This window comes from Aphelocoma coerulescens (assembly GCF_041296385.1).
Source record: "Aphelocoma coerulescens isolate FSJ_1873_10779 chromosome Z unlocalized genomic scaffold, UR_Acoe_1.0 ChrZ, whole genome shotgun sequence".
Taxonomy (NCBI): Eukaryota; Metazoa; Chordata; class Aves; order Passeriformes; family Corvidae; genus Aphelocoma; species Aphelocoma coerulescens.
In genome coordinates, this window is record NW_027184085.1 from 33,095,911 (window position 1) to 34,193,548 (window position 1,097,638).

The 1,097,638-nt window shown below is 39.7% G+C and overlaps 9 protein-coding genes, 1 long non-coding RNA gene and 1 other non-coding gene across 22 annotated transcripts; 5 read left to right on the plus strand and 6 right to left on the minus strand.

The window, feature by feature from the left end:
• Positions 1-11,009: 11,009 nt before the first annotated feature.
• SH3GL2 (SH3 domain containing GRB2 like 2, endophilin A1) lies at positions 11,010-104,885 on the plus strand. Of its 2 annotated transcripts, XM_069002083.1 has the most exons (9): positions 11,010-11,185; positions 86,406-86,474; positions 88,677-88,749; positions 92,875-93,018; positions 94,867-95,000; positions 96,054-96,212; positions 97,565-97,668; positions 100,859-100,989; positions 103,415-104,885. In XM_069002083.1, the coding sequence occupies exons 1-9, from the start codon at positions 11,141-11,143 to the stop codon at positions 103,612-103,614; spliced, it is 1,059 nt and encodes a 352-aa protein (XP_068858184.1). In that variant the 5' UTR covers positions 11,010-11,140; the 3' UTR covers positions 103,615-104,885. The 2 variants fall into 2 exon arrangements, with proteins under 2 accessions (XP_068858184.1, XP_068858185.1); XM_069002084.1 differs by lacking the exons at positions 11,010-11,185; positions 88,677-88,749 and having other exon boundaries at positions 86,402-86,474.
• A 38,352-nt stretch (positions 104,886-143,237) lies between these two features.
• On the plus strand, positions 143,238-151,818 carry LOC138102970 (uncharacterized). The gene is made up of 3 exons (XR_011147629.1): positions 143,238-143,338; positions 150,456-150,613; positions 151,613-151,818. It is a non-coding gene; the product is annotated as an uncharacterized lncRNA (long non-coding RNA).
• Positions 151,819-157,695: 5,877 nt separating this feature from the next.
• On the plus strand, positions 157,696-595,249 carry ADAMTSL1 (ADAMTS like 1). 2 transcript variants are annotated; one of them, XM_069002429.1, is made up of 30 exons: positions 157,696-157,785; positions 260,574-260,693; positions 427,220-427,347; positions 439,316-439,361; positions 451,324-451,560; positions 466,734-466,860; positions 472,824-472,898; positions 475,807-475,964; positions 489,689-489,800; positions 490,373-490,511; positions 499,608-499,658; positions 504,191-504,395; positions 505,672-505,819; positions 509,730-509,814; positions 519,389-519,690; positions 524,234-524,363; positions 542,646-542,856; positions 548,379-548,558; positions 550,199-550,352; positions 551,599-552,739; positions 558,385-558,512; positions 561,952-562,080; positions 566,924-567,103; positions 568,959-569,093; positions 581,853-582,053; positions 583,061-583,241; positions 586,301-586,508; positions 589,283-589,392; positions 590,276-590,496; positions 591,792-595,249. In XM_069002429.1, exons 1-30 carry the CDS (start codon positions 157,711-157,713, stop codon positions 591,896-591,898), a joined length of 5,424 nt encoding a protein of 1,807 aa, XP_068858530.1. In that variant the 5' UTR covers positions 157,696-157,710; the 3' UTR covers positions 591,899-595,249. The 2 variants fall into 2 exon arrangements, with proteins under 2 accessions (XP_068858530.1, XP_068858529.1); XM_069002428.1 differs by lacking the exons at positions 157,696-157,785; positions 260,574-260,693 and adding an exon at positions 412,463-412,767.
• Positions 595,250-604,360: 9,111 nt separating this feature from the next.
• Positions 604,361-612,607, minus strand: SAXO1 (stabilizer of axonemal microtubules 1). Its single transcript, XM_069002459.1, is given in 8 exon segments — positions 604,361-604,431; positions 604,434-604,576; positions 604,578-604,623; positions 604,626-604,792; positions 604,794-605,208; positions 610,032-610,103; positions 610,106-610,236; positions 612,546-612,607. Coding segments are annotated over 8 exon segments (1,107 nt in total).
• HAUS6 (HAUS augmin like complex subunit 6) lies at positions 609,304-652,265 on the minus strand. 2 transcript variants are annotated; one of them, XM_069002431.1, is made up of 18 exons: positions 652,073-652,265; positions 650,876-650,971; positions 650,053-650,125; positions 648,928-649,060; positions 648,212-648,359; positions 644,908-644,973; positions 644,733-644,784; positions 644,357-644,530; positions 643,590-643,771; positions 642,862-642,991; positions 642,212-642,287; positions 640,359-640,449; positions 639,683-639,715; positions 639,048-639,132; positions 638,201-638,386; positions 637,217-637,352; positions 635,920-636,896; positions 609,304-610,236 (listed from the first exon to the last, which is right to left on the minus strand). In XM_069002431.1, the coding sequence occupies exons 1-17, from the start codon at positions 652,204-652,206 to the stop codon at positions 635,944-635,946; spliced, it is 2,748 nt and encodes a 915-aa protein (XP_068858532.1). In that variant the 5' UTR covers positions 652,207-652,265; the 3' UTR covers positions 609,304-610,236; positions 635,920-635,943. The 2 variants fall into 2 exon arrangements, with proteins under 2 accessions (XP_068858532.1, XP_068858531.1); XM_069002430.1 differs by lacking the exon at positions 609,304-610,236 and adding an exon at positions 630,379-631,202 and having other exon boundaries at positions 652,073-652,264.
• On the minus strand, positions 639,207-639,337 carry LOC138103927 (small Cajal body-specific RNA 8). The gene has a single exon (XR_011147894.1). It is a non-coding gene; the product is annotated as a small Cajal body-specific RNA 8 (non-coding RNA).
• Positions 652,266-652,465: 200 nt separating the features above from the next.
• On the minus strand, positions 652,466-666,467 carry PLIN2 (perilipin 2). Its single transcript, XM_069002523.1, has 9 exons — positions 666,368-666,467; positions 664,219-664,275; positions 663,943-664,138; positions 663,204-663,286; positions 662,413-662,698; positions 661,908-662,092; positions 661,033-661,167; positions 660,071-660,361; positions 652,466-653,759 (listed from the first exon to the last, which is right to left on the minus strand). Exons 2-9 carry the CDS (start codon positions 664,246-664,248, stop codon positions 653,625-653,627), a joined length of 1,341 nt encoding a protein of 446 aa, XP_068858624.1. The 5' UTR covers positions 664,249-664,275; positions 666,368-666,467; the 3' UTR covers positions 652,466-653,624.
• Positions 666,468-690,463: 23,996 nt separating this feature from the next.
• Positions 690,464-771,785, plus strand: DENND4C (DENN domain containing 4C). Of its 7 annotated transcripts, none has more exons than XM_069002386.1 (34): positions 690,464-690,572; positions 691,084-691,196; positions 717,624-717,951; positions 723,767-724,019; positions 724,993-725,062; positions 726,277-726,446; positions 727,922-728,163; positions 728,983-729,049; positions 729,695-729,753; positions 731,069-731,213; positions 731,548-731,723; positions 735,273-735,373; positions 738,426-738,644; positions 739,620-739,765; positions 740,864-740,899; positions 741,134-741,264; positions 742,092-742,224; positions 742,686-742,892; positions 743,567-743,695; positions 744,427-744,571; positions 744,904-745,050; positions 747,234-747,362; positions 748,168-748,308; positions 749,604-750,751; positions 752,302-752,482; positions 754,074-754,183; positions 756,926-757,101; positions 758,431-758,613; positions 760,128-760,317; positions 761,278-761,523; positions 762,868-762,985; positions 764,608-764,761; positions 765,851-765,915; positions 766,607-771,785. In XM_069002386.1, exons 3-34 carry the CDS (start codon positions 717,641-717,643, stop codon positions 766,741-766,743), a joined length of 5,865 nt encoding a protein of 1,954 aa, XP_068858487.1. In that variant the 5' UTR covers positions 690,464-690,572; positions 691,084-691,196; positions 717,624-717,640; the 3' UTR covers positions 766,744-771,785. The 7 variants fall into 7 exon arrangements, with proteins under 7 accessions (XP_068858487.1, XP_068858490.1, XP_068858491.1 ...); XM_069002389.1 differs by having other exon boundaries at positions 747,237-747,362; XM_069002390.1 differs by lacking the exon at positions 744,904-745,050.
• Positions 771,786-776,948: 5,163 nt separating this feature from the next.
• RPS6 (ribosomal protein S6) lies at positions 776,949-781,764 on the minus strand. Its single transcript, XM_069001594.1, has 6 exons — positions 781,681-781,764; positions 780,788-780,919; positions 779,677-779,887; positions 779,165-779,311; positions 777,882-778,039; positions 776,949-777,117 (listed from the first exon to the last, which is right to left on the minus strand). The coding sequence occupies exons 1-6, from the start codon at positions 781,684-781,686 to the stop codon at positions 777,022-777,024; spliced, it is 750 nt and encodes a 249-aa protein (XP_068857695.1). The 5' UTR covers positions 781,687-781,764; the 3' UTR covers positions 776,949-777,021.
• Positions 781,765-782,035: 271 nt separating this feature from the next.
• ACER2 (alkaline ceramidase 2) lies at positions 782,036-801,552 on the plus strand. 3 transcript variants are annotated; one of them, XM_069001927.1, is made up of 6 exons: positions 782,036-782,369; positions 789,368-789,482; positions 790,356-790,497; positions 795,437-795,574; positions 797,571-797,708; positions 798,418-801,552. In XM_069001927.1, exons 1-6 carry the CDS (start codon positions 782,112-782,114, stop codon positions 798,602-798,604), a joined length of 978 nt encoding a protein of 325 aa, XP_068858028.1. In that variant the 5' UTR covers positions 782,036-782,111; the 3' UTR covers positions 798,605-801,552. The 3 variants fall into 3 exon arrangements, with proteins under 3 accessions (XP_068858028.1, XP_068858030.1, XP_068858029.1); XM_069001928.1 differs by lacking the exon at positions 782,036-782,369 and adding an exon at positions 782,954-783,082; XM_069001929.1 differs by lacking the exon at positions 798,418-801,552 and having other exon boundaries at positions 797,612-797,691.
• A 42,607-nt stretch (positions 801,553-844,159) lies between these two features.
• On the minus strand, positions 844,160-952,228 carry SLC24A2 (solute carrier family 24 member 2). The gene is made up of 11 exons (XM_069001578.1): positions 952,144-952,228; positions 949,154-950,228; positions 895,167-895,205; positions 894,008-894,116; positions 878,013-878,063; positions 870,706-870,801; positions 869,008-869,093; positions 855,332-855,463; positions 847,034-847,123; positions 846,437-846,603; positions 844,160-844,409 (listed from the first exon to the last, which is right to left on the minus strand). Exons 2-11 carry the CDS (start codon positions 950,084-950,086, stop codon positions 844,160-844,162), a joined length of 1,953 nt encoding a protein of 650 aa, XP_068857679.1. The 5' UTR covers positions 950,087-950,228; positions 952,144-952,228.
• Between the last annotated feature and the right edge of the window lie 145,410 nt (positions 952,229-1,097,638).

The following is a 1,097,638-nucleotide window of genomic DNA, read 5'->3' on the forward strand; positions in this document are numbered from 1 at the left end:
AAGTTAAAAAACATCAAACAAGTGAGTTTTTCAACAAGTAGCTGCAGTCTTCAAATGGCAAATTATGAAGAGTATCTGAAATAGATGCAAACTAAAAAAAAAAGAAATAAGTATTAATGAAAAAGGGGGAGGAAATTTCAGATTACAAGGATTCTCCAAGTATTATAAAAAAGGCAATTCAAATTAAAAAACTTCTGCCTCCACCTATTTCTATAATTAGCTCTTCAGTCTCTCTTTTTCCACTCCATCATTTTGAGATTTTCAGGCTATTTTCGTAATGAATTAAATAATCTCTTTATAGCAGTTTTCAGAGTCTCTCTAGGGAAAAAATAGCATTGGGAAAATCCTGTGGACTTATCAGGTAAGCTGTGAAGTCTGTGTCTTGAAAATCTAACATTATCTGCTATGTGAGTGTCAATGACTGGTTTAATTATACAACCTTCAGTAAGTAAGAAGTGAAAATATCTGTCTATATCTGTCCTGTTGTGAAAATCTGTTTTCTGCACATCTTTTGTATTTTTAATACAATAAACAAATGTACTTTCCTCCCCCTACCCATGCAGTCTTCTGTTCTACTCTGTCCCCAGCATCATTATTGTCACCTAATTTTAGGCATTTACTTACTAAAGAGTCCACATCTAAGGTGACAATCTGGTTATCTTTTAGAGAAGGAAAGGCAATCCTATCATCTGAAAACAGACAGATGAGTCAGCTAACTTCTGCTTTAAAAGTAGGTCTATCTTTTAGTTAATTAAATAGAGAGATACAGCAATAGCTTAGATGAACCCTCACGAGTCTGCAGATGACACCAAGCTGAATGATGTAGTCGATACTTTAGAGGGAAGAGATGCCATACAGGTGCACAGTGAGAGGCTTGAGAGGTGGGTCTGTGTGAACCTCATGAAGTTCAACATGGTTTGGGGCAATCGCAAACGTGAATTCAGACTGGGAAATGAGTGGATTGAGAGAAGCCCTGCAGAGAAGGATTTGGGGTATTGATGGACACAAAACTGCGTATGAAGTCTGTCAATGTGCACTCACAGCACAGAAAGCCAGCCGTGTCCAGGGCTGCATCCAAAACAGCATGGCCAACAAGGAGAGGGAGGGGATTCTGCCCCTCTGCTCTGCTCTGGGGAGACCCCACCTGGAGCGGTCTCTTCATTCAGCTCTGGTGCCTCTGGCATGAAATGGACATGGACCTGTTGGAGAGCATAGAGAGGAGAGTCACAAAGCTGACTAGAGGACTGGAATGCCTCTCCTCCTATGAGGAAAGGCTGAGAGAGTTGGGGTTGCTCAGCCCAGAGAACAGAAGGCTCCACGGAGACCTTGTAGCAACTTTCCAGTTCCTGAAGGGGGCTCACAAGAGAGCTGGGGGTGACTTTTGACAAGGGCATGTAGTGATAGGACAAGGGGGAATGGGCAGTGTAGATTAGATGTTATGGAGGAATTCTTTGCTGTGAGAGTTGTGAGGCTCTGAAACTGGTTTCCCAGAGAAGCTGTGGATGCTCACCCCTGGCAGTGTTCAAGGCCAGGCTGGATGGGGCTCTGAGCAGCTTGATCTAGGGAAAAATATCCGTGTATATGGCAGGGAGTTCGGAACGAGATGATCTTTTAAGGTTCTTTCCAACCCATTCGATGATCCTATTTCTCTCCTGGATAAATCTAAAGCTGGGTGAGAAGAGTATTATTACCCAATATTTACTTTTTTTTTTCTTGTTTTCAATGCAAGTTGCTCACAGGAACTGAGAAAGTTAATTTTGTTCAAAGTTGATTTTGTTCCACCTTAGGGATCTCCATAGCCTCCTATACTGCAGCACTTTCATGTAAATCATGAAAGATCATAAATCATAAAGAGCTGTACTAACAATATAATGTGGATTTAGCTTCATGACATCACACTTGAACACAAAACAGAGGAAGGCTACTTCCATTGGAAAAACTGGAAAGATGCTTACAAATTTGCTAAATACTGTGTCTTTGGACTGTATAATGCACCAATGGGTTGTAAAAGACACTTTTTTGCCTAAATTTTTTTTGGGTGCAAGGAGTGGTGGTTCAAATATTGCACACATGACTACAAAAGAACAGAGAAATGTGATTACAGTGTGTGGAAAAAAATGCATGGTTTTCAAACTGCAGGTGGAAGTGATTGTGAATCCCTGAAGTAGTTGGATATTAAAACTCTGGCATAAGCATATCCATGAGAACTAGCTAATTTCTGTTTTGTACTCTAAAGTAGCTCAATTGCTCTCTGGGATAAAGGTGATTGTTGCAGGTATATATGCTGGAGACAGAATAGGAAATAAAACCTCTAACTTTTGGCTAAAATCTGGACAGGAGTGTATGAAATGAGCTATCCAGTGCTTCAAAGAAACCATGTGTCACAGAATCCCAGAGATTATGTAATATTACAAAGTACTGTCTAGGCAATACTGATGGCCCCTTTAGGCTCCTCAGAAAAGGATGGGTTGAGGAGTGTGAACAGTGCTCAAGATTCATTCTTTTCTCATTTACATTCTGCTCTACCTCTTGTGGGGCATTTACATTTATTGCATTTCTAAATGCTAAAAGGCTAAAGACTGGAGCCTTTTTTAAAAAATATGGTGTTCTGATAGGAATCTGCTGCCTGCTTTTATGATGCTCTGCCTTGCCTACAATGCAGTGCAAGCTTAGAAGAAGCACACAGGAACTTTGCCCACTTCACCCTGCTTTGCCTTCTGAGGTGCATTGAGTCCCTCATGCAGGTATAGAAGAGGTTATGGAAAAATAAAGCTTGATAATCCCACAACATTTTTGTGAGTCACTTTGTCACATTTTTGGGGAAAATACCTGAGAGGCCCTGCAGCAAAGAAGCAGAAGCTATGGAGAAGAGGCAAGTAATTGTTGTTTCTGCAGTGGAAGACCAGAACTAGTTTTTGGGTTTTTTATAGTCAGTGGAGCAGGGGGACTTGTTTGTTATCTATTTTGTTTTTGTAGAACCAACGAAAAAATCGTTCTTTTTTCTTTTTCTCTCTAGTTTAAGCCTTGAAGTGAGTCCAAACTGCAATTCCTAATCAATTAAAATAAGCCAATTTCATTAATTGTATGACTTCACTTCAGCCACTGGAAAGGCTGTGGCAGTCAATTCCTCACTTTCTGTACAAACTCTGTTATAACTCAAGCCCAGTCATACAAATGATGGACAAAAATGAGACTCCTACACGGGAATTCTAAAAGCCCTTCTTGTGTAGGGAAGAGATGGAATATGAATCATCTTGATAACTGAGAGAAGCGTACTGGTTATTTAATTAACAGAAAGGAATCTACAAAGTAAAAGCAGTGTGGGTGATGCCAAGTTGTGGCTTGGATGCTCTCCCTGTTTCAGCTTCTCTTACTTGGCAAGGGGATGGAAACGCAGTATTGGGAACCTGGGACTGTAGAACAGTCCACTTAAGGGGGGCATGATGTATGCTGAATAACAAAGACTTCTTTCTTTCCAGCTTGAACGTCAAGGCTAGAGAACTCAAGCCACATGTGCTTGTGATTGAGGTCCCTGGCTCAGTGCTTACCTGGGATCTGGTACATGGTGGAGTACATAGAATTACTAGGTGGTAATTATTGCAAGGTTTTTAGTGAAGCTGTTAATCTTTACATAACTAGTGGAAAGAAAAAAAAAAACAAACAACGTGAACTCAGAATGGAGGGAGAGGGATTTGGATGTTTTATTCACATAAACATCCAAAATAACAGGTCAAAATCAAGATGTTCAAGGATCATCTTATTTCATCTGAAGCATTTGAGTGCACCAGTCACTCTTGCATTATTTCTTTTGTCCATTGTCTGGACTTTTTGACCCATTCAAAACTCTCAGAAATTATCTTTCTGCAATTAGGTCAAACCCATGTTAATTTTCAAGCTTGTGGAGACATGAACTTGGCTTTAGTGTCTTAGCATTATTCTTTCAGTAAGGACCACTGGGAATAGGTCACAACAACTGTGAACTTTGTTGCTAATCTCTGTCAAGGGTGGTAGATAATTCTTCTCAGTATACCAAATAGGCACAAATGGGGTAGCCTCTAAACCATGGACAGCAACATGAACAACTGGGCATAGAATTTACAGTTATTGGATATTCAATAGTACAGAAAGAATAGTTGGTGCCCAAACTTCACACAGATTTGTGGTAATCGAAACACAAGTATCTGGGCAAGAAATTATTATGACAGAGGTTAAGAGTTAATGGTACATCACTGAGCCAGAATTCACTGCTTCAGCAACTGCTGCAAACCTGGGAGATCTGTTTGTTCTTTAAAGCTCATATTCTAATATAATTTGTTATGAAACTTCAGCTGTTTCCTGCTGACTGCACTGGTAATTTGAATCTCTGAATATTATTTGCACTGTAATGAAGTCCCTAAAAAAGGGTACATTGAAGGTTCTGAAGTTTCATCTAGTATTTCCCTCCCAACACATCTCCCAACATAAGTTGTCTGTAATGTTTTGTCCTTACTAAACAACCTATGTTTCCACAAAAGAAAAGAAATTTGAAAAGTGAGCAGAATCAGAGAATCATAGAATGGTTTGGGATGGAAAGGACCTTAAAGATTATCTGGTTCTAAATCCCCTGCCATGGGCAGGGACACGTTCCACTAGACCAGGTTGCTCAGAGCCCCATCCAACCTGGCCTTGAACATCTGCAGGAATGGGGCATCCACAACTTCTCTGGAAAACCTGTGCCAGCGCCTCACCACCCTCACAGTAAAGAATTTCTCCTAATATCTAATCTAAATCTATTCTCAGTTTGAAGCCATTTCCGCTTGTCCTGTCAGTGCATGCTCTTGTGAACAATCTCTCTCCATGTGTCTTATAGGCTCCCTTCAGGTGTTGGAAGGCTGCAATTAGGTCACCCCAAAGCCTTCTCTTCTCTGGGCTGAGCAATGCCAATTCTCTCAGTCTTCCCTCAGAGCAGAGGTGCTCCTTCCCTCTGATCAATTTGGTGGCCTCCTCTGGACTCTGACTCTCTCCAACAGGTCCATATCTTTCCTGTGCCTGGGACTCCACAGCTGGATGCAGCACTGCAGGTGGGGTCTCACCAGAGCAGAGAGGAGGGGCAGAATCCCCTCCCTGGCCCTGCTGCCCACGCTGCTTTGGATGCAGCCCAGGACATGTTTGGCTTTCTGGACTGGGTCAGGTCCAGCCTCTCATCCCAAGGACCCAAGTCTTTCTGGGCAGGGCTGCTCTCCGTCTATTCACCACCAGGTGTTGACACCAGGGGTTGCCCTGACCCGGGTGCAGCACCTAGCACTTGGCCTTGTTAAATCTCATGAGATTCCCTTGGGTCCACTTCTCAAGCTTGCCCAGGTCCCTCTGGATGGCATTTCTAGTGTCCTAAGACTTTTTTCAGCAAGTCAAGAAAAAATGGCCTATCACTGATTCTCAGGCCTAATAGTCACAAGAGCCAGAATTTTCTTTAGAAGGTATGCATTGGTTTGTGTTAGCTGCTTGTGTATCACAATGAGACAAAGACAGTAGGATAAAAATATCTAAAGATTAAAATACTTAAAAACATCTCTACTGGGATTAAAAATAAAAGTAAATATGAAACAGTCACTTAGCTACAACTGGAATTACAGCACAGAACTGAAAACTGAGTAAGAATTTTTCAATGTGTATATATAATTGTGACGCGTTCTTACTCTGTACACTCTCTACCTGCACATATTGTTATACATTTATTTCAGATGACTTAAGGTGAGCATAGTGATATGTTTCATCTGTTTGGTTAATTACAGCTTCATTACATACAGGATTACAGTTGGTGCAGTGCTTTCTTTACGACAATATTGCCGATAGGGTATTGCAGGGAACTGCTTACCAACATTGAGATCAGAAGGAGCACTCATTGATTTAATTAAGAACAAATGATGCTTACTTTTTTGCTGTGCTCTGTTTCCTGGGAGTTGGGGATGTGGCCATGTTGACATCTGTGCATTTAGTATCTCATCATCTGTTTCAAGGAGGCATGGGACAGAATACGAGCAATTTAGCCTAACTGTTCTTCTGATTAAATTTTTTGAATCAAAAATCTAAGTTAGCTGCACATCTAAGGTAGGCTTCTTGTTCTACTGTTTGGACACAAACACATGCATATGTGGGCATGCCTCTTGTCTGCACAAGAAACAGCCTGAAGATGTCCAAAATCCACTTTCAGGATTTCTGGCCTACTAAGACACCAATGCCTAGACATTGCATCACGTATATAAGCAGAGCAACTGTATAAGGTGCTCCAGCACCTCTAAAATTGATCCAGGTTATTCTTTGCTGCTAGGTGCCCTAGTTGAAAACTGGTGCTACATTTATTGACCAAAGACTGTGTCTTGTCTGCAGGTATTTTTCTGATATTTATTAGTTGTTATGATGAAGCGGCTGCTGCTACAGAATGTAGTTAAAAACTGCTACTTAAAGACATGAAGGTGGCTGAAAATTAATTTTAGATGTGATTCTTAAAGATCTATTTATTATCCAGACTAGGCAGTATTCAGTAAATGAGGGATCTAATTACTTATTCAACTTCCGGAAAAACCAAAATAAAAGGAGACTTGAAGCTTCAAAAGAACCAGTCCATGCTCCCTCTTCATAACTAATGGAGCAATTAACAAAAATGTACTAGCTTACTGCTGGTGGTAAACCACAAAGACAAGATTCATTATTGCGTTTTCCTGCATTTTTCAAATATGTAATTATAATGGACAAGGCATGACATTCACACAGAACAGCAGGATTAACAGCACTCCTCGTAGAACATGGACTGGAAGTAAATAAGTATCTTTGGGAACAGACTGGACAGAGCTCAGCAATAATCTTATCAAAAGCATCCTGTCAGGAAAGGCTCTCATCAGCTAAGACAAACAAAAAAATGCTTGTTAGTAAGGTACTATGGGAAGAACACAGACCTTGTTTTCTTTGGAACATGGGGACAAAACCCTGGCATGCTTTAATGAACATGAGGAACTATACTATCAGAGTAATGGCACTGTATCCAATTAAGCTTTGTGTACTTTTATAAAGAAGAACTCTTGGACATTGTAGGAAACCTCATCTGTTGATCATCTATTAAGAAAGAAAACTGAAGTTGTAAATTCATGAGCCTGGGGAGAGTTGATTTGGAAGAGTGAATCTACGAAACATGGATAATCTATGTTATGTTTGAAGCACACAAAAATTTAGCTGTTCAATCTATATCTACCGTGGTTGGAAGAGTAATAATACTTAACTAATAAGAACAATGCTGTTAATACTTCATTTTATTGGTTTGTGTGAAATGAAATTAAATGGTTCCTGTAATTCAGACAAAGAGATATGGCTTATTGATATTTTTTTGTCCTGATTCTTTCCTTGTAAGATGTTTCCATCTTCCCTTGCTTGTAACTTATTGCCTATGTCTTGTGTACATTTTTACCTTCAGAAGCTGACAAAAATATTTCCTAATCAAGGAAAAAATCAGGTTTTTAAGAGATAATACAAGAACAGATTTTTTTGTTTGCTTCCTTTATGTCTTACACTTACATGGCCATCTTGCACTCTTTTTAAAAGTTACCATTGTTTTAATGCCATGCAATTTTTCATTGCCTGCTGATTCCACACAGCTTGGATTTAAATGTCTTCACCAGCTGACCTGTAGTAGTGTAGCCCAGATTAGATTTCAAATGAGGGCTCTGACTTTTAGTTTCTGGCTTAATTTCTGACTGAGCTACACAGTCCCTGATCAGTTGTGGGTGATTAACCAAACCTTCTGTGGAGCCTTTCCTATTCATAAGTATGTTTATATTTTCTGTCTTGCACAAGATAATATCAACAAATATTTCATGTAAAAGTATTGACATGGCACCATAGGGAACTATATAAATACCCAAATTCTTCCCCAGTGAAATATGAATGAATGCTCTAAGAATATTTTGGCATTTCTTTGGTGCTACTTATTTGGAAAAACTTGCATTCATAATGCTGTTTGGTTTCTTTTTTTGTTTGATTATATTCACATTTGGTTTTTCAATGTGATTTTATTACCAAAGTGCTAAACAGAGTGATTTGCTTCCACTGCAATTTCTGCAAGCACCTAGCATCCATGCCATCTTCTCCTGGAATTAGTTTTTTGCATTCTCCAGATCAAACACTTTTTGCTAATGTTTTTATTTTATTTCTAGCATTTTATTTTATTTCAGTAAGCAATTTATCAAGGGGGTTTTATTATGCTTTACATGCCTTTATGCTGTTGAAATATTACCGATTTTTAACAGAAAAAAATCTGAAAAGCTGTATCAACTAAAGTATGAATCAAATTCTTGAAGACCTACTGAAGTGAATATTTCCACTTATTGCACTAAATGACTTTCAGAATGAGATTGCAATTCTAAATGTTCAGTTTCAGCTGTATGTTATGTAAGAACTATAGTGATCTACAACCTAATGTCATAACAGTGCATGAAAGAAAAGGACTAGGATTGCACCTACAAAGGTCTTTTTCCTTCCTGCATTTGATTATTTCTTGCAGCTGCAACAATGGCAACTTCCTTAAGTTATTGTTAGATTTTTTTTTTTCCAAAGTGGAATTAAAAAAAGTGCTTAGCCTATTACATTTATTCATTTTAAAAATGGGGTTTGGACTTATATGTATAGATCTCATAAAGACATAAAAATATTTTAAAATGTGATACATTGTAGGCAAACATAATTTGTTATTGTTTGCTACCATTTATTAAAACCAGAAGTCATCTCACTGAAGCTAATTTCAAAGCATTATTTAGATTCCTCCAGAAAAATGACATGATATACTGAAGAGCAGGCTCTAAATTAATTTCTCTTTGTCCAAGAAGTTGCATCATTTAATTTACACAAAGTCCATTGACACTGGCACACATCAAAGGTGTTTTAATAAAGATAAAATTTTCCACTCCCAGGAATATAGATATTCTAGAAGAAAAAGAAAAAAAAAAGAAAAGAAAAAGAGAAGGAAGGAAGTGTGAGCAAGAGTAAAAGTGTCAGATTCAGCTGTGAGAATACACAGACAGTAATATAGGTGAGTCAGGGCATGCAACTACTATTTGGGCTGATTTGTAGCCAGGCATCATACTATCACTTCAATCAACAGTCAGTGAGAGCGGCAGGGGTATAATATCCTTGAAAAGGAGGGACTTCTTGTATCTCCAGCTCATGACCCAGATACTGAATTTGGTGGACGTTTATATGTCCATTTATTTATTATTTACTATTTATTTATATAATTTTCACATAAAATTTGTAGTAGACAGGAATGTACTCTTTTGAAATAGCCAGCAAATGTTAGATCCTGAAATGTAACCACTGAATTCCAGTTATTTGGTAACATTAAAAAAATATTCTTAATTTTATAAAAATAATTTAAAGTTATGACATTTATAATTTTCATATGTTTACTTTCTAGTTCTCACTGTGTTTCCCAACTGAAATTCCCCTTCCCAAGTACTAGGTACAATGGGAGTTTTCTGTTAAAAGCACAATGGCTGGCACAAGAGACTCCCACTCTCTGCCTAGCATCTCCATATGGTCTCGTTTTTCACCCTTTAAAACAATGTAGTACTAGAGTGGATGGAAGTGTTTCTGTGCAGAGCTGGGACTAGGCCAGAAATCAGTGCTTCCTACTTATGCTCAGGATGAGGCTGTTACCATCTCCCACTCTCCAGTGATGTGAGATATTCTTAACTTGCCATTCTTCACGATGAACAACTTTGCCTCCAAAAGCACTCACAGAACTTGCATTTCACATCCTTTTCTTCACTGCAAGTCAATTCCAAGAACTGCACTGTATCAGTGATCTGGTGTCACGGCTCTGCCTCTGGATGCCCAGAGGTGTGGTATCGTCCCTTTCCCCATACCTGGCAAGGCTGAGATGGTATGTACGCCTGAAGTGCAGCAGTGCAGTTTGGCTTGGAGCAGCAAGCCTGTGTGGAGCACCATGGCAAGCCCTCATAGAGTTTATAAACAGTTTTAGGTGCTTCTGAAAAGCTGTCTAACTAGCTGGAGTGATGAGTGTTTGTTGTGATGGAATTAAACGCCAATGTAGCATGGCTGCTTTCGAACAGCTGACGAGCTTCGAGTGTGCGTCTCCGTCGTGCTAATTTGCAGCACACATATGCAGTGACTGGTTCAGCCTGCAGAGAAGGATCATTGTGTTTGAATCACATTGCTCATGTTGTTTAGGCTTTTGCTGGCAGAGCCTAATAATTGCTAATTACTGTTCTGCTAGTGTTTATAACACTGAACTGCTAAAGTACATGACTTTTATCTGGGTTCTATGCTTTTACTCTCCAGCCAGCCAACAGCCACACCAGCAGGCTGGAACAGACAAGCTTTAGAAGTGCTTTTCTATGCATCACTGACAATCTGACGGGAGAAGAAAACAGCACTTGTTGAGAGAATCACAATTAGCCGGGGTTTCAATACTGACTGTGGTCCAGCGAGGCACGATCAGCCCCAAAGAAGCTGGCGTAGCTAGAAACGTTTTTTTTTCAGAAAACTGGCCCACGCTGATATTCCCTCTGCTATTGCTTTCTCTCTTGCCCCCATTACTGCTCCGCCAATTTTTTCTCGGATTCATTTCTGCGGATGATGTCCGGCGGGGACGGGTATCCCCGTCGCTGCCGGGGAGGCTGCTGAGGCGAGGCCGAGGTCCGCGCACGGCGGAGAGCACGGAGAACCGCACGCCCGTGACCCAGACCGACGCGGCGGGACGCGGGTGCCCATCCCGGGGGTCCGCACCGGAGCAGGGCTCGGTTCACCGTTCGGAGCCGCGGGGGCGGGCGGGGCCGCGGGTGCCCGGGCCGGCGGCTGTGCGGCGGCGGCGCTGCGGCGGCTCCGGGAGCCCCGCGGCGGGCACTGCCGGGGCACCTGCGGGGCGGGGGCGGGCGGGGGCGGCGCGTCCCGCCCTGACGTCACGGCGCTCCCGCACCGCCGCCCCCGTCTGACAGCCCCGGTGCGGTGCGGGCAGGCAGAGAGCCCCGGCTGCGCCGCTCGGCTCGGCTCGGCTCGGCTCGGCTCGGCTCGGCTCCGCTCGCCTCGGCTCCGCTCCGCTCCGCTCCGCTCCGCTCGCCTCGGCTCCGCACGGCTGCAGCGCGCTGCCCTCGCTATGTCGGTGGCCGGGCTGAAGAAGCAGTTCCACAAAGCCACGCAGGTACCGAGCCCTCTCCCGCGGCTGCGGCCGGAGTGTGCGTGGGCATGCACGGGTGTGCGCTGTGCGGGGTCGTGCGCGGGTCTCCATTCGAGGGAGTGCAGCGTGAGTGGGTTTGCGCGGATGATGTGCCGGGTGGTGCCTGATGAGTGAGCGTGCGAGGGGCCCTGTGTCCGCACGGGTGTGCGCGGTGCGCGCAGGGATGTGCGCGGTGCGTGAATGTGCAGGGGGGCGGTGGGTCTACAGGGGTCTCCATCTGCGGAGGGCCAGGACTTGTGGGGCCGCCGCGCCTTCCCGCCCGGCCCCGGCCGCGTTGCGGCAGCGGGCAGGGGCTCCTGGAGTGCGGGAGTAGCTCCTGGGCTGCCCTGTCCTCCCCCCTTGGAGCCCGCGGGGGCAGCTGCTGGAGCAAATACCGCCGTGGGCTCGGACCTTCCCTACCGAGGTGCACCGTGTTTCCATAGGCGTTATTTTAGCCTGACTTTGGGAAAAGAGCAATAAACATGACCTTTTTGTTTGTGGGTCTAGACTACAGCTGAAATCCGAGTAATGAGGTTTGGTTCTGTTGCTTTAGGCATGGTGTGATATTGCAGGAAGGTCAGAGTGAGTGTTTCATCAGTAGTTGAGTTGTTTCATAATACAAAATCTGTGTGTTACAGTCTGCAAGGGTACAATTTCTGACTCAGTGTGCTTTGGGGCTAAATTTAAAATGGTTTCATAGAAGTCAGAGGAATTGCTTTGAATCTAGAGATCTGACACCAAGACCCGTGCAGTGTGCTTTTTTTTTTTTTTTTTAATTTTATTTCTTCTAGTTTGTAACTAAGTAGAAAATCTCCCGTTACTTCCTACTACTTGCCATTGCGGAGATCTTCAAGTAGGAGTCTTGGTCACTGCAAACAGTCTATAGACGCAGACACGCAAGATACATTCAGCTGTTAGACTTTTCAACACCCATGTATTTCCCTTTCTCATGCATCTCATCTCTTGCGCGCTATGGGGAAGTGTTTCCTTAAAGAATGATCCTTAATCCAAGTATTCGTCCAAATTCTGATTTTCCATACCTTGGAGTTTCACCAGTACACATTGTAACTTTGAATGCGATGGGTTATGCCAAGTCCTGCCTGGGCGCATGCAGGCATTGAGTAACACTGTGTCTCACCTTTCCTGCCACGTTGTGCTGCATCATTGATAAAATAAGCCTCACAAGAAAACGGCTGCACTCAAAACAGATGCTGCAAGGAGCAGGTAAGGGTGCCTGAGCCCATCCGGCAGTGCCCATCTGCTGCTGCTACTTTGTTGTTTCTTCCCCTGCTGTCTATGGTGCTATGAGAAGCCCAGGAATCATCATTACTGCAATGAATTCTGGTTCTGGAAATAAGAATTTCAGTGTCTGTGTGATCCATGTTTAAGAAGCAGGCAAACTGAAGTTCACTTTTTAGTACTAGAAGTCTCAGTTCTCCATTATTGTAAGGTAATGAGAATGCATCTGCAGCAGCAGAGGTAAACATCTTTTTTTGAGGGAGCATGGTGTGAAAGGTCTGTGCATGCTGTTTTGTCCTTCAGATGACACACTGATTGTCAGTACTGTCATTTAGAAGGAAGGAAGAGTTTTAGCTGTCTCGAGCCAAAATACTAAGTCTCTGATGCCAGATTTAGCTACCTGACATCTGATGACCCAGGGATTTTTGTCCCCAGCCCTTACTTTCACAGTTTGTTTTCATGCAGGCCATGAAGACACATTCATGTATGATGAGAATGACTCACAAGTACATTGAAGACAGATCTGTTTATTGGCTTGTTTGCATTATGAGTGAGAAATCCGCGATGTAGTTGTGCTGACCTTGCTGTAGGGAGTAATCCTTTAGACTAGTGATTAAACCCCAGGTGAAATACAGATTGACATTGCTGGCATGAATGGAGCTTTCCAGACAGGACCAGAAAAACAGGAAGTTTTAAAAATTCTAAATTATAGATTTGGTTCTTACTCATGTTTATATATATGATGTGCTGTTTTAATAGAGTCCGAAGTCTTATCAAGAACACATCTGGATTGTTTTACACAATGTAAACATTTTATTTAATGTCATTTATTGTTTTCTGACTTGTTAAATGTCAAACTAACCTGCATGAAGTACTGCCAGTTTAGAAGCCACGCTGAAGAACTTCATGCCTGTCAAATTTCATGGACCAACTGCAACAGCAGTGAGTCACTGAAAAGCGAAGGGATACTTTGCACCTTCTGGAATGAGTCAAGTGTTCATCCTTTTGCCTTTCAGCAAAACTAATGGGTTTACCTCTGTGCAGCAGAGAACTAAAGTTTAGAGAAGTCTCCTGAGTTTGTAAAAGCAGGGTGAGTCTGGAAGTTCTGACATTAATACAAAATTGCAAGATATTAGACTGACTGGTGTGGAGCAGGTTAGGTTATTAATTTGCTTCTTATACCCACAAAGCACCTAAGAAGGAGAAATAACTCCATTTGAATGTTAATGTGCTGCTGCAAATCTATCATATGTCCTGAAGCTAGGAAGATTGATCTAAAGAGTGTTTTTCCAGAAATGGGCAACAAAGTGCTATGCCACCAAATTACCCCTTTTTCTTCAGGCATGCACACTCCTTTGCCAGTAGTGCTATGCCAGCGTGACTGAGAGAATATTGCTTCCTACAGGTTTATGTACAGTTTTAAAAGTACCACAATCACTTTGGGTGATACAGATCTGACAGTCTGGAGCATTTAAACAGAGTTTTTTTAAAATAGCATGAGCTTTGTTTCCACATGACTGCATTCATTGCATAATGTGGCTCTTGTGAGGCACAGTCAAAACTAAGCTTTCAGAAAGCAATAATTTCATAGGGAAAGAGATTAACAAAAATTCTGGGAATGGCCACATCTGATGTTCCATTGGAAGCACCTGAATAAATGTGACTGACATTTAAATAGCAGTATGAATGTGGTGATTTGAATCAAAACCCTGTAATACGGTTTATTTTCTACCACTGTATTCTGCTTTTATGATACGTGACTAAATTTGTCTCAACACCAAGACCAAATTAACCAGTTTATACAGTTTTATAGAGAAAAACGTTTGATATTGAAAGAATCAATCTGAAGAAATTACTTCCACTCCACCCATCGTTGTCACTAGATTGTTAGATGCCCTGACTTCAGGTGGGAAGTACTGTGCTTCCGTCTTTAACAAGGTAACCTGTGAATTGCACAGTAGGAGAATGACTGTGGTGCTTAATAAGAAGCAAATGAGACTCCTGCCTTGCTATGCTGTTGTCCAGAAAATTCTGTGTACTTCACAGGGATTCTTGATTCACAGCCTGTCTACACGGGTTCTCTTGCAAAAACAAAGACAGAATATTAGGGTTCATCTGTCTGAATGGTTTTTTAATTCCTTGGTTAGAAGTATGTAAAATGTTTTTCACTGGAATTTATGAAGCAATCCACTTACTAAACAAACTGCAACAAAACAATTTTTACTGTTCTGTGTTGATATCAATATTTTCCTAAATCTCTAGTACACTCTGTATTCATAATGTTCCCGACTGTCCTGCAGTGTTGAGTGGGAGCTGTGTGTGCTTTTCCAGTGATAGGACGTCACCTGTCTTTTCCAGCTGACTGTGGTTGAAGCTGGACTCACACTGGGTCTGCTTTTCTCCTTCCATGTTTCCTCATAGCCTCACCCACTGAATAATGGTCAGTTCCTGTATATGTAAAGGTAGTTATGGGAGTTGGTCTGGGAAGTTGGGCAGTGTTACATTTTTCTTAGTGCAAATGCTGCGCCGTGTGTCTGTCGCTTATGTGGAAATTAATGAGCTCATTTCTCATGTGGTGTGGGAACTTGTGAGCAGTTTGAGGAAAGCAAAAGGAGAGCCATTTGCAGGGTGGTGTGGCTCTGAGGATGGTGCCCAAACAGGCTGCTAGAAACTTCTGTCCAAGAACACGCACCACTGGCAGTCTGTTGGTTTCTCTCAGTGTGGAGCATTACCTTTTGAGATCAAGGAAAGGGAGCAAATTTCTGATCTGGAAATAAAGACTATTTTTAGAAAAAAATACTTACTTAGCTGCAGAGGGGATTATTTCCACAGCAGGTAGGGAAATTCCTTCTGTTTGTGCACTCTATCTTGATTGCCAGATACATTATTCACATTTGGCATCATTCCCATGTGTCCTTTTATTGATATTACATAATTGAAAGGGTGAAAAATTGACTTTGATCTAAATTGCCCTTTAGTTGGATACTGTGTAACCCTTCTGAGTTGTTGATGGCTTAAACAGTCTGCACCAGTTTCAAGCCCTGTTTCTAAATCTGATTAGAGGAACTGCTGCTTTGTGTACTAAAAAGATCATAGCTTTTTTTGAAAAAAGATTTCTCTAACATGTATTACTGTAGTATCTTTCCAACTGATAGATGATACACTTTCCGTTTTTATGTAGGTATATAAAAGCTGGAGCACTGAATGACACTCATCTCTAAATTTTCCCCCAGTGATCTCTGGAGGCAAAGAATACCTGTGGATGCTGTGCTCAAAACACAGCCTGCACCAGATTTTTGTTTGATATCTTGAATTCCATCTTAACTGGAATTATTACATAGCAAGGAAGAACTGTCTGCTCTTGGTCACTCATGCAAAACTGTCATTAAGTTTTAAATGCATCCTCACAACTAGCATACTGATAGACAGCATGTCCATGAAAGTGCTGGAGCAGTATAACCAGTTTTAATTGAAGATTTTGCAGAGGTTACTGTGCAGAAGATTCTGTAGTTTTATGTAGCTGTTACTTGCAAATGTAAGGGAGGTGCTGGGTTGGTCTGAGATAATTCTTGTGAAGGATGGAGGGTTGAGGAGCTTGAACACTGGCTGTCATGACCTAGCTGTGTACCAGTGAAGTCTGGCTTTGAAAAGATCAGCAAGAGGGACAGAGTTGAAAATCTGTTTTGGGGGCCCCAAGGAGCTGCTGCCACTCTGTGTGTACGTCTGAAGAGAAACTGTGTGGAGAGCATTTAGTGGGAAGTGCCCTGATGAAGCAGACTCATGGCCCTCTTATCATTGAAAGTCTGTGGTATGTTCAGGGACAGGCAAAACATCCTCCAAACCTCTTCTCTTAGAACTAAAAGGTCGTCCTTGTGCTGCTTTCCAGAAACTTCTGTGGCTCTGGTTCTCAATTTCTTCTCATGTAGTGGCCACTGATGGACAATGGTGGTGCTTATCCTTTCTTAAATATATGGAGATAATCAGATGAAAGAAAATTGAGTTACAGCATGGTATTATTGTGATGATGTTTGCCACAGCAGAATTACCTCGCTTTCAGTGCTATCTAATCCTGCACTTAATCTTGGAGACAAAATAGTGCTTTTTTATAATCTGAGGTTATAGCACACCACAGGAATCCAACCAATCTGTCATAGAAGTGCTAGGAGTTATTTTTTTTTCTCTCCCGAAGTTGAGAAAAAAGAGAGAAATTGCTATTTACTGCGCTTACATTTTTCATAAGCTTTGCCTTTATAGAGGCTCTACAGACCTGCACGGTAGAAAATGAAAAATTCGAAGTGGTTTTTTGAAATTCAGCATATTTTCAATTTGTCTGTAGATGGAAATCGCTATGATGGACCTGGACAGAATGCTTCATGGGTATGTAGTTGCACCTGATGTAATAGTGATGATGTTCTTGTGTCCATGATGGAGGACATATCTTTATAAATAAACATCTTGCAATTTTTTTTTTTCATTCTGTAGGCTGAAATTGGACTGATGTAATTGTTGCAGCATCATTTGGTTCACACTGAATGCAGCAGTTTACTCTCACCTTCTTTGCCCATCATCATTCCTCCACAGAAAGGGAGTGTTATTTGATCCCAGCAAAGGTGCTGCTGAGGCAGCAGCAGTATAACCTTGTGGTTTGGTGTGATGCCAGAGGACCTTCTGAAAGAACAAGAAATTCAACCACTCATTTGGCTATTGTGCCTCTTACTGGGGGAGGGCTGGAGAATTGAATGCATATCTGTTTCAGAAAAGATAGGTGCCACTAGCTGGGATCATTGTCAGCATTGATGCAGTTTCCTTCAGACTGTGTTTTGGTCCTGTGTTCCTTGGATTTGTTATCACTGTCAAAAGGGAATACTAAACTGAATCCTTTATAAGCTGAAATTCTAAAATAGAGAAAAATATTCGCTTTCTCTGTCTTTTCCCCCTCAATTCTATGGAAGTAGAATGCTTCACAGTGTTAAAATGTTTACATTCTCCTCTGCCTCAGTCATATTTTTTGTGGATTTCAGTTTGGTGGTTTTAATAACTTGTGTTATTAATATATCAATTGTTACTCTTTTAGATTGCCTAAATTCCAGTTTCTTTTGGCTGCAAAAGGTCTTTAAATGTGAAAATAGTTTATCTAAACATTTTGATATAGGGCCTGTTTTTCACCTTTGTGTCATGAAATTTGGTGACTGTTGTGCAGAAACAACAACAATAGTATTTATCTTTCAATTTAAAGTGTCCTTAGGCACTAGACATCACTTCTGTTCTGCTTCTCTGGGAAAGAGTGCAACTGTAGTGAAACAGGGCGGTTGGAGAACATGTTTCATTAGAAATGAAACCTGGGGGTTTTTTCCTCTGGAAAGAAAATTGTCCTGCAAATTATCGTTGATTTCGTCTTTTATGACTTTCAGTAGACTAACAGGACTTGCTCTTTTAAGCATCACTAGACAGTTAGATATTTTTGCTGAGTTCTTTTCCAATCTGTACACTTTTCAGCTTTAAGATATGTGCCAGAAATTCCTTCTCATGCAAAATCAATCTAGATGCAGCAAACCAATTAATAATTCATAAAGTATAAATGTCAAAAATAAATAGTGTTTGCCTTTCCAGATGAGTCACTTAGAGCTTGTCTGTCTTGGAAAGTTATGGCATCATAATCTAAAGGCTGAATTGGAAGTGCTGCAATTTTACAAGTATAACTCTGCAATGGATGGGTTTCTTTCTGCCCGTAGAAGAGCAGCTTTTCAACTTAATTGGCTTTTTTTGAGAAGGGAGTTGAGGGCATCAGACTAAGACCCATCCTTCCACTGCAGAGAAGGTGTTTGCCCAGAACTGGCTAAGGCATTAGAGATGATCAGTTAGTGTATTTTTCTAATTCACCAGCTTGATTTGTTTGCTTCAGAGGAAGTGAAGTGGTTTCACTACTTAGGAGCAGGTCCTAACTGAGTCTTCTGTTGGCTGCTTCCTCCTATTTCTTGCACTGGTCAGGAAAGGATGGAACTTGGTTTTATTTTCTACTGTTATGAAAGGAATTAGTAACTTTTAAAACAGAGCTGAGGCTTGCAGAATGTTCCAACCAAATGCAAACATTTTTAGGAACTAAAATGTTTGAATGTGGAAATGTGCCTTGATGTGCAGAATAACCACATGAGTGCATGTTTACTGTCTAGACTCCATCATCCAAGGAGCCTTTCACTAGTATTAAAAAATGGAAATTTGTCTTTGAGGAAGAATGGTTGAATCTTATGTTTTTATTTACATTCTAAATTTGAGTTTTAAATATGAACATAGTATTCTGAGGCTGGCAGGGAATCTGCCTTTTTCACAAAATTACTGAAAAACATATTGCCAAATACGAGGCAAATTCACCACTGTCAGATGTGGATATGACTATTGCAAGCAGCAAACATAATATGCCTTTCTTCTAGAATGCCATAAGTATAGACAGGTAAAATATGAGTTTTCAAAGCATAGGAAATGTATGAAATGCTGAAAGCTGAGGGAAGTTTAGGTAAATGATATAGATCGTTAGCTTTTTAATGCAGAAAAATTTGTTTTCCTCTATCGGACTTTTTCTGTTTTGTTTTGTTTCCTATGTAAGCTGCTGCAAAAAAGGCATGTAGGAATGGGATTTTCTTACTAGAGAGAGTAAGAGCCAAAATATATAAAATATCAAAACACATAAAATATCAAAAGGTAAGTAACTTTTTTTTTCTTTGTTTTACAATATTGTTATTCAAAAGACATAAGTCAGGGTGATTTGGGTCCTGTTACTTTTCAAAGGTCTGAATTGGCATGTTTTAGGAAGGCTGCATTTTTATGGCCAAAAATCTGTAACACTTGAAATAGAATAACAAAAGCTCTACAGCTTCTGGAATGTACCCTGGTTTTTTATTTAACAGTAGACTTGGGTGGGAATAAAATACTAGAAAGGAAGATGAGTGAGGATGAAAGACTGGAGAGGTCCACAACAGGAATCCTTGAAAACTGAGCAGATGCAAATTCTCTGCTCTGTTATGTATGGGTAGAGGGAGAAGGAATGGCAGATGTTAGTGAATGAAGCTAGCACCTGCTATTTCCTGCTTCACTAGCCTACTATTTCCAGGAGTCCAGCTCCTGATCTGGACACAGTGATAATGCATGTTGCTCTAGCCCAGGACAAAAGATGAATGTTCCCAAAACTCATACAGCTTAAGTAGCACCAATGGGTTAACGAGGTCATCATGAATTTAATGGTGTTGGTATCGGTGGAATTGAATGTGATTCACAAGGGAAAAAGCCAACATTGTTTCTAAAATGACAACCCCAGCTGTTGCAGATTTCCTGTCTCACAGGGAGAAAGAATAAGGCAAAGGCAATACTCCTCTGCTGCTCTGATTTCAGGATAGTCTTTTAGCAAAAATTGCTGGACAGCCACTGAAAAATAAGCTCTCCACGACTTAGTGCTTTTTCCGTTCCCTAGGGAGAGTTTGCTGTTCTGAGTAGACTGACAGAGCCTTTATGTTTTGTGTGTGGAAAGTTTCCCCAGCACTGGCTGCCAAAGGTTCTGCTAGGTTTTGATCAGCAATGTCCCCGCATCAAATCAGTGACTCATTCACACAGCTCGGTGAAGCTCAAAACTCTCCCAGGCAGAAGATGAGCTCTGGGCTCGCGTATTCCTGGGATCTCTGCAGCACTGTGGCGTGCTGGGGCCCAAGGTGCTGTCAGTGACTGAAAGTACCCAGCCAGGCTGCAGAGGCAGAATGCAGTAACAGGTACTGGTTAAGCAGATGTATAGCTTTTTGGGACAAAAGGCAAGATTGTCCCAGTGTGTCTTACTTCTCCATAGCCCCGAAGGAGGGGGAAGACCCTCCTACTTTAACTTGAGAAAGCATTGCTGCAGATTCTTAAGATGCATTTCAGTGTAGCTGTAGAAAAGGAGCTATCCTTCTGCTCTGTGCCTGGAAGTGGCTACCTAAAAACAGAGGCTGGACAAAAATAAGATAATAAAGGAAGGTATTTATTTGAAGGGCCTTCAAAGATACACCCTGGGCAGGCCAAAGGCTACACCCAAGATGGACCCTGGGTCATGGGTTCCTCACACTTTTATAAGTTTGATCCATTTTCATATCAGGGTTAATTCTCCAATTAGAACTTCAGTTAATGATGTAATTACCCCAAGTTTGCCCCTTCTCTTCAAAGGCTTTTAGTTTACATATTTTGGGGCCTGGGACAATCAAGGTGTCCTTGAAGAGCAAACCTAGAGAGGGTTTGTTATGTCTAACCAGCATGAGAGAACAGCAGTTACACACTAGGCAGTACAAGATTTGAAAAATATAAAAGTTAAAACCTATGGCATCATCAGAAGTGACTAAATCATATATATTCTCCTTCCTCAGAACAACATAAGTCTCTAGACATGTGTGCAGTCGTGGTGCTTGAGGCCTAGAGAGCCTTGATGGCAGAAGCTGGGGTTTGGCCTTCTTGTACATCCTGAATGTACTGGCCAAGAAAGGAATCGAGTGTGCTTGGGTTGAGTTTCTGACTGGGGCCTACTGGTTCCACTGTAGAATCTATTCTAATAATAAAGTAAGATCCTCAGATAAAAACAAATTGGAATGTGGATGGACTTCTACTTGAAAATGTCTACCAGACTATAGGAGAAAATTTATATGATGCCCAAGGCCTTACACTCATTTCTTTTGGGCTGATAGGGTAATTGCTGATTTACTCCTCTCATTTTAAGAACAAAACTGCTTCCAAAATCATGTATTAAAAACAGCTATATGGGATTTCCACCAACTTTTATAAAATGCAGGCAGTCTTCCTGAGCAGATTTAAAAGCTTCTCTAGAGACATACAGACATGGTGGTGTTAGATCTTGTTCCTTCTGAAAGACTCTTTCTCTCTTTTCTTGCACAGCACATTGGAGCAAGAGAGATTTGAAAATTTAATGAAGGTGCAATAAAACAGCCTATTCTAGTTCCATCTTTTTCTCATTTCTGTTTGCACATTAACTACATGCGTGCCCAGGGAAACTTCTTGACCTACAAACAGATTGACTGCTGTCGACTTTTTTTCCTGATTTACTCCTGGTATTTCCTTTAAACCTTTGGAAATTGTTGTTACAGTAAATTGTATTTCCTTTAAATGCCATATTAATTTTCTTGCAATAAAATTAAAGTTGGGAAGGTAAATTAAGCAGCTGAGGGAGAAGCCATGGATGTCAAATAAGCTGTTTGTTAAAGAATGAAGACCAGGTCAGGAGTATAAGTAACAGCCTTGTGGATGGCTGAGCCAGAGGGCTCAGGTCTAGAAATTTAGGGCTTTTGAAGCATGTGATGGAGCAGGTAGCAGGGAGCTACAGCAAGAGGGGAGAGTGGGATCAGGTATTGCCTTTGTATGCTGTGTTTTAGCAATTTTATTAGCACTACTCTGAGGACTTAACAGAAGAGCATGTGATGAATATTTATCTTTTCCTATTCTCTATTGTGATGTCATGCATGTAGTCAGGGTATCTCAGCATACCATGGCTGTATTGCTACCAGAAGTCATCTGGTATGTCCATTTCCAGCCCTAAAGTCTCCACTGTTGCCCTTGAGAGTGACTGGGTTTGTAGTTACAGGTTTAAGTTGTGAAATATTGAAGCTTAGCAGCATTAATAAGCAGGGATGAGATAATGACAATTTGCTCCTTAGTATTGCCAGGTGAGAGATGAGAGTGCTTTAAAATGCTCTTGCCCTGTTTTTGCTTTCACGGGCTTGCCTTGGAGGTTACTTTCTATATACTGAAGAAGAAAGCAGTAGTCATTTCCAGTGCCCTGTGCTAAGCTACAGGGAAGACTTGAGGGAAAGGTATAGGAAGTCTGTCCTATCATATCACAGATAAACCTAAGTGTCTGACAAGAAATCTCAGGGAGGAGTGGAAGTGGCAGGGGGAAAAGACAAATTAAAGTATATTTACAGGTACTTGGTTTCCTGCCACAACCCTCCTGAGCCTGTGCCAACAAGGAAAGCTCTGCAGTGCTCTCTTCTGCAACCATTTTTCTTGTCACATCTCTGCTGCAAAGTGACCAGGAGGGCAGAAAAAGTGACTTTTTGCTCTTTTTCTGTGCCATCCTTCAACATCTGAGGAATTTCTGGCAGGGTTTGTGGGCCTAGTTTTCTCTGCAGCAGGTCAGGGTGAGCAGGGAGCTGAGACTTAAGCGATTAATTAATTGTTTCTATGATTGTGACTCCTTGGCTCTACTGAAATATAGTACTTGGTTGGCAGGCTGGAAAGGATAGGTTTTATTCTGATACCTTATTTGTTTTTAAGCGGCAGGAGTCCTGTACTTAACAACTGCTCTAAATTATAAAATAATGTGGTATAGCTCTTAATTCCTCAATGTAATATTTTAAGAGGTGGTTAAATCAGTTAATGAAAGCAGAAAATGTTTATGTATTATCAAAGGTTTTGCAGGAAAGCACTGCATAATCAAGATTTACAAAAATTTTCCCAGTATTTTGTTTCCAAAGGAGACTTGATACAAATGTACAGTGGAGGTGACCTGGCTGTTGATATGAGACATTCACTAATGCATATGCTATCTGCCTTTACTCAGCAGCAAGAAAACATTCTGCATACTAAATTCTGCAGATCTAGGTATTTTTGCTTTTTTATCTTAAACATTCAGAGGTCATCTTTAACTAAGCTTTTTTATTGTTATCATTATTAATAGTGTTTTAGCAGCATATAATTCCAAATGTTAAGGAGATATTACAGAATCCAGATGTTTTAAAATTAGTAATGCAAGAGCAAAACCTGTGGTTTTGTTATAACCACATGTTTATGAGACTTAAGAGTTTTTAGGGGGAAACAACACATAGCAGCAGACAAATGACAGGCCTTGCAAAGAACCATCAGTAATTCCTCTGAGACATTTTGTCTTCTTAAAGTTTACCTCCTTTGAGAGCTGTTCCAGTTTAAAGTGTGTGCCAGATCTTTGACAGTGTGTGATTGTGCCCCTCCCTCTCGCTTTCTTTCAGATAGAGTGATGTAGCAGCTGACCTGAACTTTCTGAGGCAGTGTCTATGTTGGAAAGTCACACAGTGCAAAAGGCTTGTGAAAAGTGCAGGAAATAATCCAGATCCAGATGGACTTTTCTATGTCATGCAAAAATTTAAAGTTTTTTTCAGACAGCTGTGAAGATCTTTCTGTTCAGCTGATGGGTTGACTTAAGTTTTATATTTAGTAAATTGCTTGGCTACTACTAACTTCCTTTGCAAGCAAGGGGGGGGTAGGTAGATGCAAGAAGAAAAGTAACATCATCCACACAGAAAAGAAATCATGTAGATTTACCTGAGAGCTGTATTTTAGGAAATGGTGTAATAGTGAACAGATGTGGCAGAGCAGGTGTCTTTACCTTTCTCTCATTTTAAAGAACTAGATTGCATTTTCTGAGGCACAGGCCTACATGGGACTTTAAAGAGACATGAAATACCAAGAGGCCAGGATGGAACTCCTGAAACACTCCCTGTGATGTCTGGTGGTCTTGGTAGCAAGATGATGTCTTGCCATCTAGGAGTGTCATCTTCAGGAAATCTGAGGTAGTGGGTACCCTGCTACAGCAGGGTTCACATCTCAGACTGTTCACATCTCACAGGTTGGTCACATCTCCAAGGTTTGAATAACCAGAGAGGAGACCAGGAGGCTGGTGAGGAACCACTTCTGCGCTCCATTGTGAGTTTTGATGTCTGCCATACTTGGCCTAGGAACTGAAGGATCCTTAACCATTTTCTTTCTGTGCACCCAGACATAAGCTAGGCAGTAAATAGTTGTAGTAATGAAGGGATCCACACAGGCAGTGTAAGCTCTGCTCAGAATTCCTCTCCCTGCTTTGCATCACTTTTGTCTCACCAGTATGCAAAAGTTGTGGCAGTGGAAAAGCAGCTGCAAACTTGTGAGGAAACTGTGAATTCATGATCTCTGGGTATGCCAAAGAGGGTGGCTATTGTAAATGTGGCCCTGAAGGCAAATATCTATTTATCCTGCTTTTTTTTTTTCTTTGTATTTCTTTGTATTTTGCTGATCTGAGCCATTATTCTCATGCAACCAGAACCCAATGACTAGAGTGGTCTATCATCTTCACTGATGCTGGTCTTGCTGAAGATACATGCTGTGTAATCCTGACTTGCTAATTTACCCAAGTGTCCAGGGCTAGTGTGTAATGGTAGTGCCATACCTGTTTCTTGTCAGTGATTTGAAATACGTTGTTTTAAATCCACACTTTTCAGACAAAGATAGATCTGTGATTTCTCCTTGACTTGACAACTTTGGTTTTACGGCTGATCAAGTAATCAATGGGACTGGAAGATCTGATGAATTTAATCTATACTCAGCAGGTAAAGATCATTGTAGGAACTGAAACATTTTAGGTGAGTATGGGAAGACCCTGGATTGCGCATCCCTCTGAAAAGTCAAGAACAAGATGCCTCCTGGTCTCTGGAGGCTTATCTTCCCAGATACCTCCAGTAAAGCAATGCACTTCATCAGAGCCACATGCCATTAATTTTAATTGCCTTCAAATTCTTTATTTAGAATATATTAGGCACTGCAGCCTATTTTTGTGCGTGGAAGGAGAAAGATGGGGACATCCTGTATATTTATTTTTAAGGCCTTATATTCAATTTCTTTGTAGAATTGAAGATTTAAATGAAGCAAGTGTATTTGGAAAGGTAAATTTTCAGCACTGAAAATGAGTTGATCAAAATTCATTATCTTTTTAAAATTTGGGCTCTTTGGCTATACTTTCCCGAAGTTCACACAAAAGCTTGATACGCTGTAATACCATTTCTCATGAATAATACTTTAATCAATCAGGGAAATTATAGTTTTGGTAATATATGTGGGTGAGAGCCATTCTATATTTAAACTGTTTGGTGTACCCCCTATTTAATCAGAGCTTTGCTCATGTCATTATATGTCTGTCTGGTTCTGTAGAGTCATTGTGATCTCCTCAGTCCTGCATGGTAGGGGTGTGTGCATGGCAAAACTTCCAAGGCTGCATGGACTTTTGAAGTTTTCAGAAAGCACTCTTTGTTACAGAGAGCAGTCATGTAAAGTGGATTTTCCTTCAAATTTTCCTAAAGCAAATGTCATCATTGGTGTACTTTACTGTCATGCTGCAGAAAGGATGCTTATCTGTACTTATGCAAATAGCCTTACTGAGAGCTCTGTTCCTTCTGTTTATTTGTGTTTCTAGGGCTGTTATAACTTTTCTTCCCAAAAGACCTAATGACATCACTGAGCAGCATTACAAGTGATCTTCATCCTTTAACATGAAACTAATCAGTCACACAGAATTGTCCAAGGAGTAGACCAAAACTTGAATAACCCGTGTTGTATTTTTTTCAGTGGAGTGTTCAACAGAGCTGCACGCAGCAGAGGTCCAAGATCTCTATGCTAAATAACAACACAGAGATTGTTTTGCCTTCAGAGTGCTATAGCTGATGCTGCAAATAACTGTAAAGATTGGTGTATCCCAGTGGCATCCTACATATACACCTGACCTTCTGCCTGTGTCCTTGCTGCTGTGAGGACAAAACCAGACAAAACTAGACTGTGACAGACACTTTCTTTATACACTTCCTTCAGACTGAACATATATTGTTATATGTTTATGTTTATGAACATAAACTTGGTATGCACAGTTTTATATCTTGATTTCTTGAGTGACATAATGAAAACTAGCTGTCCCTCTGAGACTAACCCAGCTTTGCCTGTGTTCAGACATCTTAGTAGTTGTCTGCTTCTGGGGTGATGTGTATATGGAAATTACTCTTCCTCTCTTCTGGTCCTCATCCTCTCTCAGGAACTATGAAGCTCTTAGGAGCCATAAAAATACATTTCTTGTACTTGCATTTTTACACTACAAATATATTTGGGTTTATAGCACTTCTTCTGCCCACATAACCTGAATTTTTCCTGCTAATTTCACATACTCATTCTCTGTAGAAAGACCTGTGAGTCAGTCGCTGCTTCTCTGCATTTGGAGATGAATTTGAGATTCTTGAATCCAATTAGACTCTCCCCGTAGACATGCAAGCTTTTTTCATTTCATATTCTTCTGGTTTACTTGTCCTTGTGGAACTAGTGGTGAAATTATTGTGGTGCATCCCTATTCATATATCTGTATATGATTATGTATCAAGCAATCCCAGCCATTATTAGGGATGTGAATGTAATACTCAGACAAAGGAGATACGTAATTTTGTGTACATGTCTATTTTATTTATGTATCAGCATAGGAAATATTTAGATATAGACACACTACCTCTGATACTCTGAAGTTCCTCTTTAGGTGATGAAGTGGTACATCAGAGAAAATGGCTAGCTGTTGTTACCATCTGACCAGTGCAGAATATCTGAAAATGGTGCATCTATTGTATAGATGTGTGCTGCAAACATATACAAAAGAGCAGATTTGAATACTAGCAGAAAGGAGATCAGCAAGCTTTTTGTAGCAAACTTAAGCTTCAGCATTCAAATCCAGGGATGAAAGTGGCTTCTGAAGTGGAAATTAATATTTTATGTTTTATATCCAAGTAGCAAATTATGGTAGTTTAATGAGACAAGCAGTACTATTTTGGTGTACAGTGTAGTCAGCCATGAACATTTAAAAATCATGAGGTGGGCCATTATGATACTCAGAGGCTGAATTAAAAGCATGATTTAAAAAAATATACTGGACAAAGTTTGCATTATTCTTGATTTGAAACTTTGTGTTCATGATTCCAAACCTTTCAAGAAGTGCAGGGCCCAAATGTTTAGTTTAAAACTCTGTGAAGTAGGTGTCTTCAAGTAAATCATTCCCCCCCCCCCCCCCCCCCCAAGTTCTGGAGCTATTATGAAAATAGTAAATAAAATTGCAAGATTTCAAAGTAAAAAAAACACTGACATTTCAAAATCAATAAAGCGAATTCCTCCGTAGACTAAGTGTGATATATGGCCTTTTCTTCCCAGTCTTTGCGTTGCGATAATGACATTCCCAAAAAGTGATGTCAGCTGCTCTTTTTAAGTCTTTCTCTGAAGATCTTTCATCCCCTTGGTCACCCTCCTCTGGACATGCTCTAGTAGTTTGATGTCCTTCTTGAACTGAGCTCCCAAAACGGCACACAGAACCTGATGTGAGGCTGCACCAGCACATAGTAAAGATGGATGATCATTTCTCTTGCCCACAGCTGGCGATGCTGTGCCTGAAGGACCCCAGAACACAGTTGTCCTCCTGGCTGGCAGGGCACTGGTGCCTTATATTCAACTTGCCATCAATCCAAACTCCCTCTTGTCTTTCCATGGGGCTGCTTTCCAGGCTCTTGTCCTCCAACTTGAACATACAACCTGGATTACTGCATCACAGGTAGAAAATCCAGCACTCACTCTTGTTCAATTTCATATAGTTGGTGATTGCTCACCTCTCTAGTTTTATCCATATCTCTCTGTAAGGCCTCTCTACCTCTGAGGAAGTTCACAACTTTTCCTCTTTTCGTAAGATCAGCAAAGTACTTAACATATTTTCAGTTTCTGTGTCCAGGTAATTTATAAAAACATTAAAGAGCACTGGCCCTAAAACTGAGCCCCATGAAGCCCAGTGGTGACTGTCTGCTGGCCTGATGTGACCCAATTTACTGTAAGCCCTACCCGTCAGTCAATTTCTCACCCAACAAGTTATAGACTTTCCTAGCTGTGTGCTGGACATTTTGTCCAGCAGGCTACTGTGAGAGACAGCATATTAATCATGCATAATGAATGCTTTCATTAAGTGCAACACATCACATCCTCTTCATTATATAATATGTTTTAACTATTTATATTCACAACAGAGCATGCAACTTTTTTAACCAGTTCTTAAGACTGTTAAATTTTTCTTGAGTCCTCTATAAAATTTGCATTAAATCTCACCTCTTCTAGTTCTACTCTGTGGATTATTTTCCCATGTCTAAAACTGCAGAGATGACTCATGTGTGCTTGGTGATATCTTGACCTCAGTGAAGTAGTTTTATAAAAACAAAAGTATTGCATTTTTCTCTGCACTGAGAGACAGATGGCCTCAGATACTCTGCCAATAGGATGTTGTTTAGTGACAGAGGGAAAGGGAAGCTCTAGCAAAAGAAGGGTCACTGTACCCATATGGAAATCATAGTATGTGGCACTGATAAATGACTTGATTGATGTATTAAAAACATGCTGGGATTAAAGACATTATGAAGCTCTTACAAGTAAAATGAATTCTAGAAGAAAAAATTGCTTTGCTGCTTCTGTGTGAATGGCTTCTTTTGTCAGAGGTCTGGAGATCAGGAGTCAAGTCAGTCCCCAGATAACACTTAGCTGTGTTAGGGCAAATATGCAGTATAGATTTGCCTGAATGGGTGGCTGTGAAAAAGGAAGGACAGAGGACAGGGATCTGGTCAGGTAGTGTTACACATGCTGGCCAAAGAGCCTGAAGCAATAATGAGTTACGAGTACCTTGGGGGGAAGGTCAGTCTGCTGAGGGGTGTGGTATCTGCCCCTGTCATGGGGATCAGCACAGATATTCAGGTTCTTGGAGGATGCAGGGCCCGGTCTTCAGGTACTGTGCAGTTAACAGAATGTGGGACTTTCTTAAACATTCAGTTATGCTTTCAGATTTTTCATCTAGGTTTTGATTTAAGGCTAGGAAGACAGATGTAACATTGAAGTAAATAGAAGCTTGTGGCATAGATATTTGTACGTAACATATCAAACATTTATGTATAGGTACTTTCTGTAGCTTAATTAATTCCAACTACAGAACACATGCAGGCATCTTAAGCTCTTAGTATCCTAATTTTTATTATTAATTGATTATCATGTATAATAGAACTTCTGTTTTATGTAACTTGGGAAAGAAAATAGATTATTTTTATAACTCAAGTTCTGCACATTGATTTTATTTGAACTTGAATTCTCAAGGAAGTGGTTCTTAAGCTACTTCAGATGTGTTAACGAATATTCCAATCCCAAATACTTTCAAAATTTGGTGAGGACATGAAGTAATATATCCAGTGCTGATGCCAGCTATTGTGATTGTAGTAGGAAGAACCTTCTGTGATTCTGAGGGAAAAGATAAGTCATACTGAAAGGTTTATGACATCTTCTTTCACTATTAAGAGATAATTGAACAACAGTTAAAGCCTTGTTAGTCTTGTGATATATTTAAAGCACAGATATGTACGGGAGATTAAGTATTCTTTGTATGTCTATGTGAAAGACAAGTTAATACAACTGTTAAGTTCCAAATTCAGTGTCCTTTTTGCTGGTGGAACTGATGCCTGAGATGGCCACCTAAAAACAGAGACTAGACAAGAATAAGGGAATAAAGGTAGGTATTTATTTGAAGGGCCTTCAAGATACACCTGGGCAGGCCAAAGGCTACACCCAAGATGGACCCCGAGTCACGACTTCTTCACACTTTTATAAGTTTGGTTCATTTCCATATCAGGGTTAATTCTCCAATTAAAACTTCAGTTAATGATGTAATTTCTCCAAGTTTGCCCCCCTTAAGATGTTGGTTTACACATTTTGGGCCTAGGACAATCTGGGTGTCCTTGGAGAACAAGCTTGGAGAGGCTTTGTTATGTCTACCTAGCATGAGAGAGCAGCAGCTAACAGGCTACAAGAAATGTTAAGAGTTACACAGTAGGCAGTACAGGATTTGAAAAATATAGAAGTTAAAACCTAAGGCATCAGAGCCATTGGCTGATTTGTCCCGTAGAGATGGTTCTTGCTAACATGTAATCACATGATACAGGAGTTATGTTTTAACACTATCTTTAGAACGGAGCAGTTTTGCTAAGAGATACAAACTTCCACAGAATTTTTGGCAATTATTGATAAACTGCAATGTTTATCAATGTGGTGTAGAGGATGTAGAATAAAATCTGTATGAGAATTTGATTGGGGAACAGAAGTGTCAGTTTGTGTTTCAAGCAGTTTGTAAGCCAGTGTTTGACTGATTTTCTGCTCTTCTTTCCTAAGCAACTTCAGTTTCTTAGAGTAGAAGAGGTTTTTTATCAGTGAAAGGCTCTGAAAGCAAGAGTGACCTCCAGTGATAGAGCCTGCTTGTGAGGAAGTAGGGGTGTAGCGTTTTAAGAGCAAAGGAGCTTACCTGCTGAAAAATTCTGTCTCTCCTTTCACAATGGCAGAAAGGACCTTATCAGCCTGAAGTCTTCATGCTGCTGTCATCAGCAAAGCCAGTCTTAGTTCAGATGTCCAAGTGAGTGACCCCCCCACCATCAGGGATGGAAGCGGAAGCAGAATCACTGTTGGGAGAAAAGAAGGAGAAGGCTTCATGGAGTATCACTCTGGAAAACACTATTGTCAGGAGACAAACCAGGTTAAAGATGAGCACAACAGTGAGGATTAGTGGACGAGGCTGGTAAATGAAGCCTCACTGGCATTTTAAACCAAATAAGAGTATTTATTATCCTTCTTCTCAGCATCTCATGTGGAAGCTCTCTAGTTGTGCAAATATGAGAAACGGGGATTTAATTCTACTAAAAAAGAGATATTGAGTAAGTCCTTTCATATAAATAATGGCTTTTTCATAGGAACAGAAAAAAGACCTCTTTAAAATTTGTGTTTCCATTTTAAGCTGACTAAAAGGTCAACACAGACATTCCAAAGACAAGTGCTGGGATTAAAAAATGCATGTTTCTAGAGTTGGTTTGAGGCAGGAAAAATGCTGATGCATTTCCAAATGGGGATGCAGTCTTTATAGGAACTTCTGACACACCACAATAATCCCCTTCAAGTTCACACAAGTAACTTTAGGAAATGGTAGTAAACAATTAGTTAAGAAATGAGTAATGTGTGGTAATAGACAAATACTTTTGACTGTACAGTCCAAATTACACCAATAACAATTGGTCTTTCAGTCTTGTTTTGTGTGATGAGTGTGCCTTTGTGACATGACGATGGCTAAAGTTCTGACACATATCAGGCTTTGAGACAGTCAGTGATGCTCATTATCAGCACAGCTAAGTCACAGTAACTGTTGTACTGCATGTTTTACTCTGCAACAGGTCCAATCCAACTGAATTTGGTAAATTACTTTAAACTTCTTTTGAGTACTCTGCAGAATCAAGCACTGTCAAAGGGGTTGTTCATTGTTCAAGGCTCTACTTTGTGGAGGCCTACAGAGGAAATCTGAAGAAAGTAGGTCTGGATGGCAAATTCAAATACCTATGTTTTGTAAGAATGGCATATCTAATTAAGACAGAAAAGGATACACTTTGCAGGGTGTCTTGGATGTTCAACAGCATCAAAAAAACCCCTAATGGTGTTCTAATTTAACTGTATATAGAAAAGTCCATTTGACATTCCAGTCATATTCAAAATACCTACATCTCAGTGTGCATATTTGAGATTTATGTAGTTCCTATGCCAAGTAGAGGAATTATCATTGAACTAAGGGTTAAATGAGCTCTGATTTATTGCAGTCCAAAGGTGGAGGAACACTAAAAAAGGTTACCACTTTTGTCACAGGAATTTTTCAAATGAGACAGTAAAATGAAGTACTTTGATTTGTTGGCTTTATGGACAAGACTACAAAAATATGAGCTTTTATATTTTGAGCTTTGTCAATTCAGAAATTACAGCAAAAGATATTCAGTAGAAAAGCCAATACTGACCTGAAATTTGCATCATTATGGTAAAGATCCCTGTCTGTGGGACATTTTAAAGTCACATTTCTTCTAGGCTTCCCCAGAACATTGCTGATTTGGAAACCGAGTCTTCCACTGTTCTTTCCTTTCTGCTTGCTTGTGCAGACATCACTGACATTGGAATAGTGATGCCTGTTCTGTCACTCCAGTAAAATCTGTGGTTTCCAGAATAGAGTATGCTATGTGTTGGTGTCCCAGAGAATATTGCTCCCCTGTGACCTCTCCTTCAAAGAAGCTTCACTTACTTTCAGCGCTTGTATTTGTTTATTTCAGTCTAAGGAAACATCCTCTGTGGAGGAGTTGGACTTTAGTCTACTTTTGCCTTTCTTCCAGCAGAACACTATTTATTCCCTTTTCAATTCAGATATATTTAAAATGTCCACTACAAGAGGGACACTGAAGGAACTGCTGTCTTGTATTTCTTTCTCTGTTCCATCTTTCCTTTGAGCTCTCCTGATACTAGTCTTGATGAGGCACTGAAAAAGTACTGATTAGCAGGAAGAAAACATCATATGCCAAGAGAAGAAAAGTCAGACTTTTTGAGAAGTCTGTCTAGACATAATAATGTTGCAATAGACTGGAGCTGACTACAAGAGTGGCTAGAGCTTTGAACAGCTTTGTGAATTGGGGCTCTTGGGAAGAGTGACATTAGCAGTGTGTTATTCAGTATTATTTTCCATTCAAACCTCACACTCTTGCAAAGGCATAGAAAGTTAATAACACTTCGCCGTTCAGACATGGCATTTTCAGGATACAGAGAAAACATCTACAGGTCCTTATGCTTGCTATTCCCTGACCTTCTTGCCATTGATAGATTGGAAGCAGAAGCACTTGGGAATTTGCAGATAACTGGTTCCTGCAAGGATTCACTAAAGAAGGAGTACTGCAATACTTTGCCTCTCTGTGCATTTCTGACTATAAATGATGAACTACACATTCAAGACTATATTTTGAAATGAAAATATCACTTTTTCAGTGTGAAGCGGTCAATTAATTTTATATGCCTATAAACAGGAAGACTTACTACAGTCTCAGACAGAAACCTTGGCTCTGACTCCTGCTTAAATGGTGATTACTGTTGTGGCTGACTGTTGGGTGACTAAATGAGGAACATCCGTGACTAAAGGTGCAAGATGGTTTAGGTTAATCTTGGATCTGTAGGCTCCCTGTCTGGGTTTATTGTCGGTTTACATGATGCAGAGATAGAGGATAGGAAGGAGCCATGATTATTGGATCAGAGCTGATTCATTCTGCTCATCCCTTCAAAAAAAGTTGTACTCATTGTGGCTGGCTCAAGCAGGGATGCTGACAACAGAAAAATGCCATTGTTTTTCTAAGAGGCACAAGTCATTCAATTCCTGATGAGCTGTACTTAAAACACATTTCTGCTGTAGAGAGTTTGACAGCATCCTCATCTCCAGACAGTCAAATATGCTGTTGAGGCTGTGTCAGTAGCACTAATTAACATGTTCTCTCCTGCTAGGAGTTAACAGCAACTATGCTGAAATCTTTTAAACTCATTTCTCGAAGACTCACATTGGTCTATTTTTAGGGTGTTGAGCAGCACAGCAGCATTGTTAGGAAGATTTTAAAGACGGCTTCTTTGTTGCCTGCAATATCTGTGTCTGTATAAAATTTCTTTCTTGTGTCTTGCACTGTGAACACCATTTTGCCTGTGTTTGGCATGAGGTGAGGCAGCAGGAAGCAAGGGCTGATCACTGGGAAGCGACACTGGATTCCCTGGCAGCTGGGAGCTGCTTAGTGACTTCAGCACAGCATTGGTTCAGGCCCCCACTTAACAAATTTCAGTTACCATCAGTTATGAGCATTGAGGAAGAAGGGGGGCATGGGAGACACACTTCACCCCGTGTCTGACCATTTCCAGTTGATTTAGGAGTATTACATCACTTATATAATGCAGTTATTGCAGTGTCCCAGGAGGCATGGGCAGCAAATCGCATAGAGGAGGTTGCCTGATCAGAGAAATTCTGGCTTATGAGCCACTGTAGGGCAGCCTTGTCCCCTACTCTCCTGAACTGATTTATTGTCATCTCACAAAGCAGTACAAGCTCCTTTTATTCTCTTGATTTGTCTGATAGGATGTTAAGATTGTATTTAGTCACAGGGTACGATAAGCTCTATATGGCTTATCTGTAGATTATGTAATGGCCCACAAACACAGGCTGGGGTCTCAGTTGGTCCTGAGCTATCTGTGCAGGGCTTGTGCTGTAGCAATATTGTCATGGCCCATATTTATCCATTTATTTAGAAACAGCTCATCCATCTCATATGGTCTTTATAGAAGATGCTAAGGACAAACCTTAAGAAGCCAAGGCACCTGGAATAAGTCCTTTTTCCTTTTTTTTTTAAGTTATAATACTGCATACATAGAAAGTGAAAGGGTGATACAATAAAATTGTTATCATCAGTGTTTTGCCATTTCTAAACTTACATTTACCTTTGGGAGACCCATTTTTAAATATTTAAGAGCATCATTGTTACCAAAAGCTGATACAGTATTCAGTAATAAAAGCTCTTGAATTCTAGAGCAGTTGACTTAAAGATCATCATTTAACCCTGACAAGATTTTTAAGCTGCTCTCTTTGTGCTTTATGAGCACTGCCCTTTGACATTTAAAAGATCTGTTTCATAAAAGTGAACTTAAAACAGATATTGTTGCAGCTATTTACAACCTTTGTATCCCTTCTGCAGTTCATATATCTTATTTTCTTTATAAAGCACTGTTTTTTAAGCCAACTTCAGTTCAAAGGCTGCTTAAAAGACTTTTGATCTTAATTAGAAGAAAGAGAACAATAGGTATGGAAAGATTCTTACTGAATGGTATTATACTGCTTGAATGCTGTTTAAAGACATTTTTCCTGCAAGAAACTTATATATGGAAATGTTTTTTAATACATATTTTTCTCCAACTTGGTATACACTGCCTTATGGTTGTATACTTTTTTGACAAATCACTGTTTCTCAAATACATTTCTTGCAAACACAGCATCTTATGACATAGCACTACTGTAACGACAATGAGGAAGAGGCTGTGGATGTTGTCTGCCTGGACTTCGTCAATGTCTTTGACACCATCTCTCACAGCACTGTCCTGGAAAAGGACAGGGGCATCCTTCATTGTTTTAAGGTGGCCGGGCTGGATGGCTGGGCCCAGAGAGTGGTGGTGAATGGTGTTGCATCCAGCCAGCATCCAGGCACTGGTGGCATCCCCTGGGGATCAGTGTCCTGTTTAACATCTTCACTGATGATCTGGATGAGGGGAGTGAGTGTGCCCTCAGTAAATTCTTAGATGATACTAAGTTGGGCAGAAATGTTGATCTGCTGGAGGGCTGCAAGGCTCTGCAAGGGGATCTGTTTAGGCTGGAGACCAACGGCGTGATACTCAACAAGGCCGAGTGCGGGGTCCTGCCCTTGGGTCACAACAACCCCAAGAAATGCCACAGGCTGGGGGCAGAGTGGCTGGTAACTGGCCCATCAGAAAAGGATCTAGGGGTGCTGGTGACAGTGGCTGAACATGAGCCAGCTGTGCCCAGGTGGCCAAGAAGGCCAGTGGCATCCTGGCCTGTGTCAGCAGTAGTGTGGCCAGCAGGACCAGAGTCATTATTGTGTCCCTGTACCCAGCACTGGTGAGGCCACCTGTGTTCAAATACTGTGTTCAGTTCTGGGTCCCTCAATTCAGGAAGGACACTGAGATGCAGGAGTATATCCAGAAAAGGGAAATGAAGATGGTTTGGAGCACAAGTTCTGTGAGGAGTGGCTGAGGCAGCTGGGGTTGTTTAGCCTAGAGAAAAGGGGACTCAGGGGTGACCTTATCTCTCTAACTACTACCTGGGTGGGGGTCAGCCTCTTCTTCCAGGAAATTATTGACAGGACAAGAGATCACAGTCCTAAGGTACATCCGGGGAAGTTTAGGTAGGGCATTAGCAAGAAATTCTTCACAGAAAGGGTGATTAGACATTGGACTAGGCTGCCCAGGCAGGTGGTGGAGCCACTGTCCCTGGAGATGTTTAAGGAAAGACTGGACATGGCACTCAGTGCCATCGTCTAGTTGACAAGGTGGTGTTCAATCACAGGCTGGACTCGATGATCTCAGAGGTTTTTTCCAGCCTAATTGATTCTGTGACAATATGAGTATCAACCTTGACAACGTCCTCTTAAATCTGTTGGCTTGTGCCATTCGCGTGAGTCGTCTCTCCTGGTTCCTGATCCACTGGAAAAGTATGCTTCAGCCACAGATCACAATACCAGTGTGACTACTGTGAAAGATAAAAAAATCTGAGAATCTGCTACTGTAACACAACCAGTTAACCAATAGTCAGCAAGTTACCAGTGTACAGCAAACATTTCTTTCTCCCAGGATTATTTCTATTGCAGCCATTAGCAATGACAGAGCAGAGACCCTTCCTGCAGCTACTTATACATGGTAAATAATGTTTAAAAACAGATCTTGTAGAATTCTTTTCATCAGATTTTGACAGATTAATTTTTGATAGCTGTAATGCTAGTGTGCATTGGGAAAGTACAATTCTTAAATGGAAGTTAATTGCTTACCTTCGAAGGCTTCCATGTGAGCTTTCTGTGGCGTGATTTTAAGTGCTTATTAATGTCATGAATATACTACTTTCTGTCCAAAAGAGAATGTTCCTGTGTTGAAAAGATGCTGTTAAAATAATTCTGTTTCCAGGGAAATGCCACTAGAACTTAAAACATTAAAAATAAGAATTTCTGATTAAAAATTATTACCATACTGTAATTTAAATGATTCTTAGATTCAGACACAGAAACCAATTAATACAGGAAAGATTATTTGTTTCCATTTCTGAATATATGGAAACTTTGTAAGGTGCAATTGCACTGAAGAGACATTCTAACTTGTCATGGACTCTGCACTCTGATTCTTAAGGTACTGGCTTATTAATTGATGCTTTGAATACCAGTTATCAGTGTGCAAGCATCAAGATACAAGACTTACAAATAAGGTATTCCAAAAGTAACCATCATGATTGCATGAAAAAGTAAAAGATGAATGAATTAGTGAAGATGTGAAAAGTTAAAGAAGCTCAAGATGTCACAAAGAAGTTCTGTTAATGTAGGAAAAGGTGTCACCACTTAGGCTTTGATCAAGTTACAGGAGCCACATTTTTGTGAGGAACTGTTGCTTTAGCCATGGAATAGTTTTATTCAGTCACTCCAACACTTGTAAATATCTTCTACAAAAAAATCAAACTGCAATAAAGCAGTTGGATAGTCTTGCAGCAGTATTGGTACTTTTTCTTTCTCAGCAATGTCAAAATATTCTGAGGAGTTTCCTTTGCTAGGATGAAGCCTACACACCAAAGTGGATTCTCAATAAATTAAAATGTCTAGTGAAGTTAGATACATGGAAAATACTTGGAGTCAATTACAAGTAATCAATGAACACATTTGACCATAAGCTGTCTTTAACTATTTCAGCAGAATCTGGTGTCTTGTTTTCTGTATTCAGATGGTGAAAAAAACCTCTCGCTAAAATCAGAAATCAGAAGATTATCGTAAAAAGTAGATGGAATCATATCAAACTCTAGGACTTGTACTTTGAATAAAGATTTTTTTTCAAATATCCCACCAAAAATATGGCCGTGAATCTTCAAGTGCTTTTATGCAAATCAGTGCAAGCAACCACTTGAGATTTCTGACAGGAATATATCGCTATTTCAGGCTCTGCAGCTTCTGTGCCGGAGCGCGAGGTGTAGCGATCTCCAAAAGGCATCTCCAAAGCGAAGCCGCTCAGCAGGATCGGCTGTACACACACACGCGTGTGCATGCACAAACGCATGGATAGCTCCAGTAATATGGGTCGGCAGCAAAGAGATGGGAAGGGTCTTTGCACAGATTTCCACACGAGCAGTTTATAGCATCCCCACTGTGAAAGATTCCAGAGGCAAAGACGAGAACAGCGGAAAGCTCAGGTTTAAGTACGAGCGTGGAGCGAGCGCGAGAAACCAATGATCTGAGGGCATGAGGGCAGTACACAGGTGGGACTAGGAAATGGGAACCAATGGGGAAACTCTGGGGGAGTGGTGAGGGGCAAAAGCCAATGGGGGGAGCCTGGAGTGGAGAACTTTCTAGGGCAGGGACATACAAGGTAGCAAGGGGGCTGGGAAAGCAGAACTGGGGTAGATTACCATAACAGAACAAGGCCTTCTGGGAGAGGCTTCTTTCCTCACCCTGACTGGCAGAAGTCTCTGGTACCGGGGACTGTTCTACCAAAAACTCTTTGTACCTTGTACCACAGGCTAACCGGCCACCACAGGAAAGCAGTAGATAGACACTGAAATTGAGAGAGCTGGAAAATGAAAGTACATAGATTTGGATGCTATACCCACTCTCAGGTAAACCTTCTATTTCCTACCAGAATGCATTTTTGAGGTAAATAAGAAAAAAAATTGTACCATTGACTATAACAATAGTTCCTTCACGAAGTCTATCCCTCATGTACAAAGATTTTAGATGCAAAATGGCAAGTCAGTTACAGAGTAAAATATAGACAATGAATACTCTATAAAAAGTTGAAAATGCCAAATTTCTGTGCTCTTCATCTCCTTAATCAATGTTACTTTATATTAATCTGGGGCCTTAAGAATAGTAATTATTTTTGATAAATAATTGTCATTGTTTAGGAAATTAGTGTCTTCCCCCCCTCCCTCCACTGGAAAACAGTAGCCTTTAGAAATATTTCCTTAATGTTCTAAATAGAAAAAAAGCTGGATGTAGCAACGGAGGTCAGTAATGGCAGCAGTTCTGGCTTTCACCAGCCTAACAGTGGTTATCTTTTTGACTGTATGTGTAATCCGCAACCTAAATTGAACCCAGCTGTCTTAGCTTGTTATTTAACTGCTGCAGCTTCTGGAACAAGCATGTGTTCGGCTGAAGCTTCCTGGAGATTATCCATGCCAGTGAAAAGGAAATTGAAAAACTCTGATATGTCTCACAGTACTGGAAAAATTCATTTTCAGTTTAATGATCTGGGCCAAATAGGTAAAGTTGATTCAACTTCCTTCTAATTTTGGTGTGTTATGATTATCCTGAGAGCTTTTCTTTACATGTCATCTGCATAGGTCTTTAATTTTTTTTTTTTTTGAAGAAAATAACCTTTAAAAATCATGCTTATTTGGAAACAAGAAAAAAGAAAAAAGAAAGAAAAGAAGAAAAAAGAAAAGATAAACTTTGAAATCTCTGCAACTAGCCAAAGCAAAGTCCCTGGAAAACTGACATCTTAAAGATGCCATTCCCTTTCTGGTTCTGTGTATCAACTGGTATCAAAAGAGAACATCATCTCCAAATAATTTCTATGATTCTTTTTTAAATTACAGCATAGTTTTTGGGGAAAGTCCACATTTTGGAGAAATTTTGCATGCTTTCTAGACTTAAAAATGTATAAACTTTTTATATTTTTATTTTTGAGTCTGTGAAACCTACCATATGTATAATTAAAACATTTCTCCAACCATCTCATATCCCACCTATAAGAGATACACAATTTGAAACAACATTCCTTTAGAATGGCTTTTTTAGTTTCTGAGCTCCTGTCTGTTAATTTCTTGAAAGGATTTTTCCCTGGTTGGTCTTCATTTTACATTTCTCAATGCAGCTTCAAAATCATGTCTTATATCTGGAACTTTGTATGTCGCATGTCAATCCCTTATCAGATAGTGATGACTTCTAGTTATTGGTAAAGTTTTACTCTTCCACTCTATTAAATTTTTAGCCTGCATATAAATCAGGGCCACAAGAGGATCTTTCTCCTTCTTATTTTCTAGGATTCTGGTTTGTGTTTCATCTTGATTAAAAGCATAGCCAGAGGAGAAGTTAGAAGATGATGATCCATACAGGTTTTCCACTTTACAATAGTACAGTTTGTGTTCTTTTCTTGATAAGAATACATGATGATGATAGAGCTTGGGATGTGTCTCTTACAGACAAAAAACCAACAGTCTTCAAGAAAGATTGGTTGTTTTCAGTTTTTTTTCCCCTCAGCATTCGGATAGAGATTCTATTTTGGATTTTTGGGGGTGGGGTGCGGGGATTCTGGTTTTTTTCACTTAGAGCAGGGTTAGTGATCTTCTCTGGAAATTAGTTCACAGTCCATCTTCAGTCGAGCTGGTAAATGGGATTAAACAAGCAGAGTTGGCATGCTTGCAGTAAAACTCCATTTCTGCTTATGTTTTTTTATTTTTCCTAAAAGTAAAACTATAATGTAAACTTCACTTTTACAAGAACTGTCAGCCTCTTAAGTAAAACTTTAAGTTCTTTTATTAAATATAAAAAAGTACCCCAGGAAAATTTTGGGGAATTTAACTCTGGGGATGTATTTCTGATGTATTTTTCCCTCTATGGGCTAAGCTCTCATGTTGTACTACAGTTGTGTGAAAATGGGTATGGTCTGTTATGCTGTGAGTTAACTTTGCTTAAAGAGCCTTCCAGAGAAGGAGGTGCTGGGTGAGGCTCTTAGATCTTATTTCTTAAGGATGCCATAATACCTTTTTTGAGTTTTCTGCCTAGAAAAGGGTGAAGTATGCGTAAGATAATGTATTTTGACTATATATGATTTGATGCTAATAAGAACATTTTAAGATAATTATTAGACGATAAAACTAGCTTCATTCCTCAAGCCTACTATTCTATTGAATCCAAGACAGAGGAAGATGAAGGTGATACTTTGAAAATTATGTGAATGTTACTTCTTATGAATCCTTTGAATTAAAGTACTAGTAAAACATCTGTTTTTCTCTTTGTAAATTTTTTTGTGTCTTTTTTCAGTCTTTTACAGGAAACAGATCAATTTGCTTCAGTAAAACCTTGCCTGGTTAGTAACTGAGAAAAACTGTGGACACTTTATTCAGCTGAGATCCAGCAGCTCTGAGTTTAAATCATCTGGTGAAGTGGCAGAAACACCACTTTTGTGACATAGTATCTTACTGTATTTTCTTTTCCTTGCTGCGATTTGTTTCTCAATATATGCAGAAAAGTAGTGACTGTGTCATCTCTGCTTTCCTAAAACATAATAGCTGCTGAAATAGTGTGTAATGTAGATGTCTTTCAATGTCTGCCATCCTGTAATTTCTGCACTTATCTTCTGCACACTTACAGAAAAAGAGACATAAAAAGAGATTAGCCCATTTTTTTTTTACACAGTGGTTTTGGGTTTAAGTCACAAAATCAATGTGTATATTTGTCATTTTTACATTCCCATACTCAGATCAAGGATATTCCAGTACTTGGAAACATGTTTGATTGTTGGAATCCAGGTATTTTGAAGGGAAGTAGTGTTATTTTGAGTATAAAATTATTTAAATTGCCTGAATGGAATGATTTGAAATCTGCCATGAGCTACCTGTATCTGTTGGAGACATAGGTAACAAAGAGCCTCAGCAAATGGCAAAACTTCTTTTCTACACTTAATTTCAGAATCTATTAATGGCATGCCTGTGACTGTTATGTCCAAGAGCAAACCAAATCATCCATCTTTTCCCTCACTTTCCCACTTGGAAAATAAGTAGGATGTCAGTCATTCATCTTGAAATACTTATTCACACTGATATGTGCGTGTCATCCACCGTACCTCCAAAATGAGTCTTTCACCACTTTCTGTGAAGAAAAGCATAGGCAGAAGTAATACTAATGAAATTTGTCATTATGAAAGGTAATGTGGTGATACTATGAAAACACTAGTGAGTGCAACAAGGTATATCTGCTAGCTAAGTAATTAAATTGCTTACACAGCTAAATGTACCCATCTTGAGCTTCCTTGAGCTCCCAAGAACTACGGAACAACCTGTTGAGCTTTTTATGCAGAATTTTTAAATTTTGGAGGTTTGGGGTTTTTTTGTTGTTTGTTTGTTTTTTGTTTTTTTCTTTGGTTGATTTGTTTTGGTTTTGTTTCTAAGAGGCAATGAAGACATGGTCTTTTCCTTGGGCTTTTTGTTCAGACATGAATCATAATTGAAAATCAAGGAAGAAATAGACATTTTTAATGCAGTGGTGTCAAGTTTACAAATGCAAAACATCCTAGTGTCATCTGATACAGTCTTTTCTAGGCTCCTTTGAGGTCCAGACTTTCTACAATTTAGAGATTTTGGTAAAGGTTTATTTTGAATTAAGAAAAAGGAAGAAAAAGTTTGAAACATTATGGATACTCCAGAACAAATCTCTATGCTCTACAATAAGAAACTTTTTGCTCTGTTAAGAGGGAACATGGTTTACCATATTTCTATCAGAGGATACATCACTTGTTATGAAGTAATTAATTTTTTTTGACTAAAATAGTGTGGTTTTGAGACTTTTAGAATTTAGAAAATAAAAATGTGTTACAAAGAAAGTGACAGTGATATGGAGTTTATTGCTTGGCTGATTGCAGTATTTCAACAAATACAAAATAAATAAAAATTTTGGAACCCACAGTAAATTTCTCACTACAAACTAGCAAGCTTTGTCTCGCTGAAAGCTATCAAGTTTTTTTGTGAGCTGCTAAATTAAGCAGACAACAGCTGCTAGCTGGGAGGCATTTAGGTCTGTCTTTGCGTTTATAATGAGTCATTCTGATTATACTTAACTTTGGGTTACTTAAAGTAAGTTATCTCACCTAGTCATTCCTGTATCTGACACTCATCTGCATATTATACTATTTCTTTGGTCTGACTTTCTCGATAGAAGATACATTATCATGGCCTCATAGCAATGAATCTTCTTAAATGGTTATACTTTTCATTTCAAGGGTTAAATGTTTGTAATTCTTTCTCAGATGGTAAAAATTCTGCTTTCAAACTGCTTATAGGAGAAAATTGTTCACTTAAGCATCAGGTTTAACTAAAAATTTAGGGTTTCCTAGAAATTTGGTACTACACAATGCTTTATAATATAAATCAAATGGGACCTGAAGTAATAGATACTCTGGATGTTTCTGTATTGAGAAATAAGAACAGAAAAAGCCCTGTCTCAATCACTAGGCTGGTTTCCTGGTCTGCTTGGATGCGATTGGCACTGGTCTTGGACAAAGGTCATCTCTGCTTTTGGGTGAAATTATGTCACTTTTGCTTCCTCCAGTCAGAAGACAAGTCAGCCACAGTTGCCTGATTGTTGATGTTTGGGTACTTCTTAGAGTAAGGTCAGTCTTATTTTCTTTGACTGAAGGGCTTTGTGCTCAGGCATTGATGTAATGAAAGAGCCATCTGTTAATTTCCATTTGGGGCACATCAAGGATAACAGATCATTAACTTATAAGCCATTGTTATTCCTGTGCAGGTTTACCATTCTCTGAGTGTATGGAAGGATCTTGAAATTCTCTATATAATATGCTTTTTGACTAAGTTTTGTGAAGGTGCTGCATGTCAGTGTTAGGACATGCTTACAGTGCAGTTGTAGTTTTACTTTGTAAGGTAGCTAAAATTGTCTTTTATAGTTTGGATTTTTTTGGCATCCTAAATGCGGTGAATTTTTAACTTAAAAATGTCAGGCTTATTTTGATAAATTCAGGGAGATTCTTTTCTTCAGTACATATGGACATGCGGTAATGTTACACTTTTAAAGGCCATTTGCCCTTACGGCTGGATCTGAAACCAGATTTAGCTGAAATCTGTCCCTCAAATTCCAAAATTTAAATGCTGAAAAATCCTATTCTGCTTACTCCTGGGCCAGAATGCCTGCAAAATTTTACTGGCTTTTAAAACCTTGTCTCACCTAGTCTTTAGTTTTGTGACTAGTCTGTTAGTGACTTTGGTTCTGTTTTTATAGACAACCAGCTGAATCCTAGGCTTTAGGCAATTTCGTAGCTGAGCACCTTGCTTATAACTTAGAAGAACAGGGGTTAAAAAACTTGACACTCATCTGTCTGAGTCAGCCAATGCTTCATGCCTTCCATGCAGTGAGAATGTGAGGAATGAGACAACTCTTTGTAGAAATTAAAACAATTTATTAAAACAGAAAAATTGAAAAATTGCAAAAACTAACAAAATATAAAAATTTGGGATCCTAGTGGCTCAAGAGGTATGCCCCAGGAGCGCAGCGATTCAGGAACTTTAGGCTTAAGGCAGCTCTGAACCTCAGGTAGAGGAAAAAAACTTGCAGTCTAGGCTGGTCAAAAAGAAATCTATTTCTAAAAGGCCCCTAGAAAGGGGTAGGTTTCTCCAGCACTGAACTTAGCAAGCTGGAGAGGAAGGGAGAATGAGGAAGGCGTGTCTGTTTTGCTCCCTTTTATAGCTTTTGCTCCGCCCACAGTCCGCCCACAGCCCACCCCCCTGGTTCAAGGTGATTGGTGCTCTCCCTTTGACAGACCATCTCCGTCCACCAATGGCTCCTCCTGGTCAGAGGGGTGATATTAGTTGAGATAAGGGTCAGGTGCCTACAGGGTACGGCCATGGGGGCTGGGCTGTCCGTTGCAACTGGGGTTTTTTTAAAATCTGCCTTGAAACCAAGATACAAGTAAAACATTAAAAAAAATACATCCAACACGTCTTAAAACACTTGTAAAAGTATACAGTAAACACAGGAAGACCATAAAAACTTGATTAGTGTACCTGGGCTGATGGGTTAATTTTAACATTCAATTTAAAAATGTTAAGCTCAAAATTAATTAAAGCACTTAATATGCAAAGACCAAGCACAAATAGGGATTTCATGTATGACAAGAAGATTTGATCTCATATTCACCTTGGGACTGTCATCTCTCTTTTGGTGGTGGATTTATTGTACCACTTCTCTTAGCAAGATCTACAACACTCATTCAGAAAATGGGAGAATTCTTCTTAAGGCTAGCAATGTCCATCTTCCATGCCTCCTGTTTTTCTTAGCAGTCTTTCAGTCACCGAAATGGGAATATTATACCTTATTTCTGAATCGGATCTTACAAATGAACAAGTGATCTTTTGAGTGACTGGGAGCATGGCTGTGAGATGTGATGTTGTCCTACCTGGTTTCTCCAGATTGAATTTGGAAGATTTGTCTAGGGACTGAGGGGAGGACAGCAAGCCAACATTTTTAACATCTCTTGCTCGAGTTATTTTACTGCCATGTAATTACATGCCAAATTTTAATTTAATGCTAACCAAGACTCTCCAAAGGGTCTTAAGGGTTAGTGTTATAATTAAAAACCTAACATAAACCATGGATGTGCATGGTTACTGAAAATGTTGTTCTGTATTCCCTTCCCTTCCGTTAAACATTCTCTGGGGGTTTGAAAAGCTGCAAATGGAACAGAACCCTGGCTGCAGGTGGAAGGTGAAACACAGGAAGAAGAACAAGGCTGAAAATTGAGCTCGCCCTGGTGCATGTGGGTGTTAATGGAGCTTCAAGTGGTTTCCAGATGAGTGAATCAGTACATTTTCCTTTTCAGCAAAACATCATAAACAATTCATTTCACAGGACACTAGGGCCTGCTGGCATCTGTAGGGGTAAAGCAAGCAGGTTTTAGTAGTAAGTGCTGTAAGAAAAGGAGGATTGGAGATGGGGGTAAGGAAATGTCATGTTTTGACTTCCTCACAACAGTATTTCAATGACGACTATGCCCTAGGCCAGCTGGTTACAGTTAACTCTGTGCATTTAGAGCAATCGGGTCAAACATGTTCTGGAGACATCTGCTGCAGTATAGGAGCAGGACAGTGGGACAAGGAGGGAAGTCAGTTTACAGAATATGCATCAGTGTGTCCAGATCCTGTGACCTAAAACGTACTCTAAACAGTCAAGCAAGGAGTTTATGTATCTTTCCTGTGCTCTTTATCATGCTGGTGTAGCAAGGCCTCAAAAGTAGAACTCAACAGCTTTTCCTCTTTCTGAGAGGAAAGTGTGTCTGCTGAGTCTTAACTTCACTCATGTTTTGCTTTACATGAAGGAGCTCCCTGCATTTTCCACTGTTTCTGTGAACATTTGTGGATGCAAAGTTCTAGAAATCATGTGCAATCATTTTTGTAAAAGATGTTTTTAAAAAATGAGGAGAAATATGTAGAGAAGATAGCATTAAAGGAGACTGGGAGATTGTGCCGGTTTGGCCAAATGTAGAAATATATCCTCTGAGAGAAGGCATGTCACCACCCCTCCCCCACCAGGTTTGGGAAAAAATAAATTTTCCTTGAAGGAAAGTGAAGGAGATAAAAACTAATTATTTAACAAACACACAGGAAAAGGAAAATAATGCTAAATGATAAAATCTTTCACTGTGGAGAAAAAACCTGGGAAAGTGTTCGAGTCCTCCCTTCGGTCTCCTTGGAGCTGGGGCTTGGGCCAGGGCCAGGCCCTCTGTGCTCGGTGGAAAGTCCTCCTGATGTGCTCTGATATTGAAGCAGTCCAGCAGAAAAGGGAGAAAATCTGAAATTCCAGGGAAGGAAAAAAAATTCAACTCTCAGTCTCCCTTCGGAGAAAAAGAAACTGGCCAGAAGCTGATGGGGAAGCAGCCAGCCGGGTGCTTCCTTACTCCCCTGTTGCAGCTGGAAAAAACAGTCACTATCTGTGTGTGACCTTGAACAAGCTGCAAACTGCTTTGAAAAAGTTTTGCTCAGTTTTTCCTTCCCCCTCTCAGGCTCAGTTTAGAGGCATAGAAAGGCAAAAGAATTAATTTCTGGGCATAGGCAGCGATATGGGATACACATCATAAAGTCACCCCAAGACAGAGATTTAATTGAACAAATACTCTTTTGTAGAGCAATAGCACTTTTCTCTTATAGTGACTCCTGTGACAGTGTTTCAAAGATTTTTATCTCTTTTCACAGATGAGGAAACTGAGGCAACAGCATAGACAATTTACTTGGCTCTCCTGTGCAAGTATTTATTTGTATGGGATGTGGATTTTAAATGAGTAAAATCAAAAGCTATTTTTTTAATGCTTTTAGTGGGAAAATGGGTAATGCAGAGCTCTCTCAGGATTTTGGACACAGCATTACTCAGATCCATTTCTGTGTTTGTAGAAAATCCTTATATACATGGTTTGCTTAGCAAAGGCATATCATTGCTACTGATGTGCAGGCAGAGAAAATGCTTCTTATGTAGTTACTGCTCTTACAGTTTCATCTGTAGAGTTAAAAAGCAGAATAGGTCAATGACGTAAAGATTACCAGCGTGTTAGTTTTACCCTCCTGGACTTGAGAAGACCTTAACAGGGAATTGATGTTGCTAATAATGTTTCAACCTTCTCTTTAAAGAGATTGTTTGTGGAGAAAGAGAGGGAAGTACTGTTACTAATTTCAGATTTTGCTAAAAAATTGAGGTGTTCCATTCTGATACTAATGTCATAATCACATAGACACCTGCACATTTATCACTGTTTCAGTTAAGCTGCATAAACTTAGCACCAGACAGGATCACTCTAACAGAAGTTTTATTTAAAGACCACTGTGGGCCTGATAAAACCTGTTTTCAGAGGAATGGGACAGACATAAGAATACACGTGGAGGTGTGATTATCTCATAGCTACTTACATCTGTATTAGTCAAAACCCCTGCTAAAATGTCCAAAAGCACTTGTTCCCTTCCAAATAAACAGACGTTGGGTGTAAGTGAACAGCTTGTGTTAAGAACGTCAAGCTGCTAATAAAATTCTGAAATACTTTTCACGTTTATTTAATTTAACCACTCAGTAAATATAATCCTAAGAAGTATCTTGCAAGAAGGAAATGTACTTTGTGAAACTTCATATCCCTGACAGAACCAGAGCAATGGCTGGTTCTTGACATCCAGTTATCTCCCTACCTGCTTTAAAAAAATAAAGTCTGCACATGCCTGACCTTACATTTGATTATTCATGTATCATCCCTAACAAACAGAAGCAATAAAATATCTCCAACTTGGATGATTCTTTATAATACTTGCAACTTAAGAAGTTGGTTCCTACCTTAAAACTTTCTAAAACTAACCATTCAAAAGTAGCAGAAGGACCACTCTCTTTTCTCTGTTTTTTTCCCTTATGATCGTGAACTGGATCTGTGAGTTTGAAATTAACTAATAGGTGGCACTGGGAACTCATTAAGAAATCAGTCTCTTTGAAATTGAACATGAGTTATGTCCACCACCCTTACAGATTGTTTTGTGCCACTTGAGAATAGTAATGACAGACTATGATCATAGGAATTGCCTTATGATGAAGACATAATGCTGTGTAATTAAAGACTGTGTCTAGGTTTCTTCAGATCACTGGACAGTATCAGCACCTGTTAGCAGAAACTAAATTTGTACTTTTAAAGAGACTAAATATTCCAAAACTAGTCAGTTGAGTAATTTTATCACATGGAATATCGCAGGAGAGCATGATATGTAGCTAATATTATTCAGACAGAGAGTCTTGATAAGTATTTGTTTCTTTTGGATCTGTCTTTAGGAGAAAGATTTCATCTGTTTCTTTTCAAGGAAAAATTAAAATACCTATCTTCTGAAGAACATTGAGGATTAGTAAGTGGTGCTTTTTCACATCTTGCCGCTACACCTTGTGTCCTTAGAGTGTTCATTTTTCCTCTATGGCACTGTATTTTGAGTATGTTACTCCAGAATAAAATGAAATTTATGGTGACTGTGAAAAGTGTCATCTTTTAAATGCAACTGAGTAGATATGGAAAGAATATCTTCTGGTGTGGTGTTGTATTATGTTTTGTAAATGAATTACGGTTGTACTTCAAGCACTGGCTTCCATTATGGCTGGCTACTATGATGAATGGCATATTTCTTTATGGAGCCATTAAGAAAGAATAACTATGGAATAGGTGAGTTGATATTTGGTCATTCATCCTTCAGAGAGGAGGTGATGACATCAGATCTCCTTTCAGCAAGACATCCTTGGGAGCTATGTAAGACCAGTGTAAGTACAAGGTCCCTCTGCAGCTGCAAAGCACAATGCCCTTCACCTGCAGGCTGCAGATGACTTACCTAGATGGCCAGGACACATTTTAATATGTATTTCAGATGCTGACTGTGTGAAAACTCAGCAGTCAGCATCCTTGAAGCTGACTCTGGATTTAAATGAGGACAGCAGTTTGCCTGGGCTGCAGGTTGCTAACTTCTGCTCCTGGCCATGAGTTCCAGCTGCTGCACCACTTTGCTTTGTGGTGGGATTTTTCCTCTACTGACCAAGGGGAACATGGCCAAAATAATCTCTTTCTGAGACAGTTTGCCTGAGCTGAATTCTTGGCATTTTAATAGAAAATAATGTAGCTGTGTATAGAGCAAGAAAATGCACATTTCATTAAGTAAGTGCAGACCTGCCCACAGCTTTACTACCAACAATGGCCAGTATGAACTGACACATTTTTGTCCAGATTAGTTACATCTGGAAAGAAAAACTGTTTTGTTGATGGTGCCTCCTCTTCAAGGCATTCACAGCTAATTAAGATGCAAATTCCTCTTATCTGTTACATGGTGGGTGTCTGGGTTAGCTTTTGTGTCCCAACGATGTGGGTTTGGTTTTGAGTGCCTTGTTCATATTTGTTTCTGGTAGTATCCTGAGACTAACCATTTCTCTTTGTTGATATATTTGTAGCAGATTTAAAAAGCAACTAAGATTTTAAGGCTGCAGTAGGACATTTGGGACCAGGTAACTCATTGTACTTTTCAGTAGCACCCAAGCCAGACCATCTAATGGGACATTGTAGTGCAGTAACTCTCACTAGGACCAGACAGAGCTGCACAGTCACACGGCCGTTGCCAAGGCTAACTGCAGTAAAGGCAAATTCTGTATTTGGAGGCCTAAGTTCCCATCTCAGTATTCCCATGCGTGTCTCTGCTGTCCTCTTCCTCCTCTGATGTATCACTCACTTCCTGTGCTCTATATTCTTACAAAGTAATGCTTAAACTCACTGTTATGGTCCTTCAGTAGTATCTAAAGGTATTTTGCACTGATGTGAGTAGCAAACATCAAATGATCATTCAAGATAATGAATGAACTTGGATTGGTGCTGTTGAAGTTGTGAAGAACATTAGAGGTCAAAAATCAGTTTTGCTTTGTACCTTTAGCCTCCGTCCAAAGTCAGGAGTGGCAATTGAAGTTAGGTCTTAGGGTTTTCATTTGCTGTTTGTATGAGGAGCATTTAAAAAGTTAGCTTTTATTAAAGCTGATCAATCTGAAGCTAGATGCATGCTGAACACACTGCCCTCTTGATATAGTCAGTAACTGCAACATCCTGATCAGAAATTAAAATGTGTTAAATATTAAAATTTATTGAGAGATAAGATGCTAAGAGTCTTAAGCCAATAAAGAAATAGAGCTTTGCTGCACCTTTATTTAGTATGTCTCTTTTTCTGTGTTTTAGGGCATTGTTCCTTAAACCAGAAAAAAAACAGAACAAGAAAGGAAACATAGCTTCTGCGTGGAATACTGTCAAGTCCCTCCAGCTTAAAAAAGCAACTAGTACAAGCATTTTTTAAAAAGCATACTGCATTATCAGATTAATCAGTCCGTTAATCATATCATTAATCATATTCAGAAGTGTAACTTGCTTTTCAGCCCTTTAATGCTGAAGTTAGATGGTTCTGGTAGACCTTCCTGTAAAGCCCAACATGCATCTACGGCATTTAACAAAATCTTGACCTCAGGTGATATATTTTCAGCTCAAAATGTCCATCTTCTTTTTTGAGTAGTATCTCTCTGGCTTTCTGCATGTTGATGTTCCGTATCTTTCTAACAAAGATAATGATTTTATTGCAGATGTCTAGTAGCCATAATATCCTAATATATTTCAAGGATTGGTAGTTTTGTGCTGTACATCCATTAAGTAATAATTATTTTTATAAACTTGCTGCAAATTATATATATGTATAGTCACAGATCCACAATGTTTCTGGAACATATTCTCTTTTAAGAAAGGGTTGTTTTGATTTGGTTTAAATAATTATAACTAAGTTAGTTTAAAATTCCATTAAATGTTATAAATACTGTGGCTTCATATGTAGACAGACTCTTCGTACAGCTAGATGATCCTTTTGATGTTGGTTTGGAAAACTCACTGCAGACCAGGAAGAAGAGAAGAAAGGACTTCACCTTTCCTTTAATACTCAAAGGTAGACCCCCAAAATTCACAGAGATGCTTCTGCACAGCTCTTAGTCATTCTGCAGACAACATCTTCGACAGGTGAGGCAAGGGATAGTTTCAGCAAGGACAAGAATAAAATGGCATAAATAGTAACCAGCCTAACCAAAAAAGTGGGTTTAGATTCTCTCCAGCTGAGATTCCATCAGAGTTCAACTGATGCAGAAATAATACAATTTAAATTGATTTCAAGAGAGATATAGTGTCACAGAACTTCAGCTGGGAATTGAACTCTCAGATTCTAAACCCTCTTTTTACTATGTATGCCCTAATAATATCTGTAAGAGGAAGAAATGTGCATTGACAAGAGTTGAAGGTAAATTAGGGTCAAGACCTAGGATAGAGTGATGTACCTCCATGCTGTAGTGAGTAGCAAGCTTTTACGTATTCCATTTAAAGGTAACGAAGGCTCCGAAATCGGCAGTTTCATCAGGGAGACATCCCCATGACTCATCTTGCGTAAGCAGAGCTGAGTCCTCATGCCAAAAATAGAATAAAATACTCCCATTCTATGAAGTGAAAGCAACATAGTTGTGGAAAAAAATATTTTTTTCCCCTTTTTTTCTTTTTTCTGGTTTTTCTTTTTTTCCTTTAACTTTATTTCAGTCGTGATTTTGTGGCTCTTAATTAAGCAAGATTTTCACAAACTCATAAAGTCTCAGCATGTCATTAAAAAAATAATCAATCAGATGAGCTTGTTTGTATAACAAATTGTTACCACAACCAGATCGTTCAGTGACAACTATTTTAATTGTGATAATTCTTCAATTTGAAGGGCATTTTATTAAAAATGGACATTAATTGCCCTGTGTTCCATCATGATTTTAGAAATTGTGTCTTTTTAAGGACATTAAGAAGTGCTTTTGTTAGATGTCTGGAAAAATAATCCAAGTAAGTTTTTTCTTTTATATCATATGACTGTAAACGGCTTAGATTAAAAAAAAAAAGAGCCATGTTTTTACTGCGTTTTCATAGCACCATGCCCAAAGATGTATTTTTTATCTCTTATATTTTGTCATAATACTATTTTTAAGCATAAAATGTTAGTCATAAGAAGTCAAGACTTTTGAAGTAGCAGTAGCCATGACAACCTTCATTCTTGGGGGTGCGGTACAAGGTCTGTCGCTGTGTGGCTGGACGTATGCTGCATGTGACTGAATGATGTGTTACTGTGTATGGTAAAATTACTTATGACTTCATTAAAGACTACTTTTTCTAGGTCACGCATCAAATTAGCTGCAAGCTGCAATTCAGGAAATTAGTTGTCACTGCTATGCTTGTTCCATCAAACAGTGGATAAAGACACTGTTGTGCTAGCAAGGTCTATTAAACAGGGCATGTTTTGTGGATTATTCTTTTTATTTCTTTCTCTTTTCAGTTTTCTTCTCACATTCTGCTTATTTTTCTTTATTTCCTCCTTTTATTTTTCTTCTTTTTCTGTTTTTCTTCTTTTTCTGCTCCTCTGTTTTCTGCTCTTGATCATCCTTTGTACTTAGCACTGGTGAATTTGTAAAACAAGTAAATAGACTTTTTTTTTTTTAACTTACTTGGAAGATACAGGTTTTTTACCCCATCAGAGTTGTACTGATCTTTAACTGCATAATTCTCACTGCAGTCAGTTGGAATAATTGTGATAGCTACCTTTAAGTATTTCAGAATTAAAATACAAGGTGTTTTCTGAAGACATGTTTTCCCTGAAGACATGTGGAGCTCACCCAGGCAATATTTAAAGGAGTGATATTCTCTTGAGCACCTTCTGTATTCAGCAATGCAGTTAGAAATGTCTGAGTGAAACTCTGAAGCCCCCGTTGCTGCTGTACTGCAAAAAAAATTTCTGTGGGCAGGGTTTAAGCTTTGTACATACAGCAAAGGTGTTTATAATCATGTATTCTTGTCAGTCTATAAATACCAGATTAAAAGAATATCAGAACTTATTTAGCAAACATTAAAAAAACAGGGTTTTCTACAGAGTTTTTGTCAAAATAAATTCAAACATGGTTTTGTAGCACTCAGGTATTAATTAATATGATGGGAAAGGACGCTATGAAGAATTTAATCTTTATGCATGTTATGGTTTTGTTGTAAGACAATTCTATACAGATTGCACAGTAGAGCTGAAACAAAGTAAAAGACATGAGGTTTTAAAATTAATACTGCTCATTCTATATAGTGAATAAGAAAATGATAATGAAACTGCAACTAGTGAAAAAATAGTAAAAGTTTACATATTTTAGTGATACATGCAGAGAGCATATTAGGAGCTAAAGTAAAGTTACTAAGTAAGTCTAATTGTGCCATTTCTTGTATTTGTGTCTATAAAGCATTCCTTATCTCTAAAACGATTTTATGCATGTGGTTTAGTTTATCTGCTTTTATATCTCTAAAATACAGTTACATAGTGTTTTAGCAATAAATATAGAGACAGTATTTCAGAAATAATTGTAGATTGTACTCATTAGAAGTACAATTTATTATTAAAGATACATTATTTATGGCTACATACTGTTATAAATTTACATATTAATATAAATTTAAAATATTTAATTTAAAATTTTAGGTACATAAATCAATGAATATGTGTCTTCAAGTTAAAACAACTGCTATATTACTTCTCTGAATGTTAAGGAATTTTTACTTTTCAGTTGGACAACTAGAACAAAGCTAACATAGGTTTTTCTATAAAGTTACTTGGGAATGAAATAAGAAAAAATTGTATCCAGGCAACAGCACTTTAATAATTTTACAGCACCTTAGATCCACTTGCTCAATATTGAAACCATTTTCTGATCAAGAAAGAGCAACTTACATAAACTACTTATTTTGTATGTTGTTTATATGTCTGGATTTCTGGTAAACGTGGGAGTTCCTCCGCATTAATACACAGCTAACAAGAAGTTAACAGTTAGTTCACTTGTACCTGTATTTTTACAGGTGTACACATCAAGCTGCCCTGACAGCAGTGTGATGTTTTGTGTAAACTGTGCTGTTTTGACAGGCAATGACTTTTGTACTTGAACATAAATATTACATTGGCTTTCAAATGGCAGGAGGAGGTTAGTGTGGAAACCATCCTCCCTTTTAAGGATCTGGTGGCCCCTGCTTCTCAGGGAAACCAGTGTGAAGAGGTTCTATTCTTGCTCTGTTGAGGTAGCAGAGACCTGGAGTCTCCTGTCCTTGAGTCTGTGCATGGTGACCCTGACTGCATAGAGGGAGGTTAGTGGGGCATTTGCCCTAGTCCCCAGAAACAGGCTTGGAAGGCAGGGGACAGGGTGATAACGCACTGTGGACTATGACATTTAATGAAGTTATGTGTGCTAAGCAAAACGCCTGGGAAATTCCAGACAGGGAGGCGGGAAGAATTTGGGGAAGGTTCATTGGGGCATTTCAGATTAGGTAGTGCGGGGACAGATTGGGCATGGCAGCTTTTCCCCTAGGGAAGTGAGGAAGAGCCTGGCAATTTAGGGTGCTGCTGTCCAAGAATTGTCAGTACCAGCTTCTCTTTTGGCCTAGTCAAAATGATCTCTATTGCAAAGAATCACAGAGGTGACAATCCTGCTTGTGATCCAGCATCTTCCACTAGAGTTTCCTTTTCATTTTTGTTCATTTGTACAAATTAAGAGAAGAGATAAATCTGGTCCCAGGAGAACTTCTTGTGATCAGCCCAGAACATTCTCATGCACCACATCAACCATGCTGCATGTTTGTATCTCACATAACAGTGTGAGCAAACTGACTAATCAGATTATAACAGTGGTGCAGCTGGCATATTAAATAATGTAGTAACCCTTACTTCTTTGCTGAACTTAGACATAATCATGTCAGTTGTCCTGGTGTGTTTGACTTCACACCTTCAAGACAGATAGTAATTTCTGTATTCAAAGAAAATCTTCTCTAAGGTATACAGCATTTAAGCATGTGGAAGGTGAGCATGGACTACTTTATGTTTACTCTAAAAGGTGATAGTTGGGTTTTGTTTTGAACTGTGGCCGATGTGACTTCTCTGTTTCTTTCTCTTTGGCATTTACACATACCAGAAAGTCAGTGGCAGCCTGTGTCTAAATCTATCTGTGATAGAGGGATTGCTTCCAATACTACATTTTGTCAGGACTACCCACTTTGGGTGTGTCTTTTCTGAAACACTAAGATGTGTTTCATTTTTTCATTTACAAGACTGTCCCTTGGATTTGAAGGTGGTATTTTTTTTTTAACCTATAAACCCAGCTGAACCAGCATAAAAGAAACCTGCCTCATAAGCCAAAAAGAGCATTAATCTGGAAGGCAAAATGTGGAAAAGGATAAGTACAGGAATATATTGAGATCTTATGCTTTGTGGTTGCAAAGAGTTCATTATTCCTTGAAAGGAATAGCATAGGGGTTTTTTATTAGTTGGTTGTTTTTTAGCCTAGATTTTGTTGTTGTTGTTGTTGTTTTCAGCTAATTTATTGAAATAAAATGCTCTGACATTTTCCTGAGTATTTCAGAATGGCTCAGGAAGCTTATTAAACAGCCTAGAACAATGCTGGGATATAACAGTGGAAAAAACTCTGCTCATAAATAAATTACATTTACTGAGAGGAAGTCAGTATAGTTCTCTGGTAGTGATTCTAGCATGATAATGCAAAGTATTCTGCAGTTCTGAAAGGATAGTGGAATTTTATTTTTTTCTTTCTTTTTTTTTTTAATTTATTTTATAACTGCTTGGGAATGCCTTATTTTGGAAGAATTCCTTATTTTGGAAGAATTTATCAGTATTTTAACCCTTGTGTGAAATACTTCTTTCAAATTCTACCTCCTTGAATGCTTACAACAAAGCCATACAGTAAATTTAAAACACAAATGACTTATTAATGATCAGGTAATGACCTCTGTTTAAAGATTGGTAAACCTTTTTCATGGCAAAAGTGATCATGTTGATGTTGCATGTCTATATAGAGATATGTAGTGTGCTGCACAGAGCAATCCCGTGTTATCTTATCTGACTAATTCAGGACAAAAAAAGGCAATGACGCTGGTGAAGGGTCTGTAGCTCAAGCCCTGTGAGGAGCACTGTGGGAGCTAGGAGTGTTTAGCCTGGAGGATAGCCTGGAGAAAAGGAGGCTCAGGGGAAACCTTATTGCTGTCTAGAACTGCGTGAAAAGAGAGTGTGGTGAGGTGAGGGTCGGCCTCTTCTCCCAGGCAAACAGCAACAGGGCAAGAGGAAACAGCCTCGAGTTGCACCAGAATAGGTTTGGATTAAATATTGGGAAAAACTTTGTTACAGAGAGGATGATCAGTCATTGAAAAAGGCTGCCTGGGCTGAATCACCATCCCCAGAAGTGTTCAAAAATCATGTGGATGTGGCACTTAGGGACGTGGTTTAGTGCTGGACTTGGCAGGGCTAGGTTAACTGGTTTGGACTTGATGGAGATATTTGAGGTTTTTTCCGACCTAATTGAGTCTATGATTCTAAGACTACATGTAAAAAAGATGTATTTTTAGTAGTGATTTACCTGAGAGCAGTGGAAAATTGTTGATAAAATAAGGGCACTCAAAACTCAAAATTGACTTCTGGTTATCTGTGTCTGCTTTCTCACTGTTTTGAAGGAATGAAGCATCTGTCCTTGGACAACGTTTGCTTCAAAGACTCCCAATGCCCACCTACTCTCTCTGCTTCGTATCTACATGAGCAGCATTGCACTGCACTGTATACGGATGCATCCCATGAGATACTGGTGGATTTATTTTCAGCCTCAATGGGCCACATTCTGGTTTTGCAATGTGTAGAGCTCTAGACCAAGAGCTGTCACAGCTTACTGGATTCTATTTGTTTTTTCAGATAACCTGTTTCATTGTGACATGTATGACTCCCATGAAACCATGAAAAGTTGTGAGGGAGATGTGGGACCTCCATCACTGACAATATCACAAGACAATGATTTCATCTTAAAGATAGTTCAAAACTTCAGCAGAAGAGAGAGAACAGAGCTGACTTAGTGTTCCTGGTGAGGAGCTGATGAGCTGTATTATGTGTAACTGGAGCTTATGGAAGTCCCTCTGAGCCTTGCAAATACCTGAATTGCAGTAGCAAAGCTGAGAAATAGCCGACTGTCAAATCACTATCTCAGGACAGTGCCAAATAGGCACCAGAGCTTGAAAGCACTCTGCAATTGATTAAAGTGCTCTGCTCAGTGCTATGCTAGAGAGCCTATGAAAAAGCAGATACTTCTTCCAGAAAACAAAGCAGAATTTAAAACCTCTGTAGGGCTGAGAGTTCAGCATCACCATTATCTAAGTCAGAAGATTTTTGAAAGGTGAGAACAAGGACTGAAAGTTCATTGAAGCAAAAATCTATGTGATATAAAGAAAAGATTAATTAAGACTAAAAGTTTATACTATAAGGAAACAAAGACTTGTCTGTCTCAGCTTTTATGTCATCAGCAGTCACAGTGGGTCTCTGTAAACAGAGTACATTCCGTATATAATGTGATCATAGTTACTTCTCTTTTTCAGACAGTGGTAGGAACAAATTTGAGTTATGTTTCTGATTTTGTACATCAGGAAAACACAAAGGTTTTAATTCTTCCATTGCTGTAAAAGCAATACTAATTTACAGAGTGTACAGGAAAAAAATACGGAAAATTGTTCTTATAAGTTGAATTGAAACTTACATGTTTGAAGAAATTGCTTCGGGAAAGCTGTGTTAAGAAGTGATTTTGGGTTCTCTAAAGAGGATGTAAAACAAACCAATTAATGTAACCTAGAATGACATATGATCTGTTATTGAGTTTTTAAGGTAATTAAATTACCGTCTAAAGGTGCTTAAATAACTCAGTACTGGTAATGAGGATAACATAGTTTGATCTGTAAGTCACCAGCTCGTATCAAGATGAATTGTGTAGGTGGAGCTAAAAGTAATGCTCCTGGTCTGCTGCAAAGCAGTCTGATATCCTGCTTTAAAACAAAACTGACCCTGTACAGGGAATTAGTCTTTTAACTCCCAGGAATGTTGCTGTGAACACTGAGTGACATAGCATCTTACAAACAAGCTTCAGCCGTTACCAGTCCAGGAATTTATAGCCCTGGAAAAAAAACAGTTTCTCTGACAATTTATATAAGTTTTCAGTTAAGTAATAACAAAGTGTTATTTCTAATTTGTTTCATTTAATAACATCTCTGGGACTGTGTGTTCTGCTGTGTCAAAAATATTATTATTCAGTGCAGGGTTTTGCCTGTTCTTTGTTAGAAATGGAGTCAGATATTATAGAATAATTTCCAGGCTATTTGTGACATGAATTTGTTTTGCATGATGTATTAATGTACAGTCATATCAATAACCTGATTCAACATTTACAGAATGAGAGCACTGTTTTTCAAGTTATGTTCCCTCTGGGCCAGTTTCATAAATTAAAATTACTTGCTAATGAACTTGACTTTTTGTGGGTTTTTTATTCAGCAATACTGTATATAGATCCAAGGTTTCTCTGCTACGCAAACGGATTGGTATTAGCAGGAAGCATATTCTAATCTTCTGTTTACACTGCAGAATTCAAAATATATTGTTTACTTTTGCATTTTTTCACATAGATCTCCTTATGTTTTTACCTGTTGATAGAACTGCTCCTGGCTGAGTTAACTGGTAAGGAAGCCAGCATTTGCTAGACAACTAGACAATTCATTATCATGAAAGCTAATATGATTTAGGAAAATTAATCCAACTGTAGATTTAGTTGGCGAAATACACAAACAAGTTTTAACCTTAATATTTATAAATGAAATTGAAGCTATTCATCTTTGGGTAATAAAATGCCATTAGGCACTTCAGAATCGGAACAGAATGCTAGCATGAGTAAACTGTGGTGTTTGTAGGTGTGACTTGTGGAGGCACCCATCATTTTGTTACAAAGGTATCTTTTCACTTGTCAGTAGGTGAAGGGAGGGTTTTTTATGGCCTTCACTTTCCTGGTAAATTTTTGTATCAGTGTAGCAAAGTGGAACCACAGTGTTTATTTTCTGAACTGAAACTCTAGGGACTTACAAACGGATGCAGAGTTTGCAGGTGCTTTCTGCAGGACACGTGATGATAAGGCCTGTTGTATAGGTCATGCTTTGGACTTATTTAATGGGTTAGCAGTCAGTTGTTTTGGGACATTTGTATGATGTAAAGTTTCTTGCTAGCATCCTCTGGGATTGAAAATACTCCAAAATCTATAGTAGAGTTGTGAGGTTTCAAGCACGTAACGGAGAAAATTTTGGGGAAGGTTTTATGGCCTATTAACTCTGGGTTGGCATTTTTCAATTCTATTTGCAAGCTGTGTGCTGTGTTTTGTATATTCTAGTGGGCACCTGTTGAACTGGTATCTATTAGCCTACTAGTTAACTGCTCATCACAATAAATGCAAAAACCCACAATGAATAAGGGAAAGATCAGAGGAAAAATGAGAGGCACAGGAACACTTCTAACCTACTGCAAAGTACACTGAATCAGGGACTTGTCATCATAAAATACCAAATAAATACCATCAGAGAGGGAATGTTGGACAATTATACTTAGTGCAAAATCTAAGATGATTTAGAGAAAAAAAAATCTACCACACTAACTAATTGAGGAAGATTCTCCTTGTGGTTTGAACTGACAGCAGAGAAATCCTTTTCTTGGAGAACTCTCGCACAAATTAGTTCATTCCATTCTATCCCTTCAAAAGATAACACTTGTTTCTTTGACCCAGAGACTTCCCATCCACTTCATGCAGGAAGTCTCTGAAATAAAAAAATCAAAATGCGTTGCTAAAACCATTGCTGAGTATTCACATGAAGGTAAGACTGAAGATATTGAAATGCTTTTCCAGTTCATGGTCTTGCAAAATTGTTTTTATTTCCAGAAAGATTTCTTCCACCATGAGAAGAACCACAGCAAAATATTTAAGAGAAGAGCTAGATGAATTTAATTTCATACTCAAAAGGAGAAATGTTTTGTGTAGTGGTTTATTTCAACATCCAGTGCAGCTACAGGAATTACTTTGGTAATTTCTCTGTGCAAAAGTCCTAACATTGGTACTGCAGGAAGACAGAGTTATAATGACAAACATCTTTTCTTGCCTTTATACAGCCAGCTGCTGCACATGGACATTAATCTGAAGCTGAAACAAAGTTGAATCCATTCAAGATATAATATTTCCCTGGGATATAATCCTTGTCCAGTAGCTTTAGATACTGCTCAGAAAAGAAATGGTGTCAGTTAGTGTGAGACTGAGGAAAAGTAAAAATTTGAATCTTGGTTTAAGTGGTTACTAAGAGAGGAAAAGAATTCTATTAAGTGCATTTTAAAGCATTTTAACACAGTATTTATTCCTTTTAGATCCAAGTTTAAAAAATGAAATAATTTCCATTTCTCCAACGAATACTCTGTTGTATGTGACTATTGTAATAGCACAAAAAGATGCTGAGCCTTGTGTTTTGAAGACTCTGATCCTAGAGATCTAAGGATTTTTTTAATAACAAAACCCCTTATTCCTAACTCATATACTCCTATTTACTTTCTACTTAATAGAATTATATTAATTCCACTGGTGCCTCTCTGGAAACCTTAACTTAGTCACAAATGAAAAATGGAGTGTGAAGCATGTGAAAGATCCAGCTCGGCGGCTCTCCCATAGTTTGAAAGTGTTGTGTTTCTCCTGAAAGTATGAGCAACACATCTTTCTGTAGGCAGGTGTGACTGGGTCATGTCCTTGGGGCTGCAGGTCTCAGGTCAGGCTGCTTGGAGCTATTGCTGTCTTTCTCTAGCTGAATTCCAGCCAATCCTTTCTCACTACCCAAGCTATTTTGATGCCTGTTACAAAGGTGGATTTAGCTTCTTACTGAACTGTGAGTTGGAGACCTTCAATTTATAAAGAGGTACAATTCACCCCAAAAAGATACTCTTTCAAATGAAAGTACTAGAAATTTTCCCTCCTGTCCAGTTCAGCTGAGATGCAAATCACAGGGTCTAGATAATTGCACATAATCTCTTAATCTAGCAGAGATTTTTCTTGTATTGCCTCCCTACCTAAAAAACAACAGCTGTCATTTTCTGCACTCTCTGGGACCATCCTTCCTCATGTTCAAACCACCTGGACTGGTATTTTTTATGCTGGTGAATAGGAACTGCACAGCTCCATGCTTACATTCCAGTTTGAGCTATCCTTTTCCATTTTAGATTTGTATACCTGAAAAATGTCTGCATGCACTGGCATTTCTTTTGGTTTTTGTCAGTTGTTTTCTGCACTGTTTTTCTTATTTTGATTGTTCTAATTTTCATCATTCATTTGTTTGATACTAGATGCTTCTCTTTATATGTATCTTCTTTTCTGCAGCTTTGGATATTGTTTTTATTGCCTTTACAGTTGTGTTCTATGTGGTTTTTTTTTGCTTGTACTTTCCACTAAATCTACCTTTCATTTCATAAGTCAGAAAAGGTAAAATTTTAGGCTGTATTTCTAGGAAACAATATTACTGGTAACTTTACTGACAGTTCAAGATTTGTAGAATGACATTACAGGTTTGAAAAGTATTATAGAACTGTCCTTGAACCTAGCTTGAGACACTGCATATGTCTTTAATTGTCTATTACAGAATGACATTTAAGCATCTACTGCTGTTTATAATTTTTATTTTATAGCTGCTCTCTGAAAAGTCTATACATAGGCCTTACAAATTTCTAAAAAACCTTTCTGTTTAGTAGTGTTAGATGTTAGCAGTGTGGTGAACTTGAGATAAATCACTGGCACATCCAAGAGTTAAAATACCCACCACCATCTGTAATGGGGAAAGAGCTGTGTGCTTGTTAGGAAAAAAAGCTCAAAGATTATATTCTCTGAGTCATAGCTACACCAAAGTTTGTGTAGCTGATGTAGTTTAAGCTAAAATGTGTACAGAGATATATCTACAGTTTTTCAAGTGAAGGATTAGCTTTGCTCAGATACAAACACAGCATCTTGCAAAACAAAGTTGGAGCGTGGTTCCTCCTGAACAGTCTTCAGACATAAAAACTTTTAACTCTAGTATCGACATCATACAATAGCAAAGTATGCTCTGTGTCTTTTAAATGATGAATATAGAGCTTCACATAGTGGTGGTATTGTCCAAGAAAATAAGGTCTTCTCTATCATCATCTTGAATATCAAAGTATAAGATCTCCCTGTTATCAGTAGCAGCTGGCAAAATTGACAATAGCGATTGCAGGTTGTACATCCTTACTATGTAATTTAAAGTTCAATAAACACAGAGTTATTCTGAGGAACTGACTGTAATAGAGATTCCTGGTAATGGTACCCCTGTAAAGAGGGAGGAAGGTGTCTTAGGGAGTCAGATACCCTAGTCCTGAAGAATGTGAATCAGGTAAGGAGTAAAGTTAGGCCTCTGAACTTAAGAAAAGCAGACTTCCAGCTTTTCAAGGAGATATTCAATAGGATTCCCTGGGAAACTGCCCTCAAGGACAAGGAGCAGAACAGAGCTGGCAGATCTTTAAGGAAGTCTTCCATTGAGCACAAGAGCTGGCAATCCCCAGGAGCAAGAAATTTGGCAAAGAAGGCAAGAGACTGGCTTGGCTGACTAGGGAATTGCTGGTCAAACTAAAGGAAGAGAAGCAAATGCAGACAGTGGAAACAAGGACTCATAACCTGGGAAGGGTATAGATGAAGTTCAGTTGCGTAGGGATGGGGTAAGGAAGGCCAAGGCAATGCTGACCTGAAATTGGCAAGGGGCATAAAGAATAAAAAGAGCTTCTTCAGGTATGTTAATCAGAAAAAGGTCAAAGAATGTGACCCACCCTCATAAAAAATGCTGGAAAACTGATAACTATGGATAAGGAGAAGGCTGAGGTACTCAACATTTTTTTTTGCCTCAGTCTTCAACAGCAACCTATCTTCCCACACTGCTTGAGGGGATGGACAGCAGGATGGGACTGGGGGGTCTAAGTACTCCCAGCTGTAATTAAATGCCAGCTTCATGATCACCTGAGGAACCTGAGTACATATAAGAGACCCGATGAGCTGCATCCCAGAGTCCTGAGGAAATTTGCTGATGTAGTTGCCAAGCCACTCTCTCTGATATTTGAAAAGTTGTGGCAGTCAGATAAAATCCAGGGGACTGAAAAAAGGGAAGAATGGTATCCATCTTCAAAAAGGGTAGATATGAGGACCCTGGGAACTACCGACCTGTCAGCCTCCCCTCTGTGCCTGGGAAGATCCTGGAACAGATCCCCCTCTAAGGAGCTAAGGCACATGGAAGACAGTGAGGTGATTTGAGACATCCAGCAAGGCTTCACCAAGGGCAAGACCCCACCTGCAGTGCTGTGTCCAGCTCTGGGGTCCCCAGCACAGGAAGGACATGGACCAGTAGAAGGACTGCCACTAAGGTGATGAGAAGGATGGAGCACCTCTCCTAAGAGGGAAGACTAAGAGAATTGGGATTTAGCTGCCTGGAGAAGAGAAGGCTTTGGGGTGACCTAATTGTGGCCTCCCAGTAACTGAAGGGAGCTACAAGAAAGACGGAAAGAGACTGTTTACAAGAGCATGCACTGACAGGACGGGGGGAATGGCTTCAAACTGAAAAAGAATAGATTTATATTAGGAAGGCATCTTTTACTGTGAGGGTGTTAAGACACTGGCACAGATCTGCCAGGGAAGTTGTGCATGCCCCATCCCTAGAAGCATTCAAGGCCAGATTGGATGGGGCTTTGAGAAGCTTTGAGAAGGAAGGTGTCCCTGCTTTTGGACTCTGTTGGGACTGAGAAACTAATATCCACAGCTGAAATAATGTGCCAAAGCAATGAATGCAGCACTGATGATTGGCTGGATTTGAGACAGGTATTAAAATTTTTCACTATCATCTTGCAGTAGGTTTCCTGAATTTCCTCTATGCACACGTTTCATGTGTCAAGCAAACAACTAAAGTGATGTAATATTCATAACTAAGGTTGCTAGTTACAGCATGTTTGATGCCTACTGTACATGTAAAAGTTTCAGATGTACAATTAGTATGTATGTTTTCATGTTAATTTATTATTCTTTCTCTATGAAACCTCTATATTAAGCTCTGATTTGATAAAAAGCATTCTATCACGTGTCTTTGCAACTCTCTATTTGATGTAAATCATGTATAAGTATGATCAAACTGCACAGCCAATCTGAGGATTCCAGTGCATCCTTCAGTGCGTTTCCTTCTGTCTCATCAGAGCAGCGGAATGTGACCTCTGTTTCTCTGGTGTCATTTCTGTTGTACATAGATTGTTCACCAGAACTGTAGTTAGTAAAATATTTCAGTAGGTGGGATCACTGGCAGATAGTTAATTTTTATTTTCTTTCACCCATTTATTTTAGGGAGAGAGACCTCTGAGAGGGTGGGGGAGAAATGTCTGCAGTACAGGGCAGATGGGATTCCAAGAAAGGAAATGTAAGCACGTGGAATGGGTGAAAACATAACAGCTACCGGTGGACAGTAAAAAAACCTGCAGAGGAAGCTCAGGAGGAAAAATAGAGTTCCACAAGCACTGGACATTGGATTGTTATTTTACCATAGGCTAGTGGTACAGTATGGACAGCTAAGGGAGCTGCCTATAGCTGAAAATGTATGGGGCTGAATGTCAAATATTCTTATAGTACCTGCTATCTTGCATCTTCTACAAAGTTACATTTTGAAAACACCCTGTACCTTCTACTTGGAGTAAGAAGAGGTCAGACAACAATTACTTCAGCAGTGGGAAAATTTGTGTACAAAAACCATTTCAGGATCCATTTTGTATCAGGACTGAGACTGTTTCAAGATGCCTCAAAAGTTATCCACAGAGACTGAGCATTTTTGTTCTTTTTTTCTCCTTCATCCTGGTTTGGGTTTGTTTTTTTCTTCCACAGCATTGTATAATATCTCTCTTATGACTCATGGCTTATCTGACATCTTCCCAAACAAAACTGCAACAGTTGAGGCTGACCTGATAATGAATTGGACGAGCCTAGTAAGAAATGCTACTTGTGTGGGAAGTGAGAGCGAGATTGTTTGTATAAGACTGGATTATGATACTTCAGATAATATCCCTCAAATCCAAACATTGGTGAGAAAGCTGTGTAAGAAAGGATGGGTGTACAGCTGACAGCATACCTGCTAATTCTGTGCTCTTTAGCTGCCGTTGAGAGTGCTTGCAGAAAAACAAAACCCAGTTTTGTGGTGTGGATGGTGGATCTAAGCCTTTATACTGCTATATCAGTAGTATATTTCTTCTCTGAGAGAGTAATATTTATAAAGCATAAAACTGTACCAGTGTAAGAAAAAAGTGAAACCAATTTTGAATGAGGACACATTTTACTTCTGAGTTGTTGCAATAAAATTCTATCTGTGCTGAATTCTGTGCCAGTAATGGTTATTAAATACATTGTAAAAATGTCTATATGATGAATACTGTCTCCTGCCTGTGCAATCCTAACTTAGGTCTATCTAGGAGTATTTTGTTGGGGTTTTTTTTTAATATAAATTGGTGAATAAGAGTGTTTGCATGATTTAGGGAGCTTTCTTGGCATGACTTCACCATTTCTTCAAATAACTAGTGCTCTTTTAAGAAAAACTATGAAAAAGTTCACTCTTCGCTCATTTGAGGGACCTGTCTTATCTCCCAGGGTTTACAACAGGCAATAGTAGTGAAAAGGTGGTTGGTTTTGGTTTTTTTCAATGCCCATAATTTTGCACCCTAGAACTCCCTTATTTTGTTGCACCCTCAGTTTACAAATCAGTAAAAATGTACTGTGTTTCTTAAACTTTATATTAACCTATGGTGCTTAATGATTACCAGCCTTAAAGCCAGCAGATTTCATTATCTGCATGCATTTTGAGGTGATTCTTCTGTAGCTCTGCATTGCAGTTGTGGCTTAGTTATACCCTGCTTTCTTAAAATTTCTTCTCCTCTAAATATTTAACTTGATAAAAAGATGGTGAACAGATGGTGAGATTCCAGGGCAGACCCTTGATAAGACGAATTGTTATCAGGCTATAGGTAGAGTATGAACCATTAGCCTGTGTTACTGATTGAGCCATTTTTTCATTCATCTGCTTGATCATGCAGACAATAGAATCTCTGACTAATTACTGGGATAATCTCAAAAAGCATCAGTACCAAGATTAGGAATGCTAGGCATCCTGGCCTTATCCTACCCCTTACAGTAGTTCCCACCCAGTTCAGAAAGGAGCCTCCATTTTTCTCTTTATTCTAATACAATTAAAGAAGCTTTTCCTGCATTTCTTGGTGTTCAATTCTGGCTTCAGCTGAGCTCCAAAGATTTCCAGTGTTGTCCCTGTACATGCAGTCAACAATCTTAACATTATCAAGTTTGTTGCCTCTGTTGGTCAAAGTATTTCCATGAGGTAACTAGGAATATAGAATTGAAAATAAAGCATGGGAGTGGAATGTCTAGACACAAAGGTTTCACTAATTGACTTAGTCCTTAAAAATTTTTACAAATACCACCTGGGATAAAACCCAGCAATCCTTTGCAGTACATTGCTGCAATTGTCTGAAATATCCACAAAGCAGCAAGACATGTCTGAAAACCCTTATTACTATTTTCTCCATTGAGAAGACTGACAGATGTAATATGAAATCACCATTCTTATTTTATCCTTTGTAAAAGCTGGTGATTTAAAAGCAAAACCTTTAATTAGGTACAGCAGGCTACTATGCAGTAATTTTAATGTCTCAGTACAATCAAAATACATAGCCAAAATACAAGTCAAAATAACTCTTGGCTACATACAAAAGAAAGTAAGATTTGCTGCGACTTAGCAGCCGCAAAGTCTGTAATGAGAGCCAGAATGGCTTTACCCAAGTAAGAATGGTTGATCACTTAACTTATCAAGAGCTGTAGATGAATGGATTTTTAGTAGGTAATTAAATTAAGAAACACTATATAATTAAGCTCGTGGATCATGGAGAATGTTCCTTGATATTTTTGCTGTGCAAACAAGTTGTCTCTCTCTTGTGTATCTAATTACTTAACACTTTCTAAGGGCAGCTTTTTAAGTGGAAATCACCAGAAAAAATCTCACTGATGCTACAATAAATCAACCACACTTGATGGTATTGACACATATGGAGGGATTCACACATTCTGCATTTGTAATGTTGTCTTCTGCCTTTCTTACTTTACTTTGTAACCCACACATATTTACTGATGACTTAGTTCTCAGCACTGCCAGTATTGTGGTAGAAAAGGCATTGGTGAATCAACAGGTCACCAACCTCCAGTGCAAGGTGTCTTCCATACGATCTGTTAAAAACACAAGATACCAAGAAATACTGTAAGACATAAATTCATCAAATGAGGAAGAGCATGACTTTTTTGCCCTCTGCAGCCTTTCAAGATTGCAGAAGATTTGCTAACTTGCATGACACTGAAACTAGTTCTGAGGTAGCAGAGAATTTTTGTGGTAGAAGCTGAGAGCAACCTGCTTAAATATGTGTTATCCACATACAAATTTCTCCTGTGCACTAGATGACCTTAATAGTTTCTTTTGGACTGCCTCCACTTTCTGTGAGTTCCTTCTTCCCTTCACTTGTTTCAAAATATTAATTCAAACTGTTTGAGGAATTCTTAAACATACCTAAATCTACTCTATAGTGTACTGGCAGTTACTATTTCTGGGTATTGTTCAGATGCCTTAAACAGTAAAAATCTTTCTGAAGTTATTAATGGTACTGATCTTGTGGGTTCCCAGCTTTACAAAGGGCATCTGAACCAGAAGCTGTTACACAGAAGAGATTGCAGGGAAGAACAAAACATCATCATGCTGTATCATTTGAGTTGTTTGAACAGAGCTCAGATCAGTCATCTCCTTGATTGTATCACATGAGATGGCCAGTGTCATAAAAGCTTCAGTTTTATTGCTTTTGTTTGTAGCTTGCAGGAGGCTTTATAGCTTCATGAGGAATGTGAGAGGCTTTTAGTTTTTAGACATATCCTTTTGCTGCATTTTTTATGTCAAAATTCAGGTGTACATCTCAGCACTGGCAAGCCTGTGTGTACCTCAGCCTCAGCAGTGGCAAGCCTGCAAGTCCTGATAGATTGAACTAGCATGATGATGTATATACTGTGTGTAAAAATAGTCCCAGTGTTACCCAGGCAGACTTACAGCTCCAGGATACAAAAGAGAGAAAAGTTGAGGAAATAGGCACTACTCTTCACGCAAAGAACAGTGACATAGAAGCTTTAGCAGCCTCATTTCAAGAAAAGGCTAGCTCTGTCAGCTTGTAGGTTAGTACATCTGGTCCCAATCTTGCAGTCTTTTAGAGCTAAAATTTCTCAGAATTTTACATAGGAATTTTTTCCTGTGTCAGGAGAACAAAACTGTAACTTGGTATTGTTTTGTGTTGATTTCTTTTTTCAGTTTCAAATTTTATGATAATTGTAAAATTTGTTGTTGATAAAGCTATTGAGGTCATAATGCCCTTATTTTAGGGTGTTTTTTTCATACTGAAAACTTAGGGGTTTTTTTCCTTTTTTTTTTCCTGACACGCCCACAGTATGAGAAGGGAGTACTCATTTGCAATTCTAACTGTTCATTTTGCTCTGTTTGACAGAAGCAACATCATATGTTAAGAAAAAGTGTGTTGGAAAAAGCCCAACTTCACAAAAGAACTTTATACAGCAAATAAGAATTAGAAACTTATCAGTTACTCCTAAAGATAAGTAAAATGTTTGTTATAAGAGCAAATTACATGCTCTTTTCCATTAAGCACAGTAATTCTTTCTTCAATTTCCTCAGTAATTTAAAGTAGCATTATCCTTCAGAGTGGCTATGCCGTGGTAAGATAAGCTTGAGAATGAAATAGAAACTGTAGAGCAGCAAAGCCTTTTCATCTCCCCACTTTCTACTAAATAAAACGGGTCATCAGTCATGAGAGTGGAGAGCACTGCCAGGTTATCTCAGCAAAGGTTGTACTGCTGCTGAAACTGTAAAAATACTAAGTCGGGGTAGCTCGTGGCAGAACTGATGTATGAACAGATTATACTGTGGTATGTAGTGATCAGAAATAAAAGTAAATGGTTGGGTGGCCACCAGGACACAAGAGCAATGATTTTTTCTAACAGTTCCACAAATAGATGCTGCCTCATGTTTGTGAAGTACAGGAGATAGTGTGTAGATGGGGGTATCCTTTCTTCCCTTAGAAAAAAGACTTTGGGTTGTGGCTTTTTATCATCTTTTGACATCTTTAAAAGGAGATGCAGGTGGCTTTAGTTTTCCTAATTCCACCCCCCCCCCCCATCCCCTTTCAGAAGGGTAATGGCAATACCAGTTGTACATTTCTGTGGTGCTGGAAGGGAGTCTTCTCCAAGCTCCTGTTTTTCCACCACTGCTAAGGCCAAAGCTTGATTTCCCATGTATCTCTTTAGTAAAAGTTCTAATACAAGCAGGATTTAATGGCCACCTTGTCATGGTCCACATATTTGTAGTGGAGAACCTAAGGGTTCAAGAGTAAGAAGTGAAAAGAAAGTCTTGAGACCACCAAGAATATATGTATCCCTACAATTTTTTGCCCTGATTTGTCAGATTGTGTTCACCAAGCTAATTCACAGTGTCTTTATAAATGATGTTCTTTTAGCTTTTGAAAAGTCCTGCTAAACTTGTGTGTCAAGAATATCTTCTTTTTTTGTATCTCTTGTTTAGCATTTGTCCATGTTTATATTGGCATAGAGTGTCTGGATATGAGATTCTTGGACCATAATCAGGAGGCACAGTGTGACGGATTTCTAAATCCCGTCACAACTCCTGCATATTTCAAGGAGAAGATAAAAAAATGGTTTATTTTTCTGTATCCTATCAGTCACAGAGTAGCTAAAGAATTGGGTCACAGGGAAAATGTTATTCACCGTTCATCCATATTCACAACATAGCTAATTTATTGTCCACCAGTCTACACAACTTCAGAGTGAGTGGCATATTGAGCATAAATGGAGTATGAAAAAGGAGATATTGCAAAATCCAGTATGATTTGTCTGTCTCCATACTTCCTAGTTTCATTTCTAGATACTTTTCAACCACTAAAATCCTGGGTTTTGAATTGCCATTAGCTAATGGTGAAAGAGAGAAATACTAGCACGTATATATGTACATTTATACATACATTATATATACTATTTATATACAATAATTCTATTTATTATTTTTAAAAGCCCCATTAATCTGTATTGACATGTATTGTAATCCCTAACACAATGTAAACTGATGATGAAAAACTATCCTGCAAGTTTCACACCAAATTATTGTTGCCAGTGTAGTAGCTCAAGACACAAATCATTCTTTATTTTTAAGGAGAGGATACAAAAAAGTTGTCTTTTTTTTTTTTTTTTTTTTTTTTTTGATGATGTAATGCCATTATCCTGTAAAGCTAAGTGTTAAGAAATATGTACCTAGGAAACAGGAGGCATATGCTCATGGTGCTTGCTATCATTGGAATTTGTGTGAATAATATTTGACCTTCCACATTTTCATTTAATCTAGAGGATCAAAGTACTATCATTTGCATATTTGGGATGTGCATACCTAAAGTGTAGCTATACTTTCATTCATTTCTTCTTTCCCAGCTTTCATGAACAACAGTAGCTGTAATTCAGCATGCCACTATGCTACTGCTTCTTACAATTCCATCTTCAGGTCTAAGTTGTCCTTACTATATCTATCTGACAGAATAGCTATAGTGTAAACTACTTGACTTTCACTTTTGCTGACAGCACTGGGAGACCAGGTGTAGGTGAGTCACCTGGTTTTGCATAGTAAAGGTCCCCTCCTAAGTAGTTTGGAAATATTATTGTCCCAAATGGCAGCCTAGCATCTGAAGGACTTCTGAAGCCAGGCTACTTCTAACCGTGAAGGAGGTTGTTTCGCAAAGGACTCCCTAGAGTAGACAAAGCTTTTTTTGTATTCTTGTTAACCACATAAAATCGTGTTTAAAGCAAAAGACTTGTGGCGTTATCTGTGGACTGCTGCCCTATAGTGGTTAAATACTGATTGTATTACATTGTAACAAATAGCAGCTGATAGATACTAATGAAATGTAAAACTGTTGCAAGGTTGGCATTTCTTTAAAAGCTTTTTTCCAAAATGTCTAACATTGCTGTTTACTTTTGGGCTGGTATTTCTGAGATCTGGTTAGAACAATGTTATCAACTCCAGTTACTTTTCTGTTAACATAAGAGACTCAAGAATTCAAGGAAAAAGTATATTAAGGATGAGAAGCTTATGAGGAGAACCTCAACAAGAAAAATTTAAAATTAGATTACTCATAAGCAGAATGCAGCATTTGTTATAGAATTGGTAAAGAATCATAGAATTGTTTAGGTTGGAAAAGACATTTAAAATAATGATCAACTGTTTTCTGAACTGTATAAGTCATATGAACTTATATGAACTTATATGTGTACAATTCTTAACCTGGCACTGCCAAGTCCATCACTTAACCATGCTCCCAAGTGCACCATCATTTACACCATTATCTGTTGATGGTAACTCAACCACTTCTCTGGGCAGCCTGTTCCAATGTTTGGTAATGCTTGAGGGCACAGCAGTGCTGAGTATACTTGGGGCATGATCCCTTCCCTGGTCCTGCTGGCCACTCAATTTCTCATACAGGCCAGGATGCCTTCTTGGCCACCTGGACACAGTTGGCTCATGTTCAGCTTCTGTCACCAGCATCCCCAGGTCCTTTTCCAATGGACAGCTTTACAGTCGTTCTGCCCCCAGCCTGTGGCACTGCCTGGGATTGTGGTAACCCAAATGCAGGACCCGGCACTTGGCCTTGTTGAACCTCACACACACGGCCTTGGCCCATCTCTCCAGCCATTCCAGATCCCTCTGCAAAGCCTCCCTGCCCACCAGCAGACCAACACTTCTACTCCACTTGGTATCATCAGCAAACTCACCGAGGGTGAACTCAATCCCCTCATCTGTCATTAAGATGTTAAAGAGAACTGGCCCCAATTCTGAGCCCTGGGGAACACCCACTGGTGACTGGCTACCAGCTGGATTTAACTCCACCATCATTCTCTGGGCCCAGCCATCTAGCCAGTTTTTCATACAGTGAAAAATGCACCTGTCTGGTTTCTCCTGGAGAATATTGTATGAAATAATGTCAAAGGTTTTACTAAAGTCCAGGTAGGCAACATCCACAGCCCTTTCTCCATCCACTAAGCAGGTCAGATGTTTAACACTACATCACTCCTTAACACCACTGCTTTCCTTGATTCTGTATTTGTAAAATCAGTGGGAATTTTTCTGCTGAGCTCTGAGGTAAAAGGTCAGTTCTGGAAACTACAGCGCATTTGCTAAGAAGCAAGTTTTGCTACTGTTCTGCTGAGAAAATTTGTACTTCACAAACATTCTAACTCAAAGATGTGGTGGAGACTGGGATCCTCATTAATCCATCCTTTTACTGATATGGTGTAGGGAAGAATGTGTATGTGCTGAAATCTGGTCGCAGGTGATTACAGGACTTGGCTTAAGTCATGCTCATTCAGTGAAATACCTGACTGTAAAAACATTTCAAAGCCAGTGGCATAACAGACCCACTCACATATGAGAAGAAGTGATGTCTTAAGATGTCTGTAGGGGTACAGTTTCAGCTGTAATACAGGGTTTCCTTGTTTACTGGCTTTCTGAAGTCTATGAGGATAAATGAGTTTAAAATATTTTTTAAATTATGTGTACGTGTGACACCATCAGAAGCAGATAACAGTGAAAAATCTGTTCTCCTCAGAGACTCAACAGCCTTCAGATGGTACTGTAGAAGATGCAAGGGGCTTCTGCCTGTCACTGAATGCTTTGTGCAGGCTAGTCTAGGATTTTCTCTCGATGGAAGGTGCATTAAGGCAGTTCAAGACCAACAAAGCATATTTATATGTTTAAAGCTGACCACCACTGTGTATGATTTTTGCTTGTGTGTTTCTTTCAGAAATTAATTTGAATAGAGTATTTTAAAGCAAGAAACAACAGTGTAAAAGATTTAGGACTTCCCGGGAATTACTTTTTACCTCAGATTGTGTACACTGCTAAGCAGCTTCCAAGGCAGAGTAAACCAGTGAAGTATTTCTGTGTTTCTTTTACAGCCAACTATAGGTCTGGAGACTTTGTAAGAATACAGAGCCCAACTTATTCTTCCTCTCACGTCCCCAAGATAAAACTGTTTGGGTGAAATGAACATGTTAATTGTCTGCAAAATGGACAGTAGCTCTGAACACATGGATAATTAGGCTAATTAATCTCATTCATTAAGAGGCTACTGCTGTATTTTCATTTGTGGTTGTTATGTTTAAATTTTGACATTTTAAACCTCATCTGGTCTGCATTTTTGTTAATTTTTGCTTTTACATCACCACAGAATAAGTTTCATATTAAAAGTTAAGTGGTAAATTTAATATTGAACATATATGTTGTACTAAATTTAATTAGCAGATTAACATAAAGGATCATACATGCTTTAATATCCCATGCAGACTGCAACGTGTTTTCATCCTAAAATTCAAGACTTATTTTAATACTTGCCAGTATGGAAAACATGGAGAGGATGGAGGGAAGAAAAAGTTCTACTTTTCCCTCTAGTGTAAAGTGAGTGTCTTCTAAAATATTTCTCATTAGGTTATTTCAAATGGAAGAGGAATTCTATGCATTTCAGAGCTTTATTTTGCATGTCCCTTTTATCTCATTCTGGAAAGTACAAAGATACCTTTTGTTGAAATGTAGTACCTTTGGGATAGAACCTGGAACAAAGCAGATCAATGCCTGGCAACACAGTGTATGTGTTTTTAAGAAAACAGATGAAAGAAGAAGAAGAAATGAATCTTGCACTGATAGGGCAGCATAGAGCATCTGTAAGAATTACTTGTGTCATGAAATGGAAGCTGATTCACGTGTGCTACACCAACTGAAGGGCCTGTCTCCTTTATGCTCTGGTTTCCTTGCTTTTTTCACATGCCCTCTCTTCTTCTGCCAGGCAATACTCTTTTGCAGGTAGCAGATGGTAACTTCCGTGTCTTTTACAGAAGCTGTAAAGTCTCCATGCATGTGTCAAGGACTGTATGATGTGTCTTATGTCAGCTGTATACTACAAAATGGAGAAAATAGGTGTCAGGGAGATGGCTGTAGATGTGGAGGCAGAGTCCATGGGCATGGGCTATAAGGACTGCCTTTACAAGTCTGTTAAAGACAGATGTCGTCTTTCTAAATGGGATGAGACAGGATTAAACTATTGCTGTGTAACTTAAATTGACATGAATATGCAGCAGTCTTTCTACAAAGAAAGATGCTTAGGATACCTCTTCCTCTGCATTAACATGCTGAAAGAATCAGGTGGGGTTTTAGCACCAAGTAGTATATATCCACGTCTACATTTCTGTACTCTTAGTTGTGAATATTGCCTTCTTTATGTAGGTATGGTTTTATTCAGAGTGTGCTGTCTAAGAGGTGATTGCCCATTTTTCAGATGAATGTGCCTCTGGTATGGTTTAGGAAGGATGAAATGGCAGCATTTATAAAATCTTACCTTTATTTTTTATGAAGACATCAGTATTTTTCAGACTTATTTTATATCAACTCTGAAAGCAATCTATTTATGCGTGCATGTGCACATTGGAATCTACTTTGCCTGTTTTGTTTCCTGCATGGGCTTATGGAGTTTAAGAACACTTTCAATTAGGGAGTTTAAAAACACTTTTATTATGAATTATGGACTTCCAAACACTGAGGGCAGGGAGTGGACATAAAAATGGATTAACTGTCAGAAGGCAATTCAGGGAAGAATCTGTTGTCACTTCTCATATTTTTGTAAAAGTTAAGAAGTGTAAGCATTTCCACTTTTGCATCTTCTAAATCACTTTTTAAAATTCAAAGTCCTCATTTTTAATGAGCCTGCACAGCCAGGTCTTGAAGACTTCATAAACTGCCATAGTTTATTCTCATATACTGTTAAAGTTACAGGGAAAAGGCAGAAGAAAGCAAGTGAATTTGTACATGAAGAGGAACATTCTTCTTTTCTGTGAAGCTTCAGTATGTATATAAATAGATCCACAATGGCTCAGAAGTTTGACTGCTATGTAAGACTGAAAGACTGATTGTAGAAGACTGCAAATATTTTGAGGTATTCAAAGGTGTAAATTTTACAAGTTTTGAGCTGGCTGCAGGCCCTTTGACCAAGGACCTGTGTCCTCTGTTGTTTGGGGATTTTTCTACGCCGTTCTTTTTTTAAAATCACATTTTTATCTGTATTTCATCAAACAAATTGTGAGCTAACATTAGCAAAAATGCCTTTTTCATTTTATCTCTCAAAAATCTGTATATCCCTTCTAGTAGTAAGACACTGCTTTGTAAATAAAAAACTTACTGAAAGGTTCTCATTTTCCTTTGTCACAGGAGCCTCCTTAGAGCATCAGTATCTTGAATACGAGCTAGAACCATAGACTCATTACTGCAACTAAGGCAGAGTTTGTTGTGTTGATCCATGTTGCATTATGATCAGATGCGACCATAGTCATGAGCCAGTCAGTGAGATCAATCCTGTTGTATCACTTATTTTCAGGGGGATTTTATGGTCATTTTTCTAATTTCTTTGGTACCTCTTAGATAGCAGTACCTATCAGAGAGCAGCAGGCTCAGCTCTGCTTTTGCTTAATGCAAATATGTTTGTGTAGCTGCCTGAATGTCAGAGGTGCTTCTGGCGGGTCTCTTGTTTGTTCATGCAGGTTTTGTTTCCTTACATTTTAAAATGACCTTTATCATTGGTAGCTGATACACACAGTGTTGAAAGGAGGAAAATTATCATCTTCAAATTTAAATATTAATCCCTAAGGCTGTGGCTATGCCTTCATCTTAGTAGGAAGGGACTCTCTTCCTCGATGCCAGGGATTCTGACAGAAACCGTCTGCTCACCTTGCTGCAGCTGCAGAAGAAAAACTGCCTCTGCTCTGTGTAGCGAGCTCATAACACAATACAGTGTCAGGCTAAGTGGTGCCTCCAGTCATTTTCTTCTTATATCTGAGTATGTTTCATCCAGTCATAACTCGTTCAGTCCCCCTTCTCTTCTTTTTCTCTTGCATACCTCTCAGAAGCACAAAAAGGCATGCCAGCATTTCAGTCCATTAAGCAGGTCACCCCAGAAATGCCCAGTGGCTGAGAGAGCATTACTGTTGTATTGCAGTGCTCTTCAGCTCCTGAGAACAGGCTTTGGGATATACTGCTCTTACATGGTGAGTTGAGACACAGGACATCAGTTTAAAGGGAAGGCATTTGGTTTAATTTATATAGTGCTTATGTAAAAGAAGTTAAAGCCTAAGCAGATTTCAACAATTTCTAAATGTGCTGCTATCAAACTGGAAGTGTTGGATGGGTTTGGCTTGCTCTGTACGTAGTTAATAAGCTATCAACACTGCCAACAGCATAAGAAAATAGTTTGGACTGGCACTTTGCTGTGCTGTGTAGACTGCCTTTTAGATGAAGTAGCAGTAGGAAAACCAGAAATAAAACGTATGTCAGTACTAGCAACAGCTTACAGACAGGTTTTTCCTCACAAACTTATTTTAATGTCTTCTCTTAGACAGATAACAATTAATTCAGTGACAGTTTCCAGCAAACACTTTTTCAAATGTAGCAAGAGCAACTTCACAATAGCACAGTTTGTACAGCTGCTAAATTGATGAATCATATTTAAGCCATGGTTTGTTCTCTTATCCTCTAGCAGCTTCTGAATGTTCCTTGCATTCTCACATTTCCAGATGTTAAAGACTAGGCTGACTCTCACCCAGCAGAAGGCATGTAGACTAATATATCTTAGGTAGAGGTGTAAACTATGTCCTAAATGGAATTTAGTTGCTGTAAATTTCTCCTGCTGTTATTTTGCCTTTCTCTTGGGGTTTTTTGTTGGTTTGTTTTTTTTTTTTTTTTTTTTTTGGCCAGATTATGCCCTATTTATTTCTGCTAGACTTTAATTAATTCCTGTATTGAGAGAAAAATTACAACACCCCCAAAGCTTTAATGCTCTGTAAAAATGAGCAGTTGATTTGCCTAACAAAATCATGTGTAGTAGAGTCTGCTTTACCAATCAATATTGTTGCATCACTGCTTACATAATGCTGATCAAATATTTGGGCTCTTTATTGTGGAGATCTTAGCAAGCTGTAGATTGTGCCCTAGCACTCTTTACCTGCTATGACTGTTTTTCACTGCTGTGAAATACTCCAGTGTTTTTCAAAGTTGATGTCTAGCACATGTAAGTCAGTAGCCAAGACTAAACATTATTCATGAGGAGTGAGCATGAGCTCAGCCTCCCAGCTGGCATCTTAAGCCACTGCTGCAGGAAGAACAGTTTTGTGCTGAAATGGAGTAGGTGAGGACAAGCGGTCTGGTGACATAGTTTCAGAAACCATGGGATGGTTTAAACTTCCTGTCACCTGTGCCTGGATTGGATCTGCTACGTGGTAAGGTAGGCATGTGCCAAGTGGAGCAGTGGGATGGAGATCATAGTTTCTGCTGAATTTAGAAGCCGCATGGATGAAGCAAACATGTTAATGTGTGTAGTTGAGCTAAGATGGATCATGATCCATAAACATGCTCTAGATTAGGATGCTAGCTGGATGGATACCTGGTCTGTGTTCTCTTTGTCTCTTTTTCCACTCCATATATTGTCATATTGTACACATGCAATTCATCTGCCTTAAAGTACAGCAACAAAATTCATAGCTACAATTCTACCTACCTAGAGGAAGCAGCTGCCTTTGAAAGCCTCATAAAAATTGCTTTGGAGACATGAGAGAGGTATGGAAGTTTGAATGAATATGTCATTTTATGGTGTACACTCTTTCAAATACAAACCCGATATTTATTCATGATAATAGCATGATAGGTCAGGAGCTGGCAACTGGTAACATTCCAGATGAAAAAGCTGGTGCTGTGCACCTTTCTAGGAAAGAAACCTGAGAAATCCAGAAATTTTTAGTGGTTTTGGATTAGTTTTGCCACTCTCAGAATTTCCTTATCACCACACAGCTGAATGAGCTGCTTACATTAAAGGAACAGGCAGCTACCAAATTTTTTTGGCACTCAGAAACACTGCACAGATGTCTTCTTACTCTGTGGCACTGCAGTATAGGGCAGGGCTCCCACTACTGCTGTGTGGTGAACTTGTAAGAAATGTGGGTCTGAATCCAGATCCCTTTGCACAGAAGTAAATCTTGTGGGCATTTTTTTATCCACAGGCTCACTATAGAGACTGATCGAATCATGGTACTGTTGTCATCAGAAGCAGAGATGCCATATAGGAATAGATTCTCTGCTCCTTTTCTGTACTGCAAAAAAACAGAGATTGGCATGTCTTCCAGCCAGCACAGCCACCTTTTTAATACCAACTTCTTTTTCTCGTACTGGTGTCCTGCTGGGGACAGAGAGCGTTGAAAAAAAGCACACAGTGTTCTGACTGTCTTCAGCTCTCTGTCAGCTTTTGAGCTTCTGCCAGCTTCTCTTTGTCAGCTCCCAAGGCCACTCTAAACTTCAGAGGTGCTGGAGTTGTGACCAGCTTTCTGGCTGAACTTAAACTTTGCAGAGAGCCAGCCTCCTGTAGTGTGTGTTTGGTAAACAGGAGAGACTTCAATAATAAGTTTAAATGCATGAAATTAATTCTGTTATCATGGATACATTGCCATGTCTCAGCTATCAGGCCACTTCTGTGACTAGCATGCATAACATTTATTTCAATTTTTGTCGGCCGGAGGGTAGTGCCTTCCTCATCTGTCATGGTGGGTGCCTCTAGACAGGGACTTCCCTTACGGAGATGCAGCACAGGGCAGTACTACACCAGTGCTTCTTCAGCAGTGCCTTCCCTGCCCTCACCCAGCTTTATTTCACTCACCAGAGGACAGCCTCCGGTGTAATGCAGCAGCATAGCAGCAGAGACTCTGCAGTATCTCCTGTCAGTGCAGAGGCCTGCGGCATACTTTCATATTGTGCGCTAGTGCTGAATGTGAATGACTTTCCCTGTATTGCTGGAGTTGCAGAAATCCTGCAGCATGGGCCTTGGTAGTAGGTACAAAGCAAAAGGCTAGATCAAACTGAAGAACAGATTGTTCCAGCCACCCTCTTCCCTCCCCTTTGACAACTCTAGCTGAAGATAAAAAAAAAAAGGGATTGAATCTAAGTGAAAAGAGTAAGAACATGGGGCAGGTTCACAATGCATATTTCTTACCATGTAATGATGCTGAGGTTGGGATCCTGACCTTTATGTATCCTTCTTGAGGAGAAATCATTCCACTGAGATATTTTGCTTTTGCTCCACACTGGCATTACTGGAGAGCTTATCCCACAAAGAGTTTCATTCATGGTTGACAGGCTTTAGCAATGGCTTGTCTTTCACACTGACAGTTCCTGTGTCTTACGTATGTCACATCTATAGCCAGTTTCCCTGGCTTTGTGACCTGCCTTCAGACTGCTAGTGGAACTAATAAACAGGGCTGTGGGCCCTACTACTAGCAGCTGTGAGGACTAGCAAGGCCAAGCTATTGTATATATATAAAGGGTATTTAGAAGATGCTTTGTGAGAGAAGAAGGCAAGCCTTTTAGAGTCCAGTCGTAGCCTTCCCTGCTTGAGTTTCCAAAATTCAGTTTACTTCCTGGTCTTTGAATAGTGGACTTTATTGTTCACACTCTGAATCCAACAGCAGAGTCAAGGGAACTTTTAAGGGTGAATAAAGCTAGCCAGCCTGTGGCTAGTTTGGTGTTGTGGTGGAACAGGCAAGCAAACAAAGATTTCTAGCTGGAAGAAAGTGATTTCAATGTCATTAGGGGACAGACTATATTATTCCCTGATTAAATATATCTACTGAGTGACAGAAGGGAAAAAGAAAGATAATCTCAGGCTTGTCTGGCAGATGCATACCTAAAATACATCACGAACATTTCTGTTAGATATGCTGCTGATGGCAAGCAGTACCAGGTGCAAATTAATGCTAACCATTTTCCCATGTGCTTTGCAAGAGCATGTCTTCCTTTTGCCAAGGAGAAAGCAAAGCCTCATCAAAGTCTCAATGAAAACAAGAGATAAAAATTAAGTTCTCTGGAGATTCTTAGATCTCTAGGTTTTTTTACTTGAAAGATCACACTGTCTTCATCACCCATTACAGCTTCTGTGATAGGAGTGGTATCAGTGTGCTCCTTACAGAGCAGCAGTTCTGTAAGGCGAGGATCTTCTGCTGCTGAGCTCCAGCTGGCATGGTGGCCTGCCATTGTGGCTGTACAGCTGAAGAAGATGAATTTACTAATGAAATGGACTTTGCTGTAACTTAAATGTATGTAAAATTTGGATCCTATTTTCATTTTACTAGTGAAGTGGCTTTTTTGTATTCTCATGTATTCTGTTGACAGTCTCTATTTTTCACAAATTTCTTACATATTTAAAAGAAAAATACAATAAAATTAAAATAATTTTAAATGCATCATTGAGTGTGATAAGCTTTCCTTGTGAAATCTGTTGTATTTAATGGAAGTGTGGGGTTTGCTCACTTTAACAAATAAAAACAGTGTGAATGTAAGGCTTATCACACACTTCTGGCTCTTGTGAGATTTATCACATATGTTGAGTTTCCTGAAGTTTTCCAAAACTAATGATACTGGATCATTTGGCTTGTAAATGAGGACTACCCTCATCTAGATGGTTATTCTGGAAAAATTGAGCAAGATCACTCTACATCAGCTGAAATCCTTTTCAGTACATGATAAGGTGCTGTGAATCAACACTGATGTTTTCTTCAGCCTCTTAATGTTTCCGAGATAAGGTATCTCCATATTAATCTGGAAAACTCCTTCTTTTATTCTATATTTTGATGCCAATTGAAAAAGAAGAACTCTTAAAATGCAGCTAATTTACACATGCTTTTGTGGTCGGTTTTTCTTATAGTTTCTATTCTAATTTATCTGAATAAGCAGAAGAGCTCCTCTCTTGCTGACTGTTATTGCTGAGAATGTGGTTTGCCACAAGATGTTTCATAAGCTACAGAGAACTAGGGTCATGATCATAAATCTAAATTGCAGATGTCACATGTTTTCCATGGTAATAAATTCTGATACCATAAATGCAAAACAATGCAGGATTATCCAGACACAAAAATTAGCCTGCAAGTGGCAGGTTTTTTCTTACTCTAGTGTGTGAAGCGATAGAATAAAAAAAAGTTTTGGTTCGAGACTGTGGGGGTTTTTTTAAATAAAAATGTTCCTTTTCAAATGTTTTCTTCTGAAAAGCTTGCAATGTTGGCAAATCTTTACCATATATACACAGACCTCTTCCCATTAAAATACTTCCTTTTGAAAGTCAGCTATATCTTCCTTGTGTTTGAAAAGCTCACAAAGCATCACAGCATTTTAGAGCCTTTCTGAAAATCCTTAACAAACCTTAAGATAATGCTGTCACTGTGCTTCCTTATTGTGACAGAAAAAATTCAAAATGGCAAAAATGGCATGGAAGAACTTTAGAAACCTGTGGAAGAAATACTGAGCAATCAGGAATGAGAAATCAACAGGGTGACTTGAATTTAATGAGCATGAACAACGGAAAGCATTATTTTTCTCCATTCTGAATTTGTAACTTCATTCATTACTCCTTCCCATAGCTTTCATATTAATAAAAATTTTCCTTCTACCACCCTGTCCACTGTGTGACAATTTGATAGGACTAAGCCTTCCTTTGAGGAATAGAAGGTATGTGGCATGGATACGTATTTGGAGTTAGGAATGCATGCAATAAGGAGACTGTTACTTTTCGGACTTACTGTGGTATCACCGCCTTGCAAACAGGGCATTCAATTGGCATCATAGGAAAGGGCAGTGTATTGTGTTGGTAATCTATTAAAAGCAGTTTTTCTACTCCTGTATAGAAACAAAGCTGCTATCTATACATGCTGCCAAACTAGTATGTTATTAAATTCATCAAGCTGTAAACTCAGGTGGCAACTAGTGTATTTTAATGCTGATCTTACTGCATTTTCAAATCTGGGTAGTGTCATATCATACTCTGCAGGGATTTCTGATCACAATTGTTTGACCTGTGAATTGTTCAGAACTCTGGTACAATGCAGTGTTCTGGAATAGATGTTTAATGCGTTTGATTTGTATTAACATCTTGTGAGTCGTGAGAGATGACAGCATCAGAGTCACATCTTTAGAGGACTGCAGTATGAGGCATTGTGTAAGTGATCATCAGTGTATTCTCTAAAAGGTAACTGGAATTTTCAAGATATTCATAGTGACTGCACAAGCATTCTTTTGTCCTTTGACATGCTGCATCATAACACGGCAACACACCAACAAAAAAAAAGGGTTATTTGCACAAATATATGAAAAATGGTACAAATGGCTTACAAGTTTTGTTTTTCACATGATATCATCTACCAAACCTTATTCCTCTTACAATGGCTTATGTTCCAGCTCCTGCGAACATTTACTCAAATCTGTGTTTTTAATATTAACTGATGGGGAAAAGAAAAAAAATGTTTTTTTCCTCTAATTGTAGGAAACAGGCCAAATTTTTTTGTTCCTGCTGAAACCATGCTGACCAGCAGATGTCAAATTCATATTCTGCCCGGGTGGGAATAGGATCTTTATAAAACTGGGATTTGCTCTAAGGAACTATATAGCACTGGTTTTCAGTGAAATAAGGTATGAAGATCCCAACAGTAAAACATGACATTTTTAGGGGTAGAAGAAGTCTGTATATTCTTGATTCATAAAAGTATTTTCAGAATATCCACTCCTTCCTTAAAAAGATTAATTTTAAATCTGTTGTAAAGCAAGAACCAAAATGTTGAAACCTTGAAATGATGTAGCGAGGGAGACTTAGTTTCTGGGTAGCTGTAGCTGTTAGCAGACAATGTTCCTGAGAGCTTCTGAAATTTTTGGCACAAGAGCAGATCCTGAGCTGATAGAAGCTGGCATGGTTTCATGACCTACAATAATCAAATCTGACAATCTTAGGTATTGATGGAGTGGTAGCCTTAGTGAAATGCTTTAACAGTTGATTTGGAGGATGAATATAAACAGACTGAAAAATATGTCTAAATTTAGTCAATACTACTAGAATGGCATAGATGTGGGCCCTATTGCAAATGCCTTTTTCAGGCCCAAAGGTTCCACCTGATCTCTTTTGATTATGGCCTTGAAAAGGTGGTGATACCCTCTGTACTGGTTTGGCCAAACTTAGAAATATATCCTCTGAGAGAAGCAGGCCACAAACCACTGCTCCCCCACCAGGTTTGGGAAAAATTGAATTTTCCTCAAAAGAAAGTGAAAGAGAGAAAAACTATTTATTTAACAAACACACAGGAAAACAAAAATAATGCTAAATAATATAATGTCTTGCTGTGGAGAGAAAAACCTGGGAAAATTTCAGAGTCCTTCCGTAGTCTCTCTCTATCCCCCTCCTTGGAGCTGGGATGGGGCGGTGGGCCCACCTCCAGGGCCAAGGCCTTGGTAGAAATTCCTCCCAATGTATTGTGATGTTGAAACAGTCCAGCAGAGAAAAAAAGGAAAAAAAACAAAGTCCCAGGAAAACAAAAGTTCAACTTTTGTTGAAAAGGAGCTGAAAAACTGGCTGAAAGCTGGCTGGAAAGCAAGCAGGCTGCTTCCCCACCCTTGCTCTGCAGAAGCAGACAGGTTTTATCTCTGTGTCCTCGGAACATGAAAACAAACCACTTTGAAAAAGTACACTTTTCTCTCTCCGCTCTCAGGCTCAGTTAAAAGGCACAGAAAGGCATGTATACTAATTTCTGGGCATAGTGCAGAAATAGGGAATACAACATCAAGTCACCCCAAGACACCCTCTTTCGATCAGATCTTACCCTTCTGCCCCAAGGGGCAAGAACAGTTGAGGGTTTCACTTTTTTATCCTTACATTTGAATTCTTAATTTGAGTTCTTCTCTCTGACTGCTTGAGTGACGGTGGTCTTCAAGGAAAAAAAAATCAAAACCAAATGGTATTTCAATTTTTAAGTGTAACTTTGGTTCAGCTGTTTTTTTCCTGATGTCTGTCAGTGTTTTTCCAAACCAGAGGTTTGTCTGGCTAATGGAGGTGAACACAGTTCCTTGAGGGCCTGTGATGTAACTACCCTGAGAGAAGAGACTCCCAGCCCCAGAGGGGCTGAAGGCTTAACAGTTCATCTCTCTCTCTTTTGGCTCACCCTTGTTTGTAACAGTACTTGACATAGAGCTTTATAAATTAATTTTCTGCTTAGTACATCTTAACAACAAGTACACCTTAAACAAATGATTCTTGATAGTAATTGTGAGCCTAATACTGACAAGGTGACCAAAACCTGAAAGCAAGTTTAGAAGAGAGGGATGACCTGTCTTTTTGACTTTGCAGTAACCACTCCAGCAATTGTAGGGTTGTGCTTTTAAGAGTGTCATACATTCCTCAGCTAGAGTAGTGATGAATATGAAAGAAAGGAGCAATTGCTATCATTTATAGATGTGAATTAGGATGTTTAAGGTATCTGTGGGGATAATAAGCCATGTCTTTGCAAATCCTCATCAACTATGAAAATATTTCAAAATGATGAAATGTAGAGCTACAGCCAAAAAGGGCTGGGAGTTTAATTACCTTTGCATCCTTAGAGTTGAACTACAAGTATTAAAATTTATCTTACATATTTAAGTGCTAGCATATTAGCATACTGTTATTCTCAGAGATCTGAAATCTTTATGGTAGGAAGCTCCTTTGTTGATATAGCTGTATTATCTGTGGAAGGATATCCATTTGCAGAAGATTCATTCATGAAACTAAAAATGAATACAAACTTTTAGGACACTGAGACTACCCTTGTCCACTACTCCTAGCAGTACTGTGTTTGATTATTTTGTGGCACTTCAGTCATCTCTGTAAGGCACAATTTAGTAATACAGACCACAAAAATTCATTTGTGTTCAAGTTATTGATAAAAGGGTGTCTATACGGTTTTGCACATCTCTTTTGCACAGGAAAGAAGGGAGAAATACAGTTCCTTGGTTTTTCCATAGTATTGTTGTTTCATTAATGCACCATTTCGCCTACTAATTTGTGAGAAAACAAACAGAGCTGATAGCTATTTCCTATTGCATAGATAATTACAGCCTGCATTAGTAAGTGCTTGGCCATGATGCACTTGCAGTTTTGTTGTAGTGAACTGGAGTGAATTTAAAATTATTCAGATGTCTGGATTTTACTAATTGCATGTGAGCGACTGGTGGTATTCCTCCTCTTTATACTAAAAAATACTATGAAAGACTTATCACAGTGGTTAAAACCAAGAGGGGGAAAGTGCAATTTTTCTTTCTTTTTGTTTATTGCTGGAGTCACTTCACTGAAATCAGTAGTTAATAACTCATATACCTGATTAATTTCTTATGACAAGTTCCACCATCCCAGTGAAAGATTAGTATATTCACTGGATCATGTGCACCTGACTTAGTTGAAGGATTATACCACTAAAGGACTTTGTGACTGACAATGTAATTGCTAAATCCATTTTTAATGTTCCTGCATAGCAAGCAATAACAAGTCTGTTATTGTCAATATTACTGACTGTAAAGGGAAACATAGTTCAATGTATTACATTGTATCAGGGAAACGAAACAGTAGCACAATATAATTTTCCAACTAGTTTTCAAACTGAAATTTTATAAAAAACCCATAGTATTTGCTAAAGTCATACTACCAGAGTTGCCTTTCTTTCTTTCTTTCTTTCTAGATAAGTGAGTTATGTATTTTATATATCATTTACGTAACACTCAAGATCTTTCATGGTGTGAATACAGGGGGTTTTTAAATCAATCTCTCTATCTTTCTCTCTATCAAGTTTATATATAAACTCTTAATTTTTACTACTCCGAGTTGAGTCAGTATCTGAGAGTTCTCAGGCATGGGTGCCTCTTGCGTTCTGGATGGCTAGAGCCTGACCTTGGGAGCTTCTTATTGCTCTGTGCTTAGGTATGATTTCTATCCTTGGTCAAAGACTGGGTCTCTGAGGCTTAAGCAGTAATATATTATTTCTGAGTGTTTAACTTCAGAGTGTTTGAAACAAGTTTTTCAGAAGGAATAAGTGTGATGGTTGTACTGACTTAACAGGAAAAAATCCTAGCATTTCTACAAGGAAATGTTGTAGCTAGATTTTTCAGTTGTTGCTGAATCTGTTTATTGTTCTTATTTTAATTGCAGAAAGTGAGTGAAAAAGTAGGAGGTGCAGAAGGAACCAAGCTAGATGATGATTTCAAAGAAATGGAAAGGGTAAGTCTAAATACAGATGCATATATTCATTATTACCAAGCATTTTTTTCTTTCTAGGAGAGGAATTTCAAAGGTTTTGTCCCTGAGTCACTCAGAGAATTTTGAAATACTTAGCTTTTATTCAGCAGGACTGAGTTTTCCATTTTCTATTTCTTTTTGTTTTCTAACCAAGGGATATGTAATGTATGGCACTCTATAATGCAAATATTACATTCAGAGATTGAGGCTTAAGTCAGCTACAAATTAGCTGTATTTAAACCATTGCAGAGGACCTCTGAAAACTGAGTCTGTTTACAATACGGCCATTTCAGTGGCAAAGGCTGCTTGTAATTCTCAGCTCCTTGATTATCAAGGCACTGGGCATGACAGTGGCACTGGGATATTCATTCACAGGTTCAGAGGTCCTGTTAGGCAGTCTCCACTGGCCAAATGCTTCAGGTGGATGGGGCTAACCCTCCAACAGGCTGCTTGGTGAGGCTGGCAGTGACAACGCTGAGTATCTTAGTGGAGAGGAAAAAAAAAAAGAAAAAAAAGCCACATCTGTGTGTGGCAGTGATAGTATTTCACCTGAAAGGATCAATAGGGGCAGGGTTTTTTCAGGCTTCAACTTTGAAAAGTACTGTCAAATCTTGTAATAAAAACTTGTGCTGTGAGATTTGTAAGGTGTGTATCTGATATATAACTCTGATTAAGAGAAGAAGAAGCTATTTATCTGTACCTTTGTATAATGAGGTGGGGAAAAAAATCTTGGATGGAAAATAAAGGACATATCCTTTGTGCTTCTTACAGAGAAAGTACAGAGTTGGGTTCTCCCCTTCCTCTCAGCTTCCATTTGAATGGGTTGCAAGTACAGGCATTCCCACTGGAAGATGTTAACAAAGATACAGAAAACTAATGTAAAGTTTAGAGTGGAAAACAGGACATCACAACAGCCAGGTGTGAGTCCCATATCATGCTTGGCATGGGTTGGCAGCCCAAGAGATAGGAGCACTGAGAGCTGAGAGAGAAGTGGTGTAAACTTACCAGTTGCCTCCACACTCCCCACCTGGCCCTGTGCCCACTGCCAGCTTTTCTGCAGGCAATGGACACCATCCTTCTGCATGTCCCTGGCCTTCTGTTCCCTTGCCCCCACTATCCTCTGCAGCCTCCTAGCTATTTCTGCATTCCCTGCCAGGCAGTTCAGCTACTTATTCACCCAAGTTTGGCAGACCTCTCCTGCTTCTCTATGTAAAAGATAGAGCAAGACCTGGCAGATGGCAGTGACAACAGGAAACAGGAAAGACATCATGACAGCTTGATGCAACCAACCTATCTCAGGTGTTCTTTTTTAAAATAGGAACTTGCCATTACGGTAAAGGAGTTCACTCTGTGGGACGCAAGCTACCCTGAAGAGAAATGCAATGTGTCCTCATAAATACAGAGTACAGGACATTACAGGGATCCCCAATCTGCCAAAGCAGCATTTTTTCTTTGAGACCTGATTCTGAGAGTGAGAATAGTTGCATACTTTGCAACATTCATCTAGGAAGTGGATAGGAACTGCTTCCTGAGAAAGGAAGACTTCTTAATACAGAAGAAAGTAGAAGAAAGTAATGCTATTCAGTTCTAAGTATTTTAAAATCCTAAATATAGGAATCAGCCAGGGGGAATTGGTCAGTGCATTCATGCTGATAGGTTTCTTGAAACTGGAAACTGAGTGATATTTAGTCTTCCTTACCCCAATTTTACCAACTTTGCTCTGGAAGAGGTAAACAGCCCATTTTATTGTTACTGGTTGATTTTGAGTGACTTCTACTTTCTTTCTGGCAGTTATTAGGGGATCAAAGATAGCCAGCTATCCAAAAAGCTGTGAGCGACTGTTCTATCAAAAAGTTTATACCCAGGGTTATATAAAAAATTAGCACCGTGCAGTGATCAAATGTATCAATAATGCTGTATGATGTATCAAATTCCTAACACATCCTGAGGTACTCTGTATTGATGGCCTTACTTTAGAATGGATCTGCTATAAACTGAAATGGTGGACTCACGCTTTAGTAGTTTTCCAGGTATTATCACCATTCTGGTACCAGGGCTGTTCTGAAGTACATAAAAATAAAATTGCTAGAAGAGTTAAAAAAATTTATAAGACCAAAATGAGAGAAAAACTTCTTCCTTTTGTCTAACTTTTATGTTTCTTTTTTTTAACCCTCTGCCTTTTAGAAAGTGGATGTTACCAGCAGGGCAGTTATGGAAATAATGGCAAAGACAATAGAGTATCTTCAGCCAAATCCAGGTAACCTAATTTCACATTTTTACATTTTTGCAGCACTTTTTGAAAACACTCTTTTTTACCAGTATAAAGTCTGACAGATCTCATCCTCACTGGTGCAATTAAGGCTGACACAAAATTGGTGAAGTTACCATGAAGTAAACAACAGAGATGAGTACAGGCCTCTGTTAGGCTGTCATGGTGAATGGAGACTGGCTTTGGAAGGCTTGTTTTCCTTTTGAGTCTTATTACTTTGGGTAAGTGGGCAGCACATGCCCACCAACCAGGTGCATTTACTTGTGGGAACCTGCGTGTCAGCAATGTGAGCCTGGGGGCCTCCCCTGAAGCTGGCAACAGCTGGGGACTGCCCAGAGCAGCAGGGCAGCGCCCATCCCATGGCTCCAGCCAGGACTGGGAGCCACTGGGGCAGCCCTGACATCAGGCACCACCCTGGGCATGGGGCAGCTGAGGCCCTGCAATCAGCCCACATGTGAGGACCAGGAGAGGCACGGTAGGAGTGTCTGCAGAAGACAGCTCTTTCTTTTACCTTCACAGTCATTCGCCATGTGAAGGAAAAGGACCAGGCAGTCCTTGCAGACCATGGTAAAAAAGGCAAAGTTCCAAAGCAATTTCCTTCATGGCACAAGAAGAGATACAACTTCTCCTTTTCCTCTGGACCTCTGTCAATTTCCCATCCTTCTTACAGAAAAGGGATGGTGCAAAAGAGCTGTTGATGTCATACTGGAGAAAAGGACAGAAAATCAAGTGTTACCAGACATGTCTAAACTGAACCCTCAAAATAGAAACCAATGAGTCTTTTCCATGGGGAGATGGAACAACATGTTCAATTGGGGTCATGGAGAATTACATGTTCCTCTTTTGCCAAAGGTTTCTTGCAAGGAGGGGTGATCTGGACCTGTAATAAACAAGTAAACCATTACATTGAATAATACGGAGACTTCTGTAGTGATCTAGGAACATAAGTGTTTTGATACTAGTGTAAGTCAGTGCCAGCATCACTAATAAGGTCAATGGAGTTAGCTTGTGATAAATCACAAAATCACAGAATATGCGGAATTGGAAGAGAACCTCAAGGATTATTGACTCCTGGCCCTGTGCAGCACCATCCCCAAGAGTCACACCATGTGTCTGAGAGTGTTGTACAAACACTTCTTGAACTCTGTCAGGCCGGTGCTGTGACCCCTTCCCTGAAAATTAGGCCCTCTATCTACGATAAGTATCTTAGAGTTTCATGGAACTACAAACAAAATTCACTCATTCACACTGAGAAATTTTATTCCTAATAGCTAAAATAAATTTGAACTGCTGTGAAATATTTCAACTCCAGTGTGGTATGCTGAAGGACTATTGCTGGTAAAGATTAATTAGAGACATTTTTATGTTATATCACAGAAGAGAAGATAATATTTTGATGATGCTTGAAAAAACTAAAAAGGAGAAGTAGTATTTACAAGTTCAAGAACAGATAGAGAGAAAATAATGATGACTAGAACAGTTTCTATGTCAGCATAGAAAGTCTCTATGATTTGAGTCTACAGCTTCATTGCTCATCATAAGAAAATACTCTGTAGGAAAAGCAACAGGATTGGCAAACATTATGGGGATAGTGATAAAATTGTTATCTGCTGTCAAACTGCTGTTAAGCAACACTGTGTAGACTGAGTTCAGTTCTTCTCTGACTGCCTTCCTGACACAGCTGAGTGGTTATGATTGCTGTGAATCGTGAAACAGGCTCACAGCAAAAGCAGAGAGCAAAATTTCTGCAAGTATCTAAGGGTGTGATTTCAGGCAGGTGTAAATTTGGAGTGCTGCCTGAAAGAACAGTTTTCATAGTCTAGCTACATATCCCTTCATCTGCTTGTGGCACATGCAAGTAGAATCAAAAATTTAAAATCATAATAGGCAGGAGGAAGATTTACTTTCATGCCTATATAATGAGATCATGTTACTCATTCTACAAGTAAGAGGAAAGGAGGACTAAATCTTTTCAGTATTCATCTGATCTTAGATTGTTTTATGTCAGTTGAAAATGGCTCCCTATAGTGAGAAGAATTGTAATTTATTTGTTCAATAAAATAAAAAATTTTCACTTTTAAAATTCTCCCTACAACTATATTACCTTTTACATGGGTCACCAAAAATACCAGTTTTCAGTATTTCCCATTTTCTTTCTCACTTTCATAAAAATTAGGAATATTTCATTGGGAAAATGGAGGGAATTTAATTTAAAAAAAACCAAAACAAAACAAGCCATGGACAGGAAACAAACCATTTAACAGCAGTATTTTAAAGATTAGAAGTTTACCTGGGTTTGGTAGGAAGAAGAGGAGTTGGGATGTAGCACACATTCCTTGATATATAAGATGTGCCTGGAAAACACTTGGATGGCATAATACTGTGATACTACAGATCACTTGGATCTGTGGTGTTTTGAAACATCAGTAAAAGAAGTATGCCTCATTGTCTAACTTTTCCTTTCTACTCTTACCTTGCTGTCCAAAATATAGCCACTTCATTTTTTGTATTCCCTCTTACACTTCTTTCTTTAATTTCTGAAAATACTCTCATTTGTTCCTGATTTAATTCAGCTTGCTGCCTCCGTTCCCCTGACTAATCTTGATTGTGCCTTAGTTTCCTTTGTGCTTCTGTATTTTCTTATTCCCACCATCATTTCAATGACATTTAACTTTGTTAAAATGCAGTTTCTTATACTGAACAGTCAGCAAGTCTGCTGACTGTAGTTTTTTAGTGGGTAGAAACAGAAGGCATCAAGAAATTCAGACGTTGAAAAGCATAATCTGATGGCACTCAAGGGTAATGGGAAAACTAACAAAAACATAATCATGTTAAAAATGTTAAAAATACATTGTCCTTTCATAGCTGCTTCTCAGGCAAAAAAGTACTGTGATACTTGCCTGATTTTCCTGTGTCTGTTTCCATCTCTGTCTCCGTGTGAACAGATACATAAGTCAAACAGTCAACATACTCAAAAGTCAAACATACTCAACAACAAGAATTCTCTCTTGATATGCACTTTTAACAGTAAATATATGAAAAACATTTGTTGACTCCAGTCTGCTAATACTATGTTTTGCTGCAATAATGTGTGCAGGGTTGGATTTTGACCAATGAAATCAGCGCACAACAGTGTGAACTACTAATATTTTGTAAACAGAAATACTAACTTTTAAGAGCACCTTATAAAGTCAAGCATTTGCAAGGGGGAAGGTAGAGCTATTCATAGCTGTCCTCCAGTAGCAAAAACAATAATGTAGTTAGGAAACATGCTCTGAGTCCACATTGCTGACAATAGGAATTAGCTGGCAAAATTTGAAGCCAAATGGCATTAATTAATTCACTCTCTTCAGGCCATTCACATGCTGTTGCAAAAATTCACTAAAGTACATCAGCAAACAAATTAATTCTTTTATGTTTGCTGTCTTTGTTTTCATCAATTATGGTATTTGTGTCCTTTCTTTTGATCTTCAGTTGTGTGTCTGAAGTAAAATGCAAGCTAAAGTACAATTGAAAACCTTATTGAAGTAGGAATTTCCCTAAATCCCCATAAAAAACAAAAAGTGTTGCAAAGGTTACTGCACATCATGTTTGGGGACATAGGCCTTCTTTAATATTCTACAACAGAAAAACTTTCAAACATTTAAAAAATGGGGGATACCACAGTTTAATCTTGAGTGTACCTAGTCTGGACTTTCCCTTGAGGGGAAGGCTGGCTCAATCTGGCATCCATCTGGTACCTAGGGATTTTAAGATAAGAAGAAATTGGAATATGTTAAAGATTTTTTTCTCTGTCACATGTCAAACATGCTATCTTGGGGGTGTTCCTGGGCTTACTTCTGTCCAAGTCATTTCAAGGGAAGCTTTGACTTAGAAGTTCAAGACAGAGACTCCTCTCTAGTCTGCCAACAAAATAAAAATGGTAATGACCAACAACATTTCATTCCTTTGCTCTAAAAAGAGCTAATGAAAAACAGGGCTTTGTCCTAAACCTATGTAGTGTCTTTAAAGTACATTTTAAGTCGCTCAGATAAATGTAAACACAAGAATGCATTTATGCCTGTGTAGGCAAACAATTGCATGTTTGTAACATCTGTCACTTGCCTTCTTCAGCTTCCAGAGCTAAACTCAGCATGATCAACACTATGTCAAAAATTCGAGGCCAGGAAAAGGGACCAGGCTACCCTCAAGCAGAAGCCTTGCTGGCAGATGCGATGCTGAAATTTGGCCGAGAACTTGGTGAAGAATGCAACTTTGGTAACTTGTTTACTTCCTTTTCCATTATAATGTAATAAAAATGGTAGTAAAATTTCATATAGCTTTCACTATTAAAGAGGAAGAACTTCTGCAAGAAGCGTTAGAGTTCTGCTTCATCAGACTTTTCCCTTAAGTTTAGTCTAGGCCTGTTTTGAGTATCTTTTGAAGATTTGGACCAGAGAATTTTTCCTCATAAATGAAAGTCAAATTGTTTCCATTTGTACCAATAACCAGATAGGCTTTAGCTCTCTATCATAAATTGTGATACTGTGACTGTGTTGGGCTGAAATATATCCATGTACAGAAATTGTGTTATTGTCTATGCATATATAGAACAAAGCCTCTTTGCTCTCAGAATCCTTAAACTAACTGTTAATCGTCTTCATTGCAAGCAAGGAATGAAAACTAAGAGATTTTTAAAAGGCTTTGGCCTTTTTTTCTGACCAAATTCCACATTTTAAGGCAATGTGAACACTCCTGTCTTATTTGTTAATTGCTCCTCCCTCCAAGCCCAAATGAGTTTACAGCTGAGTTACAAATGTTAAACTGAGTCTTAAAACTATGTTCAGTAGTAGAGTTCTGGTTTAAAAAAGATGACATTCGCAACAGCATACTTTGTCTTTCCATCTTGTTTGGACTTCTCTGTGGCCATTTCTACATGACAGCACACAGGACCCTCAAATGGGACTGTGAAACTCCTATTCTCTATTTGAACCATCATAAAACTGTTTTCCTGACATTTGGAATGGAAAAAAGTACTTTCTTACTCGTTTTATGTAATTCACTAGTTAGCTTGACAGATGTAGTTTGATTTGTGCTAAATACTACTGATTTTTTTTTAATGGGTTGCCTCTCATTTGCTAAATTTCAAACACATTTTTAAAAGGAAAATGAACTAATATAATCTAGTTCCTGCAAATTGCTGTATATTCTGTGATAGTGCACTAACATGCAGCAGAATAGATACAGCAATTATTTTCACATTCTTAACTAATAGCAGCTATTATGGCTATTTGTCAGTCTTTGTCCAAATCTGGAAGGCTCTCTCATTTCACAGTGCATTGCTGGCATTCACTGCTTGGGAGACAAAGCTCTTTTGGTTTTCAGACCCTTCGTACTACTTCAAAGTGGATTTTTTTTATCCCTAACCTATACCTCAAACCAAGAGGGTATGTTTGAGCTTCTTGCTTTTCTTCTTATGCAGCAGAAGTAAAACAGAATGGTAATTTTTGTGGCCCTCAAGTTAATCCTGGAGGAAATCTCAAAAGGCAGCTGATTAGGGTTATTGAAGTTTATGAGCTTCATGCACCTACACTTGAGTAGTCTATGTAGTAGACGTCCCAAATGTAGTAATACTATGAAGTCTATAGTCTCATCCAAAAAACCTTTCATTAAAAAAAAAAATCTGTGAAATTGTTAAGAATTTTTACATTTGATACTCTCACCAGTCTCACTGATAGAAATGGGGAGACTTAGGCTTGAATTAAAACTATTTTTAAATGCAATGTAGTGATGGTACCACTGAGAAAATACAGTTAAATCTCTTCCAGCATGTCTGTTTCAACAGAGTAAGGAATAAATGGACAACAAGGGATGTGGAGGAAGCTGTCTTGACACAGCATGGAACCACAAATTCAGCTGTATTACAAGCCATGAACTCTGGTGGCTGCAGTGGTGTAAAATCTATATTGCTCTTTCACATAGCGCATCATCCTCTGTTTCTTTCCTAAACTTGAGACTTAAAATGAAATACTAGCTGAAGTTTCCCTGAAGTTTCCATGAGTCAGCTTCATTCTATGGTGATTCAAAACTAGGTTAATTTGAGGTAAACTGCATCTTTTCTTTCAGGACCAGCACTTGTTGATGTGGGAGAAGCTATGAAGGAGCTTTCTGAAGTCAAGGACTCTTTAGACATGGAAGTAAAGCAAAACTTCATTGACCCACTTCAGAATCTCCATGACAAAGATCTGAGAGAAATACAGGTATTTCCATCAATGCAGTATTTTAATAATGCCAAATGTGTGGACTGTCTATATATTCAGAATTGTTGTTAGTTGTGTAGTTTAAAATGGGGCACTCAGGTTTGAAGAGACCTGATTTTTGTCTCTTTTGGCTTGAATTTTACATTTCAATTCTGTGTCTCTTGTTGATGGTTTAGAAAGGGAAAGATCAAAATTTGAACATTTTTTGATGGTAGAATTTTCAGTCTTATGCAGGCATGAACACAGTACTCTAATCTTACCATTTGAAAGCTCATTTCACAAAATAGATGTACCAATGTTTACATTCAATTTTCTAGTGTATGGCAAATGCTTATTGGCCTAAGTAGCTGCTCTTCTCAGCTCAGTAAGGCTTTAATACTATTAAATATATGTGGATGAAAGATATCTTGGACTGTTTGATGTAATTTAGAAAATTGGTAGTTATAAATATCGCAGTGGATGACAAATTGATTCTTCTGGGCGAAAGTAAACACCTCAAGTAACCATGGTCATGCTGGTAGCATTAACTTTTGGCCAGCTGGATAGGGCAGCTGCTAAACAGATGAACATGAATGTTACCTCAGTTAACAATCTAGAAAATCTTCAGTATAAGAAAATCTTAAGATAATTTAGTGGTCTGATAGAAATTATTAAAAATATTTTCTGTTTTGTTTATGAGTGCTGTCATGCAGACAAAAATGTACTAAGTTCTGCTTGTAAAAGAATTTTCTCCTGAGCATCTAGGGAAAACAGTGCTCAGGTAATTTTTCATTAGAGTTAAAGAGCAAGAAACCTGCATATCTTTAACATAGATGGCAATTGAAGTTGTCCATTCTGCATGGCCTTTTAATAGAGTTGGTCTGTCATTTAGATCATTGCTTCTTAAATGATACATAATCCACCTATTTCGTTATTCTGTTTCTCTCCTCTGGGGAAGGGTTCATAGACAATAAACAGTGTATGCTTGCAAGTGTGCAGGACTACCTCCTTACAATGCAGTATCAGGGAAAATCCTTTACACTGTGCTTGCATTTGTGTTTTTTGGTTTTTTAGCATCACCTGAAGAAAATGGAGGGTCGACGCCTGGATTTTGATTACAAGAAGAAAAGACAGGGCAAGCTCCCTGATGAAGAACTTCGCCAAGCTCTGGAGAAATTTGATGAATCAAAAGAAATTGCTGAGTCAAGCATGTTCAACCTTCTGGAGATGGATGTGAGATAACCTTTGTTAATCTTTGACCAGAGTCTTAGAAAGATAGTGGAAGCACTTTCCTCCTTGTTGGACACAGTGAGAGGCTCAGAAGCTATAGTAATGTACAGCATGTTCATTTAGGACCTATTTCTTAGGTATTTTATAGGTAACTGAGCTAAAGAACATAAGTCCTCTGTAGCATTGTTGTGCTTCCTAACTGCAATGCTTTACTTACAAAACTAAAGAATCTTTCTTCTTAGTATCCTGTAAATATAGCTAATTACTCTTACTTGTGGTTATAGGGTTTGTGCCAAGGCTTTTGCTCAAGTGTGTGAGCTGCTGAGAGGATTGTAAATATCAGAAATTATGAGCTCACAACCCCATGGTGTCTGTTGTAATCAGATGCAGTTGTGAATAGAAAACTCAGTTACTGTGACTGTCTCTATCTGACTGCAGAATGTTTTGCTATAGGCTAGCTAGGATTGAGCATTTACTAGGTTTATCTAATGTTCTGTTTATAATTAATGTTGAAATTGTAAAGTTAAGCAATAAAAAACATCTCTATAACATGTCAGCTGAAGTCTGTCTTGTAGAATATGTAGTCAAAGAAAATTAAGGATTTCTGTTGATGTGAATTACTTGATTTAAGTGCACACCTTATCTAACTCCTCATTTTGTTACCAGATTGCTGTAGAGGAGCTATAACAAATTAAATATAGCTGCACTGAAATGAAAGAAATATAACAAGTTTGTAGTTTTAATCCTTGTAGTAACATCCATCCCCATGTGTGCAGACAGTGCTCGGCAACATTACACCATTGAGGCACTGTGCATGATGGAAACTGCTAGCACTTGTGTTGCCCACAAAGTGGGGTTTTGGGTGTTTTTCCCCTCATGAAGTGGAATGCTCTCTGCCTTCATTACAAATATTCTGCATCCCAGAGTACGTAGTATCTTTCTGTTCTGGTCTGCTTCACAAGTCAGAATACAACAGAAGCATGACCATAGTCCCTGTGGTTCTGCGCCCTTCAAAGGCAGGGAGGGAGAAGGTGTACTATACTCTCATTACAGTCTCGTTTTTACTTTCATAGTGTTTGCTGAATGTGGTAGGTCTGTAGGCTGCTGTTCATGCAATCAGCCATGGAGAGATGATCAGCGGAGAAGAGTTGCAGTTACCATTCCAGATCAGGTCATAACCAGACATGGTAATGAATAAAGACTGATATGTAAATATTTACTGCTAACTACAAAGATGAATCAAGTTTTTAGAGAGATAAGTAAAACTGCCTTTGCAGTGGACCATGGTCCTTATTATCTATTGCCTGAGCTGTTAGTATTCATCTAAGATCCAATGTTTTAATGTCAATCCTCAGATTGAACAAGTGAGCCAGCTTTCTGCTCTTGTGCAAGCCCAGCTGGAGTACCACAAGCAGGCCACACAGATCCTACAGCGAGTTACTTCTAAGCTGGAAGATAGGTAATGCACTTTTTGTAAGTTTCTTGAACAGTTTGTTAGTTCAACAGAGGTAGAAAACCTATGAGTAGAATGCAACTCTGTTATCTTTCTCAACTTGGTACTTGTATGTTTATGAAAACAAGGCCCATTTTATTAGACGATTGCAACCTGAGGTTTAAATGTTTTGGAGATGCATCTGCTTCTGAGTATGAGTACAGGAAAGCACATCAGCTCAGTAAAGCTGTTAAATGTGAGTTAACTGAAAGTAAGTGTTTATAAATACTGAATTCAGTGAGACCCGCAGCTTCGGATTCCTTACTGTTTGTGCATGTATTCAAAGTGTGCTTACTCTGAAAGAAGATGTTAAAATTTGATTTTGAAAAAGAGTATCTTGTTGCATTCTTGTCTACCTGAAGATCTTCCTGAGCTAGGTAGTGACACCCTCGTTATCTACCACTTTATTTAATACTCCTCCTATTATCAGATCAAACTTGATACAAGACTTAACTTAGTTTACCTCTTCCATCCCCTTTTGTGTAACTGCATATGCTATCAGAATTCCTACAATATCTTTTTTAATAGAGCTTAATAATTTTTATTTTAGAATATTTGTTTCCATCAAAACAGATTGATCAGCTTCTCACACATACATCCTTCTTCATGGAAATTTAACATACAGGAAAGGTTTCTCTACCCATATGGTTCAGGAAGACTCTTAGTAAAAGCTGGATATAACTCCCAAGAGGGGATAATGTTCATGTACTGTGCAAAGACAGCTGTTTTCTGATGTCATTAGTATAGATCAAGTTGCTAATACTGCTGGGCCTGTCAGTGTTGATTTTCTCAGAGCGTGCATCCTGAAAACCTCATTCAGTTCTAAGTCTTAATTTGTGACTAGCAGCAGCACTTGTTTTGGTAGACAGGCTGTCCAGCTGACTGTTCCTGGATACAGTTTGCAGTACTGTCTAACAGCTAACAAAACAATTTTTAGCACTTGCAAAACAATACTGCAATTCACTTTCTTTACAGAAGCATTAAAAATTCCTCAGGAACAGGTGGTTTATCCTGTAGTCCATAAATTATGCCATTAAGTGAACACAACACTCTCTGCAATAGATTTCTCTTCTTGTATCAATTCAGATGATCCTTTGCCCTTTTAAAATTTCTGCTAACTGGTCACTATTTTTGCTTTAAGTTTCAGCTGTGAATGGTTTTAGCTTTTCAAGGCTCCTTCATCAGAATGCTATGGTAATTCAGTTGAAGTAAATCTTTTGCATGCCTAATTGTAAAGAGGCTGCTGGCTAAATCATCCTTTATCCACACCACTGGACACAGATTGGGCGCTGTGATATGTTCACACCAGAGATGAGTCAGGAATGCAGAGCTGTTACTATCCAAGCTAGTCTTTCCCTGCTGGTGATAGGCAGGTAGCAAGTAATGCATAATCCCTGGGGCTTGGGGGTTGGTTTTTTTTTTACTATATAGACCAGAAAATAAATGATGCTTTACTTTTAAGCTGAGCAAATTTGTTACTGTTCACTGTCAGTGATGTCTACAGCACATACTGCCCATTTTCTAGGTACCTTTTTTAAAAGAGTGAATGGAACCTGTTCATGCTGATTTCTGGCACGGACAATGTCTTATAATTACTAACACTGTCCTGTGTAAAATATTCACAAAAAAATTTTTAAAAATTAGACTGCAAAAACTACGAAAAACTTAAAAATGCACTTGTCTTCTATTTTTTCTGGGCTGTTTAGATTAGACTTCAAGAATTTCTTCAGGAGGTACAAGCTCAAGAATTTCATTCTGCTTCTGCACATTAATGGAAGGCATAAACTTCCTTAAAATACCATGATTCCAGGAACTGGGAAACATTAGGAGGTTGGCGAATGTCAGGAAACTTTCAGTAAAATTAATAAAAACTGGAAGGTCAGCAAAGACTATTTTAAACTCCCTTTTTCACCAAGTGAAATGAGGATGCAGTTTTCCCAACACAGTATCATGACAGAGCAGCTGGGAAGCAGGAATGGCTTCCTTGGAGATATTTCTTTTCTTAAGAAACATAGCTCATGCTGAGCTTTTGGGTAATTTTTAGCAAATCACTAGAACTGTCACCTTGTAGTTCATAATCTGAAAAAAATGATATTTCTTTTGAGAAAGCATTAAGAGAACTAGTTAAAGTATTTCTTAAAAATTTTACTGCCTTGAAAAAGTAACTTTTGTTAATGAGTGAAACACAGCAAAGGCTTTTTATTTATTTTGACAACTTCTATTACTTAAGTTTTTAATTTACTTACCAGGTTTCGTTTTTTTAATGTGGAAGAAAAGCACTCTCTGGGGACTGACTTATAATAGTATTTTGGATGGTGAGGAAAACCTTGTTATCAGGATCAAAAGTCATTAAGTTAGATGCAGATCTTTTCAATAGATAAATCAAAATGTGCAACTAACAGCAAGTCTAGGGCAGATATAGAAAAGGTTAGAGAAACCAACTTGTCTTTTAAACTCATATGAAATGTTCTTTCATATGTGGAATTAGAAATACATGTGGTAGTTGTTCTGCATAAGCTGCTCTGATTCTGTTCATCCCTTCCTTGGATTTTACCCTGGAATCTGTAGATGTACCCTTCTCTAAAAATTCTAGATTTCTCAATTAGAAGAATAAGTTGAAATGACTGATAAGTAAGTGCTTATTTTGAGAGTCAGGAAGACTGGACTTGTGTCCCTTTGTGAAACAAGTATTCCAAATAGCAAATTAACCAATTCTGCAAATGAAGTCAGTACATTCCCACAGAGTCTTCTTACAAAATGACAAGAGTTGGCATCAGTCAACTGAATAGTTAGAAGCAAAAAATCATGCTAAAAATTGGGACAGAGGTGTTTGTAAACCCCTTTTCTAAGCATTGATAGTCACGTAACAAGTTTTCCTTTATTATGAGCTCTTTGTTTTTGTTAGGCAAAAGGAAGATAGACAAAGTGCTAGGTTTCTAAAAGGAATGAAAAATTAACAACTTCATGGCACATTCACATCAGCTGGTTCTCGTAATTTAAACTACTGTTGTAAACAGAAAAACTACCCCAAATGACAGAACTTGTTTACTATGGATGATTGGTGGGTGAGAACTTCAGCCTAGAAATAAAGGTAGTCGGTGCATCTCATCTGCTAACAAGATACTAACTCTTGAGATTTAACTTCATGTTTTGGCAGAATAAAAGAGGCATCATCTCAGCCCAGGCGAGAATACCAGCCCAAACCCCGTATGAGCCTGGATTTCTCGACTGGTGACAATACACAGCACAATGGAGGAATATCCCATGCCACCACACCCAAACCATCAGGTAATGTCAGTAGCAATGTGAGCAGGAAAACCAGCTCTGTCTGACATTTTGTGTCAATGCAGAAGTTGCATGCTTTCTTCTGGTGATTCGTTCTTCCATGAGGGAAAAAGAGAATGGTGGTAGGAGAGAGATGTCTGAACTGTTGTTTCTTTGTAAAGTGTTCATATCCTCAGGCAGGAGAACAGAGAGGGATCCTCCATTGCTTTAAATGGGTCTTTTGGTCAAAAATTTCCTTTATCCTAGAAGCTTACCTTGAAATACAGATCTTTACAAAATAGGCATTTAGAAAATCAAAATAACAATTGAAAGTTTTCCATCAAAATGCAGAAACCTGAGGCCTGCCAGACCACCATAACCATATCCTGCTGTTTCAAACCAGGAACTAGAACACAAAGAGCCTGAAAGTAAAAATAACTGAAAAGAAAAACTAAACTATAGGAACTATTTTCTTTGTCCAAGTAGGAGCAGCACAAGCAAGATTAAGCCTTAGTATGAGTGTGCGTAATTGCTATCTTAAAGAAGTGTTTATTTAATATCAGCACATCCCACGGAAGGCTTATGATTTGTTTCTTACACAAAATGATCTGTTATCCCATGTTATGGTGAGAGCTAGCCTCTGTCCAGATCCCCATCTTAGTTATTCCTTAGTTTACCTCAGTGACAATTGCTATCACATTCCACCTTGCAAGGTTGGATTTTTTTTTCACTAGATCTTTAGTCAGGATTTCTTTTCTTTCCCTCACATCCTGATGTGAATGTTTGATTTTCTCCCACATATAGACAGAAACAGTATCTCCATTTGGCACTGGCAACTGGAAATAAACAATCTTGCGAAATCCTAGCAATCTCCTCACTATGCTAGCAAGGAGAAGGACTTAACAGAGATTCCTTGTGCATGAGTGTGGCTTGAGTCTTGCATGCTAGAGCTCTCTTCACTCCTTTTTTGTAGCATCATGAACACTAGTCTGTGCTAAGGCAGTGCAGACTGATGTTCATGTATCTCTCCAGCATTGATATTTCCCTCTTCAGGGAGCAGTGTTTAGCATTTTCTTCAATAGGGGTTCATTTTTTTGAAGTGTTTATTGGTTTCAGAGGAATGCCTTCTTTGAAAATTCTTGAATGTATGTTTGGGGTGATTAATTCAAACAGTTTATTTCCTAATTCTTCTAAATTTCAGCTGGTAGAAATGAGGATAGCAAACATGCTGTAAGGCTTGTTGATGTCAGCACAGCCGTCCTCATGACAAAGAAACCAAAATACACTGTGAAAGATATGTAAAGAAAAGAAATAAGGTTTCACTATAGAATGTAATAAATCTAGTATTTGAAAAACTTGCTCTATTGAGGTCTATAGAAATGAAAAAATTTGTCCCGAAATAACTCAAGCATGGGCCTTCTATCCAAAGTGTGTGTTCAAAATGAATATGCAAAATGTTTGAATCTGAAACTTACTCATCTTAAAGCCTGTATACATGAAGAAGTAGAATATGTATTCTTAGCACTATCATTATGGTGAAGTGGCATGTGAATGTGGCATCATTCAGACCACTGAAGTGCATAACTTTCACTATGGAAATACAGGTAGAGATATGATTTCTTACAATTTAGTGCTGCTCAAATCCTAAACATTTTGACCAGTAACAATTTTGGATTTGGTAGGCTTGAAGTTATAGAGACTTCAGGGAGAGGGCAGAGGGAGGATGTTTGTTAATTTCATATAATGTATGGAAACACTGTCAAACTAATGACTTATAATAATATCAACTAGCCATCCTAAAGAGTTTATGGTCAGATGTTTGTGAACTAGCATATTAGCGAGCTCTCAATTTCAAACTTTTTCTGAATCTATCCTGACAGCCCTGCACTAAAGTGTTTTGTGGGAATAGGGAATAAAATTCTTTGGGAACGTGATACTAAAATTCGGAGGATTAGGAGCATGTACAGCAGTATAGCTGTACCACTGAAATTTCCAAATAAAGGGCAAACACACAGTTACTTTTTCACTGTTGTTTTAAGCTACCCCTTACACTACTTCCCTGAAGTAAATAGACAAAGCATCTCTTTGCCAGTAAATCTGGAAATATGTTAGGGCTTTTGCTTAATTTTTTGTGTTTTATAAACTGATAAAAATTAGATTCCAAATTGATCACAGTTGTGCTTTCAGGTGTGGGCTTGACAAAAGCTTGGTTCTTTTGGGATTCTCAGACTTTTACCAGCAGGCACTTACAGTAACTGAAGACTGTCAGAAGCTAATGATTGTCTTCTAATGAAGCTTGGCAGTCCAAATATAGATATTATTGTAGAACTGTCATCAGAATATGAGTAATACCAGAAACAGCAAAATCTGTCATAGGTACAGTGGTAAAATGGGTACTCTTAAGTGTTGATATTTTTAAGCATGTTGTTTCTGTGTCTCTTCTTCCCAGGTGTTCACATGGATCAGCCATGCTGCCGAGCTCTGTATGACTTTGAACCAGAGAATGAAGGAGAGCTGGGATTTAAAGAGGGTGATATTATTACCCTCACTAACCAGATTGATGAAAACTGGTATGAGGGAATGCTTCATGGCCAGTCAGGTTTCTTCCCCATCAATTATGTTGATATTCTGGTTCCATTACCCAATTAGGAATGCTGATCCACCACCTCTGACACAGATAGTTGTGTCAGTACCACTGCTTTCAAAATGCTGCTTCTTACACCTTACAAGTGCAAACTGCAGTGGTTAGAGTTATCAATTCCTAATGAGCATCTTCAGTTTACGTGTTGTCATACTATGTGGTGGTGATGCGTTGTATCTTCTGAGCCAGCATAGCGTGGATTAGTTTATTGACTGTGCTGGCCTGGTAGTAAACCAGAGCCATTAGTGAGATGAAATGGGGAAGATGATGGCAAGCAAAGCAGATAGCTCATAGTGAAGTAGCAGGAAGTGAAGGTGGTGTTGGGAAGATAATGCCTATCACCACCGTATTACCTTTTCAGTCTTAGTTCTCTATAAGAAGAGGGAAAAGTTCTTGCCATTCCATCTTTCCCTTCCTAATGATACAGTTCACAAAGGTCTAACATGACTAACCAGAATTGTATCTTCCAACCAAACTGGCTGGCTGTTCTCACAGAGAGAGCGTAAGTGTAGATCCTCTGGTTTCTCAGAAAATGAACCACTGTACTGTGTGTCCTGCTGCTCTCTGCTAAGTTTTATATTCTTAATTATTGTTAAAAGGCCTATTTCCCTCCAGAGGTAAACTGTAAGCTGTCAAATGGGGATTCCTGTAGTAGAAATGTTGGACCACAAACCACCTGAATTTGCCCTTCAGGAACTTTTAGCATGCTCACCAAAATGCCAGTAAATGGGCAAGATGGGGAATAAAACTGGCATTTATTTAATGTTTCTTGTCAAGTCTTGGCACAAAACCTTGCTGCTTAAGCACCAGATATCCTTTGTAAACTCATTCACTGAGGAATACAGTAACCAACCAAACACAGCCCTCATTTCATTTGTTTCTGTCTACCACGTGTTCTTTGAACATCATTTGTGCATACCCTCTCCTCAATGAGGACAAAATAAAACGTCATTTTTTTGTTGAGCAATGAAAGACGTGGCTGTATATGCAAAAACATTTCCCATCTGTTTAGTTGGTTCTCCTGTGTTCCTCCTTCCTGCACTTGGTGTGTACAGTGCTGTGCCTAGCTTCTTGGCATTCTTTTGGTAACTGTTGCAGAAGTTCTGTTAGTTTAGTTATCCAGAGTTCTATTTATCTAAATTGTACAGACTCTATCAGAGGTTTAATGTGCTGCTTCGAATGTGCCACTTCAATACTGGGTGATGTGAAATGAAGACAATTCCCTACTGCTTAATGTATAAACTATATCATGGAAAATATTGTTATTTCAAATAAATGCTGAGAGAATAACTAGAATAATGTTGTGGATTATTTCTTTGTTGCTTTAAAATCTGTTTTGATAACTTCAGCTAACAGGAATTTTATTTTAGAAAGCATATTCCTCATTTCCTGCAAATGTGAAAAATCTTCTTTTTTTGTCATTATAATTTTACCTCAGTCAAATAAATCTCATGCATATAATGGCCCTCATAAGTGGGATGAACTTAAGACTGACCACATTAAATTAATGTCTCAATGACTAGAATGCAGTCTTGTAAGATATAGGTTATTTCATATCAAAGAATGCTGGTGTTCACAAACTCCCTAATGAAGCTTAAAGACTTGGTAACTTTATGGTTCTAAATAAAAACAGGGCTATTGTCACAAGAAAAACAGACTTGACTTAAAGAAAACTAATTTAAACCAATTCAAGTATTTTTGTGCAGTGAGAACAAAAAGACTATCACCTTTCTTGTCCCAGTTCCCAAGCTCAAATTCTCTCCTGACTCCTCCCCACCAGCAGCTCACTGGCATGGGTATTTGTAGGTGTACAGTATGCCCATAAAACCTCCTCTCTGCTGCTTCTCCCTCCTCATTTTTTCCCCCTTTTTCAGTGGTAAGTCCAGCACAGGACTTACTGTGAATATCTGCTGGTATGTCACGGACAGTCTCCACCTCATCGTTCTTCAACCTCAGTGTTCCTTCTGCTAAGAGTGATTCTCACTCTTATTTTTCCCCTCTTCTGCTCTCTGCCCTATGTTCATGTCCCAGTGCATGTTGACAGAGACTGACAGAGTAGAAGAAGAGTCTTTCAGAGATGGTGCCTCATTCAAGGCTCAGTTCAAGGTCAAGCTGGATGGGAGTCTGAGCAACATGGTGTAGTTGAAGATGTTCATTGCAGAGGTCCTGGACTAGGTGACCTTTTACAGTCCCTTCTAACCCAAACTGTAAAGAAAATATAGATACAGGTAAAATTCCTGTAACTTTTTATTACAGTTCTATCCTAAATCCAATGACTGGCCTCTAAGGAAGTTTCTGTCAGTGATTGGGAGAAATCTGTTTCAAACTCAATGGACTTGAAACTTTATACATATGCATTAATGGTGCCATACTACAGTTACTATTAGTCAGAATTACTATAAACAGTTACAGAACAATTAATTACATGAATTATCAAGACCTGGAAGTCACAAGTAGTGGCCTGGCACATCTCTGTTTTGTCAGATTATTATTCTGTAACATTTGTGGAGAACATACAACCACAGGGCAACAACTTCAGAGATAAATTTTCATGATTTAGAGCAAAAGGATCGTTGGCATGCAGTGCTGTCCCACCCTGCTGAGGGGCCCTAGTTTTTAAGGTTTAGGGAATTGTGGTGTCTTTCAACAAATGGGACCAGAAAGATTGCACAGAATAGTCATCATGATGACATGGGCCTGGTCTTGACATGTTGCACAATTCCTGGCACTTCCTTATTGCTCTGTTCTGTGTCTCCTGCAGGTAATACCCAAAGAATGCTTTATTCCTGAGGGGGTAAGATCAAAATCTTACTTGGCCAAGAGAGGGATTACCAGGGCTGACAAAAGTTTGCATCTAAACCTTCAGTACTAAGATAAAGAGGGTGATCCAAAACAAAGCAGGAGGGTGTTTGCTTTTGCACATCAGGTAGTTCAAAACTTTGCCTATGGAGCTCTGTGACTCCTTCATTCTAGAATCACATGAGATATGTTGTTGATGGATATAATCTTTTTTCACTGGGAGACTTACAACTTCTGTCATCCTGCTTCCTAAGGTGTATGTTTTCAGAAATACTTTAAAAATATGACATGGGTTCCTAATTACCAAACTTGGCTGCAGAACTGCTCCTCACAGAGGAAATTAGGAAGTCTGCCAGCCCTGAGTTATCAATTGCCAAATACAGCTAAATGCTTTATGTTTGATGTTGGTTTCTTTTTTTCTGTTGAACTGTAAGGTTTCTTGAAGCTTTTACCTTCTTAGCCTTCTTTATTTATTGCAGAGTGAATCTTTCTGAAAAATATAACAAAGTACTCCAACAGTTCCCTGAACAGTTCTCCATCTAAATAAAGAAGTAATTGAAAATGTGGGGTTTTTCTTCTTTTCAAATATCTTCTTCCTTCCAGAAAGAAGGAAGATGGTAGTGACATCTGGAATTTTGTGTTTGAATCTGGCTTACAGACAATTCTCCCTTTGAAGATAGTCATACTGCTTTTCCCACATGAACTACCTTGACAAGACTTGAAAACTGCTATGAGGACTTCTTTTCTGGTTTCACACTTCCAGGTCTTGCATATCTTTATGGCCACTCCTATGATGAGTAATAGTTCCACTTCAGAATGTATCCTAAGCTTCTCTTATCTCATGAAGGCAGGTGTAGGTCAGTAGAAATGCGTCTTCTTCCCAGCACAGGAGTAGGCTGACTTTGTGATAGGCAAAGGAGGTCATGAATTTGGGCATATACACTTGTTTAAAATCGAGTACATTCTACAGATATGTTTAATTTTCTGTAAAGCACAGTAGATCGTCCTAGACTTAAGCTCAGAATGTCTAGAATGTTCTGTAATTATTATTTTATTATTTTTAAACTTTTAGCACTCCGGTAGTTCAAGCACAGATTGAAATTTCCAGAAGACTTTGCTGTCTTTCCTTGCCATTTGGTCTAATGTGTTGTCAAAGATGGGAACAGCTTTGTCATACATAGTCTTGTTGTGCACTGTAATGTACAGATAATTTCTAAGCTGTTTAATAGTATTTCCTTGGAGATGCAGCACAGTGGAGCAGTCAAAGAAACAGCAACTTCTGCCACGCCTTCCTAGAACTGCTGGCTCTTGAAGGATCTGGCAGCTCTGGGACACACACAAAGAATATCTCCCTTTCAGGTGCCACTAGGGCAAACAATGGACAAGCTGAAGTCCTGAGAGCCCTCTCCTGGCCCACAGCTCATTTGGTGGGGTACTGGCAGCCAGCTTCATGCTTCTTATACTCCCTTGCGCAGTGCTTAGGGCTTGTGTCTTTCACTTTCCCTGCACCTTTTGTGAAACATGGAATTGAAAAGAAGCACTAACAATGCAGGGAAAGATAAAGGGGCTCAAGCTCCTCTGTCTCTCCTCATCTTTGAGCTGAGAGATTCCAGGAGAGGCTGGGCTGCTCTCTGACAAGATCTGCTTTCCCAGCACCTGCAGATACATACTGGTGCTTCTTTGGGTCACTGTCTGAAATTAGAGGATTCAGCAATTTATCCAATCACCATCAACGGTGCTTATTTAGGGACTTTCCTGTCCTTCACCAGTCACTGACCTGTAGCATGTCCAGTGCTCAGAGCCTCCACATGGGCAGCAAGATCCTTCAGTAGGCACTAGCGGTAATGCACATCACCAAGACAGCTGTTTTAGTAGCATTTCTAATGATCCTCATAGTCACTCTATCTCTTCCCACACCAGAGGTTTCCAAGGTCATGCAAGAGGTTTGCTAAGGACATGAGGACTGATGGAGAGAGAGAGAGAGAGGGAGAGAGAGAGAGCCTGGCTTCAAACAGGGACCCTCTGCCGGGGTGTTGTGGTGCTGCACATCCCTGGACGATGGGCATAGTGCCCTGGACTTGGCACTCCACAGCTATTTCCCATTTCATCTCTCTGCTGTGGTGAGCACCAATGCCACCCTCCTTGGGCTGCAAGAGTGACCTCCTATAGCCCCCTGTTAGCTGTGCTGTGCATCCACACCACAAAGACCATCTGCTTTGGTATTTCACTTTGTTGAATTTCATGAAGCCCATTTCTCCAGCCTGTCCAGGTCCCTCCAGATGCCAAAACAACCGTCTGTATCAGCCACTCCTCCCTGTTTTGTATCTGCAAAGTTATAGGGGGTGCCTAATCTTCCAAACTATTAATAATGAAATCACAGTGTCATAGAATGGTTTGGTTTTGAAGGACCCTTTGGAGATTTTCTAGTTCCAAGCCCCACCCTGCCATGGGCTTGGACATCTTCCACTAGATCAAGTTGCTGAGAGCCCTGTCCAACCTGAGTTTGAACATTTTCAATGATAAGGAAACTACTCTGGGCAATCTGCTCCAGTGTCTCACCATCCTCCTTGTGAAACAATTACTTTCTTATGTCCAGTTTGAATTTTCCTCTTTCAGTTTAAACCACTTCCCCCTTGTCACTACAGGCCCTTTTAAAAGGTCTATCTCCATCGTTTCTATAAGTCTTTTATATATTGAAAGGCTGCAATAAGATCTCCCTAGAGCCCTTTCTTCTCCAAGCCAAACAACCCAAACCCTCTCAGCCTTTCCTCATAGAAGATGTGCTCCAGTCCTCTTGCCGTGTTCCTGACCCTCTTCCAGCCCTACTTTAATTAAGATAAACAAGCTGAACAAGATTGGACCCACTATTGACCACTGGTGCACACCATTCATGTCAGGTCATTGTGCCACCTAGCACAACTGTCTGGGCCCAGCCATTCAGCCAGTGTTCCATCTACCTCACTGTCCCCTGGTCTAACATAGTTTGTCAGGTTGGCAATTATGATGTAAAACCTCGGAGAATGTTATACCACAGGACTCTAATAAATTGTATCTATTTCTGTAGCATTTGCCTATATGTAGAGTAGACCATAATATCCTAAAACACTTTGATGCTTAAATGATGGCAAGATTCTTAAATATTGAACACCATAAATCTGTCATCTATTTTCATGTTAGCTGGTGAAACAAATTTTCATAGAACCAAGGAAAAATTAAGATTTGTAGAGTCTGATTCAACCTCCTTCTCAGAGAAGATATGATTTAGATAATGATGCTCAGGGCCGTGTCCGGTTAAGTCTTGAACATATACAAGCTGGAGGTGCAGATTTCCCAATTTTATTTTATATTTTTTTTTTTTTTAAGAGCAGTAGAACATCCTTAGTTTCTGCTGGAAATAGTAAAATCATAGCAGTGTAAAAGTTAGCTGGCATATGCTATGCATAATGACCCTGTGTGGCTGGAACAGCTATAATGGCTGACTGTATGAAGAATTTGAGGGGTACTGAGTAATCTAATGGTGGATGTGACAATACACAACTTGCATAATTGCACTGATTTGATTGCATAACAAGAATTCCACAAATACCTTGGCAAAGTTTCAAACATTTAACATGCATTTGAAGTGCCTATATTTAAAGTTCGGTTGCTTGAAGTGCCCATTGAGTTTTCATTTAGTCCAATTGACATCACAGATTTTGTTTGTAAAGTTCCTCAAGTATTTGTATTTATTACTCAGAAGCAGTGAAAGCCTGGCAAAACTCATCTGTGACCTTTTCCAACTGACAAGCTAGATAATCCTCTGCCAGTACTGCAAGTAGAACTCAGTGCAGCATGCAATTAAATTTTCTTGATTTGTGTTGAGATCTGTTGTTTGATTTGATTGTCAACACATCTAAAATGCTGAGGAAAAATTGTAGCACTTAATCTAGCTGGGCAGTCCCAGTAAAACATTTCATATCCCCATCTGCCTGGATCTTCTACAGATCACAAGAATAGGAAGAAACCCAGAAGATCCTGGGTAGGAATTTAGGAGGTATCATATGCCTGAAGCTTCAGCCCATATATGGGGTTGCAGGATGAACAAGGGCTTCTTAGCTTTAGAAGAGGAAGAAAGGAAGTTCAAACTGCAGGAGGAAGTTTCACCAGAACCATCCTCTCTTATTGCTGAATTTTCAGGTGATACTGGAAAATTACTTTATTTCCTGAATCATAAGGGAACAGCAGAGCAAGAAAAAGAGGGAGGAATTTCATTTCTTTTCTATTCTTCTAGAGATAGGATGTGTATTTCTGAAATTTCTCTGATTTTAGCCTGTTAAGTGAAATATAATCGGAGGTGCTTCTAGAAAAAAACTGCACAAAAAGGAAAACAGTAATAAATGGAAAACCTTGCAAGCATAATTCACTTCTTCAGCGAGATGAATGGTGGCCGCTCACAGTCTTCTTGCAGTAGGCCGTAATGGCTTGTAAGCAGCTCCAGTTACTGTGATGCAAACTTGAACCACAAGGAAAAGATACAGTATGATGATAGACATCAGCACACATCAGTGGTGATGTCTAAAGGAAGCCGCAGATGCATCACCTTCATCACTTCTACAGTGATTTTCTCATCAAATGGTGTACCCAGTTCCTCTGAGATGAGTGGGGTACAGGGAAGAGTAGTGCTAAGGCAGCACATCAGTTTCTGCAACTCCTGTAAGCAGGTGCTTTAGTGTTGTCTTCCAGGAGCAGAAGGAACTACAGATATAAATTAAATAGAAGGCAGCTGGAATGTTTATGCCATCATTTTAACACTTCTGATCAAGAGGATAAAAAGCCTGGTACACCACAGTGTCCAGTACAAAAGAGCAGAACTGCTATCTCGGCTATGTGTAAAGCTGAGATAGCTGTTAAAAATGAGTAAGCTTCCAGAGGTATAGGACATCATAGATCATTTCACCACGACCTCAGCATTCCTTCTCCCAGAAACGGCTCCTTGATTTCACTTTGGAGCACCACAAAGTTACTATTTGCTTTGGCCTGGAAGTCTAGCAGTGTCTCATGGGGTTCCTAAAGTCACAAGGTCACATCACACCTGATCTGTTTTAGGTTCTAGGAAGGAACTCAGAATAGATTTGATTTCACATGCTGACAGAGAATTGTTGCCAGAAACTGGGTGATGCATTTAGTTTTAATTCTCCAACTATACATTAATTCTCCAACTATACATTAGGGGTGATAATAATTCCATATTTGACAGAGCTGTTGAGGATGCATATTAATGTGCATAAAGCTGTCGGAGTTTACACTGTGGACTTGAGAAAAAAATCTATTGTTTTTTTTGTACAGCTATGGTATTAATCCAGCCAAAACAAAATTTCTGCTGTTATTCAAGGCAAGCTTTTTACTTTTGACAGTTTAAGAATATTTACTAAGCATTAATACTCTAAACTTCAGCTTAGAGTCTGAAAACAGAATTAAGCTGAAGATACCTTCCACTGAATACTGGGATGGTGTTTGGCAACAAGAGTAATTAATGCACTGCAATTTCATAGCTATCTGGAGGTCAAAACTTTAGCACTTCACTAGGACTGTGCAGATACACGGTGATGTGCTCTCCGCACGTTCATGTCAGATGGCCTGTCAAGTAATACTGCAACAAGCATCAGTGCTTCTATATCTATTCTGATTCTCAGCTGGCAAAAGTAATAAATAACCCCAGCTTACAAATTTTTCATTTCTTTATGTCTAAAGGAGCTTCATGGAATTCCAAAATTCCCTGTAACCCAAGGAAATCTCTTGCTTCCTGCTTCTCTGCAATATTGAGCAGTATCAAGAAACAAGTCCGCTTATCTGGCTTTATGCACACTTTGAGAGACACTAATACTAACACTAATATTAATACTAGTACTAATACTAAAACCTTGGTAGAAACTGGAAGCACAGACACGTGTTAAATCTTCCTCCCCACATCAGACACTGCATGCTGACAGTCAGCAATCAGATGCTGCCACTTCTGAGCAATTGTTTCCATTTTGCACAAGATGATTTTCACTTGATATCTGTTTTACTTGATGTTTCTCTCCCTCTTGATAGCGTGCAACTGCCAATCTTTTTCTAAGCTTAACAGATGTCAGTAGCCCATTTTTGTCACAGCTCCTGTGGGGAACTACAACAGGGAAAGATTGTGCAGAAGCAGTAATTTCACAATGCTGAACTTGTAGGCTCTCACGAGATGTAGAAAATGTAATAGAATATGCTTTGCTCCCGTTTTCATACCCTGGAAAGCATTTTGTCATTTGATGATGCACAGCCTTGCAGCCTTGTTGATGCATTATGACCACGGTTCATTCTGACATGCACTCAGCAGCCACTGGAGAAGCCACTGTTTCTTCGAGCCGCATACAACCTGTGGTACCACCACCTTTTTAAGACGTGGGAGGGATGTACATCTGTTTTAAACGAGTGCAAGATGTTTCAAATTAAATGCAGCTGTCGATCTTTTAGATTTTGGACCACGGTGCGCTACAAATGCCTCATTTTTGTTAGTGTTTGGTGCTACTACTGTGAGCCAGTAGAGGGCACCCTGATATTTCATTTTAGTGTTACTAACTTAAATAGATACGTTGTCATTCTGAAATTTAAATAATTTAAAAATTATTCAAAGGATACTGTTAACTGACGTAGAGACTCCTATAGATAATGGCTAGTGTACAAAGACAATTTTGAAAGTCTTCTTGTCCAATTTCATCAAAACCTGAACATTAGAATTTTAAAACCCCCAAAACCACAAAAACCCAAGCTGTGGAAGCTCACCCTACTTACTTTCATCTGCCATATTTTTGTAATGTAGGCAATTTTTTTTTTCACATGGACCTTCTGAATTGATTAATAAAACACACACACCTACGGGTTGAAAAGTCCAGTAAAGCAGGTGAATAGCATCCACTTCACCAATCTGTCCTGAATAAACTTATTTTTAGTTGTCACATAGCTATAGATCCTTCCAGCACAAAATTTTTATTTCAATCAGGAATGCACTGATTTAAACTAAGCTTTTTTTCTCCCCTCTGCCCCATATAATAATAGAATTGCAGGTACTCACCTTCAGAAAACATAAAATTAAAAAAGAAAAATCTGAATAGCTTCTGAAATTGTTTATTCAAGCACAAACTACTTTTTCACAAATACATCTGTCAGCCTTTAGCTAGAAAGAGAGTTTCTTACTTTGGGCCAAACTCTCTCAAGGAATATATCAGAATATGAATATTTTTGACAGTTCACAGAATCTCTCATCTGAAGTTCCCTGAATATTTCACATATATTAGTTGAGGTTCCTTAGAGTAGCAGAAATTTTTTATTATAACTGGTTTATATGTGATCCCTTGAGCAATAAGTGATTAAAAACCTCTTTTTACAAAGTATGTTTTTGAAATAGTTGTCACAGTGCTCACTGTGAGCCTAGGGTAATTCCAAATGTGTTTTGTTTTGTTTCTCTAAAAATGCATTAGGAGTAAGAGGAGGTGTGGGAACTAATATTGTCTAAGAATTTAATTAATTTGTAACTTGACTGCCAGAGATAAGTGAGACACTAACGAACAATAAGTGTTTTCAGGAGTAAAGTTGCATTCTCCAGGGACATTCCAGAAGTTATTCCTATTGGTAAACAGCAAAGCTGAAAATACCTCTTAAAAATGCTGAAATAAGTACTCTTCATGTGAAATCCTAAAACCACCCAGAAAACTAGATTGTAATCATATCAACCTTATGCTCATGTGCAGAAGGAGAGAGTGCATGGAGCAAGAGGATAATAAACTAAGGCACTGGGAACTTGCTGTTAGACAAGGCAGAGAGGACTCAGGATGTCAAAGGTACAGGAGCAATGATGGCAAATCATTGCCATGTGTGCCTGCATGACCCCACCTGCGAGATGGCCTGGTGTCATCCTCAATGCCAGTGCTTTGTAAAATGTGTTTTTGTCCAGCATCACGCAGAGACACATTTCCCTTAGACTTTCACTATTCCTGGCTACCATTTTGACCATTTAGAATTAATTAAAAAGAAAACAAAACAGTCTGACAAAGAGAAACTAGGTCTTTTTTTGTCCTTATTGGAATAGAAAAACAAGTGAAGAACACAAGAGTGGGGATAGAGCTCCATGGATACAGGCTTCTGCTTCCACCAGCACACCACTGTCAGAGGGAAGGCTTACAAGCTCAGCTCCAGGCATGACAATGTCAGCACATTCCTTGCAAGTATCGTGAATGTGCAAAGTAGAAATGTTTTGTTGATAAGCTTTGGAAAATCCCTTCTAGCAACCAATCTTTGCTGTCTTTATTCCTTGGTCCTTTCAAAGCATCATTAGTGACAGCAATTGCATCAGCTAGTTCTTTGTTCCGAAAGACCTCAGGGAATTCCTTACAGTTAAACCCATCTGGATTACAAAACACAGGGTTTCCAAGGAATAGGCAGTCTCAATGCCAAATTATTTGGGTATTCTGTGCTGTGATAGATTTTCAAAACCTCTAGACAGTACAGATGGCAAAATATCTTGCAATGGCTGAAAGCAATCCTTTTCAGAGGATGTTTAAATTTTCATTCTTCTCCAAATATTTGATATTTTTGTTTCCACAGTATTTTTTATATGCTGCAGGAGTATTGCAACCATTTCCCTAAGGCACCTAAGCATAATAAGCCATGGCTGACAGGCAGGCAAGCAAGCAAGCACGACCTGAGTGAATGAGCCATGGTATGGACCATGGATCAAAAAGTGCCAGGAGAACAACCCCTGGAACAGCTGGAAAGGCCTAGAGTGGTACCACTGTGTACCCATTTGAGACAGCATGTGGCTATAAACACCTGTAACAGGAGTTTGCGAAAGCTGGTATGTGGACATCTGCACCACACAGAGCATTCCAAATGCAACTGTTAAAGCATTGTCTGCAAAGCCCTCAGGCAGAGCCCATCATGGAGCCACCCAACAGTGTCACTTTTTCTGCATCCTCAGCACTCTGTGCATGTGTGTGTGTGTGCACAATCCTTTATCTAACACAGTCTATCCTGCTGGTTTGATCCACTTAATAAAGAAGTCAACTCAACTATGTCACGTTATCTGGTGTTCCTTTTCCCCAACAAGATCATGTTATCAAAAAATAGAAGTTATCTTGCTTCAAAATAGTTTCTCCCTTTTAGTGAGAGATAACTTTTCCTTACATTTAAATGTAAATCTAAATTTCTTACATGTAAATGTCTCAGCATTGGATAATTTTTCCTTTCTTCGTTAAATTCTTGCTTTTGACCCAAAATGGAGATTGAAAAGGTTTAATGTTCTGCTGTTTTGTTTTCATGTTTTCCACTGAAGCAAAATGGCTGCTGTTTTTTCTTGCTTATACATTCCCTATGCCATATTTTTCCTGGGTTTCAGTAGAAAAAACAAACAAAGAAACAAAACCCTGAAAAAACAAATATTTCTAGCTTTTTAAAAAGTACTTAAAACTTTTACTCTCTTGAGGTGTTTTATTCTAAGTTGTCATTCTAAGAAAAATGCCACTGGAAACAGTTTGTAATTAAAAAGTAACAACATTTTCTGATAAAAATAAGCTTTAGCAAACTATTTTCAATAAGCTCTTGAGTACCTCTGTAATTAAAGATGTGACCTATAGCAAGACTTCCTAGGCCGAGATTAAAATATATAGGGTCTATAGAACCAAATAATCATAAAATGTCTTGGGAAGGGATCTTAAATATCATCTGGTTCCAGCTCTCCTGCCATGGGCAGGAACACCTTTTACTAGATCAGGCTGCTCAGCGCCCTATCCAACCTGGCCTTGAAAACATAGAGGGATGAGTTGTTTTCCTGTTGCACTCTGTCCATACAAAAAGTCCCTCTCCTCTTTTATAAAAGGCCCTTTAGGGTACTGAAAGTGCACAATGAGGTCTGCTTGGAGCCTTTTTGCTCCACACTAAACAGCCCCAGCTGTCTCAGCCTGTCACTATAGGAGAGGTGCTCCAGCCCTCTGATCATCTTCATGACCCTCCTCTGGACATGTTCTAACAGATCCATGTATTTCTTGTATTAAGGACCCCAGAGCTGGACACAGTACTCCAGCTGGGGAATCACAAGGGTAGATTAGAGGGGGAGAATCCCCTCCCTTCACCTGCTGGTCATACCTCTTCAGATACAGGCCAAGGACTGGCCTTCTGGGCTGCAGGCACATACTATTGGCTCATGTCCAGATTTTCATTCCCAAGAACTCTCAGTCCTTCTTGGTAAGATCATTCTCAATGACTTCTTCGCCCACTCTGTATTTAGATCTGGAATTGCCCCAAGACAGCTGCAGGACCTTGGACTTGGACTTGTTGAACTTCTTGCAGTTCTTGTGGGCCTACTTTTGAAGCTTGTCTAGGTCCCTCTGGATGGCAGCTCATCTTTCTGTTGTGTGAACAGCACCTACCAACTTTGGGTCATCTGTAAATCTGCTGAAGGTGCACTCAATCCCACCATCAATGTCATCGGTGAAGACATTGAAGAACACTTGTCCCAAGACAGAGCCCTGAGGGACATCACTTGTCACCATTCTCCATCTGGACAAAGAGCCATTGACTCCAACACTCTGGCTGCATCCGTCCATCCATCCATCCATCCATCCATCCATCCATCCATCCATCCATCCATCCATCCAATTCCTTCTCCATGGAATAGTCCCTCAATGAAACTTGTGTTTGGAGATGAGGATATCATGTGGGAACACACTGAAGGCATTACAAATATCTAGACAGATACCATCTGTCAGTCACCCCTTGCTGACTTTTGCCATCATTCCATAACAGAAGGCCACCAAATTGGTCAGGCAGGATGTGCCCTAAATAAAGGGCTGTGCTGGCTGCTTCAGACCACCTCCTTGTCTTTCATGGGCCTTAAAATGTCTTCTGGGAGGCTCTGCACCATGGTCTTGCCAGGCTGGTGAGCCTCACCAGTCTGTAGTTCACTGTGTCTTCCTTTCTCTGCTTTTTAAACATGGGAGCAATGTTTCTCTTTTTCCAGTCACTGGGAACTTCACTTGACTGCCAGGACTTTTCAATTGTGGTAGGAAATGTCCTGGTTACAACATCAGCCAGTTCCCTCAGGACCCTGTTATGTAAGATGGTGTCCATAGATGCTGTGATATGCAAAATTACTGGACAACTTGCACCATGTTTTTTTCACTCAACTGTTTTCCAGTCCACAAGTTGAAGCAACAGCCTCTTATTTTATATTTTGTTCATGTTTTATGTAGGGTAGGTTATGCTTAGGTAGAGGACACACACCTAGTTGTTAAGAAGCTTGCCCTGAAGGAGAAAATGTTGATAAAATAATACCAATTTCTGAACCTCTGTTATCAAGATTATTCTTGTTACATTCATTTTTTCCTGTCATTGTACCTCTCTTGCATATTCACTGTAACTCATGTTCCAGGGGAGACTAAAAATAGCTACTCCTTTTCACGTCTTCTGGCTATATATTAGAATAGCATCAGCAATTCTTTTGCACTTGGCCTTTGTTCTTATCTGCTTAACATTCTGTAAAACTTTATGTAGCTTTTCTGTTTTTGTTGTGGATGCTCAGACAACAGGGATCTAGAGGAAAAGCACTTTTTAAAATTCCTAAGTTTGGAACTCCTGCCTGCACTTAGCAGTGCCCTGCCACAGGTTGTGTGCATCTCCTTTAACTTTCTACTATTTTGGTCCTGTGACTGGAAAACTGGTTACTTGGCATTATTTCCATACAATTCTCTCAGAAAGAGGAAAAAATTCTCCATATTGTTTTTTTAACAAATAAACATGGTTCAGTTCTACAGTAACTTTGCATATCAATACTTAGCAGATGTAGACATAATCCTACATAATACCCATTATATCTTAAACTTGTCTGGAGTAGGTTTTTCCATATATTTTCTATAATATTATATTATTCAGACCTCCTGTACTAAGATCTGTAATGACAATCTAGAGAGTAAGGACAGCCTTTAGATGCTGCTGCTCAAGTGCACAGAGAAAATGATTAGCAATCAAAGTGTCTTGCATTAGCAGCATTTCCAAACAGCTAATCCTGTGCAGTTGGTATCCTTGGGGTCAGCACTTGGGCAAATTGGAACCAGCTAGTGGGGGTATCTCCACACAGAGGGAGATAGAAGGAATGCTGGAGCCCAGGAGTCCAGTGAGGAAAGGGTAATTAGAGCTTCCTCTCTGGTTATTATCAAGAACAATGCTGTACAAGGTTCCTCCTCAGTTTGACACAAAGGAAATACAAGAAGCAAGAAGCTTCTGACTTAATACCCTTCTCTCACAGTAATAAGAGGAAAAGCATTAGGATATGTTCCTCTCTTCTGATTAGGTCTGAAAACATTTTCTTGTGTGAACATCTCACCCAAGTTTCTGCTTCTATGATTTCCAATTAAGAGCATAAAAGCTAAGCCTTCATACAAAATATATTTCCAAAGTGTTGATTTATCAGTCAAAATATTTTGTATAAGCTTCTGCTTATATTAAATAAATATTAATATATTTCTGACATCTTTAAAAAAAGAATGGCTATGTTTTCTGACCAGCTTCTCTTATGTTAACAGCTGCACAAATCCAGAAATCTTTCCCAGTAATTCTTTGCAGGTGATCTAACATTTAGATGAATTTACATGAGAAATATGTGGTTGATTTTTAAGAAGGGATCAAAACTCAGTTCCTTATATCTGCTTAGGCTATCAGAAAAGTCTTGTGAAGTTTTCAATCCCCCATCTTTTACTGTCTATGTTATTTTTCACCTCTGCAATCTGCTGGTTCATGGACAGAGCTGAGGCGTTTGGCCCACTCAGAACTGGTTTTTATTCTGGGCTGCTATTAAAGGATGATAAACAGAGATGATAAAAACAGAGTGATGTGCATGAGTTTTATACTCTTAGCTGCTTCCAGCAATCCAAAAGAAATCTGCCCTTCCATACTAACAACAATGTATCTAACTTTCTGAAGTATGTCAATAGAGTAGTAATCAGTAGTATAGTTTAGTAGTAAGAATTTGTGCTTGAAATACATGAAGAATGTTTTAAGTTAACTTCATGCAAGGCTTTCTCTCTAAATTCCCCTCTCTTTTCTTGAAAGGATGCTGAATGGGTCATTAACTCTTACTACAAACAAGTGAGACAAACCAAGAGTGTAGCCTCAGTTGAAGGGGTTAATAGAATCTGAAAACCTAACATCTCTCTTGTATGCTGTCAAAATCAGCTAAATATTATAATCTTCCATTATGGTAGCTAGTTGTTAGTGGTGATGAAATCCAGAGAAAATACATGTAGTGGGTTGACCCTGGCTGGGTGCCAGGTACCCACCAAAGCCTCTTGTTCACTCCCCTCCACAGCTGGACAGGGGAGAGAAAATGTACCAGAAGGTTCCTGAGTTAAGATAAGGACAGAAAGAGATCACTCATCCAAGACCATTACAGGTGAAACAGGCTTGAATTAGAGATAGGAATTGAATGTATTACTAATAAATTCAGCGCAGGATAAAAGGAAATAATTTAAGGCCTTAAGAAGCACCTTACCCCCATCCCTCCCTCTTTCCCATCTCAACCTTCTTCCCCCAGCAGTGTGTGGAGACGGGGAATGGGGGTTATGGTCAGTTCATCACATGTTGTTTCTCCCACTGCTCAGGAAGGGGAGTCCTTCCCCTTCTCCAGTGTGGGGTCCCTCCCATGGGAGACAGTTCTCCATGAACATCTCCAATGTGAGCCCATCCCATGGGCATCAGTCCTCCCCAGACTGCTCCAGTGTGGGTCACTCTTCCATGAGGTGCAGTCCTTCAAGGACAGGCTGCTCCAGTGTAGGTCCCCCATGGGGTCACGAGTCCTTCCAGGAAACCTGCTCCAGCATGGGCTCCTCTCTCCACAGGTCTGCAGGTCCCTGCCAGGAGCCTGCTGCAGCACAGACCTCCCATGGGGTCACAGCCTCCTCTCAGGCATCCACCTGCTCCAGTGTGGGGCTCCTCTGTGGGCTGCAGGTGGATCTTTGCATTCCTGGTTTCTCCATCCATGGGCTGCAGGGGCACAGCTGCTTCACCATGGGCTGCACCATGGTCTGCAAGGGAATCCCAGCTCCAGCACCTGGAGCACCTCCTGTCCCTCCTGCTCTGACCTTGGTGTCTGCAGAGTTGTTCCTCTCACATATTCTCACCCTGCTCTTCTCTGGCCACAATTACATCTGCACAACAATTTCTATTTTCTTTCTTAAATGTTATCACAGAGATGTTACCACCATCTCTAATTGGCCCAGCCAATGCAGCTGTGCATCCATCTTGGAGCCACCAGGGACTGGCTCTGCTGGACATGGAGGAAGCTTCTGGCAGCTTCTCACAGAATGCACCCCTGTAGCCCCACCCTGCTACCAAAACCTGGCCATACAAACCCAATAAGGTATGTTAAACAGAAACTCACAGAAATGTGACAATATTTAATGCACTATTGTAAACTGCAATTCTGGGTAAAAAAAAATCAATCAGAAAAAATACTAGTGGGGTTTTTAACTACAAGGTTTCTCAGTATGATTTAGAATCACACAATTGTCTAAGACTGTCAGTTTTCACTCAGGCGCTTCAAACAAGCAAAGAGCTTAGGGGAATGACTTAGATGTTCCTAATGTTTAAACTGCATTTCTTATATCTTTGGTTCACAGTAGTTATGCAACATTCATTATCTGAGGGAACTTTATTGTGTTTGAAATAAATTAAAAAACTAAAAATAAAGGCTAGCTCTCACAAAAAAAAAATTGAAATATTTGAATTTCAGCACTATTCTTCTTTGGAAATTTAGAACTAGTTCCTCCTCACTCACACTTGGCCTTTTCTGGTGTGGAAAGATTCACACTTCACTAGTTCAAAAAGACACTATAGAATAAAGACCTTTCTAACATATTCAGTCTTGTAAAGAATTTCATTTGGTATTACAGAGACAACCAGCATTTCACCTCCACAATTCCTGCACTGAAAATTTACCTTACTACATCCATTTTCTTTGATGACATATGTATGTTTCTATAGGACATGGAGAACAAGGCAGTTCATAATAATGCTAAGTAATTTAAAAGTTTTTAATGGATGCTTTAGCCCCATCTAGACCTGAAGAATGTTCTTCAACTGTTTGTGTACTTGTAACTGCATGCTAAAAGAGCACAGGGCAAAAGAAGTGTTATCACATTGAAAATCTCTGCCTAGCTGGCATACAAGTACTTTTTCTTTTCCATTTTATGTTATAGAAAACATTCCTAATGTCAAGCATTACTAGCACACCTCTGGATTCTCTGCATATTTTCATTTTACAAAAGAAGCTGCATTGTCCTCTCTTTTTTTATATAACTACGGAAAAAATTTAATTCCTTGTACAGTAAGTACCATAAAAATAGTTGAGTAACCTTTGAAATATGTCAAACAGTTTCTTCAGATAGCATATCATGTAAGTCTCATACAGGCATTTAGCTAGAGAGACGCAAGACAAGCTGATAGATGACAATAACAAATCATTTAACAAATTATCTGTGGTCTCTTTTTCATGCACAATTAGGAAGGCTTTGTCTTACTTTCAACTCTTCAACAACTTTGAGTAATTGGCACCAGGCCAAAGTAGGTACCTGCAAGTACATTTAATGCACTGAGAAAGGGTTGCATAGCATTCAGGCAAACTGAGAAGAATCTTGGTGATGGCGAGGGAAATGCTGCTTGCATTTGGAAGTATTCAATATATTGCTTCATTTTCTCACTTGTTCTCCAAAAGCACCTATTACTGGATTTTTGTTTACCTCATTAATATCTTGAACTCAATGCGTCCAGAAGTGGTTTGTGAAAAGGTAATTTTGAGTCATAAAATTTGGAGGTTGAGAGACATCCAGAGATAGGATGAGGAAAATATTGCCCAGAATTTTTGCCTGTTTTAATGGCTGCACCTAATTTTCTGCTACAGCCTATATCACAGTATCAGCTGTCTAATCATTCAAATTTTATTGCCTATCTCTTTGAAAGATTTTTAAGTTTTCCCATGCAAAATCAGAATTCATATTTAACTGCATGCATAGTAAAAAGTGAACTCCCACATTTTGGTACATTGCCAGTTGATGTCCAGATTTTCATCCACCAGCATTCTTAAGTCCTTCTTGGCAGGGCTGTTCTTTATCTGTTCATTCCCCAGCTTGTGTTGATACTGAGGATTGTTTGACCCAGGTGCAGCACCTTGCTCTTGGCCTTGCTAAACCCCATGAGATTCCCATCCCTTAAGCTTGTCCCGGTCCTTCTGGATGGCATCCTGTCCCTCAGGCATGTCAACTATGCCACTGAGCTTGGTGTTGTCTGCAAACTTTCTGAGGGTGCATTCAATCCTGCTGTTTATGCCACTGAGGAAAATATTAAACAGTACTGGACCCAACACAGACCTCTAAAGGACAGCACTTGTCACTGATCTCAGTTTGGGCATTGAGCTGTTGACCACTGCTCTCTGGATACAACCATCCAGAAAATTCCCTACATACCTAATAGTCCACCCATCAAAACCTTCTCAATTGAGAGAGAAGGATGTTGTGGGGGACCATGTCAGAGGCCTGCCTGAAATAATGCTCTCTTAAAATACTTTACTGTCCTCTCTGTATAAACTGTATTTGGAGGCCAGTAGCTAGCAGAGTACCTGAGGGGTGAATACTTGGTCCAGTCCTATTTAACCTTCATAAATAAGCTGGATCATGGGGCAGAGTGTGCCCTCTGCAACTGTACACAAAGCCGGGAAGAGTGGCAAATACACCAGAGGATCATGTTGCCATCCAGATGGATTTTGTCAGGCTGGAGAAATGGGCTGACAGGAACTTAAAAAATTTCAACAATGAGAAATACACAGTCCTACACCTGGGCAGGAGCAGTCCAGCAGTGTCATTGCAGCAAAGAAAATAAATGAGATCTTGGGCTGCATTAAGCAAGGGATTGCCAGCAGGTAGAGGGAGGCAATCCTTCTTCTCTACTCAGCACTAGTGAGGACACATCTGAAGTCTTGTGTCCACTTCTGGGTTCCTCAGTATAAGAGAGACATGGATGTACTGGAGAGAGTAGCAATGGAGCTCTTGGGCAGCATCCCACCAAGACCTCTCCCACCCCAACCTGTAAATTAGGTGGACAACAATGTAACTGGCCACCTGAACATGCCTATTCCCACATTAAATTCAAAGGCAAATGAGGAAAGAAACATGGAAGGTGAGTGAAAGAGCCCAAGCTTTCACCACCAAGTTGCACCCACAGAAGTGAGAAATTACACGGGTTTTCAGGCCTCCTATACTCAGAAGAGTATAGTGTTCACAGTAGAACTTCTGGCTTAGGCTTTGGAGTTTACATCAGTCAGAGATGAATGGCTGTAAGTCCATTCCCTTGAGAATTTGCTGCTGAAGATGTAGAACAGAAGTAAGCAAATCTCCCTGTCACAAAGACAGGTTTCTTTGTGCACAGCATTCAGCTGGAAGCTGTGTTTTGGGTTTCAGGGTGGAGGGATGGTGGCTCCCTTAAAGACAAGCAGAAGGCAGAAGTGGAGGGTTGTGCCTGTCCCCAGATTCAAGGTGCCATCTGAATGGAATGGGCCAGTGCTTTGGGGATTACGATTGTCAAGTGCTGCCAGGCTCTGATGACTCTTTCCTGGGGTGAGATGGAGGGAGCACCTCCCATGCCAAAGGATTTTGCCAAGGAACTCAGGCAAGGAAAGTGAGTGTAAATAGCATGGTCCCATGTGCTTCTACCCTACTAGATGTGCTGCAGGTCAGGAGAGAGGAGAAAGGCTCTTACCATGAAGAGCTCAGGTCAGCTGGAGGCTGCCCCAGCAGCATCTGAAAAGGAAGCACTCTCTATTTGAGTCCCAAAGCCACCAGGGCTTTTCAGAGCTGGTGGCTGGCTCCAGGAAGGCAAGACAGCTGCTGTTGCTGCTTCTTTTGGTCACTGCCTAGAACGGGAAAGACAGGACAGTTTACCCACCCATCTCCAGCAGTGATCCTTTGTGGGAATTTCCTGTCCCATGACAGCAGTCACTGACCTTTAGGACACATCCTTTATCTGCCACATCCCTATCTGCACTAACATGCTGTAGCAGGTACCAGCTGTAATTCACATCACTGCCAGACTTATAAACTCTAATAAAATTAGGCTTTCTAATGATGCCTACACATTCTCCTCCCACACCAAGATGGCAAGAGATTGACTGAGAATATAAGAAGGTGTGCACAGAGAGGTTTTAGCTCCAAGTGGAGACCTTCTCAAAGGGCCATGGGGCTTTGCACAGCCCTGTTTTCTAGGCATGCTTGACATCCCACCATTTGACCTCCTTGCTGCAGTAAGCAGCACGTGTTTCCATGCCTCGGTTGACACAGAGGGGGGACAGCTGGGAGTGGGAGGAAGAGGGCCAGGCAGATCCCTTTGGAGGCAGAGCACTGACAGCATTGCCTGGGGAAGGAGGGTGGCATAAGTCCTGGGGTACCCCACAGATACTGTGGTATCCTGCAAAGACATAGACAAAAGGTAGCGAGCTCCCTTGCAGCAGGATGGTGCTGGTTCTGCAGGGCTGTCGGGCCCAGCCAGACAGGCAGGCTTGGTGCAAACAAGACAGCTGAAGAGCAGCCTGTCTTTGCTCTCCCTTTCTACAGCACTGCAGCATGCACACCCTTTCAGGGTGCTGCCCTGGGACTCCTGAGATCCTGCCAGGCTGCTGTTGGCTCCTCTCCCTGACCAGGCTGTCCCTTGTGCTCTTGGAGAAGCCTTTCTCCTTATGATCATTGTGGGAAATTAGGTTCTCCTGCAAGGTTACATGCTCGCTCTCGGCCACAGGGAGACAGAGCCTGTCTGGGCTGATCTCCAGGAGGTACCCAAGAGAAGAATGTCTGACAGGGCTTCCTCTCTTCCTCTCAAATTTGATGTGATTCACCCTGTGCACCTGTGCAAAATGTGTATTTCCTGCAATACTCAACAGCACTTGTTAACCAAATATCATTAATATTACCCAAGCTGGTAAATACCTACAGTTTATGTGATAGTTTCCACAGCATTTATTAACCTTGATCTCAGTACCAGTTTGATGAATAAAATGGTTTTCCGTGGCTGTAAAACCACAGAAATTGTTTAAGCATGCACCGATTTATTAATTTGGATAAGACACAATTCATTTGCACTATTTAAGGCAAATATGTGTATATTTGTACTGGTATAACCTGAACCGAGTCCTAATGTGGTATTGTAGTTGGTTTAATAGCTGTTGTACCAGAACTGAAATTCTGTAGTGACCAAAACAATGACCGTAGCGGCCGGTTAGCCTGTGGTACAAGGTACAAAGAGCTCTCGGTAGGACAGTCCAGAGACTTCTGCCAGTCAGGGTGAGGAAAGAAGCCTCTCCCAGAAGGCCTTGTTCTGTTATGGTAATCTACCCCAGTTCTGCTTTCCCAGTTGGCTGTTGGCAGCCCAGCCCCCTTGCTACCTTATATGTCCCTGCCCTAGAAAGTTCTCCACTCCAGGCTCCTCCTATTGGCCTCTGCCCCTCACCACTCCCCCAGAGCTTCCCCATTGGCTCCCAGTCCCTAGTCCTGCCTATGTACTGCCCTCATGCCCTCAGATCATTGGTCTCAGGTGCTTGCCCCACTCCCATACTTAAACCTGAGTTCTTCATTGTTCTTGGTCTTTGCCTCTTGGTCCCTTCACGGTGTGGCTGCAATAAACCTCCATCCGTGGAACTCTATACGGAGACCCTTCCTGCCTCTTTGCCATCGACCCATTTTCTGGAGCTATCTCTGTGTGTGTGCGTGCACGTGTATGTAAGTGCTGATCCTGCTGAGCGGCTTCGCTAACGAGACGCTCTTGGAAGATCGCAGCACATCACGCTCTGGCACAAAGCCTGCAGAGCTCAGGATAGTGATAGCTGACCTGTTCTATCTCCAGCAGGTTTAACAGGAAGATTTAAGTACTGACAGTGTAGTACTTGAAACACACTTAAATACACCTGAAAAATAATCTCCCATAATCTTCCAATCAAAATCCTCTTTAATCTGCTTATTATAGTTCATCTTCTGGTTAGGCACAAGAACAAATAAGTGAAGTAAAATGTTACATGCTTCAGCCAACGTAAATGAGGAAAATACTTCCTGTGTTTCTGTTCTGACCTGACAGAGTTTGAAAAGAGCCTGGATTACTGATTGTTTGCAGTTTGGCTTTGCTCTATTAATATGTGCTTTGAGTTTTCTGCTAGTTGCTATGGAGGCTAATTTCTTTGCCAAGGAAAGAAGACTCTCTTCTCCTCCCTCTCTCACTTCCTCCCTCCCTTGCTCCACTCAGTGAACACTTACAAGATCAACTGCTGGGCACTGTCATCTTTCTCTGAAGCACTGCACTGGAAATCAAGTAAATACAGATGAAATGTGATTACCGACAATAATTTTTATCTGGTGTCTGACTGATGAGACCAACTAATATCCTCATAATTTAACCAACTACTGGATTTGGAATAAAGAAATAATTTTTCTTTAGATCAAATTGGAACAAAAATTAAATTCTTTTATTTCTCCTCAGTAATGTAAAACATGGTTTCCTGCTGAGGATCATCTGGGAGGTTCCCCAAAGTGGGGGTGCTGCTAGGAAGCTGTGAGATTTGTGAGACCTTCTGTCCTTCCTGCTCACTTCCCATGTTTCTTTATATTTGTGGATTTTCTTCATTTGGCTTTGACTTTTCTGTAGGTTATTGAGAAGTGTTGTGGGTTCTGTGGTGACACACAGAATAGAAATCCTATAGCTGAACTTTTTTTACAGTTTTTTTTTCATTTCAACAACTGGACTAAAACAGACTTATTGTCTTACTGACTTGCTGCAATCATGGACTCTAGGGCTATACCTAAGAGTGTCATTTAATCCTCAGTTTTTAATCTTAAGTTTCCAGTAAGACTGTTGATTAATTTTGATTGTTATAATTGCTTTGGAAACAGCACTTTTGTTTAGCTGTACAAAGCATTGTATCTTATTACGAGGCCTGTGAGATTTGAGCTTTTTATTTGACATGAATTGAAGAATTTATTCCTGCTGCTTCCTTAAAAGTTTCCTGTGATTCTTTCTTAATAGAATTTATTTCTTTTCAAAATTAAGTGGCTGCAGAAATGAGAGACATTCATTCCCTGACCCTCCTTCTCTTTCCCGTGTCTACTATGAAGCAAGCTAGGTAGATCTGTAGAGTACTTTAATGGCTACTTACTAGGTAACTATCTGTTTTACCTACACCTTCAGTGGGCCAGTAAGAGGAGATCCCTGCCAGTGTAGATGTCTGTTCTCTTGCTTTGATTATAATTAATGATGATCTAGATTTCACTTACCTAAATAAAGCTTCATTGCAATAAGTGTAAGTGATATCCCATTTCCACTTCAGTGTGGATATCATCCAGTCTCTTGAGTTGACTAACTGAAAATCTTTGGAAGCTAAATAGCTGGTTCACTGCTCATTTTCAAGTCTCAGGACTGTGATTGCATTTATTCACCTTGGCTCACACCAAAATTTCAGTCTATATAACAAGTCTATGTTCATATAGAAATCCTTAGCACTGTTTTTAAATTTAATTCATAAATGGGTGATGAAGGATATGTAAAGATGAAGAAGGCAGTAGTGTGTTTAGGATCCAATTTTGCATTGCTGATCAAGACTTGTTCTATAATTACTCTGGCAGAGTAAACATAGAGGAGTGAAACCAGAATTAAATTATGTTCATGGCTTTTTACATGGCATTGTTTCAGGTCTCTTGACCAGTGCAGTCAAAAGGCAAAGTTCACTGTAAGCATTTCTTGCAGTACCTCCAGTTTTTTTTTAAAAGCTCTAATACTTGCATGTGTCTGGGTATATGAGAAATCTATTGAACATATTTCTTGCTCTCATAGAAGCTTAAAACACTTAGAAGATTTCCAAACGCTTTTTGTGGTATCAAAAAAAAGGGGAGGGAGGGGGCACTAAAAAAGAGAATTTCCAACAATAACTTGAGCTTAATTATTTTTAAAAATCTTCTATTTTTGAATGGCAGTTGTGCCTAATCCGCATGGTGTTAGGAGTGCAGTCTGATACATGTCTCTGAAAAGTCATAAAAGACAAGAAAGTATCGTGAATGAAAAGGAAATTCTACATTCCCAAATCCTCCACTGAGAAAAAAATTTATATATTAAAGATGGTTTCCTTATCATGCTGTCCTTTCAACCTTCTGGCTGAAGCTCCCTATAAATAAACACAGGCACTCCGGGTTTTAACTGCAGCTGACTAGTCTTTGTAATGCATCTCTTCAGTGAAGGTGTAATTCAGTCCCCTGCAGAACAGTGGTAAACGTGTAGTTTCACTTCTATTTCTGCTACTTCTGAAACATGCTACTTCTAAAGCACAGATTCTGGATGAGGCGAGGCACATTTACAACGTGTGTGGTACCTAAGGAAAGAGGAGAGGCCCCCTGCAGCCTCGGGGAATACCAGATACCAGAAGCATTTGACAGATCTCTGGATTTTGACAGATGACTTCTTTACAGAAGGAGGGAAACAGGGAATGTTAAGTCAGGCAGGTTCTTTTTTGGGAGAGGCAGGGGAAAAAAGAGGGAGAGGAACAGCAAGTATTATTATAAGCAGACGCTGAGTGTCTGTTTTGTTGCAAAAATGTAATCTTTACTATCAGTCCTTCTCCTGGCCAGACACTTAGGTCAACTGTCTTTACTGTGTGCATCTACAGGTACCACATTTATTATAGTGGGGCTCAGACTTTGTATATTTCTGGCTTGTAATGATTACTGTCTGAAAAACTGCCTAATTTTGTCTAATTATTTTCATCTCATATTATATATATGGCATACTTAAAATGTCTTTAAAAGCAGTGGCATTTGAAGGCAGCAATTTGTTTTTCTGTGGTACAAAATGAACTGACCTGTGTGGCAAACAAGGAAGTGTTGCGTACTCAGATTTCTTTTCAAACAAAAAAAAGCCTCTTAACTTTCAAGAGAAAATATTCTGATGAGTACCAGAGATCTTCAAGATTTCCAAATGACCTAAAAAATGTTAAGAATTCTGAGTGATACGTGAGAAACCATGCTATAAAGAAGTGAGCAGTTCAATAGATGGTACTTCATGCTTACAAAGCAATGCAATACTTATATGTAAACAATATGCAAGCAAAATGGATAAAAAGCATTTTGTTGCCTCTTAAATGTACAGTACTTTGTCATATAAAAGGTGGAACTTATGGGCAAATAATGCATGTACATTTTGAGTGATTAGTAGAGAGTCCATAGTTAAAATTTTACCTAAGTGAATATGCGAATATGTTCTAAATACAAAAATTTTAAATTAGTTGATCCAGTTCCCTAATATGGTAAACCACCTCTTAACATATATTTCAATAATGCTTTGGTTTTTACAAAGCTCAATCATTTTAGTTGCTCTGAAATATGCATGTATTGTAACTTGGCCAGAGCTACAGACTAAGGCCCAAATCCAAACATCTTTAAAACTCAGATATGATCAGATCCAAAGTTTTGGTTCAGCTCTTTATAAGACAGCTGCAAAATCTGGATTCTGATGCAGTAACTTCCTCAGTTTGTAGTGTCCAGATGTTTGGTGGGGAGTGTTGCTTGTTTGGGTCATCCTAGCATATGTTCTTTGTCTTTATTTTTTTAATAGATTCTTATATGTTTATATTCATCTTTTATCTGACATATCTGTTGAGACAGTAAGCTTTATACTGAGTTTGAAACACTGAAATGTCTTTAATCCTGGTTTGCTTTTTTTGGTGTAATAGAAACAGTGGATAAGCATGATACTGTAGAGACTATCTAGCATGAATTTATTGTAAGATTCTGCTACTGGACACTGTCTTGGGTTTAGCTTTGGAGTGAACCAATGTGTCATTTCAGGGGCTGGAAATTCTGAAGACCTTGCTACTGCATTGTAAGACCAACTAAGCTAATCACTGCAAATTTAAAACCATGGAGTAAAAGTATTTTAGAAGTTTTATCTCACTAACACAATGGTGTCATATTCATACTTAGTTAATAATGTCCTTTAGATTAAAAAAATCCAAGACAAGTTGTTTTCAAATACAGGACTGTATAGCTGGTGAAAACCACATCATTTGTAATACACTGGTAGATCAAACAATTACATTTATTATTATGAAGTTTTTGTTCCTCCTTTTGGAATTGCTTTACTCCAACGTGTCAACTCAACTCCCCCATTGTTACTGATTTGTTGCTTCCTTTATATATGATAATCATTCCAATGAGTTGAAAAGTGACATTGTTCTTGAATTATTGTACCTTGTCTGAACTGTTCGTGGAAGTGAACCTGGAGGGGTAATTCTTTGTGATTTAAACTAATGATATCACTGAGGTAAGTACTTTAATCATGCCAGAATACACTTCAAGAGACTGTTTTTGTTTCTGATGAAATTAAGCCTAGAGGCCAAAACCAAGGATGGACTTCCAGGTCAATTTATCTAATGTAGAAAACAAGTACCCTGTGACAGTAAGTAACTTGCACTAAAAATAGTGACAATTCTCCTGACTCCATATTGTAGGCTGTGCAGTGTGCAAACAAAACCTTTCTAGGAGGGGGTGTAGGGAAAAATAATTTGCTCTGTAGCATCTAGACATAAAGAGAAAATTAATTCCCTGCCCCATAAACATACTTCCATTCTGCAACAGTGTACTGCAGGTGGTGACCAACTGGAGGCAAGGCTGGGAGTACCTCTCAGCAGAGAGCTGGAATATGTGACACTTCTGCATTCTCTCCCTGCTAAAGAGCCATGGGCCGTAAAATGGTGTGTGTTGGGGTGGGGAGGGCAGGGCCATTCTTTGCGTGTCTCCCGTGCCCTACGTTCAGTGTTCACTTGGAGTGTGCTGTGTTCAGTCACTATGACTTCATTAACAGGGGACAGTTTCAATATGTGAAGAAAGGAGGAGCACTACCTTCTAAGTCACAGGGATGTTGACAAAACTGAGCTGCACAGGAACAGTGTGCAGACAAATGTTTGGCACCAGAATTCCACTTGGGGTCCAGCAGTTTAGCTTCTCAAGTCCGGTTAGGCTCTGCAGCCAAAATCACAATGCTCTGATTTCCCAATTTATAGAGACTTTTGTGCCTTTATATTAATCTTAAATCTCTGCTCCGTTTAACCTGCTTCATGGTGTATTAGGAAGAACTACTAGCAGTACCCTGAAAAGGTAAAAAATATTTACTTACAAGAACAGCATACAGTGTGCATTTTTCACAGGAAAAAAAAGACAAAATTATTGTACTGGGAGCTGAGCAGGACTTGCAGCTTCTGCAGCTTGGGAAGGTCTGAAAGTATGTATACTGGCTAAACTCCTACTGAGCTGTCTAATAGCAAGAATTATAAAAGGAGGGCTCAGGGACTCCTTTGTGTGTGCCATCTTTACTGGCAATACTGTTTTATTTCATAAGTAGCCTTATTGATCTCTGAGGTAATTCTTGGATGGTAAATTACTGTTTAAAACATGTAAAAAAAGCAAAATTAGATCATAAAGCAGAGTTACCTTTACACTCATGGGGAATTAAAGCAAGTGGTTTTACAGTGGGCCAAGGAATTGCTGACCTTTTTTTAGATCTCTGCTCATCTAATCCATCTCAACAAGCAGGGCTCACTCTCTGGCATTTAGCAACAGTGTCAGGGAGTGTACAGAGTGTACTTCCAGCACCAGAGAAGAACTAGGAGGCTCCTCATTTGCTTTCTTCATGTTCCTCCTTAAAGAGTGTATCTGGCAATCTCCATTCACCTACATGTAGAGACAGAGGCATGTTGTACTTCTTCATGTACTTTTTCCTGGCAATCTGCTCAGTAAGAATTTTTGTATTCCTTCTAGCACATAAACAAGATCAAAGGTGATATTTTCCTTATTTCTTAAATTAACTTTCAACTCTTGTAATAATAGATGTTGAACATTTTGCAGAACAATCATATATGCATGTTAGTGCTATGAAAAAAGGACCCTTCCTTTTCCTGACAGATGATAATTATACAAAAGAAAGGATGGAGAATTGCTTTGGGTGGTACCATGGAGTAGAGCTGCGAGTACTGGAGTCAGATGATAATAAAGAGAAATCAGCATAGGCTGAGCAACCAGAAAAAGTTCTTAGTGAATTAGCATCCCAAGAGGCATAGGGAAAAAACCCTGTCATACAGAATGCTTAACATTTCATTTTTAACGTTAGACTGCAAAATGCATTGAATGAGGGACTAATCCTGCTCTGGCAGGGGAAGGTACTTAGAATGCAACTAATAACTTCAGGACCAAATTCTCTGCTTGCATAAATAAGCCAAACTCTGCTGAAGTCAAAGGAGACCCACCCTTTCATGCCAACAAAGGATATAGTCTTCTCTGCTACTCTGAATGTAGCACAGTTTTGAATGGGGATCATTAATCCCCATGAAGGAAAGGCCTATTAGAGTACTTGGCTTTCCAGAAGAGTTTTGGGTTTTTGGTTTGGTTTTGCTTGGATCCCCACCCCACCCCCCCCACTATTACGAAAGTCTGAAAAAGCAAACTGTGGCATGCTTTCTTTAACCCCCAGTGTGTAGTGTTTGTTGACTCTCATGGAAGTCTTTGTCACAGCTGTGTCTCACAAAGCTGTGTGATTTTTTCAAATCAGGTACTGCAAAAAGAATTGCATTGAACTAAACCTTGAATTTTTTAATGAATATGCTTGATGCAGATAAGGGCATAAACCCAAGGAACCAGCATTCTAACTGCATGCACATTACTAAACTCCCTTTGTTTTGTTTTGTTTTGTTTTGTTTTGTTTTGTTTTGTTTTGTTTTGTTTTTGGGTTTTTTGGGTTTTGGTTTTTGTGAAGGTTTTTTGTTGGTGTTTTTAAATTTTTGTGGTCTTGTTCCCTTAGTGCCTATACTTAGTTTAAACAGCTAAATGTCTCTCTCTTTCTTCCCTCTGCTTCCACCAGCTTCATTCCAACAAATAATAGGCCCAAATGTTGTATTAAGATGTATCCTGGGAGATCATCTAACCTTGCACTTCCAGACTTCCAACTTTCACATGCCTAGCAGCAATTCACAATTTATTTTTTCTTGCTAACTGCTTTTCAGGGCCTGAGAGAATTACCAAGACTTCCTAGCAATTCCAGTGGAGAACTTTTCAGCCCAGAATGAAAGGTGCTCTCATTGGATAAACAAAATCTCATCAGATTTAGTCAGAAACAAAAATTAAGATGGCATGAACCTGCTGGGCTGTGATCCCCATTTATTCAAAACAGCCATAGGCATTTTGTTGAGTAGACCCCATCAGAACATTGCTTGAAACCCCAAAGCAAAAGAGCTAAGTGTGATTCAGTGCATCATGCAGGCAGAGGAAGCACACCATTTTTGCAAGCATGTTAGTATATTTTTAACTCAAGATTTGGAATCAGAATGGGCTTGACTCTTCCTTCTGTTCCCCTTCAGACTGGGCAGGACCACTGCATTTAAGAAATTAAGAGAAATCTTGCCACCAACATCAGCAGAAATAGGCAGAAATGCCCTGCAGACAGACTTGATGGCAACTGCCTATAGTAGCTTTGCTGTGAACAGGAGTTGAAGGGCACTGTTTTGCTGCTCAGGATTTTAGCATACCTGCAAACTTTTTTCAGTGTGTATATCTTTTGGGTGTTAGTGCAATGCCCCTTCAAAAATGGCCTCTATCAGGTCATCAGCAGTAGTATAGAATATTGCTTTCCACTGCCAGAGGAAGGACTGATCAACATGTCAAGGAGGGACAAAGGCAGTGGTATCCTAGTTTGAAGTGTCCACTGATAGCAACACAAGATGTCAGTCCAGGTTCTCTCTATTTACTGTTGAACACCAAGCTTTTTTTTATTTTCAATATGTGAAGAGCTAGCTGCTCTGGCTGGAAAATACCATTTCTTGGTCTGAAAGCTTCTGGGCTAGAAAGCATTTAAATTGGTAAGCAGATACTCATGTGGTACCTATGTAATTTCTTCAAACACTACTCAAAAGAACAGGGCTTTGCAGCATGCATCTGCCTAGGGATGTACCCTGGAGATAGTCTCTGGGGTTCTCAAATAACACCATATATTTTGTTCAGAGTGACTTTTACCCTGGCAAAAAAACCCCCTTCTGGACACTGAGATTCCTGTGATGCACATACTTAGTAAAATCTTCCTCAGTTTCTGCTCTCACAAGCAGAGTTCATCATTGAACGCAACCTTATTTGCTTTATTAGAGGGAAATGGCTGTGCCTGAGACTTTCAGAGGAGAACTGGAAAAATTCGATAAAAGAATATTTACAGAGTGATTCTGCCCAAAACCAGTCAGACCACACATTATTCTCAGGCATTATAGAGAGGTAATGATTTGTGTTCTCTAAAAGACTTTTCACAAAATAAGTTTTCACAGAGAAGCTGGGCCATGTCTAATAACAGAAAAGGGGTCTATTACCGCAGGCCTGGGCCCTAGGGTATATTACCTTGTCCCGCAGCCATAGGGAGGAGGAGGAGAGAAGATCCAGCAGGCAGGAGTTGTGCAGCAAGATTGATTTATTTAATTATTTTACAAACTCCTTTATAGACTTTTTCTTCATAGTCTAATTGGACAAAGGATCAGCCACCCCTTGGGGTGATTGGCTAAAATCCTAAAACATCCATTGTTAAAATATTTTTCTACTATACCATAAACAAGACTTTTCAAGGTTGCAGGTGTCTTGGTTGTTTGCATTCCCTGCTACCTCTTCTGTGAGAGAGAAAAGTCTCTCACGGACTTAGAAAATAACAAGAAAATCCTCGCTAGCAGCATTTTTGTACCTACAATTCCCCCTTTTTGTTTTATAAGATAACAACTCTACTATTAATCCTAAATAGAAATCTACATCAGTTATTAATTCTAAATATGTCCTTACGGCTTTAACTATCTGACTGCATAACAAGAAATTTAAAGTTCAGTCTCTGCTTGTGGAAGGACCATCCCAGTCTCTGCTTGTAGAAGGACCATCCCAGTCTCGGCTTGTGGAAGGACCATCTGCCTGATGGTCAACATCCTGGTCATCATCAGAAGAGTCATTAGGCTGATGCTCTACATTCTGGTCGCCATTTGGAGGATTGGCGTTCTGGCCATCATTTGGAGGTTGCCTGTTCTGCCTCTGGTGCCGTAGGTCAGGGCGAACACATTTTGCAGGTAGCCACCTACCCCAGTATCTGTGGAAACGCAAGCATACCCACGACCCCAAACGATAAGCTCATGTGGGCCTTCCCACTGGTTAGTGAGTAAATTCCGTACCCAGACTTTTGCCCGGGGCAGTTGTGTCTCGCCTGAAGACTGCAATGAGAGAAAATGATTCAGAATAACAGGATTATTTGAATTTTGTGGTACTGTAAGGTACTGTAAGGTTAATTGTATACAAAGGTTTTGCTAGTTGGCTCTGTGGGGTTTCTCCATGCATTCCCCTTTTCTGTTTGTCCAAAACATGCTTCAAAGTACCATGAGCATGTTCGACAATGGCTTGGCCAGTAGGCGAATGTGGGATACCAAAGGTATGGTCTACACCCCATAGGTGCAAGAACTGCCGCATGTTCTCCAAGGTGTAGGCAGGACCATTATCGGTTTTCACAGAAGCTGGCACGCCCAGGACTGAGAAAGCCAATTTCCAATGGGCAATGACATCACAGCCCTTCTCTCCAGTGTGAGCAGAAGCCCACATAGCTGAGGAGAAAGTGTCAATAGACACGTGCACATATTTCAGCCAACCAAATTCAGGGACGTGAGTTACATCCGTTTGCCAAATCTGCAAGGCTTTTAGCCCTCTGGGGTTTACCCCCGCCGGCAAAGGCGCAGCGAGTCCGTGACAGGGGTCCTTCCAGCACGTGTCCATGGTCAAAAACTGAAGGGAAGGCTTTTAAAACATTGGTAAGTACTTTTCGTCATAGACTACCTTCTGCGTCTTCTGAAGGGTTCTGGTTTTTGTTGCTCTCTTCTCTCATTTCTGATGATAGAACACTGCACTATCACACTCTTCTTAAGGTCATCACTGGCTGGATTTATAATACAGGCCATCATGGCATTCCCTCAGTGCCCCAAATTTACATTTTCTCTGTTGCAGTTCGAGTGATATCATTAACCTTTAAAGAATACTTGTATCCAGACTACAAGTAGCCGTTGGATTTGGAGTTCGATGACACAAATTCCATGATGTGCTCATCTGGGGAGACATAATTAGTCCCTGAGCAGTTACATCCAGTGCCCTGGATGCTCACAGTGCTCACAAATGTCACAGTACCATGATAAAGGCAGACGTATTGCAGGGCATGTAAGACATTGTAAAGTTGGAGGCCTGGGTACGCCATGATGACACACATTGAGAAAATGTTAGTGCCATACTTCAGGGTCACACATCCTTTGGCAGTGTCCATGCCCTTATTGGTAAAATTCAGGCAAGGACACATGGCAAGCCAGCAAGGAGATAACCTTACAAGTCTGGTTTTCTTACAATGGTAGTGTTTGTTTGGTTGGATCTCTGACTTAATTTTTTCTATGGGGAATTCAAAACTGGTTTTGAAATTTGGCATTTGGTAGTATTTTTCTTATTATATTCAGGCCACCAAATGACATCTTTCTGCCTTTAATCTGCAACATATTAGCCTTTTTGTCATCATCTGTTTACTAGGCTGGATAGCCTGAAGCTTCCTATTTCTGTTGGAGGTGTAGTTTTAAATAACCTCTGGAAAGACCTCTACCTGCTGTTGCAAATGTCAAACCCCATAAATTTCACAGCCCTTCTCCAGAGACTTCTTCAGTTCCAAGGAATACCAGGTACCCCTAAGGGCCCCTTCTTCATTGCTGTGGATGCAGAGGGTGTGGCAGCTTTCTGCTCAAGTGTGGCATAAGGGAAACAGTAGCCTGTCTTTCACCTTCCTGGGAAGCACAAGGAGAAAGGGCCCATGCGGTAGGTAGACCTTTACTTTGAACATCTGAAAGCAGGCTTTCAGGGTGTCAAGAAGTAACTCCAGAGTATTCTGGATGATAATATTTTGTCTGTTGATGAAGGAGTAGAGGCTACCAAAATCTTACCTGATGCATTTGTCTGTCAGTGTCTGATTTGTAATAATACCAGAATTTTTTCCTGCCACCAAAAATCACTTTTCTTGAGCCTAGCAGTGTGAACAGTTTGTCTGAAAGTCTTCTATGTCTGACTTTTTTTCAGAGTGACTCTCTCATGAACAGGTTTGGATCTGATGTTAAAACCTACCATTTTCAGGTAGTCCATGTTTTGTTATGTTGTGTAATACACATGTCCAAAGCTGGCCCCTGACAGAGCATTCCAGTTATTTTCATGGTAGATTCAATACAGACGTGGATAAACACCCATTAACTTAAAAAGTTGCAGTCACTGTAGGACTGGATGGACCTAAAAAAGTAGGATCCTGCTTGACATTCACCATATTGTAACAGCAGATTTGACTCTTTTTTTGCCACATATATAAGTGGCCAACTAATATTTTGAATGCCTCTTCTTTTTTCTCTGATTACAGTCATCTGGAGGGAGGAGTGTAACTGTGCTATGTTTAAGGAACATAAACTGGTACTGGACTTGCAAATAGAGGTCAGTGTAATGTTGGGGTTACAGCAATAAACTTTCACCTTTTTACTGTCCTTTTTCTCAGAATCTGTGATGGGTCATCACTATACTCTCGTTCTTGCATGATCTGCAGGCATCCCTAAACATTTTTACATCTTGTTTGCAGTAGTAACTGTTCATTTTGCAAGTCAAAAACCCTATTGATTAGAGTAATGCCATGTCAAGAACTGTTCAGATTTTTTTTTTTCTTCAAAAATCATGCTGTTCCCTCCATAATAATCCAGTGGTGGAAGAGTATTACAGCTGGTGATGGGGGTCAGTGGCTCTGACCCCAGGAAGAGGTGACCGGTCCGGGGAGATGGTCCCGAAAGGAATCACCTTCCTGAGGCCCGGTGTCTTCCCTCAGCTGCTGGCAGGAGGGCCCTTGCAGAGACTGTCAGCTCTTTAGTGATTATCAGCTCGTGATTTCAGCTCAGTTCTGCAGGGCAGCCCCCAGGCCAGACCAGGGAGAGAGAGACAAGAGGCCCGTGTGGCTGGTTCCGCACGGAGGCAGCTTTATTGTTGGTTCCCTCCGGCAAAGGGGAAAGCCAGGGACGAGAACCCTCTCTGAGCCACAGGGGCCAGAGGGCTTGCTTTTATAGGGATACAGGGGATGGATGGGGACCAATGGGTTACAGAGGATCTGCATAGCGTCTCCTAAAGGATTGTGGGTCTGTCTTTTCTCGCTGTGACTGAGAAGTGGTTGCCTTTCCAGGGAGTCCTGCTGGGCGATTGCGAAATCTCTTATCTCAGCAGCGCTCCCTCCAGGGCAGGGGCTGGGCATACCCCACAGAAGAGGGCCCACATAAATTTGATTTTCCGCATGTTGGGAAAAAAGGGGCAAATAATAATTTTCCTCACAGCCTGAGGAAGGCTACTTAGCTTCATAGGTAAAATATTTAAAGAGTCTATGAAATGTATACTCATGCTGGGGACTTTTGCACATACAAGTTTACCACCTTGGGTGATTAACTGCCCATGCATTTTTTCATTTAGAAGCTGAGTAACAATGAAGTAGCCCTCACAGCCTTTAGAATTATGTGCTAGTAAAATCTAGCCCTAATATTTTTTGTCCATAAACAGCTGAATCAATTTGCTGCCACACTTGCAGCAAAACAGAGATTATTGTCACTGTTGCTTAGAGCAATTAAATATTGCAGCTTTTTAGTCCATCCCCTAATTTTGGATTAGGGGATAGGTTGCAGGATTCTGCAAACCCTGCCCTGTATGTTTTCCATGATAATGGCAGCCAGAAAGTTAGTTTGATCAAAGCACACTTTGCAAGAGAGTACTCACCCAATCTAAAAAGCTCTGTTGCACTCATTGTGTAAATGAATTGTGGGAGAATATAGAGTCACACATGCTGACAGCTTCAAGATGGAGTTGAGCATAACCAGCAGGTTCAACAATGAACAAATGTTTCATAAGCTTCAAGTACAGATTTTGGACCTAAAGTAACAAATCTATATTGTTCTACGTAGTGTCCCAGCTCTGGGGTTCTGCACTGTCCAGTGCCACAGCCCAACATGCTCCCTTTTGTCACCACCTAACTTCTTGCTGCTGCTTTGTTCTTCAAAATAAATAATCATAGTTTGTGCATGCTAAAATCTTCCTTACTGCCTGTTTCTGCAGCCCCCCAAAACTGGCTTGACTAAACAAACCCCCAAAACTACCCTTTTATCAGCAACATCCTGCTGATGTTCTTTGAGAGCCTTGGGCTGCAGTCTCTGTCCAAAGCTGGGGTCTTCAGACAGCATGCTCAGCCTTCCACCTTATCTGCAAGATCAAACTAAGGATATGAAGAAACATGTCCTTACATGAAGAAGCAACCTCCACCCCATAATGGTAGCTGAAAGATCTGTCACAACTACAGGGAAAGAGAGATTTCCACCACTACCCATCCTTTCTGCATGACATTGATCTTGACATCCAGATTATGGTTCATGGGCTTGTTGGCCACTTTTTCTGGTCCACCTGGTCTTTTTTTGATGGCTTTGTATCTTTTCCTTACTGCCCCCTCCTGCATGTTCTTCTGAAGTTGGCATTTTGCTCTGATTTTCTACTTTTGCAAACAGCCTTGCCTGTGTCTTGTAGCACTGAGCAAAGCCCTAGTCTGCCCTGTTGCCCTGTGTGGCCATCCTGCTGGACTGAACAAGGGCACAAAAGCCTCTTGGTGCATTAATACATATGTATGTCTATAGAAGTAGATGCTGGATATAAATGTATGTATCTTTTTATCTAACTCTTCCTGGCCTAAAAGACAGAGGCAGGGACAGGACAATCACAGGGTTGCCTGAGAACATGTGGGTATGATGGTGTCAAGAAATGGCCATCAGCCAATCCTGGTGCAGCATGAGAACATGTTAAACACACCATGTTTAACTACAGGTGCCATAAAATGTATGAAAACACATGATTTTCCTGTAACTGCTCTGGTACTGTCAGGTCCCTTTACACTATGTGGTGTTCGTATCCCAGCTCCTTGAATTAGGTGTTGACTTTGTGGAACGTGCCAGACACACATATATCTATATACACTCACCTTTTTTTTTTTTTTTTTTGGAACAAGCAGAAAAGAACGGAAGGGTTTGACCCAAAGACGCAAACAACATCTCTCTCAAATGTTCTACAGCCTTAGAAAAAAAAATGGGGTGTAGAAGTTGAAACTGCCTCCAGGCAGTTTGAAGTTTTAGGATTGGCGCTTACATAACTGACCATACTAGGCCTTACTGAATTTGGCAGCCAAGTAGGGGTTGTGTTTTTCACACGGATGAACTGTTCTTGAACAATTTCTCCAATGTATTGAGCACAAACAGGCTTTTCTTCAACATCAAGCATGCTGGTCTCTCCTCTCTCTTTCTCACCCATTCCTCCTCCCTCCCATCCTCCCATCAACAAATGAAGTTATTGTGACCATGGTGGCAGTGGATTCTGTCTAACAAAAAAAATATTTCTGATAGCATAGTGCTGTCAAGAATGGGGAAATGGAAAGAAGTAAATTCACTTTGGGCTGGGTCGCAACCCACACAATTGTGCCAGAGAGGGAACACACAAGGCTGTTGCCCCATGCTCACAAACTTTGCAGATCAGCAATATCCACAATCCCAGTGGACTAGCAATGATCCAGAACCAACAGCTCAAATCCCTGACATACTGTGGGCTGCTCACCTGCTGTGCACTGCACCCTCCAACAGAAAACACAGATACTGCTGTTCCATTCCTGGGAGCAGGGGGGGATGAACTCTGCTCTCCATATGCAGCATTAGGATTCAGGCCCTCAGAGGAGAAAGGCGAATCTTTCTTTTCTTTACATCCCAGGATACAACAGGCACAAGAAAGGAGGGGTAAAATACCTATGATATGCTGAGAGTGGCTCTGTATACTTGACCCACCTTTTGTCTAATTTTTGTGTCATTTTCAAAGTGGTTTCTGCAGTTTTCACCATATGGGCAACACAAGGATGAAAAAGAGCTTTCTGAAGTTCTGAAAAAATGGAAACCATAACTATTGCTACAGTTTTAGAGTGCAATCTTTTCTAAAAATATGCCAAATATCTATTTTAAGAAGAGTAGGAAAACTGGTACATTCAACAATGGTATCAAAAAAATGTTAAAAATTAAATTTCCTTTTTTTTTTCCATTTGAGGTCATATCAGGAATACAGATTGGCAGAACAGTGATGTATAAGTTAGTTATTCTTGCTGAATTAGTCTGTGAAGAAATAAAAGCTAGCAACCTCCATGTATCATATTAGAGTTAACATGAACAGTAAATACATTATAGCTCCACCTCTCAGAATTTCCTTTCAGATTTTTTATACTATTTTTTCACTACCCAGGCATATATGAATGAAATTTTGGATCTATGGATGCTTCATTTTGGTTATAGTAAATGTGATTTTTCTCATGTGTTAAGGTTTTATCTACGGTGCTAGATTTCTTGTGGCTTCCTTTGTTAACCTCATAGTTTAATATAAAATCTGTTTAAATGGGATGATTTTATTCTCTGTATTTGTGTTTTAGCACTTCCAGCAGTGTTTACTTTCAACGCACATGTTGCTTATGTTTTCTGATTCTGGAACATTAAGGCACCAAACTACTTTTTAACATATGGAGAATCTATTTTACCAAATGCTGCAAGCATTTTACATGACTATCTGGTTTCTCAGCTTCTTGACTTCTTTCGGTTTTTAAAAAAAGTAGCATCATTGAAATACTGATTAACTAATTACTCAGTTATCAGAGATGTTAGGCTAACCAAGCTACTTAAAACAAGAGCAGCAAGTGTTTCTGTACTTTTGAAAATCACACTATAAATGGGTGAGAAACAAAGCACAGCACTTTAAAGAACATCTGAAAGCAAAATGAAAGCAGGGAGACACTTCCTAAAAAGCCCCATGCAGTTGTGCTTAAATAAAACTGTTCCTCATTGAACAGTGAATATTCCCCATAGGACATTCTAGCAAGATGATGTAAAGTAGTTTGGGTGTGGGAGGCCATACCATGAAGCACAGGAAATAGCTGAAATCTTTTGATACGTTTATAATACTAAGTAAATGGGAAATGGCTACAGCTGAGGTTGTCAACTACTTCACAGTCTGGCAGATGGTCACATTTCACTGTCAACATTTCTCTGAAATTGCATACAGAAGCAAGGTGTGCGGGCAGTTCTGCAGCCAATACTCAGACTATTCTCTTAAAGCAATTTACTTCCAATTTAAAAGTTTTACTTTGTTATTCCTTGTCTCCTGTGTGAGGCTCCTAAATAGTCCACACACACTTGTAGTGTGTAAACATGGTGGGTTTTTCTTTTCACTAGTAGGGTATGGATGCTCTTTACTGTACTGAACATCCTTTAAAACAGTCTGCAGCACTAGCCAAGACAATCTTGGAAGGCACTTCTGTTCCCTCTTTTTTGGTAATTGTAAAAGTGATTTCCAAACTACTGAAAACAAAGCAGTAGATTTCCTTCCTTTCCTCCCTTTCCTCCCTTTTCTTCCTCCCTCCCTCCCCTCCCTTCCTTCCTTCCGAATTCCTTCCTTCCGAATTCCTTTCTCCCCTCCCCTCCCCTCCCCTCCCCTCCCCTCCCCTCCCCTCCCCTCCCCTCCCCTCCCCTCCCCTCCCCTCCCCTTCCTCTGTCCTTCCTTCCTGCCTGCCTGTCTGCCTCCCTCCTCTTTCTCTCTGCCTTCCTTTCTTCCTGCCTTCTCTTTCTCTAGGCCTCTTTTCCCTTCTTCTTTCTCTCTGCCTCTTGTTTTTTTCCGTAACAAGTCAGCATATCTCCTACAGGATGCTTCAATGAAGGTAGGTTTGTGCCTACATCTCTGTGGAGCCTCTGATACAGAGAGTAATTCAGAATTGTTTAGAAAGTCTCTGGGTGGGGGGACACTACAACAGAAAACTAAAAGCATTGAGACCCTGATCCAGGAGTGTCTTCTTTCAGTGCGCTCTTATCTACTCCTGAAACTAGTAGGCCTGAATCCAAAACTCAGAGTAAGGAGTTTAGAATTTACACTTCAAACTGAAGCAAGTTTGTTTGGTTTTTTTTCCCCAAACATTGTATAATATGACCTCATTTTTGATGGTTATAAAAAGAAGGGAAAAAAAAGGCAAACTAAACCAAAAGAACAAAAAAAAAATGAAGAAATCAAAGCCTGACTGAAAAGGAAGGGCTTTTTATACAGTTATGTTTTCTCAGTTTCACTGATCATGTGCATTTTTTTCATATAGGGGAATGTCAGGTCCTATTCCTATTCCTATTCCTGCATGGGTGATGTACTCCACAGTTGTGTTCCCCTGAGTCTCTGGAAGTACAAAATAGCCCATCTCTGCCTCCCCATGCAGGCTTCTTTGTAAGAGAAAGGAGGGCAAACAGGGGAATGATACACAAGCTGCTCTTGGCAGCAGCTGGAAAGAGACCATAGTACTTATGTGGATCTAGAAACCTTATTCCATGGTTTAGATGCATTTATTGAGTGCTCTTCAATTACTAGTCAGAACCCAAAACAACATCTGTACAAAGAGATCCAATACATAAATGGGTATTAAGGCAACTACATATAAAAATGCAAATACCGGGCAACTATTTTGATTAACAGTAGTTTGACAGATTTTATACAACACACAGTTTAAGATTAAAGATGATGTTGAGTACGTGGGAAGACTTCTCACCCTGAATGACAGACAGCTTTTATATCAAAGAAGTATTATGATATCCCAAATTATCAATACCTATAAAAGTCTTTGCTACTTTAGAGTTTATCAGCTTCCTTGTCCCTTCCTAAATTTAACTTGCAAGCAAGCCGCTCCTTATTGAATCCAATAAATATGATTATTGCAGTTGGGATATCAAAATATGAAGGTTTTGTGAACAAGAAAAAATAGGAGTCTGTTTCATTAATTGTTATGGGGTTGTTTTTGGCTTGAGGGACTAAATTTAGACCTTGTTTCATCCTACAACAGCTACAACACAAAAAGCAGTACTGCAGAGTTCACCACAAGCACATCTGAGCCCTGAACTGGAAGGATTGTCATCTATGTTCCTTTTGTTGTAACTATTACATACAAACTAAGTGGCTTGTTCTTGTTTTGCTGCAGTTTTCATCCCATTAAAATTGAAAATCCATTTATCTTGGAAAAAAATAGTTGGAATGAGTAAGAATATTTTCAGTACAATCAGAGCCTTTGCACTACTCCAATTCTGCCTCAAATTTTTATCTATAATGCAACACTTGCTCATAAGATAGACTGCAGGGAAAGGGACTCAGTACTCTTAAAAATACAGTAAAAAGAGATGGTTATTCAAAAAATTCTTGTAGGAAACTTTATAATGGTATATATACAAATCTCTTAATGGTAAGTCTTTTTCAAGGTAGTAAGGAAATGCCACTTACTGCCCAAAAAAGGTACATTGTCTGGCCTCAAAGCTAGAAAACAACAAAATCTGTTTTTCTTCATTCCCACAGTTTAGTTTACAGGAATTTATAATCTCATAGAACATGAGGTAAATCCCCTATATATAACAGAAAATCCCATGCAGATTCTCTTAAAACAAGAACATCTTTCTTGTTATAGAGCTCATGAAATGTCTGCAAGCTTGCTCATAACACAGAGCAGCCTTTATTAGGAATGCAGCAGACAATCACCTATTTAGACAATGAAATTAATTCTTCATTCTGACCTCTATGGATTGCTTGCTACCAATGACACTATAGAGGGGAGATATAATTCATATCTGGATGTTCAGTAGGTATCATGGGTCTTCATTTGGATTGAGTTTTTGCCTCCTGTATCACACAGATGTACTGAAATCCTAGGTATGCCTTAGATGAAGGTAGTTCCAGTCCCACTTGACTACTCGTTATAGAAGAATTTCTGATGTAAGAAAACATACTTGTATTTTGGAAGTTGTACATCCTGATTGAAATGTACTTATAAAGTGGTTTAAAGGTGATTTTAAAAAATTAATTAGAACTGACTTGCTTAGGCCTGAAACAACACAGTTCTTGAACCAAACCTGATCTGCATGTACCAGCATCCCCATAACCGCACACTGTCACTGCTTAATCTCTTCAAAGACTAACAAAGGAAAATGGTTCATATTAAACATTTCTCATTATAATAGACAGTATTCTCTTAAAAATATCCCTTAATGTCTTTTAAAAAACCTATTGTGAATTGTTAATGTATTCCATACTGGAAAGATGCAGGCACGGTCTCCTGCTGTTTCAGAAGTAGAGTCTGAAGTCAGAGTAGAATGTTAGAATAGTTTAGCTTCCTGGTATTAAGTGGTGAAATATTTCTACATATTTGTTAAACAGTAAGTGACAAAAAACCCAAAAACCGATTATAAGTCTATATATAAACACATCTCTCTATATATACCTTCATATGTATTATTTCTTTTTCCTTCTCCCACAAGCCTAGCTTTGAATGAAAATTAACTAAAACTGACTGTTGCTCTGAAATCTTGTGGGTTTTGTATGAGTGGTATCCAGAAAACAGGTATAAACTAGATTGATGGCATTTTTCCCTTTCTTCCCATTTTTTACTGGAAAAAAAATCTTCTTTCTGTTAGAACCTCAAATTCCTAGAAATTCCAAATGTATATTGGTGAATATTTAATACCCAATACAGCTCAAACATGTAAAATGCTATTTGTTCCCTTACATGTAAAAAGAAATTAATTCTGTCAAATACATTAGCCAAAATTGATAAAGCTCCCAAAAAACCCCAACACAATCGAGGTTTTCCAATTGTTTTTATTTAGACTGATGGGCTCTAGGCCTTTTATGTATTTTGAAGTTAATATTGCCTGGCAATATAATTAAACATGTCTTTCTTGATTCAATCAGTCAAAATACTAATTTTGATTTAGCCCGAAGGGATTAGTTCAGGAAGAAGTTATGCACCTTTTGCAATATTCGTAGCCTATCTTAGGAAAATGCGGAATGCTGCTCAAACAAGTAGAGTCAAAAAGACTCCTTATCTATTTATATTAACCCTCCAAGCAGCCTCTGGTCACATATCCCCACTTGAAGTGTGGGAATTCACTTAAAATGGGTGATATTTCCATTGTAGTGAAGTGTGAAACACTTGTTTCAAGCCTATGCTAGCTTTTGTGAATAAATTTAAATTCCCTGGAGTAAATTTTCTATGAAACAGTTTTAATTTGCAAAGCTAACAGATTTTGCAAATAAAGTTTGGTGTCCTGTTTCTTTTACTTACTAACACAAAGTTTTGGATGTTGTATTTATGCACAGAATTTTACAGAGTAGCTTTTACAGATCCTTTGGCATGTGTCAATAAATTGTCCACAGTTTTTATATATATCTTTGTACATGCAGTTGCAGTTTCCTATATGCATATTTGTGAACAGAAAACTGCAAAGTACTGGCCAAGTCCATCCTTTGAAAGAGTTTGCTTTCCAAATGCAACCTGCATGGATCCTGTTCTCATTAAGTAGTAGCAGTTAGATGGCAGCATTGTAGGTTGGAAGTGATATCCCTAAGTACAGAGGAAAGCAAAAGAGATCAAATCATTCCTTGTCTTACCAGTTTACTGCCTCAAATGCCCTAAATTTAATATATAACATCTCCTGACATCCAAGAGTTTGAACTGGTCTGTGTATAGGGGTCTCTGAGTACAGAGTTATTGAAAGTGGGATTTTTATTTACTGCTTAAAAAAGGCAGAGTTCCTGTTTCCTCCATATAAGCTTCATGTGTACTCTTGCTTCACAAAGGAAGTCTGATGTGGGCATTCTGGAAGTCCATAGATCATTTCTAAAGGCAAAAAGAGGTAATTTATAAATGTGGTTATTTCTTGTTTAAAAGTATTTCTTACATAAAACTGAATACTGGCAGTATCCATGCAGTTTAAATTAGAAAATACTTTAGTGCTATAATAGTAAAACAAAGCCAACAAAAACCTCTTATGTAGGAATCCACATTATGGTATATACAGCCTTCTGTTACTACCTGAAAGAGTGAATGTGATATAGAATGCAAGGATAATGACTCTTCTCTAGTGCAGAACAAATTAAAACTCTCCTTGAAGAAACCGATACCAGTTGCACTGCTATCTGTGCTTCTGTTCTCCAGACAGGCATGAAAAAGGAGCAGATAGCCCAAAGGAAGATGATGTATTGAAATTATCAGATTTCTTAGAAATATAGTATTACTTGAAATTTCAACAGACTTTAAGACAGTTCTAATTATTCTATAAAGCAGTATTCAAAATACACATACAGGTCATTAAAAAAATTGTATAACAAAATCAGGGATTTTCATTTTTACAATTTGATTTTGTGCAGTGTCAGATCTTTGAGCATTTAATTCAGTGAAAATGAGAACATTTCCTCATTTTACTGTTATTTACAGTGTTGTACCTCGCAGGTTTTTTTCATACATTTTTTTCAGTAGGCAAAGTAGTCAGCACAAATTAGACCTATGCTCTTACAAATAGCTTTTTAAATGGTGTTCAGATGTCTGTGTTTGGGGAATGCACTATATCACAAACTGAAAATCAAGAATGGTTGGTCCCAAGATGTCCCACAATGTATTTTCATCTTGGCCTGGAAGGAAATGAGATACTACTAATACAAATACACTACTGCTGCTTAGTGTAATTGTTCCTTGGCATTTTTGCTGAGACTCTTAAGCAGTAGTAGAGACAGCTTCTTTAGTGGGAATCCTATTAGGCTCAAAATGACTCAAAATAGAGCTCTGAAAACTGGCAACAATCTTCTTAGTAATGTGTGAAGACTTTTATAAGTAGTTATTCTTCCTCTCATTTTTAAATTAAAAGTGGGAAAAATTGATAGAATCTGCAAAATGGAGATCCAAAGCCATGTTCTCCCCTAACTTTGTAATTTGGGTTTATATTTTGATAGAGGATAGAGCAGATGCTAGCATCTAAGTCAAGGTCTACTAAAATTAAATGCAAGTCACTAAAATCTGGGAGTTATTGGAAACATGATTTTAGTTTGTAGTCAGCCGTGATTTGCGCCAAGGTAACCAGGATATATTTACCATAAACACTGGAGGTTCTTTTCTTACTTTTCTTTTACTTTTTTCTTTTTCTTTTTCTTTTTCTTTTTCTTTTTCTTTTTCTTTTTCTTTTTCTTTTTCTTTTTCTTTTTCTTTTTCTTTTTCTTTTTCTTTTTCTTTTTCTTTTTCTTTTTCTTTTTCTTTTTCTTTTTTCTTTTTTTTAACAGATGTTTAACTTCTTATATACTTTGGATGCACTGGGTACCCAAAGCTTGAAGGATTTTTTTAAAAGATGCAAAATTTAGTTAAACTTTAATACAAGATAATACATCTATAATCAGATTGGACTGCTAATAGCCCAATAATACTAATAATACTAATTGTATTTCTTAAAAAAATAATTTGATAACATGTAGTAGTCAAAAGTTAGGGTGGAGTGTGTATTCCTTATGTTCTGCCTTTCTCTTTTCTCTCCTTTTTGTTACACATGGGTGAACAAAAATCACCTGCAGAACAATTTTGGAGTAACTGTTGATGTCTCTATTTGCATAACATCAAAAATAGCTTGAGAAATTCTAAGGCAAAAGACAAAATTCAAAATAGTGTATAATTGAAGTGCCTAGAAATGTTTGTTAGGGCAGAGTATAGTTTGTAAAACATAAGCCTGAAAAGGAACATTTGTTCTAGAAACATTTCCCCCGCCATCCCTGGTCAAGAAAGTAAATAAGTAAATAAGGAAGTGTGAAGCCTCTATGCATGCAGCTAGCAGTCTAGTTCTGTAGTGCTTATGAAAGCAGCAGGCTCTGCAGCCTGGAGAGCGACTATGAATCCCTTGGGGAGTCCCCGCTGAGTTACGGAGCAGATTGAAGAGGGCTGGAATCAGTGCCAACTGCTTAGCAGCTGTGCATGGGTATGTTCTACTTTATTTCAGAAAAGGTGTAGGTAGGACTGGAAGGTGAATTCTCACCTTCCTTCATACTGTGAGATCTTATCCTGCCTCCTCCTGTTACAGAGGAGGAGGAAGTCTGGTCCACTATATGCTTTCTCCAGGGCTGGAGATAGTCCCGAGAGTTCCTGCAGTCCCAATCTGTGGGAACACAGGAAAAGTTACTGCTAGGCTCATTGTTCCTGCTCCTTGTTTTGAACTTTTTGGGCACGAGCTGCTCACTAGATGAAACAGCAGCCTGCTTGGCTGAGGGCCTGTCTGTCAGTGTTGGACAGACTGTGGCTATGAGTGCTAGTGCAATATCCAGCTCACTTTGCCTCCTAATGATCTTTTTGCCTCAGTGATATCTTGTGGCTGTAACACGTTCATCTTTGAAATTTCAAGATATGCATTTTTTTATCCCAGAAGACTTCTGCTTTGAAAATTTTGTAAGAGAATATGAAAAGGAAAATCTTAGTGATATGGAGCTATAGACATGTTCCCTGAGTATCAACAAATTGAATGAATGTCTTTAAATAAAAATATTATCTGGGGTTTATAATGAGTTGTATCCTGTGTTAAAATGGAATGAAATGAGGGAAGAGATTTACGTGGATATACACAAAAAAATTAGCACAGTGTAGGACTCTTCACATTTGGGAACTCTTCAGATTTGGGCAAAACTTTCTACATCTCAGATAAGATGTAAATAAGATTTAATGTATGTAAATAAGATACTATCTTTCTTGTCAGGCTTCAATTACTTCTCCACCTTCCAAAGGTTGAACTTCTCTGTCTTCAGAAATGATAATTCAGAACACTGCACCAGATCCACAGAAATTATGTAGAAATTAGCATACAAGCCTTTTATCAATAGGCTTCAAGGACCATAGGATTAACCTGTCAACATTTGTCATTTTCCTTATTTGTTTTCCATCTGCAACATATTTCTATTCAGTTTTACTAGTTGCTGGCTCTTCTCTCCCCATTTATGTCAATGTTGTACAGAAGCTGTTATCTGGCTCATATTTGCTGACTCTTCCTAAGTGGAAGGAACCTTGGGAAGAAGAATGCAATCCAGAAGAAATGGCTGTCCTAAAAGCAAAGGAAGGAGAGCTTTTGAAGTGTGTTATTTTAACTACTTCAGACTTCAATTACTTATTCATGTAAGTAAACACAAATAGATGAGTATTAGCCAGAAAGGGAGGTAGATTCACTTTGTGGCTAAACTTTTGACCACATGCTTGGTTCAGAGCTCATTCTTCACAGAATCAGTGATAGTGCTGTCCAGTCAAATTATTGACTATGGTATGTTTGGTGCCTTGTACCAAGTACTGAATGACATTAGTGCAGGAATATTTTTGGTGTGGAGAGTTGTCTATGAAGTGATGCAGGAGATAGGGCTTAGGGTTGGATTCAAGTAAAACAATTGACACTGTACTAAAATTACAGTAACATAGTGCTTTGAAAAGATAATCAGATGGTAATTTACCAGTATATGAACAGTGAAAATTAAACAATTGTATGAAGTTTCTTATGGAGTATTTTCTTTACTTATGAAGCCTTTGAAATTCAACGGGTTTGGATGTTTACTTCATGCATTTTCACTGTGTATTATTATAAATCTGTAGGATTTTATGTCACAAAAGTCTGAATTTTGCTCTAAAATAGGGCCAAAGGCTCAGGTTAATAAAACTGGCATGTTTGGTAATGTGGAATAGAGTATCGAAGATGAAGGCTGTGGATGCAATTTAATTTAGAGGGGAAAGCCTGTTTTTATTTTGATTACAGTTAATCTCCCAAAAGGTAAGAACAACATGAACAAAAACTTATACTACTGAAAAGTTTCTCAGAAGACAAATAAGATCATTTATTTTTATCATAAGCCTCATAAGAATCATGGAATCATAGAACGGCTTTAGGCCATTAGTTTGTAATGGATCTTAAAGATCATCTTGTTCCAATCCTTCTGCCATGGGCAGGACATCGTCCACTAGATCAAGTTGCTCAAAGCACTATTCAACCTGGCCTTGAGCACTTCCAGGAATAGGGTATCCACAGCTTCTCTAAGCAGTGTGTTCCAGTGCCTGACCATCCTCACAGTAAAGAATTTCCTCCTAATATATAATCTAAACCTACTATTATCCCTTTTCCTGTCACCACAGGCCCCTGTCAGAAGTCCCTCTCCAGCTGTCTTCAAGAGCCCCTTTAGGTACAGGAAGGCTGTATAAGGTCTCCGTGGAGCCTTCTCTTCTCCAGGCTGAACAACCCCAGCTCTTTCAGCCTCTCTTCACAGGAGAGGTGCTCCAGGCCCCTGATCATCTTTACGACCTTCTGTGGACTCACTCCAGCAAGTCCATGTCCATCCTACATTGGGGGCCCTAGAGCTGGATGCAGTTCTCTTTAATAAACTAAATAAAAAGATGTACTGCTAAAAAACTATGACAAAATGTAGAAATTGCCATTATTTGTTTTGGAATAAATACCAGACCTCAGGAAAGAAGTTTTTCAGGTATGCTGTAAGTACACAAAAGCACAAAACAAAAAAGCTGTGGTTCTGTGATAGTATGATGTCTTAATGCCAGGGGGAAAAAAATCCCCAAAATGTGCAAATACTTCAGCCATGTCAGAAAGTGCCATTCTACTGCAACTGAAAATGGCTTGTGGGACTGGAATGTGTAACTGCCTGACAACTCTTGTATCAACAAAGCATTGCCCCTCCATCTTTCAGTAGAGGATAAATACACTGTGCTAGAATACTGAAGTCTGCATTACAAATGGTCATTTACAGGTAAGCGAGAAGGTGGATCTCTGTCTCCACTGCTCCTCATAGTGGATATTCAAATGCTGATGGCTGTGTTCTGCTCCCATCCCCTTTTCTGCATGATTACATTTCTTGAAAAGACTTGAGGAAGAGGAAGGAGGTGACAGAGTTTTGCTACCACCTGTCTCTTCCTCCAGCACCTGAGAGGTGACTAAGCCTGACAGATTCAAGGTGAAGAGCAAGTTTCACCCTAAAAGATAACAGATTTTAAACAGGTATGGGAGAGACTTCCTTCCCTAAGATGTTGCAGAACGTTTCCTGGGATGGATCTACCTTACACTGTGTACAGAATACTAGCGAGTAACTTTGAGACCTGTTGGATTCTGTCTGCCAGCTGGGGATTATACACTCTCTGACATCATGGACTACGTGCACAAGTCAAGGCAGTTGTATGTTTTGTGTGCTTTTGTCATTGATTTTCCCTAAATGACAATGGAGATATGCTAGAGGAGGGAATCATGGAACTGCCCTGAAGGGCTGCACTTCTTACTGTTAGACATGACCACATATTTTGGCAGGACTTTTGACATCCACTTCTGGAGTTTCCTTGTTTGGATAAAAGAAACATCTTTAAAAACTGAAACAAAACAACCAACAACAACAACAAAACCAAAGCAAAACAAAAATCTCCATAGATCCTCTGAAAATCATAGTTCTACTAAATTTAGTCTGAAACTAAATTCAATAGTGACCAAATCATTATATGTGACTGTTGCCTGATTAGATTGGAAGTACAGAGATTTCTAAGCTACAGATGAGGTGTTATGGGAATCAGAAATAATTTATCCATCAGTCTTTCTCTTCCACAAATATTATCAATCTTAGTATTTTAACTATCTCCTGCATATCCTTGGGGAACAGTACATGGTAAGTTCTTTGGGAAGGTCTTTAAACACTATGACAATTTCAAGAGCTTTTTATTGTCATTAATCCTAGATCTTGTATAGCTAGTTAAGCCTCACCCAGAAAGCCTCACCCAAAAGAGTTTATATGTGTTATTACACTTTGGAATGTTAAGTGTTTTAGATGCAGTCTCTGCTGGGAGCTCTTATATAAAGAACAGGTTTTCTTCTATGAAACAAGCAAGTATTCAAAACACACACCCCCTCCCCCCCAAAAAATTCTGAAATTACACTGTATTGCTTAACTTTTTAACAGTTTGTGATACAATTTTTTATAAAAAGAAAAAGAAAAACAAATGCTGTCACACTGAATTTTGAACAAACAGAAATCAAAGGCACTTAAACACTTCATCCAATTAGTTAGTTTCAGTGCACCTTTTCTACCTCTGAACTGCTTCCAGTAAACTTTGAATGCAGAAAGATAAACCAGTTGATAATTTTCTACTGCTGTACAGAATATAATGTTGATTTTTTCTACAAAGTAGTTTTAATGTTTAAATATGCATATGATTTCTTTTTCCTTTTACTATGCTGTATCTTGGGTTCGTTGCAACTTTTTTTTTTTACTAGTTCACTGTATTCTATTAGTCTGACATGGATTCCGAAGACCTTGAAACATCACTTTTGGAAGGATCTGGTGTTTCTGGCTGAATGTCTTGAAAGATCACAATGAAATGCAGTGCAGCTAGAGTTAAAAGGTGGTTGCCTGCTCAGATGCCAGCAGGTGAAATCTGATTGATGCATACACAATAGCCAACAAAATGCTCTCTCTGAGGAAATGGAAAGTGGCGAAGGAGAGGGGAGGGGGCAGAGCAGAGCACAGGCATGTGGTTGTAGTTTTTCTGCTTGCTTCACTGTTCTAGTCATTGATAGTAAGGTACACTTCTAGAGATTGAAGTAGAATTTCCATCTGGGATGGCAATACACTATTAATACTGCATGTTCTAAGGAATATTATTAACTTTTCAGAAATAAGAATTTTTGCTCAGAAACAAATTTAATTTTTCAAACATTGCTGTTTTCTGAATAAACTGCTTCTTCCATTGGTTATTATTTATTTAACTTTGAAGGCTCAAGTCAAAGTCACGCCAGATAATAATTATAAAGAAAAATCATGTTTGCTACTCACTACTGCTTTTGAATAAGATGTAGTTAAAAATGCAAATAAAAAGGAATCTGAAGATACTCCTATGATGTACTTCATCTACCCTGTACCTAAGCTAAATCTGCCTGTGGAATAAAATAAAACACAAACAAACAAAAAAACCAAAACCAAAAACCAAAACAACACCAACAAAGCCACAGAAAAACAACAAACAAATAAACAAACCAAAACCAAAAAACCCACCAAACACCACCAGCAACAACAAAAAACCCCACCCCCCCCCAAAAAAAAAAACCAAAAAACCCCAAAACAAAGCAAAACAAAAATCCAAAGAAACAAACAAAAACCCCCCTAACAACAACAACAAAAACCCAACAAAAAAACCCAAACTGACATACGGGAATGAATGGCCTACCTACCCTGTGAGACACCTGAATGCTCCCACATTCATAATCCCTCAACCATCTAGGCAGGATCAAATTATCACAGTTTTCTACATTTGGGAAAGGACTGTGTACTTACAACACAAGCTACTCCTCACTGATGCAAGTTCTAGTTACGCAAGCACCTAAGTGGGAACTGAATATCTACATGGAAATGTCATCTCCTTTGTAGCTCCTGAGCTGCTGCAAAATCTTAGCCACTGGAATGAATTTTGTAGAGTACTGAGAACAATGGCACATCACTATTGGAGAGGTGAATTTTGGCCAAACATGTTGTGTAATTCTGAGAACAGTGGAGGAAAATGCCTAAAGCCTGAAGTGTTAAATTCAACATTAACGTCCCACGTGTTATGCCTGCTCAGCGGCTCTACCTGAATTTAGAGCTATAAGTCTGTGTTAAAAAATGCATTGCCATTTTAGCAGGAAATAACCAGTTTATATGGAAAAGAGAAGGAGACACAGAACAATCCTATGTTGTAGGTAATACTAAAGCAATGTTGCTGGTAGGAAAAAGTTAGATTTTCTATGGATGTGGCCTGCCTGGGGAGAAAAAATATCCTTTCTAAGCATGTTATCTTCTGGCTAATGCTGAAAATTACTTCAAAGTTGTTAACCTCTTTTTTTTTCTGAACAAGGAGAGTCATTCTCTCCCTACACATGAAGCCTTGGTATTTTCTTACTTCTTAAAAGATCTTACATTTTCCTAAGCCTTCTCAGAGCCCTGGGCTGATGTGATAGTGTGGACTTGCTGCATTGTGCCTAACAATACTGTTGTGAGTCTCACAAAAGAGTAGGAAGCATACTTCTGTAAGTACTGTTTATTTTTTTTCTGTTTAAACATATAATTTTTAAAATATCTTCAAGTCCACTTAGTTAGGAAGGCACTTTCAAAAGCCTCCCTCCCTGCCTTCCCTACTTATTAATTCATGACTCTACTGTTGTAAACACAACTATTACATAGCTATCAGACAGCAATGCTGCACTTCTAACATTGCTTATAGCTATAAATTTGGTGTGAGACTAGAGAAGTCTTACCTTTTGTATGCAAACAACACAGAATTCATAATGTAAGTAGTAGCAATTGTCAATAAAACTTTTCTTGACAATTAACATATAGCTTGGTTTTACCTGGAACCCTCAGGCCCTTCAGAGAGTTGTAAATGCCAGGAAATGTCCTTCTTATTTCTTAAAAGGTAAGCATAATGTGCAACATGAAACTTGTAAACATCTCATTCCTGACAAATTAGATATCATGTTTTGTTCAGCCAAATTGTGTTTCTTGGATCATGTGGCATTTATGGCATATTTTAGTCCACACTACTCTATACATACAGGAGCCTTAACCTCTGTAATTACATGCTGCTAAAACCAAGAACTGCACAATGTTTATGTCTTTTCTTAACCATATGTCTGTAAAAAGAAAACCAGAATTCTAGAAGTTCATCTGTCATGCATATTCATAGAGTATTCCTGGGTGTACTTGAATAATCAAGCACTTTTCAATTTAAGCTACTATGCTTCATGTAGCTGTACTTGAAACAGCATTTCTAAAATCTTAACCATAGAGTTTGTTTGTTGTATAATTAACAAGTTTTAAAGAATTATCAAATGAAAGAGGTTATAAATCTCAGCGTGAAAGAGCTGTTAGGATTTCACATGCAGATCTGAGCCACAAACCCCCAATATGCCTTCTCTTCAAAGGGCAAAGACTTTGTCAACCATGTCTGATGAAACGCATAAAAGATGGAGAGAAATGTGGCACTTAGTCCCTGCACATGCTACTTCATCAACATAGTTTTATTTAGGATTTCCATATGATTAATTTGGCTCATCACTGAGGTGCACATTTTCCAGCGATAATCCAAGTATGTAAATACATGTGCCCAGAATGCTATGGGAGCATTCAGATAGGCCCACGGTGGGAACTTTAGGGACGTGTGTAATAACAATACATTTTCTTGTGGTTTTGTAAGACTTTTATACGAGCTGCCACGGACCTTTCACAAGCATCCAACACAAATTTAGCCAGGTTCTTGTTTGATTGTCACAGCTTGCATTTTGACTGTTGGGTTAGTAGATGCTGGAGTTGCAGGTACTAGCCAAAAACTTTTAAGTGAAGGCTTAAAGGTAACTGAGAGAGCTAGCTGTAGGAAGGGGCTTTGCTCCCCTGGCTAAGCACCTGCAGCCTTTACCTCCAGGCAGATGTGGGCAGGAATAATCACAGCACTACAGCATTTCAACTTAGTATCCTGGAAATTCTCTTAGGCTTAGTAGGCAAGCACGTCAAAGAAAGCATACCAGTACACCACGGCAGGTGGGGGCCCGTCCCTGGATCTGCACACCCTGTGCCTGCATGACTGGCTATGCCTGCCTGCCTTGTGCTTGCCACAGCGTCCCACCTGTGCCAATATACCCTGTTCCTGCTTTAACCATCCAGGCCTGCATGGCCCATACCTACCTGCATACCCTATCCCTGTCTGCGTGCCCCATGGCCCCTTGCGTGCTCCATCCCCATCTGCCTCAACCTGGAACACCCATCCTTGCCTGCACGCTCTGTCTGCGTGTCCCACTGCTGCCCACACGCCCATCGCTTCCCAAACACCGAATCCTCGACCTCTCTCTCTCTGCTCCCCATCGCTGCCTGCACCTCCTGTCGCTGCCCGTGCCCTCCGTCCTCTCCTGGGAGCCCCGTCCCGAGGCCGCCCATCGCTGCCCGAGCCCCCGTGCGCACCGTCCACCCCTGCCCGCTCCCTCCGAGCCCCGGAGGACCCTTCGGGGCGGTGGCGGGCGGGGGCGGACCGTCGTGGACGGCTCCCCGCCTCCGTCCCCGCCGCCCGGCAGCGGGGGGCCGCACCCCCGCGCACCTCCCTGCCCTGCGGGGCCCGGCGGCGCCGCGCACCCCGCGCCGCTCGCAGAGGCGCGCAGGGGCGGCCCGAGGCAGGCGGAGCGGCGGCTCCGCTGGACCACGGCGGAGCGCCGCGGGAGCACGATGGCCGCGGGGCAGTGCCGGGGCACTGCCACCTCCCCGCTCGCCCTGGCCATGGGGCTCCTCGCCGTCGCACAGGTAAGGGGGCCCGCGGGTCGCCCGCCTCTCCGGGACGCGGCTTCCCCGCTCCGCTGGGGCGGCGAGAGGTCCGCACCTGTGGCTGCCGCGGTGCTCCGGGCTGGGGCAGCGCTGCCGCCGTCGGCTCCTCCTCGGCCGGCAGGTAGCTGCCGCGGCTGCCCGCAGCCCGCACGGCGGGCGGGCGGCAGGCTCTGCGGCTGGCTGCTGGGGGGTTTGCCGAGCGGACGTCTCCGTGAGCTCTCTGGAAGGGAGGATGGAAGGGTCGTTATTATAAAAGTTACGATATTGCTGAGTGTCGGGCGTGAGGTTCCCAGCCTGCTTCATTGCGGGGAAATATTCTCCAAGATGCAGAGAAACTTGGGAGAGTCCCCGCCTGCGTTTCTCACACGGGTATGTCTTTCTGGAAGTGGAGAGCCGAGCCGGGGCCGTGTCAGTGCGTTTCCCTTGGGTGTAATTTAAATCCTCTAACATGCTTTACAGGTAGTTGGGTTTGCTTAGTCATCAATTTGCTATTGCCCAGCTTTTATTTCAGACTTTAGCCAAATAAAATAATGATAATAAAAAAAAAATCTCACTGAGGATGCACCAGTCACCCCTCTGGAGACAATATATGAACTCACTTTCCGCTTTGTGCCTTAAAGAAAAGAAGGTGTAAACGTGACTCTCTTAAATTGTTTCCATTTGGTTTTGTACTTAAATTTCAAAGATGAATTTTAAATAAGTAATAGCACAGTTCAGTAATGATGGTATTTTTCTATTTAGGGCAATGTTGTAAATCTCTCAAAAAAACAACAAGCAGCACCTTAATTTAAAAAAACAAAAAAAGTACAGGGTCACTTGAAATAAACTTAGAAACATAATTCTATGTATATGCATTTTTGGTCTCCTCCTGTGCTTCTGACATGTATTTTCTCCTCCCTTGAACCTCTGTAGTAATTGTACATCCATGAGCAGGTTAGCCTACTCATCTGAGTAAAGCTTTTAGTTTTGGTAGAGAAACTTCTGTGCTTTAGATTGCTTTGCTTTCTGTTATTGCACCACTTTGGATCCCATGCAAAGAAGTTACTCAAGAGCACAGTGGAGTGCCATGAGGGATGAAGTGTGATGCCAGCCTGCACCTGAAGGCATGTGGCCAGGACTGGATCAGGACTATGTCACTGGAAAAGTTGTTGAGAAAAGGTTGCAGGTCACTTTGGTATCACTAGTATCCTCAGGACGCCCAGACTGGCCCTTGGAGACCAGTTTCTATTGGGATCTGCTGTCTGTTCTGATAAAGGCCACTAGAATTGTAATAGCTCTGATGCTGCAATGGAAACCTCATCTGCCACATCCTTTAATCCTGCCACCAGGTCTGTTCCCAGGACTGAGATCTAGCTGATCTCCCCTGGCCCTCTGCTCTATCCCTGCTTATCCTGGCCCTCTGCACCTGCTTTCCCTTTTCCTTGCAAGCAGTTCTGCTTTGTGGGGAATGAAAATATTGCTTATTTATTTTTTACATGCAAATACAGACTATTCAGGCCTACATTTGAAAATTGTGGAGTGAGAGATGCAGTACAGTGGCTTGGGAGCTGAAAAAGGCAGTTTAGTTTCCCTTAGCTTTTATGTTAGATACTTAAAAGAATTTCATTTTACAGTTACTGAGGTAGTGTTACTCTTGAAATAGCAGTTTGGCACTGCCTTCTGCCTCTAGTCTCAAATTTACACACAGATAGTGTGAATGAAATCAGTTGTCCTCATGGACAGCATTTCCTAGGGCCAAGAACGTAATCGGCTTGGGAAACCTCCTGTTTTTTTTCTTGCATTTGTAATATGAGATAGTGGAATAAGTGGGGATTAAAGTTACGCTTTACTGAGCAGTAACAGGTTATATGTATGTATCACAACGAAGATATATATATATATAGATAGATAGATAGATATAAATATATGTAAACAAACTGCAATTCTGTAATACTGCATTTATTAACCTAAAATTTAGATTAAATTAAGGTGAAAAATTATTCTTCTCATTTACTAAGTATGACTATATTTTTAGGCTTTGGATGATATTTCTGTGCTGTATTATCATAGAATGGTTTGGATTGGAAGGGACCTTAAATATCATCTGGTTCCAAATTCCCTGACATGGGTGGGGACACCTTCCATCAGGCTAGGTTGCTCAAAGCCCCATCCAGCCTGACTCTGAACATTGCCAGGTATGGGACAAAAGAGCATGCTAAATCCCCCCTTTTTTTTTTAGAATAAATAAACTGAGTCTTCAAATCATGTGTTGTTGTTAATACTATTTTAATTACTATTTTAAATAGTTATTACTATTTTAAACCTAAGCCAAATTGGGTCTTTTCACTAGTGATAAATGGGATCTAATAATAATTGAAGGTCTGAACTATTTTATGAGCTATATTTTGGAATTAAGTACAAATTTTCTTGGGTTGACTTGTAGTCCTACTGCATTTTTAGTTCAGTGTTTCTGTGGAATTTCAATTTCCTCTTAATTTTTTCCATCATTTTTAATGGCTACCACAATTTTATTTTATTTTTTTTATAATTTTGTTCTCCTTTGGGTCTATAAACTAATATATTGGGTTTTAGTGGAACTTCTCTTACTAGAGTGATTCTTCTTGCAGGAATTTTACAAATTCAAAAAATACGAGAGTGATTATAGTGGATACCTCAACAGAAGAATGTAAACCAGCTTCTTAAGTTGCATTATAGATAATAGTTATTGTAGTAGATGCAGTTCTTAGCTCTGCTTAAAACTTCATACATGAGCTTCGTGGATAAGTGCAGGCATTTTCACATGTGTTTTATGGGCTGACGGGACATGAGCAGGTTTAGATCTGGAAGGGATGCAAGCAAATGTTGGCCATTGGTAAACAGATTTTGCATGGTGGTCATTGTATTCTTAGACTGTTTGAGCCTCATATTTGCTATATGCTGTTCCATTTTGTATTTAAATTGTTGTGCTTGCTCCAGTATACCCCTTTTATGTCCACAACACAGGGTGGAAGGAAGTGAAGTGGTGGTGTTTTGTGTATCAGTAGTCATATGGAGAAGAGAGCATCTTTTTAGAATACTTGCATGCAGTGACATAATAATAAATTATGTTAAGCACCTACCTTTATCCATCCCCAGCAAAATACTTACCAAGTGAAAATCCACTGAGTTTTGTTCTGTTGTCCAGAGAAGACTATAACTTCCTCTTCTATGGACTGAAGTTGAAAATAAAGCCAGTCAAAGATACTGAAAATACAAATACATTCCCTACATTTGAAAACTGACCATATTATAGTGAGAAGGTCAGCATGCTTCAATCAGGAGTTATTTCAGATAAGACTGCAGGAAAAATATGGGATAAGAACAAAATATTAGGATATGAGTACTGTTATTTATGTGGTCAATTAGTCAGCCAGTACTGAAATATCATCATGCCCCTACTTGCTTTATGTAGAATTGTCTTGAAAGCAGTTTTACCCATCAAAACAATTTTGTAGTGTGTTTTTTATAAATCTTGAAAGCATTGTGATCAAAATTACATTGATGAACCTAATAATGGCTGGCAATGTTAAGTTTGAGCAAACTCAAAAGCAGTTTCATCTTGTTGTGGAAGGTTTAAATAAACGTCTGCTACTTTAATGACTGGAGCTTTCTTTTGAGCTTTGTAATAGATCAAATGGCTTCTTGGTTATATTGTCCACTCGAGTCAAAACATCACAGGAAAGTATATTTTTTTTACATCATCATTTGACGCATTGAAGTTCCTTTGTTTCACCCTCCTCTTCTAATTATAATCACAGAATCATAGGCTGGATAAGGTTGGCGGAGACCTCTAGACATCATCCTGTCCAATCCCCCCAGTCAAACAGGGTCCCCTAGAGCCTGTTGCCCAGGATCATGTCCAGGCAGCTTTTGACTGTCTTCCAGGAAGGGGACTCCACCACCTCTCTGGGAAACCTGTTCCATGGCTCACCCTCAGAGTGTCCTGATGGCCAGAGGGAACCTCCTGTGTTGCAGTCTGCAACCATTGCCTCTTACTCTGTTGCTGGGCGCCACTGAAAAGAGCCTGTCTGTCTTCTTTGCACCTTCCCTTCAGTTCCTCATATACATTTATGAGAACTCCCCAAGCCTGCTTTTCTCCAGGCTGCACAGTCCCTCTCAGTCTGTCAGTCCAGTCCCCCCATCACTGTTGTGGCCATTTGTTGGACTCCTCTAGTATGTCAATCTCTCTGTTGTGCTGTGTCCCAAGACAGCTGGAGAGCCTAGAACTGGATGCAAGTCTCCAGGCATGGCCTCATCAGTGCTGAGTTGAAGGGAAGGATTGAACTGCTGATAGTCATTTGATCAGTGCAGCCCAGGATAGCATTTGCCTTCTCTACTACAAGGGAACATTGCTGGCTCATGGTCAGTTTTGTGTCTACCAGCTCTGACTCTGTCCAGTCTTTTCCTGCAGAGCTGCTCTTTACTTACAAGTTGGTGAAGAGAGGACTGTGGGCTAGCTTTTTACCATGGTGGGCTAACTTCAACCTGTTGTACACCTGGCTTCAACCAAATGTTTTTAGGAAAGTTTAATGAAAAACTGTAGAACCATTTCTGAGAATTCAGGTGTATGGGAGAAAATTTAATTTAAAGCAGTTCTTATGACCTTTCTTTCATGAAAACGTTAAGTCCCCTTAGTTTCTTTGTGAGGAAGGGTTAAATATATAGCAAGAGAAAGGCCTTGCACTGGCAATGTCGATTGCTAAAATTATGGAAGTGAGAATAAGTTTTCTTAAGTTACAGGTCTCTGAGCATTTGTAGCCTGCAGCTCACTAGAGATTTAAGCCGTCAGCATTTTCACACGTTTTCATAGGCCATATGTGAATATGTGCATATGTCAGGGAAAGAAGCAGTACTTCCTCTTCTCCTGTTGCACCAAAGTCAGATTATTCACACATGCTATTACGTCTGGATCCTACAACAGTCATGTTTTCATCTTGACATGTACAAAGGTAGGGTGAATTAAGGGTTTTTGAATTCTAACTGCAGATTAAAAAGGAGCTACAACAGGTTCCGAGATAAATAGAGGAGATGGGAATATTTTAGCACTGGTTTGATTGTACAGTTTCTGACAAGATCTCTGAAAATATTAGTGGTTGCTTTCATGTATGACCCCAATAAACCCCTCTTCTGTAATTGCTTTTACCTCCTGAAGATGAAGGGAAATGAGGAAATCCAACTATATTTCTGTGGCATCTATCTGATTTGAAATTTTATCTCTTTCCTCATTTAATTATGAATGCTGAATTTCACAGGCTTAAAAATACTGCCCTTTTCATGAATGTTTCCTGCAATGATTGGGTTGATAATGCCATCATACAATTACAAAGTAAAGACAGGGAATATTCTGTGATCATTAATGAGTGATAGCAGAATTGTTTGATTAATATATTCTTCAGAAAGTGGCCGTATAATTTTTGATGATATGGATTAGATTGCTAGTGTCATGTTGTAGTTTCATACCATCATAACTTGCTTCTCTTAGAAGAGAAACATAAAATGCATCTCTGTTCTTGGGGTAGAAGTTCACATTGGGTACACAAAGGGAACACTACTAGAGCTTTATGGGAACAACAGAGGATGTAAATTATTGCTGCTATTTTTTCCCAAGGATTAAGGAATTCTGTGTGGCTATCAGATAGGCCTGTGTTTTGTATCAGGATTTTTGAAAGTCTTGGTTAGAAAATGTATGTTTTCCTTTGGCCTTTCTTAGACTTTCACTTAACATGCAAAGGAAAACAAAGTCATTTTTCATTGCAATCCAGACTTCAGTAATTTTACTTTTCAGTGTCCTTCCTTTTTTTTTTTTTTTTTGTTTGTTTGTTTGGGGTTTTTGGGGGGGGGTGGGGTATTTTTTGTTTCTTTACTCTGTTTTTGTTTTAGTTTTGTTTTTTCATTAAAAAAACACAATAAAATCTGCCTTGCCTGTGATCTAGAAGATCATGAAATGTGATGAAGTCTTCTGTTGGGGTGATGTATGGTGAAGAGACTAGGAAGTCATTAGCTGGATTTTGCACCACAGCGTTCCTTGTATGCTTCTGCTCCTGTATTTTAAATCATCCTGTAATAGCTCAAGTACATGTGTACATGTTGCCATTGTGCATCTTAAGGCACTTTGCACTCTGAAACTGCAGTTCTGTCCCAGCTGCAAGCAAGATGTTTCTGTTACAGTAAGCAATGTAATAGCAATGTAACATGTAGTTTACAAGACTTGGTGAATAATGCCATGTGCATCTGAGTCATGCCCCTATTAAATTTAATTAAACTCTTTACACCCTTTTCAGTCTTAAGGGTATATTTTTTATGCCTTTTGAGAGAAATGTGCAGTCAGCATAATTGTTGAACATGTATGTGCAAGGAAAGCTACCAAGAGAGGGAGAAGTGGAAAGCAAAGAGGCAATTCCAGGCCTTTTGGAAAGACATCTATTGGAGCTGCTGAAGTTATCTTAGAATACATTCTGGGATAGCTAGGTCACTGTTGTTGTTTGACACACAGTTGCATTTCTAGAAGTGGAAAAAGAAAAGAGAAAAGAAGATGCTGTATCACTTGGAATGAACACATAGGTGAAATCATGTTATAACAATGAATTCTGCTAAGCAGAAAGCCTGTTTTTTTCGGCATGTTCTACTGAGTGGACAAAAGCTACATGTTTTATGTGCTGCTTGCATGCCAGTTCAAGACTGGTGTGGGAATGGAGGACTGTCTAGCAGGACTGTCTCATCTTGGCAAATAACATCCATCAGAGGAATTAAACAAAGCCTATTCTTGCATCCATGCTTCAAATTTTTCATAGTTCTATATGGCTAGATGCCATAAATAATGACTGCATTACATCAGTCCCAGATATGGCTTGTGGAGTGGTGTTTGATACTGCTACTTTCCACTCGACCAAGTTTTTCCAGAATTTTCATCTGTGCATATATATATTTTTTTTAAACTGACCCCATATATGTGTATTCTTCCAATAAAGCATTTAATAATGGAAGAGTGGATTTGTACAAAACTGCCTGTAATTGTTTCATTTAGTTTTGTTTTGACTTGCAGATTCAAGAGGCTTATGAATTGCATTAAATAGACAGATCTGCTTGTGGATTTTGACATCGTTATAATAATAATAATAATGCCACAGTCAGTGTAACTCAGGTGGCTGTATAAACCATTTTTTCCTTGCACTGCAAATTTTTGGATTCTGAGAAGAGTTGATATGAAGGGAACACTTTATGTATAAAAGTGACACTACTGAGTAATATAATAGCCAAACACTAGTCCTGTGTAGCTACATTTTTTATTTGATTTTATTTTATTTCTCTCAGTGGTTTTTTTTAGAGGAAATAGAGGGTAGCCATACACATCCTGATCTACACTAACTCCCAAAGAAATGAGTGAGCTGAGATGGTCAACCCTTTCGAAATTCCATGGGCTTGCCTACCTTGGGGTAGAACAGTGGAAATGAAGAAGGAAAGATTTTTTTTTTTTAACAGATGACTTACATTTCAAGAGTAAATGAGCATAGTGAAACACGAACGATATCATTTGGGGTTTTGAGTCAAAGACCAGGAAATGGCCTTACTTTGCATTGTTTTATTTATTCAATTTTCCTGATGTACATCTACTTGAAACAGTGTGGTTGTGGAACATACATACCTTCAATGGCAAATTTTAAACATACCTGCCCTGGGTAAATCATAGTGCATCTGTAGTGTAGAAAGGATTTATTATTTGATGACTGTCTTGTTCAAGGAAGTTGAGCATAGGGGTTACCCGAGTGCCATTAATTTCTGATATAATTTGGAAAGCTAACTTAAACTTCTAACTGCAGTAACAGAGGAATCTGCTGGACACTGAACAGCCATGCAGTGAAGAATGTTTTTGTCTGCTAGAAAAATTACATTAGGGGAAAAAAAACAGGAAAACTTGATGCTTGGTTGCTGTTCAGAGGAAGAAGTACAGCAGAATTCATCAGACAGGAAGTAGTTTCTGCACTTCCCTTGACTGACGGACCTGTGTCAGTCAGGGGACAGCAAGATTAAAAGAGATGTGCTTAATATTTCAGATACATAAAAATAAAATACTCATAAAGTTCAAGGCAAGATGAAAACATGGAACGAGGCTAAGTATAAAGCTGCTCCCTGGGCTTTTTATAAACGTATATTTAGAGAACTGTCAGGCTCCTATAATAACCTAATGGGATTTTCACTATAATAGAATATGTTCTGAAACAGTGACCATAGTTAGGGAAGAAAGTTGACAAATCACAGGGCTACTGTGAACGTATAATACACTAAGCTCAATAGTTTGTCAACCTATTTACAAAACCCCATAGTTAAGTAGATTGTTAGTCTGCAGTACGTATAATCAAAAAGTACTTAATCATGTAATGATTGATTTTGGAGTGTTTAGGCTTGTTTTTTTGTTTGTTTGTTTGTTTTTAAAGAGTTCTTTTGATTTGCATCTGATGAAACTAACCTTAGAATGCATTTCTTATTCCTGTGATCAAATTGTATCCAACATTCAGCAAATTAATTTCAGTTAAAAAAGAAGGCATGGAAAAGTTTATTTTTTCATTTATTTTGTTCTCTTCTACTCTCTGAAAGGATTTAATCTGTCCCACAGGAAAAAAAGAAAGCTTTTTTTTTTCCTGAGCAGAAAAAAATTTGCTGGAATATAATTTTCAATTATACTTAATAGTCAGTTACAAAGATGTCCCTTTGATCATGCAGCTGAAATTTGGGGTTTGTATGTTTCCTTCCTATTGCAAATTTTGCAGTCATGTCCTTCTGTTGACTGCATTTGTAGCAGTGGTGGATAAGGGAAGAGGGACTGGTATCATCTGCTTGGACTTCCGCAAAGCATTTGACACTGTTGTGCACAACATCCTTGTGTCTAAAATGGAGAGACAAGAATTTGATGGATAGACCACTCATTGGGTAACAAGTTGGCTGGATGGTTACATTCGTAGCATCACAGAATCACTGAGTTTGGAAAACACCTCCAAGGACATAAAATCCAGTTTTTGACTGATGACACCTTATTAACTAGTCCCTGGCACTAAATCCACATCCAGTCATTTCTTGAATACCTCCTGGGATGGTTACTCCACCATTGACAACCCTTTCCATGAAGAAATTCTTCCTGGTGTCCAACCTGAACCCTCCTCTGGAGCAGCTTGAGGCCATTTCCTCTTGTCCTATCACTGGCTGTCTGGGAGAAGAGGCTGACCCCCCCCCCCCCCCCCCCACCTGGCTACAGCCTCCTCTTGGGTAGTTGTAGAGAGCAATACAGATTCCCCTCAGTTTCCTTTCTGTCCAGGCTGAACAACCCCTGCTCCCTCTGCTGCTCCTCACAGAACTTACTCTCTAGGCCCATCACCAGCTTTGTTGCCGTGCTCTGGACACTCTCCAGAACTGCCTCAAAGATCAAAGCCTTTGGGTGGACACCGGTAATGTGGCATTCCTTGGGGGTCAGTACCGGGACCACTGTTATTTAACAGCTTTATTGGGGACTTAGATGTTGGTGCTAGTTGGTACTGTGAACAAGTCCACAGATGAAACTAGGCTGTGTGGTGCAGCTGACACGCTGGAGGACGAGGGGGACAGGCCTGAGAGGTGAGTCTGTGCAAACCGCATGAAGTTCAGCACAGCCAAGTACAGGGTCCTGCACCTGGGTTGGAGCGGTCTCATCCCTAGGTACAGGCTTGACAAGAATGGATTAAGAGCAGGCCTGAGAAAAAGGACTTGGCAGTACTGGTGGATGAGAAATTGATTATTACCCAGCAACGTGTTCGGACAGCCCAGAAAGCCAGACATATCCAGGGCTACATCAAAATCAGGGTGACCAGCAGCTCAAGGGAGGGGATTCCTCCCCTCTGCTCTTGTGAGATCCCACCTGTAGTGCCCTCAGCCCAGGCCTTGAACACGGGAAAAACATGGACCTGTTGCAACAGGCCCAGAAAAGGGCCACAAAGATAGGGCTGGAGAATCTCTGCTGTAAAGACAGGCTAAAGGAGTTTGGATTGTTCAGGCTGGAGAAGGGAGGCTCTGTGGAGACTGTAATAGCAGCCTTCCAGTACCTGTAGGATGCTTACAGAAGGCTGGAGAGAGATGTAATGAAAGAATTCTTATGCAGGTAATTACCGGGGGAGGCAGGAATCCCAAACCGTTGATGTAATTTGTGTATTTCTTCTTCTAAGCAATTGTGAGAGAGCAGATGAAATTAAATTCTTATTTTTCCTCCTACAAAAAAAATTGTCGTAGACCACAGAGGTGCCTATTAATTTTTGAAGAAAATTTGTGTTAGCTGTAAAGACAGCAGAGTTTAAATTATTATATACAGTAGCAATGTTGCTGAAATAGAGACAAAATATTTTGAATAATAGTAAGGTAAGTATGTAATAAGTATGGAGGAATAAAATTTTGATAGAGCTGTTGCACTGTCAAGTCACAGCATAAACTTCCTTGTTGCTATACCAGAAACGAAGAAGTCTGTAAGTTTCCAATTTAGGGGAAAATTCCCCTTGTAATGTGTAGCTATACTAGTAACTTTTCTATTTAAAATTGTTCTTGAAGGGCTAGAGTTCAATATTTTGCATGTGTGTGTGTGTTAGATAACCACGATGGAGCAAAGCACATAGTTTCGTATCATATGTGGTAGGGGAAGGCTGAATTTTCTGTTTGCACTGGTTGATTGACCCTTTGCACAGAATGAGAAGGGAGTCACTTGCAGAAAAATCACATCCTTGTTGGTTTTAGGTCACTGGAATAGGAGGAAAAGCTTCACTTCTTTGAGTGCTCTGTCTTGCAACAAGGAGGATAGGGTTGCTACGGACTAGTTAGAAAAGGATGCAGGTACCAAAACAAGTTGAATGTGGCTAAAAAGAGGAAGCAGAGCAGTCTTACAGTCAAAGAAGGAAAGCAGGGAAGATAAATACAGTCATGTATTTAGAACTCAGAGGGAAGAGGCAGAGTTTCTGTTTCATGAAATTAAACTCTGATAACCCATTTAGAATATTATATACCAAACATTTAGTTGCATGTCTGATGGACAAGACAGCATTCTGTATGTCACCCATTTCCATGGGGGAAACACTTTTGACAGCAACACAAGAAAAAAGACTGCTGCTTATCTTTTGCATACCTGTTAAAGACTGGTGAATGGAGAAGTGTGAGAATGCAAGGAGGATGTTGGACCTGCATCTCACTAGTGTTTCCTTTTCCTTTTCCTTTTCCTTTTCCTTTTCCTTTTCCTTTTCCTTTTCCTTTTCCTTTTCCTTTTCCTTTTCCTTTTCCCTTTCCCTTTCCCTTTCCCTTTCCCTTTCCCTTTCCTTTTCCTTTTCCTTTTCCTTTTCCTTTTCCTTTTCCTTTTCCTTTTCCTTTTCCTTTTTCTTTTCCTTTTCTTTTTCCTTTTCCTTGAGCCTCTTAAAAACCTTTTACCTCCAGACTTTTCTTCCTGCCCCCCCATGCAACTCTACTCACAGAAGGTGATATTTTATTCGTAGATCCTGCCACAGGATCAAGCTGAGATCTTGAATTTCTAATGCTTCCGAAGTACACTATCTTTTTCATTCTTTATGTGGCTTTTCTACTCATAAAATAGAGACGAGACTTTATATTTTCTTGTGTCTTTTATATTTCTTGTATGGTTTTGAAGTAGGAACTTGTTCTTTAGGAAGTACACAGCACAACCTAGTTGTCAACAAAGTTATTGAGAAGAAATTGCAATTTAAATAACCATTGTGAAAACCACAGGCTTCAATGGCAGAGTGTCTGCTAGCTGCATTTTTGGTAGCTGAGTGTTTTTGTATTACAGGATTAATACCTGAAAATGATGTTTAAAATAGTTGAAGTTAGATTTTTCCACATGTCAGCTCTGAAATTCAACTTTGCATCTGCTGGGAGCATTTTTCTTACTTGTAATAACAAGATTATATGTCTCCTCCCCCAAGTCTGCGTTATATAAAGACATGAGCACATATTCTTCAAAATCTCTCTCAGTATTCTTGCCATCATTATCCCTGCTTTAGTAATGATATTCAGCTTTTTCCAAGTTTAAAGCTACTGATAAGTTTGTCTGTAATACTGGGTAGAATCATGGTCTGGAAAGCAATTTCTAAAACAAAATTAGGAAGAAACTTTCTCTTTTTTTAATACTGTGGTATAATGCTTTCATCAACCCTTTGGAGCACAGCTGAAACACAAGAGACAGAAACCAAAGAACTGACAGGGTATCTTTTCTTCTGGAGGCACCATTTTAATGAAAAATTCCATCTACAGTTCTTCATATTTGTTTATGTGTCTAGCTGGTTGTCTGTATAATACAGAAACCTTATTGTGACCAAGACTGGAAGTGGGAATATTGAACTTCATAGCTGTACTTCATTTCTCAAATTGAGTTTTTGGCACATTTGCAATTCTTGCAGTAGGAAGTGTTTGTCTGAATAGTAGCTTCTATTATGAAGTTGGAATTGAGAGTGGATTCTTGATTGCATAAAAATGTCAAATATCTTAAGGCCAAAATAAGATTTACAACAATTATTTTTATCTTCTACATCCTATTTTAGCAAAGCAGGAGGATTTTTCTTTGCTTTTGGACTTCCTAGGAGTACATGGGAAACACTTAATGTTGTTCATATTTATGCTGTTTTATAGTGGTTTTTCTTCTGTTTACTTTTTCTAAGTATTCCAAAATATCCAGATGAAAGACTGGATATGTAAACTGCTCTGACTAGAAAGATTCAGATGGTCCTATGAGATTAAGATGCCATGGAATTTAATTCAAACTGATAGAAGTTTTTCCACTTTTTCTGAAATCTAAAGCCTAGGGGTTCAAAGAATCCTAGTTTCGTACAGGCTCTGGGATGTATAGTTGTACCTCTGAGAAGGATGAATAACTCAGAATGGATTTTTAAATTTAATAGAGTTTAAATCATGTCCAATATGTGTTAGAATGACTAAAAGGAGTATATATGTTCATGTGGCAACCAGGATATACTTCCCATGTCATTGGTAAGGCATGGTTTTGTGTGTCTTTAGTCTAAATGTGTGGATTCTGAAATTATCAGAACATTGCCTTTTTAATTTGGTTGTTCATGTTTAACAGTATCTTCTTAACTTGATGCTAAATTCAAAGTTGTGAAAGAGAAAGCAAGAGAGTTTTGAAGAATTCTTTCAAAGCTAGGAACTTAACTAGAGCATTTTTTTAACTGTTTAAGAGGTGAGCCTTTCCCTCCTCCTTTCAGTGCGACTTGTTTCTTAGAAATCGCATATCATTGTGTTGAGAAGTCTAAGAATTCTCCTCTACAGCAATGGTGAGAGAATGAAACTACTGGGGTTATAGCTTCAAATCACTTCAGCTTGTTTCATGTCTCTGAGGAGTGCAGCAAGAGATGTGCTCATGATCGGGTTTTTTGGTTTTTGTTGTTTTTTGTTTTTTTTCAAATAAAGGGAAGCAAATATCCATGGAGCCTCACACAGTGAATGTTTGGAACTGTTCCTTTCCAGTCAGCAACAGGTCTCCTTTAACATTCTCATAGCTGAGCTGAAGAAACATGTCTTTCATATTTGTAACACAATCTGGAGAATAGGAAGTCATTGCAGGACATTGAAAGCTGATGGTTATTGGATACGAAAATAAAAGTAATTCAGTTAAAAATAATGAAATATGAATTTTTAAAGGCAGAATTAAGGCAGAATTAATTTGCAAGTATTTTTATATAATTAAGTACAATGTAGCCAAACTATGACGTTTGAGATTGTGTTTGTCTTCAGTAGCAACAAGTAGTTTGACTTCTTGGGTTATAACAATTCAATATACGAGTGCTGTTTTTAATTATTTGGTCAAAGAGAATAGATCTGCCTTTAGAAACCTTGATTACATAAATCACAATATTAAATGAACATAGGTAACATATGTTTATTATTCTTAACTCCAGTGGTAAATTACTTAACAAAATCAAAGCAGCATTATTCTTCTGTGTTTAAGCAAAACAAAGAAAGCAAACAAAAAGTCATTCTATGCCATTTCCTGAATAGTGTGTAGGTGCTGCTTTGAAACAGTTTCCTTAAATGTGGTATCTATGCCATAAATTTTGCCATATCATTACCCATTACAAATGCTTGCAAAAACAGTGTTTTAGCAGAGCTATCTTCAGACCAGAGTACTTTGAAAAATATGTTTCATTTCCAAAAAAGAGAGAATTTTAAAAAATCTGTAAAGTGATGGTTCAGAGGAAGTTATGAAAACAGAATAGAGGCTAACCCTGGATTTTCATTTAATGAATTCCTTTAGTAACATTCATGAGCAGGAACAGGAATCTCGCTGGAAATGTTTTGAATAGTTTTATTCACTAACAGATTGCCTATTGGAAAAGAGTTTTGAGGCAAGTATGGACAGAAGCAATTAGCTGAGAAGGTAACCAGATCTTTAATATGATAAACACTTAGCTTCTAAGATGTTCCTTAATCTTTTGAGGTAGGTATTTCCTTTTTTTTTTTTTTTCTTTTCTCCCAAGCTTTTAACTAAACATTTATTTATTCTGATGCAGCTTATAGACTTGGACTTGTCTTGGCTACCAATTCATACATTAGATCAAGAAAGAAAGGCAGAAAGAAAGATTAAAGTGATTAGTTTGATGTTGGCAGTCTCTTATTTTCACAGAATTGCTATAACCATTGCACTCTGTTTTCTTATGCTTCTCTCTCTTCTTCACCTCCTATCTCTTCAAGACTACCAGCAAAAATAAACAATTTCTTCTCCAGTAACATAATATGTCTTGCTGAAAGCAAAGTTTAATACAAAGATTTAATGATATTAATTATACAAAACCAGTGAGGACTTTGTTACTTCTTAACCTTGAATAACAGGATGACAGGCTAGTTATCTACAGAATCTTGGAAGAATTATTCACATCCTCTCCTTATTTACTTCTCCCTCCCCTTTTTCCCCCACCCACATTTTTCTGAAGCTCTGGATGTTTGCCATGGCTTGAAGGATGTGGAGGTGCATGTGCAAGTGTTACTGTTTACTTGAATGATTTCCCTGGTTTTTGTGTGTGTCATTTTTCTCGTTCAGAAGCCACTTGCCAGATTTTTCAGTCATCATCCTTGTCCTTTTCTCAAGATCATCTGGCAAGTTCCATTTAACAAATTCTTTGTTGTAGCAGTGCCAATGATGTGTTCAGCTTCTCCTCGTGAAGTGCACAAATTTGCGCCTTTAGGTACTTTGTACAAAGGGTACATGACTGTCATTTCCAGGAGTGTTTGGTTGTATGTGCATGGGTGGTAGGCATGTAATGGAGCTTTCTGAAATTGGTCTCTTATCTGAAATCGGTGACCTATGTGATTTTATCCAGCCCTGTTCTCATAGTCCCACCAAGAAAAAGTACCCCTAAGTGGATCTCTTCTGGATGCCAGGTAATTGGTTTTGGTAAATTACTTTCCAGCTTTTGTATTATCCATTGTCATAGGCTCTTGACACTGGCTGTCTTTATTAGTATGATAATAAAATTTCATACCATAATTAATTATGTTAATCAGTCTTTTGCAGCTTCTTTAGAGTGGTTTGGATAATTAGATCTGTGTTCTCTGTAACTGTATTTTGTTCAATAAAGAGAAGCATGACAGATAATATACTAACAGCAAATAAATCCTTTTTGAATCTTCTATTAATCTTTTGTTTTCTAATCAAAGCAAATTACCAGGGCATGCATTTATATTTAAAAAAATATTTTTGTTGTCTTCATCAGGAACTGTCATAGTCCTGTTCAAGGACTGTTCAGTGTTTTCTTATTTTAGAATCTAGAACATAAAAAATATCTAAAGACAACTGGATTAATAATCATAATCTGAAATAAATTAATGGTCACTGAACAACCACATTTATCATTGATTTATCCGAATATGAATTCTGTGGTATTTAAATCAACAGTGCATGGGAACTGTTTGAAAACCCAAATTCTGCTATGTTGACATTATTTTCTCTGCTGAAGGTTTTCCTGTTCTTGGTATCTCCACTGTCACCCCAAATTCTGGCACAATTTCACAGAAGTTTAGAGGAGGATTTTTCTGTTTGCTTTCTTTTGTTTTTTAATACAGTGTCCTCCCCCAGAGAGCTAAAAAGTAGAAGTTTGTGGCTTGTCTGTTTCTGAAGTCCTGTGATAGAAGAGAAAAGAGGAGCATATTGTGGGTCAAAGTCACCAGCAAGTCAGCAACAGCAGGGGAAACTTAGATACATGCCTATACATGAAAAGAACAGTGATGAGAAAACATGATAGTAGAGGGTAATGGGTACAATAGAATGGCATATAGGTGAGTAATAAACACTGAGAATCTAGAGGGACAGAAAAAAATAGGCAAAAAAATACAAGTAAATTTTTATGATTTGATGAGTGTCTGTTTTATATTTGATTTTGGTCTTTTTTATGTATCTGAGGCAAAATAAGTGAAAATTATATTAGTATTAGTCATAGTCCAACACGCTTTTGTAGACAATTGCTACATATAGTGAAAATGGGACTCTATAGTTGGGAACCAAAATGGGTTTTACTATTTTAATCTCACCTTCTGCTTTATCTCCACAATAGAATATTTCCCAAAGGATCTGTAGCTAGGCAGAGACTTACATTGAAATACAAACATCAGCTGTGCAAGATACCAATATATCGACCCAAGATTACTTACTTTTTATTACATATTGTTGCTCAAAAACAGTACTATCTACCCCTTAAAGAAGGTACCATTTTGGTATGGTACAAGAGATGGGATTTCTTTACAATAAGAATATTTAAACTGGGAGATGGTAGTGGCAGCTTCTCCTTCAGGTTTATATGGTAAGCTCTTCTTGTAGCTGTGAGCAACAAACAGATCCCAGAAACTTTGGTCAGCCTAGCTGAGAGGCAAGGGAGTGTGTGACTCCTCAAGGATCCTGTCCTGGGGTAGCACTGGGACTAGCAGCCTACTAGATCCTGGGGTTTCTTTCACCCTATCTGGAAGCTGAATTATACAGTAGTCCTCATGTTAGTGAAGGTCTGCTGCTGCTCATGTGAATTAGCTGGTAGCACTGCAGGAGACTTGTTCATAAACCACATGTGGCTAAAAACCACATGTTGATTGCCCAGATATTAAGTATGTGATCATATAAGGAATTCTGTATGATGTCTGTATCAGCAGGAGATAAATTTAACCACAAAAGGATAAATCAGATAAAACTAGTGAAGTACACATTCCAGAATGTGGGCAATTAGCCAAAGATGCATATTTCGACCCCATAAGGTATGTGATGCCATTTTAAGTAGGTGGGAAAGCAGAAAAGCAGGTTTACACGTATTAGTTCTTCTTGGGAACCATCCTGCATTGTATAGAGACACTGTTTAGATCAGCCAGTCAAAGAGATAACAGTATTTAGTAAGACCATCACTTCATTCAAGGAAACTGAGACCTCTGATTCCAGTGTTTCACAATTACTTTTCTGTTTTTAGGTATTGTGCTGCATGAAATTAAAAAGCACTGAACAATTTGAAGAGTGGTAGCTAGATCAGACCTGAAGTGAATATAACCACTGTGAGAATATATTATTTGCATTTGTCAGTTTTCCTGTAATTCTTTAAGCATGCTTACTTTCATTTTTCATGGAAAGGTTTTCTATTTATTGGAATGTTAGCTGGGGAAACCACCACTAGCCTTTGCTTTTCTAAGAGTTGACTGAGCCAACATGCCAGAATCACCATGTATGGTATGGTGGGTACGTCTGACTCCTGAGCAGCATGTGCTGCATGTTCTGTGACCTTACTGGTTCAGAATTTAGAACAGAGGCTTTTTTAAAGTAAAGTAAATAAGACAAACTGCACACCCCTCCTAACAACACATTTTAAAGGAATGTGTGTATATATATATATGTAATTTATACTTACTTATGTATGACTGTTTAAAAATTCTGAGAAGGACAGAGTGAGTCTTAGGAATTTTTTCTCTATAAAAGTATATATATATGGTGTGCAAATTTAGGTGGATTTTATGTCTATGAAAAATAGCTTGATACTGAAGGATATGAAGAATGAAGCTTGGTTATCAAAGAAAACAAGCATATTTCTTTAATAAGTTTTGTTTTCCTGCCTCTAGATGGGGAGAAATATAAAAGAAATCAACCATTTAAAAATGTCAAACTAAATTATAATTTCAGTGTCAAAGTTGTTGAGCACTCTGTAAGTACATGCATTTTAGCATTATTTAATAATATGGCAGCCAGAAGTCACTTTTATGGAAGACTTATGGGCTAAGGAAATACATGTTTATTTGAAAACCAGTAAGCAGTGCTTTTAATCAGTCCAGCAGTAACAATGTGTGATTCTGATATTTTCTTCTTTGGTACATTACAGAGGTAATGTAAAGAGGTGTATTGAGGTAATTTAGTTTTCATATATCATATATTCCCAGAGGGATAGGGCTGCTAAAATAATAGTGGATAGGACAGTTCTTGTTATACTGTATTTTCCTGAATTTTATCTGAATGTGCTCTGCATTGCTACTTTTGAAGAACCTGAAAGGCCCTCCTGTTCCACATGTGAAATAAATGCTGTCTAGGGAATGAAGGGATTGAGAACGGCCTTACTGTGTAGGGGGTGCTGGTGGAGAAGAGGTTGGACACAACTCAGCAATGTGCACTCACAGCCCAGAAAGCCAACATGTCCTGAGCTACATCCAAAGCAGCATGGGCAGCAGGGCCAGGGACTGGATTCTGCCCCTCATACTCCACCATTGTGAGACTGCACTTGGAATACTGCATCCAGCTCTGGGGCTCTCAGCCCAAGAACTAATGTGGATCTGTTAGAGAGTTGTCATGAAGATGGCCAGGGTGGTGGAGCACCTCTCCTGTGAAGACAGACTGAGAGAGCTGGGGGTGTTCAGCCCTGGGAAGAGAAGGCTCCATGGAGATGTTACAGCAGCTTTCCAGTACCTAGAAGGATCCTATAAGAAAGATGGGGGAAGATTTTTTAGCAGGGTCTGCTGTGATACGACAAGAGGTAATGGTTTTAATCTGTAAGAGGGTAGATTCAGACTAGATATAAGGAAGGAATTTTTTTTAACAAACATGTTGAGACACAGGTTGCCCAGAGAAGTTGTGGATGTCTCATCTCTTGGAGTGTTCAAGGCTAGGCTGGATGGGGCATTGAGCAGCCTGGTTTAGTTGGAGACGTCCCTTCTCATTGCAGAGGGCCTGGACCAGATGACTTCTAAAGGTCCTTCCAATGCAGACTATCCTACGATTCTGTAATTCTGTGATTCTAATGAAACAGAATTCTTTGAAATAGATTCTATGAAATAGAAAGAAAATAGAATTATTTGTACAATATTATCCTGTGAGTGGAGTGGCAGGAGGAAGGACTACTGGTTAAAGACTGCCAGACATCAGTGGGAAGTAACTATACGGCTAAACATTAGGAGAGGTGAGAGAGGGGTAGTGTTGTCAGTTGACCACATTTGTTTGTGGAGAGTTCAGCCAGCCATAAGATAGCTTGATGAGGAATGTCTTTGGCTTAGATAAAATGGTAAAGAAGAGCTATTTTAATATCTTCAGGTTTGTGTTCAAGTCTGTCTCTTGACAGAGGTGGATGGGAGGCTTTTCAATGTGATCTCCTCCATTGCTTTTCCAATGCAAGCAAATGATAATTCATTTGTAAGGTGCTAAGAAGATTCAGTACCACAGATTTGTTCAAGGACCAGGTGTGGAAGCAGCACCACTGTTTGACTTTTCCCTTTGACAGATGAGTGGAATTGAAGACTTCTCTGGAGCAAACATTACCTCATAACATATTTGGCACCACCACAACTGGAAGGATTAGAAGAAAATAGTAATGTGCTAAAATATGAAAAGGAAAAGAATATTGTTTTCTCCATCCAAAATTCACAATTTGTCCATTAATGCAGCATAGATTGTCTGTCTGGGAGAGTAGCTTATTTCACTGTTCTGTGTATGGGAACAGGTAGTGCTTCCTGGATAAGGTATATCTGGACATCTTGAACTGCTCAAATGAAAAATTTGTTCTTATGTGATGACATGCAGTCTTATTAATGATGGAAGGTTAACATGGTCACACTGTCGCTTTGTGTGCTAGCATACCAAGACAGCACTTTCTTCCTACTTCCTCAGACCACATTATCTGTGAGCTACTAGTGAGCTAGTAGCAAGCTACGTTTATAGTAATTTCTGTAGTAACACCTGGTAGGAGCAGGGCCTACCACCTCCAAGATCCCTGGCAATTGAGTCCACCCCGCAGTCTGCTTCCAATTTTCTCACAAACATTCCTGGTTTTGCTTTGCAGCCTTTGGGAACTTTATGGACCAGTTTTCCTTTTCCTCTCTGAAACAAATGTCAGCAGAGTCAAGATCCATAAACTCACTGTTGAAAAGTGAAAACAAAGTGCTGACTCAGCCAAGGGAGTTGGAACCAGGTTGCTCCCATAACAGGTTTGCGTAGAAATAACTGCTGTGATAGCTGGGAGGGTCTTGTAAGTTTGCTTTTTATTGACATTTCCATATGGGCATCTGGTGTTGTGTTTTGGCACCACTGCTTGAATTACACGGGCTGCACAAACTGTTTTGGAACACCAGAACAGTAACTCTTGTTGAGACCATTCACTTAGTGGAGTGGCTTTGAGTCTGTATTGTCTGGTGCTAGTCACTGTGTCCCTGTGCTCTGGAATGTGGAACTGTACTGATATAAGTACAAACTGGCATGTTCAGGCAAACTGTGCTTTCTGGCTTGTATTTCATTTCTCCTGATTGCATTCTGAAGGTGAAAACAGAGGTATCCCTTGCTTTCTGAGAGTGGTATCTTTGAATTAGGTAGGGTTAGCTCCCTTGAAGACATGCCATGTGCTGCTCTCAGTTTACATCACCTCTGCAGTGAGAAATAAATCCAGCAAAAAATCCTGGTATCATTAGCCTTAACTTTATAAATTTTCCACACTAGGCAGTTATCTAGTTAACATATGAGCCATACAATAGATTATCCCAGTGTGACTATGCTGTAAGCCACTCGAGAGATTTAGCTGCTGTGATAAATCAAAAGAGCATTTGCTCTAGGGCCATGTGTTATTATTTATAATATATACTGTTTATACTTCATAAAATTCTCTTATCACTCCTTATTTCATAAAATCAATTTATTGAAAGAAAGAGCCAAAAGATTTATCATTTTCATAATAAAATGTCTGACTTCACCTGTCAGAAGTAGCCAAATTGATTTTTAACGTCTGTTAATGATTTAACTCTCCCTTTTTACTGACGTCAGTAAAAGGGTGTTACCACTCCCAGTCCTCAGTGAAAGGGGTATTTTCAGTTTGCAGAAAATATACTGCTTGCCTCTGCATTTATACATGTGTGATGTACACTACACTTCAATTTCCTACCAGTAAAATGTCAGAAATTTAGGTAGAGCCTAGATAATAGGATAATGGGATACTCTAAATATGGTGCTGGACTAGAGGGAATAGAAAGGGGTTTTTTTAAAAAAATTATTCTATTCTTATATTTACTCTTTTTTTTTTTATTATGAATACATAACTTAAGACATCACCTGGGTTTGCTTTCTTAATCAACCTTCTGGTTGCAATACAGAGATACTTAGATTGAGTACTGATTAAATTAAGCCCCAAGAATTATGTGCACATGCATTTTTAAAGAGAAAATGCATTTCACAAAGAATTAAAGTCATTGATTATCTTAATAGACGCTCTCATATGCATCATGATGTATAACATAACACAGATACTCTTTTCTTCATTTCACAGTAAAAAAACATTTTCTGAAAGTGATTATTAGTATCTTGTTCTGTGTAAGGCCATTGTGAATTTAGCCTTAAATGTGATTCTGTGATGGGTTTTCTTTGTTCAAATGGATTTTCCACTCTTATTAAAAGGTTGATGTATATGCCTAATCTTCATTATAAGGAGATGAGAGATTGCGTTTTGTGTAAGATCTCAAAATTTAAACAAAACAAAATTCATCTTCATTTACATGTTGTTCATAAAAATGTGGTGGTCAGAGATTCCTATCTAACATATTTTCAGTTGTTAACAAGTGTCTCTCTGTGAAACATTTTATATAAATTTTAAAATTTTAATTTACTGAGACTTCTGTTTTGAGGGTTCTCCACATCCGGGGTGGTTCTCTTGTTTCACAGTAATAAAAAGAGCACCCATTACAGAGTAGCCAGAGGGATAACAAAGATGTGTGAAGCAAGGAGTTTGAATCTTTCTCCTGCGCTTCATTTGTAACCTGTCACTTAAAATTGCTATTGCAAAGTTGTATGGTATGTTTTTCTGTTGCTGAAGAAGGAAGCTATGCTGGAAAGGTCATTAATTTTGGTTAATTCTCAAACAGGAGAAAATTTTTTAGGCCCCCAATTCTGTAAGAGGCATGCAGGTTTATGCACTGTCTGCAGTAGGTGAATTGTTTTCTGAAAGTATTTCTTTCCGTTTCTTCAGTATATGGTAATCCTAGAAATAATGCCTTCTTAATTTAGCACATATAGATTAACTTCTGACATCTTCATGATCAACCACTCTAAGTCTGTTGCATCATGGCAGCTTGGGTGGCTGCACTCTGGTGGAGAGGGCACTGAGCTGCTTTGTAAGTATCACAGGAACCTAAATCTGGCTAGTTATCCAAGTCTCAATTGCTGTGTTTAAATTTCAAAGAAGCATGTTTGATTTGGGTCTTTTTCAGATGGGGAAAAATGTATTCTGAAATTTTTGAAGTAACTTGGCATGAGCTATAATCATCAATACATCTTACCTGTTGTCTTAGTTCCTCAGAAGCGAAAGGTTCTTGACTCACACTCACTTTAAAGTCTCAAATCAGATTCAGTAATTAAAAAAAAAAAAATTGCTATGTCTATATTCTGAATAGTACTCAGTTCTCATGCTTACTTAAAGTCATGTTTTAACCTGTTAAAATTATATTATCAAAAACATTATTCTTAAAGGTCTGTCTGAAGAGCCTAGCCTTTTGACTACTTTGCTCTGGGCAAAAGTGAAGTGTTGCATTCTTCTTCAGATCCACTTGCTATGACTTGAACAGTGGGTAAGCAGTTATTGGTCAAGATAATCCTGATATTTCAAATTCCTTTTATTAAAAAAATACTTATATTAAAATTAAGCACAGGAGGACTTCTTCCTTTTCCTCCCTTTCCTTCCCCTCTCCCCTGTATGAGAAGATCACTCTCCAAGCAGAAGGAATCAGTTTTGATACTATCTTCAGGAGACTGACCACTTCATCAGTCCCTTTACACACCATGGATGCCTGTGTTGATGGTTATATTAATTTTTCAGCTTCAGGAGAAGACTGTTTTTGTTTTCCTGAGGTGTGTCTTACACCAGGTCAGTAATAGAAGAAGTACTTTGTTGCCTACTTTAGCAGTGGTATGGGCAGTTACAGCCTGCATTTCTGCATTTCACTCTGACAGAAACCACATTCCATGGGCTGAGTGTGTGACTGAGCTAGTGTGTGCTGAGATTACTGACCATGGTAGGAACTTATTTATACCAGAGGGAAAGAAATTCCAAGGACAGTAACAGTTCATAAAAACATGGTGTGCAGACCATGCCTAGGAGATTTTTAACCTGGTAGGAAGCACCAAAAGATAATTGGTAGGCTTTAAATGTGGAAATAGGTATGACAGATATATGAATATATTTTTCTCTTCATTAGCAAGTCAGGTAACTCTGGCAGGAAGTAAAGGACAAGAGAAGATTGGCAAAGACAAGTCACAGGCAGTTTAAGTAATTATCAGGCTTTTCCAGCGCTTTGTAGGGCACAATAAATTGCAGCAAGTTCAGCTACTGGGTAGTTCAGTGTTACTGACTGAAGAGCCATTTCTTAATAATATATTGCCTGATATGAATGAAAGTATAGTTCCCTGGGTTTTTTCCCTTGAGTAGGCTAGGTCTGTTAAATCTCTTCTCTGAAAAGCCTGGCTACAGCTGATGACCATGGTTTGGATTTATGTGGAATAGCAACTCCACACTGGCTGGATAAATATCTTTTATGGTGATGAATGTATGTTTCAGTCAAATCAAATGCTAAAATTTCCTTATCCCTTGGGATCCATACAGCTACCTTTCGATTACATAGCTAGCATATACCATTTTTCATCAAGAAGTGAGATTGCCCATATGGTGAGCAAACCCGTTCAATGTAATTAATCCCACTCCAGAAAATTAATTTCAGAGGTGTCAATAGGTGGGAGAAACACTGAAATTATGCCTGGGGGCCAACTGAAGTACCATGGAGAGTCTTGGCTAGCAATGTATCAGCTTCTCCATTTGTTTGCCTAATTGGTATAAATATTCTTTCAGGGCTGTAACAGAACTGACAACAGAAGAATAGCATCATGGAAAAAATGTAGAGAAAAAGGACTTGGTTTAATCATTGACACAGGTTGAAGAGTACATGGCTCACATTAGATCATTGTAAAAAGCATGAACTGAAACAAGTTATGTGGGAAATAGTTGTATTCCATTTACAGTAAGTTATGTATGCAAAATGGCTTTCGTAAAAGGCAAATAAATGTGAGGATGTGAGGAACTTAATAATGTTCTAAAAGAATTTTTTTGGCAAAATAAAATAAAAGAAGGGATTGATAATAAAAGCTGACAATATTAATGATTCTAATCAGCACTGTTTCCTCAGATTTCTGCTAGCAGCTAGGTGTGAGAAAAAGTCTGAATGGACCGTCTGTGTAATCTACTGAACTGGGCCTATAAAATAGACTGACTTGTGTTGCTCTTTGATTTTTCAATTTAGTACTCTATTAAAAGTTTTTAATATATGAAGCACAACTAGTACTTACTGCTGATACTAGAAAAACAGTTCACATGCCCTAGCCTTCTGTGGCATTTAAGGTGTACTGTGTGTTGCACTTCAAATTAACAGGCCATGTAATCTCCATTGGCAAAAGGGAGGCAAGCCAGTACAAGCAGGAGTCAGAAAGTTTAAGAATGCAGCAGAGAAGTAATAACATATATTGTGTTTTCCTACCTCCAGTAATTAACCATTTGTTGCAGTATTTTGACAGAGGTTCCACTTGTCCACTCCTGCATGTGTGTCATTTATTGAAAATGGACACACAAGTTAAATTGAGCACAGATTTTTTTTTCTTTTTGGTAGATCATTTATAACACCCATGTGCACAATAAAACCACAAAATAGCAGTATAAAAGTGTCTTTTACTCAGGGGTTGTATCTGAGCTCTGATGAAGCCTGACTTTTGAAGATTGAATGGAATTTGACATCCAACCTAAGTTCAGTAACAACCTACATTACACACTGCAATTAATATCCCACACAAGCAGTTGAATAAACCAGAATAGGCTTGGGGTACATATATAAGACAAAAAAATTCAAAAATATTAAAAATATTCAAGAGATAAAAATTTTATTTTCATAGGCCAAAATTTTTTACTAAGAATCGGTAAGTTCTGGGAATAAAAGTGAATGTGAGTATTTTCCAAAACAGCTTTTTGGTTAGGTTAGGCACTTTAAAGCAATATGTATAGGACTCTGAATCATTTATATAGTAATAATATTTTTTTCAGGTTAATCCCACTTTTTTATTTTTTCTTCAGAAATTCATCAGTTATTCCATTTAATCATGCCAAAGTCCTTCTCAATCAAACATTTCCTTAACTTTTCCTCATATTACACCTACATTGTCGCATTCAGATTGGTAGTTAATCAGAAGTGGTGTGGCAAAGTGGTTACTGGCAATGGTAAGGTTTGGCTATTTTGCTTTCTCTAGCATAATTTAGCAGAGTCATAAATGACCCATTAATAAAAAAAAAAAGAAAAAAAAAAAGTATTTCCTTTAGGCAGGGATGACCGCATTCTTAATTAAACTTCTTTGCCTTTCAGATGCAAAGGAAAAGTACTTTCATTTGTAAAGGCAGTTTGCTAACTCTGAGCTATTGATAGAGGGGTTCCCAGCACACTGCTGCATTCCACAATTGCCTTAGTTCCTAGTGAGTATTAAAGGTTATGGTGGGGCAGAGGATTTGTCCCAATCACGTTAGAGTACAACTCAAACTCAAGCAGAAATTTTCTCTTAACTCTCTGCATCTTATAGAAGTCTGTTCTCTGTTCTGTGTGATTTGAGTACTCTGCTGCACTTCTTAAGCTCTAAATGTCACCATGGGCTTGTCAAACCCCATCCATAATCGAAATTAAAAATGCTGGAGTTAATTTAGGGCAGTATAGGGGACAAGTCCTAAGATGACATCTTGGTTTTTTTGATATATGTGTTTTCCTTTCCTTGTTGTTTTTATGCACCTTTTAATTTTCATCAAGATCTGTCTCCAGCTATGCAGTGAAAACACTACTAAGTTTATGGCTCAGGAACATTTTTAGGCTTTGAACACTAAAATTTTTGTAGGTAAAACTGCTACCAACTATGCGAAAAATTACTTCTATTTTCTTCTCATTTTTTTGTAGACAAGGATATTTACTGTTTGCAAAATAATTTATGGGTATAGAATAAGCAGGATGAAAAATACTTGGGGACTGGTACAACATTTCTGAAAGCAAGTTATTGAATAGTCAGATGGGAGTGGCTATTTGGCAATATATCCTTTCCTGATCCCTTTGTCCTCCATCCTTTTGGGATACAGATCTGTGGAATGTGCTATCTGTTAAATGCTGTAGGAAAGAGCATACATCCTATGAATTCAGCATTCTTTCAGACCTTGACTTTGATAACATAAACAGAAAACTCTCCAGAATGACATAATTTGGAAAACAGACAGTTTGTGAAAGCATTACAAGCTTGATAAATTAGCTGGTTTGTATTTCTGATTTTTGTGATAAGTAGGGACAGTGACAGGTTGCATGCATGCATACATATGACAAATTTCATGGACTAAGACTTGAGACTTGTTTGAAATATCAGCTGCAAAGGGGCTTTGCTTGATTACCCATGTGGATCCTGAAAATTGCAAAGAGTGACTAATCTAGAAATAAGGGAATGCAGTATGAAACAGATGATGCTGCAAAGATTTTTCTTTAAAAACTAAGTAGTAATAACTGTTATTTTAAAAATGAGAGCTGTGACTTTTTAGGGGTTTTTTTTTGTTTTCTGTTGTTTTGTTTGGTTTTTTTTAAGTCTTGCTTCCTTATTTTTGTGATTTCTTCTTACTCAGTGTTGTGACTGGTAACACTAGTACCAACATCTAATAATGTACTAATAAAGTGATGATATTCACAGCTTAAAATAGCATTGCTCCTTTGTGAAAGAGAACAAAAAGCTGAAACCTGTGGCAAACAGAAAATACATTTTCGTGACAATTAAAAAAAAAAAAAACTGGTCCTGTTTCTTACTCTTCTCCCATTCTTCTGCAATTTTAAACTATATCCCGCACACTGTCTGTTAATTAGATATTCAATATTCATGTGTTTCAAGAGTAATCTTTACCTTTCTATACCACCAGGAGAATCACAAGTGTTAGAGTTTTAGAGAAGTTAACTCTTTTTTCATAACAGTATGCATTGCATATTGAACATCTTTTACTTCCAGGGAAGCTGGTGGGTAGCCAGACAGTAGCCTAATTTTGCCAGTTCTCAACCTGCTTTGTAGCACTGGAGCTTGCAGTATAATTTGTAGCAAGCTATGAAGCTAACATTTGCTCCCAAGATGTAGGAAGGAATTTGGGGATAAGTAAAATGTGTGACCACTTCTCTCTTCTGGTAATGCTCACTAAATCAAGAAGCAGGAGGAGTACATTGTATTTGACATTAAGTTGTTTTGTACCATTTCAGAGCATTACTTTCATGTTCTGTCTTAAAACTGATCTGTACATATTTTAGCAAGATGGATACAAATTACAGAGGAAAAGAATAAAACTGACAAGACCATAGTAGGTAAGGTGGCAGAGAATTGTCATTTATATGTGTTCTGGTTTTATATTCTGCAATAACTAGATTACACTCAAAATGAAAAAAGTAATGTAGGAGATGTTAAAAAGAGGTTAATTTCACTAGTGGAAACAAATACAGTTGATCTCTGAACAAGCATTTAGTTTTAAAGATCTAGCACAGCTCTGATCTGTTTCATAATTAACTGTGTTCAGCTGGTTCTCTGAAACTATTAACAGCAGAGCTTAATAACTAATCATCTGTTAGTAAGAAATGGGTACTCCAGCTTCTAAATCGGTGTCTCCAAAATTTATGCAATTTATTGTGTCTTCAAGTTAGCTAAACATTAATTTGAAATTATAGACAACAATGAGATTTCAGGGGTTTTTTTAGAAGGTTAATGTATAAGTAGATAAGGAGAAAAAAATCTCAACAGATTATTGAAAAAGAAAATCTGCTCATTTTCAAAATTTTTAAGACTAATTTAAAATTTCCTTTTACAATGAGTTTAATAGGTGTCTAAATGAGCTATTTCAGATTTAACCTCCTAGTAGTTTATGGGCTATCTTTAATAAAGGAATGTAGGGGAATGCCAGCTTTAGCACTAGCATTTGAAAAAAAATGTGACTACACATAAGAAATCCTGTCCTTACATTATTTTAAATTACTGTTACATTATTCAGCAGAATGGTTAACACTTCCATCACCTCTGACCAGGTGCTGATGATTCCTGATCTGCAGAGAGATCCTAATGATGCACAGCAAAATGCCTTAATTCAAGAACTGAGATGAAGTCCCCTAATTCATAATCTGTCAATCTCAATTTTGAGATAATTTTTTCCTTCGACCTGAGCATATTTTAGAAATGATCGCTTGTATCTGCATCCTTTAATGGCTTCTGTATCCAAATATAAATAATGTCTACATTATTTTCTTGTATTTATACATTTTACAAAGCGTGAGAGAAAAGTGATGGATTTATATTACATAAAACTGATACTGTAATTTTTTTATAATTTAAATCACCAGTGAAGCAACCATTTATATAAATATAAATATACTGTCTTATATTAAATTATCTGCCTTTTAAACACTACTACTAGAAAAAAAGTAAAAGAAATAACCCTTTGCAATTCATTCCTTTCGCTGCACTTGTCTTAATGTGTCCATTTAAAGCATTCAAAATTGCATGTAATTATTTCATGTATTTGTCTTTGAACTGTGACATACCTGTGCTTGAACAGCCATAGTACTTTGGGAACAAATTGCCATCTTAAAATAACTTTCTTTATTTTCTGATAAGCATTTAAGAAATGCCAGTAGAATATGTGGCATCCATGTTATAACTTATTGTGAGAAAATAATATATTTATAATTTATCATTATAGATACTGAAGTAGTGCTCAGGTGACACCTTATACATGACCTAAGAGAAAAACCTCTCCAAAGCTGAAGAATATAGTAAAGGTTAGTAGTGCCCCCCGCCACTGCCTCCTCCAAGGCCCAGTTTTTGCTTTACTGGACTTTGTGTTCATATTCCACACTTTTGCCTTGAAGTAAATGTGGAGGTCTAAAATTACTAACTGCTTCAGTAAGGTGCCCAACACATCAATATCTCAACGGAAGTTTTGTGAAAGCATTTCCTAGAGAAACAGTCTTTTAACAAGACAAATGGCACCAGGATGAACAAGAGGACTGCATTCAGACATTGCTGTTCTGAGAGGGCTGACCTAGCTCATCACGAAAGCTGGATATCCAGCCTCACTGAAGCAGGAGGAAATTGGCAGTCTTTGAAATAACCTGCGAATATGGCGATGAAACTGTGTTGGAAGTAGCCTAGTACACGCTGTTTAGGAATGAGTCTTACCTTAAAACTACTCAAAGGCTGATGAAGTTACATCTTTGTCTGCAGACCTGCCTGGTGATGAAAACATCTCTCTTGAGTAGGAACTGGCCCCTGGAAGTGCCAGGTCCCTTCTATTCCTGCTGTTGGGAATGGGTGATAGGCTAGGAAGCTCAGACTGTAAGTGACTGTAAGCTAAAGTAATCTGGTAACATTGCTACTGACAAAATTATAGTATTCAGTGGTACAAAGAAACAAACTGTGTCATAAAAATTGCCAACAAAGGCATTTCACAGTAAACACTAGAGTGAGTAGGTATGTTTGTAATCTGTAAAGGTGTCATTAAAGGACAATGCTCAGATGGCAAGATGTAACCTTGATCACTAGGTGGACTTATTAAAAGTGCTCTGCTTGCAATATACAACTAATATCACCACATGAAGCAAGTTGTAGTCTCCTTTTTACTTGTAAGAATTTCTGTATTTGCTTACTGTTCTCATGGCTCTTTCTATCTGGTATGTCAATTATACCTGTAAACATTTATGTTTAAGCCTTTAAACCACAGGAAAATATTTTAAGCCTTTAAACCACAAGGAAATACTCTTAAGTAAAACGTGTTTTCTTTGGTTTTAGATGAGGATTTTTGTATTCTGTTTCTCCAAGTGTCTGTAATAGTAATACTTTGAGACTTTTGAATGACTGTCTTTGGCTTCTCACTTGTTAATTGTAAAGTTTGAGTTTGTTTTTTCAGTGCCATGGCTGGACAAATGAAACTAAGCCAGCTCTGACCACAGCGAAATCAATTGATGTACGAATTTTTCTAGTTTCAGTTTTACCTGTGCTACCACAGCAATGTCGAGAGAGTCTGCTACTGGTGCTGATCAGAAGATGCAGAATTTAATCTTGAAATCTTCTGTAGCTTCAGCAGGGTTTATTTATTTTTTTTTAACTTTTTCATTTGCAAAGATGGGTCTTAAGAAGGTCCTTCCTATATTCTGTAATCTTATAATGAAGAACAAGATTAATCTAAAATATTCTGAATGTCAGTGCTGAAATACGTCTCTCAGACATGCTGTGAGACATCAAAGAAAGGTCACATGTGATACAACATTTGAAACTGAGAATCCCATCAGATCTCCTACCAGAATGCTATTAAAACTTTTATTTTCAAGGATCTGACTACACTGATGCCCAGTCTTCATTCCTTGTGGCCAGCTTTTCAGTTACCTCCTGAAGTGCTGTAATTATAAACCAGTCATAACTGATAAGTTCATGAGGAAGAATAATGGTGAGGATAAATGGATTATGCACAGATGTGAAGCGTTTTTCAAGTCTGCTGATGTTGCTCACCCATGCAGTACAAAGTGAAACATTCAGATACCTCATATTTCTTTTACATGCATAATGACCTCTTTAAGGTAGAGAAATCTTCCTGAGCCCTTATCATTGCTGTCCATGTTAAAGCTTTTGAATTCAGATGGATAAAGAACACAGAGGTCATCTGTGACCATGAAATTCCCTTGTAAAAAGCTTCATGAGCCCATGAAGAATTAAATTTCTTTATTAATATTTTTTTGATGTTCATATACACCTGTCATCCTCTACGTATATTTCAGGAAATAGTTGGCCATAGACTTGCTTCCTGGTCTTCTTGGTTTAGTAATAGCCTCTAAGCATAGTTTTCAAAAGGTTCTATTAATAATAAAACATAGAAATCTTCCTTCTTCAAGCAAAGCTTTTGAAAATCAATTTAAAAATTCTGTATCTAGTTTTATATCTAATTTATATTCTACTTTGCTTAAAATTTGAGGAAAATGTGTGAAATGTGCTTGTGATCAGGGACATTAGCAGATTTGAATCTTTATATTTTAGAAATAATAGTTCTTCTGATAATACCCACAATTTTCTAAGACCACTTCGATATTCTGATTTTGTCTCATAGATGTAGAGGCAAGTTATAGTCAAAATTGCTTTTGCAGTTGTCAGTGTAGTAGATTAGGCAAGGAACCTGTGGTTAAGTATGTAGTCTAACTAACGACTGTATCTTAAGGAATTCTCACAAGGTCACAGGTTAACAATGCATCAATAGTTCCAAGTTTTGTGTGACCAGATTTCTGAATTTGTGAGACCGTGGTCAGATGTAGTCTCTGCTGGGTCTTAGCTTATGACCAGAGACTTCCACAGACTTAAGTACAGAGAGTGGAGTGGCTTTTTGTTTTTGTAAAGTTTTCAAGAGAACATTAGCCAGAAATCTGTCTTACAACTGTAGAAGATGGTTCTATTTTGAAATACTTCATTTTTCCAGTACAGTCCACCACAATTAAAATATCTTGATTTTATTTCTGAATAATTGCCAACAAGGTGGAGGCTTGTGGTCAAACCCAATGTAAATACCAATGTCATCTAAAAATAACATTTATGAGGAGTGCACAAAGGCTGGAAAGAAGTAAGCTGTCATTTTCAAGTGCTAATGCAGAGTTGAGCTAATCCCTTTATGCTGTGATGACACAACAGTAAATAATGTGTGTGACAGCATCTAGCATTAAGTTGATAGCACCTTTAACTAACTTGAACATAATTCTTGTTTCATTACATGTATAGCCATCCCATAGTTGAAGTTCCACTGTGCACACTGTATGTGCACACCATCCCTATATTTCATGTGTTATTAAAGCAAGTGTGGAGAGCTGGGGCTGTTGTTAAGGTGAATAGGTGTCACTTGTGTACTGGTAGATTAAATTGACCGATTGGCTGAAAACCTGTTGAGGTTTACTTGCAGCAGATGCTGATGAACAAAGCAATGGTGTATTAATGGTCACAGTTAGCCTACTAAGCTGTGGACTTCCTTGCTTGCCAGCCAGGAGTCTACAGAAGCATTAGGCAGTTCGGAAGCAGACTTTTTGAGAGCATCAGCAACAGGTTGTCTTGAATCTTAGAGTCTTGCTTTGCATTTTCCTGGGAATAGTTTATGACAAATCCTTAACAATTGAAGAGAAAGTAGTTTTCAGTCAGGTCGCCATCTCACTAGGACAAAAGAATCTAAAGACTAGTGAAAACAGTAATCCATCAAACCCTGAGTTTTGATTTCTGACTTTAGGAAATAATGAAAACCAAGCTATTTATGCATGAATACAAGGCTTTTAGCCCTTTGTACCAGTGGATCTGCATGTCCCTTAGTGGCGAATTATATTATGCATATGATTAATATTCTTTGAATCTGTCTGTGTGTTTGATATTTATAGTACCTCTGTAGTGGTGGTAGCAGCACTTTTAGTCAAGGGTAAAGAAAAAAGAAATACGTGTGTGTGTGTGTATATGTACACACACACATTTTTTTCTTGAGATTAGATGATGGCTGTAGTCTGTCTTCAGTGGAAGCTTTCAGAGTATTTTAGAAGCTCTGGTCTGTAGTCAACCTCCCTGCCTCACACTCCTAAACAACTAGCAAAGGGAGCACCCCCCAAACTTGAACCCACAGAGCAGCTTACATGTGGCTTCCAAAAATACAGGGCCAAACAACCCCACCAAAGGTTCAAATGACCATTTATTGTAAGTAATGTGTTGACAAATTACAGTTTTTCTGCATGAGGTTTTTAAAAAAAAATCAGGGACATTTACAGGAATTAAAGGCTAAGGACTTAAAGTGAGCTATATTCTTCTCCTACACAGCTACAAATAGAAGCAGAGTTTGATCTCACATTCAATTGATTACCTTAGGGCTTCTTTCTTGCTCTGCCTGTAATGCTGGTGTAGGGAATGGTATGTGACAATATTGGCAGAGATGGATGAGGCCTGTAAAATGAGAAAATTGAGAGATGATAAAGCAGTTATCAACCTAAGCCATTAAGAGTTTTTAATAACAGAATCATAGAATGATAGGGCTTGGAAGGGACCTCTGAAGATCATCTAGTCCAACAGCTTTTCTGAAAGAGATTCACAGCAGGTTGCATAGGATCATGACCAGGTGAGTTTTGAATATTGGCAGAGAAGAAGATTCTACAATGTCTCTGGGCAGCCTGTTACAGTGCTCTGTCGCCCTTACAGTGTAAAAGTTTTCCTGATGTTCAGAAGAAGCTTCCTGTATTTCCACTTGTGACCGTTGCCCATTGTCCTGTCACTGGGTACCACTGAAAAGAGTTTGGCCTCCACAGACACTTGATTATATGACAGAGGGGAATTTGAAACTTAAGGTTTTTTTAAATTGCATTTTTTAAAATCTTTAAAAGAGTTCTATGGTTCCTGCTTTATATGTCATTGCTCAGTGCAAAATAAACTTAAAAAAACTGCTGAGAAAAACAGCTTAATTATGAAGATGATTTATCTCCTAGTCTTTGCTTTCCTGGTATTCTCCCTGGACAAGACCATGATTCAGTTCTTATGCTGGGTTGAAAACCAGGCTTGTGGAAATTTTCTGTCACGTGTGAAAAAAGTTAAAGTACAAAAATAAAATTATTTGTTTTGCTTAAATTGCCATGCTAGTGGGGTGGGGCCATGAATTAATTTTACTGACAATGTGATGTCATTTGGATTTAACATAAATTCATTGCAATATGAAAATTCTTCTGTAGTCATGAGTGTCTTTTCAGTTAAAGATGAGTAAAGTTGATTCTAGTCTGCTGTCCTGAAATACTGGACTCTTAATTCAGCTGACAGGATCTTTCTTGTTTGCGTGAAGTAAAAATGTATGGTAGTTGATCTAAGAGAGATACTTAAAAAAAGGAAAACATTATAAAGGAATATGTATAATAAGAAAGCTTTTATCTGCTGGATGAAGTCTGAGCTTTCACCGGATTGTTGAGTAGTGGCTATGTGTAGCTTTCAACCTGTTTGTTGTGTGGTGGCCGAACTCAGCTTTACTCTCTTCATTGTCAGTACATATGCAGTACTTCTCAGTGCAGAGAACACTTTGACCTATAAAATGAGAAATGTTCACAAAGAGCCTTGTGCTGTAAGAATTTGTGATTTTTTGGTATGTAACAGTAGCTAGCCTACAGTTTTGTTTGTGTGAACTGGGAAATATTTGGTCTTATGAGCGTTGTGCATACTGGAGTGAGTTTGTTGTATAATTACCTCTGAGGTGGTGGTAAAAATAATCCCAGGCCATTCAGGTTGAATTGCCCGAGCTTAAGCATGACAGACAGGTGTGTAGCTGTGGAAAAGCTACAGCTTGGCACTGTTGCTTTTTCACCAAACTTGAGTACAAAAATAAAAGGGAACCCAAACCAGGAGATGACTGTCAACCCTCCTTTCCCTCCTAGCCTAAATATGGGATGTCTTTGGCATCACTGAAAACTGTCAGGGAGCTTTTTTGCACAAAGGAAGAATTTGTGCTGCAAGCAAGATTATTTTTACTTCAGTTAGGGAACAGCCAAAGGAAATACAGAGAAGCTGTCAGTGGAAATCAAGGGTTGAACAGGATGCGTGCATAGTGGCTGAATGGTCATTTTATCTTTGGCTCAACTTCCTTTGTGTGTTTACAGAAATTAGTATGTATGATTAAATTTTTAGACTTTTAATATCTTTCTTCAAGCAAATAGATACTTCAGAAGATATCAGCCTTAGTAGTCTAATACATAGGTCTACATGAATATATGAATAATATCCCTAATACTGTTTGTTTATCCTCCATGGTTCAGCTGAAAATCTTCAAGTAGTAACACCTAAACCACCTAGATTGCTGGTCCAGATTTCACAGCCTAACAGCAGAATCCCTGTCAGTACATAATTATGGTGTGTAAGTTCCAAGTGAATAGTGTAGGGATCACAGCTATTGAATGCTATAGGAAATGAGTAATTGGACTTAACTCTTTCACAATGCTTGCAGTCAGCGATAACCTTGGGAGGACTTTCCTGTGCAGGAGACCTGCCTGGTAGGCACCCTGCAGTGAAGTGTGTGCACATGTGTATGTTAAGTATGCTCTGCAAGAACGGCAACTGCTGATTGAAAATGTATTTCTTAGTTCAGCTGTTAGAGGTGGCATTGCAGTGTGTGCCATAAACATTTCAGTTTATCTGAAAGACAACAGTTGGAATTCCACATATCCACTTGGAAAATTGTCCTTGGAGTAGTAAATTTCTTGTACTTTGTTAAAAACCTTATTCTTACATGTTTTTAAAGTTGGTACGGTCATATCTTCAGCAAATTGGATTAATTGTGATGAATAGCTTAGGTGTCATTGGCTAGACAATTCCAGATAATGTATCCTGGATAAATGAAAGAACTGGAGATTGGATTCCTATTTTTTGCAAAAGCAAATTGAAAACTTTTACCTAATAAGGTATGGGTTTGAAACAAACTCAAAGAAATTGTAACATCAATTGTAACATTCAAACAATTTGAAACATCCAAAGAAATTGTAAATATATTCTGAAAAGCTTTGCTCTAAAGCGCTTTTCTTTTTCTTTGAAGTTTCAATAGACTGTTTTTGACCAATCCTACTCGGATATGTTAAGAGCTATTACAGCTTTGCACACAAATATTTTCATGTTTGTACCAGTTCTGTTTCATGAAAAAAACTGAAGCTTTGTACTAAAATCAGTCATCTACTCTGTCTTGGTTTGAAAGACAGGTGTCTGCCAAGGAAGGCAGGGGCCTCCCTTGAAATGAAAAATGCAACCCTCTTCCCTCCAAATTATTGTAATTTTGAAATTAAGGGGCTTTCAGGCAAAGATATGAGGAATAGGAATAACAGTTCTTTACTGTTTTATATATATATATATGTTTAACAAGGCAGACAAACACCAATAACTATGGCAGTAACAGCAAACAATCACAAACCCAGTCCCGGCCTTCTCGGCTGTCAGGCCCTTTCCCCTCGGGTGCAGTTCCGCTCGCAGCCGGCAGGGGCGCTGGCGGCTCCCGGTGAGCAGGGCAGGTGCGATGGTTCCCCCGCGGCTGCAGGGGGCGCTCCGGAGCGAGCTCGGGGAGCACGCGGCACTGGCGCCCTGGGATCCCGGGAAGGGATGGGACAAAGGCTTCACAAACCCCTGGGCAGCCGATCCCGGTGTCCAGCCAGACCCTCGGGAACGGCAGGCTGGAACGGCAGGGACGAGCACAAATCCTGGGTGGCAGATGAGATGTATCCAACTCCGGAGCTGCTGTGGGAACCCCCAGAGGTCTGGGCAGGCAGGGCAAGCAGGGCTACAGAGTAGCGAAGGCTCAAAGCAACAGCAGGGGCAGGGCAGCCATTGCCCGGCTCCCAGCGGGGCAGGGAAAGGCGGGCTTGGGTATCCTGGGGTTTCTCCCTGAAGCACTCGAGCAGATGGTGAAAAGGTCCCTCTTTTAGTAAGGTGGGGTGTTAGGATCCCAGTGCAACAGCCGCTCCAGTGAGCAAGGTCCACTCATGGTAGAAGGAAGGCAGCTGAAAAAGCAGAAGCCTGCAGTGCTGACGAATTCCCTCCACCATGATGGCAGCCTCTCTTTCCGTCCGAACGCCAAAAACAACAGCCCACACCACCAGGTGAAAGAGAGTAGCCAGTTGAACCCCTCCCTCTGTGGCCAGGTCTTTTGTTTCTCCCAAGCAGCCAGCAATTTGTCACCCCAGCAACATATATGGGAAAAGTTCCTCAAGAGAAAAAAGAAAACAGAAGGGGAATTCCCCAAACCCCAACATACTCTTACTTGAATTCTTTCCTATTGTGGAGGAGGGTGAGCTAGGAAGAAAGGAATAAATAATAAAGATATTTAGTGAAATAATTGGAGCAGAATACAAATGATACGGACCGTGTCCATATCTTACTGCTTTCATTTTCATGGCAATTTTGAAGAATTAGATGGTCACCAAAAATATTTAGAAGAAATGAGAAATACCAGTATTATGCCGGCTACAGGAGGATGTCTCAAAGGAGGAAGCTGGAGGAGCTTTCCTTGATCATCTTTCTTACCTCCCCTTCAGGGGAAGGAAATAATTTTTTTCCCATATCCTACCAACCAGTTGAAATATATAATTTCCAACATTATTCTATCTATAGCTCTCCATTATGCATAAGTTGTATGACCAGATATGTGACCGACAGAGAAAGCAATTCGTAGAATCATAGAATGGTTTGGATTGGAGGAGACCTTAAATATCACCTAGCTCCAGTACCCCTGCTGCGGGCAGGGAACTTTCTGCTAGACCAGGTACCCCCATCCAGCTTGGCCTTGAAAACCAGTTAATTAAAGCACAGTGCTAATAATGCCAAGGTTGCAGGTTCAATCCCTATAGGGGGCATTCATTTAAGAGCTGGACTCGATCATTGTGAGTCCCTTCCAACTCAGAATATTCTGTGATCCTAACAAATTACTGCCCAACCTCCAGGGATGGTGAGTCCACACACTCTCTGGAAAACCTGTTCCAGTGCCTCACCACTGTCACAATAAAGAGGTGCTTCCTAATATCTAATCTAAACCTACTCTTCTTAAGTTTGAAGCCATTCACCCTTGTCCTATCACTTTATGCCATTGTGAAAAGTCCCTCTTGAGCTGTATTGTAAGCCCCCTTTAGGTACTGGAATGCTACTCTAAGGTCTCCCCTAAGCCTTCTTTTCTCCAGCTCTCTCAGCCTCTCTTCACAAGAGAGGTGCTCCAGCCCTGTGATCAACTCAGTGGCCCTTCTCTGTTCCAACATGTACACAATCTTTATTGTATAAAAGGACCCAGTGCTGGATGCAGTATCCAGGTGGGATCTAACCAGAGCAGAGTAGAGCATGAGATTCACCTCCCTCAAGCTGCTGGTCATGCTTCTTTTGTTACAGCCCAGGGTGTGGTTGTCTTTCTGAGCTGCCAGCACACATTGCTGGGTTATGTTGAGTTTTACTTCCACAGATACACCCAAGTCCTTCTGCCCAGGGCTGCTCTTAATCCATTCTTCCCCTAGCCTGTACTTGTACTTGGGATTGTGCCAACCCAGGTGCAGGACCTTGCACTCAGCGTTTTTGAACATCATGAGGTTCTCTTGGCTCTATGTCTCAAGCCCATCAAGGTCCCTCTGGATGACGTCTCTGCTCTCCAGCATGTCAACCACATTTCACTTGCTGTTGTCAGGAAACTTGTTCATAGTGCACTCAATCCCACTGTCCAGTGAAGATGTTATAAAGAGGTGGTCCCAATACTGACTGCTGAGGAATGCCACTCGTCACATCTCTCAACTTGGAGAGCAAGTTGTTGACCACAAATCTTTGAGCATGAACATCCAGCCGATTCCTTATCCACTGAATGCTTCATGCATCAAATCCATGCCTCTCTCTTATTTTAGAGACAAGGATGTTGTGTGCAACAGTGTCAAATGCTTTGCACAGGTCCAGGTAGGTGACAACTGTTGCTCTTCCTTTCTTACTGTTGTAGCCCCATTGTTGAAGGCCAATTCCTATGCACTGTTTTATGTTCTCCTGCAAGTGTACGTAGGTCAGGGACTGGATTTATAAAAACTAAAATTAAGTGAAATTTAAACCACATGCCTTTTAGATCAGCAAGCAGAGGATCTATATCTGTTGTGATCGTACTCAGTTTCCAGGCCTGAGTCTTCACATTGATTTACAATATAATCTGAGTAGTTCTATCAGCTGCTCAGTGTAGCTAAGAAAAATTAAATCAATGAGCTGATACTGTTATATCTTAATAAAGAAATTGGTCAAATGCTCTCACGTTCTCCGAGAAAAAAAAAAAATAGTGTGTAAAGGCATTATTTCTAATTTGTCTACAATTAAGATTGACAGTTGAAGCCTTGTCCCTCTTTCTTCTCTAGTTAATCCTGGCAAAACGCCCATTGAGATCTACATTTGTGTGTTCTCAATCTGGGCTATATATGTAAATTAATACAATTTTTCCTAAAGTTTATCAAAAACAGCTCTGTCAATTTGAGGCAGGCCCAAATGTAAGTGGAGGGAAATCCAGAGAATAGCATATTTCTTCTACATACGAGTGGTAGCAAGTAATTTTAAACAAAAAGGTACAGTGCAAAGTGAAAGAATCTTGTTTTAGGAACTGCTGCTTGAAGTGTCTCTAGCACAGAGAAATCAGAGGAATTAAAGTCTCAGAGGGCATATAATTCTTAGTGAACCTAAAGAAGTATTTGTTGGCAAAGTATTTGTCTCACTATGGAAAACAGTATTCGCCCTCCATGGCTGGATGATGAGTGTTCTTCTCCAAATAAGGAAAAGGACGAGATGGCATGTTCAGTCATCAGTTTCAGTTCTTTCTCAAGTTGTCAAATTTTCAGGAATTGGGTAAGTATTCTCATTAGCAATGCTAAGACTATCTAAATTAGAAATGTAAAATACCTGGAAAGAATTTATATTCCATGAGAGAGGAGAAAAATTGCCTTTGCTATGAAAATATATTTCAGATTCAATTAAACAAGAGCAAAGATAGACTACTCTTAAAAGAGATCTTTAACCAGTAATTACTATATTTTCATGGTCTTTCAGGACAATATAAATGGTAAAAATCACCACACAGTTTTGTTCATGCTTAGCTGTAATGTGACTCCTACATAAATGTACGACTAATACACAAATATAGTAAAGGAAAAAGCATACAGCAGCATTTCCTAGTCTATCATTTGCACATTGTTTTGAGTAATTTCTTCTGTTTGGCCATCTTCATATGTCTTCTTTGACATGAAGCATGCAGAAAGAGAAATTTAAAGTGCTGATTTATAGAATTTCTTTTATTTACGAAACCCCACAGTGTTTGAAAAACAAATCACTTCTTTCCATTATAGTTCAAAGAATTTCAGCTGATTCGTCCAGAAGTTGCATTTCTGCATGTTGAAATGTACAATAACTTTAAAAGTAAAAAATAAACAATGCTAATACTTAATCTTCATAAAGAAAAAACAAGTTTATTTTATTTTGCTTAGCTGATCACTTGAATAAGTTTAAAGTACTCACCCTTCCAATGAAGTTCTGCACTTTGTGTCTTGAAAATATGTTCCCTACAGAGCAAAAAACTGCCCTGCGAAGACATTTGATTCTTGATGAAAAGGTATGATCTTTTTACACTTACACATAATAGCTGTAAATTTAACTAAAATTTTGCACAAGTGAAAATTTTTAAGATTATGGGTTAACACCATGTGATTTCCCAGGATAATGAGTTCAACAAATGCTTGATGAGGAAATGAAGATTTAGGTATACGAGCACATAACGGTAACTCTGTTTTCTTGGAACTGGCAGAAGCCACTGGAAATTATCTGTAAGTGCTCCTGGTGTATTCATTATGTTCTTCTTGTGTCCTCCCAATGTAACTATGTTTTTACAAAGTGAGGAACATGCTGTGGTGCAATGTGTAGTCCCAGACTGGAAGCCACCTGTTCTTTCAGCTGGCCAACAGTTGCAAAGCATTCTTGTAGGTGATACCTCTGCATTCTCATTCTGCCTGACCATTCTGCATGTCCAGCCAAACACATAGATTAGCATCTGCTAATACTTGTTGCTATTGCCTTAGCAGTATATGCTCTCAAAATTGTGTACAGCATTTTTACATACTGACCTTTCTCACATCATGCATAAATAGGGGTAGAACAAGCACACAGCCTTGCAGCAATCCCTTGTGGATGTGTGTGCGTGCCTGCTTTTGCAGGTTTTTCTAAGGAATACTCTTTGTATGAAGATATCTGTTAGGTTGCAGTGTCATACTCGGCTGGCGGTTTTGGTTTGGAAGGCACATGGAGTAACAAAAAGAGAAAAGCTCTTGGAGCGATACAGGGTTATCTGAAATACATGACTTTCGTCTTCAATTTTTAGAATAATTAAAAAATACGGATGGCTTAAAATATGTAGCATAATTCTTAATGCAGCTAAAGACGATGTTTCATTTTGTAAATAGATGTTTCTGAAAGCTAAGTAGTAGAAAAGATTTTCCGGCAGCTAGCTCTTTATATTGACTATGATTTGTTTTCCAGATGAGTCAGAAAGCACAATTTGAAAGGAGACTTCTGGGAAAGATGGATGCCTTTATTCGTCATAGTGTTTCCCTTCTTCTGACCTCTTCCTTCTTTTATCCCTAACTGACGGCTTTGTATCCAAAACTGGCAGCTGTGATGTACATAAAGGTGTCCTTCAACAATTCTTCATCTCCTTGTGCTTTAGCAATGTACCCATTCTAGTAGTTTTAAGCTCTCTAGACACATGGGGGGGCATTCCCTGTGTGTTCCCTCTGATGGCTGTCAGGGGAACAAATGGCATGCAGCCAAGTACATGTAGAGAGAAATAGTGGAGAAACTCGGGATAGCTCAACTCCTTTTGTCTTTGCTTCTAACAATAACAAGGAGTAAGGTGGAATGAGTAAAAAAAGAGTGAGAGGGAATAAAAGGTAAGAAGTCCACACATGAGGGATAGAAACATTTCAAATCCTGGGCTTTTGTGGTTTAAATTACATCTCTAGAGGAAAATGCTTGAGGAGAAGGGTACCTTGGGTGGTGGTAAATTGCAGCTATAACTGTAAAATGGGACAAACATGTTGTTTAAGCCACTTTTCTGGGAAGATTTTGAGACAGTATAACTTATGGCTATTTTGTGCACAGGAATTGGTTTGTGATGCTGGCACTTGCTTGAAAGAGGAATTTTAATTTTGTTGTTACAGGTTTTGATTTTATTCTTTGAGGAGGTAAATGTTCTGCAATGTAACTGTCAAACAAGGCATACTGATATAGCAAAATGACCAATGACCACCTATAGCTTGATCAATGAAAGAAAAAGCCATTTAGAACCTCTCAACCACTGAGAAAGGCACTGGCAATGTATTTCAGTAGGCTTGTTTCGTGTGGACATTTTTATTACCTTTTTTTATGAGGAGTTGGTGAGTAGTAGGTTGTACCTCTACTCATTTGTCTGAGAGGCTGATGAAGGTGATGAAATCATGAATGGAGAGTACATAAATAGGAGGAGCTGGTTATTATCTCTTTTAACCCAAGAACTGGAGATTTTGAAATTACAGCAACAGATTTTAAATTAAAAGGGGAAAAAAGTTCACATTTCTTCAAAATGTGGTTAATTAAGCCATAGGAAGACACAGATTCAAAGATCTGAGATCATAGATGAGATGAAATTAGGCTTGTACTTGCACTCTTCCTTTACTGTCTCTTAAGTGGTTGCTTTGGCTGGGGTGGGGCGGCACTGGTAGACATTTTCATTGAAGTCAATGCAAATTCTGTATCTGAAAAAGAAAAATTGTCATTTCTACTGAGAGGGGAAGATTAAAACACAAACCCTGCAGGCAGACATTTCCTCTCCTGATGGAATAATTTTAAATTAGCATAATCATAATCAGAAAGTATTTCCTGTAGAAGTACTGGTCTCAAGAAGTAGTACTGATTGAGCCTTGTGTGAATGTTCTGAAATTGTTATCTTAGATTATGCACAACACTTGTTTTTGAATACAGCCTGTAATCACAAAGGAGAAAACTGATTTAATGGAAACATTACTTACAAAAGTTGGCTATATCTTTACTTCTAATGGAAAAATTGCGTACAGATGCTAATAAGTATGCAAATAAATGTTAAAAAAACAAACACAACCCAAGTAAATGCAAAACAAGTTTGCTTGTATATCCATAGTGTTTGTGGTATTTTGTTTTTATGATTAAGTGAAGGAAGAATGTTTGTATCTCATAATGTTTTGGGGGAAAAAAAAACGCAAACCCTAAAAAACTCCCATCACGAAAAAGCAGAGGGGTAACTGCCAGTTTTAAGTTTCTAACAAACTACTCTGCCAGTCCCATGTGAGCTTTGTAATTGAAGATCTCTGTTGCACAAATATTTAATGATGGTGCCTCTGCTTTAGTTGTTTGGATTATTTGCTTGTTTTGAATCAAAAAGCTTTAAGTTTTATTTTGCATTTCTTTATTTCTTCCTTTCATTTCAAAGATCTCAATTTAAAATATCTCCTTCAGATGGATTTGCCCATGTTCTGCCTTTTTGTTACTCTAAATATAAAGCAGGCATCACTCTTAAATGTCTATATTACTGTCAGATATAATACAATTTATCAAGGAACCTACCTGGAAAGATTTGGTTTGCATGCGCTACACAACATTAACCTGAAGGAAACAGTAGTCTAAAGGTATAAATAAACCAAGTGTTAGAAAAGCGTGTACATTCTTGACAGAAATTGGGGGAGGGGAAAGAAAGATATTTTGCTGCTCTCCAGAATAATCTCAGCTGTCCAAATGTCTTGATACTCTAAATCTCTCTCCTATCCTGCCTGCGCATTCCACTATGGAAATCTTTAGTAGCTAAATACCTAGATTAGGAGTTTGTGCAATGGTTGCAGCCCGGCTTGTAAATCTCTGATGTTTGAGCCCACTTAAAATGCTGTTTCAGTGCTGCCTATTAATTTGCAATTTTATTCATTGCTATTAAAAAAGATAGCATGTGTCTGCTGCTGTTTCTGGAATACATAAGAGTCGAGCAGAAACACTGATCTTCTTGAGTAGTTCTGGCTTCCAGACTCCTCCACATTAATGTAGAGAGAATGCCTCTTCTCACACCTCTGTCAGAAACTGCATGATATGGATCACACAATGTGGATCCTGAGTGGTTTCAGCTGGTGTTAAAGAATTATTAAAAGAGTAACAGTGAAAGATTAATATGGAAGTAAAATTTAGAGGTATCAGTTAAAGCTGATACTTAAAATGTATGTAACTGGAGAGAGACATACCACTGGCATTTTATCTGATCTCTCTGTAGATCTCTCCTTGAAGTTGAAAATAGTTAGTATTACAAGTTCACTAAACAGGAGCTGCTCTTCTGTTACAAAAACGGGTTTCTGGTGTGCCTTTGTGTAGTGAATTACTGAAGTGTCTTTATAACCTGCAATGGTTAGATGTCTGGTTTAAAATATAAAAAATGCCTTTTTTTATTCCATCTCTACAAGGTATTGAGTTTCAAAGTTAATTTTGATGACAGCTAATGGCTGGTAATAATGGTTTTGTATGCTTGGTTATTGCCTTCAGTAACATTCGTACAGTGATATTACTGGGAATGTCATTATTTTTCATCTAAGGAAAGAACAGCAAATGTCAGGATATGAAAGAAGAAAGACGCTATTTTCTTTCTACCTTTCCAAAGCTAATTGAAATAAATGGTAATAAGCAGCCATTTTTGTGTTAGCTCAAAAGAGCTGACAATGTGGGGTATGAACTACAAGTTAATGTAATATTTGCCCAGAGAAGAGACATAATGCACTCTGTTTTATGGTACTGAAATACAGGGTTAATGTCTGATTTGGGGTGAGATACTTTTCGATGCAGGTATTATTGTAGAACCGTTGGGCCAAATTCTTGAAGACTGCTTATTTTTTCCACTGTTTTATGCCACTGCAGAGCCTGGCAGGATGTCACGCCAGTATTGACTAGCTTTAAGGACTTCTGTCAGTATCAGTTGTATTTGAGTACTGCTTTACAAATAATTTTTGTTGTATCTTGGAGAAAGAGAGAACTCCCTGCAGACCATGTGCTGTAATTATCAGTGTCTCTTAACATGGTTTCCTTCTCTTTATACTTGCCTGGTTATTATACCTAGATTGCATATACTTTTACTCTGACACAAACAAATTCACATGGTGAATGACTGTAAATTGTTCAATCTTTTATATACCTAAAATGAAATAAATTTTTATTGAGTAAATGCATGTTAATTTTGTTTTTGATTAAAACTGTTTTAATACCTTTAAAAGTTGTTTAGCCTCTTAGAGAAGATATATGGGAATCCTCTGCAGCATGTGCCCTTGTTTAAAAGACGCTTTGCTGAAAAGTTTGGGTGTCATATAACACAAACTCCTCTTTTACAACATGCCTCTTGGTGTTAAGTGGATTGTTTGACTGTTGTAAACCTCTTTTGTCAAGTGGGTGTTCCGATTATGAGCCAGACTCTACTCTAATTTCCCTCCAGGTTCTGAAAGGCGAGACGAAAGTATTCACATACATCTCTGTTTCATTATCTCCTGGGGTTTGGGTTTTGCTTGTTTGGGATTGTTTTGGTTTGTATTTTAAAATTGGTTTTATTTTCCCTTTTTTTTTTCTTTTTAAAAAATAAAATGAGAAACATATTATTTACATACACCGCGTTCATGGTCAGCATCTGGAAAAATGCCCTTTTTCATTATGTGCTAGGCAAGCCATCAGGAAAAATGTGAAAATAACTATATCAATCTCCATTTTTGGGGGAATGTGCAGCTGGATATAAACCTTTGCTTTCTTAAGAGAAAGTGAACTGGCTGCAACCTTCTTTTCAAGAGGCAGACCTGTGGATCCTCATTTTATTGCAGATAACTTAACTGATCACAAGTCAATTTCAATAGTCTCCATGGGCTTACAACCCCTTTGTGAATTTGTTACTTGTAAGAAATTTCAGATGAGGTTTTGGATGATGTCTGGGTCTCATTTGTTTGGTGATTCTCTTATGCTACCACATAGTATATCATTTTTATTTTCAAAAACCTCAACCCAACCCTTTCCTCAGTGAACATAATTTTGGTGCAATTCTAAAAATCTAAATGAAAGATTTGCAATATTGTTCTTCATCAATCCCTGGTGAAGACTTGCTCATGAATGTTTTTATTCAGCAGAAGAATATCAGGTAAATTAATTCAATGATTCCTGATTTGTGCAAAGACACTAGTATTTGTCTTCTGAGTACAATTGTCATGTATAGTCTACTTCTATCTGTCCTTTTTGTGCATGTGAACAGTTTTACCACTTTCTTTTATTATTTCCTGTACTTTTATCCCTTCTCTCTCTTTAGCAGTTAGAAGAAGCTGTGTGTTGCTCTAGGGAAACGTATGGTAAGGGCTTATGGCCTTTGGCTTAAATTAGTTTCTATGATGTATAAAGGTTACTGCCATTTAATGGGGGGATCATTTGTCTGTGCTGAGCTGGCTTTGACTTTCACACCTGGCTTCATGAGTGAATTATAAACAATTTCTGCAGCAAGCACTGGTGCTCGAAAAAAACATTAAAATATTAAATGTGTTTAGAGTGGCTCGGTACTGTGGAGGTGGAGGGAAAAATATTTTTTAGAAGTTCTTTTCAACAGTTGGAAAAGCAACTACACATAAAACTGACTTCCCAGCTTAAGCCCCAAAAGGGACAGTGCAGAATCACGCAGGCTTCACTCATGCATCCATTTTCCCTATGAGATGACTTTCTCTGCAAAACAGACCAGGATTTTTCTCATTTGTTTTTTGAGGTATTATGGTACTGTATAGAAAATGCACCTTATTATTATTACCTTTGGCATGAAACACATTCAGCTCATCTTGGTTTCCATCATACTCGGTATGATAAACAAAGTGGTCTTTATCCATGAACTTGATGTAATCTGAAAACACCTAAAGCCTGGATTCTTACTGATTTGCATGTGTATGAGATCATCTTTTAATAGCAGTAGCTTGGTGCTTTAATTTATGGAGGTGCAAATCGGATTCTACCCTCTGTGACTTGTGCATTTAAAAAAGAGCAGGTTGAAGGAATAGTTTGTCTTGTCTGCTACATACTCTAGTCAAGTAGACTAGACTTTTGAAGATGGCAGTCAGGGGTGTATTTTCCTCCTCTCTATTTCTCTCATCAATCTGAAGGGAGAGGCAGTGTCCTCAAAGCTAATTTTTATCTGTGAAACGGGAGCTTCAATAGAATGCTGCAGAGAAGTAATTTCCTAGGATGTTGTTGAAACAATAGTTGAACAAGTTAATAGCTCCCCCATTTTAATTATATGACAGGTAAATCCGTTGAGGACAAGTTCTTTTGGAACAAACAAGAATGGCTTAGTTTACTGTAACACAGTATTCTTGATACCAACCAAACAACAAAGAGGAGAGAGCCTAGTACTGACACACTCTAAGGACTGACTGTTGCCATCTTTTGTGTTTTGAGCTTCAAGACTGGAAATTTAACCCAGGTGGTTGAAAACATCCCTTTACCATCCTAGGAATAAGCTGTGAAATTCAAGTATCTCTGCATCCCCATAATCCCATTACAATTTAGAAAAAAAAAATGCTGCAAGGATGTCTGAGACTTATTAATCTTTTGGAATAGCAGAAAAAATTTGGGGTTTTCCTTACCTTATTCCTAGAATACTGTCTATTTGTTGATTGATAAGCACATGAAAACACATGTTGGAACACTGAGTTCAGAGAATTTCAGTCTTTCAGTGCTAACAAGTGGTGATCCTCAAAAGCACACTGCATTTGACCTGAGGTCTTGGGAAAAGCTTCCCAAATTATGTGATAACACTGAGATTGTTGCTGTGTAATTAAAGTTATATCACTGGGTGGAATATGTAGAGATGTAGAAGATTCAGGTTTCTGGGATTTAGTAACAAGATGGAGGATTTTGGGTGTAGGTTAGTTCTTCTTCTTTCTTCTTCCTTCTTCTCCACAAGCCTGGGTGATCTGGTATTGGTTCAAAAAACCCTCAGTGCAGAACATGAATGTTTAGTTACTGGATTATAAATAAAAATAAATTAGCTGGCATTCCATAATTGGATAGATTGGGCCTTAAAAGACCTTGAAAGGTAGAACTCGGGGGCCATTTTCCACCTTGTTAACTTAGAGGCACATTCCATGGAGCTGTACCATAGATAAGAAATAGTAAATGTCTTGAGTCCGAAGAATAACTCTGCATCTCCTGCATCTTAATCCAAACTCTGAGTAAAAGAACTCACAAAACAGAAACAAAGAAGAAAGGAACAGAAACAGAAAATTTAATAATGGGTGCTCCTGTGTGCCAGGCTCAGAGTTTGTACCTCCCTGAAGAAACACAGGAAAAAGGAAAAGGAAAAAGAAGAAAAGGCAGCTCAGAGCTGGAAAAATAATATTTCCCAGGGAAAAAGGATCTCAGACTGGTGAAAGGTGGGTGGCTGGTGACTAGTGGCTGGTGAAAGGAACCAGAACCACCCTGCTGGACGGCTGCAGACTGGAGGATACTGAGGAGAACTTCTAAGGATCTCAGACATCCCTAGTGACTGGTGAAAGGAACCAGAACCGAACTTCTGAACAGTTAAGGAACAGAGGGGGCTAAGGAGATTTTCTGATGGCAACGTCGGGTATGAATTGTGTGCTTCAGGGTTAACTAATCCTTAGTTCATAATGAGAAAGGTTATGTCAAAATCACAAAGAGGTGCACTTTATAAGCTAGCATCTACGGTAAAAGAACACCCTACAGCTGTCCCAAAAGAACAATTAAGAGACTGGTATTTTGGGTCAATGAACAGTTTCCAAATGCTGACCCGAGTTCGCTTTTTATACCATATATCTGGGACTTGGTACATCTAAGACTATATAATGCAGCCACTCTTGGAAATGGTCCCGCTTCTAAGCTTCTTCCCATTTGCAGAGTTGTGTATGAAGTTATAGCAAGCAGATTTCCCACTCAAAATCAAATAGAACAGAAAAGCAAGGTAATACCACCATCTCACAGCGACAAAAGTCTCGCACAGCCTATGCAAATCAAACAGGAGGGGGAGGGGGCCCCACCTCCTTCTCAGATGGCGGGAGCTAAAACTCAAACGGAACAAAAGGGATTTGTAACAGATCGCAAGCCAGCTGAAATGCCAAACATAGATGCCGGCACGGCAGACATGGCACAAGGGAAACAAATAACCTCTGAGGGGGTGCAGGGAAACAGTTCTGCCACTTCTCTGAGAAAATCCTTCACCGCAGCAGCGAGCGCAGGACTTGTGTTCTCACAAAATGGCAGCGCACAGCTTACTTCCGCCGTACAACAAAATGGCGGCATGCAGCCTACCTCCACCACACAGGAAGATGGCAGCACTCAGCATACTTCTGCTGTACAACATGGCGACACCCTAGTCACCTCTGTAAACAATGCCTATGTACTTGTGCTTGCACCATCTTGTGATCAACAAGTTGCTTATCCTCCAGCTGCAATCCCACCTGTGGCCACTTCTGTTATTGCACCCTCAAATACATATAATACACCTAACTTTACCAACTGAGCAGAGATTAGAAGAAAGAAATTAAAGGAAGGAGATTTTGATATGGCAACAACAGGAATGATAGTGATGCCAATAAGATATGGTAAAAAAAATGGAAATCCTAAATCGATACCACTGACACACGGCATCCTCAAAGACTTGAGACAGGCAATTAAAGACAGTGGCTTAGGCTCTCCATATTTGAAACAGCTACTGAAAGGCATCTTCAATAAGTACGATTTGGTGCCTTATGATTGCAGATACATAGCATCTATGGTCGTGACAGACTCACAATATATGTGAGTCAAATGGAGAAGAACTCTCACCAAGCTGATAGAGACTTATGCTGGAGGCATAAATGCCGCTCTTACATTAGCAGAAATAGCAGGTGATGCTCCCCACGATAAACCAGAAGGTCAAGTGGATTTGCCTCAAGAAGTGATTTCAGAGAGAAGCAGCTCGGAAGGCAATTCTGCAAATTCAACCTACTGGAAGCCCAGAGGGCATTTACACAGAGGTAAAACAAGGAGTATCTGAATCATTTACTTCTTTTGTACACCACCTTACTCAAGCAATAGAGAAACAATGCAGTGATGAAGTGGCACATCCCCATCCACTTCGAAGTCTCGCTTTTGTTAATGCCAGTGAAGAATGCAAGCGCTTAATCAGTGCCATACTGGATCCACAGCCAACCTTGCCTCAAATGATAGAGGCCTGCAGCAAGATAGGCACTCCTCGATATATAGCAGTAATATGAGAGAATGTCTTAGGGGAACAATTTGGGAAAATCCTCAAAGCAGCAGACCAAAGGCTTGCAAAAACTCTTGCTGCTCTCCATGTAACTCCTCATCAAGACGATTCTGCAGAAGTAATGGCAGCAGAACTTGCCAAGAGGCTATGTTTCAATGGGATACCTCAAAGAAATATCCTTTGCTGATAATCGAATGGGTCTTCTTACCCTACAGATCTCCAAAAACAATTTTTACAACACTTGAAGTGATAGCTCAGATTGTAATCAGAGCGAGATCAAGGTTGCTGTCAATGGCAGGCAAAGATTTTGCAATAATTTATCTGCCATTGAAGAAAGAATATTTTGACTGGGCATTGCAAAAATCAGTAGACACCTTTTCAGGTGCAGTTTTTGACTCCTTGCACACAGGAGAAACAGTGAAACATGCATGTCAGCATTTTCTGCAAGCATTTGCATCATTAGGTGTGCCTCAAGAAATAAAAACAGATGATGGTCCCGCTTACATGGCAGAAGAGCTACATAAATTCCTAATGAATGGTTGTTGGTGTGCATCACTCCTTTGGTATTCCTCATTCTCCTACAGGGCAAGCAATCATTGAAAGAGCACAGCACACTTTAAAATCCCTTTTGGATAAACAAAAAAGGGGGGAGGCAGAGGCTACGCCTCAAATGCGCTTGAATAAAACACTACATCTTTTAAATGTTTTAAACAGCCCTTTTGCAGAATGAAATCCACCAATAATCAGACATTTTTCCAACACTACACAAGCAAAGTTAAAAGAAAACCCTTTAGTTTTGATCAGAAATCCAGAGACAGGGAAAATTGAAGGTCTATTCCCACTAATAACCTGGGGCAAAGGGTACGCTTGTGTCTCTATAGGTGCTGGTCCAAAGTGGATTCCTTTAAAAAATGTGAAGCCCTACAAACCACAGGAATACATAGACGCGCCTGGAAGCAGAGAAGCAAGCACGCAGATGTGACCTGCAGAAAGACCGCAGCTGATGATAAACATCTTTTATCCCACATGCAGAAGCTGTGAACCTTGGGTTTTGCGCCACTATAATAGTGTGGGAATTGTTGGTATTGTAAAGCCTTGTTGACAAGTGCGTGGTGTGGATCGTGTTACAATTCAGAATTACATACGAAGTGTAAGGCCATTGAAATTTTAATTATATCAGGTCATGAGGAAGGAAATAGTCCTTGTCTCCATAGTAATTGGAGAGAACTTTAGAGAGAATCTAAAGTGTCTAAATTTGCGGAATTGAATGCAAAAGAAGTAACTTTCGTGCCCTACACCTGGCTTGTCCCAGAATGAGATTGAGAAAAGAAACCAAGGAGAAGTATGAAACTAAATCTGATACCATACTTGTGCCTTATTATTTCACTGTTTGCCTTAAGTAACGCAATCCTGCCCATGAGTCAACCAAAAACCAATGTTTGGGTGACCTTAGCCAGTGCCTCAGGCCTGGATACCATTTGTTTGACTTATTCAAGTCCAGAAAAGCCATTCTCAATCTGCTTGGTTGGTTTACCGGTAGACAATTGGCCAGTACAAAAAAATGTCTCTTCAGATCTTTCACAATTCGTCATGAATCCCACAGAGGAATGAGGTGTTTGGACTAAATTTCTCCCTGAGACACCCTGTGAACCTCAAGAATTGGAAATCTTTGGCTCAGTAAAAATGGATTAAAGATCTCGTAAAAATGGGAGGTCTAATTATAATTGTTGTCCTTCTCATTTTCCTCTTTGTGCCATGTTTGTTCACCTTTCTGCAAAGGGCCCTGCAGAGGACCACAAACGCTGCATTTCTGGTTGAAAAATAATCCTCAAAGTTGAAAGAGGATCATGGCTGGATGATCTGTTTGATTGGTTGAGCCTTGCTCCATTGTGGAGAGAGCTTTTGAAAATGGGCATGTATGTTTTGATTGTGATTATAGTCATCATGGTACTTATACCTTGTCTACTTCAGTGTATCCAACAATGGTTTAACAAAGCAGTTAAAGCAGTGTTCATGGTTCAAACAGGAGGGGAAGATGCTGGAACCCTGAGTTCAGAGAATTTCAGTCTTTCAGTGCTGACAAGCAATGATCCTCAAAAGCACACTGCATTTGACCTGAGGCCTTGGGAAAAGCTTCCCAAATTGTTTGGGAATTGTTGCTGTGTAATTAAAGTTATATCACTGGGTGGAATATGTAGAGATGTAAAAGATTTAGGTTTCTGGGATTTAGTAACAAGATGGAGGATTTGGGGTGTAGGTTAGTTCTTCTTCTTTCTTCTTCTTTCTTCTCCACAAGCCTGGGTTCAAAAAACCCTCAGTGCAGAACATGAATGTTTAGTTACTGGATTATAAATAAAAATAAATTAGCTGGCATTCCATAATTGGATAGATTGGGCCTTAAAAGACCTTGAAAGGTAGAACTCGGGGGCCATTTTCCACCTTGTTAACTTAGAGGCACAATCCATGGAGCTGTACCATAGATAAGAAATAGTAAATGTCTGAGTCCTAAGAACAACTCTGTGTCCCCTGCGCCTTAATCCAAACTCTGAGTAAAAGAACTCTGGAGACAGAGGCAAAGAATGAAAGAAACAAAACAAGAAAATTTAATAAACACGCATCTGGACTAACAAAAAAGAGTTTTGGGTATCCAGCACAAGTGTGGAAGTGGTAACACAGCTGTCTGATTATTGCCCATTAAACATTTTATGCTCTTGGGATAAGTTCGAGTCTTTCTTCTGTGAAACCCGTTTTTGGAAATAGAAAGTTATCCCCAGCTGAGTAATAACTCTGTTGATTCTTGATAAGCAGGTTGTCTCTGGATACTTTTGCTCATGTCTAGTTTCACCTGAATGTTGGGGGTAGGGAGAGTGGGAAGGTTTAGTGATTTTTTCTCAAAGATTCAAAATTACTTTTAGAACAACTGTTCTTTTTAAATTTGTTGCAGTGGTTGCTCTTGAAAGGTCATCTTTCATTCCCAGTTAACATTTACAGAGTTTGAAACAGTTTTATCCAGGTTTAGAATGGGAAGATAGATCAGACTTGTATAGCAAATGCTCTAATATAGAAACTCGTAAAAAGATAATTGAAGGGACTTCAGCTGCAAGAAGGGACATCCTTATCTCAGAGAGCAAAGACTAGAGAGATAGAATTGAATATTTCAGAGTAAATCAAGGATTGTATGCTTGTGGGATTTAAAAAAAAAAGAATAAGGGGATTTAGGTGATATTCGGAAATGGAATATTTGTCTAGGATAGTGTGTTGTAAACAGCTGTCTTGCATTACCTAATGCAAGTTGTCACTAAGACTCATTCAGCTTCTCTCTTTACAGAGATTGATTTACTCCAGCTTGCTTTCAAGAACCACAGATGTTTACACCTTGACTAAAACATACAAGTAAGAAATAGAGAACTGAGAATTACAAAGTCCTCTTAATGGTGCAGCCAAACTCCTTCACCTTATTCACATGCGTTTTTTCTTCTCACATGTAATCTCATTAATGGAACTGTTTGGCCTGACTAAATAAGGCAAACCAAATTTTCAGATGCACTTTTTACTAGATGCTTCTCCTCACTAATAGATTTCTGTGCAGCATTGTAATTCTGACCACACTACTGAATTTGTTCAAGTTGTACCAGCCCATGCAAACTACCAGCTTTTTTTAAACTTACATTTCTCAGAGCTTTCTAGTATTGGCTATTTTTGCAACAGTTTGCAGATGTTCAGTTCAGACCTCCTCTAGAGAATTGTTCACTTAGTACTCTGGAACTGATGCAAGGGGAACTTAGATCATTTTAAATCATCCCAAGTTTGTATACATAATGTGTAATAAAAGGAGGAAAGAGGGATGTCAGTTGGCGAAATAAAGTGGTTTGTTTTCTAATCTATAGTTTTAGGAGTGCATAGAGTTTGGTTTTCATTACGATTTTTATTAGGGTATTTTAAAATAAAGGAGCATACTGGTTTGGGTGGGGGGGTTTTATGGGGGAGGGGGTGAATGGGGTAGTTATATCTGTCATGTAACCAATTAACCTGGCTATTTGCAGAGCTTGTGGAATTCCCAAAGGAAGGCATTAATATGTGAAATAGTTCCTTTTCAAAATACATTGTCGTTGCTCTTTTAAGAGAGTTTTCTACAAATCATAGGAACCTTGGGCTCAAAATCATTTTAACAAATCTTTTCTTCATTGTAAAATAGTTTGAGATGAAGAAGCTAATACTGCATCTGAAACCTGTTGGAGATTTTAGCAAGAACTCCACTTCCTATCCAAGCATGTGGATACAGAATGTTTGGTTGCTATCACAGAATGATGTAGTGGCTGAGGTTTGAAGAGACCTCTAGAAATCACCTCCTGCAATGACCCATGTCACCTAGAGCTGGTTGCTCCAGGAATATGCCGAGATGGCTTTTGAATATCTCCATGGCAAGTGACACCACAACTTCTCTGGGCAGTCTGTTCCAGTTCCCAGTCAGCCCCGCAGGAAAAAGTGTCTCCTTACTTTCAGAGGGATCCTCCCAATGTTTCAATTTGTGCCTATTACATTTTGACCTGTAACTGGGCACCACCAAAAAGAGCCTGGCTCCATCCTCTTTGTATTCTTCCTTCAGGTATACACACTGATGAGATCTCCCATAAGTCTTCTCCAAGCTGAATAGTCCACCTCTCTTCTGTATTGGAGAACCCAAAACTAGATATGGGACTCCAGGTGTGGTCTTACCAATGCTGAGTAGAAATAATCCTCTTTCATTTCCAGAAGTCATTTGACAAGATCCCTCACCACTGAGTATTTGACTGTTTAAGAATATAGATCCTTAAAGAGCCAGGTGGTTTGCTGAAAAATAAATAAAACTATGCCAGAATAATTGGCCCATTTTCACAGCATAGCAAGGTCACCCCTCCAGTTTTTCAGGGACTCTGCAACTATGCAGGTTGCAGGCAGCCCTGTAGATTTACCAGTAATTTTGAAAAGAAGTAGTTATTGTTAGGTAAGAAAGTATGTTGGGTATAATATTTGTTTCAGGTGGGAGCAGATATGAAGAATTGGGAAATCACTGTATTAAACTGAAAGACAGGACAATAAAATGGCAAATGAGGTTGAATATGGGTTTAAATGTAAAGCAAACCAAAGACGATTGTTTGTCACTCCGTGTGTAGCAGAGCAATGGAGTTCCTCATTGCAATCTGCTGTGAACAATAAAATTTTGTGTAGATAGTAAGGTAACTCGATATTCTCATGGAAAAGGAGTCCAGTAGAGGGGATCTGAAAAACAAACCCTTTGAAAATGTCATTTTTGTACACGGAGGTTCTTTCATTAAAAAATTGTTGAAATTAGGGACAATATTATTGGAAAAAAACATGTTTTTACATTCTTCTAGGGGCATGCAATGTTGGGCGCAATGTAGGGAGTCAATGGAAGTGGGGTTTTACTGAGTACCATTGCCCTTAAGACTTTGTTACCTTTGTATACTGTATAAGCCAAAGTAACTGTGATATCTCTTCATTACTTTCCTCTGGACTGTTGGGTAAAATGAATACCTGACAGTATTTGAACTTCAAGGAAATTAGCTTTAATCTGATGTCTCCATAGAAGACAGCTCAAACAGCAGGAGTTTTATGGAGGAAGTTTACCCACAGCTGAGGTGTTACACAGTGGAAAAACTGGTCTTCATTGCTTTACCTGGCAAGACCACACTGCCTGCTGCTGAAGTTCTATGGTCACACCTCAAGAGGCTCCTGCAACTACATATGAGCTTTTTTTCAGTTGGTCACAGGAATGTTTGGGATCAGCAGAGTAAAAGTGCAAGGTAAATGCCTAGAGTTGAGAGTGGCGATAAAACTGAAGCAATAATTTTAATGTCTTGGCATCAGCTCTCTGCATTAGGAGTAATTTTCTTCTGTGATTACTTTGCTACCAATTGTTATGACATTAATAATCTTAAATGTGAATGTAAAGAAAAAGTCAAGATCTGGGGAATGTGTGGGGTTTTTTGGGGGGCGGGGTTTTTTGGGAGTTTTGTTCTTTTTTTTGCGCGAAATTTTATAATCAATTATACATAAAACTAGAAGCTGGTAAGTTTTTTTCTGTTACTAAATGACAAAACAAGCTAGTTCACTTCCAGAAAGTACTGGTAAATCCTTGTTGTTGCATTCCCCACCTTTTTATTAATCTTGCTGGATATTTAAAAGTAGAAAAATAACATTTTTTTCTATTTGGCTACTAGTTGCTTAGTAGCAGACTCAAAGCCTATTGAAGTTCTTATAAAGGTTCCCAATGTCTACTGTGAGATTTTGGTATGAGTCTTATATTTCATTTGGTCAAAAGCTCTTTAAATGCCTTTCAACTAATTTAAAAACGTGATCTGTTAGTGTGTTTCGTGCTGCACATTCATAGTTTAGTTTGTGTATGTCAAGGTTTATGTCAGCACTAGCAGTAGCAGAATTTCTGATCTTGCTTACGTGACTCGAAGTATATTCATCCAAATAGCTGATATTTGAACTGAAGGTGTCTAAAATAACCAAGACTGTAAATTTTTAGTCTGGATCACTGTTCTGCTCTGGTTACCAGCTTGAGTGTGAATATAGCACTGGAGTTGCCCTAAGGGTCACAGACCTGAATTTCCTAAGTCATGTTAGGCAGATAAGAAACTTTTGCGTGCTTTTCAGGTTGAAATCTATTAAGGAAATATGTTTAGCCAAGAAGCTTTTGATAGGAAGTCTGAGGGTATGGCACATGTAAAGGCATGGCAGGACTCTTTTTATGAGGAGAAAATCATGTTTCAAGTTGAAGTGGAACTTGAAACATAGTTGTTGGTACTTGAAGATTACAAGCCTGTCAAAACTCAGACTTTTTCACAATTAAACTAGGATGCTTTGTGCATCCTGCTGCTCTACTAAAAGTTTATGCTTTTAGACCAACCCTCTGGAAACACAGTAAGCTGGATGCTTCTCTGAGCTCCTTTGCTATTTCTGAATTGCACTGATAAATTGTCTTAAATTAGACACTTGTTTACATGATTTACAATGTCAGTACCTAGGGGATCTCAGCTTTCAACATGATCAGATGCCTCCTGGAAAACAGACAATGCTCAGGCATTTCCATCATGTTGACTAATCCCCTGATTTCAAAGGGAGCTTTTTTTTCCTGGCGCTGTTCAAGGTGCTAAAGCTCACCCTCTGACCACTTTGGCCTACCTGTTGTTAATCTACCAATTTTAAGTACTGATTATTCCATATTATTATCAACATGGAATTGACTTCAGAAAAATACAGAGAAACAGGATTTCAAAATTAAAAACACCAAACAAACTATGTTTTCTCAGCCATTGCTGAGCAATCTCTCTATAAAATCTGTTCACATGCTGAGCTAAAACCTACTTATTTTGACTACATGTAATTGGTGCTGCTGTCAAAGGTGAACAAATTAGGTCCTACTTAGCACAAACATGTTTCATTTTCTCTTCGGTCTAGAAAGCCAGCTCCATAGAGCAACAGCCTTGTCTTCATGCTTGACTTAGTGCTTAGTCCTGTGGGTTTCTTTCAGTGCCCAACATAATACTGAAATCTACTGAAAAAGGAGCTCCATTAGCAAGGTTGAGGGAGAGATAGGAAGGAGAACTCAGGAAAAGAATAACTATCAAAATGAGGCAAATATTTCTCCTGGATGAGAGTAGTTAATAATTCTAAAAGGAATGACTTTAGGGCTGCTAAAATAAAGGTGTTGGTATCACAACAGAAGTCATAAAATTGAACAGTTACATGCAAACTCAGAAATACGCATATAATTTTTATTACAACTTAGGAAGTGTGTTCTATTTTTGTGTGTGATTTTGCAGTGATATTAGCTCCTAAAATACTAGTGGAAGAGAAAATGCAATGCTTTCTCTAGAATACATAGTGCTGCCAGTGGTGGCAAATATTGGACGTCCATGAAAGGAAATAAAAATATCAACTTCCTGTGAAGAAGGAAAGATGGATAATTACTGTTAAAGGTGGAGTCTGCATTCAGCTGATGTGTTTTTCCACAAGACTCCACAAGAGAAATGGAAGTTCATTATGTGAGAGGATGTGGAGCAAAGGTTGGTGAAAGATGTTGAGCTGAAATGATCACCTTCTGCCTGAACTGGGTGAGGCATTGGAAAAGATATTGAAAAAAGTAGGGGCACACACCTACAAAGCAAACCAGTCTCTTCAAAATGCACAGTAAGATAATACGAACATATGGTGATAATCAGTGGACTGCTAACATTGAAAAAGGCCTCAGAAAAACATCACAGAGAAATAGCACTGCTTTAGAAATTTTCTCTGCTATAGAAGAAGGTAAAAGGTTCTGCATCTGGTGTCTCCAGATGTCTTTATTTTTTTTTTCAGGTGCCTTACCTAGATTTCTCTCTTTCTTTCTTCTTCTTTTTTTTTTTTTTTTCTTTCCGCAAATGTTCCAAATATAGAAAAGGGACATCACACCACAGGCATCACACCAGTTCAGCTATTTATCATCAAGGCATATCTGATAAACCAGGGGAAAAAAACATCTAGCATATTTTTTGACATTTCATTACACTGTGTATATATATAGCATTCTGTATACAGGTTACATGTTTGGTTGAGTTCACTTCCATTGCCTTTATTTTAAATATTTTGTTTCTTTACCTTGTCATCTTCCTTATCTGTTTCTCATATTACTAAAGTTAAATGGGATTTCGCCAACATCACTATTATCTGTCTTCTACTTTAGATTCTGGTTTTATAGTAAATTATTTTTCATCATATATTTGATGGAAATATTTGCATTTATAGAACCTGGAACAAAACTTGCCCTGCCCCCAGACATACTCAGTTGGAGAGTGAAGTTAACTCACTAACACTCAGGTTCTAATGAAGCTTTAGGTTGACTTTAAGTAAACAAGAAACCTGATAAATTAAAAAAGTCATTTAGAGTCCACAGTTAGAAGCACTGGGAGCAAACATAGACATGTTCTCCAGTGATAATGGATTCCTGTGAGTTGAGTGCTGGGAGAATATGTCAGCTCCCTTGCCTGAGAATTGTTCAAATATCTTTGTGAAGATCTGAAATCTGTTTGAAATTTCAGGATAATAAGATTAATAATACTGATATAGAATCTTTACTGTCTAATATATTTTGAATCAAAAGATTGAAAAGCTATGTGGAGTGTTGGGTGACAAATTTTTTTTCTCTTTTTTTTTTTTTGATTCTAAACAAAAAAAAAAAAAAGGTGATTTACAAATGCTAGGATGTAGGCTGAATGAATATGGCCTTGAATGAAGGCAAACTTTTTATGCAATACCGGAATTAACAGCTTGTCACATTTTGACAATAAATTTACTTTGTTGAACTGTTCTAGGTGTAGGACAGGGTAAGTGGATTATCTGATGTAATGTGTCTTCAGGCAAAACTATCACTCCTGCATCATACAGATGAGCAAGAGTTTCAAGGACATAATGGGGAGAAACAAATTAATCATAACTCTGAGGATATAAAAGGCATTTCAGAGATTTAAGCAGATAAGTCAAGATTTTGTCATTGTATTTACAACCACAAAGTATTTCTGCTAAGGTTCTTAATTGAACTTGAACACTATAGACATTAACTTCGTAGAAATTAACATTTTGTTCACTGGTAGTCCAATGAGTTATTGATCCTAAATTCCATACACTGACTGAATTTTCAAGGTGTTACCAGTTTAGTTCAGGAACTACCTGTGTACCTGTGGTCTTTATAAAATGTTGTCTTTAAAGCTTTCATTACAGAAACATACATTATAGTGAATGTTTAAAACACTCCTGGATGCTAGTGGCAGTATATGCATACAGTTAAGCACTGGACTGGATCCATCTTGTCAATACCTGCTGAAAATCATGTCAACATGCTGGTGGCTCTTTGAGGTTTGTTAGACACAAAAATAAAATTACTTTGTTTAACCTGTGCAGGAATAGGGAAGTGGGGTTTTATTGTTTAAAAAAGTGTTCTCACAAGGACTGGCAAAATATCTAGGCTATAAATATCACAGCAGTCTGTATCCCATTAAGATGTTCAGAGTTGTTTGGTGATTTTTATTTTCATTTTTAGAATTTTTTTCTTTGTTTGAGGGAAAAAGTGAGTTAGGCCTGAGCATAATATTTCAGTAAGTCCTTCTCATTGTGCCCACTTGCCTTTTGGTTACTCTCCCTTAATAAAATGCTCTCAAATCTTTAAAAGCATTTAACAAGCCTCCCTCTGACTTTATACATTATGGTGCTCCACAGTCCTATTAAATATTCAACAAGACTTAGAAAAAATTGCACACAGGTGGATTATGGTGAAAGATCTTTAAAATACAGTGTATTTTCTGTTGTGGTGTGTTGCACACCATTCTTTCATGATGACCTCCAGTAACTGTGATGTCCAAGAAGAGGGTGCAAGAAGTTGAGTGTGTCTTTTCTTATCTAATTTTTAGCTCATATTTGAAGATAAGAGAATATGGCAATCCTCAGACATAAACACTTTGAATCATTTTCCATTCATTCAGCTTTGTAAAATCCCTTACAAAGAACACACAGCAGTCTACAGTAAACTGTCACATACGCTTCTCATTGAGAAAAAAAAAATCTAATCTGTAAAACAAAGCCTTATATTTTTTAAATACACAGATCACCTTCTGACTAGAAATGCTATGGCGTTTACCTCCCTGCACTATCAAGTTTAAAAAACAAATTCATTATTCAAGAAAAGTTCTAATGCAGAAGTAACAAGTGCTTATTTCAGACTATTACACTAGTACTGGCAAATCCTTCCAGCTGACTGGGTTTTTTTCTGTGGAGTGCTAACCTGCTATTAGTGTGTTAGCAGTGTTTCCTTCTGGTTTTCTGAATATGCTAATTCTTTCCAGCAGATGATCACCACATTGTGTTTGTAAAACTTGTATTGGATAGATTTTTATTCTGTTTACAGCAGCAGGACAGCTATTCTGATGCAGTGGAAGAAAGAGGGTGTGAACTTTGAAACTGGCTTTAGTTACACCAAGGCTCCAGACAGGCTGAAGCATGGTTACCTCTCTGCTCCCACCCATATATTGGATGACTCATGCTACTAGTTATCTTGGCTTTCTGGGATGCTTCTTCTGGCCTTGGCATCCTAGGTGAATACTGTACCTGTTCATCCATAAAACCATCTCTGAAACATATTTGTGACATGCATTGCATCAATCTGGCAAAGTGATGCATAATGAATATCTGTGCATTGGCAAGTGTGTGTGGTTTTAAGCACTCATGAATTTTCAGGTGTGTCATTCCTCCTCCCTTTTCCTCTGAATATTATCATTTTAAGGAATTTAGGTTTAAAAAGTTTTCTTTTAATTAGAATTGGTTTAATTCCTACAGGGCTTCAGTTGTTAGCTTTATACCAAAGAAGTAAGGGAGGTGTTTTAAAAAACGGTTTGAGTCTCTTTAACGTGCAGGTTTCTGTATGCATTTAGGTGAAATAAGGGATGCTGAGAATGTTCTGCAGTTCCTCTCAGTTCTTGGTTAGATTTGATGCTTCTTCATGAAAAGTAGTCTTGTGTGATCCAGACATCTAAAAATGGAACTACCAGTAGGTAGCAGGAAGATAGTGAGAGTGTTTTGCTTTCTGGTTGAAATTTTTCTGACATAAGCTGAGGGTGACAATACATTAGCTCACTGAAAGAGACAAATGTTTCTTGATTCCTTTAACTCAGTCATTGCTCTCTCCAGCCTTTTCCTGTCAAACTGAAGGAACTTCTCAGCCCTTCAGATCTCTTTTTGTAAGGCAGCCCATTCACATCCTTGATCATAGTTGGGTTTCTTTTTCTCTAATTCTTCTGTCTTCCCTTTGAGATGCAAAGAGTGGAATGAAATACAGCACTCAAGATATGTGTGCATCAATGTTTGTTACAGGAACAAATAGATGACCTTGTCCTCAGTGACCTTGATGAAGCCAAACTTTTTATTGGCTTCTCAAGTACCGTTGCACTCTGAGCTGATGATTTCAGAGAACTTCCAAGGCTGACTCAGAGATTTTGTTCCTGAGTTAAACTGCCAGTTCTCTGTTGTTTCTCCCCAGCACAACATTACACCTACCACATTCCTGAGTCCCTTCTGAAGTTCTTTGCCATGGGCACAGAATTTGACTACCCTTAAAGAGCCTAATCTCAGAGATTTCGGTTGCCTCTCCTTTCCAGGTCTCTGAAAGGGAAGTGATACAAAGCTGTAGCCAGTACAAACTCTTGAAAGAGGGACCCTGCTCTTGCAATTTTTCCATCTTGAAAGTCACCCCTAAGAAATACTATTTTTTCCTCTGCTGTAGCTGTTTCCCTGTTGCTTAAAATTACTTCTTCAACACCACAGCAATGGAATTTCTTTATAACGCTTCATGTGGAACCTTGTCACAGGCCATTTGAAAACCCTGGTCAGGATTTATTCACATGGTAATTGCTATCCTGCTGCAATTCCAAGAGGTTAATAAAGCAGAATTTCCTTTACAAAAGCCACACTGATGACTCCCCAACAAAACTGTGCTCACCTGTGTGTGTGCTAAGTAATCATTTTATTTTACAGGTCATTTTATTTTACAGTTTGCCAGATTTTTTTGTTTAGTCATACATTTGTTTGCCTTTAAATAGAATTCCCCCAAATTCCAAAAATCCCCTTCAAATCATGCTTTTTAAAGATTTTTTTGTGAATGTACGGACTTAACTTGATTTGCAAAACTACTTAAGAAGGGTGGTAAGTAAAAAATTTTCAAAATAAAGACTTAAAACTGAGAACTTTCTTCTTATTATTGATTTTTATTTTCATGTAAACTCACTAGACTCACTAGGCTTACTATATTTCATAGCGTATTTGAATGTTTTGGAAATTTGACAGACATCAACTTCATGTGTGAAATTCACAAATGAGATAAGTATTTATTTTTTTGGATGAAGTGCACAAAAAAATCCCTGGCAGAACAAGTGTCTTGACACCAAACTCTTTGCTTTATTCTTAAAGATTTCATCTTTGGATAAATAGTGATTTTGGAATTCATTGCATTTGTCCAAGAAAAAAAGCCTATTTCCAAGACAGTCGTGCAGGAAGTTCAAGGAGACTAGATTCACATATCTTAAAATTCAATTTTAGGATTAAATGTTCTCAGTTCCATGGAGGTTAAGTCCTCCTTGGAAGAACATGTCTGTGACAAGCTACTGTAGATGCTTTCCTTTTGCAAAACTCAGGCACAGCAGACACTTTTCTGTATGCAGTTGTCCTGTGTTGTACTGCAGGTGGCTCTGGAAACCTTCACAGACGTAGGAATAGTATGAATCTCTAGAAATTTTGAGATGGGAAGTTGAAAGAGGGGAAGATGTTGATGACTGTGAGAAGATCTCCAATGGAAGGACTTCAGGGTTTGCAGTGGGGCTCCAATGCCTTTCTTCCTTTTTTTCATAGAATTAGAGTGCACCATGCGTCCCCTTCCTCACACCCATGCAAACATACATGATCTACCCTAAACACATTTCCTATTTGGGAAAGTCTCTTTGTGCATCAAGTAAACTGACTGTGGCTTATGCCTTGAACATTCCCTTCAGCATTAGAATCACAGATTTTTGTGCACTGTAGGAGGCAGTGTGAATAAAGAAGAATGCTAACTAGGTCTTACAAGTAAATGAAGGATCTTAGGTGACCATGGAACACTTAGATTATGGAGAGGTTGAGGGATCCCTGTTTCTAGTATGTGTATGTGAGCTAACATCTATTCCCACGATTAGCATGAGGAAAAATCATCTCTCCTGTTGGTTTTCTAACACTTTTTCATCCTTGAATAAATAAATACAATTTTTCCATCTTTTACTTTGAGGTAATATGAATTTCTTTCTGACCTTGCAGCTGCTTAGGTACTTTCACACTGCAAATTCATGCTCTAGGGTGATCCTTTTGTTCATTAGCTCATCTGCTACAGTGTCCTCACTGTAGCTGATGCTGCCTCCCACCAGAATAGTCTAGTCAGGATACTTTTGGGCCACCATCAGAATAGGGTGTTGCCAAAATAAATGTTTTCTAGAAAGATTTCACACTCATGTCTAATGAAATAGACATTTTTCTAACTCTTGCTTTAGAGCTTAGCTTTTCTTTGAGGTTTGTAATGAAAATATTTCATGACCTGTTGACATATTCATATGGTGATTTTCAAAAGAGATATTTCATTTACAGAATGGTCTTGGCAACAAGCTGGAATATCTGGGAAGTTGAACAAGACTGTTGACAGGCAAAATTAGGACTGAATCATAACTGATACTAGGTTTGCAGCTGAGCCATTTTTAAAACTGACCAATAGGGATTGCTCTGATGTTTTTAGGAGTTCACGAGTGAGATGGGTAATCAGTGCATACTCACAGTGGTGATTGTGATTCTGGAGATAGTTACATGAATGGCAGGTTTTGACAGAATTGGCTAGCTCTTAACTCCAGTGGATGTACACACTACAAGAATGGCACAAAGAAAATGCTTGGCTTTTAAAAATTACTCAGGATGAGAAAACTTCTGTTTTTCATTACCAGTAAAGCAAAATAAAAACTTCAGGTTCCCTTATTTTGTATGCTTTTCTTTATATTCTGTATTTGTTTTCTTATCACAATGGAGCAATTCCAGGTTTTGTCTTATTGTCCAGGTTCCCAAGTTCATCAGGAGTTGGTGACTCATTTCTGCTGGTTCTAAAGCTTGGAAATACACTAGTAATTCTTCATATTATTCAAGAAATGAGCACAATGGCATATGGTTTATTTTATGGGTTTTTTACTGGTTTACTGTCAGAGGACCATGTTTTTTTCTGTTGCAAAATACCTTAAAAATTCTGAAATTTTAATTATACTTGCAGACATTGAATTTCATATAAATGCAGTCATTATCTTTTAGAGGTACTACAAGAGGTTGAACAGTGTTGAAACAGTAGTTCAGCCTTTTAAGAGTATCACTTTCATGGAAAAAAAATGCATATTCCATGCAAGCGGTTGTAATGTGAAACTTGGGAATCAATTTATGAACATGATATCAATCACTGCAGTGATTACATTTTTATATTAACATATTTCACAAAAGTATGATTAACTTGGAGTTTGCACTGTGATGTAAATTTGAAAATACAGATGACTTTTAGATGACAATTCAGGACAAAAATGTCGATCCAATACTGTATAATTTTGTTTGTTTTAAAATTTAATATAGCTTCTAAAGATTTTATGGAGTCAGTGAAAAACAGAGAGAATAGAGTCATAATTACAGCAAATAGGGCATTTAAAAATTGTCTAACAGAGCAATTGCTAGGCCTAAAATCCAAATATTTCCTTCAGATAATATAATGACATTTTGATACCACTGTCAGGGTAATTGAGGATGGCTGTAAAATAGACTTGATAGAAAGAATAGAGTTGAATTAAATAGAATAGAAACGAATAGCATTTTTGTGTGTTAGACATGTGAAATTCACATGCATTCACATGCATTCAAATTCACAGAAGTTATATGATACCCATGTATTTTAATTTTCTCATGAAGTTTTAGATTTATAAAAATAAATTTTACTGACTGAAAATACAGTACTGTGCTCTGATAAAGCTGATTTTACTTCACTACATGTAGTACCCCTAAAAAACCCCCCAAAGCAAACAAAAAAATGTTGGGGTTTGCATTTAATAAACAGTAAGAATAAAAAATATTTGTCATAGCAAGTGTAAAAGAAATGCATAGAAAAAATGACAGTCATATTTTGCATCATCAATATTTTTCAAAAAACAGGCTATTTGTATGTAAGGTATCACCTCGAATATTTTTTAGCAGCTAAAGAAACTAATATTTAATGTAGAACCTTGATTTTGCACATATGTAGAGCTTCACTGCTTAACGTTTATTGCTGTGCTTTATGGTACTAGCACTTGCCCAAATCTCCTGAATCAAAGGCTATGATGCAAAACTTTGTAATAAGATTTTCTAATAGTGAGGCATGCTATATGTATAATGATTTGCTAAAAAAAGCCAACAAAATCCAAACAACCAGCACACCATCCCATAAAGAAAAAAAAAAAAAAAGCTTGATGAGATGATTTTAAAGAAAACCTCAGCTGTAATATTTGATTTTTCCTTCAAACACTGAGCACTAGTGGTAACAGAACTATGGAAACTCCTGATTATTAGAAGTTTGTTGCTAGTCCTAGGCTGAGCTATCAAAGTTATAGGTGAAATATATTATTACCTTTAAGAACTAAAATATTTTGACAAATTCAGTTCCTGCTTCTTACTGCCTTAGTACATTCACAATGATATCTTGATTCACAGCACACAATTTAAAAGTGTTAATTTCTCACTACATAAAGGAAGGTTTTTCCTGAAAATGAATGCTACATAAAAAGCTGAGTGTAATCTTTTATTTTGTAAGATTTTGATTTTTGCTGAGACATAAAATTTCATAACCTTACAAAACATAGTAGTAAGTCTGTCAAAATGCTTTATATGTAAGTTGAAGTATTCTGTTAATGTTGTATTTTTCTTTTCACAATATAAATGTGAGGAGAAATTTTGTTTTGCATTCTTCCAAACATGTGATTAGGGGAAAGGTCAGTCTGGAGAATCTTTCTGAACTGATTTTTTTTTTTTCAGCTTTGGGTTTAGCAAAGTTTTACAATGTTGAACTTTTCAGTATAAGACTATTTTAAAACAATATATATTTTTGGCTCTAGTCATTACCCAGGGATGTGATTGGGTGACATTGCAGTATGGCTTGTATTACCTTTGAAAAACTGAGTCTCTCGCAGATGTTGCACATAGACTCATGGACTGGTCTGGGTTGGACCGGACCTTAAAGATCATCTAGTTCAAATCCCTTACTGTCATGGTTTAGCATAGTTTGGGTTTTTAGTTAAAGGAGGCTCCATCAGACGTGGAAGTGATTCTTTGCAAAGAAGTGCTTACAGCTTCCTCTGGACCCAATACAACCAATCAACTGGCTAGTCTCAATATTGGCAACTTTTCAAGCCACTTAAGAAGCTTGACACACCTCTGTGATGCACATTTAAGAAAGAACAAAGCCCGGGAAAGCTCTCTTGCTTCCGGCTCTTGGACAGGTAACTGGGGTCCCGCAGCATGGCCCAGCGGGGCCGGGCCGGGCCCTGCTCGGCGCAGCCCGGCCGAGTTGGCCGCGGCTTGGCTTGGCCGAGATCTCAGCCGCTTCTGCTCGCTGGACATCTGGTGCAGCCCCCTCGGTGCGGTGCGGACCGGGCCGGGCCGGCCGGGAGACAGCCACCCCGGAGCCGAGTGGCCCTGTTCCACCCACAGCCCTGCTCCATGCGGGGCAGCCCCCACAGCCCTGCTCCGTGCAGGCGGCCCGGCAGCGCGGCTCGGCCTGGCCAGGCCGGCCCTCACCCAGTGCGGCCGAAATTCATCTGAGGCCGCTGCCCGGCAAAGATCATGTGAGCAACAGCAAAAGGTGAATTCCACCTGCAAGGCCTGGGTGAGACTGACCCTTTTAGTGCTGTCAGATTTGTCCAGAACAGATGAAGCCTGCAGACATCAATCCTCTCCTGAGTCAGAGGAAGAGGAAAGGTGAAGGCACGTGAAGAAAACACCATAAAGACACCAAAGTCAGTGACGAAGGAAGAGCTGAAACCCCGAGAGAGGAGAAAGAGGAGATGTTTCAAACCTAGAAGCTGAAATTCTGTTGTAAAGCTATGGTGGTGATGGACTATGATACATCAGAGTACCCGTTGTAATTTCATGAAAGCATGGGGGGTGGAGTGTTCAAACTGCAACTGTGAGCAAAAGTATCTGTGCTGAAATAAGCAAATGTTGAAGAAGCTGTGATTTGATGAGAAGCTTGAACAGAGAGAGATGAAAGCAATGAAGACCCTTGCTCCCAGGGAAGAAGAAGAAGACCTCTGTTCCTAGAGATGAAGATGCTCCCAGAGCTGGGTGAAGAGAACCTTTTGCTTCTGAACAGCTCATCCTTAAAATGGTACCCCATTAGCTCAAGATTGTCCAATCTCGACAACAGTTGTGGGGAAAGCTGTAAGTCGAGGGAAGGGACTTTGACATACAAGCAGAGAACCAAACTGGGCGGCTGTCTCATTGTGATACTGAAGCCATGAGAGAACTTCTTGTGGAGATGTCTCCATAACATGAGCAAGAGAGACTCCTCTCCCTAAGTGAACTGGCTGAAAAAAATCTCAAGGGTTGTCTTTTTACGTTGTCAGTGGGAGAAGGGAGAAAGGTGGGGGGAGAAGTGTTCTAAGGTTTAGTCTGACTTTTTTCTTTCTTTTAGGTCTGTTAATAAACTTTTTTATATTCTTTTAAGTTTTGTGCCTTCTTTGCTTTCTCCTAATTCTTCTCTCACAGAAGGAAAATAAGTAAGTAATGGATATTTTGAACCAAACCACTGCACTTAACTGGTATTTCTGCCTGGTTTACGAACTGAACTTGCCATGGGGCAGGGACAACTTCCACTAAACCAGGTTGCCCAGAGCTCCATCCAACCTGGTCTTGAACACTGCCAGGGATGAGGCATCCAAAGCTTCTCTGAGCAGCTAGTTCCAGAGTCTCATCACCCTCACACTAGAGAATTTCTTCCTAATATCTAATCTAAACCTTCTTTCTTTCAGTGTGAAGCCATTCCCCCTCCTCTGGTCACTATATGTCATTTTAAAAAGTGTCTTTTTGTCTTTCTTGTAGGCTCCCTTCAGGTAGAGAAAGACCACAATGAGGTCTCCCTGGAGCCTTCTCTTCTCCAGGCTGAACAGTTACAACTCTTTTAAAGAGATCTAATAGCAATAATTTCAAGATCATTTAGTATGATTTATTTAACTTCATCTTAGCATTCTTTGAGCAAGTAGAATGTCTTAATCTCGGGTTATGTACTTCCGCAAAATAATTCAAAATGACAGTACTTATGACCTGCTTTTGCTGAACATGGTAATAGAAACCCAGAGGTAAAAATGGTCTGTTAATGAACAATTTTTTTGACATCTATTAGACTGTGATGCTTCAGACTATGACTTGTCCAAAGCAACAAAGCACCATGCTAAATAAAGAATGTAGTGCAGCAACTAGCCTCCTGAACTGCAGTCTGAATCTTTCTGTTGTTTAAAGTGCAGTAATATTTCTTGCACTCACTTCTGTGTTTTTAGACCAAGAGCACTATGCTTTCGCTTGACTAAAGCCATTCCAGTACACTACAAAATAACTTCAAGGAGATATTTGATCTTCAATTAGTTCAATATTATAATAATGCTATATTCTCCCTTGGCTGAGTTTTCACTATAGTAAGCTGCAGTCTGTCATTCTGGTAGAGGAATTTGATGCATCAGTCAGACAAACACAAATGTGTCAAGAAAGTTCTTTTTCTGTTTTTGAGAAATCCACATAAAAAAAAGAATGAGTTACTCAAACTCAGCCATACTGGATGCAATTATCTTAATTTTAATATGCTTCTAAGTTTCCTAGAAGAAGATCAATCTTTTTGTTGTAATTTGCATGCGACATAATGGTTCAAAGTCACAAAATATTTTCACTGCATATAGTGAACTGATAAAAGTTTGAGGTAGTTAAAATATTTACGTATTTATAAATCACTGACCAGAGAGAAATTCCTGTACTGACTTTTGTATTTGGTGAAGATGTCTCCTAGAGAAAATGACACAGCCATCCCTAACAGTTTTTTGAGCGCTCCAGGAAGAATGATGTGATGTTATCATCAATAATTTTGTTGATATGAAAGTTTAAAACAGTGAGTATTGAATCAATCGGTCTTCTTTAAAAAAAACCCCATACTGTAGGTGTTACCTGGTTTAAAAAAGAAAAGTCCCCTTGTAAACTCTTAAAAGGAATTAAGATTGATACAGTCAGTGACCGTGTGAAGGTTTTTCTTTCACTGATTATTTTTGAAGTTTCAGTTTTTCAGAGAAAAAAAGATAGATTGTGTTCACAAGAAGTAGTTCACCAAAAAATAACTGCTTGGAATTCCTGAAGAGATTTTGCTTTGTTTAAAGACATTAAATCTTTTTTTTTTTTTTTTTCTTTCTTTCCAGTTCTACTGGTGTTTTGGTTATTCATGAAGCTTTATCTGATACATTTTTTTGCATTATTTCTGTGGTATTTTAAACTGATGTTAAGGTGATGAAATATATGCTAAATCTTACTTGGCTGTGTTTTGAAGTCCTGAAAAGAATCCAACTACTTTCCTTTAGGCAGTCTCTTGGCATCAAAGCAATAATATGCTATACTGCTATAATATTAATATAGCATGAACTCAGAGAACACTTATTTTTTCTTGAATTTTATGATCCCAGTGTATTTTCAAAGATTTTTTTTTTTGAAAGCATATCATCAGTAAGGGGTGATGGAAAAATAGGAATTTTGGTTACATGAGATTATCAGGCAGCATATGTAAAACAGGTTTTTGGATTCAACCCATTTCATGACAAACAGGTGGGTCTATTATAAAAACAACCTTCCTACTTCTAATACTAATTGAAACTTACGTTGCTGTGTGTTCAAGAACAAATGCCAAGGATTAAGTTGGCATGAAGCCTAAACTAACCTTTTCCTCTGTAATAGGTACATACAAAAGCTGTTGCAGTTTCATGAAAGAGCTGAAATTATTCTTTATAATAATTCTTGGTGAAGCATTTTATTTATGTGCACACAAAAAGCAAAACAAGAATCCTAATAATTAATTCTCATTCTTTTCTGTAGGTTCAAATGTAGGACAAAAGTCCAATTCAAGCTCAGCAGTGCTTCTCTAAAATTTAAGTGTGTCTTGTTTTGGAAAACAATTTTAATTTCACGTATAGAAAATGAACTTAGCAGCATTAGGTGATCCCAAAGCTTTTGTGTTTGCCCAGGTTTTTAAGACATGTCTGTGTTAGATAATAATTGGAAATACATTTCATCATCTAAAATTCAGTGTAGAGAAAGTATTCTTTGAGGTAATTGAAGCTGTCCTTTTCCCTGATTAAATAATAATAGTAATGATAATAATAATAAAAATCTATTTCTTCAGTAAAACTGAGAAAGAACAGAACTGACAAAGAAACAAATGGCAGCAGTGAGATGTGAATTCTGTGAGAGCTTTGAATGGATGTGCCTAAATTTTCTCTGATAGTGAATTCCCCACAGGCTTTTTAAACTTAAAAATGCAATTAAAAGCATACCAAATACTTTCACCTTTATAAATTAACAAAATTACAACTTTGTACAAAACACTTTGGTAAGAGCAGAAACAGATTTATTTTAGCAGTTTTTCTCAGTTATTTCAGTACTTACAGATCTTAATTTCTTGCACCCAGTTCAGTGGTAACAAACTCATTCTGGTTCCAAGGAAATGCTTCTTCCTACTACCTCACAGACACCATGCCATCTCTCAATATTGCATTACTTCTGGCATGCACAGTCTCTCTCTATGCAAAAGAGAAATAATAATTTTTCCTCTGGTGGATCTTCCTTTCTTTTTTCTTTTCAGAATAATATAAACTTAGAAGGAGCTTCCAGTGGACATCCATAGTACTCAGTGCCGCCTTTGCCTCAGTCTTCTCCAACATGGTCTGCCTGATCCACCTGATTCCCTCTTATGAGGGATAAAAAGGCTGGATTTATGAATAATCTGAGGACACTGGATATTATTAGCATTGTCTGTAGCAAAGCCTTTGCCATTGTCTACCACAATATTCTTGCATCTGTTTTAGGACAATGAAGCTTGGGTTGTGAATGAGTAAACACTGTTTAGATGGCTATGTTGAGACAGTTGTACAGTGCCTGGAGGCAAGTAAGAAGGGGCATTCAACAGGATCTGCCCTGGTACCTCTTCTGCTTTACATCTCTCTCAGTAATTGAGAGGAGGAGCTGGAGGGTGTGTTTGACTGGTTTGCAGATGACTTCAGATTCTGGTGACCACTCCTCCACCAAATACGCATGGCTTCCTAGGCTAGTTCTCCTAATTTTTGAAAGGCTTGTAAATAAAAATACAACATATTAATGTCTGTGAGCTCAAGACAGCACAGCATTAATTTCTTAAATGCTTCTGATTTGGGGTACAGGTTAGAGTACCAAAAGTGAGGATAAGTTGATTATACAAAAGACATTATGTTTAGTTCTATGTGTTTACCTTGGCTTCATCCATTCAGCTTGTGAACTTGTGAGCTATAGCTATGAAAAGTGAAAATTCAGAAAAGCAAGTTGTCTATAACTTTTGTCCTAATAGATTTTATTTATAGGTTTTTTTTCTTTCTCCTCCCCCCCATCCTCCACCCTAACTCCTTTTGTCAGGCTAGTGTGAAACAATGGCCTGATTTTGCTTCACATATTAACTAACTCATTCCTTGTGAAACTTTCTTGCCTGTCCCTGAGCAGTGTTTTGAGTAGAATTTAATATTCATTAATTATAAACATGCTAGGATTAAGTTGATCTTTAAATTAATGGCTGGTAATTTGAGGAATCTCATAAACTTACAAAGTCCTGGAAGTTTCTTTTGGTGTTGTAATGCTTCTATTTGCTGTTCTTGTTGAAGCAGGAATGAAAGAGTAAGAGAAGTTATCAGAGCAGTTAATGTTATTGAGGAGAATAAAGACAGAGCAAAATGATTAAAACACTCTTCGGAGATGTGTGTTGGAAATGTAGAACACAGTGTTAAATATATTTCTATTTTTGCTTAAGAATTTTTTAGCAATAAACAGTCTCTCATGCTAATAACTTTCCAAGGAGCCTTGCCTAACATTAATCGACCTTGTTTTAACATTCAGCTAACAGACACATGGCAATTGGACAGGGTCCCGTTGTTAGGAACACCCCTACATGAAATGCCCCTCATTACTCATGATCCAAGTGGTATGTATAAAAAGGCAAAGCAGCCAACTCTCAATCTGTGATTGCCTTTAATGGGGGTGAAGGGGAATACTCTGGAGTCACAGAAGTTAAAAACAAAGACAAACATAGAAACAGCGTGGTCAGGGGCTGTTTTAGTCACATAATGGGGACATAATAATTTGATCCAGCTACATTCAACACTTAGGAATAGATGGAGCTTCTGAAAACTGAGTGTATTCCAAAGTGTAACAGTTTCAGGTTCAAAGGAGCTGGACTGCTTTGAACTGAATAATCATATATCTTTCTCTTATTCATATGTATTTATTACTCAGATAAAAGAGCTGAACAGCAAATTATCGTGAGCTGCATTCTAACTATAGTAAAAACTGTGCTAACAGGGAGAGCTGTAGAAGTCGGCATTACGATATTTTTGGGGAGAGAATCTGAATCCTCTGCACAGTGATAGATGGCATAGATTTAGCACTAGATGTTCCACAGCCTTGCAAAGATAGAAAGAATAAATAGTCCTTGTCTGCTGCTTAGCTACTGTTTTCAGAAAACAGAAATGAAATGTCTTCCAAAGAGTTGAACTCATTCTGCTCTTCTTTTTGTGGTAACACTAGTGCAGTCATATTTGGAGAGAGTTATTTTTGAAAGAATTTGTTTTTTTAGCAGTGTCTTTTCTGGTGGTGAATGGCTCATAATTCTAATGTGAGCTGATTACAAGCAAGATTCCTACACACTGATACCTGCTGTTATTAAAAGAATTACTAACTTCTATTAATTTTTTAGTTGTTATTAGAGATTCAGATCTGAATTTCTGATGTAATCACCACGAATTTTTTAAATATTAAATCTGTCATGAACATAGGCATACATCTATGCTCTCTATGAAGGGTTGTTAGTAGAGAAAAGGATGCCTATCCTTCTTCTACTCGTCCCTAAGTGGATTCTAATGACCACTGTATAAGATTATCGACTGAACCACATAAAGCTTTGGCCTGATGTAATATAGTTGTTCTTATGTGTAAAGCACTGTAAAGCACTGAACATTTCAGGTTTTATATACTGTATTATTATAGCTTGAATTGCTTTTCTTTGATTCATATACTTTTAGCCAACCTGAAGCTGAAATGAGAGGGTTTGAGGAAAATACCACAGCAGCAGTGAGCCTGGTCCAGACACTTGCAAAATCTCCACTGGGAAGTGGTACTGTTTTTCTGATAATGTAGGTTCTAACCATATACAAATATGAAAAGTCAGGGGAAAATGTGTAGTTTTGCATACTCTGTAAATGTGTCTTTAAATTTCAGATCTCCTTAGTTGGATAATAATCTTCAGGATGTGGAGTCTGTTTAGGCAAGACTGATTGGTTCCACATGAAACCTTAAAAAGCATCATTAGGAACCTGGCAGTTCTCCTAATTTCCTCTGATAAATAAGAAGTTATCTTCTACTAGGTACTATGGTGTTTTGCCATATAATGTTGTTTCCCAAATGATTGTTTTCAGTATGCTGAACACCTAGGCCTGGGGCTGAGGGGAGTGAGTTGAGTTACTTAAGAGAGTATCACCATACTTAAACTAACCATAACCCTAAGGGTGTATGAAGACAGTTTCATATGAAAGTAAAATTTCTTCTTGCACTTGGCATTAATATTTGAATAAACTTTTATTTTCAAGTACAGTTTTACCACTCTCATTCTTGTAAATGTAATTTTTAAAGATGAGGAATATTATATTTTGTACTGGTTTTAATCCCTGCTTTTATTTCAGTACACTAGAGATTCTCAGCTTTGACTCACAGATTTTAAGTGGATGTTTCGGTCTCTTTGTCCATCTTCATAGGAATTACAAGACAGAGGCAGAGACAGCTCTAGTCTTAAATAAATAAGCAAGTACACATAACTGTAGGAAATAAGGAATTATGATCTTTCTAAAAGGTTAGTAAGTGAATATAATAAGTTCCTGTTTGCTGCTCACATATACCTAGTGTTCAGGGGTTTTTTGTTTCTCGTATGCAATGGAACCAGCTATGTGCATAAATCACCGGGTTTGAGGCTTCTTTAGTGTTTACCCGAGATGCAGCTTATTTTTTAGTGTTAAACAGTGGAACTAGTAAAACTTACCTATGGGAGAAGGAGCTTGACAAAATATAGTGCAGCCATTTCAAAATGCTACCATGAGTGCTGAATTACACATACTGAAACTTTGAGCTGAGAACATGTAGCTTCAGTGTACTGATACTTTCTAAGCAGATACTCCCAAGAATTTATTTGATCTACTAAATACATTGGTATTGTGACAGTGAAATACTTTGTATGTTTTTTAACAGTGATTTTCCTGTAAAATCTGCTCCTCTGTAGGATAATTGGAGTGTGCATTAGACTAGAAGCACATCCTCATAGACAGTGGCAGATGTCCTGGCTACACAGCTGTTAGCTGACAGTGCTTGGGCTCAGCTATGTTTCTGCTCAGCCTTTGCCTTAGCTGGCCTGTGATTTTAAGCAACCAAATAACATGCTGGTCTGAAAAACCAACAAGAACTAGAATGAAGGTTTCAGTAAATTTAAACCTTAAATCCCTCTATTTTAACACCATGCTGGTACAAGTGACCTGAAGTAGCAAGGAATAGTCTAAACTCTTGGCAAATAGTGTGTATATAAATGTTTGTCTTATTTGCTTGATTTCAATAACTAACTAGTTAAAACTACATGAGTGGGTGTTGTGCTTTTAATTCACAAGTCTGGATTAGGGTGGGGGAGGAGTAGGGTGGGAGGGGGAACCTGAGACCTTAATGCTTTGGAGTTTATTCCAGCTGTGTTTTGAAAAGATGTTGGGAGTTCCCAAATAAAAATGTTGGTTTTTATTGTTCACTAATACCTCTTTTGCTAGAAAGGGAGACAGGGTTGGTTTCCCAAACTTGTCTGTCATCCTCGTAGAATGTGGGGAGTGGACGCTTGAGGAACACAAAATGAAATTTCATCATGTAACCAGGGACTCATTGTTAACACTGTCAAACATATGGCACAGCTGTGAAATTTTTGTGCCAGGCCTGGTGAGCTTGTGGGAAAGCTTACAAAGCCAAGCAAGCCATTTGGACTGATGGTGTTAGTAGGAAGACACAAATGATAAAACAATTTTATTTAAATGCTTAAAAAAATAGTCCTGTGATTTATTTCCTAAGCCACCAGATGTACTGTACTATACTGTACTACATAATTGAGACAGCATTCTCTGATGTAATAAAGACATAAAATGTGTGTGGGTGTGCAGGGTGAGAAAGGAGTAGTGGAATTGAGGGCAAGTTGAATAAACTGCTGGAGATTTGGATTTGGCTTTTTTTCTTTCATTGCAGAGTGTAAAATGCTAATATGTCCCATAGCCAAAAGGCTCTTAAAAATAACGCTGGGCTCAGAAGGGTTGATTTTTGCTACAGATCAAATCCCTGGCAAGCCATTCCTTGTGTATGTAAAGATGGTTCAGATTTTGTCGTTGTTGTCAGTGCTAGGAAGGTTAATGACCTAGGGATTGGGTGTGGAGAGGGGAGAGGTTCAAGCTCCTTTGCCAGACTTCAGATCATTAGCAGGAAGCAGGAGGAAACGTGCTGTTTCTGGAGCCCTGTTCAGTGCTCCTAGAGCAATGAGAAACATGCAGGGGTTCGGGTAGCACAAATGGCCATGCTGGATACAAAGTTTGTATTTTGCTCCAAAGGTTCCCTCAGACCACAAGGTTTTTGTGTTGCCTCCCAGCCAGAATTTGGGAAGTTCTCTATAGCTGTATATATATGTGAAAAGCATTTCCCAGGTGGTGGGGCTGGCAATTTAGGTCAGCTTTAGAGAAAACAGGAAAGGAAGGGAGGTGGTCAGTGATGGCAGATAGCCACTGTGTCAGAAATATGTTTGAAACCTGCTTGGCATCATAATTGTACAAAAACAAAAGCCTTGAAAGAGCTCTGTCAAAAAGTGATTTAGTTTGTAAAAGTGAATGAAAATCTGTGTGAGATAAGAGTTTTAAAAAAGAAACCGGAACACTTCAGTGCTGTACTAAATACGTTCTTTTTATAGCACATTTCCAGGTAGTAGGGATAAAAGGAAAAGGAAGGGATGAGGAGAGAATCAATGTCTGTACATTTCCTGTGAATCTTAACCCAGACAAGGTTTTTTTAAATATCCATTTCTGGATATCATATGTCTCTTTTAATAACAGAAGTAGCATTATACAGGTGGACAGAATTTTTAATCTTCCAAGAAGATAAACTGAGAGGTTTCAAAAAAGACAGATGCAGGTGATTTATTAAAAAAGCAAAGGGAAAAGGAAGAGAAAAATGGACGATTATATGGATTTTAATCTTCTAGAACAAAAGTTCTAGTTGGCTTTTACTGTTCCTAAACCAGTGCAATTTTGCTGTACTTGCTTGATGCAAAACCAGCAAAAAAGGTGAAGAGCCATTCAGTAAGGAAAGAAGTTAAGCCGCTCAGATCTGACACAAAAAAGTATAAGAAACTGTAAGACATATGTGGGCAAATTTCTCAGAAAATTGTGGTTTTGACAGAAGATAAGCAAAATTTTGCACAGGAGAAATTATTATTTTTCTGGGAATTTTTATTTAAACACAGATGTGGACTTTATAAAAACATGTTACATTCAAATTATTAATTCTGAATAAAGGAATAGTTTGATGCAGCAAAAATTTCTGTTATTTGTTCCAACACATTTATTCCATTATTTGGGGCAAAAGCTTGTAAATGAAAATTGTAGAACTGTCCATGAACTCAGATACTTTCAATTATACTTCAATTATACTTTCAATTATATTTGTGACTGAAAATATCAAAGCATATCAGAATTTTTCTTTTTGTTTCTTTCCCACTACTTTGATTTTATTTTTGTGTGTGTTTTTAATGTGAGACAAAAGGTAATATTGAAATTCCAATTTTCCAGTCAGGCCTTACAGTAATAAAAATCATTATAAAATATGTAGAAGAAATTGGTATCAATATTTTCTGGTATTTGGAAATTCAAAATTCTGTTAAGTTTTATTTTCACTGAGTTTAATTTAGCCCACTGTCATACGTGATGCTTTTTTTAACTTGCAGGAAAAACTACATACCATGAAAGAAGGAGGCTTATGGTACTGACTGATGTAGTAATAACTTTGTTCTATTCATATCACAAAAGAGCTTTGTACAAGAAGTGTTACAGGGTTTACTCAAAAAGATCCTTTCGGAAGACAGATTGTTTTATTTATCCTCGTGGAAGTCTAGAATGGTTTGGGTCAGAAGGGACCTTATGGATCATCTTGTTCCATCCCCCCTGCCATTGACAGGGACACCTTCCACAAGACCAGGTTGCTCAGAGCCCCATCCAACCCTGAACACTTCCAGGGATAGGGCATCCACAGCTTCTCTGGGCAACCTGTTCCAGTTTCCAGGAGATGACAGATAAGGAGAGAAAGACAGAAAAAACTATAGAAAAGAGCAAATACAACTACCACTTCTGGTTTAAACAGTGTTCAGCTGATACAAATCCAAAGAGGAGGTAGAGTCAAGACACAGTTGCCTCATATCTCAGGTTAAATACCCTTTGGCCTTCCTGGGCCCATCCCCCAGGTGGGACTTCAGGCCATTTGGCCACTGCAAGGCCAGACTGGGGCTCCAGGGGTGGGGTGTGGGCAGTGCCTCCAGTGTGCCAGGGACTGGTGGCCGCTGCGGGGCTGGGATACAGGCCCGGGCTGGGCTGTGCGGGGCAGGGCCTCGCCTCACCAGGGCACGGCCCGGCCTGCGCCTTCCCCTCACACACACACCCCAAATGTTCCAGCCAGCACTCCTCACAGTCTCTCATGTTCACATACTGACAATTTTGCAAAAAAACCTGTTCTATCAACTTACTTTTTATCTTTTAATCTTTCTATTTAAATAAATTAACATCTGAGTATATTTTCCATTATTTCATTCCTGCTTACTAAAACTAGTTCTCAAGTAGTTCCTTTTTATTTTGCTGTTGTTGTTGACTAAATGCTTTTCATTCATTTTTCAATGAATATGACAGCTACAAATTACTAAGCCTACCACTGTTAGCAGTCTTTCATTTTCCAAAGTATGTTTGGGGTATTAGTTTTCTGTAAAAAACCCACAATCCTTGCCAGTAATTTGCTCTCCAATAATAAGAATGAGATCTTCGCGTGTATTCAAGTGGGACTATAGTTGTGATTGGCAGACTTATTCTACAGTGTCATTAGAGTATTCTTTTCTATTCTAGTAATTATTTCACAGAATAATTTTTCTCACAGATAATTTTTAAATACATAAAAGCATGCCTGACAGTTCTATTTTCACTCTCCTTGAACAATTCTTTTGTCACATTACCTGCATTCAGAAGTTTTTTGGGTTTTATTTTACAATTAGGTTTATATCTTATGCATATCACTCTAGTCTGTTCAGTGTGCTGATCAGTCTTCTTACATAATAGTACAAAAATCTTGCTATTTCTCATGGACTTCATTAATTTTCTAAGCCAAGTTTGTATCTTTTTCACCCTTTGTAATTCCTACTTTATTTTTGCTCTCCACTTATTGATGTTTTCTGTGATTTCTCCCAACTTTTCAGTGGAATTTTAAAATCTGGTTTTATATTGTATTTTACCAAACTTTCTATCTTCTTTGATTTAGAGTTGCGAAAACAAGCTTTCTTCTCTTTATGTGTAATGCTCTTCGGTTTCCTTCTCGCCCTGAATAAAGAAAGATTTTGCTTTACATTTTTGGCCTACACACATGAAGAGTCCTGTTTCCGTTTCTGCCTTTTGACAGCTAAAGGTGGTCTACAGCAGCAGTTCTTTATTTTTGTCATTATGCAATTCTGTTGTTCTAATAAGCAAAAGAATTGGATTACAAGTCACCTGAATGTCTATGTGTGTGAAACTTCTTACCAAACTTGACAGATCCATAATTTATGTGAAAATATGCTTTTAAAAGGAGAGCTTAGGCTGAAAATTGACGGTCTTCCATCAGTCACCTAGATATTAGGGATTTGGACTAGATTATCATAGTTGATCCCTTCTAACTGAACTCTTCTGTTCTAATTCTTTTTTATTGTTTTGTTACCAATTTGGACGTCAGACTTTTTATATTGCATATGAAATAGATGCGTTTGTGAAATGTGTTTCATGTATCTCTGTTCTCCAGGAGTTTTCTTCTTGTATTGTTTCTGATTGTGGCTACATATGTCAATTGTCTCTTTCTTTAGCTAGTGCTTTGCTATTGCACAGACACTCATATGCAGAACGTTTATTTAATAAAAAGCCCGTCGCATAGGATAGAACTCTTGTTAATTCTTTCAGACTGGATGATTGGTTACTGTCCAAATCATGATATCAAGATTCCTTGTTGTCTTTGGCAGGATCAGGTGAAACTCTTTGAACCACTTTTTACACCTGGGTGGTCCTTTGTGACCACTCCCTCACATGCATGATTCTTCATTATTGGTTGGCTTGGATTACAGACAAACTAGCTTCTAACCATATTAACCATGTACAAAGGACTGTTGTACATGACCCTGGCTGCACTTGCAGAGTTCCTACTGACTATTAGAACTGTCACATTTCTGCACTTTTTATTCAGTTCTGCAAAGGAATCTTTTAGGGGATATCTGAAGGAAGGTTGGGATTCCTCCACCCAGGGTGCTAAACACCATGTTGAAACATACAAACTGGTAAACGCAGTTTTACTACTTTTCAGGAAGCATCTTCAAGACAATCCAGAATTTCCACATGGAACACTTCTGGATGAAGTAGTCAGACATTTTGTTCTGAAAATTGCTAGAATTTAGTAAGTCCCCTCTGTTGTAGTCAACTCAGTGTTCCAAATCAATCCACTTTCTCACCGATGCAGTTAGCAGCCTGGGGAGGTACTGGATTTTGTAGGGATTTCATGACTGAAGTTCACTGGGTGCACACACAGGCACATCCCTGCTACCAGGCTAGACCATATTTATACCTATAGGACAAACTTGAGTTATTTTCCTTTCAAATTTAATTGAATTTTCCTTAGTTTATTTTTGTTCTTGAAAAATTGCTTGGTTTGATCTTCACTAGAATGTCTATCACGAAAATGAGAGACAAGGGGTACACATTGAAATGGGAAATCCAGCACCTTTCCTATGAAATGAAAGGATCTAATCAGCAGTTTCCTAACATGTTTTCATTCTTTTCCACTTCTTTGTGTTACCTTGTTTTTCTGAATTACAAGCCCTTTCTTCTGAATTACTGATATTACCTGTTTCTGCAGACTTTGTGCTTCATTTCACAGCATAGCACTGCTCAGAAGGTGGATTGGTACCTGGGAGGCTGGAGACTTTGAACAGCATTTTCAAACATTTTGCTTGTTTTAGGACTTCTGTTCCTTAAGTCTTCACTTCATGTCTTAATACTTTGTGATTACTTTGTTTAATGGCCCTTGTCTCATTGAGGCTGGATGTCAGCCATACCAGTGACCCACTGCCATTCTCTCTAATTTCCTCCTTTCCTGTGTCTTTCTTTGGGGAAGATAGAAGTAACAGCTACAGAATGCTTTCCAGCATGTGGCCAATCCTCTCCTGAGTAAATGCTGTAGATTGCACAGCTGCAATTCCTTAGTGGAAGCAGATGAACCGTGACCTACTGCCGACAGCCACTTTGGGTTACATCATCCCACTAGTCACCACCCACTGCTATAGACAGCCAGCCAGAGGGACCAGAGAACAGGCGGCCTTTCATTGACACTTCATGAATTAACAGCTAGGGGCTGCTCAGGAGGAGGACAGCTGGCATCTCTTCCTCCTCAGAGACCAAGTGTGTGAGATCCCTGTGGCAGAAATTCAGAGAAAAGAGGATGGATTACTAAAAGCCTCTCCTTGCTGTTTTGGAATATGTTGTCCTTTTGGCAACAGTGATTTTTTTGTTTTTAGTTTTTCCTTCTCTGCTACTAGGTTAGTATATTACCTAAAGAGATACATTCTTCATGCAGAATACTTGAGGAAAAGTTTTGAAGATGAATTCCCATTCTTCTCACATGACATCCTCTTGATTCACATTAAAAGATGACTGCCTGTCTCTGTTTTTTGTCATTTATGTTTTACACTTCAGCTCTTAAGAGGAGTGATGTGCACTGTGGTGAGCAAATGCTTCATCACTGCCTTGTTGGTTTGAGATCTGCTCCGATGATGTGATCTGTCAGGTTTCCCTCAGAATGTGGTTTTCCTTTCTGATTAGAAAATTGGATGATGGATCAAACAAGAAGCAGCTAAACGATGGCTTGCTGTTCAGTGTCAGACCAGCAAACCCTACTTGTTAATTCCCTGCAAGTAAAGTAGTACTCAATATAGTGAGACAAACACTTTTGAAAAGGAAAGCCAATTCTGAGTGGCATCGATCCTCAAATCACAATTAATCTGACGTAATGACCTCTTAATCCAGAAGCAAAGAAATTCTCCAGGGCAAAAGATTTTTCAATGTAGCAGGGTCTCTCAAAATTTTTCAGCATCAATGCACTACTTAGAGTGAAGGGTAAAAAAGTGATGTTGGACAGGCAGTATAATTACATATAATTGGTAGACTGATACTAGCTACTTGGTTTTGCATAAATTACTTTATATAGATGATTTTTCATGTCAGTAAAACTATATATTTTAATCCAGTTTTGCAATTTGCTGTTCCACAGTATTATTGCTGTGAAAATAAGAGAGGCCTTGAAAATTCAAATTGTAAGGCATCAAATCTGACATGTTCTTATTTGAAAGATGGGAACAGCTGCATCCATGTGTGCAAGTATTGAAGAGTATTAAAAAGTGATGCAAGTATTGAAGAGTCTGTGCTGTTTTATTCTGAAATATAGTAAACAAAGATTTATCCACCTAGTTTAATTACAAAATGGACATTTTCAAGTTTTAGCTGGTAGTAACTACTTCCAGGACTCATTTTCATTATTGTTTTGGTAGAATTGTATTTTCAAATTAAATAGGAAAGGGAAATCCATCGATCAGTAAAGTTTTTTTTTTCAAAATTCAAACCTGCTAGAAGTAAAACAAAAAGTGAAATGTGATAGCTTGAAATAAAAAAAGTGGGTTTAGTTTACATTGGCTTCAATTTATTTTTGTGCACATTCAAAGCAGTTTTCTCTATGTCTATTAGACAGAACTAACTAAAGAAGCCTATTTCTAAAAGAAAATTAAAATAGTCCTGAATATGAGGTTAATGCAGAGTCTATCTGTATTTTGTCTAGGAAGGTAATGTTACAAAGAGCTGCATGGTCCTTATTCAATGAACCCTGGCTGGGGATGTTTATTCGGGTAAGGAGAGGATCCTGGAAGATAAGGATTCTAGATATAGTTTGCCTAATTCCCTCAAGGATTTAGAATGTGCACAAGAATCTGCAAAATTTAAGGAGGAATTGCTTGAAATTTTAATGTAAGACTGCTAGTATTTCCTGCTCTTTCTTGATCTGGGATGCCTGTAAGAGCAGTTGGTCTGTCTTAATGGAGTTTTAGCACTTTCCTCTCCTGGGAGAAATGAAAGTGATGGGGAAAAACAAGAAACCAACTATTTGAGCAACTTCAAAACCATTTGTGGTTTTGGTTTTAGAAATACGAAGCTTTTTGTAGGTGGAGTCAGACATTCGTTTTTCTGAAGCAATTTACAGGCCCATAAAAGTGCATCAAACCAATGATCATTACTTGCTCCCTTCTTAGCTGCATAGTGTTATGTTTAGATTATTTAAGTGCTAGTGTAATACAGATAAAAATTATTTGATTAAAACTGCAGTGATCCATTTTCTTGAGAACTAAACTTTAAACAGTTGAAGAACCTTTAAAAGTTTTTCTTCACATGAATAAATATAGCATCTCTGGAACTGGGTCACTGTCAGGCAACAGAGAAGTAGGGGAATCTGTTTAATGGAACAGTACAACTGGGAACTGAGTTCTTATTGGAAAACACCTGTTTCTTGCATTATTTCAATAATATTAATATACTCAAGTGATCACATTTCCCATTTCATAAAATTAAAGTTGTAGTAAGGGAGCCCTCTTTAGTCCTGCTAAATCCTGGAAGAGCACTCACAGATGTCTAAGATTGTGTAATAGCTGAGAAAATACATACTGTAGAGAAGACTTAAAATTGCCTGAGATGAGTCAAGTGATGATTCCCTGGTTCATGATGTCCTATAAATTCCTGCTATGGTTTGGATAAAAATACTTTATAGAAATACGTTTTAGGGATTACAAGGAGGTACCATTAATATTCTAGTGCTGGATAAGATGTCAGAAGTGTGCCAAAATTTTTTGTATAATTATCCTTAAATAATCCTTTTCTAATCCTTGCCAAAATGTTTTCTGAGTTTAGTTCTTCAAGTAAATAATAAAGGAAAGTAATACATCTTAAACTTGTGATTACTTGTATCTGATTAAAACTCTTACTTGAAGAAGAAAAAGTATGTCTGAAGCAAGGCAATTTCAAAGCCTTGGGTCTAGTGAAAGAGTGGTTTGCCCACTTTTTCTCAAATAAGTGTGACTCGCATGCTGAAGTACATTTATCAGAAGGGTATGTGTCCCAGAGCAGATAGAACCAAGAGGAATTTCCAGGACCATTTAGTCCTACCACCAGCATTATGCAAAACCCTAATTTTCTACTTCTTTTTTTCTCTTTAGCTCCACCAGTACTCACATTGAAAAGCTGTTTCAGAATAACCCCACCTGATATTAAAATAGCAGTGTGAAACATGCCTTCATGTGTCAGGACAAGACTTCTATTTTAAATTCCTTGACTTCCTATTGGAATGAAATTAGTTTCTGTCTTTAACAAAACATACACTCAAATGAGACAGAAGTATAAATCAATAGGTTATATATTTTGTTGGACAAAATATGACAAATTTGAGAACTAAAAAATATCCCAATACCTAATGTGTGTAATGGAAGACAATAATACATAGAAATAAGTCAGAATGCAGCACTTGGAATCTATGGTACATGTTAGTTTCAATATCATGTCTGGATTTTCTACTTGGCCTGATGTATTTATGAACTGAATAGATGACTTACTGTGACCACTCTTCTATCTAAACTTATATTGTAGAAGTTTTAGTGTGGATGCAAAATTCGTCATAATTTGACATTCTAATCATAAAAGCAAAGTTGGCTTTATTTTATAATAGTTATAAATGAAAAATAATAGTAACAATAAACATCTCCTTCATCTGTAATTCAGAGAATTATTTAAACACATGGAGTACTGCTCTATCTCTAGTCCCACTTAGCCTTGTCTGACTCACCAGTGACTCAAATTTGAAAGTAATTATTTTGATCACTACCTCTGTTTTTTTACAATGAGACAATTACTTTATTTTCTACAGGCTGCTTAATAATATTTTGGAAACTGTCATTGCTGAGCCAGTTTTTGGGCAGCAAATGATTTGTTCAGTCTGTTTAGTTTTTTGTTTGTGGGTTATCCATAAGCATATATTTTCACAGAATGTCATCCAGTTTTTTGTTGTTCCAAGTGTCACCACAGTCGCATGCTCAGTGATTTTGTCCCTCAACTTACTAATTTAATAAGGTGTTGAGGAACAAGACTTAATTCAAGATTTGACCAATGTGTATTTAGAGGTTGTTAAAGGTTGTTAACAGCTGGTTAAAAATTAGTTGCAGTTACTTGGAAAAAGCAAGCAAAGGCTCATACATGGCCAGTCTAAGACACTTTTTAATTAACTTTAAACAACAACACCATGAATGCTAATAGAGCTTGAATAAACAGGATTGTAAGGATATAAATTCAAATTGGAAAAAATTATTCTAGGGAATGTATTTTAATATATATAAAATATGTGATGTATATTGTATTTTTCTTTTCCAAATCTATTAACTGTAACAATATCCTCTAATAATACTATGTTTACTTACTCTTACTGCCTTCCTGTTCCTCTATTTCCTTATTATCTCAATACAGGGAACCTATGTCATAAATTAAATACAGTGTTTCGAAGTACATAGATTCTGTTTATCCTTGTGTTTGAAAGAATCCTAGAACTGTAGTGGTCATTTCATAGATACTTTTAGTAAATTAATTAATTATGTTTTCTGACTTTCACAAGTTTGTTTGTATTCTGAGACCAGAAGAAGAATAAGCCTCTAAACTACAGTGAGAATTATTTATCTATGTTCTCATCCATCATTTCAACTACCATTGTGTGAGAGTTCATTTTTGCTGCTTTCCTTGCTGTTGTGTGTTACCAGAGTGCCAAGGAGATGGATGATGGTGGCATTAGACTCAGGAAGTAGGGAGAGCTCTTTGGCAGCTATTATGCGTAGTATTGCAATTTGCTACTCTAAGATTTGGAGTATATTAACTCTTAAAAAATTCTTCATTGTCATTCATAAAATTAGCTGCCTTTTTCTAACGTGTAAGTGGAGAAACACAAAACTTTTTATCTCAAAAATTATTTACATGAAATTTGATGCCCTTCATCAAGATGGGCCTGTGAGAGCAATCGCTGCAGGAGGTACTCCTGTGTAGACACAGAAAATGCCCATAATTATTTTCTCCTTAGACTTGAAGACTATGAGAAAGATGTAAAAAACTGTCTTGTGGGAGCCAGAAAACACAGTTCTGTTTCTGTTCTTGAGATGTGAGGCTGTAAAAAAAGTGAGTTCAGCTCAGAGTGTTTGCTTTGCTGCTGAAAGTATCAGGGCAGGTGATACATCATATCAACAGACTCTAAATTTAGTTTTAAATAATTTTAATTTTTGTTAGCAAAAGATATGTTCTTGCATTGCTTCTTAAAGATCACAACTGTCTTCCAGAATCATGATGCCTTGGTGTGATAAAATCTGGTGGTGTAAAGCATGTAATATTCAAAGATTTTTTTCTTTTTAACGTGATGGCTGTTTCACATGTGCTGAAATAGCACCACGTTTTCCTTTCTTGGAATATATTGTGAATGAGTGCACTCTATTAGAGATCTGAGAGAGAGAGTCTTTCCTTCTCTCCTTATAATGGCCTGCATCTTGTCTTCTGAACAAGAAGAAATGTCATGCTTTGTATAATGTTAGTTGTGTCAGATGTTCTACTACAAATTGGCACTGAATGTTGGTATGCACTTGAAACATTTAGGCATTGATAGCTATTTTCAGGAAGTCTACAGCTGAGTGTCAATAAATAAACTTGGACAAAAATGTACTCCATATGTTAAATAGATTACATTCTTCCTGTTTAAAACTCAGGTTTGAAAATCCACGAGCTTTATCCACTTCCACTTAGTGACGGAGTCATACACACCTTCATGATGGTCATGATTTCAGTAATTCATTGTATTCTTCAAAGAAGATTGTGTATATAAAATTCTTAATTCTGAAAAAAGCCAGTCTAGTTTCTGGGGGTTTTTTTAGCTAATGTAACTGTAAAATTTACAGATTAAAGCCACCAAATTTATCTGTTCCATGTCTAGATTTTTTTTTTACACTTTAATTCTTTTTTGTTTTATTTTTTTATTATATTGAGTTTGAAGATTTTTTTATTATATTACTCTTTTGCTCTTTCTGTTTTTGTACTACTGAGATTTTTTTATCTCTGGGATACAAATTAAACCCTGAGCAGACATGAGTTTTCCTGTTTTACATGGATGCCTTACCAATTTCAGTAACTTCATGCTGGGAATCAAATTCAAGTTCCTTGAAGCCAAGCAGGCCCTCAGAGCAGCATCATGGCAGGCATTTGGGAGCATACTGAGAATCTCCTTGGTTCTCTGCTCTGTCTACCTCTGTGCAGACTCTCTTGGCTGCTGAATTCTGCCTCTGTCTATGCCACAGCCTTAAATACAGGCAGTTATCTTCTAGAAGCTGTTACCAGCTGCTGGATGTTACACTTTGCTGGTATTTCTTTCACTTGTATATAAAATTATACAATTGCTTTTTTATTTAAGCAGGACTTTGCTACAGTGGGGATACTGTAACACGCCTATATCAAACCAGGAGTCCCGTGGAAAAGAAATATATATATATATGGACGGATTCTTGATAGATGTTTCAGAGAGATGTTTATTTCTCCACCCGCATGGCCGGGCTCTGCCGAGGAACTGCTACAGTCACGGACCCGAGGGTCCTTGCCCGCGCAGGGAAACACAAAACAACCAATGGGGAACGAGGCTGAGCAGGGGCAGGGAAACCCTGTATCTCCCCCCCAGGGACCCTCTCCCAGGGCTCCATGGCAGGGGGAGGGACCCCGACATTTCAACCGTTTTATTTTAATAAAAGGAGAATGAAGACAACTGGACAAACATAACAAGAACAGTTTCAAAACAAAACAAGCCACCCTCCTGAGTCTTTAAATGTCCAAACAGATTCTGGGGAACATCTTAGGGCTGACAGAAGGGAGACAAAACTCTCTGAACATGCTTTGTGGGGAAACTGAGGCAGGAGAGGGTTTAATTTCTTCCCTCCCCCTTTTTATCCCCCACTCAGCATTGGAAAGGGATTTTTGGGAAAACAATTGGCGAAGGCATGGTTTTGTGAGGGAAACCATGGATGAAAAAATGGATTGGGAATACATTGGGGGTAATCGGCCATAGGATAAAAGGGAAAGGTGGGATTAGGAAAGGGAGACTTTAGGGGGGGCTTACAATGGAGATATTGTCTAACAGGACTACAATTTTTAGCATATACACTGCCTTTTACAGGAACACCATCAGGCCCAGTGACCTCTTGACGCTTGTAACCCTTTTCTACCTTGTATAATTTTGAATTCTACCACCTCTCCATCTCCCAAGCTTGGGATGCATTTTTCAGGGTTATTCTTTTTAATAGCAGTTCTATGCACGAATATGTCTTGCTGGTTATCACATCTTGTTATAAAACTATAATTTTGCTTAACATTATACCATTTTACTATCCCTAAGATCTTAGCTACTATGGTCTTTTCCTTTTTCCGAGTGGCTGCTGTTTTCTGTCTTGCTGCATCTTTGCTCTCTCTTTCGGTCGCTCCCGTGTTGGAATTGTTGGGGCTGCTGGTGCCTGCGCGCTTTTCCCGGGGTCACGTTCGGGGCTGCGTGGGCCGGGCTGGGCCGCGCCGCTCTGTTCTCCATGCGTCGCCTCCTCTGGCCACAGCTTCGCTGCCAGGCGCTGCACCCACATCTCGGCCAGGTCCCTGAGTGATGACCCCTCCGCACTCTGCTCCAGCGTGCGTTTCGGCTGGGCGCGGCTCCGCTCCACCGCTGCCAGCCGCCGCCCGCACGCCGCCCCTCTCAGCCGGTCATTCACAGGGCTCGCTCCACCACGCACTGCGCAGGGCCGGGTGGGCACTGCTGGGTCCTGCTGCTCCTGCTGCGCCTTGCTCTGCCGCCGACACTGCGGCTCGCGTGGCTCCACCCGCGGACGGCAATTGCCTCGCTGCTGCTCGCAGAGTGCTCGGTGCACGTGGCCTGGGTCGCACAGTCCCTGAGCCAGGCTTCCCTTCGCCAGGACACAGCTGACATTGCTCAACAGTCTCGGAAATTAAATAATAGTCATGAAAATATTCTTCCATCGGCATATATTTTGACTCAAAAATTAACTGGGTCCAAACAGTCTTCCAAAAGCCCTTGGTAAGAATTAAATCCCAAGAAACATAGAAAAAGTTCTTAAACAACCATGCCAGGAAGTGTTTCAGTTCTTTTTGAGCTTGAATCAAGCTAAAATTTACAAATCGTTGTTCAAGAATCATTTTAAGTTTAAGATAAATGTCCATATGCAGCTCTGAAAGCCAAGAGTCTTCCCATGGTTCCTCCGTAGTTTAGATATGGAATAGCAAAACAAAACCAAGAAGAGGAATCCAAAGTTTCCAGGGTTTACTCACACAAATCAGTCGCTTAGGGATCGGGGATCGTTCTGCTCACAATTCTCCACCATTTGCTACAGTGGGGATACTGTAACACGCCTATATCAAACCAGGAGTCCCATGGAAAGGAAATATATATGGACGGATTCTTGGTAGATGTTTCAGAGATGTTTATTTCCCCAGCCCCATGGCCGGGGCTCTGCCGAGGAACTGTTACAGTCACGGACCCGAGGGTCCTTGCCCGCGCAGGGGAACACAAACAAACCAATGGGGAACGAGGCTGAGCAGGGGCAGGGAAACCCCATGTCTCCCCCCCAGGGCCCCTCTCCCAGGGCTCCATGGCAGGGGGAGGGACCCCAACAGGACTTAAACACTAAGTTATGTGTTTTAAACAGAAAGATATGACAAACTGCACTGAAAATTATTTTTGGAGAAATTTAGGTGTAATGACTCTAATAAACATATGCTAGTACAGTATTTTACTTTATGCTCCCTAATCATCAAGTAATAAGATGCATTTTGAGATGGGATGCTTCTTCTAAAATATATTTTTTCCTTTATCTAAAAGTTATTTATGAGTAATGTGGAGAACACTGATTGCTTAATGCAGGAATTATGTCTGAAATGTATAGCCTGGTAATGAATGTGGCCTCTGGCCTTCAATACTATGAAACTCTGAAAATGCTGAAAAATCACTCAGTGAAACTAAGAACAGTATCTAACATGAAACGAGTTTCAAGTAAGTCTGCCACAAAAGGCATAAAACTCGTGTTCTAGGAAATTCTCTCATTATTGACTGTATGAACACAGTGTAAAAGGGGTGCTCTGTTTAATGCACAGATAGGGAGACACCCTGTAATACAGAAAGTGAAGGGGATCTTGGTTGTGTTTGGAAGAGGCAGCAGGGTTTAGCATGAGCTGGAAATAGTGTGAGGAAGCTGCTATCTGGCTGGATGCACCATCTGATAGTGTTGGGCAGCTGCTGTGTCAATGGCCACTGCAATCAGACATCGTCTCAAAATATCTTTAAAAGTAAATTAGAAACATAGCAACCTGCTAAGCAGTACAGCCCAAAAAATGTATGGAACGCTGAATAAATAATTAGAAAGTCCTGCTGTGATTACAAAAAAAAAAAACAAACCACCAAGTATTTTTGTTAAAGCAGGTATAATTTTTCAGCTGGTATAAATCAATAGTTTAAATGAAGCTGTTCTAATTTACTACAGCCGGATATCTGGTCTGTTACTTGCTAATTTGTGTCAAATTCCCTGCTACTATCAACTCCAGAAATACTGAGATCCTTATTTAGGGTATAAAGAACTGAGAGGAGTTAGAAATTCTGTTTGCAAGAGTCTGACCCAACCAACTTCATTGATAACACATGTGATAGAAGTATACTAAATATTGAGGGATAAAAGAAGGAAACCTCCAAGGACACATTTAGGAGAAATCCTATAAAGACACATCTTTGTCTTTTTTGATCCCCAAAGGAAAAGAAAACCCACAAAACCCCTCCTATATTCACAAACTATTCAGAATGAAAAGGACTCTAATGTTATTAAAACCAGTCTTACCACTGGCAGAAGCATCACAAATCTCATAAAGAGTATTTTTAAACTAAAATACAATTTGAAGAAATAGGTTCATCAGTCTATGAATTAAGTCTTCTATTACTATGCCAATCACATTGTAAAGACATAAAAAATGTAATGCCATGGAGCTACTTATTTTCATAATTTTCCTACTGGATGATTTAATATTTCACAGACATAAGAAAATCATGGCTTCTATTTCAGTATTTTGCAAGTTGTCACAAAAGCTTATGAATCTGATTACAATTAATAATCTGATTACAAAACCAGTCATTGTATGGATGGAAACAATGTTAGTTTGGCTACCCAGCCAAGAAAAGACATACTTATCCGGAATAAATGGAATATGAAGTGCTTTGTTTTAGAGAAATGAGGTAACTGAAACCTAACTAATTGAATGGCAAGTCATAAAGGTAGCATTACTACTGTTTTCTACTACTGCTTTAGCTATTTGAAGTATCTAGATTGCTGTAAATACTGTAAGATATGATTTGCAGAAAATAGTACCACTCCTGGAATTCTAGTTCTTAATAGAAAAGGTCAGAGGCACTACCGTATGACAAGACAGTAATAAACAAACTGTTGTTTTCGTAAATAATCCCATGTAAAGAATTATGTTGTGACAATTGCCTTATTTTGTAATAATATGATAGAGATAAAAAAATTTATACAGGGCCTTCCATTGTAAGTAGTTGAACTCCATTTGAGACAATGTCCATAATGTCAGCTCAGTGAATTTTCTGCAGAGCGCCTTATTCTCTAAGATAATAACACTTAACATTAAAAAGAAGAAGCCAAATGAGTAGTTTGATTCCTTTGTTTAAAAGTGATGTTCATTAGTCCTGCATCAAAAAGCCCAAAATTCAAGTACTGAAGAAAATGTGAATATTATAATTGTGAAGTTTTATTTTTGTAATGAAAATACTCAATGCCCAGAGTGCCTAGGAAGTTTGATGAAGTGATTCTGGAGAACCTGCCAGTTTCCTCTTCCAAAACTGAAAATTCAAGGAAGCTGAGAGGATTCATAGATGAAATAAAAAACCTGCTGAGCAGTGGGATTCAAAGAGGAAGAAAAATAATGACTTTAAATTATTCAGTTTCTAGATTAAATTAAATTATCAATTTCATTCTTTTCCTGAATGCATATTTGTCATTTTCTCACTATGGGAAAGTTGCATTACCATCGTTTTTTCTAACATGCTCAAAAATAACAGGAGAAATAAATTGTGATAATTTGAGTACAGCTAATTGTGATCTATGTTGCAAAACAATGGCAAATCTTACTTTATGCTTACTTTTGTGCCAATAATAATTTGAAATTAGGTACTGCTGCTTAGATGACATTTGGGAATGTCTGATCTTGCTAATCTCAGATGATTATTTGTTCATGCAATTTGACACAGTTTGTGGTCTAGTCTGGCCCTTAGGAGAATACTGCAGAGCAGTGACAAGATGATAAATGAACATACTGAGGCTTGTAGAACGATTTCTAAAGCTGTTACTCACTCCATTTTCTCACATGGCACATACTAATTCTGACCATTTAAAAACTGATGCAGCTTCTAAATACAGTTGAGTTAAGCATTCCATACCTGTTCATGGTCAGCCAAGTAAGGCAGTGAAAGAAGCATTAGAAAATGAACTCTTCAGATCTTATCTTTTGGTTTTCTTTAATTTTGTGTCATAGAAATTTGTGTGTCTGTTTTCAAGTAGTTTGAATAACTATTTATTTGGCTTGTTTTGGAAAGTAAATCTGTTTAGGCCTGGGATACAATTTTTCCCGAATCACAGTAGTTTTTTTTATTTTTTTTTAAATAGCTTTCATGAAGATAAGATGCCATACCCATCTAAATATCTGCTGTGTATCCAGTAGGTATTAGAAAGTAGGTAACATTCTCAAGTATAATTCCAGCTCTTGTTTGTGAAGCTATTAACCTTCATGCATTTTGTGCTAACTACAGCCAGAAAGAAGGTTCTAATCAGCAGGATTTTAAAGGAATTGTATAGCTTTGATTTGTGTGCTTCTATGTGGGACTTCACCTTTTTTATCCCCACAGTCTGCTTTTTGTTTTCTTGTTCTTTCTCCACTTTCCCTCTCCTTCCTTTGCTTTTTTTTTTTTTTTTTTGGCTATGGTTGCTTGGCAGCAGGATAATTGCTGTGGTTTTGTGCATTCTGCATTTTTCCCTCTCCATTTAATGGGACCATATTGGCTTTCACTCTTGTTGGTACACTGTGGGTCAAGTGTAGGCGTGTGCATGCTTTACAAATTTATCCCCATCATTGCAAATGTCTGTCCAAGATGTTAGTAGCTGGTGGTTTTGTCTGAGGGACACTTCAAGCTGTAATTCTTGAGGGCAAATCACTTTTTGTTTCTTTTGTTCATTTATAATGAGAGACTGAAATGGAGCTTAAATAATTCCTTCAATGAAAACATTAACCAGACTCTGCTATTGTGGTTGTTTAAGAACTGAAAATAATTAGCACAAACCCACATTTCCTTCACAGAATTTTAAAAGAAGTCAGGACATTACCATTAAGATCATAATGAATTCAGTCTCTGTGGAAAGGCAAGGAGGAAAGAAAAAAAGATTAAATATATTTCAAGACTAGCAAAAAGATTTCTGGTGGGAACATTTCACCGTTGAATAAAACATTCCCTTGGGAAATATGTTGCTATTGGGGTTTGTATTTTAAGGCACCGTGTGACTATCTTCAGAGAAGCAAAACAAGAATCTCCTTCTTTCTTTAAAAATTCTAAACCTACAAGCTTACTACAAACAGTAGCCAGTTTCCTAAGAGATTGGCTGTTAATTCAGAAACTATAATTTCATCACTGTTTGGAAAGACTGGAATTGGAAAGCAATATTGTTGATAATCAGGTCTCAGCAAAAATTTGTTTTCCACAGGGGTAAATACTTTCTGTTTGTTTGTTTCTCTTATATAACTTTGCCTGCCCAGTACATGCAATCCTATTTTGAACTATGAGAAATAGTAGTAAAAAATGTTGGCTTAAAATTTATTTAGTTCATAAATCTAGACAACCCTTTCTTCCATTTGAAAGACAATTAGCAAGCTGAGAATCGAAGCCATAAAATCTAAGGGTTGTAAGGCAAGAAAGAGTTATTAACTATCCATGAAAAGAAAAATTGTGAAACTGACCTCTAAAGGCTACCTTAAAAAAAGAAAATTCAGCCTGAACAAAGAGAACTTCCCTTCAAACCTGTCATGGGTTAGCAAGCATAGTCCCGGAAGGGATGTCCTTGCTAAGGGGTGCTTACAGCTTCCTCTGGGACCTGACAGAACCTATCAGCTGGCCAGTTTGAATATGGACAATTCTTTAAGCCACATAAGTTGTGACCGCCTCTGTGATCCACACTTAAGAATAGACAAACTCCCCCCCCAGCTCTCTCTCCTTTCCGGCGCTGGGGGTGGCTGCAGGCCCCGTGCGGGGGCCAGTGGGCCCGGCCAGGCCCTGCTTGGGCCAGGCTGGGCCGGGCCATGGCCATCCTGGAGCCGATGGACCTGTTCCAGCCGTGGAACACCCCCCCACTGCCTTGCCATGGGCAGCTGGAGCGGCTCGGCTCTCCCCCCTCTCCACTGCGATTAGAAAAATTCAACATCCAGCTGCAAAGCTGCAAGGCCGAGGTGAGATTAACCCTTTTAGTGCTGTGAAGAGCTGAAAACCTGAGGGAAGAGAAAGAAGAGATGCTTAAAGCTGAAATTCTGGTGTGAAGCTATGATGTATCAGAGTATCCCATTGTAATTTCATGAAGATATGGGGGTGGAGTGTTCAACTCATAAGCAAAAGCACCTGCGCTGAGATAGGCAGATGCTGACGCAGCCATAATTTCATGAGAAGTTTGGACAGGGAGAGATAAACCAGATGAGGACTTTTACTCCAAATGGGAAAGGAGAAAACCTCAGTTCCTAGAGATGCTCCCAGAGATAGTCCTAACAATGAAGATGAGGAAGACCCTTTGCTCCCAGGGAAGGAGAAGGGCCTCTGTTTTTTGTTTCTGAACGGCTCAACCTTAAAAATTGTACCCCAAAAAACTTCAAGAGTGGACCCTCGAAAGCAGTTGTGGGAAAAGCTGCAAGTTGGGGAAAGGGACTCACATTGCGAGCAGGGAGACTCCTCTTCCTAAATGGACTGAACAATATTTGGAAGTGGGCGGCTGTCTCGTTGTGATAATGTTTTCATAGCACGAGCAAGAAGAGACTTCTCTTTCTAAATGGACTGAACACGGTTATTATGGAAGTGGTAAAGAGACTGAACATCTTAAGGCTTGTCTTTTTCCATTGTCAGTGGGAGAAGGGAGGAAGGTGGGGGAGGAGGAGAGTTCTGAAGGTGGTATATTTTTTTTCCCTTCTTTTAGGTCTGTTAATATATAGAAGAAGTTTCTGTATATTCTTTCAAGTTTGGTGCCTGCTTTGCGTTTCTCCTAATTCTTATCTCACAGAAGATAAACAGTAATGAGTATTTTAGACCAAACCACTACACCTTACTTATAGGAAAGACAGAAAGAAATATGCTGACAGCATTTAGCTTAGCCCTGGGACAGTCTCTTCCACCTTCAGCAGAGATGCTGAACCTTTGCCAAGGGCAGTAAAGAATTGAAGGTGAAGAACTGACCACAGTTAATAGGCTGAGAATATGACTACTTTCTTATGCTCTCTCTATTCAGTGTGTGACTGCATGAGAGTCGTGTGTGCAATCACCTGAATATTCTTCTGCCTTCCCACATGGTAATAAATATTTTCTGTATAGTGACACCACTCCAGCATACCAATAATGGAGAGTGACTGTTCAGCATACCTGTAATGGAGAGGCTCATATGAAACTGTCTACACTCACATGAGCACATTTGTCAAAGGGCTGTGCACTGGGACTGTCACAGGACATTAAGCACTGGGAGCTTAATGCCATCACATGTGTATGATTTATTAAAATAGCCCACAATTTTCTTTAACTTTCTAACAGTGGCCTAGAAATGAAACATATCATCTCATCTAACCTCATAAAAATGAAAGAAAAATAAAAGCTTTGTTGTTTTGTCCTTGTTGCTGTTTTGGCAATAAAACCATTTGCTTGAACTAATACAAAGAAAATTAAATTTCATGGAAGGGAAGGGACTTTCCTTGGGGAGAACAGTCATCATCACAGCTCTAGGGTCCAATCTGGGAGACAGAAATTTTGAAAGAGAAAGAAAAATCTAAGCTAGAGCTCTTCTACCTCTGTCCAAATACCAGATTTTTATTTTGGATTCTACCTTATCTCTCACATGGATTCTTCTAGTCTTTGGTTTAAAGAAAGAGTTGACTCCATGACAGCAAATACTTCAAATTTTAAACCCTATTACAAATGAATTGACACAGTCTCTGTTTACTTGAATCCACATATTTCCCTATGGGGACATAGAAAATTAATTAGGAAAATTCTGAACATTTCTGAAACATATAATAAGGAAACATAGCACTTGGAGAATGATGTCCTTAATTAAATAGGGTAGCACCTCCTTTAGGATGTATTTCTCTTAAAAGCATAGAGTGCTCATATGCAAAAAATTCCCAGAAGGCGACATGCAGAATAGATTTTAAATTGTGCATGGCTTTCTGGGTCTCCATGGAGGAATGAAAAGTGTTCAGAATGATTAACAGTGGCAGAATTGGGCTGTAATGTTTCTGCATATCTTAAATTCTTGCATGGACTTTGGTAAAGACAAACAGCTTTTAGAATTTAAATTTGGAGCCAGACTATAATTGCTTCTGAATTTGTGACATGGTATTGGACTTGCACCACCCTCTACCAACCCCTCTTCTAATTTCATTTTGGAGAATAAAGAAAAAGAAAATTTGGATCAACATTGCAGCAAAAACCATGGCAGAATTTGTAAGGCAATGGTAATAATTTTCTTATTTCAGAATTCCCTATGAGATTTTGCTCAACAATTTCTTGAGGCAAGAGAGGTAGGAATCAAGTTTATTTGGCAGCTAGCCGCTGCTTATACACACTTTGAGTCTTCTGGGATGCCTTTCTTCTTGCATGATTGGCAGGGCTGGAGGATGCAGTAAAGCTCTTGTCACTCATATAAAACTGCGCCACTCTTTCTCTTAAAAGTGTGGGCAGGAAAGTGGAATGTTGGTCTTAAGTTTTATGGAGAGTAATTCAGAGTTGAAATACATGCTCAAGTTGTTATGGTGTTTGGAGTGCAGTTTAGTCTAAAAAAACGCAATGTACAATGACTTGGCTTGTTAAAAGTCTGCATTCCTCATCCCTCACTATAAATGTCACTGCCACCATTTCTAATATTTAATACCTTAAATTCTGTCATGTTTCCTGTTTTAATTTGTTTCTGTCGAGAAAATCAAGAGATTCATACTGCTAGTTAGCAAAGTAATCCTTCTTCTCATTGTCAAAACACTGTAGGTCTCATGGTAAAAAAAAAAGCAAACTTAAAGAATCTGATATTTTAAACAAATTTATCAGAAGTATTTTTAATAAACCAGTACAATTTTTTTGATTCTAGTTTTGACGTTAGTGATAATTTTCTGTGTGATTTAGACTTTGAATATACAAAATAAAAAAAGCTTCAACTGAGCACCTGTCACCTTGAAACTACTCCTGGAATGTGCCTAAATGGTTAATTATAAATATTTGAGGCCACATTTGGTATTTCTGCTTTGTGAGCAACATACTTTGAAATTTCTCATCTGTGTTGAGAAAGGTGATATTAAAGGTACCATGATTATTTGCATCAGATTCCAGGCATGTGTTGTTATTCCTGTGCCTTGTGAATTCAGCAAAATATTACTATTACACCTTGCTAACAATAATTATTAGTAGTTTACTTTATTGCTGGTCATAGTAAAATTAATGAAGCTAGTTCCATGGTGGGACAGTAATAAAGTGCAAGAAAACTTATACAGAGTTAGCTGGGATACATCCTTTCATCCTCTGTTTTTTATTGGGTCTTTTATTTTCTAATTATGTATTTGGAAGTCTGATTCCTCAAAGATTTCTGCTGTGAGTACCTGAATACCCAGATATCTTCCTCATGCTGAGAAACTTAAATGATATTTTGATTTTCATGTGCACTAGTGAAACATTTACAATGTTGTTTGCAAATTCTTGAAGAGACACGTATTGACGCTGATTACTGCTGCTGCTGCTAAAGGTCAGACTTCTGTCAGGCCACTCTTTCTTCGTATGGTTTGCTCACTGCTTAAGAAAGGCTACTTTGGATTATTTTTGGAGATATTTTCTAAGCTTGCCTGATCATAAACGGAATGAAGATAGGTGAGCGATATGGTGGCTGTGTTATGCTGAAAATAGGTTTCCTGAGAGAATGAAATGGTCATATATATGAAGCCAAGACTTCAAGGAAAACTTGAAAAATAGAAAACAGTCTTTCAAGACATTATTCCAATTTACTGACACTTATCTTTAATGGATTGATTTAAACTCTCTCAGTAAGGATGACCATGTTCTACTTGAACTAAGTTTTATCAGATGATGTATAAATTAAAGCGAACCCAGTCTGAACTAATTCTCAAAGCAGAAAAGTATATTATATGCATCAGAGAATAACCTTCTTTAGATGACCACATGTTTTTCAGTCCTCTTCATTTTTTCAAGACTTTATAATTCATATTTGCTAAATTTAAAATAAATCATTCTTTCATTAATGCTCTTCTAGGTTTTTTTATTTCTCATCTTCTTCCTTCATCTTCAGTATCCCAATGTCTTTTTTTTTGACCACTTAGCTCTGTCACTTCTTTCTGAATAGTGCCTCTGACACCTATTTCCCACCTATGTAATTAGAAGTAGTCAGAGCATAAATGTTGATAGGGTAGACAGTTAAGTTTTAAAGATCAGCAATAAGCAATTAGCAATAATTATTGAGATTATTGATATTGCATCTGCATTCTTTATCAAGAAATTTCATTTATTTTGAAAAACAGACTGGAATTTTAATAACAGGAAGCTGACTGCACTTACAAGGAAAAGAATTTTTGGAATCTGAGTATGTTTTTATAGGAGCAAAATAGGAAGGTTAATCATTGGTAAAGAAGTGACTCTTTCCTTTGTAATTTGATTTCTGAAATTAGTAACACAGGGATCTGGACAGGCTAGATTGATGGGACAAGGCCAATGGTATGATATTCAACAAGGCATGGTGTCATGTCCTGGACTTGGGTCACAACAACCCCAAGCAGCACCATGGTCTGGGGGAAGAGTGACTGGAAAGCTGCCCAATAGGTAAAGGACCTGGGGTTGCTGGTGACAGCAGCTGAACATGAGCCAGCTGTGCCCAGGTGGCCAAGAAGGTCAGTGGCATCCTGGCCTTTATCAGCCAGTGTGGCCAGCAGGACCAGGGCAGGGATCGTTCCCCTGTACTCGGCACTGGTGAGGCCACACCTCAAATCCTGTGCTCAGTTTTGGGTCCTTTGTGAAAGGAAGGACATTGAGGTGGTGGAGCATGTCCAGAGAAGGGCAGTGGAGGTGGCAGAGGGTCTGGAGCACAAGGCTCATGAGGAAAGGGGTCAGGGTAGCTGGGAGTATTTAGCTGGAGAAAAGGAGTCTTGGGTGACTTTATTGCTCTTCACTTGACAGAAGGTTGCAGTGAAGTGGGGGTCGGTCTCTTCTCCAGGTAACAAGCAATAAGATACGAGAAAATGGCCTCAAGTTTTGCCAGGGAAGGTTTAGATTAGACATTAGGAAAAATTCATCATGGAAAAAGTTGACAAGCATTGGAACTGGCTGCCCAGGGACATGGTTGAGACACCATCCTCGGAGGTATTTAAAAGACATGTAGATGTGTCAGTTAGAGACTTCATTTAGTGGTGGACTTGGCAGTGCTGGATTAAAAGCTGAACTAGATGATCTTAAAGGTCTTTCCTAACTTAGACAATTCTATAATTTTATAATTTTATCATTAGATTTGCTGATCACAAGTGTTCAAAACCGCAAGGAGATGCTATTATTTCAAAGTAAAAGACCAGATTCCTTTCTTGAAATAAGTTTTACTGTTTGAGCATTTTTTGCCAATCTTGAGTTAAAACATTTTTATGAAGTACGAGCTATTTCAAGAACATTTTTATTTCTAAGATAATGATTTGTCCAAAAAGAATACGTGTCTGTAACAGAGCGTCTTTTTCTTTGGGGAACATGCATGTTTCTTCCTCAGACACGCCTGAGGATGCTTCATTGCTATGACTCAATAATATAAGAATAAAATCAGTGGGTGTATCTCTCAATGTTATCCACAAGATGGGAAGCTAACTATAAATATTAAAATACTACTACTGTAAAGCTATTCCTTTTATGGGATGATTTTTTTTTTCCTTGCCTTCTTTTTTAAAAGAAAACTTAAAATTTACAGCAGAGGATCTCAAAGCAACCAGAAGAACTAGGTGCCCTCTATTTCACTACTAGAGGCAAGAACTTTGCATCAAAGAAAAAGTCTATTATATTTAGGTCATATAGTTTGGATTCAGGGACTCAATTCTTCCCATTACCTACTTCATAGAAAGATATTCCCATCCCCCCTGTAAGTTAATTAGATCATCTTCTTCTAGTCAGCCCTTTATAATTGCTCTAGCTTTATAGAAGGTCTGACCTCAGTTCCTAGCTGGCAGGGAGGACTGCATCCTCCCAAAAAGCAGTACCAACTCACTTGTAAGGAGTGCAAGGCAAATCTGTACTTCATTCTCCCACTGGACACTACAACGTTGTGTTACTCACAGGCCGTTTGAGCTTCTCAGCTAGAGTAAGTAAAGACAGCTTAATTATGGCAATTATATATCTGGCTATAGAAGAAAAAGTCATAATAAAGGCAGCAGACCATGGACTTTTGTCTTAGTAAAATGTAGTAATTGCAGCTGTTGTCAGTAGTAACGGTCCATTTGTAAGTACTGTGCTTATCTGAGTGAGGAAATACTATATCCACTGTTCCTGATTATATTACATTATAGTATCTTATATAGTATCCATCTCTGAGATGGAGAAACAGAAAAAGATACTTTTCTGGAGCATAAACCAGAATCACATACAAATAAATTATTTTTGGTAGTTACATTTGTCTAATTCCCAATAGTGTTGCAGTCACTGTTGTCAAATAGTAAAGTATTCTTACTTAGTCATTTTGATAAAACATACTGTTCTCTCAAATATGTTGTGAAGTGCTGCTAACTGAAAAATCTACTAGATTTCCAGAGATAATATAGCCCCTATTCCTGGTTGTTAACAATTTTTATGGATGTTTCACCTGTAATGGAATTCATTAGAGACAGTCTAATGAAACGACAGTGTTCTGACATGTTCCAAAACCCTCTCTGATATTTCACTGCTTTCCAACGCTTTAAATTTATGTTATAGCTAAAAAAAGTTCTTTGATTTGAACAACCAAAGAAAAAATGGATGTGAGAGCTTGAAGAATGATGTGGATTTGTTTTCATTACTTATTTCTAAAGTATATAAATACAAATCTATGTCATAATTGTACCTAGGGCATTTTGATAGTAATTGGTTAGTCAATCACTGAACAACCAACCTCCTTCTCAGGTGGCTTATATATATTCTTAAAAACAATAGATATAAAATTACTTTAAATTATTTTTAATGCATGTACATATTGGAGTTTGCTTGCCAAAGTATTTATAAAAAATTTTTTTCTGTCCCTTTGAAGTTTTAAGCTCTGTCTTCTTATGATAGAGCAGTCAAAATGCTGGACAAACACAATCTGTTACATAAAGTAAAAATGCAATTTAAATATTAATTCATTTTACAAAAGAGTTTTTAAACGTTATCTGTCTTACAAACCATAGATGTAAATAACAAAATATAAACTTGTTTCACAACAGAATTTCATGTAAATGGAAATTATTTATTAACTTACTGACATTCTTTAAATGCATGTCAATGTTCTCCTTAATGGCAGTGCTGTCTAGTTGGAACAAATGTAGTAGTGGAAGACACAGGACCATTAACTGGCCTTTTAATCTTCCAGTCATATTTTTCTGAATATTAGGATCATGTCTATGACAGTATTAAAATTTTGCATTTCCTAACATCATGTTTTCCTTCTAGGTTTTTGGAGACCAAAATCAAGGAGCAGTTTTCCTACGTGAATTTACATTGATTCGGAGAGAAAGTCTTCACGATGATTTCCTATCTGATTTGCTGAATAACCACAAAACAGAAGACCCGGTAGGAATCTTCCGTTATTCCAAAACATTTTATAAAAAATTGCTGCAGGAATACAGGTTTTTGTGATAGATCTTTCATTCTGCTTCATTAATCTATGGAAAATAACAAAATTAGATTTTTTAAACATAAAAGTATTACACTAAAAATATCGTAAATTGCATGTAAATAAAGACTCATTCATAGGGAGGGTTCATGGGTGTCAGTGCATATGAGGTTTCATTATTTAAAGACAAACTTTTTCAAAAGACACACAGATTGGTCTTTTGCTTCTAATGGTGATTTTTCTTACTCAGAATTTTGGCATTCTAATTTGTTACCATTGTTTGCTTTGTACATACAAAGGGAGATTATCTTTCATTAAATATGAATGAGTAAAGATAACTTTATAGGCTATGTAAAAAAAATAATGCTTTGAAAGGAATAATTTTATTAAATGAACCAAGAAATCTAACTAACAGGGAAAACAGTTTTATGAAAAACATATTTTCACTCTCTTCTGTATATGCCTGGCAAGGTATTTATTTCAGGTCTGAAGGATTTCATGTTGTCTAGCAGCTGATATTTTTGAAGAAAAGAATGTGGAGGTAAATAACTTGGGAGTCATGCTTAATCAGTCTTTAATATGAAATTATACAAGCCAGCTGATTTTAAACTGCAGCAAATTTGCCCTACCAAGTTGATTGAGGGACTAGACCATCTCTCTTACCAGGAAAGGCTAAGGGAGCTGGGCCTGTTCAGTCTTAAGAAGAGAGGACTGAGAGGGGACCTATCAGTATATACAAGTATCTCAAGGGAGGGTGTCCAGAGGATGGATTGGTGGTGCTAAGCAATAGCACAAAAGGCAACAGGCACAAATTGACACACAGGGAAGCTCCACCTGAACATGAGGAAGAACTTCTTTACTGTGCAGTGACCGAGCACTAGAACAGGTTGCCCAGAGAGGCTGTAGAGTCTCCCTGCTTGGAGATACTCAAGAACTGTTTGGACACAAAATCCTGTGCAATACGCTCTGGGATGACCCTGCTTGTGCAGAGAGGTTGGACCAGATGACCCACTTTGACTTCCAGTCTTACCTCTTCTATGATTTCATAAAGTTTTAGGTCTGATATTTTCAAGAGCAGATACATCTTGATGTCTAACAGATTTTGGTTTAACAGAAGCAGTGGCTTATTAGCATCTGTTATTACCATGAATTGTGATGTATTATTTTAGGGATTAAATACTTTACAGGATTATTTACTCTGCAGGGTAGAGTGATCCAAGAAATTTGTGTTGGCACATCCGTGCTCAGCCCCTTTTTGATCAAATTTTTACCTTTCTTAGGTTATCTTTCTTCGTGTGTGGTGGAATGTTATCCAATTATCATTGGTGGGAGTGTGTAGAGCTAGGACTTCAGAAGAATGGGGTGGATGACTTTGGATAACTCTTATTGCTCAGGTCAAAGAAACTAGTTAACAAAAGTAGTGAAGGTATTAAACAATCCACTGTGTTTTTGCTAACCCATCTGCTCTCAGACAAGTTGTCCTTAGTGCTTTACTACTGCTAAAAAAAATTTCAGGTCAGTCAAGATTAACACTTTGTTCTACCATTTTGGGGAATTTTACCGCAGTTCAGGATTTTATCAAGCAACTGTTTTGCTGCCAGAATGCCTGTAACTGTTCTTTAAAACCATTTATTTTCTGTGGTCCAGAGAAGAAAATGGCACTTTATTATAATTCTGTCAGTAGTGGTATCAGTGATTTGTTGTTTTTCTGTGTTGTGCTGGTCGTATGCATATTTATAAGTGTTTTATGTTCACGCAAGTAGAAAGTACTCTGCAAAATATTCCTAGATTTCACTTCAAGACAGTGGTCTTTTTTTTTTTTTAATTACTTTCACAGGGATCCTGTGACATTCCTGTGATCTTCTTTCTGTGCAGTTACAAGTGCTTGAGAACACATCTACACTGAATAGTGCCCAGAAAATATGACTTTGCAATGTTCATTTACATATGACTTAAAGAACTTCTTTACCAGCCTCATCTCTCTGTGATGCTGTCTTTTACTACTGAAGCACGTAATGTTTTATCTGCGAGACTGATTTGGTAGGCAGTAGGTAGTATGGAAGAACTTGAAATAACTTCTCAGTATTTTGCCTAAAACATTTTAAATGTATATGACTTGTTCACTGTGTGCTATGTAGTCTATTTCAAAGACAGATACTAGTTTCAGCCAGGGCTTTTCTTTAGCACTTCTTCCAAATTTTTGCTTCACAAATACTAGTGAATTGGTTTTACAAAATCTCCGTCGCATATACAGGATATTTTTCTCATTTTATGGATGTAGATTCAAAGGTTCATAGACATTAACGTCAAAAGCATCTACTTTTCTTGAGTGCTCTGAGGCAGAAGGATCCATTTTTTTTCAATTTACCTCACAGTGGATACAAAAATGCTTGTAGCAAGAATTTTTCTTGCTACTTTCTAAGTCCGTGGGATACTTTTCTCTCTCACAGAAGATATTCGCAGAGTTTATAAACCATGAACACCTGCAACCTTGCCGAGCTTTGTTTATAGTACAGTAGAAAAATATTTTGACAATGGATGTTTTAGGATTTTAGCCAGTCACCCCCAAGGGGTGGCTGATCCTTTGTCCAATTAGACTATGAAGAAAAAAGTCTATAAAAGAGTTTGTAAAATAATTAAATAAATCAATCTTGCTGCACAGTTCCTGCCTGCTGGATCTTCTCTCCTCCTCCCTGCCACTGCGGGTATGGTAATACCTCATATAACACAGCACTAAGTTGAGAGGAGAACTATTGACCTCAGATGTAATCCTGACCATTAATCATCTTTGTCTATCAACAGGCAAGGTATCTACAAATCAAAGTAAATGATTACTAAGGTATACAAAAAAATGCTGCAAATGCTGTAGTGATACAAAAATTGTTATAGAAGCAGAGATAGAGTATAACTTTCCTGAGAAGAAAGCACAAACTGTTATTTCAGGATCAATCATTCTCAATTCATAGGACCAATCCATTTTTTCCTGTAATTTCCAGTGAGATAATGGTGTATCTAATGAGAAAACCTATGTTAAACTGTTTTTGTAATGAATGAAACACAAACAGCCTCTTTTATAATAGTTCCCCAGAACATCTCCCACTCTGGTCCTTTTTAGAAGTCCTGTGACACACAAGGTAGGCTTTTCTGTTTGCATCTTTTCAAAACTGGTGTGCACACAGAGCCTCAGTGAAAGATAAACAGCTAGTGTTTTAACTATCATTTAAAAAGTCTTTAAACCTTGTATTTCCCTTGACGAAGACATGAACTGACTTGATGCTTTCTGAGAAAATTCAGGCTGGTGATCCATATTTTTAAGTTACTCTCTGAAGTATGTATCTTCACTCCTCTAAAAAAGAGCATGTTACCACTATTTTTGTGGGTTGCTGAGAGCATCCAAAATGGTTGATTCACTTCTGATGTTGAAAAGTAATATCCCCATAACTCACAACTGTTTGGGCAAAGATACGTACTTCAGAGGCACCAGGTAAGTCTTTAATAGTATGAGAGAATGGCCACAATCAGGGAGCAGACTTACATAGCTTCTGAGTGTATGCATTAAAAGCTGTTTGCAGTGATGCTGTAGTAACGCCATGCAATTCTCTGCAAAAGCTGGAGAGATCAAAAGAGCTTTTGTTTTCTAGTAACCAGCTACTTAAGTAAAGATGTTTAGTGAGGAAATACACTACCTGCTTGTAAGGCAGTTTTAAGCAATTGTTTGCAAGATTGTCTTACAAAATGCAGGTTAGCCAAAGTATCTTGGATTGTTATATTCAGTCCAATGAAAAATAGGCTTCCTATGTAAAGGCTTTATGTTGGTCATTGAAATTACTCACAGAAATGCTTTCCTTATCTTTCCATTATATTTCCAACCTTGGAGAAAATGTGATTTACCCTCTTAATACTCTAGCCATTTTTTCTTACTTTCTCTTTCAATATAAGCACTAAGCCCCAAGCTTTTTGGTGTAGCTCCACCGTCATTTTTGTCAGGGAAAAAATTACTAGAAACCAGAGGAGTGTTTATATTTTTATCATTTTCTGTCTTGTTCAAAGTCAATAGCTGAGATTACACTAACAAAATTATTCAAAGGAAGCCACTGAGGAATATGTCACAATTCCTAAGTGATGGTGTTTTTCCTACTTCTTCTGGGAAAAAAAATTGAAAATAATTTAAGAACTTGGGGAAAATAATTTAAAATATAATGGATTTAGACAGAAAACTTAAGGTTTAGGAAATTCCTAGTTTAAAGAATGTCTCAAGGATTATACTCCTACAGTTTTCAAGAGGTTCCTATTTATGTGTTCCTGCAAGTTTTGGGTATTCAGGAATTCTGAGGTAACTCTATAAAAAGTATCTGTTTCACTGAGCAATTGTTTAAAACCTCAGATTAAATCCAAAGTTTTCTGTGCTGAGGTCTTGTTTCTGAGGTAGAGTTACTGACTAGAATTTCTCTACATCATTATGAAGTAAGAAGAAAAGCAAGCCATGTAAAACATGAAGAAAATATAGATGTATATCTAAACTTCTTTCCTAGTTGATTCTGATATTTAGAACTTATTGCTTGTGCATTTTAGATGGAGGGGTTAATTTTCAGAATATAAATATCATGAACATTTTATTTATTCTATTTTTGAGCCATACTTTTTTTTCCTTTGTACTCTGAATTGTTTATGTGTAATAGTACATTGTACTCTAAATATATTATGTATAACAGTAGAGGATCCTCAGCCTGTTGATTAAGGAATTTCCAAAGTTCTCAGCTAGAAATCATGTATCTCTAAATGGTTATAAAATGATGCTGCAGAATCCAGATTTGAGCTCCTCATGGATGGGAAATCACCAGACCACAGGTACTACAGGCCCTGCCCCATGCAGCTGCTGACATGACAGATAAAGAAAACTCCTTGGATGATAGGAGGAGCTCTCCTCTGACAAGCCTTTCCTTGTATTTGCTTTTTGTAGGAAAGAAATCTCTCTGGTGCAAGTTAAGACGGTCCAATGTATGCTGCTGCTGCTGATCCAATTACTTGAAAATCATTCTTTTGTCTGCGCTAAACTATAATATTGACCTAAGTATTTTGGAGTATAATGCAGAGCTGTCTGTATTTTTACTTGCTCCCAGAGACCAGGAATTATTTGAGATTATTTAAGATTATTTGTTATTTCCTCTGGAAAATAATCCGCTCAGAGAGATCTAAATCACAATGTTTTGGAATGTTTCTCAGTTTATACTTATAATAATTGCTACTTTTTTCCTCCAAATGAAATTGCCTTAAGAGAAAAGTTTTTATCTCAAAGGTTTATGTGCTTTTAACAGGGATATTAATCACGTTCAGAGATCTGCGGATCATTTAAAACAAAAGTTAGGATGGACCACTGGCATTTGCCACTTGCCTTAAATCTAAGTGTCTACAGGTACTCATATAACAAAAGATTTGAATATACTCTTGTCCATCTTTCGGACTGCCTTTTAATAATTTCATCCATTTAAAAATAGAAACATGATCATTGAGTTGTTGGATCCCTAACTGTTCCTAAATTGTTTTTTTAGAAAGCCAATCAATGCACCAGCACTCAAAAAAAAAAAAAATTAAAATTACATTCCAAAGCTTTGAATCCAGGTCCCACAGCTAGCAAAACTGTCATATGACCAAACTGAGTGCTGCTGTTGAGACAGGAGAAAAGGAACCCATTTTTAGAAAGATTGAGTTGTAAGCCTTGCCCACATTAGGAAGATGAAAAATTGTAATACAACCAAGGCATTGTTTGTGTAATGATACAGAACACTGTTTGGTCTACCACAGTATTTAAACAGTGTTAAATTTATGCATATCTGTTCCAGATAACTCTCTTCGACAACTGAAAATTTTCCTAGAGTCTATCAGATTAAATAGCTTTTCTGTTTGGCTCACTGAAGTATTGGAAGCTCTTTTTTCATTACACCGTTTCCACTCTATATGAGCATAATTCAAAAAGTTAGTAGCTTTTTTTGTATGAATACAATATGTGCATGTTCTCTATGTGTGGAAGGCTTGCTTCTGTGCATTTTAATAAAAGTCTTTTGAAACACAGTGTAAATTGTTCAAGAAGAAAATTAGTTTAGAATAGTAATTACAATCAAAATATTTCTAAGTCTAGCTTTTCAAAGCATGCACTCAACATCACTGTCTTATAATGTGTCACTTCATTAAAATGAGCAATTCCTCTTTTTTATATAATTGGCAAAATTTATATAATAGGTTCTTTGGAATTTATTAATTAACAACAACAGGTGAAGGGTAAGCATCAAGTAGATGAAAGAGTAATATAAAAGATCTCTAGTGAGAAAGACAGGATACTGACCTGAGATATTCCAAACTTCCTCTTCTACCTGAGATCATGAATTTCACCTTGAATTGTTCTACAGAGGCAAAACATGAGTGTAAAGAGCTGTAATCTTTTAACAGCTGCTGATGATTAAAAGAGTAACTCATTTAAATGTTTTATAGGAAGGTATTCCTTTTTGTTGGACTTAGACTACATCCTTGACTAAGAATACCTTTTTCTACTGCTGTGCAAATGTTTGTGATTTTCTGAGTTATAAATAATAACTGATCATGCTAGTAAAAAGTGTGATTGCATTGCTTTAGCTGTTTGCAAATTTACCATTCCTCATACTTTCATAATTCTGTGTTAGAGCTAGCATATCTTTAACATTCTGTTAGTTTTCCTTCTTTGTGAATACACAATACATATGCCATATATGGCTAATTGCAGATAACGTGGACCCCTTTGTCATGTGTATATGCCTATCTAGATGCCATGTTTGCAATGCAAGTCTCAGAAGTCTGAAATAATGTAGACTTCTTAGCAAATGCTCACTAATCAATTGTTTGAAACAGACTACAGGAACAACTTACAGATTATTCTTTCGGCTTTGCCTTTTCAGTAGTTACAAAAAGTCTTATGAACAATGGCCTGAGATATCTTTAGGATCACAGGCTTTTTAAGAGTGCTTCTCTTGCTTTCAAAGTGTACAGAGCTCTCTTAGCTTCACTGAATACAGGCAGAGTTTGCGATTAACACTGCCTCTTGCAGTTCTACAGACTCTGTCTGCTGTCTTCCACCCCTGGTTAATGCCTGTCAGCATCACTGTAAATGAAAGGACAGTGCTCATTCACTAGGGCCCAGGCTGCCTCCTGAGAATGAGGGTTGGACAATCCAGCCTAAGGAGCTTTAACTGTCTAAGGGAGTTAACACACTGAAGGGATTAGAGAATGTTAGAAGTGCTTAAGCGTCTTCCTTTTTGGGTCACACTAAATTACGCAAGAGAATTATTCCTAGAAAAAGTAAACTACTGAAAAGTCACCGTGTGGGTTCAGACTCTAAATTTAGTTTTCAGACCTAAAATTAAGTCTGTATGCCTGTATATTTTGTGGCTGTCTTGTGGGCCATAGCCTGGCCTGATTTATTAAGTTGCTTCTGGTCTAGGACACTGGCAAAGGGTTTTGGAAACTCCTGCCCCTGAACTGTGCAGTAATTACAGTGTCAGCAAAATGCACTAATGAGTATAGAGATTACACCAGTGATCAGAAGGCTTGGATTCTAACATGTTCATTGTCAGTGCCAGAAAATATGATTCTCTAGGTCTCCTTTCCTTTTCTCTTGTTTGTTTTATTATTTAATTACTTGAGTATTTATTTATTGAGGATGTTAATGTGATTCTGTGATCCTCATCTCATGGTTGCCATAAAGCAACATATCGTTTTAAATAACATATAGTTTTAAAAATGGCTTTGTACAACTATGCCTATAGACAAAGCTTATATATTTCCATGCTTATATAAAAAAATCAACAAGGGGGTTTTTAGACCTGAATAAATCCAGGTCAGAATCGAGTGCTTACTTGCACAACTGTATTGTTACATTTCCGCTTCTAATATCTAAGTCCTTGAATAGCTAAGAATGGATGACCACAGATCAGAATAAATCCTTAGTTGTTCCTCCTCCATTGCAGTATCAAGAAGCACAATGTGATTTCAATAAACAATTGCCACATACAGCAATAGTTATATCATGATGAATGTGTTTAATTTGTTGGTATTTTAAATTAATATTCCATAATTTTCTTATTAAGTTCGTATTTGAAGGTTACATTCAGCTTCATTTTTGTTCTTCTGTGGTTTCCATGGCTCCTCCTCCTTGTGGCTTTCAGATTAGCAGTGCGGGCCTCAATCCAAATAGGTAGGCTGTACTCCACTGGACCTTGAGATGAGATGTTTGTCAGTCTGATCATACCAGATTTTTTGCAGACTTTTGCAGACTTTCGCAGAAGCAAGATTGTTGGTAGAGTCTGAAAAGCAAGTTTACCAGAAGAAATTGTTTACAGGATATAGGACATAAAATATCCAACCTTGAAATGTAATATTTCTTCTGCTACAAGGAGGCTGTTACTAGAGTGTGCTTTCAAAACAAATGAACTTATTTTTTGCCTCATTTTGTACAATTTTTATGCTTACTATAACTTACCCAAAAAGTCTTATTTATTTATCGTTCTACAGAGAGATAACTTTTTGAATGGGAAGCTTATTTCTGTTCTTTGTAGGTTTTCACTGTGTCATCCTTACCTGACCTCTTTCAGTAGCAATGTTTCTTCCTTTTTCTGCTGCTTGATTAGTGTGGGCTCTGAAACAATATTCTTTTCTGAACATGAATGTACTGTGATAGCTATTAATTATAATTCCTATTTATGATGAAGATAGGAATGAATCTGCATGAGATTCAGAAGATAATGAGGTTTGGATGAAAAGGAAGTGTAGGGTATTATCCTTCAAGGAATTAATTTTTTTTTCAGTGTAGTACCTACCCCTAAGAAAATTCTTTTTTGTGCAGAGATGAGTTTTTCCTCATGAAAAGCTGTCATGATTCATGTGCTGTCATGAATCACAGAAATAAATCTGCTGACCATTTTCCATGCAGTGACTTCAGTTTTCAGACGCTCTATACCTTTCCAACTGTGCAGCTTCTGGGCTGGGACCTGGGCCAAGAATTTTATTGAGAATTTATGGGTAGCAAAAGATGGATTTAATGTGTACTCAGAGAAGTTTCCTTCACTTGTTACTGAAAATTCTAGATGCAGTTATCTACATGATGAGAACTTTTACTTCATTCGGATCCTGTGGAAAAAAAAAATCTGTTGCATTTTTGTATTGCAAGAAAGTTCTGCTGTTATTCCTGCATGCATTGCTGACCAGTTGTGTTACCTTAATCAGAAATAAACCGTTTTCTTCAGTTCTCTATGATTTAAACCAGAATTATGACAAAATAGGTTGCAGATTCCATTCTAGATATGAGTCTAAACCAATCTATTATTTTTAAAATATATTAAGAAATGTGCCTAAGGACCTGTGAGGGATATTGGATAATCTATGGTTATTTAGAAATTACGTGGTTGCTGTATAGGTAAGTGGAATTCACAGGGTCTGGAGTAAGTGTGCATGATTTTTTTTCTCCTTTTGGTTTTAACATACAGACAAGAAAATATAGGACTGATTGATACTGGAATCAGTTCTATGTCCTTTTTATTTCTTGATTCTGTCTGCTTCCCCCCCCCAAAAAAAAAACCCCAAAAAAAACAACAAAACAAAGCAAAACAAAAAACCCACAAAACAAAAATAAGTCTATTTTATTTCTATATATTAAGCTGGTGAATTTGTTGGAAACCTGATATCCAAAATAGACCTTTGATGTAGTATTGTCAGTAATAGTGAGTGATTTTTCAATTAGTAATTAAAAATCACTTGCTTGTTGAGGTTAAAAAATACAAGATGAATTAGCTTTAATGAAATTGCTTAAAAAGGAGCAAGGAAGGGAAAGAAAAGTAATTCTAAAGGGAAAATGTTGTGTATTGGGGAGATATTTGTTCTGTTCTCATGTTTCATAAATGGTAGTCTGCTAAACTTAGTGCATATCACAGGCTTTTTTGAACTTCAGAAAACACACCTGCATTTTAATTTAAATTGCTACTTTTAACAAAAAGGAAAAATTTACATTATAGCAACATATTTTCAGTAACTTATGTGCCTATTTTAATTGTGTTAAAAAATGTACTTGCAGATGTATTTTATCACATCCACATTTCAACATACTGCTGAAAATTCTCACTATTATTATATTCAGACATAGCTCAGTCATTTTGTTTCTGTCAATATCTGTGGGTTTAAATGTCCATGACAAACTGTGTAAAATAGTAGCCAAATTATTTTTTATTATATCCTTTTTATCAATCTTGGCATAAGAATGGAAGAAAAATCACTTCAGCATGCCTCACAGCCTCTCCTCACAGGGCAAAGGGTCCATCCCCACTGCCTTCGTGGCTTCCTCTCACGTCCAGCCAGCTTGTGGGTGTCTACCCTGCACGCAGGGTGATACTCACGATGCGATCTGATGTACACAGTGGAGAGGGGCCAATCCCTCCCCAAGCGCTGGGGCTGTCTTGCGCTGCGTGCTCGGACAGTGCTGACCCCGTTGCCGCCCATGTGCATGGCTGGCCGCTTGCTGCCGTCTGGGGTCATCCCCCAGAGCTGCTGCCTGGCCCTGCTTGCGCCAGCCTGCACCCCACTGGCTTCTGCCTTCCTGGGAAAGACATTCCTGCTGGCGAATTTCTGTCATGCTCCCTTTGGATAGCTGGCATGCCCTCAAGTATAAATACTATTCAACAAGAATTGTTTTGAATGTAAATAACAGTATCCAGGATAGTCACGTGAACAAAACTTTCCTGTCCTCAGAAGGTACGTAGGAACACATATGAAAGTACAGGCAGGAATGAGAGATAATTTAGTGGTCTAGTTATAAATTGCTTAAAAACACAAGATTGCATCAGGAATTTATTTGGTCTTGCAGGCTGTCATATCTAGGTGTTCGCTAGTACCTAGAAACTGAAGATTTCAGTATGTTAGTTCTTCAAGAGAGCTGCAATACAAGCAAAAGGAATCACCAGCGGTAATTCTGTAATAATTTATCTGCAATGGAAAATTACTTCACATATCAGATCAACTCTCTCTTAATATTTTTTCCCTCATTAAGCAACTAAAAATCAAGAGATTGCCATTAACAATTTAATTATGGGAAATATTTTTCTTTCCTTTTGATGTAGTTTCTGTAGATGTAGTTAAGTGGCTTGTGGATCTTTGCTATTATTTTAACTAAAAAACACTGCTTATGATAACAAGAAATGCTTTTGACACTGTCTTCAGTGGCTTTGAAGCCTACAGTAACATACATTGCTTGTTGTCTGGTAGTGGTTATGGAGCACCATCCGGTTGACATCATTCCAGTTAAGAGACATGTTTGAGAAGAGCAGTTTGTCCTTGTTACCTGAGTTCTGCAGAAATAAAAAGCTATCTTATTCTATTTTGAAATTCCATATAAATGTATGATTGTGAATATATTGTTTATATTCATTACATGAATAATACTACTAAAATATTGTGAACACACATAGAAATTACCTCCTCTTTCCCTCTATACTTTTTTACACTGATATCAGTTAAACCCTGGTTAAAAATAGCCCCCTCCTTCCATTATTAAAAACCTCTCTAGCAGTCATTTCTTTTTCCTCTTTCCTTCTCCCTCCCCCCGATTCTTAAGTCCTTCTTCAAAATCTCAAAATATTGTGTTCATTTTTTTTTCCTCTGGATATGCTTGACTTGTCTTTGTCTGCTATTTCTTCTCTTTTCCTTCTTAAGAGATCATCTAGTTCTGTGGGATATCAATAAAGTGACATCTGTGTTAACCCAAGTCTTACCTGTTTCCACATCTGCTTTTTTTTCAATTATTTCTGTCTTAAATTTTATTTTCTAAATGCAAATCCTATAGTTAATTTCTGAAAACTCTGTAGAAGGCACAAGTAAAGTTAAGGATATTTGAGTATAATATTCTGTGAGGTATTTACATGTCAAAAGTACCTTCCCCTTTCTTTTGAGCAAACTATCTTCAAATTTAGTGCAAGAAGATAACAAAGAGGAAAGACAAAAAGAAATAAATTAATGGAACATTCCCACTATGGCAGAAGACATCATCCTTTTATTCATATTTTAAACAGCTCAGTATTCATCAGAATTCTATTTACATTGTTTTCTCTGCTGCTTTAAGTGCAAGGTTATTCCAAAGTGTCGTTGCTTTGATAGTTAGAAACATTGCTACCTACTTTGCTTATATTATGTTTTGCATTTATCTTACAAAAGAAATCTGCTAAGACTACCCCACTAGACTTTTTTTTGTTTTAATGTATTTTAAACTTCTGGATGTTGTGGAATGGATGCATAGATTTCTGCCTTCTGACTTGAGTGTAACTTAAACTAGTAGCTATCCTAGATCTGATGGATGGTTTGTCTTGTGATGAGGACTAAAATAGTGACAAACACTATGTAGCAGTCCAGCAAAAAATTTCTTTTTTTTACAGGGGAAATGCTTGACTTAATGTGACGCCTTTTCCTGATCTTAAAATCAAGAATCTCAAATACGGTTAAAAGGAAAAAAGGGATTTTACTTCTGTATTTATTTTAAGGATCCTTAGGTACACCACATCCAGGTGGAATGCACCGAAATGCACACCACAATGCACACACACAATCGATCTGGTATAACACTACAGGTCTTACTAATTAGCATATCTATCAAAGATTCCCCAGTGAGAGGATCGAGTAGCCCCCCTCCCCAAGGAACCTTCCCCTGGATGGTTCTATCTTGGTTTACAGAATGTGTTCTGGAGAGGCCCTTGGGGCCTCTGGAGAGGCCTCCTTGGGGTCTGATCCCTAGCTACGAGGCTTCTAAGATGTTTAGTCTCCTAGCTTAACAAAATAAGTCTAAGAATGTAGGCTAAAACCCACTAAGAATACAAAAAGCAATAAAAAGGTGTATAAAAGAAAAGGCAAAAAATCATAATGGCATCAAATAGAAGGAGCAGAAATCAGAAAGCAGGAAAAAATACTAAAGTCTTATTTCAACCTCTAATGTCATATTACAAGATTATGTTGATGCAGTTCTGAGTAAGTATGGTTGTTTTTCTACATTTGTAATTTCTAGGATAAACAATTCAATAAAATCAACCTGTTTCAGATTGTTCAGTCTTTATTACAATAATTTGTCAATTTTATTACAGTAACTTTTAAGGTGATTTTGTAAAGAAAAGGATAAATACAACATTCACAATTGAAATATCAATTCTAGTGCATAATTTCTTAAACAATAACAATTCAATATGAAATGTTCAACAGATTTTATCAGAATATACAAAACATGTCACAAGATCAAAAAAGAGTTTCTGTTGTCTAAAAGACATTGCTCTAAAACTTTATCAACAGTCAGATTTCTAATGAGAAATGCTATACCTAAAAAGATGGAAGATATTTAACAGTAAGGATTCAAAGGAAGAGCAAGTTGGAAGGTTGCAGAACTACACTTGAAAAGAATTTGCAGGTAATCTTTAAACGAAAAGAATTTTTTTTTCAAGCTTTCAAAGCTGTAAAATGAAAATTCCATTTAGAATCAAGTGTCCTTTAAAAACATTTGTTTTCAAGTGTAATGTTATCATCTTTGTTGGAGTCTTTTTTTCCTTTATATAAAAAAATACACATTTGTGCATACAGTCTGTACAAAGAAGTCTGACTCCCACATGATGGATTTACTGTATGCTGGTTGCTGTTGCATATTCAAAAAGGGATTCAAGTAAAAATCTCACAGCAGGAATCTTTTTCCCTTTCCTTCTCTCTTGAGAAATGCAATGTCATAACTGACTGTGTGAAATGATATATGGTGTGAATTGTCCTCTGAGCTGCAGAGGAGCTGAGTGCTTTAGAGACATATAACCAGATAGTAATGGAGATTAATGAAGATAGATGCGGTAAAAAAAGACTGCTGTTAACAGAAGTATTTTAAAAATGTGCCATCATACTGAGAAATTAATAGCCTAAATGTTAAAAAAAAAATAAAAGAAAGAAAAAAAATCAAGTGATGCTGAGACACAGCTGCCTTATTGAATCATCTTCTTAGAGCTTTAATGATCAAGAAAGTATGGATATTGGGCATGGAGATGCTACATTAGTTTATCTTATTACTCCCACTTCCACAGCAGGAAATTAAATTCTTTAGTACTTTTCTTCAGCATTGTGTCAAATGTTTTACCCAACTAGTTTTAAATGGTCTAAATAATGGCTATGGGAAATTCAGTGATAGTTTTCTGGCTGATTTATGTGGAACTTCAGCACAAATGGTGAAATTCCAAATGGTGGTCAATGACCTGAAGGAATACCTAGAAAAGGAGCAATGAATATGGTGTAAATGTGCCTGGTGGTGAGGCTCATGATTAAGGAGTGAGAACATGCTAATGCATGACCATGCAATAATGGATTTAAAAGCTATTGCATTTGCAATCTGCAGTTGTTATGATCTGATTATAAGATACGTTTTGCCTGAATAAAGGTGCAAATGAGACCATATGGCAAAGCCAACAGTACAGATTTTATTCAACAGTAAATGTGAGGGAGAGACTTAGAGAGAAATAGGAAATGGAGGCAAACTGGGGAAAGACAGAGAGGTTAAGCAAAGATATCACCAGTACGTGGATTCCTGTGGCAACCTCCTGGACTTTCTTCACCTTGGTTTTCTCAGAGGCGGGGCTGCCTGAATCTTTCTTCTGGAGGTACCACTTTTATACAGTCCACGTCCCAGTTATCCATGGGGCCTAGATGCCATTCCCATAATTTGAGATGGCAAGTATATAAGCACTGCTTCCTTGCCCACAGTTTGCTACAGTGGGAACTGTAGCTGCTAGCCAAACCTTAACCTCAATTAGGCCTGGAGTTAGCTCCTTCCTGCTGTGTCATCTGTGTCTATCTCAAGTTCCTGTTGTGTTGGCTTATTTTATGGGAAGTTCCTTCTTTGACAGTGTTTTGAGACAGTTAACTACATTCTTGTAATCCCTTACAGCAGTTCAGAAGGCAGCTCAGCTAAAGGAATATTGGTGGAACTTGAAACCTGTCTTGGGGAGCACACATGCGCTTGTGAGACTGTGCCCTCAGCCTGCAGAATTGGGAGTTATTCCCTGAATGTGTTTTTGTCAAGAAATGCAACAATGCAGAATGAGAACTTCATAAATCCACATGGTTTTATTGATTAGATTAATTGCAGGGTAAGTGAAAAGGTGGTTCTACATATCCAATTGAATTGGGTGGGTGTGGCAAGATTTTGGTAGCAGGGGGCTGCAGGGATTGCTTCTGTAAGAAGCTGCCAGACAACTCCCCTGTGTCTGACACAGTAGGTGCCGGCTGGCTCCCAGACAGACCTGCTGCTGGCCAAAGCTGAGCCTGTCAGTGACACTGGCAGCACCTCTGTGGTAACAGATTTAAGAAGGGGAAAAAAACACCCAACTGGAACACAGCAATTGCAGCCAGATGAGCGAGAGTATGACAGAACCAGCCCCTGCCGACACCAAGGTCAGTGTAGGAGAAGGATGAGGTGCTCCACGCACCAGAACTGAGATTCCCCTGAAGCTTGTGATGAAGACCACAGTGAGGCAGCTGTGCCCCTGCAGCCCACAGAGGAACACAGTGGAGAAGATACCCACCTGCAGACCATAGAGGACCCCACACCAGGTGGACCTGAAGGAGCAGGCGGATGCCTGAAGGAGGCTGGGACCCCTGGAGCAGGACTGTGGCTTCATGGAAAGAGAAGCCCACCTGAAACAGGTTTTCTGGCAGGACTGGTGGCCCCATGGAGCACCAACACTGGTTTCCCCAAAAGACAGCACCCTATGGAAAGGACCCACACTGAAGAGGTGACATGAAGAACTGCAGCCTGTGGAAGGACTCACACTGATACAGTTCATGGAGGACTGCTTCCCATGGAGGGACCTCATGCTGCAGTAGGGGAAGAGTATGAGAAGTCCTCCCCCTGTGGAAGGAGTGGCAGAGAAAATGTGATGAACTGACCAAACTCTCATTCTTCATCCCCCTGAGCCTCTTGGGGAAGATGAGATAATCAGTAGTAAAGCTGAGCCTGGAAAGAAGGCAGGGGTGGAAGAAAAGGTGTTTTAAGATTTAATTTCTCATTACCCTGCTCCGATTTGATTGGTAATTAATTAAATTAATTTTGCCAGTTGCCCATGATGGTAATTACTGGATGATTTCTTCCTGTTCCTTATCGCAAACAAACATTTTTCATTCATTGTATTTTCTGACCCCTGTCCAGTTAAGGAAGGGGTGTGATGGAGTGGCTCCAATGGGGCACCTGGCATCCAGTCAAGATGAAGCACACCAATATATGACCCTGTATGGAATGATCATATCAAAATTGTTAACAGCAGTTTTCTTTGTGCTGTATCTCATTCTTCCTGAAAAGGACAAGAAGAATCTCTCCCACAGTAGCTCCTCACTAGTAGGGAATTTTCCATTTTCTGAGCCTGAGAGAACAGTGGTTTTGTTGGAGCCAGCTGGCAAGATTACCTCTACCATAAATATACTGGCCAACTAACTATACCATGGAACATCATTTAGGGACAGATTTTCCAGAACACTTACTTGTAGATGACATGAGTGGATTAACCGACTTGAGATCTAGAGGTTCCTCTCTTTATCTGACCAAAGTAGCTTGTCCCAGAACCTTTACAATCTGCATCATCTATAATTTTGTAAGTCTTGAAAAACTACAGATATGCACAGAAATTATCTGCTTAACTCTTGTAAAATAATACAGTCCCAGAAAAGTGTTGTAATACTTGGAAAGGGACATGACATTACCTGCAGCAGAGGTATTTTACAGATTTAGACTTTTCCCCCCCTCTTCATTAAAGATAATCAGATACATTTTTTTCCTCCTACATTTGCCTTTTCAGTCTTTGAATGAGTTTTGTTGGACAAGCTGATGTATGTTTAACTTGTACAAGACAATCAAGACAAGGTGCTATGAAATGTCTTAAAGTTTGTTTTTTTTTTTTTTTTTTTGCCTGCACATGCTTGGTAAGTGGGGGATGATCTTTGTGGGTCCCTTCCCACCTGGGATAGTCTATGATTCTCTAACAAATATTAGGTTTAATTGGTATGAACCATTCAAGGATTTCTGCTTTGCAGCACTTGCAAGATACCTGATTTTAAATGGATATCAGAGGAATCGCAGGATCTATTCTTTCAAGGTATCTCTTTCAGTGGAACTTAATGATACAGAAAAACCAAGGAATTCTGCATCTGACTGAAATGAAATAAAATCTCAGGTTGAATGTAGAAAGCATTTCACTCTGTTTTGTTTTTTTGGTTTTTTTTCTTTTAGTGATAAAATGATATTTCTTCCATTAATATTGTAAGATAAATCAATGTTTCTCAAAAGCACTCTCCTTTTTGTTAACTGGAGTTTGATCTGAGTTCCTTCTTTCATCAGTGTGCATTTGCTCAGATTCTTAATCTTGTTTTTCCATGTCAGCTAGTCATTAACCTTCTGGGCATCTGAAGCACAGATTGCTATTCATAAGGAACCCTCAGTTCCTACTTTTATCATTCAGATTAATTTCCCTGAATTTCCCCACATGTAAACATGAGTACCTGGGCTGAGCTCAACTCTAATGTATACTAGGTCAAGAAGCCTGGTAGTTCCTTGAGGACTTTCTATATGCTATGTGAAACAAAACAAATTTTTTTCAATTTTTGTTCCCTAATCTGACATAAATGAAAGAATATTGCATATATTTGTACAGGTATTAAATGCATCCTGCTGATTACTCTGCATATCAAGTGATTCTGAGAAAGACAGCAATTTTTAATGTGGTTTGCCTAAAAAACCTCACAAGTGGCATAATCGTGGGTGATTAGGCTTGTGGTGAATTTATGAGAGTAGGGAGCATTATATAAAAGAAGTATTGTTAATCACCTATGTCATTTGTAACTAGCATAGCTGCTGCTAAGTCATGAAAAACTTTTTCAAGCTAACTTGGTTTTCTTCTGTATCTGAATTTTCTCTTATGAATTTCAAACCATGTCCCATTTCTGGGCTTTTAAGAAAAGTATACTTAGTTTCACAAGCCTCTGCAGTGTGCCTCTGCAGTGAGCCCTCTCTGCCAAGATACTTCAAGACCAAGGCTCCATGAGGTTCTGGATGGCATTTTTTCTTCTTGTTTTCAACCACAGGTAACTACTTCTATGTTTTCTCATAATGTTCTGTTGCTTTGACTTATTCAATAATGCTAATAGCAATACTGCTAGTAGCAAGACTAGTAAAAAATCTTTTAACTGACTTTAGGCCCCTAACCATTTGGTAATGGCATTTGGCATTACACATGCTGATGATACGACAATACTTGGGTAGAAGCCACCTGACCTATGTGGCCAAAAAATGCACCTTTCTCTTTTCTCCTTTTCTGCATTGCTTATTATAATGAGAGAGCTTTCTCATGTTTTTAAAGAGAATTCGTGGAATAGGATTATTGCAACTATTTTTTATAGAAGCCTTTAAGTTTCTCTGAATAGCTGCTTTCCCCCCTCACTGCCCTTGTGAGGGCCCCAGAGGTTCAGGGGAAAGGGAGTTTACTTGCCTCTGCCACTAAATTCAGCTCACAAAACATCCAAACCTGAACTAAGTATGAGAGGAAGGGGGAAAAAGTGCAAAAGCAATAACATGATACTAGTTTCACAGCAGTGCCAAATTAATTAAAAAAAACCCCAAAACTTAATCTTTGAAGGCTTGTCCTTTATACTGTTCATGAAAAACAGCACTCCCACTGCAAGTTAACCTAGTGTTTTGACACTGTGCTTTTATTCCAAAGTCACAGGTGTAGCAACACTGGATCACAGACTGGCAAAGCTCCCTCTCCATATTGCAAGGTCCCTGGCTTCTAAAGTTCCAGTGACAGATTGAGTGATACGTTAATAGCAAAAAAACCTGTGATAATTGTAAGGCCCTCTGTTGTCCTTGCTATTTAAGCCCTTGAAGATCTTTTGCTCTGTTTATGATTAGAAATTACTTAGTATGGTATTTAATTCACATTGTTAATCAAGGATAACTTTAACACAGATACTACCTGAAACAATTTCCAGACATTTCAACATAGTCTGTATGATTTCTATTTGGCATTCCTGCTTAGCCACAATTCTGTAATGTTTACTTGAGACCAGACTTTTGCCTTGACTGCTTTTCTTCCAGACAATGTAGAATTTTTGAGATTTGTATCCAGCTGCAGATAGCATTTGAATTTTTGGAGAAAGAGAGACAGTTATTAAACTGTATATGTTTTCAGGGAGAATGCAAAAATGGAGCTGGCAGTTTGCCTCTTCGAAATTCCTAATCAAGATTTGGGAGTGCACCAACAAAATGGCCGACAAATATTGGAAATTAGGAGGACTTGCCATTCTGTGAAACTAATGAGACCTTATTAGCAATTGAAATAAGTTCTTAGTTACACATACACCCGTGAATACACAGCATAACCCTAAACACCTCAGCTGACCCTGATACTGCTCTGTGCTGTTTACATGCACAGAAGTTACAGACAGTCCTTGCCTTGGGGAACTGACCATCCAAAGTACATAAGGAAGAGAAATGCTGATGCATTGAGTTGAAAGACACTTCTGGGTCAGACAGAACTGGAAGAGAACTTCTGTTTTCCAGCTGCTTTTCTGAGCCTACAAAGGAGCCTGAAGCCTAACATGATCTATATAAGTTGCAATAAATAACATATAAATGTAATTATAAATACTTTAAAAGGCTTGCTATACATTGTGCTTTTCATCATTTAAAGTGCTAACATCCACCTACTGCTACAAGAGAAAATTTCAAGCTTGTGAAAAGAAAACACACATACTTGTTAATTGTAGTGCTCGTCAAATGCTCTCCCCATTACTTCCCCAATTATTACACTATCATCTTTCAAAAAGTACACTTCCTACAGAGTTGTTAGGATTAGTTTGCTCAGATGCTCCTTTATTTGTGTCAAAAATCTTAAGAAAGTCTTTTCTCTCTAGATAGGTCCCCAAGGTCAAGTAGACTGTTTCAGGATAATACGAGATAAAGAAAGTGGTGGTACTCTCACCAGCAGAAATAAGTATGGGTTTTTCCCCTTTCTTTATGGACTTTTTAGCATTTTGTTGAAAAACATATTCATGTTAACAGCTATATTTAATTTTTTTTATTCTGATACAAAACTCCTCAAATTTTCACTTTTAATTCTAAGCATAGATTGACTTTTAATTTTTCAACAAATTAAACTCTTTGTGAATTGCAGTATTCTAGACCAGCCTGATTTCAATTTGTGATTTCTATACCTTGTTTCCTATAAAAGAATAGTGGCTATAACATGAAAACAATTCTTGGTTTCTCCAATACAGTTTAGAATTCCAGTGTGTATTGAACTGAATTTGAGCTACCTGCTGAAAGTAAAATAAAACAATATTCCTCTCCAAATCCCTTCTTAATTTTTTGCTTGGGAAAAAGAATTTTCAGTGCTTCTGTGCCATGTCCTTGTTTTATTCTGTAATTTATTCTCCCTTGGACTTCAAGAAAACACAGCTGAAATTTAACTGTAAAGCAAAACATTGTCTTAAAGGGATAATTAACTAGAAGGATTAACAGAGAACCATTATCCTGGTAGTTAACAGAAGCTAATGGAAGTTATGAAATTATTGTAAGACCATAAAGCATTTCCAAAAGTTAGTGAGAAGAGTTCTAGCCATACTGTAAAGAGTGCATTTGGTAAATCATAGAATCTTGGGTCTAGCAGTGTCCTGTAGGGCTGAGTTATCTACCTTGCCCTGAAAACCTTATCCACATTTGATCCCAGCATTTATGAATACTGTGGATTGTATAGTGAATCATGCTAACTTCTTAATTAGAACATACTCTTGACTTTTATTAGCTGTGGGGCAATGGGTATTTCTGCCTAATCTGTGGTATGCTTTACCTGCAGGGAACAGAAGTCAGATTAAAAATCATAGGACTTGCAAACTAAAAATAACTAAAAGTGATTACAAGTTGAAGGATGTGAAACAATTTTAAATTTATTATTCAGATAAAATAACTTACTTACTACTATCCTAAAAAGTGTTGTACCTTGATTCAGAGCCTGGAACAAGTTGAGACATACTGAAATGGTTCTTGGGCCCTGAAGACTCTCCTTTTCCTTTTTTTAATTTTTTTTTTTCTATTCCTTTTCCCTGTAATTCTAGTGTAAGTACTTTACAAAATATTTTAAAAACAGATGGTTGTAGGAATAGGAAAATGAGATCCTGGATGTGGAAGAATACATGCTTATCTTCTCCTTTTGTTATTTAAAGCTACAGTTATAACTACCTACAAGTGGAAGTCTGGTAGAGAATAATATAAGATCATGTGACTTCTCCTTTACTTGTATATTTCTGTGTCTTGGTCAACCTTTTCATTCCCATGGGAGTAGTGTGCTATTTGGAAATATTTTTGGTTTCAACTCCAGAAAACTGAGAGGCAATACTTTCTGGATTTTTCTTTCTGGATTATCCTCATCTGTCTCAAAAATAATAATTTATAAAAGCTGTTCTGTACCTAAGAGAAGATATTTCTTTTGGTAGGAGAGAGGTACAAAGAGGAAATTAGCACCTCTGTCCTTTGCCTCCAAATATGCCTATAGCTGCTGTTTTCACAGAAAATTTCTGTGTATTAGTTGCTGAAAGAAGACTCAGTCATTCAATATTTGTCTTTCTCCACCTTATTTTTTAAATATGAATACAAAATTTAACATAAAATAAGACATTTTCTGATTAGAAGAGCCTTTAAATTTTAAAATTAGTTTGATGACTGCTTTTTTAAACAGGTATTCCTGATTTCCAGCTGACTTTTAAAAAATTTAAATCATTTTCTACTATTCAGGATTTTGAGCTTCTGTGTTTCTAACTTTACCAAAGTGCATCTTTGTTTTTTTAATCTCTCTCCACAATTACATTTTTTACCCATATAACACAAAAATTCATACAAAGTTTCTTCATCCTGGGCCTTTGGGTAGCAAAATCATGAAGAAAGCTAGCTAATCTCTTTTAGAGGGATAGCACCCCTGTGTCTAGGGAAAGAGTGACTCTTTCTTCAGCTTGAGCCTTTAAAATTTTTTTGAGAATTTGTCTGGACAAAAAGATTTCATACAGTAATAAATAAAGTGTTTTTCTCTTTTTTATCTGAATGTTTTTCCATCTCAAAGGGAGAAAAGAAACTCAGAACACCCCTTGGTCAGTTTGGGTCAGCTGTTCCGGTCATGTTCCCTCCCAGACTTTGACTCTCGCCCAGTTTACTGGCCTTTGGGGATCCAGGTGTTGAGAGGGAAACCCTTGATGCTGCACAAGCATTGCTCAGCCACAGCAAAAACACTGGTGTCTTATCAACACTGCTTCATCCACAAATGCAAAGCACAGCACCATGCAAGCTGCTGTAAGAAAGTTAACTCCACCCCAGCCAGACTCAGTGCAACATGGAATTGCTCAGCCAGTTGGTACATTGACTATTTTAATAAAATGTTGATGGAGATGTTAGAGGTGTACCTGCAGGATGAAAAGAAAAAGACACAAGGGATCACACATTCACAACTGGACTTTAGTGAAATCTGAACTGTTTTCGCTTATTTGGTTGGAGAGTTAGCCAAGTAAGCGTGATTATGTGCTGCTTACCAAAATTTGTTCTCAGCTATGTGAAGCATTTACTTCTGTTTCCTGCCCTAAGCTCTTTCATTAAATTTTTTTTGTATTGTGTGACCATGTATTGTGGAAATGGTTAGTGTAGCAGGAAGTAGCTGTGTGTGGAAAATTAAATGACAGTATTCTGCCTAATTAACAGTTGTTCATCTGAAGGGTATTCTACAGTGCTTCATCTAATTAGACAGTTGCATTAGCCAGAAATGCCCATGCCAGGTATTAGGTTGATGATCACCAATCAGGATTCCCAGCATGTTCTAAATAAATAAACTTTGCCTTTTGCACTGTATGAACATGCTTCCCCAGCTCTTTTGAAATGTATTATATGCCTTTTTTTATGTCCACTGTGTTATAAATTTAGTTGGTAACATGTGAATTTAACTGACTGGATTCTCTTACATGACAGTCCTCCTTCCCTGAAGAAAGGCTTATCAGCACAAAGGCCATCCTTTAGATGTCCCCTTCTTTGCTAAATTTTTCCAGTGTTCAACAATAATAACTGAGACCACTTTGAATAATTTCTGTGCCTATGACAAAAGCCTTTTTGATGAGAACAGAGAAAAATACTTCTGTCCTTAAGAGCAAACACTTTTCAGCTTTTCAGCAAGTTCTGCAAGAATCATCCAGGTTTGGCTACCTGACTGTAACAAAAGTAGTCTGGAACATATTTTACTGCTTCTCTTTACTGCAACCAGAGTGAGCAAAACCCAGAGAGTAGGTGCCAGCAGCGTCTGACAGTTACTTAAGCCAACAAAACCTATGGACACTAAAAAGCAGAGAGGCTAGCACAGACCTTCATGTTTTTCCACAGCTAGACATCTTCTGTGCTGAATGACAGGGCTAAAAGTTTTAAGTATCTCTTTCAAGCCTGCAGGGCAGTCAGTCTCTGAGAGGCCAGAAAAACACTGGACACAAATGGAAAGCTCCTTTCTTTCCCCTGAATCCACCTACCTGAAATATCTGCTTGCTTCTGCATTTCAGAAGACTGACTAATCAGCTGGTTTTACCACATTCCAGACTGAGTTTTCTACCTGTAAAAAAAAGTGTATGGCCACAATAACACAGAAATACTACCTGGCCTTTCCCCATTTTGCGGAGATATTTTAATGCAGAATCAGTTTCCCTTTTCCTGGACAAGGAAATATTTATTTGCCTAATTTACGAGGACTTGGTTGTGTTAAGGACTCGATCATCCCAGAAGTCTTTTCCAACCGAAACAATTCTAGGAGCAACTTCAAAAAGGAAGACGCAGAGAGAGAATTTTCTCAATTAACCTAATGGGCTACTGTGTGTTGTTGGGATATGTCAACTAGAGTTCACATTCTTGCTGTTGACCAGGAAGAATGGAGATTCAATGGGCATCCAAAGTGGCCTTCCCCAAAGCACCCTCTTGCCATGCTTGTTCTCCTCTCACCAAAAAAAAGCCTTCTAGTAGAAACTTTAGCCTTAAGAATGAAACTGGTTTTAGTAGGGAGATCTTGGAATTCCACATTAATTAGATTTACTTAAATTAGTGTATTTTGATAAAGTGTTGTTTTAAAACACTGCTGATATTCTGATAGTGAAAAAACCTGAGAAATGAGGGGAGTGGTGAGCCAGACTATTCATAATTGTCAAGATAGGTGTTAAATACATCAAGGGTCTGCATGTAACAATATGAAAAAACAGTGACTCATCTTGAGCTCAGCATTAGGGTGAAAGGACAACTTTACTCAGCACCTGAGGCAGACAAATACCTTTTAATAACCTTTCGTGTTGTTTCACAGATAGAACAGAGGTTATTAAATTAAACTGAACCACAATTGAACAATTTTTGCTTGTCAAATGTCTACCTTTTCTAGAGTACATTTTATCAGTAGATTGCAAAGAGATAGAAAAGGAGTTGGAGCATATATTTAATTATATGACTTCATTATAATCCATTTGCATTTTAATTTTGGAAAATGCTATTGAGTCCTGGATCCTAAAATCTCCAAAGTCAGCTTCAGCCCCAGCCACTGTGCCTGCACTTTGAAGCTTTTTGAAGTACCTTTGAATTGGACCAAAGCTGACAGATAAGTCAAAACTTGGCTGCAAGCAGAGGATTTTTTTCTCTTTCAAACCACTGGTTCCTCCCTCAAGTTGCTGAGGGCAGTGTAAGTCCAATCTGTAGATACTTCAAAGACTTCAAGCAGCAGACATCGTTGCTAGCTCTGAAGCTGGAACAGATGGTTTGACAGAACCGAAAGATCATGGGGCCTCCCAGTGTTTTTCAGTGCATTTTAAAGTAGACTAGAATTGCTATAAAATGGAAAGAAATGTGTAAAAGTCTTTCTCCCCTTTTCTTTGCAAATGATCTGGACTTTACAAGAACATCTGTCTACTTTCATGTCTAAGTGAAGCTCTTTCCAGTATAAAGCATGAAAAAATCTTCAGACAATCAGCTTTACAAAGCCAAATATCCAGTTCCAGAACTTACTTGGTTTTGCCAGGTTAATTGGTATACTATTCAAGTTTCTTGTGAAGGCAGTGTTCACTTGAAGGATGAAAGATTTTAACATAAAAAGAAACTGAAAAACACTCTTCATGTGGAAGAAAAAATATACAATAAAATAATTATATCTTATATTTCATAACTTTCTCTGACAATAAATTATTGTAAAATTATTTTCAATATTTATTTCTGTTTTCAACTCAGACATGGGAAGAGGTTGATGACAGCTGGAAATTAAACTAGTTCTTGGAAATGTTGCAAATTTTAGTTATTGGAGGTTCTCTTCCAAGGATTTCTTTCAAGGTATTACTCCTTGTTTACATGTTATAGATAAGATACTCTGTTTACTTCCAGCTATTGGATTTGCCTACACTTTACTCATATACTAAAAACTGATTTATATATTAGTGGACAAGTTGCATGTTTATCATAATGTAAAACTTGACTTTAAAATAACTAGGTGGATATAAAAGAAAAATAAGGAAAAGATGAGGCTGATCTCAGTACAAAGAGTCTTCTGATTGAGCAGTTTTCATTAGACACTACAGCATCTTTCAAAGACAGTAGCTTTTCATCTCCATTAAACCAGTCTATTGTTATGTTGTTCAGTTACAGGTGAAAATCTCAGCAAGTCATTATCAATGTCAGAAATTATTAGTTACGTGGTATTAGTGCAGTTAATTTGAAGACAAGGTTAACTTACTGTTTTTTAAACCTGGTTCTGGCCTTTCTTAAAGTTACACCTTCAGGCCAGATTAAGTCATTCATGCAGTGGCTGCAGGGGTGTGCTTTATTCAAGTGCTCTGTTCAAAATAATCCCACTAACACAGGACCTGCTGCAGACATTTACCATTAAGAACCTCTTCTATTTAAAATAAAAGTGTGCAGGATCAAAGTAGGGGAGTTTTTCACCTCAGTCCCTGGGAGTTTTATATCCACATTTTTGGGCAATGACTTTCCGTCCAGGAAGATTGGAAAATGAATCAGGGCATGGAACCCTCCTCTCAGCTGAGCAAGAATCCGGATCTGCCCTCCCTGAGAGGGTAGGTCCAAGAGGAAAACCTTCTATCCAGAAAACAGGTGTTAATGCAACAGTGCCCAGCTCAGAGGTACACCCTCCCAGCCTCTGGCTGGTGCCGACGTGAACTCAATTTTAGTGACAGAGGGTAAGAAAAGAAGCTCGTTGAGGCCACCAAACAACAGCAGCAATGGTAGCCAGATCCCTCCATGTCTCGTAGCAGGAATGGAGCTGAGGGAGCCCTTGGTCACCCCTTGGGCAGCTTTACCTGCTTTACTGCTGTTCCAGTGGTGGTTCCTGCAAGCAGCACCAGCTCATATTGTTAGGCATGGCAAGGTATCATTCTTCACTGATAATCTGGAGTTCTGGAAGTAGCACAGATTTGTGGGAAAAAATGTTAACTAAATCCACTAACTAGATCTTCAGTGCATTGAATTATAGTATTCTGATACCTTGATACTAAGGAAATTAAAAGTATTATTAATTTTGTGTATTTTTGTGCAGGCATGATAATAGGCCAAGTACAGTTGGAAGAATGAAAAGAAAGAATTACATTCAGCATATAAACTTAGATAAGGAATAGTCTGATTCAGACACCTGCAAATGGTAATTTAGGTCTTTTACTGTTTATTTTTTTGTGTGTTTTGTAGCAAATTGTCAGCTCTGCATAGTGACCTGAATGTTACAGTTTTGTTATAGTGATTTCTTTTTGATTCTTGATAGTGAACAGCTTTTTGAAATATCAGCTGAACGTGGCTTAGATGATAATGTAAAATTTGAACACTGAAAAGGTTTCCAGATGTATCTGGATGTCAGATGTACTGGCAAAGACTTTGCACTGGGGAGAAATGCACTGAAAGGTATGACCAGAGGCAAAAATTCCACACTAAAGAGGCTTCCATCTACACACTGTATTCTGTCATTTTTTTCAGCTCCTGGGTTGAATCAGCATTCAAGAAAGAAACATATTTTTTGGTAAGGAGAGGTGTTTTCCTTTTCATCTCAGAACAGATACAGGAAATAATTTCTTGATGTCATGGCATGGATACTGGGTACGCTTCACTGTTTACTAAGATGGTCTTAATGCCAGTCAGTGGACTTGGGCCATAGCAACTAATTGGTGTTGCATACAGGACTGGTCAGAGCTGCTTGATACAAAGTTTGAGGTGAGCTTATTCTGCTTGTATGGCTTCTAAGCTCAATGGACAAACAAAAATGGAGAATGGGAGAGTCCTCAGCATCATTTTACAGTTGAAAAAAGCAGATGTCACTGGTGCAGATATGGTTCCTGTGTACTATGTTTCCTGAGGACAAGATAAATATTTTTTTTCTTTTCTCACTAGTTCTTATTAATATTTTCTATACATAAAGCTATTAAGGGGATTATGAAAATTACATTACTTCAGTAGCTGGTGTGGAGAAATGGTTGCAGTGAGTAGAGAGGGTGGTTCAGAATTCTGCAGTGTAAAGACACAGAAATAAGGACACAGCAGCAATACTGCCACTGTGTGTAATGAGAGGTGAACTCTTCCCCACATACCTATAGCAAAAAATACAAATCTTAAAAAAAGTAAAGAAAAGAAAGCTTGCACTTCTAGTACTCAAACAACTCCAGAGAACAGATGAGGTTTGGTGTCTCTGCTTTGTTCTGCATTCAGGTTTATTTCACAGCAAACCCTTTAGTGAGCAGTGAGAAAAAATTTTAGAAAACAGAAACAAACAAAATAATGACTGTTTAACCCAAGTGTTCTGAGTTTTCCTGTTTCTCGGTTGGTTTTCTGAGAAAAAGCATATGTAGCAGAAAAAGACCCAAATATTGTCCTTACTTAAGGAAATTCTACAGATTGGGCTGAAGTAGTCACCAGAGAAACCAAACAGGAAAGTGGTAGTATGAACTACCACTACTGTGGGAAGAGGGCTCTCATTCCTTTCCAGAGAAACCACAAAGACATGAGAGGATACTATAAACCAAGCTGCATTTAACTACAAATAGAATTAATAGGGTTATCCTTAGTCTGGAATTAAGATGTCTGAATACAAGACCAGCATGTCTTCTGGTAGACTGTATTATTTTAGTAAACTGAAGAAGCAGATGACTATGTTAAAAGGGTTAGAACATATATAAAGTATACAAAGCATTATTTCTGGTGTGGATGTGCACCATGCAGGTATTGGTATGATAACAACTTGAATAAGGACTTAACAAATTAAATAGCATTTAACAGTTCAGCATGGATGAAAGAGCACTGTCTGTATATCTGGTCATCTGTGTCCATCCAAAAACAGGACAAACCTCTTCTTGTCTTGTCCCAGTGCTGCAGGCTGGATGGGAAGCATCAGTCCTCTGCTGACATGGGAGACTGATTTTATCTTTCTCTTCATCAGTGCCTTACTGAGACCAAAGCTCTAAAGAAAGTAAACCATGATGTGGAGTTTTGTTGAAACTAAATTCTCAGCAGAATTAAGGTGAAAGTATAGCTAAACTCTCCACTCACAGACCTCAGTATTTACAGCTATCAGATTAGCAGAGTATTTCATGGAGTGTTATAGATACTATGGGAGAGCTCCATCAATGACAGATGACTTCTGGGGCTAGTAAATAATTACTTCATTTGAACATGAATCTTAAGTAACAGCAGTGAAATATTTGAGTCAATTTGAGTTCCCTTATTTGGCCCTGGGGTTCTTCGCCTTCCTGACCAAACTGTCTGCTAGGCCTAATGCATGAGGTGTCTGTCTTTGCAGCAGATAGTCATACTATGAGCTGCAGTTGTGGCTGATGTTTTATTTCTAGGCAGACATTCAGCTGACTGGCACTTTCTGAATACCAATGAGAGGAATTCTTCCCTTTCCACCACACGTTACTGCTCATGCTGCTCATCCATCCTGCCTTTTGACATCCATCATCATTGCTGCTAACAGTGGTTGCAGAGTGTAATCTTCAAAGTCTGTCCATATTAGTATGGCTGTTGGCAGAGGAGGACAGAGCGCTCCTTTGAAATGAGTACAATACTTCTTAGCCCACTGACTCATATGCATCTGGTGGTGGGAGGAGGGTTGAAATCTATAAGAGAAATTCATTTCCAAGAGAAACTACTGATTACCATCAAGTACATTAGATATTTTCAGGCAACACAATTATCTTGATAAATCTTATACTACATTTTTGCAGTGTGATACTACAGGCCTTCTGAATACTGTTGTCACATCCTGACAACTAAATTACCTGAAGTACAGTATTAATAGCAGTCATGACATTCTGTAAAAGCCACAAGTTGACAATTCTTTCAGTTGTGCCTCAGTAATTTGCTAGGTTAGAAATGAAAAATCTGAGTACGACTGGCTCCAGCCAGTAGCAGATTGCTTAACCCCACTTGTTTTACCTTGATTTAACTTCAGTGCCTGCCACTATTTCTGTGGATTCTTGCACGGAGAAATGAAATGCAGTTAACCCTTTTCTGACTTGAAACAATCCTGTGTTTTCTTTTTTGCCTTTATTTTATTCACAATGATGTAAGTTGTAAAGTCGGTATTGCTTTCTTTTTACTCATTTACTGAGATGTTCCTAATAACAGCATTTGGTTGTGAGTAGAAATAACCTCTTTTGTGAAAAAAATTGTTTTTTCCTGGGTAAAATTTACTCTGTCCTGGCTGACAGCAGTAGGAATACTACCTGACCACTTGGGCATGAACTCTACCATGGAAGCACTGACCTAAGGGTAGGTTGCTGACATTCTACTGTCCATTCTACCCTGGCAGCTGATGACCCATGCTGTCACTGGCCAGCACAGGGCTATCCTGAGTAAAGGGTAAGTTGATTCAGACAGCTGTTCTGGACAGACAGTGGTCTTGTCTGGGGTGTTATTTCAGTGTCACAGAAGTGCCAGCACCAGCAAAGAGGCATGTGCTCATAAAATGTGGTAACTGAAGTTATTTATTCTCCAGGGAAAGTCCACTGGCCATTTCTCTGACAAGTTTGATACGTTGGTGAGACTTTGCAAGTTGTATTACTATGGAGTTATCTTAGATTTGCCTTTAAAGGAAAAAAAAGTTACAGATAGTTCAACCTTAAGAGAAGAGATTAGCTTTCTGCTAAATGAAATTATTCTTTCATATCTGTTAATTGTTTTCCCCATAGGTGACTTTTTGCTGCTTTTTATCACATAGCTCTAGATAAATTTGAATAAAGTGATGGCAAAGATGTAATAAAGAAATACCAGCCTATGGCCCCTTCTATTATTCTGTTCTGGAGACTAATGCAATAGAATTTCTTGTGTGTTCTTCAAGCAGGGAAGAACAGAGTCATCACTTACTTACTGCAATTTATCCGCTAGATTTTGTCAAGTGTAATTGTTTACACTTGCAATGATTTCTTCATGACAAAGGAAGAAGAGCATGAAATGTAAAAGGATTTGGCACAAATATGAGTGCAGCTAATATACATTAGTTTTGACATTAGCTACATCAGCATATGCCTCTGACAAGTCAGGCCCTAGAGCTAGTAGAAAGAAATCCTGAAATTTCTGCAGTTGCAGGTTACCCATTTTATAATTACTCCAGGCATACAACAGCTACAAATTGGCTTCACCTTGCTTTGACACTACAGCATGTAGTGTCAAGGTATTACTTTCGCTAAAATGAAGCCTTTTTCACTTTTCTTTTTCTCCATCTTTCTCCCTTATTTTTCTGTCTTCAGACAGTGAGTTATGTTGAACAACTTCCAAAACATTTTTCCCTCACTCTTCTTCCATTAAATCTTGTCATAGCCAGGAGTGAGATTTTGATTTTCTAATAGACAGATTTTTCTCATGACTGAGATTGTACGTGTGTGCGTGAGAAATGCCTCAATTGCATTCCCCATCTATCAGCAGTTCCCTTGATTTGCGGCTGCATCACCATTTTCAGTAGAGCTGAAAGCACTGGATGTTTGGGCATCCTGTGTCACAGTGATGATATGCTGCAATGGGGAATACAATTCATATGGTGTTGCATCCTGCTTTATTATTAGGTTTCACTCCTAATGTTATGGGAGTTCATTTGAATATTCCCTCATTATTAATCAAGGCTCTAAGCTAGAGTTTGTCATTGGACTTTGTATTTTTCTACTAGATTTTTCACTTTCTGCTGAGAGCAGTATGAATTATTGTTACCCCAAGAACTAAGATTTGCACATAGCATGATTATTTTATTTCAGTGCTACAGTATACACTGTGACTATTGAATGCTAAAGACAATTGTATTTCCTATCACAGGTGATGGGAACTGGAGTACAGTCAGTGTGAGAAGTAACTCCACTCTTCAGTATGTGCATTTCTGTTAAGATTTTTGAACATCTGGAGGCATCCACTACTTTTTGGTTCTAGTTCTCTCTAGGCAGACCTATAAACACTTGCCTGTCTTGACTTTTCCACTTCTTCAATAGCATTTTCAGCACGTGCTGCTATCTATTTGCAGAAGATAGAAAAAGAGAGGGGAACATATGTCAGCTACATTTATTTACTGTTCTTAGTGTTTTAATGAGAAACGTGTATTGAAATGCTACAGATGTCTTCTCTTCTGGTCAGCACATCAGCAGGCTTTTGGCCCCAGCTAGGAGCAGGACTGGCATCAAAATTCCCCACTGAACTTTTGAAAGTTTTCTTTAGTCATCTTAGTAACTCCAGATCTAATGTCAATGAAAGGTGTTTAGACTAGAATCCTTCTGCTGCTGTTAGACAATTGGCAGAATATGGTGTTGTTATAACATGACTCTGCTCCTGTCTTGGCACCTTCCACATGTGATTAGCAGAGTCCCTGCACAATGTCTCAGATATTTCACTGAAAAGTCACACAAATGAGAAGGAATTAACATCTTACTGCTTGCTTCTCCATTCTGTTAGCACACAGCTTTTACCATTTTCCACTTAAACAGTAGCTTGGGAATTTATTTTTCCTTCTTCATTTCTGTCAGGATACCAGCTGGCCATTTGGAAATATCTATGGCTTGAGATACCAGGAACAGAGATAAGACCTTTATTTCCTTACCTACATGATATTTTCAGAAAATCTTTAATACCACAGGGGGAATTCAGCACTTGACAGATATTGCAGGAAACTTCTCAGAATCCCTTCTGACTCCCTGATGGTGGAAATTGGATGATTTGTATTGCCTTTCTGTATAGGAGCAGGGCCTCATTATCACATCTGCAGATCATGTTTGCAGCTGGTCTATACAGGATTGGATTGTTAAGACCTCACTGACACCTGTGTAAGTCACCTGCCAAGCAGTCCTTAATATGAGGTATGGTCCAGCTGCCTACAGCTGTGTTCAAAGAGTGATTAGTTACCACAGTTTTTCTCAGTTGATGGCTGTCTCTCCACATGGTACTCACTCACAGGTTTTTTTGTTACCTGAGTGCTACAGACATCACAGAGCCATTTCATATACTCATGTGTGACCAAGTGCAGAACTGTAGTGTTTCCTTCCCAAGCAGCAGTGAAACTAAGAGTCAGAAAAAATGTTGAAAGGGACTTCTTAAACAATTGGTTTTTGCTGGCAGACAAAATATGAAAAAAGGACTGTGGAAAAGTTACAAAATACTGCAGAGAAAACAGTCTCTCTAAGAGTCTTTTTCTGCTCCCCATAAACTTCCTTTTTTATCTTCTTACCTAATCTTTCCTTATTCTCTGCTGTATCTGTAAAAAAGATGGGAATATATTTTTCTTGACATGAATTCAAGCTTGCCTCTGTCAGTTGACTCTCCTCTTTCACAGTGTATTCTGCACTCACTATAATTATGAAACAAAATGAAATTGTGGTTGGATTCAGACATGCACCAACATTTGTCTGACTCAGTCAGCCATTAGCAACATCATTTTTTCCATGTGAGAAAGTGGATTAATCGTACAGCTCTACATAATTTAATTGAAATGGTAAATTCCTGCCAATATTTTGTTGTAATTGTTGTAAAATCCTGACCAGTTAGTTGTAATTGTGGCAGGAGCTGAATGTGCTGTTTTCTGGGCATGTGGGAAAATAAAAACACTTACACAGAGATCCTTTTCTTGTTAAGAGACTACTGTTTGTCATCTCTCCTGTGTAATACATCTATGTAATACATATCTATCCTTCAGGAGAGTAGAATAAATGGGACATAAGTATTACCCTGAGGATCTGGTAACAGTATTAGGCAGGATGGCTCAGTCATAACAGTTTCAGAAATCCAGTATGGTAGCTGAAATAGCAAATATAGGTAAATGTAAGAAAGCTGAAATTTATTCTTATTTATATTTTCAAAACCAAATGCTTAGTGATAGTAAGCTACTGGGAGTTCTGTGTCTCTATAAAGAGAATTTTAAGTATACCTGAGAAGACAAAATTAATGAAAGAGGGAAACAAAAGTAATACATTAATTATATGCCCTTGCTCTTTTCTATTTCTCAAGTGCTGCACTGAATGAAGGGAATCATACAAATTTAAATGTACTCAATTATTGAGTCAGAGACACATCATCCAACTGCTTGAAGGTGAGCTAAAAAGCCTATTTTCTCTTTCACTTCTGTTCCTTCTCAGACAAGTCTTTCAGTGAGTTTTATGAAAGCTTTGGTTTCAGCAGATGTGCATTATACTGGCTTCCTTTTTCTCCTTATTTCACCAGCACTTCCGCACACATTTTTATTGTCAGAAAGATGAAGAAAAAGTAGTCATGGTGAAACACAGATTTATTGGAATTGAGTATGTTGTTATTACAGCAGGACAGGACAGGACAGTACAGTCAGAATTAAGTAAAGAGATATTACATAGAAGACTTCTGCTCTGTGACTAGAGGAGAGCATCATCCTGAAAACAGGGGCTCTCAGACTGGAGAACATATAAAGAAATTTGTTACTGCCCATCAGTGGAAATAATGTTTGACTGATGCTTACAGTGTCTTTAAGCAAGTCTCAGACTGTGTGCTCCTAAAACATAAAGGGAAGGGTACATGACCTTCAAATTTGTAAGCAACCGCTGTAGAAACAGAGAGAACAGTTTTTACTCTGCGTGCATGAAACAAGAATGAGTGGATTTAAATTAGAGCAACAAAGATACAGGTAACATATCAAGAAAAAAATTAATTCCAGCAAGGACAGTTGATACATCCGTCAAGTCTGTGAAATCTGTATTGTAGAATGTCTCTATGAATATGTTAGATGAATGTTGGAACTTGAGTTCCCTTCCAAGGCAAGCAACTCTATGATTCTGTGAAGGTCAGTCAGAAATTTTAAAATTCTATTTGTCCCAAGTGAGAAAGCTGAAGATTGAAAGACATCTTATAGTCTCTTCAAAATCTGTGATTCCACCATTTGGCTACAGTTTTACAGGGCTTAGTCAACTATTGATGGTTTGACATATAGAAGGACAGAGAAAGACACCAGGATTCATTTTTGTGGCACTTTCTAAACATTCACCAAAAAATTGCAGAGAAAGCTAAGTGAAAGCATACATTTTGGTCACATTATACCTGGAGGCATTTTCTGAAACAGAACTATGAATTTTTGTATTTAAGCACTAAAGTATCAGATTTTTGCTATTAAGTTTATTTATGTTGTAATACAAGTACCATAAAATCTTGAAAGTTTTGTGCAGGTACAGATTTTTTAATTTATTTTTACAGAACTGTAATTTTTGTTTAATATCCCGTATGTTTTCTGTAGTGGTTTTATATCTACTCAAATATTATTATAGTACTCTAGTTTATCAGGGTGTTGGGTTTTTTTACATTGGGTAATGCCTTTACAAAGAGGACTTAAAAGAAAAATGCTCTAGCTTTTCTTACAGTGATGATTTAAGGAACTGATCTTTTAAAACTAGTGAGTAAATGACACTTGTGCATCACTTACTATTAAAAAAAATCTCAGTAGAGTCTGATTCTAGGAAACATATATATTGCTGGTAATTATCTCAAATATGAACAGTCTCTGTTTTCTTTACTGTGCTTTCATTAGTTGAATACTGATAAAATGGAAATAATTTTATGTATTGTTATTTGCTGTCTTTTTGACTTGATGACTGATATGTATCTAGGTTTCTCTGAAAAACTTGAATAACTTAATGAACAGGATAGATTTTTTTTAAAAAAGCCTTAGCAGATTTCTCTATAATGTTTTTATCTTCTCAAAAAATTCATAGAAATATTTTCTTCTCAAATTAATCTTTTTACTTATTTGAAACTTCCAGTGAAGTGGAAGTTTGTAAGTCATGATCTGACTGGGAAAACTGGAGAGGGCTCTTTGCCCCCCATTCACCCCACTGTACAATCACCTGCTGTGCCATCAGCAGCTCTCACTCTTGGCTGGAGCTTAGAGCTCACCATCTTTCAATTCCTCCAAAACTAGCTAACGACCTGTCTCATCCCTCTCCTGCAGCAGCTCTGCAAAGCATGGGATATATGTCTTGCCCTGACGTCCACGTTCTCTGTATGTTAGGCTGCATCTGCCCCTCCTGTATTGCAAAAAGTGCTAAGCCCAGCAGAAACACAGCTAGCTCCAAAATTCACTCATTCCTCACTTCCAAATCAAAAGCTGAATTCATTCTAAAACCCCTGTTAAGCCCACAAGCTTTTGTTAAGACATGAGCACTTCCTGCCTTAAGAGGCACAGCTTTATATAAAAGGCTGAGAAAGAGACAAGACGATTCAAAAAACCTGCCTATAATATTAAGGAAAATTGATAAGCCATTTTCTGGTTGTACACAAATAAGGAGTCATTCTCATTTAGTATAGTGCATAATTCAGATTTAATTTCCTTATAGGTGTGTAGCATTTAAGGAATAACTCAAGAATCACATCCTAAAATGGGACTCTGGCTATCCATTCAGTCCTACCGTGACTGAGAGTTATTTTAATTTTGTTTCATAGTCAAGATACTAAATTTTAATACTATTATCTGCCTTTTTTTCAGCCACTCTCTCAGTCCTGCTCATAGTATCAAACATAAAAAGGTAAAGGTATTTATCCAGAGTTTTAAAATAAATATTCTAGGTATATTTTCATGGAATGAAGATATTACATAAATTCTGATCAAGTTACTGGCAGTCTACCCCAGACAAATGTCACCATAGAGCCATCTGGTGCATTTTTCCTGCAACTTCACTGAAAAACTACTGATGCTACTCAAAAATCAAGATTACATTACAAAATAAAAATAAAAACAAAATAATTCTTCATAGCAGTGAATAGCATAGAAAACAGCTATTTCATGTTGTTGTGGTTAGATAATGAAAACAAAGGAAAAAATTATTTACTGTCTTTTATATTTTAAGAAACAGAGATATTAAGAATCCTTGATCTAAAAGGTCTGTCCTGTGATTCTTCCCAGACATTTCTCAGCTTTTGCACCTTGAGCTACTCTTAACTTCTAATTTGGCTAGTACTACACATTTGTGAGAATTCATGACACAGGAAGTGTAGAATTCAGGTGGTGATGGTTTTGATTTTTGGCTTTGGTTTCTTTTGTAATAGGGCACCTGGTGATGAGTGGGAGGGCTTGTGTATTGGGAAGGCTGGGGAAGACAATATGAGCTTACAGATTAATACTATGTAGTGGCATCAGTGTCAGCAATTCTTATTTCCTATTTGTTTCTCTTCTGTCTGGATTGTAATTAATTGCAAATATGGTCACTGTCCTGGGGAAAAGTGTAATGCACAGAAACAAAACTACAGGGGTGTGAGATTCAGATAACATATAAATCACACAAGTTGTGCAGGTGATCCACACAGTCATTTCAGACACAGTGTCATTGGTGCTATTTCCCTAAATGCACAGAGAGAACAATATCAGAAAAGACAGACAAAAATACATGCTAGAGAAGAAGGTCTGTCAGGGAGAAGCAGAAAGAAAGGTTCTTGTATCATTAACGATGGGGTTTATTTAAGGGTCTGGTTTCAGTGTAAAATCAGGGAGAAAGTGTGTTTCTTCTAATACTCTCAAATATCAGCTCAGGATCATTTTGTTACTGTAACAAAAGGATGTTTCCCTTTGGTCTAATTGGAGTCAGCTGCTGCCATGCTCAGTTTTAGGAAGTTCGTGCCTTTCAGTATGAACCTCTTTTGCCATCTGCTGAAAATACTAAAGATCAGTCATCTGCAGTTTATTTTCAGATAGGTCATGTTAGGCAAATAGGCTGATGCTTCTTGTATGCCCAGGATTGAATGTTATGCAAAAACAGGATGGGGGAATGGGAAGAGCATACAAAAATAATGCAGCGATCATTTTTGGAGCACTGTGCAATGGAAAAGAACCATTTGGGCAATGCTTTCCACTAAGCTACTTCCCTGGCAGCTCTGTGGCAGCTAGTATGATATATCCAGATTTCAAGTTTTTGTACATTTATTCTGACATTGCCTGAAGGATGCATGTGACTTCTCTGGAACAAAAGTGATGTTCCTGTACTTGAACAGCATGGAATGGCAAATGATGTCACTTCATTCACCTTTCCTTTAATTTTTAACAAAGGCTGTAAAGTTAATAATATGCTATTTTTTCCACTTATACTGTACATTCCTAGCCTTTCAAAGGTGAATATAAACTCAATTCAGCTCAGATTATATTTCATAACAATCTCAGGAACAGGTGATGAAATAACAATTTGGCACCTAAAAGAGTGGCTAGCACATTTATGTCTTTAATATTCCTGGATTTTCCAAAATTGAAAACTATTTCTGTGTTAGTTCCTCAAACACTCTCAGTCTCAGACCTTTATGTATCTAAAACCACGATTAAGAAAAGTGAGTGGGAAAATCTACATGCCTACCACAGAAATTTTCAAATGTCCCATTTTCAGAGGAAGACCAATTATCTTTATCAGTCAGGGTTTTTTGCACTGTATTTAAGTTTGAATGCTCAAAATCACTGAATCACTGAATCACTAGGGTGGGAAGGGACCTCTGGACTTCACCCAGACCAACCCTCTTGCCAAAGCAGGGTCACCTAGGGAAGCTGACACAGGAACACACCTGGCTGGGTTTTGAATGCCTCCAGAGAGAGAGAGTCTACAACCTCCCCAGGCACCCTGTTCCAGTGTTCTGCCACCCTCAGTGTGAAGAAATTCTTCCTCTTGTTGAAGTGAAAATTCCTGTGTTTTAGTTTAGGGCCATTGCTCTACATTCTGTCATTGGGCAGCACTGAAAAGAGTCTGGCACTCTCCTCCTGACACCCACCTTTGAGATATTTGTATGTATTCATGAGATCCCCTCTCAGTCTTGTCCAGACTAAACAGGCCCAGCTCCCACAGTCTCTCCTCATAAGAGAGATGCTCCAGACCCCTGATCATCCTTGTGGTCCTCCACTCGACCCTCTCCAGTAACTCCTTGTCTCTTTTGTGCTGAGGAGCCCAGAACTGCACACAGAACTCCAGGTGTGGCCTCACTAGGGCCAAGTAAAGGGGGAGGATCACCTCCCTCGACTCAACCTGCTGGCCACACTCTTCCCCATGCACCCCAGGATGGCATTGGCCCTCCTGGCCACAGGGGCACTGCCAGCTCATGGACAGCTTGTGATCCACCAAGAGTCCCAGGTCCTTCTCCACAGGGCTGCTCTGTAGGAGGTCAACCCCAGCCTGTGCTGGCACTTGGGGCTGCTCCTCCCCAGGTGCAGGACCTGACACTTGCCCTTGTTGAGCCTCATCAGGTTTCTCTCTGCCCAACCCTCCAGCTGATCCAGGTCCCACAGAATGGCAGCAGAGCCTTCAGGTGGGTCAGCCACTCCCCCCAGTTTCCCTTCCTCCTTTCCCTTTTGATAAACAAGTTGAATAAGATTGGTCCCAGTATTGATCCCTGAAGAACACCACTGACTGCAGGCCTCCAGCTGGACTCTGCTCCACTGATGACAACCCTCTGAGCTCTGCCTTCAGCCAGTTCTTAATCCACCTCACTGTCCATTCATCTAACCCACATCTCCTGAGCTTACCTGCAAGGATGTTATGGGAGACAGTGTCGAAAGCCAATGTAGACAACATCCACTGCTCTCCCCTGGTCGACCTATCCTGCCATGCCATCATAGAAGTCTGTGAGATTGGCCCAGGCCTGATTTCCCCTTGGTGAATCCATCCTGACCACTCTTGATGACCTTGTCCTTACACACTTGGTGATGACCTCCAGATTGATCTGTTCATTACCATTCCAGGGATGGAGGTGAGGCTGATTAGCCAGTACTTTCCTGGGTCCTCCATGCTGCTGTTTTTAAAGACAGGAGTGACACTGGCTTTTCTCCAGTCATTAGGCACTTCTCTTGCTCTCTATGATTTTTCAAAGATGATGGAGAGCAGCAGAGCAACAACATCTGCCAGCTCTCTGAAGCACCTGTATATGCATCCCACCAGAGCCCATGGATTTATGGATGTTAAGTCTGCCTAGCCAATCTCTAACCAAACTCTTGACAGCCATGGGGAAGTCTTCCTTTCTCCAGCCTTCCTCTCTTACCTCCAAGGTCTGGGATTCCTGAAGGATGGCCTCAGCAGTAAAGTCTGAGGGAGAGAAGACATTCAGTAATTCCACCTTCTCTCTTCCATCATCAAGATACCGCTCTGATTCAACAGCAGCCCCACATTTTCCCTAATCTTCTTTTTGCTGCTGATACACTTGTCCTTGATATCCCTTGCCAGACTCAATTCCAAGTGGCCTTGGTCTTCCTTATCACTTCCCTGCATACTCTGAGGAGATGTTCCTACAGTCCTCCTGTTTGGCCTGTCCCTTTTGCCACATCTCATAAATTTCTTTCTTCCATTTGAAATTTATTAGCATCTCCCTGTTCACCCATGCAGGTCTCCTGTCCCCTTTCTTGATACACTGCTCTTGAGTTAGGGATACACTGCTCTTGAGTTAGGAGAAAGTGATGCTTGAATATTGACCAGCTCTCTTGGATCCCCTTTTCATCTAGAGCCCTATCCCATGGGATTCCTCTAAGCAGGTCTTTGAAGAGGCTGAGTTTAGCTGTCTGGATGTTCAGGGATCTTAGCCCTGCTTACTGCTTTGCTTCCTCCCTGCAGGACCCTGAGTTCCACCATCTTGTGGTCACAGCACGCAAGGCTGCCCGCAGTATTCATGTTTTCAGTCAGTCTCTCCTGGTTTGATAGGACAAGGTCCAGCAACACACCTTTCCTCATTGGCTCCTATACCACTTGCACCAAAAACTATCATCAGTAATCTGCAGGAACTTCCTGGACTATCTGCCGAGCTGTGTTGTCCCAACAACAACTATCAGGATGATTGAAGTACCCCAGAACCAGGGCCTGTGATCTCAAGGCGCACAGAAAGCCAGGGCCTGTAACCTCTGTGCACAGAAAGCCTCGTCAACTTCCTCCTCCTGGTCTGTAGTAAATGCCCACAACGTTGTCATCCATTTTAGCCTTTCCCTTAATTCTTACCTGTAAGCTCTCAACTCATTGTCTGTCCCTGGGCAGAGCTTGATGCTCTTTCATGTAAAGACCAACTCCACCACCTCACCTTGCTGACCTGACCTTTCTAAAAAGTACACAGGGATCCATGACAAGATTCCAGTGGTGAGCTATCCCACCATGCCTCTATAATTGCAGTGGGATTATGGCTCTGTGACCACACAAGAGATTTCCAGTTCCTGCTTATTCCCCATGCTCTGTCCATTTGTGTACAGGCACTTCAGGGAGGCAGTGGAGCATCCAGGCTCCCTAGGAAGGGGTGTAAGAGGGTTCCCCATAGCCACACACACCCTTGATGTGGTTAGGCCTAGGACTCTCATCTTGAGGCAGCCAACATTGCCCTGGTTGGCATGGCCCACTCCCCAGGAGGAAGCAATGGCATGAGCCTTGCCACTTTGGACCCCACCCACTGAGTCCTTCAGTTTAAAGCCCATCTCACCAAACTGGCCAGTCAATCATTGCTTTTGAAAATACAGTTTTTTGTATAGAAAACTATCTTGAAGCATAGTATCTTGAAATAATCAGAAGGCTCTAAGTAACCTGGGAACTTAACTCTCATTTCAAAATTACTCCAGGCATTTTAGGTAGAAGAATTCACTATTGGAGCTTAAGGTCTGTGTGCAACACTGCTGGAGCTAAAGGTCTATAGCTAAAAGGCTGTAGCTCCTAAATTGCTTTTCAGAGTTGGTAATAGTTAAATAAATTACATAACTATAAAAGTGGAGTTTTTATTACTTCCGGCTTTAAATTACTTTTGTATTTAAGTGCAGTAAGTGTTGTTTCTGTTACTCCTCCTCAGTACCAGAGAGAGAGACATTGACCTCCTGGAGCAAGTTGAGCAGAGGGCTACAAAGATGATTAGGGACTGGAGCATTTCTCAAATGAGGAAATGCTGAGAGTGCTGGGTCCATCTTGCCTGGAGATGGGAACACTGAAAGAGGACCTCATCAATGTCTATCAGTATCTGAAGGGAGGGTGTCAAGAGGGTGTTTCCAGGCTCTCCATGGTGGTGCCCAGGAACGGGACAAGAGGCAACAGGCAGAAACTGATGCACAGGAAGTTCCACCTTAGCATGAGGAAGAACTTCTTTATTATGTGGATGACTGAGCACAGGAACAGATTGCCAAGAGAGTTTAGGAAGTCTCTCTCACTGGAAATATTCAAAAGCCATGTAGACACATTTCTGAGTACCTTGCCCTACAGGACCCTGCTTGAGCAGGGATGTTGGACTAGATGACTGTCACTGGTCCCTTTAAACCTTACTCATTCTGCAATTCTGTGATTATTATTGCTGCAGTTATTATTATTTTCTTGTTTTACCACTTTTCCCCTTTGAAAATTTTCATATAGCTTAAAAGCTCATGAATTAAAAGACATTGAAGAACCCATAATAGACTGCAGAACAGGTTATAGCAACATATGGGTAAGGTTCAGCATGATTTATGTTGGCATTTATTTTTTAAACAAGTTCATTATTTGTGTCAGATTATGGAACATAAAATGTGAAGTAGTCTTATTATCCATGAAACTGATGCAGTGTAAACAGCAGCAGAGAAAGCATCTTCACAGCCACCTGCCAATGCCCCTCAGTGCTGAGCTGGGCCCCTGCCTGGAGGGGAGGACAGGTGACCAGTTAATTTATGATCACTTATGACATGGCTCTTCATGTGAGCTGTAAAATCCCCTGTGGTTGTGCCATCTTACTGGCTAAATAACGTGTGACAGCTGTGGAATGCTAGTCCTCATACCTAGTTCTCTTTGCATTCTGAAAAGGAGCAAGCAGATGAGAAGAGAAAAATCCAGAGAACAAGCATAGTTAGGACACCTGCCCAGCTTCATATAGGCCTACATTTTGCAAAGGCTTTATTCAGTCTGTGCAAAGGACAGGAAGACCAGAGCAATACCAATAAATCATTTTGATATTGAGCACTGAAAATTCTATAATAATTTTGCTCATTGACATGAAATAATTTTTATCACTATCATGCTGGACTAAACTTCAATTATCAACCTCCTGAAGAAAGGCTAACTATTCTTAAGGTGTATGCAAGTAAAGAGATTATTCATGTACATTGCCAGATGGGCTTCCTTTTTTTCCCCCCCTCTTTTAAATGAGCTATTTGAAAGTTAACAGAATTATTACATTCCTTGTTCTCATTGTATTTGTGGAAGCAGAAATGCAAACTAGAGGTATGCTGTAACTTTTTGTAGATTAATCCCTTGAGGAGACAAGTGTAAGTACAGAAAGAAAGTTTAAGAAATGAAATCTTGATGCTCAGCTACTGAACTAGAAAAATTATTCCCACCTTGTTTCAGTAGAGACCTTAACTAATGAATTTGACTATTCTACTTGCCCATCATTATCCAAAATTATTTTAGGGTAAAGGTTCTCCCTTCCCTTCCCTTCCCTTCCCTTCCCTTCCCTTCCCTTCCCTTCCCTTCCCTTCCCTTCCCTTCCCTTCCCTTCCCTTCCCTTCCCTTCCCTTCCCTTCCCTTCCCTTCCCTTCCCTTCCCTTCCCTTCCCTTCCCTTCCCTTCCCTTCCCTTCCCTTCCCTTCCCTTCCCTTCCCTTCCCTTCCCGCACCTGCCCTTCCCTTCCCGCACCTGCCCTTCCCTTCCCTTCCCTTCCCGCACCTGCCCTTCCCGCACCTGCCCTTCCCTTCCCTTCCCGCACCTGCCCTTCCCTTCCCTTCCCGCACCTGCCCTTCCCGCACCTGCCCTTCCCTTCCCTTCCCGCACCTGCCCTTCCCTTCCCTTCCCTTCCCTTCCCTTCCCTTCCCTTCCCTTCCCTTCCCTTCCCTTCCCTTCCCTTCCCTTCCCTTCCCTTCCCTTCCCTTCCCTTCCCTTCCCTTCCCTTCCCTTCCCTTCCCTTCCCTTCCCTTCCCTTCCCTTCCCTTCCCTTCCCTTCCCTTCCCGCACCTGCCCTTCCCTTCCCGCACCTGCCCTTCCCTTCCCTTCCCGCACCTGCCCTTCCCTTCCCTTCCCGCACCTGCCCTTCCCTTCCCTTCCCGCACCTGCCCTTCCCGCACCTGCCCTTCCCGCACCTGCCCTTCCCTTCCCTTCCCTTCCCTTCCCTTCCCTTCCCTTCCCTTCCCTTCCCTTCCCTTCCCTTCCCTTCCCTTCCCTTCCCTTCCCTTCCCTTCCCTTCCCTTCCCTTCCCTTCCCTTCCCTTCCCTTCCCTTCCCTTCCCTTCCCTTCCCTTCCCTTCCCTTCCCTTCCCTTCCCTTCCCTTCCCTTCCCTTCCCTTCCCTTCCCGCACCTGCCCTTCCCTTCCCTTCCCGCACCTGCCCTTCCCTTCCCTTCCCTTCCCGCACCTTCCCTTCCCGCACCTTCCCTTCCCGCACCTTCCCTTCCCGCACCTTCCCTTCCCGCACCTTCCCTTCCCTTCCCTTCCCGCACCTTCCCTTCCCGCACCTTCCCTTCCCGCACCTTCCCTTCCCGCACCTTCCCTTCCCGCACCTTCCCTTCCCTTCCCTTCCCGCACCTTCCCTTCCCGCACCTTCCCTTCCCGCACCTTCCCTTCCCGCACCTTCCCGCACCTTCCCTTCCCGCACCTTCCCTTCCCGCACCTTCCCTTCCCGCACCTTCCCTTCCCGCACCTTCCCGCACCTTCCCTTCCCGCACCTTCCCTTCCCGCACCTTCCCTTCCCGCACCTTCCCTTCCCGCACCTTCCCTTCCCTTCCCTTCCCTTCCCGCACCTTCCCGCACCTTCCCTTCCCTTCCCGCACCTTCCCGCACCTTCCCTTCCCGCACCTTCCCTTCCCGCACCTTCCCTTCCCGCACCTTCCCGCACCTTCCCGCACCTTCCTGCACCTTCCCTTCCCGCACCTTCCTGCACCTTCCCTTCCCGCACCTTCCCTTCCCTTCCCGCACCTTCCCTTCCCGCACCTTCCCGCACCTTCCCTTCCCGCACCTTCCCTTCCCTTCCCGCACCTTCCCTTTTCTCCTTTCTCTCTTTTCTATTGTTTCTCTTCTCTCTTTTTTCTCTTCGTTTTTCTTTTTTCCCTTTTTTCTGAGTTTGGATTAAGTGACTTACTCAGTTTTTGACTGAAAATGTCAGATGAATTCTGTACTGATCTCTTATTTTTCCACTTACCCATTTCCATACTTCACAACTCTTTGGAATTTAATTCTAATCAATTAAATAAAACTCTTCTCTATATGGATTGGTAATGTAGCAGATAAAGTACCAACCTACATGCTTTCAGATGGGATATGAAATACCATACTTGGAGTCACAGCATTGCTAAAGGAAAAAGCAGCATCTTCTTTCAGGAGAAAAAAACCAACCAAACACCATAGGCAAAAGCACTGAAAGTTTTTTATCATGACAGCTCCTTGGCAATCTCAGAGAAACTACAAATTCTTCACTTTTTATTTCTTCATTTTGCTTGATGAAGATTCATGTTGCTAGAAAATATTACTGAAATAATTAATTTTGGAGATTTGAACAGGTTTTTCAACCTATCAAAAACCACATGGAGTAGTAAAGACCTGATGGAAAAAGCAGGGAAGAGAAGGAGACCTTGTAGAAGACAAATGCTACTTGATCTTTTTATCTTATTGAGGAAATTATAAGTGTAGGAGTAGAGGAAAGCTTCATTTTTGTTGCAGGTTTGTCATCCAAATGTATATATTCTGCAACCTGGAGAGGGCCCTGTTTGGTTCTCAGTTATAAAACAGAACCATTTCTGAAGGAAAAATTTCCAGGACATATGAAGAAAAAGCTGTTTCAGATAATGGATACACTGTAAAATCAATGATTATGTGAGACTGTGAAAACATTCAGGCACAAAAAGGCAATTTCACATTTTCCCAATCCATCAAATGTCACTTCCATTTTTTTGACAACTGGTGTCTTTCAAGATGTTTTTAATTTCCATAGTGAGAGCTATTAGCAGAACAATACCTTTTTTTAGGATGTGGAAAACACTTAGTGAAGAATACATTTTAAAAAATTGTTATCTTTTTGTAAAAACCGGAATGTGATCCAAGTTACGCATTCCGTTGTGATGGTTTTCTACACATATTGCAAAAGTGACATGTTTTTTGAAACAATTGTGATAAGAACACATCAATCACTTCTTAGCCTCTCAAAATATGCTCATGCTCATTCTCTTAAACCAATTTAGACCACTATTCCAAAATGCTGAGAGATCCAATAAGCTGAGGCACACAACACATGGTATTGATCCCCCACACTTGAAGGAGGCTTGACGCCAGATACAAATTTGGCATCATCATCCTGTCTCTCAGCAGATCTCAGTTTGGCAAGACCTAAGAATTGTCATGTAGTTATTAAGTGCTTGCTTTCAACTTCAGGTGCTTATTCCCACTAAAAGTTGTGTGAACTTGCTAATGAGTCAGACAGTGGTTTGCTGTAGATGCTTTATCTGCTTCCTCAAGTATTTTCCAGATTTCATTTATCAACATATAAGATTTATATTATAGAAAATCCACCAAAACCAGTACTAAATTTATATTTGCTTTGAAAATATCATTCAATACTTTTTTTAAAGTTCAGCTATTTATGATTTTTTGTCATGAATTTGTTGCTGAGAAATTCTGCCGAAGAATTTTTACTCTGTCAAATTCTTAGCTATAATGCTGCATATCACAAGGTCCTCCATTAGGGGGACCCATAACACTGACTTAAGCAGAGTAAGGTACCATTGGTAAAATTGCTAAAATTACTGTTTAAGTGCAAGTTAAGTATCCGGTATGAACACTGGTATTTCGGTTGTAATTATCTAAGAGCAGAAGTGAAGACACAAACATTAGAAAAGAATGTCATGAAGTGATACAATACAGATCTAATAATCATTAATTATGAAATCTTTCCTTTGTTTTAGAGTAGTTGTTTACTTCCTTCTAGCACAAGTCATTGTTCAGCATGTGTTGGACACTGTTGACTTCTTATCACATCTTGATATTAATGTCATATCTTTATCTTTTCTTTGAGTCTTATAATCTGTTCCACATGTGTTTCAGGCCCTGGAATGCCCTCATTCTCATGTAATAAAATTTTGAAATTTTGGAAACCAGCACTTTTTACACACCAAGCAATCTCTCATTCTTTATAACTGTTTCCTATGAGAATGCTAATGTGGTATTACTATAATTTTTTTCTGCAAGTGACTTAAAACTTGATTCCATTTTAACAAACTAAGCACAGCAGAATTAACATAATGCCAGGTAAATTTATGTGCTATAGGTACATTTTGAATTTGTGCCACAGTTTAACTAAAAAGTAAACAGTTGTCAAGCAATTTGTAGTATTCAAATTAGTTCTTATCTTCTCTGTGTTTGGAAGAATTATGGGATTCATGAGAGATTCAATAAAAAATAATTGTTCTTGTAACTTGTATTGTAACTAAATACTGATTTTACACAGTATTAGTAAAACAAAACACATTTCTAAGAGCTGCATTCTAATGAATGAAATGTCTATGCTTCAGCAGGGAGGATTTCAATCAGGATAAATATTTTATCCATAAGTCTTCTTCAATTAAAAATTTTATCTGGAAGGTGCCTTGAAAATAATCTGAGGATTAGAAAATCATATTTTCTTTTATCTTGATCCAAAGACGACTATGAATAGGATTCTGCTAGCTAACAGCAATAAGCTTTTTTCCAACCCCTGTAATTCTTAAGGTAGCTAGAGCATTACATCACTTTTCCTGTGGAAAGGCAAAATTCCACTTCAGGTACTTCTATGGTTTATAATGAAACTTTAGGACTTATACTTGCTCAATTTTCCATACCTTTTATTATGCCATAGCTGAATATTGATTATAGGAAAAAAGCAACTTTCTGGTTTGCTTTATGAATTTAATTCTTGTGAAGTAAGCATTTATAATTTACTTGCCAAAAGTTCCAGGCACTGGAGTAGGAAAGAGGGTACTGTAAAGTCTGCAAGATTTAGAAACTTAATTTCTTGGGGGAAAAGGAAAGGAGGAAATTATTATCTTTAACTTGAAATTTTGATTGGTCAGTATACAGTACTCCTACTGAAAGACTTTTACTGAAGCTTTTATTGTAGAACTGTCAGAAAAGGGAGAAAGTTTTTCAGAATAAGTAAGAACCCTAACATTTTACACTAAATCTGACTTTCACATGACAAAACCTTAGCAGTAGAACTTCAAAGCCTCAAAGCATCAAATTTGGGGATGTAACTTCTCTCTGCTAAGATGAACTCCATAAACTTTGTCTGCCCAGGAGTATAAACATACTATTAGACATCCTGCAGTCTACATGTGGTAAGGAAAAACTTATATTACCTAATTCCATTTTCAGCATTCTTTCATCACCTTCCTTTGTCTTCAGCTGTCCAATTTCAGACTATGTGTACAACTCTGTTTTCCTGTTATTTTCCAAGTTTTAGAAATAAAAATATGAAATATACAGTTTTTCTTTCCAAAAGCTTCTATAGCATTTGTTGTTTTTTATAGTAGTACTGGCCAGATGTTAATATCTAGAAATACTAGTAACTGAAGCTTCTAAAATTACTATTACACTGTATGTCACACTTTTCAAAAATTAATTAAATAAGATTATGGAGGGCTCAAAGAGTTCCAGATGACAAAGTTTCCCAGCCTGTATATTTTCAGTTTAAAAAAAATGCACAGATGACAGCATACTGTATCTATAAACCTTTATTTTTAGAGTATGTCATTTAACTACTGAAGTATTAAAGGATAAGGTATATTGAGCTGCCTCATTTTAGAAATGTTACCTGCCTGAATTTTGAGGCTGCAAATTATGTCCACCATAATTATTTATGGAATTATAATTCAAATGGAAGTATAACAAATAGGTTGAGAATTTTGTCCATGAAAGGTTCCAGAAAACCCACACATGAGCAAAGTGAAGACAGTGGGGGATAACATAGTCAGCCCTTCAGAAAATTTGGCCACATTATACATATTTACAGGTATAATTTTATAGATTTGTTTTTGAAAACCTTAGTGTACAGGTACAAGTTGGTACTTGAGGACTTTTAGCTATCTGCTGTAACTTGGGCTCCTCCTCATTAGTCTTCATGAAAAATGTGGACAGGTCTTTCAGCTATTTGGTGATCACAGCTTTCATCATATTTGTGTTGTGTTGCTCAGTTTGGTTTAGCAAGCCACAGCCTTCTCGGAAAGCACTGCGAGGCTGCTTAGGATAGAGCGGCAGTTCCGCTCTCCCGTAGCCCTTCCAGACAGCCCTGTGTACCTGCTCCGGCTAGCTGGGCTCCACAACATGGTTACAGTAAAGGAGCCGAGAAGGGTCTCTCCATGAGGGCCTCAGAGGAACTTATATTGCATGGTAACAAGCCACTTCCCAGAGGCAGAGAGACCACGTGGTCTGGGAGCCTGGATCTTGTCTGGGGACGAGGGAGGCGGAGAGAGCACATGGACGAATGATCTCAGGGCGCAGGGGCAGTGCATGGGCGGAGCTGGGGCACTGGAACCAATAGGGAGAACCTGAGGGAGGGGCCAGGGCTAGGGGCAGGGGAAAGTGGGGGGGACAATAGGGGAAAGGTCTGCAATTTAGTAAGAAAAGCAGTGGGGAAATACAATACTACATATTTGCTCAAGGTTTTCTTCATCAAAATGAACTAATTTCTAAGGAAGGAAATAAACTGAATTAAAAAGTTTTAATCTGAAGGTTTAGAACAATTTCTGTTTATCTAATAGTTTGCCAAGTAAGGAGGGAGGATCAAAAAGCCAAAACACATTTCACAAAGTCTAGCATTAGTAAAGTTTGTGAACTCTGTTGCCAGTGAATGCTGTCTTTGATTCTCATTAAATGAATCTTTAAATCTAGGAGAAGGATCTTTCGCTGCCTTGAAATAGGAAAAATAATTCTGTATATTTTTCAAACTGACATCCATTTCTGAGATGCAACATCTAGCCAAATACTTGAAAATAAAAATATTTTTTATAAAACAACTTTATTTTCTGTTATAGCTGGAGGCGTAACACAACCTTTCTCCATGGGAGGTGTAACCATATCACTTTTGAGCTGTAGATTCTGGAGATACAAATCATGTTTGCATGTCTGATTGAATTATTGAGATAATTTGCTGAAGTTGAATTTTAGAGCCTGTATCATATCAATTCGTGTAGTAGTTTGAAAACAAACCAGTGGGAGGCACCAAGTCAGAATAACAATTTAATGGGGAAAATCAAAGAAAAGGGAAAAAGAAAGACTAAAAGAAAACACTGGTTCAAACTGACAGAGTCAAGATACAACCTGAGTCCCTGTTAGGCAGGGTGGTGGTAGCAATCTGGTAGAATGGTGGCTGCAGTCCTCCTGAAGCAGTGATCCTGTAGGAAAAGGGTCTGCTCTTCCTCAGAAGGTCCAGTGGTGGCTGTGTAGCTCCTGTCCTCTGGAAATCCAGTGGGAAGGTTGTCTCTGATGTTCAGTCTCAGATTATATCCACGATGGGATGCTTGGTTCCTCCCTCTGGGTGGAGCATCTCACAATGGGGTAATGAGTCATGAGGCCAAGTGTTGATTAGGCTCATTAACAGAAGATGGTCCGGAGGGAGTTATCTCTGAGTCATGCGGCAGGACAATGATGGGCCATTAGCAGAAAGATGGTCTGGGGGGAGGAGGCAAGGAAACACTGCCCCACCTGATTTCCACAGCTCATGAGGATGGTAATAGAATACACTGCAACCCAGGACAATTAGGTTCAGATCTGATCACAATATATACCTGTATGAGACTGTATAGTAGCTCTCATGATATGTTTTTAATGAGAATTCTTTAACCTGTCTAGAGGCCAGTTACAAGATTATCGATGTTTAGGGTGAAAAAAAATTAGCTAAGTACAGTAGATCATTGTTTTTAAAGCAGAGCTGATATGTACCCACTGCTTGATTGTGTCCTTTGTTTTGCAGTATCTCATTTTGATTTTGAGAGTAAATGATCTGGGTTTTTATCTAGGCCAGGAAAAAAAATCACAGTTCATAGAGTAAACTGAACCTTAATTAGTTCTCATAATTTAGGCAGTCAAGTCCTTCATTTCATATTTTTAGTTGCCAAGTTTAAATTCATAAAGAAATAAAACAAATGTTGATTTGTGTAAGTGCAATATTGATTTTTTGTTTGAGTTTACATTTCAAGACATATGCTGTAGAGATGGGAATGGTCACAGACATGGGAATGGTCACACATACCAGAGTTCCCAGAAATACGAAAGCTTGAACCTGACCCTATTTCTTGTCAGAATTGAAATCTTTTCTGTTCCTTTGTCTGTGTATTTGATTTTGCATCCTGAATCAGATCAATATTCTTAGGAAATAAATCATAACCATTAGGCTTTATTTTACTTTCTTTATTTTATAAAGAAGTACTTCAACCTTTTTCATAAATAAAGCCTTAGAGAATTGGATGAAAAGGATTAGTTCAGTAGTTTAGCAATCTCAGCAATTATATTTTGAGGGATATTAAAATTCTGAATTCTGTACGGTTTTAGGTCACCTGAAATATGGAAAGACTATTCTCAGCATCTTGCAATATACACTGGCTTACCTGTGCTACAAGTTGGTATTGTATTAACTTCCAAAGGCAGTGCATATTGCAGAACTGCATTGTGCTACCTGGGGTTAAGGAAAATGAATGTTTTTAAAAAGTCACGGGTGATCATGTCAAATAGTAGGGAGGAAATGCTAAGTGTAGTAAGAAAATGTAATTTTCCTTGGTCTTGATTTAGTACTTCTGAGAACATTAAATGTAGTATTTTGTGTGAAAAAAACCCCAAACAATAAAACCTAAACAATCACAAGAAATACCAGCCAAGAGGGACTGTTTCTGAGCTTATTATCCATTTTATATGAAATCTACAGTAGAACAAAAGTTAGTTCTTAGAATTGGAAGCTTGTGAAACCATTTTCTACATAGCAAGGCACCAACAATGCCTCCTGAACATCATAGTATGGGAAAGCGTTTAATGGGATGGTGTATTTTCTCCTTAATGTGCTCTTCTAGCCCCGCTGTTGCTCTGCCTAGTTGACACATTTTGTTCAGCTTGGACAAAGAGACGACACTTTCATGCGCATCTGTAGGCTAATGTCATGCTTGGGTTACATCAGCTTGCTGCTCTTCAGACAGGGACCCATCTGAAAGTCATGATGGAAAAATCAGAACTTCTTTCACAATACCTATTCATCCCTTCATTTCCTCCTAGTTCTGTTTCTGTTTTCTGCTGTGTAAATTCTATCTTCAGTGACCTAAAGATGCTGAAGAATTAAGTTTAAAGTTTTATCTTTTTAAGATTTAGATTGACAGTTAGTGTTAGCATATGGTTTGTGTATACATATATATTGATGTTAGCCTAAATTGTAAGAAAAGAACACTCAAAATGATCTCTTTTCAGAATCTTTTAAATGTAGATGCTAAGAGAGGTGGCAGAGAAATTTTCCTATTTTTACAGCCGCCTGTGAAAGTCTCCTTTCTCACGCTAACCAGCTGGGAAAGCAGTCTGAGTTTTTGTAAACTATCTCACAGGTGCACAAGCTGTTTGTGCCTTTGTTTCCACACTGGGAAAAATATTTTGCAAATGGATGTTATGCCATTCAGCCAATCCCTCTGGGAGGTGGATGGTCAAGCATCCAATGGTTTTATGCCACCCTTGAGAATGAAGGTATAAAAGCTGAATTATATAATTAAATAGAGCCATTCTCTGGACTCTGAACCCGATCCCAAATCCGCGTCATTCTTTGCGCCATCTTGGTACAACAGCGACATTTAAATTTATGTTTGATACAATCCAATTATATTTTTTGTAGCATTTTATGGACAATGACATTATTCTTTGTGTGTTACATCAGTCTTGCAGCTATAGTGGCAACTTTTGTGTGTTACAAAACTCTTGTACTTTTCTGGTATTTTTTATATAATTGATTTTAAAGGAAATTTGTTTTCAAAGGCTTTCAATCTGCTAAAATTTAAATGTTTCTGGGTTTTTTAATGACTGTAGCTGATCGTACTGATCACTAAGGGGTGCTGTTTCATATTCTTTGTGTGCATTCTGGTCTGGTCTGTACACACATACATGCATACACATGCTGCTGCTCTTACACTAGCATAGCACTTCTACGAGTTTATTACCAAGTTAAAAAAGACAACATGAAGTACAATCATGCAAGCTTTTTTGGTCTTATACATAACACCTGACTAGCACAGAGTGAGGACATCATTGTTGCCTTCAGCTGTGCTGCAGTCATGGTAGTGATGAAGATATTCAGCATATAAAAAAAAAAGGCAAAATAGAGCTCCCGTATAATATGATGAAGGGGATGGGCTCACACTAGAAATCCAAAAATGCCTGTGTATAACGACAGGGGACATACCTGCAGTGGGAATCACTAATCTAAATTCACATTAAAATAAACAATTAAACAGGCCATGGAAGAACCTGTGCTGAATCAGGTCTGTGAAAATATGTGCCAGCTTCTAGGGGAGCAAGTGACTGGAGTGGTTGTAGCTGTCTTAAAAAAACTTCAGCTAACTGAAAAAGATATTATCCCTCATGTACATTAAGTATTTATGTTAAATTGTGTGAGAAAAATATATAGACAAATATTGTCAGAAGTCATATGATTATAGCTATTACTTGAAAAATAGCAAGGCCAAGTTGTTGTTTTGTTTTGCACATCTCCAAGAGCCACTGAAGTAAATGCATAAACCTATGGCTAACAGGATTAGTCAAGTGAGATAAGCTACATTACAGGAATAGAATATGAAGCTTAGGTGTGGTATACATTTTTGTAGAAACAGCACATATTCTGTGTTTCCTATTTATCTGCTAAACCTCAAAAAGGCACATGTTTTCCCTATTTAGATGTTCTTTACCTTAATCACATTCCGTCACGATACATCCTGGAGTTTTGGATTCATCCAGACTGAGTCAGAATTTCTTCAACAAAACCATTCTTTGTTTTGAACTTAGCACCTGTCTAAAAAGGGAATGATGTTGTACATATATGTAGGAATTATCACTGAGCATTCTTACGGTCTCCTGCATTTCTACCGCTTCAGGAAATCCTGGCCCTTATTCTAAAACTGATGATGAATTACACATTACGTACAGCTTTTTCAGCTTGCATGTGACTTGGAATTCTCTAACTAAAATAAATATGTCTTGCCACTCTGAATCTAAGTAACTATTAATGTGATTAACTCAGAATTTCAAACTGACATCTACATTCTATGCCAGTTTTAGAAAGGAAGAACTGTGTGTTTGCACCAAGGAGTGACTTAGTAAGGTACTGAGGTCCACTCTGATGACCTCACAACTCCAGCCTTATTCTGTTCTTTCATTTTATCTCTCCCACAAAGTTTTGCAGTGATGAGCATGGAACTTTCACCCAAAGGAAACTAAGCTTTTGAAAGCATTCGATGTTGCTGGTATGCTTGTCCAATTGCCACGTATGACAAGCTGAATAGTAAAGAAGAAAGTAGGCCTTATCAGCCAATAACTGTGGCCAGAGGGAAGAGTTCAGAGGTGACTAGTGTCTGACTAGATATTCAGGTTTTGGTTGCTCAGCTTTTTCTCTTAGTCTCATGTTTAGATTTCTCCCCAAGAAGTCTGGATTTACTATCTGAAAATTGAGTTTCTTCAAGGCTTCTTAAGTAGTGACATCAAAAAAATATGTGAAATTAGAAAAACTCTAGCAGAAAAATGTGTATTCCAGTTTTGTTCATCTTTTAAAGCCAAGATCCATCTTTGAATAAGCTAATGGGATATTTGAAAGACAAAAATGCCACTGTGAAACATAAAATGGAAAAATAAGTTAGTAAGTATATAATTTAGGATAAGAGTTGTTCACAAAGATATCACATGGTTAAAGATTTGCCCAGTTAAGTACAAACTGGAAATATATATATAAATACTACTGCTATAGGGCAGAAATAAGTAAATAAACTGTACAGCTTACAGACTTCCTGGAGTTCATTTGCCTACCTATGGGATACACTGTAACTTTCTTTTGCAGCCCTGTTTATACTGATGTTTAAGCTTTCCTTTAGAAAAGATTGGGAATGCTTTATTCTGCAGTCATCATCATGGGGCAACATATCATATTCACTAGAATTTCAAGCTTATTTAGTGAAAGATGAGAGCTACATTGAACCTCTATTAAGAGATCTGTACCTGGATCCATTTAGATCGTGCATGCCATGATGATAAATAGTGGTATCCAGAAAAGTTGGATCTAGTAGCAGATATGCACTGCATAGTTCTACCATTCAGAAAAATTGTCAGCAGTATGTTTGCTGATGGGTTTCCACCATGTTCACACAGTGACAGAGCCACACAGTGGCTGAATCTGGCAGTCACTTCTGGAGGTCACCCTGATTAACCTGCTCAAGCAGCTGGTTTAGTATCTCAAAGGAGAGTTTGCCCACTGCTTCCACAGGCAACTTGTGCCAGTGTTTGAACATTCACTGTAGAAATGTTTCAGGATTTTTCTCCCCTGTGTTTAAAAGGAATTTCCAGTATTTCCTTTTGTGTCCATTTCCCACTGTTCTACAGCTGGTCACCAGCAAGAAGAATCTGCCTTTGTCTTCTTTTCACACACACACCTGCATGGTATTAACAAACACTGGCAAAGTCCCCTGAGCCTGCTCTTCTGGAGGCCAAGATTCCTAGAGGTTTCACCCTCTCCTTTTATGAGAGATGGTCCAGCCCTTTGTCATCTTCATGGCTCTTTGCCTTTTGCCCAGTTGTGCTTCCCATTATGTTCATGTCTCTCCTGCACTGGGGAGCACAGTAGTGAAACAGCAGCCAGATGGGTCTCATCACTCCCAAGTGGAGGGGAAGGATCACTTCACTTGGCTTCCTGGCAATGCACTGCCTAATGCAGCCCAGGAGACTGTTGGCACTCTTGGCCACTGGAGCACTTTGCTTGTTCATGAACAGTTTGAATGCCCACAACATTTTCTGACAAGGAGCTTTCCAGTCAGTCAGTCTCAAGGCTGTGCTGATGCTTGTGCTTATTCCTCAGACAGGAGAATGGCTTGCCATTCAACCTTTTGTTGAACTTCTAAAAGTTCCTGCTGGCTGATCACTCCAGCATCTCAGATCTCTCTGGATTCCAGCAAGTCTGTCTGGTCTATCAACCACTGTATCACCTGCAAAGCTGCTAGAGTGCACTCTAGCCCACCATCCAGGTCATTCAGGAACAGACTGAATACTGTTGGCACCAGTATCCACACCTGGGGTACTACACTGCATACTGGCCTCCAGCTGGACCTGGTGGTGCTGATCACAACTCTATGTGCTCACCAGTTTAGTAGTTTTCAGTTCACCTCATTGTCCATTTATCCAGACCACAGCTCATCAGGCTTTTTAATGAGAACTTTACAGGAAAAACATGTAATTGAATTAAGTGGAAGTTTCTTGTTGCCGGCAGTGATGTGTTTTACTTTAGGCTTGATAAGACTGTGCTATACATCATTTCTTAGAACCATCCTCTGAAACACAGAGATTAGAAACAATTACTTCATTATTTGAACTCAAATCTCCTAATACAGCAATTCATTCCTGTACCATCCAAAATATTGGCATTCCTATCTACTTTGATGTAGAAAATATATAAAAGAAGACCAGTTACGTTTGGATAAATTTGCAGTTTCCAACAAAGTTATGATATGGAAGCTTTTCTTCTTAACTACTTGTTTCATCAGCAGTTGTTAATTTTCTTCTCTTAATTTACTGGATTGAAACAGCAAGCCAACAGACAAGTAAGAAAACTCACACAGAAATAGGGAAAGCAGTATTTTATAAACAGATGCTTATAGAAGCCTCTGTAGGTTCCAGAGATATCTGCAACAAAGAAACGTGGCCTACAATGCAGTTTATCACATGGCACAAGGGAAAATGCTTAAAATATGAGTTGTTTGGCAAACAATGAGATGAAAAGAGGATTCCATGTATGACAAAATAGCTGTCAGGATGCAGACTGAACAGGCATAAAATCCATGATCTGTCTTACATTTCACATGCAACAACGTTTTGCATTGCTGTCTTAGTTTTCAATGAACACTGTAAAAATATTATTTTCAAGATGTGGAAGTACGTGCAAACCCTCTATCATGTTTATTATAGTGGTGCTAGGGGAGGAGGTCATCCATGCTCAAAATGCCTCCCTCTGTTATCTGATGTCGACTTTACTTTATACCATCTGCTGGTCACTGGGCGCATCTCTGCTGTGGACAGATGATCCGTTTCAGATGCCTGCCTTCTCTTTGCCAAAGCCAAGCACTGGCATGGTCTAATTGCCCATCTGGTTGCTTTCTTGTTGCCTTTGGAAGGCTGTGCTCTTGCTGCGGCTTTTGTGGTTGTTTCCATCAGGCAGTGTGGTCCCTCTCAGAGGCACGAGCATGCCAGACGAAACTTTTTGAATCAGTGCCAGTCCTCTTCCTTGGGAAGTGAAGCCAAATATCATATATTTAAAACTGTAATGCTTTACTTGTCCACCTAGCTCCTGTCTCCTGAAGTCATTAGTTGTGGTTTTACTTCACTGTTAAGTACTCTTCAGTTTTCTTCCCTCTCAGCTCTACCTATTTTCAACTCTCTGTTTCACAAACTGTATGTAGGTAAAATGGAGAGATTCTGCTGTTCTATTTAAGACCTCTTATTTTTTATTCTTTTTGTGTCATGAGGAAGTAGAATGTGTTTCTTATTAAATGTGAAATGGTGTTTAAACAATATTTAGGAACTGTCGTAAATCAACTAAAGCCAGGCTACTTAAAATTATCTTTAATATTCTGTGTCTAGCAAGTAACTATACAGTATGGTGGACAATGAAAGCTAAATAGTTCTGCCTAGGATATTTTTTTAAAAATTAAATTAATGGTCCTTTCAAGATTTTGATGCTCATCTACATACAGTGTTCCCTTAATAAGGTACTCATCTCAACAATGATTATTTGGATTTACACAGCTTGCTCTATCAGGAGATACTCTGAGTCACTAATTAAACATTAGTCAGTTAAAGGTCTTATTCTTGCTATTCAAGATTCAGAGTCATTAAAGCTAAGTCATCTTCTCACAACAGATGTAAAATACTCGACATAAGGCAAGAATAGAGTCGGTCAGCTTTCTCTTCAGGTTTTCTGTTTAGCTTGAAATAAACTGTCAGTCAGGCTTCAGTGACATATTCCAGTTAAATTACATCAATCCACAACAGAGATATATTCATCTCATATAGATCACTAGATATCCAGGACAAATAGTCTAATTTAGTTTAACTCCAAATGTGTTTACTAAAGTAATCTTGATTTTCAAGACGGAGATATTCAAACATCTACAGCAGAAAGAATGCCTACAATTACAATCAATCAGCACTCTTTCTTGTAATACTATGAAACTATATTACTTCAGCAAGTCTGGTTGTAGGACAAGAAATGAAATCTTGTTTTAAAATGTTCTTAATTCTTCTGGTTATCTTAGGAATTGAGCAAACAATTCAGGATATTTATATATGAATATATATGAATCAGAATAATTTACTTCTGTTTCTCTTTTGAATGGCTGTTTGTTCGTTGGTTGGATTTGGTTTGTTATTTGGGTTTTGGGGTTTTTTCGCACATATTCATGTGTTGAATAAAAGGGAGTACACTTTTCTCAGGCTATACTAAGTGTGACACAGTTGGGTAATACCAGAGTGTCATGATACACTATCTGACTTCGTTGGTCTTAATGAACTCTGTACAGAAAAATCTGTGCAGGACTCTTGGAAATTTCCTAACATTTGGGCCTAGTTTAATTTATTTTTTATTTCATTATCAATGTCTTTCTTATTCTAACAAGTTGAAAACATTCACTGACAGTATACTGTGTACTCTTATAATACACTACCATGATAAATGAAAACTTACTAAGACACTCAATAGACACAGAAGCAAAGACTATTGAAGGGGTCAAGAAAAAGTTTGCTTGGTGTGTTGATAAAAAACATTATCTGAGAATTATGTTTTAGGATTGAAGGATACACAGAGGTCCAATATCAAGATAGCTAGGTCACCAATCCTGCACTTCTACCAGCACTGAGTACTTTAAAAGAAGATAAATGGATGAAGATCAGTGACTAGGACTGCTGTCAAACTAGCAGTGAATAGAAAAAGAAAAAAGGCAGCAAGAGGAAAGAGAGATGCAAGGCTGGGATGCAGTTTGCCTACCAATAACTCCTTACAACATGGCAAGGAAATGTGGCAATGCATATCCCTACTTCTTAGGAACTTTAGCCCACCTAACCTCTAGAGAGCAACCATTATGAATTGTCTAAGTGAGCTGGAAATTATCATCAAATTAATTTTACATGTATATATAAAAAGTCATTATTCATTTGGCATTTCCTTTTGAGCAAGGCAGTGGCTACTTTGTTCTAAGCTGTCTTGGTTTGAAAGACAGGTGTCGTCTAAGGAAGGCAGGAGCCTCCCTTGGAATGGCAGATGCAACCCCCCCCTTCCCTCCGAGTTACTATAATTTTGAAATCAAGGGGCTTTCACGCAAAGATGTGGGAAATAGGAATAACAGTTCTTTACTATTATATATCTGTATGTGTATAACCAGTCAAACAAACACCAATAACTATGGCAGTAACAGCAAACAATCCCAAACCCAGTCCCAGCCTTCTCGGCTGTCAGGCCCTTTCCCCTCGGGTGCAGTTCCGCTCGCAGCCGGCAGGGGCGCTGGCGGCTCCCGGTTAGCAGGGCAGGTGCGATGGTTCCCCCGCGGCTGCAGGGGGCGCTCCGGAGCGAGCTCGGGGAGCACGCGGCACCGGGGCCCTGGGATCCCGGGAAGGGATGGGACAAAGGCTTCACAAACCCCTGGGCAGCTGATCCCGGTGTCCGGCCGGACCCTCGGGAACAGCAGGCTGGAACGGCAGGGACGAGCACAAATCCTGGGTGGCAGATGAGATGTATCGAACTCCGGAGCTGCTGTGGGAACCCCCCAGAGGTCTGGGCAGGCCTACAACGTAGCGAAGGCTCAAAGCAACGCGGGAGCAAGGCAGCCACGGCCTGGCTCCCAACGGGGCAGGGAAAGGCAGGCTTGGGATCCCAGGGTTTCTCTGGCAGAAGGAAAAGCAGCCAAAGAAAGCAGCCTCCCTGTCTGTCTAAACGTCAGGAACTGACTGTCCACGCACCAGGTGAAACAAAAGAGTAGCCAGATGCACCCCACCTCAGTGGCTAGCTCTTCTGTTTTTCTTAAGTACCCAGGAATTTGTCCCCCTAGCAACACATATGGGGAAAATTCCTTTAATAGAAAAAAAACCCCCAGAACCCCTAAAACCCCAACATAAGCTAAATTCTTCTTCCGTACCTATGACCTAAGCTATGAAGCCTATAAATGACATGGTTTAGGATTCATACTGCTGTTAATGGTAACAGCGCTTTAAAAAATATTAAGATAAAAAGTTAAGAATGTTGAGATCAGAAAAAAGCTAATGATTCTATTGCAGCATAATGCAATTTTAGTGAAGAGTTAAAAATATAAGAGAAAGTTTGCTTTGAACATACACATCTCACTTTGATTCATGGTGTCACATAACATTTGCTTATTCTCAAAGGCGAAAAAGGAGAAAAAAGCACCTTCAAGTGACAGACAATAAGATAAAGGATTTACTGCTATATTCACTTTTATTAAGGAAATTCTATTTCAAAGAGATAAAGGACTTAGTTATATTGGTTGCATTCCTTTTGGAAGAAATTTATAACACTTCTCTAGTCAGTCTTACACAGTATTTGAGAAAATTGTTTGACTTACCAATTTATTCTTATATTTTCCTATTTTCATACAGCTGAATTAGTGTTTTAAAAGAAAAAAAAAATTTCAGTTTTCTGATCTTTAACAGAGCTAACATGAGTTTTCAACTATCAATTTTTGCCTTCCTGACATCTGTCCTGAAGGCTTTACATGCACTGAATATTTATACTGTTGTCCCACTTTTTCTTCTTTCCCTCTTTTTTACTGTTTTTTACTGATGTTGTACATGAGGAAAAAAAGAGAAGATAGGTGCAGAACTGTATTACATAACTTCAAAATTAATTTTTTTTTCTAATAATAGCCCCTGATTATCAAACATCTGCACAGTGTTTATTGCATATTGTTAGTCTGTATTACTTTGTATTAAGCTTTTAATGTTTGCATGGAAAATAAGTGAAAGCTATGATACATCACTGAGCTTTGTTGATCAGGTGTACCTCTTAAAAGGCAAGGACTTTATTCTGAAATTTAATGCAGCCTTGTAACCAGCAGAGTATTTGTGCCCTTTGCAACATTAAGGAGTGCCCTTTGTTGTCTTACACTCTGAGAAACTATTCTGAGCATAGAATGCTCAGTTTAAGGACACTTGCTTATACACAAAAAGTTACATTACTTTCTGTACTTATTATAAGGCAGTTGTACATCTGTCAAACCCATCTGGATGTTAAGTACTTACATTGTGATGCTTAAGAACAAGCTTTACTAAAGATTAGGAAAGTACTTCAAGGCACTGACACTGGGGAGTAATGTTTCAGTACTAATCAGACATATTTGAGATTGTTGGATCATACAGGGTGTGGAAAGCAGATGGAAAACTACCAGAGGATACACATGCTTCCCTGAGGCCAGTGTGTGGATCATAGTGAAGACTGTGTTAAAACCAGAGTAAGAGTTCCAGTCTGTAAAGACAAAAGGATGCTTGAACACACATGCGCTTTATTTATCAGATATCCCTCCATGTTTGCAGTCCACCAGTCTTCAGTGTCTGATAAGAACTTGCTTCATGGTCAGTCGTATTAGAAAGGAACTTCTATAAACGTTCAGATGTTTTATTTGTTAAATACAGGTTTTCTGCTCATTCATGTAGCCAGGGAGAAAGAGGGCAAATACAGCTGTCTGTAATGAAGGCTAGTTTTGTTTGCAAACAAAAAGACTTTTCGATGTCAGTAACCAATATCTTCCAAGCTGCTATAATTTTTTCATGGCAAGCATCATCCTCTGCATGATGGATACATATACCTACATATTTCTCCATTTTTAGAAGCTCCTTAATTTTAGCCATCCTACTAACTCTCTCTTCCTTTGTTTTTAGTTTCCTTCTGTAGTTTGCAGCTTCCTTTAAGTGACTGGAAGCTCTGTCCTCTGCCTTCCAAGACTCATGCTCATATGTTTTCCTGACTTTCAGGTTTTCCATGTTTCTATACAGGGTAGTTTCAAGCACACGGGATAATGGGACTTCTGATGAGTCTTTACCCTTGACATAGGGTTTGTAATTCAATTAGGTGTGTTTGCCTACTTAATCTATAATGAGTGTTAATCAGTCTCCCTGAGTGCCCGAATCATATTAATATTTGTTTTCTTATGAGAATGCTAAAGATGTCAGGTTCCCATGGTCAAAGGTGCTATAATATTTCAAAATGACCGCAGAAATATCTTCTTCTTTTATACTGCCATCTGAGATTTACCCTTGCAATTATAGTAATATGTGAATAACTTAAATTACTCCTAGAATTCCAAAATTTACATATTAAAATATTATTTAAAGGTCTGTTAAGAAAGGCTTGGAATTATTTTATTTCAAGTCTGTTGAGTAACATTAAATTCAATATTAGAAACAAAGCAATATGCAGGATAATCTCACTCCTTATTAGATAAACTCTAAACTATGCCTGAATTATTTTCCTGTATAATATATATTGTTAAAAACAGATGACAGCAGTGCATAAAGGTTTGATTGTTGCTTCTTTCGGATCACCTGCACAACCAGCTCATGATTTGACATTTGGGAGTTCTTGGGGACTTTTCCAAATCATGCTCTGCCATCATGTGTCTCTCTGTAATATTTATTTTTGGTATTTTATCCTCTTGCATAAGGAACCTGCCAAAGAAAATCTGACCCTCTGCTTCATGTGGCTGAGTACCTGCCATGAGTTAGTGTCCGTAGCTTCTCTAGGGAGAGTTATCTAACTCTGATGAACTTGAAACATTAGCTCAGAACGTGCTTCTGTTCTCATCCACTGTGAATTCATGGTATCTGATGTCACAGCTGTTCCTCAGTCTCTTGCATGTTTTTCTCAGGTGAGCTGTAAGAATTTTGAGTGTAGCTCTCATGCAAGCCTTCCATTAGGCATGTTTTCATCACCTCGTGGGTAATTTGAGGTCTGAAGGGTTCCTGCGGGACTTTGTTTATAATGTGCTGTAAACTGAACACATCACTGAACAAAGTTTCAAGTGCATCTTCTGGAAGACAGCTCTTCACTGTCGTTGACCTTTGGAGGCCTCAAATGCTTGGGTTTGTAAAGTGAGTTAATAAAGCTCATACTTCTGTATTGCAGCATCTTACTAGAAATGCACATGCTATCAGTGAAAGCAAGGGAGGTATCGGGGATTTTAAAATCAAGGTTTGTCCATGCTTATGGAAATCACTTGCTAAACCTCAATCTCTTTAATCCCAAAGAGGTTCCTGCTAAAATCCAAATTTGCCCTCCAACCCTAAAAACAAGTGTTCAAGGCTGAAAATACTTTTCTCAAGGCATTGGAGTTCTCTAACCCATCTGAATGAGTGTTTTGTTTAGTTAAACAATGGCAACTATTGCAGGGCATTGGGGAAATAGTATTATATAGACAGCATGTTTCAGTGTAGATGTAATAATCTTTTTTTTTTTTTTTTCAGAAGGCATTTCAGAATTTTGGTGCATTTTTTCAGTCTTCTTTTTTCTGCCTTAAAAGTGAGGAAGACTGAGAGATGGACAATTTTCTTTGAATCATGACAGCTCTCTGTTAGTTCAGTATCTTTTCTTTCACCCTGCCTAAGTAACATGTATCATGTTTGCAGCTTTAGTGCTATGATCCACTCATGCTTGTGGGAAGGCTTCTCAGTTGCTTGACATCTCATGCGTGTTTCACAGAGCTGTTTACCTGGGTAGGAGAGTGTAGGTAGCACAAGCTTGTCTATCCTGGTGCCTTGAGACATGCCCTGGGTCCTTGGGCAGCAGTCTTCTAGGCAGTTCATGTGCAATGTGCCAAGTCAAGTCTCTTGCAATTGCTTGTCAAGAACCAAGCAGGACACAAGGTGACCTGCCTTTCTCTAATATTTTATCCTCTTTCCTTGGTAAAGTCTTTTCTTGCCTAGGAAAGTTCATTCTTGCATCTAGGCCAGGGTCCTGTCATCTGCAGAGTCAGACTACTTGGAACAGGGTCATAGGGGCCTGTCAACAGCAGCTACATGCCAGACAAGATATCATAACCAAAATCCTGTCTTGTAGGTGCAGATGACAGGAGCATAATTGTGTTTGACAACCTACTAAAAGAGGAGGGAGGCAAGCCACAGAACTCTGCTTTCTCTTCTCTCAGTGCTTTATTCACATCCTCACTGCTCCTAACGTGCTCTGTTAACTGATCATTTTAGGTTGCCGACATAATGGGAGCCCTGGGGAATTAGTCTGCATGAGATGTAAGAGACCGCTTCTTGGTAATGTATTAGTCATTTCAAAACACTTTACAGAGGAAGCAGAAAAAAATGACAAGCTAATTCTCTGATATATTTCAGAGGTATTCAGGCCCCTGTGAGAACAATACCTCTATTCATATCTTGGCACCATTGGAAATTCATTTTTCCTTCGTTTGAGTGAGTGGCCTGAGCAGAAACAGAGAGAAAGGCAATGTGGTCTTCCCTAAGACAAGATTTCTGCAGTTATCGGGGTGAATGACTGGCAGTGTTCATTGACTATATTAGGAGAGAGCGCAGGGATGCATTACCTTTACAGAGTATTATGTGTTCAACCTCTTCTCTGAAATTCTTCTTGCCTTGATGTAATACACACAGGTATCAGGCAAATCTGACAAGCTGTGTTCCTCTGAAACCTACACTTTAATTTGTAGGGTAATAAGTTTATGAGGACTGTATAACATCTGATTTATTGTGAAAGTATGTGTAAAACAGGATTGTCTAGCTGCCCATTCTATGTAGGAAATTGTAGTCAAATGAAAGAAGCTAAATAGTATCATAGCATGCTATGGGGATAAGGGTTGGCTGTTCTCCCAGCACTGTGTTAGCTTGTTCAACTCTAATGGGTATAGGTAAAGGCAAACATTCCGTGATGGAATAGGGCATGATAAGTAGAACTGCGAGTACGCTGGCATTAATTAATTAGAGTGGTAGCCAGTTTCAAAATTAGGAGTTGTGATTAAAATTGTGATTACATTATAGTTGCTGACAGAAAATTTCCGGACGTGTTACAATACTTTAAGTGTATATAATTATTGACCAAACCTATTTCAGTGTAGAGCCAACTTGAAGGGGTAGGAAGCTGTATAAACACCATCTCAATGAGTAATGTTACAGACAAGGCTTTGAAAATTTGAGTTGGGCTCCTTTCAAAAGTCAAGCCATTTAAATCTTTCACAGAAATTGAAATAAGCTGAATTTTTACCACAAACCAAATTAGGAAATTTCACTGAGATAATTTCATCTTTTGCTTAGTCTTTCATTGTGCAATCCTACTATGTATTTACCTCATTCTGTTTTCACATGCTCTATGTGACTCAGGGAACCCCTTTGCAAGTGGCAGAGACATTTCTTAGATGTACACCTCTTCTTGATGCTACTTCTTATCTTTGCAAACCAAGGAAGTTAATGGAGCTATTAAAAGCTATAGGTATGTCTTCCCCAGAATTTTGTCAGAGTAATTCAGCAAAGTATTTAAGCAGTTAACACCAAAAATAAGCATTCAAATTGTGAATGTGGAAAAAAAATATGTGCCCCTTCTTGAGCTGAAACTTCTCCATGTAGAGGTCAAGGTATTCAATACCTTATTCAGATCAGTCTTACATCCACATACGTGAATCCCCCAGGCCCCGATAGCCCATGAAATTTCAGAGCAAGGAGTGTTTACACTCACTGGAGGTGGATCAGGTTAGGAAGTATTTAAACAAACTGGACAAAACCAGGTCCATTTGCCCTGATGGGATGCACCCATAAATGCTGAGAAAGCTGGCCCCCATCACTGTGAGGCTACAGTAAACTGTGAGTGGTCACAGCAATTAAGATAGTAAATGTAATTCCTTCTTGAAGAAGGACAAGAAGGATGGTCTAGAAACCTAGTGGCAGGTCAGAGAAGATAATGGAGCAAGTAATCCTGGAACTGATTTCATAAAACATGAAGGGTTAGAAGATGACTGGGAGTAGACACGGATTTACATGGGGGAAGTCAAGCTGGACCATATGATGGCCTTCTACAAGAAACCAGCTGACTCAGTAGATAAAGGGAGAACAAAGATGCCTTTAAGTCAAATCTAGTAAGGTTTTGCACACTGTCCTGATTTACAAGCTAATGAAAAACATCCTAGATAACTGATCAGTGAAGCGCACTGAGAAAAGGATGAGCCACTGAGCTCATAGCGTTGGCATCAGCACCACCAAGTCCAGCTGGAGGCCCGTATGCAGTGTAGTACCCCAGGTGTGGATACTGGTGCTAACAGTATTCAGCGTCTTCTGAATTACCTGGATGGTGGGCCAGAGTGCACTCTAGCAGCTTTGCCAGTGATATAGAATTAGGAGAAGTGGTTGGTGGACTTGCTACCATCCAAAGAATCTTAGGATAGAAAAATGGGCAACAAGAACTTCTAGAAGTTCAGTGAAAGGTACATGGAAAGATTTTCTCCTGCTAAGGAAAAAGCCCATGAACCAGCACAGTCTGGTGCTGGTCAGCTAGAAAGCAATATGCCAGAAAATCCCCCAGGGATCCTGGTGGACACTGTGTTGACCATAAAACGGTCTTGGCAGCCTTGTGGCAAGGAATTCAAACAACTTCCTGGGCTGCATCAGACAAAATTTTTAACCTAGAGGAGGCTCAGAGGGACTTCAACAGTGTTTGTTGATATCATATGAGGGCAGGAGTGTGAAAGTAAGACAAGGGCAGGTTTTTCTCAGTGGTGCCCAGCTTCAGAACAGCAGGCAATGGGCACAAATTAAAAGACTGGAAATTTTGAAAGACTGGAAATTTCATTTAAACATAAGGGGGAAAAATTCAAAACCAAACATTTCTACTGTGAACGTGATCAAACACTGGCACAGGTTGCCCAGAGAGGTGTTGGGAGTCTCCCTCCTTGGCAATACTGAAACCAGCATGGTCATGGCCCTGAGCAACCTGCTGTAACTGACCCTGCTTGAGCAGAGGTGGACGAGATGACCTCTTGAGATGATCAACATTCTCAGCCACTGTCTGGTTCTGATTCCATGATTTTCTGAGAATACTGATATATTCCATTCATTACACCAAAACCTGTGGGATATAAAATGCCTTTGGTGGCTTTTATTTAGACTGATGCTGTATTGCAAAATAGTAAAACCTTCAGTTATTTAACTGTGCAGTAATGGATCTTATGTTTCTGTGTATGCAACATTAGGAATTATTACTGCATAGAAATCATGATAGAGCAAGCATTAAAATGTTACATGATTTTTAAGAACCAAAATACCATACTGGCAAGGTCTGCATGTCCTGAATTAGTTGTATAGATCTAGTTACTCCCCCATTGCTACAAATGGTACAGAGACGAGCACACATCTGTAGTGGCTTTGTTTCTGCAGTTTCAAGGCGTCTACCTGATGATGTGTTGGTGGAAGTTACAGCAGAATGAGAACTGGTGAAATCAACATCTATTTTTATCCCCAGGGCTCAAAAACAAGAGAAGATAAAGGGTTTTTTAACAAACAAATGAAAAAACCCCAGAAGTTCAGAGGAACAAGCATATTTCTATTTCAAATGGCATTCTCATGATGGAAAATCAGAACTATGTTCCTAGTTTCCTCAGCTGTGCTTTCTAAGATGTGAAGCATCCAAGCATCTTTCTAGCGCTGCGCATCAACTTGGTTCTTTCCTAGCAGATGTCTCTTACTATTAGGGTATTGTGCAGGACCCTGAATATTAACACTTAAATTGAACTATATGAATATTTATCACTATGAATTTAAAGTATTTTCACCTCAGCTTATGTGAGATTCTTCTGCAGATACCCAAAAGACAGAAAGACTATAAACCAGGTACGACAAAGGACATGGGATTCTCTTGCCTTTAATAGAACCTTAATTTGCAAAGCTGCACTGGCTTTTCTGTACAAGAAAGATCTGGGATCCAGAATTATGACTTTACCAGGCATCCTCCTAGGCTAAAAGGCTTAAAATGAACATATTTGGAATATCTATTGCTAAGCACATACAGTGACTAAGGGGCATGTCTTCAATCCCACCTTCATGACAGGCTGCTAGGAGAAACTCCAATACAATCAAGACACAGTTTGTATATCCCGTTCTTAAAGACAAGTGCCTGTTGTATACTTCTAAAAAGCTGAGGAAAGCCCAAGGGGTTTTTTCATTCTTTCAAAATTGGGAAATTCAAAGGAATCTGAGTCTCTGTTGCCTGTCACCTGAATCAACATTAAAATATTAAAGTCACTCCATTAAGAGTGGAGACACTTTCAACAATTTCTGTGCTTCATTGCAGAAAATGGGGATAAGACTCTTTGGCACTAACGTAGCACAGAAGACTAGGGTCTTCCTCCAAGGAACTTTTTTTTTTTTTTTAGTAAATACGCTATAGTCTAAAAGTCTGGGTCCTCAGTCTCAAGGTTTTGGTGCTTTTTGTTTTGCTCAGTGCCCATTTTTCCAGCAGGAATTTCTGTCCACACATTAAGTTGATTTCACATCCATTCCTTCTGTCTTGCTGATACCAATATGGTACTCATACCAAGCAAAAAAGCAGATATAATCACACTGGACTTCAGAAAGTCTTCTTACGACTTCACTGGCAGTTGCCATTTAAAAGCAGGAGAAGACACCGAGCACAAACGTAATTTTCATTGCCCCCGTCCCAACTTCAGTGACATTCATACCAGATGCCCTTTTTTTTCAGAAAGGAAAAATGACAGAGTAAGCAAGGTAAGGGGGGAGCAAGAGGGGACAGGAGATAATCTAGGATCACAGGGCAATTTTAATTTAAAGGGAAGAAGAAAAATGTGGCAACCATTTCAATAAAGCATTCCTTTTTAAAAAGCTCCAAGGAGTTTAGTGCCTGTGCCTGAAGAGATAAAATTCAGTTAATTTTGCCAGTTACCTGATCTGTGTGTCAAGATTTCATTTTCAGTCTTGTGTGATGAATTCATTTCCACAGTGGACAAGTGTGTGAAGTACATATATATAAAACCTGGGACATCTTCTCTCCCTCTCAGCGGATATTTTTGTTTAAAATACTGTCATGGAATAGTGAAGAATACTTAAATCCTGAAGTTAATAAGTAGTAATAAAAAAATCTTCTATTTTATTTACGTCACTGAGCAGATCCTTATATGAACAAAAAGATAAAATGCATCTACTCAAAATACATTCTGAAGTAAGAATCAGTGTACAGAAATAAGGTGTGTGACTTTGCTCATGTGGTATCTACTATGAAGTAAACTCAAAAAAGTGATGTAAAATTAGTGCAAGAGAAACCAAGGTCAGATCTTGTCCAGTAGTAAGAGAAGCTAAGTGACTAATTTGATACAGCAGAAATGGGGATTTTGACTATCTGTATTGCTATCCTTTTCACATTAATATCAAGAAACTCTGGAAAATGTATCTTAAAAACGGAAAGTGGATGTTTAATAAGTGGGATATTTTTAAAATAATGCCGCAAGATTAAAAGGAATTTCCAGGGTTTTTGCAGATAACTTCTGCCAACCAGGACAGTTTCTATAACTGATCTGTCCAAACCCCACAAAATATTGGAGGAAGATTTTTCAACAGAGTCATTGTATCATCAGGTGAAGTTATTGAAATAATATTAATTCTTAAATTTCATGTACAGTCAGTTGGTTTTTTTTTTTTTTGAACAGTGAGACTTCTTATATGAAGTTTGCTAATGAAAATAAATGTTGCCCATCCCAAGATCAGCATGTGAAGAACTATACTGATATCTCTGAAATATTGTGCCTTTCTTTTAGACCTGGACCACTGCATATGCTGTACTACTATAGCATCACATTGAAATTGTTACTTTTTCCATTTATGTATAACAAGGAGGAATAACAATTTTTATGATATTACACAGATATATTTTCAGGTACAGGCAAGAAATACTATGTTTGGACTAGAAAGTTAAATTTCTCTCTCTCCAGAGAATAAATAAATGTCTCTGTATCTCACTGTGGTCCTGCAAACTTGTTAAATACTTTAGAAAAACATTAATGTAAATTCTGTGCTATGTATGAGTCAAATGATTGCCCTAAGGCTTTACTGATAGTAGGAAGTTTGCCTTTCACTGCATGGAACTGCATTTGTTTATGGTAAAGAGCATAATTTATCAACACATTTATTCCTTGGCCTTCCATTTTATATTCAATTAAATAAATTAGATTTTATTTTATAACTAAATATAATACACATTTGTATTTATCTGTGTAGGGGCTGCTTTTTGCACATTTCTCGGGGAGTAAAGCAGTCATTACCTACCCATGGGAAGAAAAACTGAAGGTTTATCTTAGTGGAAGATGTTCTCTGAAGAACTCTTAAACAGACCTTTGCAAAACTGAAAATAATGAAAGCACATAAACACTGTTATCCTGAGACTATTACTGTCTTAACATTATTCTAGGGAATAATGTCATCTAGGGATGTTGTCATTTAATGACAGATAAAATACCTATTTCTAAACAATGGAAGAATGTTGAAAGGCAAATTGGCTTAATTAGGCAGATGAATTTTGAAAGACTTTTTAATACTAAAGAAAGAGGTTAATTCCATGTACCATTTCTTAGATAAAGTGATGTGCTACATGAAAATAGCAGTTGCATAATTTTATTTAGTTTTTTATGAGATATTCTGCACTTCATAATCTCAGGAAAGGTGTATTTGCAGACTGGTGATGGCATTTCTCCAAGTGAGAAATGTGAGGGAAAACAGCATTCTGAAGATTTCACAATTCTCTCTATATTCACTTGTTATTAATGCTTCGTAATAGCTGTGCACTTGATGAACCAATCAAGTTTAAATTGCTTGCTTTGACTTTCTTGGAACAACAGCAGGTGCAAAATGCACCGACTGTGGTGAGATCTGTAGCATAAACATTGGGCAGAATTCAGATAGTACATCAGCAAGGCTGTATGCTTTTCTGCCTTTGCCCAAAGACTATTTCAGTGAATTACCAAAAATTATTACCGGAAAGTCAGAAGGAACATCGTTTTATTCCCTTGGTAGTGACAAAGTTAGCTGAGAGACAGGTTAAAAGGTATACAAATATTTTCTTTCCAGTAACTTTGATTACATAGAGCTATGTTACAAGTGCACTTACCCTGTGACCTACCAAACTCAGTTCCTGCTGAACTAGGAATTTAGAAAGCAATAGAAACCTCTAAAAATTTTAAAGCAGAGGATTTGGTGTTTGTTAAGTAGGCAAAATTCTAATTAAAATACTGCTGTTATTTAGGGAAAGTGGTGTCATTTCAAGCACTGCATGCTGCCAGTTTTTATGCAAGGTTCTGCACGTTCATATCATTTCATTTGAAAATATTTATTTCCTGATAATGATTCAATGGCAAAACAAGAAGAAAGTAAATTTAAAAAATAATCATGATAAATTTATCCACAGCATTCTGCCTGAGTTCAGAAATTAACAACAGTAAGTAGTGATATGGCTTAACATTGCTGTAAAGCTAGGATCTTAAATAAATAAATTCATCTCAAAAAACATATTTTTGTTTGTTTTCATTATGGTGTTTATTTATAAAACATGCCTGCAGAGCCATCTATCTCTGTCAACTGCTCTCTATGAGGCCTTCTTCTAAAAACCCCTACATTTGTCAATACCATAGATGTCTGTACTAAATCAGGTTGTATGAGGGATTTGGATTTTCCTTTTGAACCTTCTGGAAGTTAGTTATAAGGGTCTTTTAAAGGAGAACAGAGTGTTCTCATTACAAAAATGCAAATCATAAGTCAAAATAAGCTTCATTTGGGGCTTTGTTTTGTTTTGTTTTATTTGGTTTTAGATGTTGATTATGCAGTCCTTTTATGTGTTTTGAATCAAATAACTGTAATGTCCAGTCAGGTACAGTCCTTCTGGTTCTTTTAAATTAATTCTTTATATTCCTGGTTGTCATGGGTTAGCTAGCATAGTTTTGGAAGTGATGTTCTCACAAAGGAGTGCTTACAGCTTCCCCCATGACCTGACAGAACCTATCAGCTGTCCAGTTTGAATATGGACAATTCTTTAAGCCACTTAAAGTTGTGACCGCCTCTGTGATCCACACTTAAGAATAGACAAACCCCAGGCAGACTCTCTCTCATTTCCGGCGCTGGCACAGGTGGCTGCAGGCCCCGTGCGGGGGCCAGCGGGCCCGGCCAGGCCCTGCTTGGGCCAGGCTGGGCCATGGCCATCCTGGAGCCGATGGGCCCTGTTCCATCCGTGGAACCCCCCCTCCACAGCCCTGCTGTGGGCAGCCAGAGTGGCTCGGCTTCCCCCTCCCTCCCCCCCCCCCCCCCCCCAATGCAATAAGCCACATTTCAGCTGCAAGGCCGAGGTGAGATTAACCCTTTTAGTGCTGTGAAGAGCTGAAAACCTGAGGGAAGAGAAAGAGGAGATGCTTAAAGCTGAAATTCTGGTGTGAAACTATGATATATCAGAGTATCCCGTTGTAATTTCATGAAGATCTGGGGGGTGGAGTGTTCAGCTCGAAAGCAAAAGCACCTGCGCTGAGATAGGCAGATGCTGACGCAGCTGTCATTTCATGAGAAGTTTGGACAGGGAGAGATGGAAGTGATAAAGACTTTTGCTCCAAATGGGAATGGAGAAAACCTCAGTTCCTAGAGATGCTCCCAGAGATAGTCCTAATGATGAAGATGAGGAAGACCCTTTGCTCCCAGGGAAGGAGAAGGGCCTCTGTTCTTAGAGATTAAATGCTCCCAGAGATGGGTGAAGAGAACTTTTGTTTTTGAACGGCTCAACCTTAAAACTGTACCCCAAAAACCTTCAAGAGTGGACCCTCAAAAAACAGTTATGGGAAAAGCTGCAAGTTGGGGGAAGGGACTCACATGTGAGCAGAGAGACTCCTCTTCCTAAATGGACTGAACAAAGTTATTTGGAAGTGGGCAGCTGTTTCGTTGTGATAATGTGTTCATAGCATGAGCAGAGAGACTCCTCTTCCTAAATGGACTGAACAAGGTTATTATGGAAGTGGTAAACAGACTGAACATCTTAAGGGTTGTCTTTTTTTACATTGTCAGTGGGAGAAGGGAGGAAGGTGGGGGAGGAGAAGAGTTCTGAAGGTGGTATAATTTTTTTCTTCTTCTAGGTCTGTTAATAAACTTCTTTATATTCTTTCAAGTTTGGTGCCTGCTTTGCATTTCTCCTAATTCTTATCTCACAGAAAATAAACAGTAATGAGTATTTTGGACCAAACCACTACACTGGTGTAGCAGGTTTGGCCAAATGCTTCCTAAAAGTTTTCTTCACTGACATTTCTATAGTATTGAGTGGCAAAGGGTTTGATACTTTGCAGTGTCCTGTTCAAGAGAGAGTTCTGTGGTACTTTTCTAAAGTGCTGTTGACTTTACATTAAGGTGAATACTGAGACAGAGTGAAATGAGTGATTTCCCAAAGGTAGCATGCATATGAAGAGGGAACAGAATTCCAGTGTGAGGTTTCTCAGCCCTGTGCTTTCAGAGGATGTAGACCCATGCTACTCCTATAAATGATCTGTGCCTAATGTAATAACAAGGAATCTGCTGGTGGTCCTACCAAGCTGAAGGAGAAAAGATGAGAATCTGCTTGAAAACAGAAGCTGGTGGTGTCAAGAATTTGAAAAACGCAGTTCTTTTTTGAGTAGGGTGATGAGAATGATTGGTTCTTTTCTGCATAGGAATATTTTAAATATGGGAAGGATGTCCTCCTGTTTATGCCATCTTTTTAAACCAGATGTTCAAAAAAATATTTTATATGTTGTTCTTCAAAGTTGAATGTGCAATTGGTTATCAACAGTCTTCCCCACCTTAATTTTCATACACTTGTTACTCTACCCTTTGTCATCTTAACTAAGAAACTAAAAGGTGTAGAATAAGTCTTAGATGTTAACAGCCTCAAAGATTTTGGCAATTTACCACAGAATAATATAAATGAGTGTCCTTTTGGAAATTGGGAATCAAGTAACAGCTAAGTGGCAATAGAATATAATTTTGTGGTCTATTCCTTCCATGAAGCAGTCAATGTTGAATTTTGTGTAAATAAATTCAAAGTAGTATCAATATATGGCTTTGTATCTCAAACCGGTTACGGAAGAAGAGATCTAACACTACATACAAAGAACTCTACAAGCCTGTGCATCTTTGTTATTAAAGAATTTCATTTTGGAGTAAGCTATTCTAAAAACCCCGGTAAATTGCAATTCAGCCTAAATTAGTATATATTTGGTTTACTGGTAATTTGTTCATGAGACTTAGAAGCCTAAACTGAGGCTGGAATACTTGAACCTTAAGGCTGACAATAATGGGTTTGTACTCAGCTTGGTGCTTTGTGAAATGGAACTGACACCCGTATCAACTTAGAAATCAAGAAAAAAATTGTAACACATATCAAGACATTGCAGTAAGCTGGAAACTAGGAGTTACTGCGGGGTTAATGATTAAAGGAAACAATTACAAATTAATGCAACTGGGGTTTTTTACAAAAAATATTTTTTGTTAGTTCTAGGCCTAAAGCACTTATCTCTGGCTAGAGATCTATGTTATATTTGTTATGTGAGGGTATTTATTGCATGAGAAGTAATTGCTTGCTCATGCTGTGAGGCACTTCTGGGTAAAGTGAAGTACTATTACAGAAGAGGTGAGATTAATAGAGTATGTGCTTAGTTTTATGCTCAATCACAATGCTATAGCCTGTGCATTTTATTCATGTGACTCATTTTGCCATTAAATTTTATGGCAACTTTAAATTTCCTAACCCCATACTTTAATAGCCAAGTTCAACCCAGCTATACAGTAAAATGTACTAAAAATTTCTCACATCAGTGGAGGAGGGAATCCAGGATGTGTTAACTCAGTTTTTCCTTTTGTGTATTTTTCTCTTATACAGTAGGTTAGGGCAAGACCAATGGCTCGACCATTTGTCTGAGCTCTTGATTTTGCTCACCTTCTTTCCCTTATTTTGTGTTTTACCATTCCCTGGGTAACTGGGAAAAGGGCTAGCTGTAATACTAAAAGCATGAAGAAGAAGAGAGAATGAGAAATTTTTTCTCCTGTAGGTATGTAGTAAATTTAGGGCTACAGTTATTATGAAAATTCAGAAAGGGAATACAATCTGGACAACCTCTTCGGAAAATGTTGCTGTATCTTTGAAGAAAGTCTCTTTTTCCTGAGCCTCCGAAGTTTTGTTTTCTCCCCTCCCCTCCCTTGCCTTCGAATTGTTCCTAATTTCTAACCCTCAGACCCTTCTTGAGAAATCCCCAGAGCAGCCCAGTATGCTCCCTTCACACTTCTGCTATTCTAAACCACTTCCTGCCCATTGTAGTGGTATTTGAATGCCTGACAGAGTCACAGGCTTCATTAATAATTGCCATCATCAAAATAGTTTCCTTTCCACACTCGGTCTGTTCAGTGTTTCCTCATCTTGTACAGCCTACACTCAGGGAAAGACCTGCTTTCCAACAGCTCCTCAGCTGATTCAGCTGGCTGAGCAGGCCTCAAGAACTTTGCAATGAATTTTTAAGAAGTCAAGTAGCATTGAATAGACAGTAAATTAAAAAGGAAACTTTGCAAAACAGTTTATGTCTATCGTTTTCTGTAATTATTTCCATCTTTTCATCTTAAATTTATTATCAGTGCAATTTCTGTGATGAAAATACATCTTTCTTGCTTCCAAATTCATTAAGGTCTTTCACTTCTTCACCATGAAAATCATGAGCTGTCACTTTCACTTATTACCTACAAATTGGAGCTGTCTGCCACTTTGCAAACAAAATTATGACCTTGTGTTTTATCTTAAGTATTATGATTTTGTTCTCTATTGAGCAAATGCCACTGTGCTAAATATACAGCATGGGACTGCATTTTCTGAGGTCAGTCCTGAAGGAAGAACTGTTGTCTAGAAGGAAATAGATTTCTAGCATTTGCTGCCACTGGAGAAAGCAACAGAAATACAGAGAACCACAGCAGAACATGGGAAGTGGAAGAAAATTTACTTCCTCATATGCTCCCTCCTTTCTGCCCCTTCTGTTGCCATACAGGAAAGACAGGTATAAAACCAGATCACACACATATCATGAAGAGATCTATTAATATTTGAATATGAATACTGTGAGCTTGAATTATCATGAAGAGCACAAAAGAGGTTAAAGATGAGAAATTAAGAGTAGAATGTCATTGTTCAACAGGCGTGGCTTGAAGATTCTTGGTAAGCCTCCAGTTTGATTCTTCTTAGAACTTTTTTCCCTGGGTTGAGTTTGGCTTTGAGAGAGAAATTCAGAATGGAGTGCTCATTCTCAGCTGACAGCAACAACACAGGGCTTTCAGGGCAGTGGTGGTATTAGATAAAAAAATGGCACAGTAAAAGCAATTTCTAGTCATGATCAAACTATAAATTATATTTTACTCCCTGCTGCCAAGTTTATTACACAGTTAAATAATTTGGCTTCTGAAACTCAGGAGGGCTTTGTAATTGTGAAACTGAAAAAGTACCCTTTTCATCCATCTAATATGGGTGCTGGAAAGGTAGATGCTTGAGAAGTATTTCAAAATTACCCAAATTTTTCTCATAGTATGTGAGATGTAAACATACTTTTTACAAATTCAACATTTAGAAAAAATATAATAATTGAAGGGAAATTAAGAGAACTGAGCATAATAAATACTGGAACATACATTTCATGCTCTGAATAAAATGCAAGTCACTGAGATGTGTATCAGCGATTTCATGTCAATGTCCCAGTGTCTGCATAAATATAAACAGGATTTTTGTGGATTATGGGGGCATCAGAATCCTAAAATTATATTACAGCTTTGTAATTCAAAGCTGCCTTTTGTTCATTTTCTGGGTATATAGAGCTGCATAATTTACTTTTAATTTTACTTAAACAGTGCTATAAAATATTAAGCAAATGCAGAAATAATTTAGCAGTGTGACTTCTACTACATTGGACACTGAATAATTGTAAACAAACACCACTTAAAAATCTTCTAATGCAAGCATGACTATCACCAGTTGTAGTGGTTTAGTTCAAAATATCCATTACTTACTTATTTTCCTTCTGTGAGATAAGAATTAAGAGAAAGCAAAGCAGGCACAAAACTTAAAAGAATATAAAGAAGTTTATTAACAGACCTAAAAGAAAGAAAAAAGTCAGACTCAACCTTCAGAACACTTCTCCTCCCCCCACCTTTCTCCCTTCTCCCACTGACAATGTAAAAAGACAACCCTTGAAATTTTCAGTCAGTTTACCACCTCTATAATAATTTCTTTTTTCCGTTCACTTAGGGAGAGGAGTCTCTCTTGCTCATGTTATGGAGACATCTCCACAAGAAGTTCTCTCATGGCTTCAGTATCACAGAGAGACAGCCGCCCAGGATGGTTCTCTGCTCACATGTGAAAGTCCCTTCCCTTGACTTACAGCTTTCCCCACAACTGTTGTCGAGGGTCCAATCTTGAGCTACTGGGGTACCATTTTAAGGATGAGCTGTTCAGAAACAAAGGTTCTCTTCACCCATCTCTGGGAGCATCTTCATCTCTAGGAACAGAGGTCTTCTTCTTCTTCCATGGGAGCAAAAGGGTCTTCATTGCTTTCATCTCTCTCTGTTCAAGCTTCTCATCAAATCACAGCTACTTCAACATTTGCTTGTTTCAGCATAGGTACTTTGGCTCACAGTTACAGTTTGAACGCTCCACCCCCCCATGCTTTCATGAAATTACAACGGGTACTCTGATGTATCATAGTCCATCACCATAGCTTTACAACAGAATTTCAGCTTCTAGGTTTGAAACATCTCCTCTTTCTCCTCTCTCGGGGTTTCAGCTCTTCCTTCGTCACTGACTTTGGTGTCTTTATGGTGTTTTCTTCACGTGCCTTCACCTTTCCTCTTCCTCTGACTCAGGAGAGGATTGATGTCTGCAGGCTTCATCTGTTCTGGACAAATCTGACAGCACTAAGAGAGTTAATCTCACCCAGGCCTTGCAGCTGGAATTCACCTTTTGCTGTTGGTCACCTAATTTCTGCTGGGTGGCGGCCGGAGCTCGTTTTGGTGTAGCATTTTATTTTAGCAGCCGCACTGGGAGCGGCTGGCCGAGCCACGGGACTGCCCGCACGGAGCAGCACTGCGGCTAGAACAAGGCTTCGAGGCTCCGGGCTGGCTGTCTCCCAGCTGGCCCGGCCCGCACCGAGGGGGATGCGCCGGGTGTCCAGCGAGCAGAAGCGGCTGAGATCTCGGCCAAGCCAAGCTGCGGCTGACCCAGCCCCACTGGGCCCATGCTGCAGGCCGCCCTCCCAGTTACCTGTCCAAGAGCCGGAAGCAAGAGAGTTTTCCAGGGGTTTGTTTGTTCTTAAATGTGGATCACAGAGGTGTGTCAAGCTTCTTAAGTGGCTTGAAAAGGTTGCCAATATTGAGACTAGCCAGTTGATTGGTTCTCTTGAGTCCAGAGGAAGCTGTAAGCACCTCTTTGCAAAGAATTCACTTCCGCGGCTGATGGAGCCTTCTTTAACTAAAAACCCAAACTATGCTAAACCATGACACCAGTTTTAGATGTGAAGCAAGAAAAGTTGTGTATTTACTTGACTTCAACATGGATGTCTTCTTACATAAGTGAAATAATAGCACAGTAACTGTAATACAGTTGTGAACCAATGTCAGATATACAGGTCTGGCAGGAAGTTAGTGAGGTATCTCAGCCCTAGTAATGGAAATGTAGTGCTATTGAGATCTATTCTCTCTTTATTGTGTTTGAAGAAACATAAAGGGGTGTGTATATTTGCAAGTGTTGAACACTGATACCAGAGAGGGAAACAGGGAAATATACTGGCTCTACACAATATTCCAAGACTAACAGTAATGTAATTTTTTTGACCATCTGCTTCATGCCTGCAAAGAAAGTCTGTGAAAAATACTGTAGGCTTTTTTGACTATTAGAATCAAGATTCTTTATGGTATTTAGCAGCTAAAAGAAAGTAAGTTTTTTCATTTACCTTGGAACAAGATCAATATAAAATATTTTGTAACTAGCCTTGAAGTAGCCATGAGATCTGCTTTCAGTCATACTTCTCTTCTCTATAGTTCTCATTTCATGGCCCCCATGCCCCTTCAGCTGTTAGAATTGGATCTTTATACATGGTTGCACATGAAATAATTTTGCCAATGCTATAGTGGGACAAAAAGCATAGTTAAATCACAGTAGCTGCTGTGTGTTTTCTTAAATTGCAGCTATTAATAGGCGTAGTAAATAAGAGTATTGGGCTATCTGTGTGTCTTGTAGTAAAAGTCAATATGCTCCAGCCACCAAAATATGTCAAGTGCTAATACCCCTTTCCATATGCATAATATAGAAAATATATAATGTAAAGCATGAGGTGCATAATGTATCTCCTCTTGTATGAGGTTCATGCAGTGCTACAGGCTTGTTGGCAGAGTGCCTGGAAAACTGCCTGACAGGAAAGGGCCTGGGGGTGCCAGTTGACAGTGGCTGAACATGAGCCAGTGTGTGCCCAAGTGGCCAAGAAGGCCAGTGGCATCCTGGCCTTTATCAGCAATAGTGTGGCCAGCAGGACCAGGGCAGGATCCCCCTTTGCTCAGCACTGGTGGGCTGCACCTTGAATCCTGTGCTCAGTTCTGGGTCCCTCACTGCAGGGCAGACACTGAGGTGCTGAAGTGTGTCCAGAGAAGGGCAGTGGAGCTGGTGAAGGGTCTGGAGCACAAGACCTTATCTCTCTCTAAAACTATCTGACAGGAGGTGGTAGTGAGATGGAGGTTGGTCTCTTCTCCCACTTAACAAGTGACAGGACAAGAGAAAATGTGTTCAAATTGTGCCAGGGGAGGTTTAGGCTGGATATTAGGGAAAATTTCTTCACTGAGAGGGTTGTGTGAAGCATTGGAACAGGGTGCCCAAGGAAGTGGTTGAGTCACTGTATTGGAGGTATTTGAAAGCCATGTAAATGTGAGACATGGTTTAGTGGTGTATTTGGCAGTGTTACATTAATGGTTGGACTCAATCATCTTAATGGTCTTTTCCAAGCTAAATGATTAGTACGAGGAATGGCTGAGAAAGCAAAGACTGTTCAGCCTGGAGAAACATCAGCTTAAGGGGATCTTGTCAATGTATATAAATACCTGGAATGAGAATACAAAGAGGACAGAGCCATACTCTTTCCAGTGGTGCCAGCTGACAGGACCAGGGGCAGTTGACACAAGCTGAAATAAAGGGGTCTCTGTCTGAGCATCAGGAAATACTTTTTCATTGTGAGAGTGACTGAGCCCTGGCAGAGGTTGCCTAGGGAGGGCGTGACATCTCCATCCTCAGAGGAAGCAGCTCTAGATGACCCTATTTGAATGGGAACATTGAAGAGGATAACTTCAAGAGGTCCCTTACAACATTAACCATGCTGTGAAATTGTTTATTATCAGTTACATATTTCATGGGAAATAGAATTAAAATCTTATTACAGGCACATTTTGAATTGATCAGTACTGGCCCTTGCAACACAAATAGATAGCGGAAGAAGAAATTGCAAAGGCAACATTAACTGCAGAGCCTCTGTACCTTTCCTGAATAACATGTTTGTGACTAAGCCAGCTTCCTTTAAAGGACATTTCAGTTCATTAGCTATATAAAATATGCTGCCGAATAGTAGTAAACCAAACGGCTTTGTACTAAAGCAGTTGAGTATCAGTAGTCCCAAGTATCACCCAGAGCCTTCAGCTCTTCACCAGTAGAACTAAAATGAAAATAATATTAAATATTTCATATCTTATAACACTTTTATTATATTAGTTGCCTAGACAGAAGGAGACTCTATAGTAGCATCAAATTGCAATAGTCTCACCTCTAATTATATTTTTTATAAGACATTGGCAAGCAGCCCAAAAAAATATTGATGTGTAATCTGATTTGCCAGTACTATGGAATTTCTTCTGTGTTGAAATACAGCTGGGAGGTTTGAAAGTGTTAGGCAGCTGTTGTAAATTCAGGAGCTGGGGGCAAGGAACAATTCCTCTAGAGCAACCCAGAAATTAATATGTTATATCCTTATACAGACTGTGCTATCTTTTGCATATGCATGCATGTATGACCAGTATCTATTCCTCACTGATTCAGACAGATAATAATTTAATTTCATCTAAATTCAATAAAATTACTGCCTTACCTAAAAAAAATCACCTTCATTATGTTATTTTTTAAGAGACTTTGCAGTGACACAACTTAATATTCACTTCCAGAGAGGGTGAGTCCACCACCTCTCTAGGCAGCTTACTCCAATGCCTCACCACACTTTAGAAAAAATTCTAATATCTGATCTGAAAAAAAATTCTAATGTCTGATCTGAACCTCTCCTGGTGCAACTTAAGGCCTTTTTCTCTTGTCCTTTCACTTGAAACATGGCAAAAAAGACTGACCTCATTTCAGGTAGTTGTAGAGAGCAATAGGGTCCCTCCTGAGCCTCCTCTGCATTGATTCAAGCATTTGATCTGGAGTGATGACCTGCCTGTTTAGAGTTACAAAATTTATCACAGTGATATTACTCTCAAAGAAACTTGTTCAACAAGTTGGCAAAGTTGGCAAATACAGAAATGTAGAAAAGTTGTCACTGCTGCCATGGCACAAGATTTTCACTGTTTGCTTTCAGCTTTGTGCATGAGTCTAATGTCCAGTATTGAATTGCTCTGCCAGCCCTAAAAAGTCAGTCTGAGATCGAACTACCTTTTACTAAATATGTCGATCAGTCCATAACAACAGCAGCTGTAGAGAAGAAATCTTAATTTGTTTCTAAAAGGAACATTATAGGTCTGTTTATTTTTGTTGCACTGTTGGGATTGATTGATAGTGTCAAACGATTGAAGTCTTATTTTTCAGAAACTTCACCAAGAATTTTTCAGAAAAGCATCCAGCAATGAAACAATTTAAATAAAAATATATCCACAGGCTTTAATCTGACAGCTAAACCCATCAAAAGTACTAATGAATTGAGCCTACTCTTTTTTTGACTAATTTCAAAGCATCAGATAAGAGAAGCTTTTGGCTTTAGCAGGATGACCAAGTAATAAAATTTAAGACTTAACTTTTATTTTAAGAAGTCATTTAATGCTATGTGTAAAAGAATTGTGTGGGTTTTTCTACATTTTTAGTCAAGCTATGCACTCTTGCAGCAGAAAAGACCAAGAGCCCTCTGGTCATCATAAACTGGAATGTTGCCAGCAGGACAATGGAGATGATCCTTGTGTTCTGCTCTGGTGAGACACATCAGTGTGCTGCATCTGTTTCTGGGGTCATCAGTGCAAAAAAGATAAGTAATTACTGGATCCAGTCCAACAAAGGGCAGGATGGTAGCACATGGGAACAAACTGAAAAACATGAAACTCCATCTGAACAGAGAAAAACATTTCTTTCCCATGAGGATGGTTGAACACTGGCACAGTCTGCCCAGACAGTCGGCTGTGAAGTCTCCATCCATGGAGAGTCTCAAATCCAACCAGAGACGATCCTAGTCTACCTGCTATTGACCCTGCTTGCTCAGAGACTGCAAGGCTGCACTAAATCATCTCAGGAAGTCACTCCCAACTTCAGCCATTCTTTAATTCTGATTCTGTTGATATTCCCTTGTGATGAACAGACTAGGAATGTTTTGTTACTGGTTTTTGTTGGGGTCCCTCCCCCGCGCCCTGTAGTCCTGGGAGAGGGGCCCTGGGGGGGAGGCACGGGGTTTCCCTGCCCCTGCTCAGCCTCGTTCCCCATTGGTTGGTTTGTGTTCCCCTGCGCGGGCAAAGCAGCTCGGGTCCTGTGACTGTGGCAGAGTCCCTCAGCAGAGCCCGGCCATGCGGCTGGGGAAATAAACATCTCTGAAACATCTAGCAAGAATCCGTCCGTGTATATTTCTTTTCCACGGGACTCCTGGTTTGATATAGGCGTGTTGCAGTATCCCCACTGCAACATAATGGTGGAGATTTGAGGGCAGAACAATCCCCGATCCCTAAGCGACTTTGTGTGAGTAAACCCTGGAAACTTTGGATTCTTCTTCTTGGTTTTGTTTCGCTATTCCATATCTGGACTATGGAAGAATCGTGGGAAATGGGGCTCTCTGAGCCACAGAAAAAAATGTATCTAGAAGTAAAAGGGATCCTTGAACAACAAAACAAAAAAGTATTGGAACCGGGAGATCTTGAACACTTTTTTATCTGGCTTTTCAAAGAGTTCCCCTATATTTCTCGAGACTTACTTTTTGATATCAAACCTCCTGGATATTCTCAGGAGTGTTTCTGGAACGAGATCTGTGATAAGCTAAGGGATGGACTAGCGATAGAAGCTCTCCGTGGATCCTTTATAATCAGTGACGCTCTTCAGGAGCATCTGTATGATCCCATTACCCCTAAAGCAGAAGATCATACTTCTCCCGTGGCCGAGACCGCGTGGCGGCCACCCCAGGAGTGTATGACTGCAGCCGTGCCAGCGGAGGTGCCTGCGCTGGATGTGCCCAGCCCCCTCGGGAGCGCGCACCTTACTGCGGACCCCATCCCTGTCTCGGAGTCCCCGGCCACGCGGCCGCGAGTAAGGGAGCGACGCCGCAGGCGCCATGGGTGCCATGGGCCACGAGCAGCCAGGAAGCGGAGGTCAGCGTGGAAGCCCGCTCTGTGCATACGGCTCGGAGAGCCCTATGCAGGGAGAAGCGGCGGTTTCCACAGCGACACGAGAAGCCGCGCAGTGCAGCGCCGAGCCGGAACGGGGCCGCTCTCGAAGCAGCGTGGAGTTTGCGGAGTGGAGCCATGCAGAGCCCAGACATGCACCGGAGCGGGGCCATGCAGAGAGCGCAGAGCGGCCGCGGCGCGGGGGCCTGACCGAGACGTCAGAGTCGGCGAGGCGGCGGCCACGCGGGACCGGCACCCACGACAAACACGCAAGCACGTGATAGGAGACGTTCTAGCAACGAAAGTCACAGGAACTGTGAAATGGTACAATGTAAAAAACAACTATGGATTTATAACACGAGATGATACAGGGGAAGATTTATTCATCCACAGAACTGCCATTAAAAGGAATAACCCTAAAAATTACCTGCAAAGTGTAGGAGATGGGGAAGTTGTTCAATTTGATATAGTGCAAGGAAAGAAGGGTTTACAAGCAGCGAATGTTACTGGGCCTGGAGGTATTCCTGTCAAAGGCAGCCGTTATGCACAAAATTATAAACAATATCCATTCCAGCAATTTCCCTACCCACAGCCTAATTTCCCCTTTTATCCTATACCCAATATGAACCCTTTCCTAAGTTTACCCTATCCCCAGTTTATTCCTAATCCGTTTTTCACCCCATGGCTTCCTTATACAGTTCCATTTCCCTACAATTCCTCTCCGATGCCGATGGGGGGATGAAAAGGGGGAGGGAAGGAACCCTCTCCTGCCTCAGTTTCCCCACAGGCATGTCCAGAGAGTTCTGTCTCCCTTCTGTCAGCCCTGAGATGTTCCACAGAATTTATTTGGACATTTAAAGACTCAGGAGGGTGGCTTGTTTTGTTTTGAAGCAGTTCTTGTTATGGTTATCCAGTTGTCTTCATTCTCCTTTTATTAAAATAAAACGGGTGAGATGTTGGGGTCCCTCCCCCGCGCCCTGTAGTCCTGGGAGAGGGACCCTGGGGGGGAGGCACGGGGTTTCCCTGCCCCTGCTCAGCCTCGTTCCCCATGGGTTGGTTTGTGTTCCCCTGCGCGGGCAAAGCAGCTCGGGTCCTGTGACTGTAGCAGAGTCTCTCGGCAGAGCCCGGCCATGCGGCTGGGGAAATAAACATCTCTGAAACATCTCGCAAGAATCCATCCGTGTATATATTTCTTTTCCACGGGACTCCTGGTTTGATATAGGCGTGTTGCAGTATCCCCACTGCAACAGGTTTTAGCTTGGTCAAGCAGCCAAATTCTCGGATGCCTGTCTCTGAAGTGTTATCCAGGCAAGTTGATTAAACAAGTATGTGATGGCAACTATACTTTTCACAGACTTTTACCTGGCACTACATGTAGCACCAGAGCATTTTCAGGAGTCTAGTAGAATTTAAACACATTTCTAGTATCTGTCTGTGGACAGTCTGCAGAGCAGTGCTTCAAGTTCTGTCTCATACATAACATCAGCATATTTTGCTGGGCAGAGGAATGCCACTTTTTCCATAGCTGTTCTGTAATATAAGGGGGGGGGGGGTTGCCACTCACCATAAACAAAACTGGGAACTGCAGAAGAGTGTCAAAGTAATGAAACATGAACTAAGTGTCTAGCATTTTTTAAGAAGTTTGTTTGGCTTGATCTTTGAACAAAACTTTGGGTATTATTTCCCTTTTACCCAAGGTGGTTTGTGAATGGCAAAGCAGGTTTCATAGAAACGCACCAAACCTGTTTATATGTCCAGCATAGCTACTTCTGTAGGAATATTTATTTGTGTGATGTGTAGTTTCTTAAGATAAGCATCTTATAGCTCAACTTTACAATTTCATATACCACAGCCCAAAGCAATTGGGATGACTGCTTAAATATTATTTAGCCTTTATCGTGAATCTGAGTGAGCCAAAAATTTCCATACATCTCTCACTTCAACTACATCTTTTTGTTAACTACATTTAAATCCTGTAGCTGATTTTATTCTGCTTATCATGTAAGGTAACATATACTAATGCATGGAATTATAGGTTCAGTTGTTACTTGCTAGGGGTAAGACCACAGAAACTGTCCATGGTTCACTGTTCCATGGGATAGCCTATGTAGAGGCAATTTAGTCACTCACAGAATGTAAATCTGAGTTTTGCTTTCCTTCTCACATCAAATGGTGCAGGTTTTTTTCTCTTCTGATTAACAACAATTTTAATTGCATTTGTTTACAGAACTTAGAAACATGCATATGGGAAGGGTGTCGACAAAATTAGTGCTACCAATGAGTAAATGTATCAATGATTTTTGAATCTACATATATATTTGAATCTATCTATGTAAACTGAATTTACTTTTTTTACTACTAAGATAAAATTTGCACTGTACATTACAAAAATTTTTAAGTACCCATACAGTTTCATACATAATTGCTATATTGACTTTAATGACATGAATATAACTTCCACTATTGCCTGTATTCAAGTATTTTTGTCTAGGATGTGGTCATAATAGGAATATTTTAAAATCCTTTTCCATTTTATGTTCAGTTTTGATTGTTTTGAAGTATTTCACTGGATTGCTTCTATCATCAAATTTCTCACTGTGTCTGAGAATTGAAGAAAAATTCTTAGAAATATGAAAGAGAACCTGATGTTTTTAATACATGTGCTAATTTTTAATTGTCAAGATTTTCAAACATGGAGTGAAATAAAAGCAAATTTGAACATGATATTTAAAAAAAAAAAAAAGAGAAGAAACAAAAACACCATGAAAAAATCTATTGCTGAATTGAATATCTACAGGAATTTGCACTCCTACTGGAAGCTTTTTGAGCTGGTTAATCAAGATGAGGAAATAGCAATATTAAAGGAATTTGGCTCTTTGTGAGTCAGTGATGATCTCTGAGTTTAGCTATCAAGCTATCTGAATGGATAACTACTGGTGCTACAGAGTACTGTAGAATGTTAAGGGCTGGAAGGGACTTTAAATCATCTAGACCCAATCCCACCCTGCCATGGGCAGGGACACCTCCCACTAGACCAGGTTGCTCAAGGCCTTACCTAGCTGGACTTGAACACTGCTAGGGTGGGTCATCCACAGTCTCCCTTGGCAGCCTGTTTCAGTGCCTATCCACCCTCACATCAAAGATTTTTTTTCTTAATATCTAACCTAGATTTCCCTTCTTTCAATTTGCACCCATTCCCCCTTGTCCTAGTGCTACAGGTCCTCTCCAGCTTCCCTGCAGCTCCTCTCAGATACTGGAAGGTTGCTATGAGGTCTCCACACAACCTTCTCTTCTCCAGGCTGATCAGACCCAAATCTCTCAGCCTGTTTTCATGGGGAAGGTGCTCCAGTCCACCTTATCAACTTCATGGACCACCTCTGGACTTGCTCTAGGAGTATCATTTCCTTCCTGTGCTGGGAACCCCAGAGCTGGATGCAGCACTGCAGGTGGGGTCTCACCAGAGCAGAGCAGAGGGGCAGAATCCCCTCCCTGGCCCTGCTGCCCACCCTGCTTTGGATGCAGCCCAGGACACATTTGGCTTTCTAGGCTGGAAATGCACATGGCTGGCTCATGTCGAGTTCTTCATCAACCATCACCTCAAATCCTTCTCAGCAGGACTGCTCTCAATTACTTCTCCACCCAACCTGTAGGTGTTGAAGAAATTAGGATTTCTTTAATGGAGTATTTCAGGAAATCAAATCCAAATGTATCAAAAAAAGCTCAAAGTAAAGCCTTCATAGAATTTCAGAGGACAGGTTATGAAAAAAGTCTTATGGAAGAATTTCTGAGGAAGCATGACATGACCTGAAGATCTATTAGCTGCTAAATATGAAGCTAAAATGCTAAGTCAAAGACAGAAGTGAATATATTAACATTAAACTCTGAATTTTGGTAGTTTTTAACCTTCATTGTTTCCAGTAGTTCATCTTAACACTAGAAGGGTTAATCTGACACTGAAATAATAAATTTGTTTTATGAAAAAGTAAGTGACAGCCGTGAATAACCTCCTGATGGTTTTCCCCTTATTTAAAAATTATCTTGGTGTTGATGAAGGCAAGTATATAAGCAAGACTATTTTATTTAATTGGGGAGTAAATCATAAGTGATGTAAGACAGAAATAAGCACAGGGACAAGACTAATATTCAAATTAGAGCATACAAAACAAAGACTGTAGTTTGAAGTTCCTCAAACAGTGTTTCAGTTTGGCATACTGAGCAAGCAACAGGTTGGAACTACAAACTGCTCTAGAGGGCTTAGGGTCAGCTTAATACCCAGCATGAATGCATCTTTTCGAGTCTTACTGCATTCCAAATCTCTTTTGTTACACTTTAGAACCATTCTTCTTTTACTATTCTTAATTCCCTCTGTCCCCCACCCCCAATTATATTATGTGAAATGATACTTCCTTTTCCCAGATCCCTGCCTGAGCAGTGATAAATGAAGTGAATATTAATTGAGGGTTGTAGCTCAACAGGAGCCAGTTTGGCTTCAAGTCAACCTCCCCTGGCAAACCAGGGAAATATATAATTCTGACTGATTACTCCCAGAGAATATTTTTGCCATTTTCAGTGCCTATATTTGAATTTCGGCTGTTCATTTTCCCCTAAGGTTTTCTCCCTTAACATTACAAAAGGGAGGGGGAAAATAGGTAGAAATGAGAGCTTGGACTGTAGATGTGCAGCAGTAGGAAAATACCATCCAGGCAGTGGATAGAGATGAGCCTATCTTTTATTTTATGTGGAATAATAGGATGTGATGGATGTTATATGGCAACTCGGCTCAAAGCATTCATGCTTTCTGTGTATCAGTTGTTTTGTTCTTTGGGAAGAACATTTACTAAACAACCAATGAGAAAATGCTTCAGATGTTGACAAAACTAACGTTCGTCAGGGTCACTGTTCTCTCAGCAAAGAAGAGTGAATTCTTATTTTGAAAACCCTTCTATATAAATTCTGTTACTTCATATAATCCTGTGCAGTAATTATATTACTATTTGTACTAGTTTGAAAACAAACCAGGGGGAGGCACCAACTCAGAATAACAATTTAATGGAAATTAAAGAAAAGGAAAAGAAAGTAAAAGAAAACACTGACAGAGTCAAGATACAACCTGAGTCCCTGTTAGGCAGGGTGGTGGTAGCAGTCCTCTGAAGTGGTGATCCTGTAGTAGAAGGGGTCTGCTCTTCCTCAGAAAGTCCAGCGGTGGCTGCGTAGGTCCTGTCCTCTGGAAATCCAGTGGAGCCAGTGTCTTTGGTGCTCAGAGTCCCAGATTATATCCACGATGGGATGCTTGGTTCCTCCCTCTGGGTGGAGCATCTCACAATGGGGTAATGAGTCATGAGGCCAAGTGTTGATTAGGCTCATTAACAGAAGATAGTCCAGAGGGAGTTATCTCTGAGTCATGCAGCAGGACAATGATGGGCCATTAACAGCAAGATAGTCTGGGGGGAGGAGGCAAGGAAACTGCCCCACCTGATTTCAACAGCTCATGAGGATGGTAATAGAATACACCTCAACCCAGGACATTATCCACCCCTTATTCTATTACCATCTACATCATCCCAAATCAATACCTTCTTAAACTCTAAACACACATACATATATATATATATATATACAATGAAACCCTACACACCGTTCTCACCTAAGATTAGGTCTCCCTGTGGTACACAACGGGTTTCCCCATCTTTTTGCATTACCCACCAAGTGCAACCAGGTCCTTGAGCAAAGACAATCCCACGGATGGGTTTGCCGTTGCCTGAGGTGGGATTAATCCAAACAGTCTTTCCTAAAATACCTCTCAGGTGTACCACAGGGACTCTATCTCCATCCACTGTGTGCAAGGGTTCAGACTCGGCAGGACCAGCTCGATTGATGGACCCTCGGGTATTGACCATCCAGGTGGCCTTCGCTAAGTTCACTTCCCAATTTTTGAAGGTCCCCCCACCAAGTGCCTTTAGGGTGGTTTTAAGTAGTCCATTGCAGCGTTCAACTTTTCCGGCAGCTGGTGCATGATAAGGAATGTGATATATCCATTCGATACCGTGTTCTCTGGCCCAGGTGTTGATGAGGCTGTTCTTAAAATGAGTCCCGTTGTCTGACTCGATCCTGTCGGGGGTGCCATGTCTCCACAGGACTTGCTTTTCCAGGCCCAAGATGGTGTTCCGGGCTGTAGCATGAGGCACAGGGTAGGTCTCCAGCCATCCAGTGGTTGCTTCAACCATGGTCAACACGTAGCGCTTGCCTTGGCGAGTTTGGGGAAGGGTGATGTAATCAACTTGCCAGGCTTCCCCATACCTGTACATTGACCATCGTCCACCGTACCACAGAGGCTTCACCCGCTTGGCCTGTTTGATTGCAGCACAGGTCTCACAACTGTGGATGACCTGTGAAATGCTGTCCATGGTAAGGTCCACCCCTCGGTCACGGGCCCATTGGTATGTTGCATCTCTCCCCTGATGACCAGAGGCATCATGGGCCCAACGAGCTAGGAATAATTCTCCCTTGTGCTGCCAGTCCAGATCCACCTGTGATACTTTCACCTTGGCAGCTCGGTCCACCTGCTCATTGTTGCGATGTTCTTCATTAGCCCGACTCTTGGGTACGTGCGCATCCACGTGTCGAACCTTCACGGTCAGCTTCTCTACTCGGGCGGCGATGTCCTGCCAAATCTCAGTGGCCCAGATGGGTTTCCCTCTGCGCTGCCAGTTGGCTTTTCTCCAGCGAACCAGCTATCCCCACAGAGCATTAGCTACCATCCACGAGTTGGTGTAGAGATAGAGCCTCGGCCACTTCTCTCGTTCAGCAATATCCAAAGCCAGCTAGACAGCTTTAAGCTCTGCAACCTGACTCGATCCACCTTGTCCCTCGGTAGCTTGTGCAACTTGCCGTGTGGGGCTCCATACTGCAGCTTTCCACTTCCTGTTAGTGCCTACAATTCGGCAGGAACCATCAGTGAAGAGGGCATAGCGTCTTTCAGTCTCCGGTAGCTCATTATATGGTGGGGCTTCCTCAGCACGAGTCACTTGCTCTTCCTCTTCTTCAGAAGATAATCCAAAAGTCTCACCTTCAGGCCAGTTTGTTATAATTTCCAGAATCCCAGGGCGATTCGGGTTTCCAATATGGGCACGCTGTGTGATGAGAGCAATCCATTTGTTCCATGTGGTGTCGGTGGCGTGATGCGTGGAAGGAACCTTTCCCTTGAACATCCACCCCAGCACTGGTAGTCGGGGGGCCAGGAGGAGTTGTGCCTCTGTGCCGATTACCTCTGAGGCAGCTTGGACTCCTTCATAGGCAGCCAAGATTTCCTTCTCCGTGGGAGTGTAGTTGGCTTCAGATCCTCTGTAGCTTCGGCTCCAGAATCCCAGTGGTCAGCCACGAGTCTCACCAGGCACCTTCTGCCAGAGGCTCCAGGACAGATCATGGCTCCCGGCTGCAGAGTAGAGCACGTTCTTCACCTCTGGTCCTGTCCTGACTGGGCCAAGGGCTACGGCGTGAGCGATTTCCTATTTGATCTGGGCGAAGGCTTGCTGCTGTTTAGGGCCCCAGTGGAAATCGTTCTTCTTTCGGGTAACCAGGTAGAGAAGGCTCACAATCTGGCTGTACTCAGGAATGTGCATTCTCCAAAAACCTATGGCGCCTAGGAAAGCTTGTGTTTCCTTCTTCTGGTCGGCGGAGACATCGCAGTGATCTTGTTGACGACCTCGGTGGGAATCTGACGTCGTCCACCTTGCCACTTTACTCCCAGGAACTGGATCTCTTGGGCAGGTCCCTTGACTTTGCTCCTTTTGATGGCAAAGCCAGCTTCCAGGAGAATCTGGATGATTTTCTCTCCTTTCTCAAATACTTCCTTTGCTGTGTTTCCCCACACGATGATGTCGTCGATGTATTGCAGATGTTCTGGGGCCTCACCCTTTTCCAGTGCGGTCTGGATCAGTCCATGGCAAATGGTGGGACTGTGCTTCCACCCCTGGGGCAGTCGGTTCCAGGTGTATTGCACACCCCTTGTCTCGGTTTGAAAGACAGGTGTCTGCTAAGGAAGGCAGGAGCCTCCCTTGGAGTGGCAGAGATAACCCCTTCCCTCTGAGTTATTATAATTTTGAAATCAAGGGTCTTTAGGCAAAGATGTGGGAAATAGGAATAACAGTTCTTTACTATATATATATAGATATATATATATAACTAGTCAAACAAAATAGCAACAACTATGACAGTAACAGCAAACACAAACCCAGTCCCAGCCCTCTCGGCTGTCAGGCTGCTCCCCCTCGGGTGCAGTTCCGCTCGCAGCCGGCAGGGATCGCTGGCGGCTCCCGGTGAGCAGGGCAGGTGTGATGGCTCCCCCGCGGCTGCAGGGGGCGCTCCGGAGCGAGCTCGGGGAACACGCGGCCGCTCTGATGCCCTGGGATCCCGGGAAAGGATGGAACAAAGGAGCTTCACAAACCGGTGGGCAGCTGGTCCCGGTTCCCGGAGACAGCAGGCTGGACTGGTAGGCTGGAGCGGCAGGCACAAACACAAATCCCGGGTGGCAGACGAGATGTATCCAAAAGGGGAACCCCCCGGGGCTCCAGGCAGGCAGGGTAAGCACGGCTACAGCGTAGCGAAGGCTCGAAGCAGCAGCGGGGCGGGCGGCCACAGCCCAGCCTCCAGCAGGGCAGGGAAAGCAGCTTTGGGATCCCCGGTGTTGTTCCCAGCAGAAAGGAAAGACGCCGAAAACGGGAACCAGCAGCTCTTCTCTCCGCGGCTTCTCTCTCCAGACGCTGAGAGCGAACTGAACTGCCCGCCAGGTGAGAACAAAAGCCTGGACGGGCCCTTTTGTCTTTCTTAAGTATGGCTATCTCCTCTCAAGTATGGCCATTTATCTCCTAGCAACATGCTATGGGAAAAAATTCCTTTAACAGAAAAAAACTAGGACTAAACTGAAACCCCAACATTATCCACCCCGAATTTTTTTCCATACTAACATGTTACATGAAACTTAACTTTTTAACCATATAAATACAAGCATCACCTAAATTATATACATATGTACATGCTGATACTGATACAAGTACAGAGCCATGGGTAGTTCACCCTAAAACAAGGTCCCCTTGCGGTATGCATCGGGTCTCTCCATCCCTTTGCATCACCCACCAGGTACAACCTGGTCCCTGAGCAAAAACAACCCCACGGATGGGTTTGCCTTTGCTCAAGGCAGACTTTACCCAAACAGTTTTTCCAAGCATACCTCTCATGTGCACCACTGGAACCTTATCCCCATCTGTTGTTTGTAGGGGTTCGGATTGGGCAGGGCCGGCTCGGCTGGTGGAGCCTCGGGTGTTAACTAACCAGGTGGCTTTTGCTAAATGCACCTCCCAGTTTTTGAAACTCCCCCCACCCAGCGCCTTCAAGGTGGTTTTAAGCAGTCCATTACACCGCTCAACCTTCCCAGCTGCTGGTGCATGGTAAGGGATGTGGTACACCCACTCAATGCCATGTTCTCTAGCCCAGGTGTTTATAAGGCTGTTCTTGAAGTGAGTCCCATTGTCAGATTCAATCCTCTCAGGGGTACCATGCCTCCAAAGGACTTGCTTTTCAAGGCCCAGGATGGTGTTCCGGGCAGTAGCGTGAGGCACAGGGTAGGTCTCCAGCCATCCTGTGGTGGCTTCTACCATTGTGAGCACATGGCGCTTGCCTTGGCGGGTTTGAGGCAGTGTGATGTAATCAACCTGCCAGGCCTCCCCATACTTGTATTTGGACCACCGCCCACCATACCACAGGGGCTTCACCCGCTTGGCCTGCTTGATCGCAGCGCATGTCTCACAGTCATGGATGACCTGGGAGATACTGTCCATGGTCAGATCCACCCCTCGGTCTCGTGCCCACTTATAGGTGGCATCTCTGCCCTGATGGCCTGAGGCATCATGGGCCCATCGAGCTAGGAACAACTCTCCTTTATGTTGCCAATCCAGGTCTATCTGGGACACCTCTATTTTCGCAGCCTGATCTACCTGCTTGTTATTACGATGTTCTTCATTAGCCCGGCTCTTGGGAATGTGAGCATCTACATGACGGACCTTCACAGATAGCTTCTCTACTCGAGCGGCAATGTCTTTCCACTCCTCAGCAGCCCAGATTGGTTTTCCTCTGTGCTGCCATTTTGCCTTATTCCACCTTTCCAGCCAACCCCACAGAGCATTGGCTACCATCCATGAATCAGTGTAAAGGCAGAGCTTTGGCCACTTCTCTCTTTCAGCAATGTCCAGAGCTAATTGAACAGCTTTGAGTTCAGCAAATTGGCTCGATCCACCTTCTCCTTCCGTAGCCTGTGCAACTTGTCGTGTGGGGCTCCATACAGCGGCTTTCCATTTCCGGCTAGCGCCTACAATTCGGCAGGAACCATCAGTGAAGAGGGCATATTGTTTTTCACTCTCTGGTAGCTCGTTATACGGTGGGGCTTCTTCGGCACGCGTCACCTGCTCCTCTTCTTCTTCAGAAGATAACCCAAAAGTCTCACCTTCTGGCCAGTTCGTAATTATTTCCAAGATCCCAGGGCGACTTGGGTTTCCAATTCGGGCGCGCTGCGTGATGAGGGCGATCCATTTGCTCCAAGTAGCATCGGTGGCGTGATGCGTGGAGGGAACCTTTCCTTTGAACATCCACCCCAGCACCGGTAGTCGGGGTGCCAGGAGGAGTTGTGCCTCAGTTCCAATTACCTCTGAGGCAGCTTGGACTCCTTCATAAGCTGCCAAGATTTCTTTCTCTGTGGGAGTGTAGTTGGCTTCGGACCCTCTGTAGCTTCGGCTCCAGAATCCCAGCGGTCGGCCACGAGTCTCACCAGGCACCTTCTGCCAGAGGCTCCAGGACAGACCATTGTTCCCGGCTGCAGAGTAGAGCACGTTCTTCACCTCTGGTCCTGTCCTGACTGGGCCAAGGGCTACGGCGTGAGCGATTTCCTGCTTGATCTGGGCAAAGGCTTGCTGCTGTTCAGGGCCCCAGTGGAAATCGTTCTTCTTGCGGGTAACCAGGTAGAGAGGGCTCACAATCTGGCTGTACTCAGGAATGTGCATCCTCCAGAAACCTATGGCGCCTAGGAAAGCTTGTGTTTCCTTCTTGTTGGTTGGTGGAGACATCGCAGTGATCTTATTGATGACCTCAGTGGGAATCTGACGCCGTCCATCTTGCCACTTCACTCCCAGGAACTGGATCTCTCGGGCAGGCCCCTTGACTTTGCTCTTCTTGATGGCGAAACCAGCTTTTAGGAGAATTTGGATTATTCTCTCTCCTTTCTCAAACACTTCTGTTGCGGTGTTCCCCCACACAATGATGTCATCAATGTACTGCAGATGTTCTGGGGCCTCACCCTTTTCCAGTGCAGCCTGGATCAGTCCATGGCAGATGGTGGGACTGTGCTTCCACCCCTGGGGCAGTCGGTTCCAGGTGTACTGCACACCCCTCCAGGTGAAAGCAAACTGAGGCCTGCACTCTGCTGCCAGAGGAATGGAGAAAAATGCATTGGCAATGTCAATAGTGGCATACCACTTCGCTGCTTTGGACTCCAGCTCATACTGGAGCTCCAACATGTCCGGCACAGCAGCGCTCAGTGGTGGAGTCACTTCATTCAAGCCACGATAGTCCACAGTCAATCTCCATTCCCCATCAGACTTGCGCACAGGCCAAATGGGGCTGTTGAAGGGTGAGTGGGTCTTGCTGACCACCCCATGGCTCTCCAGCTCACGAATCATCTTGTGGATGGGAATCACAGCATCTCGATTTGTCCGATACTGCCGGCGGTGCACTGTCGAGGTGGCAATTGGCACTCGTTGCTCTTCCACTTTCAGGAGCCCAACTGCAGAAGGATTCTCTGATAGTCCAGACAGGGTATTCAATTGTCTAATGCCCTCTGCCTCCACAGCAGCAATCCCAAATGCCCACCTGAGTCCCTTTGGGTCTTTGTAATAGCCATTCCGGAGGAAGTCTATGCCCAGAATACATGGGGCCTCTGGACCGGTCACAATTGGATGCTTTTGCTACTCCTTCCCAGTCAGGCTCACCTCAGCTTCCAAAAGGGTCAACTGCTGCGATCCCCCAGTCACCCCAGCAATGGATACAGGTTCTGCCCCCACATGTCCCGATGGCATTAAAGTACACTGTGCCCCAGTATCAACCAATGCATCATATTTTTGTGGCTCTGATGTGCCAGGCCATCGGATCCACACCGTCCAGAAAACCCGGTTCTCCCGTGCCTCTTCCTGGCTAGAGGCAGGGCCCCTCTAGCCCTGGTTATCATTCTTTCCCTGGGCATACATACTAGAGGTACCTTCGAGGGGATCTGACATATCATCCTCCTGTCTGTAATACCTGGCAGCTCGGTCACGGGAGGCTGAGGCTACTTTCACCTTAGCGGAACCCCCTCGGTTAGTGCCTCCCTCCTTGAGTTCACGCACCCGCGCTGCCAGGACAGAAGTGGGTTTCCCATCCCACCTTCTCATGTCTTCCCCATGCTCACACAGGAAAAACCACAGCTCAGCTCGTGGGGTGTACCCTCTCTCTCTCGCAGGGGGACGACGGGCTCTGACCTGGGGGCCTGTGACTCGCACTGGTGCCACACTGACCTTCCTCATCTCCTCCATCTCCTCCCTCATTTCCTTCCTCATCTCCTTCATCTCCTCTTTGAGGTCCTGGACCACAGCAGAGACATGAGCTTTCAGTGGACCATTGACCATGCTGTCATAATTCCTGAGCTTGTTGGCAACAGAGCCCACTGTTTCTCGGTTATTGTCAGCATCAATGGTTGCAATGAAGGTGGTGTATTGCGATGGCCCTAGTCTTGCCAGGTTCCACATCATCTGTCCTGTGCACCTGACCTTATCGGGGTCATTACCATGCTGTCCATCCCTCCCAAAAAGTACCTCTAATACTGCCACCTCTCTTAGCTGCTGGATCCCTTCCTCAAGTGTCTTCCACTGCATTCTATGATGGTACTCCTGCATTCTCTCTTTGTGAATGAACCTTTCTCTCACACTCATTAAGAGCCGGTCCCAGAGAGAAAGGGGCCCTGGCTCCCTCACAAATATCTGGTTCACACCTGGGTCCTGGGTCAACGATCCCAGATACCTTGCCTCACCACTATCCAATTGCACACTTGTGCCCATGAGGTCCCAAACCCGAAGCAGCCAGGTGGTATAAGGCTCACGCCCCCTTCGCACAATGTCATCTCGCATACCACGGAGACTGTCGTACGAGAGGGACTCAATGATGATTTCTGGCTCTGGCTCACCTGCTGGTTGTGAGGGCCCTGGTTCCCCATCATCATTAACTGGTCGTACTGATTTGGTCTTACACTTCCTCCTCTGCACAGGGGCGACTGCTGCTGGCTGTACTTGTCCTTGGGGTTCAGCTGAAACCTGGGTGGTTGTAACATCCGTGGGTTCCACTGCTGCACCGTCAGACTCACCCTTTTTGGGGCAGGGAGAGGTTTTTTCACTAGCTGAGGAGGTGTATTCCCTTAGCAATTGACATATCCCCTGGTGCACCTGGCCCATCTCCTGGCGCACCTGGCCCATCTCCTGGCACATCTCCTTGCGCACCTGGCCCATCTCCTGGCATATCTCCTTGCGCACCTGGCCCATCTCCTGGCACATCTCCTGCATCCCTTTCGCCAGTACCCCCACCCATTTCGGGTAGTCCATTTCTGAGGTGGGCTGTTGGGCGGTATCTGGCTGTGGGGGAGGGTCTCTAGTGTCTGGGGCTGTGTCAGGCTCTGGGGCTGAATCAGGCTCTGGGGTAGGATCTCTAGTGTCTGGGGCCGTGTCAGGTTCCGGGGCAGGATCAGGCTCTGGGGTAGGAACTTTACTCTCTGGGGCCATGTCAGGTTTTGGGGCAGGATCTCTAGTCTCTAGGGCTGGTGTCTGGGTAGTTATCCAAGCCAATCTCAACTTATCCTTGAATGCTAAATAGAGTAGGCCTACCAGCAGCAGGTGGTTAGTATTCAGAGGGAATCTAAACCCTTCAAAAATTGATGGGGTGGGTCCAAATAACTGGTTGAGGGGTTGGGGGAAAACTTCCCCTGGTGTCATTTCCTCACAGAAGGTACCATTGTTAACATAACCCCAAAAACATGCGCTCAGTGTGTGATAGCCATTTATCCACGTGCCCACATTCCGGAGGAAGTTAAAAACCCATGAATTCCTCACCTTCTCGACCCATAGCACAAGCTGGATAACAGCAATGGTAGCCTTAGTCAGAGGACCCATATTCAAGTAAGGAGCTGCAAAGGGGAAGAATATAGCCACGGCCACATGCCACCCGAACCAGGGCAAAGTAGACCACATAGTGCTGCCTACCAAGGTTCCTATATCCAACACACCAAATTAAGTTATCCAGGAACTGTTATTCCTTTTTCACCTCTCTCTCTTAATGCCCTCAGGCCCCACGGTTGGGCGCCAAGATCTGTCTCGGTTTGAAAGACAGGTGTCTGCTAAGGAAGGCAGGAGCCTCCCTTGGAGTGGCAGAGATAACCCCTTCCCTCTGAGTTATTATAATTTTGAAATCAAGGGTCTTTAGGCAAAGATGTGGGAAATAGGAATAACAGTTCTTTACTATATATATATAGATATATATATATAACTAGTCAAACAAAATAGCAACAACTATGACAGTAACAGCAAACACAAACCCAGTCCCAGCCCTCTCGGCTGTCAGGCTGCTCCCCCTCGGGTGCAGTTCCGCTCGCAGCCGGCAGGGATCGCTGGCGGCTCCCGGTGAGCAGGGCAGGTGTGATGGCTCCCCCGCGGCTGCAGGGGGCGCTCCGGAGCGAGCTCGGGGAACACGCGGCCGCTCTGATGCCCTGGGATCCCGGGAAAGGATGGAACAAAGGAGCTTCACAAACCGGTGGGCAGCTGGTCCCGGTTCCCGGAGACAGCAGGCTGGACTGGTAGGCTGGAGCGGCAGGCACAAACACAAATCCCGGGTGGCAGACGAGATGTATCCAAAAGGGGAACCCCCCGGGGCTCCAGGCAGGCAGGGTAAGCACGGCTACAGCGTAGCGAAGGCTCGAAGCAGTAGCGGGGCGGGCGGCCACAGCCCAGCCTCCAGCAGGGCAGGGAAAGCAGCTTTGGGATCCCCGGTGTTGTTCCCAGCAGAAAGGAAAGACGCCGAAAACGGGAACCAGCAGCTCTTCTCTCCGCGGCTTCTCTCTCCAGACGCTGAGAGCGAACTGAACTGCCCGCCAGGTGAGAACAAAAGCCTGGACGGGCCCTTTTGTCTTTCTTAAGTATGGCTATCTCCTCTCAAGTATGGCCATTTATCTCCTAGCAACATGCTATGGGAAAAAATTCCTTTAACAGAAAAAAACTAGGACTAAACTGAAACCCCAACACCCCTCCAAGTGAAAGCAAACTGGGGCCTGCATTCTGCTGCCAAAGGAATGGAGAAGAAGGCGTTGGCAATGTCAATAGTGGAGTACCACTTCGCTGCTTTGGACTCCAGCTCGTACTGAAGTTCCAACATGTCCGGCACAGCAGCACTCAATGGTGGTGTGACTTCATTCAGGCCACGGTAATCCACCGTCAGTCTCCACTCTCCGTTGGACTTACGCACTGGCCATATAGGGCTGTTGAAAGGTGAATGGGCCTTGCTGACCACCCCTTGGCTCTCCAGTTTACGAATCATCTCATGGACGGGAACCACAGAGTCTCTGTCTGTGCGGTATTGCCGACGGTGTACTGTTGCTGTGGCGATTGGTACCTGTTGTTCTTCAACTCTTAGCAGTCTCACGGCAGAGGGATCATCTGAGAGGCCAGGCAATGTACTCAGTTGTCTGATATCTTCTGTCTCCACAGCAGCTATCCCAAAAGCCCAACGATGTCCTTTTGGGTCCTTGAAATATCCATTTCTGAGATAGTCTATGCCAAGAATGCACGGGGCCTCCGGGCCAGTCACGATGGGGTGTTTCTGCCACTCGTTCCCAGTTAAACTCACTTCAGCTTCCAGTACAGTCAGCTGCTAGGATCCTCCTGTCACCCCACAAATAGAAATGGGTTCTGCTCCCACATACCTTGATGGCATCAGAGTACATTGAGCGCCTGTGTCAACCAAAGCCGTGTATTTTTGTGGGTCAGCTGTGCCAGGCCATCGGACCCACACAGTCCAAAAGACCCGATTATCCCTTTCCTCTACCTGGCTAGAGGCAGGGCCCCTCTATTCCTGGTTCTGGTGCATGTTGCTCCCTTCCGGTGAATATGTTCCTGAGGTCCCTTCAAGAGGATCAGTCATACTATCATTCTGGTATCGTCTGGAGTTCTGTGTGCGAGAGACCGGAGCAATGTTGACTCTAGATGCGCTTCTTGTGGTAGTTGTCCCTCTTTTTAGTTCATGTACCCTGGCTGCTAAGGAGAAGGTGGGTTTTCCATGCCACTTACTCATGTCTTCTCCATGTTCCTGAAGGAAAAACCAGAGATTACCTCGTGGGGTGTATCCTCTCTCGCTGGTTGGGGGACGCTGGCTCCTAATGGCAGAGACTCTTGTTGGTTCTGGTGAGATCTGGTAAATCTCTTCCTTAAGTTCCTTTTTCAATTTCTGATGGCCTTCTTCAATCAAACTCCGGACTTGCTCAGCTGAAAGACTTGTTTCCACGGATGAGACATGGGTGCGAAACGGGGCTGTGACGGTGTCCTCGTAAATCCTCAGCTTGTTCACCAAGACGCCCACCCTGTCCTCACCTTCCCTCCATTGCAGTGTTGCCAGGTAATGGGAGTATATCTCTGGTCCAAGGCGTGCAAACCTCAACCACATCTGTGACGTGCACTGGACACCATCTGGGCTCTTAGGAAATCTCTCGTCTTCTGAGAAAATGATCTCCAGCACAGCCAATTCCCTCAGGCACCGGATACCTTGTTCCATTGTGCTCCATTTCCCTTGGTGCACCTGGAGGTCTTCTTTACAAAGGTACCTGTCCCTGGCACTTGTGAGCAGTCGCCACCAGAGGCTGAGAGTTTCTTGGGTTCTCCCGATCCCCTGGTCAATGACAACATCCCGGGACAGAGATCCCAGCTGCCTGGCCTCACTTCCGTCCAGAATGGTGTCATTGGCTGCAGCGTCCCAAATGCGGAGCAGCCAGGTCAGGATGGACTCATTCGTCTGGTGGGTGAATTCCCTCCGCAGGTCACGCAGCTCACCCAGGGATAGCGACCGAGTGATGATCTCTGGCTCTGCCCCTTCTGCTGGATGTGAAGGTCCTGCTGCATCCTCGTCAGTCACTATGCGGACTGATTTGCTTTTTGATTTCTTCTTCTGCATGGGAGCAACTGCAATCGGTTTAGGCTGTTCTGGTTCAGTGGTGGTTTGCATGGGGACGCTGACAGTGCTTTTGGTTCCTTTCTCCTCTGAGTCAGTCTGCGTAGTCATGGACGCTGTTGTTTTGTATTTGGTTTCTTTCTCCTCTGTGATAGTCTGTGTAGAGATGGACACTGTTGCTTTGCATTTGGCTCCTTTCTCCTCTGTGTCAGTCTGCGTAGAGATGGATGCTGTTGTTTTGCATTTGGTTTCTTTCTCCTCTGTGTCAGTCTGCGTAGAGATGGACCCTGTTGCTTTGCTTTTGCTTCCTTTCTCCTCTGTGTCAGTCTGCGTAGAGATGGATGCGGTTGCTTTGCGTTTGCTTCCTTTCTCCTTTGTGACAGTCTGCGTAGAGATGGATGCGGTTGCTTTGCTTTTGGTTCCTTTCTGTGTGGCAGTCTGTGTAGACATGGTATTTGCTGCTTTGCTCCTTTTTACCTCCTCCTCAAGCAGACGTTGCACCACACTAAGTAGCGTTCTGTTTCTAAGCATGGTGTACACAATGCAGGCCATAGAGAAAAAAGAGAATAGAACTGACAAGAAGATTATACCATCCTTAACATCCAGAGGGAACTCAATATTTTCAAAAACTGCTGTGCCTGGCCTGAAAGGCTGGAAGAAACCACTCTCTACTCCTCCCACCAGGGGCTGGGTGCGATTGTTGAAGAGATCCCAGACATAGGAGCCCAGACTAGGACAGCCAAACAAAATTGAGTATATATTCCAAATGGTATTCATCGCCTCGCAGGTTATTATGCTATAGACATAATAAACCAATAAAGCAATTCTCATACCAGTCCCTGGTTTTAACAGGAGTAACACAACAGGTAGGTAGTTCCCCATGTGAGGAAAAATATAGAGAGCAAGATACAGAACCCATGCAGACAAGCTGAGCACCATGGTGAATAGGTTTCTGTTAATACAAGATTGTAATTCTGACTTTCTCTCAGGGCAGGCCGCACGTTGGGCGCCAAATTATGTACTAGTTTGAAAACAAACCAGGGGGAGGCACCAACTCAGAATAACAATTTAATGGAAATTAAAGAAAAGGAAAAGAAAGTAAAAGAAAACACTGACAGAGTCAAGATACAACCTGAGTCCCTGTTAGGCAGGGTGGTGGTAGCAGTCCTCTGAAGTGGTGATCCTGTAGTAGAAGGGGTCTGCTCTTCCTCAGAAAGTCCAGCGGTGGCTGCGTAGGTCCTGTCCTCTGGAAATCCAGTGGAGCCAGTGTCTTTGGTGCTCAGAGTCCCAGATTATATCCACGATGGGATGCTTGGTTCCTCCCTCTGGGTGGAGCATCTCACAATGGGGTAATGAGTCATGAGGCCAAGTGTTGATTAGGCTCGTTAACAGAAGATGGTCCGGAGGGAGTTATCTCTGAGTCATGCAGCAGGACAATGATGGGCCATTAACAGCAAGATAGTCTGGGGGGAGGAGGCAAGGAAACACTGCCCCACCTGATTTCAACAGCTCATGAGGATGGTAATAGAATACACCTCAACCCAGGACACTATTATATATAATCCCATATATTAATATAATTCTTTGTGGCTAATAATACAATACAATGAGACGCAATACAATTACATGAGATAATATAATTAATACAATATAATACTATAGCTATTAATTAATATATTTCTATCCAAAAGGCCAACTCTGCCACAGCACAAGTGCATCTCAAGCAACAGTGGTGCCATTAGCCATACAAGACTTTAGCCCTTGAACTTGACACAATGATGCTGAGATCAGATATTTAGGTAAAGGACTGTGCTAAAAGAGTCCTTTGCAGTACTTCAGTTACAGCAAGATCTAAACACATGGACTGAAACCATGCACAGTCTTCCTCAAAACTGAGGACTACACTGCAGAGTTCAAGCGTAGCCAGTTCCTATGCAATTTTGAAGTGTTGTTAATCAGCATTTTTGCTGGTCCCACAATTAAAAGTTAGAAAATACAGAGCATGATGGTAAGCAGAATTGGCCTGTGTCTCTTCATGAAATTGAGAAACCTCTGTGCCTACCTGCTTCCAAATATGGGTGAACAGTAATGCAATTATGCAGAGGAAGGTTAATGCATAACTCTAGAAGTGTTGTTGCTTTTGTATTCTTTTCCTCAAAATCTTACCAATCTGTTTTGTCACTAGAGGACTTGAAGAAATCTTCCAAGATGTGGATATTTTCCCTAAGTAAAAATTGCCTTTTCTTATATATTTTCTTTTTCTTTTACACAGTTCTATGATAAAATGCTTTAGAAAAATAAGTACTACAAAACCAAGAAGAAAGTCAATAAATCAGATTTAAAAATTGAGCAAAAAGATAGAAATATTTATAAATATTGTTGATTTGTGTGGGAAGAAAGAAGCAAAGAATACAGGAAAAGTACTCCAGGATGCCCATTCTTTAAAATGAGAGTCACTTTTTTACCATTGTCCTGTGCAATATGAATCTTATGCAGGAGCCAGGTGGCCATCATCAGCCTGTCCTGAGGTTGATGACATACTTCAGAAGTTTTCCACAGCTCTTGTAAATATGAAAGCATTTGACCTCATATAAGAATGAATCATTCAGGTATTTTGTGAGTTCTACCAAAAAGCCCATAGCACTGACTAGTAAATTAATCATAGTTTGAAAGTTTCTTATGCTGCCACCTGTGTTTAAAAGCCAGAAAAAAAGGTAAAACAAATATTAATTTTTGTTAATTTTTGTCCCTTATTTAGTCATTACGACTGAACATAAATAAGATACTTGACTAATCAATACTTTCTGACATTCTAAGTAAGGATATTTTGGCCATTTGATTCACTGTAGTCTGTCAAGTACTCTTATTTGAGGGGGAAAAAAGTAAAATATGCATTAAAATTTTAGAAAAAATACTTTGTATTTCTGACTGTGAATTGCAGTTTAAACAAGAAAATTATTTTTATTTTTACTGAAAACATACTTTTAGGAGAATGTGTGCTTGAAATCGTACCATGCTATTCTGTTGTCACAGAATGTTTTGAGTATTTTATATGCACCTTTCTTTTATATCTTTGGGGAGTTTTCTGTATGTTTTTTGCTTTCCATGTGTTTCATTGACAACAGACATTTCAGGAATTCTGTTTTTGTTTTGTATTGCTTTGTTTTGTTTTGTTTGTTTACCAAGACTACTCTAGATGGTTTTACTTAGCAGTCCTATTACCCATCCATATAACAGAACATGGGTTCCTCACTGTGCTGATGGGCATGTGAGCTCCAGACTGTCAATTAATTTTCCTTATAGAAAAGGAAAACTGTTCACTGCATTAAAAATTTAATTCCTAGCTCTGTTACTGAAGTAACAGTACTGTTCTCTTTCCGAAGACTGGCAGGTCCTGGGTAAAAGGCTCCCTCTGCTACCACCCTTCTCTAAAAATGGGCAAACAAGTTTAGTGGAGGGCAGCTTATGCCATCTATATTCAAATTATGCTTACTTGCCTAATTAAGTCATCTTGCAGACAAAACCCAGAGCTGCTGGCAGCAGAATGACATATTGTGTGAAAAAGTTGTACATTATCATTGTATCACATGACTGTAGCAAAGTGAAAGCTTTATCTGTCTTCAGTGAAGTAATTGCTTGCCCCAGCTTTTGTTCCCCCCCCTTCTTTTTTTGTATAGAGAAATTACACATTTCATAATACTTTGGAAAAAGAGTCACAAGATGTGCTGACAGCCTCCAAAATGTGTATATTGTTGGAGTTCACAATCCTGCTTTAAAGAGAATGGTGTACATTTCTTAGTGCTTTCAGGATAGCTGTTAATAGAAAATACTTCTATTCAGCTGTGGATGGACTCCCCTGCAAACTCTCACAGGGTTCCACTGGCACTCTCTTCTGTTACATGATGTTACTTGCAGACATTTTCATCTTGGTTTTAACAAGAATTGGAAAATTGAGGAAGTATATAGAGTATAGAGGAACACTTCCTACATTTTCACTGAGCACCAGACTCAGGAGCAAAACTCTGGCCTGCTGAAAGTTGCTGGGAAGAGTCTTACTGATCTCAGCAGGGACAAAATTTATCTTTTAAGACTGCATTGTCACTGTATAGATTTTATCCACTGAAATCTGTGGTAGCTTTGCATGAATGGGCTGATTTTTGCCTTCCCAATTTAGCAGAGCGCTTAGGCAACATTATAAAATGTTTTGTTTCTGCAGATCACAAAGCACTTTCCAAAATGACTTATTATTTAGACATAGACCAGTTAAATGATTACTCCATGTTCACAAATCACGTAACCGAAACAAACAGAAAAAAGGTCTTCCATTAACATTGTTCCATGTGAAGAATCAAACCAAACCAAGTGACATCAAAATACCCCACTCCAAGAAACTCAAACTTCCTGACTGAACATGTGTTTATGGTGACTCATGCCATCATTTTTGATGTTTTACAGTTGCCAAACTTTCTTCATTCTTAGGTACTCTTAATATGTATGCTTGAGAGGATGGAGGGACAAAATGAAAAGACATATTAAGAAAACTGAAATGAAGGACCTAGATCAGCATTGAAATTCTTAATTGGAACATATTTACAGGCTCCCCAGAGACGTGGTCACAGAACCAGTCAGACAGAGTTCAAGAAGCATTTGGACACTGCTCTCAGGCACAGGGTGTGACCCTTGGAGATGGTTCTGTTCAGGGCCAGAAGCTGGTCTTGATGATCCTTGTGGATGGCTTCCAACTCAGCATATTCTGTGCTTCTGTGATATGTAGCATGACCGTAATTTTCTGGATATTGTTACACAATTCACAAGTTACTTTTGACTACAGACAGTTTTGCTGAAGAAAACATAGTCACTGATATATCACTATTAGTATTCATCTCTTATATTCCTTGGACTTCAAGACAGGCCCATTTTAGAAATGAGGTGCTCAATGACACTGTGTTTGGAATCAATACCTGAAGTGACGTAAGATCAAGGTTTGCCAGTCTCTTCTTTAAGGGTTAGCAAGGGCATGGGGGATGGACAGGAGGAAAGCAAAGTTCCCAGACTTTTGCTGTCATCAGGACACTCTCGACTTTCCTGTATAAAAGAATCCTGTATTTTCCCTTCTGTCTTTGCAGTCTTCTGTTGACCATACTTGTAATTTTCAGTTGTTTATCCTTTTGAATAGGCTCGAGGGGAAAGCCCAGGAAGCCAGCACAGAAGTTCATACAACTATGTATTATGAATTGCCTCTATAACAAATACAGAAGAAACTCCACAGTAAATACTGCAAACATAACACTTATTATTCAAAATATTAGCAGGTTACACTGGAATTACATGTATGGTTTCTGAAATTTTTTTTATTTTGTTCTGCTTTTTGTCTCCTTTAATGCTTTTAATTCACAAGAACATAAATATCTTCAGTTTGTCAAAATCTTCTGGTTTGTTTGTTTTTATTTTTTTTTAAATCATAATCTTACTTTGTTTTATTTTGGTTTTGTTTTGTGGTTTTTGGTTTTTCACCAGCCAGGTCCTGATTCATTTACAGGATATTTTCAGGTGATCAGCTGCTGTCATCATCAGTTCTCTGTGTGGCTCAATGTGAGTGCTTGTCAAGACCAGACACTTGTGTACTATTCTCTGCAAAGTAAACTTTGCATTCAGATTTAGTCTTTTCTGCACTGAGAAGTATCAGCTATCTTCTTGTTTTCTTTAAAAATAAGAATTAGAATATGAAGACAGATAGTGTTCAAAGTTCCACTGTTCGTCTTCAGAATGTGGGAAAAAAAGATGTATTAAGAGGAAAGATTAAGAGCATTGCTTCTGATTTAGTATCACTGCTATTACTATCACTAACATGGACAGAGAATAGTACATACCCCAGAGTTTATGCAGCTGAAGGGTCCAGTTTTAGAGTTTGGTTTAAGCATTATAATGAGACGATCTATGAGCAGGGGCTTTGTGCCCCTGCCGAGTGAAGAGAGGCATGGGACTTGTGCAAGAAGTGGGTAGAATGCTGACCAGGCACTCTCTCAGTAAGATTTAAAAAGCACTGCTGTTTTTCTCCCAGGGCGGAGGTACAGCTGCTGAACCTAGTACAAGGTGTTTGCCTGCATTGCACAGAGCCTTGGGCATGTCTCTCATTCCTAAATGGACCTGAGCTCCTTTTTACATGCTTTTGCCATCTGAAGTGCCATGGCCTGCACTATTTTCTGAGGAAAATGGAGGGAAACTGAAACAGCTGGTGCCAGGGCAGAGACGGAGTCTTTTTTCTTGGCTTTGCCATCAGACCACAAGTATCGGATTCTGGCACTGAAACATGAGTCCATAGCAAAGCAGTGCAAATTCTTGCAGTAGCTGGAGTAAGAATCAGGAGATCTGGGGAAATTCTGTGCTAATCTATGTGTTTTACATGTCTGCACCAGTGGTAACCCTCCTCCTACCTTGTCATCGCTGATCAGTCCTTCAGAGTAGAGAATGTGTTAGTCCTTTCTTATACAGATTGGTATTTCCATTAAAGATCTGAGTAACATTTCCTCACCCAGCCATGTACTCCTTGCTGTCTTTTTCACAGCCTCACTGTTTTTGTGATACTGGTCACTTCTTTTGCATGAGCTCAGTAACAGCTATGCACCCCTAGATAATCTGGTTGTTGTATTGAACAGATTCCCAGAAACTTACCAAGACTGCTAGTGCTCCAGATACAAATGTGACAGTGGTATGACACAGAGTCAAAAGCAGTAGCTAACCATGCAGACTTGGGCAGTTACCCCACAAACAAAGGTGATGAAGAGAACCATATCATCAGAAGGCCAAACGGGTAATGGAAAAATAAGATTTTACATTTGAACAACCTTCAACATGAAGCTTTGCTGTTTAGGCTCTTTTTGCTTTTCTGCCAGTAACATAGCTGAATAATCTTGTAGTTCTATTTTCTATTATATAGTTCTCATCATAAGTGAAGCACTATTAAAATGAGAATTAAAAATAAGATTGAATTTTTCTTTACAGGATCCTTTCCTAATTAAGAATTTAGCAATTACCTAAGTAATTGCAGCTGCCATCATGAAGATAAAGGGAACAAGAAACACAGGATTGTAGTTATTATTAAGCAATAGGTTATTTTGGTTTTCCTTCTTCTTCCAAACAATTTTAGAGGCCTGTAACAATAAATGTTAGCTAGAGAGGTGATAGTGTGCTTTCACAGTGTATCACAAAGGCTTCTCCCACTGAATGTCCCAAATGGGAGGGACAAAGCAAGGAGCATAAAAAAAAAAAAGGCTCCAAAGAGTTTGTAGCTTAGTGAGAAAAGTACTGAACACAAGCAAAGGCAAACTTGTGGTCTCAGCTGAATTTCTAGCAAACTCTAGCCTGCACTGCAAATTCATCAGGAAAAATTATATGTAATTTGGTACAATTGTCAGCTTGGAGGCCCTTTATACTGAACTACAGAAGAGACTGTATTACTTCCCATACCTAATGGGTGCATTAATCCTTGCTCAAGGGCATATCATGAATACAGGCAGTGCTGTCAAATCCTCACTGAGCAAATACCAACCCTCATGGTGGACTTTGGGCAGAAAGTCTGTGCTGGTATTCAAGAATCAGAGTAGGTTCCCCACAGCAGGTATATTTTCTTGACTTTGATGTCTGGCTGTAATGCCCAGATGTAGTTCTAAGAGCTTGTGTTTAAGATGTATACATATATGTACATTGTCCTTCAAATCGTTGGCATTTCTAGATTGGAATTTTCAGGGGAATAAAGGGCAATTAGGTGTCTAAAATGTAATGAAAATCCATTAGTCTCTTAGCCTTATTGTATAAAACCACCTATGTAGCAGCCACAATAAAGTGAGACTAAAGTTGGGATTGGTTGGCATTCCCTGGGAAGACCAGGACTTGAATTTTAAGGCTTTGGAAAGACACAAGTATATAATCTATGTGATATTATCTCAGGAACTTGGGTGTACTCAGTAGAAACAGAAATTCAACTTCTTTGAATATTAAGTTTTTATTTTAAGAATAGAGGGTGTCTTATGTACTCTATTCTTTGAGGTCCTTTAATGCTATATAAATGTAACAAGCTTTAAGAGATAACACAATAGACCAAGTTCCTGAGTGAAATAGGTTCACTGAATTTTAAATAAGCCTTTTTGAGAAGCTGGATTACAATTCCATGCAGATTCATTGCATTTTGTTCAATCTTTACATTGTTATTCCTTGAAATCCAGGATGGTCCTCTCTGGTTAGGTTCACAGCTGCAGGTAGCAGCAAGCTTGAAAAACCATAGCCACATTTACAGTTATGCCCCCAAACAGAGAGGATAGTAAACTTGCAATCAGATCTGCAAGCTACTGTGTGTTTAAAGAAGTAACAGTGTGATGTAGATATGCAAAACATGAAAATAAATATTGGCAAGTTCCTTGATAAATAAATAGACAAATTTTGAGTTTATGATATACATGTAGATGTGAGAAAAATATTATGATCCAGGAGTACATTAACTTACAATATCACTAAAAAAATCTTCATACTTTGGGAGGCAGACTGCCTTATTCATCTTGTTTCTACTTTGCTTTTCATTGCAACTTCTCTAAGGATGAAACAGATTTGTACTGAGAAAGACAAAATGCATCTTTAAGGTTCCCTGAGCTGACCATGCTGTAAACCCAAACATAATATCACATCCTGGGTAACAAAGATCTTCTGCAGGGTCCCCAGGTATCTTTCCTTGCACCAACAAAAACTGTCTTCATGTAATGAAACAACAGGCCATATCAATGTACTAAGATTTCCTTGATATCCTGCATATCTCTTTTCTGAGGCTATAATTTATTGTCTGCCTCTTTTTTAAGGGAGTTTGTAGTGTTGTAGTGCCCTATTAGATGTGGTCATGAAAAGAACTTTGAATTCCTATGTCACAAAATGTTCGGATCATAGAGTCAGAATTTAGAATGGCTTGGGTTGGAAGGGACCTTAGAGATCATCTAGTCCCAATTCTTATGCCGTGAGCAGAGACACCTCCCAGTAGATCAGGTTGCTCAGAGCCTAGTCCAACCTGGCAATGTTTAAATGCATTGTGGATTGGGCATCCACAACTTAGCTGGGCAACCTGTTCCAGTGCCTCACCACCCTCACAGTAAGAAGAATTTCTTCCTAATATCTAATCTAAGCTTAGTCTCCTTGAGTTTGAAGCCATTTCCCCTTGTCCTGTCACTATATGCCCTTATAAATAGTGTCTCTCCATCTTTCTTAGAGGTTCCCTTGATGCTGAAAGGCCCCAGTTAGGTCACCCCAAAGCCTTCTCATTTCCAGGCTGAACAATCCCAATTCTATCAACCTCCTCTCACAGCAGAGGTGCTCCATCCCTCTGATCAATTTGGTGGCCTCCTCTGGACTCTCTCCAACAGGTCCATGTCCCCCTGTGCTGGGGACCCCAGAGCTGGATGCAGCACTGCAGGTGGGGTCTCACCAGAGCAGAGCAGAGAGGCAGAATCCCCTCCCTCACCCAGCTGCCCACCCTGCTTTGGATGCAGCCCAGGACACATTTGGCTTTCTGGGCTCCAAGCACACATTGCTGGGTCATGTGCAGCCTCTCCTCCACCAGCATCCATGCATCCTTCTCAGCAAGGCTGCTTTCCATTTCAGTTCATCCTCCAGCCCATGTTGATACTAGGGATTGCCCTGACCCAGGTGCAGCACTTTGCACTTGGTCTTGGTAAACTTCATGAGGTACCCATGCACCCACTTGGGCAACTCCCTCTGGAAGTGTATGTCAGACTTCTTGGTTTTCTGTCCCTGAGCAGGTATTTTGCTTTGGCATTCTTGTGAAATTTCTTTGTTGTCACGCTGTGCTGTTTCTCACTTGACCTGTACTTCTCTGCCTGTGTATGTACAGTCCCATGCATTCCTTTCTTTTGAATACATTAGGTTTGCTTAGTATTTAGAAAGTGCACTGCTCTGCCCTGCAGAATTAGAAGGTCTGAAAGCAGATAAATATAAGACCATCAGAAACACATGATGATAAATCACGGAAAAATAGCCAGACATTTGTAATTAGACCAAAGAAATCTGTAAGGTTTAATGTAGCAGAAAAATTTCCAAGGAAGAGGGAAAAGACTACAAAGTGTCTGCCATAGAAATATACTGGAGACTGTACATTAGGTTACCTTGCTTATTAGATTAACTTACTATATTTTCCAAACAAAACTTAGTTGTAAATGTGTTACAAGGTGCTTATAAATTCTTTTTTTCCATGCTGTGTAATTAACTACACAAGTGTGTTGTGATAAGACATAAATATGCATTGACATTCTCAGAAAGCAGCAAGCAGTGCTGCTTCCATGAGGGAGTCTGAGCTGGGAGCTGATGGTGACTCCAACACAGGCCTTGCTTGCAATGACAGGCACAGTTCTCCAGGGTTGGATCACAGTAGGCAGCTAGATACTGATGACAGGGTCTGTCAACATCCCAGGTATGGCAGGGGGATGAATCAAGGCCCAAGTACCACCAGAGGCTCCTAGATGTAGCACAGCACAAACCTTAAATAGCAGCTTTGATCTTGCTGTACTGCTAACTTCAGCTCCTGACAGGTAGTAAGAATTTGTGATAGCTTGTGATAGGCTTACAAGTCTCGGTAGATGAGGAATTTATCATGTGAATATTTCTGAGGCCTGTAAAGATGGATGTAGCACATCTACACTGTAGTCACTTCTGTGACTGCTTTGCCATTTTGTAGTTGGAGAAACACAAGCAAATTCATTTCATTTCTCCACTCAACGTCCCTAAAGCTTATTGTCATATTAGATGTAGAAGTTGAGCCACCATAACATATGGAGGGAATTTGAGAAAATACTTGTTGGATTAGGACAGCCCATAACATGCCTGATCTAGGAGAAAACAGGTTGCAGAGGCTTCAAACATCAAGCCAACAAAAGGCAAGAAATACTGTACATCAGCTTGTGGTGCAACAAGATTAAATGATCAGTGTGAGGTGACCTCAAAAACAGCTGAAAGAATCAATGGAAACTGTGGCAAAAGGCAGGAGGACTCTGGTGTGTAATCCCATCCCCTAGCACTCCAGCAACTTGCAGAGAAGCTACAAAATTATTATTGGTCATTTGGAAATACCAGGTCAGTACAGGGGTTTGGCAGTATCCTCCTTCAGCTCCATTGCCAGGAAGCATCGGCACTACTTTCCAGTCTGTGACTGATGTGACTGATGTCTGCATGTACATACAAGGTGATTTGTACATGCTTAATGTTAATTTTCCATTGTCATCACAAATTAAAATTTCCCAATAGAAGAAGATTTGTATTCCAACAGTGAATGTGCCCAGTTTTGTGCAGTAAAAGCCAGTAATTGCCGAATAAATATGCCTTGGCCTATGCCTTGCCTCCTCCTCTGAGCCAAAATTGGATATTCAAGCAATGTGGCAATACAAGGTATAAGAGAGACATAAACTAAGCCCCTGTCAATTGTTTTCATGTAACTAATTCTGAAGATCATTGCAAACAATTACCTCTTATCTTGTGGATCCTGTTTAGATTTTATTTTAAATCACAGTGGTAATTATTTAATAAAATACAAATGAAAGAATAAAGTTTAAAAATGTACATTTAATATTCTATCTAAAAAATGCTTTATATCTGCCCATTCAATCACTTTACAGCCTTTTCTTTTCCAGGTTTAATATTCTTTTTCACAGCTTTTAATCTAAACTTAGCAATTAATTGCCCATTACTTGCAAAAGCCAAGTTTAGCAGGCACAGCACATCTGCCTGACAAGGCTTCTGGTAAAATCTCCGAGAAATGTGGTCTGCAACGAGATGATGTATCTCCTTTTAATACAGAAAGAACATTAAAAGCTGGATGAGAACTGACAGGCTATGCACAAGCAGGAAACTTGGGTTGTCCAAAGAAAAACCCTGAAAGCTGACCAATTTCAGTCATCTCAAGAGATAGTACAAAGAGACAGACAAAATTTATGACAATGTCCTTTACTTCAGGTTTTTTTTAAGACAGGGAGTTTCAATAATCATGGGGTAACAGAAATTCGTGCAATAACCAGCAAGATGAATGTGAGCAAACATTTTGTGAGAAGTTTACTTGCTGCTTGTTGTTCCATTGGCTGAGCTGTAAAGACACATTTTGGCCAAGTGTTCAGTTTCTGGATACAGCACTGCACACCAGTGTCCTATTAAAAGAAACCATCTTTTCAGATTTTTTAAAATGTTTTTTTTCTTTTCTTCTAAATTTGAGTGTGCAGCTACTACTGTGCTATGCATAGCTTTTCTCTTTTTTCTTGCTTTCTACTGAAGATTAGACAGAGCCAAGACTGTCAAAAGCTTTGACCAGGTTCCAATGCCCAATGAGACTTTTAAAATACTAAGTCAGATCCTTAGATTCTGTTTTGTTTTTTACTTTGATGTTCATGTTGTATTTATCTTCATGGCTCAGGCTTCTATCACTGGCTAGTAAGGAAAGATGTGAGATCTGGTACTGAAGTATTACTACCCCATATAATCTTGTTATTGGTTATTTATGCAGCCATTATTATTTGAGTTGGTGCTCTTCTGTCAAGTGGAAGGTCTCTTCTGAACTGCTGGAACATGGAACTCTTGGCCCAGTGTCAGGAAAAGTAAGGAGGAATTCCATTATTTTGTGCCTCCTGATTCTGGATCATGTGTGGAGTGATGAAAGCTTTGTTAGCTATGTATATCCTGCAGTCTCTCTCCCAGAATGATCTCTACTAATTTATGTGGCATGCTCTGTGTGAAAAAATTCATGAAAAATAACTAAAAACTTGTCGGTTATTCCTTATGTTTAAGCCAGGAGTAATCTTTCCTGAATAAACAAAGAGCTTTTAGATGCCCTTTATCTGGCTTTATCACTATGTGAAAAAACTGGTAAAAAGGAAGACTTCATGAGTACACATAATATATTATCTTCTAAAACTGTAGTGTAATCAGCACACTGAAAATCATTATTTTCCATTTGGGAATTGCAACCTTCCATAGTAACACTGGCCCTCTGCTTCTTGCATATTTCATGCAGTTGTGGTTTGTGATTGCTTTGCCATCTGATCTCATACTTTTGTGGTATATCCAGCTCAGGAAAAAAGGTAGGGTTTCTGTTTTCTGCTTTAGTATGTTGTTTGTATACTCAAAGCAATTTTAACTTCTTTTTATTATTCAGGCAGGTTTTGATTTGACTGATAAACTTACGTCCTACCTTAATAAAAACATATTAATGTATAAAAATAAGTTCTTTGTTTATGTAGTATGGTTTGTTGTTGACTTAGGCATATTTTAGGAGATGTTTGCATTTTGGGGGTGAGTACTGTTGCTTCTTTCATCCATGACCTGGCCTAGCTTAAGCCATTATGTGAAACTGCTTTGCTTTCTCTCTTTGATGCATTTTAGGGAGAAAGAAAAGAATCTTCTAGTACTTTATTTCCCCCCATATAAATTTTACAGCCAGAGTTAATCTTGGCTTCAGAATTTAAATGAAACCTTTTGCATGTTGTTTCCTTAAGCAGGAGTTGTTTTGGTTTGAAGACACAGCGGTTTGAAAATGAACAGAGAAACACTGCACATCAACTAAGGCCAAGGGGAAAATAAAACCAAAACAAGTTTAACTGCACTTCTGTATGCAATCTATTCTTGAAAGCACAAATTCATTCTGACTACTGTAATTTTCTTCATTATTTATCATTATTCCCCATGATGAGTTAACAGTACTATTCACTAATTCTAAAATCATACCAAACAGCAAGTAAATTAATGGATGCATGAGATCAGAGGCAGAAAAATACTATCCAACTTACAAAGCGTACAACTTTTCCATCCTAGAGCTATCCTAAGGAACATGAGGTTTGGTATAAACCTGTCACCTAACTTGAGATGCTAGGAGTTCATAACAGCTTCTGGTTGACTTATATCTCCTTAACACTGGACATTTTCACTTCCTTTCCATGTGATCTGGTCAGCTGGTGAAAAATGACACCTCTTGGTATACGTCAAGCCCTAAATCAAGCTATGTGTTTGGTACAGAGTAAGCATGGCAATGTGTTTGGGCAGTCAAGGTCAGGCACTGCAGGAAAAGAGTGAAAGTAGATTGCCTGATGCAAAGACAAGGGTTTCTCCAGAAGAATGCTGTGCTGTCAGTCATTGCCTCCTTACTGAGAGGCGCCATGATATGACCATGAAAAGGCTGTGGGCTGTTGGGGAAGAGTTTATCATGTGGCAATATCGAAGAACTTAAGCCTTAAATAAACCTGCGAAGATATCACTGCTTTTTAAAAGAAATCAGACATAATTTCAAGGTATTTGGATGAAAGCATGTTAAATGTACTTGGGCCTGAAAGTAGAAATTCTTTCTGGTTTTGTTAGGGTAGTTGGGAAAACTGAACATTCATTAACTTTTGTCCTGATCTTCAGACACAGTAATAACTCCTAAATAGATTTAGGAGTGATTCCCTGCAAAGATTTTAATGAAAAAAAAAAAAAAATCCATGTCTTTAAAACTTCATTTACATTTTGTATCATATTTGTCTCAGTGAAGGTTCTCTCCTAATGTCCTGGTTACTCAATGGAAAATTCAGTCTGAACAGACAGAGCTTCAGAAACTGCACCAAGGTCTACTGAAATGTCACAAATCACATCTCTGTTAGTGCTCAAATGTCTTTTTTTGCATTAAAAAGTTAAGTATATTTCCCCTAAAATGCACTTTCTATATGCAGGTAGTACACACCATTCTATATCAAAAGTAACTTTCTCCTGAAGGGCTAATGGGTCATCTCAGTTTTATCCTGAGTTTGAAAAGAACTGTGCTTTTTACAGAAGAGAAAAGAATTCCATAATTCATCATTTTTGACCATAGCAGAAAAAGAGTTTTTTAAGGTAGGAAATATGTCAGTCTATAGACTTGCTCAAGATGTCACACAGCTGTGACTTGGTCTCATTTATACTGTTTTCAGCTGTGGATTCTTAGAAATGAGGCAGCTGTTGCAAGTGCCACACTTTTTCTTTATTTGAAAGCTGGATACCAGAGTTGTGTGCCTAAGGGATCAGTGGAACAGACACTGGAGATTACCAGCGGGGATGTGAGGGGAGAGGCAACCAGAAGAGCTGAGAAAGTTCTGGAGAGCAGATGAGTGGTTATCTCTCCTCACCATGCATTTCACTGTCACTAATGCTTAAGGAGTGTGATACCTATGTCTTGTTTTCTCCTGATATTTATTCTCCTATCAGCTTAAGGTGCACTGCACATTTTCCTGGTTTGCTGAGTGGTTGCTGATGCCTTCACATGTAAAGATTTTTAAGAACTACCATGCCTGAACTTACACATGGATAATATATTTTAGAATATTACCTTTGCATTTCATTTTGTACAGGAAATTCCAATTCCACGCATCTAAAGCATTATCTTTTTCATGTGAGTTTAGGCTGAAAAAATTGTAGGGAAAACATCTCAATGCTCAACCAATTTTTCAAGCCAGAAGTATAATGTAGGTTTATTTTAGTCAAAACACATGCAACCTCCTATGCATGGAATCACACTAATTATGGTTGTGTTCCATCAGGGGTTGCACAGCAGAAATTACAATTCTTATTGTATTTATTGTTCAACTGCTACTTTTAGGGTAGGCTTGCTTGAGAAACAAGTTCTACGTCTCTTCCTGTTTTGTCCTTTGCTCCATAGGAGAAGGAAAAGCAAGTGAAACCAAGGATATAACATCAAGTCAGTTATAAGTAGATAGATATAGATATAGAGATAGAGATATAGGTATAGATATAGATATAGATGATATAGATCTACACCAGGGTGTAGTGAGAATTAAATATTATTTCTTAGCCAAGGTCTATGTGTATGTAGTTAAAGACAATCTTCTGCCTGCTGCTGAAAAATGTATAAAAATATCCTATTTTAAGTAGGTTTTAATGCATTGACAAGTTCTGCTGTGTCATCCTTTGTGATTAATAGAAGTTGCCTGATCAGATTTCTACTGGAGTGAGGATTGATCTGTAGAAAATTCTATCTTATAGGATACAGCAGTGAAGACAAAATTGAATATGTACTAATTTTTTCATATCAGTGGATTATTACCTACATTTAGTATTTTCCGTCTATTTTGAAGCTGACTATTTGTTGAAGATCCTATATGATAAACATATAAGCAAAAACCTGCATGGGGCTCTTTCTAGTTTTAAATATCTCTATTTGGGTGATGAATCAGAAAATCCTTCAGAGGTGATAACTCAATCTCTCTCTCTCTCTCTACTTTGGCATTACTGCTTTGCTTTCAAGACACCAGTGGTGTTTATAAACTGATTGTTTCATATTCTTTTTCACTGGCCTTTTGTGGAATACATTGGGCTGGAATCGCACTGTATATGTAGCCTGAGCATTCTTCAGCTGCTTGTGGTTGAGTACCTTCAGCTTGTCAGGTTAACTTCTCCAGAGAAGACTCAGGAAGATGTTTTAATGGGAGTTTGCAATGAGATAGAATGGGTGGAGTCTCAACAGGGGGAGAGAACTGGAGTGATTTTTCACCCCACTTCTATAAATTTGGCAGTGATTGTAATAGAGCAAAGGTTTTGCCTCACTCTAACAGGTGGAAGCGCTCAAATATCATCCATGTATTTTCCATCCTGTGAAGCATTTTTTGGAATAAGATTTCTGGTTGATTTCAATTCATATTTTTCTCTTTGTAGCTGAGATTCTCTCAGCTTTTTGACAACTGTAGGATGCCTTTGAAAATCAGAAAGATGCTGTCATTGTAGGCTCTCTCCCACAGCTGTTAGTTTTCTGCTCTATTGCTGGTGAAGTTTGGCTTGTTATTTTTGGTAGCATATGCACTTCCTTTCTCCACCCTTTTCTTTTAATCCTTATGCGGGTAACTGCAGAAAGTGAGCTTCCAGTTTTCACTGTTGGCAGGTGCCAAAGAGTTAATTTTTCACTACAGGAGCAAGTGGAGATTATTGAAAAGTCCAGAATTCAGCAACTTTGTCTGCTGCCAAGATTCAAGAGCTGATTAGTGCCATTAAAAGCCACAGGATCTGCTGTGGCTATGGGAACATTTTATGGGTTATCATGGGCATAAAGAAGGGACAGCGATCAAAGGCATGTGAGTGCTTAAAGGAGGAATAAAGAAAACTATTGTCTTGATCTGCGAGGTATTAACATTCTGTTTGCCAAACCTGTTGCTACACAGAACATAGAGCACATGTTGACTTCCTTACCCTCTCCCTTCCTGCTCCCAATCCTTTTCAAGACTAGTATCAATTTTTAAATCTAAATTCCAGTGTGAGGTGGGTCTGGAATGAGATCTGTGCCCAAAATTCACACCCAAGATAATTCTGAACGATTCTATTTTCTTTTACCTGTGGACACATACAGCTCCACCGTCCCTTCAACATACGTCTACTTGTGCTTTATTTCATAAAGTCAACACAAACATATTAGTGGGTCTGCATTGGTTTGGTTTTTTTTCCACTGGAGGAGAAATCTCATTTCTGACTGCAAACCTGACTCTTTGTTTCCACTCACACAGAAAAAAAAAAAAATTAATCAGAATATGTATAAAATTCAGAGAGAATCTAGAGCACATGTGGAGCCTTTGCAGTAGTGTAATAAATGACAACAGTTTCACTGATTTCAATGGATGTAAAATTAATTTCCAGGGCAAATGATCCTTCATTTATGTCAGAGGACATAAAAGAGAACTGAGGTTTTTTACCTACATTTTTGTTTTCGTATGGAAAACATAGGATCTCTTAAAACAATCCATGTGTGACTTTGCCTTGGTAGCAGTGATTGGAAAGGAGTATTTAAACCAATACCCAGGAGAAGAGACCTTACAGTGTCACACAGCACAAACTGTTCTGTGGTTCTTATTATGCAAGAACAGCATCATGTTATATCAGGCAAAGGCATAATTTCATTGAGTGAATGGGATTATTTAAAGTGATTTTTTAATAAATACCATAGGAATTTGTTTTCATGTTTGTTTGGATTGCAATATCAATTGGTCTTTTGAAGTGGCCTTTTGAGTAACTTTCATGCTGACCTATATTTGTAAAGCATAGTATTTTTGCATCTATTCTATCTGTTTGTAATCATTATGATTATACCATGTACTTTTGAAGGTCCAAGATTGTTTTCAACTTCAACACAATTTTTTGTGTTTAACCCACGTTTCTCATAATGTATTTCATGCACACTGTACCAGGTTATAAAAATTGCATAAAATAGCAGATGCAATTCTTAGAGGTATTTAAGCTCATTGGAGAGTTTGCCTTTGTATTATGTAAAGAACATGATGTTTCCTCTGCTAAAATTTTAACAGTGTTAAGTCATTCATCTGTCTAACCCCAAAATCAGACTCCTAGTTGTCTTAATGAAACTAATGATGTTGCACAAGCCATATCAAGAAGGCAAGTCTCCTGTGGTGGCAGGAACAGTTTTGCTTGAGTAAAAGCCAGAAAATTATCCCTTACATACTTTGGTCTATTTTTCTTATAACAAGAGAGAAACATAATACCATCCTGTGCATGTAACAGCTTCTTTACTGAAGCACCTCAGGGTGCCTCAGAAACTAAAATTAATTGCTGAGAAATTATTGTAAGGAGAACTGATCTAGGACTGTCACTCCTTTTGAAGAAGTGATAACTTCTTTAATCACTGGCTGCAATTCTTGGAGTAAGCAGAAAACTATTAATTACATTTAAAACAAACAACAAAACCCCTTAGTTCCTAGCTTCTAGGAATGCCATTTTCATTCGTGTTTTGACTTTACCACTAAGCAGAACTTGGCTGACATTCTACTTTTTCTAATGCTTGCCACAATCAGAGCTGCTAACTAGCAACACATGGCATGAGAAGCCCTAAGAAAACAGTGGCAGGGTTTTTGCCGTAGTGATTTGGGAATGTTTGTCACTTTGCGTACTTTTGACTTTAACATTTTCTGTTAGTTGTCCCACATCTGTCTTGTCTCCTACATGCATGCATGCCCCCGTGCTGAAATAAATGCATTTGTATGCTCTGATGAGTTGCCAATAATGTACTTGCATAGAATAACAGAGCACTAATATAGTGCCCAATTCTTAATAAGTTAATCAACTTTCTTCCTAGTCCAGGCGAGAACTGATACCTCTACGAAGCCCAACTTTATATGGACATAGGGAACTTACATGAACCTGACTGCAGTGCAAATAGAATGAACCCAGAATGAAGGACTGTGGTATCAGCCTGAAGATCACTAATCCTATGCTAAAGATTTGGATACATTGTATGTGTCTTTGCTTGGGAAAGGAAGAAAAAGATATCATAATTTCAGTACTTCTGCCACCTCCTTGGTGTTATTTCATTCCCTCCTAAGTTTTGACAGGACATACTGGAATTTATACCATAGAGGTTTTCTTAGATACCATTTTTCTTAGCTGTGCTGGAGGGACAACACAGAGCTTTGGGATGACTAAATGCTAGATGGATGAGTGTGTAATTAGTGTGGTACTTTGACTAAAGAAAGCATTCACCAAGTTCCTGTCCTTTAGATTCCTTTTGAAAAAGTACATATATTTCTGGAGTATGTCAGTCTTTCAGTGTGCATGAAAAAAAAAAAAAAACCACAACACTGCAGTAAACCCTCTAAAAGGGTCTACTATGTGTCTCTTAGAAATGTGTAGTTCTCTTAGAAAACTGCAGTTTTCCTAGAAGTCTTGATAGGGTGATAGTATCAGTTAGGTAAGGAGATCTGACCCTACTGTGTCTGGGTCATAAAATTACATTTTCTTTTTAAGACACTACATGTTTCCTTAGACATGGGCTTAATTCCTCTAGGGTTGGTTGCTACTAAATATTAGTTCCTTCTACTACAATTTGGAACGAAGAAATCACTAGAAGGGATCAAAATATCTAATATATAATGTATAATATATAATATATAATGTATAATATATAATATACATAATATATAATATATAATATGTAATATATAATATATAATATACAGTATATAATATATAAATTATTCCTATTTACTTAATCTACTTTTAAATCACACACTGAGTCAGATACATCACGAAAATGAGGAACACCAACTCACTCTTAAGTTGTGTTCTCAATGGTACTAATGATTCTCAAACATTTTTCCCCCTTGATTTGTTTACATTAAGTTGGTGTTGTTGAAATATAATACAAAATATTATATGGAAAAAGTCTTTAGTTACAAATCCACATTCTCAAAATGAGAATAAATTATTCCCTGTTTTAAAGTTGACATGGTAGAAGTTAAGGGAAAACAGCCCCTGCATACTAATATAACTTTTTGACTTTATAGTCAAACTGATCTTCACTTCTGCCATTCAGAAGTTAATCACTCCATCTATTTTCTTGGATTCCAAAGCCAGTAAAATTCTCTGTAAAAGTTGATTCAGTGAATGTACTGGTTACATGGAAGTAAGAAAACAACGGAGTCTTTCAGGATTTCCAGAGTTTGTTAAATCAAGTAGAAAAGGGGAGGTCAGTAAATGTTACATCACAGAAGATGCTGCAGTGCACTGCATTGTATTGTGTGTTAGGGCAGAATCTATGGTATATTTTGTAGTATAGGATGAAGAAGAGACAAGAAAACCCATGTGTGTGGGAGGGGAGGGGTTGCATGTGTGTACTTGCAATGTGATATGTGCACAGGGTGATAATGAAACAGGGAAACATTTCTGATTTACTTGTGACAGCAATTTACTACGCTATTGTGAATTAATATAAAAAAACTGAAAAAATCATCCTCTCCCCAACTAATTCAAGTTAATGAGAGCTTCTGCTGTCTTATCCTGGAGAAAAGAAGGAGCTGAAGTTAAGTGGGAATATGAGAAGGAAGAATTCCCACAAAAGCCAAAAAAATGGAGGATTTCCAGCCTGAACCAAGTTTCAATTAAATAGTTGTATTCTTTTTACTAGTAAAAGGCGCTGAAATTTGGATAAACCTGAAATCAAGCACCTGCTATTTTTTCTGTTCTACCCTGAGATTCTTTACCTTGAAACTTCATTAACCTTTTCTTCCATAGTCAGTCAAGATACGGGGCATTTTTAAACTGCTATGCTGTTCCCAGAATGTGGAATGGAGAGTTTTGGGTCTGTCTCTTTTCTTCACCATGGTACTGCTGAGCATTCCTGGAGGGAAAAATAGTGGCCTAAGCTCATTGACTTAGCAGTTCTCAATTGCTGGGCTGATGCCAAGATACAGGCTTTTTGTCTTTTTATTCTGTAAATACAGCTACCTTGCTGTGATAAAGCTAAGGCATAAACCCCTTTTACATTGGCTCAGAAATGCCCTCTTGTTTGTCCAGTGTCCAAGTTTGAATGTTGCTGAGCCAGTGTCTCTGTCTGGTTTGTTTGACATCAAGGCACAGACTCTTTACAAGGTTTGGGCTAAGTAAACTGGGATGATGTCACAACCCTTTTCACTCACTGGATCATCAGAGTCTCTGTTTTTAGTAGATTGATGTCCAGGGACATGTGATTTAAATATGGGAACTGTTTTGCCCTGGTAAGCTGCTTTGGTGTCAACAGCCAGACTGCTATACAGATTCCCATCTCAAAAAAAGGAGCTGCTATCAGAGCACTTCTGTATTTTTTTGTGTTACTGGCTCAGCATTTCCCACATGTCACTTTGATTTCTATGGTTAGGCCTCTCCTTGTAGGATTACTGGCTCAGTAACCTAACTTTATTCAGCTGGTGTCAAGATCTAGTGAACAAGAAAACTCAGTTGCCCCCTGTATGACAGAGCTGGTCTCAAGGTAGAGGTTTCACAGTAGATTGTTTGATGTGCTAGGTTAGCACACTTGGACACAGACAATTTCAGCTGTACAGGATAAGAGTTCTTCAACTATCCTATAGTTCACCTGTTACAGAGAGCTTTATCAGATCCTGAGGATGATTTTTGTTTTCTGATTAGACCACTGCTTTTAAGATTTCATACCACCACACAGCCAGCCAACTCTATTGCCACACTCTGACAGACAGCTCTGCATTCAGAATAAATCTAATCTTTTCAGTTTCAATACTAACAGCTGGACCCTGTACCTCGAGTTAGATCCTTCTTCTGTATTTTTATGATTTCACTTTTTTTGCGACTCTGCAACATAAAGTTCAGTGTTCAAATGGATCTACATGCTCTGACACTAGCTGTACCCACGCTGCATCGTATGAGGATGAGTATATGCATCACATATGAACGTTGATCTGTGGAAGAAGACATAGGTTTCAAAAGAAGTCTAATTTAAAACAGAGTGGTTACTGTGGCAGTGGTTTGTGGGAAATAACAGATGACAAAGCTGGAAGAAGACATCAGGTAAGATGCTGGCTCTTACAGCATTAGTGAGCAAAAAGCTTACCTCAGTTTACCAAAATTACATTATTCCCTTTGATTCAGTACAGGTTATACATGTACAAACAAAAGAGCTGACAGAATTCCATTTGGTCAGAAAAGGAACAGGGGCCTTGTTTGAAGAAAGCATTTTTTGCATCGTGTTATTAAATGGAACACTTAATCAGCTTCTTTGCCAAAAGAAAGCTTCCCATTATACTTATTATATATAAACTATATAATAGAAGAAAACCATAGAGGAAAACTGAAGTATTGTGATTTTGAATATACTTTCCATGGTTCATTTATATGCTAGTCTAAGGTACAAAGAGCAGACTGAACCTTAATATTAGAAAATGTAAGTTTAGCTAGGGCTATGTGTTCTGGTAGGTTTGAGTTTCAGCTTTTGTAAACAACTCAAACAATCCCCTGAATGGTTTTGTCAGTCAGCTTTCTCCCTTGCACTTTTTCTGAGCTTTTTCCAGGTTTAGTATTATTTCACCAAAATAAATTACATCATGGAATATAAGAAACACTGTCCTGTGAATATGGTTTCAAAATATAGTTCACATTAAGTTAGTATGAAATTACATAGGATTAATATAAATCTGATTCTGTTTGGATCTTTCCAAGTCTGCTTTGCTCAAAGGAGGCAGAAAGACTGGGAAAATTGTGTATCAGTCTAGTTAGAGCCAACTAAACTCTGGTTTGCCTTCAGAGACACACAAAAAACAAAGTACTGCATGCTATCCTCTGTATTACTTAAAAGCGCTTCTACGGTAGTATTATTTTTGTACACTTATTCTAAGCAGAACATCGACTTGTTTTTCTATGCCAATCAAATGATTGTAAGAGAGATCTTCAGCACTATTAACTGACATCATTTTGGTAAGTTAGTGGAACTTACTACTGATTTACCCCAGCTAAGGATCTGACCTTTTCCACCTTGCTGCACCAAAGAGAAAACATTCAGACTGTGAGAAGTTGAGATCAAGATACCTAAAACCAAATGGCTAACGCTGTGAAGACTAACCTCTTTCTGACTTTCGTGGCATGCATTTCTTTGTGTAGTCTTTCTCTGTCACGTAAATCATTTTTAAGAGGAGAATCATCTCCCTAACAACAAATCTGTGAAGTTTGGTGTAGGCTTGGAGTAGAAATGCACAAGAATTTGGATTGAATTTGCTAAAATAATCAATGTTTTTACATCGATCAGAGAACATACGATCATAATAGGATGGCATGATACAATAGGTGAGAGGAACCATAAATACACACTTTGAAATAGCTAAAGAAATTGTTTTTGCTGAGGCAGTGGTAGCACACTTTTTTGGGTGTAAAGAAAGTATAGCTGTAGTATTTACGTCTAACCTTTCAAATAAATTCATTTTTTTAGTGGACTAAAATTTTCAGATGCTACCTTTTAGTCATTCTGTAAACACAATTTATCAGCCTCTGGCACCAAAGAAAATGGTACAGCAATAGCCTACATGAGTAAAATACAATCTTCCCCTCCTTTTCTCAGAGGAATTAGAGACCAGTGTAATTCCTCACACATGCACGCTATATATCATAGTGTATTTATTCATGCAAGCTGTATATAATATTAGGTGTATTTATGAGTACCCTGTGGGCACACCTTTTCCAGCATAAAATCAATCCCAGAGCTGGCACAATTGGGAGATACAGTTTTTCTGTCTTTTCTGGGGGTGTGTGGCAGGCGTGCTGGAAGTTCACAAGAGTTTGGTGCTTAGCGTATGATAGGATTGTTCAGTTTGACTGTGGAGAAAGGAACAGAGCAAGCAGAGAAAGTAAGCATCTCACATTTAAAAAGAGCAATTACAGTTTATGCCTATGAAGACAGATATTTTGATGGAAAAGGAAAAGGACATTTGCCAAAAAAGCAAAAAATACTTCTCAGCAGTAGCTTGCTCAAAACTGCAAAGTGTGCATAGATTTGCATGTAAAGGCGCTATTAAGGTACCTAAACTCACATACACATGCAGAACCCACCACCCTTCCTGTAGTTTGGAAAGCTCTTAAAGGATCCCAGTCATAATGGGACTTTGTTCACATGTTTCAAATAAATGCAATCGCACTTCAAATCAAACACCCAAGGGCATGTAAAGAACTATTCCTACATTGTTGTTAAAGCAGGTAACAACAAAGGTTTCTTTTATTTCCTGAGTATTCATTTTCCTACAGCAAGTAAGCAACATATGTACATTTTAAATGAGTATACATTAAAAAAAGGAAGTCAGGAATAACTGAAACTTGTAAGCAAGGCAATATCTGCTAGAGATTATCCAATTCAACAGAAATAATCTTTCCAGTTCTTACAGTACATATGTTATGGCTGAATGCTTTCCTTAAGCTCAGGCAGTGTGCATTCTGACTAAAATTTTTTTTCTGACCTTGGATATTCAAAGCATAGACTGAGCACACATTTGGAAGCAGGGTCTAGAAAAATCACTGGATTTGTCAATCTCCTCCCATGTAATTTTTGGCAACATAACAGAAGATATTTAATGAAAAAAGATCAACAGAACAGCCATGTGCTGGAAAACATCAGGCGGAAGCACACAGACACTGTCAGCTTCCTTGCCTCTGCCCCTATTTCTTCTAATCCTAAATAACTACACCTTTAGTTCTTTACATGCCTACCATTTCACCCTGCCTCATGACATTCTTTTGAAAGATTCTTTCTGTTCTGTATAATTCAACTTCCTCTGGTTCTGTTGCTCAGGACTCCTGAATTGGTAGATGAATATTTTAGCTTCTCACAAAAGAAGATGGGCAAATTTATTACTATTTGTAAAAACAAAAACTGAAGAGATTATTTGATGGAGATATTATATGGTTTGATGTAATACATCATTAGAAAAATAAGAAATGCTACCCTATTCTCCAGAATAGAGGCTTAATACCTTTCTCATGCTTATACAATCTGCATGTTATATTTTATGTAATATTAAACTTGGTCTATGTTTCTGTTGATCCTGGTGGAAAAAACCTTTTCATATTTGGAGAAAAGTCAAAGAACAAAACAAAGCAAACAAGACTATTCCTGTCCTCTGTTTCTGAGACTTTTGTGGATAATTATGTGTTCAGGATTGTTTTGTTTGGGATTAAGAAGACAAGAGTTGATCCATTCTCTCTTCAGGCAAAAGCTAAATGGCAGAGTATATCTTTATACTTGTGCCACATTTGGTTTGGATTTTTTTTTTTTTTTTGGTTCCATGTTGTGAGTGTGTTACTGTTCAGTAATACTAAATTATCCTTAAAAATTAGGTCAGACACTCTGTAATACACAGATTTCAAGAGACAAGCAATGACACCTTAAGAGTAGCAAATCTCACTATTGAAAGTATGTTTGCTAATTAACTTTTAATTGAAAAAAAGCCAAGCAGAAGCCCTCCCACCTTCTATCTAGTTTTGAAACTTGCTTCTTCTCATTTTCTAACCGCTCTGTTTCATGCTTGGAAAATGCAATTTGTACTTGAAAATATGAGAATCTCTGCAGCTGCTGCTTGCCCTCTGAATTTTTAAGGTGACTCTCAGTGCTTATTTTTAGCATGTAATTTGGCATTCATATGGACATCTCAAGAGACGAAATCCTCAAGGGTTTCATTGGTAGGTAGGATTCATTGGCCACCTACCGTGTTGAAGCACATTGTCATACAAAAGAAGAAAGAGTTTAGAAAAGGGAGCATGAGGTAGCTGCCACTGTAAATTGAAACAATCCTGCAGCATACCCTAGGCTGCCCAAAAGTCTCAAGTTACTTTGGCATTTAACAGTGTATCCCAGTCAGAGCTGATGGACATCAGTTTTGAAAGGAAGATTTATCTCTTGGGGTAAGGTGGGTTTGATGTTAGTATGGTGTAACTTGGTTAAGCGCTAAACTTCTTGCTTCCACTCCGTAATGCTGTGCTCATATCAGTGTAAGCAAAGACCAGTTAAGAGTCTAGAGTATAGAATCACAGAATCATAGTATATACTGAGTTGGAAGGGACCCACAAAAATCATCAAGTCCAACTCCTGGCCCTGCACAGGATGCCCCAAGAGTCACACCATGTGCCTGAGAGCACAAAAACATGACTAAGAAACAGCAGCTTATAATTTGTAACTGCCAGGTTCATTTCTAAGATACTGTAAGTGGTGTTTTGTTGTTATAGATGAACCAAGGCAAAACTACTCAAAACTCTGTTTGGGTACTTTTTTTTTAATTCAACACAAGGATCTGTTTTGATTTTTGATTTTAAAATTATCTTAAATTAGTCACATTTGAAAGCAATTTTATAACAGTTATTAGTGAGTAACTAAAAGATTACGATAATTTCCTGATATTAAAAAAGGAAAAAAATATTATCCCAAAAACTAATCAGTGTAAAGTAAAGGGCACATCAACTATGAGAAATGTAACATGTACCTATGGCTAGTGGGATACATTTCTGTATATCACACTTCACAAAAAGGAAAAATATGACCAGCAGATAAATAAATATTCTGTAAACTTCTTCCCTTCTCTACTGAAAGGAAATGCCCCTGTGACTTGATCTTTTACCTGGAGTTATTGATTAGCCTGCTCAAATATAGCTTCTAATCTCTTTATTCACTGCATTCTCATATTTCAGTAAGTCGAGTAAGACTATTCCTTACTTAGAATAAACCATTATAGGAAATGGTTTAGGCTACCCTATATATATGATCATATACAATTTTTATGAGTAAAATATACATATAAGCCCCAGTTTGAAATATGTGGCTTATTTTTTTTTAAATCTTTTTTATTTAATTTTTTGTTTACTAATCTTCATGTTTCCTTTGAGAAAAGACAGGATGTATTTAATGGGAAGAAAGCTGTGTTGCAGGATAAGTACCAGCTATCTGTTACTGGTTTCGCCACTGCTTGTATGGTATAAGGGTTAATGAACCAACCAGCATTTGTGCAAGGCTTTAGCATGTCATACCTGTAAGATCCTTATAAGTGAACTCTATCTCTCCTATTTCATGTTGGCTAGCTGTATCAGCTCCCCAGTTCTTCCTGTACCCCACTTTCACCAATTTCTCCAGGATGTTTCACTTACATCCAGAAGGTCCACAGGGGTTTTGTGCTCTAGAAAAATATCTGGCTACATGCCTAGTTCTCATGGTGTTTTTATTCCTTCATAGAGATAAATTACATTCTGCTTAATTTAAGCAAGAATCCACATTTCTGCTTTTATTCTGGAGAAGCAAGATAATATCAAAGAAAAAAAGTTTTTAAATAACAACTGAAGTGAACTCAGTGATATCCTCCTCTGGTCTTCGCCTCCTTTTTAGATTGATCCTGTTCTTTAGCAAGAAAGTCCCCAAGTATGGAGGTGTATTTCCTGTCCTTTGGAGAAGGGCAATCAGGATGTCAAGGCAAGACTATAGGTGATACCAAAAGACAAAAGATTTTCATCTTGTACTGTCTTGACTGTTTTTTGGTAATTTGGTTCATCTTTCTTCACATACTGGTCTGTCATTTGATGAGCTGTGTTGGTGTGACATCAGAAAAATGAAGGGCATTGCTTCCTTTTTCCAGCTCTCTCTCCATCACTCTCTTTCTGTACACCTCTATTATCTGATCTTCTTTTACCTGAATAACCAGTGATTTTTCCAGTAAAATGCAGATTTTAGTCACCCTGTATAACCAGTGTCCTCTTAATGGGTCCGTGTTAGTGTAAAGAGCCCTGCATTTCCACTTCCCCGTATTTGCACTTCCTCCAGCTTAATGACAGTAATAATCCACAACTGAAGAGTTTTCTTATATTAACATTTATTAAAAGCAGAAAGCAGGTACAAAAGGAGTCACAGTCAAAAGACCAAGCACACTAATGGACAAAACACAATAAAAACATAGTGCTATGTTTGCTCGCCTGACTTCCAGGAGAAAGGCAGGCAGCCTGAATATAGCTCCAGAAGGTCTTCAGGCACAGTAAAGGTGACCTGGTGATGGGAATCTGCTATGGACCTCCTGATTGGGGTGAGAAAGTCAGCAAAATCTTTTTTAATTAACATGAAGACTGGTCCCAGACCAGTCTCAGTTCACCCAGGCAAGGCGAACCTGTCAGGGTGACCAGAATTTGATGCCCAGGAAGACAGCTGACAACGTGCAAGGATGTGGATCCTTCACTCAGAGGGAGCAGACTGGGACATACTTTGGAAGCAAGTTGGATTCCCATAAAAAGGAGCTCAGGAAAGCTGGCAGAAACTTAAGGACAGCCTCCTGCAAGCACAAAAACATTCTGCCCCTGTATGCAGATGTATGAAAAGATCAATTTGTCTAAGCAGAAAAGTTGTGACAGAGCCACAACGACAAAATGCAATGTACAGACAGGGTGTGGACATGGCGAAAAGCTACAGAAGAGAGGTAGCAAAGCATTACCTAGGCATGCACCTTACCATTTGGCTTTGGCTTTGGCTTTACTGGGGCAAAAACCAGCTCCATAAGAAAAGCTTCACAGCCTTAAGTGGAAGGACAACATGTGGGATCCCTGAATCCCTGAATTCAATGCACCACTGTATTGTTCTGTGTAACTTCTTTTAGAAGTTTAATACAATTGTTAAAACACAGGGTTTAAGAACATTCTTATAGTATCTTGTTGGGGAAGAGTGTTAGGAAAGATGCCCAACAGTAAAGGACTAGGGGGTGCTGATCAACAGCCGGCTGAACATGAACCAGTGCGTGCCCAGGTGGCCAAGAAGGCCAATGGCAATGCCTGGCCAGAAATGGTGTGGCCAGCAGGACCAGGGCAGCAATTGTCCCTCTGTAATCAGCACTGGTGAGGCCACACCTTGAATGCTGTGTTTCACTCCAAGAAAGACATTGAGGTGTTGGAACATGTCCAGAGAAGGGCAACAGAGCTGGTCTGGAGCACACATCTTTTAAGAAGCGGCTGAGGGAGATGCAGGGATTTAGCCTGGTAAAAAAGAAGCTGAAGGGACTTTATTGCTCTCCACCACTATCTGACAGAAGGCTGTAGTGTGGTGGTGGTTGTTCTTTTCTACCAAGTAAAAAGTGATAGGACAGAGGAAACACCCTCAAGTTGTGCCAGGGGAGGTTTAGATTGAATACTGGGAAAAAGCTTTTCACTGAGATAGGGGTCAGGCATTGAAACAGGTTTTCCATTTAAATGACTCGTAGATGTGACATGGTGTCATGGTTTAATGGTGGACTTGGCACTGCTGGTCTAATGGTTGGATTTAATCTTGATGATCTTAAACATATTTTCCAATCAAAATGATTCTATGATTATACTATTCTCTTCTCTTACAGATAATTGTTTAGTTAAAATTTTGTAATTTTACTAAAACCTGTGGATCCCCTGGCTGACAAGATCTAGTCCTTTTTGCCCTGTATTATTAATTCTCCCTTACACTGCATGTAACACTTGAGTCTCCTCTGAGTACATAATTGTTTTTCCTAGCTTTTTCTTCTAGAATTAGTGAGAAATACAGGGTAACAAGAAGTCTACATCAGCCTAGCTGTTTCAGAAATGTTGGGCACAGTTCAGAAATTTTCAGTAGGATCATGTTTAACTGATGACAAGTGAAGTTCAGAATCACACAATACTTCTCTGTGAGCTGCTTTTTAATATTTGAGGCTGTGGAAACTGTATGCCTTTATAATATGTGAGCACAAACCTACTGTGCTTCTCAGGTATAGTAAGCTCATTTTAAAATTGTTTTTCCTATGCAGCTGAGTTATTTTTAAATACACAGTGAATGAACTTATCTTTTAAAAAAGTGTTTGGGTACATAGCACTGACATTTTAAAACAAACATTATAACTGCTGCAGAATTGGGTAGTATTTATGACTTCAGGGAACACAAAAAAGATGAAAGGAACGCTAAAATTTCAATGCAGAGAAATTATGTGAATTTAATTTACTCAAAAAGAAATGGAAAACAATCTTTTGTCAGGAAAATATTTGCTGCTTTTTCTCGTATAGGTAAATAATTAGATACACTATACCAAGCTCTAATCTGGTTTCTCAATATCCTGCATCTCAATAATTTCTGACATTCTTATCAGTGGAGCTTGATGTCAGATAAGAATCACTAAAGTAGATGGGACTAGTACAGAAGACAGCACATCAAATCTGTTATAGTATTTTTAAGACAAACATGATCTCAAATAATGACTGAACTAACATAAATGGGGAAAAAAATAACCTGAATTAATGAGCATATGTGTGTATATGGTGTTGTTTGTCTTTTCAAATCTGCAAGCTGAATGAGGGGAGCAAACATAAAACACCACCTGCAGAAGAATTATCTGGATTTTTGACACTCCTTAGAGAACTTTAGACCTGTAAATGTGAATGGATTACCTGGAGAAATGGATATAACATTTCCCTATGTGACAGATATAAGTTGGTGATAATATGTCAGAGGAAACCATATTCATTTTCCTCAAAAGACAAACACTTCTATATCTCAACTGATAAAAGGCACTTCAAAACAGACATAAACAAAGAAATATTCACAACATTTAATCTGTCATAATCTTTTAAAGCTGTATGTAGGAGCAGAGAGGGTGCTGGTTTATATGGTTTTTATGATTTTACAGCACCATGTGTGGGCAAAAAATGTAGGATTTTACTTATTCAAAGTCATAGATGAATTTCCCAAATGCTGCAGCATGTCTTGCATGTTACATTCATATTAGAGATGATGTGTCACAATGAAGTAAGTGGCATCCACAAAATAGTAAATCAATGGAGAACAATTTGCCAAAATTATTAGACAGTAGTCTTTTCCCTCAGCACCACGTCTGAGTTCACTGCTGTTCAGAATTACATGTTGAGGTAATTAGAACATGCTCAGGAAAGTCCAAACTGTTTTTACCTATCTTTTTTTGTTACCTTGATCTGCTAGGGCAGCTGTTGCACAGACAGAAACCTGTGGGTCACTCTTGGGCAAGTGAGAAGTCCGCATTTGAGGCCGGTGGCTGTGCTGTGACTGCCTGGAGTCAGGCATTAACAAACCTACAATCATCAATGCTTAGGTCTGGATGGAAGAACTTTCCCTAAGGCAAAATTTTAGCAGTCCAAGCTGCTGAGTGGTCTATGGGATAAGCTACCATAACCAAAGTTTCAGTGGCCATTACTGGAATGACTGCGTACAACATTTCTGATGTAGGTATTTTTAGTTGATATATTCCTGTGGTTTTTTACTGATAAATTTCCAGATATCAGCATATGCATTTCCCCCTACCCCAGCACTGTAGTGTCATTTATAAAAGGATGTTATTTCATGTTGTGTTATGCTGAATTATATTTATATTTGTTTTCTTGGACTTAGTAGCTGCATATAATATGTGAAACCTCATAGTGCCTGCTGTTAGTCCTCCAAACACAACTGAAAACATAGGTAATTTAGTTCAAAGAATTCATAGTTCAGCTACTGATTTTTTCTGTGCTAGCTCTGTAATATGCAATTTTTTGAGGCTTAAAACTCTGTCACAATAAATCAAAAACAGTATATCGAGTTTAGGGGTTTGCCAATATATTTTCCTTGGTATGTGTTGCACATCAAGTTCTAATCTCATAAAATTGCAAACAAGTTTACTGGAAGAAAGTTTCATTTTTCTATAACTAAATAAATTCTGTGTCCATTGCTGCTAGAGTGCCGTAACTATTTTGGGTGGTATTACACAACTGTGCTTTGAATTCACAAGTTTAGACTTTCTAAATATGACTTAATGTCTTTTACAGCTTCCACCACATATTATATTATGTTTTGCAAAAACCTTTGTTTTCCTTGCTTAACAAATGACTACATTGTGGTATAATGGAAATCTCTATCATCTTCAGAAAAGCAGTTTGCATTCTCCCTTTGGAGGAATTTTCATGTGGCAGGGGTAGGAAGAAGGGATGCTGGATGGGGGGGGGGGAGATAGAAGGGGTGATGTGATGAATTTAAATTAAATGACATTTCTGGACTCCTAGTTCTCTGGCTACTATTTTGATTAAAGTTGAATCACACTTACAAAAGCTTTCAGGGTAGCTCTCTCTGTTCCATGAAGTAAGCTAAATGTTTCAGGCTTCACATGAAAAAAAAAATCTACTACTTTTACATGCCCTTTTGGATTTGGTTCTGTGAGCCTTCCATATATTGAACTACAGCTGACGTGGATGGAAATTCCACATATGGAGGACCTGGAGAGTCAAACCTCTTGCTTTTCACATGTTTTTCCCTCTCTTTCAAATATGCAGGAATGCAGGCATTGTACTGGTGTTTTATAAATTTTATGACTATTTCCAGAGCCTAGCTCCAGACTTCACAGCAGCAAGAGCAAAACCCTATCTTCCCAGCCCCCATCTCTCAGGGCTAAAGGAAGAATGACTTTATTCTCAGTCTTAGGTCAGATAAATTTGACTGTCTCATGAGAGATAATCAGCTGAGTGGTTTCTGGAAGAGGCAAGAGAAGGCACAGAACCAGCCTGGGTCACTTAAGGGGCAAGGGGCAGTGAAAGGTCAGTGGGTGCCTTACTGTTTCCCTTTTTTTTTCTCCTCTTCACATTCTCCTCAGCTACCACTCTACTACCTTCTCAAACCCCTTAATTCTACTGTATCTGTAAAAAAATTGTTATGAAATCTCTATAACTGGAAACGCAGTAAAAGTAGTAAGGAAGGTAGCCATAATAAAAGCCGTCTAATGATAAAACATAGATTTTTTTAAGTAAGTTTTTTTTTTCTTTTTTTCTTTTTTTTTTTTTGTTTCTGTTTTTGTTTATAGAAGACCAGTGAGAGAATCTGTGGAACTGAGTCAAAAGGAAAAAATGATACAGAGAGTTTAGTTTTGGACATTTATTTTGTATCATCATAAGAGGGTAAAACCTGAAGGCATTGAGAAAGGATGTTCACCTTAAAATCTGTATTAAAAAAAAAAAAATGAAGTTCTGATTTATAGTGCTGTATGAAGCAGTCATAAATCAATACAATTGATGACTTGCACATCACTGAAAACAGGAACATTCTTCAATTTAAAATTTCTTTTTTCTGGATGATATTTTCACTTTTTCTCATACTGGTCAGTGTCAAATTGTTTAGACAGTCAGTATACATGTCCCGTGTTTGCTTTTATTAAGATAAATGTTTTGCAATAATGCCTTTGTAACTGACATTTTGAGAAATTTCAAACAAAACCTGACCAGCATAATTTTTGTTTGCAGTTAATGCCTGCAATCTGTAAACTTGCAGTCTGTATGCTTGGCAGTTCCAGCAAAGAATAAAAAGTGCTCTGCTCCAGAGAGTATTTGATGTGCAATGTCTCAGCTCTCAAGTGAATTGCAGTACGTGAGCCATCAGAGCTGCCAAAATGTCTGTGAGAAAGGCTTTTCCTGTTACTACAAACATTTTCAGACTCTTAGGTCTTCCACAGAGGAGGGTGTCTAAGCAGGAAAATTGCTTCTCTGATGTGCATGTAGGCCTTGTCCTATTGGGGGACTTCAACCACCCAACATCTGCTGGAAAAGTAGCACAGCAAGCTGTAGGCAATCCAGGAGACTCCTGGAATGCAGGGGGGATAACTTCCTAAGCCAGGTGACAGATAAACCTACCAGAGGAAATGCAATACTAGATACGATAGTCACCAGCATTAGCGAACTAATGAGGGATGTCAATATTGGAGGTAGCCTGGGCTGCAGTGATCACACACTGATGGAGTTTGCAGTCTTGAGGAATATAGGCCAGGTAAGGAGTCAAGGCAGGGCCCTGAACTTTAAGAAGACAGACTTCCAGCTCTTCAGGGAGATTGTCAGTGGAATCCCCTGGGAAACTGCCCTTAGGGACAAGGGAATAGAACAGAGATGGCATTTCTTTAGGGAAGCCTTCCATAGAGTGCAAGAGATGGCAATCCCCAGGAGCAAGAAATTGGGCAGGGAATGCAAGAGACAGCATGGCTGAGTAGGGAACTGCTCGTCAAACTAAAGGGAAAGAAGCAAATACAAACAGTTGAAAAAGGGACAGATAGCCTGAGGAGGGTATAGACATGAAGTACAATTGTGTAGGGAAGGGGAGAGGAAAGCCAAAGCAAAATTAGAACTGAACATGGCAAGGGACACAAAGAATCACAAGGACTTCTACAAGTAGGTCAGTCAGAAAAGGAAGTTCAAAGAAGGTATACTCCCTCTGATAAATAACACCAGTGAACAACAGATCAGGAGAAGGCTGAGGTACTCACAAACGTTTTGCCTGTCTTCAATGGCAGCTCCTTTCTCACACCTCTCCAGGGGATGGACAGCAGGATGAGACTGGGGTGTTGGAACTGCTCCTAATTTTAAGTAAATATCAGGTTCGTGACCACCTGAGGAATTTGACTGTGCTGAAGTCTATGGGACCCGATGAGCTGTATCCCAGAGTCCTGAGGAAATTCACTGATGTAGTTGCCAAGTCACTCTTCATGATATCTGAAAAGTCGTGGCAGTCAGGTGACATCTCAGGAGACTGGAAAAAGGAAAACATTGTACCCATCTTTACAAAGAGCAGAAAAGAGGACCCTGGGAACTACCGACCTGTCAGCCTCCCCTCTGTGCCTGAAAAGATCTCAGAACAGAAGATGCGCTAAGGCACAAGGAGGACAGCGAGGTGATTTGAGACCTCCAGCAAGGCATCATGGCAAATCCTGCCTGACCAGCCCATTGGCTTTCTGTGATGGAGTGATTACATCAGTGGGCAAGGGAAGTGCTACAGATGTCATTTATCTAGACTTCTGTAAAGCCTTTGACACAGTCTCCACAATATCCTTCTCTCTAAATTGGAGAACAGTGGATTCCATGGGTGGACTGGTAGGTGGATTAGGAATTGGTTGGATGATTGCATCCAGAGGGTAGTGATAATGTCTCAAAGTCCCAGTGGGCATCAGTGAGAAGTGGTTTCTCCTGGGGGTCCATATTTAGACCAATTAATATCTTCATTAATGACATAAACAGAGGGATTAAGTTTTAATTTGAGCCCTCAGGATATTTGTGGATGACACCAAGCTGAGTGATCATTTTGCCACACCTGAAGGACAGGATGCCATCCAGAGGAACCTGGACAAGCTCAAGAAGTGGGCAGGTGGAAGCCTCATGATGTTTACCAAGACCAAGTACAAGGTGCTGCACCTGGGTTGGGGCAGCCCCCAGTACCAACACAGGCTGGGGAATGAACAGATCCAGGGCAGCCCTGCTGAGAAGGACTTGTGGGTGCTGGGGGAGGAGAGGCTGAACATGAGTCAGCAATGTGCACTTACAGCCCAGAAAGCCAAACGTGTCCTGGGCTGCATCCAAAGCAGTGCAGGCAGCAGGGCCAAGGAGGGGATTCTGCCCCTCTGCTCTGCTCTGGTGAGACCCCACCTGCAGTGCTGCATCCAGCTCTGGGGTCCCCAGCACAGGGGGACATGGACCTGTTGGAGAGAGTCCAGAGGAGGCCACCAAATTGATCAGAGGGATGGAGCACCTCTCTCTCCTATGAGGGAGGTCATTTTCTCATTATTTGGGCTGATAGAATTGGCAAGACTATTTACAAGAGCACAGAGTGACAGGACAAGGAGGAATGGGTTGAAATTGAAGAAGATTAGGTTTGGGTTATCTATTGGGAAGAAAGTCTTTGCTGTGAAGGTGGTAAAGCACTGGAACAAGTTGACCAGGGAGCAGTTGTGGATGTCCCATCCACAGAGATGTTCAAGGCCAGGTTAGACGAAGCTCCTAGCAACCTCGTCTACTGAGAGGTGTCCCTGCCCATGGCAGGGGGGTTGGAACTAGATGATCTTCAAGGTCCCCTCCCCTCCCAACCCAAACCATTGTATGATTCTATGACTCTATCCATATGGACTCTATTCTATGTTGAGGCCTAATCTCTGTGTTGTGTCCCTTTGCCTACTGACTTCATTTAGGTTCATTTGAAGGCAAAATCTGCCCATTGCATATTACAGCATTGATTAGTGTTATTTTGCTAAATAATGAGATTTTTAATATCTGTCCTGTACATACTTTGAGTAAGTTTAAAGAACATCTAAAGAAGTTCTTTCATTTCTATTGGTACGACTTCCTGTGAGCACCTTGCTCATTTGGTTTTTAAAAGCAAATTGAGTTCAAGTGCCACCCAGTTAAAGACATGTAATAAGTAGTGCTATACTGAGAATCTGACAGTTATTTTTTCCCTGGTTAATGAGTTTTGTGAACAAAAGTGAATAGCCTATGTTGAAAGGTTAGTAAAGTAGCACACAGTACTACTTCTCATTGTTATTCTCAGAAGCAATCTTTTAATTAGAAACACAGCTATTGACCTAACAATGCAATGAGAGACATGTTAATAAACACCAGAGGACCATGTGACATCTGTGTTGCTTAGTGCTGCTTATAAAGCAGCAGCCATGTGAAACACAGGCTACTCTGAGCACTGAAAATCACCATTAAAAATTGCATGCCCACAGTGTTATTTTTGCTGCTCTCTCACAGAAAGGGACATATGTCATTTTCAGGGTACTTCACCACCTCTTCTGGATTCTTGAATTCTTTGAGAAGGGAAAAGGATGAGAGAAGAGGGCTCATTAAGGAACCCATTATAACAGTTTTACTGTCCATTTTGTAACTTGAACACCTTTGCTGTTTTCACCTGGGGAAACAAATGTGCTACCCTCACAGAGAAAGCCACCCAGACTAGCCCAGCAGCTTGCTACTCATTTCTAACAGCTGGGAGTAAATAACCCAGCTGAGTAAAATTAAATTAATATAGCCATTTTCACATTCCTGTGGTGGGGATACTTTCTTCTGCCTGTTGTCTTTCAGCTCTCTAATCTCGAGAAGATCTAATTTTCACTCTGTGATAACCCTGGTCCTTCCTGGGGTGCCAAGGGGACATTTCACAGCCAACATACTTGGGGTGCTCCTTTTTGTAGGGGTGAGTCTTTCTTCCTGTACAGTAGAATTGTGGGGGTTCATTCTTGGTTGGTATGTTATTTTTTCTCCCTTACATCCACTCCAAGTTGTTTCTGACACTGCTGCTATGTCCTGTCTGAATTTAAGGTATATCCTGAAGGGGGCTGCTGCACTACTGGCTTCTCTGCAGTGGTCAGCTGCTAATCTGAGTACTAAACCAGCCTATCAGCATCATGAAATTCTTGCACTTTCCTCTGGCATACACTTCATATGGCTGCACTTATATGCCTGAATGCAGAGGTGCAGGATTAATCCCTGACTTCTTGTGGCCTGTTTTGAGACCATTTCAAATGAGTGAGTGTAAGACAAACTACAGTGACTTCATCATTCAAAATCTGTAAAAATAAACTATTCCTTATAAACCAGTGATCATGCCTAAAAGTGTGAGCAATCTGTATGACAGAGCATGCAATAACATTTCAGGGAACTTAAACAGTATTTTCAACATGCAACAAATACTGCAGAAATTATGAAAGCAATCACCGTAAGGATTGCTTGCCACAACTCTGCCCCATTCTCTGGGCCCCTCACTGTCAATGAGGAATGTGGTTTCTTACAGGCATACATTAAATATTCTGTCTGGGTTTAAACTGTTTTGCCCACAGTGTTTAATATGCAGGCTTGATGGCACTAAAAATACTGATGATTTGGTTTGCAGATTACTAGTTGTTGTGGTTGTAAATCTGTTGTCATGCAAATGCCTAGATTATCCTGTTTATGAAACCAGCTACTTTTTCATTTTCTCTGGGGCTGTATTTCAAAGATGAGACATTCTTTCCAAAGAAGCTTATAACTGGAGATGCTTAGCAGGAGTACAGAAAGCATATAAAGTCTGATCCTAATGCTGTTCAGTGGGTTTTCAGAAGAGCTCAGTATTTCCTATACAGGCTTTTAGGCAGACAGGTCAGGTCAATGTGAAGAACAAACTGTGCGAACACAGGCCACCATCCCTTGACAAATGCACTTTTTGCAAAAGTGCTCCAGTGAAGATATGTATTCGGAAATCCTCTGGGTCAGAAAAAACACATTATTGACTATTATGTGCCTTGTATTTTTGGCTTAGGACCTTTGGGGGGAATATGACTTAGCACCATTTGGGGAAATATGTCTCACTATGTTCCCTGAAATAGTATTAGTTGCTCCAGTCATTATACAGGAAAGAGCAAGACAAATCACAGCCAGCAATGATACACACACATTGAGGGAGCATGTATTCATGTGTTTTCAAAAAAAAAAAAAATCATGAGAAGTTTTTAGTTACACAAGGCACTTCAAAAATCTTGTAATGTAGAAGGCAGTAACTGTGTGTCTAGTGCTGGAAAATCTGGCACTATTTGTTCCGAAATGCATTTTTCTCTGGTTGTCAGCTACATGCAACTGAATCCTCTCTGTATTGCTCTACCTCCTGTGTTGTCTTCATGAGACCAGGGAGATCAAAAACAGGTCAGTCAAAATTACCCAAACTACTGTTTTCAGTTGATTATCCTTGACATAGTCTTATGTCTTGTTCCTACTTAGGATCAAAAAATGATTCTCTGAAATGAAGTCAACCATCCATGTTCCTGAACCACAGATTAATTTAGAGCCACTGCTTGAAAAATTCTCATTGTAATCGAAAAATAATTTTTTAAGAGATGGGAAATAAAAGCATTAAAAATTTGTACAAAATATTTTTAGGAACCTAGATATATACTGTTTACTTAAACATGTAATTATTTCTTGCTAATGACTCTTTGCTTAAATTGCTTCCCCTTCTGCCAATAGCCTTGAACAACATGTAAGATTTTTGGAGGTGGAGTGCAGTAGTATGTAAACTGGAGAAATGGCAAGCTCTCTGCTGTGCAGTGCAGTCCAGTGTTTTGTGAAACAGTGGCAGTACAGTCCACATGTTACATGGTGATGCCATAGCAAAACATTCGTACTCAGTGTTCCCCAGTATAAAAAGTATAAAAGAAAACATACAATGAGCAGAAAAAAAATATAGGTGGAAAAGGATGTCTTTTTTTCTCAAGTACTGAAACTCAGCTGCAGAGGTTGACTCTGACCTAAACAACACCCACTCCATTCTTACTGGAATCACTAGGCTGTTTGTCAGGCCAGAACAAACTGCTACTTTTTATTATGTGGTAAAGAGTTCCTTTTTAACTCTTTTTAAAACATTAAAATGCATAAGGGAGCCTGAATTCAGCCCTGTCTCTCACAATTTAAGTGGTGGAACTACTGCTATATTCATAATTCAGGAGAGGGATATAAAGCCAAGGTTGAGAAAATTCAAACCAGTAATGTAACTAGTGTTTTATAAAATGCTAAAATGCTATCCTTGGATTTCCTAAAGGAAGCTCTGAGTGCTCCTTATAAAGATGGGAGAAAAGGGCTCAAAATTATATCTTCATGTTACACACATATAAAATAAATTAGTTTTATTTTATCCCACCATACCAAATCATTATAGAGGATGGAATAGCAGCTTTTACCTTCTTGAGTATCAAATAATAGGTAATAAAAGTTGTTTAATTAAAGTAGCCCTGAGCAGCATTACTTCAAACACAAAGCCCATGACATGTGGGCATATGCTTAGAAGAATTTTATTTACCATTAAGCCACTTAGGCAGAGAGTGGTTTGGTGATCATTGTCCAGGATTTCAATAAACTAGAAAATTTTCATGTAACTGACCATACAACACATCTCACTTGTCTGTATCTCATATTCTCACATCTGAATGTGGAAAATAAAAGATGCTTTTGAATCACATGGTGGTAACTATGCTAGTGGATAGACATATATACCTATAAATTGCAAAACCTCTGTTTACTGTCACACTGAAGAAACTGGCTAATTTTGTAGTTAGTTAGACACGTGGCACAGTGATCCTAACTCGTGCATTATATTCACCAGGCAAAGCTCATTGATATGTGGCATCTTTGTCACAGAAGTGGATGTCTCTTTGGAAGGGCTGCCCTACTGTGAGCATTACTGGGACAGTAGGATTAATGGCACACAGCTCACTTCCCAACCTGCATTTTAAAGATTACAAGAAAAGACTGCCTGTCAGTCAATGGAAATAAGGCTCTATTGGACAGACAGGCCTTAGGAATGTAAAGCATAATGATTATAGATGGCACTGAAGGAAGTGTATCAAATACATGTAAAACTGCTGGTGTTACTGCCTCTCCTGCTATGTGATACAAGACTACAAATCTCTAACCTTACCCATTGCTGTTGCACAGCATTTCTGAGAAGTTTTCCTCCGCCCACCAGGTAAGAGGTTTTTAATTAGCATATGTATTTTCAGCTACATACAGATTTTAGAAAACTGAGCCTTTGATGTACTTCATACAGATAAAGAAATCTATATTATAATAAACTCTATTAAGCATATACTGCTGTATAGCTGTGCCAGTATGAAAGCCCTTATTTAATTTCTAGCGTCTTCCACCCTACCTGCATTAGTTTTTGAATTGTTCATGACATCACAAGAAGTTATTGACAAGTTGACAGTATTCTATGCTGCAGTGAATGCCATTTTCTCTCTCCATGTAGTGAAGATCTGTGCTCATAAATGTTAAAATATTACAACAAAAGAAACCAAACCCCTGTCACAGTTCACAAAGATACAATGTAGACCTACAATACAAACGTGCTAGTTTTGCTTTGTCTTTTACTCTGAACTTTGACAGAAGAACAGGACAATATACTTGGTCAAAGCCAGGAGAGAAGTGAGGAGAAGGAAGAAGTAATATGTAGCAGGGAAATGTAAATCTTAACAGATAAATGATGATCTAAAACCACAGTAAGCAATTAGGTTTGCTTAGTTAATCTCCTCCATAGTCTCCTCCATAGTCTCCTCATAGATATCTAAATCATTTAATGATTTAGATACAGTTCTTTCTTATTATATCAAAAGCTTTCTTTTTCAGAACAAAGGCTTCCAGACAGTAGCCCTCCTATACTCTTTCACTTCACAAAGACACAGTTCAGCACAAAAATATTTCATATCAACTTCAATGATGTTGTGCAGGCGCATAAAATTACAAACCTAAGTGGTCAGAACAACTGTTAATGTCAAAGATACATAAAAGCAAATTTTATAAATTAGGATTAAAATAAGAGAAAGAAGTTTAACCCAAAACTGCAATAAGGTAGCCCCATGAAAGTCTTTATAAATTAAATATAGGAGAGATTATGTATTGTATCACAAAGAAGTAGCTTTTGAAAATAAGTATGCATGAAGTACAATACCCATTTCAGTGGATAAACTGCTTAAATAAAACAAATGGCACCTGGTTACAGACAAACTATAATGATTGCCCCAAGAGGTTTTTTTAAATGATATATGTGAAGATATCTTTGTTATAGCTATGACTTCAGGCAAGGTAGAAGATGTTGCAAAAATAAAGGCCAGTCTGTCATAGACTGTCAAGTGAGGTAGCTAAAAAGACACTGTAAAAAGATCTCAGAGAATTTGTGACATACAAAGAATATGGGACTTTAAGCTTTTCTCGTACAGATAAAGGAAGTCCTTTTACTGTCTTATATTTCTCATAATTAACATGCATGATGCAATAAGATACCTGAAAAGAGTAGATACTCATGAGAATTCATCTGGTAAATGGCCTTTGAGGTTAAGGCTCTGAATTACAGTAGGATTCAGAACTCAGTCTTATGTGTTTTTCCCATGTAAAAATGTTGGCACAGCAGGCTTTGACACATTGACTGTGTAAATAAGTGACACTTCTAAATAATCTAGTCTGAAATTCAGTTAGAGATCAATTGTTCCCTGATTTGCTGGCAAAGTTATTTTAAATCAGAAGTGCTACAGAACTAGAGCACTTGACTTCTGACTTTCAATAACCCCAGCCACAAAATTCCTGTTTGCTTATCCATGCAGCATTATCTCCTGTCCTCTCAATATGTCCTTTATTACATTTCTATAATAGATATTGATCAGTTTGATGAAAACTGACACATATAAGTTCTTGTATGACTGAAGGGTTTTGCTTTCCTTGATTAAAACTGGTGATGTTTATTTGCAAATACTCCTTCCATTGCTCAGAAATTTGTGTCTCCTGCAGCAATTGATTTGACTGGAAAATCACATCTTTCTCAGAGGGAAGATTTAATTCTCTTAGTCAAGATAGTTTTCTTCAGTTCCTTGGTATTTGCATACTTAGTGCCATGATCATCTTTATCTTCAACTACCACATGAAAGGCTTTTATTTTTGAAATTCAGATTATATGAGTACACATTACATGATAAAGCAAATTATAAAGCAGACTAAATATCATAGAAATTAGGATTTTACTTCAATTTTCACTTGTTTTGGTTTGTAAAAGACCTTACTGAGTTCCTTTCCCTTATACCTGGTTTCTGCCTTGAATGAGAGAAGTATTAAGCTCCTTAAAATTCTATCATCTAATCATATGCCTGGCTCAGTGTAAGCTAGTCAGATAAATTTACCAGCCACAATCACTCTTTAATTTTTTTAGAAGTTTTTCTGTGATGATTCAGTCCACATATGGATTTTAATTTTGAGTTGCCAACTGTCCTGAATTCAAACTAGAAGGTCACTACCAGTTGTAAACCCAAGAAATAAAAATTACTTCATTTTTTCAGCTGTTTCTCTGATAGTGAGAATATTTTCTGCCTAGATTGAAAGGAGAATACTGTTTCCTGTATTTCTGCCATTTTGCAACTGTTTAATCCATCAAGTAGAAACTGCTGCTCTTTGCATAGTGAGCTGCAGTGCTGAGAAATTTAATATGGAACATGATAGCCTCCTAGTTATTAACATTATAATCTCTTCCAGTATTTTACTGGTTGCTTAAAAATAATTTTTTGTTACAACATAATAGTGCATTCATGGTCACAACTGTATACAGGTAGGAGTTCTCTTTTCTCAAATATTTGCAAGAAATGTAAACAAAAAACATATGTTTCAAATATTTCACTGAATACCTTTTTCCACTCCTGTGTGTATGTTGCAGCCATTTGAGCACTCTGCTGTTTCAAAATCCTACCATTTACTTTCATGTTTTATAACATATTCTTTATCTTTCTGTATTTTAAAATGTACTTTGTGCTCTAACCTGAAGATTTTTTTTTCAACACTGACCCTCCTATCTTCTCCATCTCTCTAATTGTCACAAGAACAATTCCAGCTTTCAAATATGTCATTAGGTGGTTTGGTGCTATAATCCTAGCTGTTTGTCTGCATTGCAAATCTTTATCAACTTGACCAACTTCAGTGTAAGTAGTCTGTGCTTTTTGCTTAGAAAAACACATTGTGACTGAGTGGGTGTTCCATCCACGTGGCTTCTTCACTATTGTTTTGATATTCAAAACTCTCTCACTAAGAAAGAAAGGTTTCTCCAATGCTCAAATATCTTGCTGGCTCAACATTTCAAAGTGTGCTTTGTGCTGTCCTGGCATTTTCATTAATTTCTAGCACAAGTGATGGGCCAAAACCCAAAGAGTTTGAATCTAACTCCTCTCCTTCCTCCACACCTCCTCTTCTGGAAACTTTGGAAAGCTGAATCCAGACACAGAGCTGAGTACTGTAAATTGGCCAAACACAAATCCCACCTCCACCTTAGGGGTTTTCCAAATCCTGATCCAAAATGTACTTCCTAGTGTTACTTTTTGTCTCATTTCTTTGTAAGATTCTTAAAACCTGCCTATTCTTTTTTTCATGATATTTTGGCAGTTTCACATGATTTATTTTAGGTTCACTCATGATGGTCTATGCCTGCTTGTAGAATCTCAGTTTTGATAAGAAGAAAATGGAAATGTAATTGAATCCCATTTGCATTACAAAAAGCCACATAAATAATTACATATGCTTTACTTCCATAGAAGGAAAAATGAGGCAAGGCAAAAGCTTTGTAAATTAGAGATCCAAAGAGGTTGAAAACCCTATGAGGGTTTTTGTTTGATTTGGGTTTGTTTTTATCAGTAAAGAAATTTGTAACTCATACATCCTCAACTGACTTCCAGTTACAAAAGTATAAGCTCTGCTTCTTCAGTATTCAAAAGCAATATCATCAGCCCCAAGTGTTTCTGTGCAATCTCTCTAAAATCACAGGCTTCATTGTTTGAACAATGAGACTTCTAATAATTACATGCAACTCATTTCTATCTTCTGTCAGTATCTGAGTCCGTAAAGTTTATATTTTCTGGTTATTTTTTGCGAACAGCAAGCCTAGAAACTTTTACGAAAAGTAAACTTACATATTGACTTGACATCTGAAGCTGGGCCTATGATATGAAAACCCAACAATGACTGTAAAACTGTTCAAGGATTTGCAAGAGTTGTTGACACAGAACAAGTCTCTTACTTGCTTGAAGTACATTGCAAGACCTGGATGTTCTGTAAGGCAATGCAAATGCTCTGCAATTAATGTCAATTTGCCATACCTATCTAAATGAGATTCACTTTCATGTGATTGCTCATGGAACTTAATCACCATATACGTTCATGTAGCTAAGACTGCTAGTTTGCAGCTTCAGAAATGTACAATTCTGTCCTCTGTTAGTGCCTTAATGTAAAATCATGGGTAAGTTATTTAATCTCACTTAATCTTACTGTACCTACAGTGCCCTGTTTGTAAAACAGAAACGGATTATTTTCTGTGTTTTGTGGGTTGCTCAAAGAGCAGGGCAAGTTAAGTTTTAGTGCAAGCTGAGATACAGCACTGGCTGGGAGGCAAAAGGCATGGAAAGAGTGGTGATAAATACGGCTTCTTGAAAAATCTTCTGCAAGTAGACTTCAAAAGGAGCATGCAGCAGAACAACAATACAGGAAACTGTCTTGTGTGAAGAAATAAGATTGGAAAGTATAGGTTCACTTTCCAGAATGAGAATGTTCATGGCCCAGACTCATGTGAGAACTCACTCACAGACAGGAACTGAGATGATTCTAAAAACAGGAATCCAGTTCAGTCGGCCCATAAGGAGCATGTCCAAAAGTTGAGGACGGGTATTAAAGGCATGGAAGTGGCACCCTGGTAAGGATTAAGCCTGAGAGAGAAAAAATGTTGGAAGAATGATAGAGAAGTGGTTTTCTTTCTTACCTGGAATTCTCTGTCAAAACAGGAGGAGGAAGTAATTTTCCATCTCCTGTTGCAGAATTTCCCTATTTTGTTGTTGTAATTCAGGATCTCAAGCATGTCAGTTCAAGATGTTTGGCTCATCCACTAAATTGCCACACCCTTACAATGAAAAAATGTGAACACAGTGTTAAATTGTTGTGCAAAGCCCTGCAGCAGTCTATAATTGTTTTGGCATTTTGGTAAAATTTTAGTTTAGATTTTTCTGCTGCTGAAGGTCAAGGTCTCTTATTGAAATACAACAGGTATCATAATTACTAAGGTAAATGGTGACTAACTAATGTGGAAGGGGGGAGTCCACTATAGCTCATTACTTCAATGAGTTCAGTTAAATTTCAAGAAATAAAGTCCCCATATAGGAATTCCCTCCTACACTTTCCGTAATTCCCATGAAGGAAGCAACTGTTCAGCTTCAATATTGAAAGCTCAAAATGTTTCATGTGGAAGCATCTCATCGGTCTGAATTCTGTTAAGCCAAACAAAATGGATTAAGCAGTGTTACATGTCATCCCTTTCTTGAGACTTTGCCTCACATTAGATGTGGGTGCTGAACACAGAGCGATCACAGAATACCTGTTCCAAAGTAACATCATTTCACTCCAGTGCTCATGGTAACCAGTCTCTCATAAAGAGCAAGGACCTGATGAGTCTGAAGGCTGAATATGTATCTATTTCCCTGCTAGGTGTGAATGAGGAATTTCTTACTGCTCAGAGCTGTATTGTTCCTCCTGTTGTACTTTCAAGTTTTATCTCAAGTTGGAGGTCTAGGTAAAGGTTTGTATGCATCAGCATACCTTTGAGGAAAGTGCTTTCATAATCCCACATCATGTACCTCTGAATGAGTTGTACCTAGATACTCCAGAATATTACACTTCTTATAACTTTAATTCTTGTTTCATCCACATCCTTGGAAGGCACATAGAGACACACATATGTAAATGCAAATCATGTCTATATCTCCTTATAAAGCACTGGCTTCCTCCCACTTCTCACTTTCCATATTTGCACAAGCTTCCAGGTTCCCAGAAATTAATCCAGGCTTACAAGAGAAAAAAATCTAAGAACAACTGGAAATGAAAAAGTAGAAAGAAATAAAAAGTTCTGGTTGCTACAGACTGTATGGCAAAAAAGAGGTCCAGCTACCAGGAAGAGACAGGTGGCTTCTGAGTGAAAATGGTAACATATTCTCCCCAGGGAGATCAGCTCCAAAGCTGAGTTCACTCTTTCCCGCTATAAAGCATATTGATGTTAACAGTTTTCTTCTGCCTTCACGTGTGTTTTTCAAATTAAGTATTGTTAAATCTGTAAACCTTGAAATACTGCTTCAGACACCCGCCTTGGCTTCTACTTCCATTTTATATAACCTGTCATAGGTAGAGTACTGTGTCAATAACCAGTTCTGTTTCTCTCAGATGCAAACTGATTTAATTTAACACCTGTCAGAGGTGAAGGAAAACTGGAACAAATAACCACTTCAGAAAGTGGAAGGAGTAATTTTCAGGACACAGAGTAGCATGTATTAGTGCACTCTCCCTTGAGATGGTGAAGGGCATATATTTGTAAGGTCAGGGTTTGGAGGTGACATATTTGCATATGTATACTCAGTGATGCTGAATGCAATCCTAGATTCGCCAATCTCCAGTACCAATTTTTGAAAATACTTTGAGTGTCTCAGGACCTCATCTGTAGCATTAAGATTTTGCTAAAAACAACCTCTGTCTTACTGGGGAAACAAAAGTGCTGGGCACAATAGGCACCACCCACATTGGCTAATATGTCCCTTAAAGTTTCAGGTATTACTTCTGCTGCAGATAGCAGTCTTTTATTCCTCTGAATTCTTGTATTCACTTGGGGTCCATGACAGAGAAAATCTGGACATGAACAGGGCCTGAGGTTTTGCACTGTTCAGGCAATGTTATTTTGTTTAGAGCATATTTTCCTTTGTAGTAGAGGTTTTATTTTTTTATATATGTGCATCCAAAGAAGAAATACCACACTCCTACTGTTCCATATATAGAATGAGCTTTCAGCAAGACAAATAAATTAACTCCATACAAATTCATATATGGAATACAATAAAGCCCTGGACCCAAAAGGCAGGATATGGAGATGTTCAGCTCCAGATTCTTTCAGGTACTTGATGCCTTAAAGTAATTTTTCAGTAAATCTACACTTCTTTTTAAAGGTTGGGCTTTTTTGTTTTGTTTTGTTGGGTTTTTTTTCAGTTAGGAATAATTCAAATGAGCCTTTAGGTAGATGCAATACTGCTCTGTAGGAATTGGCAGATACTGGGCATGACTGCTCATTAAAGCTACATGCAAGAATTTGAGTAGACCTTTCCCTTGGACTTGATTCATGTGAGTTTCCATTCCCTGAATTTCACTTTGATTTCTAGGTTCAACTATGTGCAGAAAACTGAAAGCCAAACTGTTGGAAGAATTATATTTATGTGGTTTCATGAAGAAATCACAGGGTTTGCAGGAGTTCGTTGTGAAAACAAAATTAAAGCTGCATTTTAGAATCTGGTCTAAATTTTAAATGTGCAACAAAATATCAGTCCTGGTGAATTTAATACATATTGCAATGCTATTATGAATATCATGCTGCTCTGCTAGTGATTAAACACGCATCTTGAATAAACAAAGTTCTTTAAAGCTAAGTCACCTTTTCAACAAGTCTGAACATTGCAGACCACATAATTTTGTGGCATTACTGTAAGATATTCAACTCACTACAAGAAAGAAGTTTAAGTTCTGGAGCACATCCAAAAAAGAGCAAGAGACCTGGTGATGGGTCTGGAGCATAAGTCCTGTGAGGAGCAGCTGAGGGAGCTGGGGGTGCTCATCCTGGAGAAAAGGAGACTGAGGGGAGACCTTATCACTCTCTACAACTCTGAGTTGGTGGTCGGTCACTTCTCCCAAGAAACAAGTGGTAGGAGAAGAAGAAACAACCTCAAACTGAACCAAGAGATGTTTAGATTGGATATTGGGAACTGAGGTGGTTGTCAGGCTGTCCAGGGAAGTGGTTGAGTCACCATTGCTGGAGATATTTAAAAGATGTGTAGATGTGGTGCTTAGGGGCATGGTTTAGTGGTGTACTTAGCAGTGTTAAAGTAACATTTGGACTTGGTGATCTTAAAGGTTTTATCCAACCTAAATGATTCTATGATTCCATTGTATAATAAACTCCTGTCTCCCACCATCATTCTTCATGCAACATTCTCATCAGCTGCAATGGAGTTCCATGATCAGAACAGTGGCAGAATACAAGGAATACAAATGTAATTCCAAAAATATTACTCCATCTTAGATGATAGAGTTGTCTATTGAGCCTTCTGTACTGATAAGAATATCATATACTTCCTTTCAAAAAAGCCACATTTTTGGAAGTTGAACAAGTAATACCCAAAATGAGGCATTCAGAAATGGGTTTATGTAGTGCCAGTGCAACAATAAAGTTAGATTAAAAGAAAAGAAGAAAAATCCCAAACTACACAACAAAAAAACCCAAACACATGGTTATGAAAACGTCTTTGTCAGTTGTTCCATCCATTGTAAGTTTTGTAATCATAATTGCAGCAGTTTTTTTCTTAAAAATAAAGTCGTCATGATTCATCTATTCAATATTACAAATCTTGCTGTTTACATTTAAAAGTTTGTCTTGAGAATTTCATTTACAGGAATTCCAGGAAATACTGTAAGTACCTCTCCAGTGATGTTAGTCTTGTAGAAAAGGAAGAGAGTATGGTAGAAAACATACAACAGTAGTTAGGAGATGTACAGGAAAAATCCTGTGTGTGTGTTGACACTGCTGGTGAAGCAAAAGATATGAAGGCTTTCCTTTGGGGGATGATGGTGTTATTTGTAAAAAGTACACTAGGTTTTTATTAGATTTATATGTTTCGTTTCCTGAGTTTTCAAGGGCAATAGGAGAAGTCATAATTTCTCCCTTGATGTCATCCTATGGTTCCTTCCTCACTTCTGATGGTGCAAAGTAGTTCATCCCCCTGCTCTCCTCCGTGAGGTGGTCACTGAAGTTGCTGTAGAGACACATAGAGATGTAACAGAGGAATCTTAGAACCTGTTTCAAACCTTTTCTCATCCCTGCTATGTTCAGTCCAGCTAGTGCATTTTCCATCATTGCCCCTTCCTACTGAGCCTTTTCAGTCTTCCTGGTCCTGCTTCCTTGCCTGCCAAATCCAAAGGTACCCAACCAAACGACTGCTTGGCAGTAAAGGCTGAAATCTGTTTTTCCCACTGTTCCTAATTACTTTCATTTCTTATTTGAAATTTTTCTTTAGCCTCATTTCCTAAAGCCCATCTTCATCTAGTTTATATCTTTTCTATTTTGGCCTTCAGATGTCTTCAGTGTTTATGTTCCTGTTCCTGTTATACAAAGCCAGACTCTTCTATCCTCCCATCTGACTTGTCAACATCTGTGACTCTTTTTTTTTTTTCCTCCACTCAGTTCCTTTCCTTTTTCAAAGTCTGTATCACTCTCCATCTGTTCATCCAGCTTTTCCTCCAGGCTGGTTTTAATTTCTACTGATGTGCAGTTCTCTTAAATGATCTGTGGTTTACCCTTTCTTCTTTTTCCTTTCTGTCCCCAGTCCTGGCCTTTGGCAGAATTTCCCTTTCCTTCTCTAGCTTCTGACTTCAGTCACTTTTCAGACTTATGGCTAGCATACTATTCTCCTCCACCCCTAACACACAAATACCTTACTTTTCTCCATTGTCTGAGCTTGCTGACGTACCAGAATCATGATTTTAGGGAATACTGGGCTTTCTATATGCCCATCTGTACGTGCTGTGCCCTGAAGCACCAAAATGTTGCCACTGCAAGGCATCCAGCTCAGCCCCATGTGGAAGAATACCTACTGCGTTTAGAAAGTTCTTGGATCCAGTTTGCAATTTCTCCTTCAGAAAATTAAATAAATGGACAGTAAGTAAAAAAAAAATTTTAAAAATGTTGGAGACTTCAGGCAGTGCAGGAGCAGAGGCAGGCAAACAAAATGAATTCTGAAGAGAGTGAGAGCAGTTATTTGAAATTCCTACCTGTCAAATTAATACTTAAAAGGCAGAGTTCTCACCTTTCCTGAGGTGTTTGAGTCTTTGCCTTTCTGTGCAAAATTCTTCCTACAGTAATCTCACTTTCCTCCCAACACAGAATAGGTTAGGTTTTAAATTTCCCCAAAGAAAAATGTAGTGACAGAAAAACCGTCACTCAGTCCTGTTAGAAACATTTTTGGTTTACATTTTTAAAGCACAGTCAGATCCCTTTGTTGCTGAGCAAATGGTGTAAAAGAGAACACATTTCTGTGAAGAATACAATGCTTTAGCAAAATGTGCATTCTCCATGGAGAATGTAAGCATTTTCCGATTGGTGCTTTTTATGGCATACGTTATATATTGACACAGATTAAGTTTCCCTCCTGTCTGGAGCAATGCACGCTCAGGAGAGCTACTGACCTAGCAATAAACGTGAACAGCTCATGGCAAGTGGTGAGCTCCGGGAGCTGCAGGCAGAGCACTCCGTTCATCTGTGCCATTCTGCCTCTCTCCTCCTACTACTCCTCCTCTCCCGCTCTCTTTTTCCTTCCCCTCTGTCTTTAGCTGCTACGTTTTCCCCAGACCTCTTGGCTTTGTTGTGCTGCATGTCTGAATAGCAGGAGGGGGATTGGCTAAACGCCGGCTCAGGAAGCGCTTCCCCGCAGCTCACGCCAACCCACCCACCCACGCCTGGGTCAGGAAATGTGAGCGGGGCTGATGGAGGCGGAGAAGCGGGGCTGAAGGCTTGCACCAGCGCTGGATGTGACAGCAGGCAGCCGAGCGCTTCGCAGCTTGCGCGTGTCCGACCCCAGGTCCGGCACGGACCCGACAATGGAGTGCTGCCGCTGGACAACCGCTGGCACCCTGCTTCTAGCTTCCCTTATCCTGGTAAATGCCATTTCTGTCCTACAAATATGTACCGCCTGTAGCTGATAACTGTATCTGTGTGCATGTATGCGGGTGGCTATGTTTTTAATCTCTTAAAATCGCAGTTAGTTTGTTTTGAACAAGTCATGTAAGTCTTATTCTCGCTAAAATACTGCAGACTTCGAGCCTTGGTATTGTGGGTTGCTGCCGGTAGAATCAAGAAGTTGATGTTGGCATCAGCTTTCTAAACTTGGAGAGCAATGACCTGTGAATAGTGATTTAACTGCTTGGGATTTAGAGAGGAGCTGTTTCTCTGCTCTTTAAATCAAACTGTATCACGCTGTAATGTTCCTGGAATTTTCTTCCTTCTTAAAAAAAAAAAAAAAAAGAAAAGAAAAATGTGTTTCAGTTTTGCACATGCAAAGACAGGTACAGCATGTACTGAACTTTTTCCATAAATCAGCTTAAATGAGCTTTTGTTATTTCTGTAACTCATTACAGAGTCAAGTTTATACCAACCTTTGAAAGATATGTTCTATGATATCTGGTATACTATACTTCAGGGCAGTAAACTTGAGCATTACTGTATTATTTTCTTGCATACTTCCCCTGGTTATCCTGATAGGATGCTTACAGCTGAGAGATGTACCTATGCTGTTTGATGGACATTATATGTTCCTTTTTGACTCGTACTTAATTTTATGAGTGGTATGTTGGAAATCAGAAAATCTGCAGAAAGCATATTAATATGCATACACTTTTGATACCAGAGTCATCTTGGCATACATATGTTGTCCTTTTCTTAGAATCTGATGAAATACAGTAGTTCAAATACCAAAGCATCATTAAGAAATACATGAATTTTATATAGCAGCTTCCATCTTCTTATTTATCTGCATAAACCAGTCTATAGTAAGCATTATAAACTAATCTTTACACATTTTTAGTAGCCACATGGGGACATAAACATCAGGATAACCCTATTTAAAATGATTGTATTATTAAAAAAAAAAAAACACCAACTTTTTGGAGATACAGTCACTAAATACTATTTGAGCACTAGAAATAAGAATGCTATCTGGACTGATCTAGAAGTCTTACTTTGTTTTAAAGTCTATTTGCCATTCATAATACTAAATTCATGCAAACAGCATGTAGTCAGCATAGATTCTCTTTCGTTTGTGAAAATGAGATGTTTATAACCTGATGACCATAATAAGTCAATAACAACTTAGCCAATCCTGCAGGACTAATTTAGGGAAGATCAACAGGAGATGTGACTCAACAAGTATGTGTAAAGACTGTAGGATTTGGCCTCGTTAAGCTCATACTCATAATATTTGTACATCACTCTGCTGCTTGTGAATTAAGGTCTCAGTCCCTGATTCATAAAAATAAATAGTGCATTCTGCTGCCAACTATTATCCATTATATTCCACACTATACTAGTTTTTATTTGTATGACTTACCCTGCCTCAAGAGATTTCCCTGCACCTCCCAGCAAATCTCTTTGTGCCTTAAGAATAGTGATGTGAAGGAAGCTTAACTTTCTTTTTGAATCAGACCATTCTTTTGCTCCTTCCATAGTCAGGAAAATCTCTCACTTGCTTTCAGCAGGAGATTAGGTAAACATTCCAGTATTTGACTTATAGCTTGGCTAGAGATAGGGATAAGTTGTAGGATACCTTGGTATACTCATTCCTAATGTAGTTTAATGCAGCATGAGTTCACCAAAGGCATGGTAGAAAGCTCATAGATGTTTTCTGAAAAAAAACAAGAAGTCATTGAATCAGGCTGTGACCTGGCTGTTAGCATCCTAGATGTTAGCCTTTAGCCAAGCAGACAGACTGAGTTTGAAATCTATGACAATCAACATTTGGATTTATGTTTGTCACCTTGTATCTCTTCAAAAGGCTCTATCTTTCCCACAATAACCAACACCAGCAGCTTCTCGTCATGTAGCACTCTAGTAACATCAGCAAAAGTTTACAGTTGTAAGCACTAAGGTTATGCAATAAATGCTTACAAGGTAGGTCTTAGAAGAATTTATCACACGTTCCTAACTGTTCAGTAAGACACAGTAGAGCAAAGTAGCACCTAAAGTCTTTGTTCAGCATCTTTGCCTCAAGGAAGGATGTTGCACAGCCCAGGCACACACACGGCCTATATACTTGTACCATATTGAGAGAACCAGTTTGTCAGGCATTTATGTGGACTAATTTTCATGGCTCTTTTGAGAATCTGAGCCATAACACTCAGATGCTTGTCTTGAAAAAGCTGTATGAAAAGGTAATTTTTCTTTCCAGAGAAAGACCAGATATTTGGAGAATTTTGCTTATTGCTCCATGAACTTTTGCATGCTAAGGAAATATTACTACATTACTTTTAAGAGCAACAAAAGAAAGCAGGCATTTTGTTCCGGAGATTTTCCTTTCAGTTAGTTTAAAAATAAAAGCCTAACACAAGCAAATCACAGTTGTCTAACTCAAAGGAATGTAGCCAAAACCATAACCAGCCATGAGTTCAGCCGAACTCGAAGTCAAATCACGTCATGTCAGAAGGACATTTAAACACATTTGCATTTGTTATTTGCATCTTTTCAGCAGCTTTTTTAAGCTCTCTTTGTTGCTGTTGTGATTCTTACAGAAGTTACACTAGGGACTGTAATAAAGTACATGTGTTTTTCTGCAGGATTTCTTTATTTTGCTGTGCTAATTTGTACATGGAAAATAGTCAAATACAATAGTCCGTTCCTTCCAGGCTCTTTGGCATTACACTCCCCTATTATCTAACTGGGTCTGTCTTGGATGACCACAAGCACAATTAGCCAGTGAAATGAGTATGTTTCTTGTTTACATCTGAATGTACAAAGCTTGACGGTTTTTCCTTTCATGTGTAGATAGGTCTACCTACTGCTGTATGTCTGTCTCTACAATTGTAGGTATATTAAGGGGGGGGTTTTTTCCAGTATGAGATCCAAAGAACGCAAATGTATTTTTATGCAGGATCATGTATATGTACAGACTAGCATTTGATCACATCAGTTGGGGAAGGATGAACTGAAATGCAGAGTTCAGCTATACAAAGCTGAGATTTACTCATGTTACAAAGTGAAAATGTCTCACCATTGTGGTTTGTGACTCATGCTGCTATACTTCAGATATGCCATGTCTATAAAACAAAACTATTTCTTATGGGAAGGACTAGATGCTACTAAGTATGTATGATCATAATTTCTTCCTGTATTACTCTAGAATTCTGTGTTGGGACATATTTTACTGACCTCTTCCTTCAGATTCTTAAAGTATAAAATTTATTTCTTCTTTTTCTACCAAGTGCAGAGGCTTGCATGAGCTAAATTAAGGTTGTGTCATGAATTTTTTTTGCTTTTGGATTTTAGTGAATTGAACTCCGCACTTAATGTAGGCTGTTGAGCTACTGATCTGCTTCACCAGTGTCACTAAAGTTTAACGTGTTCTTTTAATGAATTTGCTAGATTCACAGGGCTGCAAAAGAATAATGAAAGGAGGTATAACATTGAACGCTGTGGAGAGTCTGAAGATTGGAATGTGGTCACCTGTAGTCATGGATCTGTCAGCTGGACAAACTTCAGTGCTCAGAAGGTTCATGAGTTAATGCAAAGTCTGAGAGGGCCATATGACCAGACAAATAATTCTTTAGAAGAGGACTATCAATCTCTGCATGACTAAATTTTCACTGAAGCAAATATAACCTGAATCCCTTAAAACTGTGTTGTTAGCTGTCCAAGTAAAACCTCATGATTTCTGTTGTATTTTCAAATCTATGGACAGCAGTGTTGCTTCTATTGCTTTTTTGTAGCTATTTTCTTAACCTTGTAAGAAAACTCAGAATTGTAGGGGAAAAAATTACATGGGGGAAAAATGGGAAATTGCAGTCTGAAGAAGGAAAGAAGAGTGGTAAGGCCATCCTTTATGGAAACTATTAAAAAGTTAAAGGTAGTGAAAAAAAACCTGAAACCACACCAACAACCAGGTGGTATAAAATCATGATAGGGAGCAGGAAAAAGAAAAAGAAATTACTTTTTCTCAGCCCAAGTCAAGGACAGTTCTAAAATAAGTCTTCTCATCTGGTGGACAACAATTAATCCAAAAATTGTCATGAAGTGATTATTTCATCAGAATATCGTACTTGGGTATGAGCCACAACTTCTTCCTAACTCCTGTACAGGAATGGCTAGTTTTTGCTGTTGGCTTCTCCATCTTTTTGCAACACCTTACGGGCAGCAGGCTTATCTTAACAGATGGCTGACCAATATTGCATGCTCAAGGTGTTACAACGTGTTCTAACTCTAAGATGTATGTTTAGGCAAAATGGGGGAAGTAAGCAAGGGATATACATTCTGTGGAGTGAGAAGATCTTCTCGAAGGTATTTAAGCCTGTGTAGTGTTGAACACAGACCAATAGCAGTCAAAGCTTAGTAAAATCTGATCACTTAGATGTCCTCCTATCTCAGGGAATGTAAATCATTTCATCATAGGTCTGAGATTTTTTATCATCTACCTTTTAAGTACCCTGTTTAGAATTCCATTCCATGTATGACCATCTTTTTTCATTTTTCTGCAGTAACTGAACTTTTCCAAACTTCTTATAAAAGTAGCTAAAGTTGGGTAAAATTGGAAGGGGAGAGAAAGCAGTGTGTGTATTTGTGAGATTTCGTTTTCTTACAAAGCCAGCATATGTAGAAATCTTAGTAGTTTTGTCAGCTGTGGATTTTTTGGTTGCAGCTTATAGGGGCAGTCATTCTAGCTGTGCAGAGAAATAAGTGGTATGTACATTGATACTACTGTACATTTATTTTCACATTGTTTCCACTTTAATGTTCACTGCCTTTATGGAATCTCTTCCAAAGCTTCAACCTTTAAAATTTCTGCTTTTCAGAGACTTCTCATAGAGGAAGTTCAGCAGAGAGGGTGTCAGGGTAGAGGGAAGGGGGTTGTGTGATAATGTAAGAGATCCTGATAAATTCCAAGAGTGCTCAAGAAATGAGACGGGAAATAATATGCAACTTATAATAAACTCAAACTGTCCCATAAAATAAATATTTGTTTCCATATGAATGGTGGGTGTCGAATTTCCCCTTCTAGCTTTGTTGGATATAATCTCAGTCCCTGTTTGAAGTTTCCTAGTGTGTTGTTCAGGTTCTGTGCTCTATCAACAGAGCCAGATATGAAAGGAAATAAAAGAAGCAATAAGGTCTCCTACTGTTTTGATGCTGGCATCAGATGGGTGAATTATTTATTTACTTACATTTACTTACTTACTTGCTGGTTTACTGAAATCCTGTATTTCTTTCAGTCTGAATTGTTAAAAGCATGAGTTGTTCAGGGCAAACATAATGGCCTTTAACAAGCCCAAGGCTGTCTTCTCTTACTGTAAATATCTTTTGGATCTGGCATTTTCATAGTTCCTGTAACTTTTTTAAAGAGAGAGGATTTTCAAGTTCCCGTGGTGTGTTCAATATTTCCCTTAAAGGTCCAGCCATGTTTTAAAGACAAAAGATCTGAATTAGCTGAAAGGGAGAGGGAAGTACTGTAACACAAATATCTGAAAATAAAAACTTGAGTTTCTATAGGTTTAATTGTAAGATTCTGCCACTCCAAACTTTAGAAGTCTTGCCATTCTCTGATAGGCTCATCAGTGCTGGTAAGCACCAGGTCAAGAGGGAGTGTCTTACCATCTTACCAGAACTGAAGACTGACACAGAGAGAAACGCATATCCTTTCTGTGTAGCAAACTTGTTCAAAGTCTGGGTGTGTCATTTCTGGTTTTTGGGGACAGCAAGGGAAAAAAAATATTTTCTTCACATGGGATTTGAGGGCAGCATGAGAAGAGGAGCAGCAGCTATGTCCTGACAGTGTTTAGCGCCTTCCATCTTGGCAGTTCAATGTAAATTCATGAAAAAAAAGAAAAGTGGTACTGCTAAAAGACTTCCTTCCTTCCTTCCTTCCTTCCTTCCTTCCTTCCTTCCTTCCTTCCTTCCTTCCTTCCTTCCTTCCTTCCTTCCTTCCTTCCTTCCTTCCTTCCTTCCGAATTCCTTCCTTCCTTCCTTCCTTCCTTCCTTCCTTCCTTCCTTCCTTCCGAATTCCTTCCTTCCTTCCTTCCTTCCTTCCTTCCTTCCTTCCTTCCTTCCTTCCTTCCTTCCTTCCTCCCTCCCTCCCTCCCTCCCTCCTTTTTTCTTAAAGCTGATGAGCACAGCACAACCAACACATACATTCATTTCTCACCATTTAGAAAACACTTGGCATGCAATAGCCCTCATCACAGATTACAATTTTAATTTTCTCTCATCTCCCTTCTGTGTGCATTGTGGGCTTTATCCCTGCCCACAGTTCTTACTACGTGGAAGAAAAATCCGAAGTCCTCGAGTGCAAAAGATGCACTTTTGAACCCATGCTGTTGGGTGGGTTCCGAATTCTGAAAAATGATTTCACCTCTCCTGTATCTGAACCAATCCTAGCCTTAAAAACCCTTCTGAGTCAATAAGGCAACAAATCTGAGGCTGAGCCAGCTTGGACTTGCTCTGTATTGGATCACCCATGCCTGGTGTTTACACCAGCCCAGCAGGATTTAAATATGACAAAATGTTGTAACTTCAGTCTGTGAGAGAAAGAAAGAAAACTCTTGTATTCACACTGCTCTCCTGGTGTGTTTTTTCATATGGGTAAAAAGGGTGAGAGATAGGACTCAGCTGAGGTTTATAAGGCACTGTTATAAAATGTTACACAGAGCTAAGTGTGCACCATGTTGAAGTGATACGGTGTCAGCTCCATCCCCTGCCAGCAACCCCTTTCCCCGTCCCTCCAGCTGGCTGCTGCCCTTCTATGAGAAGAAATGAGCTCACATTTGGCACATTTCTCCTGGGATACAGCTTCCAGTCCAGGTTTAGGAATAGCTGTTTAGCTCTTAATGTCCTGAGATGGCTGTTAATCAATCTTTCCTTGTGCTGTGGCACACTACAAGCTTTGTCCTCCCATATACACAGTGCAGCTATATGGCTTGCTTCAGGGCATTAGGAATCCCTTGGGACTATGAGGACAGCACTGGCAATATTCTTGTCCTTCTGAGATGAATTTATGTGTGGAGATAATTATGTAAGAGGGTGCAACTGTGTACAACACTGAGACACTGTTTTTAGGAGTTCAGTGTGACACTTTGTCCTATTACTTGTGCAACAGCCATATCAGGTCATGGTTAGGGAGGGAGGTGAGGTTATTGCCCTCTCAATAAACCTTTGCTTTCCTGTGCAAAAGGAAAACATACTATAATTTATCTTTTTCTGTCCCTTTAGTAATGAGCCTGTCTTGCATGACTGTGCTCTTAAGAATAAGAGAAGACAAAAAGGAACACAGCATTGAAAAGGACTAACACAGCAAATTTTCACTGATGTCCCTGAACTGAGCTAGCTGTATGTGTATCAGGTGTTTTCCTTCAGGGTAAGGAAAAATCCACCTATTGCTCTTTCCCTTTGTTCACAAGAGCAGAATAAGCATTGGAAAACTGCAAGAGTATCTTGGTGAAATTTCCTCATGATGGATAATTTGTGGCAAGAGGAGTAAATGTAAAACTATCCAGAAAGAGATTTGGAATTTTTTTTTTGTTTATTCCTTTTTAAGAGACTGAAATAATAAATCCTGGGCGATTTATCTGCACTAGCAAAATCTGAGCGTAATTACCCAAAGTTCAGAATATATGCTCACATGCCTGTGCTCCTGTGCCAGTGCCTTCCTTGTGGTTTGGAGACATTCAGATCAAGGGTTCCCTGTGCCAGGGATTTTCCGTAGGAAATACTCTCTTGATCCCCTCAGAGGCCTTTTGCTTTGACTTGCAAGTGAAAAGGAGAAAAAAATTCCTAAGTTAATTTCCAAGACTGTAAAGCCTCAGGCAAGTGGGATGGTACTGTTCAGCTCACAGTTGCATCCCCAGTAGGAGGGAGTTGCTAGCCTCCAGGGAACTGAGGAGACAGTGTTCAAGGAATAGCCACTTTGGCCTCAAGATGTCTGATGCTCATTGCAGCTACTTTTCTTTCCAGGTTGTTTGCCAGGGAAAACAGTGCTGTAGAAGTATTTTGAACAGTTCTGTAGGCATCCTTTTGATCTGGCCATATGGAACAGCATGCAGTTATTCATGGCAGCAATGGCACTTGGGGTCACTCAGCATCTCAGGTGCAGTAAACTACTCATGCAGATTGGGTACCAGGGCATTTTCTCTTTTCATCTTTTAACTTCTGTGAGAGCATGTCTTGGGGTGACCTTATGATGTGTATCCCATATCACTGCCCTATGCCCAGAAATTAATTCTTGTGCCTTTCTATGCCTCTAAACTGAGCCTGAGAGGGGGAAGGAAAAACTGAGCAAAACTTTTTCAAAGCAGTTTGCAGCTTGTTCAAGGTCACACAGAGATAGGGACTTTTTTTTTTTTTTTCCAGTTGCGGCAGGGGAGCGAGGAGGCACCCGGCTTGCTGCTCCCGGGTCAGTTTTTGGCCAGTTGTTCAGTTTGTTTTTCTCTGGAGAGAGACTGAGAGTTGAACTTTTTTTCCTTCCCCGGAATTTCAGATTTTGTCCCTTTTCTACTGAGCTGCTTCAATGTCAGAGCATATCAGGAGGACTTTCCACTGAGCACAGAGGGCCTGGCCCCGGGCCAAGCCCCAGCTCCGAGGAGACCAAAGGGAGGACTCTAACACTTTCCCAGGTTTTTTCTCCACAGCAAGAGATTTTATTATTTGGCATTATTATCCTTTCCCCGTGTGTTTGTTAAATAAATAGGTTTTTATAGTTTTTATCTCTTCCACTTTCCTTTGAGGAAAATTTATTTTTCCCGAACCTGGTGGGGGAGGGGTGTGACCTGCCTTCACTCAGAGGATATATTTCTAAATTTGGCCAAAACGGCACAGAGCAGAACTTCCATTACTTTGGTAAGCATGTCAGGTAGGTGGGATTTTCTGGTTTGTGTGGTCCTTCTGGAGGCTGGCTGGTTGGGAGGTCTGGTGGCAAAAGTCGTTTTTTTTGCTTTTACATGGGATACAGACCAGACAATGGGAAGACAAGCTGTTTACCATACCAGCTAAACCATCTATCCTGACCCTGAATCTGACCTTTTGGAAAAGAAAATAGGTTGAAGTCATTGGTTTCCATGGCTGACTTCATGAGGTGCATGAAATGGAAAGATACCTGCTTGGAACTATAGAAGAATATCTATTGTCATGGGAAATCCTAGTGCTTCCAGGGAATCATGCTCCTCAGAAAGATACTGATACATTACTGTTGTCAGCCCTTTCTTCAGTATGGTGCAGTTATTCTGGAAGACTAGATGTGCTTTGGTCATACAGTACCATTTAAAATAATGTGTAAGTCTAGATAGATTAAACATTTTCTTTTCATGAATTGCAAACTGGATGTGTCAGAATATTTTGCTTACGATGTTTCAATATATTCACTTTGAAAAGTTTCAACAGTTAGTCAGAAGTGTCTTGCATGTTATCATACTTTTTGATGGTAATTACCAATATTAATTCAACTGACTGTGAATTTGTTCTGCCTTGCGTTTTTTCAAAAGCCAGAGATTTCCAAACAGTTTTCCATGTGAGCTTTAATCCCGCTGTTAACTTGGATGGAATGCAACTAAGATACATAACATTGTGCCAATGAAATCTTATAAAGCATACATTTACATTGGTTGAAGCTTTGAAATACATGGGTTTTATAAAGAGTTGAGGTCACTGGCCTTGCCTCCTGCTGTTACACACCTAGGGAAGTGCTGAGAGCAGTTTCTTGCTGGTTCACTACAGACTACAGCATTTCAGTACTGTGTGAAGTATATATTTAACCTCAGTGATAAACATCAAAGGATGATCAAGGATTACTCAAAGGAGAATGTGTGGCTTGGCAAGAATTCACATAGGGATGCATTTAAACTTATCTGAAAAGGCTGGGCAGGAAGACCATTATATAGGAAAAATTACTGGTTTTCTGTCCCTAACATAATTTTTGCGGGAGCTAAAGACAAGTTTGGGCAGTGGCCTCAGAGGAGTCTTGCGTATTGTCACTGATGCTTCATCATACCCTGAAACGGTAGGGATATGGTAAGAACCAGATGATATAAATTTCTTAACCAAACTCAGTGGTTCATATTATCTGGGAAATAACTGGCCTAAATGCTGTATCGATGCCATAGTCCAACAAGAGTTTAACTACATTATTTACTATCTGTATTGCTGTTTAATCTAGGGAACACACTGGGTACTTGAAGAAGGGACTCCAGCAGCATTTTACTGAATGAGGAGGAAGACTGGATGCCTCAGAACCAGAGGAGAAATTAATGAGCATAATCTATATTTATATACACACTCTTCTGTGTGACACTGACAAATAGTTGGATTCTGTAAGGATAGCACTGTTCCAAACAAACCTTTAAATTCAATTTCAATGTGCAACTAAGATTGATTTTCTTAAGGTTGAACTTCTTTTATAGACCTCAGGACATGAACAGAGGTCTTGCTGCTATTCATTTTTCTCCCTCTGTGCATCCACACACGTGTACACATACGCTTTTAAAAGATCTGTGATTTAAGGATGTGTGACACTTGTATTCCAGATAGTCTAAATGATTTCTGTATACTGTAAGTGGAAAGGGTAGGAGACACCACGGAATATAACATGGATGCCTGAAAACTCTTTAGTAAATTCAGAAATTACTATTAAACACGAAAGCTGGAATTTTTTTGAAGAATCAGATTGGACGCCTGGCTCTATTAGTTTTACTTGGTTATGTCAGATTGCTTTTGTTTGTATTATGAAAAGTCCTTTGTTTGACTTGTAGTTTAAAGCCTTTTTTCTTTTACTTCTGTAAGCATTTTCACCTGAGTACCCTATCTATTAGTGATTTCATTTTTTACACATTATCCTTTTTGACTTCTGGTCCAATAGCACAACGTGTTCTTCCTATTTCTCATTAAACAATTCTTTGAGAGTCTTCCTGCCCTCTCCCACTGGAGCTGAGGTATGGGGTGGTAGATGCAGGATCACGACCAGATTAAGAAGTGTATGTTAAGATAATAAAGGGGTTAAGGAAGATCTGGTTTTGATTAGTGCTACCAGATTTATTTGTTTACATAGGTCACTGATAAGAAAATTACTTAACACTGACATTTCTGACTGGATAATTTTGATGTCAGGACATCGTGAGTTTTGTCTGGCCAAAGCAATGGGTATTTCCTGGGAAGCTCAGGCTGACAGGCACCTAGAATGGACAGAAAAGTTAAGGAAGGTCTTCTGGTACCAGCAACAGGGCATAATGAGCCTTAATGACTGCATTTAGCTTCTTTGACATACACTGGTATTTTGAGAACCACCAATCTGGAGTATCTCGGGCAGAGGTAAAGGACTTTTTCTATGATGGAACTGTTACTTAAAGGAAGCTTTAAGTGGTGCCAGCTTTGCTCTTTGCAGCTTTAAGGGCATATACTTCCCTCTACTTTTTTTTTTTTTTTCCTATTTTTTGTTCCTTCTCTTTATTCTCTATGACAGGAACTTCAGGACTTTAAAGAAGTACTGTAGGAGCTCTTGCACTGCAGAACTCTTGACTGCTACTTTAATGTAAGATCTTAAGGTTGATTCATTTTGTCGCAAGTGGGTAGAAATTATTAACTACCAGTATAAGCTACTTTTGAAAAATCTATGTTAGACAATGAAATCTAGCTAGTAATTGTATAGATATCCTGTATCTTGGATAGAACCGTAATGGACAGTTGTCTTCTGATTTAAAATGACTTTTTGGGTATTGCTGGAATTTCAAGCTCAGTCTTAACCATGTAGCTCACAGGAAGGAAAACAGTCTACTTTCTTTAACATTAAACATGGATAGAGTTGAAATGAATTATGTTTATTCGACTTGTTAAAAGAAAACTTGGAGCCTGTTCCAGCTTGAGATCACATGTTTTTTGGGAATATATAGGTCTTAAAACAAATTTTGGAATGCAAGTAATAGGCTCACAGATCTCCTCTGGGTGGGATTACAGTTTATGTCAGAAAAACTTGGACCTTTAGAATATCTAGTTGTGCTGATGCTTGTAATTTGTGCTGAGGTAAGAGTACTTGGTTCACGTGAGTTTACCTTGCAACCCTTTTTAATTATGTCTTTGGACTTTCAACTAGGGCTGAATGATCAGGTCATGCACCCATCTGCAGTTTGAAGATATTTGTTTTCCTATAAACTGGAAGCACAGACATGTGTTTTAATTTTAAGAGAATAAAATTACAAATGCTCATTTTCATTTTATAAAAATTACTTTTCAAAAAAGCAGTCAGGTGAAATAACCTCAGTAAATGGTTTTGTCTTCTCCTATCTCAAATGTAAATCTGGATACTGGGTCACATGTAGTCATAGTTAGAGTTTGATCACTTATGAAGCTTTAATTTTTACACTTACCCTTCCAATTATTGTGTTGAATTTTTTTTTTTATATATTTTAATAAAGGTAAGATAAAATGGGTGTGTCAAATAATTATTACACACTCATTAGACAGACCCCATATTATCTCATACAGACTAAATTAAGTTTCTTTTTTACTCATGAATAACAATATTCAAGGCTGGTATATTTCACCATATTTCATTACTAAACTTCTACACAGCTTCACTGAAGGTAAAATTATTTCGGTGTTGAGTTATCTCTGTGTCTCAGATAATTTCTTAGTGTTGCCATCAAACAGGAGGTTCTGATTGATGGCAGAGCATCACCAGCCTGGAAAGGGTGGGGATTGCCCTGCTCTGGTCTGCACTGGGGTGGTCTTACTTCAAGTCCTGGGGGCAGTTTTTGGGTGCCACAATATGAGAAAGACATTAAACTATTAGAGAGCATCCAAAGAAGGGCTGCAAAGACAGTGAAGGACCTTGAGGAGAAGCCGTATGGGGAGTGGCTGAGGTCCCTTGGTCTGTCCAGCCTGGAGTAGAGGAGACTGAGGAGAGACCTCATTGCAGCCTACAATTGCCTTGTAAGGGGAAGAGGAGGGGCAGGCACTGATCTCTTCTCTGTGCTGACCAGTGAAGGGACCCAAGGGAATGGCCTGAAGCTGTGTCAGGAGGAGGTTTGGGTTTGGTGTCAGGAATAGGTTTTCACCGAGAGTGTAGCTGATCACTGGAACCAGGCTCAACAGGAAAGTGGTCACAGCACCAGCCTGACAGAGTTCAAGAAGCATTTGGACACTGCTCTCAGGCACATGGTGTGACACTTAGGGTGTCCTGTGCAGGACCAAGAGTTGGACTCGATGATTCTGATGGTCCTTTTCAACTCACCATATTCTATGGTGCTATGAAAGCTGAGGCTGATTGCTGTAACATGGGCCAGCAGCAATGCTTGCCGATGTTCCTCTGTTCAGGGTGTACCTTCAAAGTCCCCCTCATATTGTTGTTTTGCCTTCTAATGAATATCAAGTGCAGTTAGAACTGCTATTCACCAGGTGCTGGCCCACAGCACAAGTCAAGCTTTGAAGGAGAACACTGCCTGTCTCCATCAGACACAGGCATTTTTGGTGCACCTTTGCAAGGTTGGTCAGTTTTTCCAGCAAAACCACATTTCCCACTGGAACAGTGTCTAAATAGATGGTTAAATCATTTGTGTCCATAAAAATCTATGTTTCTGAGGTGCATTTGCATGAATGAAAATGAAATGCTGAATACAGGTATGACTGCTTTATTTGAGGCAGGTACTACTATCTATTTATGACTTAGTCCTTGAAAAGCTGAGCATTTGTGAGTCTTTCAGTGCTGCTTCTCTATGAAGTTGTTAGAGCACAGCCACTGGCATTAACAATAGCACTGTCTGGGTCTGCGCCTGACACTGGTAACTCCTGCTCTTCAGGGAATGTGCATTTTCTTTTTTAAGCTAGCAAACAGTAAGGATGAAACAATTAGGGAAACTTTGTCCAGCAAGTTTCATAGATCTTTAGACAGAGAAGCAATGATAGTTCAAATTCTTTATGGTGCGCGCATGAAAGTGATTATACTTAATGCCTTTTTAGCACATTTTTCCTTAGGAGCATTTTGGAAGGCACCTTTCAATATGCCTTTTCGTAGTTTCTAACACAGCAGCAAAACTTCAGAGTACAATTTCTAATATCTATAATACTCCAATTCTTAATCAGAAAAAATCCTTTGTCTCACTGTTGTTCAAAGACCTCTCTTAGAGCAGACTTCACTAGCCTCAAACTGAGACAAAGTAGGATATTCAAAAGATGAAAATGACCTCATACACCATTCACTACTAAGGAACTGGTTGTCAACCAGTAGACATGCCAGAGAGGAACATATTTATTCAATTTATTCAGTGCTTTCAATAAGCAGGATGATATCCAGTAAAAAGAAAGGTTAAACTAGCGACAGTATTTTTGACACTTAAATGTTGTTTCCTGATTTTTTTTCCTTCTCCCTCCCCTCAGAGCTCCAGAACAGCTCGCTCGGAGGAAGACCGAGACTCACTGTGGGATGCCTGGGGCTCGTGGAGCGAATGTTCACGCACTTGTGGAGGAGGGGCTTCATATTCACTGAGACGCTGCCTGAGCAGCAAGTAAGTGGCTGAATGTTTTTTACTTCATTGGTGGAAAAATTCAACCTACTCATATGTGTCAGACCATAAGAAGTAACCAGTGGAGATCTTGACCTACATTGAAATTTTCATCTCAGTGTCAAAAAATTATGGTGGTGGTTTTTTTTTAATTCAGGCAGGCAGCCAACATGCTTGATAAGGCAACACTCTCTAAAATATAGCAAGAACCGATGGATATAAAAAGTGGTCTGGACACCTTGCAAGGCTGCCAGCTCCTGAAGTTGAAACTTCCCTCCACTTTCACCATTTAAGCAGTAAGAGTTGTCATGCACTCATACCAGGATACAGATAATTCACTACATTTAGTACCCCCCCAGTCTCAGCCACACTGACTATAAAAGCATCACATTAATCAAATGTGGCATCCTGAGCTACAGAAGAAAAAGTAACAATTCTACAAAGGATATCTTACAAATTAAATTTCAGATAGGAAGTCTTTCATACTGGCAAGGCCCCTCCCAAGAAACAGAAATAAAATGGTCTGGTACAAAGGTGAGTTCTGGGTACCCAGTAAGGCATCTGAGATTTTATTCCTACCCAGTTACTAGCTTGCAATGGAAAATGAACAATTCATTTGACAACTTTTCCACTCTTTACTTCATGTAAGTTTTACCTGCAAAGTATTTCTAGCAAATACTTTTTCTATCTACTTTAGGAAAAAAATTACCTGTAGTCAACATGGTATATGTGATAAATATTAAGAGATCTCTGGTAAAGGATATGAAGGGAAACTCCAGACCCAAACTTCATGGCTTTTTGCCATCTCTGATACCTTATATATTGTAGGATAAAAAATCTAATACAATTTTCCATCCTGCATACTTTCTTTCATATTTTTATTCATGTGCTTATAAAACTGATGTTAATATAACAAACAGTGGCCATACAATCCAAATAATTTCCTCTGGCATTTTAATATGTGATGTTGTTTAGTGAAGACCGGAAGCACCATAAGGCATTGAACCATAACATTAGAATAAGCTATTGTGTATTTTAGCTTTATCTGTGAACAGTCTCCTAGTAGACCCATTTATTGAGTTGACTGTATGCAAAAGTCTGCTGGAAGAAAAGATAGGCAAAGGCATCTGATGAAATAAGTGGAAAACCAGTACTTTGGTAATCCATTCCCATGGATTAAAAAAAAATATTTTGGTTTTAAATGTGGGGCCAGATTCTAATACCTTGTTAATTTCATGGCCAACTGTGGTTCTGCATTCACCTCAAAATCTGAAATTTCAGAGACAGGAACTTAATTTTAATCACAGTATATCATTTTCCATACTTAAAAACGTAAGTGACCCTTCAGTATGTTGCTTTAATGTAAACATGAACCCAGGCGTATCAAGAGATCTGGGGAATCTAAGCAGTAGCAGCTTTCTCTGCTCCCTCAAGAGAACTGTCTCAGTAGGTTCTAGAAGGTAAATCTTTGCTTTCCAAATAGTACTAGTAGTAGTAGTCGTCACGATCTTCTGTAATATGCGAGTGTAAACCATTTCTTCTGGATGCTCTTTGATTCTTGTGCTCTTCACGATGACCCTGAAGCTTCACCAGTGGAACAGGGAATAACCTCATAAATCACATGGAATTTTTTTTTGTACACTACCTTACTACTGTCCCTTCAGGACACAAGCAATGCCTCCTGCCTTAAGAAATCAGCCACAAACTATGAGCCATTCAGACATGGAAACCCCCAATTTCCAGGACAGGAAGCAGGGAGTTAATTAAGTGCATGGCTTTCGGTAGCCAGTAGCAATAAATCGTAAATAGTAACATTTGTCCTGGAATTAACACTCTGTCAAATGTGTGATAGTTTTTCCTTTTTCCTGGTCTACATGCAATTGTTACTTAAGTAAAGGGTTTAAATTATTTCTTTTTCTGCTGAGCATTTTAAGCTGCTAAGTCAGAGAGGGAGCAAGGTAAAGAAACTCATCCAAGGTTTCCAAATAAGCCTGTTCACATGAGTACTTCAAACCTGGCAAGGCATGACTAAAGTGTCCATCTCTGACGGACAATTTCTTCATCAGTACAGTTTATCTCATGTATTTGTTGTGTGTAATTTCACTGCAGCATGAAGGAAGATACTACATTCTTCTGGCAGATGAAAACTGGCAATACATTTAGATGTTTTGGAACAAATTAATCCTAAATATTTCTCATCCTGGAAGGAATATTCATAGTGCCTTGTATCTCTTAGTTCTGTGTGAGGCGACTTTCAGAGCATCACATGAATAGAGAGAGCATAGTGCATCTGCTTTGAAAAAATGCAAAGACTAATTGCCCATTCCTAAACACCACTAATATATATAGCTAAATAAAGGAAACCAGCTTTCTTTCCAGCTTTTGTTTGCCAAACTTATGTTAGTGCTTGTGTTGTTTGTTTTGGGAACATGTTTTGTGTTAGGCCTTCACAGCTGTGATGAAAGAATGGAAAGTGTTAGCGAAAAATTCTGTATTCTTGTGTTTTAAATGGCAAAAATTTCAGGGTAGTGGCTGTTTAACAGTACATTTCATTAGAACAGCTGGTTCTGATTATGCTAAGGACATTATGATAGTGATATAAATACATATACTAGTCACACAAGCAGATGGGTTGTCAGCCCAAGTCAATTGTATGTCCTGGTATCCCATGCTGACAGCAAGCACTGGGTCACTGCAAGGGCAGAATAAGCCCCAGGAAAATAAAGTTTTGCTAATTAGAGTGCTAAGACTCAAAGGATGACACTTTTTCACATTAACTCTTTATAATTTTTGATACTGTTGTTACTTACACAAAAGGACAGACACCCTTTAAATGTTACTGGGTTTTCTCTCCGTGAATCTCCCAGACGAATTATATGTTAGGTGGACGAGTAAGTGGTTTTTATTTTATCATTTTAGAGTGTTTTGCCCTTCCGTTTTCCTATCTTTTTTTTTTTTTTTTTAATGAACTGCCATGCAGCACTACTCATCAAAACTTGTATAGAGGAGAACCACAGACCACTCCTATTTTTCTTGAGGGCCAAACTACCAACAGTGGAGCTTCTACAGGGAACCAAGTTTTATTAGCTGTTGGCTGCTTTGGATACAGAGATTATGGAAATATATAGGCAGAGCAGGTAGAGAAGCACTGCAATACGGATTTTGCCCTCTTACTGAGAATCCAACTCTTATTTGTTGCAGTCTGTCGATTGTGCAGCACTGCTGGCATTTGTCATCTAGCATAGCGATTGATAACAACTCAAATACCTTCTGTCCAGGTTTTAATAACTGTCCATACTGATTCAAGCAAGCTCAAATAGAGCAATAATAAATACCTGAATTAGATATCTGAAATACATGTGCATTTGTTTCATGTACTGGGATACATTCTCAAATTGTAAAAGAAATTATAAATTCTCTTATTCATTTGTTCATCCATCCTGATCTAAAAATATTCTGTATTTTCTGAAATTGTACTTTACATATTTATGAGTTACTACAGTAATAATGATACCATTTTGCTGTGTCTAGGCTTGGCAAGAAGATAATTGTGATTCTTTTTCCTATTATCTTCTAAATTCACCACCACTTTCTTTTAAAGTAAGGCTGCATGTAGCAGAAGATAAGCATGTCCTAGAGTTTTATAAATTATTTTTGCTCTTAGTGGATAAGTAGTCTATTTTTTAAACTGCTTAGAAACCCTTCATGTTACTATTGCTTCTGTTTATGAAAAAAAACATGAATCAAAGAATTGGAGTGTATAGCAGAGTGCTGAGCTAGTTATGGAGTCCCAAGGATCTGAGCTAAAGGGCCAAAATTTGAGATTATCACTCTTACCTTTGGAAAATAATGTGTAAACTTCTGAACAGGGTGGAGGTTTTCCACCATTAAGTGAGAGGTTTATGTGTAGTACCAGAAGAAAGTCAACATTAACATTTTCCTGACAAATTTCCACCAGTGTAAAAGCATCAGAGATTTAAAAAAAAAACAAACACAAAAAAAGAAACATCAATAAAACAAAATAAACAAAGAAAAGCACACATTAAAAAAAAAAAGGTGGAACAAATGTGAGAGAATTAATGCCATTATTGTTCGTATTCTTCATATTGTGTCACTTACTGGAACATATTTTTTTCTCCTTTTCAAATACCTCCCTTCCTTCCTTCAGCTGATGACTGTCTTTTGGTAATGCAAGTGAACCACAAATATGAAATAGCCTTTCTGCTAGCTTGGCTTGCTAAATTAGCTGCAGTGATTCACTATTTTGGTTGTTTGGCCCATTGCCATTGCATTCTGCAGAGTGAAAACTATAGATATGCATAAATGACTCTCAGCTTTACTGTCATTTGACTTGGTTGATAAAATAGCAACCAAGACATACCTTTGACAGTTAGGTTTAGTAAACTAGGTAAATTAGCTAAAATTAGATCAATTTTATGATGTGTGCATTTTTCGTAAGACAGAAAGGGCCTAAGATAAATTGGATTTGTTTTCATTAAGGAGTAATATCTTCTAATTTTGATCACACATATTATTGATTCACAAATGAAGCATCGAATGGTTTCTGTTTGTCAGACAATGGAACAGATGCATGTTATTCATGTTAGTTTAAAGTGAAATAAGAGAATAAGAAACCATTAGCAACATTTCTGACTTGCATTGAAAACAGGATACATTAAATACTGCAAAATATTGTTTTATCTGTATACAGCTTTGATACCAAAGTATTGACTACTATTGCTGCTTCAGAACTGAATGTAGAATGTAGTCCCAGCATGTGGCTGTGACCCTTATTTTCAGGCTACAGTCACAGACTCATCTGTCTCAGAGGCTTTGATTCCCAGAGATTCTGAAGTTTGTTACATCTAGCACTGATAAAAAGTCCTTTCAATTTTCTGAGTGAAAATTACAATGGAGCAGTTATGTAGGTTGGGAGTTTCTTCTTTATCAGATACAAGCTAACATACATTACTGTAATTATTGTGTAATGATATAAATGCAGCCTGCTCTGTCCTGGCACTACTAAATAAGCCAGATTAGGCCATTTTATGAAATGTTCCTATATTGGTCAAAAATGATCAGTTTAAATACTGTGGGGTTTTATGACTTTGAGAATAAGTCCTTTTCTAGTTTAAGGTCTATGGAATAAAGAGAAAAATATTTGTGCACAAATGCTATCAAAGTAGTTGAATGCATCCCTAAAAGTAAATAGCATTCTGATGAAGCATACCACATCACTCATGAAGAGTACAGTTAATGTCATGAAATTCTTAGGTGACCTGCACTATGAAATTATTTAGGAGGATGTTTCTCATTACCTTGTTTAAAACTGTATCTGTATACTAGTGTAGTATATTGCTTCCTTCAAAGACCTTCAGGATACCTGAATTGCTAGGTTTTTTTCTGCTTCAGCTGATATTTCTAGATGGTTTACTCTGTAAAGGACATCCTCCATGATATACTGTATGAGTCCAAATAGTTGGAAGAAATTTTTGGTTTCTTTAGTTTTTAGGTGCTTCTAGTTAAGGCTGTGCCACCTAGCAGCATTTTAAAAAGGAAGTTATTATTCTATTTACTCTGCAATTAGTGAAATCTGTAATTATGAGAATTTTGAAACCATTTTCTACTTTCATTTGATAGAGAAGCTCTTCCAAAATTTTGAGAGAGCTCTAACTCTTTCTAATGGCAGAAGCAGCAAGCAACAATCTTATATCTGAGTCAACATGTCAACATTAAAAGAAGTTGCAAATTTCACACTATGTAAATCAATATTGTAATCTGTGGAGTGACTGCTGGTGGTCTTCAGAAAACCAGTTACACACACTGTGCTGGCTTTCCTAATTTCTGGCTTCAGTGCCTCACTGAAGTATCTAAAATTACAGAAAATGCTTTCCTAGTGTTGTTTTCCTGTGTAATCCCTTGCTAGACCTGACACAGAGATGTTACATATTGGTGTTTTGGGTGAAAAACTGATATGTAGTCGAATGAATAGTACTCAGCATTGTACCTGCAGGTGAGTGATGGATATGGTCTCCATAAATCCGTCTCTCTGCTGAGAAGTAGCCTACCAAATAAAAATGTCTGTCAAGCCCTCATTCAGATGATATACTGTTCATATGTCCAGGTTCACTGGAAGAGCTCTTAGCCATTCATAAGTCTTTCAATAAATCTGTTCTGGGACTTAAATTTAAAAGAATTAAATCAGTCAGGCCTTTGCATGATGTAGAGTTTTTGTAAGCCTTAATTCTGTAAGAAACCTAAGATGTGATTCTCTAAAGATTCTCTAAAGACCAAGAACTAGATTGTACATGAGAAAGCATGCATTTCAGTGGAGGTGGGCTAACACACATGATTTAGATGTAGGCTCAAACTTCCTCTAAGAACGGAGAACTTGCAATCCTGTTCAGCACGTTTGTTTTATAAAGACCAGCTGCAAAACCTGAATCCTGCTCCAATTTCTAGCATGTTCAGATTTGGGGTGTTAGTACTTCTGGGCTTGCAATATGTTCTCTGTGGTTTATTTGTGATACAACAGGACAGGTGAGATTTTATATTGTATTTTTTCCACTTGGGTTGTGAAGAGACCTCTCATCCTTGTTTTGCTGAAAGGCAGGGGTTTTTTTAGATTTTGCTTTTCTGCCTTTCTAGGACAGTGAAAAACATTCACAACTGTAATTGCTTTCTGTATATCTGCAATACAAGTTATGTGTGCAAATCTAAAGAAACTTCTTAAAATATTCTTAAGAAAATAAAAAATACTGTAGTCACAAAAAAATATGTGAGACTAAATGCTGAAAATAGTGTTCTGAAAGCACTCTTGACTTTTTTTCTGTATTTTCCTCTCTTTTTTCTTAAATTAGATCTTTGTTATTTTAAGTGGGCTAGCCAGCCATATTTTTCTGAGTTTAGGCAGTGTTATTTAATGCCAGCTGTTACTTAGAAAACAACAATCAGTGACTTGGAATGAGGCAAAGAAAAACTTGGAAATAAAAATTTACCAGAAGGATACTGTGCAAACTGTATCAAAAGCTTTGCTAAATTCTAATAAAAATACATCTGCTAGTCAATGAGATGACTCACCTTAGTAAGGAAATTAAGTTAGTTAAACAGAACTTTTCCCTTTTGAACCCATCTGCAACCCTCACTTTCCCAGTCTTTCTTCATAGGAGAGGTGTTTCACCCCACTAATTATTTTTGTGACCTGGATCTGCTCCAACAGCTCAGGTTGTGTCTTTTGCTGGGGACCCAGACCTGAGCACAACACTCCATGCGGGGTCTCATGGATGCATAGTAGAGGCAGAGAATCATCTTCCTTTACCTAGTGAACATGCTTCCCTTCCTGCAGCCCAGGATAAAATTAGCTTTCTGGACTGCAAGTGCACATTGTCAGCTCATATTTAATTTTTCATCCAGCAATATCCCCAAGCCCTTCTCCGCTCTTGGTCAATTAATTACTCAGTCTGTATTTATACTGGAGATTGCTGCCATGCAGGATCTTGTGCTTGGCCTTGCTGAGCCTCATGAGGTGCACATGGGGCCATTGATGATAAGTATAATAACATCACTTATGTCAGAATTATTGATTGCCTAATACCAGGATTATGAAAAACATTATTTATGAAAAAATTGGCCTTTCGTGGCCCCAGATCAGTACGCATGTTTTTATTTGCCTTGCTGGTTTTCTGCATGTAGTGACTGAAGTTGGTATTTTGCCTCCTGGTTGTTTATTTTTCAACTGCAGAAGAAAGAATATTTGTATGATCTGTAACTAAATTTGCCAGGGAAATTTGGCTTGTACCTCCATGCCCAATTTTCTTGTCTTAAAGTTAACTACTCATGTAGCTCTTCTGGTATTTCACATTTCAACAACATTAAGGAGCTTGTAGGAGACCATCTTCTAAACAGAGAGAATGAAAGATTTTACAGATGCATGGCAAAATATACCAATGTGTCTCAACCACCCATGGTGGCAGGCAAGGTGCTTGTTAACAAAAGGATATGGAAAAATCTTTAAAAATCTTTGCAACTTATTGTCAACTGAATGATTTAGACATGAGTTTAGCAGACCCAGCCAAATAGTTTCAAAAGGTGAACTTCTTAGAATCAGTGCAGTCCTGATTCATCTTTCTTGTTCACAGAAGTTTGGTGTTCAGGCCCTTCCTTCTCACTTCCTTTACAGGAAAAGGGGTGTGCTGAAGAGTAAAAGAGACTCACTTTTCCTCAGAGAAGGACAAACACAGAAATTGTGTTGAGGATGACAGGGGGTCATAACACTGTGACACATTTTGGAAAGAGGTGAGAGCAACAGGGTGAAGAAAGACAGATGCAAGATGCTGTTATCCCTGTGTGTGTAGCCTGGCTTCATGCCACAGCCTGCCTAAGATCTCATGGGAAATGACAGACCCACAGCATACTTATCTCACAAGTACAGTGCAGAAACCAGAATCTGTCCCAGAGAAGTGGCTATCAAGGGGTGTGAAAATAAAGTAGGGGAGATTATTCAACATTTTATCAACTTCCAAAACCCTGTAGTGAACAACTGCATCAAAATTCACATGCACAAAAATAACCCACCCATGGCTCACAGTTGCTTGTTTATAAGGAGACTTGTTTCTTAAGGAAAGCATTTCAAACTCTGATGACTGCTGAGAGTGGCAGAAGTTGATGAGGTCCTCCTCAGCAAATCTCTTTCATAGTCTTTGGTAATTACAGATAAAGCAACTTTGGCAGGGGGTTGCTATTCTTTCTGGCATAGATTTTTGTGAGGCTTCTAACTCTAGCTGAGCGCAAATACACATCTACTTGAGACCTTTGAGGGGGGGACTTGAACTAAGTCCCTCTACAAACTGGAGCCTGGAGGAATAAATACCAGGGGTTTGGGTTGTTTACATTAAGAGAAGTGAATATTTTAATATATTAAAAGTTGTTAACCTCTTTCCAAAACTTTACTGGAAACAAGTGACTAAGTTTAAGGAATGAAACATGATTCCCAACAGCTTGCTTTTCTTTCATATTCACATGATAATAATTCCCTGTTAACCCAAACCCTCAGCTACCTTTTTCCACTAAAATATCTCCTGCAGTGTAGATAATAGAGAAGGCTAGAAGTACTGCTTACTTCTCCCACTCTTTCTGTGCTCTTCAAGATGAACTTGGCATTTTGGTTGACTTCCGAGTTTTGCTACTGGCTGTGTGTACTCCTTGTTGATAGGAGTTGCCATTTATATCCTGCAGAGATCAGATGAAAAATGATGACTATATCTCACAACATGGGCTCACTAATCTGCCGTGGTCCTTCCTTGAATGTTAAAGGCTCAGTGCTGTGGAATTCTGCAAAGCATCCATGCTGTGATATACATGCAAATCCCATGAGTTTGACTCCAAAAGTAGTTACTTGTGCTTAAGAGAATCTGGAATACTGTCCTGAAGTAGGGTAAATCTGAAACAAAAACTACTATGCAAATCTATTGTGAAAATATATCATCTAAGGCTAAAAAACTGTTTACCTGCTTTCTGGTTGATGGGTGATGACTGGGAAACTAATGAGTTTAAACAACCAAACTCCAAAGTATGGTCTTGCTGAGTAAACAAGGGGAATTTTCTGAGTGTTTCCTAGTGTTCATTAATCATAAGAGCACTAACTGCATCCAGAATTGCACATTGTATCTGAACATCCCTGGCCACTAGCCAAAGGAGGAAAAATGGAAGAAAAAAAATTGAATAGTTGTTTTGTCATATGTTTAAGGAAAGGACCTGTTCTTTTCCCTAATGTAGAGAATAAGTGACATGGTTTTTTCATTTCAAAACAGATAATATGAAGAAACAATGAAAAGAAGAAGAAACCGAGAGGCAGCTGATAGAAAGGAAACTTAAGTTTTCCTGGCAGTTCAGTGATTCTAACATTGATCAGTTACAGTCACTGAAATTGTGCTAATATCAAGTCTGTGTGAAGCAAAGTAATGTCTGACAGGTTGTGTGGCATTTCTGAGAGACACATGGGGCAGGTAGCAAGCTTGATGAACAAGCTGTTCAATGTAGTAAATAAGGCCTTCACTAGGACTGCCTAGTAAAATAGTTTTTTATTTGCTCTCTATCATTAGCAAAGTACCTTTATTGAATGCAATATAAACACTATTTTTTCAAGCTTGCCTGTATTGCTTAGGAATGACTGGAATAGTGTGTGTGGGTGTCACTTGAGTGTTCTGTTGTTGTTACTGGGTTTTTTACTTTTTAGTTCATAGTCTATTATGAATGTAATTTTTATTATTGTACTTCCAAACCCAATTTTTTTCTACTGCTAGATACTCTGTGCACATTTTTCATTTCTTCCAAGCCTTTAAAGATAAAAATTTACTGGAATTAAGTACATAATACTACAAAATCACTGAATTGGTGATAGTGATAGGTGATATTTCTATTATGCTTTTCATAGCATTTTTATATGCCAAATGCTACACAACAGAATATGTTATCTTTCCACTTAGATTTACTCTGAAAATGTGATGAGGTTTATTTACTTGTTTGTCTCCTCTTGCAATCATTTAGACAATTGTGGTACATAAATGACTATTGGATGAATTTCACAATTAAGTCTTGTGGATAATGAAGACAGAGAGGATGACTTCAATAATTTCAAGGAAACTTGTTCTATTTATTTTAGAGTTAACTCAGTAGGGGAAAAGTTTCTCTGCTTTAAAAAAAAAAAAAAGGAAAAAAATCAATTCAGATGCTGCTGTCCTTTCCCTTGGATAGTTAAAAATGCTTTGGATTTTAAAAATCAGGCTTGGCAGGCATTTATTCCTGAAAGAATGTGTGCTTGTTAAGTCCTGGCCAAAAAAAAAGGAACGGGGTGGAGGGAGGGAAAGTTGTGAAATTAAGAAATTAAAAATTTTAGGAATTCTAGTCTCTTGAAGGATACATTTTAAAATCCAAAAAGCCTGCATTCTGATCTGCACTGAGGACCTCCTCAGAGTATACTGTCTGAACTCATAAAATACATGAAACTTCACCTAAGGTCAAATACTCAGAATACATGCTGCTGAGTGCAAAGAAGTTATCTGGCTGTTGACCTTTATTTTGCGAGCCCTGCCAGCATCAGGGCTGATATGGGTCTGCTGTGGGAAAAAAGGAGGAGAGCCATGAAGAGCACACATCAGAGTACATGCTCTCCTTGACCTCACTGGGCTGCTCTTTGAATGCTGTTCTGCAGCAGCGAATTGAGGGGAAGCTTTATGCTCTCCTTCTCCCCTCATATGAAATTGGGGAAAAGCCATGTCATGCTAACCTGAAAGAGGGTAAATCTAAACTGAAATAGAGTAGGTTTAAGTTAAATATTATGAAGAAATTTTTTACTGTGAGAGTGGTGAGGCACTGAAACAAGTGGTCAGGAGAAGCTTTGGATGCCCCATCCCCAGAAGTGTTCAAGGCCAGTTTGAATGGGGTTCTGAGCAATCTGGTCTAGTGGAAGGTGTCCCTGTCAATGGCAGAGGGATTGGAAGTAGATGGTCCCTTCCAACCCAAACTATTGTATGAGTTCATGCTGCTGCAGGCATAGTTCCTCCATCCCAGCACCCAGTTGTTCCCAAGAAGAAGAAAAAGCCTGCCTGCTCAGACTATGTCAGTGCTAGACTGTGTGCCCAGGAAGACACAGAGCTATGCCCTTGTGAAATCCTTATGAATTTCTTGGAGACATGAGACATTATTAATGTGATTCTGATGCTGTTTTTCAGCTAAATTCTGTATTCTCACTTCTAATCTCATTTACAAACTGATGCTACCTTCTAGAAAATAATTTTTAAAAGAAAGGTAGGAAACTAAGGAGCTGTAGCATACCTCAGTAGGAACAGATGATCCTTTACTTTGGGGAAGAGAGTTGGTGGGGGAGTTAGATATGGGAAAGTAAACATTATGTGTTGGCTTTTTATATTCAGCTATTAATGTTTTTGGGTTTGTTTTTAATTTTTGGACACAGGACCTGTGAAGGGCGAAACATCCGGTACAGGACATGCAGCAATGTGGTAAGTGAAGTATAGCTTTGATATGATACAAATCATCACATATGATAATCACTTCCATATTACAGAAAATAATTTGGTAAAGTGATTGTGCGAATATTGTAGCTATCTAAACTACTTTCATACCACAGGACCACAGAACCACACACAAACCTTTGTCAGTTGCTTGAAAAGTAGAGAGATTACGGCATAGCCTGATGCTAAAACTGTCTGGAAGGGATTGCAGTCACAGCCACCACAAAGTCAGTGAAACTTCGGAGTTGGTCTTTACAACCTCCCTGGCAGAATCAAGACATCTTGTGTTCTCAGTAGTACTTTGATAGCCAGATGGTTCACATTGGCTAGTCTGTCGGGCTGGACGATTAAGCTGTTAAGAATTGAAGACAAGTTAGTAGAAGATATGTGATTCTATGATTCTGTATGTTTCTGTTCACTTGTGCCCTCACAGCATTTTAATTCTGTTGTGTGTCTTAGAGAAGCAGTTTTGCATAGCCAGTACCAGTGTTTTGGCAGTTCCAAAGGCTCTTGCTGGTTTTTTTATATGTGGCAAATACAGTTTTCAATACAATAAAGTAAGAAACTTCAACTTCTGTCTCAACAAAGTGAAAGTGTGTTTTCACTGGTGAAAATTGAAATAGAGGCTTTCATATGGAAAGTTTTATTGGGTGCCAAGAATAGTAAACGCTCTCAAGTTACATGGAGAAATGTCAGTTTTACCAGTAAAGATGGAAAATGAAATCAAACGTACACTGGGCCAAGCTTTCTCATGCCTGATAGGGACATATTCAGGAGCTTTTCAATACATGCTGTGTTTTAAAAGTTTAAAAGTTTAACTTTAAAAAAGGAATATGTTAGCTCATATTTAGCTTATCTTTCCTTCAATAGACCACAGTTCATAATGAAAGAAACTGCTTCTATCTGAGTTTTAGTCTCCTATGCAGTAAGATTTCTCTCTTTAGTTCTTTAGGAGTTGGTCTTTGATAATCCCTGTGAGCCCCTTCCAACTCAAGAGTATTCTGTGATTCCTCTGAAATTTGTTCTGATTGTATTGTTTGGGTTCCTGAAAAGTCTCATCAGTCTAGCCTTCACCTTCCCTAGCTGACAGCAACTTATGTAGCTAATAAATAGATTTGCAAGCAGATTAGCAGTCCGGTTTTCCTCTAAGGAATTTTGGCAACCCCCACATCTGTGTGAGGAATGGCAGGTTTGATTTGTGCTAGTCAAGTTGCAGGCCATAGCTCTGCTATATGACACAAAAAGGAAAAAAAAAAAAAGAAACAAAGAGATACTGTTAAAGGCTAATTGGACTACAATTAAGCATTTGGTTTGTTTTGGTTGCGTACTGTATGCACATTGTGACGGTCCCTTTCCGTGTCTGATCTGCCGTTGTGTATGTTAAGAGCAGTGAGACAGTAGCATCCTGCTCTGCTGCCATGAGATGTTCCTGGATCACCCTGATGAAAGACTGGAGCTTTAGCTGGGTTGCAACCCTTATTTTCGAATCACTGAGTTTAACTTTCCAAGATAAGGAGTATTTCTTTAGAAGTTATTTTTAGCTTAGGTTCTGCTTTGCAAATGTGCACCTGAACAGTTTTCTTTCAAAATAAAACCTTGCAGAGTTTTTTCAGGCAATTCCTTTACATATCTTGTATTTGGCAGTAGTGGCTCCAGAATTTCCAGCTATAGCGGGTTCAGTTCATAACCGAGCACAAACACCAATTAAGTGCAGTGGTTTGGTTCAAAATATCCATTACTTACTTATTTTCCTTCTGTGAGATAAGAATTAGGAGAAAGCAAAGCAGGCACAAAACTTAAAAGAATATAAAGAAGTTTATTAACAGACCTAAAAGAAAGGGAAAAAAAGTCAGACTAAATCTTCAGAATACTTCTCTTCCCCCCACCTTTCTACCTTCTCCCACTGTCAGCGTAAAAAGACAACCCTTGAGATTTTCAGTCAGTTTACCACCTCTATAATAATTTCTTTTTTCAGTTCACTTAGGGAGAGGAGTCTCTCTTGCTCATGCTATGGAGACATCTCCCCAAGTTCTCTCATGGCTTCAATGTCACAGCAAGACAGCTACCCAGGATGGTTCTCTGCTTGCATGTGAGAATCCCTTCCCTTGACTTACAGCTTTCCCCACAACTCTTGTTGAGGGTCCAGTCTTGAGCTAATGGGGTACCATTTTAAGGATGAGCTGTTCAGAAGCAAAAGGTTCTCTTCACCCATCTCTGGGTTCATCTTAATCTCTACGAACAGAGATCTTCTTCGTCTTCCATGGGAGCAAGGGTCTTCATCACTTTCATCTCTCTCTGTTCAAGCTTCTCATCAAATCACAGCTACTTCAACATTTGCTTGTTTCAGCACAGATACTTTTGCTCACAGTTGCAGTTTGAACACTCCACCCCCCCATGCTTTCATGAAATTACAACGGGTACTCTGATGTATCATAGTCCATCACCACCATAGCTTTACAACAGAATTTCAGCTTCTAGGTTTGAAACATCTCCCCTTTCTCCTCTCTCGGGGTTTCAGCTCTTCCTTCGTCACTGACTTTGGTGTCTTTATGGTGTTTTCTTCACGTGCCTTCACCTTTCCTCTTCCTCTGACTCAGGAGAGGATTGATGTCTGCAGGCTTCATCTGTTCTGGACAAATCTGACAGCACTAAAAGGGTCAGTCTCACCCAGGCCTTGCAGGTGGAATTCACCTTTTGCTGTTGCTCACATGATCTTTGCCGGGCAGCGGCCTCAGATGAATTTCGGCCGCACTGGGTGAGGGCCGGCCTGGCCAGGCCGAGCCGCGCTGCCGGGCCGCCTGCACGGAGCCGGGCTGTGGGGGCTGCCCCGCATGGAGCAGGGCTGTGGGTGGAACAGGGCCACTCGGCTCCGGGGTGGCTGTCTCCCGGCCGGCCCGGCCCGGTCCGCACCGCACCGAGGGGGCTGCACCAGATGTCCAGCGAGCAGAAGCGGCTGAGATCTCGGCCAAGCCAAGCCGCGGCCAACTCGGCCGGGCTGCGCCGAGCAGGGCCCGGCCCGGCCCCGCTGGGCCATGCTGCGGGACCCCAGTTACCTGTCCAAGAGCCGGAAGCAAGAGAGCTTTCCCGGGCTTTGTTCTTTCTTAAATGTGCATCACAGAGGTGTGTCAAGCTTCTTAAGTGGCTTGAAAAGTTGCCAATATTGAGACTAGCCAGTTGATTGGTTGTATTGGGTCCAGAGGAAGCTGTAAGCACGTCTTTGCAAAGAATTCAGTTCCGCGGCTGATGGAGCCTTCTTTAACTAGAAACCCAAACTATGCTAAACCATGACACCAACCCAGCAATGAGGTTTACAGCTGCAGAACTCACTTAATTATTTCATATCAAATAATCCAAAACAAAGCTTTCAAGCTTTCAGCTTTACTATGCTGAAATCACTGACAATTTTTCTGCTGAAATATGAAGACCCAGGACTGCATTTATGATTTTAAACCATTTTGGTGGGGAGTGTAAAGAATGGCTTGTGCAGTGTAAATCTAAAGCCATTTGGGCCCCAGGCTTACATCTCTGTTCTAAAATCCATTCTATTACTGAATTCTGCAGTTTAACACTGAAATACTCTTTGTCTCTTTCAGAATAGTAAAAAAAAGTTAAATTATGTACTTCGTCTTTAATGAAGTCTACTCTTTTGTCTCCACAATCCAAGGATGCATATACACAAATTGGATCTTCCAAACAACTCATTAAGCCCATAGCTTGTTGTGGAATTCTGCATTAGAAAAGGTCCACAATATTCTGTGTATTTTTGTTAACTCAGATTTTACCTTTAAAGATTTCATCACAAAGACACTGAAAATCCAGAGGATGGAAATTCCAGGCTCATGAGACCTATGTTTTCATCTCTTACATGATGGTCTTTGCTTTGAAGGCAAGAAAGATCAAATCCCCCATTTTAGTCCTGCAAATGAAGCTAGTTATCATGCATCGTGGAAAATTCCTTTTTGATTCTCGTGGAAGTCAGTGTGTCCTGAAATACACTTTTCATTACCATTATCTTGTGCATAGCTTGAGGAATGATGTTCATAAAATAACCAGTGTTTTTGTTTTTTGCAAGCTGTCTTTCCATGAACTTACATGGGGTTTTTTTATGACCATCCTCTTGCAGGAAAGGATGGGTAGTCACATATACTAAAAGCAAATTATTTGAAATGTGAAATTGGAGAATTGGAAGAATACTTCTTGGAGTCTGGCAATGAACACATTTTATAGACACTATCATTTGCAAGATTTTGCTACAGCTGGTTTTAATTCATCCTGAAATTAAATTACAGAGGGGGAAAAAAATGAGATAAAGAAAAAGAAAGGCAAGGGGAAGAGTGGCATGCCTGTTTTTCCACTGACGAGTATTAATTATTCCAGAGGTGCTGAATAATTTTGCGTAATAAAGACTGTAGGAAAGACTGATACTGCTGTCTGTAAAGCTTCTGCACAGTCCTTAAAAGAATAAATCCAATCCAGTATGTTTGCCTGTTGTTGATCAGAAACTGGAAAAATTATGGGTATGAAGCCACATGTGTAAATAGTAAAAGAAGGAATGAGAGGATCTGAAGATGATTTAGGGTTGAATTGCATCTGCTTTTTTTCTTCTTACTATTCACACTGACTTCAAGCATGTTTCCAGCCATTTTAGAATATAATCATGGGAGGGATAGAGGGAGTCATTTATTTTTCTTTAGAAAATTAGTCTGAATGCAATGAAAACATGTTTTTGCAACTATCTGGGTTGCTATACTGAACATTATGCAAAATAAACAAATATATTTTCAAAATCTGAGTAGGATTTTTTTATTTGTTCTCTTTCCTTTTTTTTTTCCAAGCTAGCACACTCTTTTTTCCTTCTTCGACATTCATTCTTAGTTGCCAGGTGTTCTTCAGATTTTGTACCAGACTGTCATGCCACCTCATATGTCCTTTCTCTTTTTCAGTCCTTTTGCCACTCTTCTGTCTTTTCCTTTCTCTTCCCTTCGTTTATATGCAAATCACTATGAAGGTTGTTTGATTATGTACTGTCTTTATGCCTTTCTTCTCAGTTATCAAACTCTTCCTTGTGACTGAAAGCATTTTTATTTTCCGTGATACTTTTCCTTTCATTGCACTGCTTTCTGAATCAGAAAAAAAAAAAAAACAAAAAACAAAAAACCAAACAAAAACAACAGCAACAACAACAACAAAAAAAAAAAAAAAAAAAAAAAAAAAAAAAAACAAATGAGAGGAAAAAAAAAAAAGGATGAGACTGACACTGAAGCTGCACAACAAGGCAGCTCTTTCAACGAGGTTTCTGTTAAGTCTAAGATAAAATTTGTAGGCTGTAGATCGCATTAATCACACAACCAAAGCTTGTAAACACCACCTGCAAATCTTTTTATATATACCTCACTTTCTTCACTTGGCTGAGTACCAGCTGTAATGTCATCCCCCACTTTCTGGCTTGTATTCAGACAAGCTATTTCCATCCCTGTTTCTTATCAGCTCATGCTGCATTTTGTATACACCAGCAATGATGTTGTTCATCTTACTTTCTACAAAATAACACTATCTTCTTTCCATGCTCTAAACCCCAGCCTGGAAAGTGTCAAACCTAAACTTCCATATAAGTACATAATTCTCAGAAGCATTGGCTTATGTGTATGAGAAGTATCATCACCAAGTAGATATTTTCAGACTTACAAGAATGATTAGCAGAGTTTAATTTTTTTACCCAATGGTGATTAGAAATGCCATTTTGCAATCAAAACTCCCAGTTTACATTTTGCAGTAAAACATTAAAAAATTAAATAAATTATAGGCACTACTCATATCTCCTTACAACACACAATTTATATCATGTCAATTTACTTTTTAAGTGGAACTTCTTCCAAACGCAGGTCATTTTTTGTGACTACAGTCTGTTTTTCAAACTGTTGGGTTTTAGTAACTACCATCTTATTCCTGATTGGGTGCACTTTAAAACCTCAGTGTGTCATCTAGAAATTATTTCTTCATACTTGGAAAAAAGTGCTTTTAATATCTAGCAAATGACAGAAGCTTGGACTTCTGGATTTGCAATCTTCTCAGCAAGCAGAACTGTGAACCTGTGTCAATTAAAAGATAGAACAAAAATCCCACATTGTTGCCAGTTACTGTAAATGTATAAAGAAACTTTGTAGACCAAATAATCACTTCCCTTACAGTACTATTTCATGACTTCTCAGGACTCTGGGTAAATCACAGTTTTAAATTCTCTATTTCTGATTATTTTTTTTAATTTGAACAGCTCGTTTTTATCTGATCATATGGCACCCTTGATGCTTTTAGAAAAATATGCTTAAATATTATGTACTTATGTTAGTTTTTGACTGAAGTATTTGGAAGTTTTCATGCTGAAATTAAACTTAGTGTATCTAATTTAAACACTTTGCTTCAATATTTAAAAGGGATGGATGGAAAAAAAGACATTAAAATTACATGGAAGGCTGCATACTGAATTATTTGCCAAAATGGGAACATACTTCCAAAAAAGGTGCTTTTTTGTAAAAAAAAGTAATTTTATAAATATTAAAAATGACAGATATTAATGGAAGTTTGCATTTATAGCTCACTGACAATTCTAGCTCTCATCTCCATTCCATGTTTATTTAACGCAGAGAACATTTGCTGATATTTCCCCATTTTCTTTGTTCCTATTATTTTTCTCAGGCTTCTCTCTGTCAGTTATTGCAATGTCTTGGGGTTGTTAAAGAAAGCTTTAGTGTGAGCCCATCTCAATCTAAGCAACTAAATATGACCTTAAATTATTTCTAAGTTCCTAGAAGTAGGCTATTGAAAAATCTGGCTGCAAGAAATGTAATTCATGCAGGGCACTCAACAAGGCTTCAAGGCTGAGTGGAGCTTCTGTTAAATCCCTAGATCTCCTAAGTCTCTGTGTTTTTAACTAAAGTTCTTACTTGGTCTTAGAAAAGCCCCTGCTTGAGGACCTCAGGTTTTCTTCCTCGGTAGGGAAATTGGTGCAGCTGAAACACTGTGAGTACTTCATGGAACTGATTCAATAAGCTGTTCTGTCAGATGCTGCACAGAGTAGTCCAGTTGTTAGTAATTTTTTGCACAGAGGAAAAGCTCCAGGTATAGTAAATCATTCTTGGCCTCTGCAAATATACAAGCACATATATTGTAAACTGTTTTAAAGTTCCTCAACTGTTTCCACCTATCGCAGCTCAGATAGGATCTTCTACATTTCACCCACTAAGTAAACTTTAAAAAGGCTGACCCTCTTTTGTCCCATGAAATCTGATCTACCTATCACCATCAAGGGACATCTGGGATTCATCTTATCTTTTCCACTGGATTGTTGATTAATAGAAATTGTTTTGAATGGGATTCAAACATGGCAAAACTCCATGGACCTTATGAATTAAAATAGGGTAAAATAAGAGGTCAAGTTAAAAAAAAAAGAAAATGGATGTGAGGAAGAAAATGAAGCCATAATAATATGGGCCACATTACATGCCTAAGAAGTGAGGACGAAACTCCTGTGTATATTTTAAAATGGTTTGCATAGATCAAAGGGGTTTCTGATCACCTTTAAAATTATATACGTTTTCATTGCAGTAGAGGAAATCTTGACCTGATAGGATGAATAAAGATTATAGGTGTCCAGCACAGGCTCAGTGTTTCAGCACTATCTCATGAGCCTTCATGAGCTAAAGGTCATAAAAGACTCACCTGGGACTCACAGTTAAAGGAGGAACGGTTGTTTCCTTGTTTCCTATTCACTGGAATTTTTCATCCCTAAAAAGTCTTAATGAATAGGAAGTTTGAAGATAAATGGACTTAGATGAAACTTTCACGTTTATTAGTTCTTTCTGATTCTTCAAGGAGTGCAATGGCAGCAGTTCCTCATGTCTGCAGGGGCCCATAGATAATTTCCAAAAGAAAACAAAGCTGGTAAGACTTCACTATAGTACCAAAACTGGAATAACCTGAAGCAGGACTGTTGTACTTTTGTGGACAGATACCAGGGCTGCCACATGCTCCAAGACAAACACAGGCCATGCAGATGTGGTTAGCAAAATTCCTCACAGAACTACATAGCCCACACAGAGATGCACTACCTCGGGTTCACTACCACACTGACTTGGTCCATGACTTCTGCCTGTCTCAAAGTGTCTGTCAATCTGTTGTGCAGGTAGACGAGCTGCACACTATTACACAGCTCCCAGAAACAGACTCTTAGCTGGAGGAACATGTAACTTCACTCACGCCAAGGAAGCTGTGCTAGCTGGCAGCCATAGAGGATCCCCTTACTCTAAAACACCATGCACATACCAAAAGCAGGCTGATTTTTTAAAAGACTTTGTGGAGTTAGTCTGTATTTTCTCTTGTCCTGGAGCCAGCAGTGCAGAAATAAGACACAGCAAGACTGCCTCAAAACATCAAGTGGCCTTATCTAAAGGTGTGCAAAGTGTTTAGAACAAAATAGAAATTTACTGCTTGAAAATATATGCAAAAAAACCACTGGTTTTGCCTTATCTTCTATTTCAGCAACGAGAATACTTACTTATAGGCTGAGAACTTAGGATTTATGGTTGCACAAATCTCAGCATGAAGAGGCTCTGATCCCCACTGACATATAATACAAACAAAAAATAGTAAATTTAAGATGAAAGAAAAAATAGATGTGCAAAGTTCTGTACAGTTCCTATGTTTTAGCTCTCATGTGACCTACTTCTAAAAATGGGTAATATTCAGACCACAAATTTTCTTAACACTGTCTATTTTGATAATAAAAAAATATTATACAGCTTGTGAAGGTGTTATGCATGTAGATACAAATACTTGTGCTTTTTTAACCAGAAGGAAATATCCTTCCTGAGGGAAAGAGATCTCCAAGGCCTTCAGGTAAATTTAGGATTCAGGATTTCAGCAGGAGAAAAGTTAGTGTACCAGGCTGTGACCCTTTTTCACATCTGTGTGCCAAGTATGCATATCTATGTTTCTGACTGCTTGCACGTATTCTTAATCGCTTCAAATTTCACATCAAAACTTTTTTTAAACACAAGCTCTGCTATTTAAATTTATCGTTTTATTTTGACCACAGTATCAAAGACTGGAAGAATTTGACATCGGTCCTGGTCACCTGCCGTGTCATGAAGGCTTGTTATGTTGAAGTATGCTTTTTATTTCTTTGATTTAAAAGTAAAATCAAACACAACAAACATAGTATTGAGTTCTGTACAAAGCCGGATTATGAATTCTGTATGTTGTGTGCTTTATTGGGCTTTTTTCTCTTTGTAAAAATAAAGCTGTTACAAGCCAGGAAGTTCTGAAGGTAGAGCCAAGCTTGAACCAAACAAGAGAGTTGGCTTGGATTTCTGCAGCCAAGCCTTGGCTTGGGTATCTGCCAAGCGAATAGACCTGATTGTATTCATTTACAGACAGGAAAATTCAGAGAAGGGTAGGCACCAGAAGATTTTGTGGTAGGAAATACAGCCACTGTGTTCTTCTTCCCTTGTTTGAAAATAGAACTAAACCAGATCTTGGGTCAAGCTGTAGCTATCTTGTTGTTCATCCTTTGTATAAGAGCATAACATAAAGACCACTTTTTCTCTAATTACAGAGCTGTAGAGGAATAATGAATTTCCCACATATTTTTCTGCTTGCTTCAAGTGTCCAGACTTTGTCCTGTATCAAAAGTTTGCCCAGATTATAAAAAGCACCTGATTTCCCCTCAGTTTTTGTTGATATTTGAAATCAAACTGAAATATTTGCAGCTTTTTTTTTTTTTTAATCTTCTGTAATATATTGATAGAAAAACTGTTCTCTGTTTGAGTCCTCCAGCATTAAAATACCAGTTTCAGGCTTGGACTTTCAACCTCCACTTTCAAAAAGGAAGAATGAGCTCTGGGTTACTGCTCTTTGATACATAGTTTTCTAGGGCTAGATTTAACCCACATCATTTTTTCTCTTATGCCTTAATCCATTGAACCTTTTGTAACAGGAAGACTGTTGCCTTGCACTTAGAACACAGAACTTTTGACTGGAGTTTGACCCTTTACTTTTGGGGTGCATCAGGCTCAAATACAAAGGAAATTAATTGAATATTTGCACACATGGTACAAAGAAAATTAGATGACAATCTGTGGCTAAGGCCATGGCTTGTATGTCTGTATAGTTCACAACAAGAAATGTTTGGAGCGTTGCGATCCAAGATTATTCAACGTGGCAAACAAAATGGCCATAACCACGTTCCAACAGTGAATGAGAGGCCAGAATGGCTAACCTGGGTTTAAGCCAAGAGCTTATTCATAGCCAAGACTGTGCCGTGTTCCTTTGAGAGGAGATTTGAAAGTTTCGTTTTTAAGAGAGATTGTATTTTAGATTTTAATAATAAAAAATGATTGATTAATGTCACAAAGTGACATGCAGCCTCCGTGTCTTTCATACCCAAAGCTGTAAGAGTCTGCCCTTTTAAAAAGATGCAGAAAACTGTTAGTGAATGAAGTGGTAAAAAAGATCTGAGAAACATAGGTGATTATTTAAACTAAGAAGACATATTTTCTGTCAACAGCAATAAGACTTTCCTGGCTGGGAGCATAAGAAGTCCATGAATAAGGTTGTCATTAGTGACTCTCTAATAAGATGAAGTAGTTTGAAGGCAACAGAGAATACAAGTATCTTATAAGGATATTATTTAGTTATGTGGTTGTGTGTACATCAAAATCTTTTTCTACCAAGTCTGTAATCAACGTTTAGGATTCTCTGTTAAAAAAAATGTTATAGTCCCCAAGCAGAGGGTGTAACAACTGTTCGTTTCATCTGGTATTTTATCAGATATCATCAAGGAGCAGATTCCCTCACGGCAGTAAGGTGGAGGACTCTGGGATCTTAATAATCTGAGGCAGTCATATTGCCAACATTTGGGTTTTTTTGTCTCAGTTCTCATGATGTTTAATGTTTTCTGTAAATCTTAGCTCCTTATTCCTGTAATTATGCAAGAAATTCAAGTTACTTCTAAAAAAACTCTAGTGAATCCCTAGCCTTTGTGGTTGCTTGCTCAAGAAGACTTGGAATACCGTTCTTCAAGGATCAAAAACTGGAAAGGAAATAAAAAGAACTCATGTTTATTTTGCCTGAAGACTCATGATTTTAAAGCTCTTCTTGCTCTCTTGAGAACCTTTCTAATGTTTTTCAGTGCTAAGTGGTAGCAAGAAAGTATATATGGATAAAAAAAGGCTGACATTCTTACAAATAAGGTACTATATGCAGTATGAGTGGTCTTTGGTTTTTGTATCAGGTGGACTGAGTTCAGAGTTAGATTTATACATCTCACGAATCTCCTGAAGAATTAAAAAAGGAGCTTTTTTAAGGTCTTCTCAGAAAACTGAGACTTTAAAAAGTCCCTAATTATGTGAGTTATGAAATCTTAAGTTAAAGAAATGCAAATATATATCAAATGCTTCTGATTCTTGTTGCCATACCAACTGATTTAGGTCACTGAGGCAAAAAAAATGCTAGTGGCAAGAGCTTAAATAAAGAAACAATTGAACCACATAGTTCTTTTCTCTTTCTCCTCAAACAAAGGGAAAAATCTGTCTGGAAAAGCATGGCTGTGCACACACACTTCTCCACATATGTGCACAAGTAGAATGAGATCCAGAAAGAGCACTGTGACCCCCTTTTGCTTAACCACAAGGCTGTGGTTAAGACTTGTACAGTGCGTTTCTTATTTCCCATTTACATATGGTCTGGGTGTTCTTTCAATACTTCCATGGAAAGAAGAAAGAAAGGTATAATTATCTGTTAAATTATGTGTAGCTGTAGCTATTTCAATCACTCTTTTTTGTCTAAACAGAAACTCTCTACATCTGGCAGCTCTGGAACCCAGTCAGCTGCATGATACTGCAACTGGCTATCCTGAATAGACCTGCTGATCTTGTCCTCTTTTTTTTTTCTGCAGGACTGCCCACCAGAAGCAGGTGATTTTCGTGCCCAGCAGTGCTCTGCTCACAATGATGTCAAGTACCAGGGGCAGTTGTACGAGTGGCTTCCTGTCTCCAACGACCCTGACAACCCATGCTCACTGAAGTGCCAGGCCAGAGGAACGGCACTGGTTGTGGAGCTAGCTCCAAAAGTTCTGGACGGGACACGGTGCTACACTGAATCCCTGGACATGTGCATCAGCGGCTTGTGCCAAGTAAGGAGAGAAGCCCTGCCTTAACCCCTTTCCTCATGACTCCTCACAGGCTCACTCCCTCTCCTCCTCCATACTTTGTGTCATTTTAGGGTCTTTGTTTTAATCATCTGTTTCCATTCACTTAAATTAATTTCTTGGGGGGTTGGGAGGGGGGAGGGCAAGGGGAGGGACATGTATAATTTCAAAGATTACTTTCTCACTTTATGCTGCTTCCTTGGGGTTCTTTTGAAGTATTTTATTATCTGGTTTTGAACTGTTCTGTATAGTTAGCTGCAGTAGCAGATCTGATTTGAAGCAACAGAAGAAAATAATGTTGTAGCTTTTAATTTGGATACGCCAAAGTTTTCCAGGTCTATCAAATTACATTATCTTTGAGGATTATTGCTCCCTGTAAATCAGAAACCCACATGGCAGTAGATGAGGTACTAAAGTGAAAAAACTGCTGTTCCTCCTGTAGGACTAAGCAAGCTGCTGCATCTGCTTGGACCTTCGCATCCTTATTTGTTACCAGTGAGAAATGGAGGCTTTTGGACCCTTCATTTCACAGTGCATGGAGACCTCTTGGTCATTCAACCAATTTATTCTCATCCTGATTTGGTTTTATATTACCTTTGTGCTTTTATGTATACATGGGTGCCTTATCATTGCTCCTGTTAAATAACTTACTCTATCTACATTAGATTTTATTATTCTAAACTACATGTAGATTGCTGGTTGACAAAGGGAAGGACTTCGGCACCATCTCTGTAAAGTTCTGAGCACATCTAAGTCTCAAAAACTTCGAGGGTAGATTCATGTTTCATTGCACGGTCATCTTAAAATCTATGTAGACTTGATGTGTTGTTCGCTTTCTAGTGTATTTTCAACCACTTTATTTTTCTTTGGAAGCTTTCCTCCCTGTTTCTTTTCTCTTTGATTTTCTGTCCTGAGCCAGAAGCAGTCCTGAAGTAAATGAAATAGAGTAGATAGTAGAGATAATAGGGCTAATCTCATTTGTGATCTGAAGAAGGCAATCATCTAGACCTCTTCACCTCAACACAGGGCATGCTTGTCAAAATTCTAGAATGCCTAATGAGACAGACTATTTTTAGTTGTTTTCTGTTTTTAAATCTTTTAAAAACTTGACTGGAAGCACAAAAATCTGGATGGGAAAAAGATTCAAAGTTGTTTGCATATAGTGGCCCAGAATTTAGGAGCAGGCTGATTTCTGGCTTAGTCCAAATATGAAGCATGCTTTTTCTCAGGAAAACTTTGTCTTGGAAACAGAGTTCCTGAGCATATAATACTAAAACAAACTCATTTGCATTCTTGTGACAGTTCTTACTTGGAAAGCTGAAGGTAGCTGCACTGTTAAAACTATAAAGACTGATGTTATTTCTGTGTGGTTTAAGAATAGACAAATACACTAGCACTAGTGTGCCTGAGTAATTTCAGTTAAACTAACCCTTTTCTTATATACCCTAAAATGTTAGAATAATTTTTAATGCATAAATGACTTTATATTTTCCATGTTCTTCAGCATTCAGTTTTTTCAACTATTTTGCCATATATTTAACAATTACTGCATTTTTGAGGATTACAAAAAAAAATTAAAATAAAAATGCTCATGCTGTATTCCTCACAGTGAAAAATGTGTGTGTTAAATTTAAAGCAACTCAAAGTGTTATTATCTCAGTTACCCAGTCATATCTTTGTGACAGTAGAGGTACTGCATTAAAAAAATTGTAATTGATTTTGCCCTACTTATAGGACAGCATTTTCTTTACTATCTATCACAGCAATAGCTAGTACTACATAAGTAGTCCAGAATGGTAAAGAGTATGGAATTTGCCATAATAAGTGGTGAACTTTCTTTAAAAGCAGTGATCTTCCATTGCTTCTATAAAGGTTATTTTAAAAGATTGGGAAACCATAGAGTTATAGAAGAACAAGTGGAGCATTCTTTCTCTGTAAAATTTGTGTGAATAAACTTATTTCTGTAAGTATAGGGAATTCATGTAAACTTCAGAGAAGACAAAATACGATTTTAGAGATTATTTCTATTCAGTTGCAGTAGGAGCTACAGGCTACCACTTACCTAAAATGGTTGACATACTGTAAACATAGTAATCATGGGTCTCAGTAGTTTGTGAGAGTTCATAATGATCCTGACAGAAAAGCAACATTTTCATGACATGTCTCTGGAACTGCATAATTTGGAGCAGTGTAGCAGACAACTGTAGTGATCCAGATATGGTTTGTCACAACTGGAAAAAATGAAGTCTCCTAAGATGTATATTCCATATAAGGTCCTGAAGATTAAAAAGTGAAGTATGTTTCTTATGTAGTTTAACAAGGGCAAGAGCCATTTCACCTGGTAGAGGGCAACCCTGGTTTTGTATGCAGATTGGAGAATGAGATCCTTCAGAGCAGCCCTGCAGAAAGGTACCTGGGGGTCCTGGTCAGTGGCAAGATGAACATGAGTCAGCAGTGCCCTGGCAGCCAGGAGGACCAACCCTGTCCTAGAGGGCATCAGGCACAGCATCACCAGCCTGGCAAGGGAGGGGATTGTCCCACTCTGCTCTGCACTGGGGCAGCCTCACCTCAAGTGCTGGGGGCAGTTCTGGTGCCACAATTTAAGAAAGATATTAAGCTATGAGAGCATATCCAAAGGAGGGCCATGAGGATGATGAAGGGCCTTGAGGGGAAGCTGTATGGGGAGCAGCTGAGGTCACTTTTTCTGTTCAGCCTGGAGGAGACTGAGGGGAGACTTCTCTGTAGCCTTCTACATCCTCATGAGGGGAAGAGGAGGGGCAGGTACCCATCTCTTCACTCTCATGACCAGTCACAGGACTTTAGGAAATGGCATGAAGCTGAGTAGGAGGAGGTTTAGCTTGGATATCAGGAAAGAGGTTTTTCACCCAGAGACTGGTTGGGCACTGGAACAGGCTCCCAGGAAAGTGGTCACAGCACCAACCTGTTTGACTTTAAGAGGCATTTGTACAATGCTCTCGGGCACATAGTGTGATTCTTGGGGTGTCCTGCATAGGACCAGGTGTTGGACTAGATGATCCTGATGGGTCCTTTCGAACTCGGCATATTCTATGATTCCATGACAAAAGGTCCTTTGCAACAATTGCGCTATGTTGAAGGTGAAGAAATATATTTTCTGGATTGCTCAGAGCAAAACTACTGAAAGCAACGAAGTTTACCCTCCTATCGGCTTGCATTGATCCAAGTGTTACAGCAACCAAGAAGGAATTGAATGTTCTCAAGATACAACATTATACATAAAACATATGTCTATTTAATTATAGTCTGTGCAAGAAACTTGAAATAGTAAAAGTGATGTTAATATCGGTGTATGCTTGCATAGATGTAGGGCATTTTTCCCAGTAGATCGAACAAAAGTGTCAATTTTCTTAACTAACCACAGCAATGTATTTCCTTGTATGCAAGGCTTGGGTCAACCCATAGCCTATTGTGGGCTCACAAGCTCTTCTTCAGATCACTAATGGCAGAAATTAAAGGTTAGTTGTACTGCCCTCTATGTGCCTCAGTACTCACTCCTGATTTAAAGGTAATACTTTTCACTCTCATTGACAAGAATGTATTTGTTAAAAATATGCAATATTTGGAAATTATAAGATCCCTCTCTCATATTTATCCTTTATTTTTCATATTCTTTGGAAGTTTAATACTACCAGTACCTCAGTGGCATATTTATGACTCTGTGTTTAATTACAAGATTTTGAGCTGAAGTCTTTGTTTTGCAACTACTAAGGCCATTTAGAAGTTAAAGTCAGAAGAGACGTCTGATTCTATTCAGGGCAAGCTAAGCCAATTTTGTGTGTACAACAAGCTGTATCCCTGAATCTTTAATTCACTAAGGAGTATGGTTAGAGATTCTTAAAAATATGTTTAATTTTTATTTAAGGAGATAGGGTTTTCGAGAAGTTATTCAGTAGCTGATTGAGATATACTTCATGGCATAGGGCAGTATCCATGAGTGATAGTCCAGAAATCATGCAAGCTGCAGACATCTTGCCTCTCTCTGTATTATATAAACATAAATGTTTTTTCCCATGAAAAGATGTATAACTTGCCTTTGTTCTTTGTGTGAAACTCCTAAGAAATTAAGAGAAATTAATAGGAATTAATTTCTGAACACTATTTTTTTTTATCTGTAGTTTTACTCTTGAGTGCATAGTGAGACAGATTAAACAACAGCATTTTCCAACAAAAAAATTTCAGTATGTGATGCATTTTATTTCTTCCTAATCATCTTGTTCCTTCTGAACATTTTAAATTCCTTTCTGTATGGATATCTGTGTAATTTGGGTTTCCTTTTTTGTCTTCTCTTTTTAAAGAAATACAGATTACTTAGATCTTTGGGTCTCATTTTGAGTTTACCTCAGGTTATATCATGGCCCATTGGTGTATTACAGCTGCTTGAAACACAATGCTGAAGTCAATAGAATGTTCTTTTAGGAAATAGTGATTTGAAGTTCAACATTATGAAACCTCTTTATAGGTAGAATTGATGGGTATGCTGAGGAAAACACATTTAAAACTTCCAATTTCTAGTTTAATTTTCCCTGTTTGCAAAATAAATTCCCGCGCTTCAAATCCTTTTTGGGGGTTTTGAGAATATAAGCAATTTCTGCATACAACAGTTGAAACTGCAGAGTTGGGAGTGTGGTGGGTTGATCCTGGCTGGATGCTCTCTGCAGCCAGACAGAGGAGAGAAGTTATAACTGAAGGCTCATGGGTTGAGATAAGGAATGGGAGAGATCGCTCACTGATTACCATCATGGGCAAAAGGGACTTGGGGAAATCAGTTGAATTTATTGCCAATAAAAATCAGAGGAAGAGAAAGAGAAGTAAAACAAATCTCAAAAGCATCTTGCCCCCTACCCCTCCCTCCTTTCCTCTACCTCCTCCCTGTGAGCCGCAAAGGGAGATGGGGAGTAGAGGTTGCAATCAGTTCATCACACATGTTCCTGCCACTGCTCAGAGAGAGGAGTCGTTCCCCTGCTCCAGTGCAGGATCCCTCACAGGGGAGGCAGTTCTCCATGAACTTCTTCAACGTGAGTCCATCTCATGAGCTACAGCTCTTCATGAACTGCTTCAATGTGGGTCCCCTGCCACAGGGTGCAGTCTTTCAGGATCAGCCTGCTCCTGCTTTTATTTGAAATCAGGGTTATTCTTTATCATCACACTTAGCATTATCACAGCAACAAAACCAGGAAATTTGCTGTACTGAGCATGTGCACTAGAATACTGATTTGTCTGCTCTGTTTCATGCAGCTCACACCTAGTGTATAATCTCTCTGAAAAGGATCCAACATGGGTATTTTCTGTCCTTCCTTCCTTCCTTCCTTCCTTCCTTCCTTCCTTCCTTCCTTCCTTTCTTTCTTTTACTAATGTAAACAAAATCTCCTTTGTGTTATCCAGCTTCCCTGTCGCAATCAAAAAATATAATTTCTCTTTCTGTTTCTGCTTCAGGGGGAATATTCCATTTTAATTTTTGGGTTTTTTTCTGTTTTCCTTGTCTCTTTCACTTCTTCCTGTTATCACAGTCTTCATACTTAGTTCTCTCTCAACATAATTTTTGTCTTCTGCATGTGTGAATTCTTCAAATGTTCTTTATTTTAACTCTGGCAAGGAAGAAAAAGAAAGTCAGTCTTTGCTTCCTCAGATGGGTGATCAAGGATTATTCAAGGCTTCTTCTATACCCAGAATGGATGTCAGAGTCTGTGTGTTGCTGTATAACACCAGATCTGGGGTTTTTTGAAAAAAATTGTTATGGTTTTCATTAAATATGTGGCCAAATAGTAAATTGTTGTGCAATTTCCCAGAAGCAGGTCTCATCAATATCATAGCCAAATCCTCACCTGATGTAAATGAGTATTGCTTCCCTGAAGTCACAATCATGGACAAGATGCTTTCAGTCTGGGCAGTCTCTTTTACTTACACAGCTGGAGTGACCCCTGTCTTCTGCTATCCTTTCTGTCTCTCCAGCCCAGGGATCCCAGGGGACCACATGCCATACAAGTTGCTATGAAGTGTGTGATTTGTGGGTTTGCTTTAAACATTTCAGCCATAGCTCAGGACAACAGGAGTCCTTCTCTGTGAAAAATCATGGCAGCTGCATGGGTTTCATGTTGAAAGGCTAGACACTAAATATAACTAAACACGCCCTTTTAGCTATCTGCTGAAAGGATGCAACAGTGTTCGACTTCCCATCAAAGGCAAAAAGTGTAGGCATGATCTGTGAAAGATAGACTCAACTCTAGCAGAAAATTTTGAAAAAAAAATTGTGCCAAATTATGCTAAAAAATTAACGGCGCCATTTGGCTGAAAAGTCAATAAGAGTCTTACTGGTCCAAGAAATTTATGAGAAATGTGTTTGGGAAGAGTTATATACAAACTGGCTTCATGTACATGTAGAAGTGTAATACCTGTTGATTCCTTAAATTTCTCTGAAGAAGCAAGATAAAAGAGTTCTGCTTTTGCCTTCTGCTTTCTACATACAACTTGAAAAGCTATTCTTCTGTTGGTAAACCAAATCTCATCCTAATAGTAAGAATGTTGTCATTATTATTACTATTACTATTACTATTACTATTACTATTATTGGTGTTACTTTTATTAAAGACCATAAAATTACTTCATATATATGATGGAATAGCACAGTGAATCATATTATAGCTCTAATTGCAGGATTAGATCCAATGATTATAAAGCTGAGAATTTTTAAGAAGGCTGTTAACTAAATTTGTTACTACAAAAAAGTTGTTTAGGACCATAAATGTCCTTTTATTTCTTCTCACTCCAACTCTCTCCATTACATTCTCTTAAATTTACAGGTTATTTGTTAAAGAGAGCTGCATCCCAGAAATCCTTATATTAATGCCTACTGTTTACAGATTATTAAATTTTTCTTTACAGATCTACTTCCAAATACTACTAGAGGTAGTTTAAAAAATTTCTGGTTTATTGATTCCTAAGACTTTTTTTTGCTGAGCTGCACAGTGAATTCAAGTCAGCTAACAAACTTAGTCACATTTAGCTCCCTCTAGTTACCTCTGGTTGGTCAGAAGTCAGACTTGGTGATCTTGGAGGCCTTTTTTTGATTGTGTGTCCTGCCCATGGCAGGGGGGTTGACCTAGATGACCATTAGAGGTCCCTTACAACCCAAACTAGTCCACGGTTCTATTTTCTGGTTCTATATATGCCAGTACTTAAATGGCTCTATATGTGTGTGTCTGCATGTATGCTTCTAATTTTTTTCATCAGAGACAGAGGCTATGCAGATTGGTGCATAATTCCAGAAGAATGGGAAAACCTGCTCTACTTTAAGTAGATGACTGTGCTGTATTTCCTGTGTATCACGACTTCAGGATGGAGAGTTTCTCCTTCTCCCTTCCGTGTACCAAGTGTTGCTGCACACATCCTCTCCTGTTTCCAGCTCAGCCCAAAATACAGAGCTAATCAAGATAACAGTGTCACGTGTTTGGAGTTGGTGCATGGATATTGTACTCATTGACATAGTAAACCTGCATGAGACAGGTAAAAATAAGATTAAGTGGTCACCTCAGCAGGCTCCTGAAGCCTTATGAACCTGCCTTGGGCCTTGACTGTCCATGTGGGATACACTTGGGGCATAGCTGTAGGAATTTGCAGCTGGGCCTGTGGCTGCTCCTAGTCGTTCCTTAGCTTGGGATCTGACTTCTTTGCATGCTTTCCTTTCAAGTCAACTCAGGTTCTGAGGAATGAGAACACCAGGAGTTCATCCTGCCCAATGTGAACCCCTGCAAGAAAATGACCTGCATTTTCCACCCTGCAACATTAATTGGTCTAATATTAGAGACTGTACTCACCCTCCTGTAGCACCGGTAACAATGAGGATCGTGTGCTGACCTTGGCAAGTGGTCCAGTTACTGTGAAGACCCAGGACAGGTGTTTTGCAGGAGTTTTAGATAATTTCCTTTGTCTTCCTAAATGTCTTCTCCTAGGGCCTACATGCACTTCTCTCACACCCTGAGCAGCAGGCTGGAATACCACACAGTATAAATAAGCTGTTTCAGCAGTAGCTTGGAGATATGTAGCCTCTCTCAAGTATTTGAACTGTGAGAGATGTCTGTTCCTCAATAACACAGATTATGTGACTGCCCGAAGCACCAGAAAATCTTTGCTGTCACTGTTATAACAAAGCTCTGCAGCTGGATCCCCATTGATCTAGCCGACAGAGAACCAACTCCTGCCAACAAAAGAAGCCTGTACACCCAACAGAAGAGAGCTCTGAGTAGCAGTTTCAAGCATGTCACGAAGTCACAAGAGCTTACAAAGAATCGCAGTCAAATGTAACATGTCACAAGTGCCAGTTAAATGCATTTACAATTAGTGTTTCATGGTCTAGGAGAAAAGAATAGGTCCAGCAGGCAGCATTTACTCTTGATTTCTCAAGCACATTACTACAGGGAAGCTGAGGGAGGGCTGCCTTGATGAATTTTAGATGAAGTCTTAGAATGACCTTTGCAATCACTTTCTGGTGTAGTATTTTAATATTCTTCAAAAACTGACAAATCTTTCCCCTGGAACTGCTAAGATATCCAGATAATAGATGTGATTCTTCTGAAGAAAAGCAAGCATTTCAGCAATGACCTGCTTAAGAGCACTTGCTAAAAAAAAAAGTTAGGGTTTTTTCTTCTCCAGTGAATACACAAGCATGCAAGGATAAAGGAGAAACTAATTTTTACTCTAGCTCAATATGGATATGTGAGCCTAAATGCAGCCAAAACCAAAGAAAAGTGTGAATGAAATATGTAAGTGAATATGAATAATCACAAAAGCTTCTTTTCTTCTTATTGTTATCTGTTTATAAACTGTTGGAAGTTAATTCTGTTTAAATGTGGCCTCTTACACAGCTGCAGCCTCTGGATTTCTGTATCAGCAGAAAATGAACTAGAGAGAGTTTTGTTCACACATGTCCACATTTGTGGACTCTCTTATGGTGGTCCACACAACAAATTGGTTGGTTATAAATCACTGAACCTGAAAAATTCACTCTTTTTTTTTTATTTTGGAAGATTCCTCCTAATTAAATTTGAATGTAAGGAGTTATCTTTTCCCCACATCCCAGATTTTAGTGCATCTATAATCCTGATTTAGAAGTGGCAGCTTTAAAATTTGGTTAATTGCTGCTTTTTAAATCAAGGGTAGTTCCCTGAGAGAAAATTAAAAAATAGAAATTTCTCTTTAGTTCCTTCTGCTTCTGGGTGTTTGCTGCTTGCTTCTAGAGCTTTGGATGAACCATTGATTCTCAATGTATTGTGTCTGCTGTGTTGGCTGAGTGAGGCTACACAAGGGTCTTTGTTTAAATATATTAACAGCAGAGAGCTTTGGCTAGCTGAGAATGATGGGACAGATATCAAGCAGGACCTGCGATTGGTTGCAGTGGACTAGAGGTAGATAAGGCAACCAGCAATAACAAATCAACAAGCTGGCCAGCCATGTTTCATATGTTGGAAGGTGTACCTTAGCCACTTCAGTGGCTGTATTTAACAGTTTGGGTACTCATCAGTAACTGAAGTTTGTTTCACGGTGTCTGAACTGTTGCAAGATGTATTTGACTCGAATGCCAAGCAAGTACGCTGATGGCACATGGTGCTGAGCCTGCTCTTACCAGCACAGTTACAAATTGCTTTGCCATTGTGAAAATTATCTTATGGTCTTCAATTATAATTGGATTGTGGTGTAGCTCCACCTGAATTCCTGGGGACATGGGGGAGTCCTGCCTAGTGCCTGGTGCTGGTCAAGATTGCCTGTCGTGGGATAATGTCATGAGGCTGTGCCAGAAAAATGCTGGGGCTGCAAAATGTCATCTCAGTCAGTGCTCTGAAGAGCAGATACTTCTTCAGCAGGGGCTGCAAGTCCCCGTGTCACAGACACCAGCCCAGATCCAGTTTGCTGTACAGGCTCAAGCCTGTACTCTCCCCAGTAATTTGAAGAGTAGAGCAGCTCTTCATGCTGATTCTCTAAGATTTTGAACCCAGTTGAAATGATGGATCAGGTCCAAATCTTTCTTCAACTGAGCAGTGACAATCCACAGAAGTCCCACATTGAGCCCCACATTATCTATGTGAAGGGCAACTTTGTTTTTCTCAGATTCTCAGAACTTTTTGCATTTGAACTGCAGACATGCCCTTTGAAAAGCAGAGAGATTTCTTTATAATTGGCTAGATTTGAAAGCTTGCTTTATTATATTATTTCCTGCCCAGGATTTCTTAATATTGAATAGAAATTATTATGAAAACTTGTTACTTCAGGGCATTTCCAGACTAGCAGGGCTGGAGCAGAACCTGTCATTGCTGGTCCAGTTTTATTTCTGGAAAAATCTGCTAAACTGAGCCAGAGTTCAAGTCCACAAGGGGAACACGTGCACTTACAGCACTCATGCACGCACTCAGTGAGTTCGTTCCAACTCCTGTTGTGGGACTTTCAGCCTGACGCCTTTAAACTACACAAACCAGTTGATCTGCTAACTTGATAACCATCTTTTTTCTTGCAGTGTCCTGTAAATATGATTTTGTAATGTGTCTCAGAGTCAGGAATATCCCTATTCTTCTGTTTTGTCAACCTATGGGCTGTGAAGTGGAGTAGGGCGGGGGGGGGGAGCATGGGGGGGAAGGGAGGGAAAGTCAAACGCAGCATGAAGTCTGGGACTTCAGCCTAAGTGTAATAAGGAATCTTTACCTCTGAGTAGAAATGTGGTACCTTATGCCAGAAAACAATACAGGCTTGGCCAACTAGGGATTAGCTGTTATTATTCTGGCTTTTTGTTGCTAGACTTTTCTATGCTAAACCCATAAGGAGAATAAAAAATCCGCTCACTTTAGAGGTGGTGAAGAAGGTCTGGGCAGGCAGTTGGTAGTCACTTGTGATTTCCTCACTCTGGTACTACATGGCTGACATCTTCATATACTGAGAGACCTCCAGAGCTCTGCAAAATCTGCCTTTACTGCTTTAGGGGCATTTAACCACAATAGTAATGAGCTTCATAGAAGCACGTTTAGAAACGCACAAGAGCTTCGTCCAAAACTTATCAAACTTATAAGTACATGTTCTTGATTTTAATGGAGTTTGGATTAGATCGTCAGGGAACTTAATGGAGCTGCTTCTGACATTTTGTGTGGTAACAATCTGCAGTTCAAGCCTCTGACTGCACTTCAGCAACTTGAAACTCAAAAGATTCCTGTGTGGAAAGTCTGTGCTTCATTACCCTGCTTTAAGGGGAGGAAACTTAACATGTAATAGAAATGAGTATGAAAACTGCTTACTTCAGAACATTTCCAGGCACAATTTGTTGTAGTAATCCATTTTCATTCCTAGTGGGGGCTTCCTTCCCAGACCTTTATGGATTGAAAAAGACTTCATCTCCCTAAGCCCCCCAGGATATATTAAGATGAGAACTAGAATGCATTGGAAAGGGAAGTTTCTATCCCACAGAAACTTCGGAATTTCAGCATTGGATCCAGCTTCAAACCAAGACAAGGAGTTGACATTTCAAAGCTTTTCAGAGAGTGAAATATTCCCTAGGTCTCTGAATTAAAAATGTCAATGTTTTGTTTCAGACTGTGTCCCCCAAACCATTACTGTGAGCTGTATATTGGAGATAGAATATCCTTATTGTTTCCTTTGCTTACCATGCTGATGAAGCAGTGCCTTCTGTGGTGCCTATTTTCATGACGAGGTCCTCAGCCACCTCTCATCAGATGAGTATGCCCATAGGTCAGGGAATTGGCAGACTTTTCTGGTTCTGCAGACCAAGTGAGTCTACTTTTCTTGATAGATGGCCTCTCCTAGTGTCTTGGATCTTCGACATCTCTGATAACAGCCATTTTAAAACCTTCCCTCTGTGTTTTGATCATGCTATGTGTGAATGCTGAAAGAAACAATTCTGCCTTCCTGTTCCTTGTTAACCCTGTGCAGATTTCTAGGGTAGTGGTGATGTATTTTCACCCATTCCATAATCTTTTTCAATGAGTTCTCTGCTGCCTTGATGGACAGTGAAGATAATGTTATGGAAATGACACTCTCAACTCAGCCGAACTCCTGTTTCTTCTGCTCAGAGACAAAAGATATTGTTCTCATGAACTGTGTCTTTTTTCAGGAGCACTTTAATATTTCCTTGTCTGATCTTTTGCTTTCATAACAGTCCAGCCTGTAATTTCATGTCAGAGCTACTAAAAACTAATATAAGAGATCTGGAGTAGTGCTTTTGATTTTAAAGCACCAGTGACTCCATTGCAAACGCTAGCAACCTTTCTAGTGCATGTAATTGCCTTCAAAAGATGGAAGAATTTCCGTATGTATTGAAAAAAGAAAAGAAAAAAGAAAAAAGGAAAAGGAAGAAAGAAAAGCAAAGTAAGGCAAGGCAAAGCAAAGCAAAGCAAAGCAAAGAAGAAAAGAAAAGAAAAGAGAGCTTGGGAATGTTTTTTATTTCAGGCATTAATCACTCATAAGTTTTTTTAATGAAAATTTCATACATATTCCCAGAGCTCTGCATATCTATTAAAACAGATAATCTAACAGAGTAAAGAAAAAATCTTTTCAGAGACCTTGGGGAGAAATAGGAAATTCATTTAATTTCATCAAAACTTTTAATTGCATAAAATTATCTGAGACACTGCCAAATACAGTAAGGTTAATATACATTTTGTACATACCACAGAAGTCTTAGTATTCACAAAGGTCTCCATACTTCCACTTTGCTCATACTTCCATTTGATACACAGCATTTTAGCAGAAGAAATATTTTTATGATGTACACTGGTAATGGCCGTCCAACTCAGAAAAATAAACAAGCCACATATAATAAGATAACTTCCTTTCACACCTGAGATTTTCCTGGTGGTTTCCTCCACAAGTTGTGACCTAGCTCCAAATTGCTCAGTTTATAAATTAATTTTAATCAGGGTATAGCCCATGGCAACATGTGAGCTGATGATTCATAAAGTTAAAAATGCTTTAAAGTAGTAAATGCTGTTTTTTGAAATTGGTTACCTCATACCTGGATTTAAGATCAAGCCTATTTCATATCCAAGCAGTTCACATATTTGTTTCAAAATCGGCAAAGGCATAAAGATTTGTGTACCACTCTAACCTGAATTATTGATTATAAAATGTGAGCAGATATGAAAGGGAATTCTAACCTTTCTTTTGTTATCTGGGTTCCCCAGCAGGATGCTTCTCACTGTGGGTGCTAGTGATCTCTAATGCACTAGAAGGAAAATCTGATTTGTAGCCATTGTCATACAGTTTTGAGATCATTCAAGTGGTTCTTTTTACCATCTTGTCTACAGAGTGACATTCATGGAAGTTAAAGCATACGAGTCTGCGTATATTGAAGGTGGTTCATCTCCTGTAGGGATATTCTTACTCAGAAAAAAAAAAAATAGATGTAAATCTTACATAGTACCATGGATACAATTTGTGTATCTGTGCTTGGAAGTTCTGTATGGAGTAGTCACAATCAAGATACTCTTATCTTTGCTTCAGCTTTCTATTATTTGTTTTGGTGTTTCTAATGTGTTAAAATGTCTCTTGCAGTCTTGCTATGACTAGGTTTTCAAGAAAATGTATCATTTCTCTACAACTGTTACTTTTTTTAGGCCTCATTAATTCTCTTGGAGGCATCATAATGTGACCTGGAAGCAGAAGGTGAAATCAAAGACATTTGATGGTAGCTTTCTTCTGAAAGCCTGAATCTATAAAGATTTAAATTAAATAAATTATATTGTCAATATGACAAATAATCAAAGAAACAGCAATTGTGCAGCTAGTAAAACAATGGTGTTAAAAATGGGAATCGAATTGCTAAAAGTAACTACTGGTTATTAAAGCCTGCATTTTCATAGGCAAATGAAGAGAAATTGTCAAATCCAGAAGTATATCTCACCCTAGCAGAGATGTGTAATTCTGCACACTGAGATTTGCATGAATGAGAAATACTAGTCTGAATGTTTAAGTGGGCAAGTTACACATACTGCTTTTATGAGTCTTGATGATAAGTGCCCTACTTGCTCTCATCATTTTCTAGGACCTAGTTCTCTGATTTAAGTGAAACTCAGAAATGCAGGGAAATTTAAAGCTAAAACAAACACTTTATTTAAAATTCTCTGTGTTTATCTATATCCTCTCTGTTTGGCTAAGAGCCTTAGCACAAACTCATTAGAAGTTATAGACAAATATTTGTTTGTCGCTTACTCTGCATGCCAGAATGCTAGAAGGCCTTTCATTTTCTACTACTTTCAAAGGTAATTACAACGCTGTAAGGAGTTCCTTAGTTTCTTGGATTTCAATTATTTATATGCAAAATTCATAACTTGGATGCAGAACTTAAAGTTCGAACAAAAGGCTGACATTGACACTGTGATGAATAAATTAATAGTCCATTAATTAACTTTAAATGTACTTAACTATAAATTTCTATTTGATTCTCCTGGGAATTATAGGGGTTTTGCAAACTGAGAGACCTAGTTTATGTATTCAGCTCTTAAAATTTTGAACCAAACAATTTGCATGTAGGAATAAAGCCAATTTCAGAGCAGGTAATTGCATTCATGCAATGACTCTCAATTCTTCTGTTGCAATCATTCCATCCTTTTTTGTCAGATCTTTTACAATGTCTGAACACAGGCATTGACAGTGTGGAATGGGATTATTGTCAAACATAATTAAAACCCCATGGCTTCCCCAGCTGCATAGCAGGTAGAATTTCACTGAGCCATGTTACTATTGATCCATGCTGCTCTTCACTTTTATCTATCTGTCTGCTTCGTATCTGTCTTCTTATCTGTTTCAGGCATTTTTCTTTGTGAAACTCTAAGAGGTGAAATTTCTGATAGGACTCTGACCAAGAAATGTTCACAATGCGCTAAAATAACAACCTCTTCTTTTCTTCCTCTGGACTGCAAAAGCCATTGAGTACTAACCTGTTCACTGTCTCTCGCCTGGCTTCAGTGCACACTCCCAGCCAGATTTGCTCAGCCTCTTTCATTGCTAAGGTACTTTATGGCCCTCTAGAGATGCTAAGAGAGAAATCTAGAGTAATTAGTTGCGGACATGGATTGAGCAGTCAGTTGGTAAGGGCTCACGTTGAACTGCACATCTTTCTTTCTTGCCAGATTGTTGGCTGTGACCACCAGCTGGGAAGTGCTGTCAAGGAAGATAACTGTGGAGTCTGCAATGGAGATGGGTCCACCTGCCGGCTGGTTCGAGGCCAGTATAAGTCCCAGCTCTCAGCAACTAAATGTAAGCTGTTCTTTCTGGTAAAGTGCCACCTTTCCCTTTAAGTGAAGTACTCATTTCTTGCAAGATAGATTTCACCCCACTCTTTCTCAGGTACCTCAATAATCATGGTCTGTCTAGTTGTCCCCACAGGTTAAAGCCTCTTGGGTTAAAGCAGCCTTACTCAGACTGTTGGTCAGGTTGTGGGGCTGGACAGAGGCTTGTGGAAAGGTGTCATCAGCATATTCCCCATCTCAGCTAGCTAGTTGCTTGTGAAGAGCAGGAGAGTAAGTAGAGATGGCGCTTCCAACGCCTCTCTGGCTGTATTAGCTGGCTAGGCATAGGACTTAGTCCACACTGTTCTGAACAGAATGGTTTATGCTGCTCTACAGCAGAGGGGAACCCAGAGGGGCTGATGGTGCCAGCCTGGCAGAGTGCTCTCTCCAAGGCCTGTGTTAGCATCATGTGTGCCTGCATGCTCAGTATGGTCACTCAGTTCTGCAGCGAACTGAGGAGCCCAAGTTGTCAGAAAGTGCCTACACAGCCATGAGAGATGCCTACAAAAAAGCACAGCCTTTCCTGCATGCTGAGCCAGCTTCAACCCAGAGTGGTAAAGTAGCATTAGTGTGCCCCAGTGAGAGGGTTAGTTTATCCTGTACCCCAGACAGGTTTTTCAGCCTGTTTACAGCACCACAGATGGAGCTATAAAACTTTTGGGATGAAGGATTAAAGGATTAAAAGATAGGTGTATTTTCATGCCTATGTAGACACACCTAAGAAATCACATGAGCCAGCTTGCATACCTGCCCCCAGCCTTAGAGTTTAATCAGACCAGCTCTACCATTCTGGTGCAACGTTGCCTGTGCTGAATAGCACCGACTTTAAAGATTCAAATAGCAGTGTAATATCTGCTGAAGACAGTGTGTGTATATGTGCAGATTCTATAACAGCTTTTTGCAAAAGCTTCTCTATGTCAAAGAGTAACTGTGTTGGTATGGAGCACAGCACAGAGAGCAGCTGATAGCACAGTGCAGTTGTGGCTCCGTGTTTTCTGACTGAGAGGGAGAGTAGGAGAAAGAAAAATGCTGCTACCAAGGATTTTCTTGCTATTTTCTAAGCCTGTGAGAGACTTTTCTCTCTCACAGAAGAGGTAGCAGAGTTATGTAAACAACCAAACACCTGCAGCCTTGAAAAGTCTTGTTTATAGTACAGTAGAAAAATATTTTGACAATGGATGTTTTAGGATTTTAGCCAATCACCCCAAGGGGTGGCTGATCCTTTGTCCAATTAGACTATGAAGAAAAAAGTCTATAAAAGAGTTTGTAAAATAATTAAATAGATCAATCTTGCTGCACAACTCCTGCCTGCTGGATCTTCCCTCCTCCTCCCTGCGGCTGCGGGATGCGGTGATATACCTTAGGGCATACTTTCTTTTTATTTTTTTTTTTTAATAGAATTTCACTTCATTGTTAAGTTTTCTGCAACGTGCAGGAAGAGATTTGGAAATCTTCAGGCTACTTGAGACATAATAGTGTTTGTGAACTTTTTTGGCGAGTGTCTTTTCCTGTAGAAGCAATTAATTGTTTTTGTGTTGCTTTGTGGTAAAAAGGTGCTCATCTCTTCTCTACTGAGGATAGAGGCGCTAATGTATTGTGCACAGTGCTAAAATATTAGTAAAATACAGTACCTTCTCCCAATGGTTTCCTATTAAATGCAAAGAATGTCATATAGGTAAGAGAGCAGATAGCACTGAGCACAATCTTAGACTGAGAAAAATGTGGAAAAAAAATGTTAGAGAATGGATTTTTCAGACAAATTTCCCTGTGTATAATTGGTATGCAGAGCTGAGAAAATAGTGGATTTTGTGTGCACTCTGTATAAACCATGTGGCATTTTTCCCTTCCCTGATGTAAACATGCATATTTTTATGCAACACTATGAATTTTGAATCTGTGAAAAGTAAGTCTTTTTTTAAATTGTGGTTTTTTTTAAATTGTAAAAACACAGTTATGGATCCCCTTCACATATGTGAATTAGTATGAATTCTTTTTGAGGTTTGCTTCCAAATGATTTATGTAAATGTTGTGAAAATTTGACATTCTAAATGTTGAAAAGCTTTTAAAAATCTATTGTGTTCATTTTCTTCATTTATCTTCCCCAACACTGTTGGCACTTTGTCTCTGTCAGCATCTTGCTTATTTGTCACTATAAACATAAATACACAAACATATCTGGGATCAGGGCCCGATTCCTTTTATTTATCCAGTCATTTAAATGTCTGGGTTGACTAGTTGATAGCTAAATTTCAAGTCATCTTTATAAAATAATCCTGGTTTTCCAGAATTATGTCTACTTTATCTGTGGTCTGAATAAGGGATGAAAAGCCAGTGTGAGCCAGTCTGCCATGCAGCATTAGAAAAATCAGAGGGGGAATGTGTATCAGTGACTAGATATCAGCAGACGTGTTCTTTGGCCTCGCTTGGGATTTTTATTTCCCTAACAATCTTGAGGACCGTTCTAGGGGAATTTGACAGTTGGCCTTTAATCCAGCGCTTCCCAATAGTTTCTGAAGGTGCTTATATCTCAAAACCACTCAAAACACAGTCTTGAGCTCATCATACTAAATTAATTTTGTCTTGGTGCTCACATCTAGTTCCCTTCTCCATGCTGTTTGTATCATGCAAAGGCACAAGAGAAAGAAATTCATAGAGCTTTTAAACACTTAGCATTTTCTACAGAAATAGCTTCTTCACTATTTATAGGGGTAGTATACATGTTCCAGTGGCCTCAGAAACAGAAACATAGTAGGGCAGGAGGTAGTGTGATGTTGAATTCTCACTTTTTTATTCTTTATTTATTTTTTATTCTCACATTTTTATGAAAAAGAAAACACCTGTGTCTATGGTTTTGTAAGACTAATAATAAAAAAAGCTACAAAAACTTTCATTCATTCCAGAAATATTCTTTTTTCTTAGGTGGCTTGGGTGGTTCTTTTGAAGTCTGCAGAAAATCCATCCTTTTTATTTAGTATCTTCTTTAGGGAAGAGTGTATGTCCTTCCTATGAAGATAAGCTGCATTTAAGCAGGCTTTTTTGGGTTCACCAAGAAGTTACAGAGTTGGTCCCATAAGTTACAAGTGCATTTTGCTGATCACCTAGTGCAAAGATGGTATTTCTCTAAAGGATTGACATCTCCTAGTGAAGTAGATTCGTTTTAAGAGATTTGTAGGAATTATAATGCTGTCTAGATATTCACCTAATTACTCTTGCCATGGCTGTGAAAAATAGATATGGTTCCAGATTTCCACGGAATTTCAGTAGTAACTGGGAGACAGAAAGAACTCCATTTTTCATCATGAGAGCTGACAGACCATTGGGAAAAAATCCAAGTTAAAAATTCAGAACTAGAAGAAACTGGTATCTCATGTGAACCTGATGGATGTACATGACATTTAACTTTTGCCTAAATCCTTCACTTTCTTAACAGCCCTGAGCCACTGTCCTCTCAGTTATCTGGGACTCTCCCTTGCTTCCCTGTGCATGGTCTCTGGAGAAAACCAACCACCTGTTAAAGCATTTTGTATCTTTTCCTCGGAGAGTTCCACACAGCTGCTCAACAATCTGTCTCTCTGCTTATTGTTGGAGAGAGCTGTGACTAAATGTTAGCCTGCTTACTTTTACATCTCTTCACAGGAAATGTCTCCTCCTTATCACTGTTAACCTCAGGAAGTTATCCTTCAGTCCCCACTGCTTCTGCTTTGTGAAAGCAGGAAGCACTGTGATAAGCAAAAATCCCACTGAGCTTTGCATTTCTCATAAAGCGTGCTAGGATTTCAAATGGAGAGCAACTGCAAGATCAGGTGAAATATAGTCCTAGCAATACCCTGGGGCAGAAGATGCATGCTGAGAATAAAAGCTCACATGGTCTTTAAACTGTCCAGTTTTTCTGTGACGTGTCAGTGAGTTGTTAACTCTGCGGCACAGAGCTTGTAACTGAGAGACAGATATAATAATGGCATGTGACTGTCTTTAAGTAAGACTTGTAAAAAGGTCACTGATATTGTTTTTTGAAAATTGAAGTTACTGCTTTTCCAAATTCATTCCAAAAAATGTTATATATATACAGCAAAATGATATGTCATACATATTTTGTTCCCCAAAATGGATAAAATGTGTTTATCCTACTAGGTATCTTGAATCTGAATGCCAGAGTGGTGCCAATAAAGCAGTATTAGAATATCAGTGTTTAATGATTTTTTTAGAAATTGCATATTTGTCTTTCCAAATAGAAAATTTGAATTCTGTATAGAATTCCTAGCTTTACTAATCACTGTGATATCAGAGATGTGTATGAGCAAAACGGGTATTGAGTTTAACCCCAGTGTTACAAAAGACTTAGGAAATTTCTGGATAATTTGACAAAACATACCAAATCAGAACTTGAAAATGGGACACGGTTCAGAAGCACCTGAAAATCTGAGCAGTCTTTATGTCCACACAACTTTTGTGGCACTCAGAGAGACTGCTTACATTTCTGCCTCACTTCTGGGATATTAAGAGGCCACAAAAGTATGAGTATTTCATCCCATAAAGCTCTGAAATATAAGAGTGTTAATAATTTTTATGATGCATTACAGAATTTAAAATTTAAGGGGGTTCTAGTTCACAGTTTTGAGATGTTATAGGTTTGGATGAATTAATGTACTGCTTAAAATTCCTGTTTCTGGAAGTGTTTCCTCTCTCTGTCAACTCTTCACCTTTTGATATAAAATGACAACATTAATAACTATTCTGCTAGTAAGTGAGAATCCTGATTTAGTTGGGTTCCAACAGTGTTCGCAGTTTGGTCTGGCCAGAAACATAAGGCCCCAACTCATATTTGAATGAAAGATAAAATGCTTTCATTGTCTGGGTTAGCCTTACCTGACAAAGCAAAACAGTGCTTTGAGAGCAGAGCTGTAGCTCCTGCTAGAAGGCATTTCATGACATCGATGTGAGCAGTTCTGATGAATAAGTAGTGAAAGAGACTTTGTTTCTCTCATGTCTACCACCTTCTCACTCCCCCAAAAAATCCTGTTAGGCATGCATACTTTTTCCTTCCCACCTTCCAGTTATATGGGAAGGAGGCAGAAAAGGAAAGGTGAATGAAATGTGCTGGTTAGTCCAGGTCAGCATTCTCTGGGCATGCCACTTCATGACCCAGGTGTAGCATTTTATATCATCTTTCCATGCCTTTCCAGTTCCCTTCAGAAAATTACTGAGGTTGCTACCTCTTTAGAAATGCTGACCTAACTAACCTTCACAGCTGCATGTTACCTACATGTTAGTTCACACCTCGGTTTAGATCCAGTTGGCAGAGCTCCCAAGGGCTTCATAGGTGCAAGATCCTGTTTTGATACCTGTTTACATGAAAATCTAATGGGCTTCTGTTTTTCCAGGGGCTTTCTGGTAGCAGTGTAGAAAGGGAAGCAGAATTATAGCACTTGTGGTCATTAAAATAAAAGGTGTGAAAGGGGTGACATACCTGAGGGCAGCAGGAGACCGTCACATAGCATGGGCAGGATCATGGAGAAGCTATGGGGTTTAAGTGGGAAAAAGTCAAGTGAAAAATGAGAAAGCTATTCTGGTTAAACATCAGAATAAGATTATGCTTCTCTACTTTGCCACAAACACCAATTCAAAATACTTGAGAGTTTTAAGTGGAATTGTGGTGAATAGAAAGTTATTAGTTATTCAAGAAAACCATAAATAGTTGTGAAGGAGTTCGGGATAAATAAAATCAGCAGGTTTGGATTCTTCTAAGCAGAAGGTTTTTACCCCATTTAACAAGTTATTTTTTCAGATTTTTAATCATAATTCTTAGAGTTTTTTTAATTGGTCCTAAGGGGTTTTTTTGACAGCCTTGTAAACATGTATTTGACTGCTTATTAGAAAACAGGTGGGAGTTCCTGTGCTTATTTACTCCATGCATTTTTTGCTTTCCCACAGTGGATGATACAGTGGTTGCTATTCCCTATGGAAGCAGACAAGTTCGCCTCGTGCTGAAAGGACCTGATCATTTATGTAAGTAGAAATTGTTGTACACTTGTTTAAGAGAGCCTTGGTAACCTGCAGTGCTGTGTTTATGCTGTGGTGTCTGGTTTCTCGCTGTCAGATCACTGATATCAACACACAGATGAGTCCTACTCTCAGAAGTTTTCCTCAGAGCCAGTTACTTCAGTGGCACACTCTTTTCAAAGCAGACCTTGGCCAACAGTGCAGAATTCTTTGCCCCTCCATAATTTTTCAGTCATTTCTGTTTGCTTATCCTTTGGCTGGCTCACTTGGTGTCAAGTGCTTTTGTTTAAAATTAATAAAATATATACCACTGAGTGAATCAATATCGAGGACAGTAAAGTATAAGCTTCCCTACAGCTCAGCTCAGCCATCAAGCTGCTCATGACTTTAACACGTTTCTGTTACGATAATCTCTCTCCCTTAGATACACACATGCACTCGCACCGTACGTGTGTGCATGCACACACACAAAGTTGCACTCTAAGGATCTGAAACTGCATACACAAGTGAAACCATGTTCCTTAGAAGTGATATTGCTCCAGCTCTTACTCTTAGGACCACTGAGTTCTGCTAGCCCATCACTTGGTGGCTATAATGCTTTCCTGCTTCATTGGTGTATCCCAGCAGCTGTATATCCCTCTTCTCTGGGAGGATTCTCAGGATTTGAGAATACTCTGCTACAGGTGAAGGCAAATCCATTTATTTCATGAACAGAAGCTCCTGGTATCCCTCACTCTCATCTTCCAGTGCAGTAGCTGCTCACAAGCTGCTTCCTTTCTCATCAGCAGCAAATGAATATTAGAGTGTTAGTAAATACAATTTACGGTCAGAAAAAAAACCCCAAACTGTACTGCATGACCTCTCAGTAGCACAAATTATTGTAAGGTAAGTCAGGCTGCCCTTATCCTTTTCCAAAGGAAGTCTTTAGGAATTTTCTGCAGCACAGACAAGTTATGTCTTCTGTTTTTCAGTGTAGGTACAAACATGTGTGTCAGCAAAGATGTGAAACACCAAATCATTTCACTGTCCTTGTATTTTCTTTCACCCAAAGATTTTATACAGGATATCAAAATAAGGGGTGGCTTACCAGTCCTGTACTGTAGCTCCCTAGTTGTGTTGAGAAAGCAGTGGGTTCTGCAAATTTAAAACTGTGGTTAAAGACCAGCAAAAATATAGGTTATAAACCAAAAAAAAGTATATTATGTTTTCATTAAAAGTTCAAATACTGCCTGTACCTCAGTTTTAAGGAATGCCCTTTGGGTATTCCTGAGCTGCTCCAGTATGGTTGATACTACTTTCCCAGTACATGACATGCACTCTTTCTCTCCTGACTTTTTTTCCAGTATAGATGTTCTCTTCCAAGGTAGAAAAATTTTGTACTTTTGTTATTGTTTCAGTGAAATTGAGCTATAAGAAAGCTCAGAGAGAAATGAGATTTTAGCTGGAGAGATGGATCTAAAGCTGCCTTCACTCAGGCTGTATCATATTTCATGACAAAAAGATTTGAATCAGCAAGGTCTGCCAGAGTCACTGGTTAAGATTTAGATTAACTGCACTGTGTAAACATGAATAAGTCCAAATATATCTCTTTCTTGTTTCAGATGTCTCCATGAATCTTTCTGTTCACCCATCAAAGGATTTTATATATGTATGAGCTACAGTCAGTTTCAGGGGGAGGGAGTATTTTGCCCTGTGAACTTTGGTTGTGGGAGAAGTCAACAGGAGGCTGATTATATATACATAAGTCTTAAAACCATCTTTATTCCTGATGCATGCAGCCTTGTCCAAAAACAAATAGATGGCCAAGTGCATCACAAAGGAAGAGACTGGTCTCACTGAAAACCAAGGAATTCATTAATACAGTGCAAATTCTTAGTGTACTGCCTTCACAACTTCCTTCATTAATTAATTCCCTTAATCCATCATGGAAGTCAGTCTAGTTACTGCAATTATCTTCTTTGTTCCCTAATTAGCAACTTAATATATGCAAATAAAAACATTTTTTCTTTTTGTTGTCTTTGAAAACATATCTCCATCATAGATGAATAGGATGCCTTAGCTGCCTCGCTGTATTGGAGGTTTTTGCTTATATTCATAAATTAATGTGAAAGGTTTGCAGCTTTGCAATCTTTCATGATGAAATTCCCTGTCACTTTTAAATAACTACCAGAAACAGTTTACTGGTGAATGTGCTGTAAAGCATAATCTGGAGTTGGTAGGGAGGCTAGCTGGATGATGAAACAGACCTGCTTTCTGACTGTTGGTTTCTATTTAAGAAATTACTGTTATTTTTAATATGATAATCAGAAGTAGCTACTACAAAACAGTATCTGAATTAATGCCCACTTTTGGGGAACTGTGAATACAGAGAGAGCCAGATGGAGAGCTCAGGATGGTTCAGCACCCACCTTCCCCTTCTACTCCACTGGGATGGGTCAGACTGCTTCTGGAGAGGAAATGGGATTGCTGTCATACTGACCTTTCTTTCCTGGATATCCTGCTTTTAGTTAATTGTCTACCACAACAACATGTGGTTAGTGACCCACCTTTGAACTGAAGGAGGGTATGGCAACTTAACAGTGCTCATGGGCCAAGGTCTGAGTCACGTTCCACATAGGAGCGTGACTTACTGACAGTGAGTTAAACAACAGCAAGTGTGCCTAACCAGGAATGGATTAGTATGTCTGGAAGAGAGTAAAAACATGACCTATGGGTGAGGAGGGGAATGTGAGCTAAAAATCTAAAGGTTGAACAAAGACAAAAAGCAGATGGAAGAGAAAAAAGAGAAGTGTGCAAATGTGCATAACGATGGGAAAAAAAGTTGCAGTATTACTAATTCATGTTGGGGTTTTTTTCTGCTCTCATTTCAAATTGCAATGCTTTAGTTTCCTGAAATTTTTTTTCTATTTGTCAGATTTGGAAACCAAGACTCTCCAAGGTGTGAAGAGTGAAAACAGCCTAAGCACCACTGGCTCCTTCATCGTAGAAAATTCTAGCATTGACTTCCAGAAGTTTCCTGACAAGGAGATCTTAAGAATGTCTGGGCCTCTCACTGCAGACTTTACTATCAAGGTGAGGGTCATTGGTCAGTGATGGCTTAGAGCAACATAAAGATCTACTAGGAGGATGAAAGAGATTTTTCTAGATCTTAATTGTCCAGTAGATGTTTATCACAAAGCCTAATCCAGGCTATCTCTTGAATTCTACATGTAATTCTTTATGGTTATATATTTGGTGAAAACCTCACTGGAAACTCCTCAGGAGAGAGAGACTGCATTTATGTCAAGAAAGGCATAGCCAATATGTGCCCTAAAAAGAAACTATGAACTTTTCATTTCAAGAAAGGACAGAATACTTTCTATATGCACTACTGAGGTACATATAAATCAATGACTTGCAGTTTTCTTTGTGATAAGCGAAAAGAAAGTCTGTGTCTTTGGCCCGTAGTTTGTTGGGTGTATATTAGTGTAGTTGCACAGAAGACTGTAAGAGAGTGAAGAGTGAAGTCCTCAAGCTCTAAAATAAATTTGATAACTTTGCTTGAAAAGTCATGGCGTCATTTTGAAGTTCTGTTCTTTGTTGCACTGGCAATAAGAGTAAAATTGTTTCCTCCCATTAGAGTGTTTCCATTCTTCCAGGTAATATAAAACACATTGCTGGAAGCAATGCACACATTCTGTGGGGAAACAAACATATGAAAATGAACATTTGGGAGTTGCAATAAAATAAATCCCTTTCCAGTAGGTCCAAGGAACCTGAAGGATTTCAGCTGTAAAACTGCAAAACCTGTATCATGTCCAGGACTACGTAAATTTTTCACTATGGGCCCCAGAGGTAGATGACATTTGCTTTAACCTTGAGCTGATGGCAGCTAGAGGTTTGAACAGTGAACTGGAAAATGTCCTAAGTGATTGTCCTGGGTTAACTTGGGAAGTAGCACAGTCTTGTAGGCTGTCCCCTGTCCATCGTGGTATGTTAGCAGCTGAAAAAGCAAACTGAAATGTCAGAACTGGTTCACAAGGAGAAGCCTGAACTAAGAAATACGTTCCTTCCTCTTTGAATGTCAGAACAAAAATTCCTTGCTAAAATAGATGCTGTTCAATTCAAAACATCTGAAACACATTTACCTCTTCTATAGATGATACAGAGATGGTGAACATCACTGCAATGTAAACAATATTTCTCACTTTGTTTTATTTCTGCTCTCTGAATTTCTGGCAGCCTAGTTACAGTATATTTGTGGGAAATAGCTGGTCAGGTAGACCAGTTGCCCAGCAGGAGGGTTGTACTTTCTTCCTTATATTTCCACTGTTGTTTTTTATGACAGGGAAAGTACTTTTATGCCTTGCATTTCATCTACCTCTATCAAAGCAAGGTAAGAAGTGCTGGTTAAATCAAAGGAGTACCCTGTTTAAATGTTGACAGTCTGACCAATATGAGTGTACAAGTTGGCTAGGCATGGGCAGAACAGACACTGCTGAATTGAGGTGGAGCTATTTTGAGTTCTGCTGTGTGTTTGCACCTTTGAAAATCAGAGTAACATGATTCAGGTGTTAAATCTGTTGTCTTCTGTGAACATATAAAAATGCACCAAAAAACCCCAACCAACTGTTCATGGTTGTAGGATCTTTTCTAAGGTTAGCATTAAATTTTGCATTGGATTACGCACTAAAAAATTCTCTGCTCTTGAATCACAGTTAGTTTTTTAATCAAAAGCTATAGAAGATACTTCAGCTATTACTTCATGAGACACAGATATTATTCTGTACTATTAAATTATTTTTCTAACAAGTTTTTTTTTTTCTTCTGGGTATTTATTTTGTTAGATTTTGCCAGATATGAGCATGTAGAGATGAATGTACAGATGCATGCAATCCAAGATGCTGCCTCTCAGTTATGTCAGATTTGGAAACTGCTTTTCATACTTACTTTATACATGATTATTTTGCCTTCAGATTTTGAAGTTAAAGTACCTTTCTTTAAAAAAAATCAGATGAAATATTTCTTTGTGGTGTTACTAAGCGTTCCTTACAAAGTGGGATCTCTTTGGGTGTCTTGCCTCCTGGACCAAGGCAGATTTTTATGCAAATAGATCTAAATGAATCTGTACATGTAGCAGAACTCTAGTTTTAGAATTGTAGTCTCCAGAATTATTCCTGTAATCCTTTTCACTTGACCCTGAATGCTCTTATTCGACAGGTCAAGTTAGACACCTGGCTATAATTCAGAAGTAGTAACTCAGTGTGAAAGTTGATATTTAAGTTTCTTTATTGGTAACACAGAGTGCTTTAAATTGCAAGAAACCTCATGCTGTTCCTGGAGGAGCTGAGTTGCATAATTACTGGATTTCTTTACTTTGTAATAGTCAGTGGTACATACCTCACGTGCTAAACTCTTGGCAATCTTTTCACAAGATGTATAAATAGTAAAAATAATTCAGCAAAACAGCTATTAAAAAAAAAAAGGTGTTACCACAAAACTGGAGAAGAAACGAAGTTTTCCATTATCTGGTTTTTTGTATTGATCATTTGAAAATTGTAAGTCTCCATTGCAAACTTCAATTTTTGAAAGGCAAAAGACGAGGAAAACATGCCAGTAAACTTAAATCCCAGTAGAACTACTTTTCCTAAATTCTGAGGGTTTCTCTGTTTTGGCGTTTTCAGTACAAAATCCTGGTTCGCATGACTAGAAATGCCTCTTTTCTATAAGAAAAATGTGTCATGCTAGATATAATCCTGAAGAAATGAAGGTCCATTTTCATGTGGAAATCTGTGTGTTTCTGTGTGTTTGAGATCAGAGTAGTAATATCACACAGGGAGATGTGCCCTTTATGGCTGAGCTGTCCCAGATCTGCTCTGTTGACGGTGTCGTGTTCGTTCACTGGTCTATGCTGAAACATCTCCTCTGTTGATAGTGTGCGTTTCAAACCCTAAACAGAGAATCTTGGAGTACTTAGTTCATGTCATGCATCTGCTCTCCTTTGAGCAGGATGAAGCAGTACTGTCAGATGGGGTCTACAGATGACCATATAATGAGAACAGTCATCACCAGATGACTGTAAATATGAAATCCATAGTTACAGACTTACGGAAACCACCATTGGGGACTGCCAGTGAAGAGTGAGGCTGGCAAAGCACAGTCTGTTAGGGTCTCCTTCACAGGTTGATTGTTGCATTGCTAGGGCCCTAACCCTGTGGCTGAGGTGTGAGCCAGCAAAGACCAGTGGGTTTAAAACCTTTAAAAGATCTAGTAAAGGGTATTATCTAGGCTTGGGTTTGGTTTGGAGGGGAAACCATTGTAGGCCTAGATCTAGGCTAGACTATGTTTATATTGGTTTTAAATCCCTTGTATCATTCATAGTGCCTGCCCAGACCAAGTCCTTTGCATAGGGATGCCTAAAACTGGATTGCACAAATGTTTGTCTGGAGGCTTCTAGAGGTATTTGGATTAGGATTGCATTGTATTGATGATGTCTTTTTGTAGTGCTGGGGCTGACAAGCCTTGGCTAGGGACTGCTGCCAGAAGAGACTGTCTGGCGCTTCTTTTTGTGCTAGTGGCTGGGTGTTCTGCTGGCTGATTTAGAAATTATGTGGACTGGGTTCACTTGGGCAGTTACTGCTGAAATAGAGTTTTGGCCACCAATTGTCCAAAAAGTCATAAAACGATCTCAAAAGTGCATGCTTAATTACACAGAACTCTAGAGCTAGCCAGACAACTGTTGGCTCAGCTGCAGTCTAGGACTGGCAGAAAGTGCTGGTGAGATAAATGTGTTTGATAACAGTCCAGATTAGAGATAGAAAATAAGGCTGGGACTTAGTCTAGACTTCCTGGGACTTGCAAGGGCATGCAAGAGATAATGCATGTACAGGCAGCCAGCTGGCAGAGAGGTTGATGGGCCTTGTCAGGCTAGAGCCAGGATTGGATTAAATGTTACTTTGAACAAGGAGCACATAGTGATTTACTTTGTGGCATAAACTAAATTATTTCAATACTCTCTTTAAGGCAGAGGCCAAATGATGCAAATTTGCTCTAGCAGCAAAGAGCTACTATTTATGGTTCACATATTGTTGGATATTTGAGGTATTATCATATGAGAATTGGAAGTGAAGACAGTAAGAGTCTTCTGTACAATTTAGTTCTGATGCTGGCAAAGGTTTCCAGAAGAGATTATACCTCATATTTGGGAGAAGGCTTGAGATCAGGTGGGAAGTGATGAAGAATCTGGGTAGCACTGACAGCTCGGGGTTAGGATGGTGCTCCTGGAAGTAGATAGAGATAGAATTAAGGCTGAGTGCACAGAAATAGTAATAGTTAAAGTTTAGTGTGACTGATTCAGCTTTTGTGTTAGCAAGGTCAACCCACTGAAACACTTTGCTTCATCTAGAAGAGATCAACAGAATATTGTCAATTCATTGTAAAGCAAAAGTACCTCTTGAGATGTGTCTTCCTGAGGTCATTGTGGTGCTCTGCAAATTGGATTTAGCTGGAAGCATGTCTGTATCAACTTAGGCTTTTATCAACCTATGTTTGCATTCAATACTTCTTTTCCCAGTATTAGTCATAAAAATCACCCAGTCTGATTTCCTGATACCCAAAAAATGTACAATTTTTTAATAATCTCTAGGTCAAAGTCACAAGTAGTGACCAGCACTAATCATTATTTATCTTGACTGGGTCTTGGGACAAGTTCAGGAAAATTCTTTTTTCTCCTATTCTGGCAAATGAGGTGAAATGTATGGAAAACCATTAAATAGACCTTTCAAAAACAATGTACAGTTTTTATTTTATATCAACCTTTTTTATTTTCTGTTCAATATAAAGTATTTCAATTAATAGCACGTAGAACATGATCATTCTCCTAATCAATATATTTGACCTTTAGGTCATGCAATGATTTCCGTAGTGAACAATACACTGTGTAAAATAAGGAATACATCTCATTTTTCAAACCTTAGTGCAATATTTTCACTGATTCCTTCTGGTTTTCCCATTCTGAGAGACAGGAAATTATTACTACTGTTTACCTCCTTTCTCCTTCTGTGTTTGATATCTCTGTCATCATCATTTGCCTCTTTCCTAGTGTCTTCATAGAATCATAGGATGGTTTGGGCTGTAAGAAACCTCAAGGATTCTCTATTTCCAGCTCCACTCGCATGGGCAGGGACAGCTTACTAGATCAACTTGCTCAGAGCTACATCTAGCCTGGTCTTGAACATTTCCAAGGATAAAGCATCCACAATTTCTCTGGGCAACATTTTACAGTGTCTAACCATGCTTACACAAAATAATTTCTTCCTAAGATCTAAGCTAAATCTACCCTCTTCAAGTTTAAAGCCATTATCCTTCATCCTGTCTCTACATGCCCTTGTCAAAAGCCCCTCTTAAGCTCTCTTGTAGCCCTCTTTAGGTACTGGATGGCTGCTGCAAGGTGTTCTCAGAGCAAGTTCTCCAGGCTGGACTATCCCAACTGTCTCAGCCTTTCCTCATAGGAGAGATGCTCCAGCCCTCTGGTCATCTTCATGTACCTCCTTTGGACTCCCAACAGGCCGGTGTCTTTCTTATATCTTATTCTATTTAATATTTACTTTTTTATCAAAGATGATCCATAAGAAGTGTATCCTTTTTTCCGTTCTCTGTCCTTTTCCTGGTTTCACTGTGACAATACAGTCACAATTTTTTAAAATACACATAAACATGTAATTTGTGACTTGTATTTAAATACATAAACGTGTATTTTGAAAGAACCGATTTCTTATAAGTAGACATGTAGTTTAATAAAATGTTATAAAATTATTTAATATCCACTTTATATAAAGAGGTAATTTTACATAAATATATATGTTGAAAAAGAGTGAACTTACACTCTAATATTACTTGAAAGGAAGTTGTAATGAGTTGGGGGTCAGTCTCTTCTCTGAGGTAGCAAATAATAGGACAAAAGGAAATGGTCTGAAGTTGTGCCAGGGGAGCTTTAGATTAAATACTCGAAAAAATTTCATCACTGAAAGGCTGATTAGGCATTGCAATAAGCTGCCCAGAGAAGTGGTGGAATCACTGGAGTGTTCAGAAGATGAGATGTGGTGCTTAGAGACATGTTGTAGTAGTGGACTTGGCAGTGTCAAGATAGTTGTTGGACTGGGTTTGGATCTTAGAGGTCTTTTCCAACCTTAATGGTTTTATGATTCTATACACACAATAATCAGGACACAAATGGATTCTACCTGGCTATGTACTTCTCTCTTCTTCTTTCATCCTTTCTGCAAAATTCTATGGATGTTTGTAACTGAGCTGATATTTTCAGAGGAATACCTAAAACAACCCTACTACTGTTCTGAATAGTAATAGCTAATGTGGACAACAGTTTTGTTTATAATTAGCATATATAATTAATTGGGGTTTCCCATAGGTATTATTTCTTTTTTTTTTACTGAATTTGAATTTAGTCTGTCAAAACTTTGAGGGCTTTCACAGATGGTTTTAATTTTACACACCATTTGTAAGTTTTTTCATTAGCAAACTTGGTAAGCTCATGGTTGACCCTTTATGCTGCTCATCTGGGCATCTGGCTAACAACTCATGCCATAGCACATATCCCTGAGGGATTCCACAGTCCTTCATCCACTGCAAGAGCAGCTTATTGGATCATTCTTTACCCAGTCATCAGTTCATGGTAGAATCTTCTAGGAGTATCTAGGACTCTTTGGTGAGAGACCTAGAAAAAAACCTAGACTAATAAACTAATAAAACTACCTTTATTTTTTTGACAAAGAAAACCACAATGCTCAGAAAAAATTACCTTTCTCAGGGTACTCTTTAAGTTCTATTGTCTTTTTACATTCTATCTACTCAACCAGTAAGTGACATAGAAATTGTTGGGCTGAAGTTTTGTTCATTACTCATGAGATGCCTTCTGAAAACTGTTACAAATTTCTATCTATATTTATGTGGTTTAAACCGTAGTTTATGCATGTAAGTAGACTGAATATCATATGCGATTTGGATTTGTGATTCCTGTGCTCAACCAGTACATCCTTTGAAGCTACTGGGTGGATGCTGTTTGGATCTGAAGATGTGTTACCATTAATTTTACATACTTCTTTAAAGTACTGCTGATCTGAAAGGTACTGGCAGGTTTTAATGATGCCTTTTCCTGGTCTTAAAATCAAGAGTCATACACAGTTAGAAGGGGAAAAGGGATTTTACCTTGGTATTTATTTTAAGGATCTTTAGGTGCACCACATCCAGGTAAAATGCACCGAAATGCACACCGCAATGCACAGCCCCAGAAGATCTGGTATAACATTGTAGGTCTTACTAATTAGCATATCTATCAAAGAGTCCCAAATGAGAGGCTCAAGTGAGCCCCCCTCCCTGAGGAACCTTCCCCTGGATGGTTCTATCTTGGTTTACAGAATGTATTCTGAAGAGGACCTTGGGGTCTGGGGCACACTGATCCCTAGCTACGAAACTTCTAAAATGTTTAGTCTCTTAGCTTGACAAACAAGTCTAAGAGTGTAGGGAAAAAGCACTAGGAATACAGAAGTTGTAAAAAGGTATAACGGGGGTATAAAAGAAAAGGCAAAAAAATCTTCATGACATCATTAAGGCAATAGAGAAAGTTTCTTAGACATGTAATTTTCTATTCCTCTGACAAATTGTTACTTGTATTTTTCCTTTTCTTACTCTGTAACTTTTGTTTGCGTATATCTCTCAAAAATCAGTCACTTTTAAGTGCAATTAAGGCTTGGAGCCGACCCTGTTCATTTTTCATTATTTTAACAATTTGCATGTGTGTGGCAAAAAATGCTCTTTCAGTTTGTTAATTTTATTTTTATACAGTATCTATCACAATAGGATCCTCTTTTTACATTGATTTCCTAGATATTGCCGTTAATAACTTAAGATTAATAAATATTCTGCAGTGACAATTAATGTGGCTTGTTCAAAGGTGAATTCTCTTACCCTGGGATCATGATGATGGTGGTAAAATTGTCTTTCCACAGATGACTGGGATGTTATGGGTGGTATCACAGCAGAGATGCAGCACATCTGGTTTCGGTATTTGGGGTTGCCTTTGGTTCTATGGAGTGGTTTTGGTCTTCTCATTTGAGAAATTTCCACATTTCCACATTAGTAGTGGATTCTGTACAGATGATTAATTGTTATCTGATACCGTAGTTTCCATTACTGCCAGCTATCCTAGCCAATCCACTGTAGTGATTTTCTCTTTTTTTTCTTTTTTTGGGCAGATTAATGGAACTGGTAAAAGATTTGAACCTTCTAGCTTTCTATTTTGGCTTTGTGAGAGAATTAATCTAAAGGCTTTTTAACACTCTCATCACCTAAAGAATACTGATTAAACCAAGATTGGGACAGGGTAAGCAAGTTCAATTCAGAGATACCTTGTAAAGTATGTAAATCAGTGATAATATAATTCCAGAGTGATTTGTCTGGCTGATTTAGAGGCTTAAATTGAGAAGCAACAGGTGGAGCTGACTTTCATTAGAGAGACAACCCTAAAACCAAGCTGATCCAACACAGGACAATCACAATCAGGGGACGTGAATGCAGAAGTGGACAGTAGGCATATTCCCTGGACCTTGAGGACAGAGCTCCTTTCAGCATTCAAGGGAATGACAGGGCAAACTCAGAGGAGTTATGGTGTAGTCTTGTCTTAAAACATATGCTTGAAAGCCTTCAGCATCTCTCATTATTTACATTTTATATTCTTTTTATGTTATTTTAAACAAGCTTGTAAAAGTTATTTTCCCATGACAATGTCTGGCTTCTATTTCCTTCATGAACAAATTATTAACAGCAACAAATCTCTTGTACATCCTTCTTTTTTTCAGTGCAAGATATCAGCACATACAACCAGAAATACTGAAGCACTCTAGGCAGAATATTTTTTCTACTGACTTGAGAAGCACGAAATTACATATGTCAGATTTCTCATTAATTACTTTCATTAGTATCAATCTGATGATTTGGTATTTAGAACTTGCAGAAAGAATTCAGGATCAGAATATGGGAGAATCCATCAGAACTTTTCTAAGAAGCATGGTGGCATGGAGCTAGATCATAGTAGAGCAGATCAAATTGTGTAAGACAGAATTTGCTGAAGCACTTCCAGAGAAGGACCACAGAGCTGGTGAATGGCCTAGAGAGTAAGTCCTATGAGGAGTGGCTGAGGAGGCTGAAGTTGTTTAGCCTGGAGAAGAGGAGGCTTAGGGGAGACCTTATCACTCTCCACGACTGCCTGAAAGGAGACTGTAGCCAGGTGGGGGTCAATCTCTTCTCATAGGCAACCAGTGACAGGACAAGAGGACACAGGCTTAAGCTGCACTAGGGGGGAGGTCCAAGTTGCACGTCAGGAAGAACTTCACTGCAAAGGTTGCAGTGGGCTGCCCAGGGAGCTGGTGGACTCACCGTCCCTGAAAATATTCCAGAAACAGTTGGACGTGGCACTTAGTGCAATGGTTTAGTTGACATGGTGGTGTTTGGTCAAAGGTTGGATTCCATGATCTGGGAAGTCTTTCCAGCCTGAATGATTCTGTGATCCTGAGGTAAGAAATAATAATTTCCTTTCTCTGTCTCCATTTTGGAACACACACACACACAAGAAAGAAATGGTGTCTTTCCTCCTCACCTCCCCCCAACTGCATAAAATGAGAACATTTTGTTGAATACACTTCTCATGGCTTAGCTGTACAAGTAGCATTAATAATTACTTGGTTATGACTGCTGGTTATAAATTGCTGATTAAATTTCAAAACTGTCCAAGTAAACTACAGTAGTTTTGTAGGTCAGGCCATGTGTTCTTCAGTGAACAGAAGCAAATGGTTCGGGCACACACTGCCAAAATCAAGCGAAAAAGGGTTGGGCTTTCAAGAACTTGACTTGTTAGGTTTTATGTGAACTAACCAAATTTTGGAGTAACAGGAAAAACCAACAAAGTGCAAAGGTGAAGTCAGATGCTGCAGTCTCTTGTTCATGGAACAGATCAGAATATCTCAAAAAGCTTACACACCTTTTGTGTTCAAATTTTTATTTTCTTGTTTTCATTCAACTTTTTGTGACATCTCCCAAACCAAATCTACATTTTACCAACTCCAAACTTCACCTGAGCCACACTTTGTGCTTCTCTTGCATCATCCCGGCAGGTATTAATAAAATCAGTATAAAAAACAGTGATTACGAGAGATTATTTTTTCCAAGGTCTTTCAACGGGGAAAAAAGATCTCTCTGTTGATAGTGGCTATAGGCTAGACAGTGGATATTCTGAGGACTCTAGTTTTAACCAGTTCCTTATATGACTGGTGTTATTCTTTTGAGTCAACAGCTGACTGAACATGAGCCAACTGTGCCCAGGTGACCAAAAGGCCAATCATGGCATCCTGGCCTGTATCAGGAATAGTGTGGCCAGCAGGACAAGGGAAGTCATTCTTCCCCTGTACTGGGCCCTGGTGAGGCTGCACTTTGAGTGCTGTGTCCAGTTCTGGGCCCCTCAATTTAGGGAGGATGTTGAGATGCTCAGACACTTCCAGAGAAGGGCAACAAGGCTGATGAGGGGTCTAGAACACAAGCCCTGTGAAGAACGGCTTAGGGAAATGGGGTTGTTTAGCCTGGAAAAAGGAGGCTCAGGGGAGACCTTATCACTCTCCACAACTCCCTGAAAGCATGCTGTGGCTGGGGGGGGGGGGGGGGGGTGGTTGGTCTCTTCTCCCAGGCAGCCAGTGACAGAACAAGAGGACCCAGGCTCAAGCTGCACCAGGGGAAGTTTAGGCTAGACATTAGGAAGAAATTCTTCACTGAAAGAGTTATTGGCCACTGGAATTGTCTGCCCAGGGAGGTGGTGGAGTCACCATCTCTGGATTCGTTTAAAAAAAGACTGGATGTGGCACTCAGTGCCATGGTTTAGTTGATGAGAAGGTGTTAGGTCATAGGTTGGACTTGATGATCTCAAAGGTCTTTTCCAACCTAGTTGATTCTGTGATTCTGTGAGTCTGTGGAAGTGATAAGGGCTGCTCTGATGTTAGGAATGCTCCAAATCCCCTGAAAGCTAAAGGAAGTCAAGGATGATCTCTGGTGAGTTGCAATGCACAAATACAGGGATGAGTGCTCTGCAAGATCTGAGTACTTCTGACTTCAGCTATTAATAAATTCAGATAGGATTTTATTTGCAAATATATTGATCAATTGCCATTTTTTCTAGTTCAGTTACCTAAGTTGTTATTGTTAGTTGGAGGACTAGCTTAAGATTCTCAGGTGACAACCATCTCTACTTGAATCTTTGTCACTTCTCATAGCTATGAGGGTGTTGCAAATACTGCAAAAGTAAAAAATTTCATCATACTACAGAGCTGAGTGTGGGAGAGATTACTACAGAGATTTCAATGTGTGGGAGTTGGCCCTGTGCAGTCAAACCAGGACATTTCTTACCGCATTTAGCTATCAAGTCTCACTCTGAGTTTTTCAGGGCTCAAGCAGCCAGTGATGTTTTTTCCTGGACAAAGAACTTAGCTTTAACAAACAGTCAAACAAAATACAAAAGAAGATTTTGCTATGTGGAATCCCATGTATATATTATATTGTATATTGTTCCTCTTCTGCTTACAATACTCCTTAAAAAAAATACATGTATGCTTCTTTTATTTGCTTGTTTTGTATAATTTGAGCTTATGACTGTGGCTCATTGTAATTCTTTCCCACCTATGCTGTTATCATGGCTGTATGAGTGACTTCCACATTAGGCTCGAAAAGATGTACATCTGTCTTTCCTCTATGTCACAACAGACAGATAACTGCAGACATGCGGGAATAGTCCCCAGAGAGAGAGGAGCTTTTCTTTCTTCCTGATTTTTTTTTATTTTTTAAAATGTAAACTCTTTTTTCCTCCCGTTCTTTTTATAGTAGCCTCTGTGTGAGTTCTTGGTCTGCTCTTTATGATTCACTGCAGACCGTACTGCTGAGTAGATCTGAGTATACCAATCACTGATGATCCTTAAAAAACAAAGAGTAAGAACAGAATTCTCCCCAGAGAATTCCTTTCCTGTACATTTAGATCAGAGACCTCCCCAGATGGCTTCCAGCACAACAGAACATTTTTCCCAGGAGTGCCTGAGGCTTTCATGAGCCTGGAAAGACCCTTCTGCAGTGTGTAATTAATGCATCATCCCCTCACAAGGAATTAGGTATCCTGTTTCTGACACACGGATTCAAAGAATATTGATCTGTGCAAAAGGCCTTCCCTTTGCTGAAGCAGTTGTATTATTGCTACAGCTGGTTTGGGTTTTTTTCCTTTTGGGAATTGACATCACTGCTTAATTAGAAAAGGGCAGCCTTAGTCACAGTGGACCAGATCTCATACACACATCAATATTCTTGCCCTCCTTCTGCTCTTCAAGATATATCTTGATTTGTAGTCATGTTGCTGTCCATGTACAGGAGAAAACAAAACAAACAACCCAAGTTACAAAGTTCATCTAGATTTGTCATATTTTTGCTTCTATTTCACAAACCATTCTTCAACAGTGTCTTTTGGTGTTTGGACAGAGAGAAGAGAAAGGGAAAGGCAGATTTAAAAACAGTGTTTCCAAAATGAGGAGACTCACTTGAAACATGAGAGAAAAAAAAAAAAAAAAAAAGGCAGTGGTTAAACAGTTTAAGCTGTATGGAAAAAAGGGGAGAGGATTGCTCCTGAGAGCAGCAGTACTGTCTTGGAGAAGGATCCATCTTTCGTAGTTGTGATTTAGCAGTTTTCCCTGTTGTGATAGCATTATGCCACCGATGCAGAGATGCTCAGGCAGCACTGAAACACAGTGTCCTTGGACAAATAATCAAATAGGAGAGGATTTTAGCAGCAGACTTTTTTCTTCCCTTGCCAGCTGTTCATGCAGAGGCATAGAGGTAAGGACAAGGGGTAACCTGCTGAGATTTTGAAGTCCTCATAACTGGATTAATCAGAACAGGTGTCAAGTGGGAAGGGTTTTTTACTGGGCCAGGTGTGCAAGTGGTTCTGCTTTACCAGGTTGTAGGTCTCTCATATTGCAGTCCTTGCACTACAAACTCTTGTTTATGTGGGAAATCCATTCACACATAGTACTGAAAGCATGCTAGCTTTTAAGTTCAGATGGCTTGTACGCTCTAAAGACAGTTTTCTAGACATGCACTTAGCCCCAGCCAGGATTCCATGCCTAAGTCTGAAAAAGGCATTTTTACAAGTAAAATAAAGTAAGCAGGAGAACAAACTTATATTAAAGACAGTGCCACAAAGGAGAATGAAATAAAGACCTCACCTCAGGAAAAAAAAATGAAAAGGTGAATTAAAATTTTTAAACTATTTATTATTTTTCACATCGCAGCCTCCCATGTTTTACACTGTACTCTCAGTGTATTATAACTCCTCATAGAATGTTTTTTGGGAAACATTAAACATCTAAAATCTGTGTCCAGGTATCAGGGACAGTAAATAGTAGTAGGTGATTTTCTGACTCATTAAACATTAGTCCCTATCTTCTGTCCCTATAAGATTATTCAGTAGCACTAACCATGCGTTTGCCATGCACTCTTTATTTCAGAATATGGTCTCAAAATGGTCACTGACTATGCCCAGAAATTTATTTGACTGTGTTTTGAACCCAAGATTTTGCCACCAATCTATGCTTTGTTTTTCTATTTAATTTTCCTATTGCAATGTGTATCTGGTATTTCATGAAGCTGCAAGATGCATGTAGTGGAATAATTCTTCCCAGCATTTATAATGGGTTCACTCTTTGATATAACCTCTTTTTCAGATCCATTATGCTGGTGCTGCTGACAGTTCAGTCCAGTTCATATTCTACCAGCCTATCATTCACCGATGGAGGGAAACTGATTTTTTCCCTTGTTCAGCATCCTGTGGTGGAGGTAATGCATTACCACTGTATTTCAGAAACTGTCATCTGCATACCTTACCTGTCCCAACTTCTGCCCTGTTTAAATAGTTTCAACTAAATGAAGAGAGGGATTTAGCAACGTGGCAGTAGCCAGTAAGTTTTTAGCATCATGCCCAACTGTGTAGATAAAGTACATCTTCATGCCTACATGTCTGCATTTAATGCTACAGCAGTCAAACATAAGGGCTGATGGGATTTGGGCCTCTTTTGGAAAAACAAGATGTCTCCATTTGTCCCTATTCCTACCAGCAGGTTTATTTGCTATACTGAAAGAGAGGGCACAATTCTTGATGACTAAGAAACCTCAGCCTTTGTTTTTTTTCTTTGTTTTTTCTAAGCTTCTGAATTTTTGTTTGACTGTACTGGTTATCTTTGTTTCCTACTACCTACTGCTGTTTTCAATCTGGCCTGTAAAACAACAGCTGCTATGTCCAAGCAAGCTGAAATTAGTTTTCTTTTTACCAAATCAGAACTTAGATACATTTCAGAGCCAGACAGGAAGAATACCATGTCTCATGTTATTTATTCCTCTGTGTATTGCAGGTTATCAGCTGACATCTGCTGAGTGCTTTGATCTGAGAAGCAATCGGGTAGTAGCGGATCAGTACTGTCACTATTATCCTGAAAATATCAAGCCAAAACCAAAACTTCAAGAGTGTAATCTGGATCCTTGTCCTGCAAGGTCAGTCAGCTTTAATTTTAGAGACGGCTGAGATCTAAAGGAGTAAAATAAAATAGGAAAATATTCTGTTGATATTTCTCACAGTGTCATTCAACCTCTTTCTCATCCTGAGAAAGCACTGTGTAGAACACCTTTATTTGGCACCTTCACATAGCAAAGACTGATTTGAAATGGTTGTTTCTTCCCCTCAGAATGTATTTTGCCTCATTAATTGTTACAAAGTATGAGAAAACAAATTGTCCATGATACCATCCCCACATTCAGTACATGCCTCTTAAGTGTTAGTGAGATTGAAAAAATTCTTTTGCATGAAAATTATTGTCATCACAATTATTTTTATGGGTTTTTTAAAAATTTTCTCCTTAATAAAAGTCGTGCTTGCATTTATGGCAACTTGTAAAATGTAATGAGTGATTTTGTTCTAGTTAGCAATGTCCTTTGGCCCTGCATGAAAATCTCATGCTTGCTGCCCCACAGAATGGGTCAGGCTGGAAGGGACCACAGTTGGTCATCTGGTCCAACCTCCGTGCTCAAGCAGGGTCATCCAAGAGCACATGGCACAGGATCGTGTCCAGATGATTCTTGAATATCCCCAATGAGAGAGACTCCACAACCTCTCTGGGCAATCTGTGCCAGTGCACTGCCACTGCACAGTAAAAAATTCTTCCTCGTGTTAAGGTGGAACTTCCTGTGCATTCTTCCTCAGAAGATTAATAGAAAAATAGTAGGATCAGATAGTCAGGTTTTTCATGTATAAGAAAAGAAAGAAAACCACAAAAAAGACCAATCCTTTGTTGCACTGATTGCCCTGAACTTCAGTGGGAATCCATCTGCAGCCACTCAATAACAGCAAGCATTTATTTTTGCAGTCTAAACCTTTTGGTCGTCTTAAGTGGCTTTGCTAAAAGGTGGTTAAGCATAGCCCAGCAGGCATGACAAGGATGTCCTAAAGCCATTTTATCACCAGCTCCTTTCCTTCTAGACTAGTTTTGTGCTAAATTTGATAAACTGAGTTCAAGCAAGCGTCACATAAAAAGTTGCTGTGTCACTTCAGATTGCTGGAGATTGTCACAGAAAAAAGATGTCCTGATGAAAAAAAGAATGCTTAAGAAACCTATGGGGCTGTGTATCCACCTGTCGAGGATGGTTGCTGCCCAAACCAGGTATACCAGCTTTAGAGTAGCTAGGCATTATCAGAGCAGAACAAATCACTCCACGGCAAAGACAGTTTTTACTCCTTATAGAAAGTTTTCACTGAAGTTCACTGACTTTTTCTGGAGTTAACACTCAGAGTGCTTTGTCATTGAAGACACATTTACCCAGAGTGTAGAGCAGTTTATATTCTGTTGTTCCTATAAGACCATTTTGTTTGAGACCGAAGTCACTAGAGGCCAGGTATAATCAGGTAGAAGGCTGAAACATGAATGTCTCAGGAAAGGGATTCTTGAAAGGTATGCATCAGTATGGAAACTATCTTTTAGAGTCACCTATCATAGTATCAATGAGAAAGTAATTCTATGTAGTTGCTGTATTTTTTTTTTTTTTTAATTCCAAGATGCTATTTTTTAAACATACAGTTCTGGGTCAAGTATGTAATTTGCCTCTGGAATTTATGCTGTGGATATTTTCCATACTTTTCCCAATGATTTTAAATTATATATTCTCAAATGGTGAGACAGATGACTGCATGGTACATGGGAGGAAAGAGAAAAAAAATAACAGCTGGGCAGATGTCAGGAAGCAATTTTTGTTTTATATAAGACATAACAAGGCAAAGTTGTTGATATAAAGACCCTGAGGGGAAGGAGAGTCATTTAGAAATACAGCAATGCCATCCCAGAGGAACTGGCTTTTTGGAAACATCTTTAAAGTATGCCAAATTTCAAATTGCTGTTTTCAAAAGTGCCTTTGTAAAGAAGTCAAGAATCAACAACCCAGAGGAAAAAAACAGAGGAAATCTGTGGTAACTTCTGGATTCCTGATGATTTCTTACAGTCAGGAAGAGGGTAGGTGAAGCAGAAACATGGGGTCAGGAGCACGGACAAGGAGGGCGTCTTGGCTCTCCAGCGTCTTTTCTGTGTGGGAGCTGCTCTGCTCCACCAGGATAAAAGATAATTTTTCCTGGCAAACCCAGTCCCAGTGAGGCACAGCTGATTAGTGGTTGCTGACTGTTCCTATGGTGTGTCAACGAATGCCGCAGAAAATAATCGTTGAAGACCACAGTTGCACTGAATAAGGCAACTGAAATGGGTTGCTGTAGGAGAGCTTACACTAAAATTTTCAGCAAAGGGCAGGCTGAAAGAAAAGTTTGAGTGAATACCACAAGTATTGTGTGGGCCTGCAATAAGTTGCCTCTTTAGTTTTAGTGCATAGAAATGTTTTACTTTGTTGTGCTTACTATGGCAATAATTAGCAGTGTTGCTGGCATCTTGAATAGCAAAAAAGCTTTGTCTCACGAAGGTGGAAAAGTCTGTGGATGGTTATTTATCAAACATATATAATGTATACATACCTATTTTCCAGGTTAAGTAGAGGTGGCCACCTGTACTGTTCATCCAGGTCAGACCAGTAATTAATGTCTCACAGAATGCATGATACACCATGACACTGAGTGCCTTTTCATCCCTGCTTACCAATGCTCTATCCAGCCTCTCTCATCAACCCTGTTTCAGATCCAGCTCATGCCTAGCAAAGAAAAAAGGAAGGATCTGTTTATTTATAGTCCATTATGATTTTACCGCAGTCTGCCTTTGGCAAAAATAAGCCTATATGTGTAATATCTACTGATGTTAAGCAGCGGCTGGTTCAATCTAGTCCACTTACCTTCTATGTGGCAAAATCCAACATTAGTATTTCACCTATTTAATTAAGTGAAAATCTTTTAACTACCCAAAACTTGACAGACTGGAAGGGATTTTCAGCTTTCATCTCTATCCTCCTTTCTGGTATCTTTTAGTGAAAAAAGAATGGAATTTTTGCCAGCTTAGAGAAAAGGTTTGTTCAGATTTGACTTAACCGGTTGTGCTAATTTAGGACAATTCTAAGGTGCTGTAAGCAGAAGATACATCTCCTTCATAATTCAAAGGCTTCCCTCCGAAAAGCAATTTTTACAAATATGAAAAGTGCTATTTCCTCACTTAACCATTCCCCACTTACTCACCAGGATACTCTCAGTATTATTTCTAGATTTCATCTTCAGCTTTTAAGTGGCATTCCCGGCTGTGTCATTCTGCATTTTTCCCAATCTCCCATATTTTTTGCCTATTGCTCCTACATGTTAATGTGGAAGTTTCTGAGTCACAAAAGCTCTATTCATGCTTTTGCTGGGAGATTTCAATGGTGTATAAAGATTTCTAAAGGCAACCTAAGCAAAGATTCTAAATTCATGAAGCACTTGTCTAAAAACTTTCATATTAGCAAGCCTCTAGAGTAAAGTGTTCTTTTTAACACTTTAATTCCTGGAGTTCAGCTAGAGTTTTATCTGTAAGCCTGCCGCTAGAAATAATGTTGATACCTGTGGAAAGTTTGGGGGAAAATCTCTCATTCAAGCAAGGTTTTCAGCACCCAGAGACCGGAAGAAACTCTTGGATATCCACTAGTTATGGAGTTCTCCAGCAAAATTGCAAACTCCTCTTCCTGTCCAAGTTTTTCTTTTGGCATTCTCATTTAAATATCTATAATGGGTGGTGGCAGAAGTAGGCATCATCAAAAAGAAATATAAAATTAAATTTAAGGTTTAATGAAGTTGTACTTTTTAGCTGTTAAAATTTTCAGCTAATCTAACAAGAGCACTGAAGTACAAGTGAAAGCATACAAAAGACACCAGGATATTATGACCATTCAGAGTGATCCTTAGTGAGAAGTCTATAATATACTTGGTGATGTGAAAGTGGAGTTGTAGATGGAAAAGAAGCTGATAGCAATGGCAGTGTTCTGGTAGTCATAATCAAGGTCACCTGAATTCAAGAGCAGGATAAAGATGAGCAGTATACAATTCTAATGCCTAAAGAGGTACATTTCTTCTCAAGACAAGTAGTTGAAACCTTGAATTTTTGGACAGGATAAAAGTAATTTAAAATCATATAGAAAATAACTTTGTCAGAACAGGCAGGGAGGGTGGGCCAGGAAGCACTTGTCAAGCACTTAAAAGAAGTAAATAGCAAAGCAAATTCAGCTGTAAGGGGACAATAAGTATTAATGAAACACAGAAAGAAAGTCATAAAGGAGCTGCCAGAATGCATCAGATAACAAGCTATAAGGTGGGAAAGTATATCATGTACTGCTGTGAGCATCAAATACAGGTATATGTCTGCCCAATGTGAACTTACAGGAAAATTAGTCTATTTAAGTCCTAGAAGAGACCAAAACTGCAGCAAGTAAATGGTCATTTACAGAGATTTTCACTGGATATTCAGGTATTAACACCTAGTAGTGGAAAATAGCAGCTCATTCCTTCTTTGTATCAATCACTGCTCATCCAAACCACCATAAAATATTGAACTGAATAAAAAAGGGAGATATTTAGAAGCATTATAGTCATGCTGCTGGAAGGAATTACTTTTTCTGCTTTCAGCTGGCAACACCTATTTCAAGCACTGTGAACAGATTAGTTTTTAGCAGTCTATGGCAATGCTAATTAAACCATATGTTGCTTATAATTTGAATACTCTGCACCATATGCAAGACATTTTTTATAAAGGTAAGATATTGTCCTGCCAAACAGACATTCTGTTTAAAGCAAGAGGTTTTTCAGAATCCGGCACAAAAGGGTGGCTTTCTCAGCAGTTTTTTCATATATAAGTTGGTTTTTTAAGTATCCACTGACATTCCATTTTAAAATGTTTAAGCAGAAGACATTGGATTTTGCAAATCTGTGAAGTACTAAGACCATATAAAAGGACATATAAATACAAAGTACGTAGTAGTTCTTCGAGATTCACATTGATAGCATCCAAAAACCAGAAAGGTAACTCATACTGGTAGAATACCTGAGAATTACTGTTTCACTGCCTGTAAAAGTAGGCTTTGAAACCAATGTTGCCTGTACCTGTGGTGTTACTGTGGATGTCATCTACCCCAGCTCTGAAGGGAAACAGTAATAGATTCACAGAGTAACACATGGGAGGCATTAACAGATACCATCTCTTTGAGGGCCTCAATAACTGTTTCTCAACACAGAAGATGTTCCTGTAGCACAAGGAGATAATGTCACAGTGTGGCATTTTCAGAGAGCACTGAAGTGCAGTAACACACACTGCCTTAGTGTCAGGATTCAAAGTGTTAAAGTGCTAGTCTTTTGCACAAGATTGTTGTCTGTCCAGTGATAATCGTGGCTTTCACAGAGATGCTGGCTTGGATGCTAAAGTATTCTCTTTTGTGGTGAGCACTTTTGTGTCATCCAGCGCAGCCAACCCAAGCTACTTTAACATTTCATTATTATTTTTTCATTGCTAATAATATCTTAAACATATTCCATTGCTTAGATGGCACAGTCCCTGCCATGCAGGTCATTTATTCTCAGGTCTGACAGATTTCAGTGAAGGATTAAATCTTCCTTTTCTCTTATATTTGATGTGAGTCCTCATCAGGACAGAGGTGTAATGGGTGCAGCCACCCAGGAGCATGGGCAGCCCTGCAGTTGTGAGTAGGATACCCTCAGCAAAACCGAGCCCTCAGCAAAAGTGAAGGCTGTGAGCCAGCAGCTTTTGAGCATCCTGCAGAGGCTGGGCAGTGGCACAGCAGGGTGCAGGACACCAGCGCAGGAGCTGCAGGTTTTCCCCATGCAGCATCACACCACCCTGAGGCACCTCAGAGGCAGATGTCTTTTCTCTCTGCTGGCTCCTCTCCCAGTTCTAGCACCCATGCCCCTGCTTGGCTCAGCAGGCTCCAACCTAAGACTTGTCAGCACGCAGGAGAGAGAGCTGGGTAGGGCTGGCCTTGTCAGAAAGAGGGAGTCATCAGGGAGGTAGAGGAGAAAGGCATTTGAGCTTGTCATCTGTGCTAAGTCTGTGCTTAAGGGGGAAAAGGAGCAGCTGGGGAGGAGTTCATCAAACATGTCTTCCAAGGAATGCAGCTGCAGACAGTTGTCCTAAGGGAAGGCTGAATGTTTGTAGAGATGGCAGGTCTGGTTGCAGCACTCTCACCTCTGACATGTGCAGCTCCCATTCCAGCCATATATGTGCCTTGGAAGAGCAACTGGATTGAGACTGCCAGCCCTCAGGAGTTAAAAAAACCAATGTGCAGAATATATGACAGGACTTGTTGGTCTGAAAGGCATGGGAGATTGCAGATGTATGAGACAGAACAGCTCTGCAAAATAATTTGCTTTGTGCTCCTTCTCCTGCCAAATCTCTTGATGCTTTGTGAATGAGTCGTGTTAGCTACTCGCACATATTTCAGTGAAGGAATTATTTCCTCTGCTCCTTTAGCACACCATTTCCTTTGCATTTTCTGGGTAATGTACAGTAAATAAAGCCCATAAAGTAGATCTCTTCCATCATATTTATAGAAATATGGTGGACTGATAGATTCATGGAATTTAAACCACTTTGTCCCATCAAAAAGTAAGAATACCCCAAAGTAATCTCTAAGATTTTTTTAAGTGTCAACTTAGTCTTAGGGGGTTTTTTATGGAACACATACAAAAAAACATGCACAAGACTAGCTGGAAAGGTGCAGATGTCATTAATGATACTATGACCATCCGCTCTTCTGTTTTATCTTTAAGACAATTTTTTTAAAGTCATAAATTAAACCATTGTGTATTGTGGGAGTCTTTTTCCTTACGATGATTTTATGGCCGTGATTCATTATCTTGCAGTTACAGAAGGAGAACCTTTGGCAGCCCTTCACGTATGCACAAAGACATTGTCAGTAATTCTGTGGAGCTCAAAACTGTTTACAGAAATGCAATTTTTGTATGCAAAATTTTTTGAGGGTCAAACCTTTCCAATTACAATATTAATCCAGTGCTTTGTAAATGTTACTTAATATTCCTAGGAGTGTTTAGATGTGGTACAGTTATTTCTATCTGAACAGTCTCAGGAATGATGCATTCTAAAGCATGTAGACCTGGTTTATGCATAGAGATCAGGTTTATTAGAAAGAAAATATTTTTCACTGCAATGAATGAGAAATGTTTTGAAATCTGCTTCTTTTTTAGGCAGTAGATGCTTTTATAGTGTAATTATTTCATTTTTTAACTCACTATGTTAACCTTTTTTTCCAACTACTTCTCAGCAAGCTGATGAGCTGGAAAGTGCAAACAGCTTCAGACTGGAACTTCAGCAGCAGTGGTAGAAGAGTCAGGAAAACAGCAAATTCCTAAAAGCATGGGCAAAAAAACCCTCACAAAAAATTTCCTTCCATCTTCTTAAAATACTAGTAGACAATTCCTACAGATTCTCCAGATGTCTACCCATCAAGCTAAGTCCAAAAGGACTTGTTCATTGACCATACCCTAACCAACCCATTTGTATTTTCCAAAGTGTCCCAGTGCCAGAACTACCTCTCCTAAGTTTTTAGATTTTTGTGGGGACAGGCAGCTCTTCAAAGATGCAAATATGGGCACTCATGGAAAGAGTTCCTATGACTTCAGTGGCTCCTGATCTTAGAGGGAGCTGTCTAGTCCCTCTCACATATTTCCAGGGCTCCAGCTGCTTCCCGCACTTTAGCTGGAATATTCCAGCACACTGACCTGGCGCTGACTCCTTGCTGTGGAAACACAATGGGATCTATTCTTCTATCTTGGACAAGTTATGCACATAAAATCCCTGTTGACTGAAAGGAGAATAGACCCCTTTAGGCCTGGCCTGACAAGAGTCCTTTGAATGCTTACAGCATTTTTCAGGGAACTGTGCTGGGGATGGAGAATACTTTCTCCTTTCCCCCTCCTTCGCTCCTTCCCCCTTGCAGAAATCCACAGCAGCATACCTAGCACCTCTCATCTGTAAAAGGTTCCCGAAAACCACCTTTATTCTTGACATTCAGTTTCATCTCTCCATAATTGGATGGAGACACACTTTCTATTTTAATGCAATTGGTATTCACTCTTCAAATTTTCTGTCCACTTGTGCCCTCCAAATACCCAAGTGGCTTTGATGAAAGTGATAAATGATGTGTTCTGACATCATCTGTTTGATGTTATTAGATATGCCTGGTAACTGAGAGACAACATGGTTAAATTTACTCTGAGTCAGAATTATAAAAATGCAGACAAAATATGAAATTTCAGACTAGGAATTCAGTGAGACCCTGTAGTTGCCAACAAGACAAGTGGCATCCATCTCACACATAACTGGCATGATAATGTTTCAGATAATTCCTAATTTTGATCTATGCTATTGCCTTCTATAAGTTTGAGATGTCACGTTGCAGCACCATACCAATAACAGTACAGCAAAGCAAGCCATCCAGTTATGACAAACAAAAATAACCCAACCTGACATGTTAATCTTCTCTCAAACTCCTCCTTTCTTCCAGAAAAAAAAAAAAAATAATAAAGAGGCAGGTCTGGACTCACTTAAGATGAAGAGACAAGAATTGCAAATTTAAATTCTTGCACTGTGATTACTAAAATTTCTAATCCTGGCCCCTGTAAAAGCAGAGGTTTTATCCGATGGGCAGAAACAACCATATAATAGTTTTAAAAGGATTTTATTTAGAGTTCTCTGAAGCAGATAGAAGCTTCCCTATTGTCCTCATTAACTTTTGTTCCAAGCTCCCAAGAAAGTATTACGTATAGAAACATTCTTTTTGATGCTAGATAATAACACCATAAGTTAAAATAATATTTGGGTCACTTGAAGCAATAGATTGGTTATTTGTCAAACAATAATATGTTGATAAGAAAAAGTAGTAACCAGTGATTTATTCTTTAAGTTACTCAGAAACAGTAGGATGGGAGCATATTATTTTTAAAATGGGATGACAACTTAGGTAAAATATCTTGTTTTGCTGGTTTATAATGCTGTAATACAAAAAGTTGTGTAATGTAATACAATATTGTAATACAAAAGTTGTATAATGTAATCATTTAGTGTTTATTTTATTATGTGTACCTTCTACTCAGAGGGTTGGCATTATTGTTCCTAACAGTGATGGATACAAGCAGATCATGCCCTATGACCTCTACCATCCCCTTCCTCGGTATGTAAAACAGTCAACCAGATGCTAGGCTTGATACATTTTCTCATTCTTTTATTCTTCTCGATACTTCTGCTTTGCTCTCAAGCTAATTTAACAGATGCTGATTTTCTCTTGCTCTGGACTCTTTCAGATTAATGTAGAGATGTCCAAGTGCTAACCTGTTATAAATTATGTCAATGCAGAACTGAAATTATAATCTGTCTGAAGGAGAAATGCAGATTTATTAAGTGTGGGGTCCATTTCTTTCTCCCATTCCTCAATTCCACTTTCCCTTTTCTCTCACAATTTTCCTTTTATTGCTCTTTACTCCTCTCTGAGCAGAACTATAATCTGTGGCTTTGTTATGAACCACAAGACTTTCTCTCCCTCATCCCCATCGTGCTGCTGCTTGCATGCCTATAATTTGTTAGATTTTGGATTTTGACAACATTAGTGTTACATTCTGATCCTACAAACCCATGCTAATGCCTTCCTTGGGGGCATTAATTCAATGGCTTTTCTAAGAAATAGGAGATTGGGTCAGGAATAGGATCAAGACCTGATTCTTATTATTAATTATCTTGCAATTAAAATGTCTTTACTGTAAGACCCAAGATTCTCATGGAAATAATGAGTAATTATTCTTAAAGTAGTGAATAAGACTGTTGGTGATAAAAATGTTTGATAGGTGAAGGATAATAACCTCTGGGTCTTGAAATACTGCCTGGACATGCAAAAGTATTGTGCTGTGTTTCCTTCTTCATTAATTTATTGTGTCATGGACTATGAAATCACAGAAAGAACCCTCTAGACAACTTGATAGTCTCATCCAGGTGAGCAAACAACCTCCCTCCAACTATAGTGAGGCCTGATGCAGAGAGCTTTCAGCATCAATGTGCAAATGCAGTGTGTTCACACTCCACAAATCATGGACTGACCTCCGAGTAAGACAAGGAGAAGAACAACTTAACAGCCAAGGATTATGGCTGCCATTCACGTTCAAACCCTTTAACATTTGTGCCTTTAGGACTAGGCTTTTCTCTTCCTAGATAAATGCTTATGTTCATGTGCACATAGTCATTATCACCAAATATTTGTGATATGGCTCTGCATCCAGTTCCTTTTTTCTGGAAAACACTTTTCTCTGTTCTTTATTTAGAAAAAACTCCACACGCATACCTCCTAGCCTCAAAAGTTAAACCTGTTAGTGAGGAATATAGAAGCTAAAATACAAATACAGGGTTTAACACTCTAACTTTTAGAAAAAAACAGATTTTATTTCAATTGTCTACAAAGGGCACTAACATTGAAAGGACAGAGGAAATTTTATATCAGAAGATGATTCAGCAGTACTTAGTAGTGGAGGGACTGTATTTAAGTGAAAAGCATTTTGAGCCATCAGCTAGACAGAGGCTTTTTTACTCCTGAGGAAAATCCAAAGCAAAGAATCAAAACACCCTGAGGTATCTGGTTGTCAGAAAGCATGGGAGAGGGAGAGGGAGAGGGAGAGGGAGAGGGAGAGGGAGAGGGAGAGGGAGCAAAGGAAAAGAAAGGGAAAGGGAAAGGGAAAGGGAAAGGGAAAGGGAAAGGGAAAGAGAAAAGAGAAGAGAAAAGAAAAGGGAGAAGAGAGGAGAGGAGAGGAGAGGAGAGGAGAGGAGAGGAGAGGAGAGGAGAGGAGAGGAGAGGAGAGGAGAGGAGAGGAGAGGAGAGGAGAGGAGAGGAGAGGAGAGGAGAGGAGAGGAGAGGAGAGGAGAGGAGAGGAGAGGAGAGGAGAGGAGAGGAGAGGAGAGGAGAGGAGAGGAGAGGAGAGGAGAGGAGAGGAGAGGAGAGGAGAGGAGAGGAGAGGAGAGGAGAGGAGAGGAGAGGAGAGGAGAGGAGAGGAGAGGAGAGGAGAGGAGAGGAGAGGAGAGGAGAGGAGAGGAGAGGAGAGGAGAGGAGAGGAGAGGAGAGGAGAGGAGAGGAGAGGAGAGGAGAGGAGAGGAGAGGAGAGGAGAGGAGAGGAGAGGAGAGGAGAGGAGAGGAGAGGAGAGGAGAGGAGAGGAGAGGAGAGGAGAGGAGAGGAGGGAAGGGAAAATAAGAGAGAAGAGAGAAAAGGGAAGGGGAGGGGACGTGAGGTCTCTCCTGTTTTGCTGCTACTCCCCCTCTTCTCTCTCTGCCTCACTCCCACATGTGCTCCTGTGAACCATGAACAGGACTCAACTCTTTCTCCATCACCCTGAGAGGGAAGACACAGCTACATGTGCCTTCTCCAAACCCCAGAGGCAGCTGAAACTGAACACACCATGAGGCTGGCATGAGACAGGGCCAAGTCAGTGGGATAAAAATGCCTTTTCTCTGAGCTTGCATAGTTTAGGAAAAGCAAACATACAAAAAACCCCAAAAGCAACAATAAAATAATATTAAAAAACAATAAATTTTTTTAAATAGGATTAGAAAACAAATAAAAAATCCCCAAGCCAAATGAAAAGCACCACCTCTGCCCCAAAATAAAAAAGAACAGCCAAACCAAAGAGGGCCTGGTCTGGTTGCATTGCCTGCCTGAGTCTGGCACCTAATAACAGGGACAGAGGAGAGTGATAAACATTCCAGAAGTACAGCGCAAATCTGTGAAGGCATCTTTGCAAGACTTCCCAACTGCAACTCTGCAGCCTTGTATTTTATCACCAAGATGGAAACGTATCATTTAACTTTTAATGCACCATCAGTTCTTTTCACAAATCCTCAACTAATGTTGCAGCCTTCATACCTTGAAAGGAGATGTGACACCTGCTTTAAGAGCTGTGCAACAGGGAAACTTAATTTTCCTCTCTTACTTCTTACAAAACATGAGAACCAAACTATCTGCTAGATTTAAGCTGTTAGAAATTGTTAACGGTTGCCTAAGGCACCTAGAAACTTGTCACAAAGACTCCAGGAAACTCCCTGGTGCCATCAGTTTTTATGGCTTGGAAAAGATGGCTCAGGCAGGCTTCAGCAAATTTTGCAGTTCATGACTTTCAGTTTGGGGCCTCTTGTTTGTGGGAGTGAGAAACCTTAGCTGTATGTTGGGAAACTTGTTCAGCAGAGCCACAGGGAACATATTTAAGTAGAAGTATTCCTAAAATTACATCTTTGTGAAATACGTGGTTTATGATCAGCACATCATGATGGCTGTGCATGGTGTAAAAATGGTTTCACCACTCCTAGTAGTAAGTCATAGAATTAATCAGTGGCTTTACTACTCATAAAGAGCTATTAATTTAAGCCATTTCACATTTATTTTTATGGTACTTATGGTTTTTATTATTTTTATCAGACAGTAACCAGATGAGGTTATTGCTAGGTGTCCTGGAGCAGATGAGAAGAATATGGGATATGATGGAAAATTAGAGAGAAAGATAAGCATTTTTCATATTGGTCAACAATCTTGGGGATCCTGTTATTGTTACTTAACAAAAATATTTCCTTTGTTTTAAGTGAGAGAATGAAAGTCCTCACCCTTCACTTTTTTTACTTCTTGTCTTAAGGAGGAAACATGTGGGGTGTTTTCCACAAAAACTATTTTTTAAAGTAAAAAAATGTAATCTTCTGACCAAAATCGTTCCTTCAAACAGTATTTGTAAAGTCCTTATGAAAAGGACATTTGCCTTGTGGGGTAGAAAGTTATTTCATGAAATGTTTCCAGGTAGGCAGAAAACATACTTCTGTACCTCAGTCATGCACTGGAATATATAGGAATAGCCACACTGGATCATGAGAATGGTCCCACATCCAATCTGTGACAAGGGCTTGAACATAAGAGAGGCAGTACAGGCTATTTTGTATGGACAGACATGTATACATATAAAGGAATACATATCTTATAGCATATGCATCACTAAAAAGAATTATTATTCTCATAAGTATGCATAGCTTTTCAGAATATGCATTTTTCATTACATTCTCAAATGGCGCTTGTAGAGACAAGATGGTTTCTCATCTTCTTTCACTGCCTTAATTGTAAGGAAACAATGTCCATCTGGCTTACCCATCAGAGGACATGTATCTTAACTAGTATAGTCACATTTTCTTTTTGGTAATCTCATCTTTCTTGCTTTTTTCTCTACTGACTTGCTTGTTTCCTTGGAAAAAGCACTGCTCTTTCCCTTTATGTTCTGCAAAAGGGACATCAGCACTCAGAGCACTTTGAGTTTCCTGTGATTTGTGACAAAGATTCTTCAGAATATTACAAAATTATGAAAATATGTTAATCCCATCAATTAAAAAAGAAAAAAACAAACAAGTTAAAAGTGTTTAGATTTTCTGTGGTAGTAGTAGTTGGATTAGTGGGAGAGAGATTCTAAATTATTAACTGTGATGTAAAAGACACCAGCCATGAGCATGGTTTGCTGCTATGGATACTTATGAAAATAGATACATGATTAATTTTTACTGATGTTAATCAGGTAGGGGGAAAAAAAAAAAAAAAAACAACCAACCAACCAATCTTGCAGATGGCAGTTTATGCATTTTGGGGATATAGGTGGGAGTGGGAACAGCAAGGGTAATGTTTCCTGATGCCTCTGTTTTCCCAGATGGGAAAGTACACCCTGGACTGCCTGTTCTTCATCCTGCGGAGGGGGCATTCAAAGCCGCAGCGTCTCCTGTGTGGAAGAAGACATTCAGGGACACATCAGCCCTGTGGAAGAGTGGAAATGCATGTATACGCCAAAGATGCCTGTTGTCCAGCCCTGCAATATATTTGACTGTCCGAAGTGGCTTGCTCAAGAATGGTCTCCGGTAATCAGCTTAGTTTTGTTGGTTTTGCATTTACCACATAGGGAAAATATCTTAAATTATAGTGTAGTGAGTTTATGGAAGTAGGAATGTTTACTGCTTTCTCTCCTTATTGCCAACACCTCTGTTTTAAATTTATGCTATTTGTCTAACTGCAAAGTAAACACTCAGGAAAAATATATTAATAAGATGAACATGAGCAAGGAGAATGATGGAAAAATAAATCGGCTCTGTAACATTAATTGGTGACCTTCTACTGATAATAGACTGGGAATATAAATGAAATGCACAAAACAAAACCAGTGAGCATGTAATGGTATTTCTGTATTACAATATTTCAGCCATAATGCAAAATTGCTGAGAAATTTCAAGAAGCACATAAATCTGTATATGACTGTGCTCTCTGATACTTGTAGTTGTCTGTTCCTGACTTGCCTTTCCTTCTGTATGAAAGTCAGTGTCCTGGAAATGTCCTTCCACAAAAGTAGTAAAGTATTTTGACTTTGTACATAAAGACTTATCTTGAATATAGTTTCTCACCACCCCAGCTTCTCAACAATTGTGCTTTAGAAGCTAGGCTAGCTTACCTATAGATGAGATGTTGACTTATGGCAAAGTGTTTGCTGATTTCCAGATGAAAGCTGCAATCCAAGAGCAAAGTAATATTGTTAATATTCATAGCGCTTCCAGCTGATTGGTAGTTTTGATCCTCTCCTGTGCAACCAATTTTGAAACATTGTGTACAGGGGGGAAAAGCTGATGAACTATAGCAAAAATAAATTTTAAAAATTAAAAAAAAAAAAAACTACTTAAGAAAGTGTCTGAGGGAAGAAAGCCCAATAGTTTCCCATTCTGTTTGGTGCTTTTTTCCAAAACAGCTGAGTGTAACCCCAGTACTTTGTCCAAGCAAAGCAGAGTGGCTCCAAATGAAACTGACAAGGTGTTACTGAGAATATTCAATATGGGACAGATGGCTACAACCCAAGAAGGCAACATTGCAAGAGTGACACTGCAAGGGAAGTCCAGTGGCCGAATGTCCAAATCAAGTAAATGTTCAGAGCAGAAAGGCAAAAATTTCTGTCAGTTTTATACCTTATCCATAATAACCCATTATTATGAGTACTTTATGTTCAAGGTTGGGTGTTTCTGCATCGTGTTTGGCTCTCTGATGTACACATGCTTCTGTTGCATATTCCCCTTATATTTACCATTCCTATGTGTGAATTTTTTTTCTCTCCTTTTCATTTTCTTTTTCTTCTTTTTTTTTTTTTTAATCCAGTGCACTGTGACCTGTGGACAAGGACTCAGATACCGTGTGGTCCTTTGCATTGACCACAGGGGCATGCATACAGGAGGCTGTAGTCCTAAAACAAAGCCACACATAAAAGAAGAATGTGTTGTACCCACTCCTTGCTACAAACCCAAAGGTAATGAGGCAGAATGCTTCTCACAAATTATTTTTCAGAGCTCTTCCATGTTCAACCATTTTGTTTTGTTGCTGGCATCACTGTTTACAGCTGCATCAAGTTACGATTTTGCATCTATCTGTTCCTGTCTGCCTGCTATCAGCTTGGAATGAGTGCTGACCTCTTTCTTCTTACAAGCTTTGGGCTTTTCATAGTTAGCTTGTGCTCCAACAGACTAAGCAACATAAACATAAATTTGACTGTAGTTTCACTGTTTGCATCCGAGCTAAATTTGCCCTGTGTTTTAAAATAAATTAAAATTAAATATCTAAACGATGCCTTTGGTAAATCAATGTAACTGTAATCACAAAAGTGCCTGTTCATAACTTTAGGCATGAAATAGGTCAGAAGAGAGCATATCTCATCATGAGCTTCTTCTTACTATCTAGGCTGCAAAATTTGTCGGACAAAAACATCTTATAACAAGGAGTATTCACAACTTGTATAGTAATATTTTTCTTGCTTGAGCCTCAAACAGAGAGTAATGCTGGGGTAAAGCCACCATGGTTTGTTGGAAGAAGGAGAACATATTTCTGCATTTGTTTGGAAGTTCTCAAGGGATGGGAGTGTTAGAGACCTGGAGACTGGGTTGGATTAACAGGCAGTGAGCAGATGCAGCAGACACATGTATTTGGCCATTTGCACAGGTGTATGGGCATGCAGGGGACCATGCATGTGTACAGCTCTACGGTTACCACCTCTGTGCCCATATGCTGACTAATTTTTGGGAAGCCCTGGGCTACTGCAGTTCAGGTGGACTTGACTTTTCTAAACTTGCATTCTAGACTTGCACTCTACCATTAGCAGAAAACAATTCCTTTAAAAAAAAGAATTTTTATCTTGAAACTTATTAACAGCACTTTTTATGAAGCCCTATGAAATAAGACTGACCCAGGATCTTGTGCTGTTCCAAGATGAAACAGTAAAATATTAACTTTAATTTCTGTACTTAGAGGCTGAAGATAGGCACACTTGCCAAGTTTCAAGATTCCAGTTTATCATGACCATGAGAATTCACTGTATCTGCCAGGCACCAGAGGGGTGAAGCTCAGGGTCTCTGGGAAGTAATGAGCATGTTTGCACTGTATTTTCCTGGCCACTATGAGCTTACTCTGTCCACCTTCCAAGATGTAAAAAAAAAAAAGGCAAAAAAAATGGCCTATGACTGCGTTAGCATGACTCTGAGCCTCATACAGCTATTCAGTGGGTTTGGGCTCATTCAGTCAGCTGTTTTTATGGGGCACTGTAGGTTTATGGTGTCCAGAGTACAGGTAATGCAAGATCCAGTCTGCCTGCATTGTATGGTGTAAGCAGAATGCAGCAAGACACAGATCTTGTGTTGCAAACCACCCACAACTGACTTCTGCTTAGAAGGATGCAAGACCAGCTAGGAAAGCTTTGCTTACCTCTATCTGTCATGAAGTGCCTTGAAATGGGACTTGTCAGGGAGCAAAGTAAATTACTCTTTGCTGGAAGCCCACCCTTGCAAGAACATGGAATCTTAACCCTGGATAAGATTTTATGCTGCCTTTTGCAGCACACACATGATTAATTTCTGATTATAGGGAGTTAACTTCCTTCTTCCATTTTTTCACATGGAACGAAAAGGGGTATGCAAAGCATGGCTTACTTGGGTTTAGTTTTCCTCTTCAACTTTGTTTTGCAACACTCTCACAGTTCTTCCTTCATAACGCAAGAGGTAATACTTGAATATCCATGTAACCGAAGGCTGAACAGTGCTTTCAGAAGAGTGTTGGACTAGGTGGTATCCAGAAGTGTCATCCAAAACAAATTATTCTATTTATAGATTAGAAACTTGTCCGTTTTATTTCACAGAATTAGAGTTAGAAATTTAGAGCAGTAGGGGTAATGAAGTACTGCTCATCTGTTGAATGTTTTATTCCCAGGTTGGTTTTTTTTCTGCAGCTGGATTAGCACAAATCAGAAAACAGCTTCCTAGCTGACAGAAGCATCAAGGCAAAAAATGTGGAAGTCTCTCTTCTCTTAACACACTGCAAGAAATAGAAGGCAAATTGCTCATGTAATTTATTTCATTTTAGTTTATTCAAGCCCTAAGTCACTTTATGTTGCACCAATAGTGGGAAAAAAAATAGGATATCACTAGATTAAGTAATGATTTTCAGTTTTAATAGAGAAGGTATATTCATGTAATACAACTTTCTGTAATATATAACTGTTTTTACTGGAAGTGTTTTATGAAAGAAACGATTTTACTTTAATCTCCAAGGGTAAAAGTTTCTCCTTAGCTTAGAACTGCTTTTTGTTCATTTTTCTGTCAGAGCATACGTTACAACATCAGCATTTCTAATCCTCTAACAAATTTTACAGTGTAGATGATAATTAACTACACCTGTAAAAAAAGGGAGATTATTTAAAAAGCCACAAAACAGGCTATGTTACACAAGAACTTTGCTTTTTTATAAGCACTTGCACCTAACCAAAAAAATCACAGAAGTAAGATGTGACTTTCCAAAACCCATAAAACAAACTGTAGAACATATAAATAGAACTATTTCCTACATATTTTGGATGATTAGTAAAATACAGACTAAACTAAGAGTTGTGATGGCAAACATTCATCCTTAAATGGCACTAATATGTCAGATTAGCAGCTTGGCAAGCTGTTTCTAAGATAGAGGCATAGTAATTCTATTACTGTCCCTCTTTTCCTCAGCTCCTTGCTCCAAGCAAATTTGCATGACTAAAGTTCCAGTAGCTGTGCAGTCAAATTGTAAGTCATCATTCCTCTGTGATACAACTAAGAGATGGCAAATTTCATGTGCATATGTGAAATGCATTGTGCATTGTTCTGCACAACAGAGTCACTTTCACAGCAGAGTCACAGAAAGTTCCTGACTATTCTGAATGGCATTAACCTGCTCCTGTTGGCGAGTACAAGTCCATCCATACATAAACCTAAAAGGCTTACATGATTTGTGAGTGACAAATAGGTTTGAGCCTGGTTCTCCTCAGTGGTCTGAGTCTCCCTGCCCTTTGGGGTTTTTTCCCCTGATCTTAGCCCAGAACGTTCTGTTGAAATGCAGAGCTCCTTCTCAAATTTTAGTGCCAAATTTGCTCTTGCTTTATATCCCTGTAAAGCCAAAACAGCTCTGCTACCTTCAGCTCAACTACTCTGCTTTGAAAGTGGGGTTTGGCTTGCAAAGCCCTGCACTCCCCAGAGCAGAGTAGCTCATTACACATGTGTGCACATCCTGGAGGGGAAGAAAAGCAGCTCCACTGTTTTCCATCAGAAATGACAGAAAAAGTATCAAGCTCATTTTTTTAAATCCACATAGCTGATGAACTGATAAACAGAGTTGAAAAGCATAGCTGGGCCATTTAATTATAGTTTTTCTGTTGTATCACTCATCAAAGCAGGATTTTCTTTATTTTTGTAATCTACCAAAACCAAGCTCAGCATGTCTTCTGAAATTCTAAGATTTAAAAGTAAATACGGGTGTGTTACACATTTTGCCTTTACAGTGTAATGGAGGGCTGTTACACTTGCAAGTTTCCTTCCAAAAAAATACTTTCCAAAGTGCCTACTTTTACAGTCCGGTTGTATAGTCTGGAAGGTGATGATTTTAGTTTCCATGTCTGGCTTTAGGACACTATAGCCCTTCTACCTGCAACAGTGAAATATCTGGCCATATAACCTTGTAAGTGCTACAGTCCAGGTGACAAAACAGTTTATTTCTCTCCCCTCTGTTCTTATTTCTCTTTTTCTTCTTGGTGCTCAGCCTCCATGTGTATGAAGGCACATGCATGCTTGGTGAGCACAGGGAGGGTGGCACATGTAGCAGCATTACCACATGCTTCCTATTTTCATGTGCTTGTGCTTGCTCCATAGAGAAACTTCCAGTGGAAGCAAAGTTGCCATGGTACAAGCAGGCTCAAGAGCTGGAGGAAGGAACAGCCGTATCTGAAGAACCATCGTAAGTCTCAAAAATTTGCTTACAAAAGGTTCTCATTATGTGATTCTGAGAAGCTGTGGTTACTCCCTCCCTGGAGGTGTTCAAGGCAAGGTTGGATGGGACTCGGAGAAATTTGGTCTAGTGGAAGGTGTCCATGCCCACGGCACAAGGAGTGGGAACTAGAGGATCTCTAAGGTCCTTTCCAATCCAAAGCCCTCTGTGATTCTCTGGTGTTTCCTTATGGTAACCTGGGACTTGCGCAGAACTAGCACAGACTCTTGAATGTATTTGGCTTCCGTAAGAGTGTAAAAGATGTACTCAACCTTGTGGAAATCAATGGACTTAAAGGCTGTGTCATACTTGGGTGTGAAGAGACATTTCCAGAGGGTAAATGGAGATTTAATTTAAGCGAATATACACGCTATATAAGGTCATTGCAAGAACAGTATAATAAAAGTCCATGTACCTATGCATTTATATATTCTCTATTACCACTATATCTTCACAGCAGAGCAGCTTTATTTATTTTCTCAATATCCCTGTGAAGTAAGAGGTAAAACAAGGCAGCTGGTGGTGATTCCCTCTTGCCTTTTTCCCCAAGGAAAAGCATAGTAACAGCAAAAATAAAATAATTAATTGTAGCAGAAAATAAACTAGAATCCTGTGATACATACCACAGAAGCATGGAGCAATGAGGCTGAGAAATTAAAAATACTCTTATGATTATGTTTTAGATGTTTTTGTCTGAAACTGTGATACATGCATGCTATAATTGCAACCTCTGTGCATAGCTTCCATCAATATCCAGTTCCTTGTGTCTAAACACGTGGCATTTTTTATTGCAACTGCAACTATGTATTAGACTAAAAACCATTGTTATGCAATATGATTGCAGTTTTGGTATGATTAATCTGAATTGAAGTCATTTGAAACTGGAGCATTGCAAGAGAGCTGGAGACGTATTAAGTCCTTCAAAATAAAAAAAAATTATCCATCTGCCATATGTATACATATAAATGTATAGGCAAATATATGTGTACAGAAGCATTTATACACACATGTACATAGATGTATACATTCATATGTGCTTATATATATTAGTAGCAGCTATCACATATAGCATAATGAGATCCTTAACTGCTTCCAGAGTTCCATAGATGTTATAGGTTGATTAATTCAGAGTCAAAGCCTAGAAAATTTGACATTTGTAAGTGTACTGATTTTTCATTTGCAAAGTACAGTTTATTTTCTTGTGATTTTTCTCATGCCTATACTAAATTACTTAGCTAAGTGTGCATTTATCAAATAAATCTTGGGAACACACATAAAATAGGAACAATACTGATATGCTGTTATTCAGAATAATTTCTTACACTAAGAAATTTTTTGATCAGTTTTGTGAACAAGGTTGTTTGCACTGTAGAAAAGGAGTATAGTTATATATATGTGTGTGTGTATATATACATATATGGGTATATGTAGCTTTAAACATTAAGAAGGGATTTGCAGAATAGGCATAACCTGTTGTTTATCATGATGTGTATTTTAATAAAATATTTTGGAAAACCTTATGGGTATATTATTTGTGATACTAAAACAGTCCTTGAGAGATCTAAAGGGAAAGGGGTTTAAGAACTTCAAATTGTTTTCAAGTGCAGTTACGACACATCCATACTTTATGTCATTGCTCTGCTGCATCAAAGGCCCTTTTCTGCAAAGACTACTTGCATCTACTGCAAGGCTTCAGTGATGCCAGGGGGATGCTATCATTCCCATACAGTGTGGCACAGTCCAGACTTAGATTCAGTCTGCCATGGCATGACATTTTGTACACTTGTTTTCTCTCTGCAGGGCACAACTCTAGGAGCATTTCTAATCTTTGTTTTAGGCTGATGAGAAATCTACTTAAGATAAGTTCAAGTACAGATTTTTATTAGTTTTGACTAACAGGAAGAATAAAGGGCACGAAGTCAGGGTCTTCACACAAACTTTCCCAAAGCTTGGAGATGCCTTGTGTTTAGTTTGGAATGATTTTTGGTGATAAGACATGAGACAGGAAAACCAAATAAAAACTTAGAAAATTTGTGCTGGAAGAAACATCCATGCAATACCCATTTGTAAACTGTAACATCCATCTGCATATCATTCCAGAGTAGCTAATCTGTTTCAGGAGTCTTAAGCAGTGAACTTCCACCTAAAATTGGTGTCGGTGATGCCATGAAGATTTTTTGCCTTTTCTTTTATAACCCCATTATACCTTTTTTACAACTTCTGTATTCCTAGTGCTTTTTCCCTACATTCTTGGACTTGTTTGTCAAGCTAGGAGACTAAACATTCTAGAAGCTTCGTAGCCAGAGATCAGTGTGCCCCAGACCCCAAGGTCCTCTCCAGAACACATTCTGTAAACTAAGATAGAACCATCCAGGGGAAGGTTCCTTGGGGAGGGGGGCTCACTTGAGCCTCTCATTGGGAATCTTTGATATGCTAATTAGTAAGACCTATAATGTTATACCCGATCTTTGGGGGATACTCAGGCAGGGTGCATCTCAATGCATATGACCTGGACATGTGCACTAAGGATCCTTAAAATAAATACCAAGGTAAAATCCCTTTTCCCCTTCTAACCGTGTATGACTCTTGATTTTAAGACGAGGAAAAGGCATCAAGTGCCTCACTATTAATACTGTTTTTCATTAGTGTCAGGCTTTACACAGTTATTCAGTTTAGGTCCTGGTTATTAGATTGAAAAGCTGTATGTAACAATGTAAAAAGAGACAAAACATTCAGAAGTCACCAAGATACAAGGAACAATCAATTTTGGGGCCAGTTTTATAGCATCATTTCATTCAGCTCTGTAGGGATTTCAAACACACCAAGAGGAAGGTGTATTCCCTGATAACGCCCCTTTTGGCCTGTGCTTCTGCAGCTGTGCAGAGACACAGTGTAATACTCCATGGCCCACCACCCTGACAGATGTCAGGCTACCACCCACGTATTTTGGCTGATGGATGATCAGTCTGGAGTGTAGATACATGGTAATTTGAGGCTTGGAACAGTTGAGAGTTTCTTAATGTTGGATCGAGCTGGTGTAAGACTGTGTGTGATGTGGTCAGCTATTTTGCTGACTGTGGACTAAAATGTGATCAGCTGTGGGGCAGGAGGAAAAGCAGAAGGCCTCCAGTGGCATTGTAAGCCAGGTGCTGAAGAGACAGCATTGTGTTCATAAGTGTGTTTAAGTTGCAGCAATGGAAGTTTCTTCAGACAAGCTATGCTTATATGATTTTCCTATTCACTCTGTGTTGGTGCAGTAATTACCAATTTCAGTACTCCACTTGGGCAGACATCAGCAAGGATTCATTGTTTTCCCCCACTTCATCTGAGGCTCTTGCCAAACTTCGTTATGCCACCAAGTCCCTGACTGCCCCTATTCTCCTCTACAGACTGTTCTTTGTAGCCAATAGACCATTCCTCCCCAACCACTGTGACCCTTTCTCCCTTATCACTCTTTGGGCAGAGAAAACAATCATCTATAAGCAATTCTATTGTCCTTCTCAAAGTTTATGTTTGATTAGAAGTTTAAAAGCCAAAACTGAAAATTTTCAGCATATTTCTTCTATGAATTGAGTCCTCACATTTGTGAATCTCTGTATTGCTGTCTTCTGATTTTTGTAAATTTCTATTGATTAGGATTTTTGTTATGAAACTGCACACTGTGATTCATAAAGCTACAGTATTTCTCATATCCTATCCTTCCACCTGTAATTTGTGATCATTCAGATATGTGCTGCCAGAGTACCAGATGCTGCAATTTTATTCCATCTGTGTATAGTGCTTTCCATTATTTATATCTTCAGGAATTTCTAATGCAAGCAAGCCTTACAGTTGAATTTTGTCTGTATATGTCTATCTGTCAGTTGCCTTCCTCTCCCCTCAGTAATGTCTGAATTTATTACTATTAACTGATTCTGACAGAGGTATGAAATTATCACAGAGAATTTTACTTCTCTGTCAAACTTGGTTGATATTCTTCAGGAAATTCAGTGGAAGTGTTTTCCACATGTGCCACTGAACTAAACAACTGAGTAGAAAACTGACGCCCTAGAATTCCCCAATTGAAGGAAAGGTTTTTAAGGGAGTTCAGACCTTAAAAGAGAGCAGAGAATCCACTTGGGCAGTCAGCCTTCAAATGTAAATCCATGTTAAATACTTCTTCATTGGTTCTGCTGCTCAAAGAATTAATCACAACCAATTCAGCCACTTCAAGTCTAGAGGGAATAGTTATGTTTGTGTTCTCTGACCTGTTGCACCCCTAAATGGGATCAGTTAAACATTAACTGCTGACAGAACTACTATGAAATATTCCATGTAGGTAACAAAGTCTTGTAATCTTTGTCAGGACAAATGTGTAAGGTGAGAAGGCCTTGCTGGCCTGTGTTGAGGTACACGTTGTTCTCCTACTGCTGTCCCTCCCTGAAGTGACCATTCACCCGGCATTAGAAATGTTATCTGAGGAAGGAGCCACATTATCTTTCTGTCTGACCTCTTCTGCTAGAATTCATTACACCAGCACAGTGTGACAGCCAGAGCCAGAAAGAATAGAAGTCATGATTAAAAAAGCATGGGGTTTTCTATGTATAATGAGATTGGGTTTATGAGTGATGGAGGGTTTCTTAAGAGATTTCTGTCTCTTAACTCTTGAAAAATGCTTTTATATGTTAACACCATATCCAGCTTTTAACATACTGCCATAAATAACCCTGGTGCTAGCCATAAAAAAAAAAAAAGAGGGGGAGGAGGGTGCTGGAGTGAGTGGCAGAGTGAGGGGGAGAGGGAAAACAATATCTGGATCCCAGATGGCACCATCCTAGTGATGGGACCAGTTCAGTAAAAAACAAAAGGAAATTCCTGACATGCATTAGCAGGGCTTACAAAACCATCAGGGAATTGGATATGGACAGAGAGGCCAGTGTGGCAGAGGCACCCAATATCTCTTTCTTACATTTCAGTAGGTATTTATGCTTCTGAAGACACATAAGCTATTTTAATTTGATTTTCCTTGCTGAACAGTTTCCATCATGTTCTTTGTACCTGATTCACAGGTTAATAAGTAAGTTTAAAACTTCCTATTACAGCTTTACTTTAAAAACAAAGCATGTTATGATTGTTGGATTGCCAAAAAAAAAAAAAAATTAAGGACATATATAGCTTTATCTGCTGGGCCATTGCTTGTCCACTTTTAGATTCAAGTAGTGAAGAGGAAGAAGAAGGTGTAGGGAAACTTCTTAATATTAAGATCTAATGGAAAAAAATTAAACTGGTCAAAGGGTTGGTCAAAGGGAATGTCAGCAATGCAGCAGGCTCACATTAGGTATTGATTTCTATCTACTCATTCAAGGACCGACTAAATATAGTCACAACCACTTAGGATTTATGTGTAATAACAATACAGGACAGAAGCAGTTTTCTTTCCCAATGGCGAAAGGCAGCAGTGAATGAAGAGCACCAACAACATCAAATGAAGAGACAAACCTGGAGGAAAAATCATATTCAAACTAAACTTAGAGGGACAGAATGTAAACACTCTAATTGGAATTGGATCTATGCAGCTGCCTCCAGTGTTAATACTCTTACAGATGCAGCCCTGATATTTTATTGATAAGTGGTCATGACCACTGTCTCACTTCTGTGAACAATGACACCAGTAGCTATCCAGTGCTGTATGTGACCATCCTGTGGTGTTACTCATGCCTTAAAACCTGTGGAAAGGTGACAGGTTTGCATTTCAGCTCAAGACAAGGAGTCTGGAAGTCTCTGCTCAGTTCTGGATCTATCACAGAAAATTCCTAAGCCTTCAAACAAGCCACTGAACATTTTGTTTCACCAGTAGTATCTCAGTTTAGATACCTTATTAGGTGGGTGTCTCTGCCTTAGAACACTCAGTCTTACTGGTACGTGCATGTCTCAAAACCTCAGACTTTTTCTAAGCCAAGGATTTACCCAGTGATGGATTAAAACAAACAAACAAAAAAAGCAAGAGGAAAAAAAGCAAGAAACCAAAAAAAAAATTAGGCAATAAAAATTAAGGACAATATATAATTATGTCACAGTGAAGAAAATTAGCTATTTTTCTCCATATCTCAAAGCACACCAGTATGTAGAACACTTGTTTTTCTTCATAACACATACTGTAGTAACCCAGGTCCCAGACAAAAAGAGGCTGTTGCTACATACATCAAGAGTTTTGAAAATCTCCAAAACACTCCATGGGTCTCACCCCGAACCCTCTGTGACCTCTTGTGAAAGGTCTCCCACTGCTGAGCATTGACATTGTCTTTTTGTTTCTCTTCTGAGTTCCCCAGTTACGTATATGTTGCTATATGGAGGGGAATATGCACCTTAGCTAAAGGAATGAGTTATTGCCTTTGTCTTGTTGTTGAGGGTTGTTGTTAGAGAGATGATTATTACAGTGGGATTTAATTAAACAATATGAAATGACAACTGAAACACCTCCATCATTTCCCATTTTCGAACAAAACTACTTCTCAGTATACCTATTCCTCTACTTCCATTTTCCAAGTAGCTCAGGGGTTAGCATACAGAAATGCACAATGCTGAGCAGTGGAAGATGAGCTGTATGCAGGACAAATAACTTTAAATCCATGAACTGTCTCCTTTTTGTTCATATAACTTTTGTGGTTTGTGCTCACCATTTGGCAACATTTGTCATTAATGACAGCACAAAGATATTTGAAAGCCTTTATAATTTTCTGGTGTTAGGATGATGGAAAATTCAGAAACATTGTATATTTATGTTATACATTCACATTGCATAAATGTTACATTTCTAATGAAAAGTACTCTATGGAGATTTTTTGCAGAGTTTTCTTGAGTTTCCCTTCTTCTTTCTGCTTTTAACTCTTTTGATTCTGCTAATTTTATCAGCTAACAGTTCTATTAGAATTAAATCATTTCCAAAGTTATCAATTAAAATGTAGAAATTGGACCTAGATAGCTGAAAAAAATACCATTTCCTGAAGGTGTTCCATTATTTTCAGTATGAGTTGCTGACTCAGGTGAAATAATATATGTGGCATTTATAGATCAAGCCTCATTTCAAAAAGGATTCAGTCTTCTTTAGTAATGTTCTTACTTTTCTTTTCTGTCCTCTCCATTTTTTCCCCATTTGTATGTATGATACACATCATGTGTAAATATTCCAAGTATTTGAAGTATCTCTGTTTTTCTAAATGAATAATTTTAATATCTTGCAATATATCCTCCCTTTTGGTTTGGACTGCAGCAGGTCTTCAACAAAGCAGTTACACAACAATTTACAGTGTTCAAAAGTATAAGGAAGGCAGCTTCTGATGAAGACCAGGACTTTTTTTTTTCCCTCCCCCCACAATCTGATTAGGGTTTCTACCTTCCAGTTTGCCAGGTTAAGAAGCTGTACATTTAAACTAGTCAAAATATGTAAGTCACAGTGGCTGATACGAACCGCTTAATCTCTGACAAGAGATTTTCCACATCAAAATAGCATTACAACAGCTGCAGTCCCTGTACTGGCCCACCTGTACTTCTAAAGTGTATAATTCTCTCAAAATGAAAGATACCATCTTGGAAACAAGACAGATATTTTAAGATAAAATGTTTTAAGAGTAGGAAAATTGAATCACTTTTCATCATTAGTTTTCCAAAAGCTTTGCTCCTGAAAGAATTCTCACAGTCTTTGTAGCAGCATGATAAATATTTTCAAATGTTACAATAATATCTGCAATTCGTTTCTTTCCCGTTACTTTTTATGTGTAGTGTTAGCAGTGGGTGTCAGGTTTATAACAAGATGTTATAAAGACCCACAAAAAGTGGGTAAAGAGATGCACACTCTCTGCTCCAGAAGACTGTAATGTTCCAGTCAGGGATCCTGATATACCCATGCTGGGAAAACAGCAAATTCCCTTTTTATGTTTTGATTTTTTTAACTTCAGCATGGAGGGGAAGTCCTTTTGTCAACTAGAGAAAGGCAGTGGATGAAAGGGAGAAGGGTATAAAAATATTTTCAAATATGGTGATCACAAAACTAAATTTCCCTTTTCTTCCTATCAAAACTGTTCATGGGAGTCCCAAAGTGAGAAATGAGTTTGCTAGAGCCACAGGTAGCCCCGACCACAGCAGAAACAGATCAATGTATTGCCTTCAGCCCTGGGCAAAGCTGTCTGATTCTGGTGTGGCCTACCCAAATAAAGACCAAAGGGAGAGAAATACTGTCAGTGAAAGCCAGGTTTCCCTGAAAAATATGTGCCAAAACCTGGGTTTGCAGAAGCAGACAGATTCCAAACACTTACTGTTAATGAGAGAGTGTTATCACCAGGGACTGTTCCTGTGAGCTTCAGTGAGTTATCAGTGCCAGATCCAACTATTCATTCTTTTGTTCTAGTCCTTGAAGCATAACTAACCGCTGCCTTAGAACTTGCCTGTGGCAGAAAGTTTGGAAGGATGGCCCATGGAGAAGGCAAGATAATCAGATAAAGCTATCTAAATTATTCTGTATTCATAACTTTAATGCTCCAATATGATTGACATCAGGTATCAAAACATAAGTATTGCAGGTTATGAATTGCCCTGAAACTATTGTTTTGGATTGATTTAGGAGTCAGCATAGTTCAACATGAGCTCAGCAAAACAAGGCGTGTTACATTACTGCAACAAGGTAGTAGTGATATGGTATAGAGTTGAATGCGAGTCTTAGGCTTGATAACTTTGAATAAAATGCTTGTCCAGTTTCTAGCACTGGCATTGAAAAAGCAGCAACAACACAGAGAAATTGAGAAATTATTCCATTGATGAGGAAAATAATGAGAGATGGAATTCAGTCTGATTATTGTAATGACAGCTGCAAAGTGCTTTTAATAAAATATGCATGGACTTTCAGAAGGAAAAGTTTGGAGCATGTAAGGTTTACTAATCAGTAAGACAAGTGCAACAGGTAAACAAGTCCACAATAGAAACAAAACACTGTTGCTGTTTTTTTAAATGAGGGAAAAGTTAAATGTCCTAGGGAAATAAATTTAAAAAACAAAGAAAACAAAAAAAAAGAACAGCTAGAGAAATTATGAATTCTTTACCTTTTGCTAGCTTCAGATTAAGACTTAAAAACCGTTACTGTGATACAAGAATAAAAATGGAAATTATTTTCCATGTAATGCTGCAATTAGCTGATAACAGCAGCCTGTTCAATACTTAACTAATGAAAAAAAATTAGCAACTAAGGCAAAGATTACATAGGTTGAACACTTGGAAAAGGTAGCTAGTGGGATCATCATGTACATTGGGCACATTGGGAGATTGGCTGGATGCCTTGAACTGAGACATTTTAGGATCGAGGTGGGTGTTACAAGGGTTTGTCTTTCTTGTTGGATATGAGGAGATCCACCACTGAGTTGTCAACAGTACCTCCAATATGTATTTTTTAATAAATGTATGATGAGATTAAGTACTTGTTTTTCATTAAATAAAATTTGGCCTGGACAGGACTATCCAAATTTTGCTTGCCTGGAAATTTGTGGATATAACTTGCCTTGCTCTCTTCCTCTCACAGGTTTATTCCTGAGGCTTGGTCCACCTGTAGTGTCACCTGTGGAGTAGGCAGCCAGGTGCGACTTGTGAAATGTCAAGTGCTCCTCTCTTTCTCTCAGTCTGTGGCTGATCTGCCCATCGATGAATGTGAAGGTCCCAAACCTGTGTCTCAGAGAGCCTGTTACAGTGGTCCCTGCAGTGGGGAGGCAGCTGAATACACCCCAGAGGAGACTCAGCTTTTGTATGGCAGCTTACAGGAGCTGGATGAGCTCTATGACTGGGAATACGAAGGCTTTACAGAGTGCTCAGAGTCCTGCGGAGGAGGTAGGTGCAAAATGTTTCTGTGCTGGATTTGCTTTCCCTCTTTGAGTATGTGTTTGGCAGTTAATACCCATAGACATGCTGCTTTGCTATGGCTAGTTAGAATCATAGAACCATTTAGGAAGGAAAAAAAAGTTGAAGATTGTTTAGTCCAAACGTATTTGAAAAGGCATCGGATAAGAAATGTAAAAAATCCCACCCACGTGCACAACATACTTTAGCCCAGGACTTACGGATCTGTGCTCAGACTGTCACAAAGAGTGCTCAGTGTATTATATATTCCTGTTTCCTTTATCAACTGATTACCCAAAGGCAATCACCAAAACAAGCTAAATGTTAAAGGGGTCTGGTGACATATGCTAACAATCACATATCATTTTTAGTTCTTACCTCTTGGTTTTCTCTGTGCAAGCAAAAACATGTGGAAATAAATTGTCCTCCCACAGCAGATGAAATAAATAATGGATATTTTAAGGGCTCAGTCATTCCCTAACTCCTACCAGTAAGTGACATCAGCTCCAATCCCAGTGTGAGAGAAAACTTACGGCAAAATGGGTCTACTGATGTGGTGGTCTAAAGTGAGCAGGCTTGGCAGTAGTTTCTCAAAGTTAATCAAGTTTCAGGTTGTACATACTACAGACTATTAAGACATATCTCCGATATCCTTTTCCCCCCATCATTTTATCTAACTAGTTCTGAGAAATACATCCACTCCAGTATTTTTTTTAGTTAAAACTAGATTTTTCCAGCACTCATCTTTTTACTTTTTAACTTTCAGGTGATTTAAGAAAGGATTACCATAGATAAATAAAAAATATATACTGTAGAACTGGAAACAATTTAGCATTTTATGAGTTAATAATCTGTACAGATTCACAGGTAATCACTTACAATCTTGAAAACCACAATTAGTAGAAAAGGTTTCCTATGCTAACTTTTAGCTTGCTGATGGTAGTCAATATTTAGAGCTGTTCACAGCTGTCAAACCATTGACACTTTTGCTTTGTTTCCTACAAAAAAAAAAAAGTGACACTAGTGCATGCTAAGTGGTGACAAACAGTGATTTTACAGGAGTATGTGTCATGTGTTGAGGTTACTGGAGAGCAGTAACAATTTATCACACTTTTGCTGTGACTACCAAAACCAGAACAGTTCCTAGAAATATCCTCTTGACGTAATTTCTTAGACTATAGATCTTATGCTTGTGTTTTTCAAATGTAATTCACTGAGACTGATTTGTGGGAGACATTTTTCATTATAAATTTAATCTCTTTCAGTTGTCAGCAAAAAAATTTTAGGCAAGATTTCTTTTTGTCTGACATCAACTCCAATCTTTCCAGATTAGCAGATGCTAAGTCAGATATTTTTGTAGCCATAGGTGCAAGACTGGTCAAACTAGTTTTATTGGTTTTGGAGTCCTGGGAGAGGAAATTGGATAGATGCAGAAGTAACCTTTCACCTCCCAGAAGCAGTAACCAGAAGGAATGAGTTAGTCATTTAGTCTGCTGTTAGTGGCATCATTTCCCGGAGCTGTCATCAAATATCATGTAACAATTATTCTATTCTGGTAGATTTAAACACAGAAGTTCTTATTTGATGGTATTTTGAAAGTGAACTTAAACTGCCTAGTTTCACATCCCACCATTACACACTTTTATACTGTGATTTCCTATTGAGAACTGATTTCTTTTTTTTTCCAGGGAAGACAATTTTAAAGCAGACAGCTTTAAAATACCTTCTGATAATATTGGGCAGTAAATAATGCTTTGAATTCAATTACTTGGCAAATGAACTTCCTGAAGTTAATATACCTTTTTAAATTATCTCTGTGCTGTGGAACTTCTGATTTATGATCAAAAGGTTTTATATTCTCTAAGTGTTCAGTGACCCATCCTGATTTAAAGCTTATAACCATTTGCCACATTGACCAATCAAAAATAGAGGGACAGTCGTTTTCACTGTGCTGAGACACACTCAGTGTGAGATTCAAGAGGAAGCTGAAGAAAGTGATTCTGATCACATTTTTTACTGCTGGAGCAAGCCAGATTTTTTTTACTATTTGTTTTTTTTTTTGCTTCCTGGCACAAGGTATTAAAGCCAAAAACTGTCAATACACATTCTAGCAACCTTTTTCTTTGATATCTATGCTGTCAGGCAAGATTACTGGTCCTACAAGTACCGTTCAAAGATAGAAGGAAACTTTAACAGACAGAGTAGAGTGCTTGTAGTATGGACAAGAATTATTGGAATTGCCATCAAAGATGACTTAGATGACAGAAATAAGCATAAGGAATGAACTCACTGGGAGGTTTAGGGCTGGGTGGATACTGAAAACTGAAGAACAGTAGTATCAGAGCTTGGCTATATGAATTTGAGAAAATAAAACCATCAGCATGAGAAAGGGAGAAAAGGTTGAATTCAAGACCTCATAGTCATCACTTTTCCGTAGTTGACATTGAAACAGTCAGTGGAAAAGTGTTAAATTGATCAAGTAATAATTGATCAAGGGCTCATTAGTGACATCCTTCAGAGAGGAGAAACAAGCTGTGGAAGTACACTCAATTTACAAAATTTTATCTGAGAAGAAGCACATACAGAAGATGCGTGAGCTGTTTACCTAGCAAACAGAAACATGTCAACCAGCACGTGGCAGGAATCAGTGGTTTCTTTCCACTGAGTTTGGAAAAATACTTTCATGCTTTCCGTACCTCTGAATCAGCAGTCCTTTTTTTTCTGGCTTCATCAAATTGGTCTTGTCAGGCCTGCACAGACCTTTCATGCAAAGTAGCGACCAGTAATTTGAACACAGTGCCATTTCCCATCACGTAGAGAACCACCTGTGTTCTTCAGCCAGGAGCATTGCATTCTGGAGAATCCATATGCCTGTGTTTGCTGCACACAATATGATAACATGTTCAACAGAAAAATGACTGAGCTGGAAAAATAATGAACATGACAGGGCAGTGAACGTCTTGTTTCATTACTTTCTTTTCCTAGATATAAATCACTACCATTTGTTCTATCCCTTCAATAAGCTATCCTTTTTACAATTTTTCTTAAGTCTTTTGGCAGATGACTTGAATAGCAAAATAGCTTGAAAATATGGGGCCACTTTGTAAAGAAGGAAGCCCACAACAGTATTGGCTGACTACAGGGACTTTGGTAATTTTGATGTTGGTGTCCATGTCCAAAACTGTCAAATTTCTTTCTTTTCTTCAGTACCTCAGATACAGCAGACACAGGTCTTGTGTCATAGCCATGACCTTAATAGGCTTACACACATAGCAGCCAAAAAATTGGTTAACAAGCCCCTTTTCTGTGGGCTTCAGCTTATACTGAGATTAAGAAGAGTGAATCAGTGAGTAATGTCAGGAATACAGGAGCTATGATCAGCTACAGCACTTTGGTCCTGTTGAATGATATGAAATAATTTTTTGCCTAATGACATGTGCTCTGGCATTAGAAACAGCAAAAGATATTGTTACCTCTGTGACACTGTTTTTGGACATCCTTAAGGTCTTAAAACACTTTCTTTTGGTTTGGGTTTTTTTCCCTTCACATTAGTATCTTAAAAAATTTGTGAGATCTTTTGGAAAACTGTTGTTGTTTTTGAGACTGTGATGTAATTTTTAGGAATTCAGTCAATCTTTTCATAACTCAGGAAGTAGGAATGAATTTAAAAAACATACTTTCACTGTATTTGAGTCACTGTGGATTAGATTCTCGGAAAGTTCAGGCCAATAATTATCGTCAGACCCCTCTCCAACCCCTTTTACCCATAGGGAAATAGATTCTTTCTCACCCAGTCCTCTTCCCTATGGCATGTAATGCTGCAATCCATGATGTTCTAGCTTTCTAACCTTGTGATCCAAAAAACCTGTAGTACCCCTAGTCATAGGAAAAGTGAGAGTAACTGGTATGCCATAGACTACATCAGGAATTTTGATTTAACAAGGAATTTCTAAGTTAAAACATAATAACAAAATCTTCCAGTTTCTTAGTCCCAGCAACTACCTGTTCTTTCCCAGCTGTCTCTAACCCATTCTTTCCCATACACTCTGCAGATACAGATACAATCTGCAGGTTTGCATCTTTAGTTTAGGTGCAGGCCCATGGATGCACAAGAGTAACTGAGATCAGCTGAATTGTCTGACCGTGTTTTACTTTGCTCTTGCATGTGTATCAGTCATACTGTTGGTTAAAATACAGCATATGAAAGCCATGGCCTTCTCCACACGTTAGCCTGCTTGGCCTGAAAAATACAGTGCCTCATTTCACTCACTGGGGAAAAAATGAGAGCAGTGGACAATTTTCTGTCAGGCAGGTGAGCGGTGAATGATCCTAGGGACTATTCACTGCAACTGAGAAACCTTTCAGAGAGACTGAAAGCAATGACATGTCTACAGCTGGGGCTGCAGCCCAGAGCTGCCAGCCTAAGGCTGGGTGTGACCAGGGCAGCCCTGCTGGCCTTCTTGGGCCCAACTCTGATCTTGGCTGCCCCTGCAGGTACGGAGAGCTGTCTGTGACCATTATTTGTTGTGTGCAGGTGTCCAGGAGGCTGTGGTGACCTGTCTGAACAAACAAACCAGGGAGATTGCAGACGAGACACTGTGTGTTAGCAGCCGTCGTCCTCCACAGCTGCTGAAGGCCTGTAGCCTGGACCCCTGCCCCCCAAGGTAGGCATAATTTTAAGTGACCCCAAACTCAATTGCCTTTCAGTCTGGAGACACACACTGCCTCAAGGATGCTTTTCTTAGACTGCAGGGGCTTACAGCCTCTTCCTGCCACAGTCATATTGACCGGGAAGTACAAAGCAGCAGTAAGACCAAAGAGCAAACTTCAGACTACTTGCCTCCTCAAGTCCTTGAAGTAGACAATGTATGGATTGTCTTAACTTTACCCAGAGTTTTGTCAAGTTTAAAGAGACTTCTCCAACCTCTGCTGTTAGGATAAGGTTTTGCAGAACCTGCTCCTCCCTAGGATCAGGGAGTTTCCACAATCATGACCCTAAAAACAGCAGATCTTTCTCTGCAGGGATTCACATCTGCACCCTCGACAACAGAAAATATCTGTTACGACATTCTTGTGGTTTATTTAAATAGGTCCTGTCAAGTCTTTAAGATGTAGTGTATACATACTGTCTTTTTTCCCAGATGTACACAGGTGCATTTACTCCATTGTGACACTGCAGCAGATTTTAAATACATTGTTGTATAACCTTGGACTATTTAAAACACTCAGGGCTGTCCAGGTGGTAGATATACCTTAGAGTGTGTATTGGTAGGTGTATGTATGATTTATAAGACAACAGGCTACGGAGAGGTATGTCATTATGAATAATAGTAGATTTGGGATATGCAGAGAAAGTTCACATTAAAAGTCAAAGACAGCCAGCATGAAATAACAATAAGGACATAAATAATGGTTTGGTTGGTAATCAGGATTTTGAATTTGTGACAAGCAGAGACAAACAGGTTGAAATTTCTTTACCAAAGTATTACAAGTATTGGTTATGAAGATACTGAAACCCTGACTTTGTTATATTGTCTTCATTGTTGGAAATAACGCATAAATATTGTATAAATGTTTGAAAGTAACTTTGTAGGTGGAACTCTTGTGGTAATCAATAGGTAGAAGCATCACTGCAGCTGAGAGTGCATGGTAGAAGATTGATCAACCACCAATTCTGACACGAAAAAATAAGTACTCGGTAGTTAAGAAAAAACAAAACACACTCATATAGGCCAGTATTTATGTGACTTTTGTTACAAAAGTAATGTGAGTAATTGCACGAATGCTTCTTGAATTATTATGTTGTTGTTATCCACAGTGATAGCACTGTGATAACCTTGCTACCAGAGTGGAGCTAGTTTAAAGTAACCATAGGCATGCATTTCCCTCCATGAATTACAAGATGATCATACTGTAGGTGAGAATCAGCCTGTGAAGCAGAGGTGAAAGGGGATTGATGCAGAGGGGGAAGACAAGGCAGCTTTAATCCACCCCTAGGGCTGCAACTGAGAAGAGGGGAAGTGACTCTCTCCCCTGTATATACAACTTCTCTCCTGAAGCCCCTTCAGTCTGGAGGAAATTGCCTGTCTGCAGAGATTTAAGTGGCCCAGGATGAAGAACAGCACGTATTCTGCAGAATGGTTCCTCTGGTCAGAGCAAGTAGGCCTGCAGACTGCAGGCAGCGTGGCTAATGGAAAGAGAGGCAACAAGGCAAGTTGATGTGTCTACCAGGCAGACTGTGATGGTATAATTACCTTATTTCCTTCAAGTTTCTGAAGTGCTACACCTACCATTGTCACTGTATTAAATACAATGGTGTGTTAATGAAACAGATAGTGTATAAAGATTTTTGCTTTATAATCATTATTTACAGCAGCTTTAATACTTTAAATATGGAAAAAAATAAAGGATTATTTATTTAAATTAGATTTACTCCTTGTTTAAATTATAAGATGCTTCAGAATTCTAATTCAAGAAATTTTGACCCAGGAGTCTGATGGAAATTTAGGCTAAAATTGTGTCCTTATGAATGCTGATGAAGGCATTTCTACCCACTGACAAGTCCAAAAATTATAATACACTGTGGCTGTAACTTAGATCTCTTTTACAGGAGTTTCCAAAATCTGTGAACCATTGATACTTCCCAGAGCTCTTGCTGATGACTTATAGAGAGAGCTGGCTGGAGTCGTAGTGTTGGCTCTTCTCTCTTTTTTCCAGCTGCTTAAGCACGTTAACAGAAGCTAAAATTATAAAACCCACTTTCCTAAAATATTCTTGATGTTTAAGTGACTGCTGAAGCATGCAGTTGTTGTGGGTAGAGGAGGCATTCCATTGAAAAGGCAGCTGAGATGGTAATGAATGTCTTGGTAGGCAAGGAAATATTGTCCACAGCATGAAGAAAAGGCTGAGAAGTCTTGCCCAAGAGAATGAAATTATCTCCTAACATATTTAGAGAAATTATTCCAGTGACATTTCTTGAACCTAAACAGCCCAGCATGTTTAATGCTTGTGTCTAAAATTTAGTACAAGAATTTAATACTTGCATCTAAAATTTAGTAAAGATCTTGCTTAGCTCAAGTTGGAGAACATTTAAATGTTAGAACTTCAAAACTTAACGTTGCTTCTGCTACGGGCATTGTTAGTTACATGTGAGGCTACTCTGTAGCCTCTCAAAGGGTTAGTTGTGTAAACAATTGTTTTAGCTGTTTTACTATAGATAAAAAAAGCACTGAACTACAGAATCTCATCAGCCTTTCTGCACGGTCAGAAGGCATGGACCTCAAGAAAGATATTGTAGAAGTAGTAGGTGAAAAGTAATTTCGCTCTGGTTTTGATCCATCTTTTTTCTTTTGGACAATTTAGAAGAATGATACTAAAAGGATCTGCTCTGTTACTGTTCATTTTGCTCCTTACTGAAAATAGATGTGGACAGACTGGAAAACTTCATTACTCACTTGCAATTAATCTATGGTGTCATCAACCTTTTCAATCCCTAACTGCCCTGGTCTGTCTTGGAACAGAATATGGTAAAAGGTAGAATATACTGGCAATATACTTCACATTTAAGAAAACACTGAGAGGTGATGGTGCTTGCACAGCAGCTGAGAATGCTTTGAAATTTTCTTTGAAATTCTGGCTTAATATCTTAGCACATTACTATTCTGAGTACATGGAAGAGAGACAAAAACTAATACACAGAAATCTGTCTTCAGATATACACAGCTGTATGGATTCAGAAAAATCTCATACTTAAAATTCTTACAGAAGAAAGAATAAGAATCAGGAAGAGCTGCGCACAAAAAAAAATTGGAAGATTTCCTCCATATTCAAATCCCAACTGAGTCTCCTGGGGTTTCAGATTTTATTGAGAGCTTTTTGCTTATTGCTTCAAGAACAATAGCAGAAAAAGAGTCCAGACCCTTTTCTCCTGGAAAAACAGTGTAACAAAATTTCCCGGTTTGAACTGAACTAAGAAAATGGGAAACACTGCATAGCTGATTGCTAAGTTGGGAGCTAGTAAGTGACTTTCAGCACAATAGCTGCAGAGTAAAATTTGTTAAGATTAACTTGGTATGCCCTTGTTTAATAGTTCTAGAAAAGGGATGTATCTTGTTTTGATGTACTAGGAGAGCCAGGATGCTTTCCACAGGAAAGAGAGGAACGAAGACTGTGACTATTTTAATTCAGTCATTCAGTTACTTAATTAGTGTCAGTCAAGCTGTATCACTCGAAGAACTACATAGCAATAATTGAGCAGAGCACGGTCTTCCAGAAGTAAACTCAGAATAGCTGTTCAATGTCTAGAAGCTTCTTCTCTAAGTGAAAAAAATAAAAGGGAAGATCACTCAGTTTTTTTTGCTAATTGCTATGTTTGCATTCTAAATTACCAAAAAAACAATTAGAAGAACCCTGTGTCAGTGTTGGCTCTGCTGTTTTCAACAACAAAATTACTCACATCCAAAATGTGTCTTTTCCTCAGCCTCCACAGCCCAAATTACAGAGGCAGTCATCATCTAATCAGATATAATTGCTCTTGTTTATAAGAGCAACAGCATGAGCACCTCATGGTAAGCCAACAAACTCTACCAAAGGGGTGAAAGAGAATGTTGTAACTGTGTCATTAATTATAACTGCTCAATAATTTGGCCAATGCATGTTGAAAAGATTTGGTAAACATGTATGAAGTAGAGAAGAGAGAAGCAAAGCAATGAAAACCAGATGGCTGAAAATGGAGGAAATTACAGGCAATTTCTACAGCTTTATTCATGAATATTTTCAAAACTGAACTTTTATTTCTGTACAACAAAGAACAGCTAAATTCCACAAAAAGAAGGAAAAAAAATAAGAAAAAGCAGATGGTTCTAGGAATAGCACACAATTTCACCCCAGCACTCTACCACTTCAAGCCTCTGTGGTTTGCAAGAAAATACAGGAAACCATCTGAGTGGTTCTGATACCTGACCGAAAAGGTAAACATTGCCTGAGTTAGTCTGGGCTCTACCTCATTGCATAGGTGTTTTTTTCTCTTTCTTTTTCTTTTCTTCTGTGTCAGCTTGATTTGTGTTTGTGTGATGAATCCCCTGTTATTATTTTAATGGTAATTTGGTGAATGTGGTATTGTCATCTGTTTTGCTCTATTTCCCAGCTAAAGTAAAACTACAAAGGATAAAAAAATCAACATGTTTTTCAATGCATTAGATTGGTGATAGGTCAGACTTAGTGTAACACATGCTCCCATCAAGAGTCTGAAATTAATTCAAGATGTGTGAAAGGACCAGAGCTTTCTCTAATCCATTAAAGGTGACCTCTGTGTGGAAGGGTGTCAATGCATATGTGTTTTGCATTGGTGGGGTGAAATATTAGAGCATCTCTATCTAGTTCATGAAGGAGGTTAAAAGATCTGCAGGTCATTATGTCTACAGATACTGGCAGGGGATACCAGTTGTTGTTATGTTGCAGTTTGGGGGTTTTTTTCAGAGTTGTAAGTTAGAATTAGCATTAATGAGGCAAAGATGGTGTTACTGTCCCTTTGTGACACAGACAGGTTTTCAAATCCTCACAAACAACTGACAAATTTTTTTAATGGGATGCATTTAAGTCTATTTTTAGCTGAAGTGCATTGAGAATGTCTTTGAGAGCCTCTTAAGATGTAGCCCACACAGCCTTCTGGGATCACAGACCACAGCTTGAACCAGTGGTGGAAGAGTTTGGAGAATCAGACATTAGAAGGAATATGCTGTAACACAGGGCAGATTCACCCTTATTTGAAACCTTTAGTTTGCGAAATGTCTTAGACAGAAGTTGTGGACTTGGTGAGGGAATCATGAGGTAATTTGTTGCCTAGGTTTACTGTGCTGAAGACAGGCCTGTACAGGGACACGTAGACAAGCTGCCCTCCCTAGGCGGCCTTGTTATGCACTTGCCTGCATTACCTGCATGCCTACCCCCACTACTGTTAATACCACCCCGGCCTTAAAACATATTAATCTGTGACCTAAAAACATTTCTCTTCCCTCCCCTTTTCTATAATATAATCTTGTGCTTTGCACCCTTTCCAGCTTTCAAGAGGTTGTCCAAGATGTGTCTGACATCCCGCCCTTCCCCTTTCTCTCTGGTTGTGTTGCCTGTGATGGGGCAGTAGCCACATGCTCCTCAGTGTCCCTTGCTCAAGTACAGCTACAGTGAAGTCCCCAAGGAGACCCTTTTCAGCCATGTGTGTCACATTGAAATGTGAAGCAAAGCAACTTGCAAGTTTGGAGGGTCAGAGGAGCCGCTCTGGAGCTTCCATCACACCCTACCTCCAGCTCTTCTAGTTTAAAATTTCAGAGGTCTTCCCCAGCCATTTTGCTTTTTTAAATAATAAGATGGTTCCTTCATTAGATATTATTACATTAATAGACATTTTCTTTCACTTCAGCTTATATTATCAGACTGCTATCTTCATAAAATATTAGAGTGCAATTGCAAATTATTTGAGTGGGGGTTGGGTATAATGTGAGTTTAGAGCCTCCCCACTCTGTGTGAGTAGTACCTGCATGTTTGCGTCTCTAAATATCAGTGTGAAAGAAACCATCTTTAAATAGAGTAAGTGAGCTACTAAATATATTATTGGTCAGTTTCAGGATCTCAAAATAGAAAGTAAAAAAGAATAGAATCATCAAATGGCTTGGGAAGGACCTTAAAGATCATCTATTTCCAACACCCCTGCCATGGGCAGGGACATCTTCAACTAGACCAGGTTGCTCAGGGTCTCATCCAACCTGGTCTTGAACACCTCCAGGGATGGGGCATCCACAGCTTCTCTGGGAAACCTGTGCTAGTGTCTCACCACCACCACAGTAAAGAATTTCTTCCTAATATCTAATCTAAATCTACTCTCAGTTTGAAGCCATTTCCCCTTGTCCTGTCAGTGCATGCTCTTGTGAACAATATCTCTCCATCTTTCTTGTAGGCTCCCTTCATGTGCTGGAAGGCTGCAATTAGGTCACCCCAAAGACTTCTCCAGGCTGTACAATCCCAATTCTCTCAGCCTTTCCTCATAGGAGAAGTGCTTCATTCAACTTGGTGGCCTCCTCTGGACTCTCTCCAACAGGTCCATGTCCTTCCTGTGCTGGGGACCCCAGAGCTGGATGCAGCACTGCAGGTGGGGTCTCACCAGAGCAGAGAGGAGGGGCAGAATCCCCTCCCTGGCCCTGCTGCCCGCACTGCTTTGGATGCAGCCCAGAACACATTTGGCTTTCTGAGCTGCAAGTTCTCATTGCTGGGTTGTGTCCAGCCTCTCCCCCACCAGCACCTCCAAGTCCTTCTGGGCAGGGCTGCTCTGACTTATTCATCCCCTAGCCTGTGTTGGTACCAGCGTTGCCCTGACCCATTGTCATGGGTTAGCATAGCTACAGAAGTGGTTCTCTTGCAAAGAGGTGCTTACAGCTTCCTCTGTAACCTGACAGAACATATCAACTGGTTAGTTTGAATATCAACAACTTTTAAGCCACTTAAAGAGCTTGACACACCTCTGTGATCCACATTTAAGAATGAACAAACCCCGGTAAAGCTCTCTCTTGCTTCTGCCTTGGGACAGGTAACGGGTGGGGGGCCCAGCGGGGCCGGGCCGGGCCTTTCTTGGCTTGGCCGGGTCGGCTGTGGCGCAGCCCTGTTCCATCCCTGGCCATCCCCACAGCCCTGCTCTGTGCAGGCACCTCCCCCCTGCTCCATGCAGGCAGCCCCTGGTGCAGCCAGGGTTTGTCTGGGGCCCCTGCCCCACTGTCTGGCAAAGATCATGTGGCCAACAGCGATAAGCAAACTCCAGCTGCAAGGCCCAGGTGAGATTAACCCTTTTAGTGCTGTAAGTTTCTTCCAGAACAGATGAAGCCTGCAGACATTAATCCTCTTCCGAGTCTGAGGAGGAGGGAACGTGAAGAAAACACCATAGAGACACCAAAGTCAGTGAAGAAGGAAGAGCTGAAACCCTGAGGGAGGAGAAAGAGGAGATGCTTAGAAGCTGAAATTCTGTTGTAAAGCTATGGTGGTGATGGACTATGATATATCAGAGTACCCGTTGTAATTTCATGAAAGCATGGGGGGTTGGAGCATTCAAACTGTAATTGTGGGCCAAAGTACCTGTGATGAAACAAGTAAATGACAGTAGCTGTAATTTGATGAGGCCCCTTTGCTCCTGGGGGAGGAGGAGAGCCTCTATTCCTAGAGATGATGATGAGGACCATGAGGACCCTTTTTCTCCCAGGGAAGGGGGAGGGCCTCTATTCCTAGAGATGAAGATGCTCCCAGAGATAGGTGAAGAGAACCTTTGTTTCTGAACATTCTTAAAATGGTACCCCATTAGCTCAAGATTGGACCCTCGACAACAGTTGTGGGGAAAGCTGTAAGTCAAGGGAAGGGACTTTCACATGTGAGCAGAGAACCAACCCGGGCGGCTGTCTCTCTGTGATACTGAAGCCATGAGAGAACTTCTTGTGGAGATGTCTCCATAGCATGAGCAAGAGAGACTCCTCTCCCTAAGTGAACTGAAAAAGGTTACTATAGAAGTGGTAAACTGACTGAAAATCTCAAGGGTTGTCCTTTTACATTGTCAGTGGGAGAAGGGAGAAAGGTGGGGGGAGGAGAAGTGTTCTGAAGGTGTGGTATGATTTTTTTTTCCTTTCTTTTAGGTCTGTTAATAAACTTCTTTATATTCTTTTAAGTTTTGTGCCTGCTTTGCTTTCTCTTAATTCTTACCTCACAGAAGGTAAATAAGTAAGTAATGAGTATTTTGGACCAAACCACTGCACTTAATTGGTGTTTCTGCCCGGTTCATGAACTGAACCCGCTACGCCCATGTGCAGCATCTTGCACTTGGTCTTGGTAAACTGCATGAGGTTCCCATGGACCCACATTATGATCTTTGCCAAGTCCCTCAATATAAATATGCAAGATATAAATATAAATTTCAGTGTAAAATACTGGATCTGGATGCACCCTTGGAACAAAATTCTTGTACTGCCTTTTTTAACAGTATGTTGCAAGAAGGGCACAGAAGGGACCTCAAAGCAGAACATAAGGGAATATAAGCAGCCATTATGAGTTTCCTGAGTTCAATCACAGTACCGTATAGTTATATAGATATATTCTTAACTTCTACTGTTCTGCCTTTCCCCTGCGAAAAAAACTATAGAAACATTTTGTATGCCTGATTTTCAGAGACAGTCTGTTTGTATCTTGTGCCCTGGTGAAATAGTTCAGGAACAGTTCATCCTGTTGAAAATATTATGCCTGTAATGCTGCCAGCCAGGTCAGCAAGAAGCTCATATTATCTGCTGTTTTTGTGGTAGTACTGATCATAAAACTTGGAGTTTTGCTAGAGAATTTCTGAAACCCACTCACTGTTATCTGAACACTCTTTCATTCATGAATATGCTTGCTTTGTCCATTCAATCCAGTGACATCTTCTTTACTTCTTTCCTACCTTTATCATCTCAGCAAAGGCTTCTTCAGATTTAGGGAGAGTCTTGTTACTGTGTGGGACAAAATCACATTGTTCATGAATATTGATCTTACAATTTGTGAAGTCAGGCTTTTTGTATGTTACTTCTGTACCATCTACATCCATTTTCAACTATCTAATTTTTTAAAAGCTTAGTTTTAGAAGGAATTTCAGATTATGTAAGTTGATTGCACATCTTCCTCACCTGCTGAGCTTTTTCTTTCTTTGTCTTCTGGTGTCTGTAAGCTTGTTGATGTCTCCTTCAAGGAATAGCTGTGTTTTTTAATATTTTCCATATGGCATAAAAGTAGGCTGAAGAAAAGTCCTGCATGGAAAGCAGCAGTGTGAAAAGAGCTAGGGAGTCTTCAAAATCAAGCAGCTCTGTCATGGGCAGCAGGGTGTAAAACTGTCTGTTGTGATTTAAGCTCAGGTAGCAGCTAAGCACCACAAAGCTTTTCGCTCACCCCCTCACACCTCAGTAGAATGTGAAGGAGAATCAAAACTAAAACTTGTATGTTGGGAGAAGGAGGGTTTAACAATTGAAACATGAATAACATACAATTATAGTAGATAATAATAATGATCATGATGATAATGAAAATAATAATAAGAGGGAAAGAAAAACAAACAAGGAAGAACAGAGATGCACAATACTATTGCTCACCTTCTGACCAGTGCCAGACCCCCTGTCTACACCCCAATCAGCCGCCTTTCCAGGTAACTTCTTCAGTTTATATACCAGCCATGACATTCTGTGGTGTCCAATATCCTTTTGGCTACTTTGGGTCACCTGTCCTGCTCCTTCAATTTTTTTTTCTAATCTTCCTCACTGGCAGAGCATGAGACATTAAAATAGTCTTTAACTTAGTATAAACACTACTTAGCAACAGACAAAATATCAGTGTGTTATCAACATTATTCTCACGCTGAATCTGACCAGCTACAGAGAAGAAATTAACTCTACCTGAGCAGAAACCAGGATGTGGTTCCTTTGCTTCTTTACAATAGAATGTTGACTGATGTGCAAAATTTATTTCATAAATTAGTGGTTCTTGTGTTTCTGCATTGCTTCAGTGTAGGTTTAGGGCAAGGTACATTAGCTCAAACTCACCCTGCTGTAGTTCCCAAGGTGTGTGTTTGCTCTATGGACTCCTCATTCAGCTTCTGCCATCTCCCATTACAAGTACAACTTGTGCAATTTGTGTTCTATTCCTCAAACCTCCTTGCATTATTTCTTAACCAGCTTTCCACCTTTACTGGTGGAAAACCACTGGTGGAAAACCACTGTTTTAGCCTTTTCCTGTTTCATTCTTGAAAGGCCTACCACAGATCTATTTTCATTGTATCTCACATAATACATTAAACAGCGCCCTTGTAAGAAGTTTCTGCTTTAAGCATAAGCCCAAATCTAAACTGGTATTCATTTATCTTTTCAAACCTAATCTGGTCTGTGTAGTTACATTAAAGACAGCCATTGCTATCAATTATCTCAATGCTGGAGTTATCATCCAAAACAAAGGTCTTGTGTGAGACACTTTTCAGTAGCCAGCATGTCTGCTAGTGCCTCAAACAAATTCTCTGCCAAAGCAGTTCGCTTACCTGAAGCTGCCTTTTCATGTACCTGTGTGGTTCAAGCTGTCTGTGTCTGCAAAATTCCCGTGAAGGACCCACTGCACAACCTCCCACCATTCAAAATGTTGACAGAGGAACACAAACTCTCTTTTCTGTCCTGCCTAAATAGTTGATGTTCTCTGCCTCCAACTCAAGGGACAGCAAGACTTTTTTTAAGTGCAGAACATTATAAATATTGCTTGAAGCCTGTCAGAAGGTTACTCTAGCAATCAGAACTGTTGATTGTAGAGTTGCTGCATATTCCATTTACCCTCTGTACTTCTCAGACTTTGAGTTCCTTCTCTGTGTTCCTCTGTTTGGCTCTGTTATACAAATATTGGCTCCAGGCCACATTCAGCTATAATGAGCTGCAGTGTTAATTGATATCAGTAAGTTTGCAGAATGCAGGCCATTTCTGTCACCTGACAGAGAACTTTCATTGAGCCTTTGATCTGCTTACGTGTGTTGTCTGCGTATCTTTAATGGACTTCCTTCACTTGTGAGGAAGATACTTTTTGAAGAAAGCACCTCATTCTCCCTTGTGCACAACAGCGCCCTGAAACCTTTCCTGCCTGTTCAGCTCCCTTGTCACAGTGGTGATACTGTACAATGGATTTTGTCAGGCTGGCACTAAACAACTCGAAGTTTCAATTGTTTTTCTGGTTTTGCTGGTGACAATTTAAAAGTACTTTGCAATTTCATTTTTTATTTTTTAAGGAGTATTAACTTTTTCAGAGCTTAGTTAAATCTCACTTTCATTCTGAGGTGTGTGTATATTGTATGTGTATTTGTAATGCTCGCTCTACTACAAATTGAACCATAGCAGTAGGGAGATCACTTCCTAGAGAACTCAGATCTGTGCTTAAACACCAGGGTTGAGGTCTTTGCTCTTATACTTCATTTCAAAGGAGCAGTCAGATTTTACTGTGAGTCATTTAACATCTGGATGAAAAAACACTTGTAGTTAAATTCTTGGCTTTTGTGCTGCTTTCTTTGAGACTTCTTTGATTATAAAGAACTGACTTGGGAGGTCTCATCTTAATCCTGTAGCTTCACTGCAAGAGGGTATGCTACTCAAACAGAATGGACAGTATCTTTTCCTGCTGTTCAGAGCTTAAGATCACATTCTGACATGGTATTTAAGATGTGATACTGAGCATATTTACTCAGCCAAAGATACATCTGTTAAATGTGCCTCAAGAAAGCCTTTCACACCTAGGAAACAGGAAACTTTACCACAAACACTGCTCCAGGTTGATAAGGGAAAAGGAAGAGAGGAGATACATGGGCTGTGTGCAGACTTCTCAGTCTTCACAGCCAAATGAAAGATGCACTCGTTGACAGAGGAGAAGAGGAAGCCGGTATTGACATAATATGTGATTTACTCATTCTGTTGTATGCACATATGCACAGCTGCCTCACAGCCCTTGTGCACTGAGGAATGTCTTTATGCAGGCAGGTGTCAGCTGTTAAGTCAGATGCTTCCAGGCAAACCTTTCTCCACACTAATGAATGTTTATCTTAGAAATAAGAAGAGTTCTTTTGTATCACTTTCATATGGTTTAACCACATAAAAATGACAATAATTTCATGTTTTTAGAACTAGTGTGGGAGGTCTTTGTCTAGAAAATTGTTTATTTTTCCTGTGCAATGTTCAATTGTCTTGACAGTGTTGGAAGAGACTCTGTCAGTATTAAACTACATCCCTAGATAATATTCTTATAACACCTAACACCTTAAAATGATTTGGGGTTTACCATTCACTTATGGTATATACAGGTTCCCTGTGCACATGGGAACTAATCCAGAGCTGTCGCCTGCATAGTGCTTTGGCTCAAGACTACAAGTTCTGCCTACATAATTTACTTTTTCCAAACTGATTATGGGGGTTGCAAGAGTGTTTTGTTCTGAAGCCTTGTAGCCCTACTGGGGCAATGACTAATTCTAGCAGCTTGTCTTGCCATGAGTAGCTGCTTACTGGCCAGTGTCACTTTCTGGTCTCTCTAGCTAGCAGAAGTATTGTCTGAGCTCCAGTTCTTATGGCAATGAGAGGGACATTTCAAAACTGAGGCAACAGTGCATTATTGTCCCTGTTGTTATTCATGACAATGCCTTGAAGCTGCTTACAAGCAGAGACTCCCATTGTGCTATCTGATAGAGAAAGACAGAATAAGATAACGTCCCTGCTGTAAGATTCCAACCTAAGCACAGACCAAGCTCAGGAAAAACAAAAAACAAAAAACAAAAAACAAACAAACAAAAAAAAAACAAAAAAAAAACCCAAAACAAAACAAAACAAAAAAAAACCAAAAAAAAAACAAAAAAAAAAAACCAAAAAAAAACCACCACACAAAAGTATTGTTGTGATTTTGTGAATGTGAAGTTGAGACACAGGTGGGAGAACTGTATGATCCAGCTCAGTACTTGAGTCTTCCATTTGGACCCATACTCACAGGCTAGTGCATGTTTCAGCAGTTCTGGTCTCATTCACCTCTGGAGTTCAGCAAAGAGCTAGGAGCAAGATCCTGCTCTCTTGATCCTCTAATTCTTCATCTGAATTGCTGGGGCAAAATTTGATATTGATACCTTTTTTTTCTATTGAAGGAGAAAAGGAAAGTTCATCTCTAATTAAAAATTAGATGTACAGAACTTTACAGATTTACATGTTCACATCATGTGTCAGAACTTTTTTAAACAGCCAGAAGCTGATAACAAATGCCCAACTTTAATTCAAAGACCACAGGAAAGATTTTTGTTAACTATGTGTGCCGGTAATTTCAAGATAATTTCCCTATTACAAATAGCATAGTTAAACTGTTTTTTGAGAGAATCTCTAACATTTTTAGATTTACATTAATAGTATGAAATAGTTGTCCTGTGGCAGCAACTGGGTTTTTCAGATTATTGAGCCTTTTTTGGCCATTGGAGCTTCAAAGTTGTTCTCTTTCTTTTATTCAGCAGAGCTGTGAGTATTTACATTTTAAAACCCACTGACCATGATTAATTGTGGAAACTGCTTGTTTACATGGAATTAAGTATATGCATAAGCATGGCTTAGATTAGCCTAATTTATTTAATGAGAATGTTCTGGAAAATTGCAATTTATTATTGGTCCTTTAGCAGTAGGAGAATGCTATGCCATAAAAGTAATTGTAATTCATAAAAATAATTGTAGATTACAGATTGTTAGTCTAATTCAGAATATGAACTGGCTAATAAATTTCCTAACTAGTGTTTTTCTATTCATAAAATCTATTCATTGCTAATTCACTTTGTTAGTTTCTAGTTCCTGGAAATGTAAGAAATTCAGTGTTTCAGTTCACTGGGTTTTTCATTAAATTTTGTCTGTAGTTTTCAGACTACACCCTTAGCATTGTGTGTAAGAAAACCTAAAGAAAAACATTGCCTTGAGCAGTCAGACCTGGTAATTCTGAAACTACTTCAGAAACTACTGAATCTGCCTATCTTGTGCATTATATGGTTGACCAACTCTAAAAAAATTACTAAGATATCCTTATGGAAGAAGGAAATCATTCATTTGGAAAGTTAAAAGTTTCTGTGGTCAGTTTTGGTTTTGAAATTTTGATGATACTTGAAAGAAGTTGTATTTTTGGACCATCCTCTGCTCCCTATATATTTCCAGTAGGAACTTGTTTTCTTCCATGTTCATTTGAAAAATGTTCATACATGTGTATTTGTCTTGGGCTGACTTTATGATGTTGTATCCCATATCACTGTTCTATGCCCAGAAATTAATTTTGTGCCATCCTATGCCTTTAAACTGAGCCTGAGAGGGGGGAGAGAATTTTTCAAAGCAGTTTGCAGTTTGTTTTCATGTTTTCAAGGACACAGATGAAGCTCTCTTGCTGCTAACAGCAGCGGCGGGAGCGGGAGGAAGCACCCAGCCTGCTTTCTTTCCAGCCAGCTTTCGGCCAGTTTTTCAGCTCCTTTTCCTCCAGAGAGTTGAACTTTTGTTTTCCTGGGACTCCGATTTTTCCCTTCTTCTCTGCTGGACAGTTTCAACATCAGAATACATTGGGAGGACTTTCCACTGAGGCCTTGGCCCTGGAGGTGGGCCCACCATCCTGTCCCAGCTCCAAGGACGGGGAGAGAGATCTGCGGAAGGACGACGAAATTTTCCCAGGTTTCTCTCAGCAGAGTGGGAGGTTTTATTATTTAGCGTTATTATCCTTTTCCTGTGTGTTTGCTAAATAAATAGTTTTTATCTCTTTCACTTTCCTTCGAGGAAAATTCATTTTTTCCCAGACCTGGTGGGGGAGGGCTGGTTGTAACCTGCTTTCTCTCAGAGGATATATTTTCAAATTTGCCCAAACTGACACAGTATTTTAATACATGTATCACATGTATCATTTCAACACATCCAGCCCTGTGAATTGCCTCTTTCCTCTTACGTTCCTCTTTGCTAGCCATCTCTAAATGCCTCAGTGGTTTTGAATTAATATAGTTTCTGTTCAATCAGTTCAAATATTCAATGTATTTTATGTATATCAGCAGAGTTATGTACATATATCCTGCAGAGGATGAAAACATCTTGAAATCTGTTTTATATTGAGTACAGTAGTTGAAATATTTTTAAAGTCTAGTTTGTGCTTACATACATAACCACTGCTTTGATATTTAGGAGATGGAGATGGACAACTGGTGAACTGATAGACCTAGAGCTGGGACAAACCAGAGGTTTAGGAGCATAGATGCACCAAATTCCTACTGTGTAATAAGGCTAAAAGCAGGTTGTTTCTCTGTTACTGCATGTTAATACAGCTTTGGGCAGTAGTGAAGGAGAAAGGAGAAAGGAGAAAATGTATGTTTTGGACCAAAACTATGCAATCCCTTCACCAGGCTCTGGAAAGTAATATGGGAAGTACCAAACAGATGACTTTCATCTATTCTATAAACCAGCAAGTATGCAGATTTTTCCTAAAATCTATACCTTAACAGCAGCCACAGTCAGCTTACAAAGATAGCAATTGCACTTGTGCGAGGTTCCTTTAGCTTGATTCTGTAACTACTGTATTCACCCTTAAAGTGTAAGATTCTTGCCTACTTGAATTTTAATTCTGGTATTGACAGATGCATGTAGGACATTCTCTTTTGTATGCCATGTGCATTGGGAGAGTCAGTAGAAGAAGAAGAAAAAATAGAAGAATGCACAGCCAAGTACTGCATGAAATAAGACAAGACATACTTCAGTTAGCATCCCATTACACTCTACAGTAAGGGCAAAACAGCATTACTACAAAAAAGCAGTATTATATGTTTTTGTAAGATTATTGTCTCCAACAGTACAAGTATTTTAGGAACTAATAGGTAAATATAGTAGGATAATATTAGTTCAAAGTGTTGCAAACATCTTTAGCTGTTTTAAAATAATTCTACAGCCCTGTATTTCTATAAGATTATCACTGGTTTTCTCTGTGCTTCTTAGGACTTTGAAATTCATGTATATCATTTATGGGTTCAGTTATTTGCACATGCCTAGTCCACTTTACATGTTTCTGCTCTATTCTACTTTCTTTACTTTCCATCTATGAAAGCCCATAAAAGTCTCTTGGGACTACGAAAGTACAAGGATAAGAGGTATTTGACCTCACAGTTCGTGTGCTCCTCTAAGGAATCTCCTCTTTAGTGCAGCTGGAAAGAATTGTGAACAAACTGATATTAGTTATGGGTAGGGCAACAGATGCAACCTGCAATATTCAGAAATTTCAAACACTGGAAAAACAAATCCTTTGTCTTTATGGAAACACAGCATTTCTTTCTGGAAGAAGAAACAGACACCCTCTTCTGAAGAAGCCAAGATGTCCAAAGGGTTTATGTGGCTTGCTAGCCACTGAGATGTGAACTGCCAACAGAAACATTTTGCACTTACACCAATAACAAACAAAATGTTGCTGGAGGCAGCAGCTACTGCCAGCACTTGAAAAAAAAATTAAGTCTGGCAGCTAACCATGTATCAAAATAGATTCTGAAGCAAGAAAATGCCTTCTTCTCACCACCTACTCAAATATCTTATTTTAGATTGTGCCAAAACTGAAGGATAGATGATATCCACATTAATTCTGGCTAACAGTTTCATGGGAAAAGCAGGGAAGATCTCTCCCCCCAGATTATTCATATGGAGAACATACTCCATCTTAGTTTAACTGGCTGCCATATGTCACTCCTATTCCACTGATAAATAGCTCCCAGTATATGTATCCAGATCAGTGTGCTTCAGTGTATTATGGTCTGGAAAATGATCCTGGGAGCTCCTAACTCACTGTGCAAGAAGCATTTATTGTTAGAAAGGGTTGAACAGATTGTTGTAATTGCTACTAACAGAACCAACAATATTGTCTAAAAGCAAACTACAGTGTCGTTAGTGCTTACAGTGAGGCTCAGGATTTTTATAAAATCAGAGAATGTCACCAGCAGATGGAGCACAGTAGGGGAGCAATGTGCCTTTGGGAGGAAAAAAAATTCTTATGTGCTAGCAGTTTATATTTGTTAAAGGTGTTACTTGAAAGGGAGGAAACATGCCCACAAAATAACTTTATAAAATGAAAAGATGTTAGAATTGTTCAGTGATAGTAGGGTAGAACAATCTTAAATGGTTATTTATGTAATGTGTTTGCTCACATGATGTGTTTTACATGCACTGAGCTATTTCCATTGACTGCAGATCTTGGAGCATCAGAGTGGTCTTTCTCTGCTTCTTCCATAAAATCTGCTTGATTCTTCTGACATGTTTCATAACTTTCCTTCATTATCTGCCTCCGTCCTGTTTGGAGCCTGAGGGTAACCTCCTTCCTAATCACTCTCTTTAAGTTTCTGCCTGGATTTGTTGTCTTCAATGACAGGTTCTCTGAACCTTCCTTTCCTGAATTTTTAATTTACTCCCTCAGTAATCAGTTTAAATAATGTCATGCTGGAAAGGAGTCTACTCTTCAGATTTAGAAAACATGGCACTATCTGGCTTTCATGTTTTCATTTTGGATGTGGGAGTATATCCAGGTCAGTGTAGAGTTTTGCGTGAATTTGTTGGGGAGGCTATTTTCTTATATTTTCCTTCTGAATGTAGGACTAATTTTTTGTGTATACATTTCTATATATCTCTGAAATGCTTCCTAGTTGAGACATGAGTGGAAGACCTAGTACTTTAAACAATTCTCTGTGTTTAGCTGACAATTCGGGCTTGTGTTCAGTACAGCTCAAATAGCAGAAATCTGGTTTTAAGGTGATGAACACTGAAATTCAGTTATCAACAATCCTATTGATGCAGGAATTACATAGCTAGTTCAGAAAAGATCTAGTTCAGTGACAGGTGTTCATCCGGGGGTTGAAGATGATCCCCTGCTCTCCCGTTGCATCTCTCAAGGCCTTAGTGCCTCCTATCACAACAGCACAGAAGTCAGGAAAACCAAAGCTGAATCTTCTGAAAGAAATTTGTCCTCAGAGTTTCACTTATACATTCCTTTGATTAGATTTTGTCATTATCTTCCTTTATTTTTTGTTTAAGACAGGGGGAGAAAACCAGCTAATTAAATCTACTCTGTCTTGAAATACGTTGTCCATGCTCCAACAGACAAAAGAACTCCTACTGTAAGACACAAAACATTTCCTGTGATATTGCAGGAATCCAGAGACTTGCAGTCCAAGAACTATTGACAAGAGATGAAAATGCAGAACTGCAAATATTCATCTTAGCCTCATCATCCAGCTACAAGAGTGACATTGATCAGAAAAGGAAAATTCCCTTTCATTTACTGTTTTTTCATTCCATCTGTCATTATAATAAGAGAAAAATTAAGGTGAATTTATTCTGTGCTTAAGATTCTCTCTCCTGACCCCTTCACAGATGGGAGATTGGCAAATGGAGCTCTTGCAGTCTTACCTGTGGGGTTGGTTTGCAAACACGAGATGTCTTCTGTTCTCACCTACTATCAAGAGAGACCAATGAGACCGTGATTTTGGCAGACGAGTTGTGCTCTAGACCTAAGCCATCGCTCGTGCAAGCCTGTAATCGCTTTGACTGCCCACCCTCCTGGTATCCTACAGAATGGCAAGAGGTAAGAATTTATGTGTAATCTCATTTTATGACTGCTAAAAGTAGTCATTGCACACATTTCAGGGGTCAGAGGGCTGGAGCACCTCTCCTACAGGCTGGAGAGCTGCAGCAGAGAGGGCTCGAGGGAGACCTCAGAGCAGCCTTACCGTTTATGAAGTGTGCCCGCAAGAAAGATTAAGAGGGGCTTTTGACAAGGGCTTGTAGCAACAGGACAAAGAGTAATGGATTTAAACTGAAAGAGGGTAGATTTAGTTTAGGTATTAGGAAGACATTTTTTTGTGTGAGGGTAGTGAGGCATTGAAACAGGTGGCACAGGGGAGATGTGGATGCCCCATTCCTGGAAGTGTTCAAGGCCCGGTTGGATGTAGCTTTGAGCAACCTGGTCTAATGGAAGCTGTCCCTGGCCAGTGGGGGGCAGAGGGGGGGATGGGGTGGAAGTACAGGAACTGTAAGGTTCCTTCCAACACAAACCATTCTATGATTCTATGATTTTGCTTTAACCCATCAAGAGGAATCATTAATCATTCTGACAAGCCATTAAAAAACTGCAAAGTGTGCAATTTTTGCTCTTAAAAAAATGCATCAATGTTTCCAGAGGTAAATAATGACTATAGCTATTTCTAATGCAAAGTTAGTGGAAAATCTTAACAGCTGGCTATAGATTTCAAACAAAAATATCTGGAATGTGTTGGTCAGCTGCAATGAGTGGACTTGGGTTAGCTATGTCAAGGTTTCTAGGAAAACTAAACAAGAAGGATTAAGGATAAAAGAGTTTTTAAAGCATTTTGAGTATTTTATATATTCTCAAATAGTAATTTAGTTTGGTACAAGAAACATTCCTCATCCTTCAGACTAAGAAATGTGTGTTGAACACTTCCGTTTGGGAGATGGATGCCTTATTACACTAAATATAAAAATTGCTGTCCGCACAATGGGTCTGTACAAGGCTTTCCATCTTTAGAAAGTACCCTGGAATGAGATAATTTGCTGACATGTGGTTGCAAATTAAAATATTTGTGTAATTCAAAAGATTTAAAGATGCTTCTTTAAATGCTTGTAATACTACACAGGAGGAAAGGATCCTGTGCTGCTGTCAAGACTAAAGGAAAAATTTGCTGTGTGGTGTAGGTGTAAGCAAAACACGTGTTTAAATCTTCATTCTTGATGTGTGCTAGTCTTTATTCTATCCTATGTGAAAACTATGATCATTTTTTATAGTGCTTACTTGCACCTATTCAGTGTCTGTATATAAAATCTGGTCTTTACTTAGGAGCCAGGGAGATGTTAGTGTACTCACCTAATGAAGTTAGTAAGTCCATGAAGCTGAGAGAGCTTTGGGTTTGGGAAACCAGCCTGGTAAAAAAAAAATTTATGCCAGTCTGATGGTCTGTCAAAGCTAGGTAATGAGCCTACAGCTTTAGTCCTCTGTTTAAAACAGTTCAGTGATATTTCATGCTTTGTCTACTGATATTTGCACACATGTATATACTTAGCTGTACTTTTGAACATTTCTAGACTATAGTCATAATAAATGTTATATTTGCAAATAGGAAATGGTATTCTCCTAGTTCATAATGTAATAACATAAGTCAAGCATTTCAAAATTAGGATATGGTTGAAGGAGCACCTATGCTTTTTTAAGTCCTTTAACTGGCCACAGTCTTACAGAAAGCAATTTTCTATAAGTTTATGTGAACAGTCAGAAGAGATATATGTTGTAGTGTGAGGAAAAATTTATTTTCTGCTAACAGTGACCATTAGCTGTAGGCCACACTAGAACGGTACCAAATTGTTTCTGCTAGAGCTATCTCCAAACAGATTTTTTCAGGATTGGAACATCTTTCTCAACAGTGTAAACATGTGTACTTCTCCTGTTTGAAGTAATTTTTCCAACTGTTCAAGGGCTCTCAAATGCTACCTCTTTGAAAGGCTTAGCAGGTCTTCAGAAGAGGAAGCCTGATAAAGTATAAAAGCTTTAGCAGCTATGTTAATCAGAAATTGAAACGAAGTGCTCAGTCACACTTGTGGTAACTGGTGTCTTCTCTGGGTGAGAGAGAACCTGTGCTGTAATTCATTGCTACAGTTCAACACAAGTTATGTTGTAGCTCTTCTGCCTTACTTCCACAGACTTTTCAGGCCCTGGCACTGGGTATTTTCCAGTGCTTACCTTTCACTGGAGGAAAACAGCACAAAAAATGTGCTTCTCTACCTATTGTCTTCTGCTTCTGTTCAGATGAGTGCTGTGCCAGAAAAAAAACTCTAATCCATCAAAATCAATTTCCATTCTCTCGTTTTTTAAGGATGTCTGTTTTCCTTCTTTGCAACACCATCATCTTTACAGGTATTTCCACCCTGTAGGAAAACCAGACCTTGCAGCTCAGTCTCACACAGGTTTCCCATCTGAAAACCTGCACCATGGGGCTTGTGCATTACACTTAGGGATTATTACAGCTGTTGGCTTCTGAGATGTGGAAAGAAAAAGAACATTCAGAAAGGATGTGAGTGGCTGAGACAATTTCTGGAGGTGACCTCCAGTCATGCAGCAAAACTGCTATGGGTCCCTCCAGCAGAAGAAAACCTGAAGAAGGATTTCTTTCCTTGCATTAAAGGACCCACAACGCCTCCCCTCTCTCCAGGCTCCTGAGAGGATGCCCCTCATACAGGGAGATGAAGGGCCCTTCAGGAAGGTGCCTTCCTCCCCCTAGGGAAGGTCCTTGAAAGCTTTACCAACATGAAAGGGTAAAATCTGTTTGCTGCACAGCCTGGTTTCAATACATTTCTTTGGCCTAATCAGTGGAGTTTGTGGTGCTTTTCAGAGCACTCATTCACACTGGTTTAATGCAAAAACACAAAAAAAATCCCCAAAAGATTTAAACTGTAATGACCAGTGTTTTCTTTCCTAAGCCTTTTATGCTTGTAAGGAAGGATTGTCTGAATTAAATGCCATTCAAAGCCCCGGTGTTCCTGGTAGATAAACACACAATAATTATCAGTGTTGTAACATTGCAAACAATTTTTAAAACACATCTTTACCTATTCTAGACTATTTATTTTTAAATAGTTCTGTGTCTTTACTAAATACATTAGGATCTTTATCATTTTCTGGAGCAGAGTGTATATATAAGCTTTCATTTTTACAAGGCCCTATACATATCTGTTCTGCATACCTGAAACAAGAGACATCCATTAGTAAATCTTCATCCAACTTTGTTTTATTACTGAATAAGTGCTACAGTCTCAATGCCAACATTCTTTACTTGCTCTTGAGTGCTAACTTTGCTCCGAAGATAATTCGAACAATGACTTGAAAACAAAGTCAGCATGGTAAAACTGGTAATATTTTATTATATTTTCCTAGTTATTTTTAATCCATACCATAAAATGTGTCTTCTAAATCTTCAAGTGTCACACATTAAAAACCAACAGAGACAGCTTCTGAGAAAAAAAAATGTTTACTCCTTTTGCAGGCGCTTTATCTTACTGTGGAGTCATAGCAGAGAAGTCATTTTTGAGAGCAAGGAAAAAACCTGTATTATTGTACACCTTGAGTAGAGAGCAGTGTAAAATTAAATGACATGGGAGACCGTGTTAAGGGACCTGGGCATCCTGGTCAATGGCAAGCTGAACATGACTCATCAGTGCCCTGGCAGCCAGGAGGGCCAGCCCTGTCCTGGGGTGCATCAGGCACAGCATCACCAGCCTGGCAAGGGAGGGCATTGTCCTGCTCTGCTCACCTCGAGTACTGGGGGCAGTTTTGGGCACCACAATATGAGAAAGACATTAAACTGTTAGAGAGTGTCCAAAGAAGGGCCACAAAAATGGTGAAGGGCCTGGAGGGGAAGCTGTGTGAGGAATGGCTGAGGTCACTTGGTCTGTCCAGCCTGGAGAAGAGGAGACTGAGGGGAGCCCTCATTGCAGGCTATATTTGCCTTGTGAAGGGAAGAGGAAGGCAGGCACTGGTCTCATCTCTGTGGTGACCAGTGAAAGGACCCAAGGGAATGGCCTGAAGCTGTGTCATGGGAGGCTGAGGCTGGATATCAGGAAAAGTTTCTTCACCCAGAGGGTGGTTGGGGACTGGAACAGGCTCTCTGGAGAAGTGGCCACAGCACCAGCCTGACAGAGTTCAAGAAGCATTTGGACAATGCTCTCAGGCACATGGTGTGACTCTTGGGGCTGTCCTGTGCAGGGACAGCACTGTGTAAGAGAATGAAGTCCAAGAAGCAAGGAAAGATGTTTTGCCTTTTCTCTGGTAGAGTTGGACTTTCTGAGATTTGACTGACTGACAGAAGGAACATTCTTTATGATATTCACAGTGTGTAACCCATTTTGTATCTTGTATATTAGATAACAGGATAACAGTCCTTAGGCAATGTTGGAATATTACTTTTAATCATATTTTTCTTCCTCCTCAGGAATGAATTGTCCTCAAATGAGAGGCTGATAAACATTTTCTTCTGATGAAAACTAATGTTTTTCTTGCTTAGTTTTTTGGAAGCCTTTGAGCTTCATAACATTCTAAATAAGTAGGACAGAAGCTGATTTTACGCATTAAAAAGCAAGCCAAATATAAAAATGTCTTTCTGCGCTTCCTTTCTGTCTTTCAAGGAAAATGTTTATCCTAAATATTCGGGCTAGCATTAAAGTTCATGCAACTCTTTGTTTAAGAGAGAAGGGCCTTTCAGGACTGCAAGATTTTCTAAAACACTCCCTTTTTAACTGCTTAAGTATACATTTTAATACTTCTTTGTATTATTGTCTACTTCTCCTGAATAATTGCCACATCACAAGCTATAAGCAACTGCTGGTCATGTCAGTGTAATGCAAGCTCCCCCTTTCCTTTGCTAGAAGAAAGGAGAAAAGGAGTTGAGCTGGCTGAACTGAGCAGAACTGGGAGCCTGTTACCAGCCTTAGGAAAGGATCCTCAGGAAAAAGGACTGAGCAACTAAATTTACAAAAAATATTCAGGAAAGCTACTAAATTAGGTTATTCAAAATTTTATGCCCTGGTTGAGTAGAAAAATGGATACAGAGAGGGATATTTACATTAAAACAGAGGGGAGGTGTGTTCTTTGGATATTAATCATCTCAATTTACTTATCTACTGCTGGACAAGACTTTTCCACTCTCTCTGACAGTAGTCACTGTCAGAGCTCAGACAGAGATACTAATATTTAGATTCTCCACATTACATGCTAGAGTCTCATTTTCCAAGTGGAAAGGACAAGTTTTCCACCTCCGTACTGCAATGCTGACTCACTGTTTCCATGTCCTTTGTACCAATACCTTAAAACAGAACATGTCAGAAATACTGAAGCAGTTTGTCTAAATATTAGCAAAATAAGCTGCTTCCATTTTCCAAAATATTTTTGACATTTTTGAAAGCAGCCTACTTTGAGGTCTCTGAAATTTTTGTTTTGTTTGACCAAGACCAAGTGTTGATTTCTACGCAAACTCACAAGTAAATTTTGCAGCAAGTGGGGTGGTGCAGGTGTAACAAAAGTTGTCTGTGTCTCTTTTCTCACAGTGTTCACAGACCTGTGGTGGTGGTGTCCAGAAGCGAGATACACTCTGTAAGCAGCGCCTGGCAGATGGGAGCTTGTTAGAGCTGCCAGAAACCTTCTGCTCCTTGCCAAGGACCATTACACAACAAGCCTGCAAAAATGAGGATTGTCCCAATGAGTGGCTTCTCTCTGACTGGACACAGGTATGCTATTCATATGCATGAGTATTGTACAGGTCTTGGAGATGAAGTTCCTAAGCAAATTGGGGTAGAGGAGCCAAATAAGGTCAGACCCCACAATGCGTGTTATGCCCAGTTTTGTCCTTATCACCCTCGTTGGGGATGTTATCACTAGCTCCTTGTTCCTCTTTGGTGACTGCCTCCACAGATGTGTTTTAGCCATCTGGCCAAACTGTTAAGAGCCTTCTTATGTAAACACAAGTCATGCTCAAAATAATAAATCCCTCTCTGTCCATACCTATGCTTATTATTCCATCCAAGAAATTCATGAAGAGTAATCTGTATTGCCCTAGGCTAACTCTTTGTTCCCAAAATCTAACTGTTCTGATGTCAATAGTCTTTTCCTCTTGGGGCCACTCCAGCCCTTTCCTATGATAAAGAGAAGAGAAAAGAAGAGGAGGGGTGGAAAGAGGAGGGGTGGAAAGAGGAGGAGAGGGGAAAGGGAAGGGGAAGGAAAAGGGGAAGGAGAAGGGGAAGGGGAAGGGGAAGGGGAAGGGGAAGGGGAAGGGGAAGGGGAAGGGGAAGGGGAAGGGGAAGGGGAAGGGGAAGGGGAAGGGGAAGGGAGGAGAGACATTATAAAAATACAATTTGATCTTGTAAGGTCAAAGCAAAGGCAGAGGTTCATTCCAGTAAGCATGAAAATCATTCCACAGCTTGCAGTCTCTGCCGCCACTCTTCTAGTCCTCTTTCATGGAAGGTAGTGGAAATGGCCTTGTGGAAATTGTAAAAGAAATGCCAGTCACCCTATTGAACTGTCCCACCTGCACCCTTCTTATGGTGATCTCTCTGGGCATTTTATTCAAATTAGTGGATGTTTTCATAAAGTCTTCTGCGAGGAGACACAGAGCCATTCTGGCAGTGAAGATTACAGTGCTCTACCCATATTCCAGCTCTTTTTACAGACTGCTGCTTGGGTTCCAGTGCAAAGGCACTGCCTGTATTTCATTTTCGCAATGCTGTATGCATAAATATGGAACTGAATAGTCATGATGAAGTCCATCAAACAATGTCCACCTGTGCAACAAGCAGCATAGTCTGGTATTAGAGGGTTTCTACTCTTCTGTGTAAGCCATGTGTAGTAAGTGCAAGGCTGAGGTAATTAATCAGTAACTAAAATACTCATCCCTTTATTATTCCTAAATAGATTTGCAACAGGAAAGCTTAAAGATTAAGCTTAGGTCAGACCAGAATGCTACTGTGATCTGCACCTTAATGAGGTCTGGTCTTGGGCATGAGCAGGAGTTCTTCCAGCCAGCAGACACAGACACATAGAAACAAAGTGCAAAGGCAGGCTTTGAAATGTAGCACAGTACCATTAAAACAAGGGACACCATCTGACGGAAGAGAAGTGCTAACAGGAGCATGGAAATAATCTAAGCCTTACAGGACAGAAAATAACAGATATTTCATCTCCTTACTGTGCCTGCACTGTTCATAACGCACAGTCAGATACTGCTCTGCTTTATTCCAGTGCAACATTTTGAAAACTGTAACTGTTCTATCCTGTGGTGTATGTATACAGTATGGATATGGGAGGTGAGGAGGGAATGCATGACAAGGAGCAGCTTGTTCATTTTTCCTAATGTTTCTCATCCTGTTCCTAGTGTTCAGTGAGCTGTGGAGAAGGCACACAGAGTCGAAATGCTATTTGCAGAAAGATGCTGAAAACTGGAGGCTTTGTTATCATCAATTCCTCACTCTGCCTCCCTTTGCCATTCTCATCCTTGATCAGGCCCTGTGCACTAGGCCCCTGTGCAAGTAAGTGGAAAAGGTGTTTGAGCAGTGCCTGGGGAAAAGGGACTTGGAAGTCCTTCACTAAGCAATCCATGCTGTTTCCTGCTCCATAGCCTTCTTTTGTGGTAGTGTTACTCAGTCTTGTGGAGTGAGTTTTTCTGTCTGTGAACAAGTCAAGCCAGTGGAGGAGACCTACAGGTTTTACTAATGGAGCTGGATGTAAGCCAATGTGCTGGAAGGGAACTTCTAGTTTCTGGAAGAACTGGCTCAGAATTCTGACCAAAGTCTAGATCTGAATTTCACAGCTGGAATGTAGAGGCTCAGAGACAGCACAGCAGCCTGAGGGCAGGTGCAAATAAACTCTCTGCTAGAACAGCTGCAAGGAAAATGGTTGGTAAGGGATTTTGCTGATGATCATTTAGAAACTTGTTATTTCATTATGTCACCCCAAATCCTCTATGATCTGGGATTTCTAATGAACCATGCAACACATTAGATGTATTTTACATTGGTAGTTCATGCATTTGTTATTGCCCATCACAAGTCCCCCTGTATACTCTTCCCTAGCTTGCAGTAAGTCAGCTGGACATGTAAAAGTCAGCCTAGCTTCAGCTTGACTCCGAAACTGCTGAATGTTGAGTATGTAGGGAGAAAAGAATATCTGATGTTTAGAACTAAAGCTTGGACCAAATGCTGCATGGCATTTACTAATAGTATGCCTGTGCAGCTTAATTTAGTGCTTCATAATAAAGATCTCTGACGCAGAGATCTGGAAACTGGAAGCACACACTGAACTAGTGCACTTTAATAGTATTTACCATGTTTTTAAGCCTAGCCCAGAGAGTTTTGTTCTGTTCAACATTACTCCTTCAGGTAGCAAGACTTTCATTCTTCCTTGCTGTTGTGACCTGCAAGATCATGTTGTCTTTGAAGATTTGGATGGTAAACACTTCTCTACTCAGTGCATTTCTTAAGTAACAGTCTTTGTTTAAGTACTTAAACAACAAGAACTATGTTTCCACTCAAGTTTTCTCTCTCCTGTAAAGCTTTTGTCCCTGGCTATTTGGTTTCCGCATATACTGTGGGCTACTTTCGCAGTCCTGAAGTGTGTCTTGTTATTCCTCTTATTTTGATTTTTTGAATTTAATGTCCAGCAACTGGTGGCCAGTTTCTCCCATTACTGTCTAATGGGTCAAATGCTGCCCACAACAGTGTAAACTACTTGTTTTGTTTAATGGTATCACTTACTAATAATACAATGGTATTTCAGGGCACAGCAGACCAGCTCATAAGCAAAGCCCCCATATTATGGCTGTAAAGCAAGTTTACATCCAGACAAGGAAACAGAAGAAACTGCACTTCATTGTGGGTGGATATGCTTACCTGCTGCCCAAAACTTCTGTTATCCTCCGATGTCCTACCAGGAGGTTCAGGAAATCAATGATCACTTGGGAGAAGGATGACAAGAGGCTTGTCAGTTCAGCTCACATCACCATTGCACCCTATGGGTACATGAAAATCCATCATTTGAAGCCTTCAGACACTGGGACGTACACCTGCACAGCAGGGCCAGCCCGGGAGCATTTCATAATTAAACTGATTGGAAGCAACAAGAAGATCATTGCTGGGCAGCCAGCTAGTATTAGGGAGAAAGAGGGCACGAGGAAGGCTGGCTTAAATGATGCCTTGCGAACAGAGGATAAACATCTCAATGGGATTTTCTTCAATGGCAGCAAGGCTGAAAAGCGAGGACACCTTGCTAACCCCAGCAGATGGTATGACAATATTGTCTCGAGGCTGCTACAGCTCAGGAGCTGGCCAGGGGAAAATTTGGAATCCTGGGAAGCCCGGGAGTCTATGGAGAGAAACGTGTCATCAGAGGAGGACGAGAGCCGGGAGCATAGCCTGCCATTTACTATGGTCACAGAGCAGAAACACTTGGATGATATCATAAGGAATTTGTCACAACAGCCTGAGGAGCTTAGAGATATCTACACTGAGCAGCTTATTGTGCAGCTGGCTCGCGAGGTTTTCAAGAGCCCCTTGGAGCACCAGGAATTTGTCCTCAAAGCATCAAGGCAAAAAGTTGACTCAGCCTCAGTGGAGTATCCTTTCCACAGACGTGTTTCTGGATTTACTAGCTCGCTGAGGATGTCATCTGCTGAAACATTTATTCCCACCTCTGTAGACCTGGGAAATGGCTTGCACAGGCCTCCTCAAAAGCCTGCCATCCTTCGAAAGATTTCAGCAGCACAACAACTTTCTGCTTCAGAGGTCGTCACCCACCTGGGACAGACAGTGGTCCTAGCAAGTGGCACACTGAGTGTGCTACTTCACTGTGAAGCAGTGGGAAACCCAAAGCCCACCATCAGCTGGGCTAAGAATGGAGAGGAAGTGAAATACAATGATAGGTAAAGCATGTTATTTAACTTTAAAGAAAATAATTGGTATTTTGACTCTTCACTTTCCATGTTTTACTGCCTGTCAGTCCCATGGACCAAACCATGTTTTGCTGTAGTCTGATTTCATAACAGAAAGAAGGGCAAGTGCATGTGAAGTGGTAAATGAGGTAAACAGAGCACTGTAACTCTTCAGCAAGGTCTGGATGGTGGGTCAGGCTGGTGTGGCAGACAGGAAGCTTACTTCTGTTTAAGTAAAAAAGAAGGGATTGTAAAGTACTAAAGGACATAAATGCCTGATACAGCCAACAGAGCACTCCGCACAGTTTATTTTCCCATCTGAAGGCGGAGATTTTTGCTATGAAGATTGGTATTGAGAAATGAAAACTGGTCGTTGGTTGTTACTGTTATCTTCTGTTGGTGCTACGAATTGCATTTCTCCCAGTGCTCCAGGAGGGCCTGACAGACATGGCTGTGGTAAGAGAAGATGGAGGAAGTGAGGCTTCAGCCTTCCACATATGTATCCATGCATTAAACTGCCCCAGGATAAACCTCAAGGGGCATTACAATCACCATTTACTGCGTGTGTTCTGATGAAGGCTGTGAACTGTGGAACCACACTTCATGGCTGTGTGCAGCTTTGCTGTCATCTCAACAGACTGATCATTTAGCATTAGTCTTCTCATGTGAATTGGTGAATCCTCATCTGTTTAAACTCTGGAGTGCTGGTCCCAGGTGTAATCTGAGAAGTTCACATAACAAAATGCTTTTATCAGTATACCACAAAAATTATGCTGGTTTTCCTTCAGGTAGCCTTTACTTCCTTTCACTCCACATTATTCATTTGTGTGGAAGAGCACACAGAAAGAGGTTCTTTTCAGTACTAGTTGTATGCATAATTGTGTTGGTAACATACGTTTTTCTCATGCCTGTGCTTGGGATTTTATATTTAGGCTCTGTTCTGTGAGAAATCAATATATAAGAACAGGAAAAGAGTGTAGTAGGCAGTAATAATGACTAATATAGTACAACAAAGTTGTCCAGGGATCTGCTAGGAGCTCCTTCTGCACAAGATACTGACCTCAGCTAAGACATCTACATTTAGTCATAAGGTCAGCCTAGGATATGAGAAAAGATAGGACCAAAACAAAAATTAATTTCCAGTGTGGTGGCCTTGGATCGTCCAGTAAAGTCTTGAGTTAGGTAAAATTGCCCCTTCTGTACAGTTATGAAATTAGTGTATTGGCTTCTTCTTTACTTTGACTGCTGAATCAATGAAAAAATAATTGCTTTGTGTAATGATCCGAGTTTCCTGGTTCTTGCCTCTCTGCCTGAAGGTGAATAAGTATATTAAATTCAACACACAGAAAAATGGTAACTTCTGAAGGGGTAGAGGTCACTAAGAACAAGAATGTATCTCTGGTGGAAATCACATGCAGTCATAATCATGGCTCGGACATACAGAATCCCTTCATTTGGACATATTCTTGTGAAAATTTCTGTATGCCACCCCCAGAAAAGTTTCATATATATAGATTTTCATCCAGTGGCTATATCCCATTAGAATTGGTCCATTAAGGTGTTGTTTTTTTTTTCTCTACTTGAAATGACTGTAACTTCTGTGGTGTCCATGAAAGGGAAGGGACATTACATAAAGTTCACATATGAGGAATGCTAGTCACTACAGTCATGAGAAAATGGCAAGTTTATTTTACATCCTATAAGCTGTCATGAAATCACAACAAGTAGATTAATTTAGCTGAAATAAAAGAGTCATATGATTCCTGAAATTTTAGTTCAGATTTTTTTAGTGTATAATTTTACAGTTCGTTTTCAACCTTTATTTTTCCCATTCAGTTCGGCTGAAATAGCCTTAAACGGTGCATTTTGTTTCTGAATTGTCAGTCAGTTGTGTGTGTGCTCAAAATTTCTATCAGAAAGACTCAGGAAAGTATTACTTGTTTTCCAGTTAGTAGCATAAGTCATTGGCAAGTCTTCTTTAAATGTTGAGGCAGTTTCCACTTTATGAACTTCCTTCTGTACTCATCATTTATAGTTCCTCCAGGTTGGTGTGTGTGTGGGAGGAAACGACCATGCTTTGAGCTTGAGATGTAACTCGACACCTATATCTTTGGAGTTAATGTAAAAGTAGAAATCATGGTGTGTAAAAAAATTGGTTTGTGGATTTTTTTGCTGGGTTCTCTAAGAGCAGTATTCTGGTTTTGACTCAGAATGCTCTTGCTGCATGTCAGCTGTGTCAATAAAAGCTGCAGTTTAAGCAGTCTTAGAGTGTCCTGCTGTAAACTGCAAGGCCATCTACATGTGGTGGTGTCTGGTATGCTTGAGCTGTCCTTCAGCTCTGCAGTTTGTTTTCTTCATGCTTTGCCAGCCATTGAATGGAGAAGAGGGTTTTCCAGCCCACCTCTGTCTTAATGGGAATAAGAAAATAAATACAGGTGGGCTTGCCTATACTAGTATCGAAGAGAAACACTTCTGCTGAGAAAGGCTAGAGAGTAGTGCTGAAGTTCCTCAGGTCACACCCTACTGAATATACTGAGATTTCAGAAGTTCTTGGTTGGTATTGTGATTTTTAGAGTGTAGGCTGCTGGTTTTAGGTTGGGTGACAGCTACCTGTTTTGTTTATACAAGCCACTCAGATAGAGGCATTCACTTTCAGACATTGTGGCCATGGATTTCGTCTGAGCCAGTGATGTCCAGTAATGATGGTTGGTGTATGGCTTTATTCCCATTGCTGCATTGCATGAGCTGTTTCCTCCACCCAAAAGTATGACTCCTGTTGCTTAGCTATCCTTGCAAAAATTAACTTCTTTAGCTTTAGTCTAGGTACGGTCACAAAGAGATAGATCAAAGGCCACAAAAAAAGTCCTGGTTTTCAGTTACTCAGTAGAATGAAAACATATGGCACAAAAAGAAGCAGCAGTTGAAAATATCTGTGGCTCCAGTAAAAGATCCCCGAGTTGTGTCTGCATATTCAGCCTGAGTGTATATTTAACAGAAGAGTCCATACTCTCTCCTAAGGTTAAAGTGTCAAGTTTACACCAGCATGGGTTCTGAGTGCCATTGCAGAGCCTTCTAGTATCTATACCAAAGTCTGCTGAGTGCTGTATATGTTGGAAAATGTTTTATTTTAGAGAAAATTGAGATTAAGTTCCCGAGGAATCAGTTTTAAAAGTGAAAAATCTTTGAGGAATTTATACATTGTTTTATAAGCCATGCAAGGATGCTGCAATTTCTATCACTGAGGATCCACTGGTACTTGATAATTCAACTTCTCTGAAACAGAAATAAATTTTATAAATGGACATGAAGCAGCATGTGAACAGTAAGTGTTTGCGAAGTGCTGTCTGATTTAGTCATTGATATATGTCCTGCAAAGTATGTTTTTGTCTTGGAGGCAATGCAGTGTGGAACAACTGAGATGAAACTGATTAAATATTAAGCTGCATTATTTTCAGACATGCTGGTGACATAAAGAATTGCTACAGCTGGTGTTTTTTTCCACCCCTGACAAGCAACTCAATACCTAACAAAAATAGCAATCTACAAGCAAATAGGGAATTCAGCCAAAATAATTCTGTACAAAGAGGACTAAAAGGATCTGCTTTCAAGAAAAGCAGCTATGCCAAATTGTGATGCACAAATAACAGAATTATTGAAAAGAAAAGGACATTATGTTTGTTTCTGGAGAAGGGTATTAAAACTTTGTTTGAAAAGATAGGAAGATGGAGCTGTGTTGGAGTTTATTTTTTTTGAAGGCAAGTATCTACCTGGACTGTTTCTATTTCTAAAAATACTTGTGCTGGATCTTGAGGTGACTTAAGCTGACAGAGAGGGATTTATGTTAGGAGAGGTGATTAACAACAAACAAAGTATGCATCCTTGTGTTTTATAAGGTGCAATATTAGGCAAGCTCTTTCCTCAGCCTGAAGGTGTCAGAAACATTTATTAAAATTATTTCAGGGGTCTTGTAAGCATTAGTTTGATGTGGACTGGAAGATCTGCCTACATACTATATTTGCACACATGCGGACAGAACACACAGAACTTTTAAATGTTACAGGCTGTTATAATGTGGGACAGCTTCTGAAGATTTAATGAATTCCATGTAACGATTGAAGCAATCAGTGTTAAACTAAAAATTTACGTGTGAGATACAGATGAATGCTAACACTAGTTCTGAGAGTAAAAAGATCTGTCAGTTGCTGTCAGTGTTAGCAGTGGCTATCTAGTCAGCCCTGCTTATGACTAAGACATAAGAAAAACATCACTGACAGCAGAAGTGGGAAGGGAATTATTTCAGCCATTTGTGGTTTTTTGGCTGTGCAAACACAGATGCAGTTTTGAAAGTATTAATGTTTGTTTTGCAAATGTGCATTTTTCTAAGCCTTTACAAAACTTGTTTAACAACAGGCAGCTCTTTTATTGATAATAACTATTTTTGTTATTACTCACAAAAGGGTAAAAGAATATGTTAACTCTGGAGCTTTTTCCTATAATAGATTTTGCTGGGTGGCCCTAATCTGGTTTGTTTTAGAGATCTACCACCCACAGTGTTGTGCAAAATCAAGTATGTGCAGCTTTTTGGTCCATGAGACAACAGCTTTTATTGTGGGGATGGGAGTGTTAAGAAACTCATCGATTCCAGGATCTGTGAGCAGACTTTTATTTCATGTGTTTTACAGGCATATCCCTCCCCCAGTTTCACCCTTGCCACTGTCAATCATAGCCTCAACTAAGAGTTTACAAGCAACAGCTGCTGAAAGTTGCTGATGAGAACAGTATAATTAGATTTTATCAACTGTTCCAGCTAAAAAGAAAATTAAGAGAAAGGAAAAGTAATCATGAAACACACTGTGATGAAAATAAGGGTACATAAGCATTGACAGGAGCCCATGGACTGAATTCTTGTTGAAACAGGTATATGCCAGGACCTGATAAGTCCTGGCAGAACCAGACAGTGGAAAGAGGCAGTTCATAAGAGCACTAAGACCATATTAATTCCATTTAATCATAGGCAGTAGACTGAGCTTGTGATAGGCTCCTCTTACTGGCAGAGGAAAGAAGGAGTTGGTTCAGCCCAAGGAGGAGCTGAGAATTCCTCTCTATCTTCACTGACTGTTAGGGGAGAACCAAGACTGCCAAGTTTGTACAAGCTGCCCATCAGTTAAAGAATCTGAGCCTATTTCAGGCTTTAACACTGAGCCTGTGGTTCACTTCTCTTCTTTCTGCACAGCTTCAGCATGTTTCATGATTTTTCCCTTTCAATAATTCTTTACTATTGCTAGTCCTATGTTGCAGAACTGGAAGACAGCAATGCTAGGGAACTCACTCAACATTATGCAGAAGTGGCACAGCAGAGGAGGAGGTTTCACTTGGTAGATGTTCTAATTACTTGGCAATCTTTCTTTAATACACATGCCAGCAGTAGAGGAACTGGGAATAAGACTAAAATTGAATACAGATAATTAAAATTTACAGTCCCAATGTAAGAATTTAAACTTCTTGATAGATTTTTAAATATTGTCTAAAGGCCTGACCTATAAAAAAATATACCTAAGCCTGAAAATTCCCAGTAAATATGTTCATGTTCACACGGACTAAGAAACTATTACATCTTTCTTTCTGCTTTGTGCCAGGTTGCTCCTTCAGCCTGATGACTCCTTGCAGATTTTAGCACCCGTGGAAGCTGATGTGGGTTTCTATGCTTGCAATGCATCCAATGCCCTGGGATCAGACTCTGTCTCCATTGCCGTCACACTAGCAGGTAATAGTTCAACCTCTGCGATTGCAGGATGGTCCATGTTACTGGTGTGAATCTGGGCAGAAGTTGTTTGTGAGGGAACAGATGGCTGCTAAACTGTGTTACATGGGTCGACAGAGGTACACTGGGGAAAATGCAGGATGTGAGCTCTGCACAAACCTAAGGCATAGTCCAGCTTTCCTAGATAGTTTGTGAGGTTTATGTATCTCTGCAAGACATCAATGCTTTTTCTCACTTGCATCTGACATTCTCTTAAAGCAGTGCTTATCCTGGTTATTTGCAGCCTATAGGGGCAGTGCAGTCCAAGCCTCCCAACTTCTGTACTTCATTTTAAACCTAACACTGATCTCTTCAAGCCTAACAGATGGATTGCAGGATTTACTCAGGTGTAGGTTAGGCAAGCCAGAAAACTTCCAGAGCTGAACAGCTATCCATTACAGATCAAACACTGTTTCATATTTGATCACAAGTATGGCTGATACTGTTTCAGTTGAAGCAAATAGAGGATCTCAAAAAATTATATTCCATGTTTCTGTTCCTCTAGTAACCAGCTCTAAAGCAGACTAAATATCCTGTGCTGGTTTAGAATTCAGTTCTAAAGAAAACTCATCCAGATAAAAACCAATGGCAAAGGGAGTTAGAAGGATGAGTCCAGCTTCTTCCAGGTTCACTGGCAGACATCGTCAGCAGGCTCACAGCCACATCAGGACTAGTGGAAGGGGTGGAGCTGCAAACATGAATGAAGAGCTGTTGAGAAAGATACAGGAACAGAACAGACAATGACAGCTAATGACTGTGGCAGGGCAGAGAGATCTTACAGAAGGAGGATCCTATTTATCACCAAGGCAAAAGGAAACATGCTAGGAATGCTGGAAAACTTACTGATTTTGCAGATTTACCCATTTCACTGCTTCAGCATGTGGAAACTCTTGGAGGCTTCCAATGCATAGGCAGCAACCACCAGCTGCCAGTGTATCCATGTATGACTAGAGGAAGGAATAGCTGTTGATAAGTTTTAATTTTTAAAAATAAGTTTTTTACACCAAAACCAGAAAATGTAAGAAGGCAACAGTGGATAACAGTGAAGCTCAGAAGATCAGTAAATCAACTAGAAAGGAACTTTGTCTTGTCCTTTAGCAGAACAGGTCAATCTTCCAGAGCAAAAAAGAAAGAGCTACAAATTACCTGTAGGCAAAACGGAAGAGACTGATCCTTTTTACACTAGTACTATCAGAAGTGCCTTTGCTGAATCCCAGGCAGCTGCTGTTAGGATAGTGTCATATTTTAGAAGGAGCAACTCACACTAAATCTCTTATGTTGCACCAGCATGAAGCTGAACATGAGGTTAAAAAGTCATCAGTCAAAATTGTTATTCAGTCCACATTGTTCCAGTGAGTGTAAAAGCCATAGTTTTTGTACAGTGTGGTTTGTGGAAACAATTTTGTGTGACACTGTAAAAAATAAACTGAGCATTAGGTATACATGGGGCACAGGAAGGCTATTAGCTTTTTGATTATAATTAATTATCAAAACTATAATTTAAACTTTCAGGTGAATTAACATTCATGCTTCCCAGACTCATGCAGAACTCCTCTTAAGAACTGGTATACTTTTGCATCTCACATCCAAGGCAAAGAGCTGAACAGCCTATAAAATGAGGCCATAAATATCAAAGTGAAATACTGACCAGTTTTTGGAACAAAGTAGCGATCTTTTTCACATAATGGAAGTATTCTCCAAAGAACCTGGAAAGCTGAGATCATCTTTAGAGGAATCAAGAGTGGGGTGAAAGCTTATTTCATTGAAGAATTTTCTGATTCATTCAACACGTGCATGGAAAAAAGAGACAGTGGAATATGCTCCTTTTTGTTTCCTCAATGGTTTCCTACTCATTTATGGGTTGAACAGCTAAAAGATTTTTAATCTTGTGGTGGGATTTTGGGAACCAATCAGGAAAAAAAAGGCTGATGGATAGCTGAAGAATTTTTCTTCCATTTCTTTAGACTTTGCCAAAAAGTATCAAAACTTCTGGAGGTATTTCAACAATAAAATGTAGTACTTTACTTAGCTATTCCTGGGCATTAAAATCACCAAAATAAAAAAATGTAAAGTACAAAATAACCCCAAACTGATATGACAGGAATTTGAGATGGATGGTATCTTTTAAAAGCCCCGTAAATACAGCTGTATGGAGAAATTTATATTTAAGGCTGAATTAAATTTTCAGAACTCTCCATGAGCTCAATGAACAAATTCCTTTTCTCACTTCCATTTTTTCTTCACTGGTCAGTGCCAAATTAACATACGAATAAAGCTAGTGATAGACATTAGCCTAAAACTGCAGCTTTTGGAGGCAAATGATGGTATCTGAACTGGTTTTGTATCTGACCATATATTTAAAATGGAAAAAAAAAGGTATTTATAGATTTTTGGAAAATTATGTGTTTGAAAATGCAACACTGAGTCAGAAACTCCTAAGTCCCATGCCATTTAAAGCAATTGTGTTATGTTCTGCTACTCCTGCAACATCCTGACTGCAGAGCATTTTCTTTGAAACAGGGGAGCACCTTAATTCAGCTCTTGTCAGCTCTGCTGCATTAGTCCTCTCTCTCAAAGATAAGCTTGGGTACCTCTGACCTGTTTTTTAAGCATCCCTTTATAGTAGCCCTACAAAAGGTCTTGCAGAAGGCTTCTTGAGCCATTGATGGTGGATAACCTCGTAAGTAATCCCACAAAGACACACACAACAGCAGGGAAACACCTTGGCTCACTTGCTGTCACCAATGTTGAAAGAACACATTATTGTGGGCAAAGCAGTAGCTCTATTAGAGACATACTCCTTCCCATCAGGTAATCTGTTTTGTTTTGTCTAAAACCTGTAGTAACAGTGTTTTGCATTAATACAGTTTATGTCCCTCATCTTCTTGTGCTAGCCATTATGAGAAAACTTTCTGGTTATTGTCTGATCTTCCCCATCCCAGTGCTTCCCCAGTAGGTTAAGGAAACCATGATTCATGTGTAGAAACAGCTTGCATGTTGCTCTAAACTTCCTCCCCCATTAATGTGCCTGTAGCCATCACTCAGGCTCCTGTGTTTGGTCTTCACCAAAGGGTGGTAGTGCAGTTTCAGTGCCAGGCAAGCATCTTGCTGCAGCTCCAGTTGTGCTGGTGTTTATTGATTCAGCTGGTTCTCCGTTATGTCCATATGGCTTTAATGCTATTCTGCCTCTGCTTCAAGTGTGCTTTTTCTTTTTTCAAGGCAGCTTTACCCATGGAATTTAGTGACACTGAAATATTATAAAAAGTGGGTGGACTCACACTTCAGCATTTTCCCTTATCCACCTGGCTGTGGTGTGTACTTTCACAAGGAGTGTTCCAGCCCATCTGTCCCACAAGAGTCCAATGTGCTTGGTATGATAAACGGTGGTGTTTCTTTTATGCAGGAAAGCCACTGATAAAGGCATCAAGAGCTACCGTGATCAACACAGAATCACCTGCTGTCACTGTTGACATTGGAACTGTGGTGAAAACAATCCAGAAAGCAAATGTCACCATTAACTGCCAGGTTGCAGGTAAAAAATAATTCTCTCCCATGCACGTGTCTTTGGCTATAAATTTCTGTGGGATTCTTTGCTAAATTGGTATCTTCAGTTGCAGCTGAGTGAAATTGCAAGGTTTTCCTAGGTCTCAGGCAAACTTCATTGCTTCCATTAATTCTTGTCATAGAACTTGTCCTCTTTTTATTCATATCAAACAAGGCAAGTGTAGTGGCTTAGGACATTTGGGCTCAAAAAAAAATTGAGTCAATACGACAGGCATTGTTGTTAGAGATACACCATGTGGTATGGATGTGACAAAACTGATGCACATGGCTACCTGTTGGGGATGTTTGGTGAGAATATACAAACATGGGCTGATTAATTTCATCATTGATGGGGTTTTTAAAGATCACTCCAGTTTTTAAAGATCACTGCCAAACTTACTTTACATTAAAGGCATGCTAGCACATGTTATTTTCTGGTTTTTTCCTTTTCTTTTTCATCTTGGGAGTGCAGGAGTTCAGAGGAATTCTACTGAAACAGGATTCTCCCTAAAACTGTTTTCCAGTCAGAGACTGAATGTTCCTCAGTCTAACAGTGACAATTTGCCTCTTTCCAATGGTAACCAAAATAAGTTGACCTTACCTGTGTGTGGCAGTCCTACAGCTGTTGGTGGGAATAATGTTGATATGGGGAGGAGGAGTGGGGGAAGGGAGAGAGCTGGAAAATAGATCTCTAAAGACCTGAGGCCAGACCATGGATTCATTACACTTTTATACATAGTATGAGGAAGCGTAGGAGGGAGGGGAGCAACTTACGAAGTGAACCATGCTGAGTGTTACATCAATATCTGCCCTGGAGTGTGAAGTCCCTTAGACCCTTGCTTTAGTTTCTTATCCCTAGCAGCTACTTCAGATAATTCTAAATAAGCATCTTCACTGCAAATATACAAATGTCCTGGCTTTTTTACACTTTGTGCTCACTTTAAGCACTTAGTGGTTTTAAGTTTTCTTTCTTCAAGTGCTGCCAGCCAAACCCTTGGGCAAATTCTAACCTGAAGAATATTTGTCTAAAGTTTCATTGTTTGTTCATCTGTCCTTTAGCAAAACATACACTATAGCTGTGCATATTATATTTGCAAGAGCAAAACACTAGCCTGGGATCACAATTTATTAATTACTCTCAGTGGGCTGAATGAAGGAAATGTAAGGTATCATTTTTCCTAGGTTCATGAGGGAGAAAGTTCATTTATTCCTTTGGCCTCTCAACATAGGCACTAGACACTCTCTTGCAATCAGACTGATGTCCAGTGACCTTCAAGGAAGAAGATGAAAGTGGTACTCTTGTTTTTATCCTGGGCCTCTCCATGCTCACCTGCACAGTCATTGTGTGAAGGAGACTAAATATCACATGAACACAAAGAATTTTGGATTTCTCTCTCTTAGCTGCCCAGACTCAGAACCCACAGATTCAGATAGTTACTGCTGATCTAAGAAGTGTAGCCATTTCCTTTCAGTATAAAGGCACCATGTAAACAACAGGGTGTGACTAAACAAAGTTGCCACAGTACTTACAACATCAGAAAACTCCAGGAGGGAAGCACAAAATGGTCAGAGGCAGAGATTTAAAGTCTTTTTCTGAGAGGAAAATAATATCTAGCAATTTTGTGAAGCTCTCACACTATGAAAACATCCAAAATAGAAAATTTTAGCAGTGTCTTCTCTTCTAGGGGAAGGCTTTTTGCTGTCTAGCAGTATTATTGTATATTGGAATCTTCTGTGATACAGAAGAAATTTTTGTAAATTCTAATTTTCTGCATGGGTGAAAAAAAATCTTCTGCTACTGCCTCCACAGAAAATGTTATCTGTGTTGACACCAGAGATCAATGCTCTTGAAATTATGATAAAATCATAAACCACAAGCTGTGATGTTACAAAGGAAATAAGAGAGTGAATAATGAGGGCAGATATGTTTTATGGGCACTAGAATCCTAAATTCATAAAAATAGTGTTAATAATTCAACAGCAGTTACAAAAAAGCTACCTTGAGAAATGATCCAAGAACAGCAATTTCTATCAGGTGTCACACCTATACATGGAAAATAAACCATCTCGTAAAACCTGTAACAGAATGTGAGAATAAATGCAATTTTCCTCCTAATGTAAGCATGAATTTTTTGGTTTAGCATCAGCTTTGTGATTGTTCAATCTTTTATATATTTGATCATCCTTAGAACAATCAATTGTAAGAATAAGAGTAACATGCAGTATTTCTTGAGTCAGCAAATGTGTTGTATCCTAGTGACTTCTTTAGAGTAGATGAACTTTACATCTGTATAGGTTGCCAAAGCTCCCCAGGAAACATTAACAATGAAATGGCTACTAAATCATAGTAAGTTAATGTGCAACAGTTAATGCAATAACATCTGGTAATAAAAAAGAGATTAGAATGTGAGCACAAAGTTAACATAATAAGAAAGCAAACTGGCATATCCAGAAATTACGTGGAGACTTGTCTGGATGAAAACAATTCCTCGCACGGTCTTGTAAATCTGTAAGTTTTTTTCCTTCTAGTACTTTCCCTCTAGTCATGTCAGGATGTCCTGAGCCAGCACAACTAATGGGACTTGTTGTAGGTCAGAGGTCAGTGACAGTAAATCCCGTTATTACAAGCTGCGTTTCAATCACTGTGCTGTACAGTCTGTAGCATAGAAGCATGCATGTATTGGATCTGGATGCCTCAGCTCATGTAAGGACACATCTTTACTGAGAGTCAGCAAGACAGCAGAATAGATACTTATAAGAGAAATAGTAAGGATCAGTTGTTATATTTTCTAAAGCTGCGTTTTCTGTCAAGGGACAGAAGTACACACTTGCTGCTGGCAGGTGTTGATAAACCTGGAGAAGGTTTCTTAAAAATAAGAGATAATGGAAGAGTACACTACCAAAGCCTAGGGAGTAATTTTATATTGCTCTTTAACTTCTTAAGAGAGGCATAAGCACTGTCAAAATCTGTGTTCTGAGTTGAAATCTATAGATAATAACTGAAAGACAAGGGAAAACAGAATCATTCTGAATGCAATTAGTTTAATTGGCACCTGATGTGAATTATGTCAAGATAAATATCTATTTCAGTTTTACCACAAAGACAGTGTTGTGGTTTTGATCAAGATTTAAAAAATCAACATTATTTCTCTTGACATAACTTCACTGCTTTGTCTGTAGAGGTGAAGGAATGTTTTTTAACTATTGTTAGGCAATTGTGGTCAATTCCAGACTTCTCCAAAACTAATCCTAGGGGAATTCCCACCCAAAAGTCACTCAGGAGTCTTGCAGATGTCTCTGACTTTCAGCTGGAGGATTTTCTCTGAGCTTCAGAAAGCCAGCAGCATTTCTGGTGTGGGTAACTTGACTACTGTGGGCAATTTCACTTAAAAATAGGATGTGAGAGCAATTTGGATCACATCAGTATCACTAGGGAGCTTTCTGTTGATTTCAGCACTTAAATTGTGCAGATATTCTTTTGAATACCAGAAGCTTCAAGCAAGCTGGCCCAGACTGTTACTGAAAATACAGTTTGACATGAAAGAAGGAACCAATTTTAAAAAGCTAGTTCATAGGGCGTTCTGCAAAATGTCATGTGCAGTTAGTGACTGTTGAGTCAGAACAGGTTTGGAAGGGTGGCTTAAAATATATTACCTTCCTGTCCTTTATCTCCTTGTATCTTTGTTGTTCCAGTTTTCAGTTCTTTCAATTCTCCTAAACATTCCTTTCCTCTGTATTTCACCTACATGCTGAAGGTTTTATTTTCTAGTTCTTGTCTTGCTTTATGGTCCATGTTTATTCATCAGCTGTACCAGATGGTGAAATTCAATTCACTATTCCAAGAATATTGTGGCATTGGAAACTAGTCACCACTGTTAGAACCTTGTATTGCTATGACTCCTTTCTCCCAGAGCTCCTGATTTAGCAAAGTTATCTCAACTGTCTTACACAATTCTTCTTGCTAGCATCCCAGGTAGCCTTTTTGTGCTGGATACATGCACACTGATGGAGTGGAAAGCTGAAGAAGAATAGACTTGGATAATTAGTCATTAGCTCAAGTCTTGCCTGCCCAGCAAAGTGAGTTCTGTTTCCAGCTGGCACTGGAGACTTTCAGTCTCTGTGATATCGCTGCAAAGGAAACACTCAGCCCTCTGTCCTCTGCTATCCACCATTACCCAACAAAACCGACTGAAATGCTCTTGCTACCCCTTGCGGCAGTGATGCGACATGATGTGTTTGTTCGTCCCTGTGCTGTTTGCCTCCTGTTCCCATCTTGCGGCTGTGCGTGTTACTGAAGGGGGGAGCTCAGAAGAAAATGAAACTGCTGCTCATTGACACACACTGCTTATCTTTCCCGAAGCAAACTGTAAGAACAGCTGTACCTGCAAACCTCCTCGTAGCGTGGAAACATTGAAGACAGAGGAAGGACAAACTTGTAGAATACAATTCAGAAAAACGTTTTTGTAGCATTGCTGGACATTTTGTAGGCAGAATGCATCTTTCTTAGACTCAATAGCAATACCTCAACATTAAGGGGATCTCACTTTTAACCCCTTTTTCTTCTGCCAGTAGTGAAGTGCAGACGAATCTACCTTTCTAGACTAGGGCCTGCAAGAAGCATATTGTGTCTGGCTCTGTGTTTATTTTGTTGTTTTATTTGAGTCACTGCTCTAAAAGACTGTGGCCACATGAAATCCTGCTTGTCCCTTCCCCTTTTTCCTTAGCTTTTACTCAGTACTTCTCATCTCTTCTTCTTCTCCCACTATTTGCCTTACAAGAATTTTTTGCCTTGTAATTCTTACTTGTGTTACACTTTATCAATGTTTTTCCAGGTGTTCCTGAAGCAGAAGTTACTTGGTTTAAGAACAAGGTCAAGCTGTCCTCTACTCACCATCTGCATGATGGGTTGCTATTTATATCAAATGTTTCTCTATCAGATCAGGGGTTGTACTCCTGCAAGGCAGCCAATCTTCACGGGGAAGTAACTGAAAGCTCCCAGCTCTTGGTTCTTGGTAAGTCAAGGGCATTTTGGTATTTTTCACTTGCAACAATAGTAATGTGGCTACTGGCACATCCAGATGGCAGAACTAATCAGAGGTTGTGGGAAGAGGAAATGGCATGTAGGCAGCCCCATTCTAAGAAAAGCATCAGTCTCCATTTGTACTCTGGGCAGCATCAGCTGAAGCAAGGTGGTGGTAATAGGAAAGCGGATAAGGAGAAGATGTCTAAGCACAGGGATTGCACCTCCCAGTCCCAAGATACTCAGTTTAACTCTTTCAGATTTGCTAGCTAAGAAAAGCATTTATTAACCACACCTGAAAGTGACTATCTTGAAACAAGAGTGATGCCACCTTTTCCCTGTGAAGTGCTCTTTCTCTGCTGAGCAGTCTTTCCATTCAAGGCTGTGTGATACTGACCCACTTCACAAAAGGTGCATTAATCCAGTGCACTTCTAAAAAGTACATCCCAAGTTCAGTGAATGGTGAATTTTACTTTCCCCTGTGTTTTTAAACACCAGACAGAAAGTCCATCTGGGTGATTTGAAAGAGAGTGGCAGCTGGGAAATATGAGTGGAAGTGGTACCTGGTGGGAACTGGAAGTCTGGGAAAGGCGTTTCCTTTCCTAGTAACTCATGTTCTGTAGTTTCTGTGTGCCTGGCAGGTGAATGATCCATCCTGCCTTTTTAAGTACTTTAGTGCATTTGATGGTGAAGTCTCAAATTTTGAAACATACTCCCCACAACTGGGGCAACACCATTAGAGCATCCACTACAGCTCTCATCTTTCATGACTAGAGTGAGCTTCCAGAGGAAATGTAACAGTGAGATTTCTCAGGTTCACAAACAATACTAAAATGGAGGTTCACATATTTCTCCTGCTAATCCAGACTGGCTCTAGAATCTCAGTCTGAAGAAACAATCTGGAAAAAAAACCAGCTGAGTTTCAGCCTATAAATAAAGACTCCCGCATGATCTGTAAATCCTTTTCTGATCGTTATAAATGGCTTAACTTTTAAAGATGGTAAGTTACTGTGAGTTATGCAAGCTGCTTATGTTTCTAAGCAAATGACATTTTTAGCTCCTTGATGGAACAGAACAGTTCAGGCATCCTTGACCTGTACTCCTGGTGCTGATTGCTATCAGCAGTAGAAAACTTGCATAATGTGAGCCATGATCTAATTGAAAGGGGATGAAGCCACTATTCATTTAAATCAAATATCACATCGTTTTTGTGACAAACAGAATTGGGAATGATAGGCATTACCTCAATTTTTAAAATAACATTATGATCAGTAAACAACTAAATCCTGCAGTGCTCAGCATAGACTGATCTTCTTGAGCTCTGAACTCTTAGTCCTTTGCAGTTCTTCCTAAGTATACCACAGGATCTGGCAGGATGATAACCATATTTAACCAGGGCTTGATCCAGGTTTTAGCAGACACTAAAAGTTTTTCACTAATTGCCATGAATATCTATTTGTTTTCTATGCTGAATACATTTGCTTTTTCTTCCAAGCCGCTGTATCTCCTGGTACCATATAACTCTGTCACATGTGAAGAGAGTCCACCAGAATGCTGTGGTAGCCTTCAGAGATCATCTCTTTTAGTTTGTGCTCATATTGATCCAGATGTTATTTTAGTATTTTCTCCAGCACCTTACATAATATGAGGCAAAGCACTTTCAGTAGTTATCCAAAGTTGCTTAATCTGCCCCTCCAAAATGGTAATGTTGCAGGCACAGCGAAAATTGCAGCAATATCTGACGAGGGAAGATGGGAGGGCAGTGAGGGGGGTGGTGGGGGTCTATGTCCCAAGATGGTTTCTGCTACAGTGTTGCTCATCGCTTCATTCTCCCAATCTGTTACCAGAGCCTCCACGACCTCTTCCTTACCTAGAAGACTTGACAGCAGTGCTCACCAGTGCTGGGCCCAGCACTCATTCAGTGCTGACTTCTCCTTCTGGAACAAAACTGACCGTCAGTCCAGGGAGCTCTGCTCTTATAGGTAAGTCAAGTGCTTTAAGGCTTTTTAGATTTTTAAAATCTTTAAAGTTTGTATTACAGTTATGCATCTGGTTAACCATTACATTAAGGATTTGCTTATCCAGACATGGGCAGTGAGACAAAAAACATCAAACCAACAGTTCATTGTCAGTCATAATCACTGCCAAATACTTTTTAGATCTCAGAAATTCATTTTAAAATAAAAGGTCCTTTAATTAGTCCAAAGCTGCATGCAGAATAAGGGCTCCATGATGCCCTTTATATATATATATGTATGTATCATCCTGTAAGAATCAGTCCCTGCTCTGGGGGACTGGCAATCTTATTCAACTCAAAGACATGGCAGACCAATGTGCCACTTGATTTAAAAGAAGCATTGATGTTTCTGTTTCAGTTTTTCTTCTACATTTGGGTAGTTGCCTTACCATATGTCTGCTACTCATATATCATATATCTACTCATATATCCTTCTTCAGATCCTTTTCCAGAGTCTTGCTTATCCTTCTCTCCATATTGTGATCTTGCAAGCTCTCTGTTTTAATCTGCTCATTTTATTCCTCTTTCTTATTTCACACAAACAATGTTTGCATGAAGCCATATAAGGAAATCATCCCCAATGAATGCTTTTCTTCTTTTCATCTGTTTCTGCCTTCCATACACATTTACCCTCTTTACACAGCAAGTTCTTTTATATCCTGTAAACTTCTTTCAGATCTGTGGCTGTGATTTGTTTGCAAGGAGATTCTAGTTATTTTCTAAATTTCAGGGTACGTTTATTTTATTATTTTATTTCACACACTACTTTGAAACTCTTTCAACTGTCAGGCTCAGATAGGCAAACAGCTTCTCTAATGAACATATTGCTGCATACCATGAAAATTTGTCAAGCCCTACAATTTCAGACCTATCTTTTCTCCTTTTAGAGGTAGGGATCTGAAACTTTTAGCAGGGGTTCTGCAGATATGATGTCCTGAGTGTTAATATGTCTCTGCACCTTCCAAAGCATTCTTTCCTCACATTCAGTAGCAATTTTAAGATTTTTTTTTCACAGTGGAGGTATTCTATTTATGTTTTTAGTTTTGTATGGTTTACTTTTCCCAAGTGCTGACATCTGCATACATTTGCAATGGCTTTTAGCCTGCAGTTCTGGATTACATTTTTGTTTGCACAAAAACTGCACTGAAATAGTCCTCAGTGGGGGAAATATCACAAGTATTTATTAGCATTTAAATAAATCATTCTGGGTATGGTTTTATTATGCTCACAGATGTAAGACTGGGTCATACTCCTGTTTCATCCATTTCCTCTCAGATTTCCAGAAAGAGGTCTTTAGGAGTTTCAGGCAGTTTTAAATGTTTAAAAGCAGTAATTGAATGACAAAGCGTGCTCTCCACTGCCTGTGTACAACTACCTCCAGATCAATTTCATTTGGCCATGCTGCCCTGTACCCTGCTGTGTCACTTCATGGGCAAGAAAATCCCATGAATCGTAATTGCAAAATAGCAAACCAGTTTCATTCTTGAGGCAGTTCCCTCAGCTTCACTGAAGATTTACTGGTTTGAATTTGATCCTTGTTATCATTCAAACCTAGGAAAACTTTCTGAGATATTTTTTCTAACAAAAAATCAGCAGGGAATGGGATATCCAGTCAGTTAGAAAGCTGTCCATTGATTCTTTCCACCCAATCCACCTTAATCCTACTAAGTCTTTCAGCATTTATTATGTTGAGGTGTTGGCTCTGCATTCTCTGGACATCCATATAAGAACTTTAGATATATAAATTGCTATGTATAAGATCCCTTGTCTGTGCTACTGTTAAGCACCATTATCTCTTAGGACTAAAAAGGCATTGAATTAGACATTGAATTCAAATACATTGAATGTATTTGGAAATCTAGTCATATGAGGATTTGTTGAGTAGAAAACAGGATATATGCAAAGGAACAGAGTGAAATGTTAAGAAAAGGAGTGATAAGTAAGCTCTGGGTAAACATTCTGTTTTACAAAAGTTAAAGACAACAATGGTGAAAAATTACATTAGAAACCTGGATAAAGTCATGCAGGGGTTTGCCAGAGTTTTGTTTCTTGCCTTGAGGGTTAAAAAAATGCAAACAGAAAATATTAACACAGCAATGGAAGAATAAAGCTGCAAACGAGAACTTGTTTGGAAGGTAGCAGCTGTATCAAATATAAAACACTTGACAGGCTGAGCTGCAAGGAGAGAAATAGAACTTCCAGATTATCATACATGCTATACACTGTCTTTTACAAAGTGGAATTGTGCAATGCTTCCACCATCATTTCAACCATTTGAAATTATTAACTTGCTCCCTGGAGTCATCTGCTATGGGTTTCTTCTATTTAAATTTCAGGGGGGTTGCGCAAGATAAAGGTTAGTGTCAAAACACAGATAACTGGTTTGGAGGTTTTCCTTCTCATTGCAAGGGTCATTGAGCTGTCATTTATGTGCCTTCACAATAGAAGCAGAGGAAACCCTCTTAAAAGACCCATGCCCTACCCAATGGACTCAGCAACATTTTTATCTTATGTACTTCTTTTGCTGCCAAAGGTTTGAGATTCCAGTTGGCTTTCTAGGCCCAACTCATCATCCAGTTGGAGAGCATGATGTAGATGGTGACTTACACAGATTGATGCTTTACTCTGCTCCTTCACAAATGTTGAAAATATGTGCAGAGTAGTGAAGTCTTCCACAGTCCTCACATTCATTGTCAGGTTGTAGGCACTTGTGTGTTATCCGCAGATCACACTCCTGAAGGACAAGACTATCCCTGAAGCAGAGCTAGAACACCCATGAGTTTGAAAATATTTCTGGGTTTTACAGCAGTGCAAACTGACAATCAGTGACTAGCCACAGACTGTCATGCACATTCTGATGTTCTTGGTTCGTGGCAGACACACAAGACTTTACATTACACATAAGATAAACACAGTTGATCTCTGAAGTGACACAAATTTATATTTCTTTGGAAAGTTTTCACATTAGATCTTAATCTTGTTAAGGTTTCTGTCTTTGGGACTTTTTAAGTTTTCAATACAGTTTTTCTGAATGTTGGTGATGAAAATATTACAAAGAACACCACTCTTTTCATCAGAGAAGAAGTCTTCTATTTGTCACCTGATAAGAATTTTGGGTTTTAAAAATATTCATGACCATTTGACTTCTGTCAATTCTGATTACTTCATGGTGTTATCTTTTGGAATTAACGAAACATCTTAATCTCATGTATTTTCAGTAGCTTATCTATGCTGCAAGTATCACTGAATTTTTTACACAACTCCTTAGACACATTTCCATGAGTCTTCAGCTTTGTAAATGTTAATGTTGGCAGAAACCAGTGTTGTAGGATCCAGTGTTCCTGACTTCTGACACTCCTGCAGAAAAGGCTTTGGGCTTATCAAGAATACTTGTTTTCATTTGGGTTCAAGCTTGTTATTTCCTATATTTGAATATAATTCATTAGGAAACTCTGAGGAGCTTAGAAATCCTCATGGAGATCCACTACAACTGCTCAAATATATTGTGATATTATTGGAGACCAGTTATCAGCAGACTTGGCAAAAGACACAAAATATGATTTTAAAATATCTTCTCATTTTAGCACTGAAGGGTACTGAACGTATTACAATTGTGTTGCACAGTGAAAGATGAAGCTTTAATGACTTTGACATCTATACCTTAGTTTTATTTAAGTGAGGATTTTTGCAGGAACACTGGAAGAAATTTCAGTAATGAATACTCCTAGGAATATGGATACATAGCACTCCCTAGACGTCAGAGTGAAGTAAAGAAGGCAGAAGGAAAATGTTATTTTAGGGAATCTGATAATATGAATAAATGGGGAAAAGCCTAGGCAATTATTTGAAGTCTGGTTCCCATCCCTCCTTACTTGTAGGGGATACTGAAAATTACTGTGAAGTTAGATGATAAAGTGTATTTTTCTATGACCAGAAAAGTACAGTCAAATGTAACAAAAAAAAAAAAAAAAAGGGGAATACTGATGCACCATATTTATTGTGTTCTCCTTGATTACTTCCATATCAAATTTACTCACTTCACAAATCAGAACATTATTTTACTGTCAGCACTGTGAACATAGTCCTAAAAAGAAGGTTTCTTTCTGGTTTTATACATTATCCCCAAAGACCATAGAGCTAGAGCAGCTTTGCTGCCAATTTCACTAGTGCTTCAGAAGATGACCAGCTGCACAGCAAAGTCCTGATCTGCAAACATCAGTATTTGAAATGCAACTGTTTTTAAGACAAACTGATAACAAAAGCTTTTCACTTAAAAGATAGAAAAGGATTTCCCCTTACGAATTTACTGTGCTTCACTCTCACTTTTCTCTTATGGCAGTAGCATATCCCACTCATTTCTTAGTAAAATCACTTAGATTCCCAGAAGATCACCCAGAAAGCATAATTGAAAAATAGTCACCTTGCTTGCAATGGCCAGCCTTTGAATTTGAATAAATTACTTATTTTAAAGGTCCAGCTGCAGTGGAGCCAAAGCCCAAAGTTCAGGGTGGGGTCGGGGTTTTTATATTATTTCAGAGGGGTTCACTTCAAGCCTGTGTCTGGTATTTGCTTGTAGGTTTAAGAGTTATCTAGATGGGACAGCAGACAGAAAAATTAACCTAGAGGTTTTTGCGTGTTCTTGGGTGCATTATAGTGAGTCAAATGTACTTTAGGAGAAGAACCTGATCAGATAGATAGACTAATGTCAGGATCAAACTCTTTCAAGCAGAGCCAGAGAAGTTAATGCTGCAATTGCTTGCTAAGTATGGTGCCATAACATCTGGCTCTCATAGGACTGATACTTGTTCAAAATCAGTGTGAAAAGTAATAAATGATCCCAATGAACACAACTGATCTCACCAGTACAAATTTCTTTCAGTGTTTGGTTATATACTCGAGAGCAAGAATATATCTTCTTGAAACATATGTTTTCTTGTACTCCTTTTTGCCCTTCCCATCACCACCATGAGCCTGTTTTAAATTTTCCTAGATTTGGGAGTTAATGCTGCATTAAAATTTGAAGTAGAAATGCAAAATAATTTGCAATCTGCACAGAGTCTGCAAAAAGAAAAGTCATGAGTAATTACAGCTAAACTGATGCCTGTGCTCCCCTAAAGAAAAAGACAGCTGCAGAAGCTGTGAAGTAGGATTCAAATAAAATCATGACCATCTGAGAAATTATTTTGCACACTGTCATTTTTTTCTTCCTCATTCTCTGTAATAAATTGGCCATCATGTTTGAAAAGTAGTTCTAATGCTAAAGAATATTTTTAGCAGCTTTATTTGATATTAACATTATGTCTAGTGTGATGAGGATAAAGTACCAGGTACATTCATGGGATAATCTGTTCTTTTAACTGTGTTATCCATTCCTTTCAATTTTTGTCTCAGTGAAAAGTCTGCCTTGTCACAATATTTGTGAGAATTCCCAGGTAGATACATGACCTTTCTGTAAAGACTAGAATTAAAATTAAAATCAAGATTATGCCATTATCATTGCAATTAATTGCCTTATCAGACACTATCACATTGATTAGATTCTGGATATTGTATAAAGTTCATAGAGTGTTGCAGCATCTTCCTTCTACATCAGAGTACAGCAGACTATGTCAGACTACACTGTAGCATTCCACTGAAATGTGTGGCTTTTCTTTTGCATATATACATTGTGTACATTTGGGGTCAAAAATTATGTGATGATACCTCTGCTTGGTTGAACGTTTTGACTACCCTAAAACAGTGTTTGTTTTCAAGGCAGCCAGACACTAGTCCAGCCACTGCCAAGCTCTGAACACAGAGACAAGAGAGTGATGTCCTCTAGGCAATCTGCTGCTTTGAGTTTTTTTCCTGCCTGCTGTTTCATGCCATGAATGATCTAATCTGACAACCACTGATCTACAGTAGTGGTCCAAAATACTTCCATATAAAATAATATCACTGGCCTCTGGGGCAACATCTGCTGAATTATGAGTTTTTTGTAAGAGTTGCAGCCCTTGAACTTTTGTCTCTAAGCTTCACCAGAATCACTGACCTAGATTTTGTTCTAAGGTAGATATATGGGATGCAGAGCTCCACTGAGGCAAATCTTGATGGGTAAATAGGTGTATCAGACTTGCTGCGGGTATCCTGATATGGAGACCTCCCATTCTTCCAGCTCCTTCACATAAAAGGTCTTTTAGACTCTTGCAAAACTTAAGATTTATTCTAGAGTAAGTGTTAAGGAAGTATGAAACACTATGGGATTTCTGACGTTGACTAAAGGACTTACGGAAGCGACCTCTCCCTCCATGATAGTCCTCAAATCTCTCCCAAACAGCTACAGCACTTTGTTAATAGGACAGAAGTTACAGCCTCTCTGGAGCAAGCATCACTGCCATTCCCACACCTGTCTGCCCTCTACCTCCTCTGCTCTGCATTTGTTATTTTCCTGGTGACACAGGAAGTTACCTGAGATGCTGTTTCAGAATGTAGCAAGTTTATATTGGGTTAGGAAATGCAGAAAACCTTCTACAGCAGCCCTGACATTTGCAGCTTGGTAATTTTGTTATGTGCCAGCTCTTGCTCTGTCTCTTGTTGAAACTTCTGTGCTGTTCTGTTGTTCAGTGCTTGTTCCATGAGTCTCATTTCAGTGCTGGTTTTCTCCTGTAAGTGTACAGTTAACCTGGAGCTGTAGCAGTGGGAGGGTCGAAGGTCACAGTTTAACTCCTTTTCTGTTTTTGTCATGCACTGAATAAACCTATCAGAGTTAGCTTAGGTGGTTATTTGAGTGTGCTGTATCAATTACTATAGGCTTTGATTTGCCATTGCTGATTGTTTTCAGACCAGTCCTTATTACTACATGATTCTCAGTGTGTAGGATTTCTGCTGTCTAAGTTTTAGAAAACAGTATTAACTACCAGAGCTCGAAAATTCCCTTGCTTTTTAATGTGCCCACCATGTGTCTGTGTTTTTGGGAACATTTTTTACAGCCACTGGGGGGCTGGGAATGAGCCTGACTCAAGTTTTGTGGAATACCATGTATACTTGCAGTGCTATGTAAGTGATATCTAATAACAACAACATGTGTGGCATTGGGTAACCAGTTTAGGTGTTTTGAGAACTGTTAAAAACCATGTTATATGTTTAGTATAGTGAGTTTCAACTGCACCTTTTCAGCCATAAATAGTTGTTTAAAATGTTGTCTTTTTTCTTAAGTGCTACTGTTACCAACTTAATTGGCTTATTTCAAGAATTCCTAAATACATAGTTTTCCTTGTCAAGCATAAATTCATGTTATTTAAAAAATTATAAGTTAAGGTTGTATTTATACAAACATTAATTCTTTCTTTTGGTTTTTTTCAGATTCCATTGCTTTTTATTAATGTTATTTCATTCAGTGTGTGAAATCAATGAGAAACAATTTGTATAATAGCAAATAGTTAAGTGTCTGTTTATATTTGGTGTTTGTAGTGTATTGAAAGGTCTTTCCCCATAAGACAAGCTACAAAGACATATCTCTTAGTTTTACCTCTTCAGCAAAACAGGTGCTACATACATGTGACTTTCAGACATGATCTTACTTGCCTTCATTTGGTTTGATTGCATTTTAAAGGTTGAATACATCCTGTCAATTTTTCATCTTTATGTTAGGTACGGGATGGAATTGAATTTTAACTCCATTCCATTTAATGTATATTTCTCATCTGAGTCAGCCAAGGAGAAAATCAGGTGTGACAGGAAATTGGGGAAGTGTTTCTCCCTACCAGTAATCTCACCTACATAGTGTGAACACAGTAGCACAGTATGAGCCACAACATAGTAGTTCAGCACCAAACTTGCATCTATTCAGATTGATCTGTGGCTTCTCCACATTTTGTTCCAAGCATTTTGTTCTTTACTTCGTCGTTAATCCGCCTTCTATTTTGAAAGCATACTTTATCTCCTTGAATGTAGAGGTTAGAGTGGAAATACTGTTATGTTTCAAGTCCTGTAGGAGCATTACATTTACTGCTTTAACACCATGTATTGTGGTCCACAACTCTCTTCTGTTAGAGTTCACTAAAATAACACAGAAACACAAAATTATTTTCTTTAGCTTGCTTTATTTCAGTCTTAATATAATTAATGATTCTGCTGCCAAAACCCTTTCCACCTTTGCCAGGCATTTCAGACAGTAGTCAGCAATCATCTTCCCTCTCCCATTTTTATGTTTGGATAGGTACATGTCTGTAGCTTGCTGAGGCAGGAGTTTAGACCTTCTGATTTTTAAGTCTAGTTGAAGTTTTCTGTGAAATTTCTGCCCTACATTTACATTGTACTTTGTGATGTTGTGATGCATGCAGTCCCTACCCAATTGGTGTGCTTAATGTTTGTAAAATTCAGCACCTTTTTTTCTTTTTTTTTTTTTTTGGTTGATTCAAAGTATTTTGAAATAATGCAGAACAAACATTTGCCTGTTTTGCAAAGAGTAATCACTGGTGAATAGCAAAGGTGTAAAATTGAACTACAAGCATGTAGTTGAACATTAATACCAGTGGATTCCAGCTGTATACCACAGTGTGCTTTTACAGCCAGCCATGTTACCAAGACCTACCTCTACCTATTTGGGAAATAGTTTCCAAATATGAAAGTGTTGTCCTGAGGCTAAGAAGGCAACATTTTGATGTCCAGATGCACTGCTGGCATATGGTTTGGCCTCAGGTAAGACAGCATACCTTGGTTAGCTGCTGGGAGAGTGGGAAGGGTGAGTTTACTTCCCATGGCACAGTGGTTTGAGGGCTGTAGTTGGAAAGTGAAATAGTTTGTTGCAGTCAGACTGTAGGAACGTTTTGTTTAAAGAAATTTCAAAGAAACTACCTGATCTTGACCTGAAGTCTTCACTCACATTCCATCTTTAATAAATAATAGAAACATTGCCTGGGACTAATCATCGTGTCAACAGTAAATTAGAGAGTTATTTGTTAGATAAATATGAAAACAAACTATATTATAAGAATAGATATCTATTGTATTTTTTTTTAAATTGACATTATCAAATATATTTAGTACTTGCAAAATTCACTTGACATTTTTACCATTGTTTTCCATACAGTATCAGGCTGCTAAGAAGAAAAGGAATCCTAAAATCAACAGCCTTTACATTTGTTTTCTTCAGGTCTGAAAGTGAAGAAGTGGTGCATGCTTTGTATTTTGTTCTCCTAGTATTATTAGCACGTTAGCCCAGAGTCTTTCTGCAGCTACAGTCATTTGGAAACTGTTGCAAAGGTGTAATGGGCAGTTGATTTTGGCCTGCAGTGTGCATTTATTCTTTCCTCTCAAGAAATTGTTAGCATTTTTGTGGAACATCAGTCTTTCCTTTCCAAATACCCCCTTGTTATCCTTGAAATACTAACATTTTCCCAACTGGAAGATGTCTTTTTTATTAGAGTTTTGTTTCTATCTCCAGCTTTTGCACATCGGTGCTCATCCTGGCTTTGAATTAATTCAGAGTCCCACTAATCTTTGGAAGGGAAGTTGAAGGCAATATTTTCCTACCCGAAAGCTCTGCAATAGCTGTGCTGTCTGGAAACAAAGGCAGTTTCTCCTTCTCAGGCATTATGGGGACGAGTGTTGAGCTTCAAAAGGACAAAAGAGTCAATGTCCACAGGGGTTGGGGAAATAGAGAGTAAGTGTTAGTAATCTGCAATAAATGACATGAAAGTTATTCCTGGAAGATGAGAAGGAGATATTAATGGAACATACGGTTTTATTGTACTCTGGTTCTCACTATGCCTAAAATATTATCCCAGAGCCTGTGCATCCATACACGTGGGAAATGTATAAAAATGTCACTTGTGAAATGTGATTGATAGATATTAGTAAAGTTTTACTGTTAAGTAATAATTACTCACTGGTAGTGCATGTCTAGGGAATAGCTTCTGGGGGTTTTCCCCCATATTACTAATTATTGGCTCTTCATTTAGCTAATATTTTATATGCACATTTTGGAAGAAGAAATGTTACATAAGACTACTAAAATAGCACTAAGAAGATGATACTGTTTTTCCTGACAATATTTTTTTAAAAGAAAAACAGCATGAACTAGGACCATCTCCATGCTGAATTCAGGTTCAGTTCCTCTGTGTGTAGCATCAAGCTGACCTTTCTGCTTTCTGCATTTACTGGGCTCACAGTGTGTCTTTTTCAGTTGTCATGGCTATATGCTGACCTTTGGAAATCACTACACTTATCTTAAAAGACAAGTAAACTACAAAAAATTAGAATAATCTAGGCAAAAGCCATAGAGCCATTTATTGTTAAGCTTGCCTATTTCCTGTAAATTCCTTTTTTTTCCATTATTTTTAACTTAGGCAGTCTTAAAACTATAAGGCTAAAACCTTTCGTGTCTCTCATTTACTTGAGAATAAGTATCTTGGAAACTGAATGAGTTATTTTTCAGCACAAGAGTGGGGAAAAAAATGAAACAGGATTAAATAGAGACCTTACAAAATTAGGGACAAAGACTGAGCAAAGAATGCTGTGTCTTTGTTGTCAAGAAGTGAGTGCTGCGTAGAGATAACTGCCAAGGATAAAACTGCATTAGACCTTGACAAAGAAATTTAAACAAATAGCACACTCTTCACCCTTATAAATAAAAGTTTAAAAAGGGAAGAGGTGAAACCACTGGGGATAGTTTGCACTCTGTGATTCTGCCTTTTTTCCCCCTTTTTCCTTATTTTTAAACATTTTATCTGCATTTACTAGTTCTTTTCCAGTGCATCTTTGTCATTGTGGCGGCAGAGTCTACTGTGTGTGTCAGTCTTTTGCCAGGGAGCCCTTGCTCTCTGAAATACCAGTTTCACAGGGTGAGTGAGTCCCAAAGAGCAGCAGTATCCAGCCCACACCCTTCCCCGCTGTGGATACAGGCAGGGTGTGACAGCAACAGGGGACTAGCAAAGACTCGTGTAGCCACTGCACCAGTGAGAGCCCCAGTATTTATCCTCCTGAGTGGCATACGGTTTCTCCCCAGTGCCTGGATCTACCCCTCAGCTTGAAAGTGGCTGGGGCATACCACAGGCCACCACTGGCATTTTCCATCTTGTGTGAGATCTTCTGCTTTACAAGCAAGAGAATTTAATTTTGCTGGGCAAGACAGTATCTTCTGTCATAGGAATAGTGTAGTTGGAGGTATGATTAATGGCAAAAGGCACACAAGTAAAGACTAACAGTAGCCAAGTCCCCTAGTGTTAGTTTAGAGGTATAACCAAATTCAAAAGGGTAGCAAGGGTTCCTAAACAAAGTAACGAGTTCCTTAAGTCTCAAGGATTTGGTCATGGTGGTTGAAAATCAAACTCTTCAACCTTCCTGAGTAGATTAATGACAATGGTATTTCCTTGGAGCTGTACCTGCCCAGTATATGTTAGGGTTCTCCTCAGATGGACAAACAAGAATGGAAGGAAGAGCAGTAACAAAAATGTTACATTGCAGCATCTGTTAATTGTGTACAGAAGACTTCATACTCACATCTTTATTTGTCTCTGTGGATAATAAATAGAAATCAAATTACATGGAGATGGTGATGAAGAAATATCAGCTGATGGATTATTCCCTCATCTTAGAAGAGTCTTCCATTTTTAGTATTTTAAATTTGTACTCTTCCTTTTTTATCCCATTCCTTTTGAACAGTGCTTGTGTGAAAGTTGATGTATATATGTTATGTTTGTTTATATAGGGTAGTTCTTTCAGAAGGGATTTTGTCTACAATATAGTCATTCATGCACATACATACTAATATAAACAAAACAATATAAAGCTTCAGCATAACAAACTAACCATCAGAATAGATTGCATTCATAGAAACTTAGAGACCTTTCATGTCTCAGTGACATGCATAGCAGTCCAGGACAAGCCTAAGCCACAAGCAGTCCTAGTGATATATGCCACCCCTCACATAATGGCATTTCTGGCTCCCCATCCCCGCACTCGGTGTGGATGGATTACACTGTGGAAATCACCTAGTTCTTAATTTTTTTCCTGGGAAATAGGCAAGGCAGCTTAGCTGTCTTTCACAGGTTACACCAGTCTTACAGATTTCCTGCAATTCATCATGAAACTGGTAAAGTGTTCAGGTGATATGAGAACCACAGTAAAAAGTGTCTCGTAGATACACTTCCTTCAGGTCACTGTGCAAAGAACTCACTGAGAACTTAAATCTCATCATCTGTGCTGGTGGTCCATAGACTTCATACAATGCTTTAGAACATCGGGATTTTTTCAGTTGCTGGTTTTGGTTGGTTATTGCTTAGAGAATTGCCCTTTGCTGTGACAAAAAGCAAACAAACAAACAACAACAAAACAAACAAACAAAAAATTCCAACAGCAACAAAACCAACCAAACCTCTAAAGGCTCAATTTTCTCTCTTTGGTTTTTCAACAGGTTTTTTTGTGTAACAAAAATTTCTCCCTATCCCTATCCCAATTTCTTCAATACCAAAATGAGGATGATCAGACACAGTGGGAAACTTAGAAGGTCTGATACAAGTAATTCCAAACTGATCAGAGATTTTCCATATTGCAGATTATCTGTCTTTTAGATTTTATACTTTTTTTCTGGATGATGACGAGGTATTACTTACTACAGAATTATCATTATGAGCAAATGAGGAGAAAATGGGATGGAATTGACTATTTCCCGTAATTTTGATCACATCAAAGCATGTACCAAGTTCAGTACTCAGCAGGTTTTTCTCACGTACCTGTTTTTTAGGTTGTGCTGTCGATGGGCATCCAACCCCAAACATCACCTGGCTTTACTCTGGTGAGCCTCTCAGTCTGCGACATCAACTCCTGGCAGCAGGACGGATTCTTCAAATACTCAATGTCAGTGATTTCACTGATGGTGAATTCAGCTGCCTTGCTCAGAATGAGGCTGGCTCGCTCACACAAATAATGTCCCTGGCTATACAAGGTAACTCTTCAGTTTTAGTCCTTTCACCCTGGAAAGCTCTTGCCACGGACTTCCCTGCACTGCCTTTCTCATCCTGAATTTTTCCCCTCTGAAGCCATCACCATGCATACCAGGAAAAAGATGTCTTAATGATTTATTGCCATGAATATAGATTTGCAGGACTACTGGGTACCTTACAGTGTCTTAGGTTTTACTTTACTAAATGACACCAGATATTTCTGCCCTGCTGAGCATAAAACACACCTTAGTGATTCAAGCTGTACTTATGCTGAGCCTGGACAATTTTCTTGTCCAGAAATTCAGGACAGAGGTGGCAGAGTTTAAAACCCCTTAAAACAGAAGCCCCTCTGTTAATTCACAAAGGTCAGTGTCTCACAGTCTGGTCTTCCTTGAAAACCCTTCACTTGTAAAAGTTCTGGAAATGTTACTGTTAGAGATCTCCCAGAAATAAGACAAAGGCAATAAAACCACAGAACACTGTGGTGCAGCTGGGTTGGAACAGAATATGCAGCTTTCATTGCCCCAACTGTCAGTGATGGAGAGGAGAAGAATTTAACTTTTCCTTCAATTTTGCTCTAAAATTTTGAGTGTGTTGCAACTCCCACATTTATCTTCAGGACAGATGATCTGTGTGAACTGTCTGGTAAGAGACACAGTGTTTCAAGATCATAGAGTCATAGATACTGCTGGGAACTACAGCTAACCACATCTTCATTAAATTACACACCTCTAAAAGTATAGTCCTGCTCACTGGCATCTGGCTTCACTTAACTGCCATACCATGTAACTCACTTTCCATGCCTGATGCTTCTAAGCATCAAAAAACTGGGTTTGTTACACCAAAGGCAGTCAGGGGTTTGAATTGTGTGCCTTGCAGGAGTAGGTAGCTCCTCTTCACTGAATCCCTGTATTTTGTCCTGGAGAACATCTTCAGCTCTCTCCTTTCTAACTGAACTCCTGCTGTCAGTTTTTCAGTGTTAACATGCTTCTCCCACACTTCCTGGCAGAATACCAGTGGTCTGTGGACAAACTGACAGCTTGTTCGGCTTCCTGCGGCCACAGAGGGGTGCAGCTGCCCCAGCTGAGGTGCTTACTGGATGGGGCTGAAGTCAACGCATCCTACTGCAGAGAGACACCCCAGCCATCTCTGCAGCCCATCGCATGCAACAGAAGAGACTGCCCTTCACGGTTCGTCTGTCTCATGTAAAAATAGCTTACATGCATTTAAGATGTGCTGGAAGAGTTCTTTGTACAGGACATCATACTGCTGCAGCCTCTCCAGTGCCTGTTTGGAGAAGTCATGGCTAAAAGGGAATTTACGAGTGCTTAACCCAGACAGCCAGGATTTTGTAGGAATATTTGTGGAAAACTTTGACAGTACAAGGTAGAAAGAGAGTTCACAGCTTTCCCTGTCTTGGGTGATTCCAGCTACACCCTATGTTGGATATAAGTACCATGCCTGTTCTGAGCCCTGCACACATGGAAATTTTGTCACCAAAGAACTGTAGGATCATTTTTTTGTGTTAAACATGGCTTCATAGCAGTTTGCCCCAACAATATAACAGACAAGAAGCTAAGATTAGCAGCTATTTTGTGATTTTATTCTGATTTCCTTTGTTGCCTGAACATCAATATGAGCAGGACTGTAGCTGTATCTGCAGCTACAAGGAATTCCCTTAGCAGGGTGGAAGTATCTTTTGTAAAATGGGCACATCCCATCAGATCTGTGAAGGGGGCATGAAGGGGGTTCAGAGTGAGTTCTGCCTCTTTTTGGAGTTTGCTAGCTTGTGATTGCCTTGGAATTGTAACTCTCTGCCCTTGTAATCCCCTGGTTTTCACTTACTGCTAAACACAAAGGAGCCAGGACAGCTTGAAAGTCTTCTGGCTACACTTAGGTCCTCTGCCACACCTCAAGTACTGTGTTCAATTTTGGGCCCCTCACTACAAGAAAGAAGAAGGACAGAAAAGCTAGTGAAGGATCTGGAGCACAAGTCCCATGAGAAGTGGCCTGAGGGAGGTGAGGTAGTTTACCTTGGAGAAAAGGGAGCTCAGGAGACCTTATCACTCTCTACAGCTGCCTTGAAAGGAGGCTGTAGTTAGGTGGGGGTCAGCCTCTTCTTCCAAGTGACAAGACAAAAGGAATCAACCTCAAGCTGCACCAGGAGAGGTTTATATTGGCTATTAGGGAAAAATTCATCATGGAAAGGGTTGTCAAGCATTGGAACAGTCAGCCCAGGGAAGTGATTGAGTCATCATCCTTGGACATATTTAAAAGATGTGTAGATGTGGTGCTTAGGGGCATGGTTTAATGGTGGACTTGGGCATTGCTGGGTTAATGACTGGACTTGATAATACTAAAGGTCATTTCCAACCTAAACAATTATCTGACTTTCACCCCATACAAAGTCTGTTTTTCTTTGACACCCTTGGGTGCAAAGAAGTGTACATCCTGAGAGCTTATCCAGAGAGTCAGTGTAGTGTTATGCTCCCTCCATATTAAAAATGTCCTGTTTCTGCAATTCAGTATCTCCTTAGCTGAGATGCATAAACATGTTTTTCCATACTTTTCATGGTGTTACTCCCTCCTCTCCCTTATTTCCAATGTAGGTATGGTATGTTTCAGTATACAAGCACTTAAAAGTAGTGAGCATCTCAAGAGAAATTTAGTACAACTTCCCTCATTCAACAGTGATATGGGAGTTGTATTACAAAAAGGCAGTCTAAGCTGAGGCAAGGAGAGGTGCTAAGCAACCTGATGAGGAGTGGCCAGATTCACCACTGTTGCTGTGTCTTGGGCATATTGCAAGTTTCTGTTTAATTACCTTTTAAAATATATTCCTACCCTTCTTTGCAGGCAAATGTTTTCTGAGTTGCCAGCAGAGTCATAAGAAAAAAAACAAAAGAGATTTGATGAAATATGAAACATGTTCATTAGCAGCAGTTTTCCCTGGTGTTGACAGTAAATTCCATGGGAATGGTTTATGTCTTTTTATACCTTCCCTGAATTGTAACACAACCCCAAATCCTCCCTCAACTCCTGAGAAACTGCTGAGATGTAAGCTTGGAAATAAAAGTTGACTGACATACAGACCAGAGCTTTATGAGCAGTGCGGAAATTGCGGGTTCAACCTCACCAAACTGCATGAAAAAGTACCAGTGTTGTTTTCCAGGTTGGGAATATGTTTGTTTATACTTGATTCTGTGACCACTGGAGTTAATCACCTGCAGAAGACAGGAAAATAGAAACGGATGTTTCTCCATGGGACTGGAAAATGCCTATTGCCTATTTTGTAGAGTAGTCATAAACACTGCTGTGAGGGACGTGATAGCCAGTATTTTACTCCCAAAACCACACAGATCCTGCTGGGTATCCAGAAACTTAATGAAGCAAACTGCTGACTTGACCATAAAACTGTTCGGAAAACTAGAAATCCATTGCATTCTTCCTATTCCTACCTAACACTTTCCCAAACCTCACTGTATGAGTGTTTCCACCTAATGATCCTTACAGTGACAAAATGTATTTAGACTATTACTTTCTGTTATTACAGCCTTTTAGCTAGTTAGACTGGATTTTTTAAATGCCAGTACACAGGGGTTCAGAGCCTCAGCCTCAGCTGGTGAATGCATGGTCTGGGCTCAAGAGAAGAGAAGAACAGTGTCCTTCCTTCCCTGGGCTAACAATTCCTGAGTTATGTTCAGGCTTTTCTGGACTATCCCAGCTGTCAGGGATACAACAGAGGAGGCCAGCATCAGCAGGACTCAGCAGGCTTTTGGCTATTTTGCAGCAAGTTTGAAGTGGCCTGTGATCTGCTCAGCAATTACCCAGAGATAGTTTTCCCTACTAAGGGGTGCTACTGGGCTAGTCCTAGCATGGTGACTGTAGCCTGTGACCAAGGCCTCCATGGCACCGTGGTGTGAGAGCAGACTTGCCCAACCCCCATGCCAGGGCTCCAAGTATTTACTAAGCCTCTAAAAACAGCTCTAAGGGCTAGAAAAGTAATTCTGGGCCCAAAGAGCCTTGAGAAAGATAAATTAATGAAAAATGTGCTTTTTTCTCAACTTTTATCCTCTGAGCAGTTTTCAGTGATGACTGTGGGAGGCTGAGACACTCAGCCTTCCAGGATTACACACTAAATGAGCCAAGCCACTGTCTTTGGTCCAACAGATAAAGACCTGTTGATGCCAGGGATCCCACAGACAGTGGCACGCGTCTGCTCCCTGACCTATTCTCCTTTCTCTCACAGATGGATGGTGACATCCTGGTCTCCTTGCACGCAGAGCTGTGGTGGAGGCATACAGATGCGGCGAGTGACATGCCAGCGCCTCACAGCAAAAGGCAGCTCTGTCCCAATGTCAAATGAGGCTTGTGCCCAGGTGTCCAAGCGTCCTGTGGACACACAGAACTGTAACAGGCAGCCGTGTGTTGAGTGGGCAGCTTCCTCCTGGGGCCAGGTAAGGAACAAGGCAGCATTCCAAGGACAGCCCCTCAGTATGGGCTAGAAGAAGGTGACAGAAAATGAGGGGAGTGATTTTTCAACCTAGTATCTTTAGGTTATAGTTTGCAGGCTTTTGAGGAGGCCACTGATTTGCTCAGCTCTTTCTTTCTGTATATGATCCACTGCCTGCTTGGATATCTGTAGCTTCCCACAATCCCTAAAAATGCTGCTTATGAATAGTGCTTTTACTGCAGACCCCTGTGTCCTCCAGTGGAAAGGTCTGCAGTTCCTTGTTACACATCTGGGAAGTAGCCTTCTTCAAGTCTTAGTTCTCCTTGCTAGCCAGTGAGAGTGCTTCAGTCTTGGCTGGCTGGAGTCAGGATTGATGATGGTGATAGGTTCAGGGCAGGGGGATTGTACAATAATTCAGTTTTACAAAGTTGCTGATGAGAATACCAAAAAGTGTGAGCTTTCTTGATTTGCTTCATGGTGAAAGGCAGAGTGGAGGGCTAAAAGCATTTTCAGACTACTTCATGCTGAATTTGCAGATCTTCAAATTCTCTCTTAGCAGATTGCATTGCATCAGGTTTTTTTATAATGTTGGTAGTAAGAAGTGCCTTCAGCTACTATATCTGTTGTTGTTCACTATTTGAAAATGTCTTCATTTAAATCTGGAAAGGTGACTGAGTTATTGTATTACAAGTAAAGCTTGGAATTATCACTTTATATCAAAAAAAAAAATTTCATTCCCTATGGAATTCCAGGAAAGGACTGGATCATCTTCACAAAATCTATTATGGGCTGTATTGTTCCCCATGACATCATGCTCAGCTGAGACAATCAGATAGTTCAGAATTAATTTCTTAGACCTAATCTCTGTGCATTATCATATAATATTTCTTCTACCTAGCTTACAAAAAAAACCCCATCAAGTTCCACCTGGTTGCATACTGCTCAGTCTCCAAGCCAGAAGACTGTTACACAGTTAGTAACGTTTCACTGGCTCAGTGGATCGATGACCTGCTTGGGAGTATCACGGGGTATCAGGTCCGCGTTGCACAGGTGTAGTGATCAACTTTGCCAGTTCACAAAGAGAGAAAGAAAATAAACAGCGCTACCCCCATCTCTAGAATTAGTTCCTTTCCTTCATTTAATGTTTCTGGCATTTTGAGCTCGGCTGTGTAATCCCATGGTGTTTTTAAACTAGTGACTCAGGCTTGCTGATGATGAGGACTGCTAGCCCCTGCAGATACCACAGAAATGCTCCACATACCTGTGCTAGTTTGAAAACAAACCAGGGGGAGGCACCAACTCAGAATAACAATTTAATGGACATTAAAGGAAAGGAAAAGAAAGTAAAAGAAAACACTGACAGAGTTAAGATACAACCTGAGTCCCTGTTAGGCAGGGTAGTGGTAGCAGTCTGGTGGAATGGTGGCTGCAATCCTCTGAAGCGGTGATCCTGTAGTAGAAGGGGTCTGCTCTTCCTCAGAAAGTCCAGTGGTGGCTGTGTAGCTCCTGTCCTCTGGAAATCCAGTGGAAAGAGAGTCTCTGGTGTTCAGAGTCCCAGATTATATCCACGATGGGATGCTTGGTTCCTCCCTCTGGGTGGAGCATCTCACAATAGGGTAATGAGTCATGAGGCCAAGTGTTGATTAGGCTCGTTAACAGAAGATAGTCTGGAGGGAGTTATCTCTGAGTCATGCAGCAGGACAATGATGGGCCATTAACAGCAAGATAGTCTGGGGGGAGGAGGCAAGGAAACACTGCCCCACCTGGTTTCAACAGCTCATGAGGATGGTAATAGAATACACCTCAACCCAGGACAATACCCCAGTGAATGACATTTCCAACAAGACAGTTGACTGGAAGCAGCTGGAAGCCTGGCAGTCACTGCTTCTCTCTCCCAGTTGTCAGGGAGGGAAGAAACAGAAGGAGGAAGGGAGTATTATTTGAGGAGTGTGTGGTAGCATGAAACAGGGCTCCTATTGATGAGGGAGTGGACGTGGCAGAGGGATCGGTCAGCAGCCACCCCCTGGCAAAAATTCCTGCTTCACACTAATGACCCCTTATTCAACCCTCAGTTTGTTCTTGAATATAATTTCCAGATACTTAGAAAAACAGTCTCCTAATAGTTGATACAATTTTAAAAGAGACAAATACATACTTCACACCTATAGCAAGTTATGTTTTAATCAAAGGAGAGAATTGGGAGAGTTAAACTGAAATGTGATTGTTAAGCTTGAATATGTTAGAATAGCCTCAATTTTGGAGCAAGCTTGCATATCTGTTGTGCTTGTCATGCTTGCTGCTTTTGTTTATTGTCCTTCAATGCTTTTAAAGTATTTTAAATTGTATTAAATGGAGTGAAATATGTTCTTGGTTCAATGCATTCTTAGTTATTTGGCCATAAGTTGTGATAGTACAAGCTGCAAAATGCACAGTAAAAGTGATGTATTGAGATTTCCTGTATGGATCACAGGCTCTTGGCTAATGGCATGAGAGCATTTAATTTCCCCTAACAGATGTATTTAAGACTAAATTATTGAAGAGAAGAGGTAATGAATCTACAGAGCAGATACAGAAATGTAGTTTAAATGCTGCTGGAAGAAGAGTGAGGTAGAGAAGATGACTGCACAGTCAGCCTTCAAAGCCTGCAGAGGTGCAGAAAATGGTTGAAATCTCAACAGTCTCTGAATGGCAGTATGTGCTTTGTTTCACTAGCAGTTTTATAAGAATGGAACATGCCCTGTCTTTTACCTCCCCTAAGTGAATCTTCTGTGTTCACAGTGTAATGGGCCTTGCATTGGATCACGACTGGCTGTACAGCACCGACAGATATTTTGCCAGACCAAAGATGGGACTTCTGTGTCATCCGATCAATGCAGTTCCTTACCAAGGTAGGACAGAAATGTCTTATGTCTAAACCCACAACCCTTTCCAGAGATATTGAATGGATTAGTGACTTAACTGAAAATTTAGGAGTTTCCCTTATGTAACAAAGAGGTCATACTGCAACCTGTACAGTTACGTGTAACAAATCTTACCAGGCTTAACCCCAGACTTCCCTATGTGTTCCTAGGAGCTTCAGGCCAGTTGGCCAACAACTGGAAAATCTTCTATGTATGCCAAATCCTGACTGCAAGGTTGTGTTATATCTTCTTAAGGTGCCAGTCTTCTCACTTATTTAAACACAAACTCTGAAAGAAAAAAAAAGGATCTCCACAGGTTTTGTTTTCCTGCAGATAAACTCCACTGTCAACATTGTAAAGACATTTACTTTACATTAGACAGGGTATGTAAATCATGACTGATCAGGACTGAAAATTAATGTAATTGGCTTGTTGGCACCTACTCATTCTTTTTCACTATCTGTGTGACAAATATGAGCTAAGTGTGCCTATACATCTTCTGTGAGAGTGTCTTGAAAGGAAAAGGAGGGTTTCAGAGAATTGGTTCTGTTCTCACTGGCTGTAAAGCCATAAAAAAGTTACGAAGTCCTGCTGGACCACATTGTCATTTCACCTTTCAGCAGATCTCTGGTTTGGCCCTTCATGCAGAGGGCATTTCAGCCAAATCCTCAAATGGTTCAAATGATCATTTAGCCTGGTGTTGGTACACCAGTGTGCACCCCCTGAGGGTCTGGTCCTTGAGAGCAGTTCAAAACTGCTGGCCTCACTTGGCAGCCTTTGAAGATCTGACCCAGACAGTGCTCTGAGTGAATTACCTTTGGGATATGTAATGTTTGCTGTCCTTTCCTCCTTCTCTCCCTCCTGCCCACAGGCCACTGGGTACCCAGAACTGCTGGACTGATGTCTGTGGTGTGCACTGGCGGGTCAGCCTATGGACTGTCTGCACGGCTACATGTGGAAACTACGGCTTCCAGTCCCGGCGCGTGGACTGCGTGCACATCCGCACCAACAAGCCCGTGATGGAGCACCACTGCTCCTGGAGACCACGACCAGCAAACTGGCAGCGCTGCAACATCACACCCTGTGAAAATGGTACTGTGCTGGGAGGGGGGGAGGCAGAACGGTGCAGGAGTAGGAAAGAAGGCGGAGTCGTCTCTCAGAAATGCAGCACTGGACCTTGCAGCTGGGCATCCTGAGGAAACCTCCAGCTCAGACATCTGCAAATTCCAGTGTCTAAAGCTCAGCATCCCAGAGAGGAATGCTGCCCATCGTGGGTTTTTTTGGCAAAGGTGTTAGTGCTAGGATTGTGTCCGCTTTCTAACAGCATGAGAAATAATTCATGCAGTCTTCTGGAACAAGTCCAGAGTAGACCACCAAGTTGATCAGAGGGATGGAGCACCTGTCGTGTGAGGAAAGGCCAAGGGAAATGGGATCGTACAGCCCAGCTTTGGGGTCACCTACTTGTGGCCTTCCAGTACCCGAAGGGAACTTACAAGAGAGATGGAGCAAGACCATTTACAAGTCCATGTAGTGACAGAACAAGGGGGAATGGGTTCAAATTGAAACAGAGTAGTTTTAGATTAGATATTAGGAGGAAATTCTTTACTGTGAGGGTGCTGAGACACTGGCACAGGTTTCCCAGAGAAGCTGTGGATGCCCCATCCCTGGAGGTTTCCAATACCAGGTTGGATAGGACTCTGAGCAACCTGGTCCAGTGAAAGGCATCCCTGTCCACAGCAGGGGGCTTGGAACTAGATGATCTTCAAGGTCCCCTTCCCAAACGATTCCCAGCCCAAACCATTCTATGATTCTATTATTAACTTTCAGCTAATGGTACAGACAGAGAGAAAAACACAAATCAAAACCAGACTTACGAAGGTAGTCCAAATCCAGTCGGTAGGTGGATGATGGGAAATCCCGCAGGAAAGACTGCTTTCTTTCAGATTACAAGCAACAAATTGGGCCTTCCAGGGGACAAGAAAAGTTACTAATTAAAAAAAAAACCAAATTGAATTGACAAAAGAGAACAGATGATGTGCCTGTTTGGAAATTATGCTCTCATCCTCTATCTTGCAAACCAGTTGCTTTGCATTCATTGCAGATGCAGCAGCAGAGCCCACGTGTGCTTGCCTATATTCACACCAGCTCTGATGCTCCCTCTCAGCAGAGACAAAGTGGACTACACAGGTCCAAATTCATGAGTTTGGGGGGCCCTAATGGAAGCTGAAGTGATGAGGGAGATTACAGGTATCAAGCAGGACCTGTGCTGTAAGACCTCCCAACACAAAGGTCCTCCTCTTGGCCACCCAAGGATATATGTTCTCAGGTAAGAAATCCTTTGTTCATAGCTTCATCACCATTTCTTATTCTTGTTTCCCCTTTGGCAGTGGAGTGCAGAGACACCACAAGGTACTGTGAGAAAGTGAAGCAGCTCAAACTCTGCCAGCTCACCCAATTTAAGTCACGTTGCTGTGGGACTTGTGGAAAATCTTGAAGACAGACGAAATGAAAATGGAGGAACAAGGGGATCGCAGCCTTTTCTTCATTGAGGCAAAGGCTTTTGCAGAAAATACAGATGGAATGGAATGATCTTTTTCATTTTATTTATTTATTTCCCTTTTCTTTATAAAAAAAGAACACCTTTTACCAAATAATTGTTGTAAAGGGACTTGACAAGTTTTCCCTTCTATCAGTCTGGGAGACAGAATGCAGAAAAACATGGTCATGAGGGTAGACCACAAAGAGTCAGAGAGACCCATGACAGCAGAAATGGGTATGAGAGGAGTGAGGCTTCCCCTTAATCTGTGTACATGCCTGGGGGATACACCAAGAAATGGGTGAGGAAGAGGACCAGAGTAAAAACCTCGCATCATATTACAGAATCACAGAATCATCAAGGTCAAAAGAGATCTTCAGGGTTATTTAGTCCAACCATTAACAGCACTACCATATCCACCCCTAAAGGATATCTCTGGGTGCCACATCCAGACTCTTCTTGAACACCGTCTTCCAGAGATGGTGATTCCACCATGTCCCTGGGCAACCTAATCCAATGCCTAGCCACTTTTTCAGTGAAGTTTTTTTTTTCTAGTATCTAATCCGAGCCTCCCCTGGCACAACTTGAGGCCATTTTTCTCATCCTTTTGTTTGAAACATGGCAGAAGAGACTCACCCTCACCTCACTACAACCTCCTTTCAGGCAGTTGTAGAGAGCAATGATGTCACCCAAGTCTCCTCTCAGCTAAACAACCCCAGCTGCCCCAGCTGTTCCTTATAGGATGTGTCTTCTAGACCTTTCACCGCTTTTGTAGCCCTTTTCTGGACACGCTCCAGCACCTCAATGTCTTTCCTGTAGCGAGGGGCCCAAAATTGAGCACAGGATTTGAGGTGTGGCCTCACCAGAGCTAACTACAAGTGGAGAATCACCCTCATCGTGCTGACCACACAATTGCTGAGACAGGCCAGGATGCCATTGGCCACCTTGGCCACCTGGGCACAGCTGGCTCATGTTCAGCCAGGTATTGATCAGCACCCTCAAGTCTCTTTCTGCTGAGCAGCTCTCATCTCTCTTAGACTACCTTGAGAACACAAGCACAGGATTTTGCTTTACAAACTTATTTTTTATGTCCCAGACTGGAAACCTTTTTAGTTTCTAAACCACTCTCTCCTTCCCACACCAGGCAAGGAACATCCTTGTGATCTTTGAGGATCTGGCATCTGGCAAAGTTGAACAATGGTCTGTAGCATAAGTGGATCTAAAATACACCTGAAAATGTTTCCAGTTTGAGCTTGTGAGGGAGGATTGAGGATTGAAGGGTTGCCCTCAGCACAGAGGTGAGGTGGAGATGTTAATTATTATCCAGCAAAAGCAGAACAAGTGTGATCTGCTTAACACACTTTAGTACAAACCTGCAAACACTGCTCCCTAGAGACCATAGGCAGAAAAGATAGAAATTGTATGTGGTACACGGGAGACATTTTGCATACTGCATCCTACTAATACTTATTTAGAAAAAAGAGGTATTACTTCCCAAAGTTCTGGTACTTTCAGACCTGGGGTTTTGGAAAAGAACTTGAGGAAGTGGGTTTTTCTATTTTGCTAACACGAAATTCCTCTTTCCTGGCAGCCAAGCCTTTTGGACAAGTAGTAGAAAAGAGCTTTATTCTGTTTTTTCATGATTGTTACTACTCAGTAGAAAAAGAATGGCTTTAAGCATCAGTCCCATAGGACTAATGCAAATAATTTGTAACAAACTTGCTTCTCTCCACAACAAAATAGGTGTTATAGAGCAGCAGATCTTTAAGTCCATGTATAACCCCCCAAAGGTACAGTCTAAAATATGAGACTCAAACATCACACCTACAGCATGATTTTGCATGCAGGCTGTGAGTCTTGCCTCCTGGCCAGCTGCAGTAGATACTGAGCCAGTGAAGCGCTGCATGATTTTGGTTCCTGGGCATTCTCTGCTCTGCTCAGAAAAAAATTAAAATTAGAGGAAATCTGCAAAGAAGAGAGTTTCAGAATTGTGGAGCTTCAAAGGAGAACTACCTGATCTCAGGTTTTGGTTCAAGACCTTTTCTAAATGAAGGGCTTGGTTGTGCCTCTCCTGTAACCCCTGTTGGGGCTAGTGCCTTGTGGTATATTAATGAAATGCTGTTCAAGTTCTGCTATGCTACAGCTTTCATGACATGTGGATTTTTCAGTAAAAATGGGCGTCCACTACTGAGGTTCATGACATTAAACTGTCTCAAACTGGCTTACTTCAAAACACATCTGGCAGTGAATGCTCTTGGTAGAAATGGGTCTTCAAGAAATAAGCATCAGTGTAACTTTTTATTTAAAAAAAAAGAATAATGAGTTTCTGTGTATGTAAATGTATATCTTTTCTGTATATTTATTAGGATTTCTTGTATAAAAAGTGCAATATTAATAATTGTACATTATTTTGTCCAGATAAAACTACTTTGGTTTTTTTTTAATCTCCCCATAATTTTGTTCCTCTAAAATCAACATTAATAGCGTATTTCTTTTAATTTTAATAGCACTTGCATTTAATTGGGGATCTGCTTCACTGTGCACAGAGTGCTTTATAGACTATGACATGAGGGAGGGAGAACATTTTTAACTTGTGAAATGATAGTTATGCATGGAATGAAGGACAATTCCTTAATAACATAATAACAATGATGACGATGACGATGTGATGAATATTTTTGATACATTAGTTAACAAAATTCAGCATGGGGAAGTATTTTCTTTTGTGTGAAAGCAAAATATGTTCAAGCTATCACATGTTTCATTGTGTCTGTGTAACTCTGCAGAGGATGTACACAAAGGATCTGATCTGGGGGGGCCACTGTGTTGTCTCTGCACAGTGTGGATTTAATTTCACATGTCTGTCTTCTGAATTGTGACTTGGCAGCATCTCAGTAAGATAAGGGTTACTGGTTATTTTATGAAATGGTGCTTTCCTTCTCTAAAGAGAAAACAAAACAGCAAACTTGTATATATATAACTTTTTGTACAAGTAATGCAGGTTGCCTATTTAACTACTACTGTCTGACGTGGTTTTTTTTAATCTTAAAAACAAAAGTCAAAGTAGCAAAGCTATTGGAGTTCTCTGTCCTTATTCTGTATCATGATAGCAGCACACACCTGTTACACAAAGTACACATGATGTACCTACCTTGAGGGAAGAGAATGTCTTAATTCCTTTTTAAAAGTCTCCAGCCACTAAGATTTTGCATCCTGTCTTGGAGATATGTTTTAATTCTTCATTTGCCTTGCTTTATTCTTTTTTTCTAATGTCTTGCCCCTATTGCTCTTGCAGAAGTATAAAGCCATCACTGCTGGTCCAAGGACCATGGAAATCAATAAAAGTATACTTCTTTTTTTTCTAAGAAGCAATGCTTCAAGACATAACTTTCCTCAGCAATCTATGGCTTGAAGAAACATCTGTTAATTCAGTCTTTCCTTACAGGTTGTTGCTGCCTTCAGTAATGGAGCTGCCAGCTACCTGAAGCAGCAGGTGTGTATGCAGAAGGAATTGTGGTAATGGTCTGAATTTCGAGAGTAAAGAAGAAAAAAATGAATAAAGCAAAAGCATTTTTTCTTAACAAAGAAAAAAATTGAGTCTTGAAAACTAAGCTGGTTGTTGTTGCTGCCCTTTTCAAACAAAAAATATGTCTCTGCTAAAAGGGAGCAGCAATTTTTCTCAGATTTTTTGACAGTTTCCCTTGTATGATACTCCTGCAGATGTTTTTTAGACACCTCACACAGACAAGCAAGTCAAAGACCAGACTGTTCCAAGCAACAGTACAGAAGGCAATGGGAATTTCGTAATTCATTTTCAGTAAAACAAGTGTAGAAGCTGTTGTGTATGTAAAATGAACAGGTTTGCTTAGGTTCTCAAGAGAATAATTATTCTCTCTTAGGCCTATGGCTTGAGTAACTACTCAAGTCAAAAAGCCTTCTAAACCTTCAAAGCAAGCTTCCAGTTTGGTTCTCCTGACTAATTTTCCTCACAAAGGAAAAACAGTTCTGGAAGAAACATAAGAGTACAGTGCTGAAATGTTCCCCACAAAAGATCTACTCCCAGCCCCTCTTAGGTGACAAAGTAAGCACAAGTGAACTACTCCAGGCATCTGTGTCCATACACATGATCTCAAAAAAACAGAAGCCATAGCCAGAGTTTTCCAAAACAACCTTTAGCTAGAAATCTTTTTCCTGCTCTCTAGCTGCAGTCATATGGACTGCAATTGGAGCTTTTTTTAGTTTTAAGTTAGGATTCTTCTTGCAAACTACCTTATCAAACAAAAGGCTTTACTATCTGTTTGGTGCTCAAACACTGATCATAAATAAATTTGGTTATTCTAGATCAGCATCACCTGATACCTCTATTTGTAGAAGAAGGTGAACCCAAAAGCTTACTCTTTTCCGACTTTTCAGGACCATAAAATTCCTCAGAAGTTTTTAATGGCAGCTTTCAGTGAGTGTCTGATTATTTCAGCTAGTAGTTGAGTAAATAATCTTCATTCATTCAGTTACCTAACTTTTAACAGAGATGCTTGCAAAGTCTTTTTAATGTCAGATTTTCTCCAACCCAGCAGTGTATGCAGATGCTAATGCTACCTATGGCTGTACATATTAGCTACAGACCACAGCTTGGGGATCATCGATTTAACCCTTCCCTTCATCCTCTTCTTTAAAGGTATATATATGTATTTATCAATAGTGTTATGTATTAACTGTCCAGTTTTGTGGAAAGTAAACCAAAAAACCTGTTAAATACTTGAGTCAGCACAAAATTGAAGGAGGGGAAAATGAGATCTCCTTCCTCTACTGATCTTACACATTTCTCACACCAAAAGCATATCAGTTGATCATTATTTCACCTACATTAGTTTTTATCATCTCCAGCCAACATCTCCTCTCCAGTCAGTCAGAATCAAATCTAAACTCTGGCCATATATATAGTCATTTTAATATTTTTTAATATAAATTTTTCACTAAGGCATTTCAGTAATTGCAACCCAAATTATCCTGATTTATAAAGGGAAAAGACCAGCACATCCTTTTCCAACTGAAATACGTATTTCTATTCTCACCTGCTTTTTCACTGAAGTACAATACTTGTTCCCATTCTCAATTTCATGTGTGAAGATATGAGCCCAACAATACATTTTATTCTCCATCTGTCCCTTAGAAAAGTAAATACAGTGCTCGGTCTCATCTTTGCTTCCATTGCCACTGATGAAGACTGAGACTAGAAAGTCCATGACAGCACAGACTCCAGCCCTTCATTTTTGCCAGGACATCCAAAGCCTTGAACATCCTCTACTGACCCATTCAATACCCATTGTGGTGTTTGAGGCAGCGAAGATGAAAGTATGCAAGTGCCTTCACGTACCATCTATCTAGTAGAGGTTTTTTTGGTTTAAAAAAAAAACCAACAAACTGACAAAACAGAGCACAAAGTACCTCATGAAATGTATATAAAACAGATTCAATGGTGTTTCCTCAATGATCTGAATTTGCACACCAGTTCATGTGCATATAGGGAAGGCTTCTTGCAGGGAGATACAAGGTTATCACAGAAAACTAAATTGCTTCTGAACAATAAAAAAAACGATTTAAAAAAATAAGATCAAATAAAATTAATCTGTAAGTACTATTGCTAGTGGGGAAAGCACATACCCTGTCACTGACATGGAAAGCAGCTGACAGCATAAAAGTAGTAAATGAGAGTGTGAAAGTTCAAGTATATGCTGCCAATATCACCATCTGTAACCCCAATCTGATGTGATTCATTCCCACAAAGATCTTGCCTGTGCTTTTTGTTTTGTTTTCAATTGAGGGATTTCACTGGACATGCTTGGCCCTTCATGCATGCCAGCTTCACGCTGGTGCCCACCTCTGGCACTGTGACTTGTGAGTGCTCATTCTTGCACGTGCTTCAAGCACACAGGAACAGGGGACTGCATGGGAGTGCCTTCAGTGCCCCTCTCTGAGCCTGTACCAGTGTGTACCCTGTGCAAGTTACACTGCCTCGGGCTGCTCTGAATCGCACATTCCGATTGTACATAAAGTGTGGCAGCTGGGAAGGACTGATCCAGCACAGCATCACACCCAATTCTCCTTGACACCTCACTGTCCCAGTGATAAAAGGCCAGAACAACTCCTCCCCACCTCTCTTGCCTATATAACTCTACAGATCTCTGCAGATCTTTGACCTTGAGCTAGTTTAATCACTAAATTTAAATACTAAGCTTTTAATTATGTCTTTCCAAGGAGAGGCTTCAGCCTACCATGTTCCTTCCACATTCCCTTCAAAACAGCTCCTCTCTCAGCAAGAGCAGCAGCTCTTGAGCAAGATGAACACCGTGTTTCTAAAGGCCAGATTGCTCTGCACAGGTTGTGGGTGAAGCCACTACAGCATCATCCTTAAGCTCACACAACAAAAGGCAGCCCTGGTACCACAAAATGCTCATCCCTCACCAGAGGCATCATTCTTGTCTCACAGAATGCCTCCACACTTAGCCAGACACAAAAATACCCGGGGTATCAGCCACCAGACCAGGCTAATTTTGGCTAAATTCCTGAGATTTTAGGAGGGCTGCAGCACAGCAGACAGGACTGCATCAGCTGAGGCCTCTGCTGAACAGAGCCTGAGCAGGAGACTCCTCTCTGCAAGCAGAGCAAGTTTGGGCTGCACTTCTCTATCCTTCCTGCTAACACACTGTTTACCTCTCAGGAGAGTAAAAAAAAGGGAAAAACAATGTTTTCTAAGCCTTTAAAGCCTCTGCAAAGAAAGTTTTTATATTTGTGTAGCTGTAAATAAAAGAATGCTGTTTTATGCAGCCAAAAGGGAAAGGGACACCAGAGGATTGCACTCTGGTTGCATATAAATACTCTTTTTTGGCAGGATGTGAACAATTTCATAGTAAGCATGTAGTTATCCATACATGCTTAGGATGACTTGGGCATGAGAAACCACTCACTACTACTACTACTACTACTACTACTACTACTACTACTACTACTACTACTACTACTACTACTACTACTACTACTGGTACACTCTTTAGTATTATAAAGTAGTCTTCTGCTTCAAGATCTTGCATAGCTTGTATACAAACTCCTAGGGGCAGTGGGAAAGCACAATAATGAACCAGAAGGATCACACCAGGCAGGCCATGAACAGCTTGCTCTCCAAGTGAGGAGCCAGGATGGGTTTCTCTTCTCTTAGGGAAGTGCTTAATGGTTGGACTGATGAATAGTTTATTTTGGGCTATATGCAGACTTCTCCCCCCCCCCCCCCCCCCCCCTTTTTTTACATGCTGGTTGGGTTGGGTTTTTTCTAAGCATAAATTATTGGTTTGAATAAATGGCCAATAATGTTGGTGAATGCTTGTTAAAACACTTTGCCTTCCGAAACACTCATGGAGTCAGTTTTCAAGTAATAGCATACAACCTAGTGATTTTATTACCAAAAAAAGAAAAATTTCACTGTTAACCCACAACATACAAACAACAGAAAATCAAATCCAGCTGTGCAGGGAGGATCTCATGGGCTTTTTTTTTTTTTTTTTTTTTTTTTTTTTTTTAAAGCAGAGAGCAAAGCAGAGCTTTGCCTGCTTGCCCAGCAAAGTAGTATGCTTGAGCCTGTGTAATGGTGTTTGGCAGTGCCACATGAGCCCTCTCACCAGTCTGGGGACAGTTCACACCAGCAAGCACAGATCTAGTGAGCTTGTGGAAACAGGGAACAGAGAGATGAACACAGCACTGCCTTTATTAGAGCTACTCTATTCCTTCTCTTGTGAATGCAGCTAAAAACCTCTGTGGGACAGACTGCAGATAAAGTGAAAGTCAGATTGCCACAAAACAGTATTTCCCCAAAACACAAGCAGAGGGGCACAGGTCATCAAACCACTGCTTCCAAAGTGGGAAGAAGTCAGAGAGACACTACTACAGAAGGGAGAAGAGTGGTTTATAGAGGGGTGAGGCAAAAGTAAACTCTGTTCAGAAAATTCATTATGGAAGTTTCCCATCCCAGTGAACTCAGTTCTCTGCCCAAATGCCTCTTTCCAACTGAAATAACACAGATCCCTCAGGGAGATCCTATCTGTGCCTCAGGAAAGACCTTTTTCTGTCTTCCAAAGAAGAGGTTTTCTTTTTCACACATTAAATTCAGCTGCTTTCTGTCTCCTGAATACCATGCCCAGGATCTATATTGCTTCCCTCCATGATATGAACACATTCAGTTTTGCTGAAGCATACCACTTATCTTTCAACGCTTCCTTCATAGTCCTCAAACACTTGAGGTGCTGACAATTTACTCTCCTTAGTAATCTACAGTGTTGGGTGAAGCCCTTTTTAGAATTTGTGATGGTAAAGTTTTCCCTAATTTGCTGCTGGTTCATATTTCTAGGCCATAAGCATATAATTTACCGATTTTTTGACTTCTCCCCTATTGCCAACTGCAAACCTTCTCCAGATGAAATGCCTCCTGCAGATGTAAGGCAGTGGGGTTGGCAGTCCTTGTAGACACAGGTGGTTGAAAGGCTGATATAATACAAGTCAAAACTGAACTGATTAGTTATCTCCCCCATTAGAGGTAACTTTCTTCTGGGGTTGTTTCATTTTGTTTCCCACTGAGAAGAGACAAATTAAGTAATTTTGCTCATCCTTTTTCCCAGTGAGGAACTGCAGTACTGCTGTACCCCTGCTAAGAAAACATTCATAGCCTTCTATTAACCTGCTACCCTTCTAAAATTTAGTTTGCATATGTCCCCTTAATTCAGCTTTTGTGCTTAAGACTTGCTGAACAGATTGTGCTTTGCCTGGAGATCGGTAGTGCTGGTGAGTACACCTCTTGTGTGTTTTCAGGGATGCAGGTAGACGCTATCCCTCCAAACAGCCTCTGCAGTGTACATGCATTAGACTGTTGTGTGCACAGGTGACATTTGTCATTGGCAGTGGTCACAGTGGTCAGTACCAGAGTAGTTACCAGCTTTGACAGTGACTTCTTCATCCATTATTGCTTATCAAAATCCTCCGTGTTCTTTTTTGCATGCTTCACAGTACAACTGCCCTGGATGCCTTTCTCAACTCTGCAAAGGACAAAGTCTCTTTGTTTCATCCTTTCATTTTGGTTTTTGAAACACTTTTTGATAGTAGCCTTTGTACTTCAGCCAATTTTTAGGTATTGATGCCATTATCCATTCTTAAGAAGTTGGATGTTGATTACAGCTATTTCCTTCTTTCCACCCATTTGTTCACTGAGTGAGAGGTGTTGTCTTGTGCTGCATCATGAATGCAAGGTCACAGAATCACAGAATCACAGAATGGGTCAGGTTGGAAGGAACCACAGGGGGTCATCTGGTCCAACCTCCCTGTTCAAGCAGGCTCATCCCAGAGCAGATGGCACAGGATTGTGTCCAGACAGTTCTTGAAGTTCTCCCAGTGAGGGAGGCTCTACAACCTCTCTGTTCCAGTGCTTGGTCAGCTGCACAGTAAAGAATTTCCTCCTCATGTTCAGGTGGAACTTCCTGTGCATCAGTCTGTGCCCGTTGCCTTTCGTGCTATTGCTCGGCACCACCGAGCCGAGCCTGGATCCATCCACTGACACCCTCCCTCCCTTCAGACAATCACAGACACTGATGAGGTCCCCTCTCAGCCATCTCTGCTCAACGCTGAACAGGCCCAGCTCCCCCAGCCTTTTCTCCTAAGAGAGATGCTCCAGCCCCTTCATCATCTTTGTCACTCTCTGCTGGACCTGCTCCAGCAGGTCTGTGTCTCTCTTGTGCTGAGGAGCCCAGAACTGGACACAGCACTGCAGATGTGCCTCACCAGGGCTGAGTACAGGGGCAGCATCACCTCCCTTGTCCTGCTGGGAGGTGATGCTCTGGCAATGCTCTGGCAATGCTCTTCCTAATGCACCCCAGGACACCACTGGCCTTCTTGGCAAACAGGGTCAAGGTTTCAGTCAGACAGCATTAATATTATTACCAAAAAGAGGGACAATGGGAAAACATGCAGCTGTAGGAGGAGAAAATGTGAAACTACAGCAGCCCAAGCTTTCATCAGCCTTAATTCCTGTGGAACTACATCTTTAGTCACAAAAGGGAACTCACTTTGTTCTTTGGTGCTATCATATATTGGTTTTAATAAGTTTTTAACACATAGAGACAGAAAAAAAAAAAAAACAAGCCTGTGTCTCATGCTCTGAGAGTGTTGGATTTAAACCAGTCATGTCTGCTTGATGCTGGTGTGAGCGGGTCCACTGCATAGAAAATCAAGATTCCTGTTGGCAATGTTCAAAACCCAGCAATTATTAGTGCTAACTGGCATACTGCATTGCTATTGAGCTTGATAAGACAAACTTCTACCCAGCAAAACAGATCCACACAAACCTGTGATAAATTTACACAGTAGACTCTCCTTGCTCTGCATTCCCTGCCAGTCTCATATCAAAGAGTTGAAAGAACACTCTTTCTTTAAGCATAAGACAGCTCTTATGCATAAAAGAACAATCTTTTCTGCAGTCACAAGCCTCAGCTGTTTTTTTCAAATAAATTCTATTTCAGAATTGGCAGAATTACAGGTTGATAAATAAAACCAGGAAAACAACTGGATAAAAAGAGATGGGGAAGAAAAAGTATTTTCCTGTAGAAATTCAATATTAAAGAAATGAAGATTCAAGAAGGCTGGCTGATAAAATAGGAGGAGCCGAAAACAAAATTCTAAATATACTCTAGGGTCAATACCTCACCACAGGTGAGGGAATATTTTACAGATTGTTGAATTTCTGAAATCTGTGTGAAGTCATCAATGACTGCACAGTTTGGCCCTTTTGTACAGTGTGATCTGTAGAGATTTGCCTAGTTGTTCCCGCTGCAATGAACATAATTTTTCATTGAACTAGGACAATGTGTTTAGAAAAGGCCTCTAGGACAGATTCAAGGACTTCAAGTGAAGCAGAACCACTGTGCCCCTAGGGTATTGTTCCAGTGGCTTCCCACCCTCAGGGTTAAGCATTCATGTTTTCAGATGGAATGTGTTTGGCTTTAACTTGTAAGCACTTAGGAAAAATTTCTATCCCAACAGGTTTCAAAGCTTTTCCAAAGTTTTAAAATACAAATTTATACAAAAAATTGTCTTCCTCTTTTAATGCTGCTTTGATGGTCAGACACAAGCCTTTCACAGAATAATAGAATTAAATATAATTACAATACCCTGAGTTGGAAGGGACATGCAAGAATCATCAAGCCTGCAACAGCTTTAGCTAGCACTTGAGCTAAATACTCAGGAAACAGCCAGACCTGCCAGGAGTAATGGAGAGGAGGATTTAGGAAAGTAGAATGTGCTTAAGAAGTCAGAAAGTTTCATAGTGCTAACAGAACGCTCATAAGCCTACAGAAAGCACTTCGGACAAAGAAATGCACAGTTCTGGTCAGAAGCTTAACACTGGCCTTATTCAAAAGATGATAAACTCTAGCTGCTGGCTGAACTGTAGCAACATGTGACAATTTCAACTCTTTGATGTTGCTGTTTTGTTAGAGTGGGGATACTGTAACACGCATATATCAAACCAGGAGTTCCGTGGAAAGGAAATATCTATGGACTGATTCTTGGTAGATGTTTCAGAGAGATGTTTATTTCTCCAGCCCCATGGCCGGGGCTCTGCCGAGGAACTGCTACAGTCACGGACCCGAGGGTCCTTGCCCAGGCAGGGGAACACAAAACAACCCATGGGGAACGAGGCTGAGCAGGGGCAGGGAAACCCTGTGCCTCCCCCAGGGCCCCTCTCCCAGGGCTACATGGCGGGGGGGAGACCCCAACACTGGTACCTATCCAGAACCCTGAAGTGAAGATCATTTACTGAAAAACTGCTCTTGCAAGGTGTCAGCCTAGGGTGATATCTTTGGCACAAAAACCTCCCATCTGATAGCCTAGTTCTGGGCAGCGCAGTGACACAATTTACAAAGGTGAAATATTCAATAATATTTATCCAGTAATTGTAGTTTTTGTATGTGTCTTTGATGGGAATACTGGAAAAGGCTGGATCTCAGACTTTGTTATCCAGCAATGACTTTTAAACATGACTTCACATCATATAATTCACCTGTTCTACCTCTGTTTTTACAGACACAGACACGGCTGAACCCCCTTTACACCAATAACAACATTTATTACTAAGAGATCTCTCCATTACTGTCTCAGGAGAAGGAAACTCTCAATTTATAAGCAAGAGTTAGGTGGGAAAAACTAAAAAAAATACAGAGAAACAAAGATCAATATGTCTTTTCCCTGGATTTTATCTTTTTCATTTGTTCAAATTAACCAGAAAAAGTCAGTGCCAGGGAATTTACTTTAAGAGTTCTCCAAATATGAAACCAGCAACTGGTTTAAAAGAAGAGTACAAACAAAATCAACCTGTCAACATCAGTTTTCTCAAAGGTGTAACTGGGGTGGGTCTTTGTAAGGGGCCTGGCATCTAAAAATGCCCTTTGGTGTGTAGCTGCAGTGTAGGTTGTTTTAGCATCCAGGAGAGTGTGATGCTTTGGGCCTGACCAGACAGGTTTATATGTTTTCATAACTGTGAGTGAATGAGGCACATGATGGGTTGGAAACATAGTCAAGAAATCTATTGGTTTTGCTGGGAAAGTCTGGAGCATGAGGTTTTAGTCTATTGCATAGCCAAGGCTTATAGTCTTATAGCTATTAAATGGCTCAGTGATTTTATTAAGAGGGGCCAAAGATTGACACATCTTGGCTGGCTTGCCGTTTGGGTGCTTCCAGTGTGTCCAGGTAGTGGTGTGAAGGTCCATTTTCTCCAGAGGAGGAAGATCTACATCAGGTTTTCTGGTGAATACAGGAGGCTGCTTTGTATTTTTCCTGAAATTCTGTTGTAGTAGAGAAAAGGAAGATGGGGACCAGCTTTGTCTGGTATGGTGTTGCAAGCTTGGTTGGCTGACCAGCCCACCCCTGGTAAGAAAATCTGTGTGTAGTGAGGCCATCAAATGAGACATAATTGACCTTGTATTTCTGAATTTTATGGACATAATGTTCCACCAGAGGAGGTGGCACGTAATTCACTTTGTAATTGGTTATGTACTCAAAGGGAGCCTTGCTTTTCTGGACCAGATTCAGAGGTTTTCAGCTTTGAGTGGCAACCAGTCCCCTGTAGAAAGAGTCATTCTGGACAAAGGTTCTGTGGTAAAATTTTTCTTTTGATGGGTGAAACCTAATGTTTGGTCTGTTCTGCTCTGTCTTTGGTTCATTCTGTAACACACAGTCATATGAAATGAAAAAGGAATCATATTGAAATTCTCAACTGAAATTCTTTGATGAGTTTAGCCATATATCATATTATTACATTCTCTACTTTGATAAATAGTTGTTTATGATTTAATATTTGACAAATCTTATTCGAAGAGCAGCAGTAGAATATACTATAGACTAGTGTGTTAAGCCCTGGAAATGCTCTGCATCTACACAGAAAATTGAATCAAACAGGCCTGCACCTACTCATACCTACAGAGATGGTGAAACACCATGAGGAAAGATTAAATAATATTCTCAGTCTTGCAGAGACATTTTCTGCAGGTAACTGAGCGGGTGCTCAGTCAGCTAGGAATCATGGAAGTGTAGCATCAAGGCAATGACTTTGACCTACTTCAAACACTTTCCTGCTGCTGGGCTGTGGCTGGCTCCAAGCACAGAGTGTGCCTATGTGTGCAGAAGGCTGTTCAGGTGTCTTACACAGCATCTCTAGGAAAAGGAGAACCAGATGTCCGCTATTCCACTCTAAAGGCTAAGCTGCAGAGCTGCCCTTCCTCTTTTTACCTTCTCACTTGGCCTGGTGACTGACCTGATTCCTCAGCCGCACAGCTGTGATGCTGCCTCGGGTTTGCCTCTTTCAGAGGCTTGCAGCTCATCTTGGTGTTAGCAAGCTGTGCTGTGTGGCATCTCCTTGGCCCTTGGCTTTGCTCTCCATGGTACTGCTGTCAGAACAAGCAAAAACTGAGAAAGAACTTGCAACTCTATCCCAATTCTTCCTTACTAGAAAAACTCTGCTGGGATTTGCAGAACAAGTCTGCACTAATGTGAAGCATTGAATTATATTGCAGAAATGGCCGGTATTCCAGAAATCTTGCTATCCAAATCTATGACTAAGAAAACACTTTAGATGGTATTTTAGGGACATTCATATGTTCCTTCCTTGACAGGATATCGGGGAAATAAATGAGGCCCTGTAATCTGAAAAGATTTGTGCTGTCATACTAGGAATTCACTGCAAATCTGCCTAACCCTCTGACCAGTGCTGCAGCCAGATAGACCACAGTTTTTTCCCCTTACTAGTAATTTTGTGCAACTTTCCCTAGACACCATTATGGTTACTGGTAGGCAGTTGAAATGAAACAGTCTTGGAGCTAATCCAAGGGGTGTTTTTTGTTTTCTTTTTTTAATTTTCCCTCCTTCCAAACCACACTAAGAGTCATGAGGCAAATTAGCTTCCAGCTGACTCTGCACAGGAAGAGAGTATAGATGTCAAAGTACTATAGAGTAAATGATGCAATTAGGATATTTGTATTAGGATATTTGAACTCTTCAATCCAATCGGAGTTTGGCACTCCTCTTTCCCTTGGCAAGCAGGAGATGTCCAGGCACCACCTCACTGGTGAGATGCTGACCTTGTGCCCATGCCTAGGGTACATCATTCTCCTTGAAAAACAGTGCAAGAGGGTGAACCATGACCATATACAGGTGTGTTTTTACAGGAAATGCATTAATAAAGTGTTCAAAAGTGAGAAGCTAATGAGATTCAGACCACCTCTAAGAAAAGGTTTGTTCAGAGATATCACATTTCAGCCGCCAACCAAAAGTTACCAAAAAACTTTTCAGGTTCTCCCATCATCTTTGCTGGAGAACAGTCTGTGCATTTTGGATGTAACCATAGCTCTTGTAAAATATTCAAAATATGATAAGCAAGTCCATCTGTCTTCAATTTTTAAAATTTATAAGCTGTACACGTTTGGAGACCTCATAGGCATTATGAATTTATTTTACTTAGTGTAAGCCAGCAGTGCTACTATTCCTTCAAAATATGTTATAGTTCTATTGTAACTCTAATTCTTAACCATAGATATTAATAGTTTCCCCTGTAGCACAATCTTGAAAACATTAGGAGGGAATGCAGGATATGAACCATATGTTGTTGGAGGGTTAGGCACATCTCCCTATAACCAAGCAAAACTGAATTGAAATTAGGTCACATGTCTGGAGATAGACAGAAACAGCTACATGTGTAGCCTGGAGGAGATGAGAATTTTGAAACTTTAAGTTGCAAAGCCATCTGACATGAACTGTGACAAGCAGTAGCATCAATTTAACCCTACAGTGTCATTTGGGATATGGTGTGTTCAGTGGGAAAGAATACAACAATACAGTAGGAAAGGTAACTTAATACCAAGGCAGCACTATTTTATTCCAGTTATGATAATTAATTTAATACAATGTTCCAAAATTTCACACTTGAGTAGGTGTGCTGGTTTTGGTTGAGGTGGAGTTGACCTCCTTCACAGTGGCTGGTGTAGGGCTGTGTATTGGATTTGTCCTGAGCACAGAGCTGATAATACAGATATATTTTTGTTATTGCTGGGAGGGCTTACACAGAGCCAAGGACTTTTCTGCTCTTTGTGCTCCAGTCTGGTGAGGAAGCTGGGAGTGCTTGGCAGGCTGGGGGGCGATGAAGCCAGGACAGGTGACCCAAACTGACCAAAGGAACATTCCAGACCACATGGCGTCATGATCAGTACATAAAGTGAGGGGGAAGGAGGATGTGGACAGGCATTTGGAGTGAGGATGTTTGTCTTCCCAAGTCACCCTTTCCTGTGATGGGACCCTGCTGTCCTGGAGATGGCTGAACACCTGCCTGCCCATGGGAAGAAGTGAATTAATTCCTTGTTTTGCCTAGCTTGTGCACATGGCTTTTGCTTTCCCTGTTAAACTGTCTTTATCTCAACCCATGGATTTTCCAGCTTTTACCCTTCTGATTCTCTCCCTGATCCTGCTGGTGGGGGAGTGAGCGAGCGGCTGCGTGGGGCTTGGCTGCTGGCTGGGGTGAAACCACGACAGTAGGGATCAGTGAAAGTAGCAATGCTTAGAGAATAGTGCAATTAAAAGTTGTATTTTTTGTTGAACCTGGGCCTTTAAGAGAATTCATTCAGTATTCATTCAGCAACTCGATCTTTGAGGTGGCTTGGACAAAGATTTCCATTTGCAGTGTTTGGAAAAATACTGTAAATTATAAACAAATGTGGCTGTGATACTTTTTATTAGAGTTCTGGAGTTACACTTAAGGTGCTGACCTAAAAACTGACAAAAGACAAAAATATACATATGTTCCAGATACAGAGAAGTTAAGGATATCTACACACAGAAGGACAGATCCCCCACTTCCACATAGCAGCCTTTTTTTATTGGTTTTACTGAAGCTATTCCAATGAATACCATCTGGTGACATTTCCTATGCAAAAAAAAAGCGTTCAAAATTGTGTAGATATGGACATTTTACACCTCTGGCTCATAGTCTTCATAACTCAAGTCATTCTAAATGGACAGAATTTCCTGTGTATTTGATGTTAAAACTGCAGTTTATGCTGTTGCAAACATGCACCTGCAAACATGCAGCAGTTAGAATAAAGTATAACTTTCAGTTGTTTCAGCCAGGTAATTTTAATGATGCATTCACATGCCTTTTATTTCCCAATTTCTTTTATCATTTTGACTTCCAAGAAAAAAACTGTGTACATTGGGACAAATCTGTAATAATAAGCAGTAGTCATAAACTGTTACATTTGCACAGCATAATGAAATAAAATACAGAAATACACAAAAACTATCTGTCTATCCATGTTAGCAAGCTGAAAGGTAAGCAAAGGGGAGGTAAAATCCTCTGACTTTCTACTTATGACTTACTACCAAAACTAACAGGGTTGTCTTAACTGTGTAAGGGAAAGTTTCCTCCCAGTTCTCATGGAAGAGAATTTGTGCTGCTGACAAAGAACAAAGCTCCCACAAAGACAAGCCACCAAGTTACTGCAGCTGAGGAACAAGGACACAGATGCACAGTTCACCCATTTCACCAGCAGGAGAGCTGGAGTGCATTGTGTGTCCGTATTTCCTGTACACATCTCTTGTATATTCACGAAATAACTCTGCAGCAAACAGAGATAGAGTCTCTGTTATGGTGGCTAAGTCCACTTTACACCCCCCAAGTTGCCCTAAAAGTGGTCTCTCCTTACAACACTGTGCTAGAAAGTTCTCCCTTTGTCTAGATTCTGCTGGTCACTGGCCCTCTCCCCCTCCCATCCCTTTTCACACTGGTCCCTGTTATGCCCTCAACCTTGCCTCTGCCCCTAGCCCTCAGACTATTGGTTTTGGATGCTCTGCCCGCCCTTGGGAGTTTTTGGGACAAAACAGGTGCGGGCTGTCAGTTTGGTGTTCTTGCCTCTGTTCCCTTGGGGGCGTTGCCATTAAACACCTCGGAATTGCAGGCAGAGAGCCCCTCTCGCCTCTCTGTCTCTGGTTCATGCACAGACTGTGTGTGAGCGGCTGTTCACAACCACCTGCGAAGGTGAGATCGAGCGCACGCGTGGGCGCTGGCAGAGCGCCGCCTGAGCGGGCCACGAGGGACCCTGTAGGGACAAACGCACCATCGATCCACCGAAGCCCTCACTTCTTTGAGTCTCATCGTTCATGAACAGCTCAGACCTAGCAAATTCTATATATTTTAGATGTGTCCCATCCACTGCAGCTATGCAGTATACCAGGAATATGTTCAGTACATCTGCTGTTGCATCAACATACAGGAATTCCCATGGCCCTGCTTCTACCTAGGATTCCTGTTAGATAGGGAAAGGAGGTGAACTCAGGGAAATCCCAATGCTACCATTAATGCAGGGCTGTATTACCAACTACCTATTTCTGTGTCTATGGTTCCCACAGTTTGTTAGCATACATATGCAGAAGGAATAAAAAATGCATGCTGTTTTGATCTGTCTTCTTAAAAAATGAAGTTACCTGTGAAGTCCTGAACAAAGCTGCAAGGGCAGTTTACCTTTGTAAGTGGTTCTTATATCCATCTTGGTGCTGGGAATATGTCTGCTCATCCTCCAGGAGAGGCATGGGATATTTGAGACATAGTGTAGGAGTTATGATCATGTCTGTAAGTGGAGGTCAAATCCATATTCTCACATTTCTTTTTATGCTTTTAAGATGGTTTAGGTTTCTGCGGCAACACTTCATGAGCTATGTAATCTCTCCTGTGAAGAATAATCTCATTACCTTTTTCTTCCAGAAAAAAATATGTTCCTTTTTCTGGACACACAAAGAAATGATACTTTCCCTTATCTCCACAAGCTAAGAAAGCTGGGATATGATACGAGCAGTTAGTGAAACACACAAACCTTTTGCATTTGAAAACATGGGCTCTGCAAAAGGGACAGAGGCAGCTCTTGATAACCCCAGTCAGGCCAGATTTCCCCATCTTTCCACCCAGCAAGGGTAATGGCTTTACATAAATCTATCTCTGTTCTACAGTGGAGTTACACCAGAAGACATAACTCCTTTTAAAGGGCAATAATTACAGCAGTGTGTGTGGGACACATATGAGAGAGGCAACAAGAGACTTCCCAGACAACACGCTGGACACCAGCTCAGCCCAGGCTGGGGAGATAACACTAGAAAAGTTTTACAGCAAAACACCCATTGGCCAAAGAAACATCAGCATGGTGAGACAGTCAGCTTTTTCTCAGCTACTGCTTTAAAAGAGCTACTTAAGATACTGAGGTAGTGTTGCTTAACTCTAGGACAACATTGCAGAACCACAAGAAGATGGAGAAGAAAACAACTTTACTATCCAACATTCAGCAGCCTGAACCTATTTCACTGCCCAAATCCTTTGGTATGGGGCAGAGAGTTTGCTGCCTGGCATGAGCATATCAGTCTCTTACATCAGAAGTACTTCTCCACTGGTGTGCAGATCTGTTTAGGCCATTGGCAGCCAGCCAGGAGAAACAGTCACTACAGGAGTAATTCTAGTATTAATATTGCTCTTTGCTTCTGGAGTGATGCTGAGTGGGCAAGAGCCTGAGCCTCTGAATACACTGTATTAGTTACATATTTTAGCAAAATATACAAGGTTCTCAAAAGTCTGTGTAGAGCAGAAGAAAAGAGAATTCACATTGCAAAGTATTAGGTATAGTGGTAAAAACAGAAATGCAGAAGTAAACAAAAAACATCAAGTGGTGCTTATGTAGATGTCACACACGTTCCACCTCCTTAGCATACTTTTCTCAGCAACTTAAAGCCAATGTATTTTTTCAAGAGGCATCAAGAAAAGATGAGCTGGAACACAACAGAATCTCAGCATCCTAGCAGCAGGGAGAACCCAGTAACAGAGAGGGTGTTTTCTAAGCCAGTCACTGCAGTTCCATGTTTGAAACAGTCAATATGTACCAGAACCAAGTAACAGATCACAGGTAGGCAATACTTTACGAGCATGATCAAGTGTTTTGTGGCAGTGGGAGAACATTTACTGTTCTGACAATTGGAATATGACAGAACGTGCAGCAGAGATTACAGAGGAGAGATTGATCTGCTGATAAATCAGTGGCAACCTGTATCTAGGACACCATTAAAAATGATGCAACGTGCCTGCAAACTCCCAGATTTTATCCAGGGGTCTTGAAGTCACAATATTCAGCAAAATGTTACTTAGCAAAATGTTACTAGAGAAGGTTGGTGACAAATCAGTGTTTGCTGGTCACACAGTCCCTGCATTTATTCTCGTAGAATCCATCAATTAATTCTCTCTGTGTTTAGCCACACAGATCCAGAGTTTTTAGCAGCCTTCTGATAGGTTGAGGGCATTTTTTTTGTTAGGCCTTGGTACTTAACATGCTGGGTGTGTTTTCTTACCAGTGCTACCCAGAGGACAGCAAGACTTTCAATCCTTTCAGTGGCTAAGAGTTCCTGCTCTGTGTTTTTGATTCTTACAATGGTAGACAAGGTTTATGTATTTCACAGTGTTCAAGCTCTGAAGAAACAACTGTAAGTATTTTCTGTGCTTTCTTACTAGTCTGGGGTTTTTTCAGAGGTTGTACAAAATCCAGGGTTAAGAGTTACTGCAGAAATCACTAGCCTTGTCTGAGCAAGAATAGTTTTGTTGATTGAATAGGAAATTCCTAAGGATTCCTTGACAGACCCTGCATGACAACTGCCCCTCCTTGCCTGCCTTAAGAAGACACCAGTGAGTCCACAATTTAGTTCCAGGCAGACACAAAGCTGTCTGGCTGCTTTGGCTCGTGCTGGAAATGGAAGGCGTATGTAGAACTGCAGGCTGATTTTTGATACGCTCAGATCCTTTCATTTCTTTCTGAAAAACTTTCATGAAAACAGAGACATCCAAAATGTGAGTAGGTTGAGCATTTCAGACTTAATCAGCAACATTTGTGATTTAAATCAACAATAAAAAGGTATAAGTAGAGGAAGGAGTTGGTAGAGTTCCATGTCAGGATGGATACTGCAAGAGCTGGAAGAAGTCCTCACTAAGCCACTCTCCATCATTTACCAGCCATCTTGGCTAACGAAGAAGGTCCCAAAAGACTGGAGGTTAGCAAATATGACCCCCATCTACAAGACAGGCTGGAAGGAGGATCCAGGGAAGGCCTATGGGCCTATGGGCCTGCTAGTCTGACTTTGGTGTCAGGGGAGGTCATGAAGCAGATCATCTGGAGTGTCATGATAAGGCAAGTGGGAGACAACCAGGAGATAAAGCCCAGTCAGCATGGCTTTGTGAAAGGCAGGTCCCAGGTACTTGACCAATCTGATTGTTTTCTTTGACAAGGTGACCTGGTTAGTAGATGAAGGAAAGGCTGTGGATGTGTCTACCTGGACTTTAGTAAAGCCTTTGATGCCATCTCCCAAAGCCTTCTCCTGGAGAAACTGGATGGTCCTCACTTGGACAGGTGCACTCTTTCCTGGGTAAAGAACTGCTTGGATGGCTGGGTCCCGAGAGTGTTGGTGAATGGAGTTAGATCCGTCTGGGGGCCAGTCACCAGGGCTCAGTATTGGGGTCAGCCCATTTAGTATCTATCAGTGACCTGAACAAGGGGATTGAGTGCAGTTTGCAGATGACACCAAGCGGGGCAGGAGTGTTGATCTGCCAGAGGGTCAGAAGGCTCTGCAGAGGGGTCTGGACAGGCTGGATCAATGGGCCAAGGCTGATGAGAAGAGGTTCAACAAGCCCAAGTGCCAGGTTCTGCCCTTCAATCATATGAGAGACTGAAAACCCGAAAGAGCTAATGTAAACCTGAAACAGCTAATGTCTCAAACATTTCACAGCAGGGAAAAGGAATGTTGCCATGCCAATTAGATAAGATGTGATTAGAAAAAAGGGTCTTGCAGAGGCAGCATAATGCTTCTCTGGGATCAGCTTCCTTATCTTGGGTAACTTTAGTTTTAAAAACAAGTTTGAATCAATGAGACCCTCCAACACCCTTCTGAAAAGTTCTAGAATAACAAAACACACACGCAAGGACTAGTCTATAAATAGCTCAACAGAAAGGGGGCGAGGGTATGCACCCATCATCCGTGCACCTGCCATCCAAGGAAACAGAGCAGAGGCACTACTGGAGCCATGGGTGGTGACACAGATCTGTTTTCTCTACTTCTGTTTTCCTATCTTGCCTTCTTCCTTTCTTCCTCTGCTTTAAAGTTTGAATCACTGCTGCTACAGGCTGTTCAAAGATCACTGTTGTCATGTGCTGTCCAGAAAAGTTTAAATCATTGCCACCACAGACCTTTCAACCTATCATAAGATTTAAATCGTTCCTACCATAAATAAAGCTTCTCAATTAATCATTTGGCGTTGTTTTGCCGTAATTCAGCCCGTGAGTGTCCCGAACAGTGGCTGCCTCAGAACAGGCGGTGCATGACTGCCCTCTAGGGACCCGACATGTCCCAACAACCCCAGGCAGTGCTGCAGGCTGGGGGCGGAGTGGCTGTGCTCGAGGCAAAGAACCTGAGGATGCTGGCTGACACTAGCTGAACACCAGCTAGCCCAGGTGGCCAAGAAGGCCAGTGGCATCCTAGCCTATACCAGTAACAGTGTGGCCAGCAGGACCAGGGCAGGGATCATCCCCCTGTACTCATTACTTGTGAGGCCACACTGTATTGTTTTGGGGTCCTCACTCACTGCAGGAAACACACTGGGGTGCTGGAGCATGTCCAGAGGAGGATAACTGAGCTGGTGAAAGGTCTGAAGCATGAGTCCTATGAGGAGTGGCTGAGGGAGGTGGGGTTGTTTAGCCCAGAGAAAAGCAGGCTCAGGGGTTACCGTATCACTCTCTACCTGAAGGGAGGCTGTAGCCAGTGGGGGTCAGTCTTTTCTCCCTGATAAGATGACAAGAAATGTCTTCAGGTTGCACCAGTGGAGGTTTAGAATGGATATTAAGAAAAAACTCTTTGTGGAAAGGGTTGTCAAAGATTGGAACATGCTGCCCAGGGACATGGCTGAATCCATGCTCCTGGAGAAGTATTTAAAAGCCATGTAGATATGGCTCTTAGGAACACAGTTGGCTGGTAGATTTGCTAAGTTAATGGCTGGACTTGATGATCCTAGGTTTTTTCCAACCTAAACAATTCTCTGAGGACAAATGGGTGGTGTTAGCTGGTAAGACTTCAATAGCCACTGTCATCTCTTAAGTCTCTTCTTCGATTCAGCAAAGGCAAGAGTTTAAGATAAGATATTATCAAGATTGTGCCTATGATGACAAAGGACATAAACATCAAGACAATGCAACAGCCACCTTTTGAGGAAAGGGGAGCTCTCAGATCCATTTTAAAGGATCAGATTCCTATTTTTCATGAGTTCCTTCTGTGGACAAATACTTGGAACATCAATATCCCAGGAGCAGGGAAATGCCTCAGAAATAAATTCCATCAGGGAAATGGGCCCAGTGAAAGTATGAGGACTTCTTCTAAACATCAAGACTAAGGAATAACATAGCTGAGGGAAATAAACAGCCCAGCAGCCCACAATGACTGCCTTGAGGAAAATAGCCACACCTCCTTTCCAGTCATCAAGATCTACAATACCCAGACTTTCCTGGAAACCAGGCACTAATGTTACAGTATACAAAGTACCATATAAAACACAGAACAAAAGGAAAATACTCCTCCAATATCCTCAATACTTCCCCAGACAACATTCCTTCTGGTTTACCAGAAACCTTCCCAAAAAAGCCAGGACCTTGACTGTGCTTCTATGGCTCCTTTTTCCCTGATTAGATGACATCTCAACCTTCAGGAAGTGCCCCACCCAATAAACAACTCTAGTAAACTGGTAATAATAGATGAAGAAAAAGCTGAGACCTCTTTTTTGCCTCATTCTTCAATGGCAACCTCTTTTCCCACACCTCTCAAGTGGAGGGACAGCTGGATGGAGACTGGGGAAGCAAAGTGCTTCCCATTGTAAGCAAAGATAGGGTTCATAACCATCATGAACGTACATAAGTAATTGATTGGATGGTGACATCCAGAGGGTAGTGGTCAACAGTGACAGGTAGTGTTCCTCAGGGCCCTGTATTGGGAATGGTGTTATTTAATACCATCACTGATGACGTAGTCAAAGGGATCAAGTGCACTCTCAGCAAATTTGCAAGTGACACCAAGCTGAGTGATGTGGCTGACACACCTGAAGGACAGGATGCCATCCAGAGGGACCTGAAGAAGCTCAAGAAGTGGGCAGGTGGGAACCTCATGATTTTTACCAAGAGCAAGTGCAAGGTGCTGCATATGGATCAGGGCAACCCCTGGTGTCAAACCAGGCTGGGGGGTGAACAGATCGACAGCAGCCCTGCCCAGAAGGACTTGGGAGTGCTGGTGGATGAGAGGCTGGACCTGAAAGCCAATTGTACCCTGGGCTGCATCCAAAGCAGTGTCGGCAGCAGGGCAGGGAGGGGATTCTGCCCCTCTGCTCTGCTCTGGTGAAACCCCACCTGCAGTGCTGCATCCAGCTGTGGGGTCCCCAGCACAGGGGGACATGGACCTGTTGGAGAGAGTCCACAGGAGGATCAATAAGATGATCAGAGGGAGGGAGCAGCTCTCCTGTGAGGAAAGGCTGAGAGAAATGGGATTGTACAGCCTGCAGAAGAGAAGTCTTTGGAGTGACCTACTTGTGGCCTTCCAGTACCTGAAGGGAGCCCAGAAGAAAGATGGAAAGAGACTTTTTACAGGAGTATGTACTTTTTTACAGGACATGCAGTAACAGGACAAGGGGGAATGGCTTCAAACTGAAAGAGGGTAGATTTAGGTTAGGTATTAGGAAGAAATTCTTCACTGTGAGAGTGGTGAGCTATTGGCACAAGTTTCCCAAAGAAGGTGTGGATATCCCATCCGCAGGAATGTTCAAGGCCAGGTTGGATGGAGCTCTGAGCAATCTGATCTAGTGAAATGCATCCCTGCCCATGACATTGGAGCTGGAACTAAATGATCCTTAAGTTGCCTTCCAACCCAAGCCATTCTATGATTCTGTGATGTCTCTTTCTGAAAGCAGCTCAGTCTGAGTACTGCAAGACATCTCAATTATATCTGCAAAAATGAGGACAGTGGGAATAAACTGATTTTTTGAGTAATCTCCATACTAACTGAAACTAAAATGCCACCATTGTCTATCATTGGTGACTTCCTTCTTTCCACACTGGGACCGGGCTAGAACAGGATGGGCAATACTCATCCTGTCAAAAAGAGGCTTGGGATCCCAACCTCAGGTTTCTTCCCAGAGCCATAACAGTTTATGTCCCTTTCTACTTTGAGTCAAACACTGAAGTGAATGTGAGTTACTGATTAAGGACTTCAGGAACCAGCCCACAGGAATTACAGTGAGAGGAGGAGGAGACCTATGGTTTTATGTCTCATACATCATTCCTGGCAAAGTCAGTATTCCCTAATGGATATATGTCTTCCAGTGTGATGTTTAGTTAGATATGAATTACTCATTTGAAAGGACTTCTATACTTAACACAGTCCCTATTAAATTCAATGTACAAAAGTAGGCAATTTAGGGTCAGAAGGTGACTGCCTACATTTGTACAGATGATCTGTGGTCTAGATTCAAGGGTACATCTCCATATACTGAATCTTTTTTCCAAAGCAGCACAACAGGGGAAGAAGGGCCCTGAGGGCTCAAATAAACTCGCCATCTTTTTGAGGAGCCAGTTTCTCACTGGCATCAAAGTTCCTTCTGTGAAATCATAAATTAAGAGGAGTCCTGTGGATTCATTTTTGTCTTAAAGGAGTTTTGAGTTAGGACTGGAAAAAGGAAATCCTTACAGAGAACAAGACAGAACATAGATAATCCCTGACAATTAAAATATTAGAAGAAAACACTGCAGAGTGCAAATCTCAGGGGGAAAAAAAAGACCTTAAGAATTTTATAAAATTCCCACTTTCATGTAACTAAAGGAGAGACAAACAGGAAGATGTAAAAACAATTAATGTGCTCACTCTTGCTAGTCCAGGCGCCATTTTTGGAATGGATTTTTTTACAAAAACCTTTCAACACAGCACTGACACTTTCTGGCCACACTTGTGGTCTTCCAGCATTCTTTGGAATTATTCATCATTCTCCAAGGGAAAATGATCTGCCTATTCTTTCCACCCCAAACCTGCTGGCTACACATGACTTTAGTCTCCCTGCTCTCCTAAGGTCCATGATACAGCAGGCCAGTCTTCGGCTTGGCTCTGGAGTGTGTTGACGAGGCCCTTATGTCAGTTTTTATGGTACAGCTGCACTCAGAGCTAAGTGGGGAAAATAGCTGTGCCACCTAGTTTATCACAGACCTGCATGTGGTGCAGTCAGGGGCCAGCAGTAGCATTTTGCAAACAAGAAATGGCTGATGAGGAGCAAATTAATGGCGCTTCACTAATATCTCCATTAGTATGCCATTACAACTTGGCTGCATGCACACAGTTTGGAGGGACTTGGTTGTGACACTGGGTTTCCCAAATGGTCCAAAACAGAGGCCTTGTGCAGCTTCCTGCAGTACCAGACAGGCTCTCCTCTGCTGTGGGAACCCAGAATGCAGAGAATATTTCTCTGCCTGTTTTGAAGGGCTCTACCCCCCTGGACAACACTGTTTTTGACCTTCCTCCATGGAGAAAATTGCCTACCCTCTGGGAAGAATTAGAATCTACACTGATGTGAACTAGGTGATAGAATACTATGTAAGATTGTCACAGGGTGAAAAACTTAAGAGTTTTTGGGTTTATTAATATAGTAAGTAGGTAAAAGCAAAAAACATCAAAATGGAGGATTGTTGTTGTTCTCCAGACCTTCTTCTACTACTACTACTACTCCATATTCTGCAGTAGAAGTAGTTTGGAATGATTGGACAAAGAATTCCTGACTGCGTGACTAGATAATTGGCAGAAAAGTAAAAATAATGTACGTTTTTAGTGACCACTGGTTAGTTTACCTTTTAAAAGCCTTGAGCTTTCCAGCATTTGCCTTTTGTATTTTGCTCTGCTTCACGCTATGCTGTCGGCATGTGAGTTACTGATAAGACATAATAAACAACCTGAAGACTGAGAAAATACAGAAGTCCCGTCCGTCTCTCGGACTCCTGGCAAAGACTCTAAAAAGTCTCCCCCATCAGGGGAGGTACAGTTAAGGCGCTGGCATGCGTCACTCTGCAGACACATTTTCCTGCGTCCTGATGGACGTTTGCAAGGCAGCATCCTGCACCTGCTCATTAGCACTTGGCAATGGGAAGGTGAGGGGTCCTGCAGATCAGCAGGACAAGGGTGTGCCACGCACGTACCTCTCTGAGCACCCCACAGGAGCAGGCAGGGAACAGCTGGCAGAACCTACATTTTTCCCCTTGCAGACGTTCCTGGCATTGTGAATGCTGGGGAGCCTCTCAACAGCCCAGGATGGACAAAAGGCCAGGCCTGCTTGCAGATGGCAGTAGCCCCAGGCTGCCATGCTCATTGCCCAGTGATTAGGTTGTCAGCATGATCTGGCAGCACAATTGGTTTTACACCTCGAGTATTCCCCCCTTCCTCTTGTACATAATTCTGCTTTCGGTGAATTTCAGAGCGAATTTTGTCGAATTTGCCCTAAATTATGATATATGCCTTCAGATTTTACAGCAATACTCACTGTATTTTAGACAACAAGCAGCAGAGGATCATCAGCGATAATTCACCACCAATATATGATAGTATAAAAGATTTATTTCTGCACCCACAGACATTCCTGTAATTATTTCTTACTGGACAATAATGTGAAAAACAGAGCAAGACTCTTAACAACAAGGAGTGGAACAATGCTAGACTTAGAGGTTTGCTACACTTTACTACTCCTTCTGGCACGATAAATATTTATAAAATAACTACATGATTCTTCAGGACTGAAGTCACTGTAGTGTGACTGCAGCAAGTCAGCACATTAATGTCAGCACTAAACAGTTAAAATTTCTGTATAAACATTTTGATATTGTAGTTGTCAAATCGTCCCCTTTTTTCTAAAAACTGATGATACCTAAATTTTGACATCTGCTATGCTTGTCTGCTTAGATATAAGATTGGGATTTTTTTTTTTTGTTAATTCTTCTGATTTTCACTTTCTTCTCATTTTCAAAATTATGCTTTTCTTGACAGAGGTCTATCAAGTTAGCCTGGCCAATACTACTAACAAATAAAACAAGTAAGTACATAAGGATGGGGGGGCTTACTAAGAATTATGGAAGAATAGCAGACCCTTTGAGAGTAAAAAGAATACAGGTGTTCTTCATTTATCGAAACAGAAGCTGAGATGAAATTAATGAATAATTTATCAGCTAACATTAAATACTTGTTTAAACCAAGGAGTACACCCTGGAGTCACAGCTCAGGAGCAGAATTCGAAATATTTGCTATGTGGCTTGCTACTGATAATTACTGTCCACAGAGTTCATGGATGCCATAGTATTACTGCTTTAGAGAAAAAAACTGCAGCCCATAAATGGCTGAACTGTCATTCAGGAGAATTTAGTTCTCCCTTGTCAAAAGGAACCCTCACAGGGAAAAGCAACATCTCCTTAACCACATAATCTACTTCTTGTACCACCTCTAATTTCTGTGAATGGCCAGACTGAAACAACAACACAGAAATCTCTTGTTTAGATGGCATGATGATGCTGTGCAAAACAAGACAGGGATGTAAAAAGACATGGTGAAGAATTGGGGCAGGCTCTAATAACAAGAATTGATTGCCCACAGTAAGGGTGCAAAGAAAATCACTGAAGAGGAGTCTTTATTTTTGTAAATATATTCTCTTCCAAGCCATGGAGATACCGGTAGAGGCCCAGCTACCTGACTGAGTTACAGAAGAAGAGATGACAGATTAGATGCCTGCAAAGGGAAGAAGATCATCCATGTGCAAAGTATCAAAGTAAATCACATACAAATATTGAATATGGTAAAAAGTATCAGGAAGGGGCACATGAGAAGTAAAATGTTCTGCTTTTGGATGGTGAATGTGTTTGAAACAAATAGTAAATGTACAATAAAAGAAAGATCTTCCTTGAGAGAAGTTTGAAGCCCTTGTGATCATAACAGTACAAAAGCATATTAACCTGAAACATTTGGAAGGTTATCGGTAATTCCCACACAACTCAGAAACTTCTTTCTTTGTGTCATATCAGAAGGCTGAAATCTGGATGCCAGACTTCACTTTTTTCACCAACACATACATTCACATTCACCACATGCTAGAATAGATGGTCCAGCAGTCACCTCCAAATTAATAAGTAACTGTTGAGAGCAGGCTTTGACACATTTACATGCATACAGTCTTCACTGCAATTTTGGACAAAAGGTTAGCAAAAGAAAAAGGTATCTGTGGATGTATAGTGCTCATCAGGCCTAAAGAAGGAACTTCATGATTGCTTAATCTTCCAAATTTACTGTCATGGAAAACCACTATGGAAAAGTCCAGTTTGCAACATTGCTATGCAGTCTGACAATATAAACATCAAGGAAAGATTATAAGCTGCTCTATGAATCATGTAGCTTAGAGAATTGAGAGCAAAGTTTGAGCAACTATTAAAAGACTTTATTTTTGAGTACAGTACAGTCACTTTACTTTAGAAGGACAGAAGTTCTTAAGGTATAAAAACCCCTTTTGATAATAAAAAATATCAAATTAAATAAGTTACACATTAGGAAGAATTCATATTTCCTGTTGAACTGTTCCCTGTATCCACATTTATCCTGCATAGTAATGAAGTCCTAGATTTTGTCATTGAGCAATGTGGTTTTGTCCTGGCAGCCAACCTATCCACTTCTTCCATTACAGCTGCCTTTAGCAGAAATTACCAATGTTTTTTATATAAAACTGGTGAGTCAGCTGTATCATGCCTATACAGGTGAAGCCACGCTGCCTGCCCTTTGTGTTAATATGGTCATACAGTTTTGCATACCTTCTTATTCCTATGTGCATCTGTAAAACTTTCCAAATTTCTGGCTTACACTACAGATGGGAATTCTAATTGTTCAATTTTCATTTTCCTTAATCTGTACAACGGCTTTCCATGCAGTCATTTCTAGGCAGAAAAAATCAATTTATTCTGGAAATTTATATTCAGAAAGTCTTACACAGTCACTACTGTTTTAGTGCAGTATACATGCATTTCTGATCAAATCCCTAGGCTGACTCCAGAGTGTAGAATTTTCTCTCTCACTGACACGGTGCTTTATACAAAGTGTTGATATACACTGTGATTAACAAACCACATGGATATTTTCAAAGACATTTCTGGAAACACTAGAAAATATGGCAGGGCTTTTCTCTACGATTTTTCTGCTTTGAAGAAGCAGGCTGTAAGCACTAAAATAATTTGCGAGCCCAGTTAGAACCTCCTCCAGCCCTTTTGACAGACAACTAGGATCTCAGAAACTATACCTTGTTCACTCACTTTCAAAACACAGTTCCCAGAGGTTTCCCATCAGAAAAGTCTCCACAGGAATCAGGTGTGTGGAGGGAAAAAAGCTGCAAGCTGAGAACAGATACTCTCAGATGTATAAAGAGATGTAGGAAAGATGCTGGGAGCTGTAAGCAGGAAAGAGGAACTCCTGAAAGTAGAAGGAGCAAATATGCTTAGAGGGAGGTTGGGGAGAAGACATGCTGAAAGACATTGAAGACAATGTCTGTCCTTACACAAGAGGACAGACAATGTAAAAGGATATGAACAGATTGGAGGGGATTACGGAAAGCCCCCAGAAGTAAACAACCATCCAGCGTAGATGCTAAAAAAGCTGGCAGAGAAATTTTCCCATTTTTACAGCCACTTGTGAAAGTCTCCTTTCTCACACAAGCTAGCTGAAAACAGTGTAGAGGGTTTTGTAAACCCAGACTTCATCTCACAGGTGCAAACTTGTTATGCACAGTCTTGTTTGCCACACTGGGAAAAACGTTTTGAAATGGGTGTCATAGCATTCAGCCAATCACTCTGGGAGGTGGATGGTCACGCACCCAATAATGTTATATCTCTCTTGTGAACAATGCTATATAAACGAGTTTGTAATTAATTAAATAATCCCATTTATCCTAGACTTGGATTCTGTGTCATTTTTCTCGCCGTCCCTGCGGACAGCAGCGACAATCCAGGACTTAAGGAGGAAGGACGAAGTGTGTGAGAAGGGAAAATTGGCATCAAAATACTAGCAAGAATCATCATTTGGGAAACCTGGATTTTGCTTTGAGTGATCAATTTGATTATATAACTAGGCAGCTGGCATTAATTGTAGAAAAATCTGGCAAAATATACACCATGTCTTTGGCCTGTTAAAGCACCCTTATAGTACTGCACTTACTTGCAGGTGCATGAATTCACGATAGCTTACTAGCCAGAGGTACTTGCCCCCTTTAAAAATCAAATATAACCTACTGGAAGTACATCTGTGTGAAGCCTTTTAATGCTTAGTAGTGTGCATGAAAATATTTTTAATAAAAATATACATGAACATTTGAAATCTGACATTCTTCATTCCCGCTTTTCAGGTTACACAAAGTTGGTCATCAGACAGGCCTGAAAGCCTCATCAGGGGCTTTACTGGGAATGCAAGTTCATATCTTAAGCTAACCAGATGTCACAAATGAATGGCATCTTGCATATTCAAAGAACTATTTTGATAATGACATTGTCATTACTTTTTCATAAATCTGTTTGGAAAGGCTGCTCTTACTTAATGAAACTTGAAGTTTTCATATGCAATATTCTTAATAAGTGCTATACATAATACGTAGACCTTATAATATGGAACCAAAGGTGTGAAATGTCAGGTTTAGAAGCAAGAAATACTTAAATTAAGATTGTCTGCAGCACATCAGTCCAGACCCGCTGTCAGTATGGATTATGGTAAAATTTAATTTAAACAACAAACACCAAATTTTCCGCAGATGAAGACTCACTTGAGAGCCCCAGTTTAAAAGCACTTGGATCCTTTACTTTTCTTGGGTTATTATGGAACTGCTACCATGTTTTGCTGTAAATAGGTAATTAAAGACAGCTGCAGGCACATCACTGTTTTGGACGTGGATTAGGAATCAGCATGTAGTAATAAATGGCAACAGCATGCAGCATTTAGACTGCGGCATCTTGGATTCAATCTGTAGTTTGTTAGTGGACAAGTGGGTCTGGGAAAGAGCAAGTTACCTTAGGCTGGTTACCTTTTCTTACATGTCAGCCCATGCTGAACTTGTTAATGTAACTCAGCCTTCAGCACACAGGGAAATACAAAGGTTTGACAGTAAGTATCAACAACCCATGGTGGAATGGATCACACTAGTTGGAGTGGCTGGTTTACTCCTACTCTAAGAAAAAAAACGGCTTTTTCCTCTCTGTACATTCTTTAACAGTATGGGTTTGCCAATGGTGAAGTTATTCTGCAATATCTGAATGCATTGAAAATAGAATATTCATAAGTGTATCTAACGCTGACATTCTGGCTATATTAAACATATACTATGGTGAAGATTAATTTATGGCTAGAGGCTAAAAACCATCTTTGTTTCTCTGGTTAACCTAGCTTATTTTCTGTTAAAGATACCACAAAACATCTGCAAGAGCTGCTGAATTCCACATATATTATCATTATTTACATAGGCTTTTCATTGAAAACAAGACTTCTTTCTGCACCATCCAATATCAGCTCCAGTCCTTTCCCCACTTTTGCTGTTTCTGTCACAGAAAACATGTATTCACATTTAACTGAAGTTTATTGCCAGGAAAATTAATTCTAGGAACAGAATTAAATATTTTCTAGAACTGAAATGCAGTATGGAACAATTCAAACTTATTTAAGCAATAGTTAGTTCTACCTGCTTTGACTTTTCTTCCAAAATGAATGTTTTGGAAAACTGTCAAGTGAAAGGACACACTGAACAATGGCCAGGACTTGCAGAGCACTCACAGGCCAGCAGCCAGCCAGAGTTAGAAACCCCAAAAAAGGCTTGACATGCAACACTTTGCCATGCGGGGTTTCTTGCTGTCAGCTCTGAGAAGCTATTCAGTTCCAAGTATCTAGCACAGTATCTCCACGTGTATCCAACCATAAGCAGTAGTAATGTTTGTGACTCACGTCAGCCTGCTGCCATCTTGTGGTGAAAAGTTCAGGACATTAAACAATGGCAAATAGAATTGTTCCCATTATCTTGGACTTTTATCCCACAGGAAGACAATGTGATACTACTTGTGGAGTAATTACTAGAGAGAAACAAAAAGGTTAGTGATCTCACATGGATTAAGGATCCTTTTCATAAATCCCCTTTAAGTGACCCTTTACTATACATGCAATAACTTGGACTGTCAGAAGGACAAGGTGTCTTCAGCATCCCTTCTTAATATACTTGCATTACAATTCAGTAAGTTTTTCTTTTTCTATTCAGAAAATATTTTCAAAATTTTTATTTTGAAATAACATGTAAAAAATAAAAATTTAGCCCTCCTATTTATGCAATAAGTTAAAAAATTACTGCCAGAGCATTAAACTGTTAAGTCCTTGATAAAGTCAGGATTTTCTAACCACTAGCACTTCCCACTAACTGAAAAACAATGGTTCCAAGAAATATTAACTGAGGACTAATACAAGCTTCCAAATCTAAACCTGCTAAGCAGCAAGGAGGGGCCTTAGAGACAAATGGTGAGTAAAGCTTACCTGCCTGACCAGCATTGATGCACAGATTGTTCCTCCTACTGCAGAAAATCTGCCTAAAATCAAAGCCAGCACAGCTGGTCAACCCCCAAGAAATCATTCTTGGCTATAACACCAATGCTTTTATCATTTTTCAAGATCAACAGCTTTGATTTGCAAGAACTGGCTGTTCATGATCCCTAAGCATCTAAACCTACATTGAAGAGTGAGGGTGTGACCTCTGAATCTCAGTCTGAGCCTTGATCTTTACTGGTATGACTAGCATTCAGCAATCCCATGTCTCTCAGATCAATGGAAAAGTCTGGGTCAAGGAAGAGGAAAAGGTTAGGAAGCACTTAAGCAAATGGCATGCTCAGGTCCATGGAGTACCCATAAGCAGTAGAGGAGTTGGTCCATGTAATTTTGAGGCGATTATCTCTATCATGAAAAGGTCATGACAACCAGGAGAGGTTCCTTATGTCTGGGAGAAAGTTCCTTATGTCTGGGAGAACATCACCCCTGTCTTCAAGAAAGGCAAGAAGGATCTCAACCTCAATCCTTGTGAAGATGGCTGAGTAAATAATCCTGGAAAATCAGTTCCACACACTGGTTGTCAAGTCAGCTGGAAGAGATCATTTGGAGTGGTCAGCATGAAGGGAAAATCATGCTTAAGCCAAATTGAAAACCTTCTGCAAGAAGACCTTCTACAAGATGAAGGACAGCACAGTAGATATTACATATCTTGACTTTGGTAAGGTTTTTGACACTGTCACCCCCAACAACCTCATCAACAAACTGATGGAAATATGGGCCAGGTAAGTGGACCGTGAGGCAAATTAAAATAATGTTCTGAACTGCTGAACTCAAAGGGTTGGGATCAGTGGCACAAAGTCCAGCCAGAAGACCATCACCAGCTATGATCCCGATAACTGAGAAATGGGGTAAAAACCATTACATATCTTTATAAATTACATGTATAATGGGAGAGATGGCACCTTCAGGCAGTTTGCAAATGATACAAAACTGGGAGAAGCCGTTGATACACTCATTGTGTGTGCTGCCATTAAGAGGAATCTCAAGAGGATGAATAAACGCGTCAACAGGATTCTTCACTAGGTTTTAGTCTAAAAGCCTCTTTAGACACACATCCACAGAGAACTGGGCATATCCCACACCTCTTGGCACAATGACTGTTCCTACTTGTGTCATTACTCAACTCCTTTAAAATAAAAAAAAAAGGTGTATAAATAAACTCTTTAAACAATTAATAATGTCCAAACACCAGTGAAATTATTACTGGCTCCTGGAGTACTTTATGATAAACCTGAGAAACTTTCTTGCAGCTTTCTCTGACTGGTATCTCTACACGCAAACTAGTAAAATGCATACAGCCGTAAGAGACAGACTGCCAGAAATACATAAACGATCAACTATGGATTAGATTCACACCTTGGGGTGACTGCCTACCCATAAACAAATCAGAAAGCAGTGTTTGTGCCACAGACAAACACCATTCAATGTTAGATCTTATTTAGAAGTGGTAAAATGCCCAGAACAGAGAAAAAGGTACTCAAACTCTCTGCAGTTGTCACTTTTTTGTCACTTATACACAGAATTCTCCAGCTGAATTATGCCTTAGATTTTAACTTTTAATTCTTCAAATCCTGTACTGCCTACTGTGTAACTCTGACATTTCTTGTAGTCTGTTAACTGCTGTTCTCTCTGCTAGGTAGACATATCAAAGCCTCTCCAAGCTTGTTCTCCAAGGACACCCAGACTGTCCTAGGCCCAAAATGTGTAAACTAACATCTTAAGATGGGGAAATTACATCATTAACTGAAGTTTTAATTGGAGAATTAACCCTGATATGCAAATGAACCAAACTTATAAAAGTGTGAAGAAGTCGTGACTCGGGGTCCATCTTGGGTGTAGCCTTTGGCCTGCCCAGGTGTATCTTGAAGGCCCTTCAAATAAATACCTACCTTTATTCCCTTATTCTTGTCTAGTCTCTGTTTTTAGGTGGCCATCTCAGGCATCAGTAAGCCCATGCACAATCTGTAGACACAACTGAAGAGCTTCACATAGATTGGAGTGCAGGTATGTATCCCCAGGGAGGATGGTCTGAAAGCACTCTCATATAGAAGAGCTACTCCAAATGGTGCCCCACTGCAGTTAGCCCAGCTGAAGTTAAGCACTGCACGGGGTAAGACAGAGCTCTCCTACAGTGTTCTGCCATAGCTACCAGTAGAGTAATTTCTGCCAAAGTTTCTCCAAATGATGCAACACAGAAGACTGAACTAGAACTATCAAGCCATGAATGTAATTCAGGCTTGCTAAAAGACACTCTGGCTGAACTTAAATCTAAATACTGAGATTTTAAGTCCCCATTCATCCCATCTTCCCCCAGTCTGTTCTGGCTGCGGTAGAGTTTATTTTGTTCACGGTGGCTAGTATGGGGCTCAAACCACTAATTTTCTAGTGTTTACCCTTTTGATTCTCTCCCATTACTTGCAAAAATCCGCTGACAGGATTGTACTTGAATTTTTCAATCTCAGTGATTTAGTGACATTCAAATGTTCTTTCAGCTTTACTTTTCAGTAAAAATAGATTGATGTATGCTCTGTACAGACAGAACATACAAAGCACAGACTGCAAAGTTACATGTATCCTGTATACAACTCTAGAGAAATTTATGTTTTGTCACAGCTACAAATTAATTATTGGATATGCTACTACCAGACATTGTAGCACTTGATACTAGCACAGAATGGGTCAGGCTGGAAAGGATGACAGTGGGCCATCTGGTCCAACCTCCCTGCTGAGGCAGGGTCATCCCAGAGCACATTGCACAGGATCACATCTAGATGGGTCTTGACTACTTCCAGTGAGGGAGATTCCACTGCCTCTCTGGGCAATCTTTTCCAGTGCTCTGTCACTGCACATTAAAGCAGTTCCTCCTCATGTTCAGGTGGAACTACCTCTACATCAGCTTCTGCCCATTGACTCTTGTGCTATTGCTCAGCACCACCGAGCAGAGCCTGGATCCATCCACTGACATCCTCCCCTTAGATACAGACACTGATGAGGTCCCTTCTAAGCTGACTCTTCTCCAGACTGAACAGGCCCAACTCTCTGCATATCATGTTGCTCATGATATAATAAATAATACCTGGAGGAAAGATATTCCAGACACTTCATCAAACCTTTGTTGAGCGATGCATACACGCTTTGGCAAGAAAACCTTAGTATAATCTTCCAAAGTCAAAAAAAAATACAAAAGAAAAAAATAGAGACGAAGGAATACAGAAGTTCATAAACGTGTCCTTTTGGAGCTTACCTGGTAATAATAGGTGAATCTTAAGTGTGAAATACTGGCTGCTCTGCAGTGCTGCACAAAATTATGGTATATTCTCCTTTGGAGAGGAAAGCAAGGTACTGTATCTTGCACTATGTATTTCAGCTAATGATAATACAGTGCACCTAATTTCAGAAGTCCAAATTACATACTTTTAGGAAGTTGAACAAAGGAATCTTTTGATTAGGAAGTTCACGAGAAACTTGAATTTCCCCACGCTTAATGGACAAGAACTTCTGAATGGTATATCATGACAGGTATCTTAAGATATTTAACACCGTACGCTAGGAATACTCTTATTCATCTTCAGCAAATACCTAGGTTTAAAGTCACAGAAATACAGAGTTGTATTTCTGGCTGCTCATAATACCCTGCTGTTCTCAACTTCCCCTTACTAATCCGTAAATTACTGCTCTAAATGAGAATTTTGCCTAGAATTTCAAGCCAATTATGATGGTATTCCAATAGAGCCTAACCAAAAATTACCTAAGTATCCATCACAAACCAGTGGACAGGAGAGCTACTACTTATAATACACAAATCATAGTATTACACTTAACTGAAAGGAGTAAAGATTCTGCTTCTATACATAGCTCAAAATATGAGGTCACATCTTCACAGGAAACTAAGAATTCTTAGATGCCACTTTTTAATCCCAAACTGTCAATACAGTAGCAACATAAAATGCAGCTTAATTTTTCTCAAGACAGGCCACAATCTTATTATCCACATCCTTACGTGTAGCTAGCCTACATGCTCATCTAGCTACCTGGGCAACGTTTGTGAAGTCACCAGCGCCAAGCTCAAGAGCCCAGGCCTGGACAGAACACAGCTGGGCCTGCTCCAGGCAGACAGTAGCTAAGGTGGTAACAGGATCACAGAACTTATATTGTTATGGCTGGAAAAGACCTTTAATATCATCAAGTCAAACAACCTAACACCACCACTATGTTCACCATTAAACCATATCAAGCACCATAGCCACACTTTTTTCCAACACTTCCAGGGATGGTGACCTCACCAGTTCCTTGGCCAGCCTGTATCAGTACTTTATAACCCTTTCCATAGAGAAATTTTTCCTAATATGCAAACTTCCTCTGGTAGAACTTGGGGCCATTTCCTCTCTCCTGTCCCTTGTTACATGGGAGACTGATGTGAAAGGGTTAAAATCATTGTATTTGGGCATGCTTGGGTATACTGAGGCTAGAATAAGATATGTCGTAACCAATGCAGAAGCTAGCTGGGTAACTCTGCAAAAGATAGGGAACAAAAGCTTGCTAGATCCAGTGAAGAAAATGCTGAAATAGCTAGCAAGAGACTGCGCATGCCTAGGAAAGAAATGTGGAAAGTGCAAAGCAAGAAAGACGTTCAGCCTTCATCCAAATGACCACCGAGCCTTCCTCAGCGCAACCACCAGCTCCGCATGTGCTAATGATAATAACGAGTTCTAAAAAATAGTTTGGATAACCACACTTTTTCTAGGGAAAATGATGAATATGCATAAACTGCAACCATTACTTGTAAACTGCTGTGTGCATGTTTGGAGGAGCGATCCTCGCACACCCAGCGCACTGAATAGAGCAAATACCTGCTTCTTGGACTTTGTCTTGGAAGTGTCTCTTGGCCCGGTTTAGGGCGAATCAGATACCCACCTGCCAATTTTTAGACCTGTCAGACCAGTCTGACCAACACTGGCTGTTAAGCAGCACTAACACACACAGCCACATTATACATATTACACTTTCCTCAACCACCCACATGCCTTTTCACAGAGCTTGTCAAATTCTGCTTTATAAGGAAGATGTCAAATACAGGTGAAGCTTCTTCTTAAAACCCAAGGCAACTGTTTTGGAAGAAAGGAGAAAGATACTGCAGAACAGAAAAACAACTTTATTTAACAATTCCTCACAACTCTAAACACATTAGGCTAGGAGCCAGTACTTTTATAACAAGTAGTTTACCTCCTGGAATCTCAACTTTTACTTTCTCACCTTATCACAGGCTCTATTACATCACAACGCAGTAAGTGCACGTCAGTTGTTAAAATCAAGTAGCATTAACACTACCACAAGGAATAGATTTTTATAACTTTAGTGTAAAGCATTTACTCGGTAATACAGCTAAAGAAATATGCACTCCAGTGAAGTTTAGAAAAAAGGAACAGCTTCTATCAATAGGTAGAATTGATGGCAATAGACCAGAAGTCTCAGAAAGAGATGAATGCAATGGAATGTAGAGCACCAAGTAAAAATTGAATCTGTTGGATCGAGGGTTGGGGAGGGATATGAGGTGTAGATTAGGAGCAAATTAACAGATTTCACTATTTCTCCTTTGACATTTCATTGTTTGCATTTTCTGGGGTTATGCCATTTACTCAACATATGCTGCTTAAAATATGCTTAAAATATATATATAGTTCTGTATATAAATGATAGGCTGTACATAGAAGGCCACTGTGGATGAGATGAAAACAGCAGCACCAGAGCAGGCAACTGGCATTCTTAGACTCTTTAAGGAGACTGGAATACTGTCTCCACCAAAAGAAGGAGTGCAACTTTTAAATCCAGACAATGCTTGGAGAAGATGCTACACAGTCAAGTGAACCATAAATGTACTGCTATGGTTACGCTGCTGCTCTACAAATTCCATCCTGATGAAAGTTCCTTTGTGCCCAGCTTCTAACTCAACTATTACCTGAAAGAGAAAACATACTAGTTTGCACTCTAAAACATTCAACTATTAGACAGAAATACTGAAGTTGTTTCACGTGTATTAATAAAGTATGTATGAAATGTTACTCTAATTTTGTTAAGTGCTCCAATCAATTGCTAGCAATACAGCTACAGTTTTAAATGAAACCTATATTGCAGCAAGCTTGCACAAAGTATAAATCTCACTACTCTTTGAGACTAGTTTATAATAAATTTGAGACTCGTTAATATTAAATTCCAAGTATTTCATTAAATCACAGAATAGTTAGGATTGGACAGGACCTCTGGAGATCATCCAGTCCAACGTCCCTGCCAAGGCAGGGTCACCTAAAGGAGGTGTCGCGGGTTGGGTTTGTAACCGGGCGGAAACACCAATTTAGTGTAGTGGTTTGGTCTAAAATACTCATTACTGTTTATCTTCTGTGAGATAAGAATTAGGAGAAATGCAAAGCAGGCACCAACTTGAATGAATATAAAGAAGTTTATTAACAGACCTAAAAGAAGAAAAGAAAAAATTATACCACCTTTAGAACTCTCCTCCTCCCCCCACCTTCCTCCCGTCTCCCACTGACAATGTAAAGACAACCCTTAAGATGTTCAGTCTGTTTACCACTTCCATAATAACCTGGTTCAGTCCATTTAGAAAGAGAAGTCTCTTTTTGCTCATGCTATGAAAACAGTATCACACCGAGACAGCCACCCACTTCCAAATATTGTTCAGTCCATTTAGGAAGAGGAGTCTCTCTGCTTGCGATGTGAGTCCCTTCCCCCGACTTGCAGCTTTTCCCGCAACTGCTTTCGAGGGTCCACTCTTGAAAGTTTTCTGGGGTACAATTTTAAGGTTGAGCTGTTCAGAAACAAAAAAAACAGAGGCCCTTCTCCTTCCCTGGGAGCAAAGGGTCATCTTCATCTTTAAAACTATCTCTGGAAGCATCTCTAGGAATTGAGGTTTTTCTCCTTTCCTCTTTGGAGCAAAAAGTCCTCATCTGGTTCATCTGGTTCATCTCTCTCTGTCCAAACTTCTCATGAAATTACAGCTGCGTCAGCATCTGCCTATCTCAGCGCAGGTGCTTCTGCTTATGAGTTGAACACTCCACCCCCCATATCTTCATGAAATTACAACAGGATACTCTGATATATCATAGCTTCACAACAGACTTTCAGCTTTAAGCATCTCCTCTCTCTCTTCCCTCAGGTTTTCAGCTCTTCACAGCAATAAAAGGGTTAATCTCACCTCGGCCTTACAGCTGGAATGTGGCTTATCGCAGTTGGTCACCTGACCTCTGCCAGACAGAGGTGCCGCTTTGCTGAATCTCGGCCGCAGTGGAGGGGGGGGTTCCGAGCCTCTCCGGCTGCCCACGGCAAGGCAGTGGGGGGGGTTCCATGGCTGGAACAGGCCCATGGCTCCAGGCTGGCCGTGGCCGGGCCCGGCCTGGCCCAAGCAGGGCCTGGCCGGGCCCGCTGGCCCCCGCACGGGGCCTGCAGCCACCTGTGCCAGCGCCGGAAACGAGAGAGAGCTTGGGGGGGAGTTTGTCTATTCTTAAGTGTGGATCACAGAGGCGGTCACAACTTTAAGTGGCTTAAAGAATTGTCCATATTCAAACTGGCCAGCTGATAGGTTCTATCAGGTCCCAGAGGAAGCTGTAAGCACCCCTTAGCAAGGATATCCCTTCCGGGACTATGCTTGCTAACCTATGACAGGAGGTAACACAGAAACATGTCCAGGTGGGTTTTGAATGTCTCCAGAAAGCGAAACTCCACAACCTCCCCAAGCACCCTGTCCCAGTGCTCTGCCACCCTCAGTGTGAAGAAGTTCTGCCTCATGTTATGGTGGAACTTCTTGTCCTTTAGTTTATGGCCATGGCTTCTTGTCTCTTCTTTGGGCAGCACTGAAAAGAGTCTGGCACTCTCCTCCTAACACCCACCTTTGAGATATTTGTATGTATTGATGAGATCCCCTCTCAGTCTTGTCCAGACTAAACAGGCCCAGCTCCCATGGTCTCTCCTCATAACAGAGATGCTCCAGACCCCTGATCATCCTTGTGGCCCTCCACTCGACCCTCTCCAGTAACTCCTTGTCTCTTTTGTGCTGAGGAGCCCAGAACTGCACACAGAACTCCAGGTGTGGCCTCACTAGGGCCAAGTAGAGGGGGAGGATCACTTCCCTCGACCTGCTGGCCACACTCTTCCCAATGCACCCCAGGATGACATTGGCCCTCCTGGCCACAGGGGCACTGCCAGCTCATGGACAGCTTGTGATCCACCAAGAGTCCCAGGTCCTTCTCCACAGGGCTGCTCTGTAGGAGGTCAGCCCCAGCCTGTGCTGGCACTTGGGGCTGCTCCTCCCCAGGTGCAGGACCTGACACTTGCCCTTGTTGAGCCTCATCAGGTTTCTCTCTGCCCAGCCTTCCAGCTGATCAAGGTCCCATGGAATAGCAGCAGAGCCTTCAATCAGATCAGCCACTTGCCCCAGTTTCCCTTCCTCCAGGTTTTTGATAACCAAGTTCAGTAAGACTGGTCCCAGTATTGATCCCTGGAGAACACCACTGACTGCAGGCCTCCAGCTGGACTCTGCTCCACTGATGACAACCCTCTGACCTCTGCCTTCAGCCAGTTCTTGATTCACCTCACTGTCCATTCATCTAACCCACATCTCCTGAGCTTACCTGCAAGGATGTTAGGGAAACAGTGCCAAAAGCCTTGCTGAAATTAAGGTAGTGTTGATACCATCTGATCCAGGCAGCTGAACAGGCAAGCTTCAGATTGAGATGTAAACTGAGCTCTGGGTGGGAGCCTGAGACAAGAGGTTGTGAACTGCCAAATTTTAGGATAACAAGGGGCATGAAGATGGATGACAGCAGCCAACTGAATGGACACTGACAGACACATCAGGAGCTGGGAATTGCCAGCCTTTTGGATAACAAAGGAGATGAAGACTGGTGACATCAGCTAGGTGGATGGATACAGAAAGTGGGGACAGAAGCTGAAGACTCAGGAGGAAGGGCAAGACTTGCATGTGGGGAGACTGAGGGTGTAAAAGATCTGGCGTTCCTTTGCTGGGGTCCTGCTCAGAGGCACCAGCTCAAGCTGTTTCTGTGTTACTGTGCCATGAAAAAATGGGTTTATGGGCTGAGACATCTGAGACACTGCTATGGGAAACCTGGGGTCAAACCTGTAAGGAAACCTGGTCTGACTGCAGGTGAGTGTGGGCTGTGTAAGGAGTCAAGCAGGGCACCCATCAGCTCACTGGAGCCACCAACTGTGAAGGGGCTTCACTGCCAACAGTGAAAGTCTCTGACATTGGGAATGTCACAGCCAGAGAGTCTCATGGATGGCCAGACTGGGAAGTTTCTTTTAACAGTAGACAATATCCACTGCTCTCCCCTAGCCAACCCATCCTGCCATGTCATCACAGAAGGCTATTGGTAAAGTATGATTTCCACCTGTCTACTCCCAGTGGCCATCCTGACTACTTGGTGAATCCATCTTGACTACTCCTGATGACCTATATTTCATCTATATGCTTGGTGATGACCTCCAGAACTATCTGTTCCATTGTCTTTCCAGGGCTGAAGGTGAGGCTGACAGGCCAGCAGTTTCCTGGGTCCTCCACGTTGCCCTTTTTTAAAGTGTGTGTAACATTGGCTTTCCTCCACTCATCAGGCACCTCCTGTTCTCCATTTCTCAAGGATGATGGAGAATGGCTTAGCAACAATAACTGCCAGCTCTCTCGGCACCTGTGGATGCATCCTGTTGGAGTCCATGGAATTATGGGTGTTAAGTCTGTCTAGCTGACCTCTAACTCAACCCTCTACAACCAGGGGCAAATCTTCCTTTCTCCAGCCTTACTCTCTTACCTCTGAGGTCTGGGATTCCTGAAGAACGGCCTCGGCAGTAAAGACTACGGCAAAGAAGGCATTCACTAATTCCACCTTCACTGTGTCTTCCATCATCAGGACACCTGTCTGCTCCAACAGTGGCCCCACACTTTCCCTAATCTTCCTTTTCCTACTGATGTACTTATCACTGATATCCCTTGCCAGACTCAATTCCAAGTGGGCCGTGGCCTGCCTCATCACATCCCTGCATACCATCTGTTTTCATGGAAGTCCTCCATTACTAGTTCATTTTTATTAATGCATTTCAGTAGTTTAACCTCACATGTAACTAAACACTGCCCTACTGGTTAAACAATTGACACTTCTGTTGGAAATGGGGTGAGGGGATAGGTAGGCTGGAATGCAGGATAGTTCTATCAACAGCTTAACGAACTCAACAAAAGTTCAAATGACCTATGACACATTTCTAAATAGCCAAATTTGTTCAGAATAAACACAAAACTTCAAACTATCTTTGTGAATTCTCAAAATCTAACATCAGATTATTCAAAATCTAACTGCAGATTGCAGTTAATGCACCTTAAGGCTTTTTTTGTTTTTTAAACAGCTGTAGATTATGGCAGAAAGTCAGATGAACATCTTTTCTCATATTTGAAAGATGCTGATAGAACTATAGAACTAAAGAAAGCACATTTCCTTTTTTTTAATGTCTCATCATCTATGAGGAATAAGCATACAAATAATTTGTTTCCCTTGACTCCCACAGCACAGTTCCAACTCCTCAGAGAAGGTTATTCATCGTAGTATAGCCAGTGACAGAATGGACAAAATCTTGATGCATAAAAAACACAACACACTTACCCCCTCCAATTTATGTAGTAAGTCTCATGGGACTTCATGTACCCAAGATGGCATCTCTTCCATCTGTTGACAGGATACCAGCAAAGATGAGAGAGAGTATTTGCTTTCATTAGGAGAGTTTGGCAATAGCATCTTGGTAAATCCTTCATCCCTGTGAGAATCATCACCATTTTCCTCTTCTTCTTCTGGTATAGGAGATAGTTCAAATGTGTATCTTTCAGATTCGTCTTTGTTATGCGTTTGATGCAGCTCCTCTTCACTTTCAGATGTAGTCTTTTTTAGCACTTCATGTGAGTTGGATAGGGACTGTACATCCACGTCTGATTTTTTAATATCCTCATCATTTTCCAAGAGATCTGTTATATTTGCACTGTCTATTGTATAAGAAATTGAGTTTGAGCTTGAAGATATGCTGAGATTCATGCTGTCAAATTCTGGAAGTGTCTCATCCAGTATCCCCATGTCAGTAGTTTCATGACTGACAGAATTTAATGAAGATACCTCATCCATTAGAAAACTGCGACAGTGCTCTGAAGGTAGTGTATTTGCTCTTCTACCACTTTTCAAACAACTATCTGGAATATTCATGCTCTTCTCTCCATTGTGAAAAGTCTGGCTTAGATCTTCTACAGAACTTCCACTCAAAGCAGAACAACCTAGTTCTTCTGATTCAATTTTCTCGCTTTCTTGAATTCCAGATAGTTTTGAATCTGAAGATTCAAATCTATGACTTACGCTTACCTGCTCATGAGGATGAGATTCTGTAGAACTTAATTGAGACTTCTTTTCTGACATGGGAGGATCAAAGTCAGATACAGGAGACGCAGGTTCAGAGAACACAAAGGTAGAGTTCTGCTGCATACTGGGTGTACCATCCATGGAAGATTCTTCTGTCACCACTTCTGTTGGGGACAGATCTATGTCTAATGAGCCCTCAGTCTGAATAGCTTTTCTCCACGAGCTTCTAATTTCAGTAACTAAATGGAACAAACCAAGGTAAAATTTTAGTACTTTCAATCAGTCTGTTTTTATTCTGTCCCCTCAGTGACATAAGCAATCCAAGCAGGAATATGTATAGCTGGTTTATATTATTTATGTTTCCTCAACACAAAGGGGATTCTACATAAGAAAAAGATCTCACAATATTCACATCTTATTAGGGCTACTGTGTTGTGTTACAGAGTGAGCCATTAAAAAAACATCACTGAAATAATTATCTTTTTCTTCTTGTGTGACATGCCAATGAAGTAACCACATTTTTTATCAATGAGCATTACAAAAACAGTTTCAAACTTACGCAGAACTTCTGGAGTTCGAGGTACTTGGTTCCTTGTTAAAAATGGGTTAAAAGACAGTGAGCTAATGAGACGGTCAAATGACATTCCTTTTTCTTCACCACTTTCAGGTGACTCAGACATCACTGACTTTGCAACCTGTGGGATGTTAGAGAATGGCAAATTCTGAGAAAGCAAAATTATAACCTCTTCATTTCTGTCAGTTATGGTTCAAAATAAATCTCATTCTCCAAATCATGTGGAGAATTTGGAATATCCTAATTTTTCTCTTATTTACTACTTAGGTTCATAATGACCATAGTATCCTACAAACACAAAATGAAGGTAAGGGACTGAAATCAGAATTCAATTCTCAGTTGACTCGTCATCTATGAATCCACCTTTCAAATAAGAAAGTGTCCTCAGATAGAATATATTTAAGATATTAGCCAAGAACTGCATAAGCATGAAGACTAGAGATATATTCATATAAATCAAAAATTTTAGCAGATGAAAAGTAACTATCATTTCAATGAAAAATGCAATTTACTTTCCAAAATAAGATGTGGCACATTTGACAGTAACTCCTGTGAAGGAATTCCTCAGTCAAATCTTAAATAAAATACCTGAAAGAAAAATTACTTACATTCCTGCTTAAAATTCCCAAGTCCCTGTTAAATACTTAACCTGTATAACTTCAGAATTCAACAGTTCTTTTTGTTTCTCAATATATGAGTGTACTTCACAGAGTGAAGTACATGATTCTGCTGAACATACTATTCACTTCACCATGATTTTTTTAAGCATGATACCTGAACAAACTCCACACCTTCAGCGTGTACTTCATGAGTCCACTGTAAAAATCCGTGACTCTGAAAACTATCTAGCAGAAAAAGGTAACTTTCGATGTATGTGGATTACAAGAGACATTTTTTTATATAATTAGTGATTTGTTCTCTGAACTTAGTGATCATTTACTAAAAAACAAAAAAAAATTACATCCTAACCTCTTCTGCAAGTTCATCTCTGGCTTTCTCAAGAAGGTCTTCTTTTTTCGCAGAAAACTTTGGCTGGATAACATCTTCACCTGTGTTCTCCTCCATTTCTGAAGTGGGAAATTCTTCCTTTCCATGTTTTAAGATTTTTGGAGGCACAGGTTTTTTATTTCTCACACAAGTTTCAGTATGCAAGTTCTGCAGGAATACACAGGAATTATTAGTAGTTTTAAAATCAAGCAAGGATATTAGCATGAACTGCTGCAAAAATTCTGAACTGAAACAGCCCCAGTGTTTAGTCAACAAAAATATTTCAGTCTTGAATTCTAACGAAATACAGAATATTTTTACAACTATATTCAAAGAAGGACCTAGGTAGTGACTAAGATAAGTGTTACACACAACATAGACGACTCATTTGCAACTACCTTGATCACAGTACAGAGAACAGCTGTGCAATGGAAAACTGTACATCCAAGCTGCTTTTACACATTTTAACCATTGAATTCCATATACAACTTAAAGAAACAAAATCTGACCACTGCTCACATCAAAGACTGTTACAGCAAGCAGGGAATCAGTCACACACACTGTATGTTATACAGAAGTCAGATACAAGGGCACCAACTTCCTACTGTCCTTTCCCAAAGCTTAACGAAGTCACTGAGAGTTAGCTTTTACAATTTTGCCAGACTAACTCAAATGTGTAAAAATATCGCTCAAAAAACAACAAAAAACCACCCACAAAACCCCACAAAGCAGGCTGAAGCCCCACAACACTCTCCCACGAAGTCTGAGTTTCAACCAATATAAAAAGGACGTGTTTTAAGTTTAATTTATATCAAAGATAGAAAGTTACATTTTCAATTAACAGGTCTCTGCTTTCAAATGCTTCTGACAACTGCAGCACTGATGAGCTTCTAAACGAGGGAGAGAGGACGAGACTAGACAACAAAAAACCCAACAATTTTAGAGACAAATTAAACAATTGAAATGCAAATTTTAGAAGGCTGTTACATATTGTGTGCTCCGTATCTGTCCGTTACGATTTCCCTCAATTCGTCCCGGTCATCAGAAAGCAATTTTACTATAGGGAGAACAATGTGACAATTAGAGCAGATTTAGCCCTAGTTGTGTATCAGCCTCCCAAAAATAATAAATTAATAAACTCTGCCATTGATTACCACACAGGTAAAAAGAAGGGATTTTTCAATACATTTGTAAACAAGTCTTCTGCATTCTGCAATAAAAGATAACTGGAAAGTCTTCTGCAGACTTGACAACATTCTTTTTCCTATGTAGTCTTTGTCTGAATCATTTCTGGCATCCACAGGTCTGTTCCTATATAAACTTGTTGATATTTAACAATCACCTGGCTACCAAAAACTTTAGCCTTATCACTTCTGGTAACTTGAGTGCTAACTGCATAACTCTCAAAAATGCACGGTCCTCACTTGTTAGGAAAAGCACACCTAAAAATGTTTTTGATGTTACCTGTCTGTAGCATCTCCATGGTGCACGAAGTCACTGAAAGAAATCCAGAATTGTTAATTACTTTGACAGCCTCTGAGACTTAACGCAACTGCATCTACTGATGTCTAAGAATGGATACCATTCCTTTGCTAACTGCCTTGACCTCTTAGTAGGCAACTTTCAAGTATCTGTATGAGTCATATTATGAAAGACAGCATTCTTCAAAAGGCCATGAAAAATTCCTGGACTAAGCAAATGACAAAAGGGAAAAAACTTTCTAGAATACCATTGTTCTGTGTTCTGTCCTTTGCTGGTACTGTAGGAAGAGTAGCTACAGTGTGACTGTAACTCTAAAGAAGAGTAATGAAAAAAGTCTTGTAGAGAAGGTTTAGCCTGAGAAACAAAAATTTCTCTCCACCTGTCTCTTGAATCTTAGAATATAGTTAAAAATCAAGGAAAAAACCTTGCAATTTGGCTGATATTTATCCTATTCAGCAGCAACCAGCAGATCAATCTGTCATCAGCTGAAGAAAGCAGCAGTTACTTTAGGACTATCTTGCTAAATCACATAGTTGTGACATAAGGAGTGGGCTACTGAAATATTCCGCCATGACTCAAGAGACGCAAAATATTCAAGTCCAACATGTAAACTTCTAATTTTTCTGCTGCTTCTTTATCAATTTCTCATTAAGCATACCATCTTGAGGGTACTAATTTTGTATCCATGGTGGTTTCCAAAGCCCCATCATCTTTCCCATGGCTTTCTTCATGACAAGAGTCGTAATTATCTGCGAAAGCAACGCCGAAGTTTTATTATTGCTTCCGTTTTCTTCACTTAGGCTTTCCATGTGACACAGTTGACTCATACTACTTCTGTAGACTACTCACTGGATGGACTTTATGAACACTTCAAGAAAAATAAATTAATACATAAACAGGACAGTGTTATCAATCCTTTTGCTCAGGCAGTACCCATTGCACAGATGCCACTAGCAGCCAGCACCCCTTTCTGTTGTTCCTGAACACATGTTCAAGAAGCACAATTCATCTGCTGCCCGGCACATATCAATCGGACTTTCCACCTTCCTCCAAACTACAGTCCCAGCCACAACATCATTATCCCCTCCTCTCCACATACACCAATTGTGTGGCACATTAATTCCACAAAGCACAATTCCACCCACCTCTACCTCAACTGCATTAATCAATAAATATCTCTCTAGATAGACTCATCCCTCTTGCTGCCTCACTCCAAGCAAGGCAAAGCTTTGCATAAGCGTATGTTACAGAAGTAAATGTTTTGAACATTACTAGAGGTACACATACCTCAGTCACGGACTGTCTAGAATATTGTGCTAACTTTGGCACATCTTGAATAAACAGCCATTAACCTCAGTAGTTCTCTACTAATCCTAAATTTCAGCTTCTGCAAGGACAAATGGCATTTCCTGTCCCATTCATCTCAACAACACATCAAAAATCCAGGTTCACTTCCAGTAGTTAGGTGAGGTCAGTATTTTGTTTTTGGAGTTGACCTTATTAACAGGCAGAAGTTAGTTTTCTTAGCGGCTGGATTCTCCGATGTAGAGAATGTCACTATCAATTTGTCTCAAGCTTTCTGATACTACCAGCTCACAGCATCATAGTACAGTGCTTCAGTCTTTTGAATTTTTAAGGCAAACTATGTTCCATTTCCAATTCTGTGTCTTTCCTCTGCAGCTTCTAGCCTTATACCGACATACACTCAGACTGCTGAGTACTTTCATCTTTACAACCAACAGCATCTTCTCACCATTGTTTTGAATCTTGAAATTCCAATACAGCTCTGCTATGCAATTTTTCCTAAAAGGGACTGCAAATGACATGATTGAAGCAGTCTTCCCCCTTGCTTTGTAGCTTTTAACTTAGAACTCTATACTAGTGACAGTCAGCACTCAGTCAATAAGAACTACCAGGTAGAATATCATCAGATCATCAGCCCCTTAGCATGGTACAACAACCATGCCTGGTCAAAGTCAGCTCTGATCAACACTGTTAACCTAATGACTGAATGCAACCAACACAGATCAAGTGAGATCCTGATCAAATGGCACAGTTACTAAGGAATTAAGTGCACCAGAATGCACCAGAGAAAGGTAGCTACCTGGGGGGACACCTTCAATTTCTTTTCCTAGACAGTCAATGGGAAGTTTTACCTTCTTTCTTTTTTACTCCTCCAACCGGAAGTAACCTTTACTGTTAGACTGAATGTATTCTCTACAATCTGTGAATGAACCTCTGTACACAGACATGTCTCAACATCCTTTGTGCAAGAACAACAAAATATCAAACAGCTCAGCACTGGGTTTTTGCCAAGCTTCAGAGAATGTCCGAGATACTACAAAGTTGAAAAATGCAAGGCAGTTTCGGCCAAGAGTCATTCAGAATCAATTGTCACAGACTATCAAAGACCATCTGCAAATGCAAGAAGCGAGCCCTTTGGACTCCACATAACTTTTAACAATTGTGGCTCTGGGGGAGAAGGAAAAGAAGCTTCTCCTGTTCACCCACCTGCAAATGATTGACAACAGAGAGTGTCTTCATCTTCATCTGAAGAACTAAAAGACTCGAGTGGCAAAGCAGGTTCCTTTCAAAAGGACAAAAAAAGTTACACAAGCAGGCAAAAAAAGTCAGTTTATCAACAGCAATTAACAGTTATTTAAAACAGCTTTTCTGCAAACCAGCCATCAGATGCAACAAGAAGTTTCTCCTCTCTCTGCTGGATAGCTACACAATGGGTACAACCTCTGTCAATGTGAGCATCAGAATGGCAATTACTGTTCATTCATCAAGTACATCACTTTAAAAGGGGAAAACAGAAACCAGCAAATGTTCCTAACTCAACAAACCTCAGCTTCCACAGGGGGATGGACAGAGACAAAACAAAAACCAATCTGCTCACCCTTATGCTGATCTACCATCTTTACAAGATTGTTCCATCCCACATCTTCAGTGAATACATCAGGTATCATACAGTCAAATGTATCCTCTTTAAGAAAGACTACTTCTTAAAGCATAATCAGATATACTGCACTATGTGAGTCCCCTACCCTTACAAATAAAGCTGAAGTGTTGCAACAGAACGCACCAGTTTAGATCTAAATCCTCTCTCACCTTTACCCTTCTCTTTCCCAGAATCAGATAAAATGAACATTACTTACTAGATAATCTCTAAAGATTAAATTAGAGGGACACTGGCCAAGAATAGTTTCCCACTTCGATTCCCAGATTTCCTGTTTTCTGGAAATAGACTGACGCTTTTGCTCACAATGCTGGTGCACACTTCTTAGACTGTAACATATGAACATGGAAAATGAAGACAAGAATCTGTCAGCAGAGATAACAATTCGACATAAAGAGGGCAAGTATTATGTTTCCCACATATCCTGACAAACCTTTGACATGTATCAATTTATTCATGCATTTGTGCATACACTACAAACTAACTGAAATTCACAACCAAAAAAGCAGCTGCTAGGTAGTCTTCATGTTTCTTACAGCAGAATTGGAAGAACTACACTAAAACCTATACTCAAATGAGATACACACCTTAAATTTCTCTAAAAAAGTTACAGATAAAAGTTTTTAAAATCTCAGCACTTATTAATGCAACAAGACAAAAAAAAAAAAAAAAAGCAAAATTCAGATCAACTAGCAAATTAGGTACCCCAGAACAAAGACTAAACTATTAATGAAACAAAGACAAAAAGCTGAAGCTACCTAGAGAAGAATCCCAATAAAAAGTTAGATAAGACATTAAAACAAATGCTAATTTTCCCAGAGACACAAGAAAAACACTGAACCAACATGTTTTTTCTAAAGAAGATTCCAGTAGACATGATCCTACCATTTAAGAACAAACAATCAGAGAAAACTTCCCAACAATTACCTCCTTGTGTTGAAGTCCTGTAGTAGTTTCTTGCAGTATGTAACCATGGCTTGAATTCTGTGAAGTTCTTTCAATTCACATGGACAATGTTCATCTCTCAACATTCTCAGGGCTTCATTTAACAACTGAATAACTGTCAGGAAATTCAGTTTTTCATCTTCATATAAATTTCCTGTACAAAACTTGAAGTAGAGCAAGCAAGGAAAAAAAATAAATAGTGAACAGTACCCATATCAGACAGTTATGTCTTCTGTAGTCAGAACCAGGACACGGTATACGTTATACTTAGATTCACTTCATGATTGTTTCATTTTTTTTAAAAATATATTCTAGGTTAAAGCAACATCAACCAATGAAGTATTCTGTTTGACCACTGCCCCAAAAGATACGGCACAAACAACACCAATGTCATAACTGAACACCATATGCAACACAAGGGTAACAAAAGCCAATTACTTGAAGCACTGGTTAAACAAGTCAAAATAGGTTTAATGGCTAAACAACAAAAATGTCAAAGCGTTAATTAGGCAGACTTACCAATGTAATTACTGAACTGAAAAAGTTAATGTCTTAGACATAACAAATACAGAACAGCATTATAATCATAAGAAATACTGTATGTGAATTAGACATATTTTATGCATCCTTTAGCAATCATCTCTAATAATCCATTATGTATTTAATTTTTTAAGGTATTTAATTGCATCCTAATGGGGACTAAATAAAAGCAGCTTACCAACTTAGCAAGAAGGATAAAAACCACTTACTCCATGTATGTCACTTTCAACTCTGTAAGTCAACGACCCTGGAACACGCAAAACTACATCAGTGCCATCTAAAATACATGGATGAGCACAGTCTTCAAGTACAGAATCCACAACTGCCTTTTCCTTTTTCAGGGATGTAAGCATTTCCGCTATAAGTGTCCACATACTGCGGACCTTAATAGAAAAGGACAAAAACACTGTGTTAAAACATTTGCCATAATACCTATAATGACAGAGCATCAAAACAGCATGAAGGCAGATGAAATGCTAGCATAATCACAGGTAGACAAGTGCAAATAACAGTATCTGACTGACAGTAGGTGTTGCAGAAATGTTGGAATTCAACATGTTGCCACAGCAGGAACAAAATGCTCACCTTCTGAATTCTGTCAGTTGTGTCATTTTTGTTTTGGTCATTTTGTTTCATCCTGTATGCATATGCAAAACAAAAGTTCAAGTGGACTACTGTGAAATTACAGTTCATATTTCACAAAACTGAGCATGCAATCTACTTCATATATCCTAACCTAGTTACAAGGAAAAACACTTACCTGCGAGACCGCTTCCGCATGACTGCATATTCAGACTTTGTTCGTTGTATTTCTCTAATTAAAACCCTAGGGAAAAATTTAAAAGCTAGAACAGGCTTATCAGAATTGCTTACAGTCATGAACCGATCATTCTTTCCCAATCTGCATACTGAGGCAGTTGTTTCTTTTACCCAGCAACAATAATTAAGTTACTAGAAATGTCTATTATCAGCATGAACTACGAACATATTCAGCAATTGTACAGTATCCAAATCCTTCACTTTCAAAAGACCAGAGAACAGGAGGAGTACAAGCAGATGGACCACAGAAGTCCTTTTGTCAAAGTGCTTTCATTGACATTTTCAGCATGTAAAAATATAGTAGTCTGATTTTCAGAAACACTACGTGCCTGAATCATGCTGCATTCGAAAGGATCTTCAGAGCTCTGATGTCTTGTCAAGAATGAAAAAAAACCTATAAATAATTACACTTTTGAAGGGTATCCCTCAAATGGTAAACAGCAGTAATATTTCCCAAACAAGGTCATAGGAGACACAGAATTACAGAAATCAGAGAAATTTAGGAGACTTTGACCTTTGGAAATTGTATTTTTGAGCCTTCTGTTGAAAGCAGAGCCTTTAATTACACTACTCATAGTCTTGGTCAAACCAAGTCTTGAATATTTCCAGGAACTGAGATTCCACTTCTGAGGGCAACCTTTTTCAGTTTAATTGTTCTCACAAGAGATTTTTTAAAATCCAGATGGAGTTTTCCCCTAAACATCTTGGACCCACTGCCTTGTCCTGTCACAATACATCCTTGTGAAGAGTACGTCCATGTTCTCCACAACTACTTTTTAGACACTGAAACTGTGATTAAACCCCTAGCATTGCCTTTTTCAGGCTAAGCAAATCAAACTTCTCCAGCTTTTACTCATACATTTCACACTCTGCAACGCTCTAATCCATTGCAGTTCTCTGCTAGTATCTTTCCCATCTTTCACTCTCTCTCTCTTCAAGTGGGCTGATCAAAACTGAACACAGTATTCCACATGTGGCATTAGAACTGCCAGCCCCAGCCAGCAACTAAGTACCACACAGCTGCTCACTCACTCCCCACCTCCCGTAGAACAGGAAGAATCTGAAAAACTGTGAAGTTTATGGGGTAAGAACAGTTTAATAACTGAAATAAAAATATTCTAACACAGATGAAAAGGAGAAAGAGAAAGAGTAAAACTGAAGAAAAATGAGTGATGCATAATACAATTGCCCACCATCTCCTGACCAGTGCTCATTCCATATAGCATGATAGGCTGCAGGTCTTGGTTACCAGGACACACTGCTGACTCATGCTCAACTTGCAGCCCCACACTACTCTCACCTCTGATTCTTCTTAGCAGAGCTAGTCCCCAGCTGATCACCCACGAACCTGTGCTGCTGTTGGAGACTATTCTCTCTCAGGTGTGGGATCTCACACTGGTCTTTGTTAAACCCCATTAAATTTTTGCTGTACAAGTCCCCAGACCCAGCATGGTCTGTCTGCGATATGCTTCCCCATTGCAGTGTATCTTCCTTCCTCACAGTTTGGCACCACCTGCAAGTTTGGTGGGTTTGTACGCAAGCGTGTCATCCATATCCCTTGTGAGGACACAGCATCAACCCCAGAGGAACTCCACTCATAGACCAGTTACGACTTCGAGGCACTATCACTCTTTGGGCTCACCCCTTTAACTAGCCTTCTGTATTTCCAAGGATATCAGTCTGAAATTATGCCAGGTAACTATCTATGTACTCTTGGATGAAAGCACTGAAACTTTTGCTTCTTTCACCATTGCTTCTTGCAACAGAGACTGGTCCAGTGATCTTACCCATGTAGCCTGAGGCAAAGTACAAATTGGGTATTCTAGCCTGTGAGACTTGAAAGTTACCATTTTGTTCAGATGCAGATCTAAATCCTCCATGTACTTCCACTTCCTAACACCACACTATGGGATTCTTTTTTCAAGCTCTTACAGGCTCTTGGAGCTTTAGCTGAACTTTGGCCTTCCTAGCTACATCACTGCACACCTGAGAAATATTTCTGTATTTGTGTCTTGGAGTCAGTTCACTTTTCTGTACTCCGTATCTTGCTACACTGTCCTAATCAGGCTGGTTCTTTCTTGCACCTGTTTCTTTTTTGACTTAAGGAGATGGAACACACATGAGCTTCAGCATGGATCTCTGAAAGTATCCTATCACTCTTGAGCTTTCCTGCTTTCCACAAGATACCTCCTACAGTTGCCTGGGCCACTGGAAATACACTCAAATGAAAGCCACTGGAAATACACTCAAATGAAAAGTTCAGTGTCATTAGTTTTCCTCTTGTCTTCCTCACATTCCTTTGGATTTGAAGTTCTACAGTCTTGGCTGCAGTGACCGTAAGAGCCCTGTAACATCTCCAGAGAAGTTTCTCTTACTTAAACAGTGAGTTCAAAAGAGCACCACTCCTATTCAGCACACTCAGTGACTGCATTGTGAAGTCATTCTCTAGGTACTCCCACTTCCTACACTGCTAATGCACCACTGAACTACATTCCTAGCAAATACTAGGATAAGCTGCAGTCCTCTACAAGAATCAGGGCCAGCAGAAACCCACCATGAAGTCTCCCTGGATGCTAAACCTGCATCCAATGGCGTGAAACATGACCGGTCCTCTTGTATATAGAGCTACATTACATGCACTGACACTGCTTTTACCTACAGTGCAACTCCTCGCCCTTTTCTGCCATCTACTGAACAATTCACAACTGTCCGTGACAGTGCTCCAGTCATGTAAACTATCCCACACAATTCTGCAAATTCTGCTGATACATAGCTCTATGCCTGCAGAGAGTTCCAGCTCTTGATATTTCTCAAGCTGGGAATGTTTGCCATAAACAAGAGCTAAGAATAGCATACTTTTGGTGAAAGAATTAAGGTTTAAGTAAATAAAATGTGTCTCACAGTGACTAAACAAAACCAAGTGTTTCATCCTGAGAATGTTATATTTTAGGATAAGACCCTTCAAAAGAAATCATACTGCTATACATGTAGAATTCCCTGACCATTTTAATGCCCAGGCAACATACAGCATCTTCTAAATGACTAATTTCTTTAGACTACTACACTTCACAGAAGATCTACAAGCAGTACAACTGTCAATGAAAGAAGGTAAAGGGGGAAAATATGGGAGAAATTCAACAGAATGCATGATGTAAAGCATATAGAGACTTCTCAAATCCTTTTAAAAACACATACACATAAGTCAGCTTTTATGAAAAGTCACTTTCTTTTAATGCATTACTTACTGTGCTTTTTTCCCATATTCCTGAATAACGAAGTCTTCCCTTTGAAGAATTTGCAGCAGTTTATTGTATGCAACTCTATGTCTTGCTCTTGCTATGTACATGTCCTTAGGTCTCCGCTTTACAGCTTCAGCAAAAGGTATACCAGTGCCTAAATAGAAGTCAGTGTTTGGACTACATTATTTGCTTTTAACACATGGACAACTTCCTAATCTACCTAGATCAAACTGCAAGAATCACAAATCAAGATGCTCATTTCTACCTGGACTGAAATAGAACATTCAGTGTACTGCCTCTTTTGCCATTTTTTTCTGTTCTATACACCTTCATTCCCTCATTCTCACTCCCTTTCTGTATTCTTTAGGTTACAATAATGCAAGATGCCTGAAATAGACAGATCTGATCCTTCAGAATTCCTCAAGTTCCAAGAAAGAAAATAGTACAGCAGTCCAATACTTTTGGACCAAACCATTGCTTATGTGGGTAATGGTGCAGAGCATTGCCCAGGTGAACCCTGGAACTAGACTCACAACACAAGAGAGAGCAAAACCACCTGCACTGTTCTATCAGCAGTAGCTCTAAGCAAGTGCACAGAACTCTGTAAAAGACTGACCTGAGCAGCCAACTAAGAACTACTTAAAGCTCCTGTCATACATTAAAGACATGATAGATTTACAAACATTACAAATGAAGCATTGGTATTGTCCCATACAGCTTACCTACAGAGAGCTTTTTCATGTCCTCAATCAATACATATCTTGCAAAACAGTATGCCATGTGAACAAATCTAGCACCACCAGGACAAATCAATGTGGAAGGAGTAATTCGTGGAAAACCTCTTTCCTTTCGATTCTAGAAAAGTACAATCATTTTAAACGCAAAACTAACCTAAGAAGTAAAGCATCTACAACAGCTATCAAAGACTTGGCTGCATACCAAAATGCTGCAATTACCCACTAGTGAGCCTGATGCAAAGCTAAATGACTTTGCCACCACAGTTGACACCTACTGTAGTCAGAACAGAATAAAGCTTTTTTCATGTTCCCAACATCCCACCAAATTCTGTACACAAGACAGTTTCAATTCAAAGACTGAAGTCAGTGCTGGATAATTGTTAGAAATTGGTGCCCTCCTCATTCCTAACTCATAATCCCTATCTTTGAAAACACTTTCAAGTTTTCTTTCATATTTTCTACTGAAGTCATGAATCAGAGTACCTTAACCATATCTAAAGATATTGCATCATTGGCTTTCACCTCATCCACTATTACTAAAATCCAGAAGTATTGCAGTACGTAAGGACAAGATTTCTAGAACAAACATTAAAACAAAGGCAGCATAAGAAAGCACCATAATAAGCAATGATACCTGCAGTGATCAGTTTTGCTTCATCTTTAAAAAGCTTGCCTTACATTTTAGTCCCTTTCCCCATATACAAGAAAATACTATTAATAGTTTTTCATGCATGTGAATCAGCTTTCACAGTAAAAAATGCTTTCCCAGGCAACTTAAACAAACAGCCCTCAAGCTGAAGGAAGTTATTCTCACCCAGGGCTAAGGGACTCTCTAGACTTCCGTTTAATCACACAGTTACCCAAAAGCAAGCCACAACAGTTTTAAGACCCACAATTAGGTAGGTCTCTGTCTTCTAAATTCCCCAATGACAACATTTTTTCTTCAAAGAAGTCCAAGATAAACTATATAAAAGAATATACAAGGTAAAACTGAATTCTTTGATTAAAAAAATCCTTATTTAAAACTCTGATATAAAACAGTGCCCTCAAAAAAATAATAAGGTCACATAAACCAGTAGAGCATCAACTTCCACTCTTCATAATACTCACTGCAATTTCTCCAAGCCACAGACAGCACTGCTTCCTAAATCTAGGACTTGCTGGCTTTCTTAATCCAGAGCGCCTTTTCATTTAAAGAGGATGAAGAAGAAGAAGGAAAAAAAAAAAGAAAAAGAAATTTCAAAACATGTTCAAATATTCAGATACCTAATTAACCATTATAAAAACAAGACTAAGACACAGATTTCTTATTGATGCTGAGACAGAAAATGAGGGGCATATACCCTAGACCAAGAACAGATAAAAGTTTGTTAAATGACAATGTTTTCTTTCCGTAAGTTAACTACAGATTATTTCAGAGAGAGATTTGTCTGCAGCTCTTTCTAACTCAGGACAAGGAAAGGAAAAAAAAAAAAAAAAAGAGGCCAGAACCCTGACCATTTTCATATTAGCAGTCTCCCTCCTGCCACATCTTCAAATGTGTAAGCTAAAACAGCTCTGCTATGCAAAGAAAATCATCAAAGAATACAGGGTTTTTGCCATGTTGAAGGTCCTGGCAACAATCCATAAACAGGAAATGTTATTCTCTGTTTGGTCAGCAAGATAAATGGGACAAGTAGGTTATTTATCAGCTATTACAGTTTATATCAAAGTTGCCATGTAACAGATAATATCAGAAACAACTAATTAAGGCAAGGTTTCAGACTGATCAAAATTGATTGACTGAGCTATGACCAAAAGGAAACATATTCTCTGGCCATATGCTCTTCTTCCACAGTACTCCCCAAGAAACCACTTCCTTCCCCTTCAGCAGCAGTTTAAAATGTATTCTTAATTAAAGGCATAGCAATAACCTCAGATGCCAAATACTTACTTGAAAGTTAGTTTTGCGCGGCGCTTATCCAGCTTAGTAAACAAGAACTGGGCAATGACAGTAAAAGCTCTGTTGTTTGGTTTAGCAAACATGTCCCTAATAAACAAATAAACAGCCACATCAGAAGTAGTTATGGTGACATATTAACAGCATTTTTACTGGCTGCTAAAGACTACAAAACAATGTTACATCACAGAGTAATTCATTGAATGCTTTATTTCCTATGTAAAACTATACACCTTTCATCCTATTTAACACAGGTGAAATTCAGGGCTACAACAAAAGCAGTGTGGCCAGCAGGTCAAAGGCCACCGGTGATTCTGCCCCTCTGCTCTGCTCTTGTGAGACCCCCACCTAGAGTGCAGCATCAAGTTCTGGTGTCCCCAACATAACAAGGACATGGAACTGTTGGAGCAAGTCCACAGAAGGGGCACGAAGTTGAAAAAGAGACTGGAGCACCTCCCCTACAAAGACTGAGAAAGTTGGGGCTGTCCAGCCTGCAGAAGAGAAGGTTGCATGGAGACCTCATAGCAACTTTATAGTATCTGAAGGGGGCCTACAGGAAATCTGGAGAGGGACTCTTCATCAGGAATTGTAGCAACAGAACAAGGAGTAATGGGTAGAAGTTGAAAGAGGGAAAATTTAGGTTAGATATTAGGGAAAAAACCTTTACTGTGACAGTAGTGAGGCACTGGAACGGGCTGCCCTGGGAGGCTGTGGATGCTCCGACCGTGGCAGTGTTCGAGGCCAGGCTGGGTAAGGCTTTGAGCAACTTGGTCTAGTGGGAGATGTCCCTGCCCATAGCGGTGGGGGCGGGGATGGGATCTATGGGATGTTTGAAGGCCTATTCCAACCTCCTAACCATCTACGATGCTACTGAACAATTCGGGCAAGAACGTTATCTTTCAAGGCAAGTCTTCAAGACACGCGCTAGGGAAGCCCCTCACCTCGCCTTCCCCACAAGTCTCAGCGGGGGAGCCGGAGCTCTCACCGTATCTGGGTTTCATTTCTTCAGACAGAGATGATGTGGCCTGCGACCGCACTGCGGGCATTTCCCGGGCGCTACATGTCGCCAAGGGCACCGGGCCCCTCGGCGGCCACGGCGAGACGCTCCCGCCTCGCGCTCCCCGGTGAGAGCCGGGGCCCTGCTCGCACCCCCCCCGCCTCCACCCTCCCCCGGCTCTCTCTAGCACTGACCTTCCTAGTCTCACGTCACGGTGGCATTTCGGGTTGAAGCCCAAGGCCAGCAAACACAGCCAGAGGTGACGGCTCTCGCGTTTGGCTTCCGTGACAGCTTTCGGCACCCGCCGGGCAGCGGCCGCCTGCGCCATCTTCCCCAGCCCGCCAAAATCTCCCGCGCGCGGGCCTACGCCAAAATGGACACGCCCCTATTCTCGCGAGACCTCCAGCCCGCTCCCTAAGCCCAAAGACGAGGCTAGTCGGGCGCGCTGCCTCACGGGAAGCGTAGTCCAGGCGCCGGTCTGCTTCCAGCCCTTCTATTTAAGTAGGGTTGTAATCGGATTGCAGAATTTAACACGGGCGGGGGGGGGCGGGATAAACCAAACCAAAAAACAAACCAAACAAGAAAAATTTGCACCGGCAAGCAGGCTGTGCGGTTCAAACTTTTATTCCAAGGCATTTCAGTGACCAGACTTCCAGGCCCTCACAGCGGCAGGTGTCCCAGGATGAGGGCGCAGAGGTGCCCCCGCGGCCGGGGCAGAACGGCGCTGTGCCGCAGCTCCCCGTGACCCCGCTGCAGTCACACCGACGACACGGAGACGTCTCTGCGACAGCAGTTCAGCCTGGCCCTCGGAAAGAAATGTTAACAAACCCGCCTCCAGTTCTGTTCCCACTCTCTCCAACTCCTAGAGAAGTTACTGTGTGCGAGCAAATGCGGACTCAGCAGCCCTTAGCAATGTAACTGATTAAGATTTTATTTAAACTTTTTTTTTTAAAATCACTGTCACCACAACTGTCCTTACATTCAATCCCCTCTTTTTTTATCAAATTTTCTTTTGTCCGAAGTCTTTATACCCTCTATTTTTTCCTTTCTTTTTACAGTCTCTTCCCCTTTCTTTTTAAAATGCTTCCTTATTCCCGGAACACTTTAATATTGAAGCATTTACCTCCTTTTAGTCTCAGGCGCCCCAATTGATAGCATAGTGTCGGCCAAAATATTTGCACACAGAAGGCATGTGGAGAGAAAGGAAGTCCTTTTGTGCATAAAACACTCTTGCCAAAGGAAAGCTCTAAGCGTCTAAGCTCTGTAGGTGCAGAGCCTAACAAAAGAACCTGAGGAAATCTGAGATAGATAAAGTCTCTTACCCCTCCCAGCAGCAAAGAGGTAGATGCAGCACTGCTTTTCACGTAGACTGAAAGGGGAAATTTTGTGGGCAAATCCTCATCAACTCCTTTTGTTGGCAGCCCTTTATGCAAAGCACTGGGGTGTTCTCATGGCTGCTACCCCAGGAGAACAAATAATCGACAAAGATCAGATTAATTGGATACACTGGTTAGGCTATACCTGGCTTGTAGAATGGGAGCTTGATACCCATGCTAACCAATTAACATAGCGTGCATTCCTTACATTGAAAAACCCAGATTTTTGATGCAGCTAAGTGAAACAGTACTCCTTTTTAAAAAAAATATCCCCATAATCCCTAAACTAGGCAGGTTCATTTTAAAAAGGAGAAATCTAAATTAAACATGGCAAAGGAACATTGTATCAAAAAGACATTTTTATGCTTCTCTATTCAGCTCTTTGCCCTGTAGTGTAAGGGCCATTTGTGCGTGAAAAGTCCTGTTGATCCTCTTCATCCAAATCCAAAATGTCTGGAACATCATCTGACTCTGAAGATAGGTCTGTAATAGTGAAATCTGGAACCTGTGTAAGAATGAAATTTCAATCAATTTAAAAGTAAAACTGAACAAATTTGTGCAGTACTCCTTCACTGAGGACACAGAGATGCTCAGCACCTCTAGAAATCAGACCCAGCATCCTGATTACAGAGTGAAATCTGCTCAGACATATAGGAAACACGAAGCATTAAGACAGACCAAATACTACACGTGATGGAAATCACTTGCTTAGAAGGCAGGGTTTTATAGTAGAGGTCGAAAAGAGCTGAACGTAGTAGAAAATTCAGTGAAACTGGTGACTGGACAATAAAGAATGGACGTTTTTAAACTAATTTTGCCTTCCTTCTTTTCACAAAAGCAATGGCCTGTACAAAGTAATCTGTCCTTAGGAGATTGGTATGCATTGCTGTGTTGCTCTGCCTGCCTACAGCATCAAACCTTTCCTGAGGAAACAAATACCTGGAACTATCATTTCACTTTGGCCTTTGTTTTAGCTGCATGTATAGCATTCTGCACTGCTAAGCAGCACATGGCTTCAGGAATTGCCAGAGAGACATCAGTGGATACATGGATGTTACAGACTTCTAAAAATGTTGGCTAAGACACTTACGAGCTTAAGTCCCAACCCTTAAGTCCCCTTAGTAGGACTTAGATTACTTAGGTAGGCAATTCTGAAAAATGGGATATCATTAGGCATTAGGTTATTGCTCATAACCAAAAGTTTTTTGCTACAAGTGAAAAATACTCACATCTGTAGTTTGATTTATGGTTAATGTTGGTGATGTGATATACTTGGAGCCAGACACAGTATCAGCAAATAACTACTGCTGAATTTTGACAGGACTTTGGTTCCACATTTTCAAAGCAACAGCAAATTGTAGGCATTTCTGTAACTTAAGCTCAGCACGGACTAAGCTTAATTTTTTAATCCATTCCCTAACTGCAAAACACCTTATGACTTACTTTAATGAAACAGTAGGCAGGAAAACCTATGCTTTGTCTGCTATGAAGACATGTAAGAAGGGCAGACAATATATCAAATAAACAGACTACTGCTTCAGCTACCAGGTTGTAGACAGCACGGAAGCACTGCATGTTAATTTAGTTTCCTACAGAGTAGGTAGTCATTGGACACTGGGGAACTTTGAGATACTAGTTATTAATTAAAACTGATCTTTAGAAGAACTTAAGCAGCATGTGACTAACTAGGCACTACTGCGAATACCATGAAATGCTTGGACCACTTTGAGAACTTAAGCTTGATCAAACCAAGATCAGTAATTTTTGTTTCCTAAAAAAACAAAAGACACTAGGAATGTGGGAAACACATCTTTCTACCAGCAACTATTATCTTGCATCTTTCTGCTTATGGCAGTTTTCCTAAAACTCTCATTACTGCACTTAGAAACAGCAACAAGTTTTCCCATTATCAGCACATAATCCTGTATTTCATACTGCAGTACAAATACAGGTATTCTAACACGACTAAGTAGTCCATACGCAGTTTTTAAGAATGTGCCCAAATGGATGGTTAAAATTTATTTACACTGACCAGGACACAACCATGTTCAGTAAGTGTGTCTGACCAGAGACAATTTTCTCTATCATATGTTTAGGAGGCTTTTATTAGTTTTATCTGTTTTGTTCTTAGTGACAACAGAGTAATTGCTTGAAATTTAAGCTTCTGCTTTCTTCATCTCCCTAATGCATGCAGTAGAAGAACCTAACTCCTTTAACATAAGATTTTGCTAGCCATGAAAAACTTCAAATTGGAGTGTATCTCAGCATGAGTAAAACAGACTGGATGTCAGAATGAATCACCATGGTAAATTGTATTAGAATCACATATTCTGACATTTGCACCAGTCTAACTAAAACAATGCAAAGCTCTTGGTATTATGGGATTGCTTCTGCACAGGACCTTCGCTTCCACATCACTTTTCACAGTTGACGCACTGCTTTGTTTCAACTTCCTACCAATTCTTGCAATACAAGAGTAGGGCCAGATATAACTCTTCTTCATACAATTTCTCTGTATGATTCAGTAAATCAGTTACAAAGATATAATACTTGCAACATCCGTACATAAAACGGTGAAAAAAAATACTTTGGCACTTTGCTGCCTTCATATACAAATGTTAATGTCAATACCAACAACTTTAATCCATTTTATTCTTGCTAAGTTTTTAGAACTGAGCCCCTAGAATTTTGACACAACATTCTCGTTTTCTGAACTTTCAGAACAAGCACTTATTTCTAGTCATCAGGGACTGTATTATCTAAAAGAAATACAATTGCCATGAATTGGCAATAAATGAAATTAATTTAACAAAACACTGTGCACAATACCTCCAGCAAGATGCTACATGTAAGACTCTCTGATCACGCAAATTACTAACCAATCATGCTTAAAAATAAGTTTGGTTCTGTTTCCTCTTCTTAATTAGATGGTTTAAAAAAATTTTTTTTGGTGGTATTTACTGCTTTTTTTAAATAATGAGAAATAATTCATCAGTTGTTCCCAAATCCTTTCAACTATTTTACTAGCTAAAAAATATTACCCTAAGTTGAATTCTGGAAAAGATTATTGCAAAAATATTAATCTTGAATATTGAATATAATTTTGAATTTCAAAAGCTTTACACCTTTCTTTAGATTGAGGCAAACTAGCTACAACTCCAGTCCTTATACAAATCTTGTAATTTGGCTTTGACCAATGCTATAAATATGTTTGCAAAACTTGCATGCCATATGGAGCTATTTACAAATGCTTATATTGCAAGCTTTTGTAAAAAACGATTATCAGTAATGACACAATAATAGTTCTCTGTTAAATACACCTGGGAAGAGGATGTGTCAATTAGAATGAAAAATTTTTGCATGATCTCTAAACGAGAAAAAGTAATTTTCTGAATTCTAAGTAAACCCTAAATAACCTTACAAGTGATGGTTATGTTAGTATTCTAACCTTTACCATCCTAGGCTTTGTGTGACTATGCAGCCTTTGACATTCTCCCATTTCATTTAGTTTACCTGCCTTGCTGAAAATAGTTGAATCTACTTCCTCTAATTTTCAACACATCTGGTCTTGCCTTTTTTAAAAGGTTCCAGAGAAACCTCACAGCTTTCTAGCCCAAGCTATACCCCTCAAACATGATTTTGGACTAAGGAAACAAGCTTCCGTGCAGTGCAGCTGAGCTCTTTAATGCATGCAATTAAACAGGTAAGATGGCAGTATCTCAGGTTTCCCTTCTTTTTTTGTGAGGAAGCACCTCAGCTTCAGTCAAAAACAAGTGGCAAAAAACCAAGGCTTTGGAAGGCATCATTCTTGCCTCCAGTGGACATTGATAGTCACTCTCTCTAACTGCAGTAGAAAAAAATACCAAGTTCTGTCTGTACAGCTGCAGTTAGACTGGAGTGTGGGAATATGCTATGTTAAATTACCTGCAATAAGATGCTAAATTACCATGCAAGTACAGTTGCAAATCAGTTTAAACATTCAGTGCTCTCCTTATTAGCAGAGTCTAATAATACTAATCAGAGAATTATATTCTATATAATAAATCAGGAACATAACAATTTGCTGTTATTCAGTCCTCTCCTCTACTGGCGAAGGGTTCCTAATTCTGATTGATGGGGGGGTTGTGTGTGTGTGGATAGAAACTTAAAAACACTTGGAGGGTGGGCAGCTCCAACAAAACAAGGATCTATCACAACAGCATGACACAGGAGCCCAATCATTAGGAAGGCATTTAACCAGGCCTTGCTCTGCTTGCAGATGTAGGTCAACTGCCCGAAGTAACTTTTACAACAGAAGCCACCCAACAGTGCATCATGGTAAGGGAGAAGGGCTTTGAAGGTCAAGGCTGGTAACAAGTTTTCTTCGCTTTCTACTTCAGCTGCTTGCTGAGCTTTAGTAAAGCCGGACAGCCATGCAAGGGTAAAACCAGTAACACAAGACAGAACAGACACAATGCACTGCTCCTGCACTAATACCAGATGATGCTGCTTATTTCTCAGTCCTTAAAAGACATTGTAAAGTTCAAATATCTTATTTGATTGATCACCTCAGGATGCAGTCCCAGAGCAGTTAGACTTTAAAACACACCTAGAAAAATGGGAATTCCCTTCTTTGAACAGCCCAGTGCCCCCACACCTAATTAGTTCTATTTGGTTCCTGAGCACATCTACAACAGTGGATGCACTCTTCAAGCATTATTATGAATGGAGATAAAAAGGATATTCTTGCTGGACCTTGCAATAGTTAAATTAAATGTAAAAAGAAATTAATTCCTGGAAGCACTCTGTCTCCCAAAGTCTTAACTCACTCAGGCCCTGGCTGAAAAGGAGTCTCACCACCTCATGTTAATTTCATGTTAAACACCTCCCTTATAGAAAGTGAGTATTTAAAGCTGGGAGTCTCAGAATCTTTATCTGTAATCCTGTTTTGTTATAGTTTTATTTAATACTGCGCTTAAAACAGTCTTCCTCACACTTCTAGGCCAACCCTGACCTAACAGCTAACCCTCTCACATTAGAAGGCTGGACATGTAATTTGCTTTAGTGCCTACATCATGCCAGGTGGAGGTATTGTTCCGTGTAGCAATGTGTCACTATTTGATAAGCTTTCTTAGAACTGCATTTGGTGACCTCTTTGAAAATGGTGGATGGCATTGCTACACTAGATGATTGCAACCCGAAGTATAGGGCATGCATCAGAAAAAAAGATACAACTTACCTGGACAGCTCTAAACCAAGAAAGCTTATTTCTTAGTGACTAATTCTTTTCCAGTGGAGGGGTTCACAGGATTCACTGAGAACAACTCCACCCAAGTAGTTGAGTGTTAATGTACATTTGTCACTCAAGTTCAAGAGGATAAATAAAGTTAAAACTGGTGATGCAGCTGAGAAGTAAATACTGCTTATAGGGAGTCAGAAGACAAAGCAGGTAGATGGCCATGTCATGGACACACAACACCTACTGTGAAAGGAGGAGAGGGTTCTTTTGTCCATATCCGTCTCTTTTCAATATTAGAACATCCAGCAGCTCACAGCTTAGGTCATCTTTAAAGGTGACAACAGCAAGGATCAACAAAAGCAGAAGTAAAGCTAAGACTCAGTGGATGGATACACAGAAATTCAAAAGGAAGGAAATGCTGCAGCAGTATCTTATCTATCTATCAATACATACACAAACATTTTCAGTGCACATCTACTTCATTTGAATGTCAACCTTGCTTTCTGCTGGACCCAGTCTGAGGGAGTCACAGAAGAGCAAGTTAGATTGTTTTAAAACAAAGGAGACAGGCTTTGGCTACTAAAGCATTTATTACTAACATACAAAAATGAGTTACAAAATGATGGCTACAAAAACACACACACACAACAGCAGGCACCTGGGTACAAACAGCATGAATCTTGCCTTTATACTGCATATTAAAAAATCTGTTGATAATTATTTGGTCAGTCACTGGAACAGTGTTCGTGGAGCATCTAGATGATGCTCTTAGTCATATGGTTGAGTTTTTAGGTACTCCTGCAAGCAGCAGGAGTCGAACTTGATGATGCTTATGGGTCCGTTCCAGCTTGAGATACTCTATGATTCTGTGGTCAAGTTACTGTGTTATGCAATAGTTAAGTTTACACAGTTAATGTTAACACTGTCATAGCATTTAACTCCTGCTGACTCATTCAGAAACCCCACTTTCAGCTTTGGCATTCTGCACTCACAGAACCTTTGTCATGAATTGTGTAGCAATAGAATCTGATAGTCAGATTCATAATTATCAAATGTGTGATCTGCAGCAAACATAGCATTTAAGTGTACATAGCTAGACTGTACAGCTTTTTAATGCATTTCATAGTATGTAAGGCCTTTATATCATTCTGGTAAAGATTAAGCAACAAATCAAAGGTGGGTTTCATTTAGACTAGTGGTATTAATACCATTGAAGCACTGTGAGGTGCTTGACAGACAAACAGGGCATCTTGACAACTGTAAGCTGCCAATATTCAGGCACTTGAGTCTAATTTGAATTTTTAAGAGTGGCTTAACTACACAGGACAATACAGCCCATGTGTAACAGTGTCCAGGCCTGTAGATTCCCCTATTCCTGTATTTATGGATTTTTCACAAAAAAATTGTGAAAATGGATATTTTTGAAAGTGGCACTTACTAAGGCCACTTGTTTGGTCAGTCAGCAGAGTACGTGCATGCTATGCAGTTTATTCAGTAGTGTGTTCAGGCTGTTTGTTTTTCTGGCTGGGACTTTCCTCCCCTTCACCTTTGCTTTCAGCATGCTGAATGCCAGGCAGTTGTAGGTAAAAGGGACCTACCAGCCAGTTGAGCGGTGTGTTGTTAACAAGATAATCCATCACATCATCCAGAGACTCCTTCATTTTCTTCAGCTGTCCTTTGCTAGCTGCAATAAAGCTGTCTGAAAATTCTTGGAAGGAGGATGCTGACCGAAAGCTCTGGTAGACATCACCTGCCACTGACCCAACACTGTAAACCTGATCCTGCACATTCTGTGGCAGCCCCTGTAGGCTTGAGACCAGTGTGAGGCAGGTGGTCTGAAGCTGCTGAGTGAGGCTCCGTGCAATAGCTAGAGTTCTTGACTCAATGTGCTAGAATGAAGAAACATAATGTCACATTAGTATCTTTTTATGACTGCAGCAGCTTTATGTTGTTCAAGATACATAAAGACACAAAGTAAGGGGGATGTGAGTGAAACAAAGCTATAGCAGATAATGAACCAAGTTTTAAGTCAAAGTCATAAAAGTACTTGATATTTCTTCAACGCTCAAGTACTTTGTGAAAAGAAACATTGATAGCTTCTACCCAGTAACAGTCAAGCAGATTCTTGTTTCAACTCTGGATAACAAGTCACAGCAGGTAAGTATGTTTAAATCAATTAACCATTCCCAAAAGCTACGTGTAGGATGCAGTGAGTCTTGTGCCTAAGACTGCTGACAAATCATTACTTCTGGTCTGGACACATCAGATAAATGGTTTCTAGCTAATCTACATACAGATATCCCAACACAGGTTCACATGCTAAACAGGATGAGCATTCTCAAGAGACCAGAATGGGTCTTTGAAGAGTGTTTGCAGGAAGTAGGCTCATTTAAGAGTTTGGGTCCCCTACTTTTCAGAAGTCAGCTGCCCTGAGCTTCAGCATCCAGATTCCACATTTGCACATAAGCTTGTCTGTTGCACACTTCAGGGACTGTTAGTTTGCCATTACCTTGATGGGATACAATCCATTTATTTTTGGTGTACATTTACATCTATTTACCTCAGCACTACGCAGATCATCACCATCATTTTGGCCTGTATTTTTCTTCCATTCTACCCAGGACTGATAAAGCTTTTCCTGAGCACCAAGAAGTTTCTTATTGGCACTATTCACGTTCTTTCTGGCATACTCGATCTGAAATACAGCCAAATAAGGAAGTAGAGCCAAGAGTCCCAACAGTTTCTTAGGGCTACTCTACCTTGACTGTTTCATAACCTCCTTTTAACATACTTCATTAATTCAATATAAACAACTTTGGGGAGTATAAGAGTGTGTTTAGTCTCTTCAAAGAATTGAAAACTGGAAGCAGTTTTAAGATGTTATGTAGTGTTCCCCTCTGCCTCAACTATTTCCCCCTCCCCCACTGGCATCCTACAGGAGGAACTGAAAGTGTATAGAAGGCCATGACTCTATGTACAGTCTGTCATGTACATAAAAGTATGTTGCTAGGATAAGACTGTTGAAGTACCAGAAATGCTCAGATAGAAGCAGCAAGAGAGCAAGACCCAAAAGAATTTGAAATTTTACTAATAAAAAGGACTTAAAGGACTGATGTGTTTCTAAATTGCATGACACTTTCTTCACTGAATGCAGTATGTGTCAAAACCAGCACTACAAAACAGGAATAAATATGTCACTTCTATTTCTGAAGTGCTTGCAGTTACAAGCAATTGCTCATTAGTTCAGAGCTTAGCCTGATTTAGAACTCTCCTGAATTGTGATGAAAATCTCTTAATAGCAAATGTTTTGTATTTAAAATATGCATTTAGTCAGAGAGCAATCCCAGTTTTCCTGTGACTCTTCTGGCTGTTTTCTTCACTCTAAAACAATGCCAACACATGCTTTTTATATATCAAGTGAAAGCTTAAACTTACCAGACTAACAGTGCAGTGGAGCTGAGAGATTGTCTCCTGGCTTTTCTGTTTAGCATCTCTAACTTTGTTTAAGGCTTGTTGGTAGGCACGTGTGCGGACCTTTGAAGACAGGGATCCTAGTCTAACATAGTAGCTTGGCTTTTGGACTCCAACTTCAAAACCTTCAACGCTTGCAGCTTCCTTCTCTAAGTATTTAGAAAGGAAGCAAATTGATCACTGCAGGAAAACTTAAGAGGTCTGAGACAATTCTATCTGCCTAGCAACAGCTGAATACTGGGCTTGTTGAGTAGCCCTTTAGCACCATGGGTAGGCTGATAGACCACTTTACAGAGAAATCCTTACTTTCATTCTGCTTCCTTGTGAAGACGCTGCTATTACAACCACCAAAAGGCAGTTTGGAAAGCACATGCCCCCTTTCCCACTATGAGTAAGCAATAAATGGATGATTGCTTGCTTCTCTCCAATATAAGCATTCCAACAAAATCAAACCTTGAATTGGACTTACCTAGTTCTGCTTCTGTAAGTGGGAGATACTGGTCTACAAGGGTCTCGGATTTCGTGAGAGCACTGTCCACTCCACTGCTCACCATCTGCACCACACGACTTCCCAGGACAGTGTTAATGCTGCCATTCACAACTGACTTGGTCATTTCTACGCTGTCTTGCACTGCTTCTTTAGTCTTGCCCACAACTCCAGTGATCGTGTGAGCAACAGTTTCCTTGGCACCGGTCACAGTGGTTGTTACAGCTTCTCTGGCTCCAACAACTGCATCCTTGGCATTGGCAACAACCTGCCATAAGACATACATGGATTTACTAAAAATATTAACTAGTGAGAGCTACATAATCCAGGAAATAATAAATTTCTGCTAAAGTTCATATGAGTATTGGTTATCTAGGAGAAATTTTGCTCTGAAAAAATATGCACAAGAGGAAAAAAAGAATATGACTGCTATGCAGCCTTCAACTCAAAAAACTTCAGTGAATGTAATCCAGGCATTTCACACTGACCAGGAAAGAGACAAAAACTCAGGTTTTAAAAGACACCCACCAGTGAACTGCACTCATAGAAAGATGTTGTCAAGTGGTGGGCAATTTAAAATAATAATTTAAAAAAGCTTAATGGTCTCCCAAAGGCAACAAACAGTTCTACAGATACACCTTTGACTTTATCATTGCTTCCAAGCTATCCTTCAGGCACAGCTTTTTGAAATCTGCCTCTCCGCGGTTTTAGTGATAATAGAAAAGAAGGGTGTATGGCTCTTCTGCTTAGCATACATAAATACATAAACTTACCTTGTCAGTGGGTTGATTCAGTATAGGCAGTCTCTCTTCAATTTTGTCTAGACCTATACAAGCATAGTTGTTGGCAACTACAACTATAAAAGAAATTACAAGAGTTGGTTTTAATTACTTTTTTCCCCTAGTAAAACAACTCATACTGAAATTTCCTCCAGAAAAAGAACTCATGCAACACCCTTAAAGTAGTTTCCTTCTCTTCTCAGTGAGATTTGAGGCAGCAAAGCCAAAGAACAAGGCAGATTTACAGTGCCAGAGAAAAAATCCTCACTTTTAGGCAGAGAAAATTCATTTGATAATTTACAAGCAACCGGTAGAAGAAGCTGAAACACCTGGCCCTCTGCCATTCTTTGAAACCAGGTTTCAGGTTACAACAGCCTTGTGACACAGCTTCCAAATTTAACCAGTTCTCAGTGCAAGAAAATATAACAGTAGCATTTGAAACCAGGTGAAAGGTGAGGAAGATGTTGAGCAAGAGACTGTGTAATCATCTCACATACCAAGTCATCAATCAATTTAGTATTATGAAAGCTGGAATCTGCTTTCACTCTGGATTTTTTTTTTTTTTAAGTCTTATCAATCTGTAATCAGTTACGCAACAAGCCAGGCAACAGGTTCAGTCAGCAACCCAAAACAGCATTCCAGACCAGCATGACCATGTTAAACCACATGTGCATTTGGATACGTAAAACAATCAGTTGAACTAAAGCTATCAACAGCTTCATCTTTGCCTTACTTTGTGGTTCCAGCTTCTGAATGATGGGCATAGCACTTGTCATGGCTACCGATGTAATTGTCTTCACTCCTTTCTCTGCTATCTCACATACTGACTTCAGATAAGGATGGTTATCCTTTGTGGTGATGTAAGCTGTGGATACCATATCATAGGTGGAGCTCACCAAAGGAAGGTTGGCAACTCTCGATACAATGTTCTGTTTAAAAGAGAAAGGCGTTAGTTGACTCCTATTTTTCTGACATAGATAAAGAAATTATGGGATTAACTCAGACATACCTGCTGTGGATCAATTGCTGCCAATGCCATTTTTTCAGGTCTTGAACCTTACACAGCCTGTAAAAGAAGGGTATCTGAGTTATGGCATCATATCTGCTTCATCTAAGCACCAAACTTTGAAACCAACAACCTTCTTGTGATCCACCCCACTTAATGGGATCAGGATATTCACATTCATGCATAAAAGAATTAGATTTTATTTTAACAATTTACAAACTGAAAACTTGGTTTAGGCAATGCAGGTACAGCACATGCACGAGACAGGCTTTACAGTAAAGCAGTTCATTGATGAACAACCATATGCTGGATTCATTTATTTTTCTAGAAGAGTTAAGACATACTTGGACTTACCTGTTGAGCCAGCACAAACAAAAGCCAGCCTGTAAGTCACTAAAAATCTAGTTTAAGATGTCCAACCCAGACAAAGAACCCACCACCAATAGCTTTAATCAGATTAGATCTTCTAGGGAGCCCACCTAAGGCTCACTCTGTTCTGCTTGCTAAAAAGTTAGCATTCCTGTAACACAGAGAACATCGGATTTCCCAACTGCAGAAAATAAATCTCCTTTATGCTAATTTAGACTAAATTATTACACATTCCCCACTGAAACAAGTTGCAAAAACATTGGTCATTCAACAAATGTACAGTACTCAACATGCATTCCAACATGTATTCCCATGGAGAAAATACTAACAGCTCTCCCCACATGAACCCTATAGAAGGAGCAGGGTATTGCAGTACCACATAAGGAGAACACACTGAAGCACACTGTCAGTCCTATGCACTGACTGAACTGACAGACTGAACTAAATCTGCAAGAAGCACTTTTTCCATTAATGGTTTCACATAATGCTTAAGTTCTAGAAGAATCTGCATCAATGAAGGCAACAAAAAGGTAAACTGAGAGTCTGTCATCAAAAGGATGGTGGTTTACAAGGCCTTCTGCTGGGTTTGTCAAAGAGCCAACAGCAGTTTTCTGTCTCATATGTATGACAGCAAAAAAGGAACGTGTTAATATTCCGTCTGAGGTAAAGTAAAACTTTTTCCCATTACATAACAGGGAACAAGAACAAAGGCATCTTGTTAACATTTTGCAGGCATATTTGCACATATTAATATACACATGCCATAAAGTAAGGCCTGTAATGAGATTAACCACTGTACAGGGAGCACACAAGCAAGAAAAGTAACAGACAAGGGTTACAGCAGTAACAAGGAAGTTTTCCTTTCATTTAACAAGAATTTAAATACCCATAGGAACACGCTATGTTTCTCACACAGTGTTACAAGTCAGATCACTTGGAGTACGACTGAATTTCACCGTGAACTGAAAAGCATCCTACAGAACAGGAGAAGAGGCTAACGGCACAGAATCTGGCCGCTGAAGGAAGAAGGGCCATCACTTTAAGGATTATTCAATATTCGTAGTGTGTCTCATAAGATCCATCCACACAGGCCATACATTTGAATTTTAGTCAATAAACCAGCGCAGCTAGCCTGTGAAGCTACTCCTGCTCTTAAGGAAGATAACTAGAATCTTGCACGGTTTCAGAGACCGCTTGAATTGGTTCAGCCCTAGCAAAAGTCTGGAGCAGGTGAGTGAGATGCCTGGAGTCCAAGTCCAAGCATACTTCAGGGACAGCAAGAGATTCTGAAGAAGAAAGCACATAGGCTACGTCACAGACTCTCATTCCTACTCTCCACAGACTCATTCCTACTCTCCCCCTCGCTATGGAAAGAAGTGAAAGAAAGCAGCGCGATGAGCCACGAATAACAGCCGCGGCGCCCGTTCTGCCTCGCCGCGGTACCCAAGGCAGGAAGGTGCCCCGCTTTCCCAAGTGCCTCTACGGGCCGCTTCCGGGATGGGGCATTCTAACGCCGCTCCCGGGGACCGACGAGGCTCTCGGGACTTTCTGGTCCCGGGAGAACCTCGGCCAGCCCACCGAAACACGCCGGGCGGCAGGGCCCGCGGGGGCGGGGGCAGCGGGGGCGGCCCGGCGGTCAGTGCCGCACACCGGGCCGCAGCTCCCGCCCGCTTCGCCGCCAGGCTCCACCATATTGCGGAGTCAGCCCCGCAGGGCAGGCAGGCGCCCGGCCCTTCCGCGGCCGCCGAAGGCCGCGCCGGGGCACTGGGCCGGCCGTACTCACCTGAGAGGAGGAACCGGAGCCGCCGCCGACTGGAGCAGGGGCAGGGTCGCGGGCACGGGAGCCGCCGCCGCCGCTGAGTGGGGAGCGCCGGCCTCGCCCCGCTATTTATGGGGCGTCACCGCCACCGCGCGTCACCGCCGGCGCGGGGCGGGGCCGGACACATACTGACCCCAGCGGCGGTCAGCGGCAGGGCAGAGCCCTGCTCGGGAGCGGCTTTGGGAAGGGAGCTCGTGTGCAACTGATCTTGCGGAAGGCCGGTTCACTAAGGCACAGAATATGCTGAGTTGGGAGGGACGCACAAGGATCATCGAGTCCAACTCCTGGTCCTTCACAGCACCATCCCCAAGAGTCACACCATGTGCTTGAGAGCGATGTCCAAATGCTTCTTGAACTCTTGTCAGGTTGGTGCTGTGATCACTTTCCTGGGGAGCCTGTTTCAATGTCCAACCACCCTCGGGGTGACGAACCTTTGCCTGATATCCAACCTAAGCTTCCCCTGACAGCAGAGCAGAAAAAATGGAACAAACCAGAATTTTTCACTTCTTTGAACATATTTATTACACCTCTGCTAGCATGCATACCAAACGTTTACAGGCACTCCACTCTTCATTACACTGTGGCCATCTGAGAGCTCTTTGTTTCTTTTCCCAGTCATGTGGCTTCTCAAGCGTAAACCACTCAGCGTACCCATGGCTACCACAAAATTAATTAACCCCCTTTGTCAGTGGCGTCTCTGCTGGGAATTCTAGACTGTTGCAGGAATTTATTTACTAGTAAGTAGCACCATTATTTGTAGTACAGAAACACCTGAGACTCACATAGCCCAGTGACATACTCTGCCAGAATGCAGTAACTAGAGACAGTGTCAACCCTTTGACAGTCCTTGGCAGGCTAAGAATGTAGATTATGGTCATGTTTTTCTTCACAACTAGGTGCCCTTCTGTATTTTATAAACTTGGAGAGGCTTATCTGAAGTTTTGAAAATCTAGAAACTCGCCTCTTGAGAACATTGCCTTGGTTACAGGGGCAGTCAGATGAGGAGAGGGCAGGGGGAGGGAGAGGATGACATTGCATCCATTGAATGGACCAAATTCCTCAAATATCATTAAACAGAGAAAGCCGCGGTGTGGTCTCTGTCAAGGCTAAAGAAGAGGAAGGCAGGACAGCATCAAGAAAAGCAGTAGTAACAGTAGTAACTATGGTAGACAGTAGTAACAAAAGCATGACACACCAGCCATTGCTAAAAAAGGTGGGCAATAATAGTATACCCTACCCTTCCCTTCCTCGAGGTAAGGACAAATGTTTAAAGTCATGTAATGCATCTAATGAAAGAAGTTTCATTCTTTCAAGAAGTAGCACAGTAACACATCAGCACATTCATCCATCCAAGTCCATTTAAACATTTTAGCATGTAAGTCCACCTACCTATCCTTAACTGCACAAAAAAAAATAAAGATATGAGATAATGGATCAGACAATAAACATACCTATCTTCTGGTGCATGTCTTTTAAGCTCATTATAATATCCTTCATGCTACAGAACACCTCAGGTTTCAGTCTCCTAGCCCTGTAACACAGCTCTGACAGAGATAGCAGCATTAGATAACATGGGTCCTTCAGCTTTCCTTCCAATCTTAGTACAGCCAAGTGGAGGAGCTGCTGGAACATCAACCCCTGGGCCCTGCAGGGCTCAGGGGAGCCAGAGAGCGACTCTGCTGTGGCATCACTGGGGCAGTGGCTGGCAGCCCTGGCAAGCTGAAATGGCAGGATGTGGGAGACTAGGGAAGGCTGGGCAGGGACAGTAAGCCCTGTCCATGCCATCAAGGCCCTGACCAACCATTTCAGCTGGTGACAGGTACTTCCACTTGTTGTGAGACCAGAATATCAGCTGCTCCCTAACAAGGTGACAGAAAGGGCAAAGGGGAGAGCAGTGCTAAGTCCTAAGGGACCTGAGGAGTCTGCTAATATTCCTTTAGGAACAGGTGTAGTCTAATATTCTGATTTAAGGCTGACTGATAGCTAGAGTGCTAGTGTACTAACCTGATCTGATACAGGGACCTTCACCTGGCCTCACAGCTGGAGGGATATCTTGGGAATTAAAAAAATGGGGGACTGAGAGCCCTTCCAAGAGATTAAGCTACTTTTATTTAAAAGTAGTCATGCTTGCATGTTGAGATAGCTAGCCATAGCCTTTTCTCTGTCTTTAGGATGACTGTTCAAATGCTGAAGTGGGGTCATACTCCTAACCATGTTATGAGAAACTATCCATGCCCTTGTCCTGCAAACAGAGAGCAGACAAGGGTGGCCCTTTGGAGCTGTCAACAAATTATGTCCAGTCACAGCCTTAGGAAGCTGGCAGGCTTTGAAGGACTGCCTCCAGCCACAGTTTGAGGCTCTCAGTAGCGAGCTAGAAGCACGAGAAAACTGACATGCTTTCTCTGTCTCAAGTCCTTGCCAGTAGCACCAGCACTGAAGTATTCCCAGCAGTCAGGATTGCCGTAGCTACACAAAGGAAAAGAAGATGTTTATAACTGTGAAGGGTGGATGGTTCAGGGTCCATAACATAAATAATCAATTCAATTCATTACACAGGTTCATCTGACCTCGTGTCTAATATTCAAAGAACATTTTTCTTTTACATGTGTATAGATGTTGCTTTATCATGTGAGATGCAAGTGATTCTACTGAACTGGGAATCAACATACTTGTGTTCGACACCCTGAGACTGTTAATTGTGAAATAACACATTTGTCAAAGGCTGTTTTCCCTCAGCTTTCTCACTGTTCCCCTTTCTTTCCAGTCTCACAGTAATTCATTTCTAGTCTTTGTAATCCTGTCTTGCACCATTCTGTCTTTGAACTTGCAACTAACTTCTTATTCACTTAAACTGCTTATTTGCCTTACTCTTTGGGCAAATAAACATTAAGCCATTTGTATGTTCCTGTATGAAAAGCTTTCCCCTTGTCTTGATTAATCAGGGCAATAGTCTTCCTGCTGTGACTCACTTAGTTTTCCTGTCTCCAGAAGAGGATATCAGATTTATGAGGCCTGATCCTCCTTTTGTGAGTCCACACTAATTGTACTTAGAAAGAACAGCTGCCTTATTCTGCTCTTCGAAAAGTGAAACGTGCCCACCTTTTGTTTCTGAGTAGTAACATCATCTGCAGGTTTTCTCTGTAACATACTCCCTTTTCTCTGGAATGTACTTATCTTTCAATGTGTCTTATCTTTTGTTAGCTTTCCAAAGATCCTTTGCTCTTACCTCTTCAGCTGTAAGAGTTAACCTGACATCTGATTCAAAAGAGACTAACTGGGTCAAACTTAGTTCTCCTCAGAATACTTGAAAAAAGGCAAAAGCAAGCTACAGTATCATCAAATACAGGCAGACAGGCACGATAAACACACACCACCCCCACAACAGATGTGGCATGTTTAATTAAGACAGAAGAAGAAGGAATGGGACTAACTCATGCTGGCTTGATAGGGACAGGGAGTCAATTATACATATTTACATATTGTACAGGAATTTTTTTTTCATTTGGCTACTGTTTGTCTATAACCCTGCCACATGTCCTCAAAAGGCTAGGCAGCAACTGTTGTGGTGGTAGTGTCATGCTGCACTTTCAGAAAGATAACTGCAGGCCTTCATGTCTCATGTGACATAAAACTTACATCAGCCCATGCGTACCCCTTTAGTTTTCATCCCTTACATAGTCAAACACACTAGATGAAGCCATAACAGAAGTTATCAATAAAGCAGTCTATTTTAAAAGACAAATTACTTCATAATAACTTACCCTCAGAAAATGTCCAAAGTGTTTGGCAGTTATCTACGTACCATCAGTTAAACAGTACACCAAGTATTGTATTTATGCTAACAAGATCCCGTAATTGTTTAATTGTATTTCATTAACAGTCAGGACATGCAGCTATGGGTGAGGATTTTGTTGGTAGATACAAAACACACAGGACAAAAATATCCAGGCCCTGTTCTTGAACCAAGGAACACTTCTAGGACTAATAATATAATTAATAACTAATTAAAATGTAAGTATTAAAATATAGCTATTAAAACTCTAATGGCTCTACTATAAGACCTTCCCACCACAAAACCTGAGATACTTCACGTCATTCTCCACCTAAACAACATTCTTTTTTTATGTTTTAGCAACAAACCACATATTAGCAACTAATTGTTTCTTTTTCATTCGGATCTGAGAGTTTCCTTTTATAAGTTCCAAAAGGTTCCTTACTAGATGTTTGTTTATTCTTATATACTACATAGAAATCTAAGATGAGTGCACTACAAAACATCCAAGCTTTCTCTACTTACGTTTCCCTTTACTTGATACAAAAAGAGAAAAGAGGGCCAGACAGACAGCTGCTGGAAATTATTTTGGCATTACTGACTTCATGGGTTCTATCCTGATTTAGCTGCAAAAGATCTTACTGCAAAAGCCTTTGGAGACAGAATCAAGTCTCAGATTTGACAGTGTGGAAGACATTCTTCTTTTGGAACCCAAAGAGGCTTCCACATTTGTGGAGGATACTCTTGATACTCTAAGTTTTCCACAAGCTCCTCACCTAAGTGGCTTTTTTTCTAGAACAAGGCTAAATGTCTTTCTCTTAGAAACATTTTAGAGTCCCAGGGTAGCACTGGAAATTGTCCTCTTGACAAGCTACTTGCTTTGAATATGTGCTACTGATACACAACTCATGCATGGAAATGTTCACAAACCCTGGTTAAGGTCCACTTGACTGTTTTGCCACAATCAATGGAAATGACTCATCTTTTATTGCAGTTCAGAGTTCACCAGTCTGCTAAATCAAACACTACTGTTAAATCAGGCTATTAGATGCTTGCTTAATTGTACTGCGCAATGCATGCATAAGATGCCAGAATTATTCCATGTGTACACAAGATTATGTATTCTGGTCAGTGATGCAGGGGAATGAAAAGCAGCAGATCAAGGTTCAAAATCTGCTGGTAACATGGTCTCCCCTAGATTCCATACTTGCTAAACACAAAACTGGTGATCCAGAAGTTTTTATTGCTATGTTAGCATGTCATTCTTTCAAATTCAACAGCTCCAGTAAGAAGCAGAGTTTAGGTATCTGATTTTATTAACAGGGGAGCATGGCTTCCAGTCAGACTGGACCATAAGTCTGTGGAAACAGAGCTCATCAGTGTTGACCTACCCTAAGTTACAGTATTTATAACCAGTTACTTTGTTTCTCCATATCATCTCAAAAATTTTTTCACAGGGTTGCTGTTTACTTCTGTTTAGTTGCTTGTTTACTTCTGAATGCTATTCTTATATTCAGAAACAGAGCCACACACCCCCAGTACTCAAAAACAGCAGTAAAGTCAACTTAATAAATCAATAATGTTAATATAACTGGTTGCAGATTCATATCCTACTATCCTTTATAATGTAGTAGTGTTTTCTTTCAAACTGGCAAGCCTGAGCAGGTAACTAACACAGCTTAGCATAAGGGCAAATTTTTCTCAGCTCTAACTGGAGTTTCCAGATACTCAGTGACTCTGAAAGGCATGTCCAACTCAGACATTTAAGATCAGGCTGCCTTAGAAGCTGAGTTCTAGCTCTTTGTGCTTTAATTTTCCCAATTGTAAAATTAAAATGATGAGTTCACTTTGTTATTAACAAATAAACATAAGAAGCTCAGTGACTTTCAGTTTTTGGGAGAGTTTTGATCTATAGTCCTACGTAGGTTTGGAACTAGATGATCTTTAAGGTCCCTTCTAACCCAAACTATCCTATGATTCTGTAATTATATGCTCTGCATCTAAACTAGCACTCTTACAGCTTTAGCTTACAACAGGAGGGGAAAAGTTTTCTTAATCTGAGTAAGATAGTATTCTTCATCTGAACTAACTAACTTAAAGTCCTAATGAAAGAAAAATGTTTGTAGGTTTCATATCAGTAGGAGAGTGTAAGAAGCCTGATAGCTAATCTGTAAATTTGTGTGAAACCTATACCTTCATTGACATTGTACATTCAGTAGGCAAATATAAATTCTTTCCTTTTCTTTTTAAGAGAAGGTGGAAAAGGTTACTTTCCCAAGCTCTTGGTCTTCTTTTCGCTGTATGTCACTTCTTCCTTAGATTTATTGGCAAAGGACTTTCTGGGAGTGTTTCTTAATTTGCTTCCGGCAAGATTAAATCTAGCTAAGCTCGCCTTGACAGGTTCAAGGCAGATAACAAGCAACTTGCATGAGGATGTGGGAGGATGTTTCTCAATGTTCTGTCCTCTGAAGTTCAAGGAAAATTAGTAAAACAGGCAGACGCTGAAGGTTGTTCTTTGCCAGCTTCTGTTTCCAGTTAAAACAACAGAAGTACAGACATCAGCAAGTCCGCAAAGGTCCAAACCTGCAATAGAAACTGAAATGGAGACCAGAAGGAGAAGAAAAGCACTTATAACAGAATAAAAAAATAGTATCTCAATAGACTTAATTGAATTTCTGAAAGTCATAGTAGTTCAGTACTTAGACTTAATTTTGTTAAGTATATTCTGAAGGTTTAAAGAACCTGGTCTTCTTTCCCACGTGCCCACCATGGCAGGATTCCACCAGTCATGAGCCTTCAGAATTACTTTGGATAGCTCATCAACTATCCATCTTAATGTATCCACTTGTATCAAGTTTGTAAATAATTAATGGATAATAATGTCTCATTTATTGGAGAGGACCAACAACATTTGTTTCAGGGTACAATGAAGCCTGTCAAAGTTCACTGAAGAGGAACTGGAAGGCATTTTAGTCAACAAAACCACTAAATTCTAATTTCTCTAAAGCTCTGGCAGGTTAAATGCAAAGACAGAAGGATACAAAGAAATGGAGAAGAAATTGCTGCTTTAACATCTCCCAGGTGTCTCCTGTTCTGTAAATAGAGGAGATGTCAACACCTTCTCAGATCTGCCAAAGGAGTCAATTGTGTAATACTCCCCAGCCCGTGTACATCACATTAAACCTGGTTATTTCAGATAGTTTAAATAATATTTTTAACTCATCTCACATTGCCTCATATGGGTTAATGAATGAATAATTTACACAAGAACCTTAACTTCCAGATCTGAAACTTGTGTAACTTAGTAGAGGATAACAATCTGTTCCATCAGCATTGGTGAACAAAAAGAAGCTGCATCTCCCCTGTACAATACTGTAATCATGCAGTAAAATCGTCACAGAAGAGAACTTGGAAAAATTACATTCTCACCAGAGTATAATTTCATACATGAATAGTCTCCTAGGATTTAATATTGAGACGGTGGGAATGAGGGCTTGGCACAGTACCCTGATACTCTCTTTGTAAAGCCCTGTTCCTGTAACCAAATGAACAACAGATATTGAGCCCACGAAAAACTCTGCAGTAAGACAGTGAAACCGTGATCATAAGATGTTTCAGGACTAAGGTAAAGCCAACTTGAATTTTGTGTACTGAACAATACCATTTGTTGGAACTGCATCTTCCATTCCTACATGGGAACACGTAAAGAGCAGAGAAGGGTGACTACAAAAGGGAAGAACGTCATGGAATGATCAAGGCCATCAGGCTCTTTTGGGGAGTGTATTAATGCCAGGTGAAGCTGCAAATGGATTTTTTGGTAGATTTTTTTGGGTACCTTTTCTTAGATAATCTTGGATATTCCTGGAAGTCATATGTGCCTTTGGTATGAGTTGCAGACTGTTGCAGTTCCCCTCTTTGGTCAACAGTTTTCTATAACTAGACTGAAATCTGTTTCCTTATTTTCTGGGTCTGGACCTTTCATTGTGCTGACTGTTAGACATGTTCACAAGCACAATTTTCTCCCAGGACACCTATCCATATGACTGCTTCAAACACTAAAATAAAGATCAAATTTTTACACATGTATGTATACTAATTATTGTGGTGAACAGATTAAAAAGCAGAAGACTGGAGAGGAGGATTGTAAATTGCTCAAGTGACCTTGCAGCTGGGAATAACTCTTGATAAGTGTATGTGTGAAGAGCAGGCCAGTGATCCTTTAGCATGGACTGAGTTTAAGAGTGCCTGCATGTCCACCTGTATATCTCTGCTCAGGTGTTGCTTTGGGGATACCCCAGTTCACAGGGTAACGGAAATTGGTTCACTCTTTGAGTTCAAGCCACAAGTTTGTGGTTGTTCCATCTGCCTGCCTGAGTCAACTCATGCACTAATGTATGCAAATGTAGCTACTGTAAGTGCATCCTTCCTCACAGAAAGTTGGCTGCCAGGGTTGTGAGTTCAAGAAAGTCTGAGGACACCATGCTGCACAGGCTGGCTACTCCATAATACAGGGAGCTGAAGGAGATGCCAAAAACTTGCCCGAAGTCCAGGACATCAGGCAAGTTCGAGGTTCTGAAACAGGGCTGGGGAAAGCCAGGAATACAAGCCAGCAATTCAGAGTTAGGATCAGGGCCTGTAAGGATAACAAGTGATCACCAGACAGGGCCATAGTGATGAGTAAGGTCCAAGGTCAGGATGGGACATCGTCCTGTGGCCTGGGATTTGGACCCAGATTAGTAGGCTAAAAGCCAGGCACAGACAGGATTGTGGTGTAGTAGCAGCTGCTGCTCAGGTAGGATCCAATCACTGGAGCAGCACCTTGGGTCAGTTCCCACAGGAGGCTAAGGACTTTCTGAAGTGCTGTCTGGAAGGGATGTCTGTTGGACAGATCTTTCCAAGCTTACCAGAGAGAGGAGACAGTCCTCAACAGTACTAAATTGGCCCTGAGGCAGCCAAACCCCCAGGAGGAAGGATGGTCTCAGGGCTTTTTAAACAAGTGTATTTCATAGCTCCAGTAACCAACAACTGCTGACAGGAGAAAAAAAAAAAACTAACTCAAGGCCAGAGAGCTCTTCTTACATCCTGTGAAGCCAACTTCTTGCTCCTTCCAGGCTTCTTTGGCTTTTTTTCTTCTTCTGCCCACATACTTTAGGCTTCTATATTTAAGCTTAAAAGGAGAAGGATGATACAAAGAGAAAACAAAGTAATGCTCTAAGTTACCACATGCCTGCTAAAAAAAAGGTAACAGTAATGTCTCCTCCTTTGAGATGTTAGGAAGACTGGTTTATAAATTCACCCCAGTTTAGCTGCTTAGTAAGTAATTACTGCTAAGGTTGTGACTGATCTTTCAAATAAGAATTATGACAGATAGCCACTAACAAGTATTTCATTAAATTGCTGCTAGCTTCACCTAAGAATGAACAACCAGAGACCTCTACAAGTGATTTTTCACCCAAACCCAGGAAGCAGGCACTGAATCTAAAGGCATGCAAAGAGACTTTTGAATATCCATGCCCTTCCTACTCCAGCAGTGGGAGGGTTCCAGAGGAACTACTTTCTGAAAACCCTTTTTCTGAACTTCAGTAAACATCTCCCTATAAGGGAGGCATCTCCCTTTAGTACCTTAAGCAAATGGAACCCACTTTAAGCTTTACTTATAAAAGTATCCCTAATCTTTCTTCCTGATACCTACCAAAAGTTTGTGTTTCTTCAACGTTCCTTACTTTATCACAACCATGTTTTATTTGCAATAAGCAGGTGCACTTTTAGGTTAGCCAGCATCCTACCTAGGCTGCCTTTTTTAAAAAAAAACATATTGTGCGGAGTTAAAACCTATTCCTTTACACTCAAAACCTTGGTGTTTTTTCCTTGACTTTCCTCAGAACTATTCAGCTAATTGTGAAGTCTTCTCATATGGAACCACTTTTTCTGGATGTGAACAATAGTGAGTCAGCGAATCAGCAGACAACAAGCTTCCTGAGTGAAGTCAGCAGTTCCTATTTCCCCTCTATTCTGTACTGCAGAGGGATGTGTCAGACAAAGATAGCCAGACTGCTATATGTATTTACCAGAATTGCTAAATACTTCATCTTTGACCTTTCCCCTAGTTCCTCTTTCTTTTCCTTTTGTATGTTCATAGTCTTTAGCATCAAAATCAACACCCTTGATTTTAAAAATAAGGAAAGACAATGGATTCAAAAATTAGGGTATCTTCTCCCTGATTATTTTTACTTGCTCATCCCTCTGCTCAGTAACTACATTTACACAAATATTAAGGACAGAACTAGTCAGGTAGCAGAAATACATTAAATTATTCATCTAAATAATTAATGACAGTACCTCACCTTTTGCTAAATCCCTTCAGCGCAGCCTATTTATAAAGCTCTCTTTCTGGTAAAACTGCAAGATTATGGAGCTTCTGACAAAAAACAGACATCATGGCTTCCTTTACAGACATGTAATATTTCTTATAGCAACTGAAACTAAGAAAAAGAAAGCAAAAAAATCCTTCAGTTCTGTGCTATTTTTTCATAAGAACTTTGAAATTTTGTAACCGCTAACAGTGACATCTTAAAAGGTAATTCCAAAGAAAAAATAATAATTTTCCAAAACCACATGATCTTCTCAAATGTATTATACACTATTTAAAGCAAAAAACCCATGGTGCTCCTCATGGAAATTATGCTAATGACACTAAATAATAATGATATTCAGAATTTTTTTGCACCGATAACTAATAACTGTATAAGAACCTAATTAGGAGCAAAAGAGCATTATTATTATTATTATTGTTGTTGTTGTTGTTATTATTATTATTACTATTACTATTATTATTATTAAACAAGCATTCCACTTCTGACAGTCCTAATTCTCAGACTTAAACAATACATAAGAAACTTATTATTATCATCACTAAACTTTGGATTATAATACATGTGATCTGTCTAACATCCCTCAATGAGCAGATAAAGATTCCAACAGGCACTGAATAAGTGTCTCAGGGTTTGGAGGCCACTCTTCTATGTCAGTCCTTTTCCTGACAAAAAAAGTTTCTGTTTTCTTAGGTTATTGGCAGACAGTGATAAAGTTTCCCCTGAACCTCTTTTTCTCCAAGCTTAACAACCCCAGCTTCCTCAGCTGCTCCCCAAAAGATTTGTGCTCCAGACCCTTCCCCAGCTCTGTTGCCCTCCTCTAGACAGACACACTCCAGCACCTCAGTGTCTGTCCCATAGTGAGTGACAGGCCCAAAACTGAGCACAGGATTTGAGGTGTGGCCTCGTAAGTGCAGAGTACAGAGGGACAGTCACTGCCCTGGTCCTGCTGGCCACACTATTGCTGATCCAGGCCAGGATGCCACTGGCCTTCCTGGCCATCTGGGCACAGCTGGCTCATGTTCAGCTGCTGTCACCAGCACCCCCAGGTCCTTTACCACTGGGCAGCTTTCCAGTCCTGCTGCCCCCAGCCTGTAGTGCTACATGGGGTTGTTGTGCCCCAAGGGAGAGACCTGGCACTTGGCTTTGTTTAACCTCATTCAGTTGGCCTCTTAATTCTGCTTACTGTTGTAACTTCACTTGAATTTCCTCCACTAGTAGTTATTTAATGTTCTTGTAAGTAAAATTGCTAGCCAAATTGTTTAAGTAGTGGGTCTATCACAATCTAAGGCTGTTCATAAGTAACCCATTTTAGTTTTATACATATATTTACTAAATTCGTAGTTGGATGTGAGCAAAGCATTCATTTTTTTGATAAAAGATTATTGGTATCTTCTCATAGACAAAAACTTAACTACCATATTCTTGGGTAAATCCCACATTGTTTATGAAAGCATTGTCCTACGCTGAATATTTAAAAAATAAAAATATATTTTGACATTAGATGGCATTCCATGTCTACTTTGAAAAAATAGGAAATTACTGTAAATGTTGGCCATGAATTTTATCTCACCAATTTACTGATGATCTTTTCTGAGTTTAAGTGGAATTTATAGTTTCTTAAACCCTTGTGATGTCTTTGCCAACTGTAATGAGCAGGAATAAAGAAGAAATCTGTACTCGGAGGACTATAGTTTTAAAGCAGACTCTGTATTTTCGGTAACTTTCATCACTGTAACATCCTGTAATTTAAAACTTAACTTTTAATTCTATTACTGGATGCAAACAAATATTCTGAAGACCAGAAAAACAAGTTATTTACAAAAATCCTTGGGAACATCAAGCTCTTCCAATTCCTTAGTATGTTTGATACTGAAATTGGCCAGATAGAAACTTTCTAACACAGTTCTGAGTATTAAAAAGCAGGCCTTTTTTACAGCTTGCTGGTCTCTCGGGGGACCCTTCCTCCATTTGAGTGCCCTGAGCATCGAGTGAACAGTTTTTATCGTACACACTGATTACTTACTCTTTCACTATCCCTGCTTACTTCACTTTATTTGACATAATCACTCCCCTTACCAGAAGTCCTTATGTGATTCTTTGGGGTCTGTCTTCAATGTCCAGTGTCATTTCTATGTGGCTGTTCCTTGACCCCTGCTTTTGAGTAAGTGCAATATCGTTGTTTTGCATAACTTCTACTGTCAGCCTTGCAGAGCTGAGCTGATTTCCTGCTTGTGTTTAGCATGACTTCTGTTTGCCTAAGCTGCATCCTTTATCTATTTCTCCAGAGTTGTGCTGTTGTGTTCTACTGTCCTTGATAAGAGCAAATGCTGTTCTGTTCTACTGTCCTTATCATGTTGACCACAAATTTCACAGACTTCTCTTAATCTTCAGTCATTAAAACGTATGTGGCAGAATGACTGCAAGATGCCTCACCATGGACTGCACCATGGGCTGCAGGGGAATCTCAGGCCTGGAGCACCTCCTCCCCCTCCTTCTCCACTGACTTTGGTGTCTGCAGAGTTTTTCCTCTCACATTTTCTCTCTCTGGTCTTCTCTGGCCACAATTATATCTGGTCAATACCTTTTTTCCTTCTTGGTACGTTATCATAGAGGTGTTACCACTATTGCTGATGGGATCATCCTTGTCCAGTGGCAGGTTCCTCTTAGAGCCATCTGCCATTGGCTCTGCCAGACATCGAGGAAGCTTCTAGCAGCTTATCAGAGAAGACACCCCTGCAGACCCTTGGCTACCAAAACTTTGCCAGGCAAACCCATACCAATGCACAGCATAAAACCTGTCACTATCACAAGTCTGATTGAAGTTTCACATAAAAGTAGGAGATCTGGTGTGCAATTCCACATATATCAACATATAAACTAGCTGTACAAGAGTGAAACAATAATTCAAGAAGAAATTACTCACAAATAAGCATACCATGTTGCGTAAGACATATAAGAAACCCTAACTGCAGTAGCATGACAGAAGTGCTGCCCAGCTCAGCACAAAAATAATCATTGAAGTGAAAACTTAATTCTTGTTACATTTATATGGATCTTCTGAGTAGTAAGATTAACGTGCCATATTAATTCTAAAAAATTGTGTCCTTCTCTAGGTAACTATTTACTCATTTTCATCTAAGAAACACTGTTAATAAATACTAAAGGGTGGCCAGCCCTAGTCATGTGGCTACTGTGAAAATCCATTCTTAGAGGTTAAGCAACATCAACCTAAACCACATAAAATTGCTCCTGACTTTTCAGGACTCCTCAAACACACTACATTTTACTGTGACAAGAGGCAGGAAGATGCTATTTTGTAGATTATAAGAGCCTTCAATGAACTGAGACGATTAACCAGGACAGTTTCACTCAGGAGAAGATATTATCTGAATCAGTCTCCAAAACAAAACAATGACAACCACTAAAGGTTGTAATTATCTTCTCAGTGAAAATAGTATTAGGCCCTATGGCAGCAAGTGAGGGGTTACAATTTCTGTCCCTCAAATACCACAGAAATACCATTTTATATCCCAGAAAAAAGTGTCTTCTCCTCCATAAAACCAGTTATAAGATTTGCTTCTGCCTTGCATGTATCATTTAGCCAATTCAACACTATTTTATGGCTTGCAATTTACAGACTACTAAAAACAAAAACCATGAAACATTAAAAGATTACTGGTTTCTGCATTTTATATCAGATTTGGAAAGAAACGTGTCACAGCAGACATTAAAGTTTAGACAATTAACCACAATTTTAAAAACCTTCCTATGAATACTGCACACATGATTTAAAAAATTGCAAAATCTTTACATAACTCTATATGTAGTATGAAGGACCATGTGAGGGAAGATACAGGAATTCTTCAAATTATCTCAGTGCAATATAAACAAATTAGAATATAAATAGAAGCTTTGTCTATTTATAATAACCACAAATATATTTACAGACTTTCAGAAGGAGCAGCTATAATTTGGAATACTTTTCCTTCTCTTCCTACTAAAATCACACTATTGCTAACATATTTAGAATCTCTTGTGTTTCCTTCCCTTATTACAAGGAAGAATAAATCCTGTAAATCACAAGTTGTCCCCTTCCTCCTTCAGGTCAGGAGAGTTACATGCTCTGTGAATTACAAATAAAATTAAGACATTTGCACTCCAGTTTTAACTGTATCTGTGTGTAACAGCACTCTGCCTAAACAAAGCCAATGCAACACCAGCAGGACACAACATATTCAAACTACACTGAAGTATCAGGACCTCTCAGATCATAAACTTTAGCTGGTTTTAACAATTTTAAAAATCGACATCATAAAGGTAGGTAATTAGGTATTAGGGTCCGTGTGATAAACAGGCTTATCTCACCAGATAATTTAGTGCAGCAATGTGGACGTATAAGGAATGTGTAAGATACAACCCAGTAAAGTGCTTAAACATTCATTTAATTTAAAAGCTCGACAACATCCATAATTAGGGAAGCCTTCATGATGATGATTTTATTGCTGAACTTTTGAAAACATTTTCAGCTTTTTAAGTAACACCAACTCCAGTGTCTGAAATTTCCTGAAAGGAGATTATACAATACTGCCACACTCTGTCAGGGAAAACTTAAAATACAAAAAAGCCAAATAGAGGTGGGGACAACTTGATGGAAAGAAATTAAATAACTTTCCCATACAGGAGATTTTTGCTCCACTTAATGGTCAGAAAGGAAAAGGTTGTTCTGTACTCTTCCTATTTGTTACACAATCAATGTTTGAAGACACATCTGAATAGGATGTGTCAAAGTAATAAACATAATTATATCATAGTAACATTATAAGTAGGACGTATTGCAGCAGTAACTAAGAAACACCAGCAATTTTACCTCATACATTCAACAGCTAATGGATTTTTGCTATCCTTGGAACTACATCAATGGCACCATGGTAGCTTCCAAAGAACTGAGAATGTGCTGAGTGTTGCTGCATTTGTACATTACATAATGGGAAAGGTCCTTAGTGTGTGAAGACTGTCAGCCTGTGAATGAACTACATGAACTTACATTGGTGAAGATCTGGTCCTTATGTTATGCTTTGTTTGCTGAAGCTTTGTTACATACTGTACCAATTACTCATGTAACATGCATTCTCCAGATAAAACCAAAGTCCTTCACACATTCCACTCAAAGATCTATGTACTAATTCATTAGGTACTTGCAGGCATGGATTTGTTCCACTAGGTATGAACCTGCAGCATAGAGCATCAGGCCAAGTCAGTGACATCCTGCGGATCTCTTTTTTTTTTAATGTAGATATGCAAAAATTCTGTATTTACTCAAGTGATATAATGAAAAACACCTTTCTTCTACGTTTTGAGAAAAAAACAATGTGAAGGTACCTACGTCTGGATAAGATGGATTCTTATAGCAAGTAATCCAATTTGAATAATCAATGTAATGTAATCTACAAAAAATTTTCCCAAAGCACCATAAATTACTAAGGAATGTCTGAAATACTTTGTCTTTTTCCAAAAAATAATTCTGTTGTCAGACATAGAATATCCAAATCGTGTATACCTTTACTAAGACATACAGAATATCTTCAACAGTGGTAGTAGACCTGCATGGAACACCTTTTAGTACTACAGTATGTGCCTCTGGTTCTAGATACTAAATCACCAAGTATGGGCAGATTTGGGCTTAGTTACAAATTTTCTCTGAAAGACCAGAATACAGCTGAAATGGAAATTCCTTGGGAATTTATGTAAAAAGAGGAAAAAAACCCCAAACAACAACAAAAAACCCCCAACCACAACCACAAAGATGAGAGGAAAACCGGCATTAGACAAGAGGAATGAGAAGACCCTAAAAAGTAGATTAACATGTCCTAACAGAATTACATTTAATAGGCCATTAAAAATTCTTAGTTTGCTCAGAATTGAGAAGAAATCTTGCTGTACCTAAATCATAGCTACTCCAGCTAAATTTTTATTACATTCTTTAAGAAAACAACATTATTTTTATTGTTATATCAATTTTTTATTTTTTTATAAAATTACTTTAAAAAATGTCTACTCTGCAAAGTGTCATGAAAACCCAGTAAACTCATAATAGAAATACATGAAAGTATGGAATATACAATACTGATTTCTAATTAAGACCCTTGTGATCCAGTGATCCAGATTCTAATCAGAGTCAAGCTTCTTCACTTTTTTTTTTTTTAACAGTGTAAGGAAACCCTTCTGCAAATAGGAAAGCTTATTATTTTGGGAATGTACGTATTTAAGTGTATGAATACTTGATTTTAGACTTTATCCTACAGTACAGAGCTATTCGGAAATCGATTGATATTAATATTACTATAGACATATCAAACTGTCTATATAGACAATAAATATATGTAAAATGTAATATATATGTAATATAAAACACCAGAGGAACGGCTTCTGCTGCTGTAGAGCAGTATCCAGTTATGAGCCTATAAACCTCTATATCAAGTATTGACCACTCTATCATTTTAAATACAGTCAAAATTACAAAAATCATAGAGTAACAGTCCATGTTCTCAGTTACATCGAGTTGTGCATGGGCAACATGTTAGCAAGGCTGAGTACTTTATCAGACAACTATTTAGGAACTAATTCATATAAGTGTTTTTCACCCAGTGCTAACCATACATTTATTCTTGCTGTTACTCATTCTGTTTGTAAAATAACATTTCCTTTCAGACAATTGGCAGAAAATTGTTTGTATGTGTTTGGATTATCTCAGATTGAAACAAAGTTTTCACAAGGTTTTGCAATGTTTCATGTTAAACCTAGGGAACAGTTAATGAAGTCTGAAAACACTGTTCTAGCAGAGAAATATCTTTCTGTTTGAGTACTAAGTTTTCTAGGTAGTCACTAGTAAAAAAAAATTGTAACAATAGTTTTCACGTTTATCCTGATAGTACACAATGTTACAGAAAACATTATTTATGTAATATTATGATTAGCATAGAGAGATTAAGGAATTCATAGAAGTTAAAAATCCCAGGGGATGAAGTAGAAATACAGGAGCTGTGTGTATTACTTGTGCATTTGTGATATGCTCTGGCTACTAGATTTTCCTGTTTCCTGAAAAGATATAAATGAGTAGCATGCATCTGGAACATATCTGCACATTTTACCATTAAATAGAGCTGATTTGATCATACACCTAGGCTTTCAATTTGTTATGTGATATGTAACAAATTTAGGAAAGAACTGGAGAACGGTAACAAAGATTCAGGTAAAAGAAAGTACCATAAGCAGTTACTCTTCTGGAAAGAGTGAAGAGAAATACATGGAGCAAAGAGAACACAAACTTCTAAGGTCATGACTGAAAGCACCACCCATGGTGTGCTGCAGAGAACTCTATTTATTTAGTTTAGAAAGATGAAAGGCTGAGTCACTCCTGAGCCAATGACAAAAACCTTGGGTAGGGAGATACCCTACCTCATTTCTCACTCATCTGATGCCAGAAATATGTTACAAGGTCATTCCCTCCACCTTTCTCAAGCAGGAGATAGAAAAGTTGAACAGAGAGATCTCTGGGAATGCTGCAGTCTTTTGTGTTCAAATGACACCACCATTAGCTCAGGAAAGAAAAGGGCTAGGCAGCATTCATCTAGCTAACTGTTAACCTGCAGAGTCCTGAAAGAAAATCACTTCTATACTCTAGGACTTGCCAACAGGATCAAATATTCTATTTCCATATACAAACCAGCCTCTGTACTTAGTCTATCACTTCCCATCCTTTTCCCTGTAAAGCACCTAATAAATGAAAAAGGAACTGTGAAAGGAAAAAAACAAAACCAAATGCATACACACCCATTTGCTGTATTTACATATGCTCTGGAGCATGGGACCAAACTCCATTAGTCACACTGAGTGATTATTTTTCCCCTTAAGATAGGGTCTCAGATGAATGCTTCCAGGATTAAAATCTTAAGAGTGGACTTTACTAAATCCACTTAGCTTTTAAGTTCACTTATACCAAATGTAAATAGGTTTTTTTATAGAAACCTGAACTGTCTGGATAAGGCAACCCTACCTGCTGTCCGACACCTCAAAGAGTAGTTACCTGCTTCCACTGTGACTATAACTACTATGAGTCTCCAATCACTTTTCAGAGGTACTTTCTGAAACACACTTCAAGCAGACTGAGTGGCTTAGGAAAGGGATCCTCTTGCTGATGTCTTTGTTTTGCTAGGAAGTGCATCTGTGGAGCCACAAGAAAGCTAAACCTGTGCTTCTGAGTTGTTTTCTTAAAATGTCAGTTGCCTGGGTGTAATCATTCCACATGAAATGAACTGTCTTGTCAGAACAAAAGGGTTAAGAAGACAACTAAGAACTATGCACTGGGATATGATGGTGGCCTCCTCCATTGGCTTGAAGTGTTTGTGGAATCATAACCTGAGTTAACAAGTCTCAGATTGCATTAAGACATCTTGCTTATCCTTATATATGAGGGAGTTCTCCCCCTCATATGTATCCTCATGGAGTGGGATGACTGAGGACACAAGGCTGTAACTGAGATTAGAGAACAGGAGGGAGCAGGGAAGAAATTGCTAGAGGAGGGGTAAAGTCAGAGGACAAAGTATTGAGAAAGCTACAGTCAAGCAACAGAGACCTGTGTGGTTAACTCTCAGGAAGAAACACCCCCACATACTCCCAGTGAGGCTAACTGATGCCATGCAGGTCCCAGACACCTGGGTTCATAGCCAAAGGCCCTCACAACAGTAGTCCCCAGCCACATCCCTACTCCCTTCCCAGAAAGCATTTTGCAGTCTCCCATTGTAAGAATTGTTGCTTCCCTAATTCTTAAATGAAAACGGCAATAGAATGATAATGTGTTTGTTTACTTGCCTCCAATTCCTTTTCTCTTGTGTTCAGCTTTCTAGGATCACGCCCATTTCCAGCAGTATCTCTGAGATTTAACAAGGAACATCCTGTTGTCTTGTATATCTAACTTCTACCTTTCTGTTAAGCATGGGTAAAACAAGTTCATTTGGCTCAGCGTTACACATTTCCAGTCAGTCCTCAGAAGACCAATGAAAGACTAGTTGGGTAGGTTCTATTTTTTTAAAATAAATATGCTAAAAGTTGGATTGAATCACAGATGTTGGAGCCAATAAAAATTATTAGCTCAAATTGCCTTCTTTAAACTACACGTAAATAAACAATGGTGCCCAAAAAAAGCATCTAGAAATTAAATATCTAACTTTTTTCAGTGGGTACACAGTAAGAAACTATGTCTTATTTCACATCTGAGTTTCATAGAATCATGGGATATCTTGGGTTGGAAGGGTCCTTAAAGGTCATCTATTTCCAAACCCTTTGCTGTGGCCAGCAACACCTTCCACTAGAACAGGTTGCTCCGAGCTTCATCCAGCCGGGCCATGAACACTCCTATGGATGGGGCATCCACAACTTCTCTGGGAAACCTGGGCCAGTGCCTCACCATTGTCACAGTAAAGAATTTCTTGCTAATATTTAATCTAAATCTAGTCTCAATTTGAAGCTGTTCCCCCTTGTCCTGTCACTACATGCTCTGGTGAACAGTCTCTCTCCATCTTTCTTGTAAGCTCCCTTCAGGTACTGGAAGGCCACAATTAGGTCACCCCAAAGCCTTCTCTTCTCCAGGCTGTACAATCCAAATTCTCTCAGCCTGTTTTCTTAGGAGAGGTGCTCCATCCCTCCCCTAGATTTGCTCCAAGGTCCATGTCCTTCCTGCATCCAGAGCTGGATGCAGCACTGCAGGTGGGGTCTCACCAGAGCAGAGCAGAGGGGCAGAATCCCCTCCCTGGCCCTGCTGCCCACACTGCTTTGGATGTATAGCCCAGGACACAGTTGGCTCTCTGGGCTGCGAGCACACATTGCTGGGTTGTGTCCAGCCTTTCCTTCACCTGCTCTCAATCTATTCATCCTCTAGCCTGTAATTATACCAGGGATTTCCCCAACCCAGGTGCAGTTTGTGTGGCATTACATTCCAGACAATATTTTTTGTTTATTCTCTCTATTTTTTGTTTACTTCTCTCATATTTACTCTTTGTGAAGGTACTTATTTATTTCAATCAAGTCAACCAGATCTTTTGATAAACTGAGCAAGTTTTTGCTCAAGAAAAAGTTTTCTCACTTCCAAGAAGTGAGTTTTCTTGGAAAATAAATGAAAAATGAGGTTATGTTACTAAAACCAGCCGTTAAGACCTAAGTAAGTACCTACAGTTAAGAAGTCAGGTTAGGTAAGTGACGGACAGAGTGGGTCAGCATAAACTGACCTGAATTTTAAAACAGAATTTCTGTTCAGAGACATTCCCACTAGGATAGGATCAATTATCTCAGCAATTACAGGTGGATCAAAAATCCCATAAGTCACAAATCTGAGTGTACTTAAAAAATTACTGTCTTTTGTGCATTTTTGCTCACATGGGCCAACTGGCCAGGTTCAACATGCAAAAGCATACAGAACCTTCTGTGGCGTATAGAGAAGTGACTGTTGTGTAACAGCTAACCCAGGAACCTGCTAAAAAAATCCAGAGCCAAATCTAACAGCAAAAAACAGACAAAAGAGAGTCCTAGCAAAAACAGATTGTAACAATCTTGTGCTAACTGAATCCACCTTTTTCTATGTGCAGCCAAAACCAAGAGGTATCATACTCAATACTTCTTAGCAGGAGTTACCTCTTTTTTCCAACTACTGAGGACTCATGTAAGAAATAATACTTGAGGGACTCATAAGCATTTTAAAAACAATTCTAAGACCTCTTGCCTTCTAAGCTGGACACAGAGAGTCTCTAACTGAAAGCTTTTACAGGGAAAGGAAACATGATATTTTTCAGAAAAATATACTGGCAAAGCCTTTGGAAAATAAACATCTCAAAAAATCCTGCCACATTTTATGTAGAAAAGATCAAGATAACATGATTTTTTAAAATGAATGATTTCAAAGTATTCTTGAATTTAGGCAGTATTTTAAGCAGCATAAATTATTCATTAAAAAATAGTTAATATAAAGAAAGAGATCCGTATTCTCCCCTGCTGGTATTTATGAAGACCTTTCCACCAAGAATACCCTAACTTAGGTTTTGATCTCATAACACAGTGATAACTAGCAAAAATTTATAGTACTGGATTGAAATCCTGAAACTTTCAGACAAAATGGTGGTTTTCCAATAGACAGGTTTGCTGAAATAGTTGCCAATTACAGGATAGATGTTTCAAGCTGAAGCTAAATATGACAATGATTTCATTTTCATGCCATCTCTGTATGTCACTGATTAAAGCCAGAAAGAGCCTGTGAACCTTCCACTCCCACCCATACCATACAGTCTGAGCAAATAAATTGTGAAACCATAACCAGTTGTACAATAAGAAGAAACATACGGATTCAGTGCTTTCTATCTTATATGGAATTGCAGAACACAGCCACAACTACTCAAAAGTAAACAGTGATCAGATCTTCCACAGATTACAGTGAGAGCATCACCTCAAGCAGTTTTTAACAGATTGCAACCAGCAGAACTCCCTGAGGCAGCAGGCAACTATCCCTTTATTCATTTTCACTATCCCCTTTATGGACCCAACTCCTACTTCATCTGTCAATTCCAAAAGACAGAGAAGATGAAGTGGTCTCTGATGTAATTTCCACAATTCATATGACTGGAGGTAACTACAGGATTAAGGAATGAAATCTTCCAGCAGTTATGAAGAAATTTTCAAGTGTTCTGTAAGAAAACTGAAAAGGAAAGGTATTTTTATTCCCAAGGACTCACAATAAACAAATTATTTGCTCCAATGACTTTAAAGGATCAGGCCTTCCTGGAGTGTAAATTTGGCAATTGGTGACTAATCAAAGTCAAGACAATTTTTGAAAACTACCTGAAACTACATTGAACAGAGGGGTGTTTTTTGCTACTCAGATGCAAATGAAACAGAATTATTTGCTATAATATAAAATCCTTAAATTATAGGTTTTCAGGATCAGTAACAAGCTGCCTGACACATGCATGGTACAAAGGATTATTTTTGAACAAAAACATTGATGCTTAGATTATCTGCTTTGGTTAAAAGACAAAAAGAGCAGAAAGGATCAAGAAACTCATGGTATTCCAGGAAAAAAACCCCCACTACCTCTTTAGATGCAAGGATCAGAGCTAACCCCTCTGGGTGAAATCGGTTCAAAACCACATAAATTAGCTGCCTTTCTCTTGGCCTTATTCTTTCCTTTGGGTAGGTGGAATTAAGGATGGCATGAACAATACAGTGACTAAGTGCTACCGAAAGGATAGTCATCTCATTTTTTATAGCAGATCTACTGCTCAGTGAGTTTTTAGGGTACTTCATTCAGTCAAAAATTCAGGGAAAAAAAATGAACACATTAGAACACCCCTTGAACTTCCTAGTCAGTTATTGAATAAAATCAGCATAGTGGAACATCTGATGGATGCCAGAGCTGCTGAGAGGTGATAGAAATCTGCAGCCAGAAAGGAAGACATCTTAGGGTAGAACCAAATAGAATACTTGGTTCTACAATAGATTGTAGGTCCTCTTGGGAGGGAACTTCAATCATTTAGTCCAACTGCTTGACCACTCCCAGGCTGACTAAAACCTAGTCCTTTATTGATGGCACCATCCAAAAGCTTCTTAGACAGTGATAGGCTTAGGGCATTGTCCACTTCTTTAAGGAGTCTGTTCCAGTGCTTGACCACCCTCTTTGTAAAGAAATGCTTCCCAGTGTTCAGCCTAAACCTTCCCCAGAGCAGCTTTGAGCCATTCTCATACATCCTGGTGCTGGGTCCCAGGGAGAAGAGATCACATCCTTATGTACATCCCCTCCTCAGGAAGGTGTACAGGGCAGCAAGGTCATCCCTCAGCCTCCTTTTCTCCAAACTAGACAAACCCAGAGTCCTCAGCTGCTCCTCAAAGGACACTACTTCCAGCTGTTTCACCAGTTTTTCTCCCATCCTCTGGACACATTCAGGGGCCTTCATATCCTTTTTAAATTGTGGAAAAATTGTGGGGCCCAGCACTACACACAGGACTCAGGGTGAGGCTACACCACGGCTGCATCCAGCAGGATGATCCCAATCCCAGCTGGTGCTGCTGTGTCTGATGCAGCCGGGATGGGGTTTGCCCTCCTGGCTGCCCGGGCACACACTGCTAGCTCACACTGAGCTGCTGCCCACCAGCACCCCCAGATCCCTTTCTGAGGGGCTGCTTTCCACACACTCCTCACCCAGTCTGTATTTGTGCCCAGTGTTCCTCCAGCCCAGGTGCTGAATTCAGTATTTGTTCTTGTTAGACATCATGCCACTGATTATTTTCCAATGCTCTGATCTATCCAGATTGCTTTGCATCCAAAGAGCCCCCCTAGAGACTCAACAGCAACCCCCAATTTAGTATCATCAGCAAACATACTAATTGTGCTTTCAACTCCTGCCTTCTGATCACAAAAAAATAAAAGCATTGAATAGGACTGGCCCTAGAATTGAATCCTGATGAACACCGCTGATGACCCACTGCCAGCCAGATATAGCCCCACTCACTGCTACTCTTTGAGCTCTGCCCTTCAGCCAATTCTTCACCCAATGCACTGTGAACCTGCCCCTCTCATAGCTGGACAACTTGTTCAGAAGGATGCTGCCAGTACCAAAGCATCATTAAAATACAGAAAACCTGTATCTACCATCTCCCCTTCACCCAAGGTAAGCTCCTCTAAGCTTGTCCATACCACTACACTTTTATGTCTTTCAGAAAATGTGACAAGCACTATTTGGTTAATGAGAGTCACCTATGAAGTGCATAGCCTCATTGGGGCAGGTGCCTGAAATGATCATGGCCATACGAGAATCAGCTGAGGTCATTAGGTCTGTTCAGCCTGGAGGAGACTGAGGACAGACCTCATCACAGTCCACAGGTTCCTCCCGAGAAGAGGTGGAGGGGCAGGCACTGATCTTTTGTCTCTGGTGAACAGTGACAGGACCGGATGGAATGATATGAAGCTGCATCAAAGGATGTTTAGGTAGGCTATTAAGAAAAGGTTCTTCACCCCGAGAGTGGGTGGGTACTGGAACAGGCTCCCCAGGGAGGAAGCCTGCACCAAGCATGGCAGAGTTCAAGAAGCATTTGGACAATGCTCTCGGTGTGATTCTCGGGGATATCCTGTGTAGGGCTAAGAGCTGAACCTCCTGGTGGGTTTCTTCCAACTCAGAATATTCTATGATTCGCTAAGTGATCCTTCTCACTACATTTTTCCTGGTACAACCCAGTACCTCACAAAAGCCGCAGCGAGGGCACAGGCACCCCCGTAACCCCACCCTGAGAGCACACCGGGCCGGCTCTTCGGGATGCCCGCCGCAGGTGCCCATGCCGCGGGCGAGCCCCGGGCTCCGGCCGCTCCCGCCGGCGCCCCCTGGCCGCCGCAGCGCCGCTCCCCGGCCCCGCCGCCGCCTCCTTTCGGGGCGGGCCCTAGACCCGGCTGTAGGCGTTGGAGGGGGAGAAAGTAACATGGTGGCGGCTTCCTTCCCAAACAGGAGCGGCGGCGGGTGCGGCGGCTCCTGAGGCGGCGGGCGCGGCGCGAAGCGGCGGGGCGGGGGCGGCTGCCGGCGGCGCGCTCGAGGGGCAGGGGCCGGCGGGCCCGCGGCAGGTGAGGGGCCGCGGCAGGAGGCAGGGAGGAGGCGGCCTGACAGGGGGGAGCGGGGGAGCCGTGCAGCCGCGGGTCCGGCCCCGCTCCCGCCTCGGGGCGCGGCGCTCCGTGGGGGAACCCCTCTCCTACCCGCGGCTGCACGGCTCGTTTCTTGCCCTCGAATGAGTCCGGAGGAAACTTCCCTCCGCGCCGGACAGGCAGGGAGGCTCGGAGTGTTCCCCGGCGCCGAGTCGGTCCCTGGGGAGGGGCCCTGCCCTGCCCCGGCAGGGCTTCTGCGCCGGGGCTCGTCCTTAACCCGCACTGAGCGGCCGGGAGGGTGGAGGCGCTTTACAATATTGTAATTATTACCATGATAATAATTCCCCTGCTCCCTTCGGGCGCGGCCGCCCCACGGGAGCGCGGGGCTCTCCGGCGGCGCAGGTGGCAGGCGCTGCAGGTGAGTCTCGGGGCAGCTCCCTCCTTAATTTCTCCATTTTCCTCTCCCATTCCATGTCCCAGCTCCTCCCCTGAGCTCTAGCCTCAGCGGATTTAACCCTTGCGGGGGTCTGTGCCTAGTTGGAGATCGTCACCGGCTGTTGGACAGGTGCTGTTAGAATAATAGGGATCGTCCTGACTAAGTCACGCTGGTATTTTGGAAGCTGGTCGTATCAGTGAGAAACGTAAAGTTCTGAAGATTTGAGAACAAGGAGAAGCTAAATGCATAACTTTTAATCAATCTTTGTTGTCATCTGAGGGTATCTGGCGTGTCTTTGCTGCACAGCCTGATAGCCTATGTAGAGGAAAGGTCTGGTGATGTGCTAGGGCTTTCGTGTGTCAAATAGTGAAAAATTATTCACAGAAGCTGTCAAAAGCTTTAAATATGATGTAAGCTGATTAACTGTGTTGTTAATGCCAAACACAGTCTTCCAAAATGTTGGAGCACAACTTAATTTTTGATTCTGCAGTCTCAGAAAGTATGCAAAAACTGAACAACATTATATTAATTCTAAAGTTAATGCCAGGTCTGTACCAATCTGTTTAATGCTGTTAAGTCCTCTTCTATTGTTAAATCAGACAGGTTGTAGATATGGACCGTTGTGCTGCTGTCAAACAATGCCTGTGGCTAAGCTTTTATATCTGCATGAGGGCAGGACAAACAACAAGCAGGGCATTTCATTTGACTTTTTTTCTTTTTTTTTTTTTCCTGGAAGTTGTGTTAGTGTGACTTCTCTAATATTTTCTTGGGTTGTTCTGAAGTGGTTTAAAGTTTAGGCAAATTTGAACCTCCAAATGGACATGTTAATAAAAAAAGAATTATTTGCTGTTAGTTTTGTTGGCCGTTTCTTTGTGTGGACCAAACATAAAGTTAGTAAAAATTTTTACATCACTTTTTTTAAGGTGGCGTGTTAGAAGTTAAGGCAGTAAATGTTTTGTTCTTGTGGAAAAAAATAATGATGGAATGCAAATAACTTCATATCTGTTTGGAAAATGAAAGGATTTTTATTTGTATTTTTTTTTTGAAAAGTGTCACGACCAGACTTAAGTGTTTAACCAGATTGCTAACCAACCATACTAGCATATGTATTTCAAATCCTTTGCAGAAAGGACATAACTAGAAAACCATAACTGTTAGATAGTTTGTGAATGATTTTCTTATGAATGTGACTGTAAGTGGCTTTTAAGATTTTTTTTTTTTTAAAGGATTGGCTGACAGACTGCTTTTTACTGTTCCAGTGGATATGAAATGCTAATAGTGCCTTTCTGTCTTGAGCAGTGCAAGGAAGTTTAGTAGAAACCAGAAATGTAAATTAGCTTGCCTAAGTGAGTTCTGACTTATGTGTTAAAACAGTTACTAGCACAACTTGACACCAATTACTGCTAAAATCTTAATGTTTTAATCTTTAAAAAAAAAGAAATCCTAGGAGTTAAGATGGGCATTTTCTTAAATACTTACGGAGAAGTATAAGGAGAAGTATAATGTTACATTTGGCTGTTTATTCTTTGGTTAAGATTGGTCTCTCCATAGCCCAAAATAAAGTAATGACATCTTCTTGGACCATGTCTTACATACTTGTTTTCTTATTTGAAGACTATGTGTGTGATTTCTTTCTCATCAACCTTTACGTGGTTTTCATTAAAAACAAAAAAACAACTCAAGCAAAATCGGAATATTACATGCTGGTATGTATAACATCCCTCTGACTCAACATATATTAAATTCTTATTTGGAGTGACAATGCTAGTATTGTTGAAATAGAGTTCTAGAAGTGGTATCTTTTTAAGCTTGGTTCTTTTTTAGGTCTGTGTTTGACCAGTGGAGAATTGATTTTGGAATTCAGTCTCTATATGCTTTAAGGACAAATATGTTCAAGTGTTCATCTTGACACACCATCTGGGTTTGCTTAAAAATACAGTAGGAGAAAAGTCTCAGTAGAATTTGGTAGGAAAGGTACATTGACAAAGTTGTAAGAGGAAGGTAAGGTAGTCTTTTGACTGTTTTGTCTTACTTTAAGCTTTCAGATAAATGTCATTGGCAGCTGTAGGCATAGAGCAGTATACATAAAGGCTGGCATGGTTGATGGTCTTCTTACTGGTTTTGTGGCCTTCTGACTGAAATAACAACAAAAAGCACCTGTAACCTCTAAATCAGGCATCTTTTTGTCTAAGGGTGGCCTGCACTGTAGAAAGTTGTCTTTTTCTTCTTGAGCTTGCTAGTCATCCCCAGGCAAGGATTGCCCACCTTCAGCATGCTGCTTTCCTGGATGATATTCAAGATACTGAAGATCTTGGCATAGCTGAGCTGTAAAATAGTTCTTAGGGATCATGGTCATAGTTACTAAGTTGTTTCCCATGTGACTTGCCAGATACTTGTCCATACTGCTTATTCTGATCTGTAAAATGAAAATCAGTTTGCTGCACATGCGTCATGAGACCTATTTTCCTCTTGCAGTGCTTCAAACAGTAAACTGAATTTTTTAGTTTTTTAAATCTGCTTTGGAATTTCTGGTTTGCTACAAAAAATGATACCTCTGTTACAAAGTTGTTGCCTATGGCTGTACAGAAACATGATGCTACTTCTTTCCCATGTGATAAAATAGTAGTGTTGTTGGAAATGCTACACCTCTGTAATGATAGTGAGAGTGTTTCATTCTGCAAATTTGTGGAGATAAAGGCTCACAGTTCTGATCTCTGTACAAGTGGTGTGCAAGTGGAGCAGAAAGTTTTGTCTTGGTTAGCATCTCACTGTAGCCCTTTTCTTTCTGCTTACAGGCTTTTTGAGGGTATAAATGTGGTCCTGATGTTTATTGTTTGCTTTGGCAGACAGGAAACTTGAAAACAGTTTTCAGAATTACTGAGATTATAATGATTGTCCTTGTTTAATCATGCAACTTTTTTTCTATTTTTTTTTTTTTTGAACAGCATCTCAGGGTTGTTGATAGTGAGAACAGTAAAAATGTACCCACAATTTCTTGTTGAGTGTTGGCTTGCATGTCATTAAACATTCCATTTGTTTTGTTTCAGTTAAATGCAGCGGGCCAGTTCTGCCTTACTCTGCTTTCATCTTTGCATTTAGTGACACCAGTTCCTTTCCTTTATTCTCAAAAAGTCTCTAAAGAGACTTGGTGCTTTTCAAGAAAAAACCAAGAGCTTGTGTTTCTCTGCCTAAAAGATATTAAAAATAGTGTAAATCAACGATTGACTTGCAAATCAAGTTATTCAGTTCTAGCAGCAAAAGCTGAGTTTACAATTACAAGTCTCTGGAGGAGTAGAAGGTTTCTTCATCTTGAAATGAAAGTGTTTACCCTTTGTGAACAAAGGGCAGGTATACCAGAAAATGTAATCATTTTTCACCAAAGAGGCAAAGAACCCAGTGTTTTTACTTTCTCTCTGAACTGGCCCATTTCAGCGATAGCTTTTGTCTTTATAATTAATTTCAGCCTTTGATCAGTGATGAATAAACAGAAGTCTGTTGCATACTGATGCATTCTTCAGTGCTGCTCTTCCCTTTTGCAAGTCTTTGCAATGTAGAGGAGTTGTGTGATTGCTGATAGCAAGACTTTTGGTTTTTTTCTTCCCTGTTGAGCAACCCAGTGCTGCTATTCCTGGTGTCACATAACATGGCTCCAGCCTTCGTTGCTATTCTCTTGGGAAGAAGCTATACTCTCACCCAGATAAGAAACCTGACATAGGTAGAAGTCTTGTGATTAAAATATCCTCCTGCCATGTCTATATAATTGTGTATATTTTTCTGCTTCAGGAAGGGATAAAAGCATGGTTGAAGTTGGGAGAAAGAGAACACAACTAGAGAGCAGCTACCTAGGAGCAGTATAGGAAGAAAAAGGAGTTCAAGGACTTAATTAATGTTTCAGGAAATTCAAGAACTCAAGGCATCTGTAGTTGTATAGTTAAGCCCTGAAGCTTCTGCAGGTTATCCATCTTGGTCAAAGAGAAGATTACAGAGTGGAAAAATAAAGTAACATGCTGAGTCACAGCAATAGATTATTCATTTGGTTACTCTAATCTTCAAATATGGAAACCAGTGTGGCCAGTTCTCAATAGCTGATCAGTCAGCTGTCCTTGGAAATAGCAGCAGTTTGCCTGCACTACAGTCATTTGTACCCGTGCTTTCACTGTTGAGCATGAAATCTCATAATAACATTTTAAGTAATTAATGATCCTAGTGAGAATGTAAAATTCTGGGTATCTAGGTGCAAGTGGCAGGAAATTGTTGTTTTTGAAGGTAATAGGAGTTTAAGTATGCTGAGGTGGATTTTTTTTTCAGGCATAGATAATATCTTTTGGAGGTTTCTTTGAAACAAATCCTAAAAAATAAGCTGTGTCTTCACCAGAGGAAATACTTTCAAGGAGATGGATAACCTGAGAAATATTTAATGTATGTAAAACATATGTGTCTTGTACCTGTTAAGGTGCTGAAACTGCCAAAGATGTGACTGAAGAGCAATACTGATAGAAGTTAATTTTTGCCTAGGGAGACTGTTGCTAGCTTTCTTCTTCCCCTGTTATCCACCACCTTCTTTTTAGGGGGTAATTCCCAATGAAAGCCTAACTTCAGGTGTCCTCAGTTACCAGCTGAAGCGCCTCTTCCAATGCCTGTAGAAGGAATCTGGGAAGGCTAACCCTGTGAGGTTTAGTTTTCTGAACAGGTGCCACATACATTTAAGATTTGGATTTGGCCAGAGGAGGAAGAGTTCAAGTACTTCTATTACAAGGTTTCAAAGTCACAAAACCACTGTGATGTGGTTTGCTAATGCTTTGCACTTTGCCTCTCATTGGTCACATCCAGGATTGTTTTCAGTTCTGAATATTAAAAGCTCAGCAAGACATAAAAGACAAAACTTTGTTAACTGCATAATTTATGTTACTGTTTTCTCAAAGTTTTGCTGAAACCAGAAAAAGAGAGTCTGCATGTTTCTTGTACAATGTTTATTTGACTCAAAGTGAATTCTTGCAGTTGGAATCATCAGTGAAAGAGTTGAATTTTTTCTGTCCTTAAATTCTTGCTTAACCTTGGGGATACATCCTTCCTTAGCTTTTTTCTTTTCACTTTTTGTTATATCTTAGTAGTAAATAAAGTAAGTAGTAATCTTCCCTGTACAAGACTGTTTGTTTTGTTTGTGAATAAAGTATAAACTTACCACTAAAGTTTTCCAGTACTAATCAACAATGTAGGTAGACCTGGAGTTGTACTGGTATAAGAAAATCTCAAGCCGTAAGTAGAACAGATTTTGCAAGCCAAAAATTTGTTTTGCTAGTGGGGGTGTACTTTCACAGAGGCTTATATTTGAATACCTATATGACTCTGAAGAGCAGAATCCTGTTGTGGACTTCTGGTTATGTACAGTTCTAGGAATAAACCAGACATACCTTACACATAATAAAGGAAGGAGTATGTTGTTCAGGATTGGGTAGACAAAGTAGCAAGTTCACCTTTGAAAAAAGGCATGGTACACAAACTTTCTTAAAAGAAACCCTTGCTTTCTTAAAAGACAGTGTCATTTCAAACTCTGATACATATACTTTGCTGCATTTTTTCTTTGAACTTTGTTTTTACAAATCTACCCGTAAGATAATTATACGTGAAAGCCTGAAGTTCTTTTGGGTTATAGTGACTCATTCACTGTGAATGTGATGACTAATGTGACATTTCAGTGTATTTTAAAGAAAACAGAACAAATCCTGTTCAAAGACATTTACAGCTTTTCTTTTTTCTTCTGTGAGATTCAGATGTACAGTGTATGCACTGTACATCTCAAAACCTCTTCTTAGTCTTTTTGATCCAACTGATTCTGCTAGGAATAAAAGATCTTATTTACTCAGTCACTCCTCTAATTTTGTACTGTTTTTCTAGTTATATTAGTGCCAGATGATTCACAGATCTGAGGATAGAAACAACTTTGATCCTCTAATTGTCTGTTGTACCTTTTTAAAAATCTCACCATTAACTAGAATGCTTTCTGGATTGAATGTCTGAGTTGAAATACTTTGCATTTGGGTTGTCCAGGTTGTTAAGTGTAAAAGTAGTATCATTCATATTCCTATTCATATTGTCTATATGGAGCATTGGTACTGCCCTAGACTTGGCAGAGGAAGAAGGAATTTAAAAAAAAACAATGTAAGGGATTAAAACTATCATAGAGGGCAGGGTTATGCCCTCTCTTTTGATCAGGGACTAAAATGATGGGAGCCCACCTCTAAGGTAAGTTCTCTAACTCCACAACCGTCATCCCACCTGTCCCTTCCAAGAGCCAGTAGTATGTTAAAGTTAAAGGAGGAAAATGAGGATGTTCCACTGCTGTATACTGGGGAGCATATTGTGTGGACTGGGATAGGTGTCTGGTTTTTTGGTGGTTTTGGTTGGGTGGTTGGTTTTTGTTTGTTTTTTGTTTGGTGGGGGAGGGCTTGAAGGGTTTGTTTTGGTGGTTTTGTTTTTTTGGGGTTTGGGTTTTTTTTGGTTTGTTTAGGTTTTTTGGTTTGGTTTGGTTTGGTTTTTTTTTTTTTTTTGCAAAGGAGGAAATTGTGAATTCCACTTCACTCTGTGCAGAGAAATGAGTGTAGGGTGTCTCAAACATTTTGTGCATGCCACAGCAAATGAGCATGGGGACTGTGCTGTTTTGTAAGTCATGTGGGATCAGATCTTGGGATGTCAAAAAATTTGGAAAAATCTGAGATCAGTTCTCTGGGTAAATCAAATAAATTCATTCCTAATTGGTTAAATTGGAAATAGGAATGTTAACAATTGTGAATTGTATTCATGATAGTCATAGCCTGCTTTAGGAAACCAGGGTTTTTTATTTTAAACATTACTAAATCAGTTACTAAATCAAGAAATATATTGTGTGTCAAAACAGTAAAAAAACCACAAGAACATGCATGAAGAAGATTTTAAATACAAAGACAAAGGCATGTGTTAAATTATGACAGAAATTAATGATATGCTCTTTGCAATGATTTGATTTCCTTTACTGCCTAAAATCTGTACAGTTTATCCCAGAAAATCAAGTTCCCTGTAACTGTTTTGTCTGAGAACTCCACTGTGTGTTAAGTAATACAGTATAGGTATTTTGAATATCATATGGTGATATTAAAAGCACGCTCAAAAATAGGTATAATGTCAGACCTCACGTTTATCATGTCTGGTGCATGCTAGCACTTCATGACAGAGAATCGCAAGCTTGCCACCTGTCTCGGTTTGAAAGACAGGTGTCTGCTAAGGAAGGCAGAAGCCTCCCTTGGAGTGGCAGATGTAACCCCTTTCCCTCTGAGTTATTATAATTTTGAAATCAAGGGTCTTCAGGCAAAGATGTGGGAAAATAGGAATAACAGTTCTTTACTATATATATATATATATATATATATATATATATATATATAACTAGTCAAACAAAACAACAACAACTATGACAGTAACAGCAAACACAAACCCAGTCCCAGCCTTCTCGGCTGTCAGGCTATTTCCCCTCGGGTGCAGTTCCGCTCGCAGCCGGCAGGGATCGCTGGCGGCTCCCGGTGAGCAGGGCAGGTGCGGTGGTTCCCCCGCGGCTGCAGGGGGCGCTCCGGAGCGAGCTCGGGAAGCACGCGGCTGCTCTGATGCCCTGGGATCCCGGGGAAGGATGGAACAAAGGAGCTTCACAAACCGGTGGGCAGCTGGTCCCGGAGTCTCGGAAACAGCAGGCTGGACTGGTAGGCTGGAGCGGCAGGCACAAACACAAATCCCGGGTGGCAGACGAGATGTATCCAAAAGGGGAACCCCCCGGGGCTCCAGGCAGGCAGGGTAAGCACGGCTACAGCGTAGCGAAGGCTCGAAACAGCAGCGGGGCGGGCGGCCACAGCCCAGCCTCCAGCAGGGCAGGGAAAAGCAGCTTTGGGATCCCCGGTGTTGTTCCCAGCAGAAGGAAAGACGCCGAAAACGGGAACCAGCAGCTCCTTTCTCTGCACCTTCTCTCTCCAGACGCTGAGAGCGAACTGAACTGCCCGCCAGGTGAGAACAAAAGCCTGGCCGGGCCCTTTTGTCTTTCTTAAGTATGGCTATTTATCTCCTAGCAACATGCTATGGGAAAAAATTCCTTTAACAGAAAAAAAACTAGGACTAAACTGAAACCCCAACATTATCCACCCCGAATTTTTTTCCATACTAACATGTTACATGAAACTTAACTTTTTAACCATATAAATACAAGCATCACCTAAATTATATACATATGTACATGCTGATACTGATACAAGTACAGAGCCATGGGTAGTTCACCCTAAAACAAGGTCCCCTTGAGGTATGCATCGGGTCTCTCCATCCCTTTGCATCACCCACCAGGTACAACCTGGTCCCTGAGCAAAAACAACCCCACGGATGGGTTTGTCTTTGCTCAAGGCAGACTTTACCCAAACAGTTTTTCCAAGCATACCTCTCATGTGCACCACTGGAACCTTATCCCCATCTGTTGTTTGTAGGGGTTCGGATTGGGCAGGGCCGGCTCGGCTGGTGGAGCCTCGGGTGTTAACTAACCAGGTGGCTTTTGCTAAATGCACCTCCCAGTTTTTGAAACTCCCCCCACCCAGTGCCTTCAAGGTGGTTTTAAGCAGTCCATTACACCGCTCAACCTTCCCAGCTGCTGGTGCATGGTAAGGGATGTGGTACACCCACTCAATGCCATGTTCTCTAGCCCAGGTGTTTATAAGGCTGTTCTTGAAGTGAGTCCCATTGTCAGATTCAATCCTCTCAGGGGTACCATGCCTCCAAAGGACTTGCTTTTCAAGGCCCAGGATGGTGTTCCGGGCAGTAGCGTGAGGCACAGGGTAGGTCTCCAGCCATCCTGTGGTGGCTTCTACCATTGTGAGCACATGGCGCTTGCCTTGGCGGGTTTGAGGCAGTGTGATGTAATCAACCTGCCAGGCCTCCCCATACTTGTATTTGGACCACCGCCCACCATACCACAGGGGCTTCACCCGCTTGGCCTGCTTGGTCGCAGCGCATGTCTCACAGTCATGGATGACCTGGGAGATACTGTCCATGGTCAGATCCACCCCTCGGTCTCGTGCCCACTTATAGGTGGCATCTCTGCCCTGATGGCCTGAGGCATCATGGGCCCATCGAGCTAAGAACAACTCTCCTTTATGTTGCCAATCCAGGTCTATCTGGGACACCTCTATTTTCGCAGCCTGATCTACCTGCTTGTTATTACGATGTTCTTCATTAGCCCGGCTCTTGGGAATGTGAGCATCTACATGACGGACCTTCACAGATAGCTTCTCTACTCGAGCGGCAATGTCTTTCCACTCCTCAGCAGCCCAGATTGGTTTTCCTCTGCGCTGCCATTTTGCCTTATTCCACCTTTCCAGCCAACCCCACAGAGCATTGGCTACCATCCATGAATCAGTGTAAAGGTAGAGCTTTGGCCACTTCTCTCTTTCAGCAATGTCCAGAGCTAATTGAACGGCTTTGAGTTCAGCAAATTGGCTCGATCCACCTTCTCCTTCCGTAGCCTGTGCAACTTGTCGTGTGGGGCTCCATACAGCGGCTTTCCATTTCCGGCTAGCGCCTACAATTCGGCAGGAACCATCAGTGAAGAGGGCATATTGTCTTTCACTCTCTGGTAGCTCGTTGTATGGTGGGGCTTCTTCGGCACGCGTCACCTGCTCCTCTTCTTCTTCAGAAGATAACCCAAAAGTCTCACCTTCTGGCCAGTTCGTAATTATTTCCAAGATCCCAGGGCGACTTGGGTTTCCAATTCGGGCGCGCTGCGTGATGAGGGCGATCCATTTGCTCCAAGTAGCATCAGTGGCGTGATGCGTGGAGGGAACCTTTCCTTTGAACATCCACCCCAGCACCGGTAGTCGGGGTGCCAGGAGGAGTTGTGCCTCAGTTCCAATTACCTCTGAGGCAGCTTGGACTCCTTCATAGGCTGCCAAGATTTCTTTCTCTGTGGGAGTGTAGTTGGCTTCGGACCCTCTGTAGCTTCGGCTCCAGAATCCCAGCGGTCGGCCACGAGTCTCACCAGGCACCTTCTGCCAGAGGCTCCAGGACAGACCATTGTTCCCGGCTGCAGAGTAGAGCACGTTCTTCACCTCTGGTCCTGTCCTGACTGGGCCAAGGGCTACGGCGTGAGCGATTTCCTGCTTGATCTGGGCAAAGGCTTGCTGCTGTTCAGGGCCCCAGTGGAAATCGTTCTTCTTGCGGGTAACCAGGTAAAGAGGACTCACAATCTGGCTGTACTCGGGAATGTGCATCCTCCAGAAACCTATGGCGCCTAGGAAAGCTTGTGTTTCCTTCTTGTTGGTTGGTGGAGACATCGCAGTGATCTTATTGATGACCTCAGTGGGAATCTGACGCCGTCCATCTTGCCACTTCACTCCCAGGAACTGGATCTCTCGGGCAGGCCCCTTGACTTTGCTCTTCTTGATGGCGAAACCAGCTTTTAGGAGAATTTGGATTATTCTCTCTCCTTTCTCAAACACTTCTGTTGCGGTGTTCCCCCACACAATGATGTCATCAATGTACTGCAGATGTTCTGGGGCCTCACCCTTTTCCAGTGCAGCCTGGATCAGTCCATGGCAGATGGTGGGACTGTGCTTCCACCCCTGGGGCAGTCGGTTCCAGGTGTACTGCACACCCCTCCAGGTGAAAGCAAACTGGGGCCTGCACTCTGCTGCCAGAGGAATGGAGAAAAATGCATTGGCAATGTCAATGGTGGCATACCACTTTGCTGCTTTGGACTCCAGCTCATACTGGAGCTCCAACATGTCGGGCACAGCAGCGCTCAATGGTGGAGTCACTTCATTCAAAGCACGATAGTCCACAGTCAATCTCCATTCCCCATCAGACTTGCGCACAGGCCAAATGGGGCTGTTGAAGGGTGAGTGGGTCTTGCTGACCACCCCTTGGCTCTCCAGCTCACGAATCATCTTGTGGATGGGAATCACAGCATCTCGATTTGTCCGATACTGCCGGCGGTGCACTGTCGAGGTGGCAATTGGCACTCGTTGCTCTTCCACTTTCAGGAGCCCAACTGCAGAAGGATTCTCAGACAGTCCGGACAGGGTGTTCAACTGCCTAATGCCCTCTGCCTCCACAGCAGCAATCCCAAACGCCCACCTGAGTCCCTTTGGGTCTTTGTAATAGCCATTCCGGAGGAAGTCTATGCCCAGAATACACGGGGCCTCTGGGCCGGTCACAATCGGATGCTTTTGCCACTCCTTCCCAGTCAGGCTCACCTCAGCTTCCAAAAGGGTCAACTGCTGTGATCCCCCAGTCACCCCAGCAATGGATACAGGTTCTGCCCCCACATGTCCCGATGGCATTAAAGTACACTGTGCCCCAGTATCAACCAATGCATCATATTTTTGTGGCTCTGATGTGCCAGGCCATCGGATCCACACTGTCCAGAAAACCCGGTTCTCCCGTGCCTCTTCCTGGCTAGAGGCAGGGCCCCTCTAGCCCTGGTTATCATTCTTTCCCTGGGCATACATACTAGAGGTACCTTCGAGGGGATCTGACATATCATCCTCCTGTCTGTAATACCTGGCAGCTCGGTCACGGGAGGCTGAGGCTACTTTCACCTTAGCGGAACCCCCTCGGTTAGTGCCTCCCTCCTTGAGTTCACGCACCCGCGCTGCCAGGACAGAAGTGGGTTTCCCATCCCACCTTCTCATGTCTTCCCCATGCTCACACAGGAAAAACCAGAGCTCAGCTCGTGGGGTGTACCCTCTCTCTCTCGCAGGGGGACGACGGGCTCTGACCTGGGGGCCTGTGACTCGCACTGGTGCCACACTGACCTTCCTCATCTCCTCCATCTCCTCCCTCATTTCCTTCCTCATCTCCTTCATCTCCTCTTTGAGGTCCTGGACCACAGCAGAGACATGAGCTTTCAGTGGACCATTGACCATGCTGTCATAATTCCTGAGCTTGTTGGCAACAGAGCCCACTGTTTCTCGGTTATTGTCAGCATCAATGGTTGCAATGAAGGTGGTGTATTGCGATGGCCCTAGTCTTGCCAGGTTCCACATCATCTGTCCTGTGCACCTGACCTTATCGGGGTCATTACCGTGCTGTCCATCCCTCCCAAAGAGTACCTCTAATACTGCCACCTCTCTTAGCTGTTGGATCCCTTCCTCAAGTGTCTTCCACTGCATTCTATGATGGTACTCCTGCATTCTCTCTTTGTGAATGAACCTTTCTCTCACACTCATTAAGAGCCGGTCCCAGAGAGAAAGGGGTCCTGGCTCCCTCACAAATATCTGGTTCACACCTGGGTCCTGGGTCAACGATCCCAGATACCTTGCCTCACCACTATCCAGTTGCACACTTGTGCCCATGAGGTCCCAAACCCGAAGCAGCCAGGTGGTATAAGGCTCACGCCCCCTTCGCACAATGTCGTCTCGCATACCACGGAGACTGTCGTACGACAGGGACTCAATGATGATTTCTGGCTCTGGCTCCCCTGCTGGTTGTGAGGGCCCTGGTTCCCCATCATCATTAACTGGTCGTACTGATTTGGTCTTACACTTCCTCCTTTGCACAGGGGCGACTGCTGCTGGCTGTACTTGTCCTTGGGGTTCAGCTGAAACCTGGGCGGTTGTAACATCCGTGGGTTCCGCTGCTGCACCGTCGGACTCACCCTCTTTGGGGCAGGGAGAGGTTTTTTCACTAGCTGAGGAGGTGTATTCCCTTAGCAATTGGCATATCTCCTGGCGCACCTGACCCATCTCCTGGCACATCTCCTTGCGCACCTGGCCCATCTCCTGGCACATCTCCTTGCGCACCTGGCCCATCTCCTGGCACATCTCCTGCATCCCTTTCGCCAGTACCCCCACCCATTTCGGGTAGTCCATTTCTGAGGTGGGCTGTTGGGTGGTATCAGGCTGTGGGGCAGGGTCTCTAGTGTCTGGGGCTGTGTCAGGCTCTGGGGCTGAATCAGGCTCTGGGGTAGGATCTCTAGTGTCTGGGGCCGTGTCAGGTTCCGGGGCAGGATCAGGCTCTGGGGTAGGAACTCTACTCTCTGGGGCCATGTCAGGTTCTGGGGCAGGGTCAGGCTCTGGGGCAGGATCTCTAGTCTCTGGGGCTGGTGTCTGGGTAGTTATCCAAGCCAGTCTCAACTTATCCTTGAATGCTAAATAGAGTAGGCCTACCAGCAGCAGGTGGTTAGTATTCAGAAGGAATCTAAACCCTTCAAAAATTGATGGGGTGGGTCCAAAGAACTGGTTGAGGGGTTGGGGGAAAACTTCCCCTGGTGTCATTTCCTCACAGAAGGTACCATTGTTAACATAACCCCAAAAACATGCGCTCAGTGTGTGATAGCCATTTATCCACGTGCCCACATTCCGGAGGAAGTTAAAAACCCATGAATTCCTCACCTTCTCGACCCACAGCACGAGCTGGATAACAGCAATGGTAGCCTTAGTGAGAGGACCCATATTCAAGTAGGGAGCTGCAAAGGGGAAGAATATAGCCACGGCCACATGCCACCCGAACCAGGGCAAAGTAGACCACATAGTGCTGCCTACCAAGGTTCCTATATCCAACACACCAAATTAAGTTATCCAGGAACTGTTATTCCTTTTTCACCTCTCTCTCTTAATGCCCTCAGGCCCCACGGTTGGGCGCCAAGATCTGTCTCGGTTTGAAAGACAGGTGTCTGCTAAGGAAGGCAGAAGCCTCCCTTGGAGTGGCAGATGTAACCCCTTTCCCTCTGAGTTATTATAATTTTGAAATCAAGGGTCTTCAGGCAAAGATGTGGGAAAATAGGAATAACAGTTCTTTACTATATATATATATATATATATATATATATATATATATATAACTAGTCAAACAAAACAACAACAACTATGACAGTAACAGCAAACACAAACCCAGTCCCAGCCTTCTCGGCTGTCAGGCTATTTCCCCTCGGGTGCAGTTCCGCTCGCAGCCGGCAGGGATCGCTGGCGGCTCCCGGTGAGCAGGGCAGGTGCGGTGGTTCCCCCGCGGCTGCAGGGGGCGCTCCGGAGCGAGCTCGGGAAGCACGCGGCTGCTCTGATGCCCTGGGATCCCGGGGAAGGATGGAACAAAGGAGCTTCACAAACCGGTGGGCAGCTGGTCCCGGAGTCTCGGAAACAGCAGGCTGGACTGGTAGGCTGGAGCGGCAGGCACAAACACAAATCCCGGGTGGCAGACGAGATGTATCCAAAAGGGGAACCCCCCGGGGCTCCAGGCAGGCAGGGTAAGCACGGCTACAGCGTAGCGAAGGCTCGAAACAGCAGCGGGGCGGGCGGCCACAGCCCAGCCTCCAGCAGGGCAGGGAAAAGCAGCTTTGGGATCCCCGGTGTTGTTCCCAGCAGAAGGAAAGACGCCGAAAACGGGAACCAGCAGCTCCTTTCTCTGCACCTTCTCTCTCCAGACGCTGAGAGCGAACTGAACTGCCCGCCAGGTGAGAACAAAAGCCTGGCCGGGCCCTTTTGTCTTTCTTAAGTATGGCTATTTATCTCCTAGCAACATGCTATGGGAAAAAAATTCCTTTAACAGAAAAAAAACTAGGACTAAACTGAAACCCCAACACCACCCTTGATAGCTTTTTTTCACGTTTGAGGAAACTATTTATTGATACATACATCTGTATAAGTAGTACACTGCTGCAGCTTAAGACTAAAAGCATGAGTGTTCTAACTGCTGTCAAGTGTGTGGTTTGGACTTAATTTTAAGACATCTTGGCAAATGAGAGTTTCTTAATGAGGAGTTGGCAAGAGGATTAAAAGACAGACTTCTGAAGTGTTAATAAGCTCCCACCAAGCTTGAAAAGCAGCTGAGGAAGAATGAAAATGCTGACATGAAGCCAGGTGGTTTAAGGCTGGTATCATAGGCCAACCAAAAATGGGAATCATCCCCTTGATAGGCACAAAAAGTGTTCAGTGGGATGGGGATAGGCTGCGAGGCTCTGAATGTATCAATGAAGCAGCCTGTGTTTGGGATGGTGGAGCTGTCAGTGAAGAGACCTACAGAGAAGAAAGATGTCTTCCTTCAGTGGTGGTTTTTTACCGAAAGATAAAATGAGGAAAATAGTGTTCTTCAAAACCAGTGAGTGAGTTTTTCACTCTGGTTTTGTAGAGCATTTAGATGATGATTTCAAGTGACATATGGCTGATGGTGTTGTAGATGGTTAGGAGAAATCAATTCAAACCGTGGTTTGGCATATGGTCTGGCATATCTCTGTCTGTGGAGATGCTGGCAAAATAATTTCAATGTTAATACTTAACTATTTCAGTGCCTAGTAGAGCAATAAGAAAAAAAATATCTCTGATTCTTACAGCTTACTCAGAGCAACCCCTTGGGTGAATTTGAAACACCATTCTTTCTTCTCTCCTTTGACATCTCAAAACCAGGTTATAATCCCCACTCACCCCAACCAAAAAACGGCACCAAAATACCTACAGAAAGCAATCTAGGAGATTGGACTCCCAGAAGAAATTTAACCACTGGACTTTTTGTCTCTTGACTTTTTCTTTGCTGTTTTGTTTTTGTTTCAGGCTACTATATTTGGCTTTTTTCCAAAGGAGTTTCCAATTACAGAAAGAGTTCTCTAACAAAGAATGTTTCCAGGGCAGCAGATGTTTCACTCATTACATAATACTGAGCATAGCTAACCTTTAAAGCTTTCAAATGGGGCAGTAAGTGCATTTTATAAAGTACTTTTCTTGCTCTGAGAACTATGTTGTTGTTATTATTACTGTTGTTAAATTTTCTCTTTTGAACTATTTTCTTTGCAGTCTTTGGAGTAGTTGCCATCTTCTATTGTGTGAAAGAACAGTTTGGGTACAACACTGATGAAACAAGATTAAACTGGTTTATTAAATGAGTGTAGCTGGACTGCTTGCTGATTATCATTCTTCCTGTCTTGTATCTTTTCATTTCTGTTTTCTGTCCTTGGCAGTGGAACTTAATTTAGTGGTACCAAATCTGCCTTCATTGATTCCAGCTGCTTCTCGAGACTGTGTAGGTCAGTTGGTCTCACGTATCTAAAACTGCTCCAATTTTTATTCCATTGGACAACTTGAAATTACTGTTCAATAGGAAAACTTAAGCTGTTGATTATTAATATGGTAGAATTAGCCTAGAGAGTCTGGAGTAGGTTGGATATTTCTTAGATCTAGGGTTTTTTTGGTTTGGGTGTTTTTATTTTTTTTCCTCCACTCAGAATTTTTCTGAGGGGCAAATTTTCAGAGTCCTGAGTGTCCTGGATTACAGGGTCCATTAATTTAGAGATATTTTCAGCCATTTTTAATTCATAAGTAGCTATTCAACTTGCTCTCACAAAACTTTACTTCTGAAAGCTTTGTTATTTTTGATACAGGCGTTTATATCATCACGTCATTGCCCCACCGTTTTGTAGCAGTGGTAACTGGTTTTGCTGGCAATCAGAAAAAAATCAGACTAAAAGCACAATTCTGCTTCTTAAGACAGAATCCTAAATTGTTAGTAGATTTCTTCTGTGTCTATTCTAATTTTAATTTATTAAATATAAAGCTGAAAATTTTTGGCTAGTTTCCTCACTTCCTCTGGTAACCTTTGCATACAGGACAGAAAACCATAGCAAATGCAAAGAAAATTCAAGGTAGTGGGTAAGAATAATATATTTTGTTTAAGGCCAAGTGTTCTCCATTTTTTCTAAACCATGTCTGAAAAGCTGTAAGACTTCTCAGTAACAAAATTGATGTGTAAGTGGCAAACTGTATATGATTGAGAAAACTAGAGATTTATTGCTAGGTAACAATCACTTATTACAATACTGGATTTTCAGAGTCAGTTTATTTGATCACCACATCTTCTTCTTGGGATGTACACTTTTGCATCATCTCTGAGCCCATGGTTTGAAACTGGAAAGGAAGTCTGCATTGGAAGAATACAGACACCTGTTTCCCCTTACATGGATGGTGTATTTGTTAGTGGCTCTCATGAAAATGTTAGTAAGAAATTGCCAATTGTTCTAACTATGGTAATGTGATGTTAAGATTTATTTATTTAATCAATTTATAGAATACAGGTTGTTTTTCGGTATTAACTGTACAACTGTGGTTGACATACCAAAAGCTTAATGCACAAGTGATTTTTTTCTCAAATGTTCACAGTCTGCAGAACTCTGCTGCTCTTGGAACTGTTTTTTGTACAGGTGGAAAGGAAAAAAAAAACCCTTGCTGTTTAATCAAATTGTTTCCAGGCTTGGTGCCTTTGCTTCCATGGGAATTGCTTACCTGAGGTCATTTGCTATACTTCTTATTTTGTACTGTAGTGCCCTGATCTGTTTGGAATGCTTTAGACAACTTTACCATCAAGCCTGGTTATATGCATTTAATGCCTGATTTTCATGTTCATACGCAGTCAGAAAACAGTCTGGTACACAAACAGCAACTACAGAGTCAACATTTTTTTTCTTTGCATATGTGCAAATTTGTGACAATTTATCTATCTGATGTAAAAAGCCAGTTTAGATTATTTTCAGTACCAGACCTTGATACAAGTTATATTCCTGGATGAGGTTCAATTAACTCAGTCCTAGGTCATCCTGTAGGAATGCTTCATTAAAATGTAACTGGCTAGCTTTTTATCTTTCACCTTGTTCTTAAGTTTATTTTTCCAATGTTAGAGGCCTCTATAAGATAATCACCATGTAGGTTGTAATATGTTTCAGTTGTGCAACTACAACATTCTCAGATGTTTACTTGAAAATTGCTAGGAAGGAATGGTCCTGTATTTGCATATATGCATGTTCAGACCAAAATGCAGGTGACATCCAGCCATTCCCGTTCCACAGCTGGTTGTGTTAAGACAGGTAGAAGGTGGGCAGTACATCTCTGAAGTTATTTTAGCAATTCTGGTTTTTCTAATGCTCATGTGATTTAGTCAAGTGACTGTAATTGAAACTTTGTTTAATAATTTTTATTATCATCTGATACACAATCTAAAAAAGGAAATCTTTAAAATCATTTCTAATAATTTTTTTCTCTTGCTGTTGACTGACTAGCTAATAGACTGTGGACTATGTTTTTTTTCTATTTTAACCCTGTTCAGTGCTAATGGTATGCTGGAAGTAATGTCGCCTTACCTTGTCTTTTGTTGTTATGGATGCAGTTTATATTCTTACACGTTGTAAAATGTGCTTCAGAGAATGTATATATGTCTGTGTGACTTCCCTGTGTGCTGCAAGTTCCATTTTAAGTGTTTGATAACCTCCTTGCTCATTAACTCCTCCTGAACTCACTTCGTGGAATAGTCTGGTTTATAATGTTCCATTCTGTAGTAGTTTTCAGTTATCTGTAATGTACATGAAAGGTCTGATTTCTGCTGTGAAAGTGAGGTGCATAAGCTGGAGTTGCCCACTTATTTGACTAGAAATGGGTTTGCTTAAAAGGGAGCATGATATGGGCAAGCATATTGATGCAAGCAGTAGCAGGGAAGGTATGCTGAAACACGCAAGTGATTGGAGTGCCAGCTGCAGTATGTTCTAGCTGTTAAATGGTAACAAAGGTTACTGTTTGCACTTGCTGTGTACATTTAAGCCTGTGTGGATACATGAGTGTGTTAGAATCATAACTGTATTTCATGTTTAGCAAAAAAACCCACCAAAAAATCCAGTATATAAAGTTTTGATTGCCAGGTATAGTCTATAGTTGTGTTCCTTACTGCTTTTCAAAGTCATTTCAAGCATCAGCTTCTTGAAATCTGGTTACACAGAGACAAAAACTGAGGCAACTAGAACAAGAACAATCATGCAGATTTATTGAATACAGTTAACAATGAGAACCACCTTCACTGTGTTCTTTTTGTAGCTGTGGAATACAGCTAGGAAATAGTTAAAAAAAAAAAAAAAGCCAAAGGTAGCACTGTTGTTGATGTATTTCACTAACGTGAAGTTTTAAAAAAATCATATTCGTAGTATTAGTACTAACCACTATATCCAGTAATATTTTCAACCCTTTAGCATTGTATTTAGATTTGATTTTTATGAATGATCCTAGAGACAAAAGTTTTTAAGTGTCCAGATCCTCACTGCTGATAAACTTGCTAAGTTCAGGTCTTTGAGTTCTATTTTCTCTTGCCCCACATGATTAAACTTTATTGTTCTGATTTAGGATCATCTGTTTCTGCAAACATTGGTCTTTTTTAATCATCTGTCATCATCTATTTATTCCCACCAGCTTTGTCATGCCATTATCTTTACCACTGTTGTGAAATGCTGGATGCAAATTTTTTTTTAGGCCTGTAGTCACAGCATAAGGTGCAACAATTTTAAACTTAAAAGAGGATGGTTTAGATTGTACATACGACATAGTGAGGGTGTTGAGTCACAGGTTGCCCAGAGAATCAGGGTATTCAGACTGTGGATGCCACATCCCTGGAAGTGTTCAAGGCCATGTTGGGTGGAGCTGCGAGCAGCCTGCTGTAATGGAAGGTGTCCCTGCCCATGTCAAGGAGGTTGGAACCAGAGGATGTGTAAAGCCCCTCTGCTCCCAGCCCAAATCATTTTTTGATTCTGATATTTGAAATGTGTTTAGAAGAAAGAGGGACAAGCTGAAGGCTTAATGCAGCCCAGTTGTATCTCTTTGCTGGGTATGACAGTGATTTAACTTTTTCAAACATGTCTTTAAAGGCAATTACAAATCTTGTTCTCATTTTTTTGTCTTTTCAGCTTTAACAGATAGCTGATACTGTTTATCTCAACAAGCATGCTATCTTGCTTGTTACTTAATGTGCCTATCCAAGGTGTATGTGCATACTATGTAATACTTTTTATGTGTTTTAAGGGACACTTCCAAATTCACTGATTAAAAGGAATTCTTCACTGGTTCTTTTGTTATAAAATATAGATTTAGCTGGCATCAATGAAGATTCTTTTATACAAAGGGAAATCATACTGTTCTTCACTTCCTTCACCAATAGTGCTGTTTAATCTCAGTACAGGATACAATGGTCTGTGTGATTAAAGAATAAGACAACTCCCTTCTTTAGCACTCCAGGGAAAGTTTGTTTCTGTATTTTCATAATCTGTATACCCTTTTTCTCTTCTGATGAATTCACTGGAAATAATAGAGAAATTGCCTCTATAAAGACTTGGTCACGTAGCTGTATTTCTGTATTGAGGAGTGAGGTGCCTCACAGTGTTGTCTATGAAGTTTTGCCTAGGGCAGTGGTTGAGAAACATAATGCTTCTCTCTTACTCAAATTGTAGCCAGTAAGTTTTCCAAGTCTTGCAGATGACCTCCAAATGCACTGTCTTCTGTCTGTTCAGTAATGTCTTTCTCTCTCAAATTAGCATAGCAAATTCCGTTTTTTCAGTGAGCTTTAGGTCAGTTAATTTTAAAAGTAAATGTCAAAGCAGAGTGCATGTACATTTTTTAAACTTCTTTACTGCCAATAGCCAAGTATAATTCACTTGCAAAGTTAAAGATCTGTGGAGAAGCCCTGAGTTAATTTTAACACCTACCTTGCTTAAAGCTTTAACTGTGGAGGCTGTTTACAAAATAGGTGTTTCAACCACAATGAACAAAAAGTGCTGAAGTTATTCTTCAGTCTGGAAATAAAACTTATTTCCTATGCAGTCTGGTTACAGAAATATTTCTAGTTATGAGGGAAAGAACCCATGTAAGTTCTTCAGTCATCTGTGTATGCATGCTACAGGCTTCCACACAGCAAGTACTTTGTAAGTAGTAGTTTCCACACGTTGTAGTTTGTGGGTAACATCAGTATGTGAAAGAAGATGCAAGTTTAGTAAATTGCAGTGTCATGTTAGCCATCAATCACTTGCGGACATTACTGCCTTTTCAGGTAGTAGGGTGCTTAATGAAGTGGAAATACAAGATTTTTTAAAGACCAACTTGATTTTTTCTCAGTAAAGCTATGCTAGTTGGCCTCCTGAGCCCTGTGCTGGGTTTTTTTGAGAACATGTAAAGTTAGCACTCCAGTTAGAAGGGAACCGAAAAAGTACCCCTTGATATCCACACACACTCTAGACATATTTTTACTGGTTTTGTGCATTGAGATACCAGCATTTGTGACATCACTCTCCAGGAGCTGAAAGGAGCAAGCTATTACTCAAGGACTTGCCTGCACATAAGCCTTAAAACCAGCTATTTCTGAATCCAGGTCTTATTTTTACTCTGGAGTGAGTACGTACATACATACATACAGTTTGCCAAGAATGCCTTCTTCTTGTTAGTTTAAGGTGTTAGTATTTGTATGTAAATTGTCAGATTGGTGTTTGTAATAAATGCTTGGTTGCCTTCTGTATGCAGTTTTGCAAAGCTTATGCTTCCTTTTCTTTAGAACACTTGTCAAAAACTGCATTTATCTGTACCATTTTTTTGTAGATTTATGCTGGTTTTCTAGCCTAATTTTAGAGGATAATTTGACACTTTACAGATTTTTAGAATCTAATTGGTGCTTTAGAGACTAGTAAATAACTAAAGCAATTTCTAACATTGTAATTTTTTTCAAAATCTATAAAAATTACAGAAGTCGAATCCTTTTCACCAAGGCAATTTCCTTATGAAATCTCTCCTTAAGAAAGGGCAGTGACCTTTGTGAAGATAATAGCAATTAACTATATTTTGATAGAACTTCATGAAGAATTATAAAATTGCATTTTGATTGTGAGAAAGACTATTGTATTCTTAAAGCAGCCAGCCTTAAATGAACTGTGGGAGAGAACACTTTGTCATATTTCTGGCATTTAGCTTTGAAAAGATGTTATTTTCTTCACTCCTGCATGTTTTTGCTAAACAAATCTTGTCTTAGGCTAGTTGTCCTAGACATGTTAAAGACCACATCTTAAAGTGTGGTATGTGCTGCCTGGTTTTGTTTTTCATCTACAAAACTAATTACTGCCTGTGGGAATTCCTTTTAGAAAAACACGGGGGGTTTAAAAGTGCATCTTTTATTCCTTCATTTAAAAAAATACTTTTGGTCCTAAACTGCTCACAGCAAACTTCCCTTTTGTGAACTATGAATGAATTGGAAAACTAACTTCACTTAAATAAACTTAAATAGTTTTTTCATAACCCTTCTGAGTCCATATCGACACTGGGGTTTGTAATTCCTGAAACAGTATTGCTCATGTTCTTAAAATGGAGTTCCCAATTTTTGTTTTCAGTTTATTTGGCTCAAAATTAAGTACCTTGTAGACTTCAAAACAAGGTCTTTCATGGAACTTTTATGTTGACTTTTTTTTCAATATGTCCTGCATTGTCATCATCCAACATTAAGATAGCAGTGTTTAGTTTTAGAATTTTTTTTTTTATTTAGGTTTTTTCCTGCAAGAAAACACACTATTGTGTGTTACAATAGAAATCCCAATATTTTCTAAATGTGTTTTTCTGTTAGTCTTGTGCTGTGCAGAACTGTGCTCATAGAAAACAGACAGAGGACAGTAGCTTTTGAAGTTATTCTCAGGAAAAGTTGCCCTGATAAAAATTAGGATACATGGTCTCGTAGAAGAATGCTTGTTCCCTTGTCTATTAAGAGGAGCAATGTTCATACTTGTTCTTGTGTGAGTCATCACAAAAATAATGGAAAATAACAGTGGATTCATCTTGTTCCCTACAAATCTTACTTTTTTTTTTTTTTTTTTTCCTGCAGTTCAGAAGGCAGAGTATTCTTGGACCTGATGAATTCTGCTGTTTCTATTTTATTGGTGGCTATCTGCTAATTCTTTGTCTATTTATGTTTCTAAAACTGTTGCATTAGTGAAGATCACTATGGCTTAAATAAGAGCTATTACTTTCAGGTCTCTTTTGAGTGATCCTGTTGCTTTAAATCTTTCTGAAACTGGAGAACAAATTCCTGAAGAGCTGACTTGCAGTGCTTATTTGAAACCTTACTTATCCTTGTGGAAAATGAACTGTTTTGAGAGACTCGGAACATTTTGAAAAAACTCACTAAATGTTGTGCTGACATACAATACTTTTGTGCCAAGTTTCTCAGCTGAATTGTCTGGTGACTCTGACTTTTGCCTGCCACATATTACACAGAGTTTCTATGAAGTAAAACATAGCCATGGCTAAGAGAAAAATGTAGTATCGTAGATACAAGTGTATGCTGCTTAGCAACTAATTGCTACAGTTTTATTGATCCCCACTGAGGAAAACTTAGGAATGGATTTTCTTCATTTGCGTTCTAATCCTCCAAATCTTAGTATTTACTTTTTCAGGTGCTTTTAAATTTTCCTCCCTCTGTTTTCCCAGGAAAACTAAGTTCTCCCTTTAAAGCATATTTGAGGATAACATTAGTGCAATTCCAGGAACTCGAGCTGTGATTAAAATATAAACTCTTGTGGGATTTTTGACGTATGCTGTTATTGTTACTGGTTTTCTTTTTCCTGTTCTGTGTGCTAAAAGTAAATGTAGTCCATGATTTTAATGTTGCATTGAGAAAACACAATGCTGAGCTGTGTGAACGTGACCCAGTTAATAGAAGGCTGGAACATTTAACAAACGTTTTGGGTTTAAAAAACCCAATACTCTAGGATGCCAACCATTTTCCTGTTTTTATCAGCTTTTTCCAGTTATTCGATTTCACTTCAAACAGTATTTTACAGATTGCAAGATACTCTAGCTCAGGACTTTCTTTTAAGAGGAGCAGAGAGTGGTTTGTTTATTTCTTATTTCCTTCTTTATTTTAATAATTCTCTGAACAATTCCAAACATCTGAGAGGCAAAATGAAACATTTTAGACTTTGCAGTTTTATGATTAATCCAGTATAAGTCAGTGCTGCTGCTGAAAGGGTCATACTGCTACTGCTTTTGTGCTGACACAGGCGACGGCTGGAGAACTGCTCTGGTTGAACACTAAGCAGTCTCTGCCAGGTTAGTATTCATCCAGAGCCATTTCTTGTTCTAATTCATTATGTGGTTGCACAGACTGTAGTTCCGGACAGAAGCAAAGGTGGAAATGAGCAGTGGCAGTGTGCGAAGGGATCTCTTAACTGAAGCCCCCGTTTATAGAGATGCAGGCACTTGCCCTGCATTTCTTGCTGATTTGCTTAGCTGTAAGGCACTTTATTGCTGGTTTCATGCTTTTTGTGACAGTAAAGGTAAACTGATGCAAGTTTTGTACCTAAAGGTGATAGGAGCTTCACAGGTAGCTATGGCTCTGGAGTAATTTCCTTGTTCTTCAGGAGACCTAGGCACCTGAAGGATGAGGAAATGACACCCTGACATTTGAATAAACCTTTTATTGTTCCTGTTGATATGGCATCCGTATGTTTTAGGCATAAATCTAGTCACATAAATAACTGTCCCATGGCTTTCTCCTCTGCAGGAGAGCCAAACTCTTCTGTGCCTATGTATGGATTGCCCTACAAAAGTTTTTGAGAGAACGTTGTAGTGACAGTGTGAAAAGCATTGTGGGAAGGTATTTTAAAGGGTGCAGGTACATCTCCTTTCAGGTTTGAAGGGATTTGAAAAGTTGATATTTCAGTGTTAAGAAAATAAAAACTGTAGTTGGAATATAGAGGTACAACAAATTTGCATGAAGTTATTTCCCCTCCATTCCCAACTTTGTTGTCATGCTGCAGTAGCTTTCAATATAGTGTTTGGCACCCGAGTTGCATAATTTTATGCTAAAGTTTTGTAGTAAATATGCAGGATGGATAAGTGACTTTTGCCTCAGATGGTACTTAGTACACTAATTATCAATAGTCTTAGAAATCTTGTGTGCTGTGAATATGGGAAATACTTTTTCAATATAATGTCAGTAAGGAAGAGCAGGATAAGAATAGGAGCGTCAATCAAGTTGCAGGGAACAGCGCTATACTGCCTTCACCAAACCACCTTTCTGTTAGCAGAGGCCAGTGTTTCTGCAGTTCCCAGACTCAGGCATTCTGAGTACAAGAAACTTCTCTGTTTTGGTGGTAATACCCATGAACCACCACTCCTCGGTGGGTAGGACCTTGGAAGCCATGGCAGTCTTGTTTTCAGAGATGGGAACCAGACTTCCATTACTCATTAACTTTTTATATGGGATTCCCAGAAATCTGGTGATGGAAACAAAGGGATCTAGAAGAATGTGGTCCCTAGCTACCTGAAGGTTCATTGCTTGACTGCTACTGTTTAAATATGTCTTACTCATCTTGTAAATATAAAAAATTTAATGAGATTTACGTGCTTGAAATAGTACTTAAGGTACTTGAGCATAGGCTGTCAGCTAGGTTTGTTCTTAATAGAAACTTATGTTTTACTGCTTTAACATCATATGCTTAGTGAACACCAGTGGTGTTGGGTGAACAACTCTTTCCAGATCTGGAATGTGCAGCTGAGCAGTGATGAGTACTGCCTGATCAGCTGATGAAATGTGGGTTTGGATGTGTGATTTTTGTAAATGATTTCCAGATGTTACAGTCGCCAGCTGAATGTCTCAAGACTGCACTGTTAGGTCTAAGTTATAAAACAAAATGGATGCAATGTGCAGAGGATAAAGTGGTGAGCCTGTACTTGCAATTGTTCTCTCTCTGTCAAAAAAAACAAAAAAGACAACATGATTCTGTGGTCAAATTGCTCACAAGTAATGGCATAAAAATAGGGATGCTTTTTGATTGAGATACCTACATTAACTTATAGCCTGTGAAGGGCTTGTACAGTTTAATAGATAACATAAAGCAATTTTCTATGTAGCTGTTGTGTTAAGAGCTTTGGGTGAGATCCTTTATTCTCACTTTACTTTCCTTGTGTTAAAACATGACTGCTATGTTGCTAGAACTGAAATCTGATTACCCTCAGTATCTTTCAGTATCTTTCTTGAGCAGCAAAAGTCAAAGTTTGTTTTGCAGTATCCCTAGAATTTTACTGAACTCTGTATATAAGAATTTTACTATTTGCAGAAATTTTTTCATAAGTTCTAAATCCTGATAGTTGTTGAGAGGGGTTTGAGTTTGAAAGCAGAGTGTTCGATTTCTCTCTCTTTCCTTTCCCTAGGAAGTACTGACATAACCATGATAGAAGACAAAGGTCCGCGAGTGGCTGACTATTTCGTAGTGGCAGGGCTCACTGATACAGACACAGCAACCCTCCTGGACCAAGAAATAAGCCGACATGAAACAAAGTCAACTGGTCCCAAGGCTCCAATTACTGACATTGCTGTGATAATTAAATCAGCTGGTGAAACTGTCCCAGAGGGATACACCTGTGTTGAAGCCACCCCTACAGCCCTCCAAGCCAACTTAAACTATGGAAGTCTAAAGAGTCCTGAACTTTTTCTTTGCTACAGGAGAGGCCGGGACAAACCACCTCTTACTGACATCGGGTGAGATTTCTATTGCTGTTGAGTTCCTCTTTCAATAATGATAAAATCTTACTCTTCATAGAGGATGGTGAAAACAGATGTGAGAAAAATTCATAAAAAGTACTGTCTGTATTGCTTATTGTGTGTTTTCATATCGAATAGGTCAAATGAAGTGTCAGTCTTCTAGTGAACTTGTCTTTTTAAAATCAATGATAATGTTTTAGTTTAAAAGATGGGAGAGAGAGATGAAGCTGATAAAATATGAGAAATTAAGTTCTCTGCTGCAGTTTTATGAAAGATGATAGAATAACACGGAATTAATTTATGTAGTCCAAATCCAGAAACATTAACATGCTTAATCTGAAAATTTATTACTTCAGAAGTCAAAAATTATCACTTTGTGGAATTCACTTTAAGGCTTATGGTAAAAGATACAACTTTAAAAAATGTGTAAGGATGTTGTAGAACTACTGTGGATATAATGAGAAAGATAGAAGAGCATGGTTGTGGGGTGCTGTTACAATTATGGCAAAATAGAGAGTGTGTATTTTTCTCCCTACTTAGTAAATAAATAGTGAAGAGTAAATATCATGCATCTATATATACACTATAAAAATTTCAGTTATTTTCATTTATAAGCTTAAATGCTTGGACATAAAGCCTACATACTCTGGTTTTGACCTACTATTTGAGTGCCTGCTGACAATCAGAGTTCAGTCAGGGGGAGACCGATAGGGAAATCTTAGTAATGAAAGCAGCTCCCTGGTAAGACAGTTCACTCTTAAGGGTTATAGTTCAAGCTGTATAATTAAGCTGGTACATTCTAATTTCTGTTCATCTTGATCATCTAAACTACATTCTAATAGTCTTCTTAGTCTTAGTGAAGCTGTGATTTTTAACATAATCTTTTCTCGTGTGATTGACTGGCACTGCAAGAAGAGACGCTACAGTGTGAAGTTATATTTTGAATGATTTGTTAAACTTCAGTAAGTTCTAGTAGAAGAAAGAATTTCTACAGGGAGTGTTTCCTCAAAGGAATTCCTGAACAATCAGTCTTCAGCATGTGCCTTTAAGGAGGCAACTTGGCTAGCATATGTTTATTTCGTGTCTCCCACAACCTTAGGAGCTTGAATTCTTGGTAAAATTTTGTAAATGAAATAGGCAAGTAGTTGGCTAAGATGGTGGTATTTGGCAAATAGTATTTATTCTGTATTTGTTGTAGACAGATCTAGCTAGGCTGTCACACCTAACACATCATGACCTAACATGTCATGGCAGTCTTTTCTCTCTGAGTAATGATGCGTATTCTCCCCCTGCTGTTCCCCCTGCTTTGCAACTATGTGCAAGAGATGGTTAGAGCAATGTTTTTTTTCTTTGTTTTTTTTCTGTGAATTCCAGAATTCCTGTGTGTTCAAATAAAAGTAGTGTTCAGGCAAGAGATGCATGTACAGTCTGAAGGCTAATTTATGCTGTTTTCTACTATTTTATTCAAGAACCAATGTGAAAGAATATTTTACCTTTCAGCCTGACATGCTGAGTGAACTTAATATGTGGAGGAAGAGTACATCCCTTGAAAGGATGAAATGCATACTCTTATGTCAGAGTTGTTAGTATGTGTATAAAATTGAGTTATGTCATAGATGGAGCATTCAAGTGACTCTTGATAAATGTTTGTGTCTGTCTGTGTATTTCTTTCAGTGTTATTTTTAGGGAAAGTAGTTAAACAAATGCTGTTTGGAAAAGATGGAGATAGGGACATGCTCTACTGTTTGTCTGCCACTGTCCTTGTGTTCAGTATTTCCACTCCCTCCATCCTCGTTGCTTTCTATTTGTCCACTGCTTGTTGAGTCGAAGTGTCTGTAAGTTGCTAGAGTGAATTCCTGCTGCAGTTACCTGCTTGCATATAGTTAGGCCATGTGCCATGCCTCTGGATGTTACATTTCCTAGAATTAAACAGATTAATTAGTTGGAAAAAATATCAGTTGGAAATTAGTTGAGAAAACAAAGGTTTGTTCTTAGGATAAAAGGTCTCTAGGGTCATTTTCCTACATGTAGCTGTAAAATTTAGTATCTTAAGCTTGTATGTTTATGAAATAATTCAATTACTGTCATTCTGTTGCTTTCCTCACCAGTTTTTTTGCTGATGTTCCAGAAATAGATGAGAACCGAGATTTGAAATCTGTCAGTTTAGGTGCAGTGAGACTTTCAAACAAAATCTCACCTCTCTTTGTTTTACACGTGAGTTAGGAACTTGTTAGAACTCCAGCACATCTTTCTTACATGGAAGAAAACCTTGCAGAAAAATGTTTTTTTAAGTACAAGTGGTTTTGCAATTCACAACATTTAGTATAGAAAAGGAAGAATATCAGAATTCTTGTCTGAGGCAGAGGTTCTTGTAATACCAAGTAATGCAAAAGTTAGGTAATTTGCATTGTGTGAGTAAAGAAATTCTGATTTTTTTTTTAAACTTTTTTGGTTTTTTTAACTGGTATGGGAAACTTTAGTTTGCTTAGGGATTCTCTGCTAAGGACCCATGTGATCCTATATGCTTGATTACTGAAAATGTCTGCAGGCATATCAATTGAACAAATGATATTCTTTACTAGAGATGTATTTAAAAAAAAAAATGAACTCAAATTTCAAGAAGGATAATAGAAACTGGAAGATGTTCTTAGCAGTCGGTATCTTCACTGTTCCTTAATTCCACCACTGTGACGACTGCAGCTGGGTGTTTGGAACAGCTTAGGATAATAATGATGAAACTAATAACTTGTTTGTTCAGACAAATAATACTAGAGGTGACAGTAGAAATAAAAGATAAATCAGTCTTTTCCCTTTGCTTGACCCACCACTTTTCTGACCTTCCTAGTGGTTACAATATTTATATAAGTTCCTTTATTATTCAATACTTGCAAAATTAGAGAGGAAGAGGAGTTATAAAGGCTTATTTTGCATAAGAACTGTGAGAGACAGAATTTTGTTTGGATCTAGAGAAGGAGGAGTCAAACTGGACACCCCTAGACAAATGCAATTCACAAAAGTCTGACTGTTTTGACATGGTTTTCCAGAAGCAAAGTTTTCTATGTTTTAAGGTTTTTAGTTCGACAGCCACAAGGTTGTATTTCTTCTTTCTAAACTCTGTTCCCTGATGTATTGAAGTATACTTTTGAATCAGTAAAACTGGGCGTAAGAGAACTTCCACATACAATGTCAAACAGTCTTACAACGAGATGATAAGATTCTTTTGGTCTTTCTTGCAAAGAAAGGACCTAACATGTAGAGGAAACTGATTTAGATTTTGTTTGAAATGAAACTGTATTGATGTTGATAAAATAATGTAGCAAATAATGTGATCCTAAGATCAAGACCAAACTGTAAACGTAAAGAAGCAGGAAACAAGTCTAACCATGATCAGTACTAATTAATCAAAGGCAGACACTTGGAAAGTTGAAACAAGTAGAAGTAAACCTACCCTGTCAGGGAGGACATTGTATATACAGGGTGTCATGTTCAGTATTTCATGCATCACTTCTGAATGTTTTCTCTGAATCATTAAAACCATTGTTTAATTTGAGTGATTCATGGGTGGTGGCATTCTTCTGTTTGCTTGCAGATACAGCATCATACTGTAAGTTCAGAACTATGCATGAGGCTAGGAAATGGAGTGGGTTTAATAATACTTCTCTAGTGTACATGTAGGGGTGCATGTTGCTTTCATTTTCTTTTTTGTTTTGGTGAGAGGTCACCCCACTGATAAAATCTTGAGCATTTAAAGTACATTTCTTAGAATACTTGTAAACTTATTAAACTGAACTGCTGGAACAGTCTGATTAATGCCATGTTCCTTCTCATAAGCTGACAGCTGACAAATGTTTCTGGAATAATTTTATATTTTTTGATTTTATTTCAAATACGTGAAACTGAAATAAAACTGAACTGGAACTTTTATTGGAGATTGCTCTGTTAGTTATTTTCTTCTGATGAATGTAAGACAGTGATGTGAAGAGTTCATGTAAACTCCTTATGCACAATGGATGTCACCTGCCACCATTACAGTTGTTGGGGTTCTTTGTTGTTTGAGGTTTCTTAACTTTATGGAGGAGGTGACCCAATAAAAGGACAAAATACATGTTCTTCCGGAACACTACATAGTTTAGAAGTAGTTCAATTACATGTACTTTCATATCTTGAACCAGTAGTATATTAACACTAATGTTGCACCTTGGAAATGCTGGTATTAGTCTGGTTTTGAACCTGAGACTACATATTGTTTTAAATGTACCAAGTCTGATGATCAGAGTCTTTACAACTGAAACAGTTGTTGAATATTACTGTCCTTCATGATTAGTTGAATAAATTGGCAGCCTGGTAGCTATGTTAATATAGTCCCAACTCATGTGATTTCTTTGCTTTTTTCAAGTGTTCTAGGACTGTAATTCATGTGTGTCATCAATACTATGACAAGATATATGTTTGTTCTGTTGAATCAGAATAAACAGTAATATTTGTGCTTTCCAATTTAATGATGGGAAGAGTATTTAAGTAATTTTGAAAGTTTTATTTTTTTATATTTTAAGTTTATATTTTTTTAAAGTTCTGAGAATTTTTGGATGTGCAAGAAGACTTTTTTAGCTTAGACACATGACTTTTTGAAGTTTTCAAATACATACTTAGTAGTAGTCTGTCAAACATTTAGCCAAAGGTATTTTGGGACAGTAAATATGTATTGTCTGGTTATTTTTTATTTTAAAGTTGTGATGGAATACAAGTGGGAAGCTGCAGATCACAAAGTACAACGGTTTAATGTGTTACCTTTATCCTAAGTTTTGTTATGATAAAAAACTGATTTGAAGGTGACTGGTACTCTGTACATACTGCAGAGAACCAAGCAAATGGAGCCATTGCTTATTTGGGTGTGGAATGGGAGATAAAGCTTTCCCCATAATAGCATCTGTGCATTAAAAGTGTTCAGGTGTATGTTTTGGCTTCCATATTTTGTCTCACAGTGACTTTCTAGTAGCTTTACATTAGGGAAAGAAAAGTTATAGCTTATTTAGCTGCTGTGAAGCTGTAAAGAATCTTTCATTTTTTGCTAAGAATATGATGATCTAAGTTAGTGATCTTGCAAAAAGAAAAAAAATCCATACACCACATGAATGTTGCTGTACAGCCATGTAAGATATATTCTGCTTTCTAGAAGTACAGTCAACTGTACTTACTGTTTCTTCCTTTTCTGTTGAGCAAAGTATTAGTTTGTCTTCCTCCCTCATTGTCTTAAGCACTGTTATTCACACTGAATGTCAAATATTACTGGGCTTAGATTTTTTTTTTTCCCTGTAAAAATTCATCTAGGAAGCAGACTTCTGTCCTCTGTTGTGCTTTCCCAAAAATATTTCTTTAAAAAAATATAAACAAACAACAACAACAAAACCCAAACCCAAAGAACACTTAACATAAAAACCAGAAAAAGACAAGATTGAAATGACTTAGCAAGCATTTTAGTGATTAAATTGTCCAGTGTCCAGTGCAATTTAAACTGTAATTTGTATTTATTTTTCATTGATAGTGCAGCATTCCGACTAGTTCTATAACTAAAATCCTTTTGAATGTAGCATGATTTTATTTTTCTGTGGCTCTGATTTGTTTCCACAGAGAGTTCAGTGTAATTTTAAATATTTCTGAGTAGTTTCTTCAACCTCAAGTGCTGCATGAAAGACAATATAAAGGGTGCCTGGTAAAATGTTGCAATGATGACATAGGTTGCTGTCTCTGAATGCGTTCGAGTAACTTCGTTTCTATTTGAATGCACATAATACTGTTTCCTTCCTGTGTGCAGAGTTCTGTATGAGGGGAAGGAACGCATAATTTCGGGCTGTGAGGTGATTCAAGCTACTCCGTACGGTCGTTGCGCTAATGTTAACAACAGCTCGGCATCTTCGCAACGCATCTTCATCACCTACCGAAGGGCCCCTCCAGTGCAACCTCAGAACTCACTGGCAGTGACAGATATCTGTGTCATTGTTACCAGCAAAGGGGAAACCCCTCCTCACACATTCTGTAAAGTGGATAAGAATTTAAACTGTGGTATGGTGAGTATTTACAAGCTTGCATTCCTTTTTTTTTTTCTTTTTTAACCCAACAGGTATATTTAAAGGAGGAGGTCCTTGAACTCTTCTTAGCACTATTATAATTGTGTTCTATCACTACACCATAATTCCTTCATTCTTTATACCATCTGTGAGATGTCGGTTTTGTAGGTTTTGTTGCTTTGATTTCCTCTTGGGTTAGAAATTACTGTTTCATACTGATTACTCACTACTTCAGTTTGCATATTTATCTATTGGTCTGGGTGCTATTTAGGAGTAGTGCAATGAAATGTTAATTTATTTTTCTTTTAATTATCCCTTCCCTTCCCTTTGGGGATGCTGGCATTTGGTATGAATCAGAAATGCTTTTTTCTTAGTTATTTCTAATGCCTGTGTTACTTAGACATTGTAAGTATGATAATTGCTGCTTACAGTTTCTCAGTTTGCTTTGCTTTAATTGGTTCTCTTTTATTTAGTCTGTTTTGCTTTTAGCTTACTTGGAGTGGATTAAGTGAGGTTTTTTGAGTGGTAGAGTTTATTTAGACAAACTACAAAAACTCTGTGTCAATAGCCATTTTACAGAACTACAAGAAAAGCTTCAAGCTATGAGTTATGATGATTAGAACTTGACTTCCCCTAATGAGGTCCCCAAAAGAGTCTACTCTTAAATAACCAATGAAGCATGAAGGTGGAAATTAAATTGCTTTACTTTTGCCTGTTCTTTTGTTGAAACAGGTCAGAGAGTAGTGTGGTGGTGTGGTTATTTTATGTAAATCCTCTAATCTCTGAAATTGAGAGAAGGGTGAATTCTCATTTTTGTCATTTACATGCACTCAGCAGCCAACTGGTCATTTTATTCTGTAATGCTTTTTGTTAAAATATCTGATTTGTTTGTAAAGGGAGTATATTCAAATGCTTGATTTCTGTTGATTATTGTCATCTTTGCTGGTTCTGAGATGAAACTTGTGTCTTTCAGTGGGGTTCCAGTGTATACCTTTGTTACAAGAAATCTGTGCCAGCTTCTAACTCTTTAGCATATAAAGCTGGTAAGTAGTTTTAGAAGTTGTCTTAACATGTTAACAAAAGGATTCAAATGCCTTGTTGAAATAAAATAATAATTTAAAAAATTTAAGTGCTGTCTGTCGGAATACTGTTCCTGGAGGATGTCCGTTGAAATCAGCTTCTATAATGCCGTCTTTGCTCTCCTCATTTTTTCCCAGGGGGAAAAAAAAAGGGTATAGCATTTTTCTTTATTATTCTAGTTCTTATGACAGGCGTGATGCCTTAGGAGCTTTAGCAAACTTTTGCCATAGCAAACATTTCAGATGTAGGAAAAGACTTCATATTTCTTGTGTTGGTGATAACGGAGAAGGAGTAATTAAAATCCTGTTCAGCCTTACTTGTATTTCTTTCTATGTCTAAACATCTTCTGTTTAATATGAAAGTTAAATGTATTTCTTCCCTTCAGTTCCACAACTGTTTTCTTGTTCCTTATTTGAGGAGAGTGAAAAATATTCTGAACAATAAATGACAAGTCTGGCTTTTAAAGGGTTTTTAATGCATTGCTACAGATTATTTTTTGTTTCTGAAGAAGCCCTTAAAAACTTTCAGAACGTTTCTGCTGAGAACTTAGTGTACCAAATTCCTTTGAAAGGAGTAAATTACCAAACGGAAGTTGAAAGAATAGATAATGAAGTTGGTGTAGCACAGAACAAGCAAGATGAGCAGCAATAGTAAACCCATGCTTGTGTGCCTTTTTTCTAACAGCAAGAGTTTGATATATTTCTGAAAGCTGGATAAACAATTCTTTTAAATTGAACATACAGAGTAGCAGAGAATGCAGACAGTCAGGTAGTTCATCCTATTTTCAATAAGGGATTATTTCTGTTTTTACAGTAAATTATCACTTACTTCATAGGAATTTCTAATAAAATCTAATCCAGTGGCACATTTAAATAGCACAAGTAATTCCCAAGTGGTTTGATGTAAAAATCTTCACTATGTACTGTTTTTGAGCAGTTATTAAAAGCATAATAGCTCAACAAATAACTTCAGTATTCATATACTATTTTCAAGTGATCGTTACTTGGATGGCTTAGTCTTACTGTCAAATGAAAGACTTTCTCTTTTCAGTTATAATCTTCAGTTATAAAGTTTAGGTAACTGTCAGGCGTACCTATATTTTGTGGAAAATATATTGCTTGCATTATTTAGGGCCTACAGAGCAAATGTGCTTACTTTTCTTTTTCCTGTTCTTGAGGCTTAATTTTCAGATATCCTCAAGAGAACTATGAATCATTTCCACTGTCAGACTCTGTACCTCTCTTCTGCCTTCCTATGGGAGCTACTATTGAGTGCTGGGACCCTCAAACCAAATATCCACTACCGGTGTTCTCAACATTTGTACTGACATGCTCTTCTGCAGAAAAGGTATGGCTCCATACTGTGTTTTTGCTTTTATTTCAGGTGGCGGTTATGGAGGGGATTGTTTCTTCTGTGTTTAAGAAATACATTATCTAGTACTTCCTTATAAAATTATATTTCTTAAGCCATCATGTAAGATGAAAGTGAACCAAAACAGGAAGCAGCTGGAAGAGTATATGCTGTTTACTCCTATGTAGGCTGAACCATACACTTAGCAAAACCAAAGCTCACAGCACATGGCTTTCCCTGTTCTTTCATGTAATAGGAATGGAAGTGTAGGCTACATATTAAAGAGGACTTAACACATGTGGCAGCAATGTGTTAGCAAATTGTTACAGTTTTCACATGGTTACCTTAAAAGGCACTTCTGTGTGACTTTATGTAATAGGGCTCTGTATATATCTCTGCACGTGAGTTGATAACTAGCTACCAGAAAACAGGAAGGCAGGGAGAGGAAAAGCATGTGCTGAGAGGGAGGATGTGAAAGGCTTTAATGAGCATCCAAGACTTAGTGATCTTGTTGAATTTGCATGAAGGGATGCATGAATTTTCATGAATTCAAACATCTGAATTCTATCTTCTAACATTTGGATCTGTCTGCTGAATCTGTGGAAGGCCACCAGCACACAAAGGCACCAAAAATGTGCCTTGGCTTACATGTGGGAAGGTAGTAGAGGTACTCCTGATGAAGCAAGGGAGCCTTTGCTTAGGGTTGGTCTCCCAGCTGTTGTTTCATCTTGCCAACTGTCTGTGTGGGTGTGAACTGTATGAGGGAATAAGTGATTTAATGTGTGATTGACTCTCTAATGAACAACAGTTTGGCTCTGTTGGTGATAATAGCTCAACTTCCACTCTGTCTCACTCCCCTAGTAGGGAAATCTACATACTTCTCCATTTCCAAACAGAAAAAAACATTCGTCCAAAATATTAATACTTCTATTGCAAGCAGGGATGCAGTAGCTGCTACTGTTTTTCTTTCCTTATTCTTCCTTTGCTAAGTTCACCAGAATAACTCAGTTATGAAACTCCAACAAATATTAGAAAAGGTTGGTATCTGTTTAGCTTGATAAAATGAGGGAAGTCAAAGCTAAAATAAGTTTATTGTTTAGTTTGGTAGTGATAGGGGAATTTACTAAAGAGAAACATTTAATGAGAGTTTGAGTTTGAGATTTTGGGGGTGTTTTTGACCCAGATGATTAATAAAAGTTTTGTCACAGAATGAAGGTTTGGTTCCTTCCCTTTCAATTTGCTGAGTATGAATACTTTGTTGAGGAAGGTGCAATGAGAATGAGGAAGAGAGTTCAAAGCACTTTGTTTAAAGGTTGCTTTGTGTATATGACATAAATAATGTCATTTCATAAGGTATCAGCAAAAGCACTGTAGTTTGTGCAAACACTGAGGACTTAAAGATGCGCCAAAAGTTCTAGCCCAGTTTCCTGTTAAATACTGGACCTGCTTAGCTGTTTTTCTTTATCTTTTAGGTTTACGGTGCTGCTATCCAGTTTTATGAGCCTTATCCCAGGGAGCTGCTAACAGAAAAACAGCAATCGCAGCTGGGTCTTCTGACAACTGTAGAGAGAAAAGTGATTACTTCCAAGTCCATCAATTCGAACAAATGCATCTGTCTTCTCTCACACTGGCCTTTCTTTGAAGCATTTAGAAAATTTCTTATGTTCATCTACAAACTCTCTGTCTCTGGACCTCATCCTCTTCCCATTGAAAAGTATGTGAAACATTTTTCAAGTTGAGGTGGGAATGTAGTTATAAGCTCAAGAAATCATGTGATTTGTGCATGTCACAGTTGCCTAGTTGCTATAGTTGATCTGCCATCTTGTTTGCACTGTTTAGCTTATTTTGTACTGATAGAAATTGTTGCTGCTTCTGTTTAATGGTACTGGCTCTTGCAGTGCCAGCAAAGCTAACTGGATTTTACTCTGGGTTTTTTTTAGAATATGTCAAGCGTGTTTACCTTTCTCTTAGCTAAATCAAACACAGAACAGACTGAGCTGTGATACATGCTACATTTGCAGTCCTTTATTTTAGCTTAATAAATATAAGCTCAAGAATGCTGTACATTAGCAGCAAATTATCTATGCCTGTTTCCAAGCACTTCAGCTAATTCTGATTGTCTGTGAATGTGTTTGTAAACTCTGTAAAGGATGATTGTCATGATCCTGAAAGTTTGCTTCAAAACTGTTAAGGCATCTGGCAGTGAAGTATATACTTTAGCAGAATCTCCTTTAAAACTCTGTAGAACTAGGCTGCCTGGGGTTTTAAGTGGCTTGCATAAATGTCATTTTGTTCATATATTTTGCTTATATATCTGAAGCTGCCAGTATTAATTTTCGGGCATGAAATGTGAGTGAATTAAGCTTCGTTTCAGTTTGCATAAGTAGGCTCTTACACTTACCAAAACAGTAAAGAAATCTTAACAGTCTTTCTAAAACATGCTAGCATATTAATTCTGAAATGTGGTTAACATTGGTTTGAGCCCTTCTTTGCTCCCTGGTGCTGTTTCTCTAATATCTTGTCTTCTTTGCAGGCATATATCCCATTTTATGCACAATATACCTTTCCCTTCACCACAAAGGCCAAGGATTCTTGTGCAGGTAAGCAAAACATTTTCACTAGTTTAAAATCCGTTTTAAGCCACAGCAATGGCAAACCCTCTCTTGCCTTTGGTTTCTTCCTTTATGTTTTTTACTTGGGTTTGAATACTCACCTGCTGGAAGGGAGAGGGGAGGAGATGGATGGGCTGGCCTTCTCTCTCACTGATATAAACCTGGGACAACTTAGCAAAGGAAACAAACTATTTCAGACTTCAGGTGGTGTGGATGGCAGAAGTGTCCTACTGGCACTTTTGAAATATCTGCCACGTATTATGGTTTTATTTTATAGGGACCATTTGCATTACTTCAGTGGCAGGGTTGTTTTCTGTCTTTCCCTCACTTGTCCACCCACTGCTGTGGGTCAGATGTTAGTCCCCTGGGGCATTGTCTCTTGTGCTTCTCTGTTTAATCACCCAGCAGCAGTTACATACTCAACACTGAGTCACAGATGGTTTCCTGTAATTCTCAGAATTGTTTCAGTGATTAATACATGTTCTGTTCACTTAGGGAACCCGAGTCCCAAAGACACTGTGTCTGTATGCCAGGCAGTTCATGAGACTATGGATATATATTTATATTGGAATATTATACTGTATTAACTTTGAGGTTGTTCATATCAATCACATACTACTTTATGTGTTTCAGCTTTCTGCCCATGATGCATTAATATTGTCACAGCCAGTTTCTACACCGTTGCCATTAAGGTATCATTATTAATGCTTTAAATGTATGCTACTTGAAAAAATCAGAGGCAAGTAGGAGTCAGTCTTAGAAGGAAGTCAAATGTTAGTGCAATCTCATTAGATATTATAAACAGGAAGCTCAATATGCATTTTTAATATTACACAGTCCTTTCTTGACATAGATGTGTCCCTTGTGGAAGTATAATATCACTAATTATCCTGAAATAAAGATGACTTGCCAGATTATTGCAGGAACTCCAAAGCAATAGTAAGGTGTTTGTGAGGAGAAAAAAAATACACATATTTAAAGATCTTGTATTTTCAGAACCAGTGCAGAAAGCAAAATTTTATAGAATAGAGGCTGCTGTCTTGCTTTTTTTTCCCTTTTTGGGTCCAAGAGAGACAGTTAAATCAAGCAGTTAGGTGAAATCTGTGAATGCACAAGTGTGCAAACATTTTGGAAATTCAAAGGTATACCTACAAATTGTTATTTGTGCTTGAAGGTTGTTGCAGTCTCTGTGGATGCTGCCTGCACCTTCTGGGTTAGACCTCCCTCTGATTGTGACATGGGGTTTTGTTTCAACACTTTTGCTGTTCTTTGGATTTAAGTTGAAAACCAAAATCTTCTGCCTTTTTATTCTCTCTGCCCCAAAGCATTATCATATAATATTTTTTATGCAGAAGATTCCCATCTTTAATCACAGTTTTTACACAAGCACTTAGGTGAAAAATTGCAGCCCTCCACCAAATTGCAAAGAGACATGTAAAAACTTTTTTAAGGACCAATTTGACACCCCTGTACTCATAGATGTCATTATAATTCCTAAATGTGTACGGTCCAAACCAATTAAATGGAGGCTAAACTGTAGGAACTAAAGGCATGTTGCTATCAGAATGATGGATTAATTTCATACCGGAATTTGATGCTGTGATTCTAAGATCAAATGGATACTCTAGTTCATGATTCTTGCATGAAGTAACTCATCATATGGAACTGCTGGTGTTGTTTTTGTTTGAATTGGTTAACCAGTTAGATTTGCTTTACTGTTATGAAGACAAGATGCCTGTGCATCTATGAGAGCGAGCAACACAAATTCAGCAGTAGTGTGGTTTAGTGTATGTTTCTTCAGCAATAAAATGCAAATTTAGGTTTCTTTGGCATAGTATAAGCCTTAAAATGACACGACATGTTAGTTAGATAGGTAGCTATTTAGTGTGTGTATTAGCACCATTCAACTAGTTGATCCCAAAGACTTGTCAGAAGTTTGATAGCAGTAATTTTTTTTTAAACCCTGTAACATTTTTCTTTTCTTCCCCTTTCCCATCCACTCCTTAGTGGAGCAAACTTTAGCACTCTGCTCATGAATCTTGGACCAGAAAACTGTGCCACTCTATTACTTTTTGTATTACTAGAAGGCAAGATCCTCCTCCATTCCCTTAGACCAGCTGTGTTGACAGGCGTTGCTGAAGCTGTAGTAGCTGTAAGTACAAAGTGTTCTATACAGTAGTGAGAGAAATCAATTTAAACACCACAGTTGTAACAAGGTTTTAAGTTGAAGTTATTGATGTACTGAATAGTCTTTTTTCCCAGCAATAGCATTTAGTTCAATTGTCCTAGCTAGTAACTCTTAGAAAGATCATAATTTTTGCATAGCTAACTGATTAAAGTAATCAAACTTGGGGACTTTTTTCTGATAGTGTTACAAAGCTTTTAGCAATTTCATTTCAACGTGCTGTATGTAACCTCTTGGTTTTTCTTTTACAGTATCTGTTGTCTTGTGTTAATGCATTTATTTCATTTAATTTTTCCTTCAGATGATATTTCCATTTCAGTGGCAATGTCCATATATCCCCCTCTGTCCTTTGTCTCTGGCCACCGTACTCAGTGCACCTGTTCCATTTATTGTTGGAGTTGATTCACGATACTTTGATCTGTACGATCCACCACAGGATATTGTGTGCATTGACTTAGACACAAACATGGTCTACATGTAAGTTCTATGGAGATTTTATATTTTTCTGTAGATGAAGAGATTGCTGAAGTGCTCAGGAGATAAAATTGTTAAACACTGTTTGATGCAATGTGGTCTGTTTCTTACTGTCCCCTGTTTTTTTCTCATTTCTAATGCTTCAAAGCAAATTAAAACTTAGTAAGTCAAGGATCAACACTTGGCACTTCCCATAAAAATGTGATGCAGATCTTGCATCTATAAATTTAGTGACAATGGTAAGTAACTAAGGAAAGGATTGGTCCCCCTGTACTAGGGTGCTGGAGAGGCTGTATCTCAAATTCTGTGTTCAGTTCTGGGCCCTTCACAACAAGGAAGACATTGAGGTGCTGGAGCATGTCCAGAGAAGGTGGTGAAGAGTGTGAAGCACAAGTGTTGTGAGGAACAGCTGAGGAGCTGGGAATGTGTAATATGTAGCAAAGGACCCTGAGGTCCTTATCACTGTCTACAACTGCTTGAAAGGGGGTTGTAACCAGGTGGAGGTCGATCTCTTCTCCCAAGTAACAAGAAGTAGGGTGAACAGAAATGGCCTCAAGTGGCACCAGGGGAGCTTTAGATTAGATAGTAGGAAAACCTTCTTCACTCATGGTCGGGCTTTGGAACAGACCGCTCAGGGAAGCGGCTGAGTCACCAATCCTAGGGGTACGTGAAAGACATGCAGGTGCAGTGCTTGGTTTAGTGGTGGACATGGGTTTGTGGCAGTCATGGCAGTGTTAAGTAAGTGGTTCAACTTCATGATCTTAAAGGTTTTTGCCAACCTACATGAACATGAATGCTTCAGGATCTTTGATAACAGCTCTTGATGCTGCAAGCACTTGGGCTACTTTGTTAGTGTTACTAAAGAAATTTTTCTGAAGTTTTGTGATTGTGAGCCCAATCAAGCAAAATTTGGTGTCTTCCCTACATTAATTCTAAAATATTTTCACTTAACTATTGTATTTTTAGTACTTTTCTTGAATTGAAGTATTCCTTGAACAGTTTCTTTGCACCTTCTTGAGGAGAGGCTAATTCAGAATAACTCTTGTGTGTTTCTATAATTTGAGTACAAATAATGGAAATTAAAACCTGTTTTTTTCAGGTGTTTAGTAACTTTATTAATTACTTTTCCATTTTTAACTAGATCATAAATAGAAAGATGTATCTTAGGTCAAGATGAGGGTGATCATCACTAAATCAAGTGCGCATCTTTTCTCTGTGAAAATTTAGTTTTATTTATCTCATCATGTCACTTTTTAACTCTTGACTTTCTTTTTTACTCACCTGAGTTAGAGTTAGTAATTTGATTTGTAGATCAGTGAAAGGCTTTCTTGATTTTTACTGTCTCAGAAGGACCCTTCCTCTAGTGACACAAATGTTTCCTTTACATTACTGAAATGCTTTGTTTTGTTAGTAGCATCACAGGAAACAGTAAACAATGGAGCAAATTGTGTTTATTTTTTTATCATGGTTTTTTTTTTTCTCCTTCCCCTAGGTCTCCATAAAAAACACTTTAAAAAGCATTTGCATCAGTTTATTACCAAAGTATTATGCCACCAAGAAAATAATTATAGGTGTTGTGAAAGAAGAAGGTATTGAAGAATGTCATGAAAGATAACTTATTCATTTGAAGATACTTGCAGGGAAAAATACCTCAGTATTTTTGTTTATAAGTAGAATGGAAGTTGAGGACTGCATTGCAGAAAAATAGATATAAAACCAGGAGATTTTGCAGGGAGACGAAGAAGTCGAGATGCTTTTAGGACTGTTACAAAGACCAAGTACCAGCATTACTTGGATTGGTTGTTGAACTAAAAATCTCCTAGTGGCTGACCACTTATGAGGCAGGCAGCTGGAAAGGCTTTCCCACCCTTTTTTTTACTGTCTTATAACCGCTTTTCTCTTTCAATAGTGAAGTGATCTCTTCTGATTTTGCTGCCCATTTTGCATTTATCTCATCTGTACAACCTGTTTGACTTCCAGAGGAGTTTGGCATCTGTAATATTTGACTTGGGTAAATGTGAGGTATTGGTACCTGCCTTATAAAACGTTTCTAACCTGGAAATGAGTATATTTTTCAGTTTTGGAAATGTGTAGGTAAACCCAAATCTCCATACAGCACTTTGTGTTGAAGATAATACAGAACTATGAAAATACTGTGTTATTAGTGAATAAAGATTGTTGAGTTTAATTTTATCCACATTGGTTTCTGCCCCTTTTTATGTCTATGACAGTGTGGTAATGCTGGATTTATTTGTTTGTTTGTTTGTTTAGGTGTAAAAAGCATTTAACAGCACTGTTGCTGTTTGGAAAGACTGCTGACTAGAAAAATAACATCTGAAAAATTAGATATTTTCTCGTACATCAGTCTGTCTAGTGTCTTTCTAGAGCAAGTATGCTGCTATCTTTCTTAAGCTATTCCAAAAAATACTAAAGACCTTTTATTCATTCAGCATCTTCCGTATTGCTTTTTAAATTTTTTTAAACTCTCTCTGTGATACTTAATGAGCTTTCAATGTTAACTAGCCTTTTTAGGGCAAAGATTTGAGAGTTTGTGTTATTTTCGTAGCAGGATTTCTTTCCTGTCACTTTTGGAATGGCACCACTTACAGGGTTTATAGGCATGCCACTGTTCTGGGGGAAGAATGGGCAAAGGCATCCATAAGCATGGAATCTTTCTTTAACTCCAGAAACTTTGGCTTCCTTCCTAAGATATTTCTGTGTTCATGCCAATAAAGCAAATTATAATGGAACAAATATTTCACAGATAGAAAATGCAAAAACAACTAGTGCCAATATCAGCCTGGATAGTAATAACTGGTTAGGTCTCATGGCAACAAGGTTTATTGTAGTCTCTGTAAGAGCAGCTCTCTCCCACCTTCTGTCTTCCAGACAGAGGCATAGAAGTTCTCGGGATTTATTCCCTCCCCTTTGTTTATATCCAACTGCTTAAAGAAGGTCTAGCATTGTAACTGTTGTTCTCCTTAAAGAAGATGAGCATCCTTTTAGGCTATTTACCCCACTGCTTAATCAACCACGTCATTTTCCAGCTGTAAACTGAATTCCCAGTCTTTCTAGTACCTATTGGACTGTGATTGAAGAGGGGACTGGGTTGCCATAAACATATAGCAAAGTACCATATAATCAAGTTCAGAACTGCCTTTCTTTGTATCTGTAGTGGTATGGCAGGTTTATGCTAGAATAGATTTTGCATAATAATCACATACAGAACAGTGTGCTTAAATCATAGTAACAAGGTTGATAAAAAATCTGAAAGGGAAATAATTTAAAAGTCTAAGTCGAATCTGAAGGCAGATCTTCATTTCAGGCTGGAGAAAACTCTACTCATTACTCAATTTATACTGTTCTTATTTGAAAAAATGAAATTCTGAGTTACATCACTTTTTTTTTTTAAACAAAAAGGTACAGTGACAAGATTTCAAAATAATTTGAAGGTACTGTCTTCTGTAAATGAAGCAAATTAAGGTGGTTGACATTATTCTTTTTCTATTGTCTGTATTTTATAAGTCCTCTTTTGTCTCTCCTGTGTTTTAGATCAGATGATAAGAAGAGCACCAACTGGAAGCAGTTTCCTAAAAAGCCATGTAAAAGTCTGCTTAGCACCTTAAGGAAACTGCACCCACAGCTGGCAGCAGGTGAAATAAAGAAAATAAAATTAATTTTAATTAGCATATAAATGTAATTACTTCCTTCTGTTGCATGAAGTGTGGTTAATTTTTTTAGACTTTTTTAATGTGACTTCCTAGAATTTAATCTGTTTTTTCAGCCTTTACTCGTGGTCATGTCCAGCTCTCATCTACCAGCACCCCCCAAGTCCTTCTTTGCAGAGATCTGTTCATCCCCCAGCCTGTGTTGATACTGGGGGTTTCTCCAACTCAGGGTGCAGCACTTTGAAGTTGGTCTTGTTAAATCTCATGAGATTCCATGGGCCCACTTCTTGAGTTTGTTCAAGTCCCTCTGGATGGCATCCCATTCCTCAGGTGTGTCAACAGCAGCACTCAGTTTGGTGCCATCTTCAAACTTGCTGCGGGTGCACTCAATCTCTTTGTACATGTTATTGATGAAGAAATTAAATAACACAGGCCCCAGTATAGACCCCTGAGGGACACCACTTGTCACTGATGTCCATCGTGACTCTAAACCATTCACCACTACCCTCTGGATGGGACTATCCAACCAATTTCTTATCCATCTAACAGTCCACCCATCGCATCCATCTTTTAGAGAGAAGAATGTTAGGGGGGTCTGTGTCAAAGGCTTTACGCAATTCTTCAGATCTGTAGCCCTTCCCTTGTCCACTGATGGAGTCACTCTGTCATAGAAGGCCACTGGGTTGGTCAGGCAGGACTTGCCCTTGGTGAAGCTGTGCTGGTGTCTCGAGTCACCTCCCTGTCCTCCATGTGCCTTAGCACAGCTTCTAGGAGGATCTTTTCCAGGATCTTCCCAAGCACAGAGGGGAGGCTGACAGGTGAGTAGTTCCCAGGGCCCAATTCTAGCGAATATCTCAGATAATGAGTTTTCTTACCACAATCATGGAGTAGCTAAATTTTGACAAAATACTTTGTCAAAAGAAAAATAAAGACTGACCATCTTCAGCCTAATGTCTTAGACAGATAAGAGCAAAGTTCTAACTGACCTAACAGTTTTCAGGTATTGTTTCTGTCTAAATATAGGTAGGTTTTTTCAGGTAAGATGGTTCAGGCTATGTAAGGTTATGTCATTATGGGGAAGGAAATGATGATTGCCTCACAGGTGTAACTAAGATACACAAAATTCATAAGCTGCAAAAGCAAAAAATGGTATTAATTAAGAGGTAAGTGTTCTTGCCTTAGTTTTCTATGACTGATTTTTTGCAAATAGCCTTTACTTCATCTGTTAGAAAATCTCAACTTTTATCAGCAGGGTATGTCATTCATTAGGAACTACTTCCTAATTCTATCTTGAGCACAGCCAGTGGTCTCTCTTAAATAATTTTTCTATTTTGGCAGTATTATAATAGCTATGTTGTAATATTTGTTTATATTTATGTAGAGATATTTTTATTATTATAACTGATATTTTTGTTATAATAATAAGTGTGGAGCTGTCATTTTCAGAAATCCTGCTGCTGTTTTTTTAAGACTGCAAGAGTAAACTCTGAATGTCACTTACTTGTTTCCACCATTTGGTGCACTAAAATATTAGGATTAATGTTGGAAAAGTAGTTTTAGATGTGTATTCTTCCAAACAGGGAAAACATGGTCTAACAAATGTGTGGTTTAGGTCACTTAAAGAATCAGTGGCAAAGGTATCAGCAAAAGCAGGTTTCATATAAATATGCAAATGCACGACAAGGTTCAGTAGCTAGGTTCACTCTGTACTGACTACATGGATGAAGCACAAAAGGAAAATCAGATTAGAATCAAGGTAGAACGATTGTAACAAAGACTGAGGATGCAAAGGAGCAAGAGTATAAAGAGTATGGGGAGGCCCTTCTGTAGAGTCAAGAGTTGCAGATGGACTCACTTGTTTTCTAAATTCCTAATGGCACCTAGGTGCCACTGAATCCAAACTTAGCCTTAGACTAAGGGGCCAAGTCCAAACTAAGCCCAGGTTTATCTAAAGGATTTAGCAGCACTTAATCATTGATTGATTTAACATTTACAAAGTGATTTAATAGGATTTACTGTAAGCACTACAGTAACTTCATTACAGATCTGGGATGAAAATATTCAGACTATACTTGCTGTTGGGTGTTTAAATCCATTCACACATGCATGCACACAGACCCAAAGAATTGTGTACAAAGGTGTACATACTTGTTAAAAATTCACCTTGAGTTCAGTGAGGTACTCCTGTCGGATGATTTGGCAACACTCAGTGGGTGATAAGTTGAGCTTTGAGGATTGGGTGGTACTGGGGGGTACTGGTACTGACAGCCCAGACCCTGTCAGCAGGTTTCAGCAATGGTCCTCAAGAGTATTGCAAACTGGAGGGCTGGTGGGCTCCAAGAGGTCCCACTGAGGAGGAGGTGCTGGTGCAGTCACAGCTGCCCCAGGGAGCTCAGAGGGCCTGGCTTAGGACTAATCTTCATAGTGTCACAAGATGATTATCTCCAGTCGTCTGTCATTCTTCATCCTATAGACTGGAAACTACTGGAATTTTCCTTAAAAGTCGTTACACTCGTTCTGTTCAAGCTGTGATTTAGGCAAATAGTGTTCCAAGGCCATCCATTAGGCAAGAAATGTTCTTTAGACAGCAGCAGTTCCTCAGAACAGCCATTGTTTCTGATAAGCTCAAGGGGATCTTAACTGCTCCGGAGCCATTAATCAAGGCCAAGGCCTAAAGGGAATGCTTGAGGAGACTGGAGGTTGTACAGCAGCCCAAAAGGAGCTGGGTTGGGGCAGGGAGTGGAAGAAACCACCACACGTGATGCTTTGTGTTTGTGTTGATTTATTGTTGAAAGACTATATTCAGTTGAGTATGAAGTAACGTTAAGTGAGCTGACGTCCTTGTTTTATGTCATAGACTGCTGCATGAGTTAGAAAAATATGCTTTTGAGGTAACCTGCCTTTTATATCAGCCAATTCAATTGGAAAATAATCACAAGATTTCTAGTGCTTATCACTTATGCATATGGACAAGTAGAAAAAGATTTTGAATGCACTGAATTTTTATTAAAGAATTGTATGTGTTGCTCATTGATAGTTCACAGGAAAACTCAAGAAGGCTCTGCAGTGGAAATGACTCCTATAGAAGCAGATTTTTCCTGGCAGAAGAAGATGATAGAACTTGAGATGGAGATCCAGGAAGCATTTCTCCGTTTCATGGCATCTATTTTGAAGGGTTACAGAACATTCCTCAAGCCAATCACACAGGCACCTTCAAATAAAGCAACTGCTGCCGATTCCTTGTTTGATCATCAAGGTGAGGGTGGTGCAAACAAGCTACTGACAGCACTGTTACAGCTTTAGAGCTGAAGAGCTGCATGACTTTAAAAGGTCAAAGTTCCCTTTGGTTGTAGAGTTCTTGGCAGTATTTAAAATGGCAATTGTCTAAAGTTCAGCTGTTCAAAGTTGATTGGAACACAGATACATGCACATGGAACTGCAGGTTTGCACTAGCTTTGTATTAGAGAAAGCTTTTTTTTAGTAGCATGATGCCCTCTCATCATGGCATATTCTACAAGGGCATCTCTTGGGAACGAAAAAATATTTCTCAATTTGTATGAAGCAAAAATGCTAAAAGCCCAGTAACAAGGAGTGAAGTAATGGTGTTGATATAAATGGAAACATTGTGGAGAATGGGGCAGAGGTCAGAAAAACAGTAAAGCAATAAACAATAGTCAGCAAATATCACTTCCTTCATCACTGTTAACTATTCAGATCTGTTCATGAGTTGAACACCACATAGAATGTCACAGGGTTTTTTTATGTGGTAGTGTTTTGGGTTTTGTTTCTTTTTGGGGGTTGTTGATTTTTTTTTTTTAATTAGTGGATGAGAGATTTGAGAAGAGATTTTTAGTTTTCAATTTTATCAGGCCCGTCACCTTCTTTTAGAATAATGTAATTTTTATTTTTTATTTTATTTTAGTATTGTTTTAGCTGTTGGATGCTTTTGTACAAAGTCATCTTTTTCTTGCACAATGAATCAACACAGTGAGAAGGGATTACATGGGTGTTATTGATTGCTGAGGATTGTTAGCTATGTTAAAAAAAATAGCTACTAAAAATGCTATTATTTTAATCTTCCAAATGCAAGTAGATATAAGTAGTTGTTGTTACTGATAAAGCAAATACTTTATGTATTAGCACCTTACGTAATTTATGTTGACACTTCATGTGTTCATTTCTTATGGAACTTTTAACTGGTATTTAGTTGTATGTTCCCTTTTATAACCAGGATTTTTAAAAAGCAGAGACCGTGCCTATACAAAGTTCTACACGCATCTCACCAAAACACAGATATTCAGCCGCTTTATTGAAGAGTGCAGTTTCGTGAGTGACAAGGATACTGGCTTGGCATTTTTTGATGACTGCATAGAAAAGGTGAGAAATGTAGTAGTACTACTAAATAATATTTTTCTCTCTATTTTGTGTTACTTTACTGTCATTTAGTTGAGAAGGCACATAACTTCCGTAAGAAGTGTTCAAAGGGATTGGAATTCTTGGTGGTTATTGCTGACTCTTTTTCTTTTCTTCATCTTCTTGCATGGTCATAATTTCTGTGTTGGATGAAATTTTAATTAAAGGCCTCTAGGATTTCAATCTATAAGATAATGTGAGAATTACCAGTAGCTGACACTTCAGCAAAATACTATTTGTGTTTTCTCATTAAATGTTAACTATCCTCCCTCCAATGAGGAATTACTACCAGTGGGCATCTGTGTTGTTGTTTTTCGCAATTTCAACTTAAAATACGCCTAGTGCTTAAGATGGGGTCAGAACTGGTTTATGTGGTTAAGTTCCCCTTTCATTACACGCATGTTATAGGAGAAAGATTGCTGTATCCCATTCTTTTTTTTTTTTTTTAATGAAGTCACATCAGTATGGTTCTGATCTAGATAGGTTATGGAGTTTATAGCTTCATCTTTAAAATTACAGGTTCACAATATAAAAGCTAGGAACTAGAGAACTGTATTTATTTTTTAAGGCATATATATGATTCTTTCTGGGCAGAACATTCTAATAATAGCTTCTTATAGACTGAGTCTTTGATTCAGTATTGATTCTAATCAAATTAACATTTGTAAATGGATAAAAGTTCATTTGCCTTTCCTTTTCCCTGCTAAATGTGGGGTATGCATCTAGAGAATACTTTGTTAATAATTTGTTATTACTGCAGGTTGTCATATTGGAAATACCTGCAAAATACTAGTTTCTCTCAACTAAACTAAATGAAAGCACTTTTCCTTCGATAGATTTAGGATTTTCTATTTAGTAGATAATGTGAGCAGATTGAAAGCATGCTGATTACTGAATTCTTTACTGAAGCATTTGAAAAAGAGCTTAATTGCTTCTACAGTAATATGGAAAATTGCTGTTTCTTCTTTAATATTTCAGGAAGTGACACAGCTTTAATAGAATTATTTAGGATTTTGGTTTTGAGTTGAGAAGAAACTCCTAATTTTTTTTTTCTTTTCCCAGCTCTTTCCCGATAAAGGAACGGAAAAAGGAGAGAAGGTACTTTGCTCTTGAAAATGTTTAAGAATATCTGATCATGAAATAAAAATGGAAAGATAAGGCTGTGGACTTGATATTTGAGTAATTAGAACAAGTATTATTTATATAATATATATCCAATCAAATGCAGCACATATTAAATATATTTTTACATATTCTAACATAATTGAAGTTAAAAAGGACACTTTGTTACAAAACCAAACTCAGTATTTAGTGTACAAACTCTGTTTTCAGGTTGATGTAGATTCTGTCGAAGATGTACGCTTGATTGAGCTTGATGAATCACAAAAAAGTGAACACACAGTGTTCATAATGCCACCAGAACCACCTGCTGATGATGGACAGGACCGAGTGCCGAAATACAGGTACAAGTTAAACAGGCACATGGAGTGAAACATAGAGTGCTTATGGTGTTTAGCAGGGCAGATGTTCCATGCTGGTGCAGGACTTGCCTTAATACAGTGTTCAGACGAACTCACAGAAAGATGTGAACTGCCCAGATTCTGGTAAGTTTCTGAAGCTCTGGAAGTCAGCGGTTTGGGTGTGTATGTGTGAGGGAATTTGGATTATGGTATTAATTTTTCAATAACTTCTTGCCAACTATATGGTAATACTTTTCTGCATGTATTCAGTGTCCTTCTTCCTGTTTGAGCCATTTGTGTGTATTTTGTAGCAAGTGCAGTGCACGTTGTTCCATGTTGGGAATGATGAAGGGGTTATGAATCTACCCAGTACTACTGATCTGCAGGCAATGAACCAAAAGAACAAAACATGCACTCCACTTTTCAGATTTCTTGCATTCAGTCTTTTTCAGCCCTGTGCAGGAAGTGTGGAGTTTCAGACACTCTGGATATGATTTTTTTCTTCCTGTCTCTCTTGGAGATCATGAGGGTTCTATTTTTTGCTGTTGTTCTTGTTAATCATCATCTGTGCTCCCCTGACCTTCATGACATTGTTAGCAGTCTGGTTCTTATTTCCATCGTCTTTGGAGGTTTAATGTCCAAGGCATCTTCTTGTGGTGTCTTTGTGAATAAGACTAAAAGGATCTTGCTGTCTTCTCTTTTTTTCTCCTGGTTCTTTATTCTCCTGTTTGTCATTTTTTTTCCATGCCAGTTGTCTTTGTATGGCTTTCCTGCTATGAGCAGGTATGTGAAAAGCTTTTATTTTCTGTTTTTTTAAATCATCTATATAGCTATAAGAACTTCCCGCGACTAGATTTCAAGCTCTTTGACAGGCCACAGGAGCTCAAGCTCTCCTTCAGTAGACACCCAGCTGGAAGCAGCATTTCAAATAGTCCAGCACTCATGGCAAAGAGGACAAAGCAGGTCAGATGAGTCTCACTGAGTAATCACTGTGTGATCACTGAAAGAAACAAACTTTCTTGATAGAACTGCCACTTCCTGTTTATACTATAAGTTAATGTTGTTAGAGGTTTGGTCTCTGTAATTATTGAGAATGAACACTTACAAGTAAAAGAAACAGAAGAGATTAAAAAATTAGCATCTGAGATTACAGTTTTTTGTCAAATGCATCTTTAAGCTTTAGACTGTAACAAAAAAATAAATTAGAATTAATGCTTTAGTGCGGGGGAAAAAAAGCTTGATCCTGATGCTAGTTTTTGCTTGCAGAGAGTCTTAATAAGAGGGCGGTAAAAAGGGATCTTCAGTTGAATGTGTGTCTATTGTTATTAAATTCTTACTCTTAAGAAGCCAGTATCTGAGTTAGATTTCTAGATTCAAGATATTATATCTTTTATCTGCTTTTATTTTTTGTTTCACCCTTACAGGAGATAAAAACAGCCCATAAATTAGCCAAGAAGTATTATGTCAGCCCTTCCCAGTGGGCTAAGTGTCTCTTCAGTCATAGTTACAGCCTATGGTTTATTTGTCTACCAGCCTATGTCAGGGTTGCACATCCCAAGGACAAAGCACTGCAACAGGCATATGATGTTCTGATTAAAATGAGGAAAACGGATGTGGAACCACTAGATGAGGCAAGTGCAAATCAAAAAAAGTTGCCATGAATGTGAGATAGAAGACAAGGTGCAAGTACAGTGTGTTTCCTGACACCACCAGGTTAAGTGTACTTATGGTTTGACCTGTGTTAAAGCCACCTTAGAATCATCTCAAGTCTGCTTAACTATGGCAACTGGAAATTACCTTTTTCATCCCCAGCATAGCATCTGCTGGGTCAAGTACTCCAACTCAGTGTTGCTAGTCATCTCACAGATGCCTTCCAGAAGGAAGTTCTTGAATATCCCTGGTTTTTAAATGCACTTTTAATTAATGCCTTGGAGCCTTACTGCACTAAAGGGCTAATGGGTTTGTGTGCAGCATACTATTCTTTCAGTAGTATCCACAGGCACGCAACAGCAAATTATGCTGCTTTTCACATGGGGGCCTTATCTCCTTTATTTCTCAAATAGAGGAGCTGAATGGAAAAAGAAAATTGGCATGCTCAACAATGTGACTGCTGATGTTATTTCAGGTTCTGTGATTTCCTGTTTAATTTTTGCTCCCTCTTCTGGCTGTGGCACGTTATGGACTAAGTAGTTGTTCTCATGCGACTTTCCCTTTTACGTGTGTAAAAGTTGGAAATCAGAAAAGAGCTTAAGATGTTTCAAAATTCTTGTCCTTGGTCCATTTATGTGTTTCTGTATCTTGTCAGGTCTGTTACAGAGTAGTAATGCAGCTCTGTGGACTGTGGGGTCAGCCTGTTCAGGCTGTGAGAGTCCTTTTTGAAATGAAAAATGCTGGAATACAGCCAAATGCCATAACCTATGGTTATTACAATAAGGTAAGGCACCAGTGTGTTTTGCAGTTGTCACTCCCAATGTCCAGTAGCATGTTTTTAAGTTGTTTCTTGCAGCTCTTCACTTGGATTTGCTGATTCTCTTGGTCAAGCAATCCTTTTGGGCATGCTTACAGAATGACTGAATCTACATTATATGGTTTTACATTGTTAAATTTACATTCCCGTGCTGTTTGGCTAGCCAAAAATTCTATTGAAATATAGATTTAAACTGTTGCCCTTTGCAAATTTTGGAACCATCTAGGGCTTCCATGTCAAATAAATCTATTCTAAGGTGTATTATTTAAGATAGCAAGATCCAAGATGGATGAAGGCTGGAATTAGGCTAGTTGAAGTAGCCTCTCCCTCTTTTCCTTGCTTCCAAGTTTCTGGAATATCCTGATGAAACTTCATGGTAAACAATAAAAAGGAAAAAGAAAAGAGGTGCTACTATGGTCTTCTGTTGCAATGAAAATATATAAATAAGAACAAAACCCACCTTGTTTAGTTAAAGAAATCTTGATCCATTGTTTGCTTTTACTCAGCTGTTGTGTACTGACCTGTGGAATAAAAGGGAAGGGCTCATAAAATTTCGAGTATTTGTCCTACTTCACATGGTTGACAGTAAATGCTTTTTTTTTTTTGATGAGGGGAGAAAAGAAGCTTCTTGCTGTACTGTGTTTTTTAATGTAACTTCCTTACTGTTTTTGTTATTGCAAAAATGTCTCTTTCTGCAGGCTGTTTTAGAGTCTTCTTGGCCTAGCAGTAACCGCAGTGGCATATTCCTGTGGACAAAGGTACGAAATGTAGTTCGTGGCGCAGCGCAGTTTAGGCAGTGCTTAAAGAAATCAACGCAGAGCCCACGAGTGCCTGTGATACCAGGTAATAAGTTAGTTGAAATTGATTTATTTCTGGTCAACAGGAGCATGACATGCTTTCTGAGGGATTGCAGCTAACACTGTAGCTTTTGAAAGTGGAAAATCTGTCCTTAAATGTATAAAAATTGGCATTTGCCAACTTGATGCTTGTAACAGGATTAGAATGTCTTTTGCATACTGAAGAATTAATTGTCTGATTTCTGTTGCCAGAATTTCATACTCCTATTTTATATGTGCCAGCAGAAGTATTTACTATTGTCTGAAGAGGTTAGATTTGTTAAAAAACCTGAACAATTAAGTCCTCTCTTACTAACCAGCTCTCATTCATGTCTTTAGCTCTGCGGAGTCCCACGGGTGGAAGTGATGGGGACATGGTGAGCCATGGTAGCGTGGATAGTTCTAATGATGCTAACAGTGGGGAGCACACCCTCTTCGTCAGTGACTTAGTCAGGCTTGATTCCGTTGATAATCACTCTAGCACAGGTACTAGATTCTGCTGGGTTTACTACTAACAGTTCCCCATAAGGCTAAATTTTCTAGTCTCCTGTTGGTTTCCCCACCACGACTACTGCTTTCCCTTCTTGAGGCTGTAGAGAAGTGTGGAGTTAAATTGTGTAGAAAAAAAATTACACTATTGTTGAACATTCCTCCTTTACTGCACATCATGCTTTAGTTTAGAATGGACCATAGTAGAAATACTCTTACATTAAAAGAAATGTTTTGCTGTGGTCTCATGTACCCTGCTTTTTGTGTTAACCTTCAGAAAAGGTTTGAAGCCTCTGACATATGAGGCTGTTTAATTTTTGCATGTTGTCATTTATTCATAGAAGTAATAGTCTGTGTCAGTAAAATCTTCCCATGAAAGGAAAGGAGTGATAGTTGGTGAGGTGATTTGAAAGTAACACTTAAAGATGTTTCTCCTTGATGATATCCCAGAAAGGTCTAATTAGCATTCATGGAATTAGTATGTTATGTTAGGTTATAGTAAACCATGCTTTTAAAGGCCATATTCAAGTGTGTTAATAGTAGTTGCTAAAGTTTGAAATAAATACAGGCATTATCAGAACCTTGTCACACAGTTTTTAGGAGACACTGTGGAAATGGAAAGGCAAGTGATAAGCTGGAGAAAAACTTCACGTTAAACATAGTGTGCACTCCTCGAGACAAACTGAAGTAAAAAGAGTGCACAGGAAGTTAATAATTTGAGATAGCAAGACAAAATGCATGGTTCTTTGTATCTGCTTTAGTACTGATCACATCCTACCTGTGCAGTCTCAACTAAACTTCCTTTCTGTGTGTATTTCAAAACTTAATGTACAAAATGATTCTTGCACTCTTCATGTTTTTAATATCTTGAGCCCTTCTGTAAAGAGAACTTTGAGTCTGATTCCTGTGCTTCATCTGATATGTCTGCCTAGATTACTGAACTTCCCTTCTCTCTGCTCTTTGTTGCTCTGCTTTTTGCTCTTTGCTGTCTCTTGGGTGCCGCATTTATCCTTGGCTATCACGGTGTGCGGTGCAGACTTATGGTGTGAAGCCTTGGATGCACGTGTGCATTATTTCTACCCTTGAATGTTACTCCTGCAGGTAATTCACCCATTTATTGATAGGGTATTTTCACTTCTGCTCAAGGCAGGGATTACTAACTTTATTGAAACTATGATAGAGAGAAAATAAGCACCAAAGAATGTCAGAACTTAATTTTCTATATAAAAAGTTTTCAGTACAGTAGCCAAATGTGTTAATTGATGGCCACTAAATTTTTAATTCTTTTTTACATATTTGTTATTTGTTGGTAAAATAAATAGCACTGATATGTACGGTAGATGAATTATGCCTGTCACCCAAGTTTTATGGCATTTCCTAACACCTTTCACACTCAGTAATTTACACTTTGATCTTTTTTGGTACAGTAATGTGTGCTAAAAGGAACTCTGAAGTATATAAACAATTCTGTTTAGCATGTTGCTGAGAAATATGTCCGTATAGTATTTTTGTCTTTTTGCACATACAGCAGCACTTCAGATAAAAATAACAGAGAAAAGAGACTTTCTGGATTGTTTCATACGACAAACTTTTTGGATTACTGTAAACTTTTTTTTTAGCGAGTTACAGCTGGCAAGTTTAACTGGTATAGCAGAGAAACAAACGTTTAAAAAATGTTTACAGTTTTACTTTTTTTTCTATTACAATTTTTACTTTGGCATACAGCACAAAGATACAGCACAGTTTATAGTACAGGGTTTTTTTTTTAGGGCTGAATTCACTGTTAGAAGTTTGCTCAGTTATGGCTGTGCTTGTCTGAATTTCTTTTGTTGATGCATTTGAGAATTTAGCTTACCCAGCAGTTAAATATTTCATGTGATAGGAAAGGAATGAAAGCAGATACAGTGCATTAAAAGTAGTCACCAGAGTGTTTCTAGGGGAATAGCTGGTATTTAATATAATTAGAAAAGTAAATTTGGATTGGAATAGCCTAATTATCTCTGGCATTATCATCACTGAGTAGATCTTTCCACCAATTAGACATTTTCAAGATCTTACTATGAACTTTTTTGGAGAAACAGCATGTGAAACAAATAAATTTCAGATCCTTTATTTTCTTATTGAAGCACAAATTCAGGAAGGAGAAACGAACTTGAAGCATGTGTTTGTATTTCTTCAAGCAGGTGGTCAGTCAGACCAGGGTTACAGATCCAAGGATGAACTTTTGAGAGATGATGTGCATAGTCTTCCTGCAACTGAAACACAAGTAGAGAAAGATATTTCTTCTAACACTGAGGACTTAATAGGAGGTTAAGTATGCATGTTTACATTGGTGAAGGCTTTTGGTAATAAATGTGTTTCATGCATTAGACTACCACAAATGCCCAATGTATTGAATTAATAATGTTGCCAGGCTCAGAATACAACAGATTTCATATAGTTATACTACTTCGGTGCCCTAAATTATAGCAGTGGAATGCATATAGGTAGAAATAGCCTTTTATTACATTAACTTAATATAGAAGGAAAAATTGGACATATGCTGGAGTACACAGTAACTTACATTCCATTTCTCTCATTTATCTGTTTGAAATCTTGACAATTCTTTTAGCTGTACTTGTTGACCTAATAAAAGGCACTACTTTTTCTTACGAACTCTTCCCAGCTGTAGACAGCCTTATGGTCGTCTCCTGTCTTTGTTCAGATTTTGCCCTTAATTTTTCTGTATTTTGTTGTTTTCATTACTGAATTTGTTTCATATCTAGGTTATGAGATCTTTTGTGTGAGTTAGGGCTTCTAAAGCTCTCTGTAAACAAATTGCCCTGCATAAAAATCTGTGAACTACTGTTCCTACTCTGCTTTGGTTAGTTGAAAAAAATACCATGGGGAGAAATTGGCAAACGCTATAACCCTGTGAACAGCTAAGCACTCTCTGCATAATGCTGGCAACTGTAACCTCTCTGGGTATTACTTCCAGGAAATGCTCAGTACCTAGTAGGACTGATCCTTTAGTTTGTTATATGTAAGGGGACAGTTGGAGTTTGTATTTTACATACCAGTGCAAATGAAATTACTAAGGTGAATTTACTAATGTTCACATTCTCTTTCTTGCAGAGGTTTCTACAGAAAAATCTTATGAAAAGCAACAGCTGAATTCAGAAACTCCAAGTCCAGCTGATCCACCTGCTTGGGGTAACAGTATTGTGAAAGTTCCATCTGGCATTTTTGATAGCAGTGGAAGGAAGAGCAGTGGTGGTGAGTCACTGGGTGAAACAGAGCTTGCTGAAGTCCTGATCTTGTGCTGTAGTGTTTTGCCATCCGTTTCATGTTACGAAAAGAAACAGATCTTCTGTTCAAGGTGCAGATGTCTCTCACAATGTTTGCTTTCCACCATTATCCTGTGCAGATGGCATAGAAGGAACTTCTGGATTCTAAGGTTGAAAATCACTGTTCCATAGATTGAAATAAAGATTTTCCTTGCCCTGCACTCAGAGTGTTTCAGTAATATACCAGAAAACATAGAGAAATAGTGTCTCCACTCTTGATTTTGTCATCTAAGTCTTGCTCATCTTGGACAAGTCTCTATTCCTGCAGCTTACATTGCCAATCTATAATGCAGGAATAATGTGTGTTGTCTTTGTGCTGTACAAAATTTATTTGCTTACCTCAAGATTTGTGATGAGGAAGATTTATGGATATATAAAAGCCAAATCGTGGGATGAATTTTTTTTCTGCCTTTGTGTCTGTCCTTTACTAAGACAAAGTAGCCCAACTTCAGTATACCTTAATAGCAAAGAGTTGAGTCTCAGGTAAGAAGTTGCTTGGAACATTTTTGACAATTACGAGAACTGGTGGCTAGCCAACAAGCAGCATTGATGTGAGATTCAAACATTCTCCAGCAGGCGGATATGGTACAACAGATCTTCTCTTGAGGTCCTAATATAGTAGAATTTCCGTAGTTACAGAGATTTTTACCTAGCTAACACAGCTATCTAGGCAGTACATATTTCCAATTACCCTGAGGAAATAGGAATATTTGTAAGATTAGTTTGTATCTTCCACATGCTACACTTAATTAGGATTTTCTAAATATAAGGCTGTGTCATAAGTGAAATAATGCATCTGTATTGGACAGACACACGTGATAGTTTTTTTCAGAACCAGAAAGAGCTATGGAGTTTGATGTTTAAATCTGTGGATATAGCTCTTGGGGGGAAAAAAACCCAAAACCAACCAGAGCAGTTTTTACTTAGAATTGTAGTTCCCTTTAATTCATGGATGTAATACCCACTCTCTGGGTGTTGGCACAGGGAAAGGAGGTAGGAGCCATACACAGCTTTGACTCCAAAGAGTAGATGGCTTTTGATCTGTAGCATGCCTTTGCATCCATTGAAATAATGTGTTAATGCTAGTGTAACTTCTTAATGGATATCTTGGGACTGTGGTACTCTTCTCTATGTAAGGAGATTAAAGTGATTTCACATGATTTCAGGAAATAAACATTTTTGGTGGCTGTGGATACCATATTATTAATGCATTTTCTCTTTTAGAAACAGTTTCTAGTCCACTGTTCATAACTCAGGATTTGGTCGAAGATGTAGTCTTTGGTGATGTTTCTCCTAAGAAAACAAGTGAAAAAAGACAGAAGAGGCAAAAACTGTTTTCAGAGAGAAGCTGCAGTTTCAGCAGTGAAAGCAGAGCTGGAATGCTGCTGAAAAAAGGCAGCTTGGACTTGCATTCTAAAGAAATAGCAATAATGATGGGAGCAGATGCCAAGATCCTAACAGCAGCTTTGTCTGGAGCCAAAACTTCACCCTGTCATATGAATAAATCCCACAGCTTTGAAAATATCCCTGACCATCAGGTTTCTGACATCAGTGGCACTTGGAGTTGTGTGACTGAGAATGATTGGGACCTAGAGCATAGGTCTTTACCAGTGCTGGAAGAACCTGGGGAAGGGCAGGAGCATCTTGAGAATGGAAGAGATGGAAACATGACCACTGTGGAAGACATGAATCATGAACAGTCAGCTGAGTCTGAAAACCTGAAACCAGAAGCCAAAGATGCAACTGCTAAAAGAAATAGCTTTTATGGAGTGGTTAAGCCTATCGAAAGGGAAGATGTTGAAGTAGGCTTGGACCCATTGTCTTTGCTAGCTACTGACAGCACGCAACCAGGTTATCCAGAACCTGGGGAAAAGTTGGTGTCACCAGTTGCAGCACGAAATTTGGCAGATGAAATAGAGAGCTATATGAATTTGAAGAACCCATTGGGTAGTAAGTTTCCCAGCATGGAACTGCACAAGCTGGATAAGGAACCAGAAGCTTCTGGTATACTTAGTCGCTCCCAAGAAAGGAGGTCAAGCCTGCCTTTGAATCCCATCCTGCCATCCCCCAAGTGTTACGAAAATCGGAGAAGTCCTTCTGTCTCCAGATCCAAAACGTTCACTGGACGATCAAAGCAACAAACCCATCCACAAGTTCAAAAGGAGCGGTCTTCATCTTTGACAGGACTGGGTCGTTCTTCTCCACATAGCTCATTGGGAACTGTTGTAACAACTTTATCCAATCTGAAGTTGGACAATATACTGTCTGGACCAAAAATGGATGTTTTCAAATCAGGCATGAAGCAGGCTGCCAATGTGGCCAGTAAGATGTGGGGAGTTGTAACGTCAGCTTATAGTTACTCAGATGATGAGGTAAGTGTTTTTCAATATGAAAAGTTTGGGGCCAGAAAGTTAGAGGGGTAACTTCTAGGTCCAGAACATTGCTTCTCTAGGTGGTGTTTTTTATTAAGTATTGACTTTTATTAGCTAATAAAAATTACACTTTATCTGTGGGTTTTATGCTTACTATTAAAAAAAAATGCTTTTCAAACAAAGCAAATTAGATGGTCTTGATGCAGTAAGTTTTAGCTTTTTGTTCTCAACATTGCCCCCATTTAATTATTTATGTTTTTATTTATATGTAAAGAAACTGAACCAAGAAACCCTAGTAAGTACCAATTTATGTCACCTTAAGTGATGCCATACTTTCTTGTCTTACTACAGAAAACTAGGCTGTGAAAATAAATTACAAACCCAGGAGGTCAGGTTGGTGAGGATTAAAGTTGAAAGTAATAAGGTGCAGCCTGAGCTCTAGTAAATTTACTTGTCAGGAATTTGGAAACTAAACGTTATGGTTCTTCTGTGACTAGCAGAGTCTTTTTCAGAGTAAAACTTCAGACTACAATGACAAGAATGAAAGAGCATATAGAGGGATGAATATTGTAACTTCCTCTTTTCTATGTGTCTTGTTGTTGTGCCTTCAAACACAGTTTTCGCAGTTAGAAACGCCTCTGCTTGACCCAGTTAATCTGTCAATATGGTGTTTGGTTTTAAGGATCTTTTGTCTCTCCTCTTTAGGCTGTTAAGATAGCTTCTTGTTGCTTTTCTCAAATTCTCCTTTCAGTGCCCAGCCTTCATAAAAGGTGGAAAAGGGGAAGATAGCTCTAACTTCATTTCTATGTGAAACAAATTTAACTGATGTTATTAATAGGGTCTCTAATACTAAATAAATAAATAAATAAAAATTCTTTTTTTTTTAAACCAGATGTTACCTGTGACAATGAAATTTCACTACCTTGTTTTCTTTCCTGAGATTTTTTCCTATGATCTGTGTTTCTTCTGTGTGTTTCTATTAGACTGATCTGTTGCATAGAATTTTGCTTAATGGCACATAATTCCAAGGATGTGACTTACTTTACTTTTCTTCAAGCATCCTTTCATTCTCTCCTATTTTATTTATTTAACTTACCTTTTTTTTAATATTGTAATTATTGTACTTTGTTGCCTCTTGTGTTTTGGTGACTGAGTTATTCTGCATCATTTCAGCTGGTATGTTTCCTTCCTGTCTCCAATTCTGAGAATAAGACTTTAACTTGAACCTTTTTTGTGGTAGTTACTTCATTTTGTGTAATGTCTGATGAATCACAGTTCTGCATGATTTTTCATGTTTCTCTTGTAATGAAGAAATTTATATCCCTGTTGTTTTGTCACTCCGTTTGTCAATTTTTCAATATCCTCCTGCTTTGTTCAGTATCTGCACTTTTTGAGGCTACATGGATTTATCTTACAGCTAATAATTTTTTTTACATCAGGATTTATCTTAATCTGGTAGTTTAATTATTTATTCTTTAGGATAAAAATGGAAGCCAAATAATGGATGTGGAAGTACTCAAAAATACTACTTTTTTCTTCTTGCATTAAAGGAAGAAAGCCATAGACCAGACTGTAACTTCCCTGTTGGTTTTGAAGATAATATTTTAGGAGATAATTTGTTGTCAAGAACTGGAGTCTCAGGCCTGCTTACAAATGAGCTTGCACAAAGCACTACTAGTCTTGGCAGTAGCAGCAGCGGTGGAGATGTAGGAAGACTGCATTGCAGTGCAGGTGAGATTAATTGGTTTTGTTTTCCCCTGATAACTGGATTATAATACAACAAACAGGGAAAACTGCTGTATGTGAAATCACTCAAAACAGTGGAAGCTATGATAATGTGAAATTATTTCAAGCCCTTAAGAGAATTACAAGCAAATTTTTATTTCCATTCTATACTCTTCTCTTGCAGTAGCAAGTAGCTAATACTTCTCTCTTCATTGAATGTATAAATATGCAGGAGTTTAACCACAAAAATACTTTCTGTGTATGTGATAGGAAGATTACTAACTAGTTATAGCAAGGAACACCTGCTCATTCATGTAAAGTCATAAGACCCTGAAAATATTAATAGTGAAATATTAATACAGAAAAGCTGAGCAGTTTGAGAACTGCAGATAGTTGCATAACTAACAGAGACAGATCATTTGAGGGAGGAAAGAAGCAAACCAGCCAAAACCAAACCAACAGAACAACCCCTTAGTTCCATGTGCACAAAAAACCTAAAGCAGTACACAATACAGGTTCTTCATCTTTACCATGGAATAGGAGGCGTTGGATACATACTTGGATGTACATGGTAAATAATCGATGACTGTAAACCTATAGCAAAATGTCCGTCCCTCCCCTGCCAGATGTAAAACTGGATTAAATAAATCTAATAATTTTCAGTTCAGATTTGATTCTTATTTTGAGAAAAAATATGTGGTTTTGAGCCAGCTGTGGGTTTGGTTTAGGTCTCTATGCAATGCAGTATTTCAGTGATGCAGATATTGTGAAGCCATCTGCATCAAGAGAGGAGGAACTGTCTTGCATACTGGATGGCCCTGTCTCCCAAAATCTTGACAGGATATCTTAGATATCTTCTAGTTCCAGTTAGTTAGGAGGGTTATAAGAACTAACTGTAAAGAGGGGCAGCCAACAACGCATGTCAAATTTGTTCACAAACATAATCTTGAACTGAAAAAACAGAGGAGCCTTCTTTATGATGAGGGGATACTGGTGGTGATTTTTTTGAATAGAAAACTTTGGGCTTGTAAAAAATAATTCTGATAATTTTTCCTTCTAAGAGTGATTCCAACCATTTTCTTCTGGTGAATATATTCCAACTTCTTTTCCCCTTTCCTGGATGAGACTCATAACCATAAAACCTAGCATTACCAAAGAAAGAATCTTTGGTTCAGTGCAGTGTTAATCAGGGAAAACTAAGCACAGTAATAGCATTTTTGGTATCGTACACCTCACCTGGTGCTGTCCTTATGTTTGCTATTTATATATGGATGTATTTTTCAAGAAGTCATGACTAACCTTTTAGAGTTGGTCAACATACATTGAGCAATCTTACTGCTGTCTGCCAGTCTATTTTTTGTGTTTTTCTTTTACTAATCTGTGATACATTGTGTTAGAAAAATAACCTTGAATGTTAATCACAAATATTATATTTATCTATATTGTAATTATAATGTCAGTGAGTTACAGATACATGTATCTTTGGAGATCTTTTGGTACAATTTTCTTGCCTTGGTTGAACAGCAGTTGTTTTCTTTGGGGATGGATTAATCATTCTTTGTTTGAATACAAAACTCAAATGACTCTTTTTGTGCAGGTGAAGTTTCATTCCCAAAAAGTATGAAAGTTCTAGATTCTGAGAAATCAGAGCACAGCTCTTCGCATAATACTAGTTTATCCAGCATTTTCCAGAACTATGCAATGGAGGTAAGATAATAAACAAATAAATGAAAGCTATAATTAGTCAATATTACTGTATGCATTAATTACCTGTTTAGTTGCATTGTGGCTGGTTTCTTCAAAACAATTTTTTCCTTGTTTCTACTGCAGAGATGCTTAATACTTGTAGGTTAGAGTGCAACAGCAGCTTTAAAAAAAAAGAGTGTCTTAAATACTTTTATGCATCCCTCATATATAGAGAGAAAAAAATATTGAGGGAAGGGTCAAGACTTGAAGGGAAAGAGAAGTTAGAGATGAAACAGGATCTTTTGTGAGGTTTTAGATTTTTTTTCCTTATGAAAATTGTGTTACTAAATAATTATTTATCACTGTTAAATAATGATGATGATAGTGATGAGTTGACCACAGCCAGCAGCAAAGCCCTCACACAGGTATTTGCTTACTCCCCTCTCAATGGGAGAGAGAATTGAAAGCGCAGAAGAAAAAAGCTTGAGGGTTGAGATAAAGACAATTTAATGACTGAGTTGGGGAAAAAAAAATAGAAAAGAGAGAGACACAACCAAAAAATTAGTAATGGAGAGATCAGTCAGAACCCTGACACCTCAAGGAAGAGCTGCCTTGGAAAAACACACAGTTTTGCCTCTGAGCATGATGTTTCATGTATGATTTTGGTCACACAGTATCATTTTGGTCAGCTGTAGTCAGCTGTCCTGGCTGTGTCCTCTCACAGCCTCCTGGCTGGGTTAGACACATAATGAAAAGAAATCCATGATGATGTATAAAGCTCTGTGCAGCAATAACTAAAACACTGGAGTGTTATCAGTTAACATGAAGCTGGTTACCAGTTTGAAACACAGGACTATAAGGAATACTAACAAGAAAATTAACTCTATCCCAGCCAAAACTAGTGAAATAATGTTTTAGTATGCTTCCCAGTTTCAGTTATTACCTGTAGATGTTTTCAGATTTCAGATATGTAGGCAATGGTCACTGTGTTTGCCTTGGTCGCTTTTCTTTCAGCTGCAGTGTTACCTTGCTAGGTCCTATGTCGTTTTCATTTATGTTTGATTTTATGGACATCTAGGCTTGTGAAGCTTCTGCACTGCATTATATAAAGGGCATAGCATCATAAAATAAAAATGTTATTGGGCAAATATCTAAATTATATTAGCTCTCAAATTTATTAGAAGCTGTGTTTGATGCTGTTTTTTTGGGTTTTTCTCCCACGTGAGTGAAACAATGAAGTAAGAGGTGCAAGGTGTATAGTCCATTCTTCAGATAGTAGAGGATTAATTTTGCCATCTTTTCTCCAGTTCCCTATCTAGTTTAGTGGTGAGACTTCTGTTAGGTAAAGACCCAAATTTCTGGTTTTCCACTTATACTGGGTTTGCATGGCAAGGATTTGGTAGCAGAGGGGTTACAGGGGTGGCTTCTCTGAGAAGCTGCCAGAACTATCCCCCATGTCCAACAGAGCCAATGCCAGCCACTTCCAGGATGGAGCCACCACTGGCCAAGGCCAGTCAGTGACAGTGGCAGCAATGCGGGGATAGTGTATTTGAGAAGGGGAAAAGAATGCTGTGCAACAGCAGCTGCAGGAGAGGAGTGAGAACACGTGACAGAAACACCTCTGCAGATACCCAGGTCAGTGCAGAAGGAGGGACAGGAGGTTCTCCAGGTACCACAGCAGAGATTCCCCTGCAGCCTGTGGTGAGGGCCATGGTGAAGCAGCTGTGTGCCAGCAGCCATCTACGCCATGCTAGAGCAGGTGGATGCCCAAAGGAGGCTAACCTGGTAGATGGGAGCCAGTGCTCCTGGCAGGAGCTATGACCCGGTGGGGAGAGGAGCCCAGGCTGGTTTTCTGGCAGGACTGGTGATCCTGCAGGAGACCCATACTAGAGCAGCTAGTGAGGAACTGAAGCCAAAGGGCTTGTGATGGAGAAGTTAGTACAGGACTGTCTCCTGTGGGAGGGACCCCACGCTGAAGCAGGGGAAGAATGTGAGGAGGAAGGAGTGTCAGAAAAACATGGGATGAGTTGACCACAATCCCCATTTCCTATTCCCATGTGCCATTTCAGGGAAGGAAGTGGAGAAGTCAGAAATTAAGGTCAAGCGTGGGAAAAAGGGAGGGGTAGGGGGGAAGGTGTTTTAAAATTTGGGGGTTAATTCTCATTACCCTACTTGAACTTTTACTTGGGAGTAAATTAAATTAATTTCCCCTAGTCGAGTCTGTTTTGCCTGTGACAGTGATTGCTGAGTGATCTCCTTGTCCCTATTGTGTGTGACTCACAAGCCTTTTGTCACATGTTTCTTCCCCTATTTGCTTAAAGAGGGAGATTGACAGAGTGGCTTTGGTGAGCACCTGGCATCCAGCCAGAGTCTACACACCACACTATTATAAAGGTTTCTTTTGTGTTTGATTGGTTTTGTGGGATTTTTTTTTCCTTTTTGGATAAGTAGACATGCATTTACTTATACAATTCAAAACAATTTGTGTATGCTGAAGTTTTCATAGAAGCAAAAAATTGCAAATGCTAAATTGGTAGCCTTTTAGGGGTAATGCTTCTTCCATGTCAAAAATAAATTACTAATATCTTTATTTCATAGGTAAAAGTTAATGTGGATGAGATAATTCTGAGTATGGTGAGAAAGAAGTGGTGAACTCATTTCTCCCCATTGGTCTTCTGATACATGTTAAACTTCTATGGGTACTAAGACTGTAAAAAACAATTGTAAAAGAGTCCTGATAGTATTAGTTCTCTGCTGTTCTAGGTCTTGATGTCAAGCTGCTCACAATGTAGAGCTTGTGATGCTTTGGTTTATGATGAAGAAATTATGGCTGGGTGGACAGCAGATGATTCAAACTTGAACACTACATGCCCTTTCTGTAAAAGTACCTTCCTACCTTTCCTTAATGTTGAATTTAAAGACCTTCGTGGCTCTGCAAGGTCAGTGCATTTTATAGATACTCTGTTTCTGCCTTCGTACCTGTGCATAGTTTTATTTATTCCCAAGAGGATCTTAGATATTGTAGCGATTGGAAAAAACACGGACCATGTTCTAAGTCGACAGAATTGCTTTATTAAGCACACAGCAGTATTTATATGTCTTTTTGGTGCACAAGTTTAGGATCAAACTATGCAGCTGGCGATTAGGAGACTAACCAATCACATGAATAAATGTCAAAGCAGGTGTTTCTTGCTCTTCTATCTCGTACGCTCTCCCACAACCCACACAGTTGTGTTCTGAGCCGCTTTATTGAAGCATTCTTACATAGGTATTTATGGCTGAGGATGATCTTTTGCTATGTACTTTCTCATGGGAAAAGGTGCTTGTTAAGGTTGACAGGAGCAGCCACTTCTACAGATATCTCTCCCTGTCTAGATGTACGCAAGAATGTCGCTGCCTATTCGATGGTCGTGATTGTACTGAAGGAAATTATAAGTCATGTAAACTCTTGAGTTGCATTGTAAAACAGCCAAAACCTGAAGAACCCGTTGCCTTTTTATCACTATTTTGTTTCCTATTTTCTTTGTAAGCATAACTGTACAGAATGTGTAAGTCTGTTTTGTTTTGATGTTAAAACAAAGCCTATGGACCTTAAACTTTATAAAAGCATATGAAGAGGTTTTTAAATCTGTCAGCAAAGAATTTTTCCCAGATCAAATTTGCTAGCAGCTTTTAGTTCCATATGCTCCACCTTATTGTTTCTCCAGTTTAAGCTTCTCTACTTACTGTTTTTAACCTCTATTAGCTGCACTGTGGAAAATGGAAATTAATTTTAAGTTCCAGTTCTCACTGTAGTGGTTATTGCTGTGAAACAGAGATTCCACTAGTGTTCTCTAATGCAGAAATTTAACATCTGTATTAACTGTAGAGTGTGTACTTAAGAGACTTAGCAAAGCAAGACCCATTTGTGTTGTCCTGTGCTTATAGTGGTATATGATTGTGCAGTCTGTAATGTCACATTACAGTAGCAACCATTTTCAGTGATGTCAGCTGTTGCTGATTTGGAACCATGACAAACTAAGGTTGCTTGTAATGATTTATGTCCAGTGTAGGATGTCTTTTTGCAGATCAAATCTTGTTATGTGTTAATTTACTCTGCCTGTGTAAGTTGCAGGGGTGAGAGTAGGATGAAGTTTATGTCCTGTTGTCAAGCTTTTTAATGCTGTCTCCTTTTTTTGCTACTTTTGAAAATTAAATGTAGAAAAGAATAACTTTATGATTCTATATCTTTACCTTTGTATTTTTCTCCCTCCCATTCATGTAACTAGCTTTTTCCTGAAGCAAAGTACCTCAGGAGATAGTTTACAGAGTGGTACTCTTCCATTAACCACGGATCCCCTGGAGCAGAAACTGTTGACCAGTCCAGCTGTTGCTGACTTGATCAGTTTTTCAGATCACCTGCAGTCCAGCCACACCATAGCTGAAGAAACCAGCTCTGCAGCTGAGCAGGGGTAGGTAAAACAGGATTGTTAGTTCTGTCAGAAATGCATCGGTACTTCCACACTTAAAAGGGTAAGGCTGGCTTTTATACCAAATGTGGTGAAATACACTTGTAACTTGAGGATCATCTCTTTCCTCTCACTCTTTTTGCATGTTTTAAGCATGCTTTTATCAGTTTGAAGTAAACTCATTCTACAAGTGAGTAGGTTCTAGAGATACAGCTATAGAAATAAAACTTCATGTCCATCTGCTCTTAATCAATTAGTAAAACCTCTACTCAGTGTGGTTAAAACCCCATCACCTTTTAAACTCGCACAGAAATTCAAGCATTGCTTCTCCTTTCCTTGTATGTATGATTTAAAAAGAAGGACACTGCATTACGGGAAAAAAATTATGTCCATTTGCTGGAACACTTTGAGAGAAAGTTCTGGGAGCACTCAAGACTTGTGCTGAGCTTGTGTTCTATGACAAACAAAACCTGTGTAAAACTCAGAAAAACAATACCACTTTTGAAATACTTTGAGGGAAAAAAGCACTAAGAGGAAGGTGTCATTTTGTACAAGGGAATAATTGAAATAATGCTGCTATGAATTGTGACCTTTTTGCTGGGATTGCTTACATTTTGTTGTAATTGTTTGGGGTTTTTTAAATCATTATTCCATTTGAAGTTCTGAAGTATTAGTGCCTGAGAGTAATGAGCTAATGCCTGTGTCAGACAACTAGAGCTTAAATCAATGCAATAGTAGTTAGTCTTAATACACTAAAAATTAAAGGTGGTATTGCTTATGTTAACATCTTAATTTTGATGACAATATTTTTAACTAAAGAAAAATTTAGGACTGAAAGTCACCTGTAAATAATCTCTTTTCTCTCTGCAGATTATACGGAAGCAGACACTTTCTGTTTCTCTTTGTTCTTCTGTATTCTAGTTGAAGTTGTAGTTTCATCCATTATAATTGTAAGGAGCACAAAATGAATATTCCCAGATCTGCAAATGGCTTGGTTGTGTGTGTTAAATCTGGCAAGCCTGAGTTTACTTAAATTAGCTTGCTGGATGAGTTTGACAGAATTCTTTTATTATTATTTTGGCATGCAATTTTTAAATTGCTTTCTGTTATACTGTTGTTCTGTTCATGACACTTAGAAAATAAAGGGAAGAGGAAGTAAAGATGAGCATAGTGAAAGGAAGATAATTTCATAGATTGGCAAAACTGTAGATTGCTGTTTTTCTAAGCAAGGTAAAGCTGTACCAGAGCAGTGGTATCTGTACAGAACTACAGTGCTTTCAGATTCATATCTTAAGTTACACCCAGCTGCTTTTCTGGAAGGATGTTTTTTGTCTGAGAGGCAATTTGTTCTGTGTTCCCTAAACAATGGAGCTAACTAGGAAAATACCATTTCTTCTTATTAATAGAGAAAATTGGTTTGGAATCTTTACTTGGCAGCCTTTCTCTGCTTCCTTCCTGTTGCCATAGAAATGCTGAATAGTTTTATATCAGCACATTTTCTTCTAAAATTCACACAGCGATGTGGCAGAAGAACAGACTGCAGATCCCACAGCCATGGAGACACATGCCAATAGTCCACCAAAAAGGGGAGTGTCCTTGACTCGGAGCCACAGTGTTGGAGGTCCACTGCAAAACATTGATCTTTCCCAGAGACCGTCTCATGGCATTTCAACAGTTAGTCTTCCAAATAGTTTGCAGGAAGCTGTGGTAAGTCTAGAAGCTGCACATTCAGTTGAGAGAAAAATATTGAAGACTTAATTAATGAACTTAATAATATTCTACTACTAGCTTTCTTGTCCATTTGGGGAATGGGAATGGCCAAGCATATTTTCACCTACTTATAACTGAAAAAGTCTTAGTTCAGTTTATCTAAAATTGCTTTTACAGTACTTTGTATGAACAGATCTGCTTGATTTGAAATATTCTAAGATAATGAAGCTAGTCTTTGTCTTTCTAAAACTGGAAGTTCAGTAGTAAAACAACTCCTACAGCAGACTAAACACAATAGCGCAACATGTTGCAAGAATGAAAGTTTGTTCAATTTCTGTGCACTTCCTTACACTCCTCCTGTATGTTCTGTTAGTCTTACCTGTTGAGTGGATGGGAAAAGGTAAGAGGCAGTATTGAGCCTCTTACCTTATTTGTGAAAATAAGTCCTCTCTCTTGGTGCTTGTTATTTTCCAGAAGCTGCCTTAACATGAGATCTTACGATTCAGTTCCACAGCTGATATAATTACTGACATTTCTCTTCAATTTCCATTGCTGCAGGCTTGGTACTGGCTACCAGCTTAGATAGCTTGAAACTGCACAATCAGGAACAAGTTCTAACAAATGAGCATATTTTTCTTGTTCATATAATAGAAAGCCTAGTGATTGATCTTTAAAATTAAGAAATCCCTAACAGTCAAAACTGCCAATGCTGTTAAAGTTATTGTGTGTTCAGTAGTACCAGAGGCTTCTTCCAAACGTCAAAAGAAACTGCAATGAAGGTTTCCAGGGCAAGTAATCCTGAAAAGTACTTCCGGAAGAAAAACCTTCTTTGATTTAGTAAAAAACAAAAACAACCCAAACAAAACCCACACCAAACAAACAAACAAAAACCAACCAAACAAAAAACCCAAACAAAGAAAACCAAAAAACCAAAACTTTTTTTTTGTGCATTTTTAGGATCCTTTAATAAAACGACCTAACCCTGCCCCTGTATCTGTACCCTATTTGAGCCCTTTGGTACTGCATAAGGAGCTTGAATCACTGTTGGAGAATGAGGGAGAGCAAGTAATTCATACATCCAAATTTATCAATCAACACCCCATAATCTTCTGGAACCTAGTCTGGTATTTCCAACGGTTGGATCTGCCTAGCAACTTACCTGGACTCATTCTGACATCTGAGCACTGCAATGATGGCGTGCAGGTAAGTGGCTTCCTCGTGTTAGAACGGCAGGTATTACCGTGAGTTAAGCTGCAGAGCTTGGTTCAAAAATACTGGGTAGGTAATTCCTGAATAGCTGAATATAAGTTACTGGGTTTTTATAATACAAGTAGGTAGGTTTGTTTTCCACAAGGATTCTTGAAGGGAGATGTGTGAAAACAATCTTCAAATTCTAGTCAAGATGGTCTCTTTTAAAAAGCCAGAGAGTAAGATTCATTGATGAATAGGAAGAAAGGAAAGAGGATGTGTCTGCGAAGAACTCAAATCTGTAATATACTGCAATACACACAGAGTGAGTTACATACTTGAGTTTATAATCTTTAAAGTTAATGAACAGTATTTTTTGTTCTCTTCCAATAATCGGTTTTGCTATTCAGACTCCACTTTGTTTCAGTACTACATGACTAGAACAAAAGAATGTAGAACAGATCTATTTTTTGAGTACTTTGTGTTTCTAATTTAAAGGAGTAGATTGAAAACGATATGATTTTTATGTGTAGGTACAAACACAAAATTAAATACGTATTTGTACCTGATGCATGCAAAAAAAGAGCTATTATTTTTCTATCTACTTATACAAGCTTCAAAATTCTTTCCCTCAATTTTCAAAAAAACACCCACCTAGAACTGAGAAAAATTTTGCAAGAAATGTACTTGAAGACAATACTAATGAAATCTATAGCATCCTGGAAAACCACAATGCATTAAGAGGGAAAACAGCAGGATGGGACATAATACCATGTAATTACTATTTAAATAGGCACACTAAGTGGTAAATTTTTCTTGCCTGGTAATTCTTACTGTATTAGTGATTCTAGGGGCACTTAATTTTATAAAATAACATAACTGTTGTTTTGACTTTCATATATTTTTTATGGAAATAAATAATATTTGCATACATATGAAGATTCTTTGTGCTTTTTGGGAAGGCCGACATATAGACATGCATACCAAAATGTTCATCAGGTCAGAAAATACTGCGGTATGGTATGGTATAAGTAGTACAAATCAAATACAGTATTTGGGGCACAAAAAATATTCCCAGATATATACTCATAAATATTTTCTTCAGATGCCTGTGCAAAATTAAATGGTCTTCATACATTAGGATAGATTTTAAAAGGTAATTAAGTGTTGCAGTACTTGTAACTGCTCTGGTTGAGTGCAGTTTACTGTAGAAGATATCATCTGTTCCTCTTTACTAGATTCAAGTTAAATAGAGTAAACCTTCTTTGTCTGCAAAATTAGTAAAAGAACATGGTTTTTAAATAATGTAACACTGTACTGGTGTTTTTAAAACTTTTTCTCTTTCCTCATGTGTTTTAGCTTCCTTTGACATCTCTTGCTCAAGATAGCAAGCTAGTGTACATCCATCTTCTATGGGACAATATCAATCTCCACCAAGAGCCAGGGGAGCCCCTGTATATATCTTGGAGAAATCTCAGTAAGTGAAACAAATGCTACAGAAAGCAGAGGGAGCAGAGACTATGGAAAGAAACTATTGTTTTATAGTGGCTGATGTGTACACAGCCCATCAATTTGCAGTATTTTTTTAGTGTGTGGAGCATCTGCAATCCCTTAAGTACTTCACATAGTTCACATAGTTAGTTGTGAAAATAAGTTTAATCCATTCATCATATGTCATACACTTTGGGGGGAGGAATTGCTGATTGCTCTAGATGTGGTGCTAAATAAGCCTCACTTGTTTTGAATGTTTTGCTGCATTGTCTGGTAGTAGCTCTGCAGGCATGTACAAGAAGGCTGTATTACAAAAAGGTATCTTGTGCTTCTGTAAATGAACAAAACATCACAAGTCCCATTAATAGGTACATTTGGCACCTCTCTTGACTGTCACAAAGTAAGATCAAAGAAAGCCTTGTCTAGCATAAAAACAGGCAGATTGGTTATAAGAACTTAAGGATTTCCTTACTTCTGATCATCAAAAAACCTTTGTTGACCTAAACTTCTAAGTCCCTGTTTTAACTTTTAAAAACTGCAAAAAACTGTGTAGTGTGCTAGTTTTGGTTCTAAGTAATTAAAAAGGGTTTGTTGAAAAATGTCCTAAAAATAACAACACTGATCAGAAAATTACATTCAAGCGCAACAAACAACGTGGTATTTCCCTCAGATTCTACAAAGCATATTGATGTAACCATAATAGATGGAAAGCATCCCCAAATCATCTAGCCATGCATGAAGATGCATAAATATATATATTTGTGTAACAAAGAAGCAAAAGGCCTGTTTTAGATGTGGAGGAAAAGTAGTAGCTTTGTAGACAGGTCATATAGCAGTGTCAGAAGGTATTTTGAAAACAAGAAATTACATTTGTGAAGCATCATATGTCAATTTTATGAAAACGTCATGTTGGTGTGGTGAAGATTACTAGGCTTGGTCTGCAATTCATTTACACACCATGTACTCACTGCCTAGTCTGTAAACTTACTTCTTTGCCAGTACATGGACTTACTATTCCCTCATGAGTCACTGTTTTCCAGAAAATACTAGTTCGGTGTTATTCTGAATGTGGCATTTTAAGTAACAAATCATGATGGTAAATGTCTTGATCATCTTCTTTCTTGTTTGATTCAGCTGTGCATTATCTATTTCAATATGTATCCCAAAGTTACCAGTTAATTGTAGGTGGCTTTTAAGAAGGGCTTTGATAAGGAAAGTTTCTTTGCTAAGAAAATTGGCACTTCTGTTTTATTTCTTTTCCCTTGTTCAACAATAATCTTCTTGCAGTGAACCTAATTTTTAAGTACAGCAATAAATCTGAGCTAACCAACTATCACAGGCAATCTGATGCTGGGTGCTCTTCAGTCTCTTGTATTTCTGTCATGTGCGACCTCTTACACATGGATACTTGATGCATCCTGCCACTTTTGGGTGAAGTTACTTCTGAGTGAAGACTATAGACAGACAAAGTCCTTCCATTTTAACAAATTTCTGTAGATTGAGTAGAGGTTGTCTATGTGTATCTCACTTTTGGAAATACTTTTCTGCTTATTAAAGTGGGAAAAAACTCTTTACTGCTTTAATAGTCTGTATGGTTGTACTTCCCAGATTCTTCTGAAAAGAAACCCTCCACACTGGCAGAAGATCAGCAGGCAACAAACACTTTGTTAGAGAACATCAAACTAAGTATTCAACACAATGATGTTATTAAGCCGATCAACCTCCTCCTACAGAAAGTTAAGCCAGATATGAAACGACAGAGGTAAAGGGATAATCTCTTCTTAGTTTCTCCCCATTAAAAATTAAATAAGATCAGACTGTGTACATTTCATAGTGATAATATCATAAGGACCTCTGGGGAAGATTCAGTTTCATTTGTGCCCACCAAAAACCATGTGTATTTCTTTATGCCTATGTTTACGAGGAGATGCACTATGTATGCAGATGCATGTTTCATCCAGATCAAATGGATTAATGTGATTCTTTAATGAAAATGGACATTTTTACAGTTAGTAAGAAAAATGAGGTTATCAATTACACAGATTTTGATGGTACTCCAGGTCTAGAAAATTGATAAATACAAATGTACAGCATCCTGTTGCAGTGTGTGGAATATTTTCCCTAGTTATATCTTTTGAAATTTCAGCAGCCTGGAGTATTGGCTATGAAAAGTGGATGCAGCATGATCCACAAAGAGAGGGAGATATGTAAATAATTCCTGTATGGTACATCTTGTAATCTGCACTGCAATTCAAGGAAGGGTTTGTACAAAAGCACAGGCTCTGAAGTAAATTACAGCAGATGTGTTTGACATCTGTCATGCTAAGTCATCTTTGTTTCTGTATTTTGTAGTTACTAAAAAGAAACAGAAACTGATTTGCCTAGAGGACCATCTTTATGACTTCCACAAGGGGGGAAAAAAAGAATATCTGATTATTTAGTGATACCTATTTTTGAGATAGATCATGACATTCTGAAACAAGAAACAAAAAGTATGGGTGACCTGGAAGAAACCCACACAGTGCGTCATGGTCAGGCAGGAACAAATTAATAATAAATAAAAAAGTGGTGGTTAATTTAATATTTCTTGTTTGCTTGGCATTTTGATGGCAGAGGAATTTTTCATAGAAAATGTAACTACTAGGATCTAGCAATAATACGTCTTTCTGCATTAAGTAAAAGTATTCAGGCAATAGAAAACCTTAAGCTGCTTGTCATGTAGATTGGTCACTGTCTTCGCAAGCAAGGTTAACAAAACAGCTGCAGAAACTACATAACAGAAGTCTTCAATATTGACTTAGACAGGATAGTTGGTGCTTTCATTAACTCACCCTTCAAAATATTCCCCTAGGAGTTTTTACAGGGAAATTCTTTTCCTGTCTCTGGTGTCGCTTGGAAGAGAAAACATTGACATTGGTAAGTAAAAAATACTGTGAAATGTATAGTCCCTGTGGATATTTTACATGAAAGTTAGTGTATAAAACTGACTTTTCATCCATGAGTTTCTAAGATTCAATTGTGTTTTAGTGAGAAGTAGTGGGCTGTCAGTCTTTAGGTGTTGGTTTTATGTAAATATCATTTAGATGGAACAAATAACGCTGACTTTGTTTGAAAACAGTAATGAGTTACTTTAAACAAAGGGTATTGAAGAGCTTGAAGTTTTAATTCCTCATGTCTGAAAGCTTGTTTCCAGTCTTGTCCATCTTTCTCTAACCCACATATCAGATCTATGTCATCTAAACACCTGATTTCCGCCCCCCTCTCCTGATATGTTCTGTCCTGTCTTCTATTTGGTACCATGCAGTTGAAGTGAGTCCCTTGTGGGGGAATGTGATAGCCAAATACATTGGGAACAGGCAAACAGAACTGTGAAAGAAGCAATGGGCAGGCACTGTGATGTGTTGTGGTGCCACACCATCTTATGGAGATGCTTTTCAGGTCCTCTGAGAAGGTGCATTTTGAAAAAAAAAAAAAAAAAAAATCAGCATCTAGTGAGTGAAGATAATTTTGTTACTATATAAAAATCACCGAAAGCATTTTATAGGACTAGTATAGTGCACTGTACAGTGTTTGCAAAATAACCTCAACTGTGCTTTTTCTATTTCAGAGGTCTTTGATAGTGAATACAGACTTGCACTTAAAAAACTACCAGAGGAAGTTCTTGAAAAGATGCAGAAAATAGATGCTCCACCAAGCAGCAGGGTCGAGTGTTGCAGGAAGTGCTTTGGAGCACCTTTAATATAAAAACAAGGAAGACGCACACTAAACTTTTTGAGAGACAAAAGCAGAGGTGAACAAACCAGGAGCATGGTGACATATACACTTTTGAATCCCAAAAGGTGTTAATTGAGCAATTTGTCAAACCAGTTTCATTGAGCTGCAACATATATTCTTCTCCTTCATCTCATAGGCACATTGTAAAGTATGTCAAAATGTTTTAAAATTATGTTTCAGTGGTTGGTCTGCTTTCCCCCCATATATATTTTTTTTATTTCCTCAAAATTTTCCTCCACAATATCAAGTTGTTCAAAAAGGTGATGACTAAATAGCAGTCTATAATTGGTGACTTTCTTAAGGGCCACCAATATTTGTGTATTTTAATGAAGTACTTTTCCAGTACTCAGATTCTTCATTGCTTCTTTAAAATTACCCCCTAGAGGGGGATCCTTTTATTAGTGTGTGGTGTGGTTGTATGAATGCAGATATTTCAAACCTTGGACTGGAAGCTGCAATGCAGTTGCTTTCGTCAGATCACAGTACCTAAAACTGGTCCCCTTCTCCTTACTCTTGTCCTAATCAGTATTCTGAATTACCTTTGCTGACCTTTTCACAATGTGTGTCTATTGCTGTGAGAAAACAGAAACTTAAACTCAACTTTCCTGTGTTCTCTATCTGATAAACTATAAGATCCTGTAAACATACTGGCTGCTTCCTCCAAAGAAGGATAGGCTTCTACACAAAGCAGCTCAGAGGTGGATGGCTTTCTAAAAATTAGGTAGGAAGCTCAAATGGCATTAGAATACATACAAGGATTGTCAACAGATACTGCCTGAAAAAAAATTATGCTTTATACTATTTGCATGTGTGCTTAAGAAGTGTCTTCCTTGAATTCTTTATCATCCTCTCCCTTGGTTTCATACTAGCCTGTGGGTTAATTGTCTTGCACTGATAGTCCAGATTCAATATTTCAGTTAAAATGTATTTATAAATGTGGTCTTCAAGGTGTATATTAGCAGAAATGGAGTGATCTGAAAAGATGTATCCATCTTTTGGATTGCATCTAGTAGATAAGACACTTCCTCACCTCGCATATTTAATTGACTACAGTAGTCATAGTCTTGGCAAGGAGAGCCTGGAAACTGGTCAACAGTTTAAAGGTTTCTGTTACTTGAAAAATATTATAAGATTTATTCCAGGCTGAAAGCTAGTGGTGTGGCTTTTACAATGGAATAATTTGTAGAGAAAAAAAGATATCTGTAGCATGTAAAAGGAGCATAGCTTAAAATATTGATTGCATCTGAGTATGAATGTATTTGCTTGATACTACTTTTAAAAACTTTCATTCTTCAAAATGATGAGGGATGAAGATCTGTCTGGAACAATTTTTACATTAAACAATAAAACAGATTTTTTTGTGAGGTGAAAACAAGGGAGTGGCACTATTTGTGACAAAATATATTTGCATCATAGACTGATGCCTTGTATTTTGTCTAAAAGTGCTGATCCTAAGTTAATATGGGGATATTACCTAGACAGATTCTCTCCTGATAGAATTATTGTGCTTTCTCAACAACTAAAAGTGAGAAAGCAAAACTTTTTTTTTATTATTCTTTATTCTTTGGGTTTATGCATAGTTGCTTGCTGATACCTGACCTACATCACAATTAAAAACCAGTCCTTGATTCTTCATCTTTTCCTCTCTTCTCCAGTTACACAATTGGCACGATTCCATCCTTCTGAAGTTAAAGTCTATCTAAAGCATTGATCCAAACAACTTATTATTTCTACAAATCAAAGCCAGCAATTTTTTCTGTGTAACTCTATACATTCTTTTTCAACAGACAGCTTCACAAAGACCATATTTGAGTGTTAAATGGACAAACCATGTGATTATGTGATTATGTGATGGAGCTTGCAAGTAATCAAGTTTTAGTTATCCTTAAATTCTCCCAGCTCATTAAATTGCAAGGAAAATCTGTCTAGTGAGTGCTGTTTTAGATATGTGAAATCCAAACAGTTTTAAAACATAGTAAAATAATATTATTATGAACTAGTTTCCATAAACACATAATCTTCCTTTCCAAACAACTTTCTCATACGTTGCTGAAAATACAGATTAATCAGGTAGTAGTGTTGTAAAGAAGGCAAAGCAGATTGTGTCACAATTCTAGTGTTTAACGTTAAACCTTTCCCAGGTATATACACTAGAACAATAAAACCCAACAAAACTAAAGCCAGAGGAGAAAAGGACGGCTGCAGAATTGAACTTGCTTTGATTTACTCTTGCATATTGGCATTTTTGTACACTACAGATTAACTGCTGTTCCTGGTGTAGGCACCTGGATTTCAGAGTGGTAGAGGTCCTGCATGTAGCTGCTTGAAATCTTTTACCTGCATATTGGAATTGATTCTGTAATAAAGAATAAAAAAAGGAAGACTTTATCCTTTTTATAGAAAGTTTTTAATGCTTAGGCTTTAGTAGCTAACTAATCAGTTGGTTCTTGAATGTAATCCATAACTCAGATGAAAAGGGAGATCTCTGAAAACAATTCGTTTTTATCTCAGAAGATCCTTTTTTATGGGGAAAAAACGTAAGAGTTTAACAAAATCTGGCCAAAAATAAGCAGGGAAAATTTTCAAAAGTTTGTTGTGAGTACATTGCAAACACTTCGTTCTGAAAATTAGGCACTAAAGGCACATTTCTGCAATTTAGTTGACAGGATGAACTTCCTGGGCTATATGGGGATGACTTAGTTAACCTACAAATGCTTCTGACTTGTTTGACACCCAACTCCTAGGAATCCAAATTTATCTGAATCCATAATAGATTAGTGATCTGGGCAAAGTGTTGTGATGCCTTTTCCTGGTCTTAAAATCAAGAGTCATACATGGTTAGAAGGGGAAAAGGGATTTTACCTGGGTATTTATTTTAAGGATCCTTAGGTGTACACGTCCAGGTCATATGCATCGAGATGCACCCTGTAGAGTCTCTCTCTGTCTCTCTCTCTCCCCAACATTGGGTATAACATTATAGGTTTTACTAATTAGGAGATCTATCAAAGATTCCCCAATGAGAGGCTCAAGTGAGCCCCCCTCCCCAAGGAACCTTCCCCTGGATGGTTCTATCTTAGTTTACAGAATGTGTTCTGGAGAGGACCTTGGGGTCTGGGGCACACTGATCTCTGGCTACGAAGCTTCTAGAATGTTTAGTCTCCTAGCTTGACAAACAAGTCCAAGAATGTAGGGAAAAAGCACTAGGAATACAGAAGTTGTAAAAAGGTATAACGGGGGTCTAAAAGAAAAGGCAAAAATCTTCATGGCATCAGTTGTGAAGGAGGGATGTGGATAAGCTTGATTTTGGTTCTGTTGTTCTGTCAGTATAAACAGAAGAAGTAGCATTTTGCTCAGTTATGAAACTCTTGCCTCCACGTACTCTTTCTAGTATTTCAACAGTCAGTGTTCAGAAGGAGATGGTTCTTCTGTATATATTTTGTAATTCCCATGTACAACCTGAAGAAAACATTTGCAGATCAGCATTAACTTCAAAACATGCAATGTGTGCACAAAGTGAGGGTGTAAAGCAACCTGATAACAGATGTAGATGCAAACAATGAATTTCAGGAATGCCCAACTTAGAAAGTTTGTATTGGAAGAACAATTATCAAAGAGAAGCTTCCTTGAATTGTTTCTAAGATACTGTCTTGCACCTTTCACCCAGCTATAAATCAGTTACATATACAGCTTGCGTGCTCATATGAAAATAGCTGGGTTTTTTTGTGGAATTAAACCAACAAATGAGGTCTTAAATATTTAAAAACAGGATTCTTAAGTTACAAAGCTTTTCTTTATGAATTATATTCTGGCACACCACCAAAATCTGACAACTTTGAAAAACCCTTTAGGCCTAGGAGACTGATGTGGCTACAGTGTTGGCACAGTAATTGGTACCAGCTTTTACATGTTACTAGAAGCATCTGTATGTTACTTATAATCGTATCCTGTCTTCACATTTTATATAACTCAAGTTTAGACAATACAGTGATAATACGAAGTATTTTATTTAGTATATGTGTTTCAAACTAAATTAATTTTGCAAGTAACGTAGTTTGTTCCAGGTGGAATTTCACATTGGTTAAGCTCAAGCTACATTGCACTTGTGAATGAGTAATATTATTCTATTTTAACTGTGAATTAATGGCTTTTTGTATTGCTGCAGCTAAAAGAATATACCTTTCATTGAGTTTACTGCTTTCCTTGAATAACTGCAACATAGGGGATATTTTCAAAATGTATATTAAATTAGATGATAGAAATTATATTTTTAAAACAAATTGTTAAAATGTAAGGAACTGAAGAATCCACTCAGTAGTTTTCTCTTTTTAAAATTCTTAATTCAACCATTATTTTAATGCAGATAACTTCTATTTCATTAACGGTAAACAGGTAATTTTATTCACATAATTGTACATTTTAAACAGAAGGGTTCTTTTTTTCTTTCAGCTAATAAAAATCTTAAAATGCATTCTGTATATCAGCTTTTCACTATGGATCTTTTTAAAAACAAACACCCTTGTAACTTTTAAGTGTTGAAACTGAATGGTTGAATTGGACTCTAGTTCTGTACTCTCCTGTGCTGTATATTGTGATGCATACATGAGAGAATCGGATGGCGTTTTTATTTGTTCTTTCAGTCTGCATCAACCAATGGTGCAAATAAAAGGGATTGTTTGCTGTTGTTCAGAAGCACATTAAACTCCTGTTAGGAGCTTAAAATAAACTGTATTGTAAGGAGGATGAAATTATGTAGTGTGAATAAATTATGAATCTATTAAGTGAGCTGGGAAGCTTAATGCAATAAAATTTGCACTGGTTTAGAGACTGTTTTGAACTGTTGAAAAATGGCATCCATTTACTGTGCTTTGATTAACAATTGTTTCTCTGTAATATTTTGTACATTTGACAAAAATTTGAGTTTAAAAGGGCACTCTATATTCTGAATTCTGTATAGATATTCTAGACTAAGAAACAATTTTTAACGTTGTTCCCAAAATAAAATATATATGCATCCTGTGTAAAAATGTCCATTGTTCAGCTTTTTTCGCCACTGGAATTTACATGACTGACAGAATTTAATCTTAAATGCAAATTCAGCCTACAGTTGGGCAAAAGACTTTTGACTGCCTTTTTGGGTAATTATTTCACAGTATCTTGGTGGCTTCTGAATGGTGGGAAAGAGCAGAGGCAGGGCAAGAGGGAAGTAAAAGATGGGATTCACTTGTGGAGATGTGGCTTCTAGACAGGATGGTTCTGTGGCACCTTCAGCAAGCCTGGGCATCAGCAGAGGTAAGAACAGCTGAGAAGCAGGCCGATTGGGACAGAATCCATGAAGCTCTTGTTTATAGGAAAGGCATGGCCCCAGGCTTCGTCAGGGCAGCTGGTGCTCTCTGCAGCATAGTTGTGGCTTGGGAGAACACCTTCCAGAAGTTCTGGTTTCTCAAAGGTTTCATAATGGGGACACAGAGTGATGCTTTCACTTGGTGCATCCTAACTTGCAAAGATACTGGTGGACCTCTTGTCTCATGACATACTTGCAGGTTTACATGTAGTTTCTAGGGGGTTTTTTGAGTTGTTTCTTTTGTTGTTGGTTGGTTGTGGGGTTTTTTTGGTTTTTTGTTTTTTCTAATGGGGCAGGGATAGGAATGAGGGTTAGATGAAATTTAAGTAGTAGAAATTGCCAGTGCCTCAGGCCTTCATCTTCACAACTGAGTATCTTTCAAACCCCCTCATGTGCGGCAGTCAGTTCATTAATCTGACAGTAACAACACTATCAGACCCTAAAGACCTTTCTCACTGATGAGAATGATGTGCATAGCACAGATTGGTATATTGCGGAGAAGATTCATAATAAACCTGTATTTCCAGACCTATTTTAAGATAGGGAGCTGAGGAACAATTAGTCTTTTGGACTTGAATATCTTGTAAGCATCACACTGACTTTCTTGTTTTCCTCTGACTGCTTTTGTCACTGCTGTCTTTTCAATAATGCTGCTTGCTAAGAATGTTACCCTGTCTTTGCATTTCCTACCCTTCATGTGGCCTGTTGAGGGAGGAGACAGAAAGAGGGAGAATGCTGTGCAGGAGCAAAAACTTTCATTTGAGGAACCACCTCAAGCATGAACATGGTATTTGGGTTTGAAGTTATAGAGAGGAGGGAACTGCCACTTCCTGTACCAGAATCTCATAAGAAATTTGAGGGAATGTGATGGTAAAGCAAATAGCAGAAGGTGCTTGCTTAATGAAGCTCTGATCTTTCATGTGTTCAGAGCAACCTTGAGTGGTAGTTCCCTACTAGTTAGTGGTAGTTATCCCCATCTCTGTAGACACAAACTTTTACTATCTAGAAAGAAAAGTAAAGGAAGGGCCAACTAACTTACCAAGGTGGAGAACTGATGGGGTCCACAAGCAATCTGAAAGGTCCTGCCTCCATGTAGGAGTAATCATATGTGCCAGTGCAGGGTGAAGAGCAGCTAAGCAGGAAAGACATCATGTTCCTGGTGGGCACCAACCTGACCCTGAGAGAGCAGAGTGCCCTCACAGCAATGCAAACCAACAGTATCTGGAGGTGTGCTAGGCTGTGCATTGCCAACACGTGGATGGTGATCTTTCATCTCCATGCTGGTGAGACATGTCTGGGTCCTATGTCCAAGTCTCAGCCAACTAGGACAAGAAACACTTTGACATCCTCAAATGACTTCAGCTAAGGGCCACAATGCTGATGAAGGGCTTGGAGCACCTGTCACACAAGTGGAAGGCTAACAAAGCTGGCACAGTTCAGGCTGGAGAAAGCTTAGGGGAGTGTGTCTCTATACCTGATGGGGTAGGTGGGAAGTAGAGAAGACAGAGACAGACTTAGCTCAGTGGTGCCAAAAGAGGGAATGGGCAAAAACTTAAAACACTAAAGTGGATTTTCCTGTAGTTCAACTGTGAGATTGTTGAAACACTGGCACATGTTGCCTGGGAGTTTGTGAAATCTGTCCTTTAAAAAATGTTCAGACTTGACCAGTCACTGCCCTGCTTCAGCAGGTGCTTGCATTAGTTTTCTAGGGTTGCCTGGAGGAGACTCAGTGGTTCTACGGAGATGAGTGGCAGACTGCTGGGAGTAACAGAGGCTCACCTCACTTAGCTATGAGAGTAGTTCAGAGGGATGTTGTGACATTTTTGTTTAGGTTTCCTCAACATGCTTTCATTTGGCATTTTTTCCTCATTTGTTTTCTGTGCCACACTGTCTAAATTCAGACCTGCCAGTTAAAAGTGATTATGTCAATGCTATGTGTATTCTGTTTCCTTTGGTTGTGAAGAGATGAATTGCAACCTGCCAGGTTCTGACCTGGGTCTGTTACTTGCCTTGAAGCTTAAGGTGTCTCTCAGTTTGCAGCCAAGCCTCAGACTTGCAGGAAAACTGTCCTTAAAGAGTAGAAACCCTGCTGAAACGTTCAAGGAAAAGCTGCCGTTCTCAGATAGCACTTGGCATTGTGTTTAGTGTCACAGGTTTTGAACTGCTGTTAAGGTGTTAAGGGACTTCTGCAACTGCTGGCTTTGTGGTTTTATTGCAGTTCCTACTGCAGTAAAATTGGAAGTGCACAGGGGCAGAGAAAACATGCTCCCACTTCATTAGTCTCTTTCAAGTTGGGGATTTGAGTCATCCATGACCTAAAGCCATGGTGAAAGCAAGGAAAACAATATGAATTTATCAAAGGCAAATTGTGCCAGGCTAAATTGGTAACTGCTACAGAAAAATAGCATGTCAAGAGAGAGTATTGCTTAGCTGGACCTTGGCAAAGCAGATGCTATCTCCCACAGCCTCCTCCTAGACAAATGTCAAATACAGACTGGATGGGCAGTCTGTGAGATGGGCAGGAATCATCTCACAGGTGATCAGTGTGTTTTACTGAGGCTGGCAGCCCATCACAAGTGGGGCCCCCGAGGGATCAGTACCGGCCCCTATGTTGTAACATCTCCATGAATGATCTGGATGATGGGATCAAAAGCACCCTCACCACGTTAGCTGTGTCACTGAACTGGGTGTTGAGGTGGACACATCGGCAGGGAGAGCCACCTTTCAGAGACACGAACAGGCTGGACCAATGACCTTTCAAGGTCCCTTCAAGCTAGGACTGTTCTTTGAGTCTGCCAAGTCATGATATGCCTGATTTGCACTTGAAAGCCTAAGACTGCAGAAGGAAGCAGCAGATGAACCACAAAGGCAGCTCCAGGGAAAAGAGTGCAGAAAGGATTTTTTAAATACTGGTCATTTTTTCATTAGGTCATGTATTTCCTGGCTCTGACAAGGCCACGCAGCCTCAAAGCTTGACAAAAATAACCAGCACCCCACTGACTTTTTTCACACATAAATACAACTGGGTATGAGTTGCACTGCTTCAGATAAAGACTTACTAGCAGCCTATACAGCAGGAATAAGCCATACAGAGTGGCCTACACGACTTAGTAGTGGTGTAGAATGTTCAGAACCTTCCTGTTCTTGTCCAGGACAACCACCTCAGTGCTTGGTCACCCTGACCAGAGTAAGTACTTCTAACTGTGTACAGGTACATTTTACTCGGATAAAGAGGCTAGACGGTGTTATTTCCCTTCTGCAGATTGTACAATTCTCAGCATTGTGAATTTAGTGAGTGCTACTCGCATACTTACCTCCATTTTCTCCGTATTAATTTTTGCAGAGACTAATGTGGATTAAAAAGGGGTCTTTATTTAGTGAAGCTCAGGTTTAACAGGGCCTATGGATCTTCACTATTAAACTGTAAGCAATGACCATGGCCTCCATAAAAAAAAAAAAATACACTGTAAAATGGTACCCTCTTAGAATTTTATTGGACTAGCCAGCATTATTTAACTCATGCGTGACCACCATTACTAACCCTCTAAACCTTTTCTGATTAGTTGTCATTCAAAACCAGTCTCAGTTAAGCTGTGAAAGATGGCTTAGAGCTTGGGTAACTGCTTTGGCCAAGTCTCTTGGTCCAAGGTTCCACTGCACACAATGCTTCATGGCAAATTCTGTCCTTGTCCAATGGGCATCCCATCATCCTAATACAAACCTAAGTTTAAGGACAGCAGGTTTGAGCCTTCTGTCCCCATAATGTATTACCAGCAGATCTTGTCTTCTGCAACTTTTTTTTTTCAGTCCCAGTTTTTCATCTGATGCATTATAAAACTCCTGCTAGCCAGGTGGGGCCCCAAACTTAGTCTGTCTTGCCACACACAGGAATAAAAACCTTCCCAACTTCTAAGGTTGTGATGAAGCTTAATGTACTAGGAACAGAGGCACCTATCTCAACAAAAATAAAGTGGATCCCAATTACTATTTTAAGAACTGAGACAATTTGTTTAGCTGCAGACCATTCTAACATTCAACACATGTATTTTTAACTTGGAGGTGAATTCCCGTTACCCTTACCCAGTACAGACTGAATACATTAAGGCAGACCTGTAATTTTTAATCAAGTCAAATTTTCAAGTCAAATCTTTTAGAAGCTGCCTTATTCATGGCCCAGTACCAATTTCAAGAGCAGAACACCGCAATACCTACAGAATCACAAGTATCTGACATTTGCAGTAACCCATACGGATCATCAAAAGCAACACCAGAGCTCCTCACAGAACTACCTGCCACTAAAACGTTTGACTAAGAGTATCGTCCAGACATTCCCTGAACTCTGGCAGACTTGGGTCTGCAGTCACTTCCCTGTGGAGTCTGTTCCAATGAGTGTCTGAACTGCACTTAATTCTGCCAAGAATCAGCTGAAGGTTTCAAGTTTTACCAATGTTATACTCAGTATCAAAAGTGAGTGACACAATCTTCTCATATGTAAACACTATCCTGTACTTTGGATTAAAAAAACCCCATCAAAATACCCACAAACTAACCACTCCACACTGCTAAGTGGGTTACATTCTGCCCACTGCACTGCAGAACCATTGCAGAGAATTTTGATGCTGCAGGTAAACCCTGCTTGTTAGCAACATCCACACACATGCAAAAGTTCATAATAACATGGAACTTCTCAATAAAGACACAGTACTACAAGTTCTCAAAATAGAACTGCATCAAGATCAAGGTTTGTGGCTCCAGTTTGGTCTACATGATGCAGTTAGTCTGAACTCCTGTTTAAGAGATTGGCAGTAACAACATGAACTACAAAGTCTCATACTGGAAGTTCACCACAAAAGGAGTTTATTGGTAATTAAATGTACAATGTCTTTTTAGTATCATGTACAACATCTTTACTTCTGGCTTGATTCAGACTTGGATGTAGAAGCTCTCAAAGAAGAAAGCCGGCGTCTCTTGGCAATCTGCTCCTGGCGTTTCTCCTTGGCTTCCTGAAAGGCATGGAATATGGAGATGTTACATATCATCGTATCAAACAGAACAAACAAGAGAAAATGCAACTTGCAGGAATAGATTCTGTAAGTAAAAAAAGCAAAATTATTTCCCTCCTTCAGAAGAATTCTGCAATCCAAACCAACACAGACCTGTGTCTTTGCCCAGTGTGCACCCAAAACTTTAGTTAAGGAAGTGATGGGGAGTTCACAACAAAACAAAGGTGCATCTCTTTCAGCTTCTATCTGAAGTCATGAAACTCAGGAAGCACTGTGCCAAATATTCCAACTGTACCTGCTTACAGTACTGCTTCAGCAGTCACTGCAGTTTTCGGAGCAAGGGCAAACACATGCGAACAAATACCTTCTTGCCAACTTATCCTTTATCAAGATCAACTGCTGAATCCCATTTCTCTGCACAATCACTCAAATGCTTGGGCATTTTGAGTTAAAACAGAATTAATTTGAACTAAAATTGCTACAGCAAAAAATATCCTCAGAGGCTGTGACTGTTAGTTTCCTTGAAAAAAAGCTGTCAAATTAGTGGGCCTGGTTAATTTCTATTGTTCTAGGACTGGCAGAAACAGACAGAAATATTAAAAAAACCTCAACTGACCAGCTATGTTTATACTCACATTTGGGTGCTTATATTCAAAATGAGCTAGTACAGAGCAGCTGTAAGCATACAGTCCTGTTAACCAAATCCCTTGATTCTGGGAGATGAGCTATTTGCCATACAGCTGAGCTGAAACAGCAAACGTTACCTTCATTCTCTTGGCCAACAGCTTCGCGTACTCTGCAGCCTCCTCCTTGTTCTTCTGAGTGCGCTGCTTCTTCAGGGCAATACGCCTGCGCTTATGCTGCAGCACTCGAGGAGTCACCAGTCGCTGGATCTTGGGAGCCTTCGTTCTGGGTTTCTTACCTAAAAATCACTATGTATCAGCAGAAGTGACAGAGTACCTTCTGAAGAAGCCACAGGCCTCATCTAGCAAACTCCAGAGTGTTTCATTTACTATTAGCATTACTCAGTGTACCATATATTACAGCAACTACAGAGAGTTCAACGTCCTGATTGATCATTTTTCCTGCAAAATCTATTATCACCAGATACAGCACTAACAATATATGGTCTTAATGCTCGTGATTTGTTATTAGAAATTAAGTGTCAAGTTCTAGCATCTTAACAGACCTGTCTCTTGTAACTCCCCCTAGACCTAAAATTTCCAGTAAGGGTATTCATTATCTACCTTCCAGAAGGAGTCATTGTTTCCAGCATTAGAAAGCCATCTACAATTTTACTTAGGTTTGACATTGTTTATCCCAAAAAACAGATCTACAGTCCACTATGAGCAAACAAAACACACTACCACACACACCTGTAAAACAAAATTTTAGTAAGCAATCCTGACAGACTTTAGTAGTCACACAGAACAGTCTGATGTCCAGCAGGATCATATTCTTTAATGGACAAAACCATTCCCCCTAGGATGTGTTCTTCTCCCCAACAAACTTTCACAGTACCAAAGTCTTACCATATTATTCTAAAAACCCACCTTTTTTTTCCCCAGATCAAAAGCAAAAAAACCCCCAAAATTACACCTTACACTGCAGGAAACCAGTATTAAGCAAAGCAGTACCCTTCCAGTACAAGCTCATTTCAGACTGCCGTAAGCAAGGGGAAAAATCTTAGCATCTTCTCTCTACACTGCCTTTTCCCCCATACCATAAAAAAGTTTTAACATTCCACGTTGTATTTAACTCTGCAGCAACTACTTTTGGGTTATTCTTAGAAACACTAGTAAAAATTACTCCAGATTTTATCAAAGATTTAAGAACAAACTGTGAAAAAACAGGGCAGAGAGGGGCGAAGGAAACGAGGCAACCAAGAAACTTAATTTTTTTCTACAGGTTACAGCTGACAAAGCTTAAAATAAAGTGAGTGTCAGCTCCTGGATGTACTATTAATCGTGGTGTTTTCCCTGCAGCAGGATGAACACCTTGGCAGTAATTACAAAAACCTGAAGAGCTGTATGATTGGACTTCTTACCCTCTTTGTTCAGAGGCTTCCTCACAACGTACTGACGAACATCATCCTCCTTGGAGAGGTTGAACAGCTTCCGGATCCTGCTTGCCCTCTTGGGACCAAGACGACGGGGCACAGTTGTGTCAGTCAGCCCAGGAATGTCCTTTTCACCTTTGGGAATGCAAGTTTAAACGTGCCATTTACTACGTCTACTGAGCACCAGCTTCAGCAGCCAAACACTGAGCTTAAAATATGTAAGAATTCAAGGTAAGGCTATGTAATCTTTGGGGTTCACTTGTCAGTAGCACCACCCCAGCTACCCTTGGCTGCTTTAACATGATCAGATTGCTGGCAGCAACAAGAAGTGTTTTAGTGATCAGTTCTAGCAGTACAAGACTGCTGTGCTCAGAGGGACCGTCAAGACACATTCTGAAACTGGGACTGCCATTTCCATTCCATGCAACTTACCAACCACTGCAAGCAGGCTCCTTCCAGGTGCCTACTTCTACCTATTGCTTGTTCATCCAGACTCTTACCCTTCTTCACTATGACTAAGTTCAGGACACTCAAGTTTGCATCAACAATGCAGCCGCGGACAGACTTGCGCTTTCTCTCGCCGGTTCTTCTGGGGCGATAGCAGGAGTGGCCCTTGCTGAGGAGCAGGCGGACACGTCCGTGAGTCAGGACACCCTGCTTCATGGGGAACCCTTGCTTGTCGTTGCCACCGCTTATCCGAACGACATATCCCTAGGAGAGGAGAAATGTTTCTGAGTTACTTGTGTCTTTATTACCTCAAAAAGCAGCAGATACCACAACACACTGCTCGGAACAACAGAGCACTGTGTCCATGATTCTGCAAGAGCCTCTGTTATGGCTAGCGTGAACAACTTTAACCAACACCTTTGGAACAATTTGGCAATTTACTTAAGAAATGTGAAAAATACCTCCATATACCAGAATTTACATTTAGTGTGATTCACATCCCTTTGAATTTTTGTTGGAAAGTAACACAGTGCAAAATCTCGTACCATTATTGACTAGCTTTTCTGAAACTGTAAGCCTAATTAAGCCTGTTTACTTGACAAACTGGAAATGTGCACAGAACACAGGAGTGGCTAGAGTAGTACACAGATGAACAAGGAAAAATACAGGTTTTATCATCTTCCCTGTGAAGATAGCAGAAAAGCAGAAAAGATTATGTTCCTCAAATTCAGCTGCACTGTCTGTATTTACACTAACTATTCCAAGCCCATCCACCATGCCAAACATATTTTTTCCCATGTATTAGCAGCAGTTTAAACACAACAAAGTCAACTTTGAACACATTGCAAGTTTTACACTGCAGATTTAACTTGGGCTGAATACCAAGAGACAGCACTGACATGAAGAGCAATAAGCCATTGCAAAAGGGAGCAAGAAACTCTAAGCAGAAGGCTTTAAAAACCAAAATTCTCCCACTGAGATAAAGTACCAAAACAGGCTAGCCTAATCAGTAAGTTCAGTACATACATAGCAAGAGAAACTTTCAATGTGACTGCCAAACGCACACCATGCAAGCATTACAGCATGAGAAGTGCATACTGGAGACATTTTGCATTTTTCGCTCCTCAAATACAACTCTTGACAACTTTCTTCCGCACTTCCTACCTTCCACTCCTCACCAAGGGAATCAGCCAGCACCTCCGTGGCCATTCGCTTCTCATAAAACGTCCTTAGCTTACGCTCATCGTCCACTTCAATCAGCTTCTGGCAGCCAGTAGCCGGGAAAGAGATGTTGAGCTAGCAAAGAAAAATGCAAACAAGAAAAAAGATCTGGTTGAAACTTCTGAGGAAACACTGTAACAAAAAATCAGTACTTACCTGATGGGTTGAGCTTGGCATTTCAAAGCTGAAATTCCCCAACTGCTTACACAAATGCTCACCAGCAAAGCCTGTCATTACACCACACTTGGGAGAGCCAAGGCACGGACGCCTATGTTCGGCCACACTAGGCTCTACAACTCGTTCAGTCGCACAGAAAACTGACTTTATCGCAGCCAGAGCCCGATCAGACTGCGACCAGCAAAAATCTGTGTTATCCTCTCCCTGCAAACCCCTCACAGCAAACGCCGCATGAGAGAGACGCTCAAGTCACTGCAGGGAAACAGCACCTGCCGTGGGGGATCACTTGTACTTCCTTGGGGCCGCTGCAGAGCGCAGCGCTGCACGGGCGCCTCCCGCCACTGCCTCGGGAACAGCGCACACGGCGCCTCCCTGCCAGGCCCTACTGTCGGCTGCACAGGCCTCTCACTCGCAAAAGCCTTTCCGAGCGGCCCACCCGGAAGCCCGGCGGTCCGCCACCCTGCGGCAGCACAGTCCTGCCCAGGGGAGCGGGGCCCGCCAACAATCCACTCCCATCCGCCCCGCAGGTGCGCTCCAGCCCCGCCGCCAGGGACCATCGGCCACCAGCGGCGGCTCTGCGGGCAGCGCCGGGGCCATTTACGGCGGGGGGAGCTCCAGCCCCCCACCCCCGAGCGCGGCTCAGCCCGGCGCGGCCATACCTTCATCCTGCTCACGTCTCGGCGCCGCGGGAAAAGGCCGCACTTCCGCCCGCACTTCTTACATACACCCAGCAATTCTCGCGAGAGCAGCACCGCCCGCGCCCCGCGTGACCGGGGCTGCCCAATGGCGGGCGAGGCTTCCACGGCCGAGGGGCGTGGCCGGGAGGCGCGGCGGGTGCGGCCTCGCGGCGTGCCCGGGTTCCGGCACTTGTCTCCTGCCTGGGGCAGGCCCGGGCGTGGCTTTGGCTATCTGAGGTGCCGCTCGCCAGCGAGAAAGCGGTCCTTGGGAACGGGCCGTGGAACGGCACGCAGGGACTCACGGGTCGGGCGCGGAGTAACGGCGCGTGTAGAAAGAAGCGCCATCAATACGCGACACGCTGGCTTTCAGGGAAAGGCGCGTTGTTTGCGTGGTACGAGCGGCTCCCGCCGGGATGCGCTTCCCGGTTCCCTGCCTACGCACGGGCACAGGGGTGTGCGGGGAGCGGCCGCTCCTCTCCGTCACACGGCTGGAACTGACCCTGTGTCCTGTGTCCAGTTCTGGCCTCTGCAGCACGAAAGAGACAAGGAGCTACTGTGGAAGGCCACAAGGAGTCTGGAGCATCTCTCTTACGAGGAGAGACTGCAGGAGCTGGGTCTGCTTAGTCTGGAGAAGACTGAGAGGGGATCTCATCAATAGAAGTATCTCAAAGGTGGGTGCCAAGAGGATGGCGCCAGACTAATTTCAGTGGTTCCCAGTGGCACAGCATAGAGTGATGGCCCTAAACTAAAACAAGGGAAGTTTCACCTCTACATGAGGAAGAATTTCTTCACACTGAGGGTGGCAGAGCACTGGAACAGGCTGCCTGGGGAGGTTGTGGAGTCTCCCTCTCTGGAGACATTCAAAACCCACGTGGACGAGTTCCTGTGTCACCTACTTTAGGTGACCCTGCCTTGGCAGGGGGTTGGACAGAACGATCTCCAGAGGTCCATTCCAAACCTAACAATTCTGTGATTCTGTGTAAGATACCTCTAAGAGTACAAGAGAGGCAGGCGTGCTGCCCACGCCTGTGGAGGACCTGGCTGCTCAAAGCCGCCGGGGAACGGGGAACTGGCGGTCCCACCGCCCGGCTGCCCGGCGACCTTCGGGGCAGGCGCAGGAACCCCAAGCGCTGCGAGCCCCCGAACCCTCTGCCCGCGGAGGGCCGGCCTGGGGCTGCCCCGCCTCTTGCGCGGGCCGCGGAGGGAGGGGCGGGGGCGCGGTCACCGCCCCGTAGCGCCCTCGGGCCGAGCCGGAGTGGTGGCTGCGGGGGCAGCGATGGGCGCGCTGCTGTGGTGGGACCCGCTGCGGGCCGGCAGCTCGGAGGTGGACTGGTGCGAGGACAACTACACCATCGTGCCCGCCATCGCCGAGTTCTACAACACGGTGCGTGGCGGCGGCGGTGCCCGGCGGCGCGGGAGCGGCGGCCGCCTCGGAACCGGGGGCGGTGGGCGGGCGAGCGTGCGGCGGGCAGGTCCCGCTGCAGCCGGGGGAGCTCCTGCTGCCTGCCAGCTCCGTCTCCTGCGGGGTTTTCGTGGGATTGTAGCATGTCCTTCTATGGCTGGCAACTTCTTTTCCTTCTCCAGTCGCTGGCATGCCTAAAATTAGAGGATTTTTACCTAGTTTTTGAGGTATGAAATAGGGAGCTTTACTAGTCATATTGCTACCGGTAAGAAGTGTGCAGCAGGCCTTGTCCTCGTCTTTGTCGAGCCTTGTAGTGGCCAAACACCGAATTTTTGGTGCTAGATTGCCCTGGTCTGGTATCCATTTTCACAAACAGGTGTCAGTGCCTTGATGGGAGTGCAAGGCAGTGATGGGCCAAGATAAAAAAAGTACCTTGGTGTCTGGAGGCAAAACTGGGTTTCTCTCAAATGTGTTTGGCTCCAAGAAGGCAAAGTTTTCACGGACAGTTTGCCGGATGTTGCAGCATGAAGCCAAGAGTGTATTTTTGAAAGAGGAAGAGATGTCTGTTTAAGAAAGTAACTGAAGAATGGAAGGAGAGGGAAGACGAATAATGTAATTGTTGCTTCCTTCCAGTTAGTCATGGTTTACCCCTGAGTCTTGTCACACCTTTCTAATACCTTTCAGCTGCTGGAGAGAACTTAAAAAAACACAGCCACAGCAGCAGAGCCAGACTGCACTGTACCACACATCTTGGAAAGGGAGCAATGCTCTTGACATCCTGTTGATGTAAAGAATGGCAGTGACAGATCCCCTAGAGTAAGATAATCCATCAGGCTTTCGGGTAGTTTGCCCTTCCATGAAAAACACGTGTCCAGGAGCAAACCTGCAAATGCTCCGTCTGTTTTCTGTTCTATAGGAGGTGGTGTGTGCACAAATGAGGAGCTGGAGCTTCTGCTTTGTCTCTTTTACACTTTAAAGTGGACAGGTTTTTTCTCCCAAATTCCAGCCTTGTCTGAACTGTCTTTCCCTTTCAAGCTGTGTTGACTGCCAACACAGAGTGGAAGAAAGAAGCAGATATCTGGCTTCCCTCACTGGAGTTTGTATCACGGGAGGTTCTGTACACATAGAACAAATAATTCCATGGTGCACTGTATACATTGCTAACTTGTTTTTTTCTTGTACTTAGCTGCCAAAGTCCTAAAGATGGTGGCCGGTCTGTGACATTGGCGAATTTTGAGGGTGTGTAAGGGAAACTGTCAGCTTTTTTTGTATGTCTGATGTCACTGTGCAAGAACCAAAAACAAAGGGAGGAAAAGGTCAGGATAAACAAGTTATTGAAGACAGCAAATGTGTTCTGTAGCCAGCTATGCAGGGGGATGGGTATGTGTGTGCTGGTTCTGTCTGGGGTAGAGTGAATTTTCCTCCCAGGCACTGGTATAGGGTGATGTTTTGTTCTGGAAAGTGTTGATAACTCAGGCATGTTTTCATTACTACTGAGCAGAGCTTACTCAGGCCTTTTCTGCTCCTCACCTCACCCAAGCAGCGAGTGGGCTGGGGGTACAAAAGGCTTTTGGAGGGAACACAGCTGGGACAGCTGATTCCAACTGACCCAATGGATTTCCCAGGCCATATGGCGTCATGATCAGCATGTAGAGCTGGAGGAAGGAGAAGGAAGCAGTTGGGACATTTAGGATGGTGTCATCTGTCTTCCCAAGTCACTGTTACGTGTGATGGGGCCCTGCTTTCCTGGGCATGGAGAACATCTGCCTGTCCGTGAGGAATGCTGAAAGAATTCCTTATTTCACTTTGCTTGTGTGAACAGCTTTTTTTTCCCTATTGAACTGTTTTTATCTCAAACCTCACAAGTTTTCTCACACTTACCCTTCTGATTTTCTCCCCCATCCTGCTGTGAAGGGAGTGGGCAAGCAGCTGGGCAGTTGTGGGATTAAACCACAACACTGTACTGAGGTGATTAGCAGTGGTATAGAAGCTTGCCAAAATGCTAGAAGCTGCACTTGTGTCCAGATGAATAACTGAGGCTTCAGACAGGTGGACAGACACAGAAAAATGTTTGCCCCAAAGCCTGCTGTGTTGTGGCAGCTTTGTACAAATCAGTGAGCTGTACACTGAAAGGGGAGGAAAAAAGAGGCCATGTTGAGGGTAGTCATGTTTAGGCTCTCTTCAGTAATACCATGTCATTGTTAGGGTTTGATTTCTGTGTTAGCAACTTCTGAAAATTAAAACAGTTAGTTGCAGTGGATTGATGGGGATGTTCACAGGACAGTTAAGAAGTTTTGGCCCTACTCCAAAAAGTACTTTAGGTGGCATCTAAATTTTAATCCTTTTAGGGGGTGTTCATTCTGACTGACTCAAACTCCCTTGAAGTTCCAGGAAGCACTCTTCAGCAGACCTGAATCTGGCATCTGGGTCATTAAGCTTTAGATTAAAACCTTGCTAATCCGCATTTTAAACTGTCATGGCTGAGGTCAGAGTTGTGGTTGAGGTCTCACGCAATATTCATGTAAGCACAAAACTGGAGCAGCTTATATGAAATGTATTTTTTAAAAAATTATTTATTTGTTCTGGTGGGACTTAAACCAAAGCACTCACCAGGATTAAATCGGTAGGAGAAATCTGTTCAGAGGTTTTATATAAATTGATCAGACTAATTTTTTTAAACATACACAGGCTAGACTTAACATGAGTTTTGTCTAACTAAAGTGATTCAGGTCTTACTCTTTTTCAGTAAATAGGCCACAAAACATTCTGTAGCTCAAACTGAAGGAATAGTTATAAGTACCTTTTTTCTGTTTTTTTTTTCCTTCTGAAATGAATGAAGTAATGTGTTCTGATGCAAAAATGATATTGTTTATGTTTTAAATACCTGGAAACTGTTGGGTTTTTTTCCTGTTGGCTGGGAAAGTCAGTACTTATCAGTTCAATATGTTGCATTTAGTTGTGCTTGTCATTTCCATTTAAGAAGGGAATTGCCAGGGTTTTATTCCTCTTCTTTTGTTCCCTAGTGGCATGGAAATCAAAGTTTTAAGAAGTTATGAGGTAGTCTTAAGAGTGTGAGAGAAGGCTTGTACTCTTCCTCCAGCATCTTTTTTTACCCCAGAAGAGTTTTAGTGTATGTAAATGACATGCTCAGGTACCAGGATATGGAGGATACACTCCCTGTGATGTTACAGGGACCTACTTTAGTTATTTGCTTTCTGCTCAGAAAGATCTTGTGCAGTAAGTTTCTCTGTGGTATTTGAATGCTGCTGCTCTCTGGGAGATGTAATAAATAGTGAAGAATACATGAGCTTTGGTAGGACTGCAGGAAACATACTGTGTCAGGACAGTGGCCAGATGTGAGTGAAGTTGCATGATCATGATCTGAGCAAGCCCATTCTCTCTGTCTCATAGGCCTATGTCCTGAATTCCTATAATATAATTAATGAGTTGGAAATTAAAACTAAAGGTCCAGAATTGTATGAAGCCAAAAGAATGGACTGTTATTGAAGGACTACTTGCCTGTTTTCCAGAACTGTAACATTTAATTGTTGCCTTTTGCAGATGCCAAAGGAAATTTTCTGTACTACCGATGTAAATTTTTGCACTTATTGTAACTATGAAAGTATTTGAATTGTACATTACCAAATCATGGAGGCCAGTTGTGTATTAATATAAAAAATGCACATGCAACGTACTTTCTGAAGCCATACTTCAGTATTGAAACTTTCAGTACTAAAACTATTCCAGCTTCTGAGATGTTAGGAAATCCTCCTGATGGCCACTGCGAAGAGTACAAGTCATGCTCAGGCTCCAGTTTGCAAGGGGTTTCTTGCATTTGCAGGCAGGACCTTAGCATGAGTGGGAGTTCAGAGCAGCACAGAACTGCTCCCGTGTTGGCTAATCACTTGTATAACTTTACATTGCTACAGCTGTAGTAAGTAGATCTAGTGTGTCCTTTGTCATCTTGTTCCTAGGCAGAATAAGGACTTTCTAGCCAAATTTTTACAGACTGTGATTGCCTGTTCTGATTTTCTTCATTGGTGTCTTGGGGTGACCTTATGATGTGTATCCTATATCGCTGCCTATGCCCAGAAATTAATTCCTGTGCCTTTCTATGCCTCTAAACTGAGCCTGAGAGGAGGAAGGAAAAAACTGAGCAAAACTTTTTCAAAGCAATTTGCAGCTTGTTCAAAGTCACACACAGATAGCAATTTGTTTCCAGCTGCGGCAGGGGAGGGAGGAAGCACCCGGCTGGCTGTGCCCAGGACAGGTTTTTTTTTGGCCAGTGGTTCAGCTGCTTTGTTTTCCAGAGAGAGACTGAGAGTTGGATTTTTCCTTCCCTGGAATTTCAGATTTTCTCCCTTTTCTACTGGACTGCTTGATTGCTTTAACATCAGAGCACATTGGGAGGACTTTCCACTGGGCACAGAGGGCCTGGCCCTGGGCCAAGCCCCAGCTCCGAGGAGACCAAAGGGAGAACTCTAACGCTTTCCCAGGTTTTTTCTCCACAGCGAGAGATTTTATTATTTAGCATTATTATCCTTTTCCTGTGTGTTTGTTAAATAAATAGCTTTTATCTCTTTCACTTTGAGGAAAATTTATTTTCCCCGAACCTGGTGGGGGAGTGGCGGTGACCTGCCTTCTCTCAGAGGATATATTTCTAAATTGGGCCAAACCAGAACAATTGGTCAGTTTCAGCTGTAGAGATGGAAGAGTTTACTTCCAAACCAGTTGGTTTATGAGCACCTATTTTTGCCCCTTGACACTTCCCTTTGGCCTAACTGTGTCTAAAAGCCTAAGATGCATAGAGCACTCCCGGGCCCCCAGAGGACTTGTTCATATTCCGTCATCCCTGCTGTGTACGCTTCCTACCTCCTTTGGAGTGACAGAAGTCTTCCTGCTCTGTGTATGTATCAGAACATCATACACTGGGATCCTGGTCCATGACTGTATTCCCAACGTTGCTGACAGTCTCTGCTGCATGGAGACCAGTGGGTTTTTTTGTGAATGGAAGTTGCTCAGGTGAACCTGTTTTGTTGAGTGTGTAGGTTGCTTTGCAGGAGTTAAAACAACTTGATCTGCCTCTTAAAATCTATTCTCAGGCTTTGTTGAGAGGTGGACAACAGTAGCTGAACGAAAAAATTTGTATGTTGTTCTTGAATTATTTCTCCACTAGATTTTCATTATTGTCAGTACAAGTTTGTAAATTTTTTTAAGATATGATCTGTTCCAAAGGAATGTTCTTGACCCAGAGCTGTTTTCTACATTAGCTTCAGAAGAGGAACGTTGCTGGGGGTGTTTTTTTCTTGTGCTTGGGCTAAGCAGACAAACATGAGAAAGCTGAGGCTGGAGATTTGTCCTTTGGCCCATTGTGAAGCAGCAATAGAGTCTTTTCATAACTGCTCAGTTACTGTGCCATGGCTGGCCCTCAGCACTGGCAGCTCCTGGGAGAATCAAGTGATCACTACTACAATGACAGTTCCTGCTAATTGCTAGTAAAGTGCTTTCAGTTTTTAGAGAATCATGCTTTAGGCTGTTGGTAAGCAAGAAAAAACAGAAAACATGTCTTCATTCAAATCATACATATTAAATTTAAAAAACCCCGAGCAGTGGTCTGAATTTTCAGCCTTTCCACCTTCCTATAACTAGTTTTCAGTTGTATTCAGTTGTGTCTAGTGGAGAACTGAGGGAAAAAATTGAGTTGTAAAAGGACTTAAAGCTCCAGGCTCTCTTTACCCTGCACAAAAAGGGTTCTAACTCTTTTAGCCTAGCATTGTATTTCAGACCTTCCAGACAATAGCTATTGCTCAATAAATTGACTTCCACAAAGCTTGCCTAGCCCTTCCTAGTGCCAGTACTTCTAGTGCTTTTTCCATGCTAGGCTTGATAGCCATTGAGAGGACAGGTCACTCACTGGTCCTCAGTATCTTGATCTTGCACACTTTCCGAATTACCACAGTCTTGAATATTTGTAGATTCCCAATAAAACTCCTTTGGGAATTGACTTGAATTGTGATTTAAAGATGACTAGTCACATTTTACATTGCCAAAAGTTTTTATGCTGTTACTAATTTAATGATGTTAAACAAAACAAGTTGATGCTTTTGCAAAAATAGCTCAGCATAGGCAGAAACAAAGTGTCATAATTTGTTGAGCTGGGGCTTCACTGAATGACGAAATGTTATTATGGATGTCTTCGAAAGCCTATGGACATTTAAGATTTGTTTATTTTCTGTCTTTGAGAGACTGTTTGTTTTTCTTTCCTAGATAAGCAACGTCCTGTTTTTCATTTTACCGCCCATATGTATGTGCTTGTTCCGTCAATATGCAATCTGCTTCAACAGTGGAATATATTTAATATGGATTCTGCTAGTCTTGGTTGGTAAGTTGGTTAGTCTGTGTTTGCCAACTCGTGTGAACGGAGAGAGGACACTGGTTTTTCCTGCTTGCACTTGACTGTTTTTTAAAATAAAGCAATCCTGACATCTACAGAAGCATTTTCTTGTACATGCTTAAAGCCAAAGCAGCCACAGTTTCTGGAGGTAAAATGAATTTTGCAAACTGAGGTTGGTGGGAAGTTCAGCTATAGTTCTCTTCCCTTCCAATCTTTCCTTGCATGCTTTCTTTTTTTTGTGTTTGGGTTTACTCTACAGCAGTGCTGGCCCTCTTTCCTCTATTGTTGCTTAAATGAGAGCTGAAGTGCCAGTGCAACTGAAGAGAGGAATAGACTGTACTGAGAAGTACAGTTTGAGAAGGCCCAAAGATGTAGATGTGAGATTCTGAAGCTTGTTCATTCCTGGAGGTACTTCAAGGGGGTAATCAGAGCCCTCTGGGGCAGTGACACTTTCCACCTGTAAACCTTTATCATGGAGTAGTCATCAGGTGCTGTTTTTTTATCTTTGTCTTACCCATTCCTGTGCTATTGAGAAAATTTGGAAGCAGCATTTGGCTTTTATTTCTTAGTTGGTTTTGCTTTATAATTTTTCACCTGATGTTTCTTCATGCACATCTTTTCTAGTAGTAGCTGACATTTTTAGCTGCTACTTTTGTAACGTACTTTTGTAACATACTTTTCTTCATGATGAATGAGGGTATGATGAGCTAGATTGCCTGTTAGTAAAGTTGGTGCTTTTTATAACCTTTTCTAGACCAAATGGTAGCTACCGTCTCCTGTGAAGTTCCAAGCAGGAGCAGAGTGTTTCAGTCTGTTACGGTACTGCAGCTGTTCATACTGTCTTTTGATTCATTCTTCCAGGAATTGGATCTGTTTATTTTCATGCCACCCTCAGTTTCTTGGGCCAGATGCTGGATGAGCTGGCTATTCTCTGGGTTCTGATGTGTGCTCTTGCCATGTGGTTCCCTAGGAGATACCTGCCCAGAGTTTTTCGAAATGACAGGTAATCATACAATCATACATGTACGCTTCCATGTTTCTTGAAACTTCTTGTGCTAAACCTGCACATAATGGCATCAAGTTATCAACCTTACCACTATCACTGCTATTTTTGTTACTGGAGTATTTTTTTACTCCATTCTCTTCTGGTTGCTTGTATCTCACTCAGCCCATTTTGTTGAGAATTCCTGAATCTGCAGTTGCTGATGGTGGGGTTTGTGTCCTGTAACTTCAGGTGATTAGATGAGATGACTTTGGTCATTTGTCTTCAGGTGATTCATGAGATGATAGTTCCTCTGGAATTGTCTATTCTTGTTGATTCTAGGGAGACTTTTACAATGAGTAGTTTATATAACTTACAGCTAATGTAGGAGAAGCCATCTTTCACTTTTGTATATCCTGAAGTGTATATATATACAAGTGAGCCCGTGGAAGTCAGCTGAATGTTCATCTGAGTTTTTAAGGCAGTGGTTAAGGATGGTGTTTAGGTATTGAAAGGCTAAGTGTTTCTGTAGAAATCTATTGTTGCAAAGGAATGTTTTTCTTTTTCTTGCATGTTTAAAAAAAAAACATTATAGCCAGTTTAAACCATTTGGTTGTGGTTTGCCCCACCATAAAACCATTGTGCATGTTGTTCTTTTATGCAGTAAAGAAGTTGATGTAATGGAGAGGCTTGAATTGCAGCATCAATGTTGTTCTCTTTGAAGATTGCTGAGACTGCTGCCTTTTGCCCTCTTACACTGTTACTCTCTGCAGGATTTTTTTGAGTTTGTTTGATTGTTGGGGGTTTTGTTTGGTTGGTTTTTTCCTGACATCTGCCAGATTAGAAGTTGCTAATGCATGGAGAGAAGTTTGGTGCCTAGACTGACCATTCCTCAAAATAGCTTGCACTGGGTAGAATGTACCTTTAATAACTGTATACAGCCTCTGTGCATGGCTCAGTTCTCTTCAACATCATCATAAATGACTTGGACTTGGACACAGGACTGGAAGGAACACTAAGTAAGTTTAACAACCACGCTCAATTGGGAAGAGCTGTTAAATCCCTTGAGGGCAGAGAGGCCTCCACAAATGAGAGCAATCACCAACCAGGTGAAGGTCAGCAAGAGAAAGTGCTGGGTTCTGCACCTGGGATGGGGCAATCCTGAATGTATGGACAGACTGGGGAATGAGAGGCTGGAGACCAGTGCTATGGAAAGGGACCTGTGGGTCCCGGTCAATGGCAAGTTGAACATGAATCAGCAGTGCCCTGGCAGCCAGGATGGCCAACCCTGTCCTGGGGTGTTGCGGTGACCCAGCCCACTGTGGGGCTGGGGCAGCGTGATGCCAATCAATCCCAGCCCATCCCCTGGATCGAGTTCCCAAAGAGGCAGACTCAGAGGGTGGGTCGATGGGAAGAAGCCTGAGCTGCACCCCCTGGATGGTGCCCGGGTCCAAGCCGCCTCCCCCAGTTCGGGAAAATTCTCGGTTACTGGGTTGTTCACTGGTTCTCTGTTATAACTCCTGCCTCTGGGTTTCCCCCAGTGGTTCTTGTTAAATTGTATCCTCCCCCTGGCTTGTAACTCATTGGTTGTTTTCCCTTTTCGCCGTGGTTTTCAAATTGCCTGTAAAACAGAGGACAAGCCTCGGGGAAGGATCCCATCGCATTCCATCCCTTCTGAGCTTGTTCGGGTTGCGAAACTTCTAACAATAAACCTGTTAGGAGTCAGACCAGAACAGCCTCTCTCTTCCTTTGTCTCCGAGCTGACGTGAGCCAATACCATCGCCTCCTGCCGTGTTCCCTCTGCAAAGAAGCCAGCAGCTAGCTCAGCCAGCAGCACCTTTCCTGATGCCAAAGTCGCTTCTGCGATGCACAGAAGTAACACAGCTGGACTCTCCGACCTGGAGCACGCCAGAGCTCGTGCTTCGAGCACAACCACTCTGCTCTGGACTGGGGCAGCCTCACCTCGAGTGCTGGGGGCAGTTTTGGGCACTGCAGTATGAGAAAGACATTAAACTGTTAGAGAGTGTCCAAAGGAGGTTAATGAGGATGATGAAGGGCCTGGAGGGGAAGCCATATGAGAAGCAGCTGAGGTCACTTTGTTTGTTCAGTTTGGGGAAGAGGAGACTGAGGGGAGACCTCACTGTGGTCTTCAACACCCTAATGAGGGGAAGAGAAGGGGCAGGAACCAGTCTCTTCTCTGTGGTGACCAGTGACAGGACCTGAGGGAATGGCCTGAAGCTGACTTGGGAAGGTTTAGGTTGGATGTCAGGAAAAGGTTTTTCACCCCAGAGGGTGGATGGGCACTGGAACAGCTTCCCAGGGCTGTGGTCACAGCACCAGCCTGACAGAGTTCAAGAAGCATTTGGACAGTGCTCTCAGGCACATGGTGTGACTCTTGGGGATAGTGCTGTGCAGGGCCAGGAGCTGGAGGTGTTGATCCTGCTGAGTGTCTTTCCAAGGCCGTGTGTTCTAAGATTCTATGTGGTTCAATGGCTTTGTTGCATTGGTGTAAATTTAGTACTTCTGTATATTACAGTATAGTGCTATTACAGAAAACCATCAACAAGCAAACAGGTTTTTACTGGTGTCTTTTGGTTTATGATGTGATATTCAGTTCAAGTGAAGAATTCAGAGTCCTAAATTTATGTGTAATTTTTGTAAACTCTGTAAATGAGCCTCCAGAAATCTAAAGGTTGCATTTCATCAACTACTGTCTTCTGATACTGCAGGGTATGTTCATAGTATGGACCAAGATATTAAACTATTGGGTTTTAAAGGAATAACAACACTTGTGGGGTAGAATACTCTTTCTGTTGAACTTTGTGTTAAAACTGTAAATACTGAGATGAGATAAAAGATCTTATTGTATCCTTCCACTTCTCACAGAATATATCAAGACAGTTACTTTTTTAGGAAGGTCTTTATTCCTTTCTGAAGTATACAGACATTCTGGGCAACAAACCCATCTTGGTTTTGTGAAAAACGGGAATGTACTCTCGGTTCTAAAGTGATTTCAGCTTTTATTATGTGGCCTAAAGCATAGGGGTCTGCGGGTAGAGCGCATGCTGATGGTCCGGGGAAGTAGAGCAGGAGGGCTCCCGGTCAGCGACAAGCATGGATGCTTCAGAGCTGGCGCTGGATCTTCTTCTTCGGAGCCGGGATGTTCCCGATGTTTAAGGTTGAGCGGCACACCTCACTGACCTGGATGCCCCCTTTTTATACTGTTTTTTGGCACTTTGGATTGGTCTCTGTTTCGATCCTTCATTTGCATGAAGGTTAAGGTGCTGATTGGTTCTTAAGGGTTTTCTCCAGGCTGGGTCGTTGCTTGGGGGCGGTGCAGTTTACTTATGTGTAACACAGTACCCTTTTTATAATATAATAACCAAACCTTTTAACAGTACATGCATTATTAACATGACAATTATTAACTATTTAACAATATTACTAGTAACAGTATAAGAGTTTCTAACCTATTTTTGACAGTTTGAAGGCAAACCAGCGAGAGGGATTAACTCCACACAAATATGTTGCCAGAGATTTCAGGTCAGAATTAAAATTTAATAGAAAAAATTCACAATAAAGGCAACAGTACAGAAACACTGGCTTAAACTGACGGAGTCAGAATACGACCCTGTTGGTCAGGGTGGTGGCAGCAGTCCCATTAGAGAGATGGATATGGTCTTGTTGAAGCAGTGATCCTGTAGAAAGGTCTGGTCCTTCTCTGGAGGTCCAGAGACTCCAGAATAGTGGTTATCAAGAGCTCTTGTCATCTAGGAATCCAGTGGTGATATCGTGGTGTTGCAAGCCCCACATTATATACAGGTAGGACTGTTTGGTACCTCCTCCACAGCTGGGCATCTCACAATGGGATGATTCCATCAGTCGTTCTGGGGAGTCCTTGATGGCCCATTAGCCGAGATGGCCGCGCTTTAGGCTGAGTGTGCATTGGGCAGGTGTTGCAAAAGACAACCATTACCAGCCCATCAGAAGGTGCTGTAGGTAGTGATAGAATACATACCTTACATTGTAAGCCAAGACAAAACCCTAACCTAGAACAGGTTTGGTTGATACTTTCAAGGTTTTTGCTTTGCCTGACTAGTCCTCAAGTATTATGTCTACCCTGTGCTCTTCACTTTCTTCATCCTCATCACACTTTGAGTTTTCAATGCTAAAAATGTTATTATCTATCATGACCAGTTTGTGATGTATTTATTCATTAAGACGTTCGTGTCAGATCAGAACTTCCTACTTAAGTAACTTGTTGCTTTACAGCAGAAATAAAAACTTCAAAGCAAAAAGCAAATTGAATGAGCCTAGGTGAAGCTAATGACAGTTGTGGCCATGGAATGGTACTGTACAAATATATTGAGACCCTACTTCATATGTAGAAGAGCCATCCTTGGACAACAAATGTTTTAAAAAGCTATGGGCCAGTAGTTGCAGGGCAGCGTGATGGTCCTCTACCTGCCATAGCCCAGCCACAGACTGGAAGTGAGTTGTTTGAAGTGCAAACCTGAAGTTTAAACAACAGTTAACATATATTTAATTTAGAGGTTGTCAGGCTGTCTACATGGGGTGCAATAGTGATTTCATTTTTGCTAAGACTATACCAAATCTTAGTCTTACAAAAAAGTCTGGGAATTTCTCACCAGCTGTTGAATTTGATTAAGAAAATGTTCTAACTTATGTGAGTTTCAGTATCTTTGAAGGCTTTAAAGAAGTAAAGGAAAGTAAAGCAGACTGTAACATGGCTGTAGAAGTTGCTGCATTAACAATAAGAAAATATCCTAAAAATCCATATTAAAAACTTGAAGAATGAGGAGACAGAACTTTTTTGAGGAAGTACAGTTCTGTGTGCAGAGGTGGACCTAAATTTTGTAACATATTAAAGTAATAGTAAAATTTCTGGGTTTAGTTTTGAATTAAAAGCAGTTTTTCTGCCCATACGAACTCTATTCAGGAGCCGATTTAAAGCTGCTGTGGGTGTCCTGTCTGGTGTTACCACCTGCCTGGCCTTCATTAAGCCTGCCATTAACAACATCTCGCTAATGACTCTGGGTGTTCCCTGCACAGCTTTGCTCATTGCTGAATTGAAGAGGTAAGTACAATTCTTCTGAATGCATTGCCTTCTCAGATCCTTAGGATGCTGTGAGATGATACACTAGATCTATCTTCAGTGCTTGTGACAGCAGATCGGAAATGCTGCTTCCATGTGCAAGAGCATATCTAGTATAAACTTGCTTGGCAGTTGTGCTAGTTTGAAAACAAACCGGGGGGGAGGCACCAAGTCAGAATAACAATTTAATGGAAATTAAAGAAAAGGAAAAGAAAGTAAAAGAAAATACTGACAGAGTCAAGATACAACCTGAGTCCCTATTAGGCAGGGTAGTGGTAGCAGTCTGGTGGAATGGTGGCTGCAGTCCTCTGAAGTGGTGATCCTGTAGTAGAAGGGGTCTGCTCTTCCTCAGAAAGTCCAGCGGTGGCTGCGTAGGTCCTGTCCTCTGGAAATCCAGTGGAGCCAGTGTCTTTGGTGCTCAGAGTCCCAGATTATATCCACGATGGGATGCTTGGTTCCTCCCTCTGGGTGGAGCGTCTCACAATGGGGTAATGAGTCATGAGGCCAAGTGTTGATTAGGCTCGTTAACAGAAGATGGTCCGGAGGGAGTTATCTCTGAGTCATGCAGCAGGCCAATGATGGGCCATTAACAGCAAGATAGTCTGGGGGGAGAAGGCAAGGAAACTGCCCCACCTGATTTCAACAGCTCATGAGGATGGTAATAGAATACACCTCAACCCAGGACACAGTTCAGACATTTTTTGACAAGGATTTTTTTTTCCCTAGGACATTATAGGAGGTCAGATATTTTCTGTGTTCTTGCAACATACCTCTCGCTGCAACCCGATCTAACTCAAATTTGTTTATTTGTTGTGGAATCAGGGCAGGGGTTTCACTTTATGGACAGCATTTTTTCTGTACAGTGTGCGTAAGGGTGAGGTGATGGCATGGTTGCAGTCTGGATGGTAGTGGGAATGTGGAGCAAGGCCCAAGCACATGTGGAAGATGTTCCAGCTCTCAAAATTGCACTGTGAGTCTTTCATGACTTTGTCGTCTGAGGTGAATAGTATGATGGAGTCAGAGTGACAAAGATAAGGTTAATCACTACATTTTGGAGGATAGCTATTGGTCAGGGCTGTAGAAACCATAAAACCAGAATTCAAATAGAGAAGAACCTGAGACTGGTTTCCACATTTTAGAGAGTTCTTCTGTTACAGTGATACCAGCAGCTGTCCAGAGACTTTTTTTCCATCTCTTTACCTACTGCAAAAAAGACCAGAGGAATATTAACTTTTGAACTTTTTCACCTCTTATCCAGTGTCTGAGAAAGATTTTACAACTTACGCGTGCTCTTATATGTTGCATATGTCCATCAAAAAAAGTTGAGTTAGAACAAAATGTCTTCATTCTGACTGCGTCTGTTAGAATAGAGATTTTTCTGTAAGCTACATTACCATGATCTGCCCACTGCTTCAGTATACAGTGGAAGCCTCTCCAAACAATGTTTTGTAAAGGTGTTCATGAACCTTTTCTCATTAGACATCCTTCTGTGTATTTCTGTGGTCAAAGACACTTGGAAACAGCACGCAAGTTAGTTGTGGACAAGGTCAGTAGTGGAACAATATTCATGTGTGTATCTGCTTAGGTACATGGTTCAGTGCTGTTAGCAGCAGTAGTACCTCTCACTGAGGAACGTAAGTGCCTTAGCATTAACGGGAGTCTTCATACAGTAACAAATACAAGCAAATCTGAGCACTTGCTGCATGGCTGGTTGTTAATGAACAGCATGTGTAACTCATCACTAGTTGTCCAGAACACCCCTCCCTAGGTATGAGAATAGTTTGATGTTTGCCCGCCATTGGCACATTGGTATTTAAGGCAATACCCAAAACACAGCTACTGATAAATGATTTGTTTTGTTACCCCACCACTGCCTTGTAAGTGAAGTTCATCTGTTAAGCACATTTATGGTGGAGTCATTTTAATGATATGTGTCTGGCACTGTTTTATAACTATTTATTTATGTTTTTCTCCTTAGGTGTGAAAACCTGCGTGTATACAAACTGGGTCTCTTTTCAGGTCTTTGGTGGATGCTAGCACTTTTCTGCTGGATCAGTGACAAAGCGTTTTGTGAGATCTGGTCCTCATTTAACTTCCCCTATTTGCACTGTGTATGGTAAGTGTTGTGTATAAGGTCCAAAGTTCGATTTAAATGTGATTCATCCTCACCACATTACCCTTCTATGCTGCCTGGTGGGTAGTTCTCATTGGTTCTAGACAGAATTGATGGTAAGATTTTATAAGCCCAGAGCAAGTCTTAGGCTGTTCAAGGTGGCAGATTTAGGAGTCTCTTTGGCCTGATCAGATTCTTAAGCCACTAGGTTCAGTAATTGTAACTGAATTCCTTGCCATACTGGTTACTAAAACAGTAGCTGTGACTATGAAAACTTACACTGCCATTGATAATGACGGAAATCCTCATGATGAATGAGGATCAGTGATTAGTTAATGATGGTGAAGTGGAGGAGCAGTGAAGGACTTTGATGCCTTTTCTCTTTTACTATCCAGCAAATCATAGTTACTTATTTGAGTTGCCGTATCTCAGCATTTCTGCACAAATCTGTCAGGTGCAGAGAAACCAAAAAGCTGGAGCCTGTTTAGACCAGGGATAAACCAGTTTTGTAGTTTTCCTTGTTCTCTATATTCTTTGCCTCCATGCAAAGGACAGACAGCAATCGTATGGGGGGCTTGTGAGAAGATGGTGAAGGACAGACTGATTTTAAAGTATGGTGATGTAGTTGATTGCTTTACTGAATTTATGTTACTGATTCTTTTTTTCTTTCCTTTTTTTTTCCCTTTCTTGGTGTGTGGATGGCTATTCTCAGGCACATTCTGATTTGCCTTGCGGCATATCTGGGATGTGTCTGCTTTGCTTACTTCGATGCTGCCTCTGAGATCCCTGAGCAGGGCCCTGTCATAAAGTTCTGGCCCAGTGAAAGGTGGGCATTCATTGGAGTTCCCTACGTCACTCTCCTCTGTGCACACAAAAAAACATCTGTGAAGATTACATGAAGCTGGAAGCCACAGAATGGGGATGGATTTTCAACTTATGTTCCAGTATGGACAATATTTATATAATGAGAAATGACTAGTGTTGTGTTTTCTCTTTTTCCTAAGATAGGCAGCACTTCAAGTGTCGTAGGAAGAGGAGGGAAGTGTGTTCATTCCTCTCTGAAGAGGAGAGAGGAAGCAGGAACATGGGGGCACTTGAACACTAAAGTAACAAATGGCTCCTCTGTTTTTTGCACTGTGTTTTTGATGTAGCATTTCTCTTGATAAAATCTCTTTTCAAATACCAAGGTCAAAGAAAGATCTTTTTGCAGTAGGTCACCTCTGGTGCTTGATCCACTTCTTTTGTAACTCTGTTTGCAAAAGAAGGCAGTCCAAGATGCCTACATGCCATCCTGTGTCCTTCTTAGCTCTGATTTTGGTGTGCTTGCACATGGCCACAAGAGTGTGCTCATAGCCCATGCTGCTCCCAGCCCCGTGTGGCACCCAGGCTGTGCATTGCTTTGGATCACAGAATACACGGTTGCTTCCCCAAGTACAACAGATCAGTGTTTGCAGCAGGATAACTCTGTAAGTGCAGTTAGGCAGTGTAAATGCGAGGGAGCTGACAGAAGTCCCTAAAACTAGGTAGAAGTTCAAGGATTTTATTGTATTTCCACTGTCCTGTGAATACTTGTATGCCGCATATTTCCTTCTTGCAGAAATGTCACAGAAATCCTTCTCTACCTCTACAGACATGTTTGGTCTTGAATTTGGCATTGAAGCACTCACAGAAGTGTGAACACTAACTTCTGTAAGATCTCAGGTCGGCATGGGTTGACAGTGTGATTAAACTATAAAAACTCATAGGTGCCTAGCTGCACATCTAATTTGAGAGCTGATTTCTCACCAACACATTGCAAAGTGATGTAAAAAATAATCCAGTGCTCCACTGGTTATACTTAGGAAAAAAGTAGATAACTGCTTAAAAACCAAGCTGAAGACCTAGATTTCAGTGAGCAATGAGATGTGATATCTGAGTCTTGCATTCTTGCAAAAGATTCAGATCTTCAGTTTGTTTTCAGTCTGTTTTGTAAAGATAAGGGATGTCTAGGTCCATTTAGTTTTAAGATTATTGGTATTGAGGTTCAGGAATGACTATAGTTCTTGCAAGCAATTAATATTAGGCCTGTTTTAAAAAATGGTGCAAAGTGCAGGCATGTTTTTCAAATATTAGCAATTGTAGCTGCTTATTGCTGCAGTTTTGGAGAAAAAAGGGTCTACTAACATTTCATCAGAACTCTAAGTGGGTTAAGGCTTTGAATGTATACTTTTATTAGTAAGTGTTATTTCCTTTTTTGGTATTAGACCATGAAATATGATTTTCTTGTTTGCCAACACATCTCAAGTTGTACTTGTTTTTTATCAATGCAAAAATGTACTCTATACAGTATCATCTTTATGAGAGTGGCTTTTAGCATGAACTTTGGCGTAAATCAATTTTCAAGAATTTTAAGACCTTTAAAATTCTATATTCAAGTTTATGCTTAGAAAGCAAGAAGTGAGGTGTATGCTGATACTCTTAAAGCAAATTGTTAGTGGGAGATATGACTTCCTCATGAGATCGTTAAGTGGATGAGTAGACTACTGTCAGATGCCTGCCAAATCATAAAAGCAGCAAAATCTTTCCAAGGGAACAGTACGTATTCATGTAGTAATGTTTGTTACTCTTTGAAACAGCTGTTCTGTCCTTTTCCTTCCTCTCTCCCTGATTATGAAATGCTCAGCTTCAAACAGTTCTCAGGTATTAAAATTTGTATTATTTGATCCTTATACAGATGGGATTGCTGGCTGGAACCCAGCTAAATTTTCTGATGCCTAACATGGCCCTACTTTGAGTAAGACTTTGTGATAGTGTTTGCTAAATTATTATGTAATGATAAGTAAGTTATTTTCAGTATTGCTTGGGAACCTAATAACTGCAGACATAATGTACTATTCAAAATGACTGGAGCCTTTCTACTTAATGTTTTGTTTGAAAGTAACCTCTGACTCAAAGGGCTCTAGTTAATCTGCTGTCAGTTGCTGTCTCCTACTCTGCAGAGTCTGACTGCTCACAAAGAAGTAATTTTATAATTTAAAAAATCTCAGTAGGGCATTCAGCTATTGAAGAAGTAAATGAATGCAGATAACCGGCCAAGAATCATCTCCTGTATTTTTATTATCTAATCTTTAGCCTTTTTACTCTTCATAGATTTTGTGAACAAAGATCACTATGTGTTATTCAAAGCTTCACTGTAGAACTGGTTGCAGTATTCCACTGTAGCAGCAGCTCACCACTTTTAGATGTAGCTATTGCACTTTACCTTAAATTTGTATTAACTTACATGTTCTGAAAATAGCTACACTTACTTAAAAAATTTAAAAACATGCATTTTTTTACAAGATTCACAGCTTTACAGATTGCATCTACACAACAATATTAGTACCCAAAGAAGTATGTGATTGGCATACAGAAGGGTTTATGCACTGGATCATACAAATTGATATACTATGCACAACGAACTCTATTGCATTGCAATATAAAGTGATGTATATGCACCTGCAGGTTTTAAAGCCCCAGAATGCTTTCTTTCCCTGCCGGCAGGAAATGAGTTAGTTCCTGGTGTTTAGGTTCAGTTAGTATTTTAGTCTATTTAGTGGGATGCAATGCTGTGTTGAGTGTATTGTAGATATTGACATGTGATATCCATCATTCCTTTAATGTTAACCTTAAGGTTTTTTAAGAAAGGATGGTTAGTTTTCAGTGGTAGCAAACACCTGCCCCATTCACAGTCATTAACAACTCAAGAAGTACTGTGTAAGGAGTGGAGTAGTGTTGGGGTTTCTTTCCATCTCCATTGAAGTCTGTATACTAAATGTTTGTGGAAAACATGTAATACTTTGCAGCATTAAACTGTATTTGGAGTAAATATTGTTTGCTTTTTCATACATCGTGTTTGTGAAGAACACAGCTGCCAGTATAATGCCTTGAAGTATAGTAAAGATAATTTTTCCCTTACGCAGATACCAGCAATTCTGACTCTGAGGAGCATTAGCTAGAAGACCATTAATTAATGAGATAGTGATTACTTTGCATATCAAACTAGTTTTTGCAACTTGAATGAATATTTGAAAACTGCAAGTGCATGAATCAAAAAAGACAAGTAGCAAGAAATGGCTGAAAATGAGTGGCCTGTATTTCCACAAATAGACAAAACTGGGTCAGAAGTACATCTGGGAGAACAAAGTGGGGATCTTCAGTGTATGTTATCTAAGACTGCGCTTCCAACTTAAGGGAGTGAGATTGTGGCTATATAGTAGCCTTGCACCTGCCGCTCCCCTCCTGCTTCCCTTTTACCGTAGTTCCTCTCACTTCATGTAAACGACCATTTTTGAGACATTCGTGGATCCTCATAAGGAATTATAATCAAGCTTGAAATAGCTGTTGTGTGAAAGCATAGCTATAATTCAAGAATGTTACTCACTCATAGTTAATGTCTATAGCTGCTAAAAATTCAAAAACAGCTGGTGGGTTGGCTTATAGATTGTTGTGTCACTCGGTCTGGTCTTATCTGGAATTTATGGGCATGGTTTCCCATGGAAACGAGAGGAGCATCATCATACCACTGCATTTCCCTGATAACTTCAGAGCTGCAGGCTTATTTTGTCCAAATCTGACAGAGGCAAGAGCCTCAAAGGTAATTTTCTACAAGCTGTGCAAAAAATGGTCAGGTAGAAAAGCCAGGCCTCTGAGACAAGCTATTGTTAAAATAATAGAGAACTTACCCAGGAAGGAAGTCAAAGCAGTGCTCAGTTTCAGGATTTGCTTTCACTGTGGTTTGTACGAGCTACAGCATCAGGAGCTACTGACACATGGAAAGAATTTCACATGCTTCTGTTCCAGAGATAGAGGAATTCCTTTCTCGTGTAACACACAGAAATCAATGTTTTTCTCCAAACTTATTTGTCAGAAATTCCCCCAAGAGGTTGGTTGGCAGTGTCTTTATTGCTATACTCCAGGCTGTCAGTTAAACACAGTGCAAGCTGAGAAAGACTACAGTTTGAAAGAAGTGACTTCCATGCCACAAACTCAGGAACCATAAAAACCTGTTGGTAAACTTCCAGCATGTAGTAAGGAGGTGAGTAGGCATTGGTTAAAAACAAATTGTGTCTACCTAATTTAGTTTTCTTCTACAACAGGTTATTTGCTGTCCCTGTGGCTATAGAGGAAACAGTATTATTAGATTTTGACACATAAGAGTTCTAGCACAGTCTGACAAGACATTATTATAAAAGTGCTAGAAAATCTGTTTGATAGAAGTTCTGTCTGTGGATTTGTGTAAAATTGTTTTGATAGCTGTTTCTGAGCTGTCCTAGGTGATCCATTATAAAATCAGAAAAAGGTGTAAAGTGGACCTCAGAGAAAGTCATTCCTGGGTCACCTTCTGTTTAATTGTTCAGTAGTGCCCACATAAAAGTTACTGATAAAGTCTGCAAAGAATACCTTGAGAAAGAAGTCTAAAATCCAAAGGTAGTTGGCTGAATTGTAATAAAAAACAAGAACAGAACTGAGTAAGAACAGTGTATTAAAACTATAAAGTTATTATTGACAATGCTGATTGCAGAATAACTAGGAAAGAAGTTACTAATACTAGAACTAAAGGGTTGATGTGGATCAGGAGCCAAATATAATACAGTAAGACAGCACCTCATTTAAAAGAAAGAAACCCAACATCATACTGAAAAAATTCTGAAAGGAAGAAATCTTTTCCTTCAGAGAGTACCAATGAGGATTACCAGCAGTTGGAAGAAACCAAAAGCCCATATGGAGAAATAGACTTAGCCTTAAAAAAATGTGAGATAGATACGAACATGATGTAAGTATGTACAAGGAAGTGTGCAAAGATTCAGAGCATTAGGAGAGGGGAGGTGCAGGAAGCACAAGAGTAGACTGTGGAGGGTCAGGATCTCTATCTCCTAATGAAGTTATATATTTAAGGAGCAATTGGAGCAGCTGTAGGCATTTGTGTAGGTGATGGACACTGCTGATCCTGCCTTGGGAGAGGAATATGGAGTACTTGGTGGCAGTCTGGAGACTCAGACACTGAATTTTTTTTCCTCTTGTTGCTGGGCTTATGCACATGGTCTGGACATAGAATGAAATGTGGGCAGAGGTAAAGATGAGTACTTGGCCTGATTGCACTGGCAGAGAAATACCAGCTGTACATAAGAGCATAATTGTGGGCATTACTGGAAAGTAATTGTCATTGAAACCTATGTAGACTCTTAGGTTAGGAAGAATCCAGGAACACAAAGGTCGAGCCGTGATCATGCTTATGGGAAATACTCTGTGACACTGATGATTTACAAAGTCCAGTCTGTTGGGAGAGCACAGAACACACAGAATCACAGAATATTCTGACTAGGAAGGAACCCACAAGTATCACTGAGTCCAACTCTTAAGCAAATGGACTGTATGGGGGTCAAACCCTTGACCATGATCAAACCCAGCTGAGGTGCCTTTACATCAATCCTCACAGCATGGGCAATAAGCAGGAGTTGGAAGCCACTGTGCTGCTAGAAAGTTGTGACCTTGTTGCCATTACTGAAACTTGGTGGGATGAATCCCATGACTGGAGTGCAGCTGTAGACAGCTACAGGCTGTTCAAAAGGTACAGGGGAGGAAGGAGTGGTGGAGGGGTTTCCCTCTGCATCAGTAGATTAATTGAGTGTGAAGATTTATCTCTGAAGAAGAGCCATGAGCATGTCAAAAGCCTGTGGTTGAGAAAAGGGCAACAAAGGGAACCTTGTCGGTGGTGTCCACAACAGCCCCCTGATCAAGGACAGCCTATTGGTGAAGCCTTCTGGCTCCAGCTGCAGGAGGCACTGCTCTCACAGGCTCTTGTCCTGCTGGGGCACTTCAACCACCCTGACCTCTGCTGGGAAAATAGCCCAGAGAGTTGTAGGAGATCCAGGAGACTGCTGGAATGCGTGGAGAGTAACTTCCTGACCCAGGTTAACAGACAGCCCTGCCAGAGGGGGTCTGGCAATACTGCATCTGATGGTCACCAATGTAAGCAAACGTATCAGAGACATCAGAATAGTAGGCAGCTTAGGCTTCAGTAATTCTGCGTTGGTGGAGTTTGCACTCCTGAGGGAGATAGGTCAGGAGAAGTGTGAAGTTAAGACCCCGAACTTTAGGAAAGGAAATTTCCAGCTCTTCAGGGAGATAGTCTGTGGGATCCCCTGGGACATTGCTGTCAGGGACAAGGGACTGAAACAGAACTGACAGATCTTTAAGGAAGTCTTCCATTGAGCACAAGAGCTGGCAATCCCCAGGAACGAGATATTCGGCAAGGAAGGCAAAAGACTAGCATGGCTGAGTAGGGAACTGCTGGTCAAACTAAAGGGAAAGAAGCAAATGCAGACAGTGGAAACAAGGACCCACGACCTGGGAAGGGTACAGAGATGAAATTCAGTTGTGTAGGGATGGGGTGAGGAAGGTCAAAGCAAAATGAACTAAACCTGGTATGGGACACAAAGAATCACAAGGGCTTCTACAGGTACATTAACCAAAAAAGGATGGTCAAAGGTGTACTCTCCCTAAAAATAAGACTGGAAAACTGGTAATAAAGGGTGAGGAGAAGTGTAAGTGACCTGATGAGCTGCATCCCAGAGTCCTGAGGAAATTCACTGATGTAGTTGCCAAGTCACTCTTCATGATATCTGAAAAGTCGTGGCAGTCAGGTGACATCTCAGGAGACTGGAAAAAGGAAAACATTGTACCCATCTTTACAAAGAGCAGAAAAGAGGACCCTGGGAACTACCGACCTGTCAGCCTCCCCTCTGTGCCTGAAAAGATCTCAGAACAGAAGATGCGCTAAGGCACAAGGAGGACAGCGAGGTGATTTGAGACCTCCAGCAAGGCATCATGGCAAATCCTGCCTGACCAGCCCATTGGCTTTCTGTGATGGAGTGATTACATCAGTGGGCAAGGGAAGAACAGCCCCAAAACACGATGTCATTTATCTGGACTTCTGTAAAGCCTTTGACATGGTCCTTGACAACATTCGTCTCTCTAAATTGGAGAGCAAGAGGTTCAGTGAGTGGACTGTTATGTGATAAGGAATTTGTTGGATGGCTGCATGCGAAGAGTAGCAGTCAACAACTCAGAGTCCTGATGGGCGTCAGCGACAAGCAGTGTCCCTCAGGGGTCTGTATCGGTACCAGTATTATTTAGTATCTTCATTAATTACAGAGATGAAGGGATCAAGTGCACCCTCAGCAAATCTGCAGACAACAACAATCTGAATGGTGCAGTTGCCACTCCTGAAGGGCAGGATATCATCCAGAGGTACTTGGATAAGATAGAGAACTGAGACCTTGGGAATTCTATGAAATGTACCAAAGCCAAGTGCAAGGTGCTGCACCTGCACTGGACGAACCCCCGGTTCCAACACAGGCTGGGGATGAACAGATGGAGAGCAGCCCTGCCCAGAAGGACTTGGGGGTGCTAATGGAGGAGAGGCTGGACATGATTCAGCCATGTGCACTCACAGCTCAGAAAGGCAATTGTGTCCTGGGCTGCATCCAAAGCAATGTGGCCAGAAGAGCAAGGGAGGGGATTCTGTCCTTCTGCTCCACTCTGGTGAGACCCCACTGTTACAATCCTCTTTAATCATAGAGGAGCAAAGACAACTCTCTGTGAATAAAGCAGAAAGAACCCTGAAGTTCAAAAATTCCCCAAAATGAGATTAAAACCAAACACAGTTAAATGTTTATACAAAAAAATTGATTTATTTAATTTAATGGTAAAAGAGGCAAAGAGAAAGAAAGAGAAAAGAAAGAAATAGAAAAAAGGGGGAGGGGGGCACAGGAAGAGTGACAGAGACAGATTAAGTAGAAACATACCACCACCCTGTGGGTCCCAGTGATGTCTCGTTGCTTCCCTCCATCTGGTCTTCTGGGTGGTGAGGGTCTCCCGCCCAAAGGCATAAAATCCAATGGATTCATATATGTTTGGGACAGTGGGAACACCAAGGTACCTCCCCTGAGGGGAAGCCAGGTTTGACACTGTCCCTTGCAAGACTTTGGATCAGTTGCATCATTTTGCATCACATGCAGTGCTCTGGTGCAGGGTCTGGGGAACCCTTTGGGGGGGAATTTGATGGGCCATGATACCCCCTCAGCTGCCCCTCACGTGAATGTCCCATAGATGTGGCTGTCCTGGGGTGGGGGAGCTAGTCTGAGCTAGTCTGTGCAGCAGAGGATGGTGTTCACTGCCTCTGACCAGAGGTTTTTTGCCATGCCCCTGAAACCCTCCTGCTCCCACCTGGGGGGGGGTGGGTGTCTGTGCAAACCTGGCAACAGAGAAGCCTGGAGCTATGGCCTCCACTTGGAAGCTGCTGGGCTTGGCTCTTCTGTGAATGCTCTCCCAGCCTTACCCGTTACTTCCCCCTTTTTATTGCTTTGAACAACAGTGTCACTTTCGTTGTCTTGAATAGCCTTAGGCAGTTTAACTCACAGTTCAAGGTTTCAGTGGGCTTCAGTGGTGCAGCTTCATTGTACAGTTTTACCATAATGGGCAAAACCCTTTCTGACAATGTTTGAGCCATGAATTATAACATTTCAGTCTCTGACATGCACCTGGCATTCTGTGTCCAACTCTTGGGTCCCCAGCACAGGAGGGACATGAACCTGTTGGAGCATGTCCAGAGGAGGCTCAACAAGTTGATCAGAGGGATGGAGCACTTCTTGTATGAGGAAAGGCTGAGAGAATTGGGATTGTTCGGCCTGGAAAAGAGAAGGCTTTGGGGCAACTTAATTGCGACCTTCCAGTACTTGGAGGGAACTTACAAGAAAGATGGAGAGACTCTTTACAAGAGCATGTAGTGACAGGACAAGGGGTAATGAACTGAAAAAGGACAGACTTAGCATAGATGTTAGGGAGAGATTCTTTACTGTGAGAGTGGTGAGGCACTGGAACTGGTTTCCCAGAGAAGCTGTGGATTCCCCATCCCTGGAAGTGTTCAAGACCAGGCTGGATGGGGCTCTGAGCAACCTGGTCTAGTGACAGGTGTCCTTCTCCAGGGCTGGAGGGCTGGAACTAGAAGATCACCCTACCCATGGGTACACCCTACCCATTCTACGAATTTATGATTCTCTAAAGCTTCTTACAAAACATTTTGAGAAGCAGCGAGGTTCTGTCTCTATTCCCATTATCCCAAGTATCTTTATGTCAGGATTCCTACTGCAATGCCAAAGTAAGTACAGCACCTTATTTTGTTGCAAGGGTTCTCTTAAGTCAGGTAACTCTGTAAAACTTGTTTTTCATGTATCTCATAGACTCTATGAAACATTCTTAGAATTACAAAGTGACCAGCTTAATAAATACTAAAGAATGAAAATATCGACAACCCACAAAACAAAACCAAAAACTTCTAAGGGAGTTGTTTTGATTCTCATATTCTCATATACCCTTGGTATCAATGGGGAACATGGAGAGTTCAAAGAATATAAAAAGTCTAGAAGTTGTCTCTGAATGACTTTCATGGGACTGGATGAAAGGTAAAACATCTTTTGATCAAGAAAAAGCGGTGCAATATGGTCACAGCATGCACAATTCAAGTATTGAAAGACACATCATCAGCAACCACACAGGCAGAAAATGAGAGAAAAAGCACTTGGATAACAAAGTATACATTTAATGTAAAAAGATAGAAGTTATTTGAAAACTCTCCATACACACAATATTTACATAATTTGCTGTGGGACTTCACTCTGTTTGTAATGTATCATTTATGACCACATTTTGTCAGGTGCTCTTTCTCCATGAAAAAGGAAGTTACAGGCCCTTGCAGACACTAGTTTACAGTGACAAGTGAGTGACATGATCTGGAAAAAACTGGTTTTTGAGAGAAAGAAAAAAAAGAGTGCATATTTGAACAATGAACCAGAGGGCAAAATCTGCACAAGGCTGAGTATTGTGTTTGTATAGAAGTGATACCCATTATTGACATTAATGACTACTTGGAGAAATTACTTAACAGCTGGAATGCAAAACTAGACATCTGTGGGGAATAAAGGGCTGTCATGGTGGTGACTGTTCAGGGAAGATGTTCTGCTGACAAGAGGAAACTGCTAAGTTGCCCAAGAGAGAAGTGGGAAGGAAACTGTGAATGATGGCCTTACTGGTAGCTAGGAGGGGAAAAGTCACAAGCAGACAGCTGCCTAGGGAGAGACTATGAAGGGAAAAAACCTCAAACAAAATGTGGGCATTGTAAGAGGACTGCAGAGAAGGGAAGATGACCTACTTTTTTGTAGAAACCCATACAGCCCTGCAACGTGATTCTCCACATAAGCATATTTTGGAGTGATGCATGCCTTGTAAGTCTGTCTACAGGACTGTGGTCTGCTTCTCTGCTTGCAGTGCACCAAGCAAGGATTGCAGTGTCCTAGGCAAACAGATAACTAAGTGTTTCAATACTGTACTCTCACAGCTGCACATAGTATCTCCAGAGATGTGATGTGGTCTGTCTCACTGACCACAGTATCTCAACCACCTTTGTTAATTGCTAAGCTGTTTTGCTAAAAGGAGAGAAGTTGATCAATACAGCAAAACCCATGTTTAAAGTCTGCTGTCATGAAATGATGGCAAAATAGGGCTAGAAATCTTTTCAGGAAGTCATGTAAATCAACAGCGGCTCAAAAGCAGGCTCAACCCTTCAAAAATGCCTCAGGAAGATTTTTGCCTAGCCTGTTGTTCAAAAATTCCAGTGCTGCAGTAGCCACATTCTCTTTTCATTCCAGTCACACAAGCAGAAGGGACCAGTAGACAAATAGACTGCAAGACTTTTACTACCAGCACATGTGTGCAGTATGAGGAAGAAGGCCATCGTAGGGGAAGACTCCCTGCTGGTCCTGCACTCACATGTCTGGCTGAGTCAGGGCTTTGATGGTGCAGAAGCCCCCTGGGTAATGTGCTAGCTAGTTTTCCCCCTTTGTGAACTGCAGTGAAAGGGATGGGTCAGGGAAAAGGTAGGAAGATGTTAACTGCAGCTTGCCTTCTGAATTTAGCCATAAAAGAAACCCCAAAACCAATCAAACAAAAAATACAAACCACAAACAAAAAAAAAAACAACCCAAACCAACCATGGCAGAAGTCACTCAGTATATTAGTGATGCCTGTTGTTTCTTCCTGTAGAAACAGAGAGGTGTAATCACAGTGTGACTTGTACTAGTCCACTTCCATAATCTGAGTAAGTCCTGATCCAGAAGAAGGGAGTACATAATTTGGACTATCTGTCGTATTGTTATTGTATTTGGAAGAAATGAAGAGGTGGTGATGTGAAGAAAAGTTTAATTCGAAAGTTGGACTGAAGCAATCTGGTTCTAGGGCCTGCCTTAGTTTTATAGATTGGATGGCTTATCTTGGTTACTTTAAACTCTTGGCAGTTATTAGGGCCACTGGAAGAATGAAATGTTAAACCTGTGAGCAGAATCATAACCTGTGCTCTTTGCCCCTCATTATATGCACTGGATTTATCACTTCTGACTTTTTCCAGAAATCTTTAGCTTTGTTACTTGTGATGCAATGTCTCAAATTCTCTATCCCCAGATGCCCTAACACCTCATAGAGCATGACATGAGGCATCCACCAAAGGCAAGACTACATCTGCTCTCTGTCTAACAAATACTTCCTTCTTACTTCATGCTCTGTGTTCATTTTGTGTCACTCCCTGAACTGCGATGGACAGCACTATGTCTCACCACTGAGGGAAAGGGATATATAGGCTGGGGACGGAAGAAGCCTAGTGTGCCAGAAAAGAGCTGCAATGTGCATTTCCAATACCAGTTTTAGCTTGACTGCCGAAAGGAAGAAACACTACAAGGAGTAAAATGCAGAGGAAAGGAAAATAACTCATAAATAATGTTGGTGAGCACTTTTGTGGTGTTTTGCAATCGCAGACCATGTTGGAACAGCAGCCTTGTCCTTTGACCTCACTGTTGGTGCTTTTTCTTCAAATCTTTCCTTGCTAGTTACCTATTTGGCTGGTTAACCTGATGTGTGCTCTCACAATTCAGTGTCTTTGTAGTTGTCCTCTTTTCCTCTCTCTCTTATTCCCTGCAGCAAAAAAACTGCTGTGTCCTGGCTTTCAAACTCATACCTCTGCTAGACTGAGTTATTAAATCTTTAATTCTCTGTCTGTGCAACCACTGCCAGTGATTGCAGTGCTGAAAACTAGTAGACAGCAGAGCTGTTAGATACCTTCTAACCTGCTGATACTGGTGGCAGTTTGTGGCTGCAGTGTTCAGCAGCACTGAAATGCCTAAATACATAATATACATTGGACCTGAGTATACAAAATAAATTTTAATGTAAGCCATAATATAAAGACCTTTCCACAAGCGGTGCTCTGCCTAAAGTGAAAGGTGCTACATCACTTGCAAAAGGGGAGATCAGCTGCTGCTTAAAGGCTATGTTATCTTAATGCTGCACATTGCTGTAAATTATATGAAAGGCCAGTCCTCCACTGAACTGTGATGAATGCCTGACCTCAAATATAGCTTTTAACTGTGAATATCAGAATTTAATAGCAAAGTGTGAGAGTTTGTTCCTTTTTACAAGTGCTAAATGTTTTTTTGATTCAATATTTTTATACTTGGAAAACTGAGGAGTAAAAATCTGTCAGTCCTCAGACTGTAGCATGCTGTTTTATAGCTGATAATTATTTGCAATATGAAGAATAATAGACAACTTAAAAATGCATGTTTTATCCTGGACAGCAATTGGATGCAAGCATTAGTGTTTGCTGTAAGGCTCTGTGACTTTTTCTACTAAAGCTGAGCATTTAGATAAGCAAATAATTCTTACTATTTTAATTAACTACAGCTTATTTACAGTAGAGAAGAGTATAATCTGTTATTATTGCTATTTCCTTTTGGGAAGGTTAGATGTGGTGTAAATAATACAAATCACCCTGTGATCTCACTGATTACTGCAGTAATCAAAGTTATAGCATAGGCAGGACATTGAAAAATGTAACATAGAGTGGAAGACAGACCAGGGAAAACCACAGAAGTCTTTTTCCCTGCTGGCATTTGTGGCAGATAAAAGTGCTACATCATAGAAAGGCCCTGTATGCAGTATTACTGATGTTATTTCTTGAACCTAAACAGCATTTAGGAAGTAATTGCAACCTCGGGAATTTCAGCCTATTTAGTATCTCAGCTGGAATCAGAAATGGAAAGAGCAGAACTGCAGTATGAGCTGTCATTTTTTTATATAATTTAACTAGAATGTGTGGGTGATAGCATCTTGATAGCATGAAGAAAATGCATAGAAAAAAATGCCTTGACTGTGGAAACAGCTTTGAAATCACTGACAGGTTTTGCAGCTGAATGACAGCTTAGGTGCTCCGGGAGACCTCATATCAGGCTCTCTCTGTGAGAAACCAGCTCTTTGCTCCTCCATTCATTATGGAATATATGATTGACCCTTAAACTGTTCCTAGCAATAACCACACTGTCAGGAAAAAGTGGACATTCTAACAGAAAAAAACTTTGAAATATTCTGCAGTGATCTCTTTTTTTTCTCTGTTCCCATTGCTCCTCCCTTCTCTGTTCATTTTAGGAAACAGATGACTCATACAATAGAAAACCATAAATGTAAAGCATACACTGTACATATAAAGCACAGGTAAATGTAAGCATATATGGCATTATTTGTGACTGTATAAATGTGCAGCTGAAAAGATTGTATGGTCCTGGACCTTGCTTTTATAAGGTGAAAGCTTTAAGAAAAATGGGTGAAACAGTTGGTACACACCATAGTGTCTGAGTACCAAAGTACATGCTAACTGATAGAGAAGTCTTGTTTGATAGCATGCAGGATAGGTTCTCTGTGAGGCAGGTTATTCGTTCATTCCTTCAAGAAGGAAGGCTTTAAAAGCAAATAAAGCCTCGGTGGGTGAGGACTATGATGCAAACTCATCAGGCCATTGCTAATTGGATGCTAGGAGGAAGGCAGGTTGCAAGCATTTTCAGTCAGCACTGGGGAAAGGCCTTGGGAAACATCTTCTCAGTGTAATTCTGTTGCCACTAGAGATCCGTGACAAAACCAAGACAAGTGGCAGATTACCACACATTTCTGTTGAAGTTTATCACTAGAGAAAGAAAATTAATATATTTTGTCCCTCAAAACATGCTTAGCTGAACTTTAATCAGAAGGGTAGTAGTTAATCCAATAGGACATGGTTCAAGAAAGAAATTGTACAGAAATGCTACCCTCCATCAGTATTAGGTCTGCAATTCAAATACAAAGGTCAGCTGTCTTTCTGTATATTTCTTTTCATATGTCCTCAATAGAAGAAAACATATGTCAAATTTCCTTCTTAATATAATCCTGGAAGCTGTTTTAATAAAGAGTGTGGAAAAACTTTCTAAAATGTAAGGAGTTGCTCAGTCCGTTGACTGTCTGAAGTTGCTTAGTACCCAGATGAAAAACCCTACCATGTTAAGCAAATTAATGTCTCTGACAAATGTAAGCCTTTGATGGTGTTTAAACCATCCCCGCAACATATTCAGCCAGGAGACACCTCAGAGATAGATGTGGTGTAATACACATAGAGGAATGAATCAAATGTTAGAATCATCATAGAATCATAGAATGGTTTGGATTGGAAAGAACCTTATAGATCCTTGAGTTAAAACCCTCCACCTTCCACAAGATCAGGTTGCTCAGAGCCCCATGCAACCTGATCTTGAACAATTTCAGGGATGGGGCATCCACAACTTCTCTGGATAACCCGTTCCAGTGCCTCACAACTTTCACAGTAAAGAATTTCTTCCTAATACCTTATCTAAACCTACACTTCTTCAATTTAAGATCATTCCCCCTTGTCCCATCACCTATCACTACATGTCCTTGTGAAAAGTCTCTCTCCAGCCTTCCTGTATGCCCCTTCTAGTACCTTCTAGGTACTAGAAGGCCACAGTTAGGTCACCCCCCAGTGTTCTCTTTTCCAGGCTGAACCTGTCCAGCTCTCTCAGCCTGTTCTCATAGGAGAGGTGCTCCAGCCCCCTGATCATCTTCACGCCCCTCCTCTGGGCTTGCTACTGTAGGTCCGTGCCCTTTTTATGTATGTGTCCAGCACTCCAGGTGGGGTCTCACAGAGCAGATGGCCAGAATCCCCTCCCTTGCCCTGCTGGCCACGCTGCTTTGGATGCAGCCCAGGATGCAGATGTGTCTCTGGGCTGCAAGTGGACATTGCCAGGTCATAATGAGCTTCTCATCCACCACCTACCCGAAGTCCTTTTCCACCCCACCTGTGTTTGTACTTGCTATTGCACTGACTCAGGTGCAGCACCTTGCACTTTGCTTTGTTGAACTTCATGCGGTTCACACAGGCCCACTTCTCAGGCCTGTCAAGGTCCCTCTGGATGGCATCCCTTCCCTGCAGCATGTCCACAGCACCATGCAGCTTGGTGTTGTCAGCACCCGTTGTTGTTGGGAGTGCACTCAATCCCACTGTCCACAACACAGATAAAGATGTTAAACACAGCTGCTACCATTACTGACACCTGAGGAACACCACTCATCCCTGGTCTCCACTTGGACATCAAACCGTTGACCGCAACTCCAGCGAATTCCTTATCCACTGAGTAGTTCATGTGTCAAATCCATATCTTTCCAACTTAGAGACAAGGATGTAATGCACGACTCTTTACCCTTTAAAAAAGGAGGGGTTGTTTCCCCTTTTCCATTCAGTGGGAACTTCACCAGACTTCTCAAATACGATGGATAGTTGTTGGGGTTTTAGGAGTTCTCCTAGTTTTTTTCTGTTAAAGGAATTTTCCCCATATGTGTTGCTAGGAGGACAAATTGCAGTCAAAACAAAAGGGAATCAACAGAAACAGATTTCCCAATATCTCAGCTGTCCCTCTTTCCTTTAAAAGTCTGATATGATTTCCTTTGAAAACATGACAGGATGCCTGCACTTATGCCTCATCCAGTTATGACATATTCTTGCATTTTACTCATAGGATAGTTTGACTCATATTTGACAGAAAGGTGAAGATCCCAAAGGCAATCTAGTTTCCATGAGCTCCATGGAAGCAGCTACCTTAGTGCAGAGCAAATAGCTGCTATCAAATGCTCCTGTTTAAAAAGAGGAGAATGACCTTCTGCACTTTTAAACATAGAAAATTCACTGGAGGGAGAGCCAGAGACATTAAAAGTACCTTAACAACATGAAGGCTTTCAATTTGTAAGGCAGAGAACTGTTCTAAGTTCAACTTCTTGAGTTGTGGAGCTCCCCATGTTCGCTTTTCCTGGCTGGCTGGCTGGCTGGCTGGCTTTTACAGTAACTAAAGCCTTTTCTGTAGCAGCAGTCATGCAAGTGTTGGTTGGGGTTAGCAAAACCATGGAGCGTTGGAGGGTATGGTTCTGAAAGCACAGATTGCTTGCTACAAGCTCCTGCCCAGAGTCCCCAGGCTGGGGCTGAGGGAGGCACCAGCCCCGGTGGCAGTGCCAGCTATAGGCAGGCAGCAAGGGTTGTTATCCCAGGTGATTGTTTCCCAGAAGGGCTCACAGTTTAGCTCTGCTGCGTATACAGTCACTCTCCTGAATGGAAGAACTATATGAATTTTTGAACAAGAAAAACCCCACCTGCATATCATAGGGTAAGTAGATGCCAGAGCCAGCTAGACATGCCCAGAACCTTTTGAGGATACAGAGGTCAGCAGGTGAGCACCCGAAGGGCAGCTTTAAGGAATTCCAGCCACTCCAGACAGAAAGTCAGCCTCACTGGGGGCCCAATTTAAATGCCTCTATGCTAATGCAGACAACATGGGGAATAAATAGGATGAACCAGAGACGTGTACCCACCTGCAAGACTATGACTTTACTGGCATCACACAAACATAGTGAGATGACTCCTATGATTGGAGTGTCGGAATGGAAGGAACAGGCTCTTTAGGAAGGATAGGCATGGGAGGCCGGGAGGCAGTCTTGCTCTCTATGTCAGTGACCATCTGGAGTGCATGGAGCTCCACCTGGAGCTGGGTGAGGAGCTGTCTTAGAGGGCCAGGATTAAAGGGAGGGCAGAGACAGGGGACTTTATAGTGGAAATCTGCTACAGGCCACCTGACCAGGACTATCTCATCAGGTCCCATGGACTTGTGAACCTTTATGTTCCTTGAATGGTCTCAAACCCAGTCTTCTCCTGGAGCAGGCAGCTCTTCATTCTCCCAGTCTTGGCTTTCACCTTATGCAGCTGGAGGATCTGCTGGTGAAGGTTGAGGCAAAAAAGCTGTTGAGTACCTTGGGCTTCTCCATGTCCTGGGTAATCAGGTCTCCCATATCCTTTGTGAGACATCTCACATTTTCCTTGACCCTTTTTTTATTGCTGATTTTGTTACCCCTGATGTCCTCGGCGAGATTTACATCTGTCAGTGCTTCCTAACCAGATCACTGGCTCTTTTGACAATTTTCTATATTCCTTCCAGGCCACCTTTCCTTGCTTCCACCCTCTGTAAGATATCTGTTTGTGTTTAAATTCATCCAGGAGTTCCTTGTTTATTCATGCAGGCTTATTGGCATTCTTTCTTGATTTCCTGTTAGTAGGGATGCATTGCTCTTGAATCTGGAGGAGATAATCTTTGAATATCATCTAGGTCTCTTTGGCCCCTCTTCCCTACAGGGCTTTATTCCACGTCACTCTACCAAGGAGATCCCTGAAGATACCAAAGCTTGCTCTCCTGATGTCCAGGGTAGTGAGCTTGCTGTGTGCCCTTCTCCCTGCCCCAAGGATCTCAAACTCCACCTTAGTGGAGTTAACACTGTAGTCCAGGCTGCCCCTGAGCTTGACATTCCCCTCCAGCCCCTTCCCATTGGTGAGAATGAAGTTCAGCATGCATGCATCCCTCCTTGTTGTCTCCTCTTCCTTGGAGAAGGAAGTTGTCATCAAAGCATTCCAGAAATCTTATGAGTTGCCTGTGCCCCACTGTGCTCTACCTCCAACAGATGTCAGGGTGTTGAAGTTCCCCATGAGGACCAGGGTTTGTGAATATGAGGCTGCTCCTCTCTTTTTTCAAAGGCCTCATTGGCTAAGTCCTCCTGGTCAGGTGGCCTGTAGCAGATTTCCACTATAAAGTCCCCTGTCTCTGCCCTCCCTTTAATCCTGGCCCTCTAAGACAGCTCCTCACCCAGCTCCAGGTGGAGCTCCATGCACTCCAGATGGTCACTGACATAGAGAGCAAGACTGCCTCCCGGCCTCCCATGCCTATCCTTCCTAAAGAGCCTGTTCCTTCCATTCCGACACTCCAATCATAGGAGTCATCTCACTATGTTTGTGTGATGCCAGTAAAGTCATAGTCTTGCAGGTGGGTACACGTCTCTGGTTCATCCTATTTATTCCCCATGTTGTCTGCATTAGCATAGAGGCATTTAAATTGGGCCCCCAGTGAGGCTGACTTTCTGTCTGGAGTGGCTGGAATTCCTTAAAGCTGCCCTTCGGGTGCTCACCTGCTGACCTCTGTATCCTCAAAAGGTTCTGGGCATGTCTAGCTGGCTCTGGCATCTACTTACCCTATGATATGCAGGTGGGGTTTTTCTTGTTCAAAAATTCATATAGTTCTTCCATTCAGGAGAGTGACTGTATACGCAGCAGAGCTAAACTGTGAGCCCTTCTGGGAAACAATCACCTGGGATAACAACCCTTGCTGCCTGCCTATAGCTGGCACTGCCACCGGGGCTGGTGCCTCCCTCAGCCCCAGCCTGGGGACTCTGGGCAGGAGCTTGTAGCAAGCAATCTGTGCTTTCAGAACCATACCCTCCAACGCTCCATGGTTTTGCTAACCCCAACCAACACTTGCATGACTGCTGCTACAGAAAAGGCTTTAGTTACTGTAAAAGCCAGCCAGCCAGCCAGCCAGCCAGGAAAAGCGAACATGGGGAGCTCCACAACTCAAGAAGTTGAACTTAGAACAGTTCTCTGCCTTACAAATTGAAAGCCTTCATGTTGTTAAGGTACTTTTAATGTCTCTGGCTCTCCCTCCAGTGAATTTTCTATGTTTAAAAGTGCAGAAGGTCATTCTCCTCTTTTTAAACAGGAGCATTTGATAGCAGCTATTTGCTCTGCACTAAGGTAGCTGCTTCCATGGAGCTCATGGAAACTAGATTGCCTTTGGGATCTTCACCTTTCTGTCAAATATGAGTCAAACTATCCTATGAGTAAAATGCAAGAATATGTCATAACTGGATGAGGCATAAGTGCAGGCATCCTGTCATGTTTTCAAAGGAAATCATATCAGACTTTTAAAGGAAAGAGGGACAGCTGAGATATTGGGAAATCTGTTTCTGTTGATTCCCTTTTGTTTTGACTGCAATTTGTCCTCCTAGCAACACATATGGGGAAAATTCCTTTAACAGAAAAAAACTAGGAGAACTCCTAAAACCCCAACAACTATCCATCGTATTTGAGAAGTCTGGTGAAGTTCCCACTGAATGGAAAAGGGGAAACAACCCCTCCTTTTTTAAAGGGTAAAGAGTCGTGCATTACATCCTTGTCTCTAAGTTGGAAAGATATGGATTTGACACATGAACTACTCAGTGGATAAGGAATTCGCTGGAGTTGCGGTCAACGGTTTGATGTCCAAGTGGAGACCAGGGATGAGTGGTGTTCCTCAGGTGTCAGTAATGGTAGCAGCTGTGTTTAACATCTTTATCTGTGTTGTGGACAGTGGGATTGAGTGCACTCCCAACAACAACGGGTGCTGACAACACCAAGCTGCATGGTGCAGGCATCCTGTCATGTTTTCAAAGGAAATCATATCAGACTTTTAAAGGAAAGAGGGACAGCTGAGATATTGGGAAATCTGTTTCTGTTGATTCCCTTTTGTTTTGACTGCAACAGACTTCTTACCTTCTGGATGTTTCTTCATTACACTCTTGAAGACTGAGGTAATTGTCTAAAATCAGCAATTACCATTCCACAGGATGCATTTTATCTTTTTCTTCCTCTACAGCAATGTAATGAATTTGAACTTACATACTGTCTCCCTAGCCCTTTTGTTCATGAAGTACTGCACAAATTGTACCCATACCCACAAGTGTACTTAAGTCAATCTTAAGTCAGCACTAATGGATTTATCTTGCTTTTAGTTGTCTTTATGCAATTTCTGAAAGCAACAGTTCAGCAAGTAAGACACAAAATCATTCTTTTAAGCTCCCTCTTAGTGCATCTACTTCATCTCCCACTGTGAAGCCCACGGAGATTTTGCTATCACTGTGGGCAAGGCCAGTGCTGTAGACACTGTTTAGACTGTGAAATAAGCTAGCTTAGTTGTTAACTCAGGCTGCACTACAAAATTAAGGAAATGCAGACTCCAGTAGGAGTAATGCAAACCAGTTAAAAGCAACAAAGAACTGTAGACCTGACAGAAACAAGACAAGGGACCGTGTCATGCAGAAAACCTTTCCCTTTTGTATTCTCTCCCTGACCTCTTTTATTTGCAACTGCAAGATATGATCACTCAGGCAGCACACCTGTGCTGTCTGTGACTTTGATCTGAGGGCTTTAGAGTGCTCTGTCATTGAAGTCTCCTGCTTGAACTTTTCCCCATTGTCCTCCTGACAAAGGCACTGAAGGTAAAATGAATAGATTGTTCTTCACAGCTACTCAAGGAGCATTTTCCCCTCCTTTCTGTGAATCCTATGATTCTCAGTACTGCCCTTGACCCAAATAACGTCCCACAGTTAGGAGAACTCACAGCAGTTCTTCAGCTTCAAGGACTGAACACTGTTTATTCACAGCAGAAATACCTTCCTTCAGGCAGCCATTTCAAACCATTGGCAATTACTGAAATGTACAATGTATTGCTTCGGGTAGGTGTCTCAGGAAGGGGAGATCATCATTCCTCGTGGGTTCTCGCTCATGCTGCTGTGGACAGAAAGCTGAAATGCATGTTAGAGTTTGTGGTATCAGATTAAAGAAAAGTCAGTAGCAGAAATTATATCAGTCAGGTTGTCACTGAAATTGCAGGAAGAACAGAAAATCTCCAACAGCATCTTTTCAGTGTTAGAGAATTTAGGCATTACTTTATTCTGGACAAGATGTGCAATAGAAATCATTTCATCCACACATGCCCGGCTTGTGCAGTGAAAATCATTCCAACCATACACCACTTTACCAGACTTTTCACATACCTATATAGACAAAACCCAAAGAAATTCTCATACATTGGTCTTAAATGACACAGTTCTTAGTATTCAATCACCTGTTGGTTATTGATCCCTTTGCCTCTGATGCTAATTTGGTCCTCATTCTTTGGTCCTCTTATCAATCTTTTCCCAGACCAGGTGTGTCAGACCTCTCCAGGGGCTGATGTTTGGGGTAATGTTTGTTAATGTTTGTTTATCTCCCATGTATCTTCTGGCTACTCCTGATCTGTAGGTTTTAAACTCATCAGGCTTCTCTCTGTGAACAGTGTCTTTTGATGAGAAACTTCGATTCCCCTTGCCCCTGGGCAAAGGAGAACAAACCCCTGACTAAAGTTACATTAAAAAATATTAAAAGTTGTATCATTTCCAACAAAGTCACCTACTTCAAGGTGACTTGAGGCAGAGGAAGCTCTGCTATTTACCATATGTTGCACAGAAAAATGAAATAAATAGTGGTTTTCAGCAGCATTTGATTTTTATGGTCATAAAACAATATCAGCCTAACAAAAACATGTCTGTTCTGGTAGATATTCATCCTGTGCTTTCACATACCAGATGGTAGGGTGTAAGGGAATAAAGATGTTAACAGGGCCTGTCAATGCAAGGGATCCAAGTGTTCCTCTCCCATAGGTTTCTGTATCACCTCTCTGTCACAGTCCACAGAGATACCTCCAAATTGCTCCAAACCGAGCCTGGAGACACTTTAGAGACAGAGTCAGACAAGTGGGCATTTGCTTTATTCAGCACTGGGTGCGTGGAGGATCGCTCCTCCTAACATGCACACACAACACTGTACACAGCACTGATACAGTTATATTTCATGAATATTCATTACATTCCTTGGGATAGGAGTGGTTATACAAATTACTTCTCAGAAGTCATTAATATCATTAGCATACATGACGCGCAAGCGCAGTGTGCTCTTGCGGTCGCACTGAGGAAGGCCCTGTGTCCTCCTTGGGGGTCATTCTGGTGAAGGCTAGTGGTCTTCCTCACAAAGCAGTTTTCACCTTTCTTTCTGAAGCATGCGCATTCCTTTGTTGGCTGTTTCAGTGGTTTCTGCGCTGGTTTCAACAGGTTCTGTTCCTCTTGTCTTGACAAGGTGCATTCTGTTTCTCTTGACAAATCTAAGGTGCATCCTGCTTCTTAGGCTTGTGATTAATATTTGCTGACTCTTAATAGTTAACTCGTGCTTACATGAGTTAACTATTGATCAACTTCTTTCATACCTTATGCCAGGATAGGGTTTTGTTTAAAACAAATGCTCACAACCACAAAGATAAGAATCTCTGGAAGATGACTTTAATAAGACAAAGCAAGTGATTAACCATTTCATAACCCAGAGGACAGAAGCAGATGAGGAGCTGTAACCTCAGGAACTCACTGTGCTACTGTTCACATGTTAAAAAATGGGCAAGACTAGTTACACCTGGAAAACATTTACTATAGCAGTCTGATGAAGGTAATGCAAAGGAAGCATGCAGAAAATCACACTATGAGAAGCCAGTCCATAAAGGACACAGAGGAGACCTGCATCTTTATTTGCAGGGAGAGAGCCATCCACTGGGCCATAGCCCCATGGAGTTTCCCTCTCTCAAGGTTTCAGAGGGCGCAGTCTCCTTTTATCCTAAACTCCTGGCCACATGTTGTCTCCTTCCTTTCCACATTGGCTGAGGTACTAGGAAGGTACAGCCTTCCCAAACCACCTACCACATATTCCCCCCTTGAACCTGTCATTTTCCTCCCATGTTTCGAAATTCAAGCTATCTGGGTTCTGCAATAGACTTTGTGCAGACCCATTTGTCCATTACCCTAAAGTTCAGGAGTCAAGCTGACTGGGTTATGTAACAAACTTGTGCAGCTTGAGGTTGGTAGAGACATTAAGATCCATTTAAAAGACATTAACACCCATTTCTCCTAAAGACCCTCACCCATCAAATTGTTTGTAAAGACACTAGCACCCATCTTTCCTATCAGAAGCAGGGCATCAACTGAATGCCTGAAAATTGCAGCAGAAGCTATATTCCAGCAGTGTATGTGAAACAAATTGTCAGACATCCTGTGTTGGGGTTTTAGGAGTTCTCCTTCTGTTTTCTTTTTCTCTTAAAGAATTTTCCCCATACATGTTGCCAGGGAGACAAATTACTGGGTGCTTAAGAAAAACAAAAGACCTGGCCACAGGGGGAGGGGTGCATCTCTTTCACCTGAGTTTGTGGGCTGTTAGTTCCCAGCGTTTGGATGGAAAGAGAGGCTGGAAGGAATTGGTCAGCATGGCAGGCTTCTGCTTTTTCAGCTGCCTTTCTCCTACTGGAGAAACCCTGGGATTCCCAAGCCCATCTTTCCCTGCCCTGCTGGGAGCCAGGCTGAAGCCGCCCTGCCCCTGCCATTGCTTGGAGCCTTCGCTACTCTGTAGCCCTGCTTGCCCTGCCTGCCGAGACCTCCGGGGGTTCTGCTGCAGCTCCGGAGTTCAATACATCTCGTCTGCCACCCAGGATTTGTGCTCGTCCCTGCTGTTCCAGCCTCCCGTTCCCGAGGGTCCAGCCGGACACCGGGATCGGCTGCCCAGGGGTTTGTGAAGCCTTTGTCCCATCCCTCCCCGGGATCCCAGGGCCCCGGTGCCGCGTGCTCCCCGAGCTCGCTCTGGAGCGCCCCCTGCAGCCGCGGGGGAACCATCGCACCTGCCCTGCTCACCGGGAGCCGCCAGCGCCCCTGCCGGCTGCGAGCGGAACTGCACCCGAGGGGAAAGGGCCCGACAGCCCAGAAGGCTGGGACTGGGTTTGTGATTGTTTGCTGTTACTGCCAGAGTTATTGCTGTTTGTTTGACTGGTTATACACATACAGATATATAATAGTAAAGAACTGTTATTCTTGTTCCTCATACCTTTGCCTGAAAGCCCCTTAATTTCAAAATTATAATAATTTGGAGGGAAGGGGGTTGCAATTTTTTTCATTCCAAGGGAGATTCTTGCCTTCCTTAGCAGACACCTGTCTTTCAAACCAAGACATCCTGTCAGCATCTTCTGTTTCATGAGTGACAGGGACAGAGGAGGGGATAAGTTAAAGGGACATTATTACGTGAGGACAAGTCTTACTCGAAGTGAAGGACACTAGACACAATAAAGACCAGAAATATTTTTAATAATTATTTTATTTCTGGTGGAAACAAACATACATTTTCACTAGATCAAATATTCTAAATAGCTGAGATACCTGGAACTGTTTTGTTTGCAATTTTGTATTAAAATCTTACCTTATCCCACAGCAGATACTGGTGGAAATGATACAACTTTTAATATTTTTTAATGTAACTTTAGTCAGGGGTTTGTTCTCCTTTGCCCAGGGGCAAGGGGAATCGAAGTTTCTCATCAAAAGACACTGTTCACAGAGAGAAGCCTGATGAGTTTAAAACCTACAGATCAGGAGTAGCCAGAAGATACATGGGAGATAAACAAACATTAACAAACATTACCCCAAACATCAGCCCCTGGAGAGGTCTGACACACCTGGTCTGGGAAAAGATTGATAAGAGAACCAAAGAATGAGGACCAAATTAGCATCAGAGGCAAAGGGATCAATAACCAACAGGTGATTGAATACTAAGAACTGTGTCATTTAAGACCAATGTATGAGAATTTCTTTGGGTTTTGTCTGTATAGGTATGTGAAAAGTCTGGTAAAGTGGTGTGTGGTTGGAATGATTTTCACTGCACAAGCCGGGCATGTGTGGATGAAATGATTTCTATTGCACATCTTGTCCAGAATAAAGTAATGCCTAAATTCTCTAACACTGAAAAGATGCTGTTGGAGATTTTCTGGTTTTCCCACAGTCTCAGTGACAATACCTCCACATTAGCATGCAAATTCCAAGCAACAAATTCATGCCAGGTGTTGTCTCCCAATTCCACAGAAAGGCCAGTTTAAATACACTCACTTGATTTCTCCTAGTTGTGGTTAGAGTGCTTTTCCCAGTGCCAGATAAAGGTATTATCTTTTCAGACTAACTCTGCTCCCAAGAAATGAGAAATTGAGGAAGAAGTACAATTTAGAGTAGAAAACTTACTTTTCCTATATGAATTTGACTTTCCTGATTTTTATTTCTTTCAAATTAGCTGCATATTAACTGAGATTAAAACCAGACACCAATGTAGGAGAAAGAAAGAGGTTCATTGAGCCTCCTTACTTTGCTGTTTCTAGCTCTGTGTAGCTTGACAAGCTTCTCGAAGACATCAAATTTTCGCTCTGCTGCTGACTCATTCGTGGTCCACAGATCAAAATCAGCAAGGCCTTCAGATGCAACCAGTCTGGACAAGTTGTTCCCTGCAGCCTGCTGGCAGGTTGCGTGTTGTGCAGCAAGTTTGTGTAGATCTGAATGCTGAGCAGATGTGTGCCTTCACCCAGAGCCCTCCTGCAGGTGCAGAGACCTTCACCATCCCTTACTCAGGAAATGATGTGATTCGCTGCATTACTTGTCATGGCATCCAGAACACATAGTGAACAGAAGGAAATCTGTTCATCTCAGTCTAGAAGGAAAATACAATCCACAGCTCTTCAGAGGTGTATAGTGGGGCTGAGGAAATTCACCCCACGTGAATCTTAAGTGAGAAGATACTCCCTACATGGGTCATGATGAAAGGCAAAGTTCCATCCAAGCCCAGCTGCTCTTTATTGTACCTTGGGCTGGTGCAGGAACCTAGAGAAACCCAGAGCTTTTAGGCACCTGCTCTGTATTGGCAAATGTAGTTAGTATTTACTGCACTTTTTATGATCCCTATCACTGCCCTTACTCTTTAACATTCAGAATTGAAATCAGCCCAGAAGAGGATGCTTTTGTTGAAATGAAGGCCAGCAGGGGTTTTGACTGGAGAACAGCTGCTGTAATGCTAAGTATATATTTGGAACAAGGACACGATGAGATGTACTGCCCTGCTTAATGTCCTTGCCTGGCTGTGCCTTCCTCTCTCCTGCATTAAGGGTTTTATTATATCTCGTTGTTGTCAGCAGAGGTAATTGCCTGCAAATGTCCGCAAGCACACCTGCTACCAGACACTTTGGTATTAAGGTAATTCCAAGAAAATGAAAGCTTCAGCAACCATGCCAGCACCAGTTATTAATCCAGATAAGCCACCTTCCATGCACTGAGGACATGACCTGTTTGTGTTTCAGTCCACCCACCTGCCTTGACATTCTGGAAGATTAGTGTCTCTCTGGGAGATCACTGTGCCCACCTCTTCCTGATGCAGTTTGTGGCAGACATGGTGACTACGAGACTTTAATTGTTTTGTCCTTTCCCAGATATTTCTGCTGACAAGGCCTGTGTTGGGGTCTGTGACTTTAGCAGGTCTAGACAAGCTGGTACAGGTGCCAAAGTACCTTTATGCCAGTAAACAGTTCCTACTTCCTTCTGTAGGGCAGGAATGGTAGAGCTCACCAGGGTAGGTGAGGCAGTGGGTGCAGCTACATAGTGTCACCTTTCTGTTGGTATCCAGACTTTGCACAAACCCACTGTGAAACAACTGAGGATGCCCTGCTTCTACCAGTTGCTTTCTGCTCCTTCCATGGTGCCTGGTGGTGCCTGCAGAGCTGACCTTGCCACTCTATGTTCAGCTGCCAAGTGATACCACAGACAGCTAAAACTGGTGTCAGCTGTGGTGCCAGCTGGACAAACTGGCCTTGCCTGGAGGACGGCAGTGCTGGCAGTGTACCTGACGGAGCATCATGTGGGCACTAGTCCCTTGCACTGCTTTCTTCTGTAAGCAAAACCCACACTTCTCTCCAGGGTGTGATGGATTACAAAAACACAGATGACTTACTGAGATACTAAGACAAGAAAAAGTGAAAATCCCAGGAATACATAAAACAGAGCCTCAAAGAGAGAACCTGAGTTACATCGTGACTGTTTCATTACAGGGCTGTGGATTTACTTGTAGGTTGGGGTGCTTTCTGCTGCCTGAGCCTTATGAGGGGAAAAAAAGGCCTCAGACCTTCTCACTCTGAGCACTGACTGTCTCCACTTGCTGGGGCACCACTTGTGATGGGAATTATTTTGGATGCTGGGCAGCATGAGGAACAGAGAACAGGAGTGTAGAGGGAGCCAAGGCAGTAAAAACAGGCCTGAGGACAGGGAAGGTTTGGCTCCACCATGCTTGTCCCAGCTCCTCTCAGGCCAACGCCCTGGCATGTTTTAAATAGGTTATTAGCAGGACAGGTGATGGTGGTGGGGAAAAGCTGTCCAGAAAATTTCTTTTTGGAAAAATTGTGTCTTAACAATTATGAACATTTAGCAATTTCCATTTTCAGTCAGTTTGTGGTAAAAGCTTTACTGAAAGTTGTTCTGAGTGGAGAGTAAACTGAATTTTAAGGAATAATTTTTCAAAAATTTGTTACATAATAAAACAGAAAATTATTTTACTGATACTTTTGCCTGAGGCACAAATGCTGCATCATACAGCATATTAGCATGGAGCAAGCTAATGTTTCCAACACTCAAACTGATTTTTCTTCTTTCTTGCATTTTGTGATCTTAAATGAAACTCTTTAGAGCTAGTTTTGGCTAGCAGTATGTCCTAGTTCCTAGTTCCAGACTACAGTGAAAATCTGTGAAAATCGAGATACCAAATCAGCAAGAGTTGGTCATTGCTGTGAGAGGCAAATTCTGACCAGCAATATAGCATGGTATCAAGGCAGGCAGGCAGTACATGATGACAAGAGCAGGTCCAGATCTTCAGAGGGAATTTGACAATTCTAGGAGTAGTTTCCCTTCTCCTTCACCCTAGTTAGTAACAAAGAATAGGAAATAAGTGGGGATGATGAGCGGGCAGTGGGAGCAGTTTTTTCACTGATGCCATCCAGTGCACTAAACTGTACACAGAATCACTGAATTTGTAAGGCACCACTGGTGGGCTCCTCAAGTCCAACCTCCTTGCTTACACAGTGTCCCCTAGACGATGTTACTCAGGGTTTGTATTCCCTCATTTTACAACAAAATTAAAATGGGCTGCAGAGAGACAGGAGGGAAAACCATCTGGTATGCGTCTTTTGAGACGTAAATTGTAACTGGTAATTTTTATGTCAGTTTTTCTCCTACTCTTCCTTCCTGCCCTGCTCTCTGGAACACAGTGTCCAATGAAGTGGTGTGTTTTCCCATGCCAGACAGTGACCACAAACATACCCTCCCACCCACCTCCTCCTCTGCCTCAGACAGCAAGCCCAAGCCAGACCTGCTTATGGATACAATAGTGCTGCTAGCAAGAATTTCTCTTGCTTCTTTCTAAGCGCATGGGATACTTTTCTCTCTCATGAAGAGATTAGCAGAAGTTCTATAAACTATGAACACCTGCAACCTTGTAGAACTGTGTTTACAGTACACTAGAAAAATATTTTGACAATGGATGTTTAGGATTTCTAGCCGATCCACCCAGGGGGTGGCTGATCCTTGTCCAATTAGACTAAGAAGGAAAAAGTTTATAAAAGAATTTGTAAAATAATTAAATAAATCAATCTTGCTGCACAATTCCTGCCCGTTGGATCGTCTCTCCTCTCCTCCCTACAGCTGCAGGAGACGTGATCTGCGTGCTCCGACGTGTCCTGCATGCTGCGAGCCAAGCCGAATTTGTCTAGAGGTACGCTGTTCCCTTTCCCCCTGCTGGACCGGGATGTCCGATGGGACTAAAAAATGGCAAACAGCGGCTTAAAAACCAACGCTGCGTTAATGGTCTGGAAAGGTGTTTTCAGCATAATGTGCACCTCCATTCCTGAAAATTCACTTTGTGAGTTATTAGACTCGGTTGCCCTGCATGGCATTTCCCCAGACAGAGACACTGCCCTGGATTTTGGGCTGTGGCAGGAGATAGGCTGTGCTATACGGCGTGACCTTCCATCTGGGGATCTGGCAGTGTTAGAATTATTAGGCACTTGGCGATTTTTATTTAACCTGCTGATGGACTTGACTGTGGCAGCAGAGCTGGCTTGCCTGTTTCGGTGGCGAGTGATGGAGAGATATCCGGAGGAGAGAGACGTGAAAAATCTGCCCCGGCTCCATGGGCAGAGAATGCCCCGGAGCCTGCACCGGGTCACCCTGTGCTGCCGCAGGACCCCATGCCACCCGAGGACCCCACGCTGGCAGAGCAATTGGTGGGGGTGTCAGGGCAGCGGGAGAGCGCACAGCCCGCCTTGCCATTCGGCTCAGCGGTGGCCACTGCTTTTCCGGGGCCAAGGCTGGGGGGTCTCACGTCCTGGACCTCCATGGCGGCTCCTAGCTGGGCTGCGCAGGTGCCTGCCACGTCAAGGATGCCAGGATGGACCTTTTTGGCTGGTGTAGCTCTGGACAGTGCTGCACATGCACCTGCCGCACGGAGAATGCCCGGATGCTGCTTGCCCCTCTCCACAGTGGCGGATGGTGCTGTGGAAAAGCAGAACTGAGCAACTGACCTTCTAATACAGCATCTGCCTTTGTTGACAGAGCTGCCGAACATATCACAGCAGTTATCGGAGCTGTTCAGCTTGCAAAAGCAGCTGTTGCAGCTGCTGAAGGTGTCCCGCTGCACGGGGCCCACAGGGCCCGCGCCTTCTGCACCTGTGCCATTTGCGCCACCCGCACCCCCTGCGACAGAAGCAGAGAACCAGGAAGTGGCGCGACCAGCAGCTCCAAACCCGGAACCCGGCACTGGTCCCGGTGTTATCCGCTGGCACAGCGCCAGTGCTCAAGCCACCAGCGAAGCTGAGACCAGCGACAGAAGCGGCGGATGAGGCAGCCACACCCCGTCCAGCAGCAGCTCCGAGCGCTGCCGCGGCACAGGAGACAGCGGCTCTGTGCGCAGCTGCAGCACCGCAGACAGCGGCAGTAGCTTCAGCGCCAGATCGGTTGAACCCGGCCAAGGTCGCGTCCCGCAAAGAGGCTGCAGTTCAAACCACAGCTCAGCCAACTGCAGCCTGTGCTGCCAGTTTCTCTTCTGGTCAGTCCAACCCTCCCTGCCCACCTTTGTTTGTTCACGGCACCTCAAAGTTGCCTTTAACCGACGATTCATTGTCGGGCAGCGAGGCAGAGGAGGCTTTGGCCCTGGGGCGTAAAGCTGCCATAGCCGGGCGGCGAAAGAAAAGGCTGCTTCGATCTCGCCCCTGGACCTTTCCACGCTTCACTGTGACAGTGCACTACAGAGACACTACAACCGTTTCTGGGAGTCACTTAAGATGCGGGCTCTGGAAGAGGGAGATTGGAATTTATTGGAAACACTGGGGATGCGAAGTAGAGTTGAGGATCCTGAGAGTAATCAGGAAGCTGTTACACTGCATCCACAGGCTGTGCCTGTAGTTCAGGATGGTAGTGACACCCCAAAAGGGGAGATCCAAGCTTTCCCCTGTAAAAGGCTCTCCCAAATTCAGGCCAGAATGATAAGCATGAGGTAATTGCTTGGAAGGTTGCACGGGATCTACAATCCAAGGTTGCACAACATGGGCTTGGTTCTGCTGAGGTTATGCAAATAGTAAGGATGATACAGATTTGCTTGCTCCATTTGATATTAGACACTTAGGTCAAATCCTATTTCAACCTGTACAATATGCAGTTTTTGAAAATACTTGGAAAAAGCTGGCTGACAAGGCTGCATTAGGGAATATGCAGTTCCCTGCTGATGATCCTTGACAGACAGTGGGAATGGATGCTTTGATGGGGACTGGTCCCTCCTCTGATCCCAGCCTACAGGGTACATTTCCCTCTAGTGTCCTGCAGCAAACTCAACAAGCTGGCATGGCTGCCCTTTTGAAAACCATAGAGCTGTCTGCTCCTAGAAAGCGATATACTGAAATAGTTCAAGGGAGATCAGTCATACCTCTCTTTCGTAGAGAAAGTCGCTGCTTCTCTCGAGAAGCAGGTTGACGATGACGGGTTAAGACAGATGTTGTTAAGGCAGTTAGTGAGAGATAACGCAAACCAGGAGTGCAGGAATGTCATAGATGCCTTACCAGGAGAGCCTGAGCTAACAGACATGGTCGAGGCCTGCTCTAAGGTAGAATCTGGGAACCAGAAAAGATCTGCTTTGGCTGTGTTCCTGCAGCCTGTTCACGCATCTTCTGATTGTAAACCAAAGCAACCCAAACGCGCAAAAAACCAGAAGCGGCCTAAGCCAAGCCAAAAAGAAAACACACCGATCCCCCAGTGCAAGAGGTGTGGCAGGCCAGGGCATTGCTCAGACTATTGTAGATCCCAGACTCATGCTGACAGTCAGCCATTGTTGGGAAACTTCTGCCAAGGTGCAAGGAGGGGGAATTGCTCTCCGATGCAGTCGCTCCCCCAGAGAGTGGCACAGGTACAGGCACAGGCCTACCCAGCCACCCTAGAGACGGCACCCAGGGATCAGACGGCACCCAGGGATCAGACGGGTTTGACGTCCACACCACAGCTGCAGTCGTCTTAGACTCTAGCGGTATTTATAAGGTTCCCTTGGATGCATATGGACCCCTAGCCCAGGGATCCAGTGTGATGCTGGTGGAAAAACCTGACGTTACCCATCAAGGAATCTTAGTGCCCTCAGGAGTTGTTGATGCTGACTTTGAAGGTCAGATTTGTGCTATGGTCTCCATGCAAAAACCCCCTGCACTATTCCTGAAAAGACCTGCCTTGCTAAATTAGTGCCTTTTAAGTCTTGCGTCCCCAGGATAGAACAACAAACTCACAAAGATTACGGCAGTGGATCTACGGGACTTCCGCAGGCCTTCTGGACTGCAGACATCTCTGACCAAAGGCCACAGATGACATGTACCCTGGTCCTGCCGAACGCCCGTCCACCCCGGATTCAGCTTCGAGGTTTGATTGATACGGGTGCTGATGTAACTATCATCTCCTTCTCTGCATGGCCTCCCTCATGGCATTTAGCCCCGTGGGATCGGCTATCGCAGGATTAGGAAGAACTATTTAAGTGAACGGCCTGTGGTGGTGAGGGACCCAGAGGGGCACCCAGCTACAATTAGGCCTTATGTTACTACCACTTCCCTTAACCTTTGGGGAGGGGATGTGTTGGCAGCTTGGGGAGTACAGATTGGGACAAATTTTTAGTGGGGGTCACTGTGCGTGAGGGCGCACAGTATCCTACTGTCGCGGGTTGGGTTTGTAACCGGGCAGAAACACCAATTTAGTGTAGTGGTTTGGTCTAAAATACTCATTACTGTTTATCTTCTGTGAGATAAGAATTAGGAGAAATGCAAAGCAGGCACCAACTTGAATGAATATAAAGAAGTTTATTAACAGACCTAAAAGAAGAAAAAAAAAAAAAAAAAAATTATACCACCTTTAGAACTCTCCTCCTCCCCCCACCTTCCTCCCTTCTCCCACTGACAATGTAAAGACAACCCTTAAGATGTTCAGTCTGTTTATCACTTCCATAATAACCTTGTTCAGTCCATTTAGAAAGAGAAGTCTCTTTTTGCTTGTGCTATGAAAACAGTATCACACCGAGACAGCCGCCCACTTCCAAATATTGTTCAGTCCATTTAGGAAGAGGAGTCTCTCTGCTTACGATGTGAGTCCCTTCCCCCGACTTGCAGCTTTTCCCGCAACTGCTTTCGAGGGTCCACTCTTGAAAGTTTTCTGGGGTACAATTTTAAGGTTGAGCTGTTCAGAAACAAAAAAACCAGAGGCCCTTCTCCTTCCCTGGGAGCAAAGGGTCATCTTCATCTTTAAGACTATCTCTGGAAGCATCTCTAGGAATTGAGGTTTTTCTCCTTTCCTCTTTGGAGCAAAAGTCCTCATCTGGTTCATCTGGTTCATCTCTCTCTGTCCAAACTTCTCATGAAATTACAGCTGCGGCAGCATCTGCCTATTGCTTATGACTTGAACACTCCACCCCCCATATCTTCATGAAATTACAACGGGATACTCTGATATATCATAGCTTCACAACAGACTTTCAGCTTTAAGCATCTCCTCTCTCTCTTCCCTCAGGTTTTCAGCTCTTCACAGCAATAAAAGGGTTAATCTCACCTCGGCCTTGCAGCTGGAATGTGGCTTATCGCAGTTGGTCACCTGACCTCTGCCGGACAGAGGTGCCGCTTTGCTGAATCTCGGCCGCAGTGGAGAGGGGGGGTTCCGAGCCTCTCCGGCTGCCCACGGCAAGGCAGTGGGGGGGGGTTCCACAGCTGGAACAGGCCCATGGCTCCAGGATGGCCGTGGCCCGGCCCGGCCTGGCTCAAGCAGGGCCTGGCCGGGCCTGCTGGCCCCCGCACGGGGCCTGCAGCCACCTGTGCCAGCGCCGGAAACGAGAGAGAGCTTGGGGGGGAGTTTGTCTATTCTTAAGTGTGGATCACAGAGGCGGTCACAACTTTAAGTGGCTTAAAGAATTGTCCATATTCAAACTGGCCAGCTGATAGGTTCTATCAGGTCCCAGAGGAAGCTGTAAGCACCCCTTAGCAAGGATATCCCTTCCGGGACTATGCTTGCTAACCTATGACACCTACACTGCCTTTGTGGTGGTTGACTAACACACCAATTTTTGAGCCGCAGTGGCCCCTACCAAAGGAGAAGTTAAGACGCCCTTCATCAGCTGGTTCAGGAACAGTTACAACAGGGGCACATTGGGCCTTCTACTAGTCCCTGGAATACTCCTGTTTTTGTAATTAAGAAGAAATCAGGGAAATGGAGACTGCTGCAGGATCTCCAAAAAGTTAATGCAGTAATGGAAGGTATGGGGGCATTGCAGCCTGGCATGCCCTCTCCCACCATGATTCCTATGGGGTGGGACATCCTGATCATTGATTTGAAGGACTGCTTTTTCACAATTCCTTTGCATTCTAATGACAAACCCAAATTTACCTTTACTGTGCCTGCCATTAACAATGCTGAACCTGCTAAGAGATACCAATGGAAGGTCCTCCCTCAAGGGATGAGGAACAGCCCAATTATCTGTCAGTGGTATGTCACTCAAGCTTTGTCCGGAGTTCGCAAATGGTTTCCTGATGCATGCTGCTACCATTACATAGATGATATCCTGGTGGCAGCATCCACCTGGGACGAGCTGCTGAGAATACAGCCTCAGCTGCTCGCTGCTCTGCATGCCTATGGATTACAGATAGCTCCGGAGAAAGTTCAACAGCATCCTCCTTGGAAATACTTAGGAGTAAAAATTTTGGACCAAATTATCCAGCACCAAGAGGTGCAATTCCCGGATTTGGTTAAAACCTTGAATGATGCTCAGAAACTGCTGGGTGTCATCAATTGGTTACAACCTTATCTCGGTCTAACCCCAAAGCAACTTTCCCCGCTTTTTAATATGTTAAAAGGGGACCCTGATCTGAATTCACCTCGGGAGTTGACTCCGGAAGCGCGACGAGCACTACAGGAGGTCCAATGGGCTGTTTCCTCTCGTCAGGTTAATCGAGTGGATCCCTCCATTGCTATCACTGTTTACATTACTATTCCAGACCTCCATCCTACAGGTATCATTGGCCAGTGGAATGCACAATGGCCTGATCCTTCACATATCCTAGGTCTTTTTGCCTCATCAGCCAAAAAGGACCATGACCCCAGTGTTTGAATTGGTCGCTTCTCTGATAATCAAATGCCGTCAACAGTGTTTGCAACTGATGGCTGCGGATCCTGCAGTAATAGTCATTCTGATCTCAAAGGAACACTTTGAGTGGAGCCTTATCCACAGTGCTCCTTTGCAAAGTGCGCTGCAAAACTTTTCAGGGCAGATCACTTACCATCTGCCCAGACATAAATTACTGCAGTTGGCAAAATTGACCGTACCTTCCTTGCAGCTGAGAAATAGTTGAGTGCTGGTGCAAGGACCCACCGTCTTTACGGATGGTTCTGGGAAAACTGGGAAAGCCATCGTTACCTGGAAGGAGGGATCGGAATGGCAGGTGCTGAAGGAACACGAGTCAGGCTCTGCTCAGTTAGTTAAATTAAGGGCTGTTACCATGGCTTTTCAGCGATTCTCACAGGAACCTTTGAATTTGGTTACTGACTCTGCTTATGTAGCAGATATCACCCAACGCTTAGATTGTTCACTTCTGAAGGAGGTGAACAATGCGGCTCTGTTTTCACTGTTGCAAACCTTGTGGTCTGCAATTCAGGCTCGAGTGCATCCGTATTACATTCTGCACATTCGAAGCCACAGCAATTTACCAGGGTTTCTAACAGAAGGCGATGCCAGGGCTGACATGCTGACCAACCCTGCATGGGTAGGGCCTCAGCCTGACAAAATTGCACAAGCCAAGGCATCACACGGTTTCTTCCATCAAAGTGCACGTACCCTGCAGAAGCAGTTTCATTTAACGCCAACCGAAGCACGTGACATTGTCAGCGCTTGTGCTGACTGTCATGGACTCTCTGCGCCTTTGCCAGCAGGGGTAAACCCCAGAGGGCTAAAAGCCTTGCAGATTTGGCAAACGGATGTAACTCACATCCCTGAATTTGGTCAGCTAAAATATGTGCACGTGTCTATTGACACTTTCTCCTCAGCTATGTGGGCTTCTGCTCACACTGGAGAGAAGGGCTGTGATGTCATTGCCCATTGGAAATTGGCTTTCTCAGTCCTGGGCGTGCCAGCTTCTGTGAGAATTGATACTGGTCCTGCCTACACCTCGGAGAACATGTGGCAGTTCTTGCACCTATGGGGTGTAGACCATACCTCTGATATCCCACATTCTCCTACTGGCCAAGCCATTGTCGAACATGCTCATGGTACTTTGAAGCGTGTTTTGGACAAACAGAAAAGGGGAATGCATGGAGAAACCCCACAGAGCCAACTAGCAAAAGCTTTGTATACAATTAATCACCTTACAGTACCACAAAATTCAAATAATCCTGTTATTCTGAATCATTTTCTCTCATTGCAGTCTTCAGGCAAGACACAACTGCCCCGGGCAAAAGTCTGGGTACGGAATTTACTCACTAACCAGTGGGAAGGCCCACATGAGCTTATCGTTTGGGGTCGTGGGTATGCTTGCGTTTCCACAGATACTGGGGTACGGTGGCTACCTTCAAAATGAGTTCGCCCTGACCTACGGCACCAGAGGCAGAACAGGCAACCTCCAAATGATGGCCAGGATGTCAACCATCAGGCAGATGGTCCTTCCACAAGCCGAGACTGGGATGGTCCTTCAACAAGCAGAGACTGAACTTTAAATTTCTTGTTATGGAGTCAGATAGTTAAAGCCTTAAGGACATATCTAGAATTAATAACTGATGTAAATTTCTATTTAAGATTAATACCTAGTAGAATTGTTCTCTTATAAAACAAAAAGGGGGAATTGTGGATACAATAGTGCTGCTAGCAAGAATTTCTCTTGCTTCTTTCTAAGCGCATGGGATACTTTTCTCTCTCATGAAGAGATTAGCAGAAGTTCTATAAACTATGAACACCTGCAACCTTGTAGAACTATGTTTATGGTACAGTAGAAAAATATTTTGACAATGGATGTTTAGGATTTCTAGCCAATCCACTCGGGGTGGCTGATCCTTTGTCCAATTAGACTATGAAGGAAAAAGTCTATAAAAGAGTTTGTAAAAGAATTAAATAAATCAATCTTGCTGCACAATTCCTGCCTGTTGGATCTTCTCTCCTCTCCTCCCTACGGCTGTGGGATACAGTAATACCTGCTCTTCAGCTCTGACACAGCCCCACGACAGGCAATCCTCCAGTACAGCAAAACCAGCACATGCAGTTTCACAGATTTTTATCAGCAGTTAGTGGAAAGTTGTAGCTGATGGCTGGTATTTACTTGCCATTGCTGGTGGACAGGTGATAAGTGTTTGCAAGCAACCCAAAGGTTTGTGGGACACTTCTTGTTCATTCAGAGTTTCATTCATTGTAAAACTGTTGCTCAAACATCCTATTTGGTGTGCTTTAAACTTACAGGATGCTGGTAACTTCTCTGCCTATCCTCATATTTAATAAGAAATGGTTCAGTTTGGGTTTGATGCCTCAGAAGCAATACTGTAGATTTACAACTAATTGCTAGTACCTCATCATCCTGTGAAAAAATCCTCTCTTATCCACAACATATATATGATGTGCAAGCTGTGATGTGAAAATTTGCATAAATAAGAGATGAAGGGATGACAAAACATCTCTTTAGGGCTAAAATCTGTAGTCTAGCTCTCTGTACTCTTTGAAAGTTTCTAGCACAAACATTTATTTCTCTGAGATATGTGTTGACGGAAAAGGAACTCTTTGTTTAAAAGGGAAATTCTGAAGTCTTTCCAGGGAAGGAAAGTTTTAACTCAGATTTAACATGTACATTGCTTTTCTCCTTGTCAATAAACAATCCAAATGCAACTATTTGTAAAGGAAAAAAGTTACAGTGAACCGTTTTTTCAGCACTACAGATAAGGCAGTGAAGTACTTGCTTGTGGACACTTGGCAAGGCAACTTGCCTTCATTCCCCCAGGCAGGATTGCGGTGGATATAGTATGTTTTGCGGTGGATATAGTATGTTTTTTTTTTCTCCCTGCTCACCCCAGTCATATACCACCAAGGTCTGCTGTGGTACTGAAGGACTTAAAATCCTGTACTGTACAAAAGTTGCTGAAGTTGAGGAAGGGATCAAACGTTAGCAAGCAGGAGGGTAAGAAAACACACACCCATAGAGCAAAGCTATGAACACTTCTGTGTGTACATATGCATGTTCACTTCTCAGCTAAAGCCTAAATGTCTTTTTAGAAACTCTCTACCTCCAATCTAAATTTCAAAACATGTGCCTTTGGAGCCTACACCAACTCTGTTTTTTGTAGGATGTGTTTGACCTTGTTTTTTGTTGTTTGGCAGGCATGAATGTCTCAGGACAATCACCATTCTCAACTGCTAGGCTATCTGCAAATTTCTTTTGTTTCCAATCTAAAATTTTAAGGCTCTAGTATGGTTAAAGATGAATGAAAAATCTCTCTCCTGAGCTCACACCTTCAGCATTGGCACTATGCCTCACAAAAACCACCTTACTTCACTGGGGAGGATGACTTCTTGGGGCTACTATGGGAGAAATATTAAGTAATAAATGTCCACTTTTTGTAATTTGTGAAGATGTAAAGGGTTGATTATGGGCAAATTTTAGTATTATTGACTTTCTTTTGCTGTCTTTTATTGAAGATCATTCTTTTATTTAAATACATCATTCACTCAAGGACAGACTTAAAAAAAAAGAAAAAGCCTAGCTGTTAAGGACAACAGACTGTGCAGCCTGGTGATTAAACAAGATGTCAAAGTAAAGAATATGAATTAAAACATCTTGTGATCAATGTTATCAGTAAAGAAACGTAAAGGAACTTGATCCTGAATGGAATGACAGGGCTCCAGACATACACAACTCCAGGTAGTTTGAACTCACATTGGGCTGTAGAAGAAAAATCCTTGTCTAACAAAATTTTAAGCTCACTGAAAGACAGGCAATTTTCTTACTCTCTGTATACACAGAAGGTACCATTGGGACATGACAAGAGGCAAGCAGTGCAGCTTGAACACTGATAATGACGAGCAGCACTGCAGATCATCTCTGAACCCGGAGAAAGTAGTTAGAATACTATTTTCAGAGTAACAGCAAACCCAAGACCATTAAGACAAAAGATACTGAGCAAATTGATACACTCTCTTTTTATTAGTATTTATTGTTGTTATTGTTATTCACACTTAGACAACTCAATTACATAAAGTGATTTGTATGAAGAACTCTGTGTTAATATGGTAAGGTGAGAAAGCGTACACGCCACAGTGAAACATTCTGTAGATACAGTGAAGTAGGACCTTGATAGAAGGGATTATTTCCAAGAGCCCATGTACAAATAAAGGTAACTTTCATACTATATACAAACTTATATTCACAGAGAAAATGCTGATTTAGAGATACAAGACTTTCATCTAGTGAATAATGATCCATACACTTAAACACAGGAGAAAAACTGTAATTTTCAGGGGGTTGCCTGGACTTGCAAAATATAAAATACATGGCAATGTATTTTTACTTTTAAAGTTTGAAATGAATACAGATGGGGGACTTCAGATTTTTCTTACAATAGGTTGAAACTGAGAGATGATAAGAGTATGAAAACTACAAAGTGAAACAAACATGCTAAAAAAGCTTTATTACAAAAATAGCATCTGATTGTCAGTTATAACACACTACTATTTTCACATGACAATACCATGTCCTGATCTTGCCATCTTAAGTGACAGAAATAATTTTAATTTATGTAAGTCAACTCCCCAGAGTCAGGACTGCAAGATTAAAACTGAAACAGAGATCTTGATAATGGAAATGAACACAAAACCAAGTGAAATCCTTTGGCATTACTTAATTATTATAAGGGATTAAAATGAATTATTGATTTCTACTGGATAACCTGACCCTGGAAACTTTTTGGAGAAGCAACTAATTTCTTATAAACTTACTAAAACATAAGGAGCTTCCTTCACTGTGATCTCAGTGGGAGAAAACATCAGAGTAGCAGAATGATTTAATTGCTTCATTGGGCCTGACTCTGCAAGCATCGTATTCCTTCTCCTGGGGTGAACAAAGGTAGCAGGATTGAGTCCCTGCTGCAAAGGTAGTGTGCAGCATTTTGTACAGCCCCACAGGAAAACTCAAGAGTATGAGGAGCAAACTCCCCCTGACTTACTCACAGCATCACTAAGGCAAAACCAGATCCTGCTTTACTGTACATTTATTTGTCAGTATTTTACATTATACCTTAAACAGAGACATGGAATTGATTTTTTACTTTAAAATTAATGATCCCCTTATTTAGAAACCCCATACTAGTCTTCTGGGTTTTTTATGGCTTCTTTTTGCATTAAGACAACTATGTGACATCAAATAAAAATAAAAAAAATAGTAAAGTGCACGATCTTTAAAAACGTGTACAAATTTCATTGTTGGGATTGGTTCTGTATTTGATGAGGGGTGAATTTACAATAAATCTACATGAATGTACAGTTCATTTACCGATCTTGAATGACTCAGTCTTGTCCTGGGCTGTTTCACTTATGGCTCATGTAGGAACGATATAGCCAATTCTGTGTCTGGTCTATCCACACTCCGAGGGATTACATGGCTTCTAGGCTGGGGCTGACCTACGCCTGGCTGGCTGGGGCATGGGCTCGGTGCCATGCTAATGTGATGACATGACTTCTGGAGAAGACACAGCTTGCAGTTGGTCAGGCAGAGCACGGGCAGGGGAACGCTCAAACTGTCTTCACCCATCCAGGCAGACAAGCCCTGGGATGCTGCACACTGACACCTAGCAAGACACTGCAGACCTAAAGGATGGCCTGTCTGAACTACAGGGCTGTGAGATATATGTGACTTCTGTATTTGATGGGTGCACTGTATTGCAGGACTTCGATTTGGAAGTGACTCATCCCAATTCCAATGGAAATGACGGATATCTCAATACTGATATTCCCGTAACTGATGGCAACAGACCCAAGAAGGATAATTTTAACATCAACCACAAATGAAACCCATGGCTGTTGGAGGACTGGAGCAGTATTCTTCTCCACACTTTTGAGTGCAAACTATCCCACTCGATAATCTCAAAATCACTTTCTGCAAGTATTTTTCCGTGTGCTAATTCTTTAACTATAATAATAAAAAGAATCGCCTGCTCAAACCATGCCTCTTTCTCAGTTAGTTGTGTCATTGCTATTTACAAGAGGTAAAATTGTTTCCAAGAATACGAGTGAATGTAATTTATCTCTTTGCACATAGCTCCCAGGACAAACAGGTTTGTTTGTAACTGCATTTATGAAACATGGGAACCTAAGATAAACGTCTCTATCTTGTCCAGGTTAATGGCAGAACTCTTCTACATTTCATTGGGCCAGTTCTTAGAGAAGGGATTATTTCCTTGTTATAAATAAATAAAACCATCTGATACAGACTCATACTTGACTCAGAACATAAGTTATATGGACCACAAGATGCTATTTTAAGGAATTACTGCTGAATGACTAATAATTAAAAAACATTGTATATCCCCTTTTTTGAAAAATATGTAATGAAGTAAAAGACAACCAGAGAAATAATCCCTTAAAAAACACCCAAACATTAATAATATTCCTAAGTATCTATTTTTTCACAGTACTTGGATTAACTACATGTTTAACTTACCACTTTGTGGACCTTCATATCCACACACAACAGTACCATGAGTGACAGTGACCATAAACTACTTCAGAGTAGTATATGTGGAAATTATATGGTAGGTTCATTGTCATTACAAACAAATGACAGCTAGATAAGATTGCTTGTCACCCACCGTGCTTTATGCTTCATGAAGTTTATGCAGTCAGCCACAGCATCTGGATACATAAGCAGAAGCATACAGACACAAGAGCCTGTCTGCACTATAAGAAAGCACTAGCTTTCAGTAAAATAGTTAATTTAAAATACATAGAGCTTTGCTGAAAGATCTTTCCATGTCTACATGTAGTTCTTAAGGAGAGAATCATCACACCACACTTTTAATCACACTTTTATAGCTTTTACCAGATTGTGACCAGGGTGGCTTCTGCAGAGGGAAAACAGAGAATAGTCGTAGAACTCCAATAGTATTTTGTACCAATGGGGCCCATTCTCATATTTATTTTCAATGAAGTTAGTGCCGAAAACCTTTAAAACTGGCTACATTCTGAACCATGATCCTATTCCAATGCTACCGGAAATCCCTTCCAAAAATTGTGTTCAACATTGGTTCTGTTCAGAGATGATGGTGCCACAGAGAGTTGGTTATTTAATCTGAAGCTGCATACTTATTGTACTTACTGTGTTGCCAAGCTGGTGTCCTGAAAGTGCTAAGCTAGAACAGGATCTTTATCATAAAGCAAATTTTTCATTTGCACTTTGTAAGGATTATGCAGACACCAGTACAATTGAGTAAGTAAGCACAGGCCTACAAGCAGGTGGAAGAGGCTTCAACACCAACCAGCTTGCTTTAGAATTTGGGCAGTGTGAAGGACCAGATCCCTAGTGAAGTCATTCAGAACTTTGTCTGATGAAAATAGAAACTGAACTTTGGCTTCTAGGTGTGAAATGTTGAGAAGAGTTCATGATTTCACACTGAAGTAATTATGAACCATGAGAAACACTTTATGCTGGGAAATTTGCTGTCATTGTAAAATAGGAATGCTGTAACAAGTGTGTGCATTTCTGGCAGCGTTGAGCCTGGACAACTCACTGACATCCAGTCACTGGGTTGGAGCAGCTTTTGGCTGTTCTCTCAGCATTCCAGTTTAAGATTGAATTCCTTCTGCACAGGACAAGGGACTAAGCTTCTCCCTCCATCCTTCTCCTCTACCAGCCAGCAGAGCTGCTGTCTTGTAATCAAAGAGCACACCAGCATCCAAATGTCCATGAACAGTTTACCCCAGCAGTAGAAAGCTGCCTTGGCAAGTATAAACATTGTTCACAGACAGCCTCCACGGAAAGCACCACACAACTGAAATCTGTCCTGCTACCTCTGGATCTGAGATACCACTGGCACAGTTATTCAGCCATTTGAAAAATGGTCTGCCCTACAGATGCAAAGCAGTGAGAGCCATGATGTGTCTTCTTCTGGAGGAGAAAAAGCTATTTTTAATATCTTCCAAGATAAATATGTGATAGGGACAAACAGACATGGGAAAGAAACGAGATACATTTTAAAACAGTATAGAAATGCCATTATAGGATACCAGTATTTAATGGTATACATAAAGGTCTGCCTATAAGCTGTCAATGCCAGTTACTCTCTACTGCCTACCTGCCCTCAGTGGGGCAGCAGTCTCTGCTGCTGATGCCCCCACTTTGCAGAGTGCACCAGAGTGCTCTTAGAGCTCTGAAGGTCAGATAGGAGTTTTTCTTTTCCAGTGTAGGAGTTGTTACACCATGGTGGCATGAAGTTTAAAAAAAAAAAAAAATTGTACTGAACAGAGATTGGACTCTGGTCTGGTTTCCTGATTTGAAATGTCAGATCAGTGAATCTGGGCACTGCAATATTTTTTAAGTGCCCACATACACAGCCATTCCTTTAGATCACTCCTCTGATTCTGCTTACTTGGGAAAGGCTTGCCTGTTTTGATCACTGTCATCAGAAACAAAAGCATTTGGTGACTCCTCTGGAATAGACTGTACTGTGGAGTCAGCTCTGTATTTTGGGACACAAGTTTCAGTGGAGGTCAGAATTTGGGTTATAGATTTTGCTTTAGGTTGCTGCTCCTGTCAGTATAGGGCATCGCAGTCTATCCACCTACCTTTCCAGTGTACACCCGTAGGAAAAAATGTTAAAGAGGCGGGCAGGCAGCACTACCATTAAGACAGGTAAGGACTCTGGACCAGTGAAGGATCTTGAATACAAAGACAAGTTTTTGCTCACAATGTGAGAAGCTCACTCTAAAAAGCACTAAGAAGTAAGAGATGTTGCTTGTGGTATGGTTAAAGTCAAATACTGATTCTGCATGTAGCTAGGACTTAATACCTTAGGACAATGTATGAGTAGCAGACATTGCAACTCCTAATATCCTTCCTTTATTTCATTAATATCTCACTTTTTTCTTCATGATATCACATGATATTAATATTCCTAATATGAATTTTGCACTGTTTTCTCTACCACTGTTTTCTGTCAAGTCCTTACTTTCTAACCATACACCATTACATACGAACACGTATAACAGGAATAACAGTAAAGGACAAAGGGGATGAGTGAGAAACAAACAGCGTGGAGCAGAGAAAAACAGACAAGACAAAATGTGCTGAGCCTTCTGTTACACAGATGTGAGCATGGCATTGCCATTGTGAGCACAATACACTTATAAAACAATGCTGCAACAGGTCACAGAAATGCACTGAAACTTCATGAACTCTTAATTGCACAAAAGACTTGAACAAACGATGATTATCTGAAATAATTTCTTAACATTCATTCCAGTCTAAACTACAGAAAGATGAACATTTAATTGCTTTCTCCCTTCTTGGCTTTTTTTTTTGCTCAAGGTTTGGACCTTCTCCTTCTGTCAGTATCTCAGAAAATGGATGTTGCATTTTCACTCCTTCCTGAGTTTCTTTAGACATGCACACTTCCAGCAATACTGAAGAATTTTCATGTAAGTTTCCTGCAGCTCCACTGTATTTAAATTGCGTTTCTCCTACCTAGTTTCAAGATTTATAATAGCAAATGTGAACTGCCCCAGCTTTATACAACAGCTGGGGATCTCTTCCAGCAATAACTATATGTAGCTGTGAAGGTCCTTACACTCCAAGTAATAGTGAAAGCCTGTAAAATATATATTCACTTAGCAATTAGGCTGCCACTTTATAACTACTTCTATATTCTGTATGAAATACTATGCATAAGCAAATTAGCCTTTTTATTCTGGCAGGAAAAGGCAAACTCATAATCATAACAGCATCTGAAAGCCGTTGGTACTGTTGATATTGCTGCTTTAGAAAAAATAGTGTGTTCACATAGCTGTATGATGTCACTGCATGCTGCGTTGCTATTAGAGAAGAAAGATTATCCCCATTCTGGTCTTTGCATGAGAATGCAATGAAAATCTGCACCAGTTACAAACGGTCAGGCATCATGGCTCCTTCAGCGCCAGAGACAGAGTTTCTGGAACCTGAAGGGTTTTGCAAGATGTAAAAAACCACCATTAACATCCTGCTGATTGCCTTTACAGACCTGTGATGCAGATGATCAAAACACTGATGAATTCCCTGGCTTTGCTGAAATCATATCATACAAATCCACTTACACGAAGAGACGTACAAGCTCTTCCCTGTTTGTGACTCATCGCTTCATGTATGCTTTCCACTCAGGAGTTTCAGCAGGCTATTGGAAAAATCCTGTACCAGGGTGCGTGGGGGGTGGTGCCTCCACAAAGTTAATATCAGCATTCCTCTTAGAAGAGGAGAGCTTTAAGAACTGAGCACACTGTGTGTCTGTGTATACTACTACAGAGAATGAGAAGTCTGCGGGTGTGTACCGTAGGCAGAGGAGAAGCAGTAACTTTCGCTGTTGCCGTGCATACGTAGTGTGTCCAGTACTGAGCAGCAAGGATGTTCTGCAGCAAAGAAACCCTTGGTGCACCTGAACTCAGCCCTTCATGCGTAACTGCACTGTCCACAGCAGTCGTTCTTCAGCTCTGAGATGGACCTTTAGTATCCTTTTCTTTCTTTCACTCTTTTAAAATCGAGCAGGAGGAAATTTACAGATCCATGGGTTATTCCTACTGAAGCTTTCCATTGTGTTTTGGGGTTTTTTTCTGTTTCGTTTTGACATATTTATCTTTTCTTTAATATAGGTTTTGTTTAGATTTTTCTTTTTCTTTTGTCAAGAAACAGCACTTTCCACTAGATGGAGACAGGACACTGGATCACTTTGTCCTCCAGGAGGACGCTGACAATCAGGAACACAAAATAAAGCCCAAACATGAGGAAACCCAGGATTTTATTCATCCTCCACTTGCAGGAAGCAATGGATAGGATGACAAAGAGCAGCATGATGAAGAGGAGGACAATTGCACAGAACAGGCCATTGCTGCTGACTGTCACTGGGGTGAAGCTGTTAACCACAGCATACAGGAGCCATGGAAGAGGAAGACTGTTAAGAAACAGAAAAATTAATTTAAAACATTGTGGAAGTCCAGAAGGGAGCACTAGGAGTTTTCTGGAGACAGTTCAAAACACAACCAAAGGCTTCCTGCATAAAGTGAGGCAGGAAGAGTTTCAACTCTTCTAATATTTGCATAAATATTAATTGTAAGCTTTCTCATGGTTCTTGGGGAGAATACATGGGATTTTTGCCCCCCACTCTTCCACCAATTATACTGGGGAATTATATTTCCCTTGGCTGGAAAATCACCTGGCATTCTGTCTGTGAAGAGGAAAATCCCCTTCATTTGTTTCTAGATTTCACACCATCTGCACAAGAAGCTATTTGCACTCTTTACAAGAGCCTGCCTGACAGGAGGGTAGGTTGCATAAAAACATGTCCTTGCCATGAAGAACCAGCACTCTGCAAGGCACTGTCTGCAAAATTTGGCCCTTAAATATCTTTGCCCCCATTTACTGTATAAACCTCTGTTAAAACTGTGAACTTCAATTGAACTTCAGTTTAATTTCTATTTCTGTGTTTGCTGTCATTGCATTTCTCATCTCTCATGCCACAGAAGGAGACAATATCCCTCTGCAAGTTGTCAAGCTGAAAAAAATATTTAAGACACTGATTGGAGCTTAGCAGGCTTAGAAAGCCTGAAGTGAGTTGTCAGAAGCTCACAACATTAGAACTTTCAATAAGCAGTTCAGGAGAGAATAATTTATTACAGCTGCTGTACTAACTACACCAGTCTACAGCTCAGCTGTGCCATTTCTCCTGTAAATGTAGCAGACTGGTGCAGGACAAAACCATTTCCACTGGCAGAAAGACTAAACATTTTTTAAAAAGTAAGAAAGCACTGCAAAGAGAAATAATTTTGTAATGCACCCTCTGTATTCCAAGTTGGAGGACATGGTTTTCATATATTTTACAGGTTTGTTGCATATAAGTATTTCAAAGACTTCATGCTTCTGAATTAACAGAAAAGTGGCCAAGTTTTTCCTACCATATCTAAAGGTACTGGCATTAGCTAACAGACAAGAAGGTATTTACTATCCATTCTAACTTCTGTAGCCTTTTTGCACCTTTCAGTTGCTGGTATATTTTCAGCTGTGAAAACCAGGATCTCCTCTACAACCAGGCTGTTTGGCACTGTGACTATGACTAGACATGTTCTTCTGTTTGTGTGTGACAGCAAGAATCAACCAAAGATGGAGAAATTGGAAGCATAGACATGATTCTCAGTATCTCCACCCTGTGTTGAAGATGGGAATGTGGGAACAAAGAATTTATCTGTGTGTTTCCTGCACATTTTTGAAATGCTGAGGCATAGATGACACTGTTTCTGAACCTGATCTACCTTGACCTCAAAAGATCAAAAAAGGATTTGAATTACAACATCATGCCACAAATCATTACCCTAGAGCTGCCATGAAGCAGCGAAGTGTAAATAGTAAACTTCTGCACAATCTCATGTAGCTTCACATTGTCAGAGCTATCAAAAGGGTCCTTTTTGTTATCAGAGAATAGGTTTGTAATTTGGGATTTGCCAGGTATAGAAAAAAAATTAATCACATGTCAACAGCAGCCTAAACAAGTTACACAAGACAATGACTTTCTGTTGTTATTATAGCAAACGTTGAATACTGCAATGAATTGTTCCTGATCATCATTTATAAAGAAAGCTCTAGTATAAGCACAATGAGTGGTAGCAGAAAGCAAACAGCAACCTCATAAAAGCATAAAAAGCTTTGAAATTCCTTTTCGGAACAATGCTCTTGCACAATTTTAAAGTGCAATTCACTTGCCTAGGCCTTTCTGTAATATATAAAAGCAGGGATTAGGCAACAAATTTACACCATTTCTTCATGCATGTATGTATAAACTTCAGAGCACTTGCCACAGTAACATCTGCTGCATATTTGCATCACTCTCCTTTTTAAAGATTGCTGCTTGTGGGCAATACCACACCAATGTGCTAAGAACAAAAGACTTGTTTAAAATCGACACTATTTTTTTGGTGTAGAACTTACCCCACTGTGATGTCAAATATGTTGCTTCCAACGGAACTGGATACGGCCATGTCCCCCAGACCTTTGCGTGCTACAATAACACTGGTAATAAGGTCAGGAATGGATGTGCCAGCAGCTAGAATAGTCAGTCCCATGATTTCTTCAGTAATACCAATGGTCTCTCCAACCTGGAAGGGTTGAGGTAAACAAAAGGTAAACAAAAGCAGAAAAAAGTGTCCTGTAGTGAAGAAATGTTTTCAGCTGCCCTGGACTTGCCACTAGCTTAAGAGAATTCCAGGCGAGATCTGATAAATACTAGTTTCCACAGACTTCCCGATGTATCGGGAGAAAGATAAGACAGTCAAATAGAAGCATAAGGTATTGACAGGCAGTTGCTGATGGTTGTGATGTTATAAGAATGATTAAGTCCTGTGGTCAGGTCAACCACTGCTCTGAACTGTTTTCCATTTAGTGAGTATTGATTTACTTCATCCATGGCTACAGCTGCCAAAATAAAGTAGCACCCAGCATGAGCTAGATAGACTCTTATTCTAAGAGATCTTTTACAGTGCAAAACATAATGCAGGGCTTTTATTTGTACCAGTATCACCTCCTTACCTGGTGTGCCCACCAGACCATCAAGTAGGAAAAGAATGCAATCCAGCTGATAGAGCCAAAAAACGTGATAGGAAAAAATTTTCTTGATGTCTGAAACAGAAACAAGGAGAAACTGTGAAAACCTGTATTGAAGGGTGACATGCCATACTCTTAATTGCTTCTCAATATGAGAGTGGCTTCTCATTTTTTCTGATGGCCTCTTCTGAGCAACTGTTCTGATCATCATCAGATGATCAAAATACATGTCAAGAAAGGTAAGAAATGGATGCCCTGAAATTGGTATATACTTACCTATGCCTCATTCTTCCAATTGCTTCAGTCATAAAATAAGACCTCCTAAGAACTTGTACGATGAATGGCAAATTTTGGGTTGTCACTTTTTTCATAATTTTTTATGATGCAGTTTGCATATGGGTTTAGCTACTAGTGGTTTGACTTCTAAATTTATCAATAATTTCATGCTTATTCAGAATGAATGTTTTCAAACTGCTTCAACAGGTGCCTATATCTTTCCTTCCTACATTAATAACTTTTTGCAACAAATTTCACAGTCAGTATAACAAAGACTGCCCTATGGCAGAGCTAAAAACATGCACACCTAAAATACATTACGGCATTGTTGTGGTTTGACACTGGTTAGGTGCCAAACACCACGAATAAAACAAGGTGAAATGAGGATTATTGAGGAAAATGGAAAAACTTCAAGGCAAAACAGGTCCACACTTAAACAGTTATAGTATGAAGAAGATTTATTACTAACAAAATAATAAGAAATTAAAGCAAACTCCCAGAGCACCTTTCTCTTCCAGTACCACCCTCTTTCCATCAACCCACACAATGGAAACAAATGTGGGGCTTGATCAGTGTTTCATTTCTTAAGAGTCTTTATGTTTAAGGAAAGGAGTTTCTTCTGCTGTGCCATGGGATCCTTCCCACAGGAGACAGTTCTCTGTGAACTTCTCTAGCGTGGTTCCAACTTTTGCAAACAACAGTCTGCCCAGAATCTGCTGCAGTGAAAAAAAATATCCCTCCCACGAATCTTGCCATCTTTCCCCACTGCCATCATGGGTCATAAATAACATGGGGTTTAGTCTTTTAAGGATGAGCTATTCCAGCCTGAAAGCAAAGGCTCTCTTCTTCAATCTCTAGAGGTCTTTTACCACATCTATTTACTCTGGCATGAGTATTTTTCATGAACTACACATGGATTTCTACATCCCCCCATGTACCTCATCTTATGAATTATAGGGAAAACAAACTGCTGTATTAGTCTTCACCACGGCTTGCAAGGAGAATTTTCAGTTCTGGCACTGGGAGTGCCTGCTCTTCTTCCCTTCCTTTACTGACCTTGGCGCCTCCATGTTGGGTTCGTCTCACATGATCTCACTTTTCCTTTCTCTCTGACCTGGAAGAAATCTGGTGCCTGTTAAGTTGTGGCTAAGAAGTTGATCTTGTCTTTTGTCCGGGCTCCGCACCGGGGAAAATTCCGCACGTCTCTCGTTGCCAGCTGCATGATGTTTTTGCTTGTTTCGATGCGAGCCACACTGGCTGCGTGGAAGGGGCCTGCCGGGCCCAGAAGCCATGCCGCGAGGTTCGGCTGCACTGTTGCTTAAGGCTGGTCACGGCTGCCTGTGGAGCCAGGATGGCTTTCCCTGGCAGCTCAGCCCCGTGTCACCGTGCTGGGGGGAGGCCTTGGGTCTGCTTCGGGATGGGGCCCAGGGGCCCCAAACCTTTGCCACCCCAAGTGGAGGGGAAACAGCAACAGAAATAACTTCCCGTGCTTGCTCTTCCTTTAGACATATAAATCGCAGAGGCAGTACCAGCTTTTTCATTTGTTTAGCAACTTGTCCATCGAACTAAGTTTAAACTACCACAGGCATTTAGTCTTCTTGTGAAAACTACTCGCTTTGTCAATAGAAGATACGTTAAGCAGCACATATTTTTTATGCTTCATTTTGTAGAGAAATTTGTTATAAAAACATGCAAAACACACTGTCAGGGCCTTCAATGAATTAAAACCTGCATATAATACCAAAGTAACTTAATTTTCATTTTCACAGTCTCCCTTACTAGTGTCAGATTTTTAACAGATAGTGTTCTTGCAGCCAATGAATGGGTTCTATTAATGATTTATTTTGGTTTCTCTTCTTGCAAGTCTTTTGCATTTTCCGTATTTCCTACTGACTAACTGAATCTACGTAAAAAAAGAGGTCAAGTTAACTACTAAAGGAAGGAAACAAAACTGCAGTACTGCACCAGGCAAACACTACCTAAATCAGTATTTAAAATTAAATTTTTCCTATGAATGAATTCTACCAGTCTTTCTTTATGGTCATTGACCTTCTGAACGCAGATCTTACCCAGATGATTTCTGACATGTGACTAGCAGAGTCCTACAAATTTTCATGAATAACCAATAGAACTGCCTGTGGAAATAAGTTATACCACTCTGAATGCCTGCTTCAGCTGCAGCTCAGCCCTGCACTACTTCCTCCTGTTCAGTCCTCACTAAATCCACTTCCACTCCAGAGTTTTTGTGCCCCCTTTCATTGGAGGTCATGCCCCGGCTGCACCAGGAGGCTCACAAGACTGTGGATCATTCCTGGATGATGTGGGAGTAGACAGGATTGCAGGGCTTTCCCTGAATGTGACTTTTGGAGAGAAAATGCCATTTGCTCTGATTCAGCTTCTTCAAGCCATAATAAACACTTCTCTTTTAGGGAGTTTACAGAGCTGCACAGCCAGCTTTTCTTACGTAACAAACTCAACAGGCATTTATATGGGAACAGTTTCCCATTTAGGAACTGATGAGCATGGAACCACAGGGTGACTGTAGACCAAGAGATGACCAGTGTATTGGGCTGGCCATTAGAGCTGGTCAAGCAGGAATGTCACTGTTTTTTGCCAGCTGAACCTGAAAACAATGAGGCTAGTCTGTAGCTCAATGAGACTGTAGATTTTCTGCTGATGTAACTGCAATGAGTTCAGGACATTAACTGATGTAAAAAGGGTAAAGTCAGCAATGGCAATTGTGCACACACATCTACAGCATGGAACAAACAGAAGGTCCGTATCTGCTCCAGCAGCAGGTGCAGCTGCAGGCTGTGCTAACGGAGCACTTTTCACTCCCTGTGTGCACTTTGCATAATGCCAAATGTCCGGCTGAAAACTGAGCATGTACTAACATTGACTAACATGACCTATACCATTTCACAACTGAATATACACAGGAATGCACATTAAAAATGGTACAGATTTAACAACACTACTAGAGGGATGGAACACCTCTTCTGTGAGGAAAGGCTGAGAGAATTGGGATTGCTCAGCCCGGAGAAGGCTTTGGGGTGACCTAATTGTAGCCTTTCAGTACTTGAAAGGAGCCTACAAGAAAGATAGACTGTTTACAAGAGCATGCACTGACAGGACAAGAGGACTGAAAGAGAGTAGGTTTAGACTGGTATTAGGAAGAAGTCTTTAGTATGAGGGTGGTGAGACACTGGAACAGGTTGCCCATAGGAGTTGTGGATGCCCCATCCCTTGAAGTGTTCAAGGCCAGGCTGGATGGGCCTCTAAGCAACCTGGCCTAGTAGATGGTGCCCCTGCCCATGTCATGGGATTTGGAACTAGATGATCTCCAAGGTTCCTTCCAACCCAAACCATTCTATGACTCTATGATTCTAAACTCCCTCATAATATAGATAACCGAACTTCTGTTGGAGTAAAAGAAGCAGTCCAGTAGGTGTTTTAAATGGATTACCCTTAAAATAAACAATGCCACCTGGAAACACCCTTTTCATATAAATTCCACTAGTGTCATACACACTATTTTTAGAAGTACTCAGGGTACTTTGGTTGATCTATTTCTTAATTGCTTCATAACTCATTACAGATTTACTTTTATAAAACAGAGTTCTAAATTTCTATCAAAGCAGACAATATGATCATGAGCTTATGATATTTAAACCTACTCAGATGGACTTTTAAGTTTAAAATCAAAATTTTATATGCATTGGGTGAGAGAAGACCTTAATCTGAAAAGGAACACAATTTGAAAGAAACATATAGATGGCTGTTATAGTGATCTGACACCAGTGGGAGCAGAATTAAGACTGGTGGAAATAAATGAATCTAAACAGCAATTTCCTCTTTTAAAACTAAGCAGCTAGCACTTTTTTCCCACCATTCTTAGTAGTCAACTTTTCCAACTTTCAACATTTTTCATCTTCCTTGTAAAAGCTGGGATTTTTTGGCAAGACATATGGTTAATGAGACGGTGAAGCGATAAACCTGTTGCACCTCATCACAAAATCTGCACAGAGCACCTTGCAGCAATGCTATTTGAATGATCACTGCACAATACTCAAGATTTAAGCATACATTGGCTTAAGCAAAACTAATACAACCAGAGCTGTGCTGGCCAGTAACAGCTCTCTGATGGTGAGATTATATACACCAAATGGTTCTTGCAAAACAAGGAGACACTGCCTATCTGAGTCAGACACCCATGCAATTTGGATGGCTAAGAATTACGAGTCAGTAACTTTGCAGCATGTGTACTCCTCGCCTGTCTTAGCTAATCCTCTCCCACTAAAATTAACTGATAAGCAGCAGTCCAAGATACTTTAATAGGCTTAACACTTAAATTACCTATTTTAAAATGGGGAACATTTAAATTCAGAAAGGGCAAAATTTAAAGCTTGTATGTTTTACAGGTGATGAAATAAAAAATGGACTCCATAGATGCTGCTATATAATTTGCATATAGATGAAAAATTTAAAAAGCCATAACAAGAATGCAGATTCTTTTTTGTATGCTGGATTTTATTCCAGAGTATAATAATAATCATGCTTGTTTTGTAACTAGTGACAGCATTCTTTTGAGATTTATGTCATTTCTACTCCCCAGCTCTTTGAAATACAGAGAGCTGCCAATTCTAAACATTTTCCTAGAAGAATTAGTCAGAGACAGGAGACAGGAATACTTCTCCCCATCTTTTTTGGTAGCTGTTGTGGTGGTTGCCTTGTGAAGACAGAGTGCCTAGTTCATTACCAATTGGCTCTTCTGTGGTCCTAGTAACAGACAAATGAGAGAAGCCATGGCTCCTTCAGTTCATATTTTATCTTCTTTTAACAAAAGCAAAAGGATTTTGTAGTTCCACCGCAGATTAGATGGATTGGTACTGCTCCTGCCTATCAGAAACCTTAAGCCTGTTTTTCTTGATATATGTCTATATATTTATTTCATGCCAGTGTCTGAAAAACAGGACTATAAGCAGCAAAAATAATCCAGGTATGAAGGCTTTTCTTCTAAGAGCTTGATCCTGAAAGGTAATGTGTGCTGAATAATTTGGAAGGTAACTTTTAATTTTAGCCAGTATTATTACCAACATCTTTAACCTGAATGATTCATATGTTTGTCTCGTTCATAAATGTATCTGCATTGCAAAGTTTGATCTTTCTTTCACACTTAACAGTGCTTAACTCTGATTACTCAGAACCTGCTCCTCTAACTGGATCTGTACAGGAACATGTTGTCCTTGTCCCCTTGGTAACAGTACATCTCTGAATGGCAACAAGAGTTCATGGAAGTTGTAGCTCTTCATTTGTAATGGGAATTTGCAGAGATAAAAGGAAGAACTCGCCAATATGGGTCCAGTGATGGCAGGACTAGAGCCCTAAGAGCCATTTTTCTGGCCTGTAATGCAAGGGGATGGACAGTGGAATAAGGTTATAACAAAAGAGGTTCAGCATCTGTTCCTGACCTACCGGGGCACCTTGGTCACATAACTTTTCTTTCAATCTTTCCTTATCTGTTACTGCTGGAGGTGGGCAGTTACGTATGTGACCTTCACAGAGCCACCGGGGAAATAAGCCATTAGTACCGGAAAAATACCCATTATTGTTCAAAACACCAGAGCAAAAACTCAGGAAAAAAAATTCCCCAAGGGCACACCTACCTCTGGAATATGCCAACAAGATTATCATGTTATAGTAAGGATTTTAATATATACTGGCTTAATGTGAGCAGGTGTTATTAAGGCACTAAACACATTAAAACATCTCAGCCAGTCAATCAGCTGACAGATAGCTGAACTAATGCATAATCTAAGCATATAAAAATCTGTATATGTGTGCAGCAGAGCATGATAAGGCAGCAGGATTTTGCTAACTTTAGTACCAGAGACCTTGTCTACGAAATAATTTTTCTAGAGCTTCTGGGCTTCATGGAGCTAAATATATCTTGGAATAGTACAAATAACTGCAGGCAAACCATCTCCTTTGCGGGGAGATAAAATATACTTTAGAAAAAAGACTCTAGATGAAAAGAAGAACTTATTGAAAAGTGGACACCCACAGAGGATGCCAAAGGCTCTATATGGTCTTTCAAATCAGTATATAGCACACAAGCATTCATTTTATATACGCACATGATAGTTTGAGCATTCCGATGCAGAATTTGGGTTTCTGACTAAAATTACCACACTTGAAAATCAAGCCCCTGATAGCGGCCTACCTAAAAAATCTAGTTAAGTGTTGTTTTGGGTTTGCTTTAGCTTTTATCTCAGAGATTTCATTGAAAATTGTTTTCTGATGCACATGCTGAGCTGTGATATCAGGCTTTGTTTTTGTTAGAAAGGGATTAGCAGGGATGGCACACAGAAATAAGTGAGAATATTTTGAAGATACATTAATGAAGCATATTTAATATGTTAGATAGTTTATGCAACCATCTGGTTAATTCTTTGACAGTAATGTTCAAAGTAAGCAGCTTGTCACATCAATGCAGCCCATCACCTCTTCTGTTAATCTACATGTAATTACAAATGACATTGGTTTTTTTCTGTATAAAAAACTACTCCTTTCAGTGAACAAAGTTTTAAAACTCTGTTGTCCACTTGCCTATCTGGCACATACAACTGAGTTTATCTTTTGTGCAGGGTATTTTAGATGCCAGATGTCAGCATGGAGTTCTGTTGTGAATGGTACTAGTGTTAATAATCACACGCATCACACAGTTGCAGGCAACTTTTCAATTCACTCTCCAAAACTATAATTTACAAAACTGTTCTCATTTGTACAGTACAGAATATTGGATAAAGCTACAGGTCTACTTATACTAACTGCAGATTTTCAAAATTCAAAATAATGCCCATACATATTTCTCTCCATTTTAGATCAAGTTATGAAAAAAATTACAAGGACGGTTTTGAATGATGAAAGGAAGGCATAAATTCAGAAATAAACAACCTTGAAATTCATGAAGTATGCTCTGTGTGTTATGAAACAAAAGTGATCACCTGAAATCTGGTTTTCTGAAATCTTTAAGAAAAAGAAAGCTTAAATATTGGAAGGGAAAACGTCACTTTATAGCCTTTGGAAACCTTTATCCAAAACCAAATCAGAGATCTTATTTTAGCTTCTTTCTTGCACTGAATTGCAGTTTTGTAGCGTGTGGGATGGGAAGGTTTTTTGCTGTGTGTGAGGAGGAAAACAGAATTCAGGGTGTTGATTTATAAACTTACATGCTGTGCATGCCTCTCTTGCAGTAGTTTTAAACCCATTTTTCATCCAGAAAGGAAAAGAGACTAAAACACTACTAAAATTTTTTTTCAGCTCTTGACTCTCTCTCTTCTACTTTCCATGAGCCTTCCCAGTCAGGTCTATTTGTATATGTGAGTATAAAAGTGGTAAGCCTTGGTAACTCACCAGTCTTACATTACTTCAAGCTGTGTTTGGGACAAAACTGGTAAGTATTTATACATGAAGGAACTTACAGATCTCATCCTAGTATGAAAATTACGAGATTATGGGTAGAACAGAAAGGTCTAATAGAACATAAATTTAAAAGAAATGCATATCATTATGTTTGAACTGCAGAGAGAATCTAGACAGTCTAAAATCCTTCCAGTCATACCCTTTAGGGCACTGCAGATAGACAGACTTACTCAGCACTCATGAGACATTCAGTAGAGATTCAGAAATACAAATGTGAAGGCCCCAAAGAAGTTTTCAGACCTTTCACTTTATGTCATAAAGTATTAGTGAATACAAATTCAATATACAAATCAAATCAAATACAACCTGTATAGACCTATTACCAACCAGTTGCTCATAAACACCCATTTGCCATTTGCAGATTTGAATACTGATGTTGTGACCTCTTCTTCAAAGAAGAAACAATTAAAAAACCCCATTAGCTCTGTTTTTACATGAATCTGTTACTGTCCTTTTTTGGCATTTAACTAGAGAGCCACCCTTTTGTGCAGAACACACTGACTTACAACAACCGTTACTTACAGGTTTTCTGACATCTGGCAGGGTAGCCCACAGTGGAAAAACAATGGGTAACACTAAAAGATAGGTGGCCTGCTTGCGTCGGGTTTCAGGCCAGGCCAGGCTGAGAGGCTGTTCCTCCTCATCCTCTTCATTCTGTAAGAAAAGCTCCAGTGAGTAGATTATCACATTGGATGAATAAAGTTAGGGATTCTTTCAAAAGGGATTCAAGGAGGGTGCTGTGCTTCAGTGAGAACTACGGCGCCTAAAACATTGCATTAACAGCCCACCTACCTAACAACATTAGCTAGGAAACACCAAGAAAGACTTTGGCTGGACTGTGAGGTATCCCTACAGCACAGGCTTCCTGAGGATGTCCATTTGTTGACAACGTGGCTGGTCCCTCGGGATGCACAGGGTGTCTCTGACAAGTGTTCCCGTGGCTCTCCCTACAGTTGTGGGCTAGTCTAGTCAGGGGTTAAGACCTGTCTGGGCTGCATCAAGCCTGGCCACACAGACAAGAGAGAGAGAACATGTGCGTTTATGTGCCTGTGCACATGTGCGCACACCCACACACACACAGAAGTGCATCTTTATGCATGCATATAGATGTATATGTATATCTAATTTCTTAAGCTTTTGCAAGGAAATAAAAAAGTTACTATTAAATATATATGCGTATATATGTGTATGTACTGTCTTCTTCACAGGGACATACGGCAATTCAGGCACCTGTGGGGATGCTAAGCTCCTATGGGTCAGACTAGTGCTAAGATGCTGGTGTCAGACTGGGCTGCTCAGGGCTCTGCCCACTCAAGCTGTGAACCAACAAGGATGGATATGGCCCAGCCTCTCTGGGCCACAACACTGCTGTTGGCTGTCCACATGAGGAAAGGGCTTCTCTTTGTCTCTCCCCATAGACTCTTGTGTTTAGACCAGTCACAACACAGCAGTGTTCTTAACAACTTGGTGCTAAAACTAAAGACACTCCCCAATTTGTTTCACTGATTTTCTCATTGGTCTATAGTCTCCATTTATGTGTAAGCTGCCCACCTGTCATCCCTATTATAGAGTAGGTGTATAGGAACCCTCTCCCATGACAGAAAACATTTGACTGCCACACACTTCTCTTTCCTTAGACTGCTTCTGCTAACAAAATGGAGCAAGTATAGCAGGCATGACTCAGCCTTTTGCACGCATGTATCAAAATAGCTTTTAAACTGTTAACATAGGTAGGTGATGTCTCCAGAACTGCACATAAATTGCAGAACCAGTCAACTGAAAAAATGGCCTGAACAATACTTTCACACAGATGTGTGTAATGCAAACCGTGTTAAAGCTGGAAAGATTTCTAGAGAGCTCACTGAAAGCTAAAAAGGTCTGAAAAAGAGCACCTGGTGAAAACTGTTTGAGAATGAGTGATATATGATGACTTCTTCACATAGTGTTCTTGGGTTTTATTTTTGAAAAAAAGATAATGATTGAGACATCTCCACAATATGCATGTTATTCCTCCTATAGATTTATAATAGGTTTCTTTTCAGTTATTGCCCTGTATTAAGATTGCTTACATAAACCTTATGACGATGCTATATGAAGCAATCATTTAAATGACCACACCAGTTGTTTTTTTCTAAGCAAAAGTGTTATTGATGAAATGTCACCATATGATGATACTGTTAATAACATTTTCTACCTACTGCTAGTTTTGAAGAACTGGTCTTGATTATTCCACTGTTGTGTACTCCTGAATTGTTCAACTATCTGAATTGATCAGTACCTACAGAAGCAAGCTCAGCTCTTAGCTTGGGATCTTTCAGTATAAAGGTATCACCTGACACTGATGGACTGGAAGCAAATTCCTATTTACCTCTTGACACATTGACAAGTTGCAGCTACTTTTGAGTTATGTGTTGATGTCAACAGAGGACAATATTTTATTAACCTATATACTTTGTGAAACTCCCAAGTTGCAAGACTGTACGACAACAGTAAAGTGAACAGGTCACAATGGTTATAATCATTAAAATTTTTTTTTAAATATTTTGGCACAGTTTGTAGCACTCAACACAATACTTCAGAGGCTCCTGAGCAGCTTAAAAGGCTAGCTTTTGGCATTAGCTTTCAGCTCTTCACTGAAGTTGGACATACTACGCTTCATTGCTGCAAATCTATTGAAGCCTGACTTTAGGGGAACTGTGCTGGAGAAGTTTGTGAGGCTACTTCCCAAAGCCAAATCCATTCCTTTTTCATTCTGGTAGATGCTGTTGGGGTGGGAAAATCAACCTGAGACAGAGGCTCAGCTTTGAAATATGATGACTGAGATAAAATCTGAGCACAAAAGGACCAGTTGAAGGGTTGCCTAGGTAACTCTTTCTGAATGGCCTCTGTGTAATTCAATCAGCCAACTCAGCTGGAATAAAGCTTTGTAAGTGACTGCTGCATAAACAGCACTGAGTGGCACGGTATTTCCTGAATTGCCATCTTTAGAGATTAACCATGATTAACAATTACATTTAATCACAACAAAACTTTACATTAGTCTGAGTTTGCACATGAGTCTTAAAAATATCTAGACAGTAATGCCTATGTTGGTTCATGCAATACTGTACCAGTAACACACTGTAGTTTAACACTGGACCTTGTTCTATTTTCATGTCTGTGTCAAACACCTCTGGGTGTGCATGAGCACAGAGGCAACATGAGTGGCTGTAGCAAAGAACCACAAAGAGTTGCTTTTGGAGATTGCCAGATGTCTCCTGAGAAACCTTGATCTATCTGTGTGAGATTTTTTCACCTTCCAGTTGTCCTACATCATCCCTTTCCCCAAGACACCAACGAGGCCAAAATATAAGGCCAAACACAAGCTCACAGTGCAGGCAAAACACTTCTTTCTAGTTTAACTCCAGGGTACATTACAGATGTCACAGATTGGATATTCATTTCATATTTTGCAAACTGGATTTGGCATCTGATTTTCAATGCTGACTTTCCAAAAATCAGTGGGAATAATGAAGTTCAACATATTTGTAGATCCAGCTTCCATGAATTTCAAAGCAATACTAAATTATCCACTGAAGTTGAAGAAATGAATGGGAAATAATCACGGCAGCTCTAAAACAACACAAATGTGAGTGTCACGCTGTGGACTAAGCGGCAGTGACAGAAAATGACTCAGCACAGATTCATGGCAGAGACTGCACTGTCTGTGGCTCCACCAATGTACATACTGAATATGCACTATCACAGTTTGTAGAAACTAATCCTGAAACTCTAGTTTTGATTTATTTTGGTCTGTATGATGAAAACTCTGTACTTGCAATGTTCAATATGATTATATTCTGCAACGCAAAGAAGAAAATGTAATTATAACATGATACACACCAGGAATTAAATTGCCTAAACACATATGATGGTACCATTTTAGATATCTTACGGTATCTGCCTTGACCCCTACATGCTCCAACAGAAGTGAAGAACAGTCTGCTCACTTTATGACACACCTGCCAGCACTGTGCAAAGATCTCCATTTCTTTAGGGCAGCTTAATGCTACTACCTACACATCTACACTCCAAAACTCATTCCCTGCTATGACTCTGTAGCTAATTAACGACACTGGACTGGACATATGGGAAAGCTGCATTACCTGATGTGATGTACTCTGATGATAATCTGTTAGAGGAAAACTGCTGTATTAAGTCAGAACAAAGGCCAGTTTACCCCAGTACCTTGCAATGGTCAGACATGAGCATTCAGAGACTAAGTATTCGAATATGGCATATTTTTTCATCTTCCATAAATTCATAGAATCATAGCAATATTTAGGCTGGAAAAGACACTTTAGATCATCAAGTCCAACCAAAAACCTAACACTCCATCACTAAACCATGTCCACAAGCACCATACCTACACATATTCTAAATACTTCCATGGATGGTCACACAACCACTTTCCTGCTTGATAACTGATCCGAGGCTTGATAACCCTTTCCATGAAGGAATTTTTGTAATATCTGATCTAAACCTTCTCTGACACAACTTGAGGCCATTTCCTCTTGTCCTGTCACTTGCTACTTGGGACAAGAGGCTGACCCCTACCTGGCTACACCCTCCTTTCAGGCAGTTGTAGAGAGCAATAAGGTCTCCCCTGAGCTTCCTTTTCTCCAGGCTGAAAAACCCACCTTCCTCAGCTGTTTCCCACAGGATTTGTGCTCCAGACCCATCACCAGCTCCACTGTCCTTTTTTGGACACGCTCCAGCAATTCAGTATCTTTCTTGTAGTGTCTTTCTTGGGCCCCAAAGGGGAACACAAGATTTGAGATGTGGCCTCACCAGTCCCAGGGGTACAGGGGTACAGTCACTGTCCTGGTCCTGCTGGCCACACTATTGCTAATATGAGCCAGGATGTCACTGGATCTCTTGGCCACCTGGGCACAGCTGGCTCGTGTTTAGCTGCTGTTGGCCAGCACAGAATCACAGAATCATAGAATAGTTGGGGTTGGAAGGGACCTCTGGAGGTCATCGAGACTAAATGACCCCCAGGTCCTTTCCCACCATGAAGCTTTTCATCCACTCTTCCCCAGCTTGCAGCACTGTTGCATGGGGTTGTTGTGATGCAAGGGCGGGCCCCAGCATTTGGCTTTACTGAACCTCACACCACTGGTCTCAGCTCATGGATCCAGCCTGTCCAGACCCCTCTGAAGACCCTTCCTACCTTCCAGAAGATCACTACTCCAACCTAACTTTGTGACATCTGAAAACTGACTGAGGAGGGTGTACTTGATCCCCTCATGCAAATTACCAATAATGACATTAAGCAGGATTGGCCCCAGTACAAAGCCTTAGAGAACATCACCAGAGACTGACAGCTGGATTTACCTCCATTCACCACCACTCTCTGGGCCCGACCATCCACTCAGTTTTTTACCCAGTGAACCATCCACACCTGGTCTACCCATCCACACCATGGAAAGCCAGTATCTCCATAGGAATGATGTGGGAAATGGTGTTAAATGCTTTACTAAGGTACAGGTAGACAACATCCACAGCCTTTCCCTCATTTACTAAGTGAGTCAATTTGTCATAGGAGGAGATCAGGTTGGTCAAGCAGGACCTGCCTTTGACAAACCTTGGCTGATGGGGCCCAATCCCCTTGATGTCCTGCACATGCTGTGTGATGGCACTCAGGGTGATCTGCTTCATGACCATCCCTGGCACCAAGGTCAGACTGACAGACCTATAGTTCTCTGGATCCTCCTTCCCACGCTTTCCATACCTGGGCATCACATTTGCCAACTCCAGTCAACTGGGATCTCCCCAGTTAGCCAGGACTGTGGGTAAACGATGCCAAGTGGCTTGTGAGCACTTCCATCAGCACTCTCAGTACCCTTGAAGGGATCCCATCCAGCCTTAGAGACCTGTGTGTCTCTAAGCAGTGTAGCAAGTCACTGACCATTTCCCCTTGGATTATGGGGGCTTTGTTCTGCTCTCCATCCCTGTCTTCCAGCCCAGGGGTCTGACTTACCTTGATGACAGCCAATCTTGATGTTAAAGAATGAGGCAAGAAGGGCATTCCATACCTTAGGTTTTTCCTTATTCCTTGTCAAAACATTTCCCACTGTATCCAAGAAAGGATGGAGATTGTCCTTAGCCCTCCTTCTGTTGCTCATGTCTTTCTAGAAGACATTTCATTTCTAGAAACACCTTTCATTGTTTTTAACTGCAGAAGCCAAATTAAATTCTAGATGGGCTTTGGCCCATCGAATTTTCACCCTGCATAACCTCACAATATCCTTGTAGTCCTCCTGAGCTGCCTGTCCCTTTTTCCAAAGGTCATAAACTCTCCTTTTCCTCCTGAGTTCAGCTGAAGCTCTGTTCAGGCCAGTCTTCTTCCCAGACAGCTCTTCTTTAAGCACATGGGGACAGCCTTCTCCTGCACCTCTAAGATTTGTTTCTTGAAGAATGTTTAGCCTTCCTGCACTTCTTTGTCCCCTTGGGACCACCTCCAAGGAACTCTATTCACTAGTCCTGTAAACAGGCCAAAGTCTGCCCCCTGGAAGTCCCAGGCACCAGTTCTGGCAGTTCTGCTGACCACCCTCCTTACAGCTCTGAGAATAGAAAGCTCTCCTTTCGTGGTCTCTGTGCCCAAGATGGCCTCTGACCACCACATCTCCCACTAATCCTCTGTTCACAAGCAGCAGGTCCAGCTGGGCACCTTTCCTGGCTGGCTCCCTCACCCACTGTGTCAGAAGTATCAAGGCATGTTTCACACAGTTCAGAAACCTCCTGGACTGTTCCCTTTCTGCTCTGCTGTATTTCCAGCAGGTATCTGGTACACTAAAGTGTTCCAGAAGAAAAAGGTCCAGCAGTAGTAAGACTTCCTCCAGCTGCTTATGGTATATTTTTGTCTTCCTCTTTGAACTAATTGGATGGTCTATATTAGACTCCCACCAGGATATCGATCCTGGTCTTACCCGTAAGTACTCAACCCTTTTACCACCATCATCAAGCTCTAGAAAGTCAAACACTCCGTAACATACAGCGCTACCACACCACCTCTCCTTCCTTGCCTATCCCTTCTGAAGAGTTTATAGCCATCTATTGCATCACTCCGGTTGTGTAAGTAATCCCACTATGTTTATGTTACTGCAATTACATCATAGTTTTCCATCTGCTCAATGGCTTCCAGCCTCTCCTGTTTGTTGCGCACACTGCATGCATTGGTGTAGATGCACTTTAGTTGGGCTATCAGTCCTGTCACATTTTTTCGGGGGGAGGAGCCTTAATTACTATGTGTCTGTTCTCAGGTGCTTCTGTTGTTTCTAATGGAGATGATGCTTTAGCTCTTTGCAGCTGTATATGGATCTTGATCCACTACCTCCACTGAGATGGTGAAGGTGCTGTGCGAATTTGTACAGGGACATTTCAAGTGTGCTCTGGTGTACTCAGTGCACCATGGCACAGACTGAAGGGCCTCACTAGCACACCGTTCCTCAGACATTGATGTGCCACTCCTAGGCTTATCTCTAGCACACCTGGTTTCATCCCTTTCCTCTTTCAAATCTAGTTTAAGGCTCTTTCAATGAGCCCTGCTAACTCTGATCCTTTTGCCCCTTTGAGGTGTACCCTGCCTGTCATCAGTAGGCCCAGTCTTGTTTAAGCCAATCCATGATAAAAACCCCTAAAACTCTGCTGGTGACACCACTCTTGGAGCCAGTTATTGACCTTCTGAGTTTTCCTGTTTCTTCCCTCATCATGTCCTGCTACTGGAAGAATACAGAATGACATCCTTGTGCCCCTCATCCCCTAACCAGTCATGAAAGATTTAGATGTAGCTGCATTAGATCTTCACATATAATAGTCATTACTGTGTTTCTGTGAAATTCTTTCCAGCTGTCATAATTCCTTTTACTTTTTATGCATTAGATCCTCATTTTTTCTTGCTGAGATTTGAGACTGTCTTTTCATTACAGAGACATTTGCAGTGCTGAATATCAAATGTATACTAATGCCTAGATGGGATAATTGTGGTACCCTAGCATATATTTTATTGTTATTATTGATGATTAGGAAATTAATCCTCTATTAGGAAAACGCATTTTAAGAAATGAGATTAGAAGTGTTATTTTGCTTGGTGTTCTCTTTCATACATCTGTAACAAATATTCTTTTAAACCCATCTACATACATTCTAAACTCTTTTCTTGCTACTTCAACTATTCTTTTATTTAAATCATTACAAACAATTAAAGTGGTACAAAAACTATGGATGCTCCATATTTCACAGTTCTTTATGCAAGAACATCTATCAAATATTTACGTATAATCCCAGGTTAGAAAGCGCTTACTGGTTTGCTCAGGATTGTTTTAGAAACATGGGATGGTTTGGATTGGAAGGGACCTTAAAGATCATCTACTTCCAACTCCCTGACATGGGCAGGGACACCTTCCACTAGAGCAGGTTGCTCAAAGCCCCACCCAGCCTGACCTTGAACACTTTCACAGCTCCAGTTGGGGCATCCACAACTTCTCTGGGTAACCTGTTCCAGTACCTCACCACCCTAACAATTTCTTCCTAGTATCTAATCTAAATCTATCCAATTTTCTCAGTAAAATTTTTCAAAAATGAAGGAAATTATGGTGTGTTTTACATTGTATAAACAATAGAAATATACAGTGACATTTCATCCACAATTATTTTGTTTATAAACAACAGCTTATAGCAAACTCCATCTGCCAAAGTCACAAGGCAGTCACTCCTCCTAGCAAATGTCACAAAATCACTGTCTCTATAGAGGCTTACACTTATATTAGGAAAAAACAGTTGCTTTTTTTGGTACAACATTGAACAGAATTTAATACTTTTCTTCCTCACATTAGGAGAAAATGGAAAACAAGTACAAAGAACCACCTCAAACTTCTGAGGACTTCAGAAATACTGAATCTGCCACTGTTTACCAACTAATCTCTACTGTATAACAGCTATAACATATGAACTATAAATATCATATTCTGAGGATTAATCTGTTAGTCCACCTAAGATGAAGAGCTATGATATGAATTCTCATGCTTGTACATTTCTTGTGCATTTTGGCTGCTGATACTTAATCAATAAAGAATTAACATGAGGGCTCCAGAAGAAAGGAAACTGAAGACAGGAATTATTTGCAGTTCAATTTGCTTATGCTGCAGTACAGATACTGCACCACCTTTAAAGAGGCAATTTCTTTCCTTGCTGAAAAGGACTGCTCAGGTCTTTTTTTGCTTTAGGGTGGATTTTTGTTTGTTTGTGAGGGTTTTATTTTGGAAATGAGCTGTGTACAACCTAACTTTTCACAATGAGTAAGTCACGAAAAACTAACTTATGTGATCATGATCTCAAATGTTCTCTGTCCCAGAGGTATATAGTGATTTTAAAAATTGAGGTTTATTTTTTTCTTTAGAGGGCACATCTCACACTAGTCTCTTTCACTAGAAAGGCAGAGAGTATAGGCAATTGGAGCCCTACTAAGAACAGCCTCAAGTCTCTGCCTTCTGTTTCTTCTCTGTAAGCTAAATCACTCATTTGTATTCTCTTAGATCTCATTAAAAAAAAAAAGTGAAACAAGGTGAGATAGTAAGCTTGTACAAGAGTATGCAATTTCTATGGGGTGACTAAGATAGAAAGCAACATCTTTCCTCACAAATTCTTGAGTAAAAGTCAAGCAGTTAGTAATATTAAATCCCTGAGCTTTCAGAATGCATTCTGTATATGCAGATACTCTTCTTAGGACAGTTAATTTGTGCTAATCCTTGCTGCACTTTCAACTCACTGAAAAGAGCTACCTTTTGAGTGGACCCTGTGGGAAGGAGTAAGGTCAGGTAGGTGTTTGGTCCAGATTCTGCTATTGCTGCTTGTGTCCTCTTGGGCACTTGCACAAATAAATAAAATCACAGCTCCCAGAGCTTATATGCTAGTTTTTATGCTATGTTATTGTCAGCATTTTTCGGGGAATTTGAAAAGAAATTCTCAGAATGTAACACACTAAACTGCAGTCAGCTCACCAGGAGATGTAACAGCTACGGTATCATGGAGATACTTCTGAAGAATAAGCCTTTGTCTTCGTGCCATTTTTCACAGTCCTAATTTTCAAGTAAGTCAAACTGGTATACTGCAGCAAAAAGTGTGGACTAGGTGACTGAGTAGCATTGTGAAAATAAAGCAACCCCTTTTGATAGCAGCACCTTCTCTTTAAGTTGCAAAGAGCAAACAAGATGCAGACATTTACTTTAGACCAAGTGTGGCAACTGAATATTTGGGCTCTGGAAAGTAATTTTTTTATGATGAATCAAACAAATACCAGGGATGCTGGAATATATCACGGCCTTACAATGAAGGCTGCTCTAATCTTCTTGACCCTCTCTCTCTATGAAATCGTAATGTTTAACATAGCCCATATTATTACCCTGAGACAGAGAATGCAATGCTACTCACATTCACACCATGCTAATTTGATGTAAATGGAATGATTACTCCAGGGCAGGGGAGATATGTCCCCATCAGGGCTCTGTCCTGAAATGCAGCACAGGGTGCTGCTGCTCTTCAGTGGGGAAGGCAAAACATGCTTTACCAGACTGCTGCTCAGGTAAGTGGATTACATCCTATGCAAACAATGAAGCCTTTGCACCATTCTCCTATGGCATAAAAATTGCCTTATAGTTTCATGGAAAAGTTATCTCAGTCATGATTGGCATGTAAACACTTTCCAGCGGGGTTTCCACGGAAGCAGGAAGAACTGTGTGCGTGTGTACGTGTGTACATGAGTATGTGCGTGCATGTGTGTGTGTGGGTGTAGGTCGGAGGAAAAGGTATTATCTTCAGATTGGAAACTATTTTCAGGTAAGCCACAGGTTAAAACGACTACCAAATGCTAGTTAAGAAGGTGGCAGGGGGTGGAACTGGACTTCTCAGAAGGATCACACTCTTGAAGGGCATTTTATAAAACATTTAATGAGATAGTAGGTGTCCTTTTAGTCTTGTTTCATTTTCTTACGCATGCTTGGTACCACTCTATGAAGTTTTATATAACAGTCTTCTCCTCTGTGGCAACCTGCTAAAGGTTAAGAGACAGAATGCTGTAAGTAGACAAAGTCCCCATGGAAGATGCAATATCCAGCAGAAAATAAGGCAATTTCTGACTTCAAATAAAGCAGTAATGTCTTACAGATGGTATGGTGGGAGGAGGTATTGTTCCCTCCTGTGCTGGCTAAGGAATGGGAAGGAGACCACAACCATCTGTCCTTAGCTGATGATCCCAATTTTATCAAAGTGTAGGATATCAGCTTCTGCTTATAGGTAAGTGGGGTGATATGAGTCTTACTATCTGCACAAATGATTGGGTTGCTGGGTACATTTTCTGCACAGTCTTTTTGAATTTCTGCAAGCAGCATCAGGAAAGAGTTTTTCATGTTGAAGAAGGGCTTGAGCTACGAAGAGAACAGCTGACTTTCCCTGTAGGACAGTGGAGTAAGAAAAATGGAGTTAAGGTCCTAGATAAAAGGGAAAAGTAAGACAGTGGAGTTTGGAAGAGAGAAACAAAGAAACTAAAACCAAAACAAAACAAAAAAGTAAGTTAGGTGAAATATACCAATCATGAAATCTTGCAGAAGTTATTAACTTGACAGTGTCCTCGAATCTATTTAGTGTGGTGTTTCAGCTCTGTGTAAGCCTTTCCCTTCTTTCTTGAAAAAGAAGGAAAATGTAAAGATGTTCCTAAAAAGCCCCTAAAGAAACCAGGAGAGGTATATGGAAAACTAAATCATGGCAGTTGGGAGTATTATGCTTTTTAAAAGAATTATTTTACAAAATATGAAAATGAAAATACAATATGAAAGCTGGTTTTTTGTCCTTTGCTTGCAGTCTTAGCCTGAGACCATCTTTTCACAAGAGTCTTTTTCTCAACATTGTAACTTTAAAACAATAGAGGATTTATAAGTAAAATGGATTTATGCACATATTCTGATTTTACTAGAGGAACATAGAATATTTAATGTACTTATTTTCAGACAATTCTAACTCAAATATAGAGACTGATATTCTCAAATGCTTGTGTCAAGGGATTTAGACCCAGACACTATAATCAGCATCAGTGAAAAGTAAAACAAAAAACCACAAACTTGACTATGCTTGTTTTGCAAGAGGGAAAGGCATGAAGACCATAGTAGAAATTGACAATGGGGGAGAAAGAATTAGATCCCTACGTGGGTCTTCCGTATCATCACTGCAAAGATGTTCCAGGATGACCTGCTATATGAGTATATCCATTTCACATCCCACAGTTTTTAGGACAACATTTTTTCCCCCAAAGGCATATTTGAAGCTTTGTTCATCCAGACTGATAGTTTCTAATTTTCTCAGTTCTAAATTATCATTACCACAATATGGAGGCACTAATAGTTAATTTTTTTAAGAGATTTTTCTAAACAGCACTTACGGATCACAAAACTGTATCTTTAGACTAAGCAAGTTGAAAACTGGAGAGAAGCGATTTTATACTATCTTTCCAAATTCTGACACTACAGCAATTCCTTTTGCATTAGAGTAAGGAAAAATAATCAAACTTTCAAGCTACTTGATTGAATTCTACTTAGAAACAGAAGCAAATTATATCAGTATACAATGGAGAACACTTCATTACAAAAAGATCAAAATTCAAGACCATTTGTAGGTCAAGTTTGGAAAAGCTAAATAGAAGGAGGAGGGCAATGACCAATTCCCCTTCTTCAAATTCTAATATTCATCAGTGAAAAGGGTCACAGAAACGATGTGTGTGGGCTTCTGTTGTAGCCAGAAATTTTGTTGTCTTCTATAAACTGAGAGTAATCCTATTAGTGTCCATGAAGTCAATACACAGAGCAGAAGGAAACTGAAAAGCCCAGTGTTAGCTTCAGAGTGATACTACAGTTTGGGAAGGTGTTTAAGGAAGCTATACACAAAAAGCCAGGCAATACACTGAGGAAAGGCTCTAGCACACTACAGAGTTGGCAGAGATCCTGACAGGGAAGGGTCCTAAGTATTATGGAAGCCTGTTTATTTTTTCCATAGATGAGTAGACTATTTGTATTACAACTTCTCAAAAATTCCAGTATGCACTTTTAACTTACAAAATACGTTTCAGCATATCAATACTCAAGCAGCCTAAGACAGCTGCCAGGTTACCAATGGAAGAAGACAAAATTGGAAAGGCCACTGGGGAGGAATCCAGCGTGGACCATCTCAAAATGCAGTTAGGAGACTGCTAGTTTTTATTTTGACAGCAGACACCTGAAATCTTTTCACTCAGATTGATGGAGCTAAATCTGCAGACTCACTCCTCCACCAGTTACAAACCTCCCTGCTATGCTCTATTGTGCCATTTGGATAAGGATAAATACTGTATCCCACATCTAATACATGAGAGTAATTGTTCAGAATTTCCTAATACTTGCTGAAATAAAAGTTCCAAAGCCTGCATCACTGCAAATTTAAAATGTCTAAAGGGAGACGAAAGGAAGGCATTGCTGAGTAATGTACTCTTGCAATAGTTTTCCCTTCTTTCCCTGCAGTTGCTTGAAACTGAAACCATTATCTCAAATTATAAAGCTTCTTGACCTTGCTGATTTCTGAACAAGCCTAGGAAATGTTTTATTACAACGTAAATTGACAGCATGTGGACACTGCTGTGATATGTGATTGCTTTTTCTTCATTGTTTTCACTGAACAATCTCAGTGGGAAAAAAATTTTATGAAGCAAGATAACAGAATGCAGGATGCAGTTGTTTTTGTACAGGTCCTCTTTTATAATGAATTTTGACTTCCATGATGCACATCATGACAGGTTTTCTTAAGAGAACAGGTTTTGTGCAATGTGACAAGCAATTTCTATTAGCTATATTTAGGGCTGCAAGCATCTTATCTGTAGAGTAAAAATACATTTCCTAAAAGAACAGATTCCAGACTCTCATCTTACCTTACACTGAAGGGCAGGAGCAGAAGGCAAGAGCTTTTATATATGGCAAACTGTACACTGGATTCAGTTCTAAATGAAATCTAAATATTATGCAGACAGTTCATACTGTCAGCTTCTTTCTATTAAGATGTTTACTTTCAGTGAAAAGCACTATCAAGCATGCAATACATTTACTAATATGAGAATAAAAAGAAGAATAAAAAAAGTCACTAACCTCTTCAACATTATGGGCGATTCCATTCTGCACTGGTCCTGAATCACTTGGTGGTGTTACTGCAACTTCCACTTTTGCACCTTTCTCTGTGGCATCATCCATAGATAAGAGTGGGAAAACGACAGATCAGAATATTAAGTAACAAATATACTAGTGAAATAGCTGTCATATATACAGTCTGAGCAAATTATCAAATACTGAAGTTTAACCAATATCTGTGTTAGAGAGAAAATATTTGCCTAGTACACATTTTCAATAAAAATCTTACAAGCAGTGAGCTAGCATTTGGAGAAATACTTAAGTTCACTGCACTAAGTTCAGTGCACTTTGTTTATGCTAAACGCACTGAGCCCAATACTTCAGGTAAAAAGTGACATACAGCACTCACCCCTGACATTATAGAATGCAACATGTTGCATTTACAGGTGAGGGGATATATTCAGTGATTTAAGTTTTGTAACACACTAACCCTTGAAATTAGTAAAATTGCTTCCAAGCTGTAATCCTGCTGTCTCCCATGCACAAATGTGGGGAAAGAGTAAACAGATGGTGTAATAATATCCAGTAATAGAGGACGATCTTTAAACCAGAATCCTGTAGTCCTTGTGCTAAACTCCCACAGGAATTAAAGGGTTAAAGTTAGGCCTTTGGTTTCTGATGCCAAATTTATTAAAATTTATTCTTAATTTCACTGTCTTGGAATTCTCTAAGTGGTAATTACCTCTATAAGTATGTAGGACATAAATGTTGTCAATGGCCCCAAATCCCTTGGACAATATAAAGTAATGGGGAACAGCAGTATGAAACGCCTTACTCAAGTTCAACATGCCTTATGGTATGCTCTTGTGCACAGAAGTAAATACAGCTGTCTAGTTACATTACTGCTATCCTGAGATTCTTCTAAATTAAAAATCTGAGATCACAGCCACAGCAGAGTGCCAGACTATCCGTAATTATTTCAGTATATGTGTGTTGTCTCTTAACCCTGCAGTCAGCATTATGGTTTATTAACAGACTGTCCCAACCAACTGCCTGATTTTGGAAGCAAATAATATCTAAACATAACACAAGGTCAGAAAAAGTGTCAAGTAATAAAATGATTCAGATTTTACTGGACACACTTGTATCTGATTTTCTAATGCAGATAATATGATGAGGTAAAGTAGAGAAAACAGGTCACAGTAGAGATTTTCTCTTAGCATAGGAACTTTGGAACTAAAATACAAATTCTTGCCTTAATGGCAAACCCTAGTAAGTTAATTTTGTACAGTTAGCATAGATGGGCCTAAATGACTCCAAGCAAATAGCATACAGACAAATCAAATCTTAAATAGGAAGGTGATGCTTTTTGTGACAAGGGTGGTACCACATAAAATGCATATTCTACTAGAACATTTAAATAAATTGATTAAATTTTCCCGTATGTACCGCAAGTAAGTTTTGCCTCTCTGTCACTTCAACACATAACCAAAATCAGCTTTGCTTTTTCTTTTCAACCAGACAGAAGGCTTTCTATTCTTGCATTCAACTCCAGTCCCATCCATAAATTTCATACTCTTCGGTACAGAGAATCAGAGTATTTTTACTAAAATAGCATAAGTGATGTAGGAGAAAATAATGATTAACAATTTTCAAACAAAATAAAACAGTGAAAGAGACTTCCAGGAACAGGTGATAAATCTGTAATGCTGAACTCACCATGATTAGCAGCTCCATTCTGCCTTTCACTGTCCTCTACCTGGCACTTCTTTTTGGCAATATTATGCAGAATTGAGGCCCTTTCCTTGAACTTTCCTAAAAGAAAACATTGTCATTATTACAATGCAGCCATTTTGAGATGCAAAGTTTCTTTGCCATAGCTTAGGCTCCATAGAACAGTGCTGATAATCCATTTCAATTCCTCTTCAAACAGCAAATACACTATTAAACACTATCTCATGTTCCCATATACAGGGTGGGATTTTTTTTTCTTTTTTGTGGAAATAAAAATGCAATTTTTTTTTTGAGAAATCAACAAATAATAGACCAAGAAATTGAAACCAAAAGCTATGATTTTTCTTCGGAAGAAGTCAGTAAAGTCCCACCTATAAATGTGCTGGTGTAAGATTTCAGCTGAAGCAGAAGATGAATACAGATTAATAAAGATATCATAAACAAACACAGTTTCAGTTCCCAATTAGTAGTACAGTAGAATAGAATTTTATATTAACACATATATTGCATTACAGTGAGTGTGGTTAGCTTTGTCACTTTGGACTCATCTACGTGTCTGTGATTTCTACTCACTTCAATGCTTGGAAAATTATCAAGAAGATTATTCTGGGAGTTATTGAAAAACACCTGAAAGACAACACAGTCACTGCTCACGGCCAGCATGGCATGAGGGGAAAGTCCTCCTTATCAAACCTGACTTCCTTTTATGACAAGGCAATGTCCAGCCCACAGCTGGATAAACACATCACGTGATGGGCGAGCAACTGGCTCAGTCAGGCACAAGGGGTTACAATGAATGGGGTGACATCAGACTGGAGACCTGTCACTGGTGGGGTTCCACAGGGCTCCATCCTCAGCCCTGTGCTCTTCAACATCTTCCTAAGTTACTTGGATGCAGGACTGGAAGGGATACTGAGCAAGTTCACAGATGATACAAAACTGGGAGGAGCTGTTGGCTCCCTTGAGGGCAGGGAGGGCCTGCAGAGAGACCTCCACAAATCAGGGGGCTGGGCAACCACCAACCATGTGAAGTTCGACAAGGGAAAGTGCTGGAATCTGCACCTGGGATGGGGCAACCCTGGATGTATGGACAGACTGGGAAATAAGTTCTGGAGAGCAGTGCCATGGAAAGGGACCTGGGGGTCCTGGTCAGTGGCAAGTTGAACATGAATCAGCAGTACCCTGGCAGCCAAGATGGCCAGCCATGTCCTGGGGTGCATCAGGCACAGCATCACCAGCCTGGCAAGGGAGGGGATTGTCCCACTCTGCTCTGCACTGGGGTGGCCTCACCTCGAGCACTGGGGGCAGTTTTGGGCACTGCAATATGAGAAAGACATTAAATTGTTAGAGAGTGTCCAAACGAGGTTAATGAGGATGATGAAGGGCCTTGAGGGGAAGCCATATGAGGAATGGCTGAGGTCTGTCCAGCCTGGAGGAGACTGAAGGGAGCCTTCATTGCAGTCTCCAGCTTCCTCGTGAGGAGAAGAGGAGGGGCAGGCACTGATCTCTTCTCTGTGGCGACCAGTGAAAGGACCTGAGGGAATGGCCTGAAGCTGTGTCAGATGAGGTTTAGGTTGGATGTCAGGAAAAGGTTTTTCACCCCAAGGGTGGTTGAGCACTGGAACAGCTTCCCAGGGCAGTGGTCACAGCACCAGCCTGACAGAGTTCAAAAAGTGTTTGGACAGTGCTCTCAGGCATGTGATTCTTAGAGATATCTTGTGCAGGGCCAGGAGCTGGACTTGATCCTTATGGGTACCTTCCAACTCAGCATACTCTGTGATTCAGAAGGGGAAGAAGAAATCTCCAGAATATATGATTTTCATATCAGATTCTTAAAGGTAAATTTTCTTCTAAACCTGCTAGGCTGTAATTTTTGTGTCCCATGAAGTTAACCATGCAGCTCAACCTCTACACTCTCTCTAGGGCAACACACTCTACAGAGGTCCAGGGTTCTGTCACTCTTTATTGACCACTGTGTCCAAATGCTATGTTTAAACTAGGCAATGTCAAAGATGTCAAATATGAAGTGAAATGAATCCTTTCTCTGCCTTGATTGATATTTCTATGTAAGGACTCTTTGGACACATAATGACAGCCTATGTTGTGCAAAAAGTTGATGTATCTGCCTTTATTGTTGTCCTGATTGCTGTTGCACTTCTAGTCTTCTAAAATATTTTTTTAAAGTTTAACTGGTGTCTATTGTACATCTCTAATTAAGACTACTACTATGATACAGGGCCTGTAGCTCTTTTAATTCTTCATCTCCATTAAAAAAATTCCACTTAAAACTGTTGTTGTCCCTGCAGCAAAACCAGCACAGGCTTAAGACCAGAAGATATTTCAATGGAATTATATAAAAGATAAACAGCGGAAAGTAAATGAAATAAATAATTAATTAATTCAGTTATTTGGATAACAGTCACTTCCAAGCTAAAATCTTGGAGAAATTCCAACCACACAAGGATAAATCATTAGTTAGGAAAGAAATCCTCTTATCCCTCCTTAAAACCCCGGTACCCACACTTTTGTATGTGAAGAAGCATATGAGCAGTTCACAGGGACTAGCAGCTATCATTTGCTGGGAAGTAGAACTAATTTCTCAACAGCAAACCACTTGGAATACCACAAATATTTAATAAGCAGTACTGCCCTTTCTGCAGTCCCTATCTTTTCACAAACACGTCATGTTCAAAAAAAAAAAAATCAAAATTAGCAATTCACAATATTTTGCAAATATTATCTTTTTTGGCACCCAGAGTAAAATGCCTGTAGAATAGCATTTAAGCATGAAACACAAGCATAAATAACCTGGCATCTCATTATTTCACTGCACAGGATAAGAGGTAGAGATTGCAGTTAGAAGGGAAGAAGTAACAAAGACTTAAAGAAAGAGAGAGTGAGAGAAAGAACAGAATTTTTTTAGGATAGCAGATAAAAGAGAAAAAAACAGAAAAAATGCAAATTATATCTCCAAATATTTTAACCCAAAATGCTGAGCCATGGCGGTTCCTAACTTTTTTTGAAAGAGTAGGGCCATTTAAAAATGCTTATCCAGAAGAATATGTAGATATTAAAAGGTGCCTGATATAATTTCAGTTTGCTAAAGGGTTGTGCTGGCTTTCAGGCTCCAACTCAGCTTTACATGTTTGAGAATTCAGCTTGTGGTGCCACATATATACAAACGCATTTTATGCAAGCAATGAAAATAATGCAGCTGAGACATTTTCTGAAAAATATCTGTGGAGCCACCCATGTCTCCACCTACTCCAAGATGGTGTAGGACCTTTCAATTAAACATTCAGTTTTAGAGGTTAATTAAAATTATCAAGAATTTAAGGTTATTCTAGTATTTCATTTGATATTCTGTGAAACTGTGTAGGTTTTCTTAACAGAGAAACATGGCCATTATTGAACTGAAAAGAAAATGTCTTCACAGAGATTCACACTGGTTTAGATTAGCTTAATTGCATGTGTCCTCTATTTTTTTCACATTTACAAAAACCTCCCACCATCTTTAGAAAGACTTTCTAACACTGACTTTTTAACAATTTTAAGTTACACCATTCCATTCAGGAGACTGTTCCACAGTTACAAGTCACTGTCATGGAAGTTAAAATCAACATTTGAAATGGAAAGTTGTTTTGTTTTATTTCTCAGTAGATGCATGGTTCAGTTTACACTGTTTTATATCATTACCTTCCATTAGATTCACTCAATGTAGGTAGCAAAAGTGCAAGGAAATTATTAAAATACATTATTAACTATCAAAAACATGAAACTGACAAAAGCCTGCATGAAGACAGTGAGAGGTAAAAACACAGCGAGATGTAAAAAGACAGCAGAGCAATGCCCCCTCCCTCCCTCCCTCCCTTTCTCTGCCATTTTTCTTCCTTAAACCAAATCAAAACTTGTTCACTGAAAGGGAAGCACAGAGCCACCAAGAAAAAGGACCATATGAGGATATATCTAAGTAATTCCAATTTTCAGAAAGCCACTAAGTTCAATCTTAGGCACAGATCTTCTCTCAAGTCTTTTTTTTTATCCTTAAGTGGGCTCACTAAAATAAAGCATAGAAATCTTATGTTACTGTTCTTATTTCTACAAGGTAGGTGCCTATGTTTCCTCTGTAACAGTCCCATGTACTATGATTTGACTATGTAACAGAAATTTTCACAGCAGCTGGTATAATGAGAGTTTAGGTAAATGAGAATGCACGATTCCATGGACATAAAATAGGACAGATCGCTATAGAAAATTCTTAGTTAATCTAGGTTCACTAAACTCCAATGGATTTTGCAGCTCATTTTAGTTTGCAAAGAATGAGGTAGAAGGAAGAGTGATCAAGGACAGATGATTACCAAAGCAGGTAGCTTAAAACTAAATTGGTTTTATTTGAATAGATAGAAACAAATCAGTATTGCATAATGTAGATATGCCTTGATCTGTATGAGGAACTCCAGCTGGCATCAGTTGGCAGAGATTCTCCTCCTGATAAAGGATATATTAAAAAGCCAGTCCTTTAACTACAAACTAAATTGCAGACTACAGGCTCCCTAGGTCAGAAAAATCTCTCATTTGATATGAAAACAGTTCCTCAGGAATTCACTCATTTAAAAAATTCAAGACTCTACCACTTGCTTAATTTTCTGTCTGTGATCAAAGGAAAATTACTCCATCTATGTAGCTATAGCCAAGCTTTCATGAATCTGAACATGTCAAATCTGTGGCTGTTGAGCACTTTGAACTGTACTTACTAATTCTGCTGATGGCCTGCAGTGGAACGGAACTAGTGAGTCACTACTGAGCAGTTCCAGGAATCTACCTTACATGCCTTCTCCTTTAAGATCACGCAGAAGTATCAAATGAGAACACATGCAATTTTGTTGTGTTGTAGGCTATTGGTGGAGCACAAGGTTACTGTGAGGGTCTCTTCTCATCTTACAGGGCATGTTTACTCTATAGGTTGGGCCTGATTAATCTAAAATTAATTTAAAGTCACTTTCAGACCAAAGAGGAACAATCAAAACAACAGAAATCAGTTTCTAATATATGGAGCACAATGGCTCTCTGGCCATTATTCTGAATCTGTGTATTATAGCTTAACCATTAATTCTCATCCCTGATTGTTCTGATGAAGCAGGAAGAATAAATGCACTTGAGTTTCTTCACTGGAGGGCTGAAAGAATATTGCCTATCTCCACTCTAGGCTTGAGGGTCTGCACATAAGGATGTACTTTATCAGAAAAAAAAATCAATGGATTTGTGAGTGGATTTATGTGTTCCTGCGACTAAGCTGTTGTGTAAAAGGTACAAAAACCTCAGACAAAAAAAGGAAGAGAAAGAAGAAAATGGGTAATGCAAGTGAGTGTGATGCAGAGTGATAGCAATGAAAATCCAAACAGAAAGCTGAAAATATAGTACACTTTGATCAAAATACAACTTCTGGGACACACTACTCATTACTTGCTTTGTGAAAGACAAGTGAAAATGATGATGATAGTTGTATCTGAGAAGGTAAACGGCATCATAGACTCTTGTCAGTGTTTCTAAAAACAAAGAGCTTCCTTTTTGTTTCTGCTACTGGATTTTTCCTGTTGCTGCAGTATGGTCCTGAATTATTTATTCATGAGAAGTGCATTCTGAGATGACACTGAATATTAACAGCATTACTTCTGCATAGGCACAGTAATAATATACATATATATGTATGTATCATACTGCAACAGGTATTTCCCTACAAATGACTACATTAGTTGTCAATAGAGTACTAATGTATTTCAGAAGGCTACTTTTGAAATAGTAGATTTAATACTTCACCATAAAAAATAAAAACCTTAACATACCCACGTTTAAAGCTACAATGAGAAATTACCTTTGTATCTTGACTGTAATGAAGACTCATGTAAGATATACTGCAAAAGCTTTACCTCTGGTAGCCGTATCTGAGTGGCTCAGGTTAATGGCTCCTTACAGACGCTTGAAAGGTGTATTTAAGCAACATAGACACCACCGTTTGTTAAAATCTGCTTTCAGACATCTTTTCTTTATCAGTGTTACCTCTGTGAACCAGATGCATGATCTGGGTAATGGAGGCAGTGAGGCAGAACCATTCTACAAGCTCAGGCCTGCTACAGATGAAAACAGCATCTTCCTACACCTGGCGCCAAGGTTTATGGAACCATCTCCCATAGCCAGCCCCAGGACCAGATGGTTATATTGGTGTATCAGCAGCACATACAGAAAGAGGGAAATAGACATTATCACTTCCCATCCACCCTGAGGAATGATCATAAGTAAGTCATGTAATGAAGATTCTCTCAGGGTCTTCAAGATTACTTGACACTAGAAAGCACTGTGTTTTTAAAAACAGAGAGTTAAGGTATTTGCCTTATTTGCCTTGGGTATTCCCAAGATTAAAAACAAATAGGAATGGGTGCCTAAGTTTTCTAGAGGCCTCAAGATTTTCCCCATCCCCAAACATGCCGCTAATTTCTAGACTTAACATAATGAAAACATCTGTCTGGCATTCTAATCAGAGGGCTGGACAAGAGGCCTTGATCCTACAGACAATCGGGTCTCAGTTCAGGGATAATTCCAAATTGTAGAAACACTGACCGCACTGGGACTAAAAGCATGTGTTGGAAATTTAGTACACAGTTAACTGCTTTCCTGAATTAGTATGATAGAACTGCAATGCTTTTGAATCAGCAGAAAAATTTCCTGAGATTTCACTGAGCCCTGATTCAGGCCCTAATTACTTCCTTCTTGTATTGCTAGAACAAGGATTTCAAACTGCAAATTTTTTGCATTGCAATCAAGCATACAATTAATATTCCAGGAATAAACATGCCTAGTTTTTAAAGGTTATTCATTACTTTTAAATAATACAGTAAACTGAAGTCACTTAGCAATTGTTCTGAGTGATTTGAAAATCCATAAATTAATTCCTCTTCTTGAATTCGTGGTAAAACATAGCATCAAATAAGCATCCACAATCTATCCTATACTGTGCCATATAATTTGCAAGTATGGTTTTGCATATATGTTCTTTGCTAAAAGCATCCCATTGTATTTCCTTATCTGAAATAGCAGAACTGAAATGCTGAAAACAAGAACTTGAAAAAAGAGTCATAACTGATTGAGCCATCAATAAAGACATGCAAAAAGGAGTTATTAAAAAATGGAGAAAATGAAAATAGGACCAAGAAAAACAAAAGAAAATGTAAACACATAAAAGGCACTCAAAGGGCTTCAAAAAAAGCTGATACAAACAATTCTAAAGTATTTCTTACCTTCTTCAGTCATTGTGTCATAATATTTTAGGTTTCCATATGATCCAAGCTCTATAACATCACAGTAAAAGACACAGAGATAAGGAACCAGCAGACACTCAAGAAATGTACGTTTTTGCATGTGCTTCATAAACTGGAACAGTGATTATGCAAAACATTTTGCAGGACAATGAAACACAGATTACAGAAATGGCACTGCTTTCCCCCGAGAATTTCACAAGTCATGGACTTTAGCTAAAGTGTTAAACTTCCTAAAGTGAGATGTAGGAGAAGCACTAAAATCTAAATTTTAGCCTTTTCAAGCTTCTTGCTGATTTGGTGCCTTTACACTTGGGAAAACATAATAAACCTTGAGAGTACCTAAACAGCAGTAATCTTGCAAAGTAAGCTCTTTTACCATTCTCCAGGTCAGACATTCAAATACTACTGTATCCAAATAAAACAAAAAAGTCTCTAAACACATAATTTTAGGAACTGTTCATAATGCTGTCTCCCAAACACTGTTTTGATACCAGTGCTGATGTTGACTCACTTTAGAGGGGTTACTCAACCACTCTCTTGTCACTTGTGAAATCAGAAAAAAGTTACTTGGTTCATCAGGTGATATGAGACCTAAATTAATTAAATAATCAAATTTATCTGAATATATTGCATTACTATATTCTATCAGGGCAGAAAAAAAGAATGGAACGCAGAGGTCTCCAGGTCTTTAGGGCTACTATTATTTGTTTTTGTGTGATACAATCTTGCATGAAATCAACTTTTTACTCCAGATGTGGCTTTACACTCCTTTTCTTGAAGTGCTTTTTCTTGAAATTTGGCATATATGTTATTGTATGTATAAATACAATAATTAATGTAAGCCCACAAAACAGGACAATGAAAAATTAGGCTCAATGAGGACTTTGTAAATGATCTGGCTGAGGAATTTGTGGATTACTTCACTCATCATTTTTATGTAGTTTTACAACTGAGTTTCTAAGCATCCAACCTTTGACAGAGTGTAAACATTAAAAAATGGATACTTAACAGTTTAGTGGTGCTCTTTGCAAATATTCTCTCTACATATTTATGAAACAGATTAAGGAATTGAATGTACAAGTGATTTCAATTATTTTGGTTTTTGCTGATGCACCATGATTTTTCAACAATTTTTCACAAAGGTGAATTTCAGTAGAGGCCTGGCTATTACTCATTAACTGTAAAATACTGTGATAATATCAAATCTGACACTTTGAGAGATCAGGGGATTTTTTCTTTTTTTTTTTATAAGGCATCTTACATCATTTGCAGAGAGAATGCCTTATGCCATGTAACTAAAAAACACAGGATATTATCTTTCTTTTTTTAGTAAGGATGATTGGATTACAATGATTTTTCATAGCCATATGTTCAAAAAACTTACAAATATTCATATACTTTTGTTTGCATAATGCAGTGTCTTACTTTCCCATAAGCATGCCCAATAGAATAGAACATTAAGTCTCTCTTAAAGCAAAGAAAACTGTAATTTAAAGACAGAATTTAATATATTGTTTTACAGCAATATAGAAATGTATATACTGTTTTGTAAAAATGTTCCTGAGAACATTAGTCTTGCAACAAAATCTTTGTAGCTGCTAGTACATATAAGACATCCTGATTTTAACCCTACCATCTTGATTTTATGTCCTAAAGATTTAATTTCCTTACCTGGAAAGAGCTCCCAGTAACTTCAATATGGACTTCCCTACATAAAGCATTTGGAACTTGCCCTGTTTAATTAGGGCTCAGTATTTGCTGATTCTATGGGCAGCACCTTTGCTTATACTTATTCTCACTGATCTCTGCCTTCATGTGTCTGAGGTCTGCTTTGCTAGAACCTGGGCTGAGGCACTCACTGGAGACTGAGGACAGGACAGGAACACATATGCCAGAAGGAATCCGCCAAAAGGAGTCTAAGAGTAAATAAAGAAATGGAGGCACATGGAGAGCAAAATGTTGCCAGAGAGGAGTTGCATAAATGAAGGTGAGAAGAGCATTGCACCACAGCAGCAAACTTCAGAATTAACAGAATAGCATGACTTAGCAGATGAAGCAGAAGAGATTTCAGAGGAAACCAACAACTGTGAATTCTGAATCTCAAAAAGAAATTAAAAGGGTCAGAGAAAGGCAGGACATTTCACACACTGGCAATCCTATTTAAATCTATTTGCTTCCTGTCTGAAGTGAGAGATAAAAGCCAAACAGGAAAGAAAAAAGGGTCGATCTGACCTTACAGAGACCAAAAAAGAAGAGGAACAAGGTGATGCATGACAGTGCATGATGCTGATGATAATCATGTTCTGGGCACTTCAGCAATTCAACACACCAAGGATTAAACTAGGTTAATTCTTGCAGTTAGCAAAATTATTTCCAGGAAAACTAATCTTGTTGGTGCGATTATGTTCTCCAAAGCTTATAGTCCTATACCCAGAGTGGAACATTTTATACAATCATCAGGCCACTGACTGCAATGCACAACAATGATCTCAGAAAACATCAGCTGCATGTATTCACATGAATTATTTTTGAGGGTTTCGAGATTACTTAGAACAGTGCTGCTTGGCAGCATGACAGATCTGCCTCTGTACAGTCAGCCTCCAATACATTGTACTAGCTTCTGCTGTGAAATTTGGGCTAAACACTCTTTGTTTCTAAGTTCTCCTTTATACTAAGACATATTCTGTTCCATATGACTGTAAGTAAACAGAAAATTAAGTACTTTTTGGAAAAAAAAATTGTATTGGAAAAATTTAACAGCTTTTGAAGTAAATTTGTTTGCAATGAAATTGAAAAGGGTACTTGAAAAATTATCCCCAAATCCAACACAATTAAAATCTGACAATTCCATTTTTGTGAACAGGCTATGCAATTCCCATGGTGAGGTCATAGCAGACAGACTGGATGACAGCCAGTACCTGCATCCCTGCTGGTCTCATGAAACAAAGAGGATGCAGAGATGCAGCTTAACAGCTGATCCCCAACAGCTACGGAGTCACTGAATTAATTTGTTTCCTTCTGCATATTTTTACACCAGAAGAGAACAGAAGGTTCCTGGTAATCCCGTCTGACATTCCTGAAGGATTACAACAACATTTGTCTTACTACCTACTGCTCTCTACTGTGTTTGTAGGTGTCACACCACATCAAAGCAAACAGAAAGAAAAATGTTGTTAGTTAATGGGGCTACATTATTTGTGATTTCAAATGACATTCAAGACACCCAGCATGACTTCACCAAGAGAAAGTCCTGCCTGAACAACTTAGTGACCTTCTGTGATGGAGTGACTACATCTGTAAACAAGGGAAGAGTTACAGATGTCATTTATCTGGATTTCTGTAAGATCTCATCATGCTCCCTCCCTCTCTCTGAATTGGAGAGAGATCGATCTGTTCAGTGGAAAAGAAATTGACTGGATGGTTGCATCCAGAGAGTAGTGGTCAACAGCTCAGAGTTGACCACTGATAGATGTGGTGATGAGTGGTGTCCCTCTGAGATCAGTCTTAGTTAATATTTTCATCAACTGTGTAGACAGGGGAGACCAAGTCATCCTCAGAAAGTTTGAAGACAACACCAAGCTAAGTGATGTAGTTGCCACATCCGAAGGACAGGATGTCATTCAGAGGGACCTGAACAAATGGGAATGGGAATTTCATGAGGTTTAACAAGATCAAGTGCAAGGCACTGCACCCAGGTTGGGGCAATCTCTGGTGTCAACACAGGGTGGGGGATGGACAGATCAGGAGCAGCCCTGCTGAGAAGGACTTGGGGGTGCTGGGGGAGGAGAGGCTGCACGTGACCCAGCAATGAGCACTCACAGCTCAGAAAGCCAAATGTGTCCTGGGCTGCATCCAAAGCAGGGTGGGCAGCAGGGCCAGGGAGGGGATTCTGCCCCTCTGCTCTGCTCTGGTGAGACCCCACCTGCAGTGCTGCATCCAGCTCTGGGGTCCCCAGCACAGGGGGACATGGACCTGTTGGAGTGAGTCCAGAGGAGGCCACCAAGTTGATCAGAGAGATGGAGTACCTCTCAGATGAAGACAGAACATTTGGGTTGTTCAGCCCATAGAAGAAAAGGCCCTGAGAAGACCAAAAATCAGCCTGTTATTTAAAGGGGAGCTGCAAAAAAGATGGGGACAAACTTTTAGTAGGACTTGCTGCAGTAGAAAGAAAGTAGACTCACACTAGACATAAGGAAGATATTTTTTATATGGAGGATGTTGAAACAACAGAGAGAGGTGGTAAATGCCCCATGCCTGGACACATTACAGGTCAGGATGGACAGGGCTCTGAGCAACCTGATCTGGTTGAAGATGTCCCTGCTCACTGCAGGGAGGTTGTAATAGATGATCTTTTAAAGTCCATTCCAACCAAACTATTCCATGATTCTATTAAATAAGATAGCTAATAACTCAGTTAATTTTACACTCACTAAGTATACATACTGTCTGTGATGAAGTACTCATTTCTGTCTTTTAAATGTATAGCCCCAGGCTGCCACAGAAGAAAAGCAGAGCCAATATTTCTCTTCATTCTCCTGGGACTAAGATCTCAGATACAGACTGCAGCTGTCCCTAGTAAGGTCAGAAATGAGCCTGTCTCAGAGTTTTTCAAACTACTTCTAAGCCATACAGCTATTTTAGAGACAGCAACCTGCATTACCTAGAAGTATGTATTCCTTCATGAAAAATGTAAAGTCAGACTCTCAAATGAAAGAAACTAATTGTGGATTTCTTCAACAAGCAAACAAGCATGAGACTTTCACTTTGCATAAAAAAAGTATTTGTATGAGAATTCATGTCACACTCCTCCAAGTTAATTAAAAGCTTCAAGGTTGATATATCTATTATTTAACACTAAACTGCTAAAGAGAAATTACCAATGGCAATCCTGTAATGTTTTAGAACAATTCCATTCCACCATTGGATTTATTAGACACTCCTTTTGTTTGACTTCTACAGTCATGAAGGTGTCAAGGCTCAATCCTTTACCCATATCAGTGGGAGCTTGGCTTAAAAGAAATTTTGAGGCATTCTGGAAAAAGCAGATGGAAAGCACACATTTTTCCTGAGTTTTCATACTCATAAATTCAAAATATGGAAAGGTTGAACACACAAAACATAGGAGAGATGTGAAATGAGAAAGTAAGGGCTCAAAACTGGTAATTAAATTGAGAACATGCATGTAGAGAAGAACTCAAGAGTAAGTAAATAATTATGAAAAATTCTAAACTTATAAAGCCTGAGTATTGGAGACAGAGGAGAATTTCTGTGTGAGAGGTTGTACACATAATTCTGAAAGTTAGCAAATTCCTGGTAATCAAGACATTATTTCGGAAACCCACTCTTCCCCTTCCCAACTTTTTGATAAGACCTCTGATTTACAGTTATTATTGCGATCATGCTCAACAGGATGTCCTTTTTTTATCTGCATTTTTTAAAAAGAAGGCCAAAAAATTGGCCAAAGGAATTGGAAGAATTCATATTATAACAACAAGGAGGACAAGGATGTCTTTACTGTTTTTTCTTCTAGATGTCATGGTCTTGAGAAAATTCAATAAGATGATCAGAGTCTCATCCATAAACAGAAAAAGGAAGCCACTTTAAGAGCTGTTCTAGATAAGTTGTAGTGACTATCCAAACTAAATTAGAATCAAAATTTGATTTGGTTTCAGCAATGATGTTAGATTAGGAACAAAGATCTCTTGATGCTAAGAACTTGTGAAAGATCTAGTGAAGATTAACATTGCAGGTTTAAAATTAGAGTCCTAACCTCTAACAGACCTTTAATAAAAGATAATGCCTTTGTACATACACTCTTTGAGGCAAAATACAAAAATCCCACCAACTGAAGGCTTTCAGGAACTGTGAATTCTAAAAAGGAAGAATTATTTGAATTTTTTTTTTCCGTGAATCTCATCTTATTCTGACTCCTACCATTTATGAGCTTCATAAACCTCTTAACTTTCTTACTGAGTAATTATATCCCATCTGAGATAGACTGCCACTGCTGAGGGAGTTTGTATGTCATATCATTGCAGAATGCAGAGGAGAGAAAACTAATCATTCTTTTAAAAAGCAAAATACTTATTCTCCTACTACAACCAGGTAATCAGATGTTGTACCCTACATTTTTACTTGTGGGCCTTCCAGCTGCCAGTTCTTCAAAAATGGAGGCTTTGCCACTGAGCTGTTTCTGTGGAAAATACAAAAAGACCCCTTTTGGATCTAACTAATACAGTAAAAAATTACACTGAATTTCAGAATTGTATGTTTTTTGCTTCTATTACTATGAGTACTGCTTTTTTAACACTCCTAAACAAATTAACAAAATAATATAAATGAAGTCTTTCAGGTACTTGGCTATTGGGCAGCACATTGGGAGTAACTAAATTATTTACTACTTTGCGCATCTGAGCTCTAATAACACGTGGTCACCTTTCATCTTCTCTTTAAATTGCAAGCCTTCTATTCCTGTTCTCTCTCCTTATGTGTCCTTGCCCTGTTTTTTACTCTAGGTGGTTTTACCCTGAAAATAATTTTAGAGTTGTCTGCTTTTATATAACTGGTTTATTGCAATTTTATCAAGTTGGAGTGTGAATAGAAATATAACTAAAAATTTATACAATTGTATCAGTAGAGTTCTGGGCAGCTTAAGATAATGATAAGCTAGATCTACCTATTACTTTGCTCTTAGTGCAACATCTAAAATTAAGAGTGAAAATGCAGTGTTTTCAGTCCTTACCATCTAACAAATCTTCTTGTGGTGACAAAAGGAAATTTGTCAGGGTTTTAACTGTATGGGCTGAAGAGCAGGTATTTTTAAGGGATGATCAATGATATATGCAATGGAGCAGAAAGTAAATTAAATTACTATTGTATGTCAGGCCCAGATTTTGATATTTTTAGGTGATTTTATTTTTCTTAAATTAAAGAAAAGCATGAAGTTGTTTGCTCATGAGAGCTTTGTTTCTTCTTCACTCTTAAGATATCTTTGTGACATCTGCCATCAAACTCTTGAAGAAGAGCCAAACATTCTCTAGAATGTACTAACACTGAAAGACAACCAACACAACAGAATTGACTCAGCCTGGATCAAACAGAGTTCCTTTAAAGATGGTATTTACCTTCAAATAATTTTCAAATATTCATGAAAATAGGAATTCCAAGGTGTAGAAGTGAAAACCTCATCATTCTGATGATGTTGGGAGTTCAACCACTGATTCTTGTGGGATGAGGATTTCCTCCAGTGTCTGTTGGGCCAAGCACTGTAGAGTACTGGAAATCTCAACTCCAATGAATAAATTTAAGCTGGTTTGCTTTCCAGCATATCCTAAGAGAATAACAGAAGGACAGCATGCCCTCCTTTCACTAGCCAGTCATAAAATCCAACCAATCTGTGGAGGATTAAGTCATCTATCATGTGCAAACTGCACTAAAGGAAATATCCCATTTTCAGCTTCAATGGAAAGCCCCTCACAGCCACTACGATTCCCTGGCCTGGACAGGTCTATAAATTGTTTACGTTCTTTGTTGTTGATGTTTTTAACAAAGAAGCTTTGAGTTAGGAAGAAACTTATAGTGAAGCTAAAGCCATTAGGCATGTAAATACATAGTCAGGACAGCTGTACCCTGCGCTGGGATCATGCTAGTGTTTAAATATTCATGTCTTCCCTGCATTCTCTGTAGGGAATCCCAAGAAGAATATGCTATCTGAAGAACAGGGCATCACTGGAAAATATTATGGAGAAGAGAAACAAGAATTCTGCCTGCAGTGAACAGCTTGAATAGGTTATAGTTAAAACAACAAAACACAGCATGCAGAAATAAATTGTTGTGAAAACTGACAACAAAACAACCACAAGGATTAGATTTCAGATTCCAAACTAAATTAAAAAGGCATCAGAAAACTTCTAGTATTTAAATTTTTCCACCCACAAAGATCAATACTGATTTTAAAGGGAGACCTATGCTTCAATTTTATGTAACTAGAAATCTCAATGAACCTAATGCAAGGAGTTGTGCCTTCTCTCTGAATTTTGGGAACCTCTGAAGATAAGCAGAGAGCATCATAACAAAGAGCTACATTTTCCCACCGAACTGCCCATTCTGAGAGAAATCTGCAAGGCTTTCTTTGCCCACAAAGTTATGTGTAACAAAAACATAGCCAATTTTTAGTATCTGTGGGTAGGATAAAAGTTGCAAGCCCACTCACCCTATAGTCATGGAAGTGCAGCCTCTGTTCATCTAGAAAAAGCAAGACCAACATGCCCAAAGTATGACAAGAATGAATTGGTTCCTGTATGTAAGCTAAATAGATCCACTCAGTAAAATAATTCAGACTTCAAAAGTCTGTTTCTTTCATTGTCAACATATATTTATGATTGACATATAAAAAAATCTGCTGAACCAAAACCTCATAATAGAATTCTCTTCACTAGCCCAAGACACTGTTTTTCTCTATGCCAAAATCAGAAATTTTTATAGACAGCTCACGTTCCACAGTTGTTACAGTGACATTCATATCTTCTGAGTGTTACATGGAAGTTTGTAAATACAACTGCTATCCATTCTTGGCTTTGATGTCCTAAGTAGTACTGGGGGAAACAGCTCTATCATTTCTCTCTCTCTCCCTCTCTCTTTCTGACACGTATGAACTGAGCTATCTAAAATACTGTCCCTGCCTATTTAAATAGGCCTGCTTTTAGCTGCATATAACCCATATATATTTCTACTCTATCTATACTGTTGCTGACTCCGGCAGTGTGGGGTGTTTGATGTCCAAGATACTTTTAATAAACTCATCTCATCTACATTGTCATGGAACCTCAGATATCTAAATTAGGAACATAATTTTGGTGGTCTCTACTGTAGTCGAAACATAGAGGAAGGTGAAAGAAGACCTTGCTGGAGAATGATGTGTCTCATTGCTTCCCCTGTCTCATTTGGCTGTTTGAAACCTCCCCCAGGAAAATGCTTTCTTCTTGCTAATGACTGTGCGGAGAGTCATGCCACTGAAAGCTAGAAAAGTGCCACTGCAGCAAAGGTGACCAACAGCACCCTTTGGGTGCTCCACTACAGAAAGCACTGCCACCAGGTCAAGGACATGATACTGTCCTTCCACCAGAGCTCATGAGACATATCTGGGTGCTGGGACTAGTCCTGGCCCCACCAGTACAGGACAGTTGTAGACATACCAGAACAAGTCCAGCACTGGGCCACAAAGATCATGAGGGCACTGGAGCATCTCTCATAAGAGGAGAGCCTGAGAGAGCTAGGACTGTTCAGCCTGGAGGAAAGAAGGTTCAGGGACATTTTATCCATGTGTATAAGCACCTGATGGGACAAAAGAACAAAAGGGAGTAACACTTCCCTCAGAAGTGCCCAATGACAGGGGAAGAGCCAATGCACACAAACTCAAAACCAGAAAATTCCATCCAGACACGAAAAAACACCTATTGGGATGATGGGCAAACACTGAAATGGGTCTCCCAAAAAGACTGTGGAGTCTCCATTTGTTTATGACTGGAAGCTGTCGTAATCAACCTGCTAGAGTTGATCCTACTTGAGCAGGGGACTGGACTAGCTGGATTCTGTAATGCAAGAAGTCCCTTTCAATCTACATGAAGAAAACCACATCAATTTTGTGAAAACTAGATGCATGAAGAGAGTATGAGTATCTGCCTGACTTGACACTACAGTTTGAAGGTTAGCCTAATTGTCCTTTTTATTTGTTTCTCATCATCATATCAGACTGAAATACCATGGGAAGGAGTTAAAGAGAAGACACTATACTATAATTAACAGCTACTAGTATGTATGCGAGCCTGGCAAGAAGGCCCCATCCTCTCTGGCAGGAATCCCTTGCAAACATTTCAGCCTTCAGGAGAGAGGAGAGCCAAAATGGTCTAAGCACTGTGCTCAGAGAACTCTTTTTTCTTGATGGGCCAGAAGAGGAACCAAGGCCAAGCTGGGTAAGAACAGGGGTGCAAGAAGAAGGATGCTCAGCTTCTTTGCAAGCCTAGGAGAATGCCTAAAGGATGCTCAAGAATGATGACAGATTTAAAGCAGAGGTAGTTAATAACATACATAATTACTTTTATTAATTTTGTCTAGATTTGCATATTTCTTCATGTTAAATAAAATACTTTTGTGCTTATATAGCTCTGAAGATATATTTCTTTCTTCTCTGGCGTGGTGCTAGGAAGTGCACTCAAGTCCTGCAGCATCACAGAATCAAAGAATTGTTAAGGTTGAAAAAGACTTCTGAGATCCACACTCTGGAGTTGAGGAAAGTGGAAGTGCTCAGGTTACTTCAGCAATGCAGGAGCTGAGCATTACCCATGAGTTGGTGTAAGCTGAGCTGTCTGGCCTTACTTCTCTGAGGATATAGCAAATAAACAGCTTCAGGCAAACAAGGTTTCCAATGGCACCAATGGCAGTGAGCACATACATGATGGTGCAGCTTGCCTAGGCCATGGGAAGAGTAAGAACATAAGTTTTTAGCAAAATGAGACCAAAGTTGGGAGCCTGCTGAGTGACGGTGCAGGCAAAGGTTATCGAACCTCTGTCAGCTGTCTTTGGGGTGAGCTGACAGTTTCCATGACATCTAAGAAAAGTACCCAAGTAGCAGCAGCAAATGAAGCAGAACAGTTTGAGGTGAATAGAAAAGTTGGAAAATTCTTAAGACCAGTACCTAGGAACACAACAGCATCTAGCAAGCAATTATAAATAATTCACTACTATGTCAAAAACTCTGAGGAACACATTCTTCTTTATTTTCCTGAGAAGTATGAATGCAGGTTTCATTTCTTTTTGTCAGAACAGTGACAGTACTGTATTTTTCCACGTTCAGTGAAGGAAGTGACAGAATTGTAAGCTGAGCTTTATGTAACAGAAGGTTACTTTTCTCACCAATAACATGCACCATATTTATATCTTTAAAAAAGTACAGCATATAAGATAAACAATTCATTTTCTGCAGAAGTACATCCTGTAGTTTTCCATTTTGGAAATAGGACTCGAGATGGGAATAGGAGAAAATTGCCAAAGATACCTACTTCTCACTGGGGACTAGGCCATGACAGAGATTTATATCACACTCATTTTCATGCAGAGGATGGCATTTGCATATGAGTTATAGCCTTGTCACACAGGAGCAAGAAAGTCAGCAACCAGCTAAATCTTCACTTGTGGGAGATGTTTTGCTGACTTGTGGCACCTTATCAGCAGGCAGAAAAGGGGTGCTATGATAATGAAAAGATCTCATTCTGCCTGTACCCTGATAAAGCTGTGCAAGAAAAACAATGTAGCCTCAGATTGCACTGGTGCTCTAAATCCTCCCTTCAGTGCTGGCATATTCCCTGTTCAACAGAGTACCTGTAGAAGCCTCCAGAGAGAAAACGCTCCCTCCACACTCCTGAAGGAATTATCTTTAGAGCAACCTACAGTTTATAGGGAGAAGGCAGGATTACTATTCATGGCAGACACTTTCATAAAAAATACTTACCATCTTATTCTTGTCCCGCTCCCACTGCACAACAGCAGCCATCTTGTGTCAAAAAATGTAAAGAGATCTTTGTAAAATTTTATAGTGTACACTTCAAAACTAGGACAAAGGTATCTGAGGTACAGGACTCAGAAGGAAACAGCAACAAATGATCAATGATTTTCATGATTTATGTTCAAGTTTCTTGGATTTTGGATTGGGGCCTGACCAACACAGCAGGTCAGATGATGCCATCCTTATTCATACGGGTAATGTTGTTATGAACAGACCAGCTGACTACTCAGCTGGATTGCCAGACTAGCACTTAAGCAGAAGCAAATATGGCATAGGATTTCCTGGGGATTAATGACTGGCTGAGAGTTGATGATAGCCTGATGCACAGGCAGTCATTAATCTTAATCCTCAGGAAATGATCTGTATCAAGGTCATTATTTCTGTAGTAAGAAAAAGGCAAACAAAAACCTAATATCATATAGTTAGTTATATTTTTAATGAATGATGAGCTTTCAGCTGTAATGTAAAGTTCACATCCCATTAACAAATATCCTACACATTCACCTCATAGAGTAGCTGAACTCTTATCTTCTTAGAAGCTTTATGCTGAGACAAAGATTTGAAGGGGAGAAGCCTTCATTGTCTAGACTGTTAAATCCACAGCATGACTGCACACTTGCCTGAGTGCAAAGCGCCAAATATCCAGCAGCTCCCACTGATCTCAGATATTACTCATCTGTCAGAGGTGGGCTGAACACCTTGCAAGCCTACTGGCTCTGGAGAGTTTGCAAGCTGGCTTTCATAAGACAAGCACAAGCCATGAAAAACGACATTTGTGTGAAAAGGGAAAAGGAAAGACAGGTTCGCAAGTGTGTAATAGTATATTGGGACTGCTCTGTTTATCTACATCTTGTGGAAAGTAAATCTTACTCTCTCATCTCATGTTACCCTACTTGCAATCAAGTGCATTTCTAAGATGCTTTCAATTGTTGTAGATGTTGGTTCTGACTTCACAAATGAATTATTCAGAAGTAACTTTGATGCGCTGGTTTTCTATAAATACATTGAATGTTAATGCAGTAACAATGGTGTCTAGGTCAAGCTGATCTTCAATAGTCACACGGCCTCTTTATACACTCTATACTGCTTTTGCTACCATGAAGATGCAGATGGGACTTCTTCTCTGTCAGCCTTGCAAAACCCACACTCCAAATAGTGCAGTGTGTCTTCTGATGCCCCCATTTCCCTTGCAATTATTCAAGGGAATGTAACCGTGAATTATTTTATTGACTTAAAGAGAAAGAAAAGCTGGATCTCCCAGCCGCAGTGCAAAAATTAAAAATGTAACTTCTAAAGGCAATATTTGATCTAGAAGCTCTCAAGAATCAAGCAGAGCTCCCAGACTTTACCCATGCTTTTCCAGCCACTGAAAACACAGTTCACTAGGCTGTGACAGCTGCAGTGTTGCTGGTGTCTGATTGGGAAGTGATTTGACTCATAGACCCAGCAGTCCAGAAAGACGGGAGGTACTGAGGAAGCCATCCTATGGGAGAAGGCTGAAAGAAGGTGAGTACAGGTGAGTGAGACCCAATATGAGAAAGCCAAAGAAGTAAATGCTAGAGAAACGCAGGAAAAGGAAATGTGAGGAGAAGGAGGAGGAAGATGTCAGGAGTATGCCCAAGTGCAGGAGGTGTCAGAGCTCCTGTGTACATGTTAGCTTTGACAGACACCTTTCAAATTTTTTCCTTTGAGAGTGGCACTTTTAAATGCTTTCATAAACTGTTTCTGCAAATCCAACAAATTCAGCAAATGATGCAATGTTTTTGACCTAATGATCTAAGTCATCATCTGGCAGAAATAATGAGGAACTTTAAGCTGGCTAAAATAAGACTGAAAAATGCTCAGAACATCTTTCTGCTATTTCTTTGAGTCTGATCCACACTTGCATCAAAAGATTTGGAAGAAACCCTTTAGCGTCACAGGTCATGCACCAGGTCCATGGTCACTCATTACATGAGTGCAACAGAGCTAATTTTCTTTACTTACACAAAACTCAAAACTGTTGAGGTTTTTTTGGTAGAGGAAAGGGTGTGTAAAGCGGAGAGAGCCACATAGGCCAGAGAAGGCAACAGGTAATCCTTTACATCTCTACATCTCCCCAAATGATGGGTTTATAGAGCAAAGGACTGCATTTCTCAGACATTTTGAATAAATTTCTTTTGATTTGTAACAATTAAATGCTACCAGCTTAAAAAATTACTTAGCTAGCATGGAAAAAGTCTCTTTAAAATAAAGATAATGCACCAATTTGGTTCTTCAATGTCATTATGAACACGTAGATTAAAACACAAAGACATGGTTAGAATTTGGTAGGTAAAATTCATACAGATCCAAATGGATAAATAATACTGTATATAGTTGGTACCTACATCCATTTTCACACGTGCTTTTTAAATGAATGAAAGATTGAAATATAATGACATCCAAATTTATTAACTAGTATTACCTGCCTCAACCAGCCACAGTATTTACATCAAACTAAAACATCTTTTCTTTCACAGAAGTTTACAGAACAAGCTGAATACAGAATAATGAATATGGACACTTAAAAGCTTAAAATCTCAGGAAACAACATGAGTGTTCAGTGAAGATATCCAATACTCCTCATGTTTGCCCTCCAAAACTGCCTGCAGTGCAAAAGATCTTGAAAGCCAAAAGATCTTGTACCTGTCTGTGTACAAATGAAGTGGTGCCTCAGAAAAGGTTAATAATGTGTGACAGAAACATGGATGCATTTTTTTCAGATTTTTCCTACAGCCATAGGTCTATTTATAAAAAGCTAAAACCAGAGCTCCATGTTCAAAAACAAATTATTGAATGAATTGCACTTTCATGCTCTCATGAACTAAAATTTGAATTCTGTAAAGTCAGCAAAAGCTTGAAATACTGGCTTCATTATATATAACAACGTAAATATCTGCATATACATAGGCTATTTTCCAGCAGGTTTTTGGCCATTTCTTCATGAAAGTTTTGCATTAAAACACAGCGTTTACTGTAAATGTATGTGATTCTTTTTCGCCTTTGCAAATTTTAACTCTGTTAAATGCCTACTGTCTTGCACTTACTTGAACGCCACAACATATTTATATTCCCATTTTTTAAAAGACTATTACTTCCAGGACAAATATAAGACTTTGCAAAGGTAAAAATCTGTAAACAGTGAAGTATTATGTGCAAAAAAATCATGAAGAAAATGTTACTGGATTACTTTAAATAATATTTATGCATTGCAAACATCTCTATCGATCCACATCGATCTCAATCATTTTACTGACATAATGAAAACCAGGACTGAGTTACTTGACAAACTTAATTATAATTAATACCTGTTTTTCAGAAGTGCAGGGCTTTTATCTCTCCCAACATGAATTTCAGATTTCAAACCCCTGTTGTCCTTTACTGTCATGAAGGGGGAAGCCTCTGGATCACACTACACAGTGCAAGCTTACTACAGCAGAAAAGTAGACAGGTCTGAACACTGAACAAGCTATGTATGGGAAACAAGTGAAATAAGCTTGAGCAATGGAAAAATACCTGAGAGATGATCTTATTCTCAATTTCCATTAGGTTCAAATTGTGCTCCAGTCAACAATTCTAGCTTTCTTGTAGTCTTCAATCTGTCACGTATGCTCATGTGAAGTGCTATATATAGCTTTTGGTCACTGAAGTTTGAAAGGTCTGTCAGTGATATTTTAGGTCTCTTTAGTCCTTCCCTATCCCTTCACAAGTGCTACTTCTCAAGATATCTATTACTGCAGCAAGAGAAGTCCTACAGACACACAGACACCAAATAACACATGGCCCTGAATTTTTGTTGTTCTTCTACTAGAATATGAGAGTCAGATCACTCCACAATTACAAAGCCAAATCACACCACACCTTGGATAAAGCAAGTGAACCATTTACATACATGTAACACACAAGTATGTTTGCTGCATTTTTATTAATGTCAACGTTAAACCACCTGAAGTCAAATCAACAGAATCTCATTCTTTTCTACAGTCCACATGACAAATTATCCACCATTTTGACATTAAAAAAAAAAAAAAACAGAACCAGGGAGGAAAACAAACAAAAATCTTTATGAAAGTACAGGATGATAGAGTTTTTGTAACTTTCACATTGCTGCTGAAGCCAGAAGAGAGGAGAATCAGTAGTTATAATGTGCATCGACCAAGTGATCAGTTTTAGTTTCACTGCAATGAACACACTTCCTAAGTTGAAAGTCTTGGTGGGAGTATGTGTATCACTATAAAAGTGAAGAACACTCTCAGAAAACCCAGACACATTCAGAGAAGACTGATGAAAGCAAGAGAACTGCAAAAAATAGTTTCAAGTGGAGAAAGGAAAAATAAAGATTTTGTTTGCTTTTGCATCAGGAAAGTAAAAAAAAAAAAATTAATAGGCATACCTTCAGCAAGTGGATCAAGTGTGTGAATCATGAGCTGGAAGATGCTGTTCCTCATTAGACTGTTGTGGAGAGATGCAGAGCTTCCTCCCCGCTGGAGACGTGGCTTGGTCTAGGGTAAAAAATATGGTGAGGAATTTAGGGTTTTTTGTCATTTGTGTGGAAAGATGTCTGAAACAGTATAAATTAATCTCACATCTCACTGCACAATGAAACATTTTGAACCATTGCCTACAGCAGACTATATTAAACTACAGACTGTATCAACCATTGCTATAAGCCTAGACAATTTCTCTGGAGGGCACAGATCATCAGAACAGCCATTAGTCTCCCAGGACTCAAGAAAAAAACAGGGAAAAAAGAATCCTTCTTTCTGAAAACTCATAAAGTGTTAAGAAAATTAAAACCTCATACTAGCATCAGGAAGAATTAATAATTTTGTTTCTTTGTAGAACCTTTTGTGTGAATCCCTGAAGTAAGTTATAATTTTTACTACTTTGGTACACTGCAAACATGCATATGATCAAAACTATGGAGAAAAAGCACAGATAATACTCTTTTTTAATGGCACTCATCAGAGTGAAACATGCTCCTCGCTTTGGTTCAATCCATTAAAGTCTCATGGCAAAAAGACATTGAGTGTGGTAAGGCAGTACAGACATCTACAGCAATGGATCTAGTGCACAAGCACATTTTGCATGCTTTTAATGAAATATAAAACATACTCTGAGGTTCTGTTCCCCATGCAATTGTCTAGTACAATAATCGATGCATTGTATATATCTCATAGAGTAAGACTGTTTTGTGGCTGCTTGTTTGTTTCAATAAAAAGGATAGTGAGAGCCAACAGACTACTGACTAATAAGACCCTGAAATCCAATTAGAGGGAAAAAACCAGCACTGAAGAAAATAATACTTGGCTATAATACATGGATTAACCTTTGGTGTCAGATACATACAAAATTATAAATTATTCAAACCAATAAAGAAAATCAGTTCACTGCTTTATCTTTGGAAAAAAATTATTTAAACTCTATTACAGTATAGGAGGAGAAAGAAATCCCAGCAATTTAGAAGAATGTTGATGCATGCCAAACCAAAGTAAGGCTTGCCTCACCACCCTCCTGAGAAACAAATGCTCAGATGTGTAATTGCTGCCTACCGTCAACATTTGGTCATCCTTGTCTCCAGCATTAGGTGACTGCATGAATGGGAAAAAGAACAAAAAGAAGTGTCAGATGGAGCACACAGGGAATGGAAAGGCAGTAGAACATCACACGTCTGATCCTATGAATTCTGTTGTGATAGATTTTTGAACCACTCAAAGCATCCTACTGATCAAGTAAATCAGAGTAAATTCACAGTGCAGTGTGCAAGCGTCTTTTGCTCTTGTCAGTTTCTTGGACAGGAACTGTTGTCATTTCAGGGCCTGGCACAGCAGCTGGGCTGCAGATCACAATGTTCACTTCATGCAAATTACCCAGGGAGGCAAACTCCCTGTACATCAAGCAGTTTGAGAGAGTGAGGATAGAAGACTAAAGGCAACAAGAAACTCAGGATTGACCAACTGTTCCACAAAAAGCCTAAAAAGGAGTAACCTGGTATTTTGCAGGAAGAGACTAGGCAAGGAAATGAAAAACCACGTTTCAGTTTACCACTCCGTGCAAATTACAATTTAGCCCAAACTGGCAGCTCTGCTTAAGGGCAAGCAGCATGGCACCCACCACCCTGTCATGAAGGAAAATGAGACTCTGAATGGGTCTTAAATTATTTTCTCCATCTCAAGGACTCTTCCTTAGTGATATCTGATACACGGAAAACAAATTACACTACAACTGTTCCATGGATCAATCTCTCCCATTCAGTGAAACCCATTTTTGGACACACATCAACAGTAATTTTTTGGACATGCCTTTTGGGTTAATTAACCTTGAAGGTTAAGTGGAAAGCAACCAGCTATGACCAAACACTGATGACAGAGCAAATCCTTTATGTTCCATAAAAAATACAAGACTAACCGGAACTAAACTCCTTGTCAAAAATGTACTGCTACAGTTGTGAATTTTGACTCAAAGTAAAGACAATCAGACAACATAAACGTCTTTGTTCTGATAAAAGAACTACCTGTCACCTCTAAAATAAATCTGCCCTTGTGTGAGAAAATAATAGAAAAAAAAGTTCTATGCTCTATCAAGGAAAACTACCACAAAAAGAACCTTTAAAGGAGTAAAAAGAAAAGGAAACAAAAAGAAAATACAAAATCTGTGTTCTAAAATGTCATTTAAAAAGTAGATGCATCTCAGAAAATGCTGGTCTGAAGTGTACGCATATACGGTTATATATTATAAATATTCATACGTCTTTCAGATACAAACCCACACAAATGAGCAAATCTACAATTTATTTATTAGTATTTCAAGGGACCTTCACAGAAAAAAAATCCATCTCACAGCAAAATTTTCAGGAAAGAATAAAGGACAAGCTGGGAAAAGCTTTTATTGTCTCAGAAAAAAGCAGTTTAGGATAGTTGAGTCCTAAGGATCAGTGGCTATAGTTACAGAAGTAAAGTCTGTGGTACTCGGATGAACGTGCAGAACTGGAACTCTAATGAAAGTTTAAAAAAAAAAAATCACTATTTGGAACTTTGATGTTCTGAAGATAGGAAATCTATTTTTTATTTTTAATATTGAAAGATATGAGAACATATAATTGACAAAACTGAGTAAAGTGTACTTTCTACCTGACAAAGGTCTGAAGACTATCACCTTTCAAAATTTAATGTTGAAGGAGACACTTCTCATTTATTTGAAAGGGAATGGGATGAAGCTGAATGAATGTATAAAAACAACTAGCTGATAATTTGTACCATGTAATTTAACTAGTACAAGATTGTACTAGTTAAATTATATGGTATAATTACATAAATAATAAAGGGAAAGAATAATGAAACACATTTTCCATGTACACTAAGGAAACAAAAGTGTGAAATAATTCAATTATTTGCCAATACAAACTGGGGTATACACCATGAAATAGATTTTTTAAATCATTTTTTCCACACATGATTAGCCATGCAATTGTTTCTGAGTTTGACTTGCCAGTCTAGTTATTTTATAGCAGAAACATTCAAGACAGTTTCAAAAACAGGAATGTAAACAATTGTTTGACATTTTGGTGATATTAAATACTTATAATTCCTGGATTATATCCTGGAGTAACAATAAAAACACCTTAAAATAGTGTTTTAAACTACGGCAGTGAAAAATTCAATTGTGTTGCTGTTTACAGTATTTGATGGCATTTTGTCCACACCAGGATGGAAAATTAAACCATTTTCCTATTGTTCACGGCGAGTTTTGCATTTTCACGGTCTTTGTTATTTAATTTTGGTAGTATCATACACTGCATAGGAAAGTATCTTAAAGTATCATTTTCCCTTGCAGGAACACTTAGTATGCAGGCATTTTATGCAGTTTTTTAATTTGCGACAACACCTAAAAACTGGTCCATTTTGTGGTGTTTTTTGCAGCGGGAGCAAATAGCTTATTTGTGGACACACTCAACAACGATTTTTTAAAGAAAATACACGTTTTCTGTAAAGACACGTTTGTTTTTACATCATGGCAACTGTTGCATGTTAGTCCCCTCAGGACCAGAAAGAGATGAAGGTTCCGTGTCTTATACAGTACATATATTTCTGAAGGTTTTACTAGTAAAAATTACCTTTTCCAATTTCATGCTATAGTTTCTTTAAAACCATGAATTTATTATGATTCTGCAAAGTGAAAAAAATGCATTCTAGCATACCTTCTTATTCAAAAGTATTTGGGGCATAATCCATTATCATGTTTTTATCAGAATTATAAAATGATTAATCATTAGACAGATGCCTAATTTTTTTTAGAGAATTAAATGGGGTATTTGTTGGCTCCCCTGTACCACACGGCAGGCAATAAGAATTTGTCTATCCTCCTGCCATTATCGATGATCACGTATTCAAGCTTGCTTCAGATGAGCTAAAAAGTCTTAAAACATTTTATTTCAGGAAAAATACATTAAAAATGCCTACTTGCTATGGAGAAATGGTCTCTGGTATTCTTTTCACACATCTCTTTTCCTCAGTGCCCTAAGTCCATCAGTGATTGGACCGGACAACTTCTTTGCCTTGGTTGGGAACATACATTGTTGAAAAACAGGGTTCTGAGTAATTCATTCAAGAGGTGACAGCTCACTAAGTACCTGGTGAGTCTCCCAATGCTTTCCTTTGACACAAAGGCCATCATGACAGCCAAAGGAGGAGCAAAATCTATAAAAACCGCTAGGTATTTGACACAATATCCCTGTTGGGGGGATGCCTAGTAACAAAAGATGGCTAGTGACTTGAATCATCCATTAGAGTGTGCATTCCAGAATCAGAGAGCCGACTGTCTGCAGCTTGAGCAGTTGTTCCTCTAGTTGAAGTTTCTGTGTTAAAGGTTCAATAGCCAGAAACAGTGAACTGGACTGCCCATTCTCTTCTCCTAACATGAGAAAAGCAGAGTGTCGAACAAGAGCAGGTAAAAATGTAATGAGATTTCAACACCCTTTCTGCAGTGTGGGTTCACATCTCTTTTCTGCTTGATAAATATTTTCCAAATATAGTAAGGAAAAGCTGTTAAAATCAATCAATCAATCAATCAATCAATCAATCAATCAGCTTTTATGGGAATAATGGCATTTCGTGATGTTTGTTGGTGGGCAGTGTGGTGCTGAAATGTACTAGCAATATGGTGTCTCCAATTATTGTATTATATGAGCCCAGACAGGAATTTGCATAATTGTCTCAAGATGCTTTCTAGTGCAGGACTTCTGCTTCTCCCCCTTATGCCTGTTTTAAAAAGTGGCATCTGGACACTACAACTTTACAGCTGGCAGTTGAGTCATCACTTGTCAGTCCTCAGACAAATTACAGATGGTAAGTTTTCTTGGAGCATTTTTTTAGGATTCTCTAATCTTCCACTTAAGGTCTGTAGGGTTTTTTGTTAGACTGAACTGCAGAAAAATGAGATAGATTTCAAAGGCAGCCACTGAAGTCAATCTAGTTAACCTAAGACAGTTTAGTTAATTTCTAAAAACCAGTATCCTAAGGAGTGCTAGCAATGCCCTTGGAATAGAACTGTTCTGCATTTGTTTGAAATTATATGGTAAGTCAGGTTAAGACATAACTAAAATCCAAGCAACAAGTTCAGCTAGGCAGATTTCAGAAATAGGCCTAATGAGCTTAGTAAAGAAACCAAAAAACGAAGGTATTATTTTATCTTGTTCTCTTAATACATATATCTTTGAATTTTACCGAATTAGAATCCTTTAGAGCTCCTTTCTGTGAATATTCCAAAACAATCCAAACCTTTGCCTACTTGATGGTTGGAAAGATCAAATCCTAGTGGTCTCAATATACTTTCCAGTATCCATGGAAATAAAAAGTTGACCATCACCACCTGCAGAACCTCTGTTGGGTGTTGCTGTGGGGCCAGTACCACTTTATAACTGAAGGAAATGTACCTCACTACCCCACTCGCCAGATTATTTCTGTAGAAAGGCTGTAAGTAAGGGAATACTTCTGTATTTAAGCTATAGTAAACTGATGGTAAGGATTTCAACTTCTATATTACTGCTTAGATGTCACTATCTGAATCCAGACTGTGAACTAACACTGCACAACACCTTGGATCTTATTTAAAACAGAGAAAGAAAAAGATTTAGTAAGCACACTTCAGAAAAATATACTAAAGTTCTCTTTCACTTTGCCTTCTTTCTTCTTTTCACCTTTCTCTTTCCTAAAAGTAAAATAAAACAGGGAGTTTTACCTAACGAAGCAGATTTCTGTATTGCTGAAGAAAGTAAATATGATTCACAACAAACACATCCAAAATGAAAATGAGGTTGTAAAATTGCTTTACTCATCAAAATGAAGAATTTATTAAATTAGAGGTTGAACATCCAAAGACATTAAGCTGGACCACCAAAATGGAATATCTGGTTCCATTTATAACTGCTTGTTTACAGGCACCTAGTGTGAAAGCTGTAGCTCTGGAAAAAGCAAAATGGCTTTGTTAATTCAGATCAGTTGTCTCTTTTATGCCAGTCTATTCATACAATTACCCAATGTGCATACACATAGTGAATCCTCGTAAATGTTCAGAAGAGATGCATCCTAGCTGATTTGAACAGTGACAAATAGATAGTGTAAGCCATCAGCTGCTAAATCACATGCTAAAGATAGGTCAACTCATTTAATTCTAGATATCTGTGTATCCCACTGTATGAAATAAGGCTCTTCTAGTCGGCCCGTATAACCAGCTATATGGTATTTAGTTATTCAACATGTGTAAGGAAGAGTCTGCCCCATGTCTCTTACCTTCTCTGAACTTGCTTAAAGTCAGGTATCTTTGGCTTAGGGTGGCAATGTAATAGCTCAAGCTTAAAGACTTCAGGAGTTTTTAATCACCTTAGTGTCAAAAGTAATTATACGGTTTTAAGTTGTCCCTCTAATCCTCATTTCAAGACTTACCAATGAAGTCACCGCTTGCTATTTTTTGAGTCATATAATTTAGCACCATAGCTCTGTATGTCTATGTAACTTTCAGGAGGGCAAAAGAATACTTAAAAAAAGAAATATATATATGTATATATATATATAAAATTAAAAATTGAAACCTAGATACTTAGTAGTTGTAAGATACACATGCACAAAACAGGTGTTCACAAGTGACAGTTTAAGTACTTCACTAAGGATTTATGTGGCTAACTTTAAAATTCGTGGATTTAGGGTCTTTTATATGCTGCTACTTCATCAACATTACATGAGAAAGCATTACTAAGTGTTCCAAGTATAAGTTCTCGAAACTTAAGAAATTTTGGAAGTAAAATACCCACAAAACAAGAAGCAAATTGTAAGGAGGGTTTTAATCTGAATTAAATTGTAAGAAGGTTTTAATCTGAACTGCAACTACACCATAGAGACTGCTGACAGGAGACGCTTGCTCTTCATTTCTTACAACTCAATCAAACATGAGTGACTTAGTAAGAAGCCAGCAAAAAAAGCATTTCCTGGTACATCTGCTTGCCTAAATACACAAAGGATCTGCTACAGATTATGGAGGTTTCAGAGTTTGCCCTAGAAGTGGTCACCATAATTCCCAGAGGGGAAGACGTTTCACAAATCTCAACTGCAGCTGTTGCTATGCTGATTTGCAGCTCCTGAATAAATTTCACTGCAGTCAGTTGGCTGTATACTGCAGAGGATTCATCACAAGGGCAAAAAGGCTGCAGTTTCACTGCCTTCCCACCTCCAGCACCCTGGAGATCCTGAAGGATAGCTCCAGCTGCAGAGAAGAAATGAGCCTTCACAGCCCATAGGGCAGAAATGCTGAATCAGCACATCCTCAGCTGCCCTCGTCATCTACCTGTTCCACCAAGATCTGCTCACTTCTCTCATCTTATTTCATGGCTGCCTTTCCCCTCCAGGTGACTTCTTTGTTACTCTGCTGACTTTACTGTCAGCTGGTAGGAAGGCCTGATGTAGCTCTCAGGATAGTGACTGCCAGAAGAATATAAACAAATACGTGAAGGGCATATAAAATAATGAATGATACTGAGAAAGCTAGCTGAGTATTGCTTAAAGAGGATGTCTCCCCCAGTCAGAACAGAACGTAGAACACTGACCAAAGGGAAAGCCTTGACTATCCTGTGGGACTACCTTTTCCATGAAACAGTAGTAACATTTAAAACGGTCTCACTCACACATTTAAAAAAAAAAAAAAAAAAAGAGAGGGGGGCTAAAGGAAAGCATCACCAATACAATTAGTATTGAGGTACAAATGTTTCAAATAATGTTTCAAAACATAAAACTGTCATCCCTGGGAGCATGCTGGCTGCTATGGGTGCAGTTCCACAGGTATCAGTTTTACACCAGTGAACAGGCAAAATCTAGCAGTCAGCTTCTGTTCCTCCACTTCCTCATTTGTAAACCAGGAATAGAGACACTGTTTGTAAAGAACTTTGTTCTTATGAAGAGGGCTGCTTTCTTTAGGGGCAAGTTACTGGGTATGACTGCCCTCTCTTCAGCAATTAACTGTGCTCTTTTGGGTTTCACATCTCCTACTGAGCACAACATAGAGGCACATTTCAATAAGCTACAAAGCAAATCTTCTTTGAGACCAGCATCTCCAATAGCTATAGGTAAAGGATCAAAATGTACCTCTTACAGTGTTTTGTTAGCTAACAAACAGATATCTAAGATTTTTTAAATTTTTGGACTATTTATATCTGTAACAAGTCTGAACCTATGGGTTTACAAAATTATATGAGAATTCATGTAATCAAAGCACATAGAACACTTGTGCTTTTTACATCCCATAGGATGTTAGACTGATTCTTCAACATTTAAGAAGAAAACAAATTAAAATATGATGGTTTAATTTTTTTGTTCACCCACTAACTGGATTACATGTTCTCAGTTTTACAATGTGAAACTAGAAATCATGTCCAAGACAAAGTACTACTTAAAGAAAATATCTTAATTTTGCCTATTTGACCCAACAGTATTTCAGGTTCACTGTTCTTCTAACTGACATTGAATACCATCTGCCTCTATATTCATCCTTCAGATAACCCTCTTCAGCTTTTCCATTGCTGCCTCTTAGGTCCTTCTTATAAAATGAAACATGGAAATGCCATCTAAGGGTTTGTCTTATACCTGGTGCAGGGGTAAGAAATGGTAGGGAGACAATCTTTTATGAACAAATAGAGAAGAAATTTTACAGCAGAACCTGCAGATAAGAAACCAGCACTGTACCGTGAGTGTGCCTGATGGAGCTGTGGACAGAAAAGCAAGTCAGATTTCCAAATTTCATCTACAACCATAAAATAAAATAGTTTTTTTCAAATCAGGAGGAGGATGACATTTGCTTCTGTCTTTCTCTGATCACTCCTGCCTTTTAACTATTTTTCTACAATGTTCTGCTTGGTACTAAGATGAAAGGGATCTAAGATTTGTGGCTCTGAAAGCAAGAGCATCCCTGTGTGCTGGGATTCTAGAGACCACCAGATGTGTTCTGGACAATCTGCGGTATGCACGTGCCAGATTACTTTTAACTCCTTTGGAGACAAGAGATCAGAAAGATCTCTTCTGATCTCTTCTCTTCTGCCAAGAGGCAGAAAGACCAAAATGACACTGTTCTTCCTAAAAGCAGGGTTATAACATTAAGACCTTAAATCAGACCTCCCCCATTTTCCCTCTCAGTGTCTGGGTCATTAGAGCAATTGTGTCCTTCATGGCATAGACAAGGACAGACAGACAATCTCTGTGCTCACCTTCCTTCATCAGTCTGCTATTTCACATTGCCTTTCATACTGCTGATTTGTCCCTACAACTATGACCCAGATGCCTGCAGGGAAACCACTGTCCATGCAGAAGCAGTGGCTCTTATTGCTCTTCCCTGCAAAGTCTGGTCCTCCCAGAACAGCTTCCTAATTACTATTTAAGCTAAACATACAGCTCCAATGATAATTCCCCTTGTAATCAAAGAGAGTAAGGCATTGGGGAAAGCAGATGTGCTGGAGTGTGGGAGGACTTACATGGATGTAATAGGAAACCATGTCTACAGGAAAGCAAGAGAGAGTTCATGTTGAAGTAGTGAGGGTGGCAGCCTAAGCAGCTATGGGTCCTACCTCAGGCTCTCATCTTTTTCCCATATACAGCCTATGACAAAAGCATTTCTTCACCTGTAAGCTGCCAGGTGAGCTTCACTGCAAAACATGAAATTTCTCTGAGACTTTTGCCGAGAAATGTTATTATAAACACCAGCCAAAATCACAATCTGCAAGGTCCTTCAATTAGGAAGAGAAGAGAAACTCACAGTAACTCCATCCATCTTTTATCTAATTCCATTCCACTACGATTAAAACTAAAGTCTGATATCTCTAAGCACTGCAGAAGCACAAGACCATGCCATTAGCCCAGCTGTAAGCATCCTTTCAGTCATCAGTTACTCCCCAAATGCACAGTCATAAAATCACAGAATCACAGAATATGCTGAGTTGGAAGGCACCCAGAAGAATCATCAAGCCCCGCTCCTGGCCCTGCACAGCACCATCCCCAAGAGTCACACCATGTGCCTGAGAGCTCTGTCCAAACGCTTCTTGAACTCTGTCAGGCTGGTGCTGTGACCACAGCCCTGGGGAGCCTGTTCACCTGTCCAACCACCCTCTGGGTGAATAAACTTTTCTGAATATCCAACCAAAACCTCCCCTGACACAGCTTCAGGCCATTCTCTCGGTTCCTGTTACTGGTCACCATAGAGAAGAGATCAGTGCCTGCCCCTCTGCTTCCTCTTGAGAGGAAGTTATAGACAGTTATGAGGTCTTTTCCTCCCATGATTTTTTCCCCCAGAACCTGTTGTTATGATCCAGTTTTAAGGTTCTTTGGAAATGCCTCTGCCCGAATTAAGGTGCAAACGAGACCATATGCCAGTGACAATAATACGGGTTTCATTGTATAGTAAGTGTGAGAGAAAGAGAAAAAGAGAAAGAAAGAAATAGAAAATAGGGGGGCGGATGAAGAGTGACAGAGACAGAATAAAAAGAATATCACCCCTCCGTGGATCCCACTGGTGCCTCAATGATCTTCTGCAGCTGGTCTTCCTGGTGGTGAAGGTCCCCCCCGAAAGGCACAGAGCCCGATGGGTGTACATGCTCAGGCTAGGTGGGCATGTCCGGCCATCTCCCCCTGGGGTGGGGGTCAGTCTCTCCCAGCAGACTCTGGGTCTGTTGCACCACGTGCAGCCCTGTGGGGCCCAGCCTCTCACGGGAATGTCCCATGGATGCGGCCTGTGGGGTTGGGGGTTCCACAGCTGGGCTGGAGGATGGATGTCTATTGCCTCTCACCAGAGGTTGCACCATGCACCCAAAACCTCCTCCTTCCCCCTCGGCTGGGGGGAGTCTGTGTAAACCTGGCTTCTGTGAGCTGTGCTCTCCCCCCCAAACTCAACCGGGGATGACTGAACAGTGGGCTTCCCTTTATCTAATCAGCAGTTTGACTTTCAGTTCAAAGTCTCACTCTTCAGGGAAGCTTCTTTGGTTGTACCTTCTTTATAATGAGCAAAACTTTATATTAATGTTTGAGGCATGAACTATTTTCAGTCCCTGACACCTGTGCTTCTTTCATTGTATCTTAGACTTTCCAGCTGCCTTTTTTTTCTCCTATCTCATTGGCAGGCACATCACCCAATACCCACGGGAATCTGGTCCACCAAGAACACTTCTGTTTCAGGGACTGGCACACCTCTGTATCTGAGAGGGATGCTCCCACTGTTTCAGCTATCTGCTTTCAGTAAGAAGTATGGTCATAACTATCTGCACTTACCAACAAGAAGACTTTCAGTTCTTTCAATACTATCCAGCCCAAATAGTCTTTCTTCAGTGTAAAAAGTAGACAAAATGGAAGAATTGGGAGAATTTTTAACAAAAACTACATCCTTGCATTGAGTGAAGTCACCCAAGACAGAGGGGATTTGAAACTAAGAGCTGAACTTGCACAGCGAAGCTGGGCCCTCTTAATGAAATACACTGGGTATGAATTCCATTATGACAAGTAAAAATATTTTCTGAGCCTTAGTATATACATTTGCTGATTATTTAATAGCCAAACTCCAGTTCCTGTGGCTATATTCCAGGTTAGCATGTTTTTGGCTTTAACATCTCAAAATAAATCTGTTTCCAGGTAGTACACATACTGCTGTATCTTCAAAAATTTGGTTGCTCCAGGAGGGAACAACCTAGTTCCCTAGGATAACATTTTAATACAATTAACTGAGTCATAAAAAGAAAACTTTCACTTAAGGTAGAACAGAAATCACAATATGTTTTGCAGTCTTAATCTGTCAGAAGTAATCCATAACCTGGAAAATTCCCATTGCTATGACTCTGTATGTTTCTAGTTCAACGTGATTTTGCAATCATTCTGCAAGCATGAAAAACTTCAGTAAACAATGCACGCATGATTCTTTTCAAAATATTCACCTGAAATTTGGATAACTGCAGTTTGTTTCAAGCTAAACTGTCAGCAAACATGGTTCTTTCATGTGGGAGTCTGTGAGTGTCCAATCAGGACTTTACGAATTTAAGTTACTTTTTATTATGTGGGGTTCTATACATGGTCTTTTACATCAACCAGCTGTTGTGCTTGTAATACTGATGAAAAGAGTCAAAGAAATAAATGTATTTGAATCTTGTAGAGTCATCTTTGCATTTGTGAAACAGCGTGTGGACAGAATGAGGACAAACACAGATTAGAACTCCTGAAGTCTGTCCGCCTCCTGTTTGCTTTACTGGCAATTTTACAGTCAGCATCTCTGTGTATGCACATTTTTAATATGCTTCATACATAGTATTTCTGCAGTTGTTCTGTGGATGTCAATGGTGATATCTGAAGTGTGCTTATTACATTAAAATATTTTTTAATCTTTTGGTTCAAAACCTTGCTTACTGAAAGGGACAGAATCATTAGAACTGTCAGTGTTCAATTCCTGCTAACAGTGTTTTGTGTACAAACTGAACTTTCCTACATACAACCACAGAAATCGCCTCTCAAATCAATCATGTTTTTCAGTATTCTAGTTAAATCTAAATTAGCAAAACCTTTGCATTCTGGTTCACAGGGATTTAGCAATTACATGACAAAAATTAAGAAGAACAGGTAAAATCATAATCTTAATAAAAAAATAACAAGTACAGGGGACACTGGCATATGTCCAACAGATCAAAACAACAAGAACAAAAAATTGGCTCAAAGTCTGATTTCACACCACTTTGAATTAATTTCATGGGATTAGCATAAAACTAAATTAACTGAGAGCAGGATCTGGTTGTGCATGCAGGAAAAGAGGTGGTATTTATTCTACAGCATGCTGAAAGAAGGTGTCCATCTCATGATGTAAATATAAAGCAAAAATACAGTGAAAATAAAAAACACATTTTTCAATGCAAATTATGGTTTTATTATGGTCATAATAAAGTTTATCCCTAGGATGTGCTCCTATTTCACACCTTTTCCCAGATCTTTCCTGACAAGGGCTTTTGAACTCATACAGCCAGGCTCTAGCTCCGCCCTGCAGATTGTTGGGATTTTGTCAGCTCAGCCTGGAGCCTCTCCCAACAAACAGCCAGACGCAAAAATTTTGAGACTTTGGTGTAGTTTGAAGTCACAGGTGTCTGACACACAACACTGAGAGCTGACAAAACTGGGGGCTCAAGATCCAGTTACTTACCCTGACAAGCTAGATCAAACTGCACTGATGAGAGTTCAACTGTTCCAAAAAGACCAATTGCCTGAATATTTCTGCAAACAGCATTTAAGTCACTTCATATCCTACTTATGCTAGTCAGCTCTCACAGCAATAACTGTTTAAAAAAACAATACGCAACTAAAATTCCTTCCCTAATGCTATAGCAAATTATGGTGAGTTGTACCACTGTTTCTCCCTGATAAAGGAATGCCTGGCCACTCCCAACAGCAGCATCCAGGGCAGCTTCACACACCACCAAGCAGTCACGCTGTGGCTCAGCCACGTGCCACACCACTCTCTGCTTTCACTCCTGACCTCCACCGCAGTCAGAATCACAGGCAAGTAAGGACAACATTATAAACTACTCTCTGAGCTCATTAATGGATGGCAAAGCAGGAACTATAACAGGATTCCAACCCTTTCGTGTCTCATTTCTAGCTGATGGCTTGTTCAGGTTGGGTATAAAGAAGAGCTGCTCCTGTCTGCTGGATTAGTAGTGCCATCTGTGAGAAAGAACTGGGGAATCGACCTGGGTGATTGCAGATTTTGTGGTACTAACAGAATCTATCACAGCATTTCCAATCCCTAGCAATCTTTTGGGCACAGTTAGAGAATGACAAAATACAGATTTGCACGGGAATGGACTGGTCATTTCACCAAAGACTTTGGACCTAAAAGCCAACATAGAATCGAAGTTTCTGTACACTCTTTGGAAGAACTGCTCTCCATATTCTTATCAGTTCTGGGGAGAAGCTACATATATTAATTCCACTGATGGAAATAAATTGGCTAACACTACTATACCAGTTTCATTTGCAATTGTATTAATACAGAAAAACTCATTCTTTGGTTTATGCCACAGAAAAAGGCATGGTATCTTGGATGAAAACAAGGCAAGAGATGGAAAACTAAAATAGACAAAAATGCTGCCAAAACACAGAAAGTACCAGTTTTTGGGAGCCTGAAGAAACTGTGCTACCCACAGGTGCTTTTCTCTTACCTATCTTCTTATTAAATAAAAGATCAAATGACTGCCTATATTTTCTGTCTATAAAGTGTTTCTTTTCTGCCCGAGAAGCAGTCACAGACCCAGGGGCAGGCTGAATTCTAACCCCTGATTTTCTGGGGGGAAGGCACTGGTTTATGTAATTTATCTCTCAGAAACACAGAGATCTTTCAGAGAAATGTAGACCTGTTCACTAAATCTGTCCAACCATGACTTCCCAAAGAAGACTAATCCTGAGATCTATGATTGTATCTTTTCCTATGAAAACCACAGTGATCTTGGAAACATTTGTGGCACAAGATAATTATGCCTTCCAGGACCATGAAAGAACACCCAACAAAGGGGCCTTCATATGTCTCTGATGAATGTACTTTGAAAACCTAGTAAGAAAGACACTGCATATCTTGTAGCTAAAGACAATTAAGTGTATCAGAACACCAACAGAATTAGAAGTAGAAATGCTCCAAACAAACAAAACCTAATCACTTTCATGATAAGTTCTGCAAAAAAGATGTTACACACAGAGTTGTAAAAATCTGATGTAGCAATGTGGATTCTACTTACATAAAATGTATTAAGAAAGAAGTTTTTTTTCACTGGCATCACCCAGCTATGAATTTTCTATAATCATACCCTGCTTGCTATTTAATTGAAATAGAGCGATTTAAAGCCTTTGCAGCAAGTCTTTTATTATCATTTTTCATGTAGTTCTTCCAACAGGTAATTGGAGACCTAATTTGTTTGATTACTTCAGGCATTTTGTCTCTCAGAATGTGTAGCCCTGTACAGAAAGGAGAACTAGAATAATTTCTGCACTTTGTTTTTGCCACCTAGGACCTCACAGTTTATTGTGATGTCTGCATGCCTGACTTTTGTAGAAAAAAATACATTAGATCTTCTTAATTAATTTGTTTCCTTCTTTCATTAGTTGAAGAGAAATCTTGCACTGGGATCTAAATTTTATGAACTGCTTTTTCCTGGTGAAAAAAAAGTATTTAATCTTCTAGGTAATTTATCTCCTCTAAATACGCCTTATTTATTGCTTACTCAAAATTATGTTTAGTGTCTAATACCTACAAATTCTTCTGATTTTAGAAACCATGAAGATGAATCTCAGTTTCATTTATAAAATGCTATTTTTGCTGCTTTATCCTTGTGAGGACAACCTTGTAAATGTAGATTGGCATAAGCCACTTATTAGGATTAAACAAGTTAAAGCAAGCAAGTTTCATTTCTGCATTAAAGGGCTGAACATGGTGGTGTGGCACTATGCAAGAGCTAGTCTATACACTGAGAAGTAAATCCTCTTTTCATACATTATATCCCATACTTTTGTATTTATCTCCCCCAAGGTTTGAGCAAAACTTTTCAGCAATGACTGCACCAAGACCAAGGGTTCCTGAAAAGGTTATGGGTAAAAGGTATTGGCTTCTTCATAGCTGCTTTTTCTTAGCTTCTTAGGTTCTTCTAAGGGAAACTTCAGCTTTCAGTAGTAGGGGACTCACTCTTGCACAGGAACAAAAAAATTAACTTTTCCTATGCCTTTTTAAAGTACTTTAAAGATAATTACAATTTTAGGGTCTTAAACAGAAATAATCCCAGTCCACATGCTTAACGAAAAAGTTTTCAGAATGTCCTGCAGAAAAAGGTTTGATTCAGGATTCTTAGTCTGGTTCTGTTCTGGTCTTCAGTCTGATACTCTCAGAAGAAGGACCACTTAATTGTGTTATTTTTTCCCCTCAACACTTTCTGAATCAATCTTATTTCTTTCTTTCTTTTTCTTTTTCATAATTAAGTTTTATAGCACTAATGTATTCACTGTCTTGTCTTGCGTTTTTCTGTAAAACTGCCAGCTTTTCTGCTAGGTCTGTCACTGATCTTAGGACTAAAAGTTACATGTGACCTTTGCTGTGGCCAGAAATATCTGACAGAACTTTAAATACCTAGGTGGGAAATGCCATGCAGTGCAAATCTCATTTCTTCACAAGAGATCGACAGAACTACTCTGCTGGCAATGAATTTGTCTGCTGAATTTGTTTTGAGTAAGTCTCATGGAGAGATGCAATTATGACCCCTGTCGGTTCACTCTAAAATGTACACATTTATGGTACTTGACTCAGAAGGTCTTGCAGCAGTGATTGGTCATTCTCTCCTCCCTGAACTATACCACTGAATGAGAGAAACATCTGGAAAAAAACCCTATAAAAATATCAAACAGTTGTCACTGTTAAACAAAAAAAGCAGCCTGTTAACTGGAGAGCCCTTAACACTGGAGAATCATCAAGTTTCATAACTAGTTTTCATAACTAATGCTTCATTACACCTTTTCAAGTAACTCCACTCCAAGATGTTTTAAGGCTATTTCTGTAGTAGCTCTAGCCACAAATGTAGTCACACAGCTAAATTCCCATCAGCATCAATTTTGAACCAAGGATGACAATATAAAGGGACTGAACTTCAAGGTCAAGGATACTTGGTCTAGTATAAAAAAATCAACATCATAAAGCAAAACAAAAAGCAAGGCTAGAATACACAAATGGATGGTCACCCAGCAGTTTAGGGGATAACAGCAGTGTAACTTTATCCCTGGAAAAACCATGGCAAACTAGGGGAGATGTATTGTAGAGTAGATTTGTGAGGAGCTAGATTTCTGAATTAAAATGCAGTTGAACAGACTTTGTAGCCTGACACTCCTACTCTGCGTGATGACTCCCTCATCAGTGCCACCCAAACCCACAGTTTTTAAATAAATACAGTTTTGATTAATATCTACTACATAAATCCATTTGCTTTTTGGTTAGCATGAACGCAAATGGAGCAAAAACCCTTAGGAAGGGACTGAGTAGAGTGGAACAAGGTCGTTTTAGAGGCTAACTGGCTCCCCTTGGGAATTTCTTGCACTTCCTGTCTTCTACAAGATTTTTGTAAGCACAGAATGGTGGTATTGCAGACCCTTAAAGATCAGGCAACACACCAAGGAGCTGATACAAGTAAGAGTTTTTGGGACTGAGCTCATCATTTCTAATAGCAAATACATTAGGATTTTATAAGCTCAAAAAGGCTTGTGAGACTAATAATCCATAAAGCCTATTAAGCTATTAAGGTAACCAAATAAAGCATCTGCATTTTGATCTGTCTCCAGTCTAAATGCTCAGCATGATGCCTCCTTAGTCATATAATGAAGGCTGAAGAAATCATTCTCTATGACAATTTTCTGTGTTGCAGCTTCTGTTAGAATTCTAAGAAACTTCTCCTGGTCTTACAACATATAGTGTCATGCTTTAAATATTCAAAAATCTCTTCTCTGTTAAAAGGATTTTTCATTCATTAAGACAAAGGATAAAATACACTGGTTCCTTTAGTCTGTTTATATTTTTACTTGTTTGCACTATTTCACCTGCTGCAAAATGCATCAGACACATATTCCCATGGTCATCTCTGCTCCATTTACTATTTGTGACTACTGCTCCACACTCTTCTGGATGTTCTCCACAAGCATTTGTTTCCTTTTTATTCTTCTCACTTTCATTCAGAATCTGCTTAAAGATAAATTTCTGTGCTCATCATAACAGGCAAGTTCAACAAAACTAAATTAAAATGAACTTTTTAGCTAGCGTTCTTTGGAGGTTGCCATTTTGCAATCTAGCTATTTTGTTTTAACTCACTGAAGTGCTGATGTCCTCACCCTTTGTCTTCTTTTGGTACATCAAGTAGGGCCAATCACAGGTATAGCGAGCTTAGAACATATTTCTTAAAATTTTTTTTGAGTGTCATGTGCTAACATCACAAGTAATAATTCTAGCTTTTCTGCCATAAGGAAAGAGGTGCACATTTGCTCCCCTCCAATGGCAGTCTATTAATTTATGTTCAAAACCTAGCTTCCATGCCTCTGAATGAAAATGGTTTACAGTACTGGTTTTATAAATGTGAAATCGTATTCTCAGACATGAGACTTCATGCACATATCTCAAAATAATCATAATCAAATGACAGGAAGAATGGTAAGTATTCATCACTGCAATGCCACTCATTAATTTCTGCAGCATTCATGGCAGAAATACAGTTGGTATTTCTCATCTCTAAAGCTTTACTATTCTAGACTCACGGAAATGCCATTCTTTTGTCCTTTTAGTAAATGTGGTTAAAATGAAGTAATTCAGTAAAATTATGTACTGTTTCTCACTTAATTGCAAAGTCCCCAGTTTGGCAAACTATTTCTTTACATTTTCTTTAATTTTAACTGCCTTTCCTTTCCCAGCGTTGGGAAAGTTTAACTTCCAGGACCATGTGCAATTGTAATCCAAAAATAACAATTAGAAAGGCTTTACAGATAAGCCAACTGAACAATACCATACTGATTATGATTGGAAATAAAAAGATGAGTCTGTTTCCATGGTAAAATGTAACTACTATATTAGACATGGGAACTGCAGCAATAAACAGAACCTGCAGTGAAGTCATCTTTTGCCTGACTCCAACAACAGGCGAGGGTTGATCTGAAGTAGTACTGATTTTATTATTTCTCTTCTTCACTTTTTTCATGCCAGCTGATACTGTAACAACACAGCACATCAAATGACGGTATGTGTCAGAAAGTCTTAGATGACAAAGACTAGGGGTTCAGACAGTTTGTTTGGAGGACGAACTGAGTGGACACAAAAATAATCCCTTCACCATATTTATCATTTTTATTGTCACTAAATAGTGCTCACCATCTGCATGTTTGAGCAGTATTCAGAAAAAGTGAGCATGGTGAGTTTGGATTTATAGAGAATATATTATAAGCACTTGTTAAGTATACAATTAGATGGTTTTAATGTTTTTTCAGATTTAGATACTCCGGGTTTGGTCTCAATGACACGAAACTAATAAAAAATATTTTTACAGTGCAAGCTAAAATAAAGTATCCATATCCCAACACGAAACCTTTGATTTGTTCAGTCAGAGAACTTGCAGGAGGAAAGATCGTAGCATTGAAATGTCAGTGATTTTTTAGTTTATTTTAAGCCTTATGTAAGTAATGTAATGATTGTGTTTATTTTACGAAGCATTTTTGAAAGAGTGGACTGAAAACCACTAAGCCTGCTCCTGAAGTGTTAAACTTCTACTGATTTTAACGCCTTTAGTTCTCTCTATCACAGAAAATCCCTTTATTTCTCTCTGAAAGACAGCAACAGTTCACTGTAAAACAACACAATAATTTGAGACAGGGAGAGACTAAGAAACCTCTTGGGAAAACCAGGGCTATTTGGTCTATATTAAATATTTATTGCAGAGTGTGACAGTTTTCTTTATTTTTATTTACACTGCCACACACTGTTGCAGGATGTTGCCACATGGCTGCTGTGTTTCACCTGCATTTTGCACATCCGTCAAGTGGCTTGTGAAGTACTCTGCATCAATTTTACAGCATTCGTCATACTGAATCTTTTTCTGGACAACATGAATCGCTCCTTCCAACATTTTATTATTAAAAGATTTTTATATAAGACCCAGGAAGACTAAGTCAAATCTCAGTGGAAGCCCACATCTACACTGTGATTAATGAGTCTTCTTTCCTTGCTGTGTACTGATTCTCACAGCATCCCTGGTACAGATACACACAACCAAAGGCAGGAGTCACATAATTCTCCTTGTTGGGTCCTGTCCTACATCTAACTAAAATGAATGCCTGTGTAGATCACCAGATTAGACCAGCATAGAAGAAATTTTGATAAGACTCCTTTACTGCAGTTGACTATAAACCACTGAAGTGAGAACAAGGGTAGTCCTCTGTGGATTTGGGGCAAACATTGATCTGCTGCTTCTCCCACACAGATGATGAGCACTGAAGGGTAATAGCAGGGTTAGTGAAGAAAATTGCCAACTGTTTCTACAGTCTTTCAAAGGAACCACAGAAACAATGATGAAACCTCACTTCCATCTGTATGTGGATTTTGCTTTGCTGGACCACTTAGATAAGTTCTAAGTAATTTTGCACAAATATGTTTCCTTCAAATGGAATAAAATTAGTAGTGGACTTAAGTTGCATTTAAATATAAGATCCTTAGGCTATCCAAATCACTCTTACCAGAGGTGCTTTACAGTCAGCTTAGATCAACTGTGCTGTCCTTTATGCAAATGGAAAGGATAATCAGGATCTGGTATTTGACCAGACAAATTTGTGACATCTCTTTCCTCCCTCTGAATTGCTGGGACAGAGCTGGGCATAACTTTACCTGGGAGAAGGGAGGAAACAAGACCTTGTGTTCATTTCTTCTACTAGAACAAGAATGCATTTATCCCTGGACACTTCCTGAGTGTACTAGCACAGGTCTGTGGGTACTACAGCACTTTTCTCTTAAAAGCCTGAAAACTCATTCATATACTCTCTACAGACAAAATTTATTTCCACACTGTGTGAGAATATCCATTTCTTACAGCCTAATGTATCTAGATTTCTGGTCTGCTGTGATGTAAGGGATCCGAATGCCAGCTCCGTAATAAGAAAGGTCTCTTCCCCTCAATACACCCGTATTTTTATTTAAACAATGTTAATTCACAAGTTTACTTAGATGTCAGACAACTGTGCACCAGAGGAACTCCATTCACCTCAGTAAAGCAGCCTCAGATTTCCCACATGATAGTTACAGAACTTGGCTCAGTACACTATATCTTACTAACATTTTCTTTACAAAGGGGGTACTCACCTGCCAGTCTATACATTTTGGTCAAAGCTGTTTACAAGTGAAGGGAAAGTCACATATTTGTCAGCTGGGGGAGTGGTCAGACAAAGCCCTAAAGAAGCTGCAAGGAGTGCAGCAACAGAACTTCATACCAGTACTTTGTAGGTTTACATTTTAGCACTTCCTTCATTTTGGGCAGGTAAATGATCTCAATTATGCACAATAAGGAAGAGCTAGAAAGAAATGTGAAACCTAACAAGAAAGGTGTCAACTGCTTGACCTAGATTTAGATCTCATTTTCCTGTTTCTAGACAGAAAATAGAATTACATTCTTTATACTGCAGATAAATTCTTGGTTTAAATGCTGGTACAGACCTACACAGCACCAGTTAGTACTGCTGAATCTTGTACGTCCTATCCCTTCTCCACCTTTATAAGCATGTCATGTCACAGTTTGAAAGTACCTAAGCAGACACTTATGTAGAATTTGTATATGGATTTATTTAATTCCTTAAAATACAAAATAAAAAATAGTATTGATTCAATGATGAGCATTACTATGTGAGGCAATATGGTTATATTCCTCTAAAGCAGGAGCTGATCTAAGCTCTTCATTTGCCAATAAATGGAAGGTTTAGAAATATTCTCTAGCCACTTTTTCTAGTCTTGCAAGGACAATGGTGACCTAAAGTAGCAGAATCCTGGTTTATTGAGAGCTTTATTGTTTATTAAGACAGGTAAGACTTGGATGACCTTAGCAGTCCTAGCAGAGGTGGAGGAGAAAAGAGAACAGAGGTATTTACAAGTGCTTCTTGTGATATATCTAGCAGAACACAATAAAACATGGAGGTCATACAATGTTTGTTGAATCTAAAACTAAATCTGCCGTCTACCTGTAACTGGCAAATTCTGTTTCCCCTGTGCAGGCTCTGCAGCCCTGCAAAATGCTTTCTCCAAATGCTGGAAACTCAGGGACCTGTTTTGAAACTGAGTATCTTATTAAGTGTATCTTTGATCCCACTAAAATGTGTGTTTAAGAACCTTTGTGAAGCAGGTCCTCAGTGAATATGCAGCTTTTGGATTAGCCACAGAAAATATTACAAGAACAGGAGCAACCTGCCAAGAGATAAAATTGTCTTCTGTGTGATGATTTTCCTTCTAGAGAGGGTTGCACCACTGCCGCACATTTAAACAAACTACAGAGTTTTGAATTTCTACAAATAAGCACTACTTACTGACACCAAAGGGCTACCCCCTTTGATGTACTGTATTGCAGTTTGTTTCCCCATCTGCAAATTTAAGATAATAACGTGGACCTTTTGCAAAGGGCTTTGCCAATCACACGCAAAAAATTCAAAGAATGAACTAAATATTTGGTAAAATCATCCAGCATCTTCACTAGTCCCTTGTTAATTGATATTTCTAATTCCATCTGCTTCTAGTTAAATCCCTGCATCTTGGGCAATGTTTTTTGGTTAGTGATAAAAACAAACATTTGAAGAGCTATTTCTTTGTGATGCTCAGAACATTTTTTATTGTTGTAATGCATACATAAATTTAAAGAAGAGATTCAAAGCAGCTTAGAAATATTTTCAGAATTATTTACTTTTGATGTTAGGAAATTTGCAAAACAAACATTCCTTTTGATACTGTAACATAGGTCAGCCCATCAGTAAGCATGTACCAGCATGGTAACCTGTTATAAGAAAGACCAAATCAATGTAAGCAGAATCATCAGCAAAGTGGTGAAGTAAATGTGTAAAACATTCTCTTCACATTTTCCAGAAGTTTATATATATACTTTTCAATTACTAAAACGTATGTGGATTGTCACAGCTATTTCTTGCTCTGCACAAATTACTATATTCAGAGGTGTATGCACAGTGCATCTTCCTTGTCTGAGTGTTTCTTTGGCTTTACTACTGATTTCAAGATAAAAAAACTCAAAAATTGAAGGTTCTTAATTTTTGTTTTGGTTTGTTTTGTTTGAGTACATATTTTATTCATTCTCCCAAAACCATGTTACAGCTTTTTTCTGATAAAACTGTCTTTTATCATCTTCTGGTTTGTTGGACTTCATGAAGAATGCTGAAGTTTAAGAAGTCCGTTTGGTAGCATCAGTTATTTGACTGATGAGTTCTTTGTACTAATGATGCACTGGAAATCAGTCCATGTCCTTCCCTGCATGTGCTATAATATGGCTCTTGCTGTGAGATAAGGCTGACAGCACTGACTGAAGTCTGTCCTTGCTTGATGAAAACAGTGCAGATGTTCCCCAACAGACAGGAAAAGGTCAAAGAAAGAGACTGAACGTTGCCTTGAAACACTCAAGTTATACTCAGATATTACTGTTTTTCACTTGAATTGTTTTGTGACACTGAAAAAGTGAGTGTATGAGTTAAGAGATAAGTTTGACTTTTTTTATTATTTGTAAAGCTTTTGATAATTTCACAGGACCTAATTTACAACCTTATTAAAAATACATGTTGGTTACAAAATACACAGCAGCAACATCACCTATGAGAAGAAAAAGAAAAAAAAAAAAAATCTGTTCATGCTGTCTGTCCTTAGACAGTTACTGAGGCAGAAAGCTGCAAATCAAAGGATATTGCTCCTGTCTCACTGCCATTTTTATGCCCTTCAGTACTGATGAAGCCAAACCTGATTCTAATCAAATCTGTGAACTCAGTAGTCTTGTTTTTTTAAAAACATTGTTAAAATTAAACAAAATTATGTATTTTAGCATGATTTCTAATGATGTTTTGGTGCATAAAAGAACTTCATTGGCTTCAGAAGCTTGCTGTTTAAATAAGGATTGCCATCTCGTTTCAGAATTCACCTACAGTAAGTGAACAGTGAAAATCACTGAAATTACACTGATAAGTAAATAACATTGCATTTTTTGGATAGCTGTCTACAATTATGTCCATGTAGAGAAAGGTGTTTTATAAAGACATTCCACTGATGCCTGTAGTGGCCACCTAAAAACCAGCATCTAGACAGGACTAAGGGAATAAAGGTAGGTATTTATTTGAAGGGCCTTCAAAGGTACACCCTGGGGAGTCCAGAGGCTACTGCCAAAATGGACCCCAAGATGGACGACAGGTCACGAGTTCTTCACACTTTTATAAGTTTGGTTCATTTGCAGGGTTAATTCTCCAATTAAAGCTTCAGTTAATGATGTAGCTTCCCCAAGCTTGCCCCCTCCTTTTAGAGGCTTTTGGTTTATACTTTTTGGGCCTAGGACGGTCTGAGTGTCCTTGGAGAACAGGCCTGGAGAGGCTTTGTTATGTCTACCTACCATGAGAGAACAGCAGCTAACAGGCCACAAGAAACTTCAGAGTTACACACTAGGCAGTAGAGGATCTGACAAATACGAAAGTTAAAACCTAAGGCATCACATTACCTCAGTTAAGCAGAACTGATCAAAACTTAGGGAATCACAGTTCATTAAGTAGCAACATAACTGCTGCAAGGAGCCATTGCGGAAAAGGAGGAAGGTCATATTCCGTCATAGGATGATGATGAGCTATGTACATTTTCACTGTGGAAAACCTAAATGCTAGGATGTGCCAGTAAAAGTGTTACCAGTAGAGACTGGCAGCCCTTCAGAAAAGCACTGACAAAGGCTCAACTGCAAGATGGTGAACAGCTGTAGTCATATGCCAAGAGGAAATATGGGTTCTGACTAGGACACGTGCTGGGAAGGACACACCAGCAACCAGGAGAAAAGAGGAGACCTCAAAGTGTGATTTCTCTATATAGGAAAAATGGGAGAACAGGAACACAAAGGCATTTACAAAATTTATCAGTGAAACAAGGACAGAAAAAGAGGTTATAAGCTGGTCATAGAAACAATTAGTCTTGAAATAAGAAGGGGTTTGACATGTGGAAACATTCAAATTCTGAGCACCCACACTTGAATCTGCCTTTTTCTTGTGGCTTTGACAAGTGTATACAAAGGATAGCATAACATAATTGCCTCTGATTACAAGCGCCAGGACAAAGAAGTCCACACCAGTGCTATGTTGTCTGATTCTGCAATGAATACTTGCAGCATATCCTGATGAAAAACCAGGAGGAGATCTGAATTTTACTAGGATTCATCGAAAGAGCATTTCATCCACTTAGTGATATGCAAGTAACAGAATTCTCCTTAATTTTAACAGCTGATATTCATAGCAGCAAATTCAAAACACCTAAGTACACACTCCCCCTCCAACCCCCAAAACACTACATTTTGAATGAAGCAGAATTTGTGGTTTCGATTTGGTGGTAGCTATTGTTGTTCTTTTCCTTGTTGTTATTATTATTATTACAGAATTTTATCTTAATAAGCAAAACCTATTTTTTTCTGAATTGTCTTCTAGTCAGTACAATTCACTGGTGATTCATCACTTCCAACAGTTGTTAGACTTCTGCAGACTCCCGGTAGGATGGCATCTTGCCACTATTCCCCACTTAAAACATGGTAATGGGGAAGAGAAGATTGAAAAACTGGGGTAAATTATTTCCCAGGAAGGTACTCTGGACAGAAAGGATATTTTAGAAAGCTTTGTAGTCACTTACAAAAATAAATCTCAGTGACAGAAAGTGAGCACATTTTTGCATCTCAGTGATGCTCATGTGTCACTTTGAGAAATCTGCTTATTTTTGTGATGGAAGAGCAAGAAGGTTCATATAATTGCTTTCTCTGTGTACACTGAATGAAAATTCTGAAACAAAAACATCTGCAGGTTTTTACTATAGTCAGAATTACTGTAAGCAAACTAGAATTTGATGTGAAGTGACAATCAGAGTAAATTTGAGATTATATATAATTTCACGTCTACCAAGATGGGATATTTTGTGCTTAAGCCATGGAACATAGTGACTGTTTCAAGGACTCAGCAGGGGACTATATTCATACTGCCTTTTAAATCCTTCCCTCCTAGCAACTGTAAAAGGCCATCTTTACTGTGTTATAATAGCACTTAAAATTAAGGGCAGTACATATGTATATATGTTGCAACAGCAACAATTTCCTTGAAAATCATGTGGTTGGTTAAATTGAGTGTTTAAATGCTGTAGTATATTTAATTTATCACAATATATGTCCACCAAAATACTTAGCCATATTGATAAAATATTAAAAAGTCACAACCAAAATTAAAATATAAATATGATTTACTTAAAAATTTATATTTTGACAATATACATTAAATTATTGTGTTCAAATGTGAAATCCATGTAGTGTATTTTGTAAAATAAACCCACGTGGCTGAACTAAAAATTATGACAGGAAGTCCAAAAAAATACTACTCGAATGCTTCAATATAAAACCAGATTATTTAATTTGGGTTTTAGAAAGAAATTTCGTTCCTATGACACTAGAGAAGAATGCAATTATTAATTTGACTCCAAAGTGACCATACTGATATGATATGCTTTCGTATGAAATAATGACCTTCAAACACAAATAAAAAATCAAACATTGTACAACAGGAGAGGGCACTGCCTTGGATACTCTTATTTGAACATGAGAATATTTAGGTAACCCTTCAGATGAAAATCTAATGTAGCAACTCCTTATTCCTGGCATAATACACACACAGTGGCACACTGCTATCTGTGATTATAAGAAGAGTTAGCAAAGCCAAAAAAACCCAATTCATAAACCCACACTTAGTTCTAATGAGTGAGTTTTAGCTAATTTTATGAAATATCAAAACCACTAATGCTAAAGTGTGCAAGCATTTAATGCTTAACTGAATATAAGGTGCTTAGATTTAAGTCCAAGTGATGCTGAGAAAATGTACCTTAAAACAGTGGTAAAAGATGAAAATGTCACCATTTCTCTGGGTTTTTTTCCATTTAAAAATCCCACCACCACCCCCAACCTTGATTTCCTATTTCAAAGCAAGCATTCTGTGCCCTGTTCTGAGTCATACCACTGGGGTCTGGCAGGCATAAAACTGTGGAAACCAGGTGACATTTAAAACTACAAAAGCTCAGGCTCCTTAAGGAGCCTGGTGGCTGAAGACACCTTAAAGCCATTGTGCCATTTTGCCTTGCACAGCAGATACCTTAAACTCTGTCACAAATACTTCTGCAGTCTAATCCATGGGTGCAAATGATTTAAGAAGTAGACAGGGAGGGAAACTGACCCAGAAACCTTCCTATCTCTGCTGCCTCCCCCCTCGCTGCCACCCCCAAGAAAAACCTTCATTCACTTTTCCCTAAAACTTCTGATAAGGCAGAATTTTAAACCTTTAGAAATGGGATTAACGAAAGCTCAAGCAGATGCATCTCTGGGAAAAACTGCACATGTGATATAAAATTCCAGAAGAGAATATTCCTTTCTCCACTGGCCAAATGTTCTTCTGTCCCAGTCCAGCTCTTCAGAGACTGTTCTGTTAGGTCTTATCTCTCAGGCAAAAAAAAAAAGGGTTAAGTTTTATCATGAAAAACGTTAACTATGACTAAAATTTTCCTCCCTCCCCCCCTCCCCTTTCTTGTTCCTCCCCTCTTCAGAAGGGCGCAAAAGTTCGATCCCTGCAGCTCAGAGATTGCTTCACTGTGTAGCAGTGCCTATCCCTTTTCCCCACATTTTTTGTCAGTTTTTAAAAGAGGGCGTTTCTGTAAAAAAGCAAAAAAGCTTTTTGATGAGGTCATCTACTTACTTCTTCGCAGCATTCCTACAGAGTTATTTCAATGCATAATTAATTTCTTTTTAATCTTTGACTGGAAATTACTTCAAGCAAGAATAGCAGATAAATCTCTGTTTAAAATTTACCTATTTTATTATTTTATTACATATTACAGTCCTGGGAAAAATGCATGGCCAATCTACTTTCACTGCTTCTGTCTTTATGTTCTTTTGCCAGCAATAGTATTGCAATGTGATAATGTGGCATGGTAGTAAGTAGATTTTTGGCTAAGACAGAGACAGGGACTTCAAGGAAACTGTGACCTTTGCTTTAATCTTTCAAAACTCAAAAAAACATGTATTAAAGCTATTACAGATATGTAAAAAAACACTTGGAATAGCTTGTAGCAGTGAATAGTTAAGTCTCTAGAGCAAGGAGAAGAAATTAAATCAACACATCAGAAATTATGTCCCATGAATGCTTCTTTAGAAAAATAATGGTTTAGAATGCCTATTTTTCTTTTTCAAGGTCTGGTGAGAGACCCTGATTTATATTTCATGACTTTTACAATGAGCTTCCGACACAACTTAAATTAGCCATTGTGCAACAGCTTTCTGATGATGCCTGCTCTGTGCCCTTCCCTAGGACCTCCCATGGGATCAAGCAGAGACATTTTGCTGACACAGTGTCACATGTAGCAATCTCCTAATGTTATTAACCCCTAGAATGTTGCATCACTGGAACAAATAATTCATTAGTGTTATTTTAAAAAAGGGATATAAAATGTGCTAATGAAAACCTGCTGCACATTATTGCATCTGAGTGTAAGAATGCATGAAGTGCGATAAAATACCATTTTCAAGCATTATCTGATACTGCACAGACACAACTTAGTCACATTGGAAAACATTTCCCCTCCTGTTGTTTTAACATGAATAGCATCAATATCTTATAAACTTATAAATTTCATTAAAAAGAGGGAGAGGGACTTTTCACACAGGCAGAGAGCAATAGGACATGGGAGAATGGTTTTAAACTAAAAAAAGGAGAGATTTTGATAATATGTTAGGAAGAAATTCTTTATGAACAGGTCAGTGAGACACTGGAACAGGCTGCCCAGAGCAACTGTGGATGCCCCATCCTGGAGGTGTTCAAGGCCAGGTTGGATGGGGCCCTGAGCAACCTAAGTGAGTGGCAGCCGTGCCCATGGCAGAAGAGTTGGAACACCATGATCTTTAAGGCCCCTTCCAATCCAAACCATTCTGTGATTCTACAGTTTTTCTGCAATGCTTGGGGGCTAAAAAAGTGAGCAGAAAGGGGAGAGACCCTTTCATGCGGATACTCAAAAATTATTTCAGTTGCTGGCAAAAATGGGATTTCCCTTTTCTAGAAGAATAAATGAAGCAGTGCAACATCAGAGCTGGTAACGGGGAGCTCTGTAGGGAACTGTAGCTCAGCACCTCCACAGGTGCACTGTGGTGCCACAAAGAGCACTGGCACAAGAACTACACGCTATTCGGCAATTATGTATGGTAACACATCAGAATGCACTAGCTGTATGAAACAGACATTGTAAAAAGCAATGGTTTAGTAATCCTGGCTACAGAAACCTGATGTGAAGTCTTTCCTGAGAAAGTCTTTCCCCTCTTTTCCCGAGAACAGGGGAGACACTGACAATTTTTGTGTGAATTAAAAATATGTGGATTATTGTGGGTCTGCTGTATTTCCATTTTAAAGTCATCTTTTGAATTTTAATTATTTTCCAACAAATTCCATTGCAAATAGATCCCAAAACCAATTTTAAAAATTAATAAATTCATCTTCAAAAATGAAATATTTCCACAACAGCTGACTAACTTAGAATCAGTTTAATATAATGATATTAAAATATTTAATTGAGCATGTCATTTATAAAAGCAGTCAAACTCTAACCAACTGTATTATTGCAGCCTATTATCTAGTAAAATAGATTGCAATCTTACTAATAGAAGAATATTTTATGGCAAATATTTCAATAGGAGCACCCAGTTATTACTTGCATAAATCTACTATAGGCAATGAATATAAATTAGAAAATCACATGAAGCATTGTGTCTTATTATGGCAAAATGATTTTACCTTGAAATAATTTTACTTAACATCTACAATATTCTCTATATAAGAAGTGAGCATTCAAACAGTAACACTAGATAACTGGAAAGTTTTCACTTGCAATTTTGAGTTCATGAATTATAAGTGAAAACTTAAAAGACCCAGGAAATAAAATAGACATCATAAAATCAGATAAATTGTAACAAAAAATGCAATATAAGCATAGAAATTTTTTTTCACATCTTACAAAGAGTTCTGTTTACACTTTGGACATATAGAAATTACTCATAAAGATGCATACCAATAATTCTTAGCAGAATTTGGAAAATCCTCAGTTAAAACATTGCCTACAAGTGAGCCAAGAACTTCTGGAGTTAAACATGTCATCTTCTTTTCTTGGAACAGAAGTATTCATTTAAATTATCTTGCCAGTAGCATAGTAGCAGAAAATGCCATGGTGAGCTATTTTAGGCCTGATTTAACCATCCTATTTTAAATGAATAAGGAATAAAAAAGAGAAAAAAAATCTGTTTGGCTCTTCCTCTGCAGGCTTATCAGTTCCTGAAAGTAACATCATCCTCAATAACCTCTCCTTCCACATCTTCCCTTACCATCATGTCAATATTTCTTGCTTAGCAGAGCACAGCAAACGAGCTGTATTCCAACACACACTGAGCAAAAGCATACCTGAGACTACACAGACTGGTGGACAGCTCCAAAATTCTTCAGGCCTGTGAACATATCTTAGAACTATCAGACAGTCTGGGTTGTAAGGGACCTTTAGAAAGTCATCAAGTTGAATGCTCCTGCAACCAGCAGGGGCACCTTCCACTACGCCATGTTGCTCAGAGCCCCATCCAACCTGGCCCTGAATGTTTCCCTATGGGGCATCCACAATTTCTCTGGGCATCCTGTTCAATGCTTTCACCACCCTCATTGTAAAAAAACTTTCTAATATCTAATCCAAATCTACCATCTTTTAGTTTAAAACCATTACCCCTTGTTCTATTGCAACAGGCCCTGATAAAAAGTCTCCTCCCATTTTTCTTACAAGCTCCCTTCAGGTACTGGCACGCTACAGCTAGATCTTCCTATAGCCTTCTCTTCTCCAGAATGAACAATCACAACTCTCTCAGCCTTTCCTCAGGGAAGAGGTGCTCCAGCCCTCTGGACATCCTGGTGGCTTCCTCTGGACTCTCTCCAACAGGCCCATGTCCTCCCTGTGCTGAGGACTCCAGAGCTGGACACAATACTCCAGGTGGGGTCTTACAAGAGTGGAGGATCTTAGAATTCCAGAAAACTGGAACCAAATTCCTAACTGAGGCCCACTGGCTTTGCATTCAGTGCACGAAACAAGTGCATTAAAATGAAGTCCCACTCAGCCCATGTTCATCAGCAGGGAACCTACTGGGACAGACAGCAGGACATGGTGAGTGTGGTGACAGAGAGGAAAGTTTTGGTACCTCACCCCAGGTGGCAGGAAGATGCACCTTTCTGCTGCTGTGCCCCAGCTTATGGCTGGCTCCTGAATGTCAGCACTTGTTCTGAGAAAGCTCCTGCCTGCCAAAGAGCCACTACTGCCCACATTTCAGAAGCACCCAGAAGCACTGTGGTGCAGCAATCCACTTCAGAGTTTACAGGCATCATGCAACTACCACTGCCACTGCTGCTGAGGTCCCCAGGAAAAACAGCTGTATAGCCCCCCTGACCTTGTGTTCTCTTCACTGGTTGTCCCCCTCATCTGGCTCTCCCTTGTCCACAAACAGAGCAATCCAGGTCCATGAAAATGAATAATTCAAAAATGATGGGGTGCATACACATTTACATAAATAACTCTTTTAACAGTATTCACTATAATTCAAAAATTCACTCCTCTAACACCACTCACCTACAAGTGACAAAATAATATTAAAGTTTTCAGAAAAATCAACTCATGAATATAAGGAATCATAGTGCTGTTGTTGGCTTATGTGATACTTAGAATCAGCACAACATCTAAATGAGATGACAGATACTGCAATGCAGCAATTTAATAATTAAAAACTTCACTGTTTCTATTGAGAGACTCCATAGTTACCCAACAGCTGTTTGACTTTGTTGAAGAATCACCCTTCCCAATTAACAATGCTACCAAAAACAGACCTTAATTAAAAAACAAGTAACCACTCCTAATAGTGTCAACAATGCCATCCCAAGCTAAACCTACAGAATGCTGTCTTAGTTCAGGTACTAGGAACTGTGGCTGCAAGCTCTTTTACTGAGCTCCACTCAACAAAGTGGTGTATAATTCAGTTTACATAACAGTGCTGCTGAATGCTAAGTCTATGTAAGGTGTGGAGCAGTGCCTAAAGTAGGAAGAGATTAGAGTGATACTAAATAAAGTATTTCTGCTTCCTGCTAGATGGCTGGAATAAATGATGTTTCTACAGAAAGACAAAGGCATGTTAAAAGACAGCTTTGCTTTGAATCACCAGGACCCACTATTCAGAACTGAACATTCTGTGAAATGTGATTTTCCCTCCCTTCCCTGTTTTTTTAACCAGCACTGGTTAACCTGATAGGTGTGTGGATACCTGCTGGTTAATAAAGCAGTTAAGCTTTGAATTTCTAGCTGTCATGTAAATACTCACTTGAAGTAATTACTAGGCTTTCTAAGCTTTAAATATGACAGAGGGATTATCCTTGCTGGCTAGCTTCCTTAAAATTAATTACCCATTATTCACCAGTGTCCACAGATTTTTGCACAGAGTAAGATGATGTAGGGTCTGAGGACTCCTTTCCTGAACCAAGAGATGAGGACTCCTTATGGACCTTTACAATAAAGTTGTCTTCACCTCTATGTTCTCTTCACTCTATGCCTCACTACCATACACAAATCTTAATAACCTCCTGTAAGAATCTATAAAGATTAAGTCTAGAAGGGGTCACAAATGGAAGGTAGTATTGCTTTGAATTTCTCTGTTTTCATACCATTTTCTGCATACAGGATGAAACACCACTCTCTACCTGTGTGGACAGAAAGATTATCTTCTACCCAGAGACCAACCAAATACCTATTTGTATTTGTAAGAACGTACTTCCCAGATATTTTGCACATTTCCATGAAAGAAGAAATAAATGAAAGATCCAGCAGTACTTAGGTCTTGTCCAAGAATTAGTTTTTCCCCATAATATATTCAGTAAAGTATCCTATAGTCACCATAGTCCTCATCCATCACCTTTATTTTATAGTGAGACATGAAGATAAAGTGCCAAAGCATCCTCAAATGCACAACTCCTTTTGGGCAGGCTTTTACAACAATACACCCATTTGCATCAAGTTTAACTGAGTGACTGCACATCAGCATGAGGCTCCCTGCCACTGGCTGTACAAGCTATCAGAGAAGGACTTGGTCTTAGAGACAGCAAATATGTCTTGTCACAAAGTGTTCTTGCTTCACAGAATTACAACAGTGCGTGGTGGAACAGATACATTTCTGCCACTCTTGTTGAGTAACAGCCCCACAGAGCCCTACTTAGTCCCACCCTAATTTATGTGGCATGCCTAGTTAGCTCTAATTCACTGAGGATTCCTACACAGAGAAATCTCCCGGCTAGAAAAATTTAAATGTTATTACATTTGAACGAGGCAACTGCTTTAAAATTGCCCCTGGATTACTGAATGCAAAGAACACTACTGTGCCACGGAAAGCTCCTGCAGACAGCAGAAACCACTACAGTGCACTGAATACTGGTGAGACACATAAGCAAACCACAGCTTTCACTGTTCTCATCACATCCTAGTGCTTATAGAGTGGGCTGTCATACCTATGGAGGTTTAAGCACTGGTGTATCTACAGAGGATTTCTGATAAATATTTCCATGTTTACGACATAACCATAAAGCTGGGAGTAGAAAAACCTGAAACAAGTAAACAATTGTGTGTATTTCAGCCAAAGTCACAACAGCCACTGCCTGTTCCTGCCCATTCCAAAATAACTCACTGAAAACTGAAATTAACCCTTTTGCTTGACAGCTGATATTCATCTTGTTTAACTCTTCTGTAAACTAGTTCTATTTTTACAAAGATTTAGGATACTTTTCTATCATACGTGTACAGAAGATATACAATGCTACAACATCTGCCAGCTGATTTTTCTACTCCCTCTTCCACCTTTTGATAATTTACAATTTGCATTTGGCAGTCACTCATTACTATTCAATTGTTATAATCCTTTCTACTTCCCCTGATGTGGTGATATGCTTTTTGTTGGGGAGCAAAGGGGGTGGTAAATCTTTGTGAATCCTTGAAATCTTTGTGACTCTGTGATTTAGATACTGATGTTACTCACCACTTTCTTGCCATAAATGAAATTCGGTCTGATTTAAGGCTTCATGGCAATGTGATCCTAATACCTGCCACACATTAAGCAGAAAACCACGTCCTTCCTGCCCATCATGGTTGCTAGCTAAAAGGATCCCAGACACAGGTCAATCCCGTATTAGCAACCTTGATCACTCTTCTGAGGACTTTTTGTGTAGCCGTATCCGAAGAGTCTTCCTTGGGAATAAGGTGAACCTTAAAAAGGTGAGGTGCAGCACCCCACTGGACCTCACCTCATGTCTCACATACCTACTCGATTATTTGTCTCTTTCAAAAGGATCTTCACATTTAGGGTGTGTCAGACATGTTCCAGTAACTGGAAGGAAATCAGCTGATACTAGGGTGATTTAATGAACTGAAGTCAGCCCTAACATTGATTGATGTTTCATTCCTTGCAGAGAGTCTGTAATTAAAGACAAACTTTGTTCAGGTGACTAAGATAGGGTCCATTAGTTTAAATGTAGTAATATAACTCTGATGGACTTTTACATCACAAAATGAAAAAACACCTCCTGAGTGCAACACAGGAATTTCTGTCTTAGATATGCACTGCAGATGCATTTACTTCTATTTGTAGACTACAAGGAGAGTCAGATCGTAATACCCATACTGGAGGAGTCTTATGCTAGATAAATCTCATCTTGGTGTACATGAAAACAAGCAGATGTGGCTTTCTATGTATTTTTATTGCCTTCCATGCTGCTGTAACTGTAAGTAAATATAATGGTGGGGGTTTTTATTTTAATCTGTGAGGCACAGAGGATAAATGTGTTGGGGAAGAAACAGCTGATAAAATAAAGGTGAAAATGAACTCATTTTCATATCATAAGAAAAGTATCAGCTTCTCAGGAACAAGCTCTGTTACTAGTAATTTCAACCAACAGTGGGGGGGAGGGGGAGGACCACTGAATTTTAATGCTGTTTAGAGCTGCTTGGAAGTCCAAGTTTTCAATGAGGTATCAGTTCTACGGAAAGCAGACCCACTGAGTTAGTCCTAGTTAATATTTCAGAGATTGCTCACAGAGAAGGCGTTTGGTTTCCACTGTGACCAGTTAGTGTTGACAGCCCATGACAACAGTCTAAAGTAATCAAACAACTAATTTAGTTCTTTTTTATGTTGTGCCTGAAGAAAAGTTCCTCAGAGATTGGTACATTTTTCTACAAGACTTGTGAGTGGGTAAAGAAATTCCTTAATCGCTAGAACACAGTCACATCATGGTTTCATCTGTTTTCTCCTGTTGATGGCCAGGTACCAAGGTATGATTCTGCAAGCCAAAGGTTAACTGTTGCCATTTCATATAAGTATTTTTCACGTGCTTTATACTTTATTATCACTAAAACTGCATTTCTGTATGTTTCGTTGGAATAATTCATTTACATACACACAAATTTTATGTGCTTTTCACAAGAGACTTAATACGAATCAAACAACAAGAAAACCAATATGCCAAAACTACATTTGTCCACTGCGAAAAGCAAGTACTTACCTGAAAACAGGTAACAGTATAGCTTCATGTTTCTCTTGTCAGATCAAAAAGCTCATATGCTGACAAACAATGTACCTCCCCAGTAAGACAGGGCTACCAAAACTTCCCAGAAACTTTCCTCTTGTGACAAGAGTCTTTAGAAAAATGAGTGTATAATTAAAACAGGGAAAATTTCAGAAATGTTGCCATTAGGCTGACGGGTATAAAATATAATCACACAAAAAATAAAAGTAGGTTTGGTCTCAGTTAAACTTGTTTCATCATAATTGCAAGGATATCTCATACGGGGTTCATGCACCAACAGATAACAGAGATATGAAAGGATTTCTATAATGTAAACTGGCTGTTCTAGAACTTGGCATTAGTAGTGCTTTAGGGCACCTTGGTTTTTTGTTCAAAAAATCAGTCTCTCCATCTCAACTCAGTCTCTCCTGGCAGCTCTGCACTACTCAGGGCTTCTCCACCAAGAGACAGCCATGAGGCTGTCCTGAGCAAGACAGCCGAAGTGACCTGCAAGAATAGGTTTGTGCTATTAAAAAGTATCATATCTCAAGCATTTTCAACAAACATCTTTTACTTGGTGGCCCTGTAAGAAAAGTACCCCATTCCCTACTCATTCACATTCCATCTGCACCAGAGAGAACCTGTTCTCCTTTGGCTTACATCATGTTCTTCATGGACATCAGTTAATGAGTTCTTTTATCTCCTCTCCATATACCCATCTTTTGATGCTTTTGCTAAGATACCCTAAATAGGCAGCAAGAAGTCCAGATCAAATTAAAGTAACTCCTCATATCATTCCCCCAAACCTCATGCTATGCATAGCACATTAGCCCCTTCTGAACAGTTTAAGCTGAAATACATTGGAATTAATTTATTCTGCATAATCTAAAGCATTGATCTGGGACAAGAGCATCTGCAAGACTTAATATACAGTACAGAAACACATGCTGTCCTGGCTAAAAACTGACTTGGAGGTTACCAAAAAGAATTATTTCTGATACATTATTAGCTACTTAGCTGCAGTGTATGTGACTCAGTCTAATCTCATTTCTTGCTTCCTTTTAATTTAAAATATGAAACAAATGTGAGAGTGTTCTGTATAACATTAATGGTGGTCTCAGAAAACCCAGGAAAAATTAATACCCAGACATGAAAATAACTCCTTAAAATACTGACAGTTATCAGTCTCAGGGAAGAGGCCGAACTCTTGAACTTGCCCAGAGGAAAGAAAAAATAATTGCCTGTTTCCATTCCAGATGTTCAGGGTAGTAGGCAGACCAGACCATGTCACAGGAAGAGAGGCTGAGAGAGCTGCGGCTGGTCAGTCAGGAGCAGAGCAGATTCAGGGACAGTGAACATTCACAGGTTACTAAGTACCTGACAGGAGGGTGTGTAGCGGCCAGACCCCTCTCAGTAGTGCCCAGGGAAAGGACAGGAAGCAATGGCACAGACTGAAATACAAGAAATGTCTTCTTAACCTTTGGAAAAAAATGGTTTTGAACTACAAGGGTGGTCAAACAAGGGTACAGATTTCCTAGGGGCAGTGTGGATCCTCTCTTCTTTGAGATACCTGCATCCAGCAGGTATGGCCCTGACATGACCTGCAGTAGCTGAGCTGCTTGAGGTGGGCTGAGTCTGGACAATCTCCAGAGGCAGGTAAGCCTCAACCCCGGTGTGATTCTAAATGCAGAACCTCATTAGAGATACTTTAATGAAAGCCGTTTATTTCAATAAGCTTGCTTACACTCTCTGTGCTCAGAAGGGCAATATATTCAATCAAACTCCTTCAATAACAAAAGAAAGCTAAAAACTGAACTTGCATTCCTCTTGCCTTTCAAGCTTACAAAATTTAACCAAGGCATCTGACTTCCAGAATTTAAGGACTTGAAGGACAAAATACTTTTGGCGGTAAGGGCCTTGCAGTACTTTTTTTTACTGCTGCCATTAAATAAAATCATAGTATTTGTGAGTATAGTCTTGCCTGTTAAAAATTCTTATTTATTTGCAAATTTCTGTTTATACTTGCAACACTGGTAACGTACTGAACATCATTCCACATATATCTGGGTCCTTCCATGAACTTATTTGCTGTACATGATACACCTGATGACTGATCTGTGATGGGACCCACTGCTTTCTGGCCTAAAGCATGGATAACTAATTATCTGTACAGACAGGTGAAGGGCATTTCCTATTACAAATGACTGAAATTACGGAACAGGATATGTGACACCATATTCTATAATAATAACAGTGTACATGCACTAGTTTTATTTTACTTAAGGTCTCAACCGTGTCTCCTTTACCTCTGCCATGCTTCAGAAACAAAGAGGTGGAGAAAACGAGAAACATATTTAGGAAAAAGTTTAAGATGATCTTTCATTTTCCAACTGCTGCTGAGCAAGACGCATTATCAGGTTTCTTGTCTTGTCTCTGAGTAGGCCCAGCAGGGGTACAGAGATCTCCAGGCGATCCATCTGCAAAGCTAGGAGGCTGTATTTTTGTTTTATTGCAGCTCTTTGCAGCTGAGAAATAGAACAGGATCTTTAGCCCTATGAGCTCAGGATCAAGCAAGAGACTGAGAGCCACGGCTTGCAGCAGTGTGGAGAATCTGCTGCTCCCACCGGAGATTGAGCCCTACGACAAATGCCGTGACAGATCAGCTCTAATCAGCAACAGCAAGGCTGGGCTGTAAAGAGGTGTCATTTGACTTGCTGAAGAAACAGTGCATTAAAATAATAATATGAATTCCTCATCAAACTGAATGGGCAGCACCATTCTCAGCTGAAGCAAGAAGACACATATGCCTATCAGGATATGTAAAAATTGTATTTTTTCAATATCAGTATCACTAGAGAAACAAACACCCCAATTTTTTATACACATGCTTAAACAGCATACCCTCATCTATCTCTAATGACCTGAAAAAATATCCTCTCTTGATAACTCTGAATTTCAAAGGAATTTGAATCTAAAAAATTAAACCTAAAGGCTTGTTGTATTTCTAAGCAGAATGTCTTATGCTGAATCACATATTTTCACTGCACAATCCGAAAGAAGGTCACCAGATGGCACTATTACACATTGTCATCCTGATTTCACTCTCTTAATACACACAAAAAGTTTTTAATTGTGGAAGAAGTGGTGTTATTATTACTGTAGCATTACATTTATTTGGGGCAGTGTGATGAGTATCATCTCTGTTTTAATCTCGCAACCTTAACAAGTTCTTCCAGAGAAACTGTCCTCTGAGAACCAGATGTTCTTTTGCAGATTTAAATGCAGACATAAAAAGAGGAAAGGTACGGACTGTTCTGTTATTTATGTATTTCTCTGCTCAAGGACTAGCATGTAATGGGAACACATCACAGCAGGAACGCACACACATTTGCCTATGCTGATTTTTCCTCCTTGGTAAGCAGAAGCCCTCTGCTGTCATTACACAGAGATTAAAAGCCCTAGGCATACTTTTAGTACGTACTTTTCTCTATTGTACTAACAGACAGACAGCATATCCAAGGTGCATCTTGGACCCAATTAAAATGCATCTGCACACCTATCAGAAAAATACTGCACACAATGAAAGCTGACATTTGAACCTCTCTTGATTGTCCTCAGCTCATCTTTTAACAATGTGAGCAGAAATATTAACCTTAACACTCCTAATTGCCACAACATGAACAAAATGGTCTGAACAACTCTTGAGATGTGTATTTTACAACAGCAAACCACTGCTCGTTTCTGTGGCTACTAATTTGTGATCGCCTGATACGTGTGTCATGATTAGTTCTATAGCTTGTTAGAAGAGTAATTTAGAATAGTAATTTAGACTTGCTAATGCTTCAAGGTTGTAGGTGTTTTTTAGCTTTGTTCAGATGCAGCTTTGTTGAAAGCTAATACAAGCTGCCTAACAGTTCCTTCCTGACTCACAGGACAAAGAAATAGACTCAGTAAATTACTATTTTGCTTTCACATATCCCATTCTACACATTTTTTTTGTTAACTGTATCTTACATTTCAACAAACTCATAAGTGGTGAAACAGGAAAAAAAACAGGTCATGAACTTTGGATGGAAATGGCCAACTGTTACAAGAAGTCCTGACCCACACATGGTTGACTGAAATTTTTCTGACAAAATGCAGTTACCTTTTCATAATCTTGAATGAGATTTATGTGATAGCAGAATTAATGAAAGGAGTTTACTTCACAACAAGTGTATTATTGGCATACATGCTGCACTGGCTAGCAACCTTGCTGAAGAAAAACACTGGCTTACACTAGAAGCATGACTATTTCTGCTGATAAGGAGCCTAGCTTTTCAGTACTGTATCTAATCTTACTGGTGATCTGAACAAAATTTTTTCTCTTCTATTCCAGTTAGGAGAGTCCATGTTTCCCTGGACATTCGGTACCCCAGTGGAACTAACCAAAAGCAACAGAACAGTCACCACAGGCCTGGGGGAGCCCTGCCAGAAGTCCCCACACATAGTTCAATCACACAAAAACCATTTCTCCTGTATTTATTTTTAAGCTTTCATACATGTTACAAGGAATAAATTCACCCAGCAGACAATATAGCAGCACCATATTTTGGAAGTAAACTGAAAAAGACAGCGGTATTTTTCACAGGAAATGGGGCTGCATTTTATCAAAAGTAAAATTCATAAACACAGATACATTCCACAGTTGTTTCTGATCACAGAAATTAGCAGTTCTGCTTGACACTGAGCTTATATTCATCCCACATATTTTCACGAACTTAAGTAAGCTTCTCATATCAGGAGCACTGCACACTATAGTAACAGTTCAAGCCCAGAAAAACTGTATTTCTATCAAAGTTCTCCTTGCCAGAGGGGTTAATATTGAGCAGTACAGCTCCTCTCCAATACAAAAAGTCAGAAAGGTACAGGACATCATTATGAGTTAGAAAATCCTGCCTCCCTTTTCCGCAGTGTTTGATGCCAAACAACATCTAACAGTCAGCACTTTCTGCACAGAATATGCTGCAATTACATGAAGTCCTTCTAGCACTTTGAATCTATCCAAAACTCATTAAAACCAACAATGCTGATATCCATCTACTGTGAACAGAAAGCCAGTCCCATGCAGCTGTTCAGCACTCTGCAGTGCCCAATCCCTGGTTGACATCTGGAGCTGAAAGAACAGATCCTTCTGCTCTTGATGTCAAGATGCACTTTGCTTTGTGGTCTTTCACAGACTGTCAGAAAGCATCCCTTTGGCCCACACTTTGGGAAACAGTGATGCAACAACGTCAGTCCCTGACAGCACCTGACAAAGTTGACACATTAGAACAGAAATGCCAACATATTAGGAAATCAGGTAAGTAATGGCTACTTGACCAGAACCTAAAGGTTTTCTTTACTCTTCCCTTGCTGTAAGAAGCTTGGTGAACAAAACTGCAACCAGCATTGGCTCTAGAAGAGGTAAGGGAGCAGGGACTGAGGCTTGCCATTGGCCAATCTGCCACACCCCATCCTCTACACTTAGAAAGAAGGTACTCATGCCTCAAAGGGGTGGTCAGCAAAGGGAAGACAGTAAATTTTAGGTTTTCCATGGCAAATGGACACTGATATGCATGGTACAAAATCAGAGGTTAACATGAAGTAACAGGCACAATAATGAAGTGTGGCATCAAATCCTTATTGTAATGGAAGGGATTTTGTCTTTTAAAAAATACCCATTTCTCAATACCAATTTCCTACACTTATGCCTTATCCTTTTACCCTTACACTGTTCTAACAGGATAATCGATACTCTGATGATTCATTCATGATGTCAAAAAAAGGTGATGGTCAGAACCACTGCAACAAGAAGAAAGAGAGGATGCTTTACATCTCATCAGTGAAATGCCAACTGTCTTCTTGCTTCACACAGATGTTGTAATACTGATTTTTGATATTTTAATGGAATGACATCCAAGAACGTTCAGGGCTTGCATTCTTTTTCACAAATGAGTAAGGCAGGCATAGGATTTTACAACTCTGAGGAGATCTGAAACATTGTGAAATAAATTACTTGCTGAAATTCAACAAACACGCCTGAAAGAGCCATGACTGCAAACTGATTTCCTTTTGTTAAGGACTGTATGTACACATCTCCTTACAGCAGGCTCTGTTCCCTCACTAAATTGTGAAATATTTGAAAACAACAATTACCATTTAATTGTGAAGAACAAACATCCAAAAACAGTTAAAAGCAGATGGAGGAAGAACAATGTAATCTGAATTTTCATAATTAACCACTTCTTTTTCCATTGGAAGCTGAAGTTGCTGAATCCTAACAAGGGTTTCCCTGTTATTTTAGGAGATCTATGCAATTTAATTAATTTGTTGTAAATGTTCAGACATCTACATGGAAGGTTAGAAATTTGATCAATTAAAAATGGATTAAGTAGTTAACCAATATTGTAATTCTCTGAAAGTTAAAATTATGCCTCATTTTATAAAAAAGATAATCCAGAAAAGTCTGCTATGAATCATGTAAGTTAACAGTGTCTGTGGCTGCAGTGCCAATAACTTTTCTATAAATAACAGTAAGACTCACTTAATAGCTTATTTGCCTCAAGTACCTGTTTGGAACCATATATAATATCTACATACTGACCTGAACAGAAAAGGAGCAAATTAAATGTTCACAGACTAGATTAACACTTAAATAAGCATTTTATTTTGCTTGGTGGCATAGAAAAACAGCAACTTTTAATTACCTCTGTTTCAAAGGTGACCTTGTGCTAAATGACATCAGGCTATCACCCTCACACAACCTGATGTAATTCCAGGTTTCAGAAAAGGCAGCACTGTGGTAATTATTCATGGTATTACAATAAAAGCACAGGAGACAGATTTTCAGGTTTACCAACCTACTGCTGCAGGTGATAGCCCAGATTTTTGCCCAGTTCCAGGTCAGGAGAGGATTAAGCCTTACAATAAAGATCCTATTGGTGGAGTATTGATTGACAGACAGTCAAACATGAGCCAGCTGTGCCCAGATGGCCAGGAAGGCCAGTGGCATCCTGGCCTGGATCAGCAATAGTGTGGCCAGCAGGGCAGTGACTGTCCCTCTGTACTCGGCCCTGGTGAGGCCACATCTCATATCCTGTGCTCAGTTTTGGGCCTGTCACTCACTATGGGACAGACACTGAGGTGCTGGAGCATGTCCAGAGAGGGTCAACAGAGCTGGGGAAGGGTATGGAGCACAAGTCCTGTGAGGAGCAGCTGAGGCAGTTGGGGGTGCTCAGCCTGGAGAAAAAGAGGCTCAGGGATGACCTTACGCTCACGCCAACAGCCTGAAACAAGGGTGTAGCCAGATGGGGGTCATTCTATTCTCCCAAATAACAAGGGATAGGCCAATAGAAAATGGCCTCAAGTTGCACCATGGTACTAAGAAAAATTTCTTCACTGAAAGGGTGGTCAGACATTGGAACAGAATACCCAGGAAAGTCTCCATCATCCCTGGAGAAATTTGAAAGCTGTGTAGATGTGGTGCTTAGGGACATGGTTTAGTGGTGGAGCTGACATGTTAGGTTAACAGCTGGACTCAGTAATCTGAAGTGTTTTTTCCAACCTCAATGAATCTATGACCTTATAAAAATGCCCATTTCTCTGTAGTGATTACAGAACTAAACTGAGGAGGCTATATTCATAGGTCAGGCAGCACAGCTAAGCCAGGTGAATCTGGGGCCAAGAGCTGGGTTCTGCAATTGTCTACATCTTGAGTTTCTCATTGATAATTTTGAACATAGATAAACTAAATCTGAAAATTAGTCTTTGTATTTTTGCAGAGTACTTTTCCATAGGAAGAGCAGGTTATTCACAGAGAAAAGTTTTCTTTCACTTTATCACTCACAAAAATGTTCCTGTATCTGTACTTAGTTAACAAAATAGCTAATAGATTTTCCTACATTTCAGAAAGGAATTAACTGACTTTTCCCATGCCCACAATTCCCCTCAAGAGATAGACCCCTTAAAAAAGATGAAAGCAGCAGTGGTTTCTAGTAGTGGTCTGGAAAAGACAGTATGATGCCACCACACAATAATTGCTTTGATGTTTATCAATAATCCAAAAACTAATCACATGACAGGGCAGATTATGCTGTGAAACACTGAGTGCCCTTTTCCAGTTTGAGTCCAAGGGCACCGAAAGCTGATAAAGCCTGCTCTGCTTGCTATGAGTCCTAAAGAAATTGCTTTCTTGTTTGCTAAGGGTGATTTAATATGGAAGGAGAGCAGCTCAGAGGCTTGGAATCATACAGTGGCACACAGAGATCAGAGAAGCAGCAAGATCATAATTCACCATGTCCTGACTTTTGGGCTTAATTTCACTTTCATCAAAATCAACAGGAAAACTTGACATCAACTTCAAAGCTACCTTTTATTCAGTTTAGTCCTTTCCCTCACAAAAGAAGAAAACAAAATAATTATTGAAATTACAAAAATCTGCACATATAGGGTTTATTCTAGTTCTATTTGACTTTTTCCCCTACTATTCCTCCTAATATTTTAAGGAAGGACATTAGTGTTAATGATGGAAAGAATTCTTAAGCAGAAAATTTACTAACATTTAAAACTTTGTCAAAGAGGATATGCTTACCATGATGCTTCAAAAACATCATGATGGCAAAATGAGAGTCTCATGTACGCTGTCGGGTTTCTTTCCACCAAGCCTGACCACCTTTTTCTCAGATGCCACCATCTTCTTGCTTTGCCTCCAAGACCATTTTGCCATCAATATGCTGACCTTTCTTTTTTCTTGCATACAGCAATCCAGTCAAGCAAGTAGAAATAAAACTTTCCTACAGCACATTGTACAATGTTCTACAAGGCTTGAAAGCCACAGGTTTCTAAGACAGTTAAATGAAAGAGAGAGCCACATATTGACCCTTAAACCCAAAGCTAAGGCATGAATTTGCAATTCAGTCCAGCCTGTTACTAAGCCTGTTGATGTTATTTGAAGATGAGAATCTGTACTTCTTCACACATGTCTATGTACAAGATCATAAATCAAAATTAATTTCCCATGGTCCTAAAAAGAAGAGGCTGCATGCTTTTTTTTAATGATAAATATATATACACTATATTACATTCTAAATAGCCTTACTGTGTTGTTTGCAAGTAAAAAATGGACACAGGAAGTTATCCAAATAATTCAGTAAGTAATTTCAATACTAATATATCTGAAAATACTGATTTTCAATATTAATATTTGCAAATAATTACTAATATATTTGCAAATGTATGCACTAATATATTGAAAGATCATTAGGGAATGGGTGTGGCAACATTTCTATTACTTTGCTTAAAAGCACTTACACTTAATAGGAAATTTTAAGTGAAGAAAGTAATAAATTCTCACCCCAGCTTACTGCTCAGTTTCCTGTTTCTATCTCTGTAGAGGTACAGGATAAGGAATCACTAATGTGATACATTAGGTACAATAAAATATGTCAATAGCTCAGTACATCATGTCCTTGGCCTCAGGCAGGAATGACTTGTTTGTTGCTTGGAAGGAGTCCATACTTAAGAAGAAAACACAGACATTTTTCTCTGAAAAACTAATCTGGAAAAATCCTATGAGGAATGTGCTGATCAAAAACTTTAACTACTTGAGTGAGTCTTATGGAAAAGGGTTACTAGGTAGAAGAGAGGCGAAATGGTGCAGGAAGCACGCAAATGACCGTCCTAGAGAACTGCCCCGTTTCTCATTCACCTCTTGCATGGCGCACACAGCACCTTCAGACTGACAGAGCGCACACATGCACACACCAGCGGGAAATGGTTCTGGTACACACTGACAACGAGACAATCAAAAGGCTACAAAATCACTTCATTATAATGCACAGAGCACGATTCGGAGTGGCAGCAAGCAGGGATTTTATTTCAGAAATGGAACACAAAAAACAATGGCAATATTCCTGTGCAGTGTAGCCCCAGGATCATTCTCTGAGTAAATTTTAAAGGAATTTTGCCATTGGTTTTGAAAGAAGACTCAGGTATTCTGTCTATGACTTCTAGCATTGCTGTGTCTCCTTCCAAAAAACTCATTCAGAACTTAACAGCTTTCCATGGTTTGCAATATAGAGAGGAAACACTAATCACTTCTAAATTCAAATTTTGCAGAGTATTTAATAGTATTTATATTACTGCAGCATTTAAAAATCCAGCCAAGATGAAGACTTCAAACAGAATATGCTTCTATCCAGAAACATTCTAAATGAAAAGAAAGTGTAGTAAATAGATACAATAAATATTAAGAATAAAGCAGAAAAATAGGGATATTTAAATAAAAGTATATGGAAACAAAACTAGCTGTAAGATGGTATGACACTTTCAAATTATTTCAGTTGACTTTAAAAATCCGTAAGTAACTAATAATATGAATTATTTCTAACTACTCCTGGACAAAGAAATTCTTGGAGTTCCAAAATTTGGGAGTTTTCCACTCAAATATTTGATTGCCATGAATTTTAGTTAAATGATAACCTTCTGACTGTGCCTGGTAGCAATAGAAGGACTTTAATTAGTAGTTTGATAAAAGCTTGCAGCACAAATTTAAAAAAAAAAACCAAAAAAACAACAAAATTAACATCTGATTAATCCCAAAAGTGGTGCTATCCTCTAATGCTACAAACCCTGCAAACTTCAATCTTCTCCCTTGGGCAAAAGTCTATATAACTAGACAGGTCTCAAATGATGCCCTGAAGGTCACCAAACACAGGCTGTGACAGCAGACATGCCTTTTGCTTAGTGATCTATATCAGCTAGAGCTGTTTTACAGCAATGTGAGAGGGTGAAGAGTTTACACTACTTGGTTATGCAATAAATGTCACTGGTATTACTGCTGACTCCAGACTAGACTCACAGCATTAAGCAGTTAAGAGGTGATAAAGCAGGATTAATTCCTGAGGAAAAATTCTGATTAATTTGTCAACATAGTTTGTAGTACAAATTCCCTGCTATCTTTATTCTTCCTCATACAGGAAAACATTTTGCACCAATCTATTCTCTTAAGTGTAGGACTTCACAGCAGTTTTAACATAATTGCACAGACACACCTTTAAGCCTGTTTTTGCACACTCACCTTAAAGGAAGTCATCCAAGAGCACAGCTATTTATGGCTGTTCATGTAAATCACAAAATGGATGACAATGGAATGGTAATGGAATAGTGCAAAACACAGTAACTTAGCAGTAATTGTTCTTTGAGCTGCCCTGATGAAATTGTACCTGACAGGGACAGTAAAATCACACCGAGTGAGTGGCTAAGGCAGGGCTGTAGTTACACTGCTAGATAAAGCCACTTCAGAGACAACATGAGCTCTGAACCCTCCACCTGCTGTAAAAACAAATACATGATCAACACACTGAATTCTCATTGCTCTCCCCTGCCCTGAGGCCCACTTCTATTACCAGCAAGGCAGTGGCTGTTTTTCCAACACAGAACTTCTTTTCATTTCCTTTTTTCAGATCAGAACACAGGTAAATGAACAAACCACCAGTGACAGCAAATAACTACTGTATTTGCTCAAAGATACAGCTATTGCCTGCAAAACAACGAAATATGTGGTAATGTACTACAATGTATTTTCTGTCAGATGTAATTTTCTTGCCAAAAGTATGCCCTAAGGCTGCTCTAACTTAGGATTTTCAGCTTGCCTGTGACACTGACCTGCACTCTAACAATACAATTGCAAGAATTTCAAACACACAAATTTATGACAAACCAAACTAAATACAAACCATCTGATCTGACAATTTTCCCCAGAAGCAAAACAGAGCATCAACAGTACTGTTTTGACTTAGGTCCTATAATACAAAAAGGTGCTGTCTTCTACCAGATATATCGACTGATACTAGCGAAGATATATTGCAAAATCATACAGGCAAGTAAGCTACTTCTTTAAATTACTTCTTGGACATCTATGTTTAATAAATAATAAGCAACTCAATGACAGCTTGGGTGAGGATGGTATGCTAACTGTACATACAATTGTATACATGACAAATCATATTCTTCTTATCAGATACTGTGAATGGAATTTATCTTTCTCCCATGATGAGTTACTGTGGAAAGAAACTGTGATTTCATACAGTTATCTAAGCACCTAGTCTAGGGAAGACCAGATTATCATCTCATTACTTGGCTAGGAAAATTAATAATAGTTAAAAAATATGTGCCTGTCTCAGAACAATACCGTGTCAGGACCATTCTATAAGGCATTCTACTTGAGAGACCAAATCTCCAGCATTTTGAAATGCACAGCTAAGTATTATTAAGGTATTTGGTTTGTACTGATAACGGAAGATAGTGATTTTCAGGAGTACTTAATGAACGGTTTTGAATTTAAAGAAAAAAAAAACCACCACAAAAACAGTCCCCTTTCTTTTTCTAAGCCACCTATATCTCATGATGCATATCTGTGCATGATAAATTTATTACAATTACCTAGTATTTGGTCTATCTTGTCATTGTAGGTTCTAAAAAACTTGTCAGTGCCAAGAAATAATTCGAATCCCTAGTTTGTGCCAATAGCACACTTACTGCTGCACAGATTAATGGAAGCAGCAATTAAGTTAAATAATAAAAAGTGATGTTTAAATAAAAGCTGGCTGAAAAACAACAGAACCTGGCTGATCTAGGTTAAGGTGAAGGAAACAACATTTACTCTACAGAGTTATTAACATCACACTAGCCACTGCTTGCAGGTTAGACAAAACTTCGTACGTGTCTGGGGAGAAATAAGGAAGTCTTATTGTTTATATTGAAGTTTATTTTATAAGCAGTAACAGAGGCTGCTACATAGAATGTCTGAAGAGTTACAGGTTTTACAGCTGTTCATTTACACTCATCTCCAATACATCTTCCCATCTGTTCTATACACCATGTGTAAAACACTTTTAATACTCATTCATCCCACATAGATCTTTTCAAGAGAAGCATGGGCACATAGCTTATTTTTAAGAATTTTCCTGACCTCCACTTCTATATCATTTTTGTTGTAGGACTTTCTTTGGTGTGAACATGCTATCCATTACACAGTAAAAAATTCAAATTGGTTATAATCTTATTCCACAGCTACAAAAGCAAAATCCATGAATTCTTAGAGGAAAAAATCAGAGGAGAAAGGACACAATAGAGCCTGTTTTCTCATCTCTACAGCTGGCAGCGGAAAACTGACTCCTGCTAATAAAACCAACAAAACCTCAGATCATTAGCAGGAAAGAAGCACTTCATCAAACCTAATTTTTTGGCCTGTGGCCCTGGCAGTGTAGTGCTGGCGGCCTGGGGAGTGTCACCACTCAGAAAGGCCAAGGTCACCCTGAAGTCAGCAGTGCTCAGGGCATCACACACTCTAAATGTTGCACCCCCGACACTGCAACAAGCACTGCCCTAGCGCAGCTTCCATTACCCACATCACACCCCCACACTTTAAAATGGAGTGGTCACTATTGTTTTTTAAAACAAGACCAGGAAAGTAGGGGAGTCAGCTGTGCCTTGCCACTCAAAACTTTTACATGAGTGTGGCACCAACTTAAAATGGGCAGTGAATGTATGTAATTTGGCAGATATCTGTGTGTAATTTCATAACAGTTGAGCACTCTTACCCCCAAAATCTGAAGACATTGTAAAAAGCCCTTAGATTTTGTTAAATATTTATCTGAGAGGTAAATCTGGAGAACTATCTTGGGAGAAAGGCAGAGGAATATGGGTTGGATGGAAAAGCAGTACCACGCCGCTGCAGCTGGGTCTGCCATTTCTGAACAAGCCTCTAAGCAAAAAAATGATTTCTGAACCTCTTTTCTGTTTTAAAGTAAAGCTCCTTCAGAGACTGAGCACCCCAAAGCTGGCAGGTATTTTGAGGTCTGGTATACTGATTTGGGTCTTGAAATTCTACCTACAGCCTCCCGTAGCTCTCACATTCTGTGGAGGATCTGGACCAAAGTACCCAAAACTGAGACGACAGAAGGAAAAACATTTGTAAAATCCCCAGACTTTCCTCTCTTTGTTCAGCTTCTGGAACAACAAATTTAACCATGTCTGGAGTTCTGCTGAAATAAAGCATGGTGAACATTTGCCAACACAGCTGGTTTTGTTCAGCCCCTAAGATGTATCATTTGACTTCTTTTTAATTACATACGCTTTTTATTTTTAAAGGTATTGATGGATATTTTGTCCCCTTGCTATTAATTAATGGCGGCACAGTTGTAGACTTCCTTTTCCCATCATAATTAACAAGGGCTTCATCTTAGTGGATGGCCATGATTTAAGAGCATTTAATCTACACTATGTTTGCATGCTGTCATTTTTTGCTTGTTACCAGAGTATATAAATAAGAAACCAAGGGACTCCAGTGGTGAAAACTATAATCATAGCTTTGTAGTCAATAAATTACTGAGAAGTGCTAAAAGAAACTGAGAATAATATCCATTTCACTGTACTAATGGTTCAATATATAAAGTATCAGCCTTTGGTTATGTCAGTTAATAGTCCCAAATTGAAACAACAATGCTAAAAACTCAAGGCAAATTAACTCATAGTTACTGCTACTGGAGAAACATTAAATTAACACAGAAGTAATTGAAAGTTTTTGAGAAAAAAAAAAATCAGATAAAACAACACAAAACCAGACATTTATCTAAACAAAAGATGGTTCAATGTCAGTGCTGAGGCTTATATTTCAAACACCTACTTAAAACAATGCAGCTATCTTGCTCAGATAGATACTCAAGATCCACATACTCATAGCTCTATATTCATATACATGCTTGCACAAGCAGACCAACTGAGAAATGTCTGTAGAATAAAAGTCAAATCTTCCTAAGAACTGTAAAACACTGTGAACTATGAAAACTATGAAAATAATATCTTTTCTTGGTAGCAAGAAAAGAAAGGTTATTTTATAGATAGTTACATTTACTGGGTCTGTGGATTCAAAATTAAGAAGCCCTAAAAAAGAACTGTTCTGGAGTTTCAGTTTTTCCTGTACACATGCAGGTAATTTGTGTTTTACCTTGAACACATATTATATCAGACATTACAACAGTGAATGTGCACGTGCAGTGCTAATACAGCCACAAAGCAGAGAAGTACCTAAAATACTGTTAATTTCCTTTAGAATGCAAATACTTCCATTAAATACACCGTGGCAACACTTGACATCAATGTGGATCTTAAGCTATTCAAGTTTCTTAAGACAACAAAATTGGCAAGAAAATAATAGCTATGCCGTGTTGGTAAAAATAGCTCATTTTCCAAATGCAGTTCTCTGTAAATGTAGAAAAACTGCAACTGTCTTGTATATACCATAAGCCATTTATCTAAAATGGTACTGTCAGTGAAACAGATGTCATTGCACAATATCCCTGTGCCACCCACATTCTGTTCTCCTAGTTGCCAAACAGAACTGTTTTGAATTATTTACTGAACGATCAGATTCAAGCATTCCTGCAATGATCTCCATGCGACATTAAAGGAAAAAAGTACTTAAAAACTAGTTTCACATGATGTTTTAACGTGACTTAATACATTCAACATATCTTCACCAACACAGACTATGAAGAATAGACTGAAATCTTAGCAGAAAGTGAAAAAAAGTCTTATTTTTGAGAACTTTGTGCATCAGCTTTTTCTGTTTTCCTCTTCCTATTATACTCAATTTCAGGCTTATGTTTTTAAATACCTTCATTCAGCTGAGGAAGATGCCAAATTAATACCAAAGTCTCCACCTCAGTCCTAAAAATCATGTGTTCTTTGCAGGATAGCTGCATAAAACCTAAAATTCATGCCACAGAGTAAGATAGTTTGGATGTGTTCTTTGCAGGATAGCTGCATAAAACCTAAAAATCATGCCACAGAGTAAGATAGGTTGGAAGGGATTCTGGGAATATCCAGCAGTGGGATGGCACTTACTACTGTAGGGCCTGTTCAGGGCAGCTTGTAGGGCTCAGAGTCACTTGTTAGGGACCCATCTTGATCTGCATATACCATATACCATCCTACACTGTAGAACTGAGCCATCTGGTTTCTGTCTTGTCTTTTCATGTCTTTGCTGTCTTGCTTTTACAAATATCCTCCTTTTTTTTTCATCCTTTTCACAGTGATCTCTGGAGTTCATCAGTATCAGACTGCCATCAGGCTTCCTTGGGGGTGACAAGAGGCACAGAACTATCCACAGTTCAAACAGAACCTTACCAATGAACGGTACGAACTCTAAATGCAAAAAGCTTGTCGTCTGTTCTCATCAGTGCCACAAAATTGTTCCAAAAATTAAAATTAGCAGATTTTCTCAACGTGGACACTTCAGTAATCCAGACTGTGTATGTTTGAAAGCTTGTGAAAGAAAACAGTGAGCACAGTGAAATTCGTATAGAGTACTCTGTCTGCATTCTCATTTGTACAAGTAACCAACACAACTAAAAAAAATAATATCAGAAGTTCAAATAGTCACAGTTTTCTAGTACAAAAAAATGTGCTTTAATGGGGATAGGAATCTAAAAGGCATCTACAGAGATACACACGTGTTCCAGCAACCTGATGAATACACCTAGAGCAAATGAAAGCTAGACAGAAAAACAAGTTCACATCTAAAGCCTTTTCTCATGGGAAATACTGCCCTTGAGAAAGTAAAACCCTCTTCAACCTCTCAAGAAACCTGAGAATAAAAGTACTGAAATTAACATTAAACCACATTTTAGTATCTCAGGAGGTTTCTCATCTGAGCAGCTTTTTACTTTGGTACTTGTTTGCTAATAAGCCACCTAACCCTTCAACTATCCAGCTTTATGATGCCTTATTTAGACTTCTCAAATTTGTTGAGCTGCTTTCAGATTACAATAGTCTTAAAGATAAATACGATGCACAAGTTTTTTTAGCAGAATACTTGCCAGTTTGGCAGCAGCAAAATCAACAACAAATAGGCATAGGGAGTTTTTGTTAGAGAAAAGAGAATTTTCTCTACTCTCCTGAAATTAAAATATTTCAAGACACTTTAACACACCCAATTCCAGATAGCTGCCTTGCAATTCTCTGCCTTAATGGGGAAAAAGAAAGTGAAAAAGTTTCCATCAGAAACAACTGAGGTTGCAAATTCTGTGTTTAGTATACTAATTTGATACATACGATTGTACATACACACTCTTGGTGAGTGGAAGCAATCTAGGCTAACAGCTAACACTGTAGAAGTGAAATATTCTTTGCCACCAAATGCCAAGACTATCACTTCTCTGATACTTATAACCCTCAGTGTTTAGGAAATAAACACCCATGTGCATTGCATTCACTACTGGGCACCCGACATCAGGCTATAAAAACATTTTATCCTTTGCTTTAGACATAACTTCAAGCTGAAAGTCCTAGGCATCTCTATCAGGCGTAGGACTACATGTAATAGTTCTTCTTTTTTCTTTTTTTTTTAATTTAAAAAGCAAGAAAACCAATTACCTAATAATAGCCAATAAGTTAACAGAGAACTTCACTGAGACTTTATCCAACAAACATAATCCGTGACATCCTTGCTATAAAAAAATCATTCATCCTGCTTAATGCTGTTCAACTGAAGAATAAAATAATTCATAATGACTTATCATTTCAAAGTGTCAGTGGAATATTCAAAAATATGTCTTTACAGCATGGCTCACAGAGGAAAAACATGGTCTGACACCTTCAGAAGCTATTTTCCCCAGGAAGCAGAAAATACGTATTAGCTAAATTGCAACAAAATTAGAGCATCTTTCTTCACCCCTCAATGATTTATGAATACATTATTTTGTCATTTTAATTAAATTCAAGTTAATTCAGGAAAAATATTTTCATGAACTATATGATGCAAAGCTTGTGGTTTTAGGAAAAGTAGCCAATTTCTGATTTTTTTCACCCCCATCTGAAATTTGTGTACCTGTATTATAAACAAGCGCTCAGTAACTAAAATGTTAAACAGTAAATGAGTGGTCCTAAAGGTATCCTTTCAAAATCAAGTCCATCTAGAGTACTTAAAATATAAATAATGTTCAATATGGCTTGCAAATGATTTAGTCTTCTGTCCAGCTGAAAGTAACTGAACACTTTGATATATAGATATTCTCCCTCACGGTGTAGCCTGGACAGCACAAGCCAGTTGCTTTTCATATTGACAACTGCTTCATACCAGTTACAGATTTATATTTTCTGTCCGGTTTTGGACAAATTAAGGTTGCTTCATATACCACAGTCTTTCTAACATTACATATTTTTAGCACAAACTGTCAAAAAACTTATAATACACTGTGAAATCTCACATTATTTAGAAAGCAACTAATGTAGTTAAAGAAGCCCTTTGCTAATGAGGGCAAGTATTTTGTTGGTGTTGACCTTTCCTTTCATTTACTTACAAAATCCGAATTATGCATTTTGAGAAAGGTGAAGATGAGCATGCTGATTTTGGAAAAAGAAAAGAACAGAAACGAAAGTAAGTACAAGTAAGTGTACAACTGTTAAACGTGGCTAGAGACCAAAAGAAAAAAATGAGACTTTTTTGAGCTTTAATTTTGGTGGCTTGTGGCTTGCCCTAAAACTGAATGTATCTATCAGGACTTTTAAAATATCCAGATCTGGTATGTCTCTCTCCTCCTGTTTATGTGCCTGTGCACTTATATTGGTGGATTGTGTGCCTCCTGAACCACTTCATATACCACTGCTAAACAAAAGAAACTGAACAGCGAGCAGCTAGGTCCCTGAAAATTTGAATAATTACTGTATAATAAAACCTTATCAGATGAATATACCCGATGTCATATAAAAACAGATATTCCAGCCAACATACTGCTACATGCAGAAGTATTTATCAGCTCAACTTCATAGGTCCCTTAAATATTGCTTAAGAAGAAAGCTGTTTAAAAGATTATTGTAATTGCTGAAGACCTACCAAGCCCTCTGTGCATAAATTTCATTATCTACTTGTGAACAAAAATTAGTTTGCATAGTTGCAAATAGCATATCCTTTTTAAACAGAGAACCTGTGACTTTTGCCATTGTGGTTCCTGTTTTCAAGAGGTCTTTTTTCATGTAATTGCCACTAATTACAATAGGAAGTTCATGCTGCATGATCAGCATCAGTAGATGACAAACATGTATAAAGATACCTTTGTATACTGTTCTGAATTATTTGCACTTTCTCTGGGGAAAAAAGTGCATTAAAAGTCTTTAAAAAGCCAAATTTTTGTCACAAGATCCTCCCCAGATATTGTTACTGCTTAATCCAAAGGCTTAGGGAAAAAATAGCAGCTATTGCTCAGACCTCATCAATGTGCCAAAATGCTGAGTAAAGGTTTATGTCTTTTTGCTGCATTTTCTTTCTTGCTTTCTATGTGATCAGGATCATTCTGGAGCTAAAAGCTATTGATTTACTAGAAGGCTACTTGTTTTTTTCATTTTCAGTAATATCAGTTTGGTTAAACAAAAAGACCTTTGAGCAAAACATGGAACTTTTCTATACTGGTTACTGTACTATATTAGAATCCTTATGCTATAGAAGGACTCAGCACTTACAGGGACATTATTACATGTAATTCAACTAAAAATTGACCAACCTTTCCTTCAGCATCTGTTGTTACCTTCTCAACCTTGTTCCTGTTTAAAAATTTCTTCACCAATTCTTCTACTTGAACATTGAACTTCATGAAAGTCACATAGGAGAAGTAGGCTGTCAGGAGCGTTACGCTTTCCCACCACATTATGAAGTTATCCAGAAAAAATATGATTAGCAAGATCAAGTCAATGATGTAAAAGGACATATCTCGAAAGAGTGGCCACCAAGTAAGGTTCAAGATCTCTTTAGAAAATAAAGCACACATTCCAATAACGAATAGGATATTGAACACGGCAGATCCCACTATTGTACCAATGCCAACGTTGCTGTGGGATATAAACACTCCTATCAAAGAAGTGAACAGTTCTGGGGCTGACCCACCAGCAGCCATGAAGGTTGCCCCTGCCACATCATCAGAAATGGCCAGTTTTTCAGTGATGACAGTCAAGGAAGGAACAAAGAACTCATCACAGACTATGGCTAAGGCTATAAACATGTAAATCATTCCAATTATATGGAGGATCACTGCTCCCTGTCTTCTCTCCTCAAGAGAGAAAAGGTCCTCGGGGTACTCTCCCTTCGCATGATCATCTGTTTGATTGTCGTGCCCAGCTTCATATTTCATTGAAGCATGTGGATCTGGCGTGCCGTTTTCATTCTGTTCTGTGAAATCCAAGAGAGTTCTTTGGTGCCCACGCACCAGCTTTTGGCTATCTAGGCTGTGGACCAGCGCTATGCTATGTGGTTCCATCTTGAAAAAGGCACTCATTGAAAGTGAGAAAGTACTAATGGCCACTACACTGACAAGGAGCCCTACAACTCGTATCAGTCTCAGTTTTTTCCTCACATTCTGGTGCCGCCTGCAACCAAACAGCGGTTCCTCCAAACACCACTCCACCAAGACACCAGCAACAGTTTTTTTCTGAAGAGCCATTTTGTGTTCTGTGTGAGATGCTGAGGGAGTCAGATGGACTGTTTCTTCATAATTTTCTCCAGCTTTGAAGTTAGAAGTGCTTTAAGAGTCTTCCCAGAACTAAGTACTTTTACTCTTCGCAGGATGTATTTTCTTCATTCGTCTTAAAAGGACAAACATATTATTGATATTAGTGAAATAGGAAGTGATTAGAAACTTATAAAAGCATTTTACAGACTCGGTTACATTTAAAATTTGAAGCAGAATATGTAACATAAAGCCATGTCACACCAGACACAGCAATTATATGTTTGTTTAAGCAGTAACCCTGTGGATAACGATTTACCAATAATCATTTTATGCCTCTCATATGCCTCTGAGCCACTGCTCTCCTCAGTTGCTGACAAAAAAAAGTCATAGTGGAAGGTAAAAGCTCTCTCCAGATGTTGTACAAAAATGAAGAAACTATTATTTTAATGGATACACCAAAGATTATTACCTTCTGTAATTACTTTCCACTATGAACATGTAATGTCCAAGTCCCAAATGCAGGGACAATAGTGTCAGAAAAAGCAATCAAAGTGCTAACAAGCATCTCATCAGACCTTTAGACAGCTGAGGCAGCATTAATTGAAATGTTATGCGTGCACAGAGCAACAGTCATTGCTGCGTAAGTGGAACACTCTGCTGCTGGAACAGGATTGAAATGGGAGTTTCTTTAGCTCCTCTGTAAAATCAACTCCGTTTTACAGAGAGAACTTGGCTTGGTTCTGATCACACCTAGGACACTATCTAGGATGAGCCAAGACAAAAATTTTCAGCCATCCCTTGTTTTGTTTTATGACATGCATTAAGCAATAAGTTATTATAAGGATATTACTAAGAATACCTATTCTTCTTAGTACCTACATGGTACCTTTTAAAAGTGTTCCTCTTACAGATACTTAAGAAAATAGTTTATATTTACACAAGACTTGATCCTAAAACAAACGAAATGGTAAGGAATTATGCAAGAATGACTATTCATGTATGCCAGAGATGAACGTTTTTGACTAACAGCACTTCTAACACAGGAAAAAACCTCTAGATAATAACAGGTACTTTGGTTAAGGAATTTGAAGAATATCTGTAATATAGAAGGTCGTTACATATGCGTCTTGCACAGTAAGCTGTATTTTATATGAAATGAAAGATACTTTGTCAATAAAATTGATCATTAGTTTACTAATGATCATTACTATTACTGCCCCAAAATACTTTGTTACATCTCTTATTCAAGTCATTTGTAGTGATAGCTGAATTCTGAACAATCTATCAATCAGCAGAATAATTGATTTTGTATTCTCAAATACAGGAATACAGCTGTTAATAATATTTAAAGTGTAATAATTATTATTACATGCAGTTATTTCCCGAGAAGTTATTAAGTCATTCGCAGTTTCTCCTGATTTTTTCAAACAGTTTCCATACTAAGATGTCATAGAGGCATACTTCATCCGCAAGATACAGTACCACAGCAGAGATATTTATTTTCCACCTCTGAGTTAATACCCGACGGACAGCCACAAAAACATTTAGCAGGAAATACACCGGAACGACACCACCGCTGCCGTGCGCAGCCGGCGGCGACGGGCCGGTGTCCGCGCTCCCTTGACCATTACGCGAACGGGATACAGGAGAAGCGCTCGTGCTGTCCCCTGCCCTGGCACTCGCACGGCAGATCCCAGCCAGACCGCTCCCGACACGGAGGACCCCAGACCCCGATGGAGCGCAGCGCAGTCCCCCGCCGCCCCGCCTTCTTCCCCGTCCCCCCGCGGAGATGCCGCAGAGCCTCGCCTAACTCAGCCCAAGTTCGCACCGCTCCGCCGCGCTGCGCCCCACGCCGCACAAACTTTTTCCACCTCCGAAAGGGGAGCGGGTCCAGCCCCACGCGCGGAGAGCCGCGGAGGCACCGGCCGGGGGCTCGGGGCACCGGTCCCCCCTCGGCAGCCAGTACCGCCCATGGGGGCGGGAATCTGCGGATGGGAGTCCCCGCACCGCCGCAGCCCAACCCCCGCCCGCACTCCGCCGGCGCTCACCCGGAGCTGCGCTGCGCTGCGCGCCGGCCCGCGGACGCTCGGCAGGGGCGCGGGAGCGAGCGGGATGGGGACAGGGACGGCGGCCCCTGCTCAGCCCCGCGCGGCACCGACTGCGGCGGGCGGCGGCAGCGGGATCCGCCCCGCAAAGGCGGGGCAGGCGGGGCCCCGCCCCCGCCCGCCGCGCTCCCACGGGAGTTGGGTCACCGGCCAAGCGACGGGGGCAAGGAATTTATTATTTTTTCTTTTCCCCTTCGTCCTGGGTTAGCTGGCGCGGTTTAAGCGAGGTAAAATCCAGCGCTTCCTAGCTAAGGTAATAAGCCTCAAAGAGTGGGGTTATTTTAAAAAGGTGAGGCCTCCTGATCAAAATATCCTTTATGCCAAATGAAGGGAAGTCGGGAAATGAAAGAAAAGGACGTTTCATTTTGGTTTTGGTTTTAGAGAAGGTGATATATCCACGATTAAGTTATTCATCACGATTAATTTCTGCTGAACAGAAATTTCTTCAAACTACATTTCAAAGTTGCCTCAGAGAACAATAAAGGTGCACTGAACACACAAGAAAACGTGAGAATTGCTTAGCCAGAATAGTCCCCTACTATTCTCATCTTCTGCTTTTAACATTAGTATTTCCTCAGTAAACTGGGCTTCGTTAAGTAATTGCTTCAAAATTCACGTACATTGAAACAGTAACAATGCAGCTCTGCCATAGCTAATTTCCTGTGACATGTGCCGGAGATCAGTTAGAGTACACAGGTGATGCTCTTTTGAAATACCAGTTGCACTCGTCCTCTATGCCATTGTTAGAAAAACCTTCATGGTAATCCATGGATAAACCAAAGTAATCCAGTGTAGGCGGGCCAACAGGCCAGGAAGACTCTGATTGGTTCGGGGCAGTTACAGAAGAACTTCATGTGGAAGTCCTTGAAAAATGCAGAGCCCAGACAAGAGCAAGGATATTCAGATGGGTTGGGTAGGACAGAGGTTGAGATCTGGGAAGAGTTTGGTAAACAGCTCAGTGATGCTTCTCTGCTTTCAGTGAGATCCTTTGCACATCCTGAAAAACCCTACTGTAAAACGTGAACTCTCAGTCTCTTCGGGGTAAAGAATAACCTTTTACAATTTCCTTTTTTACCTTCTTCATTTTGAACTCTGAGCTGTTTGGGTTGCCCTTGGCATTGATGGGAATATATGTAAGTTCTAAAGGTTTAGGAGATGACAAAACCAGATACACCAAAGTACAGCAGGCATCTTAGAAACTATGTGGCCACAAAAGAGATGTGAAAGGTTACAAAGATATTTCCAAAATTTCAATAGTTTCTAGTGAGAGCCATAGCTGAATCACACCCACGAAGTGCTCTTTAAGGCCAGAGTCTGTATGTGCAGTGTACATTTATTTCATGCTACATATTGGGAGGTGGTCATTAGTGGCTGACAGTTGATAGAGGGGGCCTGTTGACTATCACAACTTGCATTTGTTCAGTCTCAGGATGATGCAAGAAGACATGTGGAGATTGCTTTTAACCGTGCTTCTAGAGACCCCACATAGATAAGGATTTACTTCTGTATCCACGTATGCAAGACTTAAATGAAGTAGCTACATCTCAAACATTCAACGTGTGCCTCCTATAGAGTGGTGACAGGGATTAAGGGTAGGCATGCTTATACAGTATCTTGTGACTGCTGAATTGTTGGCTTGCAGTCTGTGAGAAGTGGCCACTTGAAAAAATACCTAAAATGGTATTCAGCTTCACAGATGACCCAGAGGCAGGCAGAGATATGTGCGTAGTACCCCAATTTCTATCAATTTCTGAATCAAAAGTGGAAGCAGGTGACTTTTACAAATGACCACAGGGAGAACATGTAGAAAATACACTATAATTATGCTATTATACTCCCTATCATTATATTATTTACTACCCAAAAGTCCATGTATCTGAATTCTAATATCCATCTGTTTCTCTGTACTTGCAATGATTTTTCTCCCAACAATAAATATGTGTTGCAAGCCAGGGACAATAATATCTGTAACAAAAATTACATGGCTCACAGATGGGTATCTTTACCAATGACTTAAGTATTTGGAATCAGCTGACCCATTCTCATATACATGCTGCTTAATAATTAGGAGAGAAATAAATCAGCACTTTAAATTGGTATAAGAAGGATAATAACAATAAAAGAAATCCTTTTTTTTTTTTTTTCCCCCACAAAATTAAACACCAGAGTATATCCTGGTTAAATACAGAATAATTAAATTATTTGAATGAAACAATATTTGCCTCACAGCTGGTTAAATATTTGTCCTTTAAAGAGAGGAGAGAGGGCACCTCTGCTAAGTATTTGGATTCTACACATACACATTTGTATATGAACTAGGTTTTCATTTTTATTTATATTTATTTATATTTATCTATATTTATGCTGAATATGTAGTTTTGAATACCTTATCTGTAGTTTACTGCATCATGTGTGAGGAGTCATCTGAATTTGTAAGCCACTCTTCGTCACCAATTCCTATTTACAGGAAGCTCTAAGAAGTAAAACCTTTTCTTTTTTTTAAACAGTATTTTCATTTTGTCTATTTCCTTGCTGTTGTAAACCTTCAACTTGGTAAAAGCAAGCACAGAGGTGTTTTTTGTGCTTGAGAGGGAAGGAGGAGGCAGTCAAATGAAAAACCCTAAATAAAAACATGTCTAAGTACCCCAGCAGTACCTCCTAAAGCTGGAAGATAAAGCTGATGAGGAGGTTACCATGACTACAGAGGCGGCATATTTGAATGAAAATGGATGTTAAGCTTTTAAATGCTAATTGCAGTTGGGAACAGGTGACATTTGAAATATCAAAATTATTTCACACTTTGCAATTTGTGACAAGTGAAATAGGATGGAAAAGGTGACAACATAGAGTTAAATTAAAACACTAGTTCTGGTTTCAGCTGAGATACAGTTAATTTTCTTTGTAGCAGCCACTGTGGGGTTATATTTTGGATTTGTGATGGGAACAGTGTTGTTCAGTCAAGGATGCTTTATTACTGGTTTTATTACACAGCCTTTATTGTTCCTCACCCCACCCCACCAGCAAGACAGCTGAGGGTGCACAAGGAGCTGGAAGGGAAAACAACCAGACAGCTGAACCCAATTGACCCAAGAGATATCCCAGATCATAGAGTGTCATGCTCGGCATATAGAGCTAGGAAGAAGGAGCAAGAAATGCTCTTAGTGATTGTCTTTGTTTTCCCAAGCCATCATCACATATGATGGAGGCCTGCTTTCTTGGAGATGGACGAGCTCTTTCCTACCCATGGGAAATGATGATTGAATTCCTTGTTTTGCTTTGCTTGCATGTGCAGCTTCTGCTTTACTTTTTAAATCATCATTATTGCAAATGAGTTTTCTCACTTTTATCATTCCAATTCTTCCTGCTATCCTGATGTGTGGTAGTGACCCAGTAGCTGTGTGGGGCCTAGTTGATGGCTGGGGTTAAACCACAACAGTCTTTTTTGTCACCCAACGTGACTCTCAAAGGGTGCAAGATAATGTTTGATTTGGATGTGCTAGATTGAATTTATAGCAATTATGCTGCTTAGCTATTAATCAACAGGCTCCTGTGCTTGCCATGGGGCTCACTTGCCCAGCTGTATATTAGAGTCTAGTGCTCGTTAGTGACTGCTTTTCACTTTCACTGCTTGCCATAGGGCTGTGCTGCTGATCATGTTATTCTGCTGGCCTGGGAACATTCTGATAACAGCCGTGGTGATGCATTTGGGCTGGCAGATGGCCAAGGCATCACTGCTCATTCTGTGCTGCACTACTGGGCAGGCTGGAACTCCACTGTGAAATCAACTGAAAGGCACTGTAACCTGTGAATAAGTATATACAGGAACGAGCATGGCACCCCAAAGTGTCTGTGGCCATGGATATGCCTGTGCCAGAGTATGTACATCTTGAAGTATCTGTGGCCATGTTATGCTTGTACCACTGCAGGTACACCTCTGAGAGGGCTGTGGCCCAGGCATAAATCCATGCTGCGGCAAGAAGACCTTGAAGCATGCATGAGGTCCTGCTGGAGCACCTCAGTGTGTGTAGCGTGGGAGAAGCCCATGGCAGAGCAGGTATGCCCCATGAGGGACTACACCCACGGGTAAGGCTATGCTGGAGCAGGTTTGCTCCTGAAGGGACTGTAGCTGTGGGTGAGGAGCCCTTCCGTCTCCTTCCCCCGGATCTATATCCTGAGCATGATGCTATATGGACTGGAATATCCCTTTGGTCAGCTGGGGTCAGTTGTCTTGGCTGTGTCCTCTCCCAGCTCCTTGTGCATCCCCAGCCCACTCCCTGGCAGGGTGCTGTGAGGAGCAGAAAAGGCCCTGACGCTGTGTAAGCCCTGCTTAGCAGTAATGAAAGCATCCCTGAGTTAGCAACACTGTTTCCAACACAAATGCAAAAGATAGCCCTTAGTCCTTATACATAACTCTATCCCAGACAAAACAGGAACAGCATGGCTATGGTCTTTATAATTAAAGTATGTTGAATGATTTAATTGTTAGTAATAATAAGCAAACACATTGCATAGAAACCATAGTGTTTATAGAGCAAAAACTGTTTATATCACCTGAGTAATACATTCTTGAGGAATATATTGACCAAAATTAATCAGACTTCTTTAAATTAACTACCAGAACAAGTTTCCAGTAGCCCACATTAAAGGGGACACCTAAACTTAATGTTCAGTAACTAAAATTCTCAGTGATGAGTAAATCCTATGAGTGCCTTCAGATAGGAATGTTAGTTATTGGCACTCCATATATTGGGAAACAAAACATGAACATATACACAATGGTACACGTTCTTCACTAAAGACAAAACCACAAGCTAAAATGGCATGTAGACCAGTATCACTGTGAAACTATTATAGTCTGCTGTCATACCATCAACTAGCCTGGCTGTGGGATTTAGCTGTAAAAGATGCAAAGTGTGTACTTTACCTTCAATTGTAAGTATTTGCTTACTATTAAGCCTCAAGGACCATCTGACATTTCTGTTTATCTTGCAGTGGGTCAAATATTACTTGCTAACACATGCCTTTTGAAACAGTCTTGGTACTATTATTATAGATCATGATCAGTTGTAATGAAAACTTATATTTTGTAATAAATAATTTATTTAGAAGGCTTTGAGAGCTTTTGAGGGTTTTTAAAAACTTTGTCTATTTTATTTGTTTGTTTTTAGAAATAAATAAGATGAGAAATCTGGGGACTGTACCTATGTACTGCATAGTTACAATCAGTACCATGAACAACTTTATTAAGGAGGCTAAAGCTAACTGCATTTTTTAAATTCCAGTTCCTGCTAGTGAATACTGTGATAGGAAAATATAAACTGAATATAACTTTGAACACAAAAGCTTTATTGGCCATTTTGCAGAACACTAAATAACATGTTTTTCTAATATAATATTTAAAATATTAATTAGATATAAATTGTAAATGTTGTCATTACAACGTGCCAGTCTCCTTAAAGAACAGTCTAATTAAATGAAAGTAAAAATCTTCCTTCTCTTCATCTGGGCTTGAGAGGACCATCTCAGAGCAGAGCCACAACAGTCTAACATTTAGTGCTATGACAGAAGAAAATACTCTGTGGAATATCATTATTGAAATCCGCTAAAAAATCTGGGTATGTTATACACAGATCATTATTTTTACTTACAGGGTAGTTCCAAAAAACCCATCAGTATGGAGCAACGTCTTTACCTTTCACATTATATTCTCTTTCAGATGGCATAAGTTGCTCCTCTGAAGCTTTTCATATCTAATGTAACCCCACAGATCAACAAGAATGTTTATTTCACTATAATCTGTGGCCTACCAGCCCCATTTATAAGAACACCTGCAAGGTGGCAAGTCAGTAGAGTTAGGAGCAGTTGTTGGTTTGGTAGATGAACTCCAGCATCCTTGCCAATTGCCCAGCAGTTCCTCATGTCACATTGCTTGAAGCCTCAGCTTGAAGCCCTCTGCTCCCAGTGACTTGTAGTACTGAGGAGTGCCTCAGGGGCAGAGGTCAAACTTGAGTTACAGCTCTTGGTTTCTTACACAATATATCTATGAGTACGACATTGTCCAGAAAGAGCTGGAAAGGAATGTCTCCCACTGATCATGCTCTTCTCACAAACTAAATTGTCTTTGTTGCTATACCATCACACAGCAATTAGCTTTTTCTACCATTTCTCTATCCTTATGTTCTCATAATCCTCGCACTCAGTGAATTACAAGTTATTTGTCTTCATCTCTGCAGCAATCTAGTTTTCAGGTAAATTCTTACACTCTTTTGGATTTATTTCAGAGAAATAAATATGAAGCAAAAATTGTCCTCCAATAGTGAGGTTTGAAACAGTGAGAATTTGTGAACTGTGCTCAACTATGCACAGAGGTGGTGTACAGAGGAGGCAAAATGAAAGAGATGAGAAAATCTTTTTATGACTGAAGTCAATGCTAACACCTTGACACTGCCAGGGAAAAGAAAGGAAGTTCATGAGTCATTTCCCTCTTATATTGCTAGGTCCTTGTGTGCGTAGTACCAATTAGCCTAGCTGAGTTAAAGAGTCCTGCACACGTGCACTGGAAGTGCTTATATCATGGACTAAAACATGCCCAGGTCAGTAGACAAGAGACTCCATCCATCAGCAGAATTTCAAAATTCACAGTGGTTGCAATAGGAACAAAATCTTTGAAAGAACAGCTGACACAGTGGACTTTGTATTTGGTAGTGGTCAAAGCACTGAGTTGTGCTATGTTGAATTTTAGAGTAAGGTGAAAGAGTAATTTAAAGCAGCACTAAAGAATTAGTCCAATGAAAAGAAAAAACTAGACTTCTCAAACTGACAATGGGATCTGGAACCAGAGTATAAAATAGTTGGAACCAAAATAAATTGATGATTTAAGAAGCTTTCAAAAGACAAGACACACGTTTTTTGTTTTAGCTGGAACCAAAATAAATTGATGATTTAAGAAGCTTTCAGAAGACAAGACACACTTTTTTTTGTTTTAACTGGAAGACTCTCTGTCATGAGTTAAATAATTCAAGTGTTTGTAATCTTCCTGCATTCATTAAGAGCTTTTTACAGAAATACACCCCAAAATGTATTCAAATTTCTGAAGCTTACAAACCTGTATTCTGTAGAATTATTTTGATCACAAATAAAGAGCAGTGATCTTTTTGATTTTTAAGAATTAGAATAACAAGCCAGACCAAATAGTAGTTCAAGAGAAACAACAGAGAATTATTTATATGGTTGAGATTTAAGACAAAATACAAAAACAAGATCTGGAACTATCCATATGTAGTGGTCGGGTTATTTTTTAATCCATCTTGATTATGATGCAGTTCAGTGCACAGGCTAAGGTAGAAATAAACAAGTGAAACATAATTTGAAGGTGGCTTAAATATTCAAAAAGCTTAAATGCATCACCCATTAGACATTCTAAAGGTCACTGTAATATGTTCATTACATTAAGAACAATTTAAGAAGACAGATGCAATTACTTGATCTGTGTTTGTTGGGGATTTTTTTCCCATATATGTGATCTTTAGTTCTAAGAACATCTGCTCTATGTCGGATTTAAGAGATGTTGACTTTTGCAACTCTCTGCAGCTGGACCACCAGCATCAGTTCCTGCAGTACCCAGAAGTCTCCCTCCGAATACCAAATGGCCAGTTCTACCTTGAATGTAATCTCCAGTGATAAGTATTTGCCACCAAAAGATCTGGGAAGGTGCTGCTCCAAACTCGTTTTACTACTGCTTTCAGGTAGTTTTGGACTGTCTCACTGACATTCACTGGCTTGTGGCATCTTGGTTTGTCTCCTTACCTGTGTTTAAAAGACATTAAATTAACATATAAGTGCAAAATTTATTCAATTTAGCTCCATTTTAATGTCAAGAATGAGTAAAGATCTTCACCGATTTCTCTAATCACTGGGAAAGAGTAGCCTTTTTATGATCTCTTGTCATTTAACGGTAAATGGTATGCACCATGCCCCAGGTCAAAGAAGACCTAACACTAACACACAGTTAAAATTAAACCAAGCATTGTACGTGCAGTATAAAATGCATGTTGGCTCCCTTTTAATCTTGGTGCTCCAGATTTGTATTTCTCAGCACCAGCTAGAGAAAGTAAACTAAAAATAATCTTGTGGCTTATAAAGTCTTTATCACACACATCCGTGATCATTTCTGCAAGTGGAAGTCTGACTCAATGTTTCAGCAGGTAAGTGAACAGTTATAAGCTCAAGATTGGATGATAACAGCAGTAGATCCATCAGTTTAGCTAAACTTGTAAATGTTCTGAGAAAATGAAAGTGGGTCTAATCAATGCTGTTGCTGAACTAGGTGAACTGCTCCAGAGTGGGTAAAAGGAGTGACTTTACAGACTTTTTGTCAGGGATGATAATGCAGCTGATGCTACACGGGCAAGGTTTTCAACTAATTAAGAGAAATGGTACTCCTCACAAACTAACTGGCAACTTTTTGCACGCAGGCTCTGGCTTAGGATTTGATACAGCAACTTTCCTCAGTATGGGCTGCGCAGACAGTTTGAGACACAAATGCTTAGTGCTAAGGGCATTCCCTTCACTTTTAAAAGGATAAAAAGTCTGTTTCTGCATACTGTGCCTGTAAGGCAACTGGGAGGCAAGAAAGGGAAGCGGCGCATTGGAGTACTCTCCATGCACCTGGGAACTGCTCCGGCAGAGCCCAGGTAGTGACAATCCATCAAACTTGTCCTCCCTCCCTAAACATGTAGAGCAAATTATTGACAATCGTTGCTGACCTAAAGATTTTTCGAGTCATCTTGCTGGCATAGAGCAAGAGAAAAACAACCTAAAACCTGAAAGAACACGTTCAGATCTACTGCAGGATGTCTTGAGATGAAAGCTGTAGCTCTTTATTGAAGTTTTCCCACCTTTTGTAACGCACACTTCTGTCATTTTTTTAGAAGAACAGGCCTGGAAATCAGTGTGGTGATACTCAGCTATTTCAGAAGAGTGTATCTGATTTCCATGCATCTACTGCACACAGAAGGCCAGCCTATGCTAGTATGATTTTTTTTTCAGCAATTAGTTTATTGTCAGACCTTCTTGGAAGAATAGTGAATTTTTTAAATGACAATGTGAACATGTTACATGGTAATTTTGCGTGATTTGGGGAAAAGGGTGTGCTGTCTGCTGAGATTTTGTGTGTGCTCAAGTGAAAGACTGGAAATTCCTCCTGGCAAAAAGAAGGCCAAATTGCTAATCCACTTTTTGGGGACAATTTCTTCTTATTGTCCTTTAAGGGGACTTTCTCATACCTCAGGTGTAGCAAGAACTTGTAGGGTCAAGCAGCACCAACAGTGGTGTTCAGGAACAAAGGGCTGGGTCTGTCATTACTTGTAGATGCCCTACATGTGTATGAGAGGTCTGTGTGGTCTTTGCTAGCATGAGCATTGATGCTTCATGGTTTCCACGGAAATTTACTATTTCAAATCTTATCCTTTGCATACGGGCTGTTTGCTTTATTGTACCCAATTACAGATGCACCAATGTGAAAAGGTTTGGGACAGGCAAAAACACAGTGTGGCAGGGGCTGCACCTTGCTGGAGGGACATTTTGCATGTGGGAAGTAAGCTTGGAATGGACACACGCAGGGTTGAAAGTCACTGGGGTCAGTGTAAGAGTTTATAATGTAAATAAAGGATTTGTTGTTTAGGTGCCTTCAGAGCAGAACTAGCTCCATTCTGTGGCTTGTGTGGGCTTGCCTGCAAACTGTAAGAGCCAAATCTACTTCTGCAAAGTTGCTCCATCTGTGAGTAATTTCTGTCCCTTCTAAAGGGCCTGGGAACTATGTTTTGTTTTATTTAATCTGTGGCCTAGCTAGTCCAAGATTTCAAAATGGATGAATCAGTTGGGGGATTTACCTGAATGGCCAGGGGGTTGTGTGGTGCTTAACTCCTGCCAATCTAGTTGTTACTCAGTTTTATCCCAGCTTGATGTTTTATTCTGGGGGAGTGAGAGGGAAAATTTTGGCTGCTTCGAAACAAAGGACTTTGCTGGCAACAGAAACTGGAAGTGTAATTATTTACTGGATTTGTTTTCTCATCAGTTACATTCTGTCAGTCATTTTGTTGAACTGCTGACTAATCCATTTTAAAAGCCAAAATTGAATATGCAGACATGATACACTCTTCATATGTAGGCATACTAAACTCAGATTCTATAAAGTTAATTTGCTGAAACTTTACTTTGAACAGAAATTAATGCTTTCTCTTAATAAATTAACATACCTTAGAGCCAAATAGTATCTCTCTGCTCTCCAGAAACTTACATTTCCCACAAATAAGCAGAGCACATGAGCCAAGTGTTTCAGGGGGGAGTAAAAGGCACAAATGGGAGAAAGGGGCTGCAGGGAGAGAGGTGAGGACCAGGGTGCTTCTGCTTTCACGCAGTACCACATGCTCTACGAATGTATATATGAACAATGAAATGGAGATGTACGGAGGAAATGTCCCATAGAAGATTAGCCTGAGCTGCCAAGTGGTGTGGCACAGCTGGTATTGGGACTGCCCTGTCAGATATTGCTTCTGGGGCAGTCCTGAGGATCCATGGGCAGGTAAGAGCTGTCTGCAGGCACAGGTCCTGCAGAGGGGAGGCATGAGGCAGGGACCAGCCCTGCTTCTCTGTTGCTCCTCACAGATGTCCTGGCCCACGGGTGCTGCATGGTATGTTGGAGACCACCACAGGCAGAGGGAACCAGCTCTCGGCATTCCTCGGGCTGCTGTGAATTCCCAGAGGAGGGCTGCATGTTTGCAACCACCAGCAACTGCAGATTGTTGCAGGTCCCAAAGCTCTGGAAGAGTGCACGCTTTTCTGTGCAGTAGTTCAACCACTACAGCACACCTCCATGAGGTTTCCAAATTTTCCTAAAGCTTCAGCTCCAATAGCATACCTGTTTTTTCCAATGCATATTACTACTTTAACATTTTATAATACGCACTGTCAAATACATTTAAGCTTTCTAACTCTTTATATTTGGTCTCTTAAGTATCTCATCCTGTTGCTGGGACTTTCAGGAGGTAGTAATTTAGTCTTTTCCTACAACAGTTGATATACTGAGTTATGTTGATGTGAGTGTTGCCAAATTTGGATCTCCCAGGTGCTACAGCTCATCTCTTCTCCTTTCTTCTGAAGAAAAAGCTATTAGCTATTCTTTCAGTGAGTCTATATGACACTCCTATGATTTCCAATAATTAAATTCCACCACAAATTTATAAACATGTAGCAGCCCCCATAATTTCAAATAGTTTGTGTTTTCTTGGGTGCAGCTTTGCCCATTTCATAATCTTCTAATTGTCGGATTCCAGACCTCAGTTTATCAACATATTCCCATTTTCTAATTGATGTTACCAAAAACCTCTGTAGTGGCAAATTGTGATTTAGTGATGTTGTCTTGCCATTCAACAGTGATAACTACCTTCAAACTCTGACATCAAATGCCATTTAAGCTGGCTGAGTTATTATTCCTGTATGACTTTCCACCAACTTTTGGAACCAGTTTCAGCAGGGTCTGTCAATTATGAAATCTACTTTCCCAGCAATGATTTAAACTGATGACTATTATACAACATTCCACTGTCAGACATCATCAGGCAAGAAAAATTTTGGTAAACAATCACGTAGTGGTCTGTGACCTGTTTTCCGAAAAAGTTTTTTCTGAGGTGTTAGAATAATAATGTGATTCCCAGTCAGCAATACCCAGGTTTTGTAAAGGGACCAAATTTTTCCTGATGTGCAATGTAAGTATTTTTGGTACTGGCTTGGCCTGAACCTCTGACACATGGACAAATTTTAACTTTTTTTATTGAAAACAGAGTTGCAGATGAGACTTTCACTTCAGTTGTAATTGTGCAACATGATCTGCATGGCAATTCTTGCTTTTACAAAATAAAATTTTCCTTCTGTGAGTATGAAATTAAAAAAGACCTGAGTTAGAAGAGTGGGAAGTTCATGTTTTCTGCCTAGCAAACAAAACTGCATTGTTTTTCCTAGCATACAGGAAGCAACCGAGAAAGATTGCTTAAGAAATAATTTCAGAGACAATGTACAACACAGAATGCATCTTCAGCTCCTGATTATAGAGGTGATTAATGCTTTGGCTCTTAAAATATTATTTTCCTTACACACACATGCAGGTCCAATGCTCATGTGCTCTCCTGGCTTCATAAGTAAGAAATCAAATTTATTCCTACATGAGAAACATAGACAACAGGAAGATGAGTTGTAGAGTGTCTGGCAAGAAAGACTTTGATAAACAATCATGTAGCGGTCTGAGCTCAATTTTTCAGATCTGCAATAATGCTGCTTTTTATCTTCATGTTTTCACACAGTTGTATACTCTTACATTATAAACTACGAACTTGCTGATCAGATTAAAAATATGTACCTTTCCAGAATGATACTGATGTCATCACACATTCTCATTTAGTGAGAGACATCATGCTTTAAACTGCTGCTGTGCCTCTTGAAGTAAAAAGCATATGGGGGGGTCATCCTGTACAGTTAAGAAAATATAATTATGCATATCATTAAAGATATCTTCTGTTGGTCCCACTGACAAACCTTTTAAAATTCAAACAACTCTTTAGCATGCACTTTTGTCTTTTAAGAGGGTTTTCCTTCACTCAAATACCCAAACAGGACCAAACCTTAACTGCTAGAGAAAGTAAGGATCAAACCTTGATGGCTGAATGATTCTCAGACTGCTGTTAAGACGTAACACCACCCAAGAGACAATACCCTGCATCAGTGGAGTAAAATGGCCAAGGATCATCCCAAAGACAAAAAAATCCTGAATTCTACTAGTATCATTGCTAGTATGGGTAGTACTGCAACCAGGACAAAAATACTGCATTTTCTTCTCAGTTTTTCTTGTTCTACACTTCAGTAGATTTATTCCAGGTTTATACTGAGCTGGTCAGATTGACCTTGCTAATTACTTTAGCCACAGCATGACCTCCACCTAGAACAGGCTGAAATCTAGGACAGCAGCCAAGCAGCCTGTCTGTGCAAAAATAACATTTTTGGAATTCTCTCCCTGCTGATCTTCTCACTGCATGCTACCTGTGATATTTTATATAATCCTAATCAATGACAGTTATATTATTTTGCATTTCTTAGAATCTGAATAATGAGAACACACTGACCGAATAATTTTTCTCTTTTTTCTTTTGCTTTACTGTACTTTTAGGCTCACATCAAAGCCTTATTCTGTAATATAAAATTTACTGTGTCAAGATTGAAAATACTGCAGAAGAATGCCTTTACTGAACACACTAGGGGGGAAAAAAACCACAAAAAAGTATTATTAGTTTAAATTTTTTGGCAATCCTTATGCTTGTCTTCATCACAAATGAAGTTTGAGGCATATCTTTTGGATAACATAGACTTACTTTTTTCTATGCTTATATATAATGTAGATGTTGAACCAAGATGAATACATCTTGGTTCTGCACAAATAGCACTTGTATGTATTTAAAGAAAAAAAAAACATTTTAAATGCAAACTTGGTAATAAAACAGGTGAAAATTTAAACTTTTTTAAACACACCTTTGACAGTTTCCATTAATTCACTTAAATTTGTTTTAGTTCTATTGTTCTAGTGGACTGAAAACACATTGAGATGAGTGAGAAAATGGCCTGTTCTGATGTCCATAATCATGTATTCCATGTGTATAGTAACAATTAGGTCTGACCCCAAGAAATAGTAAGTCTGGTTTCAAAACCATCACAGGGACAAACAAAAAAACAACCAAATGTCTTATGTCTATTGGCATACAGAAACCATGGCCATTGCAAGATGCTGTTGTCATTTTTTTACAAGAACAGTAGAAGATTTCATCTGGAGAGGTTATTCCCCCCATCAGATGAGCTCTAATCCTATTTTAATCTCAGTGGGCTATATTAAACAAAAGCAGAAGGTCTGGATGTTAGAACAGATTAGCCTTGACCTTACTGAGATCAGACTTAATAAGTAATCAGGTGTACATAAATTGCCATCAACCAGGGCTTCCAATGATGCATGGTGGGTAGTGATAGAGGGACAAAGTAAAACTTTCTTGTACTACGGTGCAAATGAGAAATTATAGCAGCCACTGCACTGCTAAACTGTGCTGAAAGGCATACAGTTTGTAGTAAGTTCCCTTCTCTCTATCAAATATTTTACTGTTCCTTAAGGATGAAAATTTACTTCCTGTAGGTATTAAGAAAGGGTAAGGACAAAAAGCTCAGGTGGGACCTGCAAAGGACTAAGTGTTTAGAGTGTGTAAAAACTTTACAATACCATCAGTAAAAGACATAAACTGTATAAGGTATGACACTTTTTAAAAACTCAGTAGATTCATCATGATCTTCAGCAGAAACTCTCTCGAGCAGCCACTCATCATCTGATTATCATTTATATTTTCATTGCTGCAAAACCTGTTACATGTGAGTGTAGATAACCTTCAGTACAATACCCTGCATTATCACCTAATTTTGCATATGGCAGTATATTAAAAGGGCAGCATATTAAAAGCTTATTAAAAGTTCACTCAGAGAGCTTGATGAGATTTTACTCACTTGAGAAACACAAAAATTCAGGTACATTATTAAATAAAGATATTGAGTTTTCATTTCATTTGCATGCTGTACAACTGGCCTTTGTTTGGTCCCATTTGCAACAAAGTTTTTAACTATTATCTTTTTTAAACTTGTGATATTATGGTTTTTTTAGGCAGTGGTCATGTTACAGTAAATCCAGTTTCAAAGGATTGGTCCTAAACCTTATCCACATAAAGAAAGCACTGAATTGGTCTCTCCACCAGAGCTGTCTTCTACAGACAGTGTAGGTGACATAACACAGTGTCACATATGCTAGCTAATTCAACAGAAATGGGAATCATGCGTTCCCCCCAGTCCAGCTCAGCTTTCCTCTGCCAGATGATCTGCTGTTGTGCAAATGTGACCTTAATCATCATAGAACTTCAGCCTAGTGGCTGAATCTGCATTTTCCTTTTTTTTTTCAATACAGATACTATTTATACTATTTTCTATTTACATAGTATAAACCGCAAAAAGCATGCTTTTTAAATAAATAATAGATACCTTCAAAATTATATTTATTAAATACTCCATAATTAATTCTAATCTTAATACTTGGGCTATAGCTTTCATTTCCATACTTTTATTTGCATTCTCTGTTTCTATGTCCAACATCATAATCTTTTTAAAAAAATATTAATTTTATTTTGGAACACATATAGAATTACCTTAATCTTTACTTCAGCCTTGCAGAGAGACATACCATGTCTTTTGTTATATTTCTAAATATAGGATTGGTGACTAAAAAATTTAATTTCCTTTGAAAGTTCAAACCTACTTCATATTTTAGCAATACTAATTTTATTACCACCTGCACAGGTATAAATTTCATGCTTGGAATTCTTTTTTCTCCTTTTCATTGTTTTCCTTCCCCTTTCCTTTCCACTCCCCCTTCGCTTGTCTTTTTCTTTGTCCTTTCCTTGCATGTTCTGTTACTCTTACAGAATTTTCCATATGTTTATCTCTTCAGTAAGTTCTTGTCACTTTCCTAGAAGATTAGGCATAAGAAAATGGCAGGCCTGCTATGTGTTCAAGTCCTTCAGTGCTACTAATTTCACTAACAAATCTCTTCCCCTTGTTTTAATGAGGATGTCTTGGCACATGCAAATTTGTTAGCCAGTTTACAGTGTTAGCAGCTTTGAGAAATATATTACTGTTGAAAAAGCAACACAGAGACAGATAGAATTGCTAAATTGACTGGAAAAATAAAATAGCTTTGATATCTGTAAACAAGAATATGGTTTCCCATTTGTCCCATCAACCTAGTACATTAAAAGAATTTTCCTATCCTCCTATCTCTGAAGACAGTCACCCAAGACAGTATTTTTCATCTCATCTACCTGTCTGCTCATATGCTTTTCTGATCTCTTTTTCAACAGGCTTCAGCCACGCTGCCTTGCAATTTTATGACAAGAGAGCTCCTGCTCAACTACTAGCAGCTGTCCAGCCTCAGCCTATCTGCTATGGAGTGCTGGGGTGTAAGCTACAGCTTACAATTACTATCCAAAGATCTGGTTCGTCTCTGACCCTTTCAGAAGCTTAGAGCTTATAACAGCTGCTTGTTATTCCGGACGCCCTCTTCAAATGGTATTTCATCATTGACAGCTGTGTTTTTTCACACTGAGCTGTGCCTTGGGTACTCAGCCTTGTGCCTACCGTGGGGGGTGCCGCCTCCTCAAGGGCGAGCAGCAGAAACCCCTTGCTGTGCAAGCAGTAACTGTGGCGAGAGCACTCTGCTGAGTCTAAGTCTGTCAGCACTGCAGTGGGCAGAGAGCTCTGCAGATTAGAATCCTCTGGGTCAATGAGTAAAACTGAGAAGGAAGAGGAGCAACACAGAAATGTTTCTCCATTCCATCCGGAGAATTACAAATTTGTCAAACAATCAATAAAATGCCTAGTAGTGGCAGGATTCTTATTGCTCCCACTGAAGATAGCTTCTTACTGTATTCTGATACTGTATTTTGATAATGATTGTCAAGATCCTAAGAAAAAGATAAAAAACCCCAAGGAATTCAAGACAGAAAGAGAAGTGTGAGACAGAGGTACAGAGATGACGTAACACTTTTTTTTTTAAATAGGCCTCTTGTCCATACTAGGTTATTTTTATTACTGTCACTGCTGTTGTTGGCTCTTTCTTTCTAAGTTACAAACACATAGAAAGAAAGATGCATCTTCCCAGGTATGAAATATGAACAGACTTCTTTACAATCCACATCTGCTGCTCCGCTGGCTTCTGATCAGTGGCTGAAGTCCATCTGCAACAAGAAACAAGCAGCAGAGATGTCTCTAGTGAATCTCTTATTTTTAAATAGCACTGGAAATAAACATTGACATCTGGTTTCTTGCCAGCTTGATTCAGAAAATAGTAGAAGAGTTACAACAGGTTAAACCAGGCATTCAGCTATACAATGGGGTCAGAACAAAGGGTCTTAATCAGAAAAAGCAGTGACAATCACAGAGGTTTTGTGTAGGAAAGTTATAATTAGTACCCAGAACACTTGGGGGTCATGATTTCTTTTGTCACACAGGTATCACAAAAGGTGTGTAATCCTACACACACACGCACGCACACACACACAAGAAGAAAGTACTTTTTTACTGCAGATTAGCTTTGGGAAACACAAAGTTATTTCCTAAATCAAGCCATCAGAAGTAGCTGAGTTATGGTAGCTCCCTGTGTTGGTACTCATAATCAACTGCAGAGGTGAGGGGAAAAGTGCCTTCCACTGGGGTAGCATGCTTTACAGTGCATTTCCTTCTGATAAACAGCAGGTAGTTATTGCACTTCAGTGTGTGCACAGGAATTTCTTTAGCTACTCTTCTTCACCTAGAGATAAAACTGTTCCCACTGGCATCTCCGAGAGAGGCATCTTCCCCCTCTTCTCCAAATACTAAGCAGAAGTCTCAAGAGACGTCTCCCAGTTCTCTGTCCATCTGTTCATGGCTTCTTAAAGCAATTGGCAAAAAAAAGTCTCTGTCTGCTACTACCCACGAGGTATCAGTAACTGCTCTGTACACTGTGCAGTCACTGAAACTCTCAGACTGTAGGTGCTCTTTAAGGTTACCCTCCTGTGTCTGCAAGCCATTAGACAAGTTTTGTTTCATTTATGAATGCAGGAAGCTCTGTGGGCAGCCCTACCAAAATGGTTGTCCTGAAGATTGCTTGATATAGGAGCCGTGTCTTACCACTCCTGCTTCCCAGAAAGGGCTGGACATTGCCTGCCAGAGTGGAAATTATGTAAATATGGGATTGGGGCTCTGTAAGTATGTGTGTCTATTTTTTAGGCTTTCTTCTTTGCAGAAGGGTCTTGGGACTGCACAACCTGCAGGAGACCTGCAGCTGCAATGCTTTCGAAACTTTGCCTGTGCCTACTGAGATCCTTGGCCTAAAAGCTGTTCTGCTCAAGCTTTCATTAGGGTCTAGGATCTGGCTCTTCTGAGAAATTTTTGAGAATTGTAGAGAAAACTGTCACCTTGTTTTCTGTGTCTTTTGTAAGAGAGTCTGTCAGTACTCTTCTATGTGGAACCTGTCCCTGGATGAACTGTGCTGAAGAAAGGCACTTTCCCCTTCACCAGGAAGAGCAGCCTTATGTAACTTCTCACTGATTGCACAGATGCATTCAAAGAGCCCTGTATAATTTATTCGTCCTCTCATATGCATAGTTCCAACAGCACTGACATGATGTGGCATTTTTGCAAGTGGTGTGGAAGTTACTATGAATTAATTGTCCAGGTGGTCAGGCTGGATTTTGAGCTGGCAGCAATCTTCACCCAGTTGCAGATCAGCACAGCAAGCAGTGGTGGGAAATAGCTGTGCTTTTTAAGATCCTGCTTTGCTGCTTCATTGCTCTTTTTGTTGAATGGTAACCATTTAGAAAGATGTCCATTGAAGGTATTTGAATTGCTTTTAAAGTGATGTTCCGGTCTTTACCTTCAAGTGGAGGTACCTCTCTCTTCCAGTGCCCCACCGCTTCCTGCCATTCTCCTTGAAGAGTTGCCGCTGGGGCTCTCAAAAGAATCATGGAGCAGGCAGACTGGACAAGAGGAAGAGCAGAGCAGATGCCAGAGTGTGAGTTCATGTGGCACTATGCTGTGGGTACACCGGTACCAGTTGTGGCATGGAGTACACTCATGGGCATATGTTTCAGTCTGTTTTCCCTTCTCTTAGTCCAGTATGATTTAAGATCAGTAGCTCACTAACACCACTAGAGACAGTGTGTACGGAGATGGTTTTGCAGTTTATCTAGATGTAGATTTACGGAATGTTTTGCAGACCACTAGCAGCAGAGTTATGGTACCACACATCTCAACCCCTGGGCACTCACTGGATGCACCTCAACTTGCTCTGTTGTAGCTTTACTTCTTTACCTGTGAGATGGATACTTCTGTGAACAGCAGTCATGCCTTGGATTTGCACCGCAGACATACCTCTACTGGGAGAGGTATTAGGGTTGTTAGCATGCCATACACTGCATGAATTAACATCACATTTTGGAAGATCCACTTGGGATAAAGAGATGTTAACAAAAAAAAAAAAAAAAAAAATTCACAGCATTTTCCATCTGCATAATTATTCTACCCATAATGAGAACTGGATCATCACAGAATGAAAAAGCTTTTAGTTTTAAAATGATGATTTACCTGCTTTATACACACACACAAAAAAAAAAAAAAAAAAAAACCAAGACAAAAATACTTTGTTTTTTTCTAATAAATATCCTGTTCTTCTGTACATGCAAGTCTTTTTCTTAACCACTTTTTCCCTTGGTTAATACCCTGGTATATAGTATGTTCAATAATTCAAGACTGAGCTAAAAATGGGTTTGGTCTACTTTCTTGGAATATCCTCTGGGAGTATGGAGAAGAGAACTGGAGAAGCAATTATTTCGTGCTGCAGCTGTATATTTAACTGCTTTCTTTCTCACTCAAGTGGCATCTGCATTCTCACAGCTGAGGTAATGGAGGAAGTTAGGACTCTTAAGTGCATCTGTGAGTTGTGGGAGGTGATTATCACGGCAGCAAGAAATTTACCTCCTTTGTGCCAGGCAGTTCCTTGTGTGGATGATTTCTGATTAAAGTGTCCACTCTCCAACACACGTCATCATCTGTTTACTAAGGTCTTGATTAAGAAGTTAATTAATTAATCAACTGATGAAGGCCTTCACGCATCTGAGGGAATGGAGGCTGCTATATGATTTGCCATATTTCTGCAGCATACCTATACAGGTGGAAGATAGCACAAGCATTGTCACAAGAGGCTACTTCCAGCTGATCAGTTCTCCAGTGGTAATACTTATGCTTGGGGAACCAATCAATGACTTATTTCCTTTGGAAAAGTCTCCTTGGAATCAGCCTTTCCCTTCAATTTGTTGAGGGCTGGCTTAGTGGCAATCACAGAGTAAAACAACCCTAGCAGAACAAGGAAACAATAAGATGTAGGATGTAAAAGACAACGAGGATCAAGAAGACTCTGGTCTAACCTGGTGTGTACCTTGAGTGTGAAAGACCATCCTAGTTCCTTGACAGAGCATTTCAGCCACTTACCTCTGAACACCAGGACAAGAGAAAATGGAGCTCTGCTCTCTAACACAGCCATGTAAACTTGCAGAACACTTAATCAGTAGATAAATCAGTTACTGAAAGCAAAATTACAGGAGCCCATGACCTATTACACTGAGGTACACTGGGACTGATATATTCAGTGCAGAAAAAACTTGTGTCAGTGACAGCTAAAGAATCGTGTCAGGCCAGCTCAACTCTCTTCAAGCCTCTAGAGCTAACAGCAAATGTATATTTAACATTTTTATAAGGCATGCAGCTTTTCACTGTAGAGGAAATATGAAGAACAGGTACAGTGCAGACATATGACTTTTGGCCAATGTGACCACTGAGCACAGTTTTGAGGTAAAAATCCAAAATACACAAATGGCTTCCAAAATCATAAGATTAAAGAAATGCAAAAAAATACAGGTATTCTTTAGTATATTTTTTCCCCAACTGACCCAAAATCCTTGTAGAAATGCAAGTAGGTTAAATATTTGCAGGTGGGATGTTGATAGTTACAGCCTGTGCCTCTTCAAAGTTTGCCAGCAGAGCACTGGCAGAAAAAGCATTTTGCAATGCTCAGAAGATGAGCTCAGAAGGTCTAGTTCTTTTCCACCAGTAAGAAACATGATGCTTTAAATTTTGGCAATTACTTTTTTATGATCATTGTTAATAAGTAATACCGCAAAGACATGATTGAGGGTGACATACACTGCATCTAAGCTTTTAAACTATTATGAATGCTACAGAGACTCCATCTTCTATATCTTATTCAGCACCTTAGGTTAGCCTGATGAAGCCTCATTCCATTTTGTCTCACTCTTTTCCTACTCTTTCAAGCTTCAGAAACCTTACCAAGTATTCCTGCCTTTCACTAATGACAATAAATGCAAGAAAGTTGTTAACAGAATATAGTAAGATTAATAATCGTGCCAATTTGCCAGAGAGGCAACTGAGAAGTCTGCAAAGACAGTCCAAAGTAAATTCCCTCATGACACAGGAAGAAAACAACCACCTCAGTGTGAAAGATCAAGGGTTCATTGAAACCAGCAGCTGAAGAGTGCTGCCTGAGGAAGAGCCAGCTCGCAGCAGCACTTTCCCAGTATGCTCTCCCAGACAGCAGTGTTTTCAGGCTCAAGGACATGTTCTTTTTTTTCCCCTTCCATTTAAGGGTCTTGATGATTTTGTTTTTCATGAACTTCTGTACTCTTCCCCTAAGCCCATTAAAATTATCTCATGGCTGTGAGCTCCACAGCTTTATTCATGGGGGAGGTAAAAAAATTGGTAAGGTTTTACCTTTATGCTTTCTGTTTCACATCTTCTTTTGACAGAAGAGATGTAGATACCTGCCTTTCATATCACTCACAAGGATACAGACCCTATCAATAGCATCCCCACTCATCTCTTTTTCAGGCTGAAGTGCATGGTATGTCCTAGTTCTTCAACAGCCTAGAAGAAGGAAAGTTTCTCCTTATGCAACGAGAGGATAAAATTGAAAATGCTAGACAAAGTTGTCTTCAGTATTTCCTCAGTCTTGTTTTAAAAGGACAAACTCCAGAAGGCAGTTTCTTTCCTGTAAAGCTTTAGCTAAACAGTGCCAGATGGGATTGCACTTCCTGAGGTGTTAACAAGGACATGGCCTGTCCTCTCCAACGGCACAGGCCCCTCTGCTTTCAGACAGCAACAGTTCAGTCTGTGCTATTGATCTGGAAGTGTCAGTTACCACAAGGGGACAAGCTGTTTTATCCCAGGGATATAAATAACAATCTGAGCATATGGAGAAGAGAGTGCTCTTGGTCTAGAACCAGCTTCATATTTACAAGCTTCGTTTTTAACATCTGGTCTAGGTCACAGGGACCAAGAGCATGCCCTGACACCGAGATACTGTCCTTCTTACGTTCTTCTTCAGTCTTCTGGTACTTAGATCGTGTAGGTTTCAGTATTGACCTTGTACTCTTACTCAAGGTGAAGGCCACTCTTGAACAGATGTAGCTGTTAGAAAACATGCTTTTCTGTTACCTCACAAATACTGTGTTACCTTGACTAAGGGAAGAAAAAAATCTGGCTTTGAGGCCAACTGAATCCATAGATATGGTAATTTAAAAGTGCTTATTTGGCAAATAACTTATCAGCTGCAAGACAGGAAAAAATCAGGCTGCTAACAAATTTTGCCATCAGCATTCAGCTACACTACAACTTGCAAGTGGGAATAAATTGTGACCTTCTGAACATCTACAGCTAAACCAGTAAAATTCCAGGCACAAAAACCTTAGTGCATTTCCCAGAAAATTCAGTAAAAGTACTTTCTGGTTCATAAGAAAATTTATGTGTAACATAAACGTTGACCACACATTCACTGTTCTCTTCTGTGTCTGTACATTCACATGTTGCATGCTTTTAACATTATTTCTTAAGACAAATGATAATGTTCAGAGGGAGAGGCAGTACTGCTGTTGTTGTGCTATTTTGGTTTGACACATTTGCACAGGAACGTTTGCATTTATTACACACATGGTATTCACACTCCAGTCCTTACTAAACAACCCATTTCTTGGCATCGTATGAAAGCTCACATTCTCAGGAAGATATGAGGAATCCAGGAAATTTGGGAAACAGGTAAGAAAGGATAAAGCAGAAGTATGTTTTACTCATCTTTAGGCTTAAGGTTTTGATTAATATTGCTAGGAAACTCCCATCTTGTCAAGTGAAGTACAGGTTAGAAGATCTTTGCATGGTTTGAGCTGGATGTAGATAATCCTCCATCTCTCTCTCTCAAAATTCAGAAAACTTTCATTCATGTTTCTATTTTCAGGCCTGAAAGTTACAGAGTTAGATTAAAACTGTGCATTTAAATAATTTGTTACTATGTGTCCACAAGTTATTTCATCCAGTCCTTTAACTGTAGAGGCGGCAGACCATATACCCCTCTGCAAGGCAGCATTTCAAATGCTGCACTGTTTCTGCATGCACACGCTGTCCAGGGGTGTCTGTCTCCAGTGGCAGGATAGCAGTGCCCTCGGCATAACAAAAGGGCTGTTTTCTGCCACAGGAAGAGCTGCCATACCCTTCCATGGCTGGACATCCCTTTTGCGCAGGCAATTCTCTGTCTTCACCAGGGACGTGGGAGTGCTGTTGGAGGCAATGTGCACCTGCAGCCCAGAAAAAGCATTGTATCCTGGGCTGTATCCAAAGCAGTGCGGCCAGCAGGACTCCTCTGCTCTGCTCTGACGAGACCCCACTTAGAGTGCTGCATTCAGGGAAAGGCTTCAGGATGAAAGACAGGAGGTTGAGACCAGATAGTAGGAAGAAATTCTTGACTGTGAGGGTAATCAGGCTCTGGAACAGGATGCCCAGAGAAGTTGTGGATACCCCATCACTGGAAGTACATAAGGTCAGGTTCGATGAGGCTCTGAGCAACCTGGTCTAGTGGAAGGTATACCTATCCACGGCAGGGGATTTGGAACTAGGAGACCTTTAAGGTATCTTCCAATCCAGGCTATACTGTGATTCTATGGAACAGTGTGTATGCATCCAGAAAGTGTCCACCACCAGGCTTTCTCTGGGTACAGCGTGGACTGCTATTGTAGACATCAAGGTCTTTCAGTCAAGAGGGAGATAAGCAGATTAAGGCTATTACTGCAGGCAGTAAAGATGTACCGATCCTTCAGAATTTGAAAAACCCTGAAAGGTTTTTTGCTCGTGAACTGCTTTTTGTGCAGACACCCGCGCCTCGCTGACTGCAGAGCGATCATCTGCAGCGTTTTACCACCACCCAGTGGGGGCCGCGGGGACAGCCCGGGACCGGGGACGGCCGGGCGCATCCTGCAGAGCCACCTCCCACCGGGCCGGGTGATTCCTGCAGAGCTCCTCTTCCTACAGACCAAGGGGTTCGTTCGCCCACCGTGGGCACGCGTAGCTCCCCTCCGTATTCACTGGGTGTACACACCCACACTCAGAGAACACGGGGCTCTTCTTTAAAAAGTGTGTTTCCCGTCTGTTTCATGTGCAGTGGCTGATGATGCAAGTTTCTATTGTTGGTTGTTGTAATAATACTAACAACATTGATAATGATAATGATAATAATGATAATGATAATGATAATGATGATGATGATGATGATGATGATGATGATGATGATAATAGTAGTAGCAGCAAGAACAACAACAACAAAACCAACAACAATGTTGGGGGTTTGGGGCAGGTGTTGTTTGCTTTGGTTGTTTGGCAGTTTTGTTATTTGTAGGGTTTTGGGTTGAGTTGGGTTGGATTGGGTTCTGGTAGTTTTTTTGGATGAGGATGGGTTGGTTGGTTGGTTGGTTGGTTGGTTGGTTGGTTGGGGTTTTTATGTACTTCGTCACAGAAGAAATAACTGGCCTTTGGAATTTCATGTGGTGAGTTGGCCTAGTGATACATTTTTGAAATTTTCAGTTATTCAGCACTGAGTCCTCTTACTGGTTTTTCATTCTCTAGCCACTTTGTACTCTAAGCTGTAAAAATGGCTACTCCAACAGTCCCACCTGGAAGCCATGTGTGCTGAATGCGACCACAGGACCGTATTTTCTTGCTGGTTAAGGCACTCACAACAGCTAGAAAGTTGCTTTTTTGCCCCAGTAAACTGTGAAAATCAGCAATGAGCTTGGGGCATCCCGCACACAGCTCTCACAATACTATGTGTGCGCAAAACAATGCCCTTTCACTGAAACACCTCTACTCTGACACTAGGAGATGTATTGCCTTGCAGTAGGCTGCACCAAAGCATTGCACTGGTCTGTATGTAAAGTTTGGTAGCCACAGTAATAAAAGGATCTATGCGATTTCTTCTGGCTTCTTAAGATGAAGCTAATAGAACTGGCTAGATGTTGTAGCAGCATATGGGGACCATAAGAATGATCCTATCACATCAGATCAAAGGTCTATCCTGCTTAGTGGTTCTGTTTCCAAGTGTAACCAATAGCAGATGCCTGAGGAAGACTGTAACAACACAAGCATGTACTGCTACTTTTACACATTGCACACTTGTACTCCACAGATCTTACTGGTCTCTGAACCCGACTGAGCGCACTGGCATTTTGTAGCCCTCTGTACTTCAGCTTCTCTTCCCTGCCACAGGTAAACTTTTAATGCCCACTGCTGGCAGAATTACAGAGTTCCAGTTTGATTGTATTATTTTTGCTTTGAAGCCCTTAGTTCCTGTTCACATTTGATGCATTTTTAGAAGAGACGGTAAACAAACTCCTTTTCCGGCCACAGACGATGATGCAGTTTTCTTTTATACTCCCTTTTTCATTCCCTTATGAAGCATCTAACCAAACAGTTCTTCACATGTGAAAACCATCATACCTAGGATCACCCTTGCTACACTTTTACTTTTCCTAGCATTCCTGTACCTTTTTTTAAGCTGGGGAACTCTGGACCAGACCAGAAATATCATTAGCATTGTGTCGGAATGAATGAACTGCATGCAAAAAATGGAATCCAGTCCTTTGTGGAAGGGTGTGCTGGGTGAAGAACAATGAAAAAAAGAGTCACGTGGGACACAATCCACTATTCCAGATATTAAACCATGACCGAAGTTTGGAAGGTGACAAAGTGGCTTAAAACCTCCAATTTACAAGTAAGTATAGGAGAAACACAGAATACAGGTGAGTTTTTTACAGTGATTTCTCTGCTGAAATAGGAAATAAAATACACAAGAAAACTATTTTCTGGAATGCTCTCTTTATGTCTCAAGCCTGCATTGTGGCACCACTTCAGGTTTAGCAAGTTAACTTATCTACAAATTTACAGGTCCACTACATCTGAGAGAACACAATTACACACAATGAAGCACACAGGAATTACTTATTTGTTATGCAGATAAGTAAAAAACTTCTTTCTTGTCATGGCATATTTTTGGCTTTAAATGGAACATTATGGTTCTTGAAATAAGTTTTTCTGTGCACAGATTAAAAACATTTCCTCTTAAGTGCTGTCTGCTTCCAAAGATGGTTCTTTTTCTTCTTGACAGGCACTGAGGCACCTAGGAATATCACACTTTGAAAACTGGAACCACTGGGATAGTCACATGTTTACTCATTTGCTTTCTTTCATTTATTAAAGAAACATCGGCTACAACAGCAATACTCTGTTCTGAAAAAGTAGACCTCTACCATATAAGGAAAAAAATAATTCCCTTGGACTATAACTCAAGGGAGGACTGTAATCTTCCACTTCTTATTTTCAGCTTCAGGAACCTGCTTAATATTGTCAACGTGTAAGTGCTGTACTACACAATGGAGCCTTTTGGAAGCAACGTGTCATCTCTGCCCTGTTAACAGCTGCAAGGGAAAGTCCTAATTCCTGTAGTCATACGTGCAAAGTCAGGGACTTTAAGGAAGGCTGTTATAAAAATATCCAGATAACAAGATCACTTTCTTCTCTACCCTTAAAAAACATGCATACTAGAAAATACTAGCTTTCTCTCTGAAGTCCTATTGAACTGTTCCCTGCAGTATTAGACAAAACATTCCACCAAGAACTGTGACTCAAAAAGGAAATATCTGAGCTCAAAGAGTTAATAAAGCATGTATTTGAAGTACGGCATTAGAGGCTCGAGGGAGCAGACATGATTCTCTTAACCATGGGATTTGAGGCAGGAAGAAAACAGACATCTAACATCGCTGGGGATACAGATAAACTAGACAACAGATCAAAACTGCCACAGACAAGAAGCATGGTACTTTCCAGAAAAAACTGTTTCATAGAAGTAGATTGGCAAGATGAGTTGGACAAGAAAATGACCTTAATATCATGAGGAAGGTCAAGGCTATCTCACATCTAATATACAGGGTCATAATTTCAACTACTGCCATGTTGCAGGGAGGATAATAAATTCTCAGTACTCTCATCCTGAAAAAAAAAAAAATCAATGTGATTTAAAATAAAAAAATAATTCAAAAAAATTTAGAGGAGTGGAAGAGAAGGTGGTTTTTTTTCCAAACAAGCACAATATAAAAAAAAAAAAAAACCAAAGATATATGAATGGAAAAGTTATACTTCTGTGTATCTCTGGCTCAGTCTTTTCACTAATTTTGCTTGAATCATATAAGTATATTTGAAGAAAGTCTATGCTGCCAAAGAGCTGTGGACTCTAGCATGCCCATGAGGAACACAAGCAGAGAACAGAAGGTACACTCTGTGGGGAGAACCAGAAAGGGATACTTTTACAATTGTTTGTAAATTTATGATTGGAGGTTGGCCTGGGAATGAAAAGATTTATTTTGCAAGCTCTGTGGTAGGAAGGAAAAAATAGGGAGTTGAAATTGATCTCTTCTGAAACTATGACTTAGTATCCTATGTTCATTATCAAACTTACTAACTCCAAAATACACTTGTCTTAGTCATGAAAAGGTGGGAGACTTACTAGAGTAAAAATTATGTAAGGCTTATACAGCAATAAAATGCACAGTGTGTCAACCCTGCAAGTTGTTAGAATTCTGGCCTTTATTTCAGTACCCATCTAAATGTATTCAATCAAATTGATAAATAAGTTAGATGTATTATGGGTAATATCACTGGCGTATTTAACTCAGTAACTGTCTGTGTTAAACAATGATTTTCAAACAGTTTAACATCTTATACCAAAATGGACCACTATGTATAAAGGCACTGTCAGTTCAGACAAGTCAAATACTTCACCTTTTTTGATTCATAAGGAATGGTGTTAAGACAGTTATTTCTCAATCTCTGGATAAAAGGAATGTCAAAACAAGCCTGAATTTGCAATCATGCTGTGTGACTTTCCTGGTCCATTTCTTATCCGGTGTTTAGAGAAGACTCAGTGCTTTTGAGGTGGGAGGAGGAAGGAGGGGGAAGAAGCTTTATATTGTCTGGGAGTCTGCAGCCAAACAAATGTACATCCTGACTGATTTAAAGGGTAATTCAGTTTGGAGCTTTTCACTCAGCACCTGGCAAAAGATAAACCAGAATAAGACATTAAAGAAAGTTCATTATGAGCACCCCAAACTCCTGTATCTTCTCAGTGCTATATTCCTCCAGGAATTTTTGTGTAAAAAATGTCCACATCTTTGTCTTCAAAGGTCTCCTGAAATGTGATTCTGCTTGTCTAAAACACAAACAAAATCTTCAGGGGTCCATACCTGGCAGACTGAAGTTTTAGAGTTGTGAGCGAGGGATAAGAAATGAACTCCACTGTAAGACAAGGACTCACCTTCACAGATTTGTTAACTGCTGCTGTTTCACCAAGACTCAAGGTAGTGTGTAGCACGCACACACAGCGATTACTGGAGGGAAGGTGAACCCGGTTGCTCAGTGCCACTCACTGCTCAGGGATTATGTAGGTTTTTAACGAGTTCATCTCCCAGTGCAAGAGGTTTATTGACCTTGATCTTGATAGCTCAGAATCTGCACACTAGAGACAAAAGGCACGTTACGTGTGTTATTCATGTTTCTCAGTGCACCCTACCAGGAAGCACTGTGTGGCACAGTGGAAACCCAAGAAGTGACACAGGAGTCCCATAGTGGCTCTGCAACTCAGTCAACACCAGAGCAGGCTATTCTGAATGAAAGGAGAAGGCAGGATAAAAAGCTGAGCTGTTAATACCTGCTAAGAAGCTCCAGTGCTTCGTTTGCTGCGTGAGAACTGAGCACAACAGAGGTGCCTGTCACCAGAATAGCCGGGAGCTGAAGCCCACTGCCACAGCTGTCCGGGCTTCTCCCACGCAGCCTGGGCTATGCAGGCACACAGATTACAACGTGTTGCTTTTGGAAGGCCTCATGGAGCAGGTCTGCACTGCCCAGGGGCATGCAGACCAGGCCAGAATAAAGCGCAAAGGTTAACGACATTGCTGATTAGAGCAGTTGTAATCGAGTTAAGGACACGCTTGTTACTCACTTAAGGTTGTGCTTGACTTAAATCACAATCAAGTCAGTGTGTGGCTCTCCCGTTATCTCTGCCTGAGGAAGGGTAAAAAGCTCCCGTTACCTTAAGGGCACTTGTGAATATCTTCCTGTTGTGAGCCAGCCGAGTGTAATAAGGCTACCAGACCCTGTCTGCCAGAGCACCTTCAGATAACTCTTTTCAGCTGTCTGCAGGGAAAGTGTCAAGGCTAACGCAAAAACACATAAAATGGGCTTTCACAGGAGATGTGTGATCGGTAGAGGAGATGTGCAGTCGGTAGAGGTCAGGGTGGCTGGGGAAAGGGCTGTAAAAATCTCTAATGAGCGATGGCTTCTGCAGGGAAGAAGACAGGGACAGAAGAAAAGCCACTGGCAGCTGCAAAATCCCTTGATGTGGTTACAGCCATGAACCCAAAACGAAGTTTGTTTCTTTCATGGTGCTCATGAAAGAAGGAGATACAGCATATTGTGCACACCCATTGTGTCTACCACAGTTTCTGAATATCTCACTGCTCATGAAAGTGGGAACAAATCTCAAGATTTTATTTGTTGCTGATATGGTCACCAATAATGCTTTCAATTTTGGAATTTTAAGAAAGACTACAAATCTGCTGTATTTTCTTAGAAATTTCCCATTTTGCTGTCAACAGGATTTTGGCAGCAGTTGAAAAAAATCATGTTTATAAAATAAAAGTAGGAGTTTTAAAATAGTGATTTCATCACTTGCTTACATATCAGTTTTCATTTTTTGCATACCTATGCTTTATACATAAAGAAAGAGACATAATTAAGCTTTTTCTACCTATATTGAAAAAAAACATCCCAGCAGATACTGAAAGATGGGATCTGACATTTCCCCACCAGTTTTAAAATATTCTAAAACCAGAGATTTAAGAGAGATTTTGGAGTTAAAAGAAAATGCAAACAGACATTTATATACATATACACAGGTGCAGAAATACATGCACACACATCTCTGCCCACAAGTACATACCACGTGTTAATAAGATATTAAAATATGTATATTTCACATCATTTGAAAACTACTACCATGCTATTGATGTCTCACCAGTTTCACTGTAAATGTCATCCTTTGTAACCTGGTATGACAAACCTTTGCATTATTTCAGAGATAAAATACTGTTTTTTCATGCTGATATACTCCTTACACTCTCACACTCTTCCACTTTCCTACACTCCCTACATTTTCATATATTCCTTAATGATTATTCCCACTCTTACAAATGTTGCTTTGAAATCAAGGCACTCATGCCAGCTTTCTGTTATGCCAGCGAATAAATTCTTAAACTTTTCCCATATTAACTTATGGATCTTCTGTTCATGGTTAATTTATCTCCATCCTTTCATGCCAATTTTTTATAACACTCCATGTGTATTTCACTACACCTATCTATGTCATCTTTTTTTCTCAGTGGTACTAATTTCCTGAACAAACACTGAAACTGACTGAGAGCTGCTCCTTGAAGATCCCAGGTGATGGCAGCTCTGAGGGATGTACATGAATCCTTGGGAAAGAGAATCAAGCCATCAGGTAACATTTTAACTGCTGGTTCTGAAAGCTTAGCAGTAGCACATGTGGGACTCCATCTGCTTCAAACGTGGTTTAGAAAGCCTTCACAGCAGATCTTACCTTGCAGAGGACTGTTTTGGTGATCTGAACATTAGGATTGCCTACAATGGTTCTATGATGTGGCTTATCCTTCATGAATACTGTTCACTGCTGTAATAGGCTAGTAGACTACACTGCCAGTAGCAGATCGTCAGGAAGATAATGACCATCTAATCAGTGAGTTCAATATATATACTCGTATATATACTCATATATATATACACAATATATATACTTTATAAGTATATTGATCCCTTATCTTATCTTCTTGCAGAGTCCAGCAGTGCAGGGGAAACTGGGAAGCTAGCTCCTGGTTTTATTGTGATCCTGGTCCTTCTAAGAGTAATTTCCTTGTCTTTCAAGGAGATAAAGCAGCATATATTATGTAGGCAGAAGAATCTGTGTTCTTGTCAGTGACACAGGCCACAGAGGTCAGTGGCACTCAGGCAAGCCCACTTGAAACCCCTATAAATTTTCAAAGGTGAATGAGGCAGATTTAGAGACTGGATGTATTCTGCCTGTGCAGGAGGAAATATAAAAATGCCGCTTTGTAAGGGCAAACAGAATATTAAGTCTCATAAAAACCTTTAAGAGGCTATATAGTCTCCCCAATGAAGGAAGAATTCTGCCCACCCAGATTTGGTTTTACTGGAAGGACACGTAGAAGGGCACTTGTTATTAATGCATACAACACAAGTGAGCCACCAAGGCAAAAGCAAATGCTTTCTTTCATACTCCTCTTCTGCCTCCATTCCTCTTTCGTCACCACCTACTTAGATGCAAGTCCTTTAGAAGAGGCATTTTGTCACTGACATAGTGATGAAAACTTTCCCCATACCTCCTTTCCAGATGTTTCTCACTCTCTGTTTCAAAATAAAGTGGACACAGGCCCAAAGAAATACATATAGTCTCACTCTGTTTAGGAATAGATGTACTGTTTCATGAACTATGAATCTGGATTAGGTTATTCCCTATGTTTCATAAAAACTATTCTTGTCAGAAAACACTTTGGGACTCTTTTCTACAGCAACACACTAAGGCAGGTCATAAAACATCTTGACTAGCTCATCTGGATATACAAGGAACAAAATATTCCTCTATTTTTCCATTAAAGTAGTAACACTGGATATTTAAAATAAATTTTTATATGACTATGTAATAATATATACATTGAAGAAGTGCAATGAAAACAGAAATATTTAATATGCAAGGAGATTGGGAGCCTTTTCTGCCTTACTGTCTTTGGAGTGTGCCCAATCCACTTTTCATCCATACATTCTGAAGTGCTACCCAGCAGGATCACTGTGTTGTAATTTTTCACAGTGACAATGAGTCTGACAGACAATTGTGAGATTCTTTAAAACCTGTCTCAAAAATACAGAGAATAGGAAACTGAACTTGGGCTTTCAGACTCCCAAACAATTTAATCCCATCAGATATTGCCCCATATTTTAATAATTTTTATTTTCCTGGAATATCTGTGATCTCCTTAAAAACACTTTTAAGTCAGTACCAGCTCATAAGCCAGCCCTGCAATCTTATGCAAAACCCCCTTTAAAAAAAAGTGACAGTCAAAGAAGGATACCACAAATCTTGGGACCTGCTCAGGATTTCCTCTAGGATCTAGTCACAGCATCATAAGAAAATGCACTACATTGATCTGTATTTTCTATATTAGTTTTAGTTTTTCAGAAACTAGTGCCTGCAAAGTTTCCTTCACCTTCAGCAATAACAGGAGCGTATTCCTACAAGGAAGCACTCCAGTAATTTCATATTTGCTAAATCTATCAGCTCGTGCTATTGTGTTCCTTCTTCTGTGCATTTCTGAACACATACGAGGACCAGTGCTTGCTTCTTCCTGATCAGCCACATACATTTAATAATGTTTGGCATGGCTCTCTGGCAAGGTCAAGTGTGATCTGCAGAGATGCAGCTAGAGTGAGGAAATGATGAGAGAGAAAGGGTAAACCACAGAATAACAGATGGAAAATTTGGGACACATTTTAAAAAGTTGGTAGTTTCCAGGAAACTCAGCTTGAGACCAAATTGAAAAATTTCCAAGCAAAAAGATAATGCATATACACATGGTACTCATCTGCTGTCGTTTAAGACAGGTGTCACAGATTTTCTGAGGGTAGATGAGGACTATTTGGAAGTGGACGGTTTTCCCAGCCCCTGTAACCTCACAGGCTGAGACTATTAAGATACTGCATAGCACTGGCTCACAGTACAACTTTGAGCCTTCTTTACAGCACTGATGGAAGATTTGTCAAAACCAAAAGTGTTTTCTATCTTATCAAACTTTCTTATTTCAAACGGAGAGAAAAGTAGGGATGCAGACCAAGAGAAGGCCTATTTTTCCCACCATGGCAAACATGGTGGATGTACATACCACGCATACATCTGACTAGAGTAAATAACCCAGTGGGCTCTGTTGGGAGACCATTACATGTCTGGGATGTCAACAGAGGGTTTGAACTATGGAAAACAAGAAGTGAATCAGGGTTGAAGGGAACAGTAATGCAAGCAATAGACATACAGATCTTCACATTTATTAAATCTTATTAATAAGCTATTTTAGAATGATAAATGTCCTAGACACAAATACATATATCAAAGAGAAAATACAGACAGAATGGCACAGAATTTCTTAGTTCAGTTTCCTCTGAGCTTTTGCAATATCATTTATAGATGTGAATTTGAGATCAATATTTAAGATGTAAAAAAGAATCACATTTTGAAGAAAATGAGACATACAGCTGAATGACCTTTCTCCCAGCTACTTTTATTTGACTTCAGGAATCAGAACACCACTGAAGAAATAATATGTTCTGTAGAGTAACCATTTGTCAGAAACAAGCAGGAGGGACAATAAATTGCAAAGCAAGGTCAGAGCAATTTTGCTTCCAACTTCTCTGATTCAGTAACAATATGTTTTCTTTTGTCAAAGCAAAGAAGGAAAGAAATTTTCTTCAAAAATAAAAATGCATAGAGCAAGACACAGCAGTATTTCTGTGAGGATGATTGTCAGATATCAGGAAGAATGATCCATTTATATTTTTTTTGAAGAGATTAAGTGTCTGCATCTCCTTCAATTAAAGGGACTGTGTTGCAGGAAGATTCTAGTTCTCTGACTTCTGGATGCTTACGCTTTTCTTCTGTTCCCTTCAACTTGTAGACAATATAACCTTATTTCCCTAGATGGGATCAACCAATTAGCATGTATAGCACACATCTCTACTTAAAATAGTTCAGGTTGCCTGATTTGAAAAGATAGGAAGATGGAAAAAAGCACTCTTGCAGAAAATGCATTATTTTGTCATTTATTATTTTGTTATAACTATTCTGATAGGTGATAAATGATGCCTCAATGGTATTTGCTTCTCTGAAGTCCATGAAGTGAGTATGAGGTGGCATACTAGAAAGCAGATGTCTAAGACTGGACATGATGGGTCAGAGCTTTATGGAAAGAAATTTGTTCTCACTGTTCTTAGGCCCTTGTACAGTGTCATGGTGGCCTTAAGCAATTTTAGAACAGCTTTGCTACATAGCATGACTGGATGATTTGTAATGTCCAAGGTTCATGAAATTTAAGTTCTTCCAGAATCCTATAATTGAATTATGAAATTTCTCATCTGCAGGATTATGCCTCTGTAAAGGAGCTTGTGTTAGTTGAATCTGCATGTTGGTGAGTCATTGTAGTTTGTGCCATCCATTACATAGAATCTACTTTCTAATCTAACATAGATATAAATTCTAAAATTAACCTAAATTTTAGAATGAATCTAAGTTTACCCCAATAACAACTTCCAGTGATCCATGCAGCCTACCTGTAAAATACATTTTATCACACTTCTTCAACTCTAATTTATTTTTAAACCTGCTACAAGAAATCTGGACATTGAATAATTCGATGTAAAAAGGGCTTTTATCTCCAACATTCATTTTTCCACTGTTACTGCCTAACAAACTGAAAAATATAATTTTCTAGAACAGCATAATTATAGCAAGATTTGAGGCTTGGTAGTTGTGACATCTTTTCAGAAAATAACTTTGGGGACTGGAAAAAATCATCCAGAAGTGAACAGTTCACCCACTCTGAGAAACATTGTAGTAAGTTGTGTAATCAGACAGAATGCAATTTAATGATCTATTGTAGCATACATATATTTAAATTGTTCTATATTGCTTTTTTTTGCTTGTTTCTCTTTCACTGTAATTCAGCATAAAATTAATATCAAATCAGTGTTTCAAATTCAGGGATAGAAACAGCTAAGCATAATTTCCAATGCAAGCCTGGAGGCAAGGTGAAAGAAAGTCAACAGTATCAAAGTCTGTCTGTATCTATCTGTGACTGTGGCCCAAGAGCATTAAAATGCATGATCATTTTTCCACAACTAGTGAAGCTAAGTATGTTATAAGATGGCTATAGTGAAGGATTTTTTTCAGCTTGAACAGTGCCAATACCAGGATTTGTAGTCATAAGGAATGCAAAAACAATTCTTCAGCTCTATATTGTCCTGAACTGATTTGTGCAATGCTTGCTCGGCTTTTGCTCTGCATCACAACATCTGAATGTCCCATCATCTGTCCTTGATAGGGGGTCTCCTGAAGCTGGGACCTGGAATTGTTTTCATGTAATAGGACTGGTTCTGAGTACTGCAAGCATGATTTTAAGAAATTATATTAAACAATGCCACAGCTTTATTTTTTTGACAAATTGTTTTGTATGCTTTGCTAGAAAAAGTCCATGAGGCTGCCTTCCAAATACTTCACTATGATGACTGTGTGCTCACCATACTGTACACACTTACATGTGACAAGTACTTTGCCAATAAACACATGAAGTCTAACACAGACAGAATATTTTCTGCCAAAATAAGCCCAAGCAAATACTTGTCTATTGCTAAATTTCAACAGGGGAGAAATTCCAGCCAGGGTGACCTGACTGTTTAACAAATGTAAACAACACTTGGGGGTCTGAGAGCCTGATTCATGATTTTGGACAAAAACCAGCAAAAAGCAACACCCCACCCATCTGGGCACCATTATACACTGGCAGGACTAAATTCCAGATCCCCACTTGCCCAGCTGATTTTCGTGTGGCATGACAACAAAGCAAAGGCTACAAGTCCTTCTTTATCAAGGAGGTAGGTGTTAGATGTCTCAAACCCCCATGTACCACTCTGCCTTTAAACAATGCAAGCACACAGAAAAAACGAACTAGTGATGTCATGATGCATAGAGATAACTATATCACCAATCTCAGTCCAATTCCCAGTGGAAAAATATGTTTACCATGGAAAAGAACACTTGAAAAACAAACAAACAAACAAACAAAGCTCCAAAACAAAATAAAACCCCACTAAAATTATCACTAGTTAGTGATGTTGTTGCTAGTTTCTGGACACTGAACAAATCCCTACCAGACCCATGCATTCTCCCCAGATAAGCACTGAAGTGAAATAAAACTCTGGAAACCATTACATTTTCCTGTATCCTTGCATTTGGACTTCTCTTTTGTCCTCCAGCCCATTGAGGCTTGCATTTTCTTTCAAATTAGGTATAGAAAGTGTCTCTTTCTGGTGACCTCACCATGAGATTATGTATAAGCAGAAAGAGAATCGGGGGAGACAAGGTTCCCACTGTTTTCAGGCTCTTCACCACACTGTGTTGCACAAAAAGCCTAGCCAATATTGCCTCCTTTTGCCAGCAGAGGACGGTACCTCATCTGCTCAAGTGAGACCTGCTGCCTTAGTGGCAATCACTAAGGTTTCCCTTGCAAACCGGTGATACATGCTCTGCTTTCTACAGTTTCAGGGAAAAGAAATGCAGCAAGATTATCTTGTATTACTTTGACTTGGCCTATAAGCTTACTTACTTTATTTACTTGTAGAGGGTCATTTTTATTCCAGGAAAGGTTTTCCTTTGTGAATTTACTGCATGCAATGATAGTAGATGCTATGGAGACAGATCTCTCTCTGCAGAATAGTGATGGCACAGACCATAAATTAGGCTGTAGTTTAAGGTCCAGTTCTGAGGAAGCACTTGCATGAACTGCCATGGGAGCTGGGATTGCAGCAACAATAGGACCAATTATGTCCCATGAATAGTTTCTGGGCGGTGTTTTATACTGTGCATGTGTACATCTCTTTGTCCAGGTGCTTTGCAATCAGATGATCATTCTCAGCCTGCCATAGCTATATGACTCATACTTATCTATTTGACATGCTTCTTAGGACTCATGTGTGAAAAATGTATTCTTATTCTCATATGGAAGGGGACTCAAGCAGGACTTAGGATAGGATTCACTTCAAAACAGCTGTTCAAGACTTAGCATTTTCCTATTTCAGTGAAAGTAACACTGGCATTTTCAGGTTTCGGTTCAGCCTCATGATGCAAGTATTTCTACTGTACAAGTAACTTCTCTTTTAAACTGTTTCTCATTCATTTTGTCTGTCATTCAAACGTTTTCTCATTGAAAATCAGACCAAGAGAGCTGACTCAGACCATACATCTTACTTTCAAACAAATAAAAAGGCAATATTGGTCCTACCATAATTGGCTAGTCCAGCAGCTCACAGGAAGTCTGTGGTGCTGCAAACAGTCACCCTGAGGTTTCCTGAGGCCTAGACCAGAGGCTTAACTACTGAGCTACCCTACCCTTTCTTTAGTAATTGTCTGGTGCATACAAGTTGCCTTAAAAAATCGAGCCATATGATGTACTGTGGAAATATGTCACAAATCATGTATGAGGAAAGATATTGAGATAGATTCATTTTAAATAATTGTAGAACTCATAGCTCCATGGAATTCATTATTTCCTCTGTAGTCCTATCAATGCTACTAAGAAAGATTTCTGAATGAAGAATACAGATTGGGCCTCCACAAGAGCATAAATTAAAATCACATTTTCTTCCCATTTGTATGTCTCTTCAGTGTACCTACATAAAAGTGACTGAATTTATAGGCCCAGAGTTCCAATTTACCTATATATCAAATACACACAGAAATATTGGCTTTGTTTCTGCAGTTTTAACTTGCTTCAGTAGTGGTCTGGGGAGAGTATCTAAATGCATTCAGGGTCTGTTAAGCCTTGTGAAACTAGGAACAAAGGCAACAATTAGTGAGACTTGTAGTGCTTTTTTGTGACAAACATATTTTTCCACTGGGAATAGGACTAAGATCAAACAGTTTCTGTGTAAGGAATTTTATAGGCATTAAAACTCTTCTGGAGTGGATTCAGACCTACAAATAAAAAGATGCATGGCTCTATTTCCAATCTCTTTAGCTTGTGTTTTCTTTCTAAAACACAGTTCAACAAATACCCCATCGCAACTTGTGGGTATTTTTTATTTTCATAATATAATTGCCAAAAATCAGAGCTCAAAATGTGTGAGATTTGACAAGTAGTACTGCAATTATTAAACATGGAAATTATTTTATTGAGCACAGTTAAAATAATATTAAGCTAGGTAGTAACCAGTTTCCTCTTAAACCTCTATGTCATCATAGATGATTTGGTAGCCAAGTATTGAGAGAATCCTTCCTATGAGGGATCTAATAGCCTCACAATAAATCTGTAAAAGTACATACCAGAATAACTCCTTTTCTTTAATAAAATCAATTTAAAACAGTCATGAATAGATTCTAAGGGTGAAAAATCATAACAAAAACCAGGAAAAATTAAGTACTTTAGTGAGGACAGGTAAAAGTCCAGATTGTCAAAAACTCCACAGAACTAAGTGCCTCACAAACAGTGATATAATGAGAAATGTGACATCTCAACCAGCCACTATTGGTCAAAATTGAGATAGAGAAACTTCAGTACGTCTCACATTGGAAGTTATCAAATAAACTTTAGATTAAAAATTGATAACATTCCAGGCCTGAATAATCTGTCTGTGATAGCTGAACTGTATTTGTCAAACTTAAAGTTTTTAAACTTGAATACTCAGCATCGCTAAAAGGGGTACTATGTGGGCTGTATTCAGCTTCACTAATAGAGGCCAAATAAGAGGTGAGGGGTCATTTATAAGGCTGAATAAAAATACAGAGAAACCAACTCCCCTTTAAAACTGTCGAAATTCTACTCTTGGGTAGTAGAAAATCAGACCACTTAAGAAATCAGGCTACTCCAGGGTCCTTAGAAATGCAGGAAACATTGAACTACTTAATAAATTTGCCTATGAACATGAAATTGGGAGGAGCTGTCAAATCCCTCAGGGGCAGAGAGGACTGCAGAGGGACTTCAACAAGTTGGAGAACTAGGCAATCATCAACCATATGAAGTTTAACAAGGGAAAGTGCCAGATTTTTCACCTTGGATGGGGTAACCCTGGTTTTGTGTATAGACTGGGGAAGGAGAACTTGGAAAGCAGTGCCATCAAAAACGACCTGGGTGTCCTGGTCAATGGCAAGCTGAACATGAGTCAGCAGTGTCCTGGCAGCCAGGAGGGCCAGCCCTGTCCTGGGGGGCATCAGGCACAGCATCACCAGCCTGGCAAGGGAGGGGATTGTCCTGCTCTGCTCTGCACTGGGGCAGCCTCACCTCGAGTGCTGGGGGCAGTTTTGGGCACTGCAATATAAGAAAGACATTAAACTGTTATAGAGTGTCCAAAGAAGCCATATGAGGAGTGGTGAACACTTGGTCTGTTCAGCCTGGAGGAGAGGGGACTGAGATGAGACCTCATTGTGGTCTTCACATCCTCACAAGGGGAAGCAGAGGGGCAGGCACTGATGTCTTCACTCTCATGGGTGTTGTCCAGTGTCCAGTGACAGGACCCAAGGAAATGGCATGAAGCTGTGTGAGAGGAGGTTTAGGTTGGATATTGGGAAAAGCTTCTTCCCCCAGAGAGTGGTTGGGCACTGGAACAGGCTCCCCAGGGAAGTGGTCACAGTATCAACTGATAAAGTTCAAGAAACATTTGGACACTGCTCTCAGGCACATGGGGTATTTCTTGGGCTGTTTTGTGCAGAGGCAGGAGATGGACTTTATGATCCTGATGGGCCACTTCCAATTCAGCTTTTATATGATTCTGTGACTGACCCCAGAATGAAAGTTGGGCACATTGCTGAAATGGGAAAGAAAGGTTAAGGGTAGGAGAAAGAAGCAGGAGAGAGATAAGAGATGTTGGAGCCTGGGGTGACTATACTGGTGCTTGGAGGAAACCTAACTTTGTAAGGCAAAGACAGTTTTGCATCAAGCAGTTTCTTGCTATGGATCCCTTTTTAACCATCCTGTCCCAAGGGATGAACATTACCGAAGAGAAATATAGAAATATCCATCTTATGTATAATCAATTTAAAGCCTTGTCATTTTGGTTATAGCTCTGTTTTTTTCAATGAGCCTTGACCATATGGTCTAATTGAGATTTTTGAACACCTCATGAAAAACAAACTCATGAATCTCTATGTTTTACACATCTGAAGTACTTCCAAGTACAGTTAAGTAGCAGTGGGTTCTGCTGCTAAATTGCAAAGCAGGAATACCCTTTGGTGATTTTGGGGTGGGGATTTTTTGGTTTGCTTTTTGTTTATTTGGTTTGGGTTTGGGTTTTGTTTATCATATATTCTTAAAAATCCAACAGCTTGTATTAACTGCACCTTTTCTGCTTCAGGGCTCTCTCACATCAGCTTCCTCCATCTGCAGTTTAATAACACAAGTCCAGAATTCATGTAGATGTCCAAAAGGCAAGAGAAACAGGTAAGGGTTATGAAATGCTCAGAAATAAAGTAGTATGGAGCTTCTCCAACCTGACTCAGCATGGTATTTATATTCATGTTGTATTCAGGAAAGTTGCATGCTCGTAAGGAGAATCCTATGCTTGTACTACAGTCTTCAAGTACCTTTAGTTACTGTAACAAAGTTACCAATGAGAAAAACACCGGCCAAAGCTGTATTTGCCTTTGAAGTATATGGCATATTTTTATTTTGTCAGCAAAAATTTGTGTTCAGAAGGAATGTTGCCATCAGCAAACACTTGAGATTTAGAATTAAAAAAAAAAAAATTCAAATTATTTCCAGCATGTTAAAGGGGTGAGGATGAAGTTTCTTGCCTTTGATTGGAAGAAGTTAGTAGGGGCAACATGTTAAATTGATGAAAAGTCATTTGGGAAATCAAAATTAGTACAATGTAAACTGACACTTTAAAACAGCAAGGAGAGATATATCTGTCATTTGTCTCTAAGGAAAATATTTAATGGTATTCAATGCTACATTCAATGTACATATGATGAGATGTTACAAATGTGAGACACAGGAGCCAAAATACTAAAGTTCTTTGTATTTTTACCAAGAATACCTTGCTGGCGAAATCTAGCAAGGAGCATTGGTCAGTGTAGTGACTGTAATGTTATGAAGAAGAATGCTGAAATTTAAACAAGACCTTCAAAACTGTATTGTCTATCTCTTAATGCACAAACTTATAATTCTATTTTGCTACAGGGAAGCACTTTCCTGTTATCCAGGTGCACAGGTAAAGCCTTTGTCTGTGAGGAAGCCTGCCAGCCAGTTGGCATACCTGACGAGATCTGTCCTGCCCTCCACACCTGGGAAGTGCTGGTGGGATACTCATTGACATAACTGGGGAGGAAGCAAGCTGTCTCTTCTCTGACTGAGCTTTCTAAACAGATCAGTTCCTCTACTCAGAGGTGGCCCTCTTTCCCCCCAGGCCATTTCTTCTCCACTCCACACTCTGCAACTTGACTGTAGTCTCAGCCTGATACAAAATCCTGCAAGCTTGCTTTTCTGTGAACCTAATAATTTGTGTGCAGAATGCTTTTCTTTCAAACCCTGCAGGCACATAGCTGATGCCAACAGTTTATTAAAATTGGCCTGATTATTCTGCCTGGTATTTGAGGATAGATGAGTTTGCTTTGTCTAATTTTGAAAACCATCTTAAAAATCAGAGATTTGAAAGATGGACTTAGGTTTAAATGTTTTTGAATTCCTCTTCTTGTGATGAATTGCAGTAAAATGTTATAGAGGAGGTGAAGTTAGAATGAAACACAGCAGACAAAGTAAAAAAAAGAGAAGGGTGCTCTGAAAACTGAGAGATGAAGAGTTCTGATTTTAATGTCAAGCATAGGTGGTACAGCCAGGGAAGGATTTTCCATCAATATGGAGTGGATGAAACCCAGACTGTACTCCATTGGAAGAGTGACAGGGTAGAGGTGGAGGCAAAGAAGTGTAATGCAAAGGCTTTAATGTAAAGCATGCTTTACAAACTTTAAAAACAACCACTTAAAAACATACATCCAAGATGGCCACTGTAGTTCTAAGCACAGACAAATATCTCAAAGGAACTGGCAATTATCAGCCCCTCAGCCCATGCCTGTTTTAGTCAAGGTGAGTCTACCCTTGAAATATCACAACAAAGAGCTACACCAGCTGATGCACTCCTACTCTCCCCAGACGAGCCTCTTCTGCTCCTGCATCTGGAGGCTGTGTGCGCACCCTGCGCCTCTGCACCGCTTTGCTTCATGACATGCCAACAACCCCTTAGTCCTCCAGCATTCACTCCTGACTTCTGTAACAAAATACCTTGCTCCTTGGTGTGTTTGCTGTGTTGCAGCACACATTGTTCATGACAGATAGTTTTCAGTGGTAGCCACCAATAAAACCTCATCTAGAATTTTGTAGTCGGCGTCTGCTGAAAGGAATTCACTCTGGAAAGGTTTCAGAGAGAAGGGTTCTAGCAGAGCTAGGCAAGAATATCAGAGCAAGGCTGAGAGGGATGTAGCTGGTGTATGCATAATCTGTGAGAGAAGCATTATTTCTAAAGAAGTTCAGCTCAAGGGAAAAGAATGTTATGAGCCAGTCATTTCCCTGGATATCATCTGGGAATTACAGTAGTCCTCATAATCTGAGTAACAAGTCTCTGGGAACAACCTAGCCATTACAGCTATGAAGAGCAAAACCCTAACTAATCTACATCTGCACCTTGATAAATCTGTGAAAAAGAGTTAGAAACAGCAGTTGCAGGGAATTGCTTAATGACAGCAATCTGTTTGTTGGTGAGATTTTATAAATTAAAAAGTGAACTTTTTTGCATTTTTTTCCACAGGAAGAATGACAAATAACTAAACATCTGCAAGTAGTTTTTGAGATTTACCAATTGATTTCTTTTTAATATAGCTAATGTACTACATTCATTTGGCATATTTCTTTGTTTTGATAAATGTCATATAACATGACATGATCTTCTGTATGCATTAGAACTTATTTTTGCAACCAACCAACCACTAGAGCTTAGTTTTGCAACTTACTTTTGCACTCTCATCCAAAATTTCAAGTTTGCCAGACAACACCTCCTTTCCATAAAACTACTTCATTGCCTTCAGTAATTGCACAAAATGGAAATTAATTTCTGACAGAGTCCCGCCTGAGGTTCGTTATCATTTCATGCAAGACTCTAAAGCCTATTTTATATTGTACAACATTGGCTGTTTTACCCCGTACTCTCTGAATCTTCCCTAATGACTGAATATGTATTACATTGCACCTTCAGTAGATTAGACTGCTCCTCAGCAACATTCCTTTGAAAATCATGGGAGTAAACAAGTTAGTTCCTGTAGATATAAGGTGATTAACTTCAGAAGTTGCTGTTGAATATCCTCTTGGATTAGTGATGGAAATGGAAGGACATTATTGTCACTTGAAGAATCAAATATGTCACCCAGCTGGTTTCCAAATGCAGAACCCAGAATTTCATATGGATTGAAAACTGAGTGTCTCTGCTAACCCATCCTGCAATCTGCCATTGTTCTCTGATAAATACCAGACCAGAAAAAACTGATGGTCTGAAATTATGACCCAATACATCCCAAGTGTTAGAGTTTGCCAGGGGTTCAGGAAGATATGTTGAATCTGTCGTGTTTCCAGTAGTTTCTGTTTGTGGGCATATCTTGTCTTCTAGACATCATCACCATTGGGAAGTGCTTTAAAATAGAGAAGCAATTAGAAAGGAAAGAAGAGGCACATTTGCCATTAAATGGATATTTGTTTACTGCTGGAAGTGGAGTTCTGTTAGTGTCACTGTTTTTCACTATTCTGAAATGTATATGCACCACCTTTGCTCTTTAATGAAGTCCATTGCACAGCAGCTTCTGGGAAATTTTTCCTTTTTCTAATTTAATTACTTTTTCCTGTTTCCCTTTTTTGTCTTTGTAGTTGATTTAGTGCCATGCAGTGTCCCAGATGGTCAGTCTGGGAAACAGACATGGACATTTTCAAAGAGACAATGTTGATTCCCTTTGGACTCAGAATGACCTCCTCCTCCCACCACCCCCATCACCACTCATTCACAGATTTTAATCCCCAATAAACACAGGATTTAAATATGGGAAGAAAGGTGGGCCACAACTTGAAACCAGCTAAGGACACAGGGAACCATGGCTGGCATTGGCAGAATATCATTTAGTGAAGTCTGGTACCATTGTTTGCAGCACAGATAAAACCAGCTGGCCATGTTATGCTTGACGAGAACTAGACAAGGGAGGGAGGATCATATGTGAATAGGAAGTGGTATGAAAGGAGATGAAGAAAGAAAGCTGACACGCTCAAGACAAGGTCTGAGAAAGAGAAAAGTGATGAAAGCCTTCCTGGCTATGCCAACAACAGCAAAATTCATCACCCCTTTCTGCCCTTGGGCAAAATATAGAAATAAAAGGAGCTTTGGAATAAACTCACCACAGAGGAAATACAGGTACTGTATACTGCAAGGTACTAACTTTCTTGACTGCATACAACTGTCTTATGGACATTTCTTTAAAACCAGATATAAATCAGTAGAAAGTTCACCTTTGTTATTTTATCACTCATTTCGAAATGGTAAGTTTAGTACTAACTAAGAAAATAGGGATCTGCCTTTAATTTATGCTCTTGAAGTTGAGAAAGGTGAAAGAAAGAGAGATTTGCTCTCAAAACCAGATAGTTTTGCAACAATATCAAAGCTGAAGTGTTGTTAATTTTGAGAGTTCTGAAAGTGTAGCTAGTTTTCTGTAACTTCTGGTCATTATTCCCACCACTGAATAAAATGAAAAAAAAATTACATAAGTTTGAAATTCTTTGATTGCTTATGGAAATTAATCACTAAATAACTGTACTTGAGGGCTGTAATTACAGGTATATGAAATAATACTACACAGGTAGAGGTTGGATTTTTTTTTCTAATGTATCGTAAAGTTTTATGCTGTGCTTTAATTAAAAGCAGATTTTCACTATATATGTAGTGTCAAGGTATAATTTCTTCTTAGTACATATTTTCTCTACCATGGGGTGAGGGGGTAATCACAAAATAAGATGATGAGAAAATTAAAAAGTATCAGTACCTATTCCTTTGTTTCAAGAATGAAGCATTTTTACTGCAACGTGATGTTACAATTAAAATAGGTGACATAAAGGGGAGTGCGCAAAAACCACAGAATTCAGCAAACGTACTTGATAAGAAATTAGGGCATAGCACCAAGAAATCTTCCTGAAACTGCAATTCAACATTTTGTTTAGAAAATAAGATATGCACAGATACGCTTTTTCCTTCTTACAAGTCCATTGGCCAGCATAATAGGGATATACTCGCCTCAGGAATATCAAGCATTTACAAACACTGTGAAGATCAGTGGCTGGTAAAATTAGAAAGAATCTATTAAATTCCTCCACTGAGGCAGGATAAGCTACAGAGCTATTGCACTGCCCCTCCTATTTGTGCCCTTACTCAGCTTTCAATACAGAGAACATGGGTGGAGGAACTGGCCATAGTGGGAGAAACAGGACCAGTGAGTTTGAAAGAAACTTGCAGAGGAATTACTCTTCTTATGGCATGGCGTAGGAGCGTAGAGTATCAATCAACTGAAAAATGGGGTTCATTAATTCCGATGTTTACAGAGCAAGTTGCTTTGATTAGCAGTTTTGATCAGACAATCCCCAGTGAGAATTTAATTGTACTAGAAAAACGATGATTAACAGTTCAACAGTTAACTGCTTTCCTTCTTCAGATACACATCATACTAGGCTCTTTTCTGTTGTTAGTACACAGACGGTGACAGTCAAATAATGTTCCATATGCAGAAAAGCCTTAAGGAATTTCCTGCAGTCAGTAAGATATCTATTGTTCTAGTATGTACCACAAAATGTCGCTGTGCCTCAATGTGATTTAGTGTGGTCCGTAAAGGTATTTGGCAGTTTCTGTGGTCTGACAAACTGCCTTGAAATCCAAGCATGTCTGATTTTTCTTTAGTGTGCCATCCTGCTTAAATGGGACCAGAACTGCTCCACCAGCTCCTATGCACAACAGATGTTAGGTGTATATCACGCATACATGTCAGCTGTATCTACATGTAAGTCATCCCTATTTCAGCATCTTCCTCCACAGATGTCAACCATGCCTCTTCCAAATTCAGTGATCTCATCTGAAAGGTTCTAAAAAATGTGCAGGCATTAAAGCTGCATAGTGGAAACAAACAAGATCACTGCCTTCTACAAACTCTGCAGAAGCAGGACACAAACCTGAATTTTTTTCTGGGGAGGTTGCAGAAGAGAGACAATTAGCAGTGCAAAAAACCAATATTCCTCAGCAGGCTCCATGGGGGAGCTGGAACTCCTCTATCTTTCCCCAGAACTCTTGGCCATGTGGATCTCTTGCTGCTTTCTCCATGATTCAGTGACAGTTTGTTTTCATTTGAATATTCCCCTTCAGTTCTTGTTTAGACCCCCACAGAAATCAGTAATAGGCTTTTAATTACTCATTTAGTGAATGAGAAGAGTTAGGTGGACTGCAGAAGGCTTTGATGATGCTTAAAAGGTCTTGAGTTTTCTCTAAATACGAACCCAAGCTGATTTCCCAGAGTGACTCTTCACCCACTAAATTCTGGCAAGGTTTTAAAACTTTGACCATCTTTCCTAATCCTGATTCTCAGGAAGCTCTGACTTTCATTGCAGGCAAAAATTGAAATACTACCTTCCCTGCAGTCCAAACTTCAGATTATACTGGGCACAGAGCTGATGTGGGCCACATTTTACTCAAGACTGGTCTCTGGAATGGGAAAGAAAGTAACTTAATGAAGAATTTAATAGTAGTAGATACCACAAACCTTCCTGACAACAACTTTTTGCAGGACATAGGATAACCTATTTAATACCTGTAAGGTTCTGTTGGAAAATATGGGGGAAATGGGAATGAAATAACATATTTTGTTGAGTGATCCTCTGGCCAAATGTATTCGCATTTTACTGAGATATCCAAGGATGGTTAAATAGGTTGGACTGAGCAAACTGGGGCATTTGGTTACCCACAAGATGATTCAAAGATGAAATTTGGGCATTTTAATAGACTAAAATTTTCTATATTTGTAAAGAAAAAGAGATAAGACGCTGCTTGTGTGAAATTATAAAATTAAGCATTTTCAGCAGAAACAGTTTCTCCTATTAGTACTTTGCAGCTGTGCCTGTACTGAAACAAAAATGTCACTGGTATATTTAAAGTTATGGGACCATATTCTCTACTACTAGGATGTCAGCAATTTTGCCAGAGTTCTCTGAATTCAGGCATTGGTATCTCACTTTAATGTCCCGAAATCTGTCTTGACATTAAGTGCTTAGAGAGAGCCAGAGCAAAACTCCTCACTGACGTGTTGGAACTGGAGAGACAAGAACTGAGATCTGAGGAACAGAGCCTGTAAGTTCCACTAAAATCCAGAGCTGGGCTCTGGAGATGTTTTCTGAATGCAAGGTTTTGACCAAGAGGAAAGCAGGTATAGAGCCCTCACCAATGCCCTGGTCACCTGACAATCCTTCTCTGTTTTTAGGGATCTCAGCTGGGACATCACCTCTGTTTGACACCTCCAGGTCACAGCTACCAACAGCCTTGCAGTGAGGAAAGCCGTGTGAAAACAGGGGATGTCAGTAAAGCCATTGGGACCAGAAATAGTTTTTCAATCAGTCAAGTTGCCTTGGTTTTCTGGATTCACTTCAATTATCTGCATCCCAAATTTCCCGTTGAAATGAAGTTTAGCAAAGGCCTACATTTCCATGCAACTGTGAAATACACATCTGGTTTCCAAGGCAGCAGGTAATCATTAGGGGAAACTGATAGGAATGCAAAATGAAACGATGTTTACAAACTGCTCTTAGGACTCATCTTTGCTCTCAAAGGCACTGAAGAAATATATGCCAAGCTTATGCTGAGAAGCAGTTCCTGTTACCTAGGCAAAATTCCCATTACCCTCCATGGATGCAGGTTAACACACGGCATTTTTACATCCCATCTCCATCCAGCTTCTGGGTCAATGTTCCCTGTACATGTGTGAGGCCTTGTCTGAACCATGTTCCACTGATCTGCTTAGCTGGTAGACCAAAAGCGGCACAAATTCAGATATATTTAAACTGACTAATCATGTACCATCTTTTCTTGTGTCTTGGAAATTACAGAGTAAGATATCTCATTCAGGACAAGTTATTATAAATTGGATTATACAGCCTATACTAAAAACACAGTGCCTATATTAAAAGCATCTGTGCCTAATTTAAAAGACAATTTACACTTATTTCCTCATTTACACTCTTATTTTTCAGTCCCCAAGCCCTTCAAACCTTTTCCAGCTACTTTCAAAATTCATGTTTCATGTTCTTGAACTTGACTGGTGACAAGCTGAAAACATTTGCTTTCAAATAGTGGCTACCATTTTTGTTTGACAGTAATGACACTGCTCTTCCATGACCTCAAAAATTATGTTTGTAGCATATAACAGCCATGTAACTTACCACCAGCAACAGAAGGACTCAGTTAACTGCAACAGGAAGTCCAATATGCTGAGTTTGTCATTCAGAAAAACAGAAAATAAAAAGAAAAACAAAAAGCAGTCAAAAAAACCAAACAAACAAAAAAAAGGGCAAAAACCTCCACCCCTTTTCCCAAATCAAGGCATTTTCACCCTCTTTAGATGTTCATCTGCTCTTAGGTATGTATCCCTGATCACTACAGACTCAGAGTTTTTAGGGAACATATCTGTAAACTGAAAATCAGTCCATATAAGTTTGTGATTTTCACGTGAAATGTTATGGTCAGTCTTTGATCTCTTGACTGGTTGTCTGTGGTCCTCTTATGGACAATTTTTTTATACATTAAAAACATAAGCAAGAGAATTCAGTAGTAATTACATTCTTAGGTAATTGGTATACCTTTTTAGGGTGGCCCAGAGAGTTACATTAGCTCTTTGAGCTGTGTAGTAACAACTTGATATATAGGGGATAACCCACAGTGTCTAATGTTTTACAAGAAATATTTCACGGAAGAAAAGTCAGAGTAAACTACATGTATCACTTTATTGGCAGCAATCTACAAAAAGGCTAAATCAACTGGATATGAGAAGGAAGTAGTCTGCATTGATTTGTGTATCTGGGGAATTCCTTCTAATAGGAAAGTTCTTAGCTGTCATTGCGTTCTATATGCAAGTTAAACCAGCAGTAATACTGACTGACCCACGGCTGCTCCATAAAAGCTTCCAAACTAAGAAAGGGTGAGCATGAATTCCTGCAGAAACTTTTTTCAGACTTTTGTAGATCACTTATGAGATGCTTTGCTGAGACTTTTTAACATAAGAGCAAAGCTTTGTCCCACCTTGATGAGCAGAGAATCTATCATCGTGCAGCTGTTCTTAACAGACATTTTTGTCAGTCCAGGTACATAGACAGACACCTCCATGGTACTGGCCTGATGTTCCAAGACTAGTGCCAGGATATCTTTATTTCTGATGTTTGACAAGAAGGAATAAAATTCTCTAAGCCTGGTTTTGGTATGCTTGCCTTGTTCATGCCATCTGAAGTGAATGGATTTCTCCTTCAAAAGTTTAATCCTAAAGACATTTGTCATGTACCGCTCAAGAGACCGAGTAAAGCTCACGTGAGTCAGAGATAAGCCCCCCTCAGCTGGAGCCTCTGAACTCCACAATGATAAATAGAAGTTAACAAAATTGAGCCAAAGCAGACCATGTACAGAAACGTACATGTACAATATGGCTATTTCTACTTTTTTTCCCAGAACTATTCCTCTCACTAAAGGACATGATTTAAGAGGAAGGAGAAAATCTGAGCTGCCAACAGCTGCTGTTTCAGTAGCAATGAAAGTGAGGTTTGCATGAGTACAGCCTTCTGTCAAGCACTTGCGTATTGCAATGGCAGAGGTGACTCAAAAAACACAGTTACAGGGAGTGTGAAGGGAAGGAAATGGGGCTGGAAGAGAACCTTCATAACTTTGACTTGATGTTCAGAGTTTAACATTCAGGAGAAATCCAGTTCTCAAGTTCACTCTTCCTTGGATCAGCAACTCCATGCACACATTCATTATATGCTATTCCTGTCATGGTGAAACCTCCTCCATCTTCACCACTTTTCCATTTTACTGTCCTCTCCTTCAGTCTCCACTGTCTCATTTTCTTTTTTAATTATATCAGTCTGTGAAACTGTATGTAACTTGCCCACATACTGGATGAAAAGAAATCTCTTGAAATCATATGTTCTCTTCAGAGACTAGGATTGATTGAGCTGTGATTCTACCTCAGTTGTTCTATCTTTGTGATCTTCTGTAAGAAGGTTATCTAAGCCAACAGTGAGCTAAGTCTGTTTAATTTAGCCCACAATTAACATATCTGTAGTGCTAAACAGTACAGTATTCATAGCAATATTTTTCTGGGCACATTTTATTACAATCATTGGTTTTTTCATATTTCTCATGTTTAACATCATAAAGAGAACTACACCATACATTCCATCCTATATATTGTTTTTGATTGCAGGTGGCAGTGGCTATCCTGGGGGCAGACAGAAATAATTTTGGAGCATAACCTACTCATAGTAAAAATCAAGGAAAGTAGGGAAGATTCTCTCTCTCTTAACACATATATAGATACATTCATTTCCTATCTTCCGAAACTATAAACTTTCTCATTGTCCATTTAATCCTACTAAAGTGTCTACTCTTAGTGGTATCTTGCTGCAGTGAGTATCACAAGCTAATTATACCTTATCAGCAGCGGTGGAAAGAAAGCCTTCCTTTTTCAGAGATTAAGTTGTGCTATTAGGACAGACATTGCACAGATACTTGAGTCTTTCACAAGCACAAGAAAAGCAATTGAAGACATTTTACACTCTGTTTTTTCTCTGTTACTGTCTTGCACACATACAGGTGTAGCAGGAATACTGTACCATTCTGACAATTGCCAGGAACTCTCTCATACATAGATGCTGCTGGTCTGATGAATACAGTGAAAAAGCATTTGGTTTTGATTAAACTCAGTGGCTATGTGTCACCATTGAACAAGAGCACTGAACATTTTTTCTCAAGAATGCCCCACAAAGATGAGTTATTTTGTGCCTGTAAGCCTTGGAGAAACACTTCAAGACAAAACTTAAATCACTGTTTGTTTTAAGTAGGCCCAATAGGGGGATGTAATAAAATGTGCTCACTCCTGTCCTCCATGCAACGTAAAAGCAATGGGAAACTGTAGGGTCTGAATCAGCCATCAGGCAGTTCCCACTTCATTCTCTAAATGGAGCAATAAGATTTATATTGCCATAGTAAAATAAACATTGCTGCAGTGTTGATGCTATCTGTCAGAGACGAACTTCACTCTCCAATACACTCCTGCCCTCCCTGATAAAACAAGTGAGAGCTGCATGTATAGTAGCTTAATACTCCCCCCTTGCCTGCTACAACTTCTTCAAAAGCCCTGGAGATCAATGGGAGGTTTTCCCATAAATTTCTAGCTGGCTTGTGATAAGACCTGCAGTGTTCAGTATGTGCTACACCAAAGCACATACTGGAGTGGCTGTCTCTGACCAAGAGAATACTGCTGTAGCAGGAAGCTATGTATTTAGTCCACTTATGGTGTGGGAGACATGGTCACCTTCAGTGACAGTGAGATGTGTCACATCATCTCTCTTTGCCTCAGTTCTCCTTGTTAGATAGTCATCACCATCTTTTGTGGTCATGTACTTTGTCACACACAGGTGGGAAACTGTTTAGTCATGAACTATAGTTAACAATAGCCTGGTAAATTCAAACAGAAACAGAATCTGCTACAGTTACATTTGTTCATACGCCATCACAGTCAGTTCCTGTGGTGGATGAGGTGGAAACAGGTCTGGTCTCAGAGCCAGAGAAGACATTTTATGAGGAATCATATACAAATACAGGCCTGGGGGATCTTCATCATTGAAATGGTTCTATGTGAACCAGTTGCAGCACTGGAGGAGTCCCTGCATAAGAATATCAGTGTTGGTCCTTGACTTCACCAGTGTGGATCTGGGGGACAGAGCAGCCTTGCAATTATGTGTACTCCCAACCCTGTTTACTCTACCTGCCTTTGGATAATCCATTTAAAGAAAGACTGGATAAGAACACATCTCCACAAGGGGCCATGGAAAAATAGGCTGTGAAAGGCCAGCACTGGATTATCACAGCAGCAAAGCTGTACTGCAGTACAGTGTATTTGATCCTCTTTGCACTGAGGGTAATGAGGAAAAGGAGGGCCATGAATATGGTGAAGGGCCTTGAGGGGAAGCTCTATGAGGACCGCCTGAAGTTGCTTGATTCTTCCAGCCTGGAGAAGAGGAGCCTGAAGGAAGACCTCATCACAGACCTCATCACAGGAACAGAAGAGGAAGGGCAGGCACTGATCTCTTCTCTGTGGTGACCAGTGACATGACCCGAGGGAATGGCCTGAAGCTGTGTCAGAGGAAGTTTAGGTTGGATATCAGGAAAAGGTTCTTCACCAAAGGGTGGCTGGACACCAGGACAGGCTCCCCAGGTCATAGTACTAAGCCTGCCAGAGTTCAAGAAGCATTTGGACAATGCTCTCAGGCACACGGTGTGATTCTTGGGCTGCCCTGTACAGAGCAGGAGTTGGACTTGATGATCCTTGTAGGTCCCTTCTAACTCAGGATATTCTATGGTTCTAGGAAATGTTCGTAGAAGTTTATACAGTCTTTGTAGTTGCCTTTACCTATTTCTAAGAAGCATGGGCAAGACTAAGAAGAGGAAAAACTCTGGGCCAGAGAAAACTTGTAACTAGAACCAAGGTTCATAGCTATTCATGGAACCATAGGAGGGGGAGAATAGCAGGAGACTAGAGGGTAAAAAGTTATAACCTAGATAAATAGCTTGATATACTCCTCACATCTCTGCTAATTGGGATTTTTTTACTTCCCCTTGTTTCTCATGTTCTAGAGCATCTCCACATCTGCAGCCACTTTTGGATTGCCTTTGACTGCAGCTGCCCTGCAGTTGCCCCTGAGGCAAGACAGTGGTCACAGAGATGACAAAGGGCTTACAATCTGCCAGAAAATGACTTCTACAGTGCTGGAAAAATCCTTTAGCAAAAGGGCAGAATATCATCAGTTGTCTGGTACTGGGTTGATACTACTGTCTATGATACCACAGTCTATGAAAAAGCAACTCTTTCATCAAATACTGACAAAGGTCGTTGAGAGTTCTATTGCTGAGCCTTGCTTTGTAGCGCTCAATCAAAACTCCAGGCCTTGTCTAGTAGACTCCAAAGAAGTCAATACAAACAATTTCTTTTGGGATTGACACCTTGAATTTGTCAATTTATTTTTAAAAGCACTCAGTTTAATCTTCTTCTTAAAAACTTGGCTTCCCAGACACTTTACATTCTGCCAAGAACAACTTAACAGAAATTCTACGCCTCCTGAGAAACAGCTGCAAAGTTTATGCTGGAGATCCTTGGCAAGGTCTTCCTCTGAGTAAAGTCAGTGGTAAACAATTTCAGTACAATCACTGCTTTGGCCTTGTCAATAGATGTTCTATGTTTTCTCTTGATTACATCAAAACCAGGATTGAGTTCAATGCTTGTCTGAGCTATCATAGTTTTCAAATAAGGACTTTCTTTACAGAAAACACTGGGAGAAAACATTATAGGAGATACTACAACAGTGACCACAAAAAAAAAAAAATTGTGCAAAAGCAGATTCTCATTGAAAAAAGTCCCCTTACACTGCAGAAGAGGAGAAGTATCCACCAGATAAAGCAAAGTCAAATGACTGGCATTTTTATTTGTTGCAAGTTAAAATGGCATAGTGTACCTGATTCTCCAAACTCTGAAAAGGAAGGCACATCAATGTAAGGAAGAGATGAAGGGCTTAGAAATCAATCCACTTGATAACGCTGATAGTGCTACAGGGAAAAAGTCAAATACAGCATCATTAGGTAGCACAGTAAAGACACAAAGCATAATTTTTGTCTGGTTTTATTTTTTTGTCCCCTTTTCCATCTCTTGCAATTCCATTACCTCTCTAGAGAATAGCTTTATGGGAACAGGAGGGGTACATTAAGTGTGAGGTGGGCTGATGAGCTGATGGTAGGTAATAATAATCAGAGGTTAAAAATTAGTAGTTTTTTTTCTTTCAAATTATATTTACTTGAAAGGACACAACGAGGCTTTTTTGGCTCATTTTATTTAAAATCATTAGCAGGACTGCACATAGTACAGACTACCAAAAGTAGAAACACCAAGGCAAAACAGGTCATTTAATCTGTAGGCAAAGTAAAATATTAATTACTGGGAATAATATAAAGAGGTACCATGCTGAACAACATGGTTCTTCATGAAGCACCACAGATGAAACACAGATAAAACAGAGACAAACACACATCACAGATTCAAATGGGGCATAGAGAAGACACCAATAGAATGACAAATAAATAAGACCTGAAGGTAATATAATTCAAGTGTCAGGATTACCATGTGTTGTGGCTTAGGAATGGTGCTCCCAAACCAGTGTCCCCACTAAAACTGTCCAAAACCACACACCATTCCCTCCCTCTTCCTACTGTAGCAGGATGGAGTTGAGAATTGGAGGCAAAATGGCAAAGGGTTCATATAAGAACAATTTACTGAAAAGAGCAATGAACAGTAACAGCAAAAATGTTAGTGTCAGAGGGTATAAGAAAAAAAATTCACATGAAAAAAATAAACCAATAATAGAAAGAACCAGACAGATCGTCCACCACTTTTTCTTGACAGGGAGGAACCCCTTCTACTCAGAAAAAGTCCCTTTCCCCCACCCCTGGGACTGACATGAAGTGATACAGAATAAACTCCATGTTCTGGCTACCCCCTGTCCCAGCTACCGCAAAAAATTATTCTGGTTCTGACCTGAACCAGAGCACCATGGGTTCTTTGATATTGCACATCTGCTTGGTTTTCTCTCTCTTTTTTTTTTTTTTTCTAATTGTACTTATTGAAATCTTTAATTTATTTTTCTGCTTCTAATTGCATGGATTTATCATAGTGATTCAGGTAAACACTGGAAGAATGATTCATTACTTCACTCTACTCTCCCTCAATCATAGTGACCAAAGGATTCTCAGCATTGCTCACATTGTGTTGAGGTAGTAAAGGATCTCTGGCTAAATGAATCAGGTAACTTGCTCATACATTACTGGGCAAAGAATTCAGGATTTTTGTTCTACACTGAGCTGCAATCCCTGGCAATGATGATAAAGCTGAACTCAAGCCCTTTGAGAAAGCCATCAGGGATAGAAATTGTTTCAAGTCTTTTTGTTTATCTCTCTAAACTCCTTTCATGCTCTGTTCTTTTAATCAGAAAAGTTGTTCCATGTGATACTTGTGCTTCATACAGAGCTGCATGGAGGACAAAGGCTACATGTGTTTCCCTAAGCTGCTGGTGACAACAGAAGGGGAGCTGAAAGCACATACACGGAAACAGAAATAGTGAAATAATGGCAGGGATTGCACACGAACATACCAGTGGTGACCATTCTCTCTATTTTTATGGCTCCCATGATCAGCATAGGTATTATGCATTAGAGCATGGAACAGCAAATGGACAGGCCATTTTCGTTCCAGCAAATGGCGTGAGTAACATAACAAAATGTTACCCTATTTGTGCTTGTGATCCGGTCACTGGTTCATTGTCTTGATGGTATTTGCTGTAACATGCACTGGGAATTTTCTTGCAGTCTTGGCAAACCTCACTGTGCAATTAGCATTGCTTGCTTTTACAGACAGTTTTTAAACACTGCCATCTAAATACACCTCAGACTGCTCCAACCTTTCTTTCAGCAGTTCAGTAGGATTCTCTTAAAACAACTTGAGAACACAGAACTTATTAACAGTAAGAGTTGAAAGCCTGCACCTCCTCATAGTTAATCCTTCACTAATGAATTCAGGAATCTGCAAAGAAAAACTTATATTTTTAGCTTTTGATTTTAACTACATGCAGAAGGAGAACAACCACCAAGTCTGAACTCTTATATATTCCTAAAAAGTGTGAAATAGTGCTGAGATTTTCTAGACACTACCATCCTGCAGTATAATGGTCACCCAGGTGCCAGACATTTGCTTTTCTCAGAGGAAGTAATTAAAAATATGTTCATTAAAAAACATTATCACATTTAAATTTCATACTTGTCCTAGATATCCTAGGAACAGATTTTAGAGCAACTTATGTAACACATAGAGTATTGACCAGTGATAAATTTGCAGCCAGGTAAACCAGTAATTTTAATGCTAATTCTATTCACTGCATCAGCTGCCACTATCAGTTACATAGCTGTGATCCAGTCTGTCTCCTGCAAAGGATTAGCATTTGCAAATAATTTGTTCCTCTGTTATTTATTTTATGTCCGAAAGGCATTTCAATGCAGAGATTCACAGAGTACAATCCTTTCCTGTTCAACATTTCCACTGAAACATTGGTCTAAGGTCATGGTGAGCTGCTTGCAGAAATATATTAAAAGGTTTTCAATTTAAAATTTGTAAAAACTGTGTTGAAAACCAGAAAAACACTGAGGTCTGGCAGCAGCCCAATGGTTTAAAACACTTTGAAACAGCTGTTCCAGGGACACAAAGAAAGTCTATGGTCTCAAGTCTGAACAAAGCTTTTAGAAGAGTATTGCATTTCACACATTAGAAAAAGATAGCACGGCCATTACCAAAGGTACGTGGAAAAAGACAAGAATCTGTAGGAAAATATTTTATCTATTTCTTTTGTAGTTATTTCCACCGTAGATATTTGTTCATTGTCTGATGCTAGAAATCAAGTTGTCAGTTTTCTTCTGACAGCACCTTTTTCAATGTTCCTATGTCTTTTGCAGCCCACCTGGTAGGCTATGTCTGAGAAGAGGTTGGCAGGACTTCAGATACTACTAAATCCAAGTACACTGCAAAAAAGAAAGCTGGGGGTGGAGACTCTAGTTTTGTGATTACCTCTGTAGGTTGCTGGGGACCCTGGGAATTTTGAAACAGTAAATCAATGAGGAATCCCAATATAGTCCTTCTGAAGGGAAAAGGTTTATCTTTAATACATCCTCTGTGTCAGAAAGATTCACATAACTGAATTTTCACCCAATCAACTCAGAATATCAACTAAAAATAGAACAAGAGTAGGAAAATGCAAGCATTTCCTCATTCTTTGAGAGGACCCCTGCACAGACTGATCTTAAATGTCATTTCCAATGTAAAATATTCTGTGATTCCATGCTGAAATCTATTTCTCTACCTGCAAAGAACACACTTCGTTAAAAACTGTTTTACTGCAATGTGCTTCAGCTGGGAAATGCTTGTCCCTGTGTGCCATTTTCCACTGCTGGGCGTGTTGCATGGAGCACACAACTGGCAATTGCCCTGTGTGGTAAGTGGAGTTTGCTGACTCTGGCTGTGCTACCACAACTTGCTCCTTTGCTGGGGCCACTTCCAGGTAGTGGGATTAGGATAAAAGCTCCCCATGTGATGCCTATTTCTTTTCCAGGCACATTGCAACACTTGGCTGGCAAGAACACAACAACAAACCTGGGTTTACATAAAGGTAAATAGAAATAGAAAAGCTATGTGAGAACAATGTAGCTCTGTTAAAATTCTATGAATAATTGTAGCCTTTGGATTGTGTTAACTGCTGGACATTGGACAGAAGTTTAAGGGCATGGATTGTTTTTCATTCCTTATTGTGGGAGAAGGTTTCCCATTATTTTCTCAACTTTTAAACACCAAGAGTAGAACGTGACACACACTTTTCTGATTGCAATGAACTTGTATCTCTGAAGTGAAACCTGATTTATGTACTCAAAGAAGCAAATGAACATGTAAGCAATCCTTCCTTCTTTCCTCCAAGATCAGTAGAAAATAAACCCAGTTTCAGGTTCAGGAAAAAAAAATCTGTCTTAAATAAACAATTCTAAGCACTGAAATCTAGAAGAGCTGTGTGTGAGAGGAGATAAAGCAAACCAGAAATTTTTTACTTCTACTTAAGCACCTACAGAAGTGATAGCCATTTGCTGAATATTGACAGAAGTATTTGTTCAATGTAAAACTGAGACTTAGACAGCTGTTTAACTTTACAGGATTTTCTTCGTAATTTCTTCATCCAAGTTATGGCAAATTTTCAGCCCAAGCATTAGTTAAAGGAAAATCTTAACAACTCAAAATAAAAATGAAGAGTGGGAATTTATTAGATTGGTCTTCAGAAGAATGAGGAATGATTAAAGGAGAAACAGAAGATAAATGGCTTGCTGATTAGACAAGAGTGAAGAAGGAAGAAGATAAGACCATTTCCCTCCAGATTCGCCAGTGCAATTCTAAAAATTAGGAACTGGCCTTCCTGCACTTATCCATGGAACTGCAGCTTGCCAAAATCAAAGCCAAAGCTGACCTCAACAATAGGTATATCTTTCCGAAGGAATGAGGGAATACCCATTTTTCATTGCTTAAAAGGCCATAAGAAGCCCACTGGGTCTGTGTAGTTCAGCTTCTAAGCAAAAGCCACAGTGAGCTCTCACGACTAACTGTAAGATCACAGTGCACTGCATCTTAAAAGTACCAGGACAGCCACGACCAAAGATTAAAGTATGTAAAATTCTAACCAGATTTGGGAATGATCCATCCAACCAAACCATAGCCTTATGCAAAATTCTGTCTCTGTGAAACACTGCTCTCTCCTCACTTGGACGGTATTTATGACACATGTGAGCACCCCCTCAACATCTGGGAGAGGTGGAGACAGAGAAAGTGGGCATAATGGTCAGGGGCCAGCCTGAACATCGTGACTTCCAGTTGTCCCTTCCCTCACGTTAGTTAAACCCAACACGTGTGACAGCTCATCCTGGCTCCCTGGTGTAAGCTTGTTGATAAATACAGAGCAAAAATCCTTCTTGAAATTAACACATTACCCCCAGAAAACCAGGAGGAGAAAGAAAAAGAACATCTTATCACAGGTAGTCTTGACAAATATGACTGCTCTGCCTTTTGAGAATCTGGTTGATGGCTTTAGCAAGTGAGAAGGTGAGGAATGCTGCAGACTCTCTCAGGCTGCTTTTCACATCTGGTGAACATTAGGGAGGAAGAAACATGGGGGATGTATTCTTGAAGAAAAAGGAAATAAATAAACCTGTGTACAGTGAGAAATAAATCATGAATCACAGTTGGAAATATTGTGCTCTCCTGGAGAAAAAAAGGGATGCTTTTGACTTTGCCCAAGCAAGTTTTAAAGAAACAAGATAACTTTGGATTAAATTGTTTCTAGGTTTCCAGCAGTTTCCATTGCTATTTCCTTTGAATTTCTCAACTCTTATTTCAGAGCTGCAGTCGCTGACAGCTCTAAGAATAACTACCTGCTTTCCAGTGAGTCTTTATAAGGAAAGCTTTTTCTAGGAAATGAATAAGGAGTTTTGCAGGACAAGAAGGAAAGAATACATAAAAATAGGAGAAAAGCAAATCATGTTTGTTTAAGATGCATACATATTTCTTCTGAAGTGTTCAATTGTTAAAGGACTGAGAGACTTGCTGTGACATTTGATCTTCCAACTATTCTTTACTCTACAATCCTGTATTTTAGAAAAGTGCAGTTTGAGGGAATTCCATCAACCTATATATATTTTCCTTTCTTCTCAGTGAAAGAGGTACCATTGAGGTCTCCAGTGTTATTTCAAAACCAGTTAGCTCTTGGCTTTTGAAAAAATAATTTTGAAAGTGTAAGAGATTCTAACCCCACAAAGTGAAATGAAATGAAATTCATTGAATCTTTGTGCTGAAAAGAACACACACACATAAACAGATACAGACATAGAAGTGCTCTACCCTGCAGAAATACATACCGTGGGACAAAAAAAAAAAAAGGCAAAAAATGAAAGGTGAGTTGTATTCAATTCATATTGTTCATATTCAACACTAACTATGGAACAAGAAAGCCTATCAGATTTATTCCACCAAAATTACGTCTAGTATAAGATAACCTAAGTTTCAGGAAAGTTCGTCTCTGATTGGTATAGGATGTCAGAATGCAGGATGTGAGACGATACATGAGTATGTCCAGAGTTTCAGAACTACATGAAAAAAACTATTAAGGAACAGATGACCTGAACAAGAACAGGATAAATAGTGACAAGTACCTAACTACAAAGGCAATTAAAGTACCTGGCAATTAAAGTACAAGGAAAAGCCCTGGAAAGAGGGTAAGATTGTTATCTGAATGGGATTATTGCTGATGACATTTCCCAAAAGGCAGACTTTCAGGCCACAAAAATGTTAACATACATTCTGGTTTGTGTGGATACTGCTAAACTGAAGGATTTCTATGTTGAACTGCTTCCATGGAGCTGCTCTATGGTAGGTTTGGACAGTTTCCCTTCTAAATCACTTTGGAAATTTAAGAACCATAGATCACTTCTATGCCTGCATCTGTGGAGAAGCATTTGACATTTTTCTTTGATAAGCAAGTTTGCTGGAGAAATAGAGCAGAGGGCTTTTGGATCCAAACACAGCATATGAGAACAAAGGGACAAACTATGTCAATTTTATACTTTCACTTGAAGTATATAAGGTTACTCTGATGTCATTTTGAGCTGCCTTATCTTGGTTTATCTCAGTATACTACAAATAAAGAAATTATATTTACACACCAGAAATTGTAGAAACATTTTATTTCTTTAATTTTGGCAACTAGCCCTTAAGTAAATGATCTCACAAAATGAGTTTTGCCCATTTTTGAAAATGAACTAATTGAATTAACTTTGGTTCACCATTCCACGTAACAGTATTGAAAGATACCAATATGAGTACAAAGAAGTTCCAGATGGGTAGAAGAGTGAAAAAGGAGCTACAAGTTTTAGTGGAGAAGGAGAAAATACCTCTGTGGAGCCTAATACAAATCTTTCTGTTTGTTCACCCCATCAAGAATTACAAGATTTCATAGACACATGAGTAACAACATGAAAATATTCAGCACAATAACGATGCCCAATTAAAAGAGATTTGACTGCGACATCACTCAAATGTAATTATTTATTTTTGAGAGGAGTCAACAACAACATTTAAGTATGTATATACTGTACCTCACAAGAACAGTTGTGTACTAAGATCTAACATTATTCTTGACAATGCTCTGGAAAACACTCACATTTTGCCTTTAAAAGGATGCTTGCTCTGCTCCACAGCTGCTAGAAGAAATGATCACTTCAGAAGGCTCTAAACCCAGAGGCTTTTACCATCCTCAGAGTTTTATTTTATGTAAATGAAAGAGCACACATCATTGTGTCAAACAATGTACATTTTTATTAATCTGCCTCTAAAGACAGACTGGCACAGTGTCCAACTCCCACATGTGTCTTGCTTTCTTCCAGTGAAACTGCTGTCAGGGTGTCAGCTGCTTAAAAAGAGCAATATAAAATTAACAGGTAAGTGAGAATGATAACTTAGACTAAGTATTAAGGGGACAGGCAGATAAGAAATGGCAGAAGTGCCATAAGACATCACAGAAACACACACAGGCATATAATTTCATTATTATATTGTATAATCTTTGATGTAATGCTTTACCATGCTCTTTGAATGGAAAAAAATCGTAAATCTTGTTACTACTTCCATAAAAGAATTTTCTTTCGGTGCAGCACTTGAGGTGATCATGCCTAAGATGAACGTTGTGGATCCTTTCTAACTCTGAATAGCCTGTGGTTCTTTGATTCTGTAAACGGAAATTGGTTTACAACCTCCTGTGCTTGGTTTTTGTGATCTTTGACTTGCCAGCTTCTCTTTTGTTTAAGCCAGTCTCTGCAATGGGAGGCACTTTCCACCCTGAAAGGACAGGCTTGTCTTCAAAAGAGTGTGCAGCGATTTAGATTCTGCCCCACTTACTTTGTCCTGAGAGAATCCATCCCACTGAAGGATTGATGCTCCCTCAGCAGTCAGCTGCATTTTGTTTCAAGTGACTCGTGCTTTAAGGGGTACATCCAGCAGTCCAGGTCAGAGCAAGTGGGTTATTATTTTTAAGTATTTTCTTAAAGAAAGACCCATAGTGTTATTGAACACAGAGTGGTATAGCATTATTAACAAGCCTCCTTTTTGCAGTAGGTGCTTACCTGCAGTTGCTCACTACAGCACACAAACCCAAGACAGCTGTGGCAATTAACACTGAATAACTCAATCATTGTGGTTTAATCAGTATTGAGAATAAACCTCAATTGTAGTTGTTCTGTTGGCTTAATGATCCAAATAAAATGTAGAAATAGGATTTTATGTAAGTATTTTCTTAGGCTACCTGTTACCACTGAAAAGAAGTCCTTCTCTAGCTTGTGACTTTTTAGGCAGCTTTAAGTTGCCCTTTTTTTTTTTTTTAATGTCTGCGTGTGTATGTGTGTGCGTGTGTGTGTAATAACCATGAATGTTACTAATTTTAATAAAACACATCCCCACCACCCACAGTTTATCTTGGGAAAGGATTCAGTGCAATATTCTTGCTCATGAATACCCCCATCCTTGATTCTTCCAAGTACTCTAACACTGGAGTCTCTTTTGGCTTCTGCTAAAATAGTATACTATGTCCTAGCAAGGAATGGTTTACAGACAAAAAGTACCATATTTTATTGGATGGACAAATATAACTGAGGAAAAATAGGACCTGTAAAGTTCTTTGGCACACAGACATTGCTCAAGGTGCCTGTCTTGATGAATCAGATACCATAGGTCCTTCTACTTAGAAATATGATTCTGAATGCACAATCATAACACGTATCAATTTATTCAGCTATATCAACTTCCCTCAATAGTGCTTGGACTGCCTATGACTGTGTCATTGCTGCTTTGCTGCCTATTCTTATGGGAAATTTTGCTTAGAGCTCTCATTTCCATACTGCTGTACATGCACAAAATTTGAGTTTTTATTCATATGCACCCTCAAATCTTTTTCTGAGCATCCCACCAGCACTTACCTTACAGCATTCCAGACATTTAGGAAAGTAATTATAGTATTCTCCTAATCACAGGAGTAAAGACATTGAGACAGAGAATGTGTCCCAAGTCACCAGGTAAAACCAATGCAAAGCTGAAAACATAAAGTGTATTCTCCTGGTTGGCCCTGCAGTCTCTAGAAATGTTATTAAGAATGCTTTGCAATCAAAGCTATGACTACAGCAGGAATAGAAACACTAGATAGATTCACTTTAACCTAGGAACACTAGCATGATCTTCAGCAAAGGCAGTGCTCTAGAGTGTGAGTGGTTATTTATGCCGCTAGCTTGCACTGATACCTCTGGTGCTATACAATCTGTGCTGCCTACAGAAAAACAAGCAAAGCTAGGCTTGTAAGGGCTGAAATTGTCCTTCTGACTGCAGTTATAAATAGCTGCTGTCCATTGCTACATATTTGATGTGAACCTTACAAACCGAGCTTGAGTCCACCTCCTCCACAAGACCAATAATTTTTCCATCCACCTCTCACAAGAAGAGGAAAGAATCCATTCAAACACTTCAAACACTGTTGGTTTTTCAAGCACTGCTGTTCCTGTCACCTCCTAATCAGCATTATAGCAACCAATTATTTCGTTATGGATTAGCTGTGAATGGATGTTATTCAGAATCAGAAGGATTCTATGGCAAATCCACTTAGGGAACATGTTATGCAGGATGGGAATGCACCAACTCTTTGCAGCTTCTCTTGCATTGCATGTAAAAGTAGTTCTAAAGAATACAGCTTCTTGGAAGGACCATCAGTCAGAAAATTTCTGTATGGAGAGAGCCCTGGACAGGACAGGAAGTCACTCTCAGTAGTTGCAAGCAGGAAAGAGTCAGACCGACCAGAACAGAATGCATTGGGCTTGCTCTCCTCTCTGACAGTGTTCCTTTCCATTTTCACCACACATCTTCTCATCAAGGTTTCTCTGGAGCTGCAGCTGAGTTTTGGAGCCAGGAACATATTCTAGGCAAGAGGCTGCAGGCTTCCTTCTGTCAGCATTGAAAGCACCACTAACAACATAATTTAGGTTTCAGCACACATCCCTCTGTTGCTTGCACTTCACTTTTCATCAGGAAGCATAAACCAAGAAAGGGGATGGGTGTTAGATGCATTTTCCTTTCACATTGTCCTCGTCTACAATATCAAACCCTTTAATGGATAGCTACTCAGAGCTGGATGGCTTTGTCTTTGATCTAACTGTTGGCATTGTTAGATGTTCAGGTGATTTAGAGCCTTTCTGCAGACTGCACGTTCAACTCCTAACTGAAATAGAAATATTTGACCTCTCAGGCTTCTCAGGAGTCCCTGGCATGTAGAGATGAGGAAGGAGAAAAAAAGAAATAAGGGAAGAAATATTGTGTTAGTGTCAGAATGAGGCTGAGATCAACAGTCAAATAACTTTTCATTCTACCCCTCTGGTTATCTGCACATTTTTATCTGTTCTGCTGGTGTAAAGAGTGGGAGTCGCTATTAGTATGCAGAATCTTGAAGAAATCCTTAGGTCAAATCAGACTTGCTAATGCTGGCAAAACTGTGGTTAAGTGACTTGAGGACAGAGGAAAATGTTCTAAAATGCATTTTCTTCCTGATTTCAGATCTTTGAACCAATGGTATCTGCCACTCTACCTACCAATTCCTTCACGTAGCAACAACTTAGGCAGGTCCAGAAAACACAGTATGAACATTCAGAACTACAGCTAATAACTCATAAGAAAGAGGACTCTATAGCAGGAGTAAGCCAGAGGCAGCCACCGAAGAGTCACTACCAATTTACATATAGATAAGAATTTCATCCAAGATATAGTCATAGACATCCAGGACATAGACATAGAGCATAAATCATAAATCACAGAAAAACAGAAACATAGAATGGTTTGTATTGGAAGACAACTTAGAGATCACCTAGTTCCAGCCTCCCTGCCACAGGCAGGGAAACCTTCCACTAGACCAGGTAACTCAGAGCCCCATCCAACCTGGTCTTGAACAGTTCTCTTCTGAGAAATGACAGCAGAAAGAACAGGGTAGGAACTTACTGTTTCTTACCAGAATGCTTTGCTCTAGGCTTCTTTTGATATTATTCCTTCTCTAGTGTAGGATTACAGATGCATTAACAGTAAATGTGCAATTGATTCAAGCCTCCCATTGTCTAGGAAGAATTTTAAATTTAATTTGGGAATATGTTGATGACTTTATTATATTATGGTATTCAGGCAAAATATCATTAAACTCACAGTTGCAGACACTTGTGAAGAAAGAACAGTAATCTGCAAAAGGTGATGGTTGTGACTGTTGCTTTAGTAATTATTCAATTAGGAGCAAATTGCTATGCACTAAGGCATCAAATAAATTGATGGTCACTAATTTGAACTTGATTGAGAACACTGAGTAGTTCAGACTATCATTATGTCCTCTTTGATTGGGAAGGTTTTTGCTCACATGTGGCAAGATTGTATTCCTTAAGGAGAGTGACATCATTCATTGGCTTTGCTATTTGATGTGACGCAGAAGTAATTTCATTTCTCTCAGATAAATTTTAATTCTCTTAGAATGAATCTCTATCTGTTGTTCTTGATAATGAGCAAAGGCACCCAATAACTCTTCTGGTAGAAATGGTGTTGCAATGGGAAGCAAGACCTCAGCTTTGTCAAAATGTCAGCATCATATGAAGGAACTTTCATGGTGTATTAGTTCCCAAACCTGTGTAAACAGCACTGCTGAATCCCACACTGGATGATCCCAGGTCCAACCATGGCAATTCTTCATTTCATCACTGAGAATTTTGAACGCTGTGGTTTAGTTCACCAGACAGTGGAGAGTTTTTAAGACCACGTTTGAGTGATAGTTGGTAAGCCCATACACTGCTAGCAGGTATGCTGGGGTGCAGACAGAGTGCTCACAAGGCTGGCACTTACATGCAGATGCCTGAGATCTTTAAGTGAGATCTTCATTCAGATGTCTCCTTTTGGCTAAGGAGGAGACGTGCTATGTCTGCTACTTCTTCAGCAGTTTGTCTTGTAAGAGGGAACAGGAAGGAAAAGCAATTTCTGCACAGAAGCAATGCTCTAGCCATCAGCCCTCCATCTCATCCCTACATCCCCAAGAGAGGGGAAGGGCAAGAACAGGAAAAGAGATTGCATAAATCAGATTGCATTTAGTGTCACATTCAGTCAAGACAGGCTTGTGCCAATCCCTGATGTGGGGCGTCACGGTCAACACTGCCTGTTTCTCCATTACCTTCTCACACTTTCCTGTCTATCTCAGCCCAATCTCTCAGTCTTTTATGGCCTTACAGTGACAAAGGAGGTGGTCTTGTCCATCTCATTTCCAAGATTTGCCACCAAAGTTATCTGCCCACATAACTAGGAGGTCAGCTGAGCTGCCTGTCCCTACTAGTGTTTGTCTTCCCCAGCTCTTCTTCACATTCCTCCTTAGAGTGCAAGCTTCTTGGGTCACTTGGAGCCTGCCACACATTGTTTGAAAGATGTTTCTCACTACGAAGCATTAAGAACAGCCAAAGCAATTAGACTGAGGAGGAGATGGACTTACTACCCTCTTGATCTCTGTTTATTTTTCCTTTGTTTCTATTTATTTATTATTAATTTCCACTGGAATTTTATAGCTCCCAGCTGGCTCCCAGACTGAGAACCAGCAAACATCCTGGGGAGTTTCCAGTCGCACTTCTCTGAGCATGTATCCCACACTGTACTTCAGGAAATTTTTGAACAAGGTTTGTTTCAGTGCATAGACCCAGATAGACTGGAGGAGGTACATGGCTGACAAAATCTGTCTCTCCCAATGCCCTTAGTAACAGATCTGAGTTTGTTCCAAACAGTAGCTTACTTTGTGTTAGTACTTTCAAGGCCCCTCCCTTCACATGGAGCTGTGAATATGGTGGTAGCACTCCTCACTGGAGGCTACCTCACTGGCAAATGAGTATCATCTTGTTATTTCTGTGCAGATGGATATAATTATGTTATTATAATCTATTATTAGTAAAAGGCCTCAGCAGAAAAGCCTGAGACTTCCTTAAGCTTCACTCCAAGCAGCAGCAAAGCTGTTCTTCTAAGCCTACACTAGAGAAGATACAAATTTCCCAGGTCTAAGCTACGTAAGAATTTTAAAAGCAGAGAGTTGCATAATAAGCTAGGTTTGAAGTATGGTTCTGACTAAGTAACATTAGACAGTAGTTTTTGTCCAAAAATTGAGACTGGAAATGAGATCAGTTTCCCACTGAAGGTGATCACAGAAACTTACAAGTTATTAGGATAATTTGCTCAGGAATGCTAATTTAAATTGTCACACATATTCCTTGTTCAACAATAAGACTGTAAGGGTTCTAGGTAGGAGCTATGCTGTATAGAAGAGCTATATAAACAGCTATATAAGATGCTGCCATCTTCATTGGTAGACGTATATATAAATGATCTAAGTTCAATTTATGATTTTAAACAATTGGCAAAGTTTGTGAAAACCCAGGTGCCTCAACTATTCCAGGTTATATTTAGGCATTAAAAAAAAGTGAACTGACTTTTAAACGTGCTGCACAAAGAACCTCCAACTGCAGTCAATTAGTGGCACATATAATTTAAAAGCACATCCTGACCACACACGAGCATAAAAACTGCAGTTGGCCAGATTGCAAGCTCGTGCGTAAGCTTTATACCAGTTGAGAGCCCACCCTGATATTTCAAGAGATTTTGCAGCAACGATTGTCTTCAGGTGGATCTCAAGTCCATCATCCAAAGAAGCTGCTTGTCCATTTTTCAGTCCTGGCTTTGCTTTTAGGCAGTGTAAATGTTTCAGATATTCAACACCTCTGAATAGAAACTGATAGAAGTGTTTTCTTGCACTTAGTGTAGATGTTGTCATTCAATGAGTTGAAAAGAATACCATTAAGAAGAAAGAGAAAGGATTTTTGCCTGATATAAAAGCACTATGACATGCACATAACCTTCACTGGACATTTCAGAAACACAGGCAAATAGGTCCCTTTCGAGAAATTACTACACCTGTCATCAGACAAACAGGAACACCACAAATCTCTTCCTAAAACAAATATGTGTGTGTGTACATGTCATTTTGTTGTTTATCTGCAGAACAGAAACATGGATAAACTGCAGAGATGATACTTCAGTAGCCACCATTGGAAAAGAATTTCTAAAAACAAAGTGAAATACAGAATTCTAAAAATACATTCCAGTCTGGATCGTCTAGGTGGACAAATTCTGGGGTTTTTTTGCCCCTTCAGTAGAAACTTTTGAGAAAGAAAAGCCTCTACTACCCAAATCAGGTTTTGAAAGTCACAGCTTCTCCTGTATTTCAAAGTCCTATTCAGCTAAATGCACAGGATATAAGAGAAAGGAACTATCACTAACACTGCTTCTCCATCCTCACGGAGACATTCACCTTTACCACAGCAGACAAGGAAGGTGTAGAGAATGTCTGTCTAATGTGCAGAAACTCTTAGAGGAAAACTCCTAGCAGGTATTCTCTCATAACATTCTAATAAAAAATCAGAAAGAATGGGCACTATCTATCGCACAATACCATCTTTTCTTCAAATTCCAAACATAAACCACATGTGGCTTGTGTTGCTTCCTCTTCCTTTGCATTCTTTACAGATGTTGCATTTCTAGAAATACTCCTCTCAAAATAGTCACTCTGTTTTGATTTTATTTTTTTTCTGAAATGTGTTTTTAATTTTTATCTCATGCTTTCTGGAGTTTAAAGGGAAGCATTAAAGATGACCTAACGCAATGACTGTGTGTTTTGTAAACATACAAAGAGAAATTTAGAAGTGTTGGCAAATAACAGTGAAGGCTAAAACACAAATAAAAGTAATTTTAAAACCAGTATAAAAATATAGTTACCAACTTAACAGAAAATCAATCAGGTGTAAACCCAAATTCTCTTCAAAGACTGTAGATTCTTGAGTTTTATGATAGTACTATCCTCCTACTGACATCCTCCACACGCACAGCAGAAGTATATTTCCAAACATTTTCGGTCGTGTTAAATGATCTGACTCCTACAGTAAGGTGAAAGTTGAAGGAAATGGGATTATTGGAAAAGCTATGGAAATGGTCGTGTCAATTTATCAGAATCTGGACTATGGTGAAAGACAGGGACTGTTTTACGGAGGAGAGCTCCCGTTCAAGAACATCAAGACAAGCTGAGTGGGAAAAACACGGTATTAAGAATGGATTAGAGGATGACAATTTTGATCTGTGTTGAGGTCACGATGTTTCAAAAGCTATTATTCTTAATTGACACAAAATTAAAGCCTTTGTGCAATGCAGTGGTAAAGAAAGCTGCATTTTCAGATAGAAAATATCAAGTGTTTCATTTAGATCCTTTGCCTCTTTTTCTCTCATTACAAAGTACTAATAAGATAGGCACTTCAAAATTATTTCTGTTGAACATTTGATCATAAATGAGGGGTATAAATACTGGTGCTCTAAAAAAAATCAGCTTTTTTGAAAAAGAGTAATATCCTGTTGAGAATACGGTCTGCAATCCATTTATGGAATGGAAGCAAGGAACAGAGATGGTAAATGGCTGCTCAAGGTCACAGAGAATGTTTTTTGAATCCAAAACTCCAAACAATACAGTACCTCAGTTACAAGAACAAACATCCTCCCACTGTACCCAAAACTAATGAAGGTGCTGGAAGCACAAAGCACACATAATTTTTCTCAAAAGCTGCCAACTAATATAAGAATTATCACTTGCTGTTAAAGTGTTTCAGATCTCTCTTTGAGATATGTATTACTTATGCTCCACAAGAGAATTTATTGCTAACAAGGTCAGCACCAAAACCACACACCATCAAAATGCCTTTGTGAGTGTGAGGAGAAATTCCACCACATATATTTCTTGAGGGTACAATGACACAAAGGTAGAACTTGACCTCAGCAGTGATAATAGATAAGAAACTTGAAACACAAATGTTTTCTTACCAGGATGTCTAATGCCTTGCTGAGACAGTCTGATTTTAAAGTACACTGACTTTTTAGGATGAGAAGCACAAAGTGTCCCAGATACAGATATCTTTAACTCATCGCCTGTCTGTCTCTTAAGGCAAAGTCCAGTAAGATTTTTCCTAAGAATAAGAAGGAATTTTTCAGCCAGCTAAGCTGGAGTTATGAACAATTTTCTTCTGTCTCACATGAACATGGTGGATTTCACCTAGTACAAGGGCCAGGGTGCATATGGCAAACCCCCAGCTAAGGGGGTGCACCTTGCTTCTGCATGGACTGCACCATGATATCCCACCCTGGGATGAGCACAAGGGGCTTGCCAAACAGCCACCCCTACAAGCAAGCCTGCACTGTAGGATCTGTAAAGTTGAAGCAGCCATCTCTGGGCAGAACGTGGAAAACCCAGGACCCTTGGTCATACCCATAGCACCACACCAGCTGTTTCCAGGTGACTGACCAGAGTCTGGACCAGCAACTCAAGGGAACTCATACTCAGACCAAGGATTTGTTAACTGACTTCCCAAACTTAACAATATTCCCAGACTCCCTGTGTTAGTCCTCTCCTCTCTGCTCCTTGGCCATGGTGTCTCTCTCCCTTATCTTTTTCAAAATATGCAGATCTAGTTACCGCTGGTTTTCAAAGTCAAAGAAGAAACATTGCTAACCAAACTTCATACCCAGAAGTTTATTTGCTAAATGGCAAAGACTCCATTCTTATCCCTAAGAGACCATCTTTGCTTCAGAGGACAAACAAGAGGTACCCTGCTCATCCACAGGAGACATGTGAAGTCCTGTAAGCATGGATTAGAGCAATAGTATTGACACACTGACAGTACATCAGTCCCTAGGACTGCCACTGAAACCTCTGTTTTACATCTTATCCTTGTATTTGGTCAACTTGAGGTAAGCATGACTTTGTCAGTTTTAGGTGTACTATGCTACAATAATTTTAATTGCCTACCAGATGCAAGAGGTCTAACTATATCTACTCTTTGTACATCTTTCAACTTCCTGTATATAATGCTACCCACTGAGGGGTTGTGAAAAGATATACAATTCATTGTAACAGTCTCATCCACTAGGTTTTTTACCCAGCCAGCTCACCATGAGAGTAGTCCACAACTATTCTTCTTAACTTACGGAAGTCCTCTTTCATCCCAAACCTTGCAGTTCAAACTCAATCAAATCTCCCTCTGAAATCACGGCCTGAAAGTTTATAGAGTTTGGTCCAAATTTACAAAATCATTAATGGTTTACATCTGAATTTGGGGGGGGGGGGAAGGTATTCTAAATTGTCCCTTAGGTTACATCTCCTCCAAAGTGTCTACCTGTTTGTAACACGTGTGGCTTTTATGTTTCTGTGTACTAAAGGATCTGTTCGGCAGCTGGGACTGTGAAACTAGGTTAATGTAATCAGCTACAAAAAAGATGCTGAACTGGTTGTGGAAACTTATTTTAGATTAAAAGAAAAGGAATGGCCTTTAAAATGCTGTTCAGAGGGGCATGGGGGAGGAAAGCAGAAGACTGCCTTTTGTACGCTGGAAAGCCTGATTCCATTTTCTTTCATTTCCATGAACAACATATCATTTAAGCTTTTTCATCTCTTGTCAGCTCTGTGGAAGACCAGACATAGGAAAGAAATCCAGGCCAGCAGGCAGAACATAATTTTGATTGCACAAATCTGATTAAAAGCAGAAAAATTAAAAGATTCTAAAACCAGAGAGAACCACAAAGATTAAAACAAAAGAGAAAAACATTTTGCCAAGTCTTGACAGTGGCTAGAGTTGAGATTCTTAGTTCAGGATCAGCAGACAGTCAAGGTCTTAAAAGTGGAAAAAACTACAGAATTTGATATTTGTTGGAGATAAGGACAAGACATACAGAAAAACAAGAAACCATGTTAAAACTGGGCTGACATGCATTTCTCTCACGAGAAAGTGGCACAAAACAACAGAAGTATTGTGAAATTGAATTAGGTTTTGGGTTGAAATAATGAAACAACTGCTATTTTTTACTGATTTTTACTGGTTTGACAATCTGAAAATCTGAGCAAGCAGGGCTCAGACAGGGATATAGGAGCTGGGATTCTCTTTGTCACAGCTCAAGGCTTCAAGGGCATCAGAGGCTCTGGCTGCCAGACAGCTGCTGCCCTGCCAGATCAAGGGCAGTTGGAGACTTCATTTTTAAGCTGTTCTTGCCTTCCTTGCTCCAGTGGCACTTGCTGGTTTTCACCAGCAAGCTTGTGCATCACAAGCTTTCCTTTTTTAGGTTAGAAAGAAATGGCTGAGTTGAAGCACTAGAGAGGAGAGTTTGGGGTCATCCTTCTGCAATGACTTGCTCTCATGGTGGTTCCAGAGAACCACTGTCAGCTCTCAAAATGCTTTGCAAAATAAATCATAGCTTTAGCAAAAATCATGTTGCTAGGAGCACTGTTGTTAATTTCAGCCATGGAGCTAAAGTCACTGTAAGGCACAGGTTCTCACCATTCTACTAGCATCCCAGATTTTTTTTTTTTTTTGCGAAAAAAAGCAAAGCCATGTGTGCTTCCACCCATAAAGGCAGAGTGACTTTAATTGTCCTCTGAAAATCATGATTGAAATCACCCCGATTTTGCAAGCCAAAATTTGTCAAAATTGCAAAGGAAGCACTGCACTGCAGTTGCCAGAGAAGGGTGATTTTTGTGAGTGCGTGCGTGTGTGTGTACACCTGACACTGACACGTGTGCAGTGGAGGATGGCTGGCTTGGTGCCACCATGTGCTGTTTACCTGTGCAGGGGCTCACACTAGGCAACAGGCAGGAGAAAAGGAAGCAATGTCTTTCTAAAAAACTAAATGCACTGGTGAAGCTGAGCAGACGTACACAGCAGATCTTGCTAACTCTGATTATCAAGTTTGTAATGCTGAGTTATCAGTTCTACTACTGAATTTACTCTCCCTCAGCCTTTACCCAGAAAAAAAGACTAGGTACTTCTCAAGCCATGTTAATTAAAACAATTGCTTCCAAGATCAAGGAAGCCCATGTGACTAAGTTGTTGTTGCAAAAGCACTGCTTTCAGCTTAGGTCCCCAGTGCTATGACACTAAATTACTCTGAGCCTCTAAACACACAGCCGACGTTGACATTAGTGCAAGCAGGGAGCTTGTTGATTTGCTTCTGAGCAGTGACCAGCTTACTGATGCAAAACACCAGTACTGAAGTTTGAAGAGACTGGGGTAAGGCAAGGGACAACCTTGCAGCTCTGACACACACATGCCTGCTAACAAGTAATAGATTCAGCTTCTTTCATGTCAATAAAGGTTTGATAGAGCCCAACTTATTTGGTCAGACGAAGGGTCACCATGTGTATACAAGAGAAAAATGTGCATTTGGCAGGGAATGGGGTCAGATCACTTGTAAAATTCTGAGTAAGCTTTCCTGAAAAAAAAGCCCCAAACATTTTCCCCTCAAATAAATATTACAGTGTGTCTATGCTTAGTAATACAATATTAATATTGAATTACACTTCATGTATCAGATGAAATGAATCCTGACATAAAGCTTTAGCAGAGAAGTTTCCTTTTTCATAGTTACTGAAATGTTTTTTACAAGTGTTAGACTCTCCCCCTTCCCAAAACTTCTCTCATGGGTAGTGAAGTGGGTTGTGTTTTTTTCACACAAATTGCACGTAACAAAAGTGAGGTAAATGTGATCTCACAGGACACTGTAAATACACAGTTAATATAAGCACCTACTGCCTTGAAGTGCCTACTTCTTGGTAGAAAGGCTCTGCTATTTTTTTTATTGTTTTGCCAATAGAGATAATCTGTAATGTTTCTAAGGAGGGATCTAGAAAAGACAGTCCAATGCACAGGAAGGCACACTAGGATAATTTTCTCGCATTTGACACGATCAAGAGACCCTCAGTAACCCAAACCTGCAGTGGATGGTGATTGACATACTGTGACTAAGGAGACAGTTCTAGTCTTGATGCCAACTCAGACACTGCATCGCCAGCCCTGAGGGGCTGATTTTAAGGTTGGAGGGGTCATTATTGCCTCCAGTACAGGCCATTGCAAATCTCATGCATCACAGGCATACTGTGTATCAAGGTGCCCAGCTTTAGACAGGATCCTAATCCACTGGGCTTTTCTGATGGATAGGCAGCCTTGTCTGATGCTGTTAAAATGGAGCAAAGGACAGTCTGTCATGGGTCACATGCAGTTAGAATGGCATTTTGTTCATGTAACAAATGTTTTAAGGTCTGATTTTGCCAGTCACACAAAAAGTGACAAATGCTCATTCAGCAGCTTGAAATAAATTAAAAAATTGTTATTGTTTGCCAATATGTGAAAAGGAGCTGCCTACACTAGCATGGCAAAGGAAGAAACTGAGAGGTGAAATTTCATGAAGCTGGTTTTTAACCAGTTAAGTAAAGATTTAAGTAATGAAATTTAAGGACATAATTAAAGCTGTCTGAACACAAGGGTGCCCTAAAGCATTCATACCACTTGTTTTGATATCCCAAAAATGGTGAAGTAGAATTATCTATATTCATAATTTTATTTCAAATTTTATACTATTTACATTTTAACACTGTATCAGGTAGATATGTACGGTGCTGCTTGTACTCCTTTTCAGTGAAATAACACAAAGCAAAGCTGTGCTTTTCTGCACCAAAATGCATCAAAATTATAACCATCACTCTTTAAATTATTTTCATTAAAGATTACTTTCCATTCCACACCTGAACTTAAAGATTTACCTCACAATGTTGTGAGGAATGAGACAACTCTTAGTTGAAAATTAAGATAATTTATTAAAAACGGAAAAATTGAAAAGTTGCAAAAATTAGCAAAATATAAAAATTTGGGATCCTATGGCTCGGTAGATGGTATGCCCCAGGAGTGCAGGGATTTTTGATCTTCTGGCTGAAACAGCACTGGACCTCAGGTAGAGAAAAAGGGCTTGCAGTGCTAGGCTGGCTTTTGGCTGGTACAAAAGCCAAAAAATTACTAAAAGTTCCTTGATAGGAGTACGCCTTCCGAGCACCGGACTCCATCTCAAAGCTGGAGACAAGTGCCTTTGCTCCGCCCACAGCCCGCCCACAGCCCGCCCCTTCGGTTTAAGGTGATTGGTGTTTTCCCTTTGACAGATTATCTCTGTCCACCAATGGCTCATCCTTGCCAGAGGGGTGGTATTAGTTGAGATAAGGGTCATTAAAATTCAGGTTGCCATGGAGCTTACAGGGTAATGGCTGTGGGGGCTGGGCTGTTTGTTGGAACTGGGGTTTTGAAATATGCCTTGGAACCAAAGTACAAGTAAAAACAAAAAAAATACATCCAACACATCTTAAAACACTTGTAAAAGTATACAGTAAACACAGGAAGGATAACTCTTATGGCGTACAAGTGATTAATGTTTGAAGAGGGATTTTAACTGGGGAACTTTTAACTGGGGATTTTTTTTACTGGGAAGGGTGCAAACAAACTGCTTTGAACAAGTGAAAACCATAATAATAAAACTTGATTTGTGTACCTGGGCTGATGGGTTAATTTTAACATTCAATTTAAAAATATTTAACTCAAAAATAATTAATTAAAACACTTAATATGCAAAGACCAAGCACAAATAGGGATTTCATGTATGACAAATATGAAACAGGATTTTCATACTGAGTATTTGTTGGATACTTCAGTTTAAATGGTTCATTAAGTTGAAGGAGTAACACACAATTTTCCCTTTCATTTAAAGGATAAAATTGTCTTCATTCCATAGGTGGGAATAGACTTTGACTGATCTAGGCTAATACCTAGGTCTGCCTTTATTTGCAGAACATACTTGCTTTATTCAGGAAAGATCAACCATAAAATTATGGACACTCATGATCAGAATCAGGACACTGACATCATTTATTCATGTTATACCAGCAGAATGAGCTCCAATATTTTGGAGTTGTTCTGTGTCCCATATTCTCCTCCCATTCACAGATAGCTTTTCAGGGCAACTACAAAACAGATACCTTTTTTTTCCCTAAGCTGTCCTTTTTCTAATTAAACTGGCCTTAAGGGAGGAGAAAAAACAAAAGGGAGAAAAATAATCTTTCCTCGTGTTCCTGTCTGCAAGGTACAACATGTTTTCAGAATTTAGGGTCTGGGAAAACCATGTTGGATTGACTCCAGTTACTTGTCTTATAGAGGGAATATCTATCCCCGAAATAGCTTTCATGGTTGTTACTTGCCAATTGACACAAATTAAGAACAGATAGTTTTCCATTCAATTTCTTCTTTTTTCAGGTCTCTAATTTCATATTTCTGTTACAGCTTCCGTATCTTATTCTCCACCTCCCTCACTTCCTTGCATGCTGCTATAAAAAGAAGCATTCTTCCTTCTTCAGAGATGAGAAGCTCTATTCAGAACTTGAGTGTGACTAATGGAAAGCAATGTTTTCTAATATAACTGAGTGAAGAAAGGTTTGGAAATTATTTTCAGCATGTGTCCTCACATTTGTTTTAATGTACCGTTATGTGATTCATAGGCAATGTTTAATTAATTCTGTAGAGAAGTAAAATATTGGCTTTCTGTAGCATTCTGTTTACTAAGAATAAAAAAAAAAAAAAGTTTACTTAGAACAAAACTTTCACTTTTCACTACAGCTAACAGCAAGAACGAAAAAGAAATTGTTTGGTAGATCTACAAAAAACAGGGGTGTCAAGGCAGACTGAGGTGAAATTAACCTACCTCTAAGTAAGAACATTTAGTTTTAAAATCAGGTACTGGCACTGGAAATAAAACTACTTTTGTTTTGTCTTTCCTCATATATAAAATTTTAAAAATGCACCTAATCACTTTGATGGTTACTTGACATCATATGGCAGGAGGCCTTTCCCTTCATCGCTCCTGTCCTGGCAATCAGAGAGGTATGTGGACTGTAAGAGGGCACAGATTTACAGAGAAAGGAACACATGATGGGAAGTTGAGGCCAGTCAATATAATTGACAGAATAAAAAGACCATTGTAATCACTCACATGTTACTTAATATTTTTTAGCAGCAAGTGCACCTGTCTGTACTCAAGCACTTTCTATTGGATGTTAACCAGGTTTTCAACATGGAGCTGGAACAAAGAGCAGCACACATATTAGAACTTGTACTATGGGATCTCTAAAAGTCTCATATGCACTGTTGAACAGCAGCTTGTAAAGGAACAGCCCAACTCATTTTTCTCTATCACCAGACATTTTAAAAAAACCCTATATAAATATGGTTGGGAATCTTCAGTGCCAGTGAACAGCCCAAGTGTACTCTAAGACATAGGAACGGTGCAGGCCCATTTTTGTTGATGGGCAACTGCAAAAGTTATTCTGAAAAAACATGTATATAAGAAAATAAATTCAGCAAGGAAACAATCAATTATTTTCTGAAGTGTTGCTAAAAATATAGGATGAGAGGGGGAATTTTGTGGACTTGCACTAAATAAAAGCAGAAAAAAATTCAAACTGAATTTTAGTAGATTTAGCAAACCACTGAGTAATGGCTTAAAATGTTTTGGGACTGTTTAGGAATGAATACTACAGATCTTCACAGGCCATTAAGTTAACATAAGCGAAGAACAAGACGTAAGTCAAGAAGCCTATGGCAGTTTCATAACAATGACCCGACATCACTTGTATTAAGCTGTGCTTCTATTATTGTCTATTAATAGGCAATTAGTTACAGCATAATGTGACAAGTATACTTTTACTCCAGATCAAGCGGCTAGCTTCTTTCATTTTATTTTCCTCATTACAACTGATGAAGAAATAAGAGAAAAATTACAATGCAAAGGGCAAGCTAGGTGCAATTGCCATGTCTGCTCCATGCTGGGCTGAAATTCCTCAGTGGACTGTCTTGCATCATATAAGGTATTTGCATGCCCCTGGAGTGTCATTTATTCTTTATTCCTTTATGTAAATTGATGCAGTTGTTTGGTTTGTGAGCAGCATGGTGTTAGTTTTTACAGCTGATTGCAGAGTTAAAGAGTGTTAAGTTTAGAAATACATTATCTCAACAGAAATATTCCGGAGCTATGTCCTCAGCTAAAATAGTTACATGAGGGACAAGAGGCCTGGAGAAGCCAGCCCTTTGTGACAACGTGTAGGGCAGGGTCAATTTTGTTGTAGAAAAGATCCTAGTTGGGACTATTTATGTTAGCATTCAGCTTTTGTTGAACACCTCCCTCATAAAATTGGCCTCTCTCTGCATATTAATAAAGCTTTCTGTTTCTCTGTACTCCTCATTAAGAGAGAAGCAACAGATTATGCCCATGGGTAGTACTACTGCTGTTCAGCTCCCACCTCTCCTATTAAGTATTCCCAGGCCATTAGATCTGTGGTAAAGCAACGTTACCACAGATTTTCCAGGGCAAAGACTACAGCACAAAAAGACTCTCAGAGGGAAAAAAAGAGGCGTCCTAGCTGATGGCTAGGCTTACACACAGTGTCCTGCAGCTCCTTCCATATTCAGGGGACATCACCAGCTGCTGAAAACCTGTTTGTCTAGGGGCCTGAAAAGAATCTGCAAAGCAAATGCCATGGCACCTTTGGGCACAGGTAGTGCTGGGAAACCATGTAAGATTAATACAAATGAATAGATTGGAATGTACTGAACAGAACTGGTAAAAAAACTTAAAGCTATTTTCTCAGGTATTTGTGCAACCTGCTGATGGAACTGAATGCTAAAAAATGCTCATAGAACAGGTTTAACAGCTCAGCCTATCTTGTCTGTCTCCTATATAAAAACCAGATTTTACTTCAGTGTAGCTTCTTTCTCAGCCACAAAATAAGATTTTAATTTTTCCTTTATGTGCTTTCACAGTGACTTTCCATGTACTACTTACATGCAGTTTTGAACACACACTGTCCAGTGTCCACAGCAGGCTTAATGAGACCAGGCAAACCCCCACATTGATTCAGTTTTCCTTCTCTTAAGACCTAGACAAACATGTCTGCAGCACACGACTGCACCAGCTCCCTTCAAGCCCTGTTGAGCTCTGCTCCACTGTGGAGTACATAGATAACCTCTGTGGACAATCTTCATGTCACCTATGTGTCATAAGTTATTGGGGTAGTGAGGGGGTAGAGGGGTGCTTCTCCTTTTGTGCCCCTGAGAAATTGAGAACCCTTAAAATCTTTGATGTCTTACAGGATTACAGTAAATAACTGCAAAAAAGGCATAATAGGGAACACATGTCAAAGAGGCAATGTTTTCTAGTTCTAGAAAGTATTGGGAAAACAGTGTGAAAATGAAAGGGTGCATTTGTACCAAACATTACAAAAATGATAAATAGAATTTTTTTATACTTATAAAAATTGGTTTTAGAAGTTATGGCTATCCAGTCTACCAAGTAATAGACAAAAATATGCAATTAATGTGACCAATAAAAAAGTAAAGCCTTTCCCCATCCCCTTAATTCAAGGGTAATAATTCTTTAAATAATTTTTTTTAAATGTTGAAGATCACTTGTGAGAAGTGAGGAAAGAACAAGGTGAAGACCAGTTATTTCCTTTCTCTATACACATTGCTATGGAAAGAACTGAGCTCCAAAATTTCCAGATGGGTTTTCCCTGTGATGGAAAGAGTCTGTAAGTGCTTGACATTCCTCCTGAGTCAGCTCTCCCAGTAAGCCAGTCCTTTGCAGAGCAGGGCATAGGAGCATCTACTTCTGCTACAGTGGCATCCAGGACAGTGAATGGACGCATGAAAAATTTCTGTTGTGGAGAGTCCTTCATTTTCTTGAGACAACATACAGTTTTGCAGCTTAACTATGCTGCCTGTAGGTATATGTCTCTTTGCATAGTCATCTACTTAACAAAATTGAAGCTTAAGACTCCCTAAATTTCAGCTTATCAATGCACCAAATGCATGGTTTTCTTGTGCTTATAAGCAACAAAATAGTCTGCCAAATGTAGAAGAGCAGGTAAGCTCACACAGCACTCTTCCTGATGTGAACAGCAGAACGGATGTAACTGAGAAGCTGACAACACTAAACAGTGGCAAATTCTGTTTATCTGTGATTGCTCTTGTCCCCTGTCACACTACTGACTTCATAATGAAAACCTACTATATTCAAAAAATGTTAAAAGGAAAGGAAAAATGTCAAAGCCACCACACTGGATGAATGTCAATGCACAGAGTTATACATATACAAAAGCAGTTTATTCAGAATTTTTTTCCTTTCAGTTTGGAGGCCCCATGGCACTGATGAGAACTCTGTGCAGTTGCATACATTGTACTTCACTGACTGGGATTTTCTGTGGCTGTGTTATTAATGACAAGTAGTTGGTAAATGTTTGAATCATGGCACATGGAGATAATATGGAACAGTACTCCCTGTGGTATTATAAATCTCTAAAACTGATTCTTAAACTAGTTGAGATGTAGTCTAGGATTGCTTGTTCAGGCTTAATTTGACTTATCAGCTATGATACCATTTGTATTTGAAGAGAAACAGCTGCATTTTCAGCTACTAAAGCTGACTTGAGCACTTTATATACAAGGCCAGTTGAATCAACACAGATACAGTCTCTTTCATATTCATTAACTGTCCCAGCTGAAAAATGTTCCAAAGAAAATAAATGAAGCAAACCCAAGCAATAATAGAAGTATAACATTTCAGTGAACGGAAAATTTTCTGTTTCTGAAACCAGTGAGACCCTTCCCCACCCAAGTGACAGAAAACCTTTTATCCCATCATGCAAGTGACTAATGGGTTTCTAAAGGTCTCCTAAGGAACAACATTACTCCCTGTGTCTTAAAGTCACATACCACTACCCCTCAGAGAGGGCAATAAAAATCCAGGCCAAGAAGAGGCATTTTTTCCTGCTGCTGTTTTGTTTTTTTGCCCACTGGATACTGGGAGCCACCAAGCTGGAGTCTCATATACCTGAGGTGGACTACTTCACTCCCCCACTACTGTGGGCCATGCATCCCAGGGGATGATTTTCAGGATCTCATACAAAACTGCAGCTGAGGGAGACAAAAAAGGACTGGACTTAGTATGTTCAGGGGGCTGGTAGTGTGACCACCCTGGAGACTCCAGTGTGCTTTTTTTCCAAGCAAGAGACTTGTCACAAGCTTAAATTAAGAAATAATAAATCAATTAATTTTATTGTTGTCTCCAGCCTAATGCACATTAGCCAAAACTAATCATGATGTCAAAAAAAGAAGTAAGTTTAAAAATATGCCTGAGAACATGCTTGGAAATCACACTCTTGTCTACCAAGAGAAATGAAGGCACTTGGAAAGTGCTGAGGAAAGAAATCCTCGTTATTATTGTACTTCAGTCTCATTATTACTAGTTTTGCCTGTGCTGAAGGGAGATGAGGGAGATGAATAGCCTCTGAACAGCAGAGGTCGCTGGGCAAAGCCCTCCATGTAGCTAGCCAACAGCTTCTCAAAGCTTTATATGTGGCACTGACATCTGGCACGAGTAACCTGAATACATCTTTACATAAAACATGTTGGAATAACGCCTTTCCATAGGCATTTTCCAAGCCTGGACAATGCTTCAGTACTGCCATCTGCATCAGTCCACCTCACCACAAGAGAGAACCCAAACAACGTGGATGAGGAACACTTTTGTTTTCCTTCTAAAGACACCTTTCATCAAACACTGAACACTGACATGCTGCCAAAGCTCCTTCCTACAAACAGCTTCAGAGAATAAACACATCCAGTTCCAAAAGGAATTAAAATTTTCAGTAATATTTTTATATATTTAATTAAGCAGAACAGAAATCCTAAGCAGGATGGCAGGATGGTGCCCCAAGCAGCAGGTGTGCTGGCAGGTTGGAGACCTCAGAGAGTGTAGTTTTCACTTCCACTCACAGGGCCCAACAGGGGCCAAATGATGTCTTTATGGAGATTTTTAATTCAGTATTCTCATTTTAATGGGGCACAGGGGCCAAACCTGTTATTCAGTTTACAATGCAAGATAAAATAGAGGGTAGATACTTAGCCTTTAAACTCAGATAAGCAGTAGAGAGCAGCGTGTAAATAACACTGCTTAGCTGGAAATCCAGCATTTCTAATAAAGAAAAATAAACAGTCATTCTGCATATATTGTATCCATTTCACATAATACACAGCAGAGCATTATAAAGGAAATTGGAATAATCAACTGGACCCTTGTTTATACAAGCAATGTGAGACAGAAATCTAGTTTCCACTATGACACTCCAATTGTGTGAGCTGGATTGTGAGCTATTGAGAACGTTGTGAGATGTTAGTAAGTCAGGTAGAAACTGGTTTTTAGTAACATCTGCGGCAGTTACTAAATAGATATTAAACAGAGGTGAATTTAAGTGTGCAGGTAATTGGGAAACACACAACAGTTACAATAACTGGATTTGAACTGAAAAGCAATGCTTCTCATCTTTTGACTAAAGCATTTTTGAATCTCTGTTACTACGTTACTGCACAGCAAGAGTAATGAAGCCCAGTGAAGAGAAATTCCAATGGCTTACTGCATAACTATTTCTCTTTTCTGCTAACTTCTGGAATAACAGAAGTGACATCTCACTCCATTCCTGACAGATCTGAGACGACACAAGCCGTCATCTCAGCAGGGAATTCATCATGGGCAGTTGAGAACTCCAGCTACCTAAAAAGCCAGTATTCAGTAACGAGACAAATCCACTCTGGGTAAAAGGGTGTGGGACAGGAGTAAAATACAAGTGTCTGTAAAGAAAAGACTGTAAGAAAATTCTTTTGTGCTGTGGGACTTAGAATCATCATGACAAGAAATGGATTCTCAGGTTAAACCCTGTCCCTAGGAGTCAGTACACCAGGCACAATAGCAATGATTACCAAAGTGATGTTTATGTACAAGGACACACGGGGTTCTCCCTTGTCAGCTGACAGGCAAAGGATGTCCCTTCATCACTTCTTGATCACCTGTCAGGCAGTTATCATCAGTGCATTCCAGAGACTTCATGGATTGCTTGTGTCCTTTTGGGCCGTCTCTCCAGCAGTTACCAGCGTGGCTGAAGTCCTCCATGAGGACCAGGACTTGTGAATGCAAGGCTTCTTGCATGTGTCTCTGAAGGCCTTGTGTACTCACACTTCCTGATTAGGTGATCTGCAGCAGACACCCATCACAACACAGCTCATATGCTGGTGTGCTCACTAACCTTCAATCACAAGCTCTCAGCTGGCTCACTGCCCATGTTCTGCCCATCTGCCAAGGCAGACCTCCATTCTTTCCCACAATTCTCTCACAGAAGGGGCTTAAACAAACTCCTTACCATCATCTTCCTGGCTTGTCCCTCTGAAAACCTGTATTCATCCATGGCAATAATCCTGTCATGGGGACTATGCCACCACATCTCCAAGATACCTGTAAATCCATAAACCTGCAGAGGCAGACAGACCTCTAACTCCACCTATGTGTCCCCCAGCCTGTGGAGGGACAGACACTTCTGACAGGCAGTCAGTCATGCTGGCTTCCTACAAAACACGTGATGATTTTCCCTAGCTATGGTGTTTAGTCTGAGTAGGGTGCTATGCTACTTAGACTGAAAGCCCCAACATGTAAAGGTCTTGCTGGTACAACACAGGCTGTACAGAGCCATTCAAATCAGATTATTCACATTTTCCATTTCAGTAATGGAATATTACTATGGACCTGTCTAGCAAACAGAAGTATATATGCACACACCTATAAAAACAAAAAAATTGTACACTAGCAAGAAATGCCAATTCATAATAATGACAGGCAGCACACGAACAAAGAGCTAAGTTAGCTGCCTCTAGTAAGATCCAGTACATCTGCCTGAACAATAAATTACTGTTGCTTTAGTGGGTGTTTGTGAGAAATGCAATGCCATTTACTCCCCACATGTAATAATTTTGGGTATTTGTTATGGTTTCATGTTATGAGAATGGCTGCTCTGAAATAACCAACGGATGTATTTTACAAATCCCCAATGAAATGAATGGTGCATAGAATAAATAAATCTCCTTTTGTATCTGTACAGGGAATCATATAATTTAGTTTGTTCTTTTGCTTTCCTCAGGATGGCTGAACACCTGCGTACCTATAGAAACTAGTGAAAGAATTCCTTATTTTGTTTTGCTTACACATGCAGCCTTTGCTTTATCCATTACACTGTCTTTTTCTCAATCCATGAGCTTTCCTACTTCTACCTTTCCAATTCTCTCCCCCATTATATGGCAGGGGAGAGAGCGAATGGCTGTGTGGGGCTCAGCTCTCTGCTGGAGTTAAAGCATGATAGAACCATTCTCTGCAATGGGTATTCCCTCCCCTGATCCAGCAGGGGCTGATATACCTGAACACAGACAGGCAATATGGTCATTAAATTGCCTGACTCCACCTTCAATTCAGGTACACTGACATCTGGAGCCTGGTGGTGCAATTTCTTTGCACCTACACCTATTTTCTTTGGCAGCTTTCCAGTACACACCAGAACAGATAATAATCCAGCTACTAAAATATGTCTCTAAAAGAAACACAAAAGAGTTAGCGAAGAGTCACAGAAGACAGAATGATGAGACAGAAATGGTGTGACATTAGGCTGGTGTTCAGTCAATAATGGGATTCCATAGGGCTCCATCTTTGGCCCAGTTCTCTTCAACGTCTTCATAAATGAATGACTTGGATCCAGGACTTGAAGGAATACTAAGTAAGTTTGCCAGCAACACTAAACTGGGAGGAGCTGTTGACTGCCTTGAGGGCAGGGAGGCCCTGCAGAGACACCTCAGCAAATTAGAGAAAGGGCAATCACCAACAGTATGAATTTTAGCAAGGGAAAGTGCCAGATTCTGCACCTGGGATACAGCAGCCCTGGATGTATGGACAGACTGGGGAATGAGATTCTGGGCCTGGGTGTCCTGGTCAATGGCAAGCTGAACCTGAGTCAGCAGTGCCCTGGCAGCCAGGAGGGCCAACCCTGTCCTGGGGGGCATCAGGCACAGCATCATCAGCCTGGCAAGGGAGGGGATTGTCCTGCTCTGCTCTGCACTGGGGCAGCCTCACCTCAAGTGCCGGGGACAGTTTTGAGCTTCACAATATAAAAAAGACAATAAACTATTAGAGAGCATCCAAAGGAGGCCACTGAGGATGGTGGAGGGTCTTGAGGGGAAGTCATGTGAGGAGTGGCTGAGGTGACTTGTTCTGTTCAGCCTGGAGAAGAGGAGACTGAGGAGAGACCTCATTACAGTCTACAACTTCCTCACAAGGAGAAGAGGAGGGGCAGACATTGATGTCTTCACTCTCATGACCAGTGACAAGACCTGAAGAAATGGCATGAAATTGAATCAGGGGAGGTTTAGGTTTGATATTAGGAAAAGATTTTTCACCCAGAGGGTGACTGGGCACTGGAACAGGCTCCCCAGGACAGTGGTCACAGCACCAGCCTGACAGAGTTCAAGAAGCATTTGGACAATGTTCTCAGGGCACATGGTGTGACTCTTGGCCCTGTGCTGGGCTGGGAGCTGGACTTTGATGATCCTGATGGGCCACTTCCAACTCAGGAAATTCTATGATTCTGTGATTACTTCTGTTGCTTCTGTTGTACCTCCAGAATGTGAGGAGCAGATTTTCATTAATTTCACTAGCTGTCTACACTACCTTCAGAAAGTAGAAACAGAAAAATCCAGACTCCTGTAAATTGCAGTTTTGCTCACAAAGAGTATTTATTACATAAAACAGACCTCAGGAGGTTTAAATATTCATGGATTAAAACAACAACATCTGCTGCTGTTCTATCTAGCCTAACACATCTTATGAATACAACCCATACCTTGCTAGGGCTCTGTAGGTCTTAGTGGTTCTTAGAAACTTCAGCAAATCTGTTAACTGCCTACCAAATCTAAAAAATAAGAAATCTGGAGAATAAGAAATTATCTAAAGAAATAAAAAAACACTTCTCTTTTATTTTCTGGATTCCACTTTAGGGACATAGAAAACTTTCCACTTCTAAGGAATGTTACCAAATATTTTCATATTGAAAATGAAATTATGATCAGACTGAAGACATGGCTGCCCATTTCAGGAAACACTTCAGTAACATTTTTATTTCTATGGCCAGTAAATAGCTTGATGAAACCACCACAAAGCTGGTAAAAACAAAGTAGAAATATCAAAAGACTATTAATTTGTGGTTTGCACATAAAGGAAATCTTCGTAATCTCTACTTGTAGCCGAGTACAAATGGACATGTTAAAAGTGAGTGCATTCATTCTATTGTAACACCTTTTGACAATTTATGTCAAGAAAACAAAAAATGATACTCAGATTGCTGTGGTTGTCCTAAAAAGTAAGAAGAGAACCACAAAGTATGCTATTATGTTCACTCATTATTAGTATCATTACCTGAATGTTCTTCTACGTATCTTTAGTTTTCCAGGACCATCACACTTAGCTAATGGAAGGACTATTTGGTCCTGAAATAACACAGCAGGAAAGATGTAGACAGAAAAAGCTGTATTTGCAAGAGGAAATATAACATATAAGAATTCTGGAAAACAAGAGATAATTAGTATGGCGCTAGTAAGCTAAAGGACTCTGTTCCTACATTGCTGACACCAGCTATAATGTAACACCAGTCTGCAAGACAGCAAAAGGCAGTACATCTGGCACAGTTCAAACCATAAAATATGTCTAGTTTTTCGGAGTCCCTATATACGGCATATTAAGATTACTGTGTTACTACTTTCTAGAAAACTGAAGTTATTAAGTTCTTATAGTTTTTTTCTCTCATACAGGAGTGCTTGGTTCTCATGGGTATACAAAGAAGGGAAAGGGCTCAAAGACAAATTATTCAATCAAAAGCATGGAGCATAGGATTAGGATTCCCTAAATCCTATATTCTCTGTATCAGGTTCATTTCTTTTCATGGTAAATGTAACAAAGGTTTCTCCTTCATCCTTTCATTGCCTTTCCCTCCTTGTCTGCTAGTCTGATCCTTCATTTATGGCAGTGGAAATCTTTGAGGACACTCTGTATGAATTAATCTTTCTGCCTCAAATTTTGGTGCTTACAGAAGTCCCAGTATAGACACCTAAAAATCATCCTATCTAGAAGACACAAATTCTTCTTTGGAGAATTCAATTATTCCATTTTGGTCTGAATAAGAATTGGAAGAAAATTAACAAGTAAGTGTTATTGACAATGCTTGATAAAGCTGATTATATAATCATCCTAATTCTATATCCATGTAGAAAAAGAGGTCAGAGAATTGAAAATTGCCTTCTGAAAACATGTTCTGGAACAACACAAAGCAACCTACAGAAAATTTATTTTGAATTTGTGGTCCTGTCCAGTGACCAATGGCATGTTAAATTCTCACAAGGATATCCCCCAGACATGCTGCCTGCTGTATGTGGTAGACCCTGTGTGCTGACACCATTTTCTTTACAGGAAATTCATTCACAGAATAAAAGTGATTTAGCTGACAAGATGGAAATATTTGTCTCTTTATAATATTCTGTCTCATGGAAAAGCAGGTAGGCTTTTTCCTGATTATTTTTGGCAGAGGGAAGAATCCCACTGCCTTTATCTCCAGCATGGTATCTGGAACAGAACTACAGTGTAAAACTTCAGGGAATGTTGCCAAAAACATAGTTATCCCAGTACACTTTCAATATTTTCCAGAAATGTAACTAATTTTTTTCAGCTCCTATCATCATCAGGTGTTTTCACAAACTGGGCTTCTGTACATTTCTCTGATCTCTTAATTGCTTTCTATAGTCCCTGAGTACCAAAGTCCTTTCTGTTTCTTCTCTAGTCTTTCCAGTGAATCTGTAGACTTACGCTTTTTTTGTCATAAAGGCATGAGAATGTGTTTCTCCTCTTCTGCCCACTCTCTGAATGTTTCCTTTGTACTCTAAAACAGTCAGAACTTTTTTATATCCAGATGAAATTTCTGCTTCACTGAAACCTTGAAAATATGTAAAATACTTTTAAGAAATTCATGTATGTGTCTGTATCATTGAAAAAAACTTTTCTTATAGCAAATACCCAGGCAAAAATTTCAGCACATTATTGATGATATCTTAGTAACCAGTGAACACAGAATGACATGAACATAGCGAGACATGAGCAATATTTATTGTGGATAAACTCCTCTGCTTAGCCTAGGCAATTACAATTTGTACAACATAAATTCTCCTCTTTATTCATTTGTCCATTCATTAGGATCCAATGATTTAGAGAAGCTGGACAAGGCTTCACCCTACTTTGAACATAATTACCTAGGTGATTGGGAGAGATTGCAGTTAACCATATTCTTCTTCCAGTGAACTCATCACAAGGCTCCCAGCATCACTTGTGACTGACTCCCAGCACCTGGAAAGAGTTTAAAGAGGCAAACAATCACAAGTTATAACCTGGATGCAACTTTCTCACATGCAGTCGCACAAATTTGGCAGCGCAAATTTACCTGTGTGGCTTCCCCTGGGCAGAAGCGCTTTTCTGACAGCTAGTTAAACAGCTCATATCCCTCTGTAGTCCTATGTCAGAGTCCTGAAGACTCACGGCATTGGAGGAAGATGTCTCATTACTAGCAGAGCAATAAAACACCTATTTGTCTGTACACAAAAATTAGTTGATTTGTTGAGTGGTACTTAAGGTAAAATCAGGTAATGTTTCAAGAACATACAAATCTCCAGATTCATGCCACTGCAAATAAGTATGCTTACCATACCAGGACAACTATTTTTCTCTCTGGGAAATTATGTGACAACCTGTCACTGAGTCTGGATTTAATCCTTTAGTCTGGACTATTGCAATGGAAAACAGCAGCTTCTTACCAGCAGATGTCTGAATTTAGGCACCATTTGCAGAGAAGCACACTGTGGAAACACTGATAATCCTCTGCTTCAGTAAACATACTGCTGTCTTCAAACCTGCTGCAGAGAGAGCAAACTCTTGGATTAGGACTGTTTTGTATGCTTACTTTAACAACAGAAAAAAGGACTACAAACTGCTATCTGTTCAAATGCGTGCAGATACTGAATGATCTCTAGACGACAATCAAAATAAAAGATCATATATCAGACTCTAATGATCATTTGATCTCCTCATGAAGAAAAACAAGGATATTTCTTGGGTGATAACAGCGATGTAACTGTGCTAACACAGAGCAGACATCTGTCAGAGCAGTGATGTACTGCAAGCTGTTTGTCAAACCAGCCAGTGTTCTGCTGAATGGGGCTTGGTGCACTGACACTGTTGGCTACAGACTTCCTACTCCCTTACACATTTTAGACTTTCTACCTTCATATTGCAGTATGTGAACCAAACCTTTTGAGTTCTTAGAAAAATTTCTACTGCACAGAGAAGCAGAAGAATTCTCAGAGATCCATTATTTCATTAAAACCAGCAAGTAGAGATGTTTGCTTACACATTGTTAAAAGAAAATACAGAGCCATCACCAGAATCTGCAGTAAACTACATTCAGAATTTTGAGCAGCCTATCACGGAGGTGATATTGTGATGTACAGTTTCATTTGGACATGCTGGACAAAAATCTGAAAACATAATAATTAGAAAGAAGTAAAATTCTGTTCATACACATTTTTCGAGTTATCAATAATTACACTGTGAGGGTACTCTTAGAAGACAAGCACCTCCAGCTGGCATATCGGGCTATTTCTTTTGTTGGCTTTATCTGAAATTTATAGTCCTTAGTTACTTAAATAAATGAGAAAGAGAACTCAGAGAGAATAGAAACAAACGTGTGGATTTAAAATTTTTGCCTATTGATAAGCCTTTAAAGATTCAAGAATACTTGAGAGGTATGATGAGAGAGGAAAACCTGAATATTTTATCCTTAAAGTTCTTAAACTAGAAGATTTTATAATGCATAGTCGAATTATTCTAAACTTAAAGGTTAATTCTTTTTTATAATAGTATTGCTATCTGGGGCTTGCTTACCCTTTTCAACATAATCTTTATACTCTCAGACTGTTTATTCTGTGAAGGCCAGAACTCCCATACCAACAATGAAGATGTCATCTATTGTCATGAAGCAAATCAGCAGTTTCAGGCTTTTGGATTTTGGCAACAAGGCTAATCAATCATAGCAATCCAAGGGAAAATAATCCAAGGGCAAAAATGTTTGAAAAAATAGCTCTTTCAATGAAAAAAATATAAAAATACAAAAGTCAGTGCCCTCCCATGAGAACTTCAGAACTTTTCAGTAGTGCTGTTTTATGGGGAAGCCTTAAAAAGCAATGTTAGATCTATCTCTACCATGAAATTTATTTGACATTATGAATCTTACAGATTGTTTGACCTATCCATTTTGAAAGATCTCATCAAAAGAAAAGCTTTTAAAGGCTTTAAGTTTAGCATAGCATGGTACTTCCTTTGGATAGCTAACAATGAGCTTGACCAGAATGCTAGAGTTTGAATACTACATATTCTCCTTTGCATCTAAAGCTAAAGCCTCTTTTATCTTTCCAAGTAAAGCTGCTACAGAATTCAGCTTTTCATGCCAGTGGCATATCCTTAAAAACTTGTCTTTTCAATCCAAGTCCCTGTACTCAGTTTACCCCTAAAACTGTGCCCCGAGAAGAACTGATTGACCAAGAAAGAAAGAAAGTCTCAGCTGTCAAATACTAAATACACTGAGCTGTCCTGCTCGGTGGAGTCTCTGGGTCTAGAGAGGGTTAAAGTCAGAAGAGCAATAGAGTTAGTGATGGTTGTGAAAGAACCGTGAAACGTTTTGGGGAGAATTACAGCTTAATCACTGCCTGTGCTGTGCCACAGTGATACAGGTGAGTTAATTTCACATCCACACAACTTCCTATGAGATCTGATGTCTCACAGCTGCACTATACCACAGTATGTCCAGCAGCAGATCTCATGCAGGGAATGAAATTAACTTATGTGACTGTCACTAGTCAGAAATGTATGCACATCATCTCACACTGCTTTAAATTTCTGAATATGATTACTCCACTTAAAATTAAAGGAGATCAGAATCATACCTCACCTTTCTCAGAATCAGTCTCACCCACACAAAGGAACATGATCAGAGGAATGGAGCCCCTCGCTTATGAGGAGAGACTTGGGATTGTGCAGCCTGGAAAAGAGAAGACTTCAGGGTGACCTAATTGCAGCCTTTCAGTACCTAAACAGAACCTACGAGAAAGATGGAGAGAGACTATTTACAAGATAATGTAGTGACAGGACAAGGGTGAATGGCTTCAAACTGAAGTAGGATAAGTTTAGATTACATATTAGGAAGAAATTCTTGACCGCGAGGGTGGTGAGGCACTGGCACAGGTTTCCCAGAGAAGCTGTGGATGTCCCATCCCTGGCAGTGTTCAAGGCCAGGCTGGATGGAGCTCTGAGCAACTTGATCTAGGGAAAGGTGTCCCTGCCCATGGCACGGGGTTTCGAACAAAATTTTTTTTAAGTTCCCTTCCAACCCAAGCCATTCTTTGATTCTGTGATAACACACAGAAGAAGCAAGGCTAGGAGAAACTTGTAGAGCAACCTCTCTTGAATTACAGAGTGGTGGCCACAGTGCAGGATAGTAGGCATTTAGTTCAGAAAAATGCATGGAAAATCCAAACCTTTCACCTTTGGTGCACGTTATTGATGAAAACTTTTCATGAGCCATTCAGATGATACCATTCAGAGATCACACACAGAGAAGCACCACATGGTGCTCATAAAAAGTCTACCTCACCCTTGCTTTCTGACCTTGTGTGCCTTGTAACTTCTACAGTTGTTGTAATGAGGTCATACAGCCAGAGAGAGGAAGATTGGAATACAGTTTTGCTGCTCTAGAAGAACCATCATACAACCAATCTCCCAGCAGTGTATACACTTGACAATGCTGGTGTAGAGGGGCAGTGTAGACTGCAGTGTCCAAATACAATGGGCTACCAGTCTCCCCCACTTGCTGAGCATCTCCATTGGAGGAAGAAATACTGGTAACACAAAACAACCAAAAATCTTGCAGAAGGATGAAGAAAACTTGAACTGGTGTTTCCTGATAAAACAGGATTTTTGAATGTGATTACTCCACTTAAAATTAAAGGAGATCAGAATCATACCTCACCTTTCTCAGAATCAGTCTCACCCACACAAAGGAACATGATCAGAGGAATGGAGCCCCTCGCTTATGAGGAGAGACTTGGGATTGTGCAGCCTGGAAAAGAGAAGACTGAAAAGAGAAGAATGAATTTTTAAAAAACCCTAACAAACATGGCAATGCATAACAGCCAGATAGGAACTCAAAGACATTTTCAGAAATAAAATGCTATTCGTTCTATTGTGATTTAGGGATTTAGTGTGAGACTACACTCCGTTACCTTGCCTTCTAGACTCTGTTTTGCTGTGAAACAAAAATACACTTCAATGAAGACCACAGCACAATCTAGTACTCAAGTCAGCCCTAAAATTGTGGGCTTGGCTCATAAATTCACATGAGACAAACTAGTATTTAAAAATATTTTTGTTTCAAGATATTGTCCATATCAAGACAGCATCATACACCTTGAGGAAAGAACAGTACTTTGGTCTCTTGAGCAAATCAGCATAATTTAAATTATTTTTACATTTTTTCCTAAAGCATTCTTGAAATTCAAAAGCCTGGTTGTTGAAACTAGACTATATTACATATACATTTATCTAGCTCCTCTTTGCAGGCCTTTCTTCTTGGCAGGGTTGGTATTGAGGGACATTTCCCATATAGTTGATTAGCGCTGTATTTTCTCTATTAGGCTGGTACAACATAAAGGAAATTTCCTAAAGAGTCCAGTAAAAATTTTGCTGAGGAAGTAACACTGTTGTTCACTTATGAACTTTCTATTCAATTTTAGAAAATAAAATGAATTCTACATACTTTTCCATCTAATCAAAAAAACCTCAAGACCTGGGTTTCTCACTTCCACTCTCACCTTGGATCACAAGTAACTTGCCCACAGGTGTCTCAGTTTGTGATGAGGCACACATCTGCAAGTGGTCTTTCCATCTCATCTGCTCCTCCTAGAAAACAGAGGTCCTATGATAAATTTCTAATACTAAGCCTAAAATCGTAGCTGGAAATCTACAGACACACCAGAAAGCAGGTTCTTTGCTACAATGCTGTGACTAGAAAGAGATAGTAGCAGCAGAATGAAATTTCAAGTGAGGTACTGTAGGCAAGTACGAATATTAGCACAGAATTCCTGTCATTCTTGATAAATATTAGCATGTCTGATTGACTGCATACTTTAAACACAAGCCTCTATATTAAGCACAAAATTCTAGTGGAAGCTAGCCATTTTCACCTGAAGAAGATTTAAACTGAGCTCTTGGTCCTAGACATTTCTTTTTGACAAGGCTATGACAGTTTTGTTGCAAAGCTGTGAGAGCAAATGTCAAGTGTCTATAGTCTAAATTTCACAATATCATTGCACAATTTCCCAAGGTGTATTATACATGTAATAGTAAAATCATGGAACTTGAATTTGTAAATAAGAAATAGATCACACTCACAGATTGTGTTTGTGTATGGATTTCTGACACGAAAAGATATACACGCACCTTAATTAGATGTCACAATTGTAACCTTACCCTTGCTTCTAATATGTCTAAAAAAATCCTAGAAATCTAAGACAAAGGAGAGAAGTTTTCTATGGAAATTACTATTAATTTAAACACTTCCAAGGCCAGCTCTGTTCTGCTGAATTCAGCCGGAACATTATACCATAACTATCTCTCATCTTGACCAATAACTCAAAATTTGATATACATAATTTATAAATAGTTGACAAATAGATAATGATGCTCTTGGAATTGATTTTTTTTGTATGAGGCACCAACTTATTTTCCTGATAACTATAGTAATTAAAAACGGATAAGATTAAGAGACATTTACTCCAGACTTAATTTTCTGCTTTTGGTCCTTCAGCTGCATTCATGAATTACCTTCATTTCACAGCCTTAATGCCTTGGATCTATGTGTGGAGAGCAGTAAATAGTTTCCTAGACAACAGAAAATCAGTGGAGTCTGTTGATGTCCAAATTCAGGGCTCTGAGCAAAAATGCAGCCCAGAAAATCCTAGATGATCTGTGCTCACATTTCAGTTTCACTCTTTCTAAGTAGAGATGGCTACAGAGATTCTGGGTTGTGCCCGTTCCTGTTTCTGCTTTTTTTTTCAGAGGTAAAACAGAGGGTCCATGATACAGGACAAATGACAGAGAAGAACTTCTTCCATGAGCAAATCTTGATGTGATCATTTTCAGTCATTCTTCATCCAGCATTTGAAACAAATTCCATCCTCCCAAATTGAAGGCCCCTTTCCCACTTAAATTGACAGATTTTGGATATTATGGATGCACAAACTTATCAGGTGTCTTACCTTCAAATTTACTCTATTGTTTATCTCACTTATTTTTAATGCTGATTTTTCATTCACCTGAAATGCACAAAATCCAGATATTTGAAAAGACAGGAAAAGGGAAGAAGGATGGCATTCATAGCTAAATACACTAACCAATGTGATAATATTTAAAAGCTCATTTGCACAGAGACTTCCAAAAGCATAATTTCTCTGGAAGATGGCAGCACAAGTGCCAAAACAAATGGAGAGAAAAAGTCAGTAGTGTTTTCCATTCCTAAGCTTCTTCCACAGCTTTGTGCGGCTTTTTATCCACTTCTGTATTTTCAGAAGTCAGTTTCTACTCCTCCACTTTATCGTATCTGTCTCCACTGTGAGCTTATCAGCTGATCCCACAAGAGGTGTTTTTCCAGAACTGTCTAAATCTCCACAATTCCTCAGATTCTGACACCAAGTCCATTTGCACATATTATAAAAGCATCTAGCGGCTTTTAGTGTGCTTTCTAGCTGCATGCTAGCAAGACACAAAACACAAGCAGCTTTTAAATTTGCCACATGGCTTCTCACTTTCCCTCTCTTGTTCCTTTTTCTTGTCTCGCAGTAAACTTTGATTCAGCAAAGCACCAAAATTTACCATGGACTTTAAGATGTAGTTGTAATCCTCACCCAAGTGGCTCCTCCCCACCATGAAGACAAGTGTGCATGAGCACACAGCAAAATGCGTTTTGCTGAACTGGGACCTTGCACTGTAAGTCTTCCAGGGAGGCACCACTCTTTCCATGCACTTGCAAAGTACTTGGCACCAAGACTTAAGACTGTATGGACACTTGAAGGTGCTCCTCAGTGAACAACAGTCACAGTGGTGGCAGCTACCAAATTTCATCATTTGGCAGCCACCTAGAACTAAGTGAGAATCCAATGATGTCTTTACACATCAAAGAGATTTGCTGGGAAGTCATAAAGACTGATATGACACATTTAAATATATATTGCTATATGATAGAGAGAAGGTCTCCTGAAGCCTACCATGTTCCCAGCACCAGAGGTGCTATAGTCCCAGCTCATTCCAAGCATCTGGAACTTCATGTCTAGGGAATAAGAGACACTGCAACCTGGATTATTGGATTCAAAAATTTGCCTCCAAAGAAAGGCAAGGGTCACATTTTCAAGGTGAACACCACCTTGTCAATTGCTTGAAAATACCTAGATGCGCTACCAAGAGCCCAGTGTTCTATAGAGAAGGATAGATGAGTCCAGTAGAGATGGTGGGTTTAAACTACTAATTGACAGATCCCTTATCATTGTGACCTTCTGCAGAGATGACATAAGTATGTAAAACTGAGACGGTCGCAGCAGCTAGCTAGCTGTCAGTAAGATTTGCCTAATGAGACAAGAGTTCTTGAATTATCTGTGTCAATGTACCCCTCTTAGTTCCCACTAAGCTAATGGATTTGTGTGTGCTTTCCATTGTGAGCAAAAGCTGAGGTTTGTTTTTTAAGACTGTCATTACACATTTTTGAGGCAGCATGGTCCACATGTTTCCCATCCTAGGTACAAATACATAGATGGTACCAGATGTTGTCCATTGGACAGAAAGGAGCTAAGCTCCAAGTTGACAGCTGGAGGAGCTGATGAGGTCATCAATACAGTTTAGAGATGGAAAGAGTTCAGTGGAAAAAACATGTCACTTTTTCTTTTTCTCTTGTTTGAAGTCACTGAGCTTCAGGGTTCAGGGGAATTGTTGCTTTGACTTTATTCTTCCGTAGACGGGTGGCTGCCTGCCAGTGGCAGCTGCATATAGGATCATTTGCATTGCATGAGGAGTCTCTTGTTTAAAGGGAAGCTCTTCCTTCCCTTAGATCATCTGCTTCTTTAGAGGCAGGGCCACTGTTTCACACAGATTGTATTCTTCCTTTAATCTTTTCTCTCTGCTTTCTCTGTAGTCGTTAACAAGTATCCAAAGCCAGGTTTAGCAGACTCATCTGGGATAGCTGAAAAAGGCAGTCAATGGACAAAGAGGGAATTATTTGATATTCCTGTGGTTACATACTTCTATGAGAGGATTTTTGCAGTGGACATATGCTCTCTTACATCACCATGTTACAAGCAGGAGTCTAAGAAACTGTTGTTTGCTGCACACAGAATGGATATTTAACCTGTCTCGGGAACAGTGTTCTGTGTTTGCACCTCATGTAGACAGTGGGGTACCCCTCCCAGAGCCCCACATCAAACAACTGAGTGCCTTTCATCTCCAGGAGCAATGCAACTCATTTCTTTTGCACCTGACAAATCAGGGACAATCAACTATTTTAATGGGTTTTGTGGGGGAATTAAAGAGTGAGGGAGAGAGAAAAAAGTTCCCCTAGAATGATATTATAAAAGCTGTGACTAACATATTAGCAATTTGGCTTCATACCCTGCACACGGGAGAGTACCTAAAAGTAAAATAAGATTAAGTGACTGTGATATAGCTCAGGCGCTCAAGTCCAAACTTGCTGGATGGTTGCCTTTTCAGATCTAAGGCATACACTGTAAACACTCCTTTCCATATTTAGGATATAAGTTGTCTTTTTACCTTCTTTTGTTTCCTCCATCTCCTCTTAGCTCCCTCCCAGAACTTTCAGTACACAAGAGTAGGTGCTTTCCTGTTGTCTTATACAGGTTTAAGATTTGCTGTGCATTGCCTCTCTGGTTAAAGACAGACAGCAAGACCCAGCCACAAGTAAGGGCTGTCTCTGAATTCCAGTCTGTAGAGTAATTTTGCCTTCAAAAGGTAAGAATCTTATAAACTATAATAAAAACCACAAGTGGTCAGACCTAATTAAAGTGGCAATAGCATTTTAATACATGCCATCTCATAAAGGAGAGCAGACATGGTTTTAATAAGATCTTTCTTAATGTAATCAGCTAAGCTGATGAGAAAAAAAAAGTGGAGAAGTAGACTCTTTAAAAGCCTTCTTAACTTCCCCTCTGTTTTGAAACTCTTTTGCACCCTCCCAAAAGAAAGGAAGAAAAACAAACAAGGAGAACAAGCATGAGAACATGCTAGACAGTTTGTGAGTTCACTGTGTCTTTGCTAGATATACACACATCAGGGACTGACTACAAAGGGGAAAGGGAAAAAAAAAGCACAAAACCCCCCAAAACAGCAAGAGGAAGCATGTCCAGGCACCTAATCTTTGGGAACCTAGCCAGATTTCATTTATAGCCAGCCGAGTCAGATTTGCCAGCTGAAACTCTCTCCCTCTCTGTGTCTGTAAACGGGTGCAGACATGGTGAGTCAGGAAGTCACAGTGAATTACTGTGGAATACCAGGAAGAACAAAGTGCTGTTAGCAATGGTTGCAACCCAAACACTATCAAAGATCTACTTTTTGATTGTGATTTGTTCTAAAAGCAATTCAAGCAATTCCTGAGTATCAGAGACAGAAAGATGGGTCTGATTATTGCTTGTTTTGTAGGTGGTTTTTGTTTTTGTTAACAGAGGGTCTGTTAAACCCCTGGTGCATAGTAACTATAGATTCCACTTGGTTCATTCCCTTTGAAGTCAGTTTGCTTTTGTTCTTTACCTAGCTTGACACAATTTTCTACAAGCTAATTTGTATGCAGCCCTTATCAGAACCTGCCACCCAGAATTCTGTATGTGAATTTACCATCAGGGAGAATGACTTTTCTGTAGGGACAGAGAAGGATTTTGTGGTGGGAAAGTTGGGGATAGAACAAATACAAATATAGAAAAGAAGAAGGAAGGAAGGAATTTGGAAGGAATTCGGAAGGAAGGAATTCAGAAGGAATTCGGAAGGAATTCAGAAGGAAGGAAGGAATTCGGAAGGAAGGAATTCGGAAGGAAGGAATTCGGAAGGAATTCGGAAGGAAGGAATTCGGAAGGAAGGAAGGAATTCAGAAGGAATTCAGAAGGAAGGAAGGAATTCGGAAGGAAGGAATTCGGAAGGAAGGAAGGAATTCGGAAGGAAGGAATTCGGAAGGAATTCGGAAGGAAGGAAGGAATTCGGAAGGAAGGAATTCGGAAGGAAGGAATTCGGAAGGAAGGAAGGAAGGAATTCGGAAGGAAGGAATTCGGAAGGAAGGAATTCGGAAGGAAGGAATTCGGAAGGAATTCGGAAGGAATTCGGAAGGAAGGAAGGAATCCGGAAGGAAGGAATTCGGAAGGAAGGAAGGAATTCGGAAGGAATTCGGAAGGAATTCGGAAGGAAGGAAGGAATTCGGAAGGAAGGAATTCGGAAGGAAGGAATTCGGAAGGAATCCAGAAGGAAGGAATTCGGAAGGAAGGAAGGAATTCGGAAGGAATTCGGAAGGAAGGAAGGAAGGAATTCGGAAGGAAGGAAGGAATTCGGAAGGAAGGAATTCGGAAGGAATTCGGAAGGAAGGAATTCGGAAGGAATTCGGAAGGAATTCGGAAGGAAGGAATTCGGAAGGAAGGAAGGAAGGAATTCGGAAGGAAGGAAGGAAGGAATTCGGAAGGAAGGAAGGAATTCGGAAGGAAGGAATTCGGAAGGAAGGAAGGAAGGAATTCGGAAGGAAGGAAGGAAGGAAGGAAGGAAGGAAGGAAGGAAGGAAGGAAGGAAGGAAGGAAGGAAGGAAGGAAGGAAGGAAGGAAGGAATTCGGAAGGAAGGAATTCGGAAGGAAGGAATTCGGAAGGAATTCGGAAGGAATTCAGAAGGAAGGAATTCGGAAGGAAGGAAGGAAGGCATTCGGAAGGAAGGAAGGAATTCGGAAGGAAGGAATTCAGAAGGAAGGAATTCGGAAGGAATTCGGAAGGAATTCGGAAGGAAGGAATTCGGAAGGAATTCGCAAGGAATTCGGAAGGAAGGAATTCGGAAGGAAGGAAAGAATTCGGAAGGAAGGAAGGAAGGAATTCGGAAGGAAGGAAGGGAAGGAAGGAAGGAAAGAAGGAAGGAAGGAAGGAAGGAAGGAAGGAAGGAAGGAAGGAAGGAAGGAAGGAAGGAAGGAAGGAAGGAAGGAAGGAAGGAAGGAAGGAAGGAAGGAAGGAAGGAAGGAAGGAAGGAAGGAAGGAAGGAAGGAAGGAAGGAAGGAAGGAAGGAAGGAAGGAAGGAAGGAAGGAAGGAAGGAAGGAAAGAAGGAATTCGGAAGGAAGGAAGGAATTCGGAAGGAATTCGGAAGGAATTCGGAAGGAAAGAAGGAATTCGGAAGGAAGGAAGGAATTCGGAAGGAATTCGGAAGGAAGGAAGGAATTCGGAAGGAAGGAATTCGGAAGGAAGGAATTCGGAGTTCGGAATTCGGAAGGAAGGAAGGAATTCGGAAGGAAGGAATTCGGAAGGAAGGAAGGAATTCGGAAGGAAGGAAGGAAGGAATTCGGAAGGAAGGAAGGAATTCGGAAGGAAGGAATTCGGAAGGAAGGAATTCGGAATTCGGAAGGAATTCGGAAGGAAGGAAGGAATTCGGAAGGAATTCGGAAGGAAGGAAGGAAGGAATTCGGAAGGAAGGAAGGAAGGAATTCAGAATTCGGAATTCGGAATTCGGAAGGAAGGAATTCGGAAGGAAGGAAGGAATTTGGAAGGAAGGAATTCGGAAGGAAGGAAGGAAGGAAGGAATTCGGAAGGAAGGAAGGAAGGAATTCGGAAGGAAGGAATTCGGAAGGAAGGAATTCGGAAGGAAGGAATTCGGAAGGAATTCGGAAGGAATTCGGAAGGAATTCGGAAGGAAGGAAGGAATTCGGAAGGAAGGAAGGAAGGAATTCGGAAGGAAGGAATTCGGAAGGAAGGAAGGAATTCGGAAGGAATTCGGAAGGAATTCGGAAGGAATTCGGAAGGAATTCGGAAGGAAGGAAGGAATTCGGAAGGAATTCGGAAGGAATTCGGAAGGAATTCGGAAGGAATTCGGAAGGAAGGAATTCGGAAGGAAGGAATTCGGAAGGAAGGAAGGAAGGAAGGAAGGAATTCGGAAGGAAGGAAGGAAGGAATTCGGAAGGAAGGAAGGAATTCGGAAGGAAGGAATTCGGAAGGAAGGAAGGAATTCGGAAGGAAGGAATTCAGAAGGAAGGAAGGAAGGAATTCGGAAGGAAGTAATTCGGAAGGAAGGAATTTGGAAGGAAGGAATTCGGAAGGAAGGAAGGAAGGAAGGAATTCGGAAGGAAGGAAGGAAGGAATTCGGAAGGAAGGAATTCGGAAGGAAGGAATTCGGAAGGAATTCGGAAGGAATTCGGAAGGAATTCGGAAGGAAGGAAGGAATTCGGAAGGAAGGAAGGAAGGAATTCGGAAGGAAGGAATTCGGAAGGAAGGAATTCGGAAGGAAGGAAGGAATTCGGAAGGAAGGAAGGAAGGAATTCGGAAGGAAGGAATTCGGAAGGAAGGAAGGAAGGAAGGAATTCGGAAGGAATTCGGAAGGAAGGAAGGAAGGAAGGTAGGAAGGAAGGAAGGAAGGAATTCGGAAGGAATTCGGAAGGAAGGAAGGAATTCGGAAGGAAGGAATTCGGAAGGAAGGAATTCGGAAGGAAGGAAGGAAGGAATTCGGAAGGAAGGAAGGAATTCGGAAGGAAGGAATTCGGAAGGAAGGAAGGAAGGAAGGAAGGAAGGAAGGAAGGAAGGAAGGAAGGAAGGAAGGAAGGAAGGAAGGAAGGAAGGAAGGAAGGAAGGAAGGAAGGAAGGAAGGAAGGAAGGAAGGAAGGAAGGAAGGAGTTACTGCAAGCAGAAGTAACAAATATGGGAAGCTGAAAATATTTGGAGAAAGCCTGACAATAGCATACCTCTAATATGATGGCAGAGCAGAGGGAGGGATAAAGCTGCAAAGAACAGCTAAAAATCATGCTTTCTTTAAACGTCCTGCATTTTTCAAACTATTCTGCACTTCTCATGCTGTGGTATCCACCAACTGAAAACTAAAATATTCTGCAAAACCCTGAAATACTCAGAGACTCAGAAAAGCAGAACAGCAAAATTATGGGCTATGTCTAGAGAGTAGAAAAAAAAAGTGATCTAGAATCCTGTCTGCATTACAGAGTTAGCGAGACTTGTGTTCCCTCTGCTTTGCTGTCACTTTTTTCTATTAACTACCATTGACAATTTGGATTCAAAACTAATTTAGTGGGGACAGTAGAAAAATTTTTGTGTGTACTAGCTACTGCTCCTGTGTCAAGGCCACTTACGGGATTTTGCCAAAATGTTGCAAAAAATTAAACAAAATTACTTCTAGGATGAACACTGTGGATTTTGTTTTGAAATCATCTAAAAGAATCACATTTAGCCTTCAAAAGAACTTTTATGAAGAAATACTAACAACAGCCAGAGTTACAATCAGTGGAAAATATTTTGGAAGGGCTATTAAAACTCATTTAGGGCTCAAGCCAATTATTTATTATGGGCCAAAATGAGACTTAATACAGTGGCAGGGAAGGAACAGGGCAGCTTAACCACATCTGCTTGCTGTTATTTTCCACCACTGTCTTTGAATGGTCTCATCGATCTGAGACAGAGGAGTCTGGAATAGACAGACCTGAAGTCTGATCTATTCAGACAACGCCTGTGTTTTATTAGGCTTATTTTGTTTAGCAGCAGCACTGTTTCTGGCATTGCACTGTTCCCAAATACAGAGAGCCCTGACTAAGCTGAATCATCATGAGATTGAACTGATGCTGATGGGAAAGCTCAACACTCTGCAAAGCTCATCATTTCTCACGTGACAGTGCCATGAAAGCTTCTGCCCTCAGCTAGCCGATGCTCAGTATTCACATGGCCTTCTCACAGCTCCTCTGAGTAAGAAGCCTGTTTCCTGTGACTGCCCTCAAGAACAGCCCACCCCCCTTGTTGTTGGACTTTGCAGTTCATCCCTGCCAGCAGAGATGTTATACTGTTTCAGAGTTGGTTGCTGCATTTCCCTGTAAGTGTGTGAAGAATCTCCCAAGCCAAGGGTTCAAATGGTGGTAAGGTTTCTACTCTGTAATGTGACTATGCAGAGACCTTCCCCACAGCTCTCACCTTCCCCCAGAAACTCAAGCTCAACACTCAGAGACCTGCCTGTGAACAGCCCAGCTGACCATCTGGCTCTCCTCAGCCTGCATAACCCATGGCGGCTGCGCTCCACATGCAGCCACAGCTCAGGTCCAGCTTACTGAGCTTTTAATATATGTCACTGAGCTCTCAGAATCAGCCCATTGCACCTGCTGCTCATGTCTGGAAAGTAAGGCTGAAAAAGAGACTACAAACTGTGAAGCAGCTTCACTGCATCTTGAATAGCCATTGAGCCTTGACTAGCCATTTCCCGCCCAAAACCAGACCCTGACTGTAGAAGCAGTGCTTTCCAAGGACACGGTCTCCTGGTGGGCATCTTGCCCCAGAAGTTCACCCAGAAATTGGGGACCTGCTTGGAGCTAACGTCCTGGATTTCAGGATGAAGTGTGTTGTCTGAGAGGGTCAGTTTCTTTCCTCTTCTGGCGTGTTGGCTGAGGGGTTAGCCATGCCCTTCTAATACACAGACTCAAGCAGGAGGTGGTGGTGGTCCTCCTTCTGCTTGGCCTCAGTGTTGTCTGTTTAAGGTTTGGCTTCAGGCCCAGTTTTGGCTCATTTCCTTGTGCTCTAAAGAAAAGCAATAGTGGCAGAGAGACTTCCTTCAAGTCGTCATGAAAATGGCAGATGAAGATGGTGTATTCAATGGTTATGTTTACCTTTTAAAAAGATGATGCAGGAATCATAGCATCATTTAGATTTGAAAAGACCTTCCAGATGATTAGGTATAACTGCTAATGAAGCACTGCCAAGCCTGTCCAGCTGCCCAGAGGCCAGAAGTCTTCTCCGTTTTCCTTTTACTAAACAATTTCACTAAACCATGAAGTCATGAGTGCCAGGTGCCATGCTTTGTTGTGAATTTGGTGCTTCCTTCTAGCTTCACACAGTGAATTTTAATGCTATTACTGGATGGAACAATCTGTTTATCACTCATGAAAGAGAAGGTTTGCTTAATTACAGTTTCTACATGCTTCACATCTAACTGACTTGCTACTGTTATGCAGGCTAGTATATAAACATCAGCCTCATTGGTTAAAATGAAGTCTTCTGCGTAATCAGTCTCAAACTTAAACCAGACAAGAGTAACTATAAACCACTTTTTTTTTTTTTCCATTAAAGATCTGATTTTCCTCATTTCACACTTTATCTAAAAGTAGTGATTTGCTTTACAAGCTGGACTTTGCTAACTCAAGAGATTTAACTTTTAGTTTGCTTAAACTGGGATTGTCACAAGTGTCACTTGAGCCCTGAAACCTTGATAGTGTTTCAGAACTTCTCATTCAGCAATTGAGTAACAAGTATTCCTGCTAATGAACAAATTTTCTTTACCCAGATCTGCAATTTTTTAAAACAGTTTTTCCTTACTCAAATATCATTCAAAGCATTAAGGGTTCCACTGAGAACAGATTTTTTTCTGCATCCATCTTCATTTCTTTCAATTCCAGGAATCACAAGATACACATAAAAAAATTTCTTGTTAAACCCTTTTATTTGTTAGATATTGAAAAAATGAAACTAGCTAGCCTAACAAGCTCCCAATGGTGCTACTGTTGACAGTGCTTTTCAGGCCTGAGTGAGAGAAAGAATTATTTTAAAACAGAATTTGTTGTCGGGGTCAGTAGGCACTTTGGGCTGTGTTGCATGCTCAAAATCTCTCATTATACATCCTACATCTCTGTTAGCATACCAGCTAGCATACTTCTCCAGAATTCATGGGCCCCCTCTATCTACACAAATACATTTCTGAAAAGTGGCACTTTTGAGAATATTTGTGGCACTCTCTACAAAAGATACTGCAAAGTAGGAATGCTTAAGATTTACTGTGAGGAATAAGACAACTCTTGGTTCTTAATTAAAATAATTAAGAAAAACTTATTAAAAGAACAATCAGTAAAAAAAAAATTCCAAGTACAAAATAATTATAAAGCAAAAAAAACCCCCGCGTCTGCAGTGATTAGAGACCTTGTTGGCCAAACTGGCTCAAAAGTCCCAAGGCAGAGGCCTTAGAACGCTGGGGTGACTTCAGCTAGCCCAAAGTCAGAATGGTTAAATTGCCTCTTGAAAGAGGTAGAGGCCTGTGCTCCCAGCATCACGCTTCAGCAGCAGCTAATTTGAGGTGAAACCGGCACCTCTGAGCTGGTGCCCAGCAGAGTCTGGGTCCCACCCATGACCGCCCACTGTCCAGCCTCCATGGTCCTGGATGATTGGTGGTGTCTTGAGGTGAGGTAATCTCAGTCTGCCAATGGCTCGTTGTTGTCTAGGGGAAAAATTTCATCGGCTCCAAAGGCGGGAAAAGTCCTCATTAAAATTCCATGTTGCCCTGGTGCTGAGTTGCAGGCCAACAGCCAGGTTCTAAATATAGCTCTCTGTCAGTTAGAAGGTCTGCTTTTTGGCAAAGCTCAAAACTCACTTAAAACTTAAAAAGTTTAAGAACACTTGATAAAAGGTCTGAAACTGGGTTATAAATATTTCAGAGAACTCTTAACAACAGGGTAGTTAACTTGGACGCATACAGGAATTAAGACATTGTGGGGTTTTACACTTTTTAGGGACTAAAGAGGGGAACAACTTGTGGAACTTTATTAACAAGGGATTTTTAACGAGGAATTATGTGAAACACTTTTTAATCAACTAATCAGGGGAATAACTTTGGAACTTAATAACTCTCAACTGGGTTGATGGGTAATTTGAATAAGCAATAGTTAAACAATTAACAATTAAAATTTGAAACACTTAATACACAAAGGCCAACACTCCGTTTCATATATGACATGTAGCCACTGTCAGGACCTCAAAACAGGGCCTGATCTACATTGACAGGACAAAACTCTGTAAGATCAGTGCCTTGTGTTTATGTCAGGTTTTCCTCCTGTGCTGGTTTTGGCTGGGATGGTGTTAATGTTCTAGATTTGTGCTGGAGAGAGTGTTGATAACTCAAAAATGTTTTCATTATTTCTGAGCAAGTGTCAGGGCCTTTTCAGCTACTCATACCACTCCATCAGAGTGGGCTGAGGATACACAAGCAGTTGGGATCCCAGATCACATGGTGTTGTGTTCATTTTATAGAGAAGGGAAGAAGAAGGAAGCAGGCGGGTCATTTGAAGTGATGGTGTTTGTCTTCCCCAGTCACTGTTACACATGACGGAGCCCTGCTTTGCTGGGAATTGTTGGACACCTGCCTGCCCATTGAAAGTGATGATTGAATTCCTTATTTTGCTTTGCTTGCATTAGTGGCTTTTGCTTTACCTATTAAATTGTACAGAATTCATGATGTTTTTTTACTTCTATTCTTCTGGTTCTTTTCCCCGTTCTACCAGGGAGGAGTGAGCAAGTGCCTGTGTGGTGTTTAGTTGCTGTCTAGGGTTAAACCATGACACCCCCACATATGCAAACAAAATGCTGTGCGCTGACTCAGTGCAGCAGGAGAGGGCAGGGAAGTGTTTGATTGCACTTCAGGTGGTCTTTCTACCCTTATGTAAGGCTTCAAAAAGGTTGCTGATACACTGATACATGAAGCTGATGGACAGGGCATGTGGAAATATCTCTATGAGTCATCCCCATTTTCTTCAATAAAAGCCATGAAGAATCTGTAAACCATGATAAAATTACCTTTGTTGCCCACAGTATTTATTAAAAGTATTTATTAAAAGTGTTACATGGGTTAGCAAGCATAGTTCTGGAAGTGATGTTCTTGCTAAGGGGTGTTTACAGCTTCCTCTGTGACTTGACAGAACCTATCAGCTGGCCAGTTTGAATATGGACAATTCTTTAAGCCACTTAAAATTGTGATCGCCTCTGTGGTACACACTTAAGAATAGACAAACCACCCCCCCCCCCGCCCCAGCTCTCTCTCTCGTTTCCAGTGCTGGGACAGGTGGCTGTGGGCCTCATGCAGGGGCCAGCGGGCCCGGCCAGGCTCTGCTCAGGCCAGGCCGGGCCGGGCCACGGCCATCCTGGAGCCGTGGGCCTGTTCCACCCACGGAACACCCCCCCAGCCCTGCTGTGGGCAGCTGGCATAGCCCGCCAGTGCGGCCAAGATTCAGCTGAAGCTGCCCACCGATGTCCAGCAAAGATCATATGACCAACAGTGATAAGTGAAATTCCAGCTGCAAGGCCTTGGTGAGATTAACCCTTTTAGTGCTGTGAAGAGCTGAAAACCTGAGGGAGAAGAAAGAGGAGATGCTTAAAGCTGAAATTCTGTTGTAAAGCTATGATGTATCAGAGTACCCGTTGTAATTTCATGAAGGCATGGGGGGTGGAGTGTTCAGCTTATACTTGTGAGCAAAAGCATCTGTGCTCAGATAGGCAGATGCTGACACAGCTGTAATTTCATGAGAAGTTTGAACAGGGACAGATGGAAGCAATGAGGACTTTTGCTCCAAATGGGAAAGGAGAAAACCTCAGTTCCTAGAGATGCTCCCAGAGATAGTCCTAGAGATGAAGATGAGGAGGACCCTTTGCTCCCAGGGAAGAACAAGGGCCTCTGTTGTTAGAGATGAAATGCTCCCAGACATGGGTGAAGAGAACTTTTGTTTCTGAACGGCTCAACCTTAAAATTGCACCCCAGTAGCTCAAGATTGGACCCTCGAAAGCAGTTATGGGAAAAGCTGCAAGTCATGGGAAGGGATTCTCACATGATGCGAGCAGAGAACCAACCCAGGCGGCTGGCTCATTGCGATAGTTTCTCCATAGCATGAACAAGAGAGACTCCTCTTCCTAAATGGACTGAACAAGGTTATTATGGAAGTGGTAAACAGACTGAACATCTCAAGGGTTCTCTTTTTTTCCATTGTCACTTGGAGAAGGGAGAAAGGTGAGGGGAGGAGAAGAGTTCTGAAGGTGTGGTATGATTTTTTTTTTTCCTCTTTTAGGTCTGTTAATAAACTTCTTTATATTCTTTCAAGTTTGGTGCCTGCCTTTCTCCTAATTCTTATCTCACAGAAGATAAACAGTAATGAGTATTTTGGACCAAACCACTACACTAAATTGGTGTTTCTGCCCGGTTACAAACCGAACCCGCTACAATGGCTTACATAAACAAGATCATGCACTGTCCAGTATTTTAGGAAATCAGCTGGAGTTTCCTCATGTTGGCAGGTCAAGGCTCAAGTGTTGTTTTGAGAGTTATTTCAAGATACTGCCTCTGTGTGTGCTATGCCTCCACCTCTTCTATTTCTGGCCACTACAAGTATCTGCAATAAAATGCAATGACTAATGCATAACAATATTCATTCAGTCTCTCCCTGTTTTGAACTTTTTGGTATAAGACAACAGTTTCCCCATTGTATTTGGCATGTGAAGCTGTTTCATGAAGTTACCCTTATTTATACAGAGCTTTAAATTACAGCCTATTTGCAAGAGTTTTGTTTCATATATTTAAACATGTTTTTGAGACTGGACCTGCAGACCATTTGACCATACAACATACATTACAGCGCAAACAAAACAGCTCTTGATACCACACACAGAAAGTGTGTTACATAGCTGAATTCAGCAGAATGGACTGTCTTGGTGGTGAGTCCAGCCACTTGCTACATGCACCAGACCTGAAAGGGTGGTCCTGCGGCAGCACATGCCCTGACAAGATGAGTTCAGGTGGAAGACTGAAAGGATATTCCTGAATTTGTCTGCAGCTTCTTCACCTGGCTCATCAGCAGAGATGTATCATCACTCAACTGATTTGCACATAGGCTCCTAGCATTTGCAAGCCCATGCTGAACAGTGCAGCCTGGGATATACCACAGACCCACTACTGTAGCACAGGCTTAGCAGCAACGATGGCAGTTGTGCTCATTGTGAAAGCTGTCCTTTGTTCTTCCTCCTGCCCTAGCAGCATTGTCGCAGAGATACATTTGCAGGTAAATCCGATTTCAGTAAACTAGATCAGGGAAGGTATGGTTTGCAATACAACCTTAACCAAAATATTTCTTGATTTCAAATCCAGTGCAGGTGCCTTGTTGCACTGGTAGAACTTAAAGGGGCAGTCACTAAAAGGAGGGAGGAAATATTTATGTTGATATCACCCCTTTCTGTGATCAAACAATTGTGCTCTTGCACTGGGAAACCTGCAGATGTCCAGTAATGTGGAGGGTACCCGGTGTTTGGGCAGGTCCTGAACACAGCCATAGTATTTGGAGAACTTTGCTGCTTAGAGATGGCTGGGCAGAAAACTACGAAAGGTCAAAGCTGGAAGAAATTGTGTCTTGGAATCAATTCAGCTTGTTTATATAGACCTTCCAAATGCATACCTGATGTACTCTTTCAGAGACCACTGCTACTATCAAGCATTTGATGACAATAAAGTTGTGAAAGATTGTCAGGAACATTATTTAATCTCCTTCATATTTTATTCCTCTATACCCAGGCTAAAGCTAGAGGTAGCTCACAGCAGTAGCTGATGGATTATCTGACAAATTGTTCAAGAAATTTGGAAGGGATTTATTAGTCCAAAGCCAGTGTACACTAGAACTAGACAAACGATCCAATATTCCTATTCCATTCTAGAAGCCAATGAGTTTGTTATGGAGGAGAGCCGAGAACTATTCTGAACAGTGCCAAATATTTTCCAGAGTCAGAAACTACTGAGAAGAAAGCTCCTTTTTACTGCCAAATGCCTGAGGCCAAAAGGGAACATGGATAAATTTCCCTGTGAGAAAAGCTCAATCCAGCAGATGTGGAGGAGAGACATTTGGGCCAGAGGGGCCAGGTGGGTAAATGATGCCATGTAGAACGGTAATACCTGCTTCTTTAGGCAAAATATTTTAAGAAACTACAAGAAAAGAAAGAGTGTAACTCCTAATGGCGACCTCATTAGCCAGCACTCAGGGAGAAGGGTGAGGAAAAAAGAATTGCTGGAAAGAGAGAGTTCCTCCAAACTTCAGGTGGCACAAGGAGGACATAAATGATCCATTTGTTAGATTCCAACACACATCAGAACTGTTTATCAGCAGTTGTGAGGGGATTACACAATAAAACTTTCACAGGCTTCCCCCTTGGTGGTCTCTCTGCAGAAGTTAAGATCTCAGAAGAAGTAATTCAAAGACAGCCTGCTTTTTTCACCACCAGCATGGTTCCCAAGCACTCCTTACAACCACTTTTGGCCACCTCAGCCTGCCCTCCCCTGAAGTTTGGATTCATTACTGCAGCCCACCATGCATCTTGATGCCTATTAACTTGAGCTGGTGTCAGACCATATGTTTGGAAATGCCAGTGTTGCCCCCTCTTTCCAGAGGCACTGACAATGCAGTGTTTCTGTGTCTTTCACCCTAGCAATCACCCTTTCCTCAGTGTTCTTCCTTCCAGCTGGCCACAGCATTATAGCCCCAGCACGCCAGCTTCATGCATGCCCCTAAAGTGCATGGTCACCTGGTGACCCAGCCAAAGGCTGTCTATCACAGATTACCTGCATGAGACTGCTCAGTAAAATGCTTTGGCTTTTTAATAAAAATACCTGAATTAGATGTTGCATTATAAATTTAATAATTCATTCTCTTAGAAAGGGAAATGCTTTGTACACAGATGGTCCATCTGATGTTACAAAGAAGTGAAGTTATAGATGATTATGGGTGTGTCAGACCACCAGATTAGTCATGGCTCCTTCTAGTGAGAATTGGCATTTGTCCTCTTGATAACTAACTAACATTCATGACAACAGAAAGATAATTACAAGTCAAAGTAATTACACTGTGCAGGTAAAATATATCTGAATAAAAGCTTTGTCGATAAGGTGAGAGCAGTAAGAACAATTTAGCCATCAATAATTTTGTGGTTGTATCCCCTAAAGATGACTAGTTACAAGACAAGGTAGCAGCCCCCTACGTAAGGCAGTCATAGACCTGCATGACAACCATTAATGGGGACCAGATGTTTAAACACAGAGGCATGACCTTGCAAGACTTTTGGAAACATCTAGGCAACCTATATGAAGAAGTTATTCACTTGGACAATAGGGAAAGATGTACTTAGGCACCCTAGTCTAGCGCATAGTAATTATTTAAGTCATATATACAGTAGTGTGCTGTTCTGACCTTCTCAGACATCTCTTGGAGAAGGTCACTGTTTCATGAAATATAATGAGTTTTAGAATTAGATCCAGTTGCACTTTACTCATGCCCTGACTTTAAAGGTTCTTAGATCAGCCTGGCAGGAGGTCCTGAAGAGAACATTTTTACTTGTCTGTGCCAAGTCTCCTCTAGTGGTAGCTGCAGACCAAAAGTGCTGCACAAAACTAGAAAGGTACTATTTCCAAGTATTTCTTTTGAAGCAGGTTTTCACAATACTGTATTGCTTTGTCAGCTTTGAAGAATAAGAGAATTCTTTGAGTATAAAAGGCTGACAGCCAAAAGCATCTGCAACAAATAATGATGCTAGAAGTTGTTTTCTTTGAAGAACAAACAGAATCAATAGGAATTTAGCACTAAGTGGGAACTTCCAGCAAACAGAGCAAAAAGAGCCAAGAAAGCATACATTTTCTCTCCAGAAACGACATTGGGGAAAAAAAAGGAAAAAGAAAAACAGAAACAGATCTAACTCATAGTGAGAGAAATGAGACCTTTTGCTTTACGGTGGCTGTTATTGGCACTCCTCACTGCACAGGCAGAATAGCAGCAGTTGATCTTTCATGAACAAGACTTAGCACTGCCGAGATGCATAAAGAAAACACAAGCCTTGCTCTTTCATAGTGCAAGTAGAGATATTGCCCATTAAGTGTTCTTGTAGTCACTCATTCAGAAAACAATTTACTGGGATAGACAAACTGTGTCCTGAATTGTTCTGGGCAACCTGTAAACTGGAGCTGTTTAGCTTCAGAAGCCTGGGCTGAACTTTTTCCTGTAACATTTTATTTTGAATACAGATATGATCAAAGAATCATAGAACGGTCTGGGTTGGAATGGACCTTTCTTAAAAATTATCTAGTTCCAAAGTCCCTGCTCCATCCCTCTAATCATCTTGTTGGACCTCCTCCATACTCTCTCCAACAGGTCCTTGTCCTTCCTGTGCTTGGGACCCCAGAGCTGGATGCAGCACTGCAGGTGGGGTCTCACCAGAGCAGAGAAGAGGAGCAGAATCCCCTGCCTTGCTCTTCTGCCCATGCTGCCCAGGACACATTTGGCTTTCTGGGCTGGGAGTGCTCATTGCTGGGTCATGTCCAGCCTCTCCTCCACCAGCAACCCCAAGTCCTTCTGGGCAGGTGTGCTCTCCATCTGTTCATCCTCCAGCCTGTGTTGGCACCAGGGATTGCCCCCCACAAGATTCCCATGGACCCACTTCTTGTCCAAGTTCCTCAGCATGGCATCCTGTCCTTCAGGTGTGTCAGCTGCACAATTCATCTTGGTGTTATCTGCAAACTTGCTGAGGATGCTCTTGATCCTTTTGTCTATGTCATCAATGAAGATATTGAACAACATTGGTCCCACTATGGACCCCTGAGGGACATCATTCATTAGTGACATCCATCAGGACTCTGAGCTATTAATCACTACCCTCTGGCTGTCACTATCAAATCAATTCCTCATCCACCTAACAGTTCACCCATCAAATCCATCTCTCTCCAATTTAGAAAGAAGGATGCTGGGGGGGGAGGGGGGTCTGTATCAAGGACTTTACATAAGTCTAGATAAATGGCACCTGTAGCCCTTCCCTTGTCCAGTGATGTAGTTTCTCCAACAAAGGCCACTAAACTGATCAGGCAGGACCTGCCCTTGCTGCAGCTCTGCTGGTTGTCTTGAATCACCTCCCTGTCCTCCATGTGCCTTAGCACAGCTTCTAGGAGGATCTGTTCCAGGATCTTCCCAGGCACAGAGGGGAGGCTGACAGGTGAGTAGTTCCCAAGGTCCTCCTTTCTAAACTTTGTAAAGAACATTGTACCATGTTGTCCTTTTTCCAGTCCCCTGGGACTTCACCTGACTGCCGTGACTTTTCAGGTATCATGGAGAGTGGTTTGGCAACTACATCAGTGAAATTGCTCAGGACTCTGGAATGTATCTCATCAGGTTCCATGGACTTACATACATTCAGGTTCCTCAGATGGTTACAGACGTGATCTTTACTTACAGTGGAAGACACTTTGCTCCCTCAGTCCTCATCCTGCTGTCCATCTACTTGAGAGGTGGGAGAAGAAAGGTTGCCATTGAGGACTGAGGCAAAAACATTTTTGATTGCTTCAGTCTTTTCCTCATTCATTGTTACCAGGTTTTCAGCATTGTTTATCATTGTTTACACCTTCTTTGTCTTTCTGGTTAATGTACTTGTAGAAGCCTCACTTTAGCCTTCCTTATCCCATCTGTACACAACCACACTGAAAAATACCTTTAAAAAAATCACAAAACCTTAAGTATGTACACTAAAAGGGATTTTTTAAAGGCAAAATGGTAGGGTCTCATGTGTATTTTACTTATTGCCTTATCTTACCTCCATTTTCTGAAGAGCCAACAGAGATGCCACAACCAAGGCAAACTGTCTTCCTTCCCTATCTCCTGTTTGGAAACCCTTCCTCTCATTGGTTCTTTAGTGCTGGCTCAAGGGGGCAGGAGAAGAGCAGAATAAAAAGAACCTGAAAAAGAGTCAACAGATGGCCCTGGAGAGCAGTGGAGATGGAAAAAAAATTCCTCTGACTCACAGTAAGGCAGTTTGAGCAAGGTTAGGGAGTGAGGAAACATGACAAGCCAAGAAAGAAGCAGCTGCAGCAAGGGGAGGAGTAAGCATGCACTCAGTAGTCTTCTGTTTCCTACCAAACAGAAAGGCTGGGCAGCTATTTCCCTCTCCTTCACCTGTCTCTACCCCTGCCCCTTTCACTTATTTCATGTCTCTTCAATCCATATTTAATCTCCTGGTTCCATCTTTTTATACTTCCTCACAAGAGAATTTGGGCTGCTGATGTTAGAATTGCAATGTTTTTAGCTCCTTTTGATGGTTAAGGGCTAACAGAAATTGATCCTGAAAAGTACAACACAACAAAACAAACCAAACAAGACTGTTTCACATGGAAAAATATTAAGCTTCAGAAATGGAAATATTTTTTGGCCATGCTATGGTTTTTAAAAGCTTTCCTGTTGAAGACTTTCTCAATCCAAGGCAAATTTTCGAGCAGAAGCTTGAGGAATAACTTTAAGGAGTGTGATTTTATAAAGCCCTGTCTGTGGTAGGCACACTGAGCACATCTATATACTGCAAATATGACCTTAGCCTCTTAGTCTTCTCTCTTTCATTTTTTTTCCAGAAAAGTTTCATTATGAGTCTGGTTGACATTTCTGAAGAAAGGGATTTGCACTTCCCTGTGGGGTATGCCCAGCCCCTGCCCTGGAGGGATCTCTGCTGAGATAAGAGATTTTGCAGTCGCCCAGCAGGACTCCCTGGAAAGGCAACCACTTCTCAGTCACAGCGAGAAAAGACAGACCCACAATCCTTTAGGAGACACTATGCAGATCCTCTGTAACCCATTGGTCCCCATCCATCCCCTGTATCCCTATAAAAGCAAGCTCTATGGGCCCCTGTGGCTCAGAGAGGGTTCTCGTCCCTGGCTTTCCCCTTTGCCGGAGGGGACCAACAATAAAGCTGCCTCCGTGTGGAACCAGCCACACGGGCCTCTCGTCTCTCTCTGGTCTGGCTTGGCCTGGAGGCTGCCCTGCAGAACTGAGCTGAAATCACGAGCTGATAATCACTAAAGAGCTGACAGTCTCTGCAAGGGCCCTCCTGCCAGCAGCTGAGGGAAGACACCGGGCCTCAGGAAGGCGATTCCTTTCGGGACCATCTCCCCGGACCAGTCACCTCTTCCTGGGTCAGAGCCTCTGACCCCAATCACCAGCTGTTATACTTCCCTTAATAGCCCTTGATCTATTTCATCATCAAGGACACTTACAAATTCTCATCTGCAGATGTGAGTTGCCCAACAGATAGGTATGTCATAATTCACTCCTGTGAGGAAGAGAAAGAGGCCACTTACAGGGACTACTGGTCTGATCAGAAGAAAGTGCAGGCATTAGAAGTCCACTAGCTTAGACTAAAGATAGCTGGGAGGAAAACATGGCTAATTCCTTAGTCTCCAGTCCATTCTCCCCTGTTGCTCTACAAGAAGACTAAAGTCTGATTCCAGAGCAGATTGCAGATTGCCTCCTTATGTTTACCTGACTGCCTACAGTCCCATGTGGTTGCTTACTGTTAGCTGAAGCTACACCAATCTCTGGTGACCCTGCACTTAACCTTGTCCCAAAGCTGTGAAGACAAGGAGAGTTGCAATAGAAAACAGTGGCCACCAGCGCTTGATGTCAACTGATTTTGATGGAAACCGTGGAGATTTTGGAAGGAGGGCTGCATTGAGACACCGTAAGCAGCACATACAGGAGTCAATGTTTTTTGTAATCAGGCAGCATCAGTTTCTTTGTAGTTTTAAGCCCACATACTATATGGCCTATTTGGGAGACACTCCATACTATGTCTTTCCATGCTCACAGCACTAAAGCTTTGAAAATTGCAGTAGGAAACATGTCATTTTACATGGAAACAAACGCCTGAAGTCAGCTCTCTTTGCTGTTGATCCTCAGAGGGACAGATCTGCTGAGGAACTGAACTGTATTTTGAGATGACACAATCTTTAAATATTGAAAAATATGTAAGCACAATGATGTGTGCAGCCATACCATCACTTATAGACTCCAAGTGCTGTAACCTTCTCCTCTCCCAGCCACAGGTTAACTCTTGCCTACCAAACTTCATTTTTTTCCAAAAATGACCACTTTTTTTGTGCAACAGCTGAACATAATCTGGCTGAGCTTTCTGCCAGAGGGTTACGAAAACCAAAGCTGATAAAAAGATTCCATTTGAGAGACAAAGCTAAATGCCAGCACTGAGTGAGTGGACACCATTTCTGGTGGTGTGTGTTACTAGGTGGTCCATGTAAATGCAATAAATTTATAAACAGAAATTTTTTTATGAGTATCTAAAATACAGGCCTGCAAATCCTCTTGGAGATTGTATTGGGTTTGCATGGGCAGTGTTTTTGGTAGCAGGAGGGGCTACAGAGGTGGCTTCTGTGACAAGCTGCCTGAAGCTTCCCCCGTGTCCAGCAGAGCCAATCCCACACGGCTTCCAGAAGAACATGTCACTGGCTAAGGCCGGGCCAATCAGGAATGGTGGTAACACCTCTGTGACAACATATTTAAGAAGGAAAAAAAAGTGGCTGGAGAGATGTAATTGTGGCCAATGAAGAGCTGAATGAGAATATGAGAGAGGAACAACTCTGCAGACACCAAGATCAGTGCAGAAGGAGAGGAGATGGTCCAGAGCTGAGATTCCCCTGCAGACCATGGTGCAGACCATGGTGAAGCAGCTGTGCCCCTGCAGCCCATGGATGGAGGATTCAGGAATGCAAAGATCCACCTGCAGCCCACAGAGGAGCCCCACACTGGAGCAGGTGGATGCCTGAGAGGAGGCTGTGACCCCATGGGAGGTCTGTGCTGCAGCAGGCTCCTGGCAGGGACCTGCAGACCTGTGGAGAGAGGAGCCCATGCTGGAGCAGGTTTCCTGGAAGGACTCGTGACCCCATGGGGGACCTACACTGGAGCAGCCTGTCCTTGAAGGACTGCACCTCATGGAAGAGTGACCCACGCTGGAGCAGTCTGGGGAGGACTGATGCCCATGGGATGGGCTCACATTGGAGATGTTCATGGAGAACTGTCTCCCATGGGAGGGACCCTACACTGGAGAAGGGGAAGGACTCCCCTTCCTGAGCAGTGGGAGAAACAACATGTGATGAACTGACCATAACCCCCATCCCCCGTCTCCACACACTGCTGGGGGAAGAAGGTTGAGCAGGGAAGGAGGGAGGGGTGAGGAGAAGGTGTTTTCAAGGTCTGTTTTTACTTCAGAGTATTATCTTGCTCTGATTTTTTAGGAAGAAATGCAGTTAATATCCCAAAATTGAGTCTGTTTTGCCCATGACAGTACTCGGTGAGTGATCTCTCTCTGTCCTTATCTCAACTCATGAACCTTTCCCTGTATTTTATCTCCCCTGTCCAGCTAGGGAGGGGAATGATAGAGAGGGTTTGGTGGATACTGTGTTAAGGAATGCTGCACTCAACTACAAATTTTAACTTAAAGGTGGGGTTTGGGTGCCCAGTTGCGAGCTCTGTGCTTGTAGCTCTTCTGGGAGATTTAAATCTCTTTAAAAGCCTGTTGTGGACCAAAGTTTCAGCTGCATTGCCCTCCAGCTGTAGCTCAAGTCAATAGGTTCAGTAGGATAATAATATTTTGGAAAGCATGTGTTCTGTTAGAACACCTGTCTGCAAGAAACACCACAACTCAGCTTTCTCACATGAACTTGCACACATGCTCTTTTAAAATGCAATAGCCATGTTTCTCCCTTATTTTTATGACTAAGTACCTCACAACATGCAGAAATAATTTAAAATACCAAAACTGCAGGATCAATTACAAAATACACAAAATGGCTACAAGCAGCAGGAGATCAGTTTGAAAGTTTGCAGTGAAGGTACAAAAGGAGCTCTTCTGAGCCCCAGCTGCAGCCACCAGAAGCTGCAGTTGACTCTGCTTGCAGTCCAAAAGTCATAGGTGTACAGCACACCAACAGGTGGGTAAATGTGAGTGGATAGGGAGAGGGGAAAATGGTGTGAATGGTAAGTTGTGTGTCCAGAGTACACTTACTCAAATACATTTTCATTTGCATGATACACATTCAGCTAATGAATTTACGTAAGCTGTATTTTGAGAGATTTAATTAGGAAAGCATTTACTACTAAATTACTACATGAAGGACTGTGAATGGGAAGTAGGGAACCTGAAACCAAAGAGCTGATCTGAAGCAGATTTGAGAAATTTCTCTGTATGTGCAAAGATAGTAATACAGTAAGTAAAAAGGCTCTGCATTGAGATATACTTCTGTCGTTCAAATGGCTCAATTTGGCATTGCCCTTTAACTTAAGGTAAAGTTTATGTGACCCATTAAGCAAATGCACTAAAAACAAGGATTCTCTGCAGAGGCAGATTTAGGTTGAAAAGTGGAACTTTGCATAAAACCTCAGCTTCAGTGAATTGTGCATCATAAAACCCCATGAGCACAGGACGTGCTTTAGGTACACACCTACAGTCTGCAGCTATAGTTTTCCCATCCCAGAGAAAGTCCTTCCCTAACGCTACACACACAAACACACACACCCTCCACTCTCTCCCAGCACTACAGGCTCTGCGTATGAAATACAGCCACTCTCAAAAAGCCCAAGGTTTTGCTGCACCAAATGGATGATCCTCATCTGTTCAGAAGACCTACCAGATTGTCATAAACAATGGGATTGTGCCAGCCAGATGAAGACTACTCTCAGAGGGTATTTTTAGATCCAATACAATACTTTTGATCAGTCACACCCTCAGTTACCTCCCCTCCCAAAAAGCTTTTCCTTTTGGGCCATATGTTAGGAGATGTCTCAAGTTGCATCTTTCCTCCACAATGTCAAGTGATGACAGGTGAATTGTCACCCTAAGTGCTGTGTTGTATCAAAGGAGCAATTCCAAAGCTGCACTCCAAATGGCTACAGAGGAAACACCCTGGTGCTAACTAAAAACAGTATTTAGGAAAAGTAAACATTATCCAACCTTTCTCTCTTTTATCTGCCAAAACATTCATTACTTTCTTCGTTAATTTTGCTTGTTAGGCCCTCACTGTTGAACTATCACATGGTCTAATTATGGTTACAATATACATATGCAAGTCACTTCTTTTGCTAAGCAGACTGGATTGGTTTTGTTTGGTTGATTGCTTGGTTGGTTCTTGAGTCACATATCACACAAGCCACTGTGTTTTGGACAATTTTTCTTTATTGTCTGTGAAGACAAAGCTCTGTTTAATTCAGGTTTTAACATCTTCTAAACCTTTCTTAATCATATGAGGTGAAATCTTAATTACTATAGCTTACCTTTCAATTTCCCAGTGTACACACATTCTAATTATTTACAGCTCAACATCACTATCTCCATAGTATTTATATTCTTCTGAATTAAAAAAAACGTTGTTAAAGAACAGACTCTCTAATGGAATAAATGAACCTAGCTCCACTCTCTTCTGTGTATTGACATCAACTCCACCAGCAGGAATCCAGCATTCAAATGGTAAAAAATGTCACTCTTCCCTTTCCCTATTATATTCTGAAAAAGAACAAATAAATCATTCTGCAACTGTAAGAGTATCATCACAAAGACACTTATAAGACTCATGCTTACAAAACCTTTCCTTTCATTCTGCAAAACCCTCATAGTCTAGTCATTATTTATTATTAGTATTTTTTAAGAAAGACAAGTTATGCAAAAGTTCATAAAAAATCACAAAACAAAAGAGCAACAGCAACATCACTGGGGCAATAGAAATAAGCGGATTTGGACTTTCATTACAGCCTGGAGGAAAGTTTTGTATTGAATTCATTCTTTAAAAAAAGCAAAACAGAAAAAAAATCAAAAAGGAAAAGAAAAAGAAAAAGAGGGGGGCGGACAAGAAGAAAGGAAGACTGAACAAGTGAGAGTTTTGTTGATGGTGGTAGTTTAATGACTTCCCTTTTCGGTGCTCTTTGACTGCTTTCCAGCCGCTCCCCTCCTGGGCCCATTTCTGTGGCACACTGGGCTTGGCTGGGTGCCAGGGTGACAATCAATGTTTAAGCAGCCTCGTCGGCCAGAGATTATTCCTTGGGTCCCTTTGTTTTATTAGTGAGGAGGTGGGGGGCCACAGGGGTGATTTCTAAACTGAAACAGGATGTCCCGCTGGTGTCCCAGGCTGTGAAAGTCTCCATTTCACCGGCTGTACCGGTGATGCAAGATGGCTTAAGTTAATCCAGTGAGACTATGCTGCAGATTTCTTCTTTAGCTTTTTTCCTTTAAGACACAAAAACCTCAGAGGGATGCCGCCTTAACAGACAGCTCTAGGGAGGCTGTTCCTCAGGATAATAAACCAACTAGAAACTATCATGTTAAAACATGTATCTGAATATACCTATTATCCACAGACAGAGCTTTCCAAATTAACTGTGATTCAGTCTTCCAGGCAATTATACAAGATGCTTCAAGGAAATAAGTGATTGTGCAGGTATGCAAAATCACACACAAACAGTTATTAGTCAAAGAGTTCTCAAATTCAGGCTTTTAGTTTTCTAATACCTTGTATAGCAAATGACATGTCAGCAGGTTAAAAATCAGAAAATAGTAAGTTCATCAGAATTTAGTTCAGCATCTATTGTTTTTTGACAATAAAATCTCAAAAAATTGTATGGTTGTTATACATGAACAATATTTACTGAGTATATTTGTATTGTCCATGTTTTTTATTAAAGAAAGCAAAGAACAGAGCAGTGATTAGAAAATATTCTAAATACAACATTGTTAAGCTCTTACATGTCTTTACAGAAAGCTTTCTCTAATAAATAAGTAAAGTTTTTTCTGTATATCCTGCTGGTATAAAAAATATAATTCACACTACAGCCATTTTTGGCTGGTTTAGGTAAAATATGCCATCTCTCCTTATTATGAAAGGAGTTTCTTTACTGTTGTCATCAGAAATTGTTTGTAAACATAGTGACATATTTTACAGGTCACTTCTGTTCACTGAGCTACATTTTTGTATGGGTACTAAAAGCTGACAAAATTTAGAAGATTCAGCCTTTGTGGTTTTCCAGCCATTCCCCAATCCATCACCAGAAGAGAGACCACCACACCAGACAGAACTTCAACCACTTGCACAAAATTAGTCTCACTGGGTCCATAGCAAAATTGGTGTTGAGGAACAGTCTTCCTCAGACCCGAAGCAGCAGCTGGTGCCCTGCCCTGAACTATTGTGGATATATACCACAAGAGTGAATTTCATTTCCTACATAGCCCAATGGATTTCAAACAGGTTGCTACATGGAAAAGAAAAATGAATGCACAATTTATGTCCACACTTTGTGGATACAAAATGCAACAACATGGATGAATGTGGAATTACCAGAAGAAAAAAAAATCATAAAAAAGACAGGTAAAAATGACCCCTCTACCCTTACATCCTTAATAGCTTTAAAACTGAAAATTAGAATAAAGGAGAAGGTTCGTCAGCCCAGAGAGGCTGAATGGATAGACAGACTTTGGCTAATTCTGAAGCATGTTGCAAAACACAGTGTGCAGATCTTAATTTCTTGCTTGAAACCTTGGCTGCTGCTTGCAGGCAACATAAGATTAGGTATTTCCCATGTTGTCAGGGAACAGCTGCATTTCACAGCTATATTTCACAGCCACAGCTAGGTGCCTGGGCAAGACCAGTGATGTCACAGAAAACGAGGCTTCTATCAGTCATGAGTTTCTCCCATCCACTGAATGGACTCACTGCAGTTTGAAGACACTTCTCTGTCCTTGTGATACTAACTGTCCTGCATTTTCCTGCTTCAGCACTTAACACAACTGGAAACACTTTAACAGAAATAATGTTTTACCAAATATATAGATACTGTAGTTGTCATGGAGACCTTGTAAAACTGGAATGGAGAGAGGGAAGCAGCATTATCAGTACAAATTATGTGAGATGTGACCCAAGAGGCAGTGCCTGTATTACAGTGTAAATTGCCCTCAGTACTGTCTGTAATCCAGGCCAGCTCCCAAGACAGCTAAATATCATCACACCTTGTGGTAAGTGTCTCACTGAACACCTTGGTGAAGAAAAGAAAAGCAAAACACCATCAATATGAAGATCTACATGTTTGAATCACTCTGAGATTTCCTTATTGCTGGACAAGGAGAATGTGTACCTTCCAGGCAGATGCTTCAGGACCTACCTACATTCTGGGAAGAGCCCAGAATGAGGCAGCTTCCATCTTTCTCCTGGTTTCTTTGCTGTTTTATTTCCACACACCATCAGTTATGCTTTTCTGACCTTCATATTTATTTTTACTTTAAAAAGAGCACTCGAACCATTAGATGTAATGGCTATAGTCAAGTAAATAACTTGGAAACATACATATATTACCTTTTCCACTTGGGAAGTAATGAGGATTTGAGGCAGCACAGAAGACAGACACTTTCATTTCGCAGTCAGGGTGAAATATGATGTATGCACAAGCATATGCTCACATTATGCTTGCTGAGCATGAAACCATTCCTGAGGAAGGAAGAACGAAAGTTGTCAAAATTTCTCAAGAGACAGACACACAGCCGAGCATTGCAAGCAACTTTCACCTTCATTGCCATGCAATACATCTGCTATTTATTTCCAGAAATCAAATATAACAGATAGAAATTTTTTGCTTTTATAGCCATGTAAGTATGGTGATAACCACTCCACAGAGCTGTGGCTACACTCAGAGCTGAAAAGGAAACTTGTATGTGTCCATAGGTCCCCATCCAGCTTTGTTCCCTATATCCCTCTGAGGCTGCACCATTTCAACCACTAGTAGTCCTACCAGCATTGCTAAAGGTCATTATCACCCCTTCCCTTCTTTAGAGACTACTTTTCCAGTTCAAGAGTAACACATATGATCATATGAGCACAGATGCTTATATGAGCTTGAATTTTAATGGCAGTGTGAAACTGCATGCACAAAGTACCTGAGTGAGAGCACGGTGACAGTTCACACTGAATGAATGCAGCACAGATTATTCCTTTCCTTATGATCAACTTGGTTAAAGAATTATTTCAATTCCTAGATCTCAACAGCTAACGACAGAGAACTCTACTGTATAACAGAATTTCTTTGGCATTATTTTGTGATTATACACACCAGAACAAATTATGATCTATAGGTGCACAGAAGACGGTTCTGGCTACTAAAAGGGGAATAAAATTTACTGTGCACTTTAAGTTACTAAAGAAAATTTTGTGGGACTAATTGGGCTCAAAAACAGATTGTTTAGTCCTGTGTTATGATAAAGTCTTATTTTTTTTTAAGTCACTGTGATTCTGACGTGTCAGAATTTTTTACCATAAATTGTATATATATATATATATATATATATATATATATATATTTGTGCATGCCTGAAGATAACTTCATGTACATTTTTTCTGTCTAGAGCAAGATTTACAAACCTACAGAAGACATTATTACTGATCTCTGATTTAATCTCTGATGAAACCTAACCATGCCAGAAAGTAATTTGTAAAGATCTCCCCAACTCTTGGGACTCCTTTCTCTCTTGAATTTGAAAAAGCATCTGACAAGCTCCTTTTTCAGCTAGACCATACTTTTTTTTAAGCCCGTGCTCCACTGAGACAGCAGAACCAAACTACAGTAAGCATTCAGAGCTCCAAGCTCAGTTTTAGAATTACAGGTGATTCTGCAGATGCTGCAGAACTTGCGTACAGTGAAAGTAGCGGGGATTGGTTCCCCATCTCAGGTCCTGTCACAGTGTCCTGGCCTAGTGGTCCCTGCCCCCACTTCTTGATAATGTCAGACAGCTGCAGCAATAACACATTGCAGCCAGCACAGCCTGCATGCCACTGCTAGTTTTTCATGGCTTTGTAGTAGACTTTATAGGCAACACACATTCTGTGTGTGTGATGAGAGGAAGGGAAAAAGTGAAAACAAAATGTGAAGTGTTATCTTTTTTCTTTCAGGATCAGAAAGATCAGATAAGGCAACATTCAGCTTGCAAAGACATCTTTGCAAAGAGCTGTGTTGAAAGAAGTACTCTCACATCACAGGGTAGAAGGACTGCTCCTCTGTGTGGTTTTCCAAAGGTTGGAACAATCACTTTTACATTCTCACTTACTGTTCCCCACCAGAGAGCAGAGAGTCCACAGCGTCTGAAGCAGCTATTCTTCCCCCAGGCTCCCTAGAATCAAAGATAACTGGACACTGAGGGTGACAAGGCCTGCTCATGTGGGGTGGTTGTCATGTTAGCTTTCTTTTTTCTTTTTGATTCATACTCAGAACTCCTAACATTTTCCAGTGATGGAGCAGAACTCCTGGCTACCTGTTCGGTAGGCAACCACAGCATATCTTCCACCAAGCAGTCACTGTACTGTGCTGTAAAACAGTGTTGGAAACAAATGCTGCTTTGAATATTTAATATCACTGAAGATCCAATGCAGAGTATTGGTCTGCTAAAGGTGTAGAGAAGTCACAATCAAATTATCTTTTATTTTCTAGATAAAAAGCAGGGAAAAATATGCAAGCACTCAAATATTCAGCAGTTCACAGTGATTGTAACATCTTTCTTCTTCTATAAACATGCTCTTCTATTGTTAACATTTCTGTTCCCTTTCTTAGTTCATAAAACCATAGAAGAATAGAATATGCTGAGTTGGACAGGACTCGTATCATCAAAGTCCAGCTCCTGGTCCTTCAAAGAACATCCCCAAGAGTCAGACCATGCACCTGAGAGCATTGTTCAAACACTTCTGGAACTCTGTCCGGCTGGTGCTGTGACCACTGCCCTGGGGAGCCTGTTCCAGTGCCCAACCACCCCCCAGGTGAGGAAACTTTTCCTAATATCCAACCTAAACCTCCCCTGACACAACTTCAGGCCATTCCCTCAGGTTCTGTCACTGTGCACCACAGAGAAGTGATCAGTGCCTGCCCCTCTGCTTTGCCTCATGAGGAAGCTGTAACTGCAACGAGGTCTTCCCTCAGTCTCCTTCAGGCTGAACAGACCAAGTGACATAAACCAATCCTCATGCCTTCCCCTCACAGTTCTTCACCATCCTCATGGCTCTCCTTTGGACACTGTCTGATGGTTTAATACCTTTTTTACATTGTGGCATGCAACACTGCCCCCAGCACTCGAGGTGAGGCTGCCCCAGTGCAGAGCAGAGAGGGACAATCCCCTCCCTTGCCAGGCTGATGATGCTGTGCCTGATGCACCCCAGGACAGGGCTGGCCCTCTTGGCTGCCAGGGCACTGCTGACTCATGTTCAGCTTGCCAGGACCCCCAGGTCCCTTTCCATGGCACTGCTTGCCAGCATCTTGTTCCCCAGTCTGTCTGTACATCTGGGGTAAACCCATCCCAGCTGGTAATATCCCAATCATCTACAATTGAAATGTTGAGTCTATTATTTTTTTTCCATTTTTTAATTTGTTGGAGGTTTTTTTTTGTTTGTTTGGGAGGGTTTTTTAGGGGGGGTTGTTTGTTTGTTTGAGGGTTTGTTTGTTTGTTTGTTTTTATCTAAGACATGGCTCTGATTTCCCAGCAACAACATCTCAGACATGCTGTTTGACAAATCTTAGAAAGTGCCTTTTTAAAGCATTATTCCAACATGCTTCACAATATGTTTCCATTTTATTCTTTAATATACAGGTTACATTTAACTAATTCCTCGTGTCTGTACTGTGTGTGAGACTGGCACAGTGTGGGTGCTCTGCCTTTGCCACATGCAACTGCAGCAAGTCTGCTGTGAGGTAGAACCCTTGTGGCTGCAGATGAACAGAAAGGAACCCATATATTGTCAAAAATTCAAAATCACAATCTTTCAAGCATTCAGTGGCTGAATACAAAATTGATACTTCAGGATGATACTTTGTGATACATAAAAAGACAAAGACAGAGAAAAGGAATATTTGCTGGAACAATGAGTTTCTCTGTTCAAGGCAATGAAAGAGGGAAATAACAAGCCTCTGTAACTATTTTAAATGCAAAACATTTGAGGTCAGTGTTTCCAGGGTCTGTAGGTTTGGGATTTTTGTTTTGCCTTATGTTTTTTATTGTTTTTTTCTTTTACATGGTGACTCTCCTTCATTTATTTGGTTTTGGGAAGTAGTAAAGGTGGCACTGAAAAAGTCTTGGCCATGAAATCTGTATTCTGGTTCCTTTTCTGCCACTGACATTTCACATGACCTGAAGCAAATAATTCTAAATCTGCTTTTTTCTGCACCCTAGGTAGCTGGTTGCCAGTCTACTTTCACAGATAATAACTAACTTTAGGGAGTTCTCCAAAGGTTTGAAGATGTTCCTCTGTAATGCAGTAAAGACCAGCATTATGAAGTCACACTTAGCCTTCTATGAGGTGGCTATCTCAGTGGATGAGGGGCATCAGTACATCTTGTTTACTGTTGACTTTAGCAACACTTTTGACACAGTCTCTTGTAACCACTGAAGTCAGATAAATGGACTGTGAGACGTTATGACAACTGGCTTAACTGCCAGGCTTAAAGAGTTGTGTTCAGTAGCAGAAAGTCCAGCTGCAGGTCAGTCAGAAGCAGTGTGCCCCACGGGTGGATCCTAGGGCCAGTACTATTTCATTCCTTCATGAATGTCCAGAAAGACTAGACAGAGTTTGCAGGTGACACAAAACTGGGAGGTGTGGTTGCTAGAGCAGCTGGGTACCAGCTCTGGATGGGTATCAGCCATCCAGAGGTATCTGGACAAACTGGAGAAATGTGCTGGCTGAAATCTCATGAAGACTGACATAAGAAAATGCCAAGCCCTGAACCTGGAGAGAAGTTAACCCATGCACCAGCACATGCCCAGATGTTGACTGTCTGGAAGCAGCTTTTCAGAAGAAGTCCTGAAGAGTCATTGTGGACAGCATCTGACTATGATGCAGCAATGTGCTCTGAGAGCAAGGAAGGCCAACAGCCCCCTGTGCTCCATTAGGAAGCTTCCAGGAGGTAGAGGGAAGTGATCCTTACCCTCTGCTCAGCACTGCTGAGACACACCTTTGTGCTGGACGAGTTCTGCTCTCCACATTAAAAGGGTCACGTGGACATAATGGAGAAAGCACAGTAAAGGCCAAGAAAATGGTTAAGGAACCAGAGCATCTGTTGTACGAGGAGAAGCTGAGAGAGAGCTGTGGTTATAAAGTCTGGGGAAGGGCAAGCTGAGAGGCATGTGTGTAAATATCTGAAAGAAAGGTGTAAAGAAGACAGAGCCAGACTCCTCGGTGATGCCCAGTTAAAGACCACCAGACAAGGGATGCAAACTGAATTTCAGGAAATACCACCCAAACACCAGAAAACCCTTTGTTGTGATGAAGTTGGTCGTGCACTGGACCAGGCTGCCCAGTGACTTTGTGAAGTCCACCCTTGGAAATTCTCAAGTCCTGACTAGACTATGACCCAACTAATATGCTGTGGTTAAGCCTACTCTGAGCAATGTGTGATGGTCTAGATGATCTTCAGAGACCCCTTCCATCTTCAGCTGTTCTGTGATTCTGCATGTGTTGGGTATTAGCCTTGCAAGCTAGTGGCAGAGATATCCGCCGGTGGTTAGTTGGCAATAATATTTTGCAAAATTTCTAACAGAAAACTTACAGAAGCAAAAATCTTTGATGGTGTTTCTTGTTGGAATAGCTACTCTGGTCTGTGTTTTGGTGGTTGGCATTTTTCACCAGGTGATTTAAAATGGACAAAAAAGGTTTTTCATCAATGATGTAACAAAAAGAAATTGCTACACTTCAATTCAATTACATTCTTTCTATCACAGATCTGCTCATATCATGCCTGGGTCTCTTTGTTCGCCAGCTGTTGCTTCCTGAGCCTGACTCACCTGCCTGACCATGGCCCTGCCACCTTCAGCCTCCAGGGACATGGGATGATTCTTCCCCTTGGTCAGGAAAATGTCCGTGTGTTTTCTCTACTACATAGATCTTGCACAATGTAACTCTGCTTTTGAGACAACTAAGAAAGATTATGCTGAAAGGATTGTTACTATGGGTTCAGGTACACCAGCAGCACTGTAATCTCTTCCAGTATACTTCTCAGCATGATTTCAAAAAACAGTAGCTTGTTTAATGGCTCCTCAAGACAAATCTGTCTCAGCATGCCCATTCCTGACAGGTTACAGCTGAAAAGAAGTATCCCATATGGATTACAAACAGTCATCTTCCTTTTCCAGTTGGAAAGATACCTAGAAATACAGATAGTGAAGCAAAGGATTTCCAGCTGTGGCTTTCTTCTTGAACTACACTATGTCAATAGGATGTCATAGAAGAGATTAAGAAGTTGTCGTGAGCTGAGATAGTTCTTTCTTTCTTTCTTTCTTTGTGTTCTTTGTGTTAATCAGTCAAAATTTAGAGATAGCAATGCTGTGCTAAGCTATGGTCAATGAAAGTATTTGATTTGTGCCTGTGTGAGAAGCTCTAAATTCACCCTGAGAGAGGAAATGGTACCCTGTTTCTACATGGATTTTTTTATTGGTATTACATACATGGTATTGTGTTTGGCATAACCACAAAAAATAACACATTCCACATTACAATTGCCATCTTTTCAAGGAACATATGTCTATTTTCCCTGCTTTATGCAGTGAAAAAAAAAAAAAAAAGATAATATAATGCATTCTCTTTCATCATCTCATAGACCAGAACTCAGCTACGACAACCAACTTAGGCTTTCCAGACCTGTTGCATTTGTAGCTTAGGGTAGCTCCTGAGCTACAAATTTCCATACAGAAATAAAAGGCAGAGATAAATTTCTTTCATTGGCACTTTTTACAGTGACACAGGATAAGACTACTCCCTAACATGCAAAATGTAGCACTTAAAATTGGGATCAACCCTTTGATGGTTCCACTTTTAAAACAAACACAATAGATGCAATTTCATCTATGTAACATCCAAGCATATCCATCTGCTGCTGAGGCACAAGGCTGTTTCTTTTACTTAAGTAATAATTCTTGTCAGTTATTTTGAAGAGAGGGCTTAGAATATATTTTATGCTTCAGTTTACTCTGATCATAGCAAAGGTTTAATCCAAAAGGCACCTGAATTTTTACAACAGGTTGCACATATTTGCATGTGCTTCAACACTGCTCTAGAGGAGAGAACAAGAGCAATTTACCATTCCCAAGACAAAATGAAAACCCAGGTTCTCAAGGCTGTGATAACATTTTCTACTGAGATTTACCATGGCTTTTCCATCAGTTAAGGAGATAGTACATAATATAAAGGCCAAGACATCTTCTCCCCACATGAGGAGGTTGGACTGCAAAAACACTGGCAACAAAACAAAAGAAAATTCATCAGCTAAATTAACAGATGTGATGCATAAAGTCCTTTACATTTATTAGCCTACGATGTGAAGATGAGCATGTTATCAGGATTCCTTTTTCAAAAGTGGAACACTGCTGGCTAAAAGTATCAAAATGTTTAGTGTTTAAATAAGGAATCTGGGCATTTCACTGTCCGCTCCACATGAATATTCTACCATGAGAGCTGCAGTTGTTTCAGATTTCCTACTTACACCAAGTGGAATTGATGCCAGACAGCAGGTTTGCTTGTACAGCTGAGCTAAGTTTACAGCCCCTCTCACTTTTATGGACCCAGAGAGCTGACTGGCTAGTATGTTTCATCCACTTGAAATACAATCAAGGCACAGCGTGGAGAGCAAAACTGTTGCCGAAGTCAGAAATTATTACATTTTTGTAATTTTGTTCCTGTAAAGCAAATAGTGTTCCCAGTGTCCCCAGTGTTTTCAGTGTCTGCTCTCCAAAACTGTCATTCAGTTCATCATGCTTATTATGCATAAGGTCGTGAGTGTTACTGAGCGTTACTGAGTGTAATGTTTATAGCTAGGTAGATGAAGTTAATGCGATGTCTTTAATAAACTGCGGAATTTCTGCATCTACTGTTAGCACAGTAATTACAGGAGGTAAATAATGGAAAAATAATGTTTTTCTTTAACCATATGCCTACTTTTCAAGGAAGACTTGTAGTATAGGAAAAAGCATATCAAATGTAAATAAACTGTCTGGACCTTCAACATGAGTCCTAAGGAGTGTTTCAGGCATCATGAGTTTAAGTCTGACCTCTTTGATTTTTCTTCTTTTTTTTAAGAAGCAAACACCAATGGTCATTAGCCTTTCATAAAGCAACAAAGAAAACAAAAGTCATACTTCTTTTTTTTTTTTTTAAATAATATTGATATCTTTTGAACTGTAACATCCTTACTTTTAACAGACTACCCCTAGGCTGAAATTTTTCATGAAAAATACGAGCTTCTAAAAACAGCAATTATATCAAAAGATATTACAAAACATTTGCTGCTTATTAAATCCCAATTTGAACGCCATACACCAACATAGTTGTTCTGTAATAATGTAATATTTTCTTCACTGAAGTTCCGTTGAAATCCCAGAAGTTGTCCTGTGGAAGCTGTAGGAAAATCATAACTGGCATATCCAGTATGAGGAGATATCCCAAACCAGAACTCTGGTAGCTTACAGAGTGATAGCAAGAAGTCTCACAAGGCTGGATGCAGCTCATGAGCAAGTTGTACTAATCCTACCCATGTCTTCAATGGATGTGTACTATCGCCAGTTGTTAGGCATTTTAACTGGTCTGGCCTGCTAGTTTCAAAATGCCTTACCAATGTCTCCCCTTTCCCACGGCACAGGAGATGTCTGAATAAATGCTAGTAAGAGTTGCACTCTTTTGCCATTGTCTGCCACATTAGTGGGCTTTGACTCTGAAGTCATTACATGCAGCATTTGAATGCCACAAAGTCTGGGATACCGGATTTCAGCAGCTGAGCTGTGCATAGCTCCACAGAAAAGCACAGCGTATCATTTCCCTTTAAAGTATGACAGGAAATTGTATAGGCAGAACATAGATTATCTGAAAGTGGTGCTTGACAGAGAGGTCCAAATGCAGCCTTCAGTTAAGACAGATTTCCACAACTAGGATTCACTGCGTATCTCATTAACGGCAAAAGTACAGTTACACAGACTGTATATGATGAGAAACCAAGAAGTAAATAAAGTGGCATTTAATTTTGGTCTGTAGTTGAACTAAGATATTTGGTATAGTCCATTCTAAGGATTATTGCTGCATGATATCTATGTTTTCCAGATGCAAGGGAGGATGTCAAATATACTGCTGGGTTGTACTGTCAAGGGGTTAGAGGTAAAGGTTTTGATTTGGAGGATGCATGAGGGCTAGGTGGGCAGCAGAACATGACCAAGGGAAGATTGCAGAACCTCCTGCCAGGAAGAGATGTTATCCGACATCAGTAAGGGTCAAAAACATTGCAGAGTAGAGACAGTGCATGCTGGACTTAAATAGAGACCTTTAGAATATGTCTAGAGATAATAATTCTGAATTGCCATGTGGTAAAGCATAGGTTTCAGATGATTTTTGTAGGAAAATACGTTCAAAGGTAACTGAAGGTATGGTTTCTCATCTAGCCTGTCCATTTCAACATGTCGTAGGATGGTATCTGACACATTCTTTCCATGGCAGCAGCACCATGTACTACCAGTCCTACTAAAGGTGTATGGACAGATAATACCAGATAATACCTATCTGGTATTATGGACAGAAATTCACACAGTGCAGTGTATTTTGCAGGTTACTGCTGTCTTGTAACTATGATAAAGAAAGTACTGCATGGGCATTTAAGAAAATAACATGGAGTGCACTCATTCATGTGCTAATATGTCTGTATATTTTCAGCCAACAGACCCTGCACCTTAGCAGGGCACAAGTGTCAATGACGTAAGTTCACAAGTTACTTTCAAAAGAGGTAAGGTTTCAGAAAAAAACCTCCAAGAACTAAATTCACAAGGATTTAGAAATAATCAAAGGCATTTCTGAAAACCACTGAGTTTAGCACTTCTCTGTTTAATCAACAAGCTTGTGCTAGTGTTTAAAACTGGTTATATTTTTATAAGCCAGGAAAGCATTCATAAGGTCATATCATTACACCATGCCATATCTGTAATTATTAAAGCTATTGCATACTATTGCTTCTGATTTTCATCTTCTAAAACAGATTGGCACAAAACAAGTAGTAGGAAGATAGGTCAGTGCTTTGCCAGGCAGACAAAGTTTGGTGTTCTCTGTTAGATTCAGTTCAGGATTAACTGGATAAAATTTTCATCTCCATTCACCAAGGGATCAGACCTCTGTTTTAATAGCTCCTCCTGGTTCTACAAAATGGTTGACAAAGCTAGCATCCAAGACATCTCCTGAAGATAGGGCACTAAAACACAGAGAGTAATTTCTAAATATCACATGTTGTTGCCATACTGAAGAAATAAGAGAATTACACAGAAACACAGAATCAATTATCTTGAAAAAACCTCTGAGATCATCAAGTCCAACCTACAACCCAACACCACCTTGTCAACCAGACCACCATGGCACTAAATGCCACATCCAGTCTTTCCTTAAACCTCCAGGGATGGTGATTCCACCACCTCCCTGGGCAGCCCATTCCAACACCCAATCACTCTTTTCTGTGAAGAAATTTTTCCTAATATCCAACCTAAACTTGGCCTACTGCAACTTAAGATTGTATCCTCTTGTCCTAAATAAATCTAAAATAAGAATCACTTCAAACTTGTGCAATGTGTCTATCTGTACTACAGCCATAAATAATTATTTAGAAAGCCATGTGCAAAGTAGCTTACTAAATAGAGAACATAAAAAAATGGAAATCTTTAAATGACGAAAAGGTTCCATCCAAAGACCTGTAATTCTTATCCTTGAATAAAAGAAAATTATTTGTTAAACAGGCTTTTAGATGCTTTAAGGCCAGGGTATCATTATCATGCATTCCAGATCAAAGACTGAAAAAATGTGGTTTCAGATACATTTTTTAAAACCAGAGTTTAGGTACAATGCCTGCAAGGTACTTAGGATAACATCACAACAGAAACAGTTTTAATTTCTATTTATTCCTTTAGAAAAGCAATGAAACTTTAAAAAATGGGTCTTATGATAGCAGGAAAAAAAATCCCAAAACAAAAAGGCTGAAAGAATACTTCTTCTCCATTCCAAACTTTGATGTACATTTTGATTACTGCTTGATTATAACATCTGCTTGGCCTGCTGAATCCTTACTTCAGGCTTACCACAAGGTAGCACCTCAGTGAATAACTGTCTTAAGTGAAAAGGTAAACATTCTTTCAAGACTATTTTTAAAGCAATTACAGCAGCAGGCTACGGAATACTAACCTTGATTTACGGCATTCTATTCCCTAGAATGAAATTATGAACCATTCAGACTGTTCCCACATTTCAATTAACATTTATGGGTTTCCTTATTTGCAAATAGAAGAAGTCTGTCAGGGAATGGATCTATCAGAACGTGGTTAGTTCATGAGCCAAGTTTTGAAGGAACTGCTTATAGCATATAGTCTTCACATTCTGATCTGCTGGAGATACTCCACGAGGCCCAAGTCCATGACTTTGCTCCTTGTTGTCAATGCTACCTGTCTACATAATCTTCGGTGTGCTATTTTTACAGATCCATTGGCTATGTAAAGCTTGATTTTCAGAAAGGTTGAAAATTTACTACATCAACAAAAATCAAGTGTTATCTAAATTAATAAATAATGTTGAAAGATATTGCTGTAACACTGTATTACACCTTAAATAGTGGCTTCTACCTATTTAAAACTGAGGTAATGAAACCTAACCTTTGAGTGGGACAGTACTTTGTACCCCACCCAAAACTGATGGAAGGCCATGAAAATGCTGTAACTAGTTTTACTGAGCTTATGGCCAAATGCTTTGAGCCCATTATTTATAACAGAATTACCAAAAATATTCACGGGGGCTTTATTTATCACTATGCTGCTTTGGTGATCATTTTCTATGGTGATTCTAGGTGGGTTTTTCACAGGGTTTTGATTTTTTTTTGTGGGCTGGGGGTGGTAATTGCCTAGCAATTGTCTAACTATCTTGCATGCTTCTCAGTGTGCACTGACTTTACAAGGCATAATAGATTTAGATAACAGCCATTAACACTAGAAACATTTGTTTTCGACTCTGAAACAAGAACTGCTTCTGAATGTGTGGGATTTAAGATGCACAATTCACATATATTTGTCTCAATGATTCCTTGACTGTTTTAATACCAAAAAAAGTGACATCTGAAAAGGCAAATCAACTGTACATTCCTTTGGGAAAAAAACAAAACCAAACTGTGCAGATGTCTCCAATCTTCTCCTCCATTTTCATAAAATATGAGGTGGCTGAGAATGAGTCAAGGGGAATTTAAGATCTGAGTTCTCTTTTTCACTTTACAGATGTCTATTTCATCCAATTTTTTTCATTATGATCCATAGCAAAAGAGATTCCTTTGCCTTTAAAAGCAGAAGAAAAGTCAGATGTGAAGCTAGATGATGAAGACAACTAAAACCCAGTGCAGGTGCATCTAATGGGGAATATTGCCAAGATCTTTAGAACTTTAACATTTGGTTTTAGAGGAGTGAGTGCCTACCCATGCAAACTGATCATGATGGTGATCCCTTCATCAGAGATGGGGGTCCACTGGCTCTCGGACATGACACTGGCCTGTGACAGACACTTTGCATTAGCATGCTTTGTGTATTTCATTGCTCTTTACAGAGTATTTTCAACAAAGAAAGGCAGAAAAGCAGATGGCAAGTTTTTCCTGTTCATTTTACTCAGTCCATCTTGTTCACTAAATATAACAGGAAAATAAATATACTCACTTTCTCTTCATTTCCTCCTTTTTGTCTTATTCCCTGTCCCCAAATTTGCCAACAAGACATTCCTGTCTGTAGTTAGTGGTTGAGGAGAACAACTATCTTGTCTAAATTAAGCTGTGTCCTGAAGTCTGAAGTTCATAAGACAACAATTTTTTTGGTAAGAACTAGTTAATTCTTGTTTGTCAGCTGTTCTCTTTACCTTCCTCTCCAGGATTTTCAGTGGCTCCTGTGAGAAACAAGGCCCTGGACTATAAACACCTTGGCCTGACAAGGATTTCTGTATCAAATACAGTTAAAATGGGTAGTAGTATAATGATTATGGATTCCCCAAGGTCTCACATATTATAACTTCCTAGTTCCCCTTAAGCAAGAAAAGGGAGACCCTTTCACCTCACTTTATTTTTAAGAGGTTGCAGTGAAAACTAGTAACCAAGCAAAATACAATGGATTTTTAAACATATATATATATATATATGTGTATATATATATGTTTATATATATATACACACAAAAAAAACCTGTGGTGCTATCTTGCATTTAATATTGCTGGGGAGGCAACATTCAAGTAGTTATTTTTCTTATTTTAGCATTTATACACCAGAATCTCAGTGCAGGGCTGAATCTAATTAGCATAAATGCAACTATGTGGAGATCAAACCCCATGAAGATGTTTTGAAGATTGAAAAGGCTGGAAGAAAGGCTTAATTAAATACAACCACAATGTGCCATTGGTTTGGAGTGAAACATAAACAAACTGCAGGCTTCTAGATATATGATTCCATTTTAGGAAACCTAAGACGGTGAAGTCTCATTTGCTCTAAAGGGACTAGCACAGACACAGAAGACACTTGCTGGCATAGAATTACTCACGTTATTCAAACTACCTATAGCTTGTTTATAGATTACTGTATTTAGTGCTATTAACTTCAAATATGCTGATTCTCCATATCTATCTTACAGTATTAGTACAATATTCATGAAAAGATTGCTCAGTAAAAGAAAACTAGAGTAAAAAAAAGATAAGTAATCAGCTGAGATAATTTTCTCTTCTGCTCTGCATATTTATGCATCATTTGCTTAAAATGAAATTTCAGTCAACCACCACCCACCTAGTTTTCTACTGCAATTATATTTTATTTCTCTTTGAAAGGGTGGGGGGGGAGTTAATTATCAGCCATTAGTAAATTTCTACATCCTCAACAAAGCCATTGACAGAGTAGGAGAGACTTTACTTCTGCTATGAAGTTATTGCATCTCATCCAGTTTAAAACCTGGTGTCTGTATCTTTCTTCATATTTTACCCAGGCTTTAGCTTCATTTATATGTGTGGTATGGCATGGAGAAAACACAGAGCCAGCAAGGAGTGAGGGTGGGAGACTGGGAGAAGGATGGGAGTGCTCCTCAGATTGCAATGTCAGACACAGCAAAGCAAGCTCATGGGTGTCTGGAGCTACAGACCTGAGAACACCAGGGCATGGGACAGGAAGGTGACACTTGTTCTCCAAACAGCTCTTTAGATGTCTGCTGCCAGGGGATGGTTGTGGACAGCTGGAGTTTCTCTGGCACAGGCAAAGCATCTCTGCACAGACGAGAGAGCAAGCTGGAGGTCTCAATATTCAAGGACAGAGCCTTCAAAGTCTGAAAAGACAGACAGCTCTGCACTGGAAACTGAGTCCCTTAAGATTTGAGCCTCTCAAGATTTTAATCAAACTTCACAATTTTTTTTTTTTTTTTTGGTCGTAATCTGTAGCTATACCTAGAGAGTTATGATTAGCAGTTGCATTGGGAACATTGTGTGCTTGGACAATCTTCTGATTTAGGGAAAAGTGAAGACAATCCCAAGATGAATGGGCTGTCTGGGCAAGAGCCACCAGGAGTGAAATCAGCAGAACTGATCAGTAGCTGGGGTTAAGGTAATTCTGACAGTGGGTGATCACGACCATTGACTGATTGACCACCTACTCAAAATGAACCCCAAGCTCAAACAGAGACATGAATTGCACATGTGGACTAATTAGCATGAGAACTGAGAAATATAACTAGCAAATAGGGGTTTGAATAGTAACTAATACAAAAGTTATGTAATTTGTAATCAATGAATGCTGATGCCTTTGTTTAAGAAAATGTATATAAAAGGTGTGAAGTTCTGATGATTGGTGAGCCAGCCTTTTTATGGGTTACCATCTAGCTCCCTACTTTGTGCAAACTAGAATAAAAATTGAAACACCTCTCCTCAGTGTGTGAATTGGTGTTATGCACCAGATAACAAGCCTGCGTTCAGGACAACACACTCAAGTACCATTAGCAGAGTCAAGAGAGGGTGGTGGCATTTTTTTCACACAAGCCCACTCTCTGGGACACTGCAACACAGTATTTTCAGTTTTCTGTAGGCAAGCACTTTCCTTAAACAGCGTTTTGAAGAAACAGTGTGTTGAAAATAAAAGCCTTATTCATTTTATGTCCACAGCCCACTGCTGCTGAAGGAACACCACAAATGCCAGGATGACCTAAAGAGTCACACATCCTGTTCCACCTCACTATTACTCTGCTCCTTGTCAGCCTCCCTCATGGTATTTGAACCACGAGCAAGACATAATAGTAAAGACAAGAAACAAAGGAAAATGAAAGAGAATGGAATCAAAACTGGAAAACAAAGAATGCTAGAAAAAATAACTATCTTTTTAAAAAGCCAGTAAATTATTGTTTCAGAACAAAACAGAATTTTTAGTGAAAGAAATATTAGTAAATTAGAAATTTTAATAAAAAAATTTTAGTGAAAGACAAAAACCTTAAAGCTAATTAATGTTCCAAATCAGTTACAGGCTCATATTTTCACATGCATCTGAACAAGCAGTATACACATTTAGTCATGAGCTCTCACAAAGACATTTAAATATGGTTTAATTGTCCCTTTCTTTCTCCTTTTTTTTTCTTTTTAACTACTGAAATCATCTTCTTTAATTGCATGCCAAAGCCTGAGAGTGTTTAGTGGCACTTGAAAACATTGACCAAATAAGCAAACCAATTAGATTAATTGGCACCAGAGGTACTGTGTGCTTTTGGATAATACACAGATGGAAAAAAAAACCCTAACATTTACTAGTTTTAAAACTCTGTTTGCAAAGCTTTGTTTGCTTTAAGGATTATGTCCATGTATTCTGCTACTCTTGATTTTCACAGAAGAGGAATGGGATGTACACATCCTGTCACAATGTGGGTCCACAAAATACCTTCCAGACTGAAAAATACAGACTCAAAAAATATTTATTACTTCCCATTTTCAGTCACAAAACAATTCAGAAAACATGCTGTGCATGCCTCTGAAGAAAGGAGGGCAGAGGAGAGGGTCACAAAATAACCCCTCAAGTAATTAGCAGATTATTTATATTTACATTTCAGCTGTGCCACAAAGAGATAAATACTTAGGCTTACACACAGGTTCTAACTTTTCTACTCTACTTTTTAAAAAGTTCTCTACTTTTTCAATCCTTTCTTTCTTTAGTCCTCCCCTTTCCATATCATAGGAAGATCAGTAGGAATTTCTTTTTGGGATTGGCACCATATAATCTTTAAAGTTACCCAACATTTTAAGCATCACATGTCTTTTAAATTCCTATATTTCTCCTTAGAAGTTTGAACTCTGCATCCTATGCAACAGTCACAGTAGACCGTTGCAAATTCTCTAAAGACTTGTGTACTGCAGTAAGTGACTGGGTATCATGGTTGAAACAACTAGCCCAACAGCTGTTGCAGAGCTGGTGGCATACTGGAGAAGTTATGCAGCTCTTTTGACTCTGAACTGTATTTAACTGAGAAGCAATGAAAAAAAAAACTGACCGTAAATATTTTTTTTCTTATTTAAATTTATTAATAAACAAAAAGAGCTTCAGAAGTCCCCTGTGAGATAAAGGAACACTCTTGTGTTACCATAGTAAATCTAGAACTGAAAAATCAAGAGTCTGATCACGGTCAGAGGGAAGCTGACTGTAGAAGCAGGATTAGGTTCCAACAATCATTCCCTCACGGTGCTGCTGTGCATAAATCTGTGTCTCCATCAAAATTTGTAGTGAGCTGAGGATGCATCATCAGCTCAGCAGAACTGGTAACAAGACAGTAACAGAACAGCAGTTAACAAGGATAGAGTAGTTGCAGTCCTAGGTTACATTAAAAAAATATAACCTAAATTGACTACATAAATGGTCCATGACTTAGGTTCCATATGGCACCATAACGGACAGGGTCAAAAAATCCACTAACCTTCCCATGACAGCTGCTTCTTGCTGTAGCACAGGCTTGAGCACCCTGTTTGTAGTAACTGGAAGATGAGATCACTGAGCATGGACCCTGCACACTTCAAAATCCAGTCAGATCTCCTACTTTGATGAGGACTTGCTATGAGGTATGAGAACAGTCTATGGCCCGTGTGCAAAGAAAGGGGATTATTTTGATCACATGTGAGATATGCCTTCCCAGATGGGTAACAAGAGAACATGTCAGGAAAGACGAACTGATTTTCTCCATGATAAGATGGCTAACTACCCTCAGCTTTCAATCTCAGACATGAAAACGTTTACCTTGCAGACCGGTTCAATGAATGCACTTTTGCATTCACACTTCTAGCCCAAGGTCTGTGATGGTATGGCACTGTCTGGAATCAGACCTGGGCTGTCTAGCCAATGAACAATGGGCTAATGGAGACGCATTGAAAGCGTGTTTGATTCTGTTTCAATCATTTGATCTATTTGTTTTCAAAAGCACAGCACACAGATTGAATAGGTTGGTGTTGCTAACTTTCCCTGGTACAATAGTCCTTTTACAACAAATTCAGTGCAATTGCTCCTGGGCATCTCAATTTTTCTTATTTTGTTTTGGTTTTGTATATATATATATTATTTAGATGGTAAATTTCTCCATGATGTTCAGAGACCGATGGAGTGCTGTGTCTACTCACAGTGCTGTGTAAGCAATAATTCAATCTCCAAAGTATTGTAAAAGTGATTTACAGTGAGTGACAATAAGTGATTCAGTAAGTGTTTCAGTTAAGGCTGTAGGGTACATAGTAAACCTCTTGCCTGCAAAACCTGTTTCAGCTACTGTGGCTCTCTGCAGATCTGTAAAATTTCATGGTTTTAGTTACCTAAATTTGGACACAGCAAATTCACCTCAGAGTTTCAGATGCTGTAAAGAGACCACATTATTAACAATTCATTTAAGCATTAATAACCATTAATTTTTTATTAAAATACTTACTTATATGCAATCAACTTTTAATGTTTTCGGCAATAATAAGAAAATAAAACTCCAAAACCTCAAATGTTCACTAACAAAGGATAGTGAAAGAAAAGTTTATAAAAAAGCCAAACACCCCAAACCTTTATGCAAAACCAGCAGCCAAAACACTAAGTATTTTCAGGTGCATTGCCTTTCAGACTAGTTTTGCAAATCTCAGATGCAGGCTGTACAGAAAGTGTAGCAAATTGAATGAGTTCTCTGTGTACACCTCCTGTGATACAGAAAGAATAAATATTGACATACTCTGACTGAATTCTTTACTCTTGATTTTAAAGGTTTATCGAAATTCTCTGGGGACTGCTGTGGGGTTATATATTGAAAGCATAGAGACCTACTGCTGTATCTTAATTTCTTAAGCTCAGATCTCGTGATCCAATATTGTTACCGACTCAGTCAATTTACACCCAGTAGGAGGCACATGGATGTTTTTCTATACTCCCAATACTACAATACATGATTTGGGCAATTGATATCCATGACAACATGACACATATATGAAATACTTAGGCAGGTGGAGAACAAAATGGGGTAAAAGCCTCAGTGACTGGGGGACCCTTTTGAAGAGTAATGTTAATGTCATGTATACTGTGGAAAACTTTACCATGTTGTTTAGGCAAAAATTTTGAAATGGTTGTCATTCTTCCAGAAATGACAGAACTGTGAGGCATAAAATCCATAGTGCTATTCTTTCATCTCAGAACAGAGAGTGCAAGCTCAGACTTTTAAATGCTTTTGATGCTTTTAAAGCCAATACTCAATGCAAGGTATGTTAAACCAGTTAAAAAGAAATGGCTTCTCTATCATGTTTCAGCATTTGAGGTTGAAATACAAGGCAGAACAGTCTGAGTGCTATTTTTTCTTTCTGTTGCCGTGATAAGGTAAAGACAAAAAGAAAAAAAAAACGAAACTACCAGAGATAAACTGGAGGATTACCAATAGACATTAAGTAGGACATAATGAATCAGTAGCTCTGCTGAGAGTTTAACAAAGGCATCATTGTTCTGCCACAAAACAGGGGTGAAAGGTTAATCAGAGGCAAGAGCATACTAAAATTTGGGGACAGGAAAAGATATTAAACCTTCTGAAAATATCAAAAGCTCACTTTTGAACTTTTTCACCCTGCATCTTCACCTCCCCTGAAAAAAATCAAGATATCCTGATCTCATTAAATGACTGTTTAACTTTTCTCAGAAATGTATTCCATACAGCCTTCATTCTCCAAGTGAGGAAAACCTGTCATTTTTCTATATTGACTCAATTTCCTATGGTACAGGCTGCTTTTGTGTTTCAGCTTTTGAACACCAGAAAAACTTTTGGCAGTTTCACATTTAGAGCCACTGTACCAGGATTTTGAAAGACTCCATAAAACCATGTCTGATATTCCTCCACTTAAGAAATACTCTCTGAAGATTAGCCCCACAAGACATTATTGTATTGGTTTGCATTGCTCCTACTCCTTCCCTCTAGCAAATTAACATACCTTCATCCACATCAGTCCTTTGAAATTTTTTTTCTAAGTAAATTCTAACACTATTGTTAATGTCTCATGCTCTCTCACCTCGAGTTGTATATATGTCAACACCCTACATTCCTGCCTCTCTCTAGCCCAGGCTCCACCCCTAAAAATTTCTTATGGTATTCCCATTGAAAGCAATTAGCAGCACCAAAGCTCATTCCCTCCTTCCTGTTAGCAGACACAGTACCTTTCCTCTTGGCCTGTTTGCCTGCAGGCAGGACAGTTGCGAAGACAAGTGTTCTCCGTTCTTGTCACAGGTACTTGGCAAGGGCACTCCATGTGCCTCCTTTCCCTCCAGGAGACAAAGCCAGTAACTTCAAGACTGCATTATTAATTGACTTTCAGCTTTGGTGCTACAACTGTTCCTACCTTCAAAGAAAGAGTCTTCCACCTCTTTTTCTTGTATGTACCCTTTACACTGCACCAACACTGCAAATGGGTACCTTACCATTTATCTATTCTCTCTGATCAGCCTCATATTTGAACAGCATGAGTCAAATGTTTCACCAGTTTTCTAATGCTCCCTTTTCTTAAACTCTCCTTCCAACTTAGAGGAAATTAGACAATTATAACTCCTTAATTTAGAACATATTTCACTTGAGTTTTCAGTATCCAACAGTCCTTGGTCTGTTTTGAGATAAAGTGGCAACTTCATGCCTTCTAAATGGTTTATATTTTTTCTGGCTTCCACTGAATTTTAGAGGACAAGTTTGGACAAATCTTTTCAGACATTCTGTGGTCCTTCTGGATCACACTGACCACCTTCTTCTGAAGACCACCTATAGTATACATGGAAATAGACTTGAAGCTGCATCAGAGGAAGTCCAGATTGAACAACGGAAAACAGTTCTTCACCCAGAGGGTGGTTGGGCACTGGAAACTAGTTCCCTGTGGAAGTGGTTGTAGCAGCAGCCTGACAGAGTTCAAGAAGCATCTGGAAAACAACAATCATCTAGTTTAGTGTTAGGTGATCCTGCGAGGAGCAGGGAGTTGCACTTGATGGGTCCTTATGGGTCTCTTCCAACTCAAGATATATTCTGTGATTCATTACAAAGTACTTTGGTAGGAGGAACAAATGTCACATTGGGAAAAAAGAAGAGAGCATATCCATACTCTGTACTTTATGCATCTGTATTAAGCAGAGAGTACAGTTAAATTAGAAACTTAAGTTGCAGTTAAAAGAAAAAGAAAACCATACCCTGCAGGTACTGAAAGAAAAGGCGGGTATGATTCAGTTTGGTATGAAAGTAACCAAAAGTATATACCTTAAATAGCGCAAACTGGACACTTAGAATGAAAGGAAGATCACTGATTTTAGGGACAGGGAACCAGGGACAATTTTCTGTCATGTAGCATTCTCAGATTAAAACCAAATGTTATTCAGACATGAGCTGTAGCTCAGCAACACACAGTTGGGAGCAACCACACGGAGAAATTCAGCATGTATTATGGAGATGCTTGATATAAATGATCACTAATGACATCTTGGACATGAAAACTCACTCACCAGATCTCCTGGAGCCAAACAGATATTTCCGTTGGGTTTTACGAATCCTACTTATCATATCATCAGCCTGGATTTCTTCAAGTCTTTCTATAGCTTCACTCCCATTTTACATTTCACCTTTTATGGTAAAAGAAGTCACTAAAGCAAAAATTCTCTCTGTTGGGAAAACTAGCATTAAAAAAATATTGTCCAGAAGTTTTCATGTGTCATAAGTCCTTGACCTTTCGGGGAAAGTTCAAAGAAGACCACAGTCCTCTTAATCCTTTATGTTACACAGAATTTGTTGCTAAACAAACCTTACATTTGATTCATCAGTTTAAGTTTGCATATCAATGTGTAACGAGGTGTTGTTTCACTAAAAAAAGGATATTTGTTGCCTAGTTTTCTGGCATCTGTCTTGAGAGAGAATGGGGGGAAAAAACCCCACTAAAACTCAGCGAATGATTTCTCTGTTTATATATCTTCAGATAAAGAATGCATCCCCAGCTCTCCTCCAGACCCTTCGTGCTGCTCTGACAATAGGAAGAGACAGAAAACCCTTGTAACCGGTTACCTGGCACCCCATTAATGAGAGGAAATGCCCCAGACTGGATGACAATTGCTTTTCCTACTCTAAACTGCACAGCAGCCATGGGTGAGACTACATATGATCAAACTTTATGGTCTGATAACTGTCCCAGTCATAATTATCCAGATCTTATTTAGTGACCATGGATAAGCTTGTAGGATGCCCAGTGTCTTACTAACCTTGGATTTTGCTGAAAGGGTCTAGCAAGCCTTCATGTCTAGGGACAAGGCTCAAGGAAGAAAGGAGGTACTAGGTGTCAACGAGGAGTTCTAATATCTCTGGAGCAATCCTGTCCCCCATATGTGCGTAGGACCTGAAAGAACACATCAACAGGTGCTAAGCGAGCTGGCTGACATCCCAGCACAGCTATACCCTAGCAGCTTGACAGGTCATGACTACAGAAAGGCAAACGTAGTACCTATACCTTACAAACAGAAAAGAAGGGTGATCTAGTGAACTACAAGCCAGTTATCATCTCAGCTTCTGGGAAATTCATGTAGTCAATCCCCTTGGAAATTTCTTCCAGGCATACGAAGGTGGTGGTTGTGGCAAGTAACAACATCATGCATTTACCAAGAGTAAAAGGTGAGACCAGTGGATGTAATTTACCACAACCTTAGTAACCAACCAATTCTGCCGTGGTATTTCCATATTCAGGTTCAGGTACGGACATCTGGGTGGGGAGACAGCTGCATGGGTAAAAAAAGTGGTTGACTGCTTAGGTGTAAAGGCTGGTGATTAGTGGTTTGTGCTCAACCTGGAAACTGGTTAGGGGTGGCATTCCCCAAGAGTCTGTTGGGATCTCTCCTGTTTTACACCTTTATCAGAGTCTGGAGGGAGAAGATGTTGTGCATCTGCCTCAGCTTTGTATGTGACACCAAGCTGGGGTGCCTGTAGTCAAGCACTTGATGGCAAGGCTGCATGACCTAGACAAGTGGGAGGAAGGGAATGATGGTGACCCTGTGAAATTTAACAAGGGCAAATGTTGAGCTCTGCTATGGAAGGCAGAGTGCTGCAGCCCTGCAGACTGAGTCTGGGGAGCAGCTCTGAAGGAACAGCCAGGTAGCAACCTGAACAGCTGCCAGCTGTGTAGTATGTGAGAGCCATGGATCATCCCCTCTTCCCTCTGCTCAGACCACATAAGAAATAATACTTTAAATACAGGAAAAACATTGTCACACTGGTGAGAGTAGAGGGAAGGCCACCAAGATGGTGGGGCTGGAGTTCTCTCTGCAAAGAGAGCTTGTAGGACCAGGTCTGGTTCAGCTGAGGGGCGGGATGGCTTTGCGGGCACTGACAGGAGGGGATGGAGGAGACACAGTCAGGCTCTTCAGCAGTGCATGATGGGAGGATAAGAGGCAGCAGCCCAAGGTGACACATGAGAGCCTCACGCTGAAGATGAGGTGAAGCTTTTTCCTATGAGGACAGCCCTGCAGTGGAGCCAAGGCACAGGGAGGCTGGGTTGCCTCCTGGTCCAGACCCTCCAGCTGAGCTTGCTCTGGGCAGAAACTGGAACTGGAGAGCTTTCCAGGTCCCTTCCTGTTTAAAATATTGTATTATTTTGCTTTTCTGCTAACCTACACACTCTAACTCAAGCACCTACCCTCTTTTTCTCCACTTACACTAAAGAGAGCCTTGCATTAGAAAACCATCAGGCTGTGGCAAAACAAAAAGCATTCAGGAGCTTTCCAGGAAAGTTAGGAAACCTTTATCACTACTTCAATCCTATTAACTAAAATAGGTTCTTACTAAATTTTAGAATGTGCAATCAGTGCCTTCTATTTCCTGAATTTCCCTCACAGCAATCACAGATTCATTCTTTAACCAAAGCTACCATAACACAAATATCAAAACCATTACTAGTTCAAGATATCACAGTAACCATTGTGGTTGGATAGTCAGGTTTTATATCTGCTCTCCTTTCTAAGAAGAAACAATTGGAAGTTTACCATGGTGTTGGAGAGACTCACTGCCCAGTCAGCCATGGTGACACAGCAGCATTATGGGTTTTACTCTAAGTTTCTCCTATTCTACACACACTCTAAGTTTAGTAGGAAGTCTGAAGGCCACCTTGTGATTCCACCATTAAGATCTTGATCCTGCAAACAAGCACCTCTCTGACAGCCAGGTAAGTCTTACAAAGAAGACTGTAAACCACATGTATTTGTTGTCACAAGTCTGGGAGAAAACATAGCATGATCAACTCTTTCAATAGATATTTCAAAATCAATCACCATACCACAATGACAGAGGGACATGAATCCAGTGAAGCATGCTGCTGAGATGGGACTGTTCAGCCTAGAGAAGTGAACACCCAAGGATGATCTTGTGAAGAAGACACATCAATACATATGGAAGGTCAGGAGGTGATTAGAGACAGTCAACAGGATTTTAGGAAGGGCAGATCACGAGTAAGTTAATGGCCTCTTACAGTGGAGAAGTGAAGAGCTAAGGATGCCATTTACCTACACTGCTGCAAGGCCTTTGAGAAGAAGCCCTCCATAGCATTCTTTCTACTAATTTGGGAAGATGTGGGTTTGATGAAGGGACTACTAGTGGCCAAAGAATTGGCTGGAGGGCCACATCTAAAAAGCTATAGCCCTCAATGTGCCAGTAACAAATTGCTACTGCCATAAACCTCAAGGGTCTGGACCATGAAAAATAGTATTTAATATCTCCATCAAGTAGTGCACCCTCAGCAGTTTCCAAGTGACAGCAATATGAACAGTGCAGTAGATGCATTGGGGACATACAGAGGGACTATGAGAGGCTTGAGAGGTAGGCCTGGGCAAACCTCATGAAGTTCAACAAGGCCAAGTACAAGGTTATGCACCTAGGTCAGGGCAATGCCAAGTATAAGTACAGGCTGGGCAGAGAATGGAGTGAGAGGAGCCCTGAGGAGAAAGGCTTGGAGATACTGAAAGACAAAGAGCCGGATGTGACCTGGCAATGTGTGGTTGCAGCCAGAAACCCATCCACATCCTGGG

What these genes read in the sequence shown, in the direction of transcription:
- HAUS6 (XM_069002431.1), bottom strand. Translation starts at nt 652,206, where the DNA reads ATGGCGCAGGCGGCCGCTGCCCGGCGGGTGCCGAAAGCTGTCACGGAA. An exon ending in CATGAAAAAGCTCTCTGTAG is followed by an intron (nt 648,360 to 648,927) that starts GTAAGCTGTATG and finishes ACTTCTATTTAG; the next exon opens with GCACTGGTATACCTTTTGCT. An exon ending in TCGAACTCCAGAAGTTCTGC is followed by an intron (nt 636,897 to 637,216) that starts GTAAGTTTGAAA and finishes TGTTCCATTTAG; the next exon opens with TTACTGAAATTAGAAGCTCG.
- ACER2 (XM_069001927.1), top strand. Translation starts at nt 782,112, where the DNA reads ATGCGCTTCCCGGTTCCCTGCCTACGCACGGGCACAGGGGTGTGCGGG. An exon ending in GATTCTGCTAGTCTTGGTTG is followed by an intron (nt 789,483 to 790,355) that starts GTAAGTTGGTTA and finishes TCATTCTTCCAG; the next exon opens with GAATTGGATCTGTTTATTTT. An exon ending in AGAGTTTTTCGAAATGACAG is followed by an intron (nt 790,498 to 795,436) that starts GTAATCATACAA and finishes AACTCTATTCAG; the next exon opens with GAGCCGATTTAAAGCTGCTG.
- PLIN2 (XM_069002523.1), bottom strand. Translation starts at nt 664,248, where the DNA reads ATGGCATTGGCAGCAATTGATCCACAGCAG. An exon ending in TCAGAAGCTGGAACCACAAA is followed by an intron (nt 663,287 to 663,942) that starts GTAAGGCAAAGA and finishes TTTCTTTTATAG; the next exon opens with TTGTAGTTGCCAACAACTAT. An exon ending in ATGATCTGCGTAGTGCTGAG is followed by an intron (nt 660,362 to 661,032) that starts GTAAATAGATGT and finishes TCTTCATTCTAG; the next exon opens with CACATTGAGTCAAGAACTCT.
- SLC24A2 (XM_069001578.1), bottom strand. Translation starts at nt 950,086, where the DNA reads ATGGCTCTTCAGAAAAAAACTGTTGCTGGTGTCTTGGTGGAGTGGTGT. An exon ending in ACTTGATCCACTTGCTGAAG is followed by an intron (nt 878,064 to 894,007) that starts GTATGCCTATTA and finishes GTGATGTTATAG; the next exon opens with AGCTTGGATCATATGGAAAC. An exon ending in TGACACAATGACTGAAGAAG is followed by an intron (nt 870,802 to 878,012) that starts GTAAGAAATACT and finishes GTTTTCTTTTAG; the next exon opens with GAAAGTTCAAGGAAAGGGCC.
- RPS6 (XM_069001594.1), bottom strand. An exon ending in CTTAGTCATAGTGAAGAAGG is followed by an intron (nt 779,312 to 779,676) that starts GTAAGAGTCTGG and finishes GCATTCCCAAAG; the next exon opens with GTGAAAAGGACATTCCTGGG. An exon ending in GAAGCCTCTGAACAAAGAGG is followed by an intron (nt 778,040 to 779,164) that starts GTAAGAAGTCCA and finishes AGTGATTTTTAG; the next exon opens with GTAAGAAACCCAGAACGAAG.
- DENND4C (XM_069002386.1), top strand. Translation starts at nt 717,641, where the DNA reads ATGATAGAAGACAAAGGTCCGCGAGTGGCTGACTATTTCGTAGTGGCA. An exon ending in ACGAGTGCCTGTGATACCAG is followed by an intron (nt 744,572 to 744,903) that starts GTAATAAGTTAG and finishes TCATGTCTTTAG; the next exon opens with CTCTGCGGAGTCCCACGGGT. An exon ending in CCAGATATGAAACGACAGAG is followed by an intron (nt 764,762 to 765,850) that starts GTAAAGGGATAA and finishes ATATTCCCCTAG; the next exon opens with GAGTTTTTACAGGGAAATTC.
- ADAMTSL1 (XM_069002429.1), top strand. Translation starts at nt 157,711, where the DNA reads ATGGCCGCGGGGCAGTGCCGGGGCACTGCCACCTCCCCGCTCGCCCTG. An exon ending in CTGGATCCTTGTCCTGCAAG is followed by an intron (nt 490,512 to 499,607) that starts GTCAGTCAGCTT and finishes TGTTCCTAACAG; the next exon opens with TGATGGATACAAGCAGATCA. An exon ending in CTCTACCATCCCCTTCCTCG is followed by an intron (nt 499,659 to 504,190) that starts GTATGTAAAACA and finishes CTGTTTTCCCAG; the next exon opens with ATGGGAAAGTACACCCTGGA.
- SH3GL2 (XM_069002083.1), top strand. Translation starts at nt 11,141, where the DNA reads ATGTCGGTGGCCGGGCTGAAGAAGCAGTTCCACAAAGCCACGCAG. An exon ending in AGTTCCACAAAGCCACGCAG is followed by an intron (nt 11,186 to 86,405) that starts GTACCGAGCCCT and finishes TTTTAATTGCAG; the next exon opens with AAAGTGAGTGAAAAAGTAGG. An exon ending in TGGTGAAGAATGCAACTTTG is followed by an intron (nt 93,019 to 94,866) that starts GTAACTTGTTTA and finishes CTTTTCTTTCAG; the next exon opens with GACCAGCACTTGTTGATGTG.